General features: G+C 38.7%; 7 protein-coding genes, 2 long non-coding RNA genes, 1 other non-coding gene and 5 pseudogenes across 33 annotated transcripts; 5 read left to right on the top strand and 10 right to left on the bottom strand.

Moving 5' to 3' along the window:
* Nucleotides 1-40,108: 40,108 nt before the first annotated feature.
* LOC147821946 (MKI67 FHA domain-interacting nucleolar phosphoprotein pseudogene) lies at nucleotides 40,109-45,580 on the bottom strand (annotated as a pseudogene).
* Nucleotides 45,581-53,091: 7,511 nt separating this feature from the next.
* Xbp1 (X-box binding protein 1) lies at nucleotides 53,092-58,473 on the top strand. The gene is given in 6 exon segments (XM_013071981.3): nucleotides 53,092-53,365; nucleotides 54,210-54,306; nucleotides 55,541-55,687; nucleotides 56,863-56,922; nucleotides 56,925-57,008; nucleotides 57,321-58,473. Coding segments are annotated over 6 exon segments (1,176 nt in total). The 5' UTR covers nucleotides 53,092-53,135; the 3' UTR covers nucleotides 57,879-58,473.
* A 3,359-nt stretch (nucleotides 58,474-61,832) lies between these two features.
* On the bottom strand, nucleotides 61,833-78,054 carry Ccdc117 (coiled-coil domain containing 117). 3 transcript variants are annotated; one of them, XM_004843366.4, is made up of 5 exons: nucleotides 77,725-78,054; nucleotides 77,014-77,061; nucleotides 68,378-68,602; nucleotides 67,314-67,451; nucleotides 61,833-64,683 (listed from the first exon to the last, which is right to left on the bottom strand). In XM_004843366.4, the coding sequence occupies exons 1-5, from the start codon at nucleotides 77,904-77,906 to the stop codon at nucleotides 64,446-64,448; spliced, it is 831 nt and encodes a 276-aa protein (XP_004843423.1). In that variant the 5' UTR covers nucleotides 77,907-78,054; the 3' UTR covers nucleotides 61,833-64,445. The 3 variants fall into 3 exon arrangements, with proteins under 3 accessions (XP_004843423.1, XP_021112817.1, XP_087054122.1); XM_021257158.2 differs by having other exon boundaries at nucleotides 77,985-78,041; XM_087197996.1 differs by having other exon boundaries at nucleotides 77,981-78,038.
* Nucleotides 78,055-86,100: 8,046 nt separating this feature from the next.
* Hscb (HscB mitochondrial iron-sulfur cluster cochaperone) lies at nucleotides 86,101-108,832 on the bottom strand. 6 transcript variants are annotated; one of them, XM_004843365.3, is made up of 6 exons: nucleotides 108,503-108,828; nucleotides 107,495-107,591; nucleotides 106,579-106,668; nucleotides 105,824-105,968; nucleotides 91,243-91,290; nucleotides 86,101-87,486 (listed from the first exon to the last, which is right to left on the bottom strand). In XM_004843365.3, exons 1-6 carry the CDS (start codon nucleotides 108,736-108,738, stop codon nucleotides 87,395-87,397), a joined length of 708 nt encoding a protein of 235 aa, XP_004843422.1. In that variant the 5' UTR covers nucleotides 108,739-108,828; the 3' UTR covers nucleotides 86,101-87,394. The 6 variants fall into 6 exon arrangements, with proteins under 6 accessions (XP_004843422.1, XP_021112816.1, XP_087054660.1 ...); XM_021257157.2 differs by having other exon boundaries at nucleotides 106,574-106,668; nucleotides 108,486-108,624; XM_087198534.1 differs by having other exon boundaries at nucleotides 108,477-108,615.
* LOC101722040 (ribosome biogenesis protein NSA2 homolog pseudogene) lies at nucleotides 97,265-98,088 on the bottom strand (annotated as a pseudogene).
* A 66-nt stretch (nucleotides 108,833-108,898) lies between the features above and the next one.
* On the top strand, nucleotides 108,899-146,502 carry Chek2 (checkpoint kinase 2). 6 transcript variants are annotated; one of them, XM_021257150.2, is made up of 16 exons: nucleotides 108,899-109,134; nucleotides 110,907-111,026; nucleotides 111,173-111,548; nucleotides 121,144-121,268; nucleotides 121,387-121,534; nucleotides 122,532-122,622; nucleotides 126,438-126,549; nucleotides 129,733-129,786; nucleotides 131,554-131,615; nucleotides 133,939-134,038; nucleotides 136,535-136,621; nucleotides 137,974-138,137; nucleotides 138,356-138,471; nucleotides 139,721-139,806; nucleotides 144,465-144,545; nucleotides 146,258-146,502. In XM_021257150.2, the coding sequence occupies exons 3-16, from the start codon at nucleotides 111,179-111,181 to the stop codon at nucleotides 146,345-146,347; spliced, it is 1,686 nt and encodes a 561-aa protein (XP_021112809.1). In that variant the 5' UTR covers nucleotides 108,899-109,134; nucleotides 110,907-111,026; nucleotides 111,173-111,178; the 3' UTR covers nucleotides 146,348-146,502. The 6 variants fall into 6 exon arrangements, 5 of the variants coding, with proteins under 5 accessions (XP_021112809.1, XP_012927384.1, XP_087054658.1 ...); XM_013071930.3 differs by having other exon boundaries at nucleotides 108,899-109,140; XM_087198532.1 differs by having other exon boundaries at nucleotides 108,899-109,347.
* A 5,211-nt stretch (nucleotides 146,503-151,713) lies between these two features.
* Ttc28 (tetratricopeptide repeat domain 28) lies at nucleotides 151,714-861,999 on the top strand. Of its 5 annotated transcripts, none has more exons than XM_021257148.2 (23): nucleotides 151,714-151,962; nucleotides 186,494-186,769; nucleotides 546,343-546,490; nucleotides 555,755-556,027; nucleotides 556,965-557,095; nucleotides 695,863-696,370; nucleotides 759,093-760,434; nucleotides 761,714-762,237; nucleotides 765,767-765,876; nucleotides 768,217-768,346; nucleotides 770,531-770,749; nucleotides 772,684-772,849; nucleotides 815,154-815,294; nucleotides 830,088-830,232; nucleotides 839,489-839,668; nucleotides 840,676-841,396; nucleotides 846,170-846,294; nucleotides 848,889-849,120; nucleotides 849,787-849,863; nucleotides 851,343-851,366; nucleotides 852,133-852,262; nucleotides 855,389-855,496; nucleotides 856,453-861,999. In XM_021257148.2, exons 1-23 carry the CDS (start codon nucleotides 151,861-151,863, stop codon nucleotides 858,081-858,083), a joined length of 7,443 nt encoding a protein of 2,480 aa, XP_021112807.2. In that variant the 5' UTR covers nucleotides 151,714-151,860; the 3' UTR covers nucleotides 858,084-861,999. The 5 variants fall into 5 exon arrangements, with proteins under 5 accessions (XP_021112807.2, XP_087054623.1, XP_087054622.1 ...); XM_087198499.1 differs by lacking the exon at nucleotides 151,714-151,962 and adding an exon at nucleotides 393,888-393,972 and having other exon boundaries at nucleotides 186,640-186,769; XM_087198497.1 differs by lacking the exon at nucleotides 186,494-186,769.
* Nucleotides 248,891-249,229, bottom strand: LOC147821945 (large ribosomal subunit protein uL16-like; annotated as a pseudogene).
* LOC147821944 (small nucleolar RNA SNORA70) lies at nucleotides 249,291-249,425 on the bottom strand. Its single transcript, XR_015446363.1, has one exon. It is a non-coding gene; the product is annotated as a small nucleolar RNA SNORA70 (small nucleolar RNA).
* LOC106009324 (uncharacterized) lies at nucleotides 349,405-420,163 on the bottom strand. 4 transcript variants are annotated; one of them, XR_002394433.2, is made up of 4 exons: nucleotides 419,929-420,162; nucleotides 418,593-418,826; nucleotides 417,839-417,957; nucleotides 349,405-349,522 (listed from the first exon to the last, which is right to left on the bottom strand). It is a non-coding gene; the product is annotated as an uncharacterized LOC106009324 (long non-coding RNA). The 4 variants fall into 4 exon arrangements; XR_001183388.2 differs by lacking the exon at nucleotides 349,405-349,522 and adding an exon at nucleotides 396,867-397,066 and having other exon boundaries at nucleotides 419,929-420,160; XR_002394432.2 differs by lacking the exon at nucleotides 349,405-349,522 and having other exon boundaries at nucleotides 417,838-417,957; nucleotides 419,925-420,163.
* Nucleotides 475,752-482,430, top strand: LOC147821943 (chromobox protein homolog 3 pseudogene; annotated as a pseudogene). Its single transcript, XR_015446314.1, has one exon. The product of XR_015446314.1 is annotated as a chromobox protein homolog 3 pseudogene (transcript).
* On the bottom strand, nucleotides 852,258-889,906 carry LOC110348851 (uncharacterized). Its single transcript, XR_002394435.2, has 3 exons — nucleotides 889,586-889,906; nucleotides 886,859-887,201; nucleotides 852,258-855,095 (listed from the first exon to the last, which is right to left on the bottom strand). It is a non-coding gene; the product is annotated as an uncharacterized LOC110348851 (long non-coding RNA).
* A 41,438-nt stretch (nucleotides 889,907-931,344) lies between these two features.
* Nucleotides 931,345-934,722, bottom strand: LOC147821942 (uncharacterized). The gene is made up of 4 exons (XM_087198636.1): nucleotides 934,472-934,722; nucleotides 933,628-933,784; nucleotides 932,321-932,389; nucleotides 931,345-931,765 (listed from the first exon to the last, which is right to left on the bottom strand). Exons 1-3 carry the CDS (start codon nucleotides 934,720-934,722, stop codon nucleotides 932,327-932,329), a joined length of 471 nt encoding a protein of 156 aa, XP_087054762.1. The 3' UTR covers nucleotides 931,345-931,765; nucleotides 932,321-932,326.
* Nucleotides 934,697-1,015,455, top strand: Pitpnb (phosphatidylinositol transfer protein beta). 4 transcript variants are annotated; one of them, XM_004843361.4, is made up of 12 exons: nucleotides 934,697-934,830; nucleotides 939,295-939,325; nucleotides 942,460-942,605; nucleotides 953,949-954,040; nucleotides 954,708-954,715; nucleotides 955,204-955,278; nucleotides 957,092-957,175; nucleotides 977,793-977,870; nucleotides 990,183-990,293; nucleotides 992,080-992,202; nucleotides 995,581-995,666; nucleotides 996,827-998,854. In XM_004843361.4, exons 1-11 carry the CDS (start codon nucleotides 934,811-934,813, stop codon nucleotides 995,626-995,628), a joined length of 816 nt encoding a protein of 271 aa, XP_004843418.1. In that variant the 5' UTR covers nucleotides 934,697-934,810; the 3' UTR covers nucleotides 995,629-995,666; nucleotides 996,827-998,854. The 4 variants fall into 4 exon arrangements, with proteins under 4 accessions (XP_004843418.1, XP_087054626.1, XP_004843417.1 ...); XM_087198500.1 differs by lacking the exons at nucleotides 995,581-995,666; nucleotides 996,827-998,854 and adding an exon at nucleotides 1,006,063-1,015,455; XM_004843360.4 differs by lacking the exon at nucleotides 995,581-995,666.
* Nucleotides 939,630-939,732, bottom strand: LOC147821941 (U2 spliceosomal RNA; annotated as a pseudogene).
* Nucleotides 1,015,456-1,021,997: the final 6,542 nt, after the last annotated feature.

Below are 1,021,997 nucleotides of genomic sequence, written 5' to 3'. Positions count from 1 at the left end.
TGCCACTGGGGATGGAACTCAGGGCCTTGTGCATGCTAGGAAAGTGCTTTACCACTGAGCTACATCCCCAGCCCTTGTTATTTTAAAGTAGGGTACTTTATAAAGAAAAGAAGTTTCTTTAGCTCACAGTTCTGGAGGCTGAAAGTCCAGGATTGGATGGCTTCATCTGTCTGATTTCTGGTAAGAATTATTTTGGCTGCATTGCAGTATGGTAGAGGAGAAGAAAGGAAAACAGCTGCTTTCAGAATGGACCAACCAAACATATGAGTGGCCTCACTTTATAACACCCCACTCTCAAGAGAACTAACCAGGGTCCTGAGAGAACTACAGTTACATTAATCCTGTTGTTTTGAGACAGGGTCTCACTAAGTCATTAAGTTGCCCAGGGTGGTATCAAACTTGGAACCCTCCTTCTACAGCCTCCCAGAGTGCTGGGATTATAGACCTGTATCACCATGCCTGGCTCCATTCCTTGCTTCTGAGGGCAGTACCTCTAATGATTTAACTACCATATTTTAGGCCCTACCCCTTAGAGGGCCACCTCTGAATATTCCCACCCTGGGGACCAAGCTTCGAGTACATGAACTTTGGGGGACACACTCAAGTCATGTCCAAACCACGCCACATGCATGGATCAAATCTGTTAGAAGAAGAAACTGAGGCAGGGATTCTCAAGTAACTGATTAATTGAGGGAAAACTCTAAGGAGAAACATGCAAGGAAGTGAGGAAAGCAGGATAGGGCAGGAGAAGTCGGGCAAATTTGTGCTTTCAGAAACGATCTAACTACAACCCAATCCCACAGGGAGCTCCAGAATGTTTATTACATTGCAGTTTGTCCTACCTTAAGGTCAGAGAGCTGGGCTTTTACTTTCCACCCCATTAGTCAGTCACTGGCCATGGGCCGCCCTGACTCTGTTAACCTCCCAGGAATCTCCTGACAAGGCAGTCCCCACTGGCTAAGAGAATCCTCCAAAGAAGGATGTGGCCATGAGTTTTTAGTAGCCCACACCCAGACCAAATGGGGAGCAGGCACATTGGCCTGAAAAGAGGACGTGGGTAGGCCCCAACAGCATCCACCACAGACATCTACCTCTGAGACAACACCATCTACCACAGAAACAACAACATCCGTTACTGAGACAACAGTGTCCACTACATAGACAACAGCATCCATCACAGATGACAGGATTGACTACAGTGACACACAATGTGCAATATGGAGACAACAGCATTCTCCACACAGACAGCAGCGTCCACCAGCCATAAGAGCGTCTACCACTGAGACAACATTGTACCACAGAGGTAAACTGTCAGTCACCTGGACAACAGCGTCCACTACACAGACCACAGTACCCATCACAGAAGCAAAAATGTCCACTTCTGATGAAACAGCATCCAGCACATAGACAGCAGTATTCACTACACAGGCATCAATGTCTGTTACTGAGACAATGGTGTCCAGCAGAGAAACAAGTACATCTATCACTGAAACAACAGTATCTCCCGTGGGGACAACAGTGTCCACTCCAGGGATAACAACATCCACCACAGAGACAAAAATAGCCACCACAGGGAAAACAGTATCTACCAAAGAGATATTAGTGTCCACCACAGAGACAAGAAAATTGACCATGGAAACAACAGCCTCTACCTCAGAGATACTAGCATCCACCAGAGACAACAGTGCCCGCTACTGAGACAACAGCATCCACCACAGGGACAAGAACAACCAGCACAGAGACAATAGCATGTATTACTTAAAAAAAAAAAAAAAAAAAGCATGTATTACTGAGGTAACAGTATTCATCAGAGAGGCAAAAACACCGACTACTGTACTGCAGTTCTATACCCTGCAGTTCAGTGAGAATTAGAAACAAATACTCTAAGCAAAGACTGAAGTAGAGTTGGAACAGTGTGATGATAGGAAAGGATTAGTGAAAAGTTTGAACTTGGCTATGTCTTCACAAAATTTAATGAGAGAATGATATATTTTAATATTTTGTGTTGCGGTTTTGCTGATTTAATTAAAATGCCCTTTGGCTTTATTGTTTTGGTTTTATTGTTTGGTTTTATTGATGGCAAAAGAAATATATATTCCCTTGAAAGTGCAAGGTCCTGAGTTCGAACCCCAGTACCAAAAAAAATTAATATATATTTAATGTAGATTTTTCAGCTAATAAATTATTTTAGAAAGGGAAAGTTCCCCATAATGTTGTGCCACCTTACCTCACATCCCATCCTGATATGACCACTACTGAGAGTAGAAAGTGGGGCAAGAGTGAAGCTCAGTGGTAGAGTGCTTGCCTAGTAAACATGAGGTTCTGGGTTCAATCCTGAGCACAGAGAAAGAGTAGAAAGCATATAATCTGTATTAGTCCTTGTTTAGATAAGTGAGAAAAGCAGAGACTATCTCACTAAATCTGATCTACTAAAGACCTTTAACAAATATACTTAAGGGTAAATTCAAAAGCTCTTTTTGTTTTGTCTTTGTGGCACTGGGGCTTAAATACAAGGCCTTGTACATGCTAGGCAGGTGCTCTGTCACTGAGCCATGTCCTCAGCCCTTAAAAATTTTGTATTTTGAGACAGGGGCTCGATAAGTTGCCCAGGCTGGCCTTGAGCTCAAAATTGTCCTGCCTCAGCCTCTTGAGCAGCTGGGATTACAGGTGGGTGCCACAATGCCTGGGTTGAAAGCTCTTCTCTTAAAATAAGAAATAAAACAAGGATCCTATTTTCATCAAAACTGGTCACCATTGTCTTGAAGGCTTCAGCCCATGCAATCAGGCGATAATGAAAGGATAAGGTTTAAGCAGAAAAGAAATAAAAGTCCATTATCCATTGTTGACAAGAGTCCAAATGAACCTAAAAGTTGATTATCAGAGTAAATAAGTTTTATGGTCACCCCTATGGAATATGTGGCATTCTTATTTTAACAGATGAATTGATGGCTGAAGTTTTTTAATTTGCCCAAATCAAATATGTAACAAGAACTTTTAAATAGGAATAAAACCCGGGGCTGCAATATCTATGCTCTATGCACATACTGCCTTCTCGTGCAGAGAAGTGGTACTCAACCCTGCTCCTGAGAAAGGTGAATCTGCTAGCACCTTTAATTGGGCTCCCCCCCCAGCTTTGGAATTTTTAAAAAATTGAAAGTAATATAAAACTACAAGTAAAATCTGAAAAAATCACTATAGAATGACTTTTATTAACTTTTTTTTCAGCATGGCTCTTTTTAGTTGATTGCTTGAAGGCATTACACTAGTCCACTTGAAAGTGGACCCCAATGGTTACATTATACAAGCTGTGAGGTTTTCAAACTCATCACAAGGGACAGGAGAGACATTTTACTCATTGCAAGGAAATCCTCTCCTAAGGTTCAACGAGCCTCAAGCACTTAAAACCCATGAACCTTCAGGAGATCATCCTTAGCCAGTCCAATCTCTACAGGAACTGGATATGTTCTTGCTCAGGTCATCCTGGAGCTGGGTTACTTCTCCATATTCTGGATGCTTGATTACAGTACCACTGCAGGCAAATTTCTTCTTAAATGCCTTCCCCGGTTTCTTTTTATGGTAATCATCAGCAATCCCTTGGTCAGTGGTAAGGGTCTTCCTGCCGTTTCTCTGTTGGATTCTTTTTTTTTTTTTTTTGGTACCAGGGATGGAACTCAGGACCTTGCACTTGTGAGACAGGCAGTGGAACCACTGAGCTAAACCCCTGGCCCTCTCTGTTGGATTCTTATATGGTTATAATACTCAGTGCCGGCAGAAACAGGTCATCACCCTTACTTGCATCAGCAAGGGGTCTGGGAAGAAAAGTGCAGCTCCTTCACGGAGCCATCCTGGCTCACAGGCAGCCGGAAATTGCCTGGGGCTGGGGCTGATCTGCGGCCCTTCCCTGCTGTCTGGGGCAGGTCACCTGGGGACAGTGGCTGCCCCAGGCGAGGGAGGCTGGGCTGCGGCCCTGGGCCCAAGCTCAGAATAACTTTTATTTTAGCATGTTATCATTTTCATATGAATATTTTTGGGTAGATGGAAAATGCATAAGCTTATTAATTTTTGTTTGTTCTTCATGTTAATAAGAACATTTTCTGCACTCTTCCCAAAAGTCTATTTTATTGGGACAACAATGTATTTACTAATCTCATCTTTGAAATTGGGAAAAATAGAATAAATAAGTTAATTTAGCAAGTGTGCTACATACAAAGTCAATATGAATAATGTACTCTAGAGCTGAGTGCAGTGATGCACTCTGTAGTCCTAGCTACACAGGAGGCTGAAGCAGGAGGATCACTTGAGCCCAGGAGTTCAAGGCCAGCCAAAACAACATGGGCAACATAGTGAGATACAACCAAAAAGAAAAAGAAAGAAAGTACATTTACGTACAAGCACCAATTATATAGTGAATTGTAAAAAAAAAAAAAAAAGTACCATGTATAATAGCATCAAAATTAAAATACATGAGAAAATCAGTGATACAGCATTGCCTAGTATGTTCTAGGACCTGGGTTCAATCTCCAACACCAAAAAAAATTTTTTTTAGCATTCAGTATAAAAAGATGTGTATGATCTCTATCCAAAAATCATTCCCCCAAACTATAAAACATTATTGAGAAGACTTGAGGCTTCTGAAACACTGCTTTGGCTTCTCACAGTAAGCCTTTTACTTTACTCTATGCGGGTGCATTTCTATACCCTGCCCAGCCTAAGCCATATTAAACAAAGCATTAAACAAATTAATAGCAACGGTTTCCTCTTCAGGGATTGGAAAATACCTCACATCACCCTTTACTTTAAGGACAATCCTGTCCACTGTCATTTCTCTATTGCACAAGAGGAAACCAAAGGTCAGAGAGTTTAAGTGATATCCCCAAGGTCATTCAGGCCTCTCTGACTTGGGAAACAATGTTCCGGATGCCCGTTCAGTGGTTGAAAACTCAATCTTCAGATTTATAGCGAGGCAACATTTGTACATCTAAAGCCGTAGGAATTTTTGTAAAGTGGATTTCAAAAATTTCACAGAACAGCAGACGAGTGATCCTCACTGGATGGGAATTAGCTCATTTCCGGTAACAGTTGAAAAGAGCAGCCTTCACTGGCACATGCAGTGAGAAGAGTTGGCCACTAGATGGCCGTGCAGCCCTTTGTGGTTCCCTCGCCAACTTGCTTGATTTGATGGTTTCCAGGGGCCAAACCGCGAGAAGAGAAATGAGAAAATTAAATTCAATGCAGGCCATTTTCCAAAGAGCTTAATGTACGGAATGTAAAAAGCAATCTTATATTCTGATATCATATCCCCCCTACTCTTTTGAGTGGTAATACATAATTGTTCTTTGGCAAATATAGTTGTTGGGCAAAATTGACCTCTTAGCTACTCTCTCCCCTGTATGTACACTTTTTTTTTTTTTTTTTTGGTACTAGAGATCGAACTCGGGACCTTGCGCTTGCGAGGCAGGCGGTGAAACCACTGAGCTAAATCCCCGGCCCCTGCACTTTTTTTTTTTTCTTACTCTTGGGGACTGTGAATTTTGAAAGTCTGGGATGGACAAAGCATCAGCTTCCCATAAAAATGATCCAAGTCAAATATCTTTACTGTTTTATCTTTGTTTTGATTTGGTTTTGCAGTGCTTGGGATCAAAACCAGAATCTCACACATACTAGGCAAGTATTACTGCTGAGCTACACTTTCAGCTCAAGTCAAAGATCATTGATCTGTCAGTCTATCTATCTAGATATCTAGATATCTATCTATCCATCTATCTTGATATCTAGGTACTGGGGGATTGAATCCAGGACCTCATATTTTCTAGGCAGGTACTCTACCACTGAGCTACATCCCCAGCCCTTTGTTTAATTTATATTTTGAGATAGAGACTCACTAAGTCGTCTAGGCTGGCCTCTGGCTTTCAATTTTCCTTCCTTAGCCTCCCACATAGCTGGGATTACAGGTGTGTGCCATTACACTGGGCTCACATCAAATATCTTAGAGTTGAAAAGATACCCACCCCTCCATTTTTAAGTTAAATATATACATTATATTTAGAAGCTCTTTGGGGGGACCATAAAATGAAAATATGCTGCCAAAAGAATAAACATTGGAGGAGCTGGGCATGGTAGTGCATGCCTGTAGTCCCAGCTACTTGAGAAGCAATGGCAAGAGGAACACAAGTCCAAGACCACCTGGGCAATCCAACAAGACCCTATCTCAAAATAAAAAGTGCTGGCTGTGTAGCTCAGCAGTGTAACACTTACCTAGCATGCAGAAGGACATAGGTTCCATCTCCAGTACTGGGGAGGGAAAGGGGAATCTTGAAGTCAAAGAGACTCTTAGTCAGTAGGATTTCCTAGTTACTGACGTCACTGTTAAATGGGTGGAGTGTCAAGAAGCTACCTTAGTGTGGCAGCCCGGGGATTTAGCTCAGTGGTTCCGGCATCTGCCTCGCAAGCGCCAAGGTCCCGAGTTCGATCCCTGGCAAAGAAAAAAAAAAAAAAAAAGAAGCTGCCAATGTGTGGGAAGTTGGAGCTGGAGAGGTGAAGAGAAGTCTTTTAATGTATCGCAGGTCACAGCCCAACTGAAGGTTGGTCAAGGAGCTCAGGTTTGGGGGCATTTGGAAGTGGATGAGAGGGGATGGGGGATTGGGGATGGAGAAGACAGATTCCCAAATCAATATAGTATTTGTTTTGTACATCAAAGATGGTGTGGGTCATGGCCTCTGGGTGGCCAGAAGGTATCAAGGCCATGGGGTGAGTATCAAAGACCATCCAGTTATTAGATGCAGCTGTTTTGTTTGTTTTTGCCCTCAAGAATGCTTGAAACCTGAAACCCAGCTGGGTCTTGTTTCCAGAAGTCTTTAATGATTCCACTACCCTTGCACACCCCACACCAGCTGTCTGCTGTGGTTTCTTGGCCTTGCTTGAAATTTTACTGCTGTGCTTGGTTTCTCTCCACCCTCCACCCACCCCACCACCCCTAGCCTGTGGATTGAACCCAGGGCCTTCTCACTGAGTTACATCCCCAGCCCTTTTCTATTTTTTGATCCTAAGACAGGGTCTTGCTTCATCACTAAGTTTCCCAGGCTGGGTTTAAACTTGGGATCCTCCTGCCTCAGCCTCCCAGAGTGCTAGGATTATAGGTGTGGGCCACTACACTCGGATACTTCCACGTTTTATTGAAGTAACAATCCCCTTAGGCCTACTATGTGCCCATCTCAGCTCTAATTGCTGTATACTTTGTATCTACACAACATGGACAAGAATTTCTCCCAAGTGACTAATGAGGAAGAAGCTGAGACCGCAGACATGTGGCAATTCTCTCCAAGACATGACTTTCCTACTTGGTCACACAAGTGAATCTGGGATTCTGTCCAGGCCAGGGTTGCAGAAGTGGGGCAGGGTGTGGACAGCCTGCAGCTGTGGGGTGTGGGATGTAGAAAAATTGGAGTCTGGGTGAGGAAATTTAGAGACAGTGCCAAGTATCAAGTTTAGGAGGGGAGGTATTGAGCAACCGTCAGTGGAAGCCAGGGCCAGGCAGCTGAGAGCGAGCAAAATGGGTTAGTTCGACCAGGAAGCAGGGCTGAAAGACTCCTAGAGATACAGGGCTCAAGGAACAATAGGGTTTTGGGAGGTGCCCCTGTATGGTACTCAGAATTCATGGTTTCAAATCACGAAGGACAGCGGAGAAGTTGGCCCGAGTTCCTAGCTCCTCCGGGGTTCCCCAGGAGTCAGAGGCAATGGTGAAGGTGGAGGAGAAGTTTCCTCCCAGTGCTTCCATTTCTTGCCTGTCTCCTCCTTCTGGTTTCTCAGAGCTCCAAAATTAACCCAAATTTTCTGAAATAGGAAGTAGGCATGCAAAATAGTTCAGCATTCATACAGTTTGATCACTTGAATTCTAGGTTTCCATTATAAAACTAGATTTTGTTGTATTAAAGTAGCGTGTCTGTAACTTGTTTTGTTTTGAGTCAAAGCAGAATTTTAAAGCTTATAACTCAGTAAGCTTTCCACCACAGTGGTGGAAAACTTCTTTAGTATGCACAGGCCCAGGGTTCAATCCCCAGCACCACCAAAACTACAACAAAAAACCCAGCTTGTTTACTTGCTGCCTCCCCTCAAAATTGTGGCTAAAATGCTGGGGATTTAGCTCAGTGGTTCCACCGCCTGTCCGGCAAGCGCAAGGACCTGAGTTCGATCCCTGGTACAAAAAAAAAAAGAATTATGCCTAAGAGGCAACTTCTTTCCTACTACTATATGCATTTAGATAAGTTTACCTGCCTTAAACTAATACATGTACATACATTTTTCTAAATATTAAGTTTACATTACTCTATCTTGATTTTCCAGTTTAAAATTTTTTTATTTTAAGGTAATACAAGTAGATATGAATAAAAATATAAAAGCCATTCTATGAAAAAATAGGTTTTCATAACAAAAGTTATTGGTGAATAACCTTGGTAAATACACTGTTATCATGATCTTAAAAAATACATTTTCATTTGCTAATCCATCTCTCAGCTCATTTCCTAATAATGTTATACCTTTTTTTGCATAAAACATTGTAAGTATTGACAAAGTATCTCACATTCTTTTGAACAATTTCTTCCTATTTCATAATATTTATTATTCTTTTTGGTTCTTATTTTTGCTTTCATTTCTCACACCAGAGAAACAGTGCAATATTTACACATGTGTGTTGGATTCATTTCACTTAAGAGTATGTTCTCTGCTGGAGATTTAGCTCAGTGGTTCCGCCGCCTGCCTCGAAAGCACAAAGTCCTGAGTTTGATCCCCAGTATCAAAAAAAAAAAAGAGTATGTTCTCAAGGTGCCTCCATTTACCTAGAAATGTCTCAAGCTTATCCTTCTTTATGGCTGAATAGTACTCCATTATATTTTTTTAAAACATGTTTTTTATCCATTCATTAGGTGATGGGCATTTGGGTTGTTTCTAAGACTTAGCTATTACAAACTGTGCTGCTATAAACATAGGTGTACATATATTGCTGTGGTATGATGCTTTTTTGTTTGTTTGTTTGTTTTGTTTTGTTTTTGGTACTGGGGATCAAACTCAGATCCTTCCGCTTGTGAGGCAGGCGCTGGAACCACTGAGCTAAATCCTCGGCCTGGTATGATGCTTTTAATTCTTTTGGGAAGACACCCAGAAGGGGAATAGCTGAGTCATATGGGACCTCTAATCCTAGTTTTTTGAGTAAGCTCCACAATGATATCCACAGTGGTTGCACCAGCCTTCACTCCCACCAGCAGTGGAGGAGGGTTTCTTTTTCCCCACAGCCCTGTCAGCATTTGTTATTGGTTGATTTCTTGATAGCAGCCATTCTTTCTGGAGTGAGATGGAATCTCAGCATTGTTTTAATTTGCATCTCTTGGGTGACCAGTAGTGTTGACCATTTTTCATATATTTATTTGCCATTTATACTTCTTCATCTGAGAAGTGTGTGTTCATCTCAGATGCCCATTTTTGGAATGGGTCTTTAAATTTGAGTGGGCTGATCTTTTTCAATTCTTTATATGTTCTAGATATTAGTCTTTTGTTTGAGGAATTGTTGGGTATGCCAATTTTATTATTTTTTTGGTACCGGGGATCGAACTCAGGACCCTGCGCTTGCAAGGCAGATGGCGGAACCACTGAGCCAAACCCCCGGCCCAAGGTTATGCCAATTTTTGATTTGCTTGACTCCCAGTTAACCCTCTTTCTACATCTACTTTTAGTTCCCCTCATCCTTCCAATATATTTTGTTGCCATTTTTATTAAACCAATACTGTATGTGCATTATTGTGATTTTGTATTTACTACTCACAGCTTTCACTCTTTTATAACTTTTTGTTTTCTATGTAATTAATAACTGCCTTATTTTTAAAAATCCTAGTTTAAAAAATATATTCATTGTGGTTTCTTTTGTTTGTTTGTTTGTTTGTTTGACGTATTGAACCTATGGCCTTTGTACTGAGTTACAGCCCAATCTTTTTTTTTCCCTTGAGACAGAGTCTCACTAAGTTACCCAGGCTCGACTTGAACTTGTAATCATCCTGCCTCAGCCTCCCAGAGTGTTGGGATTATAGCATCTATTGGTACTTTTCAACTTCTGTGGACCTCTGTGTGTGTGTGCGTGTGTGTGTGTGTGTGTGTGTGTGTGTGTGTGTCCCCATGTGCAGATGGAACCCAGGGCCTCAAGCACATAGGCAAGTGCTCTACCACTGAGCTACATCAGAGCCACATCCCTAGCCCTATAAATTGTTTTTTGTTACTATCTAGAGCCCTCCTGCTCCAATCTGGATTGCTTGTTCTCTTAATTTATGACACACTTCCCTGATACAATTTGCCTAGATACTATGTCTTCTTTCTTGGGATACTCCCTTTTTTTCCAAAGCACATCTAGTCTTTCATTTTCTTTCCTTTTTTGTTTGTTTGTTTTGAGACAGGATCTCGCTATGTAGTCCAGGCTGAACTTGAACTCATTATATAGCCCAGGGTGGACTCGAACTCATGGAAATCCTCCTGCCTCAGCCTAATGAGTGCTGGAATTACAGACATGCACTACCATGCCTGGCCCATTTTCTAAATATATCCAACATACAATTTTTAACAGCTTTATTTTTATACAATTTATATACCATACATTTAGTCCATTTACAGTGTAGTTTCATGGCTTTTCATATGCTCATTGAGTTGTGAAACTGCCCACACAATACATTTTTAAAAACATTTTCACTACCCCCAAAAGTCACTCCATGTCCTTTAGCCATCACCTCCAACATCTTTTGTTGTGCCCCAACCCTCACCTTAGGCAATCACTGATCTATTTCTGTCTCATGGGTTTGCCTGTTGTGGACATTTCCTATACATGGAATCAAATAATATGCAGTCCTTTGTGATTGGCCTCTTTCATTTTCTTTTCTTTGTTCTTTCTCTTCCTCTCTCTCTCTCATGCTGAGAATCAAACCCAGAGCCTTGCACATGCAGAAGATGTGTCCCACTACTGACCACATCCCCAGCCTTGCAAAAAGTTTCCAAAGTTCTTGCATGTTATCAGCATTCCATTTCTTGGTTTCAAAATTAAAGAAAATTAATTGTGGTAAACCACACATAATGTGAAATTCACCATCATAACCACTTTTAAGATTATAGTTTATTAATGTTAAGTACATTCACACTGTTGCACAACTAATCTCCAAAATTCTCTTTGTTTTGCAAAACTGAAACTCAGTGCACATTAAACCAACTGCCTGTCCGCCCCTCTCCCTAGGCCCCAGCAATCCTCGTTTTGATTTCTCTTTCTGGAGATTCTACTTATAGTACAAGCAAATTCGCCCTTCAGTGACTGGCTTGCTTCACTTACTGTCCTCAGGCTTCATCCATGTGGTAGCACATGTCAAAATTTCTTTTTAAGGGGGGAATAACTTTCTATTGTATGTATATACCACATTTTGTTCATTTGTCAAACGCTTGAATTGCTTCCACCTTTTGGCTACTGTGAATGATGCCACTATGGGCCGGGGATTTAGCTCAGTGGTTCCACCACCTGTCTCACAAGCGCAAGGTCCCAAGTTCGATCCCTGGTTACAAAAAAAAAAAAAAAAATGATGCCACTATGAACATGTTATAAATATCTTCAGTTACTCATTCATTCCTTTTTATTGCTGAATAATATTCTATTGTACAGTTAGACCACATTTTATTTATCCATTCATCAGTTGATGGACATTGGATTGTTTCTACTTCTTGGCTATCATAATGTGCTATGAACATTTGCATACAAGTTCCTCTGGGATATAAATGCAAGGGAAGAATTTCTGGGTCGTATGTTAATTATGTTTTGAGGAACTGCCACACTGTTTTCCAAAGCAAATGTACCATTTATAATTCCCTTTGGCCATATATTGATTTCACTCTCCGTACCCTCACTGACACTTCTTATTACCTGTCTTTTCTGTTATAACCATGCTAGTAGTGTCATCACCGGTTTTTGGTACCAAGGATCGAACTCAGGTCCTTGAGCTTTCGAGGCAGCCGGCGGAACCACTGAGCTAAATCCCCGGCCCTGCTTTTTTTTTTTAAGACAAGGTCTCCTTATGTTGCCCCAGGCTGACCTCAAACTCACAGACCCAAGTGACTCTCCTGCCTCAGCCTCTCAAGTAACTGGGGCTGCAGGCATGTGCCACTGTGCTTGGCCTCCTTTGCCTGTTTTTTAATTGAGTTGTTTCATTATTATTAATTGCAATATTTTATATGACCTAAATATACGTCCCTTGTCAGATACAGGATTTACAAAATTTTTCTCTCTTACATCCATCTCTTTGTCTTTTGTTTCAACTTCCTGGGACATTTCTTTGTCTTTATCTTACAAACTTTCTAGAATTTTTAAAATTTCAGTTACTATACTTCTTTATACCAAGAATTGTTTTTAGGTTTTGTTCCTCTCCTAGCATCCAGTTCTAGTTTTATGGGTACATATTTTCTCTACCTCTTTAAGGCTAGAAGCTCTACATTTGGGAGCATTTCTTTATTGTTATTTTGTTTTTCCCATACCCCTTCATTGTCTCTGTTGTTTCTTTTTCCTTTCTTTTTCTTTGTGGTCTAGCCTTTTTTTTTTTGGTACTGTGGATCAAAATCAGGACCTTGCACTTACAAGGCAGGCAGCAGCATCACTGACCTAAATCCTCAGCCTTCTAGCCCCCCCCCCCCCGCTCCATACTGGGGATTAAACCCAGGGCCTTTGCACTGTGTTATCTTCCTGACCTCTTTTTTTATTTTTTATTTTGAGACAGGGTCTCACTAAGTCACTAAGTTGCCTAGGCTGGGCTTGAACTTGAGACCTTCCTGCCTCAGCCTCCCAGAGTGCTGGTAATGCAGAAGTTTAAAAATTTCAGGGCCAGGGATTTAGCTCAGTGGTTCTGCCACCTGCCTCACAAGCACAAGGTCCTGAGTTCGATCCCTGTACCAAAAAACAAAACAAAACAAAAAAATTTTAGGCCTTCAGTCTTAAGAATTCCCACAACCCCTCCCAATGAGTGATAAGTTTATGTAATCATAATGTAAACCATATATACAATATATATAATTATAATATATATTGTATATATGGTTCTCTTTTGCTTCCTGGCCACGAAGTGAGTGCTGCTTCATGCTCCTGCCTTGATATGCTGCCTTACCACAGGCCCAAAGCAATAGGGCCAACTATTTATGGACTCTGAGCCAAAACAAACCTTTCCTCTTTATAAGTTGATTATCTTGGGTATTTGTTATAGTAACAGCAAGCTGAATAACTCAGGTCTCTAAATTGGGGGCCTTTTAGGCTTGATTTTTCTGACTCCAAATTTAGTTCCACTAGTGAAGTTTCTAGGAAACAAATGATAGCCTGAAATCTGTACACTTTTCTCCAGATGTATCATCTCATTTTATCTCTTAACAATGACAAGACTTTCTACAATGCCTCAAACATAGTGCTGCTAGATTTACTAAATAAAAATCCAGAATACCCAGTTAAATTTGAATTTCACCTAACTGTGACATGTGGGACATACATATACGAAAATGTATTTGTTTCCTCAGAGTTCAAATTTAACTGGACATCCTGCTTTTATTTGGCAAACTTATGCAGTCAGCCTTTCCCATGGCCTTCTCTTGGCATCTGCTCAGGGCCAGGCTTTGGACACCAATTCACAAGGGCGATACTAAGGAGAGCTGTCATCTCCACTGCACGCCAGCAGGAAGTCCTGGAGGGGTTAAGCAACTTGCCCCAAATCGTACAACGGGTGAGTGGCTGAGGCTGGTGGATGACGTACGTGTCAAACGGCTGTGGCAGGATGCAAATCCGGGGCATCTACTGCGAAAACCACAGCGAGTAACCACTGTTCGTGCCTCCCTAGATGGGGCAAGACCCCATCACACTTGGGGACGAGGCTTCTCTGACTGAAAGTAATGTTATCCAAAATAAATTGATGTAGCAAAGGCCTGGATGTGAGTAATAACGCAAGCTCCTCCACTCTAAAACTACACTCATAAGACAACCAGTGAAGCAGCAGAAAATAGTTCTCATGGTACCTCACAAATACATTCCACCTTTATGTGGCAATGTAAAAACATTTTTAAAGAAGGAAAAAAGAATCTGCAGCTAAAAGTAAAAATATAAGAAAATAGGTGACTTGGGTACAGGGAAACTTGTCAAATTAGAACCTGCCCTTTTTTTCTAGCATATTCATTTTTGCTTTACTTTTTTTTATTGTTTGTTTGTTTTTTGAGACAGGGTCTTGTTATGTAGTTCAGGCTGATATTGAACTCATAGTGATCCTACTGTCTCAGCCTCCCAAGTGCTGGGATTACAGGCATGTGCAACCATGCCCAGCTGCTTCACTTTTTAAATGTTTCTTTTTCTTCCTTCCATGCTTCTTCCCTTTCCTCCTTCCCCCTTCTCCCTCCCTCTCCTCCTCCTCTTCATGGTCTCCCCCCACACCAAGCTAGCATCAAACTCTCAATCCTCCTGCCTCAGGCTCCCAGGTAGCTGGAGTTACACATGCCCATCCAAATCCAAGGCCTCTTACAGAATACAGTATTACTTCACAGGAGGGATGAAACCATGACACCCAGTTTATTTTTAAATTTTTCTTTCTTTTTTTTGGTGGGGGGGGTACCAGAGATCGAACTCGGGTCCTTGTGCTTATGAGGCAGGCGGTAGAACTACTGAGCTAAATCCCTGGCCCGCTATTTTAAATTTGTACTTTCTAAATGAGGTAAAATTAACATCAATACACAGATTCTCACATACATGTACTACTTTCCACATAATGGTACATGCTCTGTAACCATCGCCCAGAGCACAATACAGGATACTCCCAACACCTCAGCAAGTCCTCTGTTCCTCCTTCTAATGATGGTTTTTTCCTGCCTCTGCCACAACCACTGTTGTATGGCTCCTGAGCAGGTTGGCTGCCCTTGTACTTCATGTGCACAGACTCATAGGTTGTACTGTTTCTATCTGGCTTCTCACGTGTACTAATGTTTGTTTCTAATTAAATTTCTAATTCACATACCATAAGAGTAATCAGAGTAAAGTGCTTGATGCAGTGACATTTACTACATCCCAAGTATTGTGCAACCAGCAACCCCAGGTCCAGCGCAGTTCCATCGCCCCTGTGAAATAACATTTTATAGAAGGCCACAGACTTGGATTGGCACCTGCCCTGGGCCCAAAAGACCAAGCCAATACAGGGCTGAATCCTAGTAACTGGGCTTTTTGGTTGGTTACAGAAAGCCCAGGGATCTATTAAATAATGAAGTTATAAATAATTAACTAGTTAAGCTGTAATTCACTCACCAATTGATGGATGAGACTGTAGCAAATTCGTTTGTTTTTATTTTTCACCTCTGTTTTTTGTTTTTGTTATTTTGCAATGTTGGGGATGGAACCCAGGGCCTGGCACACCATAGACAAAAGCTCTATCACTGAGCCACACTCCTGCCCGTCTCACCTGGTTTTCTCTCAGGGCTATCTGAGGTAGCTGTTCGACACAGGGATCAGGACCTTCTCCGGTTCTGGGAACCACCCAATTCACAAGTCAATTTTGTTGTGTTTTACCTTGCTCAAATAAACTATCAAATTGAACTGTTGGGCGTGGTGGCGCATGCTTGTAATTCCACTTGGGAGGCTGAGGCAGGAAGATTGCTGCAAGTTCGAGGCCAGCCTGGGCTACATAGTGAGTTCAAGGCCAGCCTGAACTACATAGTGAGTCCCTGTCTCAAAATTTAAAAGGAAAGCAAGAAAGCAAGCAAGAAAGAGGAACTGGTAGAACACGGATACCCTTGAACATCCCCAGGGTGACCTTGTCCCTCATGAGGAGTACTGTCCACCCTCTCCAGCACCTGGCCACCACTAATCTGCTTCCACCTAACCTTTCCTTTTTATGGTTCATCAGATTTTTACCGTCTGGTGAAATCCCACAAGCGGAGAGGAATTATTAAAAAGGGCTCCAGGGCTCCAGGCAAGGAAAGGGAGGGCAAAAGCAACATGAGGTAAAGTAAGACAGCCAGGGAACCAAGCCTGGAAGAGAAAAGTTCCTAATGCCGAGGAGAGGGAGTCCCCTTTCCCCTTGAGCAGAGGGTTCCTGCTCACACTGCAGAGATCTGTGTGACCCTGTTTATTTGTTATTCACAAGGCACAATTTGGTGCTGTTACTGAAAGAGAAAAGCCCCGCAGCTGCCCTGGTAAATGCCCTCCACCAATGAAGCTTGTCTGTAAATGATGTTGACAGGAAAGACCAAAGTAAATGTTAGCATCCTGGAAATAGTAGCAGGTGTTTCAAATACAGGAGCAGCCGCTGGGGCAAAACATGACCACCTGCTACATTGCATCTATTCAGAATTCATTTGAAACAATCATAAAACACATGAATTCGAACTTGAAGCATTTTATCATGAATCATTTTGCTAGGTCTTTAAAAAAATATATTGCCTGGGAGTTCTGGACAACTCCTGATGTTTCCTAACCAGGTTCTTGCTCACCACCTACCCTTCCCATCTACTACTTAGTGTACTACTTAATACATAGTAGGTGAACAATAAAAAATTAGTGTGTGTGAGCCAGGCACAGTGACAAACACCTACAGTCCCAGCTACTTGGGAGGTTGAGACAAGAGGATCACTTGAGCCCAGGAATTCAAGACCAGCCTGGGCAACATAGCAAAACTATCATAGATAGATAGATAGATAGATAGATAGATAGATTGATTTAAAAGGCTGGGTTGGTGGGAGGCTAAGGCAAAAAGATCGCAGATTGGAGCCCAGCCTAGGCAACTTAGTGACTTAGGGAAATCCTGTTTCAAAACTTTAAAAAAAGGGCTGAGGATATAGCTCAGTGTTAAAGCCCTGCGTTCAATCCCCAGAAGCTGAAAAAAAAAAAAAAACAGAGGAATGATTAAACGAATGAACCATCTGTCCTTACTGACTCTTCTTTAATTTTATTTATTTATTTATTTATTTATTTATTTATTTATTTATGTTGGTACCGGATCAAAATCAGGTCCTTGTGCTTGCACAGCAGGCAGCGAAACCGCTGAGCTAAATCCCCGGCCCTAATTTTAATTTTTATTAGTCCATGTTTGCAGAACATTGTGATTACATTCATTGTGGGGAATTGGAACATGTTCATAACACATCTTAATTATTTTCTTTTCCCCTTTCTCTCCCCTGTTTTTTTGCCAGCATCAGATTCATTTATTTATCTTATAATTTTTTATAAAGTTAATTATCATACATACAGATTAACAGCCACGTTAAAAGGCCAAAAATAAAAAATAAAAAAAAACCTAAGACAATTATACTAAATCAAGGTACACTTTTAGACAACATTGTCCATGTTGGACTACAATAATTTTTTTCTCTCTCCTTTTTTCCCTTTTGCCTGTCTTTTATTTTGGATTTTATTTATACATTGAGTTCTTCATGTAAGAGAAACCATGCCATATTTTGGATTTTTTGTTTTAGTACCAGGGATGAAACTCAGGACCTTGCACTGGTGAGGTAGGCGGCAGAACCACTGAGCTAAATTTCTGGTGACCATGCCATATTTGCACTTGTGTGTTGTCTGATTTATTTCACTTAACATTATGGTCTCAAGGTGCACACATTTTCTTATATGTGGCTCAAGTTTATCCTTCTTTATGGCAGAGTAGTACTCCATTGTAATCAAATACAATTTTTTTATCCATTCATCTGTTGAGGACATATAGGTTGATTCCAATATTAGCTATTATGAATTGCACTGCTATAAACGTAGGTGTGCATACATCATTATCATACCACATCATCGTAGTATGATATCTTTAACTCTTTCAAGAAGATTGGGCTGGAGATTTAGCCCAGTGGTTTCGCCACCTGCTACTCAAGCACAAGGAACTGAGTTCAATCCCCAGTACCAAAAAGAAAAAAGAAAAAGAAGATAATTAGAAGGGGAATAGCTGGGTCAAATGGAATTTCTATTTTTAGTTTTAGTTTTTAGGTTTTTTTGGTACCAGGGATCAAACTCTGGACCTTTCGCTTGCCGGGCAGGCAGCAGAACCACTGAGCTAAATCCCCGGGCCTTATTTTTAGTTTTTTGAGGAATCTCTATACTAATCTCCATAATGGTTGTAGCAGTTTATAGTCCTCCCCACAATGAAGAAACATTACTCGCCTCCCCCCACCTCTCCACTATTTGTTATTGGTTGATATTTTGATGATAGCCATTCTTCCTGGACTGAGATGGAATCTCAGTGATGTTTTAATTTGCATTTCTCAAATGGCCAACAATGTTGAACATTTTCTAGTGTATGTACTGGCCATTTGTACTTCTTCATCTGAGAAATGTCTGTTCATTTCGGATGCCCATTTTTTTATTGGGTCTTTCAATTTGGGGCATCTAACATTTTTGAGTTCTTTATATATTCTGAATATTAGTCTTTTGTGGAAGGAGTAGCTGGCAAAAAATTTTTCCCAGTCTGTAGATTGTTTCTTCACTCTGTTGGCAGTTTCCTTTGCTGTGCAGAAGCTTTTTAATTTGATGTGATCCCATTTGTTGATTCTTGGTATTATTTCTTGTGCCACTGGATCAGAAAGTCTTTGCCTATACCTATGACTTCAAGAGTCTTACTATTTTGTCTTCCAGTGGATTAAGCAATATTTTGATGTTTGATTTTAGTTTAGTGCCTGGTGAGAGATATAGGTCTAGGTTCAGTCTTCGGCATGTGGAACCAGTTTTCTGAGCATCATTTGTTAAAGAGGCTACCTTTCCTTCAGAGAAAGTATTTGGCACCTTTGCCAATGATCAAGTAGCTGAGTGTGCCTGAAGTTATTTCTGCATTTTCTATTTTGTTCCACTGATCCACAAGTCTTTTTTTTTTTTTTTTACTAATACCATACTGTTTTTCTCACAGTAGTTTTGTAGTATAATTTGAAGTCCAGGATCGTGATGCCCCCTGCCTTGCTCTTGTTGCCCTGAAGATTTTGCTATTCTAGGTCTCTTCTGATTCCATATAAATTTTAGGATTTTTTTCTCTAGTTCTGTGAGGAAAGCTATTGGTATTTTGAATGGGAGTGTGTTAAATATGAATAATAGTTTTGGAAGTATGGCCATTTTTTTTTGGTACCTAGGATAGAATTTGAGCATGGCCATTTTGACTATTGGTCCTGCCTATCCAGAAACAGGGGATATCTTTCCATTTTCTGATATATTCTTTGATATCTTTCTTCAGGGTACTATAGTTGTCACTTCCTTTCTTCCTTTCTTCCTTTCTTTCACTTCCCTGGGTTAGGTTAATTCCTGAGTATTTCATTTTTTTAGGGTATTGTAAAAGGTGTGGTTTCCCTAATTTCTTGCTCAGTGGGTTTGTTATTGGTGTACAAGAAAGCTATTGATTTTTGGGGGGGACTATTGATTTCTGAATGTTGACTGTATCATACTATGCTACTGAATTTGGTATTAATTCTAGAAGACTTTTTGTGGAGTTTTGGGGGTCTTCTATGTAGAGTGTCATGTCATCTGTGAATAACAATAATTTAACATCTTCCTTTCCTATTCATATCTCTTTTATTTCTTTCTCTTGTCTAATTGCCATCGCTAGTGTTTCAAGAACTACATTGAACAGGAGTGGTGATAGTGGGCATCCTTGTCTTGTTTATGATTTTACAGAGAAAGTTTGCAGCTTCTCGCCATTGATTCTTAAAGTAGAGTCATAAAAATCAGTGTATTTTAGAATTAGAAGAGAACTAAAGAGGAGAAAAGAACTAGTCAGCTCCTACAAGGAACTGTGCAAGGTAATTTATACACACAACTCCCTTTCTATCCTCACAACAACCTTAAAAAATAGCATAATGCCAATTTTGAGGAAACTGATGATTGAAGAGGTACCCTTCTGTTTCTGAGAACACTAAACCAAATCCTCTCATTTGGAAGCTGAGGAGCAAGACGTCCAAAGCAGTCTGGAATCTTGATCTAGATGACAGAGCTAGCCTAGTTAGTGGCCCACCTAGAATATTCCCAGTTCTGCTTCTAGCTGGTCACAGTGTAATGATTCTAAAAGTAAAATGACCATTTATGTCCAAGGCACACAACTTTCCAAAGGCTGAGTGCCTGGGGAGGGGAGGGGGAGGCATGGGGCCTCCTGCGCAGGCTTTAGGCAAATGAGCCTTTCCCAGTGCACTGAGGTTTCTTATCTCAGCCTCCTGGGGTGGATGGACGAAGCAGGACTCTCTGGAGCAGGAGAGGCCTGGTGCTGGAGCCCTGGGGATTTGCCAGTGAGTCCTGGCTGTGCTGCTGTTAGCCTTTCTGTGCCTGAGATACTGACTGGGGAGGTGCTATGTGCCTCCCCGATGCTCTACCCAGACGGACCCAGGGAAGGAAAGGCAGGACAAAAGCCATGTAAGGTAAAGTAAAACTCAGCCAGATGATCAAGTATTATCAGTAAAAATTCTCTAGTATGAGCAAGTGGTTTGGGGCTTGCAAAGGTACAGAAGATTGGCTTCCTGCTTATTTCTCTGATTAGGTGGCCAACCATCCTAGTTTGCTAGGGCTATCCCAAGTTAAGTGCTAAAAATCCTCTATCCCGGGAAACTCCCTAGTTCTGGGCAAACAGAAATTGGTTACCTATGTGGATCTGGATATGCCAGAATAGTCGGTCACTTACATGGGTTCTTTATTTTTTTCCCCAGTACTGAGGACGGAACCCAAGGACCACTGATCTACATCCCTAACCCCCGCTTCCCTTTAAATTTTGAGATGTAGTCTTGCTAATTGTCCAGGGTGGCCTTAAACTTGTGATCCTCCTGCCTCAGCCTCCTGAGGTAGCTGGGATTACAGGTGTGCACCATCATCATGCCAAGCCTATAAGAGTTTTTTTGTTTTGTTTTGTTTTTTGATACAGGGTCTTGGTATGTAGGTCAGGGTAGCCTTGAACTCACTGTGTAGCCCAGGCTGGCTTTGAATGTGTGGTAATTCTCCTGCCTCAGCCTCCTGAGTGGTGGGATTACAGGCGTGTGCCACTATACCTAGCTATGTGGGGTTTTGTGGAAATAGGAAACTACACGTAAAATAGTGATGAATGCTGCAGAGCAGAGGCGGTGCCAAGTTTAATACAGAGATCACAATGAACTTAGAACAACAGTGTTGTAATAACCACATCAGAAGGAAGCTCCCTGCCTCCATCCCAGGCTCCTAGGGCAGAGAAGCTGAGCTGGTCCCAGAACCCGGAAGGAAGCTCTCCCGCTGCCATTCCACACTCCTAGGGCAGAGAAGGTAAGCCACGTGGGCGCCAGAAGCACACACACACACACACACACACACACACACACACCCCGTGGAAATGAGAAAACACATAAACAAGCCTCAAAAACAGACTACCAGATCACCTCCAGCAACCCCAAAGGGAAACAAGATGGAACAATCTGATACTCAACCACCTGGACTTTCTGAACTGGCAACAAAAGAGGATCTGGGAAAAATGAAATCAGAAATAATTACTCAGGTAACAGCAAAGATTTTGCTCATGGTGCAAGACATGATTAATAAATCTAGAGAGGACACAGATAAAAAAATAGAGGATCTGAGGAATATGATGGAATCCCAACATAGGAAACAAATGGAATCCATAAAACAGATACAAACAGATTTCCAAGAGATTAAAAACTCCATCGAAAGTTTGCACAGCAGAATGAACCAATGTGAGGATAGAATTTCACATACAGAAGATAAGATTGCAATTAGTGAGGAGGAAAAGAAAAATTGCTTTAAAATTGTAAGGGAACACAAGAAATCAATCCAGCAGCTGCTAGACAATGCAAAGAAGAATAACGTAAGACTGATTGGAGTCAATGAAGAAAGAGGAGAGAGTGCAGATGACATAAAAAAACTGTTCACACAAGTGATGGCAGAAAACTTCCCAAGGAGTGGAAAAGAACTTGACATACATACAGATAAGTGAGGCCTATAGGACTCCAGCTAGCCTTAATCAAAAAAAATCTACACATAGGCATATGATAGTTAGGCTTCCAGAAATCCAACAGAAGAACAAAATTCTACAAGCAGTGAGAGAAAAGAAACAAATCACATACAAAGGAAAGCCCATCAGCATCACAGCAGACTTCTCAATGCAAACCCTCAAGGCAAGAAGAGCTTGGAGTGATGTATTTCAAGCCCTAAAGGAAAACAGCCTCCAACCCAGATGGATGTACCCTGCAAAACTATCTTTCAAAATTGATGGAGAAATAAGATACTTTCATGATAAAGAGCACCTCAGGAACTTCATGAATACCAAACCAGCACTCCAAAAAATTTTAGACAGTACCCTAGGAAAAGACAATGAGGATCACAACCCCAGGAAACCCAGCAGAATGAATCCAGTGGGTGTGACAAATTAAATGCAAAGGGGGAGAATCCAACAAAAAGAAAAAGTCATGACAAGGCTTTTAAAACTTTTGACTTCATCTCCCTAATGAGTGTATAATTCAATCTTATTATTGTACTGATTAGTATTTTTCTGATTCTAGAGTTGCACACCATTCCTTGTGCTATACTGGCTATTTATCATCTTCTTAGGTCTACATTTTAATTGGGTTGTCTATTAATGAGTTCTAAGAATTCTTTATATATTCTGGTTATAGGTTATATGCATTGTAAATATGGTCTGTTTAAGGACTTTTCATTTTAATGATGTCATTTCAAGTTCTAAATTTTCATGGAATCTCATTTATCAATTTTTTTCTTTTATACATCATGTTTTTTGTATCCTAGATAGTTCTTGCCTACCCTGAATTCATAAATATTTTCCCTTATAATTTCTTCTTAAAGTTTCATACTTTTAGTCTTTCTTATTTAGGTTCATAGATTCCCTTCAAGTTATTTTCATGTATGGAAATAAAGGGTTGAGGTTAATTTTTTATATACGGATACCAGGTGTTCTAGTGCCATTTGCTGAAAACACTATCTCTTCCTTGGCTCTTGAATTGAGTTTATATTCTATAAAATGCTAATGTTAAATAATCTTTCAAAACTCAGTGGACCATATATGTGTGGTTCTATTTCTAGATTCTCTGTTTTATTCCAATGATCTATATGTCTTTCCTTACACCAACACTGCCTTGATTACTGTAGCTTTAGAAGAAGTCTTAAAATTAGGTACTAAAAGTCTTCCAACACTGTTTTTGTTTTTGTTTTTAACTTTTCTGGGTCCTTTGTACTCCTACATAACTTCTAAATTTCAATATCCAATTATTCATTTATAGCAAGTATACACAGACCTGAATTTTTATATATACCTTGTATTTTCTAATCCTGCTAAATTCAAGCACAAGTTCTAGGGGCTCCTAGAGATTTCTTAGTATTTTCTCTGCAGATGATCATTTCATCTACATGTAAAGATTTTGCTTCTGCCGTGCCAATCCTATCCTAGTTGTGTCATTTTATTGCCAGACTATTTTTGTGGGGCCTAGGTTTCAAAGTTTAATGGACAGATAAAGAGTAAGCATATCTGTCCTTGTTCCCCACCTTAAGGAGAAAGCATTGTGTCTTCTCCATTCATATGAGGCGTTCTCGCTGGAAGTATGGAGTACATGTCTTTAATCTATTGAGAAGGTTCTGTTCTACTTCTAGTCTCCTGATAGCTTTTACCATGAACATCTGTAGAATTTAGTCCATTACTTTTTCTCCAACTAGTGACAGGATCGCATGGCTTTTTCCTTTCCTCTGTTAAAATGATGACTTTTGGGGGTGGATCTTCCAATGCTGAACCAACACTGCCATCCCTATAACAAAACCACTTTCTCCATACTGCCAGATCTGACTTCCAATAGTTTGTTTTGTTAAACAAATTTCTATCTATGTTCATACTTTTTTCTTCTATTATCTTTATCCAGTTTTAGGATTAGCACAATGTTGAGTTCCTAAAATGAGGGGAGAAGTGTTCCTTCTTTTTTCTGCTTTAATTGTTTGATATAATTTATCAGTTAAAATGTTTATGAGCCTGCTGTTGTCATATAGGTAAGTTTTCAAGCTAGGAATATACTTTCTTTAATAGGTGCTATTCGAATTTTATATTTCCCCCAGAGATAGTTTCATTAATTTGTCTTCCAAGGTACTTCTTAGAAATTGTCAAATTTATTTCAAAAAAGATTTTTGTAATATGCTTTCTATATCCTTTTAAATTCTGTAAAATCTGTGGTAATGTCTCCTAGATCTTGATATTGTAATTTAAAAAATGTATAACTGATATTGTGTAACAGGAAGAAAAGGTCTAAAAGAGCAGGGGAATTGGGAGGGGTAGGGGAAGGGAAAAAAGGGAAAGGAAAAAATATGAGAAGAGGAAAAAAATGGAAACAAGGTCTTTGCAAATAGGGAAGGGTGGAGGGGGTGAAGGGAGGGCAGGGGAAGGGGAAAAAATAAGAACCAAGATACTCATGTAATGGTACAAGATCCCAATGATGAATGTAACTGTATTTTGTAATAACCACATCAAACTCTGCTGTGAGAGGAAAAACCAAGAGTTTTGATCCTTCTTTATTAAAATGTTGATATTTTGTTTATCGCGGTATGTTTGTATTGATTTACAAATACTGTGTCAAACTATTATTTATCTTGATTAGTGAATTTTGGGGCTTTCCTCTTAAATTTTGCAACTGTGTGTGCCTCATTTGCCTCACTCTGGTTCCAATCTTCAGGCAGCCCAGGCACTGCTCCCAGTGCCTCTGATGTGTGTGTGTGTGCGCGCACGCACGCGCACACGGCCATGTGCATGCAAATGTGTGTTTTACTGAGAATCAAACCTAAGGTTGCTCTACCACTGAGCTACATTGAGCTGCATCCCTGGCCCTTTTCATAATTTTTATCTTGAGACAAGGTCCCTCTATGTTCCCTAGGTCGGACTTGAACTTTCCGTCCTCCTGCTTCAGTACTGGGGTTACATCCGCACCAGTACACCCATCCCAACATAGTCTTCAAGACCTGGGACAATGCTTGGGATAGCTTAACTTCTTTGTGGAAACACAGAGGAGGGAGGTTAACAGCCTTGAGGGCCCATCCCAGTAAGCTCAGTGCCTTCATGACTGGATACTGGGGAACAGAGGACCCAGAAGCAGATGAGGCCTGGGACAGTGGCAGGAGAGCAAAGTGGGAGAGTCTGCTTACCCGCCACAGAGACAGCACCAGTGGGAGAAAGGCCTAGCCGTGGACGAGATCAATTTCAAGAAGCAGCTGATGAGATTGCAGGACTGGCGAGTCTGAAATCTACAGCGTGGGGCAGCAGGCTAGAGGCCCTGGGCGGTAGCAGACACTGACGTCGAGAGCTGGAATTTCTTCTTCACAGAAACCTGATTTGCTCTTAGTGAAGGCCTTGTTTTGTTTTGGGTTTTGTGGTTTTTTTGGTACTGGGGATCGAACTCAGGACCTTGTGCTTGTGAGGCAGGCACATTGCCACTGAGCTAAATCCCCGGCCCTGAGGGAGGGCCTTTTACTGACTGGAAGGGACCCACTCAGGTCACCTCTTTTATTGAAAATCAACTGATTGTAGATATTAACCACATCTACAAAATGCCTTTATAGCAACACCTAGATTTGTGTTTAATTGAGTGACCGAGTCTACACCTAACCTGGTTGCTGCACAAAACCATCACAGGAGGGGAAGTTTATTCCAAGAATTTATGTAAATTGCCCAAGATTACCCTGAAGTGTGCTAGAATTGAACACAAACTCTGCCTTCTGCTGTGTGCCTTGCTGTGTGTGGGTCCCTGGACAAGTTCCTGGAGTCTCAGAGGAGATTCCTAGTATCAGGTGTAACTGTCCTCCTGTGTCACAGTGCTTTGCACGTGTCCCCTCCTGGACTGCAGATTGAGGCAAAGTCTATGCGTATCTTTTATCATCTGCAGAACAAGCACACAGTCCCCCACATGCCGAGCATTCAGGGACCACCTGGCAAATTAGGGAATCACTAATAATTCTTAAAATGTATTGTTTCCTACATACCAATCTTGAAATGAGCTTTAACTTTTAGATGTAAACTCTAACTTCTTTTTTTTTAAGTTTGTTAACTTGCTTTAACTAAATCTCAACTTCTGCCCTAAAAAAGGGGACTCAGATCTGGGCACACACCTGTAACCCCAGCTACTTGGGAGGAAGGTCTCAGGTTTGAGGCAAGCCCAGGCTACACAGTGAGACCCTGTCTCATGTAATGAAATGAAAGGAAAGGAAATGGCTGAGGATGCTGCTGAATAGGAGAACACTTGCCTAATAGATACAAAGTCCTGGATTTGAGCCGGGGATTTAGCTCAGTGGTTCTGCCGCCTGCCTCGCAAGCGCAAGGTCCTGAGTTTGATCCCCGGTACCAAAAATAACAAAAACAAAAACAAAAAACAAAGTCCTGGATTCAGTCCCCAGCACCAAAACATACAGACATACATATATGTGTACATACATATGTACATCCATGCGTACAAACATGTGTACATAAAAGTGGATGAGGAAATCAAAAGAAAGGACCCCTGTAGGGATGACAGTATATTCTAGACTTCTGTGAGACACTTAACTCTAACTTAACCTCAGGAAGAAGATCTACCTTTGTTCTCAATCTTTTTTTTTTTTTTTGGTACTAGGGATAGAACTCAGGACCTTGTGCTTGTGAGGCCCACGGCCCCATTCTCAATCTTTGATAGGAATACAGAGGCTTTCAAAATTTAAGATGCATGGCCAGGGTCACACAGTGTATAAGAAGAGTAGCTCATAATTGAACCCTGCCCAACCACCATGCCCAAGTCAGATTCCTGCAGACTTGGACCACAAACATCGGGTTGGTTTCCTCCACTTTGCATGAACAGAAAGGTGCAAGTGTTACTCACAGCAGCACTAGAACCACAGCTCTGCATCCCAGGCGCCCACCCTGAGGAAACATTCTCCTGTCGGCTCTGCCATTGAGGCCTGGCTGGGCCTCCATGTGCTATTTACTCAGCTAGGTGTGGACTCTGCCTGGCTTTGAGGCTGCTGTTTGCACAGTAAATGTCACTCAGGCCCCAGCAATCTATATCCCCGCCCAAGGGGTGGGAATAATGATCAAAAGAAACATTCTTTTGCTGGCTTTCAACAACTTGACTTGAGTTTTCAGTTTGTGTCTAATAGAATGGAAATCAGGTGCTGGGGATTGTAGCTCAGGTAGAGCACTTGTCTGGCATCCACAAGGCCCAACACACCACACACACACACACACACACACACAAAGATGTATCTTGTACATGTACTAACTACCCATGATGAATGTAATCATTATGTACTGGAAACATAAACTAATAAAATTTTTTTAAAAAGCAAATAACTAAAAGTGGAAATCACCTAAGAAGTACCACATTTTAAAAGCTGCAGAGCAGGTCTGGACCCTTTCCATGCCTGTGCAACCTCCAGGACACTGGGCAAGGTCTGAAGTCACAGGGATCCAGATTTGAATTCCTGTTCCACCACTGACTTGGGGTGTGACCTTGGGTTTAACCTCTCAGAGCTTCACCTTCCTCCCCTGGGAAACACAGCTAATTCCTAACAGGTGGAAATAAAAGAGGGCATGGATCAGGCTAGGGATTTAGCTCAGTGGTTCTGCTGCCTGCCTCGCAAGCGCAAGGTCCTGAGTTCGATCCCAGGTACCAAAAAAAAAAAGAGGGCATAGATGTCAAGTATTCATACAGTGCTTGGTTCATACCCGACATTCATTAGCTATTGTTCCTGATATTGACTTATTTCACACATCCTCTGGGTGTCTCTTTACAAATAAAGACACCGTAAAGCCGATGAAAACAGGCCTTAATGTTCTTTGCTACTCTGATTTCCTGTTACCTCGCTTCTTCCTGGAAAAAGATTCCAAGAACTTGTAGAAAGTGAACAAACAAGGGAGATTTTAATCTGTAAAAACCAGATGGACAGATTCCCTCTTTCTCAGGCAGCTGGAAGCAAATCCAATCAATCAGTAACTTTACTGCCCTGATCAGTTTCCAACCCCTCAGTTCCTGTTCTAAACCAGGATGTGCAAACAAGAGCATTTACTGAAAGGGTGATTCCAGGGCCTCTGGGATTTCATCAGCTGCCCGCTCTCCTGGGAGAGCCAGTGACACCTGGCAAGCTGGCAGCCAAGGCCAGAAGGTAAGCTGAGCACTTCAAGGTCTACTGGCAGTACGCGATTAAAGAAATGCCGAGGCGGAAATGGGGTGGATTTAAGGTCACCAGGCCAAGGGGGGTGCAAAGAGAAACAAGATACAGAAGGTTGGGTCACTCATTGTGCAAAGGGAAGAGGCCGGACAGTGCAGGGAACACTTGGGTCTCAGGAGCCCTGACTCCACCTCCGCTCCTAGTGCCAAGAGATAACCTCTCCTGGGATGCCGAGCCCAGCACAGCCCACAGACCCAGAGCTCCTTCCCACTGCCTTAGGGAGCTGCTCGGAGCAGGGAAGTGGGGAGGTACTGAGCGTGCAGCACTTAAGGCCAAAGGAATAGGTGGAGGGAAAACCCATTCCTATTCCTCTCCCATATTCCTGACCTTCCACATATACACGTGTGTGTGTGTGTGTGTGTGTGTGCGTGCGTGCGCGTGTGTGTGTGTCGTACTGGGGATCAAACTCATGACTTTCTATGTGTCAGGCAAACATCTACCACTGAGCTACATCCTAAACTCTTCAAAATTTTATTTTGATATGGAGTGTTGCTAAGTTGTCCAAGCTGGCCTTGACAACTCTTGCCTCAGGTTTTCAAGTAGCTAGGACTATAAGCATGAGCCATCAAGGTTAGCCTAATGCCTCCCATTTTAAAAAATGTTATTGGTTGAAAAAAAAATATTAAAGCCAGGTGGAGTGGTGCACAACTGTAATCTTCTCAGCTACTTGTACGGCTGAGGCAGGAGGATCATGAGTTCCAGGCCAGCTGGGCAACATGGTGAGAACCTGTCTTAAAGAAATAACAATAAAAACAGAAAAATCAAAGAAGTCTTGAAAAGGCAGGGATGAGCTTAGGAAAGGAGCTTGTACTTCAAGTGAGCACAAGTGAGGAAAGTAAAAATAAAGATACAGAAATCTAAAGTAATTTTTTTTTAAGACAGGGTCTCACTATGCAGCCCAGATTGGCCTTAAAACTCATGATCCTCCTGCCTCAACTTCCTGAGTGCTAGAGTTGCAGGCATGTATGACTGACCACTCCAGCTAGAAAGATCTTCTTACACAGGCTTAGGGGTAGCAGCAGGTGTTAAAGGTTGAATCTATAATTTTTTTTGTCAGTTTCAGGTCATTTTTAGCACCAGATGAATCATTATCACCTTCTTGAGATTTTATCACACGTGCCAGATGGTATATGGATGATTCTTCAGCAGTGAGATGAGGACAGGAGGAAGTAAAGCTAAATCACATATAAACTCCTGCTCATCCTTCAAAGCCCATATGAATATACCTTCCTTTATGAGGGCTTCCATGATGGCCCTCTGATGGGATTTAGGCCTCTTTCCTAGACACCAGAACTAAGCACTGGTTATCTGGAGCTGTTTACATGTCTCTCTCATCTTCTAAATGCTGCTTCCTTGAGAGCAAGACAATGCAAACACAGTGCTTCAGGATGAATGTGTTACCCGAAGTCAGGGTTTTCTGGCAGTCATTCCGATCATGTTGCTGGAAATTGCAATTTAACCCAAAAGTTACGACTGAGTGTACCCTATTCCTGGACACTAAATTAAAAAGCATTGAATATGTTGGGTGTGGCGGTGCATGCCTATAGTCCAACTACTTGGGGGTCTGAGGCAGGAGGATCACTTGAGCTCATGAGCTCGAGACCAGCCTGGGCAACATAGTATGACCCCCTTCAAAAAAAAAAAAAAATAGCACCAAATGCGTGTGATTGATACAGGTGAAGGGTGGAGTATTTCAGAAGAGCCTCAAGTTCATGCACAGGCAAATTGTTCTCCTCCTCAGCTTGGTTCCTGGGGAGTACAGGATAGAACATTGAATCAAGATGACGGGAGTTGGGGGGCCTGGGATTTAGCTCAGTGACAACATGCCTGCCTTGCAAGCTCAAGGTCCTGAGTTCTTCCCAGTACCAAAAAAAAAAAAGCCTTGGTTAGCTGGGTGTGATGGCACATGCCTGTGATCCCAGCACTTGGGGAGGCTGAGACAGGAGGACCACGGGTGAGTTCGAGGCCAGCCTGGACTACATAGTGATATTCTGTTTCAAAAATAAATTAATTAAAAATTAAAAGCCTTGTTTTCAGTGATTCTTCCCCAAAATTTTAAAGTGAAAATTAGAATGAGACAATGTGCTTCCAGCAATCCTGAACAAATCTGATCTATGAAGACACTTTCGAAAAACTTCAATTTAAGAAACACATATTCCCATCCAAAGCTACGGCCAGGGCAGCTATTTCTTTATCCCTTTCTGTTTCAGAAGGTAGGAAAATATCAGATTCACAGACCATTAGATTTGTAAAGGAAACTGGTAGGCTGACAATGACCCTAAAGGACCCGGCCCCTCCTGTATGTATCTCTGGGCTGTCAGCGTCTCCATTCGCTCCTCAGCCAGCTGCACTGTCTCTGTAGGGAGCAGCCCTGGAGTCCAGCTTGGAGGCTTCACATCAGCATGTGTGCCAGTCCACCCGAAGAGTTCTCGTGCATGGAGGACAGTGTTTGTGAGCAGGCAGAGCTCGCCAACGGGTTTGTTCCCTATGCCATCACCTCCCTTCACTATCTAGGCAGAGTTTCCAATAGGAACATCAGAAGCTGGGCATGGTGGCACTCCTGTAATCCCAGCACTTGGGAGGCTTAGGCAGGAGGATGCCATGAATTACAGGCCAGACTGGGCTACATAGTGAATTCAAGGACAGCCTGAACTACCAGTACATAGTGAGACCCTGTCTAAAAGCAAAACAAAGCCTGGGATGTAGCCTAAGTGTGAAAGTCCCGAGTTCAATCCCCAGTACTTCCAAAGGAAAAAAGAAAAGAAAAAGAAAAAAGAAATCAGAGCAGCTCAGACAGGGATGGGTTACCTTTGTTCCAGAGCCTCAGAATTATAAACTAAAGAAGCTCTTTCCTGTGTTCCAGGCAAGCTGTTTTCATGCACATTCTTGATTTTTCCAGTATAAACAAATAACGGGGAGGGGGGTGGAGGGTGCTGGCATGGTGATGCATGCTGCAATCCCAGCTACCCCAAGCCCGAGGCAGGAAGAACTTTTTTTTTTTGACCAAGGATCAAACTCAGAACCTTGTGCTTGCAAGGCAGGCACGGTGCCAAAGAAAAAAAGAAAAGGGTCGGAAATATAGTTCGATGCTAGGGCCTGGTTCACTCCCCAGTACTGGGGTGGAGGAGCCCTAAAAGAGGTTAATACTTTGTTCTACAAACTTTTTTTTTTTTGGTGCTGGGGATCAAACTCAGGACCTTGTGCTTTCGAGGCAGGCAGCAGAAACACTGAGCTAAATCCCTAGCCCTAATACTTTGTTCTAAATTATCCAATAGAGCCAAGACATGACCCACACCTTCCAGCTCAAGGTCAGCAAGTAATTCTCTGCCTCTCTGTTCCCCAGGGGCAGGGATCAGTGAGAATACAGATGTTGACAAGTGATTTTGGAGACATGTGTGGGTTCCCAGGACTGTAATTCATTCTATAATTCTGCAATGACACACTGGAAAATATAACTCATTTTCTTTCTTTCTTTCTTTCTTTTTTTTTTGGTACTGGGGATCAAACTTGGGTCCTTGTGCTTGCACAGAAGGTTGCAAAACCACTGAGCTAAATCCCCAGCCACTTTCTTTCTTTTTTTTGAAACAGGGTCTTGCTATGTAGTTCAGGGTGGCTTTGACCTCCCTCTGTAGCCCAGGCTGGCTTCCAACTCAATGCAACCCTCCTGCCTCAGCCTCCCGCCTCAGCCTCCTGAGTGCTGGGATCACAGGCATGTGCCACCACACCTAGCCTCATTTTAAAATTGGAAATTTTTTTGTAAAAGAAGAGTCATATTCTAAATTTGTTAAATTGATTTATTATCATTATTATTTATGTATTTGCAGTTCTGGGGATCAAACTCAGGCCCACGAGTATGCTAGGTACAGATTCAGGTTTTAAAATTGCATATCCCAACTTCTCTCCCAGACATGACAGCTGTCCTCATCTTGTTAGGCATAGAGCAACTGGCACAAGGCACCAACCCCACATTGTGGTGTAATCAAAACCCCATCCCTGGAATTGTGCCATAGGTCACGGGTCTGTGAGCTTACAAGTGTTTACAGTCCTGTGCTGGGAATTTGCTTTCAGGTCACACTAATAGGGCAGATAATTGGTAGCCTGTGACCAGGTCTGACCCAAGCAGGCATTTTGTTCTCAGGCTGGAGGAAGACACAATGGAATAAAACTCATATGGTGTCCATTACTATAACATGTTTACAGTTTGGTGGAACTCATTCCTGCTTGTGACTGGTGATCAAGATTTATACTTATTTCCTTTTTTTGAAAGACAGTTTCTTTCTATGTTGCCCAGACTGGTCCAGAACTACTGAGCTCAAGTGTTTCTCCTGCCTCAGCCTCCTGAGAAGCTGGGACTATGGGTACATGCCACCATGCCGGGCTTCTTGGATGTGTTTTAAAACCTTGAGACTTAGCAAGACTCTGTCTCAAAATTTAAAAAAAAAAGTAAAGGGGGGAGGCTGAGGATATAGCTCAGTGCAAAGGTCCTGGGTTCAATCCTTAATACTGTGAAAACAAACCCAAAAGACTTGAATACTCTATTGTTCCATGTAGCCTTCTGGGAACTATCAAACCTCAAACTTCTTAGCTACCACATATCTATAGATGGAAGAAAGGATGAGATTAATGATTAAGAAGAGGCCAGGAAGCCACGCCTGGTGGTGCATGCCTACAATCCCAGTACTCAGGAGGCTGACGTAGGAGGAAAACTGAGTTTGAGGCCAGCCTGGGCTACATAATGAATTCAAAGTTGGCCAGAACTACACAGTGAGACCCTGTTTCAAGAAAGAAAGAAAGAAGGCAAGAAAGAAAGGCAGGCTGGGAATACTTGTTAGGATTAGAGAAGGATTGCCTTTCATAATAGTAATAATACTTAACATATATTAAATACTTTCTCTATATCATGCACTGTGCCAAAAGAATGTTCTATTCAACACACAATTCATTTTTTAAGGTGGTTTTGTGTGTGTGTGTGTGTGTGTGTGTGTGTGTGTGTGTACGTGCAGGAGCATACTGGGGATCTAACTAACCCAGGGGCTTGTGAATGCTAGGTAAGTGCTCTTTCACTGAGCTACATCTCCAGGCCCTCGATTCTTATTTTAGTAACAAGGAAACTGGTCTTCAGAGAGATTGAGCAACTTGTCCCTGGTTACCTAATTTATTTTTTGAGACAGGGTCTCACTCTGTATTTCAAGCTGGCCTTGAACTTACTATGTAGCCCACCCAGGCTGGCCTCAAACTCACACCGATCCTTTTGTCTCAGCCTCTCCAGTGCTGGAATTACAGGGGTGCATCACCATGCCTGGCCCCCCAACTAATTTGTATGGGAGAACCGAAAACCTACCCTGTACCCATCTCACAAACCAACACCCTGGCCCCTGCTGGCAGTGGCTGTTCACTGGGATGGAGGACAAATGATGAGAAGATGAATGGTCAGCCTCCCAGTGTTCTCTTCAGCAAATATAATTCTACTTCCTCCTCCAGGCCCAAAGCTTTTCTCTTCTTATATCCCTTTTATTCACCAAATGAGAGATTGGGCTATACTGTATTTTACCTAGCTGACTCTTGGAAACACATAAATCCTAGGTGTTTTCATGAAAACATAAAATTTTCTCTCTTCCTCCACATGAGTACAGATGTGTAAAGTCAGTTATAAATTTTTAAAAAGTTTTGAAAAAAATAAAAAAAAGTTTTGAGGGCCAGGGATGTGGCTCAGCTGCACTGCACCTGCCTGGCAAGCACAGAGTCCTGAGTTCGATCCCTGGTTCCGGAAAAAAGTTTCGTTTGTTTGTATACTGAGTCCTCAGACCACCTTTAGGAAATCTAGTCTACCAATCAGGTTATGCATCACCTATGGTGCCACCATGTTTGTCCAGGAAGGTGAAGTTGCGTCATTCAGCTCCTCAGATCACTTTCTTACTGAAATTAATCATGAAACATTTTCTTTTTTTGCCATAATAGATGAACTATTGAGCTAAATAATCCAAACCAGTGCAGGAGCCTGGATCAGAAAGAGGATGTTAAGAAAAAAACTCAAAATCCAGACAAAGGCTGTTTTAGTTAAGAACAATGTGACAATGCCGTTTTCTTAGTTTTTGGCCAATGTACAACAATGTAAGTAGAAAACATTAGGAGAAAATGAAGCTAAATGAGAGGTGTGTGGGAATTCTCTGTACTAGCTTTGCAATTTTTTATTTATATTTATTTATTGGTTTATTTAACACAGGATCTCACTCTGTAATTCAGGCTGGCCTTGAACTTACTATGTAGCCCAGACTGGGTTTGAATTTAAGGATATCCTCCTGCCTCAGCTCCTGAGCTAGGATTACAGGCATGCATCAGATGTCCAGCTGCAATTTTTAAAACATAGTGTGAAAGTTTTTAATTGACACAAAATTGTAAATATTTATGGGGCCCAGCATGACATTTCAATGCATGTACACAATGTGTAATAATCAGGTCAGGATAATTGGCACATCGCTTGCCTCCAACACTTATCATTTCTTTGTGCTGGGAATATTCAAAATCCTCTCTACTAAGTATTTTGAAATCATTCAGTTAATTGTTGTCAACCACAGTTATAATACTGTGTTATAGAACATTAGACATTATTTCTCCTATCCAACTGCACCCTTGTGCCTATTAACCATCCTCTCTCCATCTTAGACTTGCAACTTTTTTTACAGATTTTAAATTAAGTCAAAATAAAAAGTTTAAGAATTTTCAAAACCAGTGACATGATTTTATTTCTCCTAAGAGTGATGATGGGGGGCCGGGGATTTAGCTCAGTGGTTCCGCCGCCTGCCTTGCAAGCTCAAAGACCCGAGTTTGATCCCCGGTACCAAAAAAAAAAAAAAATTAAGAGTGATGATGGGACCCTTTGACGGTTACTTTGTTCAAACAAGGTAAGACTTGCTTCCCTTGCTAATTTTGAACATCAGAGCAAAAAATAGTTACCCAACAATGGAGAGTTTGTGTTTTCTTGAAAAAGACAAAACCAAATACAGAACCGTTTACTGCTCTGGGTCAATGCCAAGTGGAAAGAAAGATGTGTGGTATCTTGGCACCTTTCTAATGAATCTTCTCCTTTTCTTGTCCTGCCCTTTTAATCGCTGATTAATTGGCTGGGCAAATGAATTGCAGCAGTTTGCAGAAGCCAAAGGAAGACTGAATTTCTCAGAACTCTAAAGCACACAAGTGAACTTCAGGAAGTATTGCAACTCTTTTTTCAAGAAAGGGCTGGGCAGCCAAGGGATCAAAGGAAACATTCATCAACATGACTGAGAGGGTTTCCTGCCCACACGCTGGGTGTCTCAATGTTACTTAAATGGTTCACAAATGTCCTTTACAAATATTCTTGGGCTGTGGATGTGGCTCAGTGGTAGAGGGCTTTCCTACCTCAGGCAAGACCCTAGGTTAGACTCCTAGCACAGCAAAGAAAAAATAAAATAAAACAAATAATGAACTTAAACAAACACACTAGTATCAACAGTCCTAGCAAGCCAAAATGACATCATCCATTTCTAGAAGGTAATGAAGCTCTACGCAGTTGGTTTCTTGCGACAAATGTACCATAGTCGTTTTTGAAATGATGTTATGGGGAATTGGAACTGAGATGAGTAAAAATGGCACTTTCTGCAAACTTAGGATTCCATTTTGATTCCATAAAAGAAACAATATTTTATATAGAAATTTGCTCTTTACTTTCTCCTGGATCATTTAAGTTTTCTTTTTTCCTTGTGAGGATATAAAAAGCTAGCCAGGTGTGGTAGTGCACCCCTGAAATCCCAGCTACTTGGGAGGCTGAGGCAGGAAGACTAAATTCAAGGCCAACCTGGACAACTTAGCAAGATACTGTCTCAAAATTTAAAAATATAAAAAGGCTAGGGATGCAACTCCATAGTAGAATACTTGCCTAAACATGGGTGAGGCCCCTGGGTTCAATCCCCAGTACTGTACTGGAGGAAAAGAAGAATTGACCTAAACATTGTTTTCTTTTTCTATTTTAATTGATATGTTTCGAACAGTGAACACACGGCCCTTCCTTGCTAGAGTATCTCTTGACTAGAGGATGGGAATCTATAACATACGACACCAAGCAAAAGCATGGGACACATGAATCTGATAATGAATGTTGAAACAGCGGCATCAGGATGACAGAATTCCTGAGGACTATTTCCATTCATCTCTGGAGCCATTTTTATTTCTACTTTTTTTTTTTTTTTTTGGTACTGGGGATCAAACTCAGGTCCTTGCACTTGTGAGGCAGGCGGCGGAATCACTGAGCTAAATCACCGGCCCCCCTGGAGCCATTTTTAAATCTTTTTAGTCAATAATCAGGGAGTTGGCAAGATGAGTCAGATGCAGCCCCTGCCTCCAAGGAGCAGAATCTGCATGGAGAGACAGACAGCTGAGCTCCAGCCATCAGGATCCACGGCCCCTGACCTGGATTGTGGGGGAACAGCGTGGGAATGAGCAGGTGCAGAGTGCAAGAGTGTTTAACCTGAATTTAGGGCCGTGGGTGTCAACTGGGGCTGATCTTAGTCCTCAAGGGACTTTGGCAATGTCTGCAGACTATTTTGGTTGTCAAAAATGGGAGTATCAGGATGTGCTACCAGCCTCTGGTGGGTACAGAACCCAGGGATGCTATTAAATATCTTACAAGACACAGGACAGCCCCTCCCACGAAGAAGTGTCCAACCCCAAATACCAACATTGCTGAGGTTGAGAAACTGGTTTAAACAGAAGAAATGGGATTTTCCATGCAAACTAAGAAAAAAAAGACAGGAAAATTCAAGGCCTGCAGTGTAGGACAGAGATAAGATGCAATAATTCATAGCCTTTTGTTGATTATTTCTTCCCTTTCTACCTCAATCTTCCTGACCACAAAATAGTGATGCTATAATGCTGAATGATTCACTTCTCTCTCTCTTTTTTTTTTTTTGGTACAAGGGATTGAACTCTGGACCTCGCGCTTTCAGAACCACTGAGCTAAATCCCCAGCCCTCACTTCTCTTCCTGGCATGAGAAAAGGTGCTGCTGATAAAAATTGTGTCTCTGTGACTCATCTACTTCCTGTTGCCCTACTCAAGCATAATTGTCCTGTAGCAGTCTAGTAACCTATTTGAGAGAACAACAAAGACATAGCATTTGGGAAACCCATCATGGGACAATGTGGCAGGTAAAAGCAAGGACTGTTTTATGATGTGTAGTAAGAACTCAGATACCATGGAATTTCTTTTATTTTTTAACATAGCTTGGGTTCTAAAACCAGGAAATCTAGGGCTAGATGGCCACTCCATGGTGCCATCAGGAATCCAGATTTCTATCTTTCCCTTCTCACATCCTTAGCAGCTGGCTGCCTTCCTCATGCTTGCAAAACAGCTGCAGAACCTTCTCACTTTTTGACATTCCAGGAAAGAAGGAAAAGAGGTAAAGCCAATAGGTGAAAGGCTTCCCACTTGAGTCTTCTCCATTGAACAAACTTTCCTGGAATCTTCTATGCCTACAACTTCTAATTATACACTGGCCTCAATTGTGTAGGAGCTGTGGCTTCAAAGGAATCTGCAAGCTTAGTGTTTTCAAGTGAGATGCTGTGCGAGTAACTAGAAATGTTGCCTTAGAGCCTTAAAATGAGGGTATTCCCGTCTTTTGTAATGAGTCCAAGATAGATCTAGGTGATGTTGAATCCTGCTTTTAAAAGAATGATATTACACAGTGGTCTGCAAGGGTAATTTAAAAAATGTCCTGTCATTTACTGCCTACTGCAGACCATCCAACAGTTTAATAGTCATTCAGAGGTCTAGGCCTGTAGCTCAGTGATAGAGCTTATGCTTTGTATGTGCAAGGGGCTCACTCTCTTGTACCAAAAAACCCCCATAAAAATCAGCATTCAAAAAATATTTATTCCAGCTGGGGATTTAGCTCAATGATTCCTGTGCCTGCCTCAAAAGCACAAGGTCCCAAGTTTGATCCCCGGTACCAACCAACCAACCAACCAACAAAAAACAACTAGGAGCCAAATTAAATTTGTTGGTCAATTAAAACAGAAACAGCCGGGGATTTAGCTCTGTGGTTTCACTGCTTGCTGTGCAAGTGTAAGGACCGGAGTTCGATCCCCAGTACCAAAAAACAAAACAAAACAAAAAACAGAAATAAAAAGAATCTCAAAAAATATTTATTCCAACCTGAGCATCATGGTGTATCCCTGTGCTCCCAGCTACTTGGGAGGCTTAGGCTAGAGGATTGTTTGAGACCAGGAATTTAAGACCAGCCTAGACAACATAGCAAGACCCTGTCTCAAAAAACCAAAACCAGTCAGGCATTGTGGCACATGCCTGTGATCCCAGCACTCGGGAGACTGAGGCAGGAGGATCATAGCAAGTTAAAGGCCAGCCTGGGCTACACAGGGAGTTCAAGGCCAGCCTGAACTATGTAGTGAGACCCTATCTCAAAAAATCAAAAAAAGAGAATCAAAACAAAACAAAAAAGCAAAAATAAAATAAGCAACCAACAAGTATTTATTAAATATGTAATTAGAAAAAATAGAAAAATTTTAAAATAAAAATTGCCTCGTATATACTCAGTATGACAGTAAATACATAAGACCACAAAGAACTGTAAACATAGCTACTTCTTCTAATGAGCTTGTTAAAATCCTGTTGGAAAAAACATTCAACGTGATCAAATGAAATCTGGATGTTAAATAATCTGCAATAGTAATACAAGAAAGCTGTGCATTGCTGGAGGGAATGTAAAATGGTGTAATCACCTTGAAAAACTGGCAGTTTCTTTAAAAATTATACCTCCATCTACCATATGATCCTATAGTTTCATCCTAGGTGTTTACCCAAGAGAAATGAAAACAGACACATTTGTTCCACACAATGATTTGTACACAAATGCACAGGATCACAGCAAGTTTGAGGCCAGCCTGGGGTACATAGTGAGGCTCCGTCTCAAACAAACAAACAAAAACCACCAACCAATTCCACTGTAAACCTAAACCACAATGGCTAGTCTTACTCTTCAGGAGTAAAATGGGATCAAAATTTGGGAATGTTTCTGCTAAAAACATGTGAACTTGGTGTGCTGTTCAAATCTCTTTTTGTCTGCTCCAGCAGCTGATTCTGAGAGGCATGTGTGTCTCTCATTGTGATTATGGAGCAATTATTTTCACTATCTATGTTTAGTCTTTATATGTTTTTAAATTATGTTGAAATGTTCATAAAAATTTATGACTAATAATCTGTACCTGTAATCAACATGAAACAGCCTTCTTTGATTTTTTTAATGCCTTTACCTTAGATTTTATTTTTCTGATATTATTGACACATAAGCTTTCTTTCTGTAAATGTTTGCCTGGTAAATCATTTTCCATTCTTACACTATTTTCTGTTTGTTTGTTTGTTTGTTTTTGTGGTACTAGGGATTGATTCCTGGCCCTTTACATTGAGATACATCCTCAACTCCCCTCCCCCCCTTTGAGACAGGGTCTTGCTAAGTCACTAAGTTTCTAGGCTCAAACTTGTGATCCTCCTGCCTCAGCCTCCCAGAGTGCTGGAATTATAGGCATGTACCACCATGCCTTGCTATACTGTTTTGTTTTATATATACCTTTTGTAAACAACATGCAGCTAGATTTTGAGTTATTCACTCAAGCAGAGCCTTTGTCTTTCAATAAGAGAATATAATCCATTCATATTTACTTTTAATCATATTAATATTTGGGCTTATACCTATCACTTCATTTCATATTCTCTACTTACCATGTTTCTTATATTTTCTCCTTTTCTTGTATTTTCTGAAATGCTTTTAAAATTATTATTCTCTGTCTCTCACTCTCTCATTTTTGCTTTCTCTCCTAATGTTTTAGTTCTATTCTAGTAGAGTGGTCTTCAAACTTTTGTGTTCACATCTCCCTAAAACAATAGTAAAACTATACATCCCTGACAAAGACTTTTTATTTTGCCAAACTTTAGTCAGCTCCTGAACCTTCTCCTAGGTCTATCTATGTACTTCTATAAAATCCAGTTTTAGCCAGAATACTGATGAGTCGGTTCAGCAGGAATCCTGCTCCCATCTGCATCTGCTTACCCTCCATATCTGCTCATGCTCCTTATTCTCCACCATCCCCCAGGTAATGTCTGATCACCCTGGCCCGTCTTCAGTGAAAATCCTGTTAGGTCAGTTTAGCCAGAATCTCCTTAACCTGATGGTTCCTTTTAGTAAATTTCCATCCACTGACTTCCACCGTGTTTCTTCTCCTTGGCTATAATTCCCACTTGCCCAGGCTATGTTTGGAGTTGAGTCCAATCTCTCTCCCTCACTGCAAAACCATTGCCATGGCCCCCACACCTGCAGTAGTGCTACTTCTCCCCTTCTATAGAGTCTGCCAGTCTATCTGTATCAGGTGTTCTTGAATACTTTTATTTATTTATTTATTCTTTAGAATATTTTTTTCTTTAACAGCCTTCATGCATTTTACATCTGGCATCTAAAATTTCTCATCATAGGCTTAAATATTTGCAAAGGATGTCTTGTTTTGTGGTGCTGGGGATTGAACCCAGGGCCTTGCTCATGGTAGGCAAGGGCTCTACCATGAAAGTATATCTCCAAAGCAAAGGATATCATTTCAAATGTAACTGGTTATATCGACATTTTAAAATAAAACCTTTGGCCAGGAATGGTGGCACACACCTATAATCCTGGCACTCTGGGAGGCTGAGGCAGAAAGGTCACAAGTCTGAACCCAGCCTGGGCAATTTAGCAACTTAAAGAAATCTTGTCTGGGAATGTAGTTCAGTGAGAAGGTTCTGGGTTCAGTTTCTGGTAATCAACCAATCATTTGGGCTGGGGGCATAGGTCTGTGGTAGAATGGGGCTTAGCATGCAGAATGCCCTAGGTTTAATCCCTAATGCCAAATGAATAAATAAAACTTTTGTATTAATTTTTTTCTTTTTGTTTTTTCCAGTACTGGGAATCAAACTCAGGACCTAATGGTTGCCAAGCAGGCGTGGCGCTGCCGAGCTACATTCCCAGCTCCATATATTAATTTTTAAGATGTGCTCAATGGAATCTAAATATCGTAGTCAGTAGCTAATAAATACCAACCCCATTATCACACATTTTAAAATAGGAGCTGAGGTTTTAGCTAAGAATGCCTAACTGGGGCAAGGGTGGACATATTCTGAGGCTGAGGACTGAACCATCCTTTGACAACAGATAGGTTATACACATTCACATACATAATGAGCACATTATGATTTAATAAGGGTCAAAAAAAAGATTTAATAAGGGTCTACCTTCTTATTGTCAGGGGAATGGCATTAAGAACACTGTACAGGGCTGGGGATTTAGCTCAGTGGTACCACGCCTGCCTGGCAAGCCCAAAGTCCTGAGACAGGGTCCTGTTAAATTGCTAAGTTGCCCAGGCTGGGCTTGAACTTGTGATCCTCCTGCCTCAGCCTCCAAGAATGTGGGAAATAAAGGCATATGCTACCACATCCAGCTAAGAGCTTTTAATATTTATAAAGACAGACTGATTAGAAATAAACATAGATACATATTCATCTGTTTCTACATCTTCTTATATATGTGAGTATGAAGATAAATACATACATACTCATGTATTTATCTAGTCCTATCCACTAAAAATACCCAGAAGCAATGATATCCTCCTAGCAACAAACATACCTAGTATTCATATCTTTATCATTAAATATCATTCTGCCACCTCACCTGGCTTTCCATTTTTTTTAAATAGGGAAGAGAATATACAAATTTTTGAGCTCTGCATGGAGGCAGTAGGATTGCTGAGTTTGAGGTCAGCATGGGACACATAGTGAGTTCAAGGCCAGCCTGAAGTACATAGCAAGACCCTGTCTCAAAAACAAAACAAAACAAAACAATGAAAAAAAATACAAATTTTATTACATGCCTAAGGCATGAGTGCATGAAAGTGCTCATTCTCCGTTAAAGGGAAACAGTTTGTTGGACAAATAACTGATTCTACATCTGGACCTGGGAAAGAACAAATAGATGAACTTGTAATATTTCATTGTACTAGAAAATAAGCGGTCAAAAAAAAAATGATGGGGACACCTGGGGGATATGGCACAGTGGGAGACAGTCTGAGAATCCAAGTAAATAATACAGGTAGATTTTAACATATGAGGTAAACTACACCTCTAGAGTTGATGCCAATGTGGATAAATAAATAAGAAGAGAAAATTGTGCCTCACAGAATTTCAAATAATAAATATGGAAGGAATGATGGAATTAGAAAATTGCTACTTGGAAATTATTATAATTAATTTAGGCAAGAATAGATCCTCAAACTGGTGGAGTTTGGTTTCAGGAGGAATGGGATGGTGACATATCACAAAATATCTTTCAACAAAATACTTATTGCTAGTAAGGACAATACTTACTAATTCACTTACAGTGCAGAAATTTGGCAGAGCCCACTGACCCTGTGGGAGGGATCCAGCAGATAGATTCCAGGCTCCTGTGTACAGTGAGCCAAGAACTGCAAACACACATCCAATGGTAAAAGAAAAGCAGCTACATTTATTGAAGATCACAGGAAGATGCGCTCAGGGAAGGTCTGTGCTGACAAAAATGTGGGGCCCACAGGAAAGTGGTGCTGGGATGACAGGAAAATAAAAAGCAAGCACAGCACACAGATAAATCAGGCTTTTGGATTTTAAAGGAAGTGGACCCCAGCCAGGGCGCTTCCTACTGGGTCTCTAGGTAAGATTGACAGGAGTGTTTGACAAGGTGCTGAGTCATCAGAGGGGCTTTCAAGGCGAATGTGTGTACCAGAATTCACTCTGAGTAAATTACATGTATGAGATGCAGCCTGTATTTATGAACCTTTAAGAAGGTTTGAGTGGAGAAAATGTTAAGATCAGGCCAGGAGACCTAACAGGGAGGTGCTCTTGCCTGGAGCTTCAGAGATTTCCTTCATTATTTAATTTTCAATCTCTCTTAGAACAATGGACAGGGGATTGGCCCTGGGATGTTGCCCAAACTCTAGAGGGTGCAGGGGAGTGGATTCCCAGCCCCATTGTGCTAACTGTACTATTATCTTAACTGATTTGCTAAAGTTAACTTTACTAGTTATAGAGACCAAGGGACTTGTGTGCCTCCTGATTTGATGGACAGAGAACTCAGATAGCTCCTGCCCAAAACACATACATCATGAGGTACAGCAAGCAAACCCATACCAAGGGATAGCCTACAAAATAGCTGACCTGTACATTTCAAAAACTGGAAAAGTCAGGGGCCTGGGATTTAGCTCAGTGGTGCCATGCCTGCTTTGAAAGCACAAGGCCCAGAGTTCTGATCCCCAGTACCAAAAAAAAAAAAAAAGGCAAGGTCATGCTTGCACCATGGTGGTGGTGCTTTCCTGTAATCCAGCACTCCAGATGCCAAAGCAGAAGGATCACCTCAAGTTCAAGGCCAGCCTGGGATACCACAGTGAGCTCAAGGCCAGCCTAAACTACTACATAGTAAGACCCTGTCTCAAAAACAAAACAAAACAGGGCCGGGGATTTAGCTCAGTGGTTCTGTTGCCTGCCTCACAAGCACAAGGACCCAAGTTCAATCCCCAGTATCAAAAAAAAAAAACTGGGGCCGGGGATTTAGCTTAGTGGTTCTGGCGCCTGCCTCGAAAGCGCAAGGTCCCCAGTTCGATCCCTGGTACCAAAAAACCCCCCAAACAAACAAACAAAAACCAAAACAACCAAGGCTGGAACCCTGGGTTCCATCCAACAAAAAAAACTCTGAGAAACTGTACCCAATTGAAGGTCACCTAAAGAGATGTTATAGTCACCAAATTTAATGCTTGCTGTTGGATGAGATCTTGGACAATAAAGGACATTATTATTATTATTTTTTCAACCAAGGCTGGTGAACTTTATTTGCTGGTGGCAAAAGGCCACAACCCTTCAGTACTTCAACCTGCAGTCAACAGTGACATATAGGCAAGGTAAACCAAGGGGAGCTAAACACAAAAGTAGGAGACCAGGACAAAGGCACTATGAGCCTGTACTGCAGGCTGCAATGTTCCCCAGATCTCACCAAGGGCAGATAAGCCAAAATTACTCACTGCTTTCCTTACAGACCTGGAACAATCAGTATGTTTTTCCTCTGAAAGTCTTAATAGTTGATTTGGTTGTATCTAGTGTAATACAGGAGTCAGCCTTTACAACAAATCACAATTTCTTGTAAGATATGCTGCACACAATACATTCAGAATCACTGTTTGCTTTTTCTTCGCCTTTGTCTTTTTTTCCCTGAATGAGTGGGTGTTGGAGTCTCTGGTGTTTCCTTTACACTGGATACAGGCTGTTTGAAGACTATTTCATCATCTTTATCATCATTCATTTCAGCCACTTCAGATTTTCGTTTCTCCAAAAATGTTGGTGTATAAACTGGTGTGGCACTCTGGCTATCCACAGTTTTATACGGAGTGACAAGAGAGCCTTTTGAAACCCTTTTCTTCTTCTTCTTAGGTATGCCTGAAGCCTTATTCTTTTTTGTAGAAATCTCTTTTTTGTCTGAAACCTCTTTCTTCTTGGTAGATAAAACCATTGAAGGAAAATTATAATCAATTCCTTTAGCAATTAATTTCTTCCTTAGTAATTTTTCTTTCTTTTTAAATCAATCTTCCATCCGCAACTTTTGTAGAAGTGTCCGCTTATGATAATGCCGTTTCACTGCGGGGTATACTGGATGATGAAATGGAACTTGCCAGCCTTTAAAAAGATCTTTATGTACCTTTTCTGGTGGCATAAAACGACAGACCAGGAGTCTTTCACCGAAGAGGTAGTTGTGCATCGTTTCAGCCACTATCTTGGCAACATCCTCAGATGCAAACTCCACAAAGGCATAGCCTCTGCTATTTCCAGTCCTTTTACTTCTGGACAGTCTGAATCTTGTAATATTGCCAAATTGGGAGAAATATTCTTTGATCTGGGATTCAAAAAGTACAGGAGGTAGGTGACCCACAAAAATTACTCCAGGCGTTAAGTTCTTCTTTCTTTTTTTGCTCTTGCTTTTTTTGCTGGGTCAAGCGACGCCGAACCTGCTCCACCTCCTTCTGAAATTCAGCATCTTCCTGGGGGTTCAGAGACAGAATTGGCGCGGCAGGACCAGAAAACACCGCCATGCTGAGAGTGCCCCAGCACCCCGGATCCACGCGGCGCTCCCGGAAAATAGGACATTATTAGAATATCCAGAGAAACTTGAATGGGATTTAGAATTTAGATATTGTAGCTATATGGATGCTAATTTTTGGATTTGAATGGCTGCACTACAATTATGAGGATAATGTGCCTTTGTCTTAGGAAATATATGTGGAAGTAGTTTGAGGTCATGAAACATTCTAACTGCAATTTATTCATAAGTGGTTTAAAATTATATATATATAATTTTTAATTATTTATTTTTTTTTGCACTGGGGGTCAAACTCGGGACCTTGCGCTTGCGAGGCACGCAATGGAACCACTGAGCTAAATCCCCGATCCTATATGTATTTATTATGCTTATATACACATCCATACAGACAGAAAGATAAAGCTATGGAGGGAGAGCAGGTGAAGAACGAGGCAAACACAGGTAAAGGTTCATTGAGGTGTCTGGGGAAAGAATATGGAGGAACTCTTTGTACTATTCTTGTAATTTTTCTGTAAATTTAAATTTGATGAAAATAAAAAGGTAAAAACAATAACACGAAGTCTTATTCATTTTTTTTTATAGTGTTGGGGCTAGAACCCAGGTCCTCATGCATGCTAGGTAAGCACTACACCATTGAACTACATCTCCAGCCGCCCCCCCTTTTTTTTGGTACTGGGGATTCAACTCGGGACCTTGTGCTTTCGAGGCAGGTGCCGGAACCACTGAGCTAAATCCCTGGCTCCAGACCCCTTTTTAATCATTGTAAGTCTTCAGTTCAGAAATACAAAGTATATCACATTGTTTTGCAACCATCACCACCATCTAGTTCTAGAAATTTTTTTTGTGTGTGTACCAGGGATCAAACTCAGGACCTTGTGCTTGCTAGGCAGGCACCAGAACCACTGAGCTAAATCCCCGGCCCTAGTTCTAGAAATTTTTTAATTCTGGTTCTAGGGAATTGAAAGGGTTGCCGAAAAAGGAAGGGGCACGCAAATGTTCAAGCAGCAAGCTTTATTGGGGCAGCAGCCTGCAGCCTGCCAGGCTGACTCACAAAATGGAGACCAGCAGCAGCATGAGCTGAGCTGGAGGCTTATACGGGGTTTTTGCATGTGGGAGAGCACGTAGTCCTTTGATGGGGGTAGGTGATTGTGATTAGGGCATATAGCAACAAATTTTGGTTGGGGGATGGAGTAACAGGCTCCAGGAAGTCCCTATTTTATGGGAATATCTGGTGGGATGGAGTGACAGGCTCCAGGAGGTCCCTATCTTAAGAGAACATTTGATCTGGAAACTGCTGGGGCAGAAAAGTCCGTTAGGTAGGAGGTCATTAACTAGGAGGGGTCAAGGCTTAGCTATGCAGAAGTTCCCTGTGTGCCCTTGTGGGGGGGGGGGCTTGTTCTAGTGGGGATTTCGGAATACCTAACAGGAATGACCCAAGGTCTTGTATTTGCTAGCACAAGCTCTACCATTGAGCTTTACCCTTAGCCTCCCAAAAAATTATTTCTTCAAGAGTCAGAATTTTTGGTCAGGCTTGGTGGCTCATGCCTGTAATCCCTGCACTTGGGAAGCTGAGGCAGGAATCAGAAATTTTACTTCATTTCTCTTTCTCTCTCCTTTTTTTATTTGGTACCGGAGATCGAACTCTGGACCTTGGGCTTGCGCAGCAGGCAGCGAAACCACTGAGCTAAATCCCCGGCCCTATTCCTCTTTCTCTTAAATTGTATTTATATTCCTTTTCCAAAGGCTTTATTTTATTGTATTTTACCTGTGTTTCTTTTAGATTGGGTCTCCCTATATTGCCTGGGGTCCTGAACTGTTGGGAGGAATGCTACATAATTCTAGGGAAAAATCATTTGAGTAGGCCTAGTTCTCCAGCCTACAGGCCAGCTACGACATTCCAGACATAATTGCATTTTGGCCTCGGGTCACAACTGAGACCTCAGTGATCCCCGGATGCTGTAATGCTCCAGGACAAGACCACACCTGCGGGAGACGCCAGGGAGGAACCAAATCTTCATCTGCATAGTTCCTCATTGTTCTTAGATTTCCACTGCCCCCCCAGTCTTTTTACACTTTGTTTATCCCAATGTGAAGTACTGAACTCTGCATTTCACTTGTTACATCTGTTTCCCCATGTACTGAATAAAAGGTGCTGCAAGCTAGGGGGCTTTTGTCTTTGCTGCCCAAAGCAGCACAGATCAGACCCAAAGCTCAGCTTCTTCTCATTTGTCGACCTTTCCTGTAATTCGCCGTGTGCTGCCGTGGCTCGCAGGAGACTAGGACTTACTGCAGAGGTTCTGGTAATGTCCCCTTCCCCTGTTCCCTACACTGTTCTCCTGGACTGTGAGATGCACCACATCCTCCACTGTTGACATCCCCATCCCTGTGCAGCATCTGTCACCATTGGTGAACATCGCAGCAGGGCTACTCCTGGTGCTGTCCACTCTTATGAGGTCTGATGGATGGATAATGATGCGTATCCACTACTGCACCATCACACAGAATAGCTTTGCTGCCCTCAAAATTTTTTTCATTAAAAAAATGTGAACACTCCCAAACCTCATTCATGTAACTAAGTGGATAAGAATGAAAGGGGTTCTTTTTTCTTTATAGCAATGTCCTTCAAGTCTTTGAACATTTTCTGAGTTAGAAGCTGATTTATCAACAAAAATTGTTGAACTCTCAGCTGACAATTCAATTTTGTTTTCCATTAACTTTATTGAGAACAAAGCACTAGAACCACTGGAGGTGATGAGGGATTGGGTACTCAGATGAAGGTCATTTCCTTTTTCAACACCATCACCAAGAGCCAGCCTGTTGTCTTCAGAGGTCAGGAGGTTTTCGAACAGTGCGGTCAGGAAAAGGAAGCCTAGGTGAGAAGAGGTGCTTCCTTTCGCAGTGTGACAAAGGTGGTTGTGAACTGGGGGAGCGGCCTGCTTCACAGGCATTCTTCACTCAGGCATAGGGATTTTGGCAAAGAAGTTTAATCCACACAGTCACATGTGGTTAAGAAAATCTGTGTGCCAGATACACACATTTCTTCTTTTAGCTGTTGTTGTTTCATTGTTTTGGGTTTTCTTTGAAATTAGGGTCTCTCTCTGTTGCCCAAGCTGGTTTTCCTGGGCTCAGATCTCGGGCCAGGGCCCACCCAGTTCTGCAGATGGAGCTCTCGGGAGGGGGTGAGCCAGGTGTGTGAGGCTGTCTGCAGGGACTGCACCCCTCTCCTTCCCTGGCTGACTTGCGAAGCTCCTGCCTGCCCGTGGTGGGTGGGTGGCTGGCCCTGTGCATCCTTGGTGGGCTGCAGGGGATGTGGCTGGGGTCTCGAGGTGGGTTCTTAATGAGTGGTCAGCATCTACATAAACTTGCAGGTTTTCATCTGTCCTGGGAGCTGGCCCTGGGCCTCCACTCCCTCCAAGGCAGTCCTTAAGGTCTGGACATGGGGCCTGGGCTCCCTGGAGCCACTGTACCCCATTGCCCAGGGTACCCCACCTCTCAGCCCACTGCACTGTGGCCAGGCCAGCGTGGAGCTATGAGGGGTGCAGCTGGTCCCATGTTCTGCACCTGTGGCCCTAAAAAGGCATAGGAGTACAAGCACCTGCCCCATGAGGGTGAGAGCTTTGTAGGCAGCTGTACTCTCCCTGCGCAGCTCCCCTTTCTCATGGGAGCCCAGTGCAGAAGTGGGAATGGTTGCTGATAGCTGCTCCTCACCAGCCTCAAGCAGGTCCTGGATGAGAAGGTAGGTGGCCTTGTTTCTGGCCCCTGGGCCTTTCAGCTACTGGGGTGAGTAGGGTGGGCTCCTGCTCAGTTTGTGGTGTCACCCTCTTGAGCAATGTTGCACTGTTTGGCAGCCAGATATTTCTGGAGCACAGATTCCAGCAGGAGGCAGCGCTGGCCTGGCTGCCCTGGGCACTGGTTCTGTGCAGGGCCCAAGTCCTTGTCCCCACCTCCCTTCTGTATCCAGGGTTCTCCCCACCAGGTCCTGAGCCTGCTAGGGGCTTCTCCCTGAGGATGAAGCAAAGCTCTGAGACAGGTCACTTTATTCCATCCAAATGTGGAGGCTGAGGCCGGTGTTCCATGTATCAGGTGGCTTCTGGTGGGACTGGCCTCTAGGTGTCCTGTGACCCCTTACAGCCCAGGGCTAGGTGCTGTTGCTGGCACATGAAGAGCCCTGTGAAGTGTGGAGTCCAGCATCCTGTGAGTGTGTCCTTGCTCCTCTAAATCTTTCCTCAGGCCTCTGTGCCATCAGTGCCTCTGGGCCAACAGCACCACAACACCCAGGGGGGCCAAGGCAGGGCCCTGTAGAAACTCTAGGAAGGAGGCAGCCAGGTTCTTGTTTGAGGGTGGAACACCCCAGGGAGACAGGCCTTGTCCTCCTGGAAGTAGTGTGGGGGCTGGGCAGGAGGCCAGTGCTTCCTTCTTTCCCACCCAGGTCCAATCAGTACTGCTGGAGGGGACAGGCAGAAGGGAGGCAGGAGTGGCAGCCCAGAGCGGCCAGAGACCTGTGAAGTCAGGACTGTGCAGCCCCAGGCTGGACGAGGGAGGCCCCCAAGGTGCTTCCCTGGTTCCTAAACTTCCTGGCTTGGAGCTGGGAGGGGGTGGTGCTATCTTCCTCCTCCCCTGAGGCAGCATGAAGAAGCAAATGCATGCCTTGAGCTTTGCAAGAAAAAGTGGAGAAAGAATGAAAAGCTGACTCTGGTGAGGTTCTCTCACGCTGGCTGCTGTTCCCTACCGTAATTCTACAAAGCTTATGAGCTGGCTGCTGACATTAACACCCTTTTAAAAAATACAATTTTTATTTTGAGCTAAAGAAATGAACAACAACAAAAACTCCTGGGCTCGAGGGATCTTTCTGTTTCAGCCTCCCTAGTTGTTGAAACTGGGAGAGTAGGCCATTGAGCCTAGCTGTACTCCTGGTTCTAAAATCACTAATTTAAGCAATGGGGCTCCAAAAGGAAGGAAAAAAAGTAAGAAAAAGAAAGAAAAAGAGAAAAAAAGATAAAGTCACCATTAACACTTGTATTAGTCACTTCTCACTGCTGAGACCAAATACCCAATACCCAAAGTTAAAAGAGGAAAGGGGGTTTTTTTGGCTCACTGTTTGTAGAGGTTTCAGTTCATAGTTGGCTGGCTCCCAGGCAGGGTGGCACGGCAGAGGGGCGTCACAGAGGAAAAACACTCCATGGCTTGGCAGGCAGAAAACAGCAGAGCAAGGAGCAGCAGTAGCAGGCAGCTGTCTTCTTTCTGTCCCTTTATATTCCATCCAGGTACTTGTCCTTTGGGCAGTGCCATACACACCCAGGGTGGGGTACCCTTAATCCCAGCATCACACCTTTAATTCCAGTATCACACTCTAGATCCAGCCAGCTCTGAAAAGCCCCACTTATGAGTGCATGAGGCTTTGAGGGAGCATCTAGATAACAAGCCATAACAACATTCCTATTTATGCCAATAATGTCTGAGATTAACCTTTTTCCTGACAAATTGAGTGAGTTAGCACATTTTTATTTCTCTTCCTCCCCTCCTTTTCACCTGTGCCATCATCTCTCATACTGAAATCTAGGCCAGCAGGGTTTAATAGAAATATAATCCAAGCTAGCTGGGCATGATGGTACATGGTTATAATCCCAGCTACTCTGGAGGCTGAGGCAGGAGGATCACAAGTTCAAAGAAGGCCTGGGCAATTTAGAGATACCCTATGTCATGCCTGACCTAAGTGAATCCTTCACCAACAGGACAAAGCAAACAGGCTGCTTTCACCACCAACAGCAGCTTCTCAGTAAATAGGACAAATGGACTCAAAACTAAGTATACAATCTCTCCTGGTGCTAAAAATTCCAGTGAGTGTCTACACACGTGTGCTAACTGCTTGTACCACAATACCCAGCATTCCTGTGATTTCTTACAAAGTGCCAGAGATACTTTTGGAGTTAATAAATTTTAAGTAAAAGAGTACATGCTCAGAGCCTCTTACACTTTTCCAAAGTCCTTTAATAGGTCTCAGCCTGGCTGGGTGGTACATGCCTGTAATCCCAGCTACTTGGAGAGGGGAGATGTAGGCAGGAGTTGGCCAGCCTCCAACTCTGGGGCAACTTAACAAGACTGTCTCAAAGTGAAATCAGCTATATATGTAGCTCAGTGGGAGCGTGCAATCTCCAACATTCATGAGGCCCTGGACTCAGTCCCTAGAATCACAGAAAACCATGGTCTCAACCAGAAGGCAACACCAAAGACTTCTACTGAAATACTGCTCCTGGCACCTAGAGACATATTAGAACTAAATTCAGAAGGAGGCAGGTTTCTTTGTGCTGCAGAAATTCTGATGACTGCAACTTCTTTTCCTAGCCACAGAAACAGCATATTCTCTACATGTCCTGAGCTGAGCCAGCCCATTTTAAAGAACCATTCATTGTTTTCCCTCTGGCAATTTGTGCAATAAGATACAGGTTAGGAGGCCTATAGCCCAGCCCTGGGAATAATGAAAGCCGTCTCTTTAAAGGCTTGGATATCAAGAAAAGGAATTGTTTTTAGTTCCTTCTCCCCATTCTGTTCCCACTCTACCAAAATATAACTGAAGAGCCAGTCTGACTTAATACCATGGAACAATCACTTAGAATCTTGCAGTCTTAACTTTCACTTTTTGCATAACGTCCACTAGTTTAACTAATCTTTGCATCCCTTGGTAGTGCTAAGCACGGACGAGGAAGCAACTCTGTTAAAGAAAGTTTTGCTTTGTAATTTTAGGGAACGTGGCATTATGTGATTTGCTTTAAAAAAAAGTCAACGTGCCTAAGTGCTCAGTTGTGTGAGTGCTCCCCCTTTCCACAGTCTTGTGTCTGAACTGCTCTCCTCTTGCTGCCGGGAAATCCCTCTTTCACAATAGTCTCAAACCTCCCTGTGCCAGAGGGGTCAGGGCGTAAATCCTGAGGTCTCCATTTTTACACGAGACCTTTTTTTCCCACCCCTTTAAAAAATGATGTGGGGCTGAGGATGTAGCTCCGTGCCAGTCTCGCATGTTCAAAGCTCTGGGTTCGATTTCCAGCACCGCAAAAAAAAAAAAAATACTGTACGCTTACAGTAGTCAGTTTAGAAAAACTGAACTATATGCATTAGGCACTTTTACCATCCGGAGATACTATTAAGCCCTCCATGTCCTAAATTTAATTTTAAAATGTGCGACCTGATTTCCTAAAGGCTCTTATTTAGCAGAATTTCTTTCTAGGTTATTTATTTATTAATAACCCATGGTTGAATCTGCGCTCCGCCTCGAATTTTCACTTTCCCCGGTCCCGAAGCCCCGCGTGATAAAACGAGTCAGGCTGAGGAAACCAACCGATCGTCTGTTAGTTTCGGCAGAAAAATTTCCCAGTCTGGAAAACTTCTGGGTTTGAAAATAAAACCTGGTATTCCGGGGGGAAGCGTAAGCCTGGGGGTAAGGCATATCCATTTGCTGAGGACTCCACATGAGCCTGTTGGTCTCGTTGGGCACCCGCCAACCCTCGCGCAGGTCTAGCAAGTCAACCCGGCGAAAACTGCCACAGTGGAAAATCCCTCCCGTTCCCCAGCCCTCCGCCACGCTGGACGTCCCGCCCCCGCTGGGAGCACCGGACCAATGGAAGTCGAGCTTGGGCGGTGCATCACGCAGCACTGGCCAATCGCAGACGGCCACGACCCTAGAAAGGCTGGGCTGCGGAGCTGGCTGCTGGGCGGCGGTTGCGGTTCGCACTGGTGTAGTCAGTCTCTGGCCATGGTGGTGGTGGCAGCGGCGCCGACCCCGGCCTCTGGGGCCCCCAAAGTACTGCTTCTGTCCAGCCAGGCCGCCGCCACTGCCACCGGAGCCCCCACCAGCGGGGGCCTGCCACTTATGGTGCCGGGCCAGAAAGGGGCCAGTCCTGAGGCGGCGAGTGGGGGGCCGCCCCAGGCGCGCAAGCGACAGCGCCTGACGCATCTGAGCCCCGAGGAGAAGGCGCTGAGGAGGTGGGCGAGGGGCTGGGACCGGGGCCGGGGCCGGGGCCGGGCCGGGCCGGGCCGGGCCGGCGGGGCGGAGGGGCGGGGCTGACCGGATCCGCCGCGCTGGCTAGAGTCCAGGGCAGCCCGGGCCGACTCGCTGCACTTTCCTATCTAGTTGGAGAAACCAGAGCCGGGCATGCGGGCACCTGGGCTGTGTGACCACCGAAGGCCCATCCCGGCCCATCCCGCAGCCCGGTGGATTCGGCTGTAACATGAAGTGGATCAGCTTCTTCTTAGTTTGGCTGCTTTTTTTTTTTGAGAGTCGCAAAGCTGAAATGACCGAGCTGTTGAGAGCTGGGAGCCCTGCAGGGCTTTCTAGCCAAGCTCTGTCTCTGTGCCCTTAAAATGTACCTGCATGTAGTGTACCTAGCGCTTAGTCTTTCCGATCACTGTGCCTTTTGTGCTGAATAATGTCTGCTAGAGGGCCGGGGCAAGCCGTCGGCACTTGCAACCTGACTTGGGTTTGGGGAGGGAGGGCTTGAGTCCTTGCAGCCCTCACGGCCAGATGTAATCAGCCCACGCTGGGTCATGTTCAAGGGAATTGGAATCAGGAAACGGTGAGGAAGGAGGAAAGATTCTCATGATGCAAGAGGAACAGGGTTTGTGTTCAGGATGAGGCTGAGAATAAGTCTTCAAGCCAGACTGGCAGAGGCTGTTATTTTTTATTTGGTTTTATTGAGGGGAGGAGCATGACGTGTATTTTACCATTGCTTTACTTTGTACTGTAAATTAGAATGAAAGCAGCTGGCCAAGTTTTTAAATGAAGGTGTAAAGATTTGAGATGATTCAGTATGTTTATGCTTCTTCTCAGGAAACTGAAAAACAGAGTAGCAGCTCAGACTGCCAGAGATAGAAAGAAAGCTCGGATGAGTGAGCTGGAACAACAAGTAGTGGATTTGGAAGAGGAGGTAAAACTACTTAAAGACAAACTCTTATCTGTTGTATAACCCGCCTTGATGAATGTTCTGGTATTAGTTGCCCACCCCAAGTTGTTTCAAGCCCCTTTTAGAGTACAGCTAAGTATGTAACTAAAAGTTTAGTCTAAGTTAGTGTAGCTAAGGGGTGATGGAAAAATACAGTTAATATTTAAAGTTTTAAAAAATATTACAGTAAAAGACACATTGCTGCTAATCTCCCTCAGAAATACTCCCCCTCATTTTGAACACACTTATCCCACTGTTCTTGCCACTTTCTGGAGCAGTTCTAGAACTCTTCGAAGTAAATGGGAGTATTTTGGGGGGATTAATGGCAATGTATCTTTTTCTTTTTTTGGAACTGGGGATCAAACTGGGGACCTTGTGATTGCAAGGCAGGTGGCAGAACCACTGAGCTAAATCCCTGGCCCATGGCAAAGTGTCTTTTACTGTAGTAAAAATTTTTAAATGTAAGCAGACACTGTAGTTTTGATAGTTGAAGTGGTGAAGCTTATTGAGAGTGGAAGTGATTGACCCTTGGCATTTGGTACTAAATCTGTTAGTGTTTAGTGAGTGCTAAAAAAATAAGGATAGGAAGCTGGTGTAGACAAAAGTTCACTACAGTTTTCCTTTCCCTTATAGAATGCACCTGGAATCTAATCTTAAATTGCTGCCTATCACACATCTTGAATACGCAAGGATTATTTATATTGGTCTTTTATCATATGAACCATTAGATGGTTCTTGTATGAAACATGAGTCATTTTAGCAGCAATTTTTCTTTTTTAAAAACATTTCTAAGGGCCAGGGATTTAGCTCAGTGGTTCCATCGCCTGCCTCGCAAGCACAAGGACCCAAGTTCGATTCCTTGTACCAAAAAAAAATTTTAATACAGTTCACTACTATCACTTTATTATTACATGCCAATTTGAGATAGGGTATTATAAAATGTCATACCTAAATTAAAGCTACAGGTCACCCTTTGCTGAAGTCTATATGAGTAGTTGGAGGCATTGTGTTACTTTTGATGCCATGAAATACCATTTCTGAAATAGCTTTTTTTTTTCTCTCCGTAATTATGGCCTAGCCTTCTAATACTAAGAACAACTACCTGTAGATTTTTCCAGAAATCCAAGAAGGAAGACAATTATAGTGAAACTTCATCAAGGTAGATTCATAAGTGAAAGAATTAGATATTTTAATAATTGCCTCTTACTAACTTTTCCAGAACCAAAAACTTTTGCTAGAAAATCGGCTTTTACGAGAGAAAACTCATGGCCTTGTAATTGAGAACCAGGAATTAAGGATGCGCTTGGGGATGGAGGCCCTGGTTACTGAAGAGGAGGCGGAGGCAGAGTCAGAAGCACAGGCCAAGGTAAATCATTTTGATTTGGTGTCATTTGAGAATTGGTTCCAGATGACAAGACACAGATTATGTTTGCATACTGAACCTCTGATCAAAAGCATTTTTGAGATTTTTCCTTAGTTTTATGATGCGTCATGCAGACAGTGTTCTTTAGTAACATTTTCAAGTGTGTAGTGAATAGTACTAATTAAGTTAAATGGTTCTCAGAACAAGTACAGTAAATACTGATAGAGATGAGGTGAACCATGCAAGCATCACAGAGAGCCTCAATCAGACTTCCAGTGCTGAAAAAAAAAAAATAATAATTTTTTTCCCAGGGCATGGTGGCACATGGGTGTAATCCCAATACCGGAAGGCTGAGGCAGCAGGATAGCTATGGATTTGAGACCAGTCTTGCCTATATAGTGAGTTCAAGTCCAGCTTGAATACATAGCTAGACCCTGTCACTCTATCTTTGTCTCTGTTTATAGTTTTTTGTGGGGTTTTCTTTTGGTACCGGGGATCAAACTCAGGACCTTGTGCTTGCGAGGCAGGCGCCGGAAACACTGAGCTAAATCCCGGCCCTGTTTATAGTTTTTTGATGAATATGAATGAATAGAAGATTCACTGTGACAGTGACTATGTGATAAGAGAAGGATGAAGTACAGATTTTAGTTGGCATAATGGCAAATCCAGTGCCTAAGTGGTCTGAAATAGGCAATAAGGCAGTTTTACACTGTGCAGGGATTGTTTAGAAAAACTTTTTTAAAAATTACTATTCAAAAAGATTCTAGGATTTGGCATAGTAGAGTACATTTGTAATCCCAGGTACTCATAAGGTTGAGGCAGTAGGACTACAAGTTTGAGCTCAGCCTGGGCAACAAAATAAAATTTTAAAAAGGGCTGGGGATGTACCTCATTGTGAAGGCCCTGGGTTCAGTTCCCCAGCAAGGGGGTAGGGGGAGAAGAAGAGAGAAACTATCAATATGCCTGAATTCTTTGTTTGAAAAATGTTTCAGGGCACAGAAAATCAATGAAAAGTTAAGTCTTTCTCATCTCTTGAGGACTGAAGAAAACAAGAGTAAGGGAAAGATTTCAGCTCTAAAGAATAGTTTCAGCTTTCTTGGGAGCTGAGAATCACAGCTGCCTAGTGAGCATTTCCTTGGAGACTTGTGGTTGCTTATTCACTTTGGTTTTTCTTGCAGGGGGATGGGGTGAGGCCGGTGGCCGGGTCTGCTGAGTCCGCAGCACTCAGACTACGTGCACCTCTGCAGCAGGTGCAGGCCCAGTTGTCACCCCTCCAGAACATCTCCCCATGGATTCTGATGGCATTGACTCTTCAGACTCTGAGGTAGGGATCATTCTAATTTACTGAAGTGTCGTATAACTGGTTTATTCCACTTATTTGGTATCTGATATGTCCAATAGAAGTCAAGAGAAGCTAATTTTTTTAGTGGGGTTAGAGGTTAACATCAAACACTTTGCACTCACCTGTTAATTTACAATGTGGATTGAAGTACAGATAAATGGGTCTGGTGGGTCTTGGGGTCATCTTATAGCATAACAACTAATTTACATTATGAACCTAATACTAAGAATTTCTTAGTAGACTTTCATATGTATTCTAATAGTTGCACTGTATTTCCTTTTTTGTCTCTTGCAGTCTGATATCCTGTTGGGCATTCTGGACAACTTGGACCCAGTCATGTTCTTCAGATGCCCTTCCCCAGAGTCTACCAGCCTGGAAGAGCTCCCAGAGGTCTTCCCAGGAGAACCTAGTTCCTTACCAGCCTCCCTTTCTCTTTCAATGGGGACGTCATCAGCCAAGCTGGAAGCCATTAATGAACTAATTCGTTTTGACCATGTCTATACTAAGCCTCTAATCTTAGAGATACCCTCTGAGATAGAGAGCCAACCTAATGTGGTAGTGAAAATTGAGGAAGCACCCCTCAACCCCTCAGAGAATGATCACCCTGAATTCATTGTCTCGGTGAAGGAAGAACCTGCAGAAGATGACTTCATTCCAGAGCTGGGTATCTCAAACCTGCTTTCATCCAGCCACTCCCTGAAGCCATCTTCCTGCCTGCTGGATGCTTATAGTGACTGTGGATATGAGGGCTCTCCTTCCCCATTCAGTGATATGTCCTCTCCGCTTAGTATAAATCATTCTTGGGAGGACACTTTTGCCAATGAACTTTTCCCCCAGCTGATTAGTGTCTAAGGAATAATGCAATACTGTTCTTTTTCTTGACTATTACACTGCCCAGAGGCTACCAAAGAAGCCTGCCTGTGCTTCACTCAAAAAACCAAAGTAGAGGGTATACAGTTCTAGAGGGTTCCTCTAAAGTCTTTGCTCAAACGTCACAGATGACTCCAAGTATTGTCTTTTGACATCTGGCAGTCCAAGGTATCCAGATATATTACAGTAACGCAAAACTACAGCTTTTGAGACTGTACTTTTAAGTGTGAAAGATGGTAGTTTACCCCGACAATACTTAAGGCTTATCTGACATTTGCCAGAAAGTAAACATGAAATTTGTGAATAGCCCTTCATCATTTCTCTTTCCTCTTTCTTGGCATCCCAGGCTTGCCTCTGATTTTAGGTCCTTTAGTTTGCTTCCACAAGTAAACCACCTGATGGGGGCACTTTTTCCCTCATCTACAGTTCAAGTGAGGATTAAGAATTTTCCCTAAAGTTATGGAAATTTACTGTGTAAATGCTTTGATAGAATTCGTTTTCTGCTAGTGAATCTTTGGAGAGGTGCTTTCTTCATTTATTTAAAACTACCCACGCAATTAAAAAAGTGCAATGCAGAGTCCTTGTTCTCTTGACTTCTAGGGCTGTAAGTAATTTTTTCTCACTACATGTTTTACCATTTGCTGTGGTGGTAATTTATCCAACTAGTGAACATGCCACTTTTTAAAGTAATTGAAGGCTTTTCCACTTTAATTACTGCCTGTATCAATTCCTGGCTGCTATAATGCTACAATCCACAATTTGAGTAGTTACTATCAGTTCTGAGACAGTTTCTTTACCCTAATTGACCAATATCACAGTAAGTAGCAGACCTAGAGCCCTAGCTACTGTTTTGTTATATCTTTTCTGGTAGCACTGAGGATTGAACCACCAGCTCTACTGCAGAGCTCCACCCCAGCCTTTTTAAAGCTACACTGGCCTCCAACTTGTGATCCTCCTGCCCCAGCCTACTGAGCAGTTGGGATTACAGGCCAATGAGTCTTGCTGTTAAACAAATTAAGAATGTTTCTAGACTCAAACTCCATGCGCTGGGTAATTCTGGGGGGAAAAAAATCACATTTCCTTGGCTGTGAAGAGTAACTATCTCTAAAGGTAGTAAGAATCAAAGAGATGGTGCCTTATAAGCACTTCATATGTGCCAGGCACCATCTTAAAACCTTAAAAGTTAGCTTTTATCTCCTAATCCATTTAAGGCTTTATCTCACAGAATTGTTTCTACACAAGAGCTATTTTTTTTCTAAGAATCTAGGAAAAAAATTCTAAATATTAACACCCAGACTACAGTGACAATAACCTCATACTTCATTTTGTTTTTTTGTTTCTTTGGGAATCTTACAAGATAGTAAGGAACGTCCCTTGTTTCTAGAAATTATTTCACCTATGCCCATTTAGCATTTAAATGATATGTATTTCCAGAGAGGTCAAAGTGGATGAACACATAAGAGGAAAAAGGGATTAGGGAATTCCAAGCCATGAAGAAAAGCTGGCCAATGTCACAAGTATAGGGGAACATGTTGGTTGTAACTAAAGTGTGTCCATAGCATACTTGCAGGCAACTTAGGCTAAGAGCGTCATGCAAAAGCTAGAGCCCAATCTTAGTGCTCAGCTATGCAAGCTTTCTTGGGCTGTTTCTATACTGTAAATACCAGGACCTTTTCTAGTTGTCCTCATGATTGAAAACTACTTTGCCTAGTTCACTGAAAACTTCAGAGCCAAAAATCTATTTAGGGATTATATAAGCAGATGTAGTTAAGAATAGATGCATTTTTTTGTCTCCTGTGATAGCATAAGCATCTGGAAATAGAGGCTTAAGTCATTTACATTCAGTGACATCATATGAAAGAGGCAGCTGTACCAACAGGATAGGACATAATTTAGATCAGCATTTTCATTTCTTGCAGAGATGGGTGAAAAATACCAAACACTGTGTCCAGTCTTGAGAAAACACCTGGTAATCAAGGCCATTTTCATTTTGAAACACCAGACTGAATGGTTAAAAGTAAAAATCAGGATCTTTTCACAACATCAAAGCAATCTCCACAAAATTAAAGGGCTGTCCCATAGTGGAGATTAAAGATGGTGGTGATAAGACGCATGCAGGTCATTTCTCTGGGCCTCATGAATACAATCTGCTTTCTTGCTTTTGTACTAGATGTGGTTGGGCAAAAGAACACAATGGTGGGCAGAAGGTAATACTGCCTACTCTAGAAGCATTTTAAAGTATCATTTAAAATCTAGCTTCCTGGGCGAGGGATTTAGCTCAGTGGTGCGGTCCCCTGCCTCGAAAGCTCAAGGTCCTAAATTTAATCCCCAGTCTGTCCCCGCCCCCCGCCCCCAAAAATTAAGCTTCCTTTTTTTTCTTTTGGTACTGGGGATTGAATTCGGGTCCTTGCACTTGCGCAGCAGGTGGCAAAACCACTGAGCTAAATCCCCAGCCCTCCTAGTTTACTCTTTACCCTTATTACTTTTAAAGTTCATCAAGAGACAGAAGAACGGCTTCCCCACCAAACATGTTGAAAGTCAACATTGATAGATTTCCCTCCAATTTAGGGTAGCTGCTGTATATAATAGCTACCTTCTTCCCAACATGCCCCTACTCCCACCAAAAGAGTAACCTAATACTTGCTCTCCTAACAGCTGGTGACATAACAGGCTCCTCCAGTCCGTAGCCAGTACCTCACTCAACCCCACCCCAGCTCCCACAAGGCCCACCCCAGCTCCTACAAGAAGCACTCCCCATCCTGGCCATATTGCTTTTGTCTCTCCTTTGTTCTGAGACAGCCCAGCAGACTGTCCCTACAATAAAGGTTTGTTATGGCCTGGTCTGGTCTTGGTTTTTGCCTTTTTTACCTGACAAACATCACTTTTTTTTTTTTTTGGCAGTACTAGGGATTGAACCAAAGGCTTTTGCACTGAGCTACATATCTTGTCTTTTTTTTTTTTTTTAATTTTGAGATTGGATCTTGCTAAATTGCCCATATTGGGCCCAAACTTGTGATCCTCTTACCTCAGCCTCCCCAGTGCTGGGATTACAGGGGCATGTCACCACGCCTGGCTAAACTGCATTTTAACTGTCTACTTCATTTCTAAAATTCCCTGAGTGTGGTGGCACATGCCTATAATCCTAGCACTTGGGAGGGAGGTGAGAGCAGGAGAAACTCTTGAGTTCAAGGCCAGCCTGGATGTGAACCTGTTGCAAAAGAACAAAAAGTGCCACTGGATCAAAAAAAAAAAAAAAAAAAAGCCCTGCTGGTAGTCTGATGACTAGGAAAGCAACAGAGCTAAAATATTTGAATCAAACTGATAGACACAAAATTCTATTTTCTCAAGGAGCTTAATGTTACACAGCCTGAACCACTCTTTATTACTTCAGTGAAATCTAAACGACATCTCAGGTATTGCTACAAGAAGACTCTAAAATCAACTGTGCAAGTGGGAAGAACACAACCTGCTAAATTGAGTTAAATTATTACTATTTACTTAGGCTTTAGTTTTTAAACCTGTAAACCCAGCAACTTTTAGCCATAGATTTTCAAATTTTCATTAAAAACCAAATACCCTTTGTTTTCTGCACCTAACCCCAAGATAACACCCCCTGCCCTACTACATAGAATCCACATTTATCAAAGAAGGACTGTAAATATTGCAAGCAATACTGCCACCCAGTGAGTGACCTATCAACTCTTCACATAAGAACTATGTAACTGAACATCACAGAATTTTCCTATTCTCCATTTTAAAGGTCCCAAATCATTCTCTGCAAACCTTATAAACCATTTCCAATTCCACATTTGAACATTTTTGAAGATTCAGTTATGACTGCCATCTGAATACTGACAAGAGCAGTAAACTGCTCTCAGTGGAAACCACTCAATGGATTTATCTGTTTCAATTATTTAAGTGCAGGAATACAATACCTTCAAAAGTCCAAAACACTTAAGTTTTATTGAAAATGATAAAATACAGAAACACCAGATTCTCATTTTAAAGTAAAACTGATAGCATCTCCCAGAACTTTTCTAGCACTGCACCCATTCTTGTCACTACTACAAAAAAGTTCCAAATCCAAAATAATAAATGGACCTGCTGGTAAACATTTTTCTCATGGTTCCAAGCCCTACCCTAATTACTTTTCTAAATTTTATATTTGTAGCTTTTCAAGAATGGGTAGCATTTTAAAAAATGATTAATATTTGCGAGAACTGGACTTACTTTATTCATATTAATTAGAAACAAACCACACATAAGCCTACTCAAACTCAGAGAAAATATACATTTGTTCATTAAAGCTCACCTGCTTTAGATAATTTTTTCTTTACACATATTAAGCCACTGTTTGATCCATGCTGCAAAAACTGTACAAAATGAAACCTTAAGGCAAAAAAACAAACAAAAAAAAGACATTGGGACTCTAGAGATGGCTCAGATAAATAAGCACCACAAGGATGAGGAAAATTTTCTATAAACATATGCCAGAAGACAAAATAGTCCAAAAAGGAGCATTAAACATTTACTTTCCTGCAGAAATAATGATGTCAAATAACCCCTGAAACAAATGGGGGATTTTGGACTGTAATAAACAAGACTCCTAATTCTGTCCTATATTTATCCACCATATCAGTCTTATTTTAGGGCTCTCTTTTCCTTTTTATAGTATAGACCCCTGATCAGAGGCCAGCAATTTCTACAGAAGATAGAAGATCCCTTAGTGTGCTATGGGTCTTTCTTTGGAAAGCTGCCATCTCCCTTTCCTCTACGACACTGGGACTAAACCCAAACTCTAGGCAGTCCCGTTATGTTTTTGAGTTGTACCAAAACTTTTTAGCACAAAGACTTCTTTAAGGCTACAAACTTTATATACTGGTCCCATTAAACAATGACCTCAAGGCAGTTTTTCAAATGGCATGAATCAAACACTTGCACATTTCAACAGAATACAGTTTACATTCATCTCTAAGTCTGAGATTAAGAAACTATTAGCTGGTTTCCAACTGGATTCAATACTGGTTTGAAGTTTGAATAATTTTACTGTGTAGACATTAAATATTTTGTTTAAATATTAAACATTAAATCTTTTCCTGACTATCCAGACAGAAATGAAGAAAGCAGAAACAACAGGCTGAAGAACAGTCCAATTAATAGATTTGTGATTCTATATCATCTATAATGAGGGGAGGGATTTCAACATGGGTTTCAACATTGCCTGGAAGCTGGCTTTCCAAATATTCACCTCTACTTGGCATAAACCTTTTTTTTTTTTTCTACAAAAGGTATGACTCCTACAGAGGAAGAAACCCAGTAAAAAAACTGGGGTGGTCTCCTGTTGTATGACGAAAGGGCCACTATTACAATATTATACTCATTTAATAACTTGTACTGGATGTTCTGTAGCAATGAAGGAACTGTCATTCCACCTTGTGCTACGAGTACTGGACACACAGAAGAGCTCTTCCTGAGAAATTAAAAAACTTTAATCCCAGTTATTCCCAAGACACCTTAAGCTTGGATTAAGTATTGAAAAGGCAGAGATTCCTCCTGGCAGGTAGCTATTCTTCACTGATTTTTTTAGGGTTACTGTATAACAGTGTAAGCACTAGACAAACTGGCTATTCCAGTAATCTCAGTATCACTGCCTTTACATTCTCAGTTAATCAGTTTTCCAAATTAACATTTAAAAACAACTTGCTAACGCAGGTAGAACCTTTCCTTTTTTAAACAACAGATGTTATAAATGCTGGGTTTTGCTGACACAGCACTTTCTTCGGGTTAAAGGATGCTTTTCCCACAGGCAATTTGCAGATGGCTCACTTCACAATCTTTAAACTAGCACTCAAAGTTAATCAAGCTGTAAACATTACAGCTATCGATTATAGAAAGGAAACCAACAAGCAACAGTAGCACAAGGCAAAAAAGACCTGAAGGAAAATCTTTTCTATTTTTGTTGCATTTTCTGAGACAGAGGAGAGCCACAATGCTACTGGCTATTTTATCAATACAGCTATTTTGAACTGAAAACTGATACCCAAGTTTCATAACCTCAGTTATTAACAATTTCTTAGAAACGGGCTTATGCTACTGCTTCCTTCCCTCCTGCTTCCCAATCATATAGTCACCACTATAAACAGTTGTCTTAAACTGTGACTCACAGGGTACATTGGTAGTTAGGAGCATCCTTCTTTCTTAATCATCTTTTTCATCTCAAGAGTGTTCTCCAAGTGTATGAATGGTTTAAACACTGTGACAGATGTCTTAAATCAGTCTTACACATGCTGCTTCTATACTCGCCTTTGAAAAGACTATAACCTAAAATTCCTGTAGGAAATCTGCTAGAAAACTGCTTTTCCCTTGAGACAAACTTCCATGGCAAAAAGTTAACTTCAACACATGGCTACCCGACATGGAAGTCCCACCCCAAATCACAGGTGGATATATTATGACACCCGTTTCATAAAACTTTCAAGTCCTGACACTATGCATTACTGAACATGAGAGCCTTTTAAATTTTGACAAATTTAGTATAGAAACTGGTTTCTAGAGTTCCATCTCTTCTTCTGTGCTAGCAGCTGTCTCCAAACTATTGTAAAGAGGCACCCCTGTTTGCGGAGGTTCCAAGAACAGTTCAGTTCTCTGTGGGAAGGCAGTGGCAGCAGCTGCATGCTTCGTTTGGCTCTCTCCCATGAAGTTTTTAGCATTAGATGATGGCTTTGGCTTATCAGAAAGGAGTTCAGGGAGAGGTTTCCAGAGCACAAGTTCCATGGATGGACGGCTCCTAAGGTATAAAATACAGATTTTTATCATACAATTTAGGACACAAAAATAAAAACTCTATATAGAAAAGCTAATATTTGTTACCTAATACCTTATTACTAGAAAACGAATGGCACCCAAACATGAGATTTAGAAAAACCCAAATGGATCCTTTTTTATTTTTACAGTACCAGATACTACATTGAACCTAAGACATTTGCAATGAACTGTATCCCTAGGCTTTTTTTTTTTTGGTATGGGGGATCAAACTTGGGACCTTGCGCTTGTGAGGCAGGCGGTAGAAACACTGAGCTAAATCCCCAGCCCTAGCCTTGCATGTGCCGACACACTAGGCTCCTAATTGATCTTTAAAAAGACTACTCAGGGGCCCGGGGATTTAGCTCAGTGGTTCCACCACCTGCCTCACAAGCACAAGGTCCCGAGTTCGATCCCCAGTACCCAAAACCCAAAAAAGACCACTCAGGTACTGGGGATTAAGCTCAGTGGCACCGTGCCTGAGGCAGGAGGAGTGCTGTGAGTTCAAGGCTAGCTTGGACAACATAGTGAGACCCTGTCTCAAAAAACAAAAGGAGAGGGGGTGGGATTTAGCTCAGTGGTTCTGCCGCCTGCCTCACAAGTGCAAGGTCCTGAGTTTGATCTCTGGTACCAAAAAAACCCAAAAAACAATCAGGCCGGGGATTTAGCTTAGTGGCACAGTGGCCTGCCTTGGAAGTGCAAGGTCCTAAGTTAGATCTCCGGTACCACAAAAAAAAAAAAAAAAAGAGAAAGAAAATGTCACCAAGTACATAATATTTTTATCACGGTTCTGTATCCTCCCCCCCCTCCCCCCAGTGCTAGGGATTGAATCTAGGACCTACAAATGCTCTAAGTGCTCTGCCACTTGTACTGATGCTCTGATCAGAAGTAACATAAACACCCAATGTGAACCAATAGAGCCCTTGATTTGACTTAATGTTATGATTTTTCAATTTGCATATGTGGGAAACTATGTTTTCCCCCCTTTGTAGTGCTGCAGATTAAACCCAGGGCCTCACACACAGTGGGCAAACACACTATCACTGAGCTATACCCTCAACCCTCCTCAGCTCTGTGGGCAACTATCTTATACTAAATCATTATAAATGAAAATGAAACAACACATAACAATACCTCAAATGCGTTTTGCTTAATATAGTTATGAAGTATAATGCTTTACATACATGTAATCATATATTTTCCCTACTCCATGGTAGTAAAGTTTCTGAAATTTAAAGGCAAGTAGAGTAAAAATAAAAACCAATAAAGACTACTGTCAAAGGCTAGAGTCTGGCTAGAGTAGCAAGTGCTATGTTTAAAAGCTTGAGGTCAATGTGACCTGGTAATTTTGCCTATGCTATTTACCCACCCTTAGGGCTGGGTAGTTAATTATAAACTCAAGCTAGAGCACTAATGCAAACTTCCATGATCCAACGCCAAGAAGCAGCTGAATCTCTGAGCACAAATCACTTCCACCGTGCCTGAAGATAATAACGCCCTATCTCCTTGGCATCATTGAACTGGTGTCCTTGAGAGACTTTTTCAGATATTTGAAACTTACCCTCATTGAGTACCAAGTCTATCCAAAGTCTTCTAGGCAACACCTTAATGGTTCTGAAGCACCTGCCTACTATGCAGGAGGCAATGATAACTTGAGGTCTTCTAGGCTCAGGAACTACAGGATTATAGTTAGTCATTAGTTCTTATATTAATGGCCCCTAGGCCACTTTTTTTTTTTGGTATGGGGATCGAACTCCCGTCCTTGCGCTTGAGAGGCAGGTGGTGCAAGCAGGGGGAATCCACTGAGCTAAATCCCCGGCTCTAGGCCACTTTTTTAGGTTCTTTGTATTTGCTTCCCAGTTCTCTCCCTTATCCTCTCACTATAGTCACTATTCCCCACCAGGAGTTTGTCTTTCTTTTTTTGCTGTTTCTATTTTTTTTTCTTTTGGTACAGGGGATCAAACTCTGGTCCTTGTGCTTTCAAGGTAGGCGCCGGAACCACTGAGCTAAATCCCTGGCCCTCTGTGGTTCTTTTGAGGTTCTAAAATGCAGTCCAGTTTAATATTTGGGAAAAAGAGGACTGGCAAGTGAACTTCTTGGTAGAGTATAGGAACCACATTTTATTTATTTATTTGTTTTTTATATATATGTATTTTTTTAGGAACCACATTTTTAAAATTTTTGAGACAGGGTCTCACTATGTAGCCCACGCTGGCCTCAAGCTCAAAATGATTCTCCTGCCTCAACCTCCCAAGTGCTGGGATTACAGGTGTGCCATCATGCCTGGCAAGAGCCACATTTTGAAACCTCTAGTTTATCTGATTCTCTCCATTATCCACAAACATAAAAAAAAAAAAGAACCACAGAATGAGTAGGCAAGGCTGGCACTCTTGCATATACTAAAAATTCCTGGTCACACAGCATTTTGCTCACCCTCCATGAACTAAGAAAAAGCCTGCCTCCAACCTAGGCTAAATACAAAAAATTCTACTGAGCTTTCACTTGCCTGGTGATAAGGAGATGAAGAGCTGACTAAGACAGGATGGTTGGTGGTTAGAGATACTGGGGTTTCCTTCCAAGATGATAATTAAATGGAAACAAGGTAACAAAACTTACATAGACTCAATCATCTTCTTTGTAAAGACTTCATCAAATTCTTGCTTCAAACCTGTTTTCATGGTATCTGAGAGGACAAGGCTGGGGAGATGGTTAATATTTCTTTCAGCTTCAACTTCTTCATCTTCATCAATTATCCTAAAGGCAGCAGATGCGAAGGAAAAAAATAGATATTTAGTCAAACTATCATTTATTTCTCTAGTAACTAGATAAAACTGTAAAAGTAAAAAAAAGGATAAAAGTAACAGGTGCTTAATAGTAAAAGATCAAATGAAATTATACCTCAGAGGAAAAACAATCATCAAATGAGGCTACTCTTTTCACCTGAGTGAAAAGTATTCACAGAAGAGTTGTTCAGCATTTAACAAACAAGTTTTTCTGCTGGGCATGGTTGCACAAGCCTATAATCCCAGCACTTAGGAGGCTTAGGCAACAGGATTGCTGCAAGTTCAATGACAGCCTGCACTACAAAGCAAGACTCTTGTTTCAAAAAAAAAAAAAAAAAAAGTTTTAAGGCTGAGTGTGGTGGTACATGCCTAAAATCCCACCACTCTGGGAAGCTGCGACAGAGGATTGAAAGTACAAGACTTACCTGGGCAACTTAGTGAGGCCCTGTCTCAAAGTTAAAAAGAGTTTGATGGGCTGGGGATTTAGCTCAGTAGTTCCACCACCTGCCTCAAAAGCAGAAGGTCCTGAGTTTGATCCCCGGTACCAAAAAAAAAAAAAGAGTTTGGGATGTAGCTCAGTTCAAAAGGCCTGGATTCAAACCCCAACACCAAAAACAAATCAAACCAAGCCAACCCAAACAATACAGTCAAATTTGAAAAATATGCAACAAAGAACTATCTCATAAACCAAAATAATTATTCGTAGATACTAAGTGAAAATGTTTAGGGCCGGGGATTTAGCGCAGTGGTTTTGCCACCTGCTGCGCAAGCGCAAGGACCCGAGTTCAATCCCCGGTACCAAAAAAAAAAAAAAAAAAAAGTTTAATACAGTTCTATGAGAATTCACTTTAAAGAGGAACAGTAAGTAGCAAGTCAGATACATGTGCTGTCCACTACCTGTCCTCAATCTCCTGTAGCCTCCTTCGGGCAACTTCACACTGTGGTTCTCCAGTTGTCTGATCCATCTCTTCACAAATAGCATCTAACATGCCAGGTACAGAAAGCCCACTAGTGCATGGATTTACTCTTCGACTCTCTACATCCCGATGTGTACAAAGAATCCAGTCATTTGGGCCAGTACAGACCTCTGCTTCAGTCAGCCTTTTCTTTCTTACTGGACAACTGGAAAAAAGGAGAAAAGAATGAAATTCGATAAAAACTTCAATTATTACAAATTAAATATATCTTTATTTCTAGGGTTTTTTTTTTTTGGTACTGGGGATCGAACTCGGGACCTTGTGCTTGCAAGGCAGGGTGCAAAACCACTGAGCTAAATCCCTGGCCCTATCATCTTTATTTCTAATCAAACTCTCTCTCTTTTTTTTTTGGTACCGGGGATTGAACTCAGGTCTTTGTGCTTGCAGGGCAGGCGGCCGAACCACTGAGCTAAATCCCCAGCCCTTCTTTTGTTTTTTGAGACAGGATCTTGCTGTGTAGTCCAGGCTAAACTTGAACTATGTAGCCCAGGTTGGCCTCAAACTAGCAGCAATTCTACTGCCTCAGCCTCCCAAGTGCCCAGCTCACAAGTCACGGAACCTGGCTCTCTATTCAAATTCTTAAATGTCTGGTGCTTCACACTTATAATCCCAGCTCCTCGGTAGGTTGAAGCACAAGGATCACAAGTTTAATGCAAGCCTGGGCCTCCAAAAAAAATTTTTTTTTAAAAAGAGGCTAGGGACATAGTTCGATGGGAGAACATTTGCCCAGAATGTGTGTGGCCCAGGATGCATGTTCAATCCCTAGTGTTCCAAAAACCCAAAACTAGCTTTTTAAAATGTTTATTTGAAAAAGTAAAGTGAAGCAGGAGGGGAAAACCAGCTCTGCATAGTGAGTTTAGGCTGAGTGGAAGAGGAAAACGCAAGATAAAAGTACACCCTGAAGGACCCAGGGAGGGCTATCACGAGGAGAGCCACAATGGCCAACTTTAGCTTTTTTGTTAAATAATGGAATACCATGGTTTTTTTTTTTTCCTGTCATTCTCACAAACTCCCTAAGATGTTTTCTTCTACTACTATTTACTAATTTAGCACCGGCCAGGCATGCCTATAATCCCAGCATTCGGTAGGCTGAGGCAGGAGGATCACTGCAAGTTCCAGGCCAGCCTGAACTACATAGTGGGACTGTCTGAAACAAAACAAAACAAAACAAAACAAAGATCTTACCTTTTAAAAATATACATGTTAAAAAAATAAAACATTTTCAAGATGGAACTTAAACCAAAAATGACAATGCACTGTTAGCACTATTTTGTCACATTGGTGGTGGTTCCTCACATACATGGGAATGTGGTCTGGCAGCCATCCCATATTCCCTTAGGGCAAAAATGTACACCTTGTCAGTTATGTTCCACATACCATAAGCACAGATGATATCATGATTTCTTGGTCCCCCCCCACCCCAACTAGAATGTCAGATGCTCTCATTTGGCTCTCAGTCCCTGACTGATAATCTTCTCTCATTCTGTAACATACTATATTTCCTGGACAAATATATAGAATCCTTAGAATTAACTAAATAAAATCAGCCAAATTCAACTTCTTTCTTTCTTGTACTCCAGGTTGGCCTCCTAAGCCTTCTGAGTGCTGGGATAACAGGCACATACCATGACACCTGGCTTCCAACTTTTTGGTGGTGCCAGAGACTAAACCCAGGACCTTATGGATGCTAGGCAAGTGCTCTACCACCAACCCATACATCAGGTCCTTTCAACTTTTTTTTTTTTTGAAGCAAAACCTTTATTGGCACATTTTAGATATACATAGTAACTTCATCACAGGGAATTTGTACCTGTATATATCTTGCTTCTTTTTTTCCCACTCTCCCTCTTCAACCCTCTTCTCCTTATTTACAAAACTTTGTTCCTATTTTTTCCTTCTATTATTTTTTGTCCCCCCCCCATTCCACTTCTCATTTGAACATTTTCCTCCCACTTCACAATATCTATTATTCATTTTGGTTCTTATTCCACTTTTGGTTTCTCACACCAGAGAAACAATCCAGTATTTAAACATGTATCTCATTTATTTCACTTAAGAGTAAAGTCTCAATCCATTTAGCTAGAAATGTCTCAAGCTTATTCTTCTTTATGGCAGAGTGGTACTCCATTTTATTAAAAAAAAAAAACCCTACATCTTCTTTATCCATTCATCAATTGATGGGCATTTGAGCTGTTCCCAAGATTTAGCTATTACAAAGCTATTTACCTAGCACAGACCCGCTATAAACATGGATGTGCATATATATCGCTGTGGTATGCTTTTAATTCTTTTAGGAAGATAACAAGAAGAGGAATAGGTGGGTTGAACAGAACTTCCAGTTTTAGTTTTTTGAGGAATCTCCACATTGATTGCACCAGTCTACACTCCCACCAGCAGTGGAGAAGGGTTCCTTTTTCCTCACAGCCCCTCCAGCATCTGTTATTGATTTCTTGGTAACAGCCTTTCTTTCCAGAGTGAGATGGAATCTCAGCATTGTTTTAATTTTGCATCTCTCAAATGACCAGTGATGCCTTTAACCATTTTCTTTTGTAGATTTGAAAACCAGGACCTTGAAAAGTTAAAACTTGGACTCTCTAATGTGACACAGTAAAGTACTGAGTTGCACGTTGGAGACCAGACCCCAGAGCTCTTAAACTTCACTTATATCTATGCCATTTTCACTAAATCCCTCTACCTTTTGTTTGTTTTGAGACACGGTCTCAATATGTAGCTCAGGCTGGCCTCAAACTCACAGCAATCCTCCTGCCTCAGCCTCCGAAATACTGAGATTACAGGAATGCCCACCACACCTGGCTCCTCTGCCTTTTTTAAACAAGTTCAGCTGTTCAGGGCTTACCCATGAACTAGTATTTGCAAGTACTACAACATGCCCAGTGTTTAGGTGAAAGCTGCCTGAGGCAAGTAAAATAGACAACTGGCCTTATTCTTTTTTTTTTGGTTGTGATAGGGTCTTGCTATTAGTTCAAGCTGGCCTTAAACTCACTAGAGCCCAGGCTGGCCTTGAACTTTCAGCTATTCTTCTCACTCTGCATTCTGTGTGCTAGGATTACAGGTGTGTGCCACCATGACCAGTTCTATTTTTTTTAAGTATTTATCAAAAGTATATTTTTTGCCTAGGCATTAGCAAGTACAGCTCTGTGACAAAAAAACAAAGAAAAAACATTAATAGCTACAACAGCTTCTGAGTTGCTAAACCAAGGGTCAAAGGAAACAGGATGTATTTTACAAGGGAAAACTTCTATTCCATGTTGACTGCGGAAATTAATATTAAAGTCTTGATCATACAATTTAAAAATCAGAATGAACTACTAAATGTTTAGAAAGTATTAATAATGTCTATTTATGCTGGTTTTGGTGGTGCACACCTGTAATCCCAGCACTTGGGAGGCTGAGGCAGGAGGATCATTGTGACTTCAATGCCAGCCTGGGCTACACAGTGAATTCAAGGCCAGTCTGAGCTACAAAGTGAGACCCTGTCTCTAATAACCAAAAAAGAATTTCTATGTAAAGTACATGATCTTCTGGAAAGCAGGAAGTTGTACATGACAAGATAAAAAATATGGTGAATGTTTAATTTAAAAAAAAAGTATTATTATTTTTTGGTACCAGGGATCGAACTCAGGACTTTGCACTTGCAAGGCAGGCACAATGCCACTGAGCTAAATCCCCGGGCCTAAAAAATTTATTATTGGAAAAGACATGATGTCATCAATCCCCATCAAAACACTTACCCTCACTTTGAACATACTTATCCCACCATTCTTGTCACTTTTTGAAGTTCTGAAAGTTCTCTTTTTTTTTTTTGGTACCGCGGATCGAACTTGGGACCTCGCACTTGTGAGGCAGGCGCCAGAACCACTGAGCTAAATCTCCGGCCTGAAAGTTCTCTTTCATGTCTTTAGTTGCCCTGTTGTGGCTCCCTCAATATAGTATCTATTTTCAAAATGCTTACCTTTCATGGTCATTTTGACTTTGGGGAGAGCTAGAAGCAGCACAGTGGCAGATCTGGAGAATAAAATGAATGAGGAACACATCATGGTTTTATGAGCCTGCCTTTTTGATGGATGGCACACAACAGTATTTACTGTATTTTTTTCTCATAGTGTTTTTGTTTTGGCACCAGGGATCAAACTCAGGACCTCGCACTTGCCAGGCAGGCATGGTACCAGAGCTAAACCTCCAGCCTCTACTGTATTTTTTAATACCTTCTAGACACAAAGGAGGACTTCCAGAACTGCTTCACAAAGTGGCAAGGATGATGGGATAGGTGTGTTCAAAGTGAGAGGGAGTTTTTTTTTTTTAGGCAGGGTCTATGTATTTCAGGGGGGGCTCAAACTTGTGGCAATCCTCCTGCCTCAGCCTCCTAATGCTGGGATTACAGGCATGTGCCACCACACTGGGCAGGAAAGTGAATATTCTGAAGGGGATTAATGGGAATGTGTTTTTTATTGTAATAAATTTTTTAATTTAAACATTCACTATATATTTCGATCATCTCTTGTACATATAAAAAATCAGCTAAGAAAAAGTAGAATAAACCAGGCATGGTGCCACACCTCTAATCCCAGCATTCTGGGAAACTGAGGCAGGAGGACCACAAGTTCAAGCCCAGCCTGGGCAACTTAGTGAGACCCTATCTCAAAATAAAAAATGTACTTCAGTGCAAAGGCCCTGGGTTCACGCCCCAGTACCACCAAAAAAATAATAAATCTAGAGAGATAACAGGCAACCTCCAAGCATATCTCACAATTCAGCAATGAAATTGAAATTGAGTTTAAGAGAGCTGGGCTCTGCTCTCTGACCTCCAATAACAAAACATGATTCAGGGGATGGCTAAATTATTGCATGCCTAAGTTCACCTTGCAGGTAAGAAGTATTCACAAAGGTAGCAGTTGAGTGGTACACATCCAGTCATTAAACAACTGAATGCCTGGCTTTACCTCTTCTCAGAGCCTGTTTCTCCATTCATAAATCATAAGCGGGTAACACAGACAGAGCCCTGGGCCTCAAACATGCTAATGTTGTACCACTGAGCTACATCTCTAGCCCTTTATAAATTTTATTTTGAAGCTGCCGTGGTGGCACATGCCTGTAATCCCAATACTTGGGAGGCTTAGGCAGAAGGATGGCAAGTTTGAGCATAGTCTGGGTAACTTAGTGAGACCCCGTCTCAAAATAATTAGTGAGACACTGTCTCAAAAAAAAAAAAAAACAAAAAAGAGCTGGGGATGTCCAGTGTGAAGGCCCAGAGTTTAATCCCCAGTAACTAAAAAAAAAAAAAAAAAAGAATAGCTTAAAGAGAAAGATGTTCAATATCAAATTATAATAAACAGTGAAAATTAAAAGTGATCCAATTTTTCATCTTGTTAACTATAAAATCCTATATACATAAAAGTACATACAATTTAACGAGTAATTAGAAAACAAATATAAGATACAGAACACTCAGGAAGCTGATCACTGCAGACTTGAGGCCAATTTGGGCTACACAGTGAGTTCAAGGCCAGCCTGAAATATATAACAAGACACCGTCTCAAAAAAAAAAAAATCATGTATATAGGTATGAGCAGTCCTCAACAATGTTTAGTTTTACCTGTTTTTGAACTTTTTATTTAAGGAGTTATACTATATACTCGAGATATTTCTTTTGGTCATATTATGCTCACAAGATGTGTGATGTTGGTAAGTACAGTTTTGGGTTTTCCTGTATTTGGTTTTTCCACTGTTTTAATTTATAATTTATTTTGTCCATTTCATGGAGTCATCTGTGTTATTTCCAGCTCCATAGCAACAAGAATGCTATGAAAAGGGCCGGAGATTTAGCTCAGTGGTTTCACCCCCTGCTGTGCAAGCGCAAGGACCTAAGTTTGATTCCCGATACCAGAAAAAAAAAAAAGAAAACTTTGTATTAGGGTCAGGGATTTAGCTCAGTGGTTCCGGCATCTACCTTGCAAGCGCAAGGTCTCGAGTTCAATCCCCGGTACCAAAAAAAAAAAAAAAGAATGCTATGAACTTTCTTGTTACATGTTTCCTGATGTGTATGTATGTAAACTTCTCTAAGGTACATTCAGGAGAAATGTTACGTAAAAGCGTATGCACATGTGCAACATAGATAATGCCAAACTGTTTTCCAGTGTTTGTATCAATTTATACACTCGTGGTGTTTCAGAGTCTGCGGTGCTGTACATCTGCTCCAATATCTAGTAATAGAGTGGTTTGTAACCTTAAAACACATTTCCCTAAAAAAACTGATAAAGTTGAACACTTTTTAATTTGGCTATCATCTCGGCCGAACTCTGCTACTCCTTTTTCTGCCTGTCCGTAAGATACAAATTTTCACCTACCAGTTAACTAGCAATCAAAAAATTCAAGGGCCGGGAATTTAGCTCAGTGGTTCCGCTGCCTGCCTTGCAAGCGCAAGGTCCTGACTTCGATCCCCGGTACCAAAAAAAAAAAAAAAAAGGTTCAAAAACACAGCTCTGATAGAAAATAGAGAAACAAATTCCCAGAGTCAATAAGGAGTATAAATTGGCAACAACTCGTTTAAAATGCACATGCTTTAAAACCCGATTAATTCCTCATCAAGGAATCCACTCATCTACTTGCAAATATACAAAGAACTTCAAAGTAATAGTCATGAGTCTTGTACATAAGAGCAAAAGATTAAAAGTAACTTTAGAAATCCATTAATAGGAGACTGACTGTACTTAGCCCTGCAACAGAATTTCATTTGACTATTGACAAAGAAATCAGGTAGAATACTATGCATTGATATAGAACAAGCTACAGGAGAATAAAATGAAAGATATACGTGTTGCACAGTAAACAGTATCTCTCAACACTTGTAAAAACCAGAGGCACATACAATTATAAACTCGTAAGTTTTTACATTATCTTCCACAGAAGGAAAAAGAGAAAGGTAACACAGTTGCCTCTGGGGAAGAGCAATGAGAGGTAGCTCATAAGACTTTTCAATATGTATCCTTTGGTTCTTTTACATTGTGTCTATGATAACATTAACATAGTATCATATATTAGAATTGATCAAGAAGTTCCCCTCACACTAGTCTTCAAAAAAAATTTTTTTTTAAGCTGGGTGTGGTTGCCCACACCTGTTATCCCAGCACTTGGGAGGCTGAGGCAGGAGGATCACCTTGAGTTCAAGGCTGGCCTGGGCTATATAGTGAGTTTGGAGCCAGCCCGAACTATATAGCAAGACCCTGTCTAAAAAATAAATAAATAAATAAATAAATAATGTAATACAAGCAGATATTTCAAAAGAAGAAATATATAAAACTTATCATGGGGCCGGGGATTTTGCTTAGGGGTTCCGGTGCCTGCCACATAAGCACAAGGTCAATCGAGTTCAATCCCCGGTACCAAAAAAACCCCACAAAACTTCTTACATCTATAAAAAACCCCAAATTTCATAACAAAATAAGATTAAAACAATGGTTAATATACTGTGTATCATGCCCTTATAAAAATGGCCAAGGGCTGGGGATTTAGCTCAGTGGTTTCGCCACCTGCTGCGCAAGCACAAGGACCGGAGTTCAATCCCTGGTACCAAAAAAACCCCCCAAAACCAGAATGGTCAAAATGTTACTCAGCACAAATCATAAAAAAAAAAAAAGATTTTCTTACAAAGAAGAAACAAAGGGGCTGGGGATTTAGCTCAGTGGTTCCACCGCCTGCCTTGCAAGTGCAAGGATCAGAGTTCGATCCTCAGTACCAAAAAAAAAAAAACCAGAAGAAACAAAGAACAAAACTTTCCTAACAATGAACAAAGGAAACTAGTAGTACAAATGACAAATTAACACTTATCTTAAAATATTTTATTTATCTTAAAATATTTTTGAAACAGAATAATTTGCGGAGTTATTTGAATTTCTCCCTACTTCCTAGTTATCTATCTTCTAGTTTCCTTTGTCCACATATATATTTTTATATATTTTTAGTTTCTCATGTAAGAGAAACCGTGTGATATTTAAGCCTAGGTCTGACTTATTTCACTTAACATTATGTTCTCAGGTTTCATCCATTTACCTATGAATGCCTCACATTTGTCTTTATGGCACAGTAGTACTCCACTGTGTACAAATACATTTTCAGCCTTGAAACTCAAGGACAGCCTTGAGTTTGAGGTCAGCTTGTACTACAAAGTGAGTTCAAGGCCAGCCTGAACTACACAGGCTAGACCCTATCTCAAAAACCAAAAAACTACATTTTCTTTATCCATTCATCAGCCATCTTCTTTACCTTCATAAAACGCAACCAATGTTTTTTATGCCTCCTTCCTGAAACACACCTGTTTTATAACTTTTCATTTAAATACTTTAAGATACTGTGTACATATTAAATTAACAGTGTAGCCAAACATGGACCTAAATTCCAGTACCCAGGAGGCTGAGACAGAAGAGGGATCCTGATTTTCAGGGTAGCCTGAGCTATAAAGGATATTTGTTTTGTTTTTTTAAAAAGGAGACCAAGAACAACCAGTGAATATGAAGTGAATAAATGTGCCAGGTGACTTACTCATCATCATCCTCTTCTCGCTTGTGCTTTTTAGAGTGAACGGAAACACTGTTGAAATAAACAGACATCAGTCAATTAAGAAATGTATTTCAGTTTGAGCTTTCAGCATCTTTTCTTGCAAACCTGGCTCACCCACCCCACACCGAATTTTTCTTTCCAGGCCGAGTGGGATGGATACAGGTCACAAGGTCAGTCAAGTAATGTTGAGTAGTCCCGACATCACCAAAACTACAAACACTGCAGTCAAATCTTGTCACTTTGTCAATATAATGGGAAGTAAACAAGGGAAAACCACTGTGGGATAAATGCATTCGGTGCACGCACTGTGCGAAGCCCTCTTTCCGTGATCTCACTGCGAGGACCCATTACTGTCCCCACACTGCCGAGGAGGAAACCGAGTGTCCGAGAGGCGCTCAAAGTTGTTACTAGCAGCGGCCGCGCCGCGGTCTGGAAGGTGAGCGCGCGTGTGCTAGCCCGGCATCGCTCCGGCTCCAGTCGCCCGCGTTCCAATTGGAAAAGCCTTACTTCCCCGGGGCGCAGCCGGGCTGAGGGGAGGTGGACCCGGACTCTGGGCTGTACGACCTCGGCAGATTTACAGTTAACGTCTCTGGGAAACAAGGTCCTCATCAGCAAGCCAGGCTGCGAAGCCTCCCGCGGAGGATGGCGAGGAGGATCAACGCGCCCGCCCGCCCCCGCCGCCGGGCTCCTCACCGTCCGAGCGCCGTACTCCCGCCCGGGCTGCTCGGGGCGGCGCGGGGTCCCGGCCGCGGGGCAAGCTCCGGGCCGTGGGCTCCCGGAGGAAAGGCCCGGCCCGGGAAGGCCGGAGGTGGCTGTAGAAAGTCCGAGCTGCCGCTCAAGGGGAGGCCGCTAAAAGGCCGGCCGAGTGCGGCCATGGCGGGAGAGAGGAGCAGGGTACGACCGCAATCCCGACCGTCCGCGCCCCCAGGCCTGGCAGCTACCGCCACACCTACTGCCAAGAGGCGCCCGCCTCCGAGCCCGTTCCGACCCCACGTCACGCCTTCTAGAACCCTCCACCCCGGGCCGCCCAGGGGCACGCCGGGATTTGTTGTGTGGAGAGCCGTCGCCGAGAGGGGTACTGGGAGTTGCGGTTCTTGCAGACTACAAACAGCATGGCTGCCCCGTGACCGAACTTGCAGGAGAGTAGCCTAGGGGGGCCCTCGAGATGGCCCAAGGTTGGAGTCCCAGTCCTCAAATTCCGGAACCTCGGCACTGCAGTTTCCGTAGTAAAACGGGATAATAACTACCTATCTTCATAGGTTTGATGTGAAGAGTAAATGAATTGGAACTTGCCGGACGTGGTGGTGCACGCCTGTAATCCAGCAATTTGGGAAGCTGAAGCAGGAAGATTGCAAGTTCCAACGCAGCTTGGGCAATTTATCGAGACCCTGTCTCAAAGTAAAAAATTGAAAAGGGAGAGGGGCTCTGGGTGTAACATCGTGCGAAGGCCTTGGGGTCAATCCCCAGTTGGGGGAGGGGGATTTTTAAAAAATCTAGAGCTAGTGGACCTCAGTGATTGGTTGCAGGCTCAGCATGCACCAGGGCTCTGGTTTCTATCCCTAATCACCACAAAAATATAAATAAATAAAATATCTAGAGCCTTAAAATACTGGATAGAGCAAATACACACTCAGTGCATATCAGCTGTCAATTCCTTTTGTGTTTTAATGAAGTTAGTGATGCCTTAAGGGAACAGTATAGAGGATCAGTACAGTAAAGACCTGAGTGCTTGTGAGAGAGGTACTTGCAGAAAAGCCTTCCAGGCTGTGTAGCACTGTGTGAAAGCCTCAGGGTCAATGCCCAGTACAAAACAAAACAAAACAACAAAGAAGAGGAGGAGGAGGGAGGTGGGAGGAGAAAAAGATCCATTGCTGTCAAAGACTTGGTGAATAGTGAAACACCTAGGTTCAGATCTTGCTGCTGACATTCCAAAGAGCATGTGGACACTTCTCAGATGAAAAGGTAAAAACAGCAAATAAATATAGAAAAACGTTCAACATCACTGGTCATTCAAGAGATGCAAATTAAAACAATGCTGAGATTCCATCTCACTCCAGAAAGAAGGGCTGTTATCAAGAAATCAACCAATAACAAATGCTGGAGGGGCTGTGGGGAAAAAAGAACCCTTCTCCACCGCTGCTGGGAGTGCAGACTGGTGTAATCAGTGTGGAAATCAGTGTGGAGATTCTTCAAAAAACTAAATCTGGAGGTTCCATTTGACCCAGCTATTCCTCTTCTTGGTATCTTCCTGGAAGAATTAAAAGCATCATACCACAGTGATATATGCACACTCATATTTATAGCAGCACAGCTTATAGTAGCTAAATCTTGGAAACAGCCCAAATGCCCATTTCCTGATGAATGGATAAAGATGTGTTTTTGGGGTTTTTTTTATACAATGAAGTACTACTCTTCCATAAAGGTTAAGCTTGAGACATTTCTAGCCAAATGGATGCACCTTGAGACCTTACTCTTAAGTGAAATAAATAAGACACATAGACACAAGTTTAAATACTGTATTGTGGGCCAGGGATTTAGCTCAGTGGTTCTGGTGCCTGCCTCGAAAGCGCAAGGTCCTGAATTCAATCCCCGGTACCAAAAATAAATAAATATCGCATTGTTACTCTGCTGTGAAAAACCAAAAGTGGAAATAAGGACTAAAATGAATAATAGGTATTGGGAAATGGGAAGAAAATGTTCACATGAGAAGGGGAACAAGGAAAAGGGGAGGGGGAAAGAAAAGAATGGACAAGAAAAAAGAAGAGAAAATAGAAGGAAAAACTGGAAACTGGAAACAAAGCTTTTATAAATAAGGGGTGGGAATGGGGGAAAACAGAAGCAAGATATGTCATGTACTGGTGCAAATTCTCTATGATGAATGTTATCATTATGTATATCTGAAATGTACCAAGGGCCGGATTTAGCTCAGTGGTTCTGCCGCCTGCCCCGCAAGCACAAGGACCCGAGTTTGATCCCCAGTACCACACACACAAAAAAGATAAATATGTTAAAAATCAATATGTTAAAAAAAAAAGTCTACGGCCATACCACCCTGAACGTGCCCAATCTCGTCTAAAATGTATCAATAAATGTTTTGCTAAAAAAAACAAAAACAAAAGCAGCATTTGTTCTCAGAACATACATATTCTGGCTTCAGGGATGAAAAAAGTGTGTAAGGATAAAAGGGATGTACACTGGAAATATATAATATATATATGTTATATATTATAAAGGTGTTTCCAAACTAAGTCTTTGCCCAATTACTTAAATCTCTGCAGAACTTTGCAAAAAAAAGAAAGGTGGTTCTAAACTAAGTCTTTATATATATATATATATATATATATATATATATATATATATATATATAAAACATTTAAAAGGAGTGTCCTTTTTGTATTTCAGATGGGGTCTCTTTCCCTGCTTGGACCCAAATTCTGTTTTCAAATGATCTTCGCCAGCTTCCTGAGTAGCTTGGACTACAGGTTTGTGTCCCTGTGCCACTGTGTCTGGTGCTTTGTGACTTTTCTCCTTTTCTGTTTTCTTCTTATATTTTTGTTTTCTTTTTTGTTTGTTTGTTTGTTTTCTTGATTTTGTGGTACTGGGGTTGAACCGAGGGCTTTTGCACTAAGCTACATCCCTGTTTTTTTTTTTTTTTTTTGGTACCGGGGATCAAACTCGGGTCCTTGTGCTTGCGAGGCAGGCACCAGAACCACTGAGCTAAATCCCCAGCCCTTTTTTTTAAAAAAAATTTTGAGACACTTGTTACAAGGCCAGTTGCACACTTTTTAAAAAATTTTATTTATTTATTTTTATTTTTGGGGACTTGAACTCACTGTCCTCCTGCTTCAGCCTCCCAGAGTGCTGGGTTTACAGGAGTGCACCACCATGTCCAGCTAGTGTTCATTTCTAATGAACACTTTGTTTTCCCCCCAGTACTGGGGATCGAACTCAGGACTTTGTGCTTTCGAGGCATGTGAGGTGCCACTGAGCTAAATCCCTGGCCCTCTAACAAACACTTTTAAAAAATATCTCCCCAAAGTCTCATGTGTTCAGAGGTAGGGCTTTTGGAAGGTAATGGATCATGAGACTGCTATATATATACTTATAAATGATGATTGAAACCAGGGCCTTTGCACTGAGCTATGTCCTCAGCCCTTTTAATGTTTGTTTGTTTATTTAAGACAGGGTCTCGCTATGTAGTTCTGGCTATCCTTGAACTCACTATGTAACCCAGGCTGCTGTGTCAGGAGCAAATTTGGGGAAAAATCATTTCACAATTGAATTATGATTAGGCCTGGTTTTCCTGCCTACAGGCCAGCCATGGCATGTCAAGACATAATTCTGTTTTTGTCTTCTGTCACAGCCAAAATGTCAATGGTCCCATGATGCTGTGACAATCACGGCAGGATTGCATCAGCTCAAGACATCCTGCTTCCTTGAGAACCCAGTAGTAAGAGAAAGGTTTCACTTGGGGAAGGACAAATTCCTTATCAACTTAATTCATTCCACCTACTATTTATTGTGAGAATGCTCTCCTTATAGTCCTCCTCAGCATAAGAACCTCATAACCTAGGATCTTCATCTGCATAAGATCCGAATTGACATAGGATTACCAATGCCCCCTAAGTCACCTGACGCTCCCTCCAATTATTGTGTGTACGCAATAAATAATGGCCAGCTCAGAGAGTCTTCGTCTTTGTCCACTCTGAGGCAGTGACCTCCTGGCCCTCCATATACTTTGAAATTATGCAAGTCTCTATTATCTTTTTTCTCTTTAGCCTTCACTATCCCCCTTTCTAGGCAGTTGGAGGATTGATCGCTCTCTGATATTGACAATGAATTCATGGCAATCCTCCTGCCTCAGCCTCCCAAGTGCTGGGACACCACACCCAGTTTTTTTTATTTTGAAACAGGGTCTTATGAAGTCAATAAATTGCTCGGGATGGGGTTGAAATTGCAATCCTCCTGCCTCAGTCTCCCAAGTTCTGGAATTACAGGCATGTACCACTATGCAAGACTCCTCCTCTGCTTTAAAGATTTTGGGTTTTTTTGGAGGGAAGGGTTGACACTGGGTCTTGCTATGTAGTGCAGACAGTCCTTAAACTCACTATATAGCCCAGCTGGCCTCGAACTTGCAGCAATCCTCCTGCCTCAGCCTGCAGAGGACAGGAATTATAGGTGGGCTCCACCATGCTTGACTGTCAACTCGGTTGGTTTGAGAGAAGCCTAGAACATTAATAAAGCACACTTGGAGTGTGTCTGGGTGAGTCATGGGGATATGATCTTGGAAATATACTGTATCTGGTCCTTGGCTCCTTCCTGTCAGCCTCTTCCCCTCCTCTCTGCTTCCTGGCTATGGGTTGAACAGCTTTCCTCTACTATGATGTTTCTGCCTTTTGTCTCTACTATGCCTTAACTATGAACTGAAACCTCTGAAACTATAAGCCAAAATACAGTGGATCCTCAAGTTAAAACCAGCCTGCCATGAAGAATCTGGGTTAATTAGATTAATGGAAGATTCATCTGCCTCTTGTTTTCTATAGCCTGTACCCAGGTAAACATCCAGATTATATTGATTTAGTTACAACCAGCCCTTGGGAACCTATCAAGTTCCTAAGTCAAGGGTTCACTGTAAATCTTTCCTCTTTGCTGGGGATTTAGCTCAGTGGTTCTAGCACCGGCGTTGAAAGCACAAGGTCCCGAGTTCAATTCCTGATACCAAAAGAAAGTTTATGTAAATGTATTGTATACCTAAAATGTACGAATAAATCTTTCCTCCTTTAACTTGTGTGTCAAGTATTTTGTCCTAGAAACAGAAAAACTGACTCAATTGTTTATAGCGAAGTGACAAAAATGGAGAAAGATGAGTGCAATAAAATAGCCAATGTTCATGGATCTAAAGACTTAATGTTTTAATGTTGAATACGGGCACAAAGATCTATAGATTCAATGCAATCCTTATCAGAATTCCAGCTGACTTTTGCAGAAATTGACAAACTGATTTTAAAATTCATAAAGATGTGGTGGTGCATGCCTGTAATCACAGCACTCAGGAGGCTGAGCTAGGAGGTGACAGGAGGATGGCCTTGAGTTCATGGCCAGATGAACTACATAATGAGTTTAAGGCAAGCCTGAACTATAGTGAGACTCAGTCTCAATTAAAATAAAACGCAAGGGCCCAGGATTTAGCTCAGTGGCACTGCTCCTGCCTTGCAGGCCCAAGGTCCTGAGTTTGATCCCTGGTACCAATATATATAGATATATAAATGCAAGTACTGTATGATACAGGGAGAATTTATTATATCCTTGTGATAGGCTGGGGATATAGGGCTGTGGTAGAGTGCACATGCAATGCCCTGAGTTTGATTGCCAGCATTACATAAAAAGAAAACAGAAAGAGTCCTTGTAATACCGAGTTGATACTACTGAGATGAGAAGATGCAGATGGAGGCTGGTATTATGCTTTGGATCATATATGCCCCCAAAGGGACATATGCCTTCTCATTTTATGAGACAGGGTCTCACTGTGTATCCCAGGCAGGCCTTGAACTCAAGGCTATCCTTCTGCCTTAGGCTCTTGAGGCCTTTCCTTTTGCTTTTTTGTGTATCATTTTGCTATAATCACACACATGAGGATTATATACCAAGTACTGTGAGGTCCTCTAGGAAATCATCAAACTGGGGGTGGTCGTGGGGACATATGCCACAGCTTCTCTCTGCTTGTTTGGATTGTTTTTGTTTTTAATTTTTGTTTGTTTGGATTCTAATCCTCTTCTTCTCTGAGATCTTTCTATTTGTTTTATGTTCCTGGGAATTATTCCTCCCTAGGCCTAGTGAAGCTGTGTATACAGGCTTTAGAAATAGGAACTGAAATCAAACCCTGCCATGCACGGCATGGTGTAAGCCCTAGTAACTGACATCTTGGGTAAAAATTGTTTAACCTGCTCAACTGGTACTTAATCTTGGTGAATTTAGCCTCCCTAAGAGCACAGGATTTGCAGACAGGCCTGGATTTGGGCTTGACGTGTACCTTTTAGCAACTTGTTTCTTCATCTATGAAGAGTCAAATTGAGTTTAACTTGAAGGAATCATACAAAGTACTGAACATAGTGCATGTATAAGCAACATGCAGTAAACATGCAGCAAGTGGGAACTTAAAGTTTTGCTTATTGGTATTCAAATATTTCCCCAAATAAACATTAAGTATCTTACGGTTCTAGATCTCTTTCAGGGCTGATTAATCTCTTACACAAAACAGGTAGTTAAAATTTTGTTATAAGGACTTCTGAGAAAATGGTAGAGTAGTTAACAGCAAGGAAACAAATTCTTTAAGATTTGGTGTCCAGATGGTGGAATATAGCAATGTGAGGAAGAGAAGGAGGGAAGTGGGTCCCCAGGAACTAGTAAGGATCTGAATTGAGAATTGAAGCCCACAGGGAGAGAGAGGAGAGATACTTCAACAAAGGAGATAATAATCGATGCTTTTGTCCTGAGCCCTGACTCACTGTGTAGGAAGGGCAGCTCAAATCTGCAGAGATGCAGTGACTACTGGGAAACCCCAGAGGTTTGCATGGAGAATGCACCAGTGGAATGGAGCAGAGGATGCACTGGACTGCAGTGGCTGGTGAGTTATCTGGGTTCAGATGCATCCCCAGGAGAGGGTGATTGGCTGGTAGCCATCTTGGAGAGAGGCCAACTGAGCTCTGAACTGAGTGGCCGGAGGCTGGCTCCATCAGTGTGAGGCAGAACTGAGTTCAAGTCAGCAGGAGGTCAGTCAAGGAGCCAGGTTCAAGCTGGTAAGAGGCACACAGGGTGTTGGAGGGTGAACAAAATGGGTTCCAGCCTCACAGCCAGAAAACAGCCTGAGCTTCAGAACTAAAGTGCAGGCTTGCTGGGATTATCCACTGCTCCAACATTAATCTAAGGCTGGGTTGTTGGGATTAATCAACATGGATCTGGACTCTGTCCACTTTATCTACCAGTGACAGCAAAGACATGCCTTTACACTCTTTTTCTTCTCATTTTTTTCATTTCTTTTCTTGTTTTTGTTTGTTCTTGTTTTTGTGTGAACATTGGTTTTTTTGGTACCGGGGATTGAACTCGGGACCTTACGCTTGCGAGGAAGGCGCTGGAACCAATGGGCTAAATCCCCAGCCCCCATTGTTTTTTATTGTTTTTATTTCATTCTCTGTCTTCACCAGTTTTTCAAACTTTGCATAATCTTTGTTCTCCAGCCTTGCTTCTAATCTCTTCCTCTTCTGTTTTTTCCATTTCCACCCTAACATCATTTAAATTTTCTTCCCTGAGGCTAAAATCCCCATACTGAGGGCATATTTACTGTATACAATTTTATGGTTTTTGTAGATCCTGTGATATAACCACAAATCTAGTTCATATGATTAAAGGTGGCAAATTTATAGTTATCACAGTTTGTCATTTTTTAGGCTGTATTTGATGCTACCGTGTTGCTGATTGTACTACTTTAGTCAAGGTAACATAGCTGTTCTAATCAGTTGTTCTATCTGGTGTGCCAAGACTGAGATTGCCTAAGGATCATAAACAGTAGTACAGGCCAGTGCCAAAGAACCAGGGGCTAGGCCCAATAGGCAGCAACTTTTCATCCCCAATAAATTGAACATGGTAGGATCTTGCAACAGACTCAAAACCCAAAAGCCAGCTATATCTGGAAGACATCTCCAAGAAATAGTCATTTCCTAAGGGTTCTAAGTAGAAGCCATAAAGCTACCTGCCATAAGCAATTTACAAGCATCAACCTGGGAATTAAACTTAAAAAATTAAAAAGAAAATGAGAAGACACTTAAGCAAGATTCCATCACCAACTTCCAGCTCATCAAAGGCAAACCCAGGGGGCAATGGGGTGGAACCATTTGAAACCCACCCACCTGGACGCTCAGAAGTGGTAACAGTGGAAGCAACAAAGCAGATGAATGAGGCTCTAGAAAAAAATCAAAGCAGGAATAGTTTCTCAGATAACTGCAGAGATTGTGACCATAATGAAAGACATGGTTGGTGACTCTATAGCAGATACAGATAAAACAATACAGAAACTTAGGAAGATGGTTTAATTTATTTTGGTACTGGGAATTGAACTCAGGGCCTCCCACTTGCCAGGCAGGCACTGTGTTGTAGCTCTTGGGCATAGGTTGGCAAATCCATGGTCAAATTAGGCCCACTGCCTGATTCGTAAATGAAGTTCTCTCTCTCATAAATAAAATGTAATTCAGACATGGGAGCTTTCATTTGTTTAGATGGTCTACGGTTGCTTTATGCTACAACGTGAGAATTGAGCAGATACTACGATGCCATGTAGCACACAACAGACACACACATAAAGCCTAAAATATTCACTATCTGGCCATTTATGTAAAATTTTTGGACCTCTTCTTATAGGGCCTCAAGTTGACCCCATCCCTACTTCCTCATCTTTTGGCCTAGGTGGGGCATGTTGTATCAGTGTCTGATGATATCAGATGAAGAACTGACCACTCAAGCTCTGAGTCCACTGTTTCTTCTAGCATGACAAATTTTGCCATCCATTAATGCTTCAGTCACAGATTGAATTAAAATGATACAAATGGTCGAAGCACCTCTCTCTCTTTTTAAGACAGGGTCTCACTATGCAGTTCAGGCTGGCCTTTAACTCACTATAGTCCAGGCTGGCCTCAAACTTGCAGCAATCCTCCTGTCTCAGCTTCTTGAGTGCCAGGATTACAGGTGTACACCACCATGCCTGGCCAGCATATGTATTCTTTTTTTTTTTTTTTTTTGGTTCCAGGGATCGAACTTGGGACCTTGTGCTTGCGAGGCAGGAGTCAGAACCACTGAGCTAAATCCCTGGCCCAGCATATCTATTCTTTTTTTTTTGGTACAAGGGATCAAACTTGGGTCCTTGTGCTTGCGCAGCAGGAGGCGAAACCACTGAGCTAAATCCCTGGCCCAGCATATCTATTCTTAAGTAGCAGAAGCTAGAAAAGAAATATATAGGAACTTTATTTTTTTGTTTTGTTTTGTTTTTGGTATTTTGAGACAAGGTCTTGCTATGTAGTTCAAGCTGGCCTTATACTCATTATGCAGCCCAGGCTGGCCTCAAACTCATGGTGATCCTCCTGTCTCAGACTCCTGAGTGCTGGGATTAGAAGTGTGTGGCTATCACACCCGGTGGGAACTTTTTTATTTTATTTTTTTGTTTTGTTTTTGTTGTATTTTTTTGGGGGGGCCACTTTACTTTTTTTTTTTTGGTACGGGGGATTGAACTCGGGTCCTTGCGCTTACGAGACAGGCAGCAGAACCACTGAGCTAAATGCCCAGCCCGACACTTTACTTTTAATACTTTAGCAGTTAATTAGAGGGGAGTCTTCTTTAACTTGATCTTTTCTTGTACATTTGAAAAGTATCTCATCTTTGTTAAAATTTCCTTGGCTTTTTCAAAGTCATCTGAAATAAATAAGAAACACTGATATCAGGCTTCATTTTAAGCAAGAATAAACCCAACTCTGTTGACCAAAGCAGTCAGATCAAAGCTGAACTTGGCTGTGGAGGGCCCATCAATTATTCAGTAAATTAGCAATGAAGAAGGGGACATCTGGGTTGTTAAGGGGACAGATATTAACCAAAAGTGCCCAAGAGCATGCTTGTTTAGAGGGTTCAGATAAATTTGAGAAGCTGATTCTTTTTCGGAGAGTCTCAAGAAAAAAATGAGCTGTGTTTGAAAAGTTTTCCCCTTATATAAAATATATAATATAATATAAATGGTGATAACAACCCTGAAAAGAGTGTGGAAGCACTAGGTGCATCTTCTATGACAGACGTCAAGGCCCAGAACTGCCCTTATGGGGCTTCCAGTCTCTAGGAATAATGCCCTTAGATGGGTGGTCTGCGACTGGGGGTGATTTTTGTCCCCAGGTGTTGTTTGACAATGTCTGGAGAAATATTCAGTTGTCCTAACTCGGGAGGTAGTAGTGACATCTAGTGGGTGGAAGCCAAGGATATTGCTAAATACTATCTTCACAGTGTACAGAAGAGCTTCCCACAACAAGAATTATCTGACTTAAAATGTTGATCATGTTAAGGTTGAGAAACCTGACCTAGAGAAAAACAACACAATGTAATGAGTGCTAAAATGAAGATATGTTATAGCCACCCACATCAAAAGTAAAATGTTATGCGAAAAAGCAAGTTTGAAGTAGCCAGGGCAACTTAGGGAGAACTTGTCTCAAAATTAAATAAAGAGGGCTGAAAATATAGCTCACACTCCCTGGGTTCCATACCCAGAACTACGCAAGCAAAAAAAGGGGCACATCACAAAAGAACACGTAAGGTATGAAGATCAAAATATGCATACTAAATGATAGACTGTTGTGTTCATATATGATTAAGAATATCAAGAAAACCAAGAGAATGATTAATATAAATTCAAGACAGTGGTTATTTTAAAAGAGAGGAACAATGACAAAGGGCCTATTAGGAGTTTGGAAGACCATGGTTGTGTCCTTTGTCTTTCCCAGTATTGGGGATCAAACCCAGGGCCTCATGAATGTCAGGCAAGCACTACCACTTAACCACATCCCATGCCCCCATTAAAAAAATTTAATTAAGTATTTTTGGTATTTAAACATTTTCACATTAGGGTAAAATATACACACACCACACAAATTTGACCATGTTAACCTTTTCTTTTTCCTTCCTTTTTAGTGTGATACTGAGGATTGAAATTCATGTGTACTAGGTCATTTTTCTAATTTTTCATTTTAAGACAGGGTCTCAATAAATTGACCAGGCTGACCCTGATATTATAATCTTCAAGTAGCTAGGATTACAGGTGTGTGCTACCACTCTCAGCTTTTATTTTACTTTAAAAAAAAAGTCTGGCTATGTAGCCAGGATGGCACTTTACCTCTGAATATATCCCCAGCCCCAGTCTTGTTTTTTTGACCTACTCTGACAATCTCTGGCTTTTAATTGGTGCATTTAGCCAGGCATGGTGGTGCACACCTGTAATCCCAGCACTGAGGAGGCTGGGGCAACAGAACTGCTGTAACTTTGAGGCCAATCTTCGCTACATAGTGAGTTCAAAGCTAGTCTGAACTACATGAGACTCTGTCTCAAAAAACAAAACAAAACATAAATTGGTACATTTAGACCACTGATGTTCAAAGTGATTACAGATACAGTGGGATTAATATCTACCACATTTAGGGGCGGGGATTTAGCTCAGTGTTTTTGCTGCCTGCTGCGCAAGCGCAAGGACCCGAGTTTGATCCCCTGTACCAAAAAAGAAAAAAAAAAAAGAAAAAAAAATATCTACCATATTTATTAGTTTTCTAATTGTTGCTCGTTTCTTTTTCTTTCTTTTTTTTTGGTACCGGGGATCGAACTTGGGACCTTGCACTTGCAAGGCAGGTGGTGGAACCACTGTGCTAACTTCCCAGCCCCCCTTTTTCTTTAAAATTTTTCTTCTTACAGACAGAGTCTTGGGCTGGGGATTTAGCTAAGTGGTGCTGCGCCATCCTTGCAAGTGCAAGGTCCTGAGTTTGATCCCTGGTACCAGGGGTGGGGGGTGGTGGGGGGAGACACAGTCTTACTCTATTGTATAGGCTAGTCCTGGAACTTGCTATGTATGCAGCTCAAACTGGCCTTGAATTTGAGATCCTCCTACCTGAGCCTCTCTAGTGCTGGGATTTTATTAGCATGTGCCACCATGCCTGGCTTGGTTTTTTATTTTTTGCAGTACTTGGGATCAATCCCAGGAGTGCTCTACCACTGAGCTACATCCCTATCCATTTAAAAAAATTTTAATTTTATGACAGGATCTCAATAAATTACCCAGGCTGGCCTTGACATTATAATTTCCCCAAAGTAGTTGGGATTATAGGTGTGTGACACTGTGCTGAACTTTTTTTTTTTTTTAATTCCCTGTTTAAAAAGATAAAGTCTGGGTAATGTAGCCTAGGATGTAGCCATGAACTTGCTATGTAGCTCTAACTAGTGTTGAACTCAGATTTCCCAGTGCTGGGATTACAGGTGTATGCCCCCAAGCCTAGGTGGCTGGACTTTTTTTTCCTGTTTTTTTGAGATAAGATCTAGGCTGGCCTTGAACTCAGCATGTAGCCCAGGCTGGCCTTGAACTTGCAGCTATCTCCCTGCTTCAACCTCCCAAGAATTAGGATTATAGGCGTATGCCACCATGCCCAGCTGAACATCTTATTTTTTTTTCATTTTCTTACTTTTTTCAGCATATCAAGTATGTTTCCTTTTTTCACTATTTTTTAGAGGTTGCCCTTGGATTTGGAATATACATTCACAATTTGTTGGGAGCAAGTCTACATAATTTAGGGAAAAAAATCATTTCATAATTAAAATTATGATTAGGCTTACTTTTGCTGCCTACAGGCCAACTATGGCATGTTGAGACATAACTCCATTTTGGCCTCCAGTCACAGCTAAAACCTCAATGGTCTGGTGATGCTGTGATGCTCCAGGACAAGATTACAACCACTGAAGACGTCCTGGGAGGAATAAAACCTTCATCTGTATAGTTCCTCATTGTTCTAAGATTTTCCGCTGCCCTTTGAGTCACCTTTTACATTTGTTACTCTCCTGATGTACTGAAGTCCCTCTGCCCTGTGTCATCTGTTACATTTGTTTCTCCTGATGTACTGAATAAAGGTGTGGCAAGCTGGGAGTTTTTTCTCTTTGCTGCCCAGAGCAGCACTGATCAGGCCCAAAGCTCAGCTTCTTCTCTAAGTCTTATTTCTTCTATCTTCTCTGTCTATCTATTAATTAATTTGCCTTGTGCTGTTGTGGCTCACAGGATACTAGGACTCACTGCAGCGGTTCTAGTAACGTCCCCTTTCCCTGTTCCCTACAACAACTAATCCAAGTTTACTGTTTTCTTCTTCCTCTTCTTCCTCTTCCTCCTCTTCTTCCTCCTCTTCTTCCTCTTCCTCCTCTTTCTCTTCTTCTTCTTCTTTTTTTTTTTTTGTTGGTACTGGGGATTGAATCCAGGGCCTTGTGCATGCTAGGCAAGTGCTCTGCCACTAAGGTATACCCCAGTCCAGATCTATATACATTTTGTATCTCCACATGTAGTTATTCTAGGATAGGCATATAACAGCTACTCATTGAATAAATGGTTATATCTCAATGGTTATAATTTCATTTCACATTGAAGAAAGTCAAGAAATGAAGTACCTTGTTCAAAAGCTTTGCTCACATGTTCAGTAAATTCGTTCTGTTTAGCTGAAAGAAAAAACCATGATCTGAGTTTTTTCATTTAACAAATATGAAGCAAATAGAACTTTGTAATCATGCTGCTTTAAATATTATAAGGCAAGGATTTAAGATTTTTAAACCTTTATCTCTGTAGATATCATGACATTAGCTGTTTAATGCAAAACTGGCTGACCCTAGTCAGTTTTTCTACCCATGAGAAGCAATTACTAGGGGTTATAAAATAGCTACACATGGGCCTGGGATTTAGCTCAATGGTGCCACTGCCTGCTTTGCAAGCACAAGGTCCTGAGTCCGTCCCCTGGTCCCCCTCTCCCAAAATAAAAAAAAAAAATAAAAATAGCTACACAATAATTTAACAAAAAATCAGGACAGGGAAAAGGTTGCTACAGTTTGTACAAGTGTCCCCCAGAGGCCTATGTGTGGTAAAGGCTTGGTTCCCCCACCTAGGGTGCTACAGGAGGTGGTGCAACTTTTAACAGATGAGGGCCACTAGAAGAAAATTAGCTCATTGGGGGTGTGCCCTTGAAGGACACAGTGGAGGGCTGGCTCCTATTCTTTCGTTTTGCTTCCTGGCAGCTCTGAGGTGAGCAGCTTCCTCCCACCGACCTAAAATCAACTGGGTCAACTCACTATGTACTGAGTACTCCAAAAATGTGGGTTAAAATAAAGCTTTTCTATGTGTAAGCTGAATATTTTAGATGTTTTGTCAGTGATGGAAAGCTAACATAGGGGCATAAAGATATGCTTTGGTTCTCTCCATGAGCCATCTTCCAGATTTCAGCAAAGAGAAAATTAGCACCACAGGATCACCGATCAGCAGGGCACTATCAAGTGTTTTAAGCAATCATTTGCAAATTACTATAGTGGTATAGCCTCTCAGGAAAAACGACAACATATAGATTATATTATGTCTTTAGAGAGAAGATGACAAATGAAATGGAATAAAGGAGCAGCTACCTCATTATCTTTCTCATTTTCTCATTAGAAGGTGAGGAATTTATCTGGAAATGGTGGTACATGCCCATAATTACAGCTACTTGAGAGGCAGAGGCAGGAGTATCAAAAGTTCAAGGATAGCTGGGTGCAGTGGCACAAGCCTGTAATCCTAGCACTTGGGAGGCTGAGGGAGGAGGATCATTATAAATTCAAGGCCAGCGTGAACTATATAGCAACACCATGTCTCAAAAAAATGAAACAAGCAGTAGTTGTGGTTGGGCCTCGGGACCAGCAGGCATCTTAGTTGAGGGACTGAGGAGCTGCAGCTGCCTCAAGTCCTGGTAACATGCATTTCACAGTGGCCTTCTGGGGACAATACCTTAACCCAAAGAAGTAATTTGAACAGTAAGAACTTCAGAAAATGTGGCTACGTTTTGCATATGTCTTAAAACTTTGCAGGAAACTGAGATTAAGGATGAGAGACGAATTAATCTGATGTAGCAGTAACCTCTGCCCAGTATTAGCAGGTTATAGTGGCAAAACTTCTTGTCCCTCCATATTTTGGCTGTGTTACATGGGAAATAGCAGAGCTTGGCTGAGTTCACTCCCAGTCAAGGTCAACTGACTCCAATTAAATTCTTCCCTTCTGAATTAACCATTTGTTCTCTTCAGCAAAGATATGCTTGTGTCCTCATTCTACAGTCCTGCCTGCTTCATACTTGTTATCTACAGACGTTCCAAGGACTGTCCAGTTTCCCCCCTTCCCACACTTGTAATGAATACACACTAGATGTCCTGGGAGTCCTTTGTCTTTGCTGCTGAGAGCAGCTTAGATCAGCCCAAGACTCAGTTTCTCTTAAGTCTCTGTCTCTGTGTTTCTTTTAAATCCCACTTTCCTATCTCATGGATGTTGTACTGGCTTGTAGGAGGCCAGGACAACTTCAGGGATCTCTGGCAACTTCCATTACCCTTTTCATAGGTAATATGGCTGAGAAGATTTCAAGGCAGTTCAATGTTCAGGCTGTACAAAGGAAAGAAATGGAATCCATGAAACAGATTCAAACAGATATCTAGGAGATTAAAAACCCCATTGAAAATATATGGAGCAGAATGAGCCTATGTGAGGACAGATTATGAGATAAGGGGAAAACAGGATTGCAGTTAGCAATCATGAAAAGAAAGATTTCTTAAAATTAGCAAGGGGCTATGAGAAATCAATCCAGCAGCTGCTAGATGATGCAAAGAAGAATAACATACGATTGACTGAAGTCAATGAAAAAGCAGGAGAGAGTGCAAATGACATAAAAAAACTGTTCACAGAAGTAATGGCAGAAAACTTCCCAAACAAGGAAAAAGAATTTGATGTACAGATAAGTGAGGCATACAGAACTCCAATTAGCCATAATAAAAAAAAACTTCCCTAAGGCATATAATAGTCAAAATTCCAGAAATTCAATACAAGAACAAAATATTAAAAGCTGTTAGAGAAAAGAAACAAATCACCCATAAAGAAAGGTCCATCAAAATCACAGCAGACTTTTCAACACAAACCACCAAGTCAAGGAGAGCTTGAGTGAAGGATTTCAAGTCCTAAAGGAAAACAACCTCCAACCCAGATTGATGTACCCTGCAAAACTATCTTTCAACACTGATGGAGAAATAAGATACTTCCATGATAAAGAACACCTGAAGAAATTCATGACCACCAAATCAGCACTCCAAAGTGTTCTGAAGGATATTCTAGGAAAAGATAACAAGAATTGCAACTCATGAACCTCAAAAGAATGAATCCACCAGGCAAGGCAGGAAACTAAACAGAAGAGGAAGGAAGGGAGCCAACAACATGAAAATAACATGACAGGGATACATATAAGTTATAACCATCAATGTTAATAGTCTCAATTCATCAATCAAGAGAAACAGACAGGTAGGATGGATCAAGAAGCAAGATCCATGGCTGGGGATTTAGCTCAGTGGCATCATGCCTGCCTTGCAAATGCAAGGTCCTGAGTTCAATCCCTGGTACTGCCAAAAAAAGAGAAGCAAGATCCAACAATGTCCTGCATACAAGAAACAGATTTCATTTAAAAAGAAATTCATAACTGAAAGTCAAAGGATAGAAAACAATACTCCATGTGACAGGAACCCACAAAAATTTTATGGCAGACAAAGTGAATTTCAAGCCGAGACTGATTAAGAGAGACAAATAAGGTCACTACATCCTTGTAAAGGAAATAATCCAAGAAGAAGAGATAACAATCATAAATATATGTGCACCAAATAGCAGCCCACCCAACTATAAAAAACAAATATTAATGGACATGAAAAATCAAATAAACACTAATACAATTGTAATGGGGACCTCAATATCCCACTGTCACAAATGGACAGATCAACTAGACAAAAATTAACAAAGAAATATCAGAACTGAACCAAACTTTTGAACAAACAGACTTAGTAGATGTCTACAAAGTGTTCCACCCCACAAATTCGATACACATTCTTCTCAGATGCACATGGGATGTTCTCCAGAATAGACCACACACTAGCTCACAGAATGTGCTTAAGTAAATGCAAAGGAATTGAAATTATCCCACGCATATTATCAGACCATAGTGCAATCAAACTGGAAATCAAGGGCAAAAGAAACCACAAGAACTTCACAAACACATGGAAATTAAATAACACCCTCCTGAATGGGTCACAGATGAAGTAAAAAAAGAAATCAGACAGTTTCTACAATTAAATGATAATGCCAATACAACATAGCAGAACTTATGGGATGCAATGAAAGCAGTCCTACAAGGGAAATTTACAGTGGTGAATACCCATATGAGGGAAACAGAGTGGGCTCAAATAAACAAGCTAATGTTGAACCTCAAGCTTCTAGAAAAAGAAGAGTAAATGAAGCCCAAAACTTGTATGAGGAAGGAAATTATAAAGATCAGAGAAGAAATTACTGCAATGGAGAATAAAAAAAATACAAAGAATCAATACAAAAAGTAGATTCTTTGAAAGATTATATAAAATTGACTAACCCTTAGCCAATCTTATCAAAAAAAAGAGAAAAGACTCAAATCCATGCAATTAGGAATGAAAAGGGTAAAACTCACAACAGATCCTGCAGAAACTCAGAAAATCATCATACCTACTTTGAGAACCTGTATTCTAGTAAGATGGAAAACACAGAAGAAATGGACAGATTCCTAGATACCAAAACTGAATCAAGAAGATATAAGAATTCTAAAGAAACCAGTATCAGCCAATGAAATTGAAGATGTAACTAAAAACCTACCTACAAAGAAAAGCCCAGGCCATGATGGATTCACTGTTGAATTCTACAAGAAATTTAGAGAAGACCTAATGCTGCTACTTCCAAACTATTTAACAAAATTGAAAGGAAAGAAATGCTCCCAAATTCATTCCCAGAAGCAAGCATTACCCTGATACCAAGAGCAGAGAAAGATCCAACCAAAAAAAGAGAACTACAGGCCAATCTCCCTAATGAACACAGACATAAAAATTCTCAATAAGATACTGGCAAACAGCAGGCAGCAAATCATGAAGAGGATTATACACCATCACCAAGTAGGATTCATCCCAGATATGCAGGGCTGGTTCAACATATGCAAATCAATAAATGTAATACACTATATTAACAGAGCCAAGGACAAAAACCATGTGATCCTCTCAATAGATGCAGAAAAACAGAGCTGACAAAGTCCAACACCTATGCAGGATAAAAACCCTACAGAAAATTGGTATAGATGGTCTTTATCTCAATCTATGACAAACCAACAGCCAACATCATACTAAATGGACAAAAACTGAAAGCATTCACTCTAAAATCTGGAACAAAACAAGGATGTCCATTGTCACCATTCTTTTTTTTTTTTTTTTGGTACCGGGGATCGAACTTGGGTCCTTGCGCTTGCGCAGCAGGTGGCAAAACCGCTGAGCTAAATCCCTGGCCCCACTGTCACCATTCTTATTCAATATAATTCTGGAAACATTAACCACAGCAATTAGACAAGAGAAAGGAATAAGGATAGGACAGGAAGAAGTTAAATTATCATTATTTGTGGGTGACAAGATACTCTACATAGAAGACCCCAAAAGTTTCACCAAAAGACTTCTAGGTTTAATAACCAAATTCAGTAGCGTAGGTGGATACAAAGTCAACACTCAAAAGTCAATAGTTTGCCAGGGATTTAGCTCAGGGCTTCTGCTGCCTGCTTCACAAGCTCAAGGACCCGAGTTTGATCCCTGGTACCAAAAAAAAAGAACAAAAAGTCAACAGTCTTCCTGTATTCAAATGAGAAACTCATTGAGGGAGAAATTAGGGAAACACCACCTTTCATAATAGCATTAAAATAAAAGAAAGAAATACCTAGGAATCAATCTAACAAAGGCAGTAAAAGACTTCTACATTGAAAACTACAGTACTCTGAAAAAGGTCAAAGAGGATATCATAAAATGGAAAGATACCCCTTGTTCTTGGGTAGCAAGAACAAGATAGTGAAGGGGCCGGGGATTTAGCTCAGTGGTTTTGCCGCCTGCTGTGCAAGCGCAAGGACCCGAGTTCGACCCCTGGTACGAAAAAAAAAAAAAAAAAAAAAGCACAAGATAGTGAAAATGGTCATACTAAAAAAAAAAAAAAGAAAAAAAAAAGAAAATGGTCATACTTCCGAAATTGTTATATAGATTTAATGTAATCCCAATCAAGATTTCAATAGCATGTCTCACAGAATTAGAAAAAACAATCCTAAAATTTATTTATTTTTTTGTTACTGAATACCCACTCTTTAGTGCAAAGACTGATGTTTACTTTTTCAGTAGTTCAATCTCACTAGGCTCTTAGCAGACCCCAAGTAACAGACCAATTTGTAAAACTGGGCCATTTTAATGTTCTTACAATTTAATAAATAATTCTCTTGATGACTGCGGTTATGAAAGTTGTGGTAGTATTCACAGTAATGGTGGTTTTCCTGATTGGTCACAGTAGTCGTCAATAAGTGTAAGAAGTTATTGTATGAAACATCTTTCAAACTAGTAAGACTGCATTGATGCATCCATCATTCACAGGATTGTTGGTTACCTGGGTATATTTACCCCAAATAACCTTGCCTCCTTGTGTCACAAGGCCCAGCTCACTCACGTTCACTTCAATCACTGTACCTTTGGTAATAACACCCAAAGTTGTATATAGTGGTGATGAAAGATTTTTTTTTCACACCAAGTATTGGCAGGCAAAAGGTGGCTTTCAGTTCAGGATGTGTTACATGGGCCTTCTTGAAACGTAAGCCCATTGGCCTAATGAACCTTTCGTATTTTGGTGGTTTTCTTGTAAAGCCATCTCCAACAAAGCAGCCTTTAGTAACCATCCTCTTCCATGCCTTCTTTTTTTCTCTTTCCAGTTCAAATAACTTTTAATACTTCTGTCTCTCCCTGTGCACGAACTTTGGGCAGAGGGACTTCGCATTTTCCCGCCTTTCCTTTTCGTTTTTGTTTAATCATGTTGGAAAGTACTTTTGGCCAAGACTGTCCCTCTCTATCCAGCAGATAGAAAAAGGAGGAGTTTTCATCATTCTTTTGTTTGGTGTTTCTCTTTTCATGCATCTTGATAGTCTTCTTCATTTGTATTTTCTTGACATGGTGCTGTTTATGGTAGAGCTTAGCCTTCAGGCCAATCATTTTTTTTGCCTTCTTTGAATGTTCATGGGCTCAAATTTCCTCCTTTCTCTTTTTCTCATGGTAATCCAAATGATACCCGTAACATTTACGGTGTAATTCAATATATTCATTTTGTGGCATGGTGACAGCTGCAGAGCTGCCAGGGGGGGGGGGGGGGGGGGCAGCCTCAGGCATGGGAAGAAAAGTTTCAACTTTGGCGTCTCTGACACATGACCTGACTCGTGCAGCCGGAAACAGGAAAAAAGAATTCTAAAATTTATCTGGAAGCAGAAGAAACCTTGAATAGCAAAGGCAATTCTCAGCAACAAAGGCTAGGGAGGGAGCATCACAATCCCTGACTTGAAAGTATATTACAAAGTTACTGTGATAAAAACAGCACGGATTGGCAAAAAAACAGACCTGAGGAAAAATGGAAAAGATTAGAAGATGCAGAAACAACCCCAAATATACTCAGCCCCCTTATCTTTTTTTTTTGGTACCGGGGATCGAACTTAGGACCTTGCAGCTGCCAGACAGGTGTGGTGCCACTGAGCTAAATCCCTGGCCCTGAGCCACCTTATCTTTTGCAAAGGAGCCAAATACATTCACTAGAAGAACAATAGCCTCTTTAATAAATGGTGTTGGAAAAACTGGCTTTCTACATGCCAAAAATTGAAACTAGAGCCATATTTTTCAACAGGCACTAACCTAAAATTGAAATCGATCAAATATCTAAATATTAAAACAGATACACTTAATCTGCTAGAAGATAGACTAAGTGGGACTGTCGAAGACACTGGTATAGACAAAGTCTTTATGAACAAAACCCTGATTGCACAGGAACTATCACAAAGAATCAACAACTGGGATCTTATCATATTAAAAAGTTTTTGCACAGTAAAGAAACTACCAACAGAGTTAAGAGCAATCCACAATGTGAGAAAAAATTTTTAGCAGCTATTCATCAGAGTAATATCTACAATATATAAAGAACTCAAAAAAAAGCATACCCCCTCAAATGTAAATACTCAATGCAAAAATGGGCATCTGAAATGAATAGACACTTCTCAGATGAAGAAGTAGAAACAGAAAATAAATACTTGAAAAAATGTTCAATATCACTAGTCATTTGAGAAACGCAAATTAAAAAACCTGGAGATTCCATCTCACTCCAGAAAGAATGGCTGCTATCAAAAAATCGGCCAGTAACAAATGTTGGCAGGGCTGTGGGGAAAAAGGAAACCTTCTCCACTGTTGGTGGGAGCGTAGACTGGTGCAACCACTGTGGAAACCAGTGTGGAAATTTCTCAAAAAATTAAAACTAGAGGTTTTATTTGACCCAGCCATTCTCTTTCTTGGTATCTTCCCAAAAGAATTAAAAGCATCATACCACAGTGATATATGCACACCCATGTTAATAGCGGCACAGTTTATAATACCTAAATCTTGGAAAGAGCCCAAATGCCCATCAACTGACAAATGGATCAAGATGTGGTTTTTAAAAAAATTTTTTTAAATTTTAAATTTTTTTAAAGATGTGTTTATTTTCTTATACAATGGAGTACTGCTCTGCCATAAAGAAGGATGAGGTTGGGGCCGGGGATTTAGCTCAGTGGTTTCACCGCCTGCTGCACAAGCACAAGGACCCGAGTTTGATCCCCGGTACCAAAAAAAAAAAAAAAAAAAGAAAGATAAGCTTCAGAGATTTCTAGTTAAGTGGATGGACCTTGAGACCATACTCTTAAGAGAAATTAGGCACACATGTTTAAATATCACATTGTTTCTCTGGTGTGAGAAACCAAAAGTAAAAATAAGGACTAAAATGTACAATAGATATCAGTAAATGGGTAGAAAATGTTCAAATGAGAAGGGGAACAAGGGAGGAGGGAGGGAAGGTACAAGAAAAAAAGTAAAAATAGTTTTTTTTTGGTACCAGGGATCGAACTCAGGACCTTGCGCTTGTGAGGCAGGCCATGTAACCACTCAGCTAAATCCCTGGCCCAAAAAAGTAAATAAAAATAGAAGGGAAAAATGCAAACAAAGATTTTGTACAAAGGGAGGGGAGGGGGCCTCAGGAGACGGGGGAATAGGAAAAAGAGGCAGAACATATCATATACAGGTGCAAATTTCCTATGAAGAGTGTTATCACTATGTATGCCTAAAATGTACCAATAAATGTTTTCCTATTTAAAAACATGTTCAGGCTGTGGCTGTGTAGTACGTGGTGTTTTTAATAAGGTTGAAACCAAGAAAGAAAGCAAAAATCCCATTTAAAAAGTTTTCAGTTTCAACAAAAGGAAGAGCCTGCAGAGTTGGTGCCTGGGAAAGCAGGATTGCTTAAAATATTAAAAAGAAGCTAAGTACTTTATATTGCTACAACAGGAAACATGACTTGAGGGCGTACTGGGAAACAACAAAACCCCACCCTACACCTTACAAAAATGAAAGAGTGCTTTGAGAAGAGAGGCCTATGGCACTGTACTCTTCTAGGCTGAAGAGGAAAATGTTTCCCAGAGTTCAGCCATCTAGGCACTTAGAGGCCTCTGCAGCCATGATCCAAGGTGTTCTGCTATAGCTTAAGCCAGCAGCATGCCTTGGTGTTATCCATGTGGTATCAATACCATGTGGTACTGGTTTTACAGGCATGCTGGATGCAAGGGTTACGGGATCAAGGAGGTTTCTACCCAGATTTCAGAAGAAGGCCTGGGAGTCAAGACAGTGTGCCCCTGAGAGGGCAGTATGTGAAGTTGTGAGTAAAACTGAAAGTGCAGAGAGACCCCAGAAAAATAGAGAAAAAAGTAGAGAAACCAAGAACATGGAATGTCTGAGGAAAGCTGCAAGGAGTGACTAAAGCTAGCCCAACAGAGAAGCCATGGAGGCTAAAACCACCAGGAATCCCATAGGAATAGGGCTACCCAAACCTTTTCAAAATCATAGCATCATACCTTGCCATGGGTCCTGGACATGGAACTACAGAATTTAATGTTTCTCCTCCTGGGTTTTGGTCTTGCTTCAGATGCATTGGTTTTTATTCTCCTCTTTCCCCTTTTTGGAATAGGAATGTTTACCCTCTGCCTTTGTATATTAACAATGTTAAATTTTCTTTTGATTTTTTACAGGGGCTCACAGATAAGACTTTGCCTTAAGTGTCAGAGAAGGTTTTGGACTTGGGCTTTTCAGCAATGCTGAAACTGTCAGGACTTTGGCAATTCTTAGATATGTACTAAATGCGTTTTGCATAAAAGATACATATGAGTCTTCGAGGGGCCAGGGGAGGAATGTTATGGTACCGATTGAGTGTGCCCCCCCCCCCAAGCCTCTTGCTCCTACTGGGGCTCTTCGAAGGGTGAATTGTGGGGAGCTATAGCTGACTTGTTAGGTGGTGGGGCCTGGTCCGGGGAGGGAGGTCAATGTGAATATGACCTGTAAGGGTATGTCTTCCTGTCTGGCTCCTTCCTTCACTCTCTACTTCTTGGTTGCCATGTGAGCAGCTTTCCTTTGTCAGATATTGAGCCATGCCTTCCCGCCTTGGAGCTAGTCAACTATGGACTAAAAATATGAGCCAAAATAAACCTCTTGTTTACAACCCCCCCCTCAAAAAAACCAAAAAACTAAAACCAAAAAATGTTCAAGGCTAGCCTACGAAACTAACTGAGAGCCCTAGCTCAAAAAAGAAAAAAGAGCTAGAGATAGAAATCAAGGGAAGAGCCCTTGCCTAGCATGTGTGAGACTCTGGGTTCAGTCCTCAGCACAAAAGAGGATGTTTACAAGTTTGTTTTCCACATATGAGTTATATCAATCATTTATATGGTATCTTTAATCAAAGAACTTTCAATACATTATATATCCAAGGTAGGTAATGACAGGCATTGGGGGAACTGTCTCATGGTCACATGGTGAGAACAGAACCCCAGTCACCTGACTTTGAGCCAGTGCTTGAAACTCCCTTCTCAGATAGCAATGTGGTGTCAACATAGAACAGTGGACTACAGGTCTGGAGGTTCTGAAGTCCTGACCCACAAACCAACTAGTTCTATGTCCATGACCATTACTTTACCTAGGCCTTATAAGTAACTATAGAAGAGGCAATTTAGGAATAAATCTAAATTAAGGTCAGTTACCGTGCAAAGTCAAATGATCCCTATTGGGCTAGAACAAGTATTTTATGTGTTTTATCTTTTTTTTTTTTTTTGGTACTAGGCTTGAGGGCCTTTGCACTGCACTATATTCCCAACCCTTTTTCCTTTTTTGCGGGGGGGGGGGGGGGGGGGGCGGCAGGGGAGGGAGGGTTGAAACAAGGTCTTGCTGTTAGTTTAGATTGTTCTTGAACTCACAATGTGGCCCAAGTTGGTCTTGAACTTTCGACAATCCTCCAGCCTTAGCCTCCAGAGTGGGATTACAGGCATGTGCCACCATGCCTGTTTTTTTTTTTTTGATACAAGGTCACACTATGTATATGTAGTTCAGGCTGGTCTTGAACTCACTATATAGCCATGCTGACCTCAAACTCACTGTCTCAGCCTCCAGTGTGCTGGGATTATAGGTGTGTGCCACCATGCCTGCCTTTTATTTTCTTATTTTGAGACAGGGTCTCACAAAGTTGCTAAATTGCCCTGCTTCAGTTTGAACTTGTGATCCTCCTGCCTCTGCTTCCCAAGTAGCTGGGATTAGAGGTGTATCCCACTGTACCAAGCTAAAATATTTATCTTCATGTCATGTAATTTATTCCGTATCAGGACCAATACTTCGTTTTTTTTTTCTTTTTTTTTCCCTAGGCATGTGCTCTACCACTGACTATGGGGCAATTCCCCAGGCCTTCTTATTTATTTACTTTTTATATTTTGAGACAGAGTCTCACTAAGTTGTCTGATTGGCCTCAAACTTGTGATCCTTCTGCTTCAGCCTCCCAAGGAGCTGAGATTACATGTATGTGCCACCTCATTCAGCTAATAGTCTCCATTCTACAGGTTTGAGGAAACTGAGGCTCCATGGGTGAAATCACTTTTCAAGGTCACACAAAAAGTCAGTTGCAGTGTTGGAACCACACCCAAGCCTGCCTGTTATGATTTATATCTAGATGTTCCCCCAAGGCCTTAAGCAGTCATAAGTAAGGATTAGGGAGGTAACTGGATCACAGGGGTGTGATACTCATCAGTGAGTTAGCTCAGTGATGAGTTTATAGTTAAATTTGATGTTGGGAGTTGAAGACTGCCTGGAGGAGGTGGGTCCCTGGAGGCATGGCCTGGAAAGGTTTAACTCCCTCTTCCCTTGGTTTCTCTTTGTTCCTCCACCACGCCATAAGGAAGCCTCCTCTGCCATGCGCCCTGCCTTAGAGGCAGCCCATGATGGCCTGAAGCCTCTACAAACTGTGAGCCAAAATAAACCTCTCCTACTTTAACTTGTGGGTGTTAGGTATTGTGTCCCAGCAATAAGAAAGTAACTAAGACACTATCCCTGGAGCTTCATAATGCCTTGTTTTCCAAAGCATCTTAGCCAGGCCTTCTGACTGCATATCCTATTTTTCTGCATGCTATCCAGCTTCAATGTTATTGATAGATCCCCAGCTGGTGGTCTCCTCACCACAACTTTTTTTTTCTTTTTTTTTTGGTATCGGGGATCAAACTCAGGACCTTGCACTTGCAAGGCAGGCACTGGAACCACTGAGCTAAATCCCCGGCCCCTCACCACAACTTTTATCATACTGTTTTTAAGCTCTTAGGTTGTTACTATTCACTCATTTAATAAATATTTACTGAGTCCCTATTATACTCTAAAAGTTTCTCAGAAGAAGTAATGATTGCTCCTAGATCTGAAGGAAGAGTTAACTTGGGATGGAGGAGATGAGAGTTTCTGAAAGAAGTAACAGCACATGCAAAGGCCCTGGGGTAGGAGGGTACCTGGTACAGAAGAGGAACTGGAAGTGACCAGTGTGGGTGGAGAAGAGGGGACAAACTGGAGAGAAGCAGAAGCCAGACCATGCAAGTTCTTGTAAGGTATGTTACAGTTTGGTTTTAAATCTGAGAGCAGTGGGAAGCCATATAAAGTTTATAAACAAGCTCAAGCAGTGACTAGATTTGAGTTTCAAAAAGATAGCATAGGGTTAGTGTAGGAATATTAGATAAGGGTTGAAGGCAGACCACTCAGAAGCTACTATAGTTGTCCAGGTGATAAAAAATGGTAGCTTGGAACAGGGTGGTAGCTAAGCTAGAGAGGCAGGCAGTTAAAATGAACATGGGTGGATGAATTTGAAACACATTTAGATCAGTTTTTTAAGATTTGGCATGGACTGACTATGAAAGTAAGGGAAAATAAATTTAAAAATACTTCCTCAGTGCTTGTAACTGGTCAACTGATGGTGTCATTCATGTAGATAAGGGACACTGGAAGAGGAATAGGTTTTTACATGCAGGGAAGACAAATTCTAGTTTGGACACACCAAGTTAGACTATATAAACTCTGTGAAGGGATGGAGCATGATTATTTTTTTGGTGGTGGTACTGGGGATTGAACCACAGGCCTTTTCACTAAGCTACATCCCTTTTTATTTTGTATTTTGAGACAGGGTCTTGTTAAATCACTGAATCGCCCAGGCTGAGCTCTAACTTCTGCCTCAGCCTCCTAGAGTACTGGGATTACAGGTGTGCATAATCATGCTCAGTTTAGGCTATGTTTTCTTTTTTAATAGTTTGTGTGTTTGAAACAGGGTTCTGCTATGTAGTCCAGGCTAGCCTTCAACTCCCTATGTACAGCCATGTCTTTTTTGTTCCCTACTGCACCCTTGTCATGTACAGTGCTTGATACATACCAGGCACACTGTAAATCTGTGATAATGCACACATGGATCCAATCTGCACAAGAACCTTGGAACCTTTTCCACATGGAATGATTAATTTTATGTGTCAATTTGGGTAGGCTATGATGCCCAGTTGTTGCTCAGACACTAATGTAGATGCTGCTGTTTACAACTAGTTGACTTTATCATTGCATGGCTATAAATCAAACCCACGGCCTTCCACATGCTAAGCAAGTGCTCTCTCATTGTGCCACATCCCTAGCCCTCAGGTGACTTTAAGTAAAGATTAAAGATTTAATATGGGAGGGTCTCATCCAATCAAGTAAAGGCAGTAATTGTAAATATAAGTTAACTGGAGAAGGAATTCAGCTTCAAGACTGGTTTTGTTTTTTTTTTGGTACTGGGGATCAAACTCAGGACCTTGCGCTTGCAAGGCAGGTTTGGTGCCACTGAGCTAAATCCCTGGCCCCTCAGCTTCAGGACTATAACACAGAAATCTGACCTGCATTTCCAGCTTGCTGGCCTGCCCTATACATTTTGATGTGACAGCCCCTATAACCATAGGAGCTAATTCCCTAAAATAAATCTTTATATGCTATTAGTTTTCTGGAGAACTCTAATCAAAATGTTATGAAATAAAGTGGAAAACAAGTAGTATGAGTCAGGAGATCAAGGTTGCAATGTCTGCCCTATTCCATATCTGTTATGTGATGTTAGGCATTTCTGCCAATTTCTGAGACCAAATTTCCTTGTTAGAGATAATAATAGTATTTAAATGATGTCATGAGTAGAAAAGATCACTGCAATCTGCAAAATATAATTACATTCTTAGTTTAAGGCTGCCTTCCTAGGATTAGAAATGTTGTAAATAGGGGCCGGGGATTTAGTTCAGTGGTTCTGTCACCTGCCTCGAAAGCGCAAAAGCTCAAGGTCCCAAGTTTGATCCCTGGTACAAAAAAAAAAAAAAGAAATGTTGTAAATTTAACTTCCAGACAAAATTGGTATGAGGATGATCAAGAAAAAAATACTCCCTGGATCATTATGATGACCAATACATGTACAGTTTTTATATTCATGTCTCATTTAACCTCGACTCATAGTAGCAACATAATGATTTGGTGGTATTTTATATTTTACCTCTGACAGTGGATTCAATCTCTTCTATGGCAGCTTCATTTTGAGCTTCTGCAAGTTTTTCATTAATTTCCATTATTTCCATGAGGAACTGATCGTCCATTTCATAATGTGTCCCTTCAGGAATCTCTATTCCATGGAGCCTTAGCTATTAGGGCAAAGGAAGAATAATAAGTTTGGTTAAAAAAAAAAAAAGTTTCATTCAAGAAACTATGGCCAAAGACAGTAAATCCTGTTCTCCCTTCAGAATATACCACTCAGGGAAAACTTGAACTATACCAGAAATGAAAGTCTGACAGGAGGCTACCAAAAGCTTGGAGTGAGACAGGAATATTGGTCCAGGATCCCACTTTCTGCTGCCTGAAATTGTGTGGTCCTAGGACATCATTCCTCTAAGAAGTTGAAAGAGATGTTTTTAAACACTATTTAATTCTAAAACTTTATGGATGCGCTTGAAAAAAATACACCTCAAATTATTCCATGCTAAAAACTATCATCATCAAATCCTTGAAACTTAGAACACAGTTAAAACAATCCACCTGGGACAAGTAAGATTTACAAAGAATACTCTGAGAAAGCTACACTTAGGTAATATCTTTCTTTTTATTTGTATAGTATCATTGAAGCTAAATATCACTGGGATCTTGGATTAGCTCAAGTCTCAAGCACTCTTCTGTGGAATACAGGGGAAGCAGCCATCCTACATGACAATGAGCAATAGGAAGTCATACATAGAAGGGTTGGGGAAATCACCTTACTAGGTATAGTCCCCTGCTCAGGGGGGCCAGAAGAGTCTTATAGGCATCATTCACCAAGGTTGAATGCTTCTCTGATAATTCCTTTTCGATCTGTTAGAAATGAATATAGTTTTATTACCATTGAAATCAGTATTCTTTTTTTTTTGGTACCAGGGATTGAACTCGGGACCTTTCGCTTGCTAGGCAGGTGGCAGAACCACTGAGCTAAATGCCCGGCCCTGAAATCAGTATTCTTAAATTCATTTTTTTTTTTTTTGTGGTACTGGGGAGTGAACCCAGGGAACACTGAACAATATCTTCAACCCTTTTAATTTTTGTTTTGAGTCAGGGTCTTGCTCTATAGTCCAGGTTAGCCTAATACTCCCTACGTGACCCAGGCTGGCCTTGAACTTGAGATCCTCCCATCACAGCCTCCTGAGTGCTGCTATTACATGTATGTCCCACAAAGTCTGGCCTTATTTATTATTATTTTTTTGTGGTACTAGGTATTGAGCTCAGGAAATGCTGAGCTACTTCCCAAGCTGTTTTTATTTTTTATTTTCAGACAAGGACTAAATTGGCCAGGATAGCCTCTAATTTGAGATCCTCCTGCCTTAGCTTCTTGAGTACCTGTGATTACAGGGATGCACCAGTATGCCCCAATTTTTATAATATGCTGATGGGCAGGTGCCTAAAGAAGTGGACAAAGTACATACAATTGGTGTTGGATGAGGTGTCTTTATTTTTCTAAGTTGTCTGGAAAGTCAGAGAAAAGCTGTAAGTGGATGATATCTCCAGGACCTGCCTGGTTGGGGGCAGGCTGCTACAGGTGGAGCTCTATCCAACTCTGTCCCTGTTAATAACATTAACCACAAGACCACTGCCAACCTCCCAGTATGCACACGTTTGGGGAATACTGAGGTCGCCAATAAACTACCTGAGATCTCTGGCTGAAGAAATCTGGATGGACAAGTCGCTGTAGTTGCTGGTACCTATTCTGGAGCTTTATGGTGTCAATTCTGAAGGAATGGTTGCTGGAAGAAAATTGGGAGATGAAATTCATGCAACAAATATTATAGGTTTATCTTCTACAGGTCTGATTCCTGTCTTCTGGGGAAGATGTAACAAAGAGATAATCTGACAAATGTGGTAACTGCTTCGAAGGAAAACAGAACAAGGCCAGACAAGGTAGATGCGAAGAGGAAATAGTCATCCAGGCTAGAGAACTGCCAAGTGCAAAGACCATGAGGTGGGAACAAGATTGGCAGCTTATTTCAACCCAATCCCCCTTCATTTTCTCCTCCTAAAGCCTCATTTCCTCGCCAGTTCAGCTCTGCCTACACTTCCCCTCCTCTTTCCAAGCTTCTCAACCTTCAAAGGAAAAAAGGGAAAACCTCCATTTCTTGAACTCTACTTCTAATTACCACTTTCCTCTTAAACTTTGCCCATAACCTTGTTTGTGCTTTTACTCCCATATACAGTATATAATTTTGGGTTTGTTTTGTTCTGTTTTGCTTTGCTGAGGACAGAACACCAGGGACTCTTGCAAGCTTCGCAGGTCCTCTAGTACTGAGCTAAAGCCCCTTAGTTCCTCATCTCGCTTAAACCAACGCTTCAGTACACTACTTCTCTAAAGTTTCAATCCAACTTCAAGCTTTTTGACCCGACCCCTTCCCTCGAGCTCCGCCCATCGCCGTCTCCATCCTTTTCCCACCCTGTCCCTCTAGTTCCGTCATTCCCCACCTCTCCACTCCCACCTCGCTTCCTTCACGCCCCTTCCCCAGTCCCCCTCCCTCTTTTCCCCTCCCGACACAGCCTCAAGCCCTGTTCTTTCGTGCTCCGCCTATTTGACCAGCCCAGCCCAGCCCGTCCGCCCTGCCCTCACGCAGCCCAGTCCCCGACGTCGCTCCCTTCCGGACCAGACTCACGAAGCCGCCGCGCGTACCAATCCATGAGGCTGAAGTAGTCTCGGGTGGGGTCAGGTGGTTGTAGCGCGCGGCACTGCGGGCAGAAGAGTCCGTGCCCCCGCGCAGGGGCCCCTGGGCTGCCGCACTTCCAACACCGCGGCGCACTGCTTCCTGCCTGCGAGGCAGCGTTGCAGCTTAGCAGTCTCCTTCCGGGGGCCCCCGCCAGTCGCCGCCCCCATCCCCGAAGCAAGGCCCCGGCCCTCCAGCTCCACATCTGGGCCGCAGCCTATCTCGCCGCGGTCACCTGCTAGGGAAGACGACACCACCGACCAGACTAATACGCGGCTGACTGGCTAGAGAGCGCTAAGAGGGCGGGGTTACTTGGGGGGGGGGGAGCAGGGCGGCTGAGTCCGGTCATGCCTTCTGAACTACAACTCCCAGCAAGCATTGGTGTCACGCTTGCGGGCCACATTCGCTGCTTCTCATTGGTCCGGCGGCGGTAGAGGGCGTTTTGATTGGCTGAGGGTGGAGTTTGTATGTGCAGGTTTAGCGCCACTGGGCTGCCGGCGGCTGCGCTGAGCCTGCTGTTCCTGGTGGGCTCACGGGTTGAGTCATCGTGGGAAACTTCCTTTGGGTGCTTGAAGGCTGGAGTCCCATCGTCAGGATCAATGCAAGTGTAATCTCTTTAGCTTTCACTTTGACTGGATTTTTGAGATAGAAAGGAGAGTGCGTGGGCGACTCTTCCTTTGTAGATGATCTTCGAGGTGAAATTGACTTTCTGTTACTTAAAAGATGAAACAGGCCTACAGCTGCAGGACGAGAAGGAACAAAGTTGTGGTCTTCAATACCTGAGTGAAGTTATTTTGTAAAGAGTTATATAAATGTTAGTAATTATCATTCTTCAGATTCAATCCTTGAAATACTTATGAGAACCCAGTTTTACCTGCTAGGCGCTACAGATCTGACCTGTTGTAGAACGTCGTGCTAGCGCCCATAAATAAGAGTGTGGGATGGGGTGGCAAGCATAGGGTAAGAGGGCACCAGTTTTCCTTGGGACTCAAGTTTCGCTGGTTTTGATTTTGTTTTATTATTATTATTTTTTGGTACGGGGGATCGAACTCGGATCCTTGCGCTTGTGAGGCAGGCGGCGGAACCACTGAGCTAAATCCCTGGACCTGTTTTTGTTTTATTTTATACAAGGTATTGCTATGTAGTTCAGGCTGGCCTTGCACTCGCTATGTAGTCTAGGCTGGCCTCAAATTCGTGGTGATCTTGCTTCAGCCACCACGTGTGCCACCCTGCCCGGCTTCAGGTTTTGCTATTTGATTAGCTTAGATTCTTTAGGTTTGGTATCCTGGAGTTTTGCTGCATTCCCTTTTTACCAATAAGAATAGCTCCCAATTGCAAAGGGCTTGGCGAAGTTGTTAGATCTGTCTTTGTGTTCGGCCTCATTAAATGGATTTAGTTGGGGGTCAGAAGATCTAGATGAACATGATTCCTACTCTCCTGCAGAATGCGTAGGGGTAGAAAGGAGTATCAATAATATTTTGTGCAAATAGTCCCTCTGAAGTAGCAAAGGGAGTTACTATAGTTTCTTTTTACTTGTCTTTTATCCCAGGTGACTGGACACTTTTCAGAAATATGCATGAAATTGAAGTGTGTTGATTATATTATTGAGTTTGTTTCATGTATAATTTTTAAAAAATTGTATGCATTGGATGCTTTTTTGAGTATCAATTTCATTAGTTTTCATTGCTTTTTTTTTTTGTACCGGGGATCAACCTTGGGCTTGAAAGGCAGGTGCCGGAACCACTGAGCTAAATCCCTGACTCTGTTTGTTTTTTGAGACAAGGTCTCAGTATGTAGTGCAGGGAGGCCTTGAGCTCACTATGTAGCACAGGCTGGCCTCGAACTTGTGGTGATCCTCCTGCCTCAGTTGAACTTGTGGCAATCCTGCTTTACTTTCCCAAGTGCTGGAATTACAGGCAGGCAGTATCATGGCCGGCAATTTCATTGCTGTTTACTTACTTGTAGCTTTCAAATAATTTTTTGATATTTCTTCCGCTGGTTTATGGCTGCCAGACAAAAACTTGATCCAATGTGATCTTATGAAAAGTTCAGCCCAGAAGAACCACAGGTAGACTGTTAGGATTTTTTTTTTCTTTTTAGATGCTTGGGATTGAACCAAGTGTCTTACACGTGTTAGGCAAGTGCTGTACCACAGCCCTCTTTATTTCTTTTTTAAAAAAATTCTTATTTTGAAAACAGGGTCTCCTTAAATTGCCTACAATGGCCTCAAACTTTCAATCCTCCTAGGTCAGCCTCCTAAGTAGCTGGGATTACAAGTGTGCTGTCACCATACTTGGCTGTTAGGATCTGCAGAGCATACTTGCCCAGGATTTCTCCTTTTTTTTTTTTTTTTCTTTTTTTTGGTTTTTTTAGATGGTCTTGCTCTGTAGTTCAGTCTGGGCTTGAACTAGCTATGTAGCCCAGGCTGCTGTCAACAACTCATGGCCTCGAACTCCTCCTACTGACTCAGCTTCTCCAGTGCTGGAATTACAGGTGTGTACCACCACACCCGGCTTGTGTCTTTTCTTTCTTTTTCTTTAACCATGATAATGTGCCCATTCTTCACTCTTGAATTTGAAACTCTTCAATAAGTCTTGTTCCTTAAAACTTACCTTATAATCGGACATTTATTTTTTGAGGTCACGATGTCTCGAGAGTCAAATGCAGAGAGTCAACAGTCCTACAGCAACACCTCCTCACAGGCCCATGGCAGTGGTACCAGTTCACAGACCCAAGGTGGCTTCAACCAGTCACAAGGCAGTTTGTCCCAGTCCCCTGGGTTTGCTTCACAGTCTCACGGGTCTTTGTCACAGTCCCAAGGCACATCTAGCTCCTCCGCTGGCACAGTGCCCACCTCTAGCCAGTCCTCTCAGTCCAGCTCCGGGACGCTGAGCTCCTTAGAGACCGTGTCCACTCAGGAACTCTGTTCTATTCCTGAGGACCAAGAACCTGAGGAACCTGTTCCTGCCCCTTGGGCTCGGCTATGGGCTCTTCAGGAAGGATTCTCCAATTTTGGTAAGACTTTTTTGTTATACAGAATCATGAATTGTTTAGAAAAACAGTTACAGAAGATGGTTGCAGCAGAAAAGCTTAGGAGACTGATGGAATGATTCTGGAGTTTAAAGATAAAGAGGCAGTGGTGGGCATGGTGGTGCACTCCTGTAATCCCAGCACTTGGGAGGCTGAGGCAGGAGTATTGCTACAAGTTTGAGGCCAGCCTGGGCTGCAAGGCAAGGTCCTGTCTCAAAAAAAAAAAAAAAAAAAAAATTCTGAGAGCCTCAGAGTTGTTCAGAATAGGGACTATTATTTGTTGAATCTGTTTATTACTTGTTTTGTCTCCAAATAGCCAATAGTGTAGGGCCAGGGATATTGCTGTGTTGCCACTCCTGCTTCACAAGCACAAGGTCCTGAGTTTGATCTCCCATACCAAAAAAACCCCCCAAAAACCAAATAGCCAACAATATAATTTCAATATGCTGATCTTCTCTGATATGTCCTGGTCCCAGTAGAGAGTCTTTGCTATGAGTATGTTTGAAATAGGATTTTTCTTTCCTCTAATAAAATGACAGTAAAATGACTTTATATGTTAAAATATTTGATTTGGGTGTTGTGGTGCATGCCTGTAATCCCAGCACTCAGGAGACTGAGGCAGAATTGCAGATTTGAGTCCAGCATGGAATACATAGGGAGTTCAAGGCTGATCTAGACTATATATGGGACCCTGTCTCCAAAAAACAAAAACAAAACTTGATGTGGAAAATAATATTAAGAAATGAATGACTAATGTGCTACTTTGTACCTTCTCACCACCCTTCCATTTTACTTAAATGTCAATTTTAATTTTCATGACTTGAAAAGATAGTAAAAAGAAATAGAGAAACAATATAGCAACATTAAATTTAGAAGTAAACATTTAGAGCTATTTTTTACCTTTTGTTGTTGTTGATTTTTTTGAAACAGGGTCTCATTATGTAGTTCAGGCTGGCCTTGAACTCAAGGTAATCCTCCTGCCTCAGCCTCCCAAGTGCTAGGATTACAGGTGTGTGCCATCATGCCCGGCTGTATTTTCTTTTTGTTGGCAATTTTAGAGCCTTTTGCTGTCTCATCATTGGATCTTCCCCCCTTTCAGAGAAACTCTCCAGTGATGTTTGTTTTTTACTAATTTTGGCTAGGGTTAGCTTGTGACCTTACTGAAACTATGACTGAGACAGGTGCATAGTGCAGGATGGAAGTGGTAGGGCAGGATGGAAGTTCATGGATGGAAGTGGTAAATAAAATAATAGGGTGGGCCACAAGTGGACTAAAATGTGTCAGATTCTATCTTAAGGCCTGCTATCAGATGTAGCTGTATAATTGTTGCTTTTTTTTTTTTTTTGGTACTGGGAATTGAACTTGGGACCTTGCACTTGCAAGGCAGGTAGCAGCAGAACCACTGAGCTACATCCCTGGTCCTGTAGTTGTGTAACTGAAGTACATCAACTTACTAGCCACTATAAAGCCTGCCACCAGATGCAGCTGAATTATCACTTGCTACTTCCTGACAAAATTTTGGTATGAATCTGCAAGTGTATGGTCTCTGTGCAGTCAAAGCTCTTGGTTAATGTTAATCTGTATTTGCCACCAATCCCCAGGGCTAGTGTCACAACCTTGGTTCCACCTCAGGTCATCAGGCTTTAGAGTTCCATAAGGAGCACAAAACCTAGATCCCTTGCGTGTGCAGTTTACAGTGGATTTAAGGTTCCTAGGAAAATCTAATTCTGCTGCTGATCTGACAGGAAATAGAGCTCACGTGGTAATGTGAGCAATGAGAAGTGGCTGTAAGTCCAGATGAAGCTTCACTTGCCTGCCATTCACCTCCTACTGTGTGGCCCTGGTCCTGGATGGGGCCTCTGTCCTAGAATGCTGGAATTACAGGTGGTACCATCACACCCAACTTTATGTTTAACTTTGTAAGGAACTGGCAAACTATTTTCTACAGTGGGTATACCATTTTGTTTTGTTTTGTCTTGAAACAGTATCATTATGCAGCTCCGAATGGTCTTGATCTCATGATTCCCTTGCCATAGCCTCCTAAGGGCTGAGATTATATGCACAATCATGCTCAGCAAAAGGAGCATTTTTTTTTGCTTTTTTTTTTTTTTTTTTGGTACTGGGGCTCGAACTCTGGTCCTTCCGCTTGCAAGGCAGGCAGTGGAACCACTGAGCTAAATCCCCGGCCCTTTTTTTTCCTTTTTGAGACAGGGTCTCACTCTTAGTTCAGGCTGGCCTTGAACTCACAGTGATCCTCTTGCCTCAAAAGGAAACTTTTGTGCATGCACGAGTATGCATGCGCGCGCATATGTGTGTATGTGTACACATGCCGGTGATTGAACCTAGGGCTTTGTGCATGCTAGGTAAGTGCTTTACCACTGAGCTACATCCCCTTTTGTGTCATTTCTTTGTGTGTGTGTGTGTGTGTGTGTGTGTGATTTCTTAATTGGATTGTCTTTTCATTATATGTATTTTAGATACAAATTCCTTATCGGATATCTTTATAAATACTTCTAGTCTATAGGTTGTCTTTTTCATTCTCTGATGTCATTTTTGGTGTATACAGATGTTACAATTATTATTGTACTATTACACTGGGGTTTGTACCCATGGTGCTTGCACTGAGCTACATCCCCAGCCCTTTTAAAATTTTTGAGACAGTATCTAAGTTGCTAAATTGCCCACCTGGGCTTGAATTTGCTGTTCTCCTGTTTCTGCCTCCCAGAGTGCTGGGATTATAGCTGTGTACCACCTTACCTGACCTGACTTAATTTTGATGATGTCCAGTTTCTTTGTTTTTTCCCTTTGCTCTTTGTTACTTAAATATGTCCCATCATATCTGAGAAACTGTTGCTTACCTGGAAGTTATAAAGATATATCATACTTCTTGCTTTTTGGAATTTTATAGTTTTAGCTTCTACATATAGCTACCCCCCCTTTGGGTACTTTGTTTTCTTTTTTCTTTTTTTAAATTTTGTTTTTTTCAGTCAGGGTCTTGCCATATAGTGCAGGCTGGTCTTGAACTTGCTGTGTAGGCCAGGCTGACCTTGAATTTGTGATCTTCCTACCTCAGCCTACCAAATACTGGGATTACTGGCATGTGTTACCACACCTGGCTTTTTGTTTGTTTATTGTTTTGTTTTGTTTGAGACAGGGTCTCACCATGCAATTCAGGCTGGCATCAAACTTGTTATGTAACCTAGGCTTTATAATCTAGTCTTGAACTTGAGATCCTTCTGCCTCAGCCTTCTGAGTGCTCAGGTTCTCTGATTCCTGTCACAGAAAAAGAATTTTTAGGACTGGTGAATAAGAGGCCTGGTAAAGATTTATTAGGCAGTTTTTTTTTTTTTTTGAGACAGGGTCTCACTGTGTAGTTCAGGCTGGCTTTGAACTCACCTTGTAGTCCAGGCTGACCTCAAAGCTCATGGCAATCCTCCTGCCTCAGCCTCCCAAGTGCTGGGATTGCAGGCGTGCACCACAATTCCTGGCTTTATTAGGCAGAATTTTAAAAGTGATCACTCAAGGGTGGAATACGGAGATTCAGAGAAATGAGACACATTATCTTTACTTTTTTAACTAAGCCAAGTTATGGGCTTATAATATTTGTAAGAAATATGCGGTGTAATGAGTGTGGAAGGTAAAAAGCATAAATTAACCTAAAGAATGCTAATATGGATTGCCTTGGGTAATTTTGTGCCCCAGAAGTTACAATCTGCTTTTTTTTGGTACCGGGGATCAAACTCAGGACCTTGTGCTTTTGAGGCAGGCACCAGAAGCACTGAACTAAATCCCCAGCCCATAATTTTAAAGTACAGGTTTTTTAGTTATGGTTTTCCCTTGTCTCCTTTTTACCTGTCTTTATTTTTTCTGTTCTACCTTGGCTCTTCCTGCTTCCATGTACACATCTGCCTAAGGGCTTGCTTCATGAGCCAAGGTGAAAGCAAGCCCTTCTGTCACGGCCATTCCTTTTGCTCTGTCCACCATCCCTGCACTTTTCAGCTCCTAAATTCTCCATGTCCTTAATTTTTCCAACTTGTTTGTTTTCTTTCTTCTTTTTTTTTTTTTTGTGTGTGTTATTGGGGTTTGAATCCAGGGCCTTCATACTGAACTATATCCCCATCCGTTTTTTATGTTTATTTATTTATTTTTTGAGACAAGTCTTGTTAAGTTATTAAATTGCTCAGGCTGGACTCAAACTTGGCAGTCCTTCTGCCTCAGCCTCCCAGAATGCTGGGATCATAGGTGTGCCCAACTATACCTGGCATAACTGGTTTCTAGTAGAAATACTATTTTTCCCCCCTATTAAGGGAGCCTTAGGTTTCAATCTTTGCTCTAGAAAGCAGGACTGCAGCAAATGTCCTTATAGCTATCTCCGTGGTCCACTCCCAGAATGATAATGGTCATTGTATAGGTGAAAGGTAGGAGCTCAGGTTTTTGGGCAGATGTCTCTAGATTAGAGAGCTTGAGTTGAACTGCTGGGTCATAGAGCTTGCACAGCCTTACTTAGTGATTATGTTGTGACATTACCCTCTGAAGGGGCTGGTTGGTTTGTCCTGTCTTCCTTCCTCTATGAGGACCACCTGAGAGCCTCAGCCAGAGGTGCTGAGGTCCTTCATTGGTGTTTCCTCTCATCAATCTTCCTGCTGCCTCATCTAGGTTAGAAACTTTTTTTTCCCTGGTACATGGAATTGAACTTAGGATCTTGCGCTTGCTAGGCAGGCGTGGTACTGCTGAGCTACATTCCTGGCCTCTAGAGTGGAAACTTTTAATTTTTATTATTATTATTATTATTGCACTGGGCAACTCAGGGTCTTTGCACTCAGCTACATCCCCAGTCTTTTTTTAAAACTTTTTTTGAGACATGCCTGCCAAATTGCCTAGGCTGGGCTTAAACCGGCAAGCCTCTTACTTTCAGCCTTCCAGAGTGTTGGGACTGTAAGGTGTACATCACAAATCCTGGCTGGAAACTTTTTTTTTTTTGGTACCGGGGATCGAACTTGGGTCGGCGAAACCACCGAGCTAAATTCCCGGCCCTGGAAACTCTTTTTAACTGATTCATTTCATTTAAGTTTTCTCTTTCTTTTGAAACCGGGTCTCACTACAATATGTAGCCCAGGCTGGCCCAGAACTCACTGCCATCTTCTTGCTTCAGCCTCCTGAGTACAAGGATTGCAGGCTTCTAGGATTATAGGCATGCACTACCATACCCAGTTTCTCATTTAAGTTTTTGAATAGGTTGTATTTGTATTAAGTAAATATTCAAAAGAAGATCAAGGTTGTCATCCAACTTCTGTCCTTCCTCTACTTCCCAGTATTGCTGATTTCTTACTGGCTTTCCAGAGTTATTTAATTCATATGCAAATAAATTTATATAGTCTTTTTCCCACTTGTTTTTATACTAATTTTAAAATGTTTTGCTGGGCATGGTGGCGCTTGCTTGTAATCCCAGCTCTCAGGAGGCTGAGGCAGGAGGATTGGTCTAGGTTCGAGGCCAGTCTGAATGGCATAGTGAGACCTTGTCATTAAAAAATGGAAAAATAGGAACAAAATCTTTGTAAATAGGGAGGAATGGAGGGGTTGAAGGGAGGGCTGGGCAAGGGTGAAAAATAAGAACCAAGAGAGATTATGTAAAGGTGCAAATTTCCAATGATGAATGTCATTATATTGTATACCTAAAATGTACCAATGATTAGAATGAATAATTGATAATGCAAAATAGGAAGAGAAGGTCCAAAGGGGTAGGGGTAGTGGGAGGGGCAGGGGAAAGGAAAGAAGGGAAAGGAAAAATGATGAGAAATGGAAAAAATGGAAATAAAGTCTTTGTAAATAGGGAAGGGTGGAGGGGCTGAAGGGAGGGCTAGGAATGGGGAAAAAATAAGAACCAAGATGCATCATGTAAAGGTACAAGTTCCCAATGAGAAATGTAATTGTGTTGTATACCTAAAATATACCAATAAAAGAATTTAACAAACAAACAAACAAACAAAAAACAGGGCTGGGGATTTAGCTCAGTGGTTTTGCTGCCTGCTATGCAAGCTCAAGGACCCGAGTTCGATCCCTGGTACCAAAAAAACCCCCCAAAATACCAAGGGCCAGGGATTTAGGTCAGTGGTGCTAGTGCCTCCCTCACAAGTGCAAGGTCCTAAATTCGATCCCTGGTACCAAAAAGCCCACAAAAATCAAAAGTTTATACAGTATTAGCTGTATAAACTATTGGCTGTATAAACATGGTGATGCATAATGCCAGCCTTCAATGAATGCCAGCCTTCAAGAGGCTAAGCCAGGAGAATCATAAATTTAAGGCTAGCCTGGACTACATAGTGAGACTCTTAAAAATGCCCCCCCCCACAAAAAAGTTTATACTAATTGTAATTGTAATGGATAATACATTGTTTTGAGACCTGCTTTTTATATTTAATATATCATAGCCTTCTATTAGAATGTAAACATCTTCATTTCTTTTTATAGATGTATAGATTTATTGAACTAGCCTCTTACTAGTGAACTTTTTTTTTTTTTTCTTTTGAGACAGAGTCTCACTATGTAGCCCAGGCTGGCCTTGAATTCCTGTGATTCTCTTGTCTCAGCCTCCCAAGTGCTAGGATTATAGGCATGCGCCACCATACACAGCTCAAGGACATTTGTTTATAATCTTTTGTGCTAAGAATAATGGTATGTAGCCTTGTACGTATATCCTTATGTCCGTTCATAATATGTATGATTCCATAGGATAAATTATTAGAAATGAAATTTCTCAGTCAATGAGTATGTGCATATGTAATTTTAAAAAAATTGAAGTGAAGGTCACAAACAAAATTAACCATTTAAAAGTGAATGGAGGGCTGGAGATTTAGCTCAGTGGTTCTGCTGCCTACCTCGCAAGCGCAAGGTCCTGAGTTAGATCCCTGATACCAAAAAAAAAAGTGAATGGAACTTCATGGCATTTATTATATTCACAATGTTGTTCAATTACCACATACATGTAGTTTAAAACATTTCCACCATTCCAAAATGAATCTCGCCACCCATTAAAGTTACTCTCTGTTTTTCTTCTGCTCTGCATTTTTGTTTCTTTCTCTCCCTTCCTACCTCCCTTTTCCTCCTTTCTTCCTTGTCCTCCTTCTGTCCCTCTTCCTGGTGGGGTCTCATTTTATTGCCCAGACCCAGGCTCATGTGATCCTCTTGCCTTAACCACCCAAGTAGCAGGGACTGGAGCTGTGCACAACTGCACCAAGCTTGCATTTCATTTAAATAATGTCACACAGTGTGTGGCCTTTTGGGTCTTGCATTTTTCACTTAGCATGATGTTTAAAGGTTCTCATGCTGTATGACATGTTAGTATTTTATTTATTTTTATGATGTCTGATATTCTATTACAGTGAATCTCATAATTTGTACATTCATCTGCAGTTAGGTCTTTCCTACCTTTTGGGTATTGTGTGTAGTACTGGTGTGAACGTTGATGTAGTGATTTGAGTACCTGTTTTCAGTTCTTTGGGGTTTATACCTAGGAATAGAATTGCTGAGCCATATGACAGGTTCTTTTGGTGCTGGGGATCAAACCTATGCCTTTGTGAATGCTAGGTAAGCACTCTGCCCCTGAACTATATCCCATCCCTAGACCTCTTTTCTTATAGGCACCTTTTTGAGTGTGATATGACTACATATGTAATATTGATAGATCTTGGCAAATTATTCTCCCTAGATAATTGTATAAAATGTGTATGAATTATATTTTCATTGCCAATGTATGAGTGTATCTGCTTCCCCATACCTCTTGGCAACAGTATAATATGAGACTTTTTGATTTTTGTGAATCTACCAAGTGAACTGTAGATACTTAGTATATTTTTGATTTAAAAATTTTTTTGTATTGGGTTAAATTGGACATCTTTTCATATATTTGAATCCTTTGTTTTTTTTCTCTTTTGGAAATTGTCCCTTTACATCCTTTGCTCATTTCTCACTGGTTTGTCTTTTATTGATTTACTCTTATTAGGGATGTTAGTCCTTTGTGATATGAATTACTAATATTTTCCTAGTCTGTCTTTCAAGGAACATTTTTTTCATTAAATTTATTGGCACATTTTAGGTATACAATATGATGACATTCATCATTGGGAATTTGTACTTTTACATGATAAATCTTGGTTCTTATTTTTTTCCCCATTCCCCTGCCCTCCTTTCAACCCCTCCACCCCCCTCCCTATTTACAATGACTTTGTTTCCATTTTTTCTTTTTCTCATATTTACTTCTTTCCCTTCTTTCCTTTTTCCCTACCCCTCCCACTTCCCCTTCCCCTTTGGACCTTTTCTTCCTATTTCACATTATCTATTATACATTTTGATTCTTATTTACACTTTCAACTTCTCACACCAGAGAAACTATTCAGTATTTACACATGTATGTCTTATTTATTTCACTTAAGGGAATGGCTTCAATGTGCACCATTTACCTATAAATGTCTCTAGGTTCTCATTCTTTATGGCTGAGTAGTACTTCATTTTATAAAAAAACCACATCTTCTTTATCCAGTTCAAGGAACATTTAATTGCCTATGATATGCGTTATCCATGGTAAAGCTGGTTTTTAGTTTTGTTTTGTTTTTTGTTTTGGCAGTACTTTGAACCCAGAGCCTTCACAGTAAGCTACATCCCTAGCCCTTTTATATTTTTAAATTTTGAGACAGGGTCTTGCTAAGTCATTCAGTCTGGGCTCGAACTTGTGATCCTCCTGCCTCAGCTTCCCAGAGTGCTTAGGATTACAAGGATCTGCCACCATGCCTGGCTGGAGCTATACTCTTAAACAAGAGACTCATGGCTTCCCTCTGGATTTTATGTTTTGTTGGGGAAACAGTATATAAATAATTGGTACAATTATGAACCTTACAGGGGGAAATAAAGCAGGATATGATTATGGTGGTGGGGAATCTGCATATACAGAAAGCTGAGTAGGGTATGATATTTGAGTCTAGATACAAAAGACAAGAGGAAAGGAGCCTTTCGGGTTGGGAACAAGGAAGTGGAGAGACCACAAAGTTGATTGTGCTTAGCATACGTGGGCAATGAAAGGAGGCCAGAGGGACTGGGTGTATGAGCAAGGGAACAAGGGTTCCAGGTGACATTGGAATGGAGGCAGGGGCCAGACCCTGAGCATCTGTGTAGATTTTATACTAAGTATAATAGGAAGCCTGAGGAAGGTAATAAATAGGAAATTCCTTTATTGTAAGTACTTTCCAAGTCATTAAAAGTTATTTGAGAAGTTTTAATGGGTGCTTGTATTTCATGGTTCTGTATAAACCATTACTGATTAAACCCTTTGTGAAATTTGTGCCCCTGCTCCCCTTTTCAGTGCTAAGGACTGAACCCAAGATCTCAAGTGTGCTAGGCATGTACTCTTCCACAGAGTTACAGCTCCCAGTACTCCCTTATTTGTGATCTTACAAAAATCTTGATAATTAAATCTATAATTTTGATTGCCTTCTTAGCCTGTTTTCCTACAAGTAGATTTTATGAGCAATTTTTAAATGTGTCTGATAGAGAAAATTCAACAGGCCTCTGGTATGGTTTTGTATTACAGAGTGTGTTAATGACAACTACTGGTTTGGGAGGGATAAAAGCTGTGACTATTGCTTTGATGAACCCCTGCTAAAAAGAACAGATAAATACAGGACATATAGCAAGAAACACTTTCGGATTTTCAGGGTAGGTAACCAATGTCCATATACTTGGGAAAACCAGTAATCTAGTCATTTTTCTTGGATATCTTTTAACTGCAAATCCCTGCTGTTAAAACTTTGAAATAAAATGTCCTCTATTTTAGGAAATGGGTCCTAAAAACTCTTACATCGCATACATAGAAGATCACAGTGGGAATGGAACCTTTGTAAATACAGAGCTTGTAGGGAGAGGAAAACATCGTCCTTTGAGTAACAATTCTGAAATTGCACTTTCATTATGTAGAAATAAAGGTAATATGATGTTTACTGGTTTTCTTCCTGTTGTGTAAAAGAGAAAAATTAACTTTTGTGTTCTTATAGAATGTAGTTTAAGTAAAATTAAATTGCCACACAAAATTTAATTCTGCTGTTATTGGATTTTTAAATGATAAAGTTCTATCCAGACAGATTTTCTTGGGCTTAATTGGTTTGATTGGTTTTACATAAAGCCATAGGCTATCCTCTGAGTTATCATATTGGTTCCTTGATTCAGTTTGTACCACATCAGTCTTACATATGTATAAGTTGTTATTTTAGGTTTTTAATTCATCCTTCCTCCCCCCTCCTTTCTCTTCCTCTTTTCCTTCATCTCATGTTCTTCTTTTTTTCTATTAATTAATTTCTGCATATATTTACGAAGCTCCTTTTATATGCCAAGTGTTAAGCTATAGGTGTTTGTGTAAAAGGCTCAATTTAGTGGTGCTGGTTTGAATATTGGACCATGTACACGTTAAGCAAGTGGTCACCTTCACCAAGCCACTTCTTCAACAATCTGCCTTCTTAAATATCATATAGTTATGCTCTGCAAGTGGAGATGTTTGTTGTCAGCTTCAGGTATTATTTTCTAAACATCCTAAAAACAATATATCTAAAACAGTTTCAGTCAGAGCAGAGACTAGAAGGAATAACTGAATAAACAACTACAAAGTAGCTCACAGTGATTTTTAAATTTGTGAACAAAAGGAATTCAATTAGTGCAATTGATTAATAGCCTAAGGTCAGCGAATATGAACAGCAGTTATGTTACAGATTTTCTGTTCCATTGTAAGAGTATTTCCATTGGAGGATGAAATTTGACTACATTTCTCAAAGTTTCATGACATGCATGAGTCTAGCTAAATAATTCCTTCAGAATTACAGTTAAATGTAATTAAAAACAATTGCCTTATAGTACATATAACTACATTTTAGAATAAATTATCTAATTGTATGAATTAATAAGCCCATTTCTGCCCTTTTTTCCTCTCAGTTTTTGTATTTTTTGATCTGACTGTAGATGATCAGTCAGTTTATCCCAAGCAATTAAGAGATGAATACATCATATCAAAAACTCTTGGAAGGTAAGTTATTTTTTTCCTATATAAACTGTACTTCATTTTCTGCTTCCATATTTGTTATTGATTAGTTTTCATGCTGATTTTATAACATTATTTATTCTTTTTTTTTAATTAATTTTTGGTACTGGGGATTGAACTCGGGACCTTGTGCTTGTGCAGCAGGTGGCGAAACCACTGAGCTAAATCCCTGGCCCCACATTATTTATCCTTAACGTAGTTGTAGGACAACTATTGGTGATGAATGTATTATTGACTTATTTTATAATGATCAATTTGAACTCTTTCTGCCATATGTATTTTTTTGTTGATAATATTGAAATTTTTTTTTTTTTTTTTGGTACCGGGGATCAAATTCGAGTCCTTGCGCTTGCAAGGCAAGCAGTGGAACCACTGAGCTAAATCCCTGGCTCCTGCTTTTGAATTTTGAGACAGGATCTTGCCAAATAGTTCAAGCTAGCCTTCAACTCACCATGTAGCCCAGGCTGGCCTGGAACTCCTGGTTATCCTCCTGCCTCAGCCTTGCAAGTGCTGGGATTATATGTGTGTGCTTTCACACCTGGTTGTTGATAATTCTTTTTTTTTTTTTCTGGTACTGGGGATCAAACTCTAGACTTTGTGCTTGCCAGGCAGGTGCGGTGCTACTGAGCTACCTCCCTGGCCCTTGTTGATAATATTTTTAAAGCAACTGTTAGTGTGTTATAATTTCTACACCAGGTATTTCATCTTTTTGTTCTTACTTTTTTACCCCCTTTGTGGTTCTGAGATTCAAAGAGAGGGCTCTGTGCATGTTAGGCAAGCACTCGGCCACTGAGCCATGCCCCAGCTGAATTTACTCCTTCAAAATTAATTGTAGATTTTAGTGTGAGACCCTGGGTTCAATCCTGAGCTTAAAGGGAAAAAAATGAGTTTTAGTGTATTCATAGAGTTGTGAAACCATCACCATAATCAGTTTTGCAACATCCCCATTACCACCTAAAAATACATAGTTACTACATTTCTGTGTTGTTTAGAATTTATACCAACTTGGAACATGAAGTAAAACTGACCATTGAATGTAACTTAGTGCAGAGGTCTCTAAATTTTTAGTCTCAGGGCCCCTTCCACTTCTAAACATTGAGGCTAGAGCTTGGAATGTAGCTCTGTGGTAGACTACTTGTCTAGCATGTAGGAGTCCTCAGATTTGATTTCTAATATCACAAAACAGTTTTATAAAATTAAAAAATTATTGACCCCAAAGAGCTTTGGTTTTTTTGATTTAAATCTATTGATATTTACTGTATTAGAAATTAAAATTGAGAAAAATGTTTATATTATTAATTCATTAAATTTACTACAACTTAATAACATTTTATAAAAATAATTATTACAAAAGACTACTAAGAAGAGAGGCATTGGTCTATGTTCTTATGAATCCTTTTGACATCTGAGTTATTTAGAAGGTGGCTGAAGTCAGGATGGCCAAGAGGTCTAAGGCTCTGTTCAGAAGGTGGCTGGATTCTGAAATTTGATTTTTCATTCAGTCTGTTGTGGTATTATGTGCTTTGTAGCCCCTGGGAAACTCCACTGTAGATTCAGGAGAAAATGAGTTGGAAAAGACAAGTAAGGTCTTGGTAATATTCTGAAATTAATTCTGATTATGGATGCCTGGGAGGTCTTGGGTCTCCTGAGGTCTGCCCAATCAGACTCTGAGAACTATTTCCTTAGGAAAAGAATTCAGGATTTTTTTTTTCTGTATTATACAATGTCATTCACCCATTTCTTCCCACTTGCAAAGGCCTTTCTATTGATATATCCTGTAATTTCTGTTTGTTTTTGTTTCATGGTGTTGGGGACAGGGCTTCACACATGCTAGGTGCTCCACCAATGAGCTCCTTCCTCAGACTTCTCTTGATACTTTTTGAAATATAAAAGTAAAAAGTGCATAGAAGGAAATAACCTTTGGGTGTCAACAATCAAAAGACAAGGAATCTCAAAGGAGGAGGCAGCAAAGGGCTCAAATAGACATTTCTCTAAAGAAGATATACTGGGGATTGAACTCAGGACCTTGAGCCTGTGAGGTAGGCAGTGGTGCCACTGAGCTAAATCCCCAACAGCTCTATTTATAATGATGTAGCCTCATTTTTCTATTTTCCTTTTTATGCCTATGCTTTTGGTGTCATATTTAAGAAACAATTCATAGAAGGTGAAAACAACTGAAATAAATGCCCATTGAAAGATGATGAATAGGGGCCAGGGATTTAGCTGAGTGGTTCCGCTGCCTGCCTTGTAAGCACAAGGACCTGAGTTCGATCCCCGGTACCAAAAAGAAACGAACAAAAAAGATGATGAATAGCTGGGTGAGCTGGCACATAGCCATAATCCCAGCTACTTGGGAAGATGAGGCTGGAGGATCGCAAGTTCAAGGCCAGCCTGGCCAACTTAGCTAGACCCTGTCTCAAAATAAGAAAGGGTGGGAATGTAGCTCAGTGCTCACTGGGTTCAATCCCCAGTACAAAAAAAAGATGAGGGGGTAGGGAATAAATAAAATGTGATATTTCTACATAATGGAATATTATTCAGCTATGGAAGGGAATTGAACTAGTTGGGTACCATGCAAGTGCCTATAGTTCCAGCTACTCTGGAAGCTGAGGCAGGAGAGTTTCAAGTTCAAGTCCAGACTGGGCAATTTTATAAGATCTTGTCTCAGAAATAAAGGGTGGTGGGGTAGCTGGGATGTACCTCAGTGATAGAGTATTTGCGTAGCACAAGTGAAGCTCTGGCTGCAATCTGCAGTAGCACAAGAACAAAGCACACACACACACATACACACACAAAATAGAAGGAAAAAAACTCCCACACAAACCAACGAAACAAAACAAACCTTGTCTCGTAAAAGATCACAAAGGTTTTATATATTATATATATTTAACACAATAAAAAATATGTCTTGATAAGTCCCCGACATTATACCCTCAAAACCTATAGTTTGAATTGTCTATTTCAGGCAGGTCAAAGTAGATGATTGATACTGTGGTAACCTTTACGTTGGGCTGGCCCAAGGTTTGGAAAACCTAGCTTACTTAGGATTAACATGTGGCTGCCGGCTTGAACCACCAGTAGTACATGCATGACTGTCTCGTTGGGTGGCTTTTTATTAATTTATTAGTAAAAAGACTGGTAAAAGTGATTAGATTATTTTGTACCAGCAGTGTTACAAACTGCCCAGTTGGGATAGTCATACATGTACCACTGGTGGTTCAAGCCACCCGACAGTGAGACATGAATTATGGCCCCTTCATGAACGTGTTAAGTGTGCTGTGTAACATCCTGAATAGCATTCCTCCTGTACTAGTAATATCCTACTTAACTACAAATCTTTGTGAGAGGTTGCTACAAGCAAGTTACTTGTATAATACTTTCAGATTTGATGTCAGGTACAATGTCATCAATGACTTATGCATTCTTTTGAAGACAGAGAATAAGGACAGAGAAATGTACCAGTGAAAATAATTCATCTGCAGATTCTGTTTACTGTTACTTGTTTTGGACACTCATTTTTGGCCAGGGAAGGATGTTCTAGTTGGTGTGTCCATGACCTCTCAAGATAAGTCATTAATAACTCAGCTCAGAAATGGAATTTGGAGCTGACTCGGTGTGATTGGGTGGCCCACATCCACTTATACCCTTAATATTTTGCATTGTTAAGGTTTCATTATATCCTGTAATAATAGGACAATAAAAGATGTCTTTAACTTCTAATAGTCAAGGCAGACTTAAAAATGGTGGGTGTCATGATTAAAAATATCCTGAAAAACCACTGTCTGTGTTTTTCTCTCTAGTGGTGCTTGTGGAGAGGTAAAGCTGGCTTTTGAGAGGAAAACATGTAAGAAAGTAGCCATAAAGATCATCAGCAAAAGGAAATTTGCTATTGGTTCTTTGAAAGAGTTAGTAGTAAGTACCTGTGTTTGTGGCTGTTTCTGTCTTCCTTTCACTTCTGTACAACTTCCCCAAATAATCTTTTATGATTTTCAATCTCAGGAAGAATCAATTGGTCAAGACACAGTAACTTGTAAATATCAAAGAACATTGAGGGACCAGGGTTTTAGCTCAGTGGTTCCAGAGCCTGCCTTGCAAGCGCAAGACCCCGAGTTCAATCCCAGGTACCAAAGAAAAGAACATTGAAAAGTGCTTGCTTCAGAAGCATATATACCAAAAGAACACTAACAAGTTTCAAGTATCTTTAATTAATTTAGAAAATTTTACTTATGGATGATCTGGGTCCAAAAATATTTGGTTGTGCCTAGTAATGTATGTGTCATAAAGGTTCTTTTTTTCTTCCAGTTCAAAATTATTACGAAACTTTCTACAATAATTGAAAGGAAATTAGAGAAAAAAATCCAACCATAATCCACCGTTGTAATTCTACAGCTGTTTTCAGTTTTCCTTTTCTTTCTAGTCTGGGTTTGTACAAATCTGTCTTTTTGGATGATTGAAATTTTATTGTATTTACAACTTGGCATTCTGCTTTTCCACATATACTTGAGAGCATACCATAATACATTGTTCTTTTTGATGATTATCTCCATTTCATCAACCTCATGATTTTTTTTATTTGCATGCAATCCTTTTAAACATTTAATCTATTTCTATATTGTCATAGTGGAAATGAAACTTCTTGAGGGTTAGAGCTCTACTGAGAAAAATTTAAAAAACTACCAAAAACTTAATTTCAGTCTGTCATAAGTACTGCACTTTATTCTGAACATTTATTTTGAAATATTTGTCAAAAATGTAACATCCCCAGCACCCTGAAAATGTATCATTTTGGTTTATTATACAGTTGATGATTATCATTCTAACCCCAAGTTTTGAAGTATGAAAAACCACAATGGCAAAGAATAGTAACAATCCATTAGTAACAATGCATCTATTTTCCAAGCCCTTCCTCAGCCTTGTTCCCCTGAGTGTGTCCCTTAACGAGGTAGAAAGTGTCTAAAGGGTCAGTGTGTTAGCTTTCTGTCACAAAATACCTGAGAAAATCAGCCTAAAGAGAAGAGAGATTTATTTTTGGCTCACAGTTTCAGAGGTTTCAGTCCATGATCACTTGGCTCTGTTGTTTCTGGGCCTATGGTCAGGCAATGCATCATGATGAGTGTGTGGGAGCAAAACCGCTCATCTCATGGTGCCCAGGAAGCGAAGGGTGAGATTGAAAGGAAGGGGCCAGGGACAAAATATACCCTACAAGGGCATGCTCTCAGAGACCTACTTCCTCTAGCAAGTGTCTACTACTTAAGTTTCCACCCTCACAATAGCCTATTAAGCAACCACCTCCCAAAGATACCTCTCTGACCACTGTTGCACGGGGGACCAAGTCTTCAAAACATTAGCCTTTAGGGAGCTTTCAGATCCGAACTGCAACCATCAGCAAAGCAACATTTCTTAAGCTTTTCCTGCTTTGCATTCAGTTCTGAAATTGTCTCTTGAACTCTCCACAAATGGTCTGAATGATCCTGAAGACAGATTTGTGGACATTCATCCACGAAAAAGGAATGGTCCCAACTTTTTAATAATTTATACCACTATTTCTTTGATTAGTCATTTAGGTAATTTTTTTTTTTTTTAGGTAATTCTTGATTAATTACTCTGCTCTTTTGGGTGATAGAGCAATGAATATTTCAGGATACATGGATTGTAGTTTTTTTTTTTCTTTTTTGTGGTGTTGGGGATCCACTTCAGGGCCTCATAAACATCCTATGCAAATGCTCTTACCAGTTAGCTACATCCTCAGCACAAAGTTATGTTGTTTAAATTATTTCTATATGGTAGTTATTAATTTTATCACATTTTCTGTAATCCACATTTACTGTATGGATGATGTAGCCAAATGTATCAGTCTTTCCATATATGACCCAAGAAAGAAATGTAGAACATAGCTCCTAATCATATTTTCCTTTGTGGCCAGCTGTTTCTGGCTATTATACTTTAACATTCCTTAAAGATTTTTTTCCCCTAGACAGTGCCATTCTCACATGGCAGGAGGAATTTCCTTTCTGTGTTCACTTTGTTATAGGTCTTTTCCCCTGTGATTCTGGTTTGCTTTCCATTTAGAGAAGAAAATATCTACCAGATCAAAAAAACTTAAAGAGTAAGATTTTACTTATTAATTTCACTGTACCTATCATACTGGACTCTTTCTGACCTCTTTATTTTCAGAGTACATATACCCTGATGTACTAATGAGTGTTAACGGCTTACAGGAAGAGGCAGGCTTTTAAAATTCAACATCTGGGGTTTCTTAGCTGAGTCCATTTTACATGAATGTGTAATTCTATATCCTCTTTGCTTGTTGAGGGTGTAGTCTGAGAATCTGAGTTGCTTGATTCTTCTTTTGAAATTGTAATGAGGAACAAAGTCAGTTACCCAAAGCTTCCTCCCTTCAGAGTCTCAGTGAACATGTTAGCCTGTATTTGAAGTCGGAGCCTGTTTATCCTCAGTCATTTGAGATTTCACTTGACATTTTCTTCATACAGTTTAATTAAAGACCTTCTTTTCCATAGTCTTCATTTATTTTACTACATTTTTGAATGTAAATACTTTCATAGCCAATGAAGTTGAAGTAGAGGTTACCAGTTACAGATGAAAACAGTGGAAACACGCTTGTTTTTGGCAGCACAAACTGGGATGAGTAGCTTGTTTTCTTTGAGACTCAGTTGCCCCTTCTGTAAAATAGGAATAAATATTGAATCCACTTCATTTGAGGATCAGGAGACTTATGTGATATGATTCTTATACATAAAGAGCTTGGCAGCTTGGCACAGGACCTGGCTATTTTTTGAATGCTTACAATTTGCCAAGCATTTTGCAAAGTTATTTTACATAAGTTATTTAATTCATTGACCTCTGGGTCTTTGTTTCTTTTTTTTTTTGATGCTGGGGATCGAACTTGGGACCTTGCACTTGTGAAGCAGGTGGTGGAACCACTGAGTTAAATCCCTGGCCCTGGGTCTTTGTTTCTTTGTATGAATAGAGCACTCTTTAAATTCAGGCAGTCTTTACTCAATTAAGTTGAATTGTAAATATTTAAAAAATATTGGCTATTGTTATTAATAAATTATCTTATTTTCTTTATCAAAGGACTCAGCTCTTAATGTTGAAACTGAAATAGAAATTTTGAAAAAACTAAACCACGTAAGTACTTGTAAAATATGTTTTATATATAATTTTGATTTATCTCAAAATATTGGAAGAGGGTAAATTATTTCAATATGATAGAGCTAGTATTAACGGGTTCTTTACTTTGTATCTATAGATGCACACGTACATGCACCTAGCTGTCATTTAGTTTGGAAGAGTTTTTCTACAAAAGTTTGAGAGACAATACCGCATAAATGTTTCATGAATCAATAATTGTACGATATTTCTACTTGGTTCTTATTTTGTTTGTTTTGTTTTGCTTTTTTGAGACAGGGTCTCACTGTGTAGGCCAGGCTGACCTTGAACTCATTGTATAACCCAGGCTGACTTCAAACTTGTGGCCAGTCCTCCTGCTTCACCCTCCTGAGGGCTGGGATTACAGGCATGTGCCACCATGCTTGGGTTCTACTTAGTTTTTGACCAAAGTCTGTATCATACAGACTTCATCAACTGATCATGTATGTGAAGACAATGCTAATTTTAATAAATTTAAATTTTAACACTTTTAAATACCTTTGGTCTGGGGATATAATTCAGTGATAGAGCACTTCCCTAGTGTGTGTGAGACCCAGTTTTGGTCCCCTGTACTGCAAACAAACAAATAAAAACCCATACATTTTATTTGGTATAATCCAAATAGAACCAAGCATATCTAATAAGTATAGCAATATCCTGTCCTTATATATGATCAAATGATGTTGGTGGCCTTGCTGGCTATAAATAATTGTTAGCCTTGCTGCAGGAGGATTCCAAGTTTGAGCCCAACCTGGGCAGTTTAGTGACTTAGTGGCACCCTGTCTAAAAATAAAAAAGACCTAGTGGGATATACCTGGGTTCAATCCCCCTCCCAAATTCTTATCTTTTTTGTGCAATGATGACTTTGTCTTAGTGGAAGGTGTGTCTTCAAAAAGATGAAAAGAAAAAGTTAAAGTGTGGTTTGGATCCTTTTTGTTTTTATTGGTTCTTTCAGTTTCTTCATAATTCATGAGTGTTTGTGAGGCCATAAGCTAGGTAGGCTTTGGAGTTAAACTAGTTACCACTGCAGACATGTCTAACCTGTGACCTGCAGACCTCTTGCCTTCTTTTTCTTTTTTTTTTAAACTTATAATAAATATATTTTAAAAGTTTTATTACTTATTATATATGTTAGCTATATTGTATATTTTATATGTGGCCCAGAACAATTCCTCTTAACTCAGTGCAGCCCAGGCAAGTCAAAAAGTTGGACAAGTTCTTATAAAATCAGAATGTTCCCCCTCTTCTCTTACAAATGGGAGGCCCTTATTACATAGGGTCCCATCCCCCTGTGGTTCCAGTTATCTGCAGCCAAATAACCCTGCAGTCTGGTAGAGTGGCTGGACTGCCCATCCGGCCTGCTTCTTTATTCATGCCATTTATCAGACTTCTTCAGAGTCCTTGAGCACCTCTGGGGCAGTGAGGAAGATAATAAAGGTGGGAAGAGACCTGGCCTTCATTCTTAGTTGGAAGGGCATGCTTGCATAGGAAATATGATCTAGTTCCTCACTAGCATAGCAGGGTGGAATGTTTCTTGCATGTTCTCACTGAGTAGACTAGATTCTGTTCTGCTTTCTTCCCTGCTTGAACTGCAGAGCATCCAGAGACAGGGTGCCAAATGCCTGGTTTTACCCTGCCTGACCCTCTGGGCAAATGTCTCAGATTCTGTGGCATTTGTGGTTCCCCTTTTGGGAGTTTTTTTCTCACTACTTTTCTTTGTTTCCTCTTTTCTTTCTTTTTTTTTAGCCTTGTATCATCAAGATTAAAAACTTTTTTGATGCAGAAGATTATTACATTGTTTTGGAATTGTAAGTAGTAAATGTTTTAAATTTATGTTTCCTTTTAAGTGCTCATATACCAGGAAAGAATTGAATGCACTTACCTTTCTTATGTTGGGAGCCCTCAACATGTATGTACATGGTGGTGGGACCCGCAGAGAGAGAGAGAGGAAGAGAGAAAGAGAGGGAGTGGGGGGGGGGGAGAGGGAGAGAGAGAATATCAATTCTAAAATCCCTCCAGTTAATATGGGATTCTAGGCCTTGCATCTTAGGTTCAAACCTGGGATTGAACTCCACGTGATTAGCTGAGCACCCATGAGTGAGTTATTTCACCTCTCTGAATCTGGTTTTCTTAGTATTAAATGCAGATATTAATGGTACCCCATGTTCAGAGTCTGCATAAGGATTAAATGGTATGGAACTGGAAAACCCCCACAGAGCACCTGTCAAATGTGGGCACTCGCCCTTGGTTGATTGTATTATTCTGCAAATACCTGACTGGGTGTGCCTTTCTGGTCAGAATCTTGTTGCCTGGTCACCTGAGTATCTTTCAGGGTCTTGGTACTTTAGTGGCCCAATTTCTTGTCTTACCTAGTTTGACCAAAATAGTTTCCTGTTTCATTCCTGGGATAGACCTGTCTCATGTCCATTCCTGCATGCATTTGCAGTGTTTCTGGGAATGGCTGTTGTGGCAGGAGGGTATGCTTTGTGCTTGGCTGACAAACATTGGTTATACAGATTGTCCATTAAAGTTTCATAATAAACAATAGTCCTGATTGTAGCCCTAGGTCACACTTAGATGGTCCTGTAGTGCTTAGGGAATGTCTGTTGCTACCAAATGGGAAACCGTTACTTGACTGGATCCAGTTACCACAGTTTAATAATAGTGATAGGAATACAATAACAGTAACTGATACTGTGAATCAAGTACTGGTGTAAGCACTTTATGTGTATTGACACGTTTATCCTTCATAATAATCTTACAGGTTGCTTACAGGATTTAAATGTGTTACTATTTTTAGCTTTACTTAAAGAAAAGGAAATTGAATCACAGAGGGATTGAATGGCCTTGTTGAGCAACTACACTGGGCCAGGTGGTGTACCCATGTCAATTAGCTTTTAATTTTCACACTGGCCATCATGGTAGGTGGTTGTCTTGGTCACTTTCTCTTTGGTAAAACAGAATACCTGACATCTACAACTTAAAGGAGGAGAGGTTCACTTGGCTCATGTTTTAGAAGGTTCAGTTCATGTTTAGCAGGCTCAAACACAGAAACAGCATGGTGGAAGGGTCTGCCGCAGAGGAAAGCTGCTTACATCATGGTACTCAGGAAAGAGAGAGGAAAAAGAGGAACTGGGGAGGGAGAGATATCCTTCCAGGTCAGACCCACCTCTAACCAGGCCCCTCCTAACAGCAGGTCAGCTGTAGTGCCCCATGGTTCATTCACCTTCCAAAAGTTCCCCCCCCTCTAGCACATGAGGCTCTTGGAGGACATATAGATCCCAACCATAACAATGATACTATCCCCATTTATTTTAAGCTCAGAGAGGTTAAATATCACACCCAAAGTCCTATAGCTGGGAAGTGGTGGTGTTAGGATTCAGACCCCATTGCCTAATTGTAAGTGCCTGCTTGCTCTTCTATATTACCTCCCAAATCATGTGGAGTTCATGATAAGAATGCAGACTCCTAGCCAGGTATGAAGGTAAATGCCTGTAATCCTGGCACCTAAGGGAGGCTGAGGCAGGAGGATTGCAAGTTTGAGTCTGCCTTAGTAACTTAGTGAGACCTTGTCTCAAAATAAAAAGTTCTGGGAATGTAGTTCAATGGATGAGTGTCCTTGGGTTCCATCCCCAGTATCATTAAAACAGAAACAAAACAAAAAAAAGAAAGAATGAACTCCTGGGCCCTACCTTTAGTCTGTTGAATCCATTTATTTATTTGGGTAGGGTACTAGGTTTGAACCCAGAGCCTTTGCACTAAACTACATCCTCAGCCCTTTTATTTTATTTTATTTTTTTAAACAAGGTCTTGGTAAGTCGCTGAGTTGTCCATGCTGGACTAGAACTTGCAAGCCTCCTGCCTGCCTCAGCTTTCCAGAGTGCTGGAGCATGTACCACCCTGCCTGGTTTGAGTTCAGTTTTTAAAAGCTCTACAAGTATCAGGAGTGCCTGCTGCACATTCCTTCTGTTCTCTTCTTTCCAATTGAAATATCTGATTGTGGATGAAGTTTATTAGTTTAAAAACTGGAAGTCATAAGTGAATTAAAAATGTTTGCTTGTCTTAATGAGTTTTGCTTGTGCTATTATCTTGTCTCCAAGTGAGTTTCCTTGCTTTGCCTGTGTGTTTCAGGATGGAAGGGGGAGAGCTGTTTGACAGGGTGGTGGGGCATAAACATCTGAAAGAAGCTACCTGCAAGCTCTATTTTTACCAGATGCTTTTGGCTGTCCAGGTAAGAGAAGCCCTCAATACTTTAGACAGTCTGCTTTCTGTTGTGTGTATTACTACCAAACGGAGGAACTGGGGATTAAATTTCAGGAGAGCGTGTGTGTTGTTCTGTTCTTGGCAAAAACATCTGACCTCTTTGACTTTGACAAAGCTCTCGCTGTGAAATTAAGACACAGTAAGAAAGGGAACTAACTAAGAGCTGAGATGCAGCTTAGTGGCAGAGTGCTTGCCTAGCACAGACCAGCCCCTGGGTTCCATCCCCAGCACTTCTAAAAGAAAAAAGGCAGTGGGAAGCTTAAAGAAATGAACATAATCCCATTCTCCTCTCTTTAGTTTGGAGGTCTTTCTGAAGGAGCATTGATTTTTGCATTGGCTTGATCCTTGTAGAAATCCCCCTTAGATCTCAGAGTGGGAGTTGGGCGGGTTTGAGAGTGAGGCTCATGAGTTGGGGTGGTTGGGACAGATGGTTTGCTCTTCTATAGAAGGTGGGCAGGCACATGCACAGCCTTCTCTAGTGAGGGTGTCGATGGAAGAACAGTTGGGGCCAGTTTTCTTTGTGTATATCACCATTTCCCAAACCAAATTTGGGTGTGGTGGCTCCCTGCCAGTTTCTTTTCCTGAAAACCCACTTCATGGCAGCTGGGGCTCTATCTCAGGGGTAGAATGCTTGCCCAGGATACATGAAGCCCTGGGTTCCATCCCATGCAGTACAAATACAAACCAACCAAAAACAACTCCATGCAGGAAGTACATCAACTGGGAGGAGTTCTTGGATTAAGGGAGATTTTTCTGCAGTTTGTCCACCTGAGTTTGTCTCCCTTGAGATTTTCCCCAAATCAATTTCCTAGAGGAAGTTTTTAGAATATCAGAGAAGGTTGAAACTCTTGTTTTGCAGTGCTGGGTTTTGAACCCAGGGACTGAACCTTGTGCATGCTTGGCAAGTGTTCTACCACTAAGCTGTTCCTTCAGGCCAAAAGCCATTTTTTTAATGGCAGTTGTCACCTATCTAGTGCTTGACCCTCTTTTTGGTATTCCCTCCCTCCCTTATATGTACTGAACAACAATATTAAGTTGAACTGGGTGCAGATTGTTGGATATGGTACTATTTTTATTCCTAATGCAATATGATACAGTATGTTGATGTTTTGTGTGTGTTCTTTTCTTTTTTTTTTTTCCCCTTTGGTTTTTTGAGACTTGCTACGTAGTTCAGGCCTTGAACTCACCATGTAGCACAGGCTGACCTTCCAACTTGCTGTGATCCTCCTGCCTCACCCTTTCGAGTGCTGAGATTACATGTGTGCACCACCATGCCTGGCAGTGTGTTCATTTTTGTATGCTATTTCAGACCATAAGAGTTTTCGAAGACTAAAGTCAGTCTTTGCATCTAAGAATAGGTTAATTCTGGGTATTTGCACAGATAATTTACAAATATATAAAATTATTTATTTATTTATTTATTTGGTTGTTTGGTTGGTTTTTTTGAGACAAGGTCTCACCATGTAGTTCAGGCTGGCCTTAAACTCACTATATAGCCCAGGCTGGCCTGGAACTTACAGTGATCCTCCTGCCTTAGCCTCCCGAGTGCTGGGATTACAGACATGTGTCACCACACCCAGCCAAATATATATTTTATAGTTTTCCATTAAAAATGTTTTTAGGGCTGGAATAACCAAATATATTATGTTGGTGGAATTTTTATGTTTATTTTGGTATGTTTTCAAAATAATTTTCTATCACTCATTTAATTTTTTCCCCCTGTGGTACTGGGGATTGAACCAGAGAACACTGAGCTCAGTGGTAGAGTGCTTGCCTAGAATGCATGAATGTGTATTTTACTTTTGAGACAGGGTCTTGCTAAGTTTCCCAGGCTAGTCTTGGACTTGTGGTCTTTTGCGTCAGCCTCCCAAGTAGATGGGATTAGAGACATGCACCATCATACTCAGCTCAATTAAATTTTTATTAAAGTTGGGTGTAGTGGCACATTTCTGTAATCCTAGCACATAGAGGGCTAAGGCAGGAAAATCTCCATGAGTTCCAGGCCAGCCTGAAGCACATAGTGCATTCAAGGCCAGTCTGCACTACAAAGCGAGACCCTATCTCAAAAATATTTTTAAATTTTATTAAAATGGATACCTTGTATTTCTACCAATTTGAAGGAATATTTATTTTATGAATTGTGAAATACAAGAGTTATCATTCCAAGCTGCTTTTTCATTTTTCTGCTGTTTTAAAGATTTTCAGGCAGGCCAGGGATTTAGCTCAGTGGTTCTGCTGCCTGCCTCAAAAGCGCAAGGACCTGAGTTCAATCCCCAGTACCAAAAAAAAAAATATTCAGGCAAAGTTTATAAACTAACCCATTTACCTAGTTTTCTATGATTTTGAGGATTATGGTTGGGTGTGACACAGCATACAGTTCCACTCAGCCTAGAATGTATGTGAGCTGTCTGTACTTGCATAGCCTCTGCATAGATCCAAGGGCCATGCCTCCCTTTCTGTGTAGTACCTTCATGAAAATGGGATTATACATCGGGATTTAAAGCCAGAGAATGTTCTACTGTCATCTCAGGAAGAGGACTGTCTTATAAAGGTAAGAGATTTATGTTCTGCATGTGGCCCTTCCAGTAGATTTCTGTTCAGAAACTGCCTTTTAATTCATCAGGTTAAAAAATGAGAGCATAAAAAGGCCGAGACTCTGACCTTTTTACTTTTAGCAGTTATTGGAGAAATCGGGTGGTATTGCAGTGATTTGGAGTCTAATGAATATTGAGCTTCTCTGTGCACAAGCCATGTTTATGGAGAGAGGAGAGGCCTAAATGGATAAGTGAGTCACATATCCTGCCTTGTCTTCTTTCTTAAGCCTAGTTTCCCTCCAGAATTTCCTGTTAGGATTTTAAAAAAGACAAACAAGCTAAAAAACCCCCAGACTATACCTCATAATCTGAGGGTGATACCTAGATATATATTTTTTTCTAAGCTCCCCAGATATTCCTTGGAGTATGAAGTTTGGAAATGTGAGGTCTAAGAAGAGCCAGGCAGGGCTGGGGATTTAGCTTAGTGGTGCTGTGCCTGCCTTGCAAGTACAAGGTCCTGAGTTCCATCCCCCGTACTGCCAAAAAAAAAAAAAAAAGAGCCAGGGATAACTACTTTGAGTCTTAGAGTGTTTGTGGCAAGGGTTATAACTTTTTGTAAGGTTACAAAGAGCAGAGGTAAGTTGGAAAACCTGTGTCCTGAGGTTCGTATGGTCAGCAATTTATTTATTTTAATTTAGTTTTTTTTTTTTTTTTTTGAGGCAGGGTCTCCCTTTCTAGTTCAGGCTGGCCCTGAATTCACTATGTATCCCAGGCTGGCCTTAAATTTGAGATCTTTCTGCCTCAGGCCCCCCATTACCTAGATTATAGATGTGTGCCACCATACCCAGCTTCACGAATTCTATTTATTTTTTGTTTTTCTTTGAGCCAGAGACTTGCTATGTAGTTCAGACTGGCCTTGAACTCTGTGTAGCCCAGGCTAGGCTCAAACTCATGTTGATCCTCCTGCCTCAGCCTTCTGAGTGCTGAGATCACAGGTGGGTATTCACCACCACAACTGGCTTGTAAGCAAAATTAAATACCTTAGTTTTCAAAACTATGAATTTGTAGCTGGGCGTGGTGGTGCATGCCTGTAATCCCAGCACTCAGGAGGGTGAGGCAGGAGGATCACCACGAATTCAAGGACAGCTTGGGCTACATAGGAAGACCCTGTCTCAAAAACCAAAAAGAAAAAAAAAGAAACCTAAGAAAACCCCCGAAGATATGATTCTGTAGGTTTCAGATGAACTGGGTGAACTGCGCAGTAAAAACTCTTCTGTTTTTACATGGCTGGATTTACATGTCTTTGGGAACTGCCAAACTGATCTTTCATGACATTGTTAAAAATTATTTCTTTTGTCCTTAATTTTAGATTACTGATTTTGGGCAGTCCAAGATTTTGGGGGAGACCTCTCTCATGAGAACTTTATGTGGTACCCCCACTTACTTGGCTCCTGAGGTTCTTCTTTCTATTGGGACTACGGGGTATAACCGAGCTGTGGACTGCTGGAGTTTAGGAGTTATTCTTTTTATCTGGTAAGAAAAGTTTTCATCACTTCACTGGCTGGTTGGAGGTGATTAGATGAAATCATAAATGTGTCCAGTTTGAGAGCTTGTGTTTAAATTAGGTCACTTTTTGATCATTGATTTAAAGAAAACCTGATTTTTTCATTATGCTGAAAAAGAAATCTACACATCGAATGCTGCTGAGAATACCACTTGATTTCTTTTCCTTTCTCTCTACCAATATTAAGCCTTAGTGGGTATCCACCTTTCTCTGAGCATAAGACTCAAGTCTCACTGAAGGATCAGATCACCAGTGGAAAGTACACCTTCATTCCTGAAGTCTGGGCAGATGTCTCAGAGAAGGGTATGGATACGAAAGGGTTAAGAATTTGTGGCTTTCTAAAATGTGAGTGTGCTGTTGGTGGGAGTTTCTTTTCCAAATCTATGTATGGTGTTTTCTCCTGTTGACTCTGTTCTTAGTTTCTATTGTTGGTTTTGCATCATTTGAGAAGCACAGGAAATTATGAGTGTGGGTTCCAGAATCTAAACTCAAGTCCTGGGACTGGTATTTCCTACTTGTGTGTCCTTAGGCAAGTTATCTAACCTAAGTCCTAACCCCAACCTGTAAGTGTTTTTGTGAGGATTAAGTATAATGTACACAAGTGGTTGGTACCTACCTATTTAAGGGTGAAAAATAATAAGTAACTTTACAAGTAAGTACTATGTGGAAGGGCACATCATTAGTTACTTTGTTTTTTTTTGTTGTTGTTGTTGTTGTTTTTTTTGGTACCAGGGATTGAACTTGGGACCTTGTGCTTGCAAACAAGGCAGGTGGCGGCACCACTGAGCTAAATCCCTGGCCCACTTTGTATTTTATAATTTAAAAGTGTAACCTTATAACTCCCTGAAGAAAAAGTAGATTAAAATAAAATGTCCAGTAATGTATCATAAGCAACTGTAAAATGTCAGTATTTTTAAGGCATATCTTTTTTGGGTTTTTTGAGACAGGATCTCACTAGGCAGTTCAGGCTGTCCTTAACTCACTATATAGCCCAGGCTGTCCTTGAGCTGGCAGTGATCTTCCTGCCTCAGCTTCCTGAGTGCTGGGATTACAGGCATGCATCACCATGCCCAGCTAAATGTCAGTATGTAAGTAATAATGTGAGTATACTAATTTTGCAATATATAAGCTAGCCTGCAGTTGTTGCTTGCTGCATTTGTCAGGTTTTCTTTCTGACAAGCCTACAGTTCCAGGGAGCCCCTCTCCAGCTAAGGAACTCACTGTCTATCTGTGGGCCTCAGGAGAGTTGGCTGGGGATTCTGAGTATCTGAGAACTGGATGGAAGTTCAATTTTAATTAGTCTGAAATTAGGGAGCTGAGAGGTTGTGATGACTCAGCAAGGAGAGATGGAGGCATCGTTGTCATTCCTGCTGCTCAGAGTCCTCTGAATACAGAGTGAGGAGGATTGTGAGGCGCTGCCCACTCTGTCTGCTGACTCCATGGTGATCTTCTCTTTCTGGATGGTGGCCTGTCATTCTAGCATACTTTCATATCACTGCTTTTATGTATTTATCCATTTCACTACAGTTTGCCCAATTCTTTTTTGCTTTAGCTCTGGACCTTGTCAAGAAGTTGTTGGTTGTGGATCCCAAGGCACGGTTTACAACTGAAGAAGCCTTAGGTCACCCATGGCTTCAGGTGGGTGTGGGGCAGTGCCCCTCGTATAAAATGGGTGGGGAGCCCCCAACTGAACTGCCTGAGCGAGGTGGGGAAGAACACAGAAACACAAATCTTTGTGTTGCTGAATCTGTTTGTGTAATTGTTTTAGATCAAGTGTAGGGTATGTGGGGTGTGGTGGGTGTTTGGGGCATTCATCCCTTTCCCTGTTATCTATGGCTCTGGGATGGACACGTTCATTTTGTGGCTTGTTCTTTTTTTTGGTACTGCGGATGGAACTTAGAACCTTGCAAGGCAGGTGCAGTGCTGTGGCTTGTTTTTTGTGGCTATACTGAGTCCACAGTTTGAGTGTCCTTTGGGAGAATGTTCTGACTCCACCTCCAGCTATGTGCCCTCCCCTCCTTCCCTGCAGTAGGTGGAGTGGGCTGGGCTGCAGTCCAATCATCTCCTGGCCTAAATCAGGGAATCAAGGGATGAAGGGGCAGCTGGAGCAGGGCAGCCTCTCAAGAGGGAATCCCACAGTTCCTGAAGCCCACTTGACTTGGTAGAAGGGGTCCCACTTCGTGTTCCTGGTGAGTAATCATGCCATTAGTGAAGGCTGTCACCAGTGCCTTACCAGTCTGCATTACTTTCGTATTTCTGCTGTGAGTTGTGGATGCCTTTTGATATAAGCTGACCTCACAGCTTCCAGAGTTGCATGTCCTTTGTGGCTTCTCTGGGTTAATCTTTGGCTTTGGAATTAGCCACAACATCAGGGAAGTTTTCTGATGGATGTCTGATACTCTGTTCAGTACTTTCAATTCAGCACAACCATGGCTCTTTCCGTTAACTTTCTTTTGGTCTTTTTGTTTTTAGTGATGATTGGGTCTTAATCAGATAGCTTGAGCTAGAAGCTGTTACTCGGGGGATTACTGGTCCAGGAATTCCTTGGGCACTCCAGCCTGGGCCTCTGGAAAGACTGTTCCTATTCCCTCTTCGAATCCTGCATACGTAACAGTTTTGCTCGGGCCAGCTCAGGTTGAGAACAACAAATCCTTAAAAGAAAGAAAGAATAAAAGGGAGGTGGGAGGGGGCAGATGTATGTTTTGGATGTTGCCCTGGAAACAGGAGTCCCCCCAGAAGAAATCTGTCAGATGATTTAGCATTTAATAGACCACATGGATTTGAAAGAGCAGGACCTTAGAAAAAAGGAGCCTGGAAACAAAGGGTGCCTTTGCATGTGGGGATTTGATTTTCATGGAAAGAGAAAAACATGCCTTTTGGCTCTTTTCATGTGTCCTAATAGGGAAACTCTTTGGGGTCCAATGTAAAGGTAGAGGGGCTGCATTAAGCTTGGAAAAAATGGAGCTGGCCAGTGAGGTTTGGGAATAGTGTTTGTGTCTCCCTGAAATTTATGAGCCAGCAGAGTCTGTTAGTCACAACCAATCCAAAGGTGAATACAGGGGTCTCATGTGAATGCTCTTTTGTCCACATTTTTTGCACCCAAAGGTGAAGTGAAGGATAAGGATGCAGATGAGCTATCTAAAAACAGATGTTAAAAAAATAAATAAAAAAAAATAAAAACATAATAATGGCTAGATTTTATTTTCAAAAGTTAGTTTTGTTAAGAGCCCTGATGGTTTTGTGGGTCTGGCACTGGGCTGCAATTGGGAATGTGAATTCTTGTTTCTGTTGTGTCATTAACCGTAGTTTGGGGAGCATTTCTAATATCTTCTTTCTCCCTAATGTTTATTAAAATAGAGATTTCTTCTTCCTTGGTCTTTAAGGGATATTTTAATTTTAATTTTATTTAGTATTTATTTTAATCAATTATTTTCTGGGGTTTGTTTTCAAGACAGGATCTTGCTATGTAGTTCAGGCTGGCCTTGTACTTGTGGCAGTCCTCCTGCCTCTGCCTCCTGAGTACTGGGATTACAGACGTCTCCCACCATACCAGTTTAATACTTTTAAATAGATTGTGGACATCTCAAAGGAAGGTACCAAGGATTGAACTTGGGACCTTGCATTTGTGAGGCAGGTGGCAGAACCACTGAGCTAAATTCCCAGCCCAAAGCTTCTTTATTATTGTTAATTGATAACTTATAGACAGACTTACATAGATTCTGGGTTACTCTGGCAGCACAAAAGGGCTGCCGAGAGAAGGGCGTTTGTGTTACCCTGCTTTCCATTACTGTAACACATACCAGAGATTAATCAATTTAAAAAGAGAAAAGGTTTATTTGCTTTTTAGAGACATAGTCTCAGTATGTAGTTCAGAGTAGTTTTGTTTTTTTTTTTTGGTACCAAGGATTGAACTCAGGACCTTGCGCTTGCAAGGTAGGCACAGCACCACTGAGCTAAATCCCTGGCCTTGGAGTAGTCTTGAACTTACTATGTAGCCCATGGTGGTCTTGAACTCACTGGGCTCCTCCTGCCTCAGCCTGTTGAGTGCTGGGATTACATGGTGAGAAAAGGCTTATTTTGGCTCATAGTTTTGGAGGTTGATGGATCCATGTTGCTTTGGGCTTATGGTAAGCTAGCACATTATAGGAGAGATTTGTGGCTGAGGTGACCTGTTCACCTCATGGCTGGTGCAAAGAGGACTAGTAAGAGACCTGAGTTCCATGGTTTCCTTTGAGGGTAGGTCCCCAATGCCTAACTTCCTCTCATTAGGCTCCATCTCTCAAAGACTTCACTTTTTTTTTTTTTTTTTGGTACTGGGGATCGAACTCGGGTCCTTGCACTTGTGGGGGCAGGCAGCAGAACCACTGAGCTAAATCCCCAGCCCCTCAAAGACTTCACTTTGCAATGGTACCATGGGCACCAAGCCTTTAACACATATGCCTTTGGGGGGCGGGGGGCACTTATCCACACCATAACAGTGTTCCTTAGTGATTTCATTTGTTTATGCATTCATTCCTTCAGAACATAACCTTTTTTTTTTGATACTGAGTATTGAACCTAAAGCCCTTGCACTGAGCTGCTATATCCCTAGGATCCCCCCACCACCCCTTTTGCTAAGTTGCCCAGGCTGGCCTTGAACTTGTAAACCTCTTGCCTCAGCCTCCCAGGGTGCTGATGTTACAAGTGTACACCACTACTCTTTGCTCAGAACTCAATGAGCTTGTGTGTCAAGCACTGTTAGGTACCATGTATGTGGGCCTGGGATTTAGCTCAGTGGTTCCGCTGCCTGCCTTGCAAGTGCAAGGACCTGAGTTCAATCCCTGATACCAAAAAAAATAAAATAAAATAGGTACCATGTATGTAAAGACGTCTAAGATAAGTCCTTGCCATGGGCAGATGACAGCAGCCTGGGTTGGGGCCAACACTAACCACAGCTATTACAGAGTAGTGTGACACATGTGGTGAGAGGGGGAGGTGCAGAGTGTATAGTTGTAAACCAGAAAGAAGTGCAGCCACTGCCCACAGGGCTTGGGTACCTACATTTTCACAGTGTGAAGAGGTCTGAAGGCTGAGTGGCCTGGCTATGATGTGGGGGATGAGTGAGTCAGTATTTTTGAACATTTACAGAATCCCTTTGTTGTAGTTGCCCCTGTGCCTGATACAGTTCCTGGCATCTTGGGGTGCTCAGGATAAATTTGTTCATTGAGTGAATGAAGGTGGTGAGGTGGATGGGGGTTGTGGCATGAATGAGTATGGTGGAAAAAGGGGGACCACTTTGGAAAATGACACTGCATGAGAAATGAGATCATAAGGCCTTGAAAAGAGCATAGTGGGGAATCCAGCTGTGTTTGGTGTTGCCGAAATCGGGAATGGGGATCTATGTGGAGTGTCTTAATGAGACAGTGTGATGGAAGCAGCTGGTGATTCTGCCGCTAGGTAGTGGAGAGAGGAACTCATTGTTAGTCTTCCAGTACTGTCATTTTTCTGTGTCCATGAATTTTCTGAATGTTGGAGGCCTCTGTTCCTGTGTCCTCTCCCTGACCACCATGGTACATTTGGCTTAGGGGGAGGAATAGGGAGGAGGGTGTGTTGGGTTGGAAAATACATGGGGCTTTGGAACTGCTCTGGGTCTGTTCTGTATTTGCCACTTCTGAGAGACTGAGCTAGGCTTCTGGCTACCCCAAAGCCCACTTTCCTAGCTATAGGTGTTTTGCATTTTCAGAGATGGGGAGAACAGTACAAGATGCAAATCCTTGAACCGTGCAGTATTGAGGATCCAGGCAGATGGGAGCTATGTTCAGACACATCTGGACAAGCATACGCTTTGCCTCCTTCCAGTCCCCAGCATGAAACACCTATAGTACTCTGCCCTGTTTATTGTTAGATCTGAGCTTGGGATATTGTGGGCTTCAGCTGCTTTCGACAACTTGTACAACATGTGCTGGGTAATTTTATGAGGGTGTTGAGTCACTTAGGATGGCCTGGGTCACTGGCCTCATTGGTGGCAGGGGAAGGGAGGAGTCTAGAAGGATTTAGGAAGCTGTCTGGTGTCAGCCTCACTTTCTGGCCTCCTGATTGTCATCTCAGGATCTGGGATGCTGGTTCTAGAAGTCTTAGCTGCTAGGGTTTGTGGTTCTCTGACCCACTAAGAGTTCTTGGGCACATGGGCTTGTTTCAGCCAGTGTTGACTGAGCACAGATTGCTCATGAGACCACTGTGAAAACATACAGTCCTATCATGTTAGGGCCTTCCTTTCCTTCGTGTATAGCTTACTAAGGTTTTTAATTTCTTCACAGGATGAGGACATGAAGAGAAAGTTTCAGAATCTACTGGCTGAGGAAAATAAGCTGTTGGCTCTACCCCAGGTCTCACCCCAGGTATTCCTATTCATGATCACTAAATGTAGATTAGAAGCTTAGAAAGTAATACACACCTGTAATCCCAGCACTCTGGGAGGATGAGGCAGAGGATCAAATCTGAGCCCAGCCTGGGCAATTTAGCAACTTAGTGAGACTATGTCTCAAAATAAAAAATTTAAAAAGGGGCTGGGGATTTAGCTCAGTGGTTCTGCCGCCGCCTGCCTTGAAAGCACAAGGTCCTGAGTTTGATCCCCAGTACCAAAAAAAAATTTAAAAAGGGCTGGGGATGTAGCTCAGTGAATAGGCCTTGGGTTCAGTCCTGAGTGAGTGTGTGTGTGTGTGTGTGTGTATGTGTGTGTATGTGTGGTGGGTTTATAATGTACTTGATACTTTGTTTCTCCTTATCAGTTCCAGCATCTTCATAAGACTTAATAAGTCAGGGGAACGTTTAATCCATTAGAGCACAGTTAGGGATTGTCAAAAGGTTTCCGGCAAGGCAAGATCCAGTATTCTGTTAAGGATTCAAATTTAAATTTGTTGGAAAATGTAGCCCTGCATGGTGGCACGTGCCTGTAATCTCAGCTCTCAGGAGGCTGAGGTAAGAGGATTGCCACCAGTTCAAGGCCAATCTGGGCTACACAGTGAGTTCAAAGCCAGCCTGTACTATAAAGCGAGATCCTGTCTGAAAAAAAAAAAAGTTGGAAAATTTAAGATTTGGGCAAGGGGTTGATTTCTTGATTATAATGTTATTTTTGTAAGTTCTTTTTATGTATAAATTAATATCTGTTCATTCTTATCCTGCTCTGTTTCTTTTGTTGTTGTGGTTGTTGTTGTTGTTACAGTGGGGGGTTGGAACCATAGGCCTTATGCATTGCTGGGCAAGTGCTGTACAACTGAGCTACATCTCTGGCCCTGGTCCTGTTTTCATTTGGTGAATGAAACCTCTTCTTTTTTTCCTACTGTTCACTCCTGATTCTATAAGTGGGGAAAGAACTGAGGCTCAAAAGATTATTTTTCCATAAAGGACAAGATTTAGGGGGAGGGCTTAAAATAGAGGGTTTTTCTTTTTTTTTTTCTCTTTTGATTTTTGTATTTTTTTTTCCTTTTTCTTTTTCTTTTAAATAGAGATGTTATAGTCTCTTTTTGGTGCTGGGGAGTGAACCCAGGTCTTTGTACATGCTAAGCACATACTTTGCCACTGAGCTACAACTGCAGTCCCTTTAGCATATTTAAATGTGATAATTTAGGAGAAGATGAACAAAAGGATGCTGTTGGCAGTGTATATTTTCAATACACAGGAGCTCTGTAACTTACCATGGGGTTATATTCTGGTAAACCCATCTTAAGCTGAAAATATTTTAAGTCAAAAATACATTTAATACCCTAACCTACTGAACATCCTAGCTTAGCAATATGGTACACTGTAGTATGTAGGTTTCCCCTCTCAGTCTCAAGAGTATCATACTACATATTGCTCACTCAGGAAAAGATCCAAATTCAAAGTTCATTTTCTACTCTCTGTGTGGTGCTTTTGCATCACACTGTTGTGCAAAAACTCAAAGTTAAACTGTGTATCATTAAGTGGTTAGAAGCCACAAGGCGGAGAAATGTCAAGTAGATAAACTTGTCCAAGTCCAGAGGGGTGTGGTGCCCCCAATTTACAGGCAGTATTTTAGAGAACTTTGATAGAAGCTGATGATTTTCTTTTCAACATTTCTCCCTTTTTCCAGCCTTCCACTAGTCGAAAGCGGCCTCTCAAAGCAGAAGCTGAGGACACCAAGACCACAAAGCGTCCAGCTGTGTGTGCTGCTGTGTCATGAACACTGTGATGTGAACGTGAAAGAAATGGCTCTTCTTTTACTCTGCTGTCATCTTATTTCTTTAAGTCTGTTTTTTTATAGCTTCTTTTTAAATTATGGGAATAATTGCTTTTCTACAATCATTGGTATGCAATTAAAAACCTGATGGAACTTGGGCTTTGTGCTTACGCTTGATGCTTTAGTTCTGAATGCCTGTGTGTGTGTGTGTTAGAAGTTAGTGTGTGCCTTTGATGTGGAACCTTACCTTGACTGTTGTTACCAGGCTGGTTCTCAGGCTGCCACCCTGTTTTAGTCTGTGAGAGCTGAATACAAATTCTCAGGGCTCCTTAGGTCACCAGAGAATGGGCAGAGTAGGATCAGGGTGTAGAGTTCGTAGTGGCAACTGCCACAGGGCCCAAGAAAGGGCAGGTACTTTGGTGGGTATATCATGGACCAGTGTTAAATTCCCATCCTCCCTCCACTAGAGATGCATACCTACCGTCTATGAAATCTTAGGGCTAGATAAGTTGTGAAATTCAATGTTTTTCTCATTTTAGAAAGGTGATAGGACACTTCTACTGTGTATTATGTGTAAAAACCCATTTCAGTCCTATAACCTTATACATTGATCTTTCAGCAGCAGATTTTCACAGTGAGAGGGAGAGAGATAAGGAAACTTGTGTCAATTCATATCTGTATTTTCTGCCAGATGAGTTGTAGGTGACTCATGTTTTTCAGAACTGTTAGGGTTTTAGCTGTGGAGCTTAGGCATGTGGGCATGTCATGTTGACCCAGTAGTGATTAGTCTCTGGGAAACCCTACTTTTGTCTGGTCTTGTCCTCACAGTGATCCTATAAGCTAGGTCTTCAACTGCCCTCATCTTATGGATGAGGAACCCAGACTTAGAGAAGTAAGATAACTTTTCCAGCATCACAGTTGCTACGTGGCAGCATGGGGACCCAACCCAGGTCTTGCTGACTAAAACTAGTGTTGTCTTCCCAGTTTTATATTCAGACTCAGGGATATTGACTCACACTGACAAAACTCATAAAGGACTGATGTCTAAATTCTAAATGCCAGCCCGTTCAGTTATAAAGAGCAAGAACTGCCAAAAGGACTGCTTTCTTGTCTGGCCATCAAGTTCATTCAGTTTCTGTAGGCTGGCTGCCAGGATAGCCCGCTGATCTGTGGAAGTTGGAGCCCACTCATGTTATTTCAGAGGAAGGGATTTGTTTCAGGAATACGGATGTCTGGGCCTGGCAGCTATAAGCTATGCACATAGTTCTAATGGCTGGCTCCTCTTTGTCTCTTTTTGATCCACTGATCCTATCCTTTCCCCTTCCCCCTCCTTTCAGTACTGGAGATTGAACCCAATGCCTTTGCACTGAGCCACATCCTCTAGTGAGGGTCTCACTATGTTGCTAAATTAATGGTATCTAACTTGTGATTCTCCTGCCTCAGCCTCCCAGAATGCTGGAATTACAGACATGCCACCACACCTGGCTGTGATTTGCCTCTTATAACTGCCTGGTTGGTGCTAGACCACACTGTAACTCACTGGCTATGCCATGGATTGAGCACCAAGGTTCAGATGCCACTCAGCATTCACGACTGAGTCAAGAACACACAGCTGTTCCCCCTGGCACTTGGCACTCGGGTTAGTGATTGGCAGTTGGATGGGTACGAAAGCTTTCTGAGGGATTTAGGTGGTTTGAGTATTTAAAGGAATGAGGCTGAGATTTCCAAGTTAAATGGGCTTTAGCTTATCTGAATACTTAATATGAGGCTGTGGTTTTTTTAGAGTATTTTCCCTGTGGAAGTAGAGTTCACCAATTCTGTGTCCAGAGTATATTGTATTTGCTCCCTCTGGTACCTGCCACAGTATACTGAATAGTGGCCCTCACCCTACTCCCTAATACCTGGGAGTATCTTACTTTACATGGCAGAAGGGACTTTGCAGATGTCATCAAGGTTCTTGAGACAGGAACATTATTCCTGTCTTACCCCATGGGCCCAGTGTCATTGCAAGCATCTTTTGAGGAATCCAGGAGGAGTAAGAATCAGCCCAGATAGTGATGTGTTGACTGGGCAGAAATCAGAATAATGTGCTTTGAAAATGGAGGGAGGGCCCACCACAGTACAGCTGGCCACTGGAGGCTGAAAAAGGCAAGGAAATGGATTTTCCCATGAGAACCCCTGAAGGAACCAACCAGCCCTTTACTTTTACAGCTTTCTGACCTGTAGAACTGTAAGAAAATAAATTTGTGTTGTTTTAAGCCACCCGGTTTGTGATGACTTGTTACAGAAGTCAGAGGAGACTGATGCCCTTATGAAAGGGGAGCCATCAACTGCTGATTAGGACCACTCAGCATTGACTTCCTCTGCTTGCACTCAGTCTGATTTGTTTTGGGAGGAATTTTTTTCTTTATTTCACGAAGTCATGGTATGGGGGAATAGTAAAGCTGAGACTACAGAAGCTGAAGGAGGGGGTTCCCTAGAAGTTCCTTCTGCTATGGAACTCCTCCCACTGGCCACCTAGCTGGAGGTGGGTACAGGACTCGGAAACAAACAAATGGACCTGGGGTGGCAACATCAGTGATGGGAACAATATTGTGCTAACAGCTCTGTGCTTCCTCATATTGGCTTTGGATAAGTTACTTAAAATTGCTGATGGGCCAGGGATTTAACTCAGTGGTTTTCCTGCCTGCTGTGCATGCTCAAGGACCTGAGTTCAATTCCTGGTACCAAAAAAAAATTGCTGAGCTTTTGTTTCCTTATCTGTAAAATGGATGCAATAAGTACCAACCTTCTATGCTGTTGGTAAGGAGTCAATGGAAGATTCCACAAAGTGCCTGGCATGTGACAAGGGATTCTTCAATGTTAGTCTTCATCTCAAAGTGGAAGAGCCACATATGTAGCCAGAGCGAAGCAAAAAGTGCTTCAGCAGAGAAGTAGCATCTTTTCAGCTCTTTTTTGAGTGCTTGTCCTCAGGATGCCTTTGAGTAAGCAGATTTGGGAAATGCCAAGTCTGGGGTGGGTGGTGGGAGCAGAGGTGGAGGGTCATTTCCCAGGGGCTAAAGTAACTGCCACTCCCTTTTGTAGAACAGGCAGGTAGCTCGGGAGTGGATGCCCTGCATTCCTACATAATGGCACACTAGATAGCTCTTATTTGTGTCAGCCTCTGCCCAGTGCTTCATGTGGTAATTGTATCCCTATTTTTCACTGGGAGGTATCCCTCTTCTCAGTCCTTCCCATGTTCTTCTGGAGGGAAGGACCCCAACTCCTTTACACACACTAGTCATATCTAGCCAATCTGATTGTGGTGACTGGCTCAGATATGGGCACGTGGCTCCCATGGGGCCAATGAAAGTCAACTCTGGACTCTGGCTGGAACTATAGCTTGAATATCCCTAATTTGAATATTCAAAATTCTCCAAAATCCAAAACATTTTTTTTTTGTACCAGGGATCAAACTCGGATTTTGTGGTTGCTTGTGAGGCAGGTGAGCTAAATCCCTGGCCCCTCAAAATCCCAAACTTGGAGCACTGACGCCATGTGGAAAATCCTTTATCACGAAACTTGGCATGAAAAAATTATTAAAAGTATTACTGTATAGGGGCCGGGGATTTAGCTCAGTGGTTCCGCCGCCTGCCTTGCAAGTGGCAGGATCCGAGTTCGATCCCCGGTACCAAAAAAAAAAAATATTACTGTATATAAAATTATTTTGAAGCTGTGGGAATAAGGTATATATGAAACATAAATGAATTTTTCATGTTTAGTTTGGGTTTCCCCCCATCATTTCTCATTATGTGTTTGCAAATATTCCAAAACCAAATCTGAGACTTGTATGGTGGTGCATGCCTGTAATCCTAGTACTACTCTGGAGGCTGAGGCTGGAGGATAGCTGGCAAGTTCAAGGCCAGCCTGAACTGCACAATGAGACCCTGTCTGGAGAGGAAAAAAAAAAAAAAGAAAGAGAAAAAGATCCGAGACACTTGTGAGCATTTCAGATAAGGAACACCCAACCTGTATTGGGAAACAGCCTCTGCCTTGTTGTGTAGATGTAGCTAGGGGCTACATGGTCACTATGTGGAAAGAACTATATGAAGATGGGAAACAAGACCCAAGACAGATGAGAGACTGAGTTTGGGTTGAACTCCTGGATGCAGCTATGCCTGAAGCAAGGCACCATTCAGCACTTTTCAATTACGTGATCATGTGTGTTCCCTTTTTTGTTTTACTCCAGGTTGGGGTTTGTGTCAATTGATCTGAAAAAGGCCAGACTAATAAATGCAACCATTTACAAGTTCCAAGAGACTCTCGAAGACTTACGTTTTCTCTAGTAGGGAAAATGTTCTCTGCTATTGTTTCTCTGCCAATTTTAGGGTTTTCAGAGAGGTTTGGGGCTGAGAATGGAAAAGTGAAGATGTGGGTAGAAAGAGACCCCATAACCCCAAGGTTGAGTGAACCCCTCCCAGCTAATTATACCACAGGGTTTGGGAGCAGAACCTCTTTCATTAAACTTTTAGGACTCTTGGATGGATAGGTCAGGGATTACACCAGTGAATCTCGCAGAGCTTGGTGTGTGCCAGGCATTGTACTGAGGGAAGTGCATGTATCCTCTCAGCATTGAGAGGATACATACACTTATCTCCCTGAAAGCTCAGGTCAACCCTGTGAAGTACTGTCACACTTTTGCCCTTTGCAAACGTAAAAAATCAAGGCTTCATGGCTCGGTCAAGTGATCTGCTCAGTTTCCCAGTTTTCAAGAGGGAGGAAGGATTTGAATTCTTTTCTAGAGAGCCCTTGGTTCTTAACCACTAAAACTACTTCAGAGGTTCTGTCAACTGATGACCTCCTGATAAGTACCAGGCGTGGTGCTGGATTACTTCACGGAGTCCTCAGGTGTAGGAGAAACCAAAGATCTAGGACCCTAGTCACGCAAGGAGTGAGATGCAGGTTTTTGGTTGAGTCTGCCTCTGCCCAGGCTGCGGACGTTCATCGTAGCACCTACACTAGCGCACGCGTCTGCACAACTCCAAGGCAGGATCTCGGGATCTCACCAACTCAGTGGCGTCCTCCCCCCGGCACTTCTAGGGCTGATCCTCGCCCGAGGCCCAGCGCTGGGGGTGAAGCAGAGGGGGACTGCGGATGGAGCCCAGGGGCTGAGCCGGGGGTGGGGGTGGGGGGCCGCTGAGCCGGGGTGGGTCGCAGTGCGGCTGGCGGCGGCGCAGAGCGGGGAACTACTTCTTCTCTAGCCCTGCCCGGACAGGCGCGGAGGGGGTAAACGCGACGCAGGGAACAGCGACCTGCTCCAGAGGGCTCCAGGCGGAGCGCGCGGGAGGGGGCGTGGCGAACGTGCGCGTGCGCGATACGAGTGTAGAAGCCGCGGGGGCGCGCGTGCGCGATTGGGGGTGCGGTGTGGGTTGCCTCGGCGGCGCGCGGCACGGCGGAAACATGGCGCGCGGGAGCGGTGTGCGCGCCTAGCTGGCGGGACCGTTAGCTCGAGGCGGACGCGGTCCGGCCCCGTGGGGATGGAGCAGTTGGTGCCGCTGGCGCCCGAGCCGACCTCGGGGTCGACCCCGGCGCGGAGCCGCAGGCGGCGGGAGCCCGAGTCTCCGCCGGCGCCGGCGCCGGTGAGTGCGTGAGGGGCGCGGGCCGGGAGACTTTCTTTGTGAAACTCCGTCGGTGCGAGCCGGGCCGGGCCTCAGCAGCTTACGAGTGCCCGCCAGGCGGAAGCCGCTTCGCCGTCAGGGTTCGAGCCCCGCCGCGGGCCGTGAGGCGGTGGGACCCGATCTCGGGCGCGCCAGCCTGCCTCAGTTTCCGCGGGAGTGTGCGCGCGCGCGGGGGGGGGCAGTATACTGTCCGCGCCTAATGCCCGCCGCGCCTTCTCGACCCCGCCCCCTTGGAGTAGAACCCGGGCACCGGGCTTGTGGAAGCTGTAGATTGGAATCACTGGGAGACAGGTGTCAGCGCAGCTTGGGAGGTTCAGGTGCTGCCATTCCCAGGTGGGTTTGGTAGGGAGCGAGCTCACCGTCCCCGTGAGGCAGCATGGCTGTTGGTGGCTCACCACAGAGTGATACTAGAAAGCTTTCCATCCACTTCGTCTTCGTAGGGTGCTTGGTGTGTGTCAGAGTGAAGGATGCTAAGCCAAAGGGGCTCCTGCCAGATGGGTTGGGATGGCCCTGAGCACTGGGCTCTCTTGAGTTTTTTCAGGTCATAGGAATAATCTGGAGCACTTTATAAAAATATGGGCTGTACTCTTTACCCAGCTCTGTGAACTCTGGCTCTCTTCAAAGGAGGGGAGCAGCTTTTGAATCTTTAACAAACTCTTGAAATTGTGATTAGGCGAGTTTGGCAAGCTTTGTAGAGAGTAAGTTTCCTGAGAGCAGAGATCTGCTGTGTTTATAACTCACCATGGTATCTTTCGTGGTGCCTGGAGTGTAGTAGATGATTAGTAAATATTTGTAGGAAGACTAATGACTAGAGTTTGCAGCATAGGAACTCTTAAAACATTTTCAGGAGCTTCGTGAGAGCATTATCTCCATCAGCTTTACTGTATATGTGATTTTTCTCAGCTCCAAATTTAACTTTTGTGAGTGTTTATAATGCCAGGGTTTCAGTATGTTTCAGGGTGTGTGTTGGTTAATATAAAAGATCAACTTTGTATATCTTAGGTTAAAATTCTGAAACAAAATTCTCAATTAAACTGCATATTTCTTTATTTTCGTTTGAGAACAGGAGGCTTATAGGATTGTTTCTTTCAGATAGGCAGGTAAATATTTGCATTTTTGTCAAAGCAAAAAATGACTTCCTCTATTCAGGTAAGTTGACAGTTTGCTTAAACTGCTGAGTATTTGTTGTTTTTCTGTGATATTCTGAAACTGAGATTTATGCTTAGTCCATAGTCATTGCTAAAAGAGAATTGTTTGACATTTCAGAGGCTTTTAAAAAAAAAATCAAATTGCATTTAATTGGTTTCACTTCAGTAGTGTGGTGGTGGTGATTGTCCACTGAACAAAGTATACAAATATAGAAAGAATTTTGGAGTTGAGATTGCATCTGAAGAAAAATTGAAATATTAAGTGCTGTAGTCTCTTAGTGTGCTGTTTTTGTTGTTTATGTGATTTTTTTTTCCCCCCGTACTGGGGATTGAACCCAGGACCTTTGCTACATCCCCAGCCCTGTTTTATTTCTATTTTGAGACAGAGCCTCACTAAGTCACTAAATTGCCCTGGCTGGACTCAGTCTTGTGATCTTCCTCCCACACCTATCCAAAGTCCTGGGATTGTAGGCTGGTGCCACCACACCCAGCTGGATTTGTCTTTTTTTTTTTTGGTACCGGGGATCAAACTCGGGTCCTAGCGCATGTGCAGCAGGCAGCGAAACTACTGAGCTAAATCCCCAGCCCTGTCTTTTAGTTTTATTTATTTATTTATTTGGTTTTTTGAGACAGGGTCTCGATATGTAGTTAAGATTGGTCCTGAATTCATTGTGTAGCCCAGGCTAGCCTTGAACTTGTACAGTGTTCCTCCTGCTTCTGACTCCCGGGATTACAGGCATGCACCACCATGCCTGGCTGATTTGTCCTTTTAAAAAGTGCTTTAAACAGGATATGATGTTGTATACCTTAATCCCAGCAGTGGGGAGGCTAGGGCAGAAAGATTTCATGTTTAAGGGCAGCCTGGATTACATAGTGAAAGAAAAAAAGTCTTTAAAAAGTTTTATTGTGATATAAATTACCTACCATAAAATTAACCCCTTCAGTATATAATTTTTGTGGCTTATAATATACTCACAGAGTTGTACAACCATTACCACTATCTGCTTTTTTTTTTTTTGAAACAGGTTCTCTCACTATGTAATTCAGGCTAGCCTTGAACTAACTTTGTAGTCAGGCTGGCCTCGAACTTGAGCGAGTGCTGGGATTGCAGGTGTTGGTCACCATGCTTCGCTTACTGCTTAAAAAGCTTACTTTTGTCACCCCACAAGAAATCTATCACTCATAAGCAGTCACTTTATCCCTTTCTCCCAACCTCTGGATATAACTGATCAACTTTCTAAATTTCTGTGAATTTAGCCGCACATTTTATGTATTGGAATCTTATATAGTCTTTTGTGAGTGTCTTTTTGCACTTAGCACAATATATTCAAAGTTCATCCGTGATATAGCATGTATCAGTACTTCATTTCTTTTTATTGCTGAATAATATTCTTTTAAATGGACATGGTAGATCTTGTTTATCTGTTCACCCATTGATAAGTGGGTTTTTTTTTTCATTTTTTGGCTACTATGAATAATGGTCCTATGAACATTTGTATACAAATTTTTTTTTTTGGTACCGGTGATTGAACTCAGGACCTTGCACTTGCAAGGCAGGAGGTGGAACCACTGAGCTAAATCCCTGGCACTATATACAAATTTTTATGTGAACCTGTTTTCATTTTTCACAGGTAAACTAGGAGCAGAATACTGAGTCACATACCAATTCTGTTTAGCTTTTGAGGAACTGGCAAATAGTGTTCTAAGGTATAGCCTCATATTACAGCCCCACCAGCAATGTAGGAAGGTTGTAATTTCTCTACTCTTGGGCAATACTTTTTTACTGTCCATCTTTTTCTCCCCGTCCCCCTCTAGTACTTGGAATTGAACCCTGCAGTGCTTTACCACAGAGCTACACTCAGTGCTTTTTATTTATTTTTGAGACAGGATCTTGCTAAATTGTACAGACTGGCCTTGAATTTAAGATCCTCCTGTCTCAGTCTCTAGGGTGGCTACTACATCTGGCTTACTGTCTCTTAACTTGAGCCATCTTTGTAGGTGTGAAATAGTATCTTATTTTGGATTGATTTGCATTTTGAGTATGTTTTCCTGTGCTTGTTGGCTATTTGTATGTCTTCTTTGGAGAAATGGCTATCCAAATCTTTTATTTTAGGGGTCTGTTTTTAAATTGGGCTGTTTGCCTTTTTATTGCTAAATTGTAGGAGTTTTTACATATTCTGAATATTAAACCCTTATTAGATATACATTTGAAATATTTTTCCCATTCTATAATTTATCCTTTCAATTTTTTGATAATATCCTTTGATGCAAAAAAAGTTTTAAATTTCAGTAAAGTCCAGTTTATCTGCTTTTCTTTTGTTGCTCATACTTTTGGTGTAATACCTGAGTCCATTGCCAAATCCAAGGTTATGAAGATTTATTCCTGTTTTCATCTAAAAGTTTATGCTTTTGGGGGGAATAGGAAAAGGAAATAAAAAGATGTGTTATATCCATGTACCAGCTCCCTGTGATGAATATAATCATTATGTACTGGAAACATTAACAAAAAAATTTAAAAAATAAAAGTATGCTTCTGGCCCTTATAATTAGGGTGTTGATCCATTTTGAGTTGATTTTTGTACATGGTATGAGTTAATGGTCCAAATTCACTCTTTTGCATATGGATTCCAGTTTTTTCAGCACCATATATATATTTTTTTCTTTCTTAAATTCTTTTATTGGTACATTTTAGGTATACAGTACGTTTACATTAATCATTGGGTGCTTGTACCTGTACATGATGTATCTTGGTTCTTATTTTTTCCCCATTACCTGGGCGCCCTTCACTCCCTCCACCCTTCCCTATTTACATAGATTTTGTTTCCATTTTTTTCTTTTCTCATAATTTTTCCTTTCCGTTCTTTCCTCTCCCACCACCCCTACACCTTTGGACCTTTTCTTCCTATTTCAAATTATCAATTATTCGTTTTAATCATTTTAATCCTTATTTACACTTTCAGTTTCTCACACTAGAGAAACTATTCAGTATTTACACATGTGTGTCCTATTTATTTCACTTAAGAGTATCGCCTCAATATGCATCCATTTAGCTATAAATGTCTCTAGTTTCTTGTTGTTTATGGCTGAATAATACTCCATTTTAAAAAAAAAACACATCTTCTTTATCCAGTTTCCAATTTGATGGGCACTTGGGCTGTTTCCAAGCTTTAGCTATTATGAACTGTGCCACTATAAACATGACATATATATCGCTGTGGTATGATTCTTTTAATTCTTTTGGGAAGATATCCAGCAGGGGAATGGCTGGGTCAAATGGGACCTCTAGCCCTAGTTCTTTGAGGTATCTTCACACTGATTTCCACAGTGGTTGCACCAGTCTGCACTCCCACCTACAGTGGAGAAGGGTTCCTTTCTCCCCACACCCTTGCCAGCATTTGTTATAGGTTGATTTCTTTTTTTTTACTTAATTTTTTTTTATTGGTTGATTTCTTGATAGCAGCCATTCTTTGTGGGGTGAGGTGGAATCTCGGTGTTGTTTTCATCTGCATCTCTTGAATGACCAGTGATGTTAAACATTTTTTCATATATTTATTTGCTGCTTTGACTTCTTTGTCTGAGAAATGTCTGTTGATTTCAGATGCCCATTTTTGAATTAGGTCTTTGAATTTGAGGGGTCTGATTTTTTTCAGTTCTTTATATATTCTAGATAGTAGTCCTTTGTCTAAGGTACAGCTGCTAAACATTTTTCCCCACATTGTAGGTTGTCAGCTCTGTTGGTGGTTTCTCTTGCAGTGCAGAAGCTTTTTAATAAGATGAGATCCTAGTTGTTGATTCTTTGTGCTGGTTCCCGTCAGCACCATATATTGAAAAGACTTTTCCCCATTTAATGGTCTTTATACTGTTATTGAAAATGAATTGACAATATGTAATTTCTGGGCTCTGAATTTTATTGTTTTGATCTATATATCTGTCCTTATGGCAGGACTACTGTTTGATTACTATAGCTTTGTAATAAATTTTTTTTTTTTTTGGTACCTGGGATTGAACTCAGGTCCTTGCCGCAAGGCAGGCGATGGAACCACTGAGCTAAATCCCCGGCCCGCTTTGTAATAAATTTTGAAATTAAAAATTAAATTTAAAAAATTTTGAAATTAAAAATAAGTGTAACTCATCCTTTTTCAAGATCATTTAGGTATCTAGGTCCCTTATATTTCCATATGGATTTTAGGATCAGTTTATCAATCAGCTTTTTTCTACAAAAGGGTAAATGGGATTTTATAGTGATCATGTTAATTTGACCTTTAAATGATATTTTATAGTTTTCAGTGTACACTTAACAATTCTTCCTGAATACTTTATTCTACTTCATGTTATTATATATGGAACTACTTTTAAATTTTCATACTGCTTTTTTGGTAGAAATACAGTTGAGTTTTGGATATATCTTTTCATCATTTACTTGTTTATTACAATTTTGTTTCAAATCTTCCACTCAAAATTAATGAGGAAGAATGTTTTTGAAAGCCTAAGTGTGAACTTGGACTCAGATCTAGGCTAGCTATGTTTTGGCTCTGCTACTTACTACGTAGTTGTATGAGCCTTGACACATCTTAACTGTAATGCATTTTGACAATCTCATTTATATATAATGGGACAGTGATACCCATCCCAAAGAATAGTTAAAAGAATGTAGGTAGATTTTTAGAAGTGCCTTAAATATGGCAGGGATTTGATGTTTATTGTTTATCTTCTGCTTACTCCAGCTAAAAACATCCTCCTTGCCAGTGTCAAAGTTAAAAAATAATGAAAAAACCCCCACAGAACCCAGAAAACCCTCAAAACCACAGACTCCCCCCACCAAAAAAAAAACCCAGAAAGAAAAAACCACAAACCTCTTCCTGTCCCTATCACTTTTCTATAGACTGAGGAAATCTGGTGAGTTCTTGAGCAACAGTGAAAGAAGACATGGTAGTATTATAAAAATGTGCTAAACCTAAGTTGCTGTGTAGGATTATTTGCTATATCAGTTTTTCTAAGTATTATTAAAAATATGATTCAAAGCTACTCATTTTTATCTTATAGTTCTTACTTAGTGTTTTCTTTTTCACTACTTTTCTCCTAAAATGTGAAGCATTGTTTTTTCATTAATTTGATGCTTACAATTCTTGTTTTTTTCCCATATTGTTTTTTATTAGTATGTTTTCACTATACAGTATTTACATTCCCTGTGTTGAGTTAGTACATATACACATCTTAACTCCCTTTTTCATCCCCTTTCCCTCCCCTCCCTCCCCTCTCCTTCCATCACTTGATCTCTTCCCATTTGAGAAAGACCTATCTCCCTACTTCCTGTTATTTATCTTTTATTTTGCTCTTTATTCATAATTGGGGCATCTCATATAAAAGAAATCATGTAATATTTAAGCTTGTGTGTCTGATTTATTTCACTTATTTTTTAAAAATTACTACTAATTTTTATAAGTTTGGTTAGAGAGAAAGCCTGATGTTTGAACTTAAACTTAGAAGTATTTTAATTTTGGGATCTCTTCATTACCTGAGGTGGATTGTTGTTTTATAAGAGAAGAAACACAATGTGATACAAATATGATGCTTGGGATATATCCTGTACATTGAAAGTGTATTTAATGTAAGCCAAAGAAAGTAATTATTTACTATGTAAATATAAAACACAGTTCCACAAATAGATAACCCATGGACATTTATATGAGAAAAATTTTTTTAAAATCAAAGCTGATCCTTATTTAAAAAATCTTATTATTATGAAAATTATACATGCACACTGTATAAAATTAGAAAATAGAAACAAAAAGCTCCCATAAACCCGTAACAATACCAGTGCCCAATGATTACTACCAGTATCTTCATGTATAGCCCTCTGGAACTTTTCAGTGCATCTTTCTAACAATATTTACACATATAACCCAAATATATATTAGCATTTTAACTAAAATAAAACTGTACAAAGTATCTTAAATTTAGTTATAATTAAAATCAGCTTTTAGTTATAACTTATATAAAACAAAAGTTATAGTTCTATAAGTTCTGACAAGTATATACAGTTGTATATAGTCACCACCACAGTTAATAGCAATAGATCATTCCATTTTATTTTTCAATACTACTCCATTGTATGTATGTAAATACAGTTTGTAATCTACCCACAAATTGTTGAACATTTGGGTGGTTTTCAATTTTTAGCAATTATTAGAAGTGCTATGAACATTCACATACAAATCTTTGTGTATTTCATGTTTTTTTTATTTTTCAGGAGAGGGAGTAAATACTTAAAAGAGTGGAGTTGCTAGTTTATATAGTAAACATACTGTTTTGAAACTTGTGTCTCCCCCACCTTTGTCAGTGATCTGCCTCACTTCCCATTTAAGTAAATTTCTTATTACATTTCCAGATAATATCCAGAATTTTTCAATCAACCCAAAAATGCTCTTTAAAACTGTTGTGTGTCTAATCAATATATAATCCATGACTGTGCCTTAATATCCAAGCCTCTTTTAATCTGGTATGGTCTCTTTTTTTTATGACATATTACATGACATTTATTGCAGAGACCAGACCAGTTGTCCTGCAGAATGTCCTACTTTCTGCATTTTTCTGGTAGTTTTCCATGTGATATAATTTATCTTATTCATCTGGGTCCTTATAAAATAAAAGCTGTATAAAGACTTGATGGATTCAGATTAAATATTTTTGGCTAGATTACATCTTCAGTGATGTGTCCTTACTATTGTAAGGCTTTTTCATTCAAAGCCTTGTCAGACCCAGGAGTAGTGTCACATGCCTATAATCCCAGCACTCTGGGAGGCTGAGGTAGTAGGATCCCAAGTTTGAACTCAGCCTTTGTGACTTAGTGAGACCATGTCTTAAAAAATATATAAAAGGGTCTGAGGATGCAGCTCAGTACAGAGGCCCTGGGTTCAATCTCTAGTACTGGGGGAAAAATAATCACAGCTAGGAAGTTCCCTGTATTCTAATTCTAGAGACTGCTCTTAATCATTGTACTAGACTTTTTGATTTGTATGATCACTAAACAGTGATTAATTATAGCTGTGTTTTGCTACTAGATATTTCTGGAAAATGACACAGGCTATTCCCCTGGAGATCTTGTTAAAAATCTAGTTTTGCCAGGGATTTAGCTCAGTGTTTTTGCCGCCACCTGCGCAAACGCAAGGACCCGAGTTCGATCCCCGGTACCAAAAAACAAACAAAATCTAGTTTTTGTTCTGAGGTTTAAGGTTTTGTTGGCATAGTATTCTAGAATTTCAGTCCTTAAGATGAACAAGCAAAAGGATGAATGTTTGATACTGATTATTATTATTATTGCAGTGATGGGGATTGAACCTAGGGTCTTACGCATGCTAGGCAAGTGGTCTGCCATTGAGCTGCATCCCCAGCCTTCATGGACTATTTTTAATTTTTTTTTTCCCCCTTAAGAGCCAGTGTCTTGCTGTGTTGTCCAGGTTGGCCTGAACTTCTGGGCTCATGTGATCCTCCTACTTCAACCTCCCTGGTAGCTGGGATTATATGTGTTTACCACTGTGCCTGGCTATTTTAAATTTTATATTCTCAACCTACATATTTTTGAGCTTTGATCAATAGAAATAATCGTTTATAAAATAAATTGTACATATCTACCATGAATAGATTTACTTCTGATTTCTGGATGGGACAGTAGTGAAGCAGGAGTTGTATTTTGCAGCGTGAATGGTCTTTTTGTTTTGTTTTGTTTTTGTGGAATTGAACCTAGGGCCTTTGGACATTCCCAGCCCCTTTCAAAAAAAATTTGTTTTTTGAGACAAGATCCTGCTAAATTGCTCAAGCAGGGCTTGAATTTTTGATCCTCTTGCTTCAGTCTCCCAGAGTGTTGGGCTTACAGGTGTGTATCAGCATGCTGATGAGTGAAAGATTTAATTGCCTTTATTCTGCCCATGTTCTTTATTGCTTAGGGCACCAGAAACATGTTACCAGGTTGGATGTTCTCAGCAGAGAGTTCAAAATTCTGTCCATGTGTGAGAATTTCATTTTCCAGTGTCTTAGTTACTTTTTCTCATTGCTGAGACAAAATACCTGACACCCAAAGTTAAAGGAGGAAAGGTTTATTTGGCTCACAGTTGTAGAGGTTTCAGTCCATATTTGGCTGGCTCCAAGGCAGGGTGGCATGGCAGAAGGGCATCACAGAGGAGAAACAGTCCATGGCAAAGCAGGGCAGGCAGAAGGCAGTAAGCAGCAAGTTCAAGCCACTTTCTGTCCCTTATATCTTATCCAGGCACTCACACCCTTAATCCTAGCTCCCTTAATCCTAGCATTGCAGCATAAATCAATCCCAGCATCACACATTCTAGATTCAGCCATCTCTGAAAAAAGCCCCACCTACGACCACATTAGGTTTTGAGTGGCTATCTAAACACAGTAATAACAGCCATAGGATATGAATTCAGATGTAAACTTTTAAAAACCATGTAAGGAAATTGTGTTCAAAGGCTTCTTTAAACTACGTTGTAGCATATGTAGTGGAAAAGCATGGGCTTTTGTGTGTGACTATGTTTAATTCAATACTTTCTACAACTGTTGTGACATTAGGCAAGGTATTTAACTTCTCTGCACTTAATGTCCATCTATAATGTGGCATATTACTGTTATCTACTTCATAAGGTTGTTAAAATTAAAATGAATTAATGCATTATACTATTTTAAGTAGGAACTAATGCTAGATAAATTTTATTCTTTTTTTTTTTTTGTACCAGGGATCAAACTCGGGTCCTTGCACTTGTGCAGCAGGCGGCGAAAGCACTGAGCTAAATCCCTGGCCCAAATTTTAAAATATGACTTTTTGTTGTAGCAAAGATGGTTAAGTGTTAGACACAATTGTGGATTGTTAAACAGATATAGTTTGTGTGACTTAGGACAGAAAGTATTTTGCTAATTAAGTTATTGTCTCTTAGCGCCAAATCCATCTTGTTTATTCTGCTCTGTGATCGTGGGACTGAGACTCTGCAAGCTACTTTTCTACTTTGCCAACTGCTCTCTGTTGCAAGTAGGAAAGATTGAAGATGTAGAAAAGGAGGGTGGGGACTTTTTCTTCTTTGCTTGCAATTCCTGTGAGTGCTGCTCTAATAACACTTCTTCATCTCTGCAGCAGCAGTACCCTCCTGTAGCAGTTGCTGGATCCAGTTTGCAGTTTTTCCAGGACGAGTTTCATCAAGCTTTCTTCAGAGACCATTAGTGCCAGCTAGCCACCACCCTCCTTTAGAGGTCTGGATTCCAGGCCCATTAGGCCTCTCCTTGGAAAGCAGAGACACCAGCACCAACTAAGCAATACCTGACCAGAAGCCCCTATTTGAGTTCTCTGAGCCCCTCCCCTAAGCTTTTGTTAGCCCTGCTCTAGGGATTGGTAGGTGCTTCCTGCAGTTACTATGTCGGAGATTCCTTGGAGTTCTTTTTTTGCCCCTTTACCTATGTACTTAAAAACTACAAACTCAGTTAACAAAACTTCCTATTAAATTCTCTTTTTTCAAATAACTGGTGTGGTTTCTGTCTTCTCACTGAATCCTAACTGATAGAGACAGAGGTGATAATGATTAGGAGTCATTATGGATTCACATAAGAAATTGTTATTACCTTTTCTTGAAAGGGTAATTCTAGGATGACACAGTGTATCTTGACTTTTCCCTATATAATTTGACAGAGTATCCCATGATAATCTTATGGACACTATAAATCTTGTAGATTAATTAGATTATCATAGAGGTGATAGAAACTTGCAGGGAGTCTGTACCAATATGTGGGACTCTATATTTTTATATCTAATCTTACATAACAGTACACTGTTTCCTTGATGAAGGCATGAATTATATATTATTAGATATATTATTAGATTTATAGTTTATATAAATATGAGATGAAAAGATAATATATTGAAAGAATTAGGATTCAGAGAGATATTGCAATATGATAAAACCACCAAGGTGTGTGTGTGATTTATAGGATAGACTGTCTATTTTCTTCTTTTTATGTATTTATTTATTTTTATGTCCAATCTTTTTTTTTTTTTTTTTTTGGTACCGGGGATCGCACTTGGGTCCTTGGGCTTGCACAGCAGGTGGCGAAACCACTGAGCTAAATCCCCGGCTATGTCCAATCTTTAGTAAATGTCTGGCACACAAGCGTGGTCTCAGGACTTGAATATATTGATAAATCAAGACAAAATTCATCATTTCTAAGTGAGGTTCTGGATTTAAGTTCAAATGCATATGAATAAAGTTAATTTATGGGAAAAAATTTTGAGGTTATCTGTAAGCTTAACACGAATTAACTATATTCAGTAACTGAGAAGCTAATGAATATAATCCACTATGTATAGTCTAGAAAGCTGCTGTTTCTCTTTTATCCTGAGTTTGAATTTATTTTTAGGAACTAAATTTTTTGTATTATTTTTTTCGGAAAAATAGTTAACCAGAGAACATCTTAAAACATGACTAGACCATGTGATAAAGAGTTGAGAGAATTTGGAATATTCAGCTTAGAGAGGAACCATTATTTTCTACTTCTTACCTAAGGATTTGCTGCCACTGGGGATGGTTGAAGTGACAAATTTGGGATAACTTCTCTCTCTCTTTGTTTGATATAGGCATTGAACTCAGGACCTTGCGCTTGTCAGGCAGGCGTGGAACCACTGAGCTAAATCCACAGGTTTCTCTTTTTTTAAAGGATGTACAGTGGACCCCCATGATTTGTGGGGGTTACGTTCCTAGAGCACCTGCGAATTGTGAAAAACCATGAATTTCAGATATGGTCAGAAAAATGATTTTTATAGTTTAAACCCTAAATATGCTATATCTCCTGCAGTTATGTAATTTAATTGAATAAAATACTATATACAGTACTGTAATTTAATAAAAATACTGTAGAGTGGTTCAACCATCTCATGGAGTGTCTTAAACTTCTTCTGGCACTTAGGTTCATTGCCAGAAGGCTGAGAATATGCAGAGCATTTTGGCGGCATCTTGGGCATCTTTGGGCTTTAAGAAAAACAACACTTGAGAACATTCAAGACAGCTACATGTAGTACAGCAACTTATTATGCTGTGGGAGTGCTGATGCATCTGCTAGAGATGGGTTAGAGGACAGCAGCCAGTCAGCAACAAGAACTGAGTAACCTCTCAGATTGACTACTTGGGAACTTCGCGCCAAAAAACTAGAGGATATTTTCAGTTTCCATGAAATTGCGGAGGTTTCCCTGAACAATTATTAGTTAGGTTATAAGGAAAAATCTGCAAATGACTGACTGAGGTCATAAACTCTGGACCACTACTCCAAGGGGATAAACTGTAGTATCCTCTTAAATAGTCAGTAGATTACAGCGGAAATTAAGGAAGAAAGTAGAAAGTTCCTACATTCAAATGATAAGGCTAGTAGGGCATATGGGAACTGATGGAACACAATGAAAGTAGTCCTAGGAGGGAAGTTTATAGTGCTGAATTCCCACATCAAAAAAACAGAGCCAGCTCAAATACATAGCGTAATGATGCATCTTAAGATCCTAGAAAAACAAACCAAATCCAAAGCCAGTATGAGGAAGGAAATTACAAAGATCAGAGCAGAAATTACACGTGATCTTAGCCAAAAGGCCGAGAAGTGATAATCAGAGCAGAAATTAATGAAATTGAGAATAAAAAGCAATGCAAAGAATCAATGAGTAGAAGAGTTGATTCTTTGAAAGAATAAACAAAATAAACCCTTATCAGTCTTCCAAAAGAAGGAAAGAAAAGACCCATATCCATGCAATTTGAAATGAACAAAGTGAAATCACAGTGGGTTCTGCCAAAATCCAGAAAATCATTGGTACTTTGAGAACCTGTACTCTAATAAAATGGAAAGTTTAGAAGAAATGGATATATTCCTAGATACATATGAACTACCAAAGTTGAACCAAGAAGATATAAAAATCCTGAATTATCCAGTATCAGTTAATGAAATTAAAGAAGTAATAAAAAACCCCCACCAACTAAGAAAAGCCCAGCTCTCAATGGATTCATGCCAGATTCTACAGGAAATTTAGAGAAGAGCTAATGTTAATCCTCCTCAGACTATAATGAAATCCAGAAAGGAAGAAGTACTTCCAAAGTCATTCCTGGAAGCAAGCATTACCCTGATTCTAAAACCAGAAAAAGACCCAACCGAAAAAGAAAACTACAGGCCAATCTCCTTAATGAACATAGAAAAAAAAAATCCTCAGTAACATGCTAGTGAACAGAATGCAGCAAATCAAAAAGATCATACATCATGACCAAGTAGGATTAATTCCAGGGATGCAGGGATGGTTCAGTATATGCAAATAAATAAATGTAATACAGCACATAAACAGACGAAAGGCCAAAAATCACATGATCATCTCAGTAGACACAGAAAAAGCATTTGACAAATCCAACATCCATTCATGATAAAAACCCCTGAAGAACATAGGTATAGAAGGTCTTTATCTCAATCTGATAAAAGCCATCTATGACAGATCAATGACCAGCATCATACTAAATGGAGAGAAGCTGAAAGCTTTCCCTCTAGAATCAGAAACAAGACAAGGATGTCCATTATCACCACTCCTGTTCAATATAGTTCTTGAAACATTAGCTAGGATAATTAGACAAGGGAGAGAAATAAAAGGGATATGGATAGGAAAGGAAGAATCATCAATATTTGCAGATGGCATGATCCTCTATATAGAAGATGTGAAAAACTTCCACCAAAAGACATAGAATTAATAACCAAATTTAGTAGTATAGCAGGATAAAAGGTCAACACTCAAAAATTAATTATCATTCCTGTACACCAATAATAAACTCACCAAAATAGAATGTAGGGAAAAATACCTTTCACAGTAGCATCAAGAAAAATGAAGTACTTAGGAATTAACCTAACCAAGGAAGTGAAAGACCTCTAAAATTGAAACTGTAGTACTCTGAAAAAGGAGATTGAAGAGGGCATCAGATAATGGAAAGATATTACCTGTTCCTGGATAGGGAGAATCAATATAGTCAAAATGGCACTGGGGATTTAGCTCAGTTCTGCTGCCTGCCTTGCAATCGCAAGGTCCCGAGTTCGATCCCCAGTACCAAAAAACAAAACAAAACAGAGTGGCCGTGCAGTACTTCCAAAAGTCTTATACAGGTTTAATATAGTCCCAGTCAAAATACCAGTAGTATTCCTTACAGAACTAGAGAAAGCCATCCTAAAATTCATATGGAACCAGAAGAGACTTAGAATAGCAAAAATAAATATGGGCAACAAGGGCAAGGCGGGGGCATCATAGTCTTGGACTTCAAATTATACTAAAAAGCTACAGTGATAAAAACAGCATGGTATTGACAAAAAACCAGACTTGCAGATCAATGAACAGAATAGAGGATGCAGAAACAACTCCAGGCACACTCAGCTACCTTATCTTTGACAAATGGGCCAAAGACTATCACTGGAGGAAAGTAGACCCTTTAACAAACAGTACTGAGCAGACTGGCTATCCAGATGCTAAGGATTTACTCTAGATCCATATCTTTCACCATGCACTAAACTAAAAAATGGATCACAGATTGAAATATTAAAACAGAAACAAGCCAGGTGTGGTGTATGCCTGTAATCCCAGCACTTGGGAGGCTGAGGCAAGAGGATTGCTGTGAGTTCAAGGCCAGCCTGGGCTAAAAAGTGATTTCAGTCTGAATTACATAGTGAGACTCTGTCTCAGAAAACAAAAGCAAAAAAATAGAAACAATCTGCTAGAAGATAAAAGATAAAACTCTTGAAGACATAGATTCAGGCAAAGACTTTCTGAACAGAACCCCAGTTGCACAAGAGGTAATACCAAGAATCAAAAAATCGGATCACATCAAATTAAAAAGCTTCTGCACAGCAAAGGAAACTACCTACTGAGTGAAGAGGCAACCTACAGAATGGGAAAAAATTTTTGTAAGCTACTCTTCAGACAAAGGACTAACATCTATAATAGATAAAGAACTCAAAAAAGACCTTCCAAATTTAAAGAACAGTAAAAAATAGGCATCTGAAATGAATAGACACTTCCTAGATGAAAAAGTACAGTTGAGCAATACAAATATGAAAAAATGTTCAACATCACTGGCCATTCAAGAAATGCAAATTAAAACACCTGTGAGAGTCTATCTCACTCAAAAAAGAAGGGCCATCTTCAAGAAATCAAGTAACAGGCCAGGGATTTAGCTCAGTGGCTCCACTGCCTGCCTCTCAAGTGCAAGGACCTGAGTTCAATCCCCGGTACCAAAAAAAAAAAAAAAAAGAACAAAATCAATAACAAAAAAAGAACTCTTCTTCATTGTTGTATTTTTTTTTTTTTTAGTACCGGGGATCGAACCTGGGTCCTTGCGCTTGTGCAACAGGCGGCGAAACCACTGAGCTAAATCCCCGGCCCTTCTTCTTCATTGTTGATGGAAGTGTAAACTGGTACAGCCACTATGGAAATCAGTATGGGGATTCCTCAAAAAATGAAAACTAGAAATTCCATTTGACCGAACTATTCCCATCTAGATATCTTCCCGAGTTAAGGATGTCCTATTATAGTGATATGTGCATACCCATGTTTATAGCAGCACAATTCATTATAGCAAAATCTTGGAAGCAGCTTATATGTCCATCAGTAGAAGAATGGATTAAAAAATGTATTTGTATACAATGGAGTATTACTCAGCCATAAAGAATCATTTTTAGGAAAATGAGTGTACCTTGAGGCCATAATATTAAGCGAATAAAAGACAGATAATGAGAAGAACAGTTATTGTAATCCAGCAAGGGTAGTATATCTAAAAATGTACCTTGATTTATCTTTTTTTTCTTTTGAGATAGGGCCTCACTATGTAGTCCATCCAGGCTGGCCTTGAACTCACTAGATAGCCATGGCTGGCCTTGAATTCATGATGATCTTCTTGCCTCAGCCTCCTTAGTGCTGGGATTACAGGTGTGCACCACCATACCTGGGTTTGTATCTTGATTTAGTATAATTGTTTTATATGTCTTTTGGTCTGTTAGTCTGGCTGTTAATCTGTGATAATTAATGTGATAAAGACAAAATAAGTAAATAAGTAAAATCAGATGCTGGAAAAAAATAAGACCCAACTATATGCTTCCCACAAGAGAATCATTTCAGCCTTAAAGATACCCTTATAATGAAAAGCAAAGGGATAGAAAGAGATATTCTATACAAATGTAAACCAAAAAAGAGTGGAAATACCTTTACTTATATCAGACAAAATAGATTAAGTCAAAAACTGTAACAAGTGACAAAAGTCATGATGTAATGATAAAAGGGACTATTCATCTAGAGAGTATAATGATCATAAATACATATTTACTCAACATCAGGGTACCTAAATAAAAAATATTAAAAGATCTGAAGGGAGAAATAGCCAATATACTTTGAAATGGTGAATTTTATGGTATATGAATTATCTCAATTTTTAATAAGATAAATAAAAATTTCCTCAAAAATTGTGGAAATTCATCAATAGCAGGCCCATACTAAAGAAATGTTGAAGGAAGTACTGAAAGAACACCACCCCAGACAGAAGCAGGAGGGAATGAACAATACTGGAAAGAGTAAATATAATGAAAATTAGCTACATAAAACAGTAAGTGCAATTTAGAGCTTAATATATTTATAACACTATATGAGGAGGTAATAAATGAATCTAAACTTCTATAAAGTGTTTTTCATACCTAAATGTACATGTAAGTCACTTAAGGATCTTATTACAATGCAGATTGTGATTCTGTAGGTTTAGAAAGAGGAATGAGATTCTGCATTTTATAAGGTCCTAATGTAAATGTTACTGGTGTATGTACCACACTTTATTGAGGTTCTAAGATTCTACTAGACTCAGGCAAGTAGTGAAACTATTAATTATGTTAGGCCATATTAAGTCAAGGATTCATGTTATAATCACTAAGAAAATTATAAATTGAGTAAAAAAATTAAAAGTGAGAAAAATAATTTAAAAGTTTGATTCATACTAAAAAAAATCAGAACAAAGAAACATTAAAACAAATGAGTCACCCTGTACCCTACAGTGGAGCCAGGTGGGCTGACAGTAGAATAAAGGGAGTAAGACTGGGGAAAGAAAAAAAGTGGGAGCTAAAACTCCTAGAAGAAAACAGGAAAAGTTATGTAGCCTTATGTTAGGCAGAAACTTCTTAGCTAGAATATGGTAAGATTATGTATGTGCCAGGTATACTCTTATGGACTGGAGATAGAAATTTAGACTATATAAACTGCTTGTTAAAACTAAACCAAACCTGAGTCCATTTGTGAAAGGGAAGCATAGGCAGTTCCTTATGCATTGCAAAGCCCTGTGAGGTGGGGAATCCTCCTCTCCATGCTGCAACTGAACAGACTTATGATCAAACACCTGATCAAAGTGTGACTAATCATAAAAAAGTAAAGAAGTTGGCATGCAGGTAGTTATGAGATTAAGTATCTAGAAGAAAACAAAATAAAGTCAATGAGGCCAGGCATGTTTAAGGATCAGTAAAGAGGCCAGTGTAAGTGCAGAGGGAGTAGAAAGTAAAAGTATGTAAGGTAAGAGAAGTAAATGGGTCTTCAGTTGCTTAAAGCTGCACTGTCCAATATGGTAGTGACCAGCTCTATGTGACTATTTAAATTTTTATTTTACCAAATTAAATTAAATGAAATTAAAGATTCAGCTCCTCAGATGCAAGTGCTCAATAGTCACACATGGTAATTAGTGGCTACCAAACTGAACAGTACAAATACAGAACATTTCCATCTTCATCGCAAGACCTACTGGACAGAGTTCAGAGCTTTGTGGGCAGTTGTAAAGAAATTTGGAGAAGCTAATATGAGTCTAAGAACTAGATAAACCACAAGAGGTCAGCAGCTCTTACAAGACCAAACTGTAACAGAATTGCCATTAAATTGCCATCTTTCCAATAAATGCCCAGTCCTTGGGGCAAACTGATGAACACTTCCAAATTCTTCCATAAAATGATCTTAATAGGCTTCTTTGAAAAGGTATTCTGTGGTCAAACAATTTTGGGGAAAATGGGAAAACTAAATAATTTGGGAGAAATTCCTCACCCACATCTTGGAAAAGACTTCTTAGGATGTAAAGACTTTTAGCTGTGTTTTCTGCCATGTTAGGGGTTGGATTCTAGGGCTTTACATATGCTAGGCAAACATTCTACCAGTGAGTTATACCTCCAGCCACCCCCACCCCTTTATTTTCTGGTACCAGGGATTGAACTCAGGACCTTGTGCCTGTGAGGCAGGCTCGGCACCACTGAGTTAAATCCCTAACCCCCTCTCTCCCCTTTTTAAGAGACAAGATTTTGCTAAGTTGCTCAGATTTGGCCCAGAACCTGCAATCTTCTTGCCTCAGCCTCTCAAGTAGATGGGATTACAGCCAATGTTTTTTTTTTGCGGAACCGTCGATCAAACTCAGGACCTTACGCTTGCCAGGCAGGTGTGGTGCCACTGAGCTAAATCTCCAGCCCAGGATTAGTTGATTCTCTTTTTTTTTGGTACCAAGGATCGAACTCGGGATCTTGCGCAGTGGAACCACTGAGCTAAATCCCCAGCCCAATTAGTTGGTTCTTGATCATCAGTTGCAAATATTTTTTACTAATTTGTAGGAAAACAGACTTTGTTCTGCAGGCCTTCTGTAGAGCCTTTAAAATGCTAATGTATATTGTGAGTCTCCAGTAATAAACATGTTCAATGTTTCCCATTAAGAATAATTATTGTTATAATTATTGAGGTATTGGGCTGGGGATTTAGCTCAGTGGTACCCATGCCTGCCTCGAAAGTGCAAAGTCCTGAGTTGGATCCCCGCCATACCCCTCCCCCCCCCAAAAAAACCTTATTAAGCAGTTAATATGTGCCTGGCAATAGCTAAGTGGTTCACAGATGTTAATTCATTTACTATTCAAAAACCTCTATGAAGTGGATACTATTACTTTGCCTATTTTGAGGAAGAGGCAAAGTACAGAAAGGTTAAATAACTAACAAAGAGGGAGGATGTGAATGTAACAAGCTAATAAGCTTGTTAGATCTGTAATTGGAACCCTGCTAGTCTGGCTCTCAAATTTGCAGGCTTAGCCACTGTCTTCTTCCTTTCAGAATTATTTGGAATCAAAGTATTTTGTGTACCTCTTGAATACCTATTAAGATCATGCAAAACATTGTTCCTTCAGTTTGGAAAATATAGTACAAAGACTACTTACTTGGGCCTATCTTTTTAAAAACTTGAATGAGCTATACTAAAACCATATCCAGAATCACTTCTGCACATTTAAAAACATTCCAGTTCCCAGTTTTTAGTTTTTTGTATCTTGCTGAGACTTTTGAGAAAGGATAGGCTGATGGTCATGATGGCACATGTCTATAATCACAGCTACTTGGGAGGCTGAGGCAAGAGGATTCCAAGATCACTTAGTGAAACACTCTCAAAAAAAAAAAAAAAGCTGGAGTTATAGCTCAGTGATTGAGAGCTTGCTTACTTACTTGCCTAGCTAGCATGCATCACACCCTGGGTTTAATCCTCTATACCAGAAAAAACCCCCAAACCAAACCAAAACAAAAACCTAACAAACTAGGTCAATCATCCTCAAATTGCATTTACTTGCTAATTCCCATAGTTTCATGGCTGTCAATAATAGAATTTTACTAGTCATTGAATATAAACTCTGATTTGGACATTTATCAAAACAAAATTCTGATATTCGTAACTTTTTAAATCTTTATATTCTCTCCACTTGAGATGGTTATAAATTACTATCATTTTATTTGGTAAATAGACGACTTCCATCTTTTAAGGATAATGGAGAAAATAGTTGGGCTTATTTACTTATAACAACAGATACTCAAATGCACAAGGACAAAAGTAATTATTAAAATTTTAAAGCCAGGCATGGTGGTACACTCCTGTGATCCCACCACTCAGGAGGCTGAGGCAGGAGGATAGCTGTGAGTTTGAGGCCAGCCTGGGCTACATAGTGAGTTGAAAGCCTGGACTATATAGCAAGAACCAAGATATAATATGTAAAGGTACAAATTCCCAATAATGAATGTCAGCATATTGTATACCTAAAATATACCAATAAAATTAATGAAAGAAAAAACCCAAAATAAAAAAATAATTTAAAAATCAAGTTACAAATGCATGCAATTTAAACATCTAACATATAGGTGTGAATAACATATCACAGTATTAAATTTTAAATGCTTTTTTTGTGTAATTATGAAAAATTAAAATGTGAGGTTTGTGCTGATCTCTGAGTTTATTGGTGCTTTCATTCCCTCCTTTTCTAATAGCCTTTGTGAGAGGAGAAGGAATCAATAAAAGCCATAAAAGGACCTTATTCCTATTAAAATATCAGTGTTTATAATGGTAAAATTAAGACTTTCTTACAAATAGCAAGTGAACACATACCGAAGTCTTTGACACATTAATTAATGAGTGACCCAGTAAAATATTACAATCAGTTCAGAGGAGAACTCAAAGGAAAAGAACATGTTCATTCTATGAGGAGAGTTGAATTTGTTTTTCAGTACGAGGAATTTTTTCTGAGATGGTCTCAATATGCAGTTCAGGCTGGCCTTGAACTCATGGCAATCCTCCTGCCTCAGCCTCCTGAGTGCTGGGATTACAGGTGTGTGCCACCATGCCTGGCAATACTGGGAATTGAACCCAGGGCCTTTGCACTGTGCTACATCTTCAACCCTTTAAAAAATTTTTTTTATTTTGAGATAGGGTCTTACTAAGTTGCCAAGACTGGGCTGGAACTTGTGATCCTTCTACCTCAGCCTATCAGAGTACTGGGATCAGAGGCAAGTGCCACCATACGTGGCCAGAAATTAATTTTTAAATAGTTGCAAAACTGCCTTTTTAGGGGAGAAAGGAAAATCAATTGTTCCTTCATCTGGAAAGAGTCATTTGCATATCTGTGGACAAGAATAGGACGGTGTGGTGTGGTGGTGCATGCCTGTAATTTCAGCACTTGAGAAGCTGGGGCAGGAGAATTGCTGTGAGTTCAGTATCAGCCTGGACTACATAGCTGCACCAAAAAAAAAAAAAAAAAAAAAAAAAAGAATCATTTGCACTGCTATCAGTTATCTATAATGTACAAGTCTATAAAAATAGCTCAAATCCTATGAAAATGTGCAAACATCATAGGGTCAGTTAAAACATTGCAGACAATGTAATATTCCACTGAAGACACCTGGTAATATTTTAGGTCTGTTTCATGTCCTTTATAATTTTTCCTGACAGTTCCAAAGTGAAGTATGCTAGAGTCAGGAAAAAGAAACTATCTCTAACTGAAGGAGGGGATAATTAGAAGTGTTAACAAGAAATGAATACATGCCAGGCATGGTTGTGCAAGTTTGTAATCCCAGCACTTGGGAGGCTGAGGCAGGAGGATTGACACAAGTTCTAGGGCAGCCTGCACTATGTAGTGAGTTCAAGGCCAGCCTGAGTTAATTAAGACCCTGTCTCAAAACACACTAAAAAAGCAAATACTCACCTGAGTAGGTACCGAAAACTGGATAATTATTACAAACATAATTCTGTGTAGCATCGTCCCGGGGAGAGAAAACCCTAAAACCTAGAAGTACAGAATTCTGAACTTCACAGTCACCAGTGCTCTTACAAAATCTACATTTTAATGTCAATAATGGGATCATACCTGGCAGAATGATCTATGATCTTCTGATACTGTTCTGTGAAATATAAAACAAGACTAGTTTAACCCCTGTTTTCATCTCTGTCTAAATTTAAGTCTTAGAATTTGAAACCATTTTTTGAACTTCTACATCAGGGGTCAGCAACCAGAGTACGAATCAAATTGGCCTGCCACCTCTTCTTGGAGTATAGTTTTATTGGAACACAAGCACATCCACTCATTTACATATGGTCTGTGTGCTACAATGGCAGAACTGAGTAGTTACAATAGGCCCACAAAGCCTAACATAAATACCAGTGGTGGAGAACCTATGGTATGTGTGCCACAGCCAGCTGTTATCACTGAATGCCTTAAAAGGTTCTCCATCACTGATATGTACTGTCTGGCCCTTTATAGGAAATATGCCCTGGGGCTGAGTGTATAGCTTAATAGTACAGCTCTTGCCTAGTGTGTGTGAGACTTGGGTTCATCCTTCATACGAGAGAGAGAGAGAGAGAGAGAGAGAGAGAGAGAGAGAGAGAAAGAGAAAGAGAGAGAAGAAAGTATGCCAACCTCTGACATAGATCAAGAATCAAGAGTTACTTATGGGGCATGGTGCTACACAGATGCCTGTAATCCCAGAACTGGGAGTCTGAGGCAGGATGATTGCTGCAAATTTGAGGCCAGCCTAGGCTTCATAGTGACTTCAAGTCCAGCCTGGGCTTTATAGCGAGACCCTGTCTCAAAAAAACAAAACAAACAAAACGAAAGAGTTGCTAATACTTTCAAATCTGACTTCTTTTGAACATCTAAAACTTTTTCTGAGCCCTTAACTGTATATTTTAATACAACAAATTAATAAAATTAAATAAATACCAAAGCCTACTATGAATTCAGTATTATGTTTAAATACATTTATATAAGTTAAAACAGTATTAGTACATATTTGATAAAAGAGAAACATACATGTGAATACATTATTTTATTTACTCATTATACAGATCATCCTTGGTATATATGTGAATTAGACTATAGAGTCCATAGACCCAGGGGAGTTGTGATCTAGTTTAAGTTTCCTCACTAGAAAGGATAAAAGCTTATGTCTGTTAGTCAGTTCTGCTATCTAACTTCTATCAGGAACAATGCCTTGATAGCAACTATTCATATTGTTTTTGCCAGATATCTCTAATATGTAATTAGCTTATAGTTAAAACCTCAATAATCTTGGTTAATTTAAATATCTAGGTGAACATTTTATCATAACCTGACCTGATACATTCAAATAGAAGTTATGTTGCTCAGAACTAAATATCCATGAAAATAGTTTGAGATTGTGTTCTCTAAGTTAATGTGGCTGTCCGATAACCCCTGGATAAAAATTGTTCAGACCAAAATCTTAGCTACATTTTATTGCAGAGCTTTGAAAATATCGTTTGCTCCAGGGTTGAAACAGACAAATAAATATTTAGAAAATTCTAGTTTTCTGTGCAGATACCGCCCCCCCCCCATACCTGTTCAGTAAGATAGCCAGATGGTCTTTCAAGTAAGACTCAGGTTAAGCATCTCCATACTGTATAAAGGAAACTTACAGCATCTTTAGCATTTGTCCACTTGCTCCCTATTATATAAACATGCCTTCAGTGTACCCCACAGAAAACCTACACTCCAAGCCCTCAGGCAAACAAAATAAACCACCAAAAGCCTGAATAGACATTTTTACTAAGACATACAGATGGCTAACAGTTATGTGAAAAAAGTGTTTAACATCACTAATCATTGGAAAAACGCTGATCTCAATCATGAGTTACTACCTCACACCTGTTAAGGTAGCTACTATGAAAAGTCAAAATGTAACAACTGTTGACAGGGAGTTGGAGAAAAGAGAACCCTTATACCTGCTGTAGGAATGTAAATTAACACAACCATTACAGCAAACAATATGAAGGCTCCTCAAGAAATTAAAAATAAGCATACAGAATGATCCAGCTATCTCTTCTAGATTTATATCCCAAGGAAATTGAACTACTGTCTCAAAGTGACACCTGGGCTTTCATGTTCATTGCAGCATTATTTACAGTGACTAGGATATAGAAACATCCTAAGTGTCCATCAATAAATTAATGAATAAAAAAGTAGTGTATATATGTACAGTGGAATATTATTCAGCCTTACAAAGGAAATACCATGATTTGCAGCAATATAGATGAACCCAGAGGACATTATGCTAGGTGAAATAAGCTAGACACAGAAAAATACTGCACCATCTCACAAGGAATGATCAAAATAAATGGTGAATATTAAATTGTTATAACATTTATTACTGTAAAAGACATATGTCCATGATCCCCTCCTTAAAATACTTCCCTCAGTTTCAACACCTTTATCTTACCTCTTTCATGAGGTTTAAAAAACAATATTGTGAATGGTGCTGATAAGAGCCATTCAACAGAAAGTGGTTTGTAAAAACATTATGGTATGTCCCAACCCTTATTCACCAGATCTGGCATCATGTGGCTTCTGGCTTTTCCCCAAAGTCAAAATGACTGTGAAAGAAAAATGTTTTGAATGGATTCAGTATGTTGAGGGAGTTATGACTGCAAAAACTAAAGATATGAAAGAAGACTTCTGGAACTGCTTCAGAAAGTAGCAAGAACAATAGAATAAGTGTGTTTGAATTGAGGGGGAGCATTTTGAAGGTGATTAATGGCAATGTGTCTTTTACAGTAATAAACAACATTCACCATAGTTTTGATCATATTTTGTACATTTAGACTGAAAAGATTGACTTCACCAAAATAAAGTATAAGGATGGTTATCAGAGGTCAGGGTGTAGGGGAAAGAGGGAAATGTTGCTCAAGGATGCAAACTTTCAGTAATAAGTTCTAGAGACCTAAGGTATAGGGATGAATGTAATTAATAATAATGTCTTAAGGGTTGGGAGTGGGGCTCCATGTTATAGCACTTGTCTAGCATGAGTGAGGCCCTGGTTTGGTTTCCAGCATAGCCTCTAACAAGGTATTATATGTTTGAAATTTGCCGAGAGTAGATTCCAAGCATTTTTCATATTCATATATATATATATATATATATATATATATATATATAAATTACACCGCAGTAAAAGTAGAAACAATATGTAATTTATACTAATTATATGTGCAGAATATTTTGGGCCCCTTTGCGGTACTGGAGATTGAATCCACGGCCACAAGCATGCTAGGCAAGCACTGTGCCATTGAGCTACACCTCCAACCAAATCCCTCTCACTCGCTTTTTTTTGAGCCTAGGTCTCAGGGCTGGTCTAAATTCATGCTCTGAAGTGATTTTCACACCTTATATTCTGAGTGCATACAGGTGTCCAGCATCGACTTCCTTCTACTCTTTTAAAGATGAATTGGTCAGAGGGTCAGAAGAAAATATTAGCAATGTTCATATATTTGGCATCTATATGTATGGTACATATATAAAATGTAGTTACAATATTTTTCTCTTTTTTGGAACCTAGGAAGAAAGAATCTAATCAGATAAAAGTAATTAAATGACTAATTAAGATTTTTTAGTTTATTTTCTTAAGAAGTACTGCTCATTCTGTTCAGAGTCTCTGAAATTAATATACCAATTTCAAATACTATATCTTATCATATATATATCTTATGTACATGCAAAGGTCTTTTTTCTTTCTGTCATTCCAAATTTACCAATTTCAAAGAAGATAGAGAAGTACTAGGGAATTTATGTTATTCATTAGACCATACAGAAACATTGCTGTTTCTTATCCTGAGAAGGACCACATGGTATCCAGCTAAGTAGACACAGCCAGATTTTAACAAATTAGAAGCTTCTGTGGAACATATATTACAGTGTATTTCTCTCTCTCTCAATTTTGTTTTTTTGAGACAAGTTCTCTTTAAATAGTTCAGACTGACCTTGTACTCACTATGTAGCCCAAGCTGGCCTTGAACTCACGGTGATCCTCCTGCCTCAGCCTCTCAAGTCCTGGGGTTACAGACGTGCACCACCACACCAGGCTCATTTTTCTGTTAAATTTGTATTTAGTGGTAATGGTGGTGGAATTCTCCTTTAGTATTTTTAATCTTTCTGCACTAGTGTTATCTTGCTGTGGTGTTTTTTCTTTGTTCTTTAAGGCCTTATTAATAGTTTACATCAGTATTTTAAGCAATTTCTGGTCATGCTACACAGTCTGCCAAAAGGTCCTTTGATCTCATAATGTGTGATATCTCCCCTCTCAGACTCACAATGTGCAAATGAAACCTCAGAAATCTTTCACTAAAAAAGAAGTTTGGGGGCCGGGGATTTAGCTCAGTGGTTCTGCCGCCTACCTTGCAAGTGCAAGGACCTGAGTTTGATCCCCTGTACCAAAACCCCCCCAGAAAACCCCAAAAGAAGTTTGTTTGTTTATTATTTATTTTTGCAGTATAGGGGATGGAACTCAAGAACTTCATACTGAGCTACATCCCCAGCCTTTAAAAATTTTTTTTGTTTTGAGACACTTGCTAAATTGCCAAATTGTCCAGGCTGGGTTTAAATTTTCAATCCTCCTGCCTCAGCTTCCCAGAGTGCTGGGATTATAGGCATGTACCATCATACCCAGCTAAAGAAAAAATTTATTTAGTTCATTCCAGTATCCTGAGGACCTAAGGTTTCCTTGCACTGTATTTTGAAAATGTTACTTTATATGGCTATACATGGAGAGAGTAGAATGCAGACCTTTTCTTTTTCTTTTCTTTTCCTTTTTTTTTTTTTTGAGACAGGGTCTCACTGTAGTTTAGGCTGGCCTTGAACTCACTGTGTAGTCCAGGCCAGCCTCTAACTCCTGGCAATCCTCTTGCCTCAACCTCCCGAGTGCTGGGATTACAGGCATGCCTAGCCATGCCTAAGGACCTTTTCTTAATTTAATCTGACTCTTACCTGTGTAGCCATTGAATCAAATTTATTACTCTGCCATTCTCTTTAAGATGTAGGGAATGCTGGAATACTTGGATTATGCCTTTTTCACTTTTAGGCTATGAATCTAATGATTTATTTTTCTTTTAAAGTCTGTTATTCCTGTTTTTGTTTGTTTGTTTGTTTTGTTTTTTGGTACCAGGGATCGAACTCAGGACCTTGTACTTCTGAGGCAGGCGGTGGCACCACTGAGCTAAATCCCAGGCCCTATTGTTCCTGTTTTTAATGTCATACCCCTGAGTGTTGAGAAATAGAAGTCATTTCTATAACTTGTGGCTAATTACGGTCATGATGACTAATTTTCCAAAGTGAAATCAGTCTCACATGGTATATTCAATGTATTACACATTAGTTTGATGATGAGATAAGGTAATTAAAAATCAATAGAAGACTACTCAGGAAAATCCTGTTTTTTTTTGTAAATGTAACAATCTGTTTATTGACTTTCAAGCATCATGTTTCAAAATCATAACTTAAAACAATCTTTTAGTAAAAAAATATTAGTCAGGAGTTGTGACACATGCCTGTAATCCCAGTAGGAAGAAGACAGGAAGACTGCAAATTCAAGCATTCACAGCCTTTTTTTTCCTTTTCTCATATTTATTCCTTTCCTTTCTTTCCTTTCTCCTACCCCTCCCACTTCCTCTTCCCCTTTGGACCTTTCTTCCTATTTCACATTATCTATTATACATTTTGATCCTTATTTACACTTTCAGTTTCTCACACCAGAGAAACTATTTGGTATTTACACGTGTGTGTAAATATTTCACTATTTATTTCCCTTAATAGTATGGCCTCAATGTGCATCCATTTACATATAAATATCTCTAGTTTCTTGTTCTTTATGGATGAGTAGTGCTCCATTTTATAAAAAAACACATCTTTATCCAGTCTCCAGTTGATGGGCAATTGGGCTATTTCCAAGTTTTAGCTATTACAAACAGTGCTGCTATGAACATGGGTGCATATTTATCACTATGCTATGACTCTTTTAATTCTTTTGGGTCAAATAGGACCTCTAATCTTATTTTTTGAGGTATCTCCATACTGATTTCCACAGTGGTTGCACCAGTCTACACTCCCACCAATAGTGGAGAAGGGTTCCATTTTCCCCACAACCTGCCAGCATTTGTTATTGGTTGATTTCTTGATAGCAGCCATTCTTTCTGGGGTGAAGTGGAATCTCAGCATTGTTTTCATTTGCATCTCTCAAATGACCAGTGATGTTGAATATTTTTTGATATGTTTATTTGCTATTTCTACTTCTTTGTGTGAGAAATGTCTGTTCATTTCAGATGCCCAGTTTTGGATTGGGTCTTTAAATTTGGGAAGTCTGATTTTTTTAAAGTTCTATATATATATATATATAGAACTGAGCTAAATCTCCAGCCCTGCAGAAGCTTTTTAATAAGAAGAAATCCCATTTGTTGATTCTTTGTGCTAGTTCACGTGTGACTGAAGTTTTGTTCATGAAATCTTTTCCTATGCCAATGTCTTCAAGAGTTCTACCTAACCTCTGTTCCAGCCAGTTTAGTGTTTCTGTTTCAATATTTAGATTTATAATCTATTTCTATTTTAGTTTAATTCATGGTGAGTGATATAGTTCTAGTTTTAATCTTTGGCAAATTGAAACCTAATTTTTCCAGCACCATTTATTAAAAAGGCTATCTTTCCTCCAGTGAGGGTGTGTGGCTCCTTTGTCAAAGAAGAGGTGGCTGAGTGTGTCTGGAGTTGTTTCTGCATCTTCTAATCTGTTCTAGTGATCCTTGGGTCTGTTTCTTTGCCAGTACCATGCTGTTTTTATCACAGTAGCTTTGTAGTATAGTTTCAAGTTGGGGATTGTGATACCCCCTACCTTGTCTTTGTTGCCTAGAATTGCTTTTACTATTCTAGGTTTCTTCTTGTTCCAAATGAAATTTTGGATTGTTTTTTCAAGGTCTGTGATGAATGCTGTTGGAATTTCAATTGCCATTGCATTAAATCTATATAGCAGTTTTGGAAGTATGGCCATTTTCACTATGTTAGACCCAGCGAGAGAGAACCAACCAGAGACCAATATTAAATCCACACAGGAGTTTATTACTGGCCGGGACCCGAGCTGAGCATCAGACTCGAGCCCCGACGGCGGGGAGATAAACATGTTTTATACACCTTTGAGGCCAACAGTTTCTAGGCTCCCCTATGGGATAGAACTAGCAAAGCAAGCAAAAGGTACAGAAGCGGAAAGTCCTGCTGTTAGAACATTTGTAAAACAATAGTTGATTAATTGTTATTTCTAAAGGGACCTTTTAAGGGGAGGAGGTTTCTAAGCTTCCTCCTTTTGAGGTTCATCTAAAGGTCAGGCAGGTGGGTCAAGCAGCAATATGGAGTTTGTCTTGCTAACTAGGGTCCTTCACACTATATTGATTCTTCCTACCCAGGAGCAAGGGATGTCTTTCCATTTTCTGATATCCTCTTTGACCTCTTTTTTCAGAGTGCTGTAGTTTTCAGAATAGAGGTCTTTGATTTCTTTTGTTAGGATGATTCCCAGGTGTTTCATTTTTTTGGATACTATTGTGAAAGGTGTTGTTTCTTCAGTTCCCCTCTCAGTCTGTTGTTTATGTATTGAAAAGCTATTGATTTTTATGTGTTGATCTTGTATCCAGCTACTCTACTGAATTTGTTATTAAGTCTAAAAGACTTTTGTTGAAGTTCTTGGGGTCTTCTATATAGAGTATCATGTCATCTGCAAATAATGACAATTTAACTTCTTGGTTTCCTATCTTTATTCCTTTTATTTTTTTCTGTTGTCTAATTGCTGTGGCTAATGGTTGCAAAACTATTGAACAGAGTGGTGATAGTGGTCATCCTTTTCTTGTTCATTGTTTTAGCATGAAAGATTTCAGTTTTTGACCATTTAGTATGATATTAGCTGTTGGTTTTTCATAGATGGCTTTTATCAGATTGAGATAGAGACCATCTATTCCAATTTTCTTAGGGTTTTTATCATGAATGTGTGTTGGATTTTGTCGAATGCTTTTTCTGCATCTGTTAAGATGATCATATGGCTTTTGTCCTCGGCTCTGTTAATATAATGTATTACACTTATTGATTTGTGTATGTTGAACCATCCCTGCATCTCTGGGATGAATCCCATTTGGTCAGTGTGTATGATCTTGTTGATGATCTTCTGCATTCTGTTTGCCAGTATCTTATTGAGGATTTTTGAATCTATGTTCATTAGTGAGATTGGCCTATAGTTCTCTTTTTCAGTTGGGTCTTTCTCTGCTTTGGGGATCAAGGTGATGCTTGCTTTCAGGAGTGAATTTGGAAGTATAGCTTCCCTTTCAATTTAATTTAAGGGTTTAAACAGTAGTGGCAATAGTTCTTCTCTAAATGTCTTGTGGAATTCAGGAGTGAAGCCATCAGGACCTGGGCTTTTCTTTGTTGGTAAGTTTTTAATTACATTTTCAATTTTGTTGATTAATATTGGGTTGTTTAGAATTTTTAAGTCTCTTTTGTTCAACTTTGGTAATTCATACGTATCTAGAAATCTGTCCATTTCTTCTGTGTTTTCCATCTTAGTGGCATATAGGTTCTCAAAATAGGTATTGATGATCCTCTGGATTTTTGCTGGGTCCATTGTAATTTCATCCTTTTCATTTGTGATTGCATGGATTTGGGTGTTTTCTTTCCTTTTTTTAAAAAATAAGGTTGGCTAAGGGCTTGTGAAGTTTGTTTATTGTTTTGAAGAACCAACACTGTGCTTTGTTTTTTTTTTTTTTGTATCGGGGATCCAACTCAGGACCTCGCGCTTGCAAGGCAGGTGCTGGAACCACTGAGCTAAATCCCCAGCCTGCTTCATTGATCTTTTGTATTGTTCTTTTAGTCTCCTTTGCATTGATTTTTGTCTGATGTTTATAATTTCCTCTCTTGTATGAGCTTTGGGTTTGCCTTGCTCTTCTTTGCTTTGTTTTGTTTTTTTGGAACCGGGGATCGAACTTGGGACCTTCCTGCTCTTCTTTTTCCAGAAGCTTGAGGTTCAGCATCAGGTTGTTTATTTCAGCTTGCTCTGTTTTCCTAACATGAGTATTCACTGCTATGAATTTCCCTTGTAAGACTGCTTTCACTGTGTCCCATGGATTCTGATATGTTGTATTGGCATTGTCACTTAATTGTAGAAACTGTCTGATTTCTTTAGTTTCCTCTGTGACCCATTCATTGTTCAGAAGTGTGTTGCTCAATTTCCATGTGTTTATGAAATTCTTGCAGTTTCTTTTGGTATTGATCTCCAATTTCATCGCACTATGGTCTGATAATATATAGGGGATAACTTCAGTTCCTTTGCACTTACTTAAACATGTTTTGTGAGCAAATATGTGGTCTATATTGGATAATGACCCGTGTGCAGCCGTAAAGAATGTGTATTCTGATTTTGTGGGATGGAACACTCTGTAAACATGTTAAGTCCATTTTTTCAAGAGTTTGAGTTCTAGTATTTTGGTTTTTTTTAGTTTAATTGATCTATCTATTTATGACAGTGTGGTATTGAGGTCCCCCACTACTATTGTATTAGTGCTTATTTGATTTTTCATGTCTGTTAGTACTTGTTTTATATAGTTGAGTGCACTAATATTTTGTTCATGTATATTTATGATTGTCATCTCTTCCTCTTGGATTGTTCCCTTTACAAGGATGTAGTGTCCTTCTTTGTCTCTCCTAATCAATGTTGGTTTGAAATCCATTTGATCTGCAAATAGGATAGCTACTCCTGCTTTTTTTGGGCTCCTTTTGTATGGAGTATTGTTTTCTACCCTTTAATTTTCAGTCTGTGAGTTTCTTTTTGAATTAAGTGTGTTTCTGGTATGCAACATATTGTTGGATCTTGCTTCTTGACCCATTCTGCCAGTCTGTTTCTTCTGATTGCTGAATTGAGACCATTAACATTGATAGTTATAACTGATATGTATTGACTTATCCTCACCATGACTTTTTGTTGTTGTTGTACTCTCCCCCTTTGCATTTATGTATGTATTTATTTATTTATTTTTGAGTACTGGGGATCGAACTCGGGACCTTGCGCTTGTGAGGCAGGCGCCAGAACCACTGAGGTAAATCCCTGGCCCTCAGTGGAGTTTTTAATCTCCTGGATATCTTTTTGCATCTATTTTATGAATTCCATTTATTTCCTATGCTGGGATTCCTCATGTTCCTCAGCTCCTCTATTTTTTTTTTTTATCTGTGTCTGCTCTAGAGTTATTAATCATGCCTTTCACTATGGACACAATGTCTATTGTTACCTGAGAAATTATTTCTGATTTCATTTTTTCAGTATCCTCTTTCATTGCTAGTTCAGGGTGTCTAGGTTGTTGAGTATCAGATTGTTTAATCTCATTGCCCTTTGGGGTTGCCTTAGGTGATCTGGAAGTCTGGTTTTGTGTCTTATTTATGTGTCTTCTTAGTTCAGCAGATGCAGCCTGCTGTACCTTTGTTGAGGCAACTCTTTGCTTGCCCACTGGTCTTCATTTTTCAGCAAGCCTCAGAGAGCTCTTCTCTCTGCTGCTCACCACTGCACCAATTCCTGGATTTTGAATGGTGGCCTTCTGGATCCCTGAGATGCACTGTTATCTAGTCGGGGTTCAGGCTGGGGCCTGTACACACTTGGGATGGTATCTGGGCATGCCTCTTGCTGGGCCCTGGCCACTCGCATAGCTGTTGTTTCAGAGGGCCTTTGGCTGGGGGCTGTGCACCCAAGTGGCTGGAGTCTGAGCGGGCTTCTGGCTGGGATCTGCATGCACTTACCGATGGTATCTGAGTTGGCCTCTTGTTATCTGCACACCTGCACAGCTCTTTTCCAGGTGGGGCTTTGGCTGGGGCCTGGGAGCCCAACCTGCTGGTGTCTGGGTGGGGCTCTGCCTTGGAACTGCACATCTGTGCCGCTCTGATCCACATGCGCTTCTTGCTGGTATCTGCACACTCTTAGTGATGGTATCCAGGTGGGTCTCTGGTTGTTGCCTATGTACCTCCACAGCTGTTTTCCAGGTGGGCCCAAGTCCCAAGCCTTTTTTTTTTTTTTTTTTGAGACAGGATATTGCTAATTACTGAATTGTTCAGGCTGTGCTTGAATTTGTGCCCCTTTTGCCTCAACCTCCCAGAGTGAGGGATTACAGGCATGTGCCAGGACTCCCAGCAAAATAAAATTTAAATATATTATTGGTTATCCACTTACAGTATGAGGAAGATGAGGGATATAACTTGAATACAGATATTTGAAACTTCTAGAATATTTTAGTGTTTTGAATTGTCCTAGAGGTCTGGGACATAATATCCCTGTAAGCCGAAGAGAAATAGTGGTTCCCTGTATAGAAGATTAAATTGGTCTTTCTTCTTCCCCTTTGTGGAATTTGTTCTTCTCAATGCAGATATCTCTGTATGAAGTCTATACTTGTATATGTTGGCATGTTATTTCAAATCAGATGCATACTCTTTTGAATGGCAGTACTAGACTTGGTCTTAAAGGAATACATGGGTTAGGAAATGATGTTTTATTTTATTTTTTAGGGCATACCTGCTTAGGATTATAAAACATTTTTCTTGTTACTACTGTGTTAAATGTCTTCTTTTTGTTTTGCTTTGTTTTATTTTTGGTACCAGGGATCGAACTCGGGTCCTTGCGCTTGTGCAGCAGGCAGCCAAACCACTGAGTTAAATCCCCGGCCCTAAATGTCTTCTTTTTATACCTTAGTGCAATTTGTAATTTTCCTGTTTTAAACATGAGTAACACTTGATTTATTCATTCCCTTTGGTTTTAAGGTCACTGCCATAAAGTCATAGAAAACTTAATAATTTTGAGAAATCAACATCAAAAACAGATCTTAAATTGCCTGGATACAGTTCATAGTTGATTTTTTTTTCTTTAAACTTGTGGTTTTGAAATTGTAAGATAGTAGCCATGTTATGGTTAGCAAATTTGCCCATCCAAAAAATATTCAATGGTACATTTTAAAGCATTTAAAAAAAGTTTATTCATTTTATTTAACTTTAAAACTTGCACATACTCATTGCCTAATAGTTAAGACAGAAAAGTTTAAGAAAGTAAAAATAAAGCTGGTCATAGTAGTGCATGTCTGGAATCCCAGCAGTCTTGGAGACTGAAGTAGGAGGATCACAAGTTTGAGCCTAGCTTAGTAAGGCAACCTAGTAAGACCTTTTCTCAAAATAAAAAATAGGGCTTAAGGATGTAGCTTTGTGTAAAGTCCTTGGGTCCAATCCTCAGTAATATACACACAAAAAACGTAAAAATACTCCACAATCTCATATCCAGAGATAACTATCCTTTCATCATTTTTTGAAGTAAAACCATCTTAACATGGTTAAGATTATACTGAAACTGAAAAAGTTGGTTTGTAGTTTTGTTTTTCCCTAGTATTACTAAATTGCCAAGGAACAGCCTGAATTTTTTTTTTTTGATTTTTTTCATTCTGTTCATCAAATATATACATATATCAATATGGATGTAACATATATATACACATATGTACAGTATTCAAGACACTATGTTGTCTGCTTCCAGAAAGGTTTATTGTTGTTGAGGGCACAAAAGTCAACTATCATGTAAAACAAAATGTTCATGTTTTGTTGAAGTTCAGACAAGGAAACTGTCTGAAGTATATGAACTTTGTTTGACAAAGTTTGTTTATTTGTAGATCCCTCTCTTTGGTGCCAAGAGTATTGGGCGAAGTTCTGATGAACCAGTACTGAGCAAAGCTGAATTTGTTGAGAAAGTTCGTCAGAGTAACCAGGCCTGTCATGATGGAGATTTCCACACAGCTATTGTTCTGTATAATGAAGCCCTGGCTGTTGACCCTCAGAACTGCATCTTATACAGCAATAGATCTGCAGCCTACATGAAAATCCAGCAGTATGACAGGGCACTGGATGATGCAATCAAAGCCCGACTTCTCAATCCCAAATGGCCAAAGGTAGAAATTTTATTGACTTTCACAGAATCTTTTGTGCTGATTTCTTATTTTAGTATAACATTCCATTGATTCAGCACTGTTACTAGTATACTAATCAGTATGTAAGCAAAATGTAGAATGACTTCATTGAGCTTGTATACTAGTGACTGATTTCCTTTTTAATGTTTTGGATGTGTGCTTTCTCTGTTCAAGTTTAATTCTTTTCCTGTCTGTTTGAGATTTTGATTTTTTTCTCAACTTCTTTGTAGGATACATTCTAGTTATTTAGGTTTTGGACATTTTTTTATACAAATGTTTTAGATAGGAGATAATGATCATGTTTTTGTCCTTCAGTTTAAAATTAAATAATTTTATTACATCAGTATCTGTTTGTTTTCAGAATGTATATACTCAGGGAAATTTTATATTTTTCTAATGAGTCATTGAATTATCTCTATTTCCTTGAATATTGCAAGTCTTGAGTTGTTATTGTTTTGTACATAGAGATGCTTCTCAACTTTTATTAGGTTATGTCACAATAAACCATCCTAAGATGAAAATAGCTTGAGTCAAACAGCACTACATAGTGAGCTCAAGGCCAGTCTAAACTACCTAGTGAAGAAGCCTTGTCTCAGGAAACCAAAACCAAAAACAAACCTTCAAAATCAGTGCCCCCCAAAAAACAAAAACCCCAAAACTCCAAAAACTGTACTTAATACACCTAACCTACAAAATATTGCTTAGCTTAAACATGCTCAGAACACTTACATTGACCTGTAGTTTGACAACATTATCTAACACAAAGCCTATTTTATTTTATTTTATTTTATTTTATTTTTTTTGGTACCGGGGATAGAACTCGGGTCCTTGCACTTGCCCAGCAGGTGGCGAAACCACTGAGCTAAATCCCCGGCCCTCACAAAGCCTATTTTATAATAAAATGTTGAATATCTCATGTAATTTATATATCCAAAATTTATGAATTTATATATCCAAAAAACACTGGCAGCATAGCACATGGTACAGGATACAGCAGAAGGTTATATACTCTCATGATTGTGTGGCCAATGGGAACTGGCTTGTTACCACTGCTCAGCATTTTAGAGAGTGTCTAGTATACACTGTTAGCCTGTGAAAAGATCAAAATTCAAAATTGAAAATATGTTTACGATTGAATGTACATAACTTTTGGATTATTAGGAAATAAAAAACCCCTAATTTGAACCATTGTAAGTTAGGACCATTGTATCATTTAACCATGTAAGTGTGAGGCTATTACTGTATTTTCTATTTTATTCCATTGATATAGATATCTATTCTTATGCCCTAACCATAATGCCTTAATTATTCAGACTTATAGTAAATCCTCCAACCTTGTTCTTTTTTCTAAGTTGTTTTTGCTAATTTTTGTTTTTACCTTTCCATATAATTTGAAGATTAAGTTTCTTCAAAAAGCCTGTTGGGAAATTAAGAGGACTGCATTGAATTTTTAGACCAATTTGGAGAGCATTGGGATCTTAACATTATTTAGCCTTTGAATGTGTGAACATGATATACCTTTCCATTTTATTAGGCCTGAACATTTTTTTTGCAAGTTTTTTGTGGTTTTCAGTGTTCATGTCTTGGATATTTCTTTGTTTTAAATTTATTCCAAAGTGTTTTGTTTTTTTTTGTACCAGGGATTGAACTCAGGCCCTTGTACCTGCGATGCAGGTGTGGCACCACTGGAGCTACATCTCTGGCCCCTTGTTTTGTTTTTTGAGACAGGATCTCACTATGTTATCCAGTCAGGCCTTGACCTCCTGGACTCAACTCAAGTTGTCTTCTTGGCTCATCCTCCCAAGTAGCTGACTATAGCCTTGTATCACTATAACTGTCATGAGTTAAAAAAAAATGCTGTAATAATGTAGTAAAAAAATTTAATTTTCTAACATTTCATTGTGAATCTGTATAAGTACAACATATTTTTATACTTTGTGTCATGTGACCCTGTTAATTTAGAGTTCTAGCAGGTTGGTTTTTGGCAGCACTGGGGATTGAACACAGGACCTTGGACATGCTAGGTATATCCCCAGCCACCTTCCAGCTACCACTCATCCTTTTTTTTTTCCTTTTGAGACAAATTCTTGCAAAAGTTTATCAGATTGTCTTCTATCATATGATCCTTCTGGGTCAGCCTCCTGAGTAGCTGGGATTATAGGCATGCACCACTGCACCTAGTTTTTATTAGGTTTTTTTCTTTATGCATACATTAGGTTTTTCTTTGCACACAATGATGTTGTCTGCAATTGACTACAATTTTACCTTCTTCCCTTCTTTTATTTCTTTTCTTTTCTTTTTTTATTTGGTACCGGGGATCAAACTCGGGTCCTTGGCGCTTGCGCAGCAGGCAGTGAAACCATTGAGCTAAATCCCAGGCCTTATTTCTTTTTCTTGGTCTCTTGGAGTGGTTAGCATATCTGGTACAATGTTGAATAGAAGTGGCAAGAGCGAACTTCATTAAGTCACTATCTAATCTTAGTGGGAAAGCATTAAGCTTTTCATTATTGATGATGATACCCTTAATCAAGGGGCATGTGTTCCTTTCAATTAGTATTATGAATGACTGTTGAATTTTGTTACAGTTTTCCTTCATCTTTTGAAATGACAATATTTTTTCTTAGTCTATTAATATATTAAATTGACTTATTTTGGTGTGTTAAATCAAACTTTGGATTCATGGGATTAATTCCATGTATTAGTCTTTTTATAAATTGTTAGATATGATCTGTAAAATTTTGTTAAGAGTTTTACATCTGCCAGGTGTGGTGATGGACGTGCTATAATCCCAGCCCTTGGAAGGCTGAGGCAAGAGGATCGCCTCAAGTTTGAGGGCACCCCATGGCTATATAGTGAGTTCAAGGCTAGTCTGAACTACGTAGTAAGACCTTGTCTCCAAAAATAAAACCCAGACAAACAAACAAACACACACACACCGAAAAAGAATTTTTACATCTATGTTGATGAGCAATATTGATCTGTACAGTTTTTTTCCTGATGTTGCCTTTGTTTGGTGGTAGCAGAGTGGGTTGTTCTTATACAATGAGTTGTGAAGTATTCCCTCTTTTGAGAGTTTGTGTAGGATTGGTATTATTTCTTCCTTAAGTTAGAATTCACTAGTTAAGACATCTTTACCTGGACTTTTCTTTGTAGTAAGTTTTTAATTATAAACTCAATTTTTGATTGATATAGGGCTATTCAAGTTTTTAAATTATTCTTGTATAATTTTGGTAATTCTTTCAATTAATTTTTAATTTATTGGCTGTGAAATTTATTAATAATTATTTATTATCCCTTTAATATCTGTAGAATTCATAGTGATTCTGTTTTTATCTTTTCTGATATTAATTTGTGCCTCCCTTATCAGTCTACCCAGAAGTCTATCAATTCTGTTTATTTTTCCAATCAGCTGCTAGTTTCATTAGTTTTCTATATTGTTATATATATTCTCTTTCATTGATGTCTGCCCTTTATTAATTTCTTCTTTCCACTTATTTTGCATTTAATTTTCAAGATGTTTACACAGAATGTTTACTTTAGATCTTTTAAAATATTTGAGGACTTAACATAAAATATTTCTTTCAAGTATTTTTGCTGCATCCCACATTTTTGAGATATATTTTCATTACCTTTCAGTTCAGAACATTTAAAATTTTTCATTGTGAGGATATCTTTTTTTTTTTTTTTTTGGTACTGGGGATCGAACTTGGGTCCTTGCGCTTGGGCAGCAGGCGGCAAAACCACTGAGCTAAATCCCTGGCCCATGAGGATATCTTTGATCCATGGATTATTTAGGAATTTGTTGTTTAATTTTCAATTAGTGGTGTTTTCTTGGATTATAGCCAAAAAACATACTATTTATATTAGTGCTTTTTTTTGTATTAAATTCTTTTATTGGTACATTGTAGGTATACAACACAATTACATTTCTCATTGGGAATTGTACCTTTACATAATGCATCTTGGTTCTTATTTTTTCCCCATTCCTAGCCCTCCCTTCACGCCCTCCACCCTTCCCTATTTACAAAGACTTTATTTCCATTTTTTCCATTTCTCATCATTTTTCCTTTCCCTTCTTTCCTTTCCCCTGCCCCTCCCACTACCCCTACCCCTTTGGACCTTTTGTTCCTATTTTAGATTATCGATTATTCATTTTGATCATTGGTACATTTTAGGTATACAATATAATGACATTCATCATTGGAAATTTGCACCTTTACATAGTCTCTCTTGGTTCTTATTTTTCACCGTTGCCCAGCCCTCCTATATTAGTGCTTTTGTATTTACTCAGGCTTATCTTGTTGACTAGCTTATGATTTATCCTGTTGAGTTTCCTATAGCACTTGGAAAAAATATGTATTCTGGGGTTGTGAGGTATAGTCTTACAGATATCAATCAAGTCAAAGTGGTTGGTAGTGTTGTTCGGATTTTCTGTCTTTGCTATCTTTATTTTGTATAGTTATTCTATCAGTTCCTGGGATAAAGAAATTAAAGTCTGCAGCTAAGATTTTGGATTTTGCTATTTATCCCTTTAATGTTATTCATTTTTTGCTTCATATATTTTGAAGGAAGATATCTATATCTATATCTATATCTATGTCTATGTCTATGTCTATATCTATATATTTTGTTTTGTTTTTGGAGATAGGGTCTTACTATGTACTTCAGGCTGGCCTTGAACTCACCAGGTAGCCCAGGCTGGCCTTGAGCTCACAGCAATTTTCCTGCCTCAGCCTCCCAAGTGCTGAGATTACAGATGTGTGCCACCACACCGGGCATGATAGTTGTTAATTATGATGGTTATAATCTTGATAATGTTAGTAATTGTTTTACATTTGTATACAGTTTTTTTTCTTTCCTTTAAATTATTTCTTTTTTTTCCTATCATACTTTGTGGCATTAATATACTCACATAAGTTTTATGAAACTACTCAATTATTATTATTATTATTATTTTTAGTACTAGGGATTGAACCCAAGGCCTTGTGCATATGAGGCAAACACTGTCACTGAACTACATCTCAGCCCTATGCATGTATGTATGTATGTATGTATTTATTTATTTTTACAAAAGGTCTTGCCAAGTTGCCCAGACTAGCCTCAGAATTGCGATCCTCCAGTCAGTCTCAGTCTCCTGAATAGCAGGGATTACAGGCATGTACCACGATACCTGGCTTAATTCTTTTTTGATCATTTTTCTTTCCCTTGTAATACTATCAGTAATCTTCGGAATCCTTCCAATTTCTGCTGATTAGTTATTGTAAGAAGTGCAGATACCAAAATAGGTGAAATAGTCCATTAAGATATGACAATTGTGAAGGGAAGGGGAAGACTCATTTCTCACCTCTTGCTTAGGACACATACTTTTTTTTTTTGGTTCCGGGGCTCGGGTCTATGCGCTTGGGCAGCAGGCGGTGAAACCACTGAGCTAAATCCCCCGCCCAGGACACATACTTTTTAAAAATAACTTATCAGATCCTTTTGCCTTTTTATATGTCTGCAATATTTTCTTTATTTCAATTTGATAAATATTTACTAGGCATTTAACATAGCAAGCATAATTCTGTTGTTGTCTTCTCTGGTAACAATATTTAGTTTAGTGCTGGGTGTGGTGGCGCATATCTATAATCCCAGCAGTTGGGAGGTGGAGGTAGGAGGATTCCCACAAGTTGAAGGCCAGCCTGGGCTACATAGTGAGTCTGAGGCCATCCTGGCCTACAAGTGAGACCCTGTTTCAAAAAACAAAACAAAACAACCCTCAAACAGTATTTAGTTGACTTTTTTTCTTTTTGTTAAATTGGCAGATTGACCTTTTCTCATTATTTTCCTATTCTCCATGATTAAAAAAATATATTGTAAGTCTGCACTTGTAACCACTAGGTTTTGCTCCATAACAAATCACTCTGAAACTTAGTGACTTAGAACAACAACCATTTATTTTGCTCAAAATTGGCCCTTCTGAACTGTGTTGGCCAAGTTGATCTCTGCTGGGCTTGCTCATAAGTTTGAGATCAAGTAGAAGTTTGGCTGGTGGTTCAGTTATCTAAGATGTAACTCACATTTTTGGCAGTTGGTGTGCTGTTGTCCAGGGGAACAACGGCAACTGAGCCACATGTCTCTCATCATCCTGCAGGCTTTGCTGAGCTTCTTGGCATAGCAGTTGTAGGATTTTTAAGAGGCTTCAAAAGAGTACAAATACAAATGTGCAGCACATTTTAAGTTTGTACCACATTTGCTGTTGTCCCATTGACCAAAGCAGTTCACCTGGCCCACCCCAGAACCACTGCAAGAGGGGCTTATGAAATGGAGCATAGATGTAGATGGGGAAGAATTCATGGTCAGTTTTGCCATTTGCCTCAGTATTCTTTGTCAGATCAAATGTGTGCTGCAGTACACATTCATGTATCTTCATTCCTAGAACATATTCGTTTTTTTGTTTTGTTTTACTTTTTTGATACCGGGGATCGAACTTGGGTCCTTGCGCTTGCACAGCAGGCGGCGAAACCACTGAGCTAAATCCCTGGCCCAACATATTCCTTTTTAAATTGTATCTATTTGTCTTTGTGATATGGAAACTTTCTCGAATCATATTTTTTCTAACAAGTCAGTTATAAAGTAGTTACTGTTATCATACTCTGAATTATGAGTCACAGAAAATGATTATGTTCTTCAAGGATATTGTAGGAAGAAAAGTCAAAGGAATGATAACTTTCATAAGGGAAGATTTCACATTGGGATTTTCTTATTCATTTTTCAAGCACATTATTAAATATTTCCTTTTTCTGCATTGAGTTAAAGCTCTTCTTTATTCTCATTTATTGATTATATCTGATGCAATAATCCTTTCATCAAGTTTTAATACCTGATACAGATATAAATACCTTGTCAGTTATTGTACCTGATGAGTTACTATATGTAAGAAAAAAATATTAAAACATATTTTGTATCTTGGCTTCAGGTTTCCCTTTAGTTTACCTAGGAATAAAATATAATAGCCCTTTCTAAATATTTATTTACCACAGAAATCTCTAATCCGTTTATTCATTGTTATCAATTTTATGCTCACATTAATAATATATATATTATTACCCCAAATTTATAAAAGATAACATTTATACTTAATGAGAGGTTAAATAACTTGCCTAGGACATCTGTCTATTACTTGCAAGAGTTGAACGTGGCCGGGGATTTAACTCAGTGATTCTGGCACCTGCTTCACAAGCACAAGGTCCCAAGTTCGATCCCGGTTGCAAAAAAAAAAAAAAAAAAAGAGTTGGACATTAACCCATGTCTGTGCAATTCTAAGCATGAGTCTAAAGATTCTACCCTTATTTATTATCTTCTTAGGAACCTAAGAATTCAGAATTCTCTTTCAAGCTCTAACACTGATATGTCTATATGATGTTAAGGAGGCTATTAAATGTCATTTTCCTATAAAACAGAGCCTGAGATTGCAATCAATTTCTTTTACTTGTGAAACAAGTAAAAAAGTATTTAAAGTACCTTGAAACTTAATAGCAGAAATGAATAAAATGTTTTTAAGCTGCATTTTAATATATATTTTTAATAGTGTGCATTTACCACATGTTTTGTATATGTGATTTAAAAAATTTTATTTTGTTTCTGTAACAAATATTTATCGAGCATCTCTAGTTAGGTACTACTCTTAAACATAGTAATTCAGCCTAGAAGAAAGTAGACAGTATCCCAACTTAAGTTCCAGTGGGGATAAGCAGAAAATAAAGTAGTAAAGAGAACTGAATGTAAATGCTCTGAAGAGAATTTAAAACAGACTCAAGAGAAAGACAGTACTGAGGATAGAGAATGACAGGATTATGGGAAAGTGTGTGAGAGGAGAGGATTCAAATGAAATCTGAGAGAACCCACGTGAAGATATGGGAAAGGTAGAACAGGCAGAGTCAGCAGCTAGTTTGAGCTTGGCTAATTTAGGAAAATAACATGAAGTCCAGTAGAGCACAGTGAATGAATGAAAGGGAAATGATGGATAAGTTTTGGGGGCAGTTACAAGCCGGGTCATGAGGGGCCTTTTTAGCCATTAAAAGGAGGTAATATTTTATTTAAAGATGATAGGATATTATCAGAAGGTTTTAACTAGAGGGATGATATATTTCACTTATGTTCAGTTTGTTTAAAAGTTATGAATAAGGCTGTGGAATTAGCTCAGCGGCAATGCACCTGTCTCGCAAGCGCAAGGTCCTGACTTCGATCACCAGTACCAAAAAAATAAAAAAATAAAAATTATGAATATGTTGTTTAATTTCCCCATATTTGTGACTTTCCAAAATTTACTTCTGTTGTTGATTTCAAATTCCATTCCATTGTGGTTGGAGAAATATATTTTGTATGATACATTTTAAATTTGAGACTTGTTTTATTGCCCAACATATCATTTATTCTCAGCAATGTTGTATGTGTACTTGAAAAGCAAGTGTATTCTGCTGTTGTGGGGTGGGAGTTCCATACATGTTTATGGGGTTAGGTATAGTTTTGCTTAAGTCTTTTCTTTCTTTGTTGATATTACAACATTACCGTGTTATTACAAGTAAGATGCTGGTCTCCAGTTATTATTGTTGAATTTTCTTTTTTTTTTTTTCCCCATTAACTTTATTGGTACATTTTAGGTATAAAATACAGTTACATTCATCATTAGGATCTTGTACCATTACATGAGTCTCTTGGTTCTTATTTTTTTCCCCTTCCCCTGCCCTCCCTTCACCCCCTCCACCCTTTCCTATTTGCAAAGACTTTGTTTCCATTTGTTTCCTCTTCTCATATTTTTTCCTTTCCCTTTTTTCCCTTCCCCTACCCCACCCAATTCCCCTGCTCTTTTAGACCTTTTCTTCCTGTTACACAATATCAGTTATACATTTTAAAAATTACAATATTAAGATCTAGGAGACATTACCACAGATTTTACAGAATTTAAAAGGATATAGAAAGCATATTACAAAAATCTTTTTTGAAATAAATTTGACAACTTCCAAGAAGTAACTTGGAAGACAAATTAATGAAACTAACTCTGGAGGAAATATAAAATTTGAATAGCACCTATTAAAGAAAGTATATTCCTAGCTTGAAAACCTACCTATATGACAACAGTAGGCTCATAAACATTTTAACTGATAAATTATATCAAACAATTAAAGCAGAAAAAAGAAGGAACACTTCTCCCCTCATTTTAGGAACTCAACATTGTGCTAATCCTAAAACTGGATAAAGATAATAGAAGAAAAAAGTATGAACATAGATAGAAATTTGTTTAACAAAACAAACTATTGGAAGTCAGATCTGGCAGTATGTAGAAAGTTTTATTATAGGGATGGCAGTGTTGGTTCAGCATTGGAAGATCCACCCCCAAAAGTCATCATTTTAACAGAGGAAAGGAAAAAGCCATTTGATCCTGTCAGTAGTTGGAGAAAAAGTATTGTGCTAAATTCTACAGCTGTCCTTGCTAAAAGCTATCGGGAGACTAGAAGTAGAACAGAACCTTCTCAACAGATCAAAGACTTGTACTCCATACTTCCAACAAAAACTCCTTCTATGAATGGAGACGATACAATGCTTTCTCCTTAAGGTGGGAAACAAGGGCATATATGCCTACTCTTCATCTGTCCATTAGACTATGAAACATAGGTCTAAACCAAAATAGTCTGGCAATAAAATGACACAACTAGGATAGGATTGGCACAGCAGAAGCAAAATCTTTATATGTAGATGAAATGATCATCTATAGGGAAAATACTAAGAAATCTCTAGGAGCTCCTAGAACTTGTACTTGAATTTAGCAGGATTAGAAAATGCAAGGTATATATAAAAATTCAGGTCTGTGTATACTTGCTATAAATGAAGAACTAGATATTGAAATTTAAAAGTTATGTAGGAGTACAAAGGACCTAGAAAAGTTAAAAACAAAAACAAAAACAAAAACAGTGTTGGAAGACGTTTAGTACCTAATTTTAAGACTTCTTCTAAAGCTACAGTAATCAAGGTAGTGTTGGTGTAAGGAAAGACATATAGATCATTGGAATAAAACAGAGAATCTAGAAATAGAACCACACATATATGGTCCACTGAGTTTTGAAAGATTATTTAACATTAGCATTTTATAGAATATAAACTCAATTCAAGAGCCAAGGAAGAGATAGTGTTTTCAGCAAATGGCACTAGAACACCTGGTATCCGTATATAAAAAATTAACCTCAACCCTTTATTTCCATACATGAAAATAACTTGAAGGGATCTATGAACCTAAATAAGAAAGACTAAAAGTATGAAACTTTAAGAAGAAATTATAAGGGAAAATATTTATGAATTCAGGGTAGGCAAGAACTACCTAGGATATAAAAAACATGATGTATAAAAGAAAAAATTGATAAATGAGATTCCATCAAAAGTTAGAACTTGAAATGACATCATTAAAATGAAAAGTCCTTAAACAGACCATATTTACGATGCTTATAATCTATGAGCAGAATATATAAAGAATTCTTGGAGCTCATTAATAGACAACCCAATTAAAATGTAGACCTAAGAAGATGATAAATAGCCAGTATAGCACAAGGAATGGTGTGCAACTCTAGAATCAGAAAAATACTAATCAGTACAATAATAAGATTGAATTATACACTCATTAGGGAGATGAAGTTAAAAGTTTTAAAAGCCTTGTCGTGACTTTTTCTTTTTGTTGGATTCTCCCGCTTTGCGTTTAATTTGTCATGCCCACTGGATTCATTCTGCGGGGTTTCCTGGGGTTGTGATCCTCATTGTCTTTTCCTAGGGTATTGTCTAAAATTTTTTGGAGTGCTGGTTTGGTATTCATGAATTTCCTGAGGTGCTCTTTATCATGAAAGTATCTTATTTCTCCATCAATTTTGAAAGATAGTTTTGCAGGGTACATCCATCTGGGTTGGAGGCTGTTTTCCTTTAGGGCTTGAAATACATCACTCCAAGCTCTTCTTGCCTTGAGGGTTTGCATTGAGAAGTCTGCTGTGATTCTGATGGGCTTTCCTTTGTATGTGATTTGTTTCTTTTCTCTCACTGCTTGTAGAATTTTGTTCTTCTGTTGGATTTCTGGAATCCTAACTATTATATGCCTATGTGTAGATTTTTTTTGATTAAGGCTAGCTGGAGTCCTATATGCCTCACTTATCTGTATGTATGTCAAGTTCTTTTCCCCTCCTTGGGAAGTTTTCTGCCATCACTTCTGTAAAGAGTTTTTTATGTCATGTGCACTCTCTCCTGTTTCTTCATTGACTCCAATCAGTCTTATGTTATTCTTCTGTGAATCATCTTGCAGCTGCTGGATTGATTTCTTGTGTTCCCTTACAATTTTAAAGCAATTTTTCTTTTCCGCCTAATTGCAATCTTATTTTCTATATGTGAAATTCTATCCTCACATTGGTTCATTCTGCTGCGCAGACTTTCGATGGAGTTTTTAATCTCTTGGAAATCTGTTTGTATCTGTTTTATGGATTCCATTTGTTTCCTATGTTGGGATTCCATCATATTCCTCAGATCCTCTATTTTTTTATCTGTGTCCTCTCTAGATTTATTAATCATGTCTTGCACCATGAGCAAAATCTTTGCTGTTATCTGAGTAATTATTTTTGATTTCATTTTTCCCAGATCCTCTTTTGTTGCCAGTTCAGGGAGTCCAGGTGGTTGAGTATCAGATTGTTCCTCACGTTTTCCTTTGGGGTTGCTGTAGGTGATCTGGAAGTCTGTTTTTGAGGCTTATGTGTCTTCTCATTTCCACGGGGCAGGGGGTTGCTTCTGGTGCCCACGTGGCTCACCTTCTCTGCCCTAGGAGTTTGGGATGGAAGCAGGGGAGCTTCCTTCCGGGTTCTGGGACCAGCTCAGCTTCTCTGCCCTAGGAGCTTGGGATGGTGGTGGGGGAGCTTCCTTCTGGGTGCTGGGCTACTGTTGAATTTTCTATTTCTCCCTTTAATACTATCAGTTTTTGTTTTATGCATTTTGGGAATTCTGTTGTTAGGTACACATATTTTTTTATAATTGTATGTCTCTTTGCAAGATTCATTCTTTCATCATTACAAAATATATATACATTTAAAGTTATTTTCTTGATAGTCCCATAGGGATTATAACTAATATTTTATTTTAAAACAAGATGGTATGAATTTAGATCATTTTAATTTCAAAGGCATACAAAAACTTTATATATATAATGCCATTCCTTTTTCCCTTTTTGTTGTCCTACAAATTATTTCTTTTTTTTTTTCAGTACCAGGGATCAAACTCAGGACTTCATGCGTATGAGGCAGGCATGCTGCCACTGAGCTAAATCCCTGGCCCCAAATTATATATTTGTATAAATTCATCAGCATAGTTCTATAAAATGCCATTGTCTTTTAAATCAGATAAGAGAAAAAGAGTTTCAAACAAGATAAATTATATTATTTTTATTTACTTTTATAGTTACCTTTACTGGTTTTCTTTTCTTATTTTGTCCCCTTTCCTTCTTCCTCTCTCCCTTTCTCTTCCCTTTCCCCTTCCCCTCCCTTTTCCTCTCCCTTTCTCCCCCACCCCCCATAAGGTTCTTCTCCCCTTCTTTCCCCTCCCTTCTGCTGGTGGTTGAAACCCGGACCTCAAATATGTTATGCAAGTGCTCTACCATGGAGCTACAAACCTGACCTTTTTAATTTTATTTTGAGACAGGGTCTTGCTAAGTTGCTGAAACTGGCCTCAGGCTTGTGATCCTCCTGCTTCAACCTACTGAGTAGCTGGGACTGCAGGTGTGCATCACTATGCCCGACCTACATCCTCCGCCCGCTGTCCTCTTTATTTCATTATTATTTTTCTTTTTTTTCTCTTTATTTCTTAATGTGATTCAAGTCACTGTCTACTGTCCTTTCATTTCAGCCTGAAAGACTTCCTTTAGTATTTCTGTTTTTTTTTGTACTGGGGATCAAACTTGGGATCTTGTTTGATCCACTTTTGAGGCAAGTGCCAGAACCACTAAGCTAAATCCCTGGCCCAAAAGAAATTCTTTTCTGTATCGTTGTGTTTTTTTTGGTACTGGGGATCGAACTTGGGTCCTTGGGCTTGTGGAGCAAGCAGCAGAACCACTGAGCTAAATCCCCGGCCCTGCTTTAGTATTTCTTATAGAGCAGGACTACTAGTACAAATTCTTTGTTTTTGTAATCTAGGAATATCTTAATTTTCTCTTCAATTTTGGAGGATGTTTTTGCTGGTTATAATTCTTGTTTGGCATTTGTTTTTAGTTATTTATTTATTTTTTCGTACCAGGGATTGAACTCAGGACCTTGCACTTGCAAGGCAGGCGTGGTGCCACTGAGCTAAATCCCTGGTACTTTAGTTCTTTCAATAGGTCATCCCACTGCCTTTTGGAATCTGTGGTTTCTAATGACATGTCAATTGTTAATTTTTTAATCTGAAAATATTCTTTATAGACATTTAAAAATTTTAATTTATTTATTCATTTTTTATTAGTAAATAATTGCCATACATAATGATCACATTCATTATAGGGAATCTGTACCTGTACATACTATATCTTTTTCTTTTTTTCCCATTCCCCTCTCCTCCCTTCAACCCCTGTTTTCCTCCCCATTTATAAAAGCTTTGCTTCCATTTTTTTCCCTTCTATTCTGTCTTTTAAAAAAAAATCCTTTTCCCTTCTTTCCTTCTCCCTTCTCCCTTCCTCCTCTCTTGTTCTCTGTCCCATTTGAAAATATTCTTCCCACTTTCCAATCTCTGTCTTCCATTATGCCCCTTATTTACTCTTTGGGTTTCTCACACAAGAGAAACAATGCGATGTTTAAACTTGTGTGTCCGATTTATTTCACTTAAAATTATGGTCTTGAGGTGCATCCATTTACCTTGAAATGACTAAAGTTTATCCTTTTTTACCCCAGAGTAATACTTCACTGTGTATAAATACCACATTTTCTTTATCCATTCATCTGTTGATGAGTGTATAGGCTGTTTCCAAGATTTAGCTGTTATAAATTGTGCTATTATAAATATGGTGTGCATATATTCCTGTGGTATAATGCTTTTAACTCTTCCTAGAGTAACCTAGAAGGTCATAGATGGGTCAAATGAAACCTCTAGTTTTAGGTTTTTGGTTTTTTTTGTGTCTAGGATTGAACTAAGGATCTTGTGCTTTCAAGGCAGGCGTGGCACTGCTGAGCTACATCCTCGGCCCTAATTTAGTTTTTTTGGTACCGGGGATTGATCTCGGGTCCTTATGCTTGCGAGGCAAGCAGCGGAACCACTGAGCTAAATCACCAGCCCACCTAATTTTAGTTTTTGAGGAATCTACATACTGATTAACATAGTGGTTGTACCAATTTACACTCTCATGAGCAATGGAATAGGGTTCTTTTTTCCCCACAGCCTCTCCAGCATTTGTTATTGGTTGATTTCTTGATAATAGCCATTTTTTTCTGGGATGAAATGGAATCTCAGTGTTTTAATTTTCATTTCTTAAATGATCAGTGATTCAGTTGTTAATTTTATAGAGAATTTTTTTGTATATGATGAGACTTCTCTCTTCTTGCTTTGAAAATTTTCTGTTTTTAGTTTTTGACCATTTGAGCATCATGTTGCTAGGTATGTATTGAAATTTATCCTACTTGGAGTTCATAGAGCCTGTTGAATGTATCATATTTTTCATAAGATTTAGGTTTTAAGTGACTGTTTCTTCAAATACTTTCTGTCCTTTTTTCACTGTCCTAAACCTTTTGAGAGTCCCATTATACACAAGTTGGAATGCTTGATGGTGTCCCACTGTTTCCTGACTTTCTGTTCATTTTTGCTATTCATTTTTGTTGCTCTACCTCAGAAATTAATTTAAAGTTTATTTAGTCTTCTTTTTGTTTAAATCTATTATTGAGCCCTTCTGATACAATTTTCTTTTCAGTTACAGTGTTTTTTGATTCCACAATTCCTATTTGGTTTTTTTAGAAAGGGAAGGGGAAGTAAAAAGAGTTTGGATGTGTTATGCACAGGTACCAACCCCTCACGATGAATGTAATCATGTACTGCAAACATGTACTAATAAAAATTAGAAAAATTAAAACATACAATATTTATTTATTTATTTATTTTTGGTTTTTTGAGACAGTGTCTCGCTATGTAGTTCATACTAGCCTTGAACTCACTATGTAGCCTTGGCTGTCCTCAAACTTGTGGTGATGCTCCTGCCTCAGCCTCCCAAGAGCTTGGATTATAGGCATGCACTACCATTCCCAGCCTCTGTCTCTTTATTGATACAGTATTTTATTATACTGTATACTTATTATACTGTATACTTATTTTGTGAGAAATTAGGCTCACATTTATCTTTAATTCTTTTGTGTTTGTGTGTATGGTCTAGGGATTGAACTCAGGGTTTCACACATGCTAGGTGAGCACTATACCTGTGAGCTACATTCCTAGCCCTCTTTAATTCTTTAGACACTGTGTCCTGAGGTTGTTTGAACATGTTTATAATGGCTGAGGATCAAACCCAGGGCTGCATGCATGGTAGGCAGGTGCTGTACCACTCAGCTACACCCTCAGCCCCTGGTTTAACTCCTTTGTGTACTGAGGCCAAAATCTGGGTTTCTTCAGTTTCTGTTTTGTGCTTCCTCCCCAACCCCAGGGTGTGGGGCATCCTTACCTATTTCTGTTTGTGTCATAATTTTTTTCTTGAGATTCGTATGTTTTAAGTTATAATGTGTCAACTTTGGAAATCAGAGCCCCCCTTCCCCAGAGTTTTTTTTTTTAATTGTTGCTGTTTGTTATTGCCTTTTGGGTGTTAATGAATTTCCTTGATCGCTTCTTTAAAGTCTGTACTCTTCATCATCTGCAGCCACTGAAGTCTTAGTGGCTTAGTGGTCAGCTAGTAATTTGACAGAGAATTCCATAAATGCCCTGAACCCATAAGTCTTCCAGCCTTTGCTAAAAAGACTCCTGTGTGCTGGGGCACACCCTCAGCACTCTTGGCACTTTACAGGTCTATCTTAGTCTTTACTTCCTTTTCGTGTGGAAAGAATGTCAAGGTTAGCCAGAAGTGAAAGATTGAGGACCTTCTCAGAACCTTCTTGTGCATGCACACTGCTCTGTGCTTTTCTAGATTACCAGGAATTCTTTTCAGACTCCTATATATACCTCATTCTCCAGGTTTTCCTTTAAGGTTTTTTATTAGACTCTTTTTTACGCAATTTATTTGATAGTCACCTTGGAAAAAGAGCTGTTCACACTGAACTCTCTCCAGTTAGACCAAATAGTCTTGTGAATTGAACTTCCAGACAGTTCACCCAGTGGTAATTTTCTGGGGATGGGGTGTTTCTGAGAGTTTCAAACCATTCTAACCCCTCCATTAAATCCTAAATTATCAGTGTTCATATCAGTTGTGATTTGAAGGTGGCTGGTTTTCAAGCCTTATCATATAGCTGGGAGGAATGGGATAGGAATAATGTAAGTTAACACAAGGCTTGGTGTTCTTACTGAGATTTAGCTATTTTTCTTGAGGAAACACTTTTGGAATTGTTGCAAGCTGTAGGTTAATTTGCAGAGTTCTGAAGAAGTTGATTTTGACAAGTTTTGCTAGTGTTCTCATTGCTTTTATGGAAGAGTGGGTTTGTGTAAGTCCTTACTCTGCTATTTCGGGAGTACTTGGGTTTAATTTATGGTAAAACATAAACAACCACTATGAGGGAAATGGAAAGTAGGAGGGTACAAGCAGGAGCAGGGAGAATGATGACAGGGTAGAAAGGGAGAGAAGTTAGGGCACTTGGCTCATGCTGTGTGAAGGCTCACTGACTTCATAAATGAAAGACTGATCCTCATAGTGGTCATCTGTTACAGGTGGTGCTGTCTCCATTTTATAGGTAAGATGAGGTTCAGGGAGATGTGTGTAGTTTGCCTAGAGTTATAGAGTAAGAAAAAATAAAAACAAAAACAAAATATGATTAAAACCTTTATTTACCTGATTCCAGACTTCTTTTTTTCTTTTTCTTTCTCTTTTTTGATTTTTTGAGACAGGGTCTCACCATGTAGTTTAAGCTGGCTTTGAATTTACAGCTAATCTCCTGACTCAGCTTCCCAAGTGGTGAGATTACAGGCTTGCATCACCACTGTTAGATTTATAATGTGTTTATTTTTCTCTGTCAATTCACACACCTCATTATTTTTAAGTTATATACTGTTTCATATTATAAATATGCCAATTTGATATTTTTGAGTTTTTATTTAAAAAAAAAAATAAAGATCTACAATAAGAGATGAGAGCTTGTTTGGAAGGCCTAGCAAGGCCTAGCAAGGCCTGTAGCTACTTGCATATTTTTGGCTAAAGAGTGGCTCTCCTTTATTAATGAAGGTGGTTGGTTCTAGTGGTTGAAAGCTTTCTGCCTGTTCTTGGGTACATGTAAGAAGACACAAAGTAGTCTTTGTTTCTTTGTTATTCAAGAAAAGATTCTTTTCTAGTAGCCACCATTTGATTAGTAGCTTTTCTCACTTCTTGTTGAAGTCCATTGGTCATTGTTTACTTATTTATATATTTAATTTTTTTTTTTTTTTTTACTATTGTTGATCTAAAAGAAGAATCACAATTTTTGCTGAGTTTTTTCCCCTTCAAAAGTGTCACCCTAGAGCAGTGATGGTGAATCTTTTAGAGCTTTTAATGATACAAACAGCCTGCTACAGTGTGCCGTAGGTTCACCGCGACTACCCTAGGGTAATGTGAGAGTCCACAGCATTTCCTTGGAAGCTAGGCTTTTATGGGATAGAAGCAACTACTTTAAGATGGTTGATTTGTCCTTGATTCAGGAAGTCTGGCAACAAGCAAAGTCTTGCTTTCAGGAAATTTAGAAAATAGGAGCTCAATTATTTAAATTCTCAAGCTTGTTCATCATAATTCATTTTAGAAATGGTCTATCCTAATGACCAAGTTATAAATATATGAGTTTCACTTTCAGTTCTGAGTTCTCATTATCACTAATGAGTTTGGATGCATCATTTAAAGTGAAACAAAAGTTTTGCTGTCATTCATACTTGACAGTGACATTGATTAAAATGTAGATATGTGCTTTGTGGGTACATTTAGAATTCCTCAGGATGTATAACTTTTAAAGCCTTCTAATGATCTTTTATCCTATAATAAAAAACTTCATAGCACTATTTGTGTTATGGAATGGTCTATCCTAATGACCAAGTTATAAACATATGATTTTGTTTTAAAGGTTTGGGGATATAGGTCAGTGCTGAGGCTCTGTCTTCAATCCCCAGTACTACAAACAAACCAGAGAAAGCTATCCTAGGGGTTTCCAGTCATTTTATAAAAACATTTTTCAATACTGTAGTCTCAAAAAAGCATTTCAGATTAGAAGTTACAAAAGCAACTCCAGAAATTCTGGTAAAGAAATCAGTAGTTTTTTCAGAAAACATTCCAAATTAATGAGATTGGTAGATGATCAGTGTACTTAAGTAAAATTAATCTCTTGAAATTTGAAGTATTACTAAAACCAAACATTCCTTTTTTTGATGTTATCAAAGCCACACTAGAAATCATTGGAAAAATTTAATTATTGGTTAGGTTTAGTGATCTTTCTCTTACAGGGATTGAGTGATATTTCAGAAGTATTAGTTATGCTGTCTTAGTTTTGAAAAGTGCTATTCAAAGCATTGTTTATGTTACCATATTTTGAAAGTTACTTGTAGATAGCTTTCTAGAAGCTTACATTTTTACCATCATTTAAATTCTCTGGAAAGAGTACCTTTTAATTTGACTTAAGGAAGATGTTATTTCTTGCTAATGGAAATCCAGTGAAGCTTTTTGTTTTTCAAGGTTAGGGGAATTTTATTGAAATAGTAAGAAGAATAGCTCCTGGGTTTCCTGGAGAGGTCCCCAAGTGGGTAGCCCTCCACTGAGGCTTTTAAGAACTGAAGTTGGAGCTAGGTGTAGTGGCACATACCTGTAATCCCAAAACTCATAAGGGTGAAGCAGGAGGATTGTGGTTTGAGGCCAGCCTGGTATACATAGCAAGTTCATGGCCAGCTTGGACTACACAGTTAGAACCTGTTTAAAAACACCAGAAGCAAAAAACCAAAAAATAACGCCCCCCAAACTGAAGTTAGAATGTTTCATGTATGTGTTAGTTTAGTTTTTGAGATATACTGAAATGTGAATGTGCTTTTTAACTTTTTATTTTGAGATAATTTTTAATTTTTATTACTTTAGATATTTTTATATATACTGTACTTAATTATCAAAGCACTTTAGATAATTTTTTATATATTTTTATGTTTAAAATTTGAAAATAGAGAAAAGTAATAAGATTAGTACAAAAGACTCCTGCATACTTTTCATGTAGATCTCCTAATTGTTAACATTTTACCATATTTGGTCTAGAATTCTGTACTTATTATTACTGTTATTTTCCGAACCATTTGAGGCTAACAGACACAATGTTGTATCACTTCAGTATATGTTAAGAACACTTTGATGTATAATCACAGTACAACCATTAAATCCAGAACATTAACACTACTCTTCACTCCACAAACCCCATTCAAATTTCAGTGATTGCTTCAGTAATGTCCTTAATGGACACCCTTTTCTTCCTGGTTCAGGATCAACTACTTGGCAAGGAATATCTTAGTAATCTCTACATAGTCAGACTGTATTATCAGATCTGTATTGCTTGCCCACATTTTAAGTAACTTACTTGATTGACTGGGTTTTGACCACTCTTGGGCTCTTGATTGTTATTTCTTTGGTGCCTTGACTTTTGATCCCTATAATGATATATTCTTTATCTTTTGTTTTTACTGTCAGCCTTTGGCTGTACTACTTAATCTGCAACTCATTGCTGGTAGTTTGCTTGCCTGAATCTCTTGAAGATTTTAGTAGCAAGTCCTCTCCCTCCTCCTGTTCTTCTCTCTGTCCCTGTCCCTTTCCCTGTCCTTCTTCCTCTTCCGTCTTCTCTCTCCTTTCCCCCATCCTTTTTCCTCTCTCACCTTTCCTTTTCCTTTTCCTCTTTCCCCTCTTCCTTTCCCTCTACCTCTCCCTCTCCCCTCTTCCCTCTTCCCTCAACTCTCCCCCCTCTCCCTCTCAGCTTGATAATATGCAGGGATAAATACTGCTTTTGTACCCGTGTCGATCTGGAGACCTTGTGAAAGGTGCCCTCTCTATGCAGGAGTAGGGAGAATATGCCAGGATCTGGCACTTAACATGGCCCATTAGCATGAGAGCTATGTACAACTGGAGAGATACACCCCTGGAATGAACTCTGTGTGTGTGTGTGTGTGTGTGTGTGTGTGTGTGTGTGTGTGTGTAGAATCTTGGATTAGGTAGAATACTCTCCTGAATTATTTTGGATTATACTTTGACCTACAGGCTTAACAACTTTAGTCTAACAACCTTAATCTCTTTAAGTTGTGAGAGAGTAAACTAATGGAATTGTGGCCTACCATTTGGGATCAGTTGGCAACACTTAGAATAAGAACACTGTAGATAAAGTATTCACTTCTTAAGAATTAAACTTTGATATTAATATGCTATATAGTTACATAATTTTTTAAGAGTTGGAAGTCGGGCCAGGGATTCAGCTCAGTGGTTTTGCCTCCTGCTGTGCAAGCGCAAGGACCAGAGTTCGATCTCCGGTACCAAAAAAAAAAAAAAAAGTTGGGGGTCTTTTCTGTATAGGAAGTTAATTAGGATTCTAATATTCAGTGTATAAACACTGATATTTGAAAATAAGTATTTTAAGAATTGTATACTTTCCAGAGAAGTCTTCAAAGAGAAGTTAGGCAAAAGTTGGTAGAAATTTCTGATTAGAAGTCTTTTGCTGGGCTGGGGGTTTAGCTCAGTGATTCTGGCACCTGCATCGGAAGCACAAGGTCCTGAGTTCAATCCCCGGTAACAAAAACAAACAAACAAAAAAGAAGTCTTTTGGTTGTGTTTTTAAAAAATTTTATTTTATGAGACAGCATCTCGCTATGTAGTTCAGCCTAGCCTAGAACTCACTATGCACCTAGGCTGGCCTCAACTCATGGCAGTCCTCCTGCCTCAGCCTCCTGAGTGCTGGGATTACAGGCATGGGCCACCACACCTGGCATTTTTTTTTTTTTTTTTTTTTTTAAGACAGTGTCTTGTTGTTGTTGAGGCTGGCCTCAGCTCCTGGGCAACACAGTGATCCTCCTCCCTTAGTCTACTGAGTAGGTAGGATTACAAGTGTGCATCACCACATCTGGCTCCTTAAAATTTTCTTAATGATGACATTAAATTTAGGCTTAAAGTCAGTTTAGATAAGGAACTTGGGTTTCAGAGTGATTTGATTTCTGGAAAGTATATTGAAGAAGGAAAATATTTCTAGTGCAAAAGGTCTTAAGTATTTGCAGGAAGAATCTTTTATCAGTTCATATGATTTTGTACTAATAAGAACTGCTTGAGTAAAATGCAAGTTGCTTTCGTCTTTATTAAGAATTTCCTAGACTTGTACGCCCTCTTGTGTTCAATTTATAATTAAGACTTCTACATTATGTGCCTTTTAGTAGTCTAGATTGATAGTTTGGGTTGTTATGTATATATTCATTGAAAATATCGTAAGTTTAAAAGAATGAAAATGTTTCTCCATATCAACATTATAAGAGTTGTATAGCATCTTTATGTGTGTGTGTGTGTGTGTGTGTGTGTGTGTGTGTGTGTGTGGTACTGGGGATTGAACTTAGACCCTTCACACTGAACTACATTCCAGTCCTTTTTAAAAAATGTTTTATTTTGAAATGGGGTCTTGCTAAGCCTCCAAGTTGCTCAGGCTGGGTTTGGACTTGTAATCTTCCTGCCTCAGCCTCCCAAAGAACTTGGATTACAGGGGTGCACCACTACACCTGCAGCATCTTTATAGAGCTGTACAGTTGGAGAGAATGTGTTTCTCTGGTTATAGTCCCTATATTTACCTTTAAAATTATATAAATAATTATTTTAATTCATGTATTAATTGAGATATAGGTCCTTGAACATAAATGACTTCTAAAAATGTTAAACAAGGTTAATTATACTATCATTTTATATGAAAGTTTTGTGGCAATTGTAAACTGCATTGGCTGATCAAAGTAGTAAGTGCCTGGCACACTGTAGTCCTTCAGTAAATATTTGTTGAAAGAAAAAAATAGAGGAATCATGGCTGACAACCTATATTTTTTGATTGAAAGAATTAAAATTAATTTAATAGTTGTCAGTTTGTTATATTCTGAGGCACAGTTTTATTACTCTGGTTCTGAAAAAACTTGAGGAACAAATGACTTTTGACTTTTGGATTAGTATTTAATTGAGATAGAGTTTTTATACCTAATGGTACCTATAACCATATTAAAATCTCAGTATACAGCCTTCTTCTGATTGAAGTAGTGCTCTTCTTGTTTGGACTTCTAACGAGCTTTGATTGATTTTGTGGGTCTCAACAGAATAAGATCAGCTTGGTGCAGGTTTATGAGCCATTGTACCAAGCTGATTTTAGAAATTTTAAATGAGGTCATAAGCAAGATGTTTCTTTCAGGCCGGTGCTGCACCACCAAGCTACATCCCCAACCCCTTGATGTTTCTTTCAAAAAGTGGAATTAAGATGATTTTAAAGAGCTAGTTACTGAAGATTCAGCATTTGATAATACTTTCCTTATATAGTATCACAGAAATATAGTTTTGTTTTGATTTGTGTTAATTTGTTTTGTAAGAATCTTGTTTGTGCTGTGGTCTTGTAATTTTCATTGAACAAGCATTTTGATGATAGTTTTGCAATCTAGCAAACCACTAATTCAAACAGCAATGACTTTTGGAAAAAGTCACTTATGTAGAGTATATTTCTTCAAAGATTTGCTGCTATGTATCTTGAGGAACTGCAGTACACCCATAATCCAATCCCTTTAATGTGATGAGAAAAAGGCATGCCATACTTTCATTATTATATATAATATATAGATTTATATATATTTTTCCTGCTTTTGATTTTTTTTTGGTTGCTGTTTTTGATTTTTGAGACAGGCTCTCACTGTGTAGCTCAAGCTGCCCTTTGAACTTACAATGTAGCCCAGGCTGGTCTTGAACTTCCAATCCTCCACCTCCGCCTCCTGGGATTACAAACATGTGCCACCACTCTTGGTTCAGAATTATATTTTGATCATCTTCTAGCTGTGATCTCACTATTGTCAGATGTAAGAGTTTGTTTTTGATGCCCCAAGTGGATATTGAAAATTCTGGTACCTCTTTATATGTAGGCTACTCTATAAATTATTTGATAAATATTTAGTAAATAGTTGCATGCACAGCACCATGTTAACTATTCTTTGGTTATGATACATTTTGACTTTATCTTTAGAATATATATGTGTAGTAGTGTTTGCAGTGTTCAAGTTGTACTTACATTTTTTATCTCATTTTTCCTCCCTGGTTCAACTTTAAGAGGTCAACATAGTGGGTGTTTTTATCCCTGTTTTACAGATAAAGAAAACTGAGATCTGGAAATTGTGATTTGACTAAATGAAGTTCTCTGCAAAATATAAAAGGCTAAAAGAATGAGGATTTTATCATTATCTATTAGGCTGTTGTCAAACAGATCTTCTAAGTTCAGTATCTATTCTTCTTATACATTAGGTACTTTTCTGTATAAATAGGTCATTCCATCTTGACTAGTTTTGCCATACTACTAGTTAGTGGTAACCTTGCTTCTCTGTAATAATTTTGGTGGTATTCTTGGCAGATTTGGAGTAGTGCAGTATGTATTATATTTCTCAGTAATTTCTTCCAATTCTGCATACGTGTTGAAGAGAATTCTTAGCCTTTCCCACTACAGCATCCACATTTTGATTTAGGAAACAGGAATGAAATTGTGTTTAAACAAAAACACAAACTCAAACATTTGCATATATAGTTTCTTTTGTCTGGGTTTGGGTATTTTTATAATGTAATGTTATAAGTTAAAAGACAAGAGAGTGACATAGAAGGTAGAATGATGGTTACTAAGGCCTAGGGAGAGAGGGAAAGGGGATGTTATTGTTCAACGAATATAGACTTTTCAGCTTTATAAGATGAAAAAGTTCTAAAGTTATGTTTTACAACAATGTGAATGTATTTAACCCTATTGAGTTCAACATTTTAAAATGACTAAGATAGTAAACTTTGTATTATGTTTATGACAGTTGAACAATAAAAAACTAGAAAATACACAAAATTTAACTGATGTTCAGGAATCTATCAAGCCTAGAATTCTGGAATGAGCAAACAATATTTCTCCACAGTGATTATTTATGAAATTAAATCTAACTGAATTTTGGAGTATGGGTGGCAGTAGCCTTGAGGCTTCTGTAGCTCCTATATCATCTCAAGTGAAATATGAACTTGACCTTAATTTTTAGGCTGTTGCATTATTTTCTTCAGTTAATATGGTGAGAAGTGTTCTCATATGTTATTTTAAAATTCTGATTTCACTGGTAAGAGGAAAAGATTTATAATGCTTAATGATTCTTCCATACTTTCACTCAAGAACCTCCTCTCCAGATGACTGGCACTTATTGTGAGATATCTGGTGATATCTTGGGCTTTGCAAAATTAATAAGTGATTAGCATAAGATTCTAGTATAGTCATCTATAATGTATAGTAGTTTATGCAGAAGCTCTTCAGTTTTTTCCAGTAATGACTGTCAAAATCTCATTATTCTGTCTTCTCTTAAAATGTTAGTAGACACTGCTGTTTTATCCTTTACTCTGAAGTTTTAATTATAAAATAACTTTTCACTAAAAACTAATTTATTAAAATAGAAAAGGTTCCTAACCAATAGTATAATAATTTTTTGTTCTAAATATTAATTTTCATTTTAGTGCTACCTACTAGGCAAAGAAAGCAATTCAAATCAGCAAATTTGTATTATGGAGCTTTTAAATAACTTCCCATCTCATTTAGAATAAAATTCTTACCATGGTCCAAGAAAGCTATGATTTGGTCTGATTTTCTATTGCTCACCCTTTTGCTTACCATATTTTAACTAGTCTTTTAGTGTATGTATTTCTGTTTCTTAAATATCTTCATTTCTTTCCCACTTTGGGCCTTTGGCACTTGCCATCTGGGATTATCTTTTCCCCATATAGTTATGACTGTGTCTTTCTTCCATTCATATACAATATCAGTTTGGATATCACTGCCTAATCTAATGTTATCACTTAGCCATCTTTAGTTACATTGCTATATTTGAATTTTCTCTGTGGCTTTTCGTACTGCTTCATTGTTTTTGTTTTTTACTCATCTGTCTGTCACCCCTAGAATATATATTTTCTGAGAAATTTTGTCTTTCTTTTTCACCACTGTATCCTCACATTTAGAACAGTGCCATGTATTAAATGCTTATTAGTTTGTTGAATAAATAAATAATTGATTTCTGTCTTGCTATGTGCTAGACATTGTGCAAAGTTCTATGGAGGAACAGAGCTTAATCAGAGAATTTAACACTACAATATGAAAATGTTAAGTCCTACAATAGAAGAATCTATAAAATGCTGTAGGAACATAGATAAGAGAATAATTAATTTCTCCTAGAGATAGGTCAGGGAGTATTAGAGATAAATTAATGTATTGATGCTTTATATTTTATATCAAATCATTCTCCTGAGGCATTTTGGTGATTAATTACTGACTAGTTCTTGAATTTCTAATACTTCACTTAACCTTGCTATTTAGTTTTCTGTAAAAAGATGGTGGTAATATTGACTTGAAGAATATTGGAAAGATTAATCATTTAATATTGGCTAAGTGCTTTGAAAATACAGAATGCTGTATAAGCTAATAGTCTTAATCATATTAACAACCACTTTGTGTAATTAAGTTTTAACATGTACTTATTTCCTTATAATTCATATAGAAATATTATATTTTTAAAAAAAGAGATTACTTAGGAATGTCCTGTTTATTTTTAAAAGGCTTGTATGAGCCTTTTACATTCTATTGTTAATAGAAAATAGTATCTGTATTTTCTCTTTAATATTATTTTTTCAGAAGAGTAGTAGTAATATACTGAAACCCCCAGGAGGCAGTAGTATACCAAGAAAATTGTGCGTTTAGGCAGGCCAAACAGGAGTGCAAGTCTGTTAGTTATTAGGGACTTGATTTAACATAGAGACTTCCCTTCATACTAATCAGATAGCAAAGATTTCAAGAGATATTTTAACTTCCCTTTTTCTACAGTATTTTATTATTTGTGTTTGTTATCTTATTTATTTCCTTCTTCAAAGAGAGGACCTTATCTATTTCAGTACTTAGAGTGTAATACTACATAGGGATTGTTAGATACAAAAGAGTACCACTATTCCATACTATATACAGTGCTAAAATTTTTTCCTAGAGGTTATAAATACAATAAAAATTTTATAAATTTAATCCTAGTTTAAATTTATTATGGTAATAGGTATGAACTTTCTTTTCTACCCAAAGGTACTAAGGGATAATATACATTAACTCTAACAGAAGTTTGCTGCTTCAGTGATTGTCAACTTACGACAATTTTTCCCTAGATCTCAGTTTCATGTTACATTATCTAATGAAAGAGTCCTACTTTAGGGAGTTAGAGTTAATCATATTTATGGATCTAGGGTTAGCAGTCATCAAAAGAATATTATTCTTAATATTTAGTCTTGCATGTCACTTATTTTTTTTTGTTTTGTTTTGTTTGTTTTTACTTCTTCTCTTTTTCTTTTTGGTACTGAAAATCGAACTCAGGACCTTGAGTTCTTATTCTTAAGAGTTAGAAAAATTAAGCTGGGTTTGGTGATGCATACCTGCAATCCTAGCATTCTGGGAGGCAGGAAGGTTGGCAATTCAAACGCAGTCTGAGCAATTTAGTGACTTGATGAGACCCAGTCTCAGAATACAAAAATAAAAATAGGTATGTAGCTTAGTGAAAAGGCCCTGTATTCAATCTCCAGTACCAGAAAAAAAAAAAAGAGTTAAAAGTTAATGTATTAACAATAGTCTTTTCCTAAAGTATGGGAGTTTTAAAGATTAAGGATAAACAGTAAAGCAATTAGGCATATATAGGTTCTCCTTGAGGGCACCTTTGACCTTCCCCAAACCTTTTGTTTATCTCTGCCTTATGTACTAACATCACATTGTATTACAGTTGACAGTTGCCTTGTGTGTGTTCCTAAACCCTGTTGCTTGAGGGCAGGGACTTTCTTTTCTTCAGGTATATGTTCCAGGCCCAGTTTTTTGTCATGTAGTAAGTGTTCCACAAATATTGTAAATGAATACTGGATTTGTGTAATTTGAGAAATTAAAAATAAAGATGTATTATGCAAAAACAGAAAGATACCATTTGTAAAAAAAAGTTTTCTGCTGCAGAGAGCATTTGGGAATTTTTTTACACAATGCATAGTGACTGAAATTTTAGGAAATTCTGAGACTGATGTGGAAAAGAAGCATTTAAAATACTTTGGGACCTTAATTCCAGCACTAGGGAGGCTGAGGCAGGAGGATCACTGCAATTCCAACCTGGGCTATAGAGTGAGTTTGAGGCCAGCCTGAGCTACATAGAGAGACTCTGTCTCAAAAACAAAACATCAAAACAATGTTTTTTTGGGAATAAGATTTTTAGTTTTGGAATTTTGATTTACGTAATTATTGGAAGAGATAGGGAGTAGAAGTCACATGAAAATCACTTTGAAAAGTTAGGGAAGCAATAGTCAAAAGTTGGGAAAATATTACTATGTTTCATTTTACCAGGTTTCCCAGAATACAGAGTCCGCCAAAAAAATGTACACACACTTCTGGGAAAGAAAAACTTTTAAAAATATTTTGATACTAAATTTATTGAGGGATCATGAGATTAATACAAGTTACCTTTGGCCTCTACAATTACAAGAGGTGCTCAAAGTGGTGGCCATAAGCTTCCAGGCATTTATTAGTATGATGAACTGTTGCTTGGGTAACCTTGGTCATGAGATTGCTGCATATGCATTTTCAATTTCTTCTCTAAGGGCTGGGAGGGTAGGGGTTTTCTGTGATATATGACATACTCTAGGGTCCCCATCTGTTGAAAAAAAATCTTACTATTTTTCTTTTTCTGTAGTGTGTATGCAGTTTTTGCATTTCTCTATATATGTTTTTATTTATTTGTTTGTTTTGAGGAACTGGGAATTGAGCCTCTGATCTTTTGTATGCTAGGTAAGCACTGTACCACTGAGCTACATCCCAGCCCTTTAAAAATTTTTTATTTTGACATGAAGTCTAAGTTGCTCAGGCTGGCCTTGAACTTGTGATCTTCCTGCTGTAGACTCCTGAGTAGTTGGGATTGCTGATGTGCACCACCTTTCCTACTCAGAACATCCATTTTAGATTTAAAGGTCAAGTAAATTATAGAATTTATATAATCTTTGACTTACATTGCTTAATTTATTAAAATTCTCAGATCTTACTCTGACTTAGTGACTTTAAAGGGAAGAAATGTTGGAATTATCAATCTCATCATAAGGTTAAAAAAGGTACAGTTTTCTTTCTTTGTTTCTTTTTTTTTTTGCAATACTGGGGATTGAACTCAGGACCTTGAGCTTATGAGGCAGGCACAGCGTCACTGAGCTAAATGCCTGGACCAAGATATAGTTTTCTTAGGAGATGAGTTGGGAGATAGATTAGCAGTTGAAAATATATTCTTTTAAGATCACGATACACAGTGCATTTATCATTGTTATTCTCTATTTTTTAATGAAATTTTATTTTTTCATAGAAGTGTTTTATATTTTCTTCCTTAATATCTACTTGTATTACATTAAAAAATAAAAAAGATAATCACAACTAAAACAAGAAAATAATGGTGGTAACTAAATAATCTCTAAAATTCATTTTATCTCTAAAATTCTAGGCCCATTATCAGTGTCTCATTATAGCAGTTTATCTGTTTATTTCTAACACTGAGGATCTTTGGTTTTGTTTTATATCTTTCATAAATAGTTGTTAAATATACAAATGAGTTAATGAGAAAATTTCTTCTTTCAAACTCAAGAAATCTTGGCAATAGCTTTGTAGTTGATCTTTTCTATATAAGTGCAAAAAAAGCCTCTTATTCCTGAGAAGTCATTTCCCCCCTCTTCACTTCTCTACTCTCTCTCTGGCTACATAGTGTATATGGTTGACAGTATAGGATTTATACAGAAAAAAGAGGCATTTAAAATATTTTGGGAATAAATTTTTAATCTGGGAATTTGGATTTACATGTTTATTAGAAGAGCTAGGAGAGTAAATGTCACATGGAATCACCTTGGAAAGTTAGGGAAACTATAGCCATAAGGTCAGTGAAGCAGATACTGAAGACTTCCAGGGTTTTCAAGATCATTGGAAACTGCTACAATTATTGAACACTTTTGAGACAGCTTCTGCCTTGTATCTTGGTCCATAACAATAAAGAAAGTAGCTGAGGATTTAGCTCAGTGGTTTTGCCACCTGCTGCGCAAGTGCAAGGACCCAAGTTCGATCCCCGGTAACAAAAAAACACAAACAAAACAAAACAAAAACAGTAAAGAACTTGTTCAAAAGCTACTATGAAGCTAACACCTGCTTCTCTGATTTTAGCTACCTCCAAAGGATAAGGCTTCTTCTGTTTACACATCTCATGAGTTCTTTTCATTGGCGAAATCTAACTCAGCTCTATACAGGAAAGGAAGTTTTGGGAAATATAGAGGAGCTGTTGAAGGAGTGAATGGTTGTGCTAAGTTGCCCAGACAATGGTCAATGAAATTTTTAACCTGGGGAAAATGGGACTGCAGTTCTTATTTGTGCCTAAGAAAGGGGTCCAAAGTTATTGATAAAAGGTTCTAGGTTATGGAAAACAAACAGATTTAAAGAGAATCATAGACGTGCAAGGCAACGAAGGAAAAATTTTTCATAAGAATGAAGTTAATTCTGCCAATTCAATCATGAGTACAGAAGGGAGAAGGAAAAAGAAATGTGTTTGAAATTGAAGGTGGTCATTGGTGAGATTTAAGAAAAGCCGTTTTTTTTTAAAGACATGGTCTTGTTATGTCACCTAGGCTAGTATATTAGTCAGCTTTTTATTGCTATGGCCACATACTATATCAGAGAATCAACTTAGGAGGATAGTTTATTTTGGCTCATGGTTTCAGAGATGGTTAGCTGCCTTTAAGGCAGAAATGTCATGGCAGAAAGGCATGGTGGAGGAAAGCTCGTCAATTCATGACAGCCAGGAAGCAGAGAACAGGGGAAAAGGCAGAGAGGAAGAAGCCAGGGACCAGATACTATATTCCCTTTAAAGTCATGCCCTCAGTGACATCTCGTACATCTTCTAACTAGGTCTCATCTTTTTTTTTTTTGATACTGGGGATCAAACTCAAGACCTTGTGCTTGCCAGGCAGGCACAGTGCCACTGAGCTACATCCCTGGCCCCACTAGGTCCCACCTTCTAACAACCCACTGACTAGTTTTTGAAGACTAGCCACTGTAGGGACGTCTTGTGACTAGTCAAAACACTCATAACCAATCACATAAGTGAAGAAAAGTTTATCAAATCAACTTTGTGCTACTTTGCTGTCTTTTAGTCATATTTTCAAATCCTTTGTAGCCATGTTGTTTATATTATTAAATATAAATGCCCAAATGTAATATAATTTTATAATTACTGAAGTAGTATATACTTAAAAATTACTTCTTAGTTTATATATGTAGCTTATATATGTAACTCTTCTTAGCCAGGTGAAGTGGTACATACCTGTAGTCCCAGATTTTTGGGAGGCTGAGGCAGAAGGATAACTTGAGCTCGGGAGTTTGAGGTCAACTGTAATAGTTTAAATAGTTTAAATATGAAGCATCCAGAAAAGACTGAGGATTTGATCCCTAATGCAGCAATGTTCAGAGGAGGGGACTAAAAAGGTGGCTAGATCATGAGGATGCTAACCTGGATTAATCCATTGATGAGTTTATAGCTCAGTGAGTTGTTAGAGCAAGGCCGTGGTTTCAATTTCCACCCCCCAAAAAAAGTAGAACTAAAGTTGAAAGTGATTTAAATGAACTTGTGAAAGTCTGTTAAAACTAAAGCAAAACAAGATGACTCTTAATGGGCAGAAGCATTCTTGTGCACAGCTTGGAGGGTCAGGGAAGGACACGTGCAGAGCAGTAAGGGAGGAAGCAGACACCCAGCCAGATCAGCCAAATCAATCCTGGCAGTCAGTGGGGTGACAGATGTTGCAGCCAGACTGTTTCACATGATTCAAAAGTATTCTTAATTATAAGAAGTACACAGTTTTAAATAACATTCATGGTGGGGTTTGGTGGCACATGCTTGTAATCCCAGCACTTGAGAGGCTGAGGAAGGATGATCACAGTGAGTTCGAGGCCAGCCTAGGCTACATAGTGAGACCTTGTCTCAAAACATCAAAAAAAAAAAAAAAAGATTCACATAGAGCTCTGCTGTCTATAAACTTTTCATAAAACTCTTATTTGATCCTTATTTGATCAATTCTCTGAGAGATACATTATTTTCAACCCCATTTTATAGATATGATAACTGAGACATAAGTTAGCTAAATTTCCCAAGGTGACTCAGCTAATAAGTACAGATACCTAGATTCAAATCCAGGTCCATGTACTTTTAAAAAATTTTGTGAAATAATTATAAATTCACAAGAAGATAAGTTAGGTCAGAGAGGATGACCTTCCCTGACAGAGGAGGACCATTTCCTCAGTCAAGGGTATATGACTGGCTGTGCTCCCCCGTCAGAACCTCCAAACAAGCTCTCAAGAATGCTTTTGCCCATTAAGAGTCATCTTGTTTTGTTTTAGTTTTAACAGACTTTCACAAGTTCATTTAAATCACTTTGAACTTTAGTTCTACTTTCTAAAGATACACCTCCTCCTCCTCCTCTTCCTCTTCTTCCTCTTTCTCCTCTTCTTATTCTTTCTCCCTCCTCCTTCCTCCCCCTCCCCCTCCCTTTCTTCTTCTTCTTCTTCTTCTTCTTCTTCTTCTTCTTCTTCTTCTTCTTCTTCTTCTTCTTCTTCTTCTTCTTCTTCTTCTTCTTCTTCTCTTTTTTTTTGGTGCTGGGGATTGAAATCAGGGCCTTGCTTGTGCTGGGAAAATGCTTTACCACTGAGCTGCATCCCTAGCACACTGAACTTGTGTTTATATCAATGAATGTGCTCTCAATATTATTTAGGCCAAAAATTTACAGTGGGATATGGTCACTTTTGGATTACAGTCATATTCTTATTGTCTTAAGAAAAATAGTTTGAAGCTGTTATTTGTTATCCTTTGCAGGGCAAGTAAGTTTTATAATCAGGCTAGATTGCACAAAAAAAAGAATAGAGTGTCATGACTTAGCAATTTTTGGTCCTTTGCCACTGACAAGCCACTGGCATTTGAAGTTTGGTTCTTTCATTCAGCAAATGTTAATTGAATCTCTCTTAAGTACTAGATATTATGTGGACACTTGGGATACATCTATGAACCTGAAGAAAAAGTTACCATGAACTGAGATAGTTTTCTAATGGGACAAGACAATATTTAAAGTAAAGACTTGGGAGGGAGATGAAAAAGGAATTAAGATGTGTTATATACATGTACCAACTTTCCACAAGGAATGTAAACATTATGTACTAACATGTATTTTTAAAATTAAGTTTATTGGTTTATTTTAGATATACATTATGATCATATTCATCATTGGGAATTTGTACCTGTACATGATATATATTTGTTTTTCTTTTTTCCCCATTCCACTTCCCTCCCTTCCTCCTCTCTACCCCTCCCTATTTACAAAAAACTTTGTTTCCGTTTTTTCCCTCTTTTCTCATATTTTTTTCTTACCCTTCTTTCCTTTCCCCTACCACCCCCCGCTTTGGACCTTTTCTTCTTATTTCACATTATCTATTATACATTTTGGTCCTCATTTACACTTTCAGTTTCTCACACCAGAGAAGCTGTTCGGTATTTACACACGTAACACACATGTATTAATAAACTAAAATTTAAAAAATAGACATTCAGCAAAAAAAATAGTTAATACATGGTAGATTAGAAAGTGATAAGTGCTATGGAAAAAATGAAGTAAATGTAGTGCTAGTGGGGTAGATGGAGTTGGATAGGTCTTAAGTAAATGGCAACATATGAGCAAAGAGTTAAAGGAGGTCTAGTTAACCATGAGATATCTGGTAGAAGAGTACCTAGGCAGAGGGAATAGCTAAAGCAAAGATCCTTGGGATGGAGAGGACCTGGATGTTAGAGGGAGGAGTTTCCAGTGGCTAGAGTGGTGTATGAGAAAGGAAGATAATGGGACATTAGTTTAGAGATTCAATGGGGACTGGATCACATAGGAATTGACAGCCATTATAAGATCTTTTGGCTTTTCCTGGGAGAAGTAGGGAGCTAGTAGAAGGTTTTGAGCAGAGAAGTGACATGAACAGACTAAGGAGATTACTGTGGCAGCTATGTTGGGATTGGACTCTGCAGTTCAATCTGTTAGGAAGGCACTGAAGTAACCCATGACAGATTATATAGTATAGTGTGGAAGTAGAAAGAAGTAGATTGTGGATGTATTTTGGCATAGTGATGACAATATTTTTGATATTTGAAGACAGAGGAGGGATTATGTCTAAGTATTTTGACTGAGCATGAACTAGATTTGCCACCATTTGAGATTGAGAAGTTTGAGACAAGTTGGGTTGGGAAGAAGATCAAGATTTTTAGACAAGTTGAGTTTGAGATCCCTCAAGATGTCCAAGTGAAATGTTGACTAGACAGTTAAATATGTAAGTTTGGAGTTTGGGAGAGATAAGGTTTGTAGTTTTTGTACAAGGAGGAGGATCTGTCTCTGCTAACACAAGAGAACTGGGTGCTAGGCCAGTTAATACACTCCTCTGCTCAAATTAATGGAGGTAGTTAAGATCTTGGGACAGAAGCAAAGGCCTATAGATAGCCACATCCAGAGCACATCACTGGAAAGATGACCCTAAAGATATCCATGCTAGCAATACAATCTTTCCACTATAATTGACCCTTAACCCTCAACACCAAAGAAAGAAAATGAAAAGGAGAGAGAGAGAGAGAGAGAACAAAGCAAAAAAATGCTTCCAAAAACTCTCCGAAAGCTGATCCATGAGGTGTCAATGGGGAGGAAATCAAAAGCCAAACAACTGAATAATATCAAATGATAAAAGAGGAGACCAAAAAAAAATTTAAAAGGTAAGGTGTTTGCCGAACTCAAATATAACTAAACAGACAATTTACTTAGCAAAATGATCAGTGAGCATACAGAAGACACTAATAAAAAGCTGGATGAGCTAAATAAAATAATACCCAACATGAATTTAGCAAAGAATTAGAATCCATGAAAATGTACCAAAGAAATCCAGGAGATGAAAAATTCTACTGAAAGCATGGGCAGCAGACATGACCATTGTAAGGAGAATGTCAGAACTAGAAGATAGGGCTGATGGAGGTTACCATGTACTCAGGGATACCTTAAACATGAGAGATCATGGAGAATGGATCTAATAGCTGCTAGATGACACAAAGAAGACTGAGACTTGGAGTACTAATCTAGGTCTTCTTTGTGTCATCTCTCATTTTTAAGGTATCTCTGAGTATATAGTTATGTGCATCAGCCCTATATTCTAGTTCTGACACTCTCTCCTCACAGGGATGCACCTTGAGACCATTTTCTTAAGTGAAATAAATCAAACACACATGTTTAAATACTGCATTGTTGGGCTGGGGATTTAGCTCAGTGGTTCCACCACCTGCCTTGCAAGTGTAAGGTCCTGAGTTCGATCCCCAGTACTAAAAAAAAAAATACTGCATTGTTTCTCTGGTGTGAGAACTGAAAGTGGAAATAAGGACTAAAATGTATACTAGATATTGGAAGTTGGGAAGAAAATGTTCAAGTGAAAAGAGGAACAAGGGAGAGGGGAGGGGGATGGAAAGATGGGGCAAAAAAAGAGAAAATAGAAGGAAAAATAGAAACAAAGCTTTTGTAAATAAGGAAGGGAAGAAGGGTTGGGGGGGGATTGGAAAAAGAAGCAAGATATATCATGTATAAGTACAAATTCCCTATGATAAATGTTATCATTATGTATATCTAAAATGTACCAATAAATGTTTTGCTTAAAAAAGAAGAGTAAGATTAATCAGAATTAGTAAAAAATCAGACAAGAACATAAATGGCATAAAAAAACCTGTTTACAGAAATAATAGCAGAAAACATTTCATGTTTGGGGAGAGTTTAACATATAGGTGAGGCATATAGAACCCCAAATAGCTGCAATCCGAAAAGAACTTTATCATGATACATCATAGTCAGAATTTCAGGAGTCCAGCACAAAAACAGAATCTTAAAAAGCTGTTAGAGAAAAGCAACAAAGTGATGCCAACACATCTAGTGGAATGAACGCTTCAGGTAGTGTGAGCAGTTAAGCAGAAGGGAAAAACAACAGGAAAATAATGCAATGACAGGAACAAGTTAATACCTCTCAGTAATAACTTTCCACATGAATGGATTTAGCTTCCCAGTCAAATGACACAGATTGGGTCAGAAGACAAAAACCAATGGTATGCTGTATATAAGAAACACATTTAACCCAAAAAGAAATTCATAGACTAAAAGAGGATGGAAAACAATATTACATGCAACAGGAACACAAAAATAAGCAGAAATAGCTATCCTACTTTCAGACAAAGTGGACTTCAAGCCAAAACTGAGCAGAAGAGACAAAGAAAATCATTTCATATTGGTTAAGGGAACAATTCAACAGGAAGAGATAACAATTATAAATCCATATGCACTGAAACCAGCACACCCTACTTCATGAAACAAACACTAGTGAACATAAACACTACTGGACATAAAAGATCAGATAAATATCAACACAATCTAGTGGGGGACCTCAATACTCCACTGTCACTAATAGATCAACAAGACAAAAACCAACAAAGAAATCAGAATTGAACAAATGGACTTAGTAGATATCTACAGAGTGGTCTACCCAATAACAACAGACTATATATTCTTTTCAGCAGCACATGGAACTTTCTTCAAAGTACATCACATACTAGCACATAAAGCATGCTTAAATAAATACAAAAGAGTTGAAATTATTCCGTTATTTGTCACATCATAGTGCAGTGAAACTATATATCAGTGGTAAAAGAAACCACAAATTATGGAAATACATGGAGATTAAACAACATATATATTTTTAAGAGTAGTAAAAATTTATTGGGAGAAAGAAAGCTTCTGCCTAAGAGAGACAGAAGAGGGACCGGAAAGTGGGTTGCCTGCCCACTCCACTTTTCAAAGATGTTTTATACAGCTATGCCATGCAGTGAGGCAGGTAAAAAGTGGGACAAAACTATAAGACCCATGGACATTTACAAGGTGGGCACGAAGTGGGACAAAACCATGACCAACCAATAAGATTACAAGTGTAGTTACCCAGGTAATATTGATTAAATGGGGATCAAATGGGGGAGCAAGTCATGTAGCAAGCGTACAAGCATTTTCAGTAAGGTTGGGTCAGGGATATTTCCCGGAAAGGCTCGGTTAAGACCTTGGCCCCCCAACCCAGGTGGTTGATATCTGTTTAGAATATCAGTCACTGCTATTCATCCTACGTCTGTATGGTAGTTTCTCTCCTTTTGCAGTACTGGCCTTCCGTGAATGTGTCTTCGCTGTCCTCCATTTGGCTCCTTGTGGGCTGGCCCTGTCTAACTGCCTACAAGATAACTAATTAACTTACTTATCTGCAATATTTCCCCCTCTGAAGAAGTACCCCTAACTGCTGTGAGGGAGCAAAGGGCAAAGACCATTCTGGCTACTTCCAGCTGAAGAGTGTCATAGTCTTGATCAGCAGTCAGAGTTACTCTACAAAGGGTCTATCTGAAGACCTTTGGTAGGCACCAGGCATTGTCGTCTTGGTAGCTAAACAACATATTCTTGAATAATCAATGGGTCACAAAGAGATCAAGGAAGGGGGCTGGGGATTTAGCTCAGTGATGTCACTACCTGTCTCACAAGTGCAAAGTCCTGAGTTTGAGCCCTGGTACCAAAAAAATCAAGGAAGGAATTAGTTCCTAAAATCAAACAATGGTGCTAGTACAACATGTCAGAACCTATGGGTCACAATGAAAGCAATCTAAGAGGGAAGTTTATAGCTGTGAATGCCCACATCAAAAGGACAGAGTGAGCCCAAATAAATAACTCAATTGTGCACTTCAGGGTCCTAGAAGACAAGAAAATTCAAATCTAAAGCTAGTGAAGGAATACAATTATAAAGATCAAAGCAGAAATGAATGAAATTAGACTAGAAAATACAAAAAATCAATGAATTGAATAGCTGTTTTTTTTGGAAAGAATTAAAAAAAGACGAACTTTGAGCCAATCTTACAAAAAAAAAAAAAAAGAGAGACCCATATCAGTGCAATTATAAATGAAAAAGGCAAAATCACAGTGGACATCAATGAAATCAGATTAGTAACTATTTTGAAAACCTGTACTCTAATCCAGAAGAAATGAATAGATTCCTAAATACATATGAATTGCCAAAATTGGACCAAGAAGATATAAAAACTGTGAATAGTTCAGTAACTGGTGATGAAATTGAAGCAGTAACACAAAACATGCCAATTAAGAAAAGTCCAGGACCTGAATGGTTTACCCCTAAATTCTGTAAGAACTTCAGGGAAGATCTAGTGCCGATACTGCTCAAACTTTTTAATGAAATTGAAATGGAAGGAGTACTGCTAAACATTTCCGAGAAGCTAACAGTTCACTGATTCCAAAACCAGCCAAGGACTCAACCCAAAAAGAAGACAACAGGCCAATTGCTAATGAACATAGATGCAAAGATTCTCAACAAAATACTGGTGAACAGAATGCAACAAATTATCATAAAAATCGTAGGCTTCATCTCAGGGATGCAAGGATGGCTTAACATATGCAAATCAATAAATATATCACATAAATAGAATATGAATGAAAATCATATGATTATCTCAACAGGCAAAAAAAGCCTTAGACAAAATCTAACATCTATTCATGATAAAACTCTGAAGAAAACAGGCGTAGAAGGATTTTATCTCAACTCGATAAAAGCCATGTATGACAGACTTACTGTCAATATAAGATGAAATGGGGAAGAACTGAAAGATTTTCCTCTAAATATCAGGAACAAGACAAAGATGTCCATGTCATCACTACTGTTCAATATAGCACTTGAAACTAGCAAAGACAATCTGATGAAAATGAAATAAAAAGGGCATGTATAGGAAAGGAAGAAGTCATACTATCTTTATTCACAGTCAACATGATGCTTTATATAGAAGACCCAAAACCATCCACTAAAAGACTCCTAGAACTAATAAACAGACTCAGTAAGGTAGCAGGATACAAAATCAACACACAAAAACAAGTGTTCATGTACATCAATAATGAACCCACTGAAAAAGAAATTAGAAAAATGATACCATCCACAGTAGCTTCAAAAAAAATTTTAAATACTTAGGTATTAACCTATAAAGGGAAGTGAAAGACCTCTATAATGAAAACTGTAGTAGAGCTGCACCTAGCACCAAGGAGCAGAGCTGCCCCCAGTGCCAAGGAGGAGCCTTCTGGGCCGCCATACCACTGCCCCCAGTGCCAAGGAGCAGAGCTGCCCCTAGCACCGAGGAGGTGAGCTGCACAGATGCCAGCAGCACCTGCCCCCCCCCCATTGAAATGAGCAGACACATAAACAAGTCTCAAAAACAGACTTCCATATCACCTAAAGCAACCCCAAAGGGAAATGAGATGGAATAATCTGATACTCAACCACCTGGACTCCCTGAACTGGCAACAAAAGAGGATCTGGAAAAAATGAAATCAGAGGGCCAGGGATTTAGCTCAGTGGTTCTGGCACCTGCCTTGCAAGCACAAGGACCTGAGTTTTATCCCCAGTACCAAAAAGAAAAAAAATTCAAATCAGAAATAATTTCTCAGATAGCAGCAGAGATTGCACCCATAGTGCAAGACATGATTAATAAATCTAGAGAGGACACAGATAAAAAAAAAGTAGAGGAGCTGAGGAACATGATGGAATCCCAATATAGGAAATAAATGGAATCCATAAAACAGATGCAAACAGATTTCCAGGAGATTACAAACTCCAGTGAAAGTCTACACAGCACAATGAGTCAGTGTGAGGACAGAATTTCAGATATAGATAAGATTGCAATTAGTGACCAGGAAAAGAAAAATTGCTTTTAAATGGTAAGGGACCATGAGAAATCAATCCAGCAGCTGCTAGACAATGCAAAGAAGAATAACATAAGACTGATTGGAATCAATGAAGAAACAGGAGAGAGTGCAGACAACATAAAACAACTGTTCATAGAAGTAATGGCAGAAAACTTCCCAAGCAGGGGAAAAGAACTTGACATACAGATAAGTGAGGCATATAGGACTCCAAATAGACTTGATCAAAAAAAATCTACACATAGGCATATGATAGTTAGGATTCCAGAAACCCAACAGAAGAACAAAATTCTACAAGCAGTTAGAGAAAAGAAACAAATCACATACAAAGGAAAGCCCATCAGAATCACAGCAAACTTCTCAGTGCAAACCCTCAAGGCAAGAAGAACTTGGAGTGAAGTATTTCAAGCCCTAAAGGAAAACAGCCTCCAACCCAGATTGATGTACCCTGCAAAACTATCTTTCAAAATTGATGGAGAAATACAACGCTTTCATGACAAAGAGCACCTTAGGAACTTCATGAATACCAAACCAGCACTCCAAAACATTTTAGAGAATTAGACAATATCCTAGGAAAAGACAATGAGGATCACAACTCCAGGAAGCCCAGCAGAATGAATCCATTGGGCACAACAAGAAATTAAATGCAAAGGGGGAGAATCCAACAAAAAGAAAAAGTCATGACAATGATAAGTCAGTACGTATCAGTTATAACCATCAATGTTAATGGTCTCAATTCACCATTCAAAAGAAATAGACTGGCAGAATGGGTCAAGAAGCAAGATCAAACAACATGCTGCATACAAGAAACACACTTCATTCAAAAAGAAACTCATAGACTGAAAGTTAAAGGGTGGAAAACAATACTCCATGCAACAGGAACCCCCCCACCCCCCAAAAAGCAGGAGTAGCTTTCCTCTTTGCAGATCAAGTAAATTTCCAACCAACACTGATTAAGAGAGACAAAGGACAGTACATCCTTGTAAAGGGAACAATCCAAGAGGAAGAGATGACAATCATAAATACATATGCACCAAACACTAATGTGCCCAACTATATAAAACAAATACTAGCAAACATGAAAAATCAAATAAGCACTAATACAACAGTAGTGGGGGACTTCAATACCCCACTGTCACAAATAGATAGATCAACCAGACAAAAAATGAGCAATGAAATACTAGAACTCAATCAAACTCTTGAACAAATGAACTTAACAGATGTTTACAGAGTGTTCCACCCCACAAAATCAGAATACACATTCTTTTCAGCTGCACACAGGTGTTCTCCAAAATAGACCATATACTCCCTCATAGAACATGTTTAAGTAAGTGCAAAGGAATTGATGTTATCCCCTGTATATTATCAGACCATAGTGTGATGAAATTGGAGATCCATAGCAAAACAAACTGCAAGAATTTCATAAACACATGGAAATTGAACAACACCTTTCTGAATAACCAATGGGTCACAGAGGAAATTAAAGAAGAAATCAGACATTTCCTTCAATTAAGTGACAATGACAGTACAACATATTGGAATCTGTGGGACACAATGAAAGCAGTCTTACGAGGGAAATTCATAGCAGTGAATACTCACATTAAGAAAACAGAGAGAGCCCAATTAAACAGCCCAATGCTGAACCTCAAGCTTCTAGAAAAAGAAGAGCAGGACAAACCCAAAGCTTATACAAGGGAGGAAATTATAAAGATCAGAGGAGAAATCAATGCAATGGAGACTAAGAGAATGATACAAAAAATCAATGAATCCAAGAGTTGGTTCTTCGAAAGAATCAACAAAATTGACAAACCTTTAGCCAACCTTATCAGAAAAAGGACAGAAAAGGCCCAAATCCATGTAATTAGGAATGAAAATGGTGAAATTACAATGGACCCAGCAGAAATCCAGGGGATCATCAATACTTACTTTGAGAACCTATATGACAATAAGATGGAAAACAGAAGAAATGGACAGATTCATAGATATGTATTAATTACCACAGTTGAATGAAGAAGGCCTAAAAACTATAGTACTCTGAAAAAAGAGATTGAAGATGACATCAGAAAATAGAAAGATACCCTCTGTTCCTGGATAGAAAGAACCATTACAGTCAAAATAGCCATACTTCCAAAACTTTACTAGATTTTTAATGCAATCCTAATCAAAATACCAATAGTATTTCTCACAAAGCTAGAGAAAACAATTCTAAAATTCATATGGAACTACAAGAGACTCAGAATAGCAAAAGCAATCCTGGGCAACAGGAGCAAAGTGGGAGACATCACAATTTTAAAAAATTTTTATTTATTAAGTTTATTGGTGTATTTTAGGTGTACAATATGATGATGTTCGTCATTGGGAATTTGTACCTTTACACGATATATCTTGGTTCTTATTTTTTTCCCCATTCCCCTGCCTGCCCTTCAACCCCTCCACCTCTTCCTGTTTACAAAGACTTTGTTTTGTTTTTTTACTTTTCTCACATTTATTCCTTTCCCCTACCACTGCCACTTCCTCTTTGGACCTCTTTTCCCTATTTTACATTATGTATTATACATTTTGATCCTCATTTACACTTTCAGTTTCTCATACCAGAGAAACTATTCAGTATTTACACATGTGTCCTATTTATTTCCCTTAAGAGTATCGCCTCAATGTGGATCCATTTAGCTATAAATGTCTCTAGTTTGTCATTCTTTATGGCTGAATAGTACTCCATTTTGTAAAACACTCACATTTTCTTTTCCAGTCTCCAGTTGATTGGCACTTGGGCTGTTTCAAGTTTTAGCTATTACAAACTGTGCTGCTATAAATGTGGGTGTGCATATATCGCCATGGTACGATTCTTTTAATTCTTTTGGGAAGATACACACCAGGAGAATAGCTGGGTCAAATGAGACCTCTAATCCTAGTTTTTTGAGGTATCTTCATATTGATTTTCACAGTGGTTGCACCAGTCTGCACTCCCACCAGCAATAGAGAAGGGTTCCTTTTTCCCCACAACCCCACCAGCATTTGTTATTGGTTGATTTCTTGATAGCAGCCATTCTTTCTGGAGTAAGATGGAATCTGTGTTGTTTTCATCTGCATTTCTTGAATGACCAGAGATGTTGAACATTTTTCATATGTTTATTTGCTGTTTCTACTTCTTTGTCTGAGAAGTGTCTGTTCATTTCAGATGCCCATTTTTGAATTGGGTCTTTAAATTTGGGGGGACTTATTTTTTTAAGTTGGTGCTAGAAAAACTAGATTTCAACCTGCCAAACATTAAAACTAGACCCATATCGTTCACCATGCACTAAACTAAAATCAATGTGGATCAAAGATCTAAATATTAAAACAGAAACACTAAACTTGGTGGAAGATAGGTTAGGTAGAACTTTTGAAGACATTGGCATAGGAAAAGACTTTATGAACAATACCTCAGTAGCATGGGAACTAGCACAAAGAATCAAGAACTGGGATCTCATCTTATTAAAAAGCTTCCACACTGCAAGAGAAACCATCAACAGAGCTAAGAGACAACCTACAATGTGGGAAAATTTTTTTACCAGCTGTTCTTTAGACAAGGACTATTATCTAAAATATATAAAGAACTCAAAAAAAATCAGATCCCTCAAATTTAAAGACACAAGTTTGGATTTTAAGTTCTATTACAAAGTAAGAGTGATAAAAATAGTATGGTATTGTCAGAAAAACAACAGGTAGATGAATGGAATAGAATAGAGGATTCAGAAACAACCCTAGGCACATTCATCCATCTGATTTATGACCATACAGCCAAAAACATATGCTGGAGGAAAGATAGCCCCTTTAACAAATGGTATTGGGAAAATAGGCAATACAGACAGTAGACTGACTCTAGTCCATATCTCTCAACATTACTAAACTAAAATAAAAATGGATTAAAGATTTAAATATGAAAACATAAATGCAATTTTTTTTAGTTGGTGGATTTATTTTTTATTTAATTTTATTGCATTATATTTGAGGTATACAGTGTTTGCATTCTTTGTGTGGAGTTTGTACAGAACACATCTTACTTCCTTTTAAATTTTGAATTTTGTTCTTATAACCAAATTTGAATGACCTTTAAAGATATATTTGTTGTTTAATCCATTTCAATCTTAGTTTAGTGTGCAGTGATAGGTATGGGTCTAGTTTTAATTTCTGACAGGTTGAAATCCAGCTTTTCCAACACCATTTATTAAATAAGCTATCTTACCTCCAATGAGGGTGGTTGGCTCCTTTGTCAAAGATGAGGTGACTGAGTATGTCTGGAGTTGTTTCTGCCATCTTCTAATCTATTCCACTGATCTTCGGGTCTGTTTCTTTGCCAGTACCATGCTGTTTTTATCACAGTAGCTTTGTAGTATAGTAAATATTAAGTCAGAAACACTAAACTTCCTGGAAGATAAGTTAGGTAGAACTCTTGATGACATTGGTATAGGAAAAGACTTTATGAAAAAATCTTCAGTAGCATGGGAGCTAGCACAAAGAATCAACAACTGGGATCTCATCATATTAAAAAGCATCTGCACTGGAAGAGAAACTACCAACTGAGCTAAGAGACAACCTATAATGTGGGAAGAAATATTTAGCAGCTGTAGCTCAGACAAAGGTCTACTATCAAGAATATATAAAGAACTAAAAAGAAATCAGACCTCCCAGATTCAAAGACCCAATTCAAAAATGGGCACCCGAAATGAACAGACATTTCTCAGACAAAGAAGTAAAAACAGCAAGTAAATATGTGGAAAAAATGTTCAACATCACTGGTCATTTGAGAGATGCAGATGAAAACAACACTGAGATTCCACCTCACCCCACAAAGAATGGCTGCTATCAAGAAATCAACCAATAGCAAATGCTGGCAGGGGTGCGGAGAGAAAGGAACCCTTCTCCATTGTTGGTGGGAAGGTAGATTGGTGCAACTGCTGTGGGAATCAGTATGGTGATACCTCAAAGAACTAGGACTAGAGGTCCCATTTGACCCAGCTATTTCCCTACTGGGAATCTTCCCCAAAGAATTAAAAGAATCATACCACAGTGATATATGTGCACCGATATTTATAGCGGCACAATTTGTAATAGCTAAAGCTTGGAAACAGCCCAAATGCCCATCGACTGGAAACTGGATAAAGAAGATGTGGTTTTTTAATAAAATGGAATACTACTCAGCCATAAAGAATGAGAAACTAGAGACATTTATAGCTAAATGGATGCATATTGAGGCCATACTCTTAAGTGAAATAAATAGGACACACATGTAAATACTGAATAGTTTCTCTAGTGTGAGAAATTGAAAGTGTAAATATGGATGAAAATGATTAAAATGAAAAATTGATAATTTGAAATAAGAAAAGGTCCAAGGGTTTGGGGATGGTGGAAGGGAAAGGAGAAAGGGAAGAAGGGAAAGAAAAAAATTATGAGAAAAAAAAAATGGAATCAAACTCTGTGTAGATAGGGAAGGGTGGAGGGGGTGAAGGGTGCACAGGTAATGGGAGTAAAAATAAAAACTAAGATGCATCATGTTCTAGTACAAACACCCAATGATAAATGTAAATGTATTTTATACCTAAAATGTACCAATAAATATATATATTTAAAAAAAGATATATTTGTTCTAGTTATTAATGATGAAAAGCATAATGCTGCATTACTGAGGTTTACAACTTTGTATACATTTGAAGTTATATTTTACTTTTAATAACAGCATATTTTAAAAGTATATACCTGTATTCTTTTTTACTTCAGAAAAAAAAATCATTAATACTAGCAATTTAAAAATATTTGACTTTGAGTGTTTATATTAGGCAATCAAAATTCAAGATAACTGATCTGAATGATCTTTATACAAAATCCAAGTTTCAGTATAAAGCTCTGATTATAAAATTATCAATATTTAGTTTTCCCTAATTTGTAATAATGTCATTAAAAGGTGATATTCCATACCTCTGTATTATTTATGAAGAATACATCTGAAAATTACATAAATATCAAAATAATTTAATTTTACATGAAAATACATTGGTTTAAGCCCTTTACTTTAAATGTGTTAGATACCCAGCCTTAATAAGCTAGACCCTTGTTTCTCATTGTAGCTCTCAGCATCAAACTGTCATCTTTAAACTTCCTTTTTCCTTTCTTGTCATATAAGGTCTTGCCTTCTATTTTATAAGGAAAATACCAATCACTAGGTTTTGGTACTGGGGATCGAACTTGGGTCCTTGCACTTGCGCAGCAGGTGGCAAAACCACTGAGCTAAATCCCCGGCCCCATCACTAGGTTTTAATTTCCTTTATTTTCTGTATCCTTAAATTGTACTGTAAATAAATGTACATTCACATTCACGTGATTTCTTTTTATCTTTCCATCTCAGAGGAAGAGATTTTCCTTTTCCCACCCTAGGTTAATATATTTTGCTTGGAGTCTGAGTTCCATTTCTATTATTTTTTTTCCCATTAAGTTTATTGGTACATTTTAGGTATAAAATACAGTTACATTCATCATTGGGATCTTGTACCATTACATGAGTATCTTGGTTCTTATTTATTTCCCCTTCCCCTGCCCTCCCTTCACCCCCTCCACCCTTCCCTATTTGCAAAGACTTTGTTTCCATTTTTTCCTTTTCTCATATTTTTTTCTTTTCCCTACTTTCCTTTCCCCTACCCCTCCCACTTCCCCTGCTCCTTTAGACCTTTTCTTCCTATTACTCAGTATCAATTATACATTTTTAAAATTATAATATCAAGATCTAGGAGACATTACCACAGATTTTACAGAATTTAAAAGGATATGGAAAGCATATTACAAAAAAAATTTTTTTTTAAGAAAGACTATCTTAGTTTATTTAGTTGTTCCCCTTTCTCAATTCCTAATAGTCTGACACCTGGTGACATGTTTTATTTATACAAAAATTTTTTTTGAAATAAGTTCGACAACTTCTAAGAAGTACCTTGGAAGACAAATTAATGAAACTAACTCTGGAGGAAATATAAAATTTGAATAGCACCTATTAAAGAAAATATATACCTAGCTTGAAAACCTACCTATATGACAACAGCAGGCTCATATACATTTTAACTGATAAATTATATCAAACATTTAAAGCAGAAAAAAGAAGGAATACTTCTCCCCTCATTTTAGGAACTCAACATTGTGCTAATCCTAAAACTGGATAAAGATAATAGAAGAAAAAAGTATGAACATAGATAGAAATTTGTTTAACAAAACAAACTATTAGAAGTCAGATCTGGTAGTATGTAGAGAGTGGTTTTATTATAGGGATGGCAGTGTTGGTTCAGCATTGGAAGATCCACCCCCAAAAGTCATCATTTTAACAGAGGAAAGGAAAAAGCCATATGATCCTGTCACTAGTTGGAGAAAAAGTATTGGACTAAGTTCTACAGATGTTCATGGTAAAAGCTATCAGGAGACTAGAAGTAGAATAGAACCTTCTCAACAGATCAAAGACATGTACTCCATACTTCCAGCAAAAATGCCTTATATGAATGGAGAAGATACAATGCTTTCTCCCTAAGGTGGAGAACAAGGGGAGACATGCCTACTCTTCATCTGTCCATTAAACTTTGAAATCTAGGCCCAAACCACAGTAGTCTGGCAATAAAATGACCCAATTAGGATAGGATTGGCAAGATAGAAGTAAAATCTTTATGTGTAGATGAAATGATCATCTACAGAGAAAGTACTAAGAAATCTCTAGGAGCTCCTAGAACTTGTATTTGAATTTAGCAGGATTAGAAAACACAAGGTATATATAAAAATTCAGGCCTATGTATACTTGCTATAAATGAAGAATTGGATATTGAAATTTAAAAGTTATGTAGGAGTACAAAGGACCTAGAAAAGTAAAAAGAAAAAGAAAAAAAGACAGTGTTGGAAGACATTTAATACTTAATCTTAAGACTTCCTCTGAAGCTACAGTAATCAAGGCAGTGTTGATGTAAGGAAAGACATATAGATCATTGGAATAAAACAGAGAATCTAGAAACAGAACCACACATATATGGTCCATTGAGTTTTGAAAGATTATTTAACATTAACATTCTGTAGAATATAAACTCAATTCAAGAGCAGAGGAAAAGATAGTGTTTTCAGCAGATGGCACTAGAACATATTCATTGGTTCATTCTGCTGTGTAAGCTTTCAATGGAGTTTGTAATCTCCTGGAAATCTGTTTGTATCTGTTTTATGGATTCCATTTGTTTCCTATGTTGGGATTCCATCATGTTCCTGAGCTCCTCTCTAGATTTATTAATCATGTCTTGCACTATGAGCACAATCTCTGCTGTTATCTGATAAGTTATTTCTGATTTCATTTTTTCCAGATCCTCTTTTTTTGCTAGTTCCGGGAGTCTAGGTGGTTATCAGAGTGTTCCATCTCCTTTCCTTTTGGGGTTGCTGTAGGTGATATGAAAGTCTGGTTTTGAGACTTGTTTACATGTCTTCTCATTTTGACTGGGGCGGGAAGAAGGTGTTGATAGTGCCTGCGTGGCTCACCTCCTGTGTGCTGGCGGGTGTCAGTTCCATTTCTACTTATCTTTCCTGGAGCCTTACCCCATCAATTACTCTCACTGTCTTTTAGTATCTTTAAACTTTCCACAGATGGTTTACTTCCTCAATCCTGTATTTCCTCACTTCCAAATTGATCTTTAATAGAATTAACATTGGCATGAAAGACTCTAGGTTTTTTTTTTTTTCCCTTTCAGTGCTTGAGATTAAACCCAGGGCCTCATGCATGCTCGAGGATGCTTGTATTATAATCCCAGGCTCATGGGGATGTCCCTGTGCAAACCACCTAGGCCCTCTGAGGCTTAAATTCTATATAGTGGAGACAGGGTTTGTTTTGAGGATTATTCAGTTAGAGTGATCAGTGTGAAGATACTTGTCACACATTGTGTCCCCTAATGGTTTGTCCATGATGTTTGTTCTTCACTTCCTTTCTTCCTTCAGAGTCAGACTTCTTTAAAGAATGGTATGTGTATAAATTACTTTCTTATCGCTGAGACACAATACTTGACTTCCACAAACTTTCTTTTTGGTTCAAAAATATGTATTATTTATTTTTATTAGTACATGTTTGCAGTACATGCAATTTACAATCATCTTGGGGGGTTGGTACATGTACATAATATAGATTGTTTCTTTTTTTAATCCCCTTCTTTCCCCCTCCCTCCTCCTCCAGTTCTCCTTTCCTCTTTTTCATTCTTATTGGTATTATTAATCTTAGTTCATGTTAATGGCATGTAATTTCCACATTCAGTGAGTTACTAAGACCTTGTACATGGGATATCTGCATTCTGTCTCTTTTCCCATCCCCACCCCCTCCCTCACCTCTTGCCCTTGGTCCCACAAACCCTTTCCCATCTGCAAGAGATCCATCCCCTTGTTCTATCTTTCTTGTATGTTTCTCTTATTTGTACTTTGCCTTACTCAGATTAGAGATACCATATGATATTCAAGTTTGTGTCTGATTTATTTCAGTCAACATTATATTTTCCAGGTACATCCATTTTCCTACAAATTTCTCAAATTTGTCCTTCTTTATAGCCAAGCAGTATTCCATTATATATACACACCACATTTTCTTTATCCAGTTGTTGGTTGATGGGTATACAGGCTGTTTCTAGGATTCTGCTATTATGAATTATGCTACTATAAACATTAGTATGCATATATTGCTGTAGTATGATGTCTTAAGCTCTTTCTGACATGTACAACTTAAAGGAAGAGAGGTTTATTTTAACTCATAGTTTGTAGAGATTTCAGTCAGTGGTTGGCTGGCTCGAAGGAAGGGCAGTATGGCAGAGGGGCATGGCAGAGGGGAAGCATTCCATGCCATTATGGCAGGTAGCAGAGAGTGATCAAGGGAGGTGGGTGGAAGATATACCCTTTTGGGGCATGCCCTACATAACCCACATCCTCTAACCAGGCATCACTTCCCAACATTGCATTTAACTATAAACATATCAGTGGACTAATCCACTGCTGAGTGTCATACCTCCATGATCCAGTCACCTCCTAAAAGCCCCATGTATAAACACATGAGGCATTCAAGGGTCATTCAGATATAAACCATAGCATTCTGTCCCTCACCCCCCAAAGGCCTGTGAATGTCTTTATGCAAAATTCATTTAGTCCATTTCTAAGACTTGCCAATGTCCTAACAGATTTAGCATTGCTGAAAAATCCAAGTCCAAAGTCTCATCAGATATTTAAGATAAACTATTAGCTTTGAGCCCCTGTAAAAATGAAAAGTTAAACACTGCCAACATACAAAGGGATTGACTAAATATCTCATTCCAAAGGGCAGAAATAGAGGCATATGAAGAATTGGGACTAAAGCAAGACTGAAACACAGTAGGGCAAACATTAAATCCTGTAGTTCCATGTCTAGCACCCTGGACAAATTGTGGTGAGATGTGAACTATAAAGGACTTGGGTAACCCTGCCCCTACAGCACTGCTGGTGGTTGGAGCCCTCATGGCTTCTCTCTTGGGCTGGGTTTGCTCACTCCTTGAAGTTTTCCTGCTTCTTGTAGCAGGCTGAGTATCTCAGAAGAGAATGAAACCATGTTGTTTACTTTTATTACTAAGAAAAAATAATAAATAATTGAGTAACAATTTATTTTGGTAAGTGGCTTCTCAGACCTGCTATTAACCCATTTGTTTTTTTGGGGGGCGGGGGGGGTGTTAAAGAAAATTTGCAGGTATACATGATTTTGCCCAGTTGAAAGAGATATTTTTATTCACATACTCTCTAAACAGTCATCTCTAGTCTTTAGATTTATTTTCTGTTTAGCTTATAGTCAAGAATGCTCTGTCTGTTTTACTCCCATCTGTGTAAGTTATTAATGCTACTTTTTTTAAAGCTCCTGGATATTAATGTTTTAAGTTCCTGAACTTCTGCAAGACAGGTCCATACTGAAAGAAACAGCTGTAAAATATAGAGGCTGACAAGCACAAAAACAAAGAGATTTCACAAGGAATTGTGGGTATTTAATGTAACTCTTTAGTTCACAGTTCAATAAAACTGTTGTTTACATAGTACTACAGTCTGTCTTAGCCTTCTGTCGTGCTGCATAGCTAACTTTAAGGAAGAAAAATGTAGGATATTTATCATCTGCTTTTTATCCTGCATTTTAACTTTCAATTTTCAGACAGAAGGAATTCTACTGTTCCAGCAAAATTTAATCTTTTTTTTTTTGGTACTGGGGATTGAACTCCGGACCTTGCTATTGTGAGGTAGGCGGCGGAACCACTGAGCTAAATCCCTGGGCCCCAATCTATTTTTTAAAAGTAGTATATTATACACATTTGTAACTTTTACTTGTTGATGAAGAAAACTTGTCTGTCTTTTATCCTGCTGTGAAAGTAAAAATGAATCACAAATTATAAGTGAAACTGATCTTTTATTTACACTTGCTTTATATTTTTTCATGATGTCTTTTAAAAAATGATTTTGTAAAATGAGAAGAATACTAAAATGCTGTATAGGAAAAAAAGGAAAGAGAGGTGGTTGCAATGCAAGCATGAATAAAAGGAAAGGCATTGCATCGCTAGACAACAGGCTGTAAGAAATGTAGCATTTCTCATTTGTGTCATCATGTAACTATGGAAGAACCACCATGGAGCCTAACCTGGTATTTCTTTTTAATCAAGTCCAGCTGTTGATCATGTGAACACACTCTTTCTTTTTGAGTATTAAGGGAGTTGTTTCCTTATTTCCTATGGTATCCTAAAATGACTACTTACATATCACCTGGAATGTACTCATCTGTTCTAGGACCCCTGTTACAGTGATCATTTATTTTTCTTTATGAATCACAAGTAAAATGCTCACCCCAAGTTGCATATAAAAAACTTTGGAACAAAAAATGTGAGTTGACCACATAAATTTTTTTTTTATGAATAGAGCTCTTGTTTTTAATTTGATGAGCAGGGAACTTTCCAACTCTAACCCTCTCTTTACAATCTGTCTTTAATTTGCAAAAAAGATGCATTCCAATTTTTCAGACATAAAACTGTTTAATGGATTTTTTTTGATGCACTAGTTTTCTGGTCATATTGGGGTATCCTGCATTTCAACAGATATCATTTCATAGATTTCAATTTCCTTTTCTCATTTGCACATTTACATTTCCTACTTTGATATTAAAAAATAATTAATGGCATCTTTCCTTAGTCCTCTTTACGTAATACACAGTTGTAGCTGTTAGGCTGTTTTTATAGAGTGCTGTTACCAACCAGGCCTTCCCTGAAAGAAATATGAAAGATTTTTCAACATCCTGGATCATTTAGCTCATTTTACTTATCCTCTGTGAGACATAATCTGTGTGTACTCAGTTTTGTTTTGTTTTTTGGTACTGGGGATTGAACTGGGGTCCTTGCACTTGCGAGGTAGGCAGTGGAACCACTGAGCTAAATCCCTGGCCCATCTGTGTGTACTCTTAAGATTGTTCTGTGTCTTAAACATGAAACATTTCTACTTGATCTTCTTGGTGGCAATAAGAAATATTTTTCCTTCTGCTTTCTGGGATCTTCTCCCTATCACCTCTCAGTGCTGTAGCAATTATTGATGGCATTTAAACTTCTGACATTGGACAGAGCTCATTTAATCGTGTTAATATAATCAGATAAGATAAATCTGAAAACCTATATAGGGATCATACATTATTAGCTGAGAAAAATGAATAGTAATAGTAGAAATGAATTTTTATTTTATAGATCACAAAATTATTATAATAAATTATAATAATATGGTTTTGTTTTATTTTTCCTCATACTTTTTTTTTTTGGTACTGGAGATCGAACTTGAGTCCTTGCGCTTGTGAGGCAGGCGGCAGAACCACTGAGCTAAATCCCTGGCCCTGTTTTATTTTTAAAAAGGAAATCATTTAATATTATTTTGCAATAGAAATGTGTTTGCCAAAGTGTTCTAAATAACTCTTTCAAAAGTTTTTAAAGTTGGGGCCTGGGATTTAGCTCAGTGGTTCTGCTGCCTGCCTCGCAAGCTCAAGTACTCAAGTTCGATCCCCCGTACCAAAAAACCCCCAAAAAACAAAAACAAAAAAGTTTTAAAAGTTGTTAACTCTACTTCAGATCTTCTATCAGGTACTTGAGATGGCACATGTCAGTATATTGTTTGTAAACTTACAGACATGTCTGAGTAGTAAGATTATGCCAATTGATGTAGGTACATGTGAAAAAAGAAAGAAATGTTCTTGCAATGATATCTGTAGGTAAGATCATTGAATTGTTTGTTATTGGTATCAGGCTCTTACATCTCAAAATGTTAAATGGTATGTATGTATTTGATAGGTACTCATGATAATTTGTTTCCTAAATGCTTCCATTATTTAGACTTTTCTATACTAAATCACAACATGCTATTTATTTATTCCTTGGAATTTCCTGATCTTACTTTTAACCACCAAATCCCTGTCATGACATAGGGTGTACTAAGGATGTAGATGCTAAAATAAAATTAATTTTACCTTTTTTTATACTTATTTTTCTTAACTATTTGAGGAAGAGAGCTATTGCAAAGTCAAACAGTGATAGAATGAGAATATTTGATTTAAATAAGTGCTCATTTTCATTTAATTCCAGAATATATAGCTTGAAATTCATGGAATTTTAGCTTCTGAAGATGGCCTTTGCAGTACTTTCAGAATGAGATCGATAGCTGAAAATCGAAGACTCCAGTGTTTTCACCCTAAATGTCATATTTTATTAATTATTTTGCAGAGTAATACTAGATTTTTTAAAGAAAAGCAGGTAGATTCAGATAAAAATCATTATAATTCTACATTCATTAGAATATTTAACTCTAGACCTTACATAGTAATTACTGATATTTGTATAATACTGATACTTGGTACATTGTGTACATTTTAGTACATTACTGATATTTAGCAAATATTTTAATTTCTCTAGTAAATGTTTAGTTTAAATATTTTTGTTTGAAATTTGTGTAAAAATAACATTACTTCTAAGTATATAGGTAAATTTATGGAACCCATGATAGCATAAATTGAATGTACCACAAAGAAAATTTCTACAGAGAAGTAAAGAGTGCAAGATGGTGTGGTACCTCAATAAGATTTGCAAAAGAATCACATTATAAGACTAAACCCTGGGGGCCGGGGATTTAGTTCAGTGGTTTCACCGCCTGCTGTGCAAGCACAAGGACCCGAGATCGATCCCCGGTACCAAAAAAAAAAAAAAAAAAAAAAAAAAATACTAAACCCTGTAATGACAAAACTAAGAAGGTATATATATGCATTTGGTCATGTAATTACCTATCATTTGGTGGGGAGGTAATAAGTCAAAGAATAATTCTTGTTTGGACATACTGCCCTTTCTGTGTTTCCTTGTTATTGTGTGGTGTACGGTCATTGCTGACTTTATGACACAATATGTTAAAATTATCTGTTTATCTAAATATTTTAAAGATATAAAACCCAGGCAACGATTTTTCAAAAAGATGTCTGTTATAGGAATTATTTAAAAATAATGAAAAACTGAAAATAACTTTAAAGTTTTCTATTAGATAGTCATGTAAATTTTATTTAAACATGAAGGGGATGTACTAATTGACCTTGTCCTCAGACTAATAGCAAGTGAGCCACAGCAGTTCAAGGTATGGTAATGTCCGGGGGAAGAAGAGGAGCCGTCGTTTCCTGTTTTTCTTTTGAGAAAATAAATTTCCCAAATTTATTTCTTACTGATTGATTCTTATTTCTCATGTCCTAGAATTTCATGCCCAGGCATTGACAAGGTGATAGAATTTATAGTTGAAGAGGATTCAGTTAGAGTGACTGCCACAAGAATGTATACAAAATATTAGGAGTGTTACATGTATGTGATAGGGTAATAGGTACATTTTATTACCTCAAGTTTTACTATGCTAAAGAAGGGTTAAATGCTGAGCAAATGCTGCTCTTATAATCTGGAAAAATAGGTGTTGATTATAATATTTTGTCTATATGTTGGTATTTCCAAGCCGTTTGCATCAGGGCTCTGAACTGTGGCCATTTCATCCTATATCTTCATTGCTTAACCCATGTTTACCCTTCAGTAAGTGCTCAGTACAGTATACCCCCATGAAGTCCTGGTTTCGAATTCACAGCCTCAGTTGTTTGCAGACTTTTCCTTAGAACCTAACTAATAATTGTTCATGGAAACCCCTGCAATTTCACAGAAACCACAAATGTCTTCTGCAGTTGTTTTTTGGCAAGAGGTTTGCAGGTAGGCAATCTGAGAGTGTTATTCATTTCTCCTTGCTGCTGATTGGTTACTGCTGTGTAACCTATGTCAGATGCATCAGCATTCCTACCTCATAACAGGTTGCTGTACTGCATAACTATCTTGAGTGTTCTCAGTTTTGTTCTTCTTAAAGCCCTAAGATCTCTCTCTTTTTTTTTCCCTAAGATCTCTTAAGATGCCGCCAAAACGTCCTGCACTTTCTAAGGCTTTATTAGTATTTTATTAAATTAAATCACATATTTAGGGTTTAAACTATAAAAATAGGTATTTATAGGCATTTTTCTGATTATATCTGAAATTCTCAGTTTTTCACAATTTGCAGTTGATCTAGGGTTGTAATCTTTATGAAATTCGGGTGTCCACTGTAGTTGCTTAACTGAATTAAGCATTTAATTAAATTAAAAAGAAATAAAGCATAAAGGAATGTAAAATTTTATTACTTTTAGGTATAGTACATATTATGAATAATATTGTATATAAGTGCTAATAGGTAAAATGAAGACACTAATGAAAAAACTTTCATTACCACTTACAATAGTTACATAAGATATGAAATACTCAGGAATGAATTTAACCAAGGAGCTGAAAGATCTGTATACTGGGAGCTATAAGACATAGAAGAAAGAATTGAGGATGATACAAATAAATGGAAAAATACTTCTATTTTGAGACAGGGTCTTCCAGTGTAGTTCAGGCTGGCCTTGAACTCACCATATTATAGCTCAGGTAAGCCTTAAACTTGTGGTGATCCTTCTGCCTTAGTTTCCTAGCACTGGGATTACAAGCATGTGACACCACGCTTAGGTTGGGAAAATATTTCAAGTTCATTTCCATGTTAAAATGTCTGTAACTACCCAAAGCAATATACAGATTCAGTGCAATCCCTATCAAAATTCCATTTTTTTTTTTTGGGTATCAGGGATCGAAATTGGGTCATTGCGTATGCGCAGCAGGCAGTGAAACCACTGAGCTAAATCCCCGGCCCTTGTTTTTTTTTGTACCGGGGATCGAACTTGGGTCCTTGTGCTTGCGCAGCAGGCAGCGAAACCACTGAGCTAAATCCCCGGCCCCCAATGTCATTTTTTTTTTTTCTTTTTTTTGGAACCGGGGATTGAACTCGGATCCTTGCGCTTGGACAGCAGGCGGCCAAACCACTGAGCTAAATCCCGGGTCCTCCCAATTTCATTTTTTATGGAAATGGAAAATGCAACCTTCACATTTATGTGAAACTACCAAAAAAACAAAAGCCCTGAATATCAGTCAAGGCATTTTTGAACAAAAAGAACAAAGCTGGAAGCATCACACACTACCTGTCTTAAAACTATATTGCCGGTACAGAACTATAATAATTAATAAGCATGATGTTGGTATAAAAATGGAAACATTAACCAATGGGACAGAATAGGGAATCCAGAAATAAGTCCATATATTTATGGTCAACTGATTTTTTAAAAAATTAGTATTTTGGTACACTTTTGATATACATAATGATCATATTCATCATAGGGAATTTATATCTGTATATAATATATCTTGATTCTTCTATTTTTGTTCAGTCCCCTCCCATCCTTGCAAACATTCTTCTCATTATTTACAAAAGCTTTGTTTCCGTTTTTTCTTTTTTTTTTAAATTTTATTTTATTGGTACATTTTAGGTATACAATATAATGACATTCATCATTGGAAATTTGCACCTTCACATAATCTCTCTTGGTTCTTATTTTTCCCCCTTCCCCTGCCCTCCCTTCAACCCCTCCATACCTCCCTATTTACAAAGACTGTGTTTCCATTTTTAAATTTTCTCATACTCCATTACCTTCTTTCCTTTCCCCTACCTCTCCCACTTCCCCTTTCCCTTTGCCCCTTTTCTTCCTATTTCACATTATCTATTATACCTTTTAGTCCTTATTTACACTTTCTCATACTAGAGAAACGATTTGGTATTTACACGTGTGTCCTATTTATTTCACTTAAGAGTATCGCCTCAGTGTGCATCCATTTAGCTATAAATGTCTCTAATTTCTAATTTTTTATGGCTGAGTAGTACTCCATTTTAGAAAAAAAACCACATTTTCTTTATCCAGTCTCCAGCTGATGGGCAATTGGGCTGCTTCCAAGTTTTAGCCATTACAAATTGTGCTGCTATGAACATGGGTGCACATATATCACTGTGGTATGATTCTTTTTTTGGGGGGGGGTACCGGGGATCGAACTTGGGTCCTTGTGCTTGCACAGCTAGTATGATTCTTTTAATTCTCTGGGGAAGATACCCAACAGGGGAATATCTGGGTCAAATGGGACTTCCAGGCCTAGTTAATTGAGGTATCTCCATACTGATTTTCACGGTGGTTGCACCAGTCTACACTCCCACCAGCAGTGAAGCAGGGTTCCTCTTTCCCCACAGCCCTGCCAGCATTTGTTATTGGTTGATTTCATGATTGCAGCCATTCTTTCTGGGGTGAGGTGGAATCTCAGCATTGTTTTCATTTGCATCTCTAGAATGACCAGTGATGTTGAACATTTTTTCATGTGTTTATTTGCTATTTCTACTTCTTTGTCTGAGAAATGTCTGTTCATTTCAGATGCCCATTTTCAGATTGGGTCTTTAAATTTGAGAGATCTGATTTTTTTAAGTTCTTTATAAATTCTAGATAGTAGACCTTTGTCTGAGGAAGAGCAGGTGAAGATTTTTTCCCACATTGTGGGTTGTCTCTTCACACTGCTGGTGGTTTCTCTTGCTGTGCAGAAGCTTTTTAATCAGAAGAGATCCCACTTGTTGATTGTGCTAGTTTATGGGTAACTGAGGTTTTGTTCATAAAATCTTTTCTACACCAATGTCTTCAAGAGTTCTACCTAACCTCTGTTCCAGCTGGTTCAGTGTTTCTGTTTTAATATTTAGATGTTTAATACATTTCGATGTTGGTTCAGTGCATGGTGAGAGATATAGATCTAGTTTTAATCTTTGGCAAGTTGAAACCCAATTTTTCCAGCACCATTTATTAAAGAGGCTGTCTTTCCTCCAGTGAGGGTGTTTGGCTCCTCTGTCAAAGATGAGGTGGCTGAGTGTGTCTGGAATTGTTTGTGCATCTTCTAATCTGTTCCACTGGTCCTCAGGTCTGTTTCTTTGCCACTACCATGCTTCTTTTATCACAGTAGCTTTGTAGTATAGTTTTAAGTTGGGGGTTGTGATACCTCATGCCATGTCTCTGTTACCTAGAATTGCTTTTGCTATTCTGGGTCTCTTCATGTTCCAAATGAATTTTTGGATTGTTTTCTCAAGGTTCGTGAAGTATGCTGCTGGGATTTCAATTGAGATTGCATTGACTCTATATAGCAGTTTTGGAAGTATGGCCATTTTCACTATGTTGATCCTTCCTACCCAGGAGAAGGGGATGTCTTTCCATTTTCTGATAGCATCTTCAATCTCTTTTCAGAGTGCTATAGTTTTCAGAGAAGAGGTCTTTGATTTCTTCTGTTAGGTTGATTCCTAGGAATTTCAGTTTTTTGGATCCTATTGTGAAAGGAATTGTTTGCCCTATTTCAGTCTCAGTGAGTCTCTTGTTTGTGTAGAGGAAAGCTATTGATTTTTGTGTGTTGACCTTGTATCCAGCTACTTTACTGAATTTGAACATTAAGTCTAGAAACCTTTTGGTGGAGTTCTTGGGGTCTTCTATATAGAGTATCATGTCATCTGCAAATAATGACAATTTGACTTCTTCATTTCCTATCTTTATTCCTTTGATTTCTTTCTCTTTTCTAATTGCCATGGCTAATGTTTCCAAGACTATATTGAACAGGAGTGGTGATAGTGGACATCCTTATCTTGTTCCTGATTTTAATGTGAAGAATTTCAGTTTTAGACCATTCAGTATGATATTGGCTGTTGGTTTTTCATAGATGGCTTCTATCAGTTTGAGGTAGAGACCATCTATTCCAATTTTTTGTAGGTTTTTTATCCTAAAAGCATGTTGGATTTTGTCAAATGCTTTTTCTGCGTCTATGGAGATAATCATATGGCTTTTGTCCTTGGCTCTATTGATATAGTGTATTACATTGATTGATTTGCATTTGTTGAACCATCCCTGCATCCCTAGGATGAATGACACTTGTTTAGGGTGTATGATCTTCTTTTTTTTTGGTACCGGGGATCGAACTCAGGTCCTTCCGTTTGCGAGGCAGGCAGTGGAACCACTGAGCTAAATCTCTGGCCCGTGTATGATCTTCTTGATGATCTTCTACATTCTATTTGCCAGTATCTTATTAAGGATATTTGCATCTATGTTCATTAGTGAGATTGGCCTGTACTTGTCTTTTTCGGTTCAGTCTTTCTCTGCTTTGGGGATCAAGGTGATGCTTCCAGGAATGAATTTGGGAGTATTGCTTCCCTTTCAATTTCATTGAGGAGTTTAAACAGTAGTGTCAGTAATTCTTCTCTAAATGTCTTGTGGAATTCAGCAGTGAAGCCATCAGAACCTGGGCTTTTTTTAGTTGGTAAGTTTTAAATTATGTTTTCAATTTTGTTGATTAATATTGGGTTGTTTAGGAGTGTTAGGTCTTTTTCATTCAACTTTGGTAATTCATATGTATCTCGGAATCTGTCCATTTCTTCTGTGTTTTCCATCTTATTGGAATATAGGTTCTTGAAGTAGGTATTGATGATCCCCTGGATTTTTGCTGGGTCTACTGTAATTTCACCCTTTTCATTCCTAACTGCATGGATTTGGGCCATTTCTTTTCTTTTTCTGATAAGGTTGGCCAAGGGTTTGTCAATTTTGTTTATTTTTTCAAAGAACCAACTCTTGGCTTCATTGATTTTTTGTATTATTCTCTTAGTCTCCATTGCATTGATTTCTGCTCTGATCTTTAAAATTTCCTCCCTTCTATAAACTTTGGGTTTGTCCTGCTCTTCTTTTTCTGGAAGCTTGAGGTTCAGCATTGGGTTGTTTAATTGGGCTCTCTCTGTTTTCTTAATGTGAGTATTCACTGCTATGAATTTCCCTCGTAAGACTGCTTTCATTGTGTCCCATAGATTCCAATATGTTGTACTGTCATTGTCACTTAATTGAAGGAAATGTCTGATTTCTTCTTTAATTCCCTCTGTGACCCATTGGTTATTCAGAAGTGTGTTGTTCAGTTTCCATGTGTTTATGAAATTTTTCCAGTTTCTTTTGCTATTGATCTCCAATTTCATCACACTATGGTCTGATAATATACAGGGGATAACATCAATTCCTTTGCACTTACTTAAACATGTTCTGTGAGGGAGTATGTGGTCTATTTTGGAGAACACCTGTGTGCAGCTGAAAAGAATGTGTATTCTGATTTTGTGGGGTGGAACACTCTGTAAACATCTGTTAAGTTCATTTGTTCAAGAGTTTGATTGAGTTGTAGTATTTCATTGGTCATTTTTTGTCTAGTTGATCTATCTATTTGTGACAGTGGGGTATTGAGGTCCCCCACTACTGTTGTATTAGTGCTTATTTGTTTTTTCCTGTCTGCTAGTATTTGTTTTATATAGTTGGGCACATTAGTGTTTGATGCATATGTATTTATGATTGTCATCTCTTCCTCTTGGATTGTTCCCTTTACAAGGATGTACTGTCCTTTGTCTCTCTTAATCAGTGTTGGTTTGAAATTTACTTGATCTGCAGAGAGGATAGCTACTCCTGCTTTTTTTGGGGGGGGGGGTTCCTGTTGCATGGAGTATTGTTTTCCACCCTTTAACTTTCAGTCTGTTTCTTTTTCCGTTAAATGTGTTTCTTGCATGCAGCAAGTTTTTAAAAAATTCTTTTATTGGTACATTTTAGGTATACAATTCGTTTACATTTATCATTGGGTGTACATCATGTACATGTACCTGTACATGATGTATCCTGATTCTTGCATGCAGCATATTGTTGGATCTTGCTTCTTAACTCATTTTGCCAGTCTATTTCTTTTGATTGGTGAATTGAGACCATTAACATTTATGTTTATAACTGATAACGTGTTGACTAATCATTGTCATAACTTTTTCTTTTTGTGGGATTCTCTCCCTTTGTGTTTAATTTCTTGTCGTGCCCAACAGATTCATTCTTCTGGGCTTCCTGGGGTTGTGATCCTCATTGTCTTTTCCTAGGATATTGTCTAAAATGTTTTGGAGTGTTGGTTTGGCATTCATGAAATTTCTAAGGTGCTCTTTGTCACGAAAGTTTCATATTTCTCCATCAATTTTGAAAGATAGTTTTGCCGGGTACATCAATCTGGGTTGGAGGCTGTTTTCCTTTAGGGCTTGAAATACATCACTCCAAGCTCTTCTTGCCTAGAGAGTTTGTGTTAAGAAGTCTGCTGTGATCCTGATGGGCTTTCCTTGTATGTGATTTGTTTCTTTTTCTAACTGCTTGTAGGATTTTGTTCTTCTGTTGGCTTTCTGGAATCTTTTTTTTTTAATCTCCTCAAGCATTATCATTTTCTTTCTTTATTTTTACATTTATCATCTCTTCATGGTGAAAAGTCAAATTCCTTTCTTCTAGCTTTGTGAAATACATAGTATACAACTGTAATCGATAGTCACTCCACCATGCAATAGCCCACCAGGACTCCTTGCTCCCAGGTCTAACTCAGTACCCACTGATCAAGCTCTGCCTTCTCCCACACCTGTGTGCTAATGCCATTTTAAAAGTTCTTTTCCTAGATGGGTGTGGTGGAGCATGCCTGTGATCTCAGCACTCAGAAGGCTGAGGCAGGAGGATTGCTGTTAGTCTGAGGCCAGCCTGGGCTACAGAGTGAGATCCTGGCTCAAAACAAAACAAACCAAACTCCCCTCCCAAACCCAAAACCCAACCTCTGCACTAAACAAAAACAAAAATCCCTTTCGTAGCATGCACAGGAATAGATTCTTGTAGTCCCAGCTACTGGGCAGGCTGAGGCAGGATGGCAATTTGAAGGCCAGCCTTAGCAACACAGCTTGACCTTGTTTAAAAGAAAAATCAATTTTCTCTTGTCTTCCTGGGGTTTCAGGAGCAAGTAATGAGTGTATTCAGACACTACTGTTATCTGGAATCCATGTCCTCATAAATTAGAAAAGATTTTAGATAAATCCAAAAAAAATTTTTTTTTTTGGACAGCATCTTGCCATGTAGATCAGGCTTGCCTCAAATTTGTAATCCTCCTACCTCAGCCTCTGGAGCACTGGGACTACAGTTGTATACCACTATGCCCAGCTAGATGGTTATTTAAACCCTGATGCTTTCCCTGTAGAGAACAATACATTTAAGATCATTCTACTGACCATACACAAATCTTGGGGTCACTCCCAATAAAATAAAAGCATTTCAGAGACTCACTATGTGTTTACTTGTGAGTGTGGGGAGCAGTCTTTGAATCCCATGGTTTTCTCATTTTTGCTTTCTATCTTCCTTCCATCTTCCACATTGCTGTTGAAGTATGAGTCTCATAGAGTGTTCCTCTCCAGTGAGTGGGGTTTGTACACCACGGGACTATTCACTTCTTTTGTGTTGTTTTGTCTTTTTGTTTGTTTATTTTGTTTTTTTGGGCAGAGATAAGATTTATTGATCAACTTGTTAGGGTAGAGGGGCGGTGCAGTGGAAGCCTTGAGGAGTGCAAGGCCTGCCACTTGTCCAGGGGACCACGGTTCAGGATGTATTTCACCATGCAGCCATCAGGGATGAGGTGCTTCTCAGCCACCAGGTCTTCAAATTCATCTGCATTGAACTTGGTGAAGCCCCACTTCTTGGAGATGTGAATCTTCTGGCAGCCAGGGAACTTGAACTTGGCCCTGAGTAAGGTCTTGATCACATGCTCCTTGTTTTGCAGTTTGATGCAGATGGACATGACCTGTCCAATGTGAACCCTCCCCACTGTGCCCTGGGGCTTCCCAAAGGCACCTCACATGCCTGTCTAGAGCCTGGAATGGGGATGGCAGGAGGTCAGATAATGAACATCCACCTGGAAGCAGTGTCTCCAAGGTCCCTTAGGGCAGCCCATACAAGCAACAGGCCACATACACTACTGAGGAGGTTGCTGTTTGCAGCCACTGCACACTGGGCACCCACCAGCAGAGGAACCCAGTTGGCTTAATTGACTGCAGTCTGGAATCTTAACAGTTATATGCCTATGTGTAGATTTTTTTTGATCAAGGCTAGTTAGAGACCCGTATGCCTCACTTATCTGTATGTCAAGTTCTTTTCCCCTGCTTGGGAAGTTTTCTGCCATTACTTCTGTGAACAGTTTTTTTTTGTCAGCTGCACTCTCTCCTGTTTCTTCATTGACTCCAGTCAGTCTTGTGTTATTCTTCTTTGCATTGTCTGTCAGCTGCTGGATTGATTTCTCATGGTCCCTTACAATTTTTAAGCAATTTTTCTTTTCCTGGTCACTAATTGCAATCTTATCTTCTATATCTGAAATTCTGTCCTCACATTGGCTCATTCTGCTGCATAGACTTTCAGTGGAGTTTGTAATCTCCTGGAAATCTGTTTGCATCTGTTTTATAAATTCCATTTGTTTCCTATGCTGGGATTCCATCATGTTCCTGAGCTCCTCTCTAGATTTATTAATCATGTCTTGCACTATGAGCACAATCTCTGCTGTAATCTGAGAAATAATTTCTGATTTCATTTTTTCTAGATCCTCTTTTGTTGCCAGTTCATGGAGTCCAGGTGGATGAGTATCAAAGTGTTCCATTTTGTTTCCCTTTGGGGTTGCTATAGGTGATCTGGAGGTTTTGAGATTTTTGAGGCCCATTTATGTGTCTTCTCATTTCGACCATGAGGGGCGTGTGGGTGCTGCTGGTGCCTGTGCAGCTCACTTCCTCTGTGCTGGGAGCAATGTTATGGCCATCCAGAAGCCTCCTCCTCTGTGCTGGGAGTGGTGGTATGGCAGTCTGCCCCTTTCAATTTCTAACACAAGAGAAATGTTTAAATGTTATATTAAACATGTGTGTCCAATTTATTTCACTTAAAAATATAGTCTCCAGGTGCATCCATTTACCTAAAACTTTCTAAAGTTTATTCTTTCTGGTGGAGTAGTACTCTATTGTATATAAAAATCACATTTTCTTTATCCATTCATCCATTGATGGGCATCTTGGCTGTTTCTAAGATTTAGCTACTACCAATTATGTGACTCCAAGCATGGCTATGCATATATCATTGTGGTATGATGCTTTTAATTCTTTCAGGAGGATACTAAGAAGGGGAAATAGCTGGGTCAAGTGAAACTTCTAGTTTTAGTGTTTTCAGAAATCTCTATACTGATTTCCATATTGGTTGTACCAAGTTTTACTCCTGCCAGCAGTGGAGAAGCCTTCCTTTTTCCCTACAGTCTCACCTGCATTTGTTGTTGGTTGGTTTTTTGATGATAGTCATTCTTTCTGGAGTGAGATGGAATTTCAGTGTTGTTTTAATTTGCATTGCATTCCTTGAATGACCAATGATGCTGAACATTTTTCATATATTTATCTGCTGTTTGTACTTCATCTGAGAAGTGTCTATTCATTTCAAATGCCCATATTTGGATTGGGTCTTCAAATTTGGGGGATTCTGAATTTTTTTAGTTCTTTATATAGTCTAGTATTAGTTTTTTGTCTGAGATGTAGCTGGTAAAATCTTTTTTCCCATTCTGTGGGCTGTCTCTTCACTCTGTTGGTGCTCTCTTTTGTTGTGCAAAAGCTTTTAAATTTGATATTACTCCAGGTATTGATTCTTTGTAGTATTTTCAGTGTGATTGGTGTTTTGTTCATAAAGTCTTTGCTACAATTATGTCTTCAAGAGTTTTACCTATTCTGTCTTACATAAGATTAAGTATTTCTGTTTTTATGTTTATATCTTTGATCTATTTCAAGTGTTGTTTAGTGCATGGTGAAGGATATGAATCTAGGTTTAATCTTGAGCAGGTGGAAAGCCACATTTTCCCAGCACAATTTATTAAAGAGGCTGTCTTTCTTCCAGTGAAGGTGTTTGGTTCTTTTTTCAAAAATAAGATGGCTGAGTGTGATTGGAGTTGTTTCTGCATCTTCTAATCTGTTTCATTGATCCTCAGGTCTGTCTTCTTGCCAGTAACCTGCTGTTTTTATCATGGTAGCTTTGTAGTAAAATTTCAAGTCAGGTATTGTGATGCCTGCTGCCTTGCCTTTGTTGCCCAGAATTGCTTTTGCTATTCCTGGTCTCTTCTGGCTCCAAATGAATTTTAGGACTGTTGTCTCCAGTTCTGTGAGGTATGCTATTAGTATTTTGATTGGGATTGCATTAAATTTCTGTAATAGTTTTGGAAGTATGGCTTTTTCCACTGTATTAGTTTTTCCTACCCAAGAACAAGGGATATCTTTCCATTTTCTGATATCCTTCTTAATCTCCTTTTCAGAGTATTGTACTTTTCAATGTAAAGGACTTTTACGACCTTCATTAGATTGATTCTAATGTATTTCATTTTTTTGGACACTTGTGAAAAGTGTTGTTTGCTTAATTTCTCTCTCAGTGAATTTGTTATTTTTGTACAGAAATGCTATTGATTTTTGAGTGTTGACATATCCAGCTGTGCTACTGAATTTGCTTATTAAATCCAGGAGTCTTTTGGTGGAGTTTTGGAGGTCTTCTATGTAACGTATCATGTCACCTACAAATAATAAAAATTTAACTTCTTACTTTCTTATCTTTAGTCCTTTTATTTCTTTCTCTTGTCTAATTGTTCTGGGTAATGTTACCATAACTATATTATATAGTAGTGGTGATAATGGATATCTTTGTCTTGTTCCTGATTTTAGAGCGAAAGCTTTCAGTTTTTGACCATTTAGTACGATGTTGGCTGTTGGTTTGTCGTGGATGGCTTTCATTAGATTAAGATAAAAACCAGGTATTCCACTTGTCTTTAGGGTTTTTACCACAAATGGGTGTTGGACTTTTAAAAGTGCTTTCTCTGCCTGTATTGAGATGATCATGTGGTTTTTGTCCATGCTTCTGTCAATGTGGTGTATTACAGTTATTGATTTGCATATGTTGAACCACCCCTGCATCCCTGGGATTAATCCTATTTGGTCATGGTGTATAATCTTATTGATGACTGGCTTCATTCTGTTTGCCAGTATCTTTTTTTTTTTTTTGGCCAGTAACTTATTGAGGATTTCTGCATCTGTGTTCATTAAGGAGATTGGCCTATAGTTCTGATTTTTGATTGGATCCTCCTCTGGTTTTGGTATCAGGTTAATGCTTCCTTCCAGGAATGAATTTGGGAGTATTGCTTCTCTTTCTGTTTCACTGAAGGGTTTGAAGAATAGTGACATTAGATCTTTTGTAAATTTTTTGAATTCAGCAATGAATCCGTCCAAGCCTGGGCTTTTCTTTGTTGGTAGTTTTAAAATTACTTCTTCAATTCCATTGATTGATACTGGTTCATTTAGAATTTTTCTATCTTCTTGATTCAGATTTGGTAATTCTTATATATCTAGGAAACTGTCCATTTCTTCTGAGTTTTCCATCTTATTTGAGTACAGGTTCTTGAAGTAGGTATTGATGATCTTCTGGATTTCTGCAGGATCTGTTGTGATTTCATCCTTTTCATTCCTAATTGCATGGATTTGAGACTTTTCTTATCTCTTTTTTACCTTTTTTTGATAAGGTTGTATAAGGGTTGTCTATTTTATTTATTCTTTAAAGAACTAACTCTTGAAATTATTTACATTGATGGTTATAACTGATATGTATTGACTTATCCTTGTCATATTACTTTCCTGGTTTTGGTGCCCTTTATTTCCCTTCTGTTTTATTGCTTGCCATGCCAGGGGGAATTCATTCTGTTGGAATTCATGGAATTGTTGTCTTCATTGTCTTTTCCTAGATATCCTCTGAACTTTTTGCAGTGTTGGTTTGGTGGTCATGAATTTCTTCAGGCATTCTTTATCGTTGAAGTATCTTATTTCTCCATTAGTTTTTTTTTTTTTTTGGTACAGGGATTCAAACTTAGGACCTTGCACTTGCGAGGCAGGTGCTGGTGCCACTGAGCTAAATCCCCTGCCCTCTCCATCAGTTTTGACAGATAATTTTGTGGGGGTCCATCAATATAGGTTGGAGGTTTTTTCTTAGGGGTTGAAATACTTTGTTCCAAGCTCTCCTTGATGTTTGTTTTGTGAAGTCTGCTGTGATTCTGATGGGTTTTCCTTTATAGGTGATTTTTTTCTAACAACTTTTAATAGTCTATTCTTGTGTTAAATTTCTAGAATCTTGACTATTATATGCCTTGGTATAGTTTTTTTCTGATCATGGCTAATTGGAATTCTGTATTCTACATGTATCTGTATGTCAAATTCTTTTTCTGTGCTTTGAATTTTTCTGCCATTATTTTTGTGAACAGTTTTTTTTTTTTGTTACCGGGGATTGAATTCCAGTCTTTGCGCTTGTGCAGCAGGCAGCGAAACCACTGAGCTAAATCCCTGGCCCAGTGAACAGTTTTTTTAATGTCGTTTGTGCTGATTTCTTCTGATTTTCATTGATTCTGATTAATCTTATATTATTTTTCTTTGCATCATCTAGCAGCTGTTTGATTGATTTTTCATGTTCCCTTACTATTTTTAAGAAGTCTGATTTGATGATCACTAACTGCAAACCTGTCTTCTAGATCTGATAGTCTGTCTTCACATTGGTTCAATCTGTTGCATATACTTTCCATGGAAAATGTTCCATGGAAATGGAAAATGTTCCTAAATGTTTGAATCAGTTTTTTCTTATTTTGGGCAATCATACTTTCCATCACTTTCCTAAGCTCGTCTATTTTATTTTTTTGTTTTGTTTTGAGGCAGGATCTCACTGTGTAGTTCAGGCTGGTCTTGTACTCACTATGTAGCCCAGGCTGACCTCGAATTCAGGGCAGTCCTCCTGCCTTACCCTCCCGAGTGCTGGGATTATAGGTGTGCACCACCATGCCTGGCCAGCTTCTCTATTTTTAAAATCTATGTCTACTGTAGATTAATTAATCATGTCCTTCATTATGGTCATCATCTTTTTAGTTATTTGTGAAATTATATTTTTATTATTTTTTTTTTAGAGACTTATTCATCTATTTTGTTACTTCTGCTACCATTTCAGAAAGTTCATCTGGGTTGCTTTTGCTTTCTTTCACCTCAATGCCTCCTGGATTTACCTTAGGTGTGCTGGGATTTCATCTTGCTTCTGTGTTTTCTAAAAAAGTTTGTTTTCTGTGTTGATACTTGTAAATTGCTTATGGTAGGTGGCTTTATTACTAGTATTGAGACCTCTTAAAAAAATGACTACTTTTCAGAAATGTCTTCTAGGCATAGCTGGCTTTTTGCTTTGAGTCTGTCCCAGGATCTTGCCTCTTCTTTTATTAGGAATGAAAAGTTTCTGCTTATTTGGCCTAGCACCTAGTTGTTTGGCTCTGGACTATGGTATTTTTTATGACCTCCAAGACAATGTTGGTATTGGTATACAAGGAAGAACAGCTGATCACCAGAACTCTGTCACCTTGGCTAAAGTAGTCCAATCAGTAATAAGAATAGCATCAAGCATAATCTAGAAAATGACAAACTGTAGTAACTGTTTTCTTTTTTGGGGGGGGTACTGGGGATAGAACTCAGGCCCTTGTGCTTTTGAGGCAGGTGGTGGCACCACTGAGCTAAATCCCTGGCCCTGTAGTAACCGTTAATTTGCCACCTTTAACCACATGTACAAAATTTATAATTATTCAACTAAATGTAAAATAAATCAGAAAATTATATACAATAAATATCCCTTCAATAGAGCAACTTTACCCCTAGGGAAGAAAATTTAAAAGGAATGAGAAAATAATAGAGAAATAAAAGAAGAGAAAGAGATGAGAAGTAAGGCTGAAGGACAAAGGAAGCTCACCTTTGAGAAACTGGTGAAGAAAACTGGAGGAAGAAAAAGAAGGAAAAAAACCCAGCAACAAAAAGAACTGAACAAAACAGAAAAACTAAAAGCAATGTTCACACTCATGAAAAAACAAAAATAATCTAGAAAAAAGAAAAAAAAATAAAAGCAAAGAAAAAAAAAGAAATTTATCTGTTATTTCAAGCCTGTGGTTATCTTCTGGTATCTACTGTTTCGTGGTAGTGTCCAATTCAGGGCACGTCTCCACTGTCATTGGTAGTCAAAGGAGGCAGACAGAACCCAGATCCATGGTGGATGATCACAGCAAGCCTGGAGTAGGAATAGGACAGGGTCCTGATTCTGGTGCTTTCAACTCTACAGAAGTTCAGTTTGATCCTGGCCTCTGGTTGTGGGGTTAGGGCCTGAGTTGTTTAGCCTACAACATTCTGGGTGTCTCTTGCTGGCCTGACCTTGGCTCCCTGACCCTCTACTTCTCCTGTGGTTGTCTCTCACCCAGTCACTGTGAGATTTTTAACATTGAATGCTCTAAGGTGAGGACAACCATGGTTGGTCTACTTCCAGGTTCAGTTGGCCACTTCTTTAAGTAGCATGTGGCCAAGCACCCTCTCCATGGGACATGGCAGTCATTTGGAGAGGGAGTCAGTCACCAGCTGTTTTAGCTCACAGTATCCACTGCTTCATCCCACTGGTTCATTTCTCGCTGGAGGCCTCTGGAATCACCTGCTCTCACTATGTCTCTGTAGATTCATGCCTCCCCTCTTCATGCCAAGAGCTGGTAGTCATGGAGAAAGTGCAGTTTGCTCCTTCCTTTTTCTGTGTTGAGATCTGTCTCTTCACTTTCCCTGTGTGTTGCAATTCTCCCTTCAGATCCTTCATGGGTCCCAGGGATCCACTTCCCTCCTTCTTTTCTTCCCCAGGTTGTTATATTCCACTGTCTGCGTTGTCAATCCCAGAGAGGCTGATTTGCTACTATTTACTGCTCTGCCATCTTCCCAGAAATCTGGTCAAATGATTTTCAACAAAGGATGCCAAGCATACCCAAAAGGGAGGACATTTTCATTAATTAATGGTGTTGAGAAGCTGGATATGATGGCATATACATGTAATTTTAACTCTCTGGCAGGCTGAGAAAAGAGGATTGTAAAATTGAGTCCAGGCTGGGAAATTCAGTGACTTAGCAAGAACTTGTCTCAAAATAAATATAAACAAATGACTGCCTGGTAATGTAGCTCAGTGTAAAGGCACTGAGTTCAGTCCTCAGTGGCACACAGGAAAAAAAAGTGTGTTGGAAAAAACTGGGTAGCCATAAGTAGAAGAATAAAATTGCACTCCGATCTTACAGTGTATAAAGAAAATTCAGCTCAAAATGAATTACTTAAATGTAAGATCTGAAACTGTAAAAATACTGGGAGAAAACACAGGGGACAGAGTATATGACATTGGTCTGGGTAATGATTTATTTGATTTGACCCCGAAACCTTGGCAACAATAGCAAAAATAGACAAATGAGGTTGTGTGAAACTAATAAACTTTTGTACAACAACAACAACAAACAGAGAAGAGATAATGTACGAATTAGAAGAAAAGATTTCAAACATATATATCTGATAAGGGGCTAATAATCAAAATATATAAGGAACTCAAAATAGTTAATAGTAAAAAAAATGACCTGATTTTAAAATGGGCAAAAGACTTGAGTAGATATTTCTGAAAAGAAAACATGAAATGGCCATTTAATATTTAAAAAGTGCTCAGTATCATTAATTATCAGGGAAATGCTAATTAAAACCACAGTGATGTATCACCTTATACTTGGCAGAATGGCCAGTATCAAAAATATGAAAAATAAATGTTGGTGAGAAAGTGGAGAAAAGGCAATCCTTGTGCCATATTGGTGGGAATATAAATTAATAGAGCCATTATGGAAAACTGTATGGAGATAACTGAAAAAACTAAAACTAAAACTAACTATACAATAAATTCCACTTCTTGATACATATCTAAAGGACTTGAAATCAGCATATCAAGGAAATGCCTGCACTTCTATATCCATTGTGTAATTTCGTGCAGTAACTAAGATATGGAATCCATCTGTGTCCAACAAATGAATGGATAATGAAAACATGGTGTAAGTGCACAATGGAAAATTATTCAGACTTGACAAGAAGAGAGACTTGTATTTGTGAAAATGTAGATGAAGTCAGGGGACATCATGCTCAGTAACATAAGCCAGGTACAGAAAGATAAAACATGTTCTCACTTATATATAGTCTGAAAAGAGTTGAACTTGTAGGGGCATAGCATGGTGGTTACCAGAGAATTAGGGAATGGGAGATGTTGGTAAAAAGACACGTAGTTTAAGTTAAGAGAATAAAAACAAAAAAGGAAAAACTGACAGTAGGCTCACATTAATTATATTGCATTTTCTCTTTATTTTTAGTGCTACTCTTTTAAAAAATACATAAAGAAGTTTATTTGGCTCACAGATCTGGAGGTCATGAAGTCCAAGATCAAGGAAGGAGCTGTACCATATAAGGGCCTCACACTACATCATTACACAGCAAGGCTATCACACAGAGAGACCACAAGTGGGTCTGTGAATGCTACTCATTTTATAAGATTAGCTTTTTACTTTTTATAATGTATTCCACAGCAATACAAAAAGTTATATGTAAAGCTTTAAAGGTTAGTTATAAAATGAACAGTTCCTTAATTATCCCCCAAAAGAAATAGAACATAAATTTCTTAGATGCCCACTCTACTCTTTCCCATAAATCCCACTCCTAATAAGATAAACTTTGATTTTTGTAATAAATCATTCTCTCACTTTTCTTTATAATTTTGCTACCTACATATACATAGATTCTCTAAACAATACATGATCCACTTTTGCTTGTTTTTTAAAATTTTTATAGATGGAATGACCCTCTAAGTATTCTTCTGGAGGAGCTTCCATTGTTGGGTCCACATTATGTTTAATATTAATCCATTTTGATCATCTAGCCATTATTTTTTCACTTTAACTCCTTTATAGAATTCCATTTGTGTAAATATACCTTACTATAATTTATTTCTGTAATTGCAACATTTGTTTTTCCAGGTTTTTGCTATTATGAACAATGCTACCATGAACATTCTAAGTGTTCTGAGTAATTCTTTATAAAAGAAGCTGAGCCTGGTGGTGACACTTGTAATTGCAGTACTTGAGAGGCTGAGTCAGGAGGATGTTGGGAATTTGAGGCTAGCCTGGGGCATAGTGAGACTTTGTCTCAAAAAAAACCACAAAAGAAAGCCAACCAACCAACCAAACAAACAAAAGAGAGTCTCTCCTGGAGTTAGATTGCTGGGTTGCAGACTTGGTAACATCTTCATCTTTATCACATAGTACAAAATTGTTTGTCGGAGTTTTGTTCTGATTTACCTTGCCATTAGTAGGATAAATTGTGAGAATTCTAACTAATACACAGTCTAATTTATCTGTCAATCAAATGAGTTGCAAAACATTTTTAACTATTTAAACCAATAAAATTTAGAGCTGGATCTTGATTTGAAAGCAAAATAATCTTTAGTTTTTAAATATATTCTTAGAATAATTTGTATCTTTTCTAAATTATTATAAATTCTTTATTCAAAGTATCGAAATTGCTGAAGGGGCTACCATAAAAGCCTTCTGTAATTTGATTTAAAATCTATTCAGATTGCGTCTCCAAATGAGAATAGATATGGAGGGCTTCAGTTGTGATAGAGAAATTTGAGTCAGGTAAATGAGATGGTACCAAAGGTTTACTCAGCACAATTACATTTTGCTTAATTTGGCTACTGTGCAAAATTGGGCAAAGCTTCACATACTTGGTGTTGAGGAATAGGCAGAAATGTATTGTAATGAGTATAAATCCATTTAGGACATATTCTTTCTTCAAATGTTCATGGATATATGAAATATAATTATTTCATTTATTTTACTTTAATTAAAGAGTAAAAGTAGCATAAAATTTTATTTGTACAGTCAAGGAAAAAAGTCAGCTTTAATTTGGTTTTTAAATTAGTCTTCATTTTTTTTCTGTATGTAAAAAAGTTAACCTCAACCCTTTATTTCCATACATAAAGATAACTTGAAAGGATCTATGAACCTAAATATGAAAGACTAAAACTATAAAAATTTCAGAAGAAATTATAAGGGAAAATGTTTATGAATTTAGGGTAGGCAAGAATTTCCTAGGATACAAAAAACATAATGTATAAAAGAAAAAATTGATAAATGAGATTCCATCAAAATTTAGAACTTTAAATGACATCGTTAAGAAAATGAAAAGTAGTCCTTAAACAGACTATATTTACAATGCATATAACCTATGACCAGAATATATAAAGAACTCTTACAGCTCATTAATAGACAACTCAATTAAAAAGTAGACACAAGAAGATGATAAATAGCCAGTACAGCACAAGGAAAGGTGTGCAACACTAGAATCAGAAAAATACTAATCAGTACAATAACAAGATCATATTATACACTCATTAGGGAGATGAAGTTAAAAGTTTTAAAAAAACAAATGTCAGTTTAGATGTGAACCAGTTAGAACTTTCTAATACTACCAATGTGAATGTAAAATGATAAAACCATTTTGGGAAACAATATAGAAATTACTTGTATTACTGTTAAGAACCAACAGCTCTGTTTGTAAGTTTTTACTTAAGAGGAATGAAAACACATGTTCCCAATAGATTTGTACATACAAGTTGACTATCCCTTATCTGAAATTCTTGGGATGAGAAATGTTTCAAATTTTCGTTTGAAATCCACTTGATCTGCAAAGAGGATAGCTACTCCTGCTTTTTTTCGGGTTCCTGTCACATGGAGTATTGTTTTCCACCCTTTAACTTTCAGTCTACGAGTTTCTTTTTGAATGAAGTGTGTTTTTTGTATGCAGCATGTTGTTTGATCTTGCTTCTTGACCCATTCTGCCAGTCTATTTCTTTTGAATGGTGAATTGAGACCATTAACATTGATGGTTATAACTGATACGTATTGACTTATCATTGTCATGACTTTTTCTTTTTGTTGGATTCTCCCCCTTTGCATTTAATTTCTTGTTGTGCCCAATGGATTCATTCTGCTGGGCTTCCTGGAGCTGTGATCCTCATTGTCTTTTCCTAGGATGTTGTCTAATATTCTCTAAAATGTTTTGGAGTGCTGGTTTGGTATTCATGAAGTTCCTAAGGTGCTCTTTGTCATGAAAGTGTTGTATTTCTCCATCAATTTTGAAAGATAGTTTTGCAGGGTACATTAATCTGGGTGGAGGCTGTTTTCCTTTAGGGCTTGAAATACGTCACTCCAAGCTCTTCTTGCTTTGAGGGTTTGCACTGAGAAGTCTGCTGTGATTCTGATGGGCTTTCCTTTGTATGTGATTTGTTTCTTTTCTCTAACGGCTTGTAGAATTTTGTTCTTCTATTGGGTTTCTGGAATCCTAACTATCATATGCCTATGTGTAGATTTTTTTTGATCAAGGCTATTTGGAGGCCTATATGCCTCACTTTTCTGTATGTCAAGTTCTTTTCCCCTGCTTGGGAAGTTTTCTGCCATTACTTCTGTGAACAGTTTTTTTTTATGTCATGTGCACTCTCTCCTGTTTCTTCATTGACTCCAATCAGTCTTATGTTATTCTTCTTTGCATCATCTAGCAGCTGCTGGATTGATTTCTCGTGATCCCTTACAATTTTAAAGCAATTTTTCTTTTCCTGGTCACTAATTGCAACCTTATCTTCTATATCTGAAATTCTGTCCTCACATTGGTTCATTCTGCTGCATAAGCTTTCAGTGGAGTTTGTAATCTCCTGGAAATCTGTTTGTATCTGTTTTATGGATTCCATTTGTTTTCTATGTTGGGATTCTATCATGTTCCTCAGCTCCTCTATTTTTTTATCTGTGTCCTCTCTAGTTTTATTAATCATGTCTTGCACTATGGGCACAATCTCTGATGTTATGTGAAAAATTATTTCTGATTTCATTTTTTCCAGATCCTCTTTTGTTGCCAGTTCAGGGAGTCCAGGTGGTTGAGTATCAGATTGTTCCATCTCCTTTCCCTTTGGGGTTGCTATAGATGATCTGGAAGTCTGGCTTTGAGGCTTGTTTACCTGTCTTCTCATTTCAATGGCGGGGGTGTGTGTGCTGCTGGCACCCATGTGGCTCACTTCCTCTGTGCTGGGAGTGGTGCTCTGGTGGCCCGGGAGCCTCCTCCTGGGTGCTGGGATTGGTTCACCTCCTCTGCACTGGGAGCAGTGCTCTGGTGGCCTGGAAGCCTTCTTTTGGGCACTGGGTGTGGCTCACCTCCTCTATGCTGGGAGCAGTGCTATGGCAGCCTGGGAGCCTCCTTCTGGGTGCTGGGATTGGCTCACCTCCTCTTCACTGGCAGCAGTGCTATGGCGGCCCAGAAGCCCTCTCCAGGACACTGGGAGCAGCTCACCTCCTCTGCTAATCTTCATTTTCATCAAGGGTTTAGATATATCTCTTTAAAAGGCTTGGGGAACCCCCTACTCCTCTGCAATGGCTGACCTCTCCTTGCCCTCTTCTTAACCATCTAGCTTCCTTGAGCTACAAAGGAAACAAAGTTCACTCCTCCAGCAGTTCATTTTGTAGGTAGACTGACATATGTTTTTGCTGTTACTTTTATCACAATAAATGTGATAAAATATATAAACATAAAATTGACAATTTTAACAATTCTTAAGTGTACCTTGTATAGTGGAATTAAGTACATTATTGTGCAGCTGTCACCATCTTTGCTGTTACTTCTCAATTTTAATGTATCTCTTGTCTTGTCAAATAAAAGAAAAGGATTTCCTCCTTTCTCATATATATATATATATATATATATATATATATATATTTCTTGCACTCTCATTTTTCCAATGTAGTTACATCATAATTTTATATAAATTAGAATTGACTATTTATATTAGTATTATTCCAAAGGCAATATTAGTATCACCCTGAATCATTTGATATACTATGATCATTTTACTTGCAAAACTTTATTTTCTCTTGAGGTAATAGATGGTTTGTTTTTTTTTTACACTGAAGGTTGAACTCTGAACCCTGTGCTTTGTAAGCGTTTATTCTATCATTGCCCTAGATCTCAGCCATAATAGTAATTGTTTTTTTCAGTTTTCAATGTATTTATCACTAATTCAGTTGCATATTATTCTCCAATTTTCCAAATCTCCTCTTTTGTTTTTTTTTTGGTACCAGGGATCAAACTTGGGACCTTGCACTTGCGAGGCAGGTAGTGGAACCACTGAGCTAAATCCCTGGCCCCCAAATGTCCTCTTAAATATTTCAAACACATCGAGTATTCTCTAAATTTCATCTTATTGAGGACATGTCTTCTGACTGGTTTCATTTAGAATGGGTTTTTCTTTCTCCTGGTTTGCAGTTGTTATCTTGGGATCTTTCTTGTTCATGAGCCTGAAATTTTCTTTTGCCTATGTTTTGTGTTGAATCTTGGTTCTGGTTCCATGTCATATTTATTTTTCATCCATTCTCTTTTTTTTTCCTGCAGCAGCTTCATGAGAAAGGGTGCTTAGGAGGTAAATAGAGACCTTACAAGTCTGAAAAGTATCTTGTTGTTCTGCCTCACACTTGATATTTTGACTAGTTATAGAATGCCAGGTCAATAATAATTTTCCCTCAGAATTTTGATTGTCTTTTGCCTGGGTTGTTTTTCTGCTAGCCTTCCAATCCAAAGCCATTCTGAATCTGAATCCTTTGTGTGAAATTTATTTTAGAAGGTTTAGAAGGTTTAAAGCAATTTTGAAATTTCTTGATGATGTATTTTATATTAGGTATACTATCTTCACTCTGCAATGATGTCCTTAATTTTGGAAACTCATGTCATCAGTTCTTTCTTTAATTATTATTGATTTATTCTTCTTTTATACAGATATTGGACCTCATGGACTCTTCAGTTCTTCCTTCCTTTCTTTTCTCTTTTCTTCCCTTGCCTCCCTTCCTCTCTCCTTTCCTTTTTAAAAATTTTCTTAATTTTATTTTTTTATTTTTTAGATTAAATTCTTTTATTGGTACATTGTAGGTATACAACACAATCACATTTCTCATTGGGAATTGCACCTTTACATAATGCATCTTGGTTCTTATTTTTTCCCCATTCCTAGCCCTCCCTTCACGCCCTCCATCCTTCCCTATTTACAAAGACTTTATTTCCATTTTTTCCATTTCTCATCATTTTTCCTTTCCCTTCTTTCCTTTCCCCTGTCCCTCCCACTACCCCTACCCCTTTGGACCTTTTCTTCCTATTTTACATTATCGATTATTCACTCTAATCATTGGTACATTTTAGGTATACAATATAATGACATTCATCATTGGAAATTTGCACCTTTACATAGTCTCTCTTGGTTCTTATTTTTCACCCTTGCCCAGCCCTCCCTTCAACCCCTCCATTCCTCCCTATTTACAAAGATTTTGTTCCTATTTTTCCATTTTCTCATATTAATCCCATTCCCTTCTATCCTTTACCCTAGCCCTCCCACTTCCTTCCCCTTTGCCCCTTTTCTTCCTATTTCACATTACCTGTTATACATTTAGTCCTTATTTACACTTTCAGTTTCTCACACCAGAGAAAATATTCGGTATTTATTCATGTGTGTCCTATTTATTTTACTTAAGAGTATCGCCTCAATGTGCATCCACTTAGCTATAAATGTCTCCAATTTCTCATTTTTTATGGCTGAGTAGTACTCCATTTTATAAAAAAAACACATTTTCTTTATCCAGTCTCCAGTTGATGGGCATTTGGGCTGTTTCCAAGTTTTAGCTATTACAAACTGTGCTGCTATGAACATGGGTGCACATATATCATTGTGGTATGATTCTTTTAATTCTTTGAGGAAGATCCCCAACAGTGGAATAGCAGGGTCAAATGGGACTTCCAGTCCTAGTTCTTTGAGGTATCTCCATACTGATTTCCACAGTGGTTGCATCAGTCTACACTCCCACCAGCAATGGAGCAGGATTCGTCTTTCCCCGCAGCCCTGCCAGCATTTGTTATTGGTTGATTTCATGATAGCAGCCATTCTTTCTGGAGTGAAGTGGAATCTCAGCATTGTTTTCATTTGCATCTCTCGAATGACCAGTGATGTTGAACATTTTTTCATGTATTTATTTGCTATTTCTACTTCTTTGTCTGAGAAATGCCTGTTCATTTCAGATGCCCATTTTTGGACTGGGTCTTTAAATTTGGGAGGTCTGATCTTTTTAAGTTCTTTATAGATTCGAGATAGTAGACCTTTGTCTGAGGAAAAGCAGGTGAAGATTTTTTCCCACATTGTGGGTTGTCTCTTCACACTGCTGGTAGTTTCTCTTGCTGTGCAGAAGCCTTTTAATAAGAAGAGATCCCATTTGTTGATAGTTTGTGCTAGTTCACGGGCAACTGAGGTTTTGTTCATAAAATCTTTTCCTACACCGATATCTTCAAGGGTTCTACCTAAGCTCTGTTCCAACTGGTTCAGCGTTTCTATTTTAATATTTAGATCTTTAATCCATTTTGATTTTAGTTTGGTGCATGGTGAGAGATACAGGTCTAGTTTTAATCTTTGGCAAGTTGAAGCCCAAGTTTTCCAGCAACATTTATTAAAGAGGCTATCTTTCCTCCAGTGAGGGTGTTTGGCTCCTTTATCAAAGATGAGATGGTTGAGTGTGTCTGGCATTGTTTCTGCATCTTCTAATCTATTCCACTGGTCCTCAAGTCTGTTTCTTTGCCAATACCATGCTGTTTTTATCACAGTAGCTTTGTAGTATAGTTGCAGGTTGGGGATTGTGATGCCCCCTGCCATGTCTCTGTTACCTAGAATTGCTTTTGCTCTTCTGGGTCTCTTCTTGTTCCATATGAATTTTTGGATTGTTTTCTCGAGGTCTATGAAGTATGCTGCTGGGATCTCAATTGGAATTGCATTGAATCTATATAGCAGTTTTGGAAGTATGGCCATTTTCACTATATTAATCCTTCCTACCCAGGAGCAGGGGATGTCTGTCCATTTTCTGATATCATCTTCAATCTCTCTTTTCAGAGTGCCATAGTTTTCAGAGAAGAGGTCTTTGATTTCTTTCATTAGGATGATTCCTAGGTATTTCAGTTTTTTGGATCCTATTGTGAAAGGAATTATTTGCCCTATTTCTCTCTCAGTGAGTCTGTCATTGGTGTAGAGGAAAGCTATTGATTTTTGTGTGTTGACCTTGTAACCAGTTACTTGACAGAATTTGCTTATTAAGTCTAGAAGACTTTTGGTGGAGTTCTTGGGGTCTTCTGTATGGAGTATCATGTCATCTGCAAATAATGACAATTTGACTTCTTCATTTCCTATCTTTATTCCTTGTATTTCTTTCTCTTGTCTAATTGCTGTAGCTAATGTTTCTAGAACTATATTGAACAAGAGTGGTGATAGTGGACATCCTTGTCTTGTTCCTGATTTTAGTGTGAAGGATTTTAGTTTTTGACCATTTAGTATGATATTGGCTGTTGGTTTTTCATAGATGGCTTCTATCAGTTTGAGGTTGAGACCATCTATTCCAACTTTTTGTAGGGTTTTTATCCTAAATGCATGTTGGATTTTGTCAAATGCTTTTTCTGCATCTATGGAGATAATCATATGGTTTTTGTCCTTGGCTCTATTGATATAGTGTATTACATTGATTGATTTGCGTATATTGAACCATCCCTGCATCCCTGGGATGAATCCCACTTGATCAGGGTGTATGATCTTCTTGATGATCTTCTGCATTCTGTTTGCCAGTATCTTATTAAGGATTTTTGCATCTATGTTCATTAGTGAGATTGGCCTATAGTTCTCTTTTTCAGTTGGGTCTTTCTCTGCTTTGGGGATCAAGGTGATGCTTGCTTCCAGGAATGAATTTGGGAGTACTGCTTCCCTTTCAATTTCATTGAAGAGTTTAAACAGTAGTGGCAGTAGTTCCTCTCTAAATGTCTTGTAGAATTCAGCAGTGAAGCCATCAGGGCCTGGGCTTTTCTTAGTTGATAAGTTTTTAATGACGTTTTCAATTTCATTGCTTGATATTAGGTTGTTCAGAACTTTTAGGTCTTCTTCGTTCAACTTTGGTAATTCATATGTATCTAGGAATCTGTCCATTTCTCCTGTGTTGTCCATCTTATTGGCCTATAGGTTCTGGAAGTAGGTACTGATGATCCTCTGGATTTCTGCTGGGTCTGTTGTAAATTCACCCTTTTCATTCCTAATTGCATGGATTTGGGCCTTTTCTGCCCTTTTTCTGACAAGGTTTGCTAATGGTTTGTCAATTTTGTTGATTCTCTCGAAGAACCAACTCTTGACTTCATTGATTTTTTTGTATCGTTCTCTTAGTCTCCATTGCATTGATTTCTCCTCTGATCTTTATAATTTTATCCCTTGTATGAGCTTTGGGGTTGTCCTGCTCTTCTTTTTCTAGAAGCTTGAGGTTCAGCATTGGGTTGTTTAATTGGGCTCTCTCTGTTTTCTTAACGTGAGTATTCACTGCTATGAATTTCCCTCGTAAGACTATTTTCATTGTGTCCCATAGATTCCGATATGTTGTATTGTCATTGTCGTTTAATTGAAGGAACTGTCTGATTTCTTCTTTAATTTCCTCTGTGACCCATTGGTTATTGAAAAGTGTGTTGTTCAATTTCCACGTGTTTATGAATTTTTTTGAGTTTCTTTTGCTATGGATCTCCAATTTCATTGCACTATGGTGTGATAATATACAGAGGATAACTTCAATTCCTTTGCACTTACTTAAACATGTTCTATGTGTGAGTATGTGGTCTATTTTTGAGAACTACCCATGTGCAGCTGAAAAGAATGTGTATTCTGATTTTGTGGGGTGGAAGACTCTGTAAACATCTGTTAAGTTCATTTGTCCAAGAGTTCAATTGAGTTCTAGTATTTTGTTGCTTATTTTTTGTCTAGTTCTTCTATCTATTTGTGATAGTGGGGTGTTGAGGTCCCCCACTACAATTGTATTAGTGCATATATGACTTTTCATGTCCATTAGTATTTGTTTTATATAGTTGGGCACACTAGTGTTTGGTGCATAGATATTTATGATTGTCAACTCTTCCTCTTGGATTGTTCCCTTTACAAGGATGTAGTGTCCTTCTTCATCTCTCTTCATCAGTGTTGGTTTGAAATCTACTTGATCTGCAGAGAGGATAGCTACTCGTGCTTTTTTTTGGGTTCCTGTCGCATGCAGTATTTTTTTCCACCCTTTAACTTTCCATCTATGAGTTTCCTTTTGAATTAAGTGTGTTTCTTGTATGCAGCATATTGTTGGATTTTGCTTCTTGACCCATTCTGCCAGTCTGTTTCTTTTGATTGGTGAATTGAGACCATTAACATTGATGGTTATAGCTGAAATGTATTGACTTGTCATTGCCGTGACTTTTTCTTTTTGTTGAGTTCTTCCCCTTTACATTTAATTTCTTGTCATGCCAGATGGGTTCATTCTGCTTTGCTTCCTGGGGTTGTAATCCTCAATGTCTATTCCTAGGATATTGTGTAAAATTCTTTGGAGTGCTGGTTTCGTATTCACGCAGTTCCTAAGGTGCTCTTTGTCATGAAAGTATCTTATTTCTCCATCAATTTTGAAAGGTAGTTTTGCAGGGTACATCAATTTGAGTTGGAGGCTGTTTTCTTTTAGGGCTTGGAATACGTTAATCCAAGCTCTTCTTGCCTTGATGGTTTGTGTTGAGAAGTCTGCTGTGATTCTGATGGGCTTTCCTTTGTATGTGATTTGTTTCTTTTCTCTGACTGCTTGGAGAACTTTGTTCTTCTGTTGAGTTTCTGGAATCTTAACAATTATATACCTATGTGTAGATTTTTTTTTGATCAAGGCCATTTGAAGTCCTATATGCCTCACTTATCTGTATGTCAAGCTCTTTTCCCCTGCTTGGGAAGTTTTCTGCCATTATTTCTGTGAAGAGTTTTTTTTTTTTTATGACATCTCCACTCTCTCCTGTTTCTTCTTTGAGCCCAGTCAGTCTTATGTTATTCTTCTTTGCATCAGCAGCTGCTGGATTGATTTCTCATGTTCCCTTATAATTTTGAAGCAATTTTTCTTTTCCTGGTCACTAGTTGCAATCTTATCTTCTATATCTGAAATTCTGTCCTCACATTGGCTCATTCTCTTGTGTAGACTTTCAATGGAGTTTTTCATGTCCTGGACATGTATTTGCCTCTGTTTTATGGATTCCATTTGTTTCTTATGTTTGGATTCCATCATGTTCCTGAGCTCCTCTCTAGATTTATTAATCATGTCTTGCACTAGGGGCACAATTTCTCCTGTTATCTGAGAAATTATTTCTGATTTCATTTTTTCCAGGTCCTCTTTTGTTGCCAGTTCAGTGGGTCCAGGTGGTTGAGTATCAGAGTGTTCCATCTCATTTCCCTTTGGGGTTGCTGTAGGTGATCTGGAAGTCTGGTTTTGAGACTTATTTACGTGTTTTCTCATTTTAACTGGGGCGGGGGGCTGTTAGTGCCTGCACGGGTTACCTTCTCTGAGCTGGGAGAGGTGGGACAGGGGCTGGGAGCAGCGGTAGGGATGGTGACCCAAAAGCCCTTTCCTGTGGGCTGGGAGCAGCGGGAGGGATGGTGGCTGGAAAGTCTCTTCCTCTGGATCAGGAGCAGTGAGATGGCAGCTCAGAAGCCCCTACCTCTGGGCCGGGAGCTGTGGGAGGGATGGTGGCCCAGAAGCCCCTTCCTCTGGGCAAGGAGCAGTGGGACAGAAGGTGACCCAAAAGCCCTTTCCTCTGGGCTGGGAGCAGCGGCAGGGATTGTGACCGGGAAGCCCCTTCCTCTGGACCAGGAGCAGTGGGATGGCTGCTCAGAAGCCCCTACCTCTGGGCCAGGAGCAGTGGGACTCAGTACCTTGGTCTGGTGGTCTGGTGTCCTCTGCATCTTTGTAGTGTGGAACCAGGTGGCTGCCTGTCTGCAACAGGGTGATTCGGTGTTTTCCGCGCGACTGGGGACCTCTCCTTCTTTCATTTTGTGATATTGGAGGTTGAACTCAGGGAGTGCTGACTTATACCCCAGTCCGTTTTACGTTTTATTTAGAATCAAGTTCTTGGTAAGTTGCCAAGGCTGGACTCAAACTTTCAATTGACTTGCCTCAGCCTCCCAAGTAGCTGGGATTGCAGTTATAAGGTACTAGGTCTGTTTCTTTTTTGTTGTTGTTGTATTTGTATTTTTTTTTGTCTTTCTTCTCTGGTGTGTAGGATATTTTGTTTTCTTATCAGTTTATTGTGTTTTTACTTCTGCCACCTTATTTCTGATTCCTAAGAACTTTTCCTTTTCTTTTTATTAATTTTAAATACTATAATGTCTTGTTTGATGGATGTGCTACCTTATCTGTGTGTATTAATGATAACATTTTTGATTCTTGATTGGTTTTTAAAGGAAAGTGAAGTCTCAATTAGTGAATGTATTGCTGATATAACAACATTGCATATTTTTTCCTCTAACATTCAAAGTTTTAGGAAAATATGACTCTAATCTTTCTTATAAGCCTAGTACCTAGTAGTACTAGCAGTCAAGGAGAGGTATTAGATAGTTTAAACTTGCCTGTTAATATGCATCTCATCAAGGAATTAAACTTCTGTTAGGTTTGTGGTCAGTCTTTCAGATAATCTCCCTGTCTGTTTTCCTCTGTTGTGTCTCAAGATGATGTTGAAGTATCATTGAGGTGGCTCTGTGTGATTTATAATGGTGGTAGTGTCTTGGAATCCTGTTCCAGTCTGCTTTGGAGAACTTCTCTAGTTGTCTTAGTCCGTTTGGTACAGATGTAACAGAATTCCTGAGATTGGGAAATTTATAAACAATAGAGACTGATTCCTTACAGTTCTGGAGCCTGGGAAGTTAAGATCAAGGGGTCAATATCTAGCATTGTGCATCCCCACAGGGAAGGTCCAAAAGAGGGCATGAGAGAGCAAGAGAGGGGTTAACTACTATAACCTATTATTGTTATAAGTAACCTTTTTTGTGGTAATGACAGTCTACTTATGAGAGCTCACCTCTGGAAGGTCCTGCCTCTCCATACTGCTGCATTGGAGATTAAGTTTCCAACACAGGGACTTTGGGAGACATATTTAAACTATAGCGCTAGTTGTATCTTGAACTGTTTGACTGCTTAGATGGAACTGATTTCTCTGTCCTTTAGGAGTGTTATTTAAGTGGAATTTATGGATTATGGAGCTTCCTGTGCTAAGGCTCTTGTTCTTCCTCTCAAACCATATTGTCCCAGGATCATCCAGTGTCTACAGTGGACATAGGGACTGTTGGTCTGCACTCAATGCTTCCCGTGTGGAGATAGGGACCCGCACTTTCAATTTTTCCCTTGTTTATGTACTAGGGGTAAGAGGGGTGACATGCATGTCTTCTAATGTTTGGAAGATGTTTTCTTTTATAGTCCTTTTTTTATTCCAAAGTATTGTTTTCCTACACTCTTGACTGAAGCCATAATGACAGATAGAGTTAGGGAGAGACTTACCATTAAGGAAACAATCCACAAATATTATCCCAATTATATTAGATAGTCATTTCATTATACATTATATAATAGGAGAAAATTTGTCATCTCTTAAAAATGATTTTAGCACTTTTTTCTATTTTTAGTTAAATATACTCTTCCAACTGTGAATCAGTCAGTCTCAGTTATGATTTGTGAAATGCCATCTCCAAACAAAAATTGAAATTCGTAAGCAGTTAGTAAAGAGCTGTTTTTATACTCTGTGGCATTTCCAGAAGTTGGCTGAGATGTCCATATTCCACTATAGCTGCTTTTCATTTAGGAATTTTTGGATTATATCCAATTCTTTGAAAGATGGATTATGTGAATATGTGTGTGTTAAGAGTTTATCAAAATGTGTAATTAAGGAATCCCTCTTTATAGTGTTCTAGCACTTTAGGACTAACCACTCCTAGAATTGTTTTTAAAATTAATTGTTTAGTATTCCTTTCAGATAACATAAAGTGTCCTCTTTTGTACATTTTGGTGCAATTTAACTTTGTATGGAAATTGTGATAGATTAAAACTTTTTATTGTTTTCTTTTTCTAGAGACATACGCAGCATAGCTATATATTACCCATGTATATTGTTTCTCTTGTCTTTCCAGCTGAAATAATAGTTGTGGTCTGCTATAGATCATTAAGTTTTAACCTAGAGTACTGAACCATATATGAATATCGAATTTGTGGAAGTAAAAAGATGTCACTAAAATATTGCATTATTTAATGCAATAAGTATTTGTTGATTAGCTGCTGTACAGTAGAAATGATTCTAGATCAAGGGTCAGCCAAAATTCTGTAAAGGGCTTAATTTTAAACATTAGGCATTGTGGCCCATGTGGTTTGTGTCATAAGTACTCACCCTCATTGTAGCACTAAAACAGCTATAGACAATACATAAACATATAGTCATGGCTATATTTCAGTAAGCTTCATTTATTATGCAGGCACTCTACCACTGCCCATCCTCAACACTCCTCCTCACTTTTCTTTTTTTGAGATGATGTTTTACTATGTTGTTCAGCTGTTCTTGAACTCACTATATACCCTGGGTTGGCCTTGAACTCGAAATTGTCTTGTCTCAGCCTCTGGAGTGTTAGGATTACAGGTGTGAACATTCTTGGCTATTAAATTTTTTTTTAAATTTTGAGGCAGAATTTCACAGTTTCCCAGGCTGGCCTCAAACTCGTGATCTTCTGCCACAGCTTCCCGATTTGATGAGATTATAAGCATGCACTACCATTCCTCTTTTTTTTTTTTTTTCAGTACCGGGGATTGAACTCTGGTCCTTGGGCTTGCAGGGCAGGCGGTGGAACCACTGAGCTAAATCCCCGGCCCAGCACCACTACTCCTAAGAAGGATTTTCTGACCATCCCCTGAACCAGACCATGAGATCTTCAAGTGAGGTCTTATATGCCCTCCCTTTAACCAGAGAAAAGGAACATCTTTACCTCTGAAAATATAGGGACAGTGAAAAGAACCTGAATAAACAGCTAAGATTCCCCTATTTTATTACCATCATATTGTATTCGTTTGTCCTCATATCAGATGAGATTGGGCGAGTCCAGGGTGGTATTGCTGTAGACTGTCCTCCTATCAGATTTCTCTGATTATCCACTCAAACCTAGCATAAAAATACTCAGACTTACCTGTTTCTTTGGGTCTTCATTTCCTTTTGAAGGTCCCCCTGTCATATAAAACATACGTTAAATAAATTTGTATGCTTTTTCTCTTATTAAACTATCTTTCATTACAGGGGCCTTAGTCATGAACCTAGGTTGAATGATAAAAGACCTTTTTTCTCTGTAGTATTGAGTAGTAAGAAAAGAAACAAGCATTCTTGTTCCAATGGACTTTACATGCTCGTGGTAAATAAAGTATTGTGTAAATTGAGGGAAGAAATTCTAGATCCTCATATTGTTTGGAAAGAGTTGGTTATAAGATTAACATTAGATTCTGTTAAACTGTGCATAGATGATAATATTTCAAGGGCAACAGCTAAATAATAGAAATAATGGAATCAGGAAAGCAAAAAATTCTTTAATTCATTGAAAAGTAATATTTGGGCTGGAAGTGGTGGTGTATGTTTGTAATCTCAGTTACTTGGGAGGCCGAGGATCACAAGTTTGAGGCCAGCCTGGGCAACGTGAAAAAAAAAAAGGCTGGTGATCTAATTTAGTGCAAGATCCTGGGGTCAACCCCCTACCTACTACCACACACACACACACAAAAAGTAATATTTGTATCAGGAGTAGTTCATCCCTGGGATGTTTGCTGTTCATAAATACAATGTAAATTCAGTTGTAGATACTGTTAACTTTTGAAAAACTAGTAACCTTGACTTTTTCAGAATAATGAGTTTAATCAATGGGAAAAACAAAGATTGTATTTGTTTCACAGTGAAAATGCTAAAGACAAAACGATGAGAAAAAAATAGACAAATAATATGCATTGCATACATTTAAAAATGCCAGACATTAAATGTGAGTGTATAATTCTGGGGAATATTTCTAAAACCAAAATCTGTATATAGAAAGTATGTATGATTATAGTTCAAACATTAAATATAGGTGTATTTAATTTGTCAGCATATATTTATTAAATAAACATTTGTATGTTAATAAATATATATTAATTTGTTGTGTATTTGCTAAATATTTTCATTTAACTATTACTACTAGTGTCATACAGTAAATATATCTAGAATTTTGTGAAGATTTGTCATATATTTTGCTGTGATGCAAGTCTATTAAACCTTTGCATTGATGTCCTTATACTATAAAGTAGAATTTAAGGCACCTGGGTACTTTTTTTTTTCTGGTACCAGGGATCGAACTCAGGACCTTGCACTTGTGAGGGAGGTGGCAGAACTACGGAGCTAAATCCTTGGCCCAACATTTTATACTTTTGAAGAGAATTGAGATCTGAAACTGCTTCGGCTAAAATGTCAAAGTGAATTGTAGTCACAATTCTGATACTGTAGTTCTCTGTACCTAAGAAATTATTTTAAAATAATTTACTGTCTTCTACAAAATGTCAGTAATATAATTTACCTCTTTTCAGGGGTGTAGTAGGATTAATTCTTTGAAAATGAAAAAATGTTATCTGTTAAACTGTGTTAGCTCATCACTAGAAAAATACCTTTTCATTGAATAAGTATAGAGAATATGGTTATTGATCTTAAAATGGATTGATCACATCTCTCACTACACTAAAATTTTTTTTTTGTTTTTTTGAGATAAGATCTCACTATGTAGTTTTTGCTTGCCTTGAACTCACCATGTAGCCAAGGCTGGCCTTGAACTCTCAGTGATCCTCCTGCCTCAGCTCAGTCTCCTCAGTGCTGAGATTATAGCTATGCACTACCATGCCTGGCTTGTACTAAAAATTTTGAGAATTAAAGTGCAGATCTTATTTGATTGTGAGCACAAGAAACTTGAAAGCTTTGTATTGGTAAATACAGAGGTATGGAAATTTGTAAATGAAATTAATTATTTACAATCTTTTTTTGTAAATTGCTAATCTTTAGATTAAAGAAAAGTGTTGAAGACTATGATTTCTACAGTTATTTATCTCTTCAAATGGAGCACATTCTTTTCAATATCTCAACTGTAATAAGCCTTGAACCACATAGCTCTTCTTTTGAAGTAGGATCTGAAGTACAGAATACAATTATTATGTATTTTTAAATGTAAAGATATTCTTGTTAATTAATTGGCAAATATTTGATAAGTGATGATGTATTAACATTATATAAGGTACTATAATGATTACAAAAGAAGAGAGCCTTAAAAAGGATAATGTAACTTTTAAGAATGGGACTGTTTCTATTTTTTTGTATTGCTGGTACCTAGCACAGTGCCTAGCAGCAGTAGACATAGACTAAAGGTTATTCAAATGAATAGATGAAGAGAAGGGCTCAATAATTGCCCTCAAAAACTTCAAGCCCTAAGATATAGTGAATATACCTAAAACCAGATCGAAGAATAAGACAATAGTTATGTGCTGCTTAATTAGAATTTAGATGTGTTAGAATTTGGAGGAAACACACATAGTTTCTGAACATGGTATTCGGAGTATTACTATCAGAACTTATAGTTTCAAGGTCAGGTAAAAGCATCCTGTAGAAAATGAGACTTGAAAAAGCCCTAAAGGATTGGTAGGATGTGATTATGAACATGGAGGGCATCACAGGTGAGGAGAATATCATGACTAATGTGGGGGTGAGAATATACATTTATGGGCCCATGAGAAAAATGATCAAATTGGAAAACATTAAGCTATAATAAAGTTGCATTGGTAGGTGGTGGTTAGGAAGAGAAATGTAGATCCCTGAATGCCAATTTTACCATTCCATCACCAAAACTGATTTGCCGAGTGCCTGGAGCTTGCTGGGGACACTGCCACTCAGCTTTTGCTCAATGGTTTGACAGATGCATACAGATGGTAAGAAATAGTGTCAGTAAAGCTGCCCTGTGTGAAAGCTAGCAAGTCACCATGACTTTGAATTTTATAACTGATGGTTCATGGTGATGTTGATTAAAAAATATAGCTTTAAATGGTGTGGGATGGGTTGGGTGTGGCTTATTATTCAGAGGTACTGTTGTGTTTTTGATACCAGGGTAGAATGTATCTTTGTTTATTTTATTCCCTATTTCCTCAGCATCCTGAGATACCAGAATCAACTGATTATTTCTTTGCTCACTGTTAAATATATATCTTTAAAGAAGGATCCATGCTCAGTTTATCATGAGTGCATTTCTCAATCTGTTTCTAAGACCAGAGTTTAACAGAGAGAGCAGAAACGCACTGAATTTCTGGTGAAGTAGGAAAAACAGTTTGGAAGCATCACAACGTGTGGAACAGGGGCAAAGAAGAGGCTTAAAGAACCAATTACAGAGTTTATTTACATTACAGTTTTGCTCAGAGCTTCACTGTAGATAATTACAGATTGACTTAATGGTATTGTGGGTATTGGGATGGAAACTAGTGATTGGAGAGAACTGTATATTGTAGACTAGTAATAAGAATTCAGTTCTCATTCTACTCATGACTTAAGCAGATACCTTGTAAAATTCTTCCTTTTCCTTATTGAGGAAACCAGATTAAGAGAATCTGATAAGGCAATTTTTGAGCTCTCTTTTAGTCCTAAAATTTTGTGAATCTCTGTGGGTAATAAAATAACATAGCTGGAAATGAAATCCGTGGATATATAGAATAAAATACTTTTGTTGCAATTTGGATAGAAACATTTGATTGAAAGATAACATTTATTTTTTCTAACATAGTGAAGCTAATAGTTGTTCACAGGGTATATACTTTCTTTTCTATAAACCAGAAGTCTGTATCTTTTTGCTGTGTTGCTCAGTTGTCAACTTTATTTTATTTATAGTGTAATTTTGTTGATGATGTAGTGTATTCCAAAATCATATAGCTGGGGTGGGGATTTAGTTCAGTGGCACTGCGCCTGCTGCGCAAGCACAAGGTCCTGAGTTCGATCCCTGCTACCAAAAAAGAAAAAATCATATAGCTTATGTGATCTGCCCAGGTACAAGCATTGTTTTTTTTTTTTTTTTTTTTTTTTTTGATACCAGGAATCAAACTCCTGACTTTGTGCTTGCGAGGCAGGCGGTGGAACCACTGGACTAAATCCCCAGCCCACAAGCACTGTTGACTAATATGAGCTCCCTAATTTTTTTTTACGGAACCTCCCTGGGGTTCTCAATTTTTATTGATCCAGTAGAAGTAGAATTTTAATTATACTGTAAGTGATTTATTACTGAGATGTAATAATAATTTAATAATAAATGTACCTTTCAACAGATACAGTATCTACTTGTAAAGACTGTCTCTTTTGGTAGAGTCTCAGGAATGTTAGTTCATAGCAGAACAGGTCTAAGATCTCAATTTAGCTTTAGAGCCCCTAGGAAGATATTTTGATTAGGTATTGAGACTGTGCTTACATGGCCAAATTTACTATGAATTCTCTACTCTGGAATAAGCCTTTGCCATGTCCCAGAGCAGGGTTCACTCCTCATATTTGGATTGAGGTTGCCTTATTACTCTTAAGATGATATGGGACAAGGCTGTGTCCTTCAGAATGACCACAGATTGTACTCACTTTACTCTGTAAATCAGTGTCAAGCACAAGGGGTGCTGAGATGGGGGAAGAAAATCAAGTATTACTTGATACAGTTTTATCTTTTTAAGATAGTATTTAGATAATAAAAAATTAGTACATTAAAATTATATTTATTCAAATAATACAGTTAGAATTATGTATAAAAGAATATAATTATACTTATTCAAATAATACAATTAGAATTATATATATTTATATACAAGAATTACAGAAGAGAGCAGTGGTATTGGATGATTATAGATAGATACAAATTAGAGACCTATAATTTTCATAATATTATTTATGATAGGGTGATATGATGCTAAGAAATTATGATTAAAGATGTCCTAACTTAGAATGATTTAATTTTTAGCCAGTGTTTAGTTGTTAGCTCTTTTTGCATAATTTTTGGCTAATTGAATGATACTTATCTTTAGAATTATGATGCTTTTCTTTAACATGCTTGAGCATTAAAATGTCTTTAAGAATATTACACTATATCATAAGAGTCTGACTATGGATGAATGCACCATATTATACTGAGCAAATTTTTTATGGATGTTAAATAAAAAGTGACAGTATTAGAGGGAGAAAATGTTTTGCGTATTTTTGGAACAGTGAGAATCCACCCCTTCCCTTAAACCAAGTAGGTATTTATTTTTTACTCGCAGAAAGTACAAATAGTTTTGGAATAGAGCTGAGAAGGTCTCTGCTTTCTCTACTCAGTTCCTTCTGTCTTTAATTACAGTGACCTTCTCCTACCTAGGGCTCTCAGGATCGTCCTGGGAGTCACCTGCCCTTCAGTCCCAGAAATGAGAATCTTGAGTATAGTTTTGCATCATTTTTTTTTTTTTTGGTACTGGGGATCAAACTCGGGAGCTTGCACTTGGAAGGCAAGTGGAGGAACCACTGAGCTAAACACTCGGCACTGTTTTGCATCATTTTTAAATAGTAGAACCACTTTGTGGAAATAAGTGTAGAGACTTATGCTGTTTTGTCTTCATTCAGGTGGGGTGTGGGAAGATGATTGGTGATTAAATGAGTTTTTTGTCTACATTTGTGCAGGGGAACACTTATTTGGTAGCCCTGGTCACTGTATTGCACAGTTATAGAAGGTTATAGCAAAACTTCCCATGTTCTATGTGTGTGTGTGTGCATAAGAAAGAGACAGAGGTCTCTTTAAAAATAACTTTATTGAAGTGGGAGGGGTAGGGGAAAGGAAAAAAGGGAATGGAATTAATATGAGAAAATGAAAAAATGAAAATAAAGTCTCTGTAAATAGGGAGGGATGAAGGGGTTGAAGGGAGGGCAGGGAGATGGGGAAAATATAAGAACCAAGAGAGATTATGTAAAGGTGCAAATTTCCAATGATGAATGTCATATTGTATATCTAAAATGCACCAATAAAATTAATTAAAAAATAACTATTGAGAAAGGAAAGGAAAAATTATGAGAAATGTAAAAAATGTAAACAAAGTCTTTGTAAATAGGGAAGGTGGAAGGGTGAAGGGAGTGCAGGGAATGGGGAAAAAATAAGAACCAAGATACATCATGTAAAGGTACAAGTTCCAAATGAGAAATGTAAATGTATTGTATACCTAAAATGTACCAACAAAAGAATAAAAAAAATTAACTATTGAAGCCAGCTGTAGTGGTGCATATCTGTAGTCTCTGCTACTTGAGCCAACAAGTTTGAGACCAGCCTGGGTAAAATAATAAGACCCCGTCTGAAAAATATCACTTTATTCAAGTGTAATTTATATATAAGATATACCTATCTTAAGCATATAGTTCAGTGAACTTAAAAATATATTAATCTCTTTAATTAGATTTAAATATTTGTATCTTGGCAATATAGTATAGACAAGATAGAGAATGTTTCCATGATCCAAGAAAGTTCCCTGTATCTCTTTTCAGTCCCTCCATTCCTGTGTCTACTCTGAAGGCAACCACTGATCTGTTTTTTATTTCTATAGAACAGCTTGCCTTTTGCAGAGTCTCATTTGTATGGAATTGTAAAGTATGGACTTTTTTGGTATTTGGGTTCTTTTGCTCAGCATGATTTTTTTGAGATTTATTCATGTTGCACTTACCTAAGTAATTCATACTTTTTTATTGCTGTGTATCACTCTATTGAGGTATTCGAGATACACTGTAGTTTATTCACTTGTTGGTTGACCTCTGGGTTAGGGTTTTTTTGGGAGTATTATGAATAGAACTGCTATTCTATTTCTTCAGTTTCATTGACTTATATTGGGTTATTTAGAATTTTTATATCTTCTTGATTTGGCTTTGGTAATTTACATGTATCTAAGAATCTGTCCATTTCTTCTGCATTTTTCATTTTATTAGAATACAGATTCTCGAAGTATGTATTGATGGTCTGGATTTCTGCAGGATCTGTTGTGACTTCACTCTTTTCATTCCTAATTGCATGAATTTGAGACTTTTCTCTTTTTTCTAAGGTTGTCTAAGGGTTTGTCTATTTTATTTAATCTTTCAAAGAACCAACTCTTTTATTCATTGATTCTTTGTATTATTTTTGTAGTCTCAATTGTATTAATTTCTTCTCTGATCTTTATAGTTTCCTTCTTCATTTGAACTTTGGGCTTAACTTCCTTTTCTTTTCTAGAAGCTTGAGATTCAACATTAGATTGATTATTTGAGCTTGCTCTGTTTTTCTGATATGGGGCTTCACCGCTATAAATTTCCTCAATAAGATTGCTTTTGTCACATCCTATAGGTTTCAATATGTTGTATTGGCATTATCACTTAATTATCAAAATTGTCTGATTTCTTCTTTAATTCATCTGTGACTCATTGGTGGTTCAGGAGGGTATTGTTTAATTTCCATGTGTTTATACAGTTTTTGTGGTTTCTTTTGCCATTGATTTTCAATTCATTGCAGTATGATCTGATAATATGCATGGAATAATTTCAATTCTTTTACATTTACTTATGCATGTTCTTTGAGCTAGTATGTGGTCTATTTTGAAGAAAGTCCTGTATGCTGCTTAGAAGGATGTGTATTCTGTTCTTGTGGGGTGGAATACTCTGTAGATATCTACTACATCCATTTGTTCAAAGTTTTGGTTCAGATCTGATATTTCTCTGTTGTTTTTTGTGTTGATTTGTGTGTTTGTGACAGTGGCATTTTGAGGCCCCTCATTACAGTTGTATTAGTGCTTATCTGATTTTTCATATGCATTAGTGTTTGATGTATTTGGTTGTGCCAGTACAGTAAGTCCCTGTCTTATGACAGAGTTTTGTTCCAGGAGAATTGTTTGTAAGTCAGATTCATTCATAAGCCAACAAGGTCAGTTTTATACAGTACACCTATGAAAGTTCACAGTTTGAATGTTTGTAAGTCAGGGACTTACTGTACAGTGGTACCTCAGTACATGAACTTAATTTTTTTCCATGATTCTCATTGCAAACCAAATTGGATGAGAACCAGATTAAATTTCTCCATAAGGTTAACATTGATCCTAACCATTAAATTTGATTCCATTCTTGTCCAATTCAGTTTGCAACCATGATTATGGAAAGAATTAAGTTCATAAACTCAGGTACCATTGTATTTGGTGCATACATTTATGATTGTTATCTCTTCCTCTTAGATTGTTTCCTTAGCAAGTATGTACTGCTGTTGTTTGTTTCTTCTGACCAGTCTTGGGTTGAAGTCAAATCTGCCTGCAAGTAGAATAGCTACCCCTGCATTTTTCCTGGTTCCTGTTTCATAGAGTATTGTTTTCCACCCTTTGACTTTCAGCCTATGAATTTCTTTTTTTTTTCAGCTTATGAATTTCTTTTTGAGTTAAATGTGCTTCTTGTATGCAGCATATTGTTGCATCTTGTCTTTTGATCCATTCTGCCAATCTCTTTCTTTTGATTAGTGAATTGAGACCATTCACATTGGTAGTTATAACTGATATGTATTGATATATCCTTGTCATTATATTATTTTCCTGTTATTGGTTCCCTTTCTTTCTCTTCTATTTAATCACTTACCAGTCCAATTATTTAGATACAGGATGACAAAAATTTCATATTTTTTGTTAATATAAGATAATATAACAGGAAATATGAAAATGACAATTTTATCATATTTATTCAATACAAGAATCAACTGGTTGAAATGACACCTGCCTGAGTGATGCTCAGGATAGTCAGTATGTAAACAAACTCACTTCTAGAGTAACACTCAGGGTAAACTGTAAAGTGGTTAATTGCTTGCCTTGCCTGGTGGATTCATTCTGTTAGGATTCAGGGAATTTTTGTCTTTGTTCTATTTTTGTGGAATATTCTTCTAAACTTTTTGAGTGCTGATTTTGTGGTCATGAATTTCTTCAGGTATTCTTTATCATGGAAGTATCTTATTTCCCCATCGATTTTGACAGATAATTTTGCAGGGTCCATCAATCTGGGTGGGAGTTTGCTTTATTTTAGGGCTTGAAATACTTTGCTCTAAGCTCTCCTTGACTTAAAGGTTTGTGTTGGGAAGTCTGCTGTGATTCTGAGGGGTTTTCCTTTATAGGTGATTTGTTTCTTTTTTCTAACAGCTTTTAATATTCTCTTCTTGTGTTTAGTATCTGGAATCTTGAGTATTATTTGCCATCAGTGTAATTTTTTTTCTTCAGATTATGACCATTTGGAGTTCTATACGCCTCTTTTGTCTGTATGTCAAATTCTTTTACCATGGTTTGGAAGTTTTCTGCTACTACTTCTGTGAACTTTGTACTGTCTTCTGATTTTTCATTGATTCCAATTAATCTTACATTATTCTTCTTTGCATTGCCCAGTGGCTGTTGGATTGTTTGTAGCCCCTTGCTATTTTTAAGAAGTCTTTCATTTGATAACTGACATGCACAACCATGTCTTCTAGATCTGATATTCTACAATCTTATAGGTTGATCTGCTGCACATACTTTCAAAAGAATTTTTATTCTCCTGGATATCTATTTGAATCTGTTTTATGGCACCCACTTCTTTCCTATATTGGGCATTCTTGTTTTTTCTGTTTTTCCTAAATTCCTCTGTTTTTTAAAATCTCTGTCTACTCTAATTCACTAACCATTTCCTTCATTATGGTCATCATCTCTTAATTAACTGTATAATTATTTCTGTTTTGAATTTGTGAACAGATTTATTCATCTTTTTTTTTTTTTTGTACCGGGGATCGTACTCGGGTCCATTGCGCCTGCGCAGCAGGCGGCAAAACCACTGAGCTAAATTCCCTGGCCCCTCCACTTAGTAGTATTTTAGAAAGTTCAGCTGGGTAGCTTTTGTTTTCTTCCACCTAAATGCCCCATGGCTTTGCCTTGGGAAAGTTGTGGATATTGGGTTGCATCTTGCTTCCATGTTTTCTAATTTTCTGTTTTTCTCTGTTTATTTGTTTTCTGTGTTGATGCTTGTAAATTGCTTGTGGTAGGTAGCTTTATTACTAGTATCGAGACCTCTTAAGGGAATGAGTACTTTTCAGAGATGTCTTCTAGGCATAACTGGCTTTTGGCTCTTGAATCTGTCCCAGGACCCTGCCTCTTCTGTTTACTAGGGATGAAAAGTTGCAGCCTGTTTGGCCTAGCATCCAGTTTTTTGGAATTGAGCTACAGTATTGTTTATGACCCCACAGACAATGTTGGTATTGGCATACAAGGAAGATCAATTCATTATAACAATTATGTCACCTTGACGAAAATAGTACAATCAGTAATAACAATAGCATCAAGCACAGTCTAGAAAGTGACAAACTGTGATAACTAATAATTTGCCACCTTTAACCCTAGGTAAAAGGTTTATATTTATATAACAAAATCTAAGACAAATCAGAAGAGTATATATAGTAAATATCCACTCAGTAGAGCAATTTTACCCTAAGGAGTGAAAACTTGAAAGGGAGAAGTAGAGAAAATAGAAAAATGAAAGAAGAAAAAGAGAGTAGAATCAAGGCTGAAGGACAAATGAAGATTACCCATGGCCAGGAAACTATTGAAGAAAGCAGGAGGGAAGGAAAGAAGGAAAAAGCAAAAACAAGAATGAAATAAAACAAACTAAAAACAATATTCATACTCACAAAAAACAAAAACATGGAATCAAACAAACAAATAAATCCAAAAAACTAACCAATAAAAATTTTAAAAAAAGACCAAAAAGAAAGGAAAAAAGAGAAATTTCCCTGTGAAATCAAGTCTGTGCTTATCTTCTGGGGGCATACAGTTAGAGCCCAGATCTATGCTGTACAATCCTAGCAAATTGGAAGAAGGATTTTGGTATGGTGCTGCTTCTAAAATCCACAAAAATCCACAAAAATTCAGGTTGACCTGGCCTCTGGTCATGGGGTTGGGGATTGAGTCACTTAGAGCTTATAGCACTATGGGTGTCTCTCTCTCTCTTTTTTTTGGTACCAGGGATCAAACTCAGGTCCTTGTGCTTGCGCAGCAGGCAGCGAAACCATTGAGCTAAATCCCTGGCCCTCTATGGGTGTCTCTTGGTGGCCTGACCATGGCTTCCTGACCATGAGCATCTCCTATGGTTGTCCCTTATCCACTCACTGTAGAAGTTTAACACTGAGTTTAACACTGAGATGAAGCCAACCTTCAGCTACTCTGAGTCTCAGGTTCAGTTGGTCTCTCCCTAAAATGACATCTGATCAGTCACCTTCTACAGGGGATATTGCTAACGCTTATGTTACCAGGTAGCTCCTTCTAGAAATTGGCTCACTGAATGAATGTTACTGGGTTTTGTGGTGCTTGTATCTATTCTGGAGTTGTTTTCCAGAAGTAGATACAATAAATTAAATTGAACAATAAATTAAATGAAATGAGCCAAAAAATGGTGAAAAATCTTATTTGAAAAAGTAAAAATGAAGTGTGAGGGAGAATCTGACTCTGCTGAATAAGCTTGGGCTGAAAAGAAGAGAAAAAGTACACCCTGGAGGACACAGGGCAGGATAGTGTGAGGAAAGTCATGACTGTGAGCTCTTCATGGCATTTGTGTCATTTTATGCTTTCCACATCTTGAGGGAACCCATGATAACTTCTATAGACTGGTCTTGAGAGGCAATGCTGGGATCCCATACTTTTCTTCTGAGCCCAGTCTAAGCCATGCCCTATCTCCTGTCTCACTTGGAGTAGAGTCACTCACTAGCTGTTGTAGTGCACAGCATTTGGTGCTCTGTTCTACTGGTGAGTTTCTTCCTGGAGGCCTCTGGGGTTGCCTACTTTCACTGTGTCTCTACAGATGTGATCTTCCTTTCTCTCACCATAAGCCAAAAGCTGAGGAGAAAGTGCAGAGTGCCTCTTCCTTTTTCTGGATTGTGGTCTGTCTTTTCACTTTATCTGAGGGCTCTAGTTTTCCCTATAGAGCCTTCCTGGGTCCCAGAGATCAACCTCCCTCCTTTTCTTTTCTAAATTGTTATATTCCAGTGTTTGGATTCCAAAAAAATTTTTTTTGGATATTTTAAAAATTAATTTTATTGGTACATTTAAGGTATACAGTATAATGACATTCAGCATTGGATGTTTACATAATCCATCTTGGTTCTTATTTTTTCTCCATTCCCCTGCCCTCCCTTCAACCCCTTCAGCCCTCCCTATCTACAAAGACTTCATTTCCATTTTTTCTTTTTCTCATATTAATTCCATTCTCTTCTTTCTTTTCCCCTATCCCTCCCACTTCCTCTTCCCCTTTGCACCTTTTCTTCCTATTTCACATTATCTATTATATCTTTTAGTCCTTATTTACACTTTCAGTTTCTCACACTAGAGAAACTACTCAGTATTTACACACGTGTCCTATTTATTTCACTTAAGAGTATCGCCTCAATGTGCATCCACTTAGCTATAAATGTCTTTAGTTTCTCATTCTTTATGGCTGAGTAATACTCCATTTTATTAAAAATATCACTGTGGTATGATTCTTTTAATTCTTTGGGGAAGATCCCCAGCAGAGGAGTAGCTGGGTCAAATGGGACATCTAGTCCTAGTTCTTTGAGGTATCTGCATACTGATTTCCACAGTGGTTGCACCAATGTACACTCCCAACAGCATTTATTATTGGTTGATTTCATGATAGCTATTCTTTCTGGGGTGAGTTGGAATCTTAGCGTTGTTTTCATTTGCATCTCTCGAATAACCAGTGATGTTGAACATTTTTTCTTATGCTTATTTGCTATTTCTACTTCTTTGTCTGAGAAATGTCTGTTCATTTCAGATACCCATTTTGGGATGGGGTCTTTAAATTTGAGAGGTCTGATTTTTTAAAAGTTCTTCATAGATTCTAGATAGTAGAATATATAAATAGCTTTGTCTGAGGAACAGCAGGTCAAAATTTTTTCCCACATTGTGGGTTGTCTCTTCACACTGTTGGTGATTCCTCTTGCTGTGGAAAAGCTTTTTAATAAGAAGAGATCCCACTTTTTGTTTGTTTGTGTTCAAGGGCAACAAAGGTTTTGTTCATAAAATCTTTTCCTACACCAATGTCTTCAAGAGTTCTACCTAAACTCTGTTCCAGCTGGTGCAGTGTTTGTTTTAATATTTAGATCTTTAATCCATTTTGATTTTAGTTTAGTGCATGGTGAGAGATATAGATCTAGTTTTAATCTTCGGCAAGTTGAAACCCAATTTTTCCAGCACCATTTATTAAAGAGTCTATCTTTCTTCCAGTGAGGGTGTTTGGCCCCTTTGTCAAAGATGAGGTTGGCTGTGTGTGTCTGGAGTTGCTTGTGCATCTTCTAATCTGTTCCACTGGTCCTCGGGTCTGTTTCTTTGCCAATACCATGCTGTTTTTATCACAGTAGCTTTGTAGTATAGTTTCAAGTTGGGGGTTGTGATATCCCCTACCTTGTCTTTATTGCCTAGTATTGCTTTTGGTATTCTAGTTCTCTTCTTGTTCCAAATGAATTTTTGGATTGTTTTCTCCAGGTCTGTGTAATATGCTGCTTGGATTTCAATTGGGATTGCATTGAATCTATATAGCAGTTTTGGAAGTATGGGCGTTTTCATTATGTTGATTCTTCCTACCTAGGGGCAAGGGATGTCTTTCCACATTCTTCAATCTCTTTTCAGAGTGCTATAGTTTTCAGAGTAGAGGTGTTTGATTTCTTCTCTTAGGTTTATTCCTAGGTATTTCAGTTTTTTTAGATGCTGTTGTGAAAGGAATTGATTGCCCCATTTCTCTCTCAGTGAGTCTGTTGTTTGTGTAGAGGAAAGTTATTGATTTTTGTGTGTTGACTTTGTATCCAGCTACTTCACTGAATTTGGTTATTTTTTTTCCCCTTAACTTTATTGCTACATTTTAGGTATAAAATACAGTTACATTCATCATTGGGATCTTGTGCCATTACATGAGTCTCTTGATTCTTATTTTTTCCCCTTCCCTTACCCTCCCTTCCCTATTTGCAAAGACCTTGTTTCCATTTTTTTTCCTCTTCTCATATTTTTTCCTTTCCCTTTTTTCCCTTCCCCTACCCCTCCCAATTCCCCTGCTCTTTTAGACCTTTTCTACCTGTTACACAATATCAGTTATACATTTTTAAAAATTACAATATTAAGATCTAGGAGACATTACCACAGATTTTAACAGAATTTAAAAGGATATAGAAAGCATATTTCAAAAATCTTTTTTGAAATAAATTTGACAACTTCCAAGAAGTAACTTGGAAGACAAATTAATGAAACTAACTCTGGAGGAAATATAAAATTTGAATAGCACCTATTAAAGAAAGTATATTCCTAGCTTGAAAACCTACCTATATGACAACAGTAGGCTCATAAACATTTTAACTGATAAATTATATCAAACAATTAAAGCAGAAAAAAGAAGGAACACTTCTCCCCTCATTTTAGGAACTCAACATTGTGCTAATCCTAAAACTGGATAAAGATAATAGAAGAAAAAAGTATGAACATAGATAGAAATTTGTTTAACAAAACAAACTATTGGAAGTCAGATCTGGCAGTATGTAGAAAGTTTTATTATAGGGATGGCAGTGTTGGTTCAGCATTGGAAGATCCACCCCCAAAAGTCATCATTTTAACAGAGGAAAGGAGAAAGCCATATGATCCTGTCACTAGTTGGAGAAAGAGTATTGGACTAAATTCTACAGCTGTTCATGGTAAAAGCTATCAGGAGACTAGAAGTAGAACAGAACCTTCTCAACAGATCAAAGACATGTACTCCATACTTCCAACAAAACCTCCTTCTATGAATGGAGACAATACAAAGCTTTCTCCCTACAGTGGGGAACAAGGGCATATATGCCTACCCTTCATCTGTCCATTAGACTTTGAAACATAGGTCTAAACCAAAATAGTCTGGCAATAAAATGACACAACTAGGATAGGATTGGCAAGGTAGAAGCAAAATCTTTATATGTAGATGAAATGATCATCTACAGAGAAAATACTAAGAAATCTCTAGGAGCCCCTAGAACTTGTACTTGAATTTAGCAGGATTAGAAAACACAAGGTATATATAAAAATTCAGGTCTATGTATACTTGCTATAAATGAAGAACTGGATATTGAAATTTAAAAGTTATGTAGGAGTACAAAGGACCCAGGAAAGCCAAAAACAAAAACAAAAACAGTGTTGGAAGATGTTTAGCACCCAATTTTAAGACTTCTTCTAAAGCTACAGTAATCAAGGTAGTGTTGGTGTAAGGAAAGACATATAGATCATTGGAATAAAACAGAGAATCTAGAAATAGAACCACACATATATGGTCCACTGAGTTTTGAAAGATTATTTAACATTAACATTTTATAGAATATAAACTCGATTCAAGAGCCGAGGAAGAGATAGTGTCTTCAGCAAATGGCACTAGAACACCTGGTATCTGTATATAAAAAATTAACCTCAACCCTTTTTTTCCATACATGAAAATAACTTGAAGGGATCTATGAACCTAAATAAGAAAGCCCTAAAAGTATAAAACTTTAAGAAGAAATTATAAAGGAAAATAATTATGAATTCAGGGTAGGCAAGGACTACCTAGGATATAAAAAACATGATGTATAAAAGAAAAAAAAATTGATAAATGAGATTCCATCAAAATTTAGAACTTTAAATGACATCATTAAAATGAAAAGTAGTCCTTAAACAGACCATATTTACAATCCATATAACCTATGACCAGAAGATATAAAGAATTCTTAGAACTCATTAATAGACAACCCAATTAAAATGTAGACCTAAGAAGGTGATAAATAGCCAGTATAGCACAAGGAATGGTGTGCAATTCTAGAATCAGAAAAATACTAATCAGTACAATAATAAGATTGAATTATACACTCATTAGGGAGATGAAGTTAAAAGTTTTAAAAGCCTTGTCATGACTTTTTCTTTTTGTTGGATTCTCCCCCTTTGCACTTAATTTGTCACACCCACTGGATTCATTCTGCGGGGTCTCCTGGGGTTGTGATCCTCATTGTCTTTTCCTAGGGTATTGTCTAAAATTTTTTGGAGTGCTGGTTTGGTATTCATGAATTTCCTGAGGTGCTCTTTATCATGAAAGTATCTTATTTCTCCATCAATTTTGAAAGATAGTTTTGCAGGGTACATCCATCTGGGTTGGAGGCTGTTTTCTTTTAGGGCTTGAAATACATCACTCCAAGCTCTTCTTGCCTTGAGGGTTTGCATTGAGAAGTCTGCTGTGATTCTGATGGGCTTTCCTTTGTATGTGATTTGTTTCTTTTCGCTCACTGCTTATAGAATTTTGTTCTTCTGTTGGATTTCTGGAATCCTAACTATTATATGCCTATGTGTAGATTTTTTTGATTAAGGCTAGCTGGAGTCCTATATGCCTCACTTATCTGTATGTCAAGTTCTTTTCCCCTCCTTGGGAAGTTTTCTGCCATCACTTCTGTGAACAGTTTTTTTTATGTCATGTGCACTCTCTCCTGTTTCTTCATTGACTCCAATCAGTCTTATGTTTTTCTTCTGTGACTCATCTAGCAGCTGCTGGATTGATTTCTTGTGTTCCCTTACAACTTTAAAGCAATTTTTCTTTTCCTCCTCACTAATTGCAATCTTATCTTCTATATGTGAAATTCTATCCTCACATTGGTTCATTCTGCTGCACAGACTTTCGATGGAGTTTATCTCTTGGAAATCTGTTTGTATCTGTTTTATGGATTCCATTTGTTTCCTATGTTGGGATTCCATCATGTTCCTCAGATCCTCTATTTTTTTATCTGTGTCCTCTCTAGATTTATTAATCATGTCTTGCACCATGAGCAAAATCTTTGCTGTTATCTGAGTAATTATTTTTGATTTCATTTTTCCCAGATCCTCTTTTGTTGCCAGTTCAGGGAGTCCAGGTGATTGAGTATCAGATTGTTCCTCACGTTTTCCTTTGGGGTTGCTGTAGGTGATCTGGAAGTCTGTTTTTGAGGCTTGTTTATGTGTCTTCTTATTTCCACGGGGGGGCGGTGGTGCTTCTGGCGCCCACGTGGCTCACCTCCTCTGCCCTAGGAGCTTGGGATGGCGGTGGGGGAGCTTCCTTTTAGGTGCTGAGACCGGCTGAGCTTCTCTACCCTAGGAGCCTGGGATGGAGGCGGGCAGCTTCCTTCCGGGTGTTGGGACTGGCTGAGGTTCACTGCCCTAGGAGCCTGGGATGGAGGTGGGGAGCTTCCTTCTGGGTGCTGGGACTGGCTGAGCTTCTCTACCCTAGGAGCCTGGGATGGCAGCAGGGGAGCTTCCTTCCAGGTGCTGGGACCGGCTGAGCTTCACTGCTCTAGGAGCCTGGCATGGAGGCGGGGAGCTTCCTTCCGGATGCTGGGACTGGCTGAACTTCACTCTGAATTTGGTTATTAAGTCTAGAAGACTTTTGGTGGATTTCTTGGGGTCTTCTAGATAGAGTATCATGTCATCTGCAATAATGACAAGTTGACTTCTTCATTTCCTATCTTTATTTCTTTTATTTCTTTTTCTTGTCTAATTGCTATGATGAATGATTCCAAAACTATATTGAATAGGAGTGATGATAATGTACATCCTTGTCTTGTTCCTGATTTTAGTGTGGAGGTTTTCAGTTTTAAACCATTTAGTATGATAGTGGCTGTTGGTTTTTCATAGACAGCTTTTGTCAGATTGAGGTAGAGACCATCTATTCCAATTTTTTGTAGGCTTTTTATCACAAATGTGTGTTGTATTATGTCCGAATGCTTTTTCTGCTTCTATTGAGATGGTCATATGGTTTTTGTCCTTGGCTCTATTGATACAGTGTATTACATTGATTGATTTGCATATGTTGAACCATCCCTGCATCCCTAGGATGAATCCCACTTGTTCAGGGTGTATGATGTTCTTGATCTTCTGCATTCTATTTGCCAGTATCTTATTAAGGATTTTTGCATCTGTGTTCATTAGTTAGATTGGCCTGTAGATCTCTTTTTCAGTTGGGTCTTTCTCTGCTTTGGGGATCAAGGTGATGCTTGCTTCCAGGAATGAATTTGGGAGTATTGCTTCCTTTTCCATTTCATTGAAGAGTTTAAACAGTAGTGGCAGTAGTTCCTCTCTAAATGTCTTGTAGAATTTAGCGGTGAAGCCATCAAGACCCGGGGTTTTCTTTGTTTCTTTCTTTTTTTTGATAACGAGTATCAAACTCGGGTCCTTGTGCTTGCGAGGCAGGTGGTGGAACCACTGAGCTAAATCCTCAGCCCCAGGCTTTTCTTATTTGGTAAGTTTTTAATTACGTTTTCAATTTCGTTGATTGATATTGGGTTGTTTAGAAGTTTTAGGTCTCTTTTGTTCACCTTTGGTAATTCGTACATATCTAGGAATCTGCCCATTTCTTCTGTGTTTTCCATCTTATTGGCATATAGGTATTGATGATCCCCCAGATTTCTGCTGGATCTGTTGTAATTTCACCCTTTTCATTCCTAGTTTCATGGACATGGGCCTTTCCTTTCCTTTTTTCTGGTAAGGTTGGCTAAGGGTTTGTCAATTTTGTTGATTCTTTCAAAGAACCAACTCTTGGCTTCATTGAGTTTTTGTATCGTTCTCTTAGTCTCCACTGCATTGATTTCTCCTCTGATCTTTATAATTTCCTCCCTTGTATGAGCTTTGGGTTTGTGCTGCTCTTCTTTTTCTAGAAACTTGAGGCTCAGCATTGGGTTGTTTAGTTGGGCTTGCTCTGTTTTCCTAATGTGAATATTCACTGCTATGAATTTCCCTCGTAAGACTGCTTTCATTGTTTCCCATGGATTCTGATATGTTGTATTGTCATTGTCATTTAATTGAAGGAACTGTCTGATTTCTTCTTTAATTTCCTCTGTGAACCACTGATTATTCAGAAATGTGTTGTGAAGTTTCCATGTGTTTATGAAATTCTTGCAGTTTCTTTTGCTATTGATCTCCAATTTCATTGCACTATGGTTTGATAATATACAGGGGATAATGTCAATTCCTTTGCACTTATTTAAATATGTTCTGTGAGCGAGTATGTGGCCTATTTTAGAGAGCCACCCATGTGCACCTGAAATGAATGTGTATTCTGATTTTGTGGGGTGAAACACACTGTTAACATCTGTTAAATTCATTTGTTCAATAGTTTGATTGAGTTCTAGTATTTCATTTTTAATTTTTTGTCTGGTTGATCCATCTATTTGTGGTAGTGGGGTATTGAGGTCCCCCACAACTATTGTATTAGTGCTTATATGATTTTTCATGTCCATTAGTATTTGTTTTATATAGTTGGGTGCACTAGTGTTTGGTGCATATGTATTTATGATTGTCATCTCTTCCTCTTGGATGTCGTGTCCTTCTTTGTCTCTCTTAATCAGTGTTGGTTTGAAATTTACTTGATCTGCAAAGAGGATAGCTACTTCTGCTTTTTTTTTTTGGTTCCTGTCACATGGAGTATTGTTTTCCACCCTTTAACTTTCAGTCTGTTTGTTCCTTTTTGAATTAGTTGTGTTTCTTGTATGCAGCATATTGTTGGATCTTGCTTCTTGACCCACTCTGCCAGTCTATTTCTTTTGATTGGTGAATTGAGACCATTAACATTGATGGTTATAACTGATATGTATTGACTTATCATTGTCATGACTTTTTCTTTTTGTTGGATTCTCCCCTTTCCGTTTAATTTCTTGTCATGCCTGACAGATTGATTTTGCTGGGCTTCCTGGGGTTGTGATCCTCGTCTTTTCCTTGGATATTGTGTAACATGTTTTGGAGTGCTGCTTTAGTATTCATGAAGTTTCTAAGGTGCTCTTTGTTATGAAAGTATCGTATTTCTCCATCAATTTTGAAAGATAGTTTTGCAGGGTACATCAGTCTGGGTTGGAGGCTGTTTTTCTTTAGGGCTTGAAATACATCACTCCAAGTTCTTCTTGTCTTGAGGGTTTGCATTGAGAAGTTTGCTATGATTCTGATGGTCTTTCCTTTGTATATGATTTGTTTCTTTTCTCTAACTGCTTGCAGAACTTTGATCTTTTGTTGGCTTTCTCGAATCTTAACAGTTATATGCCTATGTGTAGATTTTTTTGGGTCAAGGCTAATTGGAGTCCTATATGCCTTACTTATCTGTATGCCAAATTCTTTTCCCCTGCTTGGGAAGTTTTCTGCCATCACTTCTGTGAACAGTGTTCTTATGTCATCTGCACTCTCTCCTGTTTCTTCATTTAGTCCAATGAGTCTTATGTTACTCTTCTTTGCATAGTCCTGCTGGATTAATTGCTCGTGGTCCCTCACAATTTTAAAGCAATTTTTCTTTTCCTGGTCACTAATTGCAATCCTATCTTTTATATCTGAAATTCTATCCTCGTATTGCCTCATTCTGCTGCATAAACTTTTAATGGAGTTTTTAATCTCCTGGAAATCTGTTTGCATCTGTTTTATGGATTCCATTTGTTTCCTATGTTGGGATTCCATCATGTTCCTCAGCTCCTCTATTTTTTTTATCTGTGTCCTCTCTGGAGTTATTAATCAAGTCTTGTAGTATGTGCACAATCTCTGCTGTTATGTGAGAAATTATTTCTGATTTCATTTTTTCCAGGTCCTCTTTTGTTGCCAGTTCATGGAGTCCAGGTGGTTGAGTATCAGATTGTTCCATCTTGTTTCCCTTTGGGCTTGTCTTATTTGATCCTGTCGTCTGATTTTAAGAAGTATTTTCATGTCTTCTCATTTCATCAGATGAAGCCTGCTGTGTCTTTGTTGAGGCAACTTTTTGCCCACCCAGTGGTGTTGAATTCGCCGCAAGCCAACGAGCAGCCTTTACTTTGCTGCTCACCAGTACACAAATTCCTGGGTTCAGAGTGGTGGCCTTCTGGATCCCTGAGCTGACCTGTTGTCTAGGTGGGCTTTTGGCTGGGGCCTGTGCACACTTGGGATAGTATCTAGGTGTGCCTCTCACTGGGGCTCCTATGTAGCTGTTGTCTTGGAGGGCCTTTGGTTGGGGGCTGTGCACCCCAGTTCCTGTCATCTGCACAGGCTTTGGCTAGGGTCTTCACACACTTATCAATAGTATCAGGCAAGCCTCTGGGCATTGCTTGTGTGCCTGTACAGATCTTCTCTAGGTGGGTCCCTGGCATTGGCTGATAGTATGGCAGGCCTCTGGCTGAAACCTGTGCACCTGTGTTGCCCCTGTCCCGTGGGCCTTTGGCTTGGGCAGGCATTCCCGAGCTTCTGGGATTGGGGTGGAGCCCCAGCTGGGATCTGCCTACAGCTGCACCAGTCTCGGTGACATAGCCGCTCCCTGGGATCCGCGTGCACCTAGGGGTTGAGTGGCAGGCCACCAGCTGAAGCCCAAGTAGGATCCGCTTGTAGCTGTACCCGTCTGGGTCACACAGTTGCTCTCCCCCCAAAATTATTTTTGAGACAGTCTCACCATGTAGTTTAGAGTGATTCTGAACTCACTATGTTGCCTAGACTGGTCTTAAATTTGCAGCAATCCTCTTGCCTCAGCCTCCTGTGTGCTGGGATTACAGGCATGTGCCACCATTCTTGGCTGGATTTTGATTTTGGAGAGTGTCTTAGTTAACTTTTCTTGTTGCTGAGATAAAATACCTGACACTCAAAGTTAAAAGAGGAAAGGTTTATTTGGCTCAGAGTTTGTAGAGGTTTCAGTCCATAGTTGCCAGACTCCAAGGCAGGGTGGGATGCCAGCAGGGCATCACAGAGGAGAAAGAGTTCATGGCAAAGCAGGGGAGGCAGAAAGCAGTAAGGAGCAAGTGACCTAGCCGTTTCTTTTTGCCCTTTTTATATTCTATTTAAACTACCAGGCTCAGGGTGCAAGCCAAACCAATCAGTGGATTGATTTAGTAATCAAACCAGCATCACACACTCTAGATCCAGCCACCTCTGAAAAAGCCTGCACCCATGACCACATGAGACTTTGGGGGGACACCTAGACACAAGCCATAACAGTGAGACTGATTTATTGCTGCTTACTGCTCTGTCATTTTCCCGGAAGTCTAGCTTTCTATTTCTTTTTGAATCAGTTTTGATAATCATGTCTCTCAAGAAATTTCCCAGTTTCGTTTAGGTTGTTGAATTTATTAGGATAAAATAATATTACATTCTTATTTTATTAATATGTATAAAATCTTTATTAATGTCTTGTTTGCCTCTCCTGATACTGGTAATTTGTACCCTCTCTCTTTTTTTCTTAGTGCATCTAGCTAGCATTGTATACTTTTAAAGTTTTTTTTCAAAGAATAGTGTTTTGTATAATGGATTTTTCTTTATTGTCTGTTTTTAATTTTACTGATATTTGTTACTATTTTTGTTATTCCTTTCATTTATTTACTTTGAATTTACTTTGCTCGTATTACACTATCATTGATTTTGGACCAGACTTTTCCAATAAGCATTTGAAGGTATATACTTCCCTCCAAGCAGTGCTTTAGCTGCATTCTACAAATTTTTATGTCATGTTTTCATTTTCAACCAGTTCAAAAATATATTCTGGTATCTCCTGCATTTAGTCCATGCATCATGAATTATTCAAGTGTGTTTTAATTAAAATATTTTAAGATTTCTCTGAAAGATGTTTTGTTCTTGGTGCTTAATTTTTCAATAAATTACTTATTTTTAATTATGGTAAAATATATGTAACATAAAATTTACCATTCATTCTTAAATGTAGAGTCTAGTGATGTTTAAGTACATTCACATTGTTATGCACCACCACACAATCCATATCCAGAACTCTTTTCATCTTGCAAAAGTGAAACTGTACTCAGTAAACTATCAATGTCAGTTTGATCCATTTGATTGATAGTAATAATCAGGTCTTCTATATCTTACTGATTTTCTGTGTAGTTTTTCTATCATTTCCTATGAGAAAAGGGCTGAAATACCCAACTAAAATTGTAGGTTTATCAATTTTTCTTGTTAGATTTTCCCTCTTGTAATTTAAAGGTATCTTGTTAGTTGGATATACTAATTTAGGTTTGTTATGTTCTATTTGTGAGTTGTCCCCTTTTGATGTATATAATTTTTCTCTTTTTCAAATGATATTCCCTGTTCTTAAATCTACTTGACTGATATTAGTTAGTATGTAATTGGTAAGAAATAGTTGGTAATAGGCACTTTTAGTAATTAATTCATAATTAATATATTATAGTATTTCTAGATTTATTAGTAATTAGCTTTGGCCTGTCTTTTCGTATATTGTTTACCTTTGACTATTTGCGATATTTTAAAAATAGCTTTTTAAAGATAGCATAGAGTTACTACTTGCTTTATTTGTCTAGTCTGGCAGTCTCTTTCTTTTTATTGGACTGAATGTTAGACTACCCCTATTTAACTTGTCAACTTTTGGTAATTCTGGTACTTTGATTATGTTGTTGGTGTGAGTGTATTTTTGTTTATCCTGGTTTGGGTTCATTGAGCTTTTTGTTGATATATATCTATATATCTATAAACATATTATATATGATATATGTTTATAAATTTATAAATTTGGCAAATTTTCAGCCATTATTTGTTAAAATACTTTTCTATTCTTTTTTCTCTGTTTACTTCCTTGTTTTGTTTTTGCTTTTTTTCTTTTTTTGGTACTTGGGATCAAACTCAGGAACTTGGGATTGCAAGGCAGGCGCAGCGCCACTGAACTAAGTCCCTGGCCCTATCTTGTTTATCTTCTATAACTCCAGTTAAATGTATGTACATTGCTTGATATTGTCTCTTAGGCCATAATAGACTTCATTTATTTATTTATTTATTCATAAATTCTTCTATTTGTACATTTTAGGTATACAACACATTTACATTTCTCATTGGGAACTTGTACCTTTACATGATGCATCTTAGTTCTTATTTTTTCCCCATTCCTAGCCCTCCCTTCACCCCCTCCACCCTTCCATATTTACAAAGACTATTTCCATTTTTTCCATTTCTCATCATTTTTCCTTTCCCTTCTTTCCTTTCCCCTGCCCCTCCCACTACCCATACCCCTTTGGACCTTTTCTTCCTATTTTGCATTATCAATTATTCATTCTAATCATTGGTACATTTTAGGTATACAGTATAATGACATTCATCATTGGAAATTTGCACCTTTACATAATCTCTCTTGGTTCTTATTTTTCACCCTTGCCCAGACCTCCCTTCAACTCCTCCATTCCTCCCTATTTTCAAAGATTTTGTTCCTATTTTTCCATTTTCTCATATTAATTCCATTCCCTTCTTTCCTTTCCCCTACTCTTCCCACTTCCTTCCCCTTTGCCCCTGTTCTTCCTATTTCATATTACCTATTATACATTTTAGTCCTTATTTACACTTTCAGTTTTTCACACCAGAGAAACTATTCGGTATTTATACATGTGTGTCCTATTTATTTCACTTAAGAGTATCGCCTCAATACGCATCCGCTTAGCTATAAATGTCTCTTAATTTCTCATTTTTTATGGCTGAGTAGTACTCCATTTTATTAAAAACCCACATTTTCTTTATCCAGTCTCCGGTTGATGGGCATTTGGGCTGTTTCCAAGTTTCAGTGATCACAAACTGTGCTGCTATGAACATGAGTGCACATATATCACTATGGTATGATTCTTTTAATTCTTTGGGGAAGATCCCCAGCGGTGGAATAGTGGGGTCAAATGGACTTCCAGTCCTAGTTCTTTGAGGTCTCTCCATACTGATTTCCACAGTGCTTGCACCAGTCTACACTCCCACCAGCAGTGGAGCAGGGTTCCTCTTTCCCCACAGCCCCGCCAGCATTTGTTATTGGTTCGTTTCATGATAGCAGCCATTCTTTCTGGGGTGAGGTGGAATCTCACCATTGTTTTCATTTGCATCTCTCAAATGACCAGTGATGTTGAACATTTTTTCATGTATTTATTTGCTATTTCTACTTCTTTGTGTGAGAAATGTCTGTTCATTTCAGATGCCCATTTTTGGATTGGGTCTTTAAATTTGGGAGGTTTGATCTTTTTAAGCTCTTTATAGATTCGAGATAGTAGACCTTTGTCTGAGGAAAAGCAGGTGCAGATTTTTTCCCACATTGTGGGTTGTCTCTTCACACTGCTGGTGGTTTCTCTTGCTGTGCAGAAGCCTTTTAATCAGAAGAGATCCCACTTGTTGATTGTTTGTGCTAGTTCATGGGCAGCTGAGGTTTTATTCATAAAATCTTTTCCTACACCAATGTCTTCAAGAGTTCTACCTAACCTCTGTTCCAACAGGTTCAGTGTTTCTATTTTAATATTTAGATCTTTAATCCATTTCGATTTTAGTTTAGTGCATGGCGAGAGATATAGGTCTAGTTTTAATCTTTGGCAAATTGAAACCCAGTTTTTCCAGCACCATTTATTAAGGAGGCTATCTTTCCTCCAGTGAGGGTGTTTGGCTCCTTTATCGAAGATGAGATGGCTGAGTGTGTCTGGCATTGTTTCTGCATCTTCTAATCTGTTCTGCTGGTCCTCAGGTCTGTTTCTTTGCCAGTACCATGCTTTTTTTTTTTTTTTTTTTATCACAGTAGCTTTGTAGTATAGTTGCAGGTTGGGGATTGTGATACCCCTTGCCATGTCTCTGTTACCTACAATTGCTTTTGCTATTGTGGGTCACTTCTTGTCCATGAAGTATGCTGCTGAGATCTCAATTGGAATTGCATTGAATCTATATAGCAGTTTTGGAAGTATGGCCATTTTCACTATATTAATCCTTCCTACCCAGGAGCAGGGGATGTCTTTCGATTTTCTGATATCATCTTCAATCTCTCTTTTCAGAGAGCCATAGTTTTCAGAGAAGAGGTCTTTGATTTCTTTTGTTAAGTTGATTCCTAGGTATTTCAGCTTTTTGGATGCTATTGTGAAAGGAATTATCTGTCCAATTTCTCTCTCAGTGAGTCTGTCATTGGTGTAGAGGAAAGCTATTGATTTTTGTGTGTTGACCTTGTAACCAGCTACTTGACTGAATTTGGTCATTAAGTCTAGAAGACTTTTGGTGGAGTTCTTGGGGTCTTCTGTATAGAGTATCATGTCATCTGCAAATAATGACAGTTTGACTTCTTCATTTCCTGAGGTACAGCTGCTAAAATTTTTTTCCCACATTGTAGGTTGTCTCTTAGCTCTGTTTGTGGTTTCTCTTCCAGTGCAGAAGCTTTTTAATAAGATGAGATCCTAGTTTTTGATGCTTTGTGTTAGTTCCTGTGCTACTGAGGTTTTGTTCATAAAGTCTTTTCCTATGCCAATGTCTTCAAGAGTTCTACCTAACTTATCTTCCAGCAAGTTTAGTGTTTCTGTCTTAATATTTAGATTTTTAATCCACTTTGATCTTAGTTTAGTGCCTGGTGATAGGTATGGGTCTAGTTTTAATCTTTGGCGGGTTCAAATCTAGTTTTTCCAACACCATTTATTAAATAGGCTATCTTTCCTCCAATGATGGTGGTTGGCTCCTTTGTCAAAGATGAGGTGGGTGAGCATGTGTGGAGTTGTTTTTGGATCTTCTAATCTATTGCAGTGATCCTCAGGTCTGTTCCTTTGCCAGTACCATGCTGATTTTATCACAGTAGCTTTGTAGTATAGTTTTAAGTTGGGGATTGTGATACCTCCAGCCCTGTCTCTGTTGCTTAGAATTGCTTTAGCTATTCTAGGTCTCTTATGGTTCCAAATGAATTTTTGGATTGTTTTCTCTAGTTCTGCGAAATATATTGTTGGAATTTCAATTGGCATTGCATTGAATCTATATAGTAGTTTTGGAAGTATGGCCATTTTCACTATATTGGTTCTTCCTACCCAGGAGCAAGGGATGTCTTTCCATTTTCTTGTGTCCTCTTAGATCTCTTTTTTCAGAGTGCTGTGGTTTTCAGTGTGGAGGTCTTTTGCTTCCTTTGTTAGATTGATTCCTAGATATTTCATTTTTTTGGATGCTATTGTAAAAGGAATTGTTTCCCTAATTTCTCTCTCAGTGAGTCTGTTATTTGTGTACAAGAAGGCTATTGTTTTTTGAGTGTTGACCTTGTATCCAGCTACTCTACTGAATTCTGGCAGAGTTTTTTGGGTCTTCTATGTAAAGTATCATATCATCAGCAAATAATGACAGTTTAACTTCTTCTTTTCCTATCTTGATTCCTTTTATTTCTTTCTCTTTTTGAATTCCTGTGGCTAATGTTTCCAGAACTATATTGAACAGGAGTGGTGATAGTGGGCATCCTTGTCTTGTTCCTGATTTTAGCGTGGAAGTTTTCAGTTTTTGACCATTTAGTATGATGTTGGCTGTTGGTTTTTCATAGATAGCCTTAATCAGGTTAAGATAAAGACCTTCTATTCCAATTTTCTGTAGAGTTTTTATCATGAATGGGTGCTGGATTTTGTTGAATGCCTTTTCTGCATCTATTGAGATGATCATATGGTTTTTGTCCTTGACTCTGTTAATATGGTGTATTACATTTATTGATTTATGACTGTTGCACCATCCTTCCATCCCTGGGATAAATCCAACTTGGTCAGTGTGTATAATCTTCTTGATGACCCTATGTATTTTGTTTGCCAGTATCTTGTTGAGGATTTTTGCATCTATGTTCATTAGGGAGATTGTCCTGTAGTTCTCTTTTTGGGTGGGTCTTTCCCTGGTTTTGGAATCAAAGTAACACTTGCTTCCAGGAATGAATTTGGAAGTATTGCTTCCTGCTTAATTGTATTGATGAGTTTAAAGAGTAATGGTGTTAGTTCTTCTTTAAATGTCTTGTAAAATTCAGCAGTGAAGCCATCCGGACCTGGGCTTTTCTTTGTTGGTAAATATTTTATGACATTTTCAATTTCACTCATTGTAATTGGGGTGTTTAGAATTTGTATATCTTCTTCATTTAACTTTGGCAATTTGTGTGTATCTAGGAATCTGTCCCTTTCTTCTGTGTTTTCCATTTTATTGGAGTAGAGGTTCTCGAAGTAGGTATTGATGATCCTCTGGATGTCTGTTGGATCTGTTGTGACTTCACCTTTTTCATTCTTAATTGCATGTATTTGTGCCTTTTCTTTCCTTTTTTGGATAAGGTTGGCTAAAGGTTTATCGATTTTATTTATTCTTTCAAAAAACCAACTCTTTGATTCATTGATTTTCTGTATTGTTCTCTTAGTCTCCATTGCATTGATTTCTGTCCTGATCCTTATAATTTCCTCTCTTGTATGAGCTTTGGATTTGTTATGCTCTTCTTTTTCTAGGAGCTTGAGGTTCTGTATTAGGTTATTTATCTGAGTTTTCTCTATTTTCCTAATATGTTCATTCACTGCCATGAATTTCCTGTGTAGAACTGCTTTCATTGTGTCCCATAGATTCCTGTATGTTGTACTGGCATTTTCATTTACTTGTAGAAACTGTTTAATTTCTTCTTTAATTACTGCTGTGACCCATTGGTTGTTCAAGAGGGTGTTATTCAGTTTCCATGTGTTTGTTGGGGTTTTTTGGTTTCTTATGTTATTGATCTCCAATTTTATTGCACTATGGTCTGATAATATACAGAGGGTAACTTCTATTCGTTTACATTTACTTAGACATGTCCTATGAGCTAGCATGTGGTCTATTCTGGAGAATAACCTGTGTGCAGCCAAAAAAGAATGTGTATTCCGATTTTGTGGGGTGGAACACTCTGTAAACATCTACTAAGTCCATTTGTTCAATGGCTTGGTTCAGTTCTAGAATTTCCTTGTTAATTTTTTGTCTAGATGATCTGTCTATTTGTGATAGTGGGGTATTGAGGTCCCCCACTACAATTGTGTTAGTGTTTATTTGGTTTTTCATGTCTATTAATATTTATTTTGTATAGTTGGGGGCATTTGTATTTGGTGCACGTATATTTAGAATTGTCATCTCTTCCTCTTGGATTGTTCCCTTCACAAGGATGTAGTGACCATCTTTATCTCTCTTCATTAGTTTGGGTTTGAAATCTACTTTGTCTGCAAATAAGATTGCTACCCCTGCTTTCTTCTGGGTTCCTGTGGCGTGGAGAACTGTTTTCCATCCTTTTACTTTCAGTCTATGAGTTTCTTTTAGAGTTAGGTGTGTTTCTTGTATACAACATATTGTTGCATTTTCCTTTTTAATCCATTCTGCCAGTCTGTTTCTTTTGATTGGTGAATTGAGGCCATTAACATTGATGGTTATAATTGATAGATATTGATTTATCCTTGTCATGATGTTATACTTTTGTTGGCTGTTTTATTTCTTATTTTTCCCCATTTCCCTTTAGTGTCTTACCTTGCCTTGTGGCTTCCCTCTGTTGGGCCTCATAGAGTTGTGGCCTTCATTGCTTTTTTCTAGGATATTGTTTAGAATTGCTTGTAGTGCTGGTTTGGTGTTCATGAAATTTCTCAGGTGTTCTTTGTCGTGGAAGTATCTAATTTCCCCATCGATTTTGAAAGATAATTTTGCAGAATACAACAGTCTAGGTTGGAAGTTATTTTCTTTTAGGGCTTGAAATGCTTCACTCCAGGCTCTCCTTGATTTGAGTGTTTGTGTTGAGAAGTCTGCTGTGATCCTGCTGGGCTTTCCTTTGTAGGTGATTTGTTTCTTTTCTCTAACTGCTTGTAGGATTTTGTTTTTCTGTTGGGTTTCTGGGATCTTGACTATTATATGTCTAGATGTCGATCTTTTTTGATCATGGCTAGTTGGAGTTCTATATGCCTCACTTATCTGTATGTCCAATTCTCTACCTCTGTCTGGGAAGTTTTCCACTATTACTTCTGTGAACAGTCTTTTTATGTCAATTGTGCTTTCTCCTATTTTTTCATGGACTTCTATCAGTCTTATGTTATTCTTCTTTGCATCATCTAGCAGTTGTTGGATTGATTTCTCATGGCAAATGTTTTCATACCAGAAACAACCTTATGTCTTTGGGGAATCCTGGATGGATTCTTGACCTTTGTTTGGAATTAGGAGTAGCTCTAGAGAAAGACAGGCAGCAGAATATCTACTCACCACTTTCTTGCTTTCTCCTGTGTGGAATCTTGGCTTGTCTGAATGTAGATATTTAATCAGTTCTCTCTGATGCTTTTAAGAAGTTTGTTTTAAAATATGTATTACTTGGATTTTTTGAGGGGGTAAGTTTTGGAAAGTTGGCCTGCTATAAACTACTCCATCCTACGTTAAATCAATTGTTTGACCTAACTGGATGATATTGTGCTTTTGCTTATGTGCAGGTTGAACAGCTTTGGCAAGAAGAATTTACTACCTTTTATAACTTATTTCTATGTGGTTGACCTCCAGTTATTCACTGTAAAAAGAGAATGTTTTTAATATGAATTATTATAAACTCAGGGGCTTTATTGTGTATGTGAGATGCTAGTTTGTGAAAGACCTTTTATATAATTACAAAACACTTTCACAGATGTTAATTCATTTGATCTTTTCAACTTTTTGAGGATGAGGATTATTATCTTCTGTTTTCCAATTAAAAGTCAGATTTGGAAAGATAACATTTTGCTTTCTGCCTTTCATTTGTTGTTTTTGGGGAGAGTTTACTTTAAAACTAAGTTGTATAATATCAAATCTAGTATTTTTTTCTCTCTGCATCTATGTGGAACTGTAGAAACTGGCTTTCGGGTAAATCAATTTGTCTTATTGCCTAATAGTACACTAGGAAGCATTTATAGTAAAGGTGTCTATCATTTACAGATATATTTGAAGACCCTCTCTCTTTCTCTCTTTTTAATTTGTCCTAGGTGGAACATAAGTTCATGAATGTTTTTGGTTTTGTTTTAACTGTCAACAGTTAAAAGTGATAAATTTTACTTCATATCTTCTATTTTTCTTCACCCTGTACTTTAGTAAAATGACCAAAGCAAAATTGAAGTGCCAGAAGAAAAACAGGGCCCTTGAATTATCTATAGATAGTTGTTTTCTTCTATTCCTAGTGGACCCACTCATACTACTGTGAGGGTTTCTGGATATGATTGTGAAGAATTTTCCTTCATCTCCTTTGTTAGTTTCCACTTAAGGCATTCTCAGTGATTTGCTTTTACACTTTCCTCTTCTCTGTTTAACTGTTTTGATCTGACATTGCTTTGAAAGCTAGATTATCAAGGGTGTTTAAATTGTCTTGAAAATGAGAATACCATCTTAGGACTTCAGTAGGTGTTCAAGGTAGCTTTTCTTTATAAATAATGAATTGAGGTCCAGAGAAAGACAATCTTGCCTAAGGCACATAGCTGATTAAACCATTTGCAACAAGAAAAGCAAATTTTTTCTTTTATGTTATACCATGGTCTTAAATTTTTTCATAGTTTTTATTTTTAGCCCCTGAATGAGAACCCAGGAGACTTTAATGAATAAAGCATATCAATCATGAATATTTAGAGAACTTTCTCCTTCCTTCCTAGTTGATAGATGAATTCTTACAGAAATGTTACTTCAATGTTTGGTTTGTATGTATGTGTTTATAATCATTTAATCTTATACATTAATTCTCAAAAATTTAAGTCAGTCATCTGTGAGCTTAGCATAAGTATCTGTTAATATAAACAAATTGGTTAATTTCTACATTCACTGAGACCTGTAAAGCTGAAAACCAATGACAGGAACATTAATATTTCTGCTTAAAATTGTTGAACTTAATATATCTAGTATTTATAGTAGCTATATTGTTAATATTTAATAAATGCTTGAAAAGCCCTCTGTCTATAAACTTCAGAAAAAAGAAAAAGTGCTTAATAGTCACAATCACTTTCAGTCAGTTCACATTTAATGTATTATGAAGTATTGCAATAGTCTTAGGGAAGTAAGTATTTTCACTTTATAGTCCTTATAAGAATAGTCAGAATGATGCTTTAATAAATGTTTAGCAAGTATATTCAAGGAATGTAAATGACTTTATGAAATTTTTCAGTTAGGATGAATTGGAGGACTTTAGGTTAATCTGATTTTTGGGAGTAGGAATTCTTGAAGACTGATGACTGACAATTCTGTAGCTTAAGACCTTGCAGAATTTTCTTACTATAAAGATAGCTTTGCTATCTAAATTGGACCAAGATATACGGGACCTAACTGGAAGTTCACTGACTACAATTCCATCTCTCCTAGGATCTGCCTAGAGTTCTCATATCTGCATTCCTTTTTGGGTGGTCAAGAAGGAGTATCAGTACTTATCTATCTTTTCTCTTTAGATTTCTAAGTAGGTTGGGTATGTCAAGTCTTTAATGATGGTTTACTGATTGCAAAGCAGATTGAAATAAACTCTTCAGCTACTTATTTATACTTGATTGTTTTAATATTTAGGACTTATCAATGTTTGCTTTTGGAAAGGCAATTTTATATGTTGGTATTAGATTACTGGCTGACGTCCTCAAACACTAGACAACAAACAGAATAACATAATTTCATAAATGGAATATATTAGTGAGTCCAGCATATACTTAAGAGTTGGGGATGGTTTACTGAGCAGTTTGAGTTGCATATATTTAGTTAATATATTTATTCTTTACCTTTGGGCTTTCAAAAAATGCTAGACAATATCTGCTTTTATCCTGTTTACTTTTAATTATAATAACTGTAGTTTTGGTCCCAATCTCCTGTGCTATCTAACTGCAGTGGTTTCTCATTACCATTTTGCTTTCTGCAGGTTCAGATACTCTCAGTCAACTGTGCTCCTAAAATATTACATAGAAAATTCCAGAAATAAAAATTTATAAATTTTAATTGTATACTATTTGAAGTAGCTTGTAATTAAATTTTGTGCCATCCTGCTACTCCTTAAATTCAGTATCCACATTGTATACACTACCGCCCCATAGACACTTGGTAGCCTTTTAAGTTCTTAGAGCAATTGTTTATGGCAATGCTTACATTCCCATAAGTGTTTACTTAATAATTGCCCCAAGGTGGAAAAGTAGTGATGCCAGTAATTTCATTACAGTATATTGTTAAATTGTTTTATTTTATTAGTAGTGATTGCTGTTAATCTTTACTCTGCCTGATTTATAAATTAAGCTTTATTGTGCGTGTGTGTGTGTGTGTGTGTGTGTGTGTGTGTGTGTAAAACCTTAGGACAATTCTACATCACTTAATGATGGGAGTACATTCTGAGAAATTGATTATTATGTATTTTTCATTGTGGGAACATTATAGAGTGTGTTGATATGAACCTAGATGGCATTGGTCAGTCACTTGACACATCCTCTTGATGCATTCAAGAGAACAGTAGACACAAGATTTATGAGACTGTTGCTAGCAAAATATGGCATATGTTTCACAGTAAGATTTTTTTAAATGAGAATTTGCATACTCTAAAATATTGATTAAATGTATATTGTATGATAAAAGCCATTTGTGAAAAGCCAACAGCCAACATCATACTAAATGGTCAGAAACTGAAATCCTTCATGCTAAAATCAGGAACAAGATAAGGATGTCCACTATCACCACTCCTGTTCAATATAGTTCTGGAAACATTAGCCACAGCAATTAGACAAGAGAAAGAAATAAAAGGAATAAAGATAGAAAACGAAGAAGTCAAATTGTCATTATTTGCAGATGACATGATACTCTATATAGAAGACCCCAAGAATGCCACCAAAAGTCCTCTAGACTTAATAACCCAATTCAACAGAGTAGCTGGATACAAGGCCAATGCACAAAAATCAATAGCCTTCCTGTACACAAACAACAGACTCATTGAGAGAGGAACTGGAGAAGAAACTGCTTTCATGATAGCATCCAAAAAAGATGAAATACCTAGGAATCAGTCTAACAAAAGAAATAAAAGATCGCTACTCTGGAAATTTTAGCCCTCTGAAAAAAGAGATTGAAGAGGACATCAGAAAATGGAAAGACATCCCTTGCTCCTGGGTAGGATGAACCAATACAGTGAAAAGGATTTTACTTCCAAAACTGCTATATAGATTCAGTGCAATCCCAATTGAAATTTCAACAGCATATTTCACAGAACTTGAGAAAAAAAATCCAAAAATTCATTTGGAACCAGAAGAAACCTAAAATAGCAAAGGCAGTTCTGGGCAGCAAAGACAAGGCAGGGAGGATCACAATCCCCAACTTGAAACTACACTACAGAGCTACTGTGATAAAAACAGAATGGTACTGGCAAAGAAACAGACCTGAGGATCAGTGGCATAGATTAGAAGATGCAGAAACAACTCCAGACACACTCAGCCACCTCATCTTTGACAGAGGAACCAAATACCCTCACTGAAGGAAAGATAGCCTATTTAATAAATGGTGCTGGAAAGATTGGGTTTCAACTTTCCAAAGATTAAAACTAGACCTGTATCTCTCAACATACACTAAAATTGAAATGGATTAAAGGTCTAAATATTAAAACAGAAATACTAAACTGGCTGGAAAATAGGTTAGGTAGAACTCTTGAAGACATTGGTGTAGGAAAAGATTTCATGAACAAAATCTCAGTTGCATGTGAACTAGCACAAAGAATCAACAACTGAGATCTCATCTTATTCAAAAGCTTCTGCACAGCAAGAGAAACAACCAACAGAGTGAAGAGACAACCTACAATGTGAGAAAAAGTTTTTACTCGCTGTTTCTCAGACAAAGGTTTACCATCTAGAATATATAAAGAACTTCCAAAAATCAGACCTCCCAAATTTAATGACCCTATGCAAAAATAGGCATTTGAAATGTACAGACATTTCTCAGACAAAGAAATAGAAATAGCAAATAAATATATGAAAAAATGTTCAACATCACTGGTCATTCTAGAGATGCAAATGAAAACAACACTGAGATTACACCTCACTCCAGAGAGAATGGCTGCGATCATGAAATCAACCAATAACAAATGCTGGTAGGGTTTTGGGGAAAAAGGAACCATGTCCACTGTTGGTGGGAGTATAGACTGGTGCAACCACTGTAGAAATCAGTATGGAAATACTTTGAAAAACTAGGATTACAAGTCCCATTTGACCCCGCTATTCCTCTGCTGGGTATCTTCCTAAAAGAATTAAAAAAATCATACCAGAGTGATATATGCTCACCCATGTTTATAGCGGCAGTTTATTATAGTCAAAACTTGGAAACAGCCCAATTGCCCATCAACTGGTGACTGCATAAAGAAGATGTGGCTTTTTAATAAAATGGAGTACTACTCAGACATAAAGAATGAGAAACTAGAGACATTTATAGCTAAATGGATGCACCTGGAGGCCATATTCTTAAATGAAATAAATGGGACACACATGTGTAAATACTGAATAGTTTCTTTTGTTGAGAAGCTGAAAGTGTAAATGAGGATCAAAATGTATAATACATAATGTGAAATAGGAAGAAAAGGTCCAAAGGGGAAGTGCGAGGGGTAGGGGACAAGAAAGAAGAGAAAGGAATCAATATGAGAAAAGGAAAAAACAGAAACATAGTCTGTGTAAATAGGGAGGTGTGGAGGGGTTGAAGGGAGTTCAGAGGAATGCGGAAAAAATAAGAACCAAGATACTTCATGTAAAGGTGCAAACTCCCAATGATGAATGTCATCATAGTGTATACCTAAAATGTACCAATAAACTTAATGAATTAAAAAAATATACTGTAGAGCTGGGGATGAAGCTCAGTGGTAAAGCATTTTCCTAGTATGTGCAAGGCCCTGGGTTCAATCTCTAGCACTGAAAAAAAAGTATAGTATAGTAAATATACAAAGCATATAGTATATATACATAGTCATTTATTTTCTTTAGCAAGTATGTACTATATATAGTTGTATATTCCTATACTTTTGTATGATTGGGAGCACAGTAGTTTATATCAGCATCTCCATAAACCTGTGAATAATGTATTCCTCTACAATGTTAAGACAGCTGTGATGTTGCTAGGCAGTAGGAATTTTTTTGGCTCCTTTTAATCTCATGGGACCCCCATTGTATATGTGGTCTGTCATTGACTGAAACGTTGTTAGGTTGTGCCTAACTGTATTTGTAGGGTTTGGTAGTATCTTCAGTTTCAGACCTTCACTGGGAGGTGTGGGGGTGACCAAATGTATCTTTGTTGGATAAAGGAACTTTTATAGTCCTCAGAGAACTTGAACATACCTGCATTTTAAGTCTCTTTCAGTGTGGTCAGTTTGATATAGAGGAAAGCTAGTGGGCTTTAGTTTGAAAACCTAGCTCTGATTTTGTACTAATTATGCAGCCCTGGATATAATATTTATTGTCTATGAGCTCATATTCCTTAAGTATAAAATGAGGTATAGTATTATTTACTCATTACTGGGTAAGGCGTTTTATTATTATTAATTTATGTTTAATTGACAAATGAAAAAATTTATGTATTGAGGTTGTATAACATAATGTTTTGAAATATGTATACATTATGGAATGGCTATGTCAAGCTGATTAATGTATCTATTACCTCATGTACAATACTTATAGTTTTTTAATGGTTATTAATATTATTGATAATATATGAAAGCCATTATGTTATCTTAGAACATAGCATTTGCAGTTGAATCATTGATTTTTTAGAATCATTTTTGCCTCTTAAATTTTGAAATAGATTTTGCTTTTAAAGTGCTTAAATAAGAAATGCTTAAATAATTCTTAAGCATCACAATGTCTAGTAGACAATCTCATGCTTCAGAAAATTCATAGCATTACTATGTTTATTATTTGCATTAAAATATACATAAGAAAATCATCCCTTTTTCAAATCACATGAATTCACTGAAATTTACTTGTAAATAGAAATATGTTACTATTAATTTTCATTCAAATATGTAATCAGTTTGTTATGTAATATCTGACTTATTTTTTTGTAATTTACTGAATTATATGTACCATATATAGTGCTAGCCAGTGTCCCAGCTACCTTTAAAAAGGGCTAAATGAAGAGATTCTGAGGCCTTCAAAGAGAGTACTCTATTGTGCTGCTCAAAGATTAGGTTTCTTGACATTTACCTTAAAATCCTGAACAGTTTGTGCTGGAGAACTCTGCTATTTGCTGAGTACATCAGTAAACAGCATAATATGAAACAAGACCTTCCCTGAAATCTTTCAGCAGTATCTTTTTATTTAATCTTTTTATACTTAACGTGTGTAGTTTTACATTGTAGACCATTGGAAAAAAATAATTTGATGTAATGTTGCTTTTCCCTCCACTTTTTCATTGACTTAAAAAATAATTCAAGAAGACCTTTAAAAAATCATAAAGGTTTTTTTACTATCTTGAAGGATCATAGAATCCATTATATAGTCATTTTAAAATCTTTTTAGTAGGATGTTTAAATTAGAAAAACCAGAACATAATTGTTAATGAAAACTATCAGTTACATGAATTATTTACAACTCACATAGTAATTTTCATCTGTCTTTATAATAAAAATTCATTCTATAATCTCTTCCCTAAAAACACTGTAAACAGCATCTGCCAAAGCACTGTAGCTACAAGGGCCATTAACTATATATTCACTTCACTGTGCAAAACAACAGTGAAAGAGTTAATAAAAGCTGAATACATTATAAGATTACAAAAGTTTTTATTTATTAGTGAATAGGGAGGGTATGGTATAAATGGGATGAAACATTAATAACCTCTCCATTCTGCAGGACCGACCTATTGCTTTGGAGCTATTCTCTTAGCTCCACAGGGACTGTGAAACTGTGTTTTGGTGGTCTATAGGAGAGGTTAAACTTGGCAAATGTAGTGGTGAATGATGTCATTGAATGTATACCATATGTATTGAGAGCCAGTGAATGCTATTCTCACTGCCGTGTACAGGCATATGTAAGTGTTGGAATGGAAAACCCATTTTTATAAAAATATAGAGAAGTAAAACAAGAATGTTCTGTCCTGAACCTGATCAGATCATCAGGAGCTGCCAAGAGTGAATACTCCCTGTAAGGTTTTCTCTTCTTAATTCTCCAGCTTCTGGCCTTTTGTTGGCTCTCAAAAGTAGTCCATTCAAAAGGCCTTATTCAGCATATTCTTTCTATTGATATGATGTGAACAAATGAAAGTTCCATTTTCTCCATTAAAATAAAGCTGGGAGAGTATTTTACCGTGCACAGTTGCAGCAGATGGAAATGATTAATTGATTTAGCTAACTTGCCAAATTGTTCTCTTTTTCCCAGCAGAGTATGGTTATATTAGAGATTCAGTACCGCTAATCATTATTCCTTTCATTAATAAATCAGAAAGAGTCTAATTCTGGTGCTTTAATTATTCTCATTACTATTATTTAAGACATTTTGTTGCATTATGCTGTAGTGCTACACTAATGGAAACATCAAATAAATAAAGCAATTGATTTCTGTTAGGAATTTATAGCTTATAAGATAGAAGAGTATATGAAGATACAAAAAAATGTGAAGTTCCCAGTTATTTACTCTTCAATTTTTATTAGCAAGTCACAACATCCTTATAAAAGACCAGTCATTTTCTTGAATAAATACCATTTTTAAATCTGAAACTACTTCTTATCTTATACAAAGGCCACCTCACAGAGCAGTATGATTTAAAAATATTTTGAAAAGCAATGCTTGTCCATTATAGAATATAAAAATATATGGTAAATATAAATAATAAAACAAAATACTGTAACAGAATTTTGTTAGGATTTTGATATCTTTACTTTTAGAATGTTTTTCTGATCATATATGTACAATGCATATATGAACACATATATGTGTGTGTATAGATGTAAGTATGGACATGGTCCCTGACCTATGATGGTTCAACCTATGATTTTTCAACTTTACAATAGTGCAAAAGTGGCAAGTATTCAGTCGAAACTGTACTTTTAATTTGGGCTTTTTCTTGGGCCAACAATTGGCTATATAATATACCCTGTTGCAGTGCTGCAGCTCCCAGCTAGCTATAGGATGATGCAGTAAACTACTAATACTTTAAAGTGTAATGTTGTCAGTTGTTTTTTTGGATACCATTATTCAATAAATTATATGAGATATTAATACATTATTATAAATAGATTTTGTGTTAAATAATTTTGCCTACCTGGAGTTTAAATGTTTTGAGCACGCTTAAGGTAGGCTAAGCTAAGCTATTATGTTTGGTAGGTTAAGGGTATTTAATGCATTTTTTACTTAACCATATTTTTCCTTTTTAATGAGTTTATCAGGATATAACCTCATCCTAAGTTGAAGAACATCTCTATTTTTTTATTTTTAGAAAATTTGGAAACCCTCTGAAATTTACATTTTCTAGACTATTTTGACTTAATATATCTTCAGATTTTCTCATGTCATTAAAATGCTTTTTTGAAATCTCATTTTTAATAACAAAAGAATTTTTGTTTTAAAAAGTAAATGTTGCTTTTTGTACTAGAAAAATTCAACATAGTTTTTCCATTTCAGCTCCTAAAATTTTAACCAAGGAAGCAACGAATAGAATTAATAGTGAAGTGGCTTACTCTATCACTATGACCCATTAACTTTCACACTGGCTCTTTTCATTCTGCATTCAGCATGACTCCTACTGACAAGGAGTAAGAGCTAATATTTTTCTTACTTTGCATTAGAAATCCAAAGTGTGGGCTGGTAAATAGCTATTACTTATTATATTGTTCTAAGAGTAATAAGGAAAAAATTTCTAGGGTGAATAGTCAGAGAAAACTTTTAAAAGTTGTAAACTTTAAAACATTTTTCTACTTAAAATTTTATTATGATGCTGGGTATCTTCCCAAAAGAATTAAAATAATCATACCACAGTGATATATGCTCACCCATGTTTATAGCAGCACAGTTTGTAATAGCTAAAACTTGGAAACAGCCCACTGGAGACTGGATAAAGAAGATGTGGTTTTCTTTTTCATAAAATGGAGTACTACTCAGCCACAAAGAATGAGAAACTAGAGACATTTATAGCTAAGTGGATGCACAGTGAGACCATACTCTTAAGTGAAATAAATAGGACACACTGTGTAAATACTGAATAGTTTCTCTTGTGTGAAAAACTAAAAGTGTAAATAAGGATCAAAATGTATAATTGATATTGTGCAATAGGAAGAAAAGGTGTAAAGAAGTAGGGGACGTGCAAGGGGTAGGGGAAGTGCGAGGGGTAGGGGAAAGGAAAGAAGGGAAAAGAAAAAATATGAGAAAAGGAAAAAAATAGAAACAAAGTCTTTGTTTCATTATAAGGGTGGAGGCGGTGAAAGGAGGGCAGGGGAATGGGGGAAAAATAAGAACCAAGATGCATCATGTAAAGGTACAAGATTCCAGTGATGAATGTAACTCTATTGTATACCTAAAACGTACTAATAAACTAAATGGAAAAAATTTATTATGAAAAATTTGAAATATATACAGAAGCAAAAAGAATTTTTATGGTAAACTATATAAAAAACAAAATCAGCTGATAGATAATTTTATTTCACATCTAAATCACCTTACTATCTCCCATAGGTTTTTTTTTTGAAGCAAATGACAGACCTTATATCAGGAAAGTACTTTTTATTAGGAGCCCTTTCTTCAATGAGAATAGACAGCCTCAGAGGCCCACCCTTTGACAGTGTGAGTCAGTCATCAGAAAAGTGTTAGGATGAGGAGACACTAAAATTCATTTAGCAAACATTCACTGAGTGCCTATCATGTTGAAACATTACACTGGATGCTGAGGGTACAGATTGAAAAGGGGTCAGCCATATCTTCAAAGAGTACTTTCTGGGCCGGGAATTTAGCTTAGTGGTTCTGCCGCCTGCCTCCCAAGCGCAAGGTCCCGAGTTCAATCCCCAGTACCAAACAAAACAAAACAAAAAACCAAAAAGCTACTTTCTTAGGCACGGATACAGGTGAATACTACATAATTGTAATATGATGGGGTAAGTGTCAAGTTCTGTCTGTGTATCTGTCTGTCTATATGTGTGTATATATGTATGTATATGTACAGGTATATGTATATATGATACATATATAGATAATATATACACACAGAGACATATATCCAATATGTATAGGCTATTATAAGAGTACCTAGGAACACTGTATAAGCCAGAGTATAAAATTACATACAGTTAATACTTTTTATGTATCTGGCTTTTGGCATGTGGTTTTCATGATTTTTTAAAAGATCTTCTCCTTATAAAGACACTTCCTACAAGAGTAATTCGAAAGATGTGAATGAAAATTTGGTATGTATTTATTACACAGATCAGAGGGAAAATAGATTTTTCCCTTTACCATATTCATGATCAGATTACTGTAGAAAAGAGGAAAAATTGTGTGTTTTTTTGTAGTCAGGTTTGCATTAAACATCAAAGTCTATAAATGTAGCAAATATAACAAATTATTGATTTACACATGAGTCTGTTGACTCAGGTGTAGTTGTGAGTGAATTGGAGAAGCTCATCTTTCACTATTGATCCACACTTTAACTGGTGTATTTGTTCATGAGACTCACTATAGGAAATGCTTCTTTCTGAAGCATGAATTACAGCAGGCCCGCCAGACTTTCATGTGAGATAGATAATTATTATGAAACTGGCAATCATTAGAGCAGTGCTTGGAATCTGTCACAGGCTGCTGGTGACTGGAACTAATGACTATTTTCTAATTTTTTGTCAGATAGCTGCATTATTTATTAGCATCTTGATAATCTGTAATATTTTTAAAAGATCTTAGCTAGTACCATTAATACATGGCTAAAGACAACATTAAATATGAAATATCCTTGTTTAGAATAATAGATAAATATTTTTATACAACATTTTAGAATTCAGAATTCACCATCTTCCCAACAACTCAGTGAAAAAGCATTTTTATTATCATCATTTCATAGATGGGGAACCTTAAATCTAATGATATCAATGACTTTTTCAAATTTACCTGGTGAGTTGTACAGATAGTTTTTGAAATTATCCATTTATTGAACAAATAGCTATTTTGAGTCTGCTTGTAAAAGGCACTGGGGATGAAGATGTGGAAACTATGGCACTTATATCCTAAGAGAGAGCCAGATATTAAAATAATCAAACACAGGATTAATTATTTATTTACAGTAATGATAAGTGGCGCCAAGGAGTATTGTGTGGGATGAGAATATATAAGAAGAGAACCTGACATAATCTGAAAGTTCCAAGAGGAAATATTTCATCTGAGTTCAGAAGGGAGTGGAGGAGGTGGGAGAGTGTTTTAGGTAGAAGGAATAGCATAGGCAGTAGTCCAGCGGTGCAGTTTGGGGGGATGTAGCTAGGTTTAGAAACTAAAATTAGACCAGCATATTTGGAGCACAAAGAATGAATGAGGGATAAAGATGTCTTGTCAGGGGCCAGTCCAAGTCTCATGCTTCGTAGTATAAAAATTCAACAAATTATTTAGTGCTTGCCATCCATGAGGCAATTTGTGACAATCTGAAAGAACTTCCTACCTAAATTATAAAACACATTCCCTCGCCTCTCCTCTCTTCTCCTGCCCTAGACTCCCCTCTCTCCCCTCTCTTCTTTGTCAGCTGACAGGTAACCTGTAGTATTTAGCCAAAGGCAGCTGTGGACTCTTATGGTATTGTATGATGTATTTTTATCAATAAAATACATAGTCCAAAGATATTTTTGAGATAGGGTCTCTTTAAATTGTCCAGGCTGGCCTAGAACTTGAAATCCTTCTGCCTCAGTCTCCCACGTAGCTGGAATTATGGGCATAAGTACTGTGCCAAGCAGGATATACTTTTTTTAAAAAAATGAAGAATACAAATACAAACGCTTTATTTTAAAAAGCAAACACAAAAGATTGGTATAAATCCAAAAAGTTTAAATGCTTCCATTTTGTATCATTCAATTAAGAACCGGTACAATCTTTGTATGGAGTTGGTACATGTGCATAACACATCCCAATTCCTTTTGTTCATCCCTTATCCTTTCCTCTCTTCTATTTCTTGGTTCCCTTCCTCTTTGAGAATGATCTATTTCTCTACTTCCTATTATTTATCTTTTATTTTGTTCTTTACCAACTCCACACAAGGGATGTTAACATTATGTACCATAAACATGTACCCCCCCAAAAAAAGGGACGGGATCAAAGGATGGGTGGAATGGAGGTGGTATGAAGGGAAGAGGATGAGAAAAGGAATTAAGATATGTTATGTACATGTACCAATTTCCCACAAGGAATGTAAACATATACTGTGCACATGTACTAATAAATGAAAAAATAAGTAAATAGAAAACTTAGCTGGATGTGGATGTAGGTGCATGCCTACAATCCCAGCACTTGGGAGGCAGAGGCAGGAGGATTACCATGAGTTCAAGGCCAGCCTGGGCTACATAGTGAGTTCAAGGCCATCCTGAACTACATAGTGAGACCTTGTCTCAAAAAAACAAAGCAAAACAAAACAAACTAAACTTTGAAAGAAAAAGAACCTATACAAGTTTATTTCCAGGAGCTAATAGCATCACTTATCTCTATGAAGGAAAATGAATTCTAAAAATTAACATGGTTTTCAGTATTTCAAATTTCACTATTCTATAAAAGCCTAGAGAGACCAATAATATCCAATAGCTTCAAAGGATAAGCTAAAGACTCTATAATATAATCTACTTTACTAATGTTAGCCTGGTCTTTTTAATTTAGGATATGCTTATTTTTATTCTTGGTTTATAGGAGCACCTCCTTTCCTCTCCCTTTGTGAAAAATGGAGATTTATATTTGTATCTGAGATTTCTGCAGTGACATCTTTATTGTCAAAATTTTATGTAAAGCTCCTTAGAAGGACTTTAAATTTCTTTAGAAAAGAGTCTGCACAATTCCTATTGTGTTGCTAGTTAGTCAGTGATACTTAGTGCCTAGTAATATTGAAAGCAGTTGAGGAACATTTTCCAAACTGCACCCTCTCAGATGGAGGGATAATGGGGATTAAGCTACATTAGAGAGTATTGGTGCTTCATTGTAGAAACAGCTGTTATTTCTTATCTGATTGTTATCAGATGATTTTCAAGGCTTTTGTTATATACCATCACCAAAAATAATAATTCTGTTCTATTTGGAAAATATGTATGAGAATACAGTATTAACCACGTAAGTCTTAAAAGATAAAGATAAGGTGAAAAACATTTGGTGTTGTAAATACCAGGGAATGCTTTTAGTGCCAATTAGCCTTTTATTGTAAAAGATCAGAACACACTATAAAACCCAAAACTTAGTGACATTTGAAAATGTTACTATATCAAAAGAGATAGGAATAGGGGCCAGGGATTTAGCTCAGTGGTTCTACCACCTGCCTTGCAGGCACAAGGTCCCGAGTTCAATCCCCTGCACCAAAAAAAAAAAAAAAAAAAGGAGAGAGAGATAGGTATAAAAAGTGAATAGGCAAGTCATGATTTTAAAAAAGTATAGTTTTCAACATTGCTAGATTATGTTCAAAATAGCAAAGAGAATAGCATAAGGAAAATGCTTCTGTCTCATTTATTTGCATTATCATGAAAATAAGCTTTGAAATTCCTCCAAAAAAGAACTACTCAGTAAGATACTAATTCTTTTTTTCAAAATTCTTTTATTGGTACATTTTAGGTATACAATACATTTACATTTATCATTGAGTGCTTGTACCTGTACATGATGTATCTTGGTTTTTATTTTTTCCCCATTACCTGGACGTCCTTCACCCCCTTCACCCTTCCCTATTTACATAGATTTTGTTTCCATATTTTTTTCTTTTCTCATAATTTTTCCTTTCCCCTTTCCTTTCCCCTTTCCCTCCCAGCACCTCTACACCTTTGGACCTTTTCCTATTTCAAATTATCAATTATTTGTTTTAATCATTTTGATCCTTATTTACACTTTCAGTTCCTCACACTAGAGAAACTATTCGGTATTTACACATGTGTTCTATTTATTTCACTTGAGTATCGCCTCAATATGCATCCATTTAGCTATAAATGTCTCTAGTTTCTCGTTCTTTAGGCTGAGTAGTACTCCATTTTATTAAAAAAACCACACCTTCTTTATCCAGTTTCCAGTTGATGGGCACTTGGGCTGTTTCCAAGCTTTAGCTATTACAAACTGTGCCACTATAAACATGGGTGCACATATATCTCTATGGTATGATTCTTTTAATTCTTTTGGGAAGATCCCCAGCAGGGGAATAGCTGGGTCAAATGGGATCTCTAGCCCTAGTTCTTTGAGGTATCTCCATACTGATTTCCACAGTGGTTGCACCAGTCTGTACTCCCACCAGAAATGAAGAAGGATTCCTTTCTTCCCACACCTACGCCAGCATTTGTTATTGGTTGATTTATTGATAGCAGCCATTCTTTCTGAGGTGAGGTGGATTCTCAGTGTTGTTTTCATTTGCATCTCTTGAATGACGAGTGATGTTGAACATTTTTTCGTATATTTATTTGCTGCTTTTACTTCTTTGTCTGAGAAATGTCTGTTCATTTCAGATGCCCATATTTGAATTGGGTCTTTGAATTTGGGTCTGATTTTTTTCAATTCTTTATATATTCTAGATAGTAGTCCTTTGTCTGAGGTACAGCTGCTGAAAACTTTTCCCCACATTGTAGGTTGTCTCTTGGCTCTGTTGGTGGTTTCTCTTGCAGTGCAGAAGCTTTTTAATAAGATGAGATCCCAGTTGTTGATTCTTTGTGCTAGTTCCCGTGCTACTGAGGTTTTATTCATAAAGTTTTTTCCTATGCCAGTGTCTTCAAGAGTTCTACCTAACTTATCTTCCAGCAAGTTTAGTGTTTCTGTCTTAATATTTAGATTTTTAATCCACTTTTATCTTAGTTTAGTGCATGGTGATAGGTATGGGACTAGTTTTAATCTTTGGCAGGTTGAAATCCAGTTTTTTGATACTAATTCTTTTGAAAATAAATCTGGAATTTCTTGAAACTTTTATAAAAGTTATTAAAACTTTTATTGAAATTTTTATAAAAGTTATTGTACTTATTAAGAAGTATAATACTGTGGTAATAAATTCATAGAAGGATGATTGAAAAATATGGTGAATGTCTAAAGTTTATTAAAGTAAAAGACACATTGACATTAATCCCCATCAAAATACTCCCCTCTCCCTTGTGTTGAACACATTTATTCCATCATTCTTGCCACTTTTTGAAGCATTGGTCTTGAACTCACAGTGATCCTCCCGCTTCAGTCTCCTGAGTGCTGGAATTACAGGTGTGCCATACCCAGCTACATGTGTTTTGAAGTGGTGTCCATTATATTTATTTTGTACCTTTCAGTTACTATAAAAATCTTTTTTTTATCTATTCTCAAAGCCACTGCCGTAATTCTAACCCACATTAATTTTTTTTCTTCTTTAGTACAGGAGCTCGAACTAAGGACCTTGTGCTTGATGTCAAGTTCTTTTCCCCTGCTTGGGAAGTTTTCTGCCATTACTTCTGTGAACAGTTTTTTTGTGTCATTTGAACTCACTCTTGTTTCTTCATTGACTCTGATCAGTCTTATGTTATTCTTCTTTGCATCATCTAGCAGCTGCTGGATTGATTTCTCATGGTTCCTTACTCTTTTTAAGAAATTTTTCTTTTCTTGGTCACTAATTGCCATCCTGACTTCTTTTTTTTTTTTTTTTTTGGTACCAAGGATTGAACTCAGGTCCTTGCACTTACAAGGCAAGCGATGGAACCACTGAGCTAAATCCCCGGCCCCATCCTGAGTTCTATACCTGATATTCTGTCCTCACATTGGCTCATTCTTCTGTGCAAACTATCAGTGGAGCTTTTAATCTCCTGGATATCCATTTGCATTTGTTGTATGGATTCCATTTGTTTCCTATGCTGGGATTCCATTGTGTTCCTCAGCTCTATTTTTAAAAAAAATCTGTGTCTGCTCTAGAGTTATTAATCATGTCTTTCACTAGGGCACAATCTCTGTTGTTATCTGAGAAATAATTTCTGATTTCATTTTTTCCAGATCCTCTTTTGCTGCCAGCTCAGGGAGTCCAGGTGATTGAGTATCAGGTTGTTCCATCTCGTTGCCCTTTCAGTTTTCCTTAGGTGATCTGGAAGTCTAGTTTTGAGTATTATTTATGTGTCTTCTCATTTCATCAGATGTAGCCTGCTGAGCCCTTGTTGAGGTGATTCTTTGCTTGCCCAGTGGGCTTCAATTCTCAGCAAACCTCAGAGGGCCTTCTCTCTGCTGCTCACCACTTTGCCACTTCCTGGGTTCAAAATGGTGGCCTTCTGGGTCCCTGCGCTGCACTGTTGTCCAAGCAGGATTCTGGTTGGGGCCTGTGCACACTTGGGATGCTATCTGGGCATGCCTCTGCCTGGGGGCTGCCCATCTGCATAGCTGTTTTCTGGGAGGGCCTTTGGCCAGAGGCTGTGGACCCAAATGGCTGGTGTCTGAGCGGGCTGCTGGCTGGGGCAGCTTGCACTTAGAGATGGTATCTTTGTGGGCCTCTGGCTGTGGCCTGTGTGCCTGTGCAGCTGTTTTCCAGGTGGGCCTTTGGCTGGGGCCTATGTGCCTAAGCCGCTGGTGTCTGGGATGGGCCCTGGCTGGGACCTGGGCACCCACACTGCTGTTGTCCACGTGTACTTCTGGCTGGGATCTGTGTGCACTTACTGATGGTATCTGGGTGGGCCTTTGGCTATGGCCTGTGAGCCTGTGCAGCTGTTTTCCAGGCAGGCCTTTGGCTGGAGCCTGTGTGTCCATGTTGCTGGTGTCTGGGCAGTGCCCTGGCTGTGGCCTTCTTGCCTGTGCAGTTGTTTTCTTTTGGTTACTGATCTTAAGAAAAGTTTTTATATGATTTGTATAAAAAGTGTCAAGATAGACATTATATATATAATATGTATATTATATATAATATAATATATATATTACTCTGTGGTTTACCTTGGATTCTTCTCATGATGTCTTTTGATAAACAGAAGTTCTTGATTTTAATGTAGTCCCATGTACTATTCTTTTCTTTTATAGTAGTCGTTTTGTATCATACTTAAGAAATTTTTGGTAGAGGGTATAGTTCAGTGGTAGAGTATTTGCCTAGCATTTATGAGGCCCTGGGTTTAACCCTCAGCACAGAAAACCAAAATATAGAATGTTGTACTCACTGCATGATCAGAAACATACTCTCTTATGTTATATTCTAAAAATTTTTACCATCTTGGCTTTTACTCTTAGATTGGTAATATTTTGTAAGTGGCACAAGGTAAAAAGAAAAAGTTTTATGTTTCCTTCTTCCCCTTCTGCCCCTTCCCCTGCTGCTGCTGCTTCTGCTATTGCTGCTGCTGCTTCTTCTCCTCCTTCTTCTCCTCTTTCTTCTTCCTCCTCCTCCTCCTCCACCACCTCTTCTTCCTCTTCCTCCTCCTCCTCCTCCTCCTCTTCTTCTTCTCCTCTTCTTCTTCTTCTTCTTCTTCTTCTTCTTCTTCTTCTTCTTCTTCTTCTTCTTCTTCTTCTTCTTCTTCTTCTTCTTCTTCTTCTTCTTCTTCTTCTCTTCTCCTTCTCCTTCATCTTCTTCTTTTTCCTTCTCCTTCTCCTTCTTCTTCCTTCTTCTTTTTTTGGTACCAGGGATTGAACTTGGGTCCTTGCACTTGTCCAGCAAGAAGTGAAACTACTGAGCTAAATCCCCAGCCCCTCCCTATTATTTTTATTAATTGGCCCAGCACCATTTATTGAAAATTTTATTTTTCTCCCCATTTTGTGGTGATAATATTATATAAATCCAGGTTCTGTATATTTGTGGGTATGTTTCTAGTATGTCTGTTTTGCTTTTTGGTCTTTTTGCTGTCTTTTGCTTTAAAAGTGTACTATTTAATTACTCTTGCTTATACTTTGTCTTTATATTTACAATGAGTGTTAATACTTTGTCCTGGTTATTCAAAGTTGTTTTGGCTATTCTTTGACCCTTTATGGAGATGGGATGGGGTTTGGGAAAAGGGGAGTAGAAATAAAAATGATACAGATGTGATATATATGTACCAATTTTTCAAGATTAATAGAATTTTATATATTGCAAACATACACCAATAAAGAAGAAAGCAATTGTGACTAAAAGTGGGAAAACTCAGGTTGTAATTTCTGTATATTTGGGATTTTGGATTGGGATTGTACCATATCTGAATTAATATTTTTACATGAAGAAATTTATGTCTGCCCATAGGAATTTACCTCACTTTTTTATTCATAAACTTGTTATCTGAGTTTTCTTTCTGTATGCTTTTTCCTTGATCAATCTTTTGAGGAGTATTTATTTATTTACTTATTTTTAGTACTGAGCATTGAATCTAGAGCCTTTGCATTGGGCCATTATCCCAGCCCTTGTTCTATTGTTTAATTTTGAGAAAGGATCTTGCTAAATCACTAAGTTACCAAAACTGAGCTGTAATTTGCCATCCTCCTACTTCAGCCTCATGGAGTGCTGAGATTACCAGTGTGTACATCCACATCCAATGAGTTAATACATTTAATTAGACATTTTAGATAATTTAATTTCTTGTTGGGCCCAATGGATTCATTCTGCTGGGCTTCCTGGGGTTGTGAACCTCATTTTCTTTCCCTAGGCTATTGTCTAAAATGTTTTGGAGTGCTGGTTTGGTTTCATGAAGTTCCTAAGGTGCTTTTTTTCATGAAAATATCTTATTTCTCCATCAATTTTGAAAGATAGTTTTGCAGGGTACATCCATCTGGGTTGGAGGCTGTTTTCCTTTAGGGCTTGGAATACATCACTCCAAGCTCCTCTTGCCTTGAGGGTTTGCATTGAGAAGTCTGCTGTGATTTTGATGGGCTTTCCTTTGTATGTGATTTGTTTCTTTTCTCTGCTTGTAGAACTTTGTTCTTCTGTTGTGTTTCTGGAATCTTAACAATTATATGCCTATGTGTAGATTTTTTTTGATCAAGGCTATTTGGAGTCCTATATGCCTCACTTATCTGTATGTCAAGTTCTTTTCCCCTGCTTGGGAAGTTTTCTGCCATTACTTCTGTGAACAGTTTTTTAAATGTCATCTGCACACTCTCCTGTTTCTTCATTGATTCCAATCAGTCTTATGTTATTCTTCTTTGCATCATCTAGCAGCTGCTGGATTGATTTCTCATGTTCCCTTACAATTTTAAAGCAATTTTTCTTTTCCTGGTCACTAATTGCAATCTTATCTTCTATATCTGAAATTCTGTCCTCACATTGGCCATTCTGCTGCGTAGACTTTCAATGGAGTTTTTAATCTCCTGGAAATCTGTTTGCATCTGTTTTATGGATTCCATTTGTTTCCTATGTTGGCATTCCATCATGTTCCTTAGCTCCTCTCTAGATTTATTAATCATGTCTTGGACTATGGGCACAATCTCTCCTGTTATCTGAGTAATTATTTCTGATTTCATTTTTCCAGATTCTCTTTTGTTGCCAATTCAGGGAGTCCAGGTGGTTGAGTATCAGAGTGTTCCATCAAGTTTCCCTTTGGGGTTGCTGTAGGTGATCTGGAAGTCTGGTTTTGAGGCTTGTTTACATGTCTTCTCATTTGGATGGGTGGGGGTGCTGCTGGCACCCACACAGCTTGCCTCCTCTGTGCTGGGAGTGGTGCTACAGTGGCCTGGAGGCCTCCTCCTTTGTGCTGAGAGTGGTGGTATGTTGGCCCAGAAGGCTCCTCCTCTGTGCTGGGAGTGGTCATTTTAGATAATTTATTTGTTTTGTTCATCTCTGTAATTTTTATAGTGTTATTTTTTGCTTATTATTATTTACTTTGTTGCTTTTTAACTTTTTGAAAAAATATTTAGATTATTGATTTTGGAGTCTTCTTTTCATATATATGTATATTTTGTCATATATATCTTTTCTATATGTGTGATATATATTATAATATGTATATTTTTAAGGCTATATATTTTCATCTTAGCTTGCCTTAATTAGTATCCTACCTGGGGAGACAAAAAGAAGAAAAAAACAAAAAGAAAAAGAGGTGTGGATATTGCTTAGTGCAAAGGCCAGGATTCAATTCCATATACCACCAAAAAAGCACTGTAGTATCCCACATATTTTGAAATGTAGTACTTTATATCATTTACTTAATTTTCAAACGTATTCTAGTTATCTTTTTGTTATTGATTTTTAGATTAATGTTATCATAGTCTAAGAATACTTAATATGATTAGAGTCCTTTAAAATTTATTGTTTTTAATGGCTCATACTACAGTTAATTTTTTTGAGTCAACTTTCTTGAGGTAAAATTTACATACAATAAAATATATTTATTTCAATATAGTTTAATGAATTTTGATAAAGATATACACTCGTGAAAGAATCATTCTAATTAAGGAATAAAGCAGTCATTTGTTTTTTAAAATTATTTTTATTGGTACATTTTAGATATACATATTGACAACATTCATCTTATGGAATCTGTACCTGTAAATGATATATCTCGATTTTTCTTTTTTTCCCAATCCCCTCCTATCCCTTCAACCCCTCTTCTCCTCCTTATTTACAAAAGCTTTGCTTCCATTTTTTACTTCTATTCTTTGTTTTTCTTTTCCCATCCCTCCTTTCCTTCTTTCCCACTACCTAGTTTCCCTTCCCATTTGAATATCTTCTTCCTATTTCACAATAACTATTACACATGTTGGTCCTTATTTACATTTTTGGTTTCTCACACCAGAGAAACCATGTGATATTTGAACATATGTGTCCAATTTATTTCACTCAAGAGTGTGGTCTCAAGGTGCATCCATTTACCTAGAAATGTCTCAAGCTTATTCTTCTTTATGGCAGAGTAGTACTCCATTGTATAAAAGAACCACATCTTTACCCATTCATCAGTTGTTGGTATTGGGGCTGTTTCCAAGATTTAGCTATTACAAACTATGCTGCTATAAACATAGCTCTACATATACTGCTGTGGTAAGATGGTTTTAATTCTTTCAGGAAAATAAGAAGAAGGGGAACATCTGGGTCAAATAGAACTTCTAGTTTTAGTTTAGTTTTTTGAGGAATCTCCACACTGATTTCCATAGTGGTTCTACCAGTCTACACTCCCACCAACAGTGGAGCAGGGTTCCTTTTTTCCCACAAACCTACCAGCATTTGTTATTGGTTGATTTCTTGTTAATAGCCATTCTTTCTGAAGTGAGATGGAATCTCAGTGTTGTTTTAATGTGTATTTTTTAAATGACCAGTGATGTTGAACATTTTTGATATATTTATTTGCTGTTTGTACTTCTTCATCTGAGAAAATGTCTATTCATTTCAGCTGCCCATTTTTGGATTGGATCTTTAAATTTGGGGGTCGGTCTGATTGTTTTTTGCATTCTTTATATATTCTAGATATTAGTCCTTTGAGGCAGAGGTGGCAAAAATTTTTTACCACTCTGTAGGTTGTCTCTTCACTCTGTTGGTCGTTTTTTTTTCTTTTTGCTGTGCAAAAGCTTTTTAATCAGATGAGATCTCAATTTTTTTGATTCCTTGTGTTATTTCCTGTGCAATTGGAGTTTTGTGCATAAAGTCTTTGCCTATTCTGATGTCTTCAAAAGTTCTACCTATTCTATCTTTAAGGAGATTTTGTGTTTCTGCTTTAATATTTAGCTCTTTGATCAGTTTCCATTTTACTTTAGTGCATGGTAGAAGATATGGGTCTAGTTTTAGTCTTTGTCCTGTGGATAGTCAGTTTTTCCACCATCATTTATTAAAGAGGTTATCTTTTTTTCCAGTGAAGGTGTTTGACTCCCTTGTCAAAGATAAGGTATCTGAATATGTTTGGAGTTGTTTCTGCTTTTTCTAATCTGTTCCATTGATCCTCAGGTCTGTTTTTTGCCAGTGCCATGTTGTTTTTATCATGGTAGCTTTGTAGTATAATTTCAATTCAGGGATTGTGATGCCCCCTGCCTTTAAAGCTATCATGTCTATCATCCAGAAACTTTCCTTATGGTTCTACAGTCATCCCCACCACTATCAATCCTGGCTCCAGGAAACAATTCATTTTCTGTCATCACAGATTAAAGTTTCTGGAGGTTTCTGTAAATGGAATCATGTAGAATACATCTATATATTATTTTGTACTTATTTTACTCAGCAGGTTTTTGAGATTTATAATAGTTGTTGTACATACCAGTAATCAGTTGCTTTTTATTAATGAGTAATATTCCATTGTATGAATGTAACACAATTTATCCATCTAGTTGATGGATATTTGGGCTTTCTAGTTGTGTGTGTGTGTGTGTCTGCATGTGCTCTGGGAATCAAATCCAGGGCCTTGTGAACCTTAACCACATACTCTACCACCGAACTGTATCCCCAGCCCATGTTTAGTTTTTAGCTAGTATCAATGAAGTTTCTTTGACCTTAATCTTTCTGCATATATATACTTTAATTTATCTTAGGGAAATAACCACAAGTGGAGTTACTAGCAAATGATACCCTAATTTTATTGAAAACTGGCAGGTTTTTTTCAGAGTTTATTTTATGCTTCTACCAGCAATGAGTGAGAATTACATTTGAATCATACTCTTGACAACACTTGGTATTTCTATTCTTTTAATTTTTTATTGTAAAAATATTTAATATAAAATTTAGCCTCATTAATTTTTAAGTGTGTAGTTCAGTAGTGTTGACAGTGTTCACATTACTGTATAATAGATCTCTAGAAGTTTTTTATCTTGCAAAACCAAAAGCTTATTATTCATCAAACAACTCCTTTATTCTTCTACTTATCATTATTCTACTTTGTTTCTATGATTTTGACTACTTTAGGACTCTCATATAAGGAAACATAAAACAGTATTTGTCTTTTTTGTGACTGACTTATTTTACTCAGCATGCTGTGTACAAGGCTCTTCTTGTGTTTGAGATTCTTTAATATTATTTTTTATTAGTACATATTTGCATTACATAATGATTATTCCTTGTAGGTTGTAGCACATGACAGGAATTCTTCTTTTAAAGCTGAACAGTATTTTATTATGTGTATATACATTTAAAAAAATCTAGTCATATGTTTATGTACATTTGGTTGCTTTCACCTCTTGGCTATTGTGAATAATGCTATAATGAAAATGGATATGTAGATAACTCAAGATACTCTTACTACACCCACATCTCACAGCTCACCCATGATAGATGAATTAAGCTGTGAGACAGTGGGTTGAGTCAAGAAGAAAACTATTTAAAAGGCTAGCTAGCTGGACATAGTGATACACACCTATAATAATTGTACTCTGGGAAGCTGAGGCAGGAAGATCACAAATTCAAGCCCAGTCTGGGAAACTTAGTGACTTAGTGAAAGCCTATCTCAAAATAAATAAAAAAAAAAACAGTTAGGGGTTTTAAATCTGTCTGAAGGTCCTGAATTCAGTCTCCAATACTGGGGGCAAAGGTGGGGTGTGTGAAACAAGAAAATAGAGAACTTTTCATTGCAAAGTATATTTTACTGGGAAGTTGATGTCAAGGTGATTTATATGGGTGATGAATAATCACAGACTGGTGGGTGACTTCTTATGGAGGGTAGACCAGGTGATGCAAATCTGATTTTTACTGCCTAGTCATGAGGTGCTTCTTAGTTTTGCAAATCTCAAAAACTAAGATCATTATTTCCTTGGGGTATTCTTGTCACTGATTAGTTGGCCTATGTGCAATTACATATTTTATAGTAGACAAGCTAGAAGCAGTAACTGCCACGAGGCCCTTTTGCTGACTGTTAAACTCATACTAAATGTTAGGTTTTAGATTTAAAATGCCCCCCGCCCCCAATCTTGGGTGCTCAGATATGGGCCTAGTTGAAGGAGGTGGGTTACTGGGGGTATGATCTACAGGAAGTGGGTATTCTTATCCTTGGCTCTTCCCATCTCTGCTTCCTGGCTACTATGGGGTAAACAGATTTTCCCTTCCATGTCCTTTCATCATACTGTTTCTGCACTGGAGCCAGCTAACCATGAACTGAACCCTCTAAAATCATGAGCCGAAATAAATCTGTCCTTTAAGTTGCCTGTGTTGAGTATTTTGTCTTCACATTGGGAAAGTGACTAATAAATGCATCAATAAAAAAATTCTTAATGCTTGGCTTCGACACTGCTTTTCATTCTTTTAGATACATACTCAGAAATGAGATTAAAGGATGCTTTTCTTTGAACAGGTCCCTCAAAGTGCATGTGTTGGGGACACATCAGTGAAACAGTGTTGGGAAGTGGGTCCTAATAAGAAATGTTTCAGTGCAGAGGAGGCTTCTGGGCCACTGTAGCACCACTCCCAGTGCAGAGGAGGTGAGCCGCATGGGCACCAGCAGCACACTTCCACCCACCCCCACCCTGTCGAAATGTGAAGACACATAAAAAAGTCTGAAAACCAGACGTCCAGATCACCTACAGAGAGAATCGAGATGGAACACTCTGATACTCAACCACCTGGGCTCCCTGAATTGGCAACAAAAGAGGATCTGGAAAAAATGAAATCAGAAATAATTACTCAGATAACAGCAGAGATTGTGCCCATAGTGCAAGACATGATTGATAAATCTAGAGAAGAACAGAGGAACATGAAGGAATCCCAACATAGGAAACAAATGGAATCCATAAAACAGATGCAAACAGATTTCCAGGAGATTAAAAACTCCATTGAAAGACTACACAGCAGAATGAGGCAATGTGAGGTCAGAATTTCAGATATGGAAGATAAGATTGCAATTAGTGACCAGGAAAAGAAAGATTGCTTTAAAATTGTAAGGGAACATGAGAAATCAATCCAGCAACTGCTAGACAATGCAAAGAAGAATAACATAAAACTGATTGGAGTCAATGAAGAAACAGGAGAGTGTGCAGATGAAATAACAAAACTGTTCACAGAAGTAATGGCAGAAAACTTCCCAAGCAGGGGAAAAGAACTTGACATACCGATAAGTGAGGCATATAGGACTCCAGATAGCCTTGATCAAAAAAAAATCTACAAATGGGCATATCATTGTTAAGATTCCAGAAACCCAACAGAAGAACAAAGTTCTCCAAGCAGTCAGAGAAAAGAAACAAATCACATACAAAGGAAAGCCCATCAAAATCACAGCAGACTTCTCAATGCAAACCCTCAAGGCAAGAAGAGCTTGGAGTGATGTATTCCAAGCCCTAAAGGAAAACAGCCTCCAGACCAGATGGATGTACCCTGCAAAACTATCTTTCAAAATTGATGGAGAAATAAGATACTTTCATGACAAAGAGCACCTTAGGAATTTCATGAATACCAAACCAGCACTCCAAAACATTTTAGACAATATCCTAGGAAAAGACAATGAGGATCACAACCCCAGGAAGCACAGCAGAATGAATCCAAGAAATTAAATGCAAAGAGGGAGAATCCAACAAAAAGAAAAAGTCATGACAATGATAATTCAATACATATTAGTTATAACCATCAATGTTAATGGTCTCAATTCACCAATCAAAAGAGATAGACTGGCAGAATGGGTCAAGAAGCAAGATCCAACAATATGCTGCATATAAGAAACACACTTAATTCAAAATGAAACTCACAGACTGATAGTTAAAGGGTAGAAAACAATACTCCATGTGACAGGAACCCAGAAAAAAGCAGGAGTAGCTATCCTCTTTGCAGATCAAGTGGATTTCCAACCAACAATGATTAAGAGAGACAAAGGACACTACATCCTTGTAAAGGGAACAATCCAAGAGGAAGAGATGACAATCATAAATACATATGCACCCAACACTAATGTGCCCAACTATATAAAACATAATAACGGACATGAAAAGTCATATATGCACTACTACAACAATAGTGGGGGACTTCAATACCCCACTATCCCAAATAGATAGATCAATTAGACAAAAAATAAGTAATAAAATACTAGAACTCAAACTCTTGAACAAATGAACTTAACAGATGTTTGTAGAGTGTTCCACCCCACAAAATTAGAATACACATTTGTTTCAGCTGTACATAGGTCATTCTCCAAAATAGATCACATACTCACTCATAGAACATGTTTAAGTAAGTGCAAAGGAATTGACGTTATCCCCTGTATATTAACAGACCATAGTGCAATGAAATTGGAGATCCATAGCAAAAGAAACTGCAAAAATTTCATAAACACATGGAAACTGTACAACACACTTCTGAATAACCAGTGGCTCATAGAGGAAATTAAAGAAGAAATCAGACAGTTCCTTCAATTAAATGACAATGACAAAGAACATATCAGAATCTATGGGACACAATGAAAACAGTCTTATGAGGGAAATTCATAGCAGTGAATACTCACATTAGGAAAACAGAGCAATGCTAAATAAACAACCTGATGCTGAAACTCAAGCTCCTAGAAAAAGAAGAGCAGGAAAAACCCAAAGCTCATACAAAGGAAGAAATTACAAAGATCAGAGCAGAAATCAATGCAATGGAGACTAAGGGAACAATACAGAAAAATCAATGAAGCCAAGAGTTGGTTCTTCGAAGGAATCAACAAAATTGACAAACCCTTAGCCAACTTCATCAGAAACCGGAAAGAAAAGCCCCAAAACCATCAAATTAGGAATGAAAAGGGTGAAATTACAGTGGACCCAAGAGAAATCCAGAGGACCCTCAGTACCTACTTCCAGAATCTATATGCCAATAAGATGGACGACAAAGAAGAAATGGACAGATTCCTAGATATGTATGAATTACCAAAGTTGAACGAAGAAGACCTAAAACTTCTAAGCCACCCAGTATCAATCAATGAAATTGAAAATGTAATTAAAAACTTACCAAATGAGAAAAGCCTGGGTCCTGATGGCTTCATTGCTGAATTCTACAAGACATTTAGAGAGGAACTACTGCCACTACTGTTTAAACTTTTCTTTTTTTTTTCCCATTAAGTTTATAGGTACACTTTCAGTATAAAATACAGTTACATTCATCATTGGGATCTTGTACCATTACATGAGTATCTTGATTCTTATTTTTTTCCCCTTCCCCTGCCCTCCCTTCACCCCCTCCACCCTTCTCTATTTGCAAAGACTTTGTTTCCATTTTTTTCCCTTTTCTCATGTTTTTTCTTTTCCCTTTTTTCCTTTCCCCTACCCCTCCCACTTCTCCTGCTCCTTTAGACCTTTTCTTCCTGTTACACAATATCAATTATACATTTTTTAAATTACAATATCAAGATCTAGGAGACATTACCACAGATTTTACAGAATTTAAAAGGATATAGAAAGCATATTTCAAAAATCTTTTTTGAAATAAATTTGACAACTTCTAAGAAGTACCTTGGAAGACAAATTAATGAAACTAACTCTGGAGGAAATATAAAATTTGAATAGCACCTATTAAAGAAAGTATATTCCTAGCTTCTAAACCTACCTATATGACAATAGCAGGCTCATATAAATTTTAACTGATAAATTATATCAAACAATTAAAGCAGAAATGACGGAGCCCGCCATCACTTGTCGAACAGCACCTGAATGGAGGAGTGAGGATGAAGAAAAAGAAAGACGCAGAGATAGAGTCGGGAGCCTCTCAGAGAGACTGCCGCCGCGCTTTTTTATTCTCCTCCCCTTTTTATCACAGGTGAGTTTGGTTATTAATCATGACCCTTATCCAAAGACACCTGCTTCCTTGTTCTCTAGTTCTTTGGAAATTCGCCACCCTCATGGGCTTTCTTGTTTCTCGGGTTTACAAAACGTTCATCATGTTCCAGGACAATTTCTGAAGGTAAACATCTAATTTGGCAAGGACGCGGTTCCTCTTAACATAGTCTCCTTGCTCTATACAATGGAGGGTAAGATTTAACATGGAGCCTCTATGGCTAACACCGCTCTCCACATCTCCCCCTGTTTAAAGAAGTCAGATCTGACAGTATATAGAAAGTGGTTTTGTTATAGGGATGGCAGTGTTGGTTCAGCATTGGAAGATCCACCCCCAAAAGTCATCATTTTAACAGAGGAAAGGAGAAAGCCATATGATCCTGTCACTAGTTGGAGAAAAAGTATTGGACTGAGTTCTACAGCTGTTCATGGTAAAAGCTATCAGGAGACTAGAAGTAGAACAGAACCTTCTCAACAGATTAAAGACATGTACTCCATACTTCCAGCGAGAATGCCTTATATGAATGGAGAAGATACAATGCTTTTTCCTTAAGGTGGGGAACAAGGGCAGAAATGTTTACTCTTCATCTGTCCATTAAACTTTGAAACCTAGGCCCAAACCAAAATAGTCTGGCAATAAAATGATAGAATTGGGTTAGGATTGGGAAGGTAGAAGCAAAATCTTTATATGTAGATGAAATGATCATCTGCAAAGAAAATACTAAGAAATCTCTAGGAGCCCCTAGAACTTGTACTTGAATTTAGCAGGATTAGAAAACACAAGATATATATAAAAATTCAGGTCTGTGTATACTTGCTATAAATGAAGAATTGGATATTGAAATTTAAAAGTTATGTAGGAGTACAGAAGACCTAAAAAAGTTAAAAAAAAACAACAACAGTGTTGGAAGATGTTTAGTACCTAATTTTAAGACTTCTTCTAAAGCTACAGTAATCAAGGCAGTTTTGGTATAAGGAAAGACGTATAGATCATTGGAATAAAACAGAGAATCTAGAAATAGAACCACACATACATGGTCCACTGAGTTTTGAAAGATTATTTAACATTAACATTTTATAGAATATAAACTCAATTCAAGAGCCAAGGAAGAGATAGTATTTTCAGCAAACAGCACTAGAACACCTGGTATCCGTATATAAAAAATTAACCTCAACCCTTTATTTCCATACATGAAAATAACTTGAAAGGATCTATGAACCTAAATAAGAAAGCCTAAAAGTATAAAACTTTAAGAAGAAATTATAAGGGAAAATGTTTATGAATTCAGGGTAGGCAAGAAATACCTAGTTTACAAAAGACATGATGTATAAAAGAAAAAAATTGATAAATGAGATTCCATCAAAATTTAGAACTTTAAATGACATCATTAAAATGAAAAGTAGTCCTTAAACAGGCCATATTTACAATGCATATAACCTATGACCAGAATATATAAAGAATTCTTAGAGCTCATTAATAGACAGTGCAATTAAAAAATAGTCATAAGAAGATGATAAATAGCCAGTACAGCACAAGGAAAGGTGTGCAACTCTAGAATCAGAAAAATACTAATCAGTACAATAACAAGATTGAATTATACACTCATTAGGGAGACGAATTTAAAGTTTAAAACGCCTTGTCATGACTTTTTCTTTTTGTTGGATTCTCCCCCTTTGAGTTTAATTTGTCACGCCCAGTGGATTCATTCTGCTGGGTTTCCTGGGGTTGTGATCCTCATTGTCTTTTCCTAGGGCATTGTCTAAAATATTTTGAAGTGCTGGTTTGATATTCATGAAGTTCCTGAGGTTCTCTTTATCATGAAAGTATCTTATTTCTCCATCAATTTTGAAAGATAGTTTTGCAGGGTACATCAGTCTGGGTTGGAGGCTGTTTTCCTTTAAGGCTTGAAATACATCACTCCAAGCTCTTCTTGCCTTGAGGGTTTGCATTGAGAAGTCTGCTGTGATTCTGATAGGCTTTCCTTTGTATGTGTTTTTTTTCCCCTCTCTCACTGCTTGTAGAATTTTGTTCTTCTGTTGTATTTCTGGAATCCTAACTATTATATGCCTATGTTTAGATTTTTTTTGATCAAGGCTATTTGGAGGCCTATATGCCTCACTTATCTGTATGTCAAGTTCTTTTCCCCTGCTTGGGAAGTTTTCTGCTGTCATTTCTGTGAAAAGCTTTTTTATGTCATCTGCACTCTCCTTTCTTCATTGACTCCAATCAATCTTATGTTATTCTTCTTTGCATCATCTAGCACCTGCTGGATTGATTTCTCATGTTCCTTTACAATTTTAAAGCAATTTTTCTTTTCCTGGTCACTAATTCCAATCTTTTGTTCTGTATCTGAAATTCTATCCTCACACTGGTTCATTCTGCTGCACAGACTTTCGATGGAGTTTTTAATCTCCTGGAAATCTGTTTGCATCTGTTTTATGGATTCCATTTGTTTCCTATGTTGGGATTCCATCATGTTCCTCAGCTCCTCTATGTTTTTAAAATCTGTGTCCTCTCTAGATTTATTAGTCATGTATTGCACCATGAGCAAAATCTTTGCTATTATCTGAGTAATTATTTCTGATTTCATTTTTCCTAGATCCTCTTTTCTTGCCAGGTCAGAGAGTCCAGGTGGTTGAGTATCAGATTGTTCCATCTTGTTTCCCTTTGAGGTTGCTGTAGGTGATCCAGAAGTCTGTTTTTAAGGCTTGTTCATGTGCCTTCTCATTTCCATGGGGGGGCGGGGGGGTTGCTTCTGGTGCCTGCGCAGCTCACCTTCTCTGCCCTAGGAGCTTGGGATGGCACTGGGGGAACTTGCTTCTGGGTTCTACCTGTTTAAACTTTTCAATTAAATTGAAAGGGAAAAAATTCTCCCAAATTCATTCCTGGAAGCAAGCATCGCCTTGATCCCCAAAGCAGAGAAAGACTCAACCAGAAAAGACAAACTATAGGTCAATCTCACCAATGAACATAGATGCAAAAATCCTTAATAAGATACTGGCAAATAGAATGCAGAAGATCATCAAGAAGGTCATACACCCTGAACAAGTGGGACTCATCCCAGGGATGCAGGGATGTTTCAACATATGCAAATCAATCAATGTAATACACTATATCAGTAGAGCCAAGCACAAAAACCATATGATCATCTCAATTGTTTCAAAAAAAGCATTTGACAAAATGCAACATGCATTTTCAATAAAAACCCTATAAAAATTGAAATAGATGGTCTCTACCTCAATCTGATAAAAGCCATCTATGAAAAATCAACAGCCAATATCTTACTAAATGGTCAAAATCTGAAGTTATTCACACTAAAATCAGGAACAAGACAAGGATATCCACTATCACCACTCCTGTGCAATATAGTTTTTGACACATTAGCCATGATAATTAGACAAGAGAAAGAAATAAAAGGAATAAAGATAGGAAATGAAGAAGTTAAGTTGTCATTATTTACAGATGACATGCTACCCTATATAGAAGAGCCCAAGAATGCCACAAAAGTCTTCTTGACTTAATAACCAAATTCATTAGGGTAGCTGAATACAAGGTCAATACCCAAAAATCAATAGCTTTCCTCTGCACGATCAACAGACTCACTGAGACAGAAATAGGGCAAACAATTCCTTTCACAATAGCATCCAAAAAACTGAAATACCTAGGAATCAACCTAACAAAAGAAATCAACGAACTCTTTTTTCAAAACTATAGCACTCTGAAAAGAGAGATTGAAGATGATATCAGAAAATAGAAAGACATCCCCTGCTCCTGGGTAGGAAGGATCAACATAGTGAAAATGGCCATACTTCCAAAACTGCTGTATAGATTCCATGGAATCCCAATTGAAATCGCAGTAGTATAGTTCATGGTCCTTGAGAAAACAATCCCAAAATTCATTTGGAATAAGAAGAGACCCAGAATAGCAAAAGCAATTCTAGGTAACAGACATGGCAGGGGATATCCCAACTCCCAACTTGAAACTATACTACAAAGCTACTGTGATAAAAACAGCATGGTACTGGCAAAGAAACAGACCTGAGGACCAGTGGAACAGATTAGAAGATGCACAAACAACTCCAGACACACTCAGCCACCTCATCTTTGACACAGGAGCCAAACACCCTTACTGGAGGAAAGATAGCCTCTTTAATAAATGGCCCTGGAAAAATTGGGTTTCAACTTTCGAAAGATTAAAACTAGACCTATATCTTTCACCATGCACTAACCTAAAATCTAAATGGATTAAAGATCTGAATATTAAAATAGAAGCGCTGAACTGGCTGGAACAGAGGTTAGGTGGAATTCTTGAAGACATTGGTGTAGGAAAAGATTTTGTGAAAAAAAGTCAGTGCCCATGAAGTAGCACAAACAATCAACAATTGAGATCTCTTCTTATTAAAAAGCTTCTGCACAGCAAAAGACCCACAAGCAGTGTGAAGAGACAATCCACAATGTTGGAAAAAATTTACACCTGCTATTCCTCAGACATAGGTCTACTATGTAGAATCTATAAAGAACTTAAAAAAATCAGACATCCCAAATTTGAAGACCCAATCCAAAAATGGGCATCTGAAATGAACAGACATTTCTCAGACAAAGAAGTAGAAATAGCAAATAAACACATGAAAAAATGTTCAACATCATTGGTCATTCGAGAGATGCAAATGAAAACAATGCTGAAGGGCTGGGGATTTAGCCCAATGGTTCCGTCGCCTGCCTCGCAAGCTCAAGGACCCTAGTTCGATCCCCGGAACCAAAACCAAAACCAAAACAAAAACAATGCTGAGATTCCACCTCACCTCAGAAAGAATGGCTGCTATCATGAAACCAACCAATAACAAATGCTGGGGGGGCTGCGGGGAAAGAGGAACCCTGCTCCACTGCTGGTGGGAGTGTAGACTGGTGCAACCACTGTGGAAATCAGTATGGAGATATCTCAAAGAACTAGGACTGGAAGTCCCATTTGACCCTGCTATTCCACTGCTGGGGATCTTCCCCAAAGAATTAAAAGAATCATACCACAGTGATATATGTGCACCCATGTTCATAGCAGCACAATTTGTAATGGCTGAAACTTGGAAGCAGCCCAGATGCACATCAACTGGAGACTGGATAAAGAAAATGTGGTTTTTTTATAAAATGGAGTACTACTGAGCCATAAAAAACGAGAAATTAGAGACTTTTATAGCTAAATGGATGCACATTGAGGCAATACTCAAGTGAAATAAATAGGACACACATGTATAAATACTGAATAGTTTCTCTAGTGTGAGAAACTGAAAGTGTAAATAAGGACTAAAAGTATAATAGATAATGTGAAATCAGAAGAAAAGGTGCAAAGGGAAGCGGAAGTGGTAGTGGAAAGGAAAGAAGGGAATGGAATTAATATGAGAAAATGAAAAAATGGAAACAAAGTCTTTGTAAATAGGGAGGGTTGGAGGGCTTGAAGGGAGGGCAGGGGGTTGGGGAAAAATAAGAACCAAGAGAGATTATTTAAAGCTGCAAATTTCCAGTGATGAACATCATTATATTGTGTACCTAAATTGTACCAATAAAATAAAATTAAAAAGAAATGTTTAAGTCTTTCCACTTGAGAATAGATTAATATTGTTATTGTGTGAATGGGTTAGTTCTAAAAGCATGTTAAGCCCAAGAAAGGGCTCTTAGGTTTGTACTCTCTTGTCCTGCCTTCTGCCACGAAAGCTTTTACCACATGTTAATGCCATCTTCTTGAATTCTCAGCCTCCAGAACCAAATGTGAGCCAAAGAAATGTGTACTTTTGTAAATTACCCAGTCCCAGGTATTGTATTATCACAGCACAAAATCGGCTAACACAGAAAATCATATAATAATTGTAAGGTTTTTTTTTTAATGAATCTATGTACTGTTTTACTTAGTGTCTGCATCATTTTCCATTCCCAGCAGCTGTTCACAAGGGTTTCATTTTCTCCATATCTTTATCAACAGTTATTTTTCTGTTATACCTTAGTGACCATTGTACCCAGCATAAGGTAATATGTAATGTGTTTTTTTTCTATTTTTTGTACTGCGGATTGAACTAGGGACCTTGTGCTTGCAAGGCAGGTGGTGGAACCTGTAATGTGGTTTTAATTTACTTCTCTCTAATGATTAGTGATTTTCAACATCTTCTCTTGTTAGCCATTTGTATATTAATTCTTTGTCCATTTTAAAATCAAGTTACTTGTCATTTTGTTAAGTATTCTGGATGTTAATACCCTATCAGATGTATGATTTGGAATTATTTTCTCCAATACAATAGTTGCCTTTTTGCTGTCATTATTTCCTTGTTTTTAAAAAAGGTTTTTTGGTCAACTTTTGCTTTTATTTCCTGTGGCTTTAGTGTCTAAAAAATCATTACCAAATCTGTCTTGAAGCCTCCCCCCATATTTTCTTCTAGGAGTTCTATAGTTTTAGGTCTTACTTTGAGGTCTTTAATCCATTTGGTATGCGATGTAATATAAGGGCCCAACTTCATTCTTTGGCTTGTAGACACTGAATTTTCTTAGCATCACTTATTGAAAAAACTGTCTTTCCCCCATTATATGATATTGGCAACTGTTGTGAAATATTATTTGATTATATAGGCAAAGGTTTATTTCTGTGCTCTCTTTTCTAATCTGTTGGTCTATATATCTGTCTTTTTGCTAGTACTTTACTGTAACTGCTGTTTTGATTACTGTAGCTTTGTAGTGTTTTTAAATCAGAAAATGTGTGATTTTTTTTTAAAAGATGTTTTGGCAATTTGGGGGCTTCATATGAATTTTATGGTTTTTTTCTATTGCTTCAAATATACCATTGGTAATTTTATAGGGATTGCATTGTATCTATTGATTGATTTGGGTAGTGTGGACATTTTAACAATATTAACTCTTTTAACCCATGAACATGAGATGTTTGTCCATTTATTTGTGTCATCTTAAATTTCTTGCTGCACTGTTTAACTTTCAGTGTACAGGTTTTTTTTTTCACTTCTTGGTTAAGTTTACTCCTAAGTATTTTATTCTTCTGGGTACCTATAGTTAATGAAATAATTTTCTTAACTTTCTTCTTGGATTGTTCATTATTACTTTATAGAAACATAATTTTTGTGTAGATATCCTATCCTGCTACTCTCTCAAATTTGTTAGTTCCAACAGATTTTTGTGGAATCTTCAAGGTTTTGTATATATAAAATTGTATCATCAGTGAGCAGAGAAAATTTTACTACTTACTTCCTTTTCAATTTGGATGGCTTTTATTTCTTTTTCTTGAGTAGTTCCCTGACTAGGACTTCTTATACCACATTGAACAGAAGTGGTAATAGTGGTCAACCTGCCTAGTTCCTGATCTTAGAGGGAAAGTTTTGTCATGACTAAATATGATACCAGTTCTGGGTTTTTCATAGTTGGGCTTTTATCATAATTAGGGCAAGCATCATTCTCTTCCTAAGTTAAGTGTTTTTTTAAAAATGAAAGTATGTTGATTTTGTCTTTCTCTTTTTGTATTAATTGGAATGATCATGAGATTTTGGTCCCTCATTTTATTATATGTTCTATTAAACTGATATTTTGTATGTCACATCATCCTTCCATTCAAAGGGTAAATCCCACTTGGTTATGGCACATAGTCCTTTTAATGTGGTGTTGAATTCAGTTTGCTAGTACATATATTTTGAGTATTTAATCAGTATTCATTAGGAATATTGCATGTAGTTTTTTTTAATATAGTATCTTTGTCTGGCTTTGATATCAGATATGATAACCTCATAAATAAGTTTGGAAGTGTTCCCTTTTCTTCAGTTTTTTGTGGAAGTGTGAGAAGTGGTGTTAATTAAATGATGGCTTCAGTGAAGCCATCTGGCCCTAGTATTTTGTTTATTGGGAGGTTTAGATTATTAATTCAGTCTTCTTACTAATTATAGGTCTATTCAGGTTTTTTATTTCTTTATGACTCATTCCTGGTGGTTGTATGCTTCTAGGAATTTATATATTTCTTCCAAGTTACTCAATCTTTTTATGTATAATTTTTTATAGTGGTCTCTTCAAATTTTTTATTTCTGTAGTTGTAATGTTTCTTCTTCCATTTTTGATTTTACTTATTTTTTCTGAATTAGTCTAGGAAAAAATCTTGTCAATTTTGTTGATCTTTTAAAAAAATCAACTCTTAGTTTTGTTGATTTCCCCCCCACACTCTCTATTTCATTTGTTTCTGCTGCAATCTCAATTATTTCTTTTTTTTTTCTGCTAACTTTGGGTTTAGTTTATTCTTCTTTTTCTAATTCCTTGAGGTGAAAAGTTAAATTGTTGATTTGAGATCTTGATTTTCTTTTTCAAAATGTAATTCTTTGTCACTATAAACTTTCCACAGTACTATTTTTGCTGCATCCCATACATTTTGATACATTGTTTTTATTTTCTTTTATCTTGATATTTTCTAATTTCCCTTGTGATTTTCTGTTTGATCTCTTGCCATTTGTGTTAGACTGAGTATCTATTACAAAATACTAAAATATGATACAAGACACAAAATACTAAACTGGATGCTTTACAAAGAACAGAGATTTATTTCTCAAAATTCCTGAGGCTGGGAGGCTGGATCATCAGTGTGTGTGGAAGATTTGACATCTAGTGAGGGCCCTTTCCCTGATTTGTTGATAGCTATCTTTTGCTGTGTCCTCCTGGCAGAAAGGGCAAGGAATTTCTCTGGGGTTTCTTTCATAAGGGGAATAATCTCACTCATGAGGGCAAAGCTTTCATGACCTAATCTTCTAAAAGCTCCACCTCTGAATACTATTGCCTTTAGGGTTAGGATTTCAACATATAAATTTTGGATGGACATATTTGATGCATTGTAAAATTGTATTTAATTTTAACCATTCTTATGGGTATAGAATGGTATCTTATAGTTCATTTCTCTGATGAATAATGATGATACACATCTTTTTTTCTGTTCTTATTAGCAATCAGTATATTTACTTTTATAATATATCAGTTCAAATTTTTGACCCAATTTTTAATGTTTGTTTTCTTTAGATGTTGAGTTTGAAGAGTATTGTAAAAACTGATACATGTCCTTCATCAAGCATATGTATTAAGAATGCTTTCTCTTAATGTTTAGTCTGCCTTTTGATTTTTCTTCTGTCATCTTTCAAAGAATATGTGTCTAATTTTGATTAAGTCCACTTTTGCAAGTATTCTTTTATACTTCATACTTTTTGAGTTATGTCTAGGAAATCTTTGCCTGCTCAGAGATTGTGAATATTTTGTCTTAGATGTTTTATACTTTTATCTTGTATGTCTGGTCTATGGTCAACTTTGAATTAATTTTTATACATGGTATAATTTAAGAACTGAGGTACCCCCCCCCATATAGCTTTAATGGTTGAAAAAACTATCTTGTTTACCATTGAATTAAGTTGAGCATTTTGATGAAAATGAGTTAACTTTCTATACCTGAGTCTATTTCTGTCCTGTTCAATTGATTTATACATGTATTATCACATCAACATCACACTATTTTGATTACTGACTCTTTAGAGTAAGTCTTAATGTCAAGTATTATGAATTCTCCAACTTTGTTCTTTTTCAAAATTGTTTTGGGTATTGTAGGTCCTTTTCATTTCCATAAACTTTCCGAATCAACTTGCCATGCTCTGTAGAAAGACAGCTTGGATTTGGATTGAGATTACATTAATCTATCAATAAACTTGAGGATGACTGACTTCTTTAACAATACTGAATTTTCCCATCCATGAACATGGTATATACTTTATTTAGTTGTCTTTAATTTTTTGTCATTATGATATTCCATTCCAACATTATCTAACTTCTGCTAAATTTTTTAGTCTCAATTCTTGCTACTCTTTCCTTATGACTTCTTTTTCCATATACACTGAAATAATTATGGTTCCATGGACACATCATGCCATTTCATGCCTTTAGTGTTATATGGTTTCCTTTACTTGGGATACCTTACATATTGCATTTTCATATGATTAATTTTACCTGTCCCAGAGTCAAACAGACTGGGTTTAAATTCAATTAATCTTTTAATGTAGTGTCTATCTCATAGTAAGTCTCAATAAATCTTAGCTTTTATGTTGATTATATTTATTACATCCAATAGATTGTGACTATCTTGTGAACAGTGACTTTCTTTTTGTTGTTGTTGTTTTCTTTCCTTCCTTCCTTCTTTCTTTCTTTCTTTCTTTCTTTCTTTCTTTCTTTCAGTGTTGGAGATTGCTCTCAGAGCCCTCACACTGAATTACATTCTCAGCCACCATCCCCCCTTTAAATTTTTAAGTTTTGAGACAGAGTCTTGTTAAGTCACTAAGTTGCTCAGTCTGGGCTTGAACTTGTGATCCTCTTGTCTTAACCACACAGAGAGGTGGGATTATAGGTATGCAGCATTACCCATGATCAATGACCATTTTATTTATTTATTTTTTCAAATCTAGTGCCTAATACAATACTTGCCATGTGTTAAGTGCTCTACAAATTCTTATTTTATGAGATTTTTCAGAAGTTCTAGAAATAGACACTGAGGGATATTTTTCAGTGTTCAAAATTCACACCATTAAGAACTACCCTACTGGACTCTGAAATGTTATCAGATAAGCTTGTTCTGTTTTACCAGGCAATTTGCAAGCAAATTAAAGACAAATATAATGATGTAGTCAATATGTTTTTTTGTTCTAATCAATGAATCCATTGTCTTTAGTGATTGATCTATTTCTAGTTTCTATTTTTTTCTCTCATTTTATAAATTCCAACTAAATCTTTATTCTTTATATAGCTTCATAAAACTCAAGTTACCAGGAGCCATGTAGAAAATTGCTCCTGCTAATAAATAGAAGTTGTTACTGCTAATGAAAATTATGGGATTTCTGTGATAAGGAATTGTCTATTATAAATGTTAAGGTTTCTGCATATTGTAGACCTTAATGTAATTAGCTGTGTCCTAGCAAGATTATATATTATTCAAAAGATAAAACTAATCTGAATATTAGAGAATAAATTTGACCTACATTATGCCCCTTATATTGTTACTATTTTATAATCATTTTTTCTTTTTAATAGTGGATCCTTATATAAGAAAAGTATATTTACAACATTATTACATACATCTAACGTAATTTTTACCTGTTTTAAGGAATTTTTAACTTGTTGCTTTAAGAGAAAATTTGATAAACCCAGAGGGACATAATGGTGAAAACAGATTACCTTAAACAGATGGATAGTCGAATTCTAATGGCAAAATATTAGAATAGAGGCCAGCAGACACATGTTGCAACTACCAAACAACTTCTGTTTCATAGTCTTTTATGTTATGGTGGTAATGGTTCCTTCTTGGAAACATCTCTCACTTTTGCAGGCTTTCTCAAGGGTTTAACATTAACATACCAATTGAACAAATATTTGTTCAATACTTACTATTCATATTGTTTGGAAGGGAGTTAGATTTTTTCTTTCAAAAATTGTAGTACTAGACCAAGTAAAATGGCTAAAATAAAAAAAGATAGAGAATAACAAGTACTGGCAAGTATGTGGGAAAATCAGAATCCTCAATTGTTCAGTCCACATAGAAAACAGTTTGGCAGCTCCTCAAAATTTTAAGCAGATATTACCATATGATTCAGCAATTCTACTCCTAAGGATAAACCCAAAGGAATTGAAAATGTTTATACACACAAAAACTTCTACATGAATATTCACGTCAGCATTATTTTTAGTAGTCCAGAAGTAGAGAAAATCCCAAATCTATCAACTGGTGAATAAATAGATAAAATAGGATATTATCTATAACAATGGAATATTATTTATCCCATAAAGATAAATGAAGCAGCAATGCATATTGTAATGTGGGTAAACCTTGAAAACATAGTTTTAGGAGCTGAGGGTAGGAGGAAATATTGATTGCTAATGAATATGTAGTTTCTTTTGGGGATCATGAAAATGTTCTAATACTGATTGTGATGATGGATATACAATGTGAATATTCTAAAAACCATTGAATTATATACTTTAAAAGGGTGAATTTTATCTCACCCTTTTGTATCTCAATAAAGTTGATATTTAAAATGTCATAATGTTGCAGTTTACCTAATAGGCTAATGTAGAAATATAGTCTTAGGCTATCTTATTCATATATGCTGTGTCCACTATTATATTTTAAGTTTTTTCAGGATAGGAGGTATGGATTTGTGCTTTCTTTTATTTCTAGGGCCTAGGAATCTCTCTATGGGTAATGGTTCAGTAAGTGTTTAGTAAAGATGACTGCAAGTTTATTGCATTGCAAAAATCTGCATTTTTATTCAGGAAAAAAGTATATTTTCTTATGTAATAATTTTAATAAGTTTAAATATTCAAAACTTTTGAAACATTCTGAAATTCACTTTCACTTTTACCTTTCTTCACATTTGCATCTTCCTGATCAGTGATCTGGCAGGGAATAGAGAAAACATTAATTGAGTATGAATATGAAGTGTAATTGGAAAAAATATGGTGAATAAGGCAGATTAGAACATACTGTAATGTCTTTATGAGCCTGCCTTTCTGTTGCATGGCACTCAGAAGCAGCATTCACTGTAAACCCTGTTCTTTAACATTTCTTAAACAGAGTTCATAACTGGAGCTATTTATATGTAAAATCAATCAAAATGAACTTCCAAAGTGCAAGGACCCGAGTTCGATCCCCGGTACCAAAAAAACAAAAAACAAAAAACAAAATGAATTTCCATAAGGTGTATGCTTATCATTCTATAGTGTTGTAGGAACTTTTCTGGGGGCTATTGGAGGACAGACGAATGATTAAATGCTATCATGCTCATGTTTCCTAAAGTGAAACAAGAGTGTTGAACTAATAAAATAAGACTTTTACATTATCATAGTTTAACTGTGAAACCAAGGGAGTTACCTTTGGATAAATACTGTGTATCATTTCAAGTGAAACATGAATTTAACTTCTATCAAGTGCAGTTGTAAAGAAGTAACATATGAGCTCTTCCTTGAAGATGTCTTCTCTTCCTTTTTATGTCTTACACAGGGAGTATTCATTTAAAAATAGTTTCTTAAGTAATCACATTTCTGGTTCTCAATTTACTTTTGAACACACTTCCTACTGGGTTTGAAGTTTCATCATTTAAAATTTTCCATCTTTCCCTTTTCTTCTGTATAAGGACAAAGAGAAAAAAAACCCAACCAAAGTAAACAGCATTTACTATATTCATGGGTGTCTAAAAAGTTCCTAGCTAGGATTTTGTTACTTGCTATAGGATAGGATTGAACTATATTGAGATTAATTTGCTATTTCACTAAAGGGAGATGGGTTCCTGATGTTACAGCCATAGTTTTCTTGCTACCACCACCACTCCTCACATTTTTTGGCTTTTTTTCCCTTTTTGACTAAAGGCTCAAGTCAATATTCTGTTTACTACAACCAGATTAAAATGGAATTTTAATCCTTCTTTTGTAGAAATCTTGGCCACTTTGTCATTGGAAATTTGTTTATTATCTCTAGCCTCACTCTCATGGTGTTCAGCCCTCATTCTCTCTTCTCTTCCTTGGCTAATTAATTGATCCGACTTCAACATTTTGCCAATTTATTAAACATTTGGTTTAATTAAAATCTAAATTATGTAAATTCAGACTCTAAAAGTCTAATATTCAACTTGATTTATTATACAAAGTTACCATCCTCAGAGCTTTTGACCATTGTTTACTTCTAGGTAACCATTCTTAGGCTTATTCCTCATTTCCCCAGAATGAAACATTGTTTTCAACCCTTATAGCTGATTCTTTTGGAATTATAGTATTATTGATTTTTAAGTTTTGGCAATTATGTATTTCCTTTTAGCTATGGAAGATGAATATTTAACTCTTGTTCATAATGCTTGTGTCTAGCACCTACATATCTGTTTCTCATTCCCTATCCTCCTACTGTAGGTGTATTGTGATTTGGGGGTAGATGAGAGCTTCTTAGTCCTAGCTTCTTAGTCCTAGCTATACATTGGAGTCCTGGGGAAACTTGAATGAACAAATGTAGATATCAGAGGCTCACCCTCAGATTCTCCTTTTTGTGTTTTGGGGAGGGTCCTGAGTATCTATGTTTTAAAAAAAGTTTTCTCCTTGCTTCTAATGTGCAGCCAGATTTGAGACCCATTGAGTTGTATCAGTTTTTATTATGATTATAATAATGCTTTTTATGGCAATGTTATGTAGGATGCCATTACTTTTCCTTTCTTGTGTACATTTTCCCCTAATGTTAAGAAATACTTTAAAAACATTTGTTTCATATTCTCTGTACCTTTTTATGGATTCAATAAAATAGTAAATTTCTACTCTGTTAGAGATATAGCTGTGAATAAACACATTTGTTTTCCCAAAGTCTATAGGAAGGAAGGTATACAAAAACAAATAAGTAAAATGCATGCTATATTAGATAAATTCTGTGGAGAATAGTAAAGAAAGGAAAGGAGACAAAGGAATATTGGAGGCAGGGTAGGATTACAATTTCAAACAGGACCTTATTGAGAAGATGACATTTGAGTAAAGACTTAAAGGCTATGAGAGAGAGAGATTGTTCTGGTTTAAATATGAAGTGTTCTGCCAAAGACTCATGCATTGAGGGATTGATCCTCAATGCAGTACCATTCCAGTGTAGGGCCTAGAGAGGTGATTGGATCATGAGGACACGACATTGGAAACTGCACATAAAAAGTTGATGAATTGTAATTCTCATATGATTTGAGGAATCCCCTCCCCCCATTTTTAGCAGTCTGCAAATAGTTAAACTTCATGAAATACTAATGAAGAATTACAGAGTTATTTGTTTGACTTTGCCACTTGGGACACATGGCAAATGATACAATTCATCTCAGTGTGCAGCTAGTCCCATTTCTTAAAGAAAATTAATTAATGCAGTTTGTCTTCCTCCCATATCTCTGATTATAGCCCCTTTATTATACCTTCACTTTCCTGCTTAACTTTTCTTCCCTGGAAATATCTGTTTTTTAAACCTTCTTTGTTTCTTTCAACCTGATAAGTAAGAGCGATTTTTTCTCAGTGTATTTGTAATTTTGGTACATTTTAGACAAGACAAAGACATTGTAATAGTTATCCTATAGAAAGAAAATTCCACACTAGAGTTTCGCAAGCATCAATGTCTCTTTTAAAGTGATTTAATCAATTTCTCTTGTCATTGTCTTTATTATTCTTTGTCTTCTTTTTGCCAAGATAGATTAGTATTGTGGATCTCTTACCACAACAGCTCATTGCTTAAATTTGTCAGCACCATAATTTTGCTCTTAATACAGTTACATTTTTCATAATAATACCTATGATTTTGGAGGCATATTTTAGTGGTTTTGAAGAACAGAAAGTTGTTTTCTATAATTTTAACAATTACAGCCAGAAATGTAGTTTCCTTTTAGAAAATGGATTAAGCGGTTGTTTCTCAGACTCTTTGAATATATTTTTCTCTATTTTCACAGTGTGGACTTCTCATTTTAAAGGTAGAATGAATATGTGCTCATTTTCTTTCTTTTGATATTCATCTGAAAAAGTGGGATTTCAGAAAATCTGGCTTTTAAATCACTTTTAACATTTTTTCCACCCCACAGACCCAGCAAGGAGTAGTTTGAGAATAATAAGATTGTTATCAATCATCTCCCATACCCATGTTGTATAAAAATTTTTAATCATTCTGGCAAGAACATGGAGAATTGGCATGAATATATTTAAAGCCAACTAAATGAGAAAAGACCTGGGAAAGAAAGAATGGAACTGAAGTTAATTAGGAATTATGTAAATACCTCATATTAAGATAGCAGTTTGTATATGTATAATAAAATTAAATAAAAGCAATATAAAATCACTGCTATAGATTATTCTGGTTTCCAAGTCACTGTGTGATATATATGTTTACATATATATATATATTTTTCCCATAACTAAAACCAAAATGTAATGAAGTGGCTTGATGCAGTTGTGATATTAATTTTCTGATAAAACAAGTGGAAGGATTTTATTTTTCCTAAGATTTTGTAATCTCTTCTAATTTTCTCATCAGTTTCAGAATTATCAAGATTATTTCATTCACTTACAACCTTTAAAAATGTTGACTCTATGTAGATTACAGAATATTATTCTATTATTTGTCTGTGAGAGTTGATATTTGGCATTTGAAGGAATGGTAACCTTTAAAATGAAATAACCCTGTCATAATATCATGGCAGAAAACTGACAGGATAGTAAAAATATACTGGACTTTGAGGGCCATTCTAGGGGGAGCAGTTTACAGATATTTTTATTAGGGAGATTTACAGATGGTATGCTATTCAGTATACTTAGTGTCAAGCTGAGGAGACAGATCAGACATATAAATCACGTTTGAGAATTCTAGTGATAAACCAGAAGAGTCTTCAGATGTCAGAGAGTAGTTATGAGTTGGTTGGCTACTGTTTTCACATTTTACTTGCTTACTTCTTTTATACTTTCATTGAATTAGTTCAATATAAATCTATATAGTTTTGTCATTCTAGGTTCATTGGGGGTTGGAGTTGTGGAGGGTTTTCCTTGGAGGCTTTATTGTATTATGAGTTTAGTATCCACAGGAAAAATCCTTGGTAGAGGACCTGAGGAGCATGCCTAATCCAGATGGCGATCCTTGGTTTGGGGTCTAAACTTTCGACTTACTTCTACTGTTTAAACTAGAGCTATTTCCTAAAGTAGGATTATGAATAGCCATCTCTTCACTAAACCAAATTGTCTCAAAAACAAGCAAATCGTTGTGTTTTTGCAACTATTTGGTTCCCTTTAGCCACCCTTTGACCTTCCAAATGCACTACTCAAAATGTGTATTTTAAACTTTAGATGGAAAGGACCTTAGGTATCATCACTCACATTTTACCTCTCCAGCGCAAACTCCCAACACCCAGATTCTGAGAATTGGGGTCCAGAAGAGGTAACTGACTTGCTCAGATTTGTACAGCAGAAACTAGCACTGGGCTTCCTTAACCCTTAGCAGAGTATATTTGCCTCATATTTGGGGCTTCATAGTTTATCTGAGATAGTTATGACTTTATTTTTTGATTTAAATTTTTTTTTTTCCCAGTACCTGGGATCTAACTCAGGACCTTGTGCTTGCCAGGTAGGTGTGGAGCCACTGAGCTAAATCCTGGACTTTATGATTTTATTCTTCTGGGAAACTGATGGTTTGTGATTATAGAGCCCTGACATTCCATGACATTTTATTTGATGATTACCTCTAACTGTAATCATATTAGAAATGTAGGTTTGTTGCCATGGGGAATAACGGTGATCAACAAAATTCACCAGGTGAGTTCTATTTTATGTTACACAAAATAAATAGCAAGAATCTTTATACAAAGTTACCAGGCTAAATTAACATTCATAAAAAAAGTACAAAGGGAAGATTATTCAAGCCTAGAAGATGAAAGTGCTTTGGAAAAATGTTATATAAGAAATAATGTTTTATTTAAAAATGTTTCACTGATTATTGAGGTGTCTAAAAGTATTTAACAATCTCATTTCATACTGCTCATGTATCAGAGAGGCCTTTCCTAACCCACCCCTATATGAAGTAGTACCCTTCCATCACTCTCTGTACTCTACTTTGCTTGCGTAATTTTTTTCTGCTGTCTGCCACCTCTCTGTCTCTGTCTCTGTCTCACTCTCTATCTCTGTCTCTCTCTACTTTAATGATTTACTCATTTATTCTTTTTTCTCTTTAGAATATAAACTTCATGATAAAAGGGACTTTATCTAGTACATGACTGCTGCTCAGAAATACTTAACTGTTGAAAATAGTTCCTCAAAAATTAAACATATAATTGTTATATGACCCCATAATTTTACTTCTAGATATATACCCAGAAGAACTGAAAACAGGTAATCTGACAAATTAGCTATTCACAATAGCTAATAGGTAGAAACAACCCAAGTGTTCATCTATTGATGAATGCATAAATTGTTACATATACATACAATGAAATATTCTTCAACTATAAAAAGGAATAAAGTTTTTATACATGCTACAACATGAATGGACATACGTAATAGATTATATGTAATGTCCAGAATAGACAAATTCAAAAAAACAGAATGTGGATTGATGGTTTCCAGAAGCTATTGAGGAGGGGAGAATGGGCAGAAACTGCCTAAGGGCTATAGGCTTTTACTTTGGAATAATGGAAATATTTACGAACTAGATAGAGGTGGTAGTTGCACAATATGGTGAATGTTCAGTTGCCACTGGATTGTTTACTTTACAATGGTTACTTTTATGTTATGTGAATTTTGCCTCAATAAATTATTTTTAAATGCATTATGAATGAATGAATGAATGAATGGGGCCAGTTTGCCTGCTATGGTTAGGTCATTGTGTATGAAACTGCCAGTTACTATCTCTGTTACTGAGAAAAATGGAAGAATGAAAACAAGCAATGATTAGACCAAAATATCTCTCCTACTGTTTGATTCATATAGGAGAAGGAAAATACTTGATTGATGAGGAACATGCTTAGAAATAGTTCCTAAAATCTGATGTAGGATGAGGGATAGAGCAGAGTAAGATTGCTGATGCATATGACGGCTATGTGCATGTGAGGTTCACTTGTCAAGTTCAGAAATGCTAATTCTTTGGCTCTTTCCTTCCCATGGGACTGCCTGCCTCTAGGACAGAGCTCATTTTACCTACTCTTCCTTACTTTGTCCTTGTTATGGATCCAACATCCTTCCAGCTTAGGGGTGCAGTGGAAGAATTGCAGTCACAAACCAATCTTTAATTGGCTAAAGTATCTCTGTTGAGTGACGCGATCTTTCTTCCTAGGGGAGTGCAGGAACAGTACCAAGAAATTAATACAAATTCTATCTTAACACTTGAATCCATTCATTTTACCCATCAACTTGCCCTTTTTCAAAATGAAACAAATTTTCTAATTCCATCTATTCACTTAATATCATTTGATAACCTTGTTGCACTCCATATCACATGCTGACTTTCTGCATTTTTCTAATCAGAATCTAGATAAACTGGATTATTGTAAATTATAATGAAGTGTCTAGACTTGATATTTTCACTACTAAACTTTAGCCTTTAATGTATGTTCTACAAAGCCCACCAAATGATTGTTTACAAAAATAAACTTTAAAAATTTATCCTTGTTCTCTTTTCAGTTTATATTCCCATGTGTTTAATTATTAGCAATGGCTTCTCTAGTAAAGGCATCTCTGAGAATGAGGAAATATCTAAGCAGCAAGCTTAGGCTTATTCTCAAATGTAAGTTTGTAATTGTGGAAATTAATAACGAACAACCAAAATTTCTGTGGAAAAAATGAACAACCAAAATTTCTGTGGTATGTCACTTGTCACATTAGTGATAGGAATAAACGTTAAGCATTTTATTCTTTTAAAAGTACTGTCTTAACATAGCTAGATTTTTATTTTGAGCAAATTGTATGATGTAATGCAGTGCATAACAAAGAAATAGATAACAGAATAGCATAGTAGTCAAGGAATTTTGGAATCAGACCTGATCTTACATCCCATCTCTACTATTTGCTGGCTGAGGGACCTTGGAAAACTCATTTAACATTTATTCACCCATTTATAAAATGAGGGTGAGCAACATATCTCTCTGAAAATAGGGCCTCCCATGCAGTCAGAAGTGATTATTATTTTAAAGCTAATGATTTTGAAAATTTACAAAATATCTTTGCTCTCTTTTTATTTTTCAGCTGTGAATACTTGATTTTGTTAGATTGTTTTCCTCCCTAACTGTTCTCACTGTTGTCTCACTTGATAGAAAATAGTCTTAGGAAACATTAGTGTTCTAATAAAATGCTTTTTCCTCCTTTAGCTTTTGGAACCTCAGCTATTGACTTAGTTTTTATGTATGTATGCAAATGAAACACTGAAGAACTGAGGAAGGGATGTAAATAAAACATTGGCTTACCAATCATCAGATTGTTAGTGTGCTAGAGAAATGTGCCAGACTGTTTTTGACAGAACCAGAATGGAAGTCTTTTTTAAGCAGCATGCCAAATACTAATTAATTTTCTGAACACTTTAAGATTCCTGCTGAGTTTATATTGCTGAGTCTTACTGTAGAGATATTAGTGCCAGAAAGTTGACGGTGAGGTCGCAAGTGTTAAATTTTAATTTTATGGCAAGATAGCACACAACCTTAGGATCTATGTATAGCTTAGTTACATGAGAAACAAGTGTCTGAAAAGCAAGAGAAGGAGAAAATTGTTGAGTATGTTTGCAAAAATCTCCCCATGTCTCATTACACAACTGCTTTTAGAATGAATGCTGGTAGCAGCACTCTTGTTTCTCATATGTAGCCATTGTGAGATTGCTGTGGTAATCATTGTGACTGACAGTTTACATCTGGAGACTTGTAAAATCTGCATATTGATAACCTCCAGTTGGCTTTGCCTCATCTGTGATAAGAGCTTACTGCTTGTCTTTTTCTCTCAGGAAGGAAGTGCTTGGTCTAATGGGTAAAAATGGTATTGTCTTATAGTTTTATTTTTTCATTTCTTATATTATTCATTAAGCATTTAAAATTGTGAATGAGTTCTATTTTAGTGTAAATTTAGGGAGGAAGGGAAGAAAGGGGTTAAGACAAGGGATCGGAATAGGTTTGGAGCAAAAGAAAAAGAATGGAAGGGATACAATGAAAATGTGTGATAGAATGGCAAGATGGAAGAAACTGGGGATGTGGGGCTTAAGAGTAGGAGAAGATGGGAAGAAAGAAGAAGGAGCATTATTTTGATGCTAGGGTCAGTGAGTGTTTATACAGTCCTGCTCATTTAAGCTTCTTTATTCTTTTAGCACCTACAGTGACAGCAAAGTATACTAGATACTGGAAAATCAGAAGTGAGCACTAAAACAGATAGCTTCCTACCTGGAGCATATATTTCTGAACTGTAGTGGTGGTGAGACAGAAAAACAAATGAATAAACCAGGTGGTTTCAGATGTTTGTAAGTTCTGAGAAGAAAGTAAATCAGGATGATATGATACAGAATGTTAGACAAGATGGTCAAAGGAGGTGTGCCTGAGAAAGTAAGATTTTAACTAAGGCCTCAGTGATTGAGGTAGAGGGAGCAGTACAGTAGCAAGTCCAAAGTCCCTGAGACTGATGACTTGGATTTTTAAAAACTTACTGTCATGGAAAATTTTAAACATATATCCTCATCATTAGTTTCAACAATTACCAACCCATGCCCTTCCTTATTTCATTGATGAAACTTTCTTTCTTTTATTTTTTTTTAAAGAAAAACGTATATTAGTACATTTTAGATATACATAATTATAACATTCATCATAGGGAATTTGTACCAGTACATGATATATCTTGCCTCTTTTCCTTCCACCCCTCTCATGTGCAAAAGCTTTGTTTCCATTTTTTCCTTTGATTTTCCATTGATGAAACTTGTTTTTTTTTTTTTTTTTTTTTTTTTAAAGCTTTTTAAGTTTTATTTGTAAAGAGACAGTAGAGCCCTGGCTTCTGGCCAAGAGCATGGGCGGGAGGAGACACCCTGGACATAGCTCCTGATGAGGAAGTCATTCAGGAGGGTGGAGGGAGAGGGGCTGGGAGTGAGAGAGAGCACCCTGGCTCTCGGAGAGATGGACATCAAAACTGTACAATTAAGAAAACAGTGTAGTGTTTTCAACTGATAAATATACACTCACAACAAATACTCGGGCGGTGAATGCTGCCGAGCAGTCTGTGGTGGCCTGTGGGAGGAGGAGAGCAGTGCAGTATGGCTAACATGACCGGTCTGGAGTGGGTCCTCACTGGCACAGCGCAGCAGACACACGGGAGCCATGGTGCATCAGGGTGGCGCTGTGAGCGGGGCCTGGCTTCCTCAGGGAAACAAACAAAACCATACTCCGCAGGTGATCAAAGTACAACAAAAACAATGACGAGGACCGCCCTTCTGAGCCGACAGGGGCCTTCCCAGGCCTGATTCTGTTCTGGGGAGCAGAGGTAGGGAGGGCAGCTGCGACAAGTCCTTTGAGTGTCAGCTCCTGTTTTACTTTGGACCTGGCTGGGCACGAAAGGAGAGGGACTTTCCCAGACAAGGAACTGGGAAGAGCCCTAGCCACCATCTGTGTCCTAGGTCTGGGCAGCTCTTAGAGCCAACAGAGGACAGGGGAGGGCTGGGGACCCTGGCCTTTCCCTTCAGATGCTGAGTTATACCTGGGTACAGGAAGCAGCATCTTAGCAGTGCTGTGGGATCAGAGGATGATCCAGAAAAACCCAAGCTGTGGGGAAAGGAAGTTTTGTAAAGTACCAACAGGTTCTGGTCATCCCCAGTGTGGTCCTCCCTCTTCTCTGTATTAAGCCTTAGGGTGAAGCAATGGAGAGGAAATTAATTAAACTTGAGCTGCCTCAGACAGATCGAAGGGATCTTCCTCTGCCTCTCCACTTGCTCTGAGTACCTAATAACAACATGGCCCCATTCCCCTTGCCTGGGTGGACCTTCCTGCCCCGGCCTACATCCAGAGAGCAGGAGGCAGGACTGACTGGCTCCACTGGATCCCAGATGCTCGAGGTTCTCATTCTTTGAGGGTCACTTCCGAAAGCTGCTTTCTGGGATGAACAAAGTACGTCTGCGCAGTTTCCTGCCTGATCCTTCTTCCAGCAAGTAAGTAACATCGACGGCGTTTTTCTCAGGGATTTTTTTCAAGGAGATTGAGCAAGATCTGGTTGAGTCGTTCCGAAGGCTATGCTGTCGTTCCTCATGGGTACAGGCTGGCTGGGGATCCTGAGCACTTTCCTCTAGTTTCTTCTCACCCTCGCCGACCTCGGCAGGCGTGCCCTCCCACTCGGGCTCTTCCAGGCTTGGCATCTCACTGGCTGCTTGCTCCTGACTGGCCAGCACCTCTTCAGTCAGGGGCAGAGCATCGTCCTCCTGGCCCAGGTCTTTCAGGGGTGGCTTTGAGCACTCAGACTTCCAAGATGATCTCCCTCCATTCCTCTTATAGTTGTCTGGAACATAGTGAGGTGAGAAATCTCTCTTAGGAGTGAGCTTCTTAGGGAAGTGATCAAAGGGATAAGGTTTGGTGCAGACAGGATAGCGGTTCCGATGGATCTTGTAAAATAGGTGTGCTGACTTGTCCAGCTGATAATCACAGATGTATACATCTTGTTCCTTTACTCCTTTGGATCTCCCTTTGCAATAAGTATAGAGGTCCAGCACACAGCAGGTCCCCACTACAGCCTCCAAGGGAATGATCTCATAGAGCGGCACCTGAAAGAGCTCATTGTGATAGAACCGACGGGTTGGAGAGTGGTGGGTTTCATGGGGATGGAAATAATGGTGACCAAAGGCAAACTTTTCCTCTTTTTCATTCTTCCAAAGCTTCTCGATGCAGAAGATGTCAAGTTTATCTCGGTTAATGTGAGATAACAGTCGATAGGACTGCTGGACAGAGTGGCCATCGGGATGCGCCGACTGTCCCTCATCAGATACACACAGTCACCTTGACGAAGCAGCAGGTTGTCTCGAAGCAAGCAGATGAAGTAGACACAGCCGCGCTGGGCATAGTGGGGCCGTGGGATCATGAGTACCTCCCTGTCCACAGGCCTGGGGTCACACTGCTCACAAAGGTAGTGCTCCACATCTGAGTTCACGCCCATACAATCACAGTGCTGCCACACCATGCACTTGTCACACTGGATCATGAGGCCTTCATCCTTGTAGAGGCCACAGATACAGCAGATAATGTCATCGTCCTTCTCATGCTCGTTCTCTTTCTCAGAGACTGAGGTTTCACTGCTGTCCGCTTCACTTGCTGTTTCTCCCACAATCTCGTCAATCTGGGCTGATGCCTCATGCCAGGCATTGTAATAGGCCTTACGTAGGCGGCAAACACCTCTTCCAATTGGGGATTTACGCCCGTAGTACTTCTCAGCATTCCAAAAGACCTTGAGCATGTCAGCATCAAAAGCTTCCACTGTCTTATAATAACCAATGAGAATCTGCTTTTCTGTGTTGATCAGGTCTGGGGGTCAGAGATCTTCCATTGATGAAATTTTCTACCCCACACCACTTCCATATTATTTTATTTAAAACTATAAAACTTTTATCTTTGCTTAAAATGTGTACCTTCCACTAATTGTCAAAATATAGTCACAGTTAAGTGCCCACCCCTTAAAAAAAATTTTTTTTTTTACCTCGAACTTGAAATGGGTGAGATGAAGATGTAGTAAATGACAGCATGACTTTCTTTTAACAGCACCTTGAAAAAATACACTGCACTAGCATAGGCATTGAGAAGGGGACAGAAGCCTTCAGACCAGTGGTTACAGGGCCCTGAGACGTGTGTGAGTGTAAGGGGACACAGTGACAACGTTGTCTTGGGTTAACGTTAATGCTTTGTAAGAAGGGATTTCGTTCAATTCGTTTACTTCAAGGAACAAGGCAGTGCCCTCATCAGCTGCCGCTCTTTCTGCTCTGAGGCCTTTGTTTTCTTATGCTTGGCTTCTTTAGCCTCAAACTTTATCTTGTTGAGTTCGAAACCATGTTGGGGCTTATTCAGGTTTTTGTGCTGGTAGAAGATGAGGGAGAGGCGCGTGGGGATGGTTGTGCTTGGGGTTGGCCAAGGGAGTGGTGGTGTGGAGCTCGCAGCGTGTTCACTGGATCAGCACTGAGCCATGCGTGGGCTCGATGGCCACACAGTCCCCGCTGGCGTCTGGGAAGATGTGCTCACTGTCCAACCAGTACTTGTCCAGGTACGGCCCATATTATTTTAATATCTTATTGTTTTGTAGACATCATAGTATTTTATCCAAAGGTAATTGAATGTGTATTTCTAAAAGATAGTTTCTTTAAAAAAATATATCCAAACACATATCATAACTTGAAAAAATATCAGTGGTTTAATATCAAATATCAAGCCTGTATTTTTAAATTTTCATTTTTTATTAGTACATGTTTGCAGTATATAATGATTATATTTCTCGTGGGGAGTTGGTACATGTACATAGCACATTCCAATTCTTTTTTTCCCCATTTCCCTCTTCTCCATCCTCTTAGGTCTTATCTCTTGGTCCTCTTCCCATTTACAAGAGATCTATCTCCTTATTTCTTATTATTTTCTTTTATTTTGTTCTTTATTTATATTTTGGGTTTCTCATATAAGAGAAACCATGTGATATTTAAGCTTGTATATCTGATTTATTTCACTTAACATTATGGGTTCTAAGTGCCTCCGTTTTCCTACAAATAACTTAAGTTTACCTTTCTTTATGGCAGAGTAGTCCTCCATTGTATATAAATACCATGTTATTTTTATCACAATGTCTTCATAGTATCTTTGAAATCAGGATCATAATGCCTCCTGCTTTGCTCTTGTTGCCCAAGATTACTTTTGTTATTCTGAATCTCTTCTGGTCTCATATGAATTTTAGGATTGTTTTCTCTAGTTCTGTGAGGAATGGCATTAGTATTTTTATTGGGATTGCATTTAATATGCTTATCAGTTTTGGAAGTATGGCCATTTTGACTATACTGGATCTGCCTATTCAGGAATGGGGCTATCTTTCCATTTTCTAATGTGTTCTTTGATCTTCTTTTTCAGAGTAATGTAGGTCTTTCATTTTCCTTAGTTTAATTCTTAAGTATTTAATTTTTCTTTATTCTATTGTGAATGGTATTATTTTCCTAATTTCTTTGTAGTTGAGTTTATTAATAGTATAGAGGAATAGAGGAATACTATTGATATTTTATCCAGCTACATTGTTGAATTCTGTTATTAAATCGAGGAATTTTTAAAAAATTGAGGAGTTTTTTTTGGGTCTCTATGTAGAAGATCATGTCATCTGCAAATAATGATAATTTGATCTTTCTCTTCTATGCATAACCCTTTTATTTCTTTCTCTCGCCTATTTGCTCTAGCTAATGTTTTGAGTACTATATTGAATAGAAGTGGTGATAGTGGACAGTCTTGTTCCTTGGTTTTAGAGGAAAAGCTTTCATTTTTCCCTCATTTTAAAGGATGCTGGTGTAGGTTTGTCATAAATCACTTTTATAAGATTGAGATAAGGTTCTTCTATATCTATTTTCTTTAGGGTTTTTATCATAAATGGATGTTGGATTTTGTCAAAGGCTTTTTCTGCATCTTTTGAGATGATCATGTGATTTCTGTCTTTGTTTCTGTTTATGTGATATGTTACATTTATTGGTTTGCATATGTTGAACCATCCCTGCATCCCTGGGATGAAGCCTAATGATGTATGATCTTTTGGTGATTTGTTGCATTCTGTTTTCCAGTATCTGGTTGAGGATTTTTACATCTATGTTCATTTTTCTTATTTGGTTTGATCCTTGTCTGTTTTTGGAATTACTGTAGTGTAACCCTAGCATCTTGGAATGAGTTTGGCAGTACTTCTTCCCTTTAAATTTCAATAAGGAGTTTGAGGAGAATAGGCATTAGATCTTCCCTGAAGTTCTTATATAATTCAGTAGTGAATCCATCTTGTCCTAGGCTTTTGTTAGTAGGTTTTTTTAAAAAAAATTACTGCCTCAATTTTGTTGCCTGTTACTGGATTATTCAGGGTTTTTACACCTTCTTGGTTGAATTTTGGTAATTCATATATATGTGGGTATCCATCCACTTCTTCTGAATTCTCCAATTTATTGGAGTTCAGGTTTTCAAAGTAGTTGCTAATAATCTTGATTTTGGTGATTCCATTGTGATTTCTCCTTTTCATTTCTAATTATATTGATTTGGTTCTTTTCTTACCCCCTTTTTGTAAGATTGGCTAAGACTTTGTCTATTTTGTTCATCTTTCAAAGAACTGGGTCTTTGATTCATTTATTTTTGGGTTTTTTAAAGTCTAAATTTCATTAATTTCTGGTCTGATCTTCATAACTTCCATCTTTGTACTAGGTTTGGATTGGGTTATTCTTATTTTTCTAGGACCTTGAGGTGTACCATTAGGTTATTTATTTAGGCTTGCTCTCTGTTTTTTTTTTTTTTTGGTACCGGGGATCGAACTTGGGTCCTTGTGCGTGCGCAGCAGGCAACGAAACTACTGAGCTAAATCCCTGGCCCTTGCTCTCTGTTTTTGATGTGAACATTCACAGATATAAACTCTTCCCTTAGGACTGCTTTCATCATGTCCCATAAGTTCCAGTATGTTGTATTGGCTTTATTGTTTGATTCTAGGAACTGTCTAATTTCTTCTTTGACTCATTGATTATTCGAGTGTATTGTTTCCATACATTTGCATAGTTTCTGTGGTTTCTTATGCCATTGATTTCTGTTTTCACTGTGGCATCTGACAATATGCATGGGATAATTTCAGTTCTTTTGTATTTACTTGCATGCTTTATTGTATGTAGTCTATTTTGGAGAAAGTTCTATATGCTGCTAAATAGAATGAATATTCTGTTGATGGTTGGAATACTCTGTAGATAGCTATTAAGTTAATTTGTTCAAAAGTTTAGTTCAACTCTGATTTTTTTTTGTCTAGTTGATCTGCCTGTTAATGACAGTTGGGTATTGAGGTCCCCCGCTATAATTGTGTTCACGTTCATCTGATCTTTTATGTTTACTAGTGTTGTTTTATGAAGTTGGATGCACTGATATCCATGTTAGCTCTCCCTGTTGAATTGTTTCCCTAACTGATATGTTGTGACCTTCTTTTCCTCTTTTCATCAGTTTTGGCTTGAAGTCCACTTTGTGTGAAAATAAAATAGATACTTCTGCTTGTTTTTGGGTTCTTATTGCATAAAATATTGTTTTCCATCCTTTTATTTTTAGTTTATGAATTTCTTTTTGAGTTAGATATGTTTCTTGTATATAGCACAGCATTGGGTTTTATTCTTGATGCACTCTGCCAATGTGTGTCTTTTCACTGGGAAATTAAGACCATTCACATTGAGAGTTATCACTGAATGATAGGTACAGTAAGTTCCTGACTTACATGAATGAGTTCTGTTCTGGGAGAATGTTCACAAGTTGAGTTCTTTTGTAAGTCCTACAAAGTGAGTCTTATATACCTTTGACACAAATATACATTGTATATTACTTTGCACTTCCTTGCTGTCCCTGCCACATCACCATGGCTTTTCCTCTTCAAGACACCTTCGGCTTTGATTGATCACTGTACTGCTGTACACTATTGCACTATACAGCAAGCACACAGCAGCACAACTGTGACAATGTCTGGCAGACACATAAGCTACTTCTGTGATTTGTTTGTATCCTTGAATGTTTGTAATGTGAGGTTCATTTGTATCTATTAAAGTTCGCAATTTGAAAGTTCATTAAATTGGAAACTTACTGTATTGACTTATTCCTGTCATTGCATGATTTTCCTGTTTCTTTTGTTTTTTGAAATTTTTTCCCCATTAACTTTATTGGTACATTTTAGGTATAAAATACAGTTACATTCATCATTGGGATCTTGTACCATTACATGAGTACCTTGGTTCTTATTTTTTTCCCCTTCCCTTGCCCTCCCTTCACCTCTTCCACCCTTCCCTATTTGCAAAGACCTTGTTTCCATTTTTTTCCTCTTCTCATATTTTTTCCTTTCCCTTTTTTCCCTTCCCCTACCCCTCCCAATTCCCCTGCTCTTTTAGACCTTTTCTTCCTGTTACACAATATCAGTTACACATTTTTTAAATTACAATATTAAGATCTAGGAGACATTACCACAGATTTTACAGAATTTAAAAGGATATAGAAAGCATATTACAAAAATCTTTTTTAAAATAAATTTGACAACTTCTAAGAAGTACCTTGGAAGACAAATTAATGAAACTAACTCTGGAGGAAATATAAAATTTGAATAGCACCTATTAAAGAAAGTATATTCCCAGCTTGAAAACCTACCTATATGACAACAGCAGGTTCATAAACATTTTAACTGATAAATTATATCAAACATTGAAAGCAGAAAAAAGAAGGAACACTTCTCCCCTCATTTGAGGAACTCAACATTGTGCTAATCCTAAAACTGGATAAAGATAATAGAAGAAAAAGGTATGAACATAGATAGAAATTTGTTTAACAAAACAAACTCTTAGAAGTCAGATCTGACAGTATATAGAAAGTGGTTTTATTATAGGGATGGCAGTGTTGGTTCAGCATTGGAAGATCCACCCCCAAAAGTCATCATTTTAACAGAGGAAAGGAAAAAGCCATATGATCCTGTCACTAGTTGGAGAAAGAGTATTGGACTAAATTCTACAGCTGTTCATGGTAAAAGCTATCAGGAGACTAGAAGTAGAACAGAACCTTCTCAACAGATCAAAGACATGTACTCCATACTTCCAGAAAAACCTCCTTCTGTGAATGGAGACAATACAATGGTTTCTCCCTAAAGTCGGGAACAAGGGCATATATGCCTACTCTTCATCTGTCCATTAGACTTTGAAACATAGGTCTAAACCAAAATAGTCTGGCAACAAAATGACACAACTAGGATAGGATTGGCACAGCAGAAGCAAAATCTTTATATGTAGATAAAATGATCATCTACAGAGAAAATACTAAGAAATCTCTAGGAGCCCCTAGAACTTGTACTTGAATTTAGCAGGATTAGAAAACACAAGGTATATATAAAAATTCAGGTCTATGTATACTTGCTATAAATGAAGAACTGGATATTGAAATTTAAAAGTTATGTAGGAGTACAAAGGACCCAGAAAAGCCAAAAACAAAAACAAAAACAGTGTTGGAAGACGTTTAGCACCCAATTTTAAGACTTCTTCTAAAGCTACAGTAATCAAGGTAGTGTTGGTGTAAGGAAAGACATATAGATCATTGGAAATAAAACAGAGAATCTAGAAATAGAACCACACATATATGGTCCACTGAGTTTTGAAAGATTATTTAACATTAGCATTTTAAAGAATATAAACTTGATTCAAGAGCCGAGGAAGAGAGAGTGTCTTCAGCTAATGGCATTAGAACACCTGGTATCCGCACATAAAAAATTAACCTCAACCCTTTTTTTCCATACATGAAAATAACTTGAAGGGATCTATGAACCTAAATAAGAAAGCCTAAAAGTATAAAACTTTAAGAAGAAATTATAAGGGAAAATATTTATGAATTCAGGGTAGGCAAGAACTACCTAGGATACAAAAGACATGATGTATAAAAGAAAAAAATTGATAAATGAGATTCCATCAAAATTTAGAACTTTAAATGACATCATTAAGATGAAAAGTAGTCTTTAAACAGACCATATTTACGATGCTTATAATCTATGAGCAGAATATATAAAGAATTCTTGGAGCTCATTAATAGACAACCCAATTAAAATGTAGACCTAAGAAGATGATAAATAGCCAGTATAGCACAAGGAATGGTGTGCAACTCTAGAATCAGAAAAATACTAATCAGTACAATAATAAGATTGAATTATACACTCATTAGGGAGATGAAGTTAAAAGTTTTAAAAGCCTTGTCATGACTTTTTCTTTTTGTTGGATTCTCCCCCTTTGCACTTAATTTGTCACACCCACTGGATTCATTCTGCGGGGTTTCCTGGGGTTGTGATCCTCATTGTCTTTTCCTAGGGTATTGTCTAAAATTTTTTGGAGTGCTGGTTTGGTATTCATGAATTTCCTGAGGTGCTCTTTATCATGAAAGTATCTTATTTCTCCATCAATTTTGAAAGATAGTTTTGCAGGGTACATCAATCTGGGTTGGAGGCTGTTTTCTTTTAGGGCTTGAAATACATCACTCCAAGCTCTTCTTGCCTTGAGGGTTTGCATTGAGAAGTCTGCTGTGATTCTGATGGGCTTTCCTTTGTATGTGATTTGTTTCTTTTCGCTCACTGCTTATAGAATTTTGTTCTTCTGTTGGATTTCTGGAATCCTAACTATTATATGCCTATGTGTAGATTTTTTTTGATCAAGTCTAGCTGGAGACCTATATGCCTCACCTATCTGTATGTCAAGTTCTTTTCCCCTCCTTGGGAAATTTTCTGCCATCACCTCTGTGAAGAGTTTTTTATGTCATGTGCATTCTGTCCTGTTTCTTCATTGACTCCATTCAGTCTTATGTTATTCTTCTGTGAAACATCTAGCAGCCACTGGATTGATTTCTCATGTTCCCTCACAATTTTAAAGCAATTTTTCTTTTTCTCCTCACTAATTGCAATCTTATCTTTTGTATGTGAAATTCTATCCTCACACTGGTTCATTCTGCTGCACAGACTTTCGATGGAGTTTTTAATCTCTTGGAAATCTGTTTGTATCTGTTTTATGGATTCCATTTGTTTCCTATGTTGGGATTCCATCATATTCCTCAGATCCTCTATTTTTTTATCTGTGTCCTCTTTAGATTTATTAATCATGTCTTGCACCATGAGCAAAATCTTTGCTGTTATCTGAGTAATTATTTTTGATTTTGTTTTTCCCAGATCCTCTTTTGTTTCCAGTTCAGGGAGTCCAGGTGGTTGAGTATCAGATTGTTCCTCTTGTTTCCCTTTGGCGTTGCTGTAGGTGATCTGGAAGTCTGTTTTTGAGGCTTGTTTATGTGTCTTCTCATTTCCACGGGGGGGGGGGAGTGCTTCTGGCTCCCACGCGGCTCACCTCCTCTGCCCTAGGAGCTTGGGATGGCGGTGGGGGAGCTTCCTTCTGGGCGCTGGAACTGGCTCACCTTCTTGGCCCTAGGAGCCTGGGATGGCAGTGGGGGAGCTTTCTTCCGGGTGCTCGATTTTCCTGTTTCTAATTCCTTTTTCCTCTCTCCTACTTAACTGCTCACCCTACCTGATGTATTCATTCCCCTAGAGCTTTTAGCATTGTGAGCTTTATTGTGTCTTTCTGGGATATCATCGAGAATTTTTTGGAATGCTGGTTTGGTTGTCATGAATGTGCTCTTTGTCATAGAAACACCTTATATCTCCATCAATTTTTTTTTTTTTTTTTTTGGTGCCGGGGATCAAACTTGGGACCTTGCGCTTGTGCAGCAGGTGCTGGAACCACTGAGCTAAATCCCTGGGCCCTCTCCATCAATTTTTAAAGATAGTTTTGTATGGTATATCAGTCTGGGTTGGAAATTGTTTTCTTTTAGGGCCTGAAGCACTTGCACTCTAAGCTCTCCTGACCTTTAAGGTATGTTTCAGAGAAGTCTGCTGCAGTTCTAATGGATTTACCCTTGTAAGTGATTAGTTGCTTCTAACACCTTTTAAGATTCTTGTGTTGGACTTCTGGCTTTTGATAATGATGTGTCATGGAGAGGTTCTTTTCTGATCATGGCTATTTAAATTTTATATGCTTCACTTATCTGTACATTAAATTCTTTCCTGATACTTGGAAAGTTTTCTGCTATTATTTTTGTAAACAGGTTTTTGTATGCCATTTGGGGTGTTTCTAATTTTTCACTAATTCTAATTCACCCTAGATTAGTTGTCTCTGCATCATCTAGCAGCTGTTGGATCAACTTTTCTTGTTCTCTTGCTTTTAGATATTTTTGAGTAATTGATCTCTGACACTAGCTCTGTCTCCTTGTTCTGACACTCTGTCTTCACATTGGTCACTTTTGGTGTCCATACTTTCAATAGTTTCTGTTTGGTACCTTTTCATGGACTCTAATTCTTTGCTAAACTGGTTATTTATGTTTTAGAGCATTTTGTTTAGCTCAGCTAATGCCTTCTTTAAAGTGGTTGGTTGTTTTGTTTATTAAGCCCATTATCTGTTTAGCTGTATCTTCTTTGAGCTCACTGAGCACCTTATTGATCTATTTTAAAAAATCTCTCTTTTTAAAAAAATAATTTAGTGGGGTGGTCTTTGATTTCTTCTCCCTTGATACCCCATGAATCAGCTTTGGGGTAGCTGGGAGCTTTTGGAGACATTGTCTTGCCTTATCTTCTCATGTTTCTATTGTGTTTTGTTTGGTTTTATACTGAGGTTTATAGATTGATCATAATAGAAGACTTTGTTTATGGAGACCTTTCTAGTTAGTGTTTAGTGTTTTTTCAGTGATGCGCTCTTCTCATGGCTAATTATTGGCCTTTGCCTCTGCCCCAATATTCAACCATCTCTGTTTATTTGGGAGTGGAGACCTCATGTATTTGGCTCAGCACCCAGTTCTATAGGAATGGGTCACAGTATTCTTTTTTTTCTTTTGGTACTGGGGATTGAACTTGGACCCTTGAGCTTATGAGGCAGGTGCCAGAACCACTGAGCTAAATCCCTGGCAGGTCACAATATTCTTAATGATACAAAGGAAATCCAGATATTGGCATATAGAGAAAACCAACTAATACCTGTAGCAGGAACTATGTCACCTTAGTAATATCAGTAAAATCAGCAGCAGTAGTAGCATCAAAGACAAACTTGGTACCCTAAGAACCAATAATATATCACTGATAGAAAAGTATATAATCATAGTATAAACACTAAAACAAACCAAATATTGACATATAGTAAATATCTATTAAATGCAACATCTATACCTCTACTAACAGTAGAACTATATTCAGTAGTAATAGGATAGAGTTAAGTATCTAAGGATTCATCATACTAGTAAGGATTAATTATTATACTAGTAAGGATTAATCATTATACTAGTAAAGAACTGGAAAAGGAAAAAGTAGAATTTGAAAAATTAATGGAATATGAGAAGTAGAAAAGTAAAGTAACAGAAAAGAACAAACAAGAAAAGAAAGAAAAAAGAAAACAGAGGGCAAATAAGGGAAACAAAAATAAGAATTAATAGGAAAAAAGAAGAGAAAGAAAAAAGGAGAAAAATCCCCAAACTCCCAAAACACCCATGAAAGAGAAAGAAAAAAATTTAGTCCAAAATGAAAAATTCCTTTCTCTTTTTGAGTGAGCCGTTTCTTTCCAGGATCTGCAGTCTGGAATCCAGTAAGTCACAATTTTCTCTACCTTACTTTATGGCCTGTGGGTTTGTGAGATGCCTTTCCTGTTTCAGAGGCTCCTGTGTTTGTACACCCCAGACTGTGGCAACTGTCTGAGCTGAGGTGTGTCCTTGCTCATGTTGGTAGATGGGGAAGGCAATCAGACCACTAGTCCCTGCTGGATGTAGACAGTGGAGGAGGGTTTCAAGCAGAATGCTGGACTTAATGCCAGCATTTTCAGATCCAGCCACCTCTGGAAGCCACACTCGCTGGGCCTGGTTTCTCATCTTGGAGGGTGGGACCCATGTCCTTCCTAGCCTAAGCTTAAATTTTTCATGAGGTCTGTGTCTAGCCCACATATCTATGTCTAGCTGGCATGTCTATGTCTAACCTATGTCTATGGCTCTCTGTGGCTCTTTTCTATAATTATGGGAAGCTCTCACTGGAAATTCTGGAGTGGAGTTTTTCTGTAATTATTCTGTTTCAGTTTTAAATCATTAACACTTTCCCAAAATGGTGCCTAATTAAACATTGTGGCAATATCATGGGTGCTGCACTGGGTTTCTTCTTCAACTCCAGCCTGCCATGAAAGGGTCACTGTAGGAGTAAAACCTTATGCTATTTTCATAGTTTATAATAGCCAGGGAATTTGTTGGACCTAGCATTGCTGTGCTGGTTTGTTTTTTTCCCTAGAGCTGCCAACTCTCTGGGCTTATCTTCTCTTCCAAGGTGTTGCCTTTGGCCATGAACAGTTCAGTTGATTGGTCAGTGCCTCTGCTGCCCTGTGTCAAGGGGAAATAAAACACAGAGCAGGTTTGGAGTTGGCAGGTGGCCACAACAGAATCCATTGTACAGAATCCATGGGCGTGGAGTTTGTCGGGAGCAAATGCCGCTGGGGTGGGTCTCAAGTCTGTATTTAGGGGCCAGGGACCTAGCTCAGTGGCACCGTGCCTGCCTCACAAGTGCAAGGTCTCGAGTTTGATCCCTGGTACCCAAAAAAAAAAAAAAGTTCAAGTCTGTATTTAAGCTTCTAGTTTTCTCAAATATTTGATCAGTTATCTCTTGTCATAATTATGTAGTACACAACTCAAAACCTCAGAGATATGCAGTAATAACTACTGAGGCTATGAATCAGTGGGTAGCTCTGTTGCTCTAAGTAGAGCTCATGCATGTGTATCTATGATCAGCTATGGCTGGACTTGGTGATGTTGTTAATCTTGGTCTGGTACTCTCACATGTTAGAGCTTCAGTTGAGCTGACTTGATTTTGCCCCACATGTCTTTTCCTCTTGCAGCCAGCCTGGGGCATATTTTCATGTAAAGGTAGAAGAGTAAGAGAAAAGCCCAATATCCCATGGGGGCACGAGGGTGCTAGGGATGGAAGGAAGAACACTTGTCCTCACATATGTGAGGCCTTGGATTAACTGTACATGAGAGAGAGGAGGAGAGTGAGAGGGAATGGGAGAGGGAGAGGAACAAAGAGAAAAGAAGAAGAGGAGGATGAGAAAGAGGAAGAGGAGGATGAGAAGGAGAAAGAGAGGAAGAAGGAAGAGAAAGGAAGAAAAAGGAAAACAAAGAACAAGTCAGTGTTTTTTGGAGCCTCTGTTGACCTCACTTTTGCTGGGTTCTTGTTGGTCAAAGTAAGTGAGGGAGGGAGAAGACTTATATTAGCTTTCTGTTAGTATAAGAAATACCTGAGATTATCAATTGACAAAGAAAAAGGTTTATTTTGGCTCTTGGTATTAAGAGGTTTCAGCCCATGATCCGTTGGACTTATTGCTTGGGCTTGTGATGGTACATCATAGCAGGAGTATGTGGTTGAACAAAACTGCTCACTTCGTGGTCAGGGAGCAAAAGAGATCAAGTGGGGTGGGCCAGACTCCCATTATTCACTTCAAAGACATACCCATGATGACCCCTCACCTCAAACTTTTCACTAGGCGCCAGCTCTTTTTTTTTTTTTTTTGTTAAATTCTTTTATTGGTATATTTTAGGTATACAACACAATTACATTTCTCATTGGGAACTTGTACCTTTATATGATGCATCTTGGTTCTTATTTTTTCCCCATTCCTAGCCCTACCTTCAGCCCCTCCACCCTTCCCTATTTACAAAGACTTTATTGCCGCAGACCAGCTGCAGTCGATGTACGGTAGGAAGGGGAGATGTCCTGGGCCGGCGATGAGAAAAGAACCTTCACAATCAATGTCCAGGTTCCCTCTGAGAAATCTCAGGGTCTGATTTAGTTTTATATCTTTAAGCAATAGCTGGGAGGCATTGGGCGGAACATGTTTACATTTTAAGTTGACTTAGCAATTTTCTATTGAAGTAAAGGTTATTTTTTGTTAAATAAAGTACAGCGCCTCTAAGCTGTTTCATCATGAATACATATTTAAAAATTACAATTGTCCCCTTATTTACCCACACCTAAACAGAACAGAAAGTATCAGCAGGGGTACAAGCAAGATTTAATCAACTAAGTGTCAAACTTGTGGTCACCAGCTGGCCCTTGAGAAACTGCACAATGGTTAATATAGTTTGCTATTAGCTCTCTATTTTTCTATACCTCTGTTCACCTTAACTAAATGTCATTTGGGTTCATAGTCTATGAGCAGGAGATATTTACAGCACTTTGAGAAATATTGAGTAACTTGCCTCTTTAATGCATTTACCTGTCTTAACTTTCTTTCTTTTTCCCATTTTCCACTATTTCTTACATCTAAAGTCTGTCCTTTCAATCCCTTCATAAGACCCCTTTAGTAAAAAGAATGTCAGCAATAAGAGGGGGAGTCATAGTAGTGGGGGAAACAGAGGGGGTTTTAGGAGAGGTTTCTTTAGGAGTGGATGTGGCAATAGAACTAAGAGAAACTGGAATTTGGGACTTGTGAGCCAGATCAGATTTCAATATATCATTACCAATTTTCCTCATGGAGAGTTTGTTGTTAGTCACAAACACAATGACTCCTGTGATCAGAGTAACAATTATAAACATTATGGTAAGAAAAAATAAAACATGAGGGTACGATGTGTTCCACCCTTTCTTTCCCCCAGCTGGAACTTTGTCAAGCAGCAATGGAGGTCGGTTGGGCTTTGCCACTTTATTTCCATTTTTTCCATTTCTCATCATTTTTCCTTTCCCTTCTTTCCTTTCCCCTGCCCTTCGCATTGCCCCTACCCCTTTGGACCTTTTCTTCCTATTTTGCATTATCGATTATTCATTCTAATCATTGGTACATTTTAGGTATACAATATATTGACATTCATCATTGGAAATTTGCACCTTTACATAATCTCTCTTGGTTCTTATTTTTCACCCTTGCCCAGCCCTCCCTTCAACCCCTCCAGTCCTCCCTATTTACAAAGATTTTGTTCCTACTTCTCCATTTTCTCATATTAAACCCATTCCCTTCTTTCCTTTCCCCTACCCCTCCCATTTCCTTCCCCTTTGCCCCTTTTCTTCCTATTTCACATTACCTATTATACATTTTAGTCCTTATTTACACTTTCAGTTTTTCACACCAGAGAAACTATTCAATGTTTATACAGGTGTGTCCTGTTTATTTCACTTAAGAGTATCGCCTCAATGTGCATCCACTTAGCTATAAATGTCTCTAATTTCTAATTTTTTATGGCTGAGTAGTAATCCGTTTTATAAAAAACCCTACATTTTCTTTATCCAGTCTCCAGTTGATGGGCATCTGGGGTGCTTTGAAGTTTTAGCTATCACAAACTGTGCTGCTATGAACATGGGTGCACATATATCACTGTGGTATGATTCTTTTAATTCTTTGGGGAAGATCCCCAGCAGTGGAATAGCGGGGTCAAATGGGACTTCTAGGCCTAGTTCTTTGAGGTATCTCCATATTGATTTCCACAGTGGTTTCACCAGTCTACACTCCCACCAGCAGTGGAGCAGGGTTCCTCTTTCCCCAAGGCCCGCCAGCATTTGTTATTGGTTGATTTCATGATAGCAGCCATTCTTTCAGGAGTGAGGTGGAATCTCAGCATTGTTTTCATTTGCATCTCTCCAATGACCAGTGATGTTGAACATTTTTTCATGTATTTATTTGCTATTTCTACTTTGTGTGAGCAATGTCTATTGATTTCAGATGCCCATTTTTGGATTGGGTCTTTAAATTTGGGAGGTCTGATCTTTTTAAGTTCTTTATAGATTCGAGATAATAGACCTTTGTCTGAGGAAGAGCAGGTGAAGATTTTTTCCCACATTGTGGATTGTCTCTTCACACTGCTGGTGGTTTCTTTCGCTGTGCAGAAGCTTTTTAATAAGAAGAGATCCCATTTGTTGATTGTTTGTGCTAGTTCCCGGGCAACTGAGGTTTTGTTCATAAAATCTTTTCCTACACCGATGTCTTCAAGAGTTCTACCTAACCTCTGTTCCAACTGCTTCAGCGTTTCTATTTTAATATTTAGATCTTCAATGTGTTTTGATTTTAGTTTAGTGCATGCCGAGAGATATAGGTCTAGTTTTAATCTTTGGAAAGTTGAAACCCAATTTTTCCAGCACCATTTATTAAAGAGGCTATCTTTCCTCCAGTGAGGGTGTTTGGCTCCTTTATCGAAGATGAGATGGCTGAGTGTGTCTGGCATTGTTTGTGCATCTTCTAATCTGTTCCACTGGTCCTCAGGTCTCTTTCTTTGCCAGTACTATGCTGTTTTTTTTAATCACAGTAGCTTTGTAGTATAGTTGCAGGTTAGGGATTGTGATACCCCTTGCCATGTCTCTGTTACCTACAATTGCTTTTGCTATTGTGGGTCACTTCTTGTTCCAAATGAATTTTTGGATTGTTTTCTCAAGGTCCATGAAGTATGCTGCTGGGATCTCAATTGGAATTGCATTGAATCTATATAGCAGTTTTGGAAGTATGGCCATTTTCACCATATTAATCCTTCCTACCCAGGAGCAGGGGATGTCTTTCCATTTTCTGATATCATCTTCAATCTCTCTTTTCAGAGTGCCATAGTTTTCAGAGAAGAGGTCTTTGATTTCTTTCATTAGGTTGATTCCTAGGTATTTCAGTTTTTTGTATGCTATTGTGAAAGGAATTATTTGCCCTATTTCTCTCTCAGTGAGTCTGTCATTGGTGTAGAGGAAAGCTATTGATTTTTATGTGTTGACCTTTTAACCACTACTTGACTGAATTTGGTTATTAAGTCTAGAAGACTTTTGGAGGAGTTCTTGGGGTCTTCTGTATAGAGTATCATGTCATCTGCAAATAATGACAATTTGACTTCTTCATTTCCTATCTTTATTCCTTTTATTTCTTTCTCTTGTCTAATTGGCGTGGCTAACGTTTCCAGAACTATATTGAACAAGAGTGGTGATAGTGGACATCCTTGTCTTGTTCCTGATTTTAGTGTGAAGGACTTCAGTTTTTGATCATTTAGTAAGATATTGGCTGTTGGTTTTTCATACATGGCTTTTATCAGTTTGAGGTAGAGACCATCTATTCCAGTTTTTTGTAGGGTTTTTATCCTAAATGCATGTTGGATTTTGTCAAATGCTTTTTCTGCATCTATGGAGATAATCATATGGTTTTTGTCCTTGGCTCTATTGATATAGTGTATTACATTGATTGATTTGCATATGTTGAACCATCCCTGCATCCCTGGGATGAATCCCACTTGATCAGGGTGTATGATCTTCTTGATGATCTTCTGCATTCTGTTTGCCAGTATCTTATTAAGGATTTTTGCATCTATGTTCATTAGTGAGATTGGCCTATAGTTCTATTTTTCAGTTGGGTCTTTCTCTGCTTTGGGGATCAAGGTGATGCTTGCTTCCAGGAATGAATTTGGGAGTATTGCTTCCCTTTGAATTTCACTGAAGATTTTAAGTAGTAGTGGCAGCAGTTCCTCTCTAAATGTCTTGTAGAATTCAGCAGTGAAGCCATCAGGGCCTGGGCTTTTCTTAGTTGATAAGTTTTTAATTACATTTTCAATTTCATTGGTTGATTTTGGGTTGTTTAGAATTTTTAGGTCTTCTTCGTTCAACTTTGGTAATTCATATGTATCTAGGAATCTGTCCATTTCTTCTGTGTTGTCCATATTATTGGCGTATAGGTTCTGGAAGTAGGTCTTGATGATCCTCTGGATTTCTGCTGGGTCTGTTGTAATTTCACCCTTTTCATTCCTAATTGCATGGATTTTGGCCTTTTCTTTCCTTTTTCTGATAAAGTTGGCTAAGGGTTTGTCAATTTTGTTGAATCTTTTGAAGAACCAACTCTTGGCTGCATTGATTTTTTGTATCGTTCTCTTAGTCTCCATTGCATTGATTTCTCCTCTGATCTTTATAATTTCCTCCCTTGGATGAGCTTTGGGTTTATCCTGCTCTTCTTTTTCTAGAAGCTTCAGGTTCAGCATCAGGTTGTTTAATTGGGCTCGTTCTGTTTTCCTAATATGCGTATTCACTGCTATGAATTTCCCTCGTACGACTGCTTTCATTGTGTCCCATAGATTCCGATATATTGTATTGTCATTGTCATGTAATTGAAGGAATTGTCTGATTTCTTCTTTAATTTCCTCTGTGACCCATTGGTTATTCAGAAGTGTGTTGTTCAATTTCCATGTGTTTATGAAATTTTTCCAGTTTCTTTTGCTATGCACATCCAATTTCATCACACTATGGTCTGATAATATACAGGGGATAACTTCAGTTCCTTTGCACTTACATAAACATGTTCTATGTGTGAGTATGTGGTCTATTTTGGAGAATGACCCATGTGCAGCTGAGAAGAATGTGTATTCTGATTTTGTGGGGTGGAAGACTCTGTAAACATCTGTTAAGTTCATTTGTTCAAGAGTTGGATTGAGTTCTAGTATTTCATTACTTATTTTTTGTCTAGTTGATCTATCTATTTGTGACAGTGGGGTATTGAGGTCCCCCACTACAATTGTATTAGTGCATATATGACTTTTCATGTCTGTTAGTATTTGTTTTATATAGTTTGGCACACGAGTGCTGGGTGCATAGATATTTATGATTGCCATGTCTTCCTCTTGGATTGTTCCCTTTACAAGGATGTAGTGTCCTTCTTCGTCTCTCTTAATCAGTGTTGGTTTGAAATCTACTTGATCTGCCAAGAGGATAGCTACTCCTGCTATTTTTCGGGTTCCTGTTGCATGGAGTATTGTTTTCCACCCTTTCACTTTTAGTCTATGAGTTTCATTTTGAATTAAGCGTGTTTCTTGTATGCAGCATATTGTTGTATTTTGCCTCTTGACCCATTCTTCTAGTGTGTTTTTTTTTTTTTTGGTACCGGGGATCGAACTTGGGTCCTTGCGGTTGCAAGGCAGGTGGCAGAACCACTGAGCTAAATCCCCAGCCCCAAGTCTGTTTCTTTTGAATGGTGAATTGAGACCATTAACATTAATGGTTATAACTGAAATGTATTGACTTGTCATTGCCATGACTTTTTCTTTTTGTTGGGTTCTCCCCCTTTACATTTAATTTCTTGTTGTGCCAGAAGGGTTCATTCAGCTTTGCTTCCTGGGGTTGTGATCCTCAATGTCTGTTCCTAGGATATTGTGTAAAATTTTTTGGAGTGCTGGTTTGGTATTCGTGAAGTTCCTAAGGTGCTCTTTGTCATGAAAGTATCTTATTTCTCCATCCATTTTGAAAAATAGTTTTGCAGGGTACATCAATCTGGGTTGGAGGCTGTTTTCTTTTAGGGCTTGGAATATGTCACTCCAAGATCTTCTTGCCTTGATCATTTGCGTTGAGAAGTCTACTGTGATTCTGATGGGCTTTCCTTTGTATGTGATTTGTTTCTTTTCTCTGACTGCTTGTAGAACTTTGTTCTTCTGTTGAGTTTCTGGAATCTTAACAATTATATGCCTATGTGTAGATTTTTTTTGATCAAGGCTATTTGGAGTCCTATATGCCTCACTTATCTGTATGTCAAGTTCTTTTCCCCTGCTTGGGAAGTTTTCTGCCATTACTTCTGTGAACAGTTTTTTTAATGTCATGTGCACTGTCTCCTGTTTCTTCATTGACTCCAATCAGCCTTATGTTATTCTTCTGTGAATCATCTAGTAGCTGCTGGATTGATTTCTCATGTTCCCTTATAATTTTGAAGCAATTTTTCTTTTCCTGGTCATTAATTGCAGTCTTATCTTCTGTATCTGAAATTCTGTCCTCACATTGGCTCATTCTCTTGTGTAGACTTTCAATGGAGTTTTTCATGTCCTGGACATGTATTTGCCTCTGTTTTATGGATTCCATTTGTTTCTTATGTTTGGATTCCATCATGTTCCTGAGCTCCTCTCTAGATTTATTAATCATGTCTTGCACTAGGAGCACAATCTCTCCTGTTATCTGAGAAATTATTTCTGATTTCATGATTTCCAGATCCCCTTTTGTTGCCTGTTCAGTGGGTCAAGGTGGTTGAGTATCAGAGTGTTCCATCTCATTTCCCTTTGGGGTTGCTGTAGTTGATCTGGAAGTCTGGTTTTGAGACTTATTTATGTGTTTTCTCATTTTGCCTAGCAGGGGCAGCGGGGGTGCTGTTGGTCCCCTTGTGACTCACCTCCTCTGAGCTTGGAGAGGTGGGACAGGGTCCGGGAGAGGTGGTAGGTATGGTGGATGGGAAGCCCCTTCTTCTGGGCAGGGAGTGGCGGGACAGAAGGTGGCCCAAAAGCCCTTTCCTCTGGACTGGGAGCAGTGGGAGAGAAGGTCGCTAGAAAGTCCCTTCCTCTGGACCAGGAGCAGTGAAATGGCGGCTCAGAAGCCCCTACCTGTGGGCCAGGAGCAGTGGGATGGATGGCGGCCCAGAAGCCCCTTCCTCTGGCCCAGGAGCAGCGGGATGGAAGGCAGCCCCTAAGCCCTTTCCTCTGGGTTGGGAGTGGTCGAATGGATGGTGGGGGGGAAGCCCCTTCCTCTGGGCTGGGAGTGTGGGACAGAAGGTGGCCCAAAAGCCCTTTCCTCTAGGCTGGGAATGGTGGGACAAATGGTGGCCTAAAAGTCCTTTCCTCTGGCCTAGGAGTGGCAGGAGAGATGGTGGCCAGGAAGCCCCTTCCTCTGGTCCAGGAGCAGTGGGAGTGCGGCTCAGAAGCCCCTACCTCTGGACTGGGAGCAACAGGAAAGATGACGGCCCAGAAGCCCTTTCCTCAGGGCCAGGAGTGGCCGGATAGGTGCCAGCTCTTAAAAGTTTTATCACCTCTCAAAAACTGTGCAAGGAATGAAGTCTTTACTACATGGATTTTTTTCCCATTAATTTTATTGGTACATTTTAGGTATAAAATACATTTACATATGTCATTAGGATCTTGTACCATTACATGAGTATCTTTGTTCTTATTTTTTCCCCTTTCTCTGCCCTCCCTTCACCCCCTCTACCCTTCCCTATTTGCAAAGATTTTGTTCCCAGTTTTTTCCATTTTCTCATATTTTTTCTTCTCCCTTCTTTCATTTCCCCTACACCTCCCACTTCCCCTGCTCCTTTAGACCTTTTCTTCCTATTACACAATGTCAATTATACATTTTTAAAAATACAATATCAAGGTCTAGGAGACATTACCACAGATTTTACAGAATTTAAAAGGATATAGAAAGCATATTTCAAAAATCCGTTTTAAAATAAATTTGACAACTTCTAAGAAGTACCTTGGAAGACAAATTAATGAAACTAGCTCTGGAGGAAATAGAAAACTTGAATAGCACCTACTAAAGAAAGTATATTCCTAACCTGAAAACCTACCTATATGACAACAACAGGCTCATATACATTTTCACTGATAAATTATATCAAACAATTAAAGTAGAAAAAAAAAGGAACACTTCTCCCCTCATTTTAGGAAATCAACATTGTACTAATCCTAAAACTGAATAAAAATAATAGAAGAAAAATGTATGAACATAGATAGAAATTGTTTAGCAAAACAAAATATTAGAGGTCAGATCTGGCAGTATGTAGAAAGTGGTTTTATTATAGGGATGGCAGTGTTGGTTCAGCATGGGAAGATCCACCCCCAAAAGTCATCATTTTAACAGAGGAAAGGAAAAAGCCATATGATCCTGTCAGTAGTTGGAGAAAAAGTATTGTACTAAATTCTACAACTGTTCATGGTAAAAGCTATCAGGAGACTAGAAGTAGAACAGAACCTTCTCAACAGATTAAAGTCATGTAGTTCATACTTCCAGTGAGAATGCCTTATGTGAATGGAGAAGATACAATGCTTTCTCCTTAAGGTGGGGAACAAGGGCAGATATGCTTACTCTTCATCTGTCCAATAATCTTTGAAACATAGACCGAAACCAAAATACTCTGGCAATAAAATGATAGAATTGGGTTAGGATTGGCAAGGTAGAAGCAAAATCTTTATATGTAGACGAAATGATCATCTGCAGAGAAAATACTAAGAAATCTCTAGGAGCCCCTAGAACTTTTATTTGAATTTAGCAGGATTAGAAAACACAAGGTATATATAAAAATTCAGGTCTATGTATACTTGGTATAAATGAAGAATTGGATATTGAAGTTTAAAAGTTATGTAGGAGTACAAAGGGCCTAGCAAAGTTAAAAAAAAAAAAACAGTGTTGGAAGATGTTTAGTACCTAATTTTACGACTTGTTCTAAAGCTACAGTAATCAAGGCAGTTTTGGTATAAGGAAAGACATAAAGATCATTGGAATAAAACAGAGAATCTAGAAATAGAACCACACATATATGGTCCACTGAGTTTTGAAAGATTATTTAACAGTAGCATTTTATAGAATATAAACTTGATTCAAGAGCCAAGGAAGAGATAGTATTTTCAGCAAACGCACTAGAACACCTGGTATCTGTATATAAAAAATTAACCTCAACCCTTTATTTCCATACATGAAAATAACTTGAAGGGATCTATGAACCTAAATAAGAAAGCCTAAAAGTATAAAACTTTAAGAAGAAATTATAAGGGAAAATGTTTATGCATTTAGGGTAGGCAAGAACTACCCAGGATACAAAAAACATGATGTATAAAAGAAAAAAATTGATAAATGAGATTCCATCAGAATTTAGAACTTTAAATGACATCATCAAAATGAAAAGTAGTCCTTAAACAGACCATATTTACAATACATATAAACTATGACCAGAATATATAAAGAACTCTTACAGCTCATTAATAGACAACCTAATTAAAAAGTAGGCATAAGAAGATAATAAATATCCAGTACAGCACAAGGAAAGGTGTGTAGCTCTAGGATCAGAACAATACTAATCAGTACAGTAATAAGAGTGAATTATACACTCATTAGGGAGATGAAGTTAAAAGTTTTAAAAGCCTTGTCGTGACTTTTTCTTTTTGTTGGATTCTCCCGCTTTGCGTTTAATTTGTCACGCCAATGGATTCATTCTGCTGGGTTTCCTGGGGTTGTGATCCTCATTGTCTTTTCCTAGGATATTGTCTAAAATATTTTGGAGTGCTGGTTTGGTATTCATGAAGTCCCTGAGGTGCTCTTTATCATGAAAGTATCTTATTAGTCCATCAATTTTGAAAGATAGTTTTGCAGGGTACATCAACCTGGGTTGAAGGCTGTTTTCCTTTAGGGCTTGAAATACATCACTCCAAGCTCTTCTTGCCTTGAGGGTTTGCATTGAGAAGTCTGCTGTGATTCTGGTAGGCTTTCCTTTGTATGTGATTTGTTTCTTTTGTCTCATTGCTTGTAGAATTTTGTTCTTCTGTTGGGTTTCTGGAACCTTAACTATTATATACGTATGTGTAGAATTTTTTTTGATCAAGGCTAGTTGGAGTCCTCTATGCCTCACTTATCTGTATTTCAAGTTCTTTCTCCCTGGTTGGGAAGTTTTCTGCCATCACTTCTGTGAACAGCTTTTTTGTGTCATGTGCACTCTCTCCTGTTTCTTCATTGACTCCATTCAGTCTTATGTTATTCTTCTTTGCATCATCTAGCAGCTGCTGGATTGATTTCTCATGTTCCTTTACAATTTTAAAGCAATCTTTCTTTTCCTGGTCACTAATTGCAATATTTTGTTCTGTATCTGAAATTCTATCCTCACTCTGGTTCATTCTGCTGCACACACTTTCGATGGAGTTTTTAATCTCCTGGAAATCTGTTTGCATCTGTTTTATGGATTCCATTTGTTCCCTATGTTGGGATTCCATCATGTTCCTCAGATCCTCTATTTTTTTTATCTGTGTCCTCTGTAGATTTATTAATCATGACTTGCACTATGGGCACAATCTTTGCTGTTATCTGAGAAATTATTTCTGAGTTCAATTTTTCCAGATCCTCTTTTGTTGCCAGTTCAGAGTCCAGGTGGTTGAGTATCAGATTGTTCCATCTCGTTTTCCTTTGTGTTGCTGTAGGTGATCCAGAAGTCTGTTTTTGAGGTTTGTTTTCGTGTGTTCTTATTTCCACATGGGGGGGCGGTGCTTCTGGCGCCTGCTCGGCTGACTTTCTCTGCCCTAGGAGCGTGGAATGGCAGTGGGGGAGCCTCTTCCTGGTCGCTGCAATTGGCTCACCTTCTCTGCCCTAGGAGCGAGGAATGGCGGTAGGGGAGCCTCTTCCTGGTCGCTGGGATTGGCTCACCTTCTCTGCCCTAGGAGCCAGGGATGGCGGCAGGCCTACTACATGGATTTTTGAGGGACTGTTAAGATCAAACTATTCCAAGACGACAAAGATGGTAGACAAATGAGGAAAGGCATTCACTGAGTGTATTTATTCAATTAATCAACACAAGTGATGTAAATGACATTCTTTTGCATTTTGTTTGAATAAGAATCCAAATTAGAAAGAGAGTTTAGAATTTTGAATAAATATTGAAAAGGCTAATGTGGCTGGAATGTGGTATGAAGGGATAGTGTGGTAAGTGAAGTTTGCAGGGTATAGATTAATTCACTTACTGTCTTGTGGATCATGGGAAGTTTAGGAATCATTGTAAGAGCAGTAGGGAAGACATGCTAGGTTAGGGAGCTGAGGAATGATATGATCTGATTTATATTGTACTTTGTTGTTGATAAATCTGAGTGTGTTAACATACGGTAAAATACACAGATGAGTTTTGACAAATGTGTTCACTCATGTATCCATCACCCTAGACAATATATCAAATGTTTCATTACTCCAGAAAATGCCATCATGTCCCTTTGCGGTCAATTTCTCCTTCTCCACTAATCTGATTTCTTTTCTTTCTTTCTTTTCCTTCCTTCCTTCCTCTTCCCCTTCCCTCCCTTCTTTTCTTCCTTCCTTTGTGGTACTTGGTACTCAGGCCTTTGCTCTAAACTACATCCCAAGACATTTAACAATTTTTTAAATTTTGAGATAAAGCCTCACAAAGTCATAAAGTTGCTCAGGCTAGGCCCAAACTTGCCATCCTATGTCAGTCTCCCACATTCCTGAGATTACAGACAAATCAGATCTAAAATAACAACACTAATCTTATTCTATATGAAGTTACTTCACATAGAATAAGATTATTGTTGTTATTTTTATCTGATTTCTTTGATTCAACATAATGGGTATATAATGTAGCTGTGTTGTTTCAGACACTAGCAATTCATTTGTTTTTATTGTTGTGTACTGTGCAGTTATTTCATTATACCACAATTTATTTATTTACTTATTGGTAGACATTTGGTGTATTTCCAGGTTTTTTTGTTTGCTTGTTTATTTTACTATTATCAACATTCCTTTTTTGGCAAACATATTTTCATTTTTCTTGAACAAATACTTGAGAGTAATTGCTTGTTTAGAGAAGTTAGTGTATTTCAATTTTTATAAGAAACTGTTGGGGCTGGGCATGGTGGTCCATGTCTGTAATTTCAGCTTCTTGGGAGGCTAATGCAGAATTGCAAGTTTAAGGCAAGGTGGGCAATTTAGTGTGATACTGTCTCAAAATAAAAATTTTCAGAAAGGGCTGGGATTATACCTCACTGGTTGCTCTTTGCTAGCATGACCTAGGTTTGCAAGGACCTAGGTTACATTCAAGTACACACACACACACACACACACACACACACACACACGAAAGAAACTGTCAAACTATATTTTAAAATTGTTTGTACCTCTCCATTAATTAAGGAAATGTCAACTTTAAGACCATAGTGAGATACCATGTCCACATAATAGATTTACAGGGCCCGGGATTTAGCTCAGTGGTTCCGCCGCCTGCCTCGCAAGTGCAAGGACCCAAGTTTGATCCCTGGTACCAAAACAAACAAACAAACAAACATAATAGATTTACATAAATGACATTTTAACTCAGTTTTGTGGGGGATAATATCACTAGGAACTTTTACATATTGCTAATCGGAATGTAAATTGGTATAACTGATTTTGAAAACAGGCAATATTTTGATTGAGCTTTCAACATTATACTCTACACTCAGCAATTTGACTCCTGTATAGAGAAACTCTTGTGTAAAAGCACTAGGAATGCATGCCTATTATCCCAGCAATCTGGGAGGCTTACGCAGAAGGATTTCAAGTGTGAGCCTAGCCTGGGCAACTTAGCGAGAACCTATCTCAAGAAAAAAAAACAAAAACAGGGATATGGATGTAGCTCTATGTGAAGACCTGGGGTCCAATTCCCAGTACCAGTCCCTACAAGAAACAGAAGCCATATTTTAGAACTTTGAGAGCAACGCTTCTTTTTTCTTATTTTTTTTGGGTGGTGGTGTTGATGGTGGTACTGGATACTGAATCCAAAGCCTTTGCACTGAGCTGCAACATCCTCAGCTTTTTCTCTTTTTTTTGAGAGAGTCTTCTTACTAAGTCACTAGGTTGCCCAGGCTGAGGTTGAATTTGCAATCTTTCTGCCTCAGTTTCCCAGAGTACTAGGATTATAGATGTATGCCACCATGCCCAGTGGCAACACTATAACATTAAAACACTAGAAAATGCCCAACTGTCAACTGACAGGATAAAAAATACATTGTGTGTATTCACACATTAGAATGTTGTGCATTAGGAGAAAATGAATGAAATGCAATTACGTGCATCATTGATTAAGTTAATAAACAAGCAAAACTAAATATTTTGTTCAGGAATAATGTGGTAAAACTGTGACAAACAGAGGCAAGTTGTTGATACATTAAGAATATTTCTTTGGGCAGGAGGTACATGGGTGGGGTATTAGTTAGATGAAGTTTATTGGTAATTTTATGGTCTTGGATTTCTTAATAATTTAAGAATAATATTCAGTATATCTCTTGTTATATCAAAGATCATATTTAAAATAACATACAAACTTAAATTATGCTGGCTTTTGTTTAGAAGAATGGAGGTAAAATGAGGCAAAATGATTTCATTCAAAGAAGATTTTGTTTTAACTTTTGCAGGAAAAGCTAGTCTAGATCTTTTTCTTGAAAAAGATTTAGGTTTCACAGTCCATTGTGGTCCTTGAGTTAGTGGTTCCCCATTCATATTTCATTGTGTAGGTCCAAATTCCCCTTAATAAGTCCTGGTGACATTTTAAATCTCAGAAATAGTTTACTGAAAGTACCTTTATAGCATTAATTTAGAATATATTCATTTAACACCTGACTGGCATTCCCTTAATGACAAGATTTATGTCATTACTTGGGATATAAATAAGGATAATCAGTTATTGATAGAATGATTAAGCCTCACTCTTTATATATCCAAAATTCAACCAAGAAGAGTAGTATTTTACTTAATAATTTGAGGTTTTGCTTTTCCCTTTCCCTAGTTGTATTCTGTCGCATAGCTCTTTTTTTTTTTTTTTTTTGCATAGCTCTTATCCCAGGATTTCTTTCTATTATTTTCTCTGACCTTTCCAGATCTTTTTCCTTGACCCCATGGCTTCATCTTTTTTGGTTTCTTCTCATTTTGGTAGAGTATACTCTCCAGTGCCTTTCTAGGAAAGTAAACCTAAGCGGTATATCTTATCCTCACAATTAATTCAATTCTATCTGGAAGTTATTTTTCCTCAGAATTCTTAAGAAATTAACCTATCTTTTTCTAGTTTTCATTGTGCAATTGAGAAGTCCAGTACTATTTTGATTTCTGATCTTTATGTAAAAGTTGGGTTTTAATTCCTCTTCCACTTTAGCAGTTTATAAGATATCTTCTTTATATTCAGTATTCTGTAATTTCACATCCACATGTCTTAATATGGATTTGCACCTATGTTCTTTGTTTAAGTAAATTTTCAGTTTACAGGTAGACTTTAATGGTTCATCTTTTCCTGTTTTTCTCTATTCTTGCTTAGAATTTGCATTCCATTCTTGCTTAGGATTTTGGACTTCTGGGCCTGATTTAAATTTTTTTGTGTCTTTTTCTCCCAGTTTTATCTCTTTTTTATTTTGCTCTACTTTCTGGGACAGTTTTCTTCTATTGTGTTTTACATTTTTTCTGTCATATTTTAAATTTCAAAAAAATCCCTTTGTTTTATTTATTTATTGAGATATAATTAACCATAAGAGCCATCATTTAAAAATTTATAACCTGATGGTTTTTAGTATATTCAATAGGTTGTGCAACCATTGTCACTATTGAATTCCAGAATATTTTCATCATTCTCCCCCCAAACCCCTACTCATTAGTCATTCCCTTGAGCTCCTGGCATAGCCAGGAGTTAGAACCACTAATCTGTCTACTAGATTAGGACATTACTGGTAGTGGTTTATTTAGTGTTCTTAGTGGTTTACTAATATTACTAAAAAAGTAACACTAATCTACTTTCTACCTATTTGCATAGTTTGGGCATGCCATATAATATGTGGTCTGTTATTTCTGGCTTCTTCACTTAGCATAATGGGCATAAAATTTGCAAGATTAATCCATGTTGCAGTATATGCCATATTTGTTTTCCTTTTTCCTTTTGAGAGAGAGTCTCCCTAGGTAGCTCAAGGTGGCATTGATCTTGGTATGTAGCCAAGGTTGGGCTCAAACTCAGAATCCTCCTGCCTGAGTCCCCTGAGTACCAAGATTATGGATGTGCACCACCATGCCTTGCTTCTATTTTTGTTTTCTGAGTGTTCTTTTTTAGTACACTTGTTCTTGTTTCATTGAAACATTATTCTTTTCTGTGATTGAGGATATTACTTACAACCTTAAAAGTTTATTTTTAATCAGCGTGCAATAGTCTGTTTTCATTATTGTGTTTTTTTTCTGTTTTGGTGTATGTCTTTTACATTGGATATTTTCAAGAAAATGGCTACTATCCTTATTTTTCTGCTTGTATTTAAAAATGAGGTACAATAAAACTTAATGCAAGCTTTCTGAACAAGTTGACACATTTATCTTATGGTGATCTGGCTGGGCTGTATCCTTAAAGAAAGCCTAATAGAATCCCTTTGCATCCCCCATAGTTAAATTCTCCAGTATCGATCCCTCCCTTTTTTTTTTTTAACCAAACAGGAAATCTGTTAATTCATTCATGTGTTCTTATCATGGAATCTTCTAACTATTCCTCCCATCTGCTAACACAGAGACCTTGTTTTCCTTTCTCCAGACTTCTGTCAGGAAAGGAGGAGCAGTTTTCTGGGAGTGTAGCTACTCCTTACACAGACTTTCAACTTGCCTTCTGTGTCTGTCTTCACCCTGAGTGCTGCCATTTCCTAAGGTTTATAGGAATTTATTTATTTATTTTTTTGGTACCAGGGCTCGAACTCAGGACCTTGCGCTTTCAAGGCAGGCAGCAGCACCGCTGAGCTAAATTCCCAGCCCAGGAATTTTGGTATAAATATATATAGATTTGGTTCTCATACTTCCTCATTGATGTAAGTTTTGCTTCTTCTAAGTCAGTTCTTTTCTTCCAGTAAGTCAGAAACCATTTGTCCATCTGTTTTTTAGCTTTTAATTCTTTGCTACTTTTGCCTCTTCCCTAGATCCTTTTTTCCTTGTGAAATTATACCATTTGTAAAGTCCTTTTAATATAATTTTAGTGGCACTTGGGAAGAGAAGAGACCTAAATGCATGTATTTAACCCATCGTGTTTAACCAGCAGTACAGTGGTACTGTGGTTCATGAACTTAATTTGTTCCATGATTCTGGAAAACATGGCCATGTTGGTGTTCCTGTGGGAAAGAGGGCTGAGGTTGTGTTCCTCACCCAGTGTAGAGTTTGAAACAGAAACAAAATTTTGCCAAATGCTTCTGTTTGCGAACCAAGTTGTTACATTCTGAGGTAATAAGGATTAGGACTTCAACATATGAATTCAATCCATAAAAAGAATATAATTGATTTTTATTATTTTCAGCCTGTATACTGTTTTCATTTTTTTTTTGGTACCAGGGATCGAACGCGGGTCCTTGTGCTTGCACAGCAGGCAGCGAAACCACTGAGCTAAATCCCTAGCCCCTGTTTTGATTTTAGTTTCATTATAAAGATAACTTTTATGTTTATAGAAATAAGTATATGTCATTCTGCTTTTATTTTTTGAACTATACTTTTCCCAAACACAATGAGATTAATGTTTTTGCTAAGCTACTATTGGTTGTAAGGAATAAGAAACTTAAACTTGGCTGTACCACCAACCCCAGCACTGAGGAGCAGAGCCACCCCCGGCACCAAGGAGGTGAGCCTTCTGGGCCGCCATACCACTGCCCCCAGTGCCAAGGAGCAGCGTCATCCCCAGCGCTGAGGAGGAGCCTTCTGGGCCACCGTACCACTGCCACAGCACAGAGGAGGTGAGCCGCGTGGGCACCAGCAGCCATCTATGAAAAGCCAACAGCCAGTATCATACTAAATGGTCAAAAACTGAAATCCTTCACACTAAAATCAGGAACAAGACAAGGATGTCCACTATCACCACTCCTGTTCAATATAGTTTTGGAAATATTAGCCATGGCAATTAGAAAAGAGAAAGAAATAAATGGAATAAAGATAGGAAATGAAGAAGTCAAATTGTCATTATTTGCAGATCACATGATACTCTATCTAGAAGACCCCAAGGACTCCACCAAAAGTCTTCTAGACTTAATAAGCAAATTCAGTAAAGTAGCTGGATACAAGGTCAACACACAAAAATCAATAGCTTTCCTCTGCATGAACAGCAGACTCACTGAGAGAGAAATAGGGCAAACAATTCCTTTCACAATAGCATCCAAAAAACTGAAATACCTAGGAATCAGTCTAACAAAAGACATCAAAGACCTCTTCTCTGAAAACTATAACACTGTGAAAAGAGAGACTGAAGATGATATCAGAAAATGGAAAGACATCCCCTGCTCCTGGGTAGGAAGGATCAACATAGTGAAAATGGCCATACTTCCAAAACTATTATATAGATTCACTGCAATCCCAATTGAAATTCCAGCAGCATATTTCACAGACCTTGAGAAAACAATCCCCAAATTCATTTGGAATAAGAAGAGACCTAGAATAGCAAAAGCAATTCTAGGCAACAGAGACATGGCATGGGGTATCCCAACCCCCAACTTGAAACTATACTACAAAGCTACTGTGATAAAAACAGCATGGTATGGACAAAGAAACAGATCTGAGGACCAGTGGAACAGATTAGAAGATGCACAAACAATTCCAGACACACTTAGCCACCTCATCTTTGACAAAGGAGCCAAACACCCTCACTGGAGGAAAGATAGCCTCTTTAATAAATGGTACTGGAAAAATTGGGTTTCAACTTTCCAAAGATCAAAACTAGACCTATATCTCTCACCATGCACTAAAATAAAATTGAAATAGATCAAAGATCTAAATATTAAAATGGAAATGCTGAACCGGCTGGAACAGAGGTTAGGTTGAACTCTTGAAGACATCGGTGTAGGAAAAGATTTTATGAACATAACCTCAGTTGCATGTGAACTAGCATAAACAATCAACAAGTGGAATCTCTTCTTATTAAAAAGCTTCTGCACAGCAAGAGAAACCACCAGCAGTGCGAAGAGACAACACACCATGTGGGAAAAAATTTTCACCTGCTATTCCTGAGACAAAAGTCTACTATCTAGAATCTATAAAGAACTTTTAAAAAATCAGACCTCCCACTCAATGACCCAATCCAAAAATGGGCATGTACAATGGACAAACATTTCTCAGACAAAGAAGTAGAAATAGCAAATAAACACATAATAGAATGTTCAACATCACTGGTCATTGGAGAGATGCAAATGAAAACAACGCTGAGATTCCACCTCACCCCAGAAGGAATGGCTGCTATCATGAAATCAACCAATAACAAATGCTGGTGGGTCTGTGGGGAAAGAGGAACCTTGGTCCACTGCTAGTGGGAGTGTAGACTGGTGCAACCACTGTGGAAATCAGTATGGAGATGCCTCAAAGAACTAGGTCTGGAAGTCCCATTTGACCCAGCTATTCCCCTGCTAGGTATCTTCCCCAAAGAATTAAAAGAATCATACCATAGTGATATATGTGCACCCATGTTCATAGCAGCACAATTTGTAATGGCTAAAACTTCGAAGCAGCCCAGATGCCCATCAACTGGAGACTGAATAAAGAAAATGTGATTTTTAAAAAATAAAATGAAGTACTACCTAGCCATAAAGAATGAGAAATTAGCTAAATGGATGCACATTGAGGCGATATTCTTAAGTGAAATAAATCGGCCACACATGTATAAATACTGAATAGTTTTTCTAGTGTGAGAAACTGAAAGTGTAAATAAAGTCTAAAAGGTATAATAGATAATGTGAAATAGGAAGAAAAGGTGCCAAGGGAAAGGGGAAGAGGGAGGGGTAGGGGAAAGGAAAGAAGGGAATGGAATTAATATGAGAAAATGAAAAAATGGAAACAAAGTTTTTGTAAATAGGGAGGGATGGAGGGGTTGAAGGGAGGGCAGGGGGTTGGGGAAAAATAAGAATTAAGAGAGATTATGTAAAGGTGCAAATTTCCAATGATAAATGTCATTATAGTGTACATCTAAAATGTATCAATAAAATAAAAATTTTTAAAAAAGAATACAATACATTATCTAGATAAGGAAAGGAGAACTGGAAGGTAATTTTTTTTTTTTTTGTACCGAGGATCAAACTCAGGACCTTGTGCTTGCAAGGCAGGAGGCAGCACCATTGAGCTAAATCCCCAGCACTGGAACCTAAATTTTAAATAAATATATATATATTTTCTAGAAACTTAATTAGGCACAAAAATAGGTTTATCTGATTACATTGGCCAAGGTTAGATCTAGCAACAGGTAGTAGACAACAAAAAATAATAGTGGCTTAACTAAGAGAGAGGTTTAATTTTCTCTGATACAGAGTTCAGACATCTGGGGTCCAGGCTGACATCTCATCTATCATAAGAGACTCATTTACCCATTCTGCCCCCACCCCATCATCAACACATAGCTTTCAGCTACAATCCAAGCTATCTTAGGCACCAGCCATCATATCACATTCCAGCCAGTAGAAAAGAGAAAGCAAGAAAAGCACATCCGTCCCTATAATGATGTTCTAGAAGTTGTACTGGACATTTCTGCTTACAACCCACTGGCCAGAATTTAGTTTTATGAATATACCTTAGCTAAGAGGTTGCGAAATGTAGTCTTCATTCTGATGGCCAAAGTTCCAGCTGTTAAATGTACAGTTTATTGCTAAGGTAATTGGGAAGCAAATTTTCAGGAAGAGCTAGCATTTTCTGCCACAGTGTTGATTATATTTTATTGTTTTCGAGCACCAGGACCCAACTATGACCTCAGGCAAGACAATTTATATTTTCTCACAAAAAGTCTCCCAACTCTCAATATGAAGAGTATCAAGTAGAAAAATTCCAGAAAGTATCAGGTTATATGGAGAATGCCAAGAGATTCTTAACATAGAGGCAGCAATTTACTAAGTATTTTAGGTAGCATTTGAGCAGTGAAAGGAAATAATACATGCTGATTTGATACTCTGTGTTCTTCTTTTCCCTGAGATCCTCCCTGCATGTGGCAGGTAGAGACATGGAAAAACTCCACTGCACAGCATTAATACTATATAAGAAATGGTACAGCAAATAAAAGTAATAAATCTAAAAGAAATCATACAAAGTACGGAGAATGTGAAATGTGACTTGGCACTAAGACTAGCAAAGTGCAGCACAGTGTGTGATTAATCCTGCATGGCCACATTTACATCTCTAATTTGCTCATATAAATGCATTAAGCCAGATGGCTTTAGAGACTAGCACTCTGCATATACTTGTGGGTCAGCACCCACATCTTCTGTACTTTATGGGTGTCCAGGCCTGGGTAGTACTCACCCTTCATTCTTTATTAGTTTCTTACCATAAACCACATCATTCTTATTTTTCCTCATATCTTAGAATGAGTATTCTCACATCTAATATATATTCCTATACCAAAAGCTGCTGTTGATCTTGCTAAGCAGTATATTAAGAAGATATAATAAGACAACTATAACTTAGAACACTTAAGGAAGATAATTATGAAAAGGAGTATTTTATTCTATTTCTGAAAAATTAGCACCTTCTATCCAAAAATTGATGTCATGTACTTTGCTAATATAAATCTTATTCCATCTATTAAAGAATAATCCACACTATTAACTGGAATTCTTAACAACCAATAAAAATTATGACAAAGCTTTTATTTGTTAAATTTTAATGCTGGCTTTCAATTATTACAATAATTCTGTACTTACCGATCTGTTAACATCTAGCTCCAACCAGAGACACATCCTGTAAGCCTATTCAGTGTGGCAGCTATAGTAGTAGTTTGTTTCTAGTCTAACAATGTACTGTTGAATAGGGCCATTTTCTTCCATATCAGGTGCCATTAATTAATGTATCCTCAGATTAGTCTTCAGTATGGAATTTGTCACATTAGCAATTGTACATGACAAACAAAGATAAAAATAAAGATATGTCTCAAGAATTAACAAATTTAGAGATTTTGTTATATTAGAAAAGTAAAACAAATCTGGTAGGTCCCAGAAGAGAGCTATTTATTTTAGAGAAATAAGGTACAAAGTAAAAATGCTGTGAAAGTGTGATCATATATCCACCATGAAAACATCATGAAAGAATGTGAGCAGGACTGAGTGGTACAGACATAACTCTCCCTGAGAAGAAGCTGAGTGAATTCCCTCAGGCAAGTCTGCAGCTGGTCTAAAAATAGTGGGAGTAGTAAAGGGAGGATATCTTCAGGTTCAGGCCCTGGCCTGCAATCCCAAGACCCACAGAATTTATTTGAGCAATGGCAAAGATATTTAAATCAACAATCTGAGGAGAAACATGAATAGTAATGACATACGGCCATCTATTTCTTAATATCTGTGGCCTGCCCCTCCTGAACACTCAAATTATCACTTCTTTCATCCTCCATTTCTTTTATACATAAAAAAGTTCACCTCTTATAATGCTATCTTGGAGCACTAAGAAGGATTATACAATTGGCCCTCCCTGGTTTTGAGAGCAAAGGATAAAAAGCATTAAAAGTCTATCATTTCTTGTTAGACTCACTCTGTTTGATGCAACCCAAACTCTCCAATTATGATTCTCAAGAACATGTATATATTTTCTCTAGCTATAGACTTCAGTTGACGTCCTTTACTCATGCCTTTTTTTCCTGGAACCTAACCTCCTCAACAACACTGAGAAGTCTGGAGTCCTGTTTCACAACTAGACCAGGATTGGACACCTGACCAATGAATGGGCTTCCAGCTACCTTTTGTGGGAACCTGGAATTAACACTCAACTCTCCTATTAGACTGAACTATTCTTTTGTGAAACCAAGACCTAAAGATGCTTTTGTGCATTAGAAATAGTCAGGGCTCAAAATATGACATCCCAAAATATGATGTCTTGGCATGCTGACACTTTGAACTAAAAGAGAGGGGCTCAGAAGCAAGATCTTTCTTACTTCTTTCTGCCCTTTTTTCTCCTGTTCCCTTTTCTCCCCGAGGCAAGCCACAGAAACTACAATTCCTCTTCCACAGGTGAGTCATACAAATTAGAACCCTCAAAGCCAGCCATAAAACCTAGACATATTTTTCTAATCTTCTCTCACCTTTCTGTGTCAGAGGTGGCCATAAAGAAATTCTCTGACATTGGCTGGGGATTTAGCTCAGTGGCACAGTGCCTGCCTGGCAAGTGTGAGGCCCTGAGTTCAATCCCTGGTACCAAAAAAAAGGAAGAAATTCTCTGATGTATCTTGTCTCAAAGTAGATCACAAGACCTTCCTTCCAGAAGGGGTCTTGTCCCATACCCAGGAAAAAAGAAGGTCACAGAAAGAGGCCCCAAAGAATCCAAACACACAAGCCCTTCTGAGCACCTCATTTCATTTCCCAGGTTTATTATTACTATTAGAGCATACCCTATTTTTCCAATCACAATTCTACATAGCTATATTTTCTTCAATGAATCTAAGCATAAAAATAGAGAGTTTTCTCTGGATTGGGTCTTCATTTCTGAAGGCTGTCATGACAATTTTTTTTTTGGTACTGGGATTGAACTCAGGACCTTGCACTTGCAAGGCAGGTGGCAGTGCCACTGAGCTAAATCCCCAGCCCTCATGACAATTTTGATAAGATTTGTTGGGTTTTTTTTTCTGTTATTGTCTTTATCAGTTTTATTTCATACCTATCCAGGAACCCTGAAAGGGTTGAGGAAATCTAATGTTAGGATTTAGATCTAAAATATTCCCCCGAAGTCTCATGTATTCAAAAGTAGGGCTTTAGGAAGGTGACTGGATAATGAGGGTGCTGTACTAATCAGTGGATTAATCCATTGATGAGTTCGTAACTGAATGTGGGCCTGGGCAAAAGAGGCAAATCATGAGAGGTGTGACCTGGAAGGAAGTGTTAGAGTGATTAAAAACTACAGTGAATGTTTAAAATTTTTAAAACTCATGATAGTAAAAGACATGTTGCCATTAATCACCCTCCAAATACTCCCTCTTTCCTCAAATGTACTTATCCCATTGTTCTTGTCACTTTCTGAAGTAGTTTTGGAAGTCCTATTTCCTGAGTAGCTTTAGGAAGTATGATAAAAAATGCCATGAATGGGTGAATGTTGCTCCCGAGTGTTAACTAATGAAAAGATAGGCTCATAAAAAGATTATGGTGTAAAAAAAACACAAAACATTATGGTGTGTCCTTGGCCATCTTATTCACCAGATGCAACCTCCTCAAAGTCAAAAGAACCATGAAAGGTAAATGTTTTGAATCAAATCAGGACATTTAAACAGCCAGGACAGCACAACTGAAAACATGGTTCATATTCTTGTTCCCAGCTCCTCCTCTCTCCTTACTTCCTGGCTGCCATGAGGTGAGCAGCTTTCTTCTGCTATGCCGTTCCACAATGCCATTTCCACCTCAGAGCCAGCCAAGTATGCGTAGACTGAAACCTCTAAAACTGTGAGCCAAAATAAACCTTTCTTCCTTTAAGGTATGAGTGTCAGGTATTTTGTCCCAGTGACAGAAAAATGAATAATACATCCACAATATATTTGGTACTTATATACTATAACAGAGAAAGCATGGCTTTAGACAGAGAGACTGATGACTACCAGGTTCCAAACTGCTTTCTATTTTATTCTTTCATGTGGCTTAGCTTGCAGGTCTTGCCATTAGGTCCCATGAAATATCAATGTTTCATTTCAATAAATTCAACATTTTGATGTGCATGGTAGCACACACCTGTAATTCTAGCACTCTGGGTGGTTGAGGCAGGAGGATTAAAGTTCAAGCCCAGCCTGGGTAATTTAGCAACTTAGCAAGACCTTGTTTTAAAATTAAAAAAAAAAAAAAATTAAAAGGGCTGGGGATGTAGCTTAGTGTGAAGGTCCTGGGTTCAGTACCCAGTATCACAAACAAACGAACAAACAAACAAATAAATTCAAAATTTTGCTTTGGTCACCAAGAGTCTTAACTAATATATGAATAAGCTCACAAAAAAATCAAAATATGGCGCTGGGGATTTAGCTCAGTGGTTCTGCTGCCTGCCTCGCAAGCGCAAGGTCCTGAGTTCGATCCCTGGTACAAAAAAAAGAAAAGTCAAAGTATAAGAAGGTATGGAGTATAATTTGACAGAACCATAGCTCATTTTTTTCGGGGGGGGGGAAACTGTATCCACTCCCATAGCTGATACCTTGTAGCTTTAGCTATTGTCTCTAAAATTCCCTTTCTTAAATTGCAGCCCTATTTTTACCTGAGAAGGGAATTCCCCAATATAATTGCATCAACATTACACATCAATATAGATTTGTCAACAAAATAATGTAATGCAATTTTATATTTTGCTCTAAAGAAATAGGACAAAGCAAAGGTACAAAGGAACAAAGGAAATTGGAAGAGATTAGAATGTAAAACAGCCATCTAAAAAGGAAAATTTAGGTGGTAATGTGAAAGGAAGAGGTTTAGCAGGGAGAGAACACTACAAGTACCCAAGAGAAGAGGGTACTCAAATGGTTAGATTCAAAACATGGAGATGACAAGAACTGATTTTCCCCACATTTCAGCCTAAGGGCTACAGATGTGCAGGATCAACATCAACAGAAAGCAAAATATGTTGCACAAATGAAGCCTATCTGAAAAACTCAATATAGAAACTACACTTTCCCGCTAGGGATTTAGCTCAGTGGCACTGCACCTGCCTCACAAATGCAAGGTCCTGAGTTCAATCCCTGGTACAAAAAAAAGAAAAAAAGAAATAAATTACACTTTCCCAACATGAATCCCAGGTCTCAATAAAATGAGAGAAGCCATCTTCCATTTTCAACAATGAGAAGTGGACAGTTTTACCAATCTTTTCATCTTTCAAAGATTGGAAAGTTATACTTTATGAATACTTATTAAAGTCCATAAGTCTTTTATTTGCCTTTTAAAATTCTTAACAGTATGCAACACAACTGTTTTTCCAAAAAGGGTTATCTTTCATTGTAGTACCTTTATGGAATAAGTAATTATGTCCTGAACTTCTAGCATTTGGATCCTCAATTTACATCAAAAGACAAAGTGTCATTAGAGACTATTTGATTAATGATACAAAAAAGCAAATTCCTAACATAACAGAAAACTAATCCAGGTTGAAATGCTATAGCTAAAGTCATCAGAAATAAAGATACACTTAACTGGAAAAGTGTGTGACAAAAGAAAAGACCTGCTGGTGGGGATAGGTGATGAATGCCTAACATAAAGTGAAAAGATATTTAATCATTAACATAAATTGGGAAGATATTATGTCAAAAGCAAAGTGTTCTGCACAATAGATAACTAAAGTACTCATTTACCACCTGGAAACAACAGGAAGCAAAGAAGGCCAGAACAAGGGAGCAACCACTAAAACAGGATTATCTGTGAACTCTAAATGCTTGTCACTAATTACAAATTATCCAGTAATACTGTGAAATAATCAAACAGGTTAATACAGGATTTTAATTAATCTACCTTGGTTTAAATTTTTTCTCTAATCCACTGAAATTTAGAATCAGTGGCGTGTGACTCTGTATAACATAAGAAAGAACACTGGGAACATTAACATAATATTGCAGTTTTTTGCCCAGCCAGTCTCAGATACATCTCTTTTACTCGGATAAAAACAATGCCTCATTTCTGACTTTTATTAGTTACTTTTAAAGAATAGGTCATATGAAGTCTGGAAATACCTTTGAGTCTCTAGAGGGCAATGACTGTGCTGAAGGCATCTTTAAATCTTTAGGGTTTAATAAATGATGTACAGTTGATTGATAAATGAATGACACAAGTTAGTATCACAAACCTTGTCTTCAAAGACTGCATTTCCTGCGGCTAATGAAAGCCCCAAATATAACCATATACTAACCCATACCAACCAAACTAAGAAACACAAAGAGCAACCATATGTATATGTATTAATTTTTTAAAAACATAGCTAATTTCCAGTCTTTCTTTCTGGATGATTTTCTCCCAGATGTTCCTATCATTCTTTTTTGTTTGCTTGTTTGTTTATACAATGACATTTTTTTGATTAAACAGCAGCTATCTTCTATGTAACAAATAAAGACTGACTTGTTTAGCCATTTTTTTAATCAATGGAAGGTATAAGTCTTGAGCAGTGAAAGAACTAATGCTTGGAAAAGGGAAGGCCAAAAAGAGAGGATGGGAGAGTTCATTCTGTTGTCCTAGCTGGTAGCTTCACAGACGTTTACTTCCTGGTGAATTATATATCCTGCTTCATATACCTTTGTACTCTTAGATTACATTTTAACAAAAAGTAAATGTGTGTGTCTGTGTGTGTGAGAGAGTGCATGGTGAATTGTGGTGTGTCCTCAGGTACATAGCAAAACTGCAACATGAAATAAGAATAGATTACTTTAAAAAATACAAAACTTCAGAAAACCAAAAATAACTTTTAGAAATTTAAAAATATAACAAAAACTAAGAATTCATTAGTAGTTCAATAAGATAAAGCTATAGAAGTCTCTCATAAAGTGGAGTGAAAAGGAAAATAATTTGAAAATAAAAGTAAAAAGATAGGAAAAAATTCAAGCTCAAGCCCAAGACATAATAATCATTTCAACAAAAGAGAAAATAGGGAAGAAATCATCAAATAAATGAATTGAAACTTCCAAAGAACATTAATGTCTGGATCAAAAATCTCACTGAGTGCCCAACACCATAGGTGAAAATGTGCTCACATCAAGGCATGCAGTGTTATCAAGGAATTTCAGAATACTGAAAATCTTATAAGCTTCCAGAAAAAGGGATATATTAAAGGGTCATGAAGGAAGCATTTGGATTAAGAATGGCTTTAGACTTCTCAACAGGAACACTTTATTTAGGTGAGTTTAGGTTTCTTATAATATACAGGGGATAACTTCAATTCCTTTGCACTTACTTAAACATGTTCTGTGAGAGAGTATGTGGTCTATTTTGGATAATGACCTGTGTGCAGCTGAAAAGAATGTGTATTCTGATTTTGTGGGGTGGAACACTCTTGTAAACATCTGTAAAATTCATTTGTTCAAGAGTTTGATTGAGTTCTAGTGTTTCGTTGCTTTTTTGTCTAGTTGATCTATCTGTGACAGGGTATTGAGGTCCCCCATTACTATTGTACTAGTGCTTATTTGATTTTTCATGTCTGTTAGTATTTGTTTTATATAGTTGGGTGCACTAGTGTTTGGTGCATATACATTTATGATTGTCATCCCTTCCTCTCGAATTGTTCCCTTTACAAGGATGTAGTGTCCTTCTTTGTCTCTCTTAATCAGTGGCCAACCCATTTTCTATGATGTCTAAATTTTATAAATTCATCATCTTTGCCATGCCAGTAATAGACATTTAAGCTGTTCCATTGTTGTCCAACCTCTGCCACTTCCCTGAAATTATCAGGTCAGATCAACTATCCATTGCCTAACTCAGAAGTTTTCAAAGCCTGGTCTTTAGACAGCATTAATATCACCCAGAAATTTGTTAGACATGTCAAATGATCTGTGTTCTAATGATTCCTTTAGGTGATCTTATTGCATGCTAAAATTGGAGAACTGCTGGTCTGATTATCTCAATGGGAAAGGAGATGCCAGACTTCTCTTATTACAGGTATTTTCAGTCTTTATGATTGATTTTTTTTAGAAGGCCACAGTCCTACTTTGACTTGGGATAAGGTAAGCCACAAAGCTTTCCAAGTAATCTCCGAATTTCTTATGTTGTGTTGTTATTTTTATGTAAATTGGAAAGGTAGAGATGGGGAAAGCAGGAGAGTTGTTTTGGGTATTAGTTTATGTTAAGTCATGCCTGGGTAACAGTCCCCAAATCTCAGTGGATTTCAAGGAAAGGAGTTTGGTTTTTAATTCACATTAATTTATTCACATTGACTTTAGATGAGTTGTAAGCCTGCTTAACAACCCAGTTTTGGCATACCCTTATCTGAGACATGCCAGCCTCATGACAGAAGAAAAAGGGCACAATGGAACAAAAGCCTGACGGCACTGGAGCAGGAAGTAGACTCATCTCAAAGAGAGAGATTCTGTTCAGATGGGTCAGATAGAGAATAAAAGTGAATATTTTGAATAATATGATTTATCAGTCACTCAATAAGTAGATGGTATTTTAACATTAATATTGTCAAAAATACAATATAGTTCCTACTTTCAGAAGGTAATAGGAGAGGAAATGCTAACAAATAATAAACAATTAGAGAATAAAGCCAAATTGTATACACTGTAATTACAATATGGGTTCAGAGAAGATTCAGGAGACAAGCTTTTCAGTGAATGATGGCTGTAATATGTGTGTTGGGAGGGAGTATGTGCAGGACTTGAAAATGGAGGGAATTATAGAACAGAGCATCCTATTAAGCCGTGACCTAGATGGGGGTGAGCATGACCAGTGGGAAAGACAGAAAAGTGACCACTATTTATGGACTAGGGTGGCTCACCTGTTTTTGAAATCAAGAAGGATAGGTTTGGTGAGGACAGATAGGCCCAGATTGTGGAAGACCTCAAAAATCAAAGGAAAAAGCTGTAGGTAGTTTTTAAGACTCAAGAAGACCATGTGGTTCAGTGGAAAGAGATCTATATTGCAAAGTATAATAGCATTTCTGCCACTTACTAGCCATTTATCTTTGGGTAAGCCAATGGTTATTCATTCATTCATTCCGCCCATTTTTAGTGTTACTATGTATTAGGCACCACTGTAGGTACTGAGGATGTAAAGATGAGATGGTCAAAATACAACTGTTAATAAAGTTTTAGGCATTTGAAAGATAACTATATAAAATTAAATAATGACAAAGAAGAAAGGAAGCCACAATGATGAACTAGGCTGAGAGTATGCCAGATGCTTTATTATTTATTTGTTTGAGGTACAGTACTGGGGATTGGACTCAGGATCTTGTGGATATTAGGCAAACACTCTATGACTGAGCTATACCCCCAACCCATTTTTATTTATTTATTTATTATTTTTATTTGTTTATTTTTGCCATTTTTTATTTTGACACAGGGTCTTGGTAAATCACCCAGGCTGGGCTTGAACTTGGGATCCTCCTGCCTCAGCCTCCTATGTAGCTTGAATTACAGGTATTTTTGTTTTGTTTTTGTGGTACTGGGGATTGAATACAGTGCATTCAAGGCAAGCACTCTACTACCACTTTATAGCCCCAACCCTTTTTATTTTCTTTTGAGACAGCATCTCGCTAAGTTGCCCAGACTGGGCTTGAATTTATGATCCTGACTCAGCCTCCTAAGTAGCTGGGATTACAGGCATGTGCCACCAGGCCTGGCTACTATAAATTTTTTCAGGTCGAACTTTTAAGCAAAATCTCATACAAAATTGATACAAAAATATAGCAAACATATTTTACCACTAGTAAATCCAAGTAAGTTCACTATGATACTAGAACAAGTAAGAATTCAGTAAATAAATAACATTCCACTTAACATTCTAATTAGTATGCCATCTAAGTTAGAAAATATAATAGAAAAAAGAGGCTTATTTATAATGACAAAAATTGCTTAAATGATCTAAATAAGAACCATGTATAATTTTATATGAGGTAGTTTCTATATAAGAAATTCATTTAAAGTTATAGAAAGAGCTTGACTAAATGGACATATTCTCTTTCCATGATTATTTTTGGAAACAGTATGATGTTAATAAAAATTCTAACACGTTTTTCTTGGAATATGACATCATTCACTTGTGGAAGAATTAATAGGTAAGAATATAAAAATTTTTTAAAAATAAAACTAATGAAAAGGGATTATTCTGTGGAAAAGTATAATTTTACAAAAGCAAAATTAAAACAGTATACCATTTGAATGGATTGTTTTGTTTTTAAAACTCATGTAAATAGAAATAACTATGTAAGAAGCTAGACATTGTATAGATAACTTGAGTTTTGAATTTTCAGATAAAGAAGCCGTGACTGTTGCTTGGGAAGATACAACTAGGCCTCAGAAAGTAGGCCTCCTAAAAGGCTTCTTTTTTAGGTTAGAATTGATTTTGATATATAGGATAGACACTGTATTTTAGAATTAAACGTTTTATATTTTATCTTTTAGGTGGTGCTAAAATTGTTGAGGTTGTATAAAGCAACCTTTCTATCTACTTTTGTGGGGCTTGAGAAAAGGGGTTGTGCACATTTTTTAAGTGTTGTGGTTGTAGAATTGATGAGCTACCTTGCCATATGCTAATTATTAAGATAAAGATTAATTTCATCTCTATTTGTCCTTACTAGTTTTGTTCATTGTATTGGCTCAAATGTATCTAACAAGACATCATATAGATCCATGCTGTTTTTAGTGGAGTGCTATGAAGTATTAACATTTTATTTTATCTTTCAAGTGAGCTATAGATGATGATAATTATAGAAAATTAATTTGTGGGACACACTATAATAAATTCATACTGTTAGCACATGTCCATGAATAAAATAAGCCATTCAACTGAGATTGTTTATCTGATTTCTCAGATTTTAATGCTGACATTAGTTTGCTTTTTGCTTATTGTTTATTTTTGTTGTCTACTGTAGAACACAAGTAGTACTCATACCAATGATTGTAAAAAATAATAAGAAATTGGGTGCAGTATTGCACACCTATAGTTCTAGTTACTTGAGAGGCACAGGGAAGAGTATCTCTTGAGCTCAGAAGGTCAGGGCGAGCCTGGGCAGCATAGCAAGATCTCATTTCTGGAAAGAAAGAAAGGAAGGAAGGAAGGAAGGAAAAGAAAGAAAGAAAGAAAGGAAGGAAGAAAGAAATTAAATAGTTTTCAATTGAGAGCTCTATATTTTAACTTAATTTTTTATGGCTTGGAGACATCTGGACACATTTCTTTTTTCACAATAGCTTTATTAAATTGAATAATATATCATAAAATTTAGGCTTTTAATTGTATAATTCAGTAGTTTTGATTTTTTGTTTGCTTGTTTAGTCACAAAGTCATACAACCATTCCCACTGTACATCTTCATTTCCCCTGGAAAAAACCCCTTACCCACTAACATTCACTCCTCATTTTCTCTACTCCTCAGATACTGGTTGTAGACATCTACTTTCTGTCTGCATAGACTTGCTTATTCTAGGGATTTCACATAAATGGAATCATGTAATATATGGCCACATTCCTTTTTAGCAGCATAATATGTGAATTCAAGTCTACAAACACTAGCATTCTTACCCAAGCAAATTTGAGCAAAAATTTGGTTTTATTGCTAGACCAGATTCCACATTCCAGAAAATAGAGTGCAGGTATGATGAACTCATCAGCCAGATGGAAAGAACATTTCAAGGAACTGCTAGAACTATTAGTGTTATGGATGTTAGTGAAAGAGGACTACTTTGAGGGAATGCAAATAAGATAATCTTTTAAAGGGCTGGGCCAGTAGTAGGGGCTTGCCTAGCGTGTGTGAGGACCTGGGTTCAACTGCCAACAAGAGAAAAAAAAGGAGAATAATTAAAAATAATATTTGTATATTTCAGTTAAATCTTTAAACCTATTTTGATGCTTTTTTGATAGTTCAATTTTGCCATTAATAGTATATAGCTAATCTCAGCTAACATAGAAAGCTATCTCTGGCATTATGTTTATCTCCCAGAAGACTGCCAATAATTATGTTAACTGATATAGGTGATAAAGAATATTTTTGTGGGGGTTGAATCTTCTGAATTACTTCCCAAGCAAGTCAGTTAGTAGTTGTCTTTTATGAGCCCTCAGAACTTAAATGGAAATTCTTCATGATCTAAATTGCTGTTCCTTAATTTGGTAATCATTGTCTACTCTATGACCCATTCACATACTTTTGAAATAGGAAGAAAAAGCCTCTCTTGTTTTTGTATGGGTGGCCAGATAGACAGCACTCTAAAAATTAGCATATGAATGTTTTGACTATCTCACTTAATACAGGCTGTCAATTTGGCAGCTCTGAGCCTGTTATTTCTGTGTCTTCTCTTTTTTCAATTTCATGTTTTGACAAATAAGATTGTACTTTTGACAAGTGATTTGTATTTCATCTAAGAATTTCAAAGTGTTTTAAATTTATTTATTAAGTGATCTAAAGATCATTTTATCTACTCATCTTTGGGTAATACAAGATTCTCCCTAATACAAATGAACATAGAAAGTGATAGTATTAGAGTTCTTGCAGAGGAAACATTATTGGGCAATAATTATTTTTCAGAATAATAATTATTTTTCAGAAATTTATATTTCTTTCAATTTAACCACTTCCTACTTAGGCCTGGATGGAGTACTGATTTATAGGTAATGGCCTCTTTTTTTTTTATCATCACTTGACAGAGTATATCTTTCAGGACTAAAGGTATTTTAAGTATCTCTTGATAGGTTGATAAATGCCATACTGACAATCTTACTGAGAAGGTAAAGTTTCTGTATTTAATTTTATTATATAACTGACATATTCTTTCATTTGTTCAACAAATATTTAATATGTAGTTATTATACTGGGACCCCTTCTAAGGATTGGACTTGCAGTGGTGAACAGATACCATTCCATAGGGCTTACAGTTTGTTAGGAGACACACAGGTTAAATGAGTAAATAATGTAATTTCAAACCTCTCTCCTTTTCTCTCTTTCTTTCTTTCTTTCTTTCTTTCTTTCTTTCTTTCTTTCTTTCTTTCTTTCTTTCTTTTCTTTCTCTTTCCTTTTTCCCTCCCTCCCTTCCTTCCATGTTCTCTCTCTCCCTTTTCTTTCTTCCTTCCTTTGTCCTTCCATTTCTTCCTTCTTCCTTCTTTCATCCCCCTTTCTTCCTTCCTCCCTTCTTTCATTTCTCTTTCTCTGTTTCCCTCCTTTCCTCTGTCTCTGTGTCTCTTTCTTTTCCTTTCCTTTCACTGTGTTGCCAGGCTGACCCCAAACTCCTGGGGTCAGTCAGTCCTTCCACTTCAGCCTTCGGAGTACACAACTACGGAGTGTATCAGTGTACCACCATACCCAGTTTTGTAATGTCAAATTCTAACAAGTGGTTTGAAGAAGACAAAGCAAAGTAATGGGACATATAGTGATTAGGGAAAGGAGTTAATTTTGGTCAGCAAAGGCCTCTTGGATGACTTTCGGTTTGAAAAAAATAATTGAATGTGGAGAAGGAAACACTTATTCTGGAGAGAGAGCATTCCAGGCAGACATAATTGCCATTAGCAAGGTCATGAAGGAAGGAAAAGGAGGCAGGTCTGGCTGCAGTGCAGTGAAAGGCAAGTGCAGTAGGAAATGAGGGTGAAAAGTAGGGGCTAGATCATATATGATTTTGTAGGCCATAGGAAAGGCACTGGATTTTAAGGAAATCCTTAAATATGTCTTCAATAGGGGATATGCATGATCTGAAAGATTATAGAAAGATCATTTCTGACTACACTGAGAGACAAATCACAGGAGGCAGAGTAGAAGCTATAGTAGTAGTCCAGATGATATTGATGGCATGTTTGGCTAAAGAAGAAAGAGTAGAGGTGAAGAGAAGTAGTAGGATTTAGATTAGATTTTATAGGGAAGAGGTGAGGACTTGCTGATGAGTGGATGTTGAGGGCTAGGAAAGAAGAATCATAGGTGACTATAAAGTTTTTAGGCTGAGCTGCTGGCCAAATAGAAGTGACACTGACTGAGATAGAACAAAACTGAAGATGGACAAGATTCTTTGGCTATATAAATCAGAGATGCTTGTTAGAGATCTCAGTGAAGATGTTGAGTAGGAAGTTATTTTTTCAAGTTTAGAGCTCAGCAGAGAGGGATGATAGACATTAAATGGGAATCATCAATTAGGAATTGATACTTACACACATGAGACTGGCTGAGATCTCTGATAGAAAAGAAGGCAGAAGCTTGTGCCTTGGAGCTTTCCAGCATATATAATTATGGGTAAGTTCATGCAACAAAACTTAGTGTCCCAAATAAAATCAAATGAGTCAGTCAGGGTTCTGAGTAGCAAGTAACAGAAAACAACTATGACTATTTTAGTTAAAGGGAGACTTCACTGAAAAGAGATTGGGTGGCTCATGCAGTCATTATGAAGGCTGGTGAATTAGGTTTAGAAACTATGGAGAAATCAAGGGAGACTGGATTTTGAATCTTATTCATAATTACGCCATATTAACTGTTGTCCTGAGATACTGGAGCTGAAACCACTACTAGGGCTAAAGCTGGGTCTACAGGTCCACTAGCTTGGAGGACGTAGAAACTGGATGTTGCTGTGGCGACTGCCATAGTTAATTTTCTGTCACAATTCTTTTGTCACTTACTTCACATTCGGTTTCTTCCAGAAAACTGGGACTAGGTGTTGTGTCTTCATCATAGCTATCAGTAATTATCTAGGAATCAGATAATGGGGAAGGCCCCCCCAAACAGAAGATATAAATTCAAAAGTCAGCCATAAAAAGACTATGGTTATTCTTTTTTTTCTTTTTGTGGTACTGGGAACTGAACCCAAGGGCTCACACATGTTGGCAAGCACTCTTAACACTGACTATTACTCCCATCCCTTTTAAAAATTTTATTTTGGGAAGGGTCTCACTAAGGCCAAAGCTGACCTCAAATTCATGATCATTCTGCCTCAGCCTCCTGAGTAGCTGGAGATTACAGCTACTCTCCGCTGTGCCTGAAAACTATAGTTAGATTTTCATGCCATGTACATTTGTGTTATCTGTGAATGTAACCCATTTGATTGTCAATAAACTGATAATTGTAGACATAAGTGATAAGTCATTTGAGGATTTCCAAAAGGACCCACTTTCTTTTCCTACAACCAACTTCTTGCCCTAGGATTGAAAAGAACTCTCTTGTACCACAGGCAGAGAAATATAGCCTCTTTTGGTTAAAAACACAAAGTAAATAAGCCCGTAATTTAAATATCTTTTAAAAGTAAAATTTACATATTAAAAAAACCCCACATACAATCACTATTACTACACAGTCAAGGTATATTTAGTAAGGTTAATCAACCCGCTGCATATTCTGGGTCAAATACCTAACCATTGGAATCTACTCAAGGTAAGTTTTAATTACAGATGACACATGCTGAAATTTCTCCTTGACTGGTAAATTATATAACAGCAAAATTATTCATGCTCTGTAACTATGGTTACTTGAAGACAAGTAACAAGATTGTACCCCAAGTTATTATAGTTCCTTGATCTGATTTACATAGGAATATTCTTCATATAGTCATAGCACTCTTATGATAGACTTGCCACTTTCTGAAGCAGTTCTGGAAGTCTTTTTTCATAAGTGTCTTTAGTCCACTGCTATGGCTACCTTGATGTCCAGAATCCATTCAAAACATTTACTTTTCATGGTTATTTTGACTTTGGGAAAGAACAAAGTAACACAGTGCCAGACCTGATGAATAAGGTGGACGAGGACACATCATGTTTTTACAAGCCTGTTTTTTTGTTGGATGGCACCCAGCAGTAGCATTCATATTTTTATTTATTTTTTATTTTTTATTTTTAATTAAATTCTTTTATTGGTACATTGTAGGTATACAACACAATTACATTTCTCATTGAGAATTGTAACTTTACATAATGCATCTTGGTTCTTATTTTTTCCGCATTCCTAGCCCTCCCTTCACCCCCTCCACCCTTCCCTATTTATAAAGACTTTATTTCCATTTCTCATCATTTTTCCTTTCCCCTGCCCCTCCCACTACCCCTACCCCTTTGGACCTTTTCTTCCTATTTTACATTATCGGCTATTCATTCTAATCATTGGTACATTTTAGGTATACAATATAATGACATTCATCATTGGAAATTTGCACCTTTACATAGTCTCTCTTGGTTCTTATTTTTCACTGTTGCCCAGCCCTCCCTTCAACCCCTCCATTCCTCCCTATTTACAAAGATTTTGTTCCTATTTTTCCATTTTCTCATATTAATCCCATTCCCTTCTATCCTTTCCCCTAGCCCTCCCACTTCCTTCCCCTTTGCCCCTTTTCTTCCTATTTCACATTACCTATTATACATTTAGTCCTTATTTACACTTTCAGCTTCTCACACCAGAGAAACTATTTGGTATTTATACATGTGTGTCCTATTTATGTCACTTAAGAGTATTGCCTCAGTGTGCATCCACTTAGCTATAAATGTCTCTAATTTCTCATTTTTTATGGCTGAGTAGTACTCCATTTTATAAAAAACGCAAATTTTCTTTATCCAGTCTCCAGTTGATGGGCATTTGGGCTGTTTCGAAGTTTTAGCTATCACAAACTGTGCTGCTATGAACATGGGTGCACATATATCACTGTGGTATCATTCTTTTAATTCTTTGGGGAAGATCCCCCGCAGTGGAATAGCGGGGTCAAATGGGACTTCCAGTCCTAGTTCTTTGAGGTATCTCCATACTGATTTCCACAGTGGTTGCACCAGTCTACACTCCTACTAGCAGTAGAGCAGGGTTCCTCTTTCCCCACAGCCCCCCCAGCATTTGTTATTGGTTGATTTCATGATAGCAGCCATTCTTTCTGGAGTGAAGTGGAATCTCAGTGTTGTTTTCATTTGCATCTCTCGAATGACCAGTGATGTTGAACATTTTTTCATGTATTTATTTGCTATTTCTACTTCTTTGTCTGAGAAATGTCTGTTCATTTCAGATGCCCATTTTTGGATTGGGTCTTTAAATTTGGGAGGTCTGATCCTTTTAAATTCTTTATAGGTTCGAGATAGTAGACCTTTGTCTGAGGAAGAGCAGGTGAAGATTTTTTCCCACATTGTGGGTTGTCTCTTCACACTGCTGGTAGTTTCTCTTGCTGTGCAGAAGCTTTTTAATAAGAAGAGATCCCATTTGTTGATTGTTTGTGCTAGTTCCCGGGCAACTGAGGTTTTGTTCATAAAATCTTTTCCTACACCGATGTCTTCAAGAGTTCTACCTAACCTCTGTTCCAACTGGTTCAGCATTTCTATTTTAATATTTAGATCTTTAATCCATTTTGATTTTAGTTTAGTGCATGGTGAGAGATACAGGTCTAGTTTTAATCTTTGGAAAGTTGAAGCCCAGTTTTTCCAGCACCATTTATTAAAGAGGCTATCTTTCCTCCAGTGAGGGTGTTTGGCTCCTTTATCGAACATTAGATGGCTGAGTGTATCTGGCATTGTTTGTGCATCTTCTAATCTTTTCCACTGGTCCTCAGGTCTGTTTCTTTGTTAGTACCATGCTGTTTTTATCACAGTAGCTTTGTAGTATAGTTGCAGGTTGGAGACTGTGATACCCCTGCCATGTCTCTGTTACCTAGAATTGCTTTTGCTATTCTGGGTTTCTTCTTGTTCCAAATGAATTTTTGGATTGTTTTCTCAAGGTCCATGAAGTATGCTGCTGGGATCTCAATTGGAATTGCATTCAATCTATGTAGCAGTTTTGAAAGTATGGCCATTTTCACTATATTAATCCTTCCTACCCAGGAGCAGGGGATGTCTGTCCATTTTCTGATATCATCTTCAATCTCTCTTTTCAGAGTGCCATAGTTTTCAGAGAAGAGGTCTTTGATTTCTTTCATTAGGTTGATTCCTATGTATTTCAGATTTTTGGATGCTATTGTGAAAGGAATTATTTGACCTATTTCTCTCTCAGTGAGTCTGTCATTTGTGTAGAGGAAAGTATTGATTTTTGTGTGTTGACCTTGTAACCAGCTACTTGACTGAATTTGGTTATTAAGCCTAGAAGACTTTTGGTGGAGTTGTTGGGGTCTTCTAAATAGAGTATTATGTCATCTGCAAATAATGACAATTTGACTTCTTCATTTCCTATCTTTATTCCTTGTATTTCTTTCTCTTGTCTAATTACTGAGGCTAATGTTTCCAGAACTATACTGAACAAGAGTGGTGATAGTGGACATCCTTGTCTTGTTCCTGATTTTAGTGTGAAGGATTTCAGTTTTTGACCATTTAGTATGATATTGGCTGTTGGTTTTTCATAGATGGCTTCTATCAGTTTGAGGTTGAGACCATCTATTCCAACTTTTTGTAGGGTTTTTATCCTAAATGCATGTTGGATTTTGTCAAATGCTTTTTCTGCAATTATGGAGATAGTCATATGGTTTTTGTCCTTGGCTCTATTGATATAGTGTATTACATTGATTGATTTGCGTATATTGAACCACCCCTGCATCCCTGGGATGAATCCCACTTGATCAGGGTGTATGATCTTCTTGATGATCTTCTGCATTCTGTTTGCCATTATCTTATTAAGGATTTTTGTATCTATGTTCATTAGTGAGATTGGCCTATGGTTCTCCTTTTCGCTTGGGTCTTTCTCTGCTTTGGGGATCAAGGTGATGCTTGCTTCCAGGAATGAATTTGGGAGTATTGCTTCCCTTTCAATTTCATTGAAGAGTTTAAACAGTAGTGGCAGCAGTTCCTCTCTAAATGTCTTGTAGAATTCAGCAGTGAAGCCATCAGGGCCTGGGCTTTTCTTAGTTGATAAGTTTTTAATTACATTTTCAATTTCATTGGTTGATATTGCGTTGTTCAGAATTTTTAGGTCTTCTTCATTCAACTTTGGTAATTCATATGTATCTAGAAATCTGTCCATTTCTTCTATGTTGTCCATCTTATTGGCCTATAGGTTCTGGAAGTAGGTCTTGATGATCCTCTGGATTTCTGCTGGGTATGTTGTAATTTCACCCTTTTCTTTCCTAATTGCATGGATTTGGGCCTTTTCTTTCCTTTTTCTGACAAGGTTGGCTAAGGGTTTGTCAATTTTGTTGATTCTTTCAAAGAACCAACTCTTGGCTTCATTGATTTTTTGTATCATTCTCTTAGTCTCCATAATTTCCTCCCTTGTATGAGCTTTGGGGTTGTCCTGCTTTTCTTTTTCTAGAAGCTTGACATTCAGCATCAGGTTGTGTAATTGGGCTTGTTCTATTTTCCTAATATACGTATTCACTGCTATGAATTTCCCTCATAATACTGCTTTCATTGTGTCCCATAGATTCCAATATGTTGTATTGTCATTGTCATTTAATTGAAGGAACTGTCTGATTTCTTCTTTAATTTCCTGTGTGACCCATTGGTTATTCAGAAGTATGTTGTTCAATTTCCAGGTGTTTATGAAATTTTTCCAGTTTCTTTTGCTATGCACATCCAATTTCATCACACTATGGTGTGATAATATACAGGGCATAACTTATTCCTTTGCACTTACTTAAACATGTTCTGTGTGTGAGCATGTGGTCTATTTTGGAGAATGACCCATGTGCAGCTGAGAAGAATGTGTATTCTGATTTTATGGGGTGGAAGACTCTGTAAACATCTGTTAAGTTCATTTGTTCAAGAGTGTGATTGAGTTCTAGTATTTCATTACTTATTTTCTGTCTAATTGATCTATCTATTTGTGACAGTGGGGTGTTGAGGTCCCCCACTACAATTGTATTAGTGCATATATGACTTTTCATGTCTGTTAGTATTTGTTTTATGTAGTTTGGCGCACTAGTGTTTGGTGCATAGATATTTATGATTGTCATCTCTTCCTCTTGGATTCTTCCCTTTACAAGGATGTAGTGTCCTTCTTCATCTCTCTTAATCAGTATTGGTTTGAAATCTACTTGATCTGCCAAGAGGATAGCTACTCCTGCTATTTTTCGGGTTCCTGTTCCATGGAGTATTGTTTTCCACCCTTTCACTTTTAGTCTATGAGTTTCATTTTGAATTAAGCGTGTTTCTTGTATGCAGCATATTGTTGGATTTTGCCTCTTGACTCATTCTTCCAGTCTGTTTCTTTTGAATGGTGAATTGAGACCATTAACATTGATGGTTATAACTGAAACGTATTGTCTTGTCATTGCCATGACTTTTTCTTTTTGTTGGGTTCTCCCCCTTTACATTTAATTTATTGTGGTGCCAGATGGGTTCATTCTGCTTTGCTTCCTGGGGTTGTGATCCTCAATGTCTATTCCTAGGATATTGTGTTAAATTTTTTGGAGTGCTGGTTTGGTATTCATGAAGTTCCTAAGGTGCTGTTTGTCATGAAAGTATCTTATTTCTCCATCAATTTTGAAAGATAGTTTTGCAGGGTACATCAATCTGGGTTGGAGGCTGTTTTCTTTTAGGGCTTGGAATATGTCACTCCAAGCTCTTCTTGCCTTGATCATTTGTGTTGAGAAGTCTACTGTGATTCTGATGCACTTTCCTTTGTATGTGATTTGTTTCTTTTCTCTAACTGCTTGTAGAACTTTGTTCTCCTGTTGAGTTTCTGGAATCTTTACAATTATATGCCTATGTGTAGATTTCTTTTTGATCAAGGCTATTTGGAGTCCTATATGCCTCACTTATCTGTATGTCAAGCTCTTTTCCCTTGCTTGGGAAGTTTTCTGAATTATTTCTGTGAAGAGATTTTTTTATGACATCTCCACTCTCTCTTGTTTCTTCACTGAGTCCAATCAGTCTTATGTTATTCTTCTTTGCATCATCTAGCAGCTGCTGGATTGATTTCTCATGTTCCCTTACAATTTTGAAGCAATTTTTCTTTTCCTGGTCACTAATTGTAATCTTATCTTCAGTATCTGAAATTCTGTCCTCACATTGCCTCATTCTGCTGTGTAGACTTTCAGTGGAGTTTTTCATGTCCTGGAAATCTGTTTGCACTTGTTTTATGGATTCCATTTGTTTCCTGTGTTGGGATTCCATCATGTTCCTGAGCTCCTCTCTAGATTTATTAATCATGTCTTGCACTAGGGGCACAATTTCTCCTGTTATCTGAGAAATTATTTCTGATTTCATTTTTTCCAGATCCCCTTTTGTTCCTAGTTCAGTGGGTCCAGGTGGTTGAGTATCAGAGTGTTCCATCTCATTTCCCTTTGGGGTTGCTGTAGGTGATCTGGAAGTCTGGTTTTGAGACTTATTTACGTATTTTCTCATTTCACCTGGGGTGGGGAGCTGTTAGCGCCTGCACGGGTTACCTTCTCTGAGCTGGGAGAGGTGGGACAGGAGCCGGGAGCAGCAGTAGGGATGGTGGCCCAAAAGCCCTTTCCTGTGGGCTGGGAATAGCGGGAGGGATGGTGACCACGAAGCCCCTTCCTCTGGACCAGGAGCAGTGGGATGGCGGCTCAGAAGCCACTACCTCTGGGCCGGGAGTGGTAGGAGGGATGGTGTCCCAGATGCCCCTTCCTCTGGGCCAGGAGCAGCAGGACAGAAGGTGGCCCAAAAGCCCTTTCCTCTGGGCTGGGAGCAGTGGGAGGGATGGTTACTGGGAAGCCCCTTCCTCTGGACCAGGAGCAGTGGGACAGTGGCTCAGAAGCCCCTACCTCTGGGCTGGGAGCAGTGGGACTCAGTACCATGGTCTGGTGGCCTGGTGTCCTCTGCGTCTTTGTAGTGTGGAACCAGGTGGCTGCCTGTCTGCAGCGGGGTGATTCGGCATCTTCTGCGTGACTAGGGGCCTCAGTAGGGTGTGCATAGACCTGCCTGTCTGCAGCGGGCTGATTTGGCATGTTCTGCGTGACTCGGGACCTCGGTAGGGCGTGGGCAGACCTGCCTGTCTGCAGCGGGGTGATTTGGCATGTTCAGTGGGACTCAGGACCTTGGTAGGGAGTGTGCAGACCTCCCTGTCTGTAGCGGGCTGATTCGGCGTGTTCCGAGCAACTCGGGACCTCGGTAGGGCATGTACAGACCTGCCTGTCTGTAGCGGGGTGATTCGGCGTCTTCTGTGCCACTCGGGACCTCGGTAGGGCCCATATTTTTGATGACAACTCATAAAGGTACTCGTGAAAGAGGACTTCCAGAATTTTGTAGAAAATGGCAAGGACCATGGGATAAGTGTGTTCAAAGTGCTGAGGAATATTTTGAGAAGGATCAATAGCAATGAGTCTTTTACTCCAATACATTTATAAAAATTTCAATATTCACCATATATAAATATATAAAAATATCTATATCTATCTATCTATATCTATCTATCTATATCTATATATATTTGGAACTAGAGATCAAACTTAGACAGGTGCTGGCACCACTGAGCTAAACCTCCGGCCCTTTTTTTCTTTTTGATTAAGTTTATTGGTACATTTTAGGTATACAGTGCAGTTACTTTCATCATTGGGATCTTGTACCTTTACATGATGTATCTTGATTTTTATTTTTTCCCATTCCCCTGCTCTCCCTTCACCCCTTCCACCTTTCCCTATTTACAAAGACTTTGTTTCCATTTTTTCATTTTCTCATGTTTTTTTCTTTTCCTTTCCCCTACCCCTCCCACTTCCCCTACTCCTTTAGACCTTTTCTTCCTATTTCAATTATCAGTTATACATTTTGATCCTTATTTACACTTTCAGTTTTTCACACCAGAGAAACTCTTTGGTATTTACATGTTTGTCCTATTTATTTTACTTAAGCGTTTAGCCTCAATGTGCATCCATTTAGCTATAAATGTCGCTAGTTTCTCATTCTTTATGGCTGAGTAGTACTCAATTTTATAAAAAAACCCAATCTTCTTTATCCAGTTTCCAAGGGCTGCTTCCAAATTTTAGCTATTACAAACTGTGCCACTGTAAATATGGGTACACATATATCACTGTGGTATGATGCTTTTAATTCTTTTGGGAAGATACCCAGCAGAGAAATAGCTGGGTCAAATGGGACCTCTAATCCTAGTTTTTTGAGGTATCTCCATATTGATTTCCACAGTGGTTGCACCAGTCTGCACTCCTACCAACAATGAAGAAGGATTCCTTTCTCCTTCTTGATTGATTTCTTGATAGCAGCCATTCTTTTTGGGGTGAGGTGGAATCTCAGTGTTGTTTTCATCTGCATCTCTTGAATGACTAGTGATGTTGAACATTTTTTCATATGTTTATTTGCTTCTTTTACTTCTTTGTCTGAGAAGTGCCTGTTTATTTCAGATGCCTATTTTTGGATTGGGTCTTTACATTTGTGGGGTCTGATTTTTTTGAGTTCTTAATATATTTTAGATAGTAGACCTCTGAGGAACAGCTGGTAAAAATTTTTTCCCACATTGTAGGTTGTCTCTTAGTTCTGTTGGTGGTTTCTCTTGCAGTGCAGAAGCTTTTTAGTTTAGTGTTTCTATTTTAGTATTTTTAATTAACTTCGATTTTAGCTTAGTTCATGGTGAAAGATAGGGGTCTAGTTTTAATCTTTGGCAAGTTGAAATCCAGTTTTTCCAACACCAGTTATTAAAGAGGCTATCTTTCCTCCAGTGAGGATGGTTGGCTCATGTGTCAAAAATGAGGTAGTGTAGTATGTCTGGAGTTGTTTCTGCATCTTCTAATCTATTCCATTGATCTTTAGGTCTGTTTCTTTGCCAGTACCATGATGTTTTTATCACAGTGGCTTTGTAATCCCTTTTCAAGTCAGGGATTGTGATACCTCTGTCATGTCTCTGTTGCCTAGAATTGCTTTGCTATTGTAGATATCTTCTCGTTTCAAATGAATTTTTGGATTGTTTTCTCTAGTCCTGTGAAATATATTGTTGGAATTTCAATTGGGATGGCATTGAATCTGTATAGCAGTTTTGGAAGTATGGTCATTTTCATTATATTGAAATGAATAGGGGATGTCTTCCTACCCAGGAACAGGGGATATCTTTCTATTTTCTTATATCCTCTTCAGTCTCTTTCTTTAGAGTGCTGTAGTTTTCACTGTAGAGGTCTTTTGCTTCCTTTGTTAGATTGATTCCTAGATATTTCATTTTTTTGGATGCTATTGTGAAAAGAATTGTTTCCCTAATTTCTCTCTCAGTAAGTCTGTTATTTGTGTACAAGAAGGCTATTGAGTTTTGAGTGTTGACCTTGTATCCAGCTACTCTATTGAATCTGTCAATTAAGTCTAAAAGTCTTTTGGGTCTTCTATGTAGAGTATCATATCACCGGCAAATAATGACAGTTTAAGTTCTTCCTTTCCTATCTTTATTCCTTTTCTTTCTGTTGTCTAATTGCTGTGGCTAGTGTTTCCAGAACTATACTGAACAGGAGTGGTGATAGTGGACTGTTTTTGTTTTTTCAGACAGAGTCTTGCTATGCATTTCAGGTTGGCCTTGAACTCATTACAATATCCCAGGCTGGCCTGGAACTTGCAGTGATCCTTCTACCTCAGCTTCCCAAGTGCTGAGATTACAGGCATTTGCTGCCATGCCCAGTTCATGATATATTTTGGCCATACCTTGTATTTCTAGGCTGGCACCTATGTCCTTTATAAGCATCTTTGGAAAATGAATGCAGACATTTAAATTGAATACTAGATTTTGTTGTCTACATTTCTTTCCTCTTTTTTGTACTGGGAATCGAACCTGGGACCTTGTGCTTGCAAGGCAGGTGGCAGTGTTGACTTCTTTCAAAGAGTGTTGAAATTTGTTCTGGAAGATGGTTAAATTATCCTAAGATTAACATTTTCCTACTGGCTTGAACTACATGCATGATTGGCCCAATGGGCAGCTTGTACCACTGGTGTAGATAAAAGTGGTATAGTCATGCATGGGACAGTCATCCATGTACCATTGGTGGTTCAATCCTCCTGGCAGCGAGACATATGAAATATGGCCCTGTTGTGAACATGTTAAGTTTGCTCCTTTCAAGATTGCTTTTTAAGCTTTGTAGGGTGAGGTGGGAGTATATTTTGGGCTAGTTTATCTCTTCTGCAAAGATACTACGTTTTTGAGATCTCTGCTGAATGTTCTGTATGTTCAGTGGTGTTTCTTCACCTTTGAAACTTGATTTGTACTTGCTTGTCTTATAGCCCTGATGAACTCTGGTGGTTGGTCAGCATATAGCTTCCCTTTATCTCCTTTGTGATATTTCCTTCTACATTGGACCAATTAGTATTCACCTAACACTGAAGGGGACCCTGTACTGAGTTCTGGAGCCCCTTACTCTTCTAGCCTCTTCCAGTTCTTTACTGAGAATGTTCCAGCTATTTTGTATTCCTCAAACTCTGATCTCTGTCTTCTCAACTCTGCAAGACCATGCTGCTCTTCTTGTGACTTCTTTCCTGCCCTGTGGTATGGAAAGTACTCCCAGACAGAAAGCCAGGGTGATCATAGGGCTCATCTCATTAGTTCTGCTTCTCTCTAAGCTCATAGTATTGTTCTATCATCTGAAACACTTGGAAAGCAGTATTTTCCTTTATTGTGTCCAGTCTTTTTTTTTTTTTTTTTTGGTACCTGGCATTGAACTCAGGTTGCACTTGCAAGGCAGGTGTGGTGCCACTGAACTAAATCCCTGGCCCTTGTCTAGTCTTTTAGTTATGTCAGGATGGTAAACCTGGTCTCATTTGCTGTGTCATGAGTAAAAGCAGAAGCCTCATTAGAAAAATGACTATATCACTGAAACACGTGAGCATTAGTTTGTGCTAAGATATAACCAATACAAAATCCGTAGTATGATGAGGAGAAAAAAAATCAGTGTTATCATATTAAAACAACAACAATAATAACTATTAAACATAGAATTTTTCTATGTAGAAGATATACTACATATATATGAATGTTTGTGCAATGCTTCACATATAATTTAAGCTTTCCAACAACCATAATTAGGTAGGTCCTATTTTTATTTCCCTTTACAGTGTTAGAAATTAAGATCCAGAAAAATGAAATAACACAAGGTTACACAGCTAATAAATGGTAGCTCTAGGGTTTGAGTCAGACAGTATTCAGTATTTGCCAAATAAAAATTACTGCCTTAGGGAAACTGAGTAGGGTTCTCATCCTATCTGGGCAATGACATCAGTTGTATTTAAAAGTATAGCATTACTTAAGATTCAGTTCAATTCTATTCTCTCTCCCACTCTCCTCTCTGCTTTCTCTCTCCCTTTCCCCAGTCCTTTCCCTTTCTCTCTCTGCTCCAGATTCCACCAGATCTCTTTATAGCTTCATGTGTATATGTATATATTTATCTAGATATTGGTATCTATCTATCATCTGTCTCTATCTATCTATCTATCAATCAATCAGTCATCTATCATGTCTGTCCACCCACCCATCTTTAGGCTATGCCTCCACCTACCTGCTCTGTATTTCTGTGTTTCTCTCATCAGTATCTCAGACTCTACAAGTCTCAAACTGAATTCAGTTAGCTACTTCTTATGTGACCCATACTTTAATTAATGGAGTGCCTTTTTTTCTAAAAGATAGTAAGCATGTTTGGAACTCCTTTAAATCTTTCCTTCACTTTCCCTTTCATGAAACAGGTTCATAACAATCTGCTTTACTTGTGAAATGTCTCTCAGGAAGGACCTCTTTTTATGTCTGCTGCCCTAATTCAAGGGTACCTCATCCCTTATTGATTAATTGCAACAGGAACTTATTTGGCCTTCTTGTCCTTGTTGGTCTCCAATTCTTTCTATCTTTGCAGAATTATCAGCATAAAACTCAAACAGATTTGCCAGTGCTGTGATTAAAACCCTGTGCTTGTTCATCATTGTCTTTTAAGTCAGGAGTTAAGAGCATATCTTTGGAGTCTGACTGATTTGAATTTCTTCCCACATTCTGGCCATGATGTGTTGGGGACTTACTTATTCCTTTAGCCTTAGTTTCCTTTTTGATAAAAATGGGCATAATAATAGTTCCTCCTCATGAAAGTATTCTTTCAGTGAAATAAAAAATATTTTAAAAGTTTCAGTGCTTGGCACACAGTTCATGAATGATAGCTATTATCATTGTTTTTAGTAGAATAGCACTCAGCCCTTTGAACTTAACTCCAGTATAGCTTGCATTGCATTGTAGTTTTCAGATCTGGTAGATGACTTGCTTATGTGGCCACATTATCATACCTTCAGGTTTGAGCTCTTATTCTTTTGATTCATTCTAGAATACTCCTGCCTGCACCCTCTCTCTGCTTGTTGGAAAGATGCTGTGCCACCTCTCCTGTGAAACCTTTCTCAGTTATCAGTCAGAATTAATTATTCTTTAGGGCTTCCTTAGTCTTGAAGAGAGACCATGCCATTAGGTATTCCATTCTTCTAGTGCTTAAGTGCCTAGGCTCTTCACTTGATCTTAGCCAAAAGGCCAAGAAGCGATAAGTGCCTAGGCTCTTAAGAGGCAGAAAATAGCAAGATCAGTTGGTGTTAGCTGCTGTTGCTATTGTTATTTTCATTAGTTGTGTACCTGTATTCTCCAGATTGCTGTCTCTTCAAGGATGGAAATAAACTGATATATTTTCGGTCTGTCTTACAAATCCTAGGACAGTCTCTGGTACACAATGAACAGTCAGTAAATGAGTGTTGAGTTAAAGGGAAGGAAGAGGAGCACTTCAGCCGCCTGCTAGTGGAAGGAGGTGAGGTGGCCAAGGTTAGATGTGATCCTCTTTGGATGTGTGGAGCCATCTGTTATAATTTCCTGCCAGAGAATGAGAGCATGTCCTGCATCAGCAGGTTTGTGTGGCAGAATTCTTACTGTAGCAACTTATTCTAGTTTCTTTTCTAGAAAAGGAAGGGCTTCACATTCTTGAAGCATCCAATTGTGTGAAAAATCACCAATGAGGCAGAATTTTTTGGCATCAAATACACTTATGCTTTTGCCGTTTTATTTTCCCTACATCTTTCAGATTCTTGAAAATAATTTAGAGGTTTTTTTTTTTTACTTAAATTCTTTTATTGGTACATTTTAGGTATACAACACATTTACGTTTCTCATTGGGAACTTGTACCTTTACATGATGCATCTTGATTCTTATTTTTTCCCCATTCCTAGTCCTCCCTTCACCCCCTCCACCCTTCCCTATTTACAAAGACTTTGTTTCCATTTTTTCCATTTCTCATAACTTTTCCTTTCCCTTCTTTCCTTTCCCCTGCCCCTCCCACTACCCCTACCCCTTTGGACCTTTTCTTCCTATTTTGCATTATCGATTATTCATTCTAATCATTGGTACATTTTAGGTGTACAATATGATGACATTCATCAGTGGAAATTTGCACCTTTACGTAATCTCTCTTGGTTCTTATTTTTCACCCTTGCCCTGCCCTCCCTTCAATCCCTCCATCCCTCCCTGTTTACAAAGACTTTGTGTCCATTTTTCCATTTTCTAATTTGGAAGTCTTTAAGAAAATTAATATATTTTTCCAAATACTGTTTCACATTGAGTTTAATTTCCTACTTCTAAAGCACAATAAATGTAAATAAGTACAAGGCTAGCTTTTTCAGGAATATACCCTGTGGTCAATGTCAGATATATCACTCCTTAGGAAAGCTTGAAGAAATTCACAACAATGAAAAAAGTGTATTCTCACCATTCATTTCCTCTTTCTTGCCTTTGTTCAGATTTGAATAGACAAGTAGTTATTGAGAAAAATACTATTTTAATAGACTGTTTTACAGTATCTGCATTTAGGGAATTGATTTGCAAAGTGCTATGTTAAACATGAGGAAGTTGTAAAAATGTCTTTTAGTAGTTGCAGATCTGGGAAAATATGTTCTTACTGTTCAATGTTGGATCTTTGAAACAATAATGTTAAGTTACACATTTTGAAGTGTGCTAGCTCCATATAAATAATTCCTAATGGAGAAAGTATATTAGTAAAATAGTAAATCTGTAAAGATTTCAGGTATAAATATCAATTCAATTTGGATTAAGCAAAATAAATAAAGACACAAAATAGAAAAAAAAAAACATGACTGAAGACAGTGTTGGTATTTAAAAGCTTCTAGGTAATGAATGGTCCTTTATCAAGCGGAATCTGCTAAATGGGAGCTGAAACACTCACCAGGCAGCAGGAGAAGAAGTGCCATGCAGATTACAAATAAGTGATCCAAAGGAATTAAAAAGTTGAAAATCAGTTTAAAGCTTTACCTCGCTTTGAAGTTTTAGATTCTTTCTTTCTCAAAACAGATGTATTTTCTTGTCTCCTTTCCTGAAACAGCCCACTGTTTTCAGACCCCTCTTTCCTTTCCCTGGGGTTAAAATAATTTGTATATTGCTAAATCCGACAATATCTGAGCAAGGAGATTGTGCCCAGTTCACAGACCAAGTGTGGTATACATATGGATTCATTAATGCTTTTGGAAAACTATCCCACTAGGAACTATTAGGAACTATTAGACCCCTTAATTTACATATGGGAAAGTGAGGCCTTGAGTGGTCAAGTCAGCAGTCACAAATTAGGACTTGCAGATGGAACTTAGTCCTACAGGCATGTTTTGTTTGGCCTGTTAGGATGCTTTAAACTTTTTGGGCAAACAGTTAGAAATCAGGAAATTTCTAACTTCTCATGAAAATTTAGAGGCTCTAACACTGTTTGACTGATATTCCCGCATGACATCAATTCACTAGAGTTGTGTAGCAGCTATCTCCTTTACATGCATGATTCATGCGTCTCCATGTTTGCAATCTTCACAATTCCCTATTGTTTTAGACCTGTTTCATTTATTCATGTTACCTGCCTTGCCCTTCTGAAAATTATGTTAATATAGCAAGTCAGAGGCAGAATAGAAACTTTTCTTTTGATTCCTAAAGCAACTAGGTTCCTGCCTCACTCACTCAGGCAGTGGTTTATAAGCAGAAAAGTCCTGGGCTTCAGTCCTTTCAATGCCACTGACTTGCAACATGGCATTGAATACATAGCTTAACTTCTCTAACTTTAGTCATAATAAGGATTTTAATCATGCACATAGCTTTTTAAAAAGTTAAAAACATGGCACTGTGCATGCTTGGCAAGTGCAAGGACCTGAGTTCGATCCCTGGTACCGGAAAATAACCCAAAAAACAAAAAAGTTAAAAACAGCTCCATAAAATCATCGTTAATATTTTGTTTTATATTAGGTTGCTTAAAAATACTGCTTCAAGCTGGGCATAGTGGCACATGACTACAGTTCCAGCTACTCAGGAGGCTGAGGCAGGAGGATCATTTGAACCTGGGAGTTCAAGGCTAGCCTGGACAACATAATGAGACCCCATCTAAACAAAACAAAGCAAACCTAAGCCAAACTGAATGAACAGCAAAATGTTACTTCGTTGTTCCCCTTTCCTATTGTTAATCTCTTCAGTGCTTTACATTCTATAGATTAAAGTCCAAATTTCTTTGTCTTACATTCCTAGCCATTTGGTTCCAACACAGCTTGCCAAGATAATGGCAAAAATATCTTTACTTTATATGAAATGTAATGGAATTTTATTCATTTACCACTAGCCCCTCCTAATTCTTTTATCTCATAAATATCAAGTACCCCTTCTGTGTCAGATACTGTTCTGGACGTGGAAGATCACAAAGTTGAACAAGACAAAGTTCTTGCCCCTATTGTTCTCATATATAAGCCTTATACTTTAATTTTTTTCAATAGTGAGGATTGAAACTTGGACATGCCAGGCAAGTGCTCTAAGATATACCTCAGGCCTTAGCCTTATATTTTATGCAGGTCAATATTAGGCATTTTGAATATGTCTTCCCTATGGCTGTCTCCTTTGCTCACACTATTCTTGTTTTTTCTTTCATTGTTTTATTTGTGAAATATTTATTGGTTGCCTACTGTGTACCAGGCACTATTCACTGGGTGATGGTGTTCTATTCTAACAAAGTCCCTGTTCTCTTGGAGTTTATATTCCTGTGACGTAAATAGACATTTTATGAAAAACAAGCAAAATATGTCATAGAGTTATGAAGTAAAATGTATCAGGGTAAGGAATACAGAAAGTAACAGTGTGAGTGTCATGGTGCTATTATTTTACATGAGCTAGTGACAGACAACTTCTAAGATCCTTGAACATAGTCCAAAGGAACTGAGTGATGGAGCTGAGGGTATCTGAAAGAAGAGTGACCTAAACAGAGGACACAACAAATGCATGCTTACTAGGCATAAGGGACAATCAGAAGGCCAGTTTACCAGGGGTAGTAAGGGAGCAAGAGAAGGGTAAAAAGTGAGCTCAGGTTTAAGAGTCCAGAGCCCAAAAGGCATTACAGCCCTGATAAGCACTGTGGCTTTTGGCTCCAGAATATATTGCATCTCCTCTCACTTTTTACTTCAGGTTCCTTTATAAAGTTATGATTTCTCTATCTCCTAGAACACCTGTTGACCACATAACCCATTAGTTACTTAACTGAGTCACTGAGAGCCTAGCTTTCTTCTTATAGGACTTCTGTCCTAACTTCTTTATAATCTCCACTAATTTAGGGACTTAGTCTTATGCCTTTCTATACCACATGATGCTTTAGTTGGTACTTAATATATTATTTGTTTTGTGAGGCTCTAGTTTCAGATGTCAGCAGTAGGAATTTGAAACTGATGTTTAGGAAAGAAGTGAGAGGACTTGGTGATAGATTAGCTATAGGGAATGATGTTAAGGTTTTAGTTTATAATCCTGGAAGAATAATGGTGTTATAGATAGAACAGGGAGAGTTAGGAAGAGAAGCTGATTTATTGGTGACAACTGCCTGAAATTATGTAATTTTCCCAAGAGGAAGGACAGCCAGCTTCTTATTTATATTTTTGGTGATTACCAAAGGGTCTGCCAAATAATAGATGCCTAAGTAGTTGGTACTTAATTGGCTTATTGAGATGAGAGTGAAGGTTGGCATATAGCTGCGATGCTCACCATCAAAAGGGCATATGCTTTGGAGTAAGTTCCTTGTAGGTCTGAATTCCAGTCTCATCATACTCTTTATGTGTGGTCTTGGTTGAGCAAGTGATTCCTCTGAATCTCAGTAACCTCATCTGGAAAATAGAAGAGTAAGGCCAATCCTGTGTGAATACAAAGGGCCAACTGTAATTTGTTGGATGTTTTATTAATTTATGTTATAGTTGGTGATAATTTGCATATAATCTCCCATAAAGGCAATTCTGACAATGGATACAGGACTCTAGGAAGTTAAACATTGTGGGGACATTGGACTCATAGTACTTCAGTTACTATTATTGTTTATATCAGTTGGTATTATAGTAGCTTATACTATTACCAGCTATCAAAACAGCTTCATGGTAGAATAGGAGTTGGCAGACATATTGGATGATAATAGAATTATATAGTGTCTTATATTTGTAGATTAATATTAAATAAGATAGAATCATTTCACAGAAGATAAATGAAACTCAATCCCCAAAGCAATATTTTTATAGTAATAAATTTAGCACTTGATTTGGAGAAGTAAAGAATCTACATTTAAGTTCATTTGGGGGCAGAATTCTTGATTACAATATTTTATCTTTTTGGATACCTCAAATCTTTTTCTTCAAATTAGAAATTAAGTTTTTGGAGTCTTTAGGTCTATGGTTTTTTTCCTTTTCCTTTTTCCCCCCTGCATATAACTTGCTTTCAAATCTGAGTATATCCTTTGGGGAGGTATACTGACCTTGAAGATCCTTTTGGCTCTGCTTCCTTAGGAGCCATTGGGTGCCTCTGAAACTGTGTTCTTTACTTTTTGCGATGAGCTGATGTCGTGGCACTAAGACCCAGAAGCGTTTGTTCATGTGGCTGGAGCTGGGCAGGCTGTGCTTGCACCGAAGGGAAGGAAGTCATTAGTGCAGACTGAGCTGTGGAGTTGGGTTCTTGAAGGATTTCCTTCCAGCCTTTCCCTACTAAGGTTCTTGGGAATTAAAAAAACAAAAAATCTAAACACACAAACCAAGTTTTCCTATTTACAGTGTTCAGGGAAGGTAGGCATTTTGGGAAGGGCAGATTCTTTCCCCAAGTTATCCAAGAAGGAAGAGAAAAACAGCGTAAAGAAGCTCTGATTACAGATCTTTGGAATTTTCTTTGCTAAATTTTACAAACGAGAAATACACCCAGAATTTTGGGAATTGCTCCAGGCTGCGCGTGAGGGTTTGATTGCTTGTCTAATCTTTTTTGAGAAGAGGAGAATTCGCCAAAAGGGGTTTGGATGGCAGGAGCCCGGCTGGGTTTCTGTGGCAGCTTGCGTTCTCAGTCTGTTTTCTGAGGGAGGGTCTCAGCAGCCGGCTCGGAGACCCCCTGCCGTAGGCTCCTTTCGCAGGCGCCAGCGGGGGAAAATGCCCCGCTCTGGCAGGAGTACGCTGGTGGCTGCTGGGACTTCCTAGCCTGGTGGGAAGTGTGTTCGTGGTTTGGGGATACTTTTCATTGAACTGAAGGCGAAAAGACTGGACTCTCTTGGGCTTTTTCCCTTCCGCAGTGAATATGGGAAAGAATTAGGGGGTGGGAGGGAGGCAGCATGACTTGCAGTCGCGGCTGCCCTGCATCTGCCCCCAGCCCCCAGCCAACATCTTGATGTTCCACGTATCGGCTGTACAAATATGATGAAATGGCAGCCCCGGAAGAAGGTAAGTGTCCCGGAGTGGGAACGGGGGCCCCAAAGCCCAACTCAGGGAAGGGTAACGAGGGCAGTTGCCCTCGGGTCCCTCCACATCTTACGGCGCTGCCAGTCCGAGCAGCCTTGGCCCCTTAGGGACTTGCGCTGGTCCCTTAGGGACCAGTTACCAAGTCTGGTCTGGTCCACTGCCCTCTTAAGTTTTTCCTTGGGTATGTGTAGACCCTCAGGGGTGACAGCTCAGAAACACCCGCTCGCTTTAGAAGCCCTGCGGAGCCAGGGACATGATTAGCTTTGCTGAAGCCAGCCAAGAGCTACAGGGTCCCAGGACACGGGGTCGCCCGGTCCCCAGTGAAGTAGACCCCCCCCCCCCCGCGGCCCCGCAGGTGGGTGTTGTAGTACCTACTTCCCCAAGGGGTTAACGGGCTCCTGGCCGCTGGCAGCCGCTACCCCAGGGCCCCGCTGGGGGGCGAGCAGCCCCAGCACAAGCGTCCAGCAGCTGGTTCCGGGGCGGCGGGCTGCTGGCTTCGGGCCTCCCCCGCCCGAGCGCCTGAGGCCCAGCCGCGGGGCCTTCGGCCGGGTTGAGCAGCCGCGTGGGCCCCTGCGAGTGCACCGGCCATTGTGCACGGGCGGGTGTCTGTGCGTGTCCGCGTGCGCCGCGTGTGTGCATCGATCGTGGGCAAAGGGGGAGGGAGCACTTTGCTTTTTTGTGAGATTATTTCCTAATATGGCTCCTTTGTTGAGAACTCAGGAAAAAAAAATCTAGTGGTTCTATCAAAATAAATTGCTATTGGTCCCAGAAATAACGTTTCTAAATGTGGGACTGGTCCCTACCCTGGGATGTTGAGGGAGAAAGAGAGCTTTCTTCAAGTTGTTGGCAGCTGTACATTTGGCTAGGGCTCTTTTTTGCTAACTTGTCCGACTGCCGCTAACTGTTAGGTGAACCAAGTGGTTCGCTCCATAGAGTCCCCCCACTCCCCCAATACCTCATTTGACCGTGGTTTTTATTGACATTCTTCTGAAAGAAAACATAGAGAACTGAATGTGCAGTGCCCCTCCCCAGCTGCGACCTGTCTCTATTAGCAGCTGTCTGGTGTTTTACTTGAACTAGCTAAACTGACTCTTTTCTTTGTGCCATGATGTGAGATGTCGAGTTTTACATCAGAGAAGAAATAGAAATCATGTGTGAAGTGCTTGAGACGATATTGTACTTTTATTTTACTGGTGGAGAACCTAACAAACACTGCCTGGTGAATTGAAAGGTTTTCTTTGATATTTAATTGATGCTATTTTGTCCTGTGACATTGCCTTTTCTGCTTCATCTTGAAGTCAGAATCTCTCATATATTTGTTCTTATCATAGAGCTTCTTTCAGTGAAATTGGTTTTATTTACAGTACTTTGGTTAAGAGAGCCATATATTCCCCACTCCCAGCCCCCAATAAAAATAGTTAGGATGAGGAAAACCCATAGAAGAAACCATATAATTAAGCAATTTAAACAGATGCTTCATATTCCTACAGTCTTCCATTTCTACTATATTTGTAAATTGAATATTTATGAGTAGTTTAAAGATGTCTGCAAACTGTACATTTATAAATATCTGTTTTTTCTATTTTACCCAATATGCAGTAACTCGTGGTTATGTCTGTGGAAACCCCTCTGGGTACTAGTATTGCTTGAACCACGGAAGTATTATTCTTGGCAGTCAGGTGGATTTCTGGACTTGAGAAGATTCTGTTTCAAGTGTTAGGATTCACTCTGCAGTATTTACTCACTTAGTGATGCTTAAATTGCTATACCAGAAGGTTGTGTTTACTCACTGTATTCATAATCTCAAATCATCATGTTATAAGGATCCAGATATAATTCAGCAGAGTTCATTAAAGATTGAGAAAAATAAGCTGAGCCATCAAATACTGTATAATTATTTGGTGGTGGCCTGAGAACAATTCTTGCTTCTTCTGCATTGGAAAGGGAAGCTACTTTGGAAAAGATTTGATATTCAGTTCCAGTAGGGCACCAGTACGTCTTTACAAAGATTAGGTTTATTTTCTTACTCTTGCCAGAATACTTACTTGCTCAGATCATTGCTATGGTTTCTGGCTGGATCTGTTAACACATTGGTAGTAGTATAGTCACATTCCATGAGTTTTACCAAACTCTTTCATAAAAACCATTTATACTACAAATGAAAAGAGATACTGCATGGATGGGATTTTAACAAAGCTAGGAAGATCATCCACAGAATGTTGCTCCAAGCAGTGTTTTTCTGGTGGCTTCATGACTAGAATGGTTGGTAGCTTGCTGTCATGTACCCTGTTAGTTACCACTAGTTTTGGCTTTTCTAAATTCTGGGTCATTATAAGAGAGTGATTATAGATTACAGATTTCTTTGTTTCTGAGCATGCAGCTAAGGTACATGACTGAAGGGGAGCTCTTTCCTCCTCTTTGCTTACTCGATCAGTTAAATATAATACTTAAGCTTGTTAAACATGTGAGTCAGGTGTATTCTTTTAGAGTCAGATGCCTTTTTGAAGAGAAACCATAAGAATATGATTCATTATGTTTTTGTCCCCAAGACAGTGAAGAGCTTCAGACCCAGTTGTCTAGAGTACAGTATAATGGGCCTCCAACCAAGAGCCATGTAATTTCCCTGAAAAATAAGATTTGTAGGTATATAGTTATTACTAAGCTTGTCAAGTTGTGTACATTAAAAACAGACAGGCTTTTTTTTAATGTCAATTATACCTTAATAAAGTGGTTTTAAAAATAGCAGGATTCTGAGGAGTTGTCCTGATCTTATCAGGCTAAGTGTCCCATTTAATATCATGTAAACGGCACCTACCATTTTTTAGGCACCTGCTTCATGCTAGACATCTCTAATTGGGACATATCATTCATTTCATTACCATCCAATGAGGTGGGAGATGTTTATAATTCACATTTTACAGATCAGGAAACTGAGGTTTAGAGGGGGTGAAGTGACTTACCTAGAGTCATATAGCATGGCAGTGTCAATCTTAGGACTGAGCTTTAATTACTTTAAAACATGGGTCCCTCACCATTGTACTTGGGAACTTGGATTACCAAGGCTCCTTATCCAAGAAAGATAAAGCGGAGATGACTTTGCTGTATGACAGCCAGAGCTTTGCTCCCTCAATTCTAGGTACCAGAACTAAGATGACTCTCCCCACCCCCAGTTCTGTTTTCCTCTTTAAGAAGCACAGTGGTCTTACCTACCTCTGATTTTTTGGAGCACTTAAAAGTCCATGTCTCTTTAGGAGGATTGTCTTTTATTAATTGGGATCTCTTTTCCTCTTTATGCATCTATCCCAGTTTCTTTATGTTTATATCTAGCCTGCTCATTATACTTCTTGTTCCTTACATTCAAGAACCACATCCCTTTTTTAGTGTCAAGGATAATGTATTTGCTCATTACTATTTTATAAACTTGTATTTTTAGATTTTGTTGTATTTCAGTTGATTCATAATATTGGACAGTGGTAAATTATTAAAGAAACCCAGGATATTTTCATACTCTCTTCTAATCTTTGCAGACAGCATCAGGGAGGGATCAGCCACCCTGCACAAAATCTCCCTGAAAGTCATGATTAAGTAAAAGAATCAGGCTTTATAGACTGGGCTCTTGATCCAGTGTCATGATCCTTTTATTCATGTAACTCAATTGGCCTGGCAAAATATAATTTCCTCTGATTTCACTTTAAGAGTCTGCATCACATTATTTTTATCTTGTATTTGCAGAAATGATAATTAAAATGCTCATCTCATAGGAACATGTTTGTTTACAATTCTGAAGCAATTTCTGCTCTTTAAAGCCCAAGGATTAGTATCCGATAACATTGTGTAAATAGGACTGCAGTCAAAACCTTCTGGAAAGCTACTGTTGATTGGATTTTTCATTGCTCATCTAATGTTATTTTACTGTTCACACATAATAAAAGATCATTAATAGAAGTATGTCACATAAGCTACATTAATTATGTCATTTGAGAATCATATGATATATTTATCTTGTACTTGTCACATTAATAAAATCTACTTCTTAAATGACTTCTCTGATAGCGCTTCATTTTGAAAACTTATTTGGAAGCTCAATTGTGAGGATTATGTTCTGTAAATTTGTTTTTTGGAATAGCTTATTTTATGAAAGAGTGTATTTCAAATCCCCACACTTTTACTATGATGGAGTATTTTGTTTCCTAGATTATATATAAGGCTTAGTCTCAATTTTAATACAACTATACTAAATTACTTAGTCACTTGCCTAAATGTTATGCAGTTGATATATTATTCATTTTGGGTCACAGCTTATTTGATAGTATAAAATCAGACCTAAAAAATCAGCATTATGGATAAAAGTATACAGTATAGAGAAGTCTTAGAAATTTCATGATAGTGGTCTTTCTGCAAATCATTGTGCACACCATTCCCAAATCAGTGAAATATATGGTGTAGACCCAGGTTTTGATTCTGGCACTTCCCTTGACTCATGTCCTTGGGCAAGTCATTTAATCTTTCACATCTGATTCCCCACTGTTACAGTTTAGTGCCTCATTATCACTTGCTGGATGTATTGCAAATGACATCCTAATGATTTTTCTTTTTCTAGTCTCTTTTTTTCCTCTGGTTTTCCCTTCTTATTCCTTCCAAGTAATTGCTTAAATGACATACATCTGCTCATATTACTCACTTTGTGAAACCCCTGCCCTATGATGTCCCATTTTCTAACAGAGGTCTCCAAGTGGCTTAAGCACAACCCTGACTTGGGGTAGGGGTTGCTGTACAAGAAAATGATAGTTTGTCACTTGCTCTTCTTACTTGCTCAGGGGCCAAAAGGATTCTTAGTGGTGTACACTCATTGATCACATCAATCATTTGTTCACTGTCAGTGTTTCGTGGCATATTGTAGTTTCCATCATAAAAGATCTGCGTTAAACAATTAATTTTATTACAAAGAAGATAAAAACAATAGCTGTAATATAGATTATATAGTGGTGAAGAAGATGGACTCTAAAGCTAGATTGCCTGGATTAGAATTGCAGCTCAGCCTCTACGTAGCTGTGTACCCAGGTTAACATTTAACCTCTCTGTGCTGCAGAAGTCTCAGCTATTTAATGTGAATGGCACCTAACTCTTAGTATGACTTTGAGAATATAATGCAAAATGCTTATAAGAGTGTCTGGCATATAAAAAATGCTTACTCTGTTTTTTTTTTGTAGCGTAATGATACCCTACAGTCTAGCTGGACATGGTTCACTAGGTTTCTTTTCTCTGCCTAGAATGCCTTCTCCTCCTTAGACAGTCCTTCTGTAAGTGATCCTTATATTGCTGAGGACAGTTTGCCATATCCTCCTCTAATCATTAGCTGTATAGGCCACAGAGTGAGCCCTGTAACTGTAATTCTCAGTACGTCTGTCTCTACCAGCTTAAGGTTCCGAGAGCATAGGCACAGAGGAAGAGCTGAATGAGTCAATGTTTGAATGAATGAATGCATTTAGGGAATGCAATACTTATTGATTTTCAACCATTTGGCAAGATCCTTTAATATGCTGGTTATTGGAAATTCCTAGCTTGCAAGTTTATATGTATTCATTTCTCACCCTCTCAGAACGCCATATTGAATACAAGTGAGGGTATCCCATTAAAGGGATAATTTTGACTATGTACCTTTTAAAGATAAAGTCACAATTATGAAGTGGCAGTTGCATAACACTGTGGATGTAATAAATGTCACTAAAATGTATATTTTAAGATGATTGGTTTTATGTTGTGTGAATTTCACCTCAATTTAAAAAGGAAAAAATTAATTATTTGTGACACATCTCACACTGATCACAAGACACCAGTGCTGCATTGCCATGATCGTAAACAACTACAGTAAATCTTTATTCCCTTTAGCCCTAACTAGTTTTGATTCTGTAAATTTGGTTATCTGTAGAAAATGACTTCCAGGAACGTTCACAAAGTATGGAATAGTTGATAGACTTGATAAGAAGTGAAGAAAGTCAGTGATGAGAAAATCTCAGTTGACACCTTTATTGTTCAGGAGCTAGCCAGTAAACATTGCCAGTGTGAGAGGCTACAGAGTTTAATTGGCCCAACTTCAAGAAAGGGCACCAGCAGCCACCTTCATTTTGCTAGTCAGTCACAGTGATGACATGCTGTGGAAAATACGGCAGAAGCAAGAGGAAACCTGAAATCCTGGCTGGTCCTGTCAGCTCCAACTTCCACAGTGAATTCATTATATCATTAATAACAATGTGTGTCTGAGCTTTAGGACTTTGCTTTTATTGATGTGCTAAAACCATGTAGCTTTATTGAAAGCTATAAAAATTATATCATTTAACTGTCATTTTCAGGATTTATATGAAGCTTTTGTTCAGAACTTTCTTGTTAGTCCCCCCTTTAGGTTTTTGTAGCTAAGAAATGTTCTCATATTTTCCTATGACTGAGACATTTAACTATATTCCTTTCTCAGCATATATTGTCCTTTAGATTATTCTATTAGAGTATTCTGTCCTTGTTATTTTGAGTATTCTGTCATTTTTGCATATACTATAAGAAAGAAACATAAAATTGTATCTTTTGACTTATACTTTCTATATAATCAAATATTTCTGGAAAATGTACATGAAATAAGTTTGATGGCATTTGTCAAAGCTGCACATAAGCTATTTTGCTGGTAGATATCTCTCAGTTTAGACTATTAAAGAATGAAATTTTCCTAGCATATACCTGGTTATGAAGCCAGTGTCTATTCATAAATGGACCCATATTTCCAGCATTATTTACTTTGTGGAGGTAATATTTTGCATCTACAACACATTGGGAGGACTGAGACTTTTGGAAACACAGGTACTAGGCAGGTCTGAGTAAAGGAGCAGTTAACATTTGGAAAAGGGGCCCAGTGGAATTGAGAGCCAGTAGGTTATTGTGGAAACTCAGTGTTTGGACACATATGCTCTATGTATATAGACTTGAAAACTGGGAAGGTAATAGAGGAGAATAGGGAAGGAAGAAACCACAGCAAAGTTTGTTGTGTTATAGTCCTATTCTGCCATAACTATCCATAGTTTTTTTTTTAATGGATAAATGATTATTCTGTCCAATGTAGTGTTCCTTATTTTAAGGAAAATAAAAATGCAATATCTTAAATTTGAAGGTAGACTGAATACTAATTTGTTTTGCATAACCAAGAATCTTGCCTATCCATTATATTTATTTGGATTATTAGTTCATTGCCCTAACAATTAATTCTTAGCATATTTTGTCATTTTGAATATATATAAATGTATAAATAACTAGAATGTGGACATGCACATATTTTCAGGATTGTGTTATATATATTTGGTATGTGTGAAAAGCTGTAATGTGTAAGCCTAGATCAATTAGATATTTTGGGAGCTATATTTGTGTAGTTGCAATTCCTAGGTGTAAATAAGATAATGTTTTTGATTGAGGTAGAGAAAAAAAGTATCAGTTAGTGATGACAAACCTACAATTGTTTTAGTGAACTTTGGTTCTTTATTGCTAAATAATTAGATTTTTTTTCCAACAGAGGGTAGGCTGGAGAAAGAAATGAAATGAGAATCATTTTATTATTAAAATTATTGTTAATAATTTTGATACATTTATTTAGGTTGATCCATGTGAAATTGCTGATGCATGATCATCTTTGACCTACAAAAATAGAAATTTATGGGCTGGGGATTTAGGTCAGTGGTTCCAGTGCCTGCCTTGCAAGCACGAGGTCCCGAGTTCGATCCCTGGTACCAAACAAACAAAAAATAGAAATTTACTATGGCTCAACGAATATTTGAGGGTAGGGTAGGAATGATGGTGATAAATATTGAAAATAAGACTAAAATGTGTTTGGGGGATTAACTATAGATTTTAATATTACATGGTCACTTTGGTGCCCATGGAAAATCACTGCATTAATTTTAGTTTATCTGTAGTATACTTGTGAATTTCCTGGTAACTCAAACTTAATGCATTAACTGCCAGTCTTTTAAAAATTTCAGCCATTTTAATGTGAAATTTTCTTAAAAATATTGTATATTTTCTGACTTAAACGGAAGGTGCAGAATGATATAACCTTTTCTTGATTACATAGGATTATTATCACAAACATGAGTGATTCTGCTACTAAAACACAGCAATCCTATAGGAGCTTATTTCTTTTAAATAATCCTTTGTGTTTTAGCCTAGGCTTGCTTTACTGTATCTATAATACTTACACTAGTTTTACAAAACACTAAAATCTTTTTAAAGCACTAGAGGGAAAACTGGGTCTCTGTGGGTCATCCAGCTATCATCTCCCTGACTTGGAGACCCTAAGGAGAGATTATGTCCACTGGGATGTTCTTCTTCTGCTCCTTTTCTAGTAGGTGGAGTCTAGGTTTGGGTTTGTTCAAAAGGAAAGACAGTTAAATACATGGTATTTTGAAAACATTAAGAAGTTTATTTGCTTTCAGTCACATGTATAACTTGTTTTTCTAAATTTCCTTTGTGGTTAGACTTTAAAAATCCATTGTAAAATGCAAATATAGTAGTATCATTTGTTTACTACTTGTTAGCTTTGCTGGTCTGTCACCCAGCAACAACTTAAGAAATGAGATCCCTATAATCACTTGATGTAGTTACCAGGGAGTATCATGAAATGTCAGAACCGTAGTCACCGAGGGGCCTGCACTTCTGTAACAGGACAAGTAGTTAGTCAGGAGTGTACATAGAGAGAGGATGTTGCCCACAGATTTCACATACTTAATAATTTCAGGGGGGTACTGTTTCTAGGTCAGTGTAGATAATGCAAGAGGACCAAGAGGACAGGGAGAAAAATGAATGGCTACCAATAAAAGTAGAATAACTTACATGAAAAGTAAACAATTCCTGTCAGTTTACACAAATACAAAATAGACATCATCAATAAGTAGATTATAATTGAATATACTGTTGTTATTATTTCTGATGCTAGCCATGATCCTCAAAGAATTTTAATGAACCGTATAAATGTTATTCCATTTACAGTTTTGATGCAATAAACAATTTAGAAGAACTGAGCTATTATGAGTCCAATGTTTCCAGTAAATAACAGTAACTGTGGGCAAGTTATCCATGTTAACTTTGGTTGGAACTCTATGGCTTTATTTTTTAAGGTGAATCTGTAATATATATTTGCATTGTCTCATACAGGACTAAGAATAGATGAGTAAGAATGTAAAATTCTTAAAGCTAACTCATCACCCCTACCTCAACATGGTCTTGTTATGAAAGCTCACCCTGGCCTTGAGCTCACCCAGGCTGGCCTCAAACTCATGATTTTCCTACCTTAGCCCCCTAAGTGATGGGATTTTAGGCATGAGCCTGCATGCCCAGTTTAAAGCTAAGGTTTGTTTGTTTGTTTGTTTGCTTTGTTTTGTTTTTTGCAGTAATGGGGCTTGAATCCAAGGTCTGGTGCTAGTTAAGTGCTCTAGTGCTGAGCTACATCCCCAGCACATAAAGCTAATTTTTAAAGGATTTTAAATCTATAGAATGTAGTGCTAGCATTTAAATATTGATTAAAACAGGATGAAAATTTAGGGAACCTGAGTATATTTATCTTTTTATTTAAAAATTAAGCATACAAATTCTAATATTAAGAGATACTAAAGATTGAACTTTAAGTTGCAAGTTATTGACTGTGTAAATACATATACAGGTATAGTTAATATTTATACTGACCTGGGCTCAGGGTTTGTGGTGAGCTCTTGCCTACATATGTGAGGCTGAGGCCCTAGGTTCCATCCCCAGCACAAATAAGCTAGGGATGATTAATAGACACAGAGGTTATAATCTTACCATGGGTACATTTTAAACACTAATATAATGTACAGTTTTTGTTAAATAAAACCAGGTATTTATTCTCTGTAGCCATTTTAGAGATAATTTCGATAATATGCTTTTATGTGAGAAAAATGTTAAAAACCAAAATTTATTTTAAATAATTATATTATGCTAAACATTTACTATGGTTGTGGGAGATGCAAATATAAATACAATAAAATTCTCAGTTTACAATCTATAAGAGATAAGACAAGTGTCCAAATACCTGAAATGTGAGGTGGTGTATGTTAAGTATCACCAGAGTGGCAGAAAGTGTTCTCTGGAGAGTGAATAAAAGGAGAAGTCACAGCTGAGTTGGATGGGAGAAGGGGAAAGGTTTGGAGATAAGGGCAGAAATGAATAGGCTGAGAGTCTTCATGGTTGGAGTAGAATTTAAAGTGAATTTGAAAGGTTAGCTGATTTTTACTAGGCAGAGAAGAGGCTGTTCTAGGAAGTGAGAATGTAGAGAAAGACACGCTCTGGGTATTTTTTTTTCCCCTAATGGTAAGGAATCCCTGTTTGGCTGAAGAATGAACTTCAAATGCCAGCTGTAATCCAGATGGGTAATTGGCCCCAAAGATGGTGAAATTAGGTTTTCACATGCTTATTCTCCTTCTAATGCCCAAAGAGTAACTGGTTTTTCTCACATGTTCATATTAAAGGAAAATGAAAAATTGAGTAGGCTACAAATGATGGGATTTTACTTGGCTCTGCAAGGGTTTTTATAAATACTACAGCAGCTGTTTACATGTTTTTTATGATTGCTCCATGCATATCAGAATGATTTTCTCCATTGTTTCATGCATAAGCCCACATTTGATTCAAGTTTATCTTTGAATGTTTGCCATTCTCATTTTGTTTGTACTCCTTTGGGTAATATTAGTTACCTGATGAGGGGAATATCATAAATTTGAAATTCTAAGCTCTTCCAACTTCAGAATGCCATCTCTTTACTACACATATTATGTAGTACTGATAATCAGTTTGAGGTCTACAGCACAATTCACAAAGCAGCAATCTCTCCTGTATTTCCAAATAAAGTATTTGAAGGGAATGATATTTGCAGAATGGCTATAGTGGTAAATTTAGAGAGTACAAGATAATTACTTGTAATTATGGCAATTTCTGTAAGGGAAATCATCTTAATTTGTTCCCACTAAGAAATAGAATTGCTCTACTCATAGCATTTGAATCCTTTTAGGAGATTAATGCTGTGTGTCTTCATTACTTTGAATGGACATTACAGCTTTTCACTACATCTGAAACTATCCCTCTAATTCACACTTCTGTTTGAATTTCTGTTAAATGCAGTCTTCAACTTAAAAAAATCATATTCTAGACCCCTTGGTAGAACTTACAGGTCCAGTCTAAGAGAATAATACATCTCTACTAGGAGAATAAGTCCATAAAGAAGTCATAGTCTGAATGGTGAAAAGAGTCTTTAACTCATGTGAAGAGTATTCTCCTGTCATGCCATTCCCTGAAGATTTTAAAATTTAGATGGCCTGTAGGCTGATAGGTAATTGCCATGGCTTAAAAGGAACGCTGTGTCTCTGGGCACTTTTGTGAAGACAAAATTCTGGCGACTTTTTTATTTTTAAGTATTTAATTATACCATCTGGGAAAGGTAACTCGTATATAAGACAAGACAGAAATTGAAATGGGAAGAATGGGTTTACAGTAGCATATAATTAATGGGAAAAATGCTGAAAAAGATATGATGGACATGTCTAGATTGGTGACATAAGTACAGAAAGTTAACTCATGCTTAGGCTATGGTTGTCTACAGAAATAAATGACTTCACGTTTTGGAGATGCTGGGGTGGTTTAAAAACTCTTGAATTTTTTTTTCTTTTTCAGTTAATACCTGTTTTTTTAACATTACACAGGAATTTCTTTTGCTTGAGTGTCAGTTGAAGCCAGTGCATTAGTGCTGAAACTGTTATCCTTCTTGATGCTAGGTGCAGTGTTCTACGTGTGAAGACACTCTGTGTTTGAAATTGGGAGAGAGGAAGGGGCTTTGACCATCATTCCTCAACAGCAATCAGAAGCCATGCTTGAGTGTGGTAGTTTTAGGTGGGACCAAGCAGAGCTAGTGAGACACAAAAGCTACAGAAGATTTCAAACTCTTCTTTGAAGTGTCCAGCCTTTTCTACTATGATCAAAACTTGTAGTCAAAGTTGCATGAATGGATTGAATAATTACTTCAATTTTTTTTTTTTTTTGGTACTGGGAATCGACTCAGGACCTTGCACTTGCCAGGTAGGTGCAGTGCCGCTGAGCTACTTCCCTGGTCCTACTTCAATATTTATTTATTGTAGATCTACTATGTGCCAGATGCTGGATATTTATATCATAATGATTAGGAAAATTGCTAAGACTAATGGTGATTCTATTACTTCAAAATTTGGATACTCAACTTAATTTTAAGAGTGCTGAATTTAAGAGAATCTATTAATTTTCTAACTATAAGCTCTGTAATAATTTTTGAAGTGTTAGACCTTGGAGATGCAGATTTAGGTATAATATGATTCCTACTCTCAAAGAGCTGACAGGAAGTCAGATGAGAAAATGAATTATAGCAAGACAACATGATAACAGTGTTACCACATAAAGGGTGCTGTGGGAACAATGAAAAGCAGGAGAAAGGAGGAGGAGGTGATATGAACTAAGCATTGACCTATGTGTTTAAACTGTCTAGGTTAATAATCATCATACACATCCTTAGTATATACTTTCTTATCACTTATACCTTTGTTTTCAAAAGTAACCAGGATTAACTAATTTAAAAAAGTTTGCCATTTCAAATTCATTTGTTACTACTCTGGTGTCATATTGTTATTCATAGCTTAATTTCCTCTCAAATTATTTTGGAAGAAAAATGTGTATTTTCTACATTATTCACTTTTGATTTTACAGTTATGTTCTTAGTATAGGTTGACTGTTTCTTATCCAAAATGCTTGGGACCAGAAGTGGTTTGGATTTTAGATATTTTTCATCAGGTTTTAGAATATTTGCAGATATATATGAATGGGACTCAAGTCTATCTACAGAATTAATTTACGTTTTATATACACCTTATACACACAGACTGAAGGTAATTTTATACAGTGTTTTTAATGTACCTGTATTTTTAAAAATTAATTTTATTGGTACATTTTAGGTATACAATATAATGAATGATATTCATCATTGGAAATTTGGACCTTTACGTAATCTCTCTTGGTTCTTATTTTTTCCCCATTCCCCTGCCCTCCCTTCAGCCCTTCCATCCCTCCCTATTTACAAAGACTTTGTTTCCATTTTTTCATTTTTGCATATTAATTCCATTCCCTTAAGTGTACCTGTATTTTTTTTTTTTAGTTCTTTTATTGGTACATTTTAGGTATACAATTTGTTTACTTTATCATTGGGTGTTTGTACCTGTACATGATGTATCTTGGTTCTTATTTTTTTTTTTCCCCATTACCTGTGCACCCTTCACCCCCTCCGCCCTTCCCTATTTACATAGATTTCATTTCCATTTTTTTTTCTTTTCTCATAGTTTTTCCTTTCCCTCTTTTCCTTTCCCCTTCCCTTCCCTTCACTCCTTCGTCTTTGGACCTTTTTTCCTATTTCAAATTATCAATTATTCATTTTAATCATTTTAACCCTTGTTTACACTTTCAGTTTCTCATACTAGAGAAACTATTAGGTATTTAGTGTACCTGTATTTTGACCGTGACTCATCAAAAGGAGTCAGGTGTGGAATTTTCCACTTGTGGCATCATATAGGCACTCAAAAAGTTTCAGATTTTCTAGTATCGTGAATTTCAAATTTTTAGATCCAGGATGCTCACCAGTAATGTGAGTGCTCCTGTAAGTTTTTTTCCTTATGGCATACAATTCTCTTTTGAATATATGATACCCACATTAATTTATTTTCTTTAATTTAGGAAAGCAGGTTTTACAATATATTCTGTAAGATTCACCAAAGAAGAAAAAATTCAATTGTTAAAGAAGTTTGGAAGAGATCTATCTATATATTGTCTTCTTTGTGGAGATTCATTTGACACATCTTAAACATTTTGAAAATTTCTACAATCAAAAAAGACTTTTAAAAAATTCCTAGCTCTGCAAAAACAATACTTTTTTAAAAAAATTAAAAGTATATATGCATTTTGGAATTATTTTCTTAATGTATCTTTATTTTGGGATTAGATATGAGAATTCATACATATAGTCAAATGGAAATAATCATTTCTTCTTATGGTTGAAATTGGAATGACATAAAAGGAAAAAGGGGGCAAGAGAAGGATATAAAATGAAGAGATTTTTCTGTAGAGAAATGTAAGAGAAAAGTTTTGGTAGCAGCAGAATGGTAAAAAGAAAATGTTATCTTATAAAAATACAAAATGTTATTAAAATGTGACATAGTGAAAAATTCATTTATCAGGTTCCTGGATTTAATATTTCCTCAGAGACATGAAAATATTGCTAAGTGCCAAGGTATTTTTTCTAACATTTAATTTTTTCACAGTGCTTCAAACATTTCCCTGCTGCTTTTCCTGAAAAGTCATATCTGTGAGTTTCAATTTATTACTATACAACTAAATTTTTTAACATATAAAATTAGATAAAAGGGTGTAGTTCACTTAGCAAATTTCACAATTAGGAAAGCCTTTCCCTGTAAAGGACTGGTTAAGTCTGAGGTGATGGGCCAGGGATTTAGCTCAGTGGTTCCATTGCCTGCCTCGCAAGCGCAAGGACCCAAGTTCGATCTCTGGTACCAAAAAAAAACCAAACCAAAACAAAAAAGCGTCTGAGGTGATATGAAGATAATAATGTAATCTGTAGTAAAACATCTCTAGGTCTTGAGTGAGGAGATGAATTGTTTAGTGAATATTTTAGGGGGATATTATTATTCTTTTGGACCTCTGCTGGGAAAGAAAAGGCTATTTCTAATCTTGATTGGAGTCTGTCAACCCCAGTCTTACCTGATAGCTTAGGTAAGAACAGGATTTGAGGGGGAGGAACATAATCTAACTCATCAGAATGTCCTAGTTAGCGCTTACATGGTGAGTCACCAGGTGATCCCCTTATGTCACACCAACCCATGGAAGTAGAAAATAAGAAACATAGCAAGTTGTACAAGTTCTTTTGGGTTGGAATGTAGCTATTTTAGGAATTAGAATGGCTTGATCCAACTCCTGGACAAACCAACCAACTATATGAAAATTGATTCAGAAAATTGATTGTGTAAGCCTGATTCTCTCTCTCTTTCTCTCTCTCTCCTTCTCTCCCTCCTTCTCCCTCTCTCTCTCCCCCTCCTTCTTCCCCTCTCTTCCCTCCTTTTTCCTCTCTCTCTCCCTCTCTCTCTCCCTCTCTCTCCTTCCCTCCTTCTGTGTGTGTTAAATATACTGCACTCTACTTTTTTTGTTAGCCTTGGCATTTTAAGTACTTTAAAAAGTGTCACCAGCTGAACTTAAGGAAACCAAAGGAAGGTTTTGTTGTTTTCGTGCATACTCACTAGGCTGAGTCACTTATTGAACAAGTATTTTCCAAGTGCCTATTGAATTGTGGTGAGGGAAAAATCGTATCTGTAGGTGTTGGAAACTATCAAGTGAATGCCCCCAGGAAAGTGAAACTGAAGAGCTGTTGTTGGGTACTGTTTTAGTGAAGAAGAGTTTCCTTTACTCTGTCCTCAAGACTCTCTCCCATCCTAGCTTGTCCAAATTCATCTCATTCTTAAGGCTTTGCCCAAGCCCCTTCATGAGCCTCTTCCAGATCCATTACATGGGAATTAATCTCTTCTTTCACTGCACCTTTTTACCTCATTAGAGCAATTGCTGCATTTTGGTCAGTTTATCATTTAATTGATTGATTAGTTCACTTGTTCCACACAATACTGTATATCAGTCATTCAATATATCAAAGGGGTTGCTAATGAGTAAGATTCCAGCCCTGCCTTCAAGCAGCTAAATATACATTCCTTTTGCTGGTTTACATGGTTTTTCCCACTTGATCTTAAACCCCTGAAGTGCAGTGATGGACTCTCTCTTCTCCCATGTACCTAGTAAAGTGCTTGATTTGTAAAAGGCATTCAACAAGTGTCTTTGAATATAAGATTTTTTTGTTTGTTTCTCACATACAAGAGAACTGAAGATTCATGGATACTGGTCCATTATAAATTAAATTTGTGTAACAGGCTTATGTTAGAGGAAACCAGAGTCCTGACAGATTATTTTAAGTGACATGTTCAGCTATATTTATTGAATCAGTAATTTATATTCTTATAAATTTTATGTTCACTTGCCAGCCGCTGAACTGTTGTGCCTTTAGCTTATTTTAAATAAACCAAATAACTGAAGAACTGTGTTTTAGAAAATATTATTTATAATAGAAACAAAAGGTTGAATCTTTGTTTATGTGTATAATGATTTAGTAAGCAATAGAGTCAGATGTCAGAAGGCTTTTAGGTCACTAGCTGAGTAGCATTGTGGTTTATTATTTACCTTTTGCCTACCACAAATGCTCTTCTAATTCGAGAATCCAGAGTAAATGTTTGCAGAGAATCTCTACCATGCCTAAACAATGAAATATTCACATACTTTAGTGGTAGCAAAATTGAATGGCAAACAGCTGCCAGCAGCCATTCCTTACTGATGTAATCCAGGAAGTTCGTGAACGTGGAACATATGGATAGGGACTAACTGGAAATTAGCAAAGATCTAAATGTTGACTAAATGTGGTTATAGTTTGGTATAGTAAAGCCTAGAGATGAGAAATGACCTCCTATTAAGACAAATGCTAAGAAAGAACTTTCCAGGAAATAGCAAGATGACACAGAGTTATGTATGAGATGCTTTAACCTGTAACAGTATCCAAAGGAAATTGTTGTTAAAACTAGACAATAGACTGGATAAAGAGATATCACTTTAAAAGGAGCTAAAAAGACACCATCCTTGGGAAACATATTTGAATATTTATTTATAATACAGTGTCCTAAGCATTCTAATGGAAGTATGTACATACCACAAATCTTGAGAAACACTGAGAAAGGAATGTGAGGAGGTAGAGGTTTGTAGCACTTAAGTGAGAAGTAGGAATTAGCCTGATAGAGAGGAGTAGATGGTTTCAGGTAGAGCTCTCCATAGGTAAAGGCATGAAGTTGTACAATAGTTGAACACACTTTTAAAATTGACTCACTTATTTGTTTATTGTGGGAGTAAAGTGTGATAGGCAAGTAATTAAGTCTAATTTCTTTATCAGGACATCAAGCTTTAAATATATTATTTCTGCTTGCCAGTTATAATCAAATAAAGGTGTAAAACAGCCTAATTTTCATTACTCCCAGATATAATACCAAAAAGTGATAAATAACCAGGAAAATGTATTTCTTTGAGTCTTTATAGTATTTCCTAATGTTTAATGCAGCATCAATTAAATGAGTGAAAGGACAGATTTTTGTTGCATCATTTTATGTGCAGGCATTTTATTAGATATTTTTCCAGTTTGTTTCATAAGATTAATTCATATGGCTGTCCATATCTGTATGTTTTGTATCCATTGATTTAACAGGATCAAAAATATTGGAAAAAATTGAATCTATACTGAACATGTTCAGGTTTTTTTTTTCCTTGTCATTATTATTCTCTAGATAATACAGCACAACAACTATCCACATAGCATTTACATTGTATTAGATATTATATGTAATCTAGAGATGATTTAAAGCGTATGGGAACATGTGTGTAGGTTCTGTGCAAATGATATACCATTATATATAAAGTTTTTGAGTGTCTATTGATTTTGATATCTGCAGGAGTACTGGAACCAGTCTCCACAGATACCAAGGGATGACTATGGTGTTTGCACGTCAACATTTAAATCATTCTGATGATCCCAAAAAGTGATGTAGAAATTGGGATTTTGCTGAAGCACACAATATGAGTTGCCTAGCTAATGAGTGAGCCTAACTGGCTACTCAGCAACCTCATATCAAACCACTTTATAAATATACCCACTTTGGGATTATTGCTTGTACAACCTGACTTCTCTTTGCCAAGCAGCGCCTGTCGTTGTCCTTTTCATCATAACAGCGTTATGTGGTATATAATGGCTGTCATCAGCACTTGGAAACATTGCTGTGATTTTGCACAGACAAGTAAGGTTAATGTAGCTACTACAATAATATAATTTAATAGACTATAGAGTTTATTTGCAGGCCAGATTTATTTTAGTGGAATTTTGAATTACTTTAGTCCAGTATTTTTATAGTCGTTGAGTGTTGAAATAGGTTAGCTAAAATTTTATCACACTTTAGTAAATTTGTGGGAGAAGTTGTCTACTGTAGTATCATTTGCAATTTTGAGGATTTGGAATGGTCCAGAGATCTTTAGGAATGTCAGGGATCTAAAGCAATTTCTGACAGTTTTTTAAATACTTTGTTTTCTAGTGTTAATCTGAAAAGTTTTACATGACAGCTACATGGTATATAATAACTATAATTCTTCATTAAAGAAACCAAACTGTGCTTTCACTATTTTGAGTGAAAAAGTAGGTGGCTGGAAACAAGAAAATGGTAAGTTGTCTTATTCAATGATTGCTATGAACTATTAATGATGTTAACAGTACATTAAAAAATATAGCATTAATTTTTAATATAAAAATGAGAGCTTTTGGTGTTTGTGAAGTAAGGGCTGGCTTGCTCTCTGATTTTTAAAGTGCTTTGAACTTCTAAAAGAGGTATGAATACAGATTAACTTATTTAATGGTACTGAGTGACGAAAAGTACAGACTACACAAAATTAAAAATATATAAAATTTTAAATCACAAATGACAAGCTGTGAGGATAAGAGCATTTGCTGTATTATTTGTATTCAGAAAAGGATTTTGACTATTAACTTCTGAAATCCATCCATATATCTGCCCATTCATATATAGAATTCTTTACTGCTCAACGAAACTATTTAGCATGGAGACCATTCAAGTATGAAGTGAGAGGAGGACAGCTTTCTTTCCGTGTTTTTGAGCATTATACTGTTACTTTTTATGATGCTGAGTTTATCATTTTATGCTCTGCTGAGTTAGCAGATACTTATATTCATTTACCCCTCTTTTCCTTTTAGAAATGATCTTAGGATTTTTTTTTAATGCAACTGAACATCACAACATCCACAACAAATGTGTCTAAAGCTTATGTTTGGTTACATTTCCTGATCTTTTGTTCCTTGGCTAGGCATTTATTATGACTTATCTTGATGTGAAGTAGCACCTATAGGCATGTTGTTACATGCCTTAACTTAAACAATTGTATAATTTCATCAATTCTATAAGTATATGTCTTCTTCAAGTAGAGAGTTGGCCATAAATTGGTAGTTATTACTAATACATACATAAAAAACAACATTCCAATCTTGTTACTCATCAGAGAAATTTGATATATATGTATTTTTTTTTGGGCGGGCTCTACTTTTAATGAATTGCTCATTTGTAATTTTCTCTCAAAAGTCAATAAATTACCATGTAAAATAGAATCCAGACAATTCTTTTTATAGATGTTACTCTAATACTTGTATTTACCTTGATCAAGAAAAATCAGTTTTCCAGGGTTGCAGTTTTACTGGTTTAATTTTGAAAAACAAATTATTAAACATGCTTGAAATATGTGCATATTAAATGGAACAGAATAGGATATTCCAGACTGCATTTCTGTAGTTAACTGAGACGAGACAAAAAGAAGGAGAAATGTGAAAAGCATACTTGAACATACTGGAAGAATAATTTGTGGTCATTATGGCTTCTTTAATAAACTGTTTTTTAGGTTAAATCAGAAATACGATGGCTCTTTTTGAACACTTAGTAATTGATCAATAATAGTATTAGCTTCTGCAGGTTGCAACTTGATAGTGGAATAAGATTTCTTTGTAGGTATGTCATTTTAACAGTAAAGAACATTTTATTAGATCACTCAAATTATGATGCCTAGTTTTTGGATAAAATATGGTAATATACTTCTGAATTTGTATCAGTGAACATAAAATACAGCAAAAAGAAGGAAGCCATCTAGTTTATTTTTCAAGTGAGTTTCAGCTAATATAATGTTTTGTCTTTTTAAAAAAAAATTCTTTTACTGGTACATTTTAGGTATACAGTACATTTATATTTATCATTGGGTGCTTGTACCTATACATGATGTATCTTGGTTCTTATTTTTTCCCCCATTACCTGTGCACCCTTCACCCCCTCCACCCTTCCCTATTTACATAGATTTCGTTTCTATTTTTTTTTTCTTTTCTCATAATTTTTCCTTTCCCTTCTTCCCTTTCCCCTTCCCCTCCCAACACCACTACACCTTTTGGATCTTTTCCTATTTCAAATTACCAATTATTCATTTTAATCATTTTAATCCTTATTTACACTTTCAGTTTCTCACATTAGAGAAACTATTCGGTATTTACACATATGTGTCCTACTTATTTCACTTAAGAGTATCTCCTCAATGTGCATCCATTTAGCTATAAATGTCTCTAATTTCTCATTTTTTATGGCTTAGTAGTACTCCATTTTATAAAAAAACCCCACATTTTCTTTATCCAGTCTCCAGTTAATGGGCAATTGGGCTGCTTCCAAGTTTTAGCCATTACAAATTGTGCTGCTATGAACATGGGTGCACATATATTGCTGTGGTATGATTCTTTTAATTCTTTGGGGAAGATACCCAACAGGGGAATAGCTGGGTCAAATGAGACCTCTAGTCCTAGTTCTTTGAGGTATCTCTATACGGATTTCCACAGTGGTTGCACCAGTCTGCACTCCCACCAACAAAGGAGAAGGGTTCCTTTCTCTCCACACCCCTGCCAGCATTTGTTATTGGTTGATTTCATGATAGCAGCCATTCTTTCTGGGATGGGGTGGAATCTCATGTTGTTTTCATCTGCATCTCTCTAATGGCCAGTGATGTTGAACATTTTTTCATATATGTATTTTCAGCTAATATAATGTTTTGAACTTTGTATTTCTTTGTTTTATGACCATAAAACTATAAAAACAGAATTAGAGTTGCTTTCTTTCAACTGCTTGGGAAGGAAAAATGCCAGAAAGTCAAAGACTTCAGACTCTTTCTTGCTTATCTTTTTTCAAATATGATTTTTGAGAATTACTACAGCTGCAGAGAAACTGTGAGAGAAGGACTTAACTTTCATATGGCATTTGTGCTTAATAATTAAAACTGGAAAAATTAAACAATTTTTCAAAGCAATAAGCTTGAACTTTTATATTATACTTAAATTATTAGTAGTATATTAAAAATAGGTTTTTTTTAAGACACAGAGAGAATAATAGGCACGTTTATTACTCAAGATGAGCATTTAGTTATCCAGCCAAAAGCTTTCATCTGTCTTCTTTTACAATTAAAACAAAATCCATTAGCCTTGTCAATCAGCAGTCATCTGGGGTGATGACAAGGGCTGTACAAACACTAGTAGCAGCTGTCAAAGAATCAAAAATGTAACTTCAAAATCAAAGTTGCTCCATGGGAAATAAATCAGCCTTTCATAAGATTGGTAGCTTAATTGCTTAACTTCCAACAAATCTGTAAATTAATATCCTGTAACATGGATTTAAGGACAATTTGCTTTTATTTGTAATCAGCTATGGCCATTTTTCTTGAAAGGGCAATGAGTTTCAGTCTTAGTTTAGAAGTGCTTTTGGGAAAATATCATTCTAAGGTACTGGATATTTATATTACTTGGAAGAAGTAGAACAGAAGCTGTACAACCTTACACTTATAGTATGATTCTAATATTTAATTTAAAGTGAAACCCTTCTCTCCCTCCTCTCTCTCTCTCCCTCCCCCTTTCTCTCTTTCTTTTGTGTGTGGTGCTGGAGATTGCACCCATAGCTTTCTCACTGAGCTACATCCCCAGCCTTTTTTTATTTTGAGACAGGGTCTTGCTAAATTGCTCAGGTTGGGATTGAACTTGATGATTTTCCTGCCTCAGCTTCCCAGAGTACAGTTTCTTTTGCTGCGGTCAGTTTGTTTATAATCAAGTAGTCTAGTTTAAACAAAATCCCCACATACCATATCTAGAAGGTAATTATTTTTATTTAGATTGTTGATTTGCTATTTAATATATATTTTATGCAAGAGTTCTAAATAAGCAGTGTCTCTTAATGCTGTCAGGCAGAAAAAGATTAAAACTTTTGGTGTGTAAATTCAGTTAAATTAAACAAACATAGGAAGCATCTACTTTGACCAAGGAGTTAGGTGCAGAAATACAGAGATTATGTAGGTGAGGTGCCTTCTGTTAAAGAATTTAACTTATCAAGTGACCCATGCAAACAACCTACATAATATAAGAAGCATACTATAAAATGCTAAAGAACAAAGGGGTGGGAATAATTCCTGCTTGAGGGACCAGGGAAGGCTTCTTAGAAAATAATAGTGTTTTAATTTGTCATGAAAAATGGGTAGAATTTCAACAATTAGACATGAGCTGAAAGTATTTAAAAATAATGATGTATTTATTTCAAGTAATGCATTTGAAAGAGGTAATGTTGATACAATGAGAAATTGTGGCTTCAGTAATTATAGAGGGTTCTTAGTTGCGGTCCTATGATTTATAGTTATTTAGCTTTTAGGTTCTTAAGAGTGGCAAATACTCAATAGAATGTTAACTTATAAACTGGGTTGGACATTTCTAATCATCTAGAACAAGAAATTCTTTAAAAAGACATATTTCTGTATTGTGCTTCTCCAGAGTGTGTTCCACTAAATCTTGGATAGGGCGCAAGATTCTGTTTTTAAGTTCTCTGTGATTCTGTCCAGCCAGGTTTGAAAGGTAACCATCTGTACAAGCTTTCATTGACTACATAAAAATATATCCTTGTTGCCTCTGATTCCTCACCTCCCAAATGCAAACAAAAAAAATGGACAGGGCCGGGGATTTGGCTCAGTGGCACCATGCCTGCCTTGCAAGTGCAAGGTCCTGAGTTCAATCCCTGGTACCAAAAAAACAAAAAACAAAAAAACAAAAACAAATGGACATATCTCAATCTATGTTTAGCTATTTGATTTTTGAAATTTAGTATTCCAGTGGGTTTGGAATTTATTGTTAGTTGGTGAATATGTATATATATAAATGTATATGTATTTGTTGAATAGATAAGAATATAAGGTTGTACTGGGGAATATCCCATAATAAAAAGTCTTTAAGGTTGTATTGGGGAATATCCCATAACAAGAGATATTTATATTTATTCTCTCTCTGTCTCTCTCTCCCTCCCTCCCTCCCTCCCCCCTTCCTCTCCCTTTCCCTCCCTCCTTCTCTCTCTTATCTATTCTATGTTTGACCTGAGAATATGATGTTTACATTTTAAAAAAATCCCTGCAGCTTCTTTGTGACTCACACTTTGAACATCACTAGTAGCTAAGTTCCTCTACTTTTATGAAGGACAGCTAGATGGAGCAAAATATATTGCTGAGAATTTCTGTAATGTTGTCTCTTGTTGCCTGTATTTTTGCCTTTTCACTAGCCTAAAAAATCTTTTTTTCTAGAGATTCCAAAAAGAGAAGGCATGCTGATGAGTATTTTGAAGTTCTAAGCAGTTCAACTGCTGTTATTGGGGTTGAACTATGTAGTATATTTGATTTGTTATAGCTTCTTTATTCTACTCGCTCAGCATTTTTCCTGGCAGTTAATTACACAGTGGCTTTAGGGTGCATTCTATAAGATGCTGAAGACACAGCTTCACTGAAGTCTGACACACTTTCCTCCTTGGTTACATAGCTAATGGCCACTCTGGGATAATTAGTGAGAAGAAACTCCAGTGGCCCAATTACTATCTTCTCAAGATTTTCCCTCTTAATTCTTTGTTCAAATCTTGAGAGATTGCCTCCACTGTAGATTTATACTTGTGTGCAATTTAAAACTGGGCTTTTTAGTTACAGCCAGACAAAAGGTAGAAGACCTATATTTTAGTGTGTTGGGAGTACTGTAACAAGTTCATTATATTTTAGAGAAACTACAGAGTAGTGCTGCTCAGAGCAAGAGGTAGTAGCCACTATTATTACAAGCCACAATAATTCTTGGCTTTTGATTCAGGGGCTGAGGCTCATGTCAACTTGCCTTCATTTATGTATTGAGGGGCCTTGAAGTTTTAAGCACACAGCTGTTAAGGCTTCCATGGCTTTGCCCAATACATAGATTAGTAATCAAGTGTTGTGCCATTTTTCTGTCAGGAATCTTGGCTTGTAGTATTGTAACTTACTAATGTAATGAAAATGTATGTGCATATGTCTTGGTAATAAAATTATGTGAACATGTTTACCATAACATTTGGTAGGTAGATAGAATCTAAATCTTGTAAATTCCTGAGTCATCTAAGTCAGCCGTATGTTGTCTGCTTTTTAAAAATGTCTATCCAATGTAGAACACATTGATTTCATTCTTTTTCCTAAGGTCCATGTCGGCACAAGGTACTTCTCATTGGAACTGGGCAAGGAAACCTGTGTTTCTGAACTTTTGTACAAACTGGGGAAAATGACTATATTAAAAGAAGTTCCTTTGAAAAATTGCTGTATAGAATTATTAATATTATGGCTCTGGTATGGATGTACCATTTTCTATGAATGTGTTCTTTATATAAAGAGAATGTTCTCAGTGAATATTTGTTGATAGATTGAATATAATAAAGTTTTATCATAGGAGTGTTCAATCTTTCCTTTCACTGCAGTTTTCTTATTTGCTTTAAATGCTCCCAACTCTCTTTGGAGAGTAATGTTACTATCTTATCACACCATTTGTTTCAGTGTTGTGTGAAAATTCTAGGAGTATTCTAAGAATTTTCTAGGAGTACTCTTAGAGTTTTGAAACTGAACTAAGCCATGTTGTTTGTGCTCACTCTAATGTGTCATATTGTACTGAAGAAGTAAGACTGACAGACATAAGAAAAGACTATTTCTAGGAGCATAGTAACAACAAAAAGAAGCCACATTTTACAGCTGGGCAAATCTTCCTTTGCTATGTCTCCAAATAAAAGTTTTTCAGGAGTGAATGTGGAAGGTTGTATCCTGTATGTAACAACTGCATAAGTAGCCCATTTCCATTACTTTAGGTCTATGCATAGAGGGTCCTGCTAAGACTAGAATTCTGTAGGAAATTGTGGTTGGGTGTGTTATTGTCTTTTAATAACCCCCCAGTTAATAAATCATTTGGGTGAGATGAAATTTTTCAAAGGAGAAAGGGAAAAAGATCAATTTGCTGAATACTGAACACTAATATTCCAAAGTTGTTAGGAGTAGAGGTGGGAAAATAGTACTATCAAATATACTTTTTGTAACTATGAGCTTGGTTTCTCCTCTGTGTTTTTAAAATTCTGTGTACTTTCAAAAAGAAAAATCAGGCAATTTTTATACACTATTGTTTTATAGATAGGAACATGTTTAGGAAAGAATTCAAATTGTAATGTAAAAATGTTAGCTCTTCTTTAAAAGAAAGCTTTTAAGTCCTCAGTGAAGGACTTTTCAAAAAATTCTATGCCTTTTGTACATAATACATTCTTTAATTTTTTTTCTAGTGAAAGGTGCAAAAGGTGAAAAATATATGCATTTAGTGGTTTTAAAAAACAATTTTATGAAATTAATTTGGCCCTTTTAATAACTTGCATTATTATTTGGATTTTTCCCAGTTTGAGAAGTTGAAATGTCTGATAAAGCACTAGAAGAAAGTTTATAACTGTAGTAGCTTAAGTTTATTTCCCTCCAATGATGTGACCCTTTTCTTTCATGGAGTAGAAGTTAGCAAATTTAAGTCTGCTGGACATAGTTTTTCTGTGTTTTAGCTGTGTAATCAAGGGCACATTAAGTATCTATTAAGAGCTGTATCTGCCTTAAATTAGCTAAGGAACCTGTCTCAGAGGGTCTCAGAGGGTTGTTTTGAAGATCTCAAGGGAAAATAATATGAAAGCATTTGGGAAACTGTAAAGCAATACTTTATTACCATATCCCTAAAAGGGAGTTTGAAATCATATTTATCTATTGTGCCTATGGTGTATTATAAATAAATCTGTGTTTAAGTTATTTTCATTAATTTCCAAGGGTGATTTTACCATAATTCTAGAATCACATTGAAAATATGTTTTATTCTAATTTTTAAAATGAAAGATTTTTCATGTTATTTTTTCTAATAAAATTGTAATTTCTTACCTGCCTACCTCTAAGGTATAGGCTCCAGTTTTCTATAAATGTTTCTTTTTTGCTGTTTGTTTTTGTTTTTGGTACCAGGGATCGAACTTGGGACCTTGTGCTTGGGAGGCAGGCAGCAGAACCACTGAGCTAAATCCCTGGCCCCCCATAACTGTTTCTGTATTTAAAATTTATTTTATCTCAAGAGAATTTAATTTATCTGATATTATCTTACTATTATTTCTTTCTGTCCTTTAAGGATTATGTTAATTAAGCTCAGACTCAATACTAACCTTGTCACAGGCTGCAAACCCTCCTCTCATTTAACATATTTTCCTCGATCCTTTTTTGATATGATCTCAGAGTCACTTTTTAATCCTTCTGTCAGTGCTCATATTAGGCCAGTTTTAATTAAGGTTGTGAATTAGACTCTGAAGCTTTGTCTCAGATATTTTACTAGAATACAGTTTCAGGACATTGGTTTTTTGCTGTAACTCAACAAATTATGCGATTAAAATATTAAAAATAAATTGATCAAGTCTGTCCAAACTGGTTACATGTTTTTTAAAAGTTGTAAATATTGTCCTGTTTATTGCTTATTACTCCATTTATCTCAAAGGCAGATATTTCTTGCTTCTATACAAAATTAGAAATTGAACTGTAGACTGTGAATTTATTGGATAGTTACAATTTTGTTCCATTTTTGGTTCACAGATCATTGCATATTCACTTTTCCACCTTCAGAGACTGGCTTGCATTCCATTGCTGTCCTTCCCTCTTCAATCCTTTCCTCTTTTCACCCATTAATATAAATACCTAGGTAGACATCCTTGATATTTGAGATATTTGTTTCTGTTGCTCTATCCTGATATATAATATGTTGTCCATTTGTCTATGAAGCATGTGCCTCTGAGTAGTTTGTTTACATTTAGAATGCTTTTCCCACCATTGGCCAACTGCTACAGTTTTCAAATGAGAACCCACTTCTCAATCCTGAGCTGTGTCTGTCTGAGAAGGACCGTCTTCCTAGAACATAACACATTGGGCTCTCCCACGCTTCCCTTCACCTTACATTATTTTAGGAAATTGCAGTTAGCATCCCAGATGTTTCAAATATTCTTTTCTGCAGCACTCCCAGTTGTAGTCTGATCAATGTCAGATTTACAGGCACTCTCCAGGGAGCTATGCTGCATCTGTGCGGGTGTTTGCTTCTGAAAGGTCATTTCCTGGTGTGAATTCCAACCAAAGGAGATCAAGCCAGAGGGACGGTCTTGTTTCTCATGTGTACTCATTTTTCTTGGAAGAGAAATCAAGGGCTTCTTTTCAGTGTGCTGCACACAAAATTAGATAATACTGTGACATATTAATGACTGACAGAAACAGGTGAAAATCAGGAAGAATATTTAAGCTCCTTCCTCTAAGCTTTGACATATGCCTAGATTTCATACTGAATTAGAGAACTGAATTAGAGTTTAATTAGTAGTTTTTTCTTCTCATTGTTTATATTCCCTGAAAACTTTAAAGATAACATTCTTTCCACCTCTCTTTTGAGCTTAATGTCTTTTCACTGACATTGTACTTTGCTTCTGAACTTCCCAAAAGAAGTAATCCTTAGTTTGCAGTATTATCATTAATGAAATGAAAGGCAATGATGGAGGAAGGAGTTACCCATTTTTTTCTTTGAACTCTCAACCTTAATTAAAACTTTCTGAAAATACAGATTTACTTCTGTAGTGTTCTAAGTAATTTTGACAGGTTGTCTGAAATGTAAGGCTTTGCTCCCGCACAGAAATAAGTTTCCTTGCCACAAAATTGATTCTCCTTAACCCCTGTGGCTGCCTTCCAGGCTACTTCTAGTATTGGTGTAAGTACCAGAGTTTATTACAGCATTTAAGCTTGTAATGCTCAGTATTTCATGAAAATAAAACTCAGTTCACATTGTAGTTTCATAATATATCAGGTGACTAGAAATGATCTTAAAGGTGTGATGAAGCATGCGGGTGCCTGCATTCTTAAAGCCTTCCCAAATGTGCTGCTAGGCATTAGAGGTACAAGTCATACATCAAGTGTGATCGCTGTTTATAAAGCTGACAACCAATGGTTTAGAGTAAGTATTTTTAAGTGGAAAAAGTTTATCTACCACTCTATTGTGCTTTCCTGTCTATTTGCAGCTCACTCACCCCATTTCCTGCCTATTTTGTCACCAAGCATCACCATACCTAAATACAAAAAGAAAAAATTATAGAAAAGCAATATCTTGTAGAGCCAGGGATTTAGCTCAGTGGTTTCGCCGCCTGCTGTGCAAGCACAAGGAACTGAGTTCGATCCCTGGTACCAAAAAAAAAAAAAAAAAAAAAAAAAAAAAAGCAATACCTTCTAAACTGTAAAATTAACAGAAGAGCACTAGAGTAGCAAGCCTTGAGAGCAGACCTGACACTAAAGGAGGAAAAAAATTTTGTCAGCTGAAAGAAGAGTGGCATAAGAGCATGTTTAGTTTAGAACTGTAAAATATCTGGCATACTTGGTATCAAGAGGTGATCACTATGGCAGAATCTTAATACATTTGGTGGGAAGTTAAAGGGAGGCAAAACTGGAAGGCTAGATTGCCAAGCCAAGGAGTTTTGGGTTTTAGGAGTCCATGAACATTCAACAGACATTTTCTGAACAGCAAACCACCATTATCTTCTCTCCATCTGTCTCTGCAAAGTGGAAGATAACTAGAAAAGAGTGCAGTAGTGTGGAGAAGGGGTAGCAGGAAGACCAGTTGCCATGGGCAGTTTGCAATAGTTCTAATTAAGGGATAACCAAGGATGGGGTAAGATGTTGATTCTAATTTCTGGCACAGCCAGCCTTCATTCATGTTCTATAAAATAGGTCTTCAAATATCTCTGAAGGCAACTTTGTGGTTCTTTGTTTGTTTGAGACAGAGTCTTGCTATGGGTTTCCCAGGGTGCCCCCAAACTGATGGTCCTCCTGCCCCATCTACCCTGGTAGCTGGGATTAGTAGTTTTGTGTTTTTTATTTGGGAAATTTATGTAGTCCCAACTCCCCTCTCCAACTGGAACAGTGGAAGGGTCAGTGACCTGTCAGCCTGCCTGTATTTACCTTTTCTACTATAATTTGCCTTACTCTTCTTTGCTTTTCTATTCATAACTTCTTGTGCCATTATTATTATTATCATTATTAATAATTTGAGGTTAAGGCTTTGAAATACTTGATTATTTTGAAATAATACAAATGTAAGATCTTTATTTTAGGAAATTTCAGCAAGGTCTAGAACTTTTGGAGAGTAGGATCCTGGAACCTCTACGTTATGATTGTGTTGGCCAGATTTCAGACTGACAGCAAAAATTTATTTTGGTTGTTTCTCATATTGTGAGTATTTTAGGTAGCACATTTGTTTCTGCTTGTATACTGCTAGATATGTAGTGATTAGAGCTATTATTTTTAAGGCACTATTTTCCCTGCCTTCATAACCCTAGGGATCATCACTAGTGAAGACCATCATACTGATAGTATAACTGTTTCTGTGAACCCAGAACTTTCTTGTAGGCATCATTTAATCCTGTACATTTTCATAAAAGTTGTAGTTATACGGAACATGGTGTTGTATATGCATCACTTTCTTTCTTTTTTTTTTTTTTTCAGTATGGGATTGAACTCAGGACCTTGTACTTGTAAGGCAGGTGTGGCACCACTGAGCTAAATCCCAGGCCCCGGCATCGTTTTCTTATGAACCCTTTCAAGGGCAAAACTTTTTTTGAAAACCTCTTTTTGAGTTTCTGAGAATAGATAAGAATGATATTCTGAATCAGAATTCTTTTCCAAAGTTATGTTTTGGGAATAATTGGAAGGAACTTGCTTAGATCACTAAATAAGAGCACAGGGGCCAGGGATTTAGCTCAGTGGTTCTGGCACCTGCCTCACAAGTGCAAAGTCCTGAGTTCAATCGTGGGTACCAAAAAAAAAAAGAAAACTAAATAAGAGGACATGGTTGTTTATGAATGGGAATGCCTTCCCATAGGATTTAAACAATTGTGTAGTTGCTCTTCCTGGGTCTAAATAGCTGGGATCTATGTGTGCTGTCATTGGTTTTGCAGCTAGACTTAAGAGAAATTTTTGAGGGCAACATGTTATTAAAATATAATACTTTTATATAAAATCTATTGTAAGAATTTTATCTAGAGTATTGATGAATGTATGAGAAACTAATACCTACTGAACTTCCATTAGAATATTTAAAAAGTTACCTGTAAAATAAGAGTTTAATCTATCCCCTTTAAAAAAAAATTGAAAATAAAGATATAAATATTAATTCTTTTCCATAGCATACCCAAATTACTGTTTTAGAAATAGTTATTATCTTTGTTTTTAAATTTCATTCAAGGTAAGAATTGTTAATGAAAAAATTATATATTGACATTTACGTTATTAAAGACAGATTTTTCTTCTGGAAAATTGAAGAATAAAGAATAGTTATAGTAATAGTTACTAAATAGTTACTAGTTACTTTATTTGCTAGGTCATTAAATTACTATTTTCTCTCTATTTCTATAAAATTTTAATCCCCGTAAATGTATCCCAAATACTTTTCTGAGTGTATGTAACTATGTACCAATTTTGTTATCTACATATGGCTTTGGTCTCTCTTGGACTCCTTCTAACCTTCTTGACTACTCTTTTTGAATGGTCTCATATTATTTTTCTGATTCTGAACACCTTCTGTTCATTAATTAGTAAGGTCTGTACTTAGGATTTACCATTTCCTCTTCTCTTGCTATGATCCTTTTCACAATGAAATGTTTACTAGAGTCCCATAACTTATTATTTATTTGGCATGTTTGTAATAAAACATAAGTTACTTTAAGATGAAGACAGACAAACAGGAATATGTTTAGGATAGCCACAATATGTTGGCCAACAGAGTAGCCAACAAGTGTGACTTGAAAATGGATATGTTTAATAGTAGGAAAAGGCCTGTAACAGTGATGGTGAACTGTTAGAGCTTTCAGGAATAACAAACAGCCAGCAGTGTGCATGCCACAGGTTCACCACCACTGGTCTATAATAACTTCAAGAATTTGAAGGATTGTCATGTGGAAGAGGATTTAGCCTTGCTCTGCATTGTCCTAAAAGGCAATGCTAGGGGTAAATTTTATGGCATATGAATATTTCTACCAGTTAGGAGAAATGACAGGGTGTTTTTGGCTTTGCTTTATTTTTAAGAGCTAATGCTCTATCTCTGGAAGTAATAAGTTTTCTGCCACAGAAGGTGCTCAGTTATGTGTTGGTGGTGCAATTTAAGCATCACATAGGAGGTTTAATTAGATAATCTCAACACTGAATTTCTTTGATTTTGAAAGATGTACTTTTTTCAGTGCTTTAGTAATATGAGGCTCAGTAAACAATAGGCATGATTATGACAGTGACCCCTTTCTTTTTTCCTTAAATTCTTTTATTGGTACATTTTAGGTAAACAATACATTTACATTTATCATTGGGTGCTTGTACCTGTACATGATGTATCTTGGTTTTTATTTTATTTTTTATATTTTAAGTTTAGAACTGTATTATTTTACAGTTATTATTTTTCCTTTCATGATTGTCACCAGTTTTTCAAAGCAGAAGGGTGGAGTGAAACTCCCACATTTTGAAGGTGGATTTTTACATAGCACTACAGGGATGAAGTGGAAGCAAGGCTAAGAGTCATACAATACATCTGGAAGCTTAGAACTGATTGGTTTATGTTGTAGTAGCTCAGAAATGATTCAACAGTTTAATAAATAATAGACATGATCTGAAGAAATTCTGTGCAAGGCATACTTTGTTGTCTGGGTCTTTAATGTCCTCTAGTTACTGTACCATCTGCTTCACATGAAAAGTAGCTCTCCAGTCACCTGTCCCTTCAGAGTTTGAAGTGGTAGCTGAGGATTCCTTGAAGAGCTCATCATAATTGTAGGTTACTTTCCAATATGTCTTAGGGGCCTGGAGTAATTGCATGGGCGATGTAGAGAAGCCCTAGTTTAAGACTGAGCTTTTAAAATAAAAGTAGGGCTTTTGTCCTCAAAGTATTTGCTGGTTGTGTGTATTATATAGTGAAACATTATTTTGAGAAACATGGAATATTCTGTATAAAACAGGCTTTGGAAGACACTTGGTCCAATTTCCTTGTTCTTCCTGAGGGACTGAAACAATTCTTTGTGAAATGATCTGAAAAGTTTTGTTTGCCACGTAGAATAGTGATGTTAGAAACTTCCTTTATTAATGTTTTTCAATGTTTGCAATTTTTAGAAAGTCCACTTCCTAGCATTTTATTAATTAAATTTACTGTATAAAATGTGTTTATGAAATAGAAAAAAGTAGGAATTGTAGCTGAATTTATAGTAATTCTTTCTGCAATGTAACTAAAATGAAAGTTTATTAAAATATAAGAGAAGTTATTAAGTTATTCACAAACATCTTTTCTTGAATACTATTAACAGAGCAACTATACCTGTACTTGTCATTCTGAGAGTTAGTTGGCATCTTGTACCCTTAACTTCTTTACTCACCTTATTTGCCATAGCGAGGATAGTGATAAGACAATATACAGTGTAGTTCCTTGAGTTGTATATTTAGCATTATGACCAGTAGAATGGTTCTTTGGTCATTAGGCACCAATAGAAGTGAGAACTAGAAAAATAGAGGAGATAAGAATTTGTCACCAGAATGCTTCAGTCCTTCTATTCATTATGGGTGCAAGTTAGAAAGTACATAATATTGTCAAAATGCTTAGATTGAAGGCTTTATTGTGCCTTGTAACAACTGTAGTCTTTTTCTTTCCCATAAGCACTCTGAAAAATTTAATCAGTGAAGCAATTAAATGGATTACTAAGCCACATCTACCCAAGAATCAAAAGACAAGCTATCTTATGCAAATACTAAAACTTTGTATAAAGCACTGCTTGTGTTTGTGTTTATGTGTAATGTACAAGTAGCAGTTTTTCCATCTTCTCAAACTTTGGAGCCCAGAAGTTAGGCATGCCAGACAGGCATGCAAGGAAAAGACTTGTTCATCACAACCTTGAAGAAGTACCAAATACAGAGTATTGTAAACTTCAGAATTGGTATTGCTGTGCTTATATTTTCTTTCTCACCTCCTATTTTCTGCAGAATTACCTTTATCCCAGGTCTAGACAAGAATATATAGACTGGAAGAGAGCTCAATTTTTTTCCTTCTTTGTTAGAACAGAAAATAATTGAATTTCCAAGCCAGTCGTGGTGGTGCACGCCTGTAATCCCAGCACTCTGGAGGCTGAGGCAGAAGGATCACTGGAAGTTTGAGGCCAGCCTGGGCTACATAGTGAGTTCAGGCCCAGCCTGAACTACAAAGGGAGACCCTGCCTTAAAAAAAAAAAAAGAAGTGTGAATTTCCACTAATGTAGTATCTTTTTGGACATGTTTCTTTCCCTAAAAACATATAGAAACTGATCTTCTAAGAAGTACCAAGAAGGATTTCTCATTTTTTAATTTGTATATTAATTGGTACATTTTAGGTATACAATACATTTACATTTATCATTGGGTGCTTGTACCTGTACATGATGAATCTTGGTTCTTATTTTTTCCCCCATTACCTGTGCGCCCTTCATCCGCTCCGCTCTTCCCTATTTACGTAGACTTTGTTTCCATTTTTTTTCTTTCTCATAATTTTTCCTTTCCCTCCTTCCCTTTCCCCTTCCCCTCCCACCACCCCTATACATTTTCCTATTTCAAATTATCAAAGGATAGTACTTATCTAGTTGCTAAAACAAAATCTATTCCTCTTATAGTTGCTGCTTTTCAATACATCTGCATCTTGCTTCTACTACCTCAAATATCTGTTTAACACAGGTTGGAATTTTTAGAGCATATGCATCTTTAGAGGGTCAACACTGGGCCTCTTAAATATTTCTGTACATTTTTAACAGTCCTTTCAAAGTTTTAAGTATTTTTATGAATTAATAATAAACTGAAGACATTTCCAAAAGAAAGCGAAGCATAGACTGGAACTCCGTTTAGTCTTGATTCTTGTTTCAGTGTTTTAGAGGATGAGTGCAAATGCTCCAAGGTTGGCCAAAAGATTAGGGTTAGACGTTGAGCTTCTGGTGTTCTTATTAGGTGTTATGAGACATTGAAATTTCAAAACTTGTGTTGTGATAAAGCATGTCTCCTCATAATTAGATGTATGCTAGTGCTAGGTTTCAAACTTTTAATGTAGCAGATGTTACCAAAGTTTATGATTGTCTTTCTGCGTGTCTCTAAGACTGTTTTGCTAGATCCCAATGGAAAATGCATCTCTAGGCTGCTCCTCTGCTACACAGCAGGGCCAGGCTCTTCCCCATCTGTCTCCAAAACAGATTTCAGCCTGAAATTGAGGAGAACGTTTGCCGTGTTAAGTCATTAACAACTGTTTCAAAACACTCTGATTTCTAACAGTTGGTGCATGTGGAGATACCTAATTAAAATAATTCCAGTCTCGTTAATAAGATAAGTGTGTTTTCTAGTTGCTATGGGATTATCACTATCAGATACAAAGGGCATGAGGCTTAGCTGAATGAATTAAGCTTGTATTTCAGTCCTTGTACTAATTTCTTTGTAATTCAAGAGTTAAATCCTCATGTTTTTCCTTTACATTTTCATATTTGAATGGAAGAGGTGACTAGGGAATGTTATCCACAGGAACACTAACAATATATACTATCTGTAAATTTACAAGAGATTTAGTTCCCCAGTGAAGGTCACAGAAATTGAAATGCTACTACGTGGTGAAATTGTTAGCCTCTTATTGGAACCACCCACTATAACAATCATGTCAGTGAGTCCCTTAGTTGAAGTTGATCTCTTCTAGCTCTGAACCTAGAGTGCTTATCTGTATCTTTCTTATGGTGTGTTATATTTTCTGCTTTCTGCTGTAGGTATTTATTTACACTTGTTGTGTAAATGTACTCCTTGAAGTCTATGACTGCACACTCTTTTGTCTCCCACAGAGCCTAGTCCAGTGGCTTGCAAAGTATAGCAATAATGGTTGACTGAATGACAGATAGAACTAACATCTTACCATACTTTAATCTTTTTTAATGCGATTACTTCAAAGTCTTAAGAAGGGACTCAGAAGCTGTTTTTAGGCATAGAGTGATGTTTTTATTCTCAAATCTCAATAATAGTCAAAATCATTTTTAAAAACTCCTGTATGCTGAATTGGGTATGAGAAGAAACTGACATAGCAGAATCAACAGTCTTGCAGGCTAGCTACTGAATAAATCAAGCCTTCTTCAAGAAAGCCTTATATGAAGATAAAAGTCTTCATTAATTTTCCAGAGCTCAGAGTTATGAATATAATCTCTTGTACTGACAACACACACTATTAAATGGTGAACTGATGGGCAAATGGAAAAACTATGCATTTCAGGAGATAGTAGAAAATAAAATATTCAATCAAGGCCTACTTCCATCAGTTCTTGGCCATTCCTAGTCATATATAACTCAAAACAAACTTCTATTACTGCTGACCCTTGGTGGTGATCATTATCATCCTCACTGTCTGAAATTTCATCTTCCTTAAAACTCTGACCCTTTACCCCAGATAATTGTCATAAATAAAATTAACAGTACCTACTTTGGCACATAATGATAAAGTCATTGTTAGTGCATGTAGGAAGGAGTCTTATTGGTACACCTGGGAAGAGAGCATGAGAGAGAGCAGGGAGCAGGTAGGAGAGAGGTAAGGGAAAGAATGATTGAGAGGAGGAGGAAACTGGATGTTGGTACTGTGCAGCAGGCCGTGAGAACCAGCATGGGCTGGCAGGTGGCCAAGTGCCTGGAGAGGGACCAGGTCTGTACAGAATAGTGGGCCATATCTGCTAGCAACATTTCCTTTTAGTATATATATTGTAAAAAAAAAAATCCATGTATCCTATTTTTCTATCTTATTAAATTTTTTCTTTTTGGTTTTTTGAAACAGGGTCTCTCAGTGTAGTTTAGGCTGTTCCTGAACTCATTGTCTAGCATAGGCTGGCCTCAAACTTGCAAGGATCCTCCTGCCTCAGCCTCCCAAATGCTGGGATTACAGGCATGAACCACCACATCCGCTGCTTCCATTTTATTAATATGTAGGATACATTTTTTGGGTCATCATGTGGCTTTTTGTCTTTAGAGCCTGTCATTTGGGAAGCGAAGAGATTTAAAAAACAAGCTACAGTCATATGAAGATGGAAACTTGTTACTTAAGCTTTTGGGGCAGATGTTTCTTTACTTAAAAAAAAAAACACCAAAAATGTCTGTCTTCCGTATCGCCATTCCAGCTTGGACTGACCTCCTCAGACCCGTGGTGTGAATGGCTGGGGAGTTTTCAGGAGGAAAATGAGACCCAGAACTGCTTTGAACTACACAAAGCTGTTTACCTCTGATGGCAAGAAGCCAAGTAAAACCCATCTAACGTTTTCCTGTAGTCTCTTGCATTCTTGTTATATATAAGGTAGACTAAATGGGGCATTTGTGAGACAGGACACTACTTAGAGCTAACATACACTTTTAACTGGCTGCTAGGTATGTTGGGAGTTGAGGAAGCTGACCTAATGCTTTTCTTGAAGTACTTTGCTATGGGAGCAGGAGGAAAGACAGAGTGGACCTTCATGGAGACACCTGGCTCAGGGTGGCATCTGAACTCAGGGCCTAAAGCAGAAGTAACAGGAACAAATGTTAGCAAAGCTTTGACTTTAGAACCCAGCATTATGTTTAATAAAGGATTAGGACAGTTATGTATCTGATGAATTGAACTGTCATTATGGAATCCACCTGTCCATTCTCTAAGTGTTGTCCCTTTTTGGATATTAGTATCACTGATATTATTAATTGTAACAGTTTTAGTCATAACAGTGATTTGTGGCCAAAACAAAATGTTTGGACCAATTGTTTCTCCAAGTGTCTGCCTTGTAGGTAATTGTGTTGGGTGTCTAGCTCCTGTTACAACGTACTACTGGCCAAGAGCAAAGAGCAGTGGTTGTATTCTCTCCTCTCTACTAAGCTTGGTGAGAGTTAGTTGGGGTACATTTTTATGTATTTTTTTGCTTTGCTTAATAAACATATTAATATACAGTTAAGAGACATAGAAGCATAATATATGTAGCCTTTGAGATCAACTACTTCCATAGGTTAAATTGCCTTCTTGGGACTGGGAAATTATATAGAACTTATATAAGTTTCTTACTAATCTTTGACCCAAGGGTAATTAGGCTTATAATGAAAAGAACATCTAAAATCTTGGCTTTAAGAGAATTATTAGAAATAAAACTTTTGAAATTCATTTTCAGTTTCATAGATGGAGCTAAACAATGGCACACAAAAACATAGTAATAGCTCCCATTTACTAAGTGCCTTTTGTGTGTTGGGTGCTGTGCTGGCACCACTACATATTCCATATTGTCACAGCTCTCAGAGAGCTTTAGATTGACTGCTTTACATGGGAAAAGACTGAGGGTAAGAATGGGAGAGGAACTTCCCATCAGTCACAGAAGTAGTAAGTATTGTACTGACCTGGGATTTGAGCCTGGCTCTGTCTGACACAGGTGTGCTGCACAATTCCATTCATGTGTACTTTTAGAGGAGAAGGGATTGCAGACAAGCCTAGAAAGAACTTGTGTCCCAAACTTCTAAGGCAGAAAATCCCAGAAGGCAGAGCTTTCAACATGTTTTAAAAAATCTCAGGCTGGTAACACATTTTGGTCAGAATGAATTAAGAAGCAAAGGAAAGTATTAATAGTTCTCATTTTTTAGCATGTGCCACCACAGGATTTTTAACACACTGATGTTCTAGACTTTATAAGTGGCAACACTTTTTCTCCTGCCACCATGTTAGGCATTATTCAGAGTTGACACTAGGGACTTGTTTTTCTTTTGGTACCAGGAATCGAACTCAGGGCCTAGCACCTGCCAGGCAGGCGCTGGACCACTAAGCTATATCCCCGACCCCAGGAACTTGTTTTTCTCATTTGTCTACCACTGCTCCCAGAGAAAGGTACAGTATTCTTCTAAGCCTACATTTCCAAAGCTTCCTCTGACCAGCTCAGATAAGTGCTGGTATTGTGTTTGCTTTTCCTACTCAGCTAATTCTGGGGTTAAACAGAAGACTACAGTCTCTAGGCCTCCACCCTTCTTGATAGATATGCTCTTTGGGAGCATATATTTAAGCGTAATTAATGCTGAAGTCAGACTTTAAATTTGGACTAAGGACAAGGAAGCTTGATGAGTAAGGAGATGGATGGGAAATGCTGGCTTTTATTAAAAAAAAGAGTTGATTTAAAAATCCTATGTCTGAGACATAACAACCATGAATTAGATGTACAGATCTTTTCCAACAAGTTGATATTTAGATTTGACATCATAGATCAGTAAATTAGGTGATAATATCTACATTCTGCAATGGGTCTAATGTTTTAGTTTTTACACAAATGACTCTCATCTTCATTAGGAAACTTTAGCCCATTGAGACTATTATTTGAATTGGGAAAAAGGGATGTTAATTGAACTTTTTCTTTCTTTTCTTTTCATCTTAATGTCATTTTATGATTTAAGAACCTTATTACTATGCTATTAAAGAGATAACATTAATTTGATAATAATTATCTTGACATTAGGGATGTGTGACATATGCATGTTTATTGCTCAGCTTTCCACATTGGGAATTTCAGCAAATACTTGGTGAGTGAATGAAGGGATACAAATATATTCATAGATTTTTCTTCTCTGAATGTTTCTTAAGCACCTCTAAAAGCTTTAGCTTTTATTTTTATTTTGGCTATATGACATGGATGGTCATTTAGTAAGCAATAACTCTTGCTGCTAATCTAAGGAGAGGCACTTGGTGGGAGGGTCAGTTCAACCATTATACGTTTTCTTCTCTCTGATTAGTTTCTTAACTGACTATAATATAACTTTGAACATTCCCTTTGTTTCCCCTTCTGTCTGGCCCTCTACCAGCCTAACTTTCTGCTTCCTTTTTAGACTATAAACTACATTGTGCTATCTTTCTTATCATACTTTCCTGATCCCCATTTTTCTTTTATTATGCCTGTCTTCTTTTTCAACTCAAATGTAAACAAGAATTAAAGAGGTTAACACATTAAAATAAGAAAAAATTGTGCCTATTCAATGTTTGATAAATGTGTATGCCGAAAGTATGTTTGAATTCAAGAGTTGAAGGAATTAGATTATGTTCTTGTCAGATTTTTTATGCACAATTATTTAGAATATAAAAAACCGAAATAGTAATACTTAAAATACATTAATAAATACATTGCCTGTAGAATTGGCACTATTGTTGTTACCATTTGGGCTATACTAAATATTTTAGCTAATATTTACGTATTAAGTCACAAAATTCATTTAGATCTCAGTCTGGACACTATGGCCTCTAGATTGAAGGTTCTTTTTCCAAATTGATGATGAGCTGCTTACTAGCTTAAAGGATTTTAATTTGCATTGAGCTTTGTATGTGTATGAAAAGGAAATGTCTCCAAGTGTAAAGTGGAGGTTATTATAGCTGTTGCTGTTGCTTCTAATGTCTCCCCTACTCTGGAACTATTTGAGTAGTGAGGCTTAGGGGAGGAACCCTGGAACTTTTTGAGATATGAGCAGGACTTGAGCTGTGCAAATTGGCAAAGGGAAGAAGGCAGGGCATTCCTGGCACCAGAAAGATAGCCTGCAGTAAAAATTGAGTGATGATAGTTGATTTGCTACTAATTTGGACAAGCCAGCTGGGTCTATCTGGCATATTTAAATTCAGTCTAGGAATTAGATATGATGAAAACTTACAGAACTGGAAAGATAAAGATTGTTGGCTTTAAAAATCAAGTTGTGGAAGAATAATGTTATTTTGGTGAAAATATGTATAAATAAACATGTATAAATACATGGAACCGAGGGGGAGGCTACCAGACCACACATCAAAGTGTCACAGTGCTGATCTCTGGATGATGAGAAAGTGAAATATTTATTGTAGTTTTTTCACTTATCTGTATTTTCTAATTTTCGACAATGTACATCTATTATCATTATAGAAGCATGTTAAATTGCCTGTTGAAGAGGAATATCTGGTAAATACTGCTATTGGTTGTAGGTGAGGATGGTTTACCAGCTTATTGTGGGATGAGGGGAGGCCAGGCAATTGATAGAGTACTTTGAAGACTAACATACTGATTAATAATATAGTGCCTTTGATAATATAAGACATCATGGATAAGAAAACTTGCTGTTTTTGAACTGGTAGTATGTTAGGTAAATTTATCAACTTATGTGATTATTGGAACTTATTTTCCTAATTATGTCAGGCTGATAATAAAATTAGTTTCTATTCTCAGAGTATACACAGATTGTACTGGAAAGAGCTCAGAAATGAGTTGGGTGGCTGGGGAAGCTAGCTTGGGATTTAAATTTTACAGAGATAATGCAGAGTTTATGATATTAAGAGTTTGGCAGAAATCTCCAGGAGTTAAGAAATTTCAAACAAAGGCTGACAAGAGACAGTTGGCTGGAGAATGAAAAAGTCTGGTAGTGCTGAAGTGCATCATATATTACGATCATCATCAATGCAATGAGTTTTCACTGCCAAATCATTGCAGTTAAAAATTTTAAAAAAACATTTTGGTTACTGTAGACCATATTTCAGCTTAATAATCATATTATATCTAGACCAGCTATTGCAGTCCTATTTTTCTAAGTATAAGTAAGAAGGAGGCTATAAAAGTATTAAACTGGAAATTGGAAAGAGGAATAATGACAAAAGACTGACAATACTCAGGTGACAAGGAATCATGTCTACCTTCAGAAAGATATTAGGAAGCTATTCCTTATTTGGGGGATAATTATCAAAGTCAGTATCTAAAGTGGGCCTCTGTAATCATTTGGACTCCATAGTTCTCAGGGTGACCATTTTAGGCATTTACAAATCCTTTTTTGATTTGGAATGGGGTGGGGCCAGTATTCTGTCCTGACCAGAATTGTACTGCACTTTATAGTACTCACGTTTCTGGGTACACTTAGTGTTGGAGCAGCTGATGTCACCTTGAAAATAGTGTCTGAACTAAGCTCTTGGGAATATCCAACCCAGTCTAGGTGTCTTTAAGATGTCCAAGCCTACTTCACAAGTTCTGGGTGATGAGTAGGATTCTTCAGAGTATTAGGAGGCTACCTGAGACTTGGGATATTCTCAGGAATCCTGGACTGAAAGCCCTCAGGATAGTTAAAGGAATTTTTTTCCAAAGGGAAATCTATGTGGATTTCCTTTGTAGAGTCTGATATATTCCATTTTATGGTAACAAGAACCCTGAATGAGGGATCAGAATTTGATTCTACACCACCTCTTAATTAGCTGTGTGTTCTGAATTCAGTGTTTCTCAGCTTTTCACATTGTGGCATATTTTCTAATAATATCAATTTTGGTGACACAATTCAGGGGAATAAAAGACTCAACACAGCAATAACAGTCCAATAATGGTTCAGTAAAATTGCAATCGAAGTATCTAGAATCTCAATATCTAGAAAGGCATCCTTGGTTTACTATTTATTTGGTCACCCTTTTAGCAGTGTTCAGCTGCAAGAGCTGTTTACTCTCTGTGCTCTCTGCACAGTTGTAATACCAGAGTATTTGTGGTTGCATTAAATACACTGTTGCTTTGGCACTGGCTTTGTTGCTTGTCATTCTTCCTGCCTCTTTCTCTTGGCAGTTCTGAACTCTGAGTTTGTGCTTTCATTTGTTAGGTGGGACCAGTAAGAACTATCTTATTTACCTCAAGACTCTTGTGAAGATCCATAAGCTATAAACAGTAAAAAAGCTTAATAAAAGTCATGAAAGGCCATAGGATTGTAAGGGATTTTTCTTAGATTTTTGTTTATGTCTTTGCTTATTTAACTAAGTAGACAGTGAGATCATTGAGATCAGAGACTACATTTTTATTCCTTTGCTTTGTTCGTAGCATGTGACTCAATGTTTGGCATATAAAAGATATTCAATAAATATTCATTAAATTAGAGTTTAAAATTATTTTATTCTTAATATTGAATTGGTTTACCATACCATCAGCCTGTTCTGTGCTAACTGGTGTCAGTAATGCAGGGACTCAGGTGTGGTGTGGTAGATTTCATTGTGTACAAAGAATAAGGTGAGTGGTATTTCTGGAAGGTTTGGAACAGGGACAGAAAGACATTCACATTTAGGTGCTCCTTTTTTGGGATACAGTCTTCCAAATTTACTTAACTAGATTATCACTTGACTGGTGTGTGCAAGCAGAGCGCAGCATTTTATTTAGTCTGCTTTGAGATATTCTGAGTGGTTTTTATATTATAGTGGATCTATTGGAGGCTCTTCCACAGCCTTATAGATTTCATTTTCTTTAATTGGGGTGTGGAGGGAGGAAGAAAATAGCATTTACTTGGCATTCTTGCCTTTTAGAGCTGTGGGTTATTGATTCAGGGGCCTAGAATAGTAATGCTTGGAAGTAAAGTTTCCCCTGAGAGCACCAGTGTTAAAGGGCAAAGGGAAAATGATTAGAATTTAAATCTCCAGACTCCACTGAATTTGTGGCTTCATTAAAAAAAAGGAGGGGAGGAGGAAATGATCTGGGCTGTTGCTCTAGGCTTTGTTTAACACTTGCATCCAGAAACTGATAACTCAGAATTATAGCCTTCGTAAGTTGAGCTATGTGGCCAAGTGTGAACAGACAGCTAGTGGACAGTGTTTTTACTGCCAGGTGTCAGTTTGGGCCAATCAATACTGGTAAAGTAGGTCTTATTTTCTAGGGGAGAATGTAACCTTTGGATTTGGCTTTCTTTAAGTTAGTGAAATCTCTTCTGCCTGTTTGTGGAACATGTAATCATCCAGTTACACTCACACTTTGTTCTTTAATGAATCATTCTTTAGAAATTTGGTTTTCCTTTTAGATTATTTGATACCTAGTATTGCTACTTTAAATACTGTATTCTTTAGTCTGACTTTTAGCAGAGGGGAGCAATGAGGAATAATAAAAACAAATTTTCCACCAAACAGCTCGGTGACTTTAGGCAAATCATTTAACCTTCCTGAACATCAATTCCATTGTGTATATAGTGAAGGACTTGAATGAATGGGATCTGAAGGTTTTTTATTTTTGAGGTTGAAACTTTTATTTTCCTATAAAAATAACATGTAGTCTTTTAATCTTCCAACTTTCAACTAATAAAAAAATCGTATCTGTTTTCATTTAGAATGTATGATATCCTTAAAGAGAGGCCCTATGTTTAGTGGTTAAGGCATGAACTTGAGTAGAACGCCTGGAATGGGGACCTTGCTTTACCATTTACTGGTTGTTGGTTGATCCTGGATAGATATTCAACTTCTGTGCTTCAGTTTCCTCATCTATAAAATGACAATATTAACAGTGCCTGTCTTCTAGAGTTCATAGGGTGAACTTAGGCAATAAATATAAAGTACTTATTGTATTTTCTGGTGCCTAAATTCTTTTTTTAAAATTAATTATATTGTTACATTTAAGATCTACAATATAATGATATTCATCATTGGAAATTTGCACCTTTACATAATCCACCTTGGTTTTTATTTTTCCCCATTCCCCTGCCCTCCCTTCAACCCCTCCACCCCTCCCTATCTACAAAGACTTTGTTGCCATTTTTTCTTTTTCTCTTTTTTAAAATTCCATTCCCTTCTTTCTTTTCCCTTACCACTCCCATTTCCCCTTCCCCTTTGCACCTTTTCTTCTTATTTCACATTATCTATTATACCTTTTAGTCCTTATTTACGCTTTCAGTTTCTTACACTAGAGAAACTATTCAGTATTTACACATGTGTGTCCTATTTATTTCACTTAAGAGTATCACCTCAATGTGCATACATTTAGCTATAAATGTCTCTACTTTCTTGTTCTTTATGGCTCAGTAATACTCCATTTTATTTAAAAAGTCACATTTTTTAAAATCCAGTCTCCGGTTTATGGGCAGTTGGGTTGTTTCCAAGTTTTAGCTATCACGAATTGTGCTGCTATGAACATGGGTGCACATATATCACTGTGGTATGATTCTTTTAATTCTTTGGGGAAGATCCCCAGCAGTGGAATAGCGGGGTCAAATGGGACTTCCAGTCCTAGTTGTTTGAGGTATCTCCATACTGATTTCCACAGTGGTTGCACCAGTCTACACTCCCACCAGCAGTGGAGTAGGGTTCCTCTTTCCCCACTGGTGCCTAAATTCTTAATAAATGCTACTATTGTTTTCTCAGTGAATTTGCTTCCTCAATGATTCCAAAATATATTTGATATAGCACACACTTTCTGAGCACATTTCAACAGATACAAGACTGTCAAAAGTTTCTGGAATTGCAGGAAAATGACATCTTAGAGTTATAAATTTGGAAGACTTTATAAGAAGAAAATATTAACTAAGTATGGTTGCTAAATTAATGTTACATTTCTGAAGTCTGTAAAAAAATCCTATCAGATATTTTACCAGTACTTGAACTTATTTCAAAATGTATTTTACTATCAAGTTTTAAAAAAGCTATTAGTAGGGCATTGGTGGCACTAAAAAATCAGTAGACTTGGAATCTATAGGATTGTGACCTTAAACTTCTTCATTGTGAGATTTCATTTTCTCATGTGAAAATGAGGTGGCTGTAATAGCTGATCTCGAAAGAAACTTCAGATTGATATATACTTCTATGATTTGGGATCTAAAAAGAACTAACTTGAATGTGCTTTTTATTTTTCTGCCTTAGTCATAGTTGTGAATATTTTTCTGATTCTTAGGACTTCTCTATGAAATTTATCAGTGCCTTTCCTGATTTTGCTTGTTTGATGAAAGATGATCCATAGGATATATCCAAATGGTGATTAGGCCTTGAGTGTGTGCTGTTTTAAAATGTTGCTGCTTTTGTTGAATATATTTTATAATGTAAGTGATTTTGTTGAGCAGTATATGTACGGGATGAAATTGCACAAAGGCATGGGATCTTGTATGCAGAGTTTATATAAATACAAGTAACAATGAATATTGCGATTGTTACTGTTTTATAAAGGAAGATTTTCTTTTGGGACTACACCTGACTTCCTGGAAGAAATCGAAGGAAAAAAGTAGAAAGGAAAGGAGAAAAGGAAAGGAAGGAAAGAAGATAGATTAATGTGCTCATTCCTTTTAAAGAATTGTGTATGGAAGATATTTGTGTGTATTGACAAATCCTATTGCTGTACCCATGAAAATATACACATGCACATACATGCCAAACTGGGTTAAAAGAGCTCTGTCAGGCCTGATTGAGTAAATAGTATAACGTGCTTCAGAGCTCCAAGTTTTTAAATTGAAACTCAAGCCTGGGGACTTGAAATTAAAGATACAAGTATAGAAGCCTTGTCTTAAAATGGTGTGTTGGTTATTCATCTTGTTGACAAAAGTAGATCATTTAAGCTTCATCAAGTAGGAGTCATAGTTAGTATTACAGCCCCATGGGTTTCTGACTGTTCTGAGATGGAGAGACAATATTGAGCAACTGGGGACAATATAATATCCTGAAGGCTGAAATTCATGCCGTAAAGGCTGTGTGTTCTACGTGCTATAGGTTTCAAGAAAACAAAGCAAGAGACCACCCTCATTATGGAGATTGGGCAGTAGCCCAAGCAGCTGTGAAAGTGAATAGAAAAATATTCCATTTGTGTCAGCTTTTCAGTTCCTTTTATTCCAAAATTTAACGTGGTCAAACAAAGAGGTCACATTGCTTACTGGAGTTTGAGAGTCCTACTGATGTCGAAGATTACATAATTTTATAACAATAAATTGTATCTTATATTGGTAGAACCAGTTTAATTGAAGGAGTGATTGTGGTGTGATGAATGGGAACCTTACAGGGGAAGACTCCTTAGGTGGGAGTATATACTGTATACTCTATGTACTGTGTACTCTACTACTAACATCATCTATTTTATAGTACATGAGAATTTTTGTTAACTTCTGCTCAATCTTGCCATGAATCTTAAATCTTTTTAGGAATCCCAAATTGAGAGACAATAAATTGATCTTGGAAAGAGGGACAAAATGAAATATTTTTAGTTGTTTTCAAAATTGAATCCAGTAACCTTTAAGTGTTCTGTATTCAAGGTACTGTATGTTGACTTTGAATAATCAGGGATTTTTCTTTAACATAATATATGTATATTCTACAAAATTGTCCTCTAAAAATAATAGAGCTTACGGGAAAACTAGAGCTGGGTCCAGAACACTCAAAATTTATGCAACTTTGAACTGCAGAACCATAAAAAAAATATCGTAGACTACCTACACAGGCAGCTCAGCATGGGTGGAAGTACTAAGAAAGATATTAAAAATGCACACACAAAATAGAGTTGAAAATTCTGGCTTGCAGAAATATGAGATAATGCATTGAAAGTGGAGCCATGAGCCAGCAGGGTTGCCATTAAGGTGGGCACAGAGGAAGACTTGCTTGAGGTGAGAACCAGGAATTAGGCCTCTCTTAGCTTTTCTTACTGATGTTCACTTTAAATTTTCTTTATATAAAGTGAAGGACCCTGTCTGAGTAATAGCCCTACTGAAGCAGTTTACTTTTTATTCTGAATTCTTTTATTTTACTCCTTTTGCCTAGGGAAAAAAAAATCACACATGAACCAATGAAACTTCCATGTTCTATTTACATGCGATAAGTGGTGCCATAGAAAACATGTATCGAGTAGAACAGACTGTAATAGAGCTACAGATGGGCTCTACCTACATGAGAGTGATCATCTAGCTGATGATATGAGAAATAAAGTTAAATAATGAGAAGTTAAAAACGGCTGAAGGAAACGTGAGACATGACAAAATACAGTATATGATTATCAAATGATTAATGCAAGTAGAATTGCTCTAGGAATTTAGAGATGAGGGAGAGCTCTTCAGGAAGGGATAGTCAGGGAAAATTTAGGTTAAGACAAAGTGGATCAATTGATAGCAGTTTCTTTTTCTAATCCTATAAGTTCCCAGGTGATCCTAAATAAAATCAATATTTAACTTATATTCTTAGATGTTAGAAAATTCTTAAGTAAAGATTCTATAGCTATTAGATATCTTTATTCTCTTCCTCCTTCTCTTACATTCTCAGGCATTTTTTAAAAAAGTCTTTAAAGTGGAATACTTCAAGGATCATAGTATGGAAAAAATACCTACACCTTAGTACCTATTCAAAGATAAATACTGTAGGGATGGATGTTTAACTTTTTTCTCTAACTGTTGAGAATGCAGCTTTCTTTTCTAAGTGTTGTGATTATAGTCAGTAAATTCAATTCAGGTGACTTTTCCTGAGTCCCAGGTATCACACAGCATAGTGTTAACCACTGAGCAAGCCGTGGGTCCTACTCATCAGTGAGCAGGAAAAGAGACGTAAAGTAACGTAGAAAATATAGGAGAAACAGAGGTAAGGGCCAATGGTAAAACTGGGGGAGTCTTCATAGAAAAATGGGATCTGAGCTGAGCTTAAAAGGATTGGATGATTTTAGCAGGTATCATGGAGGAGAAAAGTATTTTTAGCAGAGGAAGAACAAAGAATAGAAGTAAGAAAATGCTGAATGTGATTGGAAATAGTAGTATTGTGGGTAAAGATTTCATGGGAGCTAGTAAATGGGATGTTTAGTGAAAGGTAAAGTTGGAAAATATGTTGGATCCAAATTGTGGAAGTCTTTCAATAGCAGACTGAAAAATTTGATTTATTTTGTATATAGTGGTAAAATTTTGAGGCAGGAGGAAACCTAGTCAGTTTGAAAAGGAAAAATCCTCATAATAGGCACCTACTATGTGTTCTATTACTAACATGTATTTTATATTACTTTATTTATTCCTTATGATAATCCTGAAAAACAAGTATTAGGTGAGTATGGGTACTATATAAGAACTTTTGGTAACTTATCAATTTTGCTATGACCCTAAAACTCTTTTTAAAATAAAGTCTACTAATTTTTAAAAAGTATTATTATCTCCAATCATAAGTGAGGAAACTTAAGCCTTGAAAATTTCAAATGATTTGTTCAAGGTTGTATAACTGGAAATCACTGTTCATGGAAACTCTATACCTAGACTTCTTAGTCTGTCATCTTTTCACTTCCTTTAGCCAAAGATGCAGAAAGAGCAGTTGTAAGCCTGGCACAGATGGTAGATGATGAATAGAGGAACTGTCAGTGGAAATGGAAATAAGAAAATGTAAGAAATGTTATGTATACAGATGTGAAAGAACCTAGATACTAATGAGATGTGGGTGGCAAGAGAGAGAAAGTATTGAAGATACCCAGTTTACTGGGAGAACAACTTTATTTGGTCACCAAATATTTAATATGCACCTACCATGTACCTGGTACTGGTTTAGGCACTGAAGCTTTAGTGCTCAATAAACTTACAGGGAGTTATATTCTAGTCTGGTGGAGAGACACAATAAATACATTGTATGAGAGATGATGGTAAGTGTTCAGAAGGAAAACAGCAATAAAGAGAAGTAAAGAATGAGGAAAGGGATGGGCTGCAATTTTATCTTGGCAGAATAGAAAGGTGTTTTTAATAAGAGATTATGAGCAGAGAGACCTGAAACAAGTAAAAGTAAAGGTCGTGTAGCTTCTGGGGAAAGAGTAGCCCAGGCAGGCTACCAAGAGTAAAAGCCCCCAGGAAGGAACATGCTTGCTGTGCTCAAGGAATAACAAGAAGAACAATTCGGCTGGACTGGAAGGAATGAAAGGCATAGTGGTAGATGAGGCCAAAGAAGTTGTTGAAGAGGGACTTTGTATTTTACTGTAATGGGAGGACATCAGAGAGTTTTGAGCAAAGTAGTGACATGACCAGACTAATGCTTAAAATGATCATCCCATTGTGTTGATGATAAGCTATAGAGGTAGAAGAATCAGACTCATGAGACCACTTGAGTGGACCTTGTAATCTAGGCAAAAGAAAATGGTGACTTGGACTAAAGTGGTAGAGTAGGGAAAAGTGACTGAATATTTCCCTCCCCTCCCCTCCCCTCTCCTCTCCTTCCTCTCCTCTCCTTCCTCCTTCTCCTTCTTCCTCCTCCTCCTCCTCTTTCCTTCTTCTCCTTCTTTTTGAGGTACTGAGGATCAAACCCAGGGGCACTCTATGATTCAACCTCTAACCTCATTCCTAACCCTATCCCTATCCCTATCCCTATCCCTGTCGTTATCCCTATTCCTAACCCTAATCCTATCCCACTCTTAACCTTAACACTAACCCTACAGTTATAGCCCCAGCCTGTTAAAAACATCAAAAAAATTTTTTTGACACAGGATCTCACTCAGTTGCACAATGGGACTAAAACTTGTGATCCTTCTGCCTCAGCTTCCCAAGTGCTGGGATTACAGGTATGTGCCACTGTGCCTGGTTGAGTTCTTTTTTTCAGAGTAAGACTAACTGAATTTTTTTAAGGATTGGATATGGGATATTAAAAGAATGGAACCAGGTTATTTGGCCTGAGCAACTGGTAGATTGGAGTTGCCATTTATTTAGAAGGGGTGAGTGTGTATAAAGAAGGTTTGGGGAAAGGGAGTTGAAATTAACAGTTCAGTTTTTGATGCTTATTAAATACCCAAGTGGAGATTTGAGTACATATTTGGAATTCAGTGGAGTTAAAATTTTGTGAGTTGTAGACTGTAACTATAGCCAGTTACTCTGAAATCACAAGTGTTTAAGTGGAGATGGGTGAGGGAATGTGGACAGTTTGGGATAACAAGAAAGTGTATAGACAAAGCAATAGACGTAATAGAGAAGAGGTCAGAAACCTGTCTTGGGTCCAACAGAGAAGGGTAGAGTGGAGAACTAAGAGAGGAAACTAAGAGGGAATGACTGGCAAATGAATAAATGAATGAATGAATACCATTGTTCTTTCTGAATCCCACATCTCCTCTAAAGCTCTTTTATCAGGAAATTATGAGCGACTTTAGAAGAATGGTGAGAACACTTGAGACCAAAAGAGAAAAATGTTTCAAGTTGAGGAAATAATAGACCAACTGAGATGAGAGAGAATTGTTCATTGGATTTAACAATATAGAGGTCATTTTTGTTGGCTTAGACAAGTTTTGGTGAAAGTAGTTCAAAAAATGAGACAAAACATAGTCACAATAAGAATAGGTAGTTTTATACATTTTGAGATCCTGTTATTAGGTGCATATACACTTAAGATACATCTTTTGGATGAATTTACCCTTTTATAATTACAAAATGTCTGTCTTTATCCTTGATTCTACTCTTTATTTTGAAACCTACTTTATTTGATGTTAATATAGCCTCTTGTTGTACCCCCTTGGATGTGGGTTTGATTTGTTGTTGTGCTATTTAATTCTCATTTTATTTGGTAGCTAAGGCTGTGGGTTGAAGGTATTTGCACAGAGATGTGAATTTGGTCTACTGTTGTGCATTCTGACCCTCCTGTACTGGAGTTGGATAGTGGATGAACTCAGGAACAAAGGTCAAATCTGTGTATAATCCTGCCAAAGAATCAAATCTACTTTGTTATTTGTGCTTTGAAGATAACACAGGTGAATATCATATTTGTTGTGCCTCATTTATGTTTGAAATAGCTTTGAGGTTCAGGGAATACTCAGATGATGATGTGGAGGAAGCAGCTCAGAGCTCTTGCCAAGTCTAACAGAGTAATAAACTGTCCTGGTGTATTTGTCATAATTGCTACTGTGATGCTGTAGATTACTATATTCATGTTATATCTTGAGGGGAAATGCAGAGAATTTACTTTACTTTGAAGTTTGACTGATTTGGATGATGGTTCGCTTTGTTTCTTTTGATAGCTTGGATCATACCAGTAGTCACGCTCCTTCTTGACTCCTGTGCCCATCCCTTAATGAGGCTCATGTTGTTAGTTACAGTGGAATAATTAAATTCTACTGTGGGGCCTGGGCTGCTTCTACAATGCTTGTCTTTTAGCTTTAAATCTGAATGTTGACTATCTACTGGCATCCATTTTTCTATTTAGCCAAATCACAAAGAATAGATTCTTTCTCTTCCAGTGCGTTCTGACAGGGCATCTCCAGTATGTCTTAGAGTAGATTGAGTATGTACTTTGATTAGTTTTCATATAATCTGTTGGGACATCAGTGAAATATATGTTTGGAAACATAAATATGACATAATGTGTTTTTATGGAAAAAATGGCCTTTAAATCTTGCACTTTTCTTTGGCATAAAACAGTATTAATATCTGGTTGCCAAACTATGGTACCCTTAAGAGAATTGGAGTTAATCCAGTTTTCAATAAAATATGGGATTAAGTGACTTCACTTGAGTTTTTATTATTTTTAAGTACATTTAAAAATTTGTTTTCCCTGTAATTTGCCACTTGCATTTACTTTCAAGCAGTGATTTTAGTTTACATGATGAATCACTCTCTATACTCACATTTGTACGATACCACAAAAAATATGATCAGAGTGAAAATGTCAGGTTACTAAAATGCTGCAGACAGGAAGGCACCGTCTACTAATAAGGCAGCTCCATCCTTTAGTCTCTTTGTTGGGAGGGAGGAAACTAGGATCACTGGGCACTGATCTTGTACCAAGAACTTTATGTGTATTATTCCTTTTAGATTTTCAGTTGATATCTAAGGCAGGCTCATTAATTTCTCACAATAATCTGCTGAACCTAGAGGGGCAGATATAATAATTTATATTGGAATGGTTGGAAATTCCAGATAGGGATTTGTGAATTGCTACATTGCCAGTCAGTGGTAGAGCTGGGACCAAAAACCAAATTCCTCATTTCTAGTCTATTCCTTTCACTGGGTTTCCCTCCCTTCTTCTTTCCCTCCCTCTCTTTCTTTCTTGTGATGGTATCACTGCAAGAAATTTTAGTGACGTATTTTTCTATTTCAGCCTTTTTACACCATTCTCTTTTTCAGCAACATTAAGTCTAGCACATATGTGTGCCTAATAGCTCCAAGGGGAACATTCTCATCCTCTGGGAGTTTGTAGTAAGTTAGAGAGGGCAGGTGTAAATTAAATGCTAGGAAGAGGTGTTGACTTCCTAGGTCCTAGAGAAGTTGTGATTCATATAAACTTTCCCAGTGACATCGTGGAAATACTAGGACCGGAGTGCTCATCTGTAAAAATGGGAATAACAGTATATTCTTAGGCTTGTTGTGAGGATTAAAAGAGTGATAAGGTAACCCATGTGTAAGTATTTTGGACAATACTTGGGTACAGAGTAGCTGATCAATAATTATTAGTTTCATCCTTTTTCTGTTCCATAAAAGTGCCTCTCCTGATTGAAGTGGGTAAGGAGGTTGAGAATTAAATGCTTTCATCCCATGGATAGAAACAGAGGAAAAAACATGCTTTTATTCTTATGGAAATTTAACCAGAAAATTATTACTCTTTTGCAGAAAGGATTGATTATAAGTGACCGGACTTTGTAACTAGCATACAGAATTACATAAACCAACCCTTTATTAGCATGCTATTTATTCTTAGTTCTTCCTGCATTTCCAAATCCCTACATTGTTGGATGAGTTTTGAAATTTATTTTCCTGTCACATGTTTCACAGTTTAGAGGAGGCGTTTTAAATTTTTATTTAGACCATGAGTTTTATTCTGTTCCAGCAGTGTTAGTTGATCTCACTATCCCATATATCCCTTCTTAATTAAAACAAAGAGACAAAAAATTGATCCTTTATTCTATGAGTTACACCTAAAATGTGCTCATCTTGGAATTTATTCACTTGTAATAACAGTGGAGCTTTCAGCTGTTGTCAAAAGTGATAGGCTAACTATGCATTATTTTTAAATATTAAATTTACAGAAAAGTTATAAAAATTGAATTCTTATATACCTTATACCTAGCTTTCTTTAATGTTAACATTTGTAAATAAGTGTAGTATAATTAATGTGTATATAATTTTACTAAATTACAAGTTATATAAATTTTGTGTTTTCCCCTAATGTTCTGTTTTAAGATACAATTCAAAGTCACTTCTGATATATGACTTTTCTTGTCTTTTCCTTGTCAACTTTAACATTCTTTTTAACTGCTCCTGTTGAATTCTTTCAGCTTCTTTTTAAAAATCTCATTTTATTTATTTTTAATTGTGGTAAAATATGTGTAACGTTAAATTTACCCTCTTAACCATTTTTAGGTGTAAAGTTCAGTAGTGTTAAGTGCATTCACATTGTGCGGTTATTCTCCAAAGCTCATCTTAGAAAACTAAACCTTGGTACCCATTAAACAACTCATCTTTATTCAATCCCTTCTACCCCTGGCAACCACCATTCTGCATTTGTCTCTATGAATCTGACTTCCCTTAAGTACCTCATGTACATGAAATTATACAATATTTGTCTTTTTGTGATTGGCTTATTTTATTTAGCATAATATATTCAAGGTTCACCTGTATTGTCATGTTTTCCTTTCTTTTGAAGTCTGACTAATACTCCATTTTATGCATGTATGCATTTTGTTTATACAGTCATCCATCAATAGAAATTTGGATTGCTTCCATATTTTGGTTCTTATAAACACTATTGCTGTAAACATGGATGCACAAACATCTGTCCAAGACCCCGTTTTCACTTCTTTTGAGCATATTCCCAAGAATAGAATTACTAGGTCATATAGTAATTCTATTTTTGATTTTTAAGGGACAACACACCACTTTTTTAAAAATTAATTTTATTGGGGGCCAGGGATTTAGCTCAGTGGTTCCCTTGCCTGCCTTGCAAGTGCAAGGTCCTGAGGTCGATACCCGGTACCAAAAAAAAAAATTAATTTTATTGATACATTTTAGGTATGCAATATAACGACATTCATTGTTGGAAACTTGTACCATTATGTAATCTATCTGGTTCTTATTTTTTCCCCAACCCCCTGCCCTCTCTTCAACTGCTCCTCCCCTCCCTATTTACAGACTTTGTTTCCATTTTTTCATTTTCTCATATTAATTCCATTCCCTTCTTTCCTTTCCCCTACCCCTCCCACTTCCCCTTCCTCTTTGCCCCTTTTCTTCCTATTTCACATTATTTATTATACCTTTTAGTTCTTATTTAAACTTTCAATTTGTCACACCGGAGAAACCATTTGGTATTTACACGTGTGTCCTATTTATTTCACTTAAGAGTATCACCTCAATGTGCATCCATTCAACACACCACTTCTATATTAGGTTATATATGTCTGAAAATGTCTTCTCTTTGCTTTGACATTTGTATTTTCACAAGGTCTGGAGATTTTTATCAGAAATTTGAAGATGTTGCTTCACTTATTTCTCTTGTATTGTTTGTAGTGAGAACACCCAACTCTGTCTTTTCACCTAAGTAGATCTCTGAGCTCTTTTGGGGGTTCCCCTTCTCAGAGCTGGGGTTTTTCTTTTTTGGTACCGGGGATCGAACTCAGGTCTTTGCACATGGGAGGCAGGCAGTGGAACCACTGAGCTAAATCCCCAGCCCCTTCCTTTCTCAGAGCTGGAGCCTAAAACTTCCTTAGGCAGCGTCTTGGGCAATGACGGGGCTTATCTCATGCTTTCTTCTCTTTGAGGGATAACTGTCCTTTGTTTCCTTTTTTACAGTGTCTGAAAACTGTCAAATCTCATATTTTTCTCAAGTGTTTTAGTTAAGTCATTAGATGAATCTTGTCCCTGTTATTCCATCTTGGTCAAAAGTAGGATATGAGCCAGTAATTTAATCTGCTTATGTTTTAATTTTTCCATGTATAAAATGAAAATAATACTATAGATTTGTGAGGACTGAATATAATAATACATATAAAGCACTTAGTATCATTCCTAGTATATACTAAATGCTCAAGAAATGTTAGTTGCTGTTATATTGGCACACCAAAAGAGGAGAGCATGGCTTATACCAGCCTGGGAAACTAGTATTAGGAGGAGTCCAAGGCTAAACTATCTTAATACTTTTTTGGGGGGGTGGGGTACTGGGGATTGAACTTGGGTCCTTGTGCTTTCAGGGAAGGGGGCAGAACCACTGAGCTACATCCCTGGCCTTCTTAGTACTTTAAATACTGTAGAAGGTGGTACCTTTCTCTGAAGCCATATTTGTTGTTATTGAAAGACTAAGTTGTTTAGCATTTAGGAGCTTATTCTGTGGAATCAGACCTGGAGTGAAGTCTGTCCTTGCTTTCCCTTTTAGTCACTGTCAGGAAAGTCATTCTCCCTGCTTAATCCCCACTTTTATGAAAAAGGCAGTTCTACATCTTTCCCAGGGTTATTGGGAAGATTAAATAAGTTAGTGTATACAAAGCTCTTTTACATAGTGCCTGTCACATAGTTTGGGCTCTTTAATTGATAGCTGTTGTTAGTTTTACTAGCAGTGAAGTTCACCACAGAGATCTAAAAATGAAATGACCACATCTAACTCCAAGTTTCTAGTGCTTGCTTTGCCTCTGTAGCCTTATTTTCAGTTTTTAAAATTTTATTTTATTAGTACATGTTTGTAATACATAAAGTTTACATTCATCTTAGGGAGCATCTTAACACATCTTGATTCTTTTTTATCTTCTTCCCCTACCATCCTGATCCCTCTCTCGGTCTCTAGATCCCCTTTCCTTATTATTACTATTTCAGTTCATGTTTATGGTATATAATGTCTGTATCCATTGTGGGTATTTCATACATGTTCATGACACATCTTAAATCTTGAATATTTTTCCTTCTCTTCTCCCACCCCCCCATCTCTTGGACCCCTTTCTGTTTGCAAAAGATTTATCTCCCTGTTTCCTTCTATCAGTCCTTTGTTTGTTCATTATTTACACTTTGCCTTACTCAAATGGCAGATACCATATAGTGTTGAAGCTTGTGTTTCAGATTTATTTCACTATTATATTTTCCAGATGTATTCATTTTCCTACAGATGTTTCAAATTTATCCTTCTTTATAGCTGAGTAGTATTCTTTAGTGTATAGATATCACATTTTCTTTATCCATTCATCTGTTGGACATATTTTTAATATACTACTTATTAATATTCATATATAAATTTACAGTTTACAGAATGTATTCACATACATTTTAATCTTACTTGATGTCTTAATCTCTATTTTCTAATGATAAAACTGAAACTCAGTAAAGATAACCAAAGTATTTAAGGCCAGTGTGGGGGGGGTGGGGGTGGGGGTGGGCACGCAGCGCTGCTGGCCAGCTAGGCCTCTGGGAGATTGTAATAGCTCTGCAAGTCTGCAATAAAAAATGGCCTCCAATAAAGCTACATTGGAAAAAATGGGAAAGAAACAAAATGGAAAAAGTAAAAAAGTTGAGGAAGCAGAGCCTGAAAAATTTGTGGTAGAAAAAGTACTGGACTGTCATGTAATGAATGGAAAGGTGGAGTATTTTCTGAAGTGAAAGGGATTTAAAGATGCCGAGATTACATGAGAACCTTGTCCAGAATTCACTGAAGCATTTCTTAATTCTCAAAAAGCTGGTAAAGAAAAAGACAGTACAAAAAGAAAAACTTTATCTGACAGTGAATCTGATGATAGCAAATCAAAGAAGAAAAGAGATGCTGCTGACAAACCTAGAGGATTTGCTAGAGGTCTTGATCCTGAATGAATAATTGGTGCCACAGACGGTAGTGGAGAATTGATGTTTCTCATGAAATGGGAAGATTCAGATGAGGCTGACTTGGTACTGGCAAAAGAGGAAAATATGAAATGTCCTCAAATTGTAATTGCTTTTTATGAAGAGAGACTAACTTGGCATTCTGGTCCAGAAGATGAAGCTCAATAACTGACATCATTTATATATATATATATATAAAATGGGTCTTAGTGTTTGATTCACTAGTGTAAAAAAAGAGCATTCTAATGAAAATCAAGTTTAATATGTTGGTTTTAAAAGTATTTGGGGAAGTTGTTGGGTTTTGTTTGTTTTGCATCAATAGCACTAGTTACTTTGGTAAAAGGCGAAAGATTTATACGATCTGAAGAAAAACCAGAGTATAGCACTGGTTACTTTGAACAAATAAAAAGCTTTCTGTAGTTGCTTCCTTTATCAAAAAACAGCATTTGATAGCCTGATATATTTCCTCTTCTTTTCTAAATATTGGGGAAATTATCCATAATTATACTCAACCAGAACTCATTTTTAGCTCACATGTTTAAGGACCATTCTGAGTGTGTGTATAAGTAAAATACTTACGTAAATGGTTTTTGTTTTGTTTTTAAACATTCACCAAAACAAAAACTATGGGTGATAAGCCCATGTTTGAGATGCTGTCATTCTGAGCAACCTAACAAATAAATCACAGTTAAATTGAAAGTTTTCCTGAAGCCATAACTTTTCAAGTTAAATAGATGATTCTGTGGTTAATTGATCAGCTTAAAGTGGGTATTTTCAAAGCAGCCACATCAGAATCCATATCTGTGTGTTTAATTACAAAAATACAGCAGTTTGCTTGCAAAATTCCTGAAAAAAATTGTATCACTACCAACAACTTCCCCACCCAAATAAGGTAACTAACTAATCAACCTGGTTTGTTTGAATTAGCTAAGGAAGACTTGTTAAGGGAACATTAAAGATTGCTCATGAGCCATTCCCTTACAACAAGTTGAAATCTGTATTCAAAGTCAGTATTCATCTGTGTCTAAGACTTGGCTCATGGAAACCTACTGAGTGGCTAGTGGTGGTCACAATTTAGGTCCTGCTAGAATAAATGAGTGAACAAACTTATAATCTAAATTATTGACCTGTATGTTTTTCTTGACCCCAATTTGTTCCTTACATGTAGGCTCAACCTTCAGTGTTCAGGTTACTGTTTCAGCAGAAGCCAGAAAAATAACTTTGTAGTAGTCAGAATGTTATCCTACTGTATATTGTTTACTTTATTGTAAATAATGGTGACCAGTGGTCAATAAATAGTTTTATATTAAAAAAGAAGAATTTAAGGCCAAACAGTTAGTAGGTGACAGAGCTACAACAGGATTAGTGACTAGAGAACTGCTGTTTAAGAGTGCCTGCTAGCATGGTGGTTCATCCCTATAGTCCCAGCTACTTGAGAGGCTGAAGTGGGAGGATCACCTGAGCTCAGGAGTTTGAGACCAACTTGGGCAAAAAAGTGAAACCTAGTCTTAAAAATAAATAGACTTCTTCACACTACTGTGTTTTTTCCTACTGACACATTTTACTTGTTTACATGGTGTTCATCAACAGTGGGTTTTATATTTTTTCAGGGAAAGGACTATGAGGAGTCTTACTCCTTTTATTACATTTAGTGGCTCAAATTAAATATATATCTATGAAAAGAAAAACGTAATTTTTCTTTTATAGTTTATTTCCCCAGTTTGAGGAGGAATATTAAGTAATTAAGGTTAAGACATTATTCAGTGGTAATTCTTTCTTTATAATGTGAATATGTTACTACCTTGATGAGATTTTAATTTTGGGAGCAAATGTCTGCTCTGTAGGTGAATTTACTACATTTTCTTTTAGGCTAAAGCTTTTCTAGATTCACATCAAATGGAACTGCTATTTGTCAATTTTATGGAAGTTGTAGTAATTCCATTTATAGATCAAATTCTTATGACTAAATATAATTACTTGGAGCTAAATCAGATCAAAGCAATAAGCTCAAAATAACTGAAGTGGAATTTAAAACAAAGAAAAGAGGCAGAATATTTAAAGTAATGGACATTGTTAATTGTATCTTTTGAAAAATAGTCCTTTTTTTAAAAAAAAAAGACTGTATTCATCCATGCTTACTTTTAGAAAAAACAAAACAAAACACAGAAAGCATCTTTGCCTTTTATTCTGTGCTTACAGGGAGACAATTTTCTTTGGGGCATTTAATTATGGTTAATTTTCATGACCTATTCATGATAATTGATTAATTATATTTTTTCTTTACTTTCCTAGTATTAAAATGGTTGAATTCTTTTAAGGAGCCTATTTTGACCAATTTTTGTTTTTTCACCTGTGCTGCTTATGGATATGGGCAGAGGGTTGATGTCATTTTCAGAACCTAGTTTTGGCCAGATCACCTTGTAAACTTAGTACACTTATTTGGTAGTATCACTTATTTCCTCAACTACTGGTTATATTCTTCACAGTTACCTGTTAAATGAGTTTATTTGCTTATTCTAGGTGATAAATTTACATTCAATATTATGTGGTGCCAAACCTATGGCACATGTGCCGCAGCCGGCTGTTTGATCATTGAAAGCTCTAAAAGGTTCACTGTCAATACTATATGCTGTCATAATTAAGATGTCAAATGAGTACAGCTGTTAAATAGGGTATTTTTAAAGATGTGATTGGAATCCATGGACTCTGATCTCATCACCCTTTCTTCTCCAACAAAAGAATTCTATTAATAACCATATAGTTCCTAGGATGGTGTCGATGTACGAGCAAAGCAGCCCTGTGATTTGGGAGCTCCTTGATTTGCTTTTTTTTTTATTTTTTATTTTACAAAACATTAGATGTTTATAAGAAATCAAACCTGTGTGTACCATAAAGTATCTGAAAGATTAAAAATGAAAGTCAACCTCCTAGAATCTTTTTTTAAGTTTGTAAAATGGAAATAAAACTTGCCTTATATTTTGATCTCTTCTATCTCTTGAATAGCTGGCATTAATACCTCTCATATAATTGATATGCTTGATAAATATTTGTTATTTGAACAGATGTAAAGATTCAGTAAATATTATGAAAATACTTCCAAGATATAGTTATTTTTAGGAATGAAGTCACCAATATGCAGTATTTTCTCATTCTTTTTCTTACTCAGAGCTTTTTTACACTGCTCTGTGACATTTTGTCCTTTGGTCCTTTGCTGTACATTAAGGGTTCAGCTAAATGCAAACTTCAGTTAGAAACACAGAGTGTTTGGAAGGGATTTAACTAACACACTTTTACTGATGCAGACATTCTTCTGTCTGGACATGATTTGTCCAAGGGCATTTGGTTGGTCAGCCAATGTGTTTATAACCCTATTCTTCTGACTTCAGTGTTTACGTCTGCAGCAGAAATCTTGTTGCTCCTTCTTACATTAGAATTTGCTATCTGAGCCATGTTGTAGGGGGTGAAGGGCCACTGAGATTTTTGAGTGAGATGAGAAAGGGAAGGAGAAGGAAAAGCTGACTATCAGCCTATAAGAGAGTGCCTGGCTGGCCCTTCATTTAGGAATAGTTATTGTTACCCCGTGTGTAGAACAAAGAGCATAATCTTGGAAGAAGTAGATATCCATGTCCTGTACATTATTTTCTTCCAGTTTTTTAAAAATGATAGGACAAAGTATGAACAATAGGGAGATGGAGAGATAAAATGGCAGTTGGCAGAGGGTCCAGGAAATACGGCTGGAACTGTAGGGAAAGAAAACATTGCCATGTGGCTGAGTGAAATGCTAGAGTTTCAAAGCAGCAGTGATTTTACACTGAAAATCCCCTAATTATGTGCTTGGGCTGTTTAATAAAATCATCATGTAGTGAGATTACTATATATTTACCTTGTATCTAAAAAGTAGCTATCTTAAATACATGTGTCACCATGGGATGGGTGCTATATCTTTTTTTTTTTTTTTTAAAGGAAATTAGATGTTTTATAGCAGCAGCTCAGAAATTTTCCAACATGGATGATCAATTTAAAGTTACCTGATTAAATCTATCATTTGTCAATCTTGGTTTTCCTGCTTTCTGAACTCTACAGATAAAATTTCTGTGGAAATAAATGGTCATATTATTAACTCCTTACATGTGAACCCCCTGTGTGTGTGGTGGGGGAGCTGATAGTAAGTTTGGCTAGGTTGCATCTGTAAAAATGTGTGGGCTTCATGGCCAATTGATGGCATCACTTCGCAATTAAAATATATGAAATGGGTCTGTACTTGATATGTTTAATTTGAAGATTAATCAGTATATTACAATCATCTCTCAATTGGTGGAGATGGGGGTAATCTAAACAAAATTCATTTTTATTTGCTTTAGAACACATTATTTAGTTATAGCAGAATTTTTCTTCCAACTTAGTTTGCTTGGGCTTCTATTCAACACAGTTTGCATTTTTTGAGCCATCACTATCTGGGCGTAATATCTAACAATGGACAATCTGAGGCCTAAGCAACCCAGCTGGTTGCCTTTCACTTTTTACCATTCTGGATACTGCTCTAGAATACAATTAATAACTGCATTGTGATGCTATGGATCTTGGAGAGATGTATGGTGCTTTCTTTTGGTTTTGGTGGAGAAGAGATGATACAGGGTGACGGGAACAGGGCCCTGAACAACTGAATTCCTTAAGTATCTGGAACTTTTCTTCTATAAATGGTTCCTGCTTATTAGATGCAATACTCATACAGTAGTACTAATTTGAGTGTTCCTTGGATTTAACATCTCAAAATATCACATATTGTGTTTTATTATTATTTAGTTATCAAGAAACCAGAGGTGCTTATTTATCTGAGAAAAGATTTTAAATTATTTTTCAGGAAAGCTTTGGGTAAATATATAATCATTAATGTAGTGTGATGAACAACTGGTGTATGTTCCAGTCATTGGAATCTGTCTTTGTTACTTTCTCATTGCTGGAACAAAATACCCAACACTTACAACTTAAAGGAGTAGAGGCTTATTTTGGCTCACGATTTCAGTACACAATCAGCTGGCTCCAAGGCAAAAACAGGATGGCAAAGGGGCACGGTAAGGGAAAAGGTACTAAACTCATGGCAGCCAGGAAGCAGAGAGAGAAGGGAGGAGCTGGGCATAAGAATATACTTTTCTAGGTCACGCCCCCATGTCCCGCCTCCAGCCAGGCCCCACTTCCTAATAGGAGCACATTCAACTACTGAATTAATCAGTGGATTCATCCACTTATGAATATAGGACACCTGTAGTCGAATCACCTTCTAAATACACGAGGCTTTGGGAGGCATTTTTCGTATAAACCATAACAGTATCAAAATGAAAGTTCAGATAGATGGGGATTATGAGGTTGGACAAGATACAGAATACTCTTTATGTAAAATGTCTATTTATCCCTTAAAATAGGTATATCTTACTTTATTTTTTATTTTTTTCCCCATTAAGTTTATTGGTGCATTTTAGGTATAAAATACATTTACATACATCATTGGGATCTTGTACCATTACATGAGTATCTTGCTTCTTATTTTTTTCCCCTTCCCCTGCCCTCCCTTCACCCCCTCCACCCTTCCTTATTTGCAAAGATTTTGTTTCCAGTTTTTTCCTTTTCTCATATTTTTTTGTTTCCCTTCTTTCCTTTCCCTACCCCTCCCACTTTCCCTGCTCCTTTAGACCTTTACTTCCTATTACAGAATATCAATTATACATTTTTAAAAATACAATATCAAGACCTAGGAGACATTACCACAGATTTTACAGAATTTAAAAGGATATAGAAAGCATTTCAAAAATCTGTTTTGAAATAAATTTGACAACTTCTAAGAAGTACCTTGGAAGACAAATTAATGAAACTAACTCTGGAGGAAATATAAAATTTGAATAGCACCTATTAAAGAAAGTATATTCCTAGCTTGAAAACCTACCTATATGACAACAACAGGCTCATATACATTTTAACTGATAAATTATATCAAACATTTAAAGCAGAAAAAAAAAGGAACACTTCTCCACTCATTTTAGGAACTCAACATTGTGCTAATCCTAAAACTGGATAAAGATAATAGAAGAAAAAAAGTATGAACATAGATAGAAATTTGTGTAACAAAATAAACTATTAGAAGTCAGATCTGGCAGTATGTAGAAAGTGGTTTTATTATAGGGATGGCAGCGTTGGTTCAGCATTGGAAAACCCACCCCCAAAAGTCATCATTTTAACAGAGGAAAGGAAAAAGCCATATGATCCTGTCACTAGTTGGAGAAAAAGTATTGGACTAAATTCTACAGCTGTTCATGGTAAAAGCTATCAGGAGACTAGAAGTAGAACAGAACCTTCTCAACAGATTAAAGACATGTACTCCATACTTCCAGTGAGAATGCCTTATGTGAATGGAGACGATACAATGCTTTCTCCCTAAGGTGGGGAACAAGGGCAGATATGCTTACTCTTCATCTGTCCATTAAACAGATGAAACCTTTGAAACCTAGGCCCCACCAAAATAGACTGGAAAAAAAATGACACAATTAGGATAGGATTGGCACAGTAGAAGCAAAATCTTTATATGTAGATGAAATGATCACCTACAGAGAAAATACTAAGAAATCTCTAGGAGCCCCTAGAACTTGTATTTGAATTTAGCAGGATTAGAAAACACAAGGTATATATAAAAATTCAGGTCTGTGTATACTTGCTATAAATGAAGAATTGGATATTGGAATTTAAAAGTTATGTAGGAGTACAAAACCTAGAAAAGTTAAAAAAAAGTGTTGGAAGATGTTTAGTACCTAATTTTAAGACTTCTTCTAAAGCTACAGTAATCAAGGCAGTGTTGGTGTAAGGAAAGACATATAGATCATTGGAATAAAACAGAGAATCTAGAAGTAGAACTACACATATATGGTTCACTGAGTTTTGAAAGATTATTTAACATTAACATTTTGTAGAATATAAATTCAATTCAAAAGCTGAGGAAAAGGCAGTGTTTTCAGCAAATGGCACTAGAACACCTGGTATCTGTATATAAAAAATTAACCTCAACCCTTTATCTCCATACATGAAAATAACTTGAAGGGATCTATGAACCTAAATATGAAAGCCTAAGAGTATAAAACTTTAAGAAGAAATTATAAGGGAAAATGTTTATGAATTCAGGGTAGGCAAGAGCTACCTAGTATACAAAAGACATGATGTATAAAAGAAAAAAATTGATAAATGAGATTCCACCAAAATTTAGAACTTTAAATGACATCATTAAAATGAAAAGTAGCCCTTAAACAGACCATATTTCCAATACATATAACCTATGACCAGAATATGTAAAGAACTCTTACAACTCATTAATAGACAACCCAATTAAAAAATAGGCATAAGAAGATGATAAATAGCCAGTACAGCACAAGGAAAGGTGTACAACTCTAGAATCAGAAAAATACTAATCAGTACAATAACAAGATTGAATTATACACTCATTAGGGAGATGAAGTTAAAAGTTTTAAAAGCCTTGTCATGACTTTTTCTTTTTGTTGGATTCTCCCCCTTTGTGTTTAATTTATTGTTGTGCCCGATGGATTCATGCTGCTTGGCTTCCTGGGGTTGTGATCCTCATTGTCTTTTCCTAGGATATTGTCTAAAATATTTTGGAGTGCTAGTTTGGTATTCATGAAGTCCCTGAGGTGCTCTTTATCATGAAAGTATCTTATTAGTCCATCAATTTTGAAAGATAGTTTTGCAGGGTACATCCATCTGGGTTGGAGGCTATTTTCCTTTAGGGCTTGGAATACATCACTCCAAGCTCTTCTTGCCTTGAGGGTTTGCATTGAGAAGTCTGCTGTGATTCTGATGGGCGCTCCTTTGTATGTGATTTGTTTCTTTTCTCTCACTGCTTGTAGAATTTTGTTCTTCTGTTGGGTTTCTGGAGTCTTAACTATTATATGCCTATGTGTAGATTTTTTTTGATCAAGGCTAGCTTGAATCCTATATACCTCATTTATCTGTATGTCAAGTTCTTTTCCAGGTATATCTTACTTTAAAGAAATGCTGCGTATATTCAGGATTCAACTGAAAAGAATATATTGGGAATGTTATTTATAGAGGTTTGAGCAGTGTTAAGGAAACTGACAAAGGATGATGAGCTATCTGAGACTAGTATCCCTGGGAAGCTGGTATCACCTCCCCCAGGCTGAGAAAGGAGGAAATATTGTCATTAAAACTTCAAGAGAGCTTGTTGAAGAGGAACTATGTGATGGAAGGTGTTGCTTTAGAGGAAGAATGCCACTGAAGTAATCGTGGTGAGGTAGGAAGGGAGCCGAGGGGTGGTGACAGAGACAGAATAAATGGTCTGATACCTCTCTTATTTTTTCATCTCTTGCCAGTGCCACCCATTGGCTAAAATGGCCAGAAAAGTCCAGTTGTTCCTAAAGTTGGCCTCTTGTGTACAGAGGGAGCTGTTAAAGCCTGATGTAGATATGGAGGGTAGAGATGGCAAACAGCATGATCAGTACAGAAAGGGTACATTTTGATTTACAGTTCAAATTCAGCCTTAACTTAAAATGGAACATATCTGTGATTTTACCTCATGTCTATATATTCCCTTTATTCTTATGTGTGTGTGTTTAGCATTTATTCCTTAAGCTTTTTACAGATAATAATTTTCACTATGTCTTAGGAATCGTTTTAGGAGAAAGGCTTCTATGTAATTGCCAAAAGCCAAACTCAGTGTGTTCTCTAGATTTTGTTTACTTCTGTAAATCTTTATTACAGTCAAGGAAAGGAGATGAGCTAGCAAGTAGTGTTGATATTTCTTTTAAAGCTGATGAAAGATATTTTAAATTAAGCATGAATCTTTGAAGAATCTGCTGGTTAATTTTTAAAACTTGACCAGTTCTCTGAAGTACATGGAGTGATTGAAGAAAGGAGTCTATTTTGGCATCCAATCTTTTCTTTTGAATGATTTGTTATTGAACTAATTATAATACTTGTTACAACTGATCACACAGAGTATGTTTTCTCAAAGATTTCTGTTGTCCATGTCCCTTCATGATACAGCTTGGATCTTCCCATCACCCACTACCTGTCTAAAGGCTTACAAACTCAGTTTTATTGGTGATCCTTCAGAGTCATACCCTATACTGTGAGACTCCATCCCCTGAGGGAGAGAATTCCATGCTAAAAATCAAACAAAACTTCAATAACTTATACTACATTTTACTTACAAGCACTTTAAATATAGCTCTTCTTGTGTTTAAAATGAGAGAGTTCTCTAGCCTTGCCCATCTCACTTGCACTGTCTATTCAAGGTCTGCTACCCTGGTAAGTACATGCCAAGGGAAATGGGGCCAGGTATCATGCTAGTCACCTTGGTTCATTTCTAGTCCCAGGTCATTCTACTCTCTAGATTATAAATACTAGAGTACTCTAGTATCACAGTTTTTCTTTTTTGAACCTAAATTTGTACAAAAAGTTGGTGTTTTATTTTCTTTTGTTTGTTTTTACAAGAGTAGTTGAAGACAGACAAAAAGCAGTGGATACTCTGAAGTGGTAACTCTTTGTAAGGTTAGAGACCCTTTTTAGCCTTGATTCAGATCTAAAATGCTGGGCCAGGGATTTAGCTCAGTGGTTCTGCCGCCTGCTTTGAAAGCTCAAGGTCCCGAGTTTGACCCCCGGTACCAAAAAAAAAAAAAAATCCCGCAGATCTAAAGTGCTTCAACACCATTATAGTTTGAGAAAGTAACTTTAAGAGGATGCATTCTAGCCAGGACAAGACCTCATTCTAACTGTTGGATCTTTTCCCTTCTAATATTATTTAATGGTTCTTTTCTTGGGACATACTTTTTTTCAGGATATATAGGTAAGAAGTATTTTTGAAGGGGATTTATTTTGTCTGTATGTTTTTATAAAATCTTGACATGAGTCTTATTAAATATTTTAAAGTCTTCACACTCTTTAAAAGTGTTTTTGCACATTCTCTCAGCACCAGCCACTGTTCTATCAGTTTAAACATTCATCTTACTAGTCACCGTATTTACATGTTGAAGCTGTACATACTTAAATGTGATTTCACAGTAATATTGCTGCATCTTCTTACCAGGATGAGATTGGACATTCTTTGTAGTCTTTCATCATTATAGTAAAATTTTTAAAAATTATAGTTACTGGTGTCATTAAACTGTTGCAGTCATGGAAAAAGGGTTTTTTTTATTGGTACATTTTAGATATACATAACATCCATCATAGGGATATGATATGATAACATTCATCATAGGGAGTTTGTATCTGTACATGATATATCTTGCTGCTTCTTTTTTCCCCATTTCCCTCCCCTCCCTTCAACCTCTCTTCCCCTCCTTATTTACAAAAGCTTTGTTTCCATTTTTCCTTCTATTTTACTTTTTTTTCCTTTTCCCTTCCTTCTTTTCCTCCCTTCTGTCTTCCTAGTTCCCCTTCCCATTTGAACATTTTCTTCTTCTTTCACAATAACTGTTACACATTTTGGTCCTTATTTACACTTTCGGTTTCTCACACCAGAGAAACCATATGATATTTGAACATGTGTGTCCAATTTATTTCACTTAACAGTATGGTCTCAAGGTGCATCCATTTACCTAGAAATGTCTCAAATTTATTCTTCTTTATGGCAGAGTAGTACTCCGTTGTATCACATCTTCTTTATCCATTCATTGATTGATGGCATTGGGACTGTTTCCAAGATTTAGCTATTACAAACTGTGCTGCTATAAACATGGGTGTGCATATATTGCTGTGGTATGATGCTTTTAATTATTTTGGGAAGATAACAAGACAGGGAATAGCTGGGTAGAATGGAACTTCTAGTTTTAGTTTTTTGAGGAATCTCCACACTGGTTTTCACGGTGGTTGCACCAGTCAACACTCCCACTAACAGTAGAGCAGTGTTCCTTCTTTCCTGCAGCCCCACCAGCATTTGTTATTGGTTGATTTCTTGATAGTAGCCATTAATTTCAGAGTGAGAAAGAATCTCAGTGTTGTTTTAATTTACATCTCTCAAGTAACCAGTGATGTTGGACATTTTTTTCATACATTTATTTGGTGTTTGTACTTCTTCATCTGGGAAATATCTATTCATTTCAGATGCTCATTTCTGGACTGAGTCTTTAAATTTTAGGTGGCGTTTGATTTTTTTTTGAGTTCTTTATATGTTTTAGATATTAGTGCTTTGCTGAGGCATAGCTGACAAAAACTTTTTCCCACTCTGGGTTGTCTCTTCACTCTGTTGCTGTTTTTTGTTTGTTTGTTTGTTTTTGCTGAGCAAAAGCTTTTTAATCAGATGAGATCTCATTTGTTGATTCCTTGTGATGCTTCCTGTGTATTTGGGGTCTTGTTCATAAAGTCATTTCCTACACCAATGTCTTCAAGAGTTCTACCTATTCTGACTTCCAGCAGATTTAATGTTTCTGTTTTAATATTTAGATCTTTGATCCAGTTCTATTTTAGTTTAGTGCATGGTGAAAGATATGGGTCTAGTTTTAATCTTTAGCACATGGAAACTCAGTTTTTCCAGCACTGTTTATTAAAGAGGCTGTCATTCTTCCAGTGAAGGTGTTTGGCCCCTTTGTCAAAGATAAGGTGGCTGAGTGTGTTCAGAGTTGTTTCTGCATTTTATAATTTGTTCCATTGATCCTCAGGTCTTTCTTTTTTCCAGTACCATGCTGTTTTTATCATGGTAGCTTTGTAGTATAATTTCAAGTCAGGAATTATGATATCCCCTGCCTTGCCTTTGTTGCCTAGAATTGTTTTTGGTATTCTAGGTCTCTTCTAGTTCCAAATGAATTTTAGGACTGTTTTCTCTAATTCTGTGAAATATACTATTGGTGTTTTGATGGAGATTGCATTAAATCTGTATAACAGTTTTGGAAGTATGGCCATTTTCACTATATTCATTCTTCCTATCCAAGAACAAGGGCTATCTTTCCATTTGTAGATATCCTGTTCTATCTCCTTTTTAGGAATACTGTAGTGGAAAAAGATTTTTGGGTAGTGTCTTAGTGACTTTTCTCTTTTTGCTTCTTTAGCTCACAGTTTGTAGAGCTTTCAGTCCATAATTGGCTGGTTCCAAGGTGGCACATGGCAGAGTAACAACAGTTCATGGTGGTGGAAGACAGCAAAAGCAAGCAAACAAGAGACCCTTAACAGTGTCTTTCTGTCCCTTTTATCTTATCCAGACTACCTGGGAGGGGGGGATGTAGCACCCACACCCTTAATCCTAGTGCTCTTGAGCCTAGCACTGCACCATGAATCAGTCATACCCTGTAAATTCAGCTACCTCTGAAAAAACCCCACCTGCTACTGCATGAGGCTTTGGGGGGACATCTAGACACAAGCCATAACAAGTACTTTAATGAAAACAAACTGTGCAAAACAGCTGCTTTATAGATAACAGGTTTCTTATGGTAGTGTCTAAAAGATTGGTCTCTACCAAGTTGCATATTCCATCCTTGTCTAATTCATTCATTTTATCATATGTAATTTAATTTAACACAAATTTGGAAACATACCTGAAAATGCAAACCTCTGATAGTGTCTTTGATGTCCCCTCTCACATTTTAAGTTGTTGGCAAAGAAGAGTAAAATCTGTGTGGAAAATGAAATGATTGTTAATGTTTTGATAAATACATGTATTTTACCTTCTTGAGATATAATTGACATAATAAACTGCACATATTTAAGGTGTACAGTTTGATAAGTTTTGGCATAACTGTGGATCAGTGAAACTATCATCACAATCAAGACAATGAACATCTCCCACCACTCCCAAAAGTTTCCTTATGCTCTTGATCTCACCTTTTCCCCCTTGCAATACCCTCCCTGATAGTACTGTCTCCTTTCTGTCACTGTAAATTAGCCTACACTTTCTAGATTTCTATATAAATGGAATCAAACAAATCTTTTTCTGCCTGGCTTCTGTCAACCAGTATAATTATTTTGAGTATATATCAGTATTATCATGTTGTTACATATCAATATTTCATTCCATTTTATTTCCAGTAGCATTTCATTTTATACATATACCACAATGTATCTTTTATCTATTTGCCTATTAATGGACTTCTGGGTTGTTTCCAGTTTTTGGCTTTTACAAATAAGGCTCTTGTAAGCATTTGTATATAATTCTTTGTATAAATTGTTTTTCTTATAAGCAAATACCTACGAGCATAATGGCTGAATTGTATGGAAGGTAGGTGTATATTTAACTTTTTTTGGTGATACTGGGAATTGAAACCACAGTCTTCATGCTAAGCTGCATCCTCAGTTCTTTCTTTTCTTCTCTCTCTCTCCCTCCCTTCCTCTCTCCCTCCTCCCTCCCTTTCGCCCCCCCCCCCATGTCTTGCTAAATTGCTAATTACCAAGGTTGGGCTTTTGAGATTGAACTTGGTGCTCCTCGTCCATCAGCCTCCCAGAATGCCGAGATTATAGCCATGTACTACCATGTTTAGCCTATGTTTAACTTTTTTAGAAATGGCCAAACTGATTTTTAAAAAATGGTCTTATTGTTTTACATCCCTACTTGCAATTTGTAAGACTTTCAGTTTCTGCATAACCTTGCAGAAATACTTGGTATAAATTGTCAGTCCTTTTAAAATTTTAGTCATTTTCATAAGTGTGAAGTGGTATCTCATTATGGTTTTAATTTGCATTTTTTGTAATGAATAGTGATATTGAATATCTGAAAAGATATTCTTCTTTGTTATCCATATACCTTTTTTGGTGAAGCATCTAAATCTTTTACTAGGATTTTTTTGGGGTGTTTTCTTATTGTTTTATTCTGAGAAACTGTTATACCCTTGAATATAAGTCCATTATCAGATATACACTTTGTAAAGATTTTCTTTTAGTCTGCAGCTTGTCTTTTTATTCTAATCCCCCTGCCCTGCCCTGCCCTTGGTGGCCCTGGGGACTGAACCCAGGGCCTCACACATGCTAGCCAAGAGCTCTACCACTGGTTTATAGTCCTTTTTATTTTTATAGTCCTCAGTATTTATTTATATAGTCCTCAGTAAATTGCCCAGGCTGGCCTCAAACTTGGTGATCCTGCTGCCTCAGCCTTCCAAGTAGCTGAGATTACAGCCAGGCATAGCCATCCCTGGCTTCTTAATTCTTTTTTAAAGAAACAGCACATGTTAATTTTTATAAAGTTTAATTTATCAGTTTCTCATTTTATAAATTGTGTTTTTTGTTGCCATATGTATGAAATCTTTGCCTATAAAAGGATTTTCTCCTATGCTTTCTTCTAGAAGTTTTATAGTTTAAAGATTTTATATTTAGGTCTATGATCTTTTTAAAAAAATTTGGATCCACAGTCTTCATCTTCTCTATCCTCCTCTTTTTTTTCTTCCTCTCCCTCATTATTATTATTGGGCATATGGATTGTTCTAGCAGCTTTTCAATTGTTCTAGCAGCTTTCATTGAAAAGACTGTTTTTCGGCCACCATCCCAAGCTCCTAGGGCAGAGAAGCTGAGCTGGTCCCAGCACCTGGAAGGAAGCTCCCCCGCCACCATCCCAAGCTCCTAGGGCAGAGAAGGTGAGCTGCGCGGGCGCCAGAAGCAACCCCCTGCCCCGTGGAAATGAGAAGACACATAAGCCTCAAAAACAGACTTCTGGATCACCTACAGCAACCCCAAAGGGAAACAAGATGGATCAATTTGATACTCATCCACCTGGACTCCCTGAACTGGCAACAAAAGAGGATGTGGGAAAAATGAAATCAGAAATAATTACTCAGATAACAGCCAAGATTGTGGACATGGTGCAAGACATGATTAATAAATCTAGAGAGGACACAGATAAAAAAATAGAGGATCTGAGGAACATGATGGAATCCCAACATAGGAAACAAATGGAATCCATAAAACAGATGCAAACAGATTTCCAGGAGATTAAAAACTCCATCGAAAGTCTGCACAGCAGAATGAACCAATGTGAGGATAGAATTTGAGATATAGAAGAAAAGATTGCAATTAGTGACCAGGAAAAGAAAAATTGCTTTAAAATTGTAAAGGAACATGAGAAATCAAACCAGCAGCTGCTAGACGATGCAAAGAAGAATAACATAAGATTGATTGGAGTCAATGAAGAAAGAGGAGAGAGTGCAAATGACATAAAACAAAACTGTTCACAGAAGTGATGGCAGAAAACTTCCCAAGCAGGGATAAAGAACTTGACATACAGATAAGTGAGGCATAGAGGACCCCAGCTAGTCTTAATAAAAAAAAAAATCTACACATAGGCATATAATAGTTAGGATTCCAGAAATCCAACAGAAGAACAAAATTCTACAAGCAGTTAGAGAAAAGAAACAAATCACATACAAAGGAAAGCCCATCAGAATCACAGCACACTTCTCAATGCAAACTCTCAAGGCAAGAAGAGCTTGGAGTGATGTATTTCAAGCCCTAAAGGAAAACAGCCTCCAACCTAGATGGATGTACCCTGCAAAACTATCTTTCAAAATTGATGGAGAAATAAGATACTTTCATGACAAAGAGCACATTAGGAACTTCATGAATACCAAACCAGCACTCCAAAACATTTTAGACAATACCCTAGGAAAAGAGAATGAGGATCACAACCCCAGGAAACCCCGCAGAATGAATCCATTTGGTGTGACAAATTAAACTCAAAGGGGGAGAATCCAACAAAAAGAAAAAGTCATGACAAGGCTTTTAAAACTTTTGACTTCATCTCCCTAATGACTGTATAATTCAATCTTGTTATTGTACTGATTAGTATTTTTCTGATTCTAGAGTTGCACACCTTTCCTTGTGCTATACTGGCTATTTGTCATCTTCTTATGTCTACTTTTTAATTGGGTTGTCTATTAATGAGTTGTAAGAGTTCTTTATATTTTCTGGTCATAGGTTATATGTATTGTAAGTATGGTCTGTTTAAGGACTACTTTTCATTTTAATGATGTCATTTAAAGTTCTAAATTTTGATGGAATCTCATTTATCAATTTTTTTCTTTTATACATCATGTCTTTTGTATACTAGGTAGCTCTTGCCTACCCTGAATTCATAAACATTTTCCCTTATAATTTCTTCTTAAAATTTTATACTTTTAGGCTTTCATATTTAGATTCATAGATCCCTTCAGGTTATTTTCATGTATGGAAATAAAGGGTTGAGGTTAATTTTTTATATACGGATACCAGGTGTTCTAGTGCCGTTTGCTGAAAATACTATCTCTTCCTTGGCTCTTGAATTGAGTTTATATTCTATAAAATGCTAATGTTAAATAATCTTTCAAAACTCAGTGGACCATATAGTGTGGTTCTATTTCTAGATTCTCTGTTTTATTCCAATGATCTATATGTCTTTCCTTACACCAACACTACCTTGATTACTGTAGCTTTAGAAGAAGACTTAAAATTAGGTACTAAATGTCTTCCAACACTTTTTTTTTTTAACTTTTCTAGGTCTTTTGTACTCCTACATAACTTTTAAATTTCAATATCCAATTCTTCATTTATAGCAAATATACACAGACCTGAATTTTTATATATACCTTGTGTTTTCTAATCCTGCTAAATTCAAATACAAGTTCTAGGGGCTCCTAGAGATTTCTTAGTATTTTCTCTGTAGGTGATCATTTCATCTACATATAAAGATTTTGCTTCTACTGTGCCAATCCTATCCTAATTGTGTCATTTTATTTCCAGACTATTTTGGTGGGGCCTAACTTTCAAAGTTTAATGGACAGATAAAGAGTAAGCATATCTGCCCTTGTTCCCCACCTTAGGGAGAAAGCATTGTATTTTCTCTATTCATATAAGGCGTTCTCGCTGGAAGTATGGAGTACATGTCTTTAATCTGTTGAGAAGGTTCTGTTCTACTTCTAGTCTCCTGATAGCTTTTACCATGAACAGCTGTAGAATTTAGTCCAATACTTTTTCTCCAACTAGTGACAGGATCATATGGCTTTCTCCTTTCCTCTGTTAAAATGATGACTTTTGGGGGTGGATTTTCCAATGCTGAACCAACGCTGCCATCCCTATAATAAAACCACTTTCTACATACTGCCAGATCTGACTTCTAATAGTTTATTTTGTTACACAAATTTCTATCTATGTTCATACTTTTTTTCTTCTATTATCTTTATCCAGTTTTAGGATTAGCACAATGTTGAGTTCCTAAAATGAGTGGAGAAGTGTTCCTTTTTTTTTCTGCTTTAAATGTCTGATATAATTTATCAGTTAAAATGTATATGAACCTGTTGTTGTCATATAGGTCGATTTTCAAGCTAGGAATATACTTTCTTTAATAGGTGCTATTCAAATTTTATATTTCCTCCAGAGTTAGTTTCATTAATTTGTCTTCCAAGGTACTTCTTAGAAGTTGTCAAATTTATTTCAAAACAGATTTTTGAAATATGCTTTCTATATCCTTTTAAATTCTGTAAAATCTGTGGTAATGTCTCCTAGGTCTTGATATTGTAATTTAAAAAATGTATAATTGATATTGTGTAATAGGAAGAAAAGGTCTAAAGGAGCAGGGAAAGTGGGAGTGGTAGGGGAAAGGAAAGAAGGGAAACAAAAAAATATGAGAAAAGGAAAAAAATGGAAACAAAGTCTTTGCAAATAGGGAAGGATGGGCAAGGGAAGGGGGAAGAAAAAAAGAAGCAAGATACTCATGTAATGGTACAAGATCCCAATGATGAATGTAACTGTATTTTATACCTAAAATGTACCAATAAACTTAATGGGAAAAAAAAAGAAAGAAAAGACTGCTTTTCTCTCCATTGTATCTGTTTCTGTGCCTTTGTCAGAAATCATTGGGTTTTCTGACTGGGTCCTTCTGCTTTTCTGTTGTGTGACTTAGCATGATAAAGTAAAAGGAGGAAGACCTATAATAACATAGTCCTAGCTAACCTTTCCTTGTTGATCTATCATGACTTGTCTTTTCTACTCTCCCTATTTTAGCAGTGTGGAATTGCTCTCTGTTTCCTGACTGTCATTGGCTTTCATGTGTCCGTACCTTTCCACAAGCTCTTTCCTCTGCCTAACATATCCTTTCCTCAGTGAAGCATAAACTCCTTTGTTAAATCCATTCAAGTGTTACCTCTGAGAAGCCTCCCATTGCTTAAATTAATTGCTCTATCCTTTGCGTTACCAAAGCATGGTAGACAGACCTCTGTTGAGTGCTTACTACTTTTTTGCATGGTTATCTGTATATCTGTCATTTAACAGCTATTACCTAAGAAGACAGGGACAGGGATCATGGCTAATTCAGCTTTGTTTCCTAGTGACTAGAATATAAGTAAGTACTAAGTAAGAAAAATGTTAAAAGAGTACTGATTGAGAAAAAGAGGACACTAGTACTGCAAACACGCACTAAGAGGTGAGTATTTTAAGAGAAAAGCTGTTGGGAAGAAAATATATTCTGTTTAGATTTGGTTTGCCTTTTGGACCAAGATGTCATATGGGTAATAAGACACCTTAGATTGGACTTCATAATTCTCCATATATTCTTTATTTCCTTCACAAGATTTTTGGCTTTAATTTGGGATCTCTTCCTATCAAAAAGCTTCTGCACAGCAAGAGAAACCACCAACAGCGTGAAGAGACAACCCACAATGTGGGAAAAATTTTTCACCTGCTGTTCCTCAGACAAGGTCTACTATCTAGAATCTATAAAGAACTTAAAAAAATCAGACCTCCCACATTTAAAGACCCAATCCAAAAATGGGCATCTGAAATGAACAGTCATTTCTCACACAAAGAAGTAGAAATAGCAAATAAACATATGAAAAAATCTTCAACATCACTGGTCATTCGAGAGATGCAGATGAAAACACCACTGAGATTCCAACTCACCCCAGAAAGAATGGCTGCTATCATGAAATCAACCAATAACAAATGCTGGCAGGGCTGTGGGGAAAGAGGAACCCTGCTCCACTGTTGGTGGGAGTGTAGACTGGGGCAACCACTGTGAAAATCAGTATGGAGATACCTCAAAGAACTAGGCCTGGAAGTCCCATTTGACCCAGCTATTCCCCTACTCGGTATCTTCCCCAGAGAATTAAAAGTATCATACCACAGTGATATATGTGCACCCATGTTTATAGCAGCACAATTTGTAATAGCTAAAACTTGGAAGCAGCCCAATTGCCCGTCAACTGGAGACTGGATAAAGAAAATGTGTTTTTTAAAAATATATATAAAATGGAGTACTACTCAGCCATAAAGAATGAGAAATTAGAGACATTTATAGGTAAATGCATGCACATTGAGGCCATACTCTTAAGTGAGATAAATAGGACACACATGTGTAAATACTGAATAGTTTCTCTAGTGTGAGAAACTAAAAGTGTAAATAAGGACTAAAAGGTATAATAGGTAATGTGAAATAGGAAGAAAAGGGGCAAAGGGGAAGGGGAAGTGAGAGGGATAGGAGAAAGGAAAGAAGGAAATGGAATCAATATGAGAAAAGTAAAAATGGAAACAAAGTCTTTGTAAATAGGGAGGGATGGAGGGGTTGAAGGGAGGGCAGGGGAATGGGGAAATTCCAATAAAAAAATTTGGTCTTGTTTTTTTACACAATTAAATGTAGTTAGTAAGTGGCAGACAAAAATTGCAGAAGACTGTGCTCAAAAAAAGTATGTTGAAAATTGTATTTCAGTGTATACTCATTTAAAGGAGAAGACAAGAAGTTATTGAACTAACAGCTGCCCTTGAGGCACATGCCTTCTTTCTGGATTCATTTTTACATAATATTTAGCACTTAGCTGTGTGTAAAATAGGTATTTAATAAATATTTGATTGACGTGTACCGTATTTTTTGTTATTTATTTAAGCCACTCTGATGAGTGACATTCAGTGGTGGGACACATAATTTCTTTTTTAGTCCTAATCCTGATGAAAAGAGATGTAACTAAAAATATATATGGTAGCTAATTTTGATTCTATTTCTGCATTATGTCACTTACTAAGGTTTGGCAATATTTTCTATTAGGTCGAAAAATTCAAATTAAAAGAAGTGATTATAAGTAATATAGACAGATATACATGTGTTTCTGTGTTAATATCAATACATAAATTTCTTTTTTTTCTTGTTCATAAGAATGAACTTCACCAAGGAGAACAAGAGTTGTGTTCTTCAAGCATTTTCAGAAGCTGCCTCTAAATAGAGGCTCTGAACCCATTAGCACTAATGAAAAGAGTCACCCAGGGGAAAAAGATGGATGGCTTGTGTTTGCATGTGGTAATCTCATGTATGTTTTCTGCTGCAAATAATTTCCCAAAGCTTGCTTTTGCATTTTCAGCTTCATATGCCTTTTTTCCTGGTAGCTAAACTGTTAAGAATGACAGTTAGATTTCATAACTATCCATCATTTCATGGCCTTATTTCCTAATTTTGAATATCAGCTAAATAAATCTATCACACCAGAATTGTTCATTTATACTGATGGCATTGAAAGAAAACTAATTCCTATGTGGTTTGGGCTGAATATTGATGCTGTAGTAAGAAGTGTACCCTTGTACCCAACTTTGAGAATGTTGGACTTTGTTTTAAAATAAATAAGAAAACCAAATACAAAAAGTAATGTTTTAAAAAGCAACTGCCTCCTCAACATATATTTCAGAAAATACTAATTCCTAATCTCTGCACTGTTCATAGTGCTCTGCCCAGTGTCAGAAGATGCTGGCTCAGTTAAGTGGGCAGCATTCATGTGCTTTACTTCCCCTCTCAGTTTGCATTTAAGCAGGCCTTTTAAAATCTACTTTATATATTGGATTTCTAGTTAAGATTTTATTGAAGAAAGACGTTGGCTACTTCAAGATGATAAAAGAAGTCAAGAAGGGTAAGGGGAGGGACTGAGGAGCAAGTTACATATTTGGCTTAGGAACCAGATGTTTTAGAACTGCCTGTGCTTAGCACCTGGTCGTATTGGGCAAGTGACTTCTAGGCCTTGATTTACTCTCAGATAGTGGAGGGAAGGAGGAAAGGTTTAGCACAAATCACATTCTCTGCCCTCACCCTGCCATTCTCACATCCCTGGGCCGCATAGCATCATGAAGATGCAGTATAGCTAAACCTGATCTCAGTAAGAGCCTCAAGTGTCTCAGAATTTTCCTCTGTTGAATGGTGCCCACTAGGGCAGTGTATTGTGGTCTATAAACACAGCTTTTCTAGTTACTAGTGTGCACCTGCTTGATCGTTGCTAGGTAGAACTTGGCTTTACCACAAGCTAGGTTCTGTTTCTTGGCATCTGCCTATATATACTTACCACTTGTTACTTGACAAGCAGGTGATTGATTGCCTTGGATCCAGAAAGGATTTTTCTTTTTCCTTCAGATGTCTTAGGCACAAACAAACAAAGAAACAAACGACCACCTTTGAAGCATATACAGAAGCACATATTTTTAAAATTTCAGTAAAATATGTCTCACGTGAGAAAAAACAGATGATTGGATTCTGGTATGGTGACTGTTTTCCTTGACCCAATCACTAAACCAATTTGTTTGATCAATTTACAATCTGATTTGAGAGGCCATCACAGAAAAAGGTTGCTATGATAGCCACTAGGGATAATGGAAGACATTTTCTTTTAAAAAACCAAACAAACCCTTTTTATACTTCTTTCTTTTACTGTTGTAGTTTAGTCTTTGCAATACATATTCTAGAATTCAGCCCAATGGCTTAAAATTATTAATAGTTAAAAATTGTGCCAAACCTTATAGTAAAATATTCTTATTAGTAAAACAATCTGATTGTTAAATTTATTATTATGTTTTAGGAATTAGTTTTGTTATATAGGCATACAAGAGGATAGAGGAACCTGGGCACTTCTCATATAAGATCCCATCCCCATTTTACTTAGGGAGCGAAAGAAGGAGATGGAAGGCTGCATAGAAAATGGAGAAAGCAGGACAGTAAATAAGGACAGAGTAGAGAATAGGAACCCATTGGGAACTGAATGGAAACCACAAGCCAGGAGAGTCAGGAAGCATAGTGGTCCCATTTCATTGATTGTCTGTATGTCCCGTGTTCTACCCAGTGTGCCATGGGGGCCTCAGCTGAATGCAAATGTTTACTTCAATGAAAGAAGTTCCTTGACATAAAATATTTCATCTACTGATAGGAGAATGAACTTTATGATATATGAGGGTATTATTGGCTCAGGACAAGTCTTTCTTTTCCTAATTGGAGGTGGTTTGTTGGCCATCTATTAGCGTACCAGCAGTTTCCTCTTGTGTTGCTCCACAAATTGCTGATTAATGGCTTTTATGTATGCAGAGCTGACAAGTTGCCTCATTTAGAAACAAACAGCAGTGCTCTAAGGAACTAGTCACAAGTTCAAACTGACATTTAGAAATTGTAAACCCACAGACTTCATGACAAGTAATGCTGTCAGTTTAAATTATGGCTTTTCTACCTAGAGATAGGATAAAAAGAGCTAGTAATATAGCCTGTGACCAGTGTATTAGTGAGAGATTCTGCTCTAGTGAGCTGAGAGATTGTGCTATTTGGATCTAACATGCTCTTCCACTTTCTCTTCCTTTGATATTTTCTGGGTGATCACCCAGTGTGAAGGGTTGACACTGAATAGTTGTAACAAATGGATATTAGTTCAACCAAAATATAGTCTGTTCTTCCTTTTAGGGAAGAAATTTGATTGACTGAATTAGGAAATTGAAATGAGTTGACAGTTTAATTTTCAAAATAAGATCCTTTATACTAACATGAGAAAGGTTAGACTCACTATCTGGCAAGATTGAATTATATGAAATATGTGGAATAAAGATAGAGAAGAGTCATTTTGAAAAAAATAGTTCCCTCCTTGATTTTGATGTGTTCTACCTAGCTAAGAACTTTCATATCATACCCGTTTTTATTGTCTGGCATTCTGATGAAATTTCCCTCAATTAAATCAAAGAATCAATTCTCATGCTATTTCTTGGTGTAGTGTGATCTCACCTGCTGATCTAGACTCCTCTGTGACTGACACTTGATTTCTGGGTGTCCAGACTGGCCAGTCAAGGTATCTATTAAATAGATTGGGGGAAAAAAAATCTATGTTTTCATTTGTTACTCTTTCTCTTAGGCTACATGTCAATATATGGCTTTGAATTTTGAAATGTAAATAAATAAATTGAGTTAAAAAATTCTGATAGAAATTTACAGGAATTTGATAGCAATAATTTCTTCCTGGTGATTAAACCAGTGGCTCATATAGGCACATGGTCACTGTACTGTCTCCTTTCAGGTACCTTTTACTTGGGAAGCTATGTTGCTATGGGGAGAATCCTGGACTTGAAATGGGGGAGATGTGGGCTTAGAACCTATTCTTCCATGCCTTGGGTGATGCACTTCACTTTTATGAGTCAGTTTTTTATTTGCTTGATACAGGGTCTCGCTGTGTACTTCATTCTGGTCTTGAACTCACTATATAACCCAGGCTGGCCTTAAACTCATGGTGGTCCTCCTGCCTCAGTCTTCCAAGTACTGATATTACAGACATACACCACCATGCCCAGCTTCTGAGTCAGTTTTTCATCTGTAAAATGGGGATGCCTATTCCCATGTATTTAGAGGTTTATTGTGGGACTAAAATTAAGCAGGAATTATTTTGTAGACTTCAATGTTTTATGCAGATATTATTTTGATTATATGTGGCATAATGAGAACTGGCTTCTTAGGCACAAGGGCAGTGCAGATGCATGGGCCTCATACTTAGAAGGGCTGCTATGCTTGGTTCTTGTTTAATTTTTGAAATACTGGGGATAAACCCAGGGATGTGTGCATGCTGGCCAGGTAGTATACCATTGAGCTACACCCCCGGTTTCTGTGCTTGGAATTTAAAGCTGTGTGGTTGCTGTCTTAAAATTGTGACTAATTGTATCTTTGAGTTTGTATTTTGTAAGTGAAGTCAGATAGGACAATGGAGCATGTGCTTGAGCCAAGCTTTTGGCACTTCCCACTTCACTCCTACACAATCTCAGCTGACCACTCCCCTGCTTGTGTCCAGATTGGTGCCACATTCCACCCTAGGAGGCCTAGGGTATGGACATAAAGGAGTAGGATTCTATAATGAAGTATATTCTGTATATCAAATAATGGGCGGTGTTCTGGGTGCCTGTGAGATTCTACACAATAGTAAGTAGCAAATAAAATGAAAAACAACATGTTGAGAAAAACCTAGACCACAGAGAAAGAGAGGAAAGGTTCCTTTTTTTCTCTACTTTTTAAGGCAAGAGACCCCTCATTTTCAATTTTCACTGAATTCCAAAAATTATGTGGCTGCTTTAGAAAATAAGTAATCAGCCCTGGCCTCAAGATTTCTCAGAGTCCCATCAAGACCCACATGGCATAGAAAATAATGACTTTGTTAAAGCCTTTTGTAGGGATAAGAGTAGAGAAGTCAGTGTATGGAGTGAGTAAAAAGTAAAGTCTGGCATCAATCATAAAAAAAGTGTTCAATTGTATATATGTATCAAATTAGAATACTAAACCCTGGTACTAATTTTATGTATTTATTTAAAAAATAAAATATAGAACAACATCAACAAAAAAGATGGGCCTTGAAGAGAATGAAAGAAAGTAGAAGCTGAAATGGGAACTAGGATGTTTTTTGTTTTGTTTTGTTTTTAATTTTTAGTTTTTAAAGAATACTACATGTGTTTAAATATTAATAAGATGAAATAGTCAAGAGGGAAAAGGTAAATATGATCATTTCCAAAATCTTTCCTGAAAATGTAGGTTTTACTGTTCGCTGTTGAGATGAGGTTTGAAAGTTTCCATTTTTCCAAAGCACCAGAAGGTGCCTTTGATTCTCTTTGTATCCGATATGGGAGGGCAATGTGAGCCCCTTTCGTGTGGGTCAGGGCCCGTTGTATTGGCTGGATTTTCAGTTGCATTGGACTGGTGCTGAAGCAGAAGGACACACAGTCCATTCTTCTAGGCTCCATAGGGAAGCAGGTTGATTTTCTGCTCTCCAGCACTGTGTTTGGGTGTGAGATCCATTGGGTTTTTGAATACTTAGCCATACAGCAGGCTGGGGCAGCTGTCACGTAGACTCCTTCCAGTATCTGGGAAGCTTTTGGAAGTGACTACTATTCTTTGATTCCCTGGGGAATTGGAATTAATTGGCTCCCACTTGAATAGAATTACTTATCAGAATTTGAAAGTAATGAATAGGCATATTTAGAATGACTATATTTTTGGTTTTTTAAATCTATAAAATAGGAATGATAATCCCTCAAAAATTGTTGAAAGTAGATTAAATTAGGTAAAATATGTAAAATGCCTGGTCAGTGTCTGAAATATGATTAGATGATTGACAAATTATTAGTATCTTTAGTTGTACTGTCATGGTTACCTTTATGTCCTGAATTGATTCAAAACATTTTCCTTTTATGGTCATTTAGGCTTTGGGGAAGAGCCAGAAGCTGCATGGTGACAGATTTAGTCAATAAGGTGGATAAGGATATACCATACTGTTTGTATGTGTCTGCCTTTCTGTTGGATGGCACTCAGCAGTAGTGTCCACCATATTTTTTATCATACCTCATAAAGACATTCATGAAAGAGGACTTCCAGAACTGCTTCAGAAAGTGGCAAGGATAAGATAAGTGTGTTCAAAGTGAGGGAAGTATTTTGAGGGGGATCAGTGGCAACTGGTCTTTTACTGTAATAATTTTTCATAATTTGAATATTCATCATATAGTTTCATCATAACTTGTATACCTGTATATGTGCCTGTCTAATAAGTCTTTAGTCTTTGATTAAACAGCTCCTCTTTTTTCAGTTGTAGCATAATATGTTGCAAATAATTTCTCCTTTGTAATTAGCTGTTGAGTGAGGGAATAAATGAATGAGATCATTCATTTTCAGTTATGGAAATTTTATTAACCACTGATGAAACTTATTGTTGCTTAGTTGTGCAATTTTCTTCTGCTTTATTTTCTTTTTAAATGAACAACAGACCCAGTGTTACTTAAAGTGAACTGAATCAGAGGGCAGATCACAGAGGGAGAAATATCTAGAAACTAAAATACGGTGGAGAGTTTAAAACTGTACCAGGAATCAGTGAGCCAAAGAGGGAGGTAAATATCAATAAGCCACTAAAAGATATTCTTAGAATCAGTGGAAAGTCCCCAGGGACCTTTTGAAAGGAAAGAGCAGTGTTATCGGCTCCCCCTGTACCAACCCTTTGTGCTTTTTCATGGAGCTCACCTCCTTATCTTTGTAAGCAGACTCTGATAAAAGATCGTGGATTAAAGTAGTATGTTTTTCTTGATTTCCAAAGCTACTTTAATTTTCTCATAAACACTGGGATAATCTCACTTAAACTAAGTGCTTTCTCTCATCTCAGGCAGAGTCTATTTTCCTACTCTTCAGCTTGAGGAGGGTTAATACTGGTTCTGAATGAACATCTGCTGGCCCCATATTGACACAGGAATAAATTATTCAGCATGTAGTATTTGGGAATTTAAAAGCTCCATGATGAATTCTACAAAACTATATTATGTCTGTGACATTCTAGGGTTTCATTATTTTGTCTTCAATTATTCACAAAGGCTTTTCACCTCTCAAAGCATATATGGGATTCCTGAGATCAATTGAGCCCATGCTGAAATGATGGAAGACTATATTAAGATGTGATCTCCTTTTTTTCTCCTCATACTGTTTTCTTTTTGAGAGGACTTAAAAGCCCTTTTTCTACATGTAAAACGGAGATCTGTTTGCTATGAGAGGGAACTCTTTTGTTTGTACAGCACAATTGATAGGAGATGCTCTTTATGTGGGATGTGGTCAGTTATTTCCTGGATGCTCTGAGAAATGCTTAAGGATTTCACAGAAATTTTTAAACCGTATTTATTGTAAAAAAAAATTAATTGAGCTTACTGTGTGTGCATAGAGTAGCACTCTTAAGATCTAAAGTCAAGCAAAGGGAACTCCTAAATATCTCTTGAAGCATACTTTTGTCTGCTGTAGGCATGTTAATTCCTAGCCTCTGATTCTGATTACACTGTTGTGGAGGCTGTCCACTAACTCAGGGATTCTTAACCACATAGACACACCTAGACTACTTTAGCTTATGATTTTTAAAAAATCTTGTTATAGAAATACAGTCTTATCCATGTTCTGTACATCTCAAAGTGTAAAATACCTTTTACTTTCATCTAATTCAGGCATCAAAAAATATTCCATCAAATCTAAAAGTTACCATTCCTGTGATTAACCCCAAAGCAAATTTTTAGAATTTGAGCAGTATATTAAACCATGAAAAAACAACTTTTTTGGTGATTAACTGAATATTATTAGTCCTTGAAAAAGGCTAGAAACTAAGAATAGAGATCCAGGTTTTCATACAATATTAATTCATATATGCAATAGATTATATTGCTAGTGAACCTGTTAGATGCATAGAATATATAATGGCAAATAAGTCAATATAGCTATGAGAAAAATGTACTTTATCTGAAATGAATTAATATTTAAATTTGCTACTTCAGTGCTGTATTTATAGCCTTCTTCAGTTGTTCTTTTATTACACAGTGTGTGAGGGAAGGGACAAAGAAAGGTGAGAGATAATGGACCTGTCTTCTCCCAGTGCTTTTGTCACACTCAACTAATGAGTTAGGTATGGAACGAGGTGTGCCTACTCTTTCAACCTTCTAGGTACATAGTGAATGGGTGTGCCAATTTTACACATGAAGATGATAATACTGTCTTATCTTCACTGTAACATAATGAATTAATTTTTTAGATATGTTGTATACTTGGGAAATTAATAGTAAGACACTGAGATTATATTATTCATTATTCATTCACTCTTTATTTTGCTGATTAATTAGTATAAAGAGAATTCAAATTATTTTGGAGTTATAGTAATAAATGATGTGTTTTCATATTTTGCTACAAATACATAATGACATTATAATAATTGCTTATATTTGTATGTAACTGTTTACATTGTATCCTCACAGTATGTAGTGACACAGTTATAGCAGGGATTATTTCTGTTTCACAGAAGAGGAAACTGAGGCCCACAGAGGATGTGATTTGCTTAAGGTCTCAGCATAAGTTGTAGGTCTGAGGCAGTCAAACCCCTTGGCTCTTTTCCAGGGCTCAACAACTCCAATGAGAGAGGGTTTGCTCTTTGCTTTTTCTGCACTGGTCTTTTGTCCTGCTCAGGCAGATGGGTGGGCGTTTGTTTAGTCTTGGTAATGGCCATGGATTGTATCCCCATCTGCTTAGTAGAAAATCAGTGACTATACTGACCAATGTCCATTCAAAATATTAAATTGCAACAAAACTTATGACATTTAAAGTGCCTTTACAATTTAGTTAAAATAACAATTTCATCTGTTTCCATGTAATTACAGAGGTTTTGAGTCATTTTAATTTAGCAGACTGGAAAAATATGACCTCTGGCTACATGGCCTTTTCATTTCATTTGGTGTGTGTGTGTGTGTGCGCGCGCGTGTGTGTGCACGCGCGCAACTGATGAACTTGGGGAGGGTTCATTACTTTTTGCTTTGCTTTTCCAAAGGCTCTAATTGCCTCCACTGCAACCCCCAAGCCTCCTGTCAGCTGACAGCAGTCAGGATTTCCATGTGACATAGAGCAGCAGATTATTGATTTTGTTTTTTGTGTCAGGGCACTATGTGTGTCACTTGAGGTGGTCTTATGGGCATTTAGTTCATCAGTGATTATGCACAGGACCCACTTTAGCTTGAGCTAGGAAGAAAATGCCAAACAGGAAAGGACTGGGACGATTCTTTTAAGAGTGAACATCAGGAGATTTGTACTAGAGAGAAACACTGAGCTGTCACTTTTCCTTCAGCATTCCATTTTGATTTCCACTTGGCATGTTTAAAGAGCCTGACATTTTGTTTCTCTGAGTTCAGTTGAGCAGGGAGTATGGGATCAGAAGCCATCGATTGGTTAGCAGTAGCCTATAACTCTTAAGTAGCATTTGGTCATGAATGAAAGCTCTACATGTTTGGAAGTCAGCCCCCGAATAATTGGGTATATCTGCAGCCTGTGGAGGTCTGTCCTGTCCTGATTCAAATGTGGGGAAGCAGATCTGGTTCAAGCAAGTTGTAGGGAAACCTTGCCTCCTCTCAGGTGAAAGGCAATTTTAAAACTTTTAAAAGTCTATGTGCATTTTCTTGGACTCAGCTTCTCACATACTAGGTTTATTTTGAATCCCCCCCCCCCCGCCATCTTTACAGAGTCCTTAGAATTAGCCTCTGGAGTCCTATGTAGGCCTTTACCTAGAACCCCAATGAGTCCTGAACAGCTGCTCTGTTCTCAGCCTTTCCCCTATATTGAACCTTTCAAGGATAAGCAGTGCAAAAAAGGACTTGAGAGCCACCATGCATGTAGGCAATAGCTAAAGCTGCATCTTCTACTTTTAGACCACATCTATGAGCTTTGTGGTTACTTCTAGTGTCTTACAGCATAATGGCTGTTTTCTTCTATAATTTTTATCCTGGCTGTTGACTAGTGTGTGTCTTCACCTCTGGTTACTCAGATTGCAGTCCATGATCCAGTCTGAGTGAAAGTAGTATTGAACTTTGGTACTCCATTTTGATAAGTTTGGGGATGTCTTATACAAAGAATGACGAACATGAACCAACATGTGGGGAGCTCATGACCCAAATCTGCTGCCTACTACCTTATAGCCTTGAGCAATTAGTTTACCCTTCTGAACCTCAATTTCTGTTCAGTAAATAGGGTAATTATGCTTGTTTTATAAGTGGTTGTAGAGATTAAATGATATCATATATGAAAAAGCATCCAGGATGGTATCTGACATTTGATAATACTTTTGCTTCTTCCGCACAAACTATCACCTATCACCAATTTCCACCCTAGTGATTAAATAGGAACTTAAAGGTTTGAAAGGCAGAATGAATGACTGAGGTTAGGAATAAGAAATAATTTCTTGCCTCTGTGTGCTACCTTTTGTTCTCAGAGAAGGTTTTAATGTTGACTGAATGCCTTTTTATTTGAAATACTTTAATGTGATTTTGTTTGAAATGAAGAGAATGGACTGTCCAAGATCTCTTCAAGCCCTGTAGTTTTATGATTCTTTGTTGTTTTTGCAAAACCTAATCTCTTGTGCCTTTCTGGGTTTTAAGTTCTGATTTCTATGCAATAAAAGTCTTTAAAAAAGAGGCTGAACCTCATAAGAAATATTTCTTGTTTTTGTAACTGGAGCATTAATGTTTTTGTGATGATGCTTTCTCTTAAAAATAAAAACAACAAAAAATGAGTTTCTTTGCCAAACACTCAAAATTGCTTTGCCTTTGGGGTTTGTGAGCAAGCACAGGCAATAGATCCATAAAAGGCCATTGCATTACAGGCACCTCAGCTGCCCAGCCTCCTCTACTCTTACAATGGAAAAGGGAGAACAGGAGGGCTTCGGAAGGAGATGGTTTGGGGCTTGAGGATTTGATAGTTCCCTGTTCTGTGTAAGAAGTTTTAGGAGGTGATTATTAGTGTTTTTCCAGCAGTTATTTTTTTCTTTCCTGTGAATTTTTATTTTGGGGGTCTAGCTTTGGAAGTTCTATTAACTAGAACTTTATTGGCTGTAAGATGACATATTCCTTTGTGGTTCCAAATATTTGTGGCTGTTGTGGGTTTTCTTTTTAATTTCGGTTCCTGTGATATTAAGACCAGCTGGTTAAAGTTATTTATTTTGATACAGAAAGGTATTATGACTAAACTGTGTGGAATAAAATTTCATAAGGATCAAAATGTATAACTGATATTGTGAAATAGGAAGAAAATGTCTAAAGGAGTAGGGGAAGTGGGAGGGGTAGGGGAAAGAAAAAATATGAGAAAAGGAAAAAAATGGAAACAAAGTCTTTGTAAATAGGGAAGGGTGGAGGGGGTGAAGGGAGTGCAGGGGAATGGGGAAAAAAATAAGAACCAAGATACATCATGTAAAGGTACAAGATCCCAATGATGAATGTAACTGTACTGTATACCTAAAATGTACCAGTAAAGTTAATGGAAAAAAAACCAACAACTTCACTCAGGGAGGTGACATGCTACAGTGGAGAGAACAGTGCCTTTGAAGTCAGATCTGAGTGTATCCCAACTCAGTTGCTTCAGGAATGTGTGTGGGATGTGCCATGGGGCAAGCTCCTCTGCCTTGCTGGAAAAAAGTGAATTAGTAATTCGTATGTTTCAGGATGGTTGGGGACATTAATTTATGTAAAATGTCTGAGATAAAGGTCTCCCCTTCTTAGTCCCTTCATTTCTTCTTCCCCTTCCACTCTTTATTCATCAAAGAATGATTCAACCTCTGATTTCACAGCACAACAGACCCTTAGGAGCCCCTTTGGAGATGAAAGGAGAGAAAATCTCTCCCTTCTTTCTCATTAAGGCTAAGGAAGCTCATTTTCCCACCCCTTGGGAAAACTTGGCTAACCTGATGGGAGACTATCTTGGTTCATACAGTAATTGGGATTGCGGCATAAATGGAATGCCTGTGTGGTTACTAGTTCTAAAAATTCTTACCTCTAATAATACCAATCAGGAAAAAATAGATCTATTATTTTCAATTTTATTTCTAGGCTTTCTAGGTCTTTCAGCATATTAGAAAACCATTTCTGCCATTTCTGTAAGGGTTTCAGATTCTTGAGTTTGGTTGGTGGTGTCATGGTTCAGTATTAACAAGAAGGGATTTTTCATGTCTTAGTTCTCAAGCATATTTCCAAAAGATCTCAATACCAGATTCTTTTTAGTGGTATTGGGAATTGATCACACATGCTAGGTGAATACTGTACCACTGAGCTACATCCCAGTCCAATAGAAGATTCTTTGATCTGGAAAGAAAGCTGTAGAAATTTAGAGTTGAGATTATTTTAAAACTGAGGATATAGCTCAGTGATAGAGTGCTTGCTTGGCATATTTGAGGCCCTGGGTTTTATCCCCAGCAGCGTGCGTCACACACACACATACACACAAACACACACACACACACACACACACAAGATAATGGTGCTTTAGGGAATATATGTTTCCTATTCCTCTCTGTTTAGTGGCTGTTGTTCAAGACACAGATAGAAGGCACTTGTTTTGTTTTGCATATGACCTCATTTCTGAGTTGTGTTGCTAGATTGCTAGGGTAGTGATCATGGAGGTGGTATATGTGTGGTTAGCATGATCTGTTAAAGGCATAGGAAAGATGCCAAATGAGTAGTAGAATGAGGCTGTTTTAAAATAGTAAATGCTATTTGTTTTTGCTGAATTTATACTGTTGCTAAAGCGTAATGGTGGATGTATATGTATGTGGTTATATTCATATATAAACAATAGCATAGCATATATAAATGTTGAATAAAGATTTCTTTTTGTTCTTTCTCTGTGCTCCCCAAGGAAATTAAAAATATCAGAATACTGGGTTAATCCAAGTTTTTACTATTCGTGTAATTTTTAATATAGGTGGAAGCTAGTTTTATGTTTGCATTGGAAAGCTGTAAGAGCAGCTGTATCAGGCATATATATAACTCTGTGAAAATGTTGGTGTGAACAAAACAAGTTTCAATAGCTGTTTATGTTTTGCACATGTTCCAAATTAAAATATATTCATCTCCAGTGCCACATCCTACAGATCTCACAAGAAGGACTTACCTGTGTTCCATAAAAGTAAGCCTTTGTAATTCTTGTATTAGAGGACAGTGCCCTTTTGTCAGAAGCTTTGGAATATACATCTGATTTTCATATCCAGAGTTTTCTGTCTAATCTCTATTATATTTTATTTTATTCTAAAATTAAATAGGGTGGAGGGGGTAGCTCAGTGGTAAAGTGCATATTTAGCACACGTGAAGCCCTGGTTTTGATCCATAGCACTGGAAAAAAGTTAGGTAAAAATCAAACACTTTTGTGGATTATATATTCTTGGAGATAGTTGTTATGATTAAGTAAATGACACATGTCATTCTTAAGCTATTGTACTTTTTATTGTGTGTGTGTATTCCCTCTGCCATTAACTAGACATTGTCATAGTGAAAATATTTTTGTCTTACTTTTGTGTGTGTGTGTGTGTGTGTGTGTGTGTGTGTGTGTGTGTGTGAATACCCTGGTTCTCTAGTAGCAGAGGCTGATGTGAAGGAAAGATGTTTATAATTTTTTCTTGTGGGTTTAATAAAAACTTCTGTCTAGGTGTAAGTGTTCTTATGTTGATTTCTCACATTTATTTGAAAAATATTTTATACTTCAAGCTAATCTAATTTCTTTTATCTGGTTAGTCTCCATTGTGGAGTTATAATGTGATCAATGCCATAGAAGTTAGACGTGCTAGATGGATAACTTAGTATAACTCTGAAATGTGAGCTGTGGGAAAGGTAACACATATATGTATGTGCATTTTATATACTCTGTGTGTATCATGGGAACCTACAGTTCAAATATATGTATATATATATATATATATAAAATCATAACTGACTTGTAAATCCTATTTTTGCTCTCTTTTATCTCTGAAGATTATGAGAATAAATGACTGAACCAATTTCAGTCAAATATAAAAGATTAGAGGGATTCCAAGTTTTGTAAAATAACATGACTAAAAAAAAATCATTGGCAATATATAAACAAAAATAAATGTGATTGACTATGGGTGATAAGATTAAAGGATGAATTTATTTCATTTTTTGTTGTATTTTTTATTTTTCCTAAGTTCTAGAATTAACTAGGAATAGTTAGAACAATACTACATCTCTGTGAAAGTAACATTTTTTAACTTATTCTACCTTTAAGTTGAGAAATATGTTAGCCTAAGTATTTAACAGTCCGAATCTCAAGCTTAACTGTAAAATGTAATTTTTATATAATTTTACCTTTTGTATTTCACCTTTACAATGACATGTAATTGTACACTGTGAACAGTTTTCTAACCAAGACCACATATAGCAATTAGGAAATTTAACACACAAAATAGTTTTAGTGCTTGTAAAGCAAAAGATAGGTAACTTTTTTTTTGATGCCACAGTTCTAGAAATTGAAGCCGGGGAATGCTAAGCTATGTTTCCAGCTTTTTAAATTTATTTTGAGACAGAGTCTTGCTAAGTTGTCCAGGCTGGCCTCTAATTTGTGATCTTTCTGCCTCAGCCTCCCAGGTAGCTGGGACCACAGGTGTGTACCACTACCCCTGTCTAGATAACTTTTGATTACACTTTTTAAACTATATTTGGAATACAAATGCATATCAAAATTGTTTTAGTCTTCTTAAAAATACTCTTTGGAGACTTTAAAATATTTTCTCTTCTGAGTCATTTAATTCAATATTTCAAGGTATATTTAATACTGGGAAAAGGCATCTAAATAATAAAAAATGTGATATTTTTACAGTATTCATTAAACCTTCCAAATGTTATTTTCTCTACTTTGGTCATTTTATAAAGGAATTTTAATTGTAGACCCTGTTTATTAGGGGCTCCTGTATGCATAAATCAATTTTGACATTTTCTTTGGCCTAATGATAATGTGACTTGCTAATAATTACTATAGTAACTTCTAACTAATGAGAATTGTGACTCAGATTAGGTTCCTTCTAATTAGTACTTTGTCATTTTACATCATCAGAAAATGGTGTATGTTAGTCTGGAATTAAGGAAAAAATTCCATTTGGCATAGGTGGTTCATTAACACATGGACAGAAATAGACTGGTTCACACCCTTCTTGCCAGTTGCACTGTTTTTGTTAAAAGGCAAAAGCATGCACTGCTTTGGGAGGATGGTGGAGGCAGATTTTTTATCCAAGACTTTTATGTTAGATTTTTTTTTAGGAAAAGATGTTTGAAAAGGAGATGAGTTGACATTGAAATGAAGCCAAGTGTGGTAATCTACAAGACTCCAAATGAGAGTGAATTGGATACAAATAACAGTGAATTTGGAGGCATTAGAGAGAAGTTTGAGATGTCTCAGCAGTTTGCCACTCTATAAATAATTAAAGGCAAAGAGGATTACATTTCATAAAATAGGATTTCAGAATTATAGCTGTAAAGAACCTTAAGAGGTCACTTAACCTAACTCCTTATTTTAGGAATGATGGAATTGAGGCTCAGAGAATGGTAGTAATTAGGATTCACAGAACTCGTCAAGAACAAGGTTAGAAACAGCCCACAATTTCCTTACTCCTAGCCCAGTGCCATCAGGAGGATCAATCCTAATATTTGCAAGAAATGAGATTATGATTAAACTGTATGTTAGCAAATATAGCAATTTATTTTTCTTAGGTTTGTCAATAATTTAGTACAGAATTATGTCAGAGAAATTTGCTTTAACTGAGCTCACCATAATTAACAAAGTAAACAATGAAAAAGTATTGAGGGTTTTTAAATTTAGCATGCAAAATGCTTTTCAAATTAACTGTTATTGAAATGAGGAACCCAAATGTGTAATTTAACTGATATTCTTGTGAGTAGGTGTAGCTGCTTTAAAAGTATGGTCAGAGACACAAAATGATGAGGTCAAATTGAATATTAGCAGAACAATTTCATTTTCATGTGGAAGTCACCCCCTGGCAACAGAGGGCAAAAGGACATTCTTAACTCATCACTTGAAATGCTTTACTTGCTGTTATAATGTGAGCCAAACAGCTGAAAGGATCAAGTTTTGAGTGGATGCTGATGTCTCCCCACTATTTTGATTTCAAGTACACTGATATCAGTATACTATGTTATATCTATTTATGTTGAAATCAAGAGGGCTTCACTCCCAGGGGAGGATGAGTGAGGCAGCAGGAAGAGATTAAGTTTCTAAGCCTCCCTTTTTCTTTTTATTACAAGGTGTATTTACAGATGTTACTCTTGTCCAGTTTATAAAAATTATTCGGATTGTCTGAAATAAGTAAAAGAAAATTGAAATGATTTTCAAATAGACCAAATTGGCTCTTGTAATTAAATTTGTTTTATTTTTCTTTGCATTGGCTCTGCTCATTGTACTCACATATTTCTCAGAGAAGGACCTCTTGTGATCTGTGATCTCCTGGCAAATAAAACCAATATAAGCACTTGGATTTCAAATGCATGTTTTTTACATTTAAATTGCTATTCTTTGCTGTAGAAAGAGCTCATGCAAACCATCCACAGTTCATAAGGGTGGATTCTTACAATGAAATTAGAGGCCATTAGAACTATTGGTCTTATTTTGAACTGAATTAGTTAACTGCCTGTTAAGGTTCAGAGCTTACTGACCAATAGGCATTTATTACCCTAGCCATAATGATACAATGATTTCCATTAAATTCCAGAGTTTATGGAAATAAAAAAGAGATCTTCCAAAGATAGTGGTTAGTGGTTGGATTTAATTATTAGGATTAATTAGGCATTTAAATGTGAATATAAAGTATGTTTTAAAACAAGTATTTCTTTTTCATTACTCTGAGCCAATTGTGTGGAAGGGAATGAAGATTTTTGTTGTTGTTCTTTCTTTAAAGGACTGCTGGTTCTCCTGTTTCACCAAGTGTATGCACTGAAATTACTGAGGCATGACTTCAATGACTCCTTATCAATTTTATAGAACATTTAGTAGTTTAACATTTTGCCATTAATAATATTCATAAAAATTTTGGAAACAACATGGTTGGTATAGAATATTAAATAAACTCAAATGAGAGTTTAAGCAAATGATTTGATTTTTTTCAAACAACTTTAATGTGAGAAAATCAGAACCTATATTTCTATTCTATATTTTATTTAAGGATGGTCACAATTTTGTGATTAACAAGGCTTCTTTATATAAGATCGTTTAAATTGGGGCATTGTGCATCATTTTTGAACTTGTGATTAAAAATGTATCTTAGAAGCTAAGTTAAAAGAACTTATTAAAAAATTAATGTATCCTGAAAGAATGTAGAGAAGATGACAGATTATGAAGTGGAACCTAGTTTTTAAGCATTTGGGATTCTACAACATTAAAAATTGATGTGAGATCTGAATATTCATCTTTAAGACTATTTGAAATGATAAGCTGCAAAATCAAAGCTACTTCTCCATAGAAGACTCATTTGCAAGTGTCAGCCAACATTTCTTTCGAACAACTTGATATGAGCTTCTTAATTTGTTTTAGAAGTACAGTTTCAAAAAGTTGATGCAACCGAATTTCATTTGCATTTCCTCTGGGCAGGATAAATCCAGTTCATTGATATTAGTTTGGATAATTTTTCCCCAAGGGGCAGTGCAACTTTTTCAAAACTCAGATCCAGGAGCCTTTTGGTTAAAGTATCCTAGGTTAAATTTGTATCTGTTCTGGTGAGGAGCATACTCAGCCACGTAAAAGATGTAAATATGGATTTATTTCCCCTGGGTTTGAGCATTGAAGGAAAGTTTCAAAGACAAGGTGTTTGAAAGTGGTGAGGACTACATATTTAGAAATAGCAAAATAGAGGTCTGTAAGTGGGATGGAGTTCTTTAGTTTATAAAATAATTATTGGAGGATAGATTATGTATCTGTGTTAGACACACACACACACACACACACACACACACACACACACAAAATGAGCCCTACCTTTGAGGAACTCATTTTCTGTTAATTTGTGCATTTATAAATCATTGGGTATCTATTCTATACACTATGCTGGAGATTCAAAGATGAAAGGATATTGTCTCTGTGCTACAGGATCTTTGCAGTTATAAAACATATTCCTGACACTCTCATTTGGCATGAATGAAAACATTGCCTTATAAATGCTGTTTTACATAGAAGCTACATTCTGTAGGAGTGGAGTCATGGTTTCTCAGACAAGTTTGAATCTCTCTTCTATCAATTACAAGCTATTACCTTAAGCTAGTTACTTAACCTTTATCAGACTCAGTATCCTTACCTTAAAGGAAGACATAATAATCGACATTGCAGAATTATTAAAACTAAATAAGATTACTTGTGTGAAAGCACTTATAACCTTATAATGAACATTACTTCCTTCTCCTCTTTCTATGACATTGTTAGTCCTATAATCCAGTGACACTTTGCATGAATGAGGACATCGTGAATTTACTAGAGAATATAACCATGCTTTACAGTATATATTAATAGAAAAAGCTCAAAACATTCCAAACAACTATGGTAACTCGAAAATGAACTTCAGAACAATTCCTTTGTAAGTTGTGGAAAGACCCATATTACATTTTATACATACTTGTTCTTAAGTTGTTTTGAAACAACTCTGTCTTTATTGAATATCTCCCCAAATGAACTTTATGCTTTTTGCTTGAGATGATCTCTTCTTCTTATGTTGCTGAAGCACTAGATAAATTTGTTTATACAGTATGATATAGGAGAAAATATAACTCCCAATCTGCTAGATGTTAGATGCATTAAGTTCATGTCCTCTAAAGTGAAAGAATGAATTCCAAGGAACAACAGAGGTTAAGAGTAGGAAAGATTTACTGAGAAATAGCTCCTGAGAGACAGGAGGAGTCCCAAGAATGGGTTGCCACCCAGGCCCTTTGTCATGGGTAATTCATACAGCAAAGTCACAACGTAGGTATAATGTAGGTCAAACTGTAATCAACCTATAGGATAACAGGTATAGCTGCTTAGCTAATATTGATCCATCAAAGAAGTGAGTCACATAGTAAGGGTACATGGAAAGGGCAAACACATTTTTGGGAATGGATGGGTCCAGATGCTGTAGTCACCCATCTGGGCAACTGATGCCTATCTGGACTTCCTGGACCGGGTAGTGCTAATTACAGTATAATTCCAAGTTACTGCTTATCCCTTAGGAAGGGATGTAGATCTGGCCATTACATCTTTATCTTGAGGCCTGGTCTTTTTCAGATGTGCCTCTAGACAATTTTGATGTCTTTATTTTTCACTGACTCCTTTGAAAGCCCAGACCCTCTCCCATTGTATGTTAATTTCTGTCTAACTTAGATGCCTATAATAGTAGAAATGACATTTTTTATGAAAGGTGAAATAATTACATACAAATGCCAATGATCCCTTTCATTAAAAACATGAAATTATTTTGATTCTGCCATTTAAAATTTGTTGACAAATAATACTAGAAAAAAAGCAATGTATATGTTTTATAGAAAGAGAAATTAAATGATAGAGAAAATGACATTAGCAATTTATGATCTTTGGGAAAAGTACAGAATTAAATTATTGTTGCCCAAAAGATGCTTATCAAATAGTACACCAAAATTTCATGGTATGAGGAACCCTAACAGGTCAAAGGAGAGCATAAATCTAGAACTATTTTGCCAATTGAGGCACCATTTGTTGGTGAACATTACTATCTTTCTGCAGCATCACTGATACCTGGATTATTAATAAAATTACACAGTTATATTTGGTGGTTGTTTTATAATGATTCTGTAAAATATAGATAATTGTAGGGAATCGGTCATTTTTAACTACGTTGATATACTTGAATAAAATTTCTGGACATTTCTCAATCAAAATAATTTAATAAATTTCTAGTTATAGAGGAACTGGTATGCTATTCTAATGGGTTTTTTTTCTTAAAGAGAATTCATTTGCCCCATCCCTGCTATTTCTGTTTTGGAATTGCTGTCATAATTTCATAGGAATGGATCACCAATAGGACTATTATGTTGATGAATGAAAGCTTCCTGTGCCTTTTGGCAGGCACTAAGTAGGCTCTAAGCAAACTAAAATTCATTTAATCTTAGTAGAGCTATTAAGAAAATAAGTGCAAATTGTCAAGAGAAGAGAGATTTGTTCCTCAGCATCATCACTTGACTCTTGGGTAAGAAGTGTTAGGCAAGAAAGAAACTGTTTGAATTTGTCATCCTCTTGAGACCTCAAGATGTTATCTGCAGTGCTGAAATAAACCATTCCTTTCTATAAGCAAAGAAAATGAGAAAATGGTTTATGCCCAGATTGGTCCATTTAGTTAGGAGGACAGTCACATAAATAACTACCTAAGAAAACAAAAACAAACGAAGAAAACGGGAAACCTGAGTCCCTGGCACAGAACATTTAGGGATTAAAGAATCTGTAAATAGTATGTGCAAAGGAGAGCGGCTCATTAGAACAACTTTAATGTGCAAAGAGGAAGATATTGTCAATTTTAACCTCTGGTTACCTTATTTTTGTAAAGTAAAAGCCATTTTCTTTTCATGTCTCATAGGGGAAAACTATATTGGCTTGTGATTGAAAGAAAGCCCTGTCATCATACATAGAGCTGTGATGAGGATGATAATGTAATTACTGAGCATGTGTTAGCAGTATGATGTGACTGTTTAGAAGTACAAAGATCCTGGGGATGTACACAGATAGAGAAATGGCATATATAAACCATACTTGTTGACACCAACTCCTATTAGGTTTCTGTACTTTACTTATTTTTTTGGTGTGTGTGTGTATGTGTGTGTGTGCATGTGTATTTTAGTGCGTACAGTTTGAAGGAGTTATTGGGAATGAGTCCTAAGACAGCAGGAAAAAAGTGGGAGGCAGCATGATGTAGATAAAATAGCATAGATTTTGAAATTAGTCCACCCAGAGATTGAATTTTTAGTTACTAGCTGTGCAGTTTAGGCAATTTTCTTTCCCTTTCTGAACTCAGGTTTCTCTTTCTAATTCCTGCTTCCCAAGATAATTGTGAGAACTGAGCATTTATCTTGTGCCATTCTTTCCCAGTGCAGTGGCCTTCTTTGAGTTCCCTGAGCATGTCTGACTTATTCCAGTGTCCAGCCTTTGCACTTTTTGTAGTGCTCTTTCCTTGGTTGGCCTATCATTCTTAGCTCTCAACTTAAAAAGTGGCTTTTCTGAGCATATTTTAAAATGAAATATCCTTCCTTCTCAATTATTCTTTTAAATACATTTTGTTACATTATTTTATTTCATGTTGTTTCATTACTTTCATATGTGTGTGTGTGTGTGTGTGTGTGTGTGTGTGTATGTGTGTATTTGCTTACTGTTTTTCTTTGGGTATAAGCATTAGGTTGGCAGGGTCAAGGACCATGTCTACCTCTTCTTTCTTGAATTTTTGTTAGCATATTGTCTAGTACAGAACTTTCATGTAGGTGTTTTTTCAAGGAAGGAGTGAATCAATGTGTATCATCTGAAAGAGTGTTGGTAAACTTGGAGCCACTGTTAATGGCTAGTGTCTCTGAGGGTTATTATTAGTAATTGTACCTATGCTTAGAGATGATTCCTACCTTAGAGCTCCAGGAGAGAGTAATGGACAGCAGGCTGTGCCCATTTGCCACTTCACTGAAGTCAGAACCAAGGGGAATGTAGTTTTCTTTTGCTCTAATTAAAACATACAATTAATTCTTACTGTTCATGACAGTTTTGTTCAGTGAAGTCACTGCAAATACTAAACCATTGCTCTTAGGGAAATGGAGGGTTAAGTTTCTATGAGCCCCTGGTTACAACATTTATATATATCATTGAATCAACACAAAATCTTACTGAGAGGTAGGTATCTGATGTAATATATATTCTCAACTCAGTTAACACTGAAATCATGGCCAACAGTAACATAACTCATGCTTGAACAAAGCTTACCTAAGATGTTCTTTGTAAGGCACATAGTACCTTCTTGCATTTAGGAACACCAGACAGCAGTTTAGTATTATGCTTTGGGCTGATTTAAACAGTGAAACCACCAACCAAAAGGACCCGTGTATACAGTATGAGAACTCAAAGAGGAAGGCACAGTGTCAGCTTATTGGAACTTGTGGTCTTGCAACTCAAATTTTTTCTAATTAATTGTAGTGTTACAAATAAATTTTAGTAATCAAGTGGAATCACAAATAAAGAATCTGTGAGTAATGAGACCAACTGTACATATTTACATCCATTATTAATACTTAATATTTTCATTCTTTTTGTCTTTACTTTGCAAAATATACATTTATATGAATATATATTCATAAAAATAAAAGTCATGACAATTTTTTCCACAATGGTTTTGTCATTTATTTTATGCAAAGTACATTTCTTTCTTTCTTTTTTTTTTTTGGAGATAGGGTCTTGCCATGTTGTCCAGGCTAGCCTTGATCTCATAATCCTCTGGCCTCCGATTCCAGAAGAGCTGGGATTATATGCCTGCACCACTGTGCCCAACACATTCTATTTTTATGTATTATTTTCATTTCACAATAGAACTTGCATTATGTTTGCACATGCTTTTTATTGAGATGCCCTGCACTATTTTCATTTTTAAAACACCTTTAATTTTAAAAATTCATTCATAGGTCCCACAATCCTGGATTGTGAGAGGTTATCCTTTGACTTTATTTGGGTTATTTGACCCAGTTTGGAGAAAATGGCAAATGAGATAAATACTAGTAACAAAAATCAGACTTGAAAAATAAAAAATTAAAGCAAACTTGCAAATAAATCAGTTCATAAAGCTTTTAGCAGATGCCCTGACCTTGCTGTCATAGAACTGTTAATGCTTTCTTTAAACACTAAATGTGAGTAGAAGGTATCTGCCTTTGTTCTTAGTCTTTCATTGTTACAGCCATTCTCATCTCGATTCATTTAGTTCACCATTTTAATCTTTTTATATGTACAATTCAGTAGCATTAATTACATTCACAAAGTTGTACAACTGTTGCCACTATTTCCTGAATCTTCCCAAATTGACTTATTTGTGTGTGTAGTCCTTTGAATTTTAACAGGTTTATATATTCATCTAACTACCACTAGAATTAATAGTCCCCATACCAAAAGACTCCCTCATATAACTACCTTTGTAATTAGCTTTTCCCTACTTTTAAATCCCAGTAATCACTGATGTATTATACCATTACCTTTTTCAAAGTGTCACATAAGCAGGATAATACAGTGTACAGCCTTTTGGGACTGGATTCTTTTCCTCAGCATGTCCCCTTTGAATTTCACCCATGTTGTTGCATGCATTGATAGCTTACTGTCTTTGAAGCTAAGTACTATTCTATTGTATGTACACATTGAAAGCATGCTTACCCATTCACCTGTTGAAAGATATATAAATTGTTTTAGTTTGGGAAAATTGGGGATAGCGTTTCTCTAAGCTTTCATGTACAGGTTTGGTGTGAACATAAATATTTTTAGCATAAATTGTTATATCTCCAGAATAAATACATAGGAGTTGGATTGCTGGGTCATATGATAAATATAAATTAATAAGAAACGTAATAAGAAACTGCCCTTTTTTTCCCTAGAAATCTGCATTTCACTAGCAATATATGAATTCCAGGTGGTCTGTGTCCTTACCAGTACTACTCGGTATTTTGTATATACTGGAGATTGAACTCAGAGCCTTTGCACTGAGTTGTATCCCCAGCCCTTTTTATTTGTTTATTTTTAAAATTTTGAGACAGGATCTTACTGAGTTCCCCAGGCTGGGCTCAAACTTGTGATTCTCCTGCCTCCCCTTCCCAAAGTGCTGGGATTACAACCATGCACCACCACACCTAGCTTGTCATTGTCTTTTCTTTGTCTGCTATTTTAATTGGTTTTTAATAGTATTCCATTGTAGTTTAATTTGCATTTTATTAATGGCTAATAATGTTGAACAACTTTTCACGTGTTCATTTGCTAATCTGAATATTCTCTCTGTTGAATATCTGTTCAGATCTGTTGCCTATTTTTTTTTTTTTGGTACCGGGGATCGAACTCTGGTCTTTATGCTTTCGAGACAGGCAGCATAACCACTGAGCTAAATCCCTGGCCCTCTGTTACCTATTTTTGAAATTTGGGCTCTTTGTTTTCTAACCATTATGTTTTTAGAGTTCTTTGTGTATAACATAAATGTATTCTCTTTCAAGTATGTTCTTTTGCAAATACTTTCTTCTAATCTGTAGCTTGACTTTTCATTGTCTTAACAATGTCTTTCATAGAGCAAACATTTTTAATTTTGAGGAAGTCCAATTAAATTTCCTTTCTGTATTATGCTTTCAGTGTCATATTATTTTATTTTTTAATGCAATGAAATGCATATAACAAAACTAGCCATTTTAAAGTGAGCAATTCAGCAACATTTAGATCATTCACAATTTTGTACAAATACTATTTTAGTTTTCTGTTACTGTGACAAAATACCTGAGATAATTAACTTAAAGTGAAGAAAAGTTTTTTGAGGTCTTAGTTTCAGAGGTTTTAGTCCATGTCACTTTGGATCCATGGTGGTACAGTACGTCATGATAGGAGTATGTGGTAGAGAAGGCTTTAGTTTTGTGATAGCCAGAAAGCTAAAGAAGGAGGAAAAGGAGGGGCTTGTGTCCGAATAGTACCTTCAAGGGCATGGCCTTAATGACCTAACTTTCTTCCATTAGGCTCTGTGGCCTAAAGGTTGTGCATCTTCCCAATAGCACTATGGGCGAGGGATCAAACCTTCAACACAATGGCCTTTGGAAACATTCAAGAACCAAACTATAGCACCAGTCAGTCTAGTTCCAGAACATTTTTATCACTCAAGACAAAACCCCATTCCTATTGAGCAGTTAATGCCCATTCTCTCTATCTGCCTACTCCCTGGCAACTACCGACTTGCTTTCTATTTCTATGGGTGGACTTACTCTGGAAATTTCATAGAATCCGAATAATGCAATAAGTGACCTTTTGTGTCTGCCTTCTTTCACTTAGCACATTTTTAGGTTTGTCCACACTGTAGCATGTAGCTGTACTTCATTATTTATGACTGAGTAGTAGTTCATTGTGGGTGTGTGTGTGTATATATATATGTATATGTATGTATATATATAACCTTTTATTCTTTCATATATATATATATATATATATATATAAAACCTTTTATTCTTTTGTTCATTTGTGGACATTTATATTATTTTCACCCACTGTATGATTATTGTGAATAGTGCTGCTATGAACATAAATGTAAAAGTACTTGAGTCACTGTTTTTAATTCTTTAATCGTATCAGATATATGATTTGCAAATTGTTTCTCCAATTTTCTGTATTGCCTTTTTTTTCTCAGTAAGTACCAGGGCCTTTGCACTGAGGTACATTTTCAGCTGTTTTTATTTTTTTCTTTTAAGACAGGGTTCTGCTGATTTGCTAAATTTCCCAGACTGGCCTTGAACTTGTCATTCTCTTTCCTCAGCTTCCTAGAGTGCTGGGATTACATGCATTCACCACCAGTGCCTGGCTTTGTCTTTTTATTTTCTTTATAGTATCCTTTGGTACACAAAAGTTTCGAATTTTGATGAAGCACAATTTATGTATTTTGTTGTTGTTGCCCATACTTTTAGTGTTAAATCTATGAATCCATTGCCAAATCCAAGGTTATAAAGATTTATCCTTGTGCAGTTAAAAATATCATCTCACTTTTTCCTGGCCTTCATTCTCTAATAAGAGCCTGATAACCTTATTGAGGATATATAACAAATTGCTTCTCTCTTGCTGCTTTCAACATTCTCTCTTTGTATTTGGTGTTTGACAGTTTGATGATAATGTGTCTCAGAGTGGATCTATGTGTTTATTCTTCTTGGAGTTTGTTGAGCTTCTTATATATATAGATTCATGCCTTCTATCAGATTTGGGAAGTTTTGGATCATTATTTCTTCAGAAATTTTTTTTATCCCATTTTTCTTTTTGCTCTTTTCATGGAATTTCATTATATACACATTGATACTCATGATGCTATTCCTTCAGGTCTATTAGGCTTGTTTAATTTTCTTCATTGTTTTTTCTTTCTGCATCTCAAACTGGATAATTTCAATTGACCTGTTTTTAATTACACTGATTTTTTTCTTATTCCTACTCCAATTTGCTGTGGAAATCCTCTAGGGAGTTTTTCATATTAGTAATTGCACTTCTCAGCTCTACGATTTCTTTTTGGTTCCTTTTAATAATTTCTACCTCTAAAATGTATTTATACATTCTTCTCCTGATTCCCTTTAGTTCCTTGTCCATGGTTTCTTTTAGCTCTTTGAGCATATTTAATACAGTTGATTTAAAAATCTTGTGTATACTTGATCTTAGCCAAAAGGCCAAGAAGCAATTTAAAAGTCTTGTCTATTAAGCCCAGTATTTGTGCTTCCTCAAGAGCAGTGTGTATTAATTTCTTTTGTGAATGGGCTACCCTCTCTTGTTTCTTGCATGGTTTGTAATATTCCTGTTGAAAACTAAACATTTAAAATATTGTATGGAAGCCAGACATGGTGGCACAAACCTGTAATCCCAGCACTCTGGGAGGCTGAGGCAGGAGCATCCAAGTTCGAGCCCAGTCTGGGCAACATAGCAACTTAGAGAGGCCCTGTCTCAAAATAAAAAAGGTCTGGGGAGATAGTCCAGTATAAAGGCTCTGGGTTCAATCTGAAGTAACACACACACACACACACACACACACACACACACACACACACCATTTATGTGGAAACTCTGAAAAGCATATTCTTTTCCTCCAAGATTTTGTTTTCATTGTCCTTTGCTTGCTGTGGACTGTAGGTATTTGTTAGTTTTGACAATAATTTCCTTAAATAGCAGTAGCTGAGAGGAGAGTGAGAAAAAGGAAGGAGAGAGGGGAGGGGGAAGGGATGGAAAGGGAGAGTAAGAGGAAAAGGAAAGAAAAGGGAAACAGAGAATGTGAGAATATGTGTGGAGGGAAAGGAATCAAAAGGTAGGAGATCTTCTCCAAATTTGTGCAGATTGGTCTCTGCTGGGGACTCCTTCAGTGCTTAACCAGGCCATTTACAACTCTTTCTTAGCTCTTACTTTTTGATTGCCCGGAACCTAGATATTAGTCAGAGATAAAAGCTTGGGGCAGTGATGGTGATGAACCTGTTAGAGACTGAATGCCCAAACTGCAACCGCAAACCCACTTAATTATCACAAAGTTCCAACACTGTAATTAAACCTGAATACTGAAGTTTTAGGAAAAAAACCCCTCATTCTACTTGTGACATCATTCCCTGGTGCTGCTACTCCTTTCAAAGCATGGCCATGGCCCTTGTGTGAACTATTATCTGATACTAGGCTGCTGGGGGCAATGCTGGGACAAATTGGCTCACATGCGGACAGAAAGGGTTTGTGTGCCTGCTGTAGCAGACATGCATCACAGGCTCAGGGTCTTCTCACCACTGAGTATGTGTCCTAACCTGGGCATGTGCATTGCTTTCTAAGTTTCCCAGTACACATGGGCACTTAAAAAAAAAATTTATGTTATTGGTACATTTTAGGTATACAATATAATAACATTATTTTTTTCCCATTCCTCTGCCCTCCCTTAAACCTGTCCACCCCTCCCTGTTTACAAAGACTTTGTTTCCATTTTTTCTTTTTCTCATATTAATTTCATTTCCTTCTTTCCTTTCTCCTACCCCTCCCACTTCCCCTTCCTCTTTGGACCTTTTCTTCCTGTTTCACATTATCTATTATGCCTTTTGATCCTTATTTACATTTTCAGTTTCTCACACTAGAGAAACTATTTGGTATTTACATACATGTGTCCTATTTATTTCACTTAAGTGTATCACCTCGCTATGCATCCATTTATCTATAAATGTCCTTAATTTCTCATTCTTTATGGCTGAGTAGTACTCCATCTTATAAAAAAACCACATTTTCTTTATCCAGTCTCCAGTTAATGGGCAGTTGGGGTATTTCCAAATTTTAACTATTACAAACAGTGCTGCTATGAACATGGGTGCACATATATCACTGTGGTATGATTCTTTTAATTCTTTGAGGAAGATACCCAGCAGAGAAATAGCTGGGTCAAATGGGACTTCCAGTCCTAGTTCTTTGAGGTGTCTCCATACTGATTTCCACAATGGTTGCACCAGTCTACACTCCCACCAACAGTGGAACAGGGTTCCTTTTTCTCCATAGCCCCGCCAACATTTGTTGTTGATTGATTTCATTTATAGCAGGCATTCTTCCTGGGGTGAGGTGGAATCTCAGCATTGTTTTCATTTGCATCTCTCGAATGACCAGTGATGTTGAACATTTTTCATATGTTTATTTGCTGTTTCTACTTCTTTGTGTGAGAAATGTCTGTTCATTTCAGATGCCCATTTTTGGATTGGGCCTTTAAATGTGGGAGGTCTGATATTTTTAAGTTCTTTATAGATTCTAGATAGTAGACCTTTGTCTGAGGAACAGCAGGTTAAAATTTTTTCCCACATTGTGGGTTGTCTATTCATGCTGTTGGTGGTTTCTCTTGCTGTGCAGAAGCTTTTTAATAAGAAGAGATCCCACTTGTTGATTCTTTGTGCTAGTTCACATGTGACTGAAGTTTTGTTCATGCAGTCTTTTCCTATGCCAATGTCTTCAAGAGTTCTACCTAATCTCTCTCTTCCAGCTGATTTAGTATTTCTGTTTTAATATTAAGATTTTTGATCCATTTCAATTTTAGGTTAGTGCATGGTGAGAGATATAGGCCTAGTTTTAATCTTTGACTAGTTGAACCCAATTTTTCTAGCACCATTTAGTAAAGAGGCTGTCTTTTCTCCAGTGAGGATATTTGGTTCCTTTGTCGAAGATGAGGTGGCTGAGTGTGTCTGGAGTTGTTTCTGCATCTTCTAATCTGTTCCACTGGTCCTCAGGTCTGTTTCTTTGCCAGTACCATGCTATTTTTATCACAGTAGCTTTGTAGTATAGTTTCACGTTGGGGGTTGTGATACCCCCTACCTTGTCTTTGTTGCTTATAATTGCTTTTGCTATTCTAGGTCTCTTCTTGTTGTAAAAGAAATTTTGGATTGTTTTCTCAAGGTCTGTGAAGTATGCCGTTGGAATTTCAAATGGGATTGCATTGAATCTATATAGCAGTTTTGGAAGTATGGCCATTAGGAGCAAGGGAGGTCTTTCCATTTTCTGATATCCTCTTCCAGCTCTTTTTTCAGGGTGCTATAGTTTTCAGAGAAGAGGTCTTTGATTTCTTTTGTTAGGCCGATTCTTATTTCATTTTTTTGGATGCTATTGTGAAGGGAGTTTTTCCCCTAGTTTCTCTTGTAGTGAGTCTGTTGGTTGTGTACAGAAAATCTATTAATTTTTGTGTGTTGATCTTGTATCCAGCTACTCTACTGAATTTGGTTATTAAGTCTAGAAGACTTTTAGTGGAGTTCTTGGGGTCTTCTTTATAGAATATCATGTCATCTGCAAATAATGACAGTTTAACTTCCTGGTTTCCTATCTTTATTCCTTGTATTTCTTTCTCTTGTCTAATTGCCGTGGCTAATGTTTCCAAAACTATATTGAACAGGAGTGGTGATAGTGGACATCCTTGTCTTGTTCCTGATTTTAGTGTGAGGGATTTCAGTTTTTGACCATTTAGTGTGATATTGGCTGTTGGTTTTTCATAGATGGTTTTTATGAGGTTGAGGTAGAGACTGTCAATTTCAGTTTTTTCTAGGGTTCTTATCATGAATGTGCATTGGATTTTGTTGAATGATTTTTCAGTATCTATTGACATGATCATATCTTTTTTGTCCTTGGCTCTATTAATACAGTGTATTACATGTTTTGATTTGCATATTTTGAACCATCCCTGCATCACTGGGATGAATCTCACTTGGTCAGGGTGTATGATGTTCTTGATGATCTTCTGCATTCTGTTTGCCAGTATCTTATTGAGGATTTTTGCATCTATGTTCATTAGTAAGATTGGCCTATTTTTCTCTTTCTTTGGTTGGGTCTTTTCTCTGCTTTGGGGACCAAGGTGATGCTTGCTTCCAGGAATGAATTTGGGAGTATTGTTTCCCTTTTAATTTAATTGAGGAATTTAAACAGTAGTGGCAATAGTTCTTTAAATGTCTTGTAGAATTCAGCCGTGAAGCCATTGAGAACTTGGCTTTTCTTCGTTGGTAAGTTTTTAATTACATTTTCAATTTCATTGATTGATATTGGGTTGTTTAGAATTTTTAGGTCTCTTTTGTTCATCTTTGGTAATTCATATGTATCTAGGAATCTGACCATTTCTTCTGTATTTTCCATCATATTAGCGTATAGGTTCTCTAAGTAGATATTGATGATCCTCTGGATTTCTGCTGGGCCCATTGTAATTTCACCATTTTCATTTCTAATTGCATGGATTTGGGCCATTTCTTTCCTTTTTTTGATAAGGTTGGCTAAGGGTTTGTCAATTTTGTTTGTTGTTTCAAAGAACCAACTCTTTGCTTTGTTGATTTTCTGTATCGTTCTCTTCATCTCCATTGCATTGATATCTACTCTGATCTTTATAATTTCCTCCCTTGTATGAGCTTTGGGTTTGTCCTGCTCTTCTTTTTGTAGAAGCTTGAGGTTCAGCATCAGGTTGTTTATTTGAGCTGGCTCTGTTTTCCTAATATGAGTATTCACTGCTATGAATTTCCCTTGTAAGATTGCTTTCATTGTGTCCCATAGTTTCCAATATGTTGTATTGGCATTGTCATTTAATTGTATGAACTGTCTGGTTTCTTCTTTATTTTCCTCTTTGACCCATTGGTTATTTCGAAGTGTGTTGTTCAATTTCTATGTGTTATTGAAATTCTTGCAGTTTCTATCGCTATTGATCTCCAATTTCATCACACTATGGTCTGATACAGGGGATAACTTCAGTTCCTTTACACTTACTTAAACATGTTTTATGAGAGAGTATGTGGTCTGTTTTGAAGAATGACCCATGTGCAGCTGAATAGAATGTGTATTCTGATTTTGTGGGGTGGAACACTCTGAAAACATCTGTTAAGTTCATTTGTTCAAGAGTTTGGTTGAGTTCTAGTATTTCATTGTTTGTTTTTTGTCTAGTTGATCTATCTATTTGTGGCAGTGGGGTATTGAGGTCCCCCACTACTATTGTACTAGTGCTTATGTGATTTTTCATGTCTGTTAATATTTGTTTTATATAGTTAGGTTTACTAGTATTTGGTGCATATATGTTTATAATTGTCATCTCTTCCTCTTGGATTGTGCCCTTTACAAGGATGTAGTGTCCGTCTTTGTCTCTCTTAATTAGTGTTGGTTTGAAATTCCATTTGATATACAAATATTATAGCTACCCCTGTTTTTTTTTTCGGGTTCCTGTCTCATGGAGTACTGTTTTCTACCCTTTGACTTTCAGTCTATGAGTTTCTTTTTGGATTAAGTGGTTTTTTGTTTTGTTTTGTTTTGTCGTTTTGGTACTGGGGATCGAACTCAGGACCTCACACTTGAGAGACAGGTGGTGGAACGATTGAGCTAATTCCCTAGCCTAAGTGTGTTTCTTGTATGCAACATGTTGTTGGATCTTGCTTTTTAATCCATTCTGCCAGTCTGTTTCTTTTGATTGGTGAATTAAGACCATTAACATTGATGGTTATAACTGAGATATATTTATTGACTTATCCTTGTCATGACTTTTTCTTTTTGTTGGATTTTCCCCACATGGGCACTCTTGAATGCCCAAATGTTTCAAAGAGTCTCTGTATCAACATTTTTTTTCCAGGTGTTTGGCTTTCTATCCTATACCTCATTTATAAATTTTGCCCTAGGTGGCTGAAGTGTTTTTCATTTGTAGTAGAATCTTTTTGAGAAATGCTTGCTACTTTTCTTCCCTGAGAGTATTCTGAACTAGATGAAACAAAAGGAAACACTTGAATTAATCCTTGAGGTATCCCCTAAACAGGTTAGATGGACAAAGCATAATTATTTGAGACTAAGATCTGCCCTGGTCTCTTGTGAGCCAGAGACTTGGTGTCCACAATGGGAATACAAACTTCCAGATTGAAGATTGACAGGGAGCCAGAGAAGAGAATGAGGCAAGGTTGAGTTACAGGGTTACAAGTTTCCTTTTTCCTGGATTGACATTTGTTTTGTTGTGACTGTGTTCTATAGTTGTAAAACAAGTTGATCTTGACAGTTTTTTTTGAGTTTTTAATATTGCTTGAGAGAGATAGCCCTCAGAGCTAATAAGTACATCACCATTTTTGCCTCTATTCCTCTTTGGTGCTATGTTTAAGAATTGATTGAACACTAGATTGCAGTTTCTTTCATAAGTTTTATAGTTTTACTTTTTCATATTTAGATCTGTAGTCCATTTTCACTTCATTCTTGTAAAAGTTGCAAAGTGTGGGTTCATTTTTATGTATCCAATTGTCTCAAAATTATTTGTTTTGTTTTAAACAGAAGTATTGTAGTTTGCATCTTGTGGGTCTCCCAAAGACTCATATGATTGAAGACTTCATCCCTAGCCTGCGTGCTATTGGGAAATAGTGGAAGCTTTAAGAAATAGAGCCTAGCAGAAGGAAGTTAGGTCACTATGGGTATGCCGTCGAAGGGGATATTGGATTGCTCATGCTTCCTGCCTCTCTCCCTCCCTTGGCTTCTTGGTCACCTCAGATGAATGGCGTTCTCTGTCAGGAATCCCCTCCATGATGTACACAGCCCCTAAATAACAGAGCCTACTAACCATGGACTGAAGCCTCTTTAACTATGAGCTACAATAAGCCTTTTCCTTCATTTGTCTTTAGTTTAACTAGTTTGATTTTAGCATATTTAGGCATGGATTTGTTTGGGCTTATCCTGTTTGGGTTTTGCTGAGCTTTTTGAATCTGTAGGTTTCTTAAAATGTGGTACATTTTCAGTCATTTAGAAAATTTTTATTGCTCTATCCTCTTTTTACCTCCTATTTGGACACCAGGGACATGAATGTTGGGCATTTTGTTATTGTTCTTCTTTCCCCCGAAAATATGTTCACTTTTGTTTTTTAGTTATTTTGTTATTATTCAGATTGAGTAATTCCTATTGACCTATCTTCAGATTCTCTCTTCTCTATCATAGCCACTCTGTTATAAAGCCTATTCCACAGATATGTTTTTGTAACATTATTATTATCATTATTAGTGGTGGTACTTGGATTGAACTCAGGGCTTTCATACTGAACTCCATCCTCGGCCCTTTTTATTTTAATTTTGAGACGGAGTTTCACTAAATGGTGAGCTGGGTTCAAATTTGCAATACTCCTACCTCAGCCTTCCAGAATGCTTGGTGGGATTACAGGCACATCCTGCATGTTTTAAATTTATTTCTTTTTAAATTTCTTGTTGTATGTCTTTCTTCTTCTCTGGTGTTTCTAACTTTTGATTTGTTATATAGGAATGTTTGCCCTCAATAATTGGAGTTTGGTTATAATAACTACTTTAGAATCTTTGCATGGTTTCATTAATCCCTATGTCATCTTGGCATCTGTGTCTGTTAATTGTTTGATTTATTGATGAGTTGAGATTTTCCCGGTTCTTCATAGGCCAAATAATTTTGGTTTATATCTGGGATGTTTTTATATTATCTTATAAGTCTTTGCATCTTGTCTACATTTTAAGAAGGATGTAGTTATTGTTTTGTTTAACAATTTACCTGGTTAGGTTCAGGTTACAAATTTCAGCTCCTATTTTGTGTAATTGTTGGTCACATTTTCAGAGACTTTTTTGTTCTATTAGGACCTGTCCTTCATCTGCACCAGCCAGGGATCACTTTCAGAACAGTGTGGTGGTATGGGCTGTGGTTTGGTTTTCAAAGCCTTGGTATGCTATTTAGAGTCAACTCCATACATTACTTTATGGTATTATTCTGATAAGCGGTCTCTTATTTTTGATCTCTGTGACACTTCCAGCTCTCTGCATGTCCCTTTCCCATTGTCTGTCCAAATGCTAGAACTTCACTTTCCTTCTGCTGCCAGCCATATCCAGTAATTACATGTATTTGAGGCATCAAGCAGTGAGAGGGCAGGGAGAGAGGAAAAGGCTTTGGAATTCATGCTGCTGTCTTGAGACCACAGCTCCTAGGGTCCCTTTCCTCAAAGTTGCAGATGCCTGCCTAGCAGCTACACCTGGCTTGCCTGAGTTGACAGAGATTATAAAGAAGATTTTAAAAGCAGAGAGGTTTCTCCACTCTTTTGGATCCTTAGGAGTATCCTTGTTTGCTACTCTAACTAGAAGATTTTCTTGGAGTCCTTTCTGTTTGCATCTAGGGAGTACCTACCTTTGAATTCAAGCTGGGTGATACCATGTGAAGTATAATGCTAACAACCCCCGCCCCCCCAAATAACAAACCCGTTGCTGGTTTGGTACCCATTTGCTACTTTGAATTCTAGTCTTTTTCCTTGATTGACCTGCTATCATTCACTCCTCAGAGTCCTCAGATTGGTGTTCTGTGAAGTCTTTCCAGTGCATAGTTAGCTATATTCAGTAGAAAAGATTGGGTAGAGTGTGGTTACTCTATCTTGCTTAGAACTGGAACCCCTCCACTCTTGAAAAGATATAAAGTGTATTTTTATGCTAATAAGTATTGAGAAACATTTTCTTTTTCTTGTTTTTCATTTCGGTATTTGGTACCCTAACACATGGTTCCAATGAGTAAAGATTGTAAAACATGAGAAAGGGAAAGAGATAGGATAGGAAGTTTATCACTTAGAAAACCACAAGTGAAATATTTATGCAAGAGTTTTGCCTTTCAGTCCTGCTCTGGCCAGTTGCTCATGTCCCTTTCCCTAAGATATATTGTTTTCTGGAGACTCTTACTGCTGGCTAGCAATTGACAAAACTTACTACTTGTCAGTGGTGTAGACCGTATTTCTCAAACTTTACTTCCCCATATACCTAAAACCAGAAGAGCAGAATTATTGTAAGGATCAGGGATATAGGAGGAGTGGAAGAGGGCATTCATTTATATATATTTTTTTAAAAAATTAGGTGAACTCTTCATTTTGTTCTGTCATTTTTTTCCATTACATTTATTGGTATATTTTAGGTATACAGTACAGTTACATTCATCATTGGGATCTTGTACCTTTAAATGGTGTATCTTGGTTCTTATTTTTTCCCCATTCCCCTGCCCTCCCTTCAACCCTTCTGTTCTGTCATTTTTATATAAAAGTATTTCATCATAGATTATAGCAAATGTACCACTGTGGTGCAGGATGCTCAGGGAGGTTGTGCATGAATGAGGAGAGGCGATATATGGGAACTGTGCATTTTTTGCTCATTTTTTGTTGTGAACCTGAAACTGCTCAAAAAATAAAATTTATTAATTAAAACATTCTCTCTGCAAAACTTTAAATAATTGGCATTTCAGGAGCTGTGTGGCTCTGTGCTTCTCCCTGATACAACACTATCTCCCATTTGAACTCTAATTTGAATAGAAAAGCAAGTGCTGATAGCCAAAATGTTGATCAAAGGAGTGAGTGACCAGTGATGGAATTTCATCTGCCTAAGGAAACTGCATGCAGAGTTTTTATAACCAAATATATAGCTGCTTATAGTAATAATTTTCATAGACTGATTTTTGGAAAGAATGGATTCCCATTAATCTGGCATGGTTTGGGTATAGTTACATTGTGGTAGGCAAGATGCCATGTGTGTTTCTTCAGCAGTTAGTGAGAATTCAGCCTGTTTAAATTCTCATATTGTTGGCATTAGTATGCTTCCTAATCTGCTGTTCTCTCTGCTCATCATGTTTTTTGTTTTGTTTTGGTTTTTTTCCTTTCCATTTTGCTTCTGGTCTTACCACATTCCCCAGGACCCAGCCTTGTATGTGAAAGCACATGTTCTCTGTGTCCTGAGGTGGAGGGAGGATTGGTAGGGCAGGGGCAGAGAACTCATGCTGAAACCAGATGATTTCTTGGAGAATGTTCAGGAAATTCCTTGGTTTTCTTCTTGGCATGACTTTACACACTTCCTATGGCACACCCATAGAATGAAAGCATAAGATATGAAAAGTTCAGAACTATTGCTCTAGGGGTCTTCAGACTTCTTCACTGTTTATTTTTAAAACTTAGAAGAGAAACTCCAGATGATGTACACACATTTTATAATCTGACATAAATTGCAACTTTGGGAATCTCTCCAGTGCTAGAAAGTGACACCTAATTTTTAACTCCTAGTTGGCATTTCATCTTTTCTTGTATATCTTATTAAATTTCGAATTTGTTTTTACAATGATTTTCTCATATATGTGTCTCCTTAATAACACTTTTGATACAATTCCTTTAAAATTGATTTTAGAAAAGAAATAGCTGAAATGATATGATACAATGAGAATAGAAAGCAGATTTTCTTTAGAAATTGATTCTGAATGCACCAAAAGTCAACATTGGAGAAAAAACAATTCACAGCTGCAAATTTGGTTAGAACATTATGTTTAGACCATTTGGTCTTCTGACTCTGGGTTCCAAACTAAATAATGGTGTTTTCTAAAATAGCCCCCAATCTCTTGCATGTGCTCTCAGCATACAATACAACAGACTAGTAATAAAAAAGAAATAGCAAAAGTAGAAGTGCAGCTTTCTGGAGAGGTAGGAATGATTATTCCCAGCTGAGCAGGTAAAACACATTACTACATGAAGAATGTGTTCTTTGCTGATTCTTGAGGTCCTATTTTATTTTATTTTTTAGTGTAAAGTGTAAGCAAATAGCAAGAGAAAACTTACTGAAAATATCAGAAGATGAAAGAAACATAGCAAGTTGTATTGTAGCTAGCAAACAAATAAGCATTGGTTGAGAAGGTTGCTGATAGCTCCTTTTGTTTGTCTTTGATTTAAAGCCTTATGCCTATAATCTAATTAACGTCAAACTGAGTTGCAAGTACATTGGCCTGTTTGGTTCAATAATAATACATTTATATGGAAGGTTAGTGAAATGAATTTTCCCTCCATCCAATTCATTAAAAATTGCTCTACAATCAACGGTTGCTAATGGAATAGAAATTAAATATTCATGTTCATAAATTTTCTATGTCATTTCTGATTTCCCTTCATTTCTTCCTCCATAGGTTGAATTTTACAAGTACAAGAATTCCCACACAAGGTGATTTAGAGGTTAATTGCACACCATCAATTCTTTTATCAAAGAGGTGGTGTGGAACAGGGGAAAGAGAGTATGGCAACAGAGTTGTCTCACTTTGTAGCTGTATGATTTGGGGCAAGTTTTATAACCATCTCTTTTGTGAAATGTCCTTCATAAGAACTTCTTGAATGATATTATGAGGGTCAGCAATAAACTTTGGGAAACATCCCACACAGTGTCTAGCACAGAGTAACTGTTCGATAAATGGATAACTTAGAAAGGTTTTAGAAAATAAAACATTTTCATATATGCAGTAAAACTTAGGATGAATTATAGTGGCAAGGCAAGTAAGACAATATGGGACTCCTTTTAATGCTACTGTGGGTATTAGGGTTGGGCCTTGAAAAACCCTGTAATAACTTCCAATAATCAGTGTATCAGGATAAAGGCTCTGAAAGGAAAAGTGTTTCATATTCCTATAGATAGATTTTTGGTCTTCCATTTTCCACCACCTCCTTCCTCTTTTCTGCCCAGGCGAAAGGACTTTTCTTTAACTTGCATTTAATGTTGCTCCAAATCATGAACTTAATAGATAACTGAAGACTATCTAATACATTGGTGAAATATAAATATTTTAAAATGCATTTTTTTTTTTTTGGTGCCGGGGATTGAACTCAGGACCTTGTGCTTGCAAGGTAGGCATGGTGCCACTGAGCTAAATTCCTGGCCCTTAAAAAGCAATTTTGATTGAAAAATTTTCTTCAAATTTAGTTTATAGGCTTTTGAAATGAACGATAACATGTAAATTAATTACTTTCGCATTGACTCAAGGTGATCATTACGATTATTAATTTTTGTCTGTGACTAATTTTTGTTAATCTCTTACCCATTTTACAAAAGGTAACTTGTAATATACAGGTGGTGAAACAGAAGAGCCACCTGATTAAATAGCAAATGCCCAGTTGGAAGTAGTGCCTAATAAGAGATTAACTTCTGTTCGGTGTTTTAAAAGTGGCTACTCTGTGTTTCGTATTTTATATCAAGTAGCAGCTTTTATTACAACCCATTGATGTCATCATTATCTTTCCTTCTATAAGTGGAAATGGAGCATAAAGTTTTGTGAAGTGACTTGGCCAAAGGTACACAACTAAAATGTAGGATAGAACAGCCATAGGAATCCATCAGCCATAGGAATCCTTTCTTTTCTATCATAACTGTCATAGGACTAAGGCACGTAACGCTAATTTAGGAGTTTTAGAGTAGTTTCTCCATCTGTTGAGTATATCCCTTTCACTTTCTTCTCATTTTGATTTGTGTTCATAGATTTACTGGTAGAAGAAGACCAAACTCTAAAATTGTACTATCTAATTTAGCAGATACTAGCCACTTGTGGCTAATATAAATTTAGTAATCAAAATAAAATAAAACATAAAATTTAATTTCTTTATATTAGCCACATTTCAAGTGCTCAGTGGCCACATATGACAAGCTAGAGGCTACCATTGTTAGTGCAGAGAACATTTCCCTTATCCCAGAAAGTTGTATTAGACAATGTGTTCTGAATAATTTTCCCCTTACCCTTAATGAAATAAACACACAGAAAAAGTAATTTTCATGTATGTATCCTTGCAAGTATCTATTTAATGCAAGGATGTGAAAACTTATTGAGATCATGGGTCTTTTGCCTTCATTTTTAGGTGTAAATGAAGTAACAAAAAATGTAATAACATATATAGTAAAATGTGTATATTTACAGTTTGCTTGTATAATTTGTGTTTCAAGTAGTAAAAGTCTTTTATATACCCATATATTTCTGAAAAACTGTGTGAAAATGAACTCTGCAAAATATTTGATATCCAAACATCAAACAGAAGACTAAAAGCAAGAAATGTTAATTTCCAGAGAACTAAAAAAATAAAATCTCAAATCATACCTTTTGTTTTAAAATCGCCTTTTTGTCCCATTCCATCACAATGGAACAGAGTTATTTATGTACATACATTGATGTTAAAGGTTTTTTGGTTTTGGCATCTTGTAATCATTTTCTGACCCATTATAAATCAATGCTACTTCTTTTTAAAAACTAGAATCAGTATTTTTTATTTTCTGCATTTCTATTCATTGTAAAAAAAATAAGGAAACATTTAGGAGAGTCATGTGATTTACAAACATTGTTGAAAAAAGATGATGATGATGTGGAAAGCACATATTGACTAGTAGATATATCACCATACTGGAGATAATCATTCTTCAGAAGATATGAAAAAGTTTAAATTAAAACTGTAAAAGACAGGTTGGGAATATTAAAGTATAGCATTTATGATACAGATTAAATAAAAATGAAAAGGCAGATTATTTGTAAGTGCTTGAGCTACTGAATTTAATTGTATATACTATTACATATATTTGTTACATATAGCCTGTGAGCATAGTAGTTAACCTCATCACTCATTTGGAGCGTGTGGGAGAGTAGGCTGTTGGGTTTTTGTTGGGTTCAGCAATGTTTTGAAATTGTGAACCAGGAGTGAAATGTTGGAAGAAAAGACTTAAGGGTCCATCATTATTTCCAGAGGTACTTTGTAGGGTGAATAACTTACTGTTTTAAATGTTTATTCTTTGAGTGTTTTTACTTTAATCCTCTGGATGGCCATTTAATGAGAAGCAAATGCTAATAATACTAACAGTTTTAACAACAGGTTATAAATACCTTAGTCATTAGTTACTTTTTTTGTTTCTGCTGATATATTACAGGGATAGTTGCTATTAGTTAACATTTACTGCAGCTAGCAGTTAAGCATTTATAGCTTTTATGTTCTTTCCTGATAGACTGTGAGCACCTTGAGGGTATGAATCCTGCCTTGGCTTCCTTGTGTTGTTTTTTGTTTGTTTGTTTTTGCTTAAATTCTTTTATTGGTACATTTCAGGTATGCGGTATGTTTACATTTATCATTGGGTGTTTGTACCTGTACATGTTGTATCTTGGTTCTTATTTATTTCCCATTACCTGTGTGCCCTTCCTTATTTACATAGACTTTGTTTCCATTTTTTTTCTTTTCTCATAATTTTTCCTTTCCCTTCTTTCCTTTCCCCTTCCCGTACCCCTTTGGACCTTTTCTTCCTATTTCAAATTATCAATTACTCGTTTTAATCCTTATTTACACTTTCAGTTTCTCACACTAGAGGAACTAGTCAGTATTTACACGCGTGTCCTATTTATTTCACTTAAGAGTATGGCCTCAATATGCCTCCATTTAGCTATAAATATCTCTAGTTTGTTGTTCTTTATGGCTGAGTAGTACTCCATTTTGGCTTCCTTGTGTTTTATGTCACAGTGCCTGGCACTCAAAATTTTAGGGAATAGTAATTGAAATAAGGAAGAAAGGAATGGAAACTTGTACTTTAGTTGTCTGTATTTGTGAGGTTATTTAGTTGCATGAATGGAAAAATTACTGTGGTTTCCTTTTGGTAAAGAACAACAAAAAATTACTAAAGGCATCCCACCTTTAGTCTAGTATATAAACTAACCCTCTGTAAATTTCTCTTGTTTCTGGCTAATGTTTCATCCTAAACTATTGTCCTCAGGGCATAGGTATTCTCAATAGTTAATCCACAATGCTCTCCCTTCTCTGTGGCGTAACTAGGACCTAGAATGTAGAGTATGTGTGCTGGGTTGGTAAGGCAGGAGTATGTGAGGTGTGATCTAACAATACAGTGAATGTTTAAATTTTAAAAAATTATTACAGTAGAACACATATTGTCATTAATCCCCTTTAAAATATTCTTTTTCCTTCAAATACACTTATCCCATTGTTCTTGCCACTTTCTGAAACAGTTCTGGGAGTCTTTTTGTTTTTTCTTCATTTTTTTTGAGATAGGGTCTCATTATGTAATTCACGTTGGCCTTGAACTCCTGGTGATTCTCCTGCTTCAGCCTCTCAAGTTCTGGGATTGCAGGCACGCAGGACCACGCCTAAATTCAGAAGTCTGCTTTCATGAGTGTCTTTAGTTGTGCTGTTGTGGCTGCCTTGATGTCTTGAATCAGTTCAAAGTATTTACATTTCATAGTCATTTTGACTTTCAGGAAGAACCAGAAGTTGCACAGTGCCAGATCTGGTGAATAGTGTGCGTAAGGATACACTGTAGTGTTTTCATAGGCCTGTCTTTCCATTCAGTGGCACTCAGCAGCAAGATCCATCATATATTTTTTAAAATCACATCTTGAAAAGACAAAAGAGCACTTCCAAAACTGCTTCAGAAGTGGCAAAAACGATGGGATAAGTTCAAAGTAAAAGGGGTATTTTGATGGGAATTAACAGCAATATGCATTGTACTGTAATAATTTTTTTACAAAATTAAACATTTACCTTATATTTTGACTACCCCTTGTGTATAATCAGAGGTTTCCAGGCACCAAGTATTAAGTATTGCCTCATAGGCTGCAGATTCCTGTGGGAGGCTGCACATGTATTACCTCCTCAATCTTAAGTGATCAAAATTTGCCCCTCTCTCCCAGAAAAAGTAGATTTCAGTGAAACTTGTGATGGTGAGAAAAATTAGTAGCAGGAACAAGTAGGAAGGGGAGCAGAGAGGCTACAGGATGTCACATCAGTTTTCTTGAAGCTATGGTAAACAGCTATAAATCTCAGCACATCTTGGCCTTTGCTTTTCAGGAATGGAGTAGAAGATCGTGTGGGTGGCTGCCGAATCTCCTAAGACTTGATAATACCAATTACTTTTAATTGAGTAGGTTAGATTTGTCTGAAAGCCTAATAGCAATTAGGGGGTCTCAGTTATGTAGTTTCCTGATTTATATGGTATTTCTATTTTTTCTTAGTTACTTTCTCATTGCTAGGACAAAAACCTGACACCTACAAGTTAAAGGAAGAAAGGTTTATTTGAGCTCACAGACTGTAGAGGTTTCAGTCCATAGTCAGCTGGATCCAAGGGAGGGCAGTATGGCAGCAAGGCATGGGCAGAGGAGAAGCAGTTCATGGCAACTACTTCTTTCCATTTTTATTCCCTCTTGGCTACAAGCCTATTAGTTGATGCTACCAATACCCAGGATGGGTCTTCCCTCTTTAGTAAGTCTATCATCACAACCAGGACTACGCTAAACCAATCAATGGACTAATCCAGTATCACAAACCCATGATCTAGTATCACACACCCATGATCCAGCCACCTCCCAAAAGCTGCACCTAAGAGTGCATGAGGATTTGAGAGGACATCACGATATTAAGCCATAACAATGAAGTAGTAATAAGAATTGAATAATATTTTTAATACTAGTATCTTTATTGGAATGCACTTGTATTTTGTTAGTCTGTAATTATGGGTTCTTATATCATTCTTTTCTCATTAATAATGAAAACAGCTCATTTTAGGAAGTACTTACTATGTATTCTTCAAGGACTCTACTGAATCCTGTATATTCTATCACAAAAAACCACCAGTCTGGGTTTTACCATCAGCAGCTTGAACTCTCTAGTGGTACATCTCTCACAAAAGTATAAACAACCTAACCAGGTATGATGGTGGTGCATACCTGTAATCCCAGAGCTCTGAGAGGCTGAGGCAGGAGGATTGCAAGTTTGAACCCAGCCTGGGCAACTGAGAGATTTAGTAAGACTTGTCTCTGAAAACAAAAACAAAATTTAAAAATGGAAAATAAAAAGAAAAAGGAACTGGGGATATAGCTCACTGCCAAGGCCTTGGGTTCAATCCCCAGTATTGTAAAAGAAAAATATACGCAACTAATTTTAACTTGATAGTTATTTGTATATACAATGAATAAAACATGGAAATAAGTTGGGAGAGCCCTTTTCTGTGAGTCTGGAGCAGGGCTTTGTTGGAACTTGACTCACCCTGCTATCCTTTTTTTTTTTTTCCCCTTGCTCATCCATTTCATTTTACTGTATTAACTCAGCTAAAACCACATCCTGTACACAGGAGTAGGAAAAGGATTCCTCCCTGGTAAATGCAGTCACCCTGCTATCTTGACAAGGCTATAGTTCTGAGTTTATGACTGATGATGTCTTAACAAGGTGGGTTGGGGGTCCTGAATTTGCCTAGGGAGGGCTAAGGAAGAGCTTTGAAACTTCTCTCCTCTACCTCCTTTCTGAATTTTGTCCTGAATAAAGGAAGTCAGGATTGTCAGAAGCATTGTCCAGTGTTATCTTTTCTCCTCTGATTTCTCAGTGTTCCTAGAAAACCAAACACACACAGTCTTCTAGAACTGTGTGGATGTGAGACTAGAACTTGCACTTGGCATTAAACTTTCCTGTGTTTTCAGGAGTAGGAAAATCATACTTCTCAGTGATTTTACTTGGCGGATGGGGAAATCAGTTGCTATCTCAGTGAAGTAATGAATGAAAAAGTTTTATTTTATACAAGACATTATTAAAATTAGGACTACTAAGATTTTTCTATTTCTTATAATACATATGTGAAATCAATAACTACAGGCATCCTTTATCTCCCTCCATAAATAAAAGTTACAGTTTATAGGTATTTGGCATATATAGTTGCATATATAAATAAATATATATAAATATATTTTAAGTTAAACTTTAATAGCACTTCTAGGCTTATATAAATGATAGTTATTTTTAGTCGGAATGTAAACTGTGTATTGCCTTTTGGGTTATAGAAACCACCAAAAATGTGAAATGCAAAAGCTAATGAAAAATGTCTGAACACATTAAAGATTAAAACAGTGGCTGAGTCCGTTGAAAGGAAGGGATCTTATGAATTAATAATGAAAGTGCATTTATAGGTTGTTATCTTACTGGGGTCTGAGTTTTAACAGCTGCCGGTAGTTTAAAGTAATAGAAGTCTGAGTAGCCCATAATAATTTGAGTATTCATTGTTTATGGATTGTTTCTTAACGGAAACCTTGATTAGTGTTGCCTCTCTTAAATTACCTCAGAGTGTTGTTATAAAAATGAAATAAGTAAATATATTTTGTAAACATGAAAGATGCTTGCTTTCATTCTCTGATTTGTATGCATGTGGGATATAAAATAACAAAACTGTATATTAAGCCTATTTAGTAGTTTTAAGAATTTACACTTTATTTAGATTCCATGAATACAATTTCTTACAATGTATTTTTTAAAACTTAATTTTATTGCTACATTTTAGGTATACAATATAATGACATTTATCATTGGAAATTTGCACCTTTACATAATCTGTCTTGATTCTTATTTTTTCCCCAAGCCCTTGCCCTCCCTTCAACCCCTCCATCCCTCCCTATTTACGAAGACTTTGTTTCCATTTTTTCTTTTTCTCATATTAATTCCATTACCTTCTTTCCTTTCCCCTACCCCTCCCACTTCCCCTTCTCCTTTGCCCCTTTTCTTCCTATTTCACATTACCTATTATACCTTTTAGTCCTTATTTACTATTTCAGTTTCTCACACTTGAGAAACTATTTGGTATTTACACATGTGTCCTATTTATTTCACTTAAGAGTATCGCCTCAATGTGCATACATTTAGCTATAAATATCTCTAATTTCTCATTCTTTATGGCTGAGTAGTACTCCATTTTATTTAAAAAAACACATTTTCTTTATCCAGTCTCCAGTTGATGGGCAATTGAGCTATTTCCAAATTTTAGCTATTAAAAATTGTGCTGCTATGAATATGGGTGCACATTTATCACTGTGGTATGAATCTTTTAATTCTTTGGGGAAGATACCCAACAGGGGAATAGCTGGGTCAAATGGGACTTCCACTCCTAGTTCTTTGAGGTGTCTCCATACTGATTTCCACAATGGTTGAACCAGTCTACACTTCCACCAACAGTGGAGCAGTGTTCCTCTTTCCCCACAGCCCTGCCAGCATTTGTTATTGGTTGATTTTGTGATAGCAGCCATTCTTTCTGGGGTGAGGTGGAATCTCAGCATTGTTTTCATTTGCATCTCTCGAATGACCAGTGATGTTGAACATTTTTCGTATGTTTATTTGCTATTTCTACTTCTTTGTCTGAGAAATGTCTGTTCATTTCAGATACCCATTTTTGGATTGGATCTTTAAATGTGGGAGGTCTGATTATTTTTAAGTTCTTTATAGATTCTAGATAGTAAGACTTTTGTCTGAGGAACAGCAGGTGAAAATTTTTTCCGACATTGTGGGTTGTCTCTTCACACTGTTGGTGGTTCCTCTTGCTGTGCAGAAGCTTTTTAATAAGAAGAGGTACCACTTGTTGATTCTTTGTGCTAGTTCACATGTGACTGAGGTTTTGTTCATGAAATATTTTCCTATGCCAGTGTCTTCAAGAGTTCTACCTAATCTCTTTTCCAGCCAGTTTAGTATTTCTGTTTTAATATTAAGATCTTTGATCCATTTCGATTTTAGGTTAGTGCATGGTGAGAGATATAGGCCTAGTTTTAATCTTTGACCAGTTGAACCCAATTTTTCTAGCACCATTTATTAAAGAGGCTATCTTTTCTCCAATGAGGGTGTTTGGTTCCTTTGTCAAAGATGAGGTGGCTGAATGTATCTGGAGTTGTTTCTGCATCTTCTAATCTGTTCCACTGGTCCTCAGGTCTGTTTCTTTGCCAGTACCATGCTATTTTTATCACAGTAGCTTTGTAGTATAGTTTCAAGTTGGGGGTTGTGATACCCCATGCCATGTCTCTGTTGCCTAGAATTGCTTTTGCTGTTCTAGGTCTCTTCTTGTTCCAAATGAATTTTTGGATTGATTTCGCCAGGTCTGTGAAGTATGCTGCTGAAATTTCAATTGGGATTACATTGACTCTGTATAGCAGTTTTGGAAGCATGGCCCTTTTCACTGTGTTGATTCTTCCTACCCAGGAGCAGGGGATGTCTTTCCATTTTCTGATACCATCTTCAATCTCTCTTTTCAGAGTGCCATAGTTTTCAGAGAAGAGTTCTTCGATTTCTTTCATTAGGTTGATTCCTAGGTATTTCAGTTTTTTGTATGCTATTGTGAAAGGAATTATTTGCCCTATTTCTCTCTCAGTGAGTCTGTCATTGGTGTAGAGGAAAGCTATTGTTTTTTGTGTGTTGACCTTGTAACCAGCTACTTGACTGAATTTGGTTATTAAGTCTAGAAGACTTTTGGTGGAGTTCTTGGGGTCTTCTATATAGAGTATCATGTCATCTGCAAATAATGACAATTTGACTTCTTCATTTCCTATCTTTATTCCTTTTATTTCTTTCTCTTGTCTAATTACTGAGGCTAATGTTTCCAGAACTATATTGAACAAGAGTGGTGATAGTGGACATCCTTGTCTTGTTCCTGATTTTAGTGTGAAGGATTTCAGTTTTTGACCATTTAGTATGATATTGGCTGTTGGTTTTTCATAGATGGCTTTTATCAGATTGAGGTAGAGACCATCTATTCCAATTTTTTGTAGGGTTTTTATCATAAATGTGAGTTAGATTTTGTCAAACGCTTTTTCTGCATGTATTGAGATAATCATATGGTTTTTGTCCTTGGCTCTATTGATATAGAGTATTACATTGATTGATTTGCATATGTTGAGCCATCCTTGCATCCCTGGGATGAATCCCACTTGGTCAGGGTGTATGATGTTCTTGATGATCTTCTGGATTCTATTTGCCAGTATCTTAGTAAGGATTTTTGCATCTATGTTCATTAATTAGTGAGATTAGCTTATAGTTCTCCTTTTTGGTTGGGTCTTTTTCTGCTTTGGGGATCAAGGTGATGCTTGCTTTCAGGAATGAATTTGGGAGTATTGCTTCCCTTTCAATTTCATTGAACAGTTTAAACAGTAGTGGCAGTAGTTCCTCTCTAAATGTTTTGTAGAATTCATCAGTGAAGCTATCAGGACCTGGGCTTTTCTTAGTTGGTAAGTTTTTAATTACGTTTTTAATTTCATTGATTGATATTGGGTTGTTTAGAATCTTTAGGTCTTCTTTCAACTTTGGTAATTCATACATATCTAGGAATCTGTCTGTTTCTTCTGTGTTTTTCATCTTATTGACATATAGGTTCTCAAAGTAGGTATTGATGATCCTCTGGATTTCCACTGTGTTCATTTGTCATTTCATCCTTTTCATTCCTAATTACATGGATTTGGGCCATTTCTTTCCTTTTTCTGATAAGGTTGGCTAAGGGTTTGTCAATTTTGTTTATTCTTTCAAACAACCAACTCTTGGTTTCACTGCTTTTCTGTATCATTCTCTTAGGCTCCATTGCATTGAGTTTTGCTCTGATCTTTGTAATTTCCTCCATTGTATGAGCTTTGGGTTTGTCCTGCTCTTCTTTTTGTAGAAGCTTGAGGTTCAGCATCACGTTGTTTATTTGAGCTCATTCTGTTTTCCTAATGTGGGTATTCACTGCTATGTATTTCCTTCATAAGATGGCTTTCATTGTGTCCCATAGATTCTGATATGTTTTACTGGCATTGTCATGTAATTATAGGAACTGTCTGATTTCTTCTTTATTTTCCTCTGTGACCCATTGGTTATTTCGAAGTGTGTTGTTCAATTTCTATGTGTTATTGAAATTCTTGCAGTTTCCAGTGCTATTGATCTCCAGTTTCATCACACTATGGTCTGATAATATACAGGGGATAACTTCAGTTCCTTTACACTTACTTAAACATGTTTTATGAGAGAGTATGTGGTCTATTTTGAAGAATGACCCATGTGCATCTGAAAAGAATGTGTATTCTGATTTTGTGGGGTGGAACACTCTGAAAACATCTGTTAAGTTCATTTGTTCAAGAATTTGGTTGAGTTCTAGCATTTCATTGTTTGTTTTTTGTCTAGTTGATCTATCTGTGGCAGTAGGGTATTGAGGTCCCCCACTACTATTGTATTAGTGCTTATGTGATTTTTCATGTCTGTTAGTATTTTTTTTATATAGTTGGGCACACTAGTGTCTGGTGCATATATGTTCATGAGTGTCATCTCTTCCTCTTGGATTGTTCCCTTGACAAGGATGTAGTGTCCTTCTTCATCTCTCTTAATCAGTGTTGGTTTGAAATCCACTTGATCTCTAAAGATGATAGCTACTCCTGCTTTTTTGGAGTTCCTGTTGCATGGAACTTTAACTTTCAGTCTATGAGTTTCTTTTTTTATTAAGTGTGTTTCTTGTATGCAGCATATCGTTGGATCTTGCTTCTTGACCCATTGTGCCAGTCTGTTTCTTTTGATTGGTGAATTGAGACCATTAACATTGATGGTTACAACTGATCTGTATTGCCTTATCATTGTCATGACTTTTTCTTTTTTTGGAATCTCCCCCTTTTTGTTTAATTTCTTGTTGTGCCCAATGGATTCATTCTTCTGGGCTTCCTGGGGTTGTGATCCTCATTGTCTTTTCCTAGGATATTGTCTAAAATGTTTTGGAGTGTTGGTTTGATATTCATAAAGTTCCTAAGGTGCTCTTTGTCATGAAAGTATCTTATTTCTCCATCAATTTTGAAAGATTGTTTTGCAAGGTACATTAATCTGGATTAGAGGCTGTTTTCCTTTAGGGCTTGAAATATGTCACTCCAAGCTCTTCTTGCCTTGAGGGTTTGTGTTGAGAAGTCTGCTGTGTTTCTGATGGGCTTTCCTTTGTATGTGATTTGTTTCTTTTCTCTAACTGCTTGTTAAATTTTGATCTTCTGTTGGGTTTCTGGAATCTTAACTATTATATCCCTATATGTAGATTTTTTTTTATCACAGTAGTTGAAGTCCTATATGCCTCATTTATCTGTATGTCAAGTTCTTTTCCCCTGCTTGGGACATTTTCTGCCATAACTTCTGTGAACAGTTTTTTTTTTTAATGTCATCTGCACTCGCCTATTTCTTCATTGACTCCAATCAGTCTTATGTTATTCTTTGCATTGTCTAGCAGCTGCTGGATTGATTTCTCATGATCCTTTACTGATTTAAAGAAATTTTTCTTTTCCTGGTCAGTAATTGCAATCTTATCTTCTATATCTGAAATTCTGACCTCACATTGACTCATTCTGCTGCGTAAACTTTCAATGGAGTTTTTAATCTCCTGGAAATCTGTTTGCATCTGTTTTATGGATTCCATTTGTTTCCTATGTTGGGATTCCATCATGTTCCTCAGATCCTCTATTTTTTTATCTGTGTCCTCTCTAGATTTATTAATCATGTCTTGCACTGTGGGTGCAATCTCTGCTGTTATGTGAGAAATTATTTCTTATTTCATTTATTCCAGATCCTCTTTTGTTGCCAGTTCAGGGAGTCCAGGTGGTTGAGTATCAGATTGTTCCATCTCGTTGCCCTTTCAGGTTTCCTTAGGTGATCTGGAAGTCTGATTTTGAGACTTGTTTATGTGTCTTCTCATTTCAAGGGCGGGGGGAAGTTTGTGTGCTGCTGGGGCCCACGTGGCTCACCTCCTAGGCATTGGAGGTAGTGGTACAGTGCCCTGTAAGGTTCTCCTCCTCTGCGCCTTGGGCAGCTCTGCTGCTTGGCACTTGGGGCGGTGGTACAGCAGCCTGGAAGGTTTATCTCTTCTGCGCTGGGGGCAGTCTGTTACAATGTCTTAGTATGTTGGACTGAAGAAAGTTAAGTTAGTGTTGCAAATAGTTTTGTTAGAGTATTTAGATTGGAATGAGGCCAGCTATTTTAGAAACAGATGTCATATAACCAATGAATACTTTAAAAATGTCATTTTTATGTATTATTTAATTAGGTACAAGGTCCTATGATGGTGACATAATTGTAACACTTTGTTTACTTGGTTTTACTCTGTACTTGAAAAGAGACAACCGTTTCTTAAAGGTGTTTTAAAATTGAAATATTTAAATTCTAATTTAAGTTTTTTTCCTTTAGTGTTTTCTTTAGTTGGTTGAAAGCAACTATAATTTTCTTATAATCACAGATAATAATATTTGTTTTAAAACTATTCCAACTAAAGGGCACAAATCACAACAGTCTTTTTTCTTTTTCTAAGAAAAATACTCACATTTTATGTAGCTGTTTTTAAATATTATGTCTGAGACACCATATTATAATACATAACCATATTATGTTATTCATTATTAAAATTATCTTAATACTAACTACACATTGATTTTTTCTTTTTAATTATATAAGGGGAAAAAATAAAATGTAAGTTGAATTTATTCTTTATTGTACACCATACCAAATAAGTACAAATCCCTGTCCTTGATGAGCTTATGAAATAAAGGCAGAATAATAAGTATTTTGAAAATAAGCAAGACACAATAAAAAGAACATAGGAATAAATGCCAAAGAGTGTGATAAAATTAACGTGTACTAGAAATTAAAAAGATGACAGTTTTAAATACATGTTGCCTGACAGAAACGTGCCTACATTGTGTGATGTTAGAAGAATTGAGTCCCTTTGATTACCAACCATTTATTCTGTTTTTGAATCAAGGACATCTCAACCTTAGTGCTGCTGACCTGTTGTTCTACTGAGAAATCCTCATCAGCCTTGCTGGAGTGCAGTGTGACATGTAAACATGCCTTATCTTTCCTTCATTTCCAGGCGTACTTCCGACAGGGTGTTGCCCTCCAGTACCTTGGACGTCATGCCGATGCCCTGGCAGCCTTTGCATCTGGACTGGCTCAAGATCCCAAGAGTCTCCAGCTTCTGGTGGGGATGGTAGAGGCCGCCATGAAATCTCCCATGAGAGGTAAATATGATGAAAGTAGTATTCTGACACTAATTTAAAGTAGAACATTTCTAGCCTTCTAATTCTTTAGGTTCAGGTACTGACAATTGATAGATTATCAAATTTGCTAAGAAATGATGTTTTAGACAGAGGAAGATCAAGAATCATTGTCAAGAACTGAAAAAATAGTAAGGTGGAAAGGCCACTGGTCTTGAAGTCTGTGGACATAGATTATTATTATTATTATTATTTTTTGGTACTGGGGATCGAACTCAGGACCTTGTGCTTGCATGGCAGGCACTGGAACCACTGAGCTAAATCCCTGGCCCCAGACTTTTCATAGATTATTTATATTCTTAAATTTTTTATTATTATATGACCATTGGTAAGTGAATCAACTTCTCTGGATTTTAAGTTTGTTTCAGTAATCCTTTTTTTTTTTTTTTGGTAGTCCTAAGATTTTGCAATTTTAAACCACAATGCCTGTAACAATAAACTGATTTTCTTTGATGGACCAATGTGCCTTCTAGGAATAATCAAATATGAGAAGACATTAGACATTCTTATATATAGTTTATTAAAGGAAAAATGTACTTAACTAGAGGCACTATGTAACATTTTTTACAGAGAATATTAAGAATTAAATAGAATTGAATTAATGGGAGAACAAAACAAGACAGATATGCACTGCATTTATTATCTGTGTTACTACTTCTACTTTATTCCAGTTGGTATTTTGGAAAAATAAGAGTATGGATTGAAAATGATACTGTAAGATTTAGTGGTTGGAGAAGTTCTGAATCCCAAAAGAGATTGACTTTGTTTTGAGAAATGATTGATTTTATCCCCAGTGCTGGGGAACAATCCCAGGGCCTCCTGTATGCTAGGCAAATACTCTATCACTAAGCCATAGCCCCCAGCCCAGGACCACTGATTTTTGAAAAATGAGCATTTGAGAATGTTTGAAAGCATGTACTAATGGTTATCTTTGTGTAATGATTGAATCACTAAGGCAGGTTCATTGCATGTAGTAAGCAGCTAATAATGTCCCATGCTAATTAGTTTATTATCAAGCAGAACTCTTTTTGGTTCAAAACTGGTACATTTTTAAATTTTTCATATGAGAAAATGAACCTAAAAATTTTAATGACAATATAATTCAATGGTTTATCTAATTGTGAAAATGTTTGTAACATTAAAATAGTTTTACTATATTGGCTGGTATTGTACTTGGCTCAAGATATGTGCTAAGTAAAAGTGCAATGAACTTATACGGTACTACTCATATAGTTTTTAGGCAATACATAGCTATAAAAATATTTTCCTAAAAGGGATTTCATGTCTTAGAAAAAAGTGGTAAGAAATCCTTTCTTCATGCAATTTTATAAGCCTGTGCAAGGCTGAGTCTCTCCTTCTCTCTCTCTCTCCCTCTCTCCTTCTCTCCCTCCCTCTCTGTCTCCCTCCCTTTCTCTCTCCCTTTCTCCCTCCCTCCTTCTCCAGTGGCTTCTCTCACTGTGGGATCTGCTGTTAAACTCAGACTCAGAGCAGATGCACTTCAGAGCTTCAGGGCTTGGGGAGAAATGAACAACAAGAACAAAATCAGCCTGTCTCTCTTTTTCATTTTCCCGGGATTTCCTCATCCTCTTCCTATGCCCTCCACAAAAAATATACATGGAACATTTTTAGTTAGTTCATTAAAATAACATCTCTTTATTCTGAGGTGTTTCTGCTGCTGCTTTAGAATATTGGACTCAGCAGAATCATACTTAACATTTTGCCTTTGAAGCAATTTGTTTAGATAAATGTAAGGAAATCTTCCGTACACTGCAGAAAAATGGCTCAGAGCTGCTGTCACCTTTAGGGTTCTGTTTGCCGGTTCTTTCTCATCTTCCAGTGAGTGACCTAAGGCTGACCCTGGAGAAAGCTGCTTCTTACAGGTGCCTGGAGTGATTCAATATTTTCTGCTCTTTCCTTAGGCAATTTAATTTATCTGGTTTATTTTTAGCATGGCCTTTACCACCAGTATCTATTCCAGGTGGGCCTCTCTTAACATTTTATAGAGACTGTTGCTTTGCAGCATTGTTCTGTGCATCACCCTAAATTTTAATGACCTTCTTTTTGGTCATATGGTTGCAATCCACAAAATCTGACATCATTTGCTGCTCATTTTTTACCCACTGTTTATTTTAGCCTCCTGCACCTTTCTAAGTTTCTGTCATTGTTGTATAGCTATACAGTCTTCCACGCTTTACAAATAGGTATGATCTGTTCTGTCAGTTGTTTTTGTTTTGTAATTCTTAAATGTAACACAGAAAGCTTCCTAGTCCAGGTGCTTCTACAAGCAAACAAAACCCAAATGACCTGCATAGTGTTCCTATGCTTTCATCTTTTTGGAAGTATCAAGATTTCATTTCTTTTTAAAGGCAGAACTAACCTATATTAATATACTCCGGTTCCTATATGAATATGTTATTTTTGTCCATATTAAAACTTAGTTGATTTTTTTTATCATTCCTTATATTTCTGAGTTAAATATGTTTTACTTTATTTTTATAGTTTCACTCATGCTCACAAACCAGATATCAATTAAACCATTTATCCTGTGGATATAGTTACATCATTATATAATGTATTTGCCTTAAGTCATTAATAAAAATATAAAAATAAGTGTAAACATAAATTGATACTCTCACATGATTTCTCAAGTTACCCTTTTCTGTTTTCCATTTCTCCTTTCTAGATAGCATTTCAGCAGTTCCAGTTCATTGTATCTTATAAATGTTGAAGCAAATTTGGATGTTGTAACATACTACTACTGCCAACCATGGGTTTAATAATACAGTTATGAAGTGAGATTGAGTGAACCTTTATTTGTTACCCTAAAGATGCCAAAGCTGCTTCTGAATGAGGGTTCTCCTTGTGTATATTTTCATTCCTTCTGTTAATTCAGTAATCTAAAGACTATTACATTTATTATCTATCACCTGTTGTATTTCTACTAGCTCCAGAGGGTCTGTGGAAGCTGATTTTATAGTGTTGATGGAAAATGGCTGTAGAATGCATAGCTTTTCTCTCAGGATCAATTGAGGCTCACTTTTTATTTGTCTAGATGTCCACCCTCTCTGAACTCTTTCCCTCTGATTTTCTTTTAGGTGCAGTAACTTTTCACAGGAAGCCTATTTCTGAAATGTTATGTTAAAAACATAGATGACCCCCACCCTACCCCCTGGCCAGAATTGAAATCTCATTTCAGCAGTGCCATTTGCTAGTCCATGGACTGAGCAAGCCTATTTTCTCTAGACCTCAGTTCTCCTCAGTAGAGGGAAATGTTAATACAAACCTCCTAATGTTGTTTTGAGAGGCAATCATTGGAGGAAAGGCAGGCCCTGTAGATGCAGCAGGTGATGCACTGCTGCTCACTGGGGAGTGGAAGTGGCAGCAGTATTGACCCACTCTTGTGTTTATGGCAGGTAGAGTGCTGTGGGTGCAGAAAAGCACTTCATAGTACCCAAGATTCTCCTTGTGAGCACCCACTGAAAAGTTTCTCTCAGGCCTTAGTATTAGACTTCATTCTCTTCTCCAGATTCTTCTAACTAAAATGCCCTGCCATTCCTGCAACACATTGTGGTTTTCAAGATTACTATTACTCTAGTTACTATTCAGATATCTTTTCCGCTGAGGAGCCACCTTGGAACTACCCTTTGGGTTCCCAAAGTGCAGTCTCCTAATTCTAAGAACTCTGGATTGAAAGCTGCATTTTTACTTTATATATTATTAAGAAAAAAGGGCCGGGGATTTTAGCTCAGTGGTTCCACTGCCTGCCTTATAAGCACAAGGTCCCGAGTTTGATCCCTGCTACCAAAAAAAAAAAAAAGAAAAAAGAAAACTGATGATTAATGCTGACATAATCTTTTAGATATAGAAGTGATAAACCATTGAGAAGCACCAAATTTAGAAATGTTAATATGTAAAGAAATGTACAGATCAGAACTGATGAAGTAGTCTGATGAAGTAGACATACACTGATAAAGTGTATGTCTTAGTTAAGTGTGATTATCTGTTTTTTGTAAGCCTTTACTGCAGTCCTACAAGCTCTTCAAGTATCAGGAAACAAGTGACTCTGTTAATCTTAAATTCTTAAAGCCTTTACATTTCAAAAACATTTAATAGCTGATCAATCAATGTTGCAAAGGGCCTTTATATGCTTGTGGAGCTGGTTTGACATAGCCTAAGTTTACCCTACAGTAAGTTGGAATAATAAAGTTGGAAAGAAGATTTGAAAACATCTATACATTAAAAAATTATCTGAACCATCTTTATTCATCAAAAGCATGTACAACTGGCCAAGGATGGTGGCATGTACCTATGATCCTGGCTACTTGGGAGCTGAGTTGAGAGAGTTGTTTGAGTGAGTCTAGGAGTCCCAGGACAGCCTGGGAAACATAGTGAGACATTATCTTAAAAAAATGTATAGTTACTAATTAGAGTTTTGGATGGATGATGATGGACCCATGAGACACAATTATAGTCAAAACAGAAATTTTACATTAAAAATTTTAAATTCTTATGTAGTGAAATGGACATTTTTGTGTATGTACCTGCACACATAGATAGACACATATATACATATTTATATATTCATGTACACAATTATATACATTTACTCTTGTATGGATTGTATAACCATTTCCATATTTATAACTTAAACATTCAACAAAATGAAGAGACTGAGGCTGTTAGGCTTTAAAATACAGATGCCTTTATCCATGGCTCAGTGTTTTCATCTGCCTTCCTACATATATTCTCTCAACTCTCACCAGGTCAACTCAGGCTGGCCTGTGTAGCATTCCCTGTCACTGTTTGTACCAATCTTCCCCTGGTTCCTTTCATTAGGACAAACCATCTTTCACTCTCAGAAGAAAGTAAAGACTTACATTATACTTTCCTCAAGAAATTATGTTCTCTTTCCACAAAGTTTTCCAGTAACCCTTTGTAATCACTCCCTTTGTATAAGCTTTATATTTATCTTTGCATTAATGGTTATCATTTAATGTACTTACACTCTCCTACAAAATACAAATGGCAATTTTATCTTTTACTTCTCATTTCTTTAATTTCATATTCATCCATTGAAAATTTATACAATTGAAGATGTCTTTCTTTTTTGAGACTCTCCCACATATCTCTTTCAGTCTTCAAACTGTTGCAATGGTCTCTCTCTTTTCTATTACTGTTGTATAGTTTTCTAGAGTCAATAGGATGACTTTTTAAATCTTAGCCATGGTTGCTATGGGAAAAAAATATCTCTAACTAAAGCATAGTATCTTTGCTGGCCATCAGTCATTTTGGACTGTCAGTATTTGAATACTCTTCCTGTTTTTTAAGGGTTCCCCATCTTATACTTCTGCTTTCTACATTCCCTTGTAAAAGCTAAAAACAAAGTCCTAGTTTCCTTATTGCAGCTATGACCCTATCTTTGAATCAGTAAAAGTTTCAGAGAAGAAAGTGTATCACAGAATTTGTTCTGTTGGTGGTGGGTGGAAGTGGTGACAACCATTTTCCAAGGGTTAAGGTTCAGTGGTGGAGGTAGCATTGCAAGCTCTGGTGTGACTGTGTTTAATTGCAATATTTATGTTGCCTCCACCAGGGAACTTCTGTAACATGGTTTTAACTGTTAGTTTTAGAAGCCTGGATTTTCATCCTTCCTAGTAGTCAATAAGTGGATTTCTTTTTTACTTAAAAGCAGCCAAGACAAGTTTCTGTTGTTAGCAACTAAGAATCATTCCTGGTATAGCGTCATAGAGCCTGGGATTACAGCTTTGAATGGTTTCTTGGCTGTTTGCCAAGCTATTTGATCTTGGGTGAATCCTTAAATACCCAGATACTTCCAATTTCTAAAATGAAAGCATTTAAAGAAATCTTTCCAGCTTTAAAAATCTATTAGGTTTGTTTCTGCTAATTGGCCAGTGGGATACTGATCATTGGCATCACTGGCTGCCAAACTCATCAGCAGGCACCACCAAAATTCTGCTCGCAGCATGTCAGCATGGTATTGTTCTTTGCTACCTAGCAATTCCTGGGTTCTTGTGCCAGTATTTAACCCTATTGGTTAGCTAGTATTTACTGGCACTGTGTGCTGCTTGCATCTTGACAGGTGTAAAAATGTTCTTTGTTCTCTGTTTAGTGATCTGATTGAAGGGGAAAAAATGCTTTAGGCACCAGTAAGTTTCAAAGTTTCTGTGGTAATGTTGATTCAGGCGAGAGCTCCTTAGTGGAGAGTTGAGAAGTCATAAATTGTAATACTTACATTTTAATGCAGTATGGTTGGGTAGAAGATTCAAGATCTAAAGAGACCAATCTTATGTAGTTTTTTACATGTATATAGTGGAACAACTAACGTGAAATAGTTTTTCAGGAAAGCTAACAACAAATGTATTGTAAATGCCATTTGTTTATTGGGCAGTCGTTAATAGCCCAGAAATTGTCTTTAAAGAAAAAAAGAGAGAAGAGGGAGAAGGAGTATGAAGAGTGTGTAAGTTTGAGTATAGATATATTCAAACCAAGCTTCAAACAGAAAAAATCTCTTGTGACTTATTGACTCCTTATCTGTCCTTTACAAATGTCACATGAAAATAAAATAAAACAAATATTAATTTTATTTGGGAATACAGGTTTCAAAAGCAGCAATAAACATTGAGCCACCAGTGATTATGATAGATATTTTCTTGGTAGGGTTTCCTTTATTTCATGTTCTAGGAAAAACCATGAGCAGGTTTAATTAAATAGTCATTCTATTCAGGTTTAACAATCATTTACCAAATGCCAGACATGTTAGGGACTCTCACCTGTGTGGAAATAGTGAATTTTAAAATCCCACATAGTGCCCACATAGTGTCAGTTGCTATGGAGTTATAGTAAAATATTAAACAATGCTACATTAGCTTTCAGCTTTAGCTGGAAAAATATTTTAAAGTAGACCTATGTAGAAGAATTTTAAAATAAACAATGACTAAAGTATGTGATACTAACTATAAAAATACAAAACAAGTTTAGATACAAGAATTGATGTGGTGCTCTAAACTAAAATTGAAATGGATCAAACATCTTAATATTAAAACAGAAACACTAAACTGGCTGGAAGAGAGGTTAGGTAGAACTCTTGAAGACAGTGGCATAGGAAAAGATTTCATGAACAAAACCTCAGTTGCCCATGAACTAGCACAAAGAATTAACAAGTGGGATCTCTTCTTATTAAAAAGCTTCTGCACAGCAAGAGAAACCACCAACAATGTGAAGAAACAACCCACAATGTGGGAAAAATTTTTACCAGCTGTTCCTCAGACAAAGGTCTACTATCTAGAATTTATAAAGAACTTAAAAAAATCAGACCTTCCACATTTAAAGAATCAATCCAAAAATGGGCATCTGAAATGAACAGACATTTCTCAAAGAAGTAGAAATAGCAAATAAACATGAAAAAATGTTCAACGTCACTGGTCATTCGAGAGATACAAATGAAAACAATGCTGAGATTCCACCTCACCCCAGAAAGAATGGGTGCTGTCATGAAATCAACCAGTAACAAATGCTGGCAGGGCTGTGGGGAAAGAGGAACACCGCTCCACTGCTGTTGGGAGTGTCGACTATTGCAATCACTGTGGAAATCAGTATGGAGATAACTCAAAGAACTAAGATTAAGAGGTCCCATTTGACCCAGCTACTCCCCTGCTAGGTATCTTCCCTAAAGAATTAAAAGAATCGTACCACAGTGATATATGTGCATCCATGTTCATAGCAGCACAGTTTGTAATAGTTAAAACTTGGAAACAGCCCCATTGCCCATCAACTGGAAACTGGATAAAGCAAATTTTTTTTTATTTTTATAAAATGGAGTACTACTCAGCCATAGCGAGAAATTAGAGACATTTGTAGGTAAATGGATGCACATTGAGGCCGTAGTCTTAAGTGAAATACATAGTACACACATGTGTAAATACTGAATAGTTTCTCTGGTGTGAGAAACTGAAAGTGTAAATAAGGACTAAAAGGTATAATAGGTAATTGAAATAGGAAGAAAAGGGGCAAAGGGGAAGGGGAATTGGGAGGGGTAGGGGAAAGGAAAGAAGGGAAAGGAATAAATGAGAGAAAATGAAAAACTGGAAACAAAGTCTTTGTAAATAGGGAGGGGTGGAGGGGTTGATGGGAAGGCAGAAGAATGGGGGAAAAAATAAGAACCATGATATATCATGTAAGGGTACAGATTTCCAGTGAAGAATGTCATCATACTGTATACCTAAAATGTACCAATAAAATTAATGAAAAAAAGCCTAATTGACTTCTGAGCTGCTTCCCTAAAAAAAAAAAAAAATGGCTGTGGGCTGGAGGAGCTGAGGATACTGCCAAGTAGAGGTGGTCCTTGAAGGATGTGCTTATACATGAAGTATGATTGAAAAACATGAATGTTTAAATTTTAGAAACTTATTGCACTAAAAGACAAGTTGCCATTAGTCTCCCTCCCTCTTATTTAAACATAGCTATCCCATTTTGCTTGCCACTTTCTGAAGTAGTTCTGGAAGTCTTCTATTGTGTGTGTCTTTAGTTGCACCAGTGTGGCTGTCTCACTGTCCTGAATCAATTGAGAACATTTAACTGTCATGGTCATTTTGACTTTAGGGAAGAGCCAGAAGTTGCACAGGGATGCACACTGAATAAGGCAGATGAGAACATACCAATGTTTTTATGAGCCTGCTTTTCCATTGGATGGCCCTCAGCAGCAGTGTTCACTGTATTTTTTTTAATCACACCTCATAAAGCCATGAAAGAGGATTTCCAGAATTGCTTCAGAAAGCGGCAAGAATGATAGGATAAGTGTGTTCAAAGTGAGAAGGAGTATTTTAACAGGGACTAATGTCAATGTGTCTTTTATTGTAATAAATTTTAAAAATGTAAACATTCACTATATATTTTGATGACTCTTTTATTTTAAGAAGAAAGCAAGACAGAGAAGAACCATTCAGGGAAAGTGGTACATCATGATCAAAGAAGAAAGGATGAAGGTGGCATGTGTATGCAACAGTAAGAAGGAAATTGCTGGATTGGGGTGGGCCATACTAGTCATATGGGATTAGTGGACAGTTAGAGTGGTTCTGAATTAAAGGCTGGCATTTGTACTTGAACTAAGCGATGAAAGTAGGCTAAACATTTGTTTTTTCGATATTAGAAAAGATTGTTTTGTGTGTTGTTTTGTGTATCACCCCACATTTTCTTGTTTTTTTTTTTCTTCAGATTCCCTCGAGCCCACTTATCATCAACTTCAGAAAATGAAACTGGACAAGAGTCCCTTTGTGGTCGTGTCTGTGGTTGGGCAGGAACTCCTGACAGCTGGCCACCATGGGGCCTCTGTGGTTGTCTTGGAAGCTGCTCTGAAGATTGGCACCTGCAGCCTCAAACTGAGAGGTTCTGTGTTCTCTGCCCTGAGCAGTGCTTACTGGTCTCTCGGAAACACAGAGAAGAGCACTGGATATATGCAGCAGGACTTGGATGTAGCCAAGACCTTAGGTAGAGTCATGCTTCTCTTCTTTAATTCAATGCAGAGAGGAAACACAAAATTCACTAGCCTGGCAGGAATGGGATTAGCATATGCAATGGAAAGTGAGTGTATCTTCTGTTCTAGAGTTTTCAGGTCTTTAGAACATTTTATGTAACAAGGTGCCAGGGCTTGCAAAAGGCCAAGAGAAGGAGCTTAATATATTCACCACCTTCCTCAGACACTTGGGCTCATAAATTTAATATCCTAAGTGACAGTATTAACAGGTGAATCTTTCATCTTAATTTTATATCTCCATGAGAATGCATCATCATTTTGTGAAAAGAAGTAGTGTAATGCAGAAGTTAAAAGTGTGTACTCTGGAGCCAGTCTATTGGGTTTAGTGGCTCTACCATTTACTCACTGTGTGACTTTGTGGATAAACATCCTAACCTCTCTCTGCCTCAGTTTCCTCATTTGTGAAATAAGTATGACTTATGATTATGATGATGATTGTGGTTATTTTTCAAGGACTATCAGGATTTTTGGAAGAGAAAGGGTATGGGGAATCAACTGTTAGTATATTTGTAAAGAAGCAGTATTAACCAGTAGTATGTTTGGAATCAAATGACTGAACAAATAAACTGATAATTGCTCATTATCAAAGTTTATTAGCAGAAAAATGAGGAGCAGCTGGTTTGTGTTAGGGTCTTTAACCTCTCATTTCTAAGATACCTAAGTCCCTGACTGTAGTTGTATGTTACAGTAACAACCATTGTCCAGAGATTTAAGTTCTAGGACCTTAACTCTCCATACAGAGTTCTGTGGAAGAAGCAAATACTTTTCTAAAAGAAGGTAAATGAATTCTTAGCTAGTAAATTTGTGGCTCTTAAATTTAAGATGAACACTATGTATTATAAACAGTGCTATAGCTTAGAGAAATTTTATGTTCTTTTTAATCCAATTCAGGTGACCAGACAGGAGAATGCCGAGCTCATGGGAATCTGGGTTCTGCATTCTTCTCCAAAGGAAATTATCGGGAGGCTCTCACCAACCACAGACATCAGCTGGTGCTCGCCATGAAACTCAAGGATCGGGAGGTAGGAAGTTAACCTGCAGACCAAAGTCATTTTTTTTAAAGCATGAAGTCTTTTTAACTGTTCAAAAGTGTTTAAGGTACTTTACAAATCACTTTCAGAGATTGATCACATTGATTCTTTCATCCATAGTAATGTGTTAGATAACTACCACATGTCTACTTTCATGTAAGGATGAGACCTTGTTCTGATCTCAGCATCTAACAGCTTGGTCAGATGCATAGTTCTTATCATGTTCACACATGGAATGGAGTATACATGTAAAGCTGGAAAAAAGCTATACATCATAACATATTCACTAAATTGTAAGAAGCATATGTTATACTTTGAGACAGATATTATTACTGCAACTCCTTAATATTGTTTGGTGGATTTTTAACTCTTGTGAAAGAAGCATAAGAGAATTTAATTGTAATGGTCATCCTAGTCTTTATTAAAAAATGGGAGCACAATGTTCTCAAACAGTTGATACCCAGTAGATGCTGTGTGATGACAAGGTGCTTCTGCCTCTCATCATGGAGGAAGGTGGGTGTAGGGGCTGTGGGCCGATAGAACTGGCCCTGAATCCCAGCTCCAGGACTCCCTGGCTGTGCAATCTTGTAGAAATTACTACTGAACTCCCCCTCTTCTCCTCTATTTTCTTATGGGAAATGATTATTATTATATATATTCTATGCACAGTTGTGGTAGGGTTATAAATAGTGTGTGAAGTGCCTAAAATGGTATCTGGAATTCTACAATGGCATTCCATAAAGAAATTTTATAAATGATAGTTTTTATTATAATATTAATAGAGAAATAAAGGTTAATAGCAGAGGTAACAATAACTTTATAAGTCAACTTATATGTTGAAAAATATATTATTTTAATGATCCAGCCATTTCAGGTCTCTGGCACATGGTCAGGTACCGATATCTGAAGGAATTAGGAAAGAAAAAAAAAAGCATTTGAGTGCCAATAAGAAGCAGGCATACAATGGTGCACACCTATAGTCCCGGATATTTGGGAGACTGAGGAAGGAGGATCACTTGAACCTGGGAATTTGATAGCTTTTGTTATTTTGGTAGTACAGGGGATTGAACGTAAGGCTTTTGCACTGAGCTACATCCCGTGTTTTATAAAATTTTTTATTTTGAGACAGGGCCTCACCAACTTGTCCAGGCTGCCTCAAACTTGCAATTCTCCCGCCTCAACCTCCCAGACTGCTGGAATTACAGTTGTGTGCCACCATGCCCAGCTTGAACCCAGGAGTTTGAGACAAGCCTTGGCAACATATTGAGACTTGTTTTAGGGGGAAAAAGCCAGCAAAGAGACTATTTAAGGGCCTCAACTTTTGGCAATTTTATTCTCTAGAGAGTTGTCTTAACACTTTTCATTGCCTATTACCCTTAATTAATCAACAGTTTGTATAAACTAGATGAACTGATTTCTTGATGTTCAGGGAATGAAAAGAAGAATTAGACCTCCACTGACAGATATACTGGTGGCATTAAGAACTGAGAGTCAGGTTAAACAAGCATAGTTTCCTAGATAGGGCCATTTGGTGAAGGGACAGATAACTATAAATATGTCAAGAGCTGCATTTATACTTTTTTCTTAACCTTTGACATGTATTAGTCCAATTACTGGATAAGATGGAAAAACTTTTAATTAGGATCATATTAATGTCATAGGCATTCAAAGGGAGAAATGAAGATTTTCTACCTTCTCTTTTTGGTTTCTATTTTTTAATAACAAAACACTTATTGGTACATTTTACACATACATAATGATGACACTCATCGTTGGGAATTTGCACATGTACATGATACATCCCACCTCTTTTTTCCCATCCCCCCTCAAGTCCACTCCCCTCCCTATGTACAAAAGCTTTGTTTCCATTTTTTCCTTCTATTTTCACTTTTTCTTGCCCCTTCCTTCCTTTCTCCCTCCTCCCTCCCTTATTCATCTTCCCATTTGAACATTTTCTTGCCATTTCCCAATATCTGTTATATATTTTAGTCCTTATTTCCACTTTTGGTTTCTCATGCCAGACAATGCAGTATTTAAACATGTGTGTCTGATTTATTTCACTTAAGAGTATGATCTCAAGGTCTATCCATTTAGCTATAAATGCCTGAAGCTCGTCCTTCTTTATGACAGAGTAGTACTCTATTGTATGGAAAACCACAACTTTTTCCATTTGTCAGTTGATGGGCGTTTGGGCTCTTTCCAGCATTTAGCTATTATAAACTGGATTTAGCTATTATAAACATGGATGTGTAGTAGAAGGCTTTTAATTTTGTCAGGAAGATACCAAGAAGAGGAATAGCTGGGTCAAATGGAACCTCTAGTTTTAGTTTTTTGAGAAATCTTCACACTGATTTCTACAGTGGTTGCACCAGTCTACCCTTCCACCAAAAGTGGAGAAGGGTTCCTCTTTCCCCACAGCCCCTCCAGGATTTTTTGTTGTTGTTGTTAAATTCTTTTATTGGTACATTTTAGGTATACAAGACAATTACATTTCTCATTGGGAATTGTACCTTTGCATGATGGATTTTGGTTCTTATTTTTTCCCCATTCCTAGCCCTCCTTTCACCCCCTCGACCCTTCCCTATTTACAAAGACTTTATTTCCATTTTTTCCATTTCTCATCATTTTTCCTTTCCCCTGCCCCTCCCACTACCCCTACCCCTTTGGACCCTTTCTTCCTACTTTGCATTATCGATTATACATTTTAATCATTGGTACATTTTAGGTATACAATATAATGACATTCATCATAGGAAATTTGCATTTTACATAATCTCTCTTGGTTCTTATTTTTCACACTTGCCCAGCCCTCCCTTCAACTCCTCCATTCCTCCATATTTACAAATATTTTGTTCCTATTTTTGCATTTTCTCATATTAATGCCATTCCCTTCTATCCTTTCCCCTACCCCTCCCACTTCCTTCCCCTTTGCTCCTTTTCTTCCTATTTCACATTACCTATTATACATTTTAGTCCTTATTTACACTTTCAGTTTCTCACACCAGAGAAACTATTCGGTATTTATACATGTGTGTCCTATTTATTTCACTTAAAGAGTATCACCTCAATGTGCATCCACTTAGCTATAAATGTCTCTAATTTCTCATTTTTTATGTCTGAGTAGTACTCCATTTATTAAAAAACCACATTTTCTTTATCCAGTCTCCAGTTGATGGGCATTTGGGTTATTTCCAAGTTTTAGCTATCACAAACTGTGCTGCTATGAACATGGGTGCACATATCTCACTGTGGAATGATTCTTTTAATTCTTTGGGGAAGATCCCTAGCAGTGGAATAGCGGGGTCAAATGGGACTTCCAGTCCTAGTTCTTTGAGATATCTCCATACTGATTTCCATAGTGGTTGCACCAGTCTACACTCCCACCAGCAGTGGAGCAGGGTTCCTCTTTCCCCACAGCCCTGCCAGCATTTCTTAATGGTTGATTTCTTGATAGCAGCTATTCTTTCTGGAGTGAAGTGGAATCTCAGCGTTGTTTTCATTTGCATCTCTCGAATGACCAGTGATGTTGAACATTTTTTCATGTATTTATTTGCTATTTCTATGTCTTTGTGTGAGCACTGTCTGTTCATTTCAGATGCCCATTTTTGGACTGGGTCTTTAAATTTGAGAGGTCTGATCTTTTTAAGTTCTTTATAGATTCGAGATAGTAGACCTTTGTCTGAGGAAAAGCAGGTGAAGATTTTTTCCCACATTGTGGGTTGTCTCTTCACACTGCTGGTAGTTTCTCTTGCTGTGCAGAAGCTTTTTAATAAGAAGAGATCCCACTTGTTGATTGTTTGTGCTAGTTCATGGACAACTGAGGTTTTGTTCATAAAATCTTTTCCTACACCGATGTCTTCAAGAGTTCTACCTAACCTCTGTTCTAACTGCTTTAGAGTTTCTATATTAATATTTAGATCTTTAATCTATTTTGATTTTAGTTTAGTGCATGGTGAGAGATACAGGTCTAGTTTTAATCTTTGGAAAGTTGAAACCCAATTTTTCCAGCACCATTTATTAAAGAGGCTATCTTTCCTCCAGTGAGGGTGTTTGGCTCCTTTATCGAAGATGAGATGGCTGAGTGTGTCTGGCATTGTTTGTGCATCTTCTAATCTGTTCCACTGGTCCTCAGGTCTCTTTCTTTGCCAGTACTATGCTGTTTTTTTTAATCACAGTAGCTTTGTAGTATAGTTGCAGGTTAGGGATTGTGATACCCCTTGCCATGTCTCTGTTACCTACAATTGCTTTTGCTATTGTGGGTCACTTCTTGTTCCAAATGAATTTTTGGATTGTTTTCTCAAGGTCCATGAAGTATGCTGCTGGGATCTCAATTGGAATTGCATTGAATCTATATAGCAGTTTTGGAAGTATGGCCATTTTCACCATATTAATCCTTCCTACCCAGGAGCAGGGGATGTCTTTCCATTTTCTGATATCATCTTCAATCTCTCTTTTCAGAGTGCCATAGTTTTCAGAGAAGAGGTCTTTGATTTCTTTCATTAGGTTGATTCCTAGGTATTTCAGTTTTTTGTATGCTATTGTGAAAGGAATTATTTGCCCTATTTCTCTCTCAGTGAGTCTGTCATTGGTGTAGAGGAAAGCTATTGATTTTTATGTGTTGACCTTTTAACCACTACTTGACTGAATTTGGTTATTAAGTCTAGAAGACTTTTGGAGGAGTTCTTGGGGTCTTCTGTATAGAGTATCATGTCATCTGCAAATAATGACAATTTGACTTCTTCATTTCCTATCTTTATTCCTTTTATTTCTTTCTCTTGTCTAATTGGTGTGGCTAACGTTTCCAGAACTATATTGAACAAGAGTGGTGATAGTGGACATCCTTGTCTTGTTCCTGATTTTAGTGTGAAGGACTTCAGTTTTTGATCATTTAGTAAGATATTGGCTGTTGGTTTTTCATACATGGCTTTTATCAGTTTGAGGTAGAGACCATCTATTCCAGTTTTTTGTAGGGTTTTTATCCTAAATGCATGTTGGATTTTGTCAAATGCTTTTTCTGCATCTATGGAGATAATCATATGGTTTTTGTCCTTGGCTCTATTGATATAGTGTATTACATTGATTGATTTGCATGTGTGGAACCATCCCTGCATCCCTGGGATGAATCCCACTTGATCAGGGTGTATGATGTTCTTGATGATCTTCTGCATTCTATTTGCCATTATCTTATTAAGGATTTTTGCATCTATGTTCATTAGTGAGATTGGCCTATAGTTCTCCTTTTCAGTTGGGTCTTTCTCTGCTTTGGGGATCAAGGTGATGCTTGCTTCCAGGAATGAATTTGGGAGTACTGCTTCCCTTTCAATTTCATTGAAGAGTTTAAACAGTAGTGGCAGTAGTTCCTCTCTAAATGTCTTGTAGAATTCAGCAGTGAAGCCATCAGGGCCCGGGCTTTTCTTAGTTGGTAAGTTTTTAATTACGTTTTCAATTTCATTGGTTGATATTGGGTTGTTCAGAATATTTAGGTCTTCTTCGTTCAACTTTGGTAATTCATATGTATGTAGGAATCTGTCCATTTCTTCTGTGTTGTCCATCTTATTGGCCTATAGGTCCTGGAAGTAGGTCTTGATGATCCTCTGGATTTCTGCTGGGTCTGTTGTAATTTCACCCTTTTCATTCCTAATTACATGGATTTGGGCCTTTTCTTTCCTTTTTCTGATAAGGTTGGCTAAGAGTTTGTCAATTTTGTTGATTCTTTTGAAGAACCAACTCTTCATTGATTTTTTGTATCATTCTCTTAGTCTCCATTGCATTGATTTCTCCTCTTATCTTTATAATTTCCTCCCTTGTATGAGCTTTGGGGTTGTCCTGCTCTTCTTTTTCTAGAAGCTTGAGGTGTAGCATCAGGTTGTTTAATTGAGCTTGTTCTGTTTTCCTAATATGCGTATTCACTGCTGTGAATTTCCCTCATAAGACTGCTTTCACTGGGTCCCATAGATTCCGATATGTTGTGTTGTCATTGTCATGTAATTGAAGGAACTGTCTGATTTCTTCTTTAATTTCCTCTGTGACCCATCGGTTATTCAGAAGTGTGTTGTTCAATTTCCACGTGTTTATGAAATTTTTCCAGTTTCTTTTGCTATGCACATCCAATTTCATCACACTATGGTGTGATAATATACAGGGCATAACTTATTCCTTTGCACTTACTTAAACATGTTCTGTGTGTGAGTATGTGGTCTATTTTGGAGAATGACCCATGTGCAGCTGAGAAGAATGTGTATTCTGATTTTGTGGGGTGGAAGACTCTGTAAACATCTGTTAAGTTCATTTGTTCAAGAGTTCGATTGAGTTCTAGTAGTTCATTACTTATTTTTTGTCTAGTTGATCTATCTATTTGTGACAGTGAGGTGTTGAGGTCCCCCACTATAATTGTATTAGTACATATATGACTTTTCATGTCCATTAGTATTTGTTTTATATAGTTGGGTGCACTAGTGTTTGGTGCATAGATATTTATGATTGTCATCTCTTCCTCTTGGATTGTTCCCTTTACAAGGATGTAGTGTCCTTCTTTGTCTTTCTTAATCAGTGTTGGTTTGAAATCTACTTGATCTGCAAAGAGGATAGCTACTCCTGCTTTTTTTCGGGTTCCTGTTGCATGGAGTATTGTTTTCCACCCTTTAACTTTCAGTCTATGAGCTTTCTTTTGAATTAAATGTGTTTCTTATATGCAGCACATTGTTGGATTTTGCTTCTTGACCCATTCTGTCCGTCTATTTCTTTTGATTGTTGAATTGAGACCATTGACATTGGTGATTTTAACTGAAATGTATTGACTTTTCATTGCCTTGACTTTTTATTTTTGTTGGTTCTCCCCCTTTACATTTAATTTCTTGTGGTGCCAGATGGGTTAATTCTGCTTTGCTTCCTGGGGTTGTGATCCTCAATGTCTGTTCCTAGGACATTGTGTAAATTTCTTTGGAGTGCTGGTTTGATATTCATGACATTCCTAAAGTGCTCTTTTTCATGAAGGTATCTTATTTCTCCATCAATTTTGAAAGATAGTTTTGCAGGGTACATCAATCTGGGTTGGAGGCTATTCTCTTTTAGGGCTTGGAATATGTCACTCCAAGCTCTTCTTGCCTTGATGGTTTGTGTTGAGAAGTCTGGTGTGATTCTGATGGGCTTTCCTATGTATGTGATTTGTTTCTTTTCTCTGTAGCACTTTGTTCTTCTGTTGAGTTTCTGGAATCTTTACAATTATATGCCTATGTATAGATTTTTTTTGATCAAGGCTATTTGGTGTCCTGTATGCCTCACTTATCTGCATGTCAAGTTCTTTTCCCATGCTTGGGAAGTTTTCTGCCATTACTTCTGCGAAGAGTTTTTTTTTTTTTTTATGTCATCTGCACTCTCTCCTGTTTCTTCATTGACTCCAATCAGTCTCATGTTATTCTTGGTTGCCACATCTTAGCATCTGCTGTACTGATTTCTCATGTTCCCTTATAATTTTGAAGCAATTTTTATTTTCCTGGTCCTTAATTGCAATCTTATCTTCTGTGTCTGAAATTTTGTCCTCACCTTGCCTCATTGTGCTGTGTAGACTTTCAATGGAGTTTTTCATCTCCTGGAAATCTATTTGCATCTGTTTTATGGATTCCATTTGTTTCCTATGTTGGGATTCCATCATGTTCCTCAGCTCCTCTCTAGATTTATTAATCATGTCTTGCACTAGGAGCACAATTTCTCCTGTTATCTGAGAAAGTATTTTGATTTCATTTTTTCCAGATCCCCTTTTGTTGCCTGTTCAGTGGGTCCAGGTGGTTGAAAATCAGAGTGTTCCATCTCATTTCCCTTTGGGGTTGCTGTAGGTGATCTGGAAGTCTGGTTTTGAGACTTATTTACATGTTTTCTCATTTGTACTGGGGTGGGGGGCTGTTAGCGCCTGCATGGATTACCTCCTTTGAGCTGGGAGAGGTGGGCCAGGGGCCAGAAACAGTTGTAGGGATGGTGGCCCAAAAACCCTTTCTTCTGGGCTGGGAGCAGCGGGAGGGATAGTGGCCAGGAAGCCCCTTCCTCTGGAACCGGATCAGTGGGATGGCGGCTCAGAAGCCCCTACCTCTGGGCTGGGAGTGGCGGGACTCAGTACAGTGGTCTGGTGGTCCGGTGTCCTTTGCGTCTTTGTAGTGTGGAACTGGGTGGCTGTACAGAGTAGCGGGGCGGGGGGGGGGGGGTCCTGTGGATTGTTGCCGGGGCGCGGGCTGATTCGGCGTGTTCCACGGGACTGGAGACCTCGGTAGGGCATGTGCAGACCTGCCTGTCTTCAGCGGGCTGATTCGGCGTGTTCTTTGTGACTCGCGACCTCCGTAGGGCGTCTCCTTATATTTCTCTTATAAAGAGCTTTAATGCTCATCACCTATTTCTTTTTCTATAGTAGTATTGGTTATTTTGTATTTTTCTCATTCTGGGCATTGCTATCTCATCCCACTGTGCTGTCTGGCAGTTTGTGATCTTACAACATACATTTTTAAATACTATTGCCTTATAATACATTTGCATCTAATACATGACTTATACCACTATTCTTTTCAAAAATTTATAGGAATTCTGGTTCCTACCTTCACCACTAAACTTTTAAAATCATGTTATTAAATTCTAGAGAATCTTTCACTTGTGTTTCTCTTGGAATTCTATTAAATTTACATATTAACTATGGGTAAATTAGTATGTTTTAATTGTTCAAGAGGCCGCTCTATTTACTATTCTTTTGTGGCCCCTCATTGATACACACTTCTGGTGAGATTATTTTTGTATTTATTTAATGTATCTCACTGGCAATGGTATTTTTTTCATTGTGTTTTTTAAAAAATTAGTTTTTGATAGTAGATAGGAAAAGTGTTTATCTTGTACATTTTGTAATTGGCCCTATGAAAATTCTGTTGTAATAGCTCATAATTCTTTATTGATTCTAGAATTTTCTTGTAATGCAAATGGCCTACAAAGAATAATGTATTTGTACATTCTGTCATGTGATAGCTACTTTTTTGTCTTAATTATTTCAATGATTTTTAACTTTGTGTACTCTATCAAACAACAAGAATATCCTCTTCAGTATTAAAAAAATCAAAGTGTAACTTTTGTTTGTGGCACTGGGAATGGAACCAAGGGCCACATGCAAATGCTTTGCCACTGAACTACAACCCTGGCCCAGTCAATGTAATTTTTATTAGTATACTACTTTAAAATTATACCTATAACCTTAACCTTAAATTGTACCTTGTTTGCCCTTTTGAGTAGGCAGGAAATAAAAGGCAGAAAATCAATGGCAGGAAACTTGCCTTTTGAAGCAAAAATTAACCGCTGTACACGGTATGAATTGTGAGGTTAGCAAACTAAATCTTCCTCTTACATCTTAGGCTATAATAAAGTTTAGGTTTTGTCCAAGTAGCAAGGTAACAACCTGAAACCAGTTTTTCTGCTCACCTTGAAAAAGCAATAGCTTTTCTTTTTATATAATTACTCTCAGATATTTAATAGGAGAGGTGATAACTCCTCCACAGGATTTTTCATTCTGACTAACCTTCTGTCTGCTGTAATGGTTTCAAAACTAATTTCAGGTGCCCACAGAGACCTTCCTATGAGCTAATATTAACTGTCAGAATAGTGTATAAATTACATTGTATTAAAGATGTTGTTCTCTATTCAGGAAATCTGATATGCAAATATGCCGATGACTCCTAAGTTTTTTTTTTATCAGTGTGATTTCTCTCCTGAGCTTCATATCTCTCTCTCCAACTGCCTCCTGAACACCCACCTTCAACTCAGCACACGTGACTTAGTCCTCTGTGTGCATCTGCCTCAGCATCACCATTGATCTGTTTCCCATTCCACCTTACCTCGCTTCATGTTTGGTTGGCTACTGGATTCTCTTCTCTCTGTAATGGAAATCTGTTTTCTGTCTCCTCCCTTCTGCCATACCATATTTTATCTAATGTATGGAAGTAGTCTCCTCTCAGAACTTTTCACACTTTTTAATAGAAATTCTACTACAAGGAGAAGAGAAAGTGTGTACACTATTTGAGTCTATAAGCATAGCCTGAAGCTGCTGCCATCAGTACATTATTTTTCTGATATGATGGAGAGCATGATTTTAGATATTCAACAAACTCAGATTTGAATTTTGGCTCTGAGAATTATCACCACATGCTCTTGATAGTACAAGTATCTAACTTCTTTAAATGTACCCAATTGATACATGAGTTGTTTTTAATTTTTGGCTGTTATACTTTACGTATCTTTTGATGACCATCTGTACTTATTTCTGTTAGGTATTTAGTCATACATCTGTTTACATTTAGTAGCTTTTTGCCAGTTTTCTGTATTGAGTTATATCATCAACAATGTAAAGGATTTTTAAGCCCCAATAAAAATTATTAAAAAGTAAAAAGAAAAAGGAATATGGAAACACAAATATTTGAACAAACAACTCTGTATGTATAATTAACTGGCTTATTGCGGTGAGAATTAAATGAATTATTTCAAAGAAAGGGCTTGCTTATCATATTGGCTAAGACATATTAAAGATTAAAAAAGAATGCTACAATTATTATTGACATTACCAATGTCATCATTTAATTTAATAATTTATATGTATGTTGTATATGACTACATAATATCAGTGTTTATTTAGTGTTAAATTGGTTTCCCTCAACTAATTGAGTAAACTGGACACTTCTAGAAAAAGTGCTACTCATTTTAGGTAGCTTTTCTTTTTTTGTTTGTTATTTACTTTTATTTTTTATTTTAATGTAATACAAGTAGATATTAATAAAGAAAATATAAGAAAAGCACTCTTCTATGAAAAAATAAAATCTCATAACAAAATAGAGAATAACAATAGCTAATACACTATCATAATCTTAAAAGAATACATTTAAGTAGATTTTTAGATACCTCTTGTCACTCTAGTGTATGTAAATATTCCAATTTCTGAAGCATGTTTTAACTTTGCAGTCATTCTAATTTCTTTTGTATCTAGTTCATCTTCTAAGAGCTCTTTGAGTATTCTTTTGAAATCTAGTTCTGAGCATGTAATTGCCTGCTTACAAACCTTTGACAGCCTTCTGTTGCCTCTAGGATAAAATCCAATATTCCTCATAATCATTTTCCCTTATTTTCCTTCAACTAGTTTTTTTTTAAATTAAATTATTTTATTGGTACATTGTAGGTATACAACACAATTACATTTCTCATTGGGAATTGTACCTTTACATAATGCATCTTGGTTCTTATTTTTTCCCCATTCCTAGCCCTCCCTTCACGCCCTCCACCCTTTCCTATTTACAAATTCCTTCAACTAGTTTGTGTGCCATACGCTTTGTAATCTGTTGGTGCGGGCTACGTAGTGTATTATGCTTTCAGAGAAATATCCTTTATTCATTCTGTTCCCTCTGCATGGAAGACCCCACTTTGATCCCTTTGTAATTTTTTTTTCAGGTTTTAATTTAAACATCTTTTTTTTTTTTTTTTGGTACCAGGGATTGAACTCAGGACCTTGTGCTTGCGAGGCAGGCGCAGCACCACTGAGCTAAATCCCCGGCCCCTTGATCATCTCTTCTTTATTGAAGCACTCTTACTCCATTCCCTGGTTTTCTATTCAATACCATATCAACTTTCGGTGAAGTCCAGTTTATTAGTCCTTTTAAGCACCTTTTATGTCTTATTTAAGAAATGATTGTATATCCCAGAGTCATGAAGATACTCTCCTATGAGGCTTTATTGTTTGACTTTTTGCATTTGGATCTACTGCCATTTGGAACTGACTTTTATGTTTGGCTTGGGGTAGAGATCAAAGGTATTTTTGTCTGTATGAATATTTAGTTGATCCAGCACCATATACACAGGAGACTACCCTGCTTGCTACTTTTGTCATAAATAAGATATAAAGTATTTAAGGACTCCATTCTGTTGATCTGTTTGTCTATCTTCATGTCAATGACATATTGCCTAATTACGGTCACATTTTTAAAGGGTCCAGATACCTGATAATGTAATATCTGCTACTTTGTTCCAGTTCAAGATTTCTTTGGCTCGTCCAGGTTCCTCATATACACATATATATGTGTATTTGTGTGTGTGTGTGTGTGTGTGTGTGTGTGTAATATATTCTAGAATCAACTTGTCAGTTCCTCCTTCCTCTGCTCAAAGGTCCTGCTGGAATTTTGCATTGAATCTATAGATATATTTGAATCTTATATTTCATAAACAGAATATTTCTCCATTTAATTAGGCCATATAAGCCCCATCCAAAAATGTTTTATACTTTTCAATGTAGAATTATTATTTGTTTTTCTTTTTAGTTTTGTATTTGTGAATATGCATGTTAATGCATTTGCTTTGTAAATGGAATTTTAAATTTTATTTTTTTCCAGGTTCCCCTTTGACCCAAATAGTCAACAATTCAAGGAATAGGGTAATTTGCTTGGCCATCTGTATTCCCATACTACTTTGTTTTTTATGTTATTGTTCTATCATTACATAAGTAATATGTGTTAGTTACTGATATAAAAGATTAAAATACTATCTTTTCCAGAAGTAACCTCTGTTACCAGCTTGAAGTGTATCCTTTTACATCTATTCTATCCACATAGTAGTCACTATTTTATGTGGCTGTTGAAAATTTAAAATGTGAGTAGTTTGAATTGAGATGTACTATAAATGCAAAATACACTCTGGACTTTCAGACAAAATTAACAAAAAGAATGTGAAGTATCTAATTATTAAGTTTTTGATTGATTTTAATGTAGTGACAATATTTTGGATACATTAGATTAAATCAATGTTAGTAAATTTCACTTTTTTATGTTTTATGCGGTTACTAAAACACTTAAATTATATTTGTTACTTGTTTTTTATCAGACAGTAGAGTTCTAGCCTATTTTCTATGCATTTAAATATACATTTATATATAAAAATATGTTTTTTTCTTATTTTTAATGCCAAGAAAATGAGTATACCTTAATACTCTTTCCCATTCTTATGTTTTTGATTGATATATAATGTTTGTATGTATTTATAGGGTACAGGATGATAATTTGATACTTTTATACAAAATGTGATAATCGAATCAGGGTAATTATCATTTCTATCTCCTTAAATATCATCATTTCTATTTGTTGGATCCCTTCAAGCTTCTTGACTATTTATTTTGAAATGCACAATACATTGTGGTAGACTATAGTTGTCCTACTGTTATCAGGATTACTTGCTCCTATCTAACTATATTTTAGTACCGGTTGGCCAAAATATCTGTGTATCTCTGCTCCCCTTAGACTCTAGAAACCCCTATTCTGCTCTTTACTATTATGTGATCAACCTTTTTAGCTTCCATAGCTAGTAAAAACATTTGGTTTTATCTTTCTGTGCCTGGCTTGTTTTGCTGAACATAATGTCTTCCAGTTCCATCCATGTTGCTGCAAATCATAGGGTTTCTTTTTTATGGCTGAATGATATTCCATCCATCTGTTAATGGACATATTTGTTGATTCCAGATCTTGGCAATTGTGAATAGTGCTACAATAAAAATAGGTATGCAGGTATCTCTTCGATACAATGATGTTATTTCAGTGTGTGTGTGTGTAAAAGTGGAATTGCTGGATCATTCGATTTTTGTGAGGAACCTCTATGCATATTGCATAATTATTATTTCAATTTACATTCTACCAATAGGGTCCAGAGGTTCACTTTGTTGTGCAGAAGATTTTTAGTTTTATGTAGTCCCACTTGCTTATTTATTTTCTTGTTACTTGTGCTTTGGTATCATATCCAATACACATTTTAAATTAAAAGATTTCCCCAAATATCTTGCCAGAAAGACTGTTCTAAACATATCAGCACTTAATATCGATCTTTTAGATTTCTTTTTTCACACTGATGGACAAATTGTCTTCAGTGTTCCTTTAATCATAGCACTTACAATTTATTTGTAATGGAGATCTTTCCCACACTGTCTAGCTGGGAGCTTCTAGAGGGAAAGGACCAGATCTTATTTATATTAATCACATTTATTTGTTCATTCAGTATGTTCACTGTGAGCCAGGTATTGTGATGCCTCTGGCTTTGTCTTTGCCCTCCAGTAGCTCGAACTCCAGGGCTGCCTCCTAGTGTTCCAGACTACTGTCAGTTGATGCTTAAGACCTGGAAGGAAGGCAATGAAGGTGACAGTAGGTAAAGAAGGCATTTTCTCCTTGGTCCTTCTAAGTGGTGATCTTTATTTTACTCAGAGCTAGAGAGGAACCCTTAGGAAACAAACTAGTAAACACCAACTTAGTTGTCATTTCTGTTTTTGCTGTTGACAACTAAGATCTAAAACTCACATTCAGTGAGGAAACCTTTACCTTCTGATGATGCCTCTCACATAAAAGATCTGTTAAAGTAAAATTTAATTATTTGTGTTTGTGAAAATAGAGGTTAATATAATCATTATCAATTTATGATGCCTGTGGGTTTGCATGAGCAGTTACTGACCACCCCTAACCCCCCAAAAGACTACTTTATAAGAAGATTGAACCTTCTGGATTTCCTTTAGGATGTGGCTACAGGAAATTAGTTAGGTGATTTTTTTATGACGTCATCCTAACCACAATACTTTCTTTCCAAACAATGCTATTTTTCTTGGAGCTTTTTATAGACATTTTCTACACTGTATACATTACTATGTAATTTGCAATACTGCTACTAAGAAATCCATATAAAGGTTTGTGGTGTGTGTGTGTGTGTGTGTACAACTGAGACAGAAACAGAAAGAATGTAGTTGAGGTAATTTACTTCTAGTAGTTCAAGAGAGTGGGTTAAAAGGTAAAAAGCATTCCGTTTTAGCACAGAAGCATATCCTCATAGGGAGTATTAGGTTCATGAGGCAAAGACTTGGCAACGTTTTCTGGGGGATGTATCTTACAGGTTTTCAGGAAACAAATAGAATTGTTAACAGTAATTCTCACATCACCAAAACTGCAGGATGTGGAAAGTAGACACTTGTGAAGAATAGAAGCAGGACATTAGTTTCTTGATTATGCTTTTTGTACTTGTTATTAGAAGTCAGCTGACTCAGACCTTGTCACCTATAATGAGGTTAAAAAACCTGCTGATAAAATAGTTATCACCTCAAACAATTGCATACCCAGTGAATATGTGTGAATGTATGTGTAATGGATGGTATGTTTGCAAATCACTCTGCCCTCAACTGTTCCATTTATTCCATCTATATTTTTACAAGTTCTACTTTACCATTTCTCCACCTATTATATTTTTAGTTGTCCTCTTCCACCCATAACATTTTGTAGTCTCTTCTTGTATAGAGTAGAAGGAACTTTTGATTAGGAATCAGAACATCAAAATTCAAATCCTTGTTTCTACTAAAAGCCATATATTATAGGCAAGCATCCTCTGGTTGCTCCCTGAGCTAATAGTTCATCATCTATAAAACAGTAGGACTAGATTAGATATGTTTTAGTATTGACTTGCCTATTTATCACATGTAGTTATTTAAATTAAATAAAATTAAAAATCAGTTCTCCAATCACAATAATTGCATTTTAAGTGTTCAGTAGCCTACTGTGCCTAGTATCTGCCATATTGAATAGCACAGAAAAAACAGTTCTAAGAGAAAGTTTTATTGGATAATGCTACTATAGTCTTTTGTAGTCTATTCATTAATCAGATGACAAAAGTATTTAAGTATGAATTACTATAGACTATCTTCATTTTTATATAGTATCTTATTTACACTAGGATCATTTGTATTCTGTACATAAATAAAGGAAAGATGGAAGCCCTAATTTCTGGTAATGACAAAGTAGCTTATAATCATCTGAGTCACATATAATTATAAACTTCAGGAAAAATTGAAAACAAACAAATATGTGAAAGTACTGGAGAGTAACCAAATATAGGTAGATCTAAGATAAAATAGTAGTATAAATGAAAAAATTAGCATATATATTAAAATATTTTTGAAACAGTCAAATATGTAATTTGGGTAAAGAATCTTTTTGGTTTATGTCTTGTACTTTGAGTAACTACTTTGAAGATAATAGTACACAGTGTATTAACTATTATTCTCTTATTTTGTTATGAAAATTTATTTTATTTTTTCATAAAATTTAAAAAATAGGCAGAAATTGAAAGAGAGTTAACAGTTGCAAGAAGAGAGTAACAATGGGCAAGTTTCCTATTTTTATGCCTTTTTTTTTTCTTGGCCAGCATATAGGCCCCAGTCCCACAGTGCTACTAAACCTTATATAGAAAACAGAAACCTGTAGTCTAATTGACTGAGGAATCAATGGCCAGAGTTTGGGCTACAACAGCAACCAGAAAGGAAAGAACAATGTAGGGGAGCCCCAAAGCCTATGAATAAATTCGAATCATATCTCCAGGTAACCCCTGAAGTAAGCCTGAAGCTGAAAAAACTGAACAAAGATTTCTCCTGCCTCCCATCTCAGGAGAGATAGTTTGGTGTTTGAGATCCTCAGGGTTAATTGCTTGCTAAAACAAAAAATTCCCAGTGCCCAGCTGATACTCTACAGAGTAATATAACAAAATCTGAAGCATATACAATGTATCATTTACAATATCCAGGATGTATTCCAAGACTATTAGACATTAAAAGAAATAGGAAGTGTGGGACTCATAACTCAAAAAAAGACACTAAGACCAACCCTATGTTGACTAAGTGGAATTATTAAAAGTATTATTACTTAATTATTATTAATTATTAATTATTATCAATTATTAATTATTTAAAACTTTAAAAAACTTTATAAGCTGGGTACAGTGGGAATAGTTTCAGATATTTGGGAGGCTGAAGTAAGAGGATCATTTGAGCTCAGGAATTCAAGGCCAACCTAGGAAATATAGCAAGACTATCTCAAAAAGAGAAGCTATAATTAACGTTCAAATATATAAAGTAAAATATACTTACAATGAATAATCAGGAAATTCAGTCAGTGAAATTGGAACTATAATAAAATAAAAGTTCTCAGACTAAAAATACAATATCTGAAATAAAAATATTCATTCAGTGAACTTAAAGGAATATTCAAAGTGATAGAAAAAGGCATGAACTTGAAGATAGCTCAATGGAGAGTGTCCAATCTGAAAATCAGAAAGAAAATAGATTAAAAAGAATAAACAGAGTTTCAGTGCACTGCGCAGGAAGACAGAATAGAAAAAAATCATACAAAAAGAACACTTACAGAACATTTGTAGATAATATTTCCCCCACATTTATCATGAAAGACAAATACAAATTAAACCACACCTATGTGCTCTGTAACCAAACTAATATAAACCAATTACAAAGAGAAAAACAACGCATTACATAGAGGGGCAGCAGACATATAAAGGATGGCTGAGTTTTTTTGTTTCTTGCTTTAAATTATAATTATTAACACATATTAGATGAATAAATGAATGGATTTATCTGCAGCATTTACAAACATACATATATCATATTTTGAATGTGTCTATCTTCTCTTCTTCTCTGTTACCCTTTTCTCTCCTCTCTACTTCAAGTCGCCTCCCTAAAAGTCCTTTTTCTGCTTTCAGTTTGCTGGTTTGCTTTGTTTTGTTCCACACATGAAAGAAAACGTGATACTTATCTTTCTGTGCCTGGCTTATTTCACTTAATATGAGGTCCTCCAGTTCTGTCCTTTTTCCTGCAAATGACAGTATTCCATTCTTCTTTATAGCTGAATAGTACTCCATTGTGCATGTATACCATATTTATCCATTCATTTGTTGATGGGCAACTAGGTTGATTATATAACTTGGCCATTGTGAATAGTGCTTCAATAAAGATGGGTATACAATTATCTCCTTTGTATGCTGACTTTATTTTCCTTATATAATGTATACACAGCAATGGAATAGCTAGATTGTATGATATTTCTAGTTTTAGTATTTTGAGGAACCTCCATTCTGTTTTCTGTAGTGACTACCAGTTTGTATTACCACCAGTAGTATATAGGATTCCTTTTGCTTCCACATCCTCACCATCATTGGCTGTTTTTTTTTTTTTTTACAATAAGCACTCTGACTGGGAAGAGATGGAATCTCCATGTTGTTTTGACTTGGTTTCTCTTGAGGACTAAAAATATTAAGCAATTTTCATATATTTATTAACTATATATGAGAATTATTTGTTCAGATAATTTGTCCATTTTTTAAATTGGCTTACTTATTCTTTTGTTGTTACATATTTTCCTTTGTATATTCTGGGTGTTAAACCTCCGTTACATGAACAGCTGGCAAAGATCTTCTATCCTTGTAGGTTGTCTCTTCACTCTGTTGTTTCTTTTGCTAACCAAGAGAATTTTTACTTTGATATAATCCTGTTTGTCAATTCTTGCTTTTTTTTCCTGGAGTCTTATTTAGGAAATTGTTACCTGTGCCAGTATCTTGGAGTGCCTCCCCTATGGTTTCATCTAGTAGTTTCAAGTCTTGCATTAAGATCTTTTTTTTTTCCTTAAATTCTTTTATTGGTACATTTTAGGTATACAATACATTTACATTTATCATTGGGAACTTGTACCTTTACATGATGTATCTTGGTTCTTATTTTTTCCCCATTCCCTGTCCTCCCTTCTCCCTCCCCCCCCACCCTTCCCTATTTATAAAGACTTTGTTTTCTTTTTCTCCATTTCTCGTAATTTTTCCTTTCCCTTCTTTCATTTCCCCTACCCTTCCCACTTCCCCTACCCCTTTGGACCTTTTCTTCCTATTTTACATTATCAATTATTCATTTTAATCATTGGTACATTTTAGGTATACAATATAATGACATTCATCATTGGAAATTTACACCTTTACATAATCTCTCTTGGTTCTTATTTTCCCCATTCCCCTGCTCTTCTTTCAATCCCTCCATTCCTCCCTATTTACAAAGACTTTGTTTCCATTTTTTCATAGTAATTCCATTCCCTTCTTTCCTTTCCCCCACCCCTCCTACTTCCCATTCCCCTTTGCCCCTAAAATGGAGTACTACTCATCCATAAAAAATGAGAAATTAGAGACATTTATAGCTAAATGGATGCACATTGAGGTGATACTCTTAAGTGAAATAAATAGGGCACACATGTGTAAATACCGAATAGTTTCTCTAGTGTGAGAAACTGAAAGTGTAAATAAGGACTAAAGGGTATAATGCATTAAGATCTTTGATTTATTTTGAGTTGATTTTTTTATAGAGTAAGAGATAGGGGTTTAGTTTCAATCTTCTACATGGGGATATCCAGTTTTCCCAGCACCATTTGTTGGAGAAGCTGTTTTGTCCAATGTATGTTTTATGTTTTGGTTTCTTTATCAAGTCACTTGGCTATACCTATGTGTGTGGGGCATTGGCCCCTTTAACAGGAATCAATTGGCTGCAGATGCATGGGTTTGTTTTTGAGTCCTCTATTCTTTATAACAAAAATTTTCACATGCTTTAAAAAAAAAGCTTTCAACCTAGAATTCATTAACCAGGAAAAATAATTTTTAAGGTAAAGCAAAATGAAGACTTTTTAAAGATACATGAAAACCAAAAAATTATCAACAGACCTGTTTTGTAAGAAATGCTAAAGGAAAATTTTTCAGCCTGAAAGAAAATAATATCAAATGGAAGCACAGGTCTTCATGAAAAAAATGAAGGGTACCAGAGATAATAAGTATAGTGCTGAACATAAAAGACTACATTTAATTTATTCTTCTTAATTTCTTTAGAGTTCTTAAGATTGTTTATGGCAAAATTATAACATTGAATTGCAGGGTTTATTGTATACATGAATGTGATATATTTTATTTTCATATATTGTTGTTTGGAGATTGAAATGGTATAACCACTTTAGAAAAAGGTCTTAGTTTCATTAAAGTTTAAACGTATACAACATACACAAACTCTATGGCCCATCAAAATTACTCCTAGGTATTTACCTCATAAAATTGAAAACATATGTCCACATAATTACTTGTACAAGAATGTTCATAGCAGTTTTATTCATGGGAGCAAAATCTGAAAATAGCCTGAACTCTTCAGTGAAAGAAGGGATATATTAACTTGTATATTTATAAGATATATACAACAGTACAATAAATCTCAGACAGTGAAAAAAGTCAGACATAAAAATGAAAATACTTTATAATTCCAACAAGAAGTTCCAGAACAACTAAAAGTTAACCATGGTGAAAATAGATTAGTCGTTGTCATTGGGAGCAGAGATGGGGACAGGGGTTGCTGAGGAAGGGGAGTAAGGGATCTTTCTAGGGTGATAGGAACATTTTATCTCTAAATGTATGTTTGAATTACCTAGGTACGTGGGTCAAAATTCATCAATGGTAAATTTAAAATTTGTGTATTTTATTATATATAAAGTTTACATGAAAAACATACTGAACTTTAGTGATATATATGTATGATATATGATTTAAAGTAAGTTTCAAACACTAGACTTTACTCCTAAACACTGTATATATATAGTGTTTAGGAGTAAAGTCTACTTTAAATTGTATCAAAAAACAGAAGGGTTTATGAAAAATGGATAGATAACACGTTTAGCAAAAGCACATTTAGCAAAATGTTAGAAGTTTCAATCTTAGTGTGAATATATAGGTATTCACTATACAATTCTTTTGACTTTTTTTTTCCTCTGTAATTTTTCATGAAAAAATGTTAGAAAAGGTAAAGAATAGATAATCTGGGTGGTGAAAGACAGGTGAGCATTTATTCTAGTGATGAGACCTCTTATGAGAGCTGACATATGTAGAATAAATGCCACTGGGTACCTCTGTCTCTACCCTCCATGCCAAGAGACAAAATCATATCACAGCTCCCATCTCCTTCCTGGCTACAGGTATACAGCATATCCTGGAACCAAAGCACAGCAACATATGTATACATGGCTGAAACCAGGGCCACTCCCCTACTCACTCATCTGAAACTGATGCACTTTTTTCCTTAAAGGGTAGTTTGGGTGGTTTGAAGGGATGGGAGGTGGCAATCTCATCTTCTCTGCTTTAATGCTAGTGTGAGTGCTTATTTCAGTTACATGGACAGTGGCCTTTTCTTGTAGCATTCACTGGGAAGTCACATCTCCTTGGCAGGACTGGGGCAGGGAATAACATATAGGTTTGAATTTCTATAATCCCAGCACTCTGGGAGGTCAAGGCGGGGGGATAGCAAGTTTGAGCCCAGTGTGGTCAATTTAGCAACTTAGCAAGACCCTATCTCAAAATATAAAATTTTTTAAAAGGCTGGGGATGTAGCTTGACCCTGGGCTCAATCCCCCATAGGAAAAGTACTTTATGCAATTTAATAGAAATCACCCAAGGTAATGCTGTCATTTCATCATGAGAAATAGGGCTTAAAGAAGTGTTGAGATTTGCCCAAGATCAAGTAAATCGTATCAGTTTCCATATTTAACAGTTTTTGGTTATAATTGTGGCATTTCTAAAGATCTAAATGCATCACTTTTTAAAAACTTATAATGATACAATCTGTAGACTGTTACCTGGGCCCTAGTCATTTAAAATAATGATTATTGATAATAGTGAATTATTATTTGTATGTGATTAATGTTTACCATTTGCAAGTAGATTTCTTTTACATCATTTCATGTTATTTGCATATAAACCTAGAGCCTGTATTTTAATTTTGTGAATAGGCATTTAGTTTGGCATAGTTCAGTAATTGCTATCGCAAAAGCCTTTTGCTTGACAATGAATGCCACCACCCTTACTGGGGACTGTGGCCTGAACCAAGAGCTGAGAAATTTGAGCATAAGGAGTCAAAACTGGAATACTCAGAAACATATAGAATCTGACACACTGAAGACTGTAGCATTGCTAGGTAGTCAGAGGAGTTTGAGTGATATTGTTCCTAAAGGTACTAATAACAATCTCAGAGGCTGAGAATGTGGTTTTTGTGGGCAAGATGCTGCCTGTCATTCTGCCTGGATAAATTTGTACCTACTTGATTTTTAACTTCAGACTTACCTATTCTGGGAGCCATATTGGAGAAACTAAATCAAATTAGTTCTCTTATTCTTATCTTATAGATGTAGAAATGAAGTTTAATAGGGATAGAGGAGTTTCATAAGATTATATAGCTAATTACTGTTACAATCATGGTTTTCAAAAACAATGTAAAATATGTTTTGCTAGCCACTTGAATTATATTTTTTGGGGTACAAATAAGTAATCCTGGCTGAAATGAAATTTATCTTGTGGCCAATTTTTAAGAAGATAATTTCCAAAATAAAAATAACAGAAATGATCATTTCTTACAGTCCATTTTAATTTTGTAAGGGCATCACCGAGGTTTGTTTAATTTTATGTCATTGTGGGTTAGAACAGTTAAAATCTGATTAGAATAGATTGTTAGAACAATACGCTTTCCATCCACTACTACAGATGATCCAAATTAGGAATCCTTTCTTAATTTCAATTTTAGCTCACTAAAAACAATCTTTTTTTGAAGCAGTAATCAGAATCTTTTATTCTCCCCAATAAAAGCACTTTTCTGTAATTACCATAAAACACATGTGAATCTCAAAGTTCTCTTTTCCACAAGAAATCACATCCCAAAGAAATAACCATTGAATTGCTATCGTTTTTATTTCTAAATGTGTATTCTTCTTGCAGACTCACCAACTGAGTATTCACTGGTTTCTGAAGGGTAGTTAGAGCATGCCTTTCAGCCTTCCCTGGGAGTTTGAGAATTCCAATAATTTTCTAATTTTTTTGTCTTACTGTTTCAGTCACTGATAACACTTCATTAATTAGTCAGTTTGTTATAAAGGTCTTATTTAGAATTATGATAAAGCTGGGCATTGTGGTGCACCCTCAAATCTGAGCACTCTGGGAGTCTGAGGCAGGAGGATTGCGAGTTCAAGCTCAGCCTGGGCAACTTAGCAACTCAGAGAGATACTGTCTCAGAATGACTTAGGATGTAGCTCATTCAGTGCAAAACCCTGAGTTCAATCCCCAGTACCAGAGGGAAAAAAAGAATTAATTGAACTGATTACCTTGTATCTACTTTTAGAAAGTTTTACTACGCGAACTAAGAGGGTAAAAATGATTATAAAATGAATAAAATACTTAGTAAGCATTCTCAAATTCTCTGGAAATATTATAATATGAGGAATTAGCTATGCTGATAAGAAATTATAAGCAGAATGTTGTAGAGTCTCACTCTAGTTGTGTGACTTCGTGCAAATTATTGAACTTGTTTAAACCTGTCTCTTAGTCCATAAAATAGGAGTGCTATTGCTGTCACTATCCTGTATCTCCTCCTCTAGCCATGAAAGCCATTACAGAAGCTCTAGTTACTATATATACTTGATGGTAGCATGACTTTATTTAATCAAATCTTAGTATTAATTCAGATCTTTTTCCTGAACCCAAGTCAGCAAGGTCTTTGTTATCTATTAGTTTTAACTGTAAGTTCATGATCCCAGTTGCTAGGTCTAGCCAATATTTGACTGTTGATACATTTGAAATGTTCATATAATATACAAAGTGGTGATAGTACCTATTTTGTTTTTCTCTTAGCCATCTATAAAACCATCCTCTAAAGCCTGTCACTTTCTGTGGATCAGTTACCTTGCTTGTTTTCATCCAATGATGCTTTCAACTTGGAGGGCAGAATCACTTGGCCTTTCTACACCAAACCGACCAGCTCCCACCAACATTGCTTTATAGACTGATTCCTCTTGGTATTTCAGCTTCAGCTGGGTAGAGGGAATAGGCAGCAAGGTTTGGGAAAATAGCATTCTTTAAAAATTTTTTACCCTTCTTGCCCTACTGTGGTTTAAAAAGCAATTGCTTTACTCTATTTAGAATACCTTTACTCTCTCCAAAAAAAAACAGCTGAGTACCTTCCTTCATAAAAGATAGGAAGAAGAGTCCTATGAGAACAATGATAAGTTCAAATATATATTTCTATCAGGAATGACTGTCTTTCCTGAGGCTTAGCAGAATCTGCAAAATTAGTGGAATGGGAAAATACTCAATAACTGTAAAGCCTGGACTGTGTATCTGTTTCTTAACATTGTTTAATGTGTTTTAAAACCACCTTCACTGCATATGAGATCCAGTAAGAAAATGATTAGGGAAAAGCAACCACAAATCAATAAGATTATTTTATTAAGAATCTGTATAACAAACTGCATACTGATTTTATTGTTTGAGGCAAACTCATGGTGGTGGGATTTTAATTTAAGGCTCTCTCCTTGTTCCAAGTGAAATGTGTGAGATTGGAAAGGGCTTTGCCAAAGCTTTTACACTAGATTGATGGATTTTCTGAAAGTTGCTTTAGAAATGCAGAATTTCTTATAGAGCTTATATAATGTAGCCTGACTAGTCCATCCTATTTTTAAGTTCTATGATTGCTAAATGTTAACTTGATCACAAATGGACTCCTTACTCTGGGGTTAAATGTAGGATCTTCTCCTTTTCATTGGAGTTTTAAAATTTATAAGTAATAATTATGCATATTTATAGGGTACTGTGTGACATTTAATTACAGGTATATAGTACATATTGTTCAGATCAGGGTAATTAGCATGTCCATCATGTCAAACTTAAAAAAATAATCTTTTATGGTACTAAGGATTGAACCCAGGACCTTGTGCTTGCTAGGGAAGTACTCTATCACTGAGCTATACTCTCAGCCCCTATCTTTCTCTCTCCTCCATCCCTCCTCTCTTTCTCCGTCTCTCCCTCTCCTTTCTGCCTCCTATCTCTCTCTTTTATATTAGGATCACTTAAAATCCTCTCTACTAGCTATTTTGAAACATACGGTAATTGTTGTCAACCACAGTTACCTTCTATGGTATAGAACCTTAGAAGTTACTCCTCCTACTCAAATGTACCCCTCTACCCATTAATCTTTTTCTGCCTATTCCATCTTCTCATGTATTTTCTTAATCTATTGTGTCAAATGACTCATTTTCTAATACATCCTTACTAGTATCTTTCCTTTTTTTTGTTGTTACTCAGTAAATATTTTGCTCTTAGATATTCTTTATTTTTAAAATTGGTTCCCCAAAGAAATGTCTTATATGAGATCAAGTTGCCAGTCTGCCCCTCATTGCCTTATTCTGTAAGATGATAATAATCTACAGATGAACTGTAAATTTAAGCTTCTATTTCTGAGATCATCTCATTCCTTAGTGCCTTTTGAACTCAGAGAAGGGCTAACTGGAAGATATATGAAGCAGAGTAGAAAGAAGTCATGTATAAATCCTTTGTAAAATGCATTTGCAATTTAAAGACTTGGTGTCATACATTAATGTGTTTATGTGTTTAAGTAAACTTTTGTTGAAGTCTAACACACATATAGAAAAGTACACAAATAACTTTTTTTTCTTTTTGTTTCTTGTTTTGGTACCGGGGATCGAACTCAGGTCCTTGACCTTGCACAGTAGGCGGCGAAACCACTGAGCTAAATCCCCGGCCCTGTACACAAATAACTTTTAAAATAAAATTTCCACAGATTTTTGCAAGATGAACACATCCTTCTAATTTCTACCCGGCCAGGAATTAGAATGTTACCAGTAACTCATGAGACTGGTTCTTGTATTTTTCCATTGTTAACTACTCTCAAGAAATAACTAGCGTATGCTGACTTGTTTCAGCATTGGCTCATTTTTCCTGCTTTCAATTCTATTAAAATGGATTCATATAGTATGTCCTGTTTTGTGCTCAGCTTTGTTTGTTCAGCATTATGCGTGTTAGATTCATTTTTGTTGATGGCTATAGTAGTAGTTCATGTATTCTCATTCTAAATGGTGTTCTAATATATTATATGAATATCTAGATTATTCATTTGTGTTGTTCCCACTTTTTCTATTGGAAATTATCTGTCAGTGTTATTCTTGTTGACTATACCTACCTCTTGCTTTTTCTTTTGTCTTTTCAGCATGTTTATGAGCAAATTATCTGGATATAGTTTAAGTTGTTTTCATTCTGGGTGAGGTTCACTGAGTTTCTTGAATTTGTGACTTGATGCTTTTCATAAGTATTGAAATATTCTTGTTGATTCTCTCTACAAATGCTGCTTGTACCTTATTATTTTTGTCTATTCTAAGACTCCAGTGGGATGTAAGTTACAACCCTGTGCCTCCTTTCAGATGTCTCTTATGCTTCATATTGCATTTTCCATTCTTTTTTATCTCTATGTTTTAGCCTTGATATTTCTCATTATCCTATCTTCTACATCACAGATTTTTTTCTTTAGCTATGTCTAGTTTTATGTCTAGTTTTGCCATTAAGCTTATATATTACCTTCTTAATTTCAGTTACTATATTTTTTCATAATTCACTTCATTTTTTTGTAATTTTAGTTGTAATGAAATTATCTTACCTTTTCTGTGGTGCTGACCAATGAATTTATCTTATAAGTTTTAATTAAGCATATAATTATAGAAAATTCTATGCCTAGTAATTTATAGGTTTGTATCAATATTCTCTTGATCTTATCGTGTTTGGCTCAGTTTCTAAAGTGTGGTTGTTCTGTACAAAAATATTAAGAGAATCTCAATGATTTTATCTTCCTCCACGTAGCATTTTATTTGCTCTCTAGTAGATGTTTGGAGCAGGAGTACATCATGTTCATCCAGGCAAAAATGAGATATTTCAAAGCTGGAATTCAGTCTAACCAATTTCTGGTTCACTTTCTCTGAAGTTTTTACCCGGCCCCACTGCCTTGATGAGCTTGGAACTTTAATTTGTACCTTTCCACTGCCATGAGGATGCTAATATATGAAATATTCTATTTACTTTCTACTGGTTTTCTCCTCTAGGTGTGTGCTACTTATAAAATAGAATAGGATATAGGACTGAGGTTGTAGCTCAGTGGTAGAATGCTTGCCTAGCTTGAATGAGATCCTGTGTTTGATCCTTCAAGCCCTAGATCCCTAGTACTTAAAAAAAAGTACGGTATAATACAGTATATAATATATACTATAGGATTCATTCTTCTGTAGTGTTGGTTTTCAAAACCTGATTTTCTATAAATAAATTAAAGAGCAAAATAAAAGATAGATAATAGGAAAAAGGGAGATAGTCCTTTTGTAAAAGGCAAGGGAACCAAGAGATAGAGGGCAGGGGAAGAGAAGGGAAAGGAAGGGATAAAAACAGAATTAAGATGTGTTATGTACATGTACCAACTCTCCTTGATGAATGTAATCATTGGTATGTACTAATAAAAATGAAAAATAAACTGATTTTCTTTTTAGCTCTGAACTTCAGTTTTATCTCCCTGGTCCCATTGCTGAATTCTCTGCTGTTTTTGTCCTTCCTAGTAGCCACTTTGTGCTTGACCTTTCAATCTTTTCCCCATTGCTCTTTCAAAGTGGAAAATTCCTTCAGGTCATATAAACTTCCTAGTTTCCCTCAGTCCAGAATCTTGGTCCCTTCTGTACTGAATGCCTTGATAACACTCCTCCACTTTTAAATAGATTTAAAAAAAAAAAAAAATATATATATATATATATATATATATATATACACACACACACACAGTTCTAGTTGTTCTGGGTAAATAAAATATAGTCTATCATGGCTGGGGGTAGTTTGTTATGTGCTTTTTGAATATTGTTTGTGCTTTGTGAATATTTTGATTCCGGATACAACTTTTATTTTTATTTATTTATTTTGGTATCAAAAATCGAACTTGGGACCTTGCCCTTGTGAGGCAGGTGCCAGAACCACTGAGCTAAATCCCTGGCCCATGGAATGACAACTTTTAGATCAGATAAGGATCTTACAGCTTACCTGGCCTTCATTCTACAGCTGAGACAGGCAGGGCTATAACAGAGAAACCTTCCCAAGGACACATAGTCAATTAATGACTGTTCTCTTATCAGGGGCTTCCAACTTGTAGCCCATGAGCTTTTCCAATGCATCATTTACTTATTGAGATTTTTTTTTTAAAACATGTGTATCTGATTTATTTCACTTAGGAGTATGGCCTCAAGGTGCATCCATTTAACTAGAAATGCCTGAAATTCATCCTTCTTTATGGCAGAGCAGTAGCACATTCTCTCTGGGATTGAGAGTTTAGTTTCGTTTTTATGTTTTTGTTTTATTTTTTATTTTCTCATTGTTGTTCTTTTATCGGTACATTTTAGGTATACAATTCAATTACATTTATCATTGGGTGTTTGTACCTGTACATGATATATCTTGGTTCTTATTTTTTTTCCCCATTACCTGTGCACCCTTCACCCCCTTCACCCTTCCCTATTTACATAGATTTCATTTCCATTTTTTTTTTCTTTTCTCATAGTTTTTCCTTTCCCTCTTTTCCTTTCCCCTTCCCCTCCCTTCACTCCTTCGTCTTTGGACCTTTTTTTCCTATTTCAAATTATCAATTATTCATTTTAATCATTTTAACCCTTGTTTACACTATCAGTTTCTCACACTAGAGAAACTATTCGGTATTTACACATGTGTGTCCTATTTATTTCACTTAAGAGTATGGCCTCGATATGCATCCATATAGCTGTAAATGACTCTAGTTTTTCATTCTTTATGGCTGAGTAGTACTCCATTTTATAAAAAAACCCCACATTTTCTTTATCCAGTTTCCAGTTGATGGGCACTTGGGCTGCTTCCAAGCTTTAGCTATTACAAACTGTGCCGCGATGAACATGGGTGCACATATATCACTGTGGTATGATTCTTTTAATTCTTTTGGGAAGATACCCAGCAGGGGAATAGCTGGGTCAAATGGGACCTCTAGTCCTAGTTCTTTGAAGTATCTCCATACTGACTTCCACAGTGGTTGCACCAGTCTGCACTCCCACCAACAATGGAGAAGGGTTCCTTTCTCCCCACAACCCTGCCAGCATTTGTTATTTGTTGATTTCTTGATAGCAGCCATTCTTTCTGGGGTGAGGTGGAATCTATGTTGTTTTCATCTGCATCTCTCGAATGACGAGTGATGTTGAACATTTTTTCATATATTTGTTTGCTGCTTTTACTTCCTTGTCTGAGAAATGTCTGTTCATTTCAGATGCCCATTTTTGAATTGGGTCTTTGAATTTGAGGGGTCGGATTTTTTTCAATTCTTTATATATTCTAGATAGTAGACCTTTGTCTGAGATACAGCTGCTAAAAATTTTTCCCATATTGTAGGTTGTCTGTTAGCTCTGTTGGTGGTTTCTTTTGCAGTGCAGAAGCTTTTTAATAAGATGAGATCCCAGTTGTTGATTCTTTCTGCTAGCTCCCGTGCTGCTGAGGTTTTGTTCATGAAGTCTTTTCCTATGCCAATGTCTTCAAGAGTTCTTCCTAACTTATCTTCCAGCAAGTTTAGTGTTTCTGTCTTAATATTTAGATCTTTAATCCACTTCGATCTTAGTTTAGTGCATGGTGATAGTTATGGGCCTAGTTTCAATCTTTGGCAGGTTGAAATCCAATTTTTCCAACACCATTTATTAAATAGGCTATCTTTCCTCCAATGATGGTGGTTGGCTCCTTTGTCAAAGATGAGGTGGGTGAGCATGTCTGGAGTTGTTTCTGCATCTTCTAATCTATTCCACTGATCCTCAGGTCTGTTCCTTTGCCAGTACCATGCTGATTTCATCACAGTAGCTTTGTAGTATAGTTTCAAGTTGGGGATTGTGATACCCCCAGCCATGTCTCTGTTGCTTAGAATTGCTTTAGCTATTCTAGGTCTCTTATGGTTCCAAATGAATTTTTGGATTGTTTTCTCTATTTCTGTGAAGTATATTGTTGGAATTTCAATTGGCATTGCATTGAATCTATATAGTAGTTTTGGAAGTGTGGCCATTTTCACTATATTGGCTCTTCCTACCCAGGAGCAAGGGATGTCTTTCCATTTTCTTGTATCCTCTTTGATCTCTTTTTTCAGAGTGCTGTAGTTTTCAGTGTAGAAATCTTTTGCTTCCTTTGTTAGATTGATTCCTAGATATTTCCTTTTTTTGGATGCTATTGTAAAAGGAATTGTTTCCCTAATTTCTCTCTCAGTGAGTCTGTTATTTGTGTAATTGAGTGCTGACCTTGTATCCAGCTACTCTACTGAATCTGTCAATTAAGTCTAGAAGTCTTTTGGCAGAGTTTTTTGGGTCTTCTATGTAAAGTATCATATCATCAGCAAATAATGACAGTTTAACTTCTTCTTTTCCTATCCTTATTCCTTTTATTTCTTTCTCTTTTCTAATTGCTATGGCTAATATTTCCAGAACTATATTGAACAGGAGTGGTGATAGTGGGCATCCTTGTCTTGTTCCTGATTTTAGCGTGAAAGTTTTCAGTTTTTGACCATTTAGTATGATGTTGGCTGTTGGTTTTTCATAGATAGCCTTAATCAGGTTAAGATAAAGACCTTCTATTCCAATTTTCTGTAGGGTTTTTATCATAAATGGGTGCTGGATTTTGTCAAATGCTTTTTCTGCATCTATTGAGATGATCATATGGTTTTTGTCCTTGACTCTGTTAATATGGTGTATTACATTTATTGATTTATGAATGTTGAACCATCCTTGCATTCCTGGGATAAATCTGACTTGGTCAGGGTGTATGATCTTCTTGATGACCCTCTGTATTCTGTTTGCCAGTATCTTGTTGAGGATTTTTGCATCTATGTTCATTAGGGAGATTGTCCTGTAGTTCTCTTTTTGGGTTGGGTCTTTCCCTGGTTTTGGAATCAAAGTAACACTTGCTTCCAGGAATGAATTTGGAAGTATTGCTTCCTGCTTAATTGTATTGATGAGTTTAAAGAGTAATGGTGTTAGTTCTTCTTTAAATATCTTGTAAAATTCAGCAGTGAAGCCATCCGGACCTGGGCTTTTCTTTGTTGGTAAATATTTTATGACATTTTCAATTTCACTCATTGTAATTGGGGTGTTTAGAATTTGTATATCTTCTTCATTTAGCTTTGGCAATTTGTATGTATCTAGGAATCTGCCCATTTCTTCTATGTTCTCCATTTTATTGGAGTAGAGGTTCTCGAAGTAGGTATTGATGATCCTCTGGATTTCTGTTGGACCTGTTGTGACTTCACCTTTTTCATTCTTAATTGCATATATTTATCCCTTTTCTTTCCTTTTTTGGATAAGGTTGGCTAAAGGTTTATCGATTTTATTTATTCTTTCAAAAAACCTACTCTTTGATTCATTGATTTTTTGTATTGTTCTCTTAGTGTACATTGCATTGATTTCTGCCCGAATCTTTATAATTTCCTCTCTTGTATGAGCTTTGGATTCATTATGCTCTTCTTTTTCTAGGAGCTTGAGGTTCTGCATTAGGTTATTTACCTGAGTTTTCTCTGTCTTCCTAATATGGGCATTCACTGCTATGCTTTCATTGTGTCCCATAGATTCCTGTATGTTGTACTGGCATTTTCATTTACTTGTAGAAACTGTTTAATTTCTTCTTTAATTACTTCTGTGACCCATTGGTTGTTCAAAATGGTGTTATTCAGTTTCCATGTGTTTGTTGGGATTTTGTGGTTTCTTATGTTATTGATCTCCAATTTTATTGCACTATGGTCTGATAATATACAGAGGGTAACTTCTATTCTTTTACATTTACTTAGACATGTCCTATGAGCTAGCATGTGGTCTATTCTGGAGAATGACCTGTGTGCAGCCAAAAAGAATGTGTATTCTGATTTTGTGGGGTGGAACACTCTGTAAACATCTATTAAGTCCATTTTTTCAATAGCTTGGTTCAGTTCTAGAATTTCCTTGTTAATTTTTTGTCTAGATGATCTGTCTATTTGTGATAGTGGGGTATTGAGGTCCCCCACTACAATTGTGTGTTTATTTGGTTTTTCATGTCTATTAATATTTGTTTTGTATAGTTAGGGGCATTTGTATTTGGTGCATATATATTTAGAATTGTCATCTCTTCCTCTTGGATTGTTCCCTTCACAAAGATGTAGTGACCATGTTTGTCTCTCTTCATTAGTTTGGGTTTGAAATCTACTTTGTCTGCAAATAAGATTGCTACCCCTGCTTTCTTCTGGGTTCCTGTGGCGTGGAGAACTGTTTTCCATCCTTTTACTTTCAGTCTATGTGTTTCTTTTAGAGTTAGATGTGTTTCTTGTATACAGCATATTGTTGCATTTTCCTTTTTAATCCATTCTGCCAGTCTGTTTCTTTTGATTGGTGAATTGAGGCCATTAACATTGATGGTTATAATTGATAGATATTGATTTATCCTTGTCTTGATGTTTTACTCTTGTTGGTTCTTTTATTTCTTATTTTTTCCCCCTTTCCCTTTAGTGTCTTACCTTGCCTGGTGACTTCCCTCTGTTCGGCCTCATGGAGTTGTGACCTTCATTGCTTTTTTCTAGGATATTGTTTAGAATTGCTTGTAGTGCTGGTTTGGTGTTCATGAAATTTCTCAGGTTTTCTTTGTCATGGAAGTATCTAATTTCCCCATCCATTTTGAAAGATAATTTTGCAGGATACAACAGTGTAGGTTGGAAGTTATTTTCTTTTAGGGCTTGAAATGCTTCACTCCAGGCTCTCCTTGATTTGAGTGTTTGTGTTGAGAAGTCTGCTGTGATTCTGATGGGCCCTTTGTAGGTGATTTGTTTCTTTTCTCTAACTGCTTGTAGGATTTTGTTTTTCTGTTGGGTTTCTGGGATCTTGACTATTATATGTCTAGCTGTCAATTTTTTTTATCATGGCTAGTTGGAGTTCTATATGCCTCACTTATCTGTATGTCCAATTCTCTACCTCTGTCTGGGAAGTTTTCCACTATTACTTCTGTGAACAGTCTTTTTATGTCAATTGTGCTTTCTCCTGTTTTTTCATGGACTTCTTTCAGTCTTATGTTATTCTTCTTTGCATCATCTAGCAGTTGTTGGATCGATTTCTTGTGATCCCTTATTATTTTTAAGAAATCTCTGTTTTCATAGTCTCTAACTGTGATCCTGTCTTCTATATCTGATATTCTATCTTCAGATTCCCTTAATCTGCTGTGGATACTTTCAGTGGAGATTTTGATCTCCTGAATATCTGTTAGAATCTGTTTCCTGGATTCCATTTCTTTGCTATGTTGGGCAATCCTGGTTTCCATTTCTTTCTTATGCTGGGTATTCATGGCTTCCAGCATGTTTCTGATCTCATCTATTTTTTTATCTGTTTCTGTTCTAGATCCTCTAATCATGTCTTTCACTCTGCTCACTATCTCTGTGGATATCTGGGAGATTATTTCTGCTTTGAATTTTTCTAGAGCCTCATTCATCTGTTTTGCTACTTCCTATGCTATCAGTTCAGGGTATCCAGGTGGTTGGTTATGGGACTTTTCCATCTCATTTCCCCTAGGATTTACCCTTGGTGGGGTGGAAGTCTGAGTTTGTGCCTTGCTTAAATGTCTTCTCATTTTTGTTTTTGGTACTGTCCTTGGTTTAACTCCTGGGTTGATAGTTTGAAATTGCTTATTGTAGGTATCTGTGTTGCTTGTAATTAGAACCGTTATGGAATGATTGCTTCTCAGAGGTGTCTCCCAGATATAGGTGGTCTTTAAGTTTAAGTTTTGAGTCTCTAATGATGACTCTAAGGCTATCTCATTTTCCTTATACTAGGAAGGTTCATTGACTAGATCAATACCAACACCTTAGCCCAAGTGATACAATCAGCAACACCACTGCATCAAGTACATCTTCAAAAATGACATTTTGTGGTAGTTATTAATCTGTCACCTTTAGCTGTGTGAATTAAATCAAGATCGAGGACCAACCCAACATATAGTGAATAAACTCTTCAATATAACAACTTTACCCTTTGGGATGGGGAGTTAGAAGGGGTTGGGGAGGGAGGGATAGATGGGAAGAAGGATAGGGGAAGGTTAGCAGTGTGGTCAGAGGACACAGGTGAGAAGGAAAAAAGAGAATAATAGGAAAGTAAAGAAGAACTCCGAATGAGGACCAAAACAGGGACAAAAAGGGAAGATAAACAATGTGGGAGAGTAGGAGAGTGAGTGTAAGAGAGAAAGGAAAGAGAAAAGAAAGAAGAAAAGAAAAGAAAAAAGGAGAGAAAAACAAATATTTGCAAAGAGTAGGGAAAAAATTAAAGATAAGAGGAGCAAAAGAAAAGAAAAGAGAAAAAACCCAAAATAATAAAACTAATTTTGGGAATAAAAAATAACCATGAAGATGAAGGGCCTCTTTCAGGGTTTGTCTCTGCTGCCACAATAGACAACGAGGGTTACAGTGTGCAGATATAAGTCAATGAGTCTCAGCAAGCTAGTCGCAGACCCATGAGATTCAGGCAGATTTCTGGTTGCAAGTCCCAAATTGAGCTCCCTGTCCTCCTGTAGGGTTGAACTCTGCAGATTTGAATTGCCGGTTGCAGCTGCCCTTCTCCTGAAGATAGTCCCGGTCCTGATGGGAGGTGAAGATGACTCCAACTTACCCAGTACAGTGGTCTGGTGGGCCGGTGTCCTCTGCATCTTTGTAGTGTGGAACCAGGTGGCTGTACAGAGAAGCGGGGGTGGGGGGTGGGAGGATTGTCCATGGATTGCTGCAGGGCGCGGGCTGATTCGGCACATTCCACGCGACTCGGGATGTTGCTATGGCGTCCACAGACCTGCCTTTCTCTACTTATTGAGATCTTAAGCCATGTCTAACCAGCATTCTATAAAATCAGCTCAATCTTGACCTGGTTAAGTGATAACAATGCTTTGATTGACTTCTTCTTATGAGAAAGAAGCATACAATTTGAAGTTGCAATAACATTATCTATAAAGCCCTCTCTGTGCTAGGAAACACATTTTCCACTCTGAAGTTATTTTTTTTTTACCCCTTTAATTGATGTACATGTAAAATGAGGGTTTTTTTTTTTTATCCTAGAGAGGATAATTAATAAACAACACTACCAAATTATGCCCATTCTTAAGGCTATAAAGAAGTATTTATCGGGGCAACCCACTTTCCGGTTCCCCTTTTGTCTCTCTTAGGCAGAAGCTTTCTTTCTCCCAATAAATTTTTCCTACTCTTAAAAAAAAAAAGAAGTATTTATGAACTACAGTAGTTCAGCTCAGAAAGCATATCAATGATTATAGACTCATATACAGCCAGTGTGCAACACCAAAGAATATTGGTCTTAAACTTTACTTGTAGTTTACTTTGAGACTGTTTAGATAATATTGAACTTATTTTTATCAATAAAACTGATAGCGTCTCTTATAAAGCATGAACTTATTTGTAAATTCAGAGAATACACTGTTGAATGAATGGAGCTGACTCTGGCCACAGAGTTTGATCTGGTTTATACATCTCCTAGAAGAGCTGCTGACAGTGGCTTTTATGGTAACATACCTTGATTCCGTGATTTTTCCTGCTATACCAGGTTGTATAAAGTAGCATCTGGGTTGTGTATCTATTTACCCTGAAGTTTTAATGTTGGGAAAAGTGAAACATAAATAATGGAAATAGGTAAAAAGAAAATGACATTAATGAGGAATAAATATTATTTAACATTTGCCTTCCATGCCTATAAAAGCTACTTTTAAATTTGTGGGTTTAAAATTTTTTTTATGATGGAGTATAATCTGTATTTATAATCTGAAAAGGTTATAAGGTGCTTTGGATTCTCATCTGCCCCAGGCAATGACTGACTTAGGGATTGCTACTATTTAGTAGTATTGCCAGAGCCATAATTTTTATGTGCTTGTGACTTTTCTTTTCTCCTTCTATTTTGTTTTAGAATGAATGTAATTCAAATTCATTACATTTGAAATATTTGTTCTTTTTTAAAAAATGTAATTGTAGGGTTCAGTTGCTTCCTAATGTATCTCTTTTTGTCTTTTTTCCACCATGTGAATTAAAGAAATATAAAATGAAGATAGCTATAGAACACAAAATAAATCAACAATTCCTTTTTTTTTTTGGTACCAGGGATCAAACTCAGGACCTTGCATTTGCTAGGCAGGCACAGTGCCACTAAGCTAAATCCCCAGCCCCAACAATTCCTTTGTATGTAGGGGTAGGGTCATGTAAAAATTCTAGACCCAAAATTTTAGTGGTGGAATGGAGTCAGGAAGGTCATCCATAGCACTCCTGTCATTTTGTAGATGAAGAAACTAAAGAGCATGGGTCATGGATATAACTGGTTAGGGGTAGATTTGCAATCAATCTTCAGGCCTCCTGACTTCCAGCCCAACATTCTTAATTAATCATCATCTCATTCTTCTAAGTGTGTTCTCTTGCAGCCTAAAGTCAAGGTGCTTTTACATTTATCTTTGTGCAACCTGGTGTATGCAAGCTGTTCTGTATGTTTTCTGATAATAGAGATTGACTGGGATGATGCTGGTTGGGTCCTGGGCATTCAGTTTTCACTTTCATGTGTGAGAGCTCTGATTATCCCAGTTGTTGGAAGTAAGCCTGGTTTAAGAAAAGCACTTGACCACCCTCAACTCAACTACCCATTTCATGAATGTCTTTTTTCATCTCAATAAACTATCCTTGAAAACCACTCCAGTTCTTCAAACTTTTATTCTGATTAACCAGTCTTTCTAAAAACTTACATCCTTTGAGTTATATATGGAATGTCATCAAGTAAATTTGACATTATTTTAATGGAAGGCCTTATTCACATCATAAGTTATTTTATCAAGTCATAGAAATCAGTATTTATACATTATGGTAGAAATAAAAAGACTCATACCCCAAGACAGTATTATTAAATGTAGTTAAATAAGTATGGCTACAATGGCCAATGTACAAAAATAACTTTAAAGAACAAAACTGGAGAAAGTGTTGAAAGACCACAAGGACTTTAAATCAGAAATTAAAAGTAGAATGAAGAGAGCAAAGCAATGTGTTTCTGTTTGGGCGGAGTGTCATCCCCCCACCCCATATTCAAATACTCTTTGACATTGCATTTAAATCCTTAGCTTCCAAACTCTACTGATACCACAGAGACTTAATAGTGTGGAATGGTTCGTTCATCTCTTGGGCCTCTAGACGCCTCTTGTTACAACCTCACATTTAAAAATAGCAGGGATATAAGGGAAAATCATAAACTAGCTATAATAAAATCTGTGCTTATGTGAAAGACTATTGCCAGAGAACAGCTTTTAGAAGGCCCAGTGCTGCCAGAAGGCCGCTGGGTGTTGGCAGTATTCAAATATTTACTGGCCAGCACATTGAGACCTACATTAGAGGTTTTATTAAAGATACAGCCTTTCTTTATGACCATGAATACTAAGGGGTCTTTTTAAGTAACAGAAAATAGATCAGAAAAAATAGATTATTATAACAAATAAATATGTTACTTTTTCTCATGAAAATAGAAGTCAAAATTAAATAATTTAGACTGAAGAAGAAATATTACTGGTTTTCTCCAAAAGACCATGGTTAAGTGAAGGGTGTCTAAGAGTAAACAACTAAGAAACTAGATGTCTAGATGAGGAACAACAAAAACTAACTCTCCATTAATACATAAAGCGGGGAAGTAGGAATTAGACATGAAGGTATGATGAGGATCATTGCATTTCCCATTAAATGCATACTTGTAGAAGATCTGGAATTCTCATTACCACTTTAAAGGAAAACTGATTCTCTTTTAGAATCAGATATTTTCAAAGTAGTATGTCACAGAGCTCACTCTGGTTCAGTGGTTCTTGCTACTAAGTATGCATTACCATGGCAATTGGCTTTCATTCCCACATGTATCATTAACATAGATGAGTCTTGAAGTCAGTCTGCCTTCAAGGATGTATTCTGGTGACCTGGATGAAAAGATTTTTACCTAACCTCATGAATCAGTCTTTTAAAAGGACTTTTGTTGGCATGCTCCCCACACCATCTCTGCTGTTGAACTTGCAGTACTCCTTTCCTGTGCCCACTGTAGGAAGAAGTTGGATCACATTTCTCTGCAGTATTCTTGTTTCTAGAAACCTTGGAAAGAATGAGCTGGAGGATTCAGTACTAATGCTGTTATGAGGGCCATTCAAGTGAGAACCTTGGTTAAATCTAAAAAGTTGGGTCAGTATCCAAAGTTTTCATTTTAAGTAAACTCTACACTAGGGCTCCGGGGGGCCAGACCATTAATCTGATTCCTCCCCTGCATTTACTTTTAACCTCTTGAGTGTACAGAGTATCCATCTCTCACTCTAAACTGGCAATAAAGGGCCTGTTCTTGATGGCACACTAGGCTTCAACATGCTCTTTAGGTTTAAATACGATAAAATACCTGATGTTAAACTTTGAAAATGTCACTAAAGGCATTTCTCTGCAGCTGACCAACCCTAGTCCCCACAGGCTTAATCTCTGTCCTGTAAGATTACATTGGAATGTGGGACATAAATCATTTTAGCAAGATTGTAAAAAACAATTACTAAAACCTTGAGCAAAGATATTTGAATTTAGAAACGCTCTAATAGATATTATTGGCTTTAACATATCTAGGGAATGCTCAATTCTTATTAGGTACTGCAGATTTAACTCATGTGTTGTGATTGGATAATAGGAGTAATAATGTAGTTTTCATTTACATGATGATTTTTCCCTAAAGAACTCCAAATATTTTATATATTTGCATAATCAGTATTATGACTTTTGACCATCTTTATTACACTTGATCTTAGCCAAAAGGCTGAAAAGTGATCAGCCTTCTTTATTTACCTTTTTGTTCCATTTTATTTCTCTTGTTTACAAAAAAGAATTGGACATAGGTAAAGGATAAAGAAAAGACAATGACTGGAGCCTCTTCCCAAATTCTAGAAATAGATATTTTGGCTTGCCTTGTTTCCATTTGCTATTGTGTGTTTGTGCTAGCACATACCTATCTTACTGAATTGAGTCACTATTAAAAGGAGTGGATTTTCCAGCTTCTGAAGTTTTCTTCTTCACTGATATGCCAAGATTAGACTCTTGAGAAGCTTACTGGAGAAAATTTTGCTAAGAAATAGGCTTAGAGGGCCAGGGATTTAGCCCAGTGGCACCATGCCTACTTTGCAAATGCAAGGTCCTGAGTTCGATTCCCCGTACCAAAAAAAAAAAAAAAAGAAAAGAAATAGGCTTAGAAATCTGACTGCTTTTTCTTCTTGCTAGAAACCAGTGCTTCTGTTTAGTTAGGTAGCTAGCTAGCTTCTATCAAGGTATAGAGTAAGAAATCACAGAAATTGAAACTAGGAAGCCTGTTGTAGATTATTTAGCCCAGTGTTTGGTGCAATGCTCTGCTACTCCCCAGTATTCACTTAGTCAACTATTACACAATTTTCTCAAATGAGTATAATTTTAGCAATTCATTATCTTTTCTGTCTTCTAATTTTGAGTTTAAAGTAGTGTAGTAAGAAAGGTATCGTATGTGATGTAACTCTGTTAAAATCTGGTTGTTTACAAACACCCAAAGAACAACGGTTTCTCAAACCCTTGTTCATATACATGTAACTGGTGCCATTGCTGAGATACTGTCATGCAGTTGTTCTGAGAGAGTCTGGGCTTTTATAGGATTAGTGAGTAAACAATTTTCTGATGGTTAGTAATCATGTGTATCTGTTTTCTGTTGCCACAATAATGCTACAGGACAAAACAACTACAGAACCACAGTAGCATAAACCAATACACATTTATTTTTGTTTACACATCTTTGATCTGAGCTAGGTTCATCAGTGGGGTTTATGTATCCTCAGCCAGCTGAAGTCACTGGGTACTATGACTGTGATGTTGCCTAGCATGTCTCGTATATCTGAGGTCTCCCCTGGGACAATCTTTCTTCTTGCAGCAGGTCACCCTGGCCATGCTCTTACACGGAATGTAGAGAGGCAAATGCTTATCAACTTCCTGCTTGCATCACATTTACTAACATCTTATTTGCCTAAGCAAGTGAACTTGACTGAGCACAGAGTTATCACTACACCCTCAATGGGAAAAGTGAAGAATTGGGATTATCACTGTACCACAGTGTGATGGTTTAATTATCTGACAAATGAGTGTGACTGAGACTGATACTCCCAGGTTACAGACAACTTAATATGCATTGTTCTTAGTATGATTTTTTTCAAGAAAATAATAAACTTGCCATCCATATTGTCAAAACCAAAAACTGTCCTGTCAATTTGTCAGCTTACCTGACACTCAATTTTTAAACTTAATCCCCATAAAACCTACAAGAAGTCTTTTAATAATTCTGATGATTATTGATATCCCTGAAATATTTGGACTTCTTTAACTCTGAGATTGTTGATGCTTCTAAAGGCCACTTCCTATTCTAAAATCTTTACGATTTTGTGCTTACTGTACAATCTGAGTATGTGGTTTTTCTAAGATACATTACTCTGTTATCTTGCCAAATGACTAGCCTCTTGTTCCAATATTACTCTCCAATGTTTGTCTTTTTGTCCAATAATCTTAAGTGTATAAATAAGTTTCTGCAGTCAGTCCTCAGAAACCTGGCATGGGTTATGATTTTTGAGTAGCAGTTACTGACCATTTGGCAAAACTGAAGCTATCATTTACTAAACTTCTCTTGTGTTCCATGGGACACAGCCAGTGTCAGACAAGGACACAGGTGATATTATCTGTGCTTTGCGACATAGAAACTGAGATGCCCTCTTCAGGATACATTTCAGCTGATGATCTGGTGCCCACCTTTTCTTATTTTCTCCTTCAACAAAGACTAGTTGGGAGAAAATCAATTAATGAATACTGATAAGCCATTTGAACAACTATATAGTTCCTAGTTTCTCACATGGGCAGAAAATCAAAGGAGGGATTCATGGTACGCATGATGCCCCCAAAACACAGTTTTTTGAAATTAGAGCCTAGCATTGCACCTTAGTGTTGTAGTTTCATTAATTGCATAATTTGTACAAGTTCTAATAATAGTTTCACAAATCCTCATTGTAAAAACAGTGAGTACATGATACATAAATATATGTTAATCACTTTATTCTTCTAGGCTATCTAGCAATATCTGTGGTAGATTCTATTTTAGGAATCCTTATAGATACACTACTGTCATTTTGAATGAACTCATGGATAAAGTATATTATTTTACTAAATAATTTTTATAGATGAAAATGGAATATTGGTAGTTTCATATGGTTCAACCTCATATTCAGTAATGATATCTAGAGGGGAAAAATGAGTAATCACTCAGAAATCACTAGAGAATATGTATTTACTATGGCTATTGCTCTGAAACTTTATATCATATATTTCAGATTTCTTTCTGTACAACTCAGTGTACATTCTCTTCAGCTCAGCAGGTCTAAACCCAAGCTCTTCATCTCCTGTCCTGGTCGTCTCACTGATTCCTCTGGATCCCTGATACCTCATGCAGAAACCAGGCCCATTGAGATATATACCCCTCATTTTCATTCTTATCCCCCCCCCCGCCCCGCCGAACTATATATACATCTATGGATCTCTTCTCAATATATTTTCTACTCCTTCCCAGAACCTGTTATAGTTGCCCCATCATCTTCTGAATACATTTCAAATTTTTACATCTATGTTCTGTGCTGTTACACAGTGATGAAGAGTTTTGGCCATAACAACAAACATCTCTGAATTGGTATTTCTGCTTCTCCATTTTCTCACTTTGACCCATCAGCAGATTTTCAAAGTGCAGATCTAAATACAGCATCTCTGTATCTGATCCATTAATGACTCTCTATAGACCACAAATCAGTTGAAACTCACTAACCATGGTTCTCTATGACCCAGGTCCTAAGTTCCTTTCTACAGTCATTTACTACCTTTCTGTTTTTGAACCTATCCTCCGGCTTGACTAACCTCTTACTCCTTTTGTCTTAAGATTAAAAATGATATCAAACTTCATCCTCTCCCACCAGCCTTCCCTAAATGCTGGGTCATGATCTCTTGACAGACAGACACCGATGAATCATTATCAACATCACCCTACAGAGAATACAAAACTACTTTCTTTTATCATTTTTGCTCCACGTGTATATAAGAATTGATTCAGGAATCTAGGGAATAGGGTAAATTTAAGAAAGTAGGATATATGAAAGAGAAGGCAGATTCCATCTGTATTAAAATTGTTTTAGTTCAGAGTTGAATATTATTGAGGAAAAAAGTAATGTGTATATTGCTAAAATTTTAATTTTGTTTGACATTTATTTTTGTGTCATTTGCCAAGAGATGTTTATTTTTTGTAGGTAATGTATTGTAATATATGAATCGCAAGTGTGATAGAGTTTTAGTATTTGAAAAAATTCAGTTACCTACTCAACTTCTCTAAACCTTTTCTCAGTAATCTGTGAAATGAGGTGAAAACAATATATTTCAGAGGGCTATTAAAAATTAAGTGCATGTAACACAATACTATCATGCATAGTATATAGTAAAATGTAATACATGTTAGCCTTTATTATTGATGTTTTGATGTCAGAAAATGTCTTGTTTATTTCTTATTCATCTCATTCAACACATGACATAAAACTTAACCAGGAAAATTTATCTTGAGTTTTTTTTTCCTGCAGTGCTAGAGATTGAACGAAAACCTCATCCATGCTAAACAGTTGTTCTAACCACTGATCTGTACCTTCAGCCCATCAAGGTATCTTTAAAAATCTCTTTAGACTCTCAACCTTGATTCTAGAATTCTTCCAGATCACCTTTTTGGTTTGCTTGCTACCTCTTCCTTGTGTTTACATTCCTACTTCATGGCTACACCTCCCTCCCACTACTTATTAGCCTCTGTAATGTGGTCTCCACTCTGCACCTGGTGTGCTTGCTTGTCTGCCACACTGGCCCTCTTTCTATATCAGAGGGGTATGACTTCTGATGGCCATTCTTGGTGTCATGAACCATCCCTTCCCATGAGGAAAGCCCTGATTCTCTATTGCCGCTTGAGACTTGAGGGATGGCACATTTGGTCACAGTATAAATATAATATATGAGAGAAGCAGTCGCTGCTCCTTTGAGTACTCAACAAATAACAGTTTTTGGAGATTTTTTTTTGTGTTTTTTTTGGTACCGGGGATTGAACTGGGGTCCTTGCACTTGCGAGGCAGGCAGCGGAACCACTGAGCTAAATCCCTGGCCCAACAAATAGTAGTTTTATTCTCAGATATGTTAGTGTAAGTCCCTTCATTAGCATAGATTTTATTTTATACTTTTTAACTTTAAGAGAGAAATTTCATAGTTAATTATGTCAGGGATAAAGCCACAGAAATAAGTTGTTAGTTTATATTAGGCTCCAGTGACTAAGAGGTATTATAGACATACAAAACTTATTGAGGAACTTTGATGTGAATAGGAAAAGAGCAAAGGAACAAACTGGATAATGAATATATTGCTTTGAAAGAGGTAACTTTAGTTTTGCTGTAGTGTGGAAAACTCTAATTTGTCTAGTTTAGTGGCTCAGAACTGTTGTTTGCATAAAGTCTAATTTACAAATTCAGTAGCTAAGGCAAATAAACATTTCTGTCAGATATAAATGGCTTCAGGATAGTGTTAGTTGTAATAGTTCAAACTGTAGAATCTACTCTTATGTAACAAACAAGGGCCACAGAGGGTCTGTGCTTAAACTGATGACCTTAACTTTGATTTTGCACAAATTTAACTTTGATAATTTCACAGTATGTTGAGGGGTATTTAAGCCAGGGCTTTGTTTCCAGATATTCCTGATTCCCTTTCTGTGTATTTCTTCACTGTAGTGAGAGAGAGCCATCTAAGTCTGAAGTTATTTCATCTATTTTTCACAATAATATATGTTGGCCCTGTATACTATCAGTTTATTTAAGAGTCTTCTATCAAAATGTTTTGATATAAAATTTTAGAATTTTAGATCTCAAAGGAGCTTAATGATCATCTAACCCTGTGTTTCCTGACCTAGATTTTGAACTGTATTTTGTGAGATATTAGAAAATATCAGTGATAAAAAATAGAATTTTGATAACTTTATGTGTATGTATGTGTGTGGCGTGGGGGATGGAACCCCAGGCTTTGCACCTGTTAGGCAAACCCTCTATCACTGGGCTCCACCCCTTGGCCTCGATAAAAGGATTCAAAGGTCTAGTGGATGTATGATATCCAAGGTTAAAAATAAGATCATAGGCTTCTTTCTGCTGGAGTTTCAGACCTTTAAATATGCTAAGGTACTTTGTTAATCATAAAGGGAGACATTAAGTAGAGAGGGTTACTCAGATGTTTGAGCTGTTTCTGTTGGAACACCTTTGAACATCAATCAGAAGAATGCAATTACAATAGCAAGTCAGAAAGAGTATAATTCTGTGCTGCTCAGAACCATCAAAGTAGCTGGGCTCAGAGCTCTGTCCTTGGAATCCCCACTACTCATGAGACTGAGGCAAGAAGATCATGAATTTGAGACCATCCTGGGGAACTTAGTGAGGCCCTATCTCATGCTAAAGAAAAAGCCTCATTGAAATAGCCTCCAATTTCATGAAGAATAAAAGCCAGGATCCTGAGCATGATTCCAAGAGACCCTACAGGGTCTCCTATTTTCACTCTGACATCCTTTCTGCTCCCTTCCACTGTGCAGGTGCAATAGGTCTTCTCGGTGAGGCCCGCTGGGATCATCCTATTGCCAGTATTTCCTATCCCCCTTGCTGATCAACTTTTTCCATAGAGCGCAAAACCTTAAAGCCAACTGCATCATTGCCTTATTTAACTTTTTACTTAATCCTTTTTCTCCTACTAGCATATTCTACAGTGACAGAATTTTTGATGTATTTATTTCTCTCTTACATTCCCAGCATCTGGGATACTACTCTGCACATAGTAGGTACTTGATAATTATTTCTTTATTTGTTTGTATTAAATTCTTTTATTGGTACATTGTAGGTATACAACACAATTACATTTCTCATTGGGAATTGTACCTTTATATAATGCATCTTGGTTCTTATTTTTTCCCCATTCCTAGCCCACCCTTCATGCCCTCCACCTTTCCCTATTTACAAAGACTTTATTTCCATTTTTTCCATTTCTCATCATTTTTTCCTTTCCCTTCTTTCCTTTCCCCTGTGCCTCCCACTACCCCTACCCCTTTGGACCTTTTCTTCCTATTTTACATTATCGATTATTCATTCTAATCATTGGTACATTTTAGGTATACAATATAATGACATTCATCATTGGAAATTTGCACCTTTACATAGTCTCTCTTGGTTCTTATTTTTCACCCTTGCCCAGCCCTCCCTTCAACCCCTCCAGTCCTCCCTATTTACAAAGATTTTGTTCCTATTTTTCCATTTTCTCATATTAATCCCATTCCCTTCTATTCTTTCCCCTAGCCCTCCCACTTCTTTCCCCTTTGCCCCTTTTCTTCCTATTTCACATTACCTATTATACATTTTGTCCTTATTTACACTTTCAGTTTCTCACACCAGAGAAACTATTCGGTATTTACACGTGTGTCCTATTTATTTCACTTAAGAGTATTGCCTCAATGTGCATCCACTTAGCTATAAATGTCTCTAATTTCTCATTTTTTATGGCTGAGTAGTGCTCCATTTTATAAAAAACCCACATTTTCTTTATCCAGTCTCCAGTTGATGGGCATTTGGGCTCTTTCCAAGTTTTAGCTATTACAAACTGTGCTGCTATGAACATGGGTGCCCATATATCACTGTGGTATGATTCTTTTAATTCTTTGGGGAAGATCCCCAGCAGTGGAATAGCGGGATCAAATGGGATTTCCAGTCCTAGTTCTTTGAGGTCTCTCCATACTGATTTCCACAGTGGTTGCACCAGTCTACACTCCCACCATCAGTGGAGCAGGGTTCCTCTTTCCCCACAGCCCCGCCAGCATTTCTTATTGGTTGATTTCATGATAGCAGCCATTCTTTCTGGAGTGAAGTGGAATCTCAGCATTGTTTTCATTTTCATCTCTCAAATGACCAGTGATGTTGAACATTTTTTCATGTATTTATTTGCTATTTCTACTTCTTTGTCTGAGAAATGTCTGTTCATTTCAGATGCCCATTTTTGGATTGGGTCTTTAAATTTGGTAGGTCTGATCTTTTTAAGTTCTTTATAGATTCGAGATAGTAGACCTTTGTCTGAGGAAGAGCAGGTGAAGATTTTTTCCCACATTGTGGGTTGTCTCTTCACACTGCTGGTAGTTTCTCTTGCTGTGCAGAAGCCTTTTAATAAGGAGAGATCCCATTTGTTGATAGTTTGTGCTAGTTCCCGGGCAACTGAGGTTTTGTTCATAAAATCTTTTCCTACACCGATGTCTTCAAGAGTTCTACCTAACCTCTGTTTCAACTGGTTCAGCGTTTCTATTTTAATATTTAGATCTTTAATCCATTTTGATTTTAGTTTAGTGCATGGTGAGAGATACAGGTCTAGTTTTAATCTTTGGCAAGTTGAAGCCCAAGTTTTCCAGCACCATTTATTAAAGAGGCTATCTTTCCTCCAGTGAGGGTGTTTGGCTCCTTTATTGAAGATGAGATGGCTGAGTGTGTCTGGCATTGTTTCTGCATCTTCTAATCTATTCCACTGGTCCTCTAGTCTGTTTCTTTGCCAGTACCATGCTGTTTTTATCACAGTAGCTTTGTAGTAGAGTTGCAGGTTGGGGATTGTGATACCCCTGCCATGTCTCTGTTACCTAGAATTGCTTTTGCTATTCTGGGTCTCTTCTTGTTCCAAATCAATTTTTGGATTGTTTTCTCGAGGTCTATGAAGTATGCTGGTGGGATCTCAATTGGAATTGCATTAAATCTATATAGCAGTTTTGGAAGTATGGCCATTTTCACTATATTAATCCTTCCTACCCAGGAGCAGGGGATGTCTGTCCATTTTCTGATATCATCTTCAATCTCTCTTTTCAGAGTGCCATAGTTTTCAGAGAAGAGGTCTTTGATTTCTTTTGTTAGGATGATTCCTAGGTATTTCAGTTTTTTGTATGCTATTGTGAAAGGAATTATTTGCCCTGTTTCTCTCTCAGTGAGTCTGTCATTCTTGTAGAGGAAAGCTATTGATTTTTGTGTGTTGACCTTGTAACCAGCTACTTGACTCAATTTGGTTATTAAGTCTAGAAGACTTTTGGTGGAGTTCTTGGGGTCTTCTAGATAGAGTATCATGTCATCTGCAAATAATGACAATTTCACTTCTTCATTTCCTATCTTTATTCCTTTTATTTCTTTCTCTTGTCTAATTGCTGTGGCTAATGTTTCCAGAACTATATTGAACAAGAGTGGTGATAATGGACATCCTTGTCTTGTTCCTGATTTTAGTGTGAAGGATTTCAGTTTTTGACCATTTAGTATGATATTGGCTGTTGGTTTTTCATAGATGGCTTCTATCAGTTTGAGGCAGAGACCATCTATTGCAATTTTTTGTAGGGTTTTTATCCTAAATGCATGTTGGATTTTGTCAAATGCTTTTTCTGCATCTATGGAGATAATCATATGGTTTTTGTCCTTGGCTCTATTGATATAGTGTATTACATTAATTGATTTTAGTATATTGAACCATCCCTGCATCCCTGGGATGAATCCCACTTGATCAGGGTGTATGATCTTCTTGATGATCTTCTGCATTCTGTTTGCCAGTATCTTATTAAGGATTTTTGCATCTATGTTCATTAGTGAGATTGGCCTATAGTTCTCTTTTTCAGTTGGGTCTTTCTCTGCTTTGGGGATCAAGGTGATGCTTGCTTCCAGGAATGAATTTGGGAGTACTGCTTCCCTTTCAATTTCATTGAAGAGTTTAAACAGTAGTGGCAGTAGTTCCTCTCTAAATGTCTTGTAGAATTCAGCAGTGAAGCCATCAGGGCCTGGGCTTTTCTTAGTTGATAAGTTTTTAATGATGTTTTCAATTTCATTGCTTGATATTGGGTTGTTCAGAATTTTTAGGTCTTCTTCGTTCAACTTTGGTAATTCATGTGTGTCTAGGAATCTGTCCATTTCTCCTGTGTTGTCCGTCTTATTGGCCTATAGGTTCTGGAAGTAGGTCTTGATGATCCTCTGGATTTTTACTGGGTCTGTTGTAATTTCACCCTTTTCATTCCTAATTACATGGATTTGGGCCTTTTCTTTCCTTTTTCTGATAAGGTTGACTAAAGGTTTGTCAATTTTATTGATTCTTTCGAAGAACCAACTCTTGGCTTCATTGATTTTTTGTATTGTTCTCTTAGTCTCCATTGCATTGATTTCTCCTCTGATCTTTATAATTTCCTCCCTTGTATGAGCTTTGGGGTTGTCCTACTCTTCTTTTTCTAGAAGCTTGAGGTGTAGCATCAGGTTGTTTAATTGGGCTCGTTCTGTTTTCCTAATATGAATATTCACTGCTATGAATTTCCCTCGTAAGACTGCTTTCATTGTGTTCCATAGATTCCGATATGTTGTGTTGTCATTGTCATTTAATTGAAGGAACTGTCTGATTTCTTCTTTAATTTCCTCTATGACCCATTGGACATTCAGAAGTGTGTTGTTCAATTTCCACCTGTTTATGAAATTTTTCCAGTTTCTTTTGCTATGCACATCCAATTTCATCACACTATGGTCTGATAGTATACAGGGGATAACTTCAATTCCTTTGCACTTACTTAAACATGTTCTTGTGTGAGTCTGTGGTCTATTTTGGAGAATGACCCATGTGCAGCTGAGAAGAATGTGTATTCTGATTTTGTGGGGTGGAAGACTCTGTAAACATCTGTTAAGTTCATTTGTTCAAGAGTTCGATTGAGTTCTAGTAGTTCATTACTTGTTTTTTGTCTAGTTGATGTATCTATTTGTGACAGTGGGGTGTTGAGGTCCCCCACTACAATTGTATTAGTGCATATGTGACTTTTCATGTCTGTTAGTATTTGTTTTATATAGTTTGGCACACGAGTGCTGGGTGCATAGATATTTATGATTGCCATGTCTTCCTCTTGGATTGTTCCCTTTACAAGGATGTAGTGTCCTTCTTCATCTCTCTTAATCAGTGTTGGTTTGAATCTACTTGATCTGCAAAGAGGATAGCTACTCCTGCTATTTTTCGGGTTCCTGTTCCATGGAGTATTGTTTTCCACCCTTTAACTTTCAGTCTATGAGTTTCCTTTTGAATTAAGTGTGTTTCTTGTGTGCAGCATATTGTTGGATTTTGCTTCTTGACCCATTCTGCCAGTCTGTTTCTTTTGATTGGTGAATTGAGACCATATTAACGTTGATGATTATAACTGAAACATATTGACTTGTCATTGCCATGACTTTTTCTTTTTGCTGGGTTCTCCCCCTTTACATTTAATTTCTTGTCATGCCAGATGGGTTCATTCAGCTTTGCTTCCTGGGGTTGTGATCCTCAATGTCTGTTCCTAGGATATTGTGTAAAATTCTTTCAAGTGCTGGTTTGGTATTCATGAAGTTCCTAAGGTGCTCTTTGTCATGAAAGTATCTTATTTGTGCATCCATTTTGAAAGATAGTTTTGCAGGGCACATCAGTCTGGGTTGGAGGCTGTTTTCTTTTAGGGCTTGGAATATGTCACTCCAAGCTCTTCTTGCTTTGATGGTTTGTGTTGAGATGTCTGCTGTGATTCTGATGGGCTTTCCTTTGTATGTGATTTGTTTCTTTTCTCTGACTGCTTGGGAGAACTTTGTTCTTCTGTTGTGTTTCTGGAATCTTAACAATTATATGCCTATGTGTAGATTTTTTTTTGATCAAGGCTATTTGGAGTCCTATATGCCTCACTTATCTGTATGTCAAGTTCTTTTCCCCTGCTTGGGAAGTTTTCTGCCATTATCTCTGTGAAGAGATTTTTTATGTCATCTGCACTCTCTCCTATTTCTTCATTGAGCCCAATCAGTCTTATGTTGTTCTTTTTTGCATCATCTAGCATCTGCTGTATTGATTTCTCATGTTCCCTTATAATTTTGAAGCAATTTTTATTTTCCTGGTCACTAACTGCAATCTTATCTTCTATATCTGAAATTCTGTCCTCACACTGGCTCATTCTGCTGTGTAGACTTTCAGTGGAGTTTTTCATGTCCTGGAAATCTATTTGCATCTGTTTTATGGATTCCATTTGTTTCTTATGTTGGGATTCCATCATGTTCCTCAGCTCCTCTCTAGATTTATTAATCATGTCTTCCACTAAGGGCACAGTTTCTCCTGTTATCTGAGAAATTATTTCTGATTTCATTTTTTCCAGATCCCCTTTTGTTGCCTGTTCAGTGGGTCCAGGTGGTTGAGTATCAGAGTGTTCCATCTCATTTCCCTTTGGGGTTGCTGTAGGTGATCTGGAAGTCTGGTTTTGAGACTTATTTACATGTTTTCTCATTTCGACTGGGGCGGGAGGCTGTTAGCGCCTGCACAGATTACCTCCTCTGAGGTGGGTGAGGTGGGACAGGGGCCGGGAGCAGCAGTAGGGATGGTGACCCAAAGCCCTTTCCTGTGGGCTGGGAGCAGCCAGAGGGATCGTGGCCGGGAAACCCCTTCCTCTGGACCAGGAGCAGTGGAATGGTGGCTCAGAAGCCCCTCCCTCTGGGCCGGGAGTGGTGGGAGGGATGGTGGCCTGGAAGCCCCTTCCTCTGGGCCAAGAGCAGCGGGACAGAAGGTGGCCCAAAAGCCCTTTCCTCTGGGCTGGGAGCAGCTGGAGGGATGGTGACCAGTTAGCCCCTTCCTCTGGACCAGGAGCAGTGGGACGAGGGCTCAGAAGCCCCTACCTCTGGGCCGGGAACAGTGCGACTCAGTACCTTGGTCTGGTGGTCTGGTGTCCTCTGTGCCTTTGTAATGTGAAATCAGGTGGCTGCCTGTCTGCAGTGGGCTGATTCGGTGTCTTCCGTGTGACTCAGGACCTCGGTAGGGCGTGCACAGACCTGCCTGTCTGAAGCGGGCTGATTCGGCGTGTTCCGTGGGACTGGGGACCTCGGTAGGGTGTGGGCAGACTTGCCTGTCTGCAGCGGGGTGATTCGGTGTCTTCCGCCTGACTCAGGACCTCAGTAGGGCGTGCACAAACCTGCCTGTCTGCAGCGGGCTGATTCGGCGTGTGTTCCGCGCGAGTGGGGGATAACTATTTCTTGAATTAATGAATTGCCCTTAGGAGAAATCAAGCAAGAGGCTAAGAAGAAAACTTTCATCCCAAGTGGACCAGGGAGAGGGTCAGAGGCTCCAACAGAACAGGAGGGCCCCCTCTAGGAAGTCTCTGTATGAGAAAAGAATAGACTTATGATCGTGCACATACACGTGGTGACAGTTTCCTTCTTAGGACCAAGAGTAGAAAAAGGAAATAGGAGGAAATTAGGGAGTGATGCTTCCAAAAGAGCAATAGGTTATAGTGCTTATCTTATCATGCTACATTCTCCTGGAATTACAGCCAGTGTGACGTGAAAAGACGAGGGCAGCCCTCTGTCTTGGCCAGACAGTGACCCCTTAGTCTAGAACAGAATTGGTCCTGAGTCCAAGAAACACTGGCTTGTCAATCTTTAAGCCCAGATTTACTCAGTGCCAAATAATGTCAAATAAGTTATGTAAGGAACAGATTTCTGGGAAACTTTTTCCAGTGAAAGATTTAGTTGTTATTGTTTCAATTTGTTTTGTTAATCTTGTTCATTTGATTTTTGGATTTTGATAATTTCTCCTTCTGTTTTCTAGAACCATCATTTTAAAAATGATTCCCGCCCCCCTTTTTTGTCTTTCAAAAAATTAAATAGAGGACTAAGTTGAAGACATAGTACTATAATGATAATTCAAGTTCTGCCTGTGAAGAAATATAGTTATTATCCCCACACAGCTGCTTGACTTTTTTGCTGGCCTTTTCTGCTATCATATATTTATTGAAAAGAAAGAAGAGAGAGAATTCAAACTCCATTCTTTTCTAGGTTTGTAAAATACATTCCTGTTCCATTAGCTAAATAGAATGGATGTAGCAGTGTCCTGGAGAATTAGTTCAAAATTTGTCCCTTTAAATGCAAAATGTACAGAATCACCATTAGTTTCCTTCCTCTTCCATTCTTGCTTCATAAAAAGCAAATTGTTTAGAGGCATGTTTATGTCCCGTGAGATTTTGCTTTCCTATGTGTGATTGCCCTGAACAAAGCACAAACCTGACTAGTTCCTAATAAATTATTACATCTTCCACATCTGTTCCTGTCTTTTCTCTGAAGCATTCATCCAAGGGAACACAGCCTCAACTGAAAATATCAGAATTGTGGGAAGACATTTTCTTGATAAATGCGTAGGCAGTTCATCTGTTGTGAATAGAAGAAAACCTCAGAAGTAGAGGGTTTGGGGCTGAAAACTGACTTTCTACCTGTACAGCCAGACTGTCTCTTCCTGCCCTTTTCCCCTCTCTTTGCAATTTCCTCTGAGAGAAATCATGTGACCATGTCACCATAGTTTTTAATGCCAAATATCTAAGTGTCTTTAAAATGCAGCACACTTTTAAAGGCAGATAGTGAAGTAGTTTCATCTGACATTTCCATTATAGCTGCTCTTAGTGGATTCTAGACATCATACATAAATGTGGCTAGCCAATTCTTTTTTAAAAATCTCCTGATGCAAACCTATTGAGCTGTCTTTTAATATTTGATGCTTCGTCCATTGAACATGCAACATATTTTTTCTTAGAAATGTGATTCGATCTGAGGCTATGCATAGTAGTCTCTACTAGATTTTTCTAGTATTTGTTTTACATTTTACAGATACTGTCATTTCTTATTTTTATGACTTCCTAAGTATTTCTGAATTAATATCAATTACTCTGTTATCACTAGTACTCCAAGTCCAAACTGAAAAAGCCAAAATGTTACAGTGCTACCATTATTGCAGTTACTGTCAAATTGTTTTACATAAAAGTGAAAACTGTGTCTTCAGACTTTATATATACTGTTTGGTTTCTGCATCTTAAAAGTTTTATAAAATATATTTTATTCATTTATTAAATGCTTAATAAATACCCAGTATGGGCTAGGAACACTATATGATGAATTGTATAGGAAGACAGACAAGCTTCAGTCTCTGCCCTGAAGAACTCATAGTCCAGACAAAAGACGTGAGTGAACAGAGAAATCACAACTACAGACTTCTCCTGAAGGACTGTGATGTCCAGGGTGATCATTCTCTACATTGTTGTTTTGGCAGTGCTCCACTGATAAACATACTGCTTCCAGCTTTCTACCTCCACAGTCATGTTTCAAAGATCTCCTTTGTATTTGTTCCTTCACACACCCATATGATAATTTCTTTGGAACAGCTGCCCTTCCAGTGGGACTTTTTTAAAGAACAATTTTTGATTGACTTCCATTTTATCAAATCCCAGGGATACTTTTAGCTTCTTATCTGACCATTCCTTTTTCTGCATTATTCCTGAATAAACACTCCTTTCTTATTTCTTTAAAACTTTATTTCAATTATTCACCTCCCCATTAATAAGATGTTTGATTAATGGTCTGTGCTCTGTGAAAAAACTCATTTCTTGGAACCCAAACATTTCTCTTTTCGAAACATACTGAACTCCCAATACCTGGAAATTCTTTAAATCTGATCTCACATTATTAATCTACATCAGTGAATGTTAAAATGAAGTCATTTTAGCAAATTAAGATTGTACAAATCAAACTAGTTAATATTAGATGAAAGTAACTAATAACATTATATGTGTCTTACCAACACTATAATACATATTACCTTGCAAGCTAAAACATTATATTTTCTATTTGTATCTGTTTATTTAGATAACTAAAGTTTCATAGAATTTAACAGCAAATAAAATTTTTAAAATTTAGTCCTGTATATTAGTTTCAGCTCTCTGTTTTATAATTTATAAGGCTCATGTATAGTTCAGCACCAAAAACATCTATAAAACTTTCTATTCAATCTTCTTATTCACCCTATGTAATAGTTTTGATTATTGTTTTTAATGGTGAAAGTTTAAGGAAGGACTTTAGAAATCCAACTTCCGAACTTTGTAGTGGCATATTCTTTTTGGCTAGACAGACTTTGCAAACACTTGGGTATTTTTGTTTGTTTGTTTGTTTGTTTGTACCGGGGATCGAACTTGGGTCCTTGCGCTTGCAAAGCAGGTGGCGAAACCACTGAGCAAAATCCCCAGCCCAACACTTGGGTTTTATTTTCTTATTTTCATTGAATGGATACAAAAAGCAAAAACAAAATCTTGTACAGTAAACTAATGAAGAAAAAGAACTCTTACATTATGAATTTGACAGTCTATAAATTAAATTTATAACTTCGATGCCTATGCAACCTGATAATGCCCTGCCTCATTCTTTCTTTCCATTTTAAATTTTTAAAAGGCTGCCAAGAAGTGTTTCATGTATCCTTCGGGTACAAAGAAGGATCACAACAATAAGCTCCCTCATATGCACCTCCAATGACATCTCAATATTGTTAAACATAATCCACCATGAACTAATTTGAAGCACTGAACTCCTAGAGCTATATCCACAGCTCCCAAAAGAACATAGTTTTCTATGCCAGAATCCTGCTTAGTGCTAATGTCTCTTTGTTCAGAAGTCATTTTAATAACTTTTGCCTCTAGTAGCCTAGGCTTAAAGCAGTATTATGGTTCTAGAATTAGTAAACATTCTTTTTGAAATCCTTTTCTTCTTCAGTTTTTCTCTTCTGATTCTTTTAATATTTATTCATTATTTATTTTTAGAGACAGAGTCTCACTATGTTGCCCAGACTGGTCCCCAACTCCTGGGCTCAAGCAATCCCCGTAGCTCAGCCTTTCGAGTAGCTTGTACTACAGGTGTAGATCAACTCCTTGTTTTTCTAATTCTTTTAGTATTTGGTAACTACAGTATTTCTTCACTTTTATTCCAAGACTTTCTCAAGTATATCCACTCACCAAACACTGATTTTCTTCAAACTTATGTTTTCTAGCACACCTTCACTTTGTATGATCCCCTGTATTTTCATGTTAATAAGTTACCAAAAATATGTGTCTAGCTTCACCTTTCCCTTTTCTTCTATATTCAGTAGCCTGCTGTATACAACATGAAGGTGCCCCAAACTAAGCTTATCTAAATCTGGATTCATACTTTCTGCTCAGAACTCATTTCTCTCCATGAGTTCTTGATATCACTTATTGATACCAACATTGACCTATTCATTCAAACAGAAAACCTGACCTCTCATTCTAGACTCCTCCTGTACTATAGTCCTTGATCTAGTCAAGTATCAGGAACTGCTGTTTTACCTTCTACATATTTTAAAATTAGCATTACATCTCTACTTTTGCTGCATTAGTTGTGAAGTCCTCATTATTCGTTCATTTCTTCTTTCAACAAATATATATTGGAGACTTACTATGTGCCAGAAACTGTATGTTAGGTACTGAATTTTCAGAGACTAAGATGCCAGAGTCCCTGCTTGCATGTTGTTTTTATTCACACATAGGAGATAGTGAATGAATAAATATATACATTATGATATTAAAGAGCAATAAGCCATTACATTGCAGTAGCATTGTGTTGTCACCCTGTGCTGATTTAGGTAATTTGTAGGTTTAGATTTGGGGAATGTGAAAAACATTTCTTGAAGATTCCGTATAAAATTAAAGTTGAATGTCAGAAAATACCATACTATGACTAGTTCTCTGAGTTTTAGATAGGCAAAACATAAATTTACTTAGTTTAGAAGTCCAAACAGTTGCTTCTATTATGTTATTGAAATGAATTCCTTTAAAAATTTGATTATGTAGATAAGTTATTTTATATGGTTTTTTAAAAAGCTGTATTTAGAAAAATTTTCCAAAAGTGGAAAAACACACTCCCTCTCAAGAATATTTAAATTGTTTGTGTAACATTGTTTTTTAGTCTGTTGTCAGGAAAATGTGTAAACTTTTTTGGGGGGGAGCAGTGCCTGGGATCGAACTCAGGACCTTGCGCTTGCCAGGCAGGCGCGGTGCCACTGAGCTAAATTCCCAGCCCTGTGTAAACTTTTTATTAGTGTCTGTAGGATAAGTTGAGTTTTTCAGAAGAAAAATAGAAATTGAGTTGAGTGAAGACTGAAGTACTCAAATCGTGTCTCTGTATTTAACAGAAAGTGTATATATTTGGGGACCTTTATACACGTACTGTGTTCTTCTTTTTGGCCTGCTATAGTTGGTGATGAATCAGTTAACATGTTTCTGAAACTATAGTTGAACTATATAAGTAATAGCTTCCCTCGAGGGAGAGGCAGAGCCTGGATTTGGGCTTGCCAGGTGAGCCTATCCCTGTAGTCAGGTGCTGCCAGAGGATAGTGCTAAGTCTTTTTTGGCCTTTTAACACAAACCTGAGTCTTTTTCCTAATGTCCACATTTTAAAAGACTCCAGCAGTACTAATGGAGATGAACCTGGCAGTATGAAATGAGAGGGGGGGAAATCCTGGCATCTAATGTAGTGTAAGTGAACAGCTTCTGTCCATTTCAGCTATTTCAAGTGCTTCTTGGAAGATGAAACATCATTTGCATAAATGAGTTTAATTATGGCAGTTACCATTTAACTGCTTGGCTTCAGTTTTGTAGAAATATATGCCATCATCCTCCTCTTCTCCTTTCTTGGTCTTGTAACTTTTCTCAACTCAGCATATTTCCATGGTTGGAGCAGAGAAGAGCAGGTATGACAGGTTGAAAATGCTGATTGGTGACTTCATCATCTTGTTTCTCACAGTAATATACTAAAGTTCTGTTTTTGTTAGAGAGTTATAGCTGATGTTTCCCAATAGCTACTCCTGGATAATGGGGAAAGAGCTGTTGGAAACCTGCTGGAATTGCTCTATCAAATGAGTTGGAGCATAAGAGAGGAATGAAATTACTCCATATTAGCCTGGGGCTATTCTGGAGAGACAGTTATACCATGTTATCACATAGCCACCTCATGTGCACAAATTATGATACCAAATAATTTTATGGCCATTTTTGAATTGTATCCTCACTATATATAATACAACTTAATTTCCTCATATAAAAATATTAAGTGAATAGAAAATGGCTTTTGTCTAGTTGATATAGCTGACAACCAGTTGCCTTGGGATGTAGGATAAATTTTCATAGTCCTGGTGTGTGTTTTGCTGTTAGTCACATGGAATATAGAATGGAGAGAGAGAGAGAGAGAGAGAGAGAGAGTGTTTTTGATTCATGATTTTTTAAATGGATAGAAAAATGAAATTAATCTATCTCATAACTTAATTTTTCAAACATGCATTTTCTCATCTTTTCATATTATTATTTAGGGTAAATATTGTCATTCTGTATATTAAACTGTGAAATGTGGTTCAAAAAGTTTAAACAAATTACAAATTAATTACTAATAATTTAAGAATCACTTTACATTTTAGTTAGTTATATATATTTTTCTTTCTCCCGACACTGTCAGAGTCAGACATAGAATCCATTAGTCTCATTTCTAATCCTGTAGCTATTCCTCTAAACTTAGAATTGGTAAATGTTTTCTGTAAAGGGTCAAATGGTAAACACTAGGTTTTTTGGGCCCTATGGTCACAACTAATCAAATCTGCCATTGTAGAACAAAAGCATCCATAGATAATAAATAAATGGGCATGACTGTGTTCCAATAAAAGTTTGTTTACAGCAGTAGATGGTGAGTGAGGTTTGAGGGATCTCTGCTATGAGCCAATAGCTTCCAAACTCCTCCTTATTAAGGAGCCTTTTATGGTTCCTATCTGTGACTGCTACTCCTCTATGTTTTGAAAGTTGAACTTTCAAACAAAATCAATATTAAAAAATAATGAGTTCATGCTCCCATTTTTAAATTAACAGAGGTGTAAATAAACACAAGTCAAAACTTGTCATGCTGTGTTGCCTAAAACCCATGACCATTGAGTCTTAAGTAGCTCTGTGATATGCTGAGTTGAATTTCTTATCAAGGGCATAACCATCTAGGTGATGACTTGAAGGTTTAGATAATGGTGTAACTCGTATGCTGGGCCTTGAACCTCGGACTAGTTGATGGCTTCTTCCTTTAGCTTCTGTAGTCTGTTAGATGCCAACCACAGAAAGAGGCATACATTATCATTAGATTGGGAGAACAGTCCCCTGATGTCTGCATCTGTAGGTGTCCATCCCAGCCATTCTCTCCAGTCACCAGGAAGCCTCACCAAGATGAGAGGTTAACCCCCACACATGCTCATACATATAACCCTCAATATTGTTTGGGATGGCATCATTACCTCCTTAATGGGTAAGCACTTTTTAGTATTGTGAATTGAAATATATAATTAACTCTAACCAAAATGTTATCCATATTTTTGTGTTAGGGGTCATGTACTTGTACTATTTAAGAGAATATACTTATTCAATTAATGGATCAGCCTTATAATTCTTAACCTCTACAATGGAGTAATTGATTAGGCTTATGATTTTGGTTAGAATTCTAAGTTTGTTAACAATACTGGTGGGTGGGAAGAGGAAGGGAATTTAATAAAGAAACAAATTGTGTTATGTACATACCTATTCCCCAAGGTAAATATAAGCTTTGTTTACTATGAACATGTGAACACGAACATGTACAAGCAAAAAAAGATGACTAACACTGCAAAAATGTTAGAATATTTTAGAAAGCCAAAGAATTACCATGTTTGAACATTGAATTACAAGAATTACCTGCATTCTTTGAAAGGATTGGTTTGTCAGATTATTAGAGAATTGAAAGAGAAAATATATTTACAAGTGTAAAGTATTAATTGTAATAGCCTCTCCTTAAAAGTAATGATGTAAAGAGAATAATAAAAAAAACTAAACTTGAAATCTTGAACTCTGTAATAAAACAAATGGATAAATAAACCAAAGAATGCCTGAATGGTCCTCTGTTTATGTTGTCTAGGGCATTAAAAAGACAAACCTCACATTGAAATGATTGGTATGAGTAATCTTTGTGACTGTACTGTGCTGATGGAATTCCAGGCACAACAAAGGAACATGACATGTTAGTTAGATTGCACAGTTTACAGTTTCCTGGAGAAACTGTATTTCCTTCTGAAACATTGAAAATGGCTTATGGATCCCCATGACTGTTTTCTAGCACCATGATTTGCCACCTCCTTCCATTAGGCATCTCTCTTTTATGTGTAGAATTAATTTCTTGGTTGGGTGTTAATTGAAATTTTATATGTAAGTAGCTGAGAGCCCTCATTTTAATCACAACAAGAGGAGTGAAATCCTCAAAGATGCTGTTCTGAGGAGCAGTGCTTTGGTTTCAACATGAAACTGAGTGAATGGCTGGTCATCAGGCCTGACCTCTGAGGTAATGTCTCAGATCTGAGTTTACAATAAAATAGATAAAGAATTTTTATTAAGTTTCCTGAGCTGGAAACACATCCATCCTCTCATTTTGCTGGACAGTGTGTTTATCATTAAGGGCCTGCCAGTCTCAGTGAGAGCTGCAAGCAGACATGGAGGGCAAGCAACCTTGCCTGGAGGGGAAGTGAAGCTTGGCTGAATCCCAAGCGCATTACAGGTCCCAGTGGAGGTGCTGCCCTTTTGCCCTTGTCCTTGGGAGATTCATCAATTCCTAGATTGTAAGACGTTATCTCATTCAGACCTCTGACTCCAAGTAGAAATTCACTTAAATTAGCTTTGGCAAAGGAGAATGTATTCATGTACCACTTGTATAATTAAAAATTAATTTTAAACATTTTTAAAAATTTACCTGTGGGAGCTTTTCTGCTACCTAGTCCTAAGATCTGCAGGGAGGGTGCGTTGCCTTGCTACTCTCTGAGAAGTGATAATGATAATTAGAGCTTACATCTATCAAGTATTTTCTGTGTGCCAGATATTGAAGTAAAGATCTTTTATACATTCACTTATTTAATCCTCAGAGCTAACCAGTGGGACAGATACTGTTGTCTTCATTTTGCAAATGAGGAAACTCAGGGTCAGGGCCCCTATGTAGCAGAGTTAGGATTTGAAACTCGGGTTTATTTCACTCCAAAAGCTGTGCTGTTGACCTCTGTGCTATTCTGCCTTCCTCAGTTATGGTACTGGTTTATCTTCTTTTGTGCTTCTCTTCAGGGGATACATTATTAGGGTATATAAAGAATTACAGAACACAGTGCAAATAGAAGTATTTGGAGGATTAAGGAATTAATGTTATTCCTCTGAGTCTTACCTAACACGTGCAGTGTTTATGATTGGAAGGAAGTATTCACATGTTAAAGCTGGTATAAAAGGAATCAGTTTGCATGGTTTTGCATTTCCCCCTGTACTAAATATTCCATACTTCTTTTAGCCTGTTCTGAGGATGTGGGAAAGTGGAGAAGCATAAAAGAGTTTGCAAATAAATCACAAGAGAAATATAATTTGAAGTAAGAGTGTGGACCTTTATTCTTGACCCCATAGAATAGGACCCCTGTAGGTTTGAAAGGTACTTTGGGCAAGATCCTTTCTTTTTCCCCACATAAGCATCAATGCAGAGCCACCTCCAGTATAGCTTTGATGGGAGCATCTTATGAAGGACAGAGCTGCAACCAACAGTGGGGTTACATTCCAAGTCTTTCCTCCTCTTTACTAACTAGTGAACTGAAGAAAAAATTACCTGCTTATTTGGGTAGTGTATGCATGATGTTGATGTATTTTAGTTATCTTCACATTATTTTCATAGTTAATACTGTGGAGAATTACTTCTTGTTTTGAATTTTAATGTCCTCCTTAAATTTAAGAGCATTTCTGGAATTAGCTCTTGTTTTTCCACGATGAATAAGAGCCTGAGAAATGTGGAGATTAAAGTGAAGCCAACCCCTAGCCTGGCCCCTGGTTTCCAGGCTAGCTACTGTGAGAACTGTCAGGGAGATAGATGGGGGCTCTAAGGTTTCCTGGAGTTTTCAGCCATGTGTGGGCACCACATGTGGTGTGTTCAGTGAATACAAATACAAGAATACATGCTGTTTCCATTAGGGACACTTCAGACCCCTCTCTGTCCCTAGCCTTCCTGCAGAGTTGAATGGGTCATTTATCATAGGCTACTTACTAATACTGACTGGGCTTCGGGCCCTGGTACAAGTAAGCAGCAAATAGTGTGACTTGGTTCCTTTAGAATGTCATCAATGATACTGTTTCTTAACACTTCACAGATTTATTTGCAAAAAAGCAGTTTACTAGCTGCTTCTAGAGGGGACTGATTTATTTTGAAATGCACATCTGACAACATGTCCCCTTTACCAAAACTTTGCAATGGTTCACAAAGTTCCAAAGGACTCACATCTGGGAGTCTCCTCCTCTGAAGCCTTATTCCCTTCTGTTGGTGCTAGAGGCTGAAATGCTGTCAGATTTACACCCGCATCCATCAGTCTCTTTTTGGACTTCTCTTGACTTCTTGTTCTGTTTGTTGACAAAGTCTTTCTCTGCCTTCTTTGTCAAAGTAAAAATTCATATTTTATAAGCCTTGGGTCAGAACTCACCCTCCAATCCCAGCAAGTCTTCCCAGTTTCTCTTCCCCAGGTGGGGTTTGGCATACTCCCCTGTGTGTTCAGAAGATGGGGAGACATCACCTATTTTAGGAAACTCTTATTACCCCACTATAGTGAAGCAGTCTGTTTCTACCTCTGTCGTGTACATATATGCATCGGGAAGGCTGTGCTGCATCTGCTTTCCCACCCACTTTCAAGTGCCCAGCCCTGGGCCTCCAGCAGTGACAGGCAGCCACAGTGATTCTTGCACTGCCCAGTAAGCAGCTCTGAGCCTTGCTCAGGCATAGGCACAGATAATTCTCATTATAGTCTTCATCCCAGTGTCTCACACACCCAATCCATGACAAAGTTCAAACTGAAGAACTGGCCAGCATTGTGGCTCCTTCAATGTTCCATGACTGAAGAGTTCAGATACACAAACTGTGCATCTGTTTTCCTTTGTGAGGGTTGTCACTAGAGATGCTCTTTATGGAGTGTTGTCCCTGGCATCATGGCAGGCACCCAGGAGCCACACCATCTATCATTTACACTTAGAAGAAAAGCAGTTGTTAGGAAGAATGCTTGCTCTCTTGATGTGAATTGTTCACTATTTTATTTGGCATAGGTGCCCAGGGCCAGGCAGATGTTATGTTTAACCAGAGAGCTCATTAAGTTCCCCACTGCTTTCGTGTGTGCTGCACGCTGTGTGCTTTCAAGAGATATATTTTCATCCTCTCTAGGTACTGGGGTGTGCAGAATCTTTTTCCTTTAAAAAAAAAATTTCCATTGAAGTCTAGCACATTCCTGCCTTTTATCCTGTCTTATTTTTACTAATTTGTGAGACTTGGTCTTCCTTTTTCTTGTCATTCCTTGAAGAGACCACAGAACACAGTGAGAATAGCAGGAGCTTTGAAGTCAGAGGCCTGGGATGAAAGCTGAACTCTACCACTTGCTAGATTATCATCTTTGGCCTATTTTTTTAAACAGTCTTGATCCTCAGTTTTCTCAAGTGAAAATAGGGATAATCTCCTATGTCATTAGGTTGGTGTGAGGATTCGGTGAGATAATTTATACTTGTAAGGTGCCAAATTATTAATCACTATGATCATTACCACATGGCTATGCTAACATCCATGCAGGACATCAAATACTAACACATGAAACAAGTAAGTAGCAATATAGGTATTACATGGAAAGTGGTAAAATTAGCTCTTCCAAAAATCATACAATTTTATATAGATCAGAAAGTAGCCTTGGACTCTGTCTCATCTTGCTTCCTTAGTTTCCAGATTCAGCACACATTTGTTAAACACCTGTTTTATGCCAGACCATAGGCTGGTGTCCTGGCACTTAATAACTCAATCTTCAAAACAGTGTTAAAGTAGATATTTTTATTCCCATTCGTAGATGAGATCAAATGATGTGCAGAGTAAATGGGAAAGCAGGATTCAAATCCAGGTCTCTTGTGCTTAAGTGTTTTGAGTTTTCTATTACATTATATTCCTTCTATTTAGCAAACATGAATGTTTAGTGTGTTTAAAACATAATACTGGGATCTTACAGATGTTTTGCTACCATTAAAGCTAATGGTAACTAGTAAAAGGAGAGCTCACCATTGACTTTTAGCTTTGTGGAAGAGGCAGCTTTAAGTTGCCCTTTGAAGGATGAGTGTGAGTTTGATAGGAAAGAATATAGAAAGCATTTGAGATGGAGTAATAGCATGTTAGGAAACAGGTGAGAAAACCCAAGGCATATTTGTGAGTATTTACTATTACTCTTTGAATGGAGTAGAGGGTTTATATAGGTGGCTGAGATTGAAAAGGAACCGGGTTGTGAGTGGTCTTCTTGGTCAGGTTGAAGACCTTGACTTTTATTCTAGAGACATTAGCAAATGATAACTTGTCTCTACCATGGTGAGAAATGGAAAGTAGTCTCACTAGCTTAGTCCACTACTAAAGACAAAAATTTCAAATGTTTCAAGTTTATTTGTGAGTTGCATTTCTTTTATTTTAACGGATTATATGAAAGCATTTAGTACCTGCATAATACTATGGATTAGAACATTCTAATTATGACATAAATTTGCAGTATAGTGAGATGTCCATTTCTTTTCTGGTGTTTTAGAGTCTCCCCTAAAAACATTTTAAATTCTAACTATACCACTTATTAACTGTATGGCCTTAGATTCAGTCTCTTCATATATAAAACTGAGGAAATTACAGCTCTGTTCACAATAGGCAAGATATGGAGTCAACCTAGGTAACCATCAATCTATGAATGGTTAAAGAATGTGTGGTATATATTCACAATGGAACATTATACAGTCATAAAAATGAAGTCTTGTTATTTATAACAACATAAATGAAACTGGAGAAGACAGTGTTAAGTGAAATAAGTGAGGCACAGTAAGACAAATTCGTATTCTTATATAGATGTGGAAGCTAAAAAGTTGATCTAATAGAAGTAGTTAGCAGAAGAGTAGTTACCAGAGCCAGGAAAGGGTCTGGAGAATGGGAGGATGGAGAGAAGATGGTTACTGGGTATAGGAGTGTAGTTGGATGGGGGAATAATTTCTGATGTTCTATAGAACAATAAGTAACTAGAGTTGATGACAGTTAATTGTATTTTAGAATAGCCAGGGGAAAGGATTTTGAATGTTCCCAGCACAAAGAAATGATAAATGTTTGAGTTGATAGATGTGCCAATTACCCTTTGATCATTACACATTGTATATAGTACATGTATTGAAATGTCACACTGTATCCCATAATATATGTACAAATGTTACATGTTAATGATGGAATAAAAAACGTATTTTTAACTAACTGAGAAAATTATTAATATGTACCCCTCTTTACAGACTTGGCTTAAGGGTAAAATGGATTATTGTGTGCTAGTAGATAATGATATTATATTACTATAATTATTAATAATAACACCTGTATAATCTTCTGACTGCATTTTGGTTTCATGTTAAATATAGTTGGGGCCGGGGATTTAGCTCAGTGGTTCCATTGCCTGCCTTACAAGTGCAAGGACCCGAGTTCGATCCCTGGTACCAAAAAAAAAAAAAAAAAAAAAAAAATATATATATATATATATATATATATATATATATATATAGTTGGAGGATGGTGATTTTTTTTCTTTGTCAGAAAGCATGGAAAACTGTTAAAATAGTTATTCAGTTTTTATGCATCTGTTGAGGAAAATTTCTGCTTCTAAACATTATCAAACTCCCAAAGGGAAGCTCCTATTTCCTGCTACTTGTGAATATAAGCATGATTTCTAAAAAACAACTTTCCAGAGTGTAAACATGAAGGGCTGGCTCTGCTTTCTCTCTGCACATTCTATTCTAGCCAGCTCAGAGGGCATTTGAATGATAACTACTTTCTCTCCTAATACATAATGTCTCCACTTGAACTTGTCTTGCTTGTAGGCATGACACAGTAACATCAAGGCTGGGCACTCACTTAGACCTCCTTCTAGGTGTGTGTCGATGGCCAGTTAGATCACTTTCACTTCACTGAGCTGTGAAATTGACACCAAATTGTTCCATTAGCTTGTTTCTGAAGGCCGTGTTGTGCTGGATGTTCTCTTCTTACTTGCATGGTACATGAAAAAAGATGACAAGATAAAAATGTCCCATAAATGAACATGAACAAGAAAATTTAGATGTAATTTGTCATGAATTAAAAACGTTGAATAATGTATCATGAGCCCTAGAAGCAGAGATGCTGAGAATTCAGAGCATACATTTAGTATTCAATAGTGGCAAACCTATGGGACACGTGCCGCAGGCGGCTTTTTGTTATCACTGAAAGCTCTAAAAGATTTGCCATCACTGGTAGAGGAAGGGAAAACAGAGAGCTGAAAGCTTCTCTTTTGGGGCATTTTCAGATTACTTTCCTTCTTCATACCCTGCTACTAAGAGGAGAATTATTTTCTTTTTTATTAGTACATATTTGCAGTGCATAATGATCACAATTAGCATGGGTAGTTGGTATACGTACAGGTCACATCTTATTTTTTCATTTCCCCTTTCCCTCCTGTTTCCTATTCCTCCCCCCCTCCTTCTATCTCTTGGTCCCCTTCTCATTTGCAAAAGGTTTATCTCTCAGTTTCCTATTGTCTATCTTTTATTTTGCTCTTTAAATTATTTATACTTTGGGTTTCTCATGTAAGAGAAGCCATGTACTATTTAAACTTCTTTGATTAATTTCACTCAACATTATGGTCTTACTGTTCATCCCTCTTACTACAGATGACTCAGATTTGACCTTCTTTATGGCAGAATAGTACTCTATTATATATAAATCCACATTTTCTTTATCCATTCATCTGTCAATGGACATACAGTCTGCATCCAACATTTAGCTATCATGAATTGTGCTGCTATAAACATGGGTATGATGTAATATAATGTCTTTAACTCTTTCAAGAAGATACCAAGAAGGGGAATAGCTAGGTCAAATGGAATTTCTATTTTTTGTTTTTTGAGGAATTTCCATACTGATTTCTGTTGTACTAGTTTACATTCCTTCCAGCAATATATAAGGGTTCCTTTATCCTCACAGCTTTGCTAGCACTTGTTATTATTTGATTTCTTAATGATAGCCATTCTTCGTGGAATAAAATAGAATTTCAGTGTTGTGTTAATTGCATTTCTGTAATGGCCAGAGTTGTTGAACATTTTAAAAATGTATTTATTGGCCATTTGTACTTCTTCAGGAAGTGTCTATTCATTTCACTTGTCCATTGTTTTTGATTGGGTGTTTTATTTTGGGATTCTAATTTTTTTGAGTTCTTTATATTCTACATATTAGTCCCAAAAGGAGAATTCAATTAAAATCAGATCAATTAAATCACTCAGTAGCACTTACCTATCCAATCACTGGCATAAGGGTAGTGGTATTTACTTGGGTCATTTTCCTCTTCATAGTTAAATCACCCTTTGACTATACTCTGATTGGAAAATCAAGATAACTTATTTTTCAGGAAATTCTTTCCCCTATATTTGAAGCATACAAAGGGTAACCACACATGTGATGGCTAGAAGAGAGTTCTCTGGAATCCTATTGAATGAACTGTCTAGGTCCAAGGGCATTGGGGGGAAGCTATTTGACATGTATTCCTCTATCCTTATTCCTTTTTCTCCCCAGCTTCTATTTATCTTTATCTTGACCTGCTTATCTTTTCTGTGTCAGATAGTACTCTTATTATTTCTGGTGTCTACCCTACTATACATAACTTATGAGTTCACTGAAGCACTCAACTGTTCTACATTCCTCAACCTGTTCTACATTCCCTAAAACTCAAGCCTTAAAATCTAAGCATTTCCCCCCAGGTCAGAATCTTACTTTATCTAGCTCTGTAGTTTGTAGTACACTATAGGATCATCCAAATGCATATGGAACAGAGGAGTGCTTTTCAAATTCTGTGTGGTTAAAGATCCATCTTTAATTTCTTTAATCTATCACTTTTGTAAAATACCAACAAAAAACCCCCAGAAAAATGAAATAAAATGAAAGTTAGATATGACAAGTTTCAGTTTTCTGTTAGATTAAGTAGATATAAAATTACTATCAAATTGATTTTTAAGATTTCCTAAATACTTTCAGTTTATAAGATATTTATATGATATATACATCTATGCTGATAGACCCATAGCAAATAGTTTGCATATCAACACCAGAGGACAGTCCACAGTTAGAGACACAGTATTGATGTCATGGTTGCCCAAATAGATGTCAATTCAATTTTAATGCTTCAACTAAAATGAATTTCTTACTATCACTTCCAGCCTATTAATATGTTATTGGTCACACAAGGTTAAGTAAAACTGAGACTTAGCTAATCAAACAGCACCAGTAACTGGTTGGTTAACAGGAAAAATCATTTGGAATAGTAATCATAACAAAGAAATGTACTTCTCCAAACATATTATTTCAACTAACACAAACACGAAAAACACCAATCCAGTAATCTTAAGGTGTCAAACCAATGCCTTTTTTCTGGTACTGGGGATGGAACTCAGGAGCTTGTGCTTGGGAGGCAGGTGATGGCACAGCTGAGCTAAATCCCTGGCCCTCAATGCCTTCTCTTTAATTCAGGTCTTAAGAGATCTGCAGAGTTGTTCTCACATAAACTGTACCCATTGACAATTTCACTTTCTTCAAAAAGTACAAGAATTGAGCACAAAATTTGCAAAGAAATCCAAGTGCAGAACTTCCCTAGATTTTACAATTTTCTTCTAATATTTTATAGTTATTTTATCTTTATCAAAATACCTTCTTTTTTTGCCTTTCTGAAATGGTCAATGTCATTTTTAGAAAACAAGAGCTTCCTTACTGCACTCATAGCTCCTCAGTAACTTTATGTATCACTGTAACAAGTAAAGGTGACAGAAGCATATTTAGATGCAGTCTTAGCAGAACCTGGTATGTACACCAATGGCTCCAAGTGAGTGTGCTGTGGCAGCAGGAATGGTATTGGACAGGGGAATAGAAAGCAGAGGCTAATCTGTGAGTTGCTTGAAGGTTCCTAAAGAGAATTTCTGGCGTGCCACTTTACTAATCAATGCTGCTTTTCTTATCTTCCAAGTACCATTTTTAAACTTCTCGTAGTACTCCTCCTACAATCTTGTTGAATGAATCTTTTCTCGGCCATCATTATTTGTGATGACAAATGCTTCATTCGTGTCCTCGCTTAGTTTTTTGTTTTGTTTTGTTTTTTACTTCAAAGGAGCCTGACTTCTTAGTGTATAGCCAGGCGATATTTCCCAGTTCTTTTGTTTATTTTAGCTCCCTTTCCCTAGAGTTTCTCTAGTTCTATTGTCATTTCTTACATTATCATAACTAGTTTATTTTAAGACCAGTGTCTAAATCATGAGGAGACAGGAAGCCTATTTTCATGATTTTAAAAATATTTATATGATTCCAAACTGAAGTTGTAGGAGCACATGGAATACTAATCATTATGTTGCCGGACTTGCTTTATCATGCGCCACCCCTCCCCCCCATTCTTCAGTCTTTTTAGAGCAAATTACAGGCATTTACTTACCTTTTGCCCCTAAACACAGAGTACAGGCCATTTATTTTGTAGAATATTCCTTAGTTGAAGTTGGTTTGTTGGAGCTTCTGCAGGATTAAATTTGAATTGTGTTTTGGGAGCAGGAACATCACAGAAGTAATGTTGGTTCTCTGTCAAGAGTTTGGAGTGCCTCATTTACGGGAGACCTTTGATCACCTGATTTGGGATGCGGGGGTCTGCTGGGTTTCTCCACTGTGAAGTTAGTACTTTCCCCTTTGTAGTTTATAAATAATGTGTGGGGATACTGTGAGATTAGACTATGGATATTTCCTATTTATTCCTTTACACTTGTTAGTAGATATTTTATCAGAAAGAAGAGCTTTCCCATTCTCACTACTTGTTAATTTACATCAGTGTGGTCTCTTGGATTCTTATTTTATTTTCTTATTTTGCTAAATAAGCTAAAAGACTGTTTCTGTGGCAATTTAATTTGATACTCAAATTGTCCAGACTGGGAGTCCTGTTAGGCTGGTTCTATGTCCTTTTGACAAATTTGCATTATTCTTTTAGCATTTCTTTACTTCCCGATGCAACAGATTATCCCAGGTGGATGGTTTGCTTTTCCTACCCAAGTCCCAGAATTAGCTGTTTCTCCAGTTTGTCTTGGTTCCTTTTTGAAGGGAATAGATTTTAGAAATTAAGATCTCAACTCTCATGTGCTAATTATCAATTAAGTATCAGTGTTTTGGGGTTCTTTCTGGAAACTATGCTGGGGAAAAATAGATATTTATATATGTGTGTATGTATATATATATATATATACACCAATATATTCATATAGATACATATGTTTATATGTACAAATTCACATGTACAGATACATGTATATCTATAACTATTTCTCTACTTAACTGTTTTTAAAAACCATCTATGAAAAAACTGTCCCTCCAGATGCCTCCAATTCCAGTCTAACATCAATACAGAATTCATTCTAGTCCTCTTTCTTCCCGTATTTATCATTGCCTTCTCCAACAGTTAGAAAACTGACTTTCTATTATCCTCAATGTATTTTCTCAGTCCTCTAATATCAAAATGCAGTTTCAGAATTACTAATTTATACCACTATAGGAAACAAACTTCCTAGCTGGAGTTCAGTGTTTGTGTAGAGTTGTGTTTTTTGGTTGTTTGTCTGAGAGCAAGCACATCATCAAAATACTAAATTCAGAAGTTCAATGGGTTAGTTTCCATTCTTTAATATGATTATGTCATTCATCTGAAATGCAGTCAGATTCACCTGCTTCTGCCTCCTAGTCTAGTGGACAGAGGTCAGGGATGCTGCCAGACATCCTACAATGCACTAGACAGCTCCCACATAAATAATTACATATCTCCAAAGTTGGTAATGCCAAGACTGAGAAGCAGTGAGAGGTGATGCATGTGTGGGGTAGGTCTAAGGAAAAGGAGCAACTCCCTCATGGCAGTTACTCCAGAAGGGGCCATTTCATGATCCTAAGCTTCATCAGAATATATCTGAATGTCTCTGTCTCTTTTTTAGAATCTCATTCCTTTCTCCTCAGCATTGTTTGGGAGGGACTAGTAGAGCTCTTAGAGGAAGAGTTTGCATATAAATAATTACATTTCCATGTCTTTGTTTTCCAGTAGGGCTTCTCCTACTAGACCATGTGAAGCTTTTAGCAATCTGTTAACATTTTGTAACTTTATCTTCCTACTGGTTTTTATGGTATTTGGCAGTATCTGTAGCAGGTAAGCAAATGCTCAGATCCTGTTTCTCTGCAGTTTTTTGCTTTCTTTGAAGGTCAGGTTAGTTGTCCACTCTGTGATGTAAAATATCTGATCAATTCAAGGAAAGTTATTGATTTGTACTTTATTCAGTTTTTTTTCTTATTGTACAATGGAGTGAGGCTTTTTCTAGCTTTTTACATTTTTCAAGCTGAAAGGAAAAATCTCTAGTAACAAGTTTAAGTTCTTAGTGGTCACATGTGCCTATTGGCTACCATGTTGTACAGATAAGATAATAGAATATTTCCATCTTTGCAGAAAATTCTGCTGAACAGTATGATGTTAGAATGGTAATTAGAGATAACAAAAGAAAATAAAAAGAATAAAAGCTCATAGTTTTCCTGCTATAAACAGCTACAACTCTGGCCAATCTATATGAAGAAACTTCTTGTACATTGACTAAGTAGTACAGGACTGTGATTCCCTAAGAGAAGAGAAATGGAGAATAAGCCTTAGAGTTACCTAAAGGTACTTTGTAGGTCATGGAGTAGGAAGAGGAACTCTAGCAAAGCACAGTGGTTTCACTGAATTGAGGAAAATAATCCATAGTTTGGAAACTGCAATATCTGGAATTTGTGAGGCAGAAATAGGAAGTAGAAACAAAGAAGAAGACCTCCAGAAATTTATACATATATCGGTCCTCTCGAGTCTTTGGATGAATGTTAAGTTGTACTTGCATTAGGTTAGTTTCCACAAATCTAGGCAAAGAATAATTACTGGAGAGAGGAGAGCTACCTGTGAAATGAACAACTACCAGAACTACCACAGAGCCAGGCTGGAAAGGCCCTGGTGAACCCAGGTACTTAGTGGAGTGTTAAAAATGTTGTATCATGGGAGTAGTACTATCTCTGGTGAAGGCTGTGGTGGATACCTCCCTAACAAATTTAAAAATAAGTCTTGAAATCAGCAAACTGATCTGCAAATAAGTGATACAGATGATGGAATTAATAGATAAATATTTTAAAACAAGTACTATAAATCTGTTTATGGATTTAAAAGCAATTTGACATAATGAAGAAAGAAATAGAAGCTATAAGATAGAACCAAAGTAATGTCTAGATTTGAAATATACAATTTTGGAAATGAAAAAAATTATTAGATAGGCTTGATAACATACCAAACACAGAAAAGACCAAAGAACTTCAAGATGTAACAGTAAAAACCATCCAAATTGAACTAAAGGAGAAAGACTAAGAAAAATGAATAGAACTTCAGTGGTTTCTTGGACACTGTCAGGTGTTCTAACATATATATATATATTTCCCAGTGAGGGGATGAACATTTGAAGATGTCACAATCAAAGAATTTCCTAATTATTATGAAAATTATATACCCAGGAATCTTAATGAATCCCATCTATACAAGATAAACACAGAGTAAACTATACCACAGCACAGTATAATCCAACTGCTGAAAACAAATAATTAAGAGAATATCTCACTAGCAGCCAGAGAGAAAAGACATTACACAAAGAAACAAAGATGAGAATCATTGCTGACTTCTCATCAGAAGCAATATAAGCCAGAAAACAATAGGGTGCCATCTTTGAAGTGTTAAAATAAAAAACTGTCATCCTAGAATTCACTGTCTAGCAAAAAATACTTCAAATATTAAGATGAAATAGACATTTTCAGGTAAACTGGAAAAATTGTTGCCAGCAGACTTACACTAAAGAAGTGTTACAAGAAGCTTTTCAGGTGGAAAGAAAATGATACCAAAGAAACTTAGATCTATGCAAAGGAAAGAAGAGAGCCCAGAATGTAAAGATGTAGACAAATATAAATGACTTTTCCCTCTTTTTTCTTTTATTTAGAAGATTTTACTTAAAAGATAAGTGATTGTGTAAAGGAGAAATAATATATTATGGGGCTTATATATTGAAATAAAATATATTGCAATAAGAGCTCAAAGGACAAGAGGAGAAATGAAAATATAGTGTTGTCAGGTTCTTAATGAAGCAGTATAATATCATGTAAAATCAGAGTGTAAGAAGTTAAAGATGTGCCCAGTAAACCCTAGCAGGCTTTCTCAACTAGGGTTCCTTTTTTCCACTACAGAACATGAGAATGATTTGACTGATTACGTCAATTCTCCTAAGAATGAAGTGTAATTAGTACTATTCTATGATGCATAAGAGAGGGGTTAGATCATTACAAACAGTGGATGTCTTTGGGCATTAGGGCTTAATTCTGTCATAGAATCCCATTAAAGAGAACTGTGAGAGCAATTGACAGAGAGAGGAGGGAGAGGGGAGTGGAAGTGACAGAGAGAGAGAGAGAGAGAGAGAGAGAGAGAGAGAGAGAGAGAGAGAGAAACACTATGAAAGCAGTAGAGGAGATAAAATTAAATCTTAACAAATGTTCATTTGATCCAGAAGAAGACAGGATGAAGAGGGGGAAAAGGAACAAAGGGGAAATAATTTAGATTTTAGTCAGCTGTTACTTTAGTGAGGCACTTATTTGGGGGAATGGCTGTTTACCCTTGGGTGTTCCACGTCTTAGTGTCATCAGAGTATGCTCATGTGTCTTCATCTTTTACATCAAGGTTCTATTCTTTCCCAGTGAATATCCTACTTAGTTTTCAGAAATCTTGAACTATCATTTTGGGAAATAAGGGCTTCTTTCAGGGCCATCATTGAAGCTTCCTATTCCTTACCCTGATCATGTTCTGGGAATTTAAAGTGCTAAGCTTGTAAAATTCTTTCTACAAGTTCTCCAGCATGCTTAGAATCAATCGACCTAGTTAAAAGAAACAGAGTTGTGCTATGTACTATTGCTGCAGCTTCTTCGTCACTTGGGGCTTTGTTCTTTGTTGGTACTTAGCTTCAGATGACTGTAGGTAATACTTTTACTATCTGTTTGTCACTGTATGCTGTGCACCACCAGTGTCCCATTTACTATTGACAATAAGGTCATTAGTGCCTTTCAGTCTAGTGACATTGGTTTCAGTACCTTAGGGTACAAAGAGCATTCCTAAGAACAACAATTATATTAGACGTGAAAGCAAATCACAATGACTGTTAGAGGTAAGAGATTTAATATAGTAATCAGGCTTTATGAAAATGAGGGAGTAGGTAAAGAAATGAAAGTCCAGATGGGAGACTCAGAGGATCAGTGGGAAAGTTACTCACCTGTCCTGAAACACCAACACAGGTGAGCAAGCTGGAGCCTGCAGAAGAAGCTGTGCCCAAAGTAGGATTCTGAAGGGGGAATTTGTGGAAGGGGCCTGTGGGGGTAGATGTTACCTGCCTGTAATTGCTACTGGACATCTGTTGATGGACCTGGGACTGCTATTGGCCTGCAAGAGAATAGAGGACAAAAACTAGCTGAAACTTACCAGGCACTGTCTACCCATCCCCCATCATAATAGATTGTGGAGACTTGGAGCAGAGTAGCTACTACTTTACCTTACCTCCCAGAGTTTCACAAGTTCATCTTTTGGCCTATTCTAACCTGAACCTACTTTTAAAAGATGATTTACAAAGTATAGCCCCAGCTTAACCAAATCAAGAACAAAACCATCAAATAGTTTTTACATTTTTATCTATGATGTGTTTGAGGTTTATTCTTATGGATCATATGAGGTCTGGACCTATTTTCACTTTTTTTCCATAGGATATTCAGCTTTCACCATCAACATTCAGTGAACTGTCCCTCTGCCTCATGCCTTGATATGGTGCCATGATCATCTTCTAAATTTCCTTATGCATTTGTGTCTATTTTGGACATTGTATTTTATTCCATTATTCTGTCTCTTCAAGCACTTCTATCATGTTTTATCCTACAGATTTTGTAGAATGATTTCATAATGATAGGGCTAATTTTCCTTCATAGCACAAAAGCTCTCATTCCACTCTTGTTCACTTTAGCTACAACTTCACTTAGTGTTTCACCTTGAGCATTAGGAATTCTTCATATAAAAGAGAAATTTGAGATTTAGAAGCCAATCACTTTGCTACTTATTACTGTGGAGTTTTGTGGAGGTGAATGTGATTGCTTTCTCATATGTAGGGTTGAATGAAGGCAATAGACCAGGCAGGAAATGCTACTACAAATGTTCCTTCCTTCCTGTCTTGCCTATTTTAGAGTGCAAAAACAAAAGTAAAAATTTTAAAAATGAGTATAGCTTTGGAATAACTGGAACAACAGACTTGCCTGACAAAGTCAAGAGAGACTGATTGAGGGCTGGTGATGGCTTTGACACTAATATTCTCCCTGGGAGAGTCATTTCTTCTCTTTGGGCTTTAATTTCCCACCTGTCATTTCAGTGGGCTCAGTGAAACCACTCAGGCTTTCCTTTTCTAATTAGCATTATTAACCTTCATAATCCTGTGTATAAAAGGCCTGAGGCAGGCAAAACTTGTCTTCTGTCGTACCCTCTTCAACTCAAGTTGGAGATAATAGTTGGCTGATTGTCAGTGTGTATATTTTTAAATTAGTGTGTTTGCAATACATAATAGTTACATTCATTTGCGAGAATTGGTACATGTGTATATAACTTAATACTTTTTTATCCCTTTACCCCATTCCCTTTCCTCACCTCTCCACTTGTTCCCTTTTCCGGTTTCCAAAAAGTCTGCCTATTTGTTTCTTACCACCTCTCTTTTATTTTACATTTGTTTATTTATATTTTAGGATTCTCATGTAAGAGAAATCATGTGATATTAAACTTTCTATGTCTGATTTATTTCACTTGACATTATAGTCTCAAGTTCCATCCATTTTCCTGCAAATGTACTCTTCTTTATTGCAGAATAATATTCCATTATGTATATATATCACATCTTTTTTATCCTTTGATCTATTAATGGGCATTTATGCTATTTCCAGAGTTTAGCTATTGTGAATTGTGCTGCTGTAAACATGGGTATGCCTGTACCACTATAGTATGATGTCTTCAACTCTTCTAGAAATATACCCAGGAGAGGTATACCTGGGTCAAATGGACTTTTTGTTTTATAAGGAATCTCCATTCTGATTTCATGCTGGTTGAACTAGCTTACATTTCCATCAGCAATATAGAAGCCCCCCCCCCATCTTCACCAGCATTTGTTGCTCTTGGGTTCTTGATGATAGCTATTCTGTCTGCAATGAGTATATTAAGAGCTTATCATGTATAATTTCGCAGTCCTATTGAAATAATTCAGCAGTGTAATTCAAGGTTAGAAGTAAATTCTAATTTTTAGGTACTCCCTTATCAGGTATCTGAAAGTCCAGAGATTTTATTCAACCCTTTTTTTGCGCTATGTATGGATAAATACACCAGGAGAGCTCAGCTTCTCCCTAAGACCATATAATACTTAAATTAAAAGATGAGAGTAGCATACTAGAAAATGGGGGTTTGGATCCTGATGAGTTCCTTTTTTCCTAACAATTTTAGTGAATTCTTCCATGTTGTTTAGCCAATGTATTGGGCTATAGAATGCATATTAGTTATGGTTCCTTGTCCTCTTGTAGGTATTGTTGGTATGATATATGGCTAATGAATTTTTAATACCTAAATGATATTTGGAATATATATATATTCAATCAGGGAGTCATCCTTGGGATTTTTTTATCATAATTTGATTTAATTTTTCACTATATCACTAGTTGAAAAATGGACAGAAATTTGCATATTAAACAATACAGCACTATTCTAGAATAGTTTATAAATGGTGCATTTTATGAGGTTTAGAGACATTCCCCTATAATGAAGGAAAATTAAAATAATTAAAATATGAACAAAATTATGTGATAACATATGGCTCCATTTTAAAGCAGTAAAGTATGAGAAAAATAATTCAAGATTCAAATGTCAATCAGTTGGGGGAACCTTAGACTATTCTTTTTATTGGTGTACTTTATTTTCTTTAAAATTACCATGAAAAAAAATCCAGAATTTTAATTCTTAAATATTTAGGTATTAATCATTATAAAGCAAAAAGAAACTACAATAATTTAAATGGAAAATTTAGAACTAAATAATAGTGATGGTTAATCTTAATTGTAAACTTGGCTAGATTAAGAGACTCCAGGAGATGTGATTGAATCACAGGTGCGGGGGAGGGGGGCTCTACTTAGCGTGGATGAATCCACACATACTCGTAGCTGAATATGCTGTTAGAATGTGAGGACCATTCAGAAGAGGTGAGTCACAGGAAACGTTCTTTTGGAAGGTATTTCTCTCTGGCTCTTCCCCTGTGCTCTGCCTCCTGGTTGCCATGAAATGAGCAGCTTTGCTCCACCACCCACTTACGCTTTGAGGTTCCTGCCTTGGAGCCAGCCAACCATGGCCTGAAACCTCTGAAACTGTGAGCCAAATTAAATTTCTCCTCCTTTAAATTGTGGGTTTCAGGTATTTTGTCCTAGGAACAGGAAAGCTGATGAATGCAACAACCAATGTAATATCATCAAAGACACTCTTAAAAATATTTATCCATAAATGTGCAAGAAATACAAGTCAAATTATTTTATTTATTTATATTATTCTGTCTGGAGCCACACACAGGATTCAGTCCTAACCCTACTACTTAACCGTTATTTAGTTGCATTGATTCTCAGGTGTTTTTTCCTGTTTTTGTTTTTTTTTAATTTGTAAAACTGAGATTATGCTTGGGTTCTTTTAGTTTCAAGAAATGGAAATTTGTGAAAAGCACATTAAAGGAAAGGAAATTTATTATGTGGATACAGGAATGAGAAACCCAGCAAGGCCTAATAGCCTTCACCTTCTCTATCTCTGCTGCTAAGGACCCTTCCCTATCAGTAGGCCTTGCCACAAAGCTCTCCTGTCCAAAAAGAGACCTCAGGAGGCCTTTCTTTTTATGCATCCTTTTGGCTTTAGGTTCACTCTGCACAGTCTCCTTCTTTTAATATTTATGAGTTTAAATTCTTGAAAATGGATCAGTCTGCTTGGTTGGAGCCCCTTTCTTTGTCCCAGGCCAAAAGTAGCTAACTAGCCAATCAATAGATTGTCTGTCTTTAAGTCAGATGCCCATGCCCGGCTCAATAAACTGTGATGGTGTAGTTGGAATTCTGTGGTACTCAGCTGGTCAGCCATAGCTCTCAGCAGGGTTCGGATGAGGAAGTAATTTGCTGGGACGGGGATTTAGCTCAGTGGTTCTGCTGCATGCCTTGCAAGCGCAAGTTCCCGAGTTCGATCCCTGGTACCAAAAAAAAGAGAAGTAATTATGTGACTGTAGGTTAAAACTTTAGAAAACTATCCATAGTGACCAATTCTCTGTTGGATACTTTTTCAGACAACATAAACTACTGTGGCTCCTATGTTCATTTGTCTAGAGTAAGTATTTAAGCCTTGATGCAAACCAGAAAGAAAACTTCCGTTACATTTGCAAGGCATTGATTTTTTTTGTTTTACATAAACAAATCAAAACATTTTCATTCTTTTTTTTTTTTTGCTGTTATCAAAACTGGAATGAATGTATGGTTACAAGACTAACTGTCCTAATATTTGACTTCTTTAATTCTTTAAAACAACAGTTATCTTCCCTGCAGACATATATTTACATGGATTATCCTAATGACCATGCCTGTTTATTAGAACTGAGTTCCTGATGGCTCTTGAATAGCTTCTACCCATCAACCATGTGTAAACTACTAACATTCCACAGCCCCCCATAGGACTTGTAAACCAAACAGAACCCGGAGCTGTTCCCAGCTGTAATCTGCAGACACCAGCCACTCTTGTATTAGGTTTATCTTGTGACTCTAGGAGGAGTTAGACGAACTATAGATACATGCTGTGCATTTTAACTTCTGCAGGGATATGGACCTAAAATTTAAAAATAGGACTCTAGGCTTATTCCCCTACCTTGCGTTTCAAATAATTCCAGGCTCAGATGTTCTTATCTTCTCTTTGAATTTTCTTAACCCTTGTATTAGAGCATTATCATTTTATATTGACATTTATTTATGCATCTGTCTCTTGCTGGGGTATATGGTCAGTATTTGTGGCATGAAGAGATTATTGAAAGAAAAGCTAGAGATCTTGACATTAGAACATATGTAAATATATAAAATAGAAAGTTACATATTAATATTTATTATAGTTCATACCAGTAAGATTGTTGGTACCTTTTCCACTGGTGCAAGCCTCCCGTGTAGGCACACATATGTCTCTTATGTAAATTTTTTTTGCCAAAAACTCATATACAGAATTGAGTAATGAAGTTAGACTTCTTAGGTCATTTCTCTTGGCTGAAGAGGATTAAAGTCCTGGGATTGGAATGAATGAGAGTGCAATAGTTTATAGTTCTGGGAAGTTTTTCTTGACCATACAGAGAAAAAATTTGGTACAACTCACACTTGACTTAATGTTCAGACCCTTCCCTGCTAGCACTATAGGGTATACTTTCAAGGGAAAGTATCCTGTTTCTGCTAAGCCTCACCTGGGTTCTCTCAGTATCCCAAAACATTAGTAAAATATGAGAAATGGCCCTGGATGAATCTGTCATGACATGTGATGGATATGCTGTGGAAGACTGTCCTGTGATATGCAATGTCACTTGAGAATAAAAGGGTTATATTCATTCTGGGACAGAGAACCTCCCCGCTTGTGTGAAGGTGCAGTCTTATATTGTAGTCTCCTGTAAATGGATTGCAGTAAGTCTTGTCTGGATCTCTTGAGTTAGATTTAATAACCTGCAGAAAGCTCCAGCAGGATCAATAAGCCTTTTACAGCCAACAGAGCTCTGTGCCTTTCCTGGAGAAATTTTGCCTGGGCTGAGATGGAAGGGGCCTTTCTGTGACCAGGGATATTCACTTGCATTCTTCCCTGTACCTTTCTGTCACTTGGGCTGATGTGGCTGACCATGACTAGTAGAAAAGGAGCCTGAATTTTTCTTTGCCAGGTTCTGTTACCTTTCACAGTAGATTCCAGTCAGAATCTGCTATTACAGGATGCTCGGATTACCACTTGGGTTTTTCCATTCCATCCTTTCCAACTCATGTCTGTCAGCTGGTGACTGGGTTGGAAAGCAGAATATCTGAATATACCATCTGGAGTCCAACACATTGTATGTGTGTGTATCCTATTTATTACCACAGTATGTTCCAGTCATTAGGAATAGAATTTCCCCCCTGCTTTAGATTTTTTTTTAACTTTAAGCTTTTCAAAATGTTTTAAAGAGCTATAATTCTCAAAATCATTTCATGAAGAAGAAAAAGCATCATTATTTCTATCTGGTAGAAGATATTTCTGAGATATCATGCTATATCTAACCCAGCTCAGAATAAGGTTTCAGAGTTGTTGCTATCAAGCCTGAATGCTTGTTCCTAACTCCTGATTCATACACTTATAGAATGGAAGGGCTGAATGGGGAACAAGCTTTCAAGACACAGCCCTTGGGACCCGCTTGTTGCCTGTCACCTGACTAGCCTATAATGTTGTTTTGAGGACTCCTTAACCTCAGTTATACAGTCTCAAATACATATGTGGTTAGGAGAATGAGAAAAGTGACATTTGTTAAATCTAGAGTATTCAAACAAGTTTGATCATATTTTATCTTTCTACATTAGAATGAAGTTATAAGTTTGAATAGTTTTGGAGTTGGTCTTTACTGGGAGCAGTTAACAGCAGTTCATTATGATAACTGTTAAAAGTTAATTATTTTCTTGAGACACTTTGTCTCCCTTTATTTTAGCTGGTTTAACTTAATTTTTTGATTCCTATTTTTAAAATCAAACCAATGGTTTAGTGTTGTTTGTATTAGTTTTTGTTTGTTTGTTTGTTTGTTTGGGGTTTTTTTTTTTTTTTTTGGTACCAGGGATCAAACTCAGGACCTTGCACTTTCAAGGAAGGGGGCTGAACCACTGAGCTAAATCCCCAGCGTTTGTATTAGTTTTAAAGGCAGTAGATATTTTAGCCAGAGTTACAATATTGGCTTACCTTTTCCCTTGAAACTGACTTAATTTTTAAACAACCTAAAAAGATCTGCATACAATTTATTAATTTAAAGAAAAACTTAAAAATAATTCCTACCAATTAGAGGTCTTAACTTTGTTAGAGTGCTGTTCCTCAGATCCAAGGTAAAGTCTGAACATGTGTATTTTTTTGTTTGTTTGTTACTGGCTATCAAACTCAGGACCTTATGCTTGTGAGGCAGGCGCCGGAACCACTAAGCTAAATTCCTGGCCCTGAACATGTGTATTTTTAAAAATGTATTTGTTATTGTGACAAAACATATATAACAATTTATTACTATTATTATTTTTTGGTTGTTTTTTCAGTAATGGAATTTTTTTTAAATTTATATATTTATTGGTACATTTTAGGTATACAATACATTTACATTTATCATTGGGTGCTTGTACCTGAACATGATGTATCTTAGTTCTTATTTTTTCCCCCATTACCTGTGCTCCCTTCACCCCCTCCACCCTTCCCTAAACAATTTATTATTATTATTTTTTTGGTACTGGGGATTGAACTGGGGGCCTTGCACTTGCGAGGCAGGTGCTGGAACCACTGAGCTAAATCCCTGGCCCCGACAATTTATTATTTTAACTACTTTTACTTGTGCAATTCAGTGCCATTGGGTACCTTCACAGTGTTGTACAACCATCACCACCATCCATCTCTAAAACTATTTCATTCTCCCACCTTAAATTCTGTACCTATAAAACACCCACTCCTCATTCCTTTCTTCTCTCAGCCCCTGGCAGCCATTATTCTACTTTCTGTCTCTATGAATTAAACTACTTGAGGTGTCTTACATAAATAAAATCATACAATATTTCTCCTTTTGAGTCTTATCTTACTTAACTTACAGTGGCTTTAAGGTTCATTAATGTAGTTGCATGTACCAGAATTTTCTTCTTTTTGAATCTAAGTAGTATCTAATTGTATATTTATACCACATTTTGTTTATCTGTTCATCTGTGATGGACACTTAAATTGCTTCTACCTTTAGGTTATTGTGAATAATGCTGCTATGAACATGGTTGTATAAATATCTCTTTGTGACTCTGGTTTCAGTTCTTTGGAGTATAAACCCCAAAGTGGAACTGATGGGTCATGTGGTAATTCTGTGTTTAAATCTTTAAGAAATTACCACAGCTTTCCATTGTACTGTGCCATTTCCATTCCTACCAGCAATATACAAGGGTTCCAATTTTTCTTCATCCTCATCAATATTTGTCATTTTCTTTTAAAACATATAACAGCATCTTAATGGGTATCTCACTGTGGGTTTGATTTGCATTTCCCTAATTACTAGTAAGGTTAAATAATTTTTCATGTGCTAATGACCATTTGTATGTCTTATTTGGAGAAATATCTTTATGTTCAGTGCCCATTTTTCACTTAGGCTATTTGTTTTTATTGTTGCTGAGTTGTACAAGTTCTTTATGTTTTGTAGATATAAGTTTCTTATCAGGAATATGATTTGCAAATATTTTGTCACATTCTGTGTATTATCTTTTCATTCTCTTGGTAGTGACCTTTGATGCTCCAAAGCTTTTTTTTTTATAAAGTTCAGTTTATTTTTAGTTTTATTGCTGTTTTTGATGTCATTTATGCCAAATCCAAGGTCATGAAACTCTTCACTTATGTTTTATTCTAAGAGTTTTATACTTCAGGTATTATATCCATTTTGAGTTAATTTTTGTATATGATTTAAGGTAAGGGTCGAAACTCATCTTTTGCATGTGGATATCCAGTTTTTCAGTACCACTTGGTGAAGACTTTCCTCTTTTTTTTTTTTTATTAAATGGTCATGACACTGGTAGAAAATAAATGGACCATTTATGTGAGGGTTTATTTCTATGCTATCTCTTCTGCCCCATTGATCTGTGTACAGTATCTGTCTATGCTAGTATCACACTATTCGATTACTCTATCATTCTCATAAATTTTGAAATTGGGAAGTGTGAAACCTTCAACTTTGTTCTTCTTTTACTAGATTGTTTTGGGTTTTAAGGATCCTTTGAGATTGCATATGAATTTTCAATGGGTTTTCTATTTCTTCAAGAAAAAAATGCCATTGAGATTTTCATAAAGATTGCATTGAAAGCCAGGTGTGGTGGTACACATCTTTAATTCCAGCTACTTGGGAAGATGAAGCAGGAGAACTGCAAGTTTAAGAGAAACTTAGTGAGACCCTGTCTCAAAGTAAAATAAAAATGCTGGGGATATAGCTTAGTGCTCCTTGGGTTCAATCCCAATACCATAACAAACAAAGAAAAACAAGAACAAAAACCACAAAATGTGATTGCAATTGATTGAATCTATGGATTATTTTGGGCAGTATTGCTGTATTTGTTAGAGTTTTCTAGAGGAGCAGAACTCAAGAGAATTTATTAGGTAGGCTTATAGGATCAAAGGCTACAGAGTCCACATGGACTGACTGTTATCTACACACGGTGAGCTGGAGGATCCAAAAACCTGAAGCCACAGAAAGAGGGGGTCAAAGATACAGCAGCAGATTGAGACTGAGGGCCTGAAAATACCCTGGAAAGTCACATTGGGAGGCTAAAGAAACAAGGTTAGATGTTCACAGATGATTGCAGCAAAAGGGATACCCACTCAAGCAGAATGCAGTTCTTGAAAACATATACCAACTTCTTCATCCGTTCCCTTTTGTTCCATCCAGCTACAAGCCTACTGGGTGTGCCAAGCCTCCCCGCCCCCATTTTGCTGGCCTATGTGCCAGTCATCTCTGGAAACACCCCACAGACACACTCAGAGCATGCTTTACTAATCAGCTAGGTATTTCTCAATCCAGTCAGGGTGACACATCATGAATAACAGTTCACAATTGTCATCTTAATATTGTCACCTAGTCAATGAACATAGGATGCCTTTCCACTTATTTTTGTCCTCTATAATTGCTTTCAGCAATACTTTGTAATTTCATTGCCCAAGTCTTTCCCTCTTGGTTAAATTCATTTATTCAGTTTATTTTTATTATTTTAATAATTATTATTTGTCTTCTTGGTGCTATTGTAAATGGAATTAGTATTTTAAAAATTTATTTCATTTTCAGATTGATAGTATTTAGAAATGCACTGGCTTGCAAGTTTTCATTTGAAAAGCTTCTTAGTTGTGCTGCATGTCTTTGGCTAGGTTGAACCACCACAGCTGAAAAGGTGGTGTCTGGTAGTCCACTCACTAGGGGCTTTGAGAACAGTTGCTTGGGAAGTGCTGCAAAAGACAAGCACATTAAATACTACATGTGCTGCAGAACCTGGGTATTCCCTGGACCAATAACATAGCCTTCATCTGGTGATAAGCTGCCCAGAGTTGCAGAATCTCAGACCTTGCCCCAGACCTAGTGCATTTGAATACAACCTAAGCAGATGGCATGCACATTAAAGCTCCAAGAGAACCACCATAGGTCAAGGGTTTTTCATTTTAACACTGTTGATGTATGGTACTGGACCCTTCTTCATTGTGGGTGGGGAATATTGTGCAGTGTGACTGACCTTCGCTCACTAATTGCCAATAGTAACCTCTCCCAAGTTGTGACAACCAAAACTGTCTTCAGATATTGCCAGATTTCCCTGGGGGAGGAATTGCCCTTATTGAGAACCATTGTTGTTGAAGATTAAATAACATATAAAACATTTTATAAACTACCAATAACCATAGAAATATTAGTCTGATAGGATTTGCTCTCCAAAAGCCAAAGCCCAAATAAAAAGGTAGGTTTACTATGAGATTTTTAGTGAGTTCTTATTTCCTCATCATGTTAGAGTTTATAATATTCTTGTAAACTTAACTATTAATTTAGAAAGCCATCTCCATTTTCCTTTTCTGAGATAAACTGGTAAGATATTTATTCATGTAGATATCATATACACATTAAATTTTGAACTTAGCCACTTGTATAATTGTACTTGTTTTCTCTAAAATACATCTTGTCAGTGAAGAGTGAGACCTTTTCAAAGAAACCTGGGAAGCTCAGGCTCTTCTTCAGGAAGTCCCACTGCTATAGCCAACTGCAGGAATGTAAAAAACAGATCAAATCCAGAACAAATTAAATTCCAATACACAGATGTTTGAGACTCATCAAAATAGATTATAAAAGTTGGAATTATTATAGCAGCTTTTTATAACCTTTTAGCAATGAATAGAGGAAGTAAATATTTTCTCAGTTTCAATTTATATTCTATGGAAAAGGCTGAGTATGCTTTCTGAAAGGACTTTGTTGGCTTCACTTAATGAGGTTTAAAATTTCCGTTTCCATATTCTTTGTTTTTCGCTTATGCCGCTGTATGAATTCCTTTCTTGGAGGAAGGAGTCTTATTGTAGTAGTAGCACTGAGTCTGATCCTGAGGAATAATTTGATGAATGGAAAGAAGAAAGGACAGAGAGCATACAGACAAACCAGAACACCACCCAAGATACTGGCTCTGCCCAACTGTCCTCATGGAGTGCACCTGCTGTGTTCAGTGTCATGTAGAGAGCGTGATGACAGAAGGGGCTTCTAGTTCCTGGACATGTTTGCTGCACAAGCCAAACTCAGAGGACATATTAAGCAAATTAATTCTTTTTTTGTCAGCATATCTAATGCTTGTCCCTCATTATGAATGGAGTTACTTCATTGTCTTAGGCCAAAGGGCCATTTTAAAACATGGGTCTATGCATATTTTAAAAGGAAATGAAAAGATGTGTGCATAATTTGTTTCCATTTCTAGGGTTTAATATCCATATTAAGAGGCTGAACAGGGCTTTTGGAGATTAACTGAGGCCTTATTTCCAGCCACTCCCGGTTGGGGTCATTTTGAGCATTAACAATCAGATCTAAAAGATTCATTTCAACTTAAAATCTTTCACCATGGAAGAGAATTGACAGGTACTGTCCTGCACATCTGAGGATGATGAATAGCCCCTTTCTCTCTTGCTGAGTAGAAGGTACACAGCTCCTGAACATTTCTTAGTGCTGAACACAATAGCCAGCAGTAGTAATTGCTGGGTCTGTGATCCAACTCTGCTTGAGCATTAGGTTTAGTCATTAAAGTTGCACATGCAAGGGCAGAAGGAAGCCATTCTCACATGCAGAATGAATTTTGAAGAGGAAGTACTTTGAATATAGCTTCAAACACTAAAGGTACCAAGTCCCAAGACTTACGTTTTTCTTGTCAGCAAAGGGAAAGGGACTGAAAATCACCTTTGGGTCATGTGGATTTTCTGAGTTACCCATAGTGGCAGCCATGCACTACACTTGGGATTTTCTCTTGTTTGAAAACATGTGGGTGTTGTGTTCTGCTTTACCTCTCACATCTGGTGATCAGAGCTCAGGGTCAACAGGGGAAATGTTTGACCATGCATGCAGATTTGTAGTTTGTCCATAAAAGATTTAGTGCTATTTTTTCAGTCCTCTATCAGGCTTCAACTGCATTAATGCTCATTAAAAAGCAGCAGCTATGTGAAGCAAGGTATATATACAGAGCTCCCATCAATATTACAAGAGTGGGTGTGTAATGGGGGTGGGGTGAGGGGGCGGTGATGAGAGGAGGGGAACAAAATTAGTCTCCTGAAGCAAGATCAATACAGCACAATTAAACTGCTTCCTGGGTTTGTTGTCCCAGTAGTTTTTATCAAGTAACCACTAGACACCAGCCACTATTTCAGGTGTGAAGGATTCAAAGTAGAATGGAGACCAGGCATAGTGGTGTGGTGCCTATAATCCCAGCACTCCGGAAGGCTGAGGCAGGAGAATTGCCACAAGTTAGAGGCTAGTCTGGGCTACATAGTGAGTTCAAGACAAACCTGAACTAAATGGTGAGACCCTGTCTCAAAAAAAAAAAAAAAAAAAAGAATGGATAGATATATTCCTTTTCTTCTCGTGCCTGTGGTCCATTAGGTAAAGACATAAAATAGGCAGCCATAGTATGATAATAAGTGCTACAGGACAGATCTGGGAAGTGGGAATATTCCACAGAGAAATTAGCATTTGAACTAGGTGGGAATTTCCCAGGAGGATAGAGGAGATAGGAAACTCCAGGGAAAGGCAGCAGAGGCTGTCTCAAAGTCAGGCAAATTCATGCCCCATTCTGGACATGGCAGGGTGTCCCAGTGGTTTCAGTTTAGGAGTGTGTCGAGCTTGGAGAGAGACCAAGACTAGCTGGGCCAACTGAGGCTGGATTCTGGAGGGGTTCATACCATACAGTGGATTTAGGCTCCACCCACTGTCCTGAGCAATGAGAAACTATGCAAACCAGTTCCTGTCTTCTCTTGCATAGTGTTCCACACCAGAATTTATATTTCAACCTCACTTTTCCAGTCCCTGACCAAGTCAGTCTCAGGAAAAAAGGCAGCACTAGGCTATTAGCTAAGAAATCTATAAGTAGCCTTGCCACCCTAAATTGTTGTATACCCAGACACTCCTGAGTTCCTGGAGCTCTGGGCCCAGCCTTTATTCTGTCCTTGTTCATTTAGTCCTTGTGCCTGGGCTTTTGCTTGGTTTTCTGATTATCCTTCCAAACCCACTACTAGAGCTAGACCTCAGACACAGTTTCTTTCCCATCAGTGTGTTTCCTACACATCCTCTATTCTTTCCACTTCCTTGCAACATTCCAACTGTTAACTGGGATCCTGCTGCAATTGAACACTTCCCCAGAGCCATACCATTGTCTCTTGATCCTTGGATTTGCATACTAATTCACAATTGTATTGAACCCACCAATCGAGATGATCTTGTATAATAGTATTAGCTCTATCTGGATTTGTTGTGTCTGTATGGACATAGGTTTAGATTGATAGTGGTCTATACTCCTCCATGTTAAGTTCACTAATTCTCCTCATTCTAATGTTGGCTCTTCTCAACTTCTTCCTCTTCCCAACTAGCCACATTGTGTGCTCCAGCATATATGTAGCAAACACACACTATTCAGGTGGTCCCCAAGATTTCTGCCTCTTCATGCTCATGCCCTTGTGTTATGGCTTGTATCTAGATGTTCCCCCAAAGATTCATGTGGTCATAGATGGGAAGTTTTGAAAATGTCTAGATTAGTGTGTGTGAATATGGATTAAGGGTGTTATACTGGGATTAAGGGTGTGAATAATGGGAGCCCCACCCTAGGTATGAGTGATACCAATCCATGGGCTTGTAGTCTGGATGGAATATAAAAGGACAGAAAGAAGGCAGGCTTCCTGCTGCTGTTATCTTGCTGCCTAATGCTTCCTGCCTGCCTTGCCATGAACTATTTCTCCTCTATGATGTCCCTCTGCCATGCCGCCCTACCTTTGAGCTAGCCAACTATGGACTGAAACCTCTACAAACTGTGAACCAAAATAAATCTTTCCTCCTTTAACTTGTAGACATTGAATATTATGTCACAGCAGTGAGAAAAGTAACTAAGACACCTTGTGTGATACCCTCCCCTGAAGTGTATGTGGGACTTGTGACTTTTCTCTAACCAACACAATATGGCAAGAGTGACAGGATATACATGATTATGTATATGTGATTAACTTTAAGATTGTAGCACCTGTCTTGCTGGAGTCTGTCATTTGCTGAATGTGAGGGAACAAGTATGGATGTTGGGTAACCCCATGTAGTAAAGAACTGTGGGTGGCTTTGACCTGAAGCCGGTCTCCACTGGCAACCTTCAAAAAACTGATGCTCTAAGTTCTACAGTCACTAGGAACTCAATGTAGACCCAAGCCACTGAAGCTGGGAAGCAGATTCTCCCCAAGCTGAGGCTCCAAAGGAGAACCCAGACTGGATGACATGCTAGTGGCAGCATTGAGGAAGACCTGGCTAAGCTAGCCTAGACTCTTGATTCACAGAACTGTAAGATAATAAATGTGTGTTATTTTAAGTTACCAAGCCTGTGGAAATGTTGTTATGCAGCAATAGATAACTAATACAGTGTCTCATTGGAGCAAAACAAGATACAGCAATTAGAGTATCTATTCTGGCTAAATACTTGGCATCTGGTAATTAGATGTGTAATTGTGCTTTATTAAACATTTTTCTTTCTAATATTAACATTCCTAAGGAAATTGAAAATTTTTATTTTCTGTAAGGAACTAGTTCATCACTTAATTGTCTCATTCCTGAAAGAGGTGTCCTAGATAAAGGATACCAGATGGGATCTGGCAGCTGGCGTAGAAAAACCTTGAAATCACAGAGATTATGCTGAGTGCAAGCTTGTGTGCAATATAGAACAAAGAAAAAAAAAGAATTCTTAAAGATTTTCTTAAGTGTGCTGGGAAGTCAGTGGTGTCTGAAGTGCAGTAATAAGTGGTTCAGGAGAAGTGTTTACCATTACTTTGGAAACTGAAACAGTTTACAAATGTTCCTGGAAGAAAATATAAACATTTGTCCAAAGCATTTTAAGTCTGTTTCATAGCAGTATAGAACTGATCTGCTATTTATTATGCACATTCTCATAGTAATTTTCCCATTTATTGTTTGTTCTTCTGGTCATCAGTCATTTAACCTCTCTTGGCCTTTGCATATGTGTGAAGTAAGATAATCTCTATTTATGTAGGGAGAAGAGAATTAAAGATAACATTTTGTGAATACCTGTATGTAGAGTACTTTGTGCTTATAGCACATCTCCTGTGATCTGCTCCACAGTAGTTCTATGAAATGGGCACTTTTATCTTCCTTTGTCAAATGAGCAACCTAAGGGCAGAAGAGGTTAAGTATTATACTCAAGAGCATGGAGCCAGTGTCTGAGCTAAAATTCAAACACTACTGACTTCAGAACCATCTGTCCTCAACACTAGTCATTCTCAAAGTATGACCTGTGGACCCTGTGAGATCCGTGAGATCTTTTCAGGGAATATGAGGTCAAGGCTGTCTTCATAAGAATTCAAAGATGTTATTTGCTTTTTTAACTATGTTGATGTTTGCATAAAGGCAATGGAGGGAAACACTGCTAGAGTTAGCATGAATACAGGCAATGGCACCAAAATCACTGTACTCTTCACTGCCATAAAAGGGAGAGGGGGCTGGTTTCATTTAAGAATGTCCTCAATGAAGCAATAGAAACATTAATGTTATTGAATCTCAGCCTATGAGAATATGCCTTTTCTGTGTTCTGTGTGACCAAACATGTGTGGCATAAATCACTGCTTCCACATATCACTGTGGTTTTCTTACAGAAAAGTACTGGTGTAATTGTTTGAGTTGTGAGCTTAGTAGCTATTTTTTGGGGGGAACACATTTTTTTAATGTGAAAGAATGACTGCCAGAAGAACTAAGTTTCCAGACTTGAGTATTTGGAGAAATTTTATAAAAAATGAATGAGTGAGCCCAGCATGATGGTATACACTTGTAATTCCAGCAATTCTGGGAGCATGAAAAAGGAGGATGGCAAAAAAGGGCTGAAGATGTAGCTCAGTACAAAGACCCTGAGTTCAATCCCCAGTACCAGGGGGGGGGGAGAGAGAGAGAGAGAGAGAGAGAGAGAGAGAGAGAGAGAGAGAGAGAGAGAGAGAGAGAAATGGGCAAAAATAGTATGTGTTACCAATTCAGACTTCCAAGGAGAAGTTGGAAGTTTGAAAAATTTGTACCCATCCTATGACTGAGAGCTTAACAACTTTCCAGTACTTAAAAATATTCTTAATGAGATTGATGGTGAGTTTTTATATTATAAAATGAAATATGTTAATGTGATCTAAAGCCCCAGTGAGCAGTATTTTCCAAACAATGCATGATGTTATCAAATCATGAGTGAGTAAAGAATTCTAAGTGCAAGATAGACCAAGGAATTTTAAAATAACAGAGTACAAAAAATTCACTGCTGTTGTCTCCACATTGAAGCTAACTTTTAAGAAACTATCATATGTCAAGTTTTGAGACTGTAGTAATGAATAATTCTTCATCATCCCTTTCTAATTATATATCTGTGTGAGATTGTTTTTTCTTCATAAATAATAGTAATGAATAATTCCTCATCATCCCTTTCAAATTATATATCTGTGTGAAATTGTTTTTTCTTCATAAATTCCAACCAAAACAACATTTTAACAGAAGTATGCAGAACCTTACTTCTGAATGCAGAAGCAGATATGAAAATTCTAGTAAGCAAACATTAGAGATTTTTAAAAATGGAAAGTGATGCTGTTCTTTTTCTTATTTTGTTGGTGTTTTAGAGGACATACTTTGCACAAAAATTGGTCATTTACATTAATCTGTAATAGATTTACAATTGTAATGTATTACTAAATGTTTGAAATTTTTAATTTCTAATACTTTAAATATTAGTAAGCAGAACCACGTGAACATGACTCTCTGGAATTGTACTTATTAAGCATATAAAATGAATCCTGAGACCAAAATATGTTTGTAGAACTGATGTCTTATACTATGTTGTTTCCTGTCCCTCTAAATCCATGCAGAAAGCAAAATAAAATGTTAAAAGCAGACTAACTTGGTTAGACACATTAAAGATACATTTTCTTTTTACTAATGATAGTGTTTCATCTTAATTCTCTTAGCCTTGATTTTGCTGTTGCAAAATAAAAAAATAATATTAGGGGATTATATACAGTGATCACTGTTCTCTATAACCACAGTTCCTTTTCACTAAATAGAATTCATAAATTAGTATGTGACTTAGCTGAACTGATATAACAAGTATATAAATGTAAAACTCCAGACTGCTTCCCGATCAGTTTTTGCAATTAAGTTTACCACTGAAATAATTCCTTAGACCTGCGATCTGTACATCTGGAATATAAATTGTTATAGATTATTGATCACTCTGCTTCTGTTTTTCTTGGTTATTACAGTGAGTCTTGGGACCACATTTTTAGGAAGATGTGTACCTTGTACAGTCACTAATTAACACTCAGTTTTTAGGAGCAATGTATTCTCTAACATAGACCATTTTATAATACCTAATGAATATACTGTAATTAACCACAGCAAATCTCTTGCCTGTATTGGAGAATATTTGATATTTTTTCAAGCATAAACTATTTTCCATCATTTGAAGTTTATTATTGAAAATAATCTGATGTGAGATTATTATCAATAATAATCTATCAATGTCGTTAGTACTATCAATGTCATTAGTGGACCTCAGCATTGATAATGACTGTGATGTTGCTGGATCTCAGTGTAAGCTGCCAATGTTGCTTCTTCTTCATAAATTGTGTCATGCTTTTTCCCCCCCTCAGTAAATAAAAACCATTGTATTAGCTGGCTTTGTAGTACTATAACAAAATGCTTCAGCAAATAATTATAAAGATGAAAAAGCTTATTTAACTCACAGTCTGGAGGTTCAAATCCAACAGTGGCAAACTGCTCATGGTGAAGCTACTGGTAAAAATGGCACATCCTGGTGGGAGTGATCGTATCACAAGTCAGAAAGGAAGCAGAGAAAGAGAGAAGAAAGGCCAAGATCCCATAATTCCCTTTGAGGGTGCATTCCAGTTACCTAAGGATCCCCCCCCCCAGTAGTGCCACCTTAGAGACCAAGCTTTACACATGGACCTTTGGGAGACACTCATGCAAACCATAACAGCTATGCAAGGCATATAAATTCAGCTCAGTAAGATTACATATAGCAAAGGTAACATGTACACAATCTGTTTCTTACTCTTTCTTTGTAAAACATAGCTCATATGTTATCATTGTCTTAGTTACTTTTCTCATTGCCGAGACAAAGTACCTGACACCCAGAGTTAAAAGAGGAAACACTCATTTCAGCTCTCAGTTTGTAGAAGTTTCTGACCATAGTCAGCTGGTTCCAAGGCAGGGTGGCATTGCAAAGGGGCATTGCAGAGGTGAAACAGTTCATGGTGTAGCAGGCAGAAAGCAGCAAGCAGCAGGTCTAGCTTCCCTTTCTCCCTTTATATTTCATCCAGGCTTTAAGCCCATTAATTGATGTCACCCATACCCTTAATCCCAAGATCACACCCTTAACATACATCCACACAGCCTAATCCAACCATCTTCAAGACTCCCCACCTATGACTGCATGAGGCTTTGGGAGGACATCTAGATACAAGCCATAATAACCATATATCTTACTCCATATATCTTATAGCTAAAGGGGTATTAGACTTCTTAATATATTTATGCACCAAAGGTTCCCTCTAAATTGACCTCCTCTTTGAAGGCTTTTCTTACTTTCTTTCAGCTCCCACCCACTATACCCTGTGCAAGTTGGATTGTTGATTCCTTCCTTCATGACCATCTGTATAGACTTCTTTTGAATAGCCACAAGAATTAACATACTTATTATGTTCCAGATCTCCACATGGTGCTCTTAGTCCAAGTAACTTGTCTAAGTCACGCATATTAATTAGTAGAATCATGATTCATTTCCATATTTTTTATGTCAGAATTGGCCCCTTCCCCTTTTTAGTATGCCCTGTAGCCAAAAATAGTACTTCAGAGTCAGTGTTTTCCATATTCTTTTGCGTTCTTCCAGAAGAATGCTACAGTAATTTTTAAGATGGATTAACCCATAGTGATGTCATACCAAAGAACTATTTATCAAAGGCATATTTTTTCTCCTCTTTTATAGCTACTTAGCCCCCATAAAATCAAGTGACATCCTCTTCAAAGCATGACTCAGTGACTTGTTAGTTATTTGCACTCAGAATTTTCCCCTTAAGAGTACTACATTAAATTTGTAGATAACCTAGGTAATAGATCATCCCCAACTGAGGTAATTTAAATGTCATTTACATTTGGGGATTGTCCCAAATTTACCTTCCTAATAACATTTTATATTATCCAGTGTTGAAATGGTGGAATGAGTTACTTGTTCTGACTAGCCTTTCTCTTTGTCCTTCAAGTTTTATTGCCTTTGTCCCTCCCCACTTCTGTTCAGAGGTAGACTTTCCTCCATTATCTGTTACAACACAAGTCAGTGGCACTTAAATTACCTTTGAGTGGCTGTTTCTAAGTAGTGCTGAGTGAAGTACTAGTGAGGATGGAAATTAGAATATAGTGTTATTCCCAGGATAGAAATGTGTCTGTTTTCTTGTTCTGGCTTCCCCGTAGCCAGAATTCAGTGACTTTTCAAACCCTTGATGAATGGACCCATTGCTTTTGTTTATGAACTCTAGTGCTATTTAAGGAAAAATGCACCTCCCAGATCTTAAATGATTTAGCAGCGAAAATACTAATCAGAGCTCATTCACTACAAGGGGCATATTAACCAGATTTGTGCATCAGTAGAGTAGGCTAAATTTCCTTTATTGCCTAATGTCTGAACTACACGATCAACTAGATTCTCTCACACTGGCTCTGGACACTTATCTACTGTTTGTGGTAGCACAAATATTGTAATTAGCATCTAAGGATATTAAAGTTGAAAGATGATTAAAAAGTGGGCATATACCATCACTTCTCCACAGAATTAAACAACAAAAGATCTAGGATCTGGAGGTGCTGTATGATTATAACTTATGTTAGTGCCTCCAGTGAGTAAATACTTCATCAAAGAAATCAGAGACTCAGAGGATTTATTAACCAAATCTTAGATTTCCCCCACCTTCTTTAAGTGTGTATATTTATCATTACTTACCAGCCTGTGATCATGGACTGTTGTATTTTAATTAGCAATTATTGCAGAGTATCTCACAGCTGATCCAATTCATGATTAAAATAATCAGAAGAGTAGACTTTGCAAGCTGGCTTCCAGGGGACTTAGGCAGAATTTTAAAATAGTGTTTTGTTTTAGATCCTTGGACTTAACCTCTCCCTTTGCTAATTTTCAATAACACCCGCCCCTCTTAACACCCCATGGCTACTTAGAGGTTTATGCAGGTGGAATTTGTATTGGCCCTCTTCTACTCATCAGATACTTAAACCGTAGCATGAATCAGTAGGGTGAGAAATCAATGCTATTTCATGAAAATCAATGTGCTACTTCTTCCAAGAGATTATTTCCATTTAAGCTTGCTCTCTAATGGTGAAATAAATGATTTTGTGCTTTGTAAAAGGAATTCATGCATGGGGAAAGGTAAAGGATTTGGGTTTCTGTGAGGTCCTTCCCTGATCTAGGAAATCATACCTTCATTTCAGAGTTGGCCCTGCTCTCAAAAGTTTAATTTGTATGTATTTATCCCATCAACTGTTTTGTTCTGATGTTCATTTAACGTCATCATTGAAATTTCTCATTTAATTCATACCAGTCAAATAGGTCAATCATTTACCAGTTTGACATTTTTCTGTATTAAGCAGTCCTTTAGAGTCAACTAGATGGAAGTGTCATTTGATTAAAATTTAATATCAGCTTGACTCTGCAGTATGGGAAGTTGGGCAGAATTGTCATCAGGTATAAATTACAGTCTGAGATTCACGTGTGCATGATCCTTTTTGGTTTTGGTATGGGTATTAATTACCATGACATATATGTACCACCTTGAACAGAGGCTTTGAGGAAAATGGCCATGAGAATTTGGAGATATTTATAAGGAAAAAAATGTCCAAATGGAGAAGTAAATGAAGTTGAACAGAGTCATTTCTCTATCTGTATATATGTGTGTATGTATGCTTAGCATTAAAATAAAAGAGCAAGAGCATGTCTTCACCTTTGGCATATTCATCTAAAATGTTTAAGCCCTTCTAGTCTCTGTCTCAGTCTAAGAGGGAGCAAAGAAGTATGAAAACACCATGAGCAATATTTCACAAGGACCCTTATGATGAAGATAAGACTGATAGCAAGTTGCTTGCATGTTCCTCTGCTAGGGTCATATTTTACCTGGAACACATATTAATTTTTGGCATTTGGTGTGAAATCCAAGAAACCAAATAAATAATTAACAGTTTTAAGAGAAGGATAGGGAGAATGCAAGTAATAAAGTAGTATTTACTGCTATCAGGAGTCCTCATAATTTAGACACTTAATTTTCATTGAGAGTATAGATACATGACTGTGTTTTTCTAGTGTTCCCCATAGTGTCTAGCATTTATGAGTACTTAATAAATTTTTATCATAATTAATATCCCAAGTGGATTAGGTTTTTTTCCCTGAGGGATGATAAAACTAGAGGCTTAGGAATCTGTGGGAAAGACAAGTATGTTTTTTATGAAGAGCTCTTTGCCTGTGTCTGAGGGCACCCTGATTTACTTATTGCATTCCATGGCTCAAGCCCAGTTTCACTGTGGCATGGTTGTCTTTCACAGAGGGGTGAGAATTAGGGTAGTGTTTATTATGTTAGATACTCTGGAGTGGGAAAGACATGGACCACAGAGTTATATGGGGCTAGAATGAACTATGGTTCTACTGCAACCTGGAAAATGGGAACAATTCTACTTTTCTTGAGGGTAATGTAAGATTAGAACTACTGAAGTTAAGGATCAGGCATGGCACAGGCTGATAATAAAGATAGCTATTACTGTTACCCTCAGACAGATGCTGAATCCATGTACACATTGGAATAGGCAGCTTGCCTCATTCTCAGTGGCAGTTATGGTTTGCATATTGGCTGATAACCCATCACAAGGTACTGAGTCCTACTAGTCATTGAATTCAAGTCAGCATATTGTTAACCTGTGCTTCTGAAGGACTGTGAGAGGAGATGGGATGTCTTTCCCTGGGGGAGTTTGCATTTTAATCAAGCATGCACAGAGCTTGCCCCTTGCTGGGCTTGGTGCAATAGACCCATGCTCTGGCAGAGAAAGGGGTGCACATCTGTACCCCTTTGGAGGAGCGGAACATCAGAGTGGATGTTATGGAAGAACTGGAAGTTAAGAGGAATTATGAAGAATGGCTGAAGTTTTGACAGGGAGAGGTAGGTATGAAGAGTAATGTCAAGGCATTAAACTATGGTAATGAATATGCATATTTCCTTTTACTTTAAAAACATATCAATAAAATAATCAGAAGAGCACTGGAAGGCACAGCATCAGTCTCTTCATGCTGAGTAAGGCAGAGATGTCATAAAAACAGTACTTTTTCTGGCATCAGTCCTGAGCCTGAGTTTGCATCTTTATGGAAAACACACGAGGAGTGCTCACTGAATTGCTGAATATCACACAATTGTGGTGGGATAGTGTTAGTCCACAGAAATGGGAGGGAACCAGAGACTGGGCTTGGTGCACTGGATTAGACTTTGAAAGACTTCTGCAAGTTAGATTCCTGATTGTAGGCATATAGAATGGTATTCAGTAAAAAATCAAAGAATCAGATCTCTGTTAATCTACAAAGTTCTGACTAGTCTTATTTATAGTTATAAACCTAAAAATTATAAAAGTCATTATAATTCAACTTGGCCAAATACATCTGAGTGGACTCTTGTTTATAAAAAGTTGTCTTATGTGTGTTTGTGTGTGTGTCTGCCTGTTCAATTTGTTAAAATGTGTACAGCTGTTATGTTTGAGTTTTTTTCTTTTGAGATTCTGGATTTTTAAGGTGTTTGCCTATAACTCAAGTTGGCTTATAGATAAATATAATTAAAGACATGCTTCTCCCAGGTTGCCAGATTATCCAAATAATGTCAACTGGTTTTACAAATACAGTACATATTGTTGTCTGTGTATAACGTGGGAATCTTTCATTGGTCAAAATAATATGTTAATTGTTATGATCTGGCTCCCACAGGCCATTAAAAATTTCTTAAAATAATTAAATAAAGACTCTTGGGTTTAGGAAAGCCCAGGACAGGACTCCCTTTGGTAAATAAGGAGCAGCTGCCTGGAAAAAATTTATTCCAGCTTTCTTTCACAAAGGGGACCCCAATAATTTCCAGGAAATACATTGCTAAACATATTATTGTGATATGTATACATTGGTCATGGTCTAAGTTTTCTGTGAGAAAACAAGGTTTTATTTAAAATGTTATTGGTACAAAACAAAATTAAGGGACAAAGGGTTTCATGTAACTGATACTCATTGTTATTTCATGGTATATACATCCATGCCTTCTGGGTGTACAGGTCTTCTAAAATGTTATTTATAGTAATGACTTTTGTTGACTCAGGTATCTGCCTTTCCCTAGCACTCCACCTATTTGTGATAAGAGGTATATGTCAAGCCAAAATGAGATAACCAGTCAAATAATAGTCTTCTTAAAAACTTATGTGATGTATGTTATGTGTCACCACACATAGGGATGTTCAGTCGCCAAACAGTTGAAACAACGTCATACACTAAAATTAGAGGCTAGATATTATGAAATCCTAAGGTACATTTATAGGCCAATATGTATGTTCTCTTTAGATGGCATCCTACTAAAGGAAAACAAATAAGAGTTTTCTTTATGTCATTTAATGTCTTGTGATCAGTTGGAGGTGTTTGACTGAAAGACTATTCCATACTAAGATGGACATGTCAGTGTTATAAAGAAAATGTCATCATAATTGTCATGCTAAAATACTGTGTGTAGCTCTTGATCTTAAGTTTCTCTATAATATATAACTGTTGTCTATTAACATTCTGCAGGGATTCAACCACTAAAACAACCATGGTTGGTAAGAAATAACAGCCCTCTAACTGTGCTTTATACTTCAAAAGTGCTTGATGTTTTAACTATTATAATAGTTAGGTTCACTGCTCCTGCTGAAATACTTATGTCATTTATCTTCTGTTCTGGTTGTTCAACAACTAAAGTTTGGAGACCAAAACTAGAAAGGTAACTGGGCTATGAGGAGAGCCAATATTTTGTCCCTGGCCCCTCAAGGTCAACAAAAATCCAGAACACAAAGGAACCTTTCCTACAGGATCCTGTATCTTTGGTAAGTCATTCAACCTCCTGAGCAGGTAGATCGCTGTGTACCGGAGGACAAATGTACCATATGCCAAAGGAGGGTCACAAAGAGGGAAAAGTCTCCCATGCTTTCACTGAATGCAACACAGTCAACCGAGGCTGTAACCCATCCTGATGGCTGACACTGACAGAGGAGCTGAGAGGCACTATGCATGGTTCCAAAGTAATGCCTGAGGAGACTTAACTGACCTTGATAGACAGCAAGAGGTTCATATTTATCGACACACTTCTCATTTTAACTTGATCTTAAACACCCAGAAGAAAAAAATAACCAAAAGACGTATAAAATAATGCCATAGTAATAATGGTAGATATAAAAAGGGGCTCCAGTCACTGATCCTCTCTGGCAGTTTCTAGCTACACCAGTAACTGACCACAGTTAATGGATCATTAGGAAAAAGCTTTGGTAGAATCTATAAAAGCCAGCAGGTTACAATCACTATTTCAATTTCTCAGTGTGACTTTCTTCCCAACCTGCCCTTCCATTCTAGTGTGCTCATGCTTAGGTTATACATGCTCTAATTTCTTAAAAGTTTTGTTTATTCTTGCCTAGAGGCTGCCATACTCCAGTCATACAAATGGAACCAAAGACAAAAGTGCTAGAATTCTTTTACTGGGATCCACCAGATCGACCTTGTAAACAACTCATAACTGCTAAATTACTTCTATGATGAATTCTGAAGTTCCCTGGGACTTCTCCTTATACTCCCTGTGGAAGGCTATTACTAGCTCTTCCAGGTGGAAACATCTGTTGGCTATACTCATAATATTTCTGTTGATCTTATTGTTTGGCCCATGTATACTTAGCTGTCTTTCTCACCTTGTCTCCTCCAGACTCAAAGCTATACACCTATCCATGATGGAAACTCGTGCTGCCTATCAAGGAGCTTTAGATAGACCTTCTGAAGGGTATCCCTGACTGCCAACCACAACTGTGACCCCCTTCAGCCTGAAGTAGCTCGAGCAGTCATCGCCCCTTTGCCCCTCATGGCAGTTCTGGATACTTCTTCAGAGGGGGGAATATTATAGATATATGAGCTAGGTAAAAATATTATAGGCAGTCAGATAGGGCTAAGTCCTCGAGAAGGCCAGGATAAAGGTGAAACAAACCACATCACCACATCAATTAGACTTCCTGGCTGTAGGCACAGAAAGGGACAGACCAACCTAAGCCAAGGGGATTTGCTGGAAGGTTATTGGGGACTCTTGGTATGGTAGACAGCTAAGTTAGTTATAAATATTACAGCCGGTTATACAGGGCTGGGCCTTTGGCACAGAGGACAACTGTGGCCCAAGGCACATCCACTGAAGGCCAGAATTGTAAAAGGAGAGAAACTACACACCCTTGTACTTCCCCTGGGGATAAATAGCAATGATTGATATTCTAAATAGGTATCAATCACCTGGGTGGGGGGGGGTCAAGGTCTTAACCCAGCCTCTCCAGGAAATATCCCTGACCCCCACTCTTACTGAAAATCCTTGTAGCTTGCTATAGGACTTGCTTCCCAATTGGCCCACCATTTCCTAAGTGACTATACTTGTAACCTTATTGTATATTCATGGCTGTGGCACAAGTTGTACTCACATGGGTTTCACCCTATAAAACTTTTCTGTAAAGTGGGGTATTTGGCTACCCGCTTGGACCCCTCCTGCTCCTCAGGAACTTTCCTATCAATAAGTATCTTCCTACTTTTAACCTCCATTGTTCCTAGGACTCATTCTTTGATTTCTAGAGAACAAGAACTTGGCGTATCATACAGTTAACAGATTGGGAGATATAACATTTCATATTTCCCATGACCATATGATGTTATAACAGCATCATATCATTATATATTGTAGAAACTTACAAATATCCAACACCAAGAATGAACCATAATATAAACTATAGACTTGGGTTGATAATGATGTGTCTCCGTAGGTTCAGCAATTATAACAAATGTACCACACTATTGTACATGTGGGGGCTGAAAACTTACTGGAAATCTCTGTACTTTCTGCTAATGTTTTTTGTGTACCTAAAACTACTCTAATAATAAAGCCCATTCTTTTTAAAAAACAAGAAAAAAAAATCAAAGAATCGGTAGCTTAATTCTGCCATTAATATATAAACAAGCCGAGCCCACCTGGATAGAACAATTCATAAAAAATGCACAAAGATTTGACCTAGAAATGATCACATCTCCTTTTATATGAGCACAGTTGAGTACTGGGGACATAGGGCCATTCTAAGACTTAGGTTTCCCAAAGAAATATGAAGAATTTTATGGGTTACAATAAAAATAACTATCATTTATTGAATGTGTGCTATTTTATCATGACAAAGAATGGTTAACATTTATTGGATATTTGCTTTGTACCAGCCCTAAAGATAGGTATTATCTTATACCTCCCAATAGCCTTACAAGTAGGTCTTTATCCCCATTTTACAAATCAGAAAGTGAGTTCTGGAAGTTTGGTAACATGCCTGAAGACTTCAGAGAAAACCATAATCGTTGACTGAATCTAAAGTCCCTGTTTGCCTCCCTTCACCATGCTCTTTCACTACAAATGCAAATATATGCAAACAAATGTAGAAAAGCAAATCTACAGAGTGATGTATGCAGTTTGTTACCATTAACATAAGATTTGAAAGCCTTTATTTCCATTTTTTCCATTTCTCATCATTTTTCCTTTCCCTTCTTTCCTTTGCCCTGGCCCTCCCACTGCCCCTACCCCTTTGGACTTTTTCTTCCTATTTTGCATTATCATTCTAATCAATGGTACATTTTAGGTATACAATATAATGACATTCATCATTGGAAATTTGCACCTTTACATAGTCCCTCTTGGTTCTTATTTTTCACCCTTGCCCAGCCCTCCCTTCAAACCCTCCATTCCTTCCTATTTACAAAGATTTTGTTTCTATTTTTCCATTTTCTCATATTAATCCCATTTCCTTCTATCCTTTCCCCTAGCCCTCCCACTTCTTCCCCTTTGCCCCTTTTCTTCCTATTTCACATTACCTATTATACATTTAGTCCTTATTTACACTTTCAGTTTCTCACACCAGAGAAACTATTTGGTATTTATTCATGTGTGTCCTATTTATTTCACTTAAGAGTATCGCCTCAATGTGCACCCACTTAGCTCTAAATGTCTCTAATTTCTCATTTTTGATGACTGAGTAGTACTCCATTTTATAAAGGCTTTGTAAATAGGGAAGGGTGGAGGGCGTGAAGGGAGGTCTAGGAATGGGGAAAAAATAAGAACCAAGATGCATTATGTAAAGGTACAATTCCCAATGAGAAATGTAATTGTGTTGTATACCTACAATGTACCAATAAAAGAATTTTAAAAAAAACGTAAGATTTGAAAACATACAAAAACACTATCAGTTTTTATGGATTCATAATAAACAGTAATAATGTCAAATGTGTGTGGGAGTGGTAAACATCGAATTTTGCATAATAATTGCTCTGGAAAGAGGGGCAGGGAGTAAACTATATATTTATTTTAAGAAAGAGAAAAGGGAAATTAGAGGCAAATTTGGAAGAATGTTAAAATTTGTTAAAGCTAGGTCATGGGTAATGAATATATTATTTTTCATACTTTTTCCATTTGAAACATTTCAAAAGATGAAAAACAAAAAGAAAATTAGACCTAATTTACCAGATAAAAAGCTTTGGTACACAGTGCATGTCCCTCTAAAGTCCCACTAGGCCAGCTATAAACCTCTATGGTTCTCTGGTGATCAAGGTCTCTGCTAGTTTGACATCTTTATAGCTTTGTAAATCTAAGATACAGAATGATGATTCAAAGAAAATTCTTCAACCTATCTTGTTTCTCCTCTTCTTAAGCTATTTAATTCAATATGGGATTTTGCAGTTACTGAATCTATTCGGAGGCAGTATGGTAATTTGAAAAAGAGCTTGAAGTCTGAGTGACAGGTTTGAATCCCATTTGTACTCCTTGATACCCCTGAGATGGAGAACAAAGTATATAATAACCTTCTCTGAGCCTCTGTTTCCCTGACTGACCTCATAGGATTGCACAGGATGTAAGGCAGGCGGCGGCACCACTGAGCTAAATCCCTGGCCTCCCTCACAGAATGCAGAGTCCAGCATATAATAGGTGTTTGTAGTAGATGTTTCATTTGGCCTCTGAAGTTCTATGCTAAGATTAATTCCATGAAGTTTTGTGTCCTAAATACTTCTCATCTCTGTTTACTTCTTGTACTCCAGGCCCACGGCCACCTCCTCTGATCAGACCATACAGCTGTCTCACCTGGACTTGATAAACAGCCTTGGATTGGACTTGATACACAGTAGTCTCTGGCTGAACTGGCTCCCCTCCAATGGATTTTGCTTCCTTGTAGTCAGAACTTTCCAAAACCTAGACCAGACCACGCCTATCTCCCTTGCTTCTTTGCTGTTGCCTGTGAGTGCTCCTTCCACTGTTCTCACCATAGTCTTTCTCACTGCTGCACTGCAATGGAGGTTGCATTTCATGCCTCAGTAAATTTGAATTCCCTATCCTCTCTTGTCTCCTGTGTCATTTTGCCCCAACTCCCAAACCTCACACCTTGCTTTAACTCACTTCTCTAATTCTTATTCTTCAGACTTCATTGTAAGTCACAGTTTCCTTGGGAGGCCTCCCCTGGCTGCTAAAAGAGGATGTGTCTTCTTGCTCTGTTATGGCATCACCAGCCCTTCCCTGGTCTTCATGGGACATTGTTTTGTAAATGTGTGTTAGAAGTCTGTGATCTGCTCTGGCCCTCCCTGCACACTTGATGAAAGTGACTCTCCACAGCCTTTCTGCCCAAGATCATTGGTTTGGTTGTTTGAATGAATGAATAAATTTTGAGATTGATCAAGAACTGTTCCTGTACTTTACTCGTTCTGTGCTCCTGGCTACATGACCGTCTGTTTCCCAGCCTCTAAAGTGAGGTAACACCATCCAACTCTTGTATATTGTAAGTTGCAAATGAGCCAGTGGTTGTAAGCTGCCAGGCAGAGAGCGTGCTGTGTGAACACTATTTTCCCTCATTGATGGATAAGCCAGAACAATAGAGATTTTCCAAAAAATATAAAATGCTTTTCAAATACAAAAACAAAAATTATGACATCTTCCAATAGATATAATATAATTTTATATTTATAAAATCAAGTGTGAAGTCAAATTATATTTATTTTTATTTTGTTTTGTTTTTGGTATCAGAGATCCAACTCAGGACCTTGCAGCTGCAAGGCAGGCACCGCCTTACTGAGCTAAATCCCTGGCCCACAAATTATATTTATAAAATATTATAAAATCAAGTATTTTATAATATCAGCAAGTCTCAGAACTTACTATGAGTGGCTTGTCTCAGCAGTGGTGTGCAATCTTGCTACTAGTACCTAGCAGTGACCCAGTGACCCGAGGCCATGTCCACCCTTCCAACTGGCTAGTACATTGTACTGCTCTTTAATTGCTGTTGGAGGAGTGTTCAAGATTACAGTACATCTGTTTGTTACCCATTGTGTGCCCTACCTGCCTTCCTGTGGTTCCTAAATTGCCAGAGGAGTTATCTTCCCAGCCCTCCAGATCTAGACACCTGTTCTAAACTGCCCTTTCCCAACAGTTGGCCTCTGTGGCTAGGACTTCAGATTGTCACGTAGACTCCTCAGATACCAACAGTAACTGTCACCCTATTTTATCCTAATTTATTCTTTTGAAACCTTTCTTTTTGATTCAGAGGTAATTAGACTAGAATTTTTAAAAAGCAAATGTTTTTGAATTACAAATTAGTACATCCTGCTGCAGAAAATTTGGAAAGCAAAGATCAAAAAGGCAGACAAATATGACATGTCATTGCATTTCCCATCTGCAAGCACTGTTAACATTTTGTACTTTTTTTGGTCTTTGTCCTTTTCTTTGAAAATAAAGTTCATCTTATTTTTCAAAAATAGTACATATTTAGAGAAAATATATAGAGAAGCAACAAATGTCATCCATAGTTTCATGACTCAAAGATAATTACTGTTAGTATTTTTATGTATTTTATTTCTGACATTTCAAAAAGTAAAACATAAACAACACATGGATAGATTCTCATAGGCACTTTTTAAATATTACAGATGAAATGAATATACCCTCCCAATTCTTTCTGCCAGTAATGATTTTATCCATTTAGTACTATGTATCCTTCCAAAGACAGTGAGGGTTATTAATGATATCTGGTGAGTAGAGGCTAGGGATGCTGCTAAACATCCTAAAAAGCACAAGAACCCCTTCTCTCCATACTAAGAACTCCCTGGTCCAAAATGTTAATAATGCCACTCTTGAATAATCTTCTTCCAGTCTTACTTTATTTGCATTTGGTTTTTAAAAATGTAAATACCATCATACTTTAAAAATTATTCTGCCCTTTTTTTTTTCTTTTGAGATGAAGTCTCCCTGTGTTGCCTAGGCTGGATTTGAACTTGTGATTCTCCTTCCTAAGCCTCCCAAGTAGCTGGAATTACAACTACATGCTACCACTCTCATTTTACCTATTGGTTTTTGCTCTTAACAACATGCCTTAGAGATATTTCCAACTTATTTCATATAATTCTACCTTATTTCTTTTATGCATAATATTCCTTAGTATGTATTTTCCATATTTTATTTAATCAGTCCCCAATATGGTTAGCCCACATTTATATCTGACTTTTTTTTTTGTCTTTGTACATGTCCCTTTGTGTGTATTTTTCTAGAGGGTATATTTAGAAGTTGAATTGCTGAGTTGGAAGGTAGAGATTTTGGGACTATGAAACTGGATAAAGAAGCTGTGTTTTTTTTATAAAACGGAGTACTACTCAGCCATAAAGAACGAGAAACTAAAATCATGTATAGCTAAATGGATGCATACTGAGGCCATACTCTTAAGTGAAATAAATAGGACACACATGTGAGAAACTGAAAGTGTAAATAAGGATGAAAATGATTAAAACGAATAATTGATAATTTGAAATAGGAAAAAGTCCAAAGGTGGAAGGGTGGTGGGAGGGGAAGGGGAAAGGGAAGAAAGGAAAGGAAAAATTATGAGAAAGAAAAAAAAAATGGAAACAAAGTCTATGTAAATAGGGAAGGGTGGTGGGGGTGAAGGGCGCACAGGTAATGGGGAGAAAATAAGAACCAAGATACATCGTGTACAGGTACAAACACCCAATGATAAATGTAAATGTATTGTATACCTAAAATGTACCAATTAATATATAAATTTTAAAAAACAGTGGAAAAAAATTGGGAGTGCATTGTATGTACAATGTATTAAACTACTTTTATTTTTTTAAACATTATATCAGGACTCTGACAGAGCAAACTTACCAAACCTGTTTTCTCTTTTTTCTGGACCCATGACTAGAATACATTTCCAAGATCATTTTATAGGTAATTGAAGCCCATGACTCAGTTCTAGAGAATAAATGTGAGTGGAAGGAACATTTTTGAGACTTTTTGGCTTGGCCCATAAAACAATCCCATTCATGGTTGTTTACTCTCTTTATCTGACTGCAGGGTCCATATTGACATTAAGGTTAACTTTGGAAGCCACTTGCCTGTGTGGAGCAGGGTCCCCGTCCACTTCATTCTGCCTTGGTGATTTGGTGCCACTTTGGGCTGTTTTATGAACAAGAACTAAATATTTTTTGTGTGTTTTCAGTAAAATTTTGGTGCTGTTATAGCCACTAGCACTATCCTAATTAGTAGAGTTGATAGAGGGATGATATAGGAGATGAAATAGAACCTCCAAATGATATAAGGGAAATATTATAACTCCCAACCTGTTGAGTGTCTGATATACTGAATTCATGTTCTCTAAAATCGAAGAATGAATTCTAGAAACAATAGAAGTTAAGAGTAGGAAATATTTATTGAGAGGATAGCTCCTGAGACACAGGAGGGGACCCAAACAGGTGGCCAAGGATCCCACTTTTCGGGGGAAGTTTTATAGATCAAAAACCATGTCGGGGGCAAGGGGACAGGGATTTAGCCCAGTGGTTCCACTGCCTGCCTCGCAAGCTCAAGGTCCTGAGTTTGATCCTCGGTCCCCCCAAAAAACCCACGTGGGTACAATGTGGGTTAAAGCTATGAACAGCCAATAAGATTACAAGTATCGTCGCTTAAGTAATAGTGATTCAATGGAGAAACAAGTCATGTAACAAGTGTGCATGGAAGGAACAAAGACTTTTTCTAGGAAATGATAGATCCAGAGGTCTTGGTCACCCGCTGGGGTGACTGTTGTCTATCTGGACTTCATTAGGCCAGATGTTACTGCTTATCTTGTCCTTTGGGAAGTATACAGGCCTGGTCATTTCGTCTTTATCTTGAGGCCTGGTCTCCAACAGATGCATCTCTGGCCATGGTTGTAATGTGTTTTTGTCTTTTGCTCTGACTCTGTTGAGGGCGCAGCCCTGTCTGACTGCCTATAATATTTCTGCCTAACTTAGCTTCTGTAATAGAGTATTTTTCATTTCATTAAATGTCTTGAAAACTTCTTTTTTCAGTGCCAGAGATTGGACTCTAGGGCCTTGTGCATGTTAGGCATGTTTTCTACCACTGAACTAACCCCTCACCCTGAAAACATTATTTAAAATAACTATATGGTACAACATTTGATAATACAATTGTACCATAATTTATTTAATAATTTAGTTATTGCTGAGTACTTACACATTTACAATATTTCCTAGAGTGGACAACTTTTCTATATAAATCCTATCCAACTTTCTCATTATTTTGTTTATATAGTGTAATGATTCTTAACAGGGGACATTTAGCAATGTCTAGAGACAATTTTGGTTGTTATTATAGGAGGATTTTACTGGCATAAGAGGTGTGATGAAAAAATACAGTGAATGCTTAAATTTAAAAAAAATTATTACAGTAAAAGACACATTGTCATTTCTTCCCCTCACAATATTCCCCCTCACTTTGAACAGACTTATCCCATCCTTTGTGCCACTTTGTGAAGCAGTAGTGGAAATACTATTTCATGTCTTTAGTTGCACTGTTATGGCTACCTCAATGTCCTGAATCGATTAAAAACATTTACCTTTCCTGGTCATTTTGACTCTGGGAAAAAGCCAGAAGTTGCATGATGCCAGATTTGGTAATAAGGTGGATGAGGGCACACCATAATGTTTTTATTTGATGGAAATTGCCATAAACATTTGATTAGTGAGGTGTGGTAAAAAAAAAAATACAGTGAATGTTTAAATTTAATATTACAGTAAAAGAGACATTTACCATGAATCCCCATCAAAATACTCTTTCTTGCTTTGAGTACACTTATCCTATCACAACAATGTGTCTTTTGCTATAATAAGTTTTTTAAAATTCACATATTCACAGTATGTTTCAGTCACCCCTTGTTTAGTGGGGTAGAGGACAGCCTGTTATAACCAGAAACTACTCAACCCAAAATGTCAGTAGTGGCACAGTTGAAAATCCCTGGCCTTAAATCTAGAGAGAAAGTCTTTCCATTGAAGGACATTTTCAGGACTTTAGGTTTACTCTGTCGAGTGACTTTTTACAAAGGCTCTACTAGGTTATGTTCCCAGCATCAGTGCTTGAGAGTACCCACCTCACTGCATTCTTAATAATATGGTGAGAACTTATTCATTTTTATACCTTGCTATATGAAAAGTAAAATGAAATATTATTTTTATGTCCCCTTAATTAACAATATAGATAAATTTTTCATATGTTTGATTGATTTTTATGTACTACTAATGAACTGTATGTTCTTGTTCCAGTATCTTATTTGTGGAAGATTTTTTTTCCTGAAAATTTTTTGGCATTTAATTTTCTTTATATTTTCCATGTTTTGGCATAAGTGAATTTAAAATTTTGTAGTCATAGTTTATGCTTTTTCTCTTTGTGGTCTCTATTGTTTTTCCCAATTCGGGGATTATATAATCATCTATATTTCTAGTTTTATTTTTATGTCTAATTTTTTTTATCCAGCTGATATTTATTTTGAAGAACTGTGGAATTTTTAGCCAGTTGTTCCATATTCATTTAGTTAGTAATCTTTTATTTCTTTATTGATCTCCTAACCAGGACTTTTGAAAGAGCCTTCAGCATAATTTGAAGCAAACTTGCATTTAAAACATGTTTCTTATGATTAAAAATTTAGCACAAATATGAATCATGGCCTTGAAGGAGCAATTGACATGGATGTTTAGAGAGCACAAACATGCCAGGAAGTCTGCATTGTAAGGAGGGAGATAATACTAAATAAGAAAGTAGGAATCACAATGTGAAAGTCATTACTTGCCAGGCCTCAGAGTTGAATTAGTATGCATCGGGAAGTCATCAAAAGTTTTTAAGCAAAAGGATGCTATCATGGGGCAATGCCTTAGGGAAACCAGTAGAGTGGCAGAAAGGAGAGAATAGAGGCCAGGCGGGCAGCTGAGAGGCTGTGAAAGCAGTGCAGATGAGAGATAAAGAGACTGAGTGGGACGGGCCTAAGGTAAGAATAGGAGTTTCAGAGAGTAAACTCCCAAAGGATCCTTGCCAACTGCAAAAGGGTGAAGTCTGTTTAGATATGAAGTCTTCTGGAGACTGGAAAATGCATATGTACATGCTCCCACAGGGACAGCCACTGCTTGGTTGGGTGGCTCTTGCTATGTGGAAACAGGGGTGGGTGTTGTCAGAGCTGTTGTTTTTTTTCCTAGGGAAGCTGGCAACCTGGATTTTTATGTGAGATTTCTTAATTAAACAAAAATGGGGTAATGAAGCAAATAAAACATGCCCGCTGGCCGCCACTTGCTACACTGACCCACCTCAGAGGTAGATTCAGCAGGGTTTAGCATGACCAGGCAGGGGAACAAGGAAACTCAGAAGAATCAGAGTAACTTCAGAGAAGAAGTGGCCTAGGGGTGATTTAGTGCTGGATCTTGAGGTGGAATGATGGCCTCAAATCATAGTACTGTCTTCCTAATTGGATGACCTTGAGCATATCACTTGTCCTCTCCCCTGCAAAGTGGGGATAATGGCATGCATCTCATAAGATGCTGTGCAGATTAAATGTGTTACATTTACATATAAATATTTAGGCCAGTGCTTGACACAGACTATCCCCTCAGCTGGTGATAATTACTTGTAAGTAGTTATTAGAAAGAACACTAGAGTTAAGAGAACACAGCTTGAGTTTGAATCTCTGACCCGTCAGCCCTGAGACACTGGGTGAGTTCTTCCCCTCTCCAGGCCTCATCTACAAAATGGGGAATAACATACCTTCCTGATTTTGTTGCTTATAATGTACCCAGCAAAATGTTCCAGCAGTAACTATGCTTGTTGAATCTTTTCATAATTATTTCAGCTTCTTCCTGAGAAAAGCCAAACTCAGGGCTTCACTCAACTAATTGACTGTGATTATAATATCACTCCCCCCCCCCCTTTTTTCTTAAATATTTCCTTTTGTCTTTATCAACAAAAGTGTGAATAGTTGAGGTTCAGAGAGGAAGAAGTTTCCTCCCAGCTCTCCATCTCCAGTGTTGGGTGGCTTCTCCATCCCTGTTCCTGCTGCACTGGTTCTGGCCCTTAGAACCCCTTGCCAGACTTTGCATCCAGCCCTTCACCCACCTCCCCCTGTGCAGTCATGTGCCTGCCAGTCCAACCTTCACACTGCCCCAGGGTCTTTCTGTATTGCACAACTGGAGTTAATTAATACTTTAGTTTTTGTTGTTGCTGTGGTTTTGCTTGCTTTTCTTTATTTTAGTCACTATTGTCAGACCTTCCAAATGAACTGTAAAACTCCCTTCTAGAGAATGAAACATAATCTACCTCTTACTTTCTCTAGAGAAATCCTTCCTTTTGGCAGGCTTCTGTGTCCTAGACCTAACTTGTCTTGTTTTCTGTAAGACCCTGAGACTTCACTCCCTTGTGATCCTGAGACTTCCTCTTTCCTTTTTCCTATGTTGAGGCCTTGTTTCCTGGACTATATCTTCTTTTGTGTTTACACCCATGTAAGTTGCTGGAGGACATTCCATTAATTCCCTAAGAAAAGGTGCACAGTAAGTAACATTACTGAAGCTTTGGCTATCTTACAATTCTTTTTTGTTTGTTTATTTTGCTTTTGGCTTTGTTTTGTTTTCTGAGGCAGGGTCTCCCTTTGTAGTTCAGGCTGGCCCTGAACTCACTGTGTAGCCCAGGCTGGCCTCCAACTTGCAGTGATCCTCCTGCCTGAGCCTCCTGAGTGCTGGGATTACAGGCATGCACCACCATGCTGGGCTTGATATCTTTTTTTTTTTTTTTTTGGTACCAGGGATCGAATTCAGGACCTTCCGCTTGTGAGGCAGGCAGTGGCACCACTGAGCTAAATCCTGGCCTGAGGCTTGATATCTTACAATTCTTTAATTCTGCCCTCAGCCTTGATAGTTTGACTGGGAATAGAATTCCATTTGGAATGCTATTCTCCCAGAATTTTGATAATATTTGGTTCATTGTCTTAACTTTCAATTACTATTGAGAAGTTTGATGCCATTCTGATTCCCTATTTATATGTTTCCAGAAGTTTCTGTCTGGAATATTTTGAGATCTTTTCTTTATTCCTGGTGTCCAGAAATTTCACTGTTTTCCTCCCTCCCATCCTCCCTCCCTCCCTTCCTTCCTTTCTTTTTTCCTTTGTTTCTTCCTTCCTTTTTATTGTCTAGAGTCTAAGTTATTTAATTTCTGGAAATTTTTCTTTTAAAAACTTTTTTGATAATTTCTTCCTCTCTTATTTGTTCTGTTAGTCAGATGGTAGGCTTCTTAGGTCCTCTAATTTTATTACCATTCTTTCTCTTTTTTATTTCTTTGTTTTTTAAAATCCTAATTCCTATGAAGTAATATTCTTCTTCAATTTCTTCTACTTTATCTCCTATTTTCTGCTATTGTTCAACATTCTGAAGACATGTCTGTCATTCTGACTGGCCCTTTTGTATGGCACCCAAAAGATTTGTGGCTGCTTTATGTCACCAAAGGCTTTATATTTTTTGAGATTTTTCTTTTGGGTTCTTCAATTTGTGTCTAATTCCTCTGGGTTCCTTTTCTGTGTTGTTGCTCATTTTGGTCACTGTTTTTTAAGGTAGAAGTTTGCTCAAATGTGTAGTAGTCATCGGCTGACTTCTCCTATTAGGAATGAAGTCCCAGACATGATTAGAGCCTCTGTATGGTCAGGTGGTTCTCCTCCCCAGATGAGCAACAACGAGTGTTGAAGATAGCAAGGTTTTTGAAATTTGGAAATTCCCTTATGTTTGTATACATGTACCTTCTATTTAGGCCAATTTTCCCAGAAACTTCATGTGGCTGCCAGCATTCTGGAAACTGAGTAGAGCAAAGAGGCTTATAGTGTAGAAGAAGGGAGTCAAGTAAGAATCATTCAGTATGTAGACTTTCACTGATTCCCCTGATTTTAGTATAACATTTCATTCCTGTCTTCATCTTTAAATATCTCCAGACAGTAGGCATTCATCTTTTGCAAGATTGCAGATATAGAGCCTAATTGCTTCTTATGTAAGTTTCTATCCCACCCTGTTTTCAGCCCTGCATCTCTTCTCCTGAACTTCTGAAGGCCTCAGTAGCTCCAGCCTGTTCTTTTCCAGGGCTCTGCAGCTGTGCTTGGCTCGTTCCTTCCTGGCATCCCTCTTGCAGGCAGTTTGGTTTCCCTTTTCCTTGTCCTACTACATTCATTCCTCTTCGAAAGTTTTGTGGCTATCTTTCATCTGCTGCCACCTTCCTCAATCCTTTTGTTTTTATGGGCTCCAAGCCTTAAGAAAAGGTTTCTTTATGGGAATTTCTAGCAAAAGTTGGGAAATTTGAGGATTTCCAAATCTTCTGCACTGTGTCTCTGGAGTAGAAGCTTTGTGTCCTTGGTTTTTACATTCTCAAGGCCCAGCAGAGTATAGGGTCTCAAATGTCTGCTGAATCGAGTGAGTAAATAAATAATAGAAATATTCTTTGTTACTTTTGCAAACATTTATTTTCATGGTGTTTCTTGAAGCAAACTGCCTATGATGCCTGTCTAGATCATGCCATTGTAGTGAGGCTGACCTCCTTTTAATGCAGCTGGTATTCACAGCGTATGTCAGTTACTTAGGATTCCCAGTGGGCATTGTTATGCAGAGGGCTTTATTAAGTGTCCAGTGATGAATACATCTCCCAGACTCTTACTACCAAACCCCTGCAGAACATCCTTGATGCCTCCAGCTGACTTAATCACTGCATTGCTCTCAAGTATCCCATACATGTTTAATGCGCCACTCTGGCTCTGCCTCTCATAGCACTCAGGAGAAGTGTGAATACCACTGTTTACATTGTGAGAGGGGAAACATTGGAAGAAGCATCCCAGGGGGCAGTGGACACATCTGGATATGCTATAAAAGATTGGCAAATCCAACCAGGCATGGTGGTGTATGCCTGTAATCCCAGCACTTGGGAGGCTGAGTCAGGAGGATCACCATGAGTTTGAGGCTAGCCTACAAAGGAAGACCCTGTCTCAAAAAAAAAAAGAAAAATAAAGATTGGCAAAACCTGAGAAAAGCCAAGAGGGCAGGTTGGATTTTGGGGTCTCTGCCCTTTAATCATTGGTTTAGCAAATTTGTGTTATGCCAGAAATTAGGTTTTAAAAAAATCAAAGTTCTGTCTTTTTAGTAACTCACTCAATGCAAATCAAGTTTCTGTGTTTCTTTTAAATGAAATTCAAGTTATTACATTTTCACATTTATGAAAAATTATTTCTAATAGGTTAGTATTTTAGTGCCGATATTTTAAATTTCTTATTTGTAAGAGATTAACCTCTTACCCTCACTTAGTCCCTCTCTCAGCATTTCTACCTAGTTTTCTTAGATACGAGTCATATAAACAAGCAAATTTAGAAAACAAAACTTACTCCCTCGTTTTCTTCTTCATTTCCTCCCTCTTCCCCCCTATTGTAAACCATACAATTAAGTAAAATAAGCTTTGATGTAATCAGATATGATACAGCAAGTGCTTTTTAACAAGCAAAATGTGCTTCTAGTGTTTTGGGGAGAAGCCAGAGCAGGATAAGACTGTGCCCACTCCCTCTAGAATGGAGACCTTCAAAAGTGTTACCATTTACCCCTGATCTTCTCCTCCCCTGCTTTCTATCTCCATCTGGTCATTACTTCCTCTTCTATCCTTTACTGGGAGCACAGTAAACCAATCTCTTCCTAATTCCAGATTTTTCCAGAAAGAGGGTTCTGAGGTCATCATAAAACTATATGATTTCTATCTGTCCCTGTTGAATACTATGATACTTTGAATAGAATCTTCTGAAAATAGGCCCTGCCATTCTAGGAGTTGATCTAATTCTTCCTTCCTGTGGAGCTCCCAGCATACATGCATTACTAAGGCATTACTCAGCCTCCACCTGAATGCATAGCCCAATATCACTGCAGAAAGTCATCTATATCCCTACATGGAATAAACTTACACCTGAAGCACAGCCATCTTCTGGGTGCCTGTAACCATAGCACTGGAGACAGCTGCCGGGAGTCCCCAGACATGCCAAATGCATTAGCCAAGTCTAGGCTAGGCACATCCTCTAAACTCTTTCACTCTATGTCTTTGCATTTATATATAGTCCTTAGGAGGATATTAATCAAATATTTCTTTTTTTTGTATATCCTTTTATTGGTACATTATAGGTGTACAATAAATATAATGACATTCATCATTGGAGATACGCACCTTTACATACTCTCTTGGTTCTTATTTTTTCCCCCCTTCTCCTGCCCTCCCTTCAACCCCTCCATCCCTCCCTATTTACAAAGACTTTGTTTCCTTTTTTTCATTTTCTCATATTCTTTTTAGACTTAAAGGCAAGCTGGCAAACTTGAAAACCTCCAAAGGAAATTTTTATATCCAGGCAGGAGGGAGTAAAAAAAAATACATTGCTCAAAAAGCATCAATGCAATAATATTGTTACAGGTTTCTCTGTGCTCAGTCTTTTTTTTTTTTTTGGTACCGGGGATCGAACTCGGGTCCTTGAACTTGCAAGGCAGGTGGTGGAACCACTGAGCTAAATCCCCGGCCCTCTGTGCTCAGTCTCAATAAACTTCTGAGTCTATATCCAGTTTATGATACAGTTTGACAATAGACACTTTATAAGATACTGCAAATTAGAAAGACCGTGTGCTAAGTTAGTCTAAGCATTTAATCATAAATCCCAATAGTAAGGACTCCTTTTCAGAACAAGTACCCTTGTCTTCTTCCTCATTCTTTGTGTGGAATTTCTCTAGGAGGAAATGCAAAATTATGGCAACTCACTGTCTGTAGTCAGGGAGATCTCTTATTTGACTTTGAACTAGTTGTCTAATGTTTGTTTTCTCATCTGCAAAATAAGGGTAAAAATCCATACCCTATAGGTTCCTGTAGTGATTTGAGATAATGTAAATAAGATACCTGATATATCATAAATTGTCAGCTTAGAGATGTGCATTTTTCATATTTTAATATATATCTCTGAAATCATGATCTTCTTACAGTCAATAAGTAAGCATACTGTCATTGTTTAATTGCAGTAATTTTTCTTTTATCTTGGTAAATATTGAAAAGTTCTTAAAATTCATGACAATTTTGATTTTATGTGATAATCTGCTTAGCTCTCAACGGATAGCAATCATACTTATTATTATATTTTTATAAGAAAGATTTTAGTCATACCTAGAAAGAACCTGTATTCTACTAATTTTCTCATATTCCGATTTTGGGTGCCATTTCAATTATTTTTTTAAATTTTAATTAAATTTATTGGTATATTTTAGGTATACAATATAATGACATTCCTTATTGGAAATTTGCACCTTTACATAATCTTTCTTGGTCCTTATTTTTTCCCCATTCCCCTGCCCTCCCTTCAACCCCTCCATCCCTCCCTATTTACAAAGACTTTGTTTCCATTTTTTCTTTTTCTCATATTGATTTCATTTCCTTCTTTCCTTTCTCCTACCCCTCCCACTTCCCCTTCCTCTTTGGACCTTTTCATCCTATTTCACAATATCTATTATGCCTTTTAGTCCTTATTTACACTTTCAGTTTCTCACACCAGAAAAACTATTAGGTATTTACACACATGTGTCCTATTTATTTCACTTAAGAGTATCGCCTCAATGTGCATTCATTTAGCTATAAATGTCTCTCATTTCTCATTCTTTATGGCTGAGTAGTACTCCATTTTATTAAAAAACCCCACATTTTCTTGATCCAGTCTCCAGTTGATGGGCAATTGGGCTGCTTCCGAGTTTTGGCTATTACAAACTGCTGCTATGAACATGGGTGCGCATATATCACTGTGGTATGTTTCTCTTTTTTACTTAAATTCTTTTATTGGTACATTTCAGGTATACAACACATTTACATTTCGCATTGGAACTTGTACCTTTACATGATGCATCTTGGTTCTTATTTTTTCCCCATTCCTAGCCCTCCCTTCATCCCCTCCATCCCTATTTACAAAGACTTTGTTTCCATTTTTTTTTTCTCATATTAATCCCATTCCTTTCTTGCCTTTCCCCTAGCCCTCCCACTTCCTTCCCCTTTGCCCCTTTTCTTCCTATTTCACATTACCTATTATATGTTTTAGTCCTTATTTACACTTTCAGTTTCTCACACCAGAGAAACTACTCGGTATTTATACATGCATGTTCTATTTATTTCACTTAAGAGTATCACCTCAATGTGCATCCATTTAGCTATAGATGTCTCTAATTTCTCATTTTTTATGGCTGAGTAGTACTCAATTTTATTTAAAAAAACACATTTTCTTTATCCAGTCTCCAGTTGATGGGCATTTGGGCTGTTTCCAAGTTTTATGTATCACAAACTGTGCTGCTATGAAGATGGGCACATTTATTTCACTGTGGTGTGATTCTTTTAATTCTTTGGGGAAGATCCCCAGCAGGAGAATAGTGGAGTCAAATGGAACTTCTAGTCCTAGTTCTTTGAGGTATCTCCACAATGATTTCCACAGTGATTGCACCAGTCTACACTTCCACCAACAGTGCAGCAGGTTTCCTCTTTCCCCACAGCCCCACCAGCCTTTGTTATTGGTTGATTTCATGATAGCAGCCATTCTTTCTGGGATGAGTTGGAATCTCAGCATTGATTTCATTTGCATCTCTCAAATGACCAGTGATGTTGAATATTTTTCATATGTTTATTTGCTATTTCTACTTCTTTGTCTGAGAAATGTCTGTTGATTTCAGATGCCCATTTTTGGATAGGCTCTTTAAATTTGGGAGGTCTGATCTTTTTAAGTTCTTTATAGATTCGAGATAGTAGACCTCTGTCTGAGAACAGCAGGTGAAAATTTTTCCCACATTGTGGGTTGTCTCTTCACATTGCTGGTGGTTTCTCTTGCTGTGCAGAAGCTGTTTAGTAAGAAGAGATCCCACTTGTTGATTGTTTGTGCTAGTTCACAGGCAACTGAAGTTTTGTTCATAAAATCTTTTCTTACACCAATGTCTTCAAGAGTTCTACCTAACCTCTGTTCCAGCTGGTTCAGTGTTTCTCTTTTAATATTAAGATCTTTAATCCATTTCAGTTTTAGTTTAGTGCATGGTGAGAGACACAGGTCTAGTTTTAATCTTTGGCAAGTTGAAACCCAATTTTTCTAGCACCATTTATTAAAGAGGCTATCTTTCCTCCAGTGAGGGTGTTTGGCTCCTTTGTCAAAGACGAGATTGCTGAGTGTGTCTGGAGTTGTTTGTGCATCTTCTAATCTGTTCCACTGATCCGTGGGTCTGTTTCTTTGCCAGTACCATGCTGTTTTTATCACCATAGCTTTGTAGTATAGTTTCAAGTTGGGGGTTGTGATACCCCCTGCCATATCTCTGTTGCCTAGAATTGCCTTTGATATTCTAGGTCTCTTCTTGTTCCAAATGAATTTTTGGATTGTTTTCTCAAGGTCCGTGAAGTATGCTGCTGGGATTTCAATTGGCATTCCCTTGAATCTATATAGCAGTTTTGGAAGTATGGCCGTTTTCACTATGTTGATTCTTCCTACCCAGAAGCAAGGGATGTCTTTCCATTTTCTGATATCGACTTCAATCTCTCTTTTCAGAATGCTATAGTTTTCAGAGAAGAGGTATTTGTCTTCTTTTGTTAGGTTGATTCTTACATATGTCAGTTTCTTGGATGCTATTGTGAAAGGAATTGTTTGCCCTGCTTCTCTCTCAGTCAGTCTGTTGTTCATGTAGGGGAAAGCTATTGATTTTTGTATGTTGACCTTGTATCTAGCTACCTGACTGAATTTGGTTATTAAGTCTAGAAGACTTTTGGTGGAGTTCTTGGGGTCTTCTAGATAGAGTATCATGTCATCTGCAAATAATGACAATTTCACTTCTTCATTTCCTATCTTTATTCCTTTTATTTCTTTCTCTTGTCTAATTGCTGTGGCTAATGTTTCCAAGACTGTATTGAACAGGAGCGGTGATAGTGGACATCCTTGTCTTGTTCCTGATTTTAGTGTGAAGGATTTCAGGTTTTGACCATTTAGTATGATATTGGCTGTTGGTTTTTCACAGATGACTTTTATCAGATTGAGGTAGATACCATCTATTGTAATTTTTTGTATGATTTTTATCCTAAATGCATGTTGGATTTTGTCAAATGCTTTTTCTGCTTCTATTGAGAAGGTCATATGGTTTTTGTCCTTGGCTCTATTGATATAGTGTATTACATTGATTGATTTGAGTATGTTGAACTATCCCTGCATCCCTGGGTTGAATCCCACTTGGTCAGGGTGTATGATGTTCTTGATGATCTTCTGGACTCTATTTGCCAGTATCTTATTAAGGATTTTTGAACCTATGTTCTTTAGTGAGATTGGCCTATAGTTCTCTTTTTTGGTTGGGTAGTTCTCTGCTTGGGGAATCAAGGTGATGCTTACTTCCAGGAATGAATTTGGGAGTATTGCTTCCCTTTCAGTTTCATTGAAGAGTTTAAACAGTAGTGGCAGTAGTTCCTCTCTAAATGTCTTGTAGAATTCAGCAGTGAATCCATCAAGACCCAGGCTTTTCTTAGTTGGTAAGTTTTTAATTACATTTTCCATTTCATTGATTGATATTGGGTTGTTTAAAATATTTAGGTCTTCTTTGTTCAACTTTGGTAATTCATATGTATCTAGGAATCTGTCCATTTCTTCTGTGTTGTCCATCTCATTGGCCTATAGGTCCTGGAAGTAGGTCTTGATGATCCTCTGGATTTCTGCTGGGTCTGTTGTAATTTCACCCTTTTCATTCCTAATTACATGGATTTGGGCCTTTTCTTTCCTTTTTCTGATAAGGTTGGCTAAGGGTTTGTCAATTTTGTTGATTCTTTCGAAGAACCAACTCTTGGCTTCACTGATTTTTGTATTGTTCTCATAGTCTCCATTGAATTGATTTCTGCTCTGATCTTTATAATTTCCTCCCTTGTATGAGCTTTGGGGTTGTCCTGCTCTTCTTTTTCTAGAAGCTTGAGGTTCAGCATCAGGTTGTTTAATTGGGCTTGTTCTGTTTTCCTAATGTGCATATTCACTGCTATGAATTTCCCTGATAAGACTGCTTTCATTGTGTCCCATAGATTCTGATATTTTGTATTGGCATTGTCATTTAATTGTAGGAACTATCTGATTTCTTCTTTAATTTCCTCTGTGACCCACTGGTCATTCAGAAGTGTGTTGTTCGATTTCCCTGTGTTTATGAAATTCTTGCGGTTTCTTTTGCTATTGATCTCCAATTTCATTGCACTATTGTCTGATAATATACAGGGGATAACTTCAATTCCTTTGCACTTACTTAAACATGTTCTATGTGTGAGCATGTGGTCTCTTTTTGAGAATGACCCATATGCAGCTGAAAAGAATGTGTATTCTGATTTTGTGGGGTGGAAGACTCTGTAAACATCTGTTAAGTTCATCTGTTCAAGAGCTTGATTGAGTTCTAGTATTTTGTTCCTTATTTTTTGTCTAATTGATCTATCTAGTTGTGACAGTGGTGTATTGCGGTCCCCTACTACTATTGTATTAGTGCTTATTTGATTTTTCATGTTCATTAGTATTCATTTTATATAGTTGGGCACACTAGTGTTTGGTGGATATATGTTTATCATTGTCATCTCTTCTTGGATTGTTCCCTTTACAAGGATGTAGTGTCCTTCTTTGTCTCTCTTAATCAGTGTTGGTTTGAAATCCACTTGATCTGCAAAGAGAATAGTTATTCCTGCTTTTATTAGGTTCCTATTGCATGGAGTATTGATTTCCACCCTTTAACTTTCAGTCTATGAATTTCTTTTTGAATTAAGTGTGTTTCTTGTATGCAGCATATTGTTCGGTCTTGCTTCTTGACCCATTCTGCCAGTCTATTTCTTTTGATTGGTGAATTGAGATCATTAACATTGCTGGTTATAACTGATACAGTTTGCCTTATCATTGTCATGTCTTTTTCTTTTTGCTGGATTCTCCCCCTTTGTGTTTAATTTCTTGTCGTGACTGATGGATTCATTCTGCTAAGCTTCATGAGGTTGTGATCCTCGTCTTTTCCTAGGATATTGTCTAAAATGTTTTGGAGTGCTGGTTTGGTATTCATGAAGTTCCTAATGTGCTCTTTGTCATGAAAGTATCTTATTTCTCCATCAATTTTGAAAGATAGTTTTGAAAGGTACATCAATCTGGGCTGGAGGCTTTTTTTCCTTTAGGGGTTGGAATACATCACTTCAAGCTCTTCTTGCCTTGAGGATTTGCATTGAGAAGTCTGCTGTGACTCTGATGGACTTTCCTTTGTATGTGATTTGTTTCTTTTCTCTAACTGCTTGTAGAACTTTGTTCTTCTGTTGGGTTTCTGGAACCGTAACTATTATATGCCTATGTGTAGATTTTTTTTTTGATCAAGGCTAGTTGGAGTCCTATATGCCTCACTTATCTGTATGTCAATTTCTTTTCCCCTGCTTGGGAAGTTTTCTGCCATCACTTCTGTGAACAGTTTTTTTATGTCATCTGCACTCTCTCCTGTTTCTTCATTGACTCCATTCAGTCTTATGTTATTCTTCTTTGCATCATCTAGCAGCTGCTGGATTGATTTCTCGTGTTCCCTTACAATTTTAAAACAATTTTTCTTTCCTGGTCACTAATTGCAATCTTATCTTCTATATCTGAAATTCTGTCCTCACATTGGCTCATTCTGCTTTGTAGACTTTCGGTGGAGTTTTTCATGTCCTGGAAATCTGTTTGCATCTGTTTTATGGATTCCATTTGTTTCCAATGTTGGGATTCCATAATGTTCCTCAGCTCTTCTATTTTTTTTAATCTGTGTCCTCTCTAGATTTTTTAATCATGTCTTGCACTATGAGCACAATCTCTGCTGTTATCTGAGAAATTATTTCTGATTTCATTTTTTCCAGATCCTCTATTGTTGCCAGTTTAGGGAGTCCAAGTGGTTGAGTATCAGATTGTTTCATCTTGTTTCCCTTTGGGATTGCTTTAGGTGATCCAGGAGTCTGATTTTGAGACTTGTTTAAGTGTCTACTCATTAGTGTCTACATATTCTCATGGGAGAATGTGTGCTGCCGGCGCCCACGCAGCTCTCCTCCTCGGCGCTGGGCATTGTGGTATGGCAGCCTGGAAGGTTCACCTCCTCTGCACTGGGGGCAGCTCTGGTCCTTGGTGCTGGTGCTGGTGGTACAGTGGCCCAGAAGTTTCACCTCCTCTGTGCTGGGGGAAGCTCTGCTCCTTGGTGCTGGTGGCAGTGGTATGGTGGCCCGGAAGGTTCACCTCTTCTTTCTGGGGCAGCTCTGCCCCTCATTGCTCCCATTTCAATTATTAAGAAAAAGAATATTAAAACAAAAATAATAGCAGCTCTTGTGTAATCATTTCATGCCTCATGTGCACAAAACAAAGAGAAAGTTTAGTATACTTCAAAAGATTTAACAAGACTGTGACTAATTGGATGAGGAACCACAAGCAAAAGAACAAGAGCAGTTATGGAGGACCTAGAGTTCTATGCAGACTGACAAGCTTGCAACTCAGAAACACCTGTTTCATAATCTTGCATCTGTAAAAGAAAGTGAACTTGAGTGAGTTTTATTGTTCCCAAATTTTGCTTACAGAGAACTAGAGATTGAAAAGCATTAGTACCATACATTCATTTTGGCATTCTTAACTGGGAGTATGGCATTTCTTCTTTTATATAGTTATGCAGACTAAAAGTCCAATGGCTATCAGTTCTTTTCTTCCAGTGTTTGTTGAACACCTTCTATGTGGCAGCCATCATGGAAGACTTTGAAGTCACAGGGACAAATAAGACAGCCCTTGGTTTCAAGAAGTCTCTGTCTAACCCACAGCATCTCATACTATGCACCTCTTCTCTTCACCTACATCCTGTTTCTTTTCTTACTATATTAAATAGAATAGTCATCTTTTCTTGTTATAGAATGTATTTTTTCTGACACTTAGAACATTTTTAATATTCATTTTTATCAAAAACAAGTACACCATTAAAAAACAAATTTAAAATTAATATGATGAATAATTTGGTAAAAAATGTAATTAGAAATTTTATCTAACTGTGTAACCTATATTTAATGTCAGCCTCTATATGGTACATTAATTCTGGATAAAAATTAATTTAGGATCTTAATTAAAATTTTAATTTTTCTACAGTGAAGATACTATATTCCATTTTTGGATCTTGGTGCAATGTCTTCCTTCTTTAGGGATTCCAAAAGAGGAACACTTATGTGCTTACATGCCCAAGTCATTCATGTGCCAAAGGAGCAATGAAAAATGCCACACAAGGGAAATGACATTTTCTGGCTTTTTAATTGATTTAATGAGAGAGTGGAGGGAGAGTACTAATTTGGCATATTTAAATTTTAAATAAATGTAAAAAACAGATTAAATTAATATAAATATATGACTTTAAAATTGCTTAATTTACTAAGTTTTATAACATCTATAGTAACAGCTAGCAGCAGTTGATTCCCTGCTTCATGCTAGTCACAATTCTTTCTTATTTATGGTCATAATAATCCCATGAGATAGATATCATTATCCTATCATAGATAAGGAAACAGAGGAAACATTCAAACCTAGGAGGTTTCACTCATTTTATCACCCTAGGATTTGTTAAGTCTATTATTAATCAGGGGACAGAATAAGTAGTTGTTAGAAAGCTTCTGGAGTTTGATTAAAGTTGTCAAAGTTTGCTATTAAACTTGTCACTAAATAACTGCATAGCATTTTAGAGACCAAACTATTATATATTTTAAGTGTACTACAAGCTTCATCTGTTAACAGACATTAATTTTTTAAATAATTAAAATGATCATTTAAACCAAAACTATGAGAAATTAATTCTAAATACAATGATAACTCAGTTCACAAACTTAATTTGTTCCACAATTTTGGAAAAGATGGCCATGTTTGTGTTTGTGCAGGAAAGATGGCTGTGGTCTTTTTTGTTATGCAATGTACAGTTTGCACACAACCACAATTTGGTTCACAGACAACCACAATTTGGTTCACAAACAAAAGCATTTGTGAACTGAGGTACTACTGTAGATTAATATTAATAATTGACATTAAAATAAATATTAATAAATAAAAACTAATATAATTTCATTGTTGGTCTTGGATGTTTGCTGAATATGTGGCTCAAAGGACAGGGGAAAGGCCATAGTAATGCTAAACTTGCCCACTGTTCCTTGGGTGAAATAGTGACAGTGTTTGATTCTTATGCTAATCATGGAAGCCTTAAGAGCAGGTGAATTTGCTAGAATAAGAATTCTGAGAGCTCTCCCAGCCCAGAGGTAGGGGCTTCTGAGCCACTGTCCCACTGTTCCTGGTCCAGAGGAAGGGGCTTCCAGGTCACCATGCCTCCTGCCGCTCGTGGCCCAGAGGAAGGGGCTTTTGGGCCACCTTCTGTCCCGCCACTCCCAGCCCAGAGGAAGGGGCTTCCGTGCTGCCATCTCACCTGCTGCTCCCAGCCCAGAGGTAGGGGCTTCTGAGCCTACGTCCCACTGCTCCTGGTCCAGAAGAAGGGGCTTCCTGGGCACCATCCCTCCTGCTTCTCCCAGCCCAGAGGAAAGGGTTTTGGGATGCCTTCTGTCCTCCTACTCCCAGCCTAGAGGAAGGGGCTTCCAGGTCACCATCCCTACCGCCGCTCCCAGCCCCTGGCCCACCTCTCCCAGCTCAGAGGAGGTGATCCGCGAGTGCGCCAACAGCACCCCCCTGCCCCCCAGTCGAAATGAGAAAACATGTAAATAAGTCTCAAAACCAGACTTCCAGATCACCTACAGCAACCCCAAAGGGAAATGAGATGGAACACTCTGATACTCAACCACCTGGACCCACTGAACTAGGAACAAAAGGGGATCTAGAAAAAATGAAATCAGAAATAATTTCTCAGATAACAGGAGAAATTATGCTCCTAGTGCAAGACATGATTAATAAATCTAGAGAGGAACTGAGGAACATAATGGAATCCCAACATAGGAAAGAAATGGAATCCATAAAACAGATGCAAATAGATTTCCAGGACATGAAAAACTCCATTGAAAGTCTACACAGCAGAATGAGCCAGTGTGAGGACAGAATTTCAGATATAGAAGATAAGATTGCAATTAGTGACCAGGAAAATAAAAATTGCTTCAAAATTATAAGGGAACACAAGAAATCAATCCAGCAGCTGCTAGACGATGCAAAGAAGAATAACATAAGACTGATTGGAGTCAATGAAGAAAGAGGAGAGAGTGCAGATGACATAAAAAAAGAAAACTCTTTGCAGAAGTAATGGCAGAAAACTTCCCAAGCAGGGGAAAAGAACTTGACATACAGATAAGTGAGGCATACAGGACTCCAAATAACCTTGATCAAAAAAAATCTACACATAGGCATATAATTGTTAAGATTCCAGAAACTCAACAGAAGAACAAAGTTCTACAAGCCGTTAGAGAAAAGAAACAAATCACATACAAAGGAAAGTGCATCAGAATCATAGCTGACTTCTCAACACAAACCATCAAGGCAAGAAGAGCTTGGAGTGACATATTCCAAGCCCTAAAAGAAAACAGCCTCCAACCCAGACTGATGTGCCCTGCAAAACTATCTTTCAAAATGGATGCAGAAATAAGATACTTTCATGACAAAGAGCACCTTAGGAACTTTGTGAATACCAAACCAGCACTCCAAAGAAATTTACACAATATCCTAGGAACAGACATTGAGGATCACAACCCTAGGAAGCAAAGCAGAATGAACCCATCTCACATGACAAGAAATTAAATGTAAAGGGGGAGAATCCAACAAAAAGAAAAAGTCATGGCAATGACAAGTCAATATGTTTCAGTTATAACCATCAAAGTTAATGGTCTCAATTCATCAATCAAAAGAAATAGACTGGCAGAATGGGTCAAGAAGCAAAATCCAACAATATGCTGCATACAAGAAACACACTTAATTCAAAGTGAAACTCATAGACTGAAAGTTAAAAGGTGGAAAACAATACTCCATGTGACGGGAACCCGAAAAAACGCAGGAGTAGCTATCCTCTTTGCAGATCAAGTAAATTTCAAACCAATGCTGATTAAGAGAGACGAAGAAGGACACTACGTCCTTGTAAAGGGAAGAATCCAAGAGGAAGAGATGACAATCATAAATATCTATGCACCAAACACTAGTGCACCCAACTATATAAAACAAATACTAATGGACATGAAAAGTCATATATGCACTAATACAATTGTAGTGGGGGACCTCAACACCCCACTGTCACAAATAGATAGATCAACTAGACAAAAAATAAATAATGAAATACTAGAACTCAATTGAACTCTTGAACAAATGAACTTAACAGATGTTCACAGAGTCTTCCACCCCACAAAATCAGAATACACATTCTTCTCAGCTGCACATGGGTCATTCTCCAAAATAGACCACATGCTCACACATAGAACATGTTTAAGTAAGTGCAAAGGAATTGAAGTTATCCCCTGTATATTATCAGACAATAGTGCAATGAAATTGGAGATCAATAGCAAAAGAAACCGCAAGAATTTCATAAACACAGGGAAATCGAACAACACACTTCTGAATGACCAGTGGGTCACAGAGGAAATTAAAGAAGAAATCAGACAGTTCCTACAATTAAATGACAATGCCAATACAAAATATCAGAATCTATGGGACACAATGAAAGCAGTCTTATCAGGGAAATTCATAGCAGTGAATATGCACATTAGGAAAACAGAACAAGCCCAATTAAACAACCTGATGCTGAACCTCAAGCTTCTAGAAAAAGAAGAGCAGGACAACCCCAAAGCTCATACAAGGGAGGAAATTATAAAGATCAGAGCAGAAATCAATTCAATGGAGACTATGAGAACAATACAAAAATCAGTGAAGCCAAGAGTTGGTTCTTCGAAAGAATCAACAAAATTGACAAACCCTTAGCCAATCTTATCAGAAAAAGAAAAGGCCCAAATCCATGCAACTAGGAATGAAAAGGATGAAATGACAATGGACCCAGCAGAAATCCAAAGGATCATCAGTACCTACTTAGTGAACCTATATGCCAATAAGATGAAAAACACAGAAGAAATGGACAGATTCCTAGATACATATGAATCACCAAAGTTGAACAAAGAAGACCTAAATATTCTAAACAACCCAATATCAATCAATGAAATGGAAAATGTAATTAAAAACTTACCAACTAAGAAAAGCCTGGGTCTTGATGGATTCACTGCTGAATTCTACAAGACATTTAGAGAGGAACTACTGCCACTACTGTTTAAACTCTTCAATGAAACTGAAAGGGAAGCAATACTCCCAAATTCATTCCTGGAAGTAAGCATCACCTTGATTCCCCAAGCAGAGAACTACCCAACCAAAAAAGAGAACTATAGGCCAATCTCACTAAAGAACATAGGTTCAAAAATCCTTAATAAGATACTGGCAAATAGAGTCCAGAAGATCATCAAGAACATCATACACCCTGACCAAGTGGGATTTAACCCAGGGATGCAGGGATAGTTCAACATACTCAAATCAATCAATGTAATACACTATATCAATAGAGCCAAGGACAAAAACCATATGACCTTCTCAACAGAAGCAGAAAAAGCATTTGACAAAATCCAACATGCATTTAGGATAAAAATCATACAAATTTACAATAGATGGTATCTACCTCAATCTGATAAAAGTCATCTGTGAAAAACCAACAGCCAATATCATACTAAATAGTCAAAACCTGAAATCCTTCACACTAAAATCAGGAACAAGACAAGGATGTCCACTATCACCGCTCCTGTTCAATACAGTCTTGGAAACATTAGCCACAGCAATTAGACAAGAGAAAGAAATAAAAGGAATAAAGATAGGAAATGAAGAAGTGAAATTGTCATTATTTGCAGATGACATGATACTCTATCTAGAAGACCCCAAGAACTCCACCAAAAGTCTTCTAGATTTAATAACCAAATTCAGTCAAGTAGCTGGTTACAAGGTCAACACACAAAAATCAATAGCTTTCCTCTACATGAATGACAGACTCACTGAGAGAGAAGTAGGTCAAATAATTCCTTTCACAATATCATCCAAAAAACTGAAATCCCTAGGAATCAACCTAATGAAAGAAATCAAAGACCTCCTCTCTGAAAACTATAGCACTCTGAAAAGAGAGATTGAAGATGATATCAGAAAATGGGCAGACATTCCCTGCTCCTGGGTAGGAAGGATTAATATAGCGAAAATGGCCATACTTTCAAAACTGCTATATAGATTCAATGGAATTCCAATTGAGATCCCAGCAGCATACTTCATGGACCTTGAGAAAACAATCCAAAAATTCATTTGGAACAAGAAGCAACCCACAATAGCAAAAGCAAATCTATGTAACAGAGACATGGCAGGGGCTATCACAATCCCCAACCTGCAACTATACTACAAAGCTACTGTGATAAAAACAGCATGGTACTGGCAAAGAAACAGACCTGAGAACCAGTGGAACAGATTAGAAGATGCAGAAACAATGCCAGACACACTCAGCCATCTCATCTTCGATAAAGGAGCCAAACACCCTCACTGGAGGAAAGATAGCCTCTTTAATAAGTGGTTCTGGAAAAATTGGGTTTCAACTTTCCAAAGATTAAAACTAGACCTATATCTCTTGCCATGCACTAAACTAAAATCAAAACGGATTAAAGATCTAAATATTAAAGTAGAAACTCTGAAGCAGTTAGAACAGAGGTTAGGTAGAACTCTTGAAGACATCGGTGTAGGAAAAGATTTTATGAACAAAACCTCAGTTGTCCATGACCTAGCACAAACAATTAACAAGTGGGATGCCTTCTTATTAAAAAGCTTCTGCACAGCAAGAGAAACCACCAGCAATGTGAAGAGACAACACATATGTGGGAAAAAATCTTCACCTGCTTTTCCTCAGACAAAGGTCTACTATCTTGAATCTATAAAAAATTTAAAAAGATCAGACCTCCCAAATTTAAAGACCCAATCCAAAATGGGCATCTGAAATCAACAGACATTGCTCACACAAAGAAGTGGAAATAGCAAATAAATACATGAAAAAATGTTCAGCATCACTGGTCATTCGAGAAATGCAAATGAAAACAATGCTGAGATTCCACCTCACTCCAGAAAGAGTGGCTTCTATCATGAAATCCACCAATGAGAAATGCTAGTGGGGCTGTGGGGAAAGAGGAACCCTGCTGCACTGCTGGTGGGAGTGTAGACTGGTGCAACCACTGTGGAAATCAGTATGGAGATACCTCAAAGAACTAGGCCTGGAAGTCCCATTTGACCCTGCTATTCCACTGCTGGGGATCTTCCCCAAAGAATTAAAAGAATCATACCACAGTGATATATGTCTACCCATGTTCATAGCAGCACAGTTTGTGATAACTAAAACTTGGAAATAGCCCAAATGCCCATCAAGTGGAGAATGGATAAAGAAAATGTGGTTTTTTTATAAAATGGAGTACTACTCAGCCATAAAAAATGAGAAATTAGAGACATTTATAGCTAAGTGGATACACATTGATGTGATACTCTTAAGTGAAATAAATAGGACACACATGTATAAATACCGAATAGTTTCTCTCGTGTGAGAAATTAAAAGTGTAAATAAGGACTAAAGTGTATAATAGGTAATGTGAAATAGGAAGAAAAGGGGCAAAGGGGTAGGAAGTGGGCGGGGTATGGGAAAAGATAGAAAGGAATGGGATTAATATGAGAAAATGGAAAAATAGGAACAAAATCTTTGTAAATAGGGAGGAATGAAGAGGTTGAAGGGAGGGCTGGGCAAGGGTGAAAAATAAGAACCAAGAGAGATTATGTAAAGGTGCAAATTTCCAATGATGAATGTCATTATATTGTATACCTAAAATGTACCAATGATTAGAATGAATAATCAATAATGCAAAATAGGAAGAAAAGGTCCAAAGGGGTAGGGGTAGTGGGAGAGGCAGGGACAGGGGAAAGGAAAGAAGGGAAAGGAAAAATGCTGAGAAATGGAAAAAATGGAAATAAAGTCTTGGTAAAGAGGGAAGGGTGGAGGGGCTGAAGGGAGGGCTAGGAATGGGGAAAAAATAAGAACCAAGATGCATTATGTTAAAGGTACAATTCCCAGTGAGAAATGTAATTGTGTTGTATACCAAAATGTACCAATAAAAGAATTTAACAAAAAAAAAATTCTGAGAGCTGAGGCTGTGGGTCATTTGTTCCTGACTATTCAGAAACCACACATTTCAGAAAGCATCAGCCTACCTTAGAGCCTAGTATTACTCCTTCATGGGTCCCTACAGGAATTCCCAGTTGTTTAATTCCCTAACATCTCTCTAAGATCTTTTTGAATCCATTTCCATACACTTAAAAGATTTGTTTTATGAATAGTTATCTGCTGGCCTCTGTAAATAAGCTGTCCATTTCTTGGTCTTTCTTACTTCCAGAGCCACCTTCTCTGCCTCTTATCTGTGCACTTGTGCACATGAGTGTTTTACATCCCTCTCCCTCTCTGTGTCTCTCCACTGTATCCTTTCCTGACAAAGCCAGGTTTTATGACTCAGTGTAAATACTGTCTTCGAAGCGTGATTGGCAACATTCCAGCCCCCTGCAAAACAGTGTTTTATAGCTCACTGAAATTCGGGTTGGCTGACAAGTGTGGAATGGAACAGTTTTGATTAGACTAAAACAGCATTCGCATAGAATATGTTTCCTAATCCAGGTCAAATTATTACATGAAAAACTTGAATGAATTGTGTCATAGAAAACTCATGAGACCAGGATATCTGCTTCCACTTCAATAAAACTGAAGATGTAGGTGGAACTGAAAGTGGGAAATAAATTTCCAAACAACCTTAACTTATTGTTTCAAGCAAGTAAGGGAATTTACTCTGGATCAAGCTGAACTCCCAAATAGAACTGCCAAGATGAGGTATTTTACTTGATCTTCCTAGTGTGGCCAAAGATCTACATAGAATAGAGTTTTTAAAAGTCTTTCCAAATGGTTAGTGTGGCTGCAATAGAAGATGTTAGAATGTGAAAGAGAGAGGAGAATCCTTAAGTAACACATAGGAGATATTATGGAGTAACATTTCCCTCTTCTGATACTAACAATTGGCCTTACCATTACAGTCCTTCAGAAGGAAGAAGCATGCACTCTTTCATTGGCTGCCCCTTGGCATTTGCAGCACATAGCACGGATGCCTGTTGTATTGCATCAAATTTACATGGAGCATCAAGTTTTTTAAAAACTGGGATCATTATAAATTCTGGCAGTTTTTATGGTATAATTAAAATGTCTAACGGGATACCTCTGGGAAACCAAATGCAGTTTTACTATTTATAGAGCCAACGGAGGTAGTGTTTCTTGCCAACTTTCATATCTTATGACCTATAAATTGCTTTTAATAGCTAATCTGTCATCCCTGCTTCTCATACCAGAAAGCTTGTTTCCTTATTAATCTGTTAATTTGCATCTACAAAGGACATTTACAAATCCTTGGTTTGAAAACATTGCAGCATTAATTCTGGGCATTATAAATAATTTATTACTTGTGATAGCAACTCTTAGGTTTAGGTAATAGATCTTCCTGACATTGTATTATTCTTCCAACCCTAATATAATTTTGATAAAAATAATTATTAAGAAAGCTCCTCTGGCCTCACAGTATTAGAAAAAGTTGACACTATACCATGGAGAAGCTATAACTATTACTAACAGTTCTCTAAGCTCAGAGTAAGGGATTCAAACCAACCATTATAACTATTATGGTAGAAAAGAATTCAGATCATACACACATATGTGTTCTTTTGTAGAACAATTGCAAGACATTTCTCCAACCCTAGGTTTAGACATTGGGGCAAATTGGTTAGATTGGTTATGATAAACCTGATACCAATTATTGAGCAGGTATAGCATACAAATGATTTAAGACAAGTACAGACCATGTAATTAAAAATTTCTCTGTGTGGTAATTAAGCCTCGGCTTTCTCTAAGGCTATGAGTTCACAATTCTTAGAGATCACATTTAAGAAGCTTTCTCTCTACCAAGATCCTTAGAATTTAACTGCTTTTTGTTTGTGTTTCATTGATTTGTATAGTTCAGCCCAAGAAGCATTTGTGGGAACAGGTAACAAAATATAAAAGGGGAGAAACAGAGTAATACTGGTACTAGGGTCAGATCATAGGCTGAAGCCAGGGCAGAACTTGTGCATATGTGGGATTCTATCTGGCTGTTAAAGGGAGGCTCTGCATCTGGCCTTAAACTTCCTAGTGGCCCAAAGAGTTAAACATGACTGCTTGTAAGAATTATGTTCTTTTAAAAGATAAAATCATAGCAGCTGCTTGATAGAAGCATTGATATCTGAATGATTTCTTTCCATTATTCTTATAAGGATAACATTGGGCAAAATCTTCTACACTGTCCTCAACAATATAGATTATAAAATTTCTTTTAAATATTCTTGTCCAGTTGATGTTATGTGACTACTGGTAACCCATTGTAGGAGTTTGTCAGCATCATTTAACCTTTATCCAGAATTACTTTACTCAGTTGCTGATTAAGAAGAGATTTTTCAGGCTATAATATACTCTTTCAGTAGGAAAAGAATTTGTTAAAGACAAGCCCGAACAAAACACAGTTCATTTTTCTATTTCTATAGGTTTATATTTGAGTAGCTATTGATTTCCTCCCAAATAAGCCCGAAATTTGGATATATTACTTCCAGGTAGATCTTTGTATCTAGATTGATACAGGTTTCAAAAAATTAACTAAGTCTGATTTTTGTATCCCGTTCTCCTCAAAATGCTTTTCTATTAAAAAAAAAAGGCTAAAATTTCATCATTCAGAAACCTGCTCTAATTGCAACATAATTAAACTACTACATAGTGTTAACTGTAACTATGATGTTTCCTAGAGAGTGTTAACTCTAACTGTGATGTTTCCTGGAAAATGAAATTAATAATTTATGCTCAGTGTGATACTGGTCATGATTGGCCAGATTATGGTGTAATAACAATCCCTAGATCTCAATGATTTAAAATGAAAAAGGTTTATTTCTTGTGCTTGTTGTATATTCATTAATATCAGCCAGGGGTCTATTACATGATTCTCATTTGAAGATCAATTCTGATGAAACAGTCTGTAGCAAGAGAGGATGAGGTAAAGTGTGTACTGGTTCCTACAAGTGTGGGTTGCATTCCAGGACATGGCCACTTGGACTAGTGGAAGCCAGTCATATAGCCACACATATGTGACTTTTCCTAATCGAGAATGTGATCTTACCTTCCTGGAAAGAGAGAAGCTAGCATATTTGTGAATGCCCTTGTATTAGTCAGATTTTCATCACTGTGACCAAATAATAAAGAAAAATAACTGTAAGGGGGAAATATTTATTTTGGTTAATGGCTTCAGATATTTCAGTCCATGGTCAGCTGATTCTAAGGCAGAAATATCATGGTGGGAGAGCACAGTGGAGGAAAGCTTTTAACTTCATGCTGGCTGGGAAGTAGGAAGAAAGGGAAAGAGCCAGAGTGGAAGGGGCCAGTGACTAAATATAGTCCCAAGGTCTTGCCCCCATGACTCAGTCCCTTTAACTAGACCCCACCTCCTAAGTTCCCATTACCTCCCAATATGCTATAAAATTATGATTTCATGAATGTATTACTCCATTGCTGAAGTTAGTGCCCTTTTAGGCATTTCACTTTATTTCTTTGAGTCTTTACCACTTTGAGACTAGTTTTGTATCCTGGATGGGTATTATAACAATGTGTGCTTAAGAGGATTGTTGTAATGATCAAGTGTAACTGCATGCATTAAAAAATGCCTGAGATTTTACAAAGTGGTGGGCAGACAGAACTCATCCAAAATCGTAACATACCTAGTCATGCTCTATGCACTTTCTCATTCTGATTGTATTTCCTAGAATTATTCTCCTAAGGAAAGAAACTCCTATCTATATATTTATATCTATATCTATTTTAAATAATAGACTTTATTTTTAGAGCAGACAATTGAGTAGTTCAGTTTCCACATCTATGCTCTCTCTCTCCCTGCCTCACTCTCATTTATTTGGTCTCTCTCTGTCCCTCTGTCCCTCTGTCTGTCTGTCTGTCTCTTCCTCCTCCCCAGTTCCTAGTATCGGCATCTTGTATTACTATAGTCCTTACACATGTCACAGTTGATGAAGCAATATTGATATATTATTGTTAACTAAAGTTCATAATTTACATTTGGATGCACTCTTTGTGTTGTATAGTTATATGGATTTTGCCACATGTAGAATGTCATGTATCCACCATTATAGTACCATGTAGAATATTTTCATTGCCCTAAAACTTTCTGTGCTCCACTTATTCATCTCTCCTCCATTCCCACAGTTACCCTGAAACAACTGATCTTTTTCCTCCCTATATAGTTTTACCTTTTCCAAATGCCATACAGTTGGAATCCTATAGTATATAGCCATTTTAGACTGACTTCTTTCACTGTGATTGATATACATTTAAGGATTCCTCCATGTCTTTTCCTGGCTTGATAGATCCTTTTTAGTGGCAGATAATATTATGATACCGTATATAGGTTTGTTACAGTTTATTCATTCATCTATTAGTTGCTCCCAGTTTTTAGCAATTATTAATAAAACTGTTTTGTGTGGACATACATGTCCAGTTCTTTTCGGTAAATAGCTGGAACACAATTGCTGGATCATGTAGTAGACAATTTAATTTTAGAAGAAATTGCCCCACTGTCTTCCAAAGTGACTCTACCATGTTTCATTCCCACTAGCAATGAATGAATTTCTGTTGATACACATCCTTGTCAGTATTGTAACTGACAAGTATTTGTCAGTATTGTAACTGCTTCTGGATTTCAGCCATTCTGATAGATATATAGTGGTATCTCATTTAAATACGCAATTCCTAATGACTTGTGATGTTGAGCATGTTTTCACATGCTTGTCATCTGCATATATCTTCTTTGGTGAGGTTCTTCTTCAGATCCATTGGACTTTTAAAATTTATTTACTTTTGTCTATTTTTTAATATTTTGGAAACAGGTTTTTTCTCAGAAGTAAGTTTTTTTTTGTTAAATTCTTTTATTGGTACATTTTAGGTATACAACACAATTACATTTCTCATTGGGAATTGTACCTTTACATAATGCATCTTGGTTCTTATATTTTCCCCATTCCTAGTCCTCCCTTCACCCCCTCCACCCTTCCCTATTTACAAAGACTTTATTTCCATTTTTTTCCATTTCTCATCATTTTTCTCCATTTCTCATCATTTTTCCTTTCCCTTCTTTCAGAAGTAAGTTTTGCAGACATTTTCTCTGAGCCTGTGGCTTGTCTTTCATTCTCTTAACAGTGCCTTTTGCATGGCATAAATTTTTAATTTTAATGAAGTCTAACTTAGTAATTTTTCCTTTCATTAAGTATACTTTTGGTGTTACATCTAATGACTCATTGCCAAACCCTAGATCACCTAAATTTTCTTTTATGCTATCTTTCAGGAGTTTGGTAAGTTTTCATTTTAATGTAGGCCTATGAATCTTTTCAGGTTAATTTTTTGGGAGGATCTTTTGAAGATCTTGCCATGTAGTTCAGGCAGGCCTTGGACTCATTGTGTAGCCTAGGCTGGGTTGAAACTCTCAGTGATCCTCCTGCCTCAGCCTCCTGAGTATTGGTACAGGTATGCATCACCATGCCTGGTCTCAATTCAAGTTACTTTTTTTTCTTTTTCTTTTTTGGTACTGGGGATCGAACTTGGGACCTTGCACTTGTGAGGCAGGCGCTGGAACCACTGAGCTAAATCCCCCACCCCTCAAGTTACTTTTTATGAAAGCTGTGAGGTCTGTGTCTGATTTTTTTTTTCTTTTGGTATTGGGGATTGAACTTGGGACCTTGCGCTTGGGAGGCAGGCGGCAGAACCACTGAGCTAAATCCCCAGCCCTGTGTCTGATTCTTTTCTTGGCATTTAATTTCCAGTTGTTTTAACACCATTTGTTGAAAAGGGTATCCTTTCTTCATTGAATGTCAAAGATTAGTTGCTTTGCTTTATGTAAATCTAGAGAATTTTCTTGAATGCATGAATGAATAAACAAATGAACCAGCCAACCAGTAGACTCCTAAACACTCCAAAGCTTTAAGTAAAGGTGAAGTAAAGGTGGCTCTACCTAGATATTGGATATACCAATAAATCTTAAATGTCCCTAGGAAAAGGGTGAGTTTTCTTATGCATGTAATAGCAGAAAAATGACATGAATAATGTGCTACCCTTTGGTAGATGAAAACAACGATGCTTCTCGTCTTTGGTAGGACCAGCTTCTTGTCTTGTCTTTTTAGTTGTGGTGAGAGAACTTTATGTTCTATATCCTAGTCATCTTTTACCACATCTTTGAAATGAATAGAGCTAAATGAGTTGGGTACAAAGAAAAACTAAAAGTTTTGAGCATCTTCTATGTACCAAACCCAGAATTAGGCTCATGAAGAATACTATTTTATTTAGCATAAGACATCAAGGCTCTGTGAGGTTTTAAGAGTCTCATTTTATAAATGAGGAAACTTGGGGCTCAGAGATATTTATATACTATGTATCATCACAGAGACTCTTGATTCCAGAGTCAATCCCTATGTGTGTGTGTTTTTTTTTGGTACTGGGGATCAAACTCGGGTCCTTGTGCTTGCACAGCAGGTGGAGAAACCACTGAGCTAAATCCCTGGCCCCCCTATGTGATTTTTATGTATACTTGGTTGTGGGTGGTTAATCTAGGACTCTGAGTTTATGGGCATTGATCTGGTAGGGATTACATGGTGCATGTGGATTTGGACAGGAAAAAGAAAACAATATTTCTGATACTTGCTGTAGGAACATTTCCTATTTTTCCAACTACATGCAATTAATCATCAGCAGTTATATTAAATGTTCTCTGTATACCCCTACTATTCATTTAATCCTCTCACAAAATATAGCCCTTATGAAAAATGCATACAATAAGTGGGGGAGGGCATACTAGATGGAGGAAAACATGTTTAAATCTTTAGCACACTATTTCATGGTAGTTTCATCAATGTAGTTATAGTTTGGGTGTTTAAACTTTATTTCTGAAGTTAAAAACTTTTAAAGATGGTTTGAAGAAATATGAGCAAATTTCCAGCTCTATCCTCAGGTCCCAGGAAGCTAACTCATCAGATGTAGTTCTTCTGTGAATATTCAGGTCACAGAGCCAATGTAGACTGACTCTGATGTGCCTAAGTCTGCAGCTGGAAATTCTTTGGCAAGAAGATGACTAATTTCTATCTTGTAGGAAGAAAAATCTATTGTCTTATTCTAGCCAGATAGTTTGTTAGCATAACTGTCTATATGCATTTTAGTATTCAAATACAGATGTTCCAAAATGTTTCCACTGTGGAAAGCAGCTGCTGCTATTCTAGCACAAAAATCTCAGAGAGATTAATATACAAAATCAGTGTGGCAAACACAGCATCTGCTTGAGGTGGGGCCGGTGATTCCCCCTTGATAGTGGGTCTTCAGATCCTCATTAACAGCTTAAAACCATGTTTCAGATCTACACTTATTCTATAGGAACAGGAACAAAGACAAGTGATTAATTTGCAATTCACTTAGCTGATAAATATCATCACATGTTATTTGCCCATGGGTTGTGAAACACTGGACTTCATTTCCTGTGGCAAGTGATAGGAATAGAGATGTTTGAGTACAATGACTGATGCTTTCAGTTACCACTACTGGCTTCTGCTTGTAACAGAGCTCAGCCCAACCAAGCTGTAGTTGTGAAACACCCATGGACACCTTAAAGATGCCTTCACAGGCACTGCTGGGTCTGATCCCATCCCAGCCCTGTGAAGTGTGTTCAGTATTGTTATTAGCACCATTTTATAAATAAAACAGGGGTGACAAATTGAAATAACATATTAGGTTACATGGCCGGGCTTTTGATGCTAAATCCTGTCGTAGTCTTCCTCTATTCTAAGCTCCCTCTGATTTCAGGGACTCTGTTTCTTAAACTATATAGTCCTTCCTAGAGATGCGGATTTGCAGGACACCCGCCATGAACAGCCTCAGCCTGGCAGCACTGTTTGGCAACTGGAGTATGCTTGGAAAGAGCTAATGGAATAGTTCTTCCCTCTCCCTACGACACTCCAGAAAGGAGATGCCCCAATAGTCCCTTTCCTTATGTTCAGAGAGCTCCAGTAAGTGAGCTTCTGTGTCTCCCTGGCATTTAGAGAAATGAAGAATGAGAAACAGAAGATCCCAGGGCTGTCATTTGGAGTTGCTATAAACCAGAAGTTTCTGAGAATAGTTGATGCCTGGGGTGTTGTGCCCGTCCTGAGCTTTATAAATCCATCCCATGCAGTGTTCAAGGGCTCATTGCTTCCAACCAGATCTACTTTTTTGGAGCTATCTAGTAAATTATTTATGGTCTACATGCTTGACAGGGGCTCAGGGCTGAGTTTGAAAATGCTTAGCCCCTGGCTTGCTGCTAGGGTTTAGAAGTCTCTGTCTAGAAAACCAAGGCTCAGAAAAGTTAAGTTGCTAAAAGTCCCAGAGATAGGAAAAGGCCAGCTGTGACCTAGATGGGTCTGACTCTAAGCTACCCTAGCTCTATAGTGGAAGAACTTCTTCCTTTTACCATGAAGCCAAAAAAGGGTGGTAGTGTTTGGGGCCTCCCTAGCCAGGCTTAGGTGGAGAAGAACCCCAAAGAATAAGATGGGAAGGTCCAGCTACTGCAGGAGAAAAAAGAGGCTCCTGCCCTTAGCCTGCAGCAAGGGAGGAATACTATCATGGTGGGTTGCGGGTGGGTATGAACAAGAGAAAGGCCCATGAAGTACCAACCTCAGTGCTGAAGAGGTTGTCAAGGTGGGAACCTGAGGCCTAAGTGGCATGTGTCTAAGTGACATGCTGTGGGTGACATCATGACTTCCTCTGCCAGTCACACTGCTGCAGCATTATGACTATTGTAGAATTGGTTCTACTCCCTACCACTTAGACAAAAACAAAAAAGTAAATTTCTAAGTATTTATTTCCTTCCTATTCTCTAAATCCTTTTTGTTGGAACATCTGTGAAATGATAAAAGGAATTTAAAACAATATGAAACACTTTGCAGATACACTATTTGCAAGCACCATAAAAATGATCTCTCAGCCACTTTGATCAAGAATTGCTATTTCACAAGCAAAGAAAATAGGGTAATATATCACTCATATCTATAAAATATTAATACACGTTCTGAGTTGCACAGACATAGAACACATCTCATAGAGAAATATCCTTTCTCTAGCAGGGACTGCATCGCCTCATTATTATTCCCTAGCCCCAAGCCCTTGGGATAATTCCTTGCCCACTAGTGACAGAACAGGTGTACTCTTTGTTTCCTAGGACCATGTGTTCATGATGCAAAGGAAAACACCATGAAGAAAGGGACCTTAGCTATAGGCATGTAGTGAAGGAAGGGGAAGGTAGGCAAGTTTCCACGTTGTAGATATAAAAGAAAGGCTGAAAGAGTCTGACATAACTTCCTTTTTATATATCTGCAGGGAAGTTCTAAAGTGAAAATTAGCCTCTAAGACTATACATACATTGGTAAGATTCTAGAAACCATGTACCTCTCCTCTGCTAATTTTGTTTCCCTGTATGGTTCACTATACTGATACAGTCATTTTCATTAAAACCTTTAAGATAAAAGGGGTTTGTATACTTTTCTTTGGACAATAAATGGATGAATAGTGAGCAGTGTGAGAAGAGAGTGTCTCTCTGCACAGAGAGGCTGTAATTATAAGAGCCTTGGGCAGGAAAAGAAAAGCTGAAAAGCTGATGGAGTGAGAGGAAGGCAGGGAGGCTTAATGGATACTGCACTATGCACAGGCATTGGTTGTAACCCACCCATTGATTTCCTTGGAAATCCAAGGAAAATCCTCCACACCCAAATCTAAATCCTCTGCAGCAACCAGTTCTGATGAAGTCACATTAAAGGAACAAGATAAGAGAGCTGACCCTCCAGTGGGTCACAAGATTATCAGTCACAATGTTAAACATGCCACTTACCATGGTTGCATGCATTTGCTTTGGAAGAAGAGCAGAGTGGCCAAAGTGCTGAGAGCCAAAATGGCTCTCTCCTTGTGAATTTCTTATGCTCTATCATATGTTATAATTAATTTTGGTTTTCTTCACCATTTTCTTATACCATAGAGGTTAACAGGTATTAAGAGCTGTAATACAATAGTGAATATTAGAAATGTCAGTAAGTCCGTAAGCCAGGGGTGAAGGTTATATGGAACACAACCTGTTTCTGTGAGATTAGGTATGGAAAGCTACTGATTACGTCACCATTGTTTTCTATTAGGAACTTGCTGTTGGATGTGTTCTTTATCAGTTCTGCATAAGTCTGTGGCCCACTGATAGAAACACCATTAGGAATTGGATTGATAGTTACAAACTCTGAAATTTTATCTACTGAAACAAACCAAAGCCATTTTCTAATGCACTTTCATTTCTTTGCCTTATCCTTTCTCTCCAGGCAGCCTCGTCAGCCCTGAGCAGTCTGGGCCATGTGTACACAGCGATTGGAGACTATCCCAATGCACTAGCCAGTCACAAACAGTGTGTTCTTCTTGCCAAGCAATCCAAAGATGAACTTTCCGAAGCCCGAGAACTTGGCAACATGGGTGCAGTGTACATTGCTATGGGTGACTTTGAGAATGCTGTGCAGTGCCATGAGCAGCACCTGAAGATTGCTAAAGACCTGGGAAATAAGCGAGAGGAGGCCCGGGCCTACAGCAACCTGGGCAGTGCCTACCACTACCGGAGGAACTTTGACAAGGCCATGTCTTACCACAACTATGTACTGGAGCTGGCGCAGGAGCTGATGGAGAAGGCCATTGAGATGCGGGCCTATGCTGGCCTAGGCCATGCTGCCAGGTGTATGCAGGATTTGGAGAGGGCAAAACAGTATCATGAGCAGCAGCTGGGCATTGCTGAGGACCTCAAGGACCGGGCTGCAGAGGGGCGTGCATCCTCCAATCTGGGTAAGAATGGGGTTGCTTGTGAGATTCTGGGTCGGTATTATGGGCTGGAAATAGCTGGAGTAACCTACTCTCCTTTATAGGATTCTGTGTGTTTTTACTCAGAAGAACCTTCTCATTGTGTGCCCTGTGTCTTTCCTTCAGATGTATTCTCTTGGAGCCTGCCCGCTCTAAATCACACCATCTTTTGGGTCATCATAGTGCTCTAAGGATTAGAACTCTGAAGTGCTGGAGAAACAAAACAGCCTAGCCTTTTTCTTTCTAGAGAGAAGAGCAACCAGATTTCTAATTAGAGAGAGGAAGAATGAAGGTGATATAAAGCTATGTTTGGTTTAAATGAAAGAGAAGCTGCTAAGAAGTCGTCAGTGCAAGAGAATTTGACAGAATTTTTGCTTATAGGGACTTCTTTCCTTGGTGAATTAACTTCAAATGTTATATACCAGTATATACTTTTTCATCAAAATTAAATATATTCAAAAATAATATTGATAATGTTAAGTAAAAATACAAAATAATAATTATTATTATTATTGTGGTACTAGGGATTGAACTCAAGACCTTGTGCTTGTGCCACTGAGCTAAATCCCTGGCTCTGTGAAAAATATATTTTAAAAGCATAAATTTGCAATCTCTGTTTTGTCATTACTCCGTTGCAATAAAGACATGTCTAATCGGGGCTAGTTTATGTTTATATATAGTAGTGAAAGACCAAAAGTAATTGGTAACTGGTTATTTTTAGACAATATTGTTATTTTGTCTCTATGTCTAAACAGATGTAGGCATGTAAGGAATGGAAGGTGCAGATGTCTTTGCAAGTGTAAACTGGAGCTGCTTGGTTCTATGCCTGCAAAGATTCAGGGTAGGGAGGTGACAAAGAGGAGACTTTATTGGTATTAGGATGTACCTCTCAGATACAAGTGGCAGCAGAATGTAAATCTCAGCACCCCCCCCCCCTTATGTAACTTGCCAAACCAAGAAATCCCCATCTCTGTGTAATTTCAGCACTACTCCTTCCTCCCTTCTACCTCTGTTTATTTTAGCCATATTTTTTAATGGTTGCTAGAAAAAGTTGTAGATTTCTAGAGATTGCTCTTCTCATGGTATTGAGACCAGAATGAGAGTCTGACAAGAACTATAGAAATAAGACTTTGGCTTTCTGTATTTCTTCAACATATTTCAAATGTTTATTGAATTCTTATTATGTACTTACTCCTGAATAATTGTTTTAAGGGATACAGAAATTTAAAAACGTTCCTTGCTTTCTGAGCTGAGTTTGATGGCACATAACTATAATTCCATCACTCTTGGAGGCTGAGTCAAGAAGATCATATAGTTCAAGCCCAGACTGGGCAGTTTTGTGACTTATCAAGACCCTATCTTAAAGTAAAAAATAAAAAAGGGCTAGAGGTGTAGCTCAGGGGTTCAATCTCCAATACCGGAAAAAAAATTTTTCTTGCCATCAAAATCTTATAATTTAGTCAGGAAAATAAGATTAATAGACAGGACAACCATGACAGTGTTAATGATGTGTTGCCATGGAATTCCCAGAAGAGACAATCTGAAGCTAGGAGTAGCCTGAAAAGCTTCTTAGAGAAGATTAGAGCCATGTAAACCATGAAGCACAGGTAAGATTGGCCAGGAATAAAATGGTATTGATGGGAGGTACATGTAAAAGAAGATATGAGGTGCAGTAGGTTGGCACATCTGAGGGATGGTGGCCTTCAGGAATGTGCTGGTAGGTGATGAAATTTTATTATGAACACTAGGTAGAGAAGGTACTAGTGAACAAGAACTAAGAATTGTGAAATGTAGAAACGATAGGGTAAAACAGGTAGGCATTTGAGGAAGGTGAGTCCTGCAGTGGCATGCAGGTTGGATTAGAAGGCTTAGAACCTTGTGCTGACAAAGTTGTGCCTATTAGACTATTTAGCTTTTCCTTGTCATCATATGACAGCTTTGATAAGTTTTATTTTTCAAAAGCTTTGTTCATTTCATCTATGTTATTGACTTTTTTGGCCTAAAGTTGTTTATAATACTTCTTGATGATGACGATGATGATGATGGTGACATAGGAATTTATCTTCCTTCCTTCCTGATATTGGGAGTTTTTCCAGTTCAGGGTTTCCAAGACTACTCTCAAGCTCAATAATTGACTAGAAGGATTCATAGACTCACTGAAAGCTGTTATATTCATGATGATAGCTTATTACAGGGAAAGGATACAGATTAAAATCAGCCAAGGGAATGGTACATGGAGCATAGTCCAGGTGAGTTCAAAGTGCAAGGCTTCTGGTTGTTCTCTCCCAGTAGATTTGTGAATAGCACAGACTCCTCTAAGAAATGGCATGTGACAATATGCACAGAGTATTGCTAACCAAAAAAGTTCATTGGTCTTTGGTATCCAGTTTTCATTGAACCTTACTCATGTAGACATAGTTGAACATTTGCTTGTGTGACCTTAGTTTCTAGCCCCTTCTGAGCTAAGGCCATGTGACCCAAAGTCCCCACAATAAATCACATTGTTAGCATAGACTATTTGACAAGGGCAAGACTCTCAGATAACCAAAAACACTGTTAGCAGGTAATGGGGAATGCTAAAGCCTTTGCCACGCACACAGTCTGGACCTCTCCTTGGGCAAGGTTAATTCTTTACTGCACAAGGGAATTTTTAAAAGATAATATGTTACATTTTTTTTAAGCTTTAGAATTTCTATTTGGATCTTTTTATTTACATTTCAGTTTTTCTGCTAAGATTCATGTGTTCATTCGTGCCATGTGTTTTTTCCTTTACATGGCTGAGTCCAGTTATGATAGCTAATACATATAGATCATCTTAGAGTTTGATCCATTGGTTGCCTTTTTTTTTCTTGTTCGTAACAGCGTGGATAAGATAAATTCACATACCATACATACAATTAAAGTATATAATTTGGGGTAGTTTTTAGTATAGTCACACAGTTGTATGCTGATCGCCTTTTGTTCTGAGTATTAGTCATATTTCAGTGTTTCTGTGTATGGCCAGTAATGTGAGATTATATCTGACATTGTGATCGTATTTTATAGAGAAAGCAAATTTGGATATTTATCTGTCTTAGTAATTCTGATTTGTTGATGTTGTTTTACTAGGCAATTAGCTTGGCTGGATTCAAAGTCCAAAATTAGTCTTCCCTGTGATGGGTGACAGCTGAAATCTTTCTTTGGTTCTTTTAGCCTTCAACTAACTGTTTAGATTTGCCTTGCACATGCATATTTTAGGGGTTAGAGAGAGATGGGTAAAGTTTATACTCAGAATTCAAGGTCCCCCTCTGAGATTATTTTTCCTCTGTTTTTTCAAGTTAGTAAGACTGTGTTTTTATTTTTTCTTTTCTTTATTAATTTCATTGTTACATATCAGGTATACAATATAATGACATTCATTATTGGAAATTTGTACCTTTAGACAATATATCATAATTCTTAATTTTTCCCCATTCCCCTGCCTTCCCTTCAACCCCTCCACCCCTCCCTATTTACAAAGACTTTGTTCCTTGGATTTAACATCTCAAAATATCACGTATTACATTTTATTATTATTTAGTTATCAAGAAACCAGAGGTGCTTATTTATCTTCTGAGAAAAGATTTTTAATTATTTTTCAGGAAAGCTTTGGGTAAATATATAATCATTAATGTAGTGTGATGAACAACTGGTATATGTTCCAGTCATTGGAATCTATCTTAGTTACTTTCTCATTGCTGGAACAAAATACCCAACACTTGCAACTTAAAGGAGTAGAGGTTTATTTTGGCTCACAATTTTAGTACACAATCAGCTGGCTCCAAGGCAAAAACAGGATGGCAAAGGGGCACGGTAAGGGAAAAGGTACTAAACTCATGGCAGCCAGGAAGCAGAGAGAGAAGGGAGGAGCTGGGCATAAGAATATACTTTTCTAGGTCACGCCCCCATGTCCCACCTCCAGCCAGGCCCCACTTCCTAATAGAGCACATTCAACTACTGAATTAATCAGTGGATTCATCCACTCATGAATATAGGACAACTGTGGTCCAATCACCTTCTAAACGCACGAGGCTTTGGGAGCCGTTTTTCATATAAACCATACAGTATCAAAATGAAAGTTCAGGTAGATGGGGATTGTGAGGTTGGACAAGATACAGAATACTCTTTATGTAAAATGTCTATTTATCCCTTAAAATAGGTATATCTTACTTTTTTATTTTATTTTTTTAACTGATTACTATTTTTTAATTTATCAAGTGGGGAAAGGGAGATTCTGGGGAACAGGTTACCTGACACATCATACAGTGTATGTGTGAGAAAATTAGGATTTTTTAAAAAATTAATTTTATTAGTACAGTTTAGGTATACAATACAGTGACATTCATCATTGGAAGTTTGCACCTTTACATAATCTCTCTTGAATCTTATTTTTTCCCCATTCCCCTGCCCTCCCTTCAACCCCTCCATCCCTCCCTATTTATAGACTTTGTTTCCATTCTTTCATTTTCTCATATTAATTCCATTTCCTTTTTTCCTTTCCTCTGCCCCTCCCTTCCCCTTCCCATTTGGACCTTTTCTTCCTATTTCACATTTCTATTGTGCCTTTTGATCCTTGTTTACACTTTCAGTTTCTCACACCAGAGAATCTATTTGATATTTACACGTGTGTCCTATTTATTTCACTTAAGAGTGTCACCTCAATGCGCATCCATTTAGCTATAAATGTCTTTAATTTCTCATTCTTTATGGCTGAGTAGTACTCCATTTTATTTTTTTAAAAATCCAGTTTCTTTATCCAGTCTCCAGTTGATGGGCAATTGGACTGTTTCCAAATTTAAGCTATTATAAACTGTGCCCTATTAACATGGGTGCACATACATTGCTGTGATATGATTCTTTTAATTCTTTTGGGAAGATACCCATAGGGGAATAGCTGGGTTAAATGGGACTTCTAATCCTAGTTTTTTGAGGTATCTCTGTACTGATTTCCACAGTGGTTGCACCAGTCTACACTCCCACCAGCAATGGAGTAGGGTTCCTTTTTCCCCACAGCCCTGCCAGCATTTGTTATTGGTTGATTTCATGATAGGAGCTGTTCTTTCTGGGGTGAGGTGGAATTTCAGCATTTTTTTCATTTGCATCTCTCAAATGACCAGTGATGTTGAACATTTTTCATATATTTATTTGCTATTTCTACTTCTTTGTCTGAGAAATGTCTGTTCATTTCAGATGCCCATTTTTGGATTGAGTCTTTAAATTTGGGAGGTGTGATTTTTTTTAAGTTCTTTACATATTCTAGATAATAGACCTTTGTCCTAGGAACAGCTGGTAAAAATTCTTTCCCACATTGTGGGTTGTCTCTTCACACTCTTGGTGGTTTCTCTTGCTGTGCAGAGCTTTTAAATAAGAAGAGATCCCACTTGTTGATTCTTTGTGCTAGTTGACGTGTGACTGAGGTTTTGTCCATGTAATCTTTTCCTATACCAATGTCTGCAAAAGTTCTACCTAACCTCTCTTCCAGCCAGTTTAGTGTTTCTCTTTAATATTTAGATCTTTAATTCATTTCCATTTTAATTTAGTGCATGGTGAGAGATATGGGTCTAGTTTTAATCTTTGGCAAGTTGAAGCCCAATTTTTCCAGCACCATTTATTAAAGAGGCTATCTTTCTTCCAGTGAGGGTGTTTGGCTTCTTTGTAAAAGATGAGATGGCTGAGTGTGTCTGGAGTTGTTTCTTCATCTTCTAATCTGTTCCACTGGTCCTCAAGTCTGTTTCTTTGCCAGTACCATGCTGTTTTTATCACTGTAGTTTTGTAGTATAGTTTTTCAAGTTGGGGATTGGTACACCCCCTGTCGTGTCTGTTGCCTAGAATTACTTAGCTTTGGCTTGTGGGACTACTCAGGACTTTCCCTTCCTCCAACCCCCACCAAAAAATTAATTTTAAAAATGTCCTTTGGGCTAGAGGTTTAGCTTAGTGGTAGAGTGCATGCTTAACATGTGCAAAGCCCTGGGTTCAATACCAGGACAACTCCCCCCCCCAACACACACACACAAAAGTGCATAAGAAATATTTCCTGGCATTTGAAAAACTTTCCCAATGTCATTACCTTTTTCAGTGGGTTCACTCCAAAGTCTGCTTTTCCTAAATGCTTTGAATGCTCTCTAGGGCCTCCTTCAAGTTTCCTCCCACCCCCACTAGAGTTTGGTTATTTACAGCAGGATTGGTCTGAAAGAGGAGCTCCTCTGCATTACTGGAAGCCTAGTTCTTCTTACTCTTTTTTGACCACTGCAATTCCATAGCACCCTTTATACCCTGACAAAGATCAGTAGTGGTCTCCTCCTGGTGGAGGCAAGAGGTTTTTTAACATTTCTAAACTTCCCTCATCAGAAAATGGCTGGCACTCTCCACTGGGCTTTCCTTGAAATTTGCAGCTCTCTAGGTTACTGTGAAACACTACTGTCCTGATTTTCTTCCTAACTGCTCTTTCTGCATCTTGCCTTCTTCATTGACATTTGTTGACCTCTTTAAAAAAATGAAAAAAAAAAATTAAAGTTACAAAAGTGACAATTATTTTTGCGAAAAAATTCTTATAGTACAAAAACATATGAAATAGGCAAAGGAGATTTTTCCCTCACATTAATATTTTCACATGTCGCTGCAGACAGGTAGGTCTGCGGATGCGGTCCCAAGGTCGCCAGTCGCGCTGAAAACACCAAATCAGCCTGCTGCGGACGGGCAGGTCTGCAGACGCACTCCTGAGGATACCAGTCATGCTGAAAACATCGAATCAGCCCGCGCCCTGGCAGCAATCCACTGCCCACCCCCGCTCCTTTGGCCTCTTCTCTGTACAGCGACCTGGTTCCACACTACAAAGACACAGAGGACACCGGACCAACAGACCACTGTACTGGAGCTAATCAAGTTCTCAGCATTTAAAGAATTCCTACCCAGAGGTAGGGGCTTCTGAGCCACCGTCCCACTGCTCCTGGTCCAGAGGAAAGGGCTTCCAGGCTGCCAACCATCCCAACCCTCCTGGCCCAGAGGAAGGGGCTTTTGGGCCACCATCCCTAACGCCGCTCTCAGCCCCTGGCCCACCTCTCCCAGCTCAGAGTAGTTGAGCCATGAGGGCACCAACAGCATGCCCCCGCGCCCTCCAGTCGAAATGAGAAAACATGTAAATAAGTCTCAAAACCAGACTTCCAGATCACCTACAGCAACCCCAAAGGGAAATGAGATGGAACACTCTGATACTCAACCACCTGGACCCACTGAACTGGCAACAAAAGGGGATCTGGAAATCATGAAATCAGAAATACTTTCTGAGATAACAGGAGAAATTGTGCTCCTAGTGCAAGACATGATTAATAAATCTAGAGAGGAGCTGAGGAACATGATGGAATCCCAACATAGGAAACAAATGGAATCCATAAAACAGATGCAAATAGATTTCCAGGACATGAAAAACTCCATTGAAAGTCTTCACAGCAGAATGAGCCAGTGTGAGGACAGAATTTCAGATATAGAAGATAAGATTGCAATTAGTGACCAGGAAAATAAAAATTGCTTCAAAATTATAAGGAAACATGAGAAATCAATCCAGCAGCTGCTAGACGATGCAAAGAAGAATAATATAAGACTGATCAGAGTCAATGAAGAAACAGGAGATAGTGCACATGACATAAAAAAACTGTTCACAGAAGTAATGGCAGAAAACTTCCCAAGCAGGGGAAAAGAACTTGACATACAGATAAGTGAGGCATATAGGACTCCAAATAGCCTTGATCAAAAAGCATCTACACATAGGCATATAATTGTTAAGATTCCAGAAACTCAACAGAAGAACAAAGTTCTACAAGCAGTTAGAGAAAAGAAACAAGTCACATACAAAGGAAAGCCCATCAAAATCACAGCAGACTTCTCAACACAAACCATCAAGGCAAGAAGAGCTTGGAGTGACATATTCCAAGCCCTAAAAGAAAACAGCCTCCAACCCAGATTGATGTACCCTGCAAAACTATCTTTCAAAATGGATGCAGAAATAAGATACTTTCATGACAAAGAGCACCTTAGGAACTTTGTGAATACCAAACCAGCACTCCAAAGAATTTTACACAATATCCTAGGAACAGACATTGAGGATCACAACCCCAGGAAGTCCAGCAGAATAAACCCATCTGGCATGACAAGAAATTAAATGTAAAGGGGGAAAACCCAAAAAAGGAAAAAGTCATGGCAATGATAACGCAATACATTTCAGTTATAACCATCAAAGTTAATGGTCTCAATTGATCAATCAAAAGAAACAGACTGGCAGAATGGGTCAAGAAGCAAAATCCAACAATATGCTGCATACTAGAAACACACTTAATTCAAAAGGAAACTCATAGACTGAAAGTTAAAGGGTGGAAAACAATACTCCATGTGATGGAAACCTGAAAAAAAGCAGGAGTAGCTATCCTCTTTGCAGATCAAGTAGATTTCAAACCAACACTGATTAAGAGAGATGAAGAAGGACACTACATCCTTGTAAAGAGAACAATCCAAGAGGAAGAGATGACAATCATTAATGTCTATGCACCAAACACTAATGCGCCCAACTATATAAAACAAATACTAATGGACAAGAAAAGTCACATATGCACTAAAACAATTGTAGTGAGGGACCTCAACACGCCACTGTCACAGATAGATCAACTAGACAAAAAATAAATAATGAAATACTAGAACTCAATCCAACTCTTGAACAAATGAACATAACAGATGTTTACAGAGTCTTCCACCCCACAAAATCAGAATACACATTCTTCTCAGCTGCACATGGGTCATTCTCCAAAATAGACCACAGACTCACACATAGAACATGTTTAAGTAAGTGCAAAGGAATTGAAGTTATCCCCTGTATATTATCAGACCATAGTGTAATGAAATTGGATGTGCATAGCAAAAGAAACTGGAAAAATTTCATAAACAGGTGGAAATTGAACAACATACTTCTGAATGTCCAGTGGGTCACAGAGGAAATTAAAGAAGAAATCAGACAGTTCCTTCAATTAAATGACAGTGACAGTACAGCATATCAGAATCTATGGGACACAATGAAAGCAGTCTTACGAGGGAAATTCATAGCAGTGAATACGCATATTAGGAAAACAGAACGAGCCCAATTAAACAACCTGATGCTGAACCTCAAGCTTCTAGAAAAAGAAGAGCAGGACAACCCCAAAGCTCATACAAGGGAGGAAATTATAAAGATCAGAGCAGAAATCAATGCAATGGAGACTAAGAGAACGATACAAAAAAGCAATGAAGCCAAGAGTTGGTTCTTCAAGAGAATCAACAAAATTGACAAACCCTTAGCCAACCTTATCAGAAAAAGGAAAGAAAAGGCCCAAATCCATGCAATTAGGAATGAAAAGGGTGAATTTACAACAGACCCAGCAAAAATCCAGGGGATCATCAAGACCTACTTCCAGAACCTATATGCCAATAAGATGGACAACACAGAAGAAATGGACAGATTCCTAGATACATATGAATTACCAAAGTTGAATGAAGAAGACCTAAAAATTCTAAACAACCCAGTGTCAACCAATGAAATTGAAAACGTCATTAAAACTTTATCAACTAAGAAAAGCCCGGGCCCTGATGGCTTCACTGCTGAATTCTACAAGACATTTAGAGAGGAACTGCTGCCACTACTGTTTAAACTCTTCAATGAAATTGAAAGGGAAGCAATACTCCCAAATTCATTCCTGGAAGCAAGCATCACCTTGATCCCCAAAGCAGAGAAAGACCCAGCCGAAAAGGAGAACTATAGGCCAATCTCACTAAAGAACATAGATGCAAAAATCCTTAATAAGATATTGGCAAATAGAATGCAGAAGATCATCAAGAACATCATACACCCTGATCAAGTGGGATTCATCCCAGGGGTGCAGGGATGGTTCCACACATGCAAATCAATCAATGTTATACACTATATCAATAGAGCCAAGGACAAAAATCATATGATTATCTCCATGGATGCAGAAAAAGCATTTGACAAAATCCAACATGCATTTAGGATAAAAACCCTACAAAAAATTGGAATAGATGGTCTCTACCTCACATTGATAGAAGCCATCTATGAAAAACCAACAGCCAATATCATACTAAATGGTCAAAACCTGAAATCCTTCACACTAAAATCAGGAGCAAGACAAGGATGTCCACTATCACCACTCTTGTTCAGTCTAGTTCTGGAAACATTAGCCATGGCAATTAGACAAGAGAAAGAAAAGGAAAAAACATAGGAAATGAAGAAGTGAAATTGTCATTATTTGCAGATGACATGATACTCTATCTAGAAGACCCCAAGAACTCCACCAAAAGTCTTCTAGACTTAATAACCAAATTCAGTCAAGTAGCTGGTTACAAGGTCGACACACAAAAATCAGTAGCTTTCCTCTACATGAATGACACACTCACTGAGAGAGAAATAGGTCAAATAAGTCCTTTCACAATAGCATCCAAAAAACTGAAATCCCTAGGAATCAACCTAATGAAAGAAATCAAAGACCTCCTCTCTGAAAACTATAGCACTCCGAAAAGAGAGATTGAAGATGATACCAGAAAATGGACAGACATCCCCTGCTCCTAGGTAGGAAGGATTAATATAGTGAAAATGGCCATACTTCCAAAACTGCTATATAGCTTCAATGGAATTCCAATTGAGATCCCAGCAGCATACTTCATGGACCTTGAGAAAACAATCCAAAAATTCATTTGGAACAAGAAGCGATCCACAATAGCAAAAGCAAATCTATGTAACAGAGACATGGCAGGGGCTATCACAGTCCCCAACCTGCAACTATACTACAAAGCTACTGTGATAAAAACAGCATGGTACTGGCAAAGAAACAGACCTGAGAACTGGTGGAACAGATTAGAAGATGCAGAAACAACACCAGACACACACAGCCATCTCATCTTTGATAAAGGAGCCAAACACCCTCACTGGAGGAAAGATAGCCTCTTTAATAAATGGTGCTGGAAAAATTGGGTTTCAACTTTCCAAAGATTAAAACTAGACCTATATCTCTCGCCATGCACTAAACTAAAATCAAAATGGATTAAAGATCTAAATATTAAAATAGAAACTCTGAACCAGTTGGAACAGAGGTTAGGTAGAACTCTTGAAGACATCGGTGTAGGAAAAGATTTTATGAACAAAACCTCAGTTGCCTGTGAACTAGCACAAACAATCAACAAGTGAGATCTCTTCTTATTAAAAAGCTTCTGCACAGAAAGAGAAACTACCAACAGTGTGAAGAGACAATCCACAATGTGGGAAAAAATCTTCACCTGCTCTTCCTCAGACAAAGGTCTAGTATCTTGAATCTATAAAGAACTTAAAAAGATCAGACCTCCCAAATTTAAAGACCCAGTCCAAAAATGGGCATCTGAAATGAACAGACATTGCTCACACAAAGAAGTAGAAGTAGCAAAGAAATACATGAAAAAATGTTCAACATCACTGGTCATTTGAGAGATGCAAATGAAAGCAATGCTGAGATTCCACCTCACTCCTGAAAGAATGACTGCTATCATGAAATCAACCAATAACAAATGCTGGCAGGGCTGTGGGGAAAGAGGAACCCTGCTCCACTGATGGTGGGAGTGTAGACTGGTGCAACCACTGTGGAAATCAGTATGGAGATACCTCAAAGAACTAGGCCTGGAAGTCCCATTTGACCCTGATATTCCACTGCTGGGGATCTTCCCCAAAGAATTAAAAGAATCATACCACAGTGATATATGTGCACCCATGTTCATAGCAGCACAGTTTGTGATAGCTAAAACTTGGAAACAGCCCAAATGCCCACCAACTGCAGAATGGATAAAGAAAATGTGGTTTTTTAATAAAATGGAGTACTACTCAGCCATATAAATGAGAAATTAGAGACATTTATAGCTAAATGGATGCACATTGAGGTGATACTCTTAAGTGAAATAAATAGGACACACATGTATAAATACCAAATAGTTTCTCTGGTGTGAGAAACTGAAAGTGTAAATGGGGACTAAAATGTATGATAGGTTATGTGAAATAGGATTTAAAGGGGCAAGGGGGAAGGGGTGAGAGGTGTAGGGGAACGGAAAGAAGGGAATGGAATTAATATGAGAAAATGGAAAAATAGTAACAAAATCTTTGTAAATAGGGAGGAGTGGAAGGGTTAAAGGGAGGACTGGGCAAGGGTGAAAGATGGGAACCAAGTGAGACTATGTAAAGGTGCAAATTTCCAATGATGAATGTCATTATATTGTATACCTAAAATGTACCAATGATTAGAATGAATAATTGATAATGCAAAATAGAAGAAAGGTCCAAAGGGGTAGGGGTAGTGGGAGAGGCAGGGACGGGAAAGGAAAGAAGGGAAAGGAAAAATGCTGAGAAATGGAAAAAATGGAAATAAAGTCTTGGTAAAGAGGGAAGGGTGGAGGGGCTGAAGGGAGGGCTAGGAATGGGGAAAAAATAAGAACCAAGATGCCTCATATAAAGCTACAATTCCCAATGAGAAATGTAATTGTGTTGTATACCTAAAATGTACCAATAAAAGAATTAAAAAAAATACTTTCACCTGTCTCACTCCTCAGCCTTAACTATTGTTAATAATTTAATTAGGATCATTCCAGACTGTTTTACTATATACAAATAAGTATCAGCACATATGTAAATGTGTATTTGTGTATAGCTTGTTCCTTTGAAAACTTGGATTGTCATATAATTTTCTGCAGCCTGCTTCTTTTTTACCCTGCCTTCTTTCCCAGCCTCTCTGTGCCATTATCTGGATACCTTATGTTGTTTCAATGACTTTTTTCCATGCCATTGCCAATTGTTAAACATGGGGGTTCTTGTGTTTTTTTCTTTGATTCTTCTCTGTTGTTTCCTTGCTTATCTCCCTTTATTGTTTTTACCCTCAACCTTTGACTACTGCTTCAGTGTGTATTGTTTCTAAATCTATATTCACCAGCTCTCTTTCTTGGCTTAGCATCTTTTCACCTTTCCAACTGTCTAGTGGATCCTCTATCTGATTCTCATGCTGTTTTGTCAAAGTTAGTGGGTCCAGCTTTCCTAATTCTGTTGATGGTAGCCTACCTCTGTACCTTTCTGTATTAGTTTCCTATTGCTGCTATAATAAATTGCCACAAATTTTGTGGCTTAAAACAATTCATTGTATTCTCTTACAGCTCAGAGTGAGGGTGGGGTGGGGTGGGTAGTCTAAAGTCAGTTTCACTGAGCTAAAGTCAAGATGTTGACAGTGCTGCTTCATCTCTAGGGCCCAAGAGAGAATCTGGGTCTTTGTCTTTTTATCCTACTAGCGGCAACTTTCATCTTCCTTCAGAGTGTTCCCACTCCCCTCACCTTCTCTTCAGCCTAATTCTGTCTGTATCCTACCAGTAAAGACTGTTGCCCTTATACCAGGCCCACCTGGGGAATCCAGGTATTATCCTTGGCTCAAAGTTCTTAACTTAATTGCACCTGCAAAGTCCCATTGGCCAAGTAAGTTAGCATTTACCAGTTCTGGGGATTAGGATGTGGACATATTGCAGGGAGACATTCAACTATACCATCTTAACTTAACACTTGTTAATAGTTTAGATCTGAAATGTCCCCCAAATACCTTGTGTATTTAGAGGTGTGGCTTTTAGAAGGTGATTGAATGAAGGGGGCACTGTATTCATTCATGGATTAGTCCACAGATGAGTTCAGAGTTGAGTGTTCTCTTAGGAGGTGGGGTCTTGTTAGAGGAGGCCAGTCATTGGGAGCATAGCCTGGAAGGATAGATCTCCCTCCTTCAGTTCTCACTTCACGCTCTGCTTCTTGACCATACGACATGAGCAACTTTTCCTCTGCTATGTCTGCTCTACCATGAGCTTTGGCTCATAAACCTCTCCTTCTTTAAGTTGCTGGTGTGAGGTGTTGGATCTCAGTGATTTGAAAAATGACAGTACTTTAAAGTGACAGCACTCTAAAGTTATCATTGATTTTGTCCCTTTTTTCAATTGATTCCCACTCTAGTTGCCAAATAAATATTCTCATAGAGATTCTTTTGTGTTGCCCTGTCCTAGTTACCCAGCCTCTTGCATCGGCTTGCTAGTTGGGTTTCCTCATCACCATTTATTTCCTCCCATGTCTCCTCTATCCCACACATCAATATAGATGGAACTTCTTAAAGCTTTCCTCAAGCTATTAATTACCATAGGTTATACAGCACATTACAGTCAGAGTCCTTATCTTGAAGTGAAGGCTATCATGATTACAGACACATCCAATTTTCCATTCTTTAGTGGCACTAATTTTCATATATACTCTCCACCTAAAGTTGACTCTTTCATTTTTCACTAATCTTGTCACATTGGCCATGCTTTCCTGCTTTGCTGTATTTCCTCAAGCCATCTATTCCTCTTAGAACTGGCATTTCTATCTTGTGGTCCAAAGTTTATCCATCATTTTAGGATTATCCCCAAAACAGTTCACTCCTTGCCTATCTTAAGGCAAGGTAAGTTATTTTTCTTGTTTGAGCCCCAGTAACATTTTAAAATTTTTCTCTTATTCTATTTATATTCAATCATATATTCTTTTTATTTGTTTACATGTTTTTTTCTTTAAGAGAATAGCAATAGTAATTACACTGTATATTGTTAGCAGTGGGAAGTATGTTTTGCTCGGTAGTCTCTGTATCACAAACTGTAACTCCTTACACAAAGTGTGTACTCAGTAAGTATTTGTATGGTTAGATTGAATGAGTCAAAGCTTATACCAGGATGTTGGTTTTGACATGATTTAAAGAATGGTTTTGCCTTTGGAAAGAAACAGGAAAGCTGAGGGGGGAAGAAGTTTGGGAAAGCACATGATAAGTTCAATTTTGTGCACTCCAGGTATATATTTCTCTTCTTAATGTACCATGAACCGAACTGGAAACAAGTATTAAGATGATATCCTAATGATATTATGGGAAAGCCAGCCGGGGAAACTGAGTTGGCCTACAGAGGGGGTGGAGGGATTCCAGGTGGAGCTCAGGAAAAAGAGGGCTTCAGGATGTGGCTTGTGTGATATTTGTGTCAAAGGAGCCAAGGAAAGTGAGATAGGAGTTACTAGGAAGGCTTTTGAACAATAGAAATGTGCTATGCATAGCCAAGGATGAAGTGCATAGAGTATGTGGAGGTGGAGAGAGAAAAGAAGTGAAGATGACAAGAAGTCTTTGTCTTTTGGTGGTCAGCATATATTAATATTTATTATTCACATTTTATTTGTTTTAAAATAAAACAAGTGGAAATGATTTACAGATTTCTATGAACAATAAGAGCAGCCTAATTATTTTCTAAGCACTTCTTCCTTGTGAAGATGATGTTAATGCAAATTTTGCTTTGGAAAATGGCTACCTCTTCTTTTCTGTTCAAAAGGACTGTAGCTGCATGACAGTATTTCTGTAGCCTCTGTTACGGTTGTGTGTGTGTGTGTGTGTGTGTGTGTGTGTGTGGCCTTTGTGTTTCTAATCTAGGCAGTTTGAAATCAAACCTCAGGTGCTCTGCAGAGTAGGCCTCTGGACTGACATCCTCATTAAAGTCCTCTCATTCCAATCATTACAGATCTTCTCATTTACTGGGAACCAGGAGAATTAATTCTCATTTCACCTTGAGGTGTTGGAATGAAAGTTTGGTAGCAATCATGTTGGGTATATATAACTCTTCTGATCTAAAGTACAGCAAAATGATACTCACCAAAAATGGTAGCCATCAGCTGTTCTAATTCTAGGATTTAAGAAAAAAAACCTCAACAATTTTTATAAAAATCATATTTAAAAATTAAATCCTGGCAATCTGAATGAGAAACTTCTAATTTCCGTGGTCAGGTGGAACTGTGCTACATGTTATCTATAGAACATACACACATATTAGTTACATACTATCCCTGAATAGATTTTATGAATTGAATCATTACTTTGAACACACATGAAATTTAGTATTCTAAAGAATCTTATAAATTACTTGTGTAGAAGCATGCTGGGATTATCTGGCTAGGGCTAAAAGCCAAAGGTGTTCCTCTCCCTACCACTCTCCATGACCATCCTCAGGAAGATGAAAATCAGGACAAAGCACTCAAAGGGGTATAGCCCACTTTGGAGCAGTGGTCCCTGTTTGGCCCAGCACAAGACATCAAGCATTCCTAGTGGAGTATTGCCACTTCTAGCAGCTCTTTTCCTTAAAAAAATGTCATTTTCTGCTGATTGCTTACCCTGAGCTAGGCTCTTTGCAAACATTTCATTTAATCCTCAGTATAGAACTATGTAATAGGCATAAAAGTAAAGGTCAAAGTCATGTAGGTCATAAGGTGCAGTGGCAGGATCCAAACTCAGGACCATGTGCTCTCTCAGGTGTGATATAGCCTACAGGCTCCCTCTAAGCCCTGCACATTTACTGTGTATTTAGTTCTTCTGCTTGAGAAGCATAGGCGAGACCAGGCAGACTGTCCAAGTCTAATAATGCCCCTGATATGAGAAGCCAAACCACATATTCCTCTGGTTTTCAGACCCTACAATGGATTTTTCTAGTCTTCTAAAAGGAAAGGAAGAATGTCCTTTCCCTGTTACAAAGGAGAAATGAGAAATGGAGAGCATCAACCAAAGTAGGAGATTTCTCTGATCAAGTACCAGAGGACTCACAGAAAATGATTCAGACCCTCATTAAGGTTATGACATGTACATCCTGTGCAGGGTCCAAAACCTATCAGTGCCTAATAAATATTAATAATATTTATTTGCTTCTTTAGGTCAAGATTTGTCACCCTGCTTGTCTAGACATTGCTATTTGAAAGGAGCTGTGATTTGCTTACAGATACGGAGCGTCTATAAACGTGAGCAGAGGCAGACGAGGCAGTAAATCTTGGTCAGAGCTGTACTCTGGACTGTTGCAAGAGAGGCTGCAAAACTGTTGTAATAATGAAGTGGATGTCTACTGCCAGGACCCAGAGTTGTGTCTCCAGCAGGCAGAGTCTAGCAGTAAATTAGCTTATGTTTCAGCCTGGCGGTTGGCACTTGGTTCATTTGTAGATGCTAATTGTAATCTGATGTTATCAGCAGCAGGTAATTGAAATGGGCTTGATGAATTACTTAATTTCTTTTAATAGCTGAGTCTTCAAGAACTGAATAAAGAAGATAAGGTGATCAGGAAGAAAACACAACAGCTTTATCTTTCTAATTAGTGCTTGGAGGTTTTTTTCTTCTTTACACAAATGGTTATGAACATGTGAGGCTGAATAGGTTTATGAGTCAAAAGCCCCCATGGGGGCTTTTCCCATTAGGCAGCCCAGTCCTGAGCATTGATAACACTTCTGTTAGGACCTCAGATAGGAACATCGGAGAGATTTCTTTGGAGAATATTGATTTCTGAACACAGTTTTGTTTTCTTAGTTGGACACTGCTTGTCACTGTAGTGCGTACTCTACCTTCAGCTCTTCCTCTGGGGCCCATTTCTGGGACCAGTGTTTCCTGGCACCATGCAGCAAGCGTGAGAGCCTAGCATTGATGTTAGGCATTGGCTCCTGCCACCCACACCTGGCACCAGCATCCCCCACACCTGGCTACCCCTAAGTGCCCCCATCTGCAGCAGTCCTGTGTAGCCCTTTGCTTTGCCAGCAATGGTAAATTTAGATATGACCCGGGGTCCTGCCATCTGTCCTGAACACTGCCCACTGGGCTCAGGCCATGTGACTGCATTGAGTTTTAGGGTCTCTCTTCTGGAATCATTTGGCTCTGCCCTTAGTCTCATGATCATTCCTTTAAGGGATTCATCTGTTTTGGGGTGACTTTGGGTGAATTTGTTTTTGACAGATTTTTTAAGGAAATTGAAGTAACAACAAAATGTAGATCATCAAATTGGGTCTTTTCCACAAACATTTGGAGATGATATGGCAAATGATTATTCAGATCACCTTTGTGGTTCTTTCTTCTCTGTGGAGAATTCTGTTTTGAAGACAGGTATGGTTAGAGCTAAAGCTTCCAAGACCCTAAGCTACCAGTGTGATTGTGGCAGTTAGTGCCTTTCATGTTAAAAAAAAAAAACCCAAGGGCTCAGATAATGTGCTGTTTCTTGATTGGAGTGATAGTTACATAGTTGTCCTGACTTTGTAAATATTTATTGAGCTGTATGGGAATGATTTTATACCTCTCTGAGTATATTTAACAGTTTAATGAAAGGTTTATTTAAAAAAACTCAGATGAAGTAGAATTGGGATGGAATGGATTTCTTTTCTTTTTTACTTTTTAAACTTTCAATCAAAAATTAATAATTGTAAATATTTATAGGTTACAATGTAATATTTGAAAATACATACATTGTAGAAAGATTAAATCCAGCTAACATGTCACCTTACCTACTTTTTTGTAGTGATAACATTTAAAATCTAATCCTTTAACAACTTTGAATGTACAATACATAATTATTAACTATGGTCACCATGCTATGTAATAGATGACTAAAACTTCTTCATTTTATTTAATGAAGCTTTGTACTCTTTGACCAACATTTCTTCTTTCCCTACTCAACACCCTCTGGTAACCTCCATCTCTTCATCCTATTCTGTGGTTCAATTCTTTAGATTCCACATATAAGGGAGATTACATAATATTACTCTTTCAGTGCCTAGCTAATTTTACTGAGCATACTGTCCTTTTGGCTCATGTTGCCTCAAATTATGGGATTTTCTTCTTTTTAAAGTCTGTATAGTAGTCCATGTATACATAAACCACATTTTCTTTATATATTAATCCATTAATGGACACTTAGGTTGCTTCCTTATCTTGGCTACTATAATGGTGAAAAAATAGAGGAATGCAGGTATCTCTTTGACATCCTGATCTTATTCATGCTTGTAGTTTTCACTACCATATAGCAATTCCTCAAACCCAGATCTGACTTCTGACTGGGTCATCTATCTACTCATTGTCACCTTCCTCTACCCAAATATGCTCCTATCTGAATCTATGATTTCTCATCCTGTTTTCCTCATTGTTGAGTATCTCCTCAGTGCATAATCTAGAAATCCAAAGTTATTCAAGGATCCCCAACTCCTTCCTCATAGCTCATATCTACTGGCAGTTGATCAAAAGTCCTGAGATGTTCACCTCCCAAAGAAAGTTCTACTATCATCTGTAGGGCTGTTTTCTAGGCCCCAAGCATCTCTGCATGAGTCATTGCAGTGGCTTCCTCCATCCTGCTCTTCCAGTGTTTCCTTCAGTTCATTTTCCACCTGACATCCACAGTAACCCTCTTGAAACTTCTCCTGCTCAATCTCATTTATATCGTTTCTGTTTTCAGAACCCTGCCGTGGTTTCCCACTGCCTTCAGGATGATGTCCAAAGTCTTTGCCCTACTATATACATTCTTTAACAAATTTCAGCAGCCAAAAAGTACCTATTGAGTATCTTTGTGCCAGAAACTATGCCAGTGCTTTTTTGGTGGACAAAATAGGCACTTGAAGTCCTTAAAGGGAAAGTACTTAGTGATTTTAGAAAGCATTACATGAAGTGTCATTTAAATGGGGGAGAGGTGGGCAGAGAACTCTTCACTGAGGCACTAAACTCAGTTTGTCTTACTGATGATAATTTCTGCCATTCCCACTTCCCTATGTCTCTGAACTCATTCACTCTTTTGTGGATTTCCCCATGCCATTTCTTCTGGCCCAAATATCTTTCTTCTCTGTCTGGTTATAAAATCTTACTTGTTCTTTTGTACTTTGATCAAATATCTTATTACTCTGAAGTCTTTCAGACTCTTCCAGAAGATTTAGTATCATCCTTGTTCCCCAGTCATTTTGTATATGGCATTTGTTAAGTACAATTATTTACCAACTAGATTATAAATTCCAAGAACTGGAAGGATATGTATCTTAAGTATCCTTGTTACCTAGCAGTACATGCTTAATCCACAGTGGGTATGTAACATTTCATTTTTTGCTGCTATGAGAAAATAACCACAGATGAGGTAAGTCATCAACCACTGAAGTTTATTTGGCTCACAGTTTTGGAGGTTGGGAAGTTCAAGACCAAAGGGCCACATATGGTAAGGGCATTCTTGCTGTATCATAACTTGGCAGAGGGGCAAGCAAGCTTGTGCATAACAGAGAGAAGGAAAGAGCAGGCAAGAGAATAGCATGCACATGAACTCACTTTATAATAAACCCACTACAGTGATAATGCCATTAATCCATTTATGAACTAACCACCTCTTAAAGGTTCCACCTCCAATACATTCACAGTTGCAATTAAATTTCAACATGAGTTTTGGAGGAAACATTCCAACCAAAGCAATATGCCATACATGTTTCTTGAATGGATGAAGGATAAAGTGAGCCAAGCACTGTGGGAAATGCTAGGCACTAATAACTGGAGAACAAAGTGCAAATAATTACTTGCTTCTGTTCTATTTATTGTGTTCTTGCATTTGTGCCTTACTACTGTCATTCAGTGTAGGTATCATTACTTCTGCTTCTGATCCCAGAGCCTAGGACTGGTTCTGGGGAGCAATGGCAATTGTTGTTCACTTTTATTGTACCTTGTCATTGCCACTGATGTAAACAATCTCTAAAATTCTTTCCTACTCTAAAAGGCTGATATGCTATGATTTTTCCATGGTAAGACAGTATCTATGAACCTGGAACTTGATTCCTAAAATGTTAAAAATGAACCAAAAATGTAATGAGCTTGAGAAACAGTTAGACCAGCAGGCAGTGATTAGATTTTATGATAGCATTTTAATTTTACTTCTTTCACTTAGCAGAAATACTGAGTTGAGCAGATTTTTTTCCCTTCTTTTATACAGTCCTTTTCCCCTATAGCTAAGTGAGACAGTCTGATTAGCCAGCTAACTAAATAATATATTAACCTTTTGGATCTTCAAGAAGTTTGCAAAGCATGGCTAAAATGAGACTCTGTGTGCAGGTTTGAAGAGCCCTAATATTTATGACTTTTGGACAAGAAAATCACTAGGATATCACACTGTTTCTTCTTTTAAGTACGTGAACTTAATAGTCTGTTCTCCTCTGTATTTAACATCTCACCTTAGGAAACTGGTTCTGACTTCACTTTTCAAGGTATGCAAATAATATGTTCCATAGAGAGTATAAGAAAAGGCCTTTGTGATGTCTCCAATACACTTTTGAAGTGCCTCAGAATAAAAGGAATGATACTGAATGCCCCAGTATGCTAACACTATACTTGGTGTATCTTCTTATGCAGTGTTCATTATTTCATTTTAAAATTCAAAAAGGTAGGGCTTATTACTTTCATTTAGAAAGGAAGAAACCAAAGAATAGAGTTTAAATTGTCAAAAGTCCCAAAGCAAATGTGTACAGAGCTGGGATTTGAGCCCAGAGCTGTGTGAATCCAGAGTCAGAGCTTTGCACTGTTATTGTACTTCTATAAATAAAATGGCTAAATGTTTTAGAAAAGAGGTAAAGTTCTAGCATTTCCAAGGAACTAGAACAGTGGTAGCGAACTTATGGCACACATGCCACAGCAGTATGTTTTTTATAATTCAAAGCTCGGAAAGGTTCACCTTTACTGGAGTAGGACAATGTGATGTTGTAACTAGAGAAACTAAAAGGTGAGCATTTCTCTTTACCCATGGCTTCTTGTCCTCATTCATCCATCCTCATTTCATGCCAGGTATGCACAAGCTCATGTACAACCCATGTGCAGGATGCAAATGTGGCCCCTCATGTGCCACCACCCCAAGTCCTCCTCCTCCAGCATGAAATTCGCAAGAGACTCAGCACAATTAGTAATTTCATGGTGACTTCAAAAAGAAACTTTTCACTGAGAACCATTTTCTGCATGTTGTTTCAGAAATTCCTCTTAAGGCTCTCTCTGACACAGCACAAAACACATTTGTTGAATTGGATTGAAGCCAGAATGCAACTTTTAGTTGGTACTGCTGGCTCAGGCTGTCCCCTCTTGACTTTCATACAGCTTTATTAGCTCTTGCATACAGGCTCTCAATTTTCAATAGATTTCAAAGAATTGTCCTTTCTGCCCTTCTACTGAAGAGTTAAGTGATTCTGGGAAGTGAATGCTTTCATTTTCTAGTAAAAATTGCACTGGTGCCTATTTAAATGTTTCCAAGAGCAATTAAAATGTGAAGTAAATGCTTTATTGTTATATGTACAACGTGCCTATAAAGCAAGCCCTCATCAGAACAGCCCCAGTGGCAAAAAAGTAACATGTCTATATTCTTAAGCCAGACCATCAGAGTTTGAAACAACAGCAATTCTGCAATTGCATTTCCCTTATTCAAATGTAAGTTCCCACAAATCCATTATCTAATAGCAAATAAGACAAAGACAGCTTATAACATGGCCCAGCTGTTGGAGGGCTCTGGAGGGAGACATAATATGCTCTGTGACTCAGTAAGCAGAAGGTAATGGACTAAAAGTTATCAAGCCCTTCACAATAAGGAGATCTGGAGTTTAACCAGAAATTTCAGACTGTCAACCTTAGCAAAACAGATGGCATCCTCTGGTTCGTGGCACCATCAGGTGAGCTGGCATGTCTGCCTTGACAACTCCTGGTACTTCTTAAATGCCTGATGGAGAAAGACATCTTCCTTGTCATCGGTGAAGAACTCACACCACTCTGTCTATGACAAAGGGCATAAGAAGCACCTGTGGGCTCAGCCCTTTACTGAACATTTTTTAAAATGATCTTTCTCCCCTGAGGCTGTGGCATTCTGCATAAGCATCCTGTTAGGCTGTTCTTTTTTCTTCTCCTAGTAGTAAAGAAACTACTTGAATCATGTGCTGATTTTTCTTCCTTGTGATCACTAAGAAGTCCCTTTCACAAATGGCTTGCCAATATATGGGCTTATATAGTGTGGTACTACTAAGGTGGCCATATAGTTTATCACTAGGCCAGTCTCAGAAGCTATTAGGAGATAGAGTCTCCCTACATGTAACATATATCTGAAGAATGCGAGTGTGGGAGTTAGACAGCTGGCTTTGGAATGCAGCTATTGTCACTTAGCTGATTTTGTGACCTTGGAGAAGATGCTTAGCTGCTCTGTGCCTCAATTTCTTCATCTGTAAGATGGGGATAATTATAGTGCCTATCTCACAAGATGGCCATGAAAAATGAATTAAGTTAAAACCCATGGTTCCTAGAACAATGCCTAACATAATAAATCGACACAAACCTCATCATGGTTTTGTATCATGTCTGGGAAAAGTACCTCATCTAAAACAAAACCAAGAAGCTGAAAGAAATGTGAAAAATTACTGAAATACAGAACATTTTTACCCTTGCTAATATTCTGATCCACGGAAATTAAAGGGGTATCAGGGGCCAGCTGTACAGGTTGTTATTTGACCTCTTCATCTGTTGCTGACACATTCTCCATTGTTACTGGCTGATATCTTTTTGACAAGAAATGTTTCAAATGAAGGAGATCCATAAACAAATCCAAACCAAAGCACTGAGCAAGGGGAACTCATCTCAGATGCTGACTCAGCTCCCAATGTTGAGAGACTGATGGAAGAAGGGTGTCATCCTGGGTATCATACAAAGAAACACTCAGGCAGGAGCTGCACTCCGTGTCTGTGGTACAGAGATGACCAGATGGAAATTATATATCTAGGGGCTATAAGCTAAGCGTTGGGCCTCACCCTTGGATGACCTTGGGCAAACTACTTCACTTTCCTGGGCCACAGTTTTCTGATGTGAAAATAAAAAATGCAATAATAGCCCGGCTTGGAGGCACATACCTATAAATCCCAACTTCTGAGGAGGCTGAGACCTGAAGACCACAGGTTTGGGTGATTTAGTGAGATTCTGTCTCAAAATAAAAATTCAGTGATGAAGCACTTGCCTAGCACATGTAAAGAACTAATCCCCATTACTGATAAATACATAAATAGGAACAGTAATGTAGTATTTGATTTTACTAACAAGATTTTATTATACACAAGTGAGAATGTGAATATGAAAATGCTTTGATGACTAAAGAGTCACATTAACCTGACTTGACTGAGTATCTAGAAGTTAGTGTGGTTTTCTTGTTTTGTTTCTTTCTCCTGTAAGGTAAAGGTAATCATGTGGCACAAGCCTTTAGGAGGATATTTTCCAGTGAGGTCAGCAAGGAATAGACAGCATGGCTTCAAAGTGAGGCAAACTTAGGCTCAACTGAGTTCATAGCTGTTCACCTTTGCACAGCTTCAGGTTCTGTCCCAATATCAGAGGTGTGTTGTGAGGAGACACCACTGCCTCTAAGGAGCTTTCTCAGACCCAAGTCAGCACTCTTCAGCACCTACCCACCACTGTGTGCCCATGTGTTGGAGCACACTCTTCACACTTCCCTATGTGGTCTGCCTGCTTGTCTATCTCCCCTTTAGTGTCACAAGCCCCAGGAAGCTGCCAGTTCCCACTCTGATGCCTCTGTATTCTCAGTGTTTAGCTTTTGCTTGCTCATCTTTGATACACATGAATTGGTGCAAGGTGGTTAGCACAAAGCAAGCACTCAGTAAATGGTACTACTGTTATTATGCACAGATGTGCCTCTTTCAAAATAAGCTTACATACGTCTCCACTCATCTCAATTAGTTGATGCTAAAATGCAGACTTTGGTAAGGATTGACTGTAGAACAACAATTTTGGCTTTTTGCAGAAGGTTTTTGCCAAAGAAAGACAACAGCTGGCCAATTGTTTGCAGTGGCAAATCCAGATTTTTGACACTCCAACCAGTGATCTCAGATCATTGTATTGAGAGAACTTAAAGGTGTACCTGGTAGGTTTCAAACCATCTTCTACCTTTATACCTGGGAAATGCCTGGCTTTCTGAGATTCTCAGAGAGCAAAGAGGCTGTGGCAGCCAGGAGATAGAAAAACCCAAGCTTTGGTGGCAGGTGGCCCTGGTTTGAATTGTAGCTCTGCTGGTGGAGCTGTGTGATCTGGGGAATGTTTTGTAAGATGTAAAATGGAGTTAAGAATAGAACCTCTGGGTGTCGGGGCGGGGGGCGGGGGTGGTATAAAGGTTGTGGCTTGTGTAAGGATCACATAAGACCACGGATGTGAGGCCCAGTATACAGTACAGACTCAGGAAGTAGTTTTTCTTTGTACAAATTTGAAGATTCCTGACCTACACAGATGATTGGATCTTGTTCCCTTTGTGCTGTAGATTTACTAGAAATTTCTCCCTAGGCTGGTGAAAAAATAACTTTATTCCCTTATATGGTTTTAACTTTTACTGAGCTTTCCCTCCCATTTTAACATTTTAGACCTTCTATGTGATCTTGAAAAACATTTCATTTTCTTCTAAATATGTTTTTAATAATTGTAGTAGCAGTGGTGTGCTCAGAGGACAGATGCCTGACTTGGAGTCCCTCTCTTACCTAGGTGCTCCTGACATCTTCATTGTGTTTGCCCTCATTCAGGGTGCACTTGAAAAGGAGAGTCAGACTATGATGGTCACATAGCAGCAATCTTGTCCAAGGAATGTGTTCACCCATGTTCTCATGCTGATTATTCCTTGGGGGATATCTAGGTACCAGTGCTGTCCAAAACAATGTTATTTTAATCAAAAAGAAAGAATAGTTGGAATCAATAATGGCTTTTTGGAATGGTTGCTAACAATGGTACATCTGGCTTTTCAGTTCTCTCTCTTTCTAAAAAACATTTCAGTGATGCATCTGCTTTGACCTTTTCTGACTCTGAGCATTGATCCACAGAAGATTATCCTGTCATTTGTGCATTTATTTTGTTCATTTATCCATTTATTCATCTCTCTACTATCCCACCATCCATCAACCCATCATATACTTTTCCCACACCCACTTGGCTATAGTTATCACACTGCAAGAAAAAGCTCAGTGGATCCAGAGTCAAGAGATGTGGGTTTTAGTCCCAGATCTGCCACTGACTCAGTCTTCACAGAGAGGGAAAGTGACTTGCTCATGGCACATGTGAGAGCAGAGCTCTTTCTCCCTCTGTTATTTATGATACGTCCCAACCAGTGCCCAAGTGCCATGGTTGAAGGACATTTAACACTCCTTAAGAGTTTTGAAAATGTACAGATGGCTCTATCATATGGAGATTTGGGCATTTTAATTTATGTCAACATTCAGACATCCTTCAAAAAACTTATTTTGTTCTGGGGACTCTCATAGTAATGGTTTTTATGAATGACAGTGTGCCCATTGGATCATTTTTGGCCCATTTGATAGTTTCCTGAATGTTACATTTTCATTCTGTGAAACCATTAACAATGGTGGACAAGCCATGTCAGAAAAGGCCAGCCATGATTTTTCTTCTTTGTTTTTCCTTTGTTCTGTTTTTATGGCTTCAGTAACAGGAGTTTTATTGCAGCATTTTGTGTCCTCAGCTCTTTTGCTGAGGCTCTGCATAATTTATGATCTAGATTCCAAAATGTTAGTGAATTGCTCCACCAGAAATAATGGAATGTGACAGCAATGGATTCCACATTCTTGGCCCAAATATTTGTGTCTGTGGTTTACAAGTCATTTCAGAGCATGATTGCTACATTGCTCAAGCTGTTACAGAGAATGAATTCTGACAAAAGAAGTGAATTTTGGTAATTATAAAAACACAAAATGGGCCTGTGCAACAGTATTCTGATTATGTGCAGCAGAAAGAAGAGCATATCTCCTCCCAGTCCTTTCCACTCCCACAGACATCTTTATCCCTCCATTCTAGGCAGAATTGCTATATTAATTTTGCAATTTAGAATTCAGAGTATTGTATTTGTTATGTGAAAGATACACATGATCCAGCAACCCAACATTGTTTGGGCCTTTGTCCTGCCTGAATAAAGCAGGTGTCTTCCTTCACAGTATTCCCTTGGGGGCATCACTTTTTTGGAAAGTTTTACCTCCCAGGGGAGAATCTCTGGTGAGATGGTGAATGTTAAGCCTCACAGAAATCCAAATGTACCAAAAGCTTCTTAATCTGTTTAATTCCTTTTCCTTGAAATGTTTTTTTATAAGCACACCTCTCAACTATAGCAGAAAGATCTGGAAGAGCCTACTTTAAATGTAAAAATCACTTAAATGACAAAAAAAAATTGCAGTTACTTCAGAAGTAACAAAGAGCCTATTTTGGTGTAATAAATGATCCTAGCCCTTGTGTTGATGTGACTTTGGTTGGTGAGTCATAAGAGTATTAGTGGTTGTGGAATTAACTGTATGATGGCCCTGGGAGGTTTGTTTTGGTATTAAATTGTTCTTCATAGGGCAAAAATAAGACAAAAATCATCTGACCAGATTCCTAGACTCCTCATGAAAAGAATGCTGTTTCTTGATTCTTGTAATACAGTGAAGGCACAGGCAAGACTGTAAGAGTGGAAAGGACCCCACTGCTTTGCTTGGAATGTGTTCCTCCATTCCTAGCAGCCAGATCCTCTTTTCTCTTCATAAAATTATTGGTGAGTTATCTCCACAGCCAATATGAACCTTTACTCTATGATCATTCTACCCTGATCGTAGAAAGGATTATGAAGCGGAATGCTTATATATTTATGTATCTACTTTCCTACTATATGCTTTCAGTGAGATGTAATGAAAAAATACCTGCACTTTAGGGTCTTTTACCTATTCATTCACTTAATACCAGCTATGTCTCAGACACTATTCTAGGTATTAGAAATCAAATAAATATTATGAGAAAAAATAAAGTTGGTTAAGGAGATGGAAAAGAATAGGAAGTGAATGGAGAGGAAAGAGTGAGTTGGTTGAGGCTGGGATCTTTTAGGGGATATGGCCAAGGAAGGTCCTTGTGAAGAGGTGACATTTGTGCAGAAGACTGAGTGTGGCAGAGGGTGAGCCACATTTGGATTTAAATTCTAGCATCATCGTTTACTGACTGTTGGGCATCCCTGTGTCTGTTTCATTATGTGTTAGAATGCAGTTATAGTAAGCCTGTTTGCACAAATATGTTTGATGTCTATTGATATCACTCTTCCTCCTTCCTTGTCCTCCTACTTCTTCTTTTTTTCATTTAAAAATTAAATGCAGCTTTATATTCTTGGACCATGCTAGTTAAACTATAGTTTCCAATACTTATAATAATATCATTATTAAATAATATTATTTATTGTTAAATAATATTATCAAATAATATTACTTAGTTATTAATAATATCAAACAATATTATTTATTAATAATATTATCAAACAATATTATTTATTTATTAATAATATTATTAAATATTTTCAAACAATATTACTTATTTATTAATAATATTATTACATAATATTTTCCAAGGAGAAAGTCAAATCTCGAGAATCCCATCTGACAAAAAATACTTATTCCTGACTTATGGGTTTATTTATATGAATGAATGTCCAAGAGTTATGAAAATCACTCATATTTAGTGGTATATGTAATTAATCTTTGTCTTTATTGAAAAGATTACATGTAATTGGCTATTTCTGGAAAGTACAAGTCCATGGATAGTGTCACAATGTTAAATGTCCACAGACCTATGAAGCTCTTTTTGGGAGTCCAGAAGTTAATTTTAACAGAGAGCTTCACTTGGAACTCTTCATGGGACAGTGGGTGGCATGGGTGTTGACCTAAGTAGGAAGTGACAGGAAAGTTATGGAGTCAGAGTCTCTAAGGCGATGTGTCCCAGAGGCTAGGATTTGAGTGGGATTGATGTGGACAGCGGGTCTGTCAGTGCGTGGTAACATTAAAAGCCTCTTTAAAGAAAGAGTCCATTGGGATCTTATTAGTACTAGAGAGATTCAGAGGCAATCAGCCTCGAAGCTGTGTCTGTTTTATATCAGTTTCCTCTCCAGGGCAATACAGGATACAGCTCTGTCCTGGAGACTTCTGACTGACAGAGCGTCCAAGTCATCATGGTAATACTTGCACAGTATTTTTATGAGTCACTTCATGTTATTATCAACCACCCTGCTGAGAGTCAGGACACAAACTCTAGACCCAGTGGGTGAAGAAGGTCTGTATTCAAGGCTTACATGCAGCCAGGGACATGCCCAGGCCTCATCCATGAGCTAGTGTCTTTTCTAGTCACCTTCCTCACCATGGGAATTGCTGGCATGTGGCCTATCTTTCTGTACACATCATCTAGGTGGTGAGAGTTGGCATTGTGGTCCTGGACACTTGCGTGAGTTAAGGTAAGAGGGAAGAGAAGGGAGCTTTGACTCAAGCTGGAAGCCAAAGAGCACTGTGCAGGGAGAGATGACACCAGGAGGAGAAAGCGACTGTCTTTATAATGTTGTTAACATCACAGGTTTCTGAGCTCAAGAGGGATTGTAGAATCTTTCAAAACTCAGTGGACCATATATGTGTGGTTCTATTGCTAATTCTCTGTTTTATTCCAATGATCTATATGTCTTTCCTTACACCAAAACTGCCTTGATTACTGTAGCTTTAGAGGAAGTCTTAAAATTAGGTACTAAATGTCTTCCAACACTGTTTTTTTTTTCTTTTTCTTTTTACTTTTCTAGGTCCTCTGTACTCCTACATAACTTTTAAATTTCAATATCCAATTCTTCATTTATAGCAAGTGTACATAGACCTGAATTTTTATATATACCCTGTGTTTTCTAATCCTGCTAAATTCAAATGCAAGTTCTAGGGGCTCCTAGAGATTTCTTAATATTTTCTCTGTAGATGATCATTTCATCTACATATAAAGATTTTACTTCTACCTTGCCAATCCTATGCTAATTGCATCATTTTATTGCCAGACTATTTTGGTTTGGGTCTATGTTTCAAAGTTTAATGGACAGATAAAGAGTAGGCATATCTGCCCTTGTTCCCTACCTTAGGGAGAAAGCATTGTATCTTCTCCATTCATATAAGGCATTTTTGCTGGAAGTATGGAGTACAAGTCTTTGATCTGTTGAGAAGGTTCTGTTCTACTTCTAGTCTCCTGATAGCTTTTACCATGAACAGCTGTAGAATTTAGTCCAATACTTTTTCTCCAACTAGTGACAGGATCATATGGCTTTTTCCTTTCTTCTGTTAAAATGATGATTTTTGGGGGTGGATCTTCCAATGCTGAACCAACACTGCCATCCCTGTAATAAAACCACTTTCTACATCCTGCCAGATCTGACTTCTAAGAGTTTGTTTTATTAAACAAATTTCTATCTATGTTCATACTTTTTTCTCCTGTTATCTTTATCCAGTTTTAGGATTAGCACAATGTTGATTTCCTAAAATGAAGGGAGAAGTGTTCCTTCTTTTTTCTGCTTTAAATGTTTGATATAATTTATCAGTTAAAATGTATATGAGCCTGTTGTTGTCATATAGGTAGGTTTTCAAGCTGGGAATATACTTTCTTTAATAGGTGCTATTCAAATTTTATATTTCCTCCAGAGTTAGTTTCATTAATTTGTCTTCCAAGGTGCTTCTTAGAAGCTGTCAAATTTATTTCAAAACATTTTTGTAATATCCTTTCTATATCCTTTTAAATTCTGTAAAATCTATGGTAATGTCTCCTAGATCTTGATACTGTAATTTAAAAATTGTATAATTGATACTGTGTAATAGGAAGAAAAGGTCTAAAGGAGTAGGGGAAGTGGGAGGGGTAGGGGAAGGGAAAGAAGGAAAAAGAAAAAATATGAGAAAAGGAAAAAACTGGAAACAAAGTCTTTGCAAATAGGGAAGGGTGGAGGGGTTGAAGGGAGGGCAGGGGAAGGGGGAAAAAATAAGAACCAAGGTACTCGTGTAATGGTACAAGATCCCAGTGATGAATATAACTGTATTTTATACCTAAAATGCACCAATAAACTTAATGGGAAAAAAAGAGGGCTTGTAGAGATTGTATTCTCTAGCCCTTTAATGTTTACAAAAATAAAATGAGACAGAAACTCAGTTCAGAGAAAGTAAGGGATTTAAGTCATGGAGCCGGTCCATGGCTGGGCAGTACGTAGGCCTGGCATTCCCACTGTTCTGAGAAGTGGGTTTCTATAGGGTTTTCCTCTTTATCAGGCTCATTCACCTTCTTCTCCCTCCTACAATGGCAGGGAGAAGTCTTTTAACTTTTGACCGTTTCATATTTGAAAATTGTTCATCTAGTAGTTGTAGTTCCTAATAGCAGTCCTGAATAAAATGCCTTGAATCCAAATGAGGCTGTGATTCAGGCCAGTTCAACTTGTCCTCTCTTCCTTGCAGTAGGCCTACTCTTCTTGCTATCACCTCTTGAGTTGCTCACGTGCAAGAACACCCAGCAGGCACTCAAGTACAACCTTATTTATTTTCTGTTGTCTCACATATCCTCCATGTTTTTCCTGTATCTTTCTATATCTGCCCTCCCATCCAGCATACGAGCTTCTGGAAGGTCTGCTGCCAGGCCTTTTGAATTGATGCATTGTGTCCCTGAGCATTACATGTGACCTACAGAAGGCACCTCTTAAATATTTTTGTTTTGGTGGCATCTGTACACTGTATTGCCCTAGGCCCTTCAACTCTACCTCATTTCCCCCAACCCCAAACTCAAGATGAAAGCAGTTTCTCAGCTTCTATAATCCTAATAGTTAATAGACAGGGAAATTTGGAAAGTCATGATTCCTCTTTGTATTTGTCTTTGCAAGTATCTGTATTTTGAGAAGTAGTGGTTATTGTTATTCTCAGTTCATGTGAACTGTCCTATATTCTTTGTTAGTATCTTTGAGTTCCATTCAACAATATTGATTTCCTTTTAATGGAAGAGAAGCCACCTCCCATCTCTCCTGCATATTGAGTTACATGCTGGTGTTTGGAGAGGCAACGCCGCCTAGTGATACAAGCTCAGGCTGTGGAGTTGGTAGGAACAGGCCACAGGCCACACAGCCTCTCACATCCTGCCTGTGGGGTTATCTGTGAGCAAATTGTTTGGCTTTGATAAGGCTCAGGATTTTCCCACACTATTAAAGCCAGTGCTACTTTGACCAAATCAGCATCATTACAATTCTAAACAGTATCATATTGCTGAATTTTTTTTCTGCTCTGATCATCCATGCAGATGGAGGGATGGGCTTCTGCCAGAATAGGCATCTTGATGGTGGTACTGGGTAGGAGGAAAGAGATGGAATCTTATGATTTCAACTCTTCTTTTGTTAGTTATTAAAGCTTCCCTTGCAGAAATACTTGTAAACATTTGCTTAGTGTTTTTTAAAAAATTGTGGCATAAAGAAATTTATTGAAGCATTTGAAGATTTTGGGATCTCATTTCCCAAGAGTCTACCAGTACATCCTTTTACCCATATTAAACATTCATAAAAACAAAGTGTTCTAACAGCTTTCACAGTATCTTGAGATTATAATGATTTCTGTGTCAGACATTTGTTTACTTGAGACTGTGACTTAGGTTGATACTACCATTCATTCCACAGACTCAACTCATCTGAAAGTGTAAAATGGAGTGTGGAGGTTTTAAATATTTCAACAAAGTCCTTGACATTTTTCCTTTCAAAGAGTAATGACTAGCTCTCCTTCCCTTGAATGTGGGCCAGCCTTAGTGACTGCTGGCTAACCAGCAGAATGTGGCAGAAATAATGCTGTGACTTGTAAGGCAAGGTGTATTGGTTACTTTCTCATTGCTGAAACAAAATACCCAGCATCCACAACTTAAAGGAAGAGGTTTATTTTGGCTCATCATTTTTAGAGGATTCAGTCCATAGTTGGCTGGCTCCAAGGCAGAAATGGCATGATGGAAGGGAATGCCAGAGGAAAGCTGTTTAACCCATGGCAGTCAGGAAGCAGAGAGAGAATGGTGGAACCAGGGAGAGATATAGGCCCTTTCCTGTCACTGCCCCCTAGTGACCTGCCTCTTCAAACAGACTTCACCTCCTAACCGCCAAGTCAGGTAGGAACTCACAAGTGGATTAATCTACTGATGAGTATAGGACCCCCGCAATCCAATCCAGTCACCTTTCAAACACATGAGGCTTTTGAGGGACACTTTAGATCTAAACCATAACACAAGGTCACAAGGGTAAAACTTCTGCTTCACCTTCTCCTTCATGGGTCACTCACTCTGGAGTTGTGAGGATGCTCAAAACAAACCTCCCTGTGGAAGACACAGTGGTAGTCCTCCTCCAAACCAAGAGGAACATATAAGACAACTACTCAGCATTCGTGGATCCTGCCCGAATGAGAGTCACAGTCTTCAGACACATGTGATTATATAGTGAACTTTCTGATTTAGCCCCTGTACATTCCTGAAAGGAAGAAAAAAGAAAGATGGGTCCTTAGCAGAGAACTAGCACTCTCCAAGTTGGCAAGTCAATGATGCATAAATATCTTGTGAAGCAATAGAGATGGCTTGAGACACCTCTCCAGAGCACTCTCAAGAGGACTGCCTCTGGATGAGGAACTCCAGAAACACAAGGCTGCAGAGTATAACTCTAAACCCAGATCTAAGAAAGGGTTCTCTCACCAGGGAATTGTGCAATAGGTGGATCTTCTCATAGCAACCCCAAAGAACTTATACAAGACCCACAGTGGGGCTGTCATTTGGATGTCTGCCACAAAGACAGCATCAGTAGCCATTTCGGGGCAAAAAGCCAACAGCCAAGAAAATACTGGTTAATTAAGGGTCATTTGTCTCTGTGTTGCTTATAATTACAGGAGGGTCCCCTTTTCCCAACTTCTTTTGCAGGACGTGTTCCTAGCATCTAAACATGAGGCCATAAATATGCATGCTCAGTTCCCAGTCTCTGTGCCTGCCACAGCCACTTAGAGCAGAGCCTCTTACTGACTCATTGTGAGCATGCAGAGTGAGCAAGACAGCATGTGTTGACCTCTCTCCTGGAGCCCAGCCCTGCAGCCCTAATTAATAACAAGAGGTCATAGAGTGAAATATCCTTGTGTTGCATGGCTGTGTGGACATCTGGATTTGAGTCTGTGCAGTTTGAGTTAAGCTTTAGAGAACAGCACTACTCTGAGAATGAGCCAGCACCAGTTCATGAATAATCTGTGCCAGGTCCATGAAGAGTAAGCACAGAAACCCAGAGTGAGCATTAGGAGGTGAAGTCTGTTTGAAGAGGCAGGTCACTAGGGGGCAGTGACAGGAAAGGGCCTGTATCACCACTGGATACCACTGGGGTATTTTGTTATCTTTTACAATAATGTTAGTCTACAATGGCTTATAAAAAGCAGATTCTCCAAAACTGGTCCTCGTCAAAGTAGGTTGAAAAGTACTACTTTATTGTAGGATATCCAGATTAATCAAATAAATTTAAAAGAATAATCAATTTTAGAATTATTCCTTTTTTGTATTTATTTCATACATCCATTCCGTTTCTGTGGATTCTTGGTGTTTCTTTTGAAATTACCCTAATTACAATACAATAACATAGAAATAGAAGCCATCAGATATTAAATTTCCAGTATTTCCTCCACTTTGGTTTCCAGTTTGGCATCACCAAACTGGACATCTTCTCTTAGATCCTCCTTTCCAAAGTTCAACTTTCACAGCTCCTTTTTACTCCTGAACTACCTGTAATCTGGGTTATTCCCCTACTACTCTTTTAGCTTTCTTTTGCCAATGGACCAGTGGTCTTTTCAATGTCAATTCTGTTAGTTTCTCATCTGACTTCATATATTTGAACCCCTGCCCTGTCTAATGCACATTGTTTCTCGGATTCCTCCTTTAGCTTGCTCCCAGAGCTCCTCTGAGCCCTGGGGCTTTACTCTTCAACAACTTTGCATACCAAAACCGTATTAATCATTTCGAAGGTAAAAAAAATTTTTTTTTTGTACCGGGGATCGAACTTGGGTCCTTGCGCTTGCGTAGCAGGCGGTGAAACCACTGAGCCAAATCCCCAGCTCTCGAAGACAAAATTCTTGAAATTAATTCATTAATAGATTTTTTTAAACCAATGTGTTTATTTTGTAAAGAATCCTTTTATAATGCGAATAAGTATTTTCTTAGTTGTAAAAGAGAAGTTTTTACTATAGTTTTATTTAAAAAAAGCAGTACTAGGAATTAGACATTTACACAGAATAACAGTAGTCATGCATCCCTAATTTTATCCCAAAGCACCATGAAACTGTGTCTTTATTTCAAATCATTTTGATTTCATTTGGCTCTCTTCAGTCATTTAATAAGCTACTTTCCACTTGTTAAACTCTGGGCACAATAATCCTGTATTAGAGAGGTGAGGTGACTTGCACAAGTTTGTACCACCAAATTCCCCTTCTAGGAAAATGAAACAAATGTACTTTCCCAATTCTTCTTGCTAAGTACAACTAAAAATCCTGGACATTATATATGAAACAAAGATATGGAAGGCCAAGAAAAGAAGGAAGATCAGCTGGGGATCTTGGGACACAAGGCACAACACAGTGGGTGGTGAGTTCCTTGGGTTTTCTTTTTGCCTCCTGTATCACAGACTGGATGCAGGGGGTAAGGGGAGCAATTCTGAGAAAATCTTGCCTTCTGGCCATAAGGTCACACAGAGGGCAATCTAGCAGGATAGAAAACTTAAACAATCTTCCCTATGTTACCCTGATGCTGCAGAAGACTATGTTTCCACCTTCATCCCTGCCAGGAAAGGCTGAGTAGAGCACGTGCACATATGCCCTACTGGACTGCAGTGAGGCACTCCAACCCACCTTCAGGGGTAGTTCTAGAGCAGGACATATAGGAGGTGGGATTCCCAGCCTTGTGATGGAAGATGCCACAGAGGGGCCCTTGAGTTCCACCAGTACCCTGTGGGAGTAAGGCTCACCTGCCCCTCCTTCCTAGGGTGGTGTCAGAGGAGACAGTGGAGAGTAAGGACTCATCACCAGTCAGAGATCATGAGGCCCAATTTATCCCAGTGTTAGTCAAGAGCACATGTAGCATCTGCAGTTCTAGCCCCCCAGTAGTAATGAGGTGCCCTTCTGTCTCCTCTCAGCAGGCTCATTGGTAGTCAGGATTTTCACTGACTGAATGGTAACAAGGCTGCCCCCACCATGCTGCCAGTAGAGCTAATGTGGGGAATAATAATGAGGTACCCCTCCTCTCCCAGCCAGAGTAGGAGTCACAGAGGCCCACTGGGGAGCCAGAAGTCCCACCCCAATCCAGCATACAGGGAGCACCATCTCCACTTGCCAAGAACAACCAAAAAATCCTAGACATTGTATGTAAAACAAATATAAGACTATTTAGAAAGGTAGAGAGAGGACAGACATCTGAAGACATTGGAATCCAGAGTGACATGGAGGTGCTCCCTAGTACTGGGATCTCACAACAGAGGCAGTAGAGAACCTGACTTCTAGGTAATAATAAGGAACAACCTCCATACCGCCTCATTTCACCCACCAGAGTGGTGTCAGAGAAGGCCTGGTAAAATACAACAATTAAATAAGATCCAGTCTTTTAAAAATCTAGGCTTCAGCTGAAAGTCACACATTATACCAAAATCCAGGGAGATTTCAAACTTAAGGGAAAAGACTGTTAATAAATGCAAATACTAAGGTGATACTGCTATTAGAATTATGTGGCAAAGTAAATAGCACACAAATGCTTTAGTTAACAATTATCAATACTTGAAACAAAAGTACAAAGTGGACAGCCTCAGCAAAGAAATGGAAAGAACTAAATGGAAATTTTAAGGTTAAAGAAATACAGTGACTGAAATAGGAAGCTCAACACACAGGCTCAACAGCAATGAATGAAAAGGACAAAGGAAAGAATCCATGAACTGGAAGGTAGAGCAATAGAAATCACCAGATCTGGTCAACAGAGAGAAAATAGACTGGGAAACAGAATGAGCAGAGCCTTGGAGACCTGTTGGGCTATAAAAAGCCCAGAATTCGTATTATTTGAGTTCCCAAAAGAACAGAAAGGGGACAAGGCTAAAGTATTTGAAAAAATAATGTCTGAAAGAGGGTCGGGGATTTAGCTCAGTGGTGCCGCCACCTGCCTTGCAAGCACAAGGTCCTGAGTTTGATCCCCAGTACCAAAAATAAATAAATAAATAAATAAATAAATAAATAAATAATAATGGCTGAAAGTTCCCAAAGTGTAAAAAAACATAAACTTACAGACTCAATCTTAAATCTACACTAAGACACCGTGTAGTTAAATTTGGGCAAACTAAAAATAACTAGAAAGAAAATAGAGGGGAAAAACAATTCAAAGGACAGTAGAATTTATATCAGAAACCAAAGAAGCCAGAAGGAAGTGGCAGAACATTTTTCAAATGCTGAAAGATAAGAACTGTGCCAACCCAGAATTCTATCTCCAGTCAAAATGGAAATTAAGAAATTCTCACGTGAAGAAAAATCAAGAGGATTTGTCACCATCAGACCTTTTCTAACAGAATAGCTTAACAAGGTGCTCTTAACAGAAAGGACATGGTAGGAGGAATTTTGGGGCATCAGAAAAGGAAGAACATGGTTACAGCATAAATATGGGTAAATACAATAGACTTTCCTACCTACAAGCGTATGTAGAAGAACTCAGCTATATTACTAACCAACTGGAGCTAACTGACATTTATAGTACAGGCCATCCAACAGTAGCAGAATACAAGCAGCCACAGAACATTTAGCAAAGTTTCCTGGGCTATAAAACAAATTTCCACAAATGTAAGAATTTAAATCATGCAGAGCATGTCCTCAGACTATAATGGAATCAAATAAGAAATCAAGAAATCAACAGAGAGTTGGAAAGTCTCCAAGCATTTGGAAATTAAACAACACACTTTTAAATAATCCATGAGTCAAAAAGAAAGTCTCAAAGGAAATGAAAAAAGAAATTGAACTGAATTAAAATGAAAATATAACAAATTTGAGGGATTCAACTAAAGCACTACTAAAAGGGAAATTCATAGCACTTATATGCTTACATCAGAAGAGAGGGAAAATACCAAATATATCATCTAAATTTCCACCTGTAGCAGCTTGATAAAGAAGAGCAAAGTAAGTGTAAAGAGCACTGGAAGAAAGACGTAATAAAGGTAAGAGGAGAAATTAATAGAATTGAAAACAATAAACAACAGTGAAATAGAAAACAGTACAGAAAGTCAATAAAGATAAGAACTGGTTCTTTGAAAAGGGCAACAAAATCAAAAGACTTGAGGCAAAACTAACAGAGAAATGGAAGACACAAATTACTGTTATTGAGAGTGAAACGGGATATCATTGTTGACCCTTTAAATATTAAAAGAAAATTAAGGGACTACTGTGAACAATTTTAATGCCAAAAATTTGACAACTGAAATACCATGACCAAGGCCTGGGATTTAGCTCAGTGGTTCTGGCACCTGCCTTACAAGTGCAAGGTCCTGAGTTCAATCCCTGGTACCAAAAAAAAAAAAAAAAAAAAAAAAGAAGCCAACTGAAATACCATGACCAATTTCTTGAAAAGTAACTTGAATAGTGCTATAGCTATGAAGAGAATTAAATTTAAAATTTAACCCCTCCCCCCATGAAATCTACAGAACTAGATGGTTTTGCTAGGCAATTCTATCAAACATTTAAAGAAAAATTAACACAAATTCCACAGTCTCTTTTAAAAAATTGAAGAGAAGGGAAAACTTTTCATTCTATAAAACTAATATTATCCTGATACAAAAATGAGGCAAAGAAGTTACAAATATCTAACATATGTATTATATAATACAGTGTAACATATATGTAAAACTCATGACTATAGATGTTAAATTCTTTTTTTGGGGTGTGGGGGGGTTACCGGGGATCGAACTCATTACCTTGTGCTTGCCAGGCAGTTGCTGTGCCACTGAGCTAAATCCCTGGCCCTATTCTTAATAAAATATGAGTAAATAAAATTCAGCAGCACATAAAAAGAATTATATACCATGACCATATGGAGATGCAATACCAGAAATATAAGTGTTGTTCAATATTTGAAAATCAGTGTAAGCTACTTTACTAACATGCTAAAGAAGAAAACTCATGTAATCATATCAGTTGGTGCAGAATGCCAAAACAAAAACCAAGGCAAACCTGACAATACTTAAGTGCTGGTGGAGATTTAGAGCAATTGGAACTCTCATACATTGCTGACAAGAATGCAAAGTGATATAGCCAATCTGAGAAACACAGACTTAACTAAATAACTCAGCAGTCCCCTCCTAGGTATTTACACTAGAAAAATTAAAAAGTTTCCATGCTATCTTTGCAATTGCCTATTTTGCAACTGTAATTATTTTAAAGTAAAAGGTGGGGACATAAGACCAGCTAAAGCCAGGGCCAGGATTAAAAACAAGGTTTGTTGGCTCTTATGAAAAGCTAAGTTACCCTACTGACACCTCGAGAAACTCAGAATTGCTCTTTTAATCTCAAAATGCCAAATATAGCTATCAAAACTAGTGATTTCTCATCTTTCAACCTGCTGAATTTTAGAAGCACCTGGAGCCATTTTCAAGAGGCCCAGGTATATTCAGCGGTGCGTTACAGTGATATTTGCTGAAGAGTTTAAGGTGGCATGTGCCTTTTGGTGCAGTTAGCTTGTGATCCGAATAATGTTGACAGTGGGGCACTTCCCAACATTGTCAGAGTCGTAGAAAAACAAAACATGAGTGTATCCTAGGGTTAATAAAATCTCAGAACCATGGAACACTAGAACAGGAAAAGCTTTTTTATAAAATATTACTCAACAGTTTTACTGATGAGAAAAGTTTGTTTTGGGAGAGAGATCACACAACTGATTTGTGGCTAAGCTGAGTGAAGAAGACATGTCTTCTGGCTGTTACTATATTATTACTATTAGTAGGAAGGATCCTGCTGAAGTCACCAGCCTGAGAATTGTGTTTATGAAATGTTTTGGGACTCCTGGATGACTGGTTATGAATGCCTCTTCCTCTTCAGAATTTCTTTATAAAAAAGAAATTACAATGTGTAATTTTATGAAGTTACCAAGCTGTTGTGCATAATTGCTTCCATTAGGCCAACCTCAGGATTATATATCTGTAGCTGTTAACATACTGAACTCCAAGATCCCAGTTTTACAGTTGATGACTTACATCTTCTCATTCCTTTCTTTTCTCTTTTTATGGCCTATAACTGAGCATTTTATTGCATATAATGAACATTTTTCCTCTTTCCTAGAGATGGGAATCCCAGAGTTTATGGTCACCAAAATATCACAACATCTACCTCTTAGCATACTTGGCATAATGGCCACAAATGGATGAAATCAAATTTTCTGAATCTTTTGAGTTATGAATGTCATCTTCTCCCAGTGCTGTTCTAGGTATTATTTCAGGGAAAGTAATTAGAACAAGCAACTGAATTTTCAGAATATAAATAAAAATTATAATAGCAGCCATTTGTTGAGCATGATTCCATTCCAGGAACTGTTAAACCCTTAATCTGTAGAACAACCTTATGTAGTAAGTACTATCACCATTTTATAGATGAAGAAACTAAGGCTTAGGCAATTTACCTAAGGTCACAGAGTTAGTACATGATAGAGATCTGTAGCCAAAAATACTTACTTTAGAAAAGTTTTTGTGGTTATTCTGCTTTTTTTGTTTAGAAATAGAACCAAGCTTCTCAACATAATACCCAATTATTAAATGTACCTTTCAAGTAAAAGAAAAAGGGGGGTGGTGGTGGTTTCAGTGGCTTTTTAAAAAATATTCAGAACCTTGGCCTGAACACTTTCATCACCTAGCACTGAAGAACATACAGTCAGCCTTCCACATCCTTCCATATCTTAGATTCCATATCCACAGATTCAGCCAATCCTAGAAAATATTCAGGGAAAAATGCATCTGTCCTGAACATGTACAGATTATTTTCTTATCATTATTCCCTAAACAATACGGCATAACAAGTATTTACAGTGTTTATGTTGTAGTAGATATGATAAGTAATCAAGAGAAGATTTAAAGTACATGGGAGGATTGCATAGTTCATACACAAATACATACTACATTATTGTGTAGAAGGGACTTGAGCATCCTTGTATTTTGGTATCTGTGGGGATCCTGGAGGCAGTCCCCCATGAATACTGAGAGACTAATGTATTTGCAAAACAGGCCCCTTAGTGTTTGTTTGCCATCCTAGATATTGCCATTGTTATTCAAAATCACCAAATGATAGAAGGGGTTTGAGAAAGGTGATAACTGAACATTTTCTGAAGAATTGACAAAAATGACTTTTGGCTCTCTAGGCAGAATCCATATGTGTTTTAGAATTATATGTATTGTAATTTGGGGGAACAGTATCTAAACTGATTATTATCCTCTCTGCTCTTCTCTGGTGACAGGTGAAATTGGATTCACCAAGAAATCAAACAAATGAAACCCAAAAATTAAACTCCATAGAGCCAGAAGGAAGTTTTATAGAGGTGATCAGCAGTTGAGTTGATCCATTCCAGTCATGTAGCAAAATGAAAATCCAGATTTTCCAGAAGACAGAGTAGACTTTCAGGGCTGGTTTTCAAAATTATCTTTCATAGAAAATTTTAAATAGCCAGTTATATTTGTGCATCTGCAGTCTCTCTGCATCTGTACTTACCCAGAAACTTTTCCTGCCCAATTTTTTAGGAAACATATTTGTATGTAAAGCTGGATACATATGTGTAAAACAAAAACTCCAATGTCATTCTGTTAGGGTGCTCACAAGGATTGGGATTATTATGCTGACATTGTTGAGATTTCCATCATCATTATGAAGGTAAAACTAAAGAATTTTCTGAAGCCCTGAGGAGGCATTTTCTGAAAGTGGTAGAAAGAAGCCCAAAGTTCCTTGGAAGTTGTAGCGAACCTTCTGCTTTTCTTCAGGAATAAAAAATGGGAGACATGTCTGTAATTCTAGGGGAAACGAAGGCAAGTGTGTTTTCCACATTCTTGTGATTCAGACATATATTCATTAAGTTGAGTCAAATGTTCAGTAATGGCAACAGAAAAAGGGGTTAGGAGGACTATAAAGGTGAAAAACAATCCACCTAATCACTGAATGTATCCTACAGGATCTCTCATTTACAATGTTTTCTTTATAGCTGTTAAATTTGCTATAACAGCTCTCAAAAATGGTTTGAAAGTCCAATAGAACAGGTAATATGATGTTACTTCCCAATTATGTTAAGAAAATATTATTAGGGCTTTGCCTCTCTAAAGAGCTTTACTGTTCACCATCATGGCGCTCAGAGTGTGTCCCATGGATCACAGAGTTTCTTTACTTGGGAACTTGTTAGAAACTGGAAATCTTGGAAGGCCTCACTTTAGACCCAGGCAGTCAGCCTCCATGTGCTAAGAAGGTCCCCTGTGATGCTTGTGCACATGAAGTTTAGAGAAGCCTCAGTCTGCAAAGTCTTTTTATGTGCTTTGTCTCCCCTGGCCACTGTAGCATGCAGGTAGGAGAAAGTAATGGTGACCTTACCACATGCAGGACCTATTTCCCCTGAGGTGAGGGTAATAGTGGCGATGACAGCAATTGCTTTTCTGTAGATCCCACAATGCACCAGGCACTCTCCACAGGTAATTATACTCACCAAGCCTCACGACGAGGTATTATTAGCTATATTTCACAGTTGACAAAAATGAAGCTCAAGAGGATAACTTGCTTAAGATCACACAAGCAAGAAATGCTAGAGCTGAGACAATTCCCTGACCTCTGAACCCCTCCTCTTTCCAAGTATTTGAGAACATACTAGGATGAGAAAGGGATTACAGCAGTGGATTTCAGCCGTGGCTACATTTTGGAATTACCTGGAGAGTATTTTAAAACACTGATGTCTACCTGCAGAGATTCTGATTTAATTGGTCTGGGGTCTTGGCCTGGCATTGGGATCTTTTAAACGTCCCTCTGTGATTTTAATTTGTATCCTAAGATTGAGGCCTCTAGTTTACAGACTAGCTCAATGTTTGGTCCTGTTGACAGACCCTCCATCCATAACAGCTCACCTGCTCCAATTCATTTGCTACGTGAGTGTACGTTGAGATTGCTGGAATCAGGAATGCTGAAGTTGTGGCATAAATACCTAAAATATTTGATGTATTGTTACATGCAATAATCACACTATTTGGGGGGAAAGATAAATTGATTATGGCCATCCAGATCTGGCTAAATGCCTAAAGACAGACAGGAATATTGTGCAATCTTTATGATGAGTACTGTTCTCTTAACATGTTGAGTTCCTTAGCTTTCTTACTTCACATACAGCTGGGCCCTTATCTCTAAGCATCACTTCCTCAGAGTCTTCTGTAGGTCTGTAGGTGGGTCTCAGCCCACTTTCTATGGCTAAAACCAGGTACTAAAGTTCCAATCCTACTCTATCATTTGGTGACAGAAGCTGGCTGTATGCTTTACAGAAGCATTAACTTTAATCCTCACCTTGTCCTATTTCTTAGGTAAGCAAATTAAAGTTCAGAAAAATTAAGCAATTTGTTGGAACTGCAGTTCAACTCAAAATCGTTCCAAACAGCCCACCTCTTTGACACTTTCTAATAGAAAAGAGGATCTAGCCTTAGCCAATTCCTGGGGAATAAAGTTAGCCGAACAAAGATTTACAGAGGTCCTGATGTGAGTCAGACTCTGAGCTAAGTTCTAGGGATCTAGAAATAAAGAAGGTAAAGTCATTTTGTTCATGGAGCTCACAGTCTTGAAGGATAAATGAGTGAATGTAATGCTATCCAGTGGAAAGAATATGAGACCCACATATGCCAGTTACATTTCCCTAGCAGCTGCATTTTTAAAACTAAAAAGAGTTAAATTAATTTTAATAGTATTTTATTAACAAACACAATATATAAAAATGTTATTTAACATATAATCAAAAGACATTTTACATTTTTCTCATACTTGGCTTGGAAATTCTGCATCTATTTCAGGTTACAATTCAAGAGCTACATTTCAAGTGCTCAGTAGCCACTTGGGGTACTGGCTGCCAAACTGGTCAACACACCTCTAGAGAAATACACAGGTGGCCACTGGCTGCCATGTTGTACGAAACTATCTACAGAAACGCATGTGGCCATTGGCTGCAACACTGGTCACCACACCTCTAGAGAAACATACATGTGACCAGTGGCTGCCATATTGAATAGGACCATCTAAAACACATGTGGTCAGTGGCCACCATGTTGGACAGGACCATCTAGAAAAACATATATAGCCAATGACTGCCATATGGGACAGCACCATCTAGAGTGAGGAAAGCACGTCTCTGTGTGAAGGGACAGAGATTAGAGGAGGGTGATTGTTGCCACCATTTATTCCTCTGGAGGGTACATACAGTCCGACATTAGGATAAGTATATAGCTGTGTTCTGCACGCTATTTCCAGGCGCTCAGTGAAATCATGCATCGTGCTTCCTAGAGACCTTCAGTTGTAAGTCTTCTCATATATCAAAGTTTCAGCAAAATAATGTAATTCCAGTTCTTTCTGTTTGTTTGCTTGGTACCAGGGATCTAACTTAGGACCTTATGCTTGCCAGTCAGGCTCAGTGTCACTGAGCTAAATTCCCGGCCCTGTAATTCCAATTCTTTTTTTTTTTTTTTTGGTACTGGGGATCGAACTCAGGTTCTTGCACTTGCGCAGCAGGCAGTGAAACCACTGAGCTAAATCCCCAGCCCTGTAATTCCAACTCTTAACAAGAGCCTTTTTCTAGACCAGGTAAGAGAAAAGCTACCTGTGGCTCCAAGGCCCAGTGACTCCCTGATTGCTTCTGCCTGTAACAAGTTCCTTTAATAAGATTTGACTTTGTAATGATTATAGTTATATCAAAACTTTTAAGAATCAATCTAAACTAAGTATTTGCTTTTTTAGGATGTTTTTGAAAATTGTCTAGATGACAAATTGGGTTCTATAGAACCCTTCCTTGGGAGATATGGATAAGACTGTCTTTCTGTGGTCAGATAATTTGGAGTACTAGATCCCCCTCAAGGAAATTCATTCTGCGCATTAGCATATGAAAAGTTCTGAGAACTGTACTGGTTCCTGTATAAACTTTATTTAACATAGTGTTCCATAGTCACTTGACAATGTAAGACACATGCATTATTAAGACATCTATTAGTATTTCATGAGACACAGGTGCTCTGTAGAGCAAGATTCAGAAAACACAAAACTACGTGATTGGTTCTGTTACTTTGCTGACTTTGTATTTACACAATGACTGCCTTTCTCACCAGAAGAGTAAGGTGTAAGACCATTCCTTCTTTCATCTAAAAGGGCATAATGGAGGCAAGAGTGGCTCTTAAGTCCTACAGAACTTGAGAACCAATGTTATTTCTGTGCAAGGTCTGTCTTTGTACCTAGACTAAATTGTTCTGTATTTATGTGAACCATCATAGCAAGCAGGATTAGAAGAGGAATGCAGAACACAGAGGACCTTCAGATACTGTAAAACAGTGGTGGCAAACCTATGGCACATGTGCCACAGCAGGCTGTTTCTTATCATTAAAAGCTCTAAAGGTTTGGCATTACTGCAGAGGAGAAAGGTGGAACATCACTGGACTACACAACACTGGAAGCTCTCAGTTTACAGTGTTTAAGCCTAACCATAGTGACCTTCATGAATTTGATCCATCTGAATCACATGGCCAAAGTCTACCCCAATAACTGGATTAAATAATTCCATGACATTAAGTAAAGGCTACTTGTTCTTTGGGGAACATACTTGTCCTTCACTGGCTACCTTGGCACCATGTAGTTTAGGAAGTGTTATCAGGGTGGGATGTTCTGTATCTCAGGAATTGGGAAACTTTGGTCAATGTGGAAACCACTCAGTACTGCAGTAAATCATTTCACATCTACCTGGAGCAGAGAGCTGAATTTGTTCTCTCTATTCTCTCCTCTCTAGTCCTTGTTAGGACCAAAGCATTCTCTCTTGTTTCATATGTTGTTTATTGCCTCAGGGGTACAGTGTCTTTCAGTAATAGAGAAAACAGTGTCTGCTGCTTTCTCATTTCCATTTCCCCCAACTTCTCTAAGGATTGTAGATAGGTATATGTGTAGTCTTCAAGCCCCAAGTGTGGTATTTCTTTCACCTAATTTATGCGGATGCCTCAGAAGAGAAAACTCATCCTTTTGTCTCTTACCCAGATTTTTGTAATGAGCTTTGCAACACTGTTTTATTTAATGGATGAGACATTCCTGAATCACTTATGAACATATTTTTGCTGAATAAATTTCATTAATGACTTTTTAAAAAATCACTGTTAAGCCAGTTGATATGTCTTATTAACAATTGGTGATATTTCTTTTTTAAATTGTCCTTTACAAACAAATGTAGATAAGAAGCACATCATGAAAGAAATATGAATCCTCTTTCTGCAAGCCTATGCAGTATTGATCTCTACTGTTTTCTGTTACCAAAGTTCAAGATGTAAAAGCATTCTTTGTTGTTTTTTTCCCTTTCCACTGAGAAGAGCCTTCGGCAGCACTGCTCATCATTGGCGCAAACACCTAGTAGCTTGGGGGGGTATGAGGGGTTATTGTATTGAGGCCTCCACTCCAATACCAGTTGTCTGGGTTGTGATTGTGCCTCCCTACCATACTGGGAGCAGAAACTCTGTGTCATTATCTTTTATCTCTGATGCCCACTGCAGTACTGTGGTAAATGTTTGCTGCCAAGGCATTTTAGCAAATTACGTCCAAGCCAACTGAGATTAATAAATCTAGGTTAATAAATCATAGCACCTGATTCTAAGGAGGTAAGACAGGAAGCAGATATATACTAACCATATCCAGCTGCCTAATGGGTAGGCTGCTACCTTCTTTGTACTCCCATTTCTCCATCTGGAAGGTGGGTAACATAACTTTTCATCTCTGCAGATGGCAATGCAAAGTTACAGGGAAGCAAGGTGAGAATATGCAGAGCCTTTAGGGAAGATCCATGCAACACTCAGTCACTGCTGTTTTTCTGCATTTTTCAGTGTTTTCAGCTTCTTATATTGATGAGACATGGAAGATGAGGTTAACTGTATAGGTTGAGCCCACCCCACAATCTATCTTTTTTAATGTTGGGGAACTTAGGGGTCTTTATCCTGAAGAATTTCCTCTCCCACCTATCCTTACCACAAGTGCACAAAGTTACAGAAAGAGACAGCTAGAGACCCATTATTGGATCTCTGGTGATCACGCTAGGGATGATGTGGAAGTCACTGAGCATAAGTGGCATCTCCCCAAATCTCATCTGCTCTGCCTCAGTGAAACCTTGACTTATTGCCGAGATGCCATTAAAGCTGTTGAATGTGTTACTTATGAGCTTGAATTCTAGAATCAGATTTCCTGGGTTCACATCACAGCTTGCCTCTTTCTAGATCTGTGACTTTGGACAAATTCCTTAACCTCTCCTTTTTTCCCCTGCATTTTATAGATTTTTACAATTTTTATTTTATTAGTACATGTTTGTAATTTTTATAGTCATCTTCAGGAGTGGTTACATGTACATATTACAGCTGGGTTTTTTTCTAATGCCCTTCCCCTTCCCTCCCTCTCTCCACCCCCTCCTCTGGTTCCCCATAACCTTTTACATACTTATTTATATTATTTGTCAGGAAAACTGTATTCCCAAAAATAGAACCTAACTGGAAAATAAGTCCTAGCATGATTTTTCAAGATGTTGTAATATAAGCCTTACCCCAAAAATAAGCCCCAGTTATGATCATTGGCCAGATTTTGCATTTAGTACATCCATTGCAACACATGACAGACATATTGAATTGTAAGATAATATTAATATATAATTAAATATAAATAGATAATATTATTGCCATTAATACTTAAAATAAGTGATAATATAAATTATAATTATTTGTAAATACCCAAGCAGTCACCTTTGGAGAAGAGGTAAATGCCTAAGTAAACAGATTAATTCAGGAGTACAGACACAACATGTAAATAACATGCCACTTGATAGCAGGTGGACATGGTTGGGTCTAATATGAATCTTCATAATTCAATACATTGTATATTTTAACAGACATACTTAACACACTCATGTGAAATAAAGAAATGTTTTCTGAATTTTGGTTCCTGCAATTTTTCATCTGTTTTATATGGGCCATCATTCTTAACTGTCATTTTTTTTTGTTGCCACTCCTGTCTCATAAGTCTTCAATTAACACTTGATTTAATAGAAACTTTGTGAAGCCCAGCTTTCAAGATATCATGACTTAAGTGAAGAATTCATGTGATAAAATGACTGACAGCTCTGTTGCCAATGCACTATGAGCAGACTTGTTATGGCTTGTATCTAGATGTCCCCTGCAAAGCCTCATGTGCCACAGGTGGGGCTTTTCAGAGGTGGCTGGATCTAGGGTGTGCGATGCTAGGATCGAGGAAGTGATGCTGGGATTGATTCACAGTGTGATGTTAGGATTAAGAGTGTGAGTGCTACCCACCCTAAGAGTGAGTAGCCTGGATAAAATATAAGGGATAGAAAGATCTGTGGTCCTGTCTTGTCATTTGTTGCTTATTGCTGCTGCTGGTGCTGCTGCTTGTCTTCTGCGATGCCCCTCTGCCATGCGATCCTGCCTTGGAGCTGGCCAACTGTGAACTTAAAACTCTACAAACTGTGAGCCAAAATAAACCTTTCCTCGCTTAACTTTGGGTATTGGATATTTTGTCTCAGCAATGAGAAAAGTAACTAAGACAGTGTTCCTTTAAGGAGAGCTCTGTTGCTGGACATGAAGAATTGAGGCCAATGGTTCTACAGAAAATGGAGTCATTTTTACGACTCCAGGCCAGAATTTGGAGAGTCATGACGATGTTCCAGAAGAAGATGACGTGACTGTATTTGAATAAATGTAGATTTTTATAGATGAATAAATGTAGATCGTTGTACATGAAAAAATAAGACATCCCCTGAAAATAAGTCCTATTGTGTCTTTTGGAGCAAAAATTAATACAAGACCTGGCCGTATTTTCCTGGAAACATAGTAGAAGGGTAATTATAGCATTCAACTCATATTCTCTTATGAGAATTAAATTAGCACATGTAAAGTGCCTAAAATAGTGCTTGGCACATAGTAAGTCCTCAATAATTTGAGCTTTTAAATGGATATTATTATACACTGAAATTGAGTTAGGCATCATGTATATCCCCATTCTGTCATCTATCTGTAGATTGGAGATGGGCATTTGGCTGACACTCAAGTGTGCAGAGAATCAGGCCCAACCCCACTGGAGCACTAGCCGTGTGCTTTCTTTCTAGGTCTAAATGCAGCTTACTTTATTTGCAAGTCAAACAGGAAGAGTAAAAAACAGATAAATGAAAAATTGCTACATAATAAGGGAGAGACAACAGTGATTCTTCAGTAGACCACTAAAAATTATTTACTGCAGGAACTAAAAGAAAAACTTATAAAAGTTTGGCATCCCTGGAAGGATGCAAAAAGACATAAACTAGGAGTAGAATTATCTAGAATATATAAAGAAGTTAAAAAGAAACCCTAGACCCCTAAAATAAAAGACCCAATCAAAAAACGGGCAATTGAAACAAATAGACACATCTTAAAAGAAGTACAAATGGTCAATGGTACATGAGAAAGTGTTTGACATCTTTTGTTGTTAAGAAATGCAAATCAAAACAACAGGGAGATTCCATCTTACTCCAGAAAGAAAGGCTATCTTCAAGCACTCAAAAAACAATGAAAGCTGTCTAGATTTTAGGGGGAAAGGAACCCTTCTATATAGTTGATGGGAATGTAAACTAGTGCAACCACTATGGAAATCAGTATGGAGATTCCCCAGAAAACTAAAACTAAAGATTCCATTTGACTCACCTGTATTTCTTATGGGTATCTTCTTGAAGGAGTTAAAGGCACCATATTACAGTGATAAACATACCCATGTTTTTAGAATCACAATTCATAAGACCTAAATCTTGGAAGCAGCCTAAATGTCCACCAACAGATGAACAGATAAAGAAAATGTGGTATATATACAGAATGGAGTACTACTCAGTCATAAAGAAGCATAAATTTGAGTCATCTGTAGGAAAATGGATGTACCTACAATGCCAAGTGAAATAAATCAGATGTGGAAGATTAAATATTGCATGGTTTCTCTTATATGAGAAACCCAAAGTATACATAATTTAAAGAACAAAATACAAGATAGATGATAGGAAACAGTGAGATTGACTTTGTGGAGATGGGAAGGGGACTTGAAGATAGGGGAGTAGGAAAGAAAGAAGAAAGGGAAATAAAAAAGATCAAGATGTGATATATATATATATATATATATATATATATAAAATCAGTTCCCCATGATGAATGTATTTATTATGTATTACAAACATATACTAATAAAAAAGGGAAAATGACGTAGAAGTATAAAACTAAGGAAAAAGCAGGCTGACATGGAGGAAAGCATCAGATTAAAAAAAGGGGATGGGTGATAGAAGGAAGAACTGTAAGGAACCTAAATATGTGAAGTCTGCAATACAGGTAGAACTAAGCAGGACTGATAACAGTGGGAAACTGATTCAGTGGAGTGAACACTGCACTAGAATATAGAAGAAAAAGACAGAGATGGGAAAGAATGAAGGGTGGTGGTACAGGTTATGGAGGTCTCCTTTCTCGCACCTTGCTCCTATAGTTCAATTGGTTGATAGATTGTATGGTGCCATTTGCTGCCAAGAGAAGTTTGGACCTGCTATAAGCGTCAGTTTCCCTTCTTTGGTCTCTTTGTCGATATCAGAAAATGTACTTCTTTTTCCACATCATCACCCTCCATTTCAAATGAAATCTCTTGTGAATAAAATCGAAAGCTATATTTGGAGTGGTTTTGTTTCAGAATCACCAAAGAGCAGCTTAATTATTTTCTTTATTTACATGGACATGGAAGAAGTGGGTGGCAGGAGATGAGAGTGTAAGTGGACAGCCTGGCAGGATACACTGACAGGCCAAGGAACCTGCCCCTTCGTGATACATTATAGCAAGATTGAAATGTATCATGAACCAACAGATGTTTGGGGAAGCCCAAGTTCAGGTGATTTCTACAGAGGAGATAAATAAGGTTTTAGAATTAAAGTGGAATACAAAGCTTTCTAGGAAAGCATGTTTCATCAGCATCTCTGTGATGTGCGTGACTGAGCTGCCTCCAGAGCCTCCCACTTCCCAAGTTAAATCCCTCTCAAACAGAAAGGGGAGAAAAACTGAAAGCAATAAGTGCATTCACAGTTTCAACTCCGTTTTTGTCTTTTCCATGTTTTCGAAATTGCCCTAACCAAAAGCCCATGTACTAATAGAAAAATGAGCAGAATATATGAACCGCTTGTTTTGATAGCATTACGCTTAATCTAGCTAGAACACTTCACACAATCATAGAGTTTGAATTCTCAATCCAATGTGAATTTTTAAAATGAAGCTTTTCGGACCTGATTGTCTTGGAGAAGTAGGTTTCATAATTTGCTCTCCACCCTTGCTAGAAAATCCATTTGTCTTTGCAGTTGAATTTGCAAAATGAAATCATTTTGAAGGCCCTTCTTTCTGACCAGCTCTTCCAATTCCCTTCCTTCCCTTTCCTGTCCACTTCCAGGCTCTCTGTTGTTCTGGGCAGAACATATTGTTCTCTCTCACTGAAGGAATGATGTTGCTTGGGGGTGGGCTTTGTCCTCACCAGTACTGTGTGGCTGAATTCTGCAGCTGTTACTACCTCAGACTTTCAGAGGTGCACAGTAACCCAGGAAAATGTGCTGCGCCAGAAGGCAGTGGGCAGTGGGTTCAGGTCCTGGATTTGCAGCTGAGTGACCCCATCACCTCTGGGAGTGTCTTCAAAAGCAGACCCAGCCAGCCTGTCTTTGTCCCAGAATGAAATGCAATAGCACAGATCCAAGGACTCTGAAAACTGACAACACCATAAAATGTAGATCTAATTCAGCTTAACAATACAACAAATATTTCTGGAAACATTGAGTTTCAGGTTATCTGATGTATATCCAGCAGGCACTTGGATTTACAAGGCACCAGTTCTTAGGAGAGAACTGTGAGCTGGGATCACATGTTTGGGAGTCACATTATTGTTCTTGGTGTCATGGTATTAAATGGAATCAAAATGTGGAATTTTGAATATTATTGTTGTTACTATACTAACACTACTACTATTTTTATTATTTATGAAGGATTTCCCTCTCCCTTGTTAATAGTCATAATAAAATTGGGAGGAAACCTATATATAGAGATGTCTTTTAATTTATCTTCTTAATGAATTATATCTCACAGATAAAAAGCTGGTAAAGAGGATCAGTCAGTAAGCCAGATTGTAAAATTAAGGTTTCCAGTTTCTTAGGCTTTTGCTTAACTTATTGGATACCAGCCAAAAGACTTCCCAATTAATTAGCTTTGATGATTTATTTTAACAACTTCACCTGCATGACAGTACGGAAATGCAGTTGTTTTTTCAGATTATTAATTAGTAGTTCCAGAGTATAAAATCACCTTGGAACATCCAGCATCCTCATCATCGTGCTTTTGGCATTCTGGTGTGAAAATTCTTCATTGTACAGGACTTTCCCACATGCAGGCTGTATTCATCTGTTTTCTCTTGTTAATAGCAAAATACCGCAGGCTTGGAAATTTATAAAGAAAAGTATTTTGGCTCACAGTCCTAGAGGTGCCACATCTGGTGATGGCCTTGCTGGCAGATTTCCTAGGTGGCATGGGGCATCACATGGCAAGAGACAGAGAGCAAATATGTATGCCTGTCTGGTTTCTCTCCCTCTTCTTTCAAAGCCACCAGGATTCAATCATGGGGCCTCACATTGATGACCTTATCTAATCCTAATCACCTCCCAAAGGCCCTGCCTCTAAACACTTTGGTTGGATTAGGTTTCCATTCTCTCAGCACCTCTCAGTGGGGTTTACATTTAAACACATGAAGCACTGGGAGATGTTCAGACCATATCCAAACCATAGCACAGGCTGTTTAGTACCTCTGTTTAGTACCCCACAGCCAGCCAGTGTGGTCCCCTAAATAGTTTGACAACAAAAATGTCCTATGACTCAGCACTGTGGGGGTAGAGGGTTGTCCCCTGATGTGTTTCAAATTCCCTGCAGGGGGACCACTGTCTCCACATGTACAAGGTGATGTGCTTCTGGAGATGCAAATGGTCCCATTCTCATATCACATACATGCAGGTCTTGGCTGTAATATTCTCAGAGCCATAATTTTTCACTCTCCTTAGATGAGATGATCTAATATCAAGTTCCCTTTGATACTTACTTATGAAATATGATGGCATCTAAGACTTGCAGTGAATTACACTCTGAAAATAATGTTAGACAGAGGCAGATTTTTTTTACTTTATTATTTGTAATGTTAAGGACTGTGTTGATTGAAGCTGTTTGGAATAATGCAAGTACCCTAGAAAATGGAGTATCACACCAAAACTTTCAGCATTTTGCTTAACCTTCATAATAGCCTCTGAGATAGATGAAAACCAGAAGCCAGGAGTAGTGACTTGCCTTGTTACATGTGACAGCAAAGTATAGAGCTAGTAAGAGGGATTTTATAGTTCTGGTCTCAGTGCTTTTACCATAAAGCACTGTCTCCTAGTAACTGACACTTCTGGGTTCATAAACCTGGTATATCACCTCCCATGGAAAAAATGATGGAGCTCAGGCAGCAGAGCTAAGAAGTGGCAGGCAGGCAGATTACTAAGACCAAGTTGTCTGAGCATGCAGTGGATAGAAAGGGGTTTTTCATTGCTGGTTTGTTTATAACTTATCTCATTCCAGAAAGCATTTTACTTACCTTACAATATCAAATTATGATCCAATAGAAATAGAAAATCAAGATTAGGGAAATAAATCAAGGGCAAGGAGTCCAAACATACAGTACCTAAGGGCTGACATCTATGTTATACTAGTTTCCATATTTGAGACAGAGCTTCCTGGTGGCTGAAGTAAAAAGAGAAGTGTGTACTTCTCCTTACCTAAGAGATAGGATAATAACATTCTTTAGAGGAAGAGGAGTTGAATTCTAAAAGAACTCTCTTAAGCGGGTTTTATGTAGAAGATTCTGGAGACAAAATGTACAATAGAAATAAAATTTCACAGCAAATATAATAGATACCAGTGTGCTGTTCTAACAGCAAACTTTAATTGAAAACAAAACAACTGACCTCAAGGGCATAATGTAACTTTCAGTTCACTGAAGCCTATTTTGTTTGGGTCCAAGGTAAAGTTAACAGATTTTAGTGGTGTACTAGGTCCAGAGTTAGAGTTTCAAGGGTTGTGAGGGTACAGATGGCTCAAAAGGTCCTCAGAAGACTTTGTTAGGATACATAACGACACTGGAGGCTGTGACAAGGGCTTGGAAGCGTAATACGGCACATCCATCAGGATACACTAGATTCTGCTATAGTAACAGTAGCCTCCCAAATCTTGGTGGTCCAAAACAAAGTATTTTACTCATACAAATCCTGCAACCTTCAGGGGCAGCTCACTAATCTGGGCCTGTTAGGGCTCCATCTTTCTATGGTGGCATCATCTGGAACATATAGCTTCTACAGTGAAGGAAGCAGGGCAAGAGAGGACATGAAATATTACACTCCAGCTCTTAAAACCTGCTATCAGCTGGACATGGTGGCAGACACTTGTAATCCAAGCTCTGGGAGGTTGAGGCAGGAAGAGCCTAAATTCAAGCCCAGCTTAGGCAATTTAGCAACTTAGTGAGACCCTGTCTCACGATTTAAAAGGGAATGGGAGGACTGAGGTGCTGATCAGTGTAAAGGCCCTGGTTTCACTTCCCAGTACCACAAACCAACAACAACAATGAAACCCACTGCTGCCTGGAAGTAACATCACTTCTCCTAATGTATCCTTGGGAAAAGCAAGTCAGTGAGCCATGCCTAACTTCTCATAAGGAGGGAAATATACATCCAGGTATAGAAAAGAACCAGAGAGTAGGGAACATTGATAAAGTTTGCCACAGACAGGGAAGAAAGACAAATCCAAGCCAAGCAGTTGGGACAAGAAAGTCCCACGCAGCCACAGGGAAAGGCAGAATAGCAGGTTGAGCTACAAATAAATGCCACTGTGATTGGCCCACACTTTGCAAGCCCAAGGGACCCATGGAAGGTGCTCAGGGAAGGGGGGACTGGTCCAACTCTCAGGCCTCAGCCCCAGGGAGGATGGCAGCTGCTATCTCAGAACTTCAGTGAGTCTACCACAGCCCCGAAACAAAAGAAATGTTTGTTTCATATTGGAACTCGCTCCCTTCACATTCTCCGCATTGTTCACTTATGAGGGTACCTCCCACCTCTTATTGTAATCCAGAATGAAAACCAGGCACTCTTTGCCTTTTCCAAACAGTGACTAATGGCAGGGCTTGGCCAGGCAGCCCAGCAGATTTTTCACCTTGCTCTGGGCTCCCCACCAAGTTCCCTCACACAGTGGCCCAGGCAGAGCCTTTAGGAATGACTGTGCCTAGCACTTCCTCCCTCATCATCCATCACTTGAGCACCCCTCTCCAGCCACCTCCTTTTTAATCAGTTTAATTATTACTTCTCCTACTTCATGGGACAATTAATCTTCCCACTGCCACAGGATTTACAGCATGCAGGCTGAGGGAATTTCTGAGCTATTCACCTGCAGTCTCGGTTTTTAAACATCCAGGAGAAGTAGGAAGTGGGACCATGAATGAGTCCAGTGAAATAGTTGTGGGTTCCAAGGGACTGAATCTTCTTTTTTCCTCCTCCATCTCCTACTCTTCTTCTTTTTCTTTTTTCAGTGCTGAGGATGGAACCCAGGGCCTTGTATGTGCTAGGCAAGTACTCTATCACTGAGCTACATCCCCAGCCTTTAAAAAAATTATTTTAAATTTTGAGATAGGGTCTCACTAAATTGCTCAGGCTGGACTCAAATTTGCAGTCCTCTGTTCTCAGCCTCCCATGTAGCAGGGATTAGCCCCTGCCTTGGGAATAGTGGCAGGAAGGGACCACAGAGGAACCAACTTTCCAGGGAAGCCTTGAGGAGTGGGGTTGAGGCCCATTGTATTTCCGCAAGCCTGGATAAAAGAGAGGTTGTTTTCTATGGAGAGTGCTTGCATGAGAGCAGAGTAGAATGTGTTAGAATTTCCTTCACCCTATTCTAGCAGGCTTCTCAGAGTCAAAAGATCAGGGGAGGGCAATTAAAATCTGGGACAGAAGTGTCACAAACTCTCAGTGTCACCAAAGATATAAGACATCCTAAACTGCTGTTGAAGCAAAAGAAGATAACAGGCTCGTAACTTCATTTATCCTCCCAAGGAACAAGCAGAGCCTGGTGGGTTTGGTTGAAAAAGTAGACAGGTATAGTTAAGTTAAAGGATGGCAGAATAGACTTGTGATGACCACGAGTTCTCCAGAGGTGATGGCCACGTGGGTGACTACATCTGCTGCTTCTCCTCCAGTCCTAAGTCTCTTAGAATTTTCTGGTCTCTAATGTATACTTCTCTGCTCCCTAGACTTAGATTTAGCCAGACAATTACTCTGTTCACATACAGCTGCCACAGCTTAGTTTGCTATAGCAGTGTGCTAATGTTGATAGAGAAGAAAAAGACACAGAATCATGCCTACCTTTCACCACAAGGGTAAAGCTGGGCAGCAGGTAATGTGGGCTTCTCACTCAGGTTGGTTTCAGTACCGAACCTGTTTAGAGTTCTGTGTGCCTGAGAAAGTTCTGGAAACTTCTAGGCCTCTGAGACCACAACACAACCTTGCAGGATTGTTTTCGGGAGCAAATGAGATCATGTAATAGAAAGCCAGGCACAGAGAAGTTCTCCTGAAGAGCTTACCTATCCAGAAGATGCTTGTAGCTGAGTCGTATGTTAAGTCATTTAGGAATTATCTGCCATTAAAAAAGTATATCTTTGTTGTCCTCCCTTGGCAAAAACCATAGAGATTTCTCTATGTCTGTCTGCAGGGACATATTCACTGGAAAATGTGTTAGATAAAACATCCAGTTGGTTGCACTTCTAACACGAAGCACTTTGCCTTTGATTCTAGCCATCTGTTTACTAACCAGGTCTGTTCCCTCCTCCTCCCCCTAAGCTTTGTGATATTTTTTTCCTGGCACTGGAGATTGAACCCAGGGATGATCTACCACTGAGCCACATCCCTAACCCTTTTTATTATTGATACCCTGTCTCAGATTTTAAAAGATAATAATAAAAATGGCTGGGGTGTAGCTCAGTGCAAAGGCCCTGGGTTCCAGACCCAGTACCACACAGCAACAAACAATATGGAAAAACTATGTGAAAATTTGAAAGGGAAAGATAGGATCCAGGAACTTAAAGATGATTAGAGTGGGAATAATGAATCCTCTTGGCCACGTTCCCTGGTGCTGAGCAGGATTGGGGGGAGGGTGGTACATGCAGGGCTCTTTCTATGTAGCAGGTATCCTCAGCAGATTTTTCTGACCCCTCCCATCTCAGACAAACTGTCACCCTATCCTTTAGGATAGTGGGACAAAGTACTCTTTTGCTCCAGTCTACGCATACTGGAGAGGGCTGTGGAAGTCTGTGTGCTAGAGAACCTGGTGACCAGCTTACTTCTTTCTCTGTTGAGGTCCCAGAGACAGAAAAATGGACTTAACTACCCACGTTAGGATTTAGCTATACAGAAGAGTTTCGTGACCTAAAAGGGGCTGCACAAGAACACTCAATGCAAGCTTCTCTGTCCATCTTTATTATTTAACTCTCTATTATGGAAATTTTCACAGGTAGAGGGAACAGTATAATGAACCCCCACAAACTCATAACCAAATTATCAATATTTTGCTAATCTTGTTACATCTATTTTCATAAACACACATGCTCTCACTCTTCCTCTGTACCACTGCACCACAGTATTTTTAAAGCAAACCATAGACACCATGCTGTTTCATTTATAAATACTTCCATATGTACTTCTGACTGATGAGAACTTTATAAAGCATAGCTACCATTCCATATCACACCTAGCAGGACTAAGAGCAGTTTCTTTGTGTCCCCTGCTTATTTGGAAGTGTGTAGGCTTGTACAGCTGAGGGCACAGGGGTCTGAGAGGTCTTACCTCAGCCCTGCCACTCACTCACCTCCTCTTACTGGCCTTGCTCATATCATTTACAAAGTAGCCCAAGTCCTCAGACTCTGGGTGTCCTCTGAGAATTGCTGTTGGTTTGGTATGAATGGAGCAGAACTCGGTCTGGTTGAATACAGAGGAAAACCTCCTAAAGCTCCACTGAGTGTGCATCATTAGTAATCACAGCAATAATATACCAGTAAAAGAGAAAAAGCTTTCCATTGTTTGTGGAAGTCACTGAGGCCCTTCTTTCAGAGAATTCCCCAAATAAAAGGCAGCCAGAACTCACGGCAAAATGCTCAGTGTTCTACTTTTAGTAGCATTCTTTTCAGAATGGTGGTTTGCCCTAGTCTCACCTCCCCCTCTTCTCTGTTGGTGGTAGTTAATCATATAAGCAAACAGTACTGAGCACTTAGTATGTCCCAGCCCTTGTGCTAGCTGCTCCCTGGCCCCCACCTCAGCCCTTTGAAGTAGGCGTGACTACTCCCATGGCAGTGACCCTGAGGTGGAGACCTGCTGAGGTGATGTATAAATTCATAACCATGTGTCCTTTTGCCACATGCCTTTGTGAGGATCTTCTGCCCCACTAATCTTCATTTAATTCCCCTCCCTGCAGCCCGTTGTCACCTAGTGCGCCCCTGCTGACAAGCCCTCTGTAAGTCTTCATCTGAGTGACGGCCCTGGAAAATCAAGCTGTGGTCTCAAAAGGGAAGGAGGATCTGCAGATTATCTCCTCAGCATGTGCAGCCACTCTGCTGGCAGCTCTCAGGGCTGCTTTTATGTTGCCTCAACAAAGAGAAAGGCTGCCAAGAGTGTGTAATATTCCGATCAGAATTCTCCAGGCTGGCAGCCACTGCCAGGACAGGTGATGAAAAAATGCCCAGCTCAGCCACATCTACCTTTTCTTACCCTTGTCTGTGTTCAGAAGTCCTTGTTTTGAGAATCCCTTTCTGATTCTTTAGAGGCACATAGAAACATAAGATAAGAGCACCACAAAAGACAAGAGAGTACCTGAGAAGCTGGCTGGTGATCAGATCACTTTGCTGTACCCAGCAGGGAGTTCCCTCCACTGATCTCTGAGCCCTGGCTAGCCACTAGCATCCCAACTGCTCCCTCTCCACTAGCCCAGACGCTGAAGACCAGAGAGCAAGAGAAACAGAGTTCTTCCCTTGTTCTCACTCTAAGTACCATGTTACACATAGTTTACAAAGCATGTAGGTGTATGTTTCTCATATCATTTCTTCTAAATGAGAATAACCTGACCTTATTAGTAAGAAAACAAAACAAGATAAAATGCCAAAAGATTTTCAATTAAAAAAATAAGAAAGCAAAGTCTCAGAGGCATTAATAGGACTTCGGACATTTGCTAATGTTCTGTACCTTTTCTGTTATGGTGTGCCTTCTTGATGCTTAGCGAGTTCCCTGTAGGATGGGGCATAGCTCAATCCTATTGGTTGGTAGGGAGCTAGCCAGGCCTTGGTGATGGTGGAGGAAGACAGACATGAAAGCCAGGCTGCCTCTGACTGCTTCTCTGAAAGTCTCTCATTGCCATTGTCCTCTTATCATCATTTTAGAAACCAATAAGTGATCCTGTTGCCTTTAAAAAGTCACTGTAGCCAGGTATGGTGGAGCACATCTATGATCACAGCTACTCAAGAGGCTGAGAAAGGAAAATCTCAAATTTGAGGCCAGCCCGGGCAAGTTAGTGAAACCCTGACTCAAAATAAAATTTTAAAAAGGACTGGGGATGTAACTCCCCAAGAAAGGGTGGTGTGGCGTGCGTGCGTGTGTGTGTGTGTGTGTGTGTGTGTGTGTGTGTGTGTGTGTGTAAAGTGCTTGCCTAGTATGCCCAAGGCCCTGAATACTGAAAAATAAGTCATTGCAGAAAAAAAAAAAATCCTTGCCAAGGTATCATGGTAGGAGAAAGAGTTCTGAGAAGATCTGCTGCCCTCCCTAGTTGCCCTCCCCAGCTCAGACTGTCCTCGACCAGGGTCTCTGTGCTGGGCAGATATTTTAGAAATGCAGATGTCTTTTAGAGAGGAGTAAATGATTCATTTCCTCTATAGATATTTGAAAATTTGAAATTAAATTTTCTTTAGATAAAAGCATTTTAAGAACATATGTTAAATTCAGGTCTTTAACTGAAATGTTTCTGTCACTAATAACGTCATCATTAAAAGGGTTCCAGGTGATAGCGAGGTATTATTTCCTCTAGGCAAGCTTAGAATTTCTGACCTTGAAACAAGTTCTGAAAAACTGTGATCCTTCCAGCTAGGAAGCTAGTAATGTCCCCAACCTCAGGGAATGACCAGACCCAATCCCCAGGAATGCTACTTCTCTAATTGGATCAGAGGGGGGTTTTATGTTTTTATTGGTTTGTTTGTTTTAAGAAAGACTGTTTTTAAACCAAGAGTTATGTGTCCATTATAAAAACTTTTTAAAAATAAGCCAAAGGAAAAACCGTGTAATCCCACCAATGAAAGATTACTATTGTTAACATTTAAATAAATTTTATGCTGCATGTGTATATACAAATGTAAATATACATGCATATGCACATACCCTATTAAAGTTTTTATTAAAATATACTGTTTTGTGACCATACATTCCCTTAATATAAATCTCTTTCCATGTTAATATATAGATTTCTGCTTCACTGTTTTTAATGTTAATAGTATTCTGTCATATAGATGTATTATGATTTATCTTTAAATTTATAAAATATTTTACTCATTAAAATACACAGAAGAACAATCATAATTTATTTAACCTCTTCCACCTCAAGAATTTCCTTTCCTGGAAGTATACAGCAATTTCAGTAACTCATATTTGAGTTTCACTTCACAAATTACAATGTACTTCTGCAAACTTTATTTCATTTGATGCATGTTACCACTCTCTAAGGTTGGTATCACCGTTGTTATTTTCTTTGTTTTATTTTATAGGTAAACTAAGTAAAACTAAGAGAGACTAAATGATTCATCCAATACCCTGAGTCCAGTTAATGTCACATAAGGGGTTGCCTAGAGACCGGTCAGGGCTCCTGTGGCAGTGTGGATTGCCACGACAGTGGGGAGGAAACAGGACCATCAAAGTGGCCCTGACAACTCACTCCACACCCTAGCCCCAACTTCAGCAGTAATTAGGTACAGTTGCCTCCCTTACGACTCTGCACTCTCTGAGGGCAGAGACTCCTGTCTTCATTTCTCTCTCTACCCTGAACAATAGATACCCAGTTAATGTTTGCTGGGTGAGCGAATGAATACATGAATGAATGAAGGCTATCATAGAGTTAAGCAAATCACAGAGGCTAGGTTTTTGACAGCTTTCTTTCTCAATCCTGCTATTTTCACTTCAGACATTTTAACAATAACCCATCCTGGTGTTTTTGAGTTTTGTGCTTCTGTAGGTTTTGGTCACCACAGCAAAGCTCACACACATAAAAGCATGTTTAAAACCAAAGGCAAGGAGCCTGTTTGCACACTGGGTTCCTGGGTTCCCCTCACATTTTCCCGGGCCCCCTCACTCCAAGTTACCTTCCTGACATCCCTCATTTGGAACAACAGTCCTTGATGTTTAAGATATGTATCATGGACCTCAATTTGAACTGCTTGTAAAACTTAGCTTAACTTAGTAGCCATAGCATAGTTTATGAGATTGCTTGAAGCACTACTATAGCTGACTGTAAAAGCAATATTGCATGATTGCAAGAAATTTTGGAACAAAAATCACTCAAATCCCATCAACTAGCAAGGCGGCTATTTTTTTATTTTGCATAATCCCCTCCAGGTCTTGTCCATGTGCACACATTCATCCTCCTAGTTGTTGTCACTCTGAGCACGCAGCATTGTTTCCTGCTTTCTCTAGTTAATTCGATTGTAAGAACATTTTACCTCATTTATCTACATAGACTTCATAATTACCTTTTTAATAACTGCATAATCCTCTATTGAGTTGATTCACCAAAATGTACTCATATGGTGCCCCAGAGTTTGGCTTTACATGATTTTCCACTCATGTATAGTGCTACAATGAAGATTGTTATCCATTAGCTTGTGTGCCTGCTGGCTGCTTCCTTAGGATGCGTTCCCTTGAGCCCGGCTGTGGGTCAGAGTAGGGCCACATTTGTACTTCTTACCAAGCTGCTTGTCCAGAGGTTGTTCTCATTTATGTCCCTAGCAGTTGGTATGTTTATCAGTTTCAGGGCAACCTCATTAGTATAGGGAGTGTTTAAAATTTTTATTTGCTAATTTAGTAGGAGTAAAATGGTACTTCAGGGCTGCTTTATTTTGCATTTCTTTGATTATTAAAGGAAATTAGCATTTCCCCCTGTGGTTACTCTTTGTATTTCTTTGGATGTGAGTTGTCTACTAACATTTATAGTTTTTTGCCTATTTTAGTAAACTGGGGTCTTGATTTCTTTTTTCTAAATCAAATTGAATGAAATCTTTACTCATAATAGCCATTAAACATTTTCATATATGATTTACATATTTTCCAGTGTTGTGTTTGTCCTTTAATTTTAGATATTTATTTATACTACAAAAATTCTCATTTTTGTAATCAAACCTGTCAATGTTTTTTTTTTCCTGTTGTTTAGAAGCTTAGAAAGCTATCCTTCCTCTGGAGAACTGATAAATATTTAATTCTACCTTCTGTTATTTTAAATTCTTTAATCCATCTGGGTTGTATTTACTATAAGTTGAGTGGTAACAGACATTTTTTTATCCTAAATTGCTAATCTTTTTCCATTCTGTTATTCTCTACCTTAGGAATCATACATCAGATGAAAGGTGATTATGACACTGCACTGAAACTCCACAAGACCCACCTGTGCATTGCCCAGGAACTGAGCGACTATGCTGCCCAGGGTCGGGCCTACGGGAACATGGGCAATGCCTACAACGCGCTGGGCATGTATGACCAAGCAGTCAAGTACCACCGACAGGAGCTGCAGATCTCCATGGAGGTTAATGATCGTGCCTCACAGGCATCCACACATGGGAACCTTGCGGTGGCCTATCAGGCCCTAGGTGCCCATGACCGAGCCTTGCAGCACTATCAGAACCACTTGAACATAGCCCGGGAGCTTCGAGACATCCAGAGTGAGGCTCGGGCCCTCAGCAACCTAGGAAACTTCCACTGTTCTAGGGGAGAGTATGACCAGGCTGCTCCCTATTATGAACAGTACCTCCAGCTTGCTCCTGACCTTCAAGATATGGAAGGAGAAGGGAAAGTCTGCCACAATCTTGGCTATGCCCATTATTGCCTTGGAAATTACCAAGAGGCAGTGAAATACTATGAGCAGGATCTGGCCCTAGCCAAAGACCTTCATGACAAATTGAGCCAAGCAAAAGCCTACTGCAACTTAGGCCTAGCATTCAAGGCTCTGATGAATTTCAGCAAAGCTGAAGAGTGTCAAAAGTACCTGTTATCCCTAGCCCAGTCCCTGAATAATTCCCAGGCTAAATTTCGAGCCCTAGGGAACTTGGGTGATATATTCATCTGTAAAAAAGATATAAATGGTGCAATAAAATTCTACGAGCAGCAGCTGGGCTTAGCTCACCACATAAAGGACAGAAGACTGGAGGCCAGTGCCTATGCAGCACTGGGCACTGCATACCGAATGATCCAGAAGTATGACAAAGCCTTGGGTTATCACACACAGGAACTGGAGGTGTATCAGGAGCTGAGCGACATGCCGGGCGAGTGCAGAGCTCATGGGCACCTGGCTGCTGTCTACATGGCCCTGGGGAAATACACAATGGCATTCAAGTGCTATGAAGAGCAGCTAGACCTGGGGCAGAAGCTGAAGGATCCAAGTCTAGAAGCTCAGGTCTACGGCAACATGGGCATCACGAAGATGAACATGAATGTGATGGAAGAAGCCATTGGCTACTTTGAGCAGCAGCTGGCCATGCTGCAGCAGCTCAGTGGGAATGAGTCTGTGCTCGACAGAGGCCGGGCCTATGGCAACCTTGGGGATTGCTATGAGGCCCTGAGTGACTATGAGGAAGCTATCAAGTACTATGAGCAGTATCTATCTGTTGCCCAGAGTCTGAATCGTATGCAAGACCAAGCCAAGGCTTACCGGGGTCTAGGAAATGGACACAGGTAAAATAACAAGACAGTTGGGGTAAATAAACCTGCAAAAAGAGCAGTTGCAACAGTAATGGCAACTGCACATCTGCAAAGAAGTTTATTAACTACAAAGCATTTTTGCACATACCTCTTTAGATTCCTCCAATAAAACTTTGAATTAGGCAGATGATATTATTACTCTTGTGTTCTCATAAAAAGAAACCAAAGCCCAGAGAGGTTGGATGAATACCTAAGATTACACAGCTTAAAAGGCTTAAAAGAAATAGCTGAGGATCAAACCTGGGGCTCTCTGCCTCCAAATGTAGTGCTTGTATGACTAACTTAAAATAAGCAGGATAGAGAGTTAACAGAGATGGGAAGGTGCATAAATCAATATAACCGATCTTTTCTGGATACCTTCTGTATTTTATGAATATGTTTATTAGTACAACATTGGTAGCCTCCAATTACTTGGACCACCATTGTGTTGCTTTTAGGAAAAGCCACCTGATAATTGAGGAAGCAAATGAGCCTGTCCGATGTTCTGTGCATCACACTAGGTTCCTTGCGTAGGTATCTTAACAGTTACAGCAATCTTCTGTTACTGTACAAGGTGATCTATCATCTTGGGATTTATTATCACCCGAAATTGAGGCTTAGGGAAAGAAACGTGTGTGCCCATACAACTGGTTTGGTCTGCCGCCAAAATCCATGCTCTTCCCACTCTGATCATGTCAGCTCTGAACAGCACAAAAAGACACACTGTCCGCCAAAGGATGCTTTTCTCCCAAACGTGGGGAACCAAAAAAGGTGCCTGTGTCTGCAGAATATATGGCCTTACCAGACAGGCAGGGGATTGGGACTCCTGGAGTGGAGGGAGGGTAAGGGTCAAACTAAATCATCACCCACAGAGTGCTCAGAGAAGCTCAGGGTGAAAGATTTATAGCCACTGTAAAGTGATTTCAAAAACATAGTCTAAGCGGTAGTGGAAATTGGGAGGCCTGAAGAACCAAACAGTTCACTTGCTATCATTGTGCCTATTAATATATTTTATGTTTCCTCTGGGGTGTATATCCCATTGAATCTCAAGCTCTTGGGAAGGTCACTAAGGGATGACTTTTGAATTGCTTTCCAGATTATGAAATTCCTCTGCATCTCACTCTAAGGGCACATGATAGATTTTAGCTAGAAGAGGAGTTAAGAGCTTCTATAGTAAGTGACAATGACAAATGCCTTTCATTTTCTCAGGGGCTTTAGCATGTCTGCACCTGCACGAAATAATATCATTGCTTTTCTGTCTACATCCCCACAGGGCAATGGGGAGCTTGCAGCAAGCCCTTGTGTGCTTTGAAAAGAGGCTCGTGGTTGCCCATGAGCTTGGGGAGGCCTTCAATAAAGCCCAGGCCTATGGAGAGCTGGGAAGTCTTCACAGCCAATTAGGAAATTATGAACAAGCTATTTCCTGCCTTGAACGACAGCTGAACATTGCTAGAGAGATGAAAGACCGAGCCCTGGAGAGTGATGCGGCCTGTGGCCTGGGGAGCGTCTACCAGCAGATGGGGGAGTATGATACAGCCCTGCAGTACCACCAGCTTGATCTGCAGATAGCCGAGGAAACCAACAACCCCACATGCCAGGGGCGAGCCTATGGAAACCTCGGCCTGACATATGAGTCCCTAGGTACCTTTGAGAGGGCTGTGGTCTATCAAGAACAGCACTTGAGCATCGCTGCACAGATGAATGACTTAGTAGCCAAGACGGTGTCTTACAGTAGCCTTGGAAGGACCCATCATGCTTTGCAGAACTATTCCCAGGCAGTCATGTACTTACAGGAAGGTAGGTGGGAAGGCCTGCTGCGGTCTCTTGGTCTACTCAAGACGTGGGGGGAAAATGCAGTTTGGGTGGTCACCTCTGTGTGGAGTGAGGATCTCAGAGGCCACATTGTCATTTCAACTCCAGAATCACAGTTCCCCTCATCAGGTGTCTCTGGATAGAACTAAGTTGTGTGATTTTCCATAATACCTTACCCACCTGTCTGGACCCAGGTCATCTTTCTCAATGACAGCATCTACTGTTAGTGGCTGCCCAAGGAGCTGATACCCTCCTTGCTTTTCAGAACCCTTAACTGAATGAACAACATATCTCACGCACGATGAATCAAGTAAGATCTAGTCATGCATAAGGGTCTAAATCAGAGGGACATGCTCATCTTTTCCAAGTTCTGTTGTCCACATAGACAGTATCTAAACTGAGTCAAAACTGTATAATCATCACTTCTGATACGGTAGCTAAAGCAAACCCAGAAGCATCCGAGAGTCACTTGAGTATTCAACCAGGGTTCCTTCCCAGGGCTTACTACCTACAGTACTGGGAAGATGCCATGGTAGAGTCTTGTTTCAAGCAGACTGGCAACGGCCTACTTCTCTTCCTCCTTTGCCACCAGGTTCCATTAATTATCCATGCAGTTGGTCCTTGGATCTTCCCTCCTCCCAAAGCAGAAGTGCCACAGCAGTGTGCCTGTCCTCCACTTCTTTACACTGGCCTCAGCCTTCTGCTCTTGAGAGCCCTCTGCAGGCACACTGGGTACACCCTAGATAAGAAGGGCAGACAGCAGACTTGCTGTTCTCAACTCACTAGGACAAGGACATGGTTACTGAGTTCAAGCAAAAACTCTTAATTTACAGTTTCCAAAGGACTTTGCATATATAGTTTTTTAATCTGATTTAATTCTCAAAATAACCTTGAGAAATGTATCGAGAGAGAGAGACAGACAGAGAGACTTACTTTGTTTTGCAAGCTGGCCTTGAACTCACTATGTAGCCCAGGCTGGCCTCAAACTCATAGCAATCCTCCTGCCTCCACCTCCCAAGTGCTAGGACGTAGGAGAGATGTATCTTTTTATTCCCATTTTTGCAACTGAGTAACCTGAAGCTCACAACACAGGTCAGGTTCCAATTGTTTTCTGACCATGTGGCTGATTAGTCAGAGTGGGGCTCAGCCTGGGTGTTCTGAACCCAGAAACCAGATGAGACGATGATTGTATCCCCCATTACTCCCGAGCCCCAGATGGGAAGGCAAGTAGAGAATGGACGAGGGCCGGAAGGTTCACTCTTCTTTGCACAAACTAGGCATGGCACCAGCCATCAAGCAGAGAGGTCCTGAAAAATGGCAAGCCCCTACCTAGACCTCGTTTGGCTCCCCACTGTATGTGGGTGGGGCTCTGGCTCAATGCATTGAATATGACTGGTGGCTTTGGGTTTCCTGAAACTTTACTACAGTAAAATTTCAACAACCTATGGGTGACTTTCAGTTGAATGTGTGAAAACTATTAAATTCAGGCCCAGCATCTGGCAACTTTTCTGCTTCCTGAAATACTCTTTCGGTGGACTAGCCAGACCTGAGACATTGTAACATAATTCAATATTTATGGGAAAACCTCCAGTTCATTTTTGTTTCTAGTAGTTTTTAAGTCTTGAAGCATCTCCACAGTGTCTGTCTTGTGGTGAGAGCCTATTGCCACTGCCTTATGGCCCTCATAGGCCAAACCAAGTATGCCTTCTGGTGAGCTATGAGCTGGTGAAGGACACCTGGAAGGTGCTTTCTGAGTGCTCTGAGTTGGGTGTGGGACATCGTGCAGTGGAGGGAGTAGTTCCCCTGGAAATCCCCTCAGTGCTCTCTCTCGTGGCTCCAGAGGGGAGCAGCTGTTGATCAGGACTCCTTTCCCTGTGCAGTGCATTGTCATGGGTGAGGTTGGTCAGACCCTTTTGAACAAGCTTTCTGGGCAATTTGAATGGATATCTCTGGCTAAAGACCCTACTTTTACCCAGCTTGTTCTCAATTTGCAAATAAAGAAAGGGAGAATGGAGCAATTTAGTGATTTACCTGAAGTTTTGCAATCAGTTTGGGAGACCTGGATGGGTGAGCCAGAGTCCTAAAGGCAAATCCTGAGAGATGCTGGATGGGTCAGATACTATGTCCTCACTGAGCCTCTGCCTGATGGCCAACCGATATCCTACATACTGGGAATATAGCAGCAGCCAAGCGAAGTCCCTATTCTCACAGGATATTCCCTCTAAGTGAGGCTTGCCCCATGAGTTTTTACTTCTGACTTATAAACCTAGACCTGGCAGAGATATCTACATTGAAAAAGCAGTGTCATTAGTTTGTTGAAATTATTCTCTGGTTTCCTCTCAAGAACTATCATCTCTCATGTGTGTTCTCATTCTGTGAAGTGTTTAAAAGGGTAAATTGCAAATATTGCTTGTGTTACCCAAGGACACAATTTAAACTTCAAATGCTATTTCTAAGTTTCCTGAGTTCCATGCATTTTGAAATGGATAATATTTTATGAGCTTGAACCTGAGCATCACTTTTATTAGCCTCTTTACTGACTCAGTTCCATTTCAAAGCAGGGATTGCACAGGCCTAGCATGCTCAGAGAAGGCTCCCAGACCCCTGACTTAGATCAGAAGGAAGCCTTTCCTTTGTGCGTGTGCCTTTGTGCTGGCTGGCTTCTGAACAAGCTCACTTCTCTGTACAGATAGCAAGATAATGAGGGCAAAGTGGTGCTAAGAACAGTTTAGTGACCAATACAATAATCATTGCAGTCAGCTGTAACCTCCCACAAAGCCCCGGAGACTGCTGGTGTCTTGAAACCCAGAAGCTTGCTGTGGGTAAGTGACCCAAACTGCAGGTTTCTATCTGCAGGCCATTAAAATGAGGACAGTTTCATTTAAGGCTTTTGACTCATAATAGCACTTGTTTTGTAGCCCTGCTGAGGTGCATCAAAGTCCCAGGCATAAAGAAAAAGCAGATGTGTCAGTAGCATCAGTAACGGCAGCAGGGTCAGCTTCGTTCGTGTTCTGCTTTCAGGAGAACATCCTGTGTTGCCCATCGACACTGATTGGGTGCTATGCAGTGAGAGAGGAAGAAGTGTTAATCTTAGCTTCTGTACTTGACTGTCAGGAAAAGCTTTTGTGAACTGGAGAATGGGATTAGATAAATTTATCAGCCAGCAGTTTTCATTTGCAAAGCTAAGGATTTCACATCTAGCAGGGCAGCAGGTTAGGTTCCATTTGTTTCACTGTTTCTCCCTGCCCTGCAAACCTGCCTCCTGATAATAATCATCACCTGAGCTCTTGCTGGCCTATCTCTGAGTGTTCTGGAAACAACACTACTACCTTGGGGTTTGAAGAGAATGCTTATTTTGCCTTAGCTATTTTGGCTCTTTCTTATCTGCTGTCTTCCTAGCTGGGTTATTAACATTCTTTACATATACATGAAGCAAACTCCCCTTTTAGAGCTCATCAGTGGGGTGGAATTATCTGTCTTCTATGTTTCTTTACATTTCTCTATCTGGTTTCAGGATTGAGGTTAGCTGAACAACTAGGCCGAAGAGAAGATGAGGCAAAAATTCGCCATGGCCTTGGCCTGTCCCTTTGGGCAAGTGGGAACCTGGAGGAGGCCCAACACCAGGTGAGCATGAGGACCCTGGCCCAAGGGGAGTTTGTTTGCAGAAGTGTGGAAGACCTTGGGATGACAGTCTCAGTAGTGATGACATTTGCTGAATATGCTGACCTCTTCTCATGAGTTGACACACAGGATTTCCAGACTGCACTAACCCAGAAGTATGAACCTTCACATCAGTAAAGATTCTTGGTCATTAATGTTATAGATTTCTCAATAATGTCTCTGGAATTCTTGTATTATGGGATGCTGCTCCACATTAAACTTTACTATGAAATCACATTCTTTATAGCAAAGGTAAAATAAAAATAAATAATTTTTGGATTGAATGTCTTGTAGGTCTGCTCTGTTAAAGCGACAGGTAGAACTTCGCTCTCCCTTCTTTCACAATGTGTGTGTATTGCTGCATGTGTAGAAAGGGCTGAAGGGCAGTCCCTTGTCATCCTGGCTCCAGAGGTTAAGAAGGTCCCTAGAGTTACAGGTGTCTTCTATCAGGTTGGAGGAGTGAAGTGGCTGCTCACTCATCTGGCCAGCTCGTTCGAGAGTGATCACTGTGGCCATGGTGCTAGATGGACAGGGGATGAGGACATGTTGAGGCTTCTCTCTGGAGATGCTCACAAGGATTGAGGACACAATGTGACTAAATTGTCCCATAGCGTCCTGGAATGTTAGGATATTTTATTATACTTTTAAAACTAGTAAAGTCAATTTAAATAATTCTATAATATGCTGGTTATAAAAATTAAAACATACAAGGTGTAATTGATAAATACAGTTTTTCAAAATATTACAGTAAAAGACATACTGTAATTAATCCCTCTCAGAACACCCTTCCTTGCTTTGAACACACTTGTCTCACTGTTCTTGCCACTTTCTGAGGCAGTTCTGGAAGTCTTCTCCTTTGAGTAGCTTTAGTTGCATTATCACAGCTGCCTGAATGTCCTGAATTGATTCAAAATGTTTACCTTTCATGGTCATCTTGACTTTTGGGAGGAACCAGAAGTCACATGGTGCCAGATCTAGTGAATAAGTGGATGAGGACACACTGTATGTTTTTAAGAGCCTGCCTTTCTGTTGAATGGCACTCAGCAGAAGTATTTACCCTGTTTTTGATCATACTTCAAAAGACACTAATGAAAAAGGACTTACAGAATTGCTTCAGAAGGTGCCAAGAATGATGGGATAAATGTGTTTGAGTAAGGGGGAATATTTTGAGGGGCATTAATGACAATGTGTCTTTTATTGTAAATTTTATAATTAAAATATTTTTCAAATCAACTCTTGTATATTGATGTAGTGATTTACAAATTGTAAAGTGCTTTTACTCATACCTCAAAATGCTCTGTGCAATCAAGTGATAACTACCCCCTTTATAGAGGGGAAGAAACTAGGCTCTGAGTCTTGCCTAAATTCACATGGCAAATTAGTGGCAGAACTGGGAGCACATTCCTCTCTCTGAGCTCTCTCCTGGTCATGGTGTTGTAGTCTTAGGTTTCTGGTTTTGTCTCTGTGTATAATTTAGAGCAGCAGGACAAGGTCTCTGTTAGGATCACCAGTCATCCCCTAGTCCTCAAGGTGTCCGTGTTAGCACTCCTTGGGGAGCTTGTCCACCAGAGACCTGGCCCGGGGAGGACACTGACAGTTGGGCTCTACAGTGCTGAACACCAGCAACGAAGTGTCTTTGCCATTACCCTGACCTCATCCATCTCCAGCATGCTTCTGCTATGCCTGTCCCCACTCCTGTTTTTCTGTCTTTATCCTTCCATGCTCTGAAGCCTGGTGGTAATGGGTATAGTCATCTGGTGACAAGAGGAAAGTTTTTTGTTCTAATCAAAATCAGTACTTGTTAGTCAGGTGAGGTGGCACAGGTCTGTAATCCCAGCTATTTGGGCAGCTGAGGCAGGAGGATCATAAGTTCAAGTCCAGCTTGGGCAACTTAGTGAGACCCTATCTCAAAATAAAATAAAAATGGCTTGAGGTGTAGCTCAGTGGTGGAGCACTTGCCTAACAAGTGCAAAGCCTGGGTTCCATTCCCTGCAGTGCAAAGAAAAATAAAGCATTTGTATTAATACCTAATTTTTAAAAATATCCTTCAGACCATAAACCTATACCCCTTGTCTTTAGCTCCTCTTATCCATCAACAAAAATTGATTGCATAAACTATAATTCACTGGGGATGATGTGGTATCTCTTCAGGTCCACAAGGACCTACCTGGAAAAAAACTCATCTTTTTCAAACCTAAAAAATGTGTAGGTTGTGCTCTAAGGTTTGAGGGAAAAGAAAGCTATCGCTAGTCTTAATCAGCTGGTGCTTGTTTTGGAGAACAATCACATTCTCTCTGCTTGCAGCTTTACAGGGCATCAGCCTTGTTTGAAACAATCCGGCACGAGGCGCAGCTGAGCACGGACTACAAGCTGTCCCTCTTTGACCTGCAGACATCATCCTACCAGGCCTTGCAGCGGGTGCTCGTCAGCCTGGGTGAGAGCCACTGGGGTACCTACACTCGTCGGGGGAGGGATCTGTGTGCACATGTTCAAGTTGTGTGGTGGCTGCTGTGATGAACTGTGGTTTGTTGTCACAACAGACTGTGAAGTTACAATTGCCTGTTGAACGCCTATTCATTTATTCAATAAAGATTGGTAGAGCACCTACTGTGTGCTGAGGGCTGGCCCTGGGGCTTTGCCTGTCAAATGGTGATAGTCAGTGAATCCAGTTTGATTCAGTTGGCACTAAAGTAGAGAAACTCAGATGCTGGGAAGTAAAGCAGCCTAGCCAGGAGGCCTAGAAACCAGAAACCACAGTTCCGGCTGCACTAATACCTGGTTCAAGCCTCTCACCATGGGCAAATCCCCGAGAAGATATTTGGCCTCTTCTGTTTCCTCAGCCACACCTCCTTCAGTGTTGCCATTGAGAAAATGTCTGTACCCTCTGGACCTGTCTCCTGGACTGTGACATACACAGTCAGGGATCATCCTTCCAGACCTTCGTGCTCCATGGTACTGGGGAGCTGGGCCTTAACTGTCACAGCCAGCCCTTTCCAGCTTCTCTGTCACCTGCATATTCCCAGAAGGTATTCACAGACACTAAATCTTTCAAGTTGGATGCTGAGGCCTTTTCAATAACATGTCCTTTGCTGTACATATAGGAATACTCAGGTTTCCCCTTGAAGAATTAAATATTCATTTCCTGGGATTATAATTTATTATCTATTATAATCACAGTGTTAAGTTTGTCTAGCACTTTGGGACCAATTTTCCAATACTCACAGAAATTGTCCCTGCTGTTCCAGTTAATAACTTAATAGAGTAAAATCATACATTTGCATACCTTCCCAGAAATCCTCTTTCTGCTGATGCTGCAATGCAGGAAGCAAGTCATTCTGGAAGCATCATCAGAGCTGTGGCATCTAGTCTCCTGCCTCTGCCTGCTCTCTTTGGGCCCTAGTTCTAGCAACTCTTCTGTATTTATATTTAAGATGCACATCAATCCTCTCCACTGCCCTCCTTCAGCACTTACAAACATTCTACATTTGAAAGTATGTGGTTTTCTTTTTTGTGTGTTTTCACATCTGTACATCAGCTTTTGAACTAGTTTACAGACTAGCTTTTTAGAGGATGTGGGAGTAGAAATTGGACTGAAAGATTGAGGAAAAGCTTGAAAGAGAGAAGGATTGATTTATTGATTGATTGATTTGGTTTTTTGAGACAAGGTTTCACTATGTGGTTCAGGCTGGCCTTGAGCTCACGGTGATCCTCCTGCCTCAGCCTCCTGAGTGCTGGGATTATAGGCATGTGCCACCATACCCAGTTAGGAATTTTAAAGGAATAGCAACTTTAGAAATTTCAACCCTCTGCCCATGAGGGCTGGGAGGAAGTATGTGGGAGCCCAGAATGGAATGAGTAAGAATTCTAACACCAGTGGTGCTACCTGTCTACAAGTGGTGCTCAGATAACACCTGCTGGGCATATTGGTGTAGAGTTCTCACTTAATCTTTGCAGTAGTGGCACCGCTGAGCTACATCCCCAGCCCTGCAATAGTTCTTGAAGGTAGGTGGGACAGCTATAACACTCCCTCTTTTTGAGACAAGGGCAGTGAAAAGGGAAGGGCACTCCAACAGAGGCACAGGCATGTATAAAGACTTGGAGGTATAAATTAGGGGAAGAAGGGATTGCATCTAGGGAAGAGAGAGATATCAGGAGATGTGTCCCACACATCTCATATGCTAACTCCAAGTCAGAATCGCTGTGGGACAGGGAAGTGAAAAGGTACTCAGAGCACCAAGCACCAGGTCCAGACAACTAAATGAATTGGGTAGGAGGTGTCTGAAGCCAGCTCAAGAGCAGAGGACTGGCAGGGCCAGGCACGGTGCTCTGAGCTAGGCTGGCTCTTGTGCTGGCTGCAAGGCAGAGGAAGGCCAGATGGCTTAGGTGGCATGAGATCAGTCTTACTGAATCCAGACATGTGAGGTTCTATGAGTAGACTCTGCACCCACTATCAGTGGCAGGGGGTTGAATATGAACAGTGTGACTGTGAACCTGTCACATACTGCAGAGCAGAGCTGTGAGGCTTTACTCAGAATCTACCCAGATGGCGATACCCCATGGCCCTATATGAATGGGCATGCTGGTGATGCATCCTTTAGCCTGTACTTTTGTCTCCCAGGCCACCTTGATGAAGCCCTGGCTGTGGCAGAAAGAGGTCGGACAAGGGCATTTGCTGATCTGCTGGTGGAACGACAAACAGGACAACAGGACTCGGACCCCTACTCCCCAGTCACCATCGATCAGATCTTAGAAATGGTTAATGCCCAGCGAGGACTCGTGCTTTACTACTCCCTGGCTGCAGGGTACCTGTATAGCTGGCTGCTTGCTCCTGGGGCAGGTGAGATCTCTGTGGGAACTGGGCAATGAGGATGTGACCTGTAAGAAAAACCAGTGGTGGTGGTGGGGGTGGGGGGAAGGTGCACCATCATAGGCCAAACTCAGGAGCTGATGTCAGATTGTAGTGAAACCTCAGCCACGGCGGGTATTCCATGGTGGGGTATTCAGTTAATAAGCCAGCCTCATTTTTGCATTCTCCAAGAAATTGTTGCTCTTTGCCAGTGAATATGGAAGCATTTGTCAAGGAAGACTAAGAGCAGGAGGATTAATTTCACTCGCCTCCCTGTTTGTAGGCAGCTGTTGCTCATTAGCTAATAAAGTGAAGACTGCAAGACTTAATGAGTTCTTTCTAGATATGATTTAATAATTGTGATCTTTTGTCATGGTAAAGTTAAAGCAACCGAAATGATAATGGCAGCTCTCACTGTTTATACATAAGTCTTCAGTTTGAAATTTCTGAGCTTAATAGAACTCATCTTTTTTTTTTTTTTACTAGTTCTGTTGAAAATCAGTTTTAGAAGTAAAAATCTCCTTTGATTAAATTGGTGTTAAATGTTCAGGATGTAACAGTTTTACTGAATACAGAACTACTAATTGGCTGCTAGGGCCATATTTTTTGCATAATAAAATGCTGATGGCTTTACCATGTTGGAGACATACCAGATCCAATTAGAGTTTATTGACTGGGGAAGTGGGTCTTATAATTGGGAATTTTGAAGAATGGACTTCTTGAATATCTGTAAAAAGTTCAACTGCCAGGGAGAATTGACAAGATTTTCTTGATTGTGTTTCTTTCCCTTTGATTTAAAAAATAAAATGATGGCTGCATGACAGCTCCCAGATGCTTCCTGGGATCTGAACCCTTATGCCTGTATGATACGAGTCTCAGTATTGCTGTTTATAATCTTTTCCCTTTAATTCCATGTTTTCATTGACTTTCTGCAAAGAACATTTTTACCTCTGACCTTTTTATGCTAAAAGTTTTAAGTTATGGCTTTCATGGTGACCTGGTGAGTGAATGTCAGCCACTGTGCAGCCCCCGTGGGTCCCCACTCCCAGAGGGGCACCAGCACATGGGAGGTAGAGGTTGACAACTGGGGGTGCCAAGCTCTTTCTCTCTTGGTTGTTACATCTTGGGGACATGACTTGACAGGTGGTATATCCAGATCCTTGTAATAATGACCCATATGTAATGAGGCTCCTATTCTTTCCTTTTTTGTTCCTCTTTGCTCCTTAATGAGACTCTGAAGGTTTTGCTGGAGGCTCTAATCCAATCAGAGAGAACTAGCGTTTTCCAGGGCTGACACACCTCATTACCATTTGAGAATATGTCCTATGTTTATTGCCAGAAAACCACTGTGGATTGCCTCTGTTTCACAGGGCTATCATTTTTTGCTCCTTTAATCCATTAATGATCATTGACCGGTTGGTCTTATTTAAAAATAGTTTAGAATGTTTTATCTGGCTCTTATACTGCATGTTTGTTTTGATTTGCTTTTGTGAAATGAAATGTCTTTTGTGACACAATTTTTACCTGGCTTTTGTTTGTTTGTTTGTTTTGGTCTGAGATTTCAATCTACCGAGGCACACTCATGCACTAATCCTGAAAGGAGGCTTCTCTGCCTGGTGCTTCTGAAAAGCACAGTTTGGAAATATATAGGAAGTAGTCCTGATTCCAGGAGCTTCTGAATATATCATCAGAAGCAAAAGCTGTATCTTGAATTCAGGCACCAAATCTAGGGGTAAAGGCTATAAAAAGGTCAAGTTCTGACTTGAACTCAGAAAGCCCTCTTGGGGTCTTTGGTTTTAAAGTTTCCTCACAGGGTGCACTTGGCAAAGAAGTCACACAGGATCAGCATTCCCATCCCCTGCTTTCCACCCTTCTTGCTGCCATCCCCAGCTTGTCTGACACTGGCTGTGCCTGCCTTCTTTCAGGCATCCTGAAGTTTCATGAGCACTACCTGGGTGACAACGCAGTGGAGAGCTGCAGTGACTTCCAGGCTGGGAGCAGTGTTATGCTGCCAACAGCAACCAGCTCAGTCCTGGAGCAGCACATCATCAGTGTGCGCGAGGCCCTGGGTGTGGAGTCTTACTACTCCAGGTAGGGAGAAAAAGTCCCAAGCCACTTCCACTCCAATTCCAAGGTTATTGTTTTGTAAATCTCCTGCTTGAACTAGTAGAATAAATTCTGTGGCAATCACTCTTCTGTGCTAAGCTGATTCACTGTTGCTGCAGCAGAAACCAATATGTGTCTATGGTGTACAAGGCCCTTGATTGGCTGTGTGTATTGGTAATTTCCCTTCAAATAGGAAGGTCCTTATCCATGATGCCAGTTCCCTAAGCAGGTATATAGACTATTTATAGACTTTAAATATAGTATACCAGCTAATTAAAACAGAGGCTTTGTTTTTGTTTTTGTTTTTGTTATGAACAGATGACAGTGAGTTTTTACTGTAGCTGACCACTTCTTGGAGAGTCACTGAGCACCACTGATAATATGTTTGTATAGATCTGTGTGTGGTGGGCTGAGGTAGAGGGAATGAACTCCCAAATATCAAAAATAGAGAGGGAACTGCTTTCTGTGAAGCCTGTGAAAGGTATGAGCTTATGGGAATGTTTTGTCCTGACGATTGACTATATTACATATGGAAAATAGTTTCAGCAAACACCTTGCTTCACGGGAAAATTGTACAAGAATGTACTATAGGGCTGGAGGTAACCAGCTGCCAGGCATCTCAGTCCTCTAGGTGGTGTTTGCCGAGTATCCAATGTCAGAGAGTCTACTCTGTTTGCTGGTATTGTGTCCCAGAGCAAACCTCTGCATGTCCTTTGATGGTTTCATTAGTATTGTGAAAGTCTTGTGCTCTCTTTATGATTCCTGGGAAGATACTTCACTCAGAATCTGTGTGTGTGGTAGCTATTTTCAGTAGCTGGACTAGTCTTTGGTGTACTGATGAAGTTGGGGAGAAGTTGTTAGGTAAAAAATAATCATTAGATAAAGTGATATCAAGACCAGAAGACTGAAGTGGTCATCTGGCCCACCCCTTCATCCAAGAGAAGCCTGTAGTGACTTAGGACTCACTGACAGACACACTGGTGTGAAAGCCAGGTTCAAAACAGTCTCAATCTCACCCACACTTCCAGGCCAGGGCTTGTTCTGCTTTTAATTATCAAAATTAATATCATATTTTGGGAAAATAACCAAAGCTTGTAAGAATGTAATTTTTGAGCTTCTGTATTTATGAAGTATCAACAGGCTTCAGCCACATGCACACACTTCTGTTTGCTTTCTCCTGTGACTTCAGCACATCCTGGAGCAGTGGTGTGGCAATTATAGGTTTGACAGTGTGGTGACCTCTGAAAACTTGGGAGTAGAACCACCCTCAGAAATTTAAATCACAGTGACCACATGCTAAGTTAGCCCAGAGGTGTCCTGAGCTGCTGCAGCAAATAAAAGGTACTGGGGCCAATATGGCCAGATAAACCTGACCAAAGGTATTTCGTGCCTGAAGCAAGTGTCTGAGGCAGTGGCGGGGCAGCAGAAGAGACACAAAGGAGGCGGAGTAAGCAGGGCAGATTTAGGCTTTACCCATTTCTGATGCTATTATAGGGCAAGAGAGTCTTGGCTTAGAGACTAAAGTCCCATTGGCAAAGCCATTTCTGTGTTGGACACGTGGTCTTCATGTTCTTATCTCTCACCCCACAAGGCCTAGAAGGCTCACCTGCACAAGGTATACTGCTAGACATTGAAGAAAATGGTGAACAAAGCAGATAGAGCCCCTGCTCCTGCCCTGCAGAAAGATAGTAAATGAAAGAATACTGTATGTAAAATAGTTAGTTAAAATTATGGTAAGTACTGAAGTGAAAGCACAGGACATAATGAGAGTGTACAAGTAAGGTGGGGGTGGGAAACATGTCTGGGTGTGTAGATAGTTTCCTGACAGGGGCCAGTGCCTGTGCTGAGCCCCAAGGCTGATGATAAGCACACTGTTTTGGTCCCATGCTTCTGGCCAGTCTTTCTGGTGATCTTTTAGTTCTGCACATAAAGGTACTTACACATAGAAAATGTGTGTAAGAACTGGCATTCTGATTTGTACAACTCTCTTCAACCTTGGTTAATGGAAGTTCTGATGCCCAAGGGTCAAAGTCTCTTTGGGCATGTTAGCAAAATAAGTCAGGCCACAATTCAGAGTTTGAACTAAGTCATGAAGGCAACTGGGTGTGCAGAGCCTGCCATTTGAAACCTCTGTGTATGTAAAGATGGTTTCTGTGTGCCTTCTCCTGTGTAGTATCATTGTGGCCTCCAAGGCACCTGATCCAAAGCAAATGATGAGGCACAGCCCACGTAAAAATACAGATTTCACTTGATGCCAATTGTCAGGTATGCAGAGTAAAACTCACTGTGAGAAGGAAGAGGATTTGACTTTGATTCACTCTTCCCAACTTCTCTTCTTGCTGGGCATCAGCCTTAGTTTAACTCTAAACACTTGCACCTAAGCAGCTCTTTTCTGTGTGACTCATGGAGGCTACAGAATACTGTTCCCAGGTGGCTGTTCAGCTGAAGAGTGATTTCAGGGGTATAGTTCAGCTCATCCTCAATAGCCTGGGGAAGGAAGGAGTGTCATTTGCTTGTGTTAGATGACCCCCCACAGAAAGCCGACAAGTTCAGCTGAGTGCTTAGGGTCTAGCACACTGTGTGACATGATGCTCAGCTCCGCTCTGTGGACCTGTCCTCCATAGCTTAGAGGCCACCTTGTGCTGCCAGAAATGAGGTCCTAAGCCTACTCTTATTGCTTTGGAGTAATCTTCTTTGAAATTTGTTGATACTTTGTGAACTTAAACTCATGTTCTTGATTATGATATTAAAGTAGAACACTGTATTTGCATGACCTGAATGTACTGGAATGGAGTTTTGTGAGACTCTAGTTTTCTTTTTTTTTTTTTTGTATTAAATTCTTTTATTGGTACATTGTAGGTATACAACACAATTACATTTCTCATTGGGAATTGTACCTTTACATAATGCATCTTGGTTCTTATTTTTTCCCCATTCCTAGCCCTCCCTTCACGCCCTCCACCCTTCCCTATTTACAAAGACTTTATTTCCATTTTTTCCATTTCTCATCATTTTTTCCTTTCCCTTCTTTCCTTTCCCCTGCCCCTCCCACTACCCCTACCCCTTTGGACCTTTTCTTCCTATTTTAGATTATCGATTATTCATTCTAATCATTGGTACATTTTAGGTATACAATATAATGACATTCATCATTGGAAATTTGCACCTGTACATATTCTCTCTTGGTTCTTATTTTTTCACCCAGCCCTCCCTTCAACCCCTCTAGTCCTCCCTATTTACAAAGATTTTGTTCCTATTTTTCCATTTTCTCATATTAATCCCATTCCCTTCTATCCTTTCCCCTCGCCCTCCCACTTCCTTCCCCTTTGCCCCCTTTCTTCCTATTTCACATTACCTATTATACATTTCGTCCTTATTTACACTTTCAGTTTCTCACACCAGAGAAACTATTCGGTATTTACACATGTGTGTCCTATTTATTTCACTTAAGAGTATCGCCTCAATGTGCATCCACTTAGCTATAAATGAGACTCTAGTTTTCTACCTCACAGTTTCATGAAAACAATAAAAAGACTTCTATACCAGTTTTCATCTATCTAACTAGCAAATATTTTAAAAGCTATATTGCTCAATTATAGTAAGAATACAGAGAACGAACAGGCTTATTCCCTAAAGATATGAATTGGTATAATCTTTCTAAAAACAGTTTTCCAATAGTATCAAAAACTCTTTAAAAATATTCATTCCTCTTGGTCCCAAAAGTCTTCATTTGAGAAATGGAGCAAACATGTATACTTGAGAGCATTTACCATAGGTCTATACATTATAGAACAAATGGAAAACTACCTTAATTTCTAATTGAATGTCAAATTATTTTATATCCATCTAATATCATTGCAATTAAAATTATGTTTACAGATAATTTTTAATCATAGGCAAATGTTTATGACAAAATATTAAGTGAAAAAGTAGATTATAGAATTATTTTATGTAGTATAAATTTAATTTTGCAATATATACAAAATGTGTGTAGCAAAATAAAAACCTTGGAAAGAATTGGCAATAGTGCTAGTGGTAATTAGGAGTGGATGGTGGAACTATATTGCTTGTTTTATCGTCTTGTTGTCTATTTGAAGTATTGGGAATTTGCAGGGCCCTTACACTGAGTTACAAAATTTTTTATTTTGAGATAGGGTCTCTTTAAGTCACTAAGTTCCTCAGACTGTGCTCAAACTTGGAATCCTCCTGCTTCAGCTTTCTGTGTGCACCACCACACTCAGTTTGGAGGCCTCACCCTTCTTGATTTCATCACTTTATTACAAAACTACAGCAATCAAAACAGTGTGATAATGGCATAAAAACATATTTATATGAACTAATGGAATAGAACAGGGATTACAGAAATAAATTCTTATGTGCAAAGTCAGAGGAACTTGGACAAGGGTGTCAAAGCTATGCAGTGGGGAAAGGATTATTTGTTCAACAAGTATTGTTAGGAAAACTGGATTATCAACATGCAAAAGAATGAAGTTAGATCCTTACCTTATACCAAATTTAACTCAAAATGGAATAATGACCTGAACTAAAGACCTGAGATTATAAGACACCTAAAAGAAAATGTAAGAGAAAAGCTTCAGTGACATTGAATTTGGCACTGATTTCTTGGATGTGATATCATAACACTGGCAACAAATGAAAAAAGATATACAAAAAGGACTATATCAAACTTAAAGACTTCTGTGTACCAAAGGAAAAACAGAAAAAGACAGCTTCCAAAATGAGAGAAAATATTTGCAAGTCTTATTATATATGATAAAGGTTAATATCTAGAATATATAAAGAGTTCCTACAATTCAGTAACACCAAAAACATAATCCAATTAAAAAATGGGCAAAGGGCTTACATAGACACCTCTTTAAAGAGATATACAAATAACCAACAAGCATATGAAAAGATGCTCAAGAACATCCTGTTAATCAGGGAAATGTAAATCAAAGCCACAATGAGAATACCACCTTACCCTTTAAGATGGCCACTCTCAAAAAGATCAAAATAGAAAATGAGTTGTTGATGAGGATGAGGACAAATTAGGACACATTGCTTTATTGGAATGTAAAAATAAGAGGTGACTGTAGCTCAGTGTAGAGTGCTTACCTAGCATACACAGTAGTAGCTCAGTTTATGAACTCAATTCTCTCCACGATTCTGGTCATAAACCAAACTGGACAAGAACTAAATCAGATTTCCCCATGAGGTCAACTTTGAACCTAACCATTTAATTTGATGTGGTTCTTATCCAACTCAGTTTGCAACCAGAATCATAGAAAGAATCAAGTTCGTGAACCAAGATACCGCTGACAGGGTCCTGGATTTGATCCCCAGCACTGACAATCAATCAGTCAATCTCAAACTCAATCTCAGTTATACTGAAATGTACAGTAGTGTAACTGCTATGGAAAAAAGTATGGATATTCCTCAAAATAATAAAAATAAAATTAACATATGATCCACTTCTAGGTATATATCCAGAAATATTGAAAACAGGATCTTAAAGAAATATGTACACACCCATCTTCGTAGCAGCACCATTCAAAATAGCCAAGAAGTGGAAGTAATCTAAATGTCCATTTATGGATGAATAGATAAATATGGTGTATACATAGAATGAAATATGATTCAGCTTTTAAAAAGAAGGAAATCTTGTCACCTGCTACAACATGGGAGAACCCAGAGGATATATAACAAATGAAACAAGCCAGACACAAAATCAAATACTATATGACTCCACTTATTTGAGGTACCTAAAGTAGCCAAGCTTCTAGAAACAGAAGGTAGAATGGTGTCATTAGGGCTGGATAGAAGGGGAGTCGTTCCATGAATGTAGAGTTTCAATTTTATAAGATGAAGTTCTGGAGTTCATTGTACAACAGGATACATACAGTTAATATTAGTATATTGTACGCAGAAAACTGGCTAAGATATTAAATCTTATGAATGTTTACCACAATAAAGAGATATTAAAATGAACTTTTAATCCATCAACTTCTGCCTCCCCTCTTCCGCTGCAGCAAGTACAGTGCAGCTTGCATCTCTCTCCTGAACCCCACTATTGCCTCCTCTCTGACTTCCTTGCTCTTCCCCCCTCTGATGGACTTCCACTCCCTCTTATCCCGAGTGCTTTTTCAAAGATGTATTTGGATTCTGTTTCTTTCCTCTCTCAACTGTAACAAAGCCCCCAAACACACTTAAATCCTTCCAAGACTTCTGATGGTCCTGAACTCTAGCTCACATTCCTCCCAATGACCTGTCCACTCCTGGGGTTAGCCTTTGCTTGCCCCTACAGCAGCCTGGTACCTCCTAAGGCCCCTGTCCTCACTTCCTCTCCTAGTATACACCAGTGACAAGTGTTGATTGCCTGGACTTCTCCATAGTATGCTTCTTCCCTCTGTAAAGTCTGCCCACTGCCCTTCAAATTCTTGCTTAAATGGTACCTCCTGGGAAAAGTCTTCCAGGAACTCTATTGTTGGTTTTGTTCACCTCTGTGACCAATCTCCAGGGTAGCTCTGGCCCACGGTGTTTGAACCATTGACTGACCCTCTGCAGGAATGAAATGCTTTCCCTTTCTGCCAAATTCTCCTTCATCTTTTCCTATAGTCTGATTGCCTTTTAGAGCCTTGTCCAAATCTCTAGCTGCTTCCATCAAAACCTATCCCAACCTTTGTTAGTCTAAATTAGGTTCTTACTGCCCTGTATGGTGCCTAATAATGGCACTTACTTTGTTCTTCTTTGATCCATAATTATGTAGTTTGTGCCATCTCAAGTAGATGGCAACACCCTGGAGAGCAGGGGTTAGGTCCTCCTCCTCCTCCCTTAATTTTCACTCAATAGCACCTGACCCACAGTGAGACATCAGTAATTTAGTCACCAGAGATGTACTGTGAGCAGACTCTGTTCATACTGGGCTGGGTTTCTGATTCTCTTTCTCTAGAGGTTGTAAAATACACTATGCCCCTAGAAATTGAGTCTCTGTGCTTTGGGGGATACCTTCATTCAATTACCTGCAGCCCAGCCAGAGTCCTTGTTATTCTGGAGATAGTTTTGCTCTCTTTAATGAACGTCTTGCTGCTGAAAGGAAGTAAAATGCTGCAAAAGAGTCTCTGAAAATGGATTTAAAAATAAAAGAGTTGTTTTTATTAAGTGTTTAATAAGAGCTTCCAGTCCCTTCCTCCCAGATCAAAAGAGGCGGGAGTAGAAACCACTGTATAGAAGATGAGCCTCCCTTGAGAGAGATGGTGTGAATTTCAAAACACATCTTCAGTTTTTAGCTCTGATATTTAGCCAGAGTCTTACAGCAGGGAAGCTGCTCCCTGGATACCTGGGACAGTACAGTGCACTTTGGGGACCCTAAGACTGGCTAGAACACTAGCAGGGCTATATATTCAGTAGGAGGCAGCTCTGGAAGAAGCACTCCCAAGAGGCTTTAAATAAATTACAATTGTAGACTTCCTTTTTCATGTGGTAATATTCCTTCATTATAAAGAAATATTAAGTCATGGTAAACTATAGCTGTTATTTTTTTCTCTCGGTGCTTTTCTATATTTCTAATTTTTCTCTTTTAGCAATTATTTTTGTTATCAAATGTATTTTCTTATTTCAAAACACTGGTTAATATATACTCCATCGCCTATAAATGCTACTGTCCCCAGGTGGTTTTACACTGATAACAAATGGCAAATATTAACAAGTCTGACAATACTCAGCATTAGAGATGGTATGAGTCCTCAAGTCTATTGTATATATGACTGGTGGGAGAGCTGGTTGTCATGACCACATCAAAAGAAAGTTGGGATTATTTTATGTAAAGATGAAGAAGCACATAATCTTTACACCTTACGTGTGATAGCCAAAGGATGTTCTTATTCATGAACAAGAATGAGCAGACCTGTGCTATAAACAACAGCAAAACCCTGGAAATGGCCTCCATGCTATCAGTGAAAGGCATGAGTAAGTAAGTGCTGGTATAGTTCCAAGTAGAATATTAGGCAGCTTTCAAAAACAAAACCAAAAGATATTATTAAATCTTAGAAACATAATAGTAAAAACATGAAGTCCCTCCAAATTACCACGGAACATTCTTTTAATAAAAACAAAAGTGAAAGTATACCTTTAGGAATTCTGATAGATGCAATTAGATCTGTGTAGAAAGGACAGCCAGAAATGATAGTTCTGTGACTAAGGATGGTCCTCACCTCAGGCTGGGAGGCAAGGGTAGCAAGTTTGGGCTTGGTAACTAATGATTCTTGTAAGCTATTCTGAAGATGCTGGCCTTTGTTTTGAGTAGTGGTTTGTGGGTGCTTATTACATTATTTAGATTATACAATAAATGAATGAGAGCAGGCCGTGAGTAAGGGAAGTATGCCATGAACCAAAGATTAAGATTAGTACAATCCCCAAAAGAACCCCTCCCCCTGTAAAAAAGAAGATGAAAAAGCAAAGAAGTTTTAAAATAAATTTTATTTTATCCATTCCTCCAAAGAATTTTTTAAGGAAATAAATTGAAAAAACAAGATTGCAATTAGGACATATTCAACCTATTGATGTAAATGGCCAGTTGACAGACTGATTCAGATTTCTTTTGTCTGTTCTTTAAAGCAGGTACCCAGCCTCTGATTATCATGTCCCCATTACATCAGTAAGCTCATTCAAGTTGAAAGTTTAAACCTACATTTACAGAGAAACTTTCTAATTCTGGCTTTTTGTTAATCGAGACTGACCTCACTAATCCATGCTAGTAAAGTTTTACTTTATAAGACCAATGCAAATCCTTTCTAGAACTCTGTGGAGAAAAAGTAAATATAATATTTATTAGCATTTATATTGTCTGATAAAACGAAGAGTTTCCAGTTTCATTCTGAATTAGGGTAGCAGCATCTGAAGATACTTTATGAGCACGCAGTCTGTGCCAGAGCTGATGCTGAGCCTGGAGATACACTTGTGCATCATAGCTGCCATTCTTCACCTTACAGAAGAAGCACATGGTGTAAAAAATGCAACAAATATGTGAATTATTAATTTACCACAAAAGGAGTGCTGTGATGTAGGTCTGAATAAAGCAGCTTCAGCCTCCCTTGGCCTACGTAGGGGCAAAGCAATGGTTTGAGGGGCTTCAGAAAGTGATATTGATTCACTGGTCCCTGAGGGGTGAGAGCAGAAAGGGTATAGAGGCAGCAGTTCTTCACCAAGCGAGGGCATTGAGGAAGGAGGGCCCAAAGCCTTCCAGATGTTGAGTGATGTGTTAAAGGGGAAGCCAATCAATCTGTCCCTTGCCACAGGAATCATAGCCTTCTGTATCTCAGTCCTTCAGCTGATGCCTCCCAGCCTCACCTCTTTTTGGCAAGTTCTGAAGTCAGGTTCCCTTTCAGATGGGGTGGGGTTGCCTGGTGGAATCTCTGTGTGTCCGGTCTTTTGGTGGCCTTCCACTTGTGACATGCTAGGTTCCAAAAGACAGGCTCAGCTTTACCTATGAAGCACCTCATTCAGGCTCAGCTCTTCTGTTTGAGGGAAAGAAAGATGATGCCCTGGGAAAGACTAGAGCACAAAGAGACATGGTGTCTCGAATGAATGGAACATACATGACTCTGTCCTTGTACCTCTGGTTCTTGAATTTAGATTCCTTTCAAAAGGCTGAGAATAGGATGAGTTTGGAAGGCATTGGTAAGCTTCTCAGGGTAAGCCAGCAGCTTAGCGAGGAGGATCAGTATAGCTCCATGAACTCTGAGACAGCTCCAATTGAGTCATCTTTGTGTTGAGTCCCAACCTTACTGTAAAGCAAAACTCTTGAAATCATGAGATAAGAGTTTTCCTGTTGCACATGGGAGGGATGATCTGGAGAATGGTAGAATCAGCCAAAGACAAGCAGACAGCACGGACAGGGAAAGCTGCCACAACCCTGTCACTGGGCGAGCATGAGGGCTTGAGGCTCTGAATGGCTGGGGCTCCATGGGCCAGGGGCTAACATCCCTGTTCCTGTGCTGTGGGGCAGGAGCCAGTCTTGCAGGGTCCTTGAAGATGTGGCAGAGAGGGGCATTGTTGACCATCAGACATGTCCCTTTTATCTCTTGTCCCACACCCTAAGTTCATGGTCCCAAAGCTTGGAGTGGGATGTCTGTGAGGACAAAGACCAGAAGGAGAAGGGGCAGGATGAAATTCTGAAGCAGTTAATCAATCTAGACATTGTCTGTCTTGGTTCCATACCAGCTGTTCTCTGTCTGTTGCCACAACCAATTGCATAAAAACTGTCTGAACTTATCAAATCTCAATATCCCTGACTTTGGATGTCCTGCCCTTTGCCCTAGTGAAATTCCCTGGTCTTTTCTTTTTCATTGATTCCATTCAGCTTTATTCAACAATCAATATTTAGTAATATGTAACTCTTGACTTATCTTGCTTTGAGAAAATAACCCCAAGTTCTTCTTTGAACTGGCTGAAATAGGCATTGTTTCTCATTCTGCCTGTACTTTTATGATTTGAATCCAGGAGTCAGGAGGCTTTGAGGAGTGCCGTCCCTAAAGGAGCATCTTTAACATGTCAAACCCAAAGTGCATACTGAGCTAGTCAAGTGTTCCTCTGATAATGCCATGTAGCACCCAAGACCCCAGGGAGTTAGAGCCATGATCATGATGCCTTGTCCTGGATCTGCAGGTCTCCTGGTGTGGTTCTACTCCTAGCTGCCTATGGAGTTTGGGTCAGCTGTGGCCAGTGGGTACTGGGGAAGACTCTTCTTCTGGCAGAAATCAGGGTGACAAGAGACTGAGCAAAACACAGAGGTGCATTCCAAGTCTCACCTCTCATCCTCTCCCACCCCATAGGTTAAAGCATCAGGCTCAGCATCACTGGGGCAGCGATATGCTCCTCCCATGAAGATGGATGGGGCTGAAGGATGCTAAAGCCTCTGCCTCATACCACTGCAGCAGGGAGTCAGGGAGAGGAAAGCCCTGGAGAGTGTCTGACATGGTTAAAGATGCTCCCTTCAGCACCAATCTGCACATCTCTCTCCTTAGCACCTGCTACATCCAAGCATTCCTTAGCCCTACCCACAGTTCTCAGCTTCTTGCTCCAGAACAGAAGGCATACTGGCCACTGTTCTTTTTCTTGGAAACATAATCTTTCTCAAGGACACAGGTTTATGTCCTGGCCAGAAGAGCCCTTGATTTCTAGGCTTACTTCCCCTGAATTCAGGCAGTTCCCCTCAAACTCAGCATATCTAAAACCAGACCTTTTCTGAGGCAGCTCCTCAGTCAGGCATGTCTATATTCCCAATTATTTTGCCCATTGATTTCAAAGTCTCCATCTTCCCCACCCCCAAGTTCCTTGGTTTTGAATCATTTGTCCATATATCTTCCTTGTCTTTGTTGCTATTTAATCAGTTACTAGCTTCTGCCTGATCATACCCTTCCTTTCTTAGAATCACCCCATTTCTCTCACAGTGGGCCAGCTCCAACTAGAATATGCCTTTGGGCCCAGCCTGGCCTTCCTGCCTCCTGCTTCCTTCTGCTGAAGTGCTTCTGGCTCTGAGCTGCCAGAGGCATTTACCAAAAGCTCGGTGTTATCCACCTGCCTCACACATCAGGCATGGAGAATGGAGGTGACTAGGAGTGCCTGGAGGTGAAGTTGGCCACCAGGGTCCACTGTTCTATATTCATCCCACTCTTGCTCCTGGTACCCAAGAAGTACTCTTGCTCCCTTGCCCCTTTGTGTCATGAGTATTTCAGTGAGTTTACATTTGCTGTTTTCTTTCTTCTTGCCAGTGTGGAATCCCCTGGTGTTCCATACCCCAGGGCATGGCCTTTTCTAGAAATCTTCTGCACATGGTGAAGGCAGGAATTGAAACTCAGGAGCCAAAACTGGGGGGAGGACTGGCTGAAGTGAAAGATGACTGGAGAGGGGCTGGCTCACCATCCATGCTTTGCCTCCTTTTCTACTTCCTGACCAAGATTAGAAAGTCTCACTGGCAAACTAGAATTTCAGTAATACAGACAGGCAGTCCCCAGTGATGACTGCCCTGAAGGCCAGAGTGAAGCTGCCAGTGGTCAGTGCCTTATCTCTGCATTCCAACTCCTGGTGGTACCTAGGGTAGAAGAGGCCTTGGGGAATGCCAGTTGAATGAATGGACCAGTGAGGGGGAAGAACAAACTGCTGAGGTTTGGAGGGGACAAACCACATCTTCTGAACACACAGGCAGCATAGCACCATTAACGTCATCAGTGTGACAAAGCCCAACACAAGTGATCACATGGAATTCATATTTATGTCTTGGCTTTTGCTAGCCTTTTCCTACCTGCTTCTATTCACAAGAAGTACCCTTGAAGCACATTATCCTGGGCTCTCACAGAGGTGGGCTTACCTAGATCAGACAGGTAATGGTAGGCCTTGAACTAATATCCACATTACAGAATCTGACTCCAAGGCCAGCACATGAACTCTTGTGAGTCCCAGTAACATAGTAGGTTAAGACTTGTTGAGGCATCAAAAGTAATGAAATGTTCTTTCCTGGCTTTTGAAAGACTTATGCTCATGCAATGAGGAGTCTCTGCTAATAAACAAGGTGAGATAGAATTGATTTGATTCTGTCACTTCAGAAAATGTATTGGCTGATGGAGACAAAGTTATCTTTGCAAACATCTTTTTCTTATTTCCTGTGTTCACTCTCTCTTAATTAGAGACATCATGAAATACTTCATTTTCTGGTGGACTAATGAAAGTCTCCTGCATTTAGAAAGGCCAATATGCCCTTCCCAGCTTGAGTTGGGCCCCAGCTTTCCTGCACTCATTCTCCCAGGTCACAATACTAGGAGGCGCTTCAGCTCCCTTTCTGTGTCTTTGCCACCTATCTCATGGGGCCCAAGCAACAGTGATGCTCCTCTGTAAGACCAAAAGTCAGGCTGACATATCTAGAGAAGAATCTGGCCAGGGGATGACTTGCAGATCATGCTGCAGACTGATGACTATATAAATATATATTGCATATAATTTAGACTGATAAGATTGAAACTGTAGGGGTCACGTATTAATCATCACCTCAGGGTGGGGAATAGCCTTTCTTGATGAAGATTAGATGGGAAGACTGATACATGACATTGATCTCCTTCCTTCTGTTATTACTTCAAGCCATCTCTTCTTTCTTACACTCTTGCTTCTTAATGATGCTTTTAATGCCACATCCCTATAGAGGGCTTAAGAAATCCCTGTAGGTTTATTTTTTAAAAAGCCTCTGTTAGGTACGGGTAGTTTTGCTGTTGTGGGTTTCACTGTTTTCCCATCTCTCAGCACCCTGTGTGTTTCTGGCCATCCCTAATTTCAGTATATGTGGGTGGGGGTTCATTTGGCAATGTTTGTCTCTCCCATTGGACTGGAAGTCCATGGAGACTGGATCTGTCCAACTTACCATCAGTACAGTACCTGCAACACGACTGGCTCTCGGGAAATAGCCACTGAAGGACTAATGAAAATAGGCTACCTGTTTTCCCTATATAAGTACACTATTTATTCATAATTATCTCAAAGTTGAGGCTGAGAAAGTTTTAAATTAGCGCTACAGTGGGTCTGGGTATGCGCAAGAAAAAAAAAAGTTTCCAAAGGAAGATACAGAATGAGCAAACTGGCCCAATACTGGCATGAAGTGAAAAGGAGAAAGGTGTGTGTGTGTGTGTGTGTGTGTGCGTGTGCGTGCACGCACGCACAATAAGTTTCAAACTAGTGTAGGCTAAGGCTTCTATGCTTCCACCTACTTTGGTTCAATATTGAGTTCTAAGCCCTAAAGATAAAAACACAGTGGAGACAAAGTGAGTAAGGACTTTGAAATATGTTGGTTTTGAATGTTAGAAATGGATAGGCTTAAAGTGGAGAATTATAGTTGGAAGAAAGTTGCAAAGAGGACAAAAGCTATTTGTCTAAATTATCTTTGTAAAGGAGTCTAGCAGATAAGAGGCTCCATATTCTGTACTACACTAGTCATTTCAGTTCTCCAGCAGATAGGATTTCCCAGCAGATACATACAGTTTTGATTTAATCTTACACTAGTGAATAATATTAATATACCAAAGTACATAAGATGCCTGGCTGGGTGTACCGTCATGCCAAGGCACTGCTTGAGTTTTAACTATTACTCCCTGTTAGGACCTGTCTGCTTGCTTCTTTTTGAGCAAAGAAAAGAGAAATGGCCACTTTGGGGTGTTTTCCCTATGCCAGACACAGGTGCCTAAATTCACTAGATACTGCCAGCATCCTTTGAAGTGGCAATGATGATCCCTGCCTTATATGCACCAACCCAAGTGGTTCAAGAATTGTCCACCAGCTGAGCCTGACGGAACACACCTGTAATCCCAGGACTCAGGAGGCTGAGGCAGGAGGATTGCCACAAGTTTGAGGCCAGCCTGGGCTTTAAGGTGAGTTCAAGGCTAGCCTGAACTACATAGTGAGATCTTGTCTCAAAAAAAAGAGAGAAGAGGAGAGGAAGGGAGGAGAGGGAAGGTTGAGTCCAGGGACTCACAGCTATGTAAACAATGGAACTGGAATGTGAGCTTTAGAAAGAGTTCTCAAAATTGGAGTGTCAACTGGCCTCCTGTGGCTCTGAAATTGTGTGTTCAGATGAGTTTGTTTGAGGGTGACAAAGAAATTGAAAGAAAATGATTCATTACTGCCTCACTAGACTTTTCTATCCTTTTGGAAATTTTGGTGGACTTTCTTCTCCTCTTCTGGAAATTCCCTTTTGGTCTCCAAATACTGAGGAATCTCCCATTTCACTGACCTCAGGGTAGAGTGGAAGAAAGAAAAATGTAGAAGATATGCAAAATGAAAAAGCAGAGAAACAGTCACTGGGCGGTCTGACACATCAATTTAAAAATCTTACTATAGTGCATTTGAAAGTAAGGAGAACAGTTTTGCTTTAAGAAACAAAAGTTTTTTAGTTTAAAGAATTTTTTCAGAAAAATAAATCCATTACCCCGGCTATTTCTTTTTTTTTTTTTTTTGGTACCAGGGATTGAACTCGGGATCTTGCGCTTGTGAGGCAGGCACCTGAACCACTGAGCTAAATCCCCGGCCCACCCCGGCTATTTCTTGAAAAAAAGAGTAGTTCATATTAAGCCACACACATCATGAAAGAAATAATTCAGCAGTCCTTGAGAATTTACCTATTTTCCATTCAAACATTTAAGTGATTGTTTAATCTTACCTACAATTCCCTGATCTCCCTCTAAATAAATGCTTTGGTGATTTTTGCTCAGCCTAGAAACAGACTTGAATCTGTAGCATATTTGACTTCATTTGAAAAAGAGAGGCAATTTTAAAGCAATAGAGACCTCAGGTTCAAACTGTATATCCATGAGGAAGAAAGGAGGAGAGGGATATGCAACATGGAATGAGGTATCTGCTGTACAGGGACAGTGCCATTTGCATATAGGCATTGTGTAGGTTATACTTGCTGGGTATTTTAGCAAAGGATGCCTCACTTAATATTTACAGTAGCCCTTAGAGATAGGCAGGGCAACTATTAGGATCCCTTTCTGTGAGGCAAACATGATAACCACTACACTATGGAAACCACCAAGGATCCCTTTTTTGTAAGACAGGAAAATTGAACCTCAAAGACAGCTAAAGGTGGACAGAATCAGAACTTGAACCTAGGTCTCCATCCTGCAGTCCCTAGTTTTTCTACCAAACCATTTGCCTCTCTTAAGGAACAGCATTGACTCTGATTATGTTGTTAGAAAGATCTTACAAGGTTAAGGTGAAGTTTCTGATTATGATTGAGTTTTCCTGTGCTTGAGACATGTGAGTGTTGCCTGAGTCTTACAGAACTATTTATAGAAATAGAATCTGAGCTGTAATAATGACACTGAATTATTTATTGCTGTAACACTAAGATTTACAGATGAGCTAAGTTTAAGTCCGTAGTATATGAATAACTGGTCTATTGTGGGCATGAGGATTCCAAGATAAATCTGAAGCTATTTAAATCAAAGTAGGATAAGAAGCAGGTAACAAAGAGGAGATAAATAAGATGTCAATGTGATGCAGCTCTACTTAAAAGAGAAGCCATGAAGTATTTGGAGTTAAAGTAGTATGGACCATTGTAAAAGCATTTTCCCAAATGAGGTAATCCTGTGTCCCCATAGAGTTTGAAGTCTAGTATCTTCATATTCTTATTCTAGTAAGTATCCCCATTGTTCCAGGCCCCAAGGGAAAAAACCACAGTTCCTGTCCTTAAGGAGCTCATAGACCAATAGACTTACAGGTGTCAGCAGGAGTAAGCCTGGGAAATACAGGTAGAAACTTCACATAATATTCATCATATAATGGGTACCAAGTTTACCTGCCCCCACAATTCTAAATCTCTTATTTTCAATATTTCATAGTATAGGAAATATTTCAATCGGTCTGACTGTTGAGACAATCTAATTATTAAGACAGTCATCCATTCATTCACAAATGTTTGTTAAATGTAGATTATGTGCCCCTTCCTCTTCTGGGATTGGGGTTGCAGAGATGAAGCCAATACATTTGCTACTGTAAGGAGCTCTTAGTCTAATAGGAGAGAAAACAATAAGCAAATATGCCCAATCCTGACTCTGCCACTTACTAGCTACCTAACCTTTAGCAAGCAATTAAATCTTATAGAGTTTTTTGTAACAAAATACTGTACATACGTAGGAAACAATATGTAAATATAGAGACAGGGGTCCTGAAAAGCAGGAGAATAGAGCCTTATGCATAAGAAGGCTTCGTGTAGTTGCCACTGTTGGTCATTTTGAGAGAAGAGGTATAGGATCAGGTTCCCAAAGGCTTCCTAGAGAAGGTGCTGCTTTATCTGCACCCAGAAATGCAATAGGTTTTAGCCAGGCCAAACCCAGGTGGAAAGCCGTGGCACAGGCTGCATGGTGGCCACACCAAGGGAGACGCAAGAAGGCTCAGCTGGAAAATAAGGTACAGTGATAACTTAAACCAGAACATATGGAAAAGAAGCTAGAGTATGAAAGGACCAGGCACTGGGCAACCAGGCAGGGGCATGTTCCACCCAGGCAGTAGGGTGGAAGAGTGTGTAGGCAAGAAAGACCACATGGCTTTATATCACTCCATGAGAGCTCAAGGTCATTTTGCCCCCTTCCCTCTGGAGTGTCTTAGGTTAATATTCCACATAGTCTGTTATTTTAAGGGAAAAAAAGAACTGCTTTAAAACCTTGCTGTGTGAGTTCACTTATATGAGGTGTCTAAAAAAGTGAAACTCTTAGAAGCAGAGAGTAGAATGGTGTTACCAGAGGATTAGGGGTAGGAGAAATGGGGAGACACTGGTTAAAGGATACAAACTTTCAGTTACATAGAATGAATAAGTCTAGAGAAGTAATGTACAGCATGGTGACTAAAGTTAATTACACTATATTTTATACTTGATATTTTAGAAAAGAATAGATTTTAACTATTTTTTACCATGTTTACCACCCCTACACTCATACTCATAACACACTTATACTCATAACTATACTCACACTTATAACACACTCATAACACCCCTACACACACATAACACACACACATATGCAGTAATGTAGTGAGGCCATGGATATGTTGATTAACTTGATTGTGGCAATAATTTAACAATATATACATGTATCAAATTATCCAACACATATCAAACTATCCCACACACTTGAATATATATAACTTTTGTCATTTCTACCTCAGCTGGAAAAAATAAAAATATTCCTATTTTTAAATCCTAGTAGACTGTCAAAAATCATGTTGAGTATCTGACATTAAGCAAGAAATATTGTGTCTCTGAGGGAGGAAGCCTCAATTTCTAGTTCTAGAGAAAACCAGAAAATTAATATTCTGGGTTGATCCAGCAAGTGCTATAAGAATAAATCAAGTGCAAAATATGTATATTTCCTAGTGATGTCTTTAGTTGTGTTGGCAGGAAATTAGCCATGTGAGATTATCATACAGGAAGACATCAAGGTTTTAGGTGTGCCTTGATGTTCAGACCCAAATCCCTTCTCTTTAAACCCACCTGCATGGCCAGGGCCGAACAGTTGGGAGCTACAGTCTGGAATGAACTCAAACTCTCCTCTCAGCCAGTTTTATTTTAGAATTAAAGTTGAATACTTTTGTCATGGTGTCACTAAAAATAAATGAAAAAGAAAATGAAGAAATGGCTTCCTTTTTCTTTTTCTTTTTTTTGGTACTGGGGGTTGAACTCAGGTCCTTGTGCCTGCACAGCAGGTGGTGAAACCACTGGGCTAAATCCCCGGCCCTGGCTTCCTTTTTCTGAAAGGCAGACAAGGCTGTGACTTTAGCTGTCTAAGTGCTGCAGTGGCAAGGCTGTCAAAGAAGCTCTCAGGTTCTTAGATTAACCAGAGAAAACATGTTTTCTTAAATTATTTTGTCCTCATAGGGTGTTTTCTTAAAAGAAAAATGATCACAGTTAGCATGCCTGACCCTTGCTGGCCCGACCATTTTATGAAGAATAATGTTATTATGGCAGAGCAGCCTGGAAAGAATGTCAGCTTGCTTAGGCTAAAGACACTCAGTGACCTCAGAGCTTGCACTAAGTTGGTGGAAAAGGAAGAATTGAGCGCTAAGTATGTAGATTGTGAACTGTGGCAGAGCACTCAGTACTGTGTTCAGTATCTGTGGGGTTTTACTTCCTTCTTTGGAAGAATCTCATCTTGGTGGGAAGTATAATTATCCTCACATATACCTCTTTGGGAAGAGAACGTGTGTCCACAATCACTGAAAGGAAATACTCTAGTGTGGTAACGGTCTGTCTTGGCTGACCTAATGAGGTTTTACAGTGGCTGCCAAGCCACTATGCACGGGGCTTGGCTGGTCTGGAATACCAGAAGCATTGTTGGTTTCTGGAAGCCATAGGGAAAGCCACATGTTCCTATGTATAATGCATCAAACTGATACATTAATACAGCTCATTTCTATGCAGCTCCTCACTCACTATTTTTCTTTCAGTTTAGAATAAGTCTTACTTGAACATAGTACCAAATTCAAAGGTTCAAACAAAAGAGAAAATGGTGAGCAATCTCCCTCCTAACTCTTTCTTGCTACCTGATTCCCTTGCCTGGAGTTGGCAATGTTACGATATCCTGGGCACCTTTCTGGAGATGGTCTCACTCGCTCATGTTTATTGTATCTGTCTTCTTGTTTCTTGAGGGCAGCAATAATGTGTGACAGTAAAAATGCTTTGCCACTGTAATTCTGAACACAAGGATAATTTTGAAAGTCTGATATTACTTGGGAGAGGGGTGCATTTGGCCTATTAATAAAATAGTATATATGATATTTTGTAGTAGTAAAATATTTATATTTCCTATCTCATTTTACCTGTGTTTCACTCTAGCAAATAGCTAAAAGGCAGAAAATAGTTAAGAATGGCAGAATTAGGCTTGCAGTATTCTCCTGTTCCCAGTCTTCTGTCCAGCATGGGGGATTCTGCATTGCTATATATTTTAAATTATAAATAGAATCTCTTCTGATCTTAGAAATACTTTGTCTCCCACCTTCAATAAAGTATGGGACAGAACAATATTGTAAAGGGTTAATAAAGAAAATCCCAGACATTGTGCAAGGAGCTTTATGTATGCTATTTAATGTCACAACAACCTTTAAAAATAGATGGCATTAACCCATTACAGTTGAGGAAGTGAAGGCACAGAGATGAGGTAAATTACCATGGTTGTACAACATAAAAGTGATGACAGTGGAATTCAGATCCAATTCTGTCTCCATTTCTGCCATGCAGTGCTGCCTCCTCAGATTTCAGTTGCAGATACCATTATTATCTCCATACTAGACATTTTGTTTATTTGCAGATCATATATATGTCAGTTTTAATTATTAGCAGCTATTAGAATATCATTAAAAACCCAAGTGTTAAACTCTGTTAAAAATACCACAGAACATTATTTTAAACGAAAATTCAGTTCCTTCTTTCAGAACACTGCCATCCAATTGAGGGCACAGAAGTAAGACAAATAAGCCTCAGAGCTAAATAACATGATCATAAAACCACACTCAGAAACAGAATTAGAAAGGTTTGAAGCAAGAGAGGCCCAGGAGGTTATTTAGAGATTCAGTCCAAGCCTGAAGTCATCCCTTTCCCTCGGATTTGTGTGTCAGCGATGACACCAAACCCACAGACATGGGGTCTGAGGACATTCCTTCCACTCCTCCTTCATCTCCAGTCTCCTGAGGAGCAGCCTTGCAAACTAAATTTAAAGTGGCCATCAACATTGTGTTCCTCCCTTATCCAGAGGAAAATTAATAAACACATGTCAGTTCTTCCATTTTCATTCCTACCAACAATGCTTATCCTGCTTCTTGTTACATCAAATCTGGGCTAAAGAAAGTACAGTAAACCAGATTCCTGGACCCTAGTCTCTTTGCAGTCTAGTTCAACAAACCCTCTGCAGGCAGAACACACTCCATTCCCACTCCACCACCCACTCCAAGTGCATAGATCCACTCTTTCATGCCCCCCCCACATTTTTGCTCCTTTTATTCCCGTCTGTTCATATACCAGGTTCACACCACTGCCTCTTTACTTTTGCTTGGGATGAAATCTTCAGGTACCTTCTCACCACAGAGGCATGTGCTATAAAACAGGCTAAAACTGCACTATTTGTGTGAGTGCAGAGTTGGCATCATTCTGAGCTGTGTGTCATGCCTGATGCAGTGGATAGGTAAAATGTGGTGGATACACACCATGGCATATTGTACAGCAGTGGATATTACAGTGGCTCCTTTTTAAATATGGTGACATAAGCTTATTCCAGGACAATCTTCCCATAAATAACAACTAACAACATTGGAGGAAAGAAAGTACCAGCTACCTAATGGTGCTCAAAAGTGAACAAAACCAAACTGATTTTGGAGGGGTATCAATACACAAAAGAAGGGAATGGAGTGTGTTTCCCATTTTTATGGCTTTTGCCTAAGATCAGAACATGGCCAGTAGCCACATTTATCATTTAATACTACAATAGAAAACTGTAGCCTTTCTGGTCTGGAGAACCAGATGACAGTGTGCAGGGAGACCACAGCTTTTAGAAAATGAAGGGGGCATATATATCCTGCAATGGAAAGACCGAGAGAGTGGAAAGTCAGATTTTGTGTATAGATTCAGCCTGAATCTCTGGTTGACCCCTATACACATGGGATAGATTTTAGCTAAAGATTTAAGAACTACATTGAAATTTGACTTGTCACTCCAGAAATTGTATCTCCCATTTGACTCCAGTTGAGTTAACTGCCTGCTTTGAAAAAAACAAAATCAGTACATTTTAGAGGAATATAACAGAATCCACATTACAACTTTCACAATGTCCAGGATACTTTGCTAAATTATTTGACATATGAAGAACCAGGAAAATGTGACTTATTTTTAATAGAGATGACTCAGATGATGACACTGTCAGACAAGGGTTTCAAAGCAGTTATGTGTGCTTAGTGAACTATGCTCACAAGAAATAAAAATATGAGAGTTCATCAGAGAACTAGAAACTTCTAAAATTGACACAGTAAAAGTCCGTAAAACTGAAAAAATAATACCTAAAATTTAAAATTCACTGGATGGGTTTAACAACATAATAGAAATATTAAAGGAATAAATAGACTTGAAGATAGATTAGTGGAAGATATCAAATCTTAAGAACAGAGGGAAAATATTGAGAAAATTAAGAGTAGAGAATATCAAATGATCTAAAATGCATGTGTACAGAGTCCAGGAAGAAAGAAGATTAAGAGGCAGAAGGGAAAAAAAAAATTTGAAGAAATAATGGCCAAAAATATTCCCAAATTTGGTGAGAGACATACATTTAAAAATTCACAATGCTCAGAGAAGCCCAAGAGGAATAAATAAGGACAAAAAAATGCTTTGGGATATCATAGCCAAACTCTGGTAAACAAGATAAACAAAAAAATCCTGAAAGCAGTTGGAGAAATCAACACATTACATAGAAGGAAACAGATTCAAGCAACTGGGGATTTCTCATCAGAAAAGATGCTGGGCAGAAAAGACAGTGGAATGATGTCTTTAAAATGTTGAAAGAAAAAATACTGTTGACTCTGAATTTCTACAAACAGCAAGGGAATCTTTCAAGAATGGAGGCAAAATAAAGAGGTTTTTAGATAAAATGAGGCTGAAGTTACTTGTCATCAGAAGACATGCTTTACACGAAATGCCAGATATAATTCTTCAAGCTGAAGGAAATTGAAATTACTAGGTAGAAACTTAGATCCTCAGGAGAGAATAAAGAACATCAGAAATGAAAAATGAAGAGGTAAAGGTAAAAGACTAGTTTTTCCTTATTTTTTGAATAATATAAAATAGGCAAAAAGTTGTATTTTCTCATGGTGTTTATAATTAACATTCGGTGAGATCTGCTAAGAAGAGCTATAACATGAATTACAACTGTAGCGGTTAAAAGAAGCATTATTGCTGCAGTTCTTAAAGCATTACAAGCAACTTTGTACCAATAAATTCTACAACTACCATGAAACAGAAAAAATGGAAATTTTTGTTTTACGAAAATTAAACAAAATATTATTAATAGCCATATATCTATTAAAGAAATAAAATTCACTCCCAAAAATCTTTCTATATCCAGGCACAGAGGCATATTCCTGTAATTCCAGCTACTTGGTAGGCTGAAGCAGGAAGATTGCATGTTTGAGGCCAGCCTGGACAACTTAGCAAGCCCCTGCTTCAAGATTTTAAAAGGGGAAAGGAGGCTGAGATGTACCTCAATGGTAAAGTTCTTGGTTTGATACTCAGTACTACAAAACAAACAAAAAACATTCAACAACAAACTCATTTAAAGCCTGAGTGGTTTTTGCTAATGAATTCTAGCAAACATTTTTTTTAAACCCACAATTTTATACAAACTCTCTCAGAAGGAACTTCTTTCCTACTTATATTATGAGACCAAAATAACCCTAATCCAGAGGCCAAAACCTAAGGCCAATATCCAAAATATTTAGCAAATGATACTAAGAATACAGGACTGATTTTACATTCAAAACCAGTCATTTTACTTTGCTCCATTAAGGTATTGGAAGACTCCATATTGTTAGAATGTCATCTCTCCCCAAAGTGACTTATGGGCCCAACACTGTATCAATCGTAATCCCCAGACTGATGAGCTGATTCTAAAATGTATGTGGAAATGCAAAGGACCTAAAGCAGAGGCTCACACTCCAAGGCCTGTGGCCCAGCTATTGTTTTATAAATCAACTTTTATCAGAATGCAGCCATACCTCTGTGTGTACATGTTGTTTATGGCTACTTTCATGGCATAGCAGCAAATAGTTATGAGTAATTGTGAAAGGCACTATGTGGCTTGCAAGCCTAAAATTATTTCTATCTGGACTTTAACTGAAAACAAAAACAAAAAAGGGAAGGATTACTGACCCTTGACCCAGAATATCTAAAGAAATCTTGAAAAAGAAAAACGAGGTTAAATGGTCATTAAGACAATGTGGTACATATGAGGTATAACAGAAAAATACAGTGAATGCTTAAATTTAAAAAAATTATTACAGCAAAAGATGCATTGCCATTCACTGCATCTAAATACTAACCCCTCATATCAAGCACACCTATTCCATTGTTCAGCTACTTTTTGAAGGAGTTCTGGAAGTCCCCTTTTGGACTGTCTTCAATTGTGCTGTTATGGCTGCCTCAATGTCTTGAATTGATTCAAAACAGTTACATTTTGACTTTGGTGAAGTACCAGAAGTCAAACAGTGCCAGATCTGGTGAATAAGGCAGATGAGGACACACTGTAATGTTTTTACAGTGCTGCCTTTCTGTTGGATGTCACTCAGCAGCAGCATTCACCATATTTTTTAATGTGTCTCATAAAGACACTCACGAAAAAGGACCTCCAGAACTGCTTCAGAAAGCAGCAAGAATGATAAGTGCTATTAAAACAAGGAGGAGTCGAGTTCAATCCCCGGTACAAAACAACAACAACAACAACAAGGAGGAGTATTTTGAGGGAGATTGATGGGAATCTGTCTTTTATTATAATACATTTTTAAAGTTTAAATATTCACCATATGTTTTGATTACCCTTTGTAAGAGTTGATAGGTAGATCCACAGAGCAGAATAGAGGTCCTAGAAATCAACCCATACTTATAAGGTTGTTTGATTTTTTCTTTACAAAGATACCAAAGAAATGCGTAGGGGAAAGGAAAGTCTTTTCAACAAATGATGCTAGAACAATTGAGTATCTCTATGGGAAAAAATGAACCTGGACCCTCACCTCATACCAAGCAAAAATCAAGAGAGATCATAAACATAATAGCTAAAACTAGGGATCTTCCTGACTCAAGGATCATAGAAAACAATAACCATAAAAGAAACAAATTATAAATTAAGCTTTATCACAGTTTAACATGCTCATCAAAAGATATCGTGAAAAAAATGAGTAAGCAAGCCACAGAACTCCTAAATTTCAATAATAAAATACCAATCCAATTATAAAATGTGGGAAGATTTGAACAGATACTTTATTAGAAAATTCTCTGATAGCAGTGCATATATAAAAAATATTTAATATCAGTAGTCATTGAGGAAATGCAATTTAAATCACAAGAACACACCACTACATTCCCAGAAGAAGGGATAAAATTTTTAAACTGACAACACAAATGTTGGTGAGGATATAGAGCAACTGGAAGGTTCCTGTGTTATTGGCTTAACTATAAACATATAATCACCCAGAAAATCATCCTGGCAGTTTTTATGAAACATACCTAACCTGTGGGCCAAGGATTTCACTCTGAAGTATTTGCCCAAGAGAAATGAAATCTATATTCACACACAAAAAAATCTATACAAAGGTTATTAGCGGGTTTATTTGTAGCCCCAATTAGATAACAGATGGAGTGTCTTAGGAGAATGACTAGGCAAATAGTGCTGTAGTTGCAAAGTAGAATGGTCTTCTGCAGTAAAAAGTAATGAAATACAAACAACAACTTGGAGGAATCTCAGAAATGCTATGCTTAGGAAAGAAAGTTTACACAAAAGAGTATATGGTGTATGATTTCATTTATATGAATTCCTAGAATAGGCTGAATCTCTGGTAGAAAAAGTCAGGGTAATCGCTTGTGAGATAGGAACAAAAATTGACTAAGAAGGGTTATGAAGGAACTTTCTGGGGTGAATGTCTTATTTCTTGATAGGGTTTATGAACACCAGTGCATGCCTTTGTCAAAACTCAATAAATGTGCATTAAAACTTGAGTTAATTTTGTGTGATTATTTTATTATATATGTTTTATATTAAAGTCTATAAACAAATATTGCACTGTAGCTAATAATATGCCTTCTGAAGTATTTAGGGGAACTTTAGTTGAAGTATGCAATTTACTTTGAACTACATCCAAATACAAAATGAATAAATAAATGGAAATAAGGGGGACCAGTTGGATAGATATACAGTAACAAATTTTATTAAAATGCTAATGGTAAAATTAAGGTACTAGGTATATAGGTATTCACTATAAAAGTATTTAAATTTTTCTGTATGTTTAATATTTTCATTGTAAAACATTGAGAAAATATACAAAATGGCATGGCCAGGTGGATCCTAAGCATAGAGAAAATAGTGGAAAAATAGGTAAGCAAATGAACTATATAATGTATATACATGATTAAAATACTTATGTACAGATTGAAGGGGAGAAATTTAGGAAAAATGATACACAGTAAGTCTATGAATAGAGTAGTTGCCAAAGAGCAAAAGAAATGTGAGTGGGGCCAAGGGATGAAAAGGAGGAATGACAGATGGGTGGTTGGGTAGATGGACCTTGCATGGACTAATGAAGATAATGAGAAGAGGGAGGGGAGTGAGGGTGCGTCCATGGAAAACTATTAAACATAGAGTCAAATCTGGGCTCCACAAGTTACTAGGTATATCATTTAGGGAAAGTTGTTGATCATTCTTCAGACTGTCCTTTCTTAACTATAAAATTAGGATTATCATCTAGACCTCATATAGTGGGTGTGAATCTCAAATGAGCTCATATTCAGGAACCTCCATCCCTTACCTATGATATTCATGCAGTGAATGTTCACTCTTCTTTCTTCCTACTTATCTGAATCCTCAGAGACCTTCAAGAGACTTGCCTTGTCTAACTTCATAATACTGTAATTCTTTTTCTGTTCTTCAAGGACCATTATCCCTGGTGGCCCACACCACCCTGTCTCACTGTGTCTCTCATCTTTAGAAGTGTTCTTTTGAGTACATCCACTTTGTCTCTTCCACTAACTATTCTGGTGTATTGTTCTTGACTAATGGCTCCAGGAGGGTAAAGTCTGTGACTATAATTATTTTGTCTATGGAAAGGGCTCAGCAAATATTGAGTGAATGAGCCAAAGAAACATTCTGTTTTTTATTGTGCTTCCCACTTAGTGCTGTCTAATAAACTCATTGACATACCATTGCTTTTACCTACTCCTCTGATACTACCAGACTTATCTAAACAATCTGATGCAATGGTAAGAGCCCAATGCAGTCCAAACACATTGGACTCAAAAATAGGAACCCTGTCTTTACTGTGGGTGCTCTTTCATCTATTCTGCTAAACTATGAATAACATTCGAGAGCTGGAAGTGATCTGAGATTTTATGTGATCAAACCCAGGAATGCTAAAAGTTAGATGAAAGAGTCTGGATATTCAAAGCCAGTTAGGATTAGTAAGGGTGCTTGCTTTCATGGAGGAGGTACACAGTAAGCAGAGTTTATTGGTGGGGAGAGATGCGGGTTGTCTAAAGAGAGGGCAGAACATTCCAAGGGTGTAGAGTGACATGAGCCGGGGATTGAGGATGGCAGCAGATCTGTGCTGGCGGGGAGCCCACAGAAGGGTGCAGGCTGCTCATGAGGATATCACATTATGTAAAGAGGACAAGATGGCGAATGAATGGTTTGGAAGCTGTTACCATTCCCTCTCTGTTCTCTCCTTTGCAATACCCCTATCTCCTGCCTGATTTGTTCCTGACTCCCTTATCTTTTTATCTGGGCCAGAGATATGGCTCAAATGCTGACTTTAAAATGAAATCCAAATGACACATTGGATGCAGTCTGGAAATGTTGTTTTTGCATTGTGCAAGTGGTATACATAGTGGCCTGCTGAGACAGCCCCAAACCCAAGAGGGACCTCTGGCACCTCGGCCTGATATTTACAGGTCTTCAGATCAAGCCAAGGTACTCGTTAGGAGGCCTCATTTCAGCAAGCAGTCTGCCACACATAGGACCGACCTGAAATCACCACAGCTCTCCCTCCAGTCCCTTCCAACAGTTTCTCTCCATTTCTGCCTTTGCCATATTGCTGGATCCTGAAAAGCAACTGCATCCTCCTCATCTTCTCTCTGGCAGGGCCAGATAACAGCATATGTGCCCTTTCTCTCCCTAACTGGGTTCCTATTTTTTTTTCCTAACCCACATCAGCTTTTTGACTCAGAGAGTGTATGGGGGTTTATTTAAGCCTTCCTCTGGCTGACAAACACTAAGATACATTTATATTTCAAAGAATAATTTTTGATGTGTTCTTTAAAACTCTAAAACCAAAAATGTCCCACAGCAGGTCGTACCTTTTGCCCTAAAGGATACCAATGTACACTTTGTCTAGGTAAACACTGTATATCCAGAATAAAGTGCTTCTTTCCTTGGAATTTTTGGCTTGTCCTTCCTTTTCTTTTCTGTAATTATGAAAAAGGAAAAGAGGAATGCAGCTGCCCTAGAAACTGCTTGTCCAGGCTCCTTGGTCCTTGGTATATGTGCAGTCAGGGTTAAGCAGAAAGAGGATGTAGCTCAGGGTTTCAGGGATTCTGTTGAATAACTCTGCACGAATCAAAGCTATTTTTACCTTTGCACTTTGAATTTGAGTTTTCCAGTATCCCATTCTGAGATGCAGTTATTGCAATTTGTTGCTTCTCATGATGCAAATACTATAGTAAATCTTAGATGCAGAGGTTTCCAACCTTTTCCTATCTTGGATGGAAACTACTTTTTACATTTGATTTCTCAACAGCCACTACTCAGTTGTTTCTTTAAAGTTAAAAAAATGCAGACCACTAGCAAAATAATTTGGATCCATGTAGATTCAGTACCAATGCCCATTGAGAGAAGACAGGGTGTCCCTGTGTCCAGATGGGAGGGGACACACAGCCTCTGCCTCCTGAGGTGCACTGAGGACCAGTTTTTGAGCCCGACAAAGCAGAAGCCATTTCGTTCCTTGCATTTCTCGGTGGCCATCATGCTGATACCTTTGCTGAGCTATATAGACAGTCTCTGCAGCACCAGCAGCTTTTACCCTATTCCTACTCCATTGTAAACCCAGAAACAAATATTTAGCTGGCTGTAGAGAGCCATCCACATGAGTATTCTCCCTCTGGGGGTCTGCTGCATGCAGTGCCTGGATGGTCCTTTCACATCGCACAGGACATATAATATATTTACATCTCGTGTAACCATAGAAACCTGTTGTGTCTGGGAAGACTTTATGATTTTGCTCCTCTCCAGAAAGAGATGAATAAAGCCACAGGGCAACCTGCCACCTCTTGTTTAGTTACTATGTAATCGTTTAGCAATTAAGGTTGCAGAACATATTTACTATAATTTTCACATCTGTAGACATTTTATAAAGCATTGAATATACATAAGGAAATAAAAACATTGAAGACTTTTAGAAGCCCCATAGCCAAATCAATTTTTTTGTATTACCTACACATTTCGTACCTCATTAATTATTCTTGAGAATGGTTTGTCTTTTTCTCTGTGGCAGCATTTCCTTCAGGGAATCCTTAGCATAAGGAACACACACCAATTTGGCAGCTGGGAAGGGTTAGCTACAAAGCCCAGTTTGAATCTGGTTCTTCTTCTTACTGGTGGGGCCTTTTGGGGCAAGTGACTGAATCTCACATAGCATTGGGAAGCTTTTAACAAAAATCTATAAAATGGGAATAACAATGAGGTCATTGTGAGGAAAGCAATAATTTAGGGAAAGGCCCAGCACATTATAAGGGTTACTATATGACACTGTTACCATTGCCCTTATTTTTCATTTTCATGTCTTTCAGTATAATACGGAATGCACTCTAAGTACATCCTGACACCTGCAAAGGCTTGTTTTGTTTAGCACATATATGGTACTTCATACTTATCAAAGGCTTCACAAATATTTATTAATTATAAAACCCCCAAGGGAGCTGAGGAATACAAATTCCATCTCTTTTCCAATTAATTCTGCACCTTTCCATTTGGCAAATACATGTGTTTCCAGGCTTTTAATAGAGCAAGGAACCCCCTTGGCTCTTTTGTCTATGCCTTGGATTGTTTAAAGGAATTATCCACTATGTCATGGATTCTCTGGTTTGGCTGCTGGATGACTTGGGCGACCCCTGCCGGCTGGCTGCAAAATCAGGCATGCCTGCCAAGCCAAAAGCCATGCCCTCACTCCCAGCCCCATATACAGTACATTCTCTTTACCCTGTTTGGACTGTGGGTGGTAGGGTATAATCATGGCTGTGAAGGCATGGAGTTTACTCTTATTGTTATTATTTTCTTTATTATTGTTATTTAAATGGAAGTATTAGAATGCAGAGGATGTTTCCCACTAGCTAATAACCATTTAAGTTGTGTTTGGGGGCTTTCATGACTTGACAACAGCTTTTCAAAATCTGGGGCTGTTAAACCCCCTACCGGGTTAATGTGGCAGAAAATGTCAAGAATGACACCAGCCAGAGGCTTTTTGTACAGTGCTGTATCTTGAGCATCTGGAAGAGAGAAGGGGAAACAGATCCTTTCAGAAAATCCAATTAGAGCGAGAAGGAAATATGCTTGAGAGAGAGAAAGAAACAGGTTCTCCTCAGAGATAAAAGACTTTGATATTAACAAAGGAAAACCCTGTATTACTTTGACTTGCTTCAGAAAACCAGTGTCTCTAGATATCTTCTCAGGAAGCAAATGCTGCAGACAAACGGAATTGTTTCCACCCAAAGTTCAATTTAGACAATAGCAGATATTGCTGTTCAAAAAAGTGCTGTGGAGATGGGGGCTACAAAGGCCTTCTGAGGTTCCTAGAGGCATAGGTGTCACAGTCTTCCTCTGACTCTCCTTGCCCAGTTATAAATGGTCTTACTGACGGTCTAGGGAATTCAGTGTGATTTTAGAAATCATGCTTAGCTTAGGGACTGCATCCTCTATGAAAAATAGCCACCCTTCTCTGAGTCTTTGCCTAGCATTTGGATACACCTTGACTCTCTTGTTAAGTGGTCTTATTATCTATACCAAATAGGCTTGGTTTAGTGGCTGTTGGTGACATTATTTGTATAGAAAATTTAACTGTATGCAATTTGCCTAGATGTAGATGATTTATAAATAAAGCACCTGCACCTCTTCCAGTTTTCCTCATTAAGGGGATCACAGTGCATTAGAATATGCATTCTCATTATGACACATTGAGGCTTCTTGTATTTAGAGCAACTCTGAAGGGGGCGATCTCACAGCCTTCCATGGAGGTCTAGCTGTAGGACTCCCATTATTAGCAGGCACAGTAAGAGCCGTGCTGTAATATTCTCATTATCCTCAACTCTCGCCTCTTCTCCATTTGTTAAAGGAGTCATTCGGCTTTTTAATATAATTTGCATTAGTGCAACTGTAGGAGACAGGTGTCTTTACACATGGACTCAGGCTAGTCTCCCCAGAACACCTGGTGATAGGCAAACCTGTCTTCCACCCCCTGCCCTCCATGTGTGAAGCACCTAAGTATCATGGGTCAAGTGCATCACATCTGCACGTGTTCCTCCCTGGGGCCTACTTGGCTCTTGGTTGACAAGGGAAATGGACCTCGTGGTGATCTTCAAAGACCAATCGAACAAAACTGAAAAGCATGTGTAGTGTGTGGGAGCTTCTGTGCTGCTGCTCCTGCTGCTGAGAGAGCCAAGGTGAAGCAGTGGCCTCTATGGACTTTGAGCTTCCTGGCCCCCTGCTCCTGTTAGGACATGTGGTCTGGCATCAGCTTCTGAGCCTCAGAGGCTGGGGAGGCCTAGATGCAGCATCATCCACTCCAACCCTCCTGCTGCTCACAGCCCTGGAGCCTCGGACAAGTGCGAAACTCTTCTGAGCCTCCCTTTACACTCTGTTAGCAAAAATAAGATCTACCTCTTGGCTGTGCTAGAGGGTGAGTGATAAGAAGGACCCTGACACTCAGCATTGACTTCAGCTGCTATGAATCTCAATTCTGTTGCCCTTTGGATTTGGAATTAGGGTGCCCTAAAGATCAGAATGGATACTTTATCACAGATGCTCAGTGGAAGGGCCCAGAGCTGCCCACCTGATTCAATTCCTGTCCTCCACAGGCCCTCATGCATACATGCTCCCCTCACACAAGACCCCTGACTTGTATTCACCTTGTGCCTTTACAACACACACTGTGGGCACCCTGCCCTTGCAGATGAGCACTCGCTACTTTGCATCATGCTTGCACGATGTACATATGACCCAGGATGAGGTGAAGCGGGACTGTCATGACCTCTTATACAGTCCCCAAGCAAGGTTGGGAAAGGAAAAGCTAAGTGTCATGCATTTGGAACCAGCCTTCTAGGTTTTGGTGTTTGCTTGTGTTTTAGTCTAGAGACTGATGCCAAATGAACTCTGCTAAAAAATGTTTTCCTTTCTATAATCCACCCTTTCTCTGGTCACCTCACAGGAAGAAAGTACTAGACTTCTGGGAAGAAAATGAAAGAAAGGCTTCTTAAAATTACTGTGAAACCACTGTTTGCTTGAAGGTGCACATTCTGTTTTTCCAGTAACTGGGCTGGTTCTCCTGGGAAGAGATGAAGGTTAACCTGCGTGATGGGATTTTCTACACAAACCATTTCACAGCTGTTTTGATTGGACAGTCCTGAGGCTGTGGGGTGTCTCCCCAGGCACTGGTGATGAAGTCAGGGAGACCCTTGGGAGTCCTTATGCAGCCACCAGCCTGTGGTGAGCTCTGTCAGAAAGCCCAGGCCCTAGGCTAGAACTTGTGAGGACCAGAGACATGTGAGACAGACAGGGCCCTGCCTCCACACTTGGCCATCCTGGCCGAGGCAAAGGTGAATATACTCCATGGCTCTGACCTCAGGAATTGGCCACCTGCTAGGTGATCTCCTTTGAGGGGAGAGTAATATTGGACAGGTATTCAGGTCAGGAAAGCTTTCTTGATGGGCAGGCCTCTGAGCTGGTCTTGGATGTATATAGACAGATCAGGATTGATGGAGCAGAAACTCTAGGTCAAAGCACAGACCAAGCAAAGCAGGAATGTGTGTTCGGGAACTGGGGAGTACCTGGTTTGGTGGAACAGGCTTATCTCAGGCAGGGGTGGAGATAAGATCTAAAAGCTGGGCTAGTGCAAGATATCCGCAGTCTAGATCCCAGCCTTCTGCACTGGCTTCTCGGTGGTGGGTAGCATCTGTGAATGCCTCCAATTAGGGCCTAACTGGGGTACTGGTCTCCAGATTATTCTGACAATATTTTGTGTTTAATCTTAGTGGCACATCTGTGTTTTGCTTTGAACTGTTTCTTCCTCCCAAAATCTGTTCTGCCATCCTCACCTGGATTATTCCTTGACTCATCTCAAGTGCCACTGACTCTGAAGGGACAAGAAGGGCCTCCTTTCACCATGAGGCACCTCTCCTGTCTCATGGCCCTCATGTCCACATGCATTGGACACTTTTCAGCTCTTGGCTTGTGTTGTAGCAGACACATATTTATCTGCATTCAGCTCCCTTTGAGATTGGGAGCTCCTGAGGTCACAGATTTTTCAGACAGTCCAGGATGTCTGGGTCCAGCACATTCTGTTCTGGACCATGTAGATTAGACACTTTGTTTCCCTTACCTTTACTTTGCAGAGGCCCAGAGCCCAGTCGTGCACAAATTTGCACAGGCAGAAACAAATCTCCCATGTAGGCAAGCATAGCTGCTTGCCCCTGAGTCCTGTGGTATGTGAGGTCAGGAAAGGAGCAGGGGCAGTTCTCCCTGCAACTTAGAGCAAAAGCCTCACTCCAGGAGAGAACAAGGATACTTCCTACCTCCATGCCTCAGCGCAATATGATTTCCTGGACCAAAAGAAAAAACTGAGTCCAAGATGGACTCTTTTCTTCAAATAAATTATGAAACCACTTTAATCCCTCTTCCTATCAGTCTAAATGTGGCCACATGAAGGATTTGTCCCATTAGTGCCAAAGAAAGGAGAAGAGCTTGCCCAGCTAGGCTGCTTTGGGCTGGAAGCCCACCAAGGGTAAGAGGTGCCCCTGCCTGCTCTGCCACGCTCTGCCATGCTCTGCCATCGCCAGGGGGTGGAGGGAGGAGGAAATAGGACCTTCTTGCCCAACTAGATGACTTTGGAGAATTGGGGTCTGCAGCTGTTAAAGAATAATCTGTCTTTGGTGGGCCCTTTGCACTGCTGGACCTGATGGAAGCCTAGCTCTGCATGTTCCTTTCAGCCTTGGCATCCAGTGGCACACTCGTCTAGCCTCTCCAGGGCACCATGTTGTGTATAAACTGAGATGAGCCACGTCTGGTTCCCAGGAAACACACTTGAATCCCTGGTCCTTCCACACGGCCTGGCCCTCTGGCAAACTAGGGTAAGAGGCTCGGTAAGATCACTTTGGAGGGGCCAGGCACTAATCCTCCCAGGCTCTCTGCAGACTCCAAGCTTTCTGAGTGGCACCCTTGAAAATGTCTCCCACTAGGCTTGGGGTGAGAATGGTACCCCTCACTCCTCTCCCAAATAAGCCAGGACGGAAAGGCACTACATGGGAAAAATCTCTTTGCAGGTTCTCATTCCTTCCTCTTGGGCGCCACTGTGACCCATGGACTAGATGGGATCTCAGAAGCCGAGGACAGGACTCAAAGCCATTTCCTCCACGCATCTGCACATGGGGAAGTGAGGCAGAGTGCTTGTCCTTCCTGTGTCTAATAGTAGTTATTGTTCTGACATCTCCATTTAGAAGGTCCCATTCTGACCATCTCTGCATGCACATGCATGGTTCTCACACATCTCTTGCTCAGGCTGTGTCCCACAGTGTAGGAGAGCTCCCGCTGTGAGATGGGAGGGGCTTCACTTTCTCACCTTTTGGGTCAATTGTAAATATTTATGGCATTTTAAAGGAAGTGAAGATTAAGTGACCATACTATTGTTTTCTGTCCGTTGGCATTTTCACAAAGGAGAGTACACTGCTGCTAAATAGTGGTATAGGTGAACATTCCATCAAGTGCTCCTTGTGACAGCACAGCAGCAACTTTTCCTTCTACAGTCTGCTTTCCACATGGGTTTTCACATGGGCTCCTGCTGGCCCTGCGGCAGATAGGGTGGTGTTCTTCATTGAATGTATCAGGCACGTGCCATCCTCCTACAGCCCTTACACACAATATGATCAAGAAATAGTGTGTTTAAACTTTTTAATTTATTACAGTAAAAGATACATTGCCATTAATCTCCTAAATATTCCCCCTCACTTCAAATACACTTATTATTCTTGCCACTTTCTGAAGCAGTTCTGAAATTCCTCTTCCATGAGTGTTTTTAGTTGTACTGTCATGGCTACCTCAATATCCTGAATCAATTCAAAATGGTTACCTTTCCTGGTCATTTCAGCTTTGGGGAAAAGCCAGAAATTGCAGAGTGCTAGATCTGGTGAATAAGGTGAATAAAGACGTGCTGTAATGTTTTCACAAGCCTATCTTTCTGTTGGAAGATACCCAGCAACAGCTTTCACCATATTTTTTATCATGCCTCATAAAGACTCATAAAAGAGGACTTTCAGAAGTGCTTCAACTTATTTATAAAATTTAGCACTAGTTTTGTTCTGTATTCAAAAGCTGATGAGAGAACTTATGAAAATCTCTTGTCATTCTTAAACATTCCCCTAATAAATGAGAGAAGATTACAATAACCCAAAGAAAGAAAGAGGCAAGAATGATGGAATAAGTGTGTTTAAAGCAAGGGGGAGTATTCTCAAGGAGATTAATGGTAATATATATTTTACTGTAATAAATATTTTAAAATTTAAACATTTTTTTTTCTTTTTACAACATTTGTCATATTTTTCAATCAGCCCTTGCTTAATCACAGTTAGAAGGGAAAATGTCTAGCCTACTCCCTACCTATCAGGTTGTGATTCCACATTGGGTGCTGCACTGACATTTTTTGTCAGTTCTATATAGTAATTATCCCATTTTACTCATAAAGAAGAGGAGTTTGCTTGTCCTAAGTCCCATAGGAAGTGTCCAGAAGGAATGAGATTCAACCCTCTCTCTCCCAATCTCCAGAGCTTTGTCTCTCTCTACCACAACACAGCATTCATATGAGTTGAACTAGGCTTTTTTCAGTGTGACTGAATCAAACATGTAGAAGAGGGTTTGAGAGCCACATTGTCAGTGAAGAACTCTGTTGCCAACAACTCTGTTCCTCAGCCAACAACTCTGCCCTCGGCAACAACTCTGCCCTCAGCCAATGACTCTGTTCCTCAGCAAAGATTTCAAAAATAAGACACCAAGTAATGAGGGCTTCCGATCAATTATAGTCTTCTGTGTTCATGTACACAGGCCATCGCACTAGCGGAAGGGAAACCTTCTCATTTTTCTGATCACTGTGTTTACAGAAAGAAGAAAAGCTAGGAAAAGACCCTGTGTTCCTCCTTCTAACACTTAAGTACAGACTGGATAATTTCAGGCCATGAGAGAAGCTGGGATCTCACAAAGCACTTCAGAGTTAAGGATGCAAAGTGTTCTGGATCCCAGAGGCTGGAACCTTTGTCTTTTCTTTTTAATCAGATGATTTCTTAAGAAAGCATTTTGGGGGAAGACTTTCATTCTTTTAGCAGTTTAACAGTCAAAGCACACATGAGAATTTATTGATCATTCATGTGCATATGCACACATGTGTGTGTAGATTCCTGGCAGATAAATGTAATCATTTACCTTCAGACCAACAGAAGGTTTGTTCCATAAATAACAACTGTGAGATAATAGTATGGATTATAGTCTTGAGAGGATACAGTGAAAAGCAATTTCCAGAGTGACACACAGGAGCAAAGAATTAAATCTAGTTTTATCCAAATATAAGCGTTTCCAGAGAGACAAGTGAATGTTCTGATAGTGACTGGATTTCTGATAAACAACCATTACCACCACCTGAGCAGTGTCAGCAGCAAGTACAGGAAAGTGATGCTGCTAGCAGGGTTTACACCAGTGGACTTGACCTTAGTCTTGGCTTGCTGTGCCATATTCTGTGTGAATGTGAAGTCTGGACTTGACATGAGTGGACTTACTGGAAGAATTTGCTGAGGCAAGTAGCCTTCAGCTTGTCCCTGCCCTCGTGGGCGATTGCCGCACATCTTCCTCTGTGCGTACCCATACTCTTTCTACCTACTGGCTCTCCGTGTGACTCCATGTTTGAATGGCACTGCTTGGGAGCTGTGGCAATGGCTCAGTGCAGCAAAGCTACAAGATCTCTGAGAACACTTCCCACCCCCCATCTCACCCCGGCAATCCTCTTGAAAGTTTATTTAAACCAGACAGTGGGACTTTTAATAAGGCCAAGGGTTGGGGAGTCCGTGAACTCCAGCACAAGCTTGCACAGAGGAAGAAAGCTGCAGGGCCCCTCGCACATTCTGTGTGAGGCAGGCTGGTCCCTGCACTGCTTAGCCACTTCCTGTTGGTTCCTGCAGAATGGAGTTGGAGGTACAAGATCTGTTCTACTCCTAGGCCCAGAGTCCCACTTACAAAGCCAGCCTTGGCAAGTCACATTCAGCTCTCCCTGAATCCCAGTGCTCACATCCTCGGGAAAGGAATATGGTTCTTGGAACCTGTGACCCAGTGGGTCAGAAAGGCAATTTTTAGAAGTAGAATCTTTATGGTCAGCTGTCTACGCCACACCTTCCCACCCCAGCCTGTAGCCTGATTTCCTGTATTAAAGACTCATCGTTTCTCTGTTTCTTGGGCTCTTCTATTGGGACAGCTCACAGAGTAGGATACTTCCCCTCTTTTTCTTGATCTCCCTAAAAGTAAGTCCCAGGCTTTTTTCATTTCAAAGGTTTTCTAATGATCACTATGAAAAACCAGATGGACTGGTAAGTAGCTCACATGGGAAAGTTTCAAAGGTCTCAGAAATTTTGAGTTCCCAGAATCTCACGTCTGTAGTTTCAGACACTGCTGCATGACTTCTGGGAGAAATGGCTTCTTTCCACTACTGACAGACAGGCTGTGTACAGCTGAGGGAGGCCCATGGTACTCATCCTCTGAGCATGTTGTCATACCTCCAAGACATTCTCTGCTTCCTGGTGTGGATCTATCAGCCCAAAGTGCTGTGCAGTCAAACCTGGATGTTTGGAATCAGGAGCTTCTAAATGATTGTGTGCAATGACAGCAAAGAAACTAGCTTTTGCTTACTCAAGTTTCACCGATTGTAAATATAGCTTTGCTCTGAAAGAAGGGGTCTTTTGCTGCCTTGGGTGGCTCCCGCCTAGTGTGGGTTCATGGGATAGCTGCCAACCTGCCCTGCCAACACTGGAAGCTTCTTGCCCATGGTCTCCAGCCTGAGGGGTGCAAGAGCTGATCTTTGGCAAGTAATTGGTCATCAGTGCAAGAGAATCCTGGAGGTGAGAGTGAGAGAATGAAGAAGGAATGAGTTAGCAAAGGGTGTGAGACATAAATAAAAGCCAGCCTATGTGGAGCTTCAGCCACAACTATCAGAGGGGTGACAGAGAATGTGTAGTTGGAGAGATCAGGGGGCCATCCTTGCAAATGGAAATCCTCTCTGGAGCCTCTTGCCAAGCCCTGTCCCAAGAACAGGATGAGCTCTGGCACAGCTCTGCAGGGCCTGATTCATGGCTGTTTTCGTCTCTCTGGGGGAAGCTGCATGTGAATAGTGTTTGGAGCCTGCCTCTGGTGATGACGAGATTTATATTCCCAGAGCACTCAGGCTACAAATCTCTCAGGGTCCCTGAAACAGATGGCAGCAGGGCCTGCAGGCACTGTGGGGCAGATGCCACCCGCTCTGCACTGCCTCTCCCTCCAGTGTCCCTCCCAGGACTCACCAGGATGCACACCTTACTGTCTTCACTTAGGCAAGCTTGTGTTGACTTCAACCTTTTGCTCTCCCTGTCCTCCATGACCACAGTGATCTAACCTCAGCCTCTGTCTGACCCAATGCTGGGGACTGCTTGGGGCCCAGTCCTGGCTGGTGGGCAAGTGCCATGCTGGGGCCCAAGCTTAAGAACAGGATCCTCTACCTCCCTCAAGTTTCCAGGAGTCGAAAGAAACAGAGAAGAAAATATGAGCCAGAATCCTTAGGCCTTACGAAGCACAAGGGAAAAGGAAATGGAATGTGGCTGTCAAGTCCAGAGTTAGGACAGGTAGCCAGGGCTGAGGGTGCAGAGCTGGGCAGACAGACCAGAATATAAACCAAATGGAGGAAAAAGAGAGACGGGGTCTTAGCACTTCATGCGTGCCTACTTTACCAGTGCTGGCAGCTGAAGCCAGGAGGTCCCTTTCCACTCCTCCTGCTCTATCATCCCCTCTGACCCTTGAAGCCTTTGAGATTCTTCCCTGCTGAACTATGGCACTGGCTTTGTCTGCAAAGCAGCCCTTCTCTAACAATCCTTCTGCTTCAGATCATGGCCCTCAGAAGGGTGACCAAAATGAGGCCACAAGCTAAGTGCCCTGTTTATATCTCTCTGCCTGTTTGCCTGTTTATTCTCTCTTCTCTCCCACTCTCATTTGGTCTCTGCATGTAGCATACATGTGCTGTAGAGATGAGCATGCCCATCTAGCACCTTCCCTGAGCCTCTCAGCAAAGAGTGTCTGCATGTGAAGTCAGTCCCGCCCCAGCTAAGGGCCTGGCCCATGCTGGCTGAGTAACAGATGTTCTTGATGGTGGCCATATGAATGATTGGCATCAAGGCATAACTGACTTTTCTTAATCTCTCAGGATTTAGTAATAGCAGGATTTATTTTATTTTTTAAGTTAATAGTATCAAAGCAGAGGGCTGGGGATTTAGCTCAGTGGTTCCAGCGCCTGCCTTGCAAACGCAAGGTCCCGAGTTCGATCCCCGGTACCAAAAAAAAAAAAAAGAGAGAGACAATAGTATCAAAGCAGAATTTAAAACCACACAGTCATTTGAACAGGAATAGTTTAAGATGAAAAGTTGTTAACTATAATATAGAGTACAAAGGGATTAGCTAGCAAGAAGTGAACTCAAAGAATACTAGTCATTCTAGACAGGAAGTGCCTTGAAGGCAAGTATAACATGACTCACCTGTTTATCCCCTCGGTCCCACTTAGGAATCACTGCTGAGTCAAAGTGAATTCAATCAAGGTCTGTGGGAACCATTCTAGATGTACTGTGGCGTCTCTGGAGAATCACTGGCAGAGTGGATACTGGGAGGGACCACAAGAGGAGCCCTGGTGGCCAACACTCTTGGGACTGTGCCGTGCCACACAGACGAGGCTTGCTTTGTAAATTGGAGGTTCCTTTATCTGTGACATCGAGTGTTTATTTTCCCCTTCAGTGTTAATACTTGGAAGGGTCAGGAAAGAGGAAACAACCCCATTAAGCATGAGTTTCTGAGGACTCAGTCTGTGGCTGACAGCTAGAGTGGAACTGAGATAATGGAGCTGATACCAATCCCAGCCAATTCTTCTTTCCTTTGCAGAATGCTGAATGACAAGCAGATTTCTCAGCTCCAAGCAGGCAGTTGCATTGGGATGATAAATGCATCCCTGGACAGAGGAGCTCATTGAGTGACATTTACTAGGGTCTCTTTGAAGGGCCCTCAGCTCCCAAGGGAGCATTTCACACCTTAGCCTGCTCACCTGTTCTGGGCCTTCCTTGCTCACCAGCATGATGCGGGCCCTGGTGATTTGCTTAGATGCTTGAAGTTTCCTCTTCTCAGCCCTCGCACCCAGAGTCAAACCCCAGCAGAGAGAAGTATGAAGTATGGGAAGCTGAGAGCCTTGAAAGGGGCAGGAACGTGAGCAATCCCCTGCCACAGGCCTGAGCTGGCCTCAGACTCTCTCTGCTACCTGTATGTCAGGCCAGGCCAGGAGCCTCAGCTTCTCAGAACCTGTCTCCTCAGATTCACAGAGACAGCCAGAGCTGGGTCACAGGGTTGTCATACAGATAAAATCAAATCTGTATAAAAGTACTTCACACACTGTGAAATGCTCTCCAACATAAGCCATTCAGTCATTCAACAGTTCTGCACACAGCTACTGCATGCCAGGTACTGTTCTGGATCAGAAGTGCCAGCTCCAGTCAGCATGGGCCTAGAGGGAAAGGGGGCTAGAGGCCAACTCTTTACCAGCTGCGCCATGGTTCTGGGATCATTACCAGGGGTTTTTGTGGGAGTTCATGAGAGAAATAGAACAATAGAATGTGGACAAATATGTATGCACATATAAATATGTATATAGAGACACATATACATTTATATCATTTGATATACAAAATATATACAAATAGGATATGTCTATATATTTATATAAAGAAATTGTGGAAATTATATATAATTAGGAAATTAAGTGATGAAGACATTTCATAAAGATTTCTATAAAGCGATCAAAGAGATTTATGATAAGGAACTGTCTGTCATGGTTATGGAAGCTGAGTTGTCCCAGGATCTACACTCAGCACATGAGATGCCCAGAAAAGCCACGGAGCAAGTACCAGTCAGAGTTTCGATCTGAAGTCAGAAGATAGGGCAGAGTGAATTCTGTCTTTCTCAGCCTTTTTGTGCTATTTAGGCCTTTCCTGGATTGGATGAGGCCCACTCAGACTAGGAAGGGTGACATGCTTTACTCAGTCTACCAGAAATACTAGCGCAAACACCCAGAAAAAGTTACCCAAGTGTCTGGGTACCCCGCAGCCCAGTCAGATTGATATAAAATTCACCATTGTGCCAGGGTTAACGTTCAAATATAGCCTTCAAGTTTACCACACAGATTTACATGTGTATCTCATTTGGCCTCCAGAATAATCCAGTGAGGAGCTTATTGTCCTTCTCAGTCACAGTTATTCACAACCTGGCCATTTGAAGAGATTGGGATTAAACCCAACCTTAAACCCAAGTCCCCATGTGTGAAGCCTCTTCCCTCATGGTAACAGGAAGTATAGCCTTCCCAGTATCCCACTAGACCAGCACAGGAGAGGCTACAAGTCTGTCTCCTGACTTTAGGGTCCTGCGCTCTCCACTCATTTGCACTAGCCCTTAGTCACCAGGAAACTTTGAAAGTCATTGTCCCGTGGACTGAAATTATCTGTGGATGAAGTACCACTAGGCATCTCCACTAAGTTCAGTGTGATCCCAAGATGCCCAACAAAGGTCAGGACTCAGAGCTAAGGTGGACTTTGCAGAGCCTCTGTGGGTGGTGCTGCCAGTATGGGGTACAAGAGGTTGCTGCTCACTGTGAGGATGGGCAGTACTCCTGGGAGACATGTGTCCTGGTTACAGGTGTCTTTGTGTCCTTGGGGCACAGTGCATAACACTTACATTTAACAATCCTTTTGTCATTTTGATCTTGCTGATGAATCAGGGCACTCCTGATGGTTCTGTTTATTCAGAACACACTGCCAAGCATTCTGTTAAAATCCATCATAGGGGGAATATGAATTAATTCAAAAACAATCACCTCCTCATGCTGAACTTGGAGAAAGGGCACCCTGACCAGCCTTTCTCAAGCCTGTATTTCAACAGTGCCCATTCTGTCCAGCATTGCAGCCCCCTGGCTCCTCATTTGGAAGTGACTTTCTAGGCTGTGTGTCCCCAAGCCTAGCATGGTGCCTGGCACAGTGTAGGTACTCAGTCACTGGTTCAGGAATGGGCTGGACTAGCTCCCATGCTGAGGATTATCCCAGAGCCATACGTGCCACAGCCTGGACCCAGTAGGGAGGGTACCTGGCCAGCCCCTCCAGATAGTGGGCACCTGACGTGTACTGGGCCTGTGCTGGACTTTGAGACCATGGGGGCTTATTCACATGCAGCTTATCAGGATCATCAGAGTGGCGTTCGGCTGGCCATAAACAATTGGCCAGAGTTGACCTGAGAAGTGGTACAGTCTTAGGGCCACTGAGAGAAGTAGGAGGCCTTAGTGTCAGGAGGCATCAGTACTGGGGTTCATGGGGTGACAGATGGGGTGGGACCTCAGAGCTGACTTCAGAAGCCCAGCACATCCTTTTCCTGATTGGCTTCTCTGTTATTTCTTTCTTCAGGGCCTGTGCCAGCAGTGAAACAGAAAGTGAAGCCGGAGACATCATGGACCAGCAGTTTGAAGAGATGAACAACAAACTCAACTCTGTTACCGATCCCACTGGCTTTCTTCGGATGGTTCGCCGCAATAACCTCTTTAACAGGTTTGTTGGGCCCTTTCCCTGGGCCTGGTGTAGGGCAGGGCCCAGCCCGGATCATGTGCCTTCCATTGAGGCTCCTGCCTGCTGGAGAGGCGCTGGCTGGGTGGTACAGTTGCAGACTCAACAAAGATGCCCACACAGTCCACGCTTACCAGGGGCTCTGCTTCACAGAGCACCCCAGCTCAGATAGGGAACAGTGAGTGACAGGCTTGATGTGACAGTCCTCATTCTGCTGGGAGGCGAGGCCCAGGGAACAGTTAACTGCATCACACAGGCCCCAGGCTGACTTCTTGACCAGCAAGCAGAAGCCAGAGAAGCTTCATATACGTCTTTGTTAGCATCTGCAGGTAACTAACCTGAAGGCCAGGTGCCACCACTGACTTCCTGGCCTGAGGCCCAGGGAGATCAGTGAGGGTGGAGAAACCAGGGCTGCCAGAGGAAGAAACTGCCCTCCCCAAGCAAGCTCATCAGAGAAATTGAACCATGGAAGATGGACGTGTGCATACATATATATATGCATACTGTGTGTGTGTGTGTGTGTGTTTGCGTGTGTAGGAGGAGACAAATACATTTCTATAAAGATAAGATATAGTAAAATGTACTAGTAGGATGTATGTATTATATATATTTATGCAAAGAGATAAAGAGATTATAGGGATTATATAATAACTAAGAGATGAAGACATTGTGTAAAGAGATTTCTATAAAGAGATCAAAGAGATTTATGATAAGGACCCGGCTCACATGCTTATGGAGGCTGAAAAGCCCAAGGGTCTGCAGTCAGCATGTTGGAGGCCCAGAGAGCACCGTGTAAGTGCACCCCTCTGGTCTGACCCCTCAGTTCCCTGTCACGTGACACACAGCCTTGACAGCTTCAGGAGAATGGAGGTTGAAATTGCCAAGCCAGCACACCCCTTCTCCTTCTTCACAGGCCTGATATTGAACTGGGTTCAGATCACAGGTACCCAGCTGAATGGCACCTCTCCTGCTGTCACTTGGCTGCCTAGCAACAATCTGGCAGTCACATTTTGACAGACTTCTACAGAAGGACCTGTGGACTCTCTGGGTCCCTGCCCCAGCCTGGGGACCTGCCTTTGAAGGGCAGCTGCTTGACTAGGACACAGGGGTAAGGGACTATGTGCTGGGTTGGGGGTGGCCTCTGTTTGGCAGGCCTGCTATGCCGGGCATTGTGTGCCCTGTCTGTTTCTACTGTAGGCCCTGGTTTCCTCTCATTATTGTGCTGTCAGGGTGACAAACATGTGTTTACTTTCCCAGGGGCAAGCTGAGTGGGAAGGGAGCCAGGGGCCAGGGATTTAAGAACTGGCAGCTTGGTTGAAAGGAGGCCAGAACATCCACACCCAGGTCCTCCTTCACCATGGCCTTCATGGCTTTGAGTTCATGTAGGGACACAACCAGATATAAGGAAGCATAGGACAAGGCTTAGATTTCAAACTTCTCAGTGGGAACAGCTCGGGGCTCAGGTTTACTACTGTCAACTTCAGTTTCCTCAACCCTGAAATGGGGACAAACTTCCTACCCTGCAGAGATCCTTTAAAGGGGATATCAGCTATTGTGGATTTTCTCATGATAGCCCACCCCGGTTTCTCCAGGGTGTTCTTTTACCTTGCTTTTTTCTCTTTCACTCTACCCAAGCTTGCTCTGCAGAGCCAGTTTCTCCCCAACTCTTCACTTTTACTTTCTCAAATGAACTTGGCCACTGCTTAAAAAAAAATAACAAAATAAAGGGGATATAAGGGGAAAAGTATATAACTAACACATGAGTGGTATGCTGCTGTGTGGAAGGCACAGCACGCCTGGTAGCTTTCTGCTTTTTGGAGTGAAGTGCAAACAGCAGTGCTCAGCTTGAATTCCTAAGACAATGTAGGTAGAGATAAACTTCAGAAGTGATGAAGTCTGTATACGGCTGAAGTGGTAGCCCCACCCATCTGCCTCTTCTGTCCCACTATGGCAAGGATCCTCAGGCGTCCATGGCAACCTAATCCCTGGTTCTCCTGTATTCAGGAACCAGTCTCCCATACCCATCCTGGAACCACAGGAGAAAAGGATTTTGCCAGGTGTGTCTGGAATCCTACTTTATCAGTCCTGAGTCTGAGGTGTTATGGATTTTGGATTGTGGAGTTGCTTATTTTAGAAAGACGGTTTTTGTCCTTCTGGGCAGCTCTGAGGTAGGTCCTATGAGTGTGATACTATGAGCTTGTTTGTTCATTTAAACAACACAGTCCATGTGCCAAGTAGGCAGTCTCCTGGCCCAGGCCCTGGATCAGGTGAGAAGCAGCAAGGCCCACAGTAGCCACTCTTGTGCCCAGCCTCCTTGGCAAGATATGTTCTGACCTGGCTCAGGCCCTCTGTCCTGCCCTCAGGAAAGCAAAGAGGTCTCTTCAAGCCTTCCAGTCTTGACCTTTCAGAGACTACTAGGGAAGGTTGTAAGAGGAGAACAGCCCTCTGCAGTAAGTCCTTATGGCCCAGGACAGTTTTCAGCTTGGCATGTCCTCTGCTGCCCCTGTCCACAGGGGAGCACAGCTACAGGCCATGCTCCCTTGTTAACTAATGTGCCAGCCCTGTGAGTGCACATCTTAGCTGAGCACACACAGCCAGGAGGGTGGAAAACTGCCTGTAAGTAGGTGCCAAAGCTAATTTCAGGTCATACCTTCCAGCTGCCCCACCAGCCTGCACATTCCCTCAACTCTGTGCTGCTGTAGGGTCCCTGGCCTCCCTCTGCCCCTTGCATGGCCAGGGGTCTTGGCTAAGAAGTGGGCTGGCTTATCACTGAACAGGACAGATAAGTAGTGGCTTTTCTGCAGTCTTCTGACAGTGACCAGGGCCTGAGCACACGTGCCCAGAGCCCACAGAGGTGAAGAGGAGGCAGCAGCTGTGTGTGGAGGGTCTTATGTGCTGGAGCAGCACCGGCTGCCTCCTGGGGGCTTGCCGCCTCAGTGAGTTTATGGATTCCTTGGCCCTTTTGTTCCTGGGCTGTTAGTGGGACTGATTTGGCAGTGAGGCTGTGTAGCTAATTCAAGTCAAGTGAGGCTTGGCTTTAGAGTTCTCTCTCTTGCCACTCCAGGAACTGATCTTTGTTCTGCTTTTGTTTTTGAGGTCTCTGCAGCCACTATTTTTCTTCTTGCTTATGTACTTTGGCAGAAAACACACTTTTTGTATTTTGAGTCCAAGGCAAGCCCACTAGTGAACAAAAAATAAAGAACTTTGCCTAGCACTCCACCCTATGTGGGTCTCCAAGGGGAGAACAGCAGCCCTGGGCCTCTGAAGTTATACTGAGGCCTGAAGGTCAGTGCGTGCCACATGTGTGGGTGAGCACATGCAGTAGAGGAGAGGTGTGACTGAACCTGATGGCAGCCAGCAAGGAAAAGGAGGTAGACAGGCTTTGGACAACACCTGGATTCTTGGCCCTAGGGCAGCACCTTGATGTTAAAGGTGGCTATCTAGGATCATTGTGGACTGGTATCCAAGAGGAATGTTTGACTATTGCCATTCCTCCTGGTGCAACCTGCATCCTAGGTCTCATATTTTTCCCATTAAGTGACATCACATGAAGGGGGTTTCCTTGTTGCCAGAGATTTGTGACTAGAGCAAAACAGACAACAAAGCAGTGTTATGTCTCCCCTTTCTAAAAAGAAGTAGTACAGCTGGACTTTGATTCACTGCAGGTTCTACCTAGCACCTGCCCCACACTCCATGGTGCCCACAGAATGGGGAGGAGTGGTCAACCATGAATCCTTGGCCTGGTCAAGGGTCCTCCCAGACCTCCCAGAAAATCACTCACAATAAGGGGAGAAAGCCTCTCCCTTCCATGGGCCAGCCTCTGGTGACTGTGTGCAGGGCCAAAAGGCCAAGACAGAGGGGCCCAGTGAAGTACCTGGCCCCAGTGAGGTCTCATGCCCACATGAGCACACATGTGTATGGCCTGCTGAGAGGGCCTCATGGGTCATCCCTTTGCTGAGTGCTCACAGGAGACACTCTGCTGATCAAGGGGCAGCAAATGATGGGGTGTGTAGCCAGTGGCAGGGTGGGGGAGGCTCCCAGGGAGCTGGCTGCCATGCCTGGAGTATAGGGAAAGCCCCTGCAGGGCCCTCCTTGGCCCTTCCCCTCTGTATTCAACACTCTGCAGAAGGGCAGACTCTGGCAGTGGGGAGGAGGCAGTGCCCCTAGAGCCTGCCTTTCCCTCCAACTCCATGAGTGGAACCCCGGCCTGAAGGGAGGTGGGACAGGACAGGACAAGATATGGGAGGCAAGGCATGGGAGGAAACAGAGTCAGAAGAGGAAGTGGAGTCAACTGTTCCTCCAGGGTCCACATGGCCAGTAAGCTGGCACCCTGTACTCATGCTTTCCTCTGCACCTCTGCTGAGCACATCTGCACAGATGTGTGGCAGTGGTTCTTTGAGAGCATCTGTGTGGGTCGGCTGCAGCAAGGCTGCAGGAGTCCAAGAGAGACAGGCTCTGGGTATCACTGCACTCCTGGCCTAGGTGTCCCTCCACAGTGAGGCCAAGCACAAGGGAGATTTTGGGCCCTGGTGCAAGGTAGACCTGGATTTGAAACCTGGCTCTACCCATTGTCTGTAGGTGATCTTGAGCCTTTTGGTTTTTTAATCTGGAAAATGGGGTAGCATTGCCACCTGATGCAGTCGTTACAGTGTAGGATGACTGTGAAGAACGATTGATAACTTCTGAGTGTAGGGAGTCCTTTCTCCTGACCTTGGCTCTGAGATTTCCATGGCGTCCACGGCTTTTTGCAGGGGAGGGGATAGAGAGTGATCAACCACTCAAAAGATCCATAAGGTCAAATCACACAACCCCCGAGTGGGTAACTTGATGCCTCTTCCCTCAGCTGACACCAGAAAGACTACTCAGATGCACAGTGATGGACCAGTCCTAAAACAGTGACTCCTGAGCTTTCTGCCCAATGTCCTGCCATCCCTGACCTCTGCTCTTTGCTGAGTATTCTCTGTCACTCCCACCTGGACAAGCCCCTGTTATACCCACCCTGATGTAGTTGTCCTAGGCAGGGGCCTCCCTGTGACCTGGCCCCAGGCAGGAGCCTGTCCTGGCATCCAGGGACAGGCACAGCCCAAACTTCCTTGGGCCTCTCTCCCTCTCTGATGTGGCACCCCCCCCAGCCCTCCATGTGCTCTCCACTTGCATCAGACAGCACAGATGCAAATGAGCTATAGGTGGGAAAATAAGACCCAGTAATGAAAAGTCACTTTAAATGTGGGTCTGTGGAATAGTGACTCATTCAGACACAAAAGGAGTCCCCAAAGATTGCCTTTAAATATCAAGCTTGGCAATATATTTTAAGACATAATTTAGTTTATAAGCAGTATTTTCTTTACCAGTTTTTTTTTCCCCAGTACCAGAGATCGAACTCAGGACCTTGTGCTTACAAAGCAGGCACAATGCCACTGAGCTAAATCCCCAGCCTGCCTTTACCACTTTTTATTAACTTTTTGTTCCAGAAGTGATTTCAGAGTTTCTCAAAACATAAATGGTACTAGATTATATAAAAATAAATGGATGAGAAACTTATTAAGGAGGGAAAGTGAAGGTAGACAAGAAGGCGGCGGCGGCGGTGGTGGTGGTGGTGGTGGTGGTGGTGGTGTGTGTGTGTGTGTGTGTGTGTGTGTGTGTGTGTGTGTGTGTGTGCGTGTGCGCAAGCCCATCCTGCTCCATCTTAGCCTGGCCTCTGACTGTCCCTGAGGTCAGCATAGATAGGGCAGCTTCCTGCCTGAGGGACTGGCTCTGCCCAGACCTACTGAATCTAGGTGTGTGGTTTAATACAGCCCAGGCACATTTAAGAAAGTTGAAATTGGAGAATGGCTGCTGCAGCTTAAACCCAAACTCTCCTTGTCCAGTACAGATTTTCTGGGCTACAGGTACTAGACCTCATCTGCTCCTCCCTGCATCTCTTGTCCCTATTACAGCCCACACCCCCAGGCATCTCATGCCCCAAATGCAATCTGCTACTAAGACCTGCAAGTGGCTCCATCCTTCTGTCAGTCGCCACTGCTATGCCTGCTCCTTCCATGACCACTATTTGTGTGAAATTATCATGTAACATAATCCTGGGAACAGAGGTTGCTAGTGTTCAGCCAGATTAATTATCTCATTCTGGCTGTGATTCCTCCCTACCCAGCCCAAGGCCACTGCTGGTCCTCTGTCCTCCCCTCTGATCACCTCACACTCGGAGGCCCTCCTTATGTTGTCCCATCTGCCCTTTCCCGAAACCTAAAGAATCTTGGACCTGCCCTTTCCCACCTCAGAGTCTTATCTTGAGCTCCAGGACACGGCCAAAGAAGGCTTTTCCTAAAGGGCCATCTGAAACACAGTGTCTTTCACCATCTGTCTGGGTTGCCCCAACTGGGAACAGGTTCTCTTCTGAAATTCCCTTGCACTTTGTCTGGTGTAGAAAGCACCACCCTTCATTACATAGGTCTGTGACCTCCCAGGCCAGGCAGCCACTCAAGGCCAAATCCCATCTGATTTCACTATTTTCCCCAGGGTGCCTGGCACAGTACCCTCTGTTAAACATGTGCAGAAACTTGCTGACTGACAGATAGAGGGAGGGACAAAAGGGAAGAGTAAAATAGAAAAGGAAAGGAAGGAAGGAGAAATGGAGGGAGATTGCAGCCAACATTAGAGAACCATGACAACTACTCTAGCAGAGATGAAGACAGCAGTGACCATCTGTTGCTTTCTTACCGAGCACCCAGTGCTGTGCAAAATGCTTTCTATGTGTTTTCTCAGTCAGTCTCCAACAGCCTCAAGGGGCACTATTAGGACTTGGAGGCTCAGAGAGATTAAATTTGTTGCCCAATGTCTCACAGGTAGAAAGTGATAGAACCTGTATTAGGATCCAGATCTGTCAGACTCCAAAGAACATGGTCCAGTCTCAGGTACCCACCCATCTGACTCCTCTGTCAAATGGTCACCAGCCTTTGCCTGGTGTCTTAGTTACTTTTCTCACTGCTGAGACAAAACACCCAGCACCCAAAGTTAGAGGAGGAAAGGTTTATTTGGCTCTCAGTTGGTAGAGGTTTCAGTCCATAGTTGGCTGGCTCCAAGGCAGGGGGGCATGGCAGAGGGGCGTCACAGAGGAGAAACAGCGCATAGCGGGCAGAAGGCAGCAAGCTACTCTTTCTGTTCCTTATATCCTATCCAGGCTATCCACTCTTAGGGTGGATAGCACTCACACCCAGGGTGGGGCAGCCTTAATCCTAGCATCACACACCCTAGATCCAGCCATCTCCAAAAAGCTCCACCTATGACCACATGAGGCTTTGGGAAGACATCTAAATACAAGCCATAACACCTGGATTCCTCCTGTGACTGTGAACTTTTCACTTCCTGCAGGAGTGTGCTCTTTGTGAACTAGTGAGTAAGATTCCACAGAGTTATGTGAGGGAATGGACTTGAATCACACAGTGCCCAAGAGTACAGAGGCTTTACCATGGAAGGAGGTTTTACCATGTTGCTGGACACACACCAGCTGAGCATACTGCACATAGCATATTTCTCTCCATCCTGAACCCAGTGGAATCCCCACTTCCCACTGGGGCTTCTGTCCTGATCCCACATGGAATCAGAAGAAAAACCCTGTACAAACTGGTTCTTCCATGGTGACATCCCCAGGCCTGGCCACAGCACCTCCTGGAGGTCACAACAGAGATCAGATGGAGTGGGCAGAGGCGAGGCACTGCCTGCTTCACGTGGCCCCTGCATAAGGTACTGGGCAGGCCCAAGCTCTTCATCCAGGCAGGGAGCCTGATATGCCCAGGAGAGCCCCTGAACAGGAGAGGGAAGCCACACCACCCCAAATGACCCCTGGGCTGAGAGGTACCAGGTGCAAGGGAGAACAGGGTCTCTGGCACCAGAGCCAGCCAGCATGGCCTGGAAGGAGCAAGCACAGAGTAATTAGGAGGTAAGCTGGCAGAAAATGCCAACAGTTTAAGTACTTAAAATGCAGCATTTGATGACATCTGTGTCCCAGAGGAGATAACCTTTCATGTGAGGATGCTCATGGAGAAGCACCACTGAATGGTTGCAGAACTGAAAGGGGGCATTTCTGGCTATTTGAATATAATAGAATTGTTATAGTTTTTCCACTGTTTCTTTAAAACCCATGTTCAAACCTCAGGCCAGCTCCCAGTCCTCAGATGACTCAACTTGAGTTGAGAACCCACAGGGAATATGGGCGCATCCCTGTCAGTGAGGGCTGAGGTGAGTGAGAAAGGAATGAAATGGTTTCCCAAGCAGTGCTGTCCCGAGATCCCAGGAGAGAGCGAGTTGCATCATTGTCCACCAGGAGCTCTCAGGAGAGCAGCCCTCAGGGAAGTAGGGAGGCCAGCAGAGAGGTGCGGGACTCTTGGAACAAGCCAGTGAGTGGGTGAGGAGCAGGAGGCCCTAGGACAGCCTGGCCAGCACAGAGTCTGGATAGTCAGAGTGCCTGATGGGGACATCCTGAGCACACAAGGAGCCCTGCTGAGCAGAGGAGAGATGGCAGGGCCGAGGGACAGCTGCCATATCTTGAGTAAGCCACCCCGGCACAGGAAGAGGGCCTGTTGTCCTCGCCACTCTGCTCACTGGTACCTGGAGGCCAGGCCAATCCTGCTCACAGCCAGCCCGTGGAAACTGGTATCCCCCAGGCCTGCCTTCTTGGGGGAGAAAGCATCCAGATGAGGGCACCAGCTGACATGGCACCAACCCCCTGCAGAACAGACACCTAAGCTGCATCGCCACCTCAGGAGATGCTTCACCCTGGCTCTCTACCTGCCCCTCCTGACAGTAGGGCCACTGGCGGGGACACAAGAGGGCTGAGTGGGGTGTGACCCTCACACCCCAGCTCTGGTCCACCCCAGAAGGGTCTATGTCAGTTCTTTGCCTTCTCCCCTCTCCCTTCTGGTCATCCTAAAGGCATCAAGGCCACATGTGCCCTGGGTGAGTGTTCCTGTGACTGGTGGGGACTGAGCCCCAGAGGCGCAGGCGGTCGGAAGCAGAGAGGAGGTGGGAATGGGGAAGGCGCTCCGTGGCAGCCTGGACTCCAAGACCACATGCATGCAGGCAGGCACACATGCATACTATAGTCACCAAGCCTGGCTTGGTCCTTGCTAGCCTGTGAACTCCAGAAGGGCAAGGCCCATGTCCCTACAGCTTGCGTGTCAAATGAGCAAGTGACCCCATCATTTCAGCTTGGTGCTGTGAGGTACAAACCACAGACAAAGCTAGTTCTTCCTTCACATTGCCCCTTTGTGTGTTCTAGAAGTGTCATCCTTCCCTCTGTTTCCCGTACCCTGTTGGGGTACCCTGCCTCTTCCCAGGCTAGGGAGTCTGGGTCACATTCTAACAGTGTCCCCTCCACCCTCCAACTGTGATGTCCCTGTAGGGGGCAGTACCAGTACCAGGCAGCCTATTGACTTGGTTCTTCCAGGTTCTTGCGATGCTCCCAGCCCCACTGTCCAGACAGGTGGGACAGAACCTCAAGCCTCAAAGAGGCCTTTTCTTAGTCTCCCCTCAGGAAGAACTGAGCCCTGTTCCCCTGTTCCCATCTGCTGACCCTACACTCAGACACTGACCTGCCAGGAGGGAGGCTGAATCCTCCAGTCCGTACTGCTGCAGCCACTGCCTGAGAGCCAGGTCCATGGGGAAGAGTGTGGGTGAAGGGAGCACAGGGCAGGGGACTTACAGGGAGGGCCTGCCCCAGTGTGCTGAGGGGGCTTGATGGAGTGCATGGGGCTCAGTCAGGGGCTCATTCAGATTTCCATCCCAAGTATGGAAGCCTGAGAAGGCAGTGTGCATGCTGGCCTGGGACTCACCTTGGCTGCCGTCTGCACTGGGAGCTGATGCTCTCTTTAAACAGAGCCTGGACAGGAGGTCAGGGGAGTGGCAGCAGCACACCGGGCAGGAACACTCACTGCCACAATGTTTCCCTGAAGTATCCTGCTGACTACAGTCACAAATCTCCCACCTTGGAACATAGCTCTTTATCCCAGGAGGGATGATTCATGAGCAGCCAGTACGGCCCAGGCTGGGTGGTGTTTGTCATCATTGCAAAGACATAAACCGCACCCCTGATGCCTCTGCCCCCTCAGTGGCTCTTCACACATCATCTCGTAGCTCTGCATTTTGGACAGGCAGAGGCCTCACCACCCTTCCCTGCATGCTTGCTCCCATTCCTTTCCCCACCATGGCCCAGACTGCTGTGCTGCAGAGAAAATGAGTTTTTCTCCAGAAGTAGATTAACATCATCTGAGGAATGAGCTAATAAAGACTGTGCAGTGTGAGAAAATCCTCTGCCCAGGGCTGAGCTGTCACTGAGCCCAGGTGGAGCTGGGCAGGAAGTGGACAGAGGATGACAGTGAGCCAGCGCCACCTGCTGGAATTCTGGGGTACCCCAGCTGTGAATCCCACACCCACGGTGGAGGGAGTGCCACCATGCCACCATGTGAACTCCTCAGCTGGCCAGGAGGGTACAGTGAAAACCCCTGCAATGCTAGTGTCACTCTCTCTGAACCTTGGTGCTCACCTGTAAAGGCCCAGCGCACCTCACACGCCTTGGGTGGGCAGGACAGCCTGGCAGCATCGCAGGGCCCCTTTCACAGCTCCTGTGCTAATGAGAAGCACATCCTCTGGTCTTGGAGTCCAGACAGCTGAGGCAAGTGCAGTCACTCCACAGGAATTGGAGCAGCCCAGTACCTGAGATGTTGCCCTTGTGACCCCCACCCCACCCCTGTGGCCGCAGAAGCACTGAGTCTTTATGACAGTGCAGGAAGTAAGTTGCCTGTCACACTCCGTGTCACATGTGCTGACCTCTGTAAGCAGCTGGGACCCAAGCCTGGGGTACCTGCTGCCATTCAGCTGACTCTATGGCCCCAAACTGCACTTCACCACAGGGTGCCATCTGTGTTCAGTGGTGCCATCTCTCCTAGATGGGTGACACCTAAAAGCTGTGTCCTGACTACCCCATACCTGACATCTACATGAGGCAAACATGATGTGGGAGGCTTAGCAGTGGGTTGAGGGCTTGCCTGGATTGAAAGGATTTTGCTTTCTTATAAGAAGCAAGTGAAGAAGGGGTAGAGAAGTGGCAGGCTTGGCTAGAGTCCACAGCCTTGGTGGCATGTCAGGCCCCTGGTAGTCCCGCCTGTCCTCTTAAACATTCAGGCCGCAGCCCAAGGACTGACTGCACTGCCTTGCTGCTTTGAGTCCTTATGAACATCTCTTCTTGCAGATCTCTGCCAAATGCACCCAGTACAGCAGTTGCAGTGGGCCAGTGTAATTGTAGTAAGAACCAAGCCAGGTGATCGAGAGACCACTCACACTGGCACAAGACAGAGGGCAGCAGCAATTGACAGGTGAAGAAGCCTCCAGCCCCTGGCACAGCCAGAGAAGGTCTGAGTTCTGCCTCTGGTCACAGCCCAAGATTCTGTCCACACCTGTGTACCCAGAGGACCTTCAGGATCTGAGGGGCTGTCAGTCACTCTTGCTCTTGGTTTCCTGCCCCTCCTCTGTTCCTGGGTCTGTGGCTCTTGGCTTTCCAGTGGAGAATGACTTGTGCTGCTGCCCTGCTGCAGTGTGTGGCACTGAGGCAGCTAACATGGAAAATTGGGAGGTAGCTGTGCCTGAGGAGCTACTGAAAGTCATGAGCCCCAGGCTCCTGTAGGAACAGAGGCAGGCAAAGCCACTCTCTGAGGGCTGGTAACAGAGACCTCCTGCTGAGGGAGAAAGGTCTTGTATGGGTTTACTCTGACCTCTAATTATGGTTTCAGGTGAGTTGTGTTTTGGTTTCTTAGTCACCAACTCACTGTTTCTGGCCTTTTGTTTTCACTTGAAAAGGTCCTCTTAGGGACAGGTACCTTTGGATGAATAGCAGTGTAGTTCCAGGGCTGGCTCGAGCTTTCTGCCTGACCACTGGGAGAGGGCAAGTGCCCAGGACTATAGCTGCAGAGGCCATTGGTCTGTGAGCTTCCAGGCTGCAGCAGGGGCCAGGGTGGGCAGCTGAGAGCCACCTCTCAGTGCAGCCTCTGGGGGCCAAGATCGCTCGTGTAGATGGGGCAGGGCAGGCTGGACAGACTGGGAGAGAGCAGGACGAAGTTCAGCACCAGGCAGGTGGCTCTGTGGAGACTTAGACACAGACCCATCCGCCCCACCAGGCCTGGTCCACGAAGAACCGGCACCACCTAGAAACAGACCCACATGCCTAGAGGTGCCAGGGAAACCTCTGCAGATCCACTGTGTGCATGAGTCACCAGCCCTGTCTGGAGACAGCTGACCACCCTCCCTTCTGAACCTGGCTGATGGTGAGGTTGGCAATGGCCCAACTGTGGCTGTTGTGCCAAACCACTGGGGACAATGGCAGGGTCCTTAGAAAGGACTGCAGATGCAGGTGGCATCTCTCTGCTCATGCTGTGCGAAGGAACTGGCAGCTGAAGAGGCAAGTGGCCTGCTCTCCAGAGGGTGACCAGAGCCTGCCAGGCCCACCACCCACTTGCTCTCCACTCCGTTCTGCACTCCTTCCCCACACGCCCCTCACACAGTGGCCCAACACTCGGGCCTCCATTTCCTAGTGTTGTACCTTTCCTGTGTTGTCCCTCTATTTGGAATGACCTCTTCTACCTTGTCCAGCAGGCGGGCCAGCTCCAAATCATGCCCTGTGGCCCAGATCAAATAGTGCTCTCTCAGAAAGCCGCCCCTGGCCTGGGCCAACCAGTAGCTATACAGTATGGCAGTGACACATGTATTGGGGGTCAGCACTGCTAGGTCTCCGTAGATGCCAGCGACGCACCATGGTGCTTGATCTATAGACACCACTGCCATCAGTACCTAAGCCCATCCCACCAAGACCACCACCAGGAGCCCCAGCCTGGCCTGCCACTGGCCTTTGCAACAGCCCCTCTGGTCCTTGAATTCCATACAAGGCAGCAATACAGCTTTCTGCAGATGCAGGGGACCGATGGCAGTGACTTGCTCACAGCCGGGGTGGATCCCAGCACTTGCATCTCATCACCTCCCTCCACATCATCCTGTCTGACCCGTGGCTGGGGTCAGGCTCTACTTCTCTAGCCCGCACCCCCGAACTTCCCTTCAGCAGCTCCTTTACTGGGAGGTGGACAGGCAGGTCAGATTGGGTGGAGGTGTTGGTGCTCAGTCGGAGAGCGTGAGCCCATGGTCCAGGCAGACACCACTGAGGGCATGAGACATGAGGTGCCCTGCCGCCACCTTCCTGTGGTCTGAGAGCACGCATGTGCAGTAGCACACAGCGCCATGACAGACGCCACATGACACATTGGTGTGTCTCCTCTGGAGAACAGTGTGGTAATCGCCCCTTCAGGGGAGAACTACCCTTTGCAGTGTGTTCCGTGGTACCTCTTGAGCCTGAGCATCACTCCAGGGCAGTCTGTGCTTCACTGGCTCTGATGGCAAAGACACACCACTGCCCCAGTCACCGATAATTATGTTTCCTGAGTGAGTGGGCAGATGTGAGCAGCTCCCCAGGCTGCCACATCCTGCTGCTCAGCTCTGCTTTTTGGGGAGCAGGGTGGGGGTGCACGTTCAGAGCTTAGCTTAGTGTGACCTTAGAACTTAGGTCAGGTGGAGCAATGCAGAGATCCCTGAGAAGGGGAGAGGAGGGGCAGGCTGGAAGCCAAAGCTGGGGAACACAAATGGATCTTCTGTACTATCTCCTGGAATGTCATAGATCTTGACCTAGCTCAGGAGGAAAGCTACCTGTGCCTGGTTCTTGAGCAGTAGCTGGATTGCTGTCACAACCAGCTACCAGAGTACTTGCTGAAGCCCAGTGGTGTATCTGGTATACATCAAGGTCCCTGTCCTGAAGGGCCCTGCAAAGGTAGCAGAAACTGTAAAGCACTGTCTAGATCAAGGCTGACAGGTCACTGACTACCCAGCAGGTATACAGAGAATGCAACTAGATGGCTATGCAAGGGCCACATGGCAGCAGCAGGTTCTGAGAGGATGCTTCAGGAAGCCCTGTCTGTGTTGGGAATAGGTTCCCACTCCCTGCTGCCTCTCCTCTCCTGCTCACCTGTGTGCCCTGTCCTCTGTAGGTCCCCTGAGACTGTAACAATGCCTGGCAGACACCTGGTACTCAGGAAACATTTTCTAAACAAATCAGTGCATGCCCTCATCCTATGTTGGGAGTGTGACACTTGGGATATTAATAAGACTGTGCATGGAGACACTGGAACAGAAATTGAAAGGTACAACCAAAACCTGCAGCCACACGTGAACAAGCCCCTCCGCAGGCACTGCCCACTCTGCAACTCCCAGCATTGCCCCCACTGCCAAGGCCGCACCTGCCAAGGCACATGGCACAACCGAGTGCCATGGCGGGGCTCAGGCAGATGCCCAGGGACTGGTTTTGAGTTCACAGTGGAACCAACATGTTCTTTGTCCTGCCAATGGCCCCCGCATGGAAAGTTAATAGGCAATGGGGAGCTGCCCTTGTCGGCCTGGTGGCGCCGCTGATTCCTCACGGCCCTCATGTTTGCCTGCACACAGTCTCTTCTCACAAGATGTAATTAAATCCTCTGAACAGCACTTTAGGACACTTGATTATGTAGAAAAGCCCCACGGAAATGGAAGCTGTTGTGTGCAGCTGGCCTGCCCTGTGGTGTCTGACTGTGCTCATTGTCGTGTGAAAATCACCTGGAAGGGAGGAGAGAAGCCCTGGCTGGGAGGGAGGCTGACAGAGCTGCTGTGACCCCGCCTGCTGCTTGGGTCTGGTTCATCTCTTGGCCCTTCTCTCCCCAGGAGCTGCCAGAGCATGACGAGCTTGTTCAGTAACACCATGTCACCCATCAAGGACGGGACCTCCTCTCTCCCCCGGAGGCAGAGCTCCTTTGCCAAGCCCCCACTCCGTGCTCTGTATGACCTGCTCATCGCACCCATGGAAGGGGTAAGTGCCTCCCGGGGCACAAGGCTCCTTGGTGTCAAGACACATCGTTTACTAGTCAGTGCGCCCGTGTATCCCCCGCAAGATACAAAAACGGGCTCCCAAGACGTCCAGACATTTCCCAGAATGTGTGCCTTCTCTGCTCACCCAGCATCTCAGTCACATGTGACCACTCCAGTGGATGCATCTTCTCAGTTGGCTTCTTATTGGTGGCCGAGGCCCTGAACTGGGATTGGCAGATCTGGGTTCAAGTTCTAGTACAGCTCCACATAAGCTGAATAAATACAGCCTTGGTGTCCTTAGCAACAAAATGACATGGTGCTCCCTCTGAGGTTCAGGCAGGGACACACACCAGCAGAATGCAGCCAGGGTCCTGTGATCCTGGGCTTCTTCATGCCCTGGACACCCTGTGGGGAATGAATGTCTCCCACTGCTCCGCCTCCCGCTCTGGAATCTCAACTGGACCACTTGGAGCCAGAGCGGGGCTTTCTGGAGAAAACCGGCCTCAGAGAACTGTCCCGCCTTGCTCCTTCCCTTGGCCTGAGCCGGGGGCGGGGCGGGGGGGGGCAGGAGTCACCAACTGCTCTGCGGTCCAGCAGTACACACCCTGACAGAGGCGGCCCTGAGGGCTTTCCCGCTTCACTCTCCTGGTCCATGTGCATTGCCTTTTAACTCAGACACAGCTCTTTGGGCAGGACTATTGTGGATCAGAATGGTGAGCTGACAGGTGTCCTGTAGGAGGACATAGGTGGGGCAGGTATGGTCCATCCACAGTGGTTACCACTAGGTAGGTGTGTGTGTGCAGAGAGCCACCCCTCAGGAAACCACCTCTTCACAAGGGTTGCCAGACAGTGCCTATACCTGCCTCTAGTTGCCCTGTGGCTTCGCTTGCTAGAGATGTGAGATGCATGAAAAGCAGAGCCCTGGGAGCCAGTAGCTGGCCTGGTCTCTGGCACTGGCCTTTTCCTGGCTAAGCCACCTTAGCCAAGCTGTGTTCCCTCCTTGGTCTCTGTTCTCTCACTGGGGAATGAGGACCATGTTGCCAAGCCAGGTTAGCACAGCAATGGGATTGATGTGCAGAGCACACTGGGCGGTGGCAGCAACTGTCACCTGGTAAGGTGCGGCTGTGCCAAAGGCACGTCTTCAAGCGCAGAGCCACTGCCACACTTTGGCCATCCCCTACACCGCTCCTCCAGATGCGACTCTCCTGTATGATGCCGAGGCGTGCAGTCTGCCACCCTTCCCTGCTCAGCATCCTCACCCCTAGACCTTCCTTTAAAGAGATGACCATGACTGCTGAGACCTTTCCAGTTCGAAGAAACTTGCCCTGATTTGTGCCACACCTCAGAGGAAGAGAGATGCACCTAGCCCCTTAGGCTGCTTTTCCAACTGTCCTGCACACCATCTGGGTGACTTACTGCCTGCCTGTCCTCCTACTTGCCCTGAGGTCCTATGTGCCCTAGGCCTCCTGTTCTTGACGGGTATGGACTCTCTGTTCACTCACTTGGGCCTCTTGGAACCCTTTGCATTTGGGTCCTGGTACTGCCCCCAAATGTTGAGTCGGTGAGTGAGGGAACAGGGGCAGAGGGAGGCTGGCCTTGACTGTTGGTTGGGTGAAGGACATCTGGAGCTGGCAGGCTCCACCCCCTCCCTGGCCCAACTCAAGTGCAGCCTCTGAAGCCTTTCTGGTGCCCTGCACCCTGCCCCCTTGCCCTGCACACTGGGATGTCTTGTGACACCTGGTGGTTGACTGGACTCAGGACTTGGCTTTCTGCAAGCCTTTCATTCTCTACCCTGTGACTCAGCCAAACTCCCTTAAGGCAATGATGTACCCTATCTCTGTATGTGGGGACATTTAGTAAGGTTTCTGGAGTAATATTGTGGCCTAGGTTGGCACAGAAAGCAGAAGACCTAAGGAAGAAATGGGTTACTTGGCTTCTTATGCCACTGTCAGTGAATTAGGCAGAAGGAAGACCAGGCCTGCTTCTGTCCACCAGCTGGCATGGCACTGGGTGCTGGATGATTGTGGAGCATGATCGTGGCCTAGTGGACGTGTGTGCAGTACAGTGGTGATGGTGACTGTGGGGCCCCATATCCCAGGGGGAAATCAGCAGTGGAAGCTGAGAGCAACCTCGGGGCTCTGGGGGTCTCCACCTGGGAGAGAAATGGGTACAGTGCCAGTGGCACCTGAAGAGGATTCACCAAGAGCATGAAATCAGCACTGGGTGTTTCCACAGTCTTTCTCCCCAAGGGCTTTCCCTTGCAACTTAAAGAATAAAAATATGCTAACAGGCTAGTGACAGCCCATCTCTGGATATCCTCATGTCCCCCCAGGGGTGTTGGAGAGATAGAACATCAATCAGAGCAGTGCTTTAGAGAGCTTACTGGGGAGAGGAAAAGGCCCTGCTGCCAGGTGCACCTGAACGTCCACCGTGGGGAGGGGCTGCTTATCTGAATGCAGTTGAGGGCCCATGTTCACCCTCACAAGGCTCTCAAGTCAAAAGCATATCTCTAATTCCTTAAAAATATTCCTTTTTTTGTGAATTAGATATTTAAACACAGTGCTGGAGTTAGCTTGCTTCAAATGAGACAGAGCGCCATTTCTTGACTAACTAAAGTGATCTATTGCAGTCGGGTGTAGTGGCTCATGCATATAGTCCCAGTGAAGTAGGAGGCTGAGGTGGGAGGATTGCTTGAACCTGGGAGTCCAGGGCCAGCCTGGATTACATAGGGAGACCTTGTCTTGAAATAAATAACTAAATATAGCCAGTCTTAGTGGTGCATACCTGTAATCCCAGCACTCAGAGGCTGAGGGAGGAGAATTGCTGTGCATTCAAGGCCAGCCTGGACTATGTAGCAAAACCCTGTCTCAAAAAACCAAAACAAGACAAAAAAAAACCCTAAATATAATTTTTTTAAGGCAGAATCTCACTGTCTAGTTCAGACTGGTCTTGAACTTATTATGTAGTTTAGGCTGGCCTCAGACTTGTAGCAATCCTCCTGCTTCAGCCTCTTGGATGCACCACCACACTTGGTGTAAAATTTTAAAAATAGAAATGAAATAAAAGCGTCCATTTTGTTTTAATAAAAACATTTCCCTGAGAAGTTGGAATCTAATTAAAGGTCCTCTCTACCCCCACTTTCATCTATTTATTTAGAAAATGCTATTGACCTGTTCCAGGCTCTCCTAAACACAGAGAAGACAGCTGAGGAGCTGGGCCGGGGTGGCAGGCCAGCACCAGAGGCCTCCGCTGGCTGCCCAGGCAAGGGAGCCAGGCTCATTGTCCCACTTCCTCCTACGAGCCGCCTGTGCACTCTGGCGGCCACTAGAGGGCGACACACTACCATCAACCAGCCCAGGAGCCCTGTGTTGTCAGCTGCCAGACAGACCTTCTCCCCTTTTCAAATGAGGCTACAAATCAAAACCGAAAGTCCACGATCATGATTCATTGACACTTCAAGACTAAAACGATTAGCCTCTTCACATGGGGCATATAATTATTTGAACAACTGCCTTTGTTTAGTCACAGTCGTGTGGATAAGGGACTAGGTCAGACATTATAGAAAGTAGAATAGATAATATTTCACCGTAGGCCTTGCACCAGCCTTTGATTTAATTTGGCTTAAGGGAAACACTGTCATGGCTCTTTCCTGGAATCATGCTGTCCTTTGCTGTCAGGATGGGGCAAGCATGTCCACTTATCTTTGAGGAGGGCTCAGCTACTTCTGCACATGAGCCATCATCAAACATTAAGTCAAATCCTGTCTGATATGCAAGGGAGGGAAATGTCACCAAGGAAAGTTACAAGTGTTCAGTGTGAACAGGACTGGGAGATGTCTGTGTCTGCAGAACTATGTTTTCGTTTGTTTGTTTATTTGTTTGTTTTGGTACCGGGGATCAAATGCAGCACTATGTTTTCATCAAATTAGACTGAAGGATGGTAATCTGTGCCTTGGACCTGGTCTTCTCCACTGGTTGAGAAAGGACAGATGGGACCAATCCTATCCCTGCCACCCAGATGCATAGGGCCACATGTGGACATGGTATTTCGAGTCTGCCTCAGAGCTCTGCTCCTGAGCCCTCCAACAGTGCCTGTGTGACAAGCCCTTGGGGCTGCTCTGGGCAAAGCCAGGCATCCATTCCCAGTCACATCTCGCCTTGGACTGCAGATGAGCTTTGTATGGTGCCAGGGTTGCTTAAGCCAGGACTGCAGGCATCAAGGCCACATGAGAACAGAAAATTCCTTGATTTGGTCAAGTCAGTCTTCAAAGATGGGGGACCTTTCAGAATCCTAGAATTTGGACTTGTGCTACTTAGAATGACTCTGTCACCCTTATCTTTACTTTTGTTTATTTAAACTCTGTTTGCCATTTAATTTGATTTAATTTGGTTTAAGGGAAGGTTATAGGACAGGGAGCAAGAGTGAATGACTTTGGCCAGAAAGAAGAATAGTGTTCATTCTCTGCTTGTGGACAAGACCAGAAAAATATCCTTAAAGCTTGATGTCTGGGCCACTTAGATTGGGGAACTGCTCTCCCAAACTTGAGCTTGGGGACATTGCCTGAGTCCCTCACCAAGAACACAAGTGAGGCTGTGGTTCTGGCGAGTGTTGAGCCACAGGACAGCTTGGCTGTGGCTGGGCCATGACTGCGACCACTCTGAAGACTCCCTTAGTGTTTGTTTGCTAAGTGCCCTGCAAGCCAAGTAGCTTGATGAATACTTTGCCCCAGGACAGAAGGGTGAGAAGGCTGGGCACTGGGCACCTGTTTTTTGGCTAGGCTGGGGCTTAGAGATAGCCAGGGAGGTTCTCTCCAGAGAAACAGTCAGATAGAGACTCTGGAGTCTGGAGTGGAGGACAAGGCCCTGGAGACAGCAGCCCCACCACCTGCTGTCTAATTGGTTTCTGATTGAGACATCTGTGGAGATAGTCAAATGAGGACAGACATCACCCAAGGACAACCAGCATTTCCACAACTGATTAGGAGGAGGAAAAATGTAGGCAATTACTTGCAAGCTGTAGGCGTGACCAAAACCAACAGTGTGGGCACCCCAGGAAGATGAGCGAGTCCCTAAGGAAGTGGTGGTCTCACCTGGGGGCCACTCATTCCTTGAGCCTTAGGGATGTGCATGGACCACGTGTTTCTTAAGCCACGAGAACTCTGGGTGGGCAGACATCAGCTACCAGGCAAGAGTCTGCATGCATGGGAGTGCCCCCTGCTGGCTGGAGCCTGCGGAGCATCAGGTTGTGTGCTGCCCTGGTTTCTTTGTAGAGCTAGCTGTAGGAAGGTGATCGCCTGGCCAAGACTCAGGGGACAGAAGTGTAGCCTTCTGGGCCCATGGATGGTGTCTTAGTTACTTTCTTGTGGCTGGGACAAAATACCTGACACTTACAATTTAAAGGAGGAGAGGTTTATTTTGGCTCACAGTTTGTAGATATTTCAGTACAAAGTCAGATTGCTCCAAGGCAGTGTGGCAGGGCAGAGAGGCATTCCAGAGGAGAAACAGTCAATGGCATAGCAGACAGAAAGCCACAAGCAACAGCAGCAGCAAGCCTGCTGTCTTTCTGTCCCTTTATATTCCATTCGGGCTACAGGCCTTTTGGATAGTGCCAAGCATATTCAGGGGAGATCTTTCTGTTTTCAGTAAATCCATTCAACTGCACCCAAAACTTTCTAATTCTAATCAGTGAACTAATTTAGTACCACACACCTTTAATCCTAGTATTACACACCCTAAATCCAGCCAGCTCTGAAAAGCCCCACCTAGGAGTGCTTTGCAGGGAACACCTAGACACAAGCCATAACATTCCACCCCTAGCCCCCAAAAGATTCACGCACATCCCTTTATGCAAAAGACATTTAGTCCATCACTGAAAGTTGCCCAAGTCCTAACAGTTTCAGCACTGCTGAAAAGTCCAAGTCCCAACTCTCTTCTGAGATTTAAGCTGTGAGCCTCTGTACAAATGAAAAAAAAGGTAAACACTCCCAACATACAATGACATAAGATAAACATTCCCATTCCCAAAGGTACAAGTAGGAAGACAGAAAGGAATGGGACCAAAACAAGACTAAAATCCAGCAGGGCAAACATTAAGTCCCATAGTTCCATGTCCAACATCTGATGCAATCTGTGGCAAGATGTGAACTCCAAAGTACTTGGGTGGCTCTGCCCCTGCAGCACTGCTAGTGATTGTAGCTGCCATGGCTTCTCTCTTGGGCCAGCTTTGCTCACTCCCCAAAGCTCTCCTCAGATGATCCACATTTCTGGCCTCTCCAGCCTTCTGGGGTCTCCATTGTACCTTTAGCTTCACACTCACAGCTTCACAAACTGGCCTCTCAGGGCCACACTGCCTGGCCTCCCAGGTCTTCTTCTGAAGTCTAGGTGGAAGCTTTCCTGATCCCACAACTCTTGCATTCTACATGCACATAAGACCAGCACCATGTGGCTGATGGCAAGGTCTGCTGCCAGTAGGGGTTGAGTGCCTGGATTGCTGAACACTGTGAGCCCAAACCCTAGGAACAAATTATCTAGGCCACTGCCATTCTGAAACATGGTGCTCTGGGGCTCTCTTCTCAAAGCAAAATCTTTCACCTTTGCAACTTCGAGGCTGCAAAGGCTGGAGTACTGCTGGTTCTTGTGATGTCCTCAGGCCATCTTTTTATCATCCTATTCCTAATCAGAAACCAAGTTTTCTCCTCTGCTCCATCTTTGCAGTCTGCAACTTTATTGGAGCTTTCTTTCTGGCCAAACTCAAAACATATTAAATCATTCTGCTGGGGCATTTACTCTTGATTCTCAAGGTACAGCTGGCTAAAAGCCCCAAACAGTAGCTATCCCACTGCCTCAACATTAGACTGCCTTGAAATTTTTTTCCGCCAGATGAATTAGCCTGATGCCCTTAATCTCAGTCTCAGGCAATATCTCTGAATATGAGCAAATTGCAGACAAATTTTCGACACATGATCAGGAGTCCAACTGCCACTTCTTCCCAATTGAAACCTCTTCACCCTGGTCTCTTCCTGCTGCATTGCAGTCAACATTCTGGTCTTTGGAGCTCTGACCAGAATCTCCCATCAAATTCAGGGCTTCTTCTTCATTTGGCATCTCCAAACTCTTCCTATAAGGTAATTCCAAAGGGACCTGAACTATATGGTCAGCTACAGTCACAATAATAACCTCATTCCTGGCTCTAAAAGCGGTCTTAGTTACTCTCTTGTTGCTGAAACAAAATACCCAACACCCAAGGAGGAAAGGTTTATTTCAGCTCACATTTTGTAGAGGTTTCAGTACATAACTAGCTGTTTCCAAGGTAGAGTTGCAGAGGGACATCAACAAGGAGAAATAGTCCATGGCAAGGCAGGCAAGAGACAGCAAAGCAGCAAGCAGCAGGAACAGCCTGCCTTCAATTTTATCCCATCCACCTATACCCAGGGTGAGGCTTCTGTCTTCAGTAAATCCATTCAGCCACTCCTAGAACAATGCTAATTCCAATCAGTGGACTAATTTAGTACCACATACCTTTAATCCCAATATCACACACCTTAGATCCAGCCAGCTCTGAAAAGCCCCACCTATGAGTGCATCAGGCTTTGCAGGGGACATCTAGATACAAGCCATAGTACTTACCCAGCAATCCATAGTCTACTTTTGGTTCCCCTGGAAAGGTACTGTCAGGACCAGGGATTTGTCCATGAGGGACATGTGTCTGGGGGAGGTCAGTGGCCTGTGGCATGGCATCTGACCAAGCTTGCCTAGAGTTTGGGCCTGAGTAAGCAGGAGCTCAGAGAGGACCTGCAGGCCTGGGGCTGGAACCCTGTCAAAGCTTTTTCAGTGGCACCTGTGACAGCCAAGAGTAGGCTCCTTTTGCATGTGGCAGGTGGCTGAAACCCCCCCCCACACACACACTATGTTGTCCACATATCTGGAACACAGCTTTTAGGGAGTGGTGAGCAGTTGAAAACCCTCATAGATGCTGACCCTATCACCATAGACATAGCCCCTTCAGCTCCACCACTGAGGCCTGCTGTCCGAGTTCACCGGCTTACTGCCAGCATGGTAGTACCACCTTCTAGAGGGACGCCAGAGCCACAGCCCCTGCAGGTCCAGCCAGAAGCCTTGGACACAGTGCATGGTGCACACGCGCCTAGATGCCTGCAGCTCTGCTCACTCCCTGTGCAGACCCAGAATCACCCATGGACAGCACCAGGGCCACTGGAATACAGCCTGCTTCTCTCTTCCTGTAGTTGCAGTAATTCCTTTAGCCTTTCCTAGGAAAGTGCTCTGAAAACAATCTGTGCTAACAATTTTCATTTCTACGTTCTTTCAGTGCAGCTAGAATTTTTTAAAAGTCATGAGAGTTTGTGTATCTTAGATGTCCTACCAAGCATGTGTCACTTTGGGTTAGCTGAGTGCTTCCGCCACTGTCAGCCAAGTGCCCAGGGCAGCAGGGCAGCCAGGTCAGGCAAGCATGTTTGCTTCCTGGGGGCACAGCTTGTCAGCCCCGCCTGGGCAGAATGGGTGAGGGGAAGAGAAGGGAAAGGAAGGCTTGTGGCTTATGTGTTCCTCCTGTCCCCTCCCTCCAAACTGCTGGGCAGTGGCTGCATCTCATACCTGCACTGCCTGAGCTGGCTGGGTCCAGTTCTCACAGGTGCCTCCTCCTCTTCTTCAGGTTCCCAGGCCTCAATCTCCATCACTGGGCCTCTTGGAAAGGAATGTGCCTGTGGAGAAATGGAATGAGTAGGTGCCTCTCTGTCTCCTCAGAGGAGCAGCACGGGTCCCAAGGCCCAGCCTCTGTCCCTTTTCCAGGGGATGCCATCCTAGTCCCCTGAATCTTCTGTCCTGTGAGTTTCTAACCTGTTTTCCCTAGAGTAGAGAACACATCCCACCCTACTAAGTCCTGGCTGCCTGTTTTGAGAGGGTTGTACCTGTGTGCCAACATATTCCCTGCCCCACATCTTGGAGTGCACCATGACACCCTGAGAAGCATGTGGATCTGCTTGTCCTTGTGAGCCACCTCCTTATTGGATAGTGACACTAGTCTCCCACCTGCCCCAGGTAACCTGCTTCAAGAAACTGTCCTCTAATCTCCTCTCCTGCCTGGCAACAGGCCTTGGGCAAGCACATCTCTCAGTAGTGCCCCAGAAATCCCCCACACTCCACCTGCCTGGTCATTTTTGCACCTTTTGTCTGAGTTCCAGGATGGTCAAGGCATCCAGAGACCCCTGCCCCATGGGTCACCTTGTTGTGCTTGCTCCACAGGGCCTGATGCACTCCAGCGGCCCTGTAGGCCGGCACCGGCAACTGGTCTTGGTTCTGGAGGGGGAACTCTACCTCATCCCCTTTGCCCTCCTGAAGGGCAGCTCCTCCAACGAGTACCTGTATGAACGCTTCACCCTCATTGCTGTGCCTGCCATCCGCTCACTTGGCCCATACTCGAAGGTAATGTGCAGAGCTCTGGGGTCTGCCTCTGGGAGGAACTGAGGCCTCGGGCCTTGGGCACACAGGGCCCCACAGGTCCTTTTTGGCCCCTTTGTTGAACTTAACTGTTGACAGGTTCACATGGGTTCAGTTTCTGGCTCATGCCTTTTTGAAGATCTTAATTTTGACTGTCTTTGTAGCTGAATTGTGTATTTCCTCACGAGGCAGAAATAGATCAAAATGAAGAACATGGCTGGCTATGGATCCCAGATGCAAAGTGAGCTGGTCTCCCTTGGCATGTGCCACCCAGTGGCCAGCCGCATCCTCACAGTGCTACTGAGGAATCAGAGGGTGTCAGCCTGCAGAAAGCCTCTATTTTGATGGCAATAGTGAAGGAGTATTTGCCAACTCATCCAGCGATTTAGAGGAGGCCTATCTCCTGGCAGGCCTGACATTTCTCTCACCCAGTTTAAGGTGGCACCAATCAGAGCTTCCAGGGTTACTTTGAAATAATTTCAAACTTGATGTTTCACAAAATATGCCAAGAGTTATCATGAGGGAAAATTTTGAGCTCTACTAGCGTCTTTTTCCTGATTTTATAATTCAGTGATATTATTAAGCAGCATATAAGATGTAAGGATACTCTTTTTGGTCCATAGAGCTTCTAATTTGGCCCAGTCTTCCCTGAGACTGACCCGCATAGTTTAAACAGTCCTTCTCTGAGCTCCTCCTGTAGGACAGCAAACAAGGTCTAAGCACAAAAACCAGGGTCATCTCATATTGCTCCCTGCAGTGCCTCTTCCCCCAGCCATCTCAGGATGGCCACAGGAAGGGTCCTTCATCCTGCCCAGTCCTGGTTATTCTCAAGAGCTCATCACACCAGGTGTGAATCTCTGTAAGTCAGGCATCTGTATCAAAAACAGGTTGAAAAATTACGGTGAATGAGGTTATTGAGGAACAGGTGCTTCTAAGACATCCAGCCACCCTTTCTGTCTGACAATGATCTGTCTGTGCATCTTCCCCTATAGGGTCACCTGAGGAAGAGCCCACCCACGTACTCCAGCTCTACATCCATGGCGGCTGTCATCGGCAACCCCAAACTCCCATCAGCAGTGATGGACAGGTGGCTGTGGGGGCCTATGCCATCAGCTGAGGAGGAAGCCTATATGGTGTCTGAGCTGCTGGGCTGCCAGCCCCTGGTGGGCAGTGTGGCCACCAAGGAGAGGGTCATGAGTGCCCTGACCCAGGCTGAGTGTGTCCACTTTGCCACCCACATCTCCTGGAAATTGTCAGCCTTGGTCCTCACACCCAATGTGGATGGCAACCCTGCCAGCAGCAAGAGCTCCTTCGGCCACCCTTACACAATCCCTGAGTCCCTGCGGGTACAGGACGATGCCAGTGATGGGGAGAGTATCTCAGACTGCCCGCCTCTGCGGGAGCTGCTGCTCACAGCCGCTGACCTCCTGGACCTGCGGCTGCCTGTGAAGCTTGTGGTACTTGGCTCCTCCCAAGAGGCCAATAGCAGGGCAACTGCCGACGGGGTGGTGGCACTGACTCGAGCCTTCCTGGCTGCTGGTGCACAGTGTGTCCTTGTGTCTCTGTGGCCAGTGCCAGTGGCAGCTTCCAAGATGTTCATCCATGCCTTCTACTCGTCCCTGCTGAATGGCTTGAAGGCCAGTGCTGCTCTGGGAGAGGCCATGAAGGTGGTGCAGAGCAGCAAGGCCTTCTCGCACCCCTCCAACTGGGCAGGTAGGGTGCTGCACAGCCTCACAGGAGAGCCTCAGGGTCAGACCCACAGCCCCTACTTCATTCTGCAGGGGGAGGGCAGGGCAGGGCAGGGCAGCTGCAGAAGATACGGGGAGGGACTTATATGCCAACACCTTTATACTCTGCCATATGGGTGTTTTCCTACTATGGTAGTGAGACCGCCCTTTGGTCCAGGGAACAGCAAACATTTGCCATCAGAGTGTGAATGCAGAGCTGGTATTGGAAACTGAGTGGCCCACTTCATGGAACCCTCCTTCAAAACCCTATGTTGGTATAAAAGGCCCTTGATTAGGATGGAGATAGCTTTATGCTCTGGGACAGATTCCTTACCTTCTCTGAAGCTCAGTGCCCTCCATGGTACCACAACAAGAGGATGAAGTGGTGCTGATGGTACCACCCTGTCCCACAGTGAGGAGGATCTGTAAGATACAGACTGAATCACCTTGTGAAACACAAGGCACTGCAAGTTCTGGAAAATCCAGTGTGTGCTCACTGGCTGCCCAGAGTGTTCAAAGGGTATGGGGAATGGAAGGAGAAGGTCCTGTGACATGTGCCCACAGCAGGAGTGGAAGGTGACAGCTGGGGTGCAGAGGTCCTCTCAGCTGCATGCAGCCGCCTGCCTCCCCTGGACTCCACATTGGAAATGTGCCCATAGCAGAGCCTATCAATAGGCAGACCCTCCCCTCCAGGCAAAGACCCATCAAGTACAAATCTAGCCATGGCCCCACTGGCCTCTCACTGTCCACACAGTTCCTAGTCCTCCAGTATACAATGTCCTGTATCCCCAAGATGCTCTAGGGCCAAGCAGAAGGCCAGCAATGGAAGAACACCAGAGATACTACTTTCAAATAGTTATATTTTATTTATTTATAGCAAAAGCTATACCATTTGTATACATATTTAAAAATTGGGAACAAAATGACTTCCACCCTAACTCTTCCTCTGAAATCCAGACAACACTGGTATCATTTCCCAAAGCTGGGTAACCCCAGAAATGGAGCCACCAAACTTCCAGGCCCAGCCCAAAAATATGTAGCTAAACACACTGGCCAGGGTAACCAGAGCCTGGGTGCCAAGGCTGCACTGCTCTTGGGCCCTGCTCTATGGCCAGGAGCATGAACCAGTTACTGAGAAGAGGAAACACTCTTACACAACACAGCCATAACATTTTTTTTTTAATCCAATGAAAAAACAAAACAAAACAAAAAAATTGCTTCCTCATGCATCTGAAAGTTGGTCCAGTGGGCCTGTGTTTTGCCTACTTTTGGCTGCTGCTTACTTCACCAGCTGCCCACCCTGCCAGCTGAAGGTGGGCAGCCGAAGGATCATGGCCCAGACCTGATGCTGAACTGCTGCTGCTCCCAGGAGATGAGCCAACCAGAGGTCACCCCATCACTGTTCTCATCACACAGCATCTGTTCCTGGCAGATAGGGGCTCAGAGTCCTACTAAGTCCCACAATGTCCTGCAGGCTATGTGGGGGCCTGGCCCCTTGTATAGGCCTTCCTCATGTGCTTACAGATGTGGTGCTCTTGAGTCTTAGTTTAGTTTTATTGAGAGACAGTATGGAAGTTGTAGTTTTGTTCTTGGGGAAATGATTTTCAATAATGCTGCCTTCTCTATTTTTGTGGGGTTTATCTTAGTCATTTTCCTTTTTGCAGGAAAAGTACCCAATATTTTTGGGTATTTTATATGAAGAGGTTTATTTTGGCTCACAGTTCAGAAGGTTCAGTTCATGTTTGGCAGGTTTAAACACAGAAATGGCATGGTAGAAGGTCCTGAGCAGAGGAAAGCTACTCATGTCATTGTGGCCAGGAAGTAGAGAGAGAAAAGAGGAGCCAGGAAGGGAGATATGTCTTTCCAGGTCATGTCCCCAGTGACCCACCTCTAACCAGGCCCACTTCCTAATGGCAAGTCAGCTGTAGCACCACATAATTCAGTCACCTTTCAGAAGCCTCACCTGAATGTGTGAAGCTCTTGGGGGACATCTAGATCCAACCATAACATTCTGCCTCTGATCCCCTAGAGATTCATATGCATCTCTTTATGCAAAATGCAACACTAAGCATTATCAAAATCTTAACAATTCAGCATTACGGAAAAGTCCAATTCCATAGTCTCCCAAGACTCAAGGCAAACTTTTAGCTGTGAGCCCCTGTAGAAATAAAAAAGCAAATTATATACTGCCAGCATATAGGGCAGGCAACATTTTCATTCAAAGGGAGAAATATGGAATATCTTAGGCACATTTGTGGGACACAATACCTGACACCTGGAGTGCAAAGGAGGAGAGGCTTATTTTGGCTCATGTTTTATAAGTTTCAGTCCCTGCATGACCACCAGCATGGTGGAAGGACCTAGGTGGAGGAAAGCTGCTCCTCTCATGGCATACAGGAAGCAGAGAGTGAAAGGAGGAGCTGAGGAGGAGATATGCCCTTCCAGATCACACCCCCAGTGACCTACCTCTTCCAACCAGGCTCTTCCTCCTAATATCACATTTAGCTATAGCATTGCCATGATTCAGTCACCTTTCAAAAACCTCATGTATGAGCATATGCGGCTTTTGGGGGAATATCCAAATATAAACCATAAGAGGATGGAAAAGAATGGGACCAAAGTAAGACTAAAACCCAGCAGGGCAAACATTAAATCCTGTAGTTCTATGTCCAGCACCTGGGTCAAAGATGTGAACTGCAAAGGGCTTGGGTGGTCCCACCCCTACAGCATTGCCAGTTTCAACTCTCATAGCCTCTCTTGGAGTAGCTTTGCTCACTGGCTTTCCTCAGATGTTCCACGTTCCTGGCTTCTCCAACTTGCTGAGGTCTCCATTGTACTTTGTGCTTCACTCTCACAGCTTCATGCACTGCCCTCTCAGCAGCACACTGCCTGAAACCTGAGTAGTAGTTTCCATGACCCTACAACTCTTGTGTTCTGCATGCCCATAAAATCAGCACCACATGGATGACACTAGCTCAAGCAGGAATCAGACCCCTTTGAATCATGGCTGCAGAGGCTTCCAAGTGCCTGGATGGCCAAGCACTGTGAACTGCATCCCAAGGAGTCAAAATCCTGGGTAGCCCATTTAAGGCAGAATGCCTGGAAACTCTTCTCAAATGAAAGCTTTATAGCTTTACATCCATTACCCTGTAAAGTGAGGGGTCTTGGAGATTCTTGCAGTGCCAGCAAGGCATCTTTTCTGTTGTCCCAATGCCAAATACTTGGCATCTTTTTAATGGTAATCTTTTCAGCAACCAAGCCCTCCTTGACCAAAATTTTACAGGCCCCATCTTTACAAGAGCTTCCTTCCTGGTGAAACTCAAAAAATTTTAAATGGACTTGTTGCTCCTATTTCTCAGTGTGAATCTCACTAAAAGCAGCAAGCAGTACCCATGCTGTAGCCTGATCATTGGACTGCCTTGAAATTTCTTCTGCTAGATTAATTAGTCTGCTGTCCCTAATCTCAGTCATCCACAGTCTCCAGACATGACAAAAACATAGACAAATGTTTTACCAAAGCATAACACAGAGGATCTCAAGTCTAACTGGCAATGCAGTCCTTATTCCCAACTGAAACCTCCTGAGCCTTGTCTTTACTGTCTATTTCTATCAGCATTCTGGTCTTCTGAGCTCTCTCATCAACCTTGGCTCACAGCATTCTAGGCTTCTCTACTCAGTATCTCCAAATCTTTCCAAACTCCCTCTGTGAACCAGTTCAAAATGCTTCTGAACCGCATGGTCAGATAGAGTCACAGCAACAACCCCACTTCTCTGGAACCAAAATCTGTCTTAGTATATTCTTCATTACTGGAACAAAATACCTGATACCTGTAACTTAAGAGAGGAGAGGTTTATTTTGGCTCATGGTTCAGAACTTTCAGTTCACATTTAGAAGGCTTAAAGAAACTATATGGCAGAAAGGCCTGGGAGAAGAAAAGCTGCTCACATGAAGGCAGCCAGGAAGCAGAGAGAAGCTGGGGGCGGGGGAGATATGTCCTTCCAGGTCTTGACTCCAGTGGCCCATCTCTAACCAGGCACCACCTTCTAACAGCAAATCAGCTGTAGCACCCCCATAATTCAATCACATTCCAAAAGCCCCACTTCAGCACATGAGACTTTTAGGGGACATCTAGATCCAAACTAACAGGATGAACCCAGGGCTTTGCACATAGTAGGCAAGCACTCTGCCAATGAGCTACACCTCCTGCTCTGCCCTGTTAACTTTAGAAATGCTCATTCTCTTAGTAAACCCTTTCTTTACATGACTGGGGCGCAGGTTTCCCAAAGGCCATTTGGACAGAAGAGGTGCTGGGTAGGGAACTCAAGGGCTGAGCAGAGATAGTTGGATGCCTGTACTCCTTGGACCTGTTGGTCTTTCCCACCTAGGCTTAGTTTGCTCACTCTTTGAACTCAAGACCTCCTTCTTGGCTCCCTTGTCTACTGGTGTCCCTGCCTTGGGCGTGTTCTCTCCCACAAGGACTAAGGAAGAGAGATGCAGAGGAATTTTAAGGAAAGCAAGACAAGGCATTGGCTCCCAAGCTCCTCACTACAAGTCTACAGTCTTTATTTACTTGAGCAGTGGGATGTTCTTGATCCTAAAAGGAAAGGGACATAGGGTGCTGTGGCAAGGTGGATGTCCTTCCTGGGCCAGGCTCTCTGCTAAATTAACCTGAGCATTGCTTCATGGTAGGAACCAGCTTGGGGGACAGAGCTGGCTGAGGCCTTCAGCCACTGCTGATATAGCACATGCTCTCCACAGGGTTCCTTCTCATCGGGAGTGATGTGAAACTGAACAGTCCCTCCTCACTCATTGGCCAGGCCCTCACGGAGATCTTGCAACACCCAGAGCATGCACGGGATGCCTTGCGAGTGCTGCTGCACCTGGTAAGAGGCCAGCAGGGGACTGTCCCTCAGAAGGTGCCAGTAAGAACTGGTTGGAGGGCTGGGGATTTAGCTCAGCAGTTTCGCCACCTGCTGCACAAGCACAAGGACCCGAGTTTGATCCCTGGTACCAAAAAAAAAAAAAAAAAAAAAAGAACTGTTTGGAAATGAATGAGAAAGGGAGGGTTGGGGTTTCCATGGCACTGGGATGTGAAAAGGCACTCCGTGTGGGCTATCACAGATGGATGCTACATCCCTCCCTAAGGCAGGGAGTGGGGGAGGACAATGTTTCCCTGTGGCTTTGGGCAAGTCACTGGCTCCTTGAGTTCAACTTCCCCACCTGGAAGATGATAAAATTAACATTTCAAGATCATTCTGAGGGTTAGAGAAAATGTGAATGGCTGACACACAGTAGGGCCCTAGTAGCTAATAGATATATCATTATCAGATCCTAGTGGTCTTTCCCTACATGTAGTTAGAAGTCATTATGCCCCTGGCCTGCCTCCATATTTCCAGGGTCTGGGTGAGAGCACCCATGGAGTCCTGACATAACCTTCACATTTAAAAGTTATCAGTTAGGGCCGGGGATTTAGCTCAGTGGCACTGCACCTGCCTCACAAGTGCAAGGTCCTGAGTTCAGTCCCCAGTATAGAAAAAAAGAAAAGGTATCAGTTAGGTCCAGAAACCCTGTCCCATCCTCCACCTTGCTAACAGACTGGATGGTAGTTTCCACTCATTTACAATTCTTTTTTTAAAATTTAATGGTAACAAAATTTATTTGAAAAAGTAAAAGTGAAGAGTGAGGGAAAAAACAGCTCTACAGAGTGACCTTGGACTGAGTAAAGGAGGAAAAAGCAAGATAAAAGTACACCCTAGAGGACACAGGGTGGGCTATAGTGAGGAAAGCCAGGATAGCCTCATTTACAGTTCTTAGTCTTTTAGGGTACTAGGGCAGCAGGACAAATCTTGGGCTGGCCAGCCTTTGTGGCATTTGTGCATAGCCATGCCATATCCAGGATCCTGCCCCAGGTCACCTTGCAGGCCAGGAGCTGCATCCACCATAGCCATCTCCATGCTCAAGAGGGAGAACCCCAAGAACAGTCCCATGTAGGGACTGAGAGAACACTGGGTTCCAGGAGGATGGGTCCCCTGGTCCATGCAAACCGTTTGTCCCATGGGGAAGGCCTGAGCAGGGCCTCTGTATCCCAGGGGCCTGGGCTTGGGCATGGTGGCTCTCTGTGCACTTCTAATGACAGGCAAATTGCATCCCTTTCTCAAGCTCAACATGCCTCAGAAGGAATTTTCTCAGACCTGACTAATTGGTATGTATGCAAGTGGGCCTGCCTTGACCTATAGCTACAAGCAGCTCCCAAGTCAGGCCCAGAGCAGCCTACAGCCCTGCTATAGGAAAATGTGTTCATAGGCCTTGAGGGTGTTAGAAGATGGCTTCACTGATGCCAACCTGTGTCTGAAAGCTACACCAAACCTTTCCATTGCTCAGCACTTTCCCGGGTCCCCATCGTTATTTAGTCCTTCCTCCCTGCTATTTCCCTAAACTATTTTTCTTAGGTAAAAAAAAAAAGTGCCTTCACCTCTATAGATTTTTCTCCCCCCAGGCCAGGCCTCTCAGCTGTCGCACAGTCTGGAGGTCCCTTAGGCACACTTGAGGGTTTGCCCTTCTTCTTTGGTTTCATCTCTTGGAGTGGGTATGGGGCCATGGTCAAGTTCACCGGCTCCTCCCACCTTCTCACTACTCTAGCTACTTCTTTTTTTTTTTTTTCTAGCTACTTCTTGACCCCAGTGGGCCCAAGGTCTTTCCTGCTCAGGAATGCCCACTTCCTCCTGGCTGGTTTGAGTCCCCACTTCCTCTTGCCTGGGATATCTGAGCCCCAGCATCTCAGTGAGTCACCCTGAGAAAAGCCTCAGGGCCTGTGACATCTTAGGACAGAGGTTCTTCCTGGAGAGGCGATGTGGGTTAGCCCATAAAAGGCCATTTGTAGTGCTACCAACATGCTCACTAGCACAGAATGAATGTGGTTACTAGGCAAGTTCCCCAAGTGTCAGACATCTGCTGAGGCCTGGAAGACAGGAGGCCACTTAAGGGGAAGGGAATATGGGTGAGAGGTGTAGCACTCTGTAGGTATAGAGGCCAAGCCATGTATAGGTATAGGTAGAGGCCAGAGGCCAGGCAGTACAGGAAGTACTGCAAGAGGGTACTCCCAGCCATGGCTCTGAAATGTGCCCTGTTAGGTGTCAGAGGTGCTGTGGGGAGAGGAGTCTGGAGTGTACCCTATAGCCACAAGAAGCCATTCCATGAGTTGGGCAGGCCCCTGTCCTGAGACCTGTTTTTAGGCAAGTTCCTTTAGTGTCTGGAGCACGACCCCTCTTGCAAGGCAAAGGACAGAATCCTTCAGTGTACCTACGCCTGCCACTCTGATGATTGGATTCTTCCCAATAGCACCCTTCCTTTTGAGATGTCCAGCTGATGCACCAGTACCATGTCCTCAGGCCCATGCTGGCTTCACTCTTGGCGCTCCGTGTTTCCTCAGTGCTACATGGAAAGGAACCAGGTCTTTTGACTCCTATTTCTTTGCCAGGTGGAGAAATCCCTGCAGCGCATCCAGAATGGGCAGCGCAATGCCATGTACACCTCCCAGCAGAGTGTGGAGAACAAAGTGGGTGGCATCCCCGGCTGGCAGGCCCTCCTCACTGCCGTGGGCTTCCGGCTAGACCCCCCAGCCAGCGGCCTGCCAGCAGCTGTCTTCTTCCCGACTTCCGACCCAGGCGACCGGCTCCAGCAGTGCAGCAGCACACTCCAGTCCCTGCTGGGTGAGCCGCAGACATGGACCTGTGTGGGCCTGGGCAGTCAGATGGCTGAGGGGATGGTACTCAGCAGGCATGGAGTGGTGGGTAGCCATGGTCCCTGCATTTAGGAAGCTAGGTCTCATATCTGAGATGAAGCAAGTCTCCTGAGAAGTGACAAGGAGCCCCAGCCCCAGCTTCCTGTTGCTAATCTGGGCCAGACACATGCTCTTCACCTGGTCTTCTGGTCTGCATGGTGAGGTATCCATGCTGGGAAGGCATTGTTCCTGCTCTGCCCTTTCCCTGGGTGATGTGAAGCTGCACTGGACAAATACCAGTAGCAGTTGATATTGTTGGCAGATGTGGTTTTGACAAAACTACTCAGCCACCAGGATGAAGCAGGTGCACATGCTCAGGGTTCCCTTAGTGCTTGACTCAGAGGTGACTCCCTGAGTACCTGAGGGAGTCCCAGGACTGTGATTATACCTGGAAGACTGCACCAGGGCCAGGCCTCACCCCTGCCTCTGCTGGGGCCCACAGTCTCCTACGTGGATGCACATGTCATGCTGGGCTAGGCTTCTGGCAGAAAAAAATGCCGCCAATGCTGAGCAGTTGGGCTATTCCCCTGGAAGGTGGCAGAAATGTGGGTGCAGAGTTTCCTCTGAGTAACTTTTGTCCTTTGTCTTGGGTTAGGTCTGCCTAATCCTGCCCTTCAGGCCCTGTGCAAACTCATCACTGCCTCTGAGACAGGCGAGCAGCTCATCAGCCGGGTAAGTGGAGCCTAGACAGTGGAGCCCAAGCCCGTGGGCTGTGTGGGACTAAAAAGACAAAGTGTGCATTGGCCCTAGATAGATCTGTGAATAAGGTGGGTTGCACTGCTTCTGTCAGCCAGTATTATTAGGAGAAAAGGGTTAGGGCTTCAAGGAGGAGAACCACCCTCCCTGGCGTGTACTGGGCCTACACGACAGGTTCTTGCAGCGCCTTCTGAGAAGTCAGCTCTAGGGACACGGAGGACCTTCACAGGATACCTACAGGGCCTGTCACCTGCAGTCCAGGCATCTCCTGGACTCTCCATTCAGTGCTATCCTACACCTTGTCATCCCACCCAACTTCAGCTCATTGACAAGGGTCACAGCCACCATCCCTAAGTCACAGGCATTCAGCCATGATGGTTGCAGAGTCTCCAATACTGATTCTCTGATGCAAGCATGTTCTGTGCTGAAACACAGGAGCCGCTGGGGGAGGAGAAGCCACTGAGGCACAGTAATGAGCAGTCAGCTCTTCTGAGCAGCTTTTGAAGATGTGTTTTTTGTGAGGAAATGTGAATCTCATTCAGGGCTGTGGAGGATTCTACTCCTTAGCATCTTGCAGGCCCTTCCAACTTGGTCCTGGAGATTCTCTGTCCCCCCGACTGACCTTCCTGCTGGCTGGCAAGGGTGTGCACTAAGCCCCAGGTGGCAGCCACACGAGGGTGGTGGGGCAGCCCTAGAAGAGCACCAGTTTGTTCTGGTTGTTATGCCCTGCAATTGCTTGAGAAGAGAACACACATTGTGAAGAGTCTGTCAGAAACATTCTCATGTGGATGATGCTGCTGTGGTGGGTTAGGGGTAAGGGTATCCTCCTGCCTAGGGTTGTTTCTAGCCAGGATTTGGAACCACCTTGTGACTATTCCCTTTCTTGGTTCCTGCTCATTTTGTACTGTGTTACATCTCTTGTTGAATAGCACCAGGAAGATATTTCCAGAATATTGTACATTAAAATACCCAGAACCTAGGAGGCCTAGAAAGCTGTGTTCTATAAAAAGAAAAAGCTAGAATTATACTATTACATTTACAGGCCAACGCTGAGAGCCCAAAAAAGCCAGTTGTTTAAATTTCTTGCTTTCAGTGAGAGCACAGAAACTTTCAGGCTGAAGCACTGTGGAGCCCCAGGGACGAGTCCTGAGGCTCTCCCATGGAGTCACCCAAGAGCCCTTGCTGTATCCATGTCCCTGCCTCCCTTGAGCTGCCCCTGGGGAGGCAGGGTAGGGCCTAGCTGCCCCTGCCCCTGTGCTCTGACTTGCCTAGCCTGGGTGGCTGTTCATCTCCTGTGCATCCGTCCTGCTGCCTCTTGCTCTCTTCTGGTCAGAGCCGGCCAGTATGGTGCTTCCTAAGGCAGCAATCAGCTTGTGTGCATAACAGCTGTGCTTGAGTCTAAACTCTTCTTTCTCTCTCTTTTTCTTTCTTTTTCTTATAATCTGCTGGTCGAAGGCTGTTAAAAATATGGTGGGAATGGTGAGTACAACTTTAAGTAGCAACTATTGTCAGGTGAGCCCCTCCACCCACCCACCCCGAGTCCCCCAGCGGCTCTGAGCTCGCTGTGCACTTGGCGCTGTCTGGCAGAACCCTGTGGGCTGCGGAGCTCCAGGTTGGGGGCCCAGTGCTACCGGCTCAAGGGCCTGTCCCCTCCTCTGCTCTGGCTCCCCTTTCCTATTCAACCCTTCTGTGTCCTTGGTTTGGCCTTTTAAGTTCCACTAGAAGAGCAGGGACAGAAACCAGTAAGTGAGAGACACCTTGAACCCAGGAAGACCCCTGGCTAGAGCTCACAGACCTTGAGACCTGGGCCATGTGAACACCTCAGCAGGTCCGCTGGGCTCGTCCTTGAGTGCTTGGGCTCCAAGTATAATGTTGGATTTCCTCTTTACCATGTACCTCAGGATCCTAAAGGTGACTTCCATTTAAGACATTAGTAAAAAAAAAAGGGGGGGGTAGTGATTGGTCCCCTCACTTGTTCCTCCTACTCCTCAGCCCTCCTTTATGCTCAAGGAAAGACACAAGGCTGGCAACAGAACCCAGGCCCCAGGAGGCCACTCAGCCTTTGGTGTCCATGGCCTCCCCACAGAGAGGACAGTAGATATGATGACACTTTAAGAAGAATTCGAAGTGCTATACACATGGAAGGTGAGAGGGTCATTAGTGATGGCAGTGGCAGGTGACATAAAGGTTACTTGGGGCTAAGTTATGAGGCAGCCAGCTGCTTACAACTGTCCTCTCTCCTCAGCTCCACCAGGTGCTGGTCCAGCTGCAGGCTGGTGAGAAGGAACAGGACTTCACCTCGGCTCCCATTCAGGTTTCCATCAGCGTCCAGCTATGGCGGCTCCCAGGATGCCACGAGTTCCTGGCGGCTCTCGGTAGGACACAGCATCCTTGAAATGATGGATTCCTTATTTCCATTTTTCATTTTGTTGGGTAAAATTGGTAGAGTTGTGTGGGTCTTTTCTCAGTGTTTTCTTAGAAACTATTTTACTTAAAAACAATTTAGTCAAAGATTCCAGTGCTTTAGCATGATGCCCAATGGCCCTCAATATTTTTCCCATTTCCTTACATTATGATGTCCCCTTTCTCATCTGAACACATCATCTTACTAGGAATCTGCTGGATTCCAGTATTGTCAGAGGTCAAGCCACGATTAACAGCTAAAGAAAGCTTAAAGTTGTAGTCATGAAACAACAGTTTCAGTTATTGGCCCGATCACTGGCTCTGGGAACAAGCAGGGAAACAGTACTACTGACACCACCTGCAGTGTGACCACAGGCACCTAGGTCTGCCCACAGCAGGTCCTGCTTCAGTCCAGGAAGCTCACTGTCCCTTTTCCACCATTTTAAAAATGGCTGACCAGCTCCTGACATAATTATAATTTACTCATGACAGACACGTTGTTGATTAAATGCCCCACAAGGCCCCATTAAGCATCCAGAGACTTCTTGAGAGCCACTTCACAGCTTTCTCTTGAATACCTGGCAGTGTTCTAGGTGGTGACCAAAAGACTTCTGAAAAACTCTGTCCTGCTAGTCTGCATTCTAGCAGAAGCAGACAGACCTGATGAATGCCATACCTCTGAGCAGTTCCTTAGAAGGTGAAGGAGCCTAGGCTAGTGATGGGCTGGAGGAGGGGAGGAGCCAGGCAGCCCTGAGAGCCCCCGGATGTGGATGAGGGAAGATCCAGGCCTAGGAGCCACCCCCAGGGTGGTGCAGGGTCGGGTGAGACACAAGGTAGCTGGCTTTGGGGCTCTAATGTGAGAGACAGAGACAGCCTTTGCAGATGACAGTCTGACTTCGCTGGCAGTGACTGGCCATCAGACCCTGCAGGGCAGGGAATCCTTAACAAGAAAGTTTCTTCCCACTTGTAACCTCGGGTATTCAATACCAGGCCATCTTTTCTCACCTATGTTTAGGTAACCTTTCCCAGCCCACCTCCTCTTAGGTCTGGTACCATTTGTTTCAAGGGGGAAAGAAGCCCTGAGTAGGTATACTCCATGTTTTTTTTTTCTTTTTCTTTTTCTTTTTCTTGTTCTATATGTATTTAAGTAGTCTTCCTGTTATAAACACATTTACAGCTAAATAAATGTAGTCAATAACAATGGGAGACCAGAGTGAGACAGGCCAGGTCCATGCCTATGAAGCTTGTCTTTTGTGACAGCCTTTGGCCAGCCTGGGTCTAGTGACAGAGGTATGCCAACCAGAAGATGAAGCTATGTCTTTCTTATAAAGGAGGAGCTCGCTCCCTCCTGCAGGGCCTAACTCTTCCTCGGGTGTGGTGTGACTGTGAGGGAGCCAGCCCTCAGCTCTGAACTTTATGTTTCCAGTGCCCTTTGCCAGCTGTGTCACAGGGAACAGACTAATGAGATTCAAGAAATCTAACACAGCTTTCTATGGTGCCGGGACTGTGGTAGGCAATGTGCACAGGCTCACAGTCCTTAAGTCCTGGGACTCAGGGTGGGGAGGAGTGCAGTGTGCTGTGAGCAGTGTGTGCAGAAACGTGTGCCCTACAGGCTCCACAGCCCTGAGACCTGGCCTTCCTATCCTCAGTGAGGCCACAGCAGCCAGCCCAGTGTACCACTAGGCTATCTGTGGTGTAGACAACTGAGTTCTTGGGCAGTAGCCAATTTAAATCATTCTAGTAAAGGTTTCCAACAGAAATATTACATATATATCATCAGTTACTAGTTTTTAAATGCTGAATTATCTGAGACCTTCTTGTTGCTTTCAGGGATTGTTTATTTTCCAGTTCAGGGAGGAAAATGTCCCAAAACAATCAGAATGCCCCATGGCTCTTGCAGTGAACCTCACTCCAAAGGGAACAGTGGTTTCAATCCTTGAATCAGAATGAAAAGGGGAGGGCAGATCCCCCCTTGGCACCCATATTCAGGCACTCAGTCAAGAAACAACAGCAGCATTGTGTATTATAACTTCCTGTTATTTTAAGATTGCAAGATCACAGGACAGGTGCCCTGTGCCCTGGGAGACCAGCACCAGGTCTCACATATGGCTCAGGGAGAGCTCAGTGACCTGAGGAGGCCAAGTGAAGACTTTCAATGCTGAAGACTCCTCAGCCCCTGAGTCTTGATTGGTGGTCCCCTACTTTGGATATACTCATGAGTCACAGCATTCATGTCTAGCTTCTTCCCAAGGGGAGATACTTATTGGCTGCCTCTGTAATGTCTTTTGTCATTGTTGTTTTGTTTTGTTTTGTTTTGTTTCTGAGACAGTCTTGCAGTGTTGCCCAGGCTGGCTCTGAACATCCTGGTCTCAAGCAATCCTCCTGCCTCAGCTTCTCAAGTAGCTGGGACTACAGGCACACCACTTTCCTAGCTGTAATATCTCTTACAATTATGTAACTGTTGTATCAACAGCTCATTAGCCAGCCTCTTGCTCAGAAAGCTTTCTGCCTTTTCTTGTGCCTGCTCTGAGTCTCATTAGAGCCATTAGAGTAAGGGAGCAGCACTCCTGGGCTTGGCAGAGGCAGTGAAGTCCCTGTAGGCTAGTTCAGCCCAATGAGCAGATCCTCCATGGCCAGTAGGAGCTCACTTCCAGAGCAGGTAACAATAGGCATAGAACATGTGGGTGATCTCATCCTGTGCTTGAGAAATCTCCACCTTCTCATACACCAGCTTTAAATCCTGGGCTTTGTGCTCAATGGAGTAGCCAGTTTTCATCCCTGACGGTCTGTGAGTAGACTGCTCTTCTGTTAATAGATGAAAAAACATAATGTTAATGAACTTATTAAGTTGGTCCTCAGCTCTCAGGAACCTGGTTCAGGGCAAGCACAGAGAGCCAGCCAGTGGCACGTGCACACAACAGATGGGGCTCTACTGAGCAAAGCAGCCTGAACTTGGCACGGACGAATCAGGAGAGGTCCAGTGCTAGCTGCTTGCCGATGAGCCTGCAGGCATCCTGTAATTGTCCCAGGAGCCCACAGTCTGGCCACATCCAGCATATGGACATGGAAGCAGGTGTGTATGTCTTTTGTTTCTCTAGGTTTTGATCTCTGTGAGGTGGGTCAGGAGGAAGTTATCCTGAAAACTGGGAAACAAGCAAGTCGGCGCACCATGCACTTTGCGCTCCAGTCCCTGCTGTCTCTCTTTGGTAAGAGCCTTTCTTCCATCCAGACCCTGTGCCCCCAGCCATGTCCTAGGAGGAGGAGTGATCATATTTGATAGAGTTGGGGACTGTTGAAGAGCAGTAAAACAAAGCTCCTAGCTCTTCCAGTACTTACAGTCCTGGAGAGAAAAGGAAAATGCAGCAGTAGGCTGAAGGGTGGTGGGGAAGGGTGAACAGGTGAGAGGGGAGCAGTGGCACTGGGAGAATGTGGCAAGAGAATGTGCCTCTCCCTCTGTGGTGCTTTGAAGGTGCACAAGGCCTGGCAGGACCAGGTGCCAGCTTACTTGGCTGCTTCCCTGAGTCTGGAATCCAGGAACAGGCCAGTGTGGAGATGTGCATGGAAGCATGCAGGGTCCCTGTAGGTCAGAGGGGAAGAGGAGTGTGTCCTGTGGGTCACAAAGATAAGGGTGACTTGGGCAGGAACAGTCACTGAGAGCAGGCTGTCCTTCTGCAGAACGGAGCAGTGAACACTGAGTATGGACAGTGGACAAAAGCCTGAGTGGAGTAGGTTTAGAGGTAAGAGAGAGGCAGGTTGGAGAGCAGCAAGTGTATACAACTGAGGATTTCCACTGGAAAGGAGAGCAGGTGGTTGGAGCTGAGAGGTGGGAGGCATGGGGTTTCAGGAGAAAGATACCACAGCTTGCTCCCAGGCCGTGGTCAGGCAGGAAGGCAGACACAGTCCCTCTGCTGGCCTGTGTGACAGGCAGCAGTCTGGAGATGGCTCTGGTAGTAAAGGTCTGAGCTGTATGGATGAGCTTCCCCAGATACTTTTGTCTGTATGTAAGACTGACTTTTTTTCCACTTGGACCATATTTGCAGGGTTCTGAGTTGTAGATACATAGTGCTTGGAAATTCCTTGCTAGCTTCTGTGCAAATAAAGATGTTTGTGATTATGAACGAAAAATCAAACCTATATAAAATTCTAACTGCTTTGTTCTTAGATTCCACTGAGCTCCCCAAGCGCCTCAGCCTGGACAGCTCATCCTCCCTGGAGTCACTGGCCTCAGCCCAGTCTGTCTCTAATGCTCTGCCCTTGGGCTATCAGCATCCACCCTTTTCACCCACCGGGGCCGAAAGCATTGCCTCTGATGCCATCTCGGTGTACAGTCTGAGCTCCATCGCTTCCTCCATGAGCTTTGTCTCCAAACCCGAGGTGGGATCAGAAGCTGGAGGCCCCAGAGGGCGGCAGGACTACGACAGGCCCAAGAACAGTTACCCCCAGGGATCTACCCTGCCGCGGAACCAGTTATCCCCACAGACCCATCCTGCCGACAGCAAAGAAGAGGAGGAATATGAAGGTTTCTCCATCATCAGCACAGAGCCCCTGGCAGCCTACCAGGAGAGTAAAAAGACACGCTTCTCCCCAGACCACAGGCAGCCCCGCACTGGGGCAGCTCCAGGTGTGAAGGTTTCAGTTAGCTCCAAGGGCAGCATGAGCACTCCAAATTCCCCAGTGAAGATGACTCTGATCCCTAGCCCAAACTCACCCTTCCAAAAGGTGGGGAAGCTAGCAAGCTCAGACACAGGCGAGTCAGACCAGTCCAGCACCGAGACAGACAGCACAGTGAAGTCCCAAGAAGAAAGCACCCCACAGCTAGATCCCCAGGAGTTGGCCCAGAAAATCCTAGAGGAGACGCAAAGTCACCTTATTGCAGTGGAGCGTCTTCAGAAGAGTGGCAGTCAGGTGGGCAAGATTCACAATCGGGAAGATGGTGTGTCAGTGCCAAATAACAGTGCCACTGTCTTCAGGGCGTCGGAAACAAGCGCCTTCAGCAGACCTGTGCTATCCCATCAGAAGAGCCAACCATCCCCAGTCACTGTCAAACCAAAGCCCCCAGCCAGGAGCTCATCCCTGCCCAAGGTGAGCTCTGGATACAGCAGCCCTACCACCTCGGAGGCATCCCTCAAAGACAGTCCAAGCCAACACAGTGGCCGCCCGTCCCCCAGCTGTGACTCCCAGGCCTCCCTGTCTGATCAGCCACTCTTTAAACTAAAGTACCCCAGCTCTCCTTACAGTGCACACATTTCCAAGTCACCACGGAACATGTCGCCAAGCTCCGGCCACCAATCCCCTGCTGGCAGTGCCCCATCACCTGCACTCTCCTACTCCTCAGCAGGCTCTGCATGCTCAAGTCCGGCAGATGCTCCTGACCTAGACAAGCTGAAGCTGGCAGCCATCGACGAGAAGGTACAGGCTGTGCACAACCTAAAGATGTTCTGGCAGAATGCAGCCCCGCATTCCACAGGCCCCATGAAACCATCGAGAGGGCTTCCAGGAACTATGGCCACCAAAAGAGATGTGTTCAGCCTGCTAAACTTGTCACCTCGGCACAACAAGAAGGAGGAAGGGGCAGATAAGCTGGAACTTCAGGAGCTGTCTCTGCAGCGGCGGGATGAGGTGCCTCCCAGAGCCCCTCCCAACGGCCACTGGCGCGCTGAGACTACAGGGCTGGGCCCGCTGCTGCCCACTGGCCCTCTCGCCCCAGCACCCGAACGCCCCCTAAGACTCCCTTCTGCTAATGGCTATAAGTTCCTATCCCCGGGAAGGTTCTTCCCTTCTTCCAAATGCTGAAGCATCTTTCTGCCCACCAATTCAGCGCACAGCAGCATGGACAGGGTCCTGAGGTCCCTTGGGCTGTCCCCTCATCTAGTGCAGTCATCCCACACAGCCACCAGCACCACCTCACGAGGCTGGGCTCTCTGGGCGAGGGGCTGTCCCACACCCACAGCCAGCTGTGCCCACCTGGGGCTCCTCTGGGCCAGATTCACCCAAAGCCAGGACTTCTGTGGGGTGGGTACAGAAGGCTCGTGGCATTTTCTACACTCTTCACCAAATGTTTACCTTGAACTCCCTGCTTCTCATCTTTGATGTGATTCTTCAACAGGATTTTGTACAAAACTGGTCACGGTTCTGGGAAGGGAGAGGAAATGGAGCACATATTTTGCTAAGAGGTCTATACCTTTTATACACAGGAGTGCAGACAGAGCTTTTCTAAGGCCTTTAAGTGCTGGTTGGGGGTGGGATATAGAAAGTTTCAGTGGAATTCTACATGCAAATCTTATATTAGCCAAAAAAAGAATGATGGTTTTTAAAATGCCAATGATTTATAATGAAATGGTAGCAATTTTGGTCTCCTGATATTGTAACATTCCAGCAACAATGCAATAACTCACATTGAAACAGTGCTTCCAGCCTGAACTGCTCTGCTCCATCAAGCTCTGGGCCCTACTATCAGCCAAACTTGAATTTTCTTAAAAAGTTTATGTAACCCTTATCTAGGCATTTTAGAACTATGCAATTTGTGATTTAAAATGCAACTTTGTGCTTTTAAAACATTACTGACCTTTTTTGTACATGGATAAACAACTTGGTTTTATTATCAATAGTACTTTGCATTTATAGCCATTATTTTTAAAAGCTCAGAAAGTTTTTTAAAATATCAAATTTTGAATAGTCATCCACCATAAGCAATTATCAAGTTTGAGGGGAAAGGTTGAAATTATTCCTTTTGCTTATTAAGCAAAAAAAAATTTTTAAACATTTTTAAAATAAAAATAAAAATCCTCTGGCTAACTAGATTGAACCAGAACCTCTCCTTCCATCTCCCATTCCCTTGTATTAGCTGCTTAATTGTATTCTCTTTTCCCAACTCCAGGTCCTGCAAACCTCTTCTATCTCAGTCCGTTGCCAGGTTCCCACAGCTCCAGGGCCTGTCCCTCAGCAAGCTGCCTCAGCCACTGCAGAAGACTCCTGTCTGTACCCTAAGGGGCAGGGCACCTTTGGCTGCCATGTACACCGAATTAGCACTAAACAGAGAAGTTGATATTAACCATAGAAAATGAAGGTGGGCTTTTCCTACAGCTATGACAGTGTACTTAAGGACCAGACAAGGGAATAGTTTAGATAGGGGTGACCATTAATTTATTTAAAATAAAGAAATGAAATGTTGAAAATCATATTAGTACTAAGTTTAGATGGAGAATTTAAGTATCTCTTAGATCATTCTAAAGTCAAAATCCTCCAGTCTCATTTTGAGGGTATGTCATATAAGGGTGTGCAGCCACCTGGCCCAAAACATCAGCAGCATACAGAGGGGACATACAGGGCCTGGCAGGAGGCACATGAACATCAAGACCCCCAGGTGCAGTTTGGGCCTTGGGTGAGCTCCACTTTGTAAGCATATACTGTCCACTTCACCTGTTCCTTAATATACTCTTCTGAAGAAAGGATAGTATTTACCGAGTTTGTGTTATTCTCATGAACTACATCATAGAGGGTTTTGCATTTAACCCAACAACCATGTTGACAAACAGTAAGGATGGCACATTCTAACTCTGACCCCAACACTGAAAGAGAAATGTTTTATAAAGCATTTAGCAAATTTAAAGATGTCTTTATGTAAGGAAAAAATAATAATGAAAGTACCAGTGTAGCAAAGGAAAGCCAAATTTATAGCACTGTGCATTTAAATAATGAAATCAGGTCCTCAGCAACAAAGAATACACCTCAAAGCAAGCGTGTAAGCCCACGTATTGATGGCTGAGCATCCCTTCCTCAGCACATCTCCCCAGCCTCTTTCCCAAGTGCCCAGGAGCCCTGTAGGAAAGACCCATCTGTGCCCCACCTGTGGGCATGGCCTCATTTGCTCAGCACTAGTAAATCTCTCCACCCCAGCCAACTTCCTGTGGTTATCAAGCTAGCTAGGAAAACTTATGGACTGACCTGGCTTTCATCCCAAGTACATTGTTGTTTTTGGTTTCATCCTCAAGAGCCAAATAGAATTTTTTTCATTGTCCTAGACATAAGTTTCAATGAAGGAAAAACAAAGTTGATAAAATAATATGATCAATCTAAAGATCACCAGAATCATTGTTTCTTTATGTTTACTGTCTGTCAGACTTGGTGTTTTTTTTAAGAGTAAAATGTATATAAAAATTCTAAAATCAAAGTGAGTTTTTTAGCCTACACTGAAAAAATTATGCACTTAAAATTATGTGAGATTGTATAATTCACACATATTTCTTTGTATAGATCAGGGGTTGGCAACTATGACCCACAGGCTAAATCTGGTAAGCCATCTGGTTTTTATGGCCATAGGCTTAAATTTTTATCTTTTTGAATGATTACGGAAGTACCTACATAACAGTCTTGATTTTGCCTCTTAGTCCACAAAACCTAAAGTAAAGAATTTCAAACCTTTTTTTTCCTTCTTTTTGGTGGTACTGAGGATGGAACCCAGGGCCTCATGCATGCTAGGTATGTGCTCTATTATTGAGCGACATCCCCAGCCCTTTTTATTTTCTACTTTAAGAAAGAGTCTCCCCTAGGCTAGCCTTCAACTTGAAATCTTCCTGCCTTAGCCACTGTATCTGACTAACACCTGGCCTTTTAAGAGAAAGTTTACCAATTCGTGGTATAGATGACAGGCAACACAACTGGAATAATGTTTTGTTTCTGCAAGCCAGGACAAAAGAGTGTTGGGAAGTAGATTAAGATCAATAGGCATGATGAGACCCTGAGCACAAAAGGGTCATGAGGACTAGAGCAAGTAACATCTGCTTACCCACTGACTTCCTCTCTCGTAGAAGAGTAATGGGTGTTGATAAAATTTACAAAAAAAAGATTTTTTGCTTTCCATTTGCAAATAGCATTGAATCTATTTCATTTTAGCTCAGGAACCTGGAAAGCCTTGCCCTACTCTATTTCATCAGATGCAAAAGATAAGCAATAAAATCTTCTCTTAGAAACCTTGGTAGGACCGCAAAGCAAGGTTGTAGGCTGTCTTGATTCTCACTAGTGAACTTCAGACTACTTTGATGTTTTTAACCAAGTCAGAATACCATGGGAAAATTAGCTACTAAAACTTAAATTTGATCCACTTTTATGTGCAGCGATATGAATTAGTTTTTACCTCCAACCCATTTTTTAAAAATCCACAGTCCACTCTGCTAGGGGATGAGGTACTGCTGACATGGTCCTGACCCTGCTCTCACCTGCCCAGGGGCCCTCCAGTGGGCAAGCACATGCAGGTTCCCTGTCTGTCCTCTATGTAGCTCTGCTAGTTTGGGTTCAAGTTGGACAAATATGCAATAATCTGGTTTGCTTTAGTAAGTAGGCAAAAGGTAAAATTGTATAATTTTCATCACATATTGTATTGTTTTATCTGAACCCATTGTACATGTGGTTTGTGAACTAGGCCCTTGTGTGTGCCAGACCCCTCAGCGATATTTCCTGTCAGCCCCCAGCCCTTCGCCCTCCTCAGCCACCTTCCCCACTTGCCACTCATGCTCTTAAATGCAGTGTTAGCCATTTTTGGCCTACATGGACTGTTTTTGTAAATTACACAGTTTCCAGATGGCGTTAAACTTTTTATATTACAAAATTTGCCATGTAAAAAGAACTTCATATTTTTGAGACTGCTAAGGCACTTGGCCTTCTTCCTTTGTGATTTCAATGTCTATTAAAGCATGAGTTCCCTCGGTTTTAAGTGCTGTTTCTGAATTTCTTTCTATACACACCCTACTCTTTCTAAGCTTCTTCTGATACGCAGAGTGGTGGAGGTCATGAAAGAGTATGTGCTCCTGATTGGGGCACTGCGCCTCATAGGCACCTGGGGGAGGGTGCATGGTAGAGCCACCCTGATGCCAGCACAGGATGGGGGTATTGGCATGGATGGCTAACTGCTCCTACATTCTGTAATCACAGTTGGAGGACCAGAAAATTCTACAGTGAGAAGTGTTTAGACAGAGAAAAACAGAATTCAACGTCATTGGATCCCCACACCCAAGGACACTTCCAAAGAAAGAAGGGAACTAATCCCATAGGTAAAAGTCTAAGAAGCATGACAGATATTGAACAAACAATGAGATAAATGTTAATAAAACAGTATAAAAAGTGACACCTTATGTGGGCAACAATAAAAAAATACTAGATAGTAACATGTAAAACAAAGGGGTAGGTGTTAAAATGTAAGTATGGGAAGAGAAGAAACACTACTTTTAGAATAAGTTAAAGATGTATGATCACACACAAAGAAGTAGAGGTTGTATTTCTAGTTAGTGGGAAAGAAATACATTAATTTTCATAAACCTTGATGATCTAAAGCAACAGAAAAAGGAAACAACAACAAAACAAGCAAAAAGCAGGACAAATATGCAGTAAGATAAAAATAAAATATCAGCAATGGTAAATATGTGTGAACTAAACAAAAAGTAGATTGACAGATGATGACAATATGCTATATTCTCTTCATTAATATTATTTAGGAAAAAACCCCACCAGCACATAATGCCCTCAAATATCTGATAGTGAAAGTGTAAGAAAAATAAAGGTTAAAGTGAAAGGCACTAATAAAGAAGATCCATTCCTTATAATGAACTTAGCAAAAAGGCACAATTTTAAATTTGTATGCAACTAATTTTACAGCCTTAAAATTAATAAAGGAAAAACTTAGATGTACAAGTTTGGAAAATACATTATCATGAAGGGAATAAATATTTTAATCCACTACTCTCAATAACTGACAGGCCAAACAGACAAAAAAATTAAAAAGAATGTGGTCATCGAAGCAATTCAGACTCATGAGATGGAATTTCTGATTGTGAATCCATATTCTGCACATGCACATATGGAGTATTTCATGAAAACAGGCTACATAATTAGTCTACTACTACAACATAATCAGAATGTAGTATCATTAAGTTAAATATCAGTAACAGGAAGGTAACTAAAAAGTTTCTAATCAGATATTTAAAAGTACATTAAAGAGGGCCCGGGATTTAGCTCAGTGGTTCTGCTGCCTGCCTCGAAAGCGCAAGGACCCAAGTTCAATCCCCAGTACCAAAAAAAAAAAAGTACATTAAAGAGCACATGAACTATGGAAGAATTCACCGTAGAAGTGAGAAAATGCAGCATATCGAATTTACTTTTACTCACAACAGTGACGTGTCTTATCTGTTCTACACAAGCCTGCAAGTTCACACACCAAACAAGTCTCACCCAATAAAATAAAACATGTTCATTTTAATTTCTGCTTATGTTCCACTCTCATCCCTTAGTATCTTTGGGGAGCCCTCAGATACCAAAATCTGCAGATGCTGCGGCCCCTTATGTAAAATAGTATAGACTTGCATTTAACCCACACACATTTTCATTTACACATTAAATCACCTCTGGATCACTACATTGTAAATGCTACATAAACAGTTCTTATACTATATTGTTGGGGAATGACAAGACATGCTTACAGACATCATTTTTTCCAAATATTTCTGATGCGTGGTGGGCTGAATCCATGCATGTGGAACCCATAGACACAGAAGGATCACTGTGAATAATAGTTTAAGAATAAAACTAGCTTACAATTTCATAAAACACTAGAATATAGCATTTTCAAGAAACATTTACAGCTCTAAATGTTTATGTTCAAGGGCAATATTCAGAAGATGTAATTGCAAGACCCCCAACCAATAAGGAAGGGACAGCCAGGTCCTAAGCAGCCAGTGTCATGATACTTGTGTGCTGGCACGTGTTAGGAAAATAGGCACTACTAAGCTAGGTAGGTGACCAGTTCAAGAAGTTAGGAAAAAAATACCCAGATAGAAAAAAAAAGAAAATAGAAAGAAGTTAGAAATGAAAATATAGAATAAGAAATAGAGGAAACAAAGAAAACAATAAAGAAGACCAGGAAGGGCACGTTTGCCAAAAAAAGAAAATAAGGTTAAAGGGCAAGGACATTTAAGATCTAAACTATAGCAATGACTTATCTACACAGCACTATAAAATATAATTCTTTTTTTTGGTACCGGGGATCAAACTCAGGTACTTGCACTTGCGCAGCAGGTGGCAAAACCACTGAGCTAAATCCTCAGGCCTATAATTCTTTTTTTTTTTTTTTTTTTTAATGTTTACTTTGCTAGTACAGGTATGTAGTACATAATGCTTTGATTCCTTGTAGGAAGTTGGTACGTGTACATAACACATCCCAATTCCTTTTTCCATCTCCTTTCTCTTCCCTCTCTCCCTGCTGCCTCTCTCTCCTGATCTCCTTCTGCTTTGAGAGCCATCTATCTGTCTACTTCCTGTTGTCTTTTTTGTGTGTTTGTTCGTTTGGGTGCAGGGGATCGAACTCAGAACCTTAGGCTTGCAAGGCAGGCGGCGGCACCACTGAGTTAAATCCCGGCCCTTTACTTCCTGTTGTCACATCCAGAGGTGAGTGTGTACCGCACCACAGCTCTGTGCTATTGTCTGAGCAGCTCACCGAGATTAGTAAACCCAGCCCCAGTAAAGGATTAAAGGAACTAACTTTAAAAGGCGAAACAAAGACACTTTATTTGATAGAAAGAAAAGAAGCAAGGAACAGACAACTACCTTGTGAGGAGGTGGGGGCTCCAGAAAGATGGAGGACCTGTGGGCCTTTTGTTTCTGACTGCTTTTATAGGGAATCAAGAGCCTGTACCTCTCCCTGGAATTTGTCGTAATCTGGTTGGTTCCCTGGGCTGTCATGGATGGACCCCAGGCCCAAGACCCCTAACCCCCTGTGCCATCTTCTACCTACAGATTCTTATCTTTAGAATTTATGAGTTTGTTAAAAGGACCTAACATACAAGGTCGAGTAAGCAATTAAGTAATATAATATAGTAGCCCTAAAGTGGGAATAAATATATAATATATAAATATTTTATTTCAATAAATACATTTATAATTTATAATATTCATAATTTATAATTATATGAATTTAATTTCATTTGAATATAAATTTATATTTATATAGATATATATTTATATACTAAATGAGAGCTCTCTTTTTAAGTGGCTGCCTCTTGTCTCCTTTGCATTTTATTGGAGGTGGGTAAGGGGTAGCTACCTTGGTTTCAAGCACCTGGCTTCTCCCTGTGCTCTGCCTGTCTGCCTCCCCTCTTATCTTATTAATCGCTTTCTCCAGTAAAACTTTAATTTTTTCTACTCAGGATTAGGCAGAAAACCAAATAAGGCCTTTCCCTATTTACAGAACCCTTTCTCCTACACTGTTATCTATCTTTTATTTTGCTCTTTATTTTTACTCTAGATTTCTCATATAAGAGAAATAATATGATATTTAAGTTTGTGTGTCTCATTTATTTCATTTAACATTATGATCTCAAGGTGCATCCATTTTCCTAGAAATGACTCAAGTTTATCTTTCTTTATGGCAGAGTAGTATTTCATGGTATGCAAACACAATTTTCTTTGTCCATTCATCTGTGGATGGACATATGAGTTGCTTCCAAGGTTTAACTATTATGAATTGTGCTGCTATAAACATGGGTATGTTTGTGTCACTGTAATATGTGTCTTTACCTCTTTCAAGAAGAAACTTAGCAAGGGAATAAAATGGGTCAAATTGAATTTCAAGTTTTAGTTTTTTGAGGAATCTCCATACTGACTTCTATAGTGGTTGTACTAGTTTATATTCCCACCAACAGTGTAGAATGTTTACATCTTCCCCACAGCCTCACCAGCATTTATTGTTATTTGATTTCTTGCTGATGGCCATTCTTTCTGGAGCAAGTTGGAATCTCAGTGTTATTTTAATTTGCATTTTTCTAATGACCAGTAATGTCTAATGTTTCTTCATATATTTATTGGCCATTTGTGCTTTTTCTGTGAAGTGTCTATTCACTTGTCTGTTTTTTTGGATTGGGTCTTTTATTTTGAGGGGTCTAATTTTTTTTAGTTCTTTACATATTCTAGAGATGAGTCCTCTGTCAGAGGAATAGCTGGCAAATTTTTTTTTCCCATTCTGTAGGTTGTCTTTTCACTCTATTGTCTGCTTCTTTTGCTGTACAGAAGCTTTTTAATTTAATATGATCTCATTTGTTGATTTCAAAATTGTTTCCCATGCAGTGGGGTTTTGTTTAGAAAACCCTTACCTATGGTTATGACTTCAAGAGTTTTACCTATCATGTCTTTCAGTAGGTTGTAACATACAATTCTATTTGTTCACATATATGAACTCATATATGAATGTAAGAACAAGTGAAAAGTATTAGCTGCTATACAATAAATTAGATTATATAAACTTAGAAAAAGATATAAAAGTTCTTTTAAAAAGATAAAATTCCAAAATGGTACAGAAAGAAAAGAAACAAAGAGATTCATATGGTAATCACAACTCCCTGATCTTTACCCTTGTTTTTAACCAACTCTCATAAAAAAGGCTGGATGCTTTCACAACATATTTTACCAAATTTTCAGGAGCTGGATAATCTCTCTTTTCTAATTGTTTTGAAAATATAGAAAACACAAAAATAGAAATGATTATTCAAATCAGTTCATGGTGCGATTCTTAATTCTAAAGCCAATGAGTGCCTGGTATGGTGGTACATGCCTGTAATCCCAGCACTGGAAGGCTGAGGCAGAAGGATCACTGCAAGTTCCAGACCAACCTTGGCTACAAAGTAAATTCAAGGCCAGCTTGAACTACATTGTGAGACCTCGTGTGCGTGTGTGTGTGTGTGTGTGTGTGTGTGTGTGTGTATGGTATAAAAAAAGAAAATTACAGGCTCATTTCATTTATGAACCTACAAATAAAAATCTTAAATAAAATATTGGCTATTAAATCCCTGTATTTTTAAAACTAAGAAAACAGAGCTTGAAAGTGCACTTATATGTTACTGACTTACAAGTGTTAATGTTTGCTGATGTATACATAAGTGGCATTCCTAAGGGGCTAGAACTCTGAAAAAACAAAAAGCATTAACTATGGAGAACACTGCTACTCTGAGACCTTGAGTGGCCTAGTTGTTTGGTTTACATTAAAATTATATGAAAAGCAAAATCTGTACCTACCAGAAGAACAATGGAATGTGCATGTCAGTGTAAGGAGAATTCCAAGCAGTTCTCCCATTTCTTATTAAACAACATAAGAACTATGTCATGCTATTGTTAAAGAAGGATTTCACTATAGCCCAAGAATGTGTAGATAAAGTATGAAAGGTTAACAAAGCAGAGTGCAAGGATTTATGAGAACAATAGTGTGGTCCCTATTACCTGAGGGATGTAGCTTGTGTTCTCTGTCACTGCTAAGAATTTGCACTGTGGAATACATGTGTTTTTGGATGCTCCTTGGAAGGGGAGAAGAGCCTTTGATGAAGATTTGATTATATGCTTTGGGATCTTGACTGATAGCTGAAACAAAAGCCACATACAAGGAAGACTGCATTTAGCAATTGTGACTACTTTTTAATATTAAGATTATCATGCCTTATTTATAGTCACTTCATTTTGTTTTTAACCTCAGTGCTCTGGACAGGGACCATGGCTTGGTATCTTTCTCAATTTAAAGCCCTTCAAGCTTTCCTAAGAAGCAGGCATGTTTCGAGCCTGTGACACTACTAAATAACAGCAAACAGCAGGGGACTGACAGGCTAATGCTGCATCCTCTCCAGCAAATGAGGCCAAACATCTGGATCCAGATACATTAAAAGGACATGTTGGCATTAAGACAACATTTTGCTCTTCAAATGAGTTCCATCCAATCTCAAGATATTTATTAAATTGGTAGCAATTGTGCATCTTGGCTTTAGGGAATAATAATACTCTTAAATAAATAAATATACCCAATATATTTATATTGAATAAAAGTTTTAAAATTCTGAAATAACTTTAACTCCCAGGAGCAGAACTTGAAGTCTACCCTTTCTGTTAATTGGAACAGGTAAATGAATTTAAATTCTGATCTGTCTGGAAGCATTTGCCAAATTCTGATTTTTTTCCCATATATAGAGCCTCTTTTTAACCACTTTCTTTTTGAACCAAAAGTACAAAATTTAAATAAACCTGATAATCAGAAAAGCAATTCTTATCTATCATGTCAAAAGACATTCATTATACAAATATTTGCTGAGACTCTGTTAAAAATAGAATCTAGCAAATAAATAACCAGAAAGTTGAAATAGATTCAAAAATTTATAACTTAAAGCTTATGCACTTCATTTAGATGCTGCTGCTACCTGTGTTACGTACAATTCACATGGCCTCAGGAATGAAAATGCCAACCACTGTCCTCTGTTCCAAAAACCCTCCTAAAACCTCCCTTGGCCGTGCATTCCTCCTATCCTGCAGGCCTCTCTTGGCAGCAGCCGAGATGGCAGGAGCAGGGAAGGCTGCAAGGTCAGACAACCCCATGGGAGGTCAGGCCTTGGAAAAAGGCCCTCAGCTAGGCCGATCACGTTCCTCTTCTCATGAGTTCAATCCAGGAAATGTTGACAAGATCAAGACTCTGCTGCTGAAGTGAGAGCCAAACTGTGGTGATGTAAATGAAGGTCAGTGAGGCCAGCATGGCCATGTGCAGGCCAGAGTGACAGAGGCAGAAGAACCATGAGTAAGCAAAGGAAGCCTGTGATAGAGGGAATAGAGCAGATATCAGGACACCAGGTCAGAGACCCAGAGGCCTATGAAGCAGCCAACCCCCGACCATTCTAAGTGCCAGGTTGTTACATCCAACTTGGGATCACCAAAATGGGACTTTTGTTTTCTTTTGCAATTCAATGGGTTTATTTGCAGATGTCTGAACCTGTGGCATGTTAGAAGCTAGTTAGAAATGGGCAGAATGAAAGCTACAGAGTGACAGGCTCGGACAGAAATGACAACCAGAGAAGAGCTCTACACAGGAAGTGAAAGGACACACACTGTGTGGGAGTCTGAGGCACACAGTGAAGGGTCACACAGCCCCCTTCAATAGTCTTAGGCACTGTGATGTGAAATAAAGAGAATTTCCATGGCTTCCATGAGAAGATCAGGGACCCTTTCTACACCTGGCACCTCCACTGCCCCAAACCTCTCTCCCTACTCCACTCCTCTGCACCATCAGAATTTCCTTCCCAGATGAGTCATTCCTGCCAGCACATACTTTATACACTCTCCAATTGAGCTCTATCTCCCATCCATGGGATGCTCCATCTCTGATCTTCCTTTAGAAAAAAAAACCCCAAATGGTCTATAGTCAGTGCTTCCAATTCTGCTTGCTTGCTTCTCTCTTAAAACATAGCCTCAAATTGGGTTTTTGCCCCAACACACGATCAACAGCTGCATCCGTGGTGAAAAACCTAATGGTCAATTCCTAGTTCTTTGTAATGTCGTAGAAAGGATACAGAGTCACCTATGAGATGCTCTTGTAATAAAGTCTAAGTATATGCATATAACTTTCAATTTAGTGCAAATACAGGGATAATTAGAGGAAGTTACATAACACCATGAGAAAACAGAAGCAAATCCAGAAGTTGAGCCACCCTACCTCTCCACACAGAACTTTGTGCAGTGATGAAGCAGAACTTTCTGTTGTGATGAAAATCTCTGCCACCCAATACAGTAGCCGCTAGTCACATGTGCCTACTGAGCAACTGAAATGTGGTTAATTTGATCAAAGAAAAGAAGTTTCACTTTAATTTGTTATTTGTACAGAGATAGTCACATGTACAGCAGAAGACCAGTGGCCTGATCACTTTAACAAGCCAATGTCATAATGAAAAAATACTCTTAAAAACCAAAAGAGAGTCACAGCCACTTTCCTAGAACTTGAGAGAAAGTGAAGAGACAGACCACAACACACAAAAAAGGAAGGGGCAATCTGCCCTTCCTCCCTGTCACCTGGCTTGTGGTGTGAGAAAGGAAGACTGAATCTACAGAGACACAGTGAAAATGGATGACTCTGAAGGTATCCAGGGAGAAACGCACCAGTGGAATGGAGCAGTGGGTGCTGTGCACTACAACAGCTGTTACCCAAGGCTTGGGTAATCTTCTTTTGTCCTACACTCTTGCTTCTAATCTCTTTCTCTTATTTCTGTATTTTTTTCCTCTTATCTCTTTTAAATTTTCTCTCCTTAGGGTAAAATTGCTCCATAAAGTGGATATTTACTGTGCATAATTTTCTCATATGCCTAGATTTTGTTATTTAACTATAAACCTTGTACCTTTAAAGGCAGTAAATTAAAAGTTATCACAGTTTGTCATTTTCCAGTCCATGTTTGAAGCTGTTGTTATTACTAATAGGACTACTTAGGCCAAGGTGACATAGTTGTTGTAATCAATTGATCTTCCTTGTATGCCAATAGATTGTCTGGGGATCATAAACAATACTATAGTCCAGTAACAAAGAACTGGGTACTATGCTAAACAGGCTCCAACCTTTTATCCCTAATGAACTGAAGAGGCAGGATCCTGGGACAGACTCAAAAGCCCACTACACCTAGAAGATGTCTCTGAAAAGTAATCATTTCATAAAGAAATCTCAATATTAGTTTCTAGCACTTTTTTTTTTTTTTGGCGCCAAGGATTGAACTCAGGTCCTTGCGCTTGTGGGACAGGCAGCAGAACCACTGAGCTAAATCCCTGGCCCCAAAATCTCAATATTAGTAATAAAGCTACCTACCACAAGCAATTTACAAGCCTTAATGAAAAAAAAAAAAAAAAGAAAATGAGAAAACATGGAAGCAAGATGCAATCCATAGCTCCCAACTTACCCAAGGCAAATCAAGGGAGCATTGAGGTGGAAGAAATAAAAAGCCACACAGCTGAATTTCATGAAATGGTAGCAGTGAAAGTAACAAAAAGATGAATAAGTCTCTTGACAAAACCAAAACATATATAATTAAAGAGCTGATGACCATAATGAAGGAAATGCTTAGTGAATCTAAAGTAAATATATATATATATATATATATATATATATATATATGGCTTAGGAAAGACATGAAAACCATGAATGCCCAACATAGAAAAGAACTGGATTCTAAAATAGACTCAAATAGAAATGGAGGAGATTAAAAATTATACTGAAAGTATATGTAACAGAATTAATAAATGTGAAGATAGAATGTCAGATCTAGAAGTCAGGGCTGTGGTTGGTAATCATCAAATAAACAACTACTTAAAAGTAGCAAGGGACCACAAAATATTAACCCAACAGCTGCTAGATGATGGGAAGAAGAGCAATATAAGATTAATTAGAATCAATGAAGAATCAGAAAATAGCACAAAGGATATTAAAAACCCTGTTCACAGAAGTAATAGCAGAAAACTTCAGAACCATAGAAAAAGAATTGGACATACAGATAAAACAGGCACATAGAATTCCAAATGGCAATGATCTAGAAAAAAAAACCCAACTCTACCAATGCATATAATAGTCAAGATTCCAGAAATTTAACACAAGAACAGAATATTAAAAGCTGTTAGAGAAAAGAAACAAATCACCTATGAAGGAAAATCCATTTGAATCACAGCAGACTTCTCAACATAAACCGTTAAGTCAAAGAGAGCTTGGAGTGAAGTATTTCAAGCCATAAAAGAAAATAAGCTCCAACTTGGATTGATGTACCCTGCAAAATTATCTTTCAAAATTGATGGAGAAATAAGATACTTCCATGACAAAGAACACCTGAGGAAATTCATGACCACCAAACCAACACTCCAAATAGTTCTGAAGGATATTATAGAAAAAGACAATGGAGATAACAATTCCAAGAATTCCAATAGAATGAATCCACCAGGCAAGGAAAACAGTTAAATAGAAGGAAAAGAAAGGGAGTCAACAGGAAAATAATATGACAAGAATAAATCAATCTACATCAGTTATAACCATTAATGTGAATGGTCTCAATTCACCAATCAAAAGAAACAGATTGGCAGAACGGGTCAAGAAACAAGATCCAACAATATGCTGCATAGAAGAAACATGTTTAACTCAAAAAGAAATTCATAGACTGAAAGTCAAATGATGGAAAACAATACTCCATGTGATGGGAATGGAAAAAAAAAAGCAGAGTTAGCTATTCTATTTGCAGACAAAGTAGATGTCAAGCCAAGACTGATCAGAAGAGACAAAGAAGGTCACTGTGTACTTATTAAGGGAATAATCCCAGAGGAAGAGATAACAATCATAAATACATATGCACCAAATACCAGTGCACCCAACTATACAAAACTAATGGATATGAAAAATAAGATAAGCACTAATACAATTGTAATTCAAGACCTCAATACCTCATTGTCACAAATAGATCAAGAAGCCAAAAAAGCAACAAAGACATTTCAGAGCTGAAGCAAACCTTTGAATAAAAAGACTTAGTAGGTATCTACAGATATCCACCTGACAACAGAATACACATTCTTCTGAGCAGCACAAGGTACTTTCTCTAAAATAGACCACATACTAGCTCATAGAACATGCATAAGTAAGTGCAAAGGAACTGAAATTATTCCATGCATATTATCAGATCATAGTAAAATGAATTGGAAATCAATAGCAAAAGAAACCACAAAAACTACATAAACACACTGAAATTAAATAACACCATGCTGAATAACAAATGGGTCACAAATGAAATTAAAGAAAAAGTTAGACAGTTTCTACAATTAAAAGATAATGCCAATCCGACATAATGAAACCTATGAAACACAATGAAAGCAGTCCTAAAAGGGAAATTTATATCAGTGAAGTCCCACATCAGAAAATCAGAGCAAGCTCAAACAAATAACCCAATGTTGAACCTCAAGTTTCTAGAAAAAAAAGAGCAAGTTAAATCCAAAGCATGTATGAGGGAGGAAATTATAAAGATCAGAGCAGAAATTAATGCAATGGAAACTATGAAAACAATACAAAGAATCAATGAATCTAAGAGTTGGTTTTTTGAAAGGTTAAATAAAATAGGCAAACCCTTAGCCAACCTTATCAAAAAGGAAATAAAAGACCCAAATCCATGCAAGTAGGAATAAAAAGGGCAAAATCACAATAGATCCTACAGAAATCCGGAAGATTATCAATACCTACTTTGAGAACCTGTCCTCTAATAAGATGGAAACTTAGAAGAAATGGACAGATTCCTACTTACATATGAATTACCAAAGCTGAATCAAGATGATATAAAATTTAAATACCCACTATCAGTCAACTAAATTGAAGAAGTAATTTTTTTTAAATCTACCAACAAAGAAAAGCCCAGATACTAACTGATTCACTACTGAATCCTACAAGAACTTCTTTTTTTTTCTGGTACCAGGGATCAAACTCAGGACCTTGCACTTGCCTGGCAGGCATGGTGTCACTGAGCTACATCCCTGATGCTTACAAGAACTTTAGAGAACATCTAATGCCACTACTCCTCAAACTCTTTAATGAAATTGAAAGAGAAGCAATACTCCCACAGTCATTCCTGGAATCAAGCATTTTGCTGATACCAAAACCAGAGAATAATCCAACCATAAAAGAGAAATACAGGCCAATCTCCTTAATGAACATAGAAGTAAAAATCCTCGATAAGATACTGACAAACAGAATGTAGCAAATCATCAAGAAGATTATACTCTGTGAATGAGTAGGATTCATCCCAGAATGCAGGGATAATTCAACATACGCAAATCAACAAATGCATACACCACATTAACAGAACCAAGGAGAAAACCCACATCATCATCTCAGTAGATGCAGAAAAAGCATTTGACAAAATCCAATATCCATTCATGATAAAATCCTACAGAAAAATTGGAATATGAAGGTCTTTATCTCAATTTTATAAAAGCATATATGTACTAATAAAAAAGTAAAAGAAATCCAAGATGATAAAAAAGTAAAAGAACTTTAGTAAGCAACATCTGAAACAAAAGTAAATGCAACTGTATTTCTATCTACTAACAACAAATAGTGAAAAAAAGCAAATCAATTGTTTACCTTTATATCAATAAATATAAAATAATTTATTAACACCTATTGAACTGTTATACTTAAAATGGGAACATATATAAATTAATATTAAGTATACCTAATGAAGTTGATGAGAAATATATAATATTTAGAAATAAATTTTACAGATACATGCGAGATTTCTACATTGAAAACCATATAACACTGCTGACAGAAATTAAAGAAGATACACATAAATTGAGAGATATACTATGTTCATGAATAAAACACTCAAAAATGTTAAGATATTAACTCCTTTAAAATTTACCTATACCCAGGTGTGGTGGTGCATGCCTGTAATCCCAGCACTGGGGAGGTTGAGGCAAGAGAATCATAGTGAGCTCAAGACCAGCCTGGGTTACACAGTGCATTCAAAGCCAGCTTGAACTACATAGTGATAACCTATCTCAAAAAGAAAACCCCAAATATTTATCTATAAGCCGGTGTAGTGGCACATGCTTGGTAACTCCAGCACTTAAGAGGCTAAGACAGAGGAATTGCCACACATTCAAAGGCAGCCCTGGCTACATTATGAGTTCAAGGCCAGTCTGAACTCCATAGTGGGACTTTGTGTTAAAAAAACAAAAAAATATATTTATCTAGAAATTCAATCAAAATATTAACATGAAAAAAATCCTAGCAAACCTTTTACTAGAAACTGATGAATCTAAAGTTTATTTGGAAATATAAAGAATCTAGAAATGTCAAATTTGTAAAAGAAGTTGATTTCAAGACATTTTAAAGATGCAAGAGGTAAAACTGGCTTAGGTATATAAACAAAAATTTGTGGACAGAATAGAATAAGAAATGTGTGAGATTTGAATAAAGTTCAGACATACATGACCAATCGGTTTTCTTTCTTTCTTTTTTTTTTTTTTTTTTTGTACCAAGAATTGAACTCAGGGGCTTGTGCTTGCCAGGCAGACACTTTACTGCTGCGCTACATACCCAGCCCTACCAATTGGTTTTCAATAAAGAGAATTCAAAGAGGGAAATGAGAATTTTTCAGCAGATGGTTCAAAAATAATTATATATCATTTAAGAAAAAAAAAACCTTGATAATCACTGCACATACTCAAAAATCAATCTGGATTGGTTATAAACCTGATATAAAAGCTGAAACTAAGCCAGGGATGGTGCACAGCTATAATCCCAGAATTCAGGAGGCTGAGGCAGGAGGATCAACAAGAGTTCAAGGCCAGCCTGGGCTGCATAGCAAGACCTTGTCTCCAAACAAACAAACAAACAAAGAGCTGAAACTATACAGTGTCTCCCAGAAGAGACTATTCCTCTGACCTTGGGTCAGGCAAAGATTGGTTAAGACCTGGAAAACAATAACCATAAAAAGAAATCATTAATAAATGGGAATTTAAAGAAATTAAAATCTTCTGCTCTTCAAAAGATCCCACTAAGAAAATGAAAAGGCAAGCACAGCTGAGAAGACGCTCTGGGTGGCATTTTTCATGGTGCCTTTACCTGACAAGAGACCTGTATCTGGGATATATATAGAAAACTCCTGCAACTCAATACTAAAATATCAAATAGTACAAACTATTTGAATAGAAACTTCACAAAGATACAAATGATCCATAAGCACATGAAAATATGCTCAGAATCATTAGTCATCAAGAAATGCAAACTAATATCACCATGGAAAAACACTCCACACCTGCAGAACGGCTGGATTGGAAAGACTGACCGTACCAAAAGTCAGTGAGTGTACAGAGCACTAGAAATCTCATATATTGCTACTGTGAATGCAGAGTGATACGATACTCTGGAAAGCTGTTTGTTAGTTTCTTATAAAATTTAATTAATATACACTCCTATGACCCAGAAATTCCATGCCTAAGTATTTGCTCAAAAGAAGTGAAAAAAAGTGGCCCACAATGAAACTTGGACAAAAACGTTTGTAGTTGTCTTATTCCCAAACTGGAAAGAACCCACATGCCTGTTAGCAGGCACATAAACAACTCCTGGTACAGTTGTAGATGGAACACTACTCAACAATAAGAAGGAATGAACTGATACACCAAAAGTTAATCACAAAAGAGTTGTATTTCATGATTCCATTTACACAACATCCTAGAACAATAATATGGTGAGAGAAATCAAGAGTAGCCGCCTCTGATAGGAAATAAACACTGGCTGCAAAGGGGCATGGGGACCATTAATAGAATTGTTCTATATCTTGACTGGGGGATTAACTACATGGGTATAAACATTTGTCAAAATTCCCTTATGGTTTATACATGCCAAGCCAGGTGGGGTAAGGCACCTCTGTAATCCTAGCACTCAGGAGGCTGAGGCAGGAAGATCACCTTGAGTTTGAGGCCAGCCTGGGCTACACAGTGAGTTCAAGGCCAGCCTGAATTACACAGAGAGACCCTATCTCAAAAAATAAAACAAACAAACAAATAACAACAACAAATCATTATGCATGTCCCAAAAGAGTTTTGTTTGGTTTGGTAGAAATTAATGAGCTGATTATGAATTTTGCATGGAAATGCAAAGGGGCCAAGTATATACAAGGTATATAACTTCAAATAGCTGAATGTGTTGGGACTTTTCTGTATCCTTTTTTGTGTTCCACTGACCCATGTGTATATTTTTGTTCCACTGCCATGCCATGGTTTTATTACTGTTGTTTAATAGTATAGTTTAAAGTCAGGTATTGTGATGCCTTCCATTTTGTTCTTGTTCTCCAAGACTGCTTTTGCTATTCTGGGTCTCTTCTGGTCGAATTTTAGAATTATTTTCTCTAGATCTGTAAGGCATGCAGTTAGTATTTTGATTTGGTCTGTGCTGGATCTGTATAACAGTTTGGGAGTATGACCATTTTGACAATATTAGTTCTGCCTATCCAGGAGCAGGTAACATCTTTCCATTTTCTGACACCCTCTTCAATCTCCTTTTTCAGAGCACTGTAGTTTTCTTTGTAGAGGTCTTTCATTTCCTTGGTTAGGCTAATTCTTAGGTGTTTCATTTTTCTTGAAGCTACCATGAGTGGTATTTTCTTCATAATTTCCTTCTCATCTCATTCATTATTGATGCACACAAAGGCTAATGATATTTATATGTTGATCTTGTAACCTACTACATTGCTGAAGTTGGGGCCACACCTTCCTGGCAAAAGCAAGGTCCTGAGTTTGATCCCTGGTACTGAAAAAAAAATACATTGCTTAAATTGGTTATTAATTCTAAGAGTTGGGCTTTTGTTTGTTTGGGGGAGAAGAGTGTGTTTTTTTGATACATCTTCATGGCCACAAAAGAACATCTAGCATTCAGGATATTCTTGTAGAGCAAATTTTTAAATGATTTTTAAAAAAATTTTTTAAATTAATTTTATTGGTACATTTTAGGTATACAATATAATGACATTCATCTTTGGAAATTTGCACCTTTGCATAATCTCTCTTGGTTCTTATTTTTTCCCCTTCCCCTGCCCTCCCTTCAACCCCTCCACCCCTCCCTATTTACAAAGACTTTGTTTCAATTTTTTCATTTTCTCATATTAATTCCATTTCCTTCTTTCCTTTCCCCTACCTCTCCCACTTACCCTTCTCCTTTGGCCCTTTTCTTCCTATTTCACATTATCTATTATACCTTTTAGTCCTTATTTACACTTTCAGTTTCTCACACTAGAGAAACTATTTGGTATTTACACATGTGTGTCCTATTTATTTCACTTAAGAGTATCACCTCAATGTGCATCCATTTAGCTATAAATGTCTCTAATTTGTCATTTTTTATGGCTGAGTGGTACTCCTTTTTATAAAAAAAAACACATCTTCTTTATCCAGTCTCCAGTTGATGGGCATTTGGGCTGTTTCTAAGTTTTAGCCATTACAAATTGTGCTGCTATGAACATGGGTGCACATATATCACTGTGGTACGATTCTTTTAATTCTTTGGGGAAGATACTCAACAGGGGAATAGCTGGGTCAAATGAGACTTCCAGTCCTAGTTCTTTGAGGTATCTCCATACTGATTTCCACAGTGGTTGCACCAGTCTACACACCCACCAGCAGTGGAGCAGTGTTCCTCTTTCCCCACAGCCCCACCAGCCTTTGTTATTTGTTGATATCATGATAGCAGCCAATCATTCTGGGGTGACATGGAATCTCAGCATTGTTTTCATTTGCATCTCTCGAATGACCAGTGATGCTGAACATTTTTTCATATGTTTATTCGCTATTTCTACTTCTTTGTCTGAGAAATGTCTGTTCATTTCAGATGCCCATTTTCGGACTGGGTCTTTAAATTTGGGAGGTCTGATTTTTTTAAGTTCTTTATAGATTCCAGATAGTAGACCTTTGTCTGAGGAAGAGCAGGTGAAGATTTTTTCCCACATTGTGGGTTGTCTCTTCACACTGCTGGTGGTTTCTCTTGCTGTGCAGAAGCTTTTTAATAAGAAGAGATCCCACTTGTTGATTGTTTGTGCTAGTTCACGGGCAACTGAGGTTTTATTCATAAAATCTTTTCCTACACCAATGTCTTCAAGAGTTCTACCTAACCTCTGTTCCAGCCAGTTCAGAGTTTCTGTTTTAATATTTAGATCTTTAATCCATTTGGATTTTAGTTTAGTGCATGGTGAGAGATATAGGTTTAGTTTTAATCTTTGGCAAGTTGAAACCCAATTTTTCCAGCACCATTTATTAAAGAGGCTATCTTTCCTCCAGTGAGGGTGTTTGGCTCCTTTGTCGAAGATGAGGTGGCTGAATATGTCTGGAATTGTTTCTGCATCTTCTAATCTGTTCCACTGATCCTCAGATCTGTTTCTTTGCCAGTACCATGCTTCTTTTATCACAGTAGCTTTGTAGTGTAGTTTCAAGTTGGAGGTTGTGATACCCCCTGCCATGTCTCTATTGCCTAGAATTGCTTATGCTATTCTATGTCTCTTCTTGTTCCAAATGATTTTTTGGATTGTTTTCTCAAGATCTGTGAAGTATGCCGCTGGAATTTCAATTGGGATTGCATTGAATCTATATAGCAGTTTTGGAAGTATGGCCATTTTCACTATGTTGATTCTTTCTAACCCAAGAACAAAGGATGTCTTTCCATTTTCTGATATGATCTTCAATCTCTCTTTTCAGAGTGCTATAGTTTTCAGAGAAGAGGTCTTTGATTTCTTTTGTTAGGTTGATTCCTAGGTTTTTCAGCTTTTTGGATGCTATTGTGAAAGGAATTGTTTGCCTTATTTCTCTCTCAGTGAGTCTATTGTTCGTGTAGAGGAAAGCTATTGATTTTTCTGTGTTGACCTTGTATCCAGCTACATTACTGAATTTGGTTATTAAGTCTAGAAGACTTTTGGTGGAGTTCTTGGGGTCTTCTATATAGAGTATCATGTCATCTGCAAATAATGACAATTTGACTTCTTCATTTCCTATCTTTATTCCTTGTATTTCTTTCTCTTGTCTAATTGCCATGGCTAATGTTTCCAAGACTGTATTGAACAGGAGTGGTGATAGTGGACATCCTTGTCTTGTTCCTGATTTTAGTGTGAAGGATTTCAGTTTTTGACCATTTAGTATGATATTGGCTGTTGGTTTTACACAGATGGCTTTTATCAGATTGAGGCAGAGACCATCTATTTCAATTTTTGTAGGGTTTTTATCATAAATGCATATTGGGTTTTTTCAAATGCTTTTTCTGCATCTATGGAGACGATCATATTGTTTTTGTCCTTGGTTCTATTGATAAAATGTATTAAATTTATTGATTGGCATATGTTGAACCATCCCTCCATCCCTGGGATGAATCCCACTTGGTCAGGGTGTATGATCTTCTTGATGATCTTCTGCATTCTATTTGCTAGTAACTTATTAAGGATTTTTGCATCTATGTTCATTAGTGAGATTGGCCTATAGTTCTCTTTTTCAGTTGGGTCTTTCTCTGCTTTGGGGATCAAGGTGATGCTTGCTTCCAGGAATGAATTTGAAAGTATTGCTGCCCTTTCAATTTCATTGAAGAGTTTAAACAGTAGTGGCAGTAGCTCCTCTCCAAATGTCTTGGAGAATTCAGCAGTGAAGTCATCAGGACCTGGGCTTCTCTTAGTTGGTAACTTTTTAATTATGTTTTCAATTTCATTGATTGATATTGGGTCATTTATTAACCCTAACCCTAAATTGAGTGATATTGGGTCATTTAGAATTTTTAGGTTTGTTCAACTTTGATAATTCATATGTATCTAGGAATCTGTCCATTTCTTCTGTGTTTTCCATCTTATTGGCGTATAGGTTCCGGAAGTAGGTATTGATGATCCTCTGGATTTCTGCTGGGTCTGTTGTCATTTCATCCTTTTCATTCCTAATTGCATGGATTTGGGCCTTTTCTTTCCTTTTTCTGATAAGGTTGGCTAAGGGTTTGTCAATTTTGTTGATTCTTTTGAAGAACCAACTCTTGGCTTCATTGATTTTTTGTATCGTTCTCTTAGTCTCCATTGCATTGATTTCTGCTCTGATCTTCTTTTTTTTTTTTTGGTACCGACAATTGAACTTGGGTCCTTGCGCTTGCGCAGCAGGTGGCGAAACCACTGAGCTAAATCCCCGGCCCTCTGCTCTGATCTTTATAATTTCCTCCCTTGTATGAGCTTTGGGTTTGTCCTGGTCTTCTCTTCTATTTAATTGGGCTCACTGTGTTTTCCTAATATGAGTATTCACTGCTATGAATTTCCCTGATAAGACTGCTTTCATTGTGTCCCATAGATTCCAATATGCTGTATTGTCATTGTCATTTAATTGTAGGAACTGTGTGATTTCTTCTTTAATTTCCTCTGTGACTCATTGGTTATTCAGAAGTGTGTTGTTCAATTTTCATGTGTTTTGAAATTCTTGTGGTTTCTTTTGCTATTGATTTCCAATTTCATCGCACTATGGTCTGATAATATACAGGGGATAACTTCAATTCCTTTGCACTTACTTAAACATGTTCTACGAGTGAGTATGTGGTCTATTTTGGAGAACGATCCATGTGCACCTGAAAAGAATGTGTATTCTGATTTTGTGGGGTGGAACACTCTGTAAACATCTATTAAGTTCATTTGTTCAAGAGTTTGATTGAGTTCTAGTGTTTCATTGCTTATTTTTTGTCTAGTTGATCTATTTGTGGCAGTGGGGTATTGAGGTCCCCCACTACTATTGTATTAGTGCTTATTTGATTTTTCATGTCTGTATTTGTTTTATATAGTTGGACGCACTATTGTTTGGTGCATATATGTTTATGATTGTCATCTCTTCCTCTTGGGTTGTTCTCTTTATAAGAATGTAGTTCCTTCTTTGTCTCTCTTAATCAGTGTTGATTTGAAATCCACTTGATCTGCAAAGAGGACAGCTACTCTTGCTTTTTTGGGAGGATTCCTGTCACATGGAGTATTGTTTTCTACCCTTTAACTTTCAATCTGAGTTTCTTTTTTAATTAAGTGTGTTTCTTATATGCAGCATATTGGTGGATCTTGCTTCTTGACCCATTCTGCCAGTCTATTTCTTTTGATTGGTGAATTGAGACTATCAACATTGATGATTATAACTGATACGTATTGACTTATCATTGTCATGTCTTTTTCTTTCTGTTGGATTTTCCCCCTTTGCATTTAATTTCTTGTCATGCCTGACAGATTTATTCTGCCGGGCTTCCTGGGGTTGTGACCCTCATTGTCTTTTCCTAGGGTATTGTTTAAAATGTTTTGGAGTGCTGGTTTGGTATTCATGAAGTTCCTAAGGTGCGCTTTATAATAAAAGTATCTTATTTCTTCATCAATTTTGAAAGATAGTTTTTCAGGGTACATCAATCTGGGTTGGAGGCTGTTTTCCTTTAGGGCTTGGAATACGTCACTGCAAGCTCTTCTTGCCTTCAGGGTTTGCGTTAAGTCTGCTGTGATTCTGATGGGCTTTCCTTTGTATGTGATTTGTTTTTTTTCTCTAACTGCTTGTAGAACTTTGTTCTTCTGTTGGGTTTCTGGAGTCTTAACTATTATATGCCTATATGTAGATTTTTTTAAATCAAGGATGGTTGGAGTCCTATATGCCTCACTTATCTGTATGTCAAGTTCTTTTCCCCTTCTTAGGAAGTTTTCTGCCATCACTTCTGTGAACAATTTTTTTATGTCATCTGCACTCTCTCCTGTTTACTCATTGACTCTGTTCAGTCTTATGTTATTCTTCTTTGCATCGTCTAGCAGCTGCTGGATTGTTTTCTTGTGGTCCCTTACTATTTTAAAGAAATTTTTCTTTTCCTGGTCACTAATTGCAATCTTATCTTCTATATCTGAAATTTTGTCCTCACATTGGCTCCTTCTGCTGTGTAAACTTTCAGTGGAGTTTTTAATCTCCTGGATATCTGTTTGCATCTGTTTTATGGATTCTATTTGTTTCCTATTTGAGGATTCCATAATGTTCTTCAGCTCCTCTACTTTTTTTTATCTGTGTCCTCTCTAGATTTATTAATCATGTCTTGCATTATGGGCACAATCTCTGCTGATATCTGAGAAATTATTTCTGATTTCATTTTTTCCAGGTCCTCTTTTGTTGATAGCTCAGGGAGTCCAGGTGATTGAGTATCAGATTGTTCCAACTTGTTTCCCTTTGGGGTTGCTTTAGGTGATTCTGAAGTCTGGTTTTGAGGCTTGTTTATCTGTCTTCTCATTTCCATGGGGGGAGAGGCTGTGTGCTGCTGGTGCCCACACGGCTCACCTTCTCAGCGCTTGGGACAGTGGTATGGTGGCCCAGAAGCTTTTTTTGTTTTTTTGAGACAGGATCTCACTATGAAGTACAGGCTGGCTTTGAATTCACTGTCTAGCCCAGTACAGCCTTGAACTCATGGCAATCCTCCTGCCTCAGCTCCCAGTAGCTGGTATTCCAGGTGTGTGCCACCCCACCTGGCTAGAAAAAATTTTAAACTAGACACTTCTTTTGAAATAAAATTCACATGCAATAAAATTTGTAGAATGCCTTCCATAGGCCCTAACAAAACATATTCTTAGGTAAATATATTAATTTATATTTTCTTATTATAATAATATACATATATATTCTTCAACTTCCAAAAGTGCTTTTAGAACCTCATGTTAAAAAGCAGACTAAACATAAAAACAAAAATAAAATGAGGCAAGTAAGTAATGAGAGATACAAAGAAGAAAACAGCAGGGGCTTTTATGAGATTGTGGTTTGCAATCAATCACACAGCTGCTGCCACAGCCACAAGCCAAGAGAATTTCTACATAAGGATGTAGAGTGGCACACATGATGCTCTCCTCACTGACACCAACAAGTGGCATCCCCTCTCTGGGCTCAGAAAGTTGGCCTGTGGTCCACAACAAAGAATTATCACACATGGACCAGCGCCCTTAGAATTGCTGGTACGTGTGTGTGTGTGTGTGTGTGTGTGTGTGTGTGTGTGTATGTGTATCAAATCAAATCATCATTATCAATTTTTTTAATCTAAGGATGAGTGAGTTAGGGACAAGAATGAAAGGAGCATGAGAAATGCTTCCATGGCCTCAGAATGGTGCAGTTCGAGGATAGGATGTTTGGTGATGAGCTCAGAGGCCAGATGCACAGAATCTGCCTCTAGCACAGTGAGCACTGTGGGGACAAATGCGGCCTGCCTGGACCCTGGTGCCAACTACCCAGCACTGTCCAAACCACTCCTTTCCACCCACCCACACCTCCCCCTGGGCCTGCTGCCATCATCATTACTTTTTTTAGTGACTCAGAAAGCTTTGAGATAAATTCATAAATATATTCAAAGAGTCTCTGTAAGTCCTTGAGACTACAGAGTACCTCCCGAGTCACTGGGAGAAAGTGCCACCACTGCAGACAAGTTCCCTGAGCCCTAGGAGTGCACTAAGCACTGCATGTTTATCAGGAGCCTGGGGATCAGAAGGTTCCTGAACACTTCTGACTGATTACTTTCTGGATTTTCAGTTTTGGCTTTTTCCCCTCTCCCTTGCTGTGCTCTGAACTCCAGGCAGAGGATTTTATGTTTATTGTAGAATGAACTGATAAAGGGAGATGGTGGAACTGAGAGGGCTTCTGTTAACGTGACTCATAAACTTTAATGGTTTATCACTCTGAAAGACATCCAATTACCACAGCTTTAATATCTTGCAAATCCTGTATTAAAAAGTTTTTAAGGGCAAAATGTTAATGAATAGTATCTTCACTTTGCCTTTTCTGAAAATTAAGTTGATAAAAATGATATCTAGTAAGATACGAATAAATTTTTTAGTTCGTCAGGATTTGAATATAGTTAACAGATGAATATTTCTGCCCTACTTTAATTTTCCAGATAAGCTTTAGAACTATTTTCTAGAGCATTATATTATAGAATGATTTGCCAAAAAGAACATTCAGCATGACTTACCTAACTTAAGAAATATTCTTCAACTAATCACTGCAAAAAAGATAATACTGTCCTTTGAAATAACCTACTCTTTTTTGTGACACAAATTATGTCTATAAGTGCTTATTATCACTCCTCTCCTGGCCTCTTTAATGACACTCAGACTCAGCTTGAAGTCATAGAAGCCAGACCTTTGCCCTTCAGCACCTCCAGGAAGGAGTAAAAATAAGAAAACGGAATTTGTTGTCCTGACCTAATTTTGCACTGCCTTCCTGACCCAGTGAAATATCAACCCTGCTCTAATCATCATCTTTGAGTACAAGATACCTGTAGGCCCATGGTCACTCTTCAGGTTAGCTACCAAAATTGTTTGGATCTAAGAAGGCTGCCAGCATGACTGCCAGATAATCTCTAACTTCATTGTAATTTCATTTGCATACAAAATGACAACCTAGTGAGTGCCCTGACAGTTGACAACTGCTGTGAGGACAACCAGAAAGAACTATAAAAGGAGTAAAAAAAAGTGGTACCTGAGTTCCCAGAAAATCTCTATCCATTCCCAGAAAGCACACAAATATTCTTCCCCTTTATTAGCTTATCTGTCTTTCTCATTTCTTTTACCCTGTATCTATAACCTCCTTAGTCAGTCCTGAAGTTAATTTTCAAGCTTATCTTCCAGTTTTTTTTTTTTGCAGTACTGAGAATCGAACTCAGGACCTTGTGTTTGTGAGTCTCCACTTCTTATTCTTAGCCAAAAACGACAGCCTCTGCTGTTCAAATAAAAACAAAATGCTTGTGTAGAAGGACAAATCTAACCAAATCAAAATACTACCTTAAGTCTTATTTTTATCAATCAAATTCTACTGACAGTAAAAACTGACAAAGGAAAATGATTGCATTTTTCTGTAAAGCTTATCTAGAACAATGAGGTTGGTGTTATCACAACAAAGTGACAGAAATTTGTCATTTCCCTCACTGTTCCCTTAAGGTAAAAATGAGTACCTAATTTTGGAGTGATCTCTAAACTAAAATTTTTAACACAGTAAACCAGCAATTAGAATTGGTACCCTGGGCTGGGCATGGTGGCACACACCTGTAATCCCAGCACTCAGGAAACTGAAGCAGGAAGATCACCATGAGTTCAAGGCCAGCCTGGGCTACACAGTGAGTTCAAGGAAAGCCTGAGCAACATAGTAAGATCCTGTCTCAAAAAACAAACAAACAAAATAAATAAATAAATTTTTTAAGATCCTACCTCTTCAATTTATTGGGGATGAGAAGTTGCTGCCTATTTGGCCTAGCCCCTTGTTCTTTGGTACTGACCTATAGTATTGTTTATGACCCTCAGGCAGTCTCAGTCTTGGCATACCAGGAGGAACAAATGATTAGAACAATTATGTCACATTAGCTAAAGTAGTACAATCAGCAATAATAACAGGATCAAATACAACCTAGAAAATGTCAAACTGTGGTAACTATCAATTTGTTACCTTTAACCATATGAACTAGATTTGTGGTTATATAACAAGATCTAAAACAAACCAGAAAATTGTATACAGTAAATATGCCCTCGACATAGCAATTTTACCCTCAAGGAGAAAATTTAAAAGGGGTTGGGAGAAAAAAATAGATAAATAGAAGAAGAGGAGAAGATTAGAAGCAAGGCTGGAGGACAAAGGAAAATTACTCAAATTTTAGGAAACTGGTAAAGAAGACAGGAGGGAAAGAGAGAAGAAAGAAATAAAAACAAGAACAGAACAACAACAGCAAGAAAACTAGAAATAATGTTCACACTCATATAAAAACAAGAAAAAAACAAAAAGAAACAAAAATAAGAAAAGAGAAAAGAAAAAAAAGTCCACTTCAGGGTATGTTTCTGCTGTCACTGGTAGACAGAGTAGGCAGATAGAGCCCAGATCTGTGTTGATTAATTCCAGCAAGGTAGCCATAGATTTATAGTGGGGTAGTAGATAATCTCAGCAAGCCTGCACCTTTAGTTTCACTGAAGTTCAGAATGATTTCTGGCTGTGAGACTAGAAGCTGATTTGTTCAGCTTGCAACACTCCATGTGCCTCCTGCCAGTTTGAACTCCACTCCCTGCTGGCTTGAATTCAGCTTCTTGACATCCTGCCAACTTGAACTCGGTTCTGCCTTACCCTAACACTAGGAGCCGCTAGATGGAGTCAGCCTGCAGTTGTTCTGAGTTCTGAGCTCAGTTGGTCTCTCTCCAAGATGGCTACTGGCCAATCACCCTCTCCTGGGAGATGTCTGAACCTGAATAACTCACCAGGCACTGTAGTACACCGCACCTACTGCTCTGTTCCACTCGTGCATTTCTCTGGGGAGGCCTCTGGGGTTGCCAATAGTCATTATGTATCTGCAGGTTTGAGCTGCCCCTCCCGCACAGTGAGTCAGGGCTCAGGGAGAAAGCACCACTTGCCACCTCCTTCTTTGGTACTGAGGTCTCTCTCTTTGCTCTCCCCATGGATGTCAATTCTCTCTTCAGATCCTTGCTGGGTCCCAGGACCAACTTCCCTCCTTTTTTTCTTCCTCATGTTGCTATATTCCAGTGTCTGGATATGAAGTCTTGAAGAGGCTGTTTCTCTGCTGTTCACCACTCCACCATCTTCCTGGAAGTCAAAAAAAACTTTTTTAAAAAAAAGAATTAGGATGTTATATATATGTACCAACTCCTCATGATTAATGTAATCATGTACCACAAACATGTACAAATAAAATTTTTAAAAAATTCTTTTGATACATTTTAGGGTATACAATATATTTACATTTATCATTGGGTGCTTGTACCTGCACATGATGTATCTTGGTTCTTACTTTTTTCTCCATTACCTGTGCACCCTTCACCCCTTCTGCCCTAAATAAAATTTTTTAAAGAAATGAATTGGTACCCTAACACCTAACAGAAAATTGTTGCTCATTTTGAAAAATGAGTTGCTTTTAAGTGTTCAGGTTTCTCTTTTTCTTTTCTTTCTCTCTCTCTTTTTAAAAATAGTACTGGGGATCAAGTCCACTGGCATTCTACTGCTGAGCTACATCCCTAGCCCTTTTAGTTTTTAAAACAGAATCTTGCTAAGTTTCTAAATTTCCCAGGCAGTTTGAACCTGTGATCCTCCTGCCTCAGCCTCCTAGAGTTCTGGGATTATAGGTGTGTCCCACCACACTAATCTTAAATCTTCAAAGGGTTTTTTTTTTTCTTTGGTACTGAGGATCAAACTCAAGACCTTGTGCTTGTGAGGCAGGTGCAGGGCCACTGAGCTAAATCCCCAGCCCTTCAAAGTTTTGAATTATAAGTAACTAGACTCCTTAAAGCAGAGGAAGAAAAATAAGCATTTTTAGGGAGGTAAAAATTTCATTGAGTTGCTGTGAAATATACATACAATTTTCCATTTTAACAATTTTTAAGTGTACAATTGAGTGGCATAAAACACATGCAGTGTTATACAACCACCACCACTAAGAATTTCTAGAACATTTTGTCATTCCAAAGAGAAACTCTATACCTATTTGTTATGTGCTGAGTTGTCTTCCACAAAAAGAGATATTGAAATTTGAAACCTAGCACCTTGTAGAATGTAACCTTATTTGAAAACTGAATTTTGCAGATGTAGTTGAGTTAAGAAGGAGTCATCAAACGGGGTCTAATCTAATCTGACTGCAGTGCTTATGAAAAGGAAACAAGGACATGAATATTAGCAAAAGGAAGAAGGTGGAAGAGACACGGGGAGGATGCCATGTGGAGTGATGCATCTGTAAGTCAAAATCTTTGGCATTTACTCCAAACTACCAGAAGCTAGGAAGGGGCAAGGAAAGATTCTCCTACAGGTTTTAGAGGAGTATGACCCTTGTCACACCTAGATTTGGGCCATCTACTCTCCAGAGCTGTGAGACAAATTTCTGGTGTTCAAACTACTCAGCTTGTGGTACTTCACTGTAGCAGATCTAGGACATGAGCACATCAGCGAGCATTACCTCTTCCTCCACCACCCAGGTAACCTGTATTCTACTTGCCGAATCTATGAATGTACCCATTCTAGGATCCTCATACAAATGGACTATACAATATTTGTCCATTGTGTTTGGCTTATTTCACTCAGCATAAAGTCTTCAAAGTTCATCCATATTGTAGTATGTTTGATCAAAACTTCTATTTATAGATGAACAATATTCCATTGTATGACAACAGTTTATGTACCCCCCTCATTTGTTGATGGACACATGGGTCATTTCTACCTTTTGGCTATTGTGAATAATGCTGCTATGCACACTGGTGAACAAAGTTTCTGTCTGAGTCCTCGCTTTCTATTCCTTTGAATATCTACTTAAGAGTGAAACTACTGAGTATCTAATCCATTTTGTTACCTTTTTATTTAACAAACTGTGTTTGGGGTCATGCTTAAGGAATCATCGCCTAACCAATAGTTAAGAAAACCTTTTTTTTAAGTTTTCCTCTAGAAGGTTTATAGCTTGAGTTCTTCTGTGTAGGCCTATAGATGATCCTTTTGAACTTAATCTTGACGTATAGTGTTAAGCAGGGTCTAAGCTCTCTTTTTCTTCCTTCTTTTGCATATGACAATGCAATTTTCCCACCATTATATGTTGAAAAGACAAGCTTTTCCTCATTGAGTTAGTTTGCCAACTTTTATCAATAAAATCTCACACACTTCTGGCCAACTAGGAGTAACTGGGATCACATTTACTGCCTGCCTGAATCCAGTGAACAGAGACTATACAGTATATGAAACAGTTTTCCAGACACTGACTATCAGGCAACAAACAAGATCTTTAAGCCTGGGGGATGAGAAACAAAGTGAGCTTTCTAATTGCCCTGGCTTAAAGCCTTGATAGTGTTTCTAGGACATGGCACAGGAGAACTCCAGGAGGTTCCCTGAGGTGAAGAGTAGCTTAGTGTCAGGAGAATGAGGTAGCTGGTTTGCAAGGAGAATGCAGAGAGGAGAGAGTGCATAGAGAGACGTCTGGAGATCTGCAGACTCACCCTTGGACATTCAGTTGGGTCCTGCCCAGCACACACACATGATGCAGCTACCAGAGGCCTCAGAAAGAACCGTCTGAAAGGATTAGACACAACAATGCTCATGGGAGATCAAGAAAAATGCCTGTTCCCACCAGTCATCCAGATTCACAATACATGAGGCACAGAGCAGAGCATACCCAAGAGTCTTGCCTAAGGAGCCCAATGCTGGTCATCGCTCTGGCCCTCCTAAACAAACCTCACAATGAAGACTTGATTCCCCAGTTCCTTAAAAATAAAATCAATACCTGAAGGGATCAAGCTTTCCAAATAATTTAATTGCATTCCAGAACAAGCTGAAAAATATGCCAGGAATGTAAAACTATCCAGCACACAAAAAGGTACAACTTATTATATTTTACATCCAACAAACAAACATCAGACATACAAAGAAATGAAATTGTGACACATAACAAGACTTGTCTGGCTCCCGAACTTAGTTGGAAAGCAGTAAGTATCATGTTACCTGGGGGCTTCTAAAGATCTCTTCATTACACTGAAGGAAGTCCTTCTTCCTCATTTGTTTTTATCAAACATGAGGGCTTGATTTTTTGTCAAATGACTTTTCTGTGTCTAAAGTAACAGCATTTTTTTACCTCATCCTATTAACATGATGACTCATGTTAATTAATTTTTAATACAGCTTTTGAGATGTCATTCACATGCCAAGCACTTTACTCATTTAAAGCATACAATTCAATGTATTTTTAGTATATTCAGAAGTCTGTGTAACTGTTACCACATTTTCATCACCCCTAACAAAGAATCCACAAGCATTCTCTTCCCTTTTCTGCTAACACCTGCCTGGTTAGCCACTGTTCAATTTTTTTGTGGATTTGAATTTTGGGGCTCAAATTCTAAACATTTTGCAAAACTAGAATATATAAGATGTGCTCTTTTATTAGATTCTTGCACCTAGCTCATTCATGTTCTACCAATGCATCAGTACTGCATTTCTTTTTATTGCCGAATAATCAATAGTACGGATATATGTTTTATTCATTCATCAGCTGGACAGTTATTTTCACTGTAGTTATTATGAGTAATGCTTCTATGAACATTTGTGTTCATATTTTTATGAGGACATATTTTTTTTCATTTTTCTTGAGAATACTCCTGGGAGTAAAATTGCTGGATCATATGGCAGCTCTAGTTCAACCATGCAAGAAGCTACCACAGGCTTTTCCACGTTGGCTGCAGCATTTTTTATTCTTCCAGCAGAGCATGAGATCCCCATGTCTTCACATTCTTACCAGCAGCCTACATAATCTGCTGTTTTGATTACAGCTATCCTAATGGGTCAGAAGTGGCACTATGGTTGTTTTGAATTACATTTTCCTGTTGGCATGATATCAGGCATCTTTTTGCTACCACAAGCAGGTCCATTTTTCCCATTGCACTGTAGGCCCACCACAGAATACAGTTTTGCCAAAAGAAAAAGAGTTTAAATTTGAGCATGGAGAGGGTGTAACAAGTTTCAAATCCACATCTCTAAGGATAAGGTTTAGGAGTTTTTAGCAGGATGCAGAAGCAGGGTGACTTAAGCCATGGGGAAAGGCAGTTGAGGGTAAAGTAATCAGGGTCTACACATGTGTAATCAAACTTCCTAACTCTTCATGGGACATGTGTTCAGAAAATGGCAGCAGTGAGGGTGGCATTTTCAGCCTCCTGCCCTCAAAAAGTCACCCCTGGACACTAGCACAAGCCCAAAAGAAGAGTTAGTGGTCTCAAGAAAAACAGCCTTCTAGCCAAGTGTAGTGGTGCTCACCTGTAGTCCCAGCTATTTGGGAGGCCGAGACAGGAGGAGCATAAATTCTAGGTCAGCCTGGGCAACTACCAAGACCCGGTCTCAAAATTGGTTCCAGAAGGTGAGTTGAGTACCAAAACACAAGTACCAAACAAACTGTTTTGGCCAGAAAGTGTAGTGAGTCATGAGGCTGATCAACATCGACAAGTTCTAAAGCTTGCACATCAAGTACCACGAAAATGATGAATACCATAATAAAATTTTCACATCAAAATGTACTGAGTACCAGTCAAGTACCAAGGTATGACTGTAAAATAAAAAGGACTGAGGATGTAGCTCCATGATAGAGCACTTAGCATGTGCTAGTGTGGCCTTGGGTTCAATTGATCCTCAGCACTGTGCAAAGAACAAAACAAAAATTCTCCTCAAGTTTATGAAAACTTTATCATTGTAACCAACCCATCCATCAGAGGTATTATCTACAATAAGCTAGTGGAAGGCTAATAGTATATTGCTCAGCTGTGTCACCTCCAAAATTAGTGATTTTTAAAATCAACTAATACCAAATAACTAAAACCAAGTGAAGCTAGAGGGTTGATTCAGGTTTCCTTAGATTTCATTTCCATGTTTAATGCGATTTGTACATCTTCCTTGGCAAAATGTCGATTGAGATTCTTTGCCTGCAGTTTATTTAAGTTGTTTTTTATTATTGAGTTGTAAAAATACTTTATATATTCCTGATGCAAATCCTTTATCAGATAAGATTTCCAGGAGGGAGGGAAAGGGGATGGAAAAAATTAAGATGCATTATTCACGTGCACCAACTCTGCACAAAGAATGTAATAATTGTGTGCTGCAAATATGTACTAATACAAACATGATTTCCAAATATTTTCTCCCATTTTGTAAGCTATCTTTTCACTTTCCCAATTGTGTCTTTTGAGTCAAGAAAAATTTTAATTAGATGAAGTTTTTAATTAGATGAGGTCCAATTTGCTTTCTTTTGTCATTTGTGCTTTGGTGCTCTATCCAAGAAAACACTGCTTAATGCAAGATTTATATCCTCTTTTCTTTTTGAGAGTTTTACTTTTAGCTACTTTTAGTCCTTTAATTCATTTTTAGTTTTTGTATAGGGTGAGGTAGGGGATTCAAATTCATTCATTTGTACTCTTAGCCTATTTATCAAAAATCAGTTAGTTAATCAGTTAAATGTATGTGTTTATTTCTAGACTCTCAATTCTATTCCATTGGCCTATATGTCCATCCTCAGGCCAGTGTTGTTAGTTTTCTCTTTAGTAAGTTTTAAAACAGGATGCGAGGTCCTCAATGCAGTTCTTTTTCAGCACTGTTTGACTATTCTGGTCCATTGAATTTCCACATATATTCTAGGATATGTTCATCAATTGTATGAGGAAGTTTTTGGGATTTTTACAGGGACTGCACTGAACCTATACATCATTTTACAGAGTACTACCATTTTAATAATAAGACTTCTAAACCATGAATGTCAAATGTCTTTTTATATATTTAAGTCTTTTTAAATTTCTTCATATGTTTTGTGTATTCAGAACATAAATGTCACAGCTCAAGACTGTAGCCTTAGCTCGGCAACATGGTGCACACCTGTAATCCCAGCACTTTGGGAAGTAGAAGGCAAGAGAATCACATGTTTGAGCCTAGCATGGGCTACATAATGAGCTCAAAGCCAGCCTGAACTAGATAGTGAGACTCTGTCTCTCACAAAACAAACAAATAAAAAAGATTCTGTAGTCTTATTTGGGAATAGAATCTGTGCAGATCTGAGTTAGTATCAGGATAGACCCTGATCAATATGTCTGATATCTTTCTAAATCAGGGAAATTGTGACCCAGACAGACACACACGCACAGGAAGGATACCCTGTGATGAGGTAATGCAGCAGAAGTCAAAGAACGAAAATAATTACTAGTGACCATGAGAAGAGAGGAAGAGAGGCACGGTACAGATTCTCTGCCACAGAAGGGATTAAGCCTGCTGATACCTGATCTTGGCCATCTCAGCCTCTAGATTTGTAAGACAATGACTTCTGTTGTTTAAACCATCAGTTTCTGGTGCTTTTTAAGAGTAGTCCTATCAGTAAATGCAGTATGTTTGATTTATTTTGTTAAATGTATTCCTTAGTATTTTGTTTTGATGTTATAACTGGATTTATTACATTTAAAATTTGTGATTCGTTCATTGCAAGGGTAGAGAAATACAACTGATTTTTATTTACTTATATCCTGAAATCTTGCTGAACATGATTACTAGTTCCAATAGTTTATTCCTTGGGATTTTCTACATGCAAGGTCATGCCATCTGGAAATAGAGATAGTTTTACTTCTCCCTTTTCGATATGGATGTCACTTCTTTTTCTGGCCTAATTTCTCTGGCCTAATTTCTCTGGCTAGAACTTCTATTATAATGCCAAATAGACGTGGCAAGAGTGAATATTCGTGTCATGATCTCAGGGAGAAAATAATCAGTCTTTCATTTTAATATGACATTGCCTGTGGATTTTTCTTGGATGCCCTTTACAAGGTTGAGGAAGTTTCCTTCTAATTCTAGTTTACTGAGTGATTTTGATCATAAGGCGAGGCTGAATTTTGTCAAATATCATTTTTATGTCTGTTGAAATAACCATGTGTTGTTTGTCCTTTATCCTATTAATGTATAATACTACATTGATTTTTGGAAGTTAAACTAACCCTACATTTCTGCAACAAATCTCACTTGGTTTTGGTGTGTAATACCTTTATATACATCTGGATTTGTTTGTTCACATTTTATTGATGATTTTTGCATTGACAGGTTTAAGAGATACTCATTTATCTGTGCTGCCTCCCCCCCGCCCCAAACCTCTCCATGTTTTTTCTGGTTCTGACATCATGGCAATAATGGCGTCATAAAGTAAGTGGGGAAATGTTCCCTCTGTTTTTTTTTTTTTAAGTGAAAATTACTATTAATTTTTCTTTGGTAGACTTCAACAACAACAAAAGCCAGGTGTGGTGACACACCCCTGTAATCCCAGCACTTGAGAGGCTGAGCCAGGAGGATCACCTTGAGGCCAGCCTGGACTACATAGCAAGGCTGTCTCAAAAAAATCCCAAACAACAACAACAACAAAGAGCCATCAGGGTTGTGACTTTGTAGGAAGAATATTTCAGTATTATTCAATTCTTGACTTGATACATGTGCATTCAAATTTCCTATTGTTAAAGTCAGTTTTGGTGACCTGTATCCTTCTAAAAACTTGTCTATTTTGTCTAAGCTGTCTAATTTCCAACAGAAAGCTCATGATACTCTCTCACAACCTTAGTTTTTGCAGCAGTTGTAATCATGTCTCCTCCATTCACGACTTAGGTCCTTTGTATCTTCTAGTTTTTCCACTTAATCTTCTTAGACAATATTGAAATATGATTTTAGAACTAGCTTTTGGTTTCACAGACTCTTAAAAAATGTTTTCTATTTCACTGACTTCTGTGAATGAATGGCTTCATCATTTCTTTCCTCTAGAACTTGACTTGCTCTTCAGTTTCTACCTTCTACCTGAGAAGCTCAGGTTATTACTTTTAGCTCTTTCTTCCTTTCTAACATATGTCTGAAACCATCTTTCTCTCTAAGAAACTATTTTGGGCATCTCAAAAATTTTCGGTTTCCATTCATTTTCATTGAGTTCAAAATATTTTCTAACATCTTTATGATTGCTTTGACTCATGGTTTATTCAGAAGTGTCTTAGTTTCCAAGTTTTCAGGGATTTTCCAGGCATCTTTCTATTATTAATTTCTAGTTTAATTCTCTTGGGTTGAAGTAAATTAAATAATTCTAATCCTTTAGAATTTGCCGGTAATTTTCTATACATATTTGAAAAGATGTGTATTCTGTTGTTGTGGAATGCAGAGTGTGTGTATTTTATTTCAGTTAGATCAAGCTGGCTGATCATGTAGCTGAACTTTTCTGTACTCATTTGTTTTTCTATCAATTATTGAAAGCACACAGAAATCTCAACTGTAATTGTTGAATTATTTTTCCTTTCAATTCTGCCAGTTTTTGCTTCATATATTTTGGGTTCTGCTGTGAGGTATATTTATAATTGTTAAACGTTTCTGCTTTTTTGATGTTCTATCACTAGAAAATGCTCACTTGTTTCTAGTAGTATTTTTAAGTCTATTTTGCTTGATGTTAATGTAACTAATTCATCCAGCAAGTTACTTCTGTCTAGCCTTTTATTATCAACATATTACTAAAGAATGAACAGATGAAAAGAGATGTTACACACATGCACATGCACATACAACGTTAAAAAGGGGAATGGGGCCAGGTGGGGTGTCGCACGCCTGTAATCCCATCACTTTAGGAGGCTAAGGCAGGAAGATTATCAATTCAAGACCACCCTGGGGAACTTAAGTGACTTAACAAGACCTTGTCTCAAATAAAAAATAAAAAAGAGCTGGGGATGTTGCTTAGTGTGAAGGTCTTGGGTTTCAATCCCCAGTACTGAAAAAAGTGAAAAAGTTTAGACTTCTTCCAACTTGTCTACATGTTTGAAATTTTTCATAGTAAGTTGATGGGGGAAAACCCACCACAGATACTGCTAGTATTTAGCAGTTTCTTCTGCATAATAAAAGCCAAATCTATTCCTGCCACAGATCCAAACTATTTTAGGGACTGCAGCTTTGGAGTATATGTCTATTCTAACATCATATAGGGCAAGTCCTTGTTGTGCTTCTCCGAATTTTTCCAAGGTCTTCTCTTCCAGATAAACTTTAAATGTATTAACCTAAGAAAATCCGGTTTGTAAAAACAGACTCAAAATGTTTAAAATGTCATAAATGAAAGCCCACATTTTCTTGAATTCCAGATAGTGATTGTACATACTAAGTGTTTACAGGGAAGAACGGCCATTTCTGAAGTTTAATAACTTCTTAGCAATCCTGTTTCTATTTCTGTTGGCATCACAATAAATACGTGATTTGGGGAAAGTTTGATAAACTGTTTTCTTTTTTACAATTTTTAAAAATTTTATTAGAATATGTTTGCAGTCCCTGCAGTTTACAGTCTTCTTTGAAGTCGTTACATGCACATATTGGAGCTTATTTGTTTTCTTATCCCTTTTTCTTTCCCTGCCCCTTGCTCCTCCTCCTTTGTTTTCCCTATCCCCTTTTTCATACTTGTTGATGTTATTTGTCTTAGCTTATGTTATGGCATAGAGTATTTACATTAATTCGGGTTATTCGGTTCCTGTACATGGCACATCTTTGTACTTATTACCCCTTCCCCTCCTCCTCACCCCTCACCCTCATTCCCATAGACCACTTCCCTATTGCAAGAAATCAGTCCCCTTGTCCCTTTCTTTGCATCCTTTATCGTTTTCTTTGTTTATACTTTACTTCACTCAAATGAGAGATCCCATATGGTATTTCAGCTTGTGTGTCTGGTTTATTTCATTCAACATTATGTTTTCCAGGTGCATCCATTTTTCTACAAATGTCTCAAATTTGTCCTTCTTTATAGAGGAGTGATATTCTATTATGTATAAATACCACCTTTTCTTTATCCAGTTGTCTGTTGATAGGTATATAGTTTACTTTCAGGATTTAGCTATTATGAATTGTGCTGCTATAAGCATTGGTATGCATGTATCACTGTAGTATGATGACTTAAACTCTTTGAGGAAGAGATCTTGAAGGGGGATAGCTGGGTCATATTGAGTTTCTAACTTCAATTCTGTGAGAAATCTCCATACAGATTCCCATAAAGGTTGTACTAGTTTACGTTCCCACCAACAATGTAGGAGGATTGCTTTTTTACCACAACCACACCAGCATTTGCTATTGTTTGAACTCCTAATGATTGCCATTCTTTCTGGAGAAAGATGGAATCTTAGTGTTGTTTTAATTTGCATTTCTCTAATGGCAAGAGATGTTGAACATTTTTTGTATGTAACTGTTGGCCATTTGTATTTCTTCCTCTGTAAAGTGTCCATTCATTTGATTTGCCCATTTCATGACTGGGTTTTTTATTTTAGGTGGTTTAATTTTTTTGAGTTCTTTATATATTCTGGATATGGATAGCTAATATACGGAGAAAATGATAATTCAAGTCACTAGGAGGAAAATAGATTGATCAATAAATATTCTGAGGACAACTATTTAAAAATATTTAAATTGGATCTGTATCTAACATTATACACTGCACCATATTCCTTAAGACTTAAGAATTTAGTGTAGAAAATGGAACTATAAAGCACTAGAAGGAAACATAGCAATGTTCTTTAATAGCTTTAGACTGGAGTTGGGCATGGTGGCAAATGCCTGTAATTCCAACACTTGGGAGGCTGAGACAGGAGGATCACTGCAAATGTGAGGCCAGCCTGGTCTATATAGTGAGTTTGAGACCAGTTTGAACCATCTAAACTACCTAGCAAAACCCTGTCTCAAAAACAACAACAACAGCAACCAACAAAACAAAACAAAACGAAAATACAGGGCTACCAACTCAGGACCCCTGCTGGAAAATGCAGGAGCTCTCTGGGCATGGTGGTGCACACCTGTAATTCCAGTACTTGGGAGGCTGAGGCAGGAGGATTGCTGTGAGTTCGAGGTCAGCCTGGGCTACATAGTGAGTTCAAGGCAAGCCTAATAGTGAGACCCTATCTCAAAAAAGAAAGAAAGAAAGAAAAGAAAATCCAAGAGCTGTTCTTCTTATTGCCAATAAAATTCTCCTAACCTCCTCAAAAAAATCCCAAAACATTAGACTATGAAAGGTCTTTTTAGCTGAACTCAATATGAATTGTTGCAAGTTTGAATTCAGCCTGGGCTACATAATGATTTCAAGGCCAGCCTGAACTACATAGTGAGATCCTGTCTGAAAAAAAGATAACAACTTCTATGCAGTCCATGGTAACCTGGGTTTCTTGGAAGCTCTGAAAGGATTCACAGTGCAGCGGGTTCACTGTGCTGATGGTGAGCCTGTGGTACTTGCAACCTAACTGCTTAGACATAAGGAATTTAAATAACGATATAATATTATTTGTAAATATAACCTAAAATAAAGGTTAAAGGCAAGAAAAAAACTTCTATGCAGAAAAACAAGATATAAGCAAATTCGAAATAATAGTTCACAAAGAGAGAAAAACATTTGCAGCTCATAATCACAAAGGACTAAGAAATCTACCTAATATATAAAACTGACCAGAGGGCAAAACTAAAAGATTTATTTTGGTAAAAATCCAAAAATACTTGATAACATATTCCATTGGCAAGGATGGTGGGAGAATAGGCATTCTCATATATTACAGGTAAGAGTACAGAATGGTATAAAATCTACCAATGACAACTTTTAATAGCCTTCAAAATTACACATGTACCTTTCCTTTTCTCCGGAAATTCTAATCCTTGGAACATATGTAAAATAATATATTATGGTTTTGGTTGCCGTATTGTTTGTAGTAGAAAATCATACTACAAATACTTAATGTTAATTAGATTCATAAAATGTATGCATCCAGTAGAATATATTCTAAGTTTATTTTTAAAAAATACATATCCCCTACACATCCACATAGAAAACCCACAAAGAGGCTCCTCTTTATGTACTGACATGTAAAAGTCTCTGATCTGTCATAAGGGAGGAAAATAAAGCATTAATTGAACATAAAGCAGGTGTGTCTATAAAAAGAAGGAGAATGTCTGTTTCTTCTTGCATGTAACTGCATTAAAAAAGCCTTCATGGCAGATACAACATTGAACAAAAGTGGTCCCTTATTCTGTGGGATGAAGTGTATTATGGTTTAGATTTAAAATGTGCTCCCAGTCTTGTGTATCCAGAAATGGGGGTTTTGGAAAATGACTGGATTGTAGACGTGCTATACTCACCAATGAATTAGTCCAATGATGAATTCATAGCTGGATGTGCTATTAGGGGCCTGTTCAGAAGTGGGGGGGTGTCACTGGGCCATGATCTGGAAGGGTATATTCTCATCCCTGGCTACTCCCTTCTCTCTATGCTTTGGCTGCCATGAGGTGAACACTTTTCTTCAATTATGCCCCTCCAACATATTTGTGCCTTGGAGCCAGCTACCCATGGACTGAACCTTCTGAAACTGTGAGTTAAAATAAACCTTTCCTTCTCTAATTTGCAGGTATCAGGTATTTTATCCCAGCAATGGAAAAGTGACTAATACAAGGTGGAACCTAGGCAGTAAGAAAAATGGTATACACTTCTTGAAATGGAACTGCATGTATACATGTATATATGATCTTTTTAAGATACTGTCAGATTCCTTTAAGTAAAATGTGTTCCATTTCACTATGGATGAGAATGCCAGTGTTTCCAAAGCATTTCCAAATATTTGGAATTCTGTTAAGCTATAAAGAATTTTTATCATAGTGCAATTTTTATGAGTGGGGTTTTTTTGTTTGTTTGTTTTTGGTACCAGGGATTGAACTTGGGTCCTTGCGCTTGCACAGCAGGCAGCAAAACCATTAAGCTAAATCCCCGGCCCCTTTATGAGTATTTTAAAATTCACTTTTATTGAGGTATAATTTACAACCGAAAGTATTCATCTTTCTGGGGTATACAGTACAATGAGTTTTGACAAACATACACTGGTATAACCACCAAACCACAACCAAGATATGGAACATAAACATCTGTTAATCAGCTTCTTGTTGCTGTAACAAAACATCTGATAAAAACAGGTTAAGGGAGGAAAGACTTATTTTGATTCATGGTTTCAAAGATTTCAGCCAAAGTTGGTCTTCACGGCTCCTAGGCCAGTGGCAAGGCAAAAGCATCTTGGTGGAAGGGTGTGGCAAAGGAAAGCTGTTTACCTCATGGCAGCCAGGAAGCAGAGAGAGAATGAGAGAGCCCTGAGACAGGGAATGGGGACAACATATACCCTTCAGCAGCATGCCCCCAGTTGTCTACTTCCTGCAACTAGGCTCCACCTCTCAACAACCCACTATGCTAAGAAGCTTATGAATGGATTAATGTGCTTTTTGAATTTGCACTTTGATGATCCAGTCGCTTCCCAAGAGCCCAGCAGCTGGCAACCAGGCCCTCATACAATGAGCCTTTGGAGGGCATTTTGGATCCCAACCATAAGATGATCATCCTGCCCACTTCCCTTGAATTCCACCCATCCTGCTGTCACAGGGTCCTCATACCCACTTATTTCTGGATATACTGCTCTTTCCAGAATGTCATATGATGAAGCAGTCTATAACCGTGGTGCCTGGCATCTTTCATTAAGCATAATACTGCTATCAGTAGCTTGTTTCTCCTCATTGTTGAGTAATATTTCATTGTATCACATCATAGTGTGGTTTTAATTTGAAGTCCACTTAAAGTAATCAAGCATCTTCTCATAAGGTCAAATGCACATGACTTTCTTTTCCTGTGAACTAAATGTTCAAATTTCTACCTAGTTTTCTATTGGGTTTTTTATTACATGTTTTGAAAGTTCCTTGTATATAAATGAGATTAGCCCCTTGTGATGATAAATTGCAAATTCTTTTTACTGGCGTGCTACCTAAATATTTTTGGATGCAGTCTTTTCTTAGTATACCAGACTGAGTCAAGTTAGAAAGGCTTTAGACCTGGGGAATGATTTTTTGGATATGACCCCCAACACAAAAGCAAAATAGAGAAAAGGGATTATATCAAAAGAAAAAGGAAAGATTCGCAAAGATAAGGAAACAATAGAGTGAAGAGATCGTCTATATAATGAGAAAAATAACTTGCAAATCATACAGCTGATAAGGCATTAATATAAACAACACACCAAAAAACTCAACTCCGAAGCAAGAAAACTCAATTAAAAATTGGACAAAGAATACGAATAGGTATGTCTCCAAAAAACACATAAAATGGACAAGAGGTAAATGAAAACATGGTCAACATCACAAATCATCAGGGAAAGGCAAATTAATACCTCACTGAGATACGACCTCATAACTGTGAGAATGACTGTTATGAAAAAGGTGAAAGGGGGGCTGGGGATCTAGCTCAGTGGTCTTGCTGCCTGTTGCGCAAGTGCAAGGACCCGAGTTCGATCCCCAGTACCGAAAAAAAAAAAAAAAGAAAAGAAAAAGGTGAAAGGTAAGTGATAGAATGTGGACGAAAGGGGTCCTATGCACACTGTTGGGAGAGGAGGTATTTAGCAGGGTGCTTACAGAAATTGTGTAGAGGCTTCTCAAAAAAATAAAAATAGTACCACAATATGATCTAGCAATCTTATTATTAGTAATATACAAAAGGAAATGAAATTATGCTGATGATAAATCTGTACTCCCACATTCACTGCAGTATCCATAATATTCTAGACATCAGATCAACATAAGTGTCCATTAATAGATGAAAGGATAAAGGCAGTGTGGCATATGTACACAGTGAAGTACTGTGGAGCCTTTAACACATTCCGGCTTGAACTACTGGTGGTACTTCCTTGACCATCCCATCAGGCAGTGTACAGCCCCGTGTTAAAAAGAAAAGACTTCTATCATTTGCAATAGCATGAATGAACCTGGAGGACATTATGTTAAGCAAAATAATCCTGGAACAGAAAGACAACTATAACAGCCTTCCCTTATCCTCAGGGGATATGTTTCATTGAGCACAATACTGAAGCAGTCTCTCTGATAACCAAGATAGCTCCTACATGAGTGATATTCAGTGTAGATACGCTGACAAAGGAGAAGATTCAGGTCCCAGGTAGGATCGTACTAGACATCATCATGCTACTCAAAATAGCACTCGATTTAAAACTTATGAATTCAATTCACTTAGGAATAGTATTTTCTATTTAATATTTTTTGGAGCTTGGTTGAAACTGAAGAGAAAACGAAAACACAGACAAGGAGGGACTACAGCGTTGCACGACCTCATGCATATGTGGGATCTAAAAACAGCGTGACCATTCACACTAACTCATACTCTATTAGCAATCCTAGTGTTAGGCAGAAAGTTCGATATTAGCAGGCCTGGGAGACAGGCTGTTGGGGCTACTTGAAAGGCAGGATATGATTTTTTTTTTTCCTTGACTTTCCTAGTAATTAGCTATAGAAAAACCCACACAAGTTGAGTTTCGAACTTTAGCTCAAGAGAACATAACATCCTCTGGTCATGCTGACAAGGTCCAGGGCCTATACAAAGTCCAGACCAGGGTGAGGTTGGAAAAAACTCAAGGTCTCAAAACAAACTAAAAGGGAGGGAGGACCTAATAGGTCAACACAACCCCTTTTTCTTATGAAAGAACAATGACCTCAGAGGAAGAAAAGGATATTCCTTGAAAGACAGTTAATCTTATAAATTAAATCTGAGACCTCATTCAGTGCAAGTGCCATCTTAGCACTTTGCCACCTTCACACTTGAAAGTGTATTCTCTCTCGCTTTGAAAATCTATCATTTTGCAATGAACTCTACCAGTATTCAATATGACAGCCTACACATCTTGTCTGGTTTTTCAAACAAAGAACTGAGGTGTGTCCCTGGTTCCTTGTGGTGTTAGGATCCCCAACAACACTAGGAAGAGCCACAGAACAAAACAAGCCAAGAGATAAGACTAGACATCTTTTCTTTAATCTTTTGAGGCTAACATTAATGCACAATAAGTAATATTTTTATCAGTATCTGAAGAATAAGCTAGAAGTATCTTAATATTGTCACTTTTTAAAATGACAAAGTGAAGTTTTAAAAAATGGACTTATTGATGTTTTGTTTGTTTGTTTTGCTTTTATGTGTCTGGTACTGGGGATTGAACCCAGGGCTTCACACTGAACTACAATCCCCAGTCCTCTTTTGTGAATTTACTTTGAGAGGGTTTCACTGAGTCGATGATTGTCCATAGTGGGCTTGAACTTGTGATTCTCATACTTCAGACTCCTAGAGAGCTAAGACCACAGGTGTGTGCCATCACACCCCGCTCAGTGTTTCTTATATAAAACATATACAGAGACATTTGAGTTGAGATTTCTCTTAAAATAAAATGATATGTGATCCTTAGAGATTATGCCAACTTTAGCCTAAAAAGATTTCATCACTTATATACTAGCTTCACTGTAGACCAGTCACAGAAATAAAGACTTAGAAGCTCAATGGAAAAACTCAGAACACATGAAAGAAAAAAGACATTTCATAAGGTCACTGTTCATCCATATAGTAGTGATAATTTTTTCTATGTATCAATTTTTATATGTATAATTTTACTATGTATCCATTGTTTTCATTGGCCCTGTTTTCACATGCCCAACTATAAAAGACTGCATAATATTTCCCTTTTTTCCCCTCTCTCCTCTTAAACTGTTTTTATTAGTATAACTTTATGGCTCTTATGAAGGTAATCTAGTGTTACAATACAGACTTAATGATTATTTACTGATTGTTTCCTAATAATTGTGGAATAATTGTTTTAAAAAACATTTGACACTGTTTCAAAACAGTACGTACTAGAATCTCTCCTCTGCTACTCTTTAACCTTGTGAGAAGTGAATTGTCATAAAAACTAGCAGAGCAACCAGACAACTTTATTAATTATGAATGGTAAGGAAAGGAGAATTCAAAAGTCACTGTACTACTTCGGTTTAACAGAATATTCCCTCTAGCACCAAGACTTATCTCTAATTGATAATATGTGAGAAGATTCTATGCAAGTAAAAACAGAAAATGCAATTACATTTTATTGCAAGAAATTTGGAAAACGTATTTTTAACAAAGTTAGCTATTCAAAAGTGTTACCTTAGGCTGTCTCTTAATAGCTCCTTTCACAAGTGTGAAATTTAATGAAGGCAGCAGCATTTATAAGCAAGACCAAAATGGTATCTTAATTACTAGCTGCATTTTCTTAGGCAACAAGAGATTAAATGAAAAAAGAAATTAGTTTTACAAATGGCATCATACATCTTTATGTTACACCCCCCTCCATCAAGTCACAGATGGTTATGTATCTTGAACTTCCTCTAATATTGTAGGCAATTTTCTTTTCCTTGGGCACACCCAAATCTATCACTACTCTAAATTATATATTATTTTGGAATCATTTACAAGGGCTGAAGCTGTTCATTCACTGACCACATGAATTATGTTTTTCCCATTTGGGGCTCTGCACAGACATGAAACTAAGGTTTGTTGAAACTTCTAGCCCTGTAAGATTGCAATGTCCTCACTCATAGCTTAGTCCACAGTGGTGGTGGACCTATGCCACGCATGTTGTTTTTCTTTTAAGACAAAAAATGTTAATGTATGAGCTGTTTTTTCTAAACTTAAGCCTCAATATTCAGGTTTAATTGCAGTGTTGGCATTTTGTGATAAATAAGTAGGTTTTGTTTTAAAGTTTGGGCACTTGTCTCTAAAAGGTTTGCCATCATAGATTTAGGGGAATACCTTCACCTGATATATAATGAACTCTAAAAAAGGGCTCTTGGTCCACTTACTACTGCAGAAGATAGCATCCAAAATCTGGGGGAAATGACTATTATTGCTGCCTATCATGTAACAGAATTTGTGTCTTAAAACAGGGACTCATAAGGAGTCCCATAAATCACTGTCATCAGACATCTATATATTAAACTGAATGCATTAAAAAGAGTCTCAAGATTTCTAGCTACGACTGAGTAAATCCTATGAGAGAACAACAATTCCACAAATTACACCTATACCCTCTGGCAAAATACTGAAAACCCTCAACTACCTAAAGGCACAGAAGAGCAATCAAAAGTGAGACAATTTGTTTGGAGTTTGGGATATGTGCACAAATTTTCCATTTTCTTCTTTGAGCAGGCTCCCATACATATCATACATAGTTCTGTCAGGTGTGGTGGAACACATCTATAATCTAGGCTGTTTGGGAGGCTTAGGAAGGATGATTCCAAGTTTGAGCCCAGCCTAGGTAACTTAGCAAGACCCAATTTCAAAAAATGAAATCCATAGTTTTACTTTCTTGTCCCATTGGACAGATTTCAAGGAAAATGTAGTAGCTGGTGAGGAACTAAATAAAGTCAGAGTGGTGCAGTCCCAAGTTGTATTTATATATATTACTCAATTGTATTATTGTGTTGCTCAATTGCATTGTATTATAAATATTACTCAAATCCCTGGGTAAACTCTGAACCACATACGTGAAGGGCAGACTCCAAGTTGCCTAGATAAGGCTAAAAAGAATGAAATTAAAATTTAAACTGTTGTCCAGTGTGGAGGGGGATATGAGTTTCCAGTTGTGCCAACCTATTGGCCTAATATTCTAAAAAGAAAAAAATCAATAGGTAGGAAGAACGTAATAAAATCGAAAGTATTTACAATGTATCATTCATAGCATCTAGGATATAATCCAAAGTATACCACATAGGCCTAGGGATGTAGTTCAGAGATAGAGTGCTTGCTTAGCAGGCAAATGGGTGTGGGTTCCTTTCCCAGCACTGATGGAGAAAGAGGAAGTTCAACACATACACATAAATAAGAAAATGTGAATCATAATCAAGGGACAGTCATGATCATGAAAGGATTTGAGATGTTGAAAACCACATGGAAGGAATTTAACCAGCTACTACAACTAAATTCAAACACATAAAGGACTGATGTCCTTTAAAAGGAGATTTTCATTTAAAAGAAAAAAGAAAAAAAATCAAGAATACAAATACTGATGAATTAATGGGATGATCAGAATGCTTATATATATCCAGTGGAAGCATAAAGTTTATTCAAAATTTCTGAAAATTCTTTGGCAGTTTCTTATTATCAGCAATTTCACATCTAGGTATATAAAGAATAGAAACAAATATAAACGTTGCTAAAAGACAAATAGCACTATTTGCAATTATCAAAAACTAGAAACAACTTAAATTACTATTAATAGTAAAATGGATAGTGATGCATTCCTATCATGTATATTACTCTACAGAAATGAGAATAAAAGTGAATAAAGTGTTGTGGATTAATCTCACAGTACTGTGCAAGAGCAGCAGCCACAAAAGAATGCTTATTTTATCATACACTTGTGCAAGAGTTCAAAATAAGAGACATCTAAACTATGGCATAAGAAATACTGATTACCTTTGGAAAAAACATACTGAGAGGGGACCCAGTGGAGACTTCTGCTATGCTGGGCTCTATTTCTTTATCTGGATATGGTTACCTGAGTGTTTACCATATCAAATACATACTTACACTTCTTATACTTACACTTCTGCAAATATATTTAAGTAAAGATTATTGCTTAAAAAACAGAAAAAACAACATCATAATTAATGGTGGTGAGTGAAAGCAATTCCTCTAAAATCAGGAATGAGATAGGGATGTCCACGCTCACCACTCTTTTCAATATAATACATGAAATTTTCCAGAGTATTTTCTTTTTCTTTTTCTTTTTTTGGTACCGGGGATCAAACTTGGGACCTTGTGCTTGGGAGGCAGGCAGTGGGATCACTGAGCTAAATCCCCAGCCCTAATACTTGAAATTTTAACCACAGCAATTAGGCAAGATAAAAAAATAAAAGGGATATAAACAAAGAAAGAAAGAAATCAAATTATCTGTCTGGCATGGTGGCACACGCCTCTAATCCCAGCACTCCAGAGGCTGAGCAGGAGGATCACTGAGTTCAAAGCCAGCCTGTACTACATGGCAAGACCACTTGTCTCAAAAAAGAAAGAAAAATAAATGAAATCAAATTATCTTTTGTAATAGACAATATGATCCTATACTTAGAAGACTATAAACACTTCAACAGACTTTAATTTTTCAATTTTAGTTTACTAGTACATGTGTTAGTATATAATACTTACACTCCTTGGAGGGAGTTGGTACATGTACATAATACATTTTAATTCCTTTTTTCATCCCCTTGCCCGTGTGTCTCTCTCTCCTCCACTCATCTCTTGATTCCCTTCTTTTTTGTACACATTTGGAGTAAAATGTTTACATTCCTTGTGTGGAGTGGCATTGGTACATGTATATAACAACACCCCAAATTCTTTTTCTCATCCCTCACCCCTCCCAACTCTTCATCTCCTTCCCCTTTGAGAGCAATCTACCTCCCTACTTTATATTATTTTTTATTTTACTCTTTTTCTTTACTCTGAGGTTCTCATGTAAGAGAAACAATGTGATAGATGACAAATTCAAAAAAGTAGCAGGATACAAATCTAACTTTTAAAAATCAATAACTTTTCTGTATACCAATAATGAACAAGCTGAGAAAGAAATCAGGAAAACAATTCCATTCACAATGGATTTTTTTAAAAAAAAAAACACACCCTAGGAATCAACCCAACAAATCTACAGTGAAAATTACAGAAGACTGAAAAAGAAAATTGGAAAGCTCTCCCATGTTCATAGGTCAGCAGAATATTGTTCAAATGACCATTTTGGTCAGGCATGGTGATATATACCTATAATTCCAGTGCTCTGGGAAGTTGAGGTAGAATAATCACAAGTTCCAGCCCAGTCTGGGTGACTTAGCAACTCGGTGAGACTGAAGAAAGAGAGGAAGGAAGGAAGGAAGGAAGGAAGGAAGGAAGGAAGGAAGGAAGGAAGGAAGGAAGAGAGAAAGCAAGAAAGCAAGAAAGAAAGAAAGAAGAAAGGGAAGGAAGAAAGAGAAGAAAGGGAAGGAAGGAAGAAAAGAAATAGAGATACATACATACACACATACATACATGGTCATATTACCAAAAACAACATATAGATTCAATGTAATTCCTATCAAAATTCCAGTGACATTCTTCACAGAACTAGAAGAAACAAATCCTAAAATTCATACAGAAACACAAAAGACCAAGAATACCCAAAGCAATCCTAAGCAAAAAGGGCAAGTCTGAAGACATAATACATGGTTTCAAATTATACTACAAAGTCATTATAACAAAATCAGCATGGTACTGGCACAAAAATAGACATGAAGACCAACATAATAGAATAGAGGACACAGAAACAAACCCACATGACTACAGTTATATGATTTTTGACAAAAAAGTAAAAAACATACTGAAGAAGAGACAACCTCTTTAACAAATATTGATGGGAAAACTGGATATCCATATGCCAAAGACTGAAACTAGTTCCCTATCTCTCACTTTGTACAAAAAACAATTCAAAATGCATCAAAGACCTAGATGTAAGACCTAAAACATTGAAACTGCTAGAAGAAAACAGGGGAAACACTTGAAGTCATAGGCACAAGCACAGACTTCCTGAATAGGACTCTAATAGCACAGGAGATGATAACAAGAATCAACAAATGGTACTACATCAAATTAAAAAGTTTCTGCACAGAAAGGGAAACAACAGAGTGAAGAGAAAGTTTATAGAATGGGGAAAAAATCCTTGCCAACCACTCTTCCAGCAGAGGAATATATAATGCACTAAAAAGAAACAACACACACACACACACACACACACACACACACACACAAGACAAAAAACAACCCAATTAACAAATAAATGGCCAAATAAATAGAATGGACACTCCTTAAAAGGAGTGAAAATGGCCAGTAAATGTATAAAATAATGTTCAACATCTTTAGCCATGAGAGAAATACACTTCAAACCAGATTCCATCTCACCCCAGTGAGAATGGTTATAATCAAGAATATAAAAAACAATAAATGCTGGCAAGGATGCAGGGGAAAAAGGAACTCTTCTACACTGCGGGTGGGGATGTAAATTAGTACGGCCACTATGAAAATCAGTATAGAGGTTCCTTAAAAAACTAAAAACAGGACTAACATTGCCCATGACTTGTTATATACCTGAAGGAATTAATATGTTCCCAATGGCTTTAACCACCAGTGGTACATACATGACTTCCTATTGGGTGGCTTGTACTACTGGAGGTACAAACAAATCTAATCACTTGTGTCTGTCTTTTTACTAATAAAATTAATTTTAAAAGCCATCTGATGGGACAGTCATGCATGTACCTTCGGCAGTATGTATGAATTTCATATGAAACATGAATTACGCCCCCATTGTGAATTGTGTTACAGACAGCATACTACAGGGGTACCTATATATCCATCTTTATTGTGACACAATTCACAGTAGCCAAGATATGGAATCATTCTAGGTACCCACCAATGGATGAATGGATAAAATATGTGTGTATATATATATGAATATTATTCAGCTATAATTATGTCATTTTCAGAAAAACAAATGGAACTAGAGACCATCATGTTAAGTGATAAGCCAGACTCAGAAAGACAAATATTCTGTTTTTTCTATCATAGGCAGAATTCTTAAAAAAAAAAAAAGATGGAATAAAAGTAGAAGGGAGACTACTATTAGACAAGAGAAAAGGAGTAAGAGTGAAGAGAGTGTAAGGAAGGAAAATAGGGGGGATGGATATAATCAAAATATTATATGAATGTATGATTTAAACTCAATATTTTATGTTATTAATAGGCATCAATAAAATATATTGTATTAAACAGAGAAAAAAATCCAAGAAAGACATACTAACTACAAAGAGTCAGGAATTCAATAATTGCAGCTATGAGAGTGAGAAGAAAGGGCAGTGGTATTTTCAAAATGCCGAGAGAGAACAAATAGCCTAGAATTCTACGTCAGAGCATTTCTAAAGAATTAGGATAGTAAAGCAAATTTTAGAATATTCGCTTTAGGCAAAAGTACAATTACAGAATAAAGACTGCCATGCAAAAGAGAATGCTGAACAAGAACATTACTGTGAAAAAACCTAAATAAATATGTAATGTATAAACAGGTACAAAATGTTTGATTTGTAAGAGAAAAGCAGGATGAGACCAATATACAATCTAGCATATTGGTCGCACTCTTCAAAGTTAGAGCATTCTAAGGTCCTTGTATGGCTCATGAGCAGAGTAAAAACACTGCTTTTTTTCTTTTTTTAAACTTTAAATGTGCACACTACAAAAGATAGAAAAATGGCTGGGGATTTAGCTCAGTGGTTTTGCTGCCTGTTGCGTAAGTGCAAGGACCAGAGTTCAATCCCCAGTACCAAAAAACCAAACAAACAAAAAAGATAGACTAATAACTGAAAGAATACACAAAAACACATTGATTCCAAAGAAGTAGATGAGCAAGTGAACTCAATAAGGGGGAAAAACATGGATCAAACAAAGAATAATGTGGGCAAGGGAAGAGTAATATGTGGGATGAACCTAAAATTGTAAAAATAAAAAATAAATAATAATAAAATTGTAAAAATAATATAAAAATTAATACAATTTGTAAAAATAAATTGTAAAATAAACCACACCTGTAATCACAGCACTCTGGAGGCTGAGGCACGAGTTCAAGGCCAGTCTGGGCTACACTGTGAGTTCAAGGGCAGCCTGAATTACATAGCGAGACCCTGTCTCAGAAAAACAAAACCAAATAAATAAACAAACAAAAAAACCCCACAATAAATGAAATGGACAAATTAAAAGGATATCAGAATGTATAAAATTTTAGAAAATCAATGTTAAACATACAAACCGTCCAAATATAATCAGTTAACAAGAGCTATACTTAAAGTCAAGTCAGAAAAGAAAAACTCAGTAACACTTATGGAAAAAATTTTATGATATCTTTGGATTTTCTTTAAAATATCCCCCAAAGCAATAAACGAGGGAGAGAGGCTAAACAAGAATGCCAAGGGATAATTGTTAAAATTGTGTACTGCAAATACATACTAATAAAAAATTTTTAAAAATAGTTAAAGACAGTTATGGACACATGGAAATTCATTGTGTTCTCCCAACTTCGAACACAGAAAATTATGTTTTTAAAGAAAAAGTCATTTCAGGAGATACTAACCCAAAATAACTTGATACAGCTATCTAAATATCAGATATAAGGTAAAATTATGTCTAGAAAGGTATTACATGTAAGAATATCAATTCAGGCATGGGGATGTAGCTCAACAGTCAAGTGTTAGCCCAGCATGCATAAGGTATGGGGTTTGATTCCTACTACCACCATCACCAAATTTAAAAAATAGTATTAATTCATCCAAAAGATATAAAAGTCTAATAGCAAATATCCTTAAAAATATATATCCAACAGAACTACACAGGGGAAAAACCCCACATCAATCGCTATATTGGGAAATTTCAACGTATCTCTTTAAGTTCTTTTTGTATCAAGTGCAATAACATAATGAATAAATTTGGCCTAAGAGTCGCAGAATGGAGCACATCTCTCAATGGAAAATAAATGGCAAAGATGTTTCAACATCAGAAAATCTAGTACTAGCATACATCAAATTACCAGAACAAAGGAGAACAAATATTAATATCTCAAAAAATAGAAAAAAAGCATTTCACAACATTCAATAAATGACAAAAACTCTTAAGTGAAAGGCAGCTACCAAAAACATACAACAAACATACTTAATAATTAGACTCTTAAAGCAGTTTTTGTGTGTATGTGTGGTTTATTTGAGACAGGGTCTCACTATGTAATTCAGGGTAGCTTTGAATTTATCATGTAGCCCCGGTTGGCCTTGAATTCACAATGATCCTCCTACCTCAGCCTCCTGAGTGTTGGGATTACAGGTATGCACTAGTGAACTAGTCTTAAAGAAGGTCAAGAAAATATGCCTACTTTTAGAACTTCTTTTTGAAATTATACTGGAGGTCAGGGCCAATTTAGGGAGGCCATATAGTGTAGTACATACAAACTCAGGTTCTGGTACTAGACGGCCTGAATTTATATTCTAGCTAGCTGACTAACCTTGAGATAATCTCCTTTCTATCTCGCACTATATTCATTTGTAAAATATACTGTAATACCTATACCTCATGTGTTTGCTAGAGGATTGAATGTGCTAAATCACGCAAAGCATTCAGGATACCCACACATAGTAAGTATTGACTAAATGTTAGCTAGATGATAAATATAAAATACTTTTTTCTCATTTTTAGTTTTTAAAAAAGATAACTGACCAAAGAAAATTAATAATGATGCATTGTGAAGTTTTTTGTTTTTTGGTACCGGGGATCAAACTCGGCTTGCGCTTGTGGAGCAGGTGGCAAAACCACTGAGCTAAATCCCCGGCCCTGCGTCATGAAGTTTTAAGAGATAGAAGTATACCCTTGTAAGTTTCTTACATCTTATGTGAAATAGTATAATTTTATTTAATGGTAGACTTGGAAAGTTATAGATGCATGTTGTTAAACCTAGAATAAACAGTAAAAAATTAAGTTCACTGATTTAACCCAATTGGTTTTATAACTACAGAACATTAAATGAAATGGCCTAAGAGTTCACTTAAAAAGCCAAGGATTGTCACACTGAAATGAAAAACACTATCAAACTATACAATGTATGAGATGCTCACAATCAATATAATGACAGAAAGGCTAAAAGCAATGACATGAAGATACCATGCAAACACAAATCATAAGAAAGCTAGAATGACTGCATTTATATCAGGCAAAGTAGACTTCAGAACCAGGAATGTTATCGAGGATAAAGGAAGGAATTTCATAAAGTTAACAGGAATAAATCACTAAGAAGATGTAACAATCACAAGGGCTTATGCATCTGCTAACAAAACCTTGAAACATACAAGATAAAAGCAAAAAACTAGGCTGTATACAAGTTTCAATAAACTTGAAAGAACTGAAATCACTCACAGTATATTCTTAGGCTATAACCAAATTAAACTGGAAATTTAAAAAGATGTGGAGAATGTGCAACTATTTGGTAATTAAACAATATATATTTATCTCTTTTTTATTAGTACATATTTGCCATACATAATGATCACATTGATCATAGGGAGTATTTATCTGTACATAATATATCTTAATTCTTCTATTCCCCCCATTTCTCTCCCCTCCCTTCACCCCTTCTTCCTCTTCCCATTTACAAAAGACTTGTTTCCATTTTTTCTTTTTTTTCAGTATTGGGGATTAAACTCAGGACCTTGCACTTGCAAGGCAGGCACGGCACCACTGAGCTAAATCCCCAGCCCATTTCCATTTTTTCTTTACATTCTTTTTCTTTTTAATCTCTTTTCCCTCCCTTCCCTTCCCATTCCCCCTTCTTTTGTTCCCCTTCCTATTTGAATATGTTCTTCCTACTTCCCAATATCTTCCATTTTGCTCATTATTCACCCTTTGGGTTTCTCATACACCAGAAACAATGTGACATTATTTATGTGTCTGATTTATTTCACTTAAAATTATGGTTTTGAAGTGCATACATTTTTCTACAAATGACTCAAGTTTATATTTCTTTATGGCAGAGTAGTACTCCATGGTGTGTAAATACCAATTTTCTTTATCCATTTATCTGTTGATGGGCATATAGCTGTTTCTAAGATTTAGCTATTATAAATTTTGCTGCTATAAACATGAGTATGCATGTATTACTGTGTTATGATGCTTTTAACTCTTTTGGGAAGATATCTAGAAGGGGAATAGCTGAGTCAAATGGAACCTCTATAAATAATACATTTCTAAGTAGTCCACAAGTTAAGAAGAAATTGTAAGGAAATTTTTGAATTGAATATGAAAACATTTAAAAAAATATGGAACGTGACTAAAACAGTTTAGAGAGTAAGTTATAGCTTAAAATGCTTACCTCTGGAAAGATATATCAAAATGAATGGTAGAAACTTCTATTTTAAAGCTAAAAATAGGATAAATCAAACCAAAAGTAGTTGGGCAGAAGTAAATAATAAAATGTAAAAATGAACTAAGTAGAAAACAGAGAAAACAGAAAAATTTAAAACAAAGAAAATTTAAAAAACAAGAACCTAGTTCTTTAAAAAGATCAATAAAATTGATAAACTGTTAGATGGATTTCAGTAGTTCTATCACCATTGTACTAAAAACAAAACAAAAAAACATTGTACTGATGCTTTTAATCAGCTTAATGATGAATAAAAAAGAAATAAAAATCATAAAGATTAAAACAAAGATATAGACAAAGATATAGAACGATTTTTATTTACAGAAAACATTTTTACGTGGAAAATTACAAAATATCCCACAAAAATACTACTGTAATTAATAAGCAAGACCAGCAAGGTTAATACATAAGAGTTAAAACCGTATCTTTAGGACTGGGGATTTAGCTCAGTGGTTCCGACGCCTCGAAAGCGCAAGGTCCTGAATTTGATCCCTGGTACCAAAAAAACGCCCACCAACCCCCCCAAAAAACCCTGTATCTTTATATATGTATTATCAATTCTTAGAAATAAAAAAAATATTTACAATTGAAAACAAAAATATTATAAATACTGAAGGATAAATATAAGAAAGCATTTATAAAGCCTGTACTCTGTAAGCTATAAAACACTGCTGAGAAACATTAAATAAGACCTGAATGAATGAAAAGATACACTATTCATGAAGACTCAATATTAACATGTCAATTCTGCCCACTTATTCTACAGACTGGATGATTACTATAAAAATTTCATTTTTGGGGTGTGAAGTAGTAAGATTATTTAAAATGCATATGGAAATACAAAAGACTTAAAAAGCCAAAACAATTTCGAAAATGAAAAAACTAAAGGAAATAAAGTACCTACTTGCAAATCTTTCTGTATAGCAGTGCTCCCCAAACTTTTCGGTTCCAGGTACTGGATTTGTGGAAGAAAAATTATTTCACTAGACAAGTGTGTGTATGGGGGTGGAGGGGTGGGGGATGATCCAAGCACATTTATTGTGTACTTTATTTCTATTATTATTACATTAGATTTTCATAAGGAATATACAACCTAGTTCTCTCACATGTACAGTTCACAGTAGAGTTTGCACTCCTATGAGAATCTATTGCTGTTGTTGATCTTACAGGAGGCAGAGCTTAGACAGTAATTTGAACAATGAGGAGCACCTGTAAATACAGATGAAGCTTTATTAGCTTGCCCTCTGATCAACTCCTGCGGTGTGACCTGCTTCCTAAAAGGCCAAGGACTAGTACCAGTAGGTGATCCCAGGGTTGGGAATCCCTGCTCTATGGCTATGGTAATCAAAACAGTGTGGCATTTGATCAATGGTATAAAACAAAGCATAGAAATAGACGATATACTTATGGTTAAGTTGTTTTCAACAAATGAATAAAGAGGAAGAAAGTACTAGTTGTATATCTAGTACAGGTAGAACAATTGGGGCTAGGAGACCACTCCCCCTCCATCCCCCTGAATTTGAGTAACACCCCAGGGCCTATCTTCTTTCTATTGTCCTAAGAGAAGCAGAAATAAAAATAGCAAAGACTCGGGAAATCTCTAAAGCTCTAGACTGGACCGTCTGGTAGAGCTCCTGGCCTTACCTTCAGTATCCCACCACACACACACACACACACACCAACCTTGTTAAAGGTTCACACACATGGACTGCATCTCACGTATGTGATTTAACCAGAGTAAATTCTGAGGCAGCCATGTGTGTTATGGTGCCCCTGAAATGACTCAACACCCTGTGTCATTCATTCCTGTCAGTCTTATCCGGAGACTAAATGAAAGGCACTTGGGGGGGTGTACCCATCTTTTAAAATCTGGAAACCTGATTTATCTGTGTGCTTATTTCCCTGTTGTCCTGATACCACTTTTCTGTTCATGCCACCATTTTATTTCTGTTGGCACAGACCTGCCCTGGGCACACATTCCCATTACCTTCAATAAATGTAGTGGATTTGATGTACATGTGCAGTCCTTGGCTCACCATACACAAGAACCTGGAATCTATATCTAGGATCCATCACATGGTATCAGATATATTTGATTCTTGTCACCAAGACAGAGTCCAAAGAGGTCCTCAAATCAGAGATGAGAACCTTGACTCACTTTACCCTTGGGACAAGTTGCAGGTTCCCTGAGTCCTATCACAGAAGAAAAATCTTCAGGATGTGTCACAAAGAGGCACAAAGGGATTTATGTGGCAGATTTTTAAAGGAACACAATGTGATAGCCAACCTGGCTCCATTTTGTGCCTCATCACGGTTCCTCCCATTTCTTGTAAAGTCAAATGATTCCAGGTGGTCACCTCCCACTCCCCACTTGGTAGTCTCCTCCTTGATGCTGCCACATCCCATTTGGTAGAGCAGTCTGCGATTGTGTGTTAATCTTTGTAACCTTCCCTTTTGATAGAGCAGTCTGCAACTATATGTTATCTTTCCAACCTTGTAAACAGAATACTGTGCACCTGTGTGATATTTTGTTTCAACTAAACAGTGTGAAACTTCCCCAACCCCCACTAATTTAGCAAAGTTCTGCTCCTGTGAAATTCCACTTGGGCTCCCCCTCTCCCTGAGCCCTCCCCAACTAGAAGAGCCGCTTAAAAGAAACCGCAAGCCACTTTTTGTTATCAAGAGTTTTTTTGAGAGTGGCTTGTGCTCCATCGCCACTCTTGATCACCAGCAATACAAGGACTCAAATTTGGCTCAAATAGTGATGATTCACTATAATCTCTCATGATTTAGTATAACAACACTAGAAGAAATAGAGTGCAAACCCTCAAGAGAGAGGCACATTATAATCCACCTGGGAATATTTATGTGGTTTTGGTGATAGAAATCTGTGGAATTTGTCAATCTATAGAAACAACAGAAGTGATGGGCCATCCACAGGTAGAAAGATAACAAATGGCTCATTTTACAGGGGAAAGAAAGGGTGGCCCTTTATAGGAAAAAGGCAGAAGCAATCTATTCTACCTCAATTCTTACCTCACACATAAATAAAAATTTACTTGAAATGGATCACAGACCTACTAAAACTTTAAAATTTCTAGAAGAAACCATAGTAAAATAAAAATGTTTGTGACTATGGGGTATGTAAAGATTTCTTATGACATAAAAACCATGAACCATAAAGAAAACAATTGATCATTGATTTCATCAGAATTTAAAGATTAAAAAGTAGCCAGGCATTGTGGGACACGCCTGTAATCCCAGCACTCAAGAGGATGTGGCAGGAGGATCACTGCAAGTTCAAAGCCAGACTGTGATACATAGTGAGTATGTAGCCCAGGCTGGCCTTGAACTCGAAGTGATCCTCCTGCTGCAACTTCTTGAGGGCTGGGATTACAGGTGTGTACCGGGATTACAGGTGTGTGCCGCCACTCCCGGGTAACAGCAGAAATAAATTCTTACCGTGAACTACAATGAAAATACAATTAAAACTCTACCACACCTAAGGCAGTTTTCACGGATAACAGCACAGCGTAAGTCTCACTTACACTGATAGCACATATGTTTTGTTTTTCTGTCTTCTTTGGTAGGACATACTTGACATCTTACTAGTCTTCCTGTTTTCTTAGGAGGTTCTTGTGATGTTTCACTTGTCTGTTCACTGGTGTGCTCCAGAAAGCTTTATAGGAGTTCTTTGGGCAGATACATACTATTCTTCTCTGTTGTAATTGATCACTCATCAATTCCGGTCCTAATACTCTAAGAAAATTTCTCCATGATATTTTGTGCTTGTTATTTTTTTTTTAACTATGATACTATTTATGCCTGACAAATTTAGGATAAAGTAAAACACAACCATTAGCCAATGCTTTCTGTTTTGAGTGACATAGTTGCTGCATAACTTGTCAACAACATCTACTTCCCCTTTGCTTTCCTTATAAAATGTGTCCATTTCTGGCTTCATTTGTGTTGAGGATTCACTATCAATCTTTTGTTTGTTTGTTTGTTTGTTTTGAGATAGGGTCTCCCTGTATAGTTCAGGCTAGCCTTGAACTCACTATGTAGCACAGGCTAACCTTGAACTCACAGGATCCTTCTGCCTCAGCCTCCCAAATGTTGAGATTACAGGCTTACACCACCATGCTCAGCTTCACTCTTGTCTCAGTTACCTTTCTCTAGTTGCTAAGACAAAATACCCAACAACCAGAGTTAAAGGGGGAAAGATTTATTTAGTTTACAGTTCATAGAAGTTTCAGTCCATAATTGGCTGGCTTCAAGGCAAGGGTGCATGGCAAAAAGGATTTGCAAAGAGAAACAGTTCATGGTGGCCAGAAAGTAACAAAAGCAACAAGGGAAACTAAATAGTCTTTTTTTTTTTCTTTTTTCGTTTATTGGTACATTTTAGGTATACAATATAACATTCATCATTGGGAATTTTTACCTTTACATGATATATTTTGGTTCTTATTTTTTCCCCATTCCCCTGCCCTCCCTTCAACCCCTCCACCCCTCCTTACTTAAAAAGACTTTGTTTCCATTTTTTCCTTTTCTCATATTTTTTCCTTTCCCTTCTTTCCTTTTCCCTATTCCTCCCATGTCCTCTTCCCCTTTAGACCTTTTCTTTCTGTTTCACATTATCTATTATACATTTTGATTATTTACACTTTCAGTTTTTTACACCAGAGAAACTATTCAATATTTACACGTGTGTCCTATTTATTTCACTTAAGAGTATGGCCTCAATGTGCATCCATTTAGCTATAAATGACTCTAGTTTCTCATTCTTTATGTCTGAGTAGTATTCTATTCTACAAAAAACTACATCTTCTTTATCCAGTCTCCAGTTGATGGGCAATTGGGCTGTTTCCAAGTTTTAGCTATTACAAACTGTGCCACTATAAATATATATCACTGTGGTATAATTCTTTTAATTCTTTTGGGAAGATACCCAGCAGGGGAATAGCTGGGTCAAATAGGACCTCTAACCCTAGTCTTTAGAGGTATTGCCATATTGATTGCCACAGTGGTTGCACCAGTCTGCACTCCTAAAAACAGTGGACAAGTGTTCCTTTCTCAACGTAACACTGCCAGCATTTGTTAACGGTTGATTTACTGATAGCAGCCATTCTTTCTGGAGTGAAGTGGAATCTCAGTGTTGTTTTTATCTGCATCTCTTGAATGACCATTGATGTTGAACATTGTTTTTATATGTTTATTTGCTGCTTTTACTTCTTTGTCTGAGAAATGTCATTTCAGATGCCCATTTTTGGATTGGGTCTTTAAATTTGGGGTTCTGAATTTTTAAGTTCTTTATATATTCTAGATAGTAGTCTGAGGAACAGCTGGTAAAAATTTTTTCCCACATTGTAGGTTGTCTCTTAGCTCTGTTGGTGGTTTCTCTTGCAGTGCAGAAGCTTTTTAATAGGTTGAGATTCCAGTTGTTGATTCTTTGTGCTAGTTCCCATGCTAGTGAGGTTTTGTTCATAAAGTCTTTTTGTGAGATCTAACTAACTCCATTTTAAAGTTTGACTCCATCTTAAATATAAGACAGTAAAGTGGCCTTGACATAAATTCCACTTCACTGAAGTCAACTATTCCCCTAGTCTCCTTTGTGCCCATAAACTAATGATAAAATGTCCTTGCTGTGGGACAACAGATAAAAAAAGAGACACAGCTCCTAACTCAATCCTCTGTCTGCCCAGAAAACAGATGCTCCCGGGCACATTATCTATAGAACATTCTGTCAATGTGCTGATTGTTCCTTTTTCCATAAACTCTACATGTAGCCACCCCTCAACCCCCCATGCTTGCTAAATATCAACCAATCATGTAACTGCTAAATGGAACATCCCCAAACCTTGCGGTAGCCACCATAAAAACCCTGCTGATTTGGAATTCAGGGCTCTCAATCCTGATCCGCTGCGTCGGTGACGGTTGAGTGCCCCTGCTCGAGCTTGAATAAACCACCCTCGTGTGTTTACATCGGAAACGGCTCCTTGGTGGTCTTTGGGGACTTCGTGATCTGGGCACAACATTTTCCTATGCCAATGTCTTCAAGAGTTCTACCTAACCTATCTTCCAGAAAGTTTGGTGTTCCTGTTTTAATATTTAGATCTTTGATCTACTTCAATTTTAGTTAGTGCATGGTGAAAGATATGGGTCTAGTTTTAATCTGTGGCAGGTTGAAATCCAGTTTTTCCAGCACCATTTATTAAAGAGGCTATCTTTTCTCTAGTGAGGGTGGTTGGCTCCTTTGTCAAAGATGAGGTGGCTGAGTATGTCTGGAGTTGTGTCTGCATCTTCTAAACTATTGCACTGATCCTTGGATCTGTTTCTTTGGCAGTACCATGCTGTTTTAATTTTATTTATTTATTTATTTATTTTGGTAACAGGGATCGAACTCGGGTCCTTGTGCTTGCGCAGCAGGTGGTGAAACTGCTGAGCTAAATCCCCACCCCCATGCTGTTTTTATCACAGTGGCTTTGTGGTATAGTTTTATTTGGGGGATTGTGATACTCCCTGTCATGTCTTTGTTGTCTAGAATTGCTTTTGCTATTCTAGGCCTCTTCTGGTTCAAATAAATTTTTGGATTGTTTTCTCTAGTTCTTTGAAATATACTGTTGGGATTTCAATCGGGGTTGCATCGAATCTATACAGCAGTTTTGGAAGTATGGCCATTTTTACTATATTAGTTCTTCCTACCCAGGAGCAAGGGATGTCTTTCCATTTTCTGATATCCTCTTAAATCTCTTTTTTTTTAATTAAATAACTTTATTATCAAACACACACACACAAAAAAAATTAAAACCACTCAAAGAAGAACAATGCAAGGGGAAAAAAACTGCAATAATATTCAAATACAGTAGAATTCAACAAAAACAAAACTGAAAAGCCCTTAAACATTTTTGCATATAACTTAAAAAAGCATCTCAAGCACCAACAAGACATCAGAGGGTGTGATTTGTTTCGGAAAGATCCCCAAAACCAACACTGAAGAAATAATGATCTGGAAAAAAACCTCCAGTTAGGTAACAGACTCCACATAAGCCAAACCTCCCTAATTTAAATTTCGGTACAGTCATATGACACGCGATGGAAACACAATCCGAGAAATGTTATTAGGCCATTTCATCCGTGTGTATCCTTAATTACACTTTCAGTTTCTCATACTAGAGAAACTATTTGGTATTTACACGTGTGTCCTATTTATTTCACTTAAGAGGATGGCCTCAATGTGCATCCATTTAGCTATAAATGTCTCTAGTTTCTCATTCTTTATGGCTGAGTAGTACTCCATTTTATAAAAACAAAACACATCTTCTTTATACAGTCTCCAGTTGATGGGCACTTGGGCTGTTTCCAAGCTTTCACTATTACAAACTGTGCAGCTATAAACATGGATGCACATATATTGCAGTGGTAAGATTCTTTTCTTTTGTGAAGATACCCAGCAGGGGAATAGCTGGGTCAAATGCAACCTCTAAGCCTAGTTCTTTGAGATATCTCCATACTGATTTCCATAGTGGTTGCACCAGTCTACACTCCCACCAACAATGGAGAAGGGTTCCTTTCTCCCCACACCCCTGCCAGCATTTGTTATTAGGTGATTTCTTAATAGCAGCCATTCTTTCTGGGGTGAGGTGGAATCTCAGTGTTGTTTTCATCTGCATCTCTCGAATAACCCGTGATGTTGAACATTTTTTCGTATATTTATTTGCTGCTTTTACTTCTTTGTCTGAGAAATGTCTGTTCATTTCAGATGCCCATTTTTGAATTGGGTCTTTGAATTTGGGGGGGGTCTGATTTTTTTCAGTTCTTTATATATTCTAGATAGTAGTCCTTTGTCTAAGGTACAGTTACTGAAAATTTTTTCCCACATTGTAGGTTGTCTGTTAGCTCTGTTGGTAGTTTCTCTTGCAGTACAGAAACTTTTTAATAAGATAAGATCCCAGTTGTTGATTCTTTGTGGAAGTTCCCTTGCCACTGAGGTTTTGTTCATCAAATCTTTTCCTATATCAATATCTTCAAGAGTTCTACCTAAGTTATCTTCCAGCAAATTTAGTGTTTCTGTCCTAATATTTAAATGTTTAATCCACTTCGATCTTAATTTAGTGCATGGTGATAGGCATGGGTAAAGTTTTAATCTCTGGCAGATTGAAATCCAGTTTTTCCAACACCACTTATTAAAAGGTTATCTTTCCTACAATGAGGATGGTTGGCTCCTTTGTCAAAGATGGGGTGGCTGAGCATATCTGTAGTTGTTTCTGCATCTCCTAATCTATTCCACTGATCCTCAGGTCTGTTTCTTTGCCAATACCATGCTGTTTTTATCACAGTAGCTCTGTAGTATAGTTTCAAGTTGGGGATTGTAATACCCCCAGCCATATCTCTGTTGCCTAAAATTTCTTTTGCTATTCTAGGTCTCTTCTGGTTCCAAATGAATTTTTGGATTGTTTTCTCTAGTTCTGTGAAATATATTGTTGGAATTTCAATTGGGATTGCATTAAACCTATATGATAGTTTTGGAAGTATGGCCATTTTCACTATATTGGTTCTTCATATCCAGGAACAAAGGATGTCTTTCAATTCTCTTATATCCTCCTCAATCTCCTTTTTCAAAGTGCTATAGTTTTCAGTGTAGAGATCTTTTTCTTCCTTTGTTAGAGTGATTCCTAAATATTTCATTTTTTTGTATGCTATTGTAAAAGGAATTGATTCCCTAATTTCTCTCAGTGAATCTATTATTTGTACATAAAAAGGTTATTGTTTTTTGAGTGTGGACCTTAAATCCAGCTACTCTACTGAATCTATCAATTAAGTCTAGAAGTCTTTTGGCACAGTATTTTGGGTCTTCTATGTAAAGTGTATCATCAGCAAATAATGACAGTTTAACTTCTTCCTTTCCTATTTTTATTCCTTTTCTTTCTTTCTCTTTTCTAATTGCTGTGGCTAATGTTTCAAGAACAATATTAAACAGGAGTGGTGATAGTGGGCATCCTTGTCTTGTTCCTGATTTTAGCATGAAAGTTTTCAGTTTTTGACCATTTAGTATGATGTTGGCTGTTGGTTTTTCATAGATAGCCTTAATCAAGTTGAGATAAAGACCTTCTATTCCAGTTTTCTGTAGGGTTTTTATCATGAATAGGTGTTGGATTTTGTTGAATGCCTTTTCTGCATCTATTGAGATAATCATATGGTTTTTGTCCTTGAGTATGTTAATATGGTGTATTACGTTTATTGATTTACGAATGTTGAACCATTCTTGCATCCCTGGGATAAATCCAACTTGGTCAGGGTGTATGATCTTCTTGATGACCCTTTGTATTCTGTTTGCCAGTATCTTGTTGAGGATTTTTGTATCAGTATTTATTAGGGAGATTGGGCTGTAGTTTTCTTTTTGGGTTGTGTCTTTCCCTGGTTTTGGAATCAAAGTAATAATTGCTTCCAGGAATGAATTTGGAAGCTTTGCTTCCCTTTCAATTTCCTTGATGAGTTTAAAGAGTAATACCAATAGTTCTTCTTTAAATGTCTTGTAGAATTCAGCAGTGAAGCCATCTGGACCTCAGCTTTTCTTTGTTGGTAAATTTTTTATTACATTTTCAATTTCACTCATTGTAATTGGGGTGTTTAGAATTTCTATATCTTTTTCATTTAACTTTGGTAATTTATATGTATCTAGGAATCTGTCCATTTCTTCTGTGTTTTCCATTTTATTAGAGTACAGTTTCTCGAAGTAAGAATTGATGATGCTTTGGATTTCTCTTGGATCTGTTGTGACTCCACCTTTTTCATTCTTGATTGCATGGATGTGAGCCTTTTCTTTCCTTTTTATGATAAGGTTGGCTAAGGGCTTTTCTATTTTATTTATTCTTTCAAAAAACCAACTCTTTGATTCATTAATTCTCCATGCCACAGGAACCCCCCAAAAAGCAGGGGTAGCAATTCTATTTGCAGACAAACTAGACTTCAAACTAAAATTAATTAAGAGAGACAAAGATGGTCATTACATACTTGTGAAGGGAACAGTCCAAGAGGAACAGATGACAATCATAAATACATATTCACCAAATACGAATGTCCCCAACTATACAAAACAAATATTAATGGACATGAAAAACCAAGTAAGCTCTAATACAACTGGAGTGGGGGATCTTAATACCCCTTTATCCCAATTAGACAGATCATCTAGACAAAAAACTAACAATGAAATTCTAGAATTGAACCAAGCTATTGAACAAATGGACTTAATAGATGTTTACAGAGTGTTCCACCCCACAAAATCAGAATACACATTCTTTTTGGCTGCACATGGGTCATTCTCTAAAATAGACCACATGCTAGCTTATAGGACATGTCTAAGTAAATGTAAAAGAATTGAAGTTACCCCCTCTATGTTTTCAGACCATAGTGCAATAAAATTGGAGATCAATGACATAAGAAACTGCAAAACTCCCACAAACACATGGAAATTAAATAACACCCTCCTGAACAACCAATGGGTCACAGAGGAAATTAAAGTAAAAATTAGACAGTTTCTACAAGTAAATGATAATACCAGTACAACATACAGGAATCTATGGGACACAATGAAAGCAGTTCTACAAGGGAAATTCATAGCAGTGAATGCCCATATTAGGAAAACAGAGAGAACTCAAATGAATAACCTAATGCAGAACCTCAAGCTCCTAGAAAAAGAAGAGCATAACAAACCCAAAGCTCGTACAAGGGAGGAAATTATAAAGATCAGAGCTGAAATCAATGCAATGGAGACTAAGAGAACAATATAAAAAAATTAATGAATTAAATCTCTTTTCATAGTGCTGTAGTTTTCAAGGCAGAGGTCTTTTACTTTTTTGTTAGATTGATTCCTAGATATTTCTTTTTTTTTGAATGCTATTGTGAAAGGAATTGTCTTCCCAATTTCTCTCAGTGAGTCTGTTATTTGTGTACAAGAAGGCTATTGATTTTTGAGTGATGACCTTGTATTCAGCTACTCTACTGAATCTGTCAGTTAAGTCTAGAAGATTTTTAGCAGAGTTTTTTGGGTCTGCTATGTAGAGTATCATGTCATCAGCAAATAATGACAGTTTAACTTCTTGGTTTTCTATCTTTATTCCTCTTATTTCTTTCTCTTGTCTAATTGCTACAACTAATGTTTCCAAAACTATATTGAAAAGGAGTGGTGATAGTGGACATCCTTATCTTGTTCCTGATTTTAGCGTGAAAGCTTTCAGTTTTTGACCATTTAGTGATGTTGGCTGTTGGTTTTTCATATATAGCCTTTATCAGATTGAGATAAAACCATCTATTCCAATTTTCTGTAGGGTTTTTATTATTAATGGGTGTTGGATCTTGTCAAATGCCCTTTCTGCATCTATTGAGATGATCATATGGTTTCTGTCCTCCACTCTTTTAATTTACTGTATTACATGTATTGATTTATGTATGTAAACCATCCTTGCATCCCTGGGATGAATCCCATTTGGTCAGGGTGTATGATGTTCTTGATGATCCTCTGTATTCTGTTTGCCAGTATCTTATTGAGGAATTTTGCATCTATATTCATTAGGGAGATTGGCCTGTAGTTCTCCTCTTTTGGTTGGGTCTTTCCCTGGTTTTGGAATCAAAGTAACACTTGCTTCCAGGAATGAATTTGGAAGTATTGCTTCCCTTTCAATTTCATTGAAAAGTTTAGAGTAGTGGCAATAGTTCTTCTCTAAATGTCTTGTAGAATTCAGCAGTGAAGCCATCAGGACCTGGGCATTTCTTTGTTGGTAAATTTTTCATTATGTTTTCAATTTCACTGATTATAATTGAGGTGTTTAGGATTTTTATATCTTCTTTGTTCAGCTTCGGTAATTCATATTTATCTAGGAATCTGTCCATTTCTTCTGTGTTTTCCATTTTATTGGAGTATAGGTATTGATGATCCTATGGATTTCTGCTGGATCTGTTGTAATTTCACCCTTTTTGTTCCTAATTGCATAGGTTTGGGCCTTTTCTTTCTTTTTTCTGATAAGGTTGGGTAAGCATTTGTCAATTTTGTTTATTCTTTCAAACAACCAACTCTTGGCTTCATTGATTTTTTTTGTATCATTCTCTTAGTCTCCATTGCATTGATTTCTGCTCTGATCTTTATAATTTTCACCCTTGTATGAGCTTTGGGTTTGTCCTGCTCTTTTTCTTCTAGGAGCTTGAGTTTCAGCATCAGGTTGTTTATCTGATCTCACTCTGTTTTCCTATTATGGGAATTCACTGCTATGAACTTCCCTTGTAGAACTGCTTTCATTGTGTCCCATAGATTCCTGTATGTTGTACTGGCATTATCATTTAATTGTAGAAATGGTCTAATTTCTTCTTTAATTTCCTCTGTGACCCTTTGATTGTTCAGGAAAGTGTTATTCAATTCCCAAGTGTTTGTGGAGTTCTTGTGGTTTCTTATGCTATTGATCTCCAGTTTAATTGCACTATTGTCTCGTAATATACAGAGGACAACTTTGATTCCTTTTCACTTACTTCAATATGTTCTATGAGCTAGCATGTGGTCTATTTTGGAGAATGACCCATGTGCAGTGAAAAAGAATATGTATTCTGATTTTGTGGGGTGGAACACTCTGTAGACATCTATTAAGTCCATTTGTTCAAAAGTTTGGCTCAGTTCTAGTATTCTGTTGTTGATTTTCTGTCTAGATGATCTATTTGTGACAGTGGGGTATTGAGGTCCCCAACTACAATTGTATTAGTGCTTATTTGGTTTTTTCATGTCCATTAATATTTGTTTTATATAGTTGGGAGTACTAGTATTTGAGATATATATATATATATATATATATATATATATATATATATATATATATATATATGATTGTCGTCTCTTCCTGTTGAATTGTTCCCTTTACAAGGATGTAGTGACCTTCTTTTCTCTTTTAATTAGTTTTGGTTTGAAATTTACCTTGTCTGCAAGTAAAATAGCTACCCCTGCTTTTTTCCAGGTTCCTGTTGCATGGAGAATTGTTTTCCATACTTGTTCTTTCAGTCCATGGATTTCTTTTTGATGTAAGTGTGTTTCTTGTATACAGCATATTTTTGGATTTTGCTTCTTAATCCATTCTGCCAATGTATTTCTTTTGATTGGTAAGTTGAGGCTATTATCATTGATGGTTATAATTGATACATATTGACTTATCTTTGTCATGATATTTTCCTTCTTTTATTGTTATTTTTGGCTCTTTCATCTTTTATTTTTCCCTCTTTCAATTTCTTGCCTTGTCTGATGGCTTTGCTCTGTTGGGTCTTATGGAGTTGTGACCCTCATTGTCTTTTTCTAGGATACTGTTTTAAATTGTTTGGAGTGCTGATTTGGTATTCATTAAGTTTCTTCGGTATTCTTTGTCATGGAAGTATCTAATTTCCCCATAGACTTTGAAAGATAATTTTTCAGGATACAACAATCCAGGTTGGAGTTTATTTTCTTTTAGGGCTTGAAATACTTCACTCTAGGCTCTCAATGACTTGATGGTTTGTGTTGGAAAGTCTGCTGTGATTCTAATGGGCTTTCCCTTGTATGTGATTTGTTTCTTTTCTCTAACTGCTTGTAGGATTCTGTTCTTCCACTGGGTTTCTGGGATCTTGACTATTATATGTCTAGGTTTTTTGTTGTTGTTGTTGTTCATGGCTAATTGGAGTCATATATGCCTTACTTATCTGTATGTCAAATTCTTTTCCTCTGCTTGGGAAGTTTTCTGCCATCACTGCTGTGAACAGATTTTTATGTCATTTGTATTTCTCCTGCTTTTTTGTGTACTCCTATCAGTCTTATGTTATTCTTCTTTGCATCATGTAGCAGCTTCTGGATCAATTTCTCATGGTCCCCTTCTATTTTTAAGAAATCTGTCTTTTCATGGTCACTAACCACAATCCTGACTCCTATATCTGATATTCTATCTTCACCTTTGCTAATTCTGCTGTAAATACTTTCAATCAAGTTTTTAATCTCCTGGATATGTTTGAATCTGTTTCACGGTTTCCCTTTCTTTCCTATGCTGGGCATTCATGGCTTCCATCATGGTCCTGAGCTCATCTTTTTTTTTTTTTTTTTTTTACCTGTTTCTGTTCTAGAGTTTCTAATCATGTCTTTCATTCTGCTCAACATCTCTGTAGTTATCTGGGAAATTATTTCTGTTTTGAATTTTTCTAGAGCCTCATTCATCTGTTTTGTTACTTCCTGTGCTATCAGTTCAGGGTGTCCAGGTGATTATCAGATTTTTCCACTTTGTTGCCCCCTAAAATTTGCCTATGGTGAGCTGGAAGTCTGGGTTTGTACTTTGTTTAGGTGTCTTCTATTTTTGTTGTTGGTGCTGTTTTTGGTTTAATTCCTGGGCTGATACTTCAATATTGCTTATTGTGAGTATCTTTATTGCTTGTATTTAGAACCCTTATGGAATGATTGCTTCTCAGAGGTGTCTTCCAGATATACCTGGTCTTCATGCTTTGAGTCTCTAATGACTCTTAGGCAATCTCGTTTTCAGTATACCAGGGAGGACAACTGGTTAGATCAATCACAATAGCTTCCTGCAAGTGATACAATCAGCATCAACAACAGTATCAAACACAGCTTAGAAAATGACAATTTGTGGTAGCTATTAATCTGTCACCCTTAACCACATGAGCTAGATCAAAATGAAGGACCAGCCCAAAATATGTTTGAGGAAAATAAACCCTTCAATAAAGCAAATTTACACTTCAGGATGAGGACTTAGAAGGAGGTCGGGAGGGAAAGATACAAAGAAGGAGAATAGGTTAGAAGTGAGGCTAGAGGACACAGGAAGATCATGCAAATTTTGGGAAACTGTTGAAGACAAGAGGAAAAGATAGAGTGAAGGTGCAAAGACAAGAACAGAACAAACTAACAGCAACAGGGAAGCTAGAAACTGTATTTCCCTTCCTATAAGAATGACAATCGAGAGAAAGAGAGAGAAAAACAGTCTGAGATAGGACAGGCACAAAAATGGAGAGAATTGCGGAACAAGAAGGGAGAGAGAGAGAACAAGAAAAGAAAAAAAATATATATAAATTTTTTAAAAAAGAAAAAAAGGGCCTCCTTCTGGGTATGTCTCTGCTGTTGTGGTACACAACATAGGCAGCAGTGTGCAGATTTAAGTCAATTAGTCTCAGCAAGCCAGCTGTAGTCCATTGAGATTCAGGCTGATTTCTGGTTGCAAGGCCCAAGTTGAGGTCCCTGACCTTCTGCAGGATTGAACTCGGCAAGGTTCTTCTGCAGGTTCCAGCTCGCCTTCCCCCAAAGTGAGTCCGGGTTCCTATAGGAGGTGCTGATTCCACCAACTTACCAACCATGGTGGTCCAGTGTGCCTTTAATGCAGAGATTTTCTTCACTTTCCCAATGGGCTTCAATTTTCATTGAGGAGCCTCAGAGAGGCCCTCTCTGTTGTACACTTCTGCTCTATCTTCTGGAGTTCATAACCATGGCCTTTATGGGCCCCCAGCGCCTCTGCAGTGTGGATTCTGATACCTTGCAGCTCACGTGGCATGCTTTAGGGGCAGCTGGCCTCTTCAAGATGATTGGGGCAGTGGAGGCAGTGCTGGCCTCCATACGATGGTTCCGGGGTGGCAGGGCTACTAAACAGAGTCTTTCTGCCCCTTTTATCTTATCCAGACTACTAGGATTCAGGTGGTGCCATGCTAATCAGTATACTGATTTAGTAATCACACAGGCTTAATCCCAGCATCTCACACTCTAGATTCAGCCACCTCTGAAAAAGCCCCATGACTGGATGAGGCTTTGAAGGGACATCTAGACCCAAACCATAACAACTATCAATCTTAGCATCATGGTGTAATGTTGACCAGTATCAATAGTATTTCTTCACCATATATGAGGTGAAGAAATTGAAAGATTATACTATACATTTCTCTATTGTGAACTTGCAACATTTTTTTAGTAATCTCAGCTTTGGTCTTATGAATAGTTCCTGTGCTGGTCAGCTGGTGCTCTTTTACCAAATGAAACATCAATGGGTAACTAGTGAACCAATTGTTGAATGTGATGTTTGGGTTTTTTTGAAATAGGTGCAACAAGTCTGTTCATAAAGTCATAACATCATTAATAGACAAGTTAGGCATAAATATTATAGGCAGTCAGACAGGGCTAGGCCTCGATGGAGTCAATGCAGAAGATGAGAACACATCAAAACTGAGGCTAGAGATGTTTCTAAAGAAGATTAAAGTCACAATGGCCATATTTACATACTTCCCTAAAGGACAAAGACAAACTTGAGATTATTGGTACCACCTTTTTGAGATTTCCCATATAATAGACCATTATCTCACTGGGGGTAGGCCATCCTCTCCCTTAGTCTTAGGACTAAGACTAAGACCACTAACAAAGCTTTTGTAAATAAGGTGGGAAAGAGGGGTTGAAGGGAAGGGAGAGGAATGGGAAAAAAAAAGAATCAAGATATGTCATGCACAGGTACAAATTCTGTATGATGAATGTGATCATTATGTATATCTAAAACATATCAATAAAGTTAATTTAAAAAAGATTAAGACTACTAAGACTAGAGTAAAAACAAGTCTAAGACTATAGATTATCAACCAAGGATAATGATGTCATCCATATGACCTTGCTAGGTGCCCCGCTTCACTATTAAATCAATACTAAGGGGGCTTGGTGGCAACCCACTTTTGGGTCCCCTCCTGTCTCTCAGGAGCCATCTCTCCCAATAAATTTTCCTACTCTTAACCTGTTGTTCCCTAGAATTCATTCTTCAATTTTGGGGAACATGAACTTGGTATATCTGACATCTAGCAAGTTGGGAGTTGTATTTTCCCCCTTTATTAATAAGATTTATTACTGCACGAATAAAGACCCAATGGCTGAGTTCCAGGATATATTTCTAAATTCAAGGTGTAAGACATCTTTGCATCTATCAAGGCATATATTTTTATACCATATTTGGAAGGTTTACTTGGCATATATTGCTGAAAGCTTCAACAGCCACGAAATGATGCAAGTTGTTCATCAAACTGTCATGTATTTGGACACTGTATAAATTATTTGACAGTTCAAAACAAGGCTTTCAAAAAGTGAGTGACTAGCAGCCATATTGTCAGATTTTTTTTTCTTTCTTGGCAGGTCTTTTTGTTGTCAAAACATAGGCAATTTTGAAGGAAACCAAATCTGAGTGTCATTATTGTTCTAAAAATCTCAACACCACATTTGTCTCTTCTCCACAAATCCTTTAGATTCTGACAATTAGAATGGTAAAGTCTTGCTATGAAGGCTTTTAGTTCACATAGTGAGATGTCATGATAAATATATTTTTGAATACTGATATTGATCCAAATAGAATGTTTAACTTTATTTCATTATTAGTGTATTTCAAAACATCAGGTAGCATATCGTCTGTTACAAACAATTTCCAGCATTGAATTGCAGTGCTGGCATTCTGTCCAACAGGTTTCACCCCTGGCAAGAACCAAATAACATTTTCTGACCTAGTTCTAACATTGGATTGTTCAGGTATACATGACTATCTTGTAGCATTTTTACTAGTCAAATATTTATTTATATTACTGCTTCCTCATCTGAATCAAGGTCTTCATTCTATACTTCTGTATCTGTCATATCTTGCTAACTTCTTCAGCTTACATTATCGAAGTTATCATTGGTAGCCAAGTCACTGGATTACTCACTTTCAACCTCCTCCCAAAGTTGTAAAAGCAGATTTTCCTGTGATATTGTGTTGAATTGGGTTAATTCTATAAAAAATAAATTATTTAATAAAAAAATTATCAATACACAAAAAGGTAACACAACACAAAAAATGGGTAAAATGCACCAGTTTACATTTTGACACACGTGCATATACCTTGTTATTCGTAGTACTGAGTGGGTGAATGCAAAGATTACTTACTGTATTACTCCAGCACAGCTACTGAGATGCAGAGCTGGGTACCTTGATGCTAAAGTTCATATTTTCACTAAAAAATATGCTATTGGGCCGGGGATTTAGCTCAGCAGCGCTGCACCTGCCTTGCAAGCTCAAGGTCCTGAGTTCAATCCCTGGCACCAAAAAAAGAAAGAAAGAAAAGAAAAGAAAAGAAAGAAAGAAAGAAAAAGAAAGAAAGATAGAAAGATAGATATGCTATGGGGGTCTGCAACCCAATATGAGGAACTGTATTAATAGATCAGTGTGCAATTGCCTAGCTTTCTTGTAAATCATTTCCTCAGACATGCTGTCACCTGCTGTTTTTCACTAATTCATATGCAAAGCAATTTTTCAATTTCTTCCAATGTCTGTGAATGTTACTTACTTTACTTTAGAAACAACTGGTGATCTCTTTCTTATTTTTCACGGTGGTTGGGATTATCGTTCTGGGCATCTTGAACAGAAGAGCAAGATCAGTCACACTTTTACCACTCCTATACTTAGTTATGATCTTCTTTTCAAAAGTTGCTCTTATTAACTACTTTTTTGGCTTAGTAGTATCCCTCTTAATCTTTTTTGTGACCTATGATTAGCACAGAAGTACAAGATAGTAATGATAAACATGTGAGAGTCCTGCACTGTTCCTAAGCTGTGAGACTGACACATGGACCAGTTTGATGAAAACAGAAGCACACCAAGTGGCAAGTGAAGGAACAGCTCTTGTCAGGTGGTGTGACACAGGAGTTCTAGCAAGTGCAACAAGTTCTAAGCAAGTGCCAAATTTTTCTCATCAAAATGCCAGAATACTGTGTTTGAGGTATTCTGAAGCCAAGTACCAAAGTATGACTGTATTGCAAAAGTGCACATACACTTTCAATCCAGAATGTCTGTCTGTGTGCACACAAAAACCTCCTACATATCAAATAAAAATTTTTAAAAGAATAAAGATTAAAAACACGGCCAGTAAGAGATGCAAAGATTTTAATCATACAAGGAAATGCAATGAACATGTAAGACAGAATTTTTTTTTCTTTGAGACAGGGTCTTGCTTTGTAGTTCAGGGTAACCCTGAACTATGTAGCCCAACCTGGTCTTGAACTCGCAGCAATGGTCCTGCCTCAGCCTTCCAAGTGCTGGGATCACAGGTATGTACTACCACACCCAGCCTACACATGTACCATGTTTTTGGGTTTTTTTTCCTGGTACTGGGAATTGAACTCAGGACCTTGTGCTTGCCAGGTAGGTGGGGCGCCACTGAGCTACAACCCTGGCCCGTAAGACAGCATTTTAAAGTTAATAAAGTGGCAAAAAATAAAAGCTGACAATGCTAAATATTGGTGACAACACAGAACTGTAATCTGTATTATGCACTGTAGGTAAAGGATAAATTATTACAGCCAGTATGAATACATACAAGCATATATACCCATATGTATGAATTTTTACTTTATACACTTAGGATAATGATTAAAGGTAGTAATTACCTTGAGATTTATCATTTTAAATTACTGTTCCTGCTCTCTGAAAATTTTTAAATGGTTCCCATTCGCTGAAAAACCTATTATAGGCATAGGTGCTTTATGTACTTAACATTTCATTCATTAAAACAAATCTGGTGTAGATATCAGTCTCCTTTTTTTGATGTGTAATTCCAGTCTCTGAGAGATTGTCATTTGCTTAAGACATCTGTACCTTTAAGTGGAAAAGCCAGGATTCAGGCCCAGGTCTTCCAACTCTGTCTCTCCCACAGTGGTACAATATTATGATATACATCCTGATGTTTAACCCAACTGAAGCACTCTTGGGAATATGTCTAGTTTTCCTGGAAATAGTCTCAATCAAGATCATCCTGTAATGGGGGGGAAGGAAAAAAAGAATGGAAAAATGCAGAGTAAGCAAGACCTCTCCTGCAAAAAAAAAAAAAAAAAAGTAATTTCACCAACTCACAAGTTCCCCCGGGGAGTCCCTGCCCCCCAAAAATCTTTGGTTCCCAAGTTAAGAATATCTACTTTCTAGGGTTAAAAAACAGGCTAGGTTCAATGACAGAATGTAAAAGAGTTTCAAATTTCTTTGGCCAGAGTTGCTGTATCAACCAATACATAAAATGTTATACAGTGCTTGTGTTCAGAAATCTTTTGGTTTGCCTTAGTAAAACCGATGATTTTTTTTCCTATAATGAGCTCTCCACTCCAAAACCACATATAAGGAAAATAATGAAATCAATGGTTATGAGACTAGTAGAATTAATTTGATTCAACTGATCTTGAGGGCAAAGGCTACCTATGTTGGGTATGAAGATGGAGGATAAGAAACTAAAAAGATTAGGCCTAAAAACACAGCTTCTGGCCTTCAATAACTTGTTTCCGTGGAATTTGAGGTGACAGAACCAGGAAGGGTAACAGAATTCGGAGTCGTCGGCTTCCAGAACCCGTGAGAACTCCGAGTCGGTCTAGAGGAAAGGTTTCTTCTCAAAGTTGTGAGAGTACAATACTGGCCCCCACCTACCGCCCTCCAGGGAACGGACTGGAACACTCGCCGGAAAGTGTAGGCTTCATAGATGCTCAGAGGAACCCAGGCTGAAGGGAGGAGCCATGGGAAGCCGTCGGAAGTGAGCGCGCCGAGATTCGTAGCGCCGGCGAGCCGCGCAGGTGCAGTAGAGACCTCCTGCGTTTGGGTGGGGCTGGAACTGGGCATAGCTAGGCCCCTCTGGCGCGCTGACGCGACGGGTCGCGGTGTGGACGCGCAGGCGCAGCGGTGACTGAAGGGTAGATAGGCGGGGCCGCGCATGCGTCTGGAGTGTTGGTAGCGGCGGCGGCGGCAGCGGCAGCGGGAGCAGTAGCAGCGGCAGCGGCAGTTGTGAGGGGGTTCTAGGAAGATGGTGGTGATTAAAGAATTGTGAGTGCGTCGGTGGGCGCGGGCGGGAGTGTAAAACGACGGTGGTAGAAGATTCACTGGCTGAAAAGTGGCAGAATGTTCCTAAAACTGAGTGCCTCAGGCCGGTCGCTTCCTGCGCTCGACCCCCTCCCCCCGGCAAGTACCCCGGGCCACTCGAGGACCCCGCGCGGCGCCCAAGAACCCCAGGCGTTGCCATGGTAACAGCCGTCCTCTTTGGGGTGCAGGCTGCTGGGTCCCAGCGTGTGGCTTGGGAAGGTGCGGCCGGGAGTTTCCGCCGGGACCCACCTCTTCCCCTGCCCCTTCCCCCCCCCCCCCCCCGTCTGGGCCCACCTTCAGGTCCGCCGGTGGGACCCAGCCGTAATCCCAGACGGGGGAGGCGCGGTGGTCTGACTGTGATTTGTGGTCTGGGGTGGAGCCTTGTATACCGCGGGAGATGGGATTGTCAGGTAAAGGCAGCTCTGGTGTCAGGATGTTGGCGCCCTAAAGTTCCAACTGGAGCCGGGATCCCGCAGAACTCGCGCTTCCCTGGGATGCTCAGTTGATTTGACAGTAGAGCCGTCTCCTTACCCCGAATCTCAGTTCCCGCATCTTTAAGATGAGGCGATTTTCGGGGCCCCAACTAGTTCACAGGGTTGCGGTGAGTTGCTAGACACTTGGACGACAGACCGGCAAAGTAATTTTCTTGAAGCTTTTCTCATCACAGGACGTCTGGTTGGCAGTGTCCCGGTGTCACACCTGGTTCTTGTCCTCAGTATCTCTTGGGTAACTAGGGATTTTTAGAATAGCCTGTTTTTTTTTTTTTCGTCCCAAGTTGTTTCTCATTTCAAATTCTTAAATAGAAAGTTCCTTGGTCTAATTTAGCTGTCTCCAGACACTTTATTTTTATGAATTTTGTTTGTTTGTTTTGAGACAGGGTTTCATTATGTAGCTCAGGCTGGCCTTGAACTTGAGGCAATCCTGCCTCAGCCTCCCAAGTAGTGGGATTACAAATGTGCTCCACCGAGCCGGGCCAGACACCTTATTATTTTCCCTGTTATCGTCCATAGCCAGGTATGTTGAGCACTCCTATAAACTCAGCGAGACAGGAGAATGACAAATTCAAGCATAGCCTGGGCAACTTAGTGATTTACCCAAAAAAAGAAAAGTCATTCAAGCACTTTTTGGCTTAAAACCACCTGCAAAACCTTACATATTTTTTTTCTGCTCTGATCTCATTTACTACTTTTCTTTTGCCCATGAAAGCCTCTTTTTTTTTTTTTTAAACTGTTCCTCCACTACTCTACAAATATGTAAGCTCAATTTAGGGCCTTTCACTTTGTTTTTGTTCTGTCTGAAGCGCTGTTTCTCAGCTCACCAACTCTGCTCCTTCCAGGTCTTTGCTCTTGTTTCACCTTCTCAGGGAATTTCTGTTCTCCCAGCTGTAGTCTCTACTACCTGTAAGCTCTATGAATTTGCCCATGTTGCTCACTGTTCTGTTTTTCACTTTCAGAGTAGTCCTTTGCACATAAACATTAGTTAGATAAATTCATGAAAAAATTACAGCGTTTGCCAGTGACAGATCCTGGGAAAGGACATATTTTTGCCTTTTGCTGCGAAGTTTTGCAATTAAAGCTTGTTTATAGTACTGAACTTTGGGTTTCTATAATTTTTTTCTTCCAAATCTTTTATAACAATGTATCATGCAAGTATCATTTATTACTCTACTGCCTATCTTATGTATATAGTGGCAGATGTTAAGACTAATGGAGGAGTTAAGATGGGTGGAAATGAACTTGGCCCAAGCCACATAGCCAGAATTAAGAGAACTGATTTTTGATCAGATATCTAGACATTTTTATTAGAGTTAACTTTTTCCCTCCAAAAATGTGAATTAAGTGTTCAACAGGTACCTTTGTCTGCTGTGTAGTAGTATCAAGCTAACTCATGGAAAACAGTACCCACTGGGAATTTGCTTTTTTTTTTTCTGTGCGGGGGATTGAACTTGGGACCTTGTACTTGCAAGGCAGGCAGCAAAACCACTGAGCTAAATTCCTTGTCCTGCACACCATGCTTTTTGCAAACCTTTACCTTCATTATGTAAATTTAAGTGTACTGAGGTAACAAGTGTTGAGGTATGCCTAAAGTTTAATTTTTCCTAAGGATGGTACATTGTTTCTTTTTATTATTCCTTTTGTGTGTCTCTCAGATACGTTTTTTCCTCTCAGACTTTTTTTCAGGTGGAAGCTGTTTTTAACTTAAGTGTTTCCAGTGTCTAGTACAGTGTTTGGTCTAGAATTGTGTAAATACTCAGTGGTATTGAATTAAAAAACTATTCCTTCAACTCTCCATTTAACTTTCTAAGATTATTTTTGGTCAGGAGTGAATAGGTCATTCCTATATGAAGATGCTGGTAAACCAAAAAACCTTGGCAAATGCTTGTTTTATAAAATTTCATCCACTTTTAATTAAAAGGTTAAAAAGTGAGAGGAGGCAAATTCCTTTTCATTTTATTACTTACACAGTACATGAATTAACTATTGAGGACTTTGTAGCTGGTTCCATTTGGAAAGATATTTTAATAAGGTTTTTCAGAGCAGATTGTAAATTTTCACATGACTCCTTTGAAAGACGAGTATTGCTATTAGCTTAATGATAGAAAAATCAAAACCTGTTCCTTTTCTATTTACTTTTTACTAAGTAAATCTTGAAGTTATTTGACTCATCTTCCTCAATGTCTAATCACTTTCCTTTTGTGAAGTTTCTCTGAAAGTGTTAAACAAAAATGGAGATCTTACTGCTAGTGAGCATTTTATAAATTCTCAGCTGTGATTCTTTGGTTTTGTGAAACTTTAGGGAAAACTTCTTTCTACTTCCTTCCTCTCTACAGTTCCACATTTTGGGTCAGGCCTTTATTAATCCTTGAAGAGCCTCCTTAAAGACTTCTTATTCTCCTTCTCATTGTTTCTGACTACCTACAGATATGTTCTTTAGTAGTTATGTCATTTAGCTCTTGGAACAAACTTTCTAATTAATAAATTTCATACCACTGTTTTCAAGCCCTGAAAACGTGTCCCAACTTGTATCTTTCTAGTGTCTCCTCTCTCTGTTTATGTCTCCTTTACTAAGACATCAAAACTGCCCTGAGGGACAGCTAAAATGATTAGGAATTTTTAGCTCTGGAGGGACAACAAACTTGTTCTTTGTGAGAATAGATATTAACTATGTGTTTTAGGGATATTCATCATTTTTAGGTGAACATTCAGTCAGATATTTGAGAATAAAAGGAGAAAGGTGGAGAGTGCAGCTGAAACGTAAACTAAATGTAATGTTTTGGGTTAATTATCTTGTTTCACATTTTTATAGAGAAAATTAACCAAGATTGTCTATGTTGAAAAGATTGTTGGTAATACAAACAATAAACTAAATGTCTCTTGCTTTAGAGAAGAGTAAAAAGAGAGAGGGCAGCTGAAGGAAAGAAAAATTGGAATGAATAAAACCATTGGGAATTTTCTACAAAATGAGGATTGAGATGACTGTGAGGTTGTTTTTGTTCCCCCTTTCCTTTTAAAAGTCTAAGAAGGACTGAGGTGGGGGGGGAGAGTATGCTATCTTGGAACCTAGCTATTATAAAACAGTTGATACATAGTTGTTATATGGGAGAGGCCTTGATTTTTTTGAAATTTATGGTAAAAATAAGTTAAAAGATTTTTATGTTAAAACCTGGAGCTAAAATGCAGTATTCTGATAAAATAATCACAGTATTTTTTTGGATTCATCTATATTTTGGGTAAAATGAAAGTATCCTTTTGATGTGTTCAGTAATGTATTCTTTTGGACAGGATCAAACACATATCACCTTTATACCGATTCTGTACTGGAAAAGGTTACTGTATTTGTATGGGTCCAGGTAGTTTCCTTAAAGTTTTTTAATTCTAAAGGAGTCCTATTTACTACCTTATTAGATTTCAATACTTTGGTAGTAGAGGAACAGTTTGGAGAAGTATTTGTTCATGAAATTCAAGATGTGTATTCTGTGAAAAGTTATCATTTAAAAAATGCATAGCATATAGGTTGGTGAATATAGTCATACTAAACATTTCATGAGGACAACTAATTAGCCAGCCTGCAAATAATGCATTCTGTACCCTGCAATTTTAAGTGATGAGTTTTGTTTTGTTTTGTTTTCCATTTCTTTATTCCTCACAAGAATTGCTGCAACTGCATCTTTGGGGACCTGGTACGATGATGTTCAATGCAAATTGTGCTCCAGGAATTGTAGTTTTATTTTTACAGTTTAAAAACCCTTGCTACAAATGTAGGCGTTTGGGCATTGGAAAGACTTCTTCCATAAATGACATTCTTTTGTCTTCAGATTTAAGAGTTCTGTCAGTGGTATCATTGGAATTAAACTATAAACTCCTTTATGTCTAAAGATACATATTTTAAGGCCATTTCATATGTAATATATATTTTTTGTCTTTTCAGCCGTGTGGTTTTGCCATGTTCTGTTCAGGAGGTAAGTCTTTCTTGCTCCTGCAACATTTTATTGGTATAATTTACTTCATTGTGTTCATCTGAACATGTCTTTGTAGTATTTATTTTTTCAGCACATCAAAGATAATAAATGACAAATGAATTTGTTATTTTGCCTTGTTTTGGAAAAGCTTAAAGAATATAATTTAACCAGTGCAGGACCTCTTTCTGTACCATCCCAGAGAAATGAGACTCCAGCCTAAACTTAAGTACCTTTTCAGCTGTTTAGGGAAGTAATTTCCTGTACTGTGGGATAGTATATGTGTGTGTATATGTGTGTGTGTGTGTGTGTGTGTGTATATAAAATTTTAATTTTATGAGTACTGTAGGATGTTTTTAAACTGATAACAGATTCTACACTTGATCTTAGCCAAAAGGCTGAGAAGCGATATGTAAGATATTTTTAAGCATTTGTCTTTAAGCCAGAATCTGCTTTCCTATACTGCTTGGATATTGCTGATACTTTATTTCACTTGAGCAATAGGAATTAGGCCTGCTCTGTCTTACCTGTTGTAACCCTTTGGGTTTCTTATGGTAGCCCTTTCTGCCAACTCCTGTACCCCTCAAGACCTTTCATTCCATTTTAAAAAGTCACGGTGTTAAATGTTTCCAACCCCTTCATTTGTCCTTGTATACCATACCAGGACCTCTAGACTTCTTCACCATCTAACCTAATCACTACATGTGCTATAGTTGTCACTTTGAAAACAGTATTCCAGACATGTTCTAACACATAACTGTGAGAGTTTATTGTCTATTTGATCTGCTCATGATGTAGAAATACATCACCTATAGAGAATCTGTGTCTTGTACTTGTAGGATAGCCAAAAATGAGGATAAAAGTAGAAAAGCTGGTGGAGAAAGTAAGACACAGTGAAGAACTCATAAAACCCTCTGGGCCCTTTGTAACTTGCATGCAGCTCTTACCAGTTATCTGGTTTTCCTAGAGCTGACAGTAGATCAAAAGCAGTGAATTGGAAGTAAGACAAAATAAACTGATAACCTAAGAAGCGACAGCTGACAGAAGACAGGGAAAATGCAGAAACTAAAAAGGAGTAAAACTGTCTGGCACTCTTTAGTGTAGACTTGGACAAAGCTGTATGTATCTCAATAATGCCTGAGGTTTCACTGTATTACAACACACTAGACACAGACCAGGCACCCTGTTCTTTACTGTATTTGCACAATTGATTGTTTAAACTCCTGTGTGGAACTTGACATTGTTAGATTTTTTTTTTTTTTTTTTTTTTTTCATTTTGGTTTTAGCTGGTTGGATCAGCTTTTGAAGTCTTTGAGTCTTGGTATTTTCACCCAAATAATCTTTTTTTTTTTTTCTGGTACTGGGAATCAAACTTAGGACTGTGTGCTTGCCAGGTAGGTGCGGCACCACTGAGTTACATTCCCAGCCCTCACCCAAATAATCTTAGCTTTTTTTTTTTGGTACCGGGGATCGAACTCGGGACCTTGCGCTTGCGAGACAGGCGCTGAAACCACTGAGCTAAATCCCCAGCTCTATAGCTTTTTGTTATATCAAGATTTAATAAGCATGCATCCTGTCTCTAAATTATTTTTAGAAGAGAAAAGCCTAGTAGCATGCCACAAATTATCAGTTCACTAGCAACTTTTTTGAATACAGTTGTTTAGATATTTCCATGTGAATTTTTGTTACTGTGTTCCTGATCAAGACCAAATTTAACTTTTGGTTTAGGAACATTTTAGTCTTTTAAAATATGACAGTATTAAAAAGTATATTTTGAAGGACTTAAGCATCATGACATTACTAGACCAACTCTAGTGTGGGGTCATGGAAAACCTCTAAAAGAGGAAACAGCTTTCAGACACTTATTTGGGGGAGCACTTAAGATATTTGTTTGGTCCCAGCTCCTAAATCCTTCCAAATTGAGTATGATTATATGTTTTTAAAAATAAAATTTCCCTGAAAGTTAGCATCCTATCTCTGTGAGCTTTTTACATCTGAATATTTCCTGAGCTTATGGTGACCTTCATTTTTTTTTCAAAAATTTTTAAGACAGTCAGGTGGCATAGACTTGTAATTATAATACAAAAGCAGGGCGATCGCAAATTCAAGCCCAGCCTGGGCAGTTTAGCAATCTAGTAAGGCTCTGTCTCAAAATAAAAAGGGCTGGGATATAGCATAGTGTGAAGGCTCTGGATTCAATCCCCAGTACCAAAAAAAGTTGGTTTTGAATTATAAGTTCTTAGAGGTAGTTTTTATGGTTTTTCTTTGCATATATATTTATAAAGAAGAAAGATACTTTTTAGGTTGTCTTCATTGAAAGAAAGAAGTTTTGTTAAATTTGAAGAGATTGGAGATAGTACCAGGGTTTGGTCATGAAACAAATTAGACTATGGGAACTTTGCTTTACCTGTTGAGAACTGCAGGTGGTATAGAACAATACTGAGTACTGGTGCATACTGCTGAGAATTTGGTTCATTTTAAATGAAATAGATATGGCTGTCAGCAATTTCCTGCCTTTTATGATAATATTTGTATACTTACAATACTTTAAAAAGTTTATGTTTACTGAAGAACTTTGTTAAAAAGTTCTGATCCTGGGTACTCAGTGCTGTTTGGGTTTAGCTGGGCAAGGGCCAAATTGGGCATATCATATATAAATCTTAAGGTTTACTAAAATTTTTCTGTTACAGTTCTTTGGATCTGCAGGCTTTTATTATACTTTATTTCCTTCCTATTTATTAATAAGATCAAAATTCTGGTTGCTCAGTTTTAATTGACAAAGTGACAGTTGTATTCTTGCTATGCCTTCCTCAAAATATTGTGAATCTGAGATAATAGAAGTGAAAATAACTTGGGAAGTACAGATGTGCCTTGTTCAAAAATTGAACCAAGTGTCAGGAAGTTTTCTTGATGAATGGATAACATATATTAAAGCAACAGAATATTTTAATTAAAGCTGTATGATCTGGTGTTTGTCTTTTTAAACATTCTAACTTGAGTCATGTTTTCATATAGAACATAGTTGCTGAACGGTTTGGATATTTACTTTTGTATATCTTCTATATTAAGATTTTAGCATAGAAAATTTCTGTAGTTACTACTGACTTGTTAAAATTCTGTGTTCTTCAAAATTTCAGTATCAGGTTGGACAGCTTTACTCTGTTGCAGAGGCTAGTAAGAATGAGACTGGTGGTGGTGAAGGAATTGAAGTCTTAAAGAATGAACCTTATGAGAAGGATGGAGAAAAGGGACAATTTACACACAAAATTTATCACCTAAAGAGGTAAGTGTTCATATTTGATGCATAGTCATTATATTAAATAATTACCATGACTAATGAGCTTATTAAGCATGTAATGTCTATCTTACTAGTAGAAAAGCTGAGGTATATTTTTTTATTTCAGTGTGGTATGTGTGTTAATTTGTTGCGAGGACATCCCCCCCACTGGTTATCCTTAAATTATAAAAGAAATGTATCTGTGTATAATAAAAGTTCAGGCACCAGAGAAGTCTGTAAAATAAAAACTTGGTCTTCACCGTTTGTCATCAAACACCCGTAACCAGTGAAACACTAGAAATAGTTAAGGGATTACCCTCCTGGATCATTTTCTGTACATGTACAAAGATTTTGAAAAATAAGCATATAGAGAGTTGTGTCACTCGTGTCTTTTTTTTTTTTTTTTGGTACCTAGGATCAAACTTGGGACCTTGCGTTTGCAAGGCAGGCGACGGAACCACTGAGCTAAATCCCTGGCCACTTGTGTCTTTTTGAATGTTCTACAAATGAACTCATACTGTACAGTTTACTTTATTTTTCATGCAAGGATATATCATGAATATCCTCCATATTTTTATTTAATATCTATGTGATTCTTTTTAAAGCTGAGTAAAAGTTTTAGTTTGGACATAGCGTAGTTTACTTAAGCATTCTCTAAATGGTAGGTTTTCTTAAGGATTTTAAGTATTTTCTTTTTCTTTTTTTTTTTTTTTTTTAGGATTTTAAGTATTTTCCAGTGTCTTTTACAAATACTTTTTCTCTGAACTTGGTTGTACATGTCTTTTTGCCTTAGATAAATTTTTCTAGGAGAATTTAATAAAAGGATTGGTGGGAGGACATGTTAATTTTAATTTTGATATTACTGGCACATTACCCTCCAAGAGTTTGATAGTGTTCATTTTTTCCATATTTTTTTTTTAATTTTTGCTTAATTTCATAGGCAGAAAATACCATCTTAATTAAATTTGTATTTCTTGGTGAGGTTGCATGTCTTTTAGTGCTAACTGGACATTTGACTTTATCTGTGACCTTACTATTCAAATGTGTCGTCTTTTTTTGTTGTTGTTGTTGTTGAGTTCTTGTGCATAGTCTCTGAAGTTCTTTGCCATAAACATTAAATAGAAAATGCATACCAATATTTCTCTAAGGGCCAGTGACCAGCAATGGTTTTCAAGAGTATGCTTTGTCATCATTAGTCTCCTAGTTTATTAAGACTTAGAGGGAATCTCTGTTCTTCTTATTAAAGTAAATCATATTCATATTAATAGTGTCTTAAAGTTGTAGATCAGTTGTGGTGATTAGTATTTTTCATATTTTCTTGGTTTTACTCTACTGCTTATAAGACCTTAAATTTTATCATTGTTTTCTGCATTTCCTTGGTTCTCTTTTATGTTTTGCTTAAGAAGTACAAGTGTCAATTGAGATAAAATTTTGACGTTTTAGATGGCACAGTCTGTATAATATTGACAGTATTGAATTTACTTTTGTATATTCAGCTTTCTTTTTCTAAAGTTTATTTACCCATTAATTGAATTCTGCTGACACAAAAGTTCTTATTTAAACATTAAACTCTTTCTGGGAGTTATAAAATAAACCAAAAAGTTTGACATGTAAAATTTTCTACTGCCTATGATACCCTTTTTAGATAATATTCTGTATATGAATAAACTTTTGAATAGATTCATAATCTCTGACATCTAAGAGTTGGAATATTGGGGAAATGTTTAATATTACACAGAGAGATTATAAGTAATACATATGTACATAATGTGTTTTGAGCTTTTACAAAACCTAATAGCTTTTTAAAAATCTAATAAAGCTGGGTGCAGTGGTATACACCTGTAATCAATCTCAGCTACTAAGGAGGCCGAGGCAGGAGAATCACAAACTAATTAGAATAAATTCTAGAAAGAGATTCACTAAAATGTTAAGAATGTTTATCCTTGGTGGTGGGAGAATAATCAGTTTAAAACTTTTACTCTAAAATTAACAGTAAAAATTGTTACTCTTCTATATTTAGTTTTTATAAGAAAAACTTTTCATTATCATTTTTGAAATATTTGATTTAGGTAACACTGCAGCCATAAGTAATGAAATTCTTCAGTTGAAAAAGACTATAAATATGGTTACTCCAAGTGATATTCTTACTGGAGAATTTGGGCTAGAGGCTCTAAATTCTACTTTTAGGCTTTTAGTGGATTAAATAAAGGAATATCTTTTTTTGTTCGTTTGTTTGATTTTTTTTGATTGTTTTGAGACAGGGTCTTGCTGTGTAGCCCAGGCTGGCCTCAGAGTCACTGTATAGCCCAGGCTGGCCTTGAACTCACAGTGATCCTCCTGCCTCAGCCTCCAGAGTGCTGGGATTACATGTGTGTACCACCACACCCCCACCACACCCAGCAATAAGGGAAAATCTTGCTTTTCTAAAGGCTAGCCTTCCTGTACACTTGGGCTTCTGGAATAGCTTCTTTATTTCTAGATGGAGCTGAAATCATTCCACAGGAGAGGAGCCTTTGCTTTTACCTCTTCTGTGCACTCTTATCTCATTACAGTCTTGAGAAATAGGCAGTATGTACAATGTACATGAGACTATACTAAGGTACAGATTTACGCAAGGTCGCACAGCTAATAAATAGCAGAATAGTGACAGAGATATGATTACTCTGATTTCTACTTCTCTTTTAGGCATAATAGGCAGCCCCAGCTGTCTAATAAGCACCACGTAGAACTCAGCACAGTCTCTTATGAGAAGGAACAGAGGAGAACTGATTGGATGGTGATGGCTATTTGATCCCCTGCCAAGAAAAGATGGCACTGTGGACAGAAAGAAGCATGAGACAGGCGAGGGAAAAAGTGAAAAGTATGGCAGTAGTAGGTCTCAGGTAGTGTGACAAATAGTAATCACTCAGTAATGAGAAACTGCCAAAAACCTGTCCTCTTATTACAATACACAGATCAGCTGTTGATCTAGTCTAGGAAGAAGAATGGCAGTTGGAGTAAGGGCAAGCAAATATGTACACTCAAATTCATCAGTGTTAAGTATAAAGCATATTAGCTGCAGTATAACTATTATTAAAGGCAAAAAGTCATTAGTGCTAAGGGCTAAGTTAGCTGTAAGTAGTTCTAGGGTAAGCCTGGTGGTGCTCCTCTTTCAGACATCAGTTTCTTCAAAGATAGATAACAAGTTAGCTTGCTGAAGATTTGCCAGCTGTCTCTAGAGAGTTTTATAGTGCTGTCTGAGAAAGTTAAATCTTTGTCCTTAATATATATTTCCTTTTCTAGCATTACTAAATTAGTTAATCCAAGTTGTGTGCACTGCCCTTGGAAATACCAGTAGAATTGTGAAATTGGCTAAGGCCACCAACATCTTATTTTACATTTGAGATGTTTGAAATTCAGAGTTTCACTTTATTCAGTGGTAAACAGTCTTTGGAGTCCCAGGCCAGTGTACTTTTCCATTTCTGTAGAAACACTTCTTGGTAAGGTGTATACACATAATCTCAACCAGAAGGTTGAGAAACAATCTTGGGAAGGTTTTAGTGAAACCCCGAAATTAGTGACTGCAGGGAGTGTCTATTCAAGTGTCTATTTTCCTCAAATCTTAAGTAGCTGGCCTCTGTCTCACTGCTGTTTGGTAGTAGAGATAGGACATGAACCCAGACAGGCATTGTGACTGTAGAACCTGCTCTCTTAAGCACTTTGCTGTATTCCTGTTCCCTGTCGAAAGTTGGAATATTTTCCCATTCCTAAAGTGAGCTCCTGAGAAATTCTCCAGAATCACAAGTTTTGCCATATCTAATTTTTCCTGTCTTTAAAGTCTTATGTATTCCAAAATAAATTTAAGATACTCAAGATTATTCACATTCTCCTAATTATTATACCTCCATCCAGAATAAAAACCTTTGGCTCTAAACAAGCCATTCTCTTTTCTGTTTTCTAAAAGTAACTTACCCTAGCTTTTATCCAGCCCTCTGAACTTTTTTTCTTCTGATGTTCAGACCTTTTCTAATCTGCTTGGTGTTCTGAGCTGTGCATACATTCTTTGGGTACTTGAATGCATATTGACCTTTCTTATTCAACTCATTATTTTTTGTTCCTTCTACTCATTTTAGCATCTGATCAGGTGTTTTTTCCCTAAATGTACATATTTGTCATCTTATATCCTGTTTTCCACAGAAATTGTTTCTTTATTTAACGTGCATTTAGTGAATGCTGATGAGGGAGGAGGAAGTTTACTAGGTAGAGATTTTTTTTTTTTTTGAGACAGGGTCTCATGTAGTTCAGGCAAGTCTTGAACTCAGGGTGGTCCTCCTGCTTCAGCCTCCTGAGTGCTGAGATTATATGTACCGCCACCCCTGCCACTAGGCAGAGAATTTTGAAGCAAGACAAGGAAGTCTGTTGCAATTTTTGAGATGGTTATTTCAGAGAAAAGCTTTTAGCTCTCCTGAAACCTCCCTGTATGTGCCCACTGACAGTGCTTCTTGTTAGATTTTTGTGTTCTCGCTTCTTGTGGGAAGTCAGTTTTATTCTTTTTTCAGTCCTTATGAGCATTACTCCTTTACCATCTTCAGTCAGACCAGGATGATGGAGTTTGTGATGGCTTGCCAGTGCCAAAGTGGCCTTCCTTGTTTTCCAAAGGTTGAAACACCAGATGTTTTATTGAAAATTGTTTTAAAATTTCATGTGGCTCAAGGTAAGAGTTCATTTTTGTAAGCAAAAAAGATTCATTTGCCAGGAATTTAAGCTATATTTTAAAATAAGTTCAAGTCACTTAAAAATGCAAAGATGGGTTATATATTATGTTTCACATTCAGTGAGCATCTTGTACAAGTGAGAAATTCATAAATATTAGCCAAATACCATAATTCATTCTTGACTTGAAAACTGGCTATCACATACACACACACACACCCTTTTTTTCTTTGTAGGTAGTTCAGTTTTAAATTTTACACAGTTCAGGCCAAGCCCATGGTGGTGCACGCCTGTAATCCCAGCACATGGGAGGCTGAGGCAGGAGGATCGCCTTGAGTTAAAGGGAAGCCTGAACTACATAGCTAGACCTTGTCTCAAAAAAAAATTTTTTTGGGCCGGGGATTTAGCTCAGTGGTTTTGCTGCCTGCTGCGCAAGCGCAAGGACCCGAGTTTGATTCCTGATACCAAAAAAAAAACAAACAAAAAAATTTTTTTTACACAGTTCAGAGTTTTCTGATTTTAGTGGTTCTATTCAGAAGATGCCAAAATATTTTCTGGACTACATTGTTTTCTCTATGATGTACTTCATTTTTCATTAATATTCTCTTCTGTTGGGTGAAAAATACTTTCTTGCTCTGTTTTTGTAATTCTTCCATGTTTTAGAGTCTTGTGTCTCCCAGAAATTAACTAACTTGTGTCTGGTTATTTTACTCTCTCCCCACAAATCCAGATTTTAAATCATTTTTGTCCCCTTATGGTTCTCTTATTTCTTTTTTCCAATCTCCAGTGCTATTATGTTGATCTAAGTTATCATCCTCTCTCAAATTCCACAAGTAGCTTCTATACTGACACCTATCTATCTTATAATATTGGGCCAGGGATTTAGCTCAGTGGTTTCACTGCCTGCTGCGCAAGTGCAAGGACCCGAGTTTGATCCCCAGTACCAAAAAAAAAGAAATATTAAACATATCTTATAATATTGAGGTATACATCCCTAAAGTTTATCTTTTTAAAGTATATGGTTTAGTGGCTTTTAATATATTCAGAGTCATGCAGTTGTAATGGCTGTCTCATTTCAGAACATTTTCAACAACTCGAAATCTGTTCCCATCAGCAGTAGTTCCCCACCCCCCACCCCATCCCCAATCATACTGTATGGCCCTTTGTGATTGATTCCTTTCACTTAGCTTAGTATTTTCAAGTTATCCACATTGAAGTACATAAAGAACTTTTTTGTTACTGAATAAAGTTCTGTTACATGAAAAGGTCACATTTTGTGTATCAGTTGTTGAATATTTGCACTGTTTCCATTTTTTGGCCATTGTGAATAATGCTGCTGTGAACATTCATGTGTAAGGTTCTGAGTGAACATTAGTCTTTACTTTTCTGGGGTATATCTCTATATCTAGGTATAGATAAACATGCCAGGGGGTTGGGGGAGAAATACCAGTCAGCAAATGAAATTGCTAGGTCATATGATAGCTCTGTGTTTATAGCCTTTTCAGGGGATGCCTATTTTTCAGATCCCTGCATCAGTTTGCATTGTCATCAGCAGTATATAAAGCTTCCAGCTTCTCCACATCCTCACCAGCGCTTATTATTTTTCCTTTAGATTGCAGCCATTTGTATGTGTATGTGTGTCTAAAATGGTGTCATTCTGGTTTTGAGTTGAATTTTCTTCATGATTGATGATATTGCGCATCTTTGTGGTTAATGACATCTACGTTTATAGTTGGAGAGTATATGAATCTTTTTTTTTTTTGAGACAGGGTCTTACTATAAGTTTAGGCTGGCCTGGAACTCTGGGTATCCTCCTACCTCAGCCTCCCAAGTTCTGTGATTACAGGTGTGCACCACCACATCCAGCTAAATCTTTTAACCATTTTTGTTTCCTTTATTATTGTACTGTAAGAGTTCTTTATATATTCTGGATATTAATCCCTTACCAGATGTGTGATTTGCACATTTACATTTTTCACCTATTCTGTGAATTATCTTTTCACTTTCTTGACAGTATCTTTTAAAGGAAAAGTTAGAAGTAATTTTGATGAAGTCCAGTTTGCCAGTTTTTTCTTTCTTTTTTTTATGCTTTTGGTGTTCTATCTAATGTCCTAGTCACTTTATCTCTGGGACACAATACCTGACACCCGACTACTTAAGGTTTAAGTTTCAGTTCATAGTTGGCTGGCTCCAGGCAGAAACAGCATGGCACAAGGGTTTGTTGGAGGAAAGCTGCTCACATCAGGTCTGTTAGGAAGCAGGGAGGAAGAAGAACGCAGGGCACATGCCCAGTGATCTGCCCTTTCTTACCAGACCCCACCTCCCAGCAGAACACTCAGATGCTGAAACATGGTGAATTTAGCCAGTGATAAGGAGTGTGGTACCCACATGATCAAGTCAACTTCATAAAGCCCCACTTTTCACATGAGGCTTTAGGGGGAATTCTTGTTTTTTGGTACCGGGGATTGAACTTAGGACCTTGAGCTTGAGAAGCAGCCGGTGGCACCACTGAGGTAAAAAATCCCAGGTACCTTGGGAATTCTTGATCTAAGCTGTAACATAGTTTTTAAGAAACTTACTTATTCCAAGGTCATAAAGATTTATATCTATGTTTTCTTCTTATTTTATAGTATTTTCATATTTAAGTCTTACCCATTTTGAATTAATTTTTGCCACCATCCATTCTTGTTCATTGTAATTTTCCACAAACCCTTGGGATGATTTTAGTACTTTTATCAGGTTGTATCATTCCCTTCATAAAACCTTCAGTGGCTTCTCATCATACAAAAAATGAAATTCATTCTCTGGTCTGTAAGGCAGGCCTGGCCCCATGTCATCTGTCTTTCTCTCCATACCTTACCAACTGGCCTTTTACTTTCATCACTGCAGTCTAGTCCTGTTGGCCAGGCCTTTTGCTATCTTGCCCTCTGGCCACATTGTTTCCTCTGCCTGCTTGCTGTGATGTCCTCTGCCTCCACTCCCTTTGATGACCACTGTAATGTTATTTTCTCAGGGTCCTTTTCTCATCACCCTTGCCCCACTGACTTGCTTAGTAGTCTGTTCCTTATTTCATTGCATTGTATTTCATTGCATTGTAGGAGAGGTAAAAATTTTTGCCTCTGTTGTGTACTAGTCATTCCTGTTTCCTTCCTGCAAGGGAAGAACTGGGTAGGAATTGTCCATTTGTTCACCATTATTTTCATAGCCTCTATCACAATGGACACACTCAGTAAATACTTGAATGAATAATACAATGACGTGCCCAATGTATTTAAGGTATATTTCACTTGATTACCAAGGGAAAGATTCATTGCTTCATTTATGACAGGTTAATTTTGTCTTTAAAGTTTTCCCTATATTTTTCTACATTGTGATATTTTGATATCCACATAGAATGGAAAAGGGTAGAAAAATGGAACTTTCAACACTTTCACTTACTGTTCACAGATAGATATAACAATTTCAAGAGAAAAATGCAGTTTGGAATGATTTGCCAAGGTATTGTTTATCTCGGATCGGATTTTAAAAAAGGAATGTTCTAGGTCAAGTTTAGTATACCTTATGGTCATTTATTATTTATTTTTAAAGCTGTATAAGCCCTTATTTTTCCTATACAGCCGTGACAGAGTTGCCTTGCCTCAAAACAAACACCCATTGTTACATTGAAGTGAGATCTTAGTAGTATCTCCTCTCAACACAGTGGAATCAAACACTGGTAGAATTGTATCCTGTAGTTAAATATTCTTAGAGTGCATTGGGAGTCAGGTAGGAGAAGGGTTATGTATTCTTAAAAAGCCTTGACACCTTTGGGCATGTTGGTGTGTATGAGGGTCACTCTTCAACACCTTCATTACCTTGAAGGAAGTGCTGTGATAAATGTTGGTTTATCATGAGAGAACACCATTTTGTGAATAGTTTGTGGGAAGAGAGAATGTCCTTTACCTGTGTTAATTTTTGAAGGCCTAGCTTTATTTTGTAAATTCATTTTATATTTGTCCCTTTTCTGAGGCTTGCCAAGCTTCCAAAACACCATGTCCTGCATTGTTGTAACTTCCTGAGCAGTACTGAGATGCAAAAATGATACATAATATTGTTTTCAATCATATATAAATGGCACACCTGAATTGCCTTGGTAGGAATATATTAAGAGTAGCAATATATTAATGAAAATTTCTATCCTTTATGGTAAGTTTGAAATTAAGTTTTCCTTTATGTATTTTTGCCAAGTTTACTCATTTACTTAGATTCATTGAGGAGAGGTATATTTGTTAATATTCTGATGTTAAATGTAAAAAAACGTAAGTTTGAAAAAGAAAAAAAAAAGCCGAAAGAGTTGGACTTTAATTCTAAGTCAAAACAAAAGTGAAATATTGGAATTCACAGGTTAGAAAAAGTATCCTGATAATAAGATAGTAGGCAGTGAAATCAAGTTGAAGAAATATTAAAGCTTTCCTGTAGATATGCTTCCTACTGTTGGCCTTTACTAACTGTCTCTCCCCGCCCTCCCCCTTGACTTAACAAAGTTAGGACATTTTCACTTCAGAACATTTGTAAGCATTGAAGTCTTTCACTATAAGGCAGTGAAAATATGTTTCTGAGCAAACATAGCTGCATAGTTGTTTTTGGTCTACCTTTTCTGAGTTATTCAGCTGAACTACTGATAGATGTTTGTCATTCTCTCAGATGAATCAGCAATCTTGTAGCATGTGTTCAGTTACCTGTGTTATTGTATTGTACCTTAATTCCACCTCACTCATATTTAAAGAGATGTAGGTTCTAGTTCTTTAGCAATGTGAGAAGGCTTTGGTGCTGGATGTTCTTTGACTTCTAAGGTAATACTATTTTCGGTCATCTTGGCTTCATATTTCTGAAGTTTGAATCATTCCTCAATTTGAAAAGAACAAATCATCAAAGAATTGGCCCTCCTCATTATTATGTTTGAAGGATATGAAGGCACGTGTAAACAAACATCTTTATGCCCCTGGAATCTCACTTGCACTGCCATATGTAATAGTACGTTAACTTTTCTTTTACTGTGATATAATTTGCCAGAATACTAAAATTTGCAAACTGTTCATGCATTCTTATGTACCATGGGCCAAATGTGTGAGAACTGGAAGGAAAAGATTGTCTACACCACCTCCTCTTCACAGCTGCCGCACAGCTGTCTGGCTGGTGTGAGGTTCCTCACCATGTACCTTGCTTAGTCTCCAAACTTCAACATAGTAGTTCTGGCCAACTCTGTAATCTCAGTTCAGAGCTAGAAGACTTTACTGTGCTCCATATTTTCTTAGTTTGTTCCTTCTCTTGCTGAAGCAGTTGTTAAATATTTAAAGAAAGCATGTGAATATACCTAGCTTCATGTCGGTTTATAATTTAAAATTAGTACCATCTTTTGAGCTCTTACTGTATTGCATGATGCACTAGATACATTATGGATTTTTAGGTGATTCAATTCTTTCAGTAACTGGGATAGGTATTACAAACTCTATTCAGCACATTGGAGGTTCAGAAGAGTCAAGTAATAGGCCCAGGGTCTTATAGCTTCTAAGTGGTGATGTTGGGATATAAGTCAAGTTTGTGTGAAGCTACTCTGTTGACAATAGGCTCCATTCAGTAAAAGCATTCATTTTGAAGACTAGCAAGACTGATTTTTCTGTTTATTTGTTAATGTAGTGTTTTCATGATATATTGGTAGATATGTTTTTGTCTGTTGGATTTGCTCCTTTTAGGAATTTGCACAAGCTTACTGAAAACGGTATTAATCATGTATTTAACCCTTCTTTTGGTCATACTTAAGGCAATGAGTAACAGTCATTGCTTATACTACCTGAAGAATTTTATACTTGGGATATGCTTCGATTTTTCATTTTCTACACCATCATTTACATCGTCACTTGTTTTGGTCTGTTCTGTAAAATATATTAAAAGTACATCAGAAGAGATATTCTCTCTTCTCGGGCTTATTTTGCTTTATGAAACTGCATAATGTAGTCTTATCTACATAAGAGAACTACTATCTTGTATTAATGTCAGGCTTGGTAGCTTTAGTCAACTCCTAGTTTTCACTTTAGGGGATAAGATCAGAAGCCTCTAAGAAACAATTGTTTTTAGGCTGGGGATGTAGCTCAGCAGCACAGCACCTGCCTGGCAAGTGGGAGGTCCTGAGTTCGAGTGTGAGTACCAAAAAATTTATTATTTCTGTAAAAAAGCACCTTCTATATAATTAAACTTTCTTTTTTTTTTTGGTATTGGGGATCGAACACGGGTCCTTGCGCTTGCGCAGCAGGCGGCCAAACCACTGAGCTAAATCCCCGGCCCTAAACTTTCTTAACTAGATTTTTAACATTAATTTTCCACTTAATACTTTGGGATTGAAATAAAACTTCATAATATAGACATGGTGGTGCACGCCTGTAATCCCAGCACTCAGAAGGCTGAGCCAGGAGGATCACCTTGAGTTCAAAGCCAGCCTGGGCTACATGGTTCGTTCATGGCTAGCCTGAATTACAAAGTAAGACCCTGTCTCCAAAAAAAATCAAGTCTTGAATACTTTACAAACTTAGAACATGATCACATTTCATAATAGTATTATATCACTCATTTCAACAAAAAATTGCTGGTATCATTGAAAATATGTCCAATCTCTCTTCACAGCAAAGTTCCTACATTCGTGAGGATGATTGCTCCCGAAGGCTCCTTGGTATTTCATGAGAAAGCCTGGAATTCATATCCCTACTGTAGAACAAGTAAGCCTGATCCTCAGCAGCCATTTTACCCTTTAGCTCCAGGATAAGGAGAGTGACTTCTGGTGCTAAGGCCTTTAAGCTTAAGGGGTACTCTAAGCATGGCCTTGGATGGGTTCTTGGATAGTCACTGCTTTAGTGATGGCAGAGGAGTGGATGCATTGGGGTTCTCCTTGAGAACTTTGTGAAGGGGATGGGTTCGTTCCCAGATAACAGCCACATTTGAGTCCCCCTTGACTTTGCTGGCTCAAGAGTGAGCACATGAATATAGAAATCATACGTAAAGGCCATCTGTACTTAAAAGTACCTTCTGTTGTACTTGCAACAATATTTTACTTATATTCCCACATGGTAGGGGAGGGATGTAACATATCTAAACAGTTTCCTGTTATTTGCTAAATTAACTTTATAAATGGTGTTTTGTTTCTGTGGTACTATTCTCTTTAGCATTATTAAAGTTTGATTATTCTCCATATTTTGTTGGGATTCTAATGTAAAGTATCCAGTGGTGTTACTTATGTAGAAACTATTTTGAAGGCTAAGCTACTAAATGTTCTGTGTTTTCAGGTAGGTTAGTCTTTGTGACATAAAATATTGGGACAGATTATTTTAACTCCAATTAATCTGAAAATTTTCCTGTTTTATTGCCTGCCTCTCCATTATGCCTCAGTTGTAACGGTGAGTAAAACTATTTTTGTCAAATACTCCTCATCTTTAAACTTTGTTCTACACAGTAATTATTTTCAACCATTCTTGGCTTTTTTTATTAAAATTACCCACTGCTGCATGCCTCCTGTGCTCTCCGCCAGTCCATACTCCATGAGTTCTCAGAGTTCATGGACTTTTTCCAGCCTTGTCTCAAAATCTCCTTATTGATTTTACTTTGCTTTTCCTACTTTATATGCTAGGTTTGGTGACCAAACCTCACAGATTCTTTATTAGCTGTGTATGCTGCATGACAAGTAGGATTATTTAAATTGTTTAAAAGCATGCAGCATTTAGTTTTCTTGACAAGTCTGTAAAAACTACCTCATGACTGTGTCACTTAAAGAGAGGCCTGTTTGTAGAATCAGAGCCTGCATGCTTGTGCTGGGAATCCTTCTGCAGACACCAGCCCCTCAGAACTGGGGAAGATCACTTTCCTTTTCCTATTGTGTTTTCTGCAGAATGAATATATGAAAGATGACTTCTTCATTAAAATTGAAACATGGCACAAACCAGACTTGGGAACATTAGAAAATGTAAGTTTGAACCCTACGCTTTCAGTGTGAAATCTCCTGCAAACAGGGATTGTTATAGGTAGCAAACATGGCACAAACTAGACTTGGGAATGTTAGCAAAGTGATGTAATGTTAATTAGATTAGCACCTGGTCACATCAAGCTGTGGCATATTGATTTGAAGTGAGGCAAATAAGGCAGCCAGACACAAATGTGCTTTCCTTCTCTGCTCCCTTGCCTTGGCACTTGAGTGAACTTTGGTGAGATTGTTATTTTATTTTATTGTTTGTTTGTTTGTTTGTTTTTGGTACCAGGAATCAAACTCGGGACCTTGTGCTTGCTAGGCAGGCAACGCACCACTGAGCCAAATCCCTGGCCTGAGATTGCCGTTTTAATCAGCAACTCTTATCTGGAACAGGGAGAGTATGGAACATAGATAATCTCCAGCCCAATTTTAGCCATTACTTTTAGGTTGTTTCATCTCTGTATTTGCCAGAGCTGTTGTCCATACCATAACAGGATTGCTTTTATTTTCACCTTCATTCCAGTTTGCTGGGATAGGGGTTGAAGTCAGAGAAATGACATTATCTGGGACTCAAAGAAATGTAATCATTAAGGATTATTGGGGAACTTGGGAAGGTGTCTGCCTTACTTTGATGCCCTTGGCTTGGTGGTTCTCAAAAGTGTCCCTGGAGGAATAGTAGCACATGTGGGTACTTGTTAGAAATGCAGTCAGTACTTAGGGACCACCCCAGAACTACTGAATCAGAATTTCTGGGGGTGGGGCTCAGCACGGTCTGTTTTCTCGTGTAAGTTCCAGTTTGAGATCTACTATTCCAAATTTAGGATAGACTGTAACAGGAATATAAGTTAATGATTATGGTAAATTTTAACTGTTCTTTTACTGTGCTTTTTTTTATGATAATAAAATTTTATTAAAGGTAGGAAAAGAAACAGGCTTTGTAGATCGAGTTTGGGCCAAGTAAAAGGAAAAGAAGTACACCCTACAGCAGACCACCATGGAAGAGTGAACATAGGGACTAAATTTATTGTGCTGTTTTGTTTTTGATGCCAGTTAGTAGAACTTTCACATTTTTAATTTTCAGTACTTGAGTTTTCTTTTCAGTGATCATTTAATGTTTTATGGTTTTTTTTTAGTAATTCTCTAAATTTTAGGGTCTAAGGAGTTGATAGATTTTAACCCATGTATGTATGAGTTAATCTGCCATTTCTAGCTTTCAAGTAGGCATATCTGTTGGCAGTTTTTAAACAACTCTTAATCGGCTCATAGAGTTTCAGAAATAAATGATTGACCAACATGAAGTATTGAGTTGACATCACACTGCAAATGAATAGCTTTAGGATGATCAAATTCTTTTTCTTTGAGACAGTCTTGCTATGTAGTTCACTCCGACCTTGAACTCACTTTCCTAGGCGGGCCTCAAACTTCCAGTGATCCCCTTGCTTCAGCCTCCTAAGTTCTAGGATTATAAGCATGTGCCACCATGCCTGGCTCAAATTCAAAAAATTTGTAATTTAGCTACATATCATATGACTTGAAGTCTAAATGATACCTTATGTTAGTGTAGTGTCTGCAGGTTATGAGGACTTTATTGTATATCATTCAGGTTAAAGGTAATTTGGCTGTATAAGCTATTTCTTAAGGACTACCAGAAAATAATATTGACATCTTTCTCTTCATTTGGCAGTATCTTTACACATACACACCACCCTTTATTTTGGGGAACTATAAGGAGTTAAAAAACGTACATGTAATAGTTCTACCTAACAGAAATACTAGAGTTTGCTTTGTTTCATTTCTGTGTCAATTGTAGGTTCATGATTTGGATCCAAACACATGGAAAACTGTTGAAGTTGTCCATATAGATATTGCAGATCGAAGTCAAGTTGAACCTGGAGTAAGTACAATTTGATGATATCTTAACACATTCTCCCTTAAACGTCTAAAAATGATTTTCTTTCTTTCCTGTATAGCCTACGTTTCTACTGAAATTCGCCTGGAACTCAGCTCTGGGTTTGTGCACAAAGAGATCTGAGAATAAGATAAGGCGATTTGTTTTCTGTGCAGATATTGCCTTTATAAAGGGATTATTTAAAGGGATCTCATTATATCTGGCATATGTGTTTTCATTTGGGGAAAAAAAAGCACATTGTTTACAAAAGTATTCTCCGTTGAGCTTTGAAACTTCAAGTGTGGTTAAGAAGGCAAAAATGTGATTTACATACAAGTTTTCAGTAAACTCAGCTAAGGCTGAAGGCCAAAGTTGTTTATGTACAGTATATGATGTATAATGTCATTTCTTCTCTCTTTTTTTCTTTTGGTACTGGGGATTGAACTGAAGGCCTTCACAATGAGTTACATCCCCATCCCTCTTTTTTATTTTTTATTTTGAGACAGGGTCTTGTTACATTGCCTGGGCTGGGCTCCAACTTCATGATCTTCTTGCATTAATTTCCAGCTTTCTGGGATTAATCATATGTCGCTGTGTCCAGCTGATACATAATATCTTAACAGTTGTTTAGTTTTCTGTTTTGATTCTATTAAAGGTAAATATTTATAGTTCAGGATTTTGACTTTAAAATTTTTTCCCCACAAGCAAATGTACTTATACTCCATGCCAAATTAAGACCTTTGTATTTTTTTTGTTGTTGAGATTTTTGAATATTAACTCAGGTCTTATTTTATATTATGCCAGGGTGCCATCTTGTTTCAGTTTAGCAGAGCATGGTTGCAGACTGCACGTTAAAACAAGCAGTGATCATCTGGCTAGAGAGCCAAAGCTTTGGAAAAAATGTGGTTGGCGTCCCTTTGTTTGTCATGGTCAAGCACAATATGTTGTTCAGTGAGCATCTTCTTCCATTTCAGTCTTAGTGTGTAGTCTCTGAATTTGAGGTGTGTTGTCAGCTGAATAGAAATAACTCAAACACCAAATGTCTTGTTTTTTTTTTTTTTTGGTACCGGGGATCGAACTCGGGTACTTGCCCTTGCAAGGCAAGCTGCGAAACCACTGAGCTAAATCCCCGGCCCATCCAAATGTCTGGTTTTGCTGTTGAGTTTAAAGGTAAAAGAAAACGAAGGTCTTTGACTTTTTCTCTGAAATCATGGGTTGTGGCTGACAGCAGTGATCCTGTGTCCCCTTGGCCCCTTCCCTGACTAGAGGTGTAGGCACTGAGAAAGGAACCCTTTGTCCTAGAAATTCTTCTGGGTGTGTTGTGGTTTGAAGATACTTCAATTTTAGGATTTTATTTTTACCTTTGAAATTATCTAGGGAGTTGTCTTAGTTACTTTTCTTGAGGTTGAGATAAAATTCCCAACACCCAAAGTTAAGGGAAGATTTATTGTAGGTCACAGTTTGTAGCGGTATCAGCCCATGGTCAGCTCAGCTGGCTCCGAGGCAGGGTGGCATGCAGAGGGGCATTGCAGAGGAGAAACAGTTCATGGTAGGCAGAAGGCAGCAAAGTAGTAAAGAAGCAATAGCCAGCCTGCCTTCTTTCTGTCTCTTTATATCCATTCAGGCTACACAGGCTTTGGGTGGTTCCACCCACACCCAGGGTAGGCCTTCCCATTATCCACACCCAGAACTATCCCAAACCAGTCAGTGGAATAATTTAGTACCATACACCCTTAATCTCAGCACTAGACACAAGCTATGACAGGAGGTTTTTTATCCTTAGAAATGAAGAACATTCAGATGATATTCTGTTTTAGTCATATCTCTTGGTATCTTTTCTAGCAGAGATTTACAGTATGTAAAAGAATGGTGACAGGGAGAAAACTAGGAGTGTAAAGGAATCAGTTAATGGCTAGATCAGGTTCGCCAACCAACCTAGAGTTGCTGATCACAAGAGGATACCGAGCACCCATGTGGCTCACCAGAAGTGGGTGCCCTAGGGAAGATTTTGTATGCTGGTGTTGAAACATTATGCTGGCCAAAATGATTCTGTTAATCTGACCTTGTGGTTCACTGATTTGTATTCCCTGTTGTTCACCAGCAGAGTACAAGGCATCTTTGGTTTGGGGGAAGAGGGGGAGGGGGAATAGTTCTGGTCTTCAGGCAAAAATGAGCACTCAGTGTTTGCAAACATGACTGTAGGTAGGTTGAAAGGTAGGCAGGTTATATAATACTAGAGCTGTAGAGGCCCTGTTTCCCATTCCCTCTACCTAATGGAAGCCTTCAGGGAAGAGAGACCACCCTGCTTGCCTAGAGGATGCAAGACACCAGCAACTGAGGTCACATGGGGGCTCCAGGTGGAAGATACTGCAAATGCAAAGGCTGAATAGGTGGCTCTGTGGAATGGTCATGTTTGGGGTATATAGGTAATAGAAGACAATGGACTGGGTCTGTGTATTGTGAGTTAGTGGAGATGTGACTAAGAACTTACATTCTGAAACAAGATTAGCTTCATATTCAAATTCTGAGGTTCTGACATCTGTTAGCTCTCACTTTGGACAATATATGTGACTTCTCTGTGCCTGTAATTTGTGAAATACGGGTGTTTATCTCACAGGATAGAATGTGGGTACTTAGAGCAGTGCGGTTCAGGAAGGGCTAGTCATTACAACATTATTATTAGCTGCACTTGTGCTGGAGTTCCAGCATCTGCAGTCATACCAGGTACTGTGCAGGAAGTGAGTGCTCACCTGCACGCATTTGTAGTTCCCTTTTCCAAGTTAAATTTTACGGATGAGTAGGTAAAGATTTATTTTAAGGTGTATGGAATTTGCAGTAACATTTCTTCATTGTGATAAAATATACATAAAACTCTGATTTTCAGATGTACAATTGAGTGGCATTTAATATATTCAGTATTGTGTGCAGCCAGTCACCACTGTCTTGTTCCCAGGGTATTTTCATCACCCCCAAAGGGCACCCTGTATCCATTATAGTCTCTGCACTGCTTGGTATCCCAACTTTTAATAACCACTAATGTATATAGTCTCTCGGGAGTTGCTTGCTCTGGTTATTTTATATACATGAATTATACTATAGGTAGCCTGCTGTTTCTGGCTTCTCTCTTATACTTTGCATGTTTTCACATTATAACATTTATCTGCACTTCATTGCTTTTTATGGTTAAAAAATATTTCATTGTGTGGACATAAAAATGCTTATGCATTTGTTTATTGATGGGATTTTGGCTCTTGCCACTTCTTGGCTGTTGTGAATAGCATTGTTTTGTACCTTCATGTCACAGTAGTATTTTTGTCTTAAGTGCTTTCTCAGTCACGGATAATGAAAGTACAACTAATTTATCTAGGGATTGTCAGACCTTCTAACATTAAAAGAACCCCAATATCCACATTTTTCTGGTATAAGAAGAGGGGAACTTGGTGATATCAGGTGAAGGTACCCATGACAGTTTTTAAGCCTGAGGCCGTGTGATGGGCTGAGTGGAGGGCTGTGGAACCAGTGCCCAGTTCAAGGAAGAGGTGATCTTGAAAAGGGATCCGGAGGGGAGCTGTCTACTTGGTGGTCCTCACTTCTTTCCATATCCTATTTTGTTGGGTTAGTTTGTTCAATTGATTCTGCCCTTTTTATGTAAATTTGTTACATGAAAATTCTCCTTTGTGGTGTTTAGAAAAGGAAGAATTAAGAACGCATTTGCAATTCTAAAATGGCAGTGTTGTCATAGCAATCAGCAGGTATTGAGCGCTACTCATATGCAGCCAGAATAGCACTGTAGTAGCTTTCCAAGACTGGTATAGTGGCCTCAAGAGTCTTACAGTCTTAGCCCAACCCAGTAGTTTGAAATAGCTAACAAGTGGCAGAAGCTTATTCGTGGTCCAAAGTGCTGCAGGATTTCAGAGAAGAGGCAGTCTCTGAGGTGGAAAAGGCTGAATGGAAACCTGACTTGAAGATGGGTAGGATTTTGATGGGTGGAGCAGTCCATCCCCACTCATTACACTTGACCATCATTTCCTTTTATTGCTCTTGACACGTAAATTTCTTGGCTCATTTCTCTCTCCCTTCAATAGAAATTGAACCTCAGAGGGAAGAGTATGTACAGTTAGACCTGTCTTCTGGCTCCTACAGTAGTGCCTGAGATTTAATAGGTACTCAGTGAATGGGTGTTGTGTGAATGATTGAGTTGTTATCAAGCAGAGTAGAAGTGAAGGATAAAGATGCAGTGTCTCGCACTGATTTTGAATTTTTTAATTTTTTTTTGGTACCGGGGATTGAACTTGGGACCTTGTGCTTGCGAGGTAGGCGGCGGAACCACTGAGCTAAATCCCCAGCTAGAATGTTTTTTTAGAGCTGAACAGAGCCTCAGCTATTTAAGATTGCTTTTTCTAGTGTGTTTTTTCTAGTGTCTTCGTGTTCCTCAGGTTGACAGGATGGAAAGACTAGAGTTTGAAGCTGAGTATTCCCTGTTCTTCTCTACCAACAAACTTCTGCTTGTCTGGCATGATCTTCCTGACCCTTAAATATACTTTGAACCAACACTTCTTTAGCTATATAAAGTTTGATTCCAGGGCCAACATCCTGGTTTTCCTGGTGAGGAAATTGAAGCCCAAGATAAACTCATTTTTGAAGATCACTGAACTAGTGACAGAAGTAGACATTCTATCCTCAGTCCAGTGCTGTCAGCTGACTCTTGTTTGCTTCTGAGTGAAGGCCCTGCTTTGCCAGTCATTCTTCGAGTTGCCCCCTGAGCACTATCCGTGTTCTGCTTCTCAAATTGGTCTGCCAGTGATCATATCCTGTCCCAGTGACCTCTTGTCTTCACCTCCCTTCAGGGATCCTTCCTTTCACCTCTAGAGCCTCTGTCCTTGAGGCTGTAGGTCAGACCTCACTTCCTCTAGGGAGATTTCAGATGAACCCAGTGAGCTTGAGAGTAACATGTGTGAGTAAAGTTTATTTTAGAATAAAATCAGTTTGATATCAGTATGATAACATCTGTATTGGCAAGGGGGCAAGGAAGTAGACATTCACACGTTTTCCTGTAGGAATATAAATTGGTAAAACTGGTCTAGCAGAATTACCAGTGTACTTGCCCTTTGACCTAGCAAAGTTCCATTTCTAGGAATTTACTTACTGTGATGGGACAAGCGAACAAACCTAAGATTAGACAAATGCTTCTCCAGGCAGGAAGTGGTTAAAAACATAGTAAGTATGATAGATTTGTTTAGTGTAGTCACTAAAAGAGAGTGAGCTCTAATTGTGTTAATGAGAATTCCTTTTGAGATAATTTGGAGGGAGGATAAAGAAAGGTATGTAAAATATACTTTCATTTGTAACGTTTTAAAAGGGGTGAAAATATATCTTTACACATGAATTTGCTTATGTTTAGATGGTCTAGAGGAATTTGTGTGGTACTGCTGAAAATAGTGATTTCTTTGAGACAGGGGAGCAGGGATGGAAGAATCTAGGTCATGCATCTGTGTGTAGCACATGGTGGGGAGGTGTCCTCCTTGTTAACTACATCAGTTTTCTTTTACTGACTTACAGATCACTGCCGTCAGTGGCCAGGTAGTATAACCTGGGAATGGCTTCTCAGCACCTTTGTCGTAGTCTGCTCATTAGAAGCAAGTTAGAAGTTCCTCTTGCACTTAGGGTTAGGGTTCACACAAGAGTGTGGCTCATGGAGGTTATCACCTTTGAGTGCATCAGTCACAGTAGCACTCAAATTTTGGTCCTGAAAACTTTCTCCTTAAGAGTTGGAGGGACATTAGAATTGTGAGCTTAATAACTATAATAGACCAATAGGATGAGTGATTGAGTTGGGGGTGGTGCTGCACCCAGTAGGTTAGGTCATCTGTTTAACTTAGGGAGTTGTTAGTGAGTGGGCTCCTAAATTTTCTGGGTCTTGCTTTGTGCAGGGTTCAGAGACTGGCTTGTGGAGGCTCAGGTCAGATGGGGAATGGCTAGGTGAGCTCCCACCTTGTGCCCCTCAGCTGCCCGAGCACTCATCCTCCAGCTCAGTGGGAGGCATCACTGTCCTATTTCACTTAATCCTCAGGCCACTGCTCTGTTCAGGCCTTTGCCAGGAGGCTGTGCCTAGGTTCTGCCTTTGTTTTTTACAATACTACTTTTGTAATAGGAAGGGGGCACCCTTTCTGAGTGGGAGATAATGTGGCTAATTGGAATGTGTCACCCTCATCTGTGTGCTAGATCTGATTACTTATGCAGTTGTTAATATTCAGAAGTTAGGCAGATCAATCAGTATGCCTTGTCTTACTCAGTTTAAAGGTTTGTGATAGGATTTGTTTTGGTTGTGGTATGGGAAAAGAAAAAACTCAGGAGACCTGAAAGTTGAGAGATTTCTCAGACTGTGGCATCTTGACTCCTAGTTTAGTCTTAGTCTCCATCTGACTTATTTAGTGATTTTTCCTTTTGTTTATATTGAACTGCTACTGGAGTTTTTTGAGGTAATTTAAAAACTTTTTTTTTCATACTGGGTATTGAACCCAGGGCCTTCCCACTGAGCTGTATCTCCCAACCCTTCTTTCATTTTTTATTTTGAAATAAGGTCTTACTAAGTCACTGAATTTACACAGGCTGGATTTGAACTTGATCCTCCTATCTCAGCCTCCCAGAATGCTGGGTTATAGGCATGCATCACCATGCCCAGCTCTTTATTTTTAAAATTTTTATTAATGTTTTCAGTACATAATGACTACATTCATCTTGGAGAGTTTGTATAATATACATAACATGTCTTAATTCTTTTTATGTCCCCTTACTCTCCTCTCCAGCTCTTTAAAATTTTAAATTTAAAAAATTTAAATTCAATTTAAATGGTTGAGTTTCTTTGTTTCACGTTTCTTGGTTTATAGAAAATCAAACAATTGCATTAGTAATTTTAAGAAAGTAGCCGGGGATTTAGCTCAGTGGTGCCGCTGCCTGCCTCACAAGCCCAAGGTCCTGAGTTTGATCCCTGGTACCAAAAAAATTTTTTCTTGTTTTGGGCTAGGGATTTAGCTTAGTGGTTCCGCCGCCTGCCTTGCAAGTGCAAGGTCCTGAGTTCGATTCCCAGTACCAAAAAAATCAAAAACAAAAGAAAGTAAGTAGCCACATCTAAGGATCTGGACAAATGTGCAAGAAATCAAGAATGGAAAGTGAAGCTTGGATCTTTTTACTCCACCTGGTGGGGCTTTTATGTTACTGCAGATGGATTTAATATGGTCTCACCATTTTAATTCAAAATGACTTGATTACTTTTAGGGTTTAACTCTCTGAGGTTGTCAGATGGCTTGTATGTCAACTGTTGTTGTTAACTTGCTGGTTTTTGATCATTCTTATGAACTGATTTCATGTGTAGAAGGGATGTGGTTTGACCTATGGTGAAATTGAAGGATGACATTGTCATAATAATTCTAGGCACAAGCATTTGTGGTAGGTTCATAGAATAGCTATAGAAATCATTTATATTTAAGTATATATTTAAGGGTTTTTGTTGACACCCTTGTAGAAGTGACTAGAACACTGTTCTGAAGTAGTAAGTTAGCAGTCTGGAATGTTCACACTCAATTTCTTTTGGCCCTTTAGAATGTATCCACCATACAAAATAGATTCTCTGTTTCATGGGGAAGAGGTATTGTAGTGAAGTGCTGTTAAGGTGTTACCTACTTTAAGAAGCAAGGATCCTTCCACTTGGCATTCCAGCAGTCCAGGAGCACAGCATGGTCCAAGAGAATGTCTCCTCACCAACACACCTCTCCACACCAGCCCTTCCTACCATCTTCCCACCCCCATTTCAGATCTAACCCAGACATCACTCCTGGAAAGCCTTCCTCAGTACATTGCGTGCCTCTTGGGAACCATGGCTGCACTGTACTCGTTTCTGTGTTTCTAGGACTTAGCAAGGTGCTCAATTCTGAGGTGGAGGGGGCTTCTCAATAATGGGTTTGATGATCAGGACCAGCATGGGCAACATAACAATACTCCATCTCAAACAAACAAACAAACCAATAAGAAGGAGGAAAAGGTGTTTTTGATAAGTCAAAATTTTTATTGTTCAAGTAGTAAATAACCATATGCTGCTACTTTAGTTACTTCTTTACTAATTCTAGATGATGAAGAATATATGTACCCAATTCTAAAAATTCTGAGTTTCAAAATAAACAAGTTTTTTTGCTCAAATTTTGAAAAATGTTTTGGTTAGATCAGATTGTAATAAGTCAGGCTATTAAGTAGAAAACACTAGAATGTAAGTTTAAAGAGATTTGGTGGGTTTTTTTTCCTAATTTCTAAGGTTGTCGTTGATACATAACCACAGTAAAAAGTTGGAGATTCTTTAAATGTCCTGATGAAATAAACATGTGTATCTTTAACTCATTCCCAGAATATACACAAATGAGTCAGTTGACATCTGCTTCTGCTTTTTTTTTTAAGGTATAAATTTGAATCTGGCCCCTTTTAATCATCCCCAGCACTTTGTCTAAGTAGCTTTCCATGATTTGTATACAAAAGTCACTTCCCAGGAGAGGAAGACTCTTTAAAGTGTAAGCTGAAGTGTATACACGATTAACATCAGAGAAACCTTCGTTTTTGGAAGTAATGAAAATGAGCATAGTTTTTTTTTAAAAAGAGAAATTGGAACCACATTTAAGGTATTTATATGTAACAAGAAAGAATTGTATCAGCCTTCCTCCACAGTACATGCTCTGTGACTTTATAATTTTTAGTGTTTTTTATAGTAGTAATAATGGTAATTCAAAATTTTTAAGCTTGCACATTTAAAGATAACAGAACTCAACATCTAACTTATTTAGATGTCAGTGGTAAGCACGTTTTCATGATGTAAAAGTACTAAATTGTTTGGACAGTGTAGTTTGAAAACATAGCTGTAATACCATATTAATATTGAGCAAGTGCAAAGAGAGTGAAATTTTTTCCCTCATGTTTTAGCATGTGTGAGATTAATGTTTTAATTGTGGTAAAAGATATTTTTTCCCAGATGAGGCCTTTCAAAACCAAGAGTTACACATTTTGGGGCCGTGGCGATGTTTCCCTGAAAATGGGATTCCTGGAAAGAACATACATGCTAGACGCACCTCTTGCATATTGTTTCTGAGTCACAGTAACAATGTGCAGGGGTCTCTAATAGGGTCCTTTACTGGCACTTCCCTGCAGGGCTTGAAGGGGCTTCTTTTTTGTGTGTTACCCAGTAAGCTTGGCCCAGTAAGATAAAGCTCAGATTTCATTCATGCCACTTCCTTTTAATTTTTTTTAACCTCTACCCTAATTGTTAACTCCCATGTGCTTCCCTATTCCATGTCCTTACCTGAGCATAATTTCCATGTCATATTTGCCCCAAATCTCCTTGTTTCTGGTCCCCTTTTTATTGGCAGATGTCACTCCTGGTGAGTAATAGGGAATAGAGCTGAAGTACCTTTGGCAGCCCAGGTATCTTTTCCTGGCAGCCACATTTCCCTCTTTTGACTGTAGGATTGCTGCTGCTGGTGAACTCTGGACCGCTCTGCATCATCATCTTCCAATCGAAAGCTTCTTGTGGGACTTTTTCAGCACTCACTAATCACAGTTGTTTCTTTACCACCCTAGATCACACAGTCCATCCCAGGTAAGAGGTTGGGCTATTGATAAAGCTCTGCCTCCTTTGCAGTACCCAGAATGACCTCTACTTCAAAGTCTCCCCCATCCTTCTGCCAATTTTGTCTTATTTGAAAAACACTACGAGTGTTTGTGTCTCAGTTGTGAGCAGGTGCAGTTTTCAGAACATTTCTGGAAGTTAAGGTATTCTTTTTGAGCCCCTGAGGGGCTTCAGGGAGCATTGCAGTTACCTTCAGAGCTTACCTGTCATATCCATTAGTTAGGATCCTGGCCAAGACATTCTAGACCTTTTCAGATGAAGCATGGTCTTCCCTTGAGCAGCTTGTTAGAAGTGCTGATTCGTGCAAATTCTGAGGTGAGGCTGGGGTCCATGGAGTTTTCCCAGTGACTCCTGCCCATACTTATATTTGAAAACTGTGGCCTGGCATACTATGGTGGGTGAAGACTAGAGCAGGCAACCTGCTAACATTTTTGGAGCAGAAGTAATTTCCAGTGGAGGTCATGGTCCCAGCAGTTGTTCCTCTCAACCTTTATTTTCAGTAATTGGGAATTTGCTGTATACCATTTGCTTTTGTTTTTAACCAAAGAAGTGCTGTTGCTTTACCTAGCCATACAACTAGTGGGAAGAGAACCACAACTTAAACACAGGGTTGCTGACTTTCTTCTTCCTAGAGCAGCAGCTTACCATATGATGTCCCTTCCTTGCAATATGTTGATTGAGAGCATTCTTAATTCATTTAAAGCAAACAACTGCCTGTTCTTCCATCTGTCTTCGCTAGTCCCCTGAAGCACCATTTTTCATCAGTGGCCTTGGTTACCTCCTTCCGACTGCTGAACTTTGGCATATTTTGAAATTTGCATTTGTGCAATAGAATACAAGGCTTGGAGACCCAAAGATGTGTTTTGGTGTGGGTCCTTTGAGGGAACACCACTCATTCATTCTTCTCATTTATGCATTTAACAAATGTTCATTGGAACATAGTATTTGCTGTGTGTTGATCTGGTAAACATTTTTCCAAATAAAAGGATAATTGTACCTGTCTAAAGACAGTGCAAGATTCTCATGAGAGAGCAAGCTAAAGTGTTTCTAACTGACTTGGAATTAGTTCATTCCTACTGTTGCTTGTGTAAATGATGATGTTGGATGTCCCTCTGCCAAAGGGAACTTTCCATACAGCTGGTATAGGCCAGTGCTGTGCTCCAGGCGGCAGCCAGAGTCAGGGTTCGAAGGCTAATCAAGAGTTGGGGGGTTTGGAGTTTTAACTTTTGCTGAACAATCAGTTCCCACATATCTAAGTTGCATGTTTAAAAACCATAAGGGATTGTTGGTTTCATCCAAACTACTCCCCTGAGCACCTTATAGAAATCTTAGGATAATCTTTTTAAGGATCGTCATGTTGAGGAAAATGAAATGGTTTTTAGGGTTTGTGCTTGTTGTTTGCTCTTTTCACCATTGACTATTTGTTGTTTGGTTATGATTCATTTGTTTGTTGAGTACTTTTTGGTAAACACAACAATGTCCCATTTTAAATGAGGCCAAGAATATACCTTATCTAAAGTGGAAATTTAATTTAGCTGAAGTAGAAATGAAAGTACCTTTGATTATTTTGAACTTTGAGCATGTATTGTTTTTAAAAAGGGTTATTTTGCTCTTTTTTAAAAGAATTATTTTTCCTAAATGCTAGTCTTGGCAAGCTGGCGAAGCTTGGTTTATTTAGGGTTGACCCTTAGAGGCCTATAAGTTTGGACTACACCTTACACAGTGCTTGTTTGTTGTGCCTTCAGAAAGGTTCAGCCCTATCTTTTCTTTTGATCAGATATTCTGTTAGACTGCGCCTAGATGTTATATATATTTGAGTCGATACACTTGGTAACATATGCTTTACTGCACCACATTTTTAAAAAATACTGTAATTTTAAACACATATGAGTCATAAAATATATTTTCTAAATAATCGGTAAAAGATTAAATTTTTTTTCTCTTCACAATTAGAAAGAATAGGGGCCGGGGATTTAGCTCAGTGGTTTCGCCGCCTGCTGCGCAAGCGCAAGGACCCAAGTTCGATCCCCGGTACCCAAAAAAAAAAAAAAATTAGAAAGAATGATGGAATCTGACTGGTAAAAGTGAAATATTATATCCAACAGTGTGAAGTTGGTAGTATTTGTCAGCTTTTGAGCAACAGAAGTGACATTTTCTTCTGGATCAACCTGAGATAGGTACCAAATTAATCTTTGGTAGATGATAGCCTAAATGTCCAAGTGAGATCATCATTCTGTTTGGTTCTCTCTCTCAACTGCATTTTGGATGTTACATTTGCTTCAACTGTTGCTTCATATTTCCTAAGAAGGGCTTTCTATTTCTTGGAGCTGTGCAATGGCTCCCCGGATTTTTAGATCTGAAAAGCACTTTGGATTATGAGAAGTCCGTGGTTAAGATCCAGTGGTCCCTGTGGTTGCCCAATGCTGCTTTGGTTAGTTATCTTTGGTAGGAGCAGACACTTGATCTCAGCAGAGCACTTCTTTTGCTGTTAACATAAACATAGACATTCATTTCTATCTTAGAAGTTTGAAATTTAACCCTAATGTATGGGAGAATTGCCAACATTCTTTATTGATGTGAGAACTGTGACCCAACTCCAAACTTGTGATGAATGCATGTACTAGTAACCTTCTGAGTATTGGGGGGGAAAAGCAACTCAAATACAAATTCTGAGGCTGCAGCAGTTTTGCTTATGCTTAAGAAATTTATACCTGTCAAATGCTTACCTTATTTCACTTTTGCTGTCCCATGAGCAAACCATTGTCAAGATCATTTTTGTAATAAATTGTAGAGGATTTTCCCCCATCCTCAAAGATATAAATAAATATAAGCATGATTCCCATTAAAAGGAAAGAAAATGTTTTCCAACTTTAGTTTGATGCCTTACGTGGCCAAGTACTTTCAGATCACTTTCAGTAGTGGAGGTAGAGAACGTCTGGTAGGTTTGAAGGTAGTGCCCTCTTGTGGGAAAATAAAAGATTGCTTATTTCATGCTTGCTTAACTCTTAGCAAGGATTTTACTTTTCTGTTAAAAATCTGTGTGTATTAATGTACTTTGCACAAAATACGTTTATTTTTGCATTAACTTTTTTTGATACTTATTCCTGATTTCATCTGTATTTTAAAAGAAAAGAAAGAGGGTGGTGATGTGGGTCAGTGGAGCAAGAAATGTCCATTGAGAGCCAGAAAATGTTGTTTTTGAGCAGCTAATTGCAGATATTATTAAAGAAACCAATATAAACTGTTCCAGGTCAAGTTTTTACAGGGCATCCCTTATAAAAGCCCTTAGGGAAGGTTCTCTGGGCTGAGAAGTAGGAGAGCCTTTGAGGAATTAGAGAGTAATAAGTGATAAAGCATAAACCACCTTCTGCCTATGGTTGGCTTTGATGTCTGGGCATTTCTGAGTCCCAGCTTTTCTGCTCAACAGGGGTGCACCTGGGCACACATTTTTAGTGATGGAGGGCTAACTGGGAGACTTCTTTCCTGGTCTAGTGTGTAAATACTCTAAACATAGTATCAAGAATGATGCTGTTCATTGGATTTTGCTCTTACTGTAATGAAATGTTAAATTTTTTCCAATAATTTTCCTACTCGTTTGTCAAATTAGTCCTAATGGATCAGTGGGATCCTGGGACTTAGGAGTTGAAGGCCAAACAAAAAAACCAGCATTTTACTAGGAGTGGTATAAGAATTTTTGTAGTTTTCCTCATTTTAATTGATGTAATATGATATAGTTTGTTCAGTGGTCCACTATCCTTTAAAGGGAAACAAATGTGTTGTTAAAACTTTGTTGAGCATATTATACAAGCACCTTAACAAAATCGACATGTTAATATGCCAAAAAGGTTAAAATATCTTCTATTTTAAGTGCTAAATGTATAAACATAAAGTATAAAGCCAAATAATAAATCCATTGTATATTTGTGACTGGAACACACCTGGACCTGTAACTCAGCTTCTCTAAGGGAAGGGCTGGGAAGGAGCTCAGTAGCAGTTGCTTAGGGCAGCCTGTCAGCCAGCCCTAAGCTATCCAGGAATCCTCACCTTCAAAGTGCTTGCTTCTTTTGACCTCACCTGGCCAGCTTATTCCAGAGCACAACTAATTGGTTTCCTTGCTTTGTTGTACCTCAGGCATTTGATTGTTAAGTTTTTTTCAGAGCTGAAATCCAGACTTTTTTCAGGTGTACCCTTCCAAAGGCTGCAGGAGTCTTTCTTCATAAACATGATGGTGTGGTGTCAAGGAAAAGATCAGGAATCAAGTAAAAGCTGTGAGTCTTAATTGTGCTGTAGTCTAGTGCTGTTCTGTTAATCAGTGGCCACAGCTCTGTTGATGACCCCTGGGTGGGACATAAATTCACACTCTTGTCATCCTAAGACTCTAGGAGGGTCTCTGTGAGTTTAGAAAAATTACAGAAATACTCTGTCTATTGTGCATATATTTGTCTGCATTTCTTAGTTCTTGATTCAGTTTAAAAATTCAGCTTGTTGGATTCATTGGTGGAAGGCCAGTAAGGATTAATGAGAGGGTTGAATTGTAGAATATTTTTTAATGTGGTGTTGTTCCTCTGAGGTACATTCAGTAACAGAAACTAGGCCAACAAGTTATTGACAATTAGTGGTCTTTTGGGAATCTGCTTTAATGAATAGATAAGAATGATTTGTAATTAGCATAATAATTATATGCAAATGAATGCTTCTGAATTGCTCTAAAACACTTCTGAACTGTTTAAACAGCCCTCCTGAGATCTTGTTACTCTATTAATTTGTGTAGCAAATCTTTTTTTCATAGATCATGCAAAGATAAACTTCAGCCCAGCCCCTGTCCGAGTGATTATGAATTCCAAGATAGTAGGACCTGAATTAATGAGATTTACTTATAGTGTATTAATGGTACTCCGTGGGAACCTGAAAGGGTGAGGAGTCACTGGGGAGATGTAATTAAAAATAGAAAAGAAAGCTGCTTAGTGGAAAATAACTGTTGAAATCAGTTTCTTAAACAAGTCAGTAAATGTTATTTCTTTTTACACCTCTGTTACTTGCTATTGGAACATTTTACACAAACATTTTTTAAAATGGGCTTACCCTTTGGAGTCTGGCTTGAATTTTGTCAGCTCCAGTTATGCATTTGGCACTGGGGTCAATAGTGATAGGATCCGGAAACTTTTTGTTTTTTTATAAGTGCCACAATACTGAAAACATAGGGCAGTGCTTACAAATTATGTTTGTTACTTATCTTCATATTTAATTCAGTCTTTTCTCTTATCCTGGGCTTTATTTTTAGGATGTGATTAGAGGAGGAAATAAGCTTTGCTGAGGTGAGCAGCAATACCCATGCATTTTAAACTTAGTAGATTATCTTTGAGCTATTTGAATAGACACCTAATTAATCATCTTATGCTAAAAGAGCATTTTATAGCAGGCTGCAAAATCTTAATGACCCTCTCACTTTTTAATGTTTATTCTATACCCCTCCCCCCTTTGTGTTGCTGTTTATGAGCATGTATTTTGTGGTTGCTAATGCTTGTGGCTTGGATTCTCTCTTTTTAGTTCACACATAGCCTTACCTGTGGCAACCCATGCATGGCTCTTTAAGCAATTTCTGGTGTCTGGAGCTCATCTTGATTTTTTTTTTTTCACAAGCTGTCAAGAAACTCCTACGAGCATGCTCTTCACCTCCTACTCACTTTCCCATTCATAATCATGAGTTAAATCTAGGCTCAAGGACATATGTAGGTTGGCTCAGCACACATTCTCTACTTGCATTTTGGGGGACAGCCACTATGTTAAAAGATTCATAAAACTAATATTCTTTGTCTTCAAAATGAATCTGGTTTCTATTGAGACTCTGTTGAGAGCTGTAGTGAGTAACAGATGTACACCCAAGAGGTAGCACAACTTTTGTATTCCAGTGACAGAAAACAGTTATTTATAAGAATTTAATGAATGTATTCTGTGGCTACAGCATGGAGACTCAGCAATCCATTTATTTACCATATTATATTTTATTTTATTCTCCAAAGAGTGTGTTGAATTTGACTTGCTTTCGTTTTTACTTAAATAAGAGTTTTCAATTAAATAGAGTTGTGTTAACACTAATCTGAATCTACCTTATGTTGATACTATTGTATTTTTTACGTTGTTCAAGCACTGTTATTGGTGGAGCAAATGGTGTCTAGGGACATTACACCTAACTTGATAATGATGGTTGTGCTAAGCCCTTATCCTGGCCAGGCCTCTGGGCATTATACAGATAATTAAAGTTGGATCATAAAAAACTTTAAACACAAAGCACCTTAGCAATAAAATTTTTTCTTTTAAAAATGATTTTAAAATTCATTTGAAAAATGTATTTCCTTGGCCTAGTGAATTTGCTTTCTTTTTTCCCAAGGATTACAGAAAGTGCATAGCAAATTCAGCCTTCAGAATACCCAGGAGCTGAAGACTCAAGTAGGCTACAGCTGTCTTCACCCACAGTATTCTAAAAGAACTAATGAGATGAGAAGTCTGCAGCTGGTGGCAAGCACAATAAACTATGAGCCAAGGGCTTCTCTTCATCAGAGCCTCTCCTTTCCCCATGGGATCCCAAAGGAGACAGAATACTAACAAAGCCAGCAGGCTGTCTCATTCCACACTATTGCTCATTTGCAGCTATAATTGGTAGCTGAGGTTGCATTCTGTATGCTGAAACTGTCATACATGAAGGAATATATTTGTTCATTGTGATACCGATATAAATTGGCTAGTTTTCAAATACAGAAAGACCAAACTAGAAATCCAACAATAAAATTGCAGTGAAGAAGATACTGTTAAAAAATTCTCTTTATTGTAGAGATGTAAAACTGAGGTTGTTAAAACTGCGTCTTTTTCCTGCTTTTTAATACCTTGCTACTTAATTCAACTGATTAAACATTTACGTATTAAAGCTAAAATAAAAACACCAAAATTCCTAAGTTTTGACAAGATGCATTATTCTCATCTGTCAAGGTTAAAGTGCTATTGTTAATAATTGGGTTTTTTACATTTTCAGTATAATATCTTTAGTATTTGCTGCTTTGTATTCAAGAAGGAAAGACTTAGTTTCCTATATATCTGCCTCATAGGAAAAGTCACATTGATAATCTGCAGTGCTGTGGCTTCTTGGTGTCTTTGAAATGCTGTAGTTTGATTGTCTGGGATTTGTTGACACCTTTTGCCATCATCCTATGTGCTATACCAGAATGAGCCCTAGGCAGAGGCTAAAAAAGTTTGAGTTGAATTCCTAGGGTAGGGTGTTTGTACCACCTCATTGGACTGTGGTTTCCTCATCTGTAAAATGAAGGAAGCTGGTTTTTAAGGTTCATCTCTGTGCTTCTGCAATCCATAGTTTAGAAAATTGTCTCACTGATCACCTACCACTGGTAAAGAAGATTCAAAAAGATACTTTTTGGAACAGTTTATTAGGTTCAGAATGGAGAAATTTTGAGGTGTTTTTCTACTTTCATAATTAACCTATGTCAGAGAGGTATTGGAAGTTCCTGAAGCTGTCACCCTGGTATGGAGCTGAGTTAGGAGGGAGGAGTTTTGTCAGAGAAGTTCATCTAATCTCATTTGCTTTGCCACCTTCGCTGATGCCTATGTCCTGGGGCAAGGTGTCCCTTCATTAATTTACTCTTACATGAAAAGAATTCATGCTGGTCACATTTTAGACCTGATTTATAAATAAGTTGTTTTTTGGTTTGTGTACTACCCATACCATATAATGTTAGTGGTTTTATTCCTTTAGCCATAGTGGTAATTATGTACACTTCATTTTGTGGATTGTTTTTCTTTCTCTAGGGGTAGGCAAGTTTTAAAATTCATGGTAACTCTACACTCTGTGCAAGGGTACATCAGTTCTAAAGTTCTTCCTGTCTTTCTCCATCATATTTTTTTTGTTTGGTACTGGAGATCGAACTCAGGTCCTTGTGCTTGTGCAGCAGGTGGCAGAACCACTCAGCTAAATCCCTGCCCTCCCCCTTTGATTTTAATAAATCCAAAATCAAAAGTTATCTTCCAGCTATGATGTTTTATTCGCTAAATGTTTTTTTATGCTATATAAAATGAGGAAGCATCCTATATAAATGATAGCTATTTACCGTTTAACTCCTCTCTGCTCCATAATAGCTCAGATTTTGTAAAAAAAACAAAAATAAAAGCACAAAAACAGGAGTGTCATGGGATGGTAGTGTTACACCCCAGTTAGTAGGAAGAGGGGGAAAGGATTTTTTCCCTGTGATGCAATAAAGTGGTAACGATTAACCTGACCGGGGTTCTGAGCAATATATTGATAATTAAAATATTTTAGACATGATACACCTTAATGGTGGTTTTTCTACTTTTAAATATGATTTTACATTCACTTTAAAAATGTATTTTCTTGACTAATTTTAATTCTCACTATAGTTCTCTCCATTCCTCCATTGGCTGTTAACACTTCTGGGGTTTTATTTTCTCTTTTGTTTGCCTCTCTTTCTCCCAACTTTTTACGGAGCCAGAACTATGTGTTGGTTCTTCTCACCTCCTCTGACTTTGAGGTCTACCACTTAACCTGTGGGCTGTCTTCTACATGATGCTGTTCAGTAGATTTGGTTGAAGGAAATGATGCTGAAGGTGATTATTTTATGTGATGTTAATTTTTAATTTGAGGGAAGAGTGAACCTGTCTTTGGATTTTTATTTCAAGCCTCTGACATAGAACAAAAGCAGAGTGGCTTGTTTCTCATTGTGAATCCAAGTCTTGAGATCACTTATGCAATTCATTCTTTCCTGTCAGAAGTAAATTTTTAGGATGCAGTTTCTGAGTTGGAATTTAAGAATTCATACTAAATGGCAGTAAATGAACTTAATGCTGATGTGCCCAGACTTACGGAGGAGTGCCAGTTGTGTAGCTTTTTGCAAGCAGTTCATCCCAACCTGTCATTCTCATGTAGTGCTGACTGACCCAGTGCCCATGGCTATACTACATTATATACAGAGTTTGCCAAAAAATATATATATTAGGAAAAGAAAAACTTGTATAAATACTTTAATATTAAATTTATTAAGACATCATGAGATCAGTACAAGTTACCTCTGGCCTCCACAATTACAAGAGATGCTCAAAGTGGTGGACATTAGCTTCCAGATGTTAATTAGTGACCTGCTGAAGTGTGTATACATTTTTTGGCAGATTCTGTTTAAACATTAAAACCCAGTGTAGCCAAGTAACTTGTTTAATAATTATACCTCATGATGGTGCCTGGTTTTTTAAAATTTTTATTTTCATTAATATATGTTTATAGTTCATAATGATTACATTCCTTGTGGGGAGTTGGTACATGTACATAAAACATCTTAATTCTTTTATGTCTCCTTCCCCTCCCTTCTTTCCTGGCTGCATCTTTCTTCTTTTCTTTTTCTTTTCCTTCCGTCCCTCCTTCCTCCAGCTCTTGATCCCCTTCTCATTTGAGAAAGACTTACATGCACACTTCCTATTATCTAACTTTTATTTTGTTCTTTATTTATATTTTGGGTTTCTCATATAGGAGAAACTGGGATATTTTGTGGAGCTTTTTTGTAGCTTCCTAGACAACCTTTAGACAGGCTTCAAGTTCAGGGTCACATATTTACCCAATTTTTATCTTTCTTTAAAGTTTTGATTTCTTCTTGGAACTCACATCTTTTCTTCTTCACATAATTTATTTATAACTTTCTTCCTAGGAATTAACATGCCATATGCATTTACTGAGTAACCATTGAATCTCCAGTGCTTCTCAACATGTTTTCTTTGATTTGGAAAGTTTGTATTTTACTTTAGAGCATGTTCAGTGTGTTCTTTGTGCTTGAACTGTCCTATTGTCTAGAACAGTGGGGGTTTTTTATGTTTGTTTTGTTTTGCTAGAGTTTCATATCTAACTTGCCTGGACATTTTCCCTAATGTATGCGATTCCTTGACAAATGCTAAGAAGAACCCTCTCCAGAAATTCTACTTGAAAAGGGAAGAGCCACCCCCACCTTCTTTCTTTCTCTGCCTCTGCCACATTCTAAATTGACCCAATGGCCTCTGTCTACTGTTACTATAACTCATTTTTCTTTGGCACTTCAAAAGTAACTTTTTATTTCTCTCTGTAGAATATATGTACATGTAATGACAAGAGAACTTTTATAAAGCAGATAGGTTAAAATTTTTGTGTTTCCTTCATTTTGTCAGGAAGAAGATACTAAAGGGAACAGAGCTTACATGCACTAGAACCATGGTGGCAAACCTATGGCATGCATGCTGCAGTGTGCTGTTTGTTACCATTGAAAGCTCCAAAAGGTTCTCTATCACTGCACTAGAACCTTGGAAGAAAATTTTAGGGCCATTGCCCCATGGCATGATGTAGCTGAGGCCATCCCATGATACCTTTTGCTTGCCTCTGCTCAGTAAGGGGTCAGCATGAATGCAGCCCCTCTTCCATGAGGAATTGAGGTTTCAGTAGCCCACAGCTCTCTTTGGACTGGGATGTGGAGGGGTTGGTCAAGAACTTTTAAGTTTCCCCTACAGACCCAGCCATGGAAGAGATAGGGAAGCCACAGTCAGTTTTATGTGTCCAGTCACAGTGGCTGCTCTGTGTAGTTGTGAACAGTCCAGGTTTGTCGTTTACAGGAATTGCCAAAAGTGAGGTGGCATGTATTATTTCATGAATATGGTTCTCTTCCTATCAAAATGCTCAAAACGGTTGGAAAATGTTGACAAATTCATTTTCAGAGATAGCTGTCTAGTAACCAGTCATAGAACATTGCCAGACAAAGCTTTCATTACTTATTACATAGTTGTTTTGCCTAAGATAAAAGCTTAAAGCAAAAGGAGCAAAATTGAAAACTTACAGTAAGTTTTAATCAGTTTCTGTTGTGGGTGTTGGTAGTTGTTCTGGCAAGGTTAAAGAATTTTCTCTGCCTCTGACTTTGTTTTGCTTTACAGGACTACAAAGCTAATGAAGACCCAGCGTTATTCCAGTCAGTCAAGACCAAGAGAGGCCCTTTGGGACCTAACTGGAAGGTACTGAATGTTGACCTTTCTGACAAGCAGAGTCTGGGCAGCAGAACACTTGACAGGTCCAGAGTCCTGAAGAGCTAGTGGTATTTAAATGAAAAATAGAAATGGCACAAAAATATGGTTTTATTTGTGATAAGGACTTACAGCCAGTTGCAGTTGGCCAGCAAGTCTGGGCTGCATTAATGAACAGAACAGAGCCAGACTGTCACTTTCAGCATACTGCTATTCTGATAACTCTTAAAAGAGACAAGTGATTTAGTCCTTAGGGATAGTAACATTCTCTTTTGAGACTTGAAGCAGTATAAAAATCCATGTTAAATGAATGTTTATAGTTGAAAGTTTAGTCTTAGTAAAAACTGAACAAATTCCCTTCACTGAAGCTCATATTCTTGGCCTTTTGATAGTTACATTTTGGAAAGCAGGACCCCAGAGAAAATTTCTGTGGCAAGTAGTTGTTTTTGAATAGAGTACACCTTTGCTTTATTCATGCAAGTAAGAAAAGCAGTGGCCTGCTGTAGTGTGAATTGCTGTAGAAATATAATGCATTTGAAAGACATCCACTATACTAAATGATAAACCCTTACAGAAGGCTTAAGTGTGGATGGTAAGTTATTAGCACTAATTTGACAGAAGAGGAGGAGCGTAGAAACCTAAACCTGCCCTGAGCAGATTTCCCACCCACAAGATTTACTTGGTAACCAATCTGTTCATGTGGAAGCCAGTCGCAGGGCATTGGTAAATGATATCTAGGTGCCAGTTGTTGCTTGCAGATAGAGGATTACTGTAACACCCTACAGATAATTCAGAGTGGCTCTCCATTGTTGTCAGACTTCAGCTAAAGGGAAGAAAAAGTCTTTGTTTTATAAGAAATGATTCATGATGTATTTTGTTTTCACATTTGTTCTCTGAGTAGAGTTCAATTCAGAGTTCTCCCAGCTTAATCACCAAGACTAGAAACTTAATACCCAGAAAGTGATATATGTCACTTATAAATTAAGGAACAGACTCAGTATGCATGATCTAAATTTACTCTAATGGATTTGCAGAATGTTTCCACCCTTTTCCAGATTTCTGGTTGTAGACTCTATAGACTCTTGAGTCAGAGGAGATTTAATACTAGCTTTCTAAATAGCAGCACTGCTAAGCAACAGGTGGGCTGGGACTCCTCCAAGGTTGCCATCACTCCCAAAGGGGCATCTCCTTCCAGGGGTTACTATCTGGTGGTGATGCTACATGAAATGTTTAAAATTCTAGAGGTTTTGTTTTTAGAAATAATGTGAATTTATCATTTGGCCAGTTGCAGAAGAGCAGTCTTTTTCAGGCCTGGGATTGAACCAAAGTTACCCTATCTGCTATGCAAATACTGAGCTACAGTTTAAACACACACACCTTGTATGAGACAGGGCCTCATTGTGTAGTTCAGGCTGGCCTTGAACTCACAGCAATCCTCCTGCCTCAGCCCCCTGAGTCTGGGATTATAGGCATGTGCCACCATGCCTGGCTTCTATTTTTAATTTTATTTTGAGACATGGGCTTGCTAAGTTGCCTAGGCTGCCCTCGAACTTGCAGTCTTCTTGCCTCATCCCCCACCCTTTTCCCATGTGCTTTTGATTGTTCACTTCAGCAAAATAATGGTGGATTCAGATACTTTCGTAAATTGAGTTACTAACTAAATTTCAGTGAATTATCATGAGCTCAGAAATAACTTGGATAATCAATAATACCCAATTAGGGGCCGGGGATTTAGCTCAGTGGTTTCGCTGCCTTCTGCACAAGCGCAAGGACCCAAGTTCGATCCCTGGTACCAAAAACAAATAATACCCAATTAAACAATCCATTTATTACTGTGAAGAGAATAATAAGAGAGATGACAGTTGCTGAGAGTACAATATAACAGTCCAGTCCTATGGACTTCAGCTTCACAGCATCTTTAATTGTGTTCAGCAGGCTCTCTTTTTCATAACTGTCCTTATCATGGTACTGAGAGAAGAATAATAGTTGGAGGAAAGGAATGTGGTAATTAGGCCATGAAGGAACATCAGATTCTGCTGTATACCCACTTACAGGGCAATGTACAGAAGATTGCTCTTGTGTAAGGGCTGGCTAGTTAGGTGTAGGTTAGTTGTGGCGAACCTTTGGCACACTTGCCACAGCAGGCTGTTTGTTATTGAAAGCTCTAAAAGGTTCGCCATCCCTGGTGTGACTGTCTAGCCTCTTCATAAATAAGGCCTTCTGTGAGTTGACCCACCTGCATGCTTCAACAGAAGGCTACTGCCTTAGCAGTGTACTCTCCAAATATATTTAAAACCAAGGGCAATCCCTTGATCTTTTTGTTTTGTTATTGTTTTAAACCTAGGCTGTCCTGTGTGTTAAGCATGCACTTCACTACTGAGCTATACTGTACCCCAATCCCCATGATCTCTTTGAAACATTTCCTTATCCCATGGAGGTATTTTCCTTCTCAATTATTGCACTATTTATGGCCTCTGTTCACTAGAGTAGATGGGGAAAAGAAACTTCCTTGGTGCCAGATACTGTACAAGGTCACATTTAATCTTCCCAACCTTCCTGTGGGGCAGGTACAGCTGCTTTGCCTTATCCATGAGAATCATGACTTTAGAAACACAGGCAGTGGTTGTAGGAGAAGCTGCATGGTGTCTGCCATTTCAGTAACACCTGATCTAGTGCTACTTAGAGGTAGGTGAGAAGTGGTGATGTAGCAGTTTGACTCTTAAGCTGGTGCCTGGCAACTCACCAGTCTACTTCTTAGGCCATGTTGCATCATTGCAGTTGAGTGAACCTACACAAGTTTTGTGACTTAAATAACTTTTAACTCTGAGCTCATTTCCACATCTCTAAAAAGAACATTGGTAACTACTTCAGAAAGTAGTTGTGAGGATTAAATGAAATAAAAGTAAGTTCCCAGCACAGAAGTGCTCAGTAAACATTTATCATTATCATCATACTTCTGTCTTTGAAAATAAACTTTGCAGCCCTCATCATGTCTTGGAGTGGATGAGATCTGTGAATATGCCACCCTATTTATGACAGTTATTTTTTATCTCGGTCTACTGTCTAGCAGTTCCTCTCATTCTAGCATCTGGCACTGTTAAAGATGTCCTACATCACCTGTTCTTATCCTCTGTGGCTGTACGTGTCTAATAAGTGCCTGACATAGATGGCCATACAGTTTAGAGAGCCTTCTCTAGCAAAGGATGGTGGGGGTGGAAATAGTTTCCTTTTTTTCTACAGTGATTAAGAGTATAGACTTAGCTTGCCTGCCTGTCTCTCTGTCTCTCTCTGTCTCTCTGCCTCTCTCTCTCTCTCTCTCTCTCTCGCTCTCTCTCTCCTGTGACATGATACATATTTTTTCTTGTTTTTTAAACTACAGACACAGGCTTGATTAGATATTCATTTTTCTTCTGAAAAAAGAATTTTAAAAATCTGAACACATGAGTCACATTTTGTTACTTAGGACTCAACCCTTGATTAAGTGACTGTGTGTATAGTAATATGATAGCAATTTATAACCTGGTTAAGATTTTTGCTTCAAGACAGAATTGTGGGTTTCTGATGGGTGTGAATGTCTTGCTTTTCTACAGCACCATGTCCATGTGTGTTCATACGTGTATACATGTATACATGTTTTTATTTGCTTTATGTTCAAGGGGCTTTATGTGTGTTGCAACACTGACATAGCTACCTAGTCTGATCTTGTATCCAAAACATTTCACACATGGATTCTCTTTAGTGTTCCAGTTTACCTTCTCTGATCTGGGTGTGAGGTTGTCTTTTTTTTTTTATACTGGGGATTGAACTCAGGACCTTATGCTTGCCAGGCAGGCGCTGTGCCCACCGAGCTAAATCCCCAGCCCTTGAGAAGTTGTCATCTTAACAAATTGAAACACTACCTTTGAAGATCATGGTGCCATTTTAATCCTATCACAAAGGCCTCATTTTTCTCCATTTAAGCCAGGTACTGCATGAAGACTTAATTAAGTTTCTATGTCTACATGCATATGATGGCATCTGTCCCTTAAAGTGTTCAACAAGTCTTGGAAATCTTAGCCAGTTCTCTGAATCTTGGATTAAAAGGGGATCGGGTCAAATAAGTTGATTTAGAAACTATAGTGGTTTTTATATTATCTTTACATGGTGTCCTCTTTTTAATCATAAAGACACATCCTGTTTGTTCTGTTAGCTTTGTCTGAACACAAGCCCTAGCAGTGGGAGCCCAACCTTTCAGTATGTCATGCTCTTGCCTTGTTCAGTCATACTGTAGGCTTATTCTAGAAAGGACCATGGCCTTAGGGGGGGACATTCTGTATCCTCTAGACCAGAGAGGGTAGCCACTTTTTAAGTTATAGAGACATTCATTTGTTTCCTGCCATGGTACCAAGAGTTCCTTCTCTTTCTACTCCACATCTGTGAAAAGATGATAGCCTTGGTTGTCAGAGGATTAAGATAAAGAAACTGCAAGATTGTTGGCTAGGGTTAGGAAGAATGGAAGTGGGGTGTTAAGAAGTTGAAATCCAGCTGTGGAAAGCTCTTTTGAGATAGAGATTGGCAGGAAAGAGACCCAGAAACTCCTCACGTGGCTCATGAGAAGTGTCCTTTCCTGGTAGCCATCCTACCAGGATGACTGATGGTCCTCTCTTGTCTCCTAGTCTAGACATGTCTGTGAGGCCTGGGGAGGATGTGGAAGGCATTTGAAAATATGCTCCCTCCTATAATCTCACCTTTGAAACCCTATAGTAGGTGACATAAAGAGGCTTAATAATTACTTTCTGGCTAGGTCACATTTTGGATTATGTATAATAAAGTAACCTGAAAATATGGCAAGGGTTTTTTTGTTTTTTTAGTTCTTTGGTGACTTAAGATTTGTTTATTTTTTTAAAATATGCATTTAGCACTTACTATGTATTAATTATACTTCTGCATTCTCCTACAGAAAACACCAAACAAGTCATTTTTTGTCTTTGAAGAAGCTAAGTGCCCCAAGAGACATGATTAGTTCTGGGCTTATTGTGGCTGTGGAATATCTCTCTTTCTTCCCAGGAAGAGCTACAGGATTCAGGCAGGGGTGACTGAAATGTCTTACCTGGGTTCCAGAAGTGACCTTGGCAGAGTGGGCCTCTTGCAGAGTTCCTTTCTGACACTATGTTTTCTCCATGAGTTCCATTTGAGTGTGAACTTGTGGTTCCATTTGTACATTGTTATAACTGTGGTAAATGGACACACATGAAGCACAAGTCATAGTTGTGATTAGTAGAATGGATGTGAACTACACAAAAATTAAGTTTTCAAAAAACATGGAAAATCCGACTGCTTATCCTTTCATGGGCAGGGACTGGCCTGAGTTTCATTTTGCCTGTTTGGGTAAAGTTGGTTTAACCTATGGTTAAGTTGACATTTTGAACTTTTATCTCACATTTACTATTTAAACATGTCCCATTTGCACAAGCAGGTGGGAATCTCCTGCCTCTGAACTCCTCTAGACTCTTATGGCTGCCCTGCTTCTGGCACTTGGTGTGTCTTGAGCCTGGTTGATAGCTTACATGTTCACTTTGTCTTCTTTTTCCCACCCATCTTCTGAATTTAAACCGTAGGTTCTGTGTCTTCCTTACCCTGATAAGTGGCTGTGCCTAGTACAGAGAGATGTGTGCTCATAGTGAGTGCTTAGTATTTGGTGGATTAAACCGAATTAGTTTAAACAAAAATCAGTTATCCAGTGGAGGTCTGTCCAAACAGCCACCAAAGTAAATAGCTGGCCTAATAAAGTTGAGAGAATCGCTATGAGTTGGAGAATGGGCTTTCATTTGATATTTCAGTACACATACTTCACGTATATTCTGTAATCTTGCATTGATACTTTCTGGTGCACACATAGGTGGCAGCCCTGGCAGTGTGTTTATTTTTAACTTTCTTAATGAAATCTGTGTTGGAAACTTACATTACAAAATCAGTCACTGGGTTTGAGCATTCAGATTGCCTAAAATTGAAAAATTAATATTTAGAGTGTGAACCTTACAGAAACTGCTTTGTCCTTGCAGAGTATTAATGCAGGTTAAATGTAACTTATACTATTCCGGTTCGTCGCAACATATTTTTCAATCAGAAAAAGTGTATGTAAAACTGACATGTTTTATGAGACTGTAAGAGCACTACATTTTTAGAAAATGAGTTTCCAGAATTCCATTGGATTCTTTTTTTTTAAGTTTTCTTATTATATTTGTATATATTTGTTTGTCACAGATTCAAGAAACTAGTTTTTATGAATAACATAGGCCGATTGCTTACCATTTAGTTAAAACACTGCATTTGTTTAGTTATGTTGTGTGGCTGTAGTATACATTACTTCCCTGTAGGCCTCATCCACATACCTTGGTGTAACCTAATATGCATTGTTAAATTAAAAACATGATTTGGGAGCTTCATTTATAGTTAGTAACATGAAATGTAAGGAATTCAGTGAATATACAAACCATTTAAATACAATTTTGGAAGCATTTCACAACTAACTAGTGCTTGCTATATTGCAGCTGACTTTAAATTATGTAGAAAAAAAATCATATAATTTGAGTTCTTCTGTTAGCCCAGAAGTCTCTCGTTATAGAACTTCTGATTGCCCAACCAATCTTTACCTTCTTCTTAAAATTGTCCTTTTAAATTTACAAGCTTTAGTCTATATACAACTCATTTATCAGCAGAATAGTTTGTTTGCTCTTAGATTAATTGGTTTGAAGCAGATTTTGGCTGTATTTGTGTTTTTTGTTGTTGTTTGTTTTCAAATGGAGTCTCACTGTGTTGCCCAGACTGGTCTCAGATTCCTGGGTTTAGGTGATTCTTCTGCCTCAGCCTCACCAGTAGTTGGGACTGTAGACATATTCCACACCTGGCTTGTTTTCTTTTGTTTTTGTGTGTACAGTGTGTGTGTGTCTGTGTGTGTCTGTTTGTGTCTGTGTTTTGTTTTGCAACGAAGAGGGAAAAATTGGAAAAACAAAATTGTATTATTTAAGGCCAGAGAGGCAGCTATTCCTTGTCTCAGGCTGTGAGCCTCCGGAAGACTAGGCACACATGCAGGAACTTCTTGGTTTCTGTAGAGTCCCAAATATTTATTCCTTTGAGATTTTTCCACATTTTGAAGGTTACATGTTTCTTCACAAAAATGTTTCTGATAATCTTGAAGAGTTAATGATTTCTTTTAGGAAAAATCAAATGTTAGCTGGACTAAACTTGTCTAATAAAAATCTTAATTCAGATTTTAGCTTGATTTTGTTTAGCTTTGATTTATTGAACATCAAAAAAAAATTTTAAATTGTTTGTAGTCAAAGAATGAAGGTTTGAAATAGTGCCCAGACAGTTTAGGGAAAAGCAAATGTTTATCCCAAAATACATGGCTAAGGACCAAAACGTTTCTACAGTCATTTTTTATAAAGCATTAGGTTCCTTGTACCCTTGATGATAAAATACGTGAGTTTTGAAAATAAGTAATTGTACCCGTACAAAACCAAAATTAATTGTATTTCCACCATTTAATTACTACTGTTTGGTAAAGTTCCTGATTCCTGTAGTTTATTTTGTTATAAAATATTTATACTATATAGAGATACCTATTTATATTGGTATCCCCAAATATTCTTTCAGAGATGGTTTTTCATGGCTGTGCCTATAATAGCACATTGTTTGAAAGGCCTGTGAAGTATTTTGCCACTGTTGAGTTTGGATTGAGGTTAATAATTAATAAGTGTAGGTTTTTGCTCATACAAACAAATCTATGGTGTTGCTATTCCTTTACCATAGGATACATTTCTGAAAGTGGAATTAGCAGGTTACAGGTACATGGTAAGAATGCGCAGCTTTAGGAATTTCTATTACATAGTATCAAATTTTACCCCAGAAAGATGGTACCAAAAGGATTGTTTAAGGCTTTGCTGACCACATTTAGCACTTCAACAATTTTCTGTTCATATCTAGTATGGAGAATTTTAAAGCCTCTTCCTTAATTTATTCACTGGTTTGAAAGCCATATTTCAAACTAAGGTTGACTCCTGTGTGTCATTTTTAGAATTGGATAAGATCTTAAATATCATGTATGCATTAATAATAATAATTGAAAAAATGTAGTTTGTGTGTTTTCAGCTTTCTCCTGAAACTATCTGAGGTTATGTTTTTGTAAATCACTTTCTGTGATACTGTGGAGAATAGGGCAGGAAATAAAAGCAGGAGGCTGTCTGCTCCTTTGTTTTTTAGTTGGTTTACAAATTCTTCCCTGAAAGGTTTTTTGTTGTTGTGTTGTTTTTTAGTAATTGTAAATTGGATGGAAAACAAAATGCAGATTGAGAATGAGTGTGCATCTTAGATCTGGTGAGATAGCTTAGAGATCTCATTTTTATTGTCCCATCACTTAATTTTTAAAATAGATTTTATAGGCTAGTGTTACTTAATAAATTACCAGTATTAATTGATTTGAGCAGTTTGCCAGTCAATATAAAGCATGTGAGAAACTTGGTTAATTCCTGAGGTCACCTGTGCACTCTGCTTTTGGCGCTCAAGTTTGGTAGAGACGTGTTTGTGTTAAATTCAGATTTCTCCTTTAATTAAAATCATGCTTCATCCCCAGTTTTTATAGAATTGTGGGAGAATTCTGGAGTTGGTGTTCTACCAGAAATGCCTGAGGTTTGCATAGGGAACAAGGTGCCCAACCATTCAGGGTTTTAAATGAAGCAGCCCAGAGTTAATAGGACATTTAAATGTTTAATCTGGAAGGTGTCTTAGGGATAATCAATCAGTGGTGTGGAGAGGTACTCAGAGATAGAGTAAATTGAGCCTGGGTAGGTGGGCCAAGGGAGTATTTTGTTAAGCCCGGGTATGTTGTGGAAGAAAATACAAAATTATAGGAAGTTTTAGGATAAGCCATGGAATGTAAAGGCCATGTGTTTACCATCTGCAGCCCTCAGTCCATCCAAGCCATGGAGTTGCTAAATTCACTCACCTCTGCTCTTTTAAGGTTTTGCTTCAGTGGAGGATGAAAAAAACGTATAGGATGTAGCCTTCCACTCACACATAGCCTCAGAGTCAAGGTCCAGAGAAGTTAGGGATTCTGCCCAGTTTACAGAAAAGTACTCTGAATAACAGGAACTGCCTCCCAGGTCTTCTTACTCCTAGTTTAGTGCTCCTGCTTGGCAAGTATATTTCACAATGTAAGTGTATGTATATATTCAAATTGTGTTGCTTAGGAGTGTCTTCAGGAACACTCATTGGGTTAGAAAGTACCATAGTATTGGCTCATTGCTTACTGAAAGAAATGATCTTTGAAAGATCAACCTTGTCATCATTTCAGTAAAGCTGGACCCTTAGAAGCCAGCTGTGGGTGTGGAGGGCTGGTTGGTCTCTTCCACGCACAGGAGCCCAACTTAGTGCCAGGACCCAGCAAGTCAAGGAAAGAGAGGGATAGATGTTATTGTATGATTTTTAGTCCAGGGCCACAGCATCTACAATAGAAGAGTGTCCCCTATGGAAGAGATTATTGGCACCAAGGGCAACAATGATGTTTTATCATTATGTTTATACATAATTAATGTTCTTCTCTATGAGCTATTTTTATGTCCCTTGACAATACCTAGCACAAGTTGAGGTGTAAATGGTGCCCACTTATTACTTAATGGATTAAATTTGTTCCATGAATTACGGAAAAATGTGTATATGTTTATGTATACATACACACACACACACACACACACTAAATTTCCATGTTGGAACTCTAATGGGGGAGGAGCTTGTAGAAAAAAAAAGAGCTAAGCCTTCCACAGTCTTTTTTTGATGTAGAACTTAACCTGCCAGAAGGACAGTATGCAGTGATACTTTCATTTAAAGGCTTGCTGTTATTACCTCATTGATTGAGTCTCTCTGTACCCCGGGTTATTATTCAGAAGTTGAACTGTTATTTCAGAACAGATGTCCTAAGAAAAGTTGATCAGTCATGTGTTACTCTACCGAACTTTTGGTCCCATTAATACTATGATAGGATATTTTTCATACTGCCTATCCCTAAATTCACTTAAGACCCAGACATCCTAGCCAATTGAGGAAAATGTAGTAGTCTGATGTTGCATAAATGTGCAATAATCTTTAGGTTTTAGAATAAGACCTAGAAATTCAAGCTAGGAATGAAGGTCCGTGCCTATAATCCTGGCACTCTTTGAAGCTGAGGCAAGAAGATTGCAAGTTCAGGCCTGGCCTGGGCAACTTAGCAACTTAGTGAGGCTTTACTAAAAACTAAAAAGATCTGTAGCTCAATGCAAAGGCCCTGGATTTAGTCCCTAGTACCAGAAACTCATCATTTTTTGAATTTGTGTGTTTGAATGGAAAGGCTCTTTGCTTACACACAATTTATTGAAAGTGGGATGTGCACATTTAAGCTGAAAGAGTGACAGTGATGTGCAGTGTGACTGACAGTGAGGTCCTGGACTCGATGTGCGGAGCTGAGAATGGTGGGGAAAGGAAGAGCCCTTGTGCAAGAATTTGTCTACCCTTAGTCTATAGTTCTTACAAATGGGTCTCCATAGTATATGAGACTTTCTACTTTTATATGGCACTTTGGTTAAAATTGCATGTCGATTCAAAGTGTTGAATGTGATTATTATTAAAGAATATGAAGAGAGAAAACTAACATGTAGTAAGCCCTTGAGTTCTTTCAAGTAGTAGGAATTACACACTGCTATATTTATTCCTCAGGACAGTCCTAAGACAATGCAGTTGAAGAGGTTTTTTTGTTTTGCTTTTTGATTTGTCTTATAGGCACACCAATGTTAGGACTTAGAGCTTACAGAATTACTATTTTTTCCTACAGTCTGCCTCTACATTCTGCCATTCTCTAATGTGTGCCTTCCATGCTAGACTGTGAGCTCCTGCAGGCAGAAGTATGCCTGTGTCTGTTCTCTATACCGTGTCTGCCCTGGATCTTTCTGGGTAGGCTCAGGAGATTTGAGTCTCTGCCTATATCATCTCGGGAGTGACCCCATCTGCTATGTTGACCTGCAGTGAAAACATTCATTCCTTCCTGCGAGTACATGTGCTTGTGTATTGCTCTCGTTAAGTTAGGGCCTACACTCACAAGTTACACAGAAATCATCAATAGTACCACAGGCTGCAATTCCCTATCCCGCTTCTACTTTGAAAAATTAAACCATTGGAAAAGCTGAAAGAATAGAACAGTGGACGCTAGCACTTGCATTCATTTGTTAACACTCTGCTGTACTGTTTTTGGCCCCCCCCTTTCTCTTTTCTCTTTCCATATTTTAAAATTTGGGGCAAAACCTAAACATGCAGAGTGAATATTTATACTCTGAACCTTTGGTGACATTTGTTACTACAGTTTCTAATTGTGTCTTTTTTGTCATCTTCTAAAAGTAAATTACAGACATTATATTTTGTATTTGTAGTCTCTTCTAAGCTAGATAGTCCCACCAGTTCTATTCTTTTTTATTTTTTTATTTTTTATTTTTTGGTACTGGGGATCGAACTTGGAACCTTGCACTTGCGAGGCAGGCAGCAGAACCACTGAGCTAAATCCCTGGCCCCTTTTTAAAAAAAATATTTTCCCTTGTTTTTTCCATATAAGACTTGGTTTGATTCCCTGACGACACCACTTAAACTATGAGGGGTAAGCATTTGTGGAAATTAAAATTGTGTGTGTAAGATTTGCCTTACATATTTGGTAATTATAGATAATTTTTTAGTGCTACATCACTTTTCGTTTATCCTTTCTGTTGAAAATACCTCAGTTCAGGGGCTAGGGATTTAGCCTGCCTTGCAAGTACAAATTCCTGAGTTTGATCCCTGATAGGAGGAAAAAAGCTAGGAAAATACCTCAGTTCAGCAATAGTGCCACTCTGCTTGCTAATATTGGAAGACACAGAAGACTAAACTTACTGTCATTTTTTATTGTTACCTTACCACATCCACAGTGGGAGTATGATATGTTGTTAGGAGAATCCTTACATATTAAAGGCTCACTATTGATAATGATGTGAATAGAATTTGAGATTTAATAACTCTGAATACCGTCATTTGAGGCAGAGCTTCACACCTGTAAACTTGAGAGGTAGAAAGTAACTTGGTCTGTGGAAGGAGGGTTTGCAAAGGGGAATGCCACTGCTTTTGCTAAAATAATTTTGAATTTCCATATGTCTGAATTAAACACACAAGACTTTAATTTTTTTCATGTCTGTGGTGATGTTACACAACAGTCACTTTTAATCAAAATATAAATATTTAAGTCATGATTTCTCCTTTTCAATTTTACTCATCTAGAAGGAGCTGGCAAACAACCCTGACTGTCCTCAAATGTGTGCCTATAAGCTGGTGACCATCAAATTCAAGTGGTGGGGGCTGCAAAACAAAGTAGAAAACTTCATCCAGAAGGTAAAATCTGTTCAAAATGTGGTGATGTAAGTAAATTTAGATTAAGATTTAAGATAATTCTAAATGGAAATTTTCTGTTACTTTTTTTCCTCCTTTATGAGATGAAAATTATTGTTCCTATAAAATTCATTTCTGCTTTTTTTTTTTTTTTTAACCCTAGAAACAGCAACGACTGATGCTGGAAGAGGTTTTAAGGGGCTTCCTTTGGGGAAGTCCATAGCAGTTTTTTATTCAATGTGATTTCCTGATAGGTCACATGGCACTTCTGTAAAGAGTCCTTTTCATGTACAGTATGTCCCCAAGGGGACAGCCTGTCCCTGGCTGGATGGAGAGGGCAGCCTTTGCCTGCTAAAGAGCTCCTTTACCACTGTGACAGTATCTTGGCTGCCCCCCACCTCTGTGACAACACCTTATCATGTGGGGTGGATTCTTTATATGTTATTACTGAACATGGGTGTACTCTGAATTAAAGTGATATGATCTTAGGGTTCACATTCTCATTGTCTGTTTTTATGTCTTTATTTAAATGAAAGTAACATAGGCAATCAGATCTAAGAAGAAAGGAGAATTGCAGTTGTATAGATGGACGTGGTTATGATAGAGTGCTTTCCTAACATGCAAGAGTCCCTGGGTTCGATCCTTAGCACCACAAAAACAACAAAAATGCACATTGTTATAAATATACAAGGGGTGTGGAAAGTTTCCTTGGTATTTATTTTTCCTGTAGTATGAATATTTATGCCATTATCATTATAAAGAATCCTCCATTCTGTCTCTGATTCCCACAACTTGTGTCTGTTTCACTACAACTTTTCTACTTTTCTTTACTGAGAATCAAACTTGGGACCTGGTGCTTGCTAGGCAGGCATGGCGATGCTGAACAACATCCCCAGCCCTAACTTTTCTACTTTTACACTGTAGCTACTGTAATATTTGAAAAGAAAGGGACCCTAAAGTGCTGAGAACCTTGCTTATTCTTGGGCCTGTTTGCATTTAGCCCATGTTAGGCACCCTAAATTTTGGCTCCATTCCTTTTGGATTATAATAATAGATTACCAATCTAGTTCTGATAAATAAAAATCACATGTGTAATTGGTGAAGTCCCTTCTTTTCGTGGAAAATGTTAAGAAGTTGAAGATTGTCCAGAAGTACTCATTATTTGCTTTTCTCTTATTGGGAAAATTGAATACAATTTAAATAATTTAGAAATTCAAGCCACTGTTTGTATATATGGTTATATGTATTATAGTGACAGTAACATGTAGCACAGGAAATTAATGGAATGTGTATGTGTGTGATACATAATTGTTACTTTAAGTAAAACATCTTTATCCCAAAGAATCCAGGGCTATTTTCTTTCAGACCTTTGCTGTATTCTACCTCTTGGTATTCCTTTGAAATGCAGAGAGGTGAAGAATGACGTTAGTTTCATAGCAGAAAAAAGTCTAGTTGCCCTTTGCTTGATGACATTTAGAAAAGGTAAAAATAGATTGGGTCCAGCAGAAGTATGTTAGATCAGATTGTGCACACCACAGTTTTTTAGTTTTTACTAGATCATTACACCTTTGGCAGGGAAGATTATTTCCCATTTCATAGAGAAAGTTTTCTTTTCATTTTCCTCTATAAAATTATAATAGGGTGGAAGTAAGATTTCCATTGGTCCATATAGAGTGGTCTTTTCAAAAGAGGTATATGTAAATTTCATGGGTTGCAACATGTAAAGTTAATATGTCATTGATCTTAGGTTTTTGCCATCTTTTGCTACTTTTCTTCTTTGTTTTTAAAGCAAGAAAAAAGGATATTTACAAACTTCCATCGCCAGCTTTTTTGTTGGATTGACAAGTGGATTGACCTGACAATGGAAGACATTAGGAGAATGGAAGATGAGACTCAGAAAGAACTAGAAACAGTAAGACTTGCCATTCTATGGGACTTTGCTCATTTCCCCTCTTTCTAAAACTTTATATGCATGAGGAGTGTAGGCCTAGAATTAGGAATAATATTATCAAAAGCTATTCCTTCATCTTTTTATCTTCATCAAAATAGTTTTTTAGACATTAATCTCTTCACATGTTCTGATTTCTCTTTTGTTGAGAATTTGTCACCTGTAAAATATTCAGTGGTTTTGTATCCTTTCTCATATAATAGTTTTCGGAGATGGTACCTGGTTCACTGTCCTTTTAGACTGACTTTATCAGACCAAGGTGCATTTGACTCAATAAGTCTTAGCTCCCTCTCCTGTGGACAGAGTAAAGCTAATATTGTCACTGATCCTAGAAATGCCTTCTTCTTTGCCAACCTACCAGTGAATTATTTTTTTCCTTGTAAGTTTTAGGCAGCTTTGAGTGATTCCTTAGCAGAAGGCCAGCACACCCTCAGCTCCTCCCTGCTGCCAGTGAGCAGGCTCCGCAGTCAGTGGGTGTCTCCCCTCTCTTGGGGATGGATTCTTCCTTGGCTGCCTCTTGCATGTGTCTGGTTTTGTTTTTGCCTTGGGCCACACTTGTCTGTAGTTGGCATTGAGGCCCTGTGGGAAAAGGAACCCAAAGAATGTCCAGGGTTTTTCAGTGGTTTCCATGTAGTCACCTCTTGTCCTGCCAGCAGGCCCAGCTCTGGAAGCCCTGCAGGTGTGTCTGACAAATGCCCCAATAAGAGGCAGGCACTCCATTTAAACACTGGAGAGTGGCAGCAAATGGGGTTCTGTGGCACAGAAGGAAATGTGTTCATCTGGCACATACCATTGTAAAGACTCTGTGTCTAAAATTGCTTACTTTTGGTGATTGCAGCAGGTCTGCTTCTAATTAGCTTTATACAAACCTTCTGAGAGGATGAGGGCATATTTTCTTTATAAGGCAATCAAATGTTTTAACCTTATCTCAGACATAAAATAAACTATAGGCAGACTCCAACTTATGAATGGATTGTGCCCCCAATTTTTTCTAGTTGATTGTTTGGAATTAGGAATATATTTTCCCTTAGAGACAACATTGTAAATTGAGGTTTGCTTTCTAGACCAGCCAGTAGAAAACCTCCTTGGCCCCAGTTTCTCATACTAATGGTAAAACTCCAAGTTCTGGATCTTTGGAGCAGGATGATAAAATGGCAAAAGTGGAAGGCCCTCATTCACTCCCTTATTCTTAAGCTGGCCATGGATATTTAGTCAGGGTTATGATTACATCCTACCTTTCTTTCCATGCCTCTCACCCACTTCTGTTCCCTCTCTTACTGGTCAGGTACCCTTTACTGCCACTAAGAATTCACCCCTGTTACCATTCCAGCCAGTTTGAATCTCTTTTCTTCTACCCTGCCTGGTTTTGCTCCCTTGAAGCAGCTGACGTTCACCCCACAGAGTAGCTGCCTCATTACCCACATTCACACTAAGCTCATGGCACAGCGCTGCCATTTCCAACAAGGATTTACCAGCACCAGTAAGAAACAGGAATCAGATTTATTTTTGTTGATCCAGACCCTCAGAAAGAGCCCTTCTCTTGTTTGTTTTTTTGCCAAAAAAACTCACATGGAGCATTCACCTTGACTAGTCACCTTGCATATAGCCTTCTTTGGTCTGGGATCTTAACTTTTGCCTGTCCCTCAACTCCTTGGATAGAACTTGGCTGATATCTGTTCTTTCCCTGATCTCAGTGCTTTCTGAAGTTCCCAGTCAGGAGGTTCCCGAACACACAGTGGTCCCAGTGTCAGCACAGTGAGGCCCCTTACTACATAAATGCACATGGAGGTGGTGGCTCTCATTCCCACTTGTGGCCGTGAGCCTGCAAACTCAGCTCCTTCATGTGAGTCAGTTGTGAGTTGGAACGTGCACTTGAGAATAAAGTAAAAGATAGTTAAGAAATTATATAGAATTTAAAACCCAATTTATTAGAATCATTGTTGGACCCTCACGGCTCAAACTTGCTAAATTCCTCATGAAGTTGGTATAATTCTGTCCAGGGTTGGGGGCGCAGGGCAAAGCAGTTTCATTGTTAAATATGTCAAAAACACTTTATGACAGATTTCAGTATTGGATGCTGATCATCTTAACATAAACCCTATTTAAGCCAAGTCACTGGGGAGTGCTTTATTCCTCTAGCATTGCTATTGTTTAGAGCATCTTTGGATTTGTGAGCATCTTCAGAATGTGGCCAGGAATATTGTGCTGGAAACACGCACCTCATGAAGGGGATCTAATGCTTTAACCCCTCTTCCCCACTAGAAACTTCCCTTGGTCTTGAGGCCTTGTTCCCCTAGACCTGCTGAAAGAATTTGGCTCAATTGATGCTCTTGGTTCACAAACATTTTAAGAATTAGCTTTCTTGGGCAACCCACTTTCGGGTCCTCTCCTGTCTCTTAGAAACTGTTCCTATTCCTCATTCCTATTCTCTAATAAATTTTCTTACTCTAAAAAGAAATAAAAAAGAATTGGCTTTCTTTTTCTCAAATGGGTCTTGGCTCTGGAAAAAAAGGCTCTAGCAACTTGAGAGGTTGGGCCCAAGAGGATCACCCTTGCCTGTGGTCCCTTAGAGACCTGCTGGGGTTAGACCCAGCCACTGAACTGGTTGGTAGCATATTACCCCTGTTCTCTGCTGGCACTTCCCCAGATAGGGGTGCAAGGGGATGTTTATAAATGTGTTCATTGCATTTATTTCTTTTCTGTTTCTTGATTTTCCCATTGAATATTTTTTACTCATCTGTAGACTGTTACAAATGCCTGGTCTTTCCTTTGCATCATTTCAACCTTTGTTGTTTGCCATGTATTATTCCTTTGCTTGCTTCTTTCTTTCAGTCTCTTTCTCTCTTCTATAACCTTCTTTTAATGGACTCTGAGAGACCTGGTCTTAGGAGCAGTAGAGGTGAACCACCCCTTATGACTTCCTGTCTGGTATAGGGACTGTGAAACTATGGACCAGACCTTTGGGCATTTTTTTCACATTATATTGGCAAATAGTTCGTTTTTCTATTGGTGGCTTTGATAATTACATATCAACCTGTAGGTCTTTGGTTTTGTTTTGTTTTTTTTTTAATTTTTATTTATTTATTTATTTATTTTGGTATTTGTGTTTTAGATACAAAAAGTACATGTATATTTTCTGTGATGTACAAGGAAAGCCCTTTGCAAGATTATCAGTAAGCCAAGATTATCAGAGGGGTCTCAACTTAAAATTCTTCACCTGGATATAGTTATAAATAGGCACCCATCACTTCATAATTTCTTCTGGGTCTTTTTTCTCCCTTTGCATACTAACTCCTACTTACAGTATGATTTCGGCAGCTCATGATTTTATTTTACATTTAGATGCGTAAGAAGGGTTCCGTCCGAGGCACTTCGGCTGCTGATGCCTAGATGAGTCCCCCATAGGGTCAGAGACAATATCAAAATGTGTAAGTGAAGACCTGGGAAAAAAAATGTTTAAAAACTGTACCTTTTTGGTGATGGGGAGTTAACTTGCTGAGCACAGAGGCTGTGTTAAATGAGGTTTTATTTTTAGAATTTAAAAGATACATATTTTAGAAACTGACAATGAATATTTGAGTTCTGTAACAATTGTTTCTGTGGAACAGGTTAAATTTAGTGATCCCTGACCAGTTCTTGGTGTTACCGGCTAGAAATGCTTGTGGACTTGTTCATCATGTAGCATTGTCCTGGAAGCTGGCTCATTTTTTGTTAGTCAGTTAACTAACCTGTTTCTCAGTAAAACCATGAATGGACACTAAGGATATATGTAACAGCATTTTAAATCAAACAGATCATTAATCCCTAAGGGCCAACCTTAGTAATTCACTTGAACTTTTTTTCTGTGCACCACAAAGTCTTCATGTTTAATCTTTATTTAATTTGCAGTTAGCTTTACTCTGTGTAAATGTTCTTTGCTTTTAGTTTATAGTATATAACATTTCTGTGGTCATATATCTCTTAATACACACTTACCTGCGCATTTAACAGATTTCTCTAGAGGGGAAAAGAGTTTCAAAATCTACCCCACTTACTAAAACCAGTGTGGGTAAGCAAAAGTGTACATTACATAGCCATTACTTGTAAATACTGAATTACGATGTTCATTAAGAGAAAGAACTATACATACCATTCCCCTTCTCTCTCTCCACTGTTTCTTTGCCACCCCTTTCCATGAGCTACCTGCTCTTTAATGGTCAAGCATGAGATAAGTGAGGTGTTCAGTTTGCAGCAAATAAGAATGAACTAACTCTTGCAAGATTTCTCCAAAGCTTACTCTTCAAACTCCCTGTTCATGTAAAAAAATTTTGTAGTTAGTTTTTATTAAGTTCTCCTAAGTTTTTATGATTTATTTTTACTTATAATTTATTTTCCCTCTGATGAAACACAATGTTATGCTGTTAGTAAGACCATAATCTTTTTAAAGAGACTAGAATATTAAAGTGCAGTAGTTGGGATACATTTTCTGCCAAAAGTTTTGCCGCATCAAGAGATTTTTTTTCTGGAGAATGTATATGACAAGCTGCTGTCTAACATTTTCTATATCTCTCTGTGTTTTAACACATTTTGCACTTTCACTTTTTTGCAGTTACGTAATCAAGGTCAAGTGAGGGGAACAAGTGCAGCCAGTGACGAGTGAAGAAGAATCTGACCAGTATCTTGCAGTGTTGATGTTTCCAATGTGTGCTTGTGATGACACACACATGCACAGGTCCCCAGCTGCGCGTGTGTATGTGTGTGTGTGTGTAGCTGTATATAGAAGGCATGTAGAGCTACAGATCCAGATACACACGTGTGTATATATGTACATACAGACATACTGAAGGGATTAGTACAATTTCTCCAAAGTACTGTACCTATCTTGGGCAAGAATGCAAAAGAAGATATTTTCAATATATATACCTGGAACAGATTTTAATAATTATCAGAGTAATACCATTATTGGGCAAATTGACTGCAATGTGATACTAGCTGGTATGTTTCATAAATGTCAAGTTGTGGACCAATATATATATAGCATTTTGTTTTTCTTCTGTTCTTTTAAATCAGTCTCTTACAAATTTTTATTTTAGTCCCATAAGCAGCAGACTCCCACAGGAAGACTTCTTCAAAATTTTTTGGTATTCCAATGAATCTGGAATGTAAACTCTGAATGTATTTATAGCTATTTATTTCTGGATGGTCACTATCTTCCTGCCAAATTTGACAATATCTGTTAAGAGTAAAGTTACAGGCCAGTTTTTACTACTTTACCCTGAGGGAAAAATCCTTTTAGAAAAGTTTTCTGATTTTTATTGGATTTTTGTATTTTAAATTTCAAGTATTTTTCTACATCAAATCTAGCAAAAATGGAGAAGATGGTTTGTGATTTATAATAAACACTAGAAAATTTCCAGGCTTTTTTTTAGACAAATTGACACAGATGTTAATCTTAAGAGTATTGTAGGCCATGTGGGAAAATTGGAAGTATAGCGTTTCAGAAGTGACTATTTTTTTTTTTTTTTTTTTGATACTGGGGATCTAACTCGGGTCCTTACACTTGCGAAGCAGACAGCTGAACCACTGAGCTAAATCCCTGGCCCAGAAGTGACTATTTTCTACAATTACAGCATAGAAACTATGCAAATGGTCTAGATGCCTAATAGCTTACAGGATAGGATGTAGTGGTGACATTTTATTCTTTTCATGTTGCATTACACCTCAAGGGGGGATGCTGACTCTGAGCTAGGAATGGAGTGAGATGCAGCACAGGACTTGACTGCACCCTGTAGGAGGCCCTACCAAGGGGCCATTGGCCTTCTAACTTCTATATGTGCTCTTCAGTAGGACATCAAAGAATACGTCCTGCATAGGTGTCAGGAAAATGCTCATTAGAAGTTGCTGCCACCCCCCCTCCTTTTTTTAAGAAGGAACAATAGCTAGGTACGATTTTTATCAGCTTTCTCTGTCTGAATGCAGTTTTTCTCCTGTCAGTCCCAGAAGCTTGGGTAGAATGATATTGTTGAAGCCTTCAGGTCACAAACTGTCTTCTTTAACCTCCCATTTCTTCTAAAGCACGCCAATTCCTGCACTCTAATCACATTAGTAATCTGATTTGCTGACAGTCCTGCTCTCCTGGCTCCTTATTTTCCCACATGTCCTGTGTCCCCACTGAAGTGATGGCAATGAATGGGAGAGTGATGTTTAGGATCACTGCTGCATTGAGATATGCTGTTATCCTCAGCAACAAATCCCACATTTCCTGTGTCCTCTGTGTACTCAGGATAAAGGCTAATGTTTACTCTCTGGGCACTGTTGTAAGGTAGGTTTTGTCAAAGCTTAGTCATTTTGCTGTGTTTGGTGCAAGGAAGATCATTGCTAATTTGAGGATTAAAGAGTCTAGCCCTCTCCTTTCAATGAACCTCTCACTGGTCTGTAGTCTCATTGGGAGCTTGGGCACACATGGAAATGAGAGCCCAACACACAGATTTTAATGTTTTTCTAACAACTGTGGAGATTTGAGGGGATGTGTGGTGAATGTAAAATACCTAGTTGACTTGGCAGTCTCTCGTGTAAACTACAGTAAAACAAAGTAAATGAAATTTAAACAAAAAATAAATTTGATCACAAAATGCCACTTGTGTACTTGAGTGGTTGTTTCTCTGGTGTCACATCTGGTTGAGAACACTGTGGACCACTTCTCTGCTACTTTTTCAAGAATTCTCTTAATTTGCGGCACTCCCACCCTAGGGAAAGTAAATAGAAAGTATTTTTTTAAATTACAAATTTATTCTTGAACTGCAGTTATTCTACCCATAAGTTATGTTTGGTTTTGTAAGTAATTTTGTCTTTAAAAGCCAAGCAGTGAGTTAAAAGAGTATATATTATTAGTCTTGTGTTTTTAAACATTATTTTAAAAGGGAAAGTATGGAAAAATCTGTAATATTTTAAAAAGTGCTCCAAGATTTTGCCTTTAGATTCTGGTCTTGAAAAGACCGTGGCTTTGGTTTGGGATTAATTCTCCCTCACTTCTTCCAGAATGTTGTCATTTCTATTCTATTGTTTTGCAGATGTAACACATATTCTTAAGGTTTCAGGGTACTTTTTAGAGTTACTCAGTGTTAGAAAAGGTGGCCAGCTATATGGGTGGATTTAATGTACAATATATTTCCAGGGTGGTTGGGGTTTATTTTTTGAGGTAAGTTTCTTGGTGCTCTATTTCAGACATGATGTTTACATTTGTGATAACAGGCATTCATGCCCTAGCAGCCTGTGCATTTTATATACCTGGCACTTGGGTCTTGCTAGAGGATCTAGAAAGAATGAAAGCAGTCATATGGTCCAGTGGAGGAGGCAGACCTATGAGGTGATAAACTTCAAATCAGTGTGATCCTCACAGTTAAGAGCGGAGAGTTGGTTGAGATTGAGAGAATGTTAGACAGCGTTCTTATTGTACAGAGAAGCAAAAGTCCAGACCACCAGCTCTTGGACCAGTACTGGTCAGCATCACTGGAGCACGCCTGTTTCCTCCCTCAGCCTTGGACTGCTCAGAGCTGTAATGCTCAGCTGTGAGACTCTAAGACATTGGATTACACTTAACAAATTTTAGGCCCCCTCTTTACCAGCCTGCCTCCTGATGGACCTAAAATCACTTGCCTTTATGTTGCCTTTCAACTTGTTAAATTTTTCACAGCTCACCCTCCTCCACAAATCCTGTCTTGGAGTAAGTGAGAGGTATCTGCTAACATGTGTTTTGTCTGTCTCCTCTTAGCACTCAGTTACAAGGGCACAGTGTGGGATTCCCTGTTATTGCTCATTTGGAAGGAGAGTGTTCTTTGTTCTTACCCCTCAGATCTGATCTCATTAGAGCAACAGAATGTTTGAGATGGAGCCTTAGTTACTCCAGATGGGCTTTTCTAGTTCTAGCTCACTGGTGGTTTTAGAGTGTAGGACTTGGCATGATTGGGAGGGAGGGAGGGTGCTGGAACTCAGGTTCAGATGCTTTGCTGCGCCTGGAGTGGCTACTGGTAATAGAGAATGCTTCCGAGAACCTTGCAGCTGTCACTTGGGTTATGCTTCGGATTTAGAAACAGCATCTGCAGTGGGTTCCTTCAGAACCAGTTCCCAACCACTTTCACTGGGAAAGTAGAAGTTGTAGCTATCCTTAGGAAGTCCCAAGGCCAAGCAGAGTGTGTAAAGCAGCACCCCCCAGCCTGAGACAACAGCCCCGTTGCTGTTCATCTCTTCCCATTTGATGCCACTGTGTTGCAGGACATCTTTATTGTTTTGAATGGAATTTAGAGTTAATTTGGTTCCCCTTCCCCATTCCTTCAAGATGGCCCATACTCTCTGGAGGTGGTTGTAATCTCATCTGAGGAACTACTGCCTTACGACTTTCTCATGCATTCACATTTTTCTCTTCCACTGAGTTAAATTGTGAATTAAAATGTGCCATTGGATGAAAAAGCAATGTTTTCATTTCAGTCAGGCTCTTTTTGTCTGAAAACTGAGTCTTTGGGATTCCATGTCTTGAGTGACAGTTTTGTTGTACTAGAGAAGTTGATGTGTAAAATTCAGCCTGTGTAAACCAGTGGTTCTCCATTGTGGCTGCACCTTGTAGTCTTGTGAGGAACCTTTAAAAACACCGCTTGCCCACCAGTCATCTTTCTGTGGCTTGAGTTCAATGTGTGTCTCCTTTTCATCAGATGGGAAAGAGGTTGGGATTCTTGCCCTCTTTTCCTGGCAGATCATTGAGATGGCCACATTTTCTCTGGGTAATCAGATTCACCCCTTTCTGCAGGATGCTCCCCCCCAACCCCTTAATTTGAAGTGATTTTTCTCTGCAGCTCTCTGAACCCCTCATTTGGCTCTTATAGACTTGACATCTTGGTTAATGTCATCTTTAAATCTCTAAAATGTTATGTTCCATATTAACTTGAGCACTCTTCAAGGGCAGGTGTCATAGTTGTACCCCTAAGGCACATCCCTAGTAGAAACTCTGCCAGCCCTATGCCAAGGTCCCATTTGAATCCTGGAGTTTGAGCAGAGGATCAGTTAGGTCTCGTTTCTGCTCTCAGAGGGTTAAAGCTGTAATCTAGCTGCAGCAGGGTTTAGTAATTCTGGTGGCTAAAGGTAGAATGTAAGAGAACAGACAAGGGAGCTCCAAGCCCACAATTTTTTGCTCACTTTCCAGACACCTGAACTAGAAATTTCAGACTCTTCCAACTAAAGAAGTCTTAAACTCCTTTTAGTTCTTTTTCCTGTGGAATGTACTATCCACCTATCAGTGACAACATCACTGGGTCCCAAGCCAGAAATCCTACTTGGTCTTCGAGTCTTTAAAGTGTCCCTAGATGGAGGTGAAATCCTGCGCCCTTGTATGTTCTGGTCCAAGCTATGCTCTGACCGTCTTCCTGTCTCATGCAGAGGTCCACAAATATTAAAGGCTAAGCAGTAAATATATTTGGTTTGGGCAGCCATATTGTCTTACAGCTATTCAGCTCTGCCCTTATAATGCAAAAACAGCCCAAAGGCAGTAATTCAGAAAGAAGTGTGTTTGTTCCAATAAAACTTGAAGTGGGCTGGATTTCATATGTACTTTGTCAATCACTTACATGGGCATTGCATGGATAACCTTAACCAGGGTCTGCCATAATTAACTTTTGGGAACATCCCTGTTGTTACTGTGTCCTGCTTAGATATCTGCATGACTCCCTGAGTCCCAAGAGACACTGCTCTTTGAGTGCAGCAGCCAAACCCAGTGATGACTACGAGCCTCATCTTGACATTAGTGAGGTGGAACCAGTGATGCTCATCCGCCTCCTGGCCTTGCACAAGGTGGTTACAGATGACAAGAATCTAGCTGGTTTCTCTGCTACCCTCAGTGTCTGTGTTGTCCATGTAAAGGGCTTTATAAACATCGGATTCCCAGCCAGTGCACACAAAGTTGAAGGGTAGAATTAGGATATGCTGATGAGCCACTGGTATATTGAAATACAATGAAGATAATGCCGGTTAAACTCTTCTCAGTTGACGTATTGTCCCGAAAATACCATCTGTAGCTGTTATTAAACTAAATGCTCTATTCATGGAAAGGTTCATAAGTGTTCTATACCTTTTGTATGTTCTCTAGATGCAACTGCTGATTTGTTAACCTGGAGTTGGTATCATGGCTCCAGATGTGGCACTAGAAGGCCAGGCCTTTGCCTAGAAAATTGGCTGAGTTTCCCTGCATCAATGCTACTCAACCTTGGGTTGAATCTGCTTATACCTTGGATTTTTGAGAAGCAGTAAAGCATCATGGCATGCTCTGCCTTGTTGATCCCTTATGTATTCTGACATCACCTGCTCAAAATTGCCTTGCACTCCAGACTGAGGGAGGTTCCTGAAGCAGAACGAAGGAGTGGCTTACAGTGTTTATTAATGTAGGTGCTGAACAAAAGCTTTGCCTCTGTTCATCCCATTGCAGGCTGGCTCCCTGCAGCCCAGCATACTAATAGTTGTTTTCTTAGCACCACCCGCACTTTCCCATGGCCCATGGGGCCTGAGACAACTTCTCACCCTACCAAGAGCCATCACCTCACCGCGTCCTGCCAGGAGAGGACCAGGCCCAGAAAGCCACAAAAGCTATTCATTCCTTCAGTTCAGTAGTCAGCCGTTCTGCAAAGGACTAGGTGGTAAATAATTTGAGCTTATGGGCCATAGAATCTGTTGCAGCTACTTAGCTCTGCTTCTGTAGAATGATTGTAACCTTATTTCTTACATAAGTGAATTGGCATGGTCATATGTCAGTAAAACTTTATTCAAGCAGGAAGCAGGCTGAATTGGCCCAAGGGTGTTTGTCAGTCCCTTTTAGGATCTTTCCACAGTGGTTTATTTTATCACATTGCAAAAAATAATACTAATACCAGCCAACACTTAATAGCACCTGCTATGTGTCAGGTACTCTTCTAAGCATAGCTCATAGCCAGCCTTGTTGAATCTTCACAACCACCCATGTGGTAGGTGCTGTTCCCCATTTGAAGAGACCAAGGCCCAGGTTAGTGCAGTTTTCCCAGTCATACCTCTGAAAGTGGTGGAGCCAGGGCTGTTACCCAGGGGCTACCCCAAAGTCACTCAAAACCACTGCTCCTCCAGCCCCCCATCTCAGAACTGTGCTCCATGCCTGAGACATTAACTAAGGGTGGATGTAAGCAGCCCTAATAATAAAAAGTTCTCTCCGAGGCTGAGATCCTGTGTTCTTAAATACTGAGGAAGAAGCAAACTTCCATGACTGATTCTTCCCAGAATTCAGAGCCAAGGAAATACTTCTCTTTAGACTGTCTGAAGCGCTCCCTCAGTTGTGTCAGGAAACTCCCAGGTTGCATTCTCCCTCCAGCACAGGCCACCAATTCAGGCAGGGCTTCCTGTTCTACCTCAACACCCCAGTCACTCTTTAAGCTTCATTTTGTATCCATGCTGTGAGAGATGGGTTCTGGTTCTCGCAGACCCAAGCTTTCTATTCTAAGTGCCCTGGAAGTACTTAGGGGGAAAGGTTCCCTGGTAATTCAGATACATTTGGCAAAATGGACAGTGGCTGCTTCATGGAGGGAAAAATCAAAATAAGCACTGCATCCAGCAAGAAACGGCCTGTGCACACAGGGAAGGGAGCTGGCAAGGTATTTTGTTAGCACAATAGGATTGCAAGTAGTTCCCTCTATCCCTGAATTACCTTTATCTGTTTTTACTGTACTGGAGAATCTTATTTAAAACTCCTTGTAGTGAACAGGGCCTCATGAATGGTACCCTATATGTGACTGCCTCCTCTCTCTGGGGATGAGGTCTTTTGGTTCGGCATCTGCTGACTCATGAACTCAGTCCTCTTCCTAGGCACATGCCAGAAATTTGAAGGGATTTCAGGATTCCTCCCAGCCCCTTCCAACCAGGCAGGCTCAGATTTTCCACTTGTGCATTGAGGTCAGCGCCTGCATTTCTGCTGGCGAGCTCCCCACACATCAGTACCCGGCCTCAGCCGGGGGCTTCTCCCACTTGCCCTGGAATTCACTCCCCACACAGGTCTTCCCTCCCCCCAGGCTGAGCATGAGCCCCACCTTACCCAGTTGTGGGGGTGGCTGCTTTGGTGACTCTGGGCAGCCTGGCTGTGCCCTGGCCCTGGGCCACCAGGATGAGAGGGCGGCCCCTGTGTTTGCTCAAGCCTTCCTGGGATAGGGAGGAGACTTCTGGCCAGGCAAGGAACAGCAGGATTACTGTTGCTTGTGAAGAGCTTTGTCCCCTTTCCTTTTTAGTGTATCTAGAAAAGGTGCTCAGCAATCCTGACTGGTAGGGTTTTACAGTGAATATGGCTCTTCTCTGTCCACACTGGTCTTGGGGACTTCGGCATCTTTAAGTACCTGGATTCCAAGCCTACCACCTCCACTTAGCAGTCCCACTTACTAAAGCCTCAGTCTCCATGAACCTCAAAGTGGAAGTTTGGGCAATCGTACCAACGTGGAATGTGGCCATGTGGCAAAAAATGTATATATAGTACATGCATAAAAACCTTTACAACACTGAATTTGTCCCTTGACTGGTCTGTCAGTAAGCCAGGGTGACCAGTCATCCCATCGTTCCCAGGACAGAGGATTCCAGACCAGGCTTTGATAGTAAAACCAGCATTGCCCTGGGTGAACTGGGGCAATTGGTCACCCTATTGTGAACTCGAATGTCAGCATTCTTTAAGCCAGTGGCTTACTTCTCAAAACAGATTCAAAAGCTAAACTAAAAGTGTATAGGAGACCAACAGTGTTGTTTTGTAACCTTATGCTCCCCAAACCAAGCCTAGTCCCCGTCTCTCCAGGTCTAGTAGGCCACAGAATGGTTCAAAACTAGGGGTAGGGTAGGGTGCATGGAAGCTCATCTCCAAGGAGGTACTCCAAGGAGACAGCACTTCTTGTGGGCAGGGTGACCCACTGTCCTGGGAGCGAGCGAATCATTACACCCAGACACCATCCTGGCAGTGAGCGCATGATCCTTCCTCTCTTGGAGGATATGAATACACAGGACAAGAAGCTGCTCTTGGCTGAATAGAGACAGAACTTCCTGTAGCCATAGACCCCCTCACTGAAAGGAAAGCATGTCCTGTCATCCCATCTTGGCTCTGAGCTGGTGAGGCCACGTGTGTTGGCCTGGCTACCTTCTCTGTTTCTGCCTAGCTGTTGCCCCTTACCTTGAGGCTCCAGCCGCAGCAGCCTTATTCTAGATTCTCCAAAGCCAAAGCCCCTTTCCTTCCCCTGTTCTTCCTTTGATCTCAGCCCAGGGGCCATGTCCTTGAGGATTCTTTCCCTGAACTAAATAGGCCACCATTCATACTGGGTGCTGCCGCCCCAGCCAGCCCGGGAGCTCTGTGAGGCAGATACCAAGATGGTGGTGGTGCTGGTCCAAGTCCCTGTGGCCTGAGCCGACCCACTGCTTGCCACAGAGCAGAGCAGTCTGTGCTTAGCAGAGTTGATTTGAATGAATAGAACAGAGAAGCCTAGAGTTTAACCCCTTTCCTCCCAAGCCTTTTCCATAGGCAGCCTGCCTGCCACCATTAGCCATTTCCCATAGCATAACCCAGGCCCTAACCAAGTAAGAGCCACTCTACCTCATTTCTCTCCCATCCTTTGTGAGAAAATACTTTCATTTTATGACTAACTCTGCTCCTCATTTCTCTCATGTTATCTTAATGAATTAACTGGGTCCCCATCATTCCCCTGGCCCCCTGCAGTTTACGAGCTGTACTGCAATATCTGCGATCTTAGTCAACCCCACACAGTTGTTGTGCTGGTTCCTATTACAGTAATTGGCATAAACTTTATTCTTTTACAGAGAGATTTTTTGGCCCGCTGAGACTGCATAACCATCTGCCATAAATTGAGACTAGTACGGCTTATTTTGGTGAATGCAAAATTGGATCCCATTCTTTACTCTGTGGCTTGATTCAACTTCCAGATGGTTAATCCACATGAAGTAATAGGAATGCACCACAGCTCTGCTTAGCTGAAGATGGAGACGTAATATTTATTTGCTGATGTGGAGGCCTCCAATCGCTGCCCAGTTGGAATGTCAGTATATAACACAGCAGCACAAAAATGTCAGCTTGTTCCGTAGGAGCGACGGCTTTCCTCTCAGTTTCCATGGGGAAACCTTGAATGTCTTTTTTTTTTTCTTTTTTGGTCTGCCCTTGACCTAATCTCAAGAGGTTTTGTTCTCTCTTGGGCTGTTTCTTATCAGCTACGTCTGCCCATGTAGCCGGCTTCACATCTGCTTTGACTTTAGTGCCTGTGACATTTTCATTAATACTTCTCCAAGGTTGAGCCTTTTTTCCAAATATCCTACAGCTCACAGAAGCTTTAACTCAGCTGTGCCCAGCTGGAAGCTGCTGGGAAATTGGGCCCCATGATACCCACAGGCTTGGACATCTCCATCCTATTGAGGTAATCCATCCTTTTTAATTTTAACTTCTCAAGCTCACCTGCTATGCTGAGATGTACAGAAGCAGATCTAGTCTGGGGCAGAATTGGGGTCTTATTCCACAATGGCGCTTTCACTTTGGGAAGTCTTGAGTTCCCCACTGTGTGAAATTATATGCCTTCTACCAACCATTCCTGTTCCCTATACTTCTGGACCTCAGCCTGGCCCAGAGAAGACCAAGTCTCTTCCTCTTTGCACTTATCCTGCCCTGTTGACTAACTGCATCAAAACCACCTGGACAGCATGTTGGACCTGCAGGCTCCTGGCTCCGGGGCTTTCAGCTGTACCAGTTCGCCTGGAGCTGTCCTGGTTTTAGCACTAAAAGTCCCACCTCCTGACGAACCCATCAGATCAGGGCAAATTAGGACAGTTAGTCACCCTGCTGGGTCCTATCTACCCCCACCTGGAGAATAGGAATTTTGAGGGCTCAGGCCTGAGGAGCTGTGTTGTGGTTAAGTTTCTGTGGGTGATTCTGATGAACACTTGAACTTGGGGACCATATCAGCAAGCCATAAATGCCTTCAAGGTCCATGACATCTCATGTGTCTGGTTCACAGTGGTCTTAGAGGACATTTGGCATGGAATTAGTACACAATGGCATCATTTACCTACAGGGTTCATTTCTCTCTGCAGGGAACAGTTCTCTAATCTCAGTTCCAAGCTCCGCCTGGCTGGCTTACAGTTGCCACTGAGAAAAGACTGGAAGAAGGAATAGTTGGGTACAAGAAAATATTCATGGTAGGGAAAGCGACCCATGCCTGTTTCCCACATATGTCTCCAAAGTTTTGGGATGGACTTGATTGGAAATTAGATCAAGGAAATTTTAGTAGTATGAGAATTCTATCTAGGCTTTTTTTTTTCTTTTAAAGAATGAAAACCTTGAACATTTCAAGAATGAAACAAATAAGAAAACATCTAAAAATTCTAAAATGGAATGGACTGGAACCATGAACAGTCTGTGGGATTGCTCTTTCTTCCTTAATTTTCACAGGAGCAGGTAGTAAGAACAAAAGGCTGGCCCCTTGTACCTGATTAAGGAAGCCCAACATGCTTTGGTGCTTTCAGATGTTTAAAATCTCCAGCACAACAAGTACACCTGCATGTTCAGATGACTCAAGTGTGAGGTCTCCAGGCTGGGCAGTGAGGGCCAGCAACTGAGAAATAGGCCAATGAACCTCGGTTCCTCAGCCTATGCAGGGCTAACCCAAGGAATGACGTGTCCTATCACCTGAGTTAACCCCCAGCCTTACTCCAAGTAGCCCTATTGCTTTCAGCAGCAGCTTTTAGCCTGTCTGTCCCATTCATGTCTGCACAGTGTAGGTGGAAAGACCCAATTCTTCTCTGTGTTTGGGTAGATATGAAGGATTCTTTGCATGGGTTTTGCCTGCCCATGGAATGCTGCAATTGGTCCCACACACTGCCTGCAATCATCCCTTTGGCAAGAGAGAACAGGAAATAAGCCGAGCCAGGAACTGAAAAAGCCCAGTGGTCACCCACCTGTGTCAAACCCACTGGACTTAGTGGCAGCATTTAAGTGGATGAGTTAACACTCCAGCAGTGGGTTGAGCTGTGAGCCCAGGAAAGCTGGAGATCTGGCTCCACCCATAGCTCCCCAGCTGGGTCAAGTATGCCCCTCAGGCCCAGCATCAGGTGCATCAGCAGATCCTGTTGGCTCTACCTTCAAAATCTGTCCAGATCCAGTATTTCCTTTTCCCTGTAACAACAAATCTAACCCAGCAAGCAACCATCCTCTCCCTGGATTGTTGCTCAGAAGTTTCCTGTCTGGACTCCCCTCCCCTAGGGGACCCACAGGGTTCCTTTTAGATATCAAACAGGTTGCATGCCTCTGCTCGAAGCTCTCACGTGTAACTCAGAGTGGAATGTAGATTCCTTATTGACCCTCTTAGGTCCCCTCTGTCCTCATCCTCTCCCAGTCTTCCCCTCCTTTACTGCAGCCACACTGGCACCTGCTGGCTACTTCTCCAACCCACCATGAGGCAGGTCTCAGCACCAGCTCATCCTGTTGCCTGGAATGATCTACCCAATCCCTCATGGCTCCCTCCCCCAAATCACATCTTCAGGAGCGTCCCTCCCATCTGAATTCTTCCTGGCACTTACCACTCTGTGCGTGTGTGTGTGTGTGTGTGTGTGTGTGTGTGTGTGTGTGTGTGGACTAGAAGTTCCATGAGAATCTCTTGGCAGTAAGCATTTGCAGTGAGTGACTCCACCATTCCTCCCATGTCAGAATAGGCAGCAACTCTCAGTGAACCACACAGTAGTTGCAAAGATCACATAAAACTGAACAGGGCTGTCCAAATGTAATAATGGCCATTAATGTCTCCACCCCAGAGCGGTGATTCTGGAGCATTCTGTGTAATTGGAGCACAATTAAGCATATGGCAGTACTTCCACTGGGTTGTAGATCTGATTCCGAGCTTACTCAACATGGACTCTGGTTTCTTTCTTTTTTCCTGTAAGAACAAATCTGGATCCGCCATCAGCAGGCCCTGTGGTCTGGACCACAAGGGAATACTGGGGAATGAGATTCATGCTAACAGGGCTTAATCCCGAGGCATTGGGCTATATATCCAATGACAATTTTCTGGATTTTGCAGCCAACATAAATAACAGCAAGAGGATTCCCACTGTGTGACGTGAGATGCATCCTGCTGGGATAGGGTAGGAAGCTGCCCTGCCTGAGCTACAAGCAATGGCAGGGCCTCCGAGGGAGTCAGCAGAGCTGCACCTGCCATCCCCTTTCACAGGCAACCAGCAGTACTCACTGCCCATCTTGCTTGCTCTTCAGTGCCTCCAGGCTCTGGGCAGAGCCTGCTCAGCATGAGGAGGACTGATGGCTCCCAGCAAAGGTTAGTATAAAGGCACTTACTTCCCACCCAATTCAGCTATGTGGCAAAAATTTCTTTTGGGTGTGTGCAAATCGTATCTTTCTTACTGGACTTACCTTCAGAGGGACGAAGTCTGCGTTTTAGTGGCCAGCCTGTGGAAACTTGGAAGCCATCAGTGGCACCTCATTTGTATAGATGATACAGTTAAGGAAGGGAGGTGTCTTGTAGAGCAGGATTAGAAATGCTTGTGTATCTTTCCATGAGGGAGTGAATAGATAAGGGCTGTTCATAAAATAGAATATTATACAGCAATAAAAAGGTGTGAGCCAAGGATGGGGGTGAGCTCTTGCCTGGGACAAACAAGGTCCTGAGTTCAGTCACCAGTATTGCCCCCTCCCCCGTCCCCACCAAAAAAGGAGTGAAGTGTGGCTACAGTTACCAGCAAGGATAAACCTTACAAGTTAATTTGGACAGAGAGAAGTTGCAGGTAAGCCACAGAGGATGATAATATCCATGTTCACTAAAGTCATCTACCCAAAGCCATGCTGTTTGTTGTTCTTGGATACATAGAAGATGGCAGACAGCTTGGAAGGATGAGACCACCTTAAATACACAATGGCCCGTGTCCATGGCAGGGAGGAGGGGAGTTGAGGGCAACCTGGAGTGATAATGATGCTGAGCCACTCATAGACAAGTGTCCTTGAGGGGATAAACTGGTTCCAGTGTACCTGCCAATTAAAAATAAACAAGGCTCCTGCTATCTCCCAGCATGCACCATGGCACAGCCTGGCCAAGCGGCCCATGAGCCATAGTTGGCCTCCCCATTGAGTCCTCAAACAATCCCAGCTACTGGAGGCTAAAGCGAGGGGACTGAGAGTTTGAGGTCAGCCTGGGGAACTTGGGAGATCCTGTCTCAAAATAAAGAGCTGGGAGGCCGGGGATTTAGCTCAGTGGTTCTGTCACCTGCCTTGCAAGCGCAAGGACCCAAGTTCAATCCCTGGTACCAAAACAAAAATAAATAAAGAGCTGGGGATGTAGCCTGGTAGATAGAGCACTTGCCTAGCCTGTGTGGGGCCCTGGTTCAATCCTCAGCACTGCAAAAACAAAATGAAACAAAACAAAAAACCTACAGGATGTTTGCATTCATAAAACCCATGTTCAGGCTGAATGTCCCTTATTTAAAGTGTGTGAGACTAGCAGTGTTTCATGTGTTTTCAAATTTTGGAATAATCATACAGACTGTCCTGGCTAAACATCCCTAATCGGAAATTATCAAATCCAAAATGCTCCAAAATCCAGAACTGTGAGTACTGACATGATGCTCAAACACTTTTGGATTTTGGAGCACTTCAGAGTTTGGATCTTCAGATTAGGGATTCTCAGCTAGTGCGAGGAGAGCTTTCTCAGCCAACAGATACAAGCAACCATGCACTAGCTTATTCTCCCTTCTCCTGAGAGCATCTGTGTAGCCCTCAATCTGTGTGGGAAATTGTTGTCTACTTGTTCTGTGTCTGCTTGGTTTTGCTCTTCCCTTGCTCTTGGTAAGGGAGCTTGATTTGGCTACAGCACCCCTTCCTCAAAGGCCAGTTTTCTTCTTTGGTTCTTGTCTTCTCTTTATCTGACCCCACTCGCCTGGAACAGCTTCTCTACCTCACAAGCTCTGCTAGGTGGGATCCAGATGTCAAAGCAAGGTAGTTCCTCCCCTCAGGAGGCTTACAATTCACTCTGCTCCCTTCTTTAGGCAGGTCATTGAGTGGAAGGCAGGGCTGGAGGTGGAGGAAAGGCATCACCAAGGGAGAGCACTGACCAAAGCATGAGCTTTTGTAGAAGCCTCGACAGGCAGCCAGCCAGGGGTGCAGAGAGGGGGAAGAAGGGAGAGGACGTGGAGCACAGGTTTCTGGGAAACCAGGAAGGTGGCACTACGTTACAAAGAAAGGGGCTCTGTCCACCTGCAAGAGCCATCTACCCAGTGCCGTGCTGTTTGTTGTTCCTGGATACTGAGTAAAAGATGGCAGACAGCTTGGAAGGATGAGACCACATTAAATACACAATGGCCCACGTCTGTGGCAGTGAGGAAGGGAAAAGTGAAGGTCTCAAGGATCCACTCATGTGGGTTGGGCAAAAGGAGGGCGCTGGCTAAGAGTCCACCCAGGTTGAGACAATTAGGGGCATAATTTGGAATGAGTCATCTTGGTGGAGGCCAGAGAAGTAGGGTGCTGGGCGGGTGTGGTCCTCTTCATCGTAATTGCTGCCGACTCTAGCCTCCTCTGACAGGGCACTAAGCTAAATTAATCCACAGCTGAATCTCCTTGCAGTGTGGTTAGGAAGAGCAAATCTGCCTGAACCTGACACCAAGTGACCTGGTGAGGACCCTGACCTGGGGGCAGGAAGTAGGGGACGAGACGTGGGGGAGAACAGGCAAGTTGTAGCCCTGTTCCTTTCTGCAGTAATGCCCCAGTTTGGGGCTGGGATGCAGCGGAGTGATAGAATGCTTGCCTAGCATGTGTGAGACCCTGAGCGCCATCCCCAACCCTAGAAATAACTGTCCTAGTGTGGGGCTGGTGATGAGGCACAGTGACAGAGCCCTTGCCTAGCATGTGTCTTGGATTCCATCCCCAGCACTGCAAAAATAATAAAGCCCTAATCTTGGAAACAGCAATAATGTCATAGACCATCAGTTCTAAGAAGTACTCTTAGCTGGGCTGGCATATGCCTGTAGTCCCAGCACTCTGGGTTGGTGGGGGGGGGGGGCATGAAGGCAGGAGAATCACAAGTTCAAATCCAATGTGGGCAACTTAGTGACTTAGTGAGATCCTGTCTCAAAAAATTAAAAAGTTTAAAAAGGACTGGAGATGTGGCTCAGTGCAAAGCCCCTGGGTTCAATCCCCAGTATGAGGAGACAGCTTTACCTGGACTCACACTGCAGCCCCATGACTTCCAGATCCCGTGGGTCACATCCTGTTTCTGAGCCTTACGTCGCTCCTCTGTAAGAAGGTGGGGGAGGCAGTAAGAGTCCCCATGTCACAGGTGCTGGAGGACTCTGCATAACATGCAGGCAGTGCTTCATGGAGAGCCTGGGCACAGAACTAGACCCCTGCTGGGCTGAGCGAAGGCCCCGGAGTCTGTTGCCAGGGTTGGGAGTGTCCACTGTCTGACTTTCCATCTCCTTTTAATAGCAGGATGGGGCTGGGGAGTGGCCTCATCATGGAAGCACCATAATGATTTAAGGAGATTAGGTACAAAAAGCTTAGTGTGCATTGGCGTCCTTGCAAAATTAGGTGCTCTGTAAAATGCATTCATTCATTCGAGATGAGGCCTTACTTTGTGGCACACACTAGTCTTGAACTTCCGGGCTCAATGGCTCCTTCCACCTCAGCCTCCTAAGTAGCTGCAGCTCCTGGTACATGCCACCACACCCAGCTCCATCAAAATTTACGTTATTCTGTGAACAGTCTATACTGTTTCATAGATTTTTTTGGGGGGGGTCCTTCCACATGACCTTTGTGTGGGCTGTTTCTCCTGCCAGGAATGTGGCTGGCTCTTTGGTTTTGTGTCCACTCCCCACTGCCCTGTGTTTACTCTGTGCCTGTGGAGTGCTCCAGGGAAGCTCCTCCATCCCTGCCTGTTAATGGCTAGCTCCCCTTTGTCGTTACCTCTCCCTTTAGTCTGTACAAGACAGGGACACGACACCTTCCCTACTTCCACACATGGACTGTAGCTCACAATCAAAGCTCAATGTTGAGTGAATGGTGGATGGGGGCTTGCATCTCCAGAAAACTCCTAAAGAGTGAATTAAAAGCAAAGAATTTGGGCCTGGTGTGGGTGAGGAAGAGAGTTATTGTGGGCAGAGGACAAGGCACATTTGGGGTCAGATGAGGCTGTATTCAGAGCCCAGCTCTGGCCTTACAAATTTGCTGGTGCTGCCCACATACAGAGCCTCAGTTTCTTCATCTGCAGAACGGGGAGAATGAGGTGCCCGCCTGTGAGTTTCTGGGAAGAGTAAAAATACAACTCAATCTGTGCACAGGTTACTTTTGCCACATTACTTGAAAGGGGGGGATCTTTAACCAGCGAGGGACACTCTAGGATCCTCCTGCACCTGGTGCCTGGGGATGTGCTGTAGAGATGAGGCTGAGCCTACTGTGGAGTCATAATTGCTGGGTCAGATTTAATTGTGTGCTGAAGGCAGATGGCTGAAGGCCGGGCAGCTGTGACACCTCACTCGTTCTGTTTGCTCACCTGAAGCTCTGCCCTGGGGACCCAGGGCCCTCTACTCCCAAGGTCCACACAAAGGTCGGGCTGTGGCAGCACGGATATGTCTAGGCAATTCTTGCCTATGGTGGAGGCATCCCAGGCTGTTGTTCCTTCTTGGCCTGCAGTGGGGGAATTGTGAGTCAGGCAAGGGCCCGGGATGGTTGGTGAAAAGAGAAGGCCCTGAGTGCAAGGCAGGTTCAGGAGGGGGAAGGCAAATAGGATCACAAAGAATCTTTGTCTCCAGATGGGAGCTGCAGGACCTGCAGAATGAGGGGTGCGAGGACTTTTGCAAACAGCCCGAGGTGTTGCCACACCAACCACGTGGTGTTTCCTCACACCCGTATCTCCCTCCTTCCTGTCTGCACATGCATGGCTTGTGTGGCTGCAGGCACGTGTGCAGCCTCTTTTCGCGAGATTGCCCATGTTTCTGCATGCTTCTCATGGTTCACATTTTTTTTTTTCCGGTACCGGGGAATAGTTCACATTTTTAATGGTTACTAAGTTGTCTGTGGTGGTGTCTCAGGAGTAACTAACACGCACTTGTGCACACACACACACACACACACACACACTGCACCACACCTTTGCCACCTGCAGCATTCACATGGCTGCTAGCTTTCCACCAAGATAGACAGCACTGGGACAAACCCTTTACGTGGATTGTTTGTTTTTGCTGCTTCTGAATTCTCTCCTGGGTCTTCCTCCCTAATTTTGCCATTTGGGGTTGAGGATGACACTTTCATCAGGGCTGTTCAACACAGGGACAGATTGTCTCACACGGCAGTGAGTCTCTTGGGCCTGAGGGTGTGCAAGACAACTGGGACAGCCATCCACTGAGCTGGCAACTACTTGTTGGGCTCACAGTGTGCCAGTCCTGTGTTAGGTGCTGAAGAAACAGACGACACCACCTTCTCCTTCCTGGAGCTCACACTAGGGGAAGAGATGTGAAGACCTCGCAGGTTGTGCCTTGCTGTGCTGTGACTGGAAGTTCAGGGCTGCTGGCTCCTCTGACTGGAACCGGCTCCAGTGCCTGGGTGATGAGTCCCTGGGTGTCACGTGCTTCGTGGGACTTCTGCTCCATCAGTCTGCAGTTCTTTCATCCCTGGGTGACCTTGTAATTCAGAGGCCCATGTGTGAGGCCTGCCTCAGTCATGGCTGGGGACCAGAGCTTGCGTGAAGCTTCTCTGAATATTTCCCTGCACAACTGACTCCTGTCCAACTGAAACTTTGCACTCTGACCAATATCACTGGCTTCCCCCTCCCACCCTGCCATGGCAACCACCATGCTCTCTGCTTCTGTAAGTTTATTTGTTGAGACAGGGTCTCTCTCTGTATTCTAGGCTGGCCTCAAACTCACTGTGTAGCCCAGGCTGGCTTTGAACTTGTGACCCTCTTGCCTCGGCCTCCCAACTGCTAGGATTATAGGCATGCACCACTGTGCCTTGGAGTTGCCATTTTTAGGTTCCACGTGCAAGTGAGCTCATTTGGTATTTTTCTTTCTGTGTCTGGCTTACTTCACTTAGCAGCATTTCTTCCAGGTTCATCCATACTGCAAATGACAAGATCTTTTATAAGGCTGAATAATATTCCAAACCTGTGTGTATGTAATTGTTGCCAACTAAAAATAAATTTGTCAACCAAAATTCAAGTGTGTGTGTTTGTCAACTAATTTTCCCCATTTGCCCTTATCTGAAGATGCACTAAATAATGAGAAGGGGCTTGCAAGAGGGAAGTTTCCAGGGTCACTTAAATTTCTGAGAATCAGGGCTGGGAATGTGGCTCAGTAGTAGAGCGCTGGGCTAGCATGCACAAGGCCCTGGGATCAATCCCCAGCACCACAAAATAAACTATATATGTGTATAAGAATCCAAGCGCAAAGCAGCTCCCCCAGTCTGTTCTCAGGAGTGTACCTGGACCCCATCCTGTGGGGCTGTGTTGCCTGAGAGAAGTTGGAAACCATAACCACCTTGGGTTGCCATGTGCCCTTCTGCCAGGCTTCATGTCCGTTTCCTCGTCAAGCAAATGGAGGTGATAATCCTTAGGTTCTATTTTTTTTTTTTTTTTGGTTCTGGGAATGGAACTCAGGACCTTGTGCTTTTGAGGCAGGCCGTGGAACCACTGAGCTAAATCCCCAGCCCAATCTTTCGGTTCTAGCTCCCAGCTGGGGTACTTCATGGTCTATGGAAACAGAATCCAGATTTCCTTCTGGGGACCAGATCCCTCTGCCCTGTAATCTCAGACCATGGATTTGGGGTGGGGCTGATCTCATCTCTAGGATGGGCCTTGATACAGACCTGGCTCTGTGACTAGCTGAAGGCTGGGCCCACCAGAGCTAGCAAGTGCCAGTGCTAGGACTTGGCTGGCAGTATTAATGGTGTCCTCTCTGTGGTGAGGCTGCTAAACCGCAGGAGGCAAACCTTGAACCTCTGGGGTAATCCTGTTATCACAGAGGGAGAGCTTGTCTGGAAAGAAGCTAGAATGAAGCCAAGACATGGGGAGACTGATTTCTAAATTGAACACCTGGATTCAGCTATGCCTGAAGCTCGTACCAATTATGTAAATTAAAAATTTCCATTTTTGCCTCAGCCAGTTTGAGCTGCACTTCGGTCACTTTCTTCCTAACTCTGCCTTTGCTTCCCGTTAAATCCCCTGCTGATATAATTGCCGCATAGGAGCTGGAATCATCTTTCCAAAGTACACTTTTGCAATGAAATTTAAGGGTTTTTTTTGGGTTTTCTTTGTTTGGTACTAGGGATTGAACTTGGGACCTTATGCTTGCAAGGCAGGCGGCAGAACCACTGAGCTAAATCCCTGGCCCTTCAAAATACACTTTTGACTTGGTCACTACTGTTTAAATCTTCCTTGGCTCTCTAGTCGTGTAGCCTCGTGTCCACACTCTGCAGCCCTGGACGGATCTGTCAATGGCAGCGCCTTCTCCCTCTCTGTCCGTCAAGGGGACTACATTTTGCTACACATTCTACTGACTACACCTTCATGCCCTTCCTCATGCTGTTCCCTCAGCTTGAATGCCTGTTCCTGTTGAACTTAATCTTCCATGATTATGCCCATTCCTGCCCATCAGCACTGGCTTGGGGTTTGTCAGCAGCATATATTGTAAACACAGGTGCCCAACAACTGAACTGGATCTTCAGGGTGAGGCCCTGGAAGCTCAGGTCTTAATGAGAACCTGGCACCTTCCTCCCCTTCCTGCCCCCAAACGTCTTCTTTGGGACCCACTTGCCAGGCGTAATAAACCTGAAAGGCAGCCAGAGACATGAAGTGGGACAATGTACCTCAGCCCTAGGCTGACACGGGACAGTTGGCTGGCACTCCACGATGACAGGGATGGCGTCATTGTTATCCTCTCAGAAGAGGGTGATTAACTGTCCTGTTTGCCCTGCTCTGAGGAGTTTCCTTGAATGTGAGGCTTTGGTTTCAACCCAGGGCAGCTCTCAGACTGGGTTACCCCACATCTCCTGCATCCTTTCCCCTGCTCGCCTGCCCCAGTCCCACTGGCCAGCAGGAATCACTACATCCAGAGTCCAGCAGAAAGGCTGGAAGAAGCCAGAGAACAGAAGCACAAACCGTTTTTTAAAATTAAGAATTGATGTTTTCCTTCCAGGAGTGATGAGCTCTGCATGTCGCCTTTATCAAATTGCACCTCGACTCCCCTTCTCCCTCCCCACTCCCCCACCCCACTCAAGTGCATGAGGGGCCCAGACTCTGGCTGGTGTTTCCTCAGCTCTGGACGATCCAAACTATACATCTAAATATTCCCTCCATCTGAGTCTCGAGGATAGTTTTTCCCCCTGTATCAAGTTCCTGGATTTATTTTGAGCCAAACGCCTCCTCACCCAAACTCTTCTGCCTCCTTTCAAAACCCAAGGCCACGTCCAACCTCACAGGCCCAAACCGCGCTTACATAACCCACAGTGACACTAAGTGCTTGTGAGGCCAGCAGAGTGGGGCCGGGGCCGTCTGCTCCAGAGCACAGGGGACATTCTGTCCTGCAAAATGATTCTGTTTGGGATGCGTGAGTGCGTGTGTGTGTTTTTCCCCTCCTGAAATTCAAAAACAGCTCCTTTTGCTCAAGCTGTCAAGAACGAGAAGAACAAGAAGAAGAAGAAAAAGGGCTGCAATAATTTCAGCATTGGGCCCAGATCAAGAATTGCAAACACTAAGAGAATATTTTCCAAAGTTAGGAGGCGAATAGGAGTCGCTGAGTTACGGGAAATTGGAAAATGACCTTGTGTACCTTCCAGGGCCCTGTCTCCTGGCTGCTTCCCTGATAATGCTCGTTATTGCTCACAGCAGTCTTGTCCTACTATGTGCCAGCTGCCCAGTGGAGCGTCTCAGGCCTCATTTTTCCCCCTTACAAACATATCCATTTATCCCCATTTTCCTGAAGAGGCAAATCAAGTTCAAAGAGGTTGAAGTGACTTGTCCAAGGTCAAATTACTGATTACGGTACAGTGTGATTTGAATCTAGCTGATGTTCACCACTGCCTGCTGTTGGACAGAAGCACCTACTGTGTGCAGATGAATGCCGTTCACACTTTCTTATGGTTTTCTTGCTAAATATCCAGCTTTGGGGTTTCTAAAAAGTCCTCAAAGGTGGCACTTGGTGTTTCAGGTGGGGAGCACCCGCAACCACACTGCTTGCACCAGTGGGCCTGTGGATATTTTTATAACCTCATTCTTTGGCCTCATTCTGGGACTGGGAATCAACCCCTCAAAGACCACATAACTCAGAACCTGCCTCTGAATCAGTCACAAGAGCAAAAGCACCTGGCATTTGGTCGAACACTTACTATGTGGATGGTGGAGATTATCTGACTCAACTCCCAAAGCCTGTCACTGCCCTATACATGCACATGAAATCTGGCAAAACCAGCTTTAAGAGGCAATGAGTTGGTTTAGAGTCACATGGCCAGGAAGCAGTGAAGTTAGCACTGGACCCTGGCTCACCCATTCAGCTGAGGTCCCAAGGGCCCACTCTGTGCGTGTCAGGGGCTCTGGTGACATGGAGGTGACTAAGACACTGCCCTTGTCCCAAGGGAGTCCAGTGGGGCTCACAGGCCAGTGACCTCATACATTGGCATCATGGGCAGGCACAGAGCAGTCAAGGAAGGTTTCTTGGAGGCAGTGATAATTTACACAGAGACTTGGCTCCCGGAGAGGTCTGTGATGGGGGAGGCTACATTTGTTCTGTCCACTCCTATGTCCCCAGCATAGTGCCCAGGACATCATAGGCACCCAAAATGTAGGCACTGGATCACCAAACAAGTGGGAGTTAGTCCAGGTAAGAGAAAGTGGTTGTGGAGACCCCCAAAGATGTCCATATCCTCATCCCTAGGACCTGTGAATAAGGTTCCTTGCATGGCAAGAGAGACTCTACAGGTGGGAGCAGGGTTAAGGGATCTTGAAATGGGAAGATTGTCCTGAATGATCTCACTGGGCCCAGTCTAATCACACAGGACTTTAAAATAAACAGAAAACCTTTCCCGACCCTCTGCAGAGGGAGATGTGATTAGGGAAGAATGTTGGAGAAATGAGGGAATGCTGGCTTTGAAGATGGAAGCAGAAAGGTCTGAGCCAAGAACTGCAGTAGCCTCTAGAATCTGGAAGAAGGAAGAGGACAGAACCTCCCCTGCAGCCTCCAGAAAGGGACACAGCCCTACCACACCTTGAGTTTGGCTCAGTGAAACCCATGTCCAACTGTAACCTCTAGAACTATAAAATGGTAACTCTGTGTTGCTAGCCTTTAGTTTGTGGTTTGTTACAGCACCAGTAAGAAACTAATATTGTGGGAGAGAGTTCCCAGAGGCAATAGCACATGCAAAGATCCCGAGGTGAGGAAGAACATGGCCCGTGCCACAGACTGCCAGAAGGGGGCGCTCCTACTGCTCTCACCTGGTTTACAAGGCAGATTGCAGTGAGAGAAGCCACTCTGAACCATCGCAGCCGACACGAAGGAGCCTCCACCATCCTGACAGTACCCATGGGCGTGCCTTGGAAAGCCAGCTGGGGAGGACACAAGGGCAGATCAGACCTGGAAGTGCCCTCTCAATCCCGGCCTGCATTTTTCTAGAGAATGAAAGCATGACCAATAAGGAATGCCTGGCTGTCCACGGGAGCACCAAAGTTCTACCCCCGCATGCTCTCCTTATCCTAACACTGTCCCTTCAGATAATCACAACCTGCACCTGGAGCTTTCTGCAGTGTTGCGTGGTCTCCTGGAGGAGCCTCCTCTGAGCCCTGTGGGATCTGCAGGCTGAGGGCAACAGCTCAGACCAGAGATGACCAGAGAATGACACCAGAGTGCCCAGGTTGCCAGGTCACCCAGCATGCCAGACAGAGCTCAGCTGGCACCTGTCTCTTCTGGTGGTCACTGCTGTCCCCCACTCTCATGCAGTTTTACTTTTGATTGTGATCAAATACACATTCCAAGATTATCATTTAGCCATCTTGGAGTGTACAACTCAATGACATGAAGTACACTTACAGCAGGGCGCAAGCGTCTCTTCTAGCTAGGTCTAGATGACATTCTGCACCAGCTGAGCAGCCACTTCCTATTTCCCTGCCTCCCTTCCCCTAGGCCCTGGCAGCCACTTGACTGTGTTCTGTGTCTCTGCATTTGCCTGTTCTAGAAATTTCATACTCATAGAATCACACAGTACATGACCTTTTGCATCTGGCTTCTTTCCCTTTGCATAATGTTTTCGGGATGTACCTCCTCCTTCGTGGGCAAATACTATTCCACTGTATGGACGGGCCATATTTTGTTTCTTCATTTGTTGATGGGTACGTGGGCTGTTCCCACATTTTGGCTACTGTGATTAATGCTGCTGTGAATGTCTACACACACTGTTTGAACTCCTGATTTCAGTCCTTGTGGGTCGGTACCTAGGGGTGGAATAGCTCCAGCATATGGAATGTCAAAGTCCCACTTACTGGCAAACCTGAATGAGCATCAAACATGCTTTTGGTCTCCACAGTGTGTGAAGACTAAGGCGGAACTGGTGTTTCGGATTCAAGTCTAAGTTCTTGGCCACAGTCCTCTCCTGAGTCTGAGGGTTCAGGAAGAGCCTGCCTGCTTCTGGGCACTCATAGCTCTCAGGAACTATTGCTGTGCCTTCTTAAGGACTTGGTGCAGGGCTGGTCTGGAGCTGGGGACTGACTCAGAGGAGAGGCATACTGGGGAGGCTCATGGTGACCTGCAGGGAACAGGTGTGTTTGGAAACAGGTGCCATCCATGTCCTCCTGGGTGCTCAGTGAGGCTGAGTTCAGAGGTGGGGATGTGCTCCGCACCTGTGGTCGACAACACCTTGACGTGGACACGCAGCAGGGAGTTCGGAGGACCTGACATACGTGGCTCACTGCTAGCTCTGTTTCTTGGGCCTTAGGTTTCCCATCTGTAGAATGGGCCAACCTCTGACTTCAAGTGCTGAGGTTTGGAAGTGACGTGCAGAAGGGGGTCAGTCCTTGGGAGGAGCTCTGGGGATGCTGAGTCACAGCCGGCGCTCGACTTCCAGTGAGTGCGGGGCTCACCCTGGAGACTTCCCGCCACAGGTCTGAGGCCCAAGTCTGCCCTGAGTGCTCTTGTTTGTAATAAGAAAGCACGGGGCGGGGGCGGGGATCCCTTTACATGGTCACCCCTGAGTTTGAAACACGTCCCTTGAACAATTTCTGAACCATTTCGCGAGTGTGAGCTTCCCCACACTGCTAATATCTTTAGGGATTTGAAAATATATTTGCAACAAAGAGGTCTTTGTGTGCTGGGCCAGGCGGCTGGCGGGGATATTACCCGAAACCTGATCGGCAGACCCTGGCCGCAGACCTGCCCAACTGGGCTCCAGCAGAGGCGGCAGTGCAATGGCAGTCGAATTAAATCGAGCCTTTTGTCCTGAGAAGGCCACCGGCCACGTGACCCTGGGGGGGCCCTTCACTCTGCAGCCTCCCTCTTCTGCTGGACCCCTGCTTGCAGCCTGAGGAGGGGACACCAGCACCATCATCAACTTCCAGATGTGGAGCAGGTGAGGACCTTGGCCAGAGTCACTCAGCACAGTGAGCGGAGCACCTGGGATTCGAACTCAGGCCTGAACCCAAGCATGCTCACCTGTGGAACCGGACCCTGAGATTTAGGTACAGTTGTTCAGCAAAGGCATGTTGAGTACCTAACATATATCA

This window comes from Heterocephalus glaber, unplaced genomic scaffold (genome assembly GCF_053883595.1).
Source record: "Heterocephalus glaber isolate CG9 unplaced genomic scaffold, H.glaber_assembly_v1.0 deba00001687, whole genome shotgun sequence".
Taxonomy (NCBI): domain Eukaryota; kingdom Metazoa; phylum Chordata; class Mammalia; order Rodentia; family Bathyergidae; genus Heterocephalus; species Heterocephalus glaber.
This window is presented reverse-complemented; position numbering and strand designations above follow the sequence as displayed.

Excerpts from the sequence above, each read along its gene's own strand:
- Ccdc117 (XM_004843366.4), bottom strand. The coding sequence starts at position 77,906 with ATGGCCGCACTCGGCCGGCCTTTTAGCGGCCTCCCCTTGAGCGGCAGC. Across the intron at positions 77,062-77,724 it reads GGGAGTACGGCGCTCGGACG|TGTTTCCGTTCACTCTAAAA; the intron begins GTGAGGAGCCCG and ends TTATTTCAACAG. Across the intron at positions 68,603-77,013 it reads CGAGAAGAGGATGATGATGA|TTGTCCAGTAAGAAAGAAAA; the intron begins GTAAGTCACCTG and ends CCTTTTTTCCAG.
- Hscb (XM_004843365.3), bottom strand. The coding sequence starts at position 108,738 with ATGTGGAGCTGGAGGGCCGGGGCCTTGCTTCGGGGATGGGGGCGGCGA. Across the intron at positions 91,291-105,823 it reads GATTGAATCCACTGTCAGAG|CTAAACAGAACGAATTTACT; the intron begins GTAAAATATAAA and ends TTTTTCTTTCAG. Across the intron at positions 87,487-91,242 it reads GAGCAAAGCTTTTGAACAAG|ATGACTTTGAAAAAGCCAAG; the intron begins GTACTTCATTTC and ends TATTTATTTCAG.
- Chek2 (XM_021257150.2), top strand. The coding sequence starts at position 111,179 with ATGTCTCGAGAGTCAAATGCAGAGAGTCAACAGTCCTACAGCAACACC. Across the intron at positions 126,550-129,732 it reads GTTCTTTGAAAGAGTTAGTA|GACTCAGCTCTTAATGTTGA; the intron begins GTAAGTACCTGT and ends TCTTTATCAAAG. Across the intron at positions 134,039-136,534 it reads AGATGCTTTTGGCTGTCCAG|TACCTTCATGAAAATGGGAT; the intron begins GTAAGAGAAGCC and ends CTTTCTGTGTAG.
- Ttc28 (XM_021257148.2), top strand. The coding sequence starts at position 151,861 with ATGGAGCAGTTGGTGCCGCTGGCGCCCGAGCCGACCTCGGGGTCGACC. Across the intron at positions 770,750-772,683 it reads GCTGCTTGCTCCTGGGGCAG|GCATCCTGAAGTTTCATGAG; the intron begins GTGAGATCTCTG and ends GCCTTCTTTCAG. Across the intron at positions 852,263-855,388 it reads CGAGTTCCTGGCGGCTCTCG|GTTTTGATCTCTGTGAGGTG; the intron begins GTAGGACACAGC and ends TTGTTTCTCTAG.
- LOC147821942 (XM_087198636.1), bottom strand. The coding sequence starts at position 934,722 with ATGCGCGGCCCCGCCTATCTACCCTTCAGTCACCGCTGCGCCTGCGCG. Across the intron at positions 933,785-934,471 it reads TATGAAGCCTACACTTTCCG|GATGATCTTGATTGAGACTA; the intron begins GCGAGTGTTCCA and ends CCCCCATTACAG. Across the intron at positions 932,390-933,627 it reads CCTGGCTTTTCCACTTAAAG|ATGCCCAGAACGATAATCCC; the intron begins GTACAGATGTCT and ends CTTCTGTTCAAG.
- Pitpnb (XM_004843360.4), top strand. The coding sequence starts at position 934,811 with ATGGTGGTGATTAAAGAATT. Across the intron at positions 939,326-942,459 it reads TGCCATGTTCTGTTCAGGAG|TATCAGGTTGGACAGCTTTA; the intron begins GTAAGTCTTTCT and ends TCAAAATTTCAG. Across the intron at positions 955,279-957,091 it reads ACTTGGGAACATTAGAAAAT|GTTCATGATTTGGATCCAAA; the intron begins GTAAGTTTGAAC and ends TGTCAATTGTAG.